The following is a 1,153,433-nucleotide window of genomic DNA, read 5'->3' on the forward strand; positions in this document are numbered from 1 at the left end:
TCCTTAGAGCCTCCTTATTAGCGTGGGCCCTAATTTAAATACAGAATCGTGCGCCCAGGAGATCGGGCGTTCATCTCGGAGCGCCGGCTCTCCCACGGACTTTATTGAATGGGCCTGATAGAAACACTCACACTTAGGCTCCCATCTCACATACACATACACACAACCCAGACTCATATTCTTACATAGGATCCTGAGTGTGGGTATTCCTATTCTCATATGTTCACACATGGTCCCATTCTCTCTCTCACACACACTGACACTGTTGTGTTTCTGGCCAGTGCCTGTGCTCCCCTCCACCAGAGGATACCAGTGACCCTGGCTGCAAATTACCTGCACATCTTTGGTCCTTGGCCTCTGCCCCTCAGGGAACCAAGGCAAGCTTTCTTCCCTGGCTGGCCAAGCCCCTCTCTTCTGCCTATACCACACGCAGACTCCTGCCCTACTTAATCCTGCCTCTTCCATGCCTCAGTGCTTTGGCATCACGTTCCCTAGCTCATTCTCTGTATTTCCTCATGGCCTTTGGACCTTCTGACTCTTGTTTCCTGGTTCCCATGCCTGTCCTGTGGCCCCCTGGCTTTGTCTTGTCAGGCCTACCTGAAACTCCTAAGTCTCTCCCTATTTATAGGCCTCTTTCTACCTTCCCCCGTGGAGTTTTCCTTGCCTATGCTGCCTTCAGGCATTCTATGTTCCATCTTCTCTGTAGTCCTTGTCGTGGTTTCTCCTGTCTTGTCCTGGCCTGCCTCCTGTGTTCCAGTTCCATGCTTATCTGCATCCAGCTCCACATTTACCTTCACCATGTTCCTGTGTTTTAGTCAGCTCTTACCTGCACCCAAGCTCCAGTCCGTTCCAATTGTTACAGTCCACTCCTACCCGCATCCAGTTCCCCATTTACCCACATTCTGTTCTTGTATTCCAGTTCTACCCTTACCTGCATGCAATTCCAGTATTTGAGCTCCGATCCAGCCTCCCCTTTGCTCCAGAGCTCCAGCCATACCTTCACCTTCCTCAAGAGCTCCATCCCAGCCTGTACTTTGCTCCAGCGCACTCTGTTCCTGAGCTCCAGCACTGTCTGCACTTGTTCCTCACTTTCCAGCCTCACATAGCCATTCACACTTAGCTCCAGCCTTGCCCTCCTGGAGGTGGTGTTCACCACACCCACCCAAACCCAGGCTCCCTTTCTCACATACACATATGCTCCCGTTCTCTCTCTCTCTCACACACACACACACACACACACACACACACACACCTATATTATCACACACTGACACATATACTTCTTAGGCTCCTATCTCACCCACACATACACCCAAGCCTGGCTCCCATTCTTACACACAAATACCTATACTCAGGCTTCCATTCTTACATGTACCCACACAAGCCAGGCTCCCATTCTTACATGCACACAGATGTTAGACTCCCATTCTCACACATACGCAATCTTGGGTCCTGTTCTCAAATACACACATGAGGCCTCACTGTCAAACCCCCCCTCTTCTGCCTCCATAGCAATGGGCTTCTATGCTGTCCTTTCTTTTTGCTGGCAGCAGTGCCTGTGGCAGTCTTACAGTAGTAGGCCTCCTTTGGCCCCCCCCAATGATGGGCTGCTGTGGTGGGCCTTCTCATTTTCCATCACAGGACTGGGTTCCCTTGTTGCCCTTGCTTTGGTTGCCTTCTCCTTTAGCCAGTGTGATGATGGACTCTATACTAGCCATTCTTAATGTAACCGTCTCTTTTTAGTCAGTAAGGAGGCCCAGACAACTGATCCGTAAAGATAGACTTTTATTGCCAGCAAGATGCAGCTAAGACAAAGGCTCAGTACAACTGCATGCCACGCCCCCTTCGGAGCAAACTTTTATGCACTTTACAACTCTTATCTTTCACACATGCGTTCTGGTTTTTGCTGAACAAACATTTCACAAATTGCTGAACAAGCATTAGCTAGCGTGGTCCTCTAGTAGGTGTAGCTTATGATCAGACTATTGTTTCGTCATTTAATTGATGTGTTAGACATTTTACATCAGCATTCGTATTAATACAATACAAAGTATTATTCCAAAATGGAGTTACGTTACGTTACGCTAAAAGTTAGTGCGCCACTGCGTCACTACGCATTACGTATCATTTGCGTTGCAAATATTAGTACGTTCAAGATGGCTGTGCGTTTCACTGCTGGCATGATTAGTCGGAGGATGTTCAGTTGTTCGTTCGTACTTCAGGGGGGTCACGAAATTGAACCCCTTCATTCCCCCCTTTGATACTTCAACTTTGAAGAGAAGGCAGAAGTATCACTTTATATCTGGAAAGTAACTGAAACGACAAATAAGAATTAGTACCAGTGACATTGAATGTGAGCCCTAATATGTTGTTAGGTCGTTGGTTGCTTCACGGGTTTGAGACGGGTGGACCCTATTGGTGTCACCCCCCTTTGTAGCCCGACTTACCCCAACAACACGGTGGCTCCATTATGGTAATGCTTAGAGGTTAGAGTTTATTAGAATTATAAGTTAGTAGTTAGGTACTCTTTATCAGAATCAGTATCCGAATCATTGTTAGTGTCGTAGTCAGAAGAATCAGATGAAGGGAATGTGGAGACAGACACATACTTATTAATCATCATGACGTGAGCAGCTGCTCGCCAATCAGCAATATTTTCAATCATGGATCGGAGATGTCTAAAAATAAGAGGGAGACAAATAGGAAATAGAATGCATGTCAAAACAAGAAGTATCAGAGGAAAGAGGAGTTCTTTAAGGCCTGGAATGGAAGTGAGCCAGTTGGGCAAGGAACCTGTCCAGTCAAGGATTCCAGTGCACGTCTGCACTGGTACATGTGCCAGGCGAATCATTCGATCAGTAATCTCCTCAATGACTTTACTCTTGTCATCTACCTGTAAACAACAGTTAGAAAGATTAAATTTGCCACATACACCACCTTCCTGGGCTAGGAGGTAGTCCAAAGCCAATCGATTTTGGTAGACAGCTGTTATAATTTTAGTGTTTTGCTTGGCTAAGATGTTGAGAGCCAAGGCAGAATCATTTGTCAGGAGTTCCAGTACTGCTTGGAGTCTTATAATTCGATTGAGCATATAGATAGGTGTTCTATATCCATAAGAACCATCCTCAGCCCAGGTGGCCGGACCATAGTATTGTACAATTCGTTCAGGAGGCCACTCTTGATCTTTCCAATCTCCTATGGATACTTTAGGAGTGCTTCGGCGTTTGTTGGGTCTCATGGGACTGTATACTGGAACACCTAAGGTTTCCCCAGCAGTGATGGGAAGTAGGAAGAAACTTGGCCGAATTGTAGCCAAGAAGCAAGTTCCATACCAGCTTGTTGGTAATTGTTCATAGGCTCTTCGTCCACATACATAATAATAACCATCTGGAGCATTGAAAATGGTAGTAGCAACGCCCGCAGCTGTCCATGTCTTGTTCAAAGTCGATTCAGTCCAGATGGGAGTAGGCATGGTAGAATTTTCAGTCTGCCACCATGTCTGGGTGGTAAGGTTGGCAGTAAGAACTCCTGTGCATGGAGAATTTCCAACAGGCACGGTATAGATGCGTGAATGTTGTCGAGAGATACATAGTCTGCCAATAACATCAGTCTGTAGCGCCCACTCATATGGATGAGATTTACGGTTGTAGGTTACAGTGGTATTCAAGGTGTTAAGATCAGATTGGAATGTTTCCTTGGCTTCCCATGGCCATTGCTCTCCTGTATCTGTTCCTCCACATACAAAACAGTTCTTGACTTCGAGAGAGAGAGCTATGTTTTCTGCCAAATTGACAAACAGGTTTTTTACTTGCTGAGAAATTGTATGTTTCTTTAGTTCCTCAGTGGCATGAGATATTTCATCGAAGAAGGATTGATAACCCACCACAGTAGTCTGGTGAATAATTGGACGAGGTTTGTCTCTCCGCTGAGTGATGGTAATGTAGGTCATAGGGTCTTTTCCAGTTCCGTCGATACCAAATCCCCAAGTATCTTGCCAAGGGAATCCTTCACTTCTTAGAGGCCATTGTATAGATACTGTATTACCATTTACTGCAGTTAACCGTCCTATTCCGTGGCAGCCATGGTAATCTCCTCCGGTGTAATCACAAACTAGAGCCCATCCTGACAGTGTCAGGTCCCCTCCGCATGGTAGCCAACTGGATGGATTAGCTGCACGGTTGTATGGGCAGAGGTATTTGTGATTGTAGACATAGGAATTTTTCCAGGCTTGAGACCCACAGTGGAGTGCATTTGGGTGTTTATCAATGGCTTCACAGGCATCGAACGTTATTGTGACAATCGTTTCACTTCCCATAAGAACCTTAGTGGAGTTGATGTAGTACAAGATGCCCTTTCCTTCTGGGACAATACTTGATGTGTAGCTCTTTGGTAGACCTGCAGTGAGGGTGATGTTGTAGTACTTAGGAGTTGTTGGGGTATGACAGATGACTTTGCCAGTTTCTAAACATCGATGGAAGGATTGATAGCCTTGAGTAGTATTCAGGGCACAAGCAGGTAGTGTGGCACAGGAAGTTGGTGGTTGAGATTGGTGGATGATTGTTGAGACAACTTGAAATCCAGTTTGAGTGGTAGTACGAATTAGCTTGATACATTCTGTGCAATTCTTGCTCAAGGACAGGAAAACAGAAGTAGTCTGTGTACAGAAGAGTAGTAAGTGAATGTAGAAGATGGATGCAACGTAGATCTTGGAAGTCGGAATCTGTGACATTGCTTTATGACGTAGATGGTTGCATTCATAAGTAATGGATTCTGAAAGGAAGGAGAGAAATGGACACATTAATATTTAGCTGCAGTTACTGATATCTTTTTACTCAGGACTAGCATTGGGCCTGCCTTGGGTGAATCTTAATTTGTGGTCTCCAATCCTGGAGACCTGCCAGTTGGGTGAAGCTGGTTTGAGACGTGTCCAATGAATCCATGAAGAACATCCAAAAACTTTGACAGCTGTTGGAGTAGTTTAGTAATACAGTGTACGGCCCTTTCCATCGGGGCTGGAGGAAATCAGACTCATCCCAGTCTTTTATCCACACCGAATTCCCGATCTGGTATGGATGAATCGGGGTTAGCAGGACTAATGGTTCAGTGTCGCAGGTGTAATTTTGAATCGCAATAACTGTGTTATATAGTCCTTTGAGTTGGTTACTGAGAGACATTTCCCCTTGTATTTGCAGCGATTCAGGAAAAGATGGAAGAGGTGGAGGCCTTGCGTACATCATTTCATAAGGTGTTAAACCCGACTTCCGTGGAGTGCATCGGACATGTAGTAGAGCTAATGGCAGGATGTCTGGCCATTTAGTCTTTGTTTCCTGACACAATTTAGCGAGCTGATTTTTTAGTGTCCTGTTAGCTCGTTCAACTGCTCCGCTACTTTGAGGTCTCCAGGCGCAGTGCAGATGCCATCGGATGCCCAGAATTTGACTCAGGCGTCGCGTGACTTCACTGGTGAAAGCTGGTCCATTATCTGAATTTATCTGCCGGGGTAATCCGTATCGTGGAAAAATTTTATGGAGAAGCAATGTTACTACTTCCTTGGCAGTCTCAGTTCGCGTGGGTATGGCTTCGATCCATCCGGTATAAGTACAGATAGCTACCAGCATTGCTTTGTATCTTTTTGAAGCAGTCATGTGGGTGAAGTCGATTTGACAAACTTGAAACGGAGTTGTTCCTCGTAGTATATGTCCAGGAGCTGGACCAGGTCCATTTCTGGGATTGTTTCTTGCACAGGTAACACATTGATTGACAGCATATTTAGTTAGCTGAAAGAGTCTATTAATGTAGTAAGTTTTTGCCAACAGTGTTGCTAATGCATCTCGACCGAGATGGGTTTTATTATGGGCTTCTCTGACAACAGTCCATGCCAGTGCGTCGGGTATCCACACCCTATCTTCTTGTACAATCCACCACCCATCCTGCTGATGAAATTGTTCAGTTTGTGCCCAATCATTTTCTTCCGCTGAATAAATGGGGGTTTCATTCGTGAACTGTAGAAGTGGGCAAGTGGGAGTTGAAGTATGTGGTGATTGCACACGTGCTGCTTCTTTCGCAGTCTTATCTGCCCATTGGTTTCCTTTGGCAATGGGATCAGTTCTCCCTGTATGGGCTTTACAATGCATGACAGCTACCTTCTTTGGTGCCCATACAGAGTCTAGCAATTGATGTATCTCCGATGCATTAGCTATTTGTTTCCCTTCTGCAGTTAGGAATCCTCGTTCCTTGTATAAAGCTCCATGCACTTGGATCGTAAGGAAAGCGTACTTTGAATCAGTATAAATATTTACAGTTTTTCCTTCTGCCAACTGCAGAGCCCTTGTGAGCGCAATTAGTTCAGCTTTTTGCGCTGATGTCCCTGAGGGTAGGGGTTCGGCTTCAACAATGTCGTCCGCAGAGACTACAGCATACCCAGCGACCCTGATTCCATTTATAACCTGGCTGCTTCCATCAGTGAATAAAGTCCAAGCTCCTTGCCAGGGTTGGTCGCGTAAGTCGGGTCGGCTGGAATGTACTGTTGCCATAATTTCCCCACATTTATGAGTAACTGAAGTGGAGGTTGGGAGTAAAGTTGCAGGATTCAGATTTTTACTGTCCTGTATTTGAATTTCTGGAGTTTCACATAATAAAGCTTGGTACTTTACAAGACGTGAATTTGTCATCCATTTTGGCCCATGAGTTTCTAGCAGTCCTTGGATAGTATGAGGAGTTGTTACTTGTAAAGTTTGTCCAAATGTTAGCTTAACAGCTTCGGGTATCAGTAGACATGCAGCAGCAATGCTTCGGAGGCATCCCGGCCATCCTTTTGACACATTGTCCATTCCTTTTGACAGATATGCAACAGGTCGTTCCCATGAGCCTAAGGTTTGAGTCAATACCCCTATGGCCATGCCTTTTTTCTCGTCGACGAATAGATGGAATGGTTTCATCACATCTGGCAATTCTAAGGCAGGTGGTTCAATTAAGGCTTCTTTTAGTTGACGTAAGCTTGCCAGTTCGTTTCCTTCCCATTGGAAGGGTTGAGATTCTGCCTCTTTACCCCGAAGCTTGTCGTACAGGGGTTGGGCAATAACTGCATAGTTAGCAATCCACAGCCTACAGTATCCTGCAGCTCCAAGGAACGCTCGGAGCTCTTTCTTGCAAGTGGGTACAGGTTGATCTCTTATAGAACTGGTGCGAGAAACTCCCAGACAACGGGTTCCTCCACGTATTTGGAAGCCTAAATACTCTACTTCCAATTCACAGATTTGCGCTTTCTTTTTACTTGCACGATACCCTTTTGAGTACAACGTCTTTAGCAGCTGAAGAGTGGATACCGCACATTCGAGGTACGTCTCTCGAAACAACAGAAGGTCATCCACGTATTGTATGACTGGCCCATACTTTACTTGATACATCTTTAAGTCTTTTGCCAGTTGCTCACCGAACAGCGTAGGTGAGTGCCTAAACCCTTGAGGCAACCGAGTCCATGTGTACTGCTGCTTTACTCCAGTATGTGCATCTTCCCATGTGAAAGCAAAAGTCTTTTGACATTCCTCCGCCACCGGGACGGAGAAGAAGGCATCTTTGAGATCAATGACACTGTACCACTTTGATGCAGGAGAGACTTGAGCCAGGATTGAGTACGGATTTGGGACGAGGGCTACTAGATCTGCTACTTGACTATTCACTTTTCTTAAGTCTTGTACTGGTCGATAGTCATTAGATCCAGGCTTCTTTACTGGCAACAAAGGGGTGTTCCAAGCAGATCGGATTCGCCGGAGAATGCCCAAATCATACAGTCTTTGCAGGTGTATCTGGATTCCTTGTCTGGCCATATACGGAATGGGGTATTGAGATTGATTTATCACCTGTGCATTCTGTTTCATCTCGATCCAAATAGGGGTAGCGTTGATGGCTATTCCTCCTGGGTTTTGTTCAGCCCATACTTTAGGTATACTGTCCATTAGCTGTCTGCGCTTTTCGTTGAGGACGGTGTTTTCTCCATATCGGTGCGTAGTGATATGTTCGACTATGGGGAGATGTAATCTCCATTCTTCTTGGAGTGGACAAATGAGAGAGACTGGGTTGTCAGCGAAGAATGCTCTGATTTCTCCAGTCGATTCGAATTGTAAGTTGGCTCTTAATTTACAAAGAAGGTCTCTCCCTATGAGGGGAACTGGGCATCCCGGGACGTAGAGAAACTGATGGGATACTAATTGTCCTCCCACTCGAACCTGTCGTTTCTGGAGAAAGGGAGCGATAAGTGGCTTTCCAGAGGCCCCTACAATAGAAATGTTTTTCGACGTGGGCGTGGTAATAGCGGTAGTCATGACTGATCTTTGTGCCCCGGTATCTAACAATCCCTTAAATGTCTCAGTCCCTACTTTGATTTCTACTAAGGGATCGAATGGAAGAATTCCCTTCTCTAGTCATGCTTCACTACTGTCTTCGCCAGAGGTTTCTCCTACAGCCATCTGCCATTCAGCTTCCTTTGGTTTGGACGGAGTATATCCTTCCTACTTCATTTGCAGGGACTCTGGGCACTCAGACTTCCAGTGTCCTTCTTGTCTGCAGTATGCACATTGATTGGCTCCCAACGGCATCCTCCCTCCCCTAAACGATCCTCCTCTACTTACTCGTCCTCTGGGCGGTCCCCTGGAGGGCGACCTGCCCCTTCCTCTCGGCCCAGGATATCCCTGATAGTGCCTGGACGAGCTTCCGAAATTAGTTTCTTCCAGCGCTGCGGCTAACAGACTAACACTTTCTCTTAACTTTCTACTTTCTTTCTTTCCTTCTTGTCTCCGTCCGGCTCTCGGTTTACATAAACTCTGTCAGCCATGGCTTTTAACTGGCTAATAGTCATTCCCTCAAATCCTTCTGATTTCTGTAACTTCCGGCGGATATCGGGACAGGATTGTCCGACAAAGCTCATCACTATGACGGACTGACTCTTGGGGTCCTCTGGGTCGAATGGACTGTATTGCCGATATGCATCCATCAATCTCTCCAAAAAGATTCCGGGAGTCTCGTCTCTCCCTTGCACCACGTCGTGGATCTTCCCCATATTCATGACTTTCTGCTTTCCTTTCTTTAAAGCTCCGAGAAAGGCGACTTGATATGCAGCAATGCGGGCTCGCCCTGCAGCCGTCTGGAAATCCCAGTTGGGATCGGCGACAGGGGCATGCTCTCTTACTACTTCATCTGGATTACCGTCTGACCCGGCTCCCAGCCGAGCTGCTTCTTCCATGTTTAATTGTATTTGTCGGCGTTCTTCAGTGGTAAAAAGGATGGAGGCGAGATGCCGAATGTCAGCCCAGTTAGGGTTATGGGCTGCAAAAATTCCTCGTAAAAAATCTAGCATCTGATCTGGATTATCAGCGTAAGAGGGGCCAAGCTGTTTCCAGTTAAAAAGATCACTGGAAGTGAAAGGTATGTAAGTAAACAACTTTATAGTTTGCGTAGTATTATACTCGTTTTCTTCAGTAGGGACCACGGGAACTATGGTGGTTGTTTCTCTAATTGGTAGTTGCAAACTTGCGGCTTGGGTTTTACTGCGAGTGCCGCCTGACACGGACGACTCGCCGCCGTCTTCAACTTTTGCCGCCGCCGCTTCCGCTTCAAGCCGTACTTCGGGAACCGGCATTATTTCATGATCAACTTGGGCATCGGCGGGAGCTGGGGGATCTGGTGGCGCATTATATGATTGAGGGTAGCTAGGGGCATAGGGTGGCGGCAGAAGATCTTCTGCGTCAGGCAGTACTGCAGGCGGCAGGGGTTTAACTTTTTTTTCTTGAGTCCGTGAATTCCCTTGCACTACAAACATGGCCGCCGCAGATGACGCATGGTCTTTTATTCCCAAGATGGCCGCCCTTCCCTTTCTTTTCCGGTTTGGGGACTTCCGGTCTCCCATTTTGTTCACTTGCGCCACCATTACGAGGGCGGCTCCCTCCACTAACTTCTTTGCCCACTTCGGAGGATTCTCAATAACTGCAATCCAAGCAGTTATGTATGGCTTATCCTCAGGGCAACCCGGATTCTCTTCTTTCTCAACTATTTTCAGGACCCTTGTGGCCGTTTGGAAATTGAAAGTTCCTTCCGGAGGCCAATTTACACACAAACCGGGCCACCTATGGGTGCATCGCTGAATCATTCCGGGCTTCGTACATTTACGTTTATCGAACACTTCACTATAGTGTTCCGTCATAACTTTTAGTGGAGTTGAATAGTGCCCTCCCATTAGGATAGAATCACAGACAAAGGAGGGAAGGGAAGACGGATAGGTAAGGGGTCCGTACCCGTCAGACACAAAGGGTCACACTTGCCCCGACTAGAACGCGGTCGCCCGGTCTAGAACTGCGAGGCCATTCACTCTCTTTCACACAACGAGAAACCTATTCCCGCTATTCTATGCGTTACTTATATTTTTTTCCTTTCCTTTTATGCGCGTGGCTTTCGGAATGCAATTCCTACCAAACCACCGCTTGGGGTGTGATCAAAGCCCCCTCGGTCTGCCTGGGATGGACCAGTTATTTGCTACTCTTTTATCTATTCTTCACTTATTTCACTGTTCCCCATAATACTCGCCTGCAGGGTTCTTCCGATCGTCACGAAAGCCTTCTTCCCGGATCACCAGCCCAGAGGTCTCAGAAGAATTTCTGTGGAACAGTCCCCTCAGAAACCTGATCGCTGAACTCAGCGGTGGCCACTCAACAGGTACGTCTGGGGGATCGCTCCGCCACCAAACTACCGGACCAACTGGGGGGCTAAAATAGCGTCCCCAGTACCTCCTGGCTGGCTCGCCAAATGTAACCGTCTCTTTTTAGTCAGTAAGGAGGCCCAGACAACTGATCCGTAAAGATAGACTTTTATTGCCAGCAAGATGCAGCTAAGACAAAGGCTCAGTACAACTGCATGCCACGCCCCCTTCGGAGCAAACTTTTATGCACTTTACAACTCTTATCTTTCACACATGCGTTCTGGTTTTTGCTGAACAAACATTTCACAAATTGCTGAACAAGCATTAGCTAGCGTCGTCCTCTAGTAGGTGTAGCTTATGATCAGACTATTGTTTCGTCATTTAATTGACGTGTTAGACATTTTACATCGGCATTCGTATTAATACAATACAAAGTATTATTCCAAAATGGAGTTACGTTACGCTAAAAGTTAGTGCGCCACTGCGTCACTACGCATTACGTATCATTTGCGTTGCAAATATTAGTACGTTCAAGATGGCTGTGCGTTTCACTGCTGGCATGATTAGTCGGAGTATGTTCAGTTGTTCGTTCGTACTTCAGGGGGGTCACGAAATTGAACCCCTTCATTAATACTTCTGCTGGGGGTCCGGCAGCCCTGGTGCAGTAGGTAACTGCACTGTCATCTGAGCTCTTATTTTGCATTCTCTAATAAATTAAAAACCACTCTCCTGCTGCGAGGGAGGGGGAGCACAGAGATGAGCATACTGCAGTGGTGAGAGGAAGCAGGGGCTGCTGCTGGGTGAGAGGAGGAAAAGAGAGGGAAGTTAGGCAGGGAGAAATTGTGAGTTAGTGGGGAGCGATAGCGTGAGATGGAAGGATGAGGCGGGCTGCTGTATGGGGGCGGGGGAGGAGAGAGAAGGAGATGCACCAGCTCTTCTAATGTTCATGAGTTGAAAACTTTCTCTTGGCAGAAACTTCACGTGCAGGCTAGTCAAGCACATGACCTAGGCACAGTTAGCAGGAAAAGGAGCAGCTTTCTTAAAATCATCGCCCACAGTCCGTGTCTGACAAAGTGAACAGTTTTTAAAACTAAACGGCAAAACTTTCTAAAAGGTTAGAGGGCGCCCCCCGCCAGCGTCCGTCCCCCTTCTGCTCTCATCTCCGCCTCCCGCAGGCCCGAGTGCCACATCCTCCGCTGACGTCAGCGACCGCCGCCATATTGGCGAAGCCTCGGCTCCCACTGAGTACGGAGGAGCTGTCGCCGCTGGCGAGTTTAGCGGCAGGGGGCAGAGGAGCGCAAACGCCGGGGCAAAGTAGACCGCAGCTCCCCGCCCCCCTCCCCCCCGAGCGGCTTCATGACTCGCTTGGACCCGGCCGGTCGCAGATAGCCCGCCTCCGTGCGTTCTTCCCCCTTGCGGTCGTTGCTCGGTTGCCGGTCTCTTTCTTTCCCTTCCTTCCCCCACCCCCTCCCCCCCGCGCGGGGCTCGGGAAGAGCGAGCAGAGCCCGGGAGGGAGGTAGTGGCGGGATGACGTCCCTGACTCAGCGAAGCTCGGGCCTGGTGCAGCGCCGTACGGAGGCCTCGCGCAGCGCGGCGGCCGATAAGGAGAAGGTGGCCGACGGCGACGAGGAGGAAAGTCGCCGGGAGGAGCAGGACGACGACGAGAAGGGAGACTCGAAGGAGACGCGCCTCACGCTCATGGAGGAGGTGCTGCTGCTCGGGCTTAAGGATAGAGAGGTGCGGATCGTCCCCGGGGACGCGGTGGTGGCTTTTTACCCCCCTCTAAGCGGAAAGATGGGGGGTCAGGGGCTTTTACGGGATCTAGAGAGGGGGCTGGCCTGGATCCAGGGGCTGCCGGTGGAACCGTTAGAGCAGAATCTGGGAGTTCCCGGGACCAGGCAGGTTTTTATTCCCTAGGGTATAAAGGCAGGGTTCGAATTCCCAGCTCAGGGTGGATCTGCAGCTCCCAGCGACTTGCTTGCACAGCAAACATGGTGGTTTTTGCCTAGAAAAAGGCTGTAGGTGTGCATTATTTATTTTTCAAGAATAGCTTTAAATTGCATTTATCACACTTTGCTTGACTTAAAGGAAAATGCTTTTGAGATGACCAACTGTGTATGTGTGCGTGCAGGCCTAACTTGCTTTTGCTGTCCTCTAGCCACACCAGATTTTCAGTACACGGGATTAAGGGGAAGGGGTCCAAGAAACAGAACATGACAATGAGTAAAGATCATACGGCCCATCTAATATTATTCCTGTCCACCTTTTTCAAGTTTGTTTATGCTTTCTGCTCTCACAGATCTACAGTCCTTGTCTTATGCTTTCTTGAATTCTGATACTGTTCTTGTCTCCTTCACTGGGATGTTCCATTCATCTACCACCCCCTTGGGTTGTTTTTTTTCCGCACATATTTCCTTAGGTCAGAAGTTCCCAATCCTGTCCTGGAGAGCCCCCAGTCAGTCAGGTTTTTAGGATACCTGAAATGAATATGCATGAGGGAGATTTGCATACATAGCCTCCACTACATGCAAATTTATCTCATACATATTCATTGTAGATATGCTGAAAACCTGACTGGCTGGGGGTCCTCTAGGATGAGTTTGGGAACCTCAGCCTTACATAACTTCTAGTTTTGTTTTTTCAATGCACAAACTTTATTACTTAACTAAATTTCCTAATAATTTAAGTGTTACAAAATAATTTTATCCTATCCATAAAATAGATGTCCTGTGGCTTGTAGGCCCTGAGATTATCTACAGTTGTTTTACCCCTTCATGCTCATCCCATGAACACCTTGTTCTAGAGTCCCCTTTCATTGAACTAGGCCCACCTCCTATGCATTTATTCCTTGAATATATTCAAAAGTGGCTATGATATCCTTTTCCCTCTTTTTCTCTAGGATATACATATTTTGATCTTTGTTTCTCCATATGCTTTATGGTGTAAACCACTGACCATTGTAGTAGCTTCTTTTAGGCTGACTCCTTTTCTTGTTTATATCCTTGTGAAGATGCAGTCTTTGGGACTGTACTCAATATTTTAAAGGAGCTTTCCCAGGGATTTTATTACTTTTTTTTTTATTATTCCTTTCCATATGCATCTTTTTGTTTTTTCCGATGCCGAATCAACTTGGTTGGCTACCTTAAGATTATAGGGTATGATCATACCCACATCCCCCTTTTATGTGTACCAGAACACTTATTAAAATGCTCCCTTAAGTTTTTTCAGCCCAGATGCATAACCTTGCACTTCTTAGCATTAAATCTTAGCTGACAAATTCTAGACCATTCCTTAAGCTTCATTAGGTTACTCCAAGTTTTTCACACCTTCTAGGGTGACTACACTGTTGCAGAACTTGGTATCCTCTGCAAAAGAGAAACCTTTCTCAGTAGCCCTTCCGCAGTACCACTTTTGAAAATGTTGAATGGAACTAGACTGAGGACTAATCCCTACAGCACCCCACTGATAACCTGATTCCTCAGAATGAGCCCTCTACACTGATTCTTGATTCCACCCTCTCAACTAGTTTATAATGCAGTTGATATACTCCTGGGGGAATTGTTTATCAAAAAATTGAAAATTCTGCACATGCAGTTTTATGCACAAAAATTGAAAATTCTGCAACATTCTGTATACTTTATATTGGTCAAAATAACACAATTTATATGACAATCTTCAAGTAATTTAAAATGTAATACAGAAAAAAATTACTTAAAGATGCAGAGTCTTAAATATTTTGAGCAGAATTTCCCTAGAAGTACATTGTAAGAATGTCCCTTCTACCCTCTCGTCCTGCTCCCCTGACTAGTCTCCTTTCACTTTGCCTTTTCAGGCCCCCCAACTCCTCCACTATCTCTAACCCTTCTCTGTAGGCTCAACCCTTTCCAATCTATCTCCAGTTCCAGAGTTTGACTCCTCTCTCAGTACTGTCTCTCACAAAGGCTCTCTGTCCCTTTCTCTCACAGGCTCCCACTCTCTCGTGCATGTACACACCTCCTCATAAAGGCTCCATCTCTCTCTCGCACACAACACCCCCTTACACAGGCAACCTATCTTTCTTATACCCCTGCACATTGGCTCCCTCTCTCACACACACACACACCTACACACAGGCATCTTCTCTCACAGTCAAGCACTCTCACTTCCTCACATACACACACGCCCCTTTTCATACACACCAGCTCCCAATCTCTCACACATACTCATTCCTTTGCAATCTCTTCATTTAGATACCGTCTCTCTGGCACCACACAGCCTCTATTTATTTCAAAAACTTATATTCCACTCATCCACCGGTCTCAGTGGATTACAACAAACATACATATTCAACAGTAGCAATCCACTACACACACTCACTCTCACTGGGGCCTGCTTCATCTTCACCATGAGCGAGATGGTTACCGCTGGCGACATGCTGGGACCTGTACACTTTTCACTGTGATGTGGTATGCCAGGGCCTGCGCTTTCTTTGCCCCGAGCCGGAATGGAATCTGCTCACGGTACGCTGGGTCTTGCTCCATCTTCACCACAGTGAGATGGGGTCCGCTTGCGGCACGCCGGGGTCTGCTCCAAATCAAAGTCTGTGCTCCATAGTAGTGTAGAATTCTCCTAGGAGTAATTATAGGACCCATAACTAGGGTACTCTGTTTATAAGCCACCTATGTGGAACTGTGTCAAAGGCCTTGCTGAAATCCAGGTACAGTACATCTATCACACTTTCTTGATCAATCTCTGGTCATCCAGTCAAAAAAATTGATTAATCTGATAGGACCTACTTCCAGTAAAACCATGCTGTCTTGTATTCTGTAATCCATTGGATTCCAGAAACTGCACGGTCCTGCTTGTATCCTGCCCTTATTCTCTGGAGAACAGGTCATGCCCAGTAACACTATTCTTGGAGATAGTCTCCCATTCAGATCCTGCAAGGGTAACCAGATAGAACACTGAATCACACCACAGGTCCTGAATGTATCTCTTCCCTGCCTCCTCCCATAGATCCTGCAGCTGCTTAACCCAGAGCATAAAAATTGCCTTGCTGGGTCAGACCAAGGTCCATAGATCCCGGCATCCTGACAGTGGTCTTTTCCTCTAGAAACTTGTCCAAACCTCTTATAAACCTCCATTAAGTTAGTTGCCTTGAACACATCCTCTGGCAACAGATTCCACAGCATGATAGTGTGCTGAGATCTGCTGGATTTTAGTTTCATGGAGTGTACTCTTGTTTTAGTATTATTTGAAATGGTAAATAATTGTCCTTTACCCGTTCCACCCTACTCATACTTTTGTAAACTTCTATGGTATCCCATCTGAGCATCTGTTTTCTAAGCTGAAGTGTCCTAGCCTGCGTAGCCTCTCATCATAGGAGAGCTGCTCCATTCCCTTTATCATTTTTATCACCCTCCTCTGCATCTTTTCTAGTTCCACTGTCATTTTAGAGTTGGGGGCGACCAAAACTGCACACAATACTCAAGATGCAGTTGCACCATGGCAATATATTTTCTGTTTTAGTTTCCATGCCTTCTTGGATCATTCCTAACATTCTATTTGCTTTTTTTTTTCTCTGCTGCTACACACTGAGCTGAGGGTTTCAATGTGTTGTCCACAAGAACTCAAAAGTTCCTTTTCCTGAGTAGTGACTCAATACAAAGCTCAGCATTGTGTACCTGTGTTTGGAATTATTCTTTCCTCTGTCCATCACCTTGCTCCTTTCCACTTTAAATTTCATCTGCCATTCAGTGGCCCAGTCTCCTAGTCTTACATGGTCCTTTTGCGGTTCCTTACAATATCCTGCCATTTTAACAACTTTGAATAATTTTATTTATTCACTTACGTAAGCAATTTACAAAATAACGCACATAAGTTGTCATCTGCAAATTTAATCACCCCCTTCATCGTTCCTTTTTCCAGATCATTTTAGAATTTGTTATACAAATAACAAGGGGGACTCTGATGCTGATGTAAAATAGACTCCATAGTTCTGCATGGAACTTCTTGCTTTAGCTTGAATCCTGCCTCTACTTGAATCCCAAGGACTTAGCTAAGTATTTGATAATTCCTTGAAATATTGACTTTTAGCCCAAAAGTCTTTTTATAACTGTATTGTTGATGTGTGTGGCATGTCAGACTACATCACTGTAGTGTGGAATATTAATAATAAGTTTTATAGCAGTGCAAAAGTGGTATACTTTGATTTTTGTTTAAGGAAAAAAACTCAACTAACAGGAGTCAGTTTGTCTGGGGAAGGGGCTGCTCCAATTCAATAGCAGATACTTAAGGCTTAAGCATAGCCAGGAAGGCTGCTAACTGTTTAATTACCACCCACCCCAGGGTTTGTTCTTCTGATATTGTCTGCCTGGATACATAATTGAAAACCAGATAATTTGGTAACTAGATAATTCCTTAATTGTTCTCCATCAAATCAATTTATTTATTTAACAGTTTTATATACCGACCTTCATAGTAAATAACCATATCGGATCGGTTTACAATTAACAAGAATAAAAAACTGGGGTAACTATTCAAGTAAACGAAAGATAAACAGTAAGTAGGAATGAGTCAAAAGTTACAATCAACAGGGAAGAGAACTTGGAAGCTTGCAACAAGCTGGAAAGAAGATAAGGCAGGAAATAAATATGAAGTGATGCCATAGGGCGTACGGGTTAAAGCTTAATGGTGCTTTAACCTGGGAGAGTCAGAGTCCATTCGTGAGTATAATCATCATAACGGGTAAGCGAGAAGGACAACTAGTGATTGTCTGGTGGGTCGGTGAAGGCTTGGTGAAAGAGCCAGGTTTTAAGTCTTTTTCTAAAAGTTAACAGGCAAGGCTCCACTCTGAGACTTGAAGGGATGCTATTCCAGATAGATGGGCCAGCTATCGAAAAAGCTCTGTCTTTGGTCATCGAGAGGCGTGAAGCTTTAGTAGGGGGAAATTGAGCAACATGAGGACTATGCAATGTAACAATTGTGGAGCTTTCATCTTGAGGCAAATCATCTGGAAGCTTAGGGCTTGCCCCATTTGTTCAGAGCTCTCTTCCATAAAAAAAAAAGAGTTGGCTCACCTTAAAGTTGAATTAGCTGCAATAAAGAAAGTATCAACAATCACTAAGGTATACTCACCCAACTCCTACAGCACAAGAACATAAGAAATTGCCATGCTGGGTCAGACCAAGGGTCCATCAAGCCCAGCATCCTGTTTCCAACAGAGGCCAAACCAGACCACAAGAATCATTTCCCCATTACCACAGAAAACTCAAAAAACCCAGAAAAAAGTGGTATACAGTGGGCTCAGGTAGGATAAGACCTGTAACCCAAAAACACCTCTTCTTCTCAAATATGCAGCCCACATGTTCTCCCCCACCTACACAGAGCGCACAGGAACCCAAGAACAAATGGATTACAGTGGGATCTGGTAGACTAAAATCTGTGATGTAGAGACATGCTCCCTCAAGTGACAAGTACAACATACTTTCTCTAAATAATGAAGAAGCTCTAGCAATGGAGACTGAGGTAGTATCTGAAAAGAAAGAAGAAACCCAGTGCACGCAGACATTCCATAATAAAATTAATAACCATAAGAAAAATCTCATTGTGCTGGGTGATTCAATAATCAGAGGCACTAACATGGGAACTCTCTTCGAGGGAAACACTATAGTTAAAAGCTTTCTGGGATCATTTGCCAATAGAAATGCTGTTCATATAGTCAAGATGATCAAAGAAGAAAGGAAAGACTCTAAAGTTAATATTATCATCCATCTGGGAACCAAGGACCTTGCTAGAAACAGCATCCAAGTGGTACAGAGAGATTTCTAGCCCTTGGCAAAGCAGATTAGACACATGGCAAAGACTATTGCATTTTCAGAAGTGTTATCTGTTCATGGAAAAGGATAGAGAGGCTAAGCCACATATAAAACTTCAATGCATTTATTTATCTATTTATGAAGTTCTTATATACCGTAGTTCAGAACACATGGTTCTATCTTTGCGGTTTACAAAATATTTCTAATAGATAAAAGAAGAAACAGAATAAATTCAATAAAATATCAATGAAATAATAAGATAATTAAAATTAATCATACTTTCAAATAAAAACTCTGTATACTAAAAAGATTAATATAGTTAAGAAAATAAGTTTATCAAGGGGATTACGACGTTATCTATCATCCTGCGCTTCGGATCCAAAGGCTTGTTGAAAACACCATGTTTTTAGTTCTTTCTTGAATTTTTTCGGATCATCCTGCGTTCTCAGTTCTAATGGTAAACTATTCCAAAGTTTTGGTCCCGCCACCGAAATTTCCCTTTCTCTCACCTCACTCAGATGTGCAGAGTTGACATTAGGTACCGATAACAATCCTTTATTAGAGGACCTGAGTTCTCGTTGGGGCACATGTATTTTGATGGTTGTATTCAGCCAGTCAGTTTTATCTCCATTTATGTTTAATTCTGAATTCTAGCAGTAACCAATGTAACGATTTCAGTACAGTAGTAATATGTTCTCTTATCTTTGTATTTGTCAGAAACCTTGCCGCTACATTCTGAATCACCTGCAGAGGTCTCAAGGTTGATTTAGGAAGTCCCAACATTGCGGAATTACAGTAGTCAAGTCCTGTAAATAATAAAGTCTGTAGAACATACCTGAAGTTATTTATAGAAAGCACTGGTTTTAGTTGTTTTAGTAACCTCAATTTACTAAAACCTTCTTTGACTTTTTTGGATACATGTGCTTTAAAATTTAATTCATAATCGATAATCAGACCTAAATTCCTAGTTGTATCAGTTAGTTTAAAACAGGTTTGGTCATCTAGTATAATTATTTTTTTTCTTGATTAAAACCATAAAACAGATTTGTCCAAATTTAAAACAAATTTCATTTGAACTAGGAGTTGACTTATTATCGTTAAATACATATTGACCATTTTAAAAGTGGATTCAATATTACTTTCAATAGGAAATAACTGGATATCGTCCGCATATATATGTCAAACCCAATCCTGTTAACAAGTGGCAAAGAGGTAAAAGATACACATTGAATAAAGTGGTTTACAAAGCCGAGCCCTGCGGAACTCCGGTGGTCAATTTTATTTTGTTTGACAGCGTGTTTTTAATCTTGACAGTGAATGTTCTGTTTTCTAAAAACGATTTAAACCAATTTAATGTGGTACCTTCTAAGCCTATATCGTGAAGTCTATTCAGTAGAATATTGTGATCAACTGTATCAAACACTGCCGACAAATCTAGCAAAACCTGTCAAAACCTCTAAGTACAAAATCTGATAGAAACAGTAATGTCTCGGTGCTAAATAGCTTACGAAAACCATGTTGTGCTGTATACAGAATATCATTATTTTCTAAATGTTCACTCAATTGCTTATTTACCACTTTTTCAATTAATTTCGCTAAAAAACACAAATTTGAGACCGGTCTATAATTATTTAATAATGTAGGATCTACATCTGATTTTTTTCAGGACTGGTTTTATAACTGCATTTTTTAACAATGTTGGTATCCTTCCTTCTAAAAGAGATTGATTAATTAAATCTTGCAGAGTGGTACTAATTGAATCAATACATTGTTTTAAGGTTATTGTGTTAATTATATCTAGGGGGTGATTAGCTGGATTAATTTTCTGAATCAGGTTTTCAGTTTCAAGTTTTGTTATTTCTTCAAATTCTGACCAATGAGAGACGTATTTCTTTTTGGCATTTTTATAATCTGGGGTAGGAAACTGACTTAAGGACCCAGTTAGTTTATCAATCTTAGTTTTTTAAAAAGTTGCGATATCATTACAACGTGATTCAGGTAAATTTTCATGGCCTAAAGGATCATTCGTAAGTTTAGTTACAAAATCAGAGTGTTTTCGAGTTGTTAGCAAATCTTTGAATTTTTATAGTATTGTTTTTTTGCATTGTTGATCATTTTTTTGTAATAGGCCAAATGAACTCGATAGTTACTTAAATCCATTATAGATTGAGTTTTTTTCCATTTTCTTTCTTTTTTTCTTAATATAACTTTAATTTGTCTAAGGTCGTTATTATACCATGGGTTTTGTTTTTAGATTCTTTTACTACTTCTGTTTTCAAAGGATTTATTTTATTTGCTAATTCTTGTGTAGTGTTATACCAGGTAATTACTGCATTTTCACAAGTCTTCAAATTTAATTTTCCAAAAGCATCAATTAACTCGTTAGATCTATATCATAAGGTTTCCTATATTGGAAAGTGATTTTTTTTGTTCATCTCTTTTTTTATCATAATCCGGGAACGAAATAATCGCTTTTACTAAAAAGTGGTCTGACCCAAGGTACTGGGGATATAGTTAACTTTTGATTTTCTAAAGTATTAGTATTGGTAAAGATCAAATCTAATGTGTGTCCACTTTTGTGGGTAATATTAAAGGAAGATAATTTAAGACCTAATGCTTGTAGAGCTTCAATTAGTGTTACAGGCTAAAGATCTAGGTATGCAGTTCATATGCAGGTTAAAATCCCCAAGCAGTATTATGGGTTTTTCTGGATTTAAAAAAGATGTTAAGCATTCTATTATGGGTGAAATATCAGATTCAAGTAAGCCTGGTGGACAATAGACTAAACAAATTTGTAAATGTTCAGACTCAAATAAGGCAATTTCATGTTTTTCTGGGGCATCAAGTACCTGGTTTTTTTTAACTTTAAACTTTTTTTTACTAATCAATAGTAATCCTTCACCTCTACGTATCAACCTAGGAACAGAAAATACATTGTATTTTTCATTAGCGATCTCATTTAAAGTTACCATATCTGTTTTTTTGAGCCATGACTCTGTAATGGCTATAAACTCTAGAGAAGAGTCTCTTAACATGTCATCTATTATTGGTGTTTTTTTTTGCGATCGATTGAATGTTAGAATGAATGATAGTATAAGACAGTTGCTTATCATATTTATCTTACTAGTTTTTATTTTGATTAAATTTGGATTCTGCTCCATTTTTTTTCTTCATCCGTTCTCTTGTTTGTTTTATACAATTATTTGGTCTTGGCTTTCATTGATCAAAACTGGAATCTTTTTTGTTAGGTGAAGCTGGTCTATTGCAGGACTGGTATCCATATTGTGTTTTATGATCTTAGGGGCTTCACAAAGGGGCTCACTAAAGGGCAAGCCCCTATGTCGCGCCCCTTTGGTGTGCGACGCCTGCGGCTCCCTGCGCCACTCAAATAACCCCCTCGACGCCCTAATGATGACGTTTGTGGGCGGAGTCCGTCTCGTGGGGGGAAACAGAGTGGCGCGGTGTACCTAGGAACCGGAGGGAAGGCTGAGATGGCAGGTAATCCACAAAACTTGGTGTAATGAACAAAGTTTTGGATATATTGGAGGCTGGAGCCATTTATGGAACAGTAAAAGGCTCTATGTCAAAGATGGCTTACATCTGTCTGTGACAAACCAAGAAAAATCAATATGCTACTGCTACAGCGATGATAAATATAATACAAGAAATCAGGAGCGCTTGCTCAATCGCCGGAATGTTGAGAATTATCTTTTTAATAAGAATCAATTTAAATTTTTTTAAAAAAATTATTTGTGAAGAAAATTTTGATGACACCTGCTCTGTGTTGGTAATATATAAATTTACTGTTTGGTTTGAATGTAGTGTATTTATAATATGAAGGAATTGGAGGAAAGTTTCATATAAATTCGTAGGTGTCTCCGCACCACGGTTATGTGGTGTTATAATCATTAACTATCCCCCTCCTCCTGTGTGGATTTTTTATAAAACATTTTTTTACTGCTAAAGATTACTTCACCTCTGTGAGCCTCTTCCGTATAGTGAGCAACAAGTGAATTAATTTATATACCTTGACTGTATTTTGTGCCAAGAGTTCTATACTCTATATAATTAATTATGAACTGTAAAAGAGTAAAGTTCAGACTTCCCTTTAAGTTGTTGGTTGGTTGTATTGTCCAGATTTAAACGATGGTCCCGACACAGCCGATCCGTGTTTCAGACTGGTTATCTTTCCTCAGGGGTGTGAAACGTTATGATGCAACCAACTTTTGCGGAATCTGGATAAACTCCGTTGAAAAAGGTACTCTAGCGGTCTTGGCTCTGGACGGAGTTGCTCTGGCTCCGTCGCCGGAACCGGCGACGGAGCCAGAGAAACTTTCCTCCAATTCCTTCATATTATAAATACACTACATTCAAACCAAAAAGTAAATTTATATATTACCAACACAGAGCAGGTGTCATCAAAATTTTCTTCACAAATAATTTTTTTAAAAAAATTTAAATTGATTCTTATTAAAAAGATAATTCTCAACATTCCGGCGATTGAGCAAGCGCTCTTGATTTCTTGTATTACATCTGTCTGTGGCAGGAAAAAGGATCATAAGAGAAAAATTCAAATCCTATGCCGTAAGTCATTTATACTAGATGATGAGGGTGGCAGAAGGACATTGGAACATCACCCCCCAAATACAAAGGAAATGGGTACAGGGGATGACAAACGTCAGCTAAATAAGGTACAAAACAAGTCCAAAAGAACATAAGAAATTGCCATGTTGGGTCAGACCAAGGGTCCATCAAGCCCAGCATCCTGTTTCCAACAGAGGCCAAACCAGACCACAAGAACCTGGCAATTACCCAAACACTAAAAAGATCCCATGCTACTGATGCAATTAATAGCAGTAGCTATTCCCTAAGTAAACTTGATTAATAGCCATTAATGGACTTCTCCTCCAAGAACTTATCCAAACCTTTTTTGAACCCAGCTACACTAACTGCACTAACCACATCCTCTGGCAACAAATTCTAGAGCTTTATTGTGCGTTGAGTGAAAAAGAATTTTCTCCGATTAGTCTTAAATGTGCTACTTGCTAATTTCATGGAATGCCCCCTAGTCCTTCTATTATTCGAAAGTGTAAATAACCGATTCACATCTACTCATTCAAGACCTCTCATGATCTTAAAGCCCACCCGCTGGAATGTACTACCCACTGATCTCCACATTGAGCCCTGCCTGTATAAATTTAGGAAAAAGCTAAAGACCTGGCTCTTTAAGCAGGCATTGCCAGCATAGGGCTCCCAGGTCTTCCGTCCAAACAATCTACATGTTATTATCATTGTTATTTATTTATTGTATGATATACCACTTTATATAATGTATATAATGTTATTTCTTGCATCTGTTTTATTTTTTGCACCTTTTGCGCTTTGCCTTGTTAAGCTCCTGTTATTGATGCTCCCCCCCCCCCCCCCCCTGTTCTCTGTATTTCCCTTAGTTCATTGTAAACAGATATGATGTACCCACGAATGTCGGTATATAAAAGTTGTCAAAAAATAAATATCATATCCCCCCTCAGCCGTCTCTTCTCCAAGAGAAGCAGAAATCAGAATGACAAAAGCTGGAAAGCTATGAGCACAAATGCTCGTAGTCTGGGCAATACAATCCCAGACCTGCAAGACCTAATGGTGGAGGTGGACTTGGACATTGTTGCTATTACGGAGACATGGTTCACAGATTCTCATGATTGGGATACAGCCATACCAGCTATAACATGTTAAGGAAGGACAAGACAGAAAGGGGGGAGGAGTAGCTCTTTATGTCAAAAACAATATCCAAGCAACTGAGCTGCAAGGAAGATGGGGTACAGAAGAAACATCATGGGCTGTCCTAAATAAAAGATGATGGTGTATCCATTTTTACTGGAGTGGTTTACAGGCCTCTGACTCAAATGGAAGAACTAGACAGAGATCTGGTTGAAGATATCCAAAAGGTGGGAAAGATGGGAGAAGTGTTGATTGTTGGAGATTTTAATCTGTCAGATGTAGACTAGAGTATCCCTTCTGTAAAATCTAACAGAATTAGAGGGATAGTGGATGCCCTGCAAGGGGCTCTGTTCAAACAAATGGTAATGGAACTCATGAGAGAGGGAGTTATACTTGATCTAATGCTCACTAACGGGGATAATGTCTCTAATGTCCGAGTAGGTGCCCACCTCAGCACCAGTGATCATCAAATGGTATGGTTTGATATTGCAAATAGGATCTGGAGAAGTCACACGAAGACCTGAGTTCTGAACTTCAAAAATTTAGACTTTGTGGAAATGGGGAAGTATCTAGAGGCAGAACTTAGACTGAAAGAAATTGAGAGAGGTGGAACAGTGGTCCAAACTAAAAGGAGCAATTAAGGCAACTAATCTATATGTTAGAAATAAGAAACCAATCTGGTTCTCAAATGAGGTAGCTGATAAAATTAAAAGGAAAAAGAACAGCATTCAAGAAATATAAAGCATCCCAAAAAGAGGAACACAAGGAAAAATGTCTGGTGAAACTGAGTGAGACGGAAGAAAGCAATCAAGAAAGCAAAAAATGAGGCAGAAGAAAAGATTGCCAAAGAGGTAAAGAGAGGGGACAAAACATTTTTCAGATACATCAGAGCAAGGAGAAAGCTCCAAAGTGGTGTAGTGAAATTGAAAGGTGACAAGGATCAATGTGTGGAGAGAGACAAAAGGCGGAAATATTAAACAATTACTTCTGTCCTGTGTTCACTAAAGAAGACCCTGGAGAGGGACTGTTGCTGATTAACAAGACATTGGGGGGGAGGGGGTGAAGTAGTTGGAAACTCTGTTTACAGAAGAGAATTATGGGAGGAACTAGGAAAACTGAAAGTGGGCAAAGCCATGGGGCCTGATGAGATTCATCCCAGTATACTGAAGGAGCTCTGAGATGTGCTGGCTGGTCCACTGGAAGACTTGTTCAATATATCCCTGGAAAAGGGAGTGGTGCCGCAAGATAGGAAAAGAGCGGTGGTGGTCCCTCTTCACAAGAGTGGGAGCAGAGAGGAGGTTAGCCTCACCTCAGTGGTGGGGAAAATTAATGGAGTCTCTGCTGAAGGAAAGGATAGTGAAATATCTACAATCCAGTGAGTTGCTTGACCTGCGGCAGCATGGTTTCACTAGGGGAAGGTCCTTTCAGACAAATCTGATTTGATTTTTTTTTTTTTTGGACTGGGTGACTGAAGAATTGGATCAAGGAAGAGCACTCGATGTGATCTACTTGGATTTCAGCAAAGCTTTGGAAATTCTCGCACAGGAGGCTTATGAATAAAATGAGAAGCTTGGGAGTGAGCGCAAAGGTGTTGGAGTGGATTACAAACTGGTTGATGGATAGAAGGCAGTATGTTATGGTAAATCGAACCTACTCTGAGGAGAGAATGGTGTTAAGCGGAGTGCCACAGGGATCGGTGCTGGGACTGGTTCTGTACAATATCTTTGTGAGCGACATTGCGGAAGGGATAGAAGGTAAAGTTTGTCTATTTGCGGATGATACTAAGATTTACTACAGAGTGGACATGCCAGAAGGAGCAGAGAGAATGAGATGTGATTTAAGGAAGCTAGAACAGTGGTCAAAGTTATGGCAGCTGGGATTTAATGCCAAGAAGTGCAGAGTCATGCATCTGGTGTGTGGTAATCCAAAAGAGATGTATGCGATTGGGGCGTGAAGGGCTACTGTGCACGGAGCAAGAAAGGGACTTTGGGGTGATAGTGTCTAGTGATCTGAAGATGGCGAAGCTAAAGCCAGAAGAATGCTGGCTGCATAGATAGAGGAATAACCAGTAAGAAAAGGTAATAATGCCCTTGTACAAGTCCTTGGTGAGGCCTCACCTGGAGTGTTGTGTTCAGTTCTGGAGACTGTATCTTAGAAGGGACAGGATGGAGGCTGTCCAGAGAAGGGTGACAGAAATGGTGGCGGGTCTCCATTGAATGACTTATGAGGAGAAGTTAAGAACATAAGAGCATGCCATACTGGGTGAGACCAAGGGTCCATCAAGCCCAGCATCCTGTTTCCATCAGTGACCAATCCAGGCCATAAGAACCTGGCAAGTTCCCAAAAACTGTCTATTCCATGTTACTGTTGCTAGTAATAGCAGTGGCTATTCTCTAAGTCAACTTAATTAATAGCAGGTAATGGACTTCTCCTCCAAGAACTTATCCAATCCTTTTTTAAACCCAGCTACACTAATTGCACTAACCACATCCCCTGTCAACAAATTCCAGAGTTTAATTGTGCGTTGAGTAAAAAAGAACTTTCTCTGACTTAAATATGTATACACTGGAGGAGAGGAGGATCAGAGGAGATATGATACAGAATTTCCAGTACCTGATGGGTTTTACTGATGCACAATCAACAAACCTCTGTTGGAAAGAAATTAGTAGAACTAGGAATCATGAAATGAAACTTCAGGGAGGAAGAATCAGAGCCAACGTCAGGAAACATTTCTTTATGGAGAGGGTGGTGGATGCCTGGAATGCCTTTCCGGAAGAGGTGGTGAAGACAAAAACAGTGAAAGATTTCAAAGGGGCATGGGATAAATACTGGATTCCTAGGGACTAAAGGATGGAAATGAAGAAGGGCGTGCATGGGGATAACTTGCTGTATGGCAGTTATTACCCTTAACCAATAACCTTTTTACTGTTGCTACAACTCCAGTATTACTCTTTGCTTTAATGGGGGGGGGAGGGAATCAGACTGAGACAGCAACCATCAAGGACACTAAATTTTAAGGTCTGGAAAAACAATGGGGGTAACTTGCAGATGCAACTGTTACTACCATTAACCCTGATACTTTCGATGCTACCATAATCTTACTGGGTGGACTGGATGGACCGTTTGGTCCTTTTCTGCCATCATTTCTATGTTACTTTCTGTAGAAATATTGTGGCATGGAAATTGGGAACAACTGTACCCTTAAAACTTAGCTCATAAAAGTCGTGCAAGTCAGAGAAAAGTACTTGCATAGTGTTTTGAATGTACCAGTGCCAAGTTGTAAACATTCTTGTTTTAAAGATTTTTTGGACGGTTTAATAATTTCTCGCATTGCATGCTAGTAGTTCACAGTAACTCTGTTTTCAAGACCACTAACAAATTTATACAGTTAACTTAGCCAACTTCTCTTGATATACCTTGTTTCTCTAAGGCACTCAGGATTTAACAGAATTGGAGTAGAGCAGTTTAGTGCATTTCAAAACTTATGGAAGCAAATTGTTTATTGGCTGTGTTGCTCAAAGCATAGTAAGTATGTTTTTTTTTTTTCAGAGATGAAATATCCCAGGCACATTGAGTGACTAAATTTTGATATCTGGCTCCTGCGCTATGTGCTACTGCGGCTCTATTCGGTGCAGGGCTCTGAAGGCTGTAAAACATGAGGCCGGAAGCAGCAAAGGCAGGGCTGCTGGGCTGAAGCGAGTGCCACAGGGAACGGCAAAGAGAGAGATGGGAGGGAAGCTTAGATGAAGGGAATGGAGGTAGAGGCTGGAGAGGGAAGGGAGAAATGAGAGCATGAGACTAGACAAGGGAAAAAATGATCTCCCCCCTTACCTCTCAAATGACCCCCCCCCCCCCCCCAAAAAAAAAGTTAAAGTAAAGCAAACCAAATGTAAAGCCCTTGCAAAATTTTGTAAATTGTAAAGAGAACATTTCCTTCATTCCTATTAGTTTTGGCTAAATATTTTCAGCCCTAGGTTCTTCTTACAGAAAGCCGGTTGGTGAAATGTTACCATTTAATTTATCTGGTTAACTGCTTTTTCTCATAACCCATTGCCATGTTTTCTTGGCCCTAGACAGAAATAGAACCAGCAGGATGTAACTGTAATTCTGCAGTTGGCTAAAGTGATTTGTTTAGTGCTCGGAAATTGTACCACTTCCCCATACTGTTTTAAATTTGTCTGAAATCGGAAAAAAGGCTCTCAAAGCAGTGTGTTGAACCTGGTGGTTTTCTCTAGTCTTTAGCACCTACATTGTCAGATGTGAGTATCATGGTACCTTCTAGTACATTTTGTCTCTTCCGCCCAGACCTGGCACCAAGTGCCAGGCACTGAATTTTAAGCCCCTGGTGAGTTGTGCTGAAAAAATTCCTATCTTTTAATGTGTGCTTTTTTTTTTTTCCACTTGGCAGTTTCCTCCTGCTCCTTTGAGCTTCCAGCAAAATCAGCACCCTCAGCCCTGGCCAACTCCGGAATAGGGCCAGTGCTTCCAACAGTACACTAGGCAGTCGCCTAGAGCAACCCTAATTTTTGGGGGTAGCAAAATTCTGCAAGTGCAAGGTTCAGAGGGGGTGCTGTGCCAGAGCCAATACCACCAAAGAAGGCAGCAATATGCTGGAGCCACTGCTGCCACAAGGCAGAAGCTTTGTGCTAGAGCTGCCTCCAGTAGATAAGTTGTCGGGGGGGGGGGGAAGGAGAATGACTGAAGGTTCGCCTAGGGTGCCAAATACTCTTGTACCAATCCTGCCTGGGAATCGAACCTAGGTTTCTCCACAAGGCAAGGCATAGCACTGACAGTGCTATTAGTCTGGGCCCAAAGGCGTTTTGTTTTTATAGTGCTATAAAGAGCTACTATATGCTCTTTCACTACTACTTTAAAGTGGTATTTTATAGCACACTGCTATTGAGCCACCAGGCTGGTTCTTTTTTTTTTATGTTTTATTTATAAAAAAAAAAATTAAAAATTTTTTAGCTTTCAGACTTGTAGGAAATGGTCAGAATGGAGTGCTTTTCTATATTTTTAAAACTTCTAATGTCTATTTAAAAGCAGTCTTCCCCTCAGATGCTGCATGAACATGATAGTTTAGCTCACAAACATGCATACTTGGTGCCCAGTTTTTGAGTAGGAGGTGCCTGCCTGTTTGTAAACAGAAGTGCTTGGTATCCCCAGTTCCACTTCTTTCCAATCTGGGCCCTGTTGGTGGTAGTTGCTGCAACTTTCTCTCTTCAAATCAGGCCCTGCTTGCATCTATTTCATCAGGCTCCAGGCCCTTAAATTTTAGTTCTTTAGCATCCAGTCAGATGAATCCAGAACAAGTGGGTTATGCACCTCTACCAGCAGATAGAGACGGAGCAAACTGACGTCACAGTGTGTGTGTATGTATGTGTATATACACCCCCTTGCAGTGACATCAGCCTGCCAGTATTCTCAGTTTCCAGCAGATGGTGGGCGTGCATCTCCCTGCTGAGGATTGCTTCATTTTAAAGAAAAGCAGAATTAAGGAAATAAATTTGCCCCGCTCTCCTGCGGTGATACCAAATGGTCCCTCTCACAGTTGAGAATGAGGTGATTTCCGTGTCCTCTCAGATGAGTGCCTCGGTCTGTTAGTTGATTTTTCAGCTGGTGTGGACTTGGCTGCTTGAACAGCTGAAAATGAGTGGGTGCAGGAAGCCGAGCATGGTGGTGATGGCACATGCCCTCTCCCCCTGCAGCCGGAGACTTTCTCTGTACTCAGCCAGGTAAGGCTGAGCTCCGGTAAGTTTAAAAAAATATATATATATACAGAGACTTAGGGGATTTTTTTTTCTGCAGGGCTTCCTCCTCCCCCCCCAATCTCTGTACTCTGCGCGATGGTCTGACATTCGTCTTGCTCCGTGGGAGGTCGAAGGATGTGGGCAGCCTGGCAGGTTGAGCAGCCTCCTTTGCCCATCTCCGAGCTTTTCACTGCTTGCTGCAGGGTAGGTCGCGACAGCATTTTGCATGCTTTCTAAGGCTGCCCTCTACAGGATTGTTGGTCCAGCATCTATCTGTGCGTCCAGGTTGTGTGCCCAGTTAAGCGATGCCGAGTGGCCACTTGCTTACCTCTGCACATAAGTGGTACTTTGCACTTAAATTTTTGTGTGCTTATTTTTTGGGCACTTAAGTGTGTGCACCTAAGTGTTGGACGCATAATTTTTGGGTACCTAGGATGAGCGCACATAATTTACAAAAACACACAAAAAAACAGATGCACGTCTCCGGCCACCACTCAGTGCTCTGTCAGCCATAATGGTGCCTGTACCTAAGAAACCTAAGTGTCTTTCTTTTTGCACTGCTTGTCATATTTGGGCGTCTCAACCAGAAATGCCTGCTAATTTGTGCCAACGCTGTTTGGAGCCTCAGGGAGAATTGTCTTTCTCTGATTTCACTAAGCCTGGTTCTTTCCAGCCGGATGTAGGTCTGGGTGAAGACTTCTAAGATGGGGTGCCTGATTCTGGAGCTCCCCTAACTGGTTCCTCAACAGGGGAAGGCAGCTCGGCGAGTACACCTCAGGTACCTCCTGGTCTGGATACTTCTACTTTTTCATGGGTAGAATTTTTCTATGGGTTGCAATCCTTTCTTCAGGCACAGTCCTCAGCCCTGTCCAATGCTCCTAGACAGAGACACAGGTAGGAATCCTGCCTGGACTTCTGTTAAGTGCTGAAGTACTCCTAGAGCAGCAGAAGGACCTCTGGATAGAGACCCGGATGGCACAGATGATGACACCAATCCTGCCTCTTGAGGATGGTGAAATATCCCCCCCCCCCCCCCCCCCGTATTAAAACCGTATAGAACTATGTAACGGGTCTTTCATGGAGATGAGCTACCAGCTCTGATTTCCCAGACCTTGAAAATGCTTGGAGTTCCTGGGGCAGATTCATTGGCTGAGAGAGAGAAATTCCCATTTTGGTTTCCTTGCATAAAGCCTCTTGGGTTTTTTTTCTCCGTGATGAAGGCCATTCAAGAATTAATTATTCTTGAGTGGGGCACCCCAGAGGATAATTTCAAAGGGGGTCGGGTTTTGGAAGGCCTGTACCCTCTGGATCAAGTTGGTAAGAAGGCAGTTATGTTTTCCAAAGGTAGGTGCACTTGTGTGTGCAGTCTCCAAGCGGACCACTATTCCTGTGGAAGGAGGATCGGCCTTGAAGGATTCTCATGATAAAAAGATTGAGACTATACTTAAGCAAGCATTTGAAGCAGTGGTGATGACCTTGCAGATTGCTTCTTGTTGTTCCTTGTTGGCTTGCTCTTGTTTGCTTCTCTCCCAGGAGGTTAATGACTCTGTGGTAAACTGCAGGGCTGTTATGAAACCAGCTGCTGCCTTCTTGGCAGATGCAGGCTGTGATTTGGTCCGCACTTCAGCCAGAGGGGTGGTTTCGATAGTAGCGGCCAGGCATCAGTTATAAGAACATAAGAAAATGCCATACTGGGTCAGACCAAGGGTCCATCAAGCCCAGCATCCTGTTTCCAACAGTGGCCAATCCAGGCCATAAGAACCTGGCAAGTACCCAAAAACTAAGTCTATTCCATGTAACCATTGCTAATGGCAGTGGCTATTCTCTAAGTGAACTTAATAGCAGGTAATGGACTTCTCCTCCAAGAACTTATCCAATCCTTTTTTAAACACAGCTATACTAACTGCACGAACCACATTCTCTGGCAACAAATTCCAGAGTTTAATTGTGCATTGAGTAAAAAAGAACTTTCTCCGATTAGTTTTAAATGTGCCCCATGCTAACTTCATGGAGTGTCCCCTAGTCTTTCTACTATCCGAAAGAGTAAATAACCGATTCACATCTACCCGTACTAGACCTCTCATGATTTTAAACACCTCTATCATATCCCCCCTCAGTCATCTCTTCTCCAAGCTGAAAAGTCCTAACCTCTTTAGTCTTTCCTCATAGGGGAGTTGTTCCATTCCCCTTATCATTTTGGTAGCCCTTCTCTGTACCTTCTCCATCGCAATTATATCTTTTTTGAGATGCGGCGACCAGAATTGTACACAGTATTCAAGGTGCGGTCTCACCATGGAGCGATACAGAGGCATTATGACATTTTCCGTTTTATTCATCATTCCTTTTCTAATAATTCCCAACATTCTGTTTGCTTTTTTGACTGCCGCAGCACACTGAACCGACGATTTCAATGTGTTATCCACTATGACACCTAGATCTCTTTCTTGGGTTGTAGCACCTAATATGGAACCCAACATCATGTAATTATAGCATGGGTTATTTTTCCCTATATGCATCACCTTGCACTTATCCACATTAAATTTCATCTGCCATTTGGATGCCCAATTTTCCAGTCTCACAAGGTCTTCCTGCAATTTATCACAATCTGCTTGTGATTTAACTACTCTGAACAATTTTGTGTCATCTGCAAATTTGATTATCTCACTCGTCGTATTTCTTTCCAGATCATTTATAAATATATTGAACAGTAAGGGTCCCAATACAGATCCCTGAGGCACTCCACTGTCCACTCCCTTCCACTGAGAAAATTGCCCATTTAATCCTACTCTCTGTTTCCTGTCTTTTAGCCAGTTTGCAATCCACGAAAGGACATCGCCACCTATCCCATGACTTTTTACTTTTCCTAGAAGCCTCTCATGAGGAACTTTGTCAAACGCCTTCTGAAAATCCAAGTATACTATATCTACCGGTTCACCTTTATCCACATGTTTATTAACTCCTTCAAAAAAGTGAAGCAGATTTGTGAGGCAAGACTTGCCCTGGGTAAAGCCATGCTGACTTTGTTCCATTAAACCATGTCTTTCTATATGTTCTGTGATTTTGATGTTTAGAACACTTTCTACTATTTTTCCTGGCACTGAAGTCAGGCTAACCGGTCTGTAGTTTCCCGGATCGCCCCTGGAGCCCTTTTTAAATATTGGGGTTACATTTGCTATCCTCCAGTCTTCAGGTACAATGGATGATTTTAATGATAAGTTACAAATTTTTACTAATAGGTCTGAAATTTCATTTTTTAGTTCCTTCAGAACTCTGGGGTGTATACCATCCGGTCCAGGTGATTTACTACTCTTCAGTTTGTCAATCAGGCCTACCACATCTTCTAGGTTCACCGTGATTTGATTCAGTCCATCTGAATTATTACCCATGAAAACCTTCTCCATTAAGAAAACCTTCTCCATGGTTAAGAAATTGGTCAGCCAATGCGACCTCCAAGGCTAACCTCACCAAATTGCCCTTTATCAGCTCGCTTTTGTTTGGCAGCGAGTTAGAGAAAATGGCAAGTAAGTGGGGCGAATCTCCGGTTCCTCATTTGCTGGAGGATAAGCATGCGCAGCGCTCCTTTAACATGAGAGATTGTGCTAGAGGATCCAAGCATTTTCAACCCTATAGAAGAGCAATTTTTCAGAGGACTTGATCCTTCGGTAGGTCTCAGACCTACTGAACAACCCAAAAGAGGCGCAGGCTCTTGTGGAACTCCTGAGCTTCCCAATAAAGGTCTGCCGACCCACCCCTGGGAACAGGAGATAGGGAGATGCCTCTCTCTTTTATCAGAGGTGGATTGAAATCACACAAATCAATGGGTCTTGGAGGTGATACAAGAAAGATATGTGATAGTTTTGCAGTGTTCCTTGGGACGTGTTCGTGGAATCTCCCTGCCCTTCCCCACAGAATAAGCAGGCAGTGGAGGTTACATTGGCAAGGCTCCTCAATCTGAGGGCTGTGGTTCCATTGCCCACATCTCAAGAAAATACGGGGCGATATTCCATTGACAAAGTTCCTCATGAGAGGCTTCTAGGAAAAGTAAAAAGTCATGGGATAGGTGGCAGTGTCCTTTCGTGGATTACAAACTGGCTAAAAGACAGGAAACAGAGTAGGATTAAATGGAAATTTTTTATTTTTTTTTTTAATTATCAGTTTTTCAAATTACAAAAACTTAATTTTGCAAAAACAGAAAACAAATGGAGATCTAAAATATTGTTTTCCTCTTCAACATTTTCCAAAAACAAAAGAAAATACCCTCCATTACAAATCCATAAATCAATATAGTATTAATTACAGAGGATCCGAAAAAAGATATATATATATATATACATATATACACATATTTTGAATAGGAATAAAGGCTAGCACGTCTACCAGTTTCCACATTTATGTTACGTATTTATGGGAGAAGTGGTAGGGGTTTTTGATTGAAGAAAGGATTCAATTGTTCCAAAGTAAAAAAAAATATATATATATATATATATATTTCAGCCCCCGTCTTTAACACCATTTCCTAGCATGTAGCAGATGGACTCAAGACCAATGGGTATAGTGTGCTCCTGATAGCAGTTGGAGATGGATCAGATTTCAATCTGATGTCAGCCCTAGTACATATACCCCTGCGAGATGCCATGCTCTCCAGTATTGTCTGTCTCCATAGCAGTTCGGGACTCTATACACGCTTGCACAGCGTTAAGAGTATTCTAACCAAAAGAAATCCAAAACGAAGAAGAAAACCTACCTCTACAGACGAGCCCCGCTCTCCTGCGGTGATACCTATGGGTCCCTCCCCCAGTCGAGATTCCTGAGGTGATTTCCGCGATCCCTCAGAGGTAGGCCTCGGTCCGGCAGCCGGTTCCCAGTGTGGACTTAGCCCCCGACATGGGGTGCGGCTGAGAGGCAGCGGGTGCAAATTCGAGTGCGGCAGTGAAGGTATTTTTCCCTCTTCCCCCCGCAGCCGGATTCCGCCCGGAACGTGACCGGGAAACGCAGAGACAAAGTAAGGTAGAAAACTTCTTAAAAGTCTCCGAAGCTGGAATAGCCGCACAGGTAGCCAGCTGGCGAAAGTGCTACCGGGTTGATCAGCTCTTTCAGGGGTAGACCCCGGTTCGATACGAGGGCCCTCCCACGTGGAGACCCTCCGAGGTGGTCGCCATATTGCCTGCGAGGTCGCCATCGCCATTTCCATTTGATCGCCACCCTGTCCGCCTATTCATTCTGTGCGCACAGAGGTGAGCCGTGTGCACAAAATTACTTGTGCGCATACCGGCGCGCATGGCTTCAGTGACACTCACAAGTACGCTGGGCGCACAGCCATGCGCTCAACTCTGCCGGGTGCATAAGTAAAACCCCATGAGCACGGCGGCGCGTGCATCCGACCTACACGCACAACTTCACAAACAGTTTCTTTCGGCGCACAAAACATGGCACCACCAGACAAGCTTAAGGCCCAGGGCCTCTGCCCAGCATGCCACATTAGAGCGGCGCAGCACAAAGAGGCCACGGACATGTGTGTACAGTGCGAGGAGGCCCTGGGTGATCCAGCCCAAGGTCCTCCCCAGCAAATACGGGGATCTGGTTCCACCGACAGTACACCGGACCTCGCTACTCCCAGTGGGAGCCTCCTTCAAACGGGTCTTCCCAGGGACGCAGTGCCTCTCAATTTAGACCCAGCATCTTTCTCCTGGGTAGAATTCTTCAAAGGCCTACATACCTTTGCACAGTCTCCCTCAGAGGACCCTAACATCCCGGGACCCTCTAAACCCAGAGAAGTGCCTTGCCCAAAAGCCCCAGTTTTGGGGACACGGACACCTCGGATGAGGGTCAAGACTCCCTGGAGGAAAGAGAAATCCCTCCAGGAATGGAACCCTACCGAACCGGGAGGCGGTTCTTCACCAAAGACAAGCTTTTAGACTTCATGGCGGACAGCTTGAAAGAGCTTGCTATCTCAGGCACAAGTGCTACAGGGGACCTGAAGACGAACCCCCTCCTCGAGGGGCTCTTGTCAGGCCTCCCGCCATTTCCCTTTGCTGCAAGCTGTCCAACAGCTGATTGACCTGGAATGGGACTCTCCTGTGGCCACGTTCAAAGGGGGCGGATGCTGGCAGCCACGTATCCCCTGGACCCCGCAGCAAAAGATCTCCTGGCATTCCCAAAAGTGGATGCCAAGGTCTGCACGGTCACTAAGCGCACTACCATCCCAGTCGAGGGAGGAGCGGCCCTCAAGGATGCCCAGGACAGACATCTGGAATCCATCCTCAAACAGTCATTCGACGTATCAGCTATGTCGCTACAGATCGCGGCCTGCTGTGGTGTGGTGACACGCGCCTGTTTATCAAAGATCAGGAATGCCACAACACCCGTCGAAGCACTAGAACCGGGAGTATCATTCCTCACAGATGCGACCTCCGATCTGGTGCGCACTGCAGCCAGAGGCGTTTCGTCCATGGTGGCAGCCAGAAGGCATCTCCGGCTCCGAAGCTAGTCAGCCGACACGACTTCCAAGGCAAGACTCACGAGAATTCCCTTTAAAGGAACCCTCCTGTTCATAAGCGAACTGGAAAAGTTAGCTGACAAATGGGGCGAATCCCCAGTACCACGGTTACCAGAGGACAAGAACAAGAGAAGCCAGCGCCCCTCCCCCCATACATCTAAGGGCAGGGGATCACAGCGCTTCAAACCATACAAAAATACACATCAAGCACCTCGCCCCGCAGGCAGGGGCTAGTCCTTTCGGAACAAACACAGCAGAAGGGGAGCCGGCTCTGGCCCAGGTCCTAGCCGCACCCCACAATGAAAATCAGCCGGCCCATCCACAGGAAGAAGCCATAGGGGGCAGGCTTGCCCTATTCTACCAAAGATGGGTCGCAATAACTTCTGACAAGTGGGTCCTAACTATCATTTGAGAGGGATATTATCTGGACTTCCACAACATTCCTCCGGACAAATTTATGAAATCTCCCTGCCACAGCCTCTCCTAAAGGAGGGCAGTGGACCAAATTGCTCACCTTAAAGGCCATAACACCGGTGCCCATGCAACAACAAAATACTGGGCACTATTCCATCTATTTTATCGTTCAGAAGAAAGAGGGTACGTTCCAACCCATCCTGGATCTCAAGTCTGTCAACAGTCACCTGAAGGTCCCTTGCTTCCGCATGGAAACCCAACACTCTGTCTGTCATAAGAGCGATACAGCCGGGAGAATTTCTCACATCCCCGGATCTGTCAGAAGCCTACCTGCGCATCCCGGTCCACCACGAGCATCAGCTTTTTCTACACTTCGCAATCCTGGACCACCACTACCAGTTCCGGGCACTACCCTTCGGGCTAGCCACAGCTCCCCCGAACCTTCATCAAAATCATGGTTGTAGTGGTGGCGGCGGCACTGAGAAAAGAAGGAATCCTCGTATACCCATATCTGGACGATTGGCTGATCAGAGCAAAATCCCCAGGGGAAAGCCACCAGGCAACCAACAGTGTCAAAATTCTACTGGAGAACCTCGAGTGGGTGGTCAACACAAACACGAGCTGTCTGCAGCCCTCCCTATCTCTGGAATACCTGGGAGTCAGGTTCGACACCAGACAAGACAAGGTTATTCTGACTCCTACAAGGAGAACAAAGCTGATGAACCAGTTGTGAAACCTGTTAATCAGTCTTCACCCCAAGGTGTGGGACTACCTCCCAAGTCCTCGGCCTCATGTCATTCACATTGGAAGTGGTCCTATGGGCAAGAGCGCACATGCGGCCCCTACAGCGTTCCCTGCTGTCACGATGGAATCCGATGTCCCAGAACTACTCCGTTCGACTACAGCTCCCAGAAGACATTTGAACCCAGCTACAGTGGTGGCTACAAGAAGACCACCTGAGCAAGGCAGTAAGGCTATCCCCGCCGACCTGGATCCTGCTCACCCCGGATGCAAGTCTACGAGGGTGGGGAGCCCACTGCCAAGAACTGACTGCCCAGGGGCAATGGGACAAGGAAGAGCCGGGATGGAACATCAAACGACTGGAAGCACGGGCAGTCAGGCTAGCTTGCCTGCAGTTCAGTCACAGACTCCGGTGTGAATCTGTCAGTCATGTCGGACTATGCCACAACAGTGGCCTACATCAACTGACAGGGAGGAACCAGAAGCCAACAAGTGTCCCTGGAAATAGAATCCCTAATGGAGTGGACGGAATAAAACCTACAAGAGATTTCAGCCACCCACATCGTGGGAAAAGACAACATCACTGCGGACTACCTCAGCAGAGAAAGTCTAGACCTAGAGGAATGGAGGCTGTCGGCCACAGTCTTTCAGTTGATAGTAAACTGCTGGGGAACACCAGTCATGGACCTCCTGGCAAACCGGTCCAACGCCTAAGTTCCCAACTTCTTCAGTTGCAGATGGGACCCACAATCCCAAGTGATCAATGCCCTCATCCAGGTCTGGCCACAGAAAGACCTGCTATATGCCTTCCCTCTGTGGCCGCTACTGGGCGGGATCATCCGGATCCCACAGAGGACCAGTACTTCTAGTGGCCCCGGACTGGCCAAGAAGGCCATGGTACGCAGACATGCGAAGACTACTGACGGAGCCCTCTCCCTCTACCTCCACACAGGGATCTGCTCCAACAAGGCCCGATCCTCCACGAAGACCCAACTCTATTCTCTTACAGTCTGGCCATTGAGAGGACATGCCTGAAGAAGAGCGGATACTTGGGGGTGGTGATTAACACTCTGCTCCGAGCACGCACGTTTTCCATATCTCTAACCTACATAAGCATATGGAGAATATTCGAAGCCTGGTGTGAAGACCACGACATCCTCCCACAGTCAGAATCCCCACGATTCTGGAATTCCTGCAGAACGGCCCACAGAAGGGGTTGTCCCTCAACTCCATCAAAGTACAGGTGGCCGCGTTGGCCAGTTACAGAGCCAAGGTGGAGGGCAGCAGCCTAGCCTCTCACACAGACGTCTCCCACTTCCTGCATTTCTAGTGGCAGTCTGTTCAGTCTGTCACATCTCCAAGCTCTAAGCACTGTCCTGTCGAGAACCGTTCCTCAGGTTCACTCCGGGATTCATACAGCTACGTACAGTCCCCTCCTTCCTACCAAAAGTGGTTTCTCACTTCCATCTAAACCAAACCATCTCGCTACCTTCACCAGACGAGCATAAGGACTCAGAGGAATCTCACCGCCTTCGCCATCTTAACGTCGGCAGATTCCTAATCCGATACCTGGAAAAGTCAGAATCCGTACGAAAGACTGATCACTTCTTAGTCCTTCACAGCAGGAAGAAACAAGGGGAAGCAACCTCATGGGCAACCCTAGCCCGGTGGATCAAAGAAGTTATCAAGGCGGCCTACGAAGAGGCAGGCAAGCCTCCACCTCTACAAGTCAAGACCCATTCCGCTAGAGCCCAGGCAGTGTCTTGGGCGGAAACCAAGATGCTGTCATCCGCTGAGATCTGTCGGGTGGCGACATGGTCCTCCATTCATACCTTCTCTAGGTTCTGTCACCTGGATGTTCAGGCTCGGGAGGACACAGCATTCACAAGGGCAGTACTAAGTGGGCCACGGGCAGCCTCCCACCCGGTTCGGGGGTAGCTTTTGTACATCCCATTGGTCCTGAGTCTATCTGCTACACGCTAGGAAATGGAGAAATTACTTACCTGATAATTTCGTTTTCCTTAGTGTAGACAGATGGACTCAGCATTTCGCCCATGGCTGCCGACAATCACGAAAACCTCGGGGGACAATCCCCGAGAACAAGACAAACACGGGTAAGCCAAGCTTTCCTCTAATTAGGACACCCATACCTACCGGGTGTCTACGTTTTCCGGTTGAGTGCACTGGCGGTCTCCAGCTATAACCACATCAACCAGTTCAAGTTAATCAATTTATTCAGTCACACATATATCCACAATTGGTTTTCGAAGAGAAAACTGGAGAGCATGGTGTCTCGCAATGGTATATGTACTAGGGCTGACGTCAGATTGAAATCTGATCCGTCTCCAACTGCTATCAAGAGAACACTATACCCATTGGTCCTGAGTCCATCTGTCTACACTAAGGAAAACGAAATTATCAGGTAAGTAATTTCTCCATTTGCATGGAAATTTTAACACAAAGGTATAACCCAAAGAAATTATTTTTTGGCATAGAGCTAAAAAGCCTCTACGCCTCTCATGTGTTATTGAGGAGAGGTCCGGAAAAATTTTCACATTTTCGTTCATAAAGGAGATTGGAAACTTCCTGAAATAACTTTTTCATGATAGTTTGAACATCTGCTAATTATATTAATGATACCAAAAGTGTAGCTCTGTCCACCTCTAATGCTGAACTTTCTAATATTTCAGTCAGGTTATCTTCGATTGCCGGTAAATTGTCTTCTTCAAAACCAAGAACCTCTTGGAGAAATCTTTTCAAGGAAACGTAAGGGATTTCTCCCAATATTCTAGGAAAATTCAAGATCCTAATGTTTAAATATCTAGAGGCATTTTCAAGAGATTCTACTCTTCTGGCAAAAAATTCCTGGTCTTTCACCACTGCTACTTTGAATTTTAATTTCTCTCGCTCCTTCCCCTCCAGTCAAAACTTTCATGGAAATTTGTTTGACTTTCTTTTGTAGATCATATGAGGTTTGAGTATTTTGGCGAGCCAAACACTCAACTTTCATATTGAGATTGTTCATTGTAGTTAAATGGACAATTTTCTAAGTGGAAGGGAGTGGGCAGTGGAGTGCCTCAGGGATCTGTATTGGGACCCTGTACTTTTCAATATATTTATAAATGATCTGGAAAGAAATACAAGTAAGGTAATCAAATTTGCAGATGATACAAAATTGTTCAGAGTTAAATGACAAGCAGGTTGTGATAAATTGCAGGAAGACCTTGTGAGACTGGAAAATTGGGCATCCAAATGGCAGATGAAATTTAATGTGGATAAGTGCAAGGTAATGCATATAGGTAAAAATAACCCATGCTAGGTTCCATATTAGGAGCTACCATCCAAGAAAGAAATCTAGGCATCATAGTGGATAACACATTAAAATCATCAATTCAGTGTTCTGGGGCAGTCAAAAAAGCAAACAATGTTGGGAATTATTAGAAAGGGAATGGTGACTAAATCGGAAAATGTCATAATGCCTCTGTATCGCTCCATGGTGAGACCGCACCTTGAATTCTGTGTACAGTTCTGGACGCCGCATCTCAAAAAAGATATAGTTGCGATGGAGAAGATACAGAGAAGTTCAACCAAAATGATAAAGGGAATAGATCAGCTCCCCTATGAGGAAAGACTAAAGAGGCTAGGACTTTTCAGCTTGGAAAAGAGACGGCTGAGAGGGATATGATAGAGGTGTTTAAAATCATTAGAGGTCTAGAACGGGTTAATGTGAATCAGTTATTTACTCTTTTGGATAATAGACATGGGGGCACTCCATGAAGTTAGCATCTGGCACATTTAAAACTAATCGGAGAAAGTTTTTTTTCACTCAACACACAATTAAACTCTGGAATTTGTTGTCAGAGGATGTGGCTAGTGTAGCTGTGTTTTAAAAAGGATTGGATAAGTTCTTGGAGGAGAAGTCCATTACGTGTTATTAATTTATTTGACTTAGAAAATAGCCACTGCTATTACTAGCAACAGTAGCATGGAATAGACTTAGTTTTTGGGTACTTGCCAGGTTCTTATGCCTGGATTGGCCACTGATGGAAACTGATGGTCTGACCCAGTATGGCATGTTCTTATTTTGTTGTGTCAAAGAAGGAAGGCTCTTTTCATCCCATTCTGGACCTCAAGGCCATCAACAGTAAACTGTGAGTGAAGCATTTTTGCATGGAAACATTGAGCTTGGTGATAATGGCCGTGCAGTCAGGGGAATTTCTGACCTCTCTGGATTTGTCCGTGGCATATCTCTACATCCCCATCCGACTAGAACATCACTTAATGCGGTTCGCAGTTCTGGGATGCCACCCTCCATTTCGGGTGCTGCCCTTTGGTCTGGCCACCACTCCCAGAACCTTTTCCAAGGTGTAATGGTGGTGGTTGCGTAAGAGTTGAGAGAGGGTGGAATCCTAGTAAATCCATATTTGGACAACTGGCAGATTCATGCCAAGTTGCTGGAAGAGAGCTGTCTGGTGACTCGCAAAGTGATTTCCCTGTTGGTGGAGCTCGGCTGGGTGGTGAACCTTGCCAAGAGCAGTCTTCAGCCTACTCTGTCGCAGGCAAACTTGGGAATTTGGTTCAGCAGGAAGCAGCGCAAGGTGTTCCTACCGGAAACTCTAATTCATAAATTACTAGCTCAACTCAGTCTGTTGTTTGAGCAATTTGTGCCAGACCCTATGGTCTTACCTGCAGGTCCTTGGCTTAACGGCAGCGACTCTGGAAGTGGTACCATGGGCGAGGGTGCATATGCATCCTCTTCAGCGCTCCTTGCTTTCTCGGTGGATTCCTCAATCTCAGGACTATTCAATTTTGGCTCCACCTACCAATGGAGATTTCTTCCCAACTGCAGTGGTGGCTGCAGATGGATCATCTACGGAAGGGAGTTTCCCAATCCCCACCGGACTGGCTAGTACTGACGACAAATGCGAGTCTCCTTGGTTGGGGAGTTTGCTGTCAGGAGCTTCACAGTAAAGGGCACTGGAGTGCAGAAGAATCTCTGGAACATCAATCTGCTGGAAGCAAGGGTGATATAAATGGCATGTTCACAGTTTGGCAACAGGCTGCAGGGTCAATTGGTCCAAATAATATCGGACAGTGCACCGACTGTGGCTTACATCAATTGGCAGGGAGGACCCAGAGCCAACAGGTGTCACAGGAAATAGATAAACTTATGGAATGGGCAGAGATGCATCTCCAGATTTCAGCTTTGCAATTTGCAGGCAAAGACAACTTAAGAGCAGACTTTCTCAGCAAGGAGAGTCTGCACCATGGGAATGTGGGCATTGTGAGACAAGGCATTTCGGCTGATTCAGGATTGCTGGTGTCTCCTGTTCCTAACCTATTGGCAACTTTGCGCAGTGTGAAACATCTGCCATTCTTCAGCCACAGAAGAGATCCAAAGTCATTGGGAATTGATGCTGGAAGAGAAGATGCTGTTTGCCTTTGCAGATTTAATTCGAAGGATCAAATGCCATAGAGGGTGGTGCTCTTGGTCATGCTAGATTGGCCCAGGAGACCTTGGTATGCAGATCTGCGAAGGCTCCTGCTGGATTTGCCTCTTCGACTTCCATCGCTCAGGAACCTGTTGCAACAGGGATCTGCACCTGTTCTTCATGAAGATCTGACTCTATATTCTCTCACTTTATGGCCCTTGAGGAGGCTCGCTTGCTGAAACGTGGATACGCTGTGGCAGTGATTTCCACCTTGCTAAGAGCTAGAAAGTTCTCCACTTCCTTGGCCTGTGTGTGGGTTTGGGGAGTGTTTGAGGTCTGGTATGAAGATTGAGGTACTCATCCTTCCTAGGTCAAGATTCCGCTCATTTTGGAATTTTTGCAGGATGGTTTGAATAAAGGCGTGGCTATTCGTTAAAGGTACAAGTAGCGGCTCTTGCCTGTTTCGGGGTCAGGTAAATGGTGGATCCTTGTCGGCTCATCCTGATGTGGCCCATTTTCTGAAAGCAGTGAAACATCTTCATCCTTTCCGGTGGCCCTATGGAGTCTTAATTTGGTGTTGGAGTTTTTGGCCAGCCCTACATTTAGACCATTACATACTCTGTCCTTGTGGTTGCTGACTTTGAAAATGGTTTTCCTTGTGGCAACTTATTCTATGCGTAGGGTTTCCAAACTTTAGGCCTTGTCTTACCGGGAGCCATTTCTCCAGGTGACTCCAGGGGTGGTACAGCTGCGTGCTGTTTCTTCCTTTTTACCGAAGGTGATCACTGAGTTTCACTTGAATCAGCCCATCTCCCTGCCGTCTCTAGACAGAGTTGTAGAGGAGTATTGTCTGTTGTGACCCTTGGATGTCAAGAGACATATTGTCAGGTATCTAGAGGTTACTGAGCTTTTGCGGAAGTCAGATCTCCTGTTTGTCCTTCACAGCGATACTAGACAGGGAGAGACAAACTCGCAGGCTACAATAGATTGCTGGATTAAGGAGGTAGTCACAGCTACATACGTGGATGCTGGGAAGCTGTTACCTAGTCAGGTTAGGACTCATTCCAAGAGGGCTCAGGCAGTATCATGGGCAGAATTAGATTGTTGACTCCTGTCGACATTTACCGAGCTGCGACATAGTCCTCCTTACATACCTTTTCCAGGTATTATCGTGAGAATGCTCAGGCCCAGGAAGACGCAGACTTTGCATGTGTGATTTTGACTGGACTATGGGCAGCCTCCCGCCCTATTCGGGAGTAGCTTGGGTACATCCCACTTGTTTTAGATTCATCTGACTGGATGCTAAGAAATGAGAAATTACTGCTTACCTGATTATTTCCTTTTCCAGCTTTCCTCCTTTGGCTGCCGAATGATTGCATATTGATCCTTCTATGTGCCTATGTGTTACAGGGATTACTGGTAAATTTTGCTCCAGACCCTAGATTAGTGTTATTACATTCTTGTCTGAGCGCAGTGTTGCCGGTTTGCTGAGTATTGAAATGGTTGTTTTTAATAAAGTTTTTTGCTAGTCTCTCCACAGTTGCTTTTGAAGAAAATATTGGCAGGGTGATGTCACTGCAGGGGGTTATACTAAGATGTCAGTTTACTCAGTCTCCATCTGCTGGTAGGCTGGTGCATAACCCACTTGTTCTGGATTCATCTAATTGTCCTATAGAAAAGGACATTATCAAGTAAATAGTAATTTATCAGTGTCAGCAATCTTCAACCCAGGAGTTTTCCAGCCCTGTATTGAAGGTGTTTGTGATAAAAATGATTTCATAAACAGTCCAAAAAATTGAACAATGGCTCTTACTAAGGAGTACACTTCATGGTCTTTCCCTTGACTCAGTTAGTTGAAACACTTATCGGGGTCTGGTTGGTCATACGTTATCCACTTTTGAAAGTTTGATGTGAATGATCTTGCATAATGAAGTCTTGTTTGGAATGGAAAAGCTGTTGCTTTGTGGACACTCAAGAAAGTACAATGAATATTCACTACAATTTGGTTATTACTATTTGAAACATTTTTTTAAAGAGACTCTGGGACCTGAAATTAAAACTGGATTTTTTTTTTTAAATATACTTTGTGTGGTTTGTATAGATGTCTCTTTGTCTTGACTGTAATTGATCATTAGTACGGTAGCTACCGCTATGTGTGTTGCATTTTCCCTGTAGTTAGGCTTCTGTTACTGGACCTATTCTGTGGAACGCTGTGCCGAAGGGATCGAAGGTAAAGTTTTGTCTATTTGCGGATGATACTAAGATCTGCAACAAAGTGGTCACACCAGAAGGAGTAAAGAGAATGAGGCGCGATTTAAGACCGCTTGAACTGTGGTCAAAGATATATAGCAGCTGGGATTCAGTGCCAAGAAGGCAGAGTCATGCATCTGGGGTGTGGTAATCCAAAACAGATGTATGTGATGGGGGGTGAAGGGCTGTTATGCACGGAGCAAGAGAGGCACCTTGGGGTGATAGTGTCTAGCGATCAGAAGATGGCAAAGCAATGTGACAAGGCGATAGCTAAAGCCAGAAGAATGCTGGGCTGCATAGAGAGAGGAATAACTAGTAAGAAAAAGGACATAATCCCCTTGTACGGGTCATTGGTGAGACCTCACTTGGAGTAGTGTTCAGTTCTGGAGACCGTATCTCAAAAAGGACACAGACAGGATGGATGCGGTCCAGAGAAAGGTGACAAGAATGGTAGGGGGTCTCCAACTGACTTATGAGGAGAGATTGAAGAACTTAAATATGTATACCCTGGAGGAGAGGTGGTGCAGGGGGGGATATGATACAGACCTTCCTGAAAGGCTTTAATGATGCGCAATCAACAAACAGAAGGAGCTCGGCGTCACTTTATATAACTCTCGAAGCTGGGTCATCACACAACTCGCCCAGTAAGCAACGAAATGTCTCCTGGCGTAAAATATATGGTCCCCAGTGTCAGGCCAACATGGCCTCCGCCCTCCAAAGCTAACAGCATGGTCGAAGTCCTCATTAAACAGTAGAGGGCCCGATTTGTAAGGTGTTATCCAGGAGTAGTGGTAGAGGACTCCATCGCCGCTAATAAGTTGATAACAAAACCAACAGGAAAGCCCACACAAAAAAAAAAAAGTCTAAAAACATGGTGCCCATTTTATTTGAAGGTTAAAAATGCAGGAACAATAGCAGAAGTGTTGCCTTGACTGCCTCTGTTGTGCTGAAGTAGCCAGTCACGTGTCAGACACCCCCAAATACAAATCAGTACCAACTGTACTTGTTTAATAAACTCCGTAAAGTTATGTGGGGAACTGAGTTTGAGAAACTGCATTCCAATAAAAAATGAATACAAGGTGCTATGTCGTTGACCAAGTGGCTCCGCATTAAAAAAAAAAAAAAGCCTGTCACATTGAGATGTAGGGTTTCCACGGAGGAATGACTGGCGAATTACCTAAAATATTACGGACATCCTTCACGAGGAGTTCATATCCATCCATATTACTCGACTAATCTCCCTACTTGATATACAATGTTGTTTGCACCTATACTGTACCAGCAAAGGCCTGGTTAGCTCGGCTGGGTCCTGGATTTCTGTTAAGGAAGTCCATGGGCCCAAAAAAAAATTCCAAGCAGCCCCCCCACCCCAGGATTCAGGAGAGAAAAAAATAGTTTACGGGGTGCAAATCTCGGTGGCTGGCGGCTGAGTGATAGAGGAAGCACCACTTAAAAGCATTGTGCAATGTTTCCTATACTCCTCGAATCTTAAGCTCAGCTTGTAAATTAAGATGCATGAAAAATAAGATAAGAGCATGTTACACGGCGAAACTGCAAGTCAGGCATCACAAAGTTAATAGATGCTGCTTCACCGACCCAGCTCTCAGTCCGGTTTCACCGTTTCCAGGCTGGTTTGCTCTTGTACAAAGGCACGGGCTTCATCCACGCTGTCCAGCCACTGAGTACCCCCGCAGTTTTACAACTCTTAATCGGGCTGGATAGATCATAGTCGCACGGAGGCCCATGGTAATCAGCTGGGAACAGTGAGGAGCTATGGCTCATCTCTGCGCCGAAACTCCCACCAAAAAGTCTTGGAAGACTAAAATGCTTTGATTCTCGTAGGTAAGATTACGACCCGCCCGGATCGCTTTTAGTATGTCCATTTTGTGGGCATAATTGAGTAATTTTGCAATAATCGCCCAGGGTCACGTGGCATTTACCTTTTTCGGGCCCAGTCTATGTGCCCTCTCCACCCGCAAGGGCCCGTTCGTGTTCACTAGCCCTAGTTCTTACCTGATCCAGGTCTCGAGGAAAATTGGTAGCTCTGTGTCTTTGGGAACCCGATGAATCGCAAATTTGATCTGCGAGAATGATTCTCCAGGTCCTCAATCTGCGCTGCTTGTTTTTCTAGCGAGGCCTGAAGCGCTGATTATATCCTTTTGGGCAGTGAGGAGGCCATCTTGAACCTCAGATACCTGGCCTTCCAATTCTGAGAACCACAGCTCGTAGCCACTTAAAGTATTGGAAAGCTTCAAACAATTTATCCGCGATGAGCTTCAGCTTCGGCCCCAGCGCTTCCATTACCGCCTCCTTTAATGTTGGCGAGGCCAATCGAGGATTGTGCTGCCGCAGACATGTCCGCCGTGGGTGGTGATGGCGGATCCAGGCCCCGATTTTTATCTCGTTCTTTTTCCTTCTCTTTCCTGATCACGTGAGTCACCATTTCTGCGAAAAATGGGTACCCTTGTTGTTATAAATGAGTGGTAAGTTTTTTGAGGTCTTCCCGGCAGTTTTAAAAGCAGAGGATGGAACTGGATGTTGAGGCTAGGTGCTGAGAGGGAAGCCTACATCCACCTTCCTTACCGCGTCACGTGATCGGAGTATGGTTTTTTCAGCCACTCTTTTCAACATTTTACAAGGGTTCTCTCTGTAAAATCGTGGCAGGCCTAGGTGTTTCTTATAAAATATATGCAGATGATATACAGGTTTTTTTTATACCAATGCATTTCTCTTGGCAACATACCATTTAGGTTTGCCACAATTTACCAGAGCACTGTCAAACAATGGTTATCTAATATAAATTATCATTAAACAAAAGAAAATCGAATTGATTATCCAAAGTTTATCCACTGTGCTTACTGTTGCTACCATACTGCTCTTCAACAGTTGCAAACTTTTAGTAGCTCATATGTTCGTAACTTTGTAGTTTTGCTTGAAGGAGACCTTTCAATGAAAGCCCATATCCAGAATGTGATGTGCACTGCTATGTTTAAAATTCATATGCTTAAACATCTAAAGCTCCTACTTGAAGCTGACTTTTACTTGGTTTTCCAGTCCTTAGTTCTTTCTGGGCTGGACTACTGTAAAGCCTTATATCTTGGATTGTCCAACACTGCTACAGAGTCTCTGTGGATTGTGCAGAATTCAGCAACATGTGTTCTGACTAGTATTCGCTTCCCATTAAATTCAGCAATACACATCTCTAGGCATAAATTCTCTCCATTGGCTTCCCTTTAAATGGAGGATTAGATTTAAAATCATAACACTAAGTCATAAGATGTTGAATACACAAAGTAATTTTAAATTTGGTGCCATATCTACCATCTAGGTAGATCTCTCATATTATCTAACAAAGGTTTACTTAGCGGTACCTTCCTTGTGCAATGCTCATTTAGCTGAAACCAGGGAAAAAGCATTTTCTGTTGCTATCCCAATTCTATGGATTGCTCTCCCTGGACAAATTAGATCAGTCTTTTGTTCGAAATAGTTTCAAAAACATCTAAAAACTCATTTCTTTGACATGGCATTCACTAAGGCTCAAAAAGGCCTTGTACCATCTTTATTTTGCTTTCCTGATGGAACTTTGACTGTTTTTGCTCCAAGCCATAATTATGTTTGTAAAATTGTTTTTAATGGAGCTCTATGAATTTATTTTTTTTAGATGCCACTGTCTGTTCTTATAATGTGCATATGTAGAGCTTAAGTTATGAATGCCTTTATAATTAGCAGCTGTGAATGCAGGATATCAGCAAAATACAATTAAAAAAAAAAAAAGACTCTTGTGATGGGGTCATAGAAAATGTTTCCTTCTGACATTTCTCCCATGTTATGTACACAACACTGTACTTAGACCAGTGTCAGCTTAACTTTTCAGTAGGTCATTAGCAGTGTTCTGTGGGTTCTGTTTTGCAGATCTGACCAGTTCTACTGAAGATTGTTCTTGGGCTTCTAAAATTTGCCTTAACTTCAGCGATTCCATGGAACCTCATTTCTTAACATTTGACAGTTGAAATTGCTAGCTGGAAGATTTTGAGATATATTTTTAATAGCCTTCCCTTGCTTTGTAAGAGTGAATTATCTTCAATTTCAAATGCTCAGACAACTGCTTTGAAGAGTCCATGGTTATTGAAAGTAGTCCAAAACAACTAGTGTGATAGGGATAGAAGGGTCAGAGTATTTGTTCAACAGTAGAACTCTCTTCATCTGACTAACTGAAAGCCTAATGAGTCAGTCAGTCTTTTGGGCCTTAAATTTTTAAAAAACCAGAATAATGAATCAACCATTCAAAACTGTTGAACTGATGTTCAAAATTCTGCATATGCTGTATTCACAAGCTTATTAATTTGTCTGTTTAAATCAAATTATGTATGAGACGAGCTGAACAATTCTGATGCACCCATAAGTCGGCATCTGCTGCCATTGATTACAAGGCTGCTCATGCATCCTATCGAGCCACATTTGATTCCTGTAAGAGGACCTTCTATATATCCAGGGCTGGTGCAAGGGGATTAGGCGCGCCCTAGGCACCTTCTGCCTCGCACCATCATCCTCATTAGGAGGCGCGAGCCATATGGGGCTGCGAGCGGCGGCAAAGAGGAGTGGAAACTGCCGAATCTTCACTCCTCTTTGGCGCCATCGCTCTTGGCTTCACATGGCTCGCGCCCCCTAATGGTCAGTGCCCAGGCCTAGTGGTTCCGTGGGCCCTGTATACATTCCATTTGCAGTCCTCACTCAACTGCCTTCGGGAACTCTTTTGCAATAGTAAGTAGCCTATCCAGTCTTCCAGCAGATCTGGGGTTAAATCTGGCATAGATAGTGACTCCTTTGCTATTGTTTGGAAAAAACTTCCTCACTGTCATCTGCCATCCTATTGCTATGAGTACTTCCTCACTGCCATCCTATTGCTATGAGTACTTCCTCACTGCCATCCTATTGCTATGAGTACGTTTTCTGAATCAGATACTGAGATCCACTACTGGACCAACTTTGAGTATATTGGCTGCACAGAGGTAAAGATGTCTCTTAAATCGCTACTGTCTTCTCATTGTTCATGTGAACACTGTCCCATCACCATCTTCCTTGAACTGCAAACATTCTGAGCATACTAACATTTTGAATCTCCCTTACTCTGGGGGTGTTCCTGATTATTGCAAACCAAGCTGAAGTGACCCCCAATTTTAAAGAAATCTAACTTGTCTATTGAGTCAGTTAGTGTTAGACCCATGTCCGATCTCCCTACACTTGCCAAACTTCTGGAAAAGTTGGTCTTGATATCACTCAGAGTTTTTAGAGGACAATCATCAAAATCAATATGGCTTTCATGCTAATCATAGCCATGAAATCTTGCTGTTGTCCTATCAGATTATATCTTGCTACAGTTTGACCAAGGCAATCCTTTGATTTCTTTAGACATCTTAGCCACATTTGATTGCGTGTATAATTCCATTCTCTTGGGTCTTCTGTGCCTAGTTATTCTGGAGAGTTTCTATAACAGAAGATATTTATAAATAAGACTTAAGATTTAAAAAAGGCAAAATACACAAGTGGCAACAATAATTGTGACAATAACCACTTGTTACCTATCAAGTAACTATATCTAGCCAAGAACAGACTTGCTGTTAGTAACATTAAATTTAACTGAAACTCATGACAGAAATTCTGATGAGCACAGTTAGCTGTTACCTTGGTATGAATACACCAGTACAATCCTAATAAAATGCCTCAGCACTCAATTTTAAATTATACTGAATAATACATGAAAGAAATGATCAGTAATCATCTTACCAGCATTATACACACATACTTTATGAACCTTCATCAGTACTACCAAAGGACTCCAATGGCTGTAAAACTCTTGGGTGCCAGGTTGCCCAGGCTCTTAAAATTTGGCATCTGTCATCTAAAAATCTTTGAGACATAGAAACAGAATATGACAGCAGACTATCTAGTCTACCCAGTATCATTCTTGGTGCAGTGCCATTAATCCCATTTACGTTCTGCTCATGATGCACAATTATTCAAAGCTGTTAAATCACAATAAGATTGTGAGAAATTGCAAGAAGACTTTGGAAGACTTGGGTGACTGGACATCCAAATGGCAGAAGACATTTAATGTGAACATGTGCAGAATGATGCACGTAGGGAAGAGCAACCCAAATTATAGCAACAATGCAAGGTTCCACATTGGGAGTCACTACCCAGCAAAAGGATCTAGGCTTCATCGTAGATATGTTGAAATCTGCTCAGTGTGCAATGGTGGCCAAGAAAGCAAATATAATGCTAGAAATTAATAGGAAAGGAATGGAGAATAAAACAGAGAATATCATAATGCGCCCGCACCTTGAACATTGTGTGCAGTTCTCTTCATCGCATCTCAAAAAAGATATAGTGGAATTAGAAAAGGTTCAGAGAAGGGCGACCAAAATGATAAAGGGGGGATGAAAGGATTCCCCTATGAGGAAAGGCTAAAGAGGTTAGGACTCTTCAGTTTTGAGAAGAGACAGCTGAGGAAAGATGTGGTAGAGGTGAGTGGAACGGGTAAATACAGTTTACTATTTCAAAAAGCACAAAGACTAGGGGGCATTCAATGAAGTTATTAGGTGATATATGTAAGACAATTAAAAAATCTTGTTTTACTCTGCATAATTAAACTCTGGAATTGTTGCCGGAGGATGTGGTGAAAACTGTTTAGTTTTAGACAAGTTCCTGGAAGGAAAGTCCATAAACAATCATTAAGATGAATTTAGGGGAAGCCACTGCTTATCCCTGGGATAAGTTAAGCACCAAGGAATCTGTCAAACTTTTGGGATCTTACCAATTCCTTTGATCTGGGTTGGCCAGTGTTAGAAACAGGATTCTGGTCTTGATGGACCTTTGAACTGTTCCCGAAATAACAAATCTTATGTTCTTTTCTGGTCTTCCCAACTAGGGTTCCTTAGCGAAATGGTAGTTTAAAAAAAAAAAAAAAAAAAAAAGATTTTTGGTGTAGAACACTGAACGGTCTTGTTTTTAAACTTTTTACAAAGCTACACAAGCAAAGGAAACTTTTTATTTAACAAATGTTTTCAGTCTGACTCCTCAGAGACTTAACAGATGCACTATATCAGTTTTTATTGCAATTTGTTAAATTGAAACTAGTAGGTTTATGCTGAACTCCTAAAAATTTTTCCAAGTAATTCAAGTATTTCTGTATGCTTTCAAACTATATTGCTCAATTTCAGTTTGACAGTTATTTGGCTTTATTATACTTTGTTTATTTTCCTTTTACTCCTTTTGTAAACTTTTTTTTTTTTTTAGTTTAGTATCATTTTTTAGAGATTTGATCCAACAGTTTCCTTCTCTATCTGGCTTTCAGCTCAAAAAGGTTGAGATCTTTGTGCCAAAGCTTTCATTCGCAGAGACACATGGATGGGAATCATTTCTCAGCCAAATAACATTTTATTGCTTAGTGTGGAAACAAAACTAGTTATTTTCTATTAAATGTGATTCTTTTTCAGGGCTACACATCCTTTTGGAATGACTGCATCTCATCTGGTTTACGTGGCTGTATGTTGATTGAACTGGCATTGAGAGGTCGTCTGCACTTAGAGACTTGTGGTATGAGGCGCAAAGGTCTATTAACAAGAAAGGTAAGGAAGGTATTTGAAAAAATAGATAGGAACTTAGAAAACCTGAGGGCCAGATGTACTAAAGTTTTTCTTCCATTTTCTGTCTGTGAGGCAAACATTTAATTAGTACATGTGGTCCTAAGTCTACTTTTGTATCCATATATGTGTGTGTATGTTCCCTGTATGTACCAGGATCAGTCCAGACGGTGGGTTATGTCCCCCATCCAGCAGATGGAGTCAGACAAGGCTTCGGAGGGTGCTGGCATAAGTACATGTGCACCCTCTACAAGAGCTCAGTATACTTCTGACTCCAGCAGATGCGAGTAGGGGAACCTGGAGCTTCCCCCCTAGGAAGGCTATCCTTCTTTTATTTTGTATGGTTTCTAGGCTGGATCAAGCTGACGCTTAAAGTTTAAAAAAAAAAAAAAAGTTATAGTTTGAGGGAGGAGTGACTTGGGGCTTGCAGGCAGGGCTGCTTACAGTCTCCTTTCTTCCTCCTTCCTCTTCCCTTCCTGCACTCTGATATCCTGCTGGGTAAGTTTTAATTTGTTGGTTTCTCCGGTTCTGTTTTTTCCTTTGCAGCAAGGTTCTCTGGCGTGCCGGGGAAAGCTGGTGGTGCCAGCCTCTTCCCCCCCTTACCGCTCAGCCCCCGCGGCCCCGCGACGCTCCCATTCCCCGGGGCCGCCGCAGCAGGGAGGTTTCTTCCCTGCTGCCCTATTTAGGACTTCTGGGGCAGTGCCTGCACGCTCGCTGAGCGTGTTTCCAATCTACTTTCTATTTTCTACTATCTTCTTACTAAATTTCTACTGCAACATCGAGCCCCGCACTCCTGCGGTGATACCCTTGGGGTCCCTCCCCCAGTAGAGTTTCCTGGGGTGATTTCCGTGATCCCCCGGAGGTTTAAGACCTCTGTCCGGTGGCCGAATCGCGGCAGGGACATAGCCCCCGGGCGAGGCTCGGGCTTGGCGAGCGAGGCGCCTCGGTCCCGGCGTGGACGAGGCAGCGGGTGCATATCCTCAAACGCAGCGGTGAAGGTACTTGCCCTCTCCCCCCACAGTCGAGACCGCCCGGGTTCCAGCCGGGAAGCGCCGAGGATCAGGTAAGGCGTACATCTCTTATTTTTGGTCTCCGAGGAACCGAGGATCGGCGGCGTGGCACGCCGTGGAGGGCGCCATTTTGTGGGCCTTATTCAGGTATTGAGCGCCCGTGATAGGCGCATGTCTATGACTAAGCACATATTGTATCCATCATTGTGCGTATACTTATTGCTGAGAGCATATTGAATACCATTGAGCGTGTATTGCTAACCGCTTATTGCTGAGAGCATATTGAATACCATTGAGCGTGTATTGCTGACCGCTTATTGCTGAGTGCATATTGAACACCATTGAGCGTGTATTGCTAACCACATATTGCTGAGAGCCTATTGCATACTGTTGAGCGTATATTGCTAACCACATATTGCTGAGAGCAGATTGAATACCATTGAGCGTGTATTGCTAACCGCTTATTGCTGAGAGCATATTGAATACCATTGAGTGTATATTGCTGACCGCTTATTGCTGAGAGCATATTGGATACTATTGAGCGTATATTGCTAACCGCATATTGCTGAGAGCATATTGAATATCATTGAGCGTATATTACTGCCGCATATTATTGTGCGCCTGTTCTATTAAGCGTATATTGCTGCCGAATATTATTGTGCGCTTGCTATATTAAGCATATATTGCTGCCGCATATTTTGTGCGCCTGTTCTATTAAGCGTATATTGCTGCCGCATATTTTGTGCGCCTGTTATATTAAGCGTATATTGCTGCCGCATATTATTGTGCGCCTGTTCTATTAAGCGTATCTTGCTGCCGCATTTCATTAAGCGCTTACTTTTCAATGGAACAGAACGCCTCAGCGTCTTCAGCGGGGGCGCCTCCTGCCTCCGGCATTAAAGCCCTTGGCCTCTGCTCCGCATGCCAGCTTAGAGCCACGCACAGTGAAGAGCCAGACTCCCTATGTGCCCAATGTGAGGAGGCCGTGGGACCCGCAGGCCAGGACCAGTCTCAGCCATGATTTGCTGACAGTTCCCCAGGGGCTACCCCGGATTTAGCGGGCAGTCTCGACCAATCTTGGAATCCCGGGGGATCTTGTACCCTGGCGATTAGAGACCGCTTCAATTTCCTGGGTGGATCTCTTTAAGGGGATTCATGCCTTTGTACAGATGCAGACGGCTTCTCGTCCAGGCCCTGCGGTTCCTGCTGTGGCTGCGACTGCGGCGGCTGCTACGACTGCTGCTGCGGTTGCGGCTCCAGCGGATCCTGTTCCTGGACCCTCACGCCCTTATCGTGAGCGGGACCTCCCGCCGCTAGACAGTCCGGATCAGTCGGACCAGGAGGTTTCACCGGACGAGTCCGAACTCCCGGACGAAGGGGAACTTCCCTCAGGGATTGAGCCATATAGAACCATGAGGCGGTTCTTCCCTAAGGAGAATCTCTCCGACCTGGTGTCTCAGTACCTGGCGGAGTTGGATATTACAGGTCCCAGCGCTATGGTACCCTCTGCGCAGAACCCCCTGCTGGAAGGTCTTCGTCCTACAGCCCGCCATTTTCCATTCTTGCAAGCGGCACAACAACTGATAGATTTAGAATGGGCTGCACCAGCGGCCTCATTTAAAGGGGGTCGGGCCCTGATGGGCATGTACCCCCTAGCACCGGCTATCCAGGAGCTGCTGGCGTGCCCTCAGGTGGACGCCTTGATTAGCGCTGTGGTCAAGCGCACTACCATTCCAGTTGAAGGGGGGGCGGCCCTCAAGGAGCCTCATGACCGGCGACTGGACGCCATTCTGAAACAGACTTTTGAGGTGGCAGCTTTATCTTTGCGGATCGCAACCTGCTGCACAGTGGTGACGCGTTCCTGTTTGTCACAGGTCAGGAACAACGCTCCAGCAGCAGACATGGAGTCAGCTCTCTCGTTCCTCACGGATGCGGCATCATAGAAACATAGAAATGACGGCAGAAGAAGACCAAATGGCCCATCCAGTCTGCCCAGCAAGCTTCCCTCATTTTTTCTCTCATACTTATCTGTTTCTCTTAGCTCTTGGTTCTAATTCCCTTCCACCCCCACCATTAATGTAGAGAGCAGTGATGGAGCTGCATCCAAGTGAAATATCTAGCTTGATTAGTTAGGGGTAGTAGGGGTAGTAACCGCCGCAATAAGCAAGCTACACCCATGCTTATTTGTTTTTACCCAGATTATGTTATACAGCCCTTATTGGTTGTTTATCTTCTCCCCTGCCGTTGAAGCAGGGAGCTATGCTGGATATGCATCGAAAGTGAAGTATCAGGCACATTTGGTTTGGGGTAGTAACCGCCGTATCAAGCCAGCTACTCCCCGCTTTGTGAGTGTGAATCCTTTTTTCTTCTCCCCTGCCGTTGAAGTTATGCTGGATATGCGTGAAGTATCAGTTTTTCTTTTCCCCTGCCGTTGAAGCAGAGAGCTCTGCTGGATGTGTGAAGTAACAGTTTTTCTTCTCCCCTGCTGTTGAAGCAGAGAACTATGCTGGATATGCATTGAAAGTGAAGTATAAGAATGGAGTGATCAAGCTAGTTGAAAGGCATCAGGAATAGAGGAAGGTGGAGGTAGTAATTTGGTTATTTGGTTTGGGGTAGTAACCGCCGTAACAAGCCAGACCTAGTCCGGACAACAGCCAAGGGGATCTCATCCTCCGTAGCCGCCAGGAGGCAGCTCTGGATCCGGAAATGGTCAGCCGATGCTCCTTCGAAGACACGCCTCACCAGATTGCCCTTTAAGGGCTCTTTCCTGTTTGGCAGCGGCCTTAATAAACTGGCCAGCACATGGGGCGCCTCTCCAGTACCTCGACTGCCGGAAGATCGGTTTAGAAGGAACCAGCGTGCCTTTCCAAGGCCCTCCAGGGGTAGAAGCTCCCAGCGCTTCATTCCCTACAGGAGTCTCTATCAGGCACCTCGTCCTCAGGCCCGGAATCAGTCCTTTCGGACCAAGCAGCGCAAGAGGGGAGCAGGCCCGGGCTCAGGTCCCGGCCGAGCCTCACAATGAGAATCCGCCGATTCATCTGGGGGACGGGCCATAGGGGGCAGGTTAACCCTCTTCTACCCCAGATGGGTCGAGATTACGTCGGACTAGTGGGTCCTCGCCATCATCCGAGAGGGGTATTATCTGGACTTTCATCACCTCCCTCCGGACAGGTTTGTGGAATCTTCATGTCCCATACACAAGAAGGCAGCACTGGAAGCTACCCTGGCGAGGTTCCTGTCCTTGAAAGCCATCATCCCAGTTACCTGCATGGGAAGTGAATTCTGGACACTATTCCATTTATTTCATGGTACCCAAGAAAGGGGGCACCTTTCGGCCCGTACTGGACCTCAAGTCAGTCAGTCGATACTTAAGGGTCCCGAGGTTTCGCATGGAAACTCTGCGCTCCGTCAAGACCGCAGTACAGCCAGGAGAATTCCTCACGGCCTTAGACTTGTCGGAAGCCTACCTGCATATCCCGATCCATCCGGATCATCAGCGCTACCTATGCTTCAAGGTTCTAGGACGCCACTTCCAATTCCGGGCTCTGCCCTTCGGGTTGGCCACGTCACCGCGGACCTTCACCAAGGTGGTCGTAGTGGTAGCAACGGCACTCAGACGGGAAGGAATCCTGGTCCATCCCTACCTAGGTGATTGGCTGATCAGGGCGAAATCACGAGAGGAGAGCCATCTGACAACCGACAGAGTGATCGCCCTTCTGGAAAGCTTGGGCTGGGTAATCAACCTCGGCAAGAGTTGCCTACAGCCTTCCCAGTCGCTGGAATACCTGGGAGTACAGTTCGACACCCAGGCAGACACAGTCAGTCTCACTACCAAGAGAAGGTTAAAACTTCAGACGCGTATCCGGTACTTGATGGGAGCCAGTCGGCCCATAGCTTGGGATTATCTGCAGGTTCTCGGCCTCATGGCATCCACCCTGGAAGTGGTACCTTGGGCAAGGAACCATATGAGACCTCTGCAACGCTCCCTGCTCTCTCGCTGGAGCCCCAGTTTCTGGAACTATTCCACGCACCTACCTCTGCCTGCCACAGTACGGACCCAGTTACGGTGGTGGTTACAGTCCAACCACACGAGCAGGGGTTCGAAGATGTCCTCCGCCATGTGGACTCTGGTCACCACAGATGCCAGCCTGAGCGGCTGGGGAGCACACTGCGAAGGACTCACCGCACAAGGGCGGTGGAACAGAGAAGAGTCAGTTTGGAACATCAACCGTCTAGAGGCTCGGGCAGTCCGATTGGCATGCCTTCGATTTGCTCACAGACTGAAGAACAGAGCAATCGGTGATGTCCGACAACGCCACCACGGTGGCATACATCAACCGTCAGGGCAGAACCAGAAGTCGACAAGTATCTCTGGAGATCGCCCCACTGATGGCTTGGGCAGAGGCGAATCTTCAGGACATGTCCGCCGTCCACATTGCCGGGAAGGACAACACCACGGCAGACTTCCTCAGCAGAGAAAGCCTAAATCCAGGAGAGTGGCAGCTGTCACCCACAGCCTTCCAGATGATTGAGGATCACTGGGGGATTCCGGACATAGACTTACTGGCGGACAAGTCCAATGCTCAAGTACCCAGATACTTCAGCCGCAAGCGCAACCCGTTCTCACACGGAATCGATGCCCTGGTTCAGCCATGGCCTCCAGGGACTCTGCTATATGCCTTTCCTCCGTGGCCTCTGCTGGGCGCCATCATCCACAAGATTCAGAAACACCGGGGCCTAGTTCTTCTTGTGGCACCAGACTGGCCAAGAAGACCCTGGTACGCGGACATGAGAAGACTACTGTTTTGAAGCTGCTGCAGTCTCACACAGGTTCTGTTGACTTTATGACCTAATGGAACAGGAATCGATGGCAAGGAAAATTTTTTTAATTTGTTTGTGAAGCAGATCTGGTCTGGAAGTCATAAAGCAGACTTAGGTAGCCAAACAACATCCTTTTGTTGTGCAGAATTTGAGAGACTGCTGAAAATATGTGGCTGTCGTACAGGAAACGCCCGCATTGTAAATGGGACTACTTCCTGCTGGAACATGCACTGGGATTCTTTCTTATGTTTAGCATTTTTGAGTCTCGCTGATTTTATGCAGCTCTGTTTTGCTGGTGACTAATGTTTTGAATAATTATTTGTATTTCCATTTCTGATGTTCATGGTATAGTAAATGCAGCAACTCATCTAAAAGTTGTCTTTTGAATGCATTCTGTTTATTTTTTAACAGGTGATTTGCAAGTCTGATGCACCAACAGGGGATGTTCTTCTTGATGAAGCTCTTAAGCATGTTAAAGAAACACAGCCTCCAGAAACTGTACAAAACTGGATTGAACTTCTTAGTGGTGAGAGATGAATATAACATTTGAATTATTTTTTCTAAAAATGTTGCTATATTGCCAAATTAAATTTTTTTGCATGTACTGTCTGCTACACATTTCTTTGTAAAGAGGCCCCTCATTTTCAGTTTTATTTTATATTCTCTGGGAATTTGTGTGTGTGTGTGATTTAAAAAAAAAAAGAAAAGTGAGACTTTTTTCCACTGATCTTTCCCCTGTTTATTTTGTTATAATAAACACTGAAATTCCCACAGAAAATAAAATAGAAACTGAAAATGAAGGTTCCTAATTATAAAGCATGTCACCTCACTATAGATCCTCTTTCCTTGTTTAAAAAATTAGAACTGACCGAACAATCGTTTAAATCAGCAGTGTATTTTTCTATGTCAATCTCATCCCCAGCATATTTTGTTTAGATTCTGTTAGCAGGAACTTATAGCCAAGGAGAGCATGCTTTTATAAGACTACTGAAAACCAGGTTGCTCTTAAGGATTAGGGGCATGGCAGATTTGCTACTTAAATAATACAAACAAAATAACTAAATTCTAAAACATATATTGTGGAAGGAATGTATTAGTATTCACTTTTGTGGTCAGAAAGCCGCATCCTCCTACTTGGTCTTCAGTCTGTCAAACCAGCTGTATTTTGATGTAGTAAATGGTGTTTCAAGTAAGCAGCTATTTATATGAAAACTCGGTGCTTGTGCTTTCTGTTCCCTTTCACAGCCTTATAAGCAATTTCTTTTATCTCTGTTAATTTGTCACACTGATCAGATATTTTGAATGTTTCTAATCAGTTTATCAGTTATTTCTTTATGTAACAAATTTTTCCCAAAATATTGTGACTTAGTATAATTAAATAATCCAAAATGTAAGTTTAAATTGGAGAGCACCCAGAAGCTTAGTAACATAGTTAATGACAACAGAGTTATTTATTTTATTTTTAGATTTTTTTTATATTCTGCTTTTCAGCACTTCAAAGTGTTAATCAAAGCAGATTACATTCAGGTACTATAGGTATAACACCATAAGGCTTACAATCTAATTTTGTACCTGAGACAATGGAGGTTAAAGTGACTTGCCCAAAGTCACAAGGAGCAACAGTGGGATTTGAACCCTGGGTCGAAACCCACTGCTCTAACCATTAGGTTGCTCTAACCATTAAGCTACTCCATCCAGATGACAATGGTCTATTCAGTCTGCCCAAATGAGATTGATCCATTTTGGGTAGATCTACATAGAAATTATTATATGCAATCCAAAGGAAAGCATAGTTACTATAAAAAGTGTTCTCAGTAGACATCAGGATGAATTAGCCGTAACATGGATGCGGCATTAAAACCTTTTCTCCTAGCTCCTAGAGCTTTTGCTCTACTGAGTTGCTGGTGTTCCCATGCAAACACTGCCTTGTGAGCCCCTCAGTTGATTGTAGAGCTGAGCTATAGCTGAGTAGTTGACTCTCCAGGGAGGCAGGCTGGTAATTAAGCATGGCTAATTCATCCTGCTGTCTCCAAAGAACACTATTTACAGTAAGCAAACTTGCTTTCTCAGTCAACAAACAAGATTGAATTAGTCATGATACATGAGGAGTCCCAAATTGAGGGTTGCAGTGTAACACTTGCTGAAAAAGCAACTTGGACCCCACCATGTAGAGTGGACTAATGCGTGAACAGGCAGCACAAAACTGCTTGTCCAAATTTACTGTCGTTTCTTGATAGATTGTCCATGGGGCATGAAAGTGTGAACTTTATGTAACCCCGATTATATAAAAAGGGCTCCAGATGTGATCTGGGAAACTATACTCTTTAGCCTGACTTCAGTGCTGGGAAAATTATGGAAACTATTATAAAGAATAAAATCACAGAACATATAGATAGACATGATTTAATGGAATATAGCCAACATGGATTTACACGAGGGAAGTCTTGCCTCACAAATCTGATATATATTTTTGAAGTGGTGAATAAACATGGATAAAGGCGAATCGATAGATGGTGGTGTATTTGGATTTTCAGAAGGCATTTGACAAAGACCCTCATGAGAAGCTTAGGAGGCGATGTCCTTTTGTAGATTGCAAACTGGGTAAAAGACAGGAAACAGAGTAGGATTAAATGGTCTGTTTTCCCAGTGGAAAAAGGTAAACAGTGGAGAACCTCGGGATCTATACTTGGACCGGTGCTTTTTTAATATTTATAAATGACCTGGAAAGGAGTATGTGAGGTGATCAAATTTGCAGATGACACAAAATTATTCAGAGCAGTTTATTTAACAGTTTTTCTATACCGACATTAAAATACACATATCGGTTTACAATTTAACAAGAGGTGGAAAGTACAATAAAACAGGGGAGGCACAAAGCAGATTGTGATAAATTGCAGGAGGATCTTGTGAGACTGGAAGATTGGGCGTCATAGCAGATGAAATATAATGTAAATAAGTGCAATGTGATACATATAGGGAAAAATAACCCATGCTCTGGTTACATAATGTTAGGTTCCATATTAGGAGTTACCACCTAGGAAAAAGATCTGGGCATTAAGTTGATATTTAACTTGCCAGTGCTTATGCTTTTCCCTATTTTCTTTAGATGGACCCTTCCAATTTTTGAAGGAAGATCTTTTGGCTAAAATAGCCCCTTTCACCTCCATTTTTAACCATACCAGCAATCATTTGGCCTTCCTTCCACCTTTCTTAATGCATAGAATATATCTGGACTGCACTTCTAAGATAGTATTTTTTAACAATGTCCATGCTTGTTGTACACGTGTATCCTTTGCAGCTGCACCTTTCAATTTTTTCAAACTATTTTTCTCATTTTATCAAAGTTTCCCTTTTCAAAGTTTAGTACTTGAGCCATGGATTTACTTATTGTCCCCCTTCCAGTCACTAACTAAAATCTAATCACGTTATGCTCACTGTTGCCAAATCCTGTGCTCCATATAGAATTGGATCTAAAATAGCTCCCTCTCTTGTCTGTTCCTGAAGAAATTACTCCATAAAGCTGTCATTTATTCCATCCAGAAACTTTCTGTCTAGCATGTCCTGATGTTAGATTTACCCAGTCAATATTGGGGTAATTGAAATCTCCCATTATTACTGCACTATTAATTTGGTTAGCTTCCCTAATGTCTGTTAGCATTTCATCATCCATCTCATCTTTTTGGCCAGGTGGATGGTAAAATAGTCGTATTGCTATACTCTTCCCATAAAGATTCTAGTGTGCATTTAGTGTTTTGCAGGATCCTTATCCTGTTGGACTCTATGCCATCCCAGACAATAAAGCTCCACCATCTCACCAAGCTGCTCCTCCCTATCATTGCGATATAATTTGTATCCTGGTATGGCACTATCCCATTGGTTATCCTCCTTCCACCATGTCTCTGAGATGCCAGTTCAAGTCTATCTCATCATTCACTGCTATACACTCTAACCCTCCCATATTTCTTAGACTTCTGGCATTGGCTTACAGACGTTTCAAAGTGTGTATTCTCTGTAGCATGCCGTGTAGCCAGATGGACTCAGGACCAATGGGTTATGTGCTCCCTGCTAGCAGATGGAGACTGAGCCAGGTTTCAAAGCTTATGTCACCCTTGGTATACCCCCCCTTAGTGACCTCAGCCATTCGGTGTCTCTCCGTCTCCTAGCAAATGTGGATTGTGCCTTCCCTATCGGGAACACAGTACTTTTTAGAAGAGGAAATTTAACCTTTAAATTTTAGCTTTAAATTGGAGAAAGATTGAGCCCTGCTCTCCTGCAGTGATACCTAATGGTCCCTCCCCCAGCTGAGAAATCCTGAGGTGATTTCCGAGATCCCTCAGAGGTGTGTTTTGGTCTGGTAGCCGGTTCCTGGCGTGGACTTTGCTGCTTAAGCAGCTGAAAGGCAGCGGGTGCAAGAAGCCAAGCGCCGTGGTGACAGCTTATGCCCTGTCCTCCTGCAGTTTCTGTACTCAGCCAGTAAGCACTGAGCCTAGGTAAGTAAAAGAACTCTTCCTCCGATTCAGAGATGTGGAAGGGCTCCTGTAAGCCTTTCCTTCGGTCTCTTGCTCGGCGCGCCATACCGACAATGTTCCCGATCCCGTTTGGGTAAAAGAAGGGGGTTTCCAAGCGGGTTGAGCGGCCCTCCGATGGGCTAGGCTCGGTGAGGCACTCCACGTGGCAGGTCGTGGCAGTGTGGTTTTGTGCGGTGCTATTTTCCCCCATAGATAATTGGTATGAGCTGTGCAGGCCAGCCCTATTACGCACATAAGTGCTCGCATACATATGTGCTCACCTGTGTGCATACCTACGCGGGAAAGTACATGCATACATTTGCATACAACTGGATGCTTATACTTGCGTGTGTCAGGGCAGATTTGTGCGCACTCAAGTTCAAGCGCTAGCTGGCTGAACACACAGGCTCCAACAGCAAAGAAGCACAAGCGACACTCTTTTGTGCTGCCTGCCATATTAGGACTGCACAGTCTGACCTTGAATCCTTCCTGTGTCAGCACTGTGAGGAGGCCCAGGGAGGGCTGGACTCTCAGAACTTCTCCAAGCCCAGTCCCCTCCCAGTCAGAGGACGGGTCAGCCATGATCTTATCCAGTAGTACCCTGGATTTGAACAATCCTTGGACTGCGTCCTCCTCGGGAGAGGGCAGTTCAGTGGTACCTACCCCAGTTCCTCCTGGCCTAGGCATGGACCTGACAATCTTCTCTTGGGTGGAATTCTTTCAGGGCCTTCAGTCCATTGTTCTCACCCTCTGTAGTATTGCACAAGTCCAGGGGTCTGCCTCGACACCAAAGGGTTAATCCAGCAAAATACCTTTTAGTGGATGACAGATAAAACCCAAAAGGTCTCAGACATCTCCGTAAGATATGACGGCAGAAAAAGGGTAAAAATTCACTAATTGGTCAAAAGTCCTTCAATGGGAATAATTGGCAAATAGTTGCATTCACGTTAATGAGCAACTGTGCTGAGTAAGAACTTAGTCTTAGCTGACAGTCACAGTTGTAGTGACCTGCACAGTAGCTTCTGACAGTATCGCTCTTGTTCAGACTTCATAAAAACAGCATGGGCTTCAATCCCCATGATTTCTTGGGAATAGAATCCCTGCCCATATTGGTCAGAAGGGACGGGTTCTATTGCCTGCTGTGTAAGAAGCGACTCCACCTCCTGGAAGGAGGTAAGACACACATGATGGATCCAGATTGAAAGTTGAAAAATTAGGTAGTGCCTGAAGCCAGCAAAAGAGCAAGCGGTAACCGGGTTCCACAGTCATGAGCATACCAAGAACTCTCTAGTGAACTTGTGCCACTCCTTCAGGTAGAGTGAATCCTTCCCCCCTAATGTAGGGACTGAGTTTTGGATGTCAAGGCTGGTCAAAACCTAGGCCCAGGTTTGGTCTGGGCCCATTGCATCATTTTCGGCTGATGTCTGCCATGCTGTCAACCTCTAGGTGGAAGTTGTAGAAGCACAGGTGGTGCATGATACTGCTGGAATTGGCAGAAAGGGCATCTTTGGAAGTAGGGATGTCTTAATGAAGACTGCTAGCTCAGAGCCTGTGAAGAAATACTGGACCACCACTTGTTGATCCTTGATTTGGGCAACCGTTTCCCCGAGTTTATTTCCAAAGAGATTCTGTTGCAGGGAAAATCCACCAATTTGTTCACATCATTGCACAGACTGCTAGCCCTTAGCCAAGTTATTCAGCAAGCTCTAGTGGCCACTAATAATGACCAGACTAGTGTCGAACAGGTCATATATTGACAGAGTGAAGTGATTATATACATTCTTCCATGTCCTGAAATGCCTATGGTTATCCAGTGTGGCCCATGTCCCCTGGGCCTAGCAGCAGTTTGTTTCAGAATGCAACTATTTAAATACTGTACCATATAAAACTGGTGAGTGGCAATGTAGCGCAGTGAATATCTTAGTGGCTAGACCAGGGAAACCAGGATTCAAATTCTGTTGTCACTCCATGTGACCTTGGGCAAGTCATTTCACCCACCATTGCTTCTGGGGATAGGAACATTCTTACACTACCTGAATGTAATCTGCTTTGAAATGCCTGAAAAGTCTGTGGGCAGGAAGCACCAAGCTTAGGGCAATCTTTTTCCCAAAGTTGTCTAGCAACCTGGGGTCTTTGCCCAGCAGAGTACTGGAAAAGATCCTTGGGGTTTTTATTGCCTGATTTAGTGCTGATTCCACAACAACTAATTGATGGGGCAGTTGTTTTACCCCAAGCCCCAGCGTTTTCTGAACTCTATATTTGAGGTCCAGCTTTATGGCTACTGAAACGCAGGAGATTGGATTTTACATAAGAACATAAGATTTGTCATACTATGTCAGACCAAAGGTCCATCAAGCCACGTTTACAGCCATGGCCAAACCAGGTCACAATTACCTGGCAGGATCCCAAAAGGTCAATTAGATTCCATGCTCCTTATCCCAAGTCAACTTGATAAGTTAATGGACTTTTCTTCTAGGAATTTGACTAAACCTTTTTTAAACGTAGCTACACTAACAAATTTCACCACATCCTCTGGCAGCAAATTCCAGAGTTTAATTATGAGTTGAGTAAAAAAATATTTTCAACTATTTGTCTTAAAATGTATCACCTAGTAACTTCATTGAATGTTCCATTATCTTTCTACTTTTTGAAACAGTAAAGAACTGTCACGTTTACCCATCCACTCCACTCATTTTATAGATATCTATCCTATCTCCCCTCAGCTGTCTCTTCTCCTCCAAACTGAAGAGTCCTAACCTGTTTAGCCTTTCCTCATAGGGGAATCGTTCCATCTCCTTTATCATTTTGGTCATCCTTCTCTGTACCTTTTGTAATTCTATGCACAATACTAAGCGTTTGGTCGTAGCATGGAGCGATACAGAGGCATTATGATATTCTCTATTTTATTCTCCATTCCTTTCCTAATAATTCATAGCATTCTATTTGCTTTTTTGCCCGCTGCTGCACACTGAGCAGAGGATTTCAACATAATATCCATGATAATGCTTAGATCCTTTTTCTGGGTGGTGACTCCCAATGTGGAACCTTGTATTGTGTAGCTATAATTTGGGTAGCTGTGCTCTATATGCATTATTTTACACTTGTTCACATTAAATGTCATCTGCCTTATTGAATGTCCAGTCTCCCAGTCTTGCAAGGTCCCCTTGCAGTTTCTCACGATCTTCTTGTGATTTAACAACTTTGAATAATTTTGCACCATCAGCAAATTTGATCTCCTCACTTGTTCCCATATCTAGGTCATTTATGAATATGTTAAAAAGCAACAGTCCTAATACAGATCCCTGAGGCACTCCAGTGTTCAAAATTAAGATGAAGAATAAACCACAGCAGAAAACAAACAGGAGTCGTACAGAATCCAAAAACTTTCATAACTTAAACAGTAATTAAATAGATCATAAAATAAAAAATGAGAATATATATGAAGCACAATCTAATTAAAATGTTTAATATAAATACAAAAGATAAGAACATATATTGCCATAAAATCAGATATACCTAGAAACTCTATATGGCTTTGTTTCAACATATGTCTGCATCAGGGGTAGAAAATTTTATTCAATATCCTCTCTTGTACCTAAAAACATCAAACACAAGTCAAAAGAACAGATATATAATATAAAATAAAATAGATAACATACAACATTAAAATAAACATTAAAACTAGACAGTTTTTAACTGTCAAATATTGCACAATATAACAGATTGCCTAAGTAAATAACATTAAAAAAAATTTAAAAAGCCAAATGTGCATAGAATATTTACCTATAAGTCAAGGGGAGAAGTGGGGAAAACTGACACTCAAGTATGTCAGGACAGCATAAAATCTAGTTGCTTATGCTAAAAAGAAAAAAATGACAAAAACGCCAATATCAAAACTACAAATGTAAAATCAACTAAAAGCCAACTTGATACAGACTATCTGAAGATGTGCTACCACCAAACTCAGTGAAAAAGCAATGATGGTGTTTAATCGCCATGATGGTGACACATGAATTACAAAATTAAAGAAATGATTCAGAAATGTCTTTAAGCCATCAAAAACTAAAATTACCCCCCAAAAATAAAAATATCAAAATAAAATAAGTATTAAAGAATATAAAAATAGATTAAAAATAAAAAAATATGGATAACTGAGAAAAAAGGAAGGGGAGGCAGAGGAAAAGGCAGTAAAAAAGACAAAGGGAAGAAAATGAAAAGGAAAGGGGACAAAAGGGGAGTATATGAGAGGGGAGGAGAGAGGATAAAAGAAACTGGGGGGAAGTGGGAAGGAAAGGAGAAGTGGGTATAAGAGAAATGAAAATGGAGGAAGAGAGAGGAAAGGGGAAGGAAGGAAGGGACAAAGGGAAAGAGGAATGAGGAGGGAAAAAGGAGGAAGGGGAGAGGGGATGGGGAAAAAGGACAGAACCCCTTTTCAGATGCTCCTACTCAATAACTCATACTTCTCACCCGTCAGTTCCAAGACTTCAGTACAAGAAGTACACATCCACTATGTGGACATGCCAACATATTAAACCTAAAAAAGTAGGGGACAGCAAAACATCCACACACAAAATGTAACTTCTACTAGTAGATTGTAAGAATCTAACATGGAAACCATCTGTTTAACTTGATTCTTTCTTCCAGAAAACGGGCTTCCAATAAATCATTTACTAAATTATATCCTTAAACAACCATCAAAAACTAGTAAGAAGCAAAAGGGCGGGAGGGGAAGAGCACATTATTAAAAAAAAAACCAAAAAAGAGGCTTATGGCCAGTAGAGATGTGCATCGTTTTTTGTGTTCGTGTCGGGTGTCGTTCTTCGTTTTTCGGCCACCATGGAAAATGTCGTTTTTTTTCGGTTCGGGTCTTTTTTTTCGCGAAAAATCTATTTTTAGTTAGTGCGCGCTAACTCCCCGTTAGCGCGCACTAACAGGAGTTAGTGCACACTAACAAAAACCGTTAGATTTTGTTACTTTTTGTTAGTTTTTGTTAGTGCGCACTAACGGGGAGTTAGCGCGCACTGACTCCCGTTAGTGCGCACTAATCAGAAAAACGAATTTTTGCGAAAAATGGGAAAATCCTGATTTTTTTCGGGCTCCCTGAAACATGCCGAATTGGACATGGTTGGGGACCACTGCTCTAGAGAGAACATTTTTAAGTGATGTTCTCTCTTCCTCTGCCTCTTTTATTGACTTAGATAATTTTTAAACAGGTTTGCGGGCGCATGTTATAGCCTGGATGTACGTACATGTGCGCATAATTTTAAATGGATGCGCGCATGTGTGTGCAACTTCCGCTTCCACCATGTAAGTGGGATTTTAAATGGAATGCGTATCCGCTTCATTGCCAGTTTCACCAATTCGTGCTCAGTCCCCTAGTTTAATAGCCTCCTTTTCCCCCTGTTAACCCCGACCCTTAAAGCCCTGCTGGCATGCCTATATTTTTTTGTTTTGTAACTTGCACGCCATCCATAGAAGTAAAGTTATGCAGTGGGGGACCCCGGCGCCCAGTTATGTGCATAAGTATTTATGCACTGGTTTCCTTGAGAAATCCAGGAATGGCCAGTCCACACCCCCTCCCATTTTGTAGAAAAATATTTGTGGGCACAGCGGCAGATACACACGTACCTGGGCAGGTTTTAAAATCCACTCGCTCCGCACAGGCCTGACATTCATCTATCTCCCAGTTTTGGCACATGCAGGCTTCTAAATTTCACCTATTAGTCTTGCTTCTTATTAGGGTTTGTTTTTTTTTCAGTGGGATGATTGTAGGATATAATTTAGTAAATGATTTGTTAGAAGCATTTTTTCTGGAAGAAAGTGAAATGAGACTGTTTCTAGGTTTGATTCTTACAAATTACGAGTAAAACTTACAATTATATCCCCCTTTTTAGGTTTAATATTATGTTGGCATGTCCACATAATAGCTATGTACTACTTCTATTGAATTCTTGCAACCGATTGATGAGAAATATGAGTTATTGATTAGGAACATCTGAAAAGTTTTTTTTATTTTGTCCTTTTTTCCCCGTCCCCTGTCCCCCTCCTTTTTTTCCTTTTCCCTCCTCTTTTCTTACCTCCTCTTTATCTTTGCTTTCCTTCACCCTTCATTTGTTATACCCATTCCTCTTTCTTGTCTTCCTCCCCTTTCTTTTTCCTTCCCACCTTTCCTCCAGTATCCTTCTTCCTCTTTTATCCCTGTTTTCTTCTCTCCACCCATCCTTTGTCCCTTTCCCTCCCCCCTTTTGTCCTTTTTACTGCCTTTTCACCTCTTCCTTCTCCTTCTTTTTCCTGGTTATCCATATTTTTATTTTTATATTTTTAATACTTGTTTTGTTTTGATATTTTTGTTTTTGATGGTTTAAAGACATTTTTGAATAATTTCTTTAATTTTGTAGTTCATGTGTCACCATCAAGGAGATAAACACCATCATTACTCTTCTGTTGAGTTTGGTGGTAGCACATCTTCAAATGGTATGTATCAAGTTGGCTTTTAATTGTTTTTACATTTTGTTGTTTTGATATTGTCTATTGCTTTTTTGTCATTTTTATTTTTTCTATATAGCATAAGCAATTAGATTTTATGCTCCCCTGATATTCTTGGTGCCAGTTTTCCACATCTCCCCTTCAGTTATAGGTACATATCCTATGTCTGTTTGGCTTTATTCATTTTTTTTATTATTGATTTATAACTTTATTAATATAGTATTTTCTACTGCTGTCTGGTTTTTAATGTTTGTTTTTATTTGTGCGTTATCCATTTTATTTTATGTTCTTTTTTGACTTTTGTTTAATGTTTTTAGGTACAAGAGAGGATATTGAATAACAAATTTCTACTCCTGATATCGACTTATATGTCGAAACATAGCCATGTGAGGTTTCTAGGTATTTGATTTTATGGCAATATATGTTCTTGTCTTTTGTATTTGTATTAAAGATTTTTTATTATTATATTTATTGTTACATATATAGTATTTTCTCATTTTTTATTTATCTGTTTTATTTAATTACTGTTTTTTAATTTGATAGTTTTTGGATTCTGTACTACTCCTGTTTGTCTGCACGCCAGTATTCACCTTTCTCCATTGAGAAAATTGACCATTTAGCCCTACTTGGTTTTCTATCTTTTAACCAGATCTCAATCCACGATAAAACATTGCCTCCTTTCCCATGACTTTAATTTCCTCAAGAGTCTCTCATGAGGTATTTTATCAAATGCTTTCTGAAAATCCAGGTATACTATGTCAATTGGTTCACCTTTATCTGCAGGTTTATTCACATCTTCAAATAAAGGAAGCAAATTGTGAGGCAAAATTTCCCGTTTGCTAAATCCATGTTAACTTTGTCCCATTTAATGATTTCGGTCTATATATTCAGTAATTTTGTAGCATAGTTGAACCATTTTTTCTGGCAGTGATGTCAGGCTCACTGGTCTGTAGTTTCCCTAGAACCCTTTTTAAAAAAACAGTGTTATATTGGCCACCCTTTTTCATTTTTTTTCATTTACTAAAACTTAATATTCCAATTATAAAGCATGTTACCAAACAGCAAGCACCCTCCAATCTTCAGGTACCATAGCCGATTTTAATGATAGTTTACAGATTACTGGCAGTAGGTCTGCAATTTCTTTTTTCAGTTCTTTCAGCACTCTAATATGCATACAATCTGGCCCAGGTGATTTGCTACTCTTTAGTTTGCCAATTTGTTCTAGTACATCTTCCAGGTTCACTGAGATTTGTTTCAGTTCCTCTGAATCACCACCTTTAACTATTACTATCTGCCTTACATCTTCCTCAGTAAAGACTGAAGCAAAGAATTCAATTAATCTCTCCACTATGGCCTTATCCTCCCTTAGTGCCCCTTTTACCCCTCAATCATCTAATGGTCCAGCTGACTTCCTCACAGGCTTTGTGCTTCAAATGTACCTGAAAATGTTTGAGTGTTTTTTTTTGTTTCCACAGCAAGCTTCTTTTCAGAATTCTCTTTGCCTTCCTTATTAATGCTTTGCATCTAATTTGCTGTTTCCTATTTATTCATTCGGATCCCTTTTTCCTATTTTAGAAAGATGTTCTTTTGGCTAGAATAGCCGCTCTCACCTCACCTTCTAATTATGTTGATAGTAGTTTGGCTTTCCTTCCACCTTTTTAAATGCGTGGAATACATCTGGCCTGGGCTTCCATGATGGTATTTTTAAAAATGGCCATGCCTGATGTAAATTTTTGACTTTTCTAGCTTCTTTGATTTTTTTTTTCCTAACCATTTTTCTTATTTTATCATCTCCCTTTTGAAAGTTAATTGCTATTACAGTAGATTTCCAGTTATCTGGCAGATTTGATCGTTAGTGCTACTTAGCAGTAGTGATAACACCACTATTACAAACATAGAACTGATATCAGAAGAAGACCAAATGGTCCATCCAGTCTGCCCAGCAAGCTTTCACTCCCCCCCCACCCCCCCATACTTACCTGTTACTCTTGTCCCTTGTAAGTTACTTTTTGTTCTATTTCCCTTCCACCCCCGCCATCAATGTAGTTAGCAGTGCTGGAGCTGCATCTAAGTGAAGTATCTAGCTAATTGTTTAGGGGTAGTAACCACCATCATAGCAAGCTACTCTCACGCATGTTTATCCAGCTTATGCAACTCAGTCCTTGTTGGTGGTTGTCCGAATATAAATCATCTTTTCAACATTCCCCCTGCCGTTGAAGCAGAGAACTATGTTGGATATCATTGAAAGTGAAGTATCAGGCTTATTTGGTTTGGGGTAGTATCTGCCTTATCAAGCAAGCTACTCCCCTGCTTTTTTGTGGATGCAAATCCTTTTTTTCACATTTCCTCTTGCTGTTGAAGCATAGAGCAATGTTGGAGTTACATTAACCGTGTGTTTGTTTTATTGAATTAGGATATTAATCTCCAGGTAGTAGCTGTCATTCCCGCAAGCCACCCCCATGCCTCTTTACTTCATTCCCATCCTCTAGACTTTATGGATCCACAGTGTTTATCCCATACCTTCTTTCACGAAATCATGTCTTCCACTAAGGATTAGGTCTAAAATAGCTCAACCCCCTTGACTGTTCTTGTACCAGCTGTTCCATGAAGCAGTCATTTATTTCATCTAGAAACTTTATTTCCTTAGCATGTCCTACTGTGACATTTTCCCAGTCGACATAGGAGCAATTGAAATCACCCATTATTATTATGGTGGTGTTTTTGTTAGTTTCCGATTTCTATTAGCATTTCATCATCTGTCTGTTCATTCTGGTCAGGTGGATGGTAGTGTTCACCCTCTCTGTTCCTCTGTTCTCCTCACATATATATAGATAGATAGATATGTGCCTGTTGCTAAGAAGCCTTAGCATTTTGCCTTGTACTCAGCCTGGTGTGCCCTTTGACTTGTGCCAGCTCTGTTTAGAGGTTCAGGGTGAACTATCTTCCTCTGATTTTACTAAGCCTGATGAGGTTTATGGGTAAAGATGTGTCAGGAGAAACACCTGATATTGGAACTTCCTTAACTGGTTTCTCAGCAGGAGCCAGCAGCTCAGTGGGCACAGCACAGGTGCCTCCTCATTTTGGCATGGATTCTTCTGCCTTTTTGTGGATGGAATTTTTTCAGGGACTGCAATCCTTTCTTCAGGCGCAGTCCTCAGCACTGTTCAATCCTGTAAGGTCAGTTCCTCGGGCAGTGGCCTCTCCCTCTTCTGTTTAAGTGCCAAAGTACTTCTCAAGCTGCAGGTGTTCCTGACAGGACGGCACTGATGATGAGGCAAATCCTGAATTTCTGGTGGATGGGGAAATTCCTCCGGGACTAGAACCGTATAGGACTATGTTGTGGTTCTTTTATAGAGATGAATTGCTGGCCCTGATTTCCCAGACGTTGAAAATGATGGGAGTTCCTGGAGCAGAGTCCATGTCTGAGCCAAAGAAAAATCCCATTTTAGTTTCTTTGCATAAAGCCTCTTGGGTTTTTTTTTCCCAGTTATGGGGGCCATTCAAGAATTGATTGATCTTAATGGGACACCCTTGGAAGGCCTGTACCCCTGGATCCAGTTGCGAGAAAGCGTCTTCATTTTCCAAAAGTGGATGTGCTTGTCTGTGCCGTCTGTAAACGGATGACTATCCCTGGGAGGAAGGAGTGGCCTTGAAGGATGTGCATGATAGGAGAATTGAGGCCATCCTTAAGCAAGCATTTGAAGCAGTGGCAATGACGTTGCAGATAGCTTCCTGTTGTTCCCTGGTGGCTTGCTTTGGTTTGCTTCTCTCTCAGGAGGTTGATGAATCTGGAGTTTCTTCCAGGGCAGTTATGGAACCCGCTGTCTTAGCAAATGTGTGCTGCCATTTGGTCCACACCTCGGCCAGAGGAGTGTCTTCAGTAATAGCGGCCAGATGGCAGTTATGGCCGAGGAATTGGTCAGCCGGTGCGACCTCCAAAGCTAATCTTATGAAATTGCCTTTCAAAAGCTTGCTCTTGTTTGGGAGCGAGTTGAAGAAGCTGGCTAGTAAGTGGGTCGAATCTCTAGTTCCTCAGTTATCGGAGGATAAGAAGCAGTTGCCGTGACCCTTTGGTATGAGGAGTCATCCTAGAGGTTCTAAGCGTTTTCGTCCCTACACTCGGCCTTTTGGCAGGTCTCAGTCCTTTCATCTCAGACAGCCCAAGCTCAGTCCTTTCGTCTCAGACACCCCAAGCGAGGTGGAGGCTCAGGTAACGCAACCTTCCAGCCCTCCCAATGAAGGTTTGCCGACCCACCCCTGGGAACAGGAGATAGGGGGACGTCGCTCTCTTTTTATCAGAGGTGGGTCGAGATCGCATCAGATCAGTGGGCCCTGGAAATGATACGAGAAGGATATGCGCTAGAATTTTCCAGTGTTCCTCTGGATGTGTTCATGGTATCTCCCTGCAGAAGAAGGCGGTGGAATGTACACTGTCAAGGCTCCTCAGTCTGAGGGCTGTGGTTCCAGTACCCACATCTCAAAAAAATGAGTCAATATTCCGTTTATTTCATTATGCCCAAGAAGGAGGTTTCCTTTTGTCCCATCCTGGATCTCAAAGGAATCAACCATCATTGGTGGGTGACTCATTTTTGTATGGAAACATTGTGCTTAGTGATAATGGCTGTGCAGTCGGGGAAATTCCTGACTTCCTTGGATCTGTCTGAGGCGTACTTCCATATTCCCATCCGATTGGAGCACCATTTTCTAAGTTTCATAGTGTTGGGGCGCCATTAACAGTTTTGGGCACTGCCATTTGATTTAGTCACAGCTCCCAAAACTTTTTCCAAGGTTATGGCGGTGGTGGCGACAGCAGAATTGAGAGAGGATGGGATACTAGTACACCTGTATGTAGGTGACTGACTGATTCAGGCCAAGTCTCAGGAAGAGAGCCGTCCGGTGACTCACAAGGTGATCTCCCTGTTACAGGAGCTCGGTTAGGTGGTGAACCTAGGCAAGAGCAGTCTTCAGCCATCTCAGTCGTTGGAGTATCTGGGTGTGTGATTCAACATGATGCAAGACAAAGGTTTTTTGCCAGAAGCTTGTATTTGAAAGTTGATGTCTCTTGGTGAGCCTGACAGTGTGGTCCTATCTACAGGTTCTCTGGTTGATGGCGGCAACCCTGGAAGTGATGCCGTGGGCAAGGGTGCATATGTGTCCACTTCTGCGCTCTCTATCTTGTTGGAACCTGCAGTCTCAGGACCCTGCGATGCAAATCCACTTGCTGATGGAAATTTGCTCTCACCTCCAATGGTGGTTGCAAGCGGATTATCTGAGAAAGGGAGTTTCCCTGACATCGCAAGATTGGTTGGTACTCACAAAGTTGTGGGCCTCCAAGGTTGGGGAGTTCACTGTTGTGAACTAATGGCGCAAGGGCAATGGAATATAGGAGTCTCTGGCACATCTATTGGTTGGAAGCCTGGGCAGTCAAGTTGGCATGCTTGCAGTTCAGCTACAGGGTCAAGCAGGCCGAATAATGTCGGATAATGCAATGGCGGTGGCTTTCATCCATCAGCAGGGAGGAACCAAGAGCCAGCAGGTGAGCCAGCAGGTATCCCAGGAGGTAGACCAAATTACGGAATGGATGGAAATGCCTCTTCAGGTGATTTCAGCATCGCACATTGCAGGAAAATACACCATAAGAGCAGATTTTCTCAGCAGGGAGAGTCTGAACCTAGGAGAGTGGGTATTTTCGGACGAGGCATTCCAGCTGATAGTGGATCGCTGGGGCCTTCCATTTCTAGACCTGCTGGTGACTTCTCACAATGTGAAAGTTCCTCGATTCTTCAGTCGCAGGAGAGATCCGATGTCCTTGGGTATCAATATTCTAGTGCAGGACTGGCTGTTTGCCTTTCCCCCATGGCCCATGTTGGGCAGAATAGTTCAAAGGATTGAAGGCCACAGGGGAATGTTGCTCCTGGTGGCACCGGATTGGCTCAGAAGACCATGGTATGCAGATCTGTAGAGACCAAAATAAGTGGCATGGAATGGCTGCCCTATGAGGTAAGGCTAAGGAAGTTAGGGCTGTTCAGTTTGGAGAAGAGGTGACTGAGGGGGGATATATTAGAGGTCTACATAATCATGAAAGGGCTTGAAAAAGTTAATGTAATTCAGTTCTTTACTCTCTCAGATAATTGGACTAGGGGACACTCCATGAAGATAGAAAGTAGCTCATTTAAAACAAAGCAAAGAAAATTCTTTTTCACTCAGTGCATAGTTAAGCTCTAGAATTCATTGTCAGAGGATGTGGTTACAGCAGTTTAGTGTAACTGGATCGAAAAAAGGTTGGTATAGGTTCCTAGAGGAAATATCCATAAACTGCTTTTAATAAGCTATAGTAGCTTGAGATTTATTTAGTGTTTGGGTACTTGCCAGGTACTTGTGACTTGGATTGTCCACTGTTGAAAACAGGATACTAGGCTTGATGGACCCTTGGCCTGACCCAGCATGGAAATTCTTATGTTCTTATGTCTTCTACCGCACAAGAATCTATTGCAGCAGGGGTCTATCCTTCGCGAAGATCCGACTCCGTTTTGTCTTATGTTATGGCCCTTGAGAGAGCTCGCTTGTTGAAGCGTGGATATTCTTCTGCGGTGATTGCCACCTTGCTACAAACTTGAAAGTTCACCACTTCCTTAGCCTATGTGCTGGTTTGGCGAGTGTTTTGAGGCTTGGTGTTAGGATCGAAGTGTTCTTCCTTGTTCAATTAAGATCACGCTCATTTTGGAATTTTTGCAGGATAGGTTAAAATAAGGGTTGGCCCTTAATTCCTTGAAGGTACAGGTAAGTGGCTCTTACCTATTTTAGGGGCCAGGTGAATGGTGAATCCTTATTTCATCCTGATGTGGCCCGTTTCTTGAAGGGTGAAACAACTTTGTCCTTTCTTGGGGTTACCAGTTCCTTTGTGGAGTCTAAACCTGGTGTTGGATTTCTTGGCGAACCCTAAGTTTCGACCACTGTGTAACCTTCCTTGCTGTTATTGATCTTGAAAACAGTGTTTCTGGTGGTGGTTTGTTTCTTGTGTTGCGTTTCCGAGCTGCAGGCCTTATCTTGCCAGGAGTCATTCCTTTGGGTGACTCCAGGAGCAATACAGCTGCTAACTGTTCCTTTGTTCTTGCCTAAAGTGGCTTTGGATTTTCACATGAATCAATCAGTTTCCTTGCCGTCCTTGGAATAGGAAAAAGATGCAGAAGAATATTGCCTGTCGGAGGTGGAGGTGAGAACTGGTTTAAAATTATCTGCGGAGGTGAATCAGGGGTGAGAATCCTTCCCGGCCCAGCCGAGGCCTCCGAGACTGCTGTTCCGGGACTCTGACGTCATCGGGGAGGGACCGACGTCGGAGCCATAGGTCCAGCCCTCCCGCTCCCAGTTGCTCGAGGTGGAGGTGAGAACTGGTTTAAAATTACCTGCGGAGGTGAATCAGGGGTGAGGAGCCTTCCTGGCCCATCTGAAGCCTCCGAGACTGTTGTTCCAGGACGCTGATGTCATCAGGAAGGGACCGGCATGGGAGCCATATGTCTAGCCCTCCCGCGGCGTGGTGCTGCCGCCAGCGCGTTATCTAAGGGGTGCATGGCTTTGATCAGTATTTATAACAATTTGGAACATATTGGGACATATTCTTGATATCCCCACCTCTAATATGCTAAATTTTAAAGTATCATAAATACATTTGTCTTATCTCAAGCCTCCCTTATTAAGGATCAATGAAAATGCCTTAAACTGCTGTGTGGTGTGGAATCCAACTTTTCTTGAAAGATTTTGAACGTAAAGATGCCTCATAGTGTCAGAAAAAGAAGGGCAAAAGAGAAAGCTTGCCCTGGAGCCTCTCTAAACCCTGGAATATCTGGACTGTTGGATGCCCACTTAGTTCGGGGAGGAACGGACTCGGGAGTGCAGTTGCTGAGGCAGGGAGCTTCAGATACATCTCAAGCTCCAATGCTTGATTCTGATATCTCACTTTCCCCGATATTGAGAGTGGCGCCGGTAACTCTTCTACACTTAGGGTCCCAGACACGGAGCAGGCTTTACTGCATGCCGAAGCTGCTTGCAGTTTTGAAGGTCTTCAGGGTCTCCTAATCTGGGAGAACAAAGTGCTTTCCCAGCGAGTCTGCCAGCAGTCCAGCGAAGGGGGAGCAAGGATTAGTTGCTGGACATGTTTCTTCTATACCTTCTATTATTAATACTACTTATTCATTACAAAAACCAGCAGAAGTGACTTTAGAATCTTTATGGATTGCAATAGAGGGCTTGGGGAATCTAATTTATATAAATAAAAATGTAAATGTTCGTTTGTTCAAAATCTTAAATCTCCGAAGGTTCTTCACCGATTGCTTTGAAATTTTGACACAACGTTGCATTTGAATATGCATGTGTTTTTATATACCTACCGTATTTTTCGCTCCATAAGACGCACCTGACCATAAGACACACCTAGGATTCAGAGGGGGAAAATTTAAAAAAAAAAAAAAAATTGTGCTAAACCGGCTCTGCGTCTGGGCGTCTTATAGAGCAAATTAGGGGAGTGCATAGCTTTTTTTTTTTTCTCCCCATTTTGTTTTCGGGTCTGGGGAGGGCCATTTCGGTCCACTCCCCAGATCAGAAAACTTTTTTCTCTGGGAACCCCTCCCCCCCCAAAAAAAAACCCCATCCCACACTTTAACAACCCCCACCCTCCTGACTCCCCCAAGACCTGCCGACTTAATTTACCACAACCCCCCAAGACCTGCCGACTTAATTTACCGCAATCCCCCACCCTCCTGACCCCCCCAAGACCTGCCGACTTAATTTACCGCAACCCCCCACCCTCCTGACCCCCCCAAGACCTGCCAAACGTCCCTGGTGGTCCAGCGGGGGTCCAGGAGCAGTCCGGGAACGATCTCCTGAGCGTGGGCCGTCGGCTGCCAGTAATCAAAATGGCGCCGACGGCCCTTTGCCCTCACTATGTCACTGGGACCGACCGCTGCTATTGGTCGGTCTCAGTGACGGCAAAGGGCCGTCGGCGCCATTTTGATTACTGGCAGCCGACGGCCCACGCTCAGGAGATCGTTCCCGGACCACTCCTGGACCCCCGCTGGACCACCAGGGACGTTTGGCAGGTCTTGGGGGGGTCAGGAGGGTGGGGGGTTGCGGTAAATTAAGTCGGCAGGTCTTGGGGGAGTCAGGAGGGGGGGGGGGTTGTTAGATTTTTGTTTGTTTTTTTTATATTCGCTCCATAAGACGCACATACATTTTCCCCCCACTTTTGGGGGAAAAAAGTGCGTCTTATGGAGCGAAAAATACGGTATATTATATAGATGTCACACCTGTGACAGGTAAAAACATGCTTTTTTGGAAAAACAGCGCCATCTGTTGGACGTAAAAGCACCACACGCTATCTACAATATAAATGGGCTCTGACTGACGGACCGCAAATGCGCAGTAGAGAGCAGCTCTACCGCGCATGTGCGGACCATAGAGCTCTGCGCTACGTGCTGGGTGTCACAGAGGGGAGGAGAAAAGGGCAGACGAGTCGCCGCTCCAAGAAACAGCTCAGCCCGTTCCTCTGCCGCTGGGGAAGGGGGGGAGGGAGTAGGGACTGCTGGACACTTACACACAGGAGGAGGAAAGGGTAAAAGAGTCACCGAGCCAGTCCGTCCACCGCCGGGGAATTGGGGGGGGGGGGGGGGGGTGGAGTTGGGATGGCCAGAGCAAAGCAAATGCCTCTTTTTTTTTCTTTTCCATTTAACCAGACTGAGCCACAGCAACGCGTGGCCGGGTATAGCTAGTGGTAAATAAAATTATTCCTATAAATGGTATTGTTCAAGATCATGTTAGATTATCAATTATGGAGAATACATTAAAGAGTGTTACTGTGCAGAATACAGAAATTAAAGATCTCTTGGGTTCAAATAAAGAATCTCAAGAATCTATGATGAAAGATAATGTAAAGTTGTTAAATAAATTGGAGAGTATGGAAAACATACTAAAAGTTAGGAATTTGAGATTTAACTTCCCTAAGTTATCTCATATCTCCGAAGGAGATGTACAGAAAATATTTAATGGAGATACTAAAGGTACCAGAAGAAAATATACCAGCGCTGGTGATCGCTTTTTATTTGCCATCAGAGAAAAAAGCTCTAGTAGGGAACACAGATGGGGGGAATAGAGGAGAAGGACAAGAAGTTATTAAAGGGATTTCACCATTGAATGTGACAGAATTGCTTGAAATTTCAGATTCTAGTCTAGCTGAACCAAGCACTATGATAGTAACGTTTGCATTGGAAATAGATAGAGAGTGGATATTTAAATTTTTTTTAAAATATCGATTACATAATTTTTTGAATATGCAGGTGAGGATATATCCTGATGTGTTAAAATTGACGCAAAGAAAAAGGAAGCAATTTTTGCTCCTAAGATCACAGGTTCAACAAATAGGAGCAAGCTTTCTATTAAAATTCCCCTGCAGATGTCAAATTATATATAATGGGATAACCTATCTTTTCTTCCTCCCATCGCAGCTAGATCAGTTCCTTGCTGATAAAGATAGAATACAAGAAAGGGTAAAAGATTAAAATCCAGTTACATCCAAGACCCCGAATAGGCTGTGAGACTCTCTATTTAGCAAAATACACCCCCCCCCCCCCTCTTTTTGCAGTTTGAATGGTATTGTTTCCTTTTAATTTATGGAATGGTATTATTAGAATGATAGACCCTTATTAAGTATAGAGAATCTCATGTACTGAAGTATAGAGGTGTAGTGGATCTTAATAACTTTATTGTCTTAATTGCAAATTGTATAATGATACTTCAGTGTTTTATGTCAAGATTAATTTCTTGGTATATAAGTAAATTTATAAAATAAAAAAAAAAGAATATTGCCTGTTGCGTCCCTTGGATGTCAAGAAACAAGTGAGGTATCTGGAGGTTTCTAAACCTTTCCGAAAGACAGATCGCCTGTTTATCCTTCACAGTGGAGGAAATCAGGGTGAACCAGCTTCGCAGGCTACAATTACTCGCTGGATTAAGGAGTTGGTCACGGCCACATATGTGGATGCTAAAAAGCCGTTGCCTACTCAGTTTAGGGCTCATTCCACTAAGGCTCAGGCAGTGTCATGGGCAGAATTGAGATTGTTGTCTCCCATCGATGTTAGCCAAGCTGCGATGTGGTCCTCCTTACACACCTTTTCCAGGTATTATCGTCTGGATGTGCAGGCCCGGGAGGACACAGCCTTTACACAGGCGATGTTGACTGGACTGCAGGCAGCCTTCCACCATATTCGGGAGTAGCTTAGATACCTCTCACTAGTCTTGAATCCATCTACCTACATGCTAGGAAATGAGAAATTACTACTTACCTGATAATTTCCTTTTCCTTAAGATGGATAGATGGATTCAGCTTCCCACCTTGGGCTGCCAAATGTGTGATGGTCCTCCTGTGTAGTTAAATGTTCCAGGGAATTACTGGTAAGGGTTCATCCAGTCCCTAGATTAGTATGTATACGTCCTTGCCTGAGTTCAGTATTTCTTATTGCTTAAGTACAGAAATGGTTGTCTGTTTTGATAATTTTTTGCTAGTCTGTCCACAGTTGCTTTTGAAGAGAATACTGGCAGGCTGATGTCACTGCAGGGCTGTAGATACTGTGACGTCAGTTTGCTCCGTCTCCATCTGCTGGTAGAGGTGCATAACCCACTGGTCCTGAATCTATCCACCTTAAGGAAAAGTTAATTATCAGCTAAGTAGTAATTTCTCATTTGTTTATATTATCAACCTGCTTATCAGCTTCCAGATTACCCCCATCAGTTGATGGGGATAATCTGGAAGCTTTCTGCTCTGTCTGCTCTTTACTTAAAAACCCTGGGCTATTTTAGCATTTACTGCAACCTCTTTTGGGATGCTCTAATATCCCTGTTTTGTTAGTATCCTTTGTCGTTGAATTGGCTTCTACCAGGACCAGATGGCCTCACTTCCATCTGTGATGTTCACAGTGCTCCACTGGACTCCAATGAGACAGCCTTGATTGGCTGTAGAAAAGCAGTCTCTTGCTTGTCCACAAGGATCTATGGCTCTGGTTTGTAATTTTTTTTTTTTTTTTTTTTGCAGTGACTGGCATGCCCCCAATAATCAAGTCCCTGTAACGTCAAGGCTAAAGTGCTGATCAACAGCACTTGGTATGGGCCTGTCCACTTAGGCTCTAAGCAGTTTTTTGTTTTTTTGGTTTTTTTTTCTGGAGCACTTTATAATAGATAGTCACCAGTTAGCAGGCCTCTGCAGTGCAGATACGGACACTATCCCACACACTAGCTCAGTGTTAGGAAAATTACAGCAAGAAGATAAAATTAAAGAAGATCGAGCCCCGCTCTCCTGCGGTGATACCTAAGGGTCCCTCCCCCAATTGAGAATTCCTAAAGTGATTTCCAATATCTCTGAGGTGTGCCTTGGTCCGGTAGCCGGTTCTCGGCGTGGACTTAGCCCCCAGAGTGGCCGAAAGGCAGCGGGTGCATAACCGAGCGCGGCGGTGAAGGTAAAACCCTCTCTTCGCCCGCCCCCCCCCCCCCCCCCCCCCCGCAGCTGGAGACTGTCCGGCACACGATGGGTAAGTGCTGAGACCAGGTAAGCAGAAAACTTTAAATTCAGGTCTCCGGTCTCTAGAGCTCAGATTGCCGTACCGATTCCTCCTTTCTTCCGGCGAGGTAAAAAAAAGGGAGCACCGATCGGGTTGGGCTAGGCCCCGATCTGGTGCACAGGTCCACACACTTGGAGACCCTTGAAGGGTGCCATCTTGTGCTCAGGGGGTGTCGGCGCCATCTTCCCTTCTCAATCGGTGGTATGCGTGGGGCAGGCTGGACGGCCAATGCGCCTAACTTGTGTGCGTCCAATATAGATGCGCGCACAATTACACACGCAGCCGTGCTTACAGCTACACGTGCAAATTGAAGCTCATTACCTGTGCGCCTAGACAATGGCATCAACGACCAAGAAGGCACTCTTTGCACAGCCTGCCACATAAGAGCCGCGCAGCCTGAACTGGAGTCCTGCTTATGTCAGTATTGCGAAGAAGCTCAGGGGGACCAAAGCCTGGGCCCTCACTGTCTGAGGATAGGTCCGGAACGGATCTGTGCAACTCTGAGATGGCTTCTCCACAAGAGGGCACCTCAGGGACCCCTACTCCGACTCCCCCTGGGATTATCATAGACCCAGGGACCTTCTCCTGGTTAGAATTTTTCCAAGGGCATGCAAGCCTTCGTTCAGGCGTAGTCAGCCCCGGCTGTGTACCGGGCTCAACCCCTGCCGGAAGCACAAGATCCTCCTGGCCCTACTCGGATGCCTCGAGACATGTCTCACCTAACCAAGAATTTCCCTGAGAGGGACACAGACACCTCAGATGATGATGGGGGCTCCCTGGAAGAAGGAGAAATCCCTCCAGGCCTGGAACCATACCGAACCATGCTTCGCTTCTTCTACAGGGATGAATTACCAGCCCTTGTTTCCCAGACTCTGAAGATTCTGGGTATTCCAGGCACAGACCCTATGGCGGAACCAAAGAAGAACCCCATCTTGGTGTCCCTTCGTAAAGCCTCATGCTACTTCCCAATGATGGAAGCCATCCATGAAGTGATTGACCTGGAGTGGGATGCCCCAGAGGCCAGCTTTAAAGGAGGTCGGGCCTTAGAAGCCTTATACCCTCTGGAACCAGCGACCAAGGAACTCCTGCATTTTCCAAAAGTGGACGCAATGGTCTGTGCAGTCTCAAAGCGAAATACTATTCCCGTTGAGGGAGGGGCTGCATTGAAGGATACTCAGGATAGATGATTGGAATCCATTCTTAAGCAGGCGTTTGATGCAACAGCAATGACATTGCAAATTGCTTCCTGCTGTGCACTGGTGGCAAGTTCCTGCTTGCTCCTCTTGAGAGAGGCAAATAACTCTGGAACGTATACCGGTGAGATGATGAAACCTGCAGTAGCCTTCCTGACGGACACAAGCTCAGATCTGGTGCGTACCTCAGCCAGAGGAGTAGCCTCATTAGTGGCAGCCAGAAGACAACTATGGCTGTGGAATTGGTCTGCTGACGTGACCTCTAAAGCGAATCTCACAAGAATGCCTTTAAAGGATCTCTTATTCGAAGTGGGGCGAATCTCCAGTGCCTCGGCTACCGGAAGACTGGCAAAAGATCCCAGCGCCCCTCCTCCAGAAGAATCAGGGGCAGAGGCTCTCAACGCTTTAGACCCTACAGGAACTTGCAGTTCCAGGCACCTCGTCTCTTCGGAAGGTCCCAGCCCTTTCGGAACCAAGAAAGGAACAGGCCCAGGGGCAGGCTCCAGCCGTGCTCCCCAATGAGAATGGGCCGACCCATCCACAGGAAGAGGAAATAGGGGGTCGACTTTCCCTCTTCTACCAAAGATGGGTCGAGATCATGTCTGACAAATGAGTACTAAACATCATTCGAGAAGGTACTCTCTGGAGTTCTGCAGCATCCCTCGGGACAAATTTATGATGTCACCCTGCCACTCACACACCAAGAGACTGGCAGTGGAAGCCACTCTGACAAGACTACTCAGTCTGAAGGCAATAACTCCGGTTCCTATGCCCCAACAAAATATGGGGCGCTATTCCATCTATTTTATCGTTCGCAAGAAGGAAGGATCATTCCAACCCATCTTGGATCTCAAGAATGCCAACTGTCATCTGCGGATACTACACTTCCGCATGGAGACTCTTCGCTCCGTAATAATAGCAGTACAACCAGGAGAGTTCCTATCCTCCTTGGAATACTCCGAAACCTACTTTCACATTCCAGTCCATCAAGATCACCAGCGTTTTCTACGCTTCGTGATACTGGGTCACCATTACCAGTTCTGAGCGCTACCCTTCGGCCTAGCAACCGCCCCCAGAACATTCTCCAAAATCATGGTGGTTGTGGCAGCAACACTGAGGAAGGAAGGGATCTTGGTACACCCTTACCTGGACGACTGGCTGATCAGGGCAAACTCTTTGAAAGAGAGCCGGCAGGTGACCAGCAGAGTCAAGAATCTACTGCAGGAGCTCGGTTGGGTCGTGAACTCGGGCAAGAGCAGTCTGCAACTCTGTCTCTAGAGTATCTGGGGGCCCGTTTCGACAACAAAAAACCAAAGTCTTCCTCCCTTCCCCAAGGAGAAGGAAGCTGATGGAACAATTACGACGATTGATGACCAATGCACGCCCCAAGGTATGGGAATATCTTCAAGTCCTCAGCCTCATAGCATCAACCCTGGAGGTCATCCCGTGGGCAAGGGCTCACATGCGACCGCTCCAGCGCTCTTTACTGTCACACTAGAATCCACTGTCCCAGGACTACTCAATTCGCCTCCATCTACCAACAGAGATACGTTCTCAGCTGCAGTGGCGGCTACAGGAAGACCACCTAAGAGATCTCGGCCTTCCACATCGCAGGAAAAGACAACGTCTCACCAGACTTCCTCAGCAGAGAGAGCCTGGACCTGGGGGAATGGAGCCTGTTGACCACAGCCTTCCAACTGATAGTAAATCGTTGGGGCCTCCCAACCATGGACCTACTGGCCACCTATCTCAGTGACAAAGTCCCCAGGTTCTTCAGCTGCAGACGAAAGCCACACTCCCAAGTGATCAACGCTCTCGTCCAGACCTGACCAGAGGAAGACTTTACTGTATGATAATTTAGAATGGTTTCATACAGTATGCCAACTGTTTTATGGAAGGACATAACATAAGACTTGCCATACTGAGTCCATCGGAGACAGTGTCCTGTTTTCAACAGTGGCCAATCCAGGTCACAAGGACTTGGCAGGGTCCCGAAGAGTAGATAGATTCCATGCTGCTTATCCCAGGGGTAAGCAGTGGATTTGTGCAACTTCATGGAGCAGCTGGCCGGGAAATGACAAAAGGGAGCCATTTTAGACATAATTCTTAGAAGAACACAGGATATAGTACGAGAGTTGTGGAGCAACAGTGTTGATAACAGTGAATGGAGTAGTAACTTAGTTGTTAGAGCAGTAGGCCCTGAACCGGAGAAGCCAGGATTCATTTCCGACTCATGCAAATTATCTCTTCCTGTAGAACAAATAAATGCAGGAATAAGCTTTTACCCTTAACAAAAATGGGGTAATCTGCCGGAGCAGCAATTACTTCTACTATAAGAACTTTGCTGGACAGTCTTGATGGATCATTTGCTCTTTTTCTGCCATTGTTACTATGTATAATACAATCACTTTTTACTTAATGACTGGAGGAAGGACATTAAGTAAATCTACTGCTCTAACATTTAACTTTTAAAAGGGAGACTTTGATAAAATGAGGAAAATAGAAATTAAAAGTACAGTTACAAAGGTTAAAAATTTATATCAGGCACGGGCATTGTTTAAAAATGCCATCTTGAAAGCTCAGACCAGGTATATTCCACACATTTAAAAAAGGTGGAAAGAATGCCAAATGACTGCCAGCATGGTGAAAGAGGTTATTTTAACCAAAAATTGGAAAAAGGGTCCATCTGAAGAAAATTGGTATAAGGATTGGCAAGTTAGATGTAAAACATTGATAAGAGAAGCAAAAAGAGAATTTGAAAAGATGCTAACCATAGAAGCACAAACTCACAATAAACATTTTTTATATATACCTAAAGGAGGAAGCCTGTGAGGGAGTTGCTTGTACCGTTAGATGATCGAGGGGTTAAAGAGGCACTTAGACGAGACAAAACAATAGTGGCGAGACAAAATGAATTCTTTGCTTCGGTGTTTACTGAAGAGGATGTTGGGGAAATACCTGTGCCGGAACCAGTATATAATGGTGATGATTCAGAAGATCTGAAACAAATCGCAGTGAATCTAGAAGATGTAATGGAGCAGATTGACGATCACCTAGACCAGATGGTTTTCACCCCATAGTTCTGAAAACTAAAAAATTTGCAGATTTAATACTAATAATTTGTAAGCTATGATTAAATAGTCTTTTGTTCCTGTAGGTTGAAGGATAGCCAGTATAACACAGATGTTTAAAAAGGGCTCTGGGGATGATCCCAGAAACTCTAGACCAGTGAATCTGACTTCGGTGCCAAGAAAAATCATATAAACTTTCCTAAAGAACAAAATCGCAGAACATATAGAAAGATATGGTTTAATGGGACACAACCAGCATGGATTTACTCAAGGGGAAGTCTTGCCTCACCAATCTGCTACATTTATTTTTTAAGGGGGTTAATAAATGAGGATAATGGTGAGCCAGCAGATATAGAGTATTTATTTTCATAAAGCTTTTGACAAAAATCCCTCATGACAAACTCCTGAGAAAATTAAAAGCCACAGGATAGGAGGCAGTGTCCTGTTATGGATTGCAAACTGGTTAAAAGATCGGAAACAGAGTAGGACTAAATAGTTTTCTCAGGGAAGAAAGGTGAATAGTGGTGTACCTGAGGGATCTGTACTGGGACCTGTGCTTTTTAATATATTTTATAAATGATCTTGGAAAAAAGAATGAGTCAAGAGATCAAATTTGTTAAATCACAAGTGTATTGTGAAAAATTGCAGGAGGACCTTGTGAGATTGGTCATCGAAATGGCAGATAATTTAATGTGGGCAAGCAAAGTGATGCACATAGGGAAAAGTAAGCCACGGTAGTTACACAATGTTAGGTTCCATATTAGATGTTACCACCCAGGAAAAGGATCTGAGCATTGTCATGGACAATACTTTGAAATTCTCTGCTCAGTGTGCAGCACCAATCAAAAAGCTAATAGAAGTTAGGAATTGGTAGGAAGGAAATGGAGAATAAATTGGAGAATTGCTCCATGGTGAGATCATACCCTGAGTATTGGGCAGTGTTGCCAGATGAATGGTTTTTTTCGCCCAATTGGGCTACATTTCAAAGAGCATGTGCGTGAAATGTTAAAAAAAAAAAAAAAAAATCTTTTTGGCTGTGGGATTTTGGGCTATTTTATTATTTATTTTTTTTTACTTGGGCGTCTTCTGCATGGTCTCCAGAAGAGCTTTTGCCCCCATCACCAAACGCTGTAGAAGCTAGTACTGAACCAGCTCCCCTTTACACCCCTTCCATGTGCTCTCCCTACCCCCCGCTAAGCAATCGGACTACACCTATGCATTTAAACTTCCTCAATAAAGTTACTGAATCTTTCAGATCTTGTGTACTATCACTGAAGCTGGTTTTACTTGCTGGAATTCAATAATTTAGTTTGTGTAGAATTACAAAAGGTCCATAGGTCGCAAGGTTTAGAGCTGTGCCCATGCATTTGAAAGACAGAAGAATAATGATACTGGAGATTTGAAGCAAAAAGAAAAAAAAAAAGATTTTTACTGCTGTTATAGCTTGATTATTGGAAGTATGGAGCAACTGCTGTATATATAAAATGACGTATTCACACAGATGAATTTAGCCCATTAAAAAGGTATTGCTTATGACTTGTTTGCTTATTTTTTCTACTTAACAGAAAATATACCTCATGTACACTATAATTAGGGACTGTCGTTTTCAGCTGTATGCTGATTTCTGCATTGCCTCCCTCCCCTTGATTTTTAAGAGCAAAAGAGAAAACTCCAGCAGAAAGAAAGGAACTAGGGTGCGGGCGTCCGCTCTCTTCTCTCCAACAACCTAGATTACTAGGCTTTTCTAGCCTACTTTTTTATATCCATAGGTATTTTTGTCAATTTGTCTGCAAGCAGTGCAGGACTTTGTATAGAATCTTGCATAATTAAACTTTTTTTTTGCAATTTTTTCATTTAGGGCTACTTTTGAGATAGATTTTGTGATTGATTTGGCTATAAAATGTTTTGGCATCTGGCAACACTGGTACTGGGTGCAATTCTGGTTGCTGCATCTCAAACAAGATATAGTTGAACTGGAAAAGGTATAGATAAAGGTGACTAAAATAATGTGGATGGAATGGTTCCCCTCTGAGGAAAGACTAAAGAAGATAGGACTGTTCAGCTTGGAGAAGAGATGATATGATAAAGGTCTATAAAATGAGTGGAATAGAATGGCTATATGTGAATGTTTACTCTTTCAAGAAAGCCAAAGACTAGGGGGGGTGTCACTTTATGAAGTGAGTAAGTAGCACATTTAAAAGAAATCCAAGAAAATTCTTTTTCACTTAACTCGCAGTTAAGCTCTGGAATTCATTACCAGATGATGTGTTAAAGGCAGTTAGCATATCTGGATTTAAAAAAAGGTTTAGGCAAGTTCTTGGAGGAGAAGTTCATAAATTGTTAACTAGGTAGACCTGGGAGAAAACCACTAGTTATCCCTGGGTGTTAGCAGCATGGCATCTATTTACTGTTTGGGATCAAGAAGGTACTTGTGGCCACTGTTGGAAACAGAATATTGGGCTCAGTGGCCCCTCGTGCTGTCCCAGTATGGCAATTCTTAAGTTCTTGTGTTCATGTTTTAATTTTTCTAGGGTAGAAGGTCCTAATATGGATTTGCACCCTAACAAATACCAGACACCCAGACTATTATAAACTTTGATACAATTAAGTCTAAAAGGTAAGAGGGGGTATCACTTTACGTTTAGACCAGAAATAAAAGCAATTCTTCTTGGTCAAAAACCTCACCCCCATGCTCTGTGCTAGTGTATAGGGATTTTGTGTAGCATGATTTGTGATTACTGCCTTTCTTGTGGGCTGCCCTCCTCGCGATTTTCGCGGGAGGGACTTTGCTCTGCCTGCCTGCCGGGCGGGGAAGGCAAATTTAGCCCAGGGATTGAATCCCCAAAGCGTGGCCAGGCCGTTCCCGGGTCGGCAAAGCCCAGGAACGGTGGCCATCTTGGATTTCTCGGCAGCTCCCGTTTCGGAGCTGCCTGGGGCTGGGGAGCTGAATTTTTTGGAGCTTCCCCCCCCCCTCGATTTAAGCCCCGAGGCCCCCCAGGATGTGGTCCCTGATTTTCCCCCCCCCGGGAGTTCCAGGACCCGTTTTTTTCTGGAATTTGTGTTGATTATGCATAAGTCTCTTACCTGGCTAGCCTGCAGGAGGAGGGGGAAGCCCCCCTGACCCCACCCTCTGTGGATTCCTACATCTCTACGGTCACCAAACACACTACCAATCCCGGTGGAGGGATCTACAGCCCTGAAGGATGGGCAGGACTGCAAGCTTGAAGCGCACATGAAATGCATTTTCGAGATCCTGGCCCTGTGGGTCCTCGCGACAGCCTGCAGCAGTCTCATGTTGCGGGCAGGTCTTAGATGGACCCAACAGTTACTCGGGGCCCAGGATCTTCCCCCAGCAGAGGCGGAGCAAGCCGAGCGTTTAGAAGCCGTCATTGCCTATGGGGCTGATGCGCTCTACAACCTCCTCCGCGTCCAGGCAAAAGTGATGGCCTCTGCGGTGTCAGCTACGCGACTCCTGTGGCTACGCAATTGGTCGGCTGACCCATCCTCCAAGGCACGGTTGGGCTCGCTGCCCTTCAAAGGTAAGTTGCTGTTTGCCGAGGACCTGGAGAAGCTTATGGATTCCTTGGGGGACAATAAGGTCCATAAGCTTCCGAGGATCAGCCAAGACCAGCACACTCCTTCGCACCCTCCCGTTTCTGGGGACAGAGACGGTATACCCCACGCGGACGGGGTGGTGCCACGAGGGGTTATTCTTCCCGGTCTCAGTCTTGGTCGCAGCCCTTTCGTGGACGTTGGCCCTTTCGCGAGGGCCAGCCCGCGCGCTCCACCCCTAAGCCTGTCACACAATGAAGGTCAGCCGGCTCATTCCTCAATCCCGTTTCTGGGCGGTCGTCTCTCCCTTTTTTTTCGAGGAATGGGTCAAGATCACGTCAGACCACTGGGTCCTTGACATTGTACGAGACAGGTACGCCTTCGAGCTTGCCCGCGACCCACCGGATCGCTTCCTATTCTCCCTTTGTGGGCGCTCCAAATGAGAAGCGGTGGAGCAAACCATCACCAGACTACTGAACCTGGGTGCAGTTGTCCCGGTCCTGGAAAGGGAGCTCGGTGTAGGCCAGGATTCCATTAACTTTGTCGTTCCCAAGAAGGACGGGGCTTTTCAGCCAATCCTGGACCTCAAACGGGTCAACAAAGCCCTCAAAATCCTGCGCTTTCGCATGGAAACCCTGCGAACGGTCATCGCGGCGGTTCGCCCCGGAGAGTTCCTCGCCTCGCTCGATCTGATGGAGGCGTACTTCCATATCCCGATCCTCCGCGATTATCAAAAGTATCTTCGCTTCCACATTCTGAATCGGGACTTCCAGTTTCGGGCCCTACCATTCGGCCTTGCGACCACGCCTCGCACCGTCACCAAGAATCATGGTGGTGGTGGCGGCAGCCCTTCGGCAGGAAGGCATTCTGGTTCATCCCTATCTGGACGACCCGCTTGTGTGGGCCAAGTCGGAGGTCCTCTGCAAACAGGCGGTAGATCGGGTATTGGCCCTCCTCGCATCTCTGGGGTGGATAGTGAATTATTCCAAAAGCAACCTCCAGCCCTCCCAGGAATTGAAGTTCCTGGGAGCCCGCTTCGACACCCGACTTGGAAAAGTCTTCTTGCCTCGTGCGCGGGCCCTCAAGTTGATAGATCAGATCCGGGACTTGATCTCGCTGCCTCTTCCAAATGCCTGGGACTACTTGCAGGTTTTGGGGACCATGGCTTCCACCATCTATCTAGTCCCCTGGGCCTTTGCTCATATGCGACCGTTACAGAAATCTTTGCTATCACATTGGCTGCTGGTGTCGGAACAGTATCACGTGGTCCTCCCTCTTTCGGCCTCTACCGTCGCCGACTTGCAGTGGTGGCTCTCGCTCCCACATCTTTTTATGTTCTTATGAATGCCCCTCCAGTCTCCACAGTGGACGATAGTGACCACGGACGCCAGTCTTTCGGGCTGGGGTGTGGTCTGCCTGTCCGTCCACTCAGGGGATATGGCCACCCATTCAGTCTCGCTGGCACATCAATCGCCTGAAGGCCAGGGCGGTGCGTCTGGCCCTGCAGGAGTTCTTGCCCCTCATATGCGGCAAAGCGGTAAGAGTGCTGTCCGACAACTCCACCACCGTGTCGTACATCAGTCGCCTGGTAGTCCTGGAAGCCAGCCATCTCTTTGCCTGGGTGGAACGACACCTGGAATGCCTGGCGGCCTCTCACATTGTGGGCAAGGAAAATGTTCAAGCGGATTTTCTCAGTCACCAATCACTCGATCCGGGAGAGTGGGAACTCTCGGAAGCAGCCATGGACCTGATCAACAGAAGGTGGGATCAATCCCACCTGGACTTAATGGCGACCATGCCCAATGCCAAGGCTGATTGGTTCTTCAGCTGCTGGAGGGACCACGGCTCTGAGGGATTGGATGCTCTGGCTCTTCCCTGGCCCGCAGACGTCCTTCTGTACGTGTTTCCTCCGTGGCCCCTAGTGGGAAAGATTCTCGGGAGAATAGAATTCCACAGGGGACCAGTGGTTCTGGTAGCACCCGAGTGGCCTCGCAGACCATGGTTTGCAGATCTTGTCACACTGGAGACGGACGGTCCTCTGCAGCTGGGTCATCTTCCTCGTCTACTGCGGCAGTACCCGTATATTTCAACCAGGCCGATCGCTTCTGTCTAGCGGCCTGGCTTTTGAACGGCGGCGTCTGAGACGTAAGGGCTACAAGGAAGAGGTTATCTCCACATTGCTTCGAGCCTGAAAGCAGTAGACTTCTCTAGCCTACGTGCGCGTGTGGAAGGTCTTCGAGACTGTTTGAAGAGAAGTCGGGTGTCTCAGCTCGCTCCGCACCAGTCTCAGTAGTTCTTTTTTTTCTGCAGGAGGGTCTCTCCAAGGGCCGCCTCTTCACTTCTCTCCGCGTGCAAGTTTCCGCCCTTGGCTCTCTTCTCGGATGGGTCGATGGTTACCCTTTAGCGGCTCACCCGGACGTAGTTCGGTTTTTGAGGGGAGTCAAACACCTGCGTCCTCCCGCTCGCAATACTTGTCCTTCGTGGAGTCTCAATCTGGTCCTCCGGGCCCTCCGTTCTGCTCCGTTCGAACCTCTCCGTCGGGGTACTGTAAAGGACCTTACGCTCAAGACTATTTTCCTTGTTTCGATCGCCTCCGCTCGGCGGGTCTCTGAGATTCAAGCAGCTTGAGATTCAAGACTTTTCAGCTTGGAGAAGAGACGGCTGAGGGGGGATATGATAGAGATGTTTAAAATCATGAGAGGTCTAGAATGGGTAGATGTGAATCTGTTATTTACTCTTTCGGATAGTAGAAAGACTAGGGGGCACTCCATGAAGTTAGCATGGGGCACATTTAAAACTAATCGGAGAAAGTTCTTTTTTACTCAACGCACAATTAAACTCTGGAATTTGTTGCCAGAGGATGTGGTTAGTGCAGTTAGTATAGCTGTGTTTAAAAAAGGATTGGATAAGTTCTTGGAGGAGAAGTCCATTACCTGCTATTAAGTTCACTTAGAGAATAGCCACTGCCATTAGCAATGGTTACATGGAATAGAGTTAATTTTTGGGTTCTTGCCAGGTTCTTATGGCCTGGATTGGCCACTGTTGGAAACAGGATGCTGGGCTTGATGGACCCTTGATCTGACCCAGTATGGCATTTTCTTATGTTCTTATGTTCTTTTTGTCCTCTGGAGTGGTCCCAATCGGGGCAAGCCGGCTTTTAAGACCACTATTGCACGAAGGTTGAAGGAAGCCATTTCCTCAGCTTATCTCTGCCAAGGTCGGTCGATTCCAGAGGGCTTAAAGGCTCACTCGCTACGTTCTCAAGCTACTTCCTGGGCGGAGAGCCAATCGGTCTCTCCACAAGAGATTTGAAGGGCCGCCACCTGGACGTCCCTGCATACTTTTGCTCGACACTAAAGTCTGGATGTGCAAGTGCTTCGAGCGGGACTGTCTCGGTCCCACCCGGGATAGGGAAGCTTTGGTACATCCCAAGGTCTGGACTGATCCGGGCACGTACAGGGAAAGGAAAATTAGTTCTTACCTGTTAAGTTTCGTTCCTGTAGTACCATGGATCAGTCCAGACGCCCTTCCCTGTCTCCATTCTCTTTTCCTGTCCTCTCGAAGCTTGTTTTACAGAGTCACAGATTTTGATGCCTTATTCTATACCATAATCCTGAGCAACTACACCGGAAGCCTTGGTTGTTCAAGTACCAAGTATGTGCAAGAGCGGATAGTTCTACCATTTTTTTCTTGCTCTGTTTTTTACAGTCGCTCAATTGAGCTTTATGGTTACTTGCTTGATCCTATTCTGGGTTTGTTGTTTTTCTGCTTTGACAATAGTTATACTGAAGGGTTACAGGATGGGCTCTGTCCTCATATAGGGCACCTCTGCAGTTTTAGTCTGTCTCCACCTGCTGGACAGGAGGTTCAACCCAAGGTCTGGACTGATCCATGGTACTACAGGAACGAAAATTTACAGGTAAAAACTAATTTTCCTTTACCGAAGCAAAAAATCTGAGTACAATTAGATTCACAGATGACTTTAAAACCACATGTTAAGTCAGTGGTGAGGGCTGCTTTTACAAAACTCCAAATGCTTTGCCTTCTGAAGTCTTCATTGTCCTCTGTAGACTTCGTTCAGTAGTGCAGGCACTGGTGCTTTCAAAGATAGACTATTGCAGTGCTTTCTTTATGGAATTACCAAAGAACTGCTTCGGGTACTACAATTCATTGCAGATGCTAAATACAATGATTATACTTCACCCCTAGTAGGTTAGTTGCACTGGCTTCCAGTTGCAGAAAGGATGAAATTAAAATGTTTGATCTTAAGTCACACTATCAGGATGATTTTCCAGTGCAGATTGTATGGTTTGGTGTGTTCCAAGTAGGTCACTGCATTCTGAAGGTTTAAATTTACTTAAGGTACCCGCTCCTACAAGTTGTAACCTTCAACAGACTAGGTGGCGAGTCTTCTCTCAAATTGGGCCTGTTCTTTGGAATGAATTGCCTTTGATATTCTTTAGAAAACAACTGAAAGATATATTTTTTAAACATGTTTATGATGATTCAATTTTGAATTAATAAGTAATGATTACTTATGAGAATATGTTTAGTATTTATGGATGTTTGCACTATTACCTACATTGATCAGGATTTTGTGAGATACAAGTATATTAAAATAGTTGCTTTTGCTTTTTCCTAATTTATGTTGAGCTTAGTTTGCAATGCATGCAATCCCGGATGTTGACTAGTGGTTTATATTTGGAATCCAGTATGGTTATTTATAGTCCCATTTCTAATCTTAGTGATTTTGTCTGCATGCTGAATTACATGAAAAGTTTGTCGTGAAGCTGAAAAAATGCCCAGTGGCCTTTAATCTGTCTTCCTTCATCTTTGCCTGCCATATCCCTAAGTTTGAGAAGGGAAAGAAGGGGCAGGCAGAGAGGACCATTGCCTATGAATACCAGCTTACAAAAACACTATTCATACATGCAGCACTTTAAGCAGTGTATGTTTTCCCACACTAGGCCAGAGTGCCTCATCTTTGTGTTTTGTTTTTGGGTTTTTGGGGGAGGAGGGGGTCCTTGAAGGCATTATCAGATTTACAGTGCCCATTTTGTCTTGCTAAGGTTAACAATATATGATTGCCTTTATGTAATGCAGACACCTGTTCAGTTGGAAATGGACTATATCAACTATCTCACCTCATATAAGCCACCAAATAGATCTTCCATGCTAATTATTTGTAACTGGGTAGAGGCTTCCCTAACAATTGCTACTTCAGTTCCCATGTTTTGTTTTGTTTTAACTTGTGTTTATTTCTACAGCCAGTAAATCTTTAAAAGACATACCTGATGGGCATTTAATGGGATAACTAATAGGAACTTTTACTAGATTTTCATCTCCCTGATGCTGCTCTCCCAGTCAGTCATGTTGCTGCAAGTCAGCTAAACAGCCAAGGTAGCTAGTCATCCTGCCTCAAAGCTGCAAATGTGCACAGTGTTTCCTGTTCTGCTGCCTGTTCACTAAAGCAGTGATTCTCTGCCACTGTGACAAGTGATAGACGATGCTCAAGTGTATGACACATGGCACACTACATGCTACAGTCAAACTAAAAAATAATATATTTTACTGTTAAAAAAGGCACAAAAAGATGTCTTCACTTTTTATTTTTTTACAAGCTTTTATTGAAATTAGTTATTAAATTTTATTTTTTCACAAGTTTTAATCTTCACTTCATCAGGGAGAAATGTTGGATATGTGCTGCACACAGTTTCTCAATATGGCATTGAAGAGCGCACAAACTCTTGTGCATCTCATTGTCAGCATGAACGTATTTTGACCTATTCTGGAGTTTATACCCACAGAATTAGGATATTTCCCCTTTCACCTCTCCATACAAAGAATATATATTCAAATTCTGACGTCACCTCTGCAGCAGAAACTTGAAATTCCTCCACTGCCAGACACATTGAGAAGTAACAGAAAAACCATATACAAAGATAAGAAATGCACATTCCCAAAGCTAACATATTCCAATCACCAAAAACTGAAATGAAATCTTTTTCTACCTTAGCTTTGGAGCATTTTGGTTTTCTAATCTGGGTGATCTGGATTTCTCATTTCCACTTTCCTTTTATTGGGCTTCTAAGTCTTTTCGTGGAGGAGCATTGTAGTGATTAGAGCTGTAAGCTGTAAATCAGAGTTCAAATCCCACTTCTCTCTTATGCTCCTTGTGACTGGGTAGGTCACTTAACCCTCCATTGCTTCCGGTACAAACTTATGGGTCTATTTACTAAAGATTTTCTCCCATTTTGGGTCTAGGGGGAAAATGCTTAGTAAATGGGGCCCTTAAATCGTAAGCCATCTGGTTTTAAATTGCCTTGCGCTTGCATTTGGAAAGGCAAATTATATCTAAATCCATGTTCTCTCTATTCTTTCCCTGCATCTGTCCCCAACATTGATCTTTCAACTTTTTCTCAATTTCTCTCTCCTGCTGGATTTCACCTCTCCTCCTCCCACCTCTCTCATCCTCCAGTCTTTAAATTCTCTTTTTTCTCAATTGTCTACCAGCTTGCCATGTCCCACTCACTCCTCACTACTTCTCCAGCCTTCAATTCCCTCTTTCACCTACTCCCAGTCCCCCCCATCTGCCCTCTATACTCGCCTCCTTATCTTTTTCTCTGATTTTCATTTTCTTCTCAGCCCCATTTCCTTTACTGTTGCATTCAGCCCCTTTCTTCTCTCTCTTACCCCCATCCCCAACTTCCCATTCTCCCACCTTCTCCCCAGCACATTTCCACACTCTTACTCCCCCCTTGCCCTCATCTATATTCCTCTGCCTCTCATCTTCTCACCAGCCCCAGCTTCTTCTGTCAGTAATCCTCTCCTTGGACTCCAGCCCTTTTTTCTGTCTTTTAACCCTTTTCTATCCTCCCCTGCTTCCCCATTTTCACTTGTCTGAAGACTAATTTTTTCCCAATGAAGTTTTCCTGTTTTTGTTCATAACAAACTGAAACTTTCCAGAAAAAAATAAAATAACTGAAATCGAAGGCCCCTACTTCATGTCATTGTACTTAGTGAATAATGGGGGAAACTCTCATTTGCATATAACTTAGTCTGGTAGAATAATATATTTGGCAACAAAAATAATGTGTGGCAAATGATATACTGGGCAATAACAATTAACAAAGATTTTTATTTTACATACGCACACATCAGTTGTGTGTAATATTAAACTCAAATCAATTATATGTATGTATGTAATCAAAGGACCCCGACACGGCCATGTTTCGCGTCAGGGCTGCGTCAGGGGGACCGTAGTATCCACAAATTTGTTTGTTGGAGGTTATGATGCACAATTAATTCTGAAGAGTAGTGAGCAGCACAGGACTAAATTTAACAGCTGTGAGGCTATTCTGCATGGGGCCACGGAGGAAACTCAACCATGGCACCGAGTAGGTAGGTAACATTAACAGAATTGATATAGATAATAGAGATCCTAACATGGATCTTCACCCCTTATCGTCGTTTGCTGGGTGGAACAATATAAAAGCTGGGAGCAACGCTAACTGAAAAAACTGTTCAAGATTATTCAATTAAAGAGAGTCAGGAAGGCACTTCAATCCCGATGTCACAGGCATTTCTGGAGAGTAGTTTCAACTAGAACATACTGGTGTGTGCTCTTAATATTGGATATGTATCTGTGGTATTTGACAGATTCATCCATTTTTGGTGATCTAATGAATTCAGCCATTTCTCCCTAATATTACCATGCAGTTAATATGGATCTTCCTTTAAATAGTCTGTTTTGCTGGCATAAGCATGGTTCTGATTCATTAATAGTGAAAAACCAAAATACAGTAACCCATGCTGTATTTCACTGCTTATCCCTGAGATAAGCAGCATGGTATCATAAATACCAGGTACTTGTGACCTGGATTGGCCACTGTTGGCAACACGACACTGGGCTTGATGAACATTTGGTCTGACCCAGTATGGCAAGTCTTCATGTTTTGGCAGGTATGCATTGAAAACTGTCCTTCGACCATGCAGAAAATTCTATTTTCTTGAAGGAAAACAAAATGTAAGAATCTGTCCCTCAAAAAATTTGGTGCTGTATTTCGATGAAATACCCATCATTAATGTTGCGTTCCTTTTGGTGCATTTGATATTATTTTGCTTGAAGTAAGGAAGGAGGAGAATGATCTGTTCTAGTAAAGTGAAAAAATGCTTGAATCCAGCAGGTATGCATATTTAATTTTTCAAGAGATTGCTGTTTCCTTCTTTCTGGGCCCCCCCTCCCCCCCCCACACACACACACACTGTATTAAGGAAAAAATGGCCCTTTAATGGTGTAAATCATCCTGCTGTAAAGACCTCTCACATACCAAAGTTGAAATGAAATGATCTTGTAACTGTTTTGTTGTTCCTTTTGGATTCTGCTTTTTTTAGGTGAGACATGGAATCCGCTGAAACTGCACTACCAGTTAAGAAATGTGCGTGAACGATTAGCTAAAAATCTAGTGGAAAAAGGTGTGTTGACAACAGAGAAACAGAACTTTCTTCTTTTTGACATGACTACGCATCCTCTCACCAACAACAACATTAAGCAGCGCCTTATCAAGAAAGTGCAAGAAGCTGTTCTTGATAAATGGGTCAATGATCCACACCGCATGGACAAGCGTCTGCTGGCCCTGATTTACCTAGCCCATGCTTCTGATGTCCTTGAGAACGCTTTTGCCCCCCTTTTGGATGAGCAGTATGATTTAGCCATGAAGAGAGTAAGACAGCTTCTGGATTTAGACCCTGAAGTTGAATGTACGAAGGCAAACACAAGTGAAGTCCTCTGGGCTGTGGTTGCAGCCTTTACAAAATAACTGAAATAGGATGGAAGTGTTATTTTCCCATTCTGTTCTTTAATGTAAACTAGTCATTCTCTTTTATTGACTCTTCACACGTTTTCTGTCATTTGTACTTTCTCATATTACAAATCGGCTCTTGTCTCATAGGAAAAAGGAAGTATGTAGATTTCCTTGTGTCAGCATGCAGGTTTCTGCTGATACAAGAGTTTCCTTTTGGGATGTTTTGGGTTATTTTTTTTGGGGGGGGGGAGGGGAGGGAGAGAAAACTTGAAGATCGATGGAATTTAAAGTTTAATGTCATATTGGCATTTTATTTCTTGTAATAAAAAATAATTTGCTAGGCTAGTTAGTGGAATGGTTTTAATTAGCACATGGAACAATAAATATGCATTCTAGCTGGATTTATCTAACTTCTGGTTGCTCAGGGTGTGCTTGTGCATCTTGTTAGCTGCAAGTTAGAAAAGAAAAACATCACAGAAGAGCCTTCTACTTGCCAAAGTTTGTTGATGTTCCCTGCTCCAAATGTCCTGCATAGAGCATAGTCTCAAATGAGTACTTAATTCATTTTAAGATCCAGCTACCAGTTCAGCTGCTCAGTGAATAGCAGATAGAAAATGCCCCCATGAAGTTGAGCATCTCCTGTAAATCACTTGTACACTTATGCTTATTTCAGTTAAGCCCTGAGGTTAGTTTAGATAGGTCCTGCTGTTTCAAAAGCCGTTTTGGGATGGGATACATTCCAGCGTATTGTGTATATAGTTTCAATTGTATATTAACAACATGCCCATCTTAACGTTTTGCAAGGTTTAACGGTTGTACACCTGGTTGCCCCATTGTTCAGGGTTTTTTTTTGTTTGTCTCATCCATTGGTATTTGACATAAGTGTGTCTCTTATTGAAAGCATATTATATAATGCATGGATGGGATTTTTAATTGTCCATGGTTATATATGTGACAATGTGAACATCTATGGATTTGGAAATGAGTGTAACGTTTTTGGCCTTTTTTAATCATGTTTTTGTTGCACACAAGACTACTTTGTCATTCTGTTCATATTGTTTGTCTGGAAGAGACATGTAGCCACAACACATCTTGAGTGCTGGTTTTAAGTTTTTTGGTTTGCATATAGGTTCGTACATTCATCTCCACTTGCCATTTGTCTGCTTGTGTTTTTCAAAGAAAGATGAATGAAGAAATGTCAGTCTTAGCAGGTCTTGCATGTGAATTGTTAGCAAGTAATGATTACAGTTCCAATGACTAAAATTTCTGTAACAGAAAAGCTCTCAGACATTTTAATTTTTATATCTATAAAATTATGCTGGTTAGCACACTATTGTATAAAATATAAATTTTGGCATTTTAAACTTTATTGCATCTTTATCACATGCTTTTTACACTTTCATTGGCTTTACAATGTAAATGTGCATTGAATAAATTACACTTTTTCTCATAACGCATACTAATATTGGGGCTTACAGGTGTTTAGAGACCTTTTTGGGTTAATGTATTCAAAGCAAAAATACTAGATGGTGTATAATTGTAGAGTTGAAGTTTATGAGATTCCTCTAAATCTGTATACTAGCTTTTTACCATACAATAAACAATGATCTTGAAAGTGCCTGAAACAGAGCTAGCATGTCATTTGTACCTTGTGTTACTTTAATATTTCTGTTTGCATTAGAGGAAATGTAAGAACTTTTGGTTGGCCACAGAGCAAAATATATAATTTCAAGATTTCTAAAAGTAGCAATTGTGCAGTTTTTCAATCTTGGAAGGGATTTCCAGGGTTCTATGCTGCCCAGGGAAGAAATGTGGAAGTAATAGAACTAAAGAAGAAAGTATATAAAGTTCAGTTTATCAGTTTCCCAACTTTTTCAAGTGCAAGAGAAAAGGAGAAGTTGGTATGGGGCAGGCCCCAGCTCAGTTACTTACCCTGGCTACCGCATGCATCTGCCAGAGCTCCTCCATTGCTGCTGCTCCCAACACTCTAAGTCTCATCCAGTGCTCAATGCATGCTCTCTCTTTCTTACTCAGCTGAGGGATAAGACACAGGCTGGAAGGACTCAAAGCAGGAAACTCAGAAGGGGAAGATGAGGTGCTGGGTACACTGTGTATGCTCAAAATGGTGCTCGGCTATCCATATTCTGCATGCTGCTTATTAATCCCTCACTCCAAGGCTCATGCTATAGCTAGGAAGGAGAGGCATATGCGACTACACATGTTCTAAGGAAAGAGCTTCTACATGTTTGTCATCACTGGTATGTTGCTGTGAGGTAATGGGCAGAACTCAGGTGCTGGTCTGGATCTGAAAATCAGGAAGTGGCGATTTTTCCATAGCACACCTGTAAAGTCTGAAGGCACACTGGTTGGGAAACACTGGTTTATATTCTGTCTTCCCTGTTCGTTTAATTTTGTTGATTATGAGTAAGATGGTCTAATATAGCTTGCATGTTATGTCTGATAACCCTCTTTATCGTCCTGCATGAACAACAAGAATGTCTTACATCTAATAGACACAATTATGTATTTTATCATATTAATGCCTTTTTGCTTAACAAGGTAAATTAACGCCTGAAGCTGATTCAAGTAGTTTTATTTGACAAGGTCAGTATTGCCTTTCTGATGTCATCTACTGTGGAAGCAGCAGATTCTCCAAGGACAAGCAGGATGGCATTCCTCACAGGTGGGTGACATAATCCAGTGGAGCCTGGCTTAAAATGTTTGTCAAAGTTTCTAGAACTTGTGTCCTGAGCGTGTGCAGGCTAGCATGGTACCATACATGGGCGCCTCATCTTCCTCCACAGAGCCCATGAATCTCATGGTTCTTCACACCTGCTATTTCCTGAGGTTTTTCTCATCTGTAATGGGTAAGAATTGTTCATTGCAGAGTCTTGTGGTCCCTTTCTCCCCTTTAGTGTTCTTAGGTAGGTTTTTTGGTCATTGTAAGTTTTCATTCCATTTTTGTATCCTGTTGGTGCACAAACCCTAATGCAGTCATCGAGATCAATTTTGCCTGTTTAGTTTTTTGTCCAGCCAGTATTTTTTAGAATCACTTTTATTAGTTTATTAACTGATGGTTGATGTTTTTATATCTCATTTAATGTTTTTACTATTTTTATTTATTCTATCTTTTATTCTGATTTTTATTACTTTTATTGTAAATCACATTAATTTCTTTGATAGGAATGTAGTAAATCAAGCAAATAGTCTACCCTGGGCTTCAAGAGAATACCCTCTGTGTGATAGACATGACTATCTTAGATCTCTATGATGTGTCCTGTGCCTGGGGCCATTGCATAACACCCTGGGGTGGTGTTGAAGTATGACCATGACCCCTAGGGGGGTCCTAGTCCCACTTAGAGCTCATGGAGAAGCACTTCAGACACTGTGTCTGGCCCGTTGGCACTGAAGGCATAGACTCTGAAGGATCCAGGAGCTGCACCAGATACGATGATGATAGACATCAGGAGCACATAGAACTCCCTCAATATTGAGCATTGGAAAAGAACACAGATTGCTCTCTGACTTTTTCCATTTGATAGGTGCTCAGGTAGTATTCTCCTCAATCCTCCCAGTTAAGAATAAAGGCCCAGGCAGGGAAGCTCACATTCTGGAGATAAATGAATGGCTGCGTAGCTTGTGTCAATGTGAGTGTGTTTGGCTTCCTGGATCCTGGGATAATATTTCAAGGATTGCGTTGCAGAGGTGGGATCCACTTGTCAAAGAAAAGGTGCAGCATCTTTCAACACAATGGCAAACCTGCTGAGGAGGGTTTTAAACTAGAATCATCTGGGATAGGTGAACAAAACCCTAAGGTGTAAGTAAAACAAATAGTCATATAGCAATGGGAAATATGGGCAAAAAAGGCAATATTTGGAAAGCTATGTGCACTAATGCTCATAGTATCGGAAATAAAGCCTCAGATCTAGGGTCAGTCATGGAAGAGGCTGATTTAGATATAGTAGTTGTGGAGACCTAATATACGGAAACCATGACTGGGCTACAATCTATGCAGGAAGGAAAGGAGGAGGCATGGCATTATATATATAAAGAATGAAGATACTCTTTTTGATATTTTTGACGATAATACTAAATATTCAAAAAAATTCTTTTTCACTCAACGCACACTGAAGCTCTGGAATTTGTTGCCAGAGGATGTGGTTAGTGTAGCTGGGTTCAAAAAAGGTTTGGCTGGGTTCTTGGAGGAGAAGTCCATTAACGGCTATTAATCAAGTTTACTTAGGGAATAGCCACTGCTATTAATTGCATCAGTAGCATGGGATCTTCTTAGTGTTTGGGTAATTGACAGGTTCTTGTGGCCTGGTTTTACATTTAACTATGTGCTCTGTACAAAAATCCCAACACCAAAAACATTTTGTATTTCATAAACGACTTTCATAAAGCCTTTCAGTATTCTTGGGCTTTGCTGCTCCTTCATTATACTGCTAAGGGGCCATTTTTAATCATTGGTCGTACATAAAATTTTTTTGTCTTTTTCAAAATTATGATAAATTTCAATGTTGTATTGCACAGGATTAAAGCATTGATTATTCGCTGATATTGGGTACCTCTCTTAAGCGACAGAGCCCCGTTTAGCTCTTATGTAACTTGAATTCCTCTTGAAGAGATAGCGGAGCTTGATCCAACGTGATCACATTTCGCATCCCAGCTGCCTTAGGGACCTCTCTGGTATCAGGTTTGTATTACTGGTGCTCTGGGTTCCAAGGGATTGTTTTGAGATTTCATTTCAAATTACTTCTACAACAACAAAAAATATCAAAACCACATTTATGGAGTTTTATACTTTAAACTTGCTTTCTAAAGATGAACTTACTCAACCGCGGGCGTTGTCATTACGTCCCCGCGATGTTATATAGTGTAGTAGGAGGTATCTCCATCTAGTTTTGCTTTTATATGCATACCCGTGATTTGGCTTGAGAGCGGGCTGATCGTGATTATATACAGATGATTTCAACTGAAATCAAGAGTGGATTCACATGAACTGTGTCCATTCTATTTCGTGATTGAGTCCATGCGGAGAGACTGTATGCAATTGATAAATCCAGCGCTGTTCATGTTGGTGAAGCTGCTTCACTCTATCCCCTCCGTACCAATGTTTTAAGAACATAAGAAATTGCCATGCTGGGTCAGACCAAGGGTCCATCAAGCCCAGCATCCTGCTTCCAACAGAGGCCAAAACCAGGCCACAAGAACCTGGCAATTACCCAAACACCAAGTAGATCCCCCCCCCCCTTAAAAGTAGCAAACAGCAACCAAGGAACAAATGGATTATTGTGGGCTCTGGTAGAGTAAGATCTGCGATGAGGAGACACACGCCCTCTCAAGTGCCACAAATACAAAATACCTTCTCTCTAATACATAATGAAGAAGGTAAAGCAATGGAGATTGAAGAGGCATCTGACAAGAAGGAAGAAACCTAGTGCACGCAGAGATTCCAGAATACAAACAGTAACCATCAGTCCAAACTCATTGTGCTGGGAGACTATCATCAGAGGCACTAATTTGGGAACTCTTTTCGAGGGGAATACTGTAGTTAAAAGCTTTCTGGGATCTTCAGCTGGTTAGAAACACTATTCAAATAGTCAATGCGATCAAAGAAGAAAGCAAGGACTATGAAGTTGATATCCATCTGGGAACCAATGACCTTGCTAGAAACAGCATCCAAGTGGTACAGAGATTCCAGTCACTGGCAAAGTAGATTAATCACATGGCAAAGACTATTGCCTTTTCAGAAGTCTTACCTATTCATGGAAAGAGGAAAGAGAGACTAAGCAATTATACATAAATTCAATACATGGCTCAAAACTTGGTGCAAGGAACAAAAGTTTTGGATTTATTGGGAGGCTGGGGCAATTTATGGAATAGAAAAAGACTGTCAAAGATGGCTTACATCTGTCTGTTTAGAAAGGAAAGTCACAAGATGGAACACAGTTCATTGGTTTACCCTCATAGGTGGGCTAATATACTTCTCCGCTAATTTAGCGGTGTCGGGCAAGATAGAGCGAGCCTAGGACGCTCTTTAAATTTGGGCTAATCAGAAAGTAGCAGGGCGCAAAATAACCCGCCTTGAGGACTACATTAATGAGATAAGTACAACTATCTAAGTTGATCAAACTACTGGAGAATTTTGTTTCTTTAAAAAAAAAGAAAAAAATGTTTCAAAAAAATTCTTTAAAAACACTCTTGTTAAAAATTCGCTTTAAGTAAGCCATTTATAAGCGGCAGTGTTTAACCACGGTTCTATAAACGGTTACCCTGTGATTGGATTTTGAATGGGCAGCCAGAGTTTTTCTCGGCGTCAAAATTACCAACGCTAAATTAGCGGAGAAGTATATTAGCCCACCTATGAGGGTAAACCAATGAACTGTGTTCCATCTTGTGACTTTCCTTTCTAAATAGTTATTGTTTTAAGTCACATATTCCAGTTTTTTTACATCTGTCTGTGGCAGGAAAATGCATATTAAGGGATAAATTAAAATCCTATGCCATAAGACATTTAAACTAAACAATGGAGGTGGCAGGAGGATAGTGGAGCGTCACTCCCCAACAACAAAAACAAAACCAAATAACAAAAACAAAGGAAAAGGGTGAAGGGTATAGCAAAAGTCATCTGAATAAGGCAAAAAACAAGTCCAAGAAAAGCAGTAAACAGAACGAGAGAAACTGGAGAACTATGAGCACAAATGCTCCTAGTCTAGACAGTAAAATCCCAGACCTGCAAGTCTTTAATGGTGGAGGCGGACTTGGATGATGTTGCTGTTATGGTGACATGGTTCATGGAATCTCATGATTGGGATACGACCATACTGGGCTATAACTTGTTAAGAGAGGACAGAAAAGGGGGAGGAGTAGCTCTTTTTATGTAAAAAATAATATCCAAGCAACTGAACTGCAAGGAACAGGGGGTAGAGAAGAAGCATTATGGACCATCCTAAAAAAAGAGGATGATACATCCATTTTTACCAGAGTGGTTTGTAGGCCTCCGACTCAGACAGAAGAACTAGACAGAGCTGATTGAAGACATCCAAAAGGTGGGAAGGAAGGGAGATGTTGATTGTTGGAGTTTTTAATCTTCCAGATGTAGACTTGGAGGATCCCTTCTACAGCATCTAACAGAACTAGAGAGATAGTGGATGCCCTGTAAGGAGCTCTTTTCAAACAAATGGTAATGGAACCCATGAGGGAGGGAGGGGGCTATTCTCGACTTAGTGCTCACAAACAGGTAGAGCATCTCAAATGTCTGGGTGGGGGGCCACCTTAGCACCAGTGATCATCACATGGTATGGTTTGATATTGCAAATAGGATACAGAGACGTCACACGAAGACCCAAGTTTTGAGCTTCAAAAATACAGACTTTGCTGAAATGGGAAAATTCCTAGAGATGGAACTTGAAGACTGGGAGAAAATAGGAGAGGTGGAACAACTGTGGGCCAAACTAAAAGGAACCATCACAAAGGCAACTAACTTTACGTTTAGAAAAGTAAACAAAAGCAAGAAAATATAAAATCTATCTGGTTCTCAAAGGAGGTGGCTGATAAAATAAAAAGAACCACATTCAAGAAATATAAATGATCCCTAAAAGAGGAACACATGGAAGAATATCTAGTTAAACTGAGAGAGATGAAGAAAGTAATCAGGAAAGCAAAATGTCTGGTGGAAGAAAGCATTGTAAAGAGAGGTGACAAAACTTTTTTCAGATACATCAGAGAGAGAAGGGTCCGAAGTGGCATAGTGAAACTGAAAGGTGTGTGAAGGCTCACCGCCCGTGCTGCCCTGGGTGCCGCTCTTCTGCCTCTGGTTCAGGCCCCTCGCGAGTCCTGGATATCCCTGGAGTCCGTCAGTCACACAGGACTCCCTAGGTTCAGGTCTCCGCAGGCCCTGGTTTTGCTGGGCTTCTGGGTTCTCTTTGTATGGAGTGGGGTTGAAGCAGTCCCCCAACCCCCAAAGATAACACAGAGAGAGAGAGGTTCCTCAAAGTATTTTTATAAAGCAAAGTAGCTGAGTCTAGTACATTTGCTCTGTCACCTCAGGAGCTGCACAAATGACCCTGCCCCCGCTCTCCAGCATTCTAACCCCTTAACACATGTGCTGGAGCAAAGGCACTGTTTGAGCCCCCCCTCGGCTCTCCAGTTCACCAGCAAACACCCCTTAACACATGTGCTGGATCAAAGGTACTGTTGAGCCCCCCCCCGGCTCTCCAGTTCACCAGCAAACACCCCTGCCCTAACTTCCCTTAGGGTACAGGTTATCAGTTTCCCTTTTCTAGCTAGGCTGTACCCATGAGGCAGCTGGAGGATTCCTCTCCCCAGGAACCTACCTCCATTTCCTTCCCTCCTGTTGCTTCCTGGCACTGGCTTTTTCTGGCCACTGCCGCTACCTAGGCACGCCCCCTTCTTCTAACTCCCTAGGCTCACCTGTGTGACTCATTAGTCCAAGTCTGCCACCTGCTCTCCTCCAGGCTCTCCCCACAGGTCAGGTAGTGGTTCTAGGAACCTGGGATTTGTAGTTTCTCACCTTCACCGGCTCCCCCTGCTGGCTGGCTCTAGTATTACCAGCCGCCTTATGGTATCTTATCCATTCCTGCCCCCGGCAGCGCTGCACTACATCACAGGTGAAAAGGATCAATGTGTGGAAAGAGACCAAGAAAAGGTGGAAATATTAAACAAATACTTCAGTTCGATGTTCACTAAGGAAAACCCTGGGGAAGGACCATCGCTGGTTAATGAGGCTGTGGATGGGGGTGGATTTGATGAAACTCCATTTACGGAAGAGAATGCATGGGAAGAGCTAGGAAAACTGAAAGTGGACAAAGCGCTGGGACCTGATATTCATCCGAGGATACTTGGGGAGCTCAGAGATGTGCTGTGTGACCTATTCAATAGATCCCTGGAAACGGGAGGGGTGCTGAGTGCCTGGAGAAGAGCGGTGGTGGTCCAGCTTCACAAGAGTGGGAGCCGAGAGAAGGCTGGAAATTACAGGCTGGTTAGCCTCATCACGGTGGTGGGAAAATTAATGGAGAGACTGCTGAAATAAAGGATAGTGAAATACCTACAATATGGTGGCTTGCTCGATCCGCGTCAGCACAGATTCAACAGGGGAAGATCCTGTCAGACAAATATGATTGATTTATTTTGGTGACTAGAGAATTGGATCAGGGAAGAGTGCTTAATGTGATTTACTTGGATTTTAGTAAAGCCTTTGATACGACACTGTCCCGCATAGAAGACTCGTGAACAAAATGAGAAGCTTGGGAGTGAGCGCCAAGGTGGTGGCATGGATTACAAACTGGTTGACGGATAGAAGACAAAGCGTGATGGTAAATGGAATCTACTCTGAAGAGAGAATGATGTTAAGTGGAGTGCTGCAGGGATCGGTGTTGGGACCGGTTCTGTTCACTATCTTTGTGAGCTACGTTGTGGAAGGAATAGAAAGTAAAGTTTGTCTATTTGCAGATTATACTGAGATCTGCAACATAGTCGACATGCCGGAAGGAGTGGAGAGAATGAGACTTGATTTAAGGAAGCTTGAAAAGTGGTTGAAGATATGGCAACTGAGATTTAATGCCAAGAGGTGCAGTCATGCATCTGGGACGTAGTAATTCGAAAGAATTGTATTCGATAGGGGGTGAAGTGCTGCTGTGCACGGAACAGGAGAAAGACCTTGGGGTGATAGTGTCGCTAAGGCTAGAAGAATGCTGGGCACATAGAGAGAGGAATGGTCTAGTAAGAAAAAGAAGTGATAATCCCCTAGTACAGGACCTTGTTGAGGCTTCACCTGGAGTATTCTGTTCAGTTCTGGAGACCATATCTCAAAAGGGACAGAGACAGGTTTGAGGCGGTCCAGAGAAGGGCAACCAAAATGATGGGAGGTTTCCATCAAATGACTTATGAGGAGAGGTTGAAGGACCTAAATATGTATACCCTGGAAGAGAGGAGGAGCAGAGGAGATATGATATATACCTTCAGCTATTTGAAAGGTTTAATGATGCACGATCAACAGACCTTTTCCGCTGGAATGAATCCAATAGAACTAGGGGTCACAAAATGAAACTCTGGGGAGGACGACTCAGAAGCAATGTCAGGAAATATTTCTTCACGGAGAGCATAGTGAACGCCTGGAATGTCCTGCCGGATGAGGTGGTGAAGACAAAAATGATGCAAGATTTCAAAAGGGCATGGGATAAACACTGGATCCCTAAAGGCATGGGGGAGGGGAATGAAGTAAGGCATGGGGGAATCTTGCTGGTGAGGCAGATACTACCCTTAACAAATAGCCTTCAAAATATGATACAACTCCATTGCTCACTGCTTCAATGGCAGGGGAAAAAGAATTGTATTCAGACAACAACCAACAAAGACATTGAACTGTATGTACAGTGTGGGAAAGCACATAAGCATGGGGGTAACTTGCTTGATGCGGCGGTTACTAGTCTTAACCAAAAAGCCTGATCTGATACTACAATTCTGATGCAACTCCAATATTGCTCTCTGCTTCAACTGCAGGGAGGGGTAAGGAAATTGAATCCAAACATTAGCCAACAAGAAGATGGGGGTAACTTGCTTGATGTGGCAGTTACTACCCTTAACTAAAAGCCTGATAATACACTTCTGATGCAACTCAAACATTGCACATTGCTCTCTGATTCAACAGCGGGGGGGGGGGGAGGAAATTGGACTCAAACAGTAACCAACAAGAGCCTTGACCTTGGCAGTCTGGGGAGACTGGATGCGCCGAGGGTCCTTTTCTGCTGTCACTTTCTATGTTTCTAAACAGAAGAACCTTCTAAGTAAAAAAGAAACTACAGTTTCAACCATCGAAGAAAACTACCACCAAAATTTAAGAGCATTAGCCAATAACAATTCTTCTATATAGGAGTGGGACACAATTCCAATATAAAACCTGCATTTCAAGTTCTACAATACCCTGCATTCATAGAAACTCCCCTAACAAAGGGTGCAGAGCAGAACAAGGGCACTTTCCCCCATTACATAAATATCATTTGTATTGTATATTTGCGATCTACGACTATGGAAACGGTTTGAATACGGAATACGTTATGTCCCTCATTTTGTACATTGTACTTTTTTGAAGTTATTTTTTAGTTACCTTATTTAACTTATAGTTTTTAAATCATTATTATTGCTTTCTCTACCCATGACCCTTCCCCTACCTTTGACCCTTCCCCTGGTTTTTGTTTTCTCTGGTTATATGTAAGGGCTCCACCCTATAGTTAACTGTATATTTTCTGTTTTATGTAAGGGCTCTGCCTAAAAGTTCTTGTTTATTGTGAACCGATGCGATGTGCGAACGGACATCGGTATAGAAGAGACTTTAAATAAATAAATAAAATAAATAAATAATCATTCACCATAAAACAAATAATTAAATTTTGGTGTCACCTCATTAACAGCTACACAAGCTCCCTCCACTACCAGGAGCATTGTATAAAACAAAATCCAAAAATAAACAGGAGAATAACTGGTATAGTCTCAGACCACAATGTATATGCACCAGCTTTATATAGTATCTACTTGAGGTGATCTTATAAATAGTTGTGGAATAGAGAGAGCTGAGTTCATATAGCACAGTGTTTTAATTGTATTTAAAACACTTCAATGCTACCTTTGTCTTCATTAGTCTGCATCTCTCAAATATTTTTATGAAAATTTTTTTTTTAAGTTTCTGTAATGTCTATGTGCTCTAGTGTATATATTCATTTCTTCTTAAACCAAATAAGAGTAAACTTATCTTGAAATGGAGCTATTGTCTGTAGACCCGACGTGAACCATGCTTCGCTTTATGGCTGCGTCAGGGCAAGCTCTGCTAAAATGAAACTTTCATTAGTTTATCTGATTTCTTTAAAATAAATTATATTTAACATATCAAATCAATATCTTACCATAACTTTTTATATCACAAATCACAAAATGTTTTGGTGACTTACAGTCTGCTGTTCCTTAGATTTGCTAAATGGCATTCTGAAGCATTGTTGCACATCCTTTCATACTTCTGTCTCATGATTGATTAATCACCATTCATATCTGCCTACCACAATCCATGTTCTAATGTCCATATATATGAAAAACATTATGTAGATGCTTTGAGTCTAGGTATCATGTATATATCACGCTAAATTTATTAATCTCTTAAGAAATGAAATAAAAGGTAGACTTTCACCAAAAATAATGCCACTCAATTTCTGAATTTAGCCCATTTGATTCTAAAGATTGCATTTAAAAACTCCATCTCTGTTCTTTTTTTACATAATTCAATGTTCATCACCTCCTCTCTTATGTGGATATATTATATCTATAACCAAAATGGTCAATTCTTCAAAAGAATATCCCTGTGTCAAACAATGTCCAATAAAAGGATCCTCTGTTCTTCTAGTCTTCTATGTTTGGCAATTCTTGTTCATAAGTGGCATGTTAACTTACTGATGTATAGCTTCTTTCATGAACATTGCATTAAGTAAACAATTTGGAGACAAATGGTTGAAAAATTGAATTGGTAAATTTTGTGTTTGATCTCATGTACAAGTTCTTTAGCTGATTTCAATACCTTACAAGCCAAACAATGTCCACACACTTATGTCCCCAAAATTTTGTTTTTTAATTCTGTTGTCTTGAAAAAATATCTAAGATAACACTGAAACACCGCTATCGTGCGCGAAGCCTATGAGGTGCTGCCACTTTATTAAGAGAAGGAAGTGCCTTATGTGAGTACACTGAAGTCTGTGATATGTCGCTGGTTTGCTAAAGTTCCCTTCTGCAGTGTTCCTTATTGTGGGTGATACCTGCGAAGTGTTGCCACTTTGTTTAAGAGAAGGAAGTGCCTGTTTTGAGTATGCCGAAGACTGTGGGATGTCATCAGTTTGCTAAGTAAAGGAAGTGTCCTTTGTGGAGTACGCTTGTTTGGCAGTCTCTCCATTCTTAGCAAGTCCTTGAAGGGTCAGTTTCATCATAACAATTTTTATAATATGTGACCATGAACTATGAACTGATTGGTTCCTGCCGCCATTTGTGACCATTCTTATGGATCTGATTGGAACTCTTTGCAGTGAATAACTTGTTGTGCTCCCTGGCTGTGGCAGACCCGCTGCCAGGCTCACTCACCCCTGACACCGGGTGCCCAGAGCTGGCCCAACCTTCTTGGTGGTGGTGGGCAGTCACCTACATACCCATGCTCTCGGGATCCTCCTGTGCCGCCAGGGCTGACCAGGCCTCCCTACATGCGCCGCAGGGAGATGCTGCCACTTCCTCTTCCCTGGCCTGTCGGCCTTAGGCCAGCGCCTCTCTGGGCTTTACAGGGACCATGGCAGGAAAGCCTCCCGCGGCCCCAGGTGATGACGTCAACCAGCTCTACTATAAGGCAAGCTCAGACGTTCCGAGCCTGCCTTGGCAACAGGTCTCCACGCTTCCCTGTCATGCGCTTTTTTGCTATTCCTGTTCCAGTACCTGTTCCTGTTCGAGTTCCAGTTTCTGCTCCAGCTCCTGTTCCTGCTTACTGTCTGACGGACCTCCTTGGCTTTGACCCTTTGCTCGAACTTAACCTCGCCTTTTGCCGCCTGCCTTCAGCCCTTTGTTCGGACTTGACCTCGCCTCTGGACATCTTCACTGGGGTCAACCTCACGGAGGCCCGCCTAAGGCCAGCTGTCCCCGGTACCCAAGGGCTCAACCTGCAGGGAACGAGGGCTGGTATTGGCAAAGCTCCAATCGGCCCCCAATTCCCGCTTGGCCTCGCATCTTTCTCCCACGGGTGGCGCCAACATCACCTTGGGCCAGGGGCCACCTCCGCAATATAACTATTCAAATGGATTACAAGAAGTTCTCTGAGTTTTCCTATGAAAGATCATGCGGTTTTTTACCAATCTGACAGATTTTATTGGAACTTTGTCATTATTTGCTCTTGGGATGGACTATAAGATGGGTTTTTTTAGTTTTCCTATGCAACATCATGCAGCTTTAATTTAATTGACTATATGTTTTTTTAAATAGTTTTTTTGTTTTGTTGTGTGTTTTATTTGTGGTCTGTGTTGTCTTCACAGAGGAGGTGTTTGTTAGTCCTGATTTTTGTGATGTATGTGTTGAGCAAATAGAGGAAAAGCGAAACATAGAAATGACGGCAGAAGAAGACCAAACGGCCCATCCAGTCTGCCCAGCAAGCTACGCACTTTATCCATTTTTTTCCCCTTTTTTTCTCTCCCACCTGTTACTATTGGCTTCCAGTACCCTCCAGCCCTAATTCCCCTCCACCCCACCACCAATTTAGAGAGCAGCGCCGTATCTGCATCCAAGTGAACGTCCAGCTCAATTAGGGGTAGCAACTGCTGTAACAAGCAGGCCACACCCTTACCCCATACTCTTACCCACCCCTGTTTTTATTTTTTTGTTTGTTTTTTTTGTTTTTTGTTTTTTTTGGAGATAGCAGCCCTCCGCTCCATGAAGGTGGAACACCAACTACTGGCCACTGGCATCCCGCTCCGTGAATGCCTCTGTGGCTACTGCTGCTCTGTGCAGTGTTTGAATGCCTCTGTGAAGTTTTGGGATTTTACACCTGACATTTTTATACTATAGTTAAATGGTAAATTTTGAATACTTTAAAATATTAATAAAGGTCTAACTAGTTGATTAGAATTGATTTATGTTTTGTGAGTTATTTTTTGTGCTGTTCTAGGTTGGTGTCTTGAGAAAATGATAGACAAATTTCTTCTTTTACATTTTTAGATAGAGAACAAGCTATGTGGAGATTTTTTCTAATATAGTCTGCCTGAATACATAATTGGCAACAAGATAATTTGGTAATTCCTGAGGTGTTATCCATCAAATAAATTTACCAAAATGAGGACTATCCAATGTAACTATTGTGGAGCCTTGATTTTGAGGGAAATCATCTGGAAACTTATGGCTTGCCCCATTTGTTCAGAACTCTCTTCCTTGAAAAAGGAGCTGGCTGATGTTAAAGCTGAATTAGCTGCAATAAAGAAAATTTCACCCACTTTACAGTATTCAGGAATGAATTCCCCATTACCACAGAAAAACCAAAAGTCAAGGAAAAAGGGGTTTACAGTGGGCTCAGGTACGATAAGACCTGTGACCCACAGACACCCATTCTTCACAATTGTCCAGCCCACATATCTAAACCCCCCCCCCCCCCCCCCACACACACACACACTCATAGTGGGCATTAAGGAGCCCAAAAAACAATGGGATTACAGTGGGCTCTGGTAGAGTAAGACCTGTGATGCGGAGACACACGCTCTTTCAAGTGACACAAGTACAAGATGCCTTCTCTGTATTAGATAATGAAGAAGCTCTTGGAAAGAGATTGAAGTGGTATCTGAAAAGAAAGAAGAAACCCAGTGCATACAGAAATTCCATAATACAATCAATAACCAAAGGAAAAAGGTCATTGTGCTGGGTGATTCTGTTATCAGAGGCACTAATTTGAGAACTCTTTTCGAGGGAAACACTACAGTTAAAAGCCTTCCAGGGTCATCGATTGACAGAAATGCAATTGAGATAGTCAAAGCGATCAAAGAAGAAAACAAAGACTCTAACGTTGATATTATCATCCGTCTGGGAACAACGACCTTGCTAGAAACAGCATCCAAGTGGTACAGAGAGATTTCCAGTCTCTAGCGAAGCAGATTAGTCACATGGCGACAACCATTGCCTTTTCAGAAGTGTTACCTGTTCATGGAAAGGGGAAGGAGAGGCTAAGCCATATTGATAACTTCAATGTATGGCTCAAATCCTGGTGAAAGGAGGAGGCAGAGAGGAGAGAACTGGCTTTTTCTTACCTGGGTATTCTATTCCTGATGACCAGCGGAATTCGGGGGTGTTTGGCTGCTCCCGACATTGATTACAACCTGTGACGCTGAGCTTGCCTACCCGGGGCGTCCATTGGAGGCGGGACCCGGAAGTTACTATAAAAGTTTCATACCCTGCGGCGCGCAGCTGATGCCGGCGCGCTGCTAGCAGGGCTTTGCCGGGACTTTGCCGTGTACTTGATTCTTCCAGGTAGGATTCTTAAGCTTTCTCTCTCTGCTGTCTTCAATAGCAAAATCCTTATTTATTTAACACACTACACTACTAGATACGTGTTCAGAGTCCGGACATTTGCTTGTTTTGTTTTTCTTTTTGAAATATGCCACACACAAAAAGGAAGGCCAAACTAAAGCCTTCCAGTGATGTGGCTTTATCAGAAACTGGACAAAAGACCAAAGTGGTTGGACCCGCAAAATAACCCAAGTGGGCTGGCCCGCTGTAGGTGAACCATTGGAACGGAATGATTCTCCTCTGGCCATAGAAACATCATTGAGCCCTGGGGCTCCGGCACCACCACCACCACCTGGAAAAGGAAGGGGTTTTTCCCCGGGGAGTACAGGTGGTATATGTGAGGAGATTGAGACCTCCCTGGACTATCAAGTAAATTCTGATCAAGTTGGTAAGAATATGGAAAATATTCAACAAAACAAGAAGGAAGAAGTCTTGCAACTGAGTATAGTGGAAAATCTTAGACCCGGTAATAGGAGATCAGGAAAATATTAGTGTAATAAGCAAAACTGATAATCTACCTAAGAAACCTGTAAATATTACTATGGAAAGCTTGTGGAATTATATGGCAAAAATAGATGTTTCAATTAATAATCTGACTGAAGTAGTGATTAAGACCTCCAATTCACTAGTACAAAATACTACTGAATTGGAGAAACATAAAGAGGTTATTAATGTAATGGAAAAACGTGTACTTCAGATTGAAAAAATTCAAACCCATCAGATTAAAACTGAAGATGAAGTGAGTAAAAGATTAGAAAACCTTGAAAATGCAGTTAGATCATTGAATCTGAGAGTAAATAACTTCCCTTTAATTAAGAAAATAGACCCACTGGAATTATTCAGGAATTATTTGATGCAAATTTTGAAAATACCTGAAAAAGTTGATAGTTGATAGACCGGTGATTGTTAAAGTGTTTTATTTGGGGAGTAAAAAGAGTGAGCCAGAATCTGCAGATAGAATAGGAAATGTCAAAGGTAAATTAATTGGTGATGATTCCATTGATTTGTCCGATCTCTTACAGAAATCTCAAGATGAAATAGAAATAACTTCTAGGGGGACTCTCTTGGTTCAATTTGCTTTCTCTACAGACAGGGACAACATAATGAGGTCATTTTTCCGAAATAGATCATCTGTTTTATGGCCAGAAAATATGGATTTTCCCTGATTTAATAAGATCCACTCAAATACGTAGGAAAAACTTTTTACAAAATAGGAAGACAGTAGTGGATAAGGGAGGATATTTTAGTTTAAAATACCCTTGTAAATGTATTGTAAAATTGGAAGGTAAAACGTACTCCTTTTTAGATCCAGATGGTCTTAAATATCTCCTCGAAGAAAAGGCTGGATCTTGAATAAATTGGGTCCTAATTGTGTATTATTACCTATTTTTTTATTATTACCTTATTCCGTTCAGAATTTGAGGATTTTGCTAATATTTCCTTGTAATTCATTTATGACAGAGGTTTAAGTAAGAAAATGTATTTCCTTGATGTTAATTCTTGGTTATTTTACAAATAAGGTCTGTCAAAGATGATGTTTCAGAATATGTTTTGTTTATTGTAAAAGCAATAAATAAAGAATTAAAAAAATAAAAATAAAAATCCTGGTGAAAGGAACAAAGTTTTGGATATAAAGGGGAAGGAGAGGCTAAGCCATATTGATAACTTCAATGTATGGCTCAAATCCTGGTGAAAGGAACAAAGTTTTGGATATATTGGGGGCTGGGGCCGTGTATGGAACAATAAAAAGCTCTTTGTCAAAGATGGCTTACATCTGTCTGTGGCAGGAAAAAGGATCCTAAGAGTTAAATTCAAATCCTATGTCATGAGGCATTTAAACTACATGCTGGGGGTGGCAGAAGGAAATTAGAATATCAACCCCCCCCCCCCAAAATACAAATGCAATTGAAAAGGGTGGAGGAGATGATAAAAATCAGCTAAACAAGTCACAAAAGGAGTTCAAGAAAAGCAGTATCCTGAATGAGAAAAGCTGGAAAGCTATAAGCACAAATGCTCATAGTTTGGGCAATACATAGAAATGACAGCAGAAGAAGACAAAACGGCCCATCCAGTCTGCCCAGCAAGCTTTCACACATTTTTTTTCTCATACTTGTGTGTTACTCTTGGCCCTTAGTAACCTTTTGGTTCTATTTCCCTTCCACCCCCACCATTAATGTAGAGAGCAGTGCTGGAGATGCATCTAAGTGAAGTATCTAGCTTAATTGGTTAGGGGTAGTAAATGCTGCAATAGCAAGCTACTCCCACGCTTATTTGTTTACCCAGCCTGTGCAATTCAGTCCTTGTTGGTTGTCTGAGTATAATCACAGTAAACCACAGATTGTGATAAATTGCAGGAAGACATTGTGAGGCTGGAAAATTGGGCATCAAAATGGCAGATGAAATTTAATGTGGATAAGTGCAAGGTGATGCATATAGGGAAAAATAACCCTTGCTATAATTACACAATGTTAGATTCCATATTAGGTGCTACTACCCAAGAAAGAGATCTAGGCGTCAAGGTGGATAACACATTGAAATCATTGGTTCAGTGTGCTGCGGCAGTCAAAAAAGCAAACAGAATGTTGGGAATTATTAGAAAGGGAATGGTGAATAAAACGGAAAATGTCATAATGCCTCTGTATCGCTCCATGGTGAGACCGCACCTTGAATACTGTGTACAATTCTGGTCGCCGCATCTCAAAAAAGATATAATTGCGATGGAGAAGGTACAGAGAAGGGCTACCAAAATGATAAGGGGAATGGAACAGCTCCCCTATGAGGAAAGACTAAAGAGATTAGGACTTTTCAGCTTGGAGAAAAGATGGCTGAGGGGGATATGATAGAGGTGTTTAAAATCATGAGGGGTCTAGAACAGGTAGATATGAATCGGTTTTTTACTCTTTCGGATTATAGAAAGATTAGGGGGCATTCCATGAAGTTAGCATGTGGCACATTTAAAACCTATCGGAGAAAGTTCTGTTTTACTCCACGCATAATTAAACTCTGGAATTTGTTGCCAGAAGATGTGGTTAGTGCAGTTAGTATAGCTGTGTTTAAAAAAGGACTGGATAAGTTCTTGGAGGAGAAGTCCATTACCTGCTATTAATTAAGTTGACTTAGATAATAACCATCGCTATTACTAGCAACTGTAACATGGAATAGACTTAGTTTTTGGGGTACTTGCCAGGTTCTTATGGCCTGGATTGGCCACTGTTGGAAACAGGATGCTGGACTTGATGAACTCTTGGTCTGACCCAAGGTTGGTCTCACACAAGGTTTAGAAATAAAATGTATTCATTTTGAACTGCAACTCCACAGTGTATATGACAGCAGTTAAAGATGCAAAGCGGGTCCCCCGACATGGACCCGTGTTTTGCCGAGAGGCTGCATCGGAGCCTTGTGTGAGACCAACCTTGGGTCTCTGACCCAAGGTTGGTCTCACACAAGGTTTAGAAATAAAATGTATTCATTTTGAACTGCAACTCCACAGTGTATATGACAGCAGTTAAAGATGCAAAGCGGGTCCCCTGACATGGACCCGTGTTTTGCCGAGAGGCTGCATCGGAAGGGACAAGCACAGTTAAGTTGTTCTTCGTACACTTCAAAAAATGGCGTCACTGGAAGTCGTTCAAATGAAAAATGGCGTCACTGGAAGTCGTTCAAATGAAAACATTTTATTTCTAAACCTTGTGTGGACATTTAATTTGTTCCTGCACATTTTTGTGGTTTACTGTGTTTGTTAGCGTGCAGTAGTGCTCCTGTTTGCTGTTTGGATTGTCTGAGTATAATTCCACTTTACTTCATTCCCCCTTGCCGTTGAAGCAGTGAGCTGCACTGGATATGTATTCCAAGTGAAGTATCATGCTTAATTGATTCGGGGTAGTAACCACTGTAACAAGCAAGCTACACACATGCTTATTTGCTTATCCAGACTATGTAATTCAGTCCTTGTTGGTTGTTGTCTGAATGTAAATCATCTTTTCTTCATTCCCCCCTGCCGTTGAAGCAGTGAGCTATGCTGGATATGTAGTGAAAATGAAGTCTCAGGCATTATTTGGTTTGGGGTAGTAACCGCCGTAACAAACAAGCTACTCTTCTCTTTTTTGTGAATGCAAATCCTATTTTCCCATTTCTTCTTGCCTTTGAAGCATAGAACAATGTTGGAGTCGCATTAACTGAAAATCCCAGATCTGCAAGCCCTAATGGTGGAGGCGGACTTGGACATTGTTGCTGTCATGGAGACATGGTTCACGGAATCTCATGATTGGGATACGGCCATACCGCACTATAACTTGTTAAGGAAGGACAGAGAAGACAGAAAAGGGGGAAGAGTGGCTTTTTATGTCAAAAACAATATCCATGAATCCCACACACACTCAATATCTAGGAGGGAATTACCACCAAGTAATGCTCAAACCTATTCACCTCCGTTTTTATTTTTTTTAATTTGCTTAAAAAATATATTCAATATTGTACCACCCTAGTGTCCAGCTAATGTGTTCAATATCAGCATAAGTTTGAACATATTAGCTGGACAATCTTGGATCATGTGAAAGAATCACAGCATGGGGGAAGTCGTATATGCACATTAAACCATAAGGAGGCATTTTGGATCTTTACATTAAAAACCCAAGCACCAACCGGGCTAAACGAAGAGTGACGGAGAATCTGATTGGAGGGTTTGAAATCTGGTGGGGAAGATAAATAAACAAACAATACAATCGAATTCGGACAGCGTTGTGTGTGAGCATTTAGAAAGGCGCCAGATCGGTATTAGAGACATGGAGGAAAAAGGAAGCGCCAGAAGAAATTTTTGAAATCGCCTACATTTAAAACCAAATGAACATCCCCTGAGGAAACATCTTCAGATTTGAAAGGAGGCCTCGTAGGGAACAATAGTCCAGTGGGAATAACAGCCCAGTACAGATAAGTCTGTTATGTTGATACAAGCCGTTAAGCTCGTTAAATGGGCGACATTCCATCGGTCAGACCAGCACGTCGGTCAGAGCCGCTCTGTTCTCCACAACTTTTTACCCTTCCCACTTAGTCATATCCTCTTCCCTTTTCCTTCCTTCCCTTCATCTTCTTTCTCCTTCCCCTCTTACCTCATCCACAACCCCTTCCCTCTCCCTCAGCCGTCCTCCACTCCCTCTTTTTCTCTTCTCCACAACATCTTACCCTTCCCACTTACTCATATCCTCTTCCCTTTTCCTTCCATCCCCTCATCTTCCCTTTCCTTCCCCTCTCACCTCATCCACAACCCCTTCCCTCTCCCTCAGCCCTCCTCCACTCCCTCTTTTTCTCTTCTCCACAACTTCTTACCCTTCCCACTTATGCACTCATCTTCTTCCCTTTTCTGTCCATCCCCTCTCATTGTCCCTTTCCTTCCCCTCTCACATCATCCTAAACCCCTTCCCTCTCCCTCTTGTTCTCTTCTATAGGGCTGGCTGTACCCTGCTGAACCTGTGAGATGCAGAGGGCGAGGGGAACCACTACGGGGACCTGCCTCTCGCCGTACCTCCCTCCCTGTGTACTGTGGCTTCTCACTGCTGTCCCTTTGCGTACTGGTCCGTCCATCCATACCCCTTTCCCCGGCGGTGGAGGGACGGGCTCAGGCTGTTGTCGGTTCGACCTCCTCACCACCCCCCCCCCCCCCCCCGCACCGCGAAGGGCCGGAGGCGGTGGTGGTGGCGGCAGGAGTTGTAGAGGCGGCCGAGGGGGATGTCGCGAGTCTTTTCACTGCTGTCCCTGTGCTTGATGGCCGGCCATCCCAGCTCCCTCCCCCCTTCCCCGGCGTCTGAGGGCGGGCTCAAGCTGTTGTCGGCCCAACTTTTCACTGCTGTTCCTGTGCGTGATGGCTGGCCATCCCAGCTCCCTCCCCCCTTCCCCGGTATTGGAGGGACGGGCTCAAGCTGTTGTCAGCCCGACGTGCTCTCACCCGCAGTAGAGAACAGCTCTGAATGACGTGCTCTCTCGCCCGCGCATGTGTGGCACGTCGGGCAGAGCTATCTGTTCCGCGCATGCGGAGTAGAGCTGCTCTCTACTGCGCATATGCAGGCCGTCGGTCAGAGCCCATTTATATTGTAGATCAAACAGTGAAAAGAGCAACGGTGCAGTTAATATGGAGTTATAAGATAATTGGCGCTGGATATAGTTAATTTAAGAGAACATTTTGTGAAGTTGATTTATCACTTGAACATTTTTAAAGAGTGTGGCATGCTGAAAATAGAAAAATACATATAAAAAGGGTGGAGGAGGTTGGTTAATGATTATACTCTGATAGCACATTACATGGGAGTAATGGCATAACAATCTTGTATGAAACCTTCCACTCCATCCTTTTAAAAAAATTTTTGTTGTTCAATATTTAAAGATTGCAAGTGGTTATTGGATTAAACTGAAAAAGAGCTATACACTAGGGTGGTACAATATTGAATTTATTTTTTAAGCAAATTAAAAAAAATAAAAACGGAGGTGAATTGTTTTGAGCATTACATGGTAGTAATTCCCTCCTAGATATTGAGTGTGTGTGAGATTCATAGATATCTTATGTAATTTGACACATTAAAGTTAGTTAAAGGTAGAGGAAGGGAGGGGAAGGTGAGGGGAGGGCGAAAGGGAGTTCCCTCAGAGGCCGCTCCGATTTCGGAGCGGCCTCGGAGGGCACGGAGGCAGGCTGCGTGGCTTGGCGCGCGCCGGCTGCCCAAAATTGGCAGCCTTGCGCGCGCCGATCCTGGATTTTAGCAGCGTACTTTTGTTTGCGACTGGTGCGCCAACAAAAGTACGCGAACGCGCATTTTTTTAAAATCTACTCCTCTGCATATAAAGTTATTCACCTTTCTCTGTTTGCCATGTAACCAAATTGTTTTATGTATTTTCTCTATCATTATTATACGTTCTATGTAAACCGATACGATGTGAATACGGTTATCGGTATATAAAAACGCTTAAATAAATGCCAGTTCAAATAGCAATACTTGACCATGGTTTATCATTCATTCCAACCACAGTACACTCCTCTTTTGAAGCCAGGATTACCATACAGCGGTTTGTGCGGAAATTAAAATTAAAATTGTTCTTCTCTAATATGGTTGCAGGGACGAATAAGGATGATTCAATTATACACTTGAAATCGAGTTGGAATCCACCAGGTCCAACTGATCCATTCATCAAAACATTTGAACAAAACGTATTACAAGATTTGGAATGGTTTGAAAGTAGCAGGTACAAATGGCAGTATAACTTGTCAGATACATTATGGATGGCATTGAACACGCTGGAAAATTCTCATCAGTTATTGATTAAACCCACCGATAAAGGTGGAGCCGTGGTAATACAGGATAAAACTCAGTATGACATGGCGTTGTATCAATTTTTGAATGATAAATTTTACCAGAAGCTAGCTCAGGATCCTACCAGCACATTGTTAAACCTGATAAAATCAGTGGTGGAAACAGCACAGGGTCTAACGGAGAAAGAGAAAAGATTTCTGGTGGTAGAATATCTGCGCGTACCAGTAATTTACTTGTTACCAAAAATACATAAAAACATGGAAAATCCTCCAATTAGACCCACTGTATCTTTAAACAGTTCAGTGTTGGAAGCACCGGCAAAATTTATAGACCGGAATTTACAGCCATATGTACAACAAACTGAGTCATATATTAAAGATACGGTACATTTTTTACAATTATTACAACAGCTGACGTTGGACCCGAGTAGAAGATATTGGTTGGTAACAATGGACGTTTCAGCGTTATATACAAACATACCTCAGGATCAGGCTTTGGAAGTAGTACAACAAGTGCTAGCAAACAGAGATAAGCAGCAACAAATTTCGTCGAGGTTGATTACTCAAATTACAGAGATAATACTGCAAAATAATTATTTTATATTTGAATCAACTTTTCATTTGCAAACTCATGGAATTCCCATGGGTTCGCCCCTAGCTCCAACCACAGCGAATTTGTACATGACTTATTTTGAACAAAATGTGATTTATAAATCGGATTGGTGGAAGTACATCATTATTTGGCGTCGGTTTATAGACATTTTTTTCATATGGGAGATGTCAGAAGATTTATTAAAACAATTCTGTGAGTGGATTAATACGGTGAATTTGAACCTGCAATTTACAGCACAAAGTTCAGAGCAACAGATAACATTTCTGGATGATAATGATAAAGGGGATGGAACAGCTCCCCTATGAGGAAAGGCTGAAGAGGTTAGGGCTGTTCAGTTTGGAGAAGACACAGCTGAGGGGGGATATGATAGAGGTCTTTAAGATCATGAGAGGTCTTGAACTAGTAGATGTGACTCGGTTATTTACACTTTTGAATAATAGAAGGACTAGGGGGCATTTCATGAAGTTAGCAAGTAGCACATTTAAGACTAATCGGAGAAAATTCTTTTTCACTCAACGCACAATAAAGCTCTGGAATTTGTTGCCAGAGGATGTGGTTAATGCAGTTAGTGTAGCTGGGTTCAAAAAAGGTTTGGATAAGTTCTTGGAGAAGAAGTCCATTAATGGCTATTAATCAATTTTGCTTAGGGAATAGCCACTGCTATTAATTGCATCAGTAGCATGGGATCTTCTTAGTGTTTGGGTAATTGCCAGGTTCTTGTGGCCTGGTTTTGGCCTCTGTTGGAAACAGGATGCTGGGCTTGATGGACCCTTGGTCTGACCCAGCATGGCAATTTTTTATGTTCTTATGTTGAGTAGAGTGAAGAAAGCTGAAACTGATTGATGAAAGCCTTTTATCAGTATAATAAAAAATAATTATTGCTTCTGTAAAATGCTGTGATATACAAATATATATCCACAGGAGTAAATCTGCATAGGACAAAGCTGAATAATGCCCCATATCAGCCAGTATAGCACAAGAAAAAATGCCATAGGACCAATAGCTGCAGATACCTGGCCATATCTGTGGCTCTGAATTTTTGTATAGTGGAAGCCTGTTTAAGGAAGCCTGGATCCTTTCTCTTTTGCTATTGGGCTTGAAGGGTTCTGTATATACACAGGACAGCAAAATAATTGTTCATTATATGCTGATAATGCCCAGGTCCCTAGTTAAATAGGATTCATGCTTTAGTAAGTGGGCAGAAGGCCTGCATCAAGCAGAAATACTCCCTGCTTCTAACCTCCATCTCATTAAGTGCCGGCCTGCAAGAAAATGTGGGGTTATGCAAATAGCAGTCTTAAAATTAAAGGCTTTTTACTCCAGTACCATTTCCATAATAACATTCAATACGTTGTTTTCATTACTTTCACAAAACCTTTTCGTATGTCTTCTACATGAATTATATAAAAGCTTATTTAAAGACAAGAAATAAACTTTGTCTTCCTTGTGCTAGAAAGCTAATAAATAAAAGTGTATGGTTAAAGCTGCAAGTACTACCGATGACCCTAGAATTTTGACTGATCTGTTTCTGGACTCTATCCTTTCCTTACTGCATTTTTTTTCAAGAAAAAGTTATCAATCTTGTGCAATCACTGAATTAAAGAAAAGAGTAACAATCGCAGCCTCACCCAATGTTTAGCTAAGCTTTATAAATCATGCTTATTCTTGCATTTCCACCCATTAGCATTTCAGAGTCTGTTCATTTCCATTAGGTTACCTGGAGTTACACAGCAAATTAAGCGTCACAATCTAGCCAGCCTGCCTCCAAAACAGAATACTTCATTAGAAATTAAGAGCAGAATGCAACAACAAAATGAGCGTGAAGCAGTATTGATTCTCAGACAGAGTGCTGTTTAATTATCGTGTCTGGTGATTATGGTACAATTAACAAATCATTTTGCATTTCTATGGGAGACATCCCTAATCATAGAAAACAAACGAGCAGTATATGCCTGTTCCCTCTAAGTCTTGAAGTAATATACCTATTCCAGTATTCTAATACAGAGAAAATTATGACCCAATAAGCTAAAAACGTAGCATAGAGGCATAGTAGATGATGATAGTAAAAGACCACTTGGGCCATGTAGTTTGTCCACTTATTCTGGCCCACACTGCTAAAGATAGATTCCACCTGCTAGTCATAGAAGCTTGAGCACTTGTAAGATATCACTCCTTATCCAAGTCAGTTTTTGTTACCTTCTTTTGATCCTCTACCATCCTTAGTGGGTAAGCATACAAATTCCCATACTTAATCCAACACCTATCCCACCCCTTCTCCACATCTTACTACCAAGCTTTGTAACAAACTAAACAGCTACCACAACTAGTGAGGCTGCTGCCCAAACTTCTCTGTTGAGAAACAGGATTAAATGGCATATAACTAATGGGTAAATTCGTCCAATGATGCTAACAGAGACCCAGCTGTTATAGCCCAAAAATGTGTCTAATCAGGCATGGGAGTTCTCAAGTGCAGTGCTGCCTCATAAGCCTTTCAGTCTTTCTTTGTCTGAGCCTTAACTTGGATGGATTCCCAATCTCTTTTAATGCATGTTGGCGATTTTTTTTTTTTGCTATTTTCAAATTTTGCAAGTTTTTTTTCATGCTGCTGTCTTGACTGATCCCGCAAAATGAACTTTTAAGTTCTACCACTAAAAATAAAATACCTTAAAAAACAAATCAAATTGAAGAAGTCTAAGATGAAGAAATCTGCAGTTGATGGGTTCAAGGCCTGAGGCTTACAGAAGTTGGCATCAAGAAAGACGCCCAAAGTTGTGGCACGATGACAGGCAGTGTAGCCACTCTACTTCCTGGAGTCTTGATACCATAAGAAGCACCAGGGATCATATCGGGAGTCTACTTCCCCCTCTTGTTGCAAGTCTAGTGGGAAGGCGCTCTCCCACATTGATGCCAATTTCCGGAACTGCCACAGACAAGGGTTTGAGCTTAACATGGAAGCCCAAGGTGCAGGAGGAAGCACTGAGAAGAACACTAAGGAAAGCGAGAGATCCCATCCGGGACTGTCTCCCCTGGTGCCGAAGAACACAGCACCATCAGCACAAGGCTCTGTTGGCGCGTGCCCCAGCTCGATACTCATAAGGATGTCTTTGATCTCCTTAATGAGGACCTCTTCAATGGAGATGCCATTGTCCTCCATAATGCAGAGAACCTCCTTGGTTCATTGTGGATGCAGATCTATCTCAGGCATATTCATTGTGGATATCCTGAAAACCTGACTGGCTAGGTGTGCCCCGAGGACTGGGTTGAGAAGCATTGATTTAGGGGGTGGAAGGGTTGTGGTTATGATGTTAGCTCCCATGTATACAAAATTCTTCCATAAATATAGCATCAGTGCCTGCCAGAAATTCTTAATTAAAAGGAAATGCACAGTATATTCCTAATATCGCAGCCACCAATCTGATGTATTGCTAAATCAGCCTGCTGCCCATGAAGGAAATTTGCTGCCACCTTCTCCCAATTAAAATCCAAAAATATACTAGTGCTCTGCTGCTGCTGCTGTTGCTGTATATTGGTTGATTTTACTTCCTCTTCTTGGGAGCTTGGTGAATCCATCCTGCTACTCAATGCAAATTGTTTTTGTTTTCTTCCCTTTTTGTTCTTATTTTGTTCCAGATGGATATTTTGATACTAGGCACTCTCCTTTCTTGTATCCTACCTCTCCCCTTCTATGCTTTTACCACGGTCTTCTCTATCAGTCCCTGGCATGCTTACATGGTTTTACTTTTTACTGCCACTACTAGTAGTAAATGTTGCGCCGGAGATGGGACCCATGGGCCAAGGTGGGGTTGATGCAACCTGTAGGAAGGGTCCTACGGGTCCCCACCGTTGGCAGGCGAAGTGGGCTGATGGACGGAGGCCGGCTGGCACTTCGCCAATACCAGCCCTCGTTCCCCGCGGGTTGAGCCTTTGAGTGCTGGGGCCGGCTGGACTTAGGTAGGCCTCCGTATATCGTCATCAATGGAGGGATCGAGGTCAGCCCAGAGACAGCAGCAGAGGTATGGTACAGTCTTGTACTGGACGAGGTAGAGTCCTGGAGATCCGGGGGCCAAAGGAACAAAGTCAGACAGGGGGTGCCCAAGCAAGAACAGGCCGAAGCTTGAATAGACCAAGTCCAGGACGTAGGCTGAAGAGGCATCATAGAGCCAGCTTGAGACAGGGCTGGTGGCAATCTGGAAGTGGTGGCAAGCAAGCCTGAGGTCTGGGTGCGGAGATAGTCAAACGTAGTCAGGCAAAGCAGAGGTTTGGGTCTGGAGAGAGGCAACAGAGTAGTCAGGCAATGCATAGGTCTGAGTCTGGAGAGAGGCAACGGAGTAGTCAGGCGATGCAGAGGTCCGGGCTTGGAGAGAGTCAACGACGTGGTCAGGCAAAACAGAGGTCCGGGCTTGGAGCAAGTCAACGGCGTGGTCAGGCAAAGCAGAGGTCTGGGCTTGGAGCGAGTCAACAGCGTGGTCAGGCAAAGCAGAGGTCCGGGCTTGGAGAGAGTCAACGGCGTGGTCAGGCAAAGCAGAGGTCCGGGCTTGGAGAGAGTCAACGGCATGGTCAGGCAAAGCAGAGGTCGCGATCCAAGAAGGCAATCCGAGGGTAGGTTGGAGAACAGATACATAGGAACAGGGAAACCAGGAACAGGAGTCAGCAAGGATCAGGAACACAGGAACAAGAAGAATCTCTCAGGAGGCAAAGAGTACTCGACCACTGAGGAGACCTGTTGCAAAAGCAAAGCTAAGGAGTGGAGCCTGGGCTTATATACCAGTGCTCCGCTGACGTCATCATCCGGGGCCGCGGCTCGGTACCCGCTGCTGGCCCTACTTAAGTTTCAGTGATGCGCGAGGGAGGGGCATGGCGCTGAGTAGCAGCATCTCTCCACGGGCCATGCAGAGAGGCCCGATCCTGAGCAGCAGGAGCGGTAGCTGAACTGGAGATACCAGGGTCTGTAGCTGAGCCGGAGGCACTAGGGGTGGCCCGAGGACGGAGCCGGTGACCTACTACCGCCAGAGACGAGGGACCAGGCACTGGAGTCACTGGAGAGAGGTGAGGGGGCTGCGCCTCGGGTCTGCCGTGGACAGCATGCATAACAGTAAATTCCAGAGAGCTATCATCCTCTCAGTAAATAGGCTCAGAGGAAATAGAGGAAATACATTCTACCCTCAACTTCATATCATGAATTCTTGCTCTTGAATTTTTTTTTGTTTTTTTAAATTCCTTCTCTTGTGCTTCTGGGCCCCCAGATGGAAAATGAACAGGAACAATCCCTCACATGCAGAGCAAAAGGAAGTCTTGGGTTAGCCAGTGCTATTTGGGATGATGGTGTAGAAGGAGGAGGAGCAACTGGGGCTCACTCCTAGAGGTATCTGAGGGGAGGGGATTATAATGGTGGCAGTGGTGAATCATATCTGCATAGGGATATATGTCATGTAAAAAAAAAATATTTTCAGTGTTCTCCGCTATAAAGGGCTCAGTTTTGGTAAGGGTTCAAGCAGGCAGCATCACACCATGCAAAAAAACTCCCAAAAACTCAAGTGATGTTCCAAGAAATAAATAGGTTTGCAAAATATTTCCCAACAAAAAGGTTCGTGTTCAATCACTGTCTGGATAGCAAAGTTAACCGGATAAACTTATCTGACTAACTTTAGAGGTATATTTAATAGTGCAATCATATTATTGAATATAGATGGCTAACTTTTAGGACAGCTCTTTGGGCCCAAGCAGACTTAGCCGGATAAGTTATTCACTGAGTTAGCTGGAAAACGTATTCGGCTAACTCAACTCCTACCAGTTATGCCCCCAGAACACTCCTAACTTATCTGGCTAAATTCTGGCCAGCTAACTTATTAATCATCTAGAATTTAGATGGCTAAATGCTTTTGAATATGGACCTCAAAATGTTTTCCTTATGTTCTTATATCCGGCCTTGAGACGGAACTGCCTGATTCATGAGAAAATCCTTCTGTTGTTAAAAAAAAAAAAAAAAAAAGTTGCAAATGTTAGTCCATATAAATATCATCATGAATGTATAAATATTTCACATTCATAGAGTTGCAATCATATTCTTTGTACTTTGCTAAAGTTATTTGGCATGTAGTTTACACTTTCAGCTCTGCTTCTGACATAAGCAGCACTGGATTGCCGGAAGTAGGTGAGTTTAGACCTCATTCCCTTCAGGGGCATTTTTTGGTATCATGGAGTGGGATGGGGGTTCTGGGGAGCAGTAAAGGGGTGCAGTCTGGACAGTTGGTACAGTGGGTGAGTGAGAGGAGTTTGAATATGGATCTCACTAGTTTTATAATGAAGTCCTCAACTCTGGTGTCAAAAAAAGGAGAGTGCAATATTCACTATAACCAGTAGATGGCAGTAAACTCTTCTTTTCTTACATGTGCTCTTGTCCATGCAAGCTGGATAGCAAAATTGCAAAGAATGAATGGTGGAACCCCTTGTATGATGAATACCTCTGTCATATTCTCAAATATACAATAATTACTTCAGTTTATTGGATAGTTATCAGATCTTACACATACACACACGCACACATATGTTTTGGAAGAAAACCCTCCTTGTCAAGACTTGACAAGAATATCATCGAGGGCAATTTTCAAAGAGATCTAGCTGCTGTTGTAGAAGGTGTTCTCGGGGTGGTTTTTGGCTTGGGGGAGAGGAGAACACAAGTAGAATTGCATTTTCAATTCTACAGGCATAATTTTTCCCACTGAAACCCTAGCCACACAAATAACAAATGCAAAGTATTTAGGTATTTTTGAACCTGCAGGCAATTTTCAAACAGACAATGTGCTTAAAGTCATGTGGGTACAAAATACTTTTGTTCTTTGCTGCTATTTGGCTTATTCAAATTTGCCTTCATTTTGGGCAGGACAATTTTACAGTAATTTCACTTTCTTGAGGAATTTGGATAGCAACAGATGCATTGAAGGGTAACACTACCAATTTTATGCAACTAAGATAATATTGGGAGCCTTAGTCTGTAAAGAGGGGGCCTCCAGTGTGCCACAAGGGTTCTTTCTAGCTTTCTTTGCCAGTCAGGAAGAACTTGACTTTTTAAACTTGTCCTGGTATTTGGGTAGGGTGAGCTGGGTACCTATAGAATCACCTATCCCACAGTGACCAGACAGAAGCCTGGCAGGGCCGTGCTGGACCCCATTCTGCTGCGACTGAAGAGAGACCTGGTAGGGCTGTGGTAAACTCCATCCCGCCATGGCCAAAGAGAGTCCACGTGGGGCCACAGCAGACTCCTTCCTGCTATAGCTGATGAGAGGCCTGGTGGGGTCGTCCAGACTCCATCCTGCAGTGGCTGAAAAAAAATCCAGGTGGGGCTATTTCAAATCCCATCCAGCTGCAGCTGAGGAAGAGAGGGGGAGAGGCTCTGAGAGAGAGAGAAAGGGGATGTGTGAGAGCCTGTGTGCAGGTGTCTGTGTTTATATGTGTATTATAGATTTTTGCCTGCAAGTATGGATCCTCATTAGTCATCAACTGGCATGAGCTGCTGCAGCATCAGCACAAACATCATCATCTGCACCAGTACCTAAAGGCGGGAGACCTTAAATAGTCCTAGTAGTAACAACACAAGTGAATGTTCCAATCAAATCTCAACTCAGGCAGTTGTAAATGGTGAGGATGATCGATGGCAGGGCAACAAACTTTGAAATGTTTGTATGCTAATGCCAGAAGTCTAAGAAGTAAGATGAGAAAATTAGAATATACAGCAGTGAATGATGACATAGACTTAAATGGCATCTCAGAGACATGGAGGCAGAGGCACTTTATGTCCGGGATGGCATAGAGTCCAACAGGATAAACATCCTGCATGAGACTAAATGCACAATTGAATCTAGGGATGTGCAAAGGGACGCCATACGTTGTATTCGGGATTTGTATTCATCAGGCTGCAGATACGTTGCATTCGGCAAGGGGGCCCCCCGGATCCGTTTATACGTTAATTTCTATTTGTTTCCCCGCTAAAATTAAATTAACTACACCCCCCACCCTCCTGACCCCCCCAAGACTTACCAAAACTCCCTGGTGGTCCAGCGGGGGGTCTGGGAACCATCCCCTGCACTCACACCCTCAGCTGCCGGTTTCAAAATGGCGCCGATAGCCTTTGACCTACTATGTCACAGGGGCTACCGGTGCCATTGGTCAGCCCCTGTCACATGGCCATCGGTGCCATCTTGTGCTCCTACCATGTGACAGGGGCTGACCAATGGCACCGGTAGCCCTTGTGACATAGTAAGGGCAAAGGCTATCAGTGCCATTTTGAATACTGGCAAAGGCTATGGCGTGCAGGAGGTCGCTCCCGGACCCCCGCTGGACTTTTGGCAAGTCTTGTGGGGGTCAGGAGGGTCCCCCAAGACTTGCCAAAAGTCCCTGGTGGTCCAGCGGGGGTCCGGGAGTGATCTCCTGCACTCGGGCCGTCAGCTGCCAGTAATCAAAATGGCACCGATAGCCTTTGCCCTTACTATGTCACAGGGGCTACCGGTGCCATTGGTCAGCCCCTGTCACATGGTAGGAGCACAAGATGACGCTGATGGCCATGTGACAGGGGCTGACTAATGGCCCCGGTAGCCCCTGTGACATAGTAAGGGCTACCGGTGCCCAGGACATAGTAAGGAGGGTGGGGAGTTTGTTTAAATTGGGTCCTTTAGGCGGCCGAATTATTCGTCGAGATTCGTTGTATTTGTGGGGAATTGCGATACGTTTCGTTTCCCCAGGAATACAAAGAATAAGGCCCTATACGTTGCAGATTCCCAATTCGTAGGGAACGAATGCACACCCCTAATTTTGAATCTTTATGGGTAGAAATCCCTTGTGTGTTGGGGAAGACTATAGTGATTAGAGTATACTACCGTCCACCTGGTCAAGATGGTGAGACGGACAGTGAAATGCTAAGAGAAATTAGGGAAGCTAACCAAATTGGTAGTGCGGTAATAATGGGAGATTTCAATTACCCCAATATTGACTGGGTAAATGTAACATCGGGACATGCTAGAGATATAAAGTTCCTGGATGGAATAAATGATAGCTTTATGGAGCAATTGGTTCAGGAACTGCCGAGAGAGGGAGACATTTTAGATCTAATTCTCAATGGAGCACAGGATTTGGTGAGAGAGGTAACGGTGGTGGGGCCGCTTGGCAATAGTGATCATAATCGGGTAGATTTTAAAAGGGTTACGCGCATAAGGTACACACATAACCCTTTTAAAACGCCCCTGCGTGCGCCGAGCCTATTTTGCATAGGCTCGGTGGCACGCGCAAGCCCTGGGATGCGCGTAAGTCCCGGGGCTTCACTAGGGGGGGCATGCCGGGGGCATGTCGGGTGGGCGGGGAGATGTTCGGGGCGTTCCGGGGGGCGTGTCGGGGGACATGGTGCCGTTCCGGGGGCACGGCCGAGGCTTTCGAAACAGCCCCTGGATCAGGAGATGGTGCGCCAGCAGCCCACTGGCGTAACTTTTTCAACAAGGGTAAGGGGGGTTTAGATAGGGCCGGGGGGTTAGGTAGGGGAAGGGAGGGGAAGGGGCGGGAACGGGCAGCGAGCGCAGGGCTCGGCGCATGCAAGTTGCACAAATGTGCACCCCCTTGCGTGCACCAACCCCGGATTTTATAAGATACGCGCGTATCTTATAAAATCCAGCATACTTTTGTTTGCGCACACGCTGTTTTTTAAAATGTACCTTTTAATGATCAAATTTGAATTAATGACTGGAAGGGGGACAGTAAGCAAATCCACGGCTCTCATGCTAAACTTTCAAAAGGGAAACTTTGATAAAATGAGAAAAATAGTTAGAAAAAAACTGAAAGGAGCAGCTACAAGGGTAAAAAGTGTGCAAGAGGAGTGGTCATTGTTAAAAAATATCATCTTAGAAGCACAGTCCACATGTATTCCACACATTAAGAAAGGTGGAAAGAAGGCAAAATGATCACTGGCATGGTTAAAAGGAGAGGTGAAAGAAGCTATTTTAGCCAAAAGATCTTCATTCAAAAACTGGAAGAAGGATCCAACAGAAGAAAATAGGATAATGCATAAGCGTTGGCAAGTTAAATGTAAGACATTGATAAGACAGGCCAGGAGAGAGTTTGAAAAGAAGTTGGCCGTAGAGGCCAGGACTTTGGATGCTACAGAAGCAGATTTCACAGTCTGTGGGGACAAGGAAGGTATCAGCCTTTGGCGACGCCCTTGGGTGAGATTAAGGGCCCATAATTACATGCTCTAGAGGAAGCCATGGTGCATGGTTCCTGGCTAAGGACTGTCACTACAATGGCTAGGCTAAAGTAAGTGGGAGATGATGAAAATAATGGCAAAAACCACAGGATGCAACAGGTTGCACATCAAGGTTCATGATGTGGTAGCCCAAATCAAAAGCCTGCTCCAATTTAGCTGGAGGTCTAATGGAGGAAGAGGAAGATGCTGAACCAAAATTGTTTAATAAAAGATCTTTTAGCTAATAGAGAAAAGAAAAATAAAGCACATTTTAGTTTTTAACAATATACTTGCATCAGGTTGCATAGCTAGCAAGTGTAAAGTACTGGATGCTATGCTATTTGGTCTATACTAGTGTATCTTCACCTGGAAGAATCTATAAACAGAGGGTGTCATTTGTATTTTTGTAACTGGTAACTTCTTTTTGTTTAATTCTTTTTAGATTACAGAGTTCCTTTTCCAGCTGCTGGGGTAATAAAGTGCTATATTGCTACTGATTAGTGCTAGCTCTTCCATCCAGTGTCAGCATGGAGACAGATTAAGTTTTGCAATAAACCTTTTGCTTGTTTTGCCCTGTTTTTTGGGGGGTTTTTTATGAGAGTGTGTGGCCACTCGTATTTCATTAAGGCTTTTGCCTAGCCCTCATACTCAGTCAACATCACCATTGTTCTATTGCGTCTTTATGTAGCGGGTCCCCCGTTTTTGGTGCATTATCTGTAACTAGGGGTGCTATGGGTCCAGGTCCAAGTCCAGACGGGGAGGAAGATTTCTCTTCTGGGGCCCCTGGCACTGTCCATCACTATCTCTGTGACCACATCACATTCTAGGTCAAATATTTCCAGGAGGTGCCAGATAGTGAAAAATAAGAGTGGGGTGTTATGATGGGCGGCTCATGGGATGGCTCTGTGAGCTGTCACACTCACCCTGGACTTGGCAACTTGCTCCGATGCCAGGGCCTCCTCTTCACGGCAGGAATGCCGCCATTGCGCCGCCTCCTGTTTGTGCCACGCCGCTCCCTAAGCACTCTCAGGTTCCAAAACCTTATGGGCCCCTTCTGATATCAGACCTTGGCTCCATTTAAGCCTCACTCCCACAGACTTCCAGCGCCTCAGTAACGGATCTCCTGCTTTGAGCAGCACGTGTTGCTCCCCCATTCCATTGTCCTGCATTCAGGTTGTTCCTGTTCCAGCCTCCTGTTTCCCAGCTTGATTCTATACTCCTGTTCTTGCCTTGCCCGGCCTGCCTCGTCCAGCCTTGCCCTGCCCAACCTGTCTCATCCAGCCTTCCCAGTCTGTCTTGTCCAGTCTTGCCTTGCCCAGCCCATCTCGTTCAGTGTGACTTCTTGTCCCAGTCTCGTCCAGGGTCCCCTGTGTGTCTTTATCCTTCTCTGGCTTGATCTTCTGGTGCCGACCTCTTGCTTTGGACCTGACCAAGCTTGCCTGCCGCCTGGACCTGACCTCTTGCCTTGGACCTGACCATGTTTTACTGTTGCCTTCTTGACCTGTCTCCGGTTTCTCCAGTCTGCTGCCTGTCCTGACCCTGACATGTCCTCAGACTCTTCTTCTATTGACCACCCTAGGGACCCACTTAAGCCCTGCTGGCCGCCAGAACCCAAGAGCTCAACCTGTGGGGGAGGCGACAGGTATAGGTGAAGTTCCAGCCTGTCCCGCTTCAGGGCCATTTGCAAGTTGTCAGCTTGGGCCTCGTAGATTCACTTACAAGGCAGCAGCAACTATGCCACAGCACCAAGGGCTCACCTAATGCCACATCACACAGGAGAGCCAAAATTAAAACACCCAGGAGTCACAATAGGGATCATCCATCCCATAGTAAGTCCACGCTGGGATAAAAGAAAAACACTGGAGTCCATTGATACTGTTCAAATAAAAGATAGTCTTTACTGTAACTTAAAAAAAGAGGATCAGCATACATCCAATAATCACCAAAATGCAGATAGTTTCTCTGTCCATTCTTCTTCTGTTTACTTCCCTTTCTGCTCTTGCACCTTCATCCTGAGAAAAGATATCCTCACCTGTGAGGGTGGAATAGCTAGAGCGTAATTCCAACATCCACTAAAATATAGTGGAATAAACAGTCCCCAGGTCTGAAAAACTAGCAAAATGGGGTTCGAAACTCCCCAACTTTTCTGTAATCCAAACCTTCAACAATGGACTTTCTTTTCTTCAATAATCTCTGGAACTTTCCTCCTCTTTGCTATTGCAGATGTGCAGGCAAAAAGAGATCTTGATCCCAATCCTTAGAGGGGGCAAGCCTTCCCTTCAGACAAGGTCTAAAATAAATCAAACCCTTCTCCGGTAGACACTCCGCATGAATCTCGAAACAGCTCTGCTAAGTTGCGACTCAGGTAGAGTCTCCACTCTCCTCTCCTTCTCCTTCCTTCAGCTCCAACCAGCTTGAAATCCAGGGGTGATCTCTAGCTGCTCTTCTCACCTTCTGAAACACTGAGCATTATCCAGAGGACTTTATACTCCACCGAGACCTTACTCCCATAAAGGTGGGGTTATAGCAACGAAAGGAGGCCCAAAACCAAAACTTCCTCCTACTGCCCCTAACTAGAAAAGTATTAGTGACGGGCCTAGCCCAATCACATTTCTATTTTTATATTCTGCTGTTTGGAACGTCAGAGTGTACATCAAAGCAGATTCAGGTACTATAGTTATTTCCCTATTTTGTAGCTGAAGCACCAGAATGTAAAGTGACTTGCCTAAGGTCACAAGGAGTGACAGCAGATTTGAACGCTGGTTTCCCTGGGTCATACCTGCTGCTCTAACCACTAGGCTACTCCTCCAATCCTTCTTAGTAAGCATGATTATGTCTTCCAATTTCAGGTTAAAACCAAAAAACCCTGATAAAACACCCCAATGGAGAAATTGTTGTTGTTTTTTTTTCGTTTTAACCAGAAATAACCATAAAATGGTCCTACTGTGGAGGCACTCTGACGATGTTCTCTGGCCGCTGCACTCAAGAAAAGGCATCCTGCAGTGGCCAGATGACTTCATTGGAGTAGGCTCAAAGAAAGGGCTGATGAGGCCACTGCAGACCCTATCCTGCTGCAGTCTGAAGAAAGTCCCAGCAGAGCCATGGCAGATGCCATCCTGGCACGGCCTGCAGAAAAGTCCAGCAGAGCTACAGTGGACCCTATTCTGTTGTGGCCTGAAGAAAATCCTGGTGGGGCTGTGAAAGACACCATCACACCACAGCCCAAAAGGAACACAGCAAACCCCATCCCACCATAGCCCAAAAACAGGAGGATGCCCTGAGCGTCTGTATGTGTGTGTGTGTGTGAGAGAGAGAGAGAGAATGAGAGCCTGTGTGCATAAATGTGTAAGCCTGTGCACATGTTTGAGTGTGTGTGAATATGTGTGAGAACCTGTGTGCATGTGCCTGTGTTGTGAGAGCCTGTGTGCACTTGTGTGAGCCAATGTGTATGTGTGTGTTATCCAATGTGTACACATGTGAATGAGAGAGCCTATGTATGTATGTGTGTGTGTGTGAGAGAGAGAGAGCCTGTGGGAGCATGTGTGTGATGGAAAGAGATGTGGGCATATTTACATATCCTTGCTGAAAATAAAAAGGGGTTTATGTTTGGTCTCCTTACATTGTTTCCTTCAATGGCATACATATATCCCTTTTTTTCCCCCAGATACAAAATATTTACAATACATAAGAAGTTGTCTCTGCTATAACAACCCTGCTATGCAGTTTGATGGGCAATATGACACGACCTGCAGTATTTTTGTAGTAATAACTCAAAACCTCTTCTGTTTGTGTTGCCTGTCTGTCTTGACTAGATTGTAAGCTCCAAAAAGCAAGAACAGTTTGTTATGTGTCTTTGTATAGCTGCCTATGTCTGGTATCACTATACCAATGATAATAATTACTGCAGACATCCAAGGGTAAAGTGGTTTTCAAAAGGATCACTACTGGAACTTGCATATTAACTTTCAAGTATTCTACCAGCAAGGCCGCTCAGGCTGATTCCATCTTCATTCCAAGGCTCCAGAGATAAGAGAGAGGCAGAGATGGCAGCAGTCAGAATAAGAGGCCTCTACACGAGCTCCAATTACACACAAAGCATTTATAAACTCCCTTTTCTAGACGTGAGCAGAGTGATTTTTCCTTCATTACCCCACCACTGTTTGTGTTTATAATCCTTCTGAGATGGAGCAGGTTGAATGAATATGCAGCCATATTATTATCTTCCATGAAAAGTTTTCTGTCCTTTGGATAACACAAGAAGCTTAATCTGGCAGTTTTCCAGAGAGCATCCAGTCAAAGTGGAGCATCTGGAAATTGTACAGTGAGAAGAGTGACTTTGGATTTGATTACTTTATATCTTTGATTTATTTATACCCTGTGGGTTTGCCTTCATTTTTTATTTAGTGAATTTATTATACAATTCGTAAAGATCCTAGTAACTCATTTGCTAAAAAGCATGGTGGTATCAGTGACAAACATAAGTTTGTCAAACATAAGCGCTACTCAGTGTACAAACATAAGTTGCATTGACTGCACAGATTATAATCACTTAAACAGTAGCAAATGTCACTTTAGAAAAATGAGGGCTTTGTCTAACTTCTAGCTCGGGTATGTTCACGCAATTGGGTAAGATTACTTTAAAAAAATAAAACATCTATGGTTACTGCACAGTAAAACTGGATGGAAAGGCTCCAAACATATTCTTTCTGGCATTGACATCAATAGGTAATGAGCATCCAACTGATTTTCTTTTTTTTTCTTTGGCCCAGCTGTTTGTATCTGCTGCTGTAGGCCTTCAGCTTAACTGGAACTGCCCTCCACTTTGCCACACTGCCGTAAGCCCTCATTCACAACTTTCTGGTGGTGGTGGTGGTGGTATCCCCCCACTTCACAGCCCCCTCCTCTATTACAATGATGGTCTTTGGCCCGGGGCTGCAAACTTCAGTTCCCTCTGGAGCCCGGTATGAGTGCAACCCAAGTCCGGCTAGTAGATGTCACCCTTGTGCAATGCAGTGGCTGAGACTTCACAACTTCTTCAGTATCCCCAGCTCCGTCAGGCCCATGGAGCAGAAATTGGACCTGAGATGGCAGCACTCGGCACTGCCGCTGAGCCACTGGGCCAGCCTGTGCATCCTAGTGATTGATAACATCAGTAGGCCATGATTGTCCTGTGGTTTTGAACTTAGCTCCAGAACGAACAGAGTTTCAGATTTATGTTCATTTTCACTGTACAATAACTAAGAATGTGAAAAAAATATATTTTAACTTGCTAACTGAACTGGAAATAACAAAGTAGCCACACTCAGACAAGTAGAAGATCTCATTCTTAAAAGGTTATTTATCACTGGGGTGACTCTTTCAATTCTCAGGATAAACATAAGACTCTAGGGCCAAAAAGGATTCTCTCATCCTGTGTTTGACACTGGTCACAAATAATCCATCTTCAATTTCTATTTAACCCACATAACTTCTATGTAAACCTTACTTTTTAAAAATATTTTATTTTTCTTGAGCATTAAATATTTTGCATCAAGAAATGATAGATGTAAAAACAACTGGGGGACTCCTGCAGGAAACTCTCTAATTGAATTGGGTCAAAGAACATATAATAATTACCCTGTAGTCTAATTAAACACTTTAAAGGAAACTCCAATACAAATGTAGCACCTAAGGCTAAGACCATAGGATTTTTAATCAAAAACAATCTCCTTTCTGCTTGTGTCTCCTTGACTACATCTGGAAATATATTAATCCTATGGCCCAAAAAAGCATTCTCTTTAAATTGGAAAAACAAATTCAAAGTCTACTATTTATCATGCTCTTTAGCAATTGTACTCTTTCCTGAATTGTTGAATCAGATTCTTCTAGAAAATTAATTAAATCCATAAGTTTATCCTTAGATTTACCCTCCAAATGATCCACCTTTTGGGAATCACATAGGCCTGGATTATAATAAGCCCAGGGCCAGTGCTAGCTTTTTTGCTGCCGTGTGCGAACAATTAATTTGCTTCCCCCCCCCCCCCCCCCCCCAGCCCCAATTCATTCATCTCCCTCCAGTAATCTAAATTTTAAAATCTGGCATTCCTCCCTACCCAGTCCACCCCCCTCTCCTCTGGAACCCTGGCCACTGTAAGGGTATTAGATGTCATAGGCGAACTTTAAAAACCCACCCCCACACACGCAGAATTAAAAATTATGCATTTATAATAACAGAAATGTAAATAAAAAGAACATTCTGAGTATAGTCTTCTGAGGTAAAACTATCACCTCCCTTGCCCAGATGAGAACTTTACACTGAAGTATACTTTATCAAGGTCTGCATCTTTGTATGCTCCTGTATAAATAAAAACCAAGGCAGAGAGACAATGTAGCAGCTAAGCACCTAAGCAGGAGTCATGGACTGGCCAAGGGAGTCCAGAGGTCAGAAGAATTTCACTCTTGGAAGAAAGGGGGGCAGTCTGAGATGGAGTGAAACACTGAATCTGGCATAACAGCTTGGCATACAGACATGGCCAGTAACCCCCCCCCCCCCCTGAAGAAATGGCAATGTGGCAGGACCCCCCCCAAAGAACGTGGCAGGACCCCCCCAAGCAACGTGGCAGGACCCCCCCAAAGAAATGCAGGGGGCAAAAAGACCTGTAATGTGGCAAAGACCCTCCACCCACCATGTGATTATGCATGAGTTTATGCATATTTATCAGCTGGAAAGTATGACAGGGCAAATAAGGAAAAGGAAGCGAAACCTGAGAGCGACCCTGAAACCAGAAAAGCGAAAGGGGAGTCCGAAGCAGACCAGCACCCCCTGCTATTGAGGAGGGAGAAGACTAGGTGTGGCCAGGAGACTAGGGCAGGAGACCAGAGAGAGGAGACGCCCTGCTCAGGTTCAGAGAGTGACATGGAGTCTGAGACGGTGAGGGGTGAGAGCAAGCCCCAGACAGCTCGGCAAGTACCAGAACCAGAAGCAAGTCTCCTTCCCGGACCGCCACTAGCTCTGCCAGTACCAAACCCAGGAAGCAAGTCTCTGTCCCTGCACACATTCTCCAGACCTTCAGCCAATGTCTGCTTCAGAGGTAAACAGAGGGATATTGCCTGAAGTTGGGGGACCAGGGGTAAGTAAGTTAGAAATAAGTATTAACATATTAAGCAGGCTAAGGTTTATGGCATGTTTGAAACCACCCATGGTACAGAACTTTCTTAGGATAAATTGGTGCTTAGTGACCAGGATGTTAGAGACAGGCATTATTGTTATTTTCTAAATTCTAAGACCTGCTAAATCTGATAAATAAAAGTCTATTTCTGAGGAGAACACGTTGTCTTTTTCCTGAGCATAGGATCATGAAGTGAACTGGAAGTGTCCTGTACAGTCAGGTCCCTGCACCCCAAACTTGCTTACACTTCCTCCCTCAGATGCACACATTTCCTCTCTTCCCACGTGCATGCACAAGCACACACACACATATGCTCCCTCACACAGACGTTCACACACATACAGACAGATGCTCTTTCTTGCTCACACACTCCCCCACATTTTTACTACCTCTCTCACATTTTCCTTCTGTCTCACACACACACACACACACATGCACTTCCTTCCTCTTACACTCACTCACATGTGCTCCCTCTCAAACATAAACACACACACACATGCTTTCACACATGCTCTCTCACACTCAGGAGCTTCACTTTTTCTTCCACTTGCTTCCCCGGCAGCCTTCGGCCCACCTCTTCACTTTGGCTTTCATCAAGTCTGGTTAAAAAGGTGGCCTCCACTCTATTTTGAATGCTGGTGAGATGGTGTCTGCTAGCAGCCCGCAGCCTCTTCTCTACTTAGGCTATGAGTGGACAGGATGGGGTATACCGAATGATCCACAACCTCACTACCTCAGCTCTTTCCCTCACTGCTTATCTCCTTCCCGCATTACCTCAGCCCTTCCTCCACTTTCCCCTCACTATCTGGCTCTCCCACTTTTCACCCCTTCCCTCCCTCGCTCTAGCTATTCCCCCCTTAGTGAGTCACTATCTCAGGTTTTTCCCCTTCATCCCCTCTCCTTTCCTCTATAGGATCTGTCAAGCCCTCTCACCCCCTTCCTATGCTTTCCCCACTTTCTTCCTGCCCGCGCCCTATGCCCTTCCCCCACCTTCTCATCCAGTCACTTCCAGGCTCTTAGCCCTCCCAAAGTTCTTCCTCTTCCCACTCCTTGGTGCAATTTATTACAATCAGGATTCCTTTCCCATTCCTTTCTGTGTGAGCAGGCAGCAGGAGCAGCAAAGCATCTGAAGTAAAGGCTGACAGATTACCTGCGGCATAGGAGCTGCTAAAAGAGGCTTGCAAGCTCAGATTTAGTTATACGATTGGGCAGAAGTAACCCAAACTCCTGCCCAATCCGATGCATCAACAGGTAGATCTCCTGACAACAGGAGCAGCAGCATTTGAATGACATCATCTCATGCTGCCATGGAGCGAGTCTCGCGAGAGGATGAGACTGGCTCTACGGCAGCGGGAGATGACGTCATTCAAATGCTGCTGCTGCTGCTGCTGCTGCTGCTCCTGCTGCTGGCTCATGCGGGAGATCTACCTGTTGATGCATCGGATTGGGCAGGGGTTTGGGTTACCTCTGCCCAATCTGATAACAAAATCTGAGCTGGCAAGCCTCTTTTAGCGGCTCCTATGCCGCAGGTGGTCTTCCGGCCTTTTCTTTACTTCTACCACCAGCAGGGTGGAGTGCATCAGACGGCCCTGCAGTCTCCATTCCATTTTGACTGCGATAGCCCAGTCCGCCACCCTCTTGGAGCTGCTGCCCTCTGCAAGTGCCTGGTATGCACAGTTGGTTGCACCAGTCCTGACAGGGCTGGTGCTAGCTTTTTTGGTGCCCTGTGTGAACAATTACTGTACTTGCCCACCCTCCCCAATTCATTCAGTCTCTGTCCCGGGCCATTAAAAAAAAAAAGCCAAGTTCCCTCCAGCAATCTATATTTTTATTCTTAGAAAAGTAAATATGAGGGTAAGGAAGCAAGATGGCGGCATAGTGAGGCTGTTGAGCATTGCTTGCCCTGCTTATTGCCTCTTTTGTGATTCCTGCACTTACTCTGCCTTCTAAACGCAAGGGAAGGTGAGAATTTTTCCTCCTGAATCCCTACCTTCCCCAGGGCAACTTGACATCATATGCTTTATGAGCCAGCCAGCAACAGGAGGAGCCGAGGAATTTGGTGTGAGTCACAGTGGGGAGAGCTGTGTTCTTTGGCAGATGAGGCATCCCTCAGCCCGGACCTCTGACCGCCCCTGGCGCAGCATGACCTCAGCGAGATCGTCTCTCAGGTGCCTACTGATTACGTGGTGAGGGCGCCTGAGGTGGAAGGGGCACTTTCTCATCCTTCGCTGGTTGCAGAGGTACCTTCCTACCCCGGAGTGGAGATTGGTCCTCATGCTGGAACCTCCATAGTGGCTCAACCCGGAGTTTCCCCTTCAAAGGGGCCAATGGAGAATGTTCCACCTGGCCATCAAGTGGAGATTTCTGCCAACGAATTTGGTGAGTCCCCTGCTTTTCCATCTCGTCCAGAGGCGGTCACTTTAGAAACACTATGGGACTTGGTAGCTGGCTTTGGGATTTTTTTAAAGTGTCTAGAAAATAAAATGGACGCTCTCTCCTCCAATTCTCATCTAAAAATCCTGGAAATTCAAGAACAAGCTAGTGCCACTTCTAATAGAATTCTGGAAGCTGAAAACAAGATTCAGTCAATTCAAGATCTCAATGTTGCCAACATAAAAGAGCAGTTGGCTCTTTCCAGAAGTTTGGAAGCTCTTGAAAATAATGTCAGACACTTAAATTTGCGGATTTTGAATTTTCCTAAAATAGCTGGTGAAATTCCTTTTTTAACTTTGAAGCGGTTTTTGGTTTCTCTGATGAAAATATGCCTTCTGTCAATTTTTGTTGTTTTCTTTCTAAAAGAACAAGACCCGCAGCCGATGCTCAACTGCCTGAAAATGTATCCAGCTTTTTAGAGAGCTCCTTTTTAGAAGTCGTGGATGGAAATACTCTGTTAGTTTCATTTATTTCAGTTTCAGATTTAAATAATGTTATGCGGAATTTTTAAAGGAAATTTCTGATATCTTATTATGGGCAAGGGGTCAGGATTTACCCTGACTTGGCTCAGGTCACACAAGTGAGGAGAAGAGAGTTTCTTTCCCTTAGGCAAGCTACTATTTTCTTAGGTTATCCTTTTACTCTTCGTTACCCCTGTAAATGCATTATTAAGAGGGGTGACGAGTGTTATATTTTCTTTCAACCTTAGCAATTACATGTCTTTATAGAATCTTGTACGCTAACTACCTCTTCCCCTGTGGTCTAAGTGAGTAGGCAATAAAAATTATGTGCTGGATTAAAATACTATGTTAATGCCCTTTCCTTAATATTTTCCTCTCTTTTTTCTCCCCTGGATTTTTCATCTTCCTTTCCTTCTTTATTTCTTTAAATATTTTTGGATTGGATAATGATAATGCATTATTTTTCCTGTAATGTATGTTTCTTTGGATTTAACTTTGTAAAACATCCAATCGATTTTTCTTTGTTACAAGCAATTTTTTTTGTTTGTTAATTGGAAATTTATAAATAATGAGTAAAAAAAAAAAAAAAGAAAAGTAAATACAAGTAAATACAAGTAAGAAGAAAAAGAAACTGATTTGGTTCTCAAAGGAGGTAGCTGAAAAAATAAAGGCAAAAAGAACAGCGTCCAAGAAGTACAAAGGATCCTAAAAAATACGAACACAAGGAAGAATACCTGGTGAAACTGAGGGAGACAAAGAAAGAAATCAGGAAAGCAAAAGGCAGTCGGAAGAAAGGATTGCCAAAAAGTTAAAGTGAGGTGACAAAACATTTTTCAGATTTATCAGAGAAAGAAGGAAGACCCAAAGTGGTATAATGAAATTGAATGATGACAAGGAGCAAGGTGTAGAGAGAGATGAAGAAATGACAGAAATATTAAACAAATACTTTAGTTTGGTGTTCACTACAGAAGACGCTGGAGAAGGACATTTGCTGGTTGACAAGACTGTAGATTGGGGAGGCGTACACAAAACTCAGTTTTCAGAAGAAAATGTATGGGAAGAGCTAGAAAAAATGAAAGTGGATAGTGCTATGGGGTCAGATGAGTTATATCCCAGGACCATACTGGAACTCAAATTATTTTGTGTATGTTTTTACTGTGAATCGCCTAGACCTTTTTTGTGACAGGAGATCAACAAATTTTAATAAAATGAAATGAAATAAATGAAATGAAGGAGTAGAGAGAATGAAAAGTGAAAACTTGAAGAATGGTAGAAGATTTGGGAGCTGGGATTCAATGCAAAGAAGTGTAGAATCATGAATCTGGGGTGCGGTAATCCAAAAGAGCTATAAGTTCACGGACTGGGAAAGGGACCTTGAGGTGATATTGTCTGGTGATCTGAAGGCAGCGAAGCAATATGACAAGGCGATAGCTAAAGCCAGAAGAATACTGGGCTGCATAGATAGAAGAATAACCAGTAAGAAAATGGAGATGATAATGCCATTGTACAGGTCCTTGGTGAGGCCTCTCCTGGAGTACTGTGTTCATCTCTGGAGCCCATATCTCAAAAAGGATAGAGACAGAATGGAGGCAGTCCAGAGAAGAGCAACCAAAATGGTGTGAGTTCCATATCAGAAGACTTATAAGGAGAGGCTGAAGGATCTGAATATGTACTGTATACTCTGGAAGAGAGGATGTGAAGGGGAGATATGCTACAGACCTTCAGATACCTGAAAGGTTTTAATGATGCATGAATTTCAAACCTTTTCTATTGGAAAGGAAACAGTAGAACCAGGAGCATGAAATTAAACTCCAGGGGGGATATCTCAGAACCAATGTCAGAAAATATTTCTTCACCAAGAGAGTGATGGATGCTTGGAATGCCCTTCCAGAAGAGGTAGTGAGGATGAAAACAGTAAACAAATTCAAAAGGGCATGATATAAACACTATGGATCCTTAAGGTTAGAGGTAGGAAATGAAAAAAGAGTGAATGGGAGTAACCTGCAAGAAGTGGCAGTTATAACCTTTAACTGAAAGCATGGGAATTACTATTGGTGGGAAGAGGGAAACTTTTATTTTGTTTTTCATTTCATTTGTGGGGGGCTTTTTCCCCACAAATTTTGTCTCATGTAATGTTTATTTACTTCTTTTGTTTAAAAAAAAAGGAAATAGACATTGAACCCACCTAAAAACAACAACAAATAAAGAAACAGGGCCTCCCATATCCCTCCACCCATCCCTCCCACCTGGAAAAATGATGGGACCAGGATTTTCCTTGGGCCACTACTTATACGGACCAGGGGGATCCACAGAAAAGACTTAGGCCCTGGCAGAAGCCTTAGCTTTGTGTAGGTACAACAAACCCAGCGATTGGCATCAGTTGGAGAAGAAAAGTCGAAGAAAGGAGATGCTGAAGAGGAGCTCCAAGGCTTCGGCCTTAGCCTGACCTGAACCAAAGCCCAGGCATTGGGACTCGGACTCAGGTCTGGGTCTGGGCTCAGGTCCAGGCATCAGGACCTGGTCTCTGGGCTGGGTTGAAGTTTTGGGCCTGGGCCCAGGCACTGGCCTAGGCCGAGGCCCAGGTGTTGAGGCACGGCTTCTAGGCTGGGCTGTGGTACTGGCCTAGGTTGAGGTCCAGATGTCGGGCCTGGGTCTGGGCCGAGGCCCCAGTATTAGGACCTAGCCTTTGTGCAGGGCTGCAGCATTGGGCCTGGGTCCAGGCCCAGGCCCAGGTATTAGGACCTGGCCTCCAGCCCGGGCCATGGCATTGGGACCTGGCCTCCGGGTCGAGCCGTGGCATTGGACCTGAGTCTGGGCCCTGGCCTAGGCCGAGGCCCAGGTGTCAGGACCAGACCTTGGGTCTGGATCCTGGCTGAGACCCCAGCATTGGAACCGGGCCTCCAAATCGAGCCAAGTTGTCAGGACTGCATCTGGGCCCTGGCCTAGGCTGAGGATCAGGTGTAGGGTCCTGGCTCTAGTCTGGGCCCTGGTGTTAGGTTTGGGTCTGAGCAAGGTCTAGGCATTGGGACCTGGCCTATGGGCTGGACCCTGGTGTTGGGGGTTGGGTCTGAGATGGGACCAGACCAGGTCGTGGTGTCAGATTTGGTAAGTATGGGGGGGGGGGGTTTGTCAGGAAATTTTTTAAGCCTGAGCCTTTGCTCAGGTCTTGGCCTAGGCCGAGACCTTGGCATCGCGCTTGGGCGTAGACTGTGGCCAATTCATTGGGCTGTGGCCTATGCCTAGGCGAGGCCTAGACCGAGGTGCCAGAGTTGTGCTCGGGCATAAGTCGGGACCCCTAGATCAGACCCCATCTTTGATCATAGGCCCAACTGATGACTTTTTTAAAATAGATTTTCAAAACAAAATGAGATTTCAATGAAATTTCAACAGAATTTAACTTGTTCCATTTTGAAAATAATCCAAAACAAAATAGAAAATTTTGTCTCATTTCTTATTTTGTTTCTCCTGAATGCTCATCCCTAGGGAATACTACCATTAACAGATTAGCCTTGATGCTTTTGATGCAACTGAAACATTGCTATCAACGGCTGGGGGAAATAGGGAGTTGGATTCAGACGACAGTCAACGCCAGGCTCCAACTTTTACAGTCCAGGTTACTGATACACAGACTTCAGGGGAAAAGTGCAGCATCGTCTGATTGTAAATATTATTACCCTTAACATAAAGCTTGGGGATAACCTGCACAGAGCAGTGGTTACTACCCTTAGCAGAAAGATTGCGGTCACTTGCAAAAACATCACCAGAAACCTGGACATTGACACAGAGATGCCTGAAGAGACATGAGGATTGGAAAAGTCTCTGACAAGGGGTAATTTTTTTCCAGCAACTGAGCACGAGGTGATACTTTTTCTATTAGCCTTGGCCTGGAGATGAGATCAAAAAGACCCAGGAGGAGGGGGTGAATGGGTGTTATAGTTGGGGTATGTGTTGCGTTGGAGGTGGAATCTTGGGCTGAGGCAGAGTTGGAGCAACCCGTAGGCAAGGGCTCACGGGTCCCAACCGTCAGCAGGTGGAGTGGGATGAAGCTAGAGGCCACTGGAGTTTCACCTATACCAGCCCACATTCCCCTCGGGTTGCGCCTTTGGGTGCCGGGGCTGGCAGGACTTAGGTGGGCCTCGAGATAGAACAATACTAGCAGGATGTTGGGGAGGTACCCGTAATGGAGAAGGTTTTCATGGGTAATGATTCAGATGGACTGAATCAAATCACGGTGAACCTAGAAGATGTGGTAGGCCTGATTGACAAACTGAAGAGTAGTAAATCACCTGGACCGGATGGTATACACCCCAGAGTTCTGAAGGAACTAAAAAATGAAATTTCAGACCTATTAGTAAAAATTTGTAACTTATCATTAAAATCATCCATTGTACCTGAAGACTGGAGGATAGCAAATGTAACCCCAATATTTAAAAAGGGCTCCAGGGGCGATCCGGGAAACTACAGACCGGTTAGCCTGACTTCAGTGCCAGGAAAAATAGTGGAAAGTGTTCTAAACATCAAAATCACAGAACATATAGAAATACATGGTTTAATGGAACAAAGTCAGCATGGCTTTACCCAGGGCAAGTCTTGCCTCACAAATCTGCTTCACTTTTTTGAAGGAGTTAATAAACATGTGGATAAAGGTGAACCGGTAGATATAGTATACTTGGATTTTCAGAAGGCGTTTGACAAAGTTCCTCATGAGAGGCTTCTAGGAAAAGTAAAAAGTCATGGGATAGGTGACGATGTCCTTTCGTGGATTGCAAACTGGCTAAAAGACAGGAAACAGAGAGTAGGATTAAATGGGCAATTTTCTCAGTGGAAGGGAGTGGACAGTGGAGTGCCTCAGGGATCTGTATTGGGACCCTTACTTTTCAATATATTTATAAATGATCTGGAAAGAAATACGACGAGTGAGATAATCAAATTTGCAGATGACACAAAATTGTTCAGAGTAGTTAAATCACAAGCAGATTGTGATAAATTGCAGGAAGACCTTGTGAGACTGGAAAATTGGGCATCCAAATGGCAGATGAAATTTAATGTGGATAAGTGCAAGGTGATGCATATAGGGAAAAATAACCCATGCTATAATTACACAATGTTGGGTTCCATATTAGGTGCTACAACCCAAGAAAGAGATCTAGGTGTCATAGTGGATAACACATTGAAATCGTCGGTATAGTGTGCTGCGGCAGTCAAAAAAGCAAACAGAATGTTGGGAATTATTAGAAAGGGAATGATGAATAAAATGGAAAATGTCATAATGCCTCTGTTTCGCTCCATGGTGAGACCGCACCTTGAATACTGTGTACAATTCTGGTCGCCGCATCTCAAAAAAGATATAATTGCGATGGAGAAGGTACAGAGAAGGGCTACCAAAATGATAAGGGGAATGGAACAACTCCCCTATGAGGAAAGACTAAAGAGGTTAGGACTTTTCAGCTTGGAGAAGAGACGACTGAGGGGGGATATGATAGAGGTGTTTAAAATCATGAGAGGTCTAGAACGGGTAGATGTGAATCGGTTATGTACTCTTTCGGATAGTAGAAAGACTAGGGGGCACTCCATGAAGTTAGCATGGGGCACATTTAAAACTAATCGGAGAAAGTTCTTTTTTACTCAACGCACAATTAGACTCTGGAATTTGTTGCCGGAGGATGTGGTTAGTGCAGTTAATATAGCTATGTTTAAAAAAGGATTGGATAAGTTCTTGGAGGAGAAGTCCATTACCTGCTATTAAGTTCACTTAGAGAATAGCCACTGCCATTAGCAATGGTTACATGGAATAGACTTAGTTTTTGGGTACTTGCCAGGTTCTTATTGCCTGGATTGGCCACTGTTGGAAACAGGATGCTGGGCTTGATGGACCCTTGGTCTGACCCAGTATGGCATTTTCTTATGTTCTTATGTTCTAGGTAGTTCAGCCCAGAGACAGCAGCCAGCAGATGGCGTAGTTCTATCCAGGACGGATTGCGGAATGGAAACCCAAGCACCAAGGAACTGGAACAGACTGAGGGTGCTTGAGCACAGAGGGGGCCGAAGCCCTAAGAATCCACGTCCCAAGGATAGAGTCCAGAGAGTCACTGAAGAACTTAAGCTGAGGCTGGCAGTCAAAGGAAGCTGTAGTAGGCAACGTGGAACTTGGAAAGTATAAGAGTCTATAGCAAAGTCGTACGTAGCATTGGTCTGGGCGCGAAGAAGGCAAGCGTAGTCAGGTGTAGCGAAGGTCAAGGCACAGACAAGGCAGGCGTGGTCAGGCATAGCGAAGGTCAAGGCACAGAGAAGGCAGGTGTGGTCAGGTGTAGCAATGGTCAAGGCTTGGAGAAGGCAGCTAGTTCGTCAAGCAGAAGTCAGGCTTGGAGAAGGCAATGTGGTCAGGCAGGCAGAGGTCAGGTTTAGAGAAGGCAACATAGTCAGGCAGGCAGAGGTCAGGCTTGCAGAAGGCAGCATAGTCAGAGCAAAACAGAAGTCGGCATCAGAAGTCAGTCAATACGAAGAGACACACGAACACAGGAACTAGGGACCGGAGACACTGGAACAGGAAGAAGACACAACGAGGCAACAAGTACTTGGAACCAAGGACAGGAAAACCAAGGAGACCTGTTGCAAAGGTAAATTCTTCAGGGAAAACCAGGGATTTTATACTGAGCAGGACATGCCATCAACATCCGGGGTCTGTGGCCTGGTTTCTGCCTCAGGCCCTTTAAAGTCTCAGTGAGTCACGTGCGAGCACCTAGAGGGAGGCGCCGCGCTGCTGGAGGCTTGGCCAATGGAGGTGTCCCAACTGGAGGGCCAGGGACGCGATGCAAGGCCCAAGGTGCTGGCGAGTGCGTCCCGGCCGGAGGACCCGGGACGAGGTGCAGAGTCAGAGGTGCTGACGGCAGTCTGTGGTCGGAGCCAGCGGCCTACCGTCGCCAAGGAGGCAGAACTGGGTCCCGCAGGCTGCGCAGCAAGGTACGAGGGCCGCACCACGGGGTTGCCATGGGTGGTGAGCGTAACAGTATGTTAGAGACAGGAAGGTGCAAGATCTACACCCTGCAGTTAGGAACACTGGTGTACATCCTTTGCTGAAGTGGGGTTGCAGTTCATATGTTCCAATCAAGTGCTTGTTCCTTTTCTTGCTTGTTTAGATCTATGAGCTCTCTTTCTACACCTCTGGATATCTGTGGGGACAGGAAAAGATAGAGGCCACATCTACAGACTCCCTAAGTCAGTGCATCATGCTTCATATCTGGTCATATTCAAACCAGTCTAAAAATTGACCTTTTTGAGACTGCTTTTAACTTTTAATCACTTCTCTACAATAAATACCCTTCCCATTGACTCTTTTGTCATGTATCTTTTTCCTGAATAGATTGTAAGCTCCATGGAGGAAGGACTGTCTCTTATGTATCTGTACAGTGCTGCATATAGCTGAATGCTTTATAAATAATAAGTTAGCAGTAGCAATAGTGAGCTAGAAGTGGAGGAGATTGTAGCAGCAGGGCAGCAGCAGCAGCAGCAGAGTCACTATTAGTGTGAAAAGACTGGGTCCAACTTACTAAGGCTTTTCTCCCATTCTGTGTATATGGGACCTGTTCTATGAATAAGGTGAATTGAAGCTGATTTGATCTATCTATCTATCTATCTATCTATCTATCTGCTAGATAATCTATCTATCAGATAGATAGATTTGCATATAATGGAGGCAGTGCGTGCAAATCTATTTCATGCATAGTCATTGTGGATATCCTGAAAACATGGCCTGTCTGTGGCTCTCGAGGACTGCAGTTGGCCACCCCTGTTTATAATGGTCTGTCAAATAACTCCTCCACGCTACCCTTAACATGCATCAGGGGGGGTGGGGTGTCAACCTTAGGCTGCTTGAGGGTCCTGACAAGCACTCCATGGGTCTTGCCTGTATCTGCGCACGAGCCCCTGTCCTGGTAATCTCTCATCGTGTGGGGAAAAGGAAGTTCTGCTGTGCAATATTTTGTTGCATGTTTGTGCCGTGATAAAAAAGTTTGTATCCAAACAGCCGCGTTAATTTGTTGGGGAGGGGTCAAATATCGTAGTGATGCCCCTCCCACAATATTTTGCCCCTCCCATGATAAACTATTGTGATTTAATACATCTCCCTGTTAAATTGTAAGCCCTCTGGGGAAGAGAAATACCTACTGTACTTGTAATACAATTCACCTTGAATTTGTGTTTGGAAAGATAAGTAAGCAGATTTACTGGTGCTGCTGTATTTTGTGTACTACAAATATTTTTTATTCTTGCCATGCTGAAAAGTATTTGCCTATTAAAAATCATGCTACATAGTGGACAAATATCTCCTTCTTTTATGACAACAGATATCAACAAACATCCCATATTTGGCTACTTTTCCTCAACTGTATACCCAAAGGTGAATCAGCACCACAGATATTAACATAACGAATAGAAAATATTACAAATTGTGTTTATACAGAGAGAGGTAGGATCAAATGTCTTACATTGGATACAAACTTATTGCAAATGGTCTGAGAACAAACCTTTCTCTATTTTCATGCCAGATGGCAAGGAAAGCTCCTATGATTCATTCTAATTTAGACTAAGTGATTCTTGATTATCCACTTTCAATCTCTAAGAAATCTGCTGCATCTAGGGTAGTTTACATCATAGTGAGCACTGGTCTGAATCCATTAAGTACCAGGAAGAAACACATGAACTGATAAATGCCTTTCACTCTGTCCTGGGAGATAAGAAATAAAGAAAATTAGCTTAAGCCCCTATATATAAAAAACATGCCACTCAGTATTAAACAAGAGTAGAATCCAAAAAATCTTTAATCACCTAGTTGAAAAATCCCATGAGAACAAATACCAATACAGAATGCATAATGGGTAGCATAGAAATAAGCATAATATATAGTTAAAATAATAATAAGATAATAACCACAACTATTTTGGCCCAGAAAAATAGAATATAATGCTAAACAGGGGCAGTGTAATCCCTTTTTAGGTGGTGAGGGGAGGCCCAAGCCAACCAAACTCTCCTCCTCCCTTTGTCCCCCTACCCCTTACCCCTTACCCCCACCCCTTACCCCCACCAGTCTCTCTCGTGCTTTCTCTCTCACTCCCCCTGGTCCCCCATCCCACTCCTCTCCCCACCTCTCTCTCTCTCCCCCCTACCCCCTACATCCCTCGCCTTCTCTCTTTCCTTCACCACTTACTACAATCCTCCTTCCTCCCCTCCCATGCTGATCAGATCTCACACACCTTTTATCCTTTCCTTCTGGCCGGTCTATGCAAATTGACTTTTTCCTGCAGTGCACCTCCTCTTAACAAAATGTAAAATTAAAGCCATATGCATAGCAGAGGTCAGTGAGTGACTGCTTCACCTAATTACAAATCCAGTCCTGTCTCTAACTGTAGCGGTTAAGGGAACCGGCCACGGTAGGCTGCAACTGGCTCCCTCCACCTACCGGCGTGGCTGCCCGCCGTTCATGTGCCCAAGCAAGTATAATGCAAATAATATCTGGATTTTGAAACTGTTATTTAAATAGTTGTTTTAATGAAAATAATTCCATATTGTTATTTCAGCATATCATTTGTTTTAAATAAATGTCTACTGTCAGGGATTTGCGTTGCATTGATAGTGTGAATGGGTAGTGCATGCTGAACTTCCAGCAGAGAGCCTTCCAGTAGTGGGCAGTGAATTGGATGTCCCAGTCGGACAAGATGTGAGATGGTAGTCCATGTAATCTAAAAACATTTTGGACGAAGAGACGGGCCAGTTTGGGAGCCGAAGGTAGTTCAACGAGGGGTAAAAAATGGAGCCATTTTAGAGAATCTATCCACTATAACCCATATCACAGTAGAGCCATGGGCTGGCAATGGCTGTAACAACCCACAGGATCAGGCACAAACAGGTTTGTTCTGCGCACAAGTTGGACAGGAATCCACATAGTTTTTCACAACTCTCTTTACTTTGGGCAACCAATAGTAACATTGAAGGAGGATAAGAGTTCGGGATACTCTGGGATGCCCTGTCATGCGAGATTCATGCGCCCACTTCAACGCTATTTCCCGGAGCCTCTTGGGGTTGACCGTATTCCCAGCGGGAACTGAAGTGGCAGAAGCAAGGATGATTTTTGCAGGATCAACAATGTATTGGGGAGGCTCCATTACATCTTCTATTAAAACGTAACAGGAGAGCACATCTGCCCATAGATTCTTTGCAGCTGGACGATAGCGAAGTTCAAAATCAAATTTACAAAAGAAGAGGGACAAGCGAACCTGTCTGGGATTGAGTTGAGGGGCTTGTTGAAGGTACTATAGGTTCTTGTGGTCCGTGTAGATGGTGATCTGATGCTTGGCACCCTCTAGGAGATATCGCCATTCCTCCAAAGCCAGTTTTACTTCCAGGAGCTCGTGGTCTCAAATCATGTAATTTTTCTCTGCTGGAGAAAACCTCCTGGAGAAAAAGAAGCAAGGTACCTTCGTTATTGTGATTACCAAGGACAGCCCCTACACTGAGGTAGAGACATTTACCTCCACAATAAAGGGACATTCAGGGTCTGGGTGCTGCAGGCAGGGAACTTGAGAGAAGGCTTGTTTCAGTTCCTGAAAGGCTTCAATGGCTTCTTGGGACCAGTTCTGGGTGTCTGCTCCTTTCTGGTCAGTGCTGTAAGCAGGGGCACTAGGGTGGAATATCCTAGAATGAACTGGCAGTAGTAGTTGGGATATCCCAGGAAGCATTGTAATGCCCAAAGGCCAACCACCTGGGGCCAATCCAGGGAGGCTTTCAGTTGCACTGGGTCCATTAAGAAGACTGTGAGAGAAATGATGTAGCCCAAAAAGGGAAGTTGTTCTAGTTCAAAATGGCACTTCTCCAGTTTAGTGTAAAGATGATCATTGATGTTCCCATAGTTGCTGAAGCACATGTCACAAATGTCATTGGTGAGAGGCCAAGGACTGGGAATAGATGAGGATGTGATCTAAGTGGACCGTGACAGAAGAATAAAGAAGGCCTTGAAAGATTTTGTTGACCATATTTTGAAACACCTCTGGAGCGTAACGAGATACTCACAGTGTCCATCGCAGGTGTTGAATGCTGTTTTCCACTCATCTGCTTGTTTGATGTGAATGAGGTTATAGGCACTTCTTAGATCTTGCTTGGTGAATATTTTAGCGCCCTGCAGGTGATCCAAAAGTTCAGAGATGAGAGGTAGAGAATAGCAATTTTTCTTGGTAATGGTATTAAGGCCTCTATAGTCAATGCAAAGTCTGAGTGTTCCATATTTTTTGGCTACAAAGAAAAAGTCCATTCCTGTGGGAGATGAGGAGGGCTGGAAGATGCCCCTGGCTAAATTTTCTTTAATATATTCTCTCATAGCCTCAGTCTCTGGTGGAGATGATGGGTAAACTCTTCCTCATAGAGGAAACTTATCAAAGCAAAGTTTTATGCCACAATTGTATGGACAATGTAGTGGCAGCATCTCTTCCTGCTGCTTGGAGAACACATCGAGATAGTCAAGATACTGTGGAGGAAGTCCAGGCACTGTAGACATTCTGGCTAATTAACCACACCACAATGTTCCTCAGTATAAGTTTAGTGTAATTGAATCAGCTATATGTGAAGGACCTTCATGGGTGCAACTTTTCAGGTAACTGCCAAGTTGTCTAACCTTCTGGTCCACTTTTATTTTAATTTTAGTAATATTTTTCTTTTCTTTTTCCTTTCTTTATACACAGTCCCGTGAAGATCCCTCAATCGGGTCACCGCAATGCACACACATATTTCTTAAAAACTATAATGAGAGCTGATTTTACTTATCTCTTAAGCCAGAGTCCACTTTTTCTCACAACCCTGACATGGCCATGTTTCGGCAGAACCATGCACAGCATTTGTATTCCAACCCTCATGCAAAAAGCACCTTGCTTCATCCATCTGATAATAAATTTTGTGCGGGATGCCTTCTGATAATGTAGGAAGAAGAGTTAGGATTTCCAGTCCCACTTCCCTTATACATACCTCCTTATTCCAGCAGTGGTCTTTCCTGCTCATCTGCTTAGAGAACTTACCAAACTGATTGTCTGAATAATGCTTTATTTCTAAGTTACCCAGGGCAAAACTTAATACTTCATCAGGAAACACACAAGCCACTAGGGAAACAGAAAATAAGATGAACAATAGTGATGAAAGCATGCTTGACATACTGTGCTTATTAGATTGCAATTAATTAATGCTAGCATCACTCCCCCTCTAGCAGAGACTTGCATGTAAAGTGCTAAAAGTCTTAACTTCCTAACCTACTGAAGAAGGAATGGAGCTCACAGTTTCTCACCATCCGGGACTTGCAGAAACATACGCTCCCTGGGTCTGATTCAATCTCTTCTCAGGTCCTTGATGTAGCGGTAGAAAGGACAGCATCTGTCACCGAAGCAGCAGGCTTCAGCTCTCCAGTCTCTGGAGAGCTGAAGCCTGCTGGAGAGCTGAAGCAGGCTCTGGAGAGCTGAAGCAGGCTTCAGCTCTCCAGTCTCTGATACCTTGCTCTGCTGTGCCCTTTGTTTCCATAAGTTGCTTTTGCCCAGGATGCCCAGAGGCAAGGTGGAAGGTGGGGAAAGGCAGCAGCACTTGGATGCATCCTCTTCATTTTTTGGATGGGCAATGATCAATCAACAACAACCCTGAGTGCTTGCACCCTGCTGCTTTTAAGGGCTTACTATGCATAATTCAGCAACTTCATGCATAGTCAGGTAAATGCAAAATTAAGGCTTTAATTAGCTGATTTTCAGGCTCCTTTGTTTCCTCGCCAGGTCCAATAACTGGAGGAGCCAGTACTAGCGGGAGCTAAAAGAGGCCAATAGAACTGGTTCAATAACTGGAGGAGCCAGTACTAGTGGGAGCTAAAAGAGGCCAATAGAACTGCCAGTTGTTTATCTCTGACAGGGCAATGATAAGTCCCGCTCTCAGATTGGCCCTATAGTCATAAAAGGAGGCCCCTAGTGCTCTGACTGTGCAGATTCATACTGTTCTAATTATCCTTGTGTCTCTTGGCCTCTTTTAGCTCGAGCTAGGCTGGAAGGGTCTAGAAATCTGTCCGGTTTGGTCACATACACAGCAACTGCAAAGCCTCTTTTCATCTAAGCATCTGGCTGCAGATAGCCAAACAGGCAATGTAATTTTTACTGACGTCAGAGAGTCCATCTTAGCTGCTTGTCCTGTTAGCAAGAATTTGGATATTCCCTACAATAAGATGGTAAAGTAGCCCTCCACCTCCTCTTGCCCCTCCAGCAGGATGACCCATACCTGCCCTCTGAAGGAGGTGACGATGCCTCAGGTACTTTGTCATTCTGTCCAAAGGACGTCATCATCATAGCAGACTTGACTTAATGCAGGCTTGCAAGGTGGGCCCTAAGCACCGTGTGCAGGTTCTAGGATGGCACATTTGATAGTGTAACTCCCTTTGGAAGGAATGAGAAAAGGGAGAGCTTCAACACTGTCATGGGGCCCAAAGCAGAAATAAAACCCTCTCTCCCTCACTTTTCCTCCAATGTCAATCACAAATACCTGGTAGTTTTTTGAGTAAGAACTGAAACCTGCAAGAAACAAAAAAATGAAAACATTTTGAGGAAAGATTCATTTACCTGGTTGAAGAAATTTGGGTTGATCATTTGATCTGAAACATATCTGTTGTGGAGTTTTTTTGTTATTGTTGGTGAATCTTTGTACCTGCAAGATAAAAGAGAAAGAAACGAAAGTTAATATTTTTAGTTCTTTGAAAAGAAAGTAGTTAAAAGTGAAATGCATGCGGTTAAAGGAAATGTATGTACCTGTTGAATATTTACTTGAAAGCTGTTAAAGTGTGTTACTTGAAAGTATTTAAAGAAATTTTACTGGTTTACCAAAATATGTTTTCTTCAATTTGGATTCCTTTAGAAACAAATTTTATTGAATTTGAGAATTTGGGTCAAGGAAATTACTGCTGTGAATTAATAATTGTGGGTTTTATTTATTGATTATTTTTTCCAAACAAGTATTATGGCACCTACTTTTTCTCCCTTATCTCTGGGGAAATCATTTGTATTGTTATAATCACAATACAGAGAAGAACATAAAGTAACTTCTATTCTCAAGAAGTGAGAACACTACATTTCTGTCAGTTTTTCCTTGTACCTCACTCTCCTCCACTTTCTATGTGTCCCTGAGAATTTCTGGGTGTATTTTTATCATCTGTGTTTCCCAGTGTTTCTGGTCGGAGATGTACTGTCTTTGTAACAGGTGTGCAAGAAATGGCCCACAGTTCTATAATATTGGCTGATGCTGCTGGAGTGCACTGGCATGCTTTCTTTTTCTTGAAATCTATGATCATGTGATCCTCTGGTCTACGTCCAGCCACGCCACCTACTAAGCCTAGCTTTACCAAATTAAAGGGAGAGACTTTCTACTATTTGTGCAGGTTATCTTCCGGCAGAATCTAGGTACTGTATCTGTATGCTTCATTCACTGTAACGACTGAACTGGATTGTGAACTGGCTAAATAAAAACAAAACAAACCAGAAAACATGTGTGTCCTTATCTAAGTGCTGACTTTTACTACAAATCACCATTCTTCTCTGATTATGTGTCTGTCAGCCTTACTGGCATACAGCTCCAGCAGAGAACAATTTTAGGCCTAAATGCATAAAAAAATGTGATAAATTTTCCATGAATAATGTCTGCCATAAGGAAAAGGGGTGTGACTATGATAATTTTAGAGTTACTACACTGTTCTATTTCAAAGTGCCTGAAATTTATCATATCCTGTGATGTTTTTCTCTTCATTAGGGGGGGAGAGAGAGAGAGAGAGAGAGAACAAGCCTTTTTATAAGGCTTACATAGTAGTCAATTATTTATATCACTATAGGAGGGCCAGCTAGTAACTCTAGGTGAGGCTTTGGTGGTGGTCTAGGGTTTTGGGACCAGTTTTACATGCAGAGTGAGACGTATGAACAGCACAGTATACATCAGTGAAGATTTGATGTGATTTTGAAAGAGGAAAGTCACACAAAGATGAGAGTTCTGCAATGTTCTCTCGCCCTAGCTTGATGCACTCTCTACCAGGGTACCATCAAGCTAGGGCGAGAGAACATTGCAGAACTCTCATCTTTGTGTGACTTTCCTCACTCAAATTCACATAAAATCTTCACTGATGTATACTGTGCTGTTCGTACATCTCACTGTGCATGTAAAACTGGCCGCAAAACCTAGGCCAGCACCAAAATGTCACCTCGTGTTACTAAATGACCCTCCTATAGTGGTATATATAGATGACAATCAGGTGTGCCAACCCAGAGGTTATTTCTGGTGTTAAAAATGAGTGGTATACTGTGTTAATACCCTTTATTTTCATAGATCTAGCCTCAACTCCTCCCATGATAACGGCCTAATGCATTTTGATGAATGACCCTATTAGTTAGCAGAAAAATATTTATTAGATTTTCTCCCCAGTTATTAAGTAGGAGATTTAATCCGATCACACACTGTGCAGATCTCACAGAAAAACTGCTTTTTTTTACAACAGCAGTTGAGTCTGCCAGAGTACTTGTGCTTTAGTCAGAAGTTACAGCATCTGGGTTTAATACCAGACTGTAACTGAACAAATCCTTGGATTTAATGTCCAAATTCACAAGTAAACCAGTTTCATTTGAGCTTTTCTTCACACAAACTTTTTTTTAGTTTTAATTCAAATTTTATTAAGTTTTTTTCATTTACAAAAATGAAATGAATACTGGAGCATATAAGGAAAATCAAAACTAAAAAATGGTAATAAAATATATTATAAAGGTAATATATTATAAAGTATTAACATATATTATAAGCTACATTATAGTCCACATTAAATTGAGGGTTGCTCTTAACCTACCGTACTAAGAATTATAACAACAATAATAAGGAGGAGATTTATATACATTAAAAAATGTTACCCGATCACATTATCTTACAGGCTTCTCATTAATGAAAGTTTAAAGGATCAGTAAAATAAAATTGCTGTTCTGATAAGAAACAAGACATTTCCATGGATATCTGAGAAAAAAAAACGTAGCACCCAAAGCAATAACTCTATGTTTCAATTGAAAAATTGTTTACTTTGAAACTGTGATACATCTGAGAATATATAAATCTGTTGACCACAAAACCAGGGCCAGTACAAGGGGATTAGGCGTCCTAGGCAAAACTTACAGCATGGCTCCCTCCCCCCCCCCCCCCCCCCCCCCCCCACCTCCTAATACACAATTTAAAATTACGCACTCACACATGCTCACACGTATACATGCAGTTTTCTTCTTGGACTTCCATGGCATCAGGAGACTTCCACTCTCTTCCTTGTTGAGCAGACATGGCTCCTGTCCTTGAACACACAGGTTGTCTGCTGCTGCTTCTCCTTTCTGCTGCTCAGCCCAGCCAATGCTGCCTCTCTTCAGCCGTGTGGCCCAACCGATGACGCAATGTCTGACCCTCTCAGTCTTTTCTTCTGGGCTCACTCCTTCCAGCTGCAACCACCGGACATCCTTCTTCCTGCCTGTGCTGGTCCACAACACATTTCCTCTTCCAGTCCCCGAGGGCTGGAAGAAGGAGGTCCAGTCGCCTAGGTCCTGCAGCTGCCACCAGAGTTGGGAGCCGGGACAATGGGGCAGATTTTCAAAGGCTACGCGCATAACATACGCGCGTAACCTGAGGAAATCTGCCCCTGCGCGTGCTGAGCCTATTTTGCATAGGCTCGGCGGCACGTGCAAGCCCCGGGACGCGCGTATGTCCCGGGGCTTGCAAAAAGCGGCGGTTCGGGGGCATGGCCAGGGGGCGTGGTGTCAGCTCGGGGGCGTGTTCAGGAGTGTGGCGGCGGTCTGGGGCGGTCCGGGGGTGTGGCCGAGTGCCCCGACACAGCGGCCTGTGTCGGGGCCTGCCGCGCCAGCAGACAGCCGATGCGCGTAAGTTATGACTGCCCGGAGGCAGGCGTAATTTCCTGGATAAAGGTTAGGAGGGGGATTTAGGTAGGGCTGGGGGATGGGTTAGATAGGGGAAGGTAGGGGAAGGTAGGGGGAGGCGGAGGGAACGGGCAGTGCGCGCCGACCCCGGATTTTGTTTGCGCCTGGTGCGCGAACAAAAGTACGCGCGGGCGTACTTTTCTAAAATCTACCCCAATATGGGGGCCAATGTAGATGGTAATCGCACCCTCACTGTAACTTTGTTAACTTCTGGATGGCCAGGGGACAGAACTTCCTCAGTGGATGCATTGCTCAGAGTCACACCTGATTCAAACACAGAATCATTGAGTAAGGGGACTGACTGTCACTTAGTAACTCAGGAGCATTCATTTCTCCTGAAATCCTGGTAACAGAAAATGCAGCAATATCTGAAATTAGCTGTGGAGGGGGGTAAACTCACACCTGGACTTAAGGAGGTTCCTGAAATCAACTGTTCCCTCTCTCTGTCCATATTGGTATTATCAATTAGCTGGTGTACGTGTTGGTCCATTGGCCTCAGATCAATGCCGGAGAGAAAATGGGGACCTTGCCCTCTTTTTATACCCATTAGAATTTCACAAGCCACAGAGACATAGGATCTAAGGAACACATTGCTTTGTCAGCATGCCGACAGATGAGTGCCATAGCCACGCAAATCTTACAGACCCCGGAGTTGCAAGCAGATGACAGACTCTTACACTCCTCAATGAAGTGGGGGGAAGGGCACCCACCACTGCCAAGACCTCACCTCAGTGATCCCCTTCACTCAAACTTTTAACTACAGCTGATTACTATTTCTGTGCATCTCTGCTGGTAATTTTTAAACTAAATTTCCTTTTGCACAAATTTCCACTTGTGCTTACCCTCTCTTCAAAGGTTCTCTGTATCTAGTAGAGCTGTAGCACTGGATTAATAAGCAACCATCTGCCACAGTTGAGGACTTTCCTTAGCCAAACAATTTCTTTTGCTGTCTGACTAAAAAATACTACTTGTCTCTCTCTCTCTCTACCTGCAGATACACAGTTATGCTTCTGATCCCTTTTTAATCTCTCTGCAGTTTGGCTCCAAAATGTTCCTTTTCCACCTGCAGAAGCAGTAAGCACCACCACTGTTCAGCTCAAGTGCTTGTTTACTTTTCTTTCCTGTCCAAGTGCTCTTTCTGTTTACCTTTCCTTCCTGCAGGAGCTCTTCAGGTCAGCAGCAATTAATACAAAAAGCACAGGATCTAAGGCAGCTCTGCTTTTCTCTCCCCCAGGACCTTTTTTTTCAGGTGCTCTGAAAAATAAATGATTATATTTTTTTAATTCTGTTACAATAGTACTGCCCTTGTGCCTGGCCCTTCCAGGGACTCCAAACTGGTGGAAGATGGCCCACAACATGAGGCCCTCCTGCAGGGCCTGGTGCACGGGGAAACATTACAGCCTTGCCGTACATTCTTCCAGCGGCCGCCACCACATTAGGCTTTATGATCACGAGAGCAAAGGCTGAGGCGTGCAAGTGTACGGTATCAAATGCCAGGAAAGGACAGCGGACTCCGTGTCTCTGTGAGATTCTACTGCTTTCTCTCCCAGCCATACGTCTTCCTAACTGAGCAGGATTCACTGAAGGGGGCAGGATCCCAGTCTCCATAACAGCTGCTAAGGACCATGAGGCTGGAGGCGTTAACACCACCACCAGGCTTTCTTGCTTCCCTCCTCACCTCTGTGTCTTTATCTTTTCCAGCTTCTCCTCCAGAGGGAGGGGGATACAGGTTTTTTTTCCCTTTTTTCTTTCAGGCGGTTCCACTGGGAGCCCTGCCCTGTTCTGGCCTCTGAGGGTCCGGCCTTCTCCTGTTACCAGTATTAGGAGGGGGCATCTTCTCCATTCTGAGTTCTTTGAATGTGCTGGTAAGGGATGTAGCTCTCACTCTCCCGGTTCCTCCTGGCAAGGTGCAGCTGGGAGGGTCCTTCCCACTTGCCCATCCCTTTGAAGAACAATGCTCATTGGGGGGGGAGGGGGAGGCATATCTGACCCACTTCCTGGCCTATCATGGTGCAGCCAAGGTCCCTATTGCACTTCCCTGGGGCCTGACACTTATGGGGGAGGGGAGGGGGGGAGAACATTACCCATCTCCCAGCCTCTCTAGGACAGGGTGCGGCTGGGGTCCCTCCCACTCCCCCACCCCCTTGAAGAATGGCACTTGTGAGTACCATACCACCCCCCTCCCCCCAGGCCTCTCCGGGACAGGGTGCATGCAGATTCCCTCCCACCTGCTCAGGTCCCGGGGGACGGATGTTTGTTTATGAGGGGGAACACCCCAAGGGCAGGCTCACTCTACCCCACTTCAAGGGCCCATTCTGGCAGCTGGCTAGCCTGCAAGGAGAGGATGAGTGGATGAGAAGTCTTAGGGGGAGTTTCTGGCTCAGCTTTCGGGGGCCCTCTCTGAAGCTATGATAAATGTTATAGGCTGTGGGGCAGAGGGCCGTTTGGAGGCAGGCTCGGTAGACATTTTGCCTGCCTTCCTTTTCCTTGGCGTTTTCTTTTCGTGCCTAGAAGGGAATCAGCTATAAATTTGCCTGTGGAAGTGAACTGCTGAGTTGCACTTGGGGTGTTGGGAAGTGGGGAAAACCTGAAATGAGGCAAAGTTTACGGACTTATTTTCAGTCCTGCTTTGTAGGGGGAAAAAACACAAGGCGAGAGCCCTAATTATTGCAGGCTAGACATACTATATCTTGTTCAAAAAAACCAGAGGGAAAATGAAACAAACTTATTAATCAGGTTGGGGGAGGGCCTAACATCAGCCCTAGAAGTGGGTAGAGGAGAAACTGGACAAAAGAAAGTACCATAACTTATTTTCTGTCAGGTTTTGGGGAGGGGGGTTGTAGAGCAAAGGGAAAGAAATAGCTTTGATTCTCATTCTTAGGGTAGGCAGGGAAGTAGGTTAATTCAGTCTTCTGCTTGTTCTTAGTTGCTTGTTCTTAGTTGCTCTTTCAGATAGTAGAAAGACTAGGGGACACTCCATGAAGTTAGCATGGGGCACATTTAAAACTAATCGGAGAAAGTTCTTTTTTACTCAACGCACAATTAAACTCTGGAATTTGTTGCCAGAGGATGTGGTTCGTGCAGTTAGTATAGCTGTGTTTAAAAAAGGATTGGATAAGTTCTTGGAGGAGAAGTCCATTACCTGCTATTAAGTTCACTTAGGGGCGGATTTTAAGAGCCCTGCTCGCCTAAATCCGCCCAAATCCGGGCGGATTTAGGCGAGCAGGGCCCTGCGCGCCGGTGAGCCTATTTTACATAGGCCTACCGGCGCGCGCAGAGCCCCGGGACTCGCGTAAGTCCCGGGGTTTTCTGAGGGGGGCGTGTCGGGGGGCGGGCCCGAACCGCGCGGCGTTTTCGGGGCGTGTCGGGAGCGTTCCGGGGGCGGGCCCGGGGGCATGGCTACGGCCCGGGGCGGTCCGGGGGCGTGGCTGCGCCCTCCGGACCCGCCCCCAGGTTGCGTCCCGGCGTGCTAGCGGCCCGCTGGTGCGCGGGGATTTACGTCTCCCTCCGGGAGGCGTAAATCCCCCGACAAAGGTAAGGGGGGGGTTTAGACAGGGCCGGGCGGGTGGGTTAGGTAGGGGAAGGGAGGGGAAGGTGAGGGGAGGGCAAAAGAAAGTTCCCTCCGAGGCTGCTCCGATTTCGGAGCGGCCTCGGAGGGAACGGGGGTAGGCTGTGCGGCTCGGCGTGCGCCGGCTATACGGAATTGATAGCCTTGCGCACGCTGATCCAGGATTTTAGCGGATACGCGCGGCGTACTTGCGCCAGCAAAAGTACGCCAAATCGCGCGGTTTGAAAATCTACCCCTTAGAAAATAGCCACTGCCATTAGCAATGGTTACATGGAATAGACTTAGTGTTTGGGTACTTGCCAGGTTCTTATGGCCTGGATTGGCCACTGTTGGAAACAGGATGCTGGGCTTGATGGACCCTTGGTCTGACCCAGTATGGCATGTTCTTATGTAATTGCAGTCGGTCTTCTAGAAGCTGCTGGCTAGACCCTAAGCTCCCCTTGCCAGGGTTAAGGCACCCCCTCCTCCCCTTGGCTCCCCTCCTCCCCTTGGCTCCCCTCTGCTCAGAGAACTCAGGAAAGAACACTGCTTTTTTTTTTTTTTTGGGGGGGGGGGGGGTTTCAGGCCATATGATCATCACTTAAACCTCGACTTGTCTTTTTCGTGGGCACTCAGTCCCAAAGGTGTCCATTACAAAGTTCTATTTTCTTCCCTTCCCCTTTAAATATCCTGAAGTGGGTCCACCTTAGATAGGTAGTTAGAGGCTGAGACAGATACAGTTTTAGTCATCTGGGAGGGGCTGCTGCAGGCAGTGTGGTGTGTGGTCCCCTCGTGGGGCTTTGGTTCTGGCTGCTCTGGTGCTTCTTTGCACTAAACAAGGTGCCTTTGGATTCTTGCCATAGGTCTGTGTTGAGCCTCCCAGATCAGGCAAGTTTAACAGTAGAGTACGGTTCTGAGAAAGTTTTCCCCTGCTGCGGTTAGTTGTGCTGGCCAGAGAAGTGTGCTCTTCTTTTACCTGGAGCAATTCTCCCTTCTCCTGCTGTGTGGGGATTTAGGTGCAGTGTCCCTTTTTAATGCCGGTCTTTCCCACAGCCATCTTAGAGCCTGTAGACAGTAGGGTATTGGGGGAAAGTCCCCAGTTACTTGTGGGGTATTATGGGACTGTCTGGGGGACCCTGAGCAGGCCAGAGCAGTGCTCCGAGAAGGGAGCTGTGCCTTGCCTCCCTCTTGTTCTCAGGCCTTGGTAACAGAGGGGCAGATTCCAGTGTGGTGACAAATCTCCCTCACCCTTTTTATATGGGTTCTTAATTATTGGATGCTATTCTCTTTGTCATCATTTTGGCAATATTCTTTTTAGAAGTATGGCTTATTATGATTGATTTATATTTCTTGATTTATGAGGATTGGTGATGTGTTTATGCTTTTCCATTGCTTCATAATATACAGAGTCTCGCTTGTTGGGAGTTTCCAGTTCAGTTTCTAACTACACATTTATATTTTATGGTCTCTGTATTCTCTATTTGGTCAGGCTCTGTCAGTGTCATGCATATGTAAGCGAGGTGAGGTATTTTGCTAGTATATATTATATAGTTTCTATGTAGGAATTAGAGCAGACTGGTTTGTTCTGCTTTCTTAACAGGAGGTGTTAGGGCCTGGTGTAATATTTGCCTTTTCATAAATAGGGTTGTTCCTGTTTGAGCGCTTGCAGCTAGTACTGTTTTGGTATGGGATTTTGAAATGTAAACTGACTAGTGTAAAACAAATCAATTTTGTTACTGTAAGTTGATAATCTTACTTAATTTTTTTTTTCTTTTTGTAATTTTTATATCAGCGAGGAAAAGACCTCAGCGCTGGTCCGGACTATGTTGTTTATCAAGTAAATGCCAGGATCTAAAAAAAACCTCTCTCTTTTCTTTATTATTTTATATTTATCAAATCTGTGAAAGTCCTTTAAACCTTTCTTCATCTTCACTCTCCTTACATGAGCAACGTAGCAAAATCTTATTACCCAGTGTTATCCATATTACAGCAACAAATCACCCAGTGGAAAAGATTTAAACCAAAAATTGTTTTACTTATCTCATAATGGAGCTTAGTCGCAAGTCTTCACAAAGAAGAATTTCACGTCAATATTCTCAAAAAACACCTAAATCGGCTGCTGGAAAAATGCCATATTTGAAACTCAAGCTAATTCTCAAAAAGCACCAGATAGTGACTGCTAAAGATGCCGACGTTGGCAACGTTTTGCTAATGCTGCGATTTGTTGCTGTAATATGAATAACATTGGGCAATAAGATTTTGCTACGTTGCCGATGTAAGGAAAGAAAAGAAAGAGAGAGGTTGGTTTTTTTAGATCCATGATTGCACTTACTGGCATTGACTTGATACACAACATAGTCTGGACCAGCGCTGAGGTCTTTGCCTCTCTGATATAAAAATTACAAAATTTATATAAAAAAGAAACACATTTTTTTTTAAAGTAAGATTATCAACTTACAGTAACAAAATTGATTTGTTTTACATTAGCCAGTTTACATTTCATTGATATTTGATAGTAGTGTTTCCCTAATTGGTAAGGGATTTTTACTATATTGTTGGCTGTCCAAGGGCCAAACCCACAACTCTGACACATTGCAATGGGCTTAGTACTATATGGGTTCCAAATGACTTTTTTTTTGCAGGGTTCTCTGGTTGGTGCCACAGCAGTGCATGTTTTTCTGTACAACAAACTGGTGCCAGCTGCAGGGCCCAGCCAGCATCAATTTTATGTACCGGTAGGAAGGGGAAGGAGCAGCTGGGGATCATTCCTTCACAATTTAGAAATTTTGGATATGTAGATGGGGTAAAATAGGTTCGGGGGAGTGTAATAATTTTCATAGTTTTGACTGCCATAGGGAGCAGGGCTTTTTTTGGCAGTAGAAGGGGGACTGGGACAGAGCATAAAACTGACAGTTTGTATTCTGGCTGAAATGACAGGTGTCAGATGGCACCTTATAGATTAACCAGTTTATTCAACCACGAGATTTCGAGGTTAGTTCACTTCATCAGGTGCATTGTGTGTTGGTTATTGGGGGGGAAACAACAAAAATTTTGTGTTTAAAAAAAAGGAACGGGTGGGGGGGGGGGGGAGTAGAGTGAGGGATGGAGGGCAGCACAGCAATTTTTCGCACAGGGCAGCAAAAATGCTGGACACTATTACAGTACTTACAGTACTTCTAGGAAAATTCTGCTAAAAACATTTAAACCTTTGCATCTTTAAATAATAACCTTTTTTTCTGTATTACATTTTAAATTAATTACTGAAAGATTGTCATGTATATTGTTGTTTTGACCAATATAAAGTATGTAGAAAAATATAAAGTTTTTATGTGTAGAATTCTCCCAGGATTTAGCACTGGGTAAACCCAGCTCTCCGAGTTGAGTTTCCCATGGCGCCCTGACCATCACATTCTAGCACAACCGATGGGAATGGGGCAGCAGCAGCAGCACCACATAGTTCTTCAAAGGCTGAGGCTTTTCTCCTATTTCCAGATAAACAACCATCATGAATGATTATCAATCTTTGTGCTACTGTAAGGCGGAAACACCAGAAGTAAATGTGTGTGCGGGCTATCGATGTTCCGTCAGCCCCTGCTCTGCCGGGGCTCTCTGCCTGCCCCTCTCTCCGGCAGCTCCTTGGCTCCCGCCTCCTCCTTTATGTTTGAAAGCTCCTAAATAGCCCCTGCCGGGCTGGCGGCTCGGGTTGCGCTGTATTTTTGGACGGGGAGGGGCGGCTGCTGTTTTCTGTTGGTTCAATGGGACGCTGGCAGGAGAGCAGCTGCAAGTGTGTGAGTGAGTGAGTGATACACAGCGGGGGAGGGGCAAGGGGGGAGACCCGCCAGGACCTCGGCAGCCCGGCCCGGCCCGGCTCGGCTCGGCTCGCTGGCTGCTGCTGCTGGAGCGAGGCGCACGCAGTGGCGGGAAGTTCTGGAGCGGAGCCCGCCGTGCTGCGGTGCCAGAGCGGTGAGTAACTTCAGGATTTGTCTTTCCTTTTTTTTTTTTTTGTAAACTAATATGTTAAGCAAGAAGGGTGCGAGATCAGCGTGTGTCGCTAATTCATCCATGGGAAGAAAAGTCGGGGAGAGCTCGCCCGCCCGCTTGCTTCTTGGGGACTGGAGGGCGGGCTCCGGGTTTAAGGTTGTTCCAAGGCGGAGGGAACTTTGTTTGACTGGTCGGAAGAGGGGAGCCTGCAGATCATCACACCCCGGGGTTTTTGGCACCGTGCACGCAGTTCCCGCTTTACCGGAGCCAGCTCCTGCCCTGAGATGAGCACTTTTGCCGCACATTTTAAATGAGCTGCGCCACTGCCGTGCACACGGGGCTGTGCGATCTGTGGCTTCTTCTAAGCTGGGGGCACTCGGCCGTGCAGTAAAATATTTGGTGATGACAGCAGAGACCTAACGGCTTGAAATATCTGACAGATTTTATCAGGAACTGCATCTTGATCGGGCTCCACGGTCATTTGTGGTGTGAAGCTGCAGATCAAATCCTCTTTCCTATGGACACTGCAGAAGCAATCCTGGGAGTCTGCCTTTTAGCCCGGTGCCCAGCGTGTAGTTTCTAAAATGATTTTCTGCTGTGATGATTATGTCATGCAGTATCAGTTTATCCTGTGACTGTTCTCTACATCCTGCTCCCCCTCCTTTGCAAGTTAATTAGATGTCATGCCTAAGGCGATGAACGGTTAAAGGTAAGGAAGGTATTGAAGGCATTAAACATTACAGATCGCATTTATTTATCTACATTACAATGCAATCCCAAAGCATTAGAAATACCTAAAGGGTTTTTTCATATGTTTAGATTAATTTCTAAAGCCATTTACCCAGGTAAATAAAGTAAGAGAGGTAATAACACACGGGCCGATACAGTACAATGCACTCCAACGGAGCGCACTGTTAACCCGCCATTGGACACGCGTTTTCCCTTACCCATTATTCAGTAAGGGGCCGAAAATGCGCGTCCAACCCGCCGAACCTAATAGTGCCCTCAACATACAAACAGTAAAAACTGCTTTTCTGTGCACCCTCCGACTTAATATCATGACGATATTAAGTCGGAGGTCCCGAAGGGTAAAAAAAGTAAAAAAAAAAAGAAAAAAATTTGAAGTCGGACCGCGGCTGTCAGGTCGAAAACCGGTCGCTCAGTTTTGCTGGCGTCCGGTTTCCGAGCCCATGGCTGTCAGCGGGCTCGAGAACTGACGCCGGCAAAATTGAGCGTCAGCTGACAAACCCGCTGACAGCCGCTGCTCCGGGCCAAAAGGAGGCGCTTTTGCCTGTTTCTACCGCCGGGCCTCATTTAAATACAGAATCGTGCACCGGGAGAGCGGGCAACACCCGCTCTCCCGCGGACTTTACTGAATCAGCCCAACAGTAAGTTAATTGTAGTAGAAGCAAAAAAGTTTTTTCAAATAATCAGGCCGATGCAATATCTGGCACTTGGTCAGTGCGCCGCTGAATGCGTGGTTGGATGCGTTAGACTTTCGCCCGATGCAATACTGGGATTAGTGCATCCAAAATGTGCGTCCAAAACCAGCGCGTAGCTAATAGTGCTCATCATGTGTAAATGAATGTTGATGAGGTTATTAGCTAGTACGCCCGATGTAAAATGTTACCTGACACGCTTGTTTTTATGCTCAAAAATTAACGCCAACCCCGGAACTGGCATTTTGAGGTGCCCCAACCCATGCACAGAAAAGCAGAAAACACTGCTTTTCTGTGGTTCCTCCGACTTAATATCATTGTGACACTAAGCAGGAGGAACCACAGGAGCAGCAAAAAAATTAAAAATAAAGCTCTTTAAAGCGGTCAGGTTAGAAAAACATTCTCTCAATTTACGAGCGTCCATTTGCCTAACCCGTGCACAGCCACGTCTCCTGGGTGCTCGATGACGTGGATGTGCTAATGACGCACAATTTATCCCTAGCGCCTCTTTTTTAGTGTGGCAGCTCATTTGCCTATTGCATCGTGCGCCCAGGAGAGGTGATTGTGCGCGCACTAAAAAAAAAGTGCGTCCAGTTTGGTCGCACATTTTTAGCGCCTCAGTATTGCATTGCCTATTGTGCCTGAATGTGTAAAGTCTGAAAAATATTATGCAAGAGTGCAAAATTTTATTTAATTCTTTAGATAAACTGGAGTTCAGGAATGGCTATAGGTTCTTTTTTCATATAAATTTTATCCATATAAAAAATAGGCGCAGATACTTAGTACCCATGTAAGCTATCAAAAGGAAAGTACATGCTACATTCCCTCTGAAAATTAAGTTTACGATGTGTATGTATACAAAGTACCCCCAAGTTTTCCACCTAGGCAGACACTTTGAATACTACCTCCTTTCTGTCCATAGGGAAACTGCTTGGGTCATCCGGCCCTTACGTACAGGCCGATTCAGTAAAACATGTGGGAGAGCCAAAGCTCCGAGTTGAGCGCCCGCTCTCCCGACGCGCGCCCAGGCACTTCTCCTGGGTGCTCAATTCTCTATTTAAATTAGGTGTCGTGCTAATAAGGAGGCACTAGGGACAATAGCACATCTCTAGTGCCTCATTAGTGGAAGCGGCAGCTGTCAGTGGGTCCTACAACCGATGCTTAATTTTACTGGTGTCGGTTTTCGAACCCACTGACAGCTACGGGTTGGAAAAACGGACGCTGGCAAAATTGAGTTCCCATTATCGAACTCGCCAACTGGCGGGCAGATTTTTTTTTTTTTTTGGATTTTTAAATTTTTGGTGCCTCCGACTTAATATCGCTTGGGCAGGCGTCAATTTCTGAGAGTAAAATGTGCGGCTCGGCCACACATTTTACTTTCAGTATTCCAGGCTAATAACTAATAGGCCCATCAACATGCATTTGCATGTGATGAGCTCTATTAGTTTCGGGGGGGGGGTGTTTGGCAGCGCGTTATCCACGCGCTATTACTCCTTACGGTATAAGGGGTAATAATAGCGCTTCTAAAACGTGCAGGCAAACAGGGGCGCACCATTCTGTATCGGCCTGATAGCAAGGAGAACTATAATAAAAGCAGAGTCGGGAAATTCTCCTGAGCAGCAGTTGCATTAGGCTGAAACACTTTATAATTTATTGACTGCATCTCTGACTTTTGCTTTGCAAGATCTGTTCTAGTAATCTCATGGTTTTACCTCCTTTAAACTGCTTTCGAATGTCGGAGAATGTTTATTGGTAAAATGTAGTAGGACCCACAATGCAGTCTCTGAGTGTTCTGGTGTGTCTTAACAGTCACTTGTAAAATTGTAATGAGACATATTGTTGGCCAATGTATCACGATCATTTTTTTTTTCCTGTTTCACCCTTCCTACCATCCCTCCTTACCACCTTCTCCTCCTGCCTTGCTGTCAGCATTCTGTTTAGTTTATTTAGGATTTGATAAATCACATTTCTTTGAACATAATCAAAGTGATTTACAAAAAAAAGTGACAATGAGTCAATAATACATAAATATAAAATAAATCATATAAAATTACATAAAAATAATTACAGTTAAAAATAGATGATCCGTGGATGTATGGGCTCCCATTTTTGTTTTGTTGCCTTGTTGCAGCCAGTACAACAGGGTCACCCAGACACGGGGAACTACGACTGAAACTTAGAAAATAGTGATTGGTGTGCAACAGTCGGGAGTGGGACAATGATCTTGCACTATTCAAATAGTTCTAGATATGCATTGTTTTGTGACTGAGTATAATGTTATGAAATGCACACATTTTTATATTTTTATTTAAAATAAAGATTACAACACATTTTTATTTACAATAAAGATTACAGTAAAGTGATACGAGATATGCTGAGCACAAGAAGAAACAGAATACATTCAGTAATAAGTAGGGAGTGAACAATCATGTAAGTCAAGCAAATTGAAGGAAGAACTCTACAATTAGAACAGTTGGGAACAGCCAGGGTACTAACTGAGGAGAGAAATAAATCCCTGTTATAATGACTGAGAGAAGACCTGGCTGAGATCCCGAGCTTTGATTTTCTTGCGGAAGGTAAGGTAAGGAATTTCCATGTGTAGTTCGTGTGGAATTTTGTTCCATAATTTTGCTGCTAGGCAGCTGATTGCTTATAGCCAGGTGCTTGTTGTGCTGATGACAGCGCTGGGGAGGCCAACATAAGAACATGCCATACTGGGTCAGACCAAGGGTCCATCAAACCCAGCATTCTGTCTCCAACAGTGGCCAATCCAGGCCATAAGAACCTGGCAAGTACCCAAAAACTAAGTCTATTCCATGTTACTGTTGCTAGTAAAAGCAGTGGCTGTTAACTTAATTAATAGCAGGTAATGGACTTCTCCTCCAAGAACCTATCCAATCCTTTTTTAAACACCGCTATACTAACTGCACTAACCACATCCTCTGGCAACAAATTCCAGAGTTTAATTGTGCGTTGAGTGAAAAAGAACTTTCTCCGATTAGTTTTAAATGTGCCCCATGCTAACTTCATGGAGTGCCCCCTAGTCTTTCTATTATCTGAAAGAGTAAATAACTGATTCACATCTACTGGTTCAAGACCTCTCATGATTTTAAACACCTCTATCATATCCCCCTCAGCCGTCTCTTCTCCAAGCTGAAAAGTCCTCACCTCTTTAGTCTTTCCTCATAGGGGAGCTGTTCCCGCTGTCTTGTACCAAGTCTTTCCAAATGACCTATTCTCAAAGTTCCCTGATCGTTACCTCTCTCACTTTGCTGGTTTAGGAGATGGGAATTCTGTCTTTTTTTTTCTTCACTGACTTTTTTGTGCAGTCTATTTAAACATTGACTGTACTGTGTTATATAGTATAAAGAGAACAGATGTACATATCCTTTGCAAAACATTGCACTAGTAAGATTGTCTTAGCCTATACAAATATTTATTTATTTATTTATTTATTTATTTATTTATTTAAATTCTTTTAATATACCGATGCTCAAGACCAGGTCTTATCGTACCGGTTTACAATAAACTAGGGGGAGAAAACCATTTAACACTGAAAGCGAAAGTTACATTACAACAGGGAATGTGGAACAAGGCTGTTAGAGAAAAAAAAAAAGGATAGATTAACAATTTCTAACTGGAGAGCGGTGCATGTAAGCAGAGAGTAATTGCTTACATGGTAAGAATTATATACAATTTAAGCGCAGTTAGCAGAAAAGCAGTTCCTTTGTGCGGCGGAAAGAGGACATAACGTGAGGGTAACCATACGGCTTCTGCTTGGGCGAACAGCCATGTTTTTAATTTTTTTCTGAATGTGGTATGACAATGTTCCTGGCGGAGATCTGGCGGGAGAGAATTCCAGTGATGCGGACCAGCAGTTGATAGCGCTCGTTTTCCAATGGCGTTGTGTATAGCGGATTTGTTCGGGGGAACCTGGAGGGAGTCTCTGTATGCAGATCTGGTAGGTCTTGCTGAGGAGTGTGGTTTGAGGGGTATGGTGAGTTGGAGAGAGGATTGCTGAAATATGGTTTTGTGAATGATGGTCAGTGTCTTGAAGAGAATTCTGTAGCAGATGGGTAGCCAGTGGAGTATTTTTAGAATCGGTGTGATGTGGTCCATATGGCGAGAGTTTGTGAGGATCCTGGCTGCAACGTTTTGCAGCATTTGAAGAGGTTTGGTAGCAGAGGCCGGGAGACCAAGCAGCAGCATATTACAATAATCAATCTTTGAGAATAGTATGGCTTGAAGGATCGAGCGGTAGTCATGGAAGTGTAGGAGAGGTCTTAACTGTTTTAGGACCTGTAGTTTGTAAAACCCTTCTTTAGTGGTGTTAATGAATTTTTTAAGGTTCGTTCTGGAGTCTAGGATGGCTCCAAGGTCTCTCACTTGATTTACTAATGGAATATTAGTAGTGTTGGCTAGTGGGTTATTATCATTGGGGGAAATGACCATCAGTTCAGTCTTGGACGTATTGAGAACAAGGCCTTCTTTGTTTTGACTGATGAACTGATCTCTTTTTATCAAGGTTTTTCACTTGCATTGGAGTATTGTGCTTTTTTTTATGGGGCAAATGAACTTGAGCTGGATTTGAACCAGTGGATTGTGGGGCTGGAGCTTTCCCTGTGAATCACTCAGATGATAGTGAAGCAGACCAATGCAGTCAGGTGTGGTGAGGAGAACGCACAATTTTACTCACACTTGAACACACATTTAGTGCATGCAAACGTTACTGCCAATGCAGGAGGGAGGTTTATGCACACAAAATGTGCACTTACAATAGTGCGTCCTGCTTGGCGTCCTTGCATGGAAATCCTATGCAAATGAGGGCATTAAGTAGTTCTCCCTGATGCAGACCTGTGACCATTCCTTTGAGGTTCCCTGTTAGTCCTCAGGCAGGGCCGGTGCTAGCTTTTTTGCTGCCCTGTGCGAACAATTGTTGTGCTGCTCCCCCCTGGTTCATTCAGGCTCTGACCCAGACCCACTAAAAAAAAAAAAGGACTAGCTCCCTCCCGCAATACACACTCTAAAAACTGTCACCTCCCCAACCCTCAGATATTCAACCCCCTGCCCTGCAATCTAAGGGGAATGCAAGGGTATTAGATGCCCTAGGCAGTTCCGGTCCTCGAGGGCCACAAACCAGTCTGGTTTTCAGGATATCCCTAATGAATATGCATGAGAGAGATTTGCATGCACCCTGCCTCAGTTGTATGCAAATCTATGTCATGCATATTCATTAGGATATCCTAAAACCTCGACAGGTTTGTGGCCCTCGAGGACTGGAATTGCCCACCCCTGCCCTAGACGAACCTTATAGCCTTGCACAATGTACCCCCAGCCTGCTCCATGCACACACAGTTAAGAATTATGCATTTATAATAACATTTTACATGAAAAAGATCAAAGTAATCTGAGGTAAAAATATCACTTACATTATATTTACATTCATTGCTGTGATGCCAACCAAAAATTCCTGCAAGCCCCCCCCCAATTGGAACCATTATTTATTTATTTAGCATTTTTATATACCGAAATTCTGGTATTAGACCTCTTGTAATGTGTATTGTGTGTGGGTTTGACCCTCCAAAAGCCCTAAAACACTAATACACTTCCTATTGGGAGATTACCTCACCTCAGTCACACATGCAGAACATAAGCAGACTTTCATCAAATATAGAATAGAGCAGCGATTCTCAACCAGGGTGTCGCCAAGCACCGGCGGGAATGTCGCGTGCTACCCGGTCTCTCATTGCTCTTCTCTCCCCTTCCTCCACTGAGCGAGAGGTGGACATTCTTCCACTACTGCTGTTGCCTCCCGGGCTATCAGAACATTCAGACCTGGCTGGATGGGAATGGGAGCAGTGTTCGTTGAAGCCGGCAACTGCACCATGGCCTTTTCTTCTTCTCGCCCCCGCAGCCCAGAAGAGGAAGTGATGTGTAGCGGGGTGCGCGGGAAGAAAAGCCATGCTGCATTGAAAAGCAGCGGCAGTAGCGTCCCCAAGCAGCAGCACAGATCTGGAGCATAAACTGAAGCAGCCAGCGATCAGTAAGGGAGTCAGCAGCGTTAGCCCCCACGGTCAATGGCATTCTTCTTTCCTGGGCCGTGGGGGTTGGAGGAGGCTCTACAATTTGTGCTCCTGGGGAGGGAAGGAGCCAGCAAGAAACAGCCAGCCAGCCATGCAGCCAGGAAGTGTATAAGTGAGAGAGAGAGAGAGAGCCTGTGTGTGACTGAGAGCCTGTAAGTGTGAGAAAGCATGTGTGGGTGATTGACAGCTTGTGTAAGTGAGATAGAGAGAGCATATGTTTGATTGAGATCCTGTGTGTGAGATAGAGAGAACATGTGTGCGATTGAAAACCTGTATGTAAGTAAGAGAGAGAGAGCATTGTGTGATTGAGAGAGACTGGTCAGACAGGTGATGTGTGTATGTGTGAGAGAGACTGATCAGGGAGATGACTTTTGTGTGTGTGAGTCATGTGTGACTGAGAGAGAGACAGAGACTGATTGTGGTCCCTAAGGGAGAGGACCATGAAGACAGCTTTAGCAGCCACTGCTGCTTTTGTTGTGAGCTACTGGCCTGCAAGGGAAAGGAGTAGGAGAGCTGCTGGAGATAGTAAGTAAAGGTGACTTTTTAAGTTCATTTTTCTTGATTGACTGCCATTTTAATTACTGGGTATTATGTGATATGTCTGCTGTTTTGAAATATTTTATTGGTGCTTGGAGAATTTTTAATAATGTTTAATTGTTAGATGTTATTCTGTTCATTGGCTATTTTGAAACATTTAGTAATTTACAATTATTTCTGTATGGAGATCTATAGTAGCTTGACTTGTTCTGTTTTCCTAATGGGAGATGTATTGGTGTTTAGGGCCTGTTTTAATATTTGTAGGGTTGCCTTTTCATAGGTACTGTTGTTCCATTTGAGTGCATGCCATAATGCAGGTATAACTTTGTGCAGATTAGTTTGTGTGCATTATTGCAGATCCTGGTACTATATTAGATGCTATATTTCTGCATGCAGAGTGGCTTTTTTGGATTTTCATTCCAGTTTCTGTCTCCATATTTATAATTTGTGGTCTTTCTGTACTTTGTGAAGGTCAGTTCTGTGTGTGTGACCGAGGTGAGGTATTTAACTAGCATGGCTAGTTAAATACCTCACCTTCAGGCCAATACAGAACGGTGCACTCGGCCGAGCGCACCGTTAGCCCCTGTCTGGACGCGCGTTTTCAATGCGCTGTTATTACCCCTTATATAGTAAGGGGTAATAGCGTGAGGAAAACGCGTGTCCAACCCCCCAAAAAGTAATAGCACCCGCAACATGCAAATGCATGTTGATGAGCCTATTAGTTAGTCCCGCGCGATACAGAAAGTAAAATGTGCTGCGAAACCGCACATTTTACTCTCAGAAATTAACGCCTGCCCAAAGGCGATATTAAGTCGGAGGCCCCAAAAATTAAAAAAAAAAAAAAAAATCAGCCCGCGGCTCGCGGGTTGGAAGATGGACACTCAGTTTTGCCAGTGTCTGTTTTCCGAACCCGTGGCTGTCAGCGGGTTTGACAACCGACGCCGGTAAAATTAAGCGTCGGCTGTCAAAACCCGCTGACAGCCGCCACTTCTGCCAATAAGGAGGTGCTAGGGACGCGCTAGTGTCCCTAGCGCCTCCTTATTACCGCGGGCCCTCATTTTAATACAAAATCGAGTGGCCTGGGTGCGTGTTGGGAGAGCAGGTGCTTGCCTCGGAGCGCCGGCTCTCCTGCGCATTTTACTGTATCGGCTCGCTTATTTGTAGTGTTTTCTCAATAGAGCATGCATTGGTTGTGAACTGCTGTCTTTTTATAAGCAGGGCTATTGCACCTGATAGTAGAGGGGTTTGTTTTGCTGTTATTGCAATAACACCAGAATATTTTATTTGTACAGTGAGTTGTATGGGGAATGATCTAGTTCTGATGAGGGTCGGGGCTGGAGGGGGGGGGGGGTCCTGTGGATGCATTTAGTCTTGTGACTGTCATGTTTCAGTGTGTCTCACATGTGAAAAGTATCTATCAGGTGTGTCCTGATGGAATAGAGCAAACCATAAAGTAGAAATACAAACGTGCCAAAACGTTTGCAGTGCAACAATAAAAAACAGAACCATTACCATTCCTAAAACATCAAATAAAATCAAGAAATGTAATAAATGCATAATCATAATAGTAAAAACATACCAATAATATTTCAAAAACAGATGTTAAATAAAAGATCAAATAATTAAAAACTCATATACAATTTTTTTAATGTTCCAAACACCAATAAAATATTTCAAAACAGCAGACACGTCAAATAACACCCAAAAATTAAAACTAAAAAGGATTTTAAAATGAACGCTCTCCATACCTGGGAACCTTTGATTTTTAGTTACACTGGAGATTGTTGTGGATTAGTGGAAGTAGGGTGCACAATCTTTCTCTTCTCTTTCTCTTTCTTATATATACACATACACAAGCTCACACATACCCAGGTGTCTCCAGCTCTTCTTTGGTTGGGATCTGCTAGCAGCCTTGGGCCCTCCTCTTCATTTTGCCTGTTGGCAGGTTGAGATTCACCTGCAGCCCCATTCTCTCTCAGACACACACACCACACACACCCATCCCAGGCAGTCTCCTGTTCACATCTTCCTAAATCCCAGGCAGGCTTCCATTCACATTCACCCACCCAACCTAGGCAGGCTCCCATTCTCACACACACCCAACCCAACCTAGTAAGGTTCTCATGCATGCATGTGTGCACACACACACCCATCCATCCCAGGCAGGCTTTCAATCACACCCACCTATCTGCCCCAGGCAGGCTTTTATTCACACCCACCTAACCGTCCCAGGCAGGCTTTTATTCACACCCACCTACCCGTCCCAGGCAGGCTTTTATTCACACCCCACCTACCCGTCCAGGAAGGCTTTTATTCACACCCACCTACCCGTCCCAGGCAGGCTCTTATTCACACCCACCTAACCGTCCCAGGCAGGCTTTTATTCACACCCACCTTACCCATCCCAGGCAGGCTTTTATTCACACCCACCTTACTCATCCCAGGCAGGCTTTTATTCACACCCACCTACTCGTCCCAGGCAGGCTTTTATTCACACCCACCTTACCCGTCCCAGGCAGGCTTTTATTCACACCCACCTACCCATCCCAGGCAGGCAGGCTTTTATTCACACCCACCTTACCCTTCCCAGGCAGGCTTTTATTCACACCCACCTACTCGTCCCAGGCAGGCTTTTATTCACACCCACCTTACCCGTCCCAGGCAGGCTTTTATTCACACCCACCTACTCGTCCCAGGCAGGCTTTTATTCACACCCACCTTACTCGTCCCAGGCAGGCTTTTATTCACACCCACCTACCTGTCCCAGGCAGGCTTTTATTCACACCCACCTTACTCGTCCCAGGCAGGCTTTTATTCACACCCACCTACTCGTCCCAGGCAGGCTTTTATTCACACCCACCTTACCCATCCCAGGCAGGCTTTTATTCACACCCACCTACCCGTCCCAGGCAGGCTTTTATTCACACCCACCTACTCGTCCCAGGCAGGCTTTTATTCACACCCACCTTACTCGTCCCAGGCAGGCTTTCATTCACACCCACCTACCCATCCCAGGCAGGCTTTTATTCACACCCACCTTACCTGTCCCAGGCAGGCTTTTATTCACACCCACCTACCCGTCCCAGGCAGGCTTTTATTCACACCCACCTTACCTGTCCCAGGCAGGCTTTCATTCACACCCACCTTACCCGTCCCAGGCAGGCTTTTATTCACACCCACCTTACCCGTCCCAGGCAGGCTTTTATTCACACCCCACCTACCCGTCCCAGGCAGGCTTTTATTCACACCCACCTTACCCGTCCCAGGCAGGCTTTTATTCACACTCACCCACTCACCCGTCCCAGGCAGGCTTTTATTCACACCCACCTACCTGTCCCAGGCAGGCTTTTATTCACACCCACCTTACCCGTCCCAGGCAGGCTTTTATTCACACCCACCTACCCGTCCCAGGCAGGCTTTTATTCACACCCACCTACCCGTCCCAGGCAGGCTTTTATTCACACCCACCTTACCCGTCCCAGGCAGGCTTTCATTCACACACACACATATATGCATCCCTTTGACTTTTACTTGCAACCTTTCCTGCAACTAATTCTCCATCATAAAATAAAAAGTGTTTTTCTACTTCCCTTCTTTAGTTTTGATTTTTTGCCATTTTCCTTGTTTCTGAATCATTCAGAATGTCCGTCTCACAAAAAACTCATCTTGCGCCTTTTTCCCAGGCAGGCAGGACCCCTTTCTCTGTTGCTGCTGCTGCTTGGAGATGCTTCTCCTTTGATGGGGAGAGCAGCTGTTCCGTGGCCCTTCCGGAAGGTTAGTCCCACAATTTTGAACACTCGTGCTGTGGGCCTCCTGCTTCTTCTGCCGCTGGTGGGGTGGGGCGGCCACATGGGCCTCTCTCTGCTCTCGATGCCGCCCCCTCCGCCTGTGCCACCCTGTGCATTTGCATGCTTTGCACACCCGGTGGCGCTGGGCCCGACCTCAGGGATTTTAAAGGGGGGTTGCTGGGAACAATACACTGTTCTCTGAAACTTGAGGGCTGCGAATCCTGCTGAGCCTGTAGAAGTGTTTATAGTACCTTCAGAGGTTTTAAAAGTAGCCTGGCTGCCTTGTTAGTCCTTCTGCACACAGCAAAATAAACATTAGCAAAAAAAAAAAAATCATTGGGCTGACTTAATGCATTTTTGGCTAGCTTTTGGGGGGTTAATACTCTCTTCCTCACGTCAGAAGTGTTTGTAGTCTATGTGAAAAGTAAGTGGACTATTCTGACCTGGTCTGGAGTGATTGTGAATGCTGTGATTTGCCTGGTGCTGTTGGATTGGAGTGCTGAGAAGTGTCTGTGCTCTTTGCTTGAAGAGAACCTGTTTTATCCTTTATATTAATGCTGCTGTTTGTGAATAAACCCTACACTGAACTTACAAAAATTGTTTAAGTATCCTTTGGCTAACAGCTTGACGGATACTGTATTTTGTTGCCCTTGAGAGTACTATTCTTGATAACCTCTGGTCTCCATGGGTCTTCTCCCTTCACACTTCCCTTGATGGCTTCTAAATCTTGGGGTTTAACTCTGTACACGTTGGGCTCTCCTGTTCTGACAGTTTTTCAGAAAGCCATTATTATGATCCTCTACTGTTGACTCTCTCAGGCATTCCTCTTGGTGAAGTCTCTATGTCTTACTCAAGATCTTTCTGCTCACCCTCAAGGCCATGGCTCCATGATCTTTGCTCTCATGACTTGAGATTTGCTTTTGCACCCCCTCCCTATTCCTGGGTTCTACATTGCCATCCATCGCTTGTCTATGTCCTCCTCACTTGGCTCCTGTGCTCCCTCCTGTGCTGCTTAATAGCCCATCAGCACCCTGATCTCCAGACCAGAGCACTGGTCTCTCACTCCAGCATGCTTTTCCTCTCTTTTTAGTGCCAAGCACTGGTTGTTGTGATTTGGCAGGCATGTGTTTTCTCCCATGAGTCAGCCAGACACCTCCCCTGGCCCCTACTGGTGTTTCCCCGTTGGATTCACTGCAGTACATTCCAGTGAACTACCATGTCATAAACTGTGCAACACACAGGGTGTTTCTGTTTCAGCACCGATTTTGTATTAAAGTAAGATTTATTCATTATGCTAAATATGATATTATAGATGTATGGAGATAAATATATTTAGGGGGGAAAGGTAACTTTTTTTTTAAAGAAGCAGTGTTGCTTCTGAGCTTCTAAAGTATCGTTCTGCTGATTTCTCGGCTTCCTTCTTCCTTGGATGCTTTTATTGCTTGTTGATTTTACATTTTCACATGCTTGCAGAGTAAAAACACTGGACTCCTTTAACGATGGTCACATCATCTGCTTATAAGTTTCCTTTGCTAGGGTGATTCATCAGCTGTTTATTTTGTAGATGTATTAAACGGAGCAACTGGGAAAGAAGCCGAGCAGGAGCTTTCAAGACCACAGAGGGACCTGTGTGGCCTGAAAAGCTAATGTATCACAAATTTTTTATTTTTTTTTAACAAATTATCACAGACCACAAAGATTCCAGTTTTCTCCAGGAGCAACCCAGCTGCTAGAACTCTCCACTCAAGCTGTATTAAGAGATGCTAGCGCAAATTTTATATTTCTATTGTTGTTGTTAACCTCAGATGACAGTATAGGTACAACAGTGACACATGGCTATACATACAATGTTTATTTAAAGACCTCCAAAAAAGCCAGATGAATACATCTCATAAAACATTATGATTTACAGAGGTCTCTTAAAAACCATCAGAACTTTTGACAGCAAGAGGGTGACTAATAACTGTAAGCCAATGGTTTTAGAATATCAGGTGGTGAAACAACACATGGCTAAGGATGGATCTCATACAGGTGAACCTAGAGGTCAGTACATGTTTATCCGCAAAGGCTAATAGGAGAGGCCATGTAAAATAAAATAAAAATAAAAAGCTAATTTTGTACATAATTTGATGGATAAGGCTCTTCATTTTCCATATTCGCCAAAGTTTAGAAGATCACTTCAAGACATTTCCATTTTGCAGAAACTGCAGACCTGGCAGCTAGGAGGAGATTGTGTATTTCCCTTCTGCACAACTGCACAGGATTTTGGACCAGGTGGAAAACCCAGCAAGGCAAGGAATTGCACCAGTTCAGCAGTCAGTTTGAGCCTGTGATCTCATTAATCACCTTGGACACATCTATTCAGACTTTCTGGATAAGACACTCCTGCTATTTGTGCCGAAACAGGTGAGTACCTAGTTTTGTCAGCTGATGCAGTCTAAGCCTTACCCCTCTGCTATTCAGTAGGGAAATCAGAACTGCAAGCCCCCTGTATTCAGTTGGCTAAACCAGGATTGAAAAAATGGAGTCGGCTGACAGTCCTCACAGCATTCCGGTCAGTGGCCGAAGAAAAGGGCCTTTTCATAACTTCAAAAGCCTGATATGCCTTAGTGTAGAGCTACAAAAGTCAGACAGGAAAAGAGAGACTTAATAATTATATTTGTTCTAATTGTTGACTGTATTTTAAAACACAGTTTTGGTGCGGTAGCATTTCTGCTTTTAAGGGCCTGCTTTCCGAAGCTTTTTTTTCTCATAAGACATGGAATGGGAGAAAAGTCTTGGCAAATCGAGCCCTAGTAAGGATGATATTAGGAATTCTTACCCATCTTAAGTTTAATTGACCTGATTGGTTTGTGAAGCTGTGAGAAGAGAATGTGACCATTCTCTTCTGGACACACCCAGCCAAGTCAAGTTTTCCAGATATTCCTAATGAATATGCATGAGTGATTTGCTTGCATTACCTCCATTGCATGCAGATCTTGCTCATGCATATTTATTGCGGATATTCTGAAAATCTGACTGGCTGGTTGGGAACTCCAGGTCTGACCAGCAGAACACTGTCTAAGGAAGTGATGTGAGAGTTACAGAATGGTCACTGGAGTGCTTTCTGATCTGTAGCTGTACTTTTAATGCAAGATGTTTCCATACAACATGAGAAACTGTTTTTAATAAGTGTTGACTGCTCTAGGCTTGCAGAACTCCCAAGTGATTCAGTTTATCTTGGGGGACTTTAGCTATTTCTTTGGGTTTGAATCTCTGTCCCGGTGCATTGTGGTATTTGCAGTCTTACTTTTTTTTTTCCATTTTTTAGTTTGCACTGCAGGTACCAGTATGCATCAGGAGTATCTTAAATCTAGGACTGGCCTAAAATTTACCTCCAAAAATTGGGTCAGTTGGAAGTTTTGGAGTTGGATCCTTTTTCTTGCTTGTCTGTTCTAAGGTGTGGACCTCTAGTAACTATAATGGCCCTGGGTAACACAAAGTGCAGATGTTGCTGCACAGGACTTTCTAGCAGCTGTGGGTCCCTGGAGAGCACTGGAGTCCTACTAGGCTGAGTATGTCTGAAGAAGAGACTTATATGGTCTCATAAGCAATTTTATGTTGATCTACAGCATGCTCTTTGGCCCATACCTTAGTCCACCAGGATTCCAGTTGTACTCTGGGAGCAAACCTTTACTTTCCAGGCCTTTTGCTCATTGTCTTGATTTAGATCAATCCCAATAGCACTTTTGCCCTCACTGGATTGCTCTCCCGTTATCACCCATTAGGCTATTGTAATTTGAATTATTTGCAGGCTCAAATTAGCCCAGGCCTGGTCATAGCTCTGTGGTTCCAACCACATGTGGAGCTTGAATTAGCTAACGGGATTGTTCCAAAGCCTCTCAGTCAGCTCGATACAGTAACATTCATTTGAAGATTTCTCGTCTGTAACGAGCTCGCTGCGCACAATTCGGACGCGTAAGGCAAACCAGCGATACAGTCTCCAGTTTCGCGCGTCCGTAGCGCTTCTTAAAACAGACGCGTAACCCTTCCCCACCCGGCATGTAAATGAACGAATTAGCTGTATAATGAAGGAATTAGCTATTCCCCTCTGATACCGTAACGCGCGCTCAGGTTATCTCATTAGTAACGCACTGTTTTGCCGCGGCCGTAACGTCTTAGTTTACCGCCTCCCCCTAGTAGGAGTTAGGACTGTGAGTCTAGTAACAAATCCATCGACACCGCTTAAGACACTCAAAAACAATAAAACACAATAAAAAAAAAAGCGATACAGAGATGATCGAGAAAATGTAATGATGTGGGACACATAAAACCTGTCAGAAAAAAAAATAAAAATTTTTAAATACCTGTCGGAGGGCTGCGTGGGTCCAGGCCGAGAGGCAGTCACGGCATGTGACTGCCTTGAGCGCCGAATCGCAGGGGTCGCACAGGCGCGCATTCATTCACTGCCGGTGGGGGCTGCCGAGAGGCAGCCCCCACCGGCAGTGAATGAATGCGCGCCTGTGCGGACCCGGCCTAGATTTAACACGCGACCACCTGCCGCCCACCGACCGTCTCGAACTAACGCGTGTCCCCCCGCCGCTGCTGCCGCCTGGAACAGGCGCTCACCCGCCCGCGGCCTAGATTTAACACGCGACCACCCGGCTCCCGCCGCCGCCTGGACCCACGCGGCCCTCCAACAGGTATTTAAAAATTTTTTTTTTTGAACACTCAGGTTTTTACATATTTTGGTATTTTTTTTTTTCACTTCATGGTGCCTGTCATTTCAAATGTCATTTGAAATGACATTTGAAATGACAGGTACCAGCGCACCCTGGTTACTGTATAGGCGCTGTATTAAGCGCCTATACAGTAAAATGGGTTACGCGGGCATAACCCTTCCCTACTGCTTTAAAGCCGCGGCATGCATTTGCATGCGATTAGAGGAGAGTATCGGGGAGTTAGTGAAGAGAACTGTGCGTGCGGGGAGGAAGGGTGCGCCTGACACTGCCGCACTGTTATTACCGCGGCCTTACAGGATCGACCCGAGTGTCTTCTCTCTTTCCAGACACTCATTGACTGTTTATATGACATAGTAACTGGACTAGTCTGCTCGTAAAGCTTACCCTGCCATCTCCTACAATGCATAAATCTGGCATTCTAAGTTACAACATTATAACCATATTTACAGTAGAACATCTTCTTGCATCTATTCATCTGGTGACATTATTCTAAAAACTGGTGGTTAGTGACATTCTAAGAATTGATAGATGTGAAAATGTGACAACACTAAGTATATCTGCGGTAATACAATTAATGGAGCTCTAATATGAAGAAAACGTACTCTGAAACAACAGGTGCACTATAAGACGCACCTGACCATAAGACGCACCTAGGATTTAGAGGAGGAAAATAAGAGAAAAAAAAATTCTGTCCCCATGAGGGGCTCTGTATGGAGCTCCCCCCTGGTGGCCGTCCGTGGGATATTTTTTTTTGTTTTGTTTTTTATAGTAAGGCAGAGAACATCCACACAGGTACTTACACTCACTGGTTTTCTCTCCCTCACATACATACATAGGCTCTTTCACACTCACTAGCACTCTCCCTCACATATACACATACCCACAGACAATCACACACTCTCCCTCATACACACAGCTCTCTCACACCAGTTATTTTAAACTTTCATGACTGCTCCAAAGTTCAATAATAAATAGTCAAGGCTATATTACATTGATTAGGAGAGCAATTTGCTCCTAATATTTCAACAGGTAGCCAACACTAAGTATATCTGCGGTAATACAATTAATGGAGCTCTAATATGAAGAAAACGTACTCTGAAACAGCAGGTGCACTATAAGACGCACCTGACCATAAGACGCACCTAGGATTTAGAGGAGGTAAATCCTCTAAATCAGCACAGGCAGTAATTCTATTTGCTTTTCATTAATTTCAGCTGTCAAATTGCTAATCAGTTCTGAAAAGCCACATTGCTTCATATGCAAGAAACATTTTATCAGAAATCACTGAAACACACAAAGAACCAAAAAAGCAAAGGTCTGTGTCATGTATTCTCTGTCCCAGGCAGTATACCACCCCGATGACCCTCCAGTACATCCAAGCAAATGATAAGGAAATGGCCTGCACCAACCACAAACCCCGATGCCATGTATCGTCCTCCGCCGGCAGAGCCCGAACTCCCCGCTGGTCCGCCGTTCCCGGGGTGCATCTCACTGCGAAGATCGGCATGGTGCAGTTTAGACATCAGCTGTTTGAGCTGCGTGCGCTACGGAGGCCCCTCTAGTTCAAACAACTCCCTGCCGGTCTGCTGTTCCCCGGAGTGCATCTTGCTGCGAAGGCCGGCACAGCGCAGGTCAAATGCCAGCCGTCTGAACTGGAGGGGCCTCCGTAGCCCACGTGGTTCGGGTGGCTGATGTCTGGCCTGTGCCGCGCTGGCCCTTGCAGCGGGGTGCACCCCGGGAGCAGCAGACCATCACGGAGCTCGAGCCCCGCCGGCGGAGGATGACACACAGCATCGGGGCTCATGGTCGTCGCGGGCCATCTCCCTCGCATCTGTCCAGACGCATCAGAGGGTCGTGGGGGCGGTGTGCATTTGACCTGCGCCGCCATGCTGCTTGAGCTGAGTTGGGGGGAGGAGGAAGGGGACGGCGCGCGAGAGGGAGAGACGCTACATTCGCTCCATAAGACGCACAGACATTTGCTCCCCACTTTTGGGGGAAAAAAAAGTGCGTCTTATGGAGCGAAAAATACGGTATGTCTGCTACATGGATTGGCTTCCTAGATAATTATAGTTGCTTGGTTTTAGATTAAGGCATTCATCCATCTTGTTCTGCTGCCTTGAACTCCCAGTTTGGTCCTTACGTTACTGTGATATTATTAGTAGCTACAAATATATCCAGGGTATATTTAAAATCCTTCACAGAAGCCTCAAATCCATGTCAGGGTTTCAGCACTAGAACTGTAACAGATCTTTCAGTTTTCAAGCAAATGGATGTTGATTGGTTTCAGCCTTCGCCCTGTGCCCTCTGATTTATGGCTTTCATGAATAGGAAAGATGCAGGACAGGAGCCCTTGAAATGCTGTTAGACCAGCGAGTCACTTAGCAGAAATGTAGGAGCAAGGCTGGGGTTGGACATGCCGGGGCCCTGGGTAGAAAGTAAGGAGTGTCCCTCTTGATCCTGAGTCTCCTCCCCACATTTCTTGTGATCCCAGGAACTCTCTCCTCCCCTCCGCTTACCTACCCCACCATCCCCTCTCCTTCCCTACTATAGCCCCTTTCTAGGTCCTCGCCATCCAAGCCGGGTCCTTTCCCTTCTCCTAACCTCCCTGATCATGGGCTGGGGGAAGGGAGAGATATGGCCAGGCCCAGATTATTATTTTTGCCTTTCCAGCACCCTACTCTGATCTTCTAGTTTTAACTCCTCCCCCCTCATATTATCTGGTCAGGCAGACATGTTCAGGGGAGCAGCGAGTGATTGCAGACAGACATACTGTAAAAATACACATGGCAAACTTTTAGAATTGAGGGTACTGGATATCCCTTGGCTTGCATCCACTGATTTGGCTATCCCTGAAAATGTAAAATAATAAATGTTTTCTGTTGTCCGTATCTACTGTTAGTTTATATGTGTAGCTATATTGCTCTTTTTTGTGTGTTGTCATTTCTGTGCAGTACTTTCTGCCTGTACTTTAATGGAGTGATTTTGATCTGCCTAATGCCAGATATTGCTGACCAGGACTACTACCCATATTGTTCTGCACCATTCGTTATTGCTCATTTAACATTTCAACCTTGTTAAGTTGCGTTGCCCTGTGCATGAAAAACAAACAGAGCACTCTTGGACCGCGACAGTATTTTGCAAAGCACAAAGGCTATGATTTGTGTTGGTGTAGTCTATAATTTGTGATCCTAGGTTCCTATAGTTTGGCTGAACTCCATCAATAATCATCTCTTCAGAATATGCTCTTCACTCTTTCCTGCATGTTTGTTTGCATTTGATCCACTGCATTACATATTGGAAATTCTGAAAATTAGCAGAGTTTAAATAATTTATGACATATTTTTCCTAGTTCAATATTCAGTGCAGATTTTAGCATGCAGTCATGACATCATGCAGTCATCTGCATTCTGTTTTATAAATATTTTAGCCTAGCCAGAAGTAAAGTAAAATGAAGAAGCCTATCCTTACAAATCTGGTTTTTGTTTCTTGTCATCTTCAAGGCTCTTCTCCTTATCCATTTGATTCTCTTTGAGAAGACAACATGCATGGCCTTCTCCAGTTTCCTTTTTTCTCCCATACGACCTTCCGATGGGGGTGTGCATTCGTTTGCAACGTATTGGCAATCCGCAATGTATATGCCATATTTGTTGAATTCGTGGGGGTCACGAAACGTATGGCGAACCCCCACGAATACAATGTATCACTAACGAATAAACCCCCACCCTCCTGACCCCCCCTCCCAAGACTTGCCAAAAGTCCCTGGTGGTCCAGCGGGGGTCCTCGAGCGATTTCCTGCACTCGGGCCGTCGGCTGCCGGTATTCAAAATGGCGCCGATAGCCCCTGAGACATAGTAAGGGCAAAGGTTATCGGCGCTATTTTGAATACCGGCAGCCGATGGCCCAAGTGCAGGAGATCGCTCCAGGACACCCCCTGGACCACCAAGGACTTTTGGCAAGTCTTGGGGAGGTCAGGGGTCGTCGTCCCCCCCAAGGAAAAAGAGAACTAGATGCAGAAATCCTGGATCTCACTAGATTACATAAAGAGGCAAAGCAAGCCTTAATCTTAGGGAAAGTGGGCGATTATTGGGGAATCTGATCAAAAATAAAGGAAGGACAGTGCACATTTCGAACCTAAAACACCTTTCAGGTAAATTGGTGATTATGCCAGTACAAATTTGTGAAATTTTTAAAAACCTTTACCAGCAATTGTATACTGCAGAGAAAGATGATGTTGAGAAAGGGAGGCAGTTTCTAAAGCAGACGTTAATGCTGAAGATGAACCCCCAACAGCTAGAATATCTCAGTCACCCGATACAAGTTTCTGAAATTACTGAGGTCATTACAGGTCTTAGAGATTTTAAATCTCCAGGACCAGACGGATTGATGGCTTATTTTCATAAGGCACTCAAGCCACTTGTAACAGACTCTCTTAAGAGCCTTTTTCATGCTATGATCATGAATGGCAAGATGCCTAACTCTATGAAAACGGCGAACGTAGTGGTGCTGCCCAAGCCTGTTTGGTATGCATAACTGCCAGGCTTGTACCATCTGCTATCATTATTAAACCAAGATTTATTTATTTATTTATTTATTTCGGATTTTTATATACCGACATTCTCAATACAAGTATCGAATCAGGTCGGTTTACATCGAACAATAACTGTCGCAATAAAGGCGTTACATTAAACAGCTTTTCTTAACATAAGAGTAACATATAACATATAAATATAATATAAATATAAATAATACAAATTAAATTACATAGACCATAATAGTGATAATAATGATGATAATAACTCGTCGACAGGAAGAGGAACAATGTAAGGGATGTTTAAAGCGTGAATAAATATCTTGAATAATTAGGGGGGTAGTCTAAGTTGTGCTGTGTGGGTACATAGACCTTGTTGAAGTGTATAAATCCGGGTTATGCATGAATTAAAGAAGACTGATGAATCAGAGAAGGAGTCTTAAACAGGTGAGTTGTTCAGATCTAGCGTGGTTGGTTCTTGAGGGGAATATGGGTAGATATTAAAATTTATGCTAATGGCCGAATTTTAAAACAGCCACGCGTAAAAATGTGCACTTACGTGCGTGGCCAGATTGTGTGCGCGCCGTGTGCATTTTCAAAAGGGCCTGGCCACGCTCGTAAGTGCCGAGACATGCACATGTGCCAGACCCTGAAAAAGGGGCAGGCCAGGAGGAAGGGCAGGACAGAGGCCGGCCGGGTCAGCGGGGAAGCACGCGCCGGCCAGCTGCCGGCGCGTTCAGATTACCTCTGCTCCAGAGGACCAGTAAGTAAGAAAACAAAACAAAAGTGAGTTTAAATGAATGGTTTAGGGGGTGGGGAGGAGAGGGGAAGAGGGGAAGAGGGGAAAAGGGAGGGAGCTTAGGTTGGGGAGTAGGGAAGTTCCCTTCCAGTCTGCTCCTTATTTGGATTGCCGATTGCGTTGCCGCGTGATATTTACTAAATCTCACCCTCCCTGTGTGCGCCGCCTGCACATGCACGCTGGGATTTTAAAATTCGGCGTGCATGTGCGCATGGCCCATGCGTGTTATAAAATCTGTGTGTCCATGTGCGTGCACATGGACGCACGTGCGCACCTTTTAAAATCTACCCCAGTGCTTTTAGCTAACACATTTAAAGTTATTTTGCCAAATCTTATATCTCATGGGCAAGCAGGCTTTGTTCAAGGTAGAAAGCCAAGTGTGAATGTCCGTAGAAACTGACATGGTTGGAACTTAATAGGCAGTGGGGGTTACAAGGATTCCTTATTAATAGGGTTTAAGAACATAAGAACATAAGAAATTGCCATGCTGGGTCAAACCAAGGGTCTATCAAGCCCAGCATCCTGTTTCCAACAGAGGCCAAACCAGGCCACAAGAACCTGGCAATTACCCAAACACCAAGAAGATCCCATGCTACTGATGCAATTAATAGCAGTGGCTATTCCCTAAGTAAACTTGATTAATAGCCGTTAATGGTTTGATACTGAAAAAGCTTTTGATCAGGTTTCCTGGATCCTTTTGGCAGATGTGCATTCAGCTTTTGGTTATGTTGATAATATTTTTGATGCCATTAAAGTTTTATATTCTTATCTAGAAGCCCCTATCAAAGGTAACAGTTCTCTTTCCGCTCCATTTACACTTACCAGGGGTACTCGACAGGGATGTCCTATGTCCCTGTTACTGTTTTATTATAACTTTAGAACCTCTCATAATTAATTTGGAATTACAGCTTCATGATGCTTGGATAGTGGGGAAAGCTCGGCCTTCTAAAGCTATACTTTTTGCAGATGATATTTTGTTATTTCTGTGTTATTTCTATGCTAAACACAGATTAAATGAGGTACTCAATTTGTTCCATCTTTATGGTAGTTTTTTCCAGTTTAAAACTTAATGTAGAGAAAGCTGAGACCTTAGACCTTACTGGAGAGTTAAAAGTGAATTGGCCTAATTTTTCCTTACAATGGGCAGGGGAGATGATAAAATGTTTGGGGTGCAAATTTATAGATCGCTGGCCATGTGGTACCAGTCTAATGTCCCTAATATTATTCAGCTTTTTCAACAAAAAATGGAAAGTTGGATGAACTTCCCTTTATCCTTGACAGGGCGTTTAGAACTTGTAAAGATGGTTATTTTTCCTAAATTATTATAACATATGCAAATGATGCCGGTGTGGTTGAAAAAGAAAGATATTGGGAAGTTAAACAGAATTTGTTCTGTTTATCTGGAAAGAGACAAAGCCCAGATTAGCCATTTCAAAGTTGTCTGTTCTGAAATTGGAGGATGGATGGGGCTTTCCGAATTTTAAGCTCTGTAATGTCACCTGTCTTATGAGGTCACTGGGAGATTGGCTGTGGAATAGTGATCACTATTCAGATGTTAGTATGGAACATATTATGCTGCCCTCTTTAGATCCTATATGTATATATATTACACTCTCTAACAAACAACTTACGTTTAGAACTATGGAATTCCTTGTTGGTTACCACTATGCGACGAGCATGTGAATGGGTGCAAGGTAAGCTGTCACTTGCTTGGGATACATCCTATTGGCTACCTCTGATTGGAAATTCAGAGTTTGAAGTGGGTAGTACCAGTAAAGGTTTTCAGGACTTGGCATTGTGGGGGGGTTGAAACATTTCAGAGTTTTGTGGATATGGGAACGTTGCGGCCATACTCCTCCTTACAATGTCAACAAGTTCTGGGAATGAAGTATTCTGAATTTCTAGTCTACATGCAAATAGTCAATTTTATTAAAACCAGATTTGGAATCCCTTCTGAGAAGTTAACATTGGGGGCTTTCCAAAGGTTAATGCATCTCTGCAAAACAGGGAAGCAGTCCCTGTCCATTTTATACAAATATTTGCACTCCGTATCGGATTATACTTACCGGTATATGAAAATGTTGGCAGAAATCTGGAATAAAGATCTGAATACTGAAGTTACTGAAGATCATGTATTGGTCTGTATAAATTTGTTAGATAAAACAGAGTCTGCAAAATTAAGAGAACAAGATATGAAAATGATGTATAGGTTGGTATTTTCGGCATATCGGGCTTTTAAAGCAAAAGTCTGCAGTTCAGAGGCATGTTTGAAATGCAAAATGCTTCTCCAATCTATGGACTTTGGGAGTGTCCAATAATGCAAACTTTTTGGAGTCAAGTGCAAGACTTTCTCACAAACATTTTGATGTTTTCTGTTCCAGTTTATCTCATGTCTTGTGCATTGAGGGGTCGATTTTAAAACCTGTGGACACGCCAATTTTATAACGAGTATGCCAGTGCTCACATGTTATAAAATTTGATGGCCGCGCACACAAATTATGCGCGGCGATGCGATTGGCCTTTTTCTCAGATCCCTCCCAGTCCACTCCAGTTAAGGAGTGGACTGGGAGGGAACTTCCCTAACCCCCTACCTAACCTTCCTCCCCTTTCCCCTCTCCATCCTGTCCCCTAACCCCTACCTACCTACCCTATTTTTTTTTTGTTTTGTAACTTATCTGCTCTGATGAGCAGAAGTAAGCTACATGCGATGGCCTGCTGCCGGCGCACGCTTCCCCGGGACAGCGTTGAATGGCGCTGCCCAGACCTCACTCCATGGCTTGCCCCTTTGGAGAGGCCCGGCACTTCGGCCCGCAATGGGCACTTCCAAAAATGCGCACGACGCACACAAGGCCCAGCCATGCGCGTAACCCCCTGTTATTTACACGCGTGGCCCTTTTAAAATCGGGCCGTGAGTTATACAATTTATATTTCCCAATGTGATAAATATAAAATGTTTATGTTGAAAAGTATGCTGATTGCTAGGTGCTGCGTTCTAAAAACTTGGCTGGAGTTTGAAGGTCCGGCATTTTGGTGTTTGAAACTCGCATTCATGGATCTATTATGTTTGGCCACACAATGTCCATGTTCTGTGATCCAAAGGTCTAGTGATACATTTCAAAATATTTGGGCACCCTTTATATAGTTACTTTACTTCCAATTGATGTGCAACAGAAATGCTTACCGGGTTGAGACAGAAGGACTGCACAACATGTGGGAGACTCTTCCTATGAAACTATGGGCTTGGTCTGTTTGGGTGAAGGGGTAGGGTGAGTTCAAGGGGCTTTAATGTTGTGACACATTTGTGACTTATTTTGCATTAATGTTGACCTGAAAACTGAATAAAAGTAGTATTTAAAAATATATATTCAAATTCTGGCATCACCTTTGTAACAACAACTCAAAATCCCTCCTCTGCCAGACACTGTGAAGCAACACAAAAACCTGCAAATAAGACACTCGTGCCCATATACAGAGATATTAGAAATGCACATTCCCAAAGTTGACATATTCCAATCACTAAAACTGAAAATAAAATCTTCCTACATTTGTTATAAGAGCATTTTATTTTTCTAATCGGGGTGGTCAGAATCTCGTTTCCACTTTCTTTTTGTTGGTCTTCTCCTAGATCTTTTCATAGAGCCGAGGAACAGTGTAGTGATTAGAGCAATGGGTTATAAACCAGGGTTCAAATCCTACTTCTTTTCCTCATGCTGTTTGTGACCATGGGCAGGTCACTTATCCCTCCATTGCCTCAGGTACAAACTTACTGGTTGATTTTAAAAGCTGGGAGATACGTGTGACTCTGTGTGGTGCATGCTGTGTGGATTTTAAAACCCGTGCGGGTACGAGCATATCTACCGGTACATGCACAAAATTTTTTTTTGCCAAAAGGGGCATGGCCGTGGCACGGGTGGGCCGGTACTGAGGCACGATTTCTGCGTCTACATATTTACGCGCACAAGTGCGCGCTGGAGTCTCCTATCGCATAACTTTACTTCTGCTATGGACTGCGTGTAAGTCATAAAATAAAAAAAAAATAGGCCAGACCCACCAAACCTCACTAAGTAACCTAAAAGGTTAAAAGGAAGACAAAGTAATGGAGGGGGGGGGGGGTTTAGGAAAGCTGATTGGTTAACTGGGCGAACTGGGAACGAACTGGGAAAATTGGTTCTAGCGTCGGCGGGCGTGAATTGTAAAATTCCCCCCACTTACATGAGCAAGGAGGCATCTGCGCGTACCTGCATGCATCAATATGAAATCATGCGCACGTGTACGCGCGAATAACTGATTTTAAAACATGTGCGTGTATATGCGCATATATGCGCGTATGTTTTAAAATCACCGCGTCCATGTGCGCATGCCAGCAAATGCGCGAGGCTCTAAAAATGTACCCCTTAGATTGTAAGCCCTCTGGAGAGAGGGAAATACCTCCCGTAGATGGTTATAACTTGCCTCAAGCTTGGATTTGGAAAGGCAAATAATTATATCTAAATCCATCTCTTCTCCATTCCTTCCCTGCGTCTAATCCTGACATTCCTCTTTTAACTTTTTTTTCTCAATTTCTTTCTTCTCTGCTTCTTTATCTACTTGCAGCTAGATTTCACCTCTCCTCAACCCCAAACTCCCTCATTTTTAGCTCTCGGCTACCTTCCAGCTTTCCATCTGCACTTACATCCCAGTCAACCCATTCCCCCCTCTGTATCTCACAGCTTCCCCAGCATTCTGTTCATCCTCTGTCTTTCACCCACTCCCTAATCCCCCATTCCCCCTCCCCCTTATCTATCTTCCTCTGACTTTCATTTCCTCACCAGCCCCATCTCCTTTACTGTCTCTCCTCCCCTCCTGGTTGTTTTTCTTTTCCCCTGCCGTTGAAGCAGGGAGCTATGCTGGATATGCGTGAAGTATCAGTTTTCTTGTTTTCTCCCCTTTCTTCTCTTTCTTAACCTTTTCCCCTTCTCCCCCATTTTTACCTCATCTCACCCCCCTTCCCAATCCCTCCAGGTCCTTCGCAGTTTCACAGCATCTCTTCACCCCATCCCACCTTCAAACACCCTGTCACACACACACACATCCTGGCCTATCTCACACTCTTCAATGTACTGCCCAGCCAATCACTTTGTATCCACTGTCCTTAATCTCCTAAATCTCTCCGGTCCCATTCTCCCATCCCCATCCAATCACTGAGTTCTCCCCATCCCCAGGTCCCTAATCTCAATACCGTAAACCATATTTTTGGGGTGGTCGAGGTACTTGCCACCTCCTCCAATAGCTCCAGCAATGGCTCCACCTCCCCCAATAGCAATATCACTGTATTAGACTCATCCTCTTGCTTTCCTAACTCCCCGCTCACCCCCTTTCTTGATCCCCTTTCAGTACCTTTACTACCACCAATTCTCTTTTTTAAATCTTTCCCTCTTCATGTGACAAGCGGAGCCATCAAGAGGAGGAAAATGAGGGAGTGGTGGTAGAGAGCAGGACCCCACATTTCTGAGCCAGGCTGGTGGCAGTGGTGATCTATAAGGGCCAGAACAGGATGCAGCATTTCCAGACCGGGCTGGTAGCGGCAGTGAACTTAGTGGCAGCACAGGACGTGCTGAGGGTGATTGCTGTGGGGTGGGGCGATGTGGGACGGGGAAACAGCCTGACCTGGCAGTGGCAGTGATTGCTGAGGTGGGATTAAAACAGCAACAGGGAGCAGCGATTGGCATTTCAAATACCTAGCTCCCTTCTCTGCACTCTCCTCAGCCAGCAGGCACATGTGGCTGTTATAGAAAGTTCAGGCTTGCTATCTGTTTCAGATTTTGGTGACACACCTCACAGCTCTTAGTGACACACCAGAGTGTCCTGGCACACGGGTTGAGAACCGCTGGTGTAGAGCGGTGATTCTCAGCCTACTCCTTGGGACTCGCCTTTCCAATCTGATTTTCAGGATGTCCTCGATGAATATGCATGAGAGAGACTTGCATGTATTGCCTCCGTTGTATGCATAATCTATATGATGCATATTCATGGTGGATATCCTGAAACCAGACTGGCCGGGTGTGTCCCGAGAACTGGATTGCAAACTACGGGTTTAGAATGCCAGCCGTGGCCCTAAATCTCCAGGTTGGTGCAGTTTCACAGGTTAAAGTATAATTTAATTAGTTGTGGGGTTCTTAAGTTGAGAGAACAGAAGAAAATACTCTTACTAGCTGAACAATTTCAGCAGATGAAATTGAATTGCCTTACACTTGCAAAGTAATGCATATGTCAGCATGATTAAAGTTACCAAATCAGAAATCACAAGAATGACATGAACTTGGATGCAGAGTCCTTGTTTTCAAGATCACTTAATTAGCTTTCTGTAATATGCATTCTTAGGGGAAGAATGAATATATTTCCCAGGGGAGCAACTGAGATTTTATTCTTAATGATCTGCCGACATTAGGACCTGATTCACTAAGCTGTTTTGCCCCCCCCCATACATAAAAGGGGAGAAAAGCATTGGCTGTAAACATTGGGGGTCAATATTCAAAACTGACCGTGTGATTAACTTAACTGGTTAAAGTTTATCCAGCTAAGTTAAGATGTAGATTCAGCAGCTCGGCGCACTTAGCCGGATAAGTCTACCTGGCTATATTTAGACCTGCTCTATGGCGCGTCTAAACGTACAAGTATACTTAGGTGGCTAACTCCGAATATCAGTAGGCACACATTCAACGGCTGCTACTTATTCGCATTGGGGCGGATTTTCAGAGCCCTGCTCGCCTAAATCCGCCCAAAACCGGGCGGATTTAGGCGAGCAGGGCCTGGGGTTCTCCGAGGGGGGCGTGTCGGGGGCATGTCAGGGGGCGGGCCCGGTCGTCGCGGCGTTTCGGGGGCATGTCGGCAGCGTTTTGGGGGCGGGTACGGGGGCGTGGCTACGGCCCGGGGCGGTCCGGGGGCGTGGCCGCGCCCTCCGTACCCGCCCCCAGGTTGCGGCCCGGCGCGGTCCGGGGGCGTGGCCGCGCCCTCCGTACCCGCCCCCAGGTCGCGGCCCGGCGCGCGGGGATTTACGCCTCCCTCTGGGGGGTTTAGACAGGGCCGGGCGGGTGGGTTAGGTAGGGGAAGGGAGGGGAAGGTGAGGGGAGGGCAAAAGAAAGTTCCCTCCGAGGCCGCTCCAACCTAGCTCAAGAAAAAGCAGAGGAGTTGGCCCTCTTCTTTAGCAAAAAAATCTCCAACCTAATAACACAGCTGAGAACCAACACTTCAACGCCATCCAACACATACTTCCACCACAACAAAGACATTTCTCTACAATCATTCGAACCCATCACTACTTCTGAGATTCTCTCTATACTGAAGAAAATGAAACCTTCATCTCACCCTTTAGACCACATTCCATCCAAACTTCTCCTGCTAATACCAGAAACAATCTCCAATGCTCTGACAGACATTATTAACTGTTCCCTAGCACAAGGAATCTACCCGGACGACCTGAAAATTGCATCCATCAAACCGCTCTTAAAAAAACCCAACTTAAATCCTAATAATCCTAACAATTTCCGTCCTATATCCAATCTCCCGTTCATAGCTAAGGTAATGGAAAAATTAGTTAACTCCAGACTCTCAGACTACCTCGAAGAACACAACATTCTGTTCCCATCTCAATATGGCTTCAGAAAAGCTCTAAGTACTGAATCACTACTAATTTCCCTGACCGACTACCTCATCATGGGCCTGGATAAAGGTCACACTTATTTACTGATCCTACTGGACCTATCAGCTGCCTTTGATACGGTTAACCACTCCACCCTACTAATTCAATTAGCAAACATCGGAATAACAGGAACAGCACTATCATGGTTCAAATCGTTCTTAGGGAACAGAAAATACAAAGTCAAAATCCACAACAAAGAATCTCAACACTACTCTTCATCTACGGGAGTTCCACAGGGCTCCTCCCTTTCACCAGCACTCTTTAATATATACCTGCTCCCTCTTTGCCAACTGCTAACTAACTTAAACCTTAAACACTTTCTGTATGCAGATGACGTCCAGATAGTCATACCCGTTAAAGAATCATATACCAAAACTCTAGAATTCTGGGAAACTTGTCTTCAAAAAATTGATGCTCTCCTCTCAAACCTTAATCTAATACTAAACTCTTCAAAAAGTGAACTCCTCCTAATTTCTTCTGAAAACAGTAACTTCGACACAAATCCTCCACCCAATTTACAAACTCCACAAGTAAGAAACTTGGGAGCTATAGTGGATAACAGGTTAAACCTAAAAGCATTCATAAATCAAACTACTAAGGACTGCTTCTATAAACTCCAAGTCTTAAAAAGAATAAGACCACTCTTCCATTTTCATGACTACAGAACTATTCTACAATCAATAATATTTGCTAAACTAGATTACTGCAACTCTTTGCTTTTAGGTCTTCCATCATCTCACACTAAACCCCTTCAGATGGTCCAAAACACGGCTGCGAGAATATTAACTAACACACGGAGAAGAGACCACATATCACCAATCCTCAAAGACCTGCACTGGCTGCCAATTCACTACAGAATCATATATAAGTCCATAACCACTATTTTCAAAGCTATACATCAACAATCTCAGCTCAACCTTCAAATTCCTCTCAAAAAAAAATTCACGTCCATAAGACCAATCAGAGAGTCCTATAGAGAAACCCTACAAGTACCACACTCCAAATCCATGAAGCACATAACCGCCAGAGACAGGGCTTTCTCCACTGCAGGACCAACACTGTGGAACTCCATCCCACCAGATTTGCGACAGGAACCATGCCTTCCTACTTTTAGGAAAAGACTTAAAACGTGGCTATTCATGAAAGCATTTCCTGAACTAAACTGAACCTATTCCATTATCAACCAGTCGCCCAGACTTTGCCTTAATCATGGTAATTAACATTCCTACCTCTTAAGGGCAATTCATCAATGCTATAAGCACATTGACTGGCATATATGTTCTTTCTATTTAAACCCCTGCTTCTTTTCTCCGATCCAAGTTACTTTATTCCCTTATTTTATTGTAACTGCATTCCTTAGCCTTCGCTTGTTTTATGTTTTTTACTACTATTATTATTATTATTTATTACTAAATGTTATTTTTTGACTTTGTTCCCTATCCACTTGTTAATTGTAAACCGACATGATGCGATATTTATCGCGAATGCCGGTATAGAAAAACTTAAAATAAATAAATAAATAAATAAATAAAAACAATATCTGAATTAAAAAAAGCATGGGATAAATACAAGAGATCTTAAGGAAGTGATGCTAAATTAATTGGGTGGATGGAACGTATATTTTCTTTTCTGCTGTCATGTTTCTATGTTTCTAAGGCCTGGTGATCACAAAACAGAGTAAGGCCTGAGTAGGTCACAGAGCAAGGTACAAGGAAACACAAGGCCCAGAGGCCACAAGGCAAGGTATAAAGTAGGAGAAGGCCTGGAGGCCACAAGGCATGGAGCAAGGAAAGAGTGGCCAGGTCAGAGAGCCAAGAGTGACTCCATGAAGAGGCACTGAGATTCTGGCAAGACAGGGTTAAATGGGGCTGGAGCTTGGGTGTAGTATAAGCAGCGAGGAGGATCTTGTTAAGGCTGGAGGTGAAGCTTGCTGAGGACCCCTGGTGGAGGGAAGGCTGCACAACAGGCTGAACCAGGATACAGAGAGCCTGTGAAACAGGCAAAACAGTGATGGGCAAAATGAAGTAAGAAGCAGGAAGAGTTGAATAAAACTTCCATGCCTCAGAACAGAGGAGGTAGTGCAAAAAAAGTTAATTCAAAAATATAACTCCTCTGCATCACTGTCAGGTCTATCCTGTGAAGGAGAGATAGCACACTGCAGGTCTTCCTTGCCACAGATCCAGCCTTGAACGTAAGGATGCCCCAATCCACTGTAACAAGGGGGACTGGCTCTCACAGAGAATTCTCAGAAAGTAGCTCAAGAGTCTAGGTCAATGGGAGAAGGTCCCCTAAATGGGAAAAACTTCCTTACTCCTTTCCCATAATTTAGGGAGAAATGTAAGACAGGAGGCAGAGAGCTCCTGCTTCAACTGAAGCTGAACTAAAACTCCACAGCAGGAGACAGAGGGCCCCTGTCTACTTGAAACTGCAACTGAAAATCCACGAGGATAGATGGTGCTTTGGGATGATAAACAGCTAGGACACACCATCTGCTGTTCCCACATGGGGAAGCAATCCCAAATCTCTCTCACTAATTTCTACGCAGAACCTTCCCATTGGAACACTCCTTTCAGTTAGGGAAACCAAAGGTCCCCTAGATACTTCACTTACTATTTCACAGATTCTGAATTAGCCTTATCGTTTCTACTTTGTGGATTATTGTGTCTCAGGAAACACGGACTTGTTTAATTTATACCCTTCTTATTGCATAAGAAAAGGCTGATTAAATTAAACAAGGGTATCATAGTAAGAGCTTGTATTCTCATTATTATACTTGGGGTTCCCAAACTTTCTCAGAATTATACATAGATCATGCTGCTGTAAATGAGGTGGGAAGTAAGAATAAATTATATAGGCTATACAAATCTGTGCAAGCCATGGTATGAATTTGCCAATGAAAAAAGATCAGAGTTTATTATGAGAAGGTCTTTACTGGGAAAATCTTAGGAAAGATGCTTATAATTTTCCCTGGCCAGTTCAAATCTGGAATATCTTGATGTGAAGGAATACCTCAGATGAGATAAGAACTCATAGCCTTCTGGTTTTGTAGTGCCATGCATGGTATAAAATGCTTCTCCTTTTGTATCATGCAGAATAAACATATTTTGGGTCAGATTCTTCAAGTTTTTCCCAGAGACACAATAGAAGAAAAGCTAGAGTGAATCAGGCCGCTTGTGCTGTGACTGTGGTTTTATTTAGCACCAAAACCTAAATAGCAACAGCATGGCAGTTGCTTGCATAGCTCCTTCATTATGACACATCTGAAAATGTGATATGTAATCAGTGTATGCAGGGCAAAATTTGAGAGGGGTGTATGGTACAAATAGAGGCATAATACCATGAATCAATCTGATTCAGACCCCTGCCGACTCTGCAAACAGTATTGACAATTTAGCACTAATGAAAAGTAGATCTATCTCACTATGCAGGTTTTAAAATCCAAATTTGCTGGATGCTTGAGTGCTTCCATTAGGCATCATGTTCATGCTGAGATGTAGTTGAAGAAGACAGCTACTAATGTTTGTAGGATGGGATTAGCTGAATAAAGAATTAAAATGCATATGGACTTTATTTAAAAAAAAATATAAAGCACAAAAATATTTCATGTTTGTAAGGTTCAATTTTTAACATTTCACCTAAAAATCCATTTCTTTGCAAAGGTCATCTGAAATAATCGGAGACCAATAACTTAGTCCTATCTCTGTCTGCCAGAAATGAGGATGAATCCATGGTGAGTGCTAGAAACGAATCCACCATGGGCCTGGGGCAAGTAGAGCAGGCCTCAGTTTTCAGGCTTTCAAAGGAGTAGAGCACACCAGACTGTGAGGCCAAATGATTGTAACCATTTACTCTGAACTGCCCAGGCAATAAGAACTGATACGTTGCCCGATATGTTTTTAGGGATATGTAGGCAAACTGGGGTAGATTTTAAAAGAAGCACGCGGGCGTACATGTGCGCACGCTACCCGACGCTCGCACATGGACGCCCGATTTTATAACATGCGCGTGCAGGCGCGCGCATGTTATAGAATTGGGGGTCGGCGCGCGCAAGGGGGTGCATAACCTGTGTGCGCCGACGCCCGCGGCCTTCCCCCGTTCCCTTCCCCCTACTCTATCCTTCCCACCCCTTCCCCTGACCTTCCCACCCCTTAACCCTATTCTAACTCCCCCGACCTTTATTGTACCTTTTGCGCACGCTGGCAGCCTGCTGGCACGCGATCCTCCGGCGCAGCGGCAATTGGCCGCTGCGCCGGAGGCCTCTGGCCCCGCCCCTCCCCGTCCCTTTTTCGAAGCCCAGGGACTTAGACGCGTTCCGGGACTTTTCGCGCATCACCGGACCTTTATAAAAGAGGCCCTGTGCGCGTAACACCCCCCCTCCCCATGCGCGTAAGTCTTTGAAAATTCGGCCCATTATTTTTTATATTCATTTTTTGGGGGTTTTAACTTTTTTTTTTTTGTTTTCAGAGTTTTAAATGTTTTTATTTTTTCATGCTTGTTTGTTTTTGGCAACTAAGTGTGCGCTGTTCGCGAATGTGCATAAAAAGCAAAATGCACACATCTTATGCGCGCCGGGGTTTTAAAATCCGGCCGTTTATTTTTTCAGCCACCTCCTTTGTGAGCCAAATCGGTTTCTTTTTCCTTGTACATTTGTTGATATTTGTAGTAGCTCCTTTTAATTTGGCCCACTGTTCCACCTCGCCCATTTTCTCCCAGTCTTCTGGTTCTTCTTCCAGGTACATCTCCATTTTGTCAAAGTTCAGAACTCGATGAGGCCTAAGAAGGCTCTCACCTTGCTCTTTGTCTGGGGACGCCTTCTGTTTTCCGTGCTTGGGGATGAGCTTTCCCTTTCCCAAGGGAGTATCGCACTCCCTAGCTTGCATTTCTTTGGTTTGGCCGTCAATGCAGCCTCACTTTTGCCCTTAAAATTAAGGAGCCTCCTGGGTTTGATTTTTATGGTGGACTTAGCAATGTTTCTTTCATTGTTAATTTTGGCTTATCTGGTTTTTCTCTTTTACTCATTATATGCTGTGCAGTTTAGTTTTTCTACCTTCCCTTTCATTGTATTAAACCCTTTCTTTTTAAAGTTAATTTTTATCCTTTATTGTCAGACCTTTGATACATCAGTGTCCATTTTAACCCTAGAAGTTTATTTATCTTCTAGATCTTGTTTTCTGCTGCTCGTTGCATTTTTGTGACTCTCTCATGCTTGTCTCCGGTGTCTTTGCCGGTTTTTGGATGTCATACAACTGGATCAGTGGATTGAGATTGCTGTGTAATAAGTTAACACCCTGACACATCTGAAATAGTTTTCATTGAATATTAATACAGTAAGTGGAAGGTGTAGCTGAGGTGAAGGGTTTTGTCCACAGTTGGGATGTAGAAAGATGCTGAATATATATCTTCGTCTTATTTTAATATATCTAGAATAAAATGTAAGATCTAAAATAATTCCTTTTTAAAACAAAATCTTTTATATCTGGTTTTTCTTGATGCTGTCAGAGTACCTCCACATGTACCTTTCTGGTTTTCCCATTCTGAAAGTAGGTCCCGTCGCCCTGCTGGGCCTTTACTCTCTCCATTTCTCTGGCTCCATGCTCCTTCAGACATCCTGAACACTTCCTCCCTCCCTTCTTTCAGTTCTATACTGAAAACCTACACTTTTTGTCTTGCATCCCTCTAAATCAGTGTCATACATATGTCTTCATGCTACTTTTTAATACAGCACTCTAGCTTTGCTATTAGTCCATTTGAATGTGATTCATTTGTATGTAGGTAACAATATTATTTGCTTTGATCTGCTCATTTTGTTTTTTTGTCCCAATAAAGGGTGCATTGCTCCCAAAAGCTAGTCAAGAAATGTATTAAATTAGTCCAATAAAAAGATATCATTTTTTGGTTCACCTTTATTCTCATCTTATATAATTGTACTTTTCCTTGTAAGGTACTTTAAGTATGCCATATAAATGCTGAAAACATATTTAAATAAAGTACCAATAATAATTATTATACTTACGGCCAAATTTTCAAAGCCCCATGCGTAAAATCCGGGGGGTTAAGTGCGTGACCGGGCCTTGCGCATGCTGCGCGCATTTTAGAAGGGGCCCGGCCGCGTGCGTATACCCCGTTACGCACACAGGGCTGGATTTTAAAAGGTTTACGCGCATAAGGTACGTGCGTAACCCTTTTAAATCCCCCCCTGCGCGTGCCGAGCCTATTTTGCATAGGCTTGGTGGCATGCGCAAGCCCCGGGACGCGCGTAAGTCCCGGGGCTTGCAAAAAGGGGCGGTCGGGGGCGTGGCCAGGGGGGGGGGCGTGTTTTAGGATCGGGGCGTGTTCTGGGGGTGTGTGGGCGGTCCGGGGGCGTGGCCGAGTGCTCCGACGCGCGTAAGTTACTACTGCCTGGAGGCAGTAGTAACTTTTAAGATAAAGGTAGGGAGGGGGTTTAGATAGGGCTGGGGGGGTGGGTTAGGTAGGGGAAGGGAGGGGAAGGTGTGGGGGGGGTGAATGGAAAGTTCCCTCCGAGGCCGCTCCGAAATCGGAGCGGCCTCGGAGGGACCGGGCAGCACGTGCCCACCCCGGATTTTATAAGATACGCACGGCTACGCGCGTATCTTATAAAATCCCGCATACTTTTGTTTGCGCAGATTTGTAAAATCTACCCCACAAGAGCCAGGCCTCTTCCAAGGGACGGGACGGGATGGGGCGCAGGGAGGGACGGGGCGGTACAGCGTCATTGATCGCTGTCCCGGAGCCTCGTGCGCCGGCCAGCTGCCAGCGCGCGCAACTTTCTTCAGGTTGGGCCCTGAAGTAAGTTTGAAGAAAAAAGGGAAAAAGGTAGGAATTAGGAGTTGGAGAAGAGAGGGGAAGAGGAAGGGAGGTTAGAGTAGCGGACTGGAGGGAACTGGGGAAGGCTGCGATGCGTTTTGCTAAACTGTCCCCCCCCTTGCATGCGTGAATTGCAACATCTGGCACAAGTATGCGTGGCCCGCCGATTTTATAACACGTGTGCGCCGGTGCGCGCATGTTATAAAATCGCCGCGTCCATGTATGTGTGCCGGGTAGCGCGCGCACATGGACATGTACGTGCACCTATTAAAATTTACCCCTTATTTTGTAAACATTTGATGTTCCACCTTTTCACAAATTAGTCTCAAGTTGGATTATAATTAAGTGTGATTTTTGCAATGTATAAAAAGATATCTTATAATTTTTTTGTTGACCTTTATTCTCATCTTATATAATTGTAACTTTCCTTGTTAGATACCTTAAGTATGCCATATAAATGCTGAAAAAAATATTTAAATTCAGTTCCAATAATAATTATTATACTTATTTAGTAAACATTTGATATTCCACCTTTTCACAAATTAGTCTCAAGGTGGATTATAATTAAGTTTGACTTTTTGCAATGTATAATCAAAAAAAGACTATTAAGCATGAAGGTGGAGTATATATTTTGCAGATATATTAGTACATAATAAAAGGTCTGAATATAGAGATGGATGCAAGAGTGCAAACATGTATATAAAACAGCACTTAATGTAGAGGTAGTAAAAATCCATCAAGTGTCACTGGCTTAGCAATGGCCAAGGTTGTGGACTCATGCTGAAGCTTCTAGTACAGAGGTAGCAATAACCATTAATTAAGATTCTCCCATGGTAGCAGAAATTATGGGGAAGTTCTAGCAATCTGGAAATAGAAGGGAAAGTCTCTGTGGTGGAATCTAGGGGAAGGCTGGCTGAATATCCAAGCTTTGATTTTCTTCTGGAAGGTGAAGTAACAAGTCTCAAGGGATAGGGGTAATGGTATCTTGTTCCATATTTTTGGGATACAGCAGCTGAATGTTTGAAGTCTTATGCAAGTTAATCTGGTAAAAGCCAGAAGAAGAGAGGAAAAGAGGGCCATATGGGAGAAACGATGTTCCCTTATGGGAATAAAGGAGAACAGAAGGTGGGAGAGATACTCAGGGTCCCATTGGTTTATGCAACCTTCTTCTACCTTCAGCAATGACGATGTATCTGTCCACTCCCTGAGGTCTCTGCCTTTGCAACAGTGATCTCCCACCTGGGCTGTCCAGCAAATTAATCAGACCTCTACAACTCATCCAGAACTCTACAGCTGGATTGAAAGATTAGGGGAGTACTCCATGAATTAGCAAGTAGCACTTTTAAAACAAATCAGAGACATTTTTTTTCACTCAACACACAGTTATGCTCTGGAATTTGTTGACAGAGGACATGGTTAAAGCAGCTAGGGTAGCTGTGTTTAAAAAAGGATAAGTTCCTGGAGGAGAAGTCCATAAACTGCTGTTAATCAATAGGGAACAGCCACTGCTTGTTGCCAGCATTACTAGCATGGGACCTATTTAATGTTTGGGTACTTGCCAGGTACTGCTGACTTGGATTGGCCACTGTTGGAAACAAGATACTGGGCTTGATGGACCCTTGGTCTGACTCAGTATGGCATATCTTATGTTCTTATGATGATGAACATCAGAAATTTTTCAAAAATCACAGATACCTGAAAACTCCCCTCTGGCTTCCAGTTCTTTACTGTGTCAAATTCAATATTTTGTTTTCGGCCTACAAAGATATCAATGAAAGTACACTGCTATTCTTCAACACACCAAATTGCCACCCCATACTCACTAATCTTCCCACTGAGCTCATTATCACAAACCTAGTTAACAACCTTCTGATTCAGCCCCCACTTTATGGAACTCCTACTGAAAATCAGACAAGCTGCAGGCCTGCTAACTTCCAGACTCTTATTAAAAACAAGGCTCTTCCAAGCAGCATTCAATCCACAGCCACAAACAGAACTATTATCCCAATTCTGGCCAACTCCTGCAGCCATTTACGCTCTTCTCCATCTCCATGCACCCATTAGAACTGAAAATGTATATAGTTATTGCTGTGCTAATATTACTTTATGCCTGTGTTTTACAAATGTGTGCCTGCAGAATTATAATTTACTGAAGCTCTTGGCCTCTATTTGCACATGTAAGACTTTGAATATATCACAATTTCTGAACTCAGTGGTTGGAAAAGTGTGAAATAAAATAAATGATGATGATAAGACTTGTTTGTGGCAATCCAGGACCAAAGTTGCCTATCTGCTCACTAGATAAAAAGCCAAGGAGTGATGAAATATGATAGTAACTTCTTCACTGTGGCCCATGGGCCAGATTGTGTGATGTATTTGGTAGCCAGGTGGACAGAACTGCACTAGGGCAATAGTGTCACCTTCTCCTATCCAGGTCTCTGTGAGACATAAGATGTGGAATGTTAATTCTTTAGTTACATCCAGGATAAGATGAGCTTTTTTTGTTTGTGGATCATACATTGAGAAGGCCTAGCTGGAGAGGGGGACGGATAGAGTTCATGGGCTGCAAAGCAATAGGGACAAGATATCTTGAGTGGGTTGGTTTTGGCAAATGAGGTTTCCTCCTGCCCCAGACTCCCTCCACAGGTAAGGTGAGTTTGTTGAATCAGATTGTGGTTGGGTATTCTTGTAAGCCTATTCTTCCCTCTTTTGTGGAGGGTTATATCATCATTAGGACACTTGAAAGGTTTCTCTTTGTTTGAGTGTTTCTCGTTCAGAGAATTGGATGATTTTTCTTTTGGAGCTGTATTATAGTTAGGACATATAAATGTGTTTTTTTTTTAATTGGAAGTTGGATCACCTTCGGAACATTTAAATGATTTTCCTGGTTGGGAGTTGTATCACAGTTAGAACATTAAAATGGTTACTTTTTGGTTAACAAGAGGGAGTTTAGGAGAACAGGGCTTCTTACTGGGCTTTTTTCTACTGTTCTTTTGTACTGTTGTGCACGAAGGTGTGCATTCTTTGGTGCTGACTCACAGTGATGATGGTGAGGGTAGGGCCTGGAGGAGAAGAGCCAGTGAGCTCCCATTCAGGGATTAAGATAGTTGCTTCTGGTTATAGGGTGAGGGGGAGTTCCTGGAGATTGTTGGTGGAGCTGGTGAGCTCCCCATTCCAGGATGGAGATTATCGCTTGTGTGGCTGCTGGGGGGGGGGGGGGGGGGGGGCGAGGAGGAGGGAGCTGCTGGAGGGAAGCGGCGGGGGTCTTTCTTTGAGCTGGCATCATCTCCTCTCCTTTTAGATGCATCTGTTTTTCAATTTGTTTCTTTTTTTACCCCCTTTACATGATCAAAACCTGCTCTGTTTTTCACAGTTATACAGTACCATGGATTGGACAGGTGCTGACAGGCTGAGCTAATGAATTGTGAATTTGCAGACTTTGCACTGTTGTTGATCTGAGTGAATGTATTTTAGATTATGCATTCTGTGCCCATCCATTGCTCTCCTGGAGAAATTGGCCTTTTGATCATTAGGTGGGAAATCTCTTTACCAGTGTAGAAAAGAGTTAGACATATGATGCCCTACTATGGTTCTCAGTTCTTGCCCTGAGCATGTCTAGGGTATAAACAAAAGCCAGTAAGCTATTAGTTTAGTTTTCGGAGCTACTGTTAATGAAGAAATGGTGAGGGATTTTTTTGTGTGGATACTCAAGTAAACCTTCTACTGCAGATTGCTTAAAGTCTTCTGGTCAATCACTGTCTCATGCGCTGTTGCAGAACAGATTAATGGGATCAAAGGTTTAACCTTTGTACACGTTTAAAAAAAATAAAAAAAAAGGATCTTTTTATCAGCGAAGTGCAGTTCCATGCATTAGGAGGCTAACAGGCATTTCTAATTCAACCACATCAATAATTAAAATGAAATGTTGGAATGCAAAAAGCAACTTAATGTTTTAGAATCCACAGTTTTATGGCGTGAGGAGTGACTGGCACATGTACAGGAGGGGTCTTAGCGATGTGGGAAATGAAGATCTGGGTAGTAACTCCAGCAACTCACTTTCTCAGGTGCCTTACAGATGTACAGAGCACTACTTTCCTGACAAAATAGGTTGATATTCCAAGGTTTTGCCTGGCTAACGTTTGGAATTGAGAGGTCCGGGCTACCACCTTTTGAGGTGGTCTTACACTGGTTCCTGGCTTACTGACACCCTTATACGAATGATTTTTCACATATAAAGAACTGTTCGCCACTGTTATACTTATTGATTTACTGTTCCTTTTCGTGGTTGCTTACTTTTGGAATTAGCCAGACAAAGCATGACGTTTAAATATTTCCTGCCTCTCACCATTTAAATTTTGTCGGGGTAAGTCTTTACTCAGTAAATTTAGCCAGATTAAAAGAGGCAATGTAGGGGGACATTCAAGGGATGTGGCTATAATTGTTCTGGCCAGTGCTCATGTTCAGTGCTAGCCAGATGTTATCTGCCTAACTTTGGTCGGAAAAACTGCTGTCCTAAAGTTAGCCAGAAAAGTAAAGGGAAAAAAATCCTCTTACTGGCTGAGTAACTTTTATCATTTCTCTTAATGCAAAATGAAATGTAGGTATGGAGCAGCACTGCTCCCCCTCCCTCCTCTAACCTATGTTCAAAAATGTTTGGGTAAAAAGCCGCATTCCTGAACCTCCAAAAATGTCCCCAAAAACAGTGCAGGAAGAGGAGAGGCTCCTACCTTTTCCCGTTACACTGAAAGGTACTTGGCACTTAATATTTTATTCACTTCATGCTGGAATGTAAAGACCAATCCCGCTGACTGGGAAGAAGGAGCTAATCCCCATTTGCTCTTGAGTTCTGAATGGGGATTGGTTTTTACACTCCGGAGTGACGTGAATAAATTAATGCTGAGTGCTGGGACCTGTCCGCTCTGTTGACACAAAAAGGTGAATTTTACAAGCTGGGTGCATGCCAAAATCGAGAGATGGGCATGCATCCGGCACACCGTGCGTGTCCACCCAATTTTAGAAGTTGCTCGGATGCGTGCGCGAGTACCATGTGCGCCCATTTCGTATTGGCCAGAAAAGGGGCAGGGTGTGGATGTGCTCTAGGTGGGACGTGGACATTCCAGGGTGGGACGAGATGTGCCTGTACCCAGGGCCAGTGCTGCATAACTTTACTTCTTCCTTGGAGGAGGTGTCTTAATAAAACTATTTCCAGGCATTGGTGAGGGGGGTTTAAGGGGGGTATGGGGTAACTGTGGGGAGTGCAGGCTAAATGACCATGGGGGTTGGGAGGACCTACCTCTAGACTGGGTAAAATTGGTGGACAGACTGGTGAAACTGATCATAGCGTGGACACGCGCCTGTTATGCAGCTCAAATCCGACTTATGCTGCTGCAACCCGGCGCGCACAAATCTAAGCCCGATTTTATAAGATGCGCGCTTAGCCACGCGCATCTTATAAAATCCAGGGTCAGCGCGCGCAAGGGGGTGCACACTTGTGCACCTTGCGCGCGCCAATCCCTAGGGAAGCCCCGATGGCTTTCCCTGTTCCTTCTGCTCCCCCCACCTTCCCCCACCTTCCCCTACCTAACCCGCCCCCCAGCCCTATCTAAATCCCCCCCTGACCTTTGTTGGCGAAGTTGCGCCTGCCTCCGGGCAGGCGCAAGTTGTGCGCACCGGCACAACTGCTGTGCTGGAGGCCTCGGTCCCGCCCCCGCCCCGCCCACTATTTCAAGCCCCATGACTTGTGCGCGTCCCGGGGCTTGCACGCGTCGCCGGGCCTATGCAAAATAGGCTCGGCGCGCGCAGGAGCAGGTTTTTGGGGTTACGAGTGTAATATACGCGTGTAACCCTTTGAAAATCCGCTCCTTAGGCTATTTTATACCATGCATGTATATGTGCACGCATGTTATAAAATTGCTGCGTCTCTGGGTGTGTGCCGATGTACATGTGTATATGTGTGTATATGTTATAAAATTGCTGCGTCTCTGGGTGCGTGCCGATGTACATGTGTATATGTGTGTATATGTTATAAAATTGCTGCGTCTCTGGGTGCGTGCCGATGTACATGTGTATATGTGTGTATATGTTATAAAATTGCTGCGTCTCTGGGTGCGTGCCGATGTACATGTGTATATGTGTGTATATGTTATAAAATTGCTGCGTCTCTGGGTGCGTGCCGATGTACATGTGTATATGTGTGTATATGTTATAAAATTGCTGCGTCTCTGGGTGCGTGCCGATGTACATGTGTATATGTGTGTATATGTTATAAAATTGCTGCGTCTCTGGGTGCGTGCCGATGTACATGTGTATATGTGTGTATATGTTATAAAATTGCTGCGTCTCTGGGTGCGTGCCGATGTACATGTGTATATGTGTGTATATGTTATAAAACTGCTGCGTCTCTGGGTGCGTGCCGATGTACATGTGTATATGTGTGTATATGTTATAAAACTGCTGCGTCTCTGGGTGCGTGCCGATGTACATGTGTATATGTGTGTATATGTTATAAAACTGCTGCGTCTCTGGGTGCGTGCCGATGTACATGTGTATATGTGTGTATATGTTATAAAATTGCTGCGTCTCTGGGTGCGTGCCGATGTACATGTGTATATGTGTGTATATGTTATAAAATTGCTGCGTCTCTGGGTGCGTGCCGATGTACATGTGTATATGTGTGTATATGTTATAAAATTGCTGCGTCTCTGGGTGCGTGCCGATGTACATGTGTATATGTGTGTATATGTTATAAAATTGCTGCGCCTCTGGGTGTGTGCTGATGTACATATGTATATGTGTGTATATGTTATAAGATTGCTGCGTCTCTGGGTGTGTGCTGATGTACATGTGTATATGTTATAAAATTGCTGCGCCTCTGGGTGTGTGCTGATGTACATGTGTATATGTGTGTATATGTTATAAAATTGCTGCGTCTCTGGGTGTGTGCTGATGTACATGTGTATATGTGTGCCCGCACGCCCATTTGAAAGTTGCAGTCCCTGCATTCAGCCGAGTGGAGGGAGGTAAGAGCCAGTCCTTTTCTGCTTTGGGGACACTTTTGGGGGTTCAGGGTTGCAGATTTTTACATACAATTTTTTGAAGATGGGGGGGGGAGGTTAAGCCCCTAAATATTTTTTACATATTGTTGGGGAGGAGGGATTGGCTGTTGCTTTACTGCTAGTTTTTTTCAATATTCAGTAAGCCAGTGAGTGGCAAAATTACCCAGATAATTTTATCCAAGTAACTTTAGCTGAGTATATTCAGAGGTACAACTATCTGGATAAATTCTGCTGAATATGCTACTAAAATTATCCGGAAAACGTCTCTGCTCGCCAGCTTGCTGAATAGTGACCTCTTTATATTTTATACATAAGTGTGGTTCTCTGAACTAAAAAACGATTGTAACAGAGCAAAACACTTCTTTTTCTTTTCCGGTTTTCATAGAGTGAAAAATCAAAAATGTCTTAAAAAATATGGTATGTGTATGTGGTATTTTGCCCTTTTCAGGGGGTGGGTGGATGGGTAGATGGACAGGGAGACTGAGGTTTTGGTGGGACAGTTTTAGTACTATTTTTAAAGCTTAAATATGAGTTTACATCCCAACCAGGGTGTGGAAAGGCAGAAATGAATTTTGAAAAAAAAAAAAGCACAAGTGTTCTCCTTTTAATGTGCTGTGCCGCGTGTGACGTTTTTATGGTTAAATAAACCACACTGAAACATTGTAAGATGCCTACTTAAAAGAAGGGGCTCGGTGATGTTGGGTGAACTGCAAGTTGCTATGAAATGATTCCTTTGCTAAAATTCCTTCCTTTCTTGACAGGTGATATTTTTTTCATTATTTGTCTGTCATAGGCAATGACGGTAACTTTTTTAGACTGGCCCGCGGGAGCACGTGCGCGCGCATTCGTTGGCTCGCACCCAGGGACGAGGTCATTTATAACATACGCGTGTATAAAAATAGCCTGACCGCACGCCTATGCGCACAAATGCTGCTTCTACCGAGTAAGTGGGGAGATTACCAGTTTTCCCAGTTCGTTCCCAGTTTGCCCAGGAAAGGAATAGGATTTCCAAATCCCCCTTGTTTACTAGCCTCCCTTCTCCTCTGTTAGCCTCGGCCTTTAATACCCCACTGATCTACCTAGAAATTTTTGTTTTACAACTTACACATCATTCGTAGCAGAAGTAAAGTTACCAGGCAGGGGACCCCAGCGTGCACCGAAACGTGTAAGTATTTACGTGTTAATTTCAAGTTTAAATCCAGGAATTCCCCACCCCTTTTTAAAACCTTTTTTGCACACAGTAGCAATTATGTGCATATCCAGGCAGATTTTAAAATCCTCTCAGTGCACGTTGGCCTGACTTGTGTGCATATCTCCTGCTTTTGACATGTGCCGGGCTTTTAAAATTCACCTTTAAGATGTTATCTGTAAAATTCGGATAATATGTATTTGAGTAGTATGAATGCACGTTGATAAGTATGCTTTTTTCTTAGTGTACAAGTCTGTTTAAACTTAGTTAATTAAAAAGTGCATAATTTCTAACAGGTCAGAATTCAGCCAGGAAGTGAGTGAATAAGTTAGCTGGATAAACTTATTCAGCTAATTTATATGGGATGCTCAGCGGCTGTTACGTCGGCCGGACACGGAGCTCGCGACTGGCCTTCCTTACCTTTCCAGCCGTGCTGTCAGGGACGGTTCTCGTCATCGCAGCAGGGCAGGAGGAGTGCTCCCGGCGCGGTCCCTCCTCATGAGGCCCTGTCTGCCGCCGGGAGGCCTCTGCTCTCGGCGGAGACTCCGCTGTCACCAGCTTTCCACACTCAGCCCCCTAGGCGCGCGCGCGCACCGCTCTGCCCTTCTTAAAGGGCCCGCGGCTCGCTATGGCTCCCGGTCCGCCTCCGTGACGTCACCTCTGCAGGGCTATATTAGGCGAGCCCTGACTGTCAGGACTCGCCTTGGCAACTGTTCCCCTCACTTTGAGTGATAGTTGCTTCCGCGGTTCTCTATTCTCCTGTCTCGCCCTCCTGCCTCTGACCATTGTTATGTCCGAGCACGCCACAGATTGTCTCTTGCCTCTGACCGTTGCTTCGTCTGACCACGCTGTGGGCTTCTGGCTGACCCTCTTGTCAATCCTCCGAAGACTTCAGACAGAGGCCCGCCTAAGTCCAGCCGGCCCCGGTACCCAAGGGCTCAACCCGCGGGGAACGAGGGCGGGTAGTGGCGAAGCTTCAGCCGGCCTCTGTCAATCAGCCAGCTCCGCATACAGACTGTGGGGACTTGCGGGCTCAACCCCTCAGGTAGCGTTAACCCCACCTTGGCCCAAGTGTCCATGCCCGAGCATGGGCTGGACAGGAGCGAGGCTGGACTGAAGACTGGAGATACTGACCCTCCTCCGGACCTGCACGCTTCGGAAGACCAACAACGCAATGATGGTCTTATGAACAGTCCTCCGACCGTTCCAAGCCTTTTCGGACCTGCTGCAGGGTACGGCAAGAAGCGGCAGGCCGGATGGAGGCCAGGGCAGCGAAGACCGGAACATGGAGGTTCAGACGAGACTCAGGGACGAGGTACTTGGATGCACAGACATAGACTTCAGGAACGAGGTACTTGGATGCAGAGACGTAGACTCAGGCATAGACGAAGACTCAGGAACGAGGTTCTGGGGTGCACAGACATAGACTAGGCACAGACGAATACTCAGGAACAATGTACTTGGCTTTCGGAAGACTCAGGAACAAGGTACAAGGCTTGCATCATGAAGCGCCCTACTCAGCCTGCCCGTGGGGCTGGTTGCGGACCACGACATGGCTTGCCGCGAGGTACCAAGCGTGCAGAAGACTCAGGAACGAGGAACCAGGGGTTCAGGAGAGCAAGAAAGGATCACGGACTTCAGGATCAGGAGAAGCAACATCAGAGCTGGGCCATGGACACCAGGAACAAACATCTGGACTGGAACACAGATACTGGATCAGGAGACAGACCTTAGGGCTGGAACACGGACATCTGGAACAGCAGGTGAACATCAGGACTGGAACGTATCAAAAAGACAAGACGAGGAGCTCCAACGAAGAACAGGAAACACAGGACCTTGAAGAACTGCTGGATCAAGGACGACTCCTGGAGCGAAGGACAGCAGGATCCCAGGAGTGACCAACTCCTTGCGAAGGCAAAGCTGGAATGGATGCTGAGCCCTTTTGTAGGGCTGAAGAGGACAACGCCCAGGGAGGGGTCAGCAGAGGGCCACACCTGGCTGGCCCTTGAAAAGGAGGAGAGAGGCGCGTGCCCGCGCCTAAGGAGAGCTGGATGAAGAGAGCTGGAAGCTGGTGGCGTCCTCAGCCATGTGGAAGGCCCGAGGAAGCCAGGCAGGCAGTGGAGCAGCCCTGCTCCGAAGCTGGAGAGGTAGCAGGCTGCAGGAGCGGCTCCCAGCCGTGAAGACAGAAGCAGGAAGCAGAAGAAGGACTGCAGGCACCGGCAGGGACGGCCTCCCTGCCGGCCGAAGACCCCGGCATCGGCTGCAGCACATCAGAGGAAGGCAGGAGCGGCAGCGGAGGAACCGGTCGCATGGAGAGCTCCTGGCGGGCCCGACCCTGCCGCGCAGAACCGGAGGCAGCCGGGGGGGGCCGGTGACGGCAGCAGACCTGCCGCGAAGAGAAAGACGCCAGTGGCCCGACCGGCCGCGTGGAGATAAGGAGCCTCCCCGCGCTCCTCTTAGGCAGGACCGCAACAGAATTGCTACATGTGGTTTTAATAGATTGCAGAAATACATGCACTAGCCTACATACACATGCATGTTCCCGTGCAACTGCACACATATTTTATAGTTTGTGCAGCATCATATATGTGTTTTATAAAATACTATTAAGTGTGTGGAGATGCAGGATGGAGAGGAGGCAGGAAGGACATTAACCTCAAACATAGTGTTACCATTGTGGCTGCTGTGCAGCCTCCTCGCCACCAGTGGTCCTCCAGGAGCTCTCTCCCCTGGCTGGCCCAGCCTCCCTGGCCTGCCGTCACCACGCCCAGACTCCAGCACTTAACCCTGCCTAGCACAGGCCTTGGTGCTTCAGCATCGAGTTCCTTTGGGATCCCTGCTCTAGCCACCCGTTTCTTGCCTTACTCTGAGGCCTTCGGGCCTTCTGGTTCCCTGCTTTTCTTGTTCTGTGGCCTATGGGCCTTCTGGTTCCCTTCTTGCCCTGCTCTGTGGCCTATGGGCCTTCTGGTTCCCTGCTTTTCTTGTTCTGTGGCCTATGGGCCTTCTGGTTCCCTTCTTGCCCTGCTCTGTGGCCTACAGGCCTTCTGGTTCCCTTCTTGCCTTGCTCTGTGGCCTGCGGGCCGTCTGGTTCCCTTCTTGCCTAGCGGCCTATCCTAGGTCTTCTTGACCCCTTGCCCAGCCTGAGACTCCCAGGTCTCTCTTATGAGGCTAGGCCTCTTGATCTGTTTTCTAGCCCTTCCCGTGCCCCTTTGTGCTTATCTTGCCTTGCTGCCTTCGGGCATTCTGTGTTCCGTGTTCTGTGTAGTCCTTGTCCTGGTTTGTCCTGTTTTGTCATAGCCTGTCACTCCCTTGTCCCTGTTCCTTCTCCAGTTCCACGCTTACCTGCACCCAGTACCTTGCTTACCTGCATTCTGTTCCAGTTACACCCATACCTGCACCCACTTCCAGTGTTCTAGCTCTACGCTTACCTGCATCCACTTCCATGCTTACCCACACTCTCTTCCAGTGTTCCTGAAGTCCATGCACATCAGTCTGCTCCAGAGACTCAGCCAGTTTGTACCTCGCTCCAGAGACTCAGCCCAGCCTTCACCTCATCTTTGAGTTCCAGCACGTTTTCTTTTGTTCCTGTTCCTGCCTCACCGGACCACCTGCACTTGCTCCAGTCCGTCCGTCCTCCGCCACTTCTGGAGGTGGTCCTCCCCTCACCTTGCTACTGCTCAAACTCATATCATATGGTTTTGAGCCTGTCCCGATCTGGTCCTAGGCACAGGGGCTCATGGGGAAGCTTATGTCCTGGAGCAGGCCCATGATCTCCTCCTGGGGTTCCTGTACAGGGGGAAAAGACTGAACTCTGCAGGTCCTTTAGGGTCTTTCTTCACTGGGGTTCTTCTGCTTATCAGCCCAGTCAAAGTCCAAAAAAACACCACATGGTTACCGCAGCTGTTTAAAATAAAAAAGAAAGGAAAAAAGTTATTTCCTGGTACTGATAGCAGAAAAAACTATTTCCAAAACAGTGAGGCACCAGTTGTTAAAACAAAGTTCAAAAGCACCAAAAAATCTCTCTCTCAGTAGCAAGCTCTCTGGGGCAGGCACCCTTCTCTCTTAACCCTGCCCAGGTACCTGTGTCAGGATTCAGCTCTCCTTATCTCTGGAACATCTCTCTCCTTTTTACACTCAGATGATCCTCTAGCTGACTCCTGTTCAGTCAGCAACTTTGTAGGATCGTCCCCTGGCAGGCAGTTTCTCTTTGAACTCCCCAGAGGACAGTCCTCTCACATCACTCTGTTTCTGAAGCAGACCCTTTCCTTGGACCCTTAGCACTTCTGTGAAACAATCTCTCAGGGATCCCTCCAAGACCCTCCTTCTTGGGTCCCAGCCACCTTCCAAGGACAAGGACAGTTCTTCCTTCCTTCATTGTCTCTCTTGAAAGCCTGAGCACCCTGGCTCTGGGCACCAACCACGTTCCCAAAACAGGAATAGTTCAGCTTCTCAGCACTCCTTGTACTTTTGCTGTGGAGGGACCGAGCCCCAGTGGTACCCCTCTGTGAAGAGGTGGGCACTGTCAGATTGCAGACGGACTTCTCCTGAATATGAGTCACATGGGCACAGCAGTTCTATCAAATCTATGGCATCTCCCACTGGAGAATGCCAAACCTCCTATCACACTCCCCCCTGCAGTGACCTCGCTAGCAGGACAGGGTCTGTTGAGACCACTGACTAAACTGCCGGGCTCCTACACTACTGGCACACCAGCTCTGTGGCCATTACAATTAAGGGCAGTTCTACAAGCAAGGGACAAGTTTGTTGATGACTTTACAATAGTAAGGTGCTTCTCAGTTGTTCATTCTGAGTCCCCGTGAATGCCATATTGTCTCATCCCCATATTCCAATGCAAAAAAGATACTAAGCTACTGTGATGTGTGACTTCCCAAAAAAGTCTTTTATATCTAATTTCCAAAATATACTTATCTTCATTTTACAACATCTATAGAAATGTAGATAATGATTCCTCATGTTTTTGACTCATGCCAGCTTTTGTTAGTCCGACATTGCCTTTAGAGGAAAGACTATTTGCGGTTGGAGATGCTTAGTCTGTGCACCAGGGAGCTGAGTTTGAATGTAGGACTGAAAATACACCACCACATGTGGCAAACTTGGCCCTGCTGGCAGAAGTAAAAGGGCAGGAAAGCTATTCAGTGATGATGGTGGACAGTTTCACACACATTTCTGTGAACAGCAAGAAACCAATCTCATGGGAAGTGTTGCTGCTTTACCCATGCTAATGCTATAGTGTAATGAAAGTATATGACTTATCGTTCATGCCCCTTATGAAGAGTGTGGAGGGGAAGCAGTGATCTCTTATTTTATTTATTTCTGTTTGATATACTGCCTTTTACCTAAGCCTTCACTGGCAAACAATAAAAGCAGGGGGCAGGCACACTCCTACTTTGGCAGTGGGAATATCTACCGAATTGTTTCTAACATGGCTGTGGCCTTATGGTTGTGTTACATGTGTGAAAGATTGGAGAAATTAGCAAAAAAACTTTTGCTGAATTGACTTTTTAAAATTGATTTATTGTTTTGCCTTTTACATACTTTGTTGACCTATATTATGTATGTTAATATTGTTATCTGACAAGATTTGTAGATTGGCGGAATACAAATTTGTATAAATAAATAAAAATAAATAAATCCTCATAACAGAGAAACAATACAAAATTAATACATATAATTAAAAGATTATAATATGACAATCATAGTCTCCATGGAACAATAACATCAAACACACATATATATCATAATTAAGTAAAAATATATACAGATTCCATCCTACATCTCCCTTTCCAATACAACAATTCTACATTGGACTCAACAAAAATAATCATATGCCCTAAAAGCAATACTGATGATAGATCAGCTGGAAAATACCCAAGTCAAAAGACAGACAGAAAACAAATCACCACGGCCCTAGAAGCCTACTCAAAGTGCTTGGCTTCCTTTTTTTTGTGAAAAATGATATAATTTTTCCCTGAGTGAAGATCTTGGCAAAGCAAGTACTATGTAATTAGGCCATAACATGTGATGGCCAAACTGTACAGTGAGCATGCTGATTTGCATCAGCTTTATGCCAGTTTGCATCAAATGTAATTGAATCAGACAGCTGAGATTGATTTAAAATGAAATCATTAACACAGATAAAAGTCATATTTTAAGATGGGGGGTGGGAATGAGATTAAAGGGACATTTCTGAATGAATCTAGGTTTCCTAGCTAAGTGATTAGAAAGGAGAAATTATGGCTGTCATTCACTCTTCTGAAAATGGAAACGTTCAAGGGAAACCTGCAGTATTGAATGCTTGACAATGAAGACAAATTTAAAGAAATATATGAGAGAGATATCCCATGTGGGGCATTAAGGGTATGTGATATAATTCATTACTGTAGCACTAGCATAAGTAAAGTAGAAGTACCTCCTATGAGATTTCTTTTTCACTATATACAGCAACTTTCCTCTTATCTCTTAAGCTGTGAAATTTTTATTGCCAAAGGATTTATTTATTTTTTATGATTTAGATTTGATTAGTCGCTTCCTTTTCTTCCTGCTAGACTAGGCTGGACTAGTGGGGAATATCTCATTCCACAGCTGCCAGAGACAGAGGCCACACCTCCCCCCCACCCCTTGTGTCCTCATGGCCATCTCTAAAGTGCATGTGGGCTTAGGCAGATGCGGCAACAGAGGTCTTGCAAAAAGCCCCAACTCCTTGGATCTCCCTGAGCAAAGATTCAGCCTCAGCCTGGTTGATTAACTCTTGTTCTCAGAACAACTATGTGGGTCTGATTTTCCCAGTGGAGCTTGCCTCCCAGGTAGGCTCCTCAGGGTATATCCCAGGTTTCCCCTCTGGGACTGTAGATTTCCCTCAGTGGATAGGTTCCAAGGTTGTGTACTTGGGGAAACCTGAAAGACAGCCTAACCTGGTGCAAGGGAGCTCAGGACCTCTTTTTTTTTTCTCCCTTCTCCTTCCCTGATGGATTAAAGTTAAAAAAAAAAAAGCCTAACTATAGAACTAGTACTGTGCTAGTGCAGGGTCAAGTGTGGGGGGAAAGGCAGGAGACTCCAGTGACTCCGGAGTTGTGCACTATTGGGTGGTGGTGGTGATGCCGCGGCAGTGTTAGTTACTGGGACAGGACTAAAATCTGTCATTCAAAATTTGAAAATGAAAAGAAAGGAGAAGTAATGATGTGGAGCTGTAGGTGTACTATCTGCAGCACCAAAAGCTTCCCCAGCGTTGCCGGCTCCTTCTGCCTGGCTTGTGACCGGGACCTAGAGGCAGCTTCACCATACAGAGCAGAAGGCTCCCTCCTCCCACATAATGTGGAGCCAGTGGGAGGCCCTTTTGGGCAGACCCCAGAGGGGGCTGAAGCAGGGACAGTAAAGCCTGAGCCCTACACTCTCCCTGCTTGGGCCTCCACCCACGGGTCAGCAGGGGACAAAGCCCCTCCCCATAGGAATAAAGGCACAGGAATGGAGCATAGATCTGCCAGGGACACAGGAATTTATGCTGGTCATGTATCAAGCCTTCTGGGCCATGAAGTACCAGGGGGCAGAGATCCCTTTTGGGTATTGGGACCTAGGGACCTTGGGGCATAAAGGGAACCAGCTTTTAAGTGGCCATGGACTATCTCCGAAGGCTCCAGAATTTCAGACTCTCTAAACCACTCCAGAGAAGTTTCCGAGGCAGGGGAAGGCTCTGGGCCCTTATCAATGAGCAATTTGGAAGAGGAGTGTGCATACTCCTCTAAGGAAGAGGAGTCTACAATTATAAGCATTTTCACAGAGAAGAACTGTCAGCCCTTATTGTAGATGGTTTAGTGTTCCTCATGATTTCGAATACAAAAAAAGGATGACTCTTTAGGGGGACCCTATCCTACTGGGCATTTGTAAGCCACAGAAGGCTTTCACTACATGAAGCCCTTAGGAACATTGTTTTGTCTGAGTGGTACTCCCCTCAGAGTGGATTCAAAGGCGGTTGTGCACTGAGCAAATTACAGTATATCCCCTACTACTGGAAGATAAGAATAATTTACTAAGAATTCCCAGAATGGACGCTTTAGTGTCAGCATTCACCCAAAAGACAGAGAGAAGCCATCCTCAAACATGTCTTTACCACAAAAACCATGGTGATACAAGCATCTATATGCAGAGGATCTGTGACCTGAGCACTTAGTATGCTGGATTCAGCAGCTCCCAGAGAACCCTGAAACAGCTTGCCTAAAATCAGGGGTGGCATTCCTAGCAGTCACCTTATATGATTTGATCAGGATATCCTCTCAAGTGGTTGCCTCAGGAGTAACAGCCAGGAGGCTTCTATAGCTGTGTAACTGAGCAGCAAATTCAGTATCTAAGATCTGGTTTTGTAAACTCCCATTTAGGAGGGGTTTGCTCTTTGGAAAGGTTTTGGATACATTTGTTAAGATTTAGGGGCCCAAGTCCCAGAGACGCCCACAGGACAAAGTGTGCCCCAGGGTGTGAAGTTGGAGGTGGCAGAGAGTGCGAGACTTTCGTAGACCATCTAGATCCAAGGCCCATCCCTTTCGGGGTGGAGGGAAGAAAGCAGTGCCAACTGGTGCTCATCAATTCCAGTGATGGCCAAGAGGCCCCACCAACTGGTCTGTGGCCCACCTGTTTTACCAGGAATGGACACAAATCACCACAGATCGATGGGTGCTAGATATTGTGCAGAGAGGATGTAAACTGGAGCTGGCTATGTCAAGTTTGGATGCCTCCCTATTCAAAAGGGAGGACTTAGATGGCACCCTAATGTAGACCCCATCTCATTAGTGCTGAGGTAAGACTGTGCCTTATCCCTGTTAAGCTCCATTGAATAGAAGGCTGAAAGAGGTGGACAATGATTTTATGCAGCACATACTGGATAAACCCCTAGATATGCTGATGCATGTTGGGAATCCATTTTGAATTCTCAAAGTTTGAGGATTTTTGTTATCAAGCCTTAAAAATTACATAACACAGCCTACAAGGATTCTCAGCCAATCAGGAGTGAGTTGCATAGGAGGATGACTGTGTTTAAGCCTCAGAGGGAGGGGACAGAGAAAGCTACAGAGAGCCTCAGAGAGGATTGGCATGTTGCAGCTGCTGCCCAAGCAGTTGAGTGAGTGAGAGAACTCAAGAGGCTGCAACCTGAGACTGCAGTGAGTTTACTGAAATCACAGCATCTGTGGATTCCCAATGTCCAAGAGACAGGAGCTGTGTGAAGTAGATGCCAGAGAGTGCAATAGTGGCATGGAAGCCATGTTCCCCTGAAAAAAAAAACCAGGGTTGAGCAAACCAGAACCAGAACAGATTTTTGGGACCCAGTTTCCAGAGTTCATCCTAACCAATAGGAGAACTGTGAGTTCTATGTTTTCCCCCAGAAAGCTTTTGTGACAGTGTTTAAAGGAGTAAATATATCAACAAAGACCTCAAGCCACAATACCCTAGAATTAGAAGAGTACAGAGGAAGAAAAAACCTAAAGTGCACCAACTAGAGATCTTTTTTTTTTTTTTTTTTAAATTCCGAACTGCATACATTCCATTTTTTCTGGGGAGTTTGAAACATTTTAGCTACCTTAAGTTAAGAACTCTTTCTTTTAAGCCTTAAACAGAATTTGTAGGTTCAGTGGTTTAATTTCATTGCTGAATATATGTAAAAGTATATATTTGTGCTATTACAGTGTTCATTATATTGGTTTACTAAAGTTGGGTTCACTTATAATCTTGTAGTTGTTCACTATCTTCATTGGTGTGTATACAATCATTCAGTGTCCCTAATTAATGGTAATAGAATGTGTGGTGAATAAAGAAAGCCTCTAATATTGGAACAGCTTGCCTTGAAACTGTACTTGGTTTCTCCAATCCCAAGAAAGCCTGCATAGTATACAGTAGTATAAGTGTTTGTTTTTGCCTATAGTGATTCCCTCTTCCTCAACTGGCCTGATAACCTGGAGTAGAAGTTACATTAACAAGGCTACAGAACCTACAAACCATAATTCCAGTACCATTGCTGGAGCAAGGGCAAGGAGCGTATTCCATACACTTTATGGTACCAAATAAAGATGGGTCCTTTTGGCCCATCCAGAACCTAAAAGGAGTCAACAAATGCCTTTATATATATCACTTCCAAATGGAAACTCTGCTCCATCATAGCAGCAGTAAGGATAAGGAATTTCTTATCTCTTTAGGTCTAGCAGAGGCCTATTTCCTTATGCCCATCTGGAGGGCTCATCAGAGATATTTTCGTTTTTGTGTTTTGGGCAAGCAGTTTCAGTTTCAGGCACTGCCTTTTGGTCTAGCAACTGCCCCAAGAACATTGATGGCAGTGGTAGTGGCAGCCCTACACAAGCAAGGGAAGCAGGCAAAAAGAAGTGGATCTGCTCTTCGTGATTTGGTAGTACTTCCCAGAGATCCAGATTAGCCATGGATGGAGACATGATGCTGGGCTTGATGATGACTAGGGATAAGAATATAAGAAGTACCATGCTGGGTCACACCAACTGCTGCCACCAACTGAGGGGCCAATGCAATATTGTGCACTCAGGCTAGCGCACAGCTTAACCAGCGATTGGACGCGTGTTTTGGAGGCACTAAGCTAACACCCGATGCAATAAGGGGATTAGCGCATCCAAAATGCGTGTCCAAACTCACACATAGCTAATAGCACTCATCACATGTAAATGCCATGTAGATGAGACTATTAGCTATTATCCCCGATGCAAAAAATTGCTGTGCGCCCGATGCACACTTTTTAATAGGGCAAATTTAACGCCAGCCCCGGAGCTGGCTTTATGTCTTGCCACGCGTCAAGGGCTCACTAAAAAACAAAAAATCCTGCTTTCTGTGGTTCCTCCTACTTTTAATATTGTCTCAATACTAAGTAGGAAGAACCACAGAAAACAGCGACATGAAAAAAAAAGTCTTGACGACAGCCGTCCTAGGGAAACAGATTCTCAATTTATCAGCATCCGTTTTCCTAACCCGTGGCTGTGCGCACCGCCACTTCTCCTGGGTGCCCGATACCAAGGACATGCTAGGGATGCACAATTGATCTCTAGCATGTCTTTTTTTTTTTTTTAGCGCGGCACCTCATTACCGTACTGCATCAGGCGCTCAGGAGATGTGGCTGGGTGCTCATTAAAAAAATGGGCACCCAGTTTATTGCATCGGCCCCTGAATGTTTTCTGCAAATAGATAACAGTAGGGATGTGCAGAGGGTCCGCATATGTTGCATTCGATATTCGTATTTGTCGGGGGGCAGATATGTTGCATTCGGCAAGGGGGGCCCCCCGATATGTTCATTCTTATTCGTTTCCCAGCTAAAATTTAATTAACTACAACCCCCCACTCTCCTGACCCCCCCCCCAAGACTTATCAAAACTCCCTGGTGGTCCAGCGGGAGGTCCGGGTGCCATCTCCTGCACTCAAGCCGTCGGCTGCCGGTATTCAAAATGGCGCCGATAACTGACCTTACTATGTCACAGGGGCTACCGGTGCCATTGGTCGGCCCCTGTGACATAGTGAGGGCAAAGGCTATCGGCGCCATTTTGAATACTGGCAGCCGACGGCCCGAGTGCAGGAGGTCGCTCCCGGACCCCCGCTGAACCACCAGGGACTTTTGGCAAGTCTTGGGGGACCCTCCTGACCCCCACAAGATGGCGCCGGCCGTCCATTGCTCCTGCCATGTGACAGGGGCCGACCAATGGCACCAGTAGCCCCTGTGACATAGTAAGGTCAGCTGTCGGCGCCATTTTGAATATCGGCAGCTGACGGCGTGAGTGCAGGAGATGGCTCCCTGGACCACCAGGGAGTTTTGGTAAGTCTTGGGGCAGTCAGGAGGGTGGGGGGTTTGTTTAAATTCGCTCCTTTAGATGGCCGAATAATTCAGTGAAGATTCATTGTATTCGTGGGGAATCGCGATACGTTTCGCTTCCCCACGAAAACAACGAATATGTTGTTAAACAGAAGGGGTGACAACACTGATTCTTGTGGAACTCCAAATTTGAGAGGACATGAAGCTGACTGTGAACCACTTTGCAGGACCCTATAAACCCTCCCTGTCAGAATCAAAGACAGTGAATATGATACTAAGCCAGTCACTCCAATCTCATGCAACTGATCCATTAAGATACCTGGGTTGATGATATCAAATGACAACAAAACTGATTCTGCCTGGAACCCTGACTGAGAGGAAGAAAGTTGTCTTGCACTTGCCACATATTTTAGCAACTGTTGGTATACAATTTTCTCTGTAACTTTACTAAGGAAGGGAAGATAGGGCGATTAATTTGTTGGAACCTTCAGGTCAATGATCTTCCTCTTATAAAAATCAGCAAATACATGACAAGGTAAGATCCCATTCTCAAATGAACCCTCTGTAACTGAACTGAATGCTAGATTTCTCACAACTTGGAATAGTTTAGGTGGACGATTACCTGTTATAACCAGCTGGGTAGAAACGTATCAGAGTTTTTGTCTCCCTAAGAGCCATTGTGTAAATTCTCACCAGGGCTTTACATAATGACAAGTTCTGAGATATTTTATGACACTTCCATCTGCGCTGCAATTAAGAACATAAGAACATAAGAAATTGCCATGCTGGGTCAGACCAAGGGTCCATCAAGCCCAGCATCCTGTTTCCAACAGAGGCCAAACCAGGCCACAAGAACCTGGCAATTACCCAAACACTAAGAAGATCCCATGCTACTGATGCAATTAATAGCAGTGGCTATTCCCTAAGTAAAATTGATTAATAGCCATTAATGGACTTCTCCTCCAAGAACTTATCCAAACCTTTTTTGAACCCAGCTACACTAACTGCACTAACCACATCCTCTGGCAACAAATTCCAGAGCTTTATTGTGCGTTGAGTGAAAAATAATTTTCTCCGATTAGTCTTAAATGTGCTACTTGCTAACTTCATGGAATGCCCCCTAGTCCTTCTATTATTCGAAAGTGAAAATACCCGAGTCACATCTACTCGTTCAAGACCTCTCATGATCTTAAAGACCTCAATCATATCCCCCCTCAGCCGTCTCTTCTCCAAGCTGAACAGCCCTAATCTCTTCAGCCTTTCCTCATAGGGAAGCTGTTCCATCCCCGTTATCATTTTGGTTGCCCTTCTCTGTACCTTCTCCATCGCAACTATATCTTTTTTGAGATGCGGCGACCAAAATTGTACACAGTAAGTCCTAAAGCATTTGCTGCTTTAGGACTTACAGATTGTTGCGATATCACGGAGACTGCTTATCAGGATTGACCTAGTAGTTCTTCTCAGGTGCCCAACAGTCAAAAACTGCTCTTAGGGCCAGATTTTAGTAACTACGCACGGGCATAGATTTGTGCACGCAACCTGGCGCGCACAAATCTACACCCGATTTTATAACATGCGCGCGCAAGGGGGTGCACACTTGTGTACCTTGGGCGTGCCGAGCCCTAGGGGAGCCCCGATGGCTTTCCCTGTTGCCTCCGAGGCCGCTCCGAAATCAGAGCGGCCTCGGAGGGAACTTTCCTTCCGCCCCACCCCCAGCCCTATCTAACCCCCCCCCAGAACTTTGTTGAATAAGTTGCGCCGGCATGACCGCCCCTGCACCTGGACCACCCTCCCCCGCTCACTCCCCACCCCTTTTTTTCAAGCCCCGGGTCATACGCACGTCCCGGGGCTTATGTGCGTCGCTGGGCCTATGCAAAATAGGCTCGGCGCGCGCAGGAGCGGGTTTTCGCGGTTACGCGCGTAACCCTTTTAAAATCCATCCCTTAATGTATAATCCAGTATTCTACCTGCTCTTCCAATGAGAGGTCTGCCATACTCCTAAGGTCAATATTATTAAACATGTCCCCTAGGGTCTCTGTATTAAGTCTGGACAGGCTCCTAGAGGTTACTTGAATTTTCCTTAGATGCCTGAAAGGATCCTTCATTTACAACTGGGAGCTGCTCTGTTGGAGAGCTTGCGCTCAGCATGCGAGCCACAGGATGGGTCTGGTGATCTGCAGCCTCAGCCAGACCAGCAACCCTACCTCGGAGGACTCTGGGCCTTGGGAGTTCATAAGGAACCACTGGGGATATCTTAGTGTTTCTGGCAGTTTGAGGGATGTGAGCTGTGGATCTCGGATGAGGGAAGATCTGTAACTGAGTATTTGTGAAGTAACCCTGCTGAGCCTTTTCATAATATTGGTAATATGAGTGAAAGCTAACTGGGATATGCTGAGCAGGACTGAGCTAACTGTACGAACCTGCTGCTGTATGGTTATGTTGAAGTTGATAAAGGTGAGGAGAATCTGTTGCCTACTGTGTTATGAACAATCCCCGCACTGAATGAGAAGATATTTCATATTTTGTGGCTAGCAGCCTAACAGTTTCTCTGGCACCTCGCTTCGCTCCAAGCACAAATTAAACCATTATCTGTGTTGGCCATAGGAGCACCTTGCCTTGTGAAAAGAAAAGTTTCCTTTTTTTCTTTCATATGAAAAGGAATTTAGCCTTTGCCTTGTAGCTAATTAAGAAAAAAAAATCAGTTAATAGCTAGTGCTCAGTGAGAGCAAGCATTAATTTCATGTTAGTTTTTTTTTTTTTGCTTCAAGTCTTGATTTCAGATGTAACTGATTGCATCTGCTGTGATTTCCTTCTCTGAAATCTGGTAACCTTACCTTGATGCTAATGTCTCAATGCTTTGAACTTGGGCCTGGATTTATCAAATGCAGTAAGTACCACATTTAATGGTCCCAGACACATATATGAGAGAGAGAGAGACAATAATATTGTGGCCCATAGGCAGGTATTTGTATCCCTATGGTAGGCCCACCTAGTAACTCGAGGTGGGGATTAGGTAAGAGTGTAGGGGGTTAGAGGCCACTTTGACAAGCTACGTGACACCTACGAACAGAACAGTGGTCTCTTGTGAAGATTTGCTGGCCTTCGGAGTGAGGAAATTCACTCCAAGATGAGATTTGGGCAAGGTTCTCTCAACCTAGCTTGATGTTACCCAGGTAGAAAGTCCATCAAGCTAGGTTGAGAGAACCTTGCCCAAATCTCATCTTGGAGTGAGTTTCCTCACTCCGAAGGCCAGCAAATCTTCACAAGAGACCACTGTTCTGTTCATAAGTGTCACGTAGAATGTCAAAGTGGCCCCTAACCCCCTACACTTTTACCTAATCCCCACCTCGAGTTACTAGGTGGGCCTACCATAGGGATACAAATACCTGCCTATGGGCCACAATATTATGGTCTCTCTCACTCTCTCTCTCTCTCTCTCTCTGTGCAATGAAACAGCCTAATGCAATCCAAAGAGGTGTTGTTAAAATCAGCATTATGGCTGTGTGATAGCTCTTTGCAGGCAGGCTTCTCCACTCCTTTTTTTGGAATTTGCATCACATCATACGATATGGTGCGATCGCATGCGTTAACGGGGCTTTTTGCATGCAAAAACGCCTTATCGCATTTTGATAAATGACCCCCTTGGTTTGAGCTCAGAGAGAGAATTTCACTTGCTCTAAAATTTAGACCCAGTTCTTGCTGGAAGCCCCAGATGCAACTTCAGCCAGGAAACTAACTCTCTGCCTAAGCAGTGTACTCTGCCATGTGAGGGCTCTTAATGTGCTGCATTGAATTTGGGTTTCTCAAGATATTTTCTGAACCCTACCATACTTTGGAATTTAAAGCATTATTTCCTCACCTGGTCTGGTTTCTGCCTGTAGTACTTGTGTTTTGAACTGGAAGTGCTCCAGTTCATCAAAGCTCTAAAGGAAATCATGGCAGTTCCTATCCACAATATTTTTAAAGACCTCCTCCTCCGCATGTGGGAGCACTCCATTTCTATCTCCCCTGTTAACAGGAAGGCTAACATCACCTACTTGGTGCAGCAAGTTGTGGGGTTTGATAGGCGGCAACTCTCTCACCAGACTGTGGTCATGGAATCTGCTTTACAAAAGGCCCGGCGCGCCCGTACCCATGCTGTTATGGTTTTGAGATGTTGGAGTGGAGTGGAGCAGCTTAGACCGGAGGCAATTCAATCTTTGCTAACTCAGCAAACGAAGGGCAGTCTAAATACCCGGATGGCGTGACATCACTCGAGGGGGAAGCCCCCGAGGTTCCCACCATGACGTGGATAAAGACGTGGGTGGCGTGCGCGCATGCACCCTAGGAGGCCCTCGGGGGACGCCGGAGAGAGTGGCATGAAGATGCAGCAGTAGCCATCTTCCCAAGGCTTGAGGAGGGAGAAGGGAAAAAGGTGAGGCACAGAGATCGAAGCCGTCTGAGACCGACAGACGCAACATATGCTTCTGCTCCTCCGGGGTGTGAGCACAGGGAGCTGGATGCCCTGGGGAGAAAAATTTTCCAAGACGCCATGCTAGTGGCCCGCATTGCCAGCTATCAACTTTACATGACCCAGTACAACTGCAATCTCTGGAAACGAGTCCAGGATTTTGCGGAGGGCCTTCCCCAGCAACATCAGGAGGCCCTTTCCGCCATTGCCCTGTTGGGTCTTGAGACGGAAAAACACAAGGTGCATTCCACCTACGATGTTTGAGACAGTGTTCTGCTTAGCCACTGTGGGCATTGGCACCAGAAGGATGGTATGACTCCGGGCCTCTGATCTCAGGCTGGAGGTCCAGGACAGGCTAGCCGACCTCCCCTGCACAGGTGAAAACCTCTTCAGGGATAAGGTTTGGGATGATGTGGCACAGTTGAAGGACCATCATGATACCCTTCAACTGCTGTCTGCTAGTGCCTCAGAAGACTCATCCTCAGCCAGAAACATTTCCAGGCAGGGTTTCCGGAAACCCTTTTATTGGCAGAGGAAATCCTCCGGCTGCCTGGACTTGTCCACCTCGAACCAGCTCCAGGGGCTGCCCTTGCCAACAGCAAGCGCCTAGACCCCAACTGGCCCCCCAGCAAGCCCCGACCACGGGCTTTTGACTGGCGGCGAGGGAGCACAAGTCAGCTGGCCATAACCCTGACGTCAGATACCCCAATCGGGGGTAGGCTCATGAGCTTCGCCTGTCACTGGGAAGAGATAACATTGGATTGCTGGGTCATCTCTATCATTTGCCAGGGGTACCGTCTCCATTTCAGCAGGCTTCCAGAGACCTCTCCCCCATGTCCATCGTGGGGTTTATCCACCCATCTGGTCATTCTTCGAATGGAACTCTCCGCCCTCCTCGTAGCGGGTGCAGTGGAACCGGTCCCTCACCATCAACAGGGCTGAGGGTTTTATTTGAGGTATTTCTTCATTCCAAAGAGGAATGGCGGCTTGCGCCCCATTCTCGACCTCAGGTCGTTGAATAAGTTTCTCATAAGAGAAATGTTCAAGATGGTCTCTCTAGGCACACTGATCCCGCTCCTCAGAAGAGGAGACTGGCTTTGCTCCCTCGATCTCAAGGAGGCGTATGCATATATATTGCGATTGTCTCCAGCCACCAGAAGTTCCTCAGCTTTGTGGTGGGGAAAGCAAATTATCAGTACAAAGTGCTTCCCTTTGGGCTGGCTTTGGCCCCCCCGCGTTTTCACCAAATGATTAGCGATGGTGAAACTGGCTGGCGGATTGCATTGCCTTCTGCTACACTCAGGCAAGCCTTCACCTAGCTGGCAGAGTAAAGGCTCACTCTGTATGGGCTATGGTGACATTGGTGGCTCATTTGCATACAGTCCCCATCGTCAAAATTTGCTGGGCCGCAACCTGGAGATCTCTTCACATGTTTGCAGCTCATTACTGCCTAGACAGGAATGGACAATAGGATAGTGCCTTTGGTCAGTCCGTCCTGTGCAATCTGTTCCAGACCTGAACCTAACTCTTCCTGCTTTGTGCTTCTTGTAGGATCCAGACCGCCCCTGTTTGTCTACAGCACCGCAGTTGTGTTGTGCCCATTGGCACCTTGTTCAGCCGCTGTTGGTTTCTCCAGTTGAATGGGGCAGTCTGGAGCTTGGCATTCACCCACATGTGAGGACTACCATCCTGCTTGTGCTAGGAGAAAGCGCAGTTGCTTACTTTAACAGGTGTTCTCCAAGGACAGCAGGATGATAGTCTTCAGGAATCTCGCCCACCTCCCCACAGAGTTGGTTTCTCCTTCCGATTTGTTGTTTTATTTTTTTTGCTTGTATTTTTTATCTATATTACAAGACTGAAGGGGGACCTCGCATGGATGCGCGGATAGTAGCAGGCTAGGCATGCTCAGACTGCTGGTCAAAGCTTCTAGAAACTTTGACAAACGTTTTCTGTGCTGGGCTCCATCGGATGATGTCACCCACATGTGAGGACTAACATCCTGCTATCCTAGGAGAACACCTGTTAGAGGTATGCAACTGCGCTGTATTCAAGATGCGGTCTCACCATGGAGTGTTATAGAGGCATTATGACATCCATCCTTTTATTTACCATTTCCTTTCCTAATAATTCCTAACATTCTGTTTGCTTTTTTTGCTTGCCACTGCACACTGAGCCAACAATTTCAATGTATTATCCACTATGTTGCCTAGATCTCTTTCCTGGGTGGTAACTCTAAGATAGAACCTAACATTGTATAACTACTGCAAGGGTTATTTTTCCCTAAATGCATCAGTTTGCACTTGTCCATGTTAAATTTCATGTGCCATTTGGAAGCCCAAATCTTCCAGTCTCTCAAGGTCCTTTTGCAATTCATCATAATCTGCTTGATATTTAACTACTCTCAAAATTTTGGGTTATCCGCAAATTTGATCACCTCACTCGTCGTACCCCTTTCCAGATCCTTTATAAATATAAAAAGCACTGGTCCAAGTACAGATCTCTGAGGCACTCCACTATTTACCCTTTTCCACTGTGAAAACTGAACATTTAATCCTACTCTCTGATTCCTGTCTTTTAACCAGCTTGCAATCCACAAAAAGACATCACCTCCTATCCCATGATTTTTTAGTTTTCTTAGAAGCCTCTCATGTGGCACTTTGTTGAACACCTTCTGAAAATCCAAATATATCACATCTACTGGTTCACCTTTGTCCACATGTTTATTCACCCCTTCAAAAAAAATGTAGGAGATTTATGAGGCAAGACTTCCCTTGGGTAAATCCATGCTGGCTATGTCCCATCAAACCATGTCTGTCTAAATGTTTTGTGATTTTATTCTTTATAACAGTTTCCATGATTTTTCCCGGCACTGAAATCAGGCTCACCGGTCTATAGTTTTCTGGATCACCCATGGACCCCATTTTAAATATTGGGGTTACATCAGCCATCTTCCAATCTTAGGTCGGGTATGGGTATGTGGGGGATATGGGTATGTCTGTGGTGAGTGTGGATGTTAAGAGCATGACTTGTGAGTTTGTGTGTGGGGGTGAGGGTGTGTTGGGATAGGTGTTTGTGGGTTTTGTGTGTGTGGTAGAGGGGAATGGGGGATAGATGGGTAAACGTATATATGGGGTTGTGGTTATATATGTGGCTATGAAGTCACTGGGGTGCATGTGTTTGTATGAGGGGTTGTGACCATGGGAGCTATGGACATGTATGGAGGTGTAGAAGTTTGTGGAGAGGTTGTGTGTGTGTGTGTGGGTTTAGGGGTGTAGGAATGTGTGGCTTTGGAAGAGTGTGTGTGTGTGTGTGTGTGGGGGGGGGGCTGGGGGGTGAATAAGCCATTTTGTGCTGTTTCCAGTTGTTTCAGCTATTTTCCCTGTCTCTGTCTGTGTTGCATTGTGGCAAATTACTGGAAGGGTGGGGGGCTTTTGGAAAGGAGTGGTGGTAAACATTTTACAGCTTCTGTTTCCCAAAACAAGGCAATTATGATTTTTTTTTTTGGGAGGCTCAGTTCTCTGAAAATATTGACATTTTCTTGCTGCTTTCAAATTTGGTGAATTTCTGTCTCTGTTTTTGGGGAGAATTATTGTACCAATGGATGGACGGACAGATGAACATCAATCACTTTTTTATATAATTCTTTCCAACATTCTATTTGTTGTAAAGCATAAAAATGGAGTCAGTTGGCAATCCTATCCCCAAGTTTAATACTACATATAAAAGTAAGCCTGCTTTGATTTTCAGTTAATAGAACTAGAGGTTGAGATGTGCTTTAAAGCAGCAGCATTAATTCATCAAAAATATTTTCAAATAATTCAGCTGGCATTAACGCAAATAAAGGCATTATGATCTCACATTCTGAATCTGATTGATGCTTTGTTAATGAGAATATATTAGTAATTAAAGTTTTGAAAACTTCTTCCACTTAGCCATTTCCACCATTATGATTTCAAATACATTGGGGGAGAGGGGAACAGGGAAGAGCTGCTATATTCATCAGAAACCTATATAGACACCATACATATATCTGTAAAGTATGGATGCAGCACAAATAGTTTAAGAGCATATTTAAGGAAATTAGGGCAGGAGATGCCTATAAGAAAGGTGTACACATTTAGTTAAGAATATATATAGGACCAAAAGATCACCTACAAATAAGATCAGATGAGGGAACAGGAGAACGAAGAAAGAGACAAATTGATAGTTGGAACATTTTAGCTAGTACTACTGATCTAGGTTTCATAAATGCCAACATTATTTGGCTAATCTACCTTTTTCTCTTGATTTTTCTAATGTGGTTTTATCTAGTGATTCTTGCAAATCTTCTTTGACTTGTTAGAGGTTGCCTTCAGCTCTTGGCAGTATCTTGAACATAGACTGCCCACCTTACTTTGTGCTGCTCTTGCTACATCATTATTTACCTTTACCTTTAATCCAACACTGTATAGATGTCTAGGTCCATTTTAGACTTAGGCCTTAGGGAGTGACCCACCTGTGGTCTTTCCTACCAACTCCCTTCATCCATTGCTGGTCTTGACCTACATGTTGAGAACCACTAGATCAGTGGTTCTCAACCTTTCTAATGCCGTGACCCCGAAATACAGTTCCTCATGTTGCGGTGACCCCTCGCCCCGCCGTCGCGGGGCGAGGGCGGGGTGAGGGTGGGACTTTGGTCATATGGGGGCGGGGTTATGGATGGGGTTGGATTTTAGTGCATACTTATTTATTATGACATTTATAAACAGAACCACCATTCCTCATAAAACAATAAAATTAAGAAACATAAAGCATCAGTTATAATAGTAAAACCATACTAATAAAAGAATATTTTAAAATTACTGATAAATAGAATTTCTATTAATTAAAATCATATACATTTTTATAATTTCCCAAACACCAATAATATTTCAAAACAGCACATATATCAAATAACACACAATAATTAAAACTAATAAGGATTTAAAAAAGCCCCTGCTGTCCATACGTGGGAGCTCTTGATTTCCAGTCACCTTGATATTGTCGAGGATTAGGAGGTTATCCTCTCTCTCTCACACATACACTCACATGTCCATTCTCTCTCACACATACACTGTCACATACATACACATTCATGCTCTTATACCCACCATAACCTCTCACTCTCACAGACACTGACACACTCTCAGGGTGTAAGACACTCTCTCCCCCCCCCCCCCCACTCACACACACACACTCTTACTCCCCTGGATTTTCTCATACACACTCATGCTCTCACTCTTACTGGCTCCCTCACAACCTCAGAGCCTCTCAGATAAAACTCTATGCAGCAGAAATAATGCTGAATGTTGAGAATTGTGTTATGCAGACTAATCTGGAAAATGCACTAATTTCTACATGAGTCATAATGAATCAGTCCTCAGCTGCAGGCATCAACTGATTATCCTGGCTCCCTTTATGTTTGCCAAATACAGTTCATGTGTAACAGCAATCCTAATTCTCCACCAGATCAAGCTGATTTCACATCCCACTTCATACTTTGTCACCTCCAGCTGAGTCAAACAATTAATCTAATTACTGCCACTGCTGCCACGTGGCTATTGGGGAGGCACTGATTGCTGCTATTGGCACTGAAGCCCATTCTGCTGCCTCCTCTGTGCAGGCCCCGTGGGTTTCCACTTCCTCCATGTTGATCTCGTACATTGTGAGATCCGCCATAGAGAAAGTGCTACTCTTGCACATTCCCAAAGATTACATGTGCCAATCAGTAAAAAGTAATTTATTTTTTTTTACATCTGCTTCCCTTTCTAATTTTTTGCCATTTCCTTTTATATTGCCTTTTTTTCTATTTCTTTTCTCTCCACCTGTCTTCTTCCCTCAAACACACAGTCAGGTTCTCATTCTCACATGCATTTCTCTCTCACACACACATACACAGGCTCTCACTGGCACAGGCTGTCTGAGTCTCACACACAGGCTCTCTCACACCCCCACATGCTGCCTTGCTCAAGCACAGGCTCTCACTCTTACATGCTGTCTCTTTCACACACACAGAGGCTCTCACATGCTGTCTCTGCAAACACACACAGTCTCTCAACTCATCTCATACTCGCACACACCTCTCTCTCACCTCTGGGCCTCTTCTTTACGGGTTGCCACAGGATGGGCTCTGCAGTGGCCCTAGTCTTCCCGGCCCCGCTGCTCCTCTTCTGCACGCGGCTGAAGCGCCTCTTCTACCCACGCGGCTGACGCGCCTCCTCCTTCCTCCCCGTGCGGCTCCGGCAACATTTGTCTTCCGGGGCAGGGCGGGCAGGAAGGAAGTAGGAGGAGCACCTGCAGTGGCTGATACACCTCCTTCCTGCCTGCGCGGCTCCAGCAACATACGTCACTGCGACGCGCTAGCTTTTTGGGCCATGTCTCTTCCCTTTTGGGGTTGGAGGAGGCAGGTCGCCAGCTTCGCCCCGCCTCCCCGCAGCAGCCGCGGCGCCGCGGACCGGCAAAAAACCCCAACGGCCCGGTACTGGTCCGCGGACCGGTGGTTGGGGACCTGCTTTAGGCGACCCCTGCGTTTTGGTCGTTCGACCCCCACCGGGGTCGCGACCCACAGGTTGAGAACCGCTGCACTAGATTATTGTACTTGGATTAGGTTTATGTTGTGCTTGCACATCGTTATGTATACTGATACTGTGCATCCGTTCCACAGATGCCTGGCATGTCATTTTCCTTTCTCATCCTTCTACATTGTTTTGTTTGTATGTCAACATCAGGAAGCTATGGATAGTAGCAATACTGGGACTTGTGCATATTCTTATCCACGTTAGAACTTATTGAAAACTATTAGGTTTTTCCCAAACTGTTCTTTGCAGGAAATCTACAGATAAATATCCACAGATCCACAAGTATAAATCATTCCACACATTTGTACTTTACAGCAAAAAAGAATTCCAAAGAAAGAAATGGATCAAAGGTTTTTGGTTTTTTTTTTAAATTGAATTGAATCCAAATAAGTAGTCTTGTGTGATGCTCATAAAACTTGTGTCAAACAAAGTTAAAATTACAGGTTAGCAAAAATAAGCCCTTTTGTGGCTATTCCTCATCTAGTGACAACTGCTATGAAAAAGCTATTAAGGGAAGCTACCCATTAGTTGCTAATTAAAAATGCCTTCAGAAAACAGTCTTTTAACCTCTAATGATATCTTTCCAATGACTCACTTATCCCTGGAATTCTTGGAGAAGAGCTACACTGAAGCTGCAGTGCTCTTTCTCAGGATGTTCATCCAGCTGTGATCACTTACACAAAATTATAACTTTTAAGAGACCATCTTTGGGTAGTAATTCCAATGTTAGATTCAGATCTGTCTCATAACTTCACTGGATACTTAGGTAACTTTGAAACTAACTGTAAGGACTGGTCACAAAAGTTGGAATTTTTTGTTCATTTTTTTAAAACTGTTTATTTAGTACACATTTCAGGCATCCAACAAAAGGAAAAAATGTCACATATAAGGCAGCAATAACACAGAATATCATATAATCAGATATAATAATCAAACACATACATTTGCCTATGCCAATAATCCAATGGGGGATTAATTTTCCAAAAAGGGGCTATAATGAATCTTGCTGCCAATAACAGCTAACCCACCAAAGCACAAAATTTAACCAGAACCAAGGAGCCCATCCAACTGCTCAACAACCCCAATTTTGGACCAATGAAGACTGGAAATCCCAGGATATCTGCAATTACCTGCGTGACCCGGAACCAAAAGTATTGAGTAGCTGGATGCATGTGGATGCATGTCCTTGTTTCACCACAGCCCAGCCAGCGGACATCACTCACCAGCAGGTAAATTTTAGCAACGTGTACAGGGGTTCTACAGGTTCCATGTAGTAAGTGGATCTTCAAAGCAACCAATAGCACAAATTGAAATATGATGGGCCATAGCCCATATAGATTTCCACTGCTGATTAGAGACAGTCCCAAATCAGCATTCCAAGTATCTATCATTAGCTAAGGGGGGTATTAGTCCCAAATTTACTCTCCAGAATGCCATGATAGATCAATCAATTCCCTGTACACATGCTGCAGTGTCACTAAGAAGTTTCTTCATACCAGTTAAAGACCATAAAGGACTTTCAACATCCAAGCAATTTTTCAAGGCTGTTGCAGTTGCAGGTATTGAGCATGTGAATCTGGACTGATTTCAAAGTCTTCCACCAATGTCTGAAAGGTGCTCAATCCAGTCCTCATCCCACAATTAGGTCAGAGTAATTAACCCACGACTACTCCAATCTTTAAAAGCCACTACCTGAAACAGAAAGGACCAGTCGAGCCTGTCAAAGGCTTTCCCTGTATCAAGGGAAAGTATTAATATTGATTGGCTCCCCTTTTTTGCCATGTGCAGGATATCAAAAAGTCATCTTGCATTTGCTATGGAAACCCACCCCTTCACAAACCCAGTTTGGTTCCTATGTACCAAACTAGGGAACACCATCTCCAATCTCAACTGCAGTACTCTTGCAAGTATTTTAATATCCAGGTTCAGCAGAGAGATAAATTGGTAGGAACCACAATCCTGTGCATCCATCCCCTTTTTGTGAATAAGGGTAATTGTGGCATCAGCCATGTCCTTTAATGCTGTATCTACATCCCCCACCTGATTAAACAGGGGAAGCAAGAAAGGGAATGTCTCTAAAGAAAACTTAGAATTCCATGTGCAGTCCATCCAGGCCCAGACATTTCCCACCTGGAAGAGCCTTAACAGCTATCTGCATCTCCGCAGAGGTAAAGGGGATCTCTGATTTATTTCTGTTGTTCATCCTGTAATCGGGGCAACATAAGACCCTGGAGAAAGCCATGAATATCTCCTGACCTGGATGACCCAGAATTGGCATATAAATCGGAGAAATATTGGACAAACTGCTGTTCCAGATCCAGGCTGTAAGCTCACCAGAGGTTTTACGTATGGAAGCATACCCTTTTTTTATGGACCTAGCAAGTAACAGTCCTGCCCTATTACCATGTTCATAAAAGTGAAGCTTAGAGAATTTCAGGGAATGCACTATTTTCCCAAGTTCTAGGGATTTAAGCTCTTTACAGGCACTCTCCTGTTTCTTACAAGTTTCCTAGAGCTGTCCTGCTTGTGTTTTCCCTCCAGCATCCAAATTGTATCTAACATTTCTACTATGTTTTTCCTACGGGTCTTCTGTAGGTAGCTCGCATAGAGCAGGGTAAGCATAACATAAGCATACATATAATAAAATTGCCAATTAGTCATTGAGGTCAGTTTAGCAAAACATCTCACCTATGATGACTAGATCTTCCATATTCCCTGAATTTAAGGCATGTTGCAATACGAACCAGTAAAAAGTATGCCATTTTTCAACCCCCAACAAAATGACACCCCTCTAACCCAACCCCCAACCTGGGAATCCAACAAAAACCAAATTTCCAATTAACCCATAACCACTGGTCAGTTACTCCCAAAACCATTTGCAGTACACACCAAGTCCGCAAGCATACAGATGGGATCACCATCAGGACCTAAGGGGAGGTCCTACCACTCTCCAGAAAACTCAACCCCAACTTGACAGCCTTGTAATCATGCAAACCAGTGAAATTTCCCACTTAATTATAGATCTATATCTAAGAAATGTGTCAATCCCACTTCCGCTTTCATTCCCTTCCCCCTTTCACTTAGCTGAATCCTAGAGAACACCCTCAGAGACTTCCATCAACCAGCATTCAGCTTGCAGAGAGCAAAACATATACACATAGTTACTAAAAACAATCATAAGGAAAAAAAGGATAGATAACAAAATGAGGACTAACCCCAAACAAAGTCTGCCTGGCTGCAAAGCACAAATATATATATATAACCATGTATCATGCAACATCCAGCCATTCGTAGCTCTCCTGATAAGGCAGTGAGAATAAACAAAATAAAAAAGCACATGCCCCATGTAGTACAAATAGTGAAGGCAGGAGTTAGCAAGCATGATAGGAAAATAAAAAAGGAAGAGCAAGCCAAAGGAGAATTGCAAAATAAAAAGCCATAGTCTAGTGTGCAGTATAGAGTACCCCAAATGACCGAAAGGAAATGTCTCTATCAAAAATACCCTCCTCCCCCCCCCCATTGTATAGGGATTGCCATGTCTTATCAAAGAAATAAAAGAAAATTTTGATTGCTGACTCTGGACACACAGTAGAGAAAGCCTCTTGGTGATAGATGAAATCAGGAAAACCCCATGTCGGGCTGGGAATCAGCAATAATTGAAGAAAAATAAAATAACATAGGTACAACCACTTCGAATAGGTGGGAAAAGGAAACCCCATGCAGACAAGCCATGCCGTTGCTCAACGATGCCTATTATCAACTGTCTGTTCTTTGGCTGCGAGACCTGCAGCAGTTAATTAGACCCCATAAAAAAAAAAAAAAGGTGTGATCAGCCATTTCTGCAGCCAAGCTTCCACATCCTCAACTTTTTCAAAAAAAATATACAGCTTTACCCTGCCTACACCATGACACACAGTCGAGCCGGATAAAGTATGATGTAATGAAGGTCATATTTTTGCAGTTCTTTCTTTATGTTCACAAATGCCTGCCTCTTTTTCTCAGATCTGCAGAAACGTTGGGGAATATCATAATCCGATGGCCTTGATAGTTAAGCTCCTTCATTGCACGAGCTTCATTCAGGATATGTTGTTTATCTTGAAAGTGATGTAGCTTAATTAATATAGCACTCGGGTGACCATCTTGTGCCAGCATAGGTGCGAGTGCTCTGTGTACGCTTTCTACTTTAATTCGTCCCTTTTCACAGGATAAATTCAAAATATCAGGAAGCTACTTAGAAAAAAATGTCTGCACCTTGGGACCCTCTGTTTTTTCCAGATATTACACTGCCGAGATCTGTTTTCAAAATCATCAAGCTTGTCTTGCACTCCAGCCACAGTTTTTTCAAACATGTTAATTTTAGCACTAATTGATGTGGAGTCAACCTTGAGATCCAAAATCTTAGCCTCCGCTTCTTCAATACGTGCTGAGTTTTCTTGCACTGATTGCACTAAATAGGCAACCTTTCCAACCATTATTCCCATGTTGGCTGTATCCCATTAAATCATGTCTAACTATATGTTCTTTGATTTTGTTCTTTAGAATAGTTTCTTTGATTTTTCCCAACAGTGAAGTCAGGCTTACTGGTTTACAGTTTCCTGGATCACCACTGGAGTCCTTTTTAAAGATTAGTGTTACATTGGCAGGCAACCAATCTTCAGGTACAATAGACACTTTTAATGAATGTTGCTAACAGTTTCATTTCTGAGCTCTTTCAGAACTATCTAGTCACGGTGATTTGCAACTCTTTAGTTTGTCAGTTTGCCGTATTACATCTTCCAGGTTTACCGTGATTTGTTTCTGTTCCTCTGAATCATCACCATTAAATACTGTTTCTGGCACAAGTACCTCCCTAAGATCCTCCTCTGGAAACACCGAAGCAAATAAGTCATTTAATTTTTACACTATAGCATTGTCTTCCCTAATGTCCCCTTTACCCCTTGATCATCTGACCGACTCTTTACATAGAAACATAGAAACATAGAAATGACGGCAGAAGAAGACCAAATGGCCCATCCAGTCTGCCCAGCAAGCTTCACACATTTTTTTCTCTCATACTTATCTGTTTCTCTTAGCTCTTGGTTCTATTTCCCTTGCACCCCCACCATTAATGCAGAGAGCGGTGATGGAGCTGCATCCAAGTGAAATATCTAGCTTGATTAGTTAGAGGTAGTAGGGACAGTAACCGCCACAATAAGCAAGCTACACCCATGCCCATTTGTTTTTACCCAGATTATGTTATACAGCCCTTATTGGTTGTTTATCTTCTCCCCTGCCGTTGAAGCAGGGAGCTATGCTGGATATGCATCAAAAGTGAAGTATCAGGCACATTTGGTTTGGGGTAGTAACCGCCGTAACAAGCCAGCTATTCCCCGCTTTGTGAGTGTGAATCCTTTTTCCTTCTCCCCTGCCGTTGAAGTTATGCTGGATATGCGTGAAGTATCAGTTTTTCTTTTCCCCTGCTGTTGAAGCAGAGAGCTATGCTGGAAATTCGTGATGTATCAGTCTTTCTCCCATGCCGTTGAAGCAGAGAGCCATGCTGGATATGCGTCGAGAGTGAAGTATCAGGTACATTTGGTTTGGGGTAGTAACCGCCGTAACAAGCCAGCTACTCCCCGCTTTGTGAGTGCGAACCCTTTTTTCTTCTCCCCTGCCATTGAAGCAGAGAGCTCTGCTGGATGTGTGAAGTAACAGTTTTTCTTCTCCCCTGCCGTTGAAGCAGAGAACTATGCTGGATATGCATTGAAAGTGAAGTATAAGAATGGAGTGATCAAGCTAGTTGAAATGCATCAGGAATAGAGGAAGGTGGAGGTAGTAATTTGGTTATTTGGTTTGGGGTAGTAACCGCCGTAACAAGCCAGCTACTCCCGTCTTTGTGAGTGCAAATCCTTTTTTCCACATTTCCTCTTGCTGTTGAAGCTTAGAGTGATGTTGGAGTCACAGTAACCATGTGTATGTTTATTGAATAAGGGTATTGTCTCCAGGCAGTAGCCATCATTCTGGCGAGTCACCTACTCTTCATTGGCGGCCTCTTTCACAGGCTTCCTGCTTGAAATATATGTGAAAAAGTTTTTATTATGAATTTTTGCCTCTATGGCAAGCTTTTTTTTTTTCAAATTCTCTTTATGCCTGCCTTATCAGTGTTTCGTATCTAACTTGCCTGTGCATGTGCTTTTTAAAATTTTCTTCATATGGATCTTTCAGTTTTTTGAAGCATTTCTTTGGCTAAAATAGCCTCTTTCATCGCACTTTTTAACCAGTCATATGGCCTTCATTTATTCTCTATTTTTATGCATGGTGTATATCTAGTCTCTTCTTCCAAGATTTTTATCAGAAGGCCATGGATTCCTTCAGAAAGAAGATCTTTCTCGGAGACAAGATGGCTGCCGCGGCGTAGACCCATTTGAAATGCTGGAGGAAAGGGCTATTAAATTTCCTCGAATATTTTTTTCAATTTTACTAAAACTATGCGGCATACTAAGCGAAAGGGGCGGCTAAGAGGTGAGAATATCAGCTCTCCCGTAGCAAATCCCCGACAGCCTACTATCCCCGGTTTCTTCGCGGGAACTGCACCTTCAATTTCGGAGAGCTTGGTCACTGGAGGAAAGGCTCAGGAGCAAGAGCCACCCCCTTGACCCTGGATACAACCCTGAGCCCCGGATCACCGTGAAAACCCGCTCATTCCTGAAATATCGCAATCCCTTGCCCAGCTTAGGTGGCAGCTGGAGCGGCCATGATGATGGCCAGAAACGGAGGCATCTGTAACCGGCGAGTTGAGACCCCAGGAGAGGGGATTGAGGAACATCTCGGTGGATTGGAGGATCCCCTGAGGGCTTCTACACTTCTGGAACAAGAAGCAGCCGGATTGTTATCAGCTCAAGATACCGGGTTGAGCGGGGGAGCTGTTGGTGATGAGGGAATAAGACAGCTTCGAGCGATTTCAGAAAATCCTTTAACTGTAAGACCTGATGTTATATCTTTGGAAGGGATTTAGACTATGCTGAGTGTAACTGAAAATTCCATAAAACTTTTATCTAAAGCAACAGTGGAAATTCAGAATCAAACAGTTAAAAATAATAATTTAATTGCAAATTTCACAAATAAAACAGAAGAATTGGAAAGAAGAGTTTGTGCAGTGGAAATTAAGCAAGATAAATTACGGTAATTGTTTCTGACTGTATAACATCTAAAAGATTAGAAGCTGTTGAAAATGCTTTAAGAGCTCACAATCTGCGTATACTTAATTTTCCTGTAATTAAGTCTATTTCACTGCTGGAACTATTTAAAGTTTATTTGAAGAAAAATTTGAAAATTCCTGAGTCAGCCTTACCTGTGATAGTTAAAGCATTTTATCTTCAACAACCTACTCAAATGGAAGAACCAGTTCCATCTTTGAATTTAACTGGCATATTGGAAATGTCTTCAGAGCAGGAGGTCAAGCAGAGGAAACCTTTGCTGGTGTCATTCGCATTTCTTTCTGAGCGAAATCATGTTATGCGATTATTCTTCAGAAATCGTCAAATTCCTTTTTATGGGTGTCCTATCTGGATATTTCCAGATGTGATAAAAACTACACAAACATGCAGGAAGGAATTCCTTTCGATGCGGCCTGATGTTCTGAAATTGGGTGCTAGGTTCACTTTGAAATATCCCTGCAAAGCTTGCATCAGGTATCTAAATATGAATTATATTTTCTTGGAACCAGAACAACTGAAAACGTGCCTAGCCGGAAGATCCTTCATTGATGTCCCAACAGGCCCGGTGTGAAAAAGAGAAAAAAAGATGCAGTAGCCAAGGCGTGCTTATCATAAGTTGGTGATAAATATTGATTCTTTGACGAAATTTGCTCCTTCTGCCTCCTAATTGTAAACTGTAATTTTATAATTAAAATGTCAGTAATATATATATGATGAAATATGTATGCAGTACTTGACGTGAGTGTGCAGAAGGTCAAACCTCTGGTAGACTCCGAGGATCCTCATCAGGCTGAATTCCAGTGGGCCTTGGCAGATGCTGAAGAATGTGATAAACAGTTGCTCCCTTCTACTTATGAGGCCTTTGGCACTGTGGCTAGAAGTTTGGTAGTTTCTGTAGGTGCCAGTAGGCTTGCCTGACTTTGATCAAACGAGTTCCAGAAAAATATTCATGATCACCTGGCAGATGTCCTGTGCATAGGGGAGACAAAGTGCAAGAGACAACACTTCTAGGATCATCAGTCCACTTTGCAATCTACGGTGATTAGAGATCAGCTCATCAAGTCCAGGTTTATATATTTCTCATACAAACAATCTTTTTCTCAGAGAATTCCATTCTGCTCATTCCAGAGGCAGGTGGGCCATCTTCATCCTCAAGATTTCCCTTTAGATGTCAGCAGAGGGAATGGTGACAACTGAAGGCCCAACAACTGCTGAAGCCCAAGCCTGAGATGAGTTTATGTTGCCCCTAACATTCATCTCCCTATCTTCTCCATTGAAGGAAAGGGTCCAGTCCTTCTTGCTGGAATGAGGCCGCATCACGAAGGACAAATGGGTCCTGAGAACTGTGAAGTATAGCTATCGCTTGTGTTTCTTGTGCCCTCCTCTTGAACCAACAGATCGAACCATTCCCAGTTGACTCAGCTACAGCTGGAAATAATATCCCTTCTACAGCAGAAGACTATGGGTTCTACTTCTGGTACTTTTTAAAATTCCCATAAAATTGGGTGTACTAAGGCCCATCCTGGCTTTGCATGATGTTTCACTTTTGTCAGTCCCTGGGATTTATCATTATTATTCTAATGTGCAACTTGATACCATCCCAGAAGATCCAATTTACAGGAGCCTGAATTAGCTTGCTTCAGGAGAAAGCCTTCCTGCCAGTTGAGAACTGGGACTTGAACCTCATGAGATCCATTCTGCAATAGAAGTGCACTTCAGCAAAGTATGTCCTTGTCCTTCTGGAACACATAGTGGTGGCAGTTCACCTAGTTCCTCTTGCCCAATTTCACATGCCAGGTGCCAAAATCCAATACACAATGGAGAGATTGCGAAATTTTTCAAGTCTACTAACTACTATCCAATGCTGTTCATCCATGTTGACACAAATTATACTGCTAGGTACCAGACAAATTGTGTCTAAAGTCACTTCAAAGCTCTGGAAGACAGGCTAAAACACAGCTGATATTCTCCTCCATCCTCCCAATTAAATATAAAGGCCCAGACAGGGAGGCTTGCATTCTGGAGATGATGTTGTTGACGAGAGCATTTTGACCTCCTAAACCATGGGATGATATTTCAAGGACCGATGGCCAAAGATGGGGGTCCATCTGTCAAAGAAGGAGCTCAGTGTTTTCCAGCACAAAATGGCAAACCTACTGAGGAGGGCTTTAAACTAAGATTGTTAGGGATGAGTGAAAAAAGCCCTAAGGTAAGTGAAAGTCATCAGGTAAGACATTAAACACTTATATAGAAATGGGAAAAAAAGGGCAACATCGGGAAAGCTATGTACACTAATGCTCATAATATGGGAAATAAAGTCCCAGATGTAGAGGCAGTAATGGAAGAAGCTGACTTGGATGTAATGGCCTTCATGGAAAACCATGACTGGTTATAGTTCTACTGGACTACAATCTATTTAGGAAGGGAAGAGGTGTGGCACTATATATAAAAACAATATTATTAAAGCAACAGAATTTTAGGGCTTACAAGGTAAGTTGGAGGCACTGTGGGTTAATCTGGAAACTTGGCATGGAATATTTGTTTATACTGGTATAATATACAGACCTCCATCACAGACAGAAGAAATGGACAGATATTTAATGGAAGATATTCACAAAATTGCTATGAAAGGGAAGGTTCTATTGCTAGGGTATTTCAATCTGCTGAATGTTGATTGGGGCACCCCGGCTGCCATGTCTTCTAGAAGCAGGGAGATGCTGAATTATCTGCAGGGAGAATTGTTCTGTCAACTGATAACGGAACCTACACGGGAGGGGTGATACTGGACCTGGTGCTTACCAGATGTACAATTATGTGGCTAATTTAGCTGGATATACCCAATATTCAACTAGGTTAGCTGGAAAACGGGACCTCTCCCCGGAACGCTCCGAGAATGCCCCTTGTATATCCGGCTGAATTATAGCTGGATAACAATATATCCAGCTATAATTTAGGAGGATAAAAGGCTAAATATGCTGTATAAGCCATTTAGATGGATAATTTGTTGTTAGGATTTGTGGACCCTTGACCCGAGATGGGGTTGAAACTACCTGAGGGGTTGGGCCACATAGGTCCCCACCGTCGGGAGGTGAGGCTGGCCGGGAACAGAGGTAAACAGTAACTTCGCCAGTCCTGGCCCTCGTTCCCGCAGATTGAGCCCTTGGGTGCAAGGACGGCTGGTGTTAGGTGCACCTCTGTGTGGCTGATCCCGGAGAGAGTAGGTGGCTGGGAGCAGAGAGTGTCAGAGAGGTTAGGTTCAGTCCAAGACCGAGGTACTCTTGGAGGGAGAGGGAGAGAAAGCCTGAAGGGGTGAAAGGCCACCGCAGTTCTGAAAACAGTAGAGCAGGACCATGTGGGGCCCTGAGGAGAGGAAATGCAGGAGCAGAGGCTTTTATAGTGGTATGCTGAAGCAGGGCTAGAGCGGGGGATCCATTGTAGAAGGTTCGAGTAAAGGGAACCTTTACTCGAACACAGAGGGACTGCCTGAGGAACGGCAGTGCAGTAATAGGGCCTTGTGATGTAGAAGTGCTGAGAGGTGTTGAGAGGTATTGTGATGTAGAAGTGCAGAAAGGCGTTGTGGAAGATCCACAGTGCCTTCCACCTATCCTTGCTAAAACCCTTGGTATTATCTGGATTCTCCAAGAAGTCGCCTGAGCCACAACCACTGTCATCCAAAGCAGATATGGTGTACCAAGTACGGAAGCCGGAGCTTGTAGGTAACTGAGCCCAAAACGGCGGAGCACCGGGAAGGGGCCAATGTCTGGGAGCGAAGTGTGAAGATGGGAGCTTGAGATGAATAAATCGGGTGCTGAGTCACACCTTGACGTCCGGTTTGAATTGAGGACTTAACGATGATGAGCGTCAAAGAACTTGTTGGCTCTTTGGTCTGCTTTATGTAGTATCTGCTTCGTTCTGTTCCAGAGCTGATGTAACTCCTGGGCGGTTGACTGAGCCGCTGGTGAAGGAATAGACAAGGGTAGAGGAAGTGATGGAAGTGGAGGAAGTCAACTGACGAATAAATAACTTGATCTAGGGACATAGATACCAGTATATGGTAGTACTTTTCTCCTGTTTCTGTGAAAAATTTTTGTCTGAAGTGTATATTCATTATTGTTTTTACTATGTATGTATTTTTGTTCATCGCCTAGGCCTATTTTGTGTTAGGCGATCAATACATTTTATGAAATGAAAATGAAAGTGGTTGACGGCCGTAGACTACCTGGGCGGCAGCAACTGGCCACGGCCACTAGAGTTCCGGGAGGAGAGGGCCAAGCATGACATGATGTGAGTTGAGCCGGCCGTGGGTGGCCGCGGCCGGCGGGCATAACACTTGTGAGTTATTTATCTAACTGGCTTTTGAATATCTACCCCATTAGATTTAATCTACTTGAATATCAAGATTTTCAGATTGGCGATTGGACCATTCTTTATCCCTAATTAAAACATTGTGACATTGTTTTATATCTGTATAGTGATTAATCAAATAATTAACTTTCTCATCCAAAACCTTGAAATTGTGATCACACAAATCAATTTGCCTCTGCAAGCCCTCATATTTCAATAGTACAGAGTCAATTTTACCAGAAAGGGAGCCCTTAATTCCATTATAGCAGTCATAGAAATGACATAGAAATGACGGCAGAAGAAGACCAAACGGCCCATCCAGTCTGCCCAGCAAGTTCCGCACTTTTTTTTTTTCTCATCTGTTACTCTTGGCTCTTAGGAACCTTTTGGTTCTATTTCCCATGGTTATCACTGCAGGCTTTAGTAAATTAAAGTCAGAGAGTGCAGGTTATACTAAAGATATTAGAGTAAATGTACCCACAATACAAATATCTCTGCATTCTACCTGACGAGTACCCAGGATACTCTCATCATCGGAGTTGGAGCCAGATACCTCTTCAGATAATTGGCTACCTCCCCCTTCCTGGGGCTTACCTGAAAGCCCTGGAGGTATCCGAGAATCAGGGATCAAGGAAAGGGAATCCTCTCCAACAGTGGCACTAATAGAACCAAGATGACTTTCCCCCACATGACAATTTTCCTTGGGCATGATAAAAGTTGAGGTGGCAGGCTGAGATTTAGAAAGGGAAACAGAAAAACCAGATGGGAGAGGTCTTAAAGTTCCCTTCCTTTTCTTTCCCATATGCCTTGCCACCAAGGAAATAAGTGGGAGAGCGAGGAGTTGCTCAGTTCAGAGATAACCAACTCTCCGACCAGATTTTCTTCCCAAAGGGGCTCGCCCCTTTCGTGCATGGCTTCAATACCAGAGTCAACTATGCCGGCTCATAACTGCCTCTGTAATTGAGACCAGCTGGTATGATGTCAGTGAGAGGCGCCAGTAACAAGTATAAAATCTTCCTGCCTGCAACACACTCTTGGAGGCCAGTGAGTGAGGAGTCAACTGTTCTGGCTCAGTGCTGCCATCGTGATTGAGCCAGCTTGGGTGACATGAATGAGAGGCGTCAGTAACAACTATAAAGTCTCCCTGCTTGTGGCGCAATCTTTGGGGCCAGTGAGAGAGGAGAGTCAACTGCGCCAGCTCAGAGCTGTTTCTGTGATTTTATTAGGAAAGTAAATAAAGGTAAAAGAAGCCGCTATGGTTTTTCTAAAGAAGCAGCTGAAAAGGTAAGGGAGAAAAGATCAGCATTCATAAGATAGAAAAGATCTCAGAAAGAGGAAGATGGGCAACGATATCTGGAACAGCTAAAAGAAGCTGAGAAAGTAGTCAGGAATGCAAAAATTCAAATGAAATTAAAAATAAATACAGTAAAATAGGGGGACAATTTTTTTTTAGGTATGTTAGTCACAGAAGGTAGTGCAAAAGTGACATTGTGAGATTCAGGAGTGAAGGATAGGAATATGTAGAAGCTGATGAGGAAAAAGCATAATTACTTAAATATTTCTATTTGGTGTTCATTGGGGAAAGGCCAGGAGCAGGACCAAATAAAACAAACACAAATTGAGGTAAAACTCAATTGATTTTCAGAAAAATGTGTATCTGAGGAGATAACTAAATTTATATAAAGTGATATGGCCGGTTGGGATACATCTGAGGGTACTAAGGGAACATGCAGGAGTTCTGGCAGCTCAACTGGCTGAACCTTTTCAATGCTTTTTTACAGTCAGAAGTAGTTCCGGAGGACTGGAGATGGGTAGATGTGGTTCCTATTTATAAAAGTGGCAGTAAGGAGGAGGCTGGGAATTACAGATCAGTTCAATTGATCTCTGTGGTGAGCAAATTAATGGAAATGTTGCTAAAACAGAGAATAGCGCAATTTCTGGACTGCAATGGATTTCAAGATCTGAGGCAGCATGGTTTTTCACCAGAGGTAGATCATGTCAGACAGACAAATCTGATCAATTTCTTTGATTGAGTGACTAGAGAACTGGAATAAAGGAAAGTGCTAAATGGCTAAAAGTAAGGTCTTTGACATGGTTCTGCATAGGTAGTTTATAAATAAATTGAGTGCCCTTGGAAAAGTTCCTAGAGTGACTGATTGGGTTAGAAACTGGTTGAGTGGGAAGCGGTAAAGAGTTGTAGTAAATAGAGTGTAATCCTAGTAGGTAGGCGTTACTAGCTATGTGCCTCAGGGATTGGCCCTTGGTCTGGATCTTTTCAGCATTTATGTGAATGACATTGCAGAAGGATTGTCGAGAAAGAATTGTCTTTTTGTCAGTGATATCAAAATCTGCAATAGGTTTGGTGTGGAAAGTATGAGGAGGGATATAGCGAAGCTTGAGGAATGGCCTAGGGTCTGACAGCTAAGATTTAATGTTAAAAATCCAGAGTTATGCATTTAAGATGCATAAACTCAAGAAGTACAGTCTTGAGGGTGAAATTCTTCTAAGCAAAATAACCAATAAGCCTTGATACTGTTGATGCAACTCCGTTATTGCTCTCTGCTTCAGTGCGAGGGGGAAAAGGGGAATTGGATTCGTACAGTGGTTTCAGTGAGGCACATATATATATCTTAGAAGGCTGTATAAATTAATTCTATCTATAGGAAGTGCCATTAAAGTCCGGTGACATAGTTTCGTAATAAAGACTATTTGCAAAAGTTAAAAAACTTGTCCTTTTCTACACTTCTCAGTTTTAATTGCATATATATAACTCTATCATAATGTATGATTTGTTTTAATAAAATACGCTTATTGAGCATAAAGATGCTGCGTTCTGATGTTCTGCTGCCAGAATTCATATTCCACTATCCACTGCTCTCTTTGTAAAATGATTCTGCTTCAATGGCAGGGGGTAAAGGGGAATTGGATTCATACAGCGACCAATGACTTTTACGGTCTGGGGAAATAAGTGTGGGAGCAACTTACTGATGCGGCGGTTACTATCCTTATCCATTAAGACTGATACTTTGATGCAACTCAAACATTGCTCTTTGCTTCAATGGCAAGGCATAACGGGGAATTGGATTCAAACAGTAACCAACGAGGGCCCTGATTTTTACGGTGTGAGAAACTGATAAGCATGGAATAACCTACATGGCGCAGCAGATACTACCATAAGCTTTCTGGGCAGACTGTATGGACCATTTGCTCCTTTTCTGCTGTTGTTTCTATGTTTAAGAAAAGGATCTGGGCTGATTGTATCTGATGGTCTTAAGGTGGCCAAACAGATAAAACAATGGTAAAAGCCAGAAAGATGCTTGGGTGAACAGGGAAATTAATGGTCGGCAGAAAAATGAAGGTAATATTGCCCTGTATAAATTCTTGTGAGACCTTATTTGGATTAATATGTACAATTCTGGAGACTGCATTTTTAAAAGGATAGAAATCGGTTGGAATCTATCCAGAGGGTGGCTTCTAAAATGGTCAGTGGTCTTTATTCTAAAGCATATGGGGGGGATAGGTTTAAAGATCTAAACATGTATACCCTGGAGGAAAGTTGGGATAGAGACATTTAAATACCTCCAAGGTTTCCATGGAGCGGAAGCAGTCTTCTTTTAAAGGAAAGTAGGCTGTATGACAAGGAGTCATGGAATGAGGTGAAAGGGATAGACTCAAGAGTAATCTAAGAAATTATTTCTTTACAGAAAGGGTAGTGGATGCATGGAACAGCTTCCACATAGAAATGGTGGGGACAAGGACAGTATCTGAATTCAAGAAAGCAAAGGACGAACACGGAGGATTTTTGAGGGCGTGATAGGGACCATAAAGTAGTTGGTCGATGGGCAGACTGGATAGACCATAATGGTCTTTTTATGCCATCATATTTCTATATGGCCTCCAATGGGCCCTCAAGGATGAGTGGGATCAATTGCTCCAACTGCTGTCTTATCAGCTATCTGTATCTTCTAAGATGTGAGCATTTTTGAAGTGGTGGATGGACCTGAAAGTTTTTGCGCTAGGACATCCATTGAGAATTCTAGCAAATCAAATGATGCTGTGTACCAGAGGTTCCAGCAGATGTTTGGGGGCGGCATATGTGCATACCAGCACTTTGTGGATCTAGGGAGTGTTGTCAGAAGTGTAAAGTTATTAACAGTTAACCTTCTGGAGCTGCTGGCCATCTAGTATGCAGTAAGAGCTTATGCCCACCTGCTCTAAAGACAAGAGAATCTTGATGCAGACAGACAATCAGATGGCCATGTTTTATATAAACAAGCAAGGAGGCACGGGTTCACATCCTCTACAGAGAGGCCTTAAAAGATCTGATCATGGACCTTTTGTCACAGATCTTAACTCCAGGCAACTAATCTCCTGGGCATTCAGAATATGCTTTCAGATACACAGGAGGTCCCTAGATCAGAGAGTCAGGGACAGCTTGTTCCATAGGTGGGGAACCCCAGTGATAGACCTGATTGCGTTGGAGAACAACCGGAAAGTCAGTCGGTTCTGTTCCATGAGACTAAATAATTGCTGGTCAGTTCCCATAGCTTTCACACTAGACTGAAGTTTCAGTCTAGTCTATGCATAGCCTCCAGTTGCACTCATCGCCCAACTGTCCATACACCTTTCTCCCATGTTTGTTACTGTGGCTGCGTTGTCCAATGTTCAGATGACACTTGAGCCACAAGGCCTTCAATTCACTGCCCTGTCAAAAGTTGGTTGGGCCATGGCTCCGGTGGCCCACCCATTTCCATTTCCTTTTCCTATTTATAGCCTTATATATACATCTGACAATCTTCTTGATGATGTAACATTATTGCCTTGGTATGAAATGCTTTTCTGTTTAAATGAGTAATTTTATTAAAAAATCTTTCAACATAACATATTAAATGGAAAAAAATATCTTTGGAATATACTGGCTATATATTACTTTTGACTTTCATAGCTCATTAAGGCCTGGATTTTCTAAAATCACAGACCTTAGTGAATCATGCGGTACCGGGGGTAAAAGTGGGGGGCAGGCCTGCGAAAGCCGACAGCGATAGCACCACCGAGGTGCGATCGTTGCCGGCTTTTGCAAACCAATATCGCCACCATGAAAGGTGGTGTTATACTTCCCGACGGCAGCAAGCCGCCGCCGGGGCTGTCCACTCACCGGGGCGGTGGTCTGCGCCGCTCCCGGTAACCACCGTCATTGCCGTGGTCCCGCGGCGTTCCTGTCTCCTGCCCAACATGGCCGCGGCGTCTGCAGTCCTCCCAACGCGCGCCCGACTCCGCCCCCTGCTGGTTCCTCTAGGGCCGCGCGCGCGCGGCTGAAGATTTATTTAAAGGAGCCACTACAGGAAATTGAGTGGCTCCTTCCTGTCAGCTCCTGTCGGTTTAGGGTATTTAAGGCAAGGTCTGCATCTCAGACCTTGCCTTGGCTTCTTGGCTCCCAGTGGTTCCTGTACTTGTTTCCTGCTCTGCTGTGGTTGACTCCTGGACCGGCATTGGCGTATTCTGGCTCTTGACTCCTGGACTGGCATTGGCGTATTCTGGCTCTTGACTCCTGGACTGGCATTGGCGTATTCTGGCTCTTGACTCCTGGACCGGCATTGGCATATTCTGGCTCTCGATCCCTGGACCGGCTGAGGGGTGTTCTGGCTCTCGATCCCTGGACCGGCTGAGGGGTGTTCTGGCTCTCGATCCCTGGACCGGCTGAAGTGTTCTCTGGCTCCGACTTCTGGACCGGCTGCAGTGCTCCTGCATTTTCTCTTGTTTTGGACTGTGTCTATCTTGCTCCTACTCACGACCTGCTGGAGGCGCCAGCCATCTACACTACACGACCTGCTGGAGGCGCCAGCTATCTGAACTACACGACCTGCTGGAGGCGCCAGCCATCTACACTACACGACCTGCTGGAGGCGCCAGCTATTTGAACTACACGACCTGCTGGAGGCGCCAGCCATCTACACTACACGACCTGCTGGAGGCGCCAGCTATCTGGACTACCGGACCTCCAGGAGGCGCCAGCATCCAGATCCTCTTCTGTTTCCACATAAGATCTTTACGAGGCCTCGCCTTCCAGTGTCTGAACATCCGTTCTTCACTGGACCAAGGGTTCACACTCCGAAGCACAACAGTAAGCCAAGGCCATGGACCCGGCAGAGGCTTCAGCAATACGAGCGATTCCTGGTCTAGCACAGAGACTTGTGGAACAGCAGAACATGCTAGAATCCATGGCCGCATCCATTGAACGGCTTAGCGCTCGGTTAGATGCGGTGGTGGCAACGCACTCTAACCCACCTGCAGGCAGTTCTGTGGCCACACCTGCTCCGCCAAGTCCACAAAATCCTTCCCGACCAGTCGTCCCATTACCTGTTCCACCGCGGTATGCAGGAGATCCGCGTCTATGTCTAGGATTTCTGGACCAATGCAACATGCATTTTTGCCTACAGTCTGCGCTTTTTCCGGATGATATGACCAGAACCACTTATATACTGTCCTTATTGGATGGCAAAGCACTCGCCTGGGGGTCGGCTTTATGGCAACACTCTGATCCAGTATTACAGGACTTGCCCCGTTTTCTGGAGTTGTTTAGATCAGCGTTTGAAGAACCTGGGAAAAAAGCAGCCGCGGGATCTACTCTTCTGCACCTCAGGCAGGGAGGTCGATCCCTCATGGATTACAATATTGAATTTCGGACTCTGGCTATGGAACTTCGGTGGGAGGAACCTACCCTCCGCACAATTTACCTGGAGGGACTGTCTAGCAAAATTAAGGATGAATTAGCCGCGCGGGAGCTTCCTACCTCCTTAAACTCCATGATCGAATTAGCCAGCAGGATTGACCGACGACTTCAAGAAAGAGCTCGGGAGAATCCAGGAGGTAGACGACGCCTGACTAATTTTCCGGCCTCATCATCCTCTTCTGTGAACAACCGCGAAGGGTCCACCACTGAGACAACCACCGAGGAACCTATGCAACTTGGCAGAGGTCCTTTGTCACCTGCTGAACGGCAGAGACGGCGCAGAGAGGGACTTTGTTTGTATTGTGCTGGTTCTGGCCATCGTATCGCTAGCTGTCCTATCCGTCCGGGAAACTTCAGAACCTAGGGTCCATGGGGGGAGTAACCCTAGGTTTGACATCTCCAGCTCCTCCACTCACGATACCGGTTACGCTCTTGATCAATGAACAGGAATTCACCACCTTGGCCCTTGTGGACTCCGGTGCCGGAGGAGAATTTATTCTGCAAGAAATAGTTGAACAATTACAGATTCCTACTCGACCCTGTCCCACACCATTAGTCGTTTCCTCCATCCATGGGGATCCATTACCTGGGACCATTACTCATCAGACTGAGCTTCTGGACTGTCATATTGCACCCAACCACTCTGAACGGATTACCTTCTATGTACTTCAAAAAGCCATTCACCCGGTGGTTCTTGGCATTCCGTGGCTTCAACGTCACAATCCTCAAATTGACTGGACACTATTAAGACTCACGAAGTGGGGACCCAATTGTTCGGGAGTATGTTTTAATCAAACTCCTCAATCTCGAAACTTGCTTTGCACCTCTGGCCTAGGGGGATTACCCCCCCAATATAAACAATTTGCAGATGTATTTTCCAAAGAGGCCGCGGACATCTTACCTCCACACCGGGAGTTCGATTGCACCATTAACCTGATTCCAGGTTCTACACCTCCGCGAGGGAGAACATATCCTTTATCCGCTTCAGAGACTGTGGCCATGTCCGAATACATACAAGACAATTTACAGAAAGGCTTCATTCGAAGATCTACCTCCCCGGCGGGAGCTGGATTTTTTTTTGTCAAAAAAAAGGATGGTACCCTACGACCTTGTATTGATTTTAGGGGACTCAACGATATAACTATCAAGGATCGATACCCGTTACCCCTTATTGCAGAATTATTTGATCGTTTACAAGGAGCCCGAATTTTTTCTAAACTTGACCTACGTGGAGCGTATAATCTAGTGCGGATTCATGAGGGGGACGAGTGGAAGACGGCTTTTAACACTAGAGACGGACACTACGAATATTTAGTCATGCCGTTCGGATTAACCAATGCTCCAGCCGTCTTCCAACATTTTATTAACGAAATCTTCAGGGATCTGCTTTATATTTGTGTGGTGGTTTACTTAGACGATATATTAATTTTTTCTAAGGATCTTCAAACACATCGCCAACATGTTCTGCAGATTTTGCAACGTCTACGAGACAATCATCTATGTGCTAAATTGGAGAAGTGTGTTTTTGAGACTGAATCATTACCTTTTCTGGGGTACATTATCTCCAAACAGGGGTTTCAGATGGACCCTGTTAAGTTAAAATCCATCCAGAACTGGCCTCAACCCACGGGTCTACGTGCACTTCAGAGATTTCTCGGATTCGCTAATTACTACCGCAGTTTTATCAAGGACTTTTCCAAGCTTGCCGCTCCCCTGACGGCACTTACTCGCAAAGGAGCCAATACTAAGTCATGGCCAGGAGAGGCCGTAGAAGCATTTCAAACTCTTAAGGAATCTTTTCTGCGACAACCTTGTCTGCATCACCCAGATCCTAGACGACCCTTTATAGTTGAAGTCGATGCTTCCACTATTGGAGTTGGCGCTGTATTAAGTCAAAGGAATGCTTCTGGTACGTCCCATCCTTGCTCTTTTTTTTCCAAGAAATTCTCTTCTGCAGAACGCAATTACTCGATTGGTGATCGGGAGCTGCTGGCCATTAAGCTCGCCTTGGAGGAATGGCGTCAGTGGTTGGAGGGGGCCCAACATACGATTACCATTTTTACCGATCATAAAAACTTAATCTACTTACAACAAGCCCAACGTTTGAACCCACGCCAGGCCCGCTGGGCACTTTTTTTTACCCGCTTTGATTTTGAGATTCGCTATCGACCTGCTAATAAAAACATTAAAGCCGACGCATTGTCCCGATCTTTCGTCAGCGAAGATATCATAGAGCCTATACAGACTATCATCGATCCTGCCCGCATTATCCTTTCTGCTACTTTTACGGTGCCCGTCGGCAAGACGGTAGTGCCTCGAAGACTCCGCAACAAAGTATTACAATGGGGACACGACTCTAAGGTAGCTGGGCATTCTGGACAAAAACGTACATTTACTCTTTTACAACGGCACTATTGGTGGCCAGGAATGCGCAAAGACGTACGCGCTTACATAGAGTCGTGCCCTGTATGCGCTCAACATAAAGGTTCTACAGGGAGGACTTGGGGGTTGTTACAGCCACTTCCGGTGCCCACTTCACCTTGGTCTCACATTTCAACGGATTTTATTGTTGAACTACCGCCTTCGGAAGGACATACTGTCATATGGGTGGTAGTGGACCGCTTCTCTAAGATGGCACATTTTATACCATTGCCCTCCCTCCCCTCCGCTCCCCGTTTGGCTCAACTCTTTATGTCACACATTTTTCGTCTCCATGGGATTCCGCAACACATTGCCTCTGACCGCGGTCCCCAGTTCACTGCTAAGTACTGGCGGAGTCTTTGCGCTCAGTTTCATATTGCTCTCGATTTCACCACGGCTTTTCACCCCCAAGCTAATGGGCAGGCGGAGAGGACCAACAGGTCCCTTAAGCAGTTTTTGCGTACTTACGTGAACTCCAGACAAGATGATTGGGCAGCCTTATTGCCCTGGGCGGAGTTTTCCCACAACTTTCATTCCTGCACCTCTACGGGAGCGTCACCATTCCTGATCGTCTATGGTCGGCAACCCGCCCCGCCTATCCCACTACCGGTTCCGGTTGCCTCTCCGGCGGCTCAGCTTACGGCTCTCCAACTTAAGCAGCTTTGGACACAGACCCAACGGATGCTTCAAAAGGCGGCGGGTACGGCTAAGAGATTCACGGATCGCCATCGCAGACCTGCTCCACAATTTTTGCCGGGTGACAGGGTGTGGTTGAGCACCAAATACATTCGTTTAAAGGTTCCCTCTATGAGATTGGCTCCGCGATACATTGGTCCGTTCCCTGTGATGTGCCGCTTGGGTCCTGTGACGTATCGATTACGTTTACCTTCTACTCTTCGGATTCACAACTCCTTTCATGTATCTCTCTTGAAACCGGTTCTCCTCACCTGGTCGTCCCGTAAGATGCCTGTTTCTCCTGTGGTTGCGACTGAAGAGGATTCTATTTATCAAGTCCGCGACGTATTGGATGTCCGCCACCGAGGTCGTAAATGGGAGTATCTTCTTGCCTGGGAAGGTTTTGGACCTGAGGAGAATTCTTGGGAGCCAGCCGCGAACATCTTCGACAAGACTCTTCTCAAGGACTTTCATAATAGCCATCCGGATAAGCCCAGGCCTTCTAGGGGGCGGCCTAAGGGAGGGGGTACTGTTATACTTCCCGACGGCAGCAAGCCGCCGCCGGGGCTGTCCACTCACCGGGGCGGTGGTCTGCGCCGCTCCCGGTAACCACCGTCATTGCCGTGGTCCCGCGGCGTTCCTGTCTCCTGCCCAACATGGCCGCGGCGTCTGCAGTCCTCCCAACGCGCGCCCGACTCCGCCCCCTGCTGGTTCCTCTAGGGCCGCGCGCGCGCGGCTGAAGATTTATTTAAAGGAGCCACTACAGGAAATTGAGTGGCTCCTTCCTGTCAGCTCCTGTCGGTTTAGGGTATTTAAGGCAAGGTCTGCATCTCAGACCTTGCCTTGGCTTCTTGGCTCCCAGTGGTTCCTGTACTTGTTTCCTGCTCTGCTGTGGTTGACTCCTGGACCGGCATTGGCGTATTCTGGCTCTTGACTCCTGGACTGGCATTGGCGTATTCTGGCTCTTGACTCCTGGACTGGCATTGGCGTATTCTGGCTCTTGACTCCTGGACCGGCATTGGCATATTCTGGCTCTCGATCCCTGGACCGGCTGAGGGGTGTTCTGGCTCTCGATCCCTGGACCGGCTGAGGGGTGTTCTGGCTCTCGATCCCTGGACCGGCTGAAGTGTTCTCTGGCTCCGACTTCTGGACCGGCTGCAGTGCTCCTGCATTTTCTCTTGTTTTGGACTGTGTCCATCTTGCTCCTACTCACGACCTGCTGGAGGCGCCAGCCATCTACACTACACGACCTGCTGGAGGCGCCAGCTATCTGAACTACACGACCTGCTGGAGGCGCCAGCCATCTACACTACACGACCTGCTGGAGGCGCCAGCTATTTGAACTACACGACCTGCTGGAGGCGCCAGCCATCTACACTACACGACCTGCTGGAGGCGCCAGCTATCTGGACTACCGGACCTCCAGGAGGCGCCAGCATCCAGATCCTCTTCTGTTTCCACATAAGATCTTTACGAGGCCTCGCCTTCCAGTGTCTGAACATCCGTTCTTCACTGGACCAAGGGTTCACACTCCGAAGCACAACAGGTGGTGCTATTTGGTGTGTTGCTGGCGGCGATAAGGGCCCTTACCTTTTCGCTGTCAGCGATGTCTTCGCCGTATCCACCCCGGTGCCGCTCCAACTCCTCCCCTTCCAGTGCCGACTCCGCCCCGACTCGCCCCAAAAGCTATAGAAAATGACCCCCTAAGTGATTAAGGTTTTTCTGTCACTTATTGCCTTGTTTACTCCATAGAAATGGATATTTTCACTTAAGTAAAGCACAGAGATGCTACAGGATATTCCACCACCTTTCATATTAACGAATGCAACACATAAAGGTCAATTTTCAAAGGCATTTGACTCCTAACTTTTGGAGTTAGGCTCTTAAATTGACCCTTTTGAAAATTTACTAGGGCTGAGTGCTAAATTTAGGAGCCTAGTTTCACGTGCAATGATTTTCAGAACTAGACACCTAATTTGGATCCTAAATCTAGGCAAATGAATAGCAGAACAAAATTTAGGTTCCTAAATTTAGGCTACTTAATGTGAATTTTCAACTGAAAAAATTAGACTCCTAAATTTGACTGAAAATAGGTCCCTAACATAAGATCCTAAGTTTAGGAGCTCAGCTTTTTTTTTTTTTTTAATATAGGCCTCAGAGTGACATGCACAAAAATGTTGCTGCAGACGGTCACTAAATTCCAAATTCAGTGATCCACAGCTTTGAGTTGCTGGATGTAGATGGTGTAAGACATAATTTAAACATGAAAAACAAAACAAACAAAAAAACCACACTGGCAGAAGTATTCTTTGGACCTTGTTGTTCCTACACATGTACTTGGTTAACTATGCTTTTCTGCAATAGCAGCTGCTTTTTGCATGCTCTCAAAACAGTGAAGCATTTTGACCCCATTCTAAAGTAAAATTCCACCTCTGACATCCATTCAAATTAAAATAATATGTCCTGTTTATTGTGGTATTAGATTGCAATGAAATTGCTAGACTGAGCTTGTTCAGCAGAAACTGCTGTTTAGTGTATAAAAAGTATTGTTCCGGCCACATAGAGGGATGTTTGTGATGTTTAATGTGGTAGAGCCTGCCTTGAAATTATATGCCACTACATTTAAGTACAAGTTAGCAGAAGGCTGCAGCCAGATTATAGTTGCCTGAGGCTTTCTTTTTGTAGATTTCCCAGGAAACACCCTCAGTTTACCATTATTAACGATGGATTAAAGGTACAGTATTTTGCATGATCTGCAAAACTAGCACTTGCTTTTTGGAAGATGTAGATTGTGAGGTTTAAATGTAAGCTAGAATGTTGGCCATTTCCAACCAGACAAACTACTAGAGGAAAATCTAGCACAGAGATGATTCCTCATGTGAGTGTTGATACTTGGGATTATCTCACACACTTGCATGTTGAGCATTTCGTCTGCTCAAACATAGAAGGGAAATGGATTTTATAAGTTCAAACCTGGTGATGTTTGTGCCACGATGTCGAAATCAGGAGGAGCAGTTTTGGGAACATTGCAAATTTTGTCGTTTGAGCATTACAAATAATCCTAATCATTCAATTTTGCCATTAATGAATCACCTTGAAAATCCAGGCTTCTAGGGAAGTATTTCACTATATACAGATTGGCAAGCTTTTATATTGAACACCCGGGCATTTTATTTTAGTTTGAAACTTAAAATTCTGTTGGATGGATAAACTCTAGAAACGTAACTGCTCAAACGGCCATGTGGTTAAATATTCTCAGTTAGGTCTTTGGTAAATATGTTCATTACTAATATATATACATACAAATTTGGATATGCCATGAATTATTTATGCAAAATATCTTTTTCATAAACCCATACTCATAACCTGAATTAGCCTTTTGTACCTGCTTTGTGTAATAACCTTCTCATTTTCTTCAAGTATTATTTCTTCTCGTACACTACTATTGACTCCAAATACTCACTGTAACTATATTTGCAATATGCTTTGCAACCCAACTTGCTGTAACTTTTGTAAATTAAGCTAGAATCACCCTCAATGCTTTTCTGGAATCCAAATTTGTTGTGACATTGTAAACCTAACTTGTTGTAAACACTTTGATCTCTCTGGTTGGAAAAGTATGATATAAAAAAATGTTGATGATGATAAAATGTAATATTCTGTTGGATGGATAAAAATACACTTGTCAACATGGAAGCAAAATATATATTTGTGAATGCTACTTAGGGCACGATTCATCAACTTCTTTTCCTATAGATACAGAATGGAAGAAAAGCCTTAGTGAAATAGATCCTTTATAAAGATATTTTTAATTTTTCCACAGTGTAGAAGCTATTGCTTAGACAATAACCGTGCCAGCATTCCATAGTAAAAAGGGATCAAGCTTTGGAATCAATTAACCATTTTGGATTTATGGCACAGTACTTTACCAGATTTGCAGTGTGGAGTCAAATCTGAACAAGAGGAAAAGTGTGCATATTCTTTCAAAGAGCAGGAGCAGAGACATATAGAAGTATACAAGAGGTCTAGTATGAACTTCAAGAATGTTCTGCAGGCTTTGCCTTCAGAGTATCAATAGTTTATTGTCATGGATACGTTGGAATAGAGGAGTGCTATATTTGTCCTTCAGCTCTCTATCATATAACTACATGATCAGGTTTCCAGTTGTACACTCTGTTGTAAATGATGTCATGAGATGCATACATTGGCCTGAGAATGCAGCTAGCCTGTTCACCTCTGTAATTGGCATATTAACATGGATTCCATGTTACGGAGCGTGGATCTTAAGGCCAAGGGGAAGTTGGACCACCTATGTGGAGGTGCCCCACAGGTCTCCACTGTTGGCAGGCGAGGCTAATGGGAAGCCTGAGACCCTATTGTCGCTTCATCTCTACCAGCCCATGTTCCCCTCAGGTTGAGCCCTTGGGTACCAGGGCCAGCTGGACTTAAGTGGGGCCTCAGGAGACAAAGTCCGGGTACAGGTGTAGCACCACAGGCAGAGATGAGTAGAAGGCAGGGACTGGCAAGACAAGACAGATGATGGTCGGGTATAAGCTGAGGTCTTGGCAGGCAGTGTGTCTCGAAGGTCAGGAACAAGGAGGGGTCTTGGCAAGCAGCGTATCTCGGAGGTCAGGTACAAGCAGAGGTCTTGGCAGGCAGCAAATCTCGGAGGTCAGGAACAAGCAGAGGTCTTGGCAGGCGGCATGTCTCGGAGGTCAGGAACAAGCAGAGGTCTTGGCAGGCGGCATGTCTCGGAGGTCAGGTACAAGCAGAGGTCAAGCCGGTCAGAAGCAAGAATACAGGAACGGGACTATCAGGAACGCAAACAGGAGCCAAGTAGCCAAGGCGAGGGCTTGCAGGAAGGCCTTGCCTTAAATAGTCCCGGGTCAAGAGGGAGGAGCCCTAGCATCTCCCATAGCGATTCCCTTAAAAAATGTCAGAGGCCACGCGCACCTAGAAGCACAGAGCACCCTTGCGGGAACGGACCGGGCACCACCGCGTCTAGGCCCAGAAGGAGCAGCAGCAACATCGAGGCCCTGGCATAGGCCCCACATGGAGGGAGCACACAATCGGGAAGGAGCAATAGCGTCGGAGGCCCTGTGTGGAAGGAGCGGATGGCTGGGAAGGAGCTGCTGCGCCAGGGGTGCATGGCGCATGGTGAACGCAGTGCCCTGTGGCCGCGAGACTGCGGCCTACAGCGGCCGGTTCCCATAACATTTCATGTGCCTAACTTCAGCTTGAGTACATTTACTTGTGAGTATACTTGTCTAAGCAGTTTTCTCCAGCAAGCTAGTCATGGATTTATTTATTTTAAAAATTTATAAGCCTTACTATCTACTATTCTAGATGTCATACAGATAAATATACACAAATACATAAAAACTAAGCAATATAAGTTACTACCTCTTTTTTAATGACTGCCTTAGATTCATCATTATTATTTGTTTATGTCACAGCACTTTTATATATAAACTGTAACAAGCAGTAAAAAGTTCTTGAAATGCTGAACAATAAAATTGATGTATTTAACCATCTTGTCAAATGGTATCAAGTAGAGATCTAACAAAAACTGGAAGCAGGAAATTCATAAATGTATTACATTGTCCGAATGAGTATCATAAGTTTATGAAGAAACTGTGATATAAGGAGTGCTGCTTATTCACTTGTTTAATCTTTCTTTTTTTTTTTTTGTTTTACTTAAAACCACTTTAAAATAGTGGACTTTGGGTAAATAAACCAAATAAGTAGCACTCCTTTTTAGTACATCATTTTGGTCGCCTTCCTCTGGACAGTTCCATCCTGTGTCTATCCTTTTTGAGATACGGTCTCCAGAACTGAACACAGTACTCCAGGCCTTAAGAAGGATCTGTACGAGGGCATTATCACTTCCCTTTTCCTTCTACTTATACCTTTCTCTGTGCAGCCCAGCATCTTTCTGGCTTTAGCTACTGCCTTGTCACATTGCTTTGCCGCCTTCAGATTGCCAGACACCATCACCCCAGGGTCCCTCTCCTGGTCCATGCACAACGGTCTTTCATCCCCAATCACACGTAGCACTTTTGGATTTCGGCACCCCAGGTGCACGACTCTGCACTTCTTGGCATTGAATCGCAGCTGCCAAATCTTCAACCACTCTTCAATTTTTCTTAAATCACTTTGCAATCTCTCTACTCCTTCAAGTGTGTCCACTCTGTTGCAGATCTTAGTATCATCCACAGAAAGGCAAACGTTTCCTTCTAACCCCTCTGCAATGTTGCTCACAAAGATATTTAACAGAACTGGTCCCAAGATTGATCCTTAAGGCACTCCACTTAACACCATTCTCTCATCAGAGTTGGTTCCATTTACCATTACACATTGTTTCCTGTCAGTCAACCAGTTAGTAATCTATTCCTCCACTTTGGCGCACACACCCAAGCTTCTCATTTTATTCATGAGCCTCCTGTGTTAGGACCATATCAAAAGCTTTGCTGAAATCCAAGTAGATCATATCGAGTGGTCTTCCTTAATCCAGTTCTCTTGTCATCCAATCAAAAAAGTCTTGCAGAACCTTCCTCTGGTGAATCCATGCTGCCTCGGGACCATCAACCCACCAGATTATAAATCGCTCACTTTCCTTTCCTTCAGCAGAGTCTCAATTAGTTTTCCCACCACCAGTGAGGCTAATTGGCCTGTAATTTCCAGTCTCCTCTCTGGGACTACCACCGCTCTTTTTCAATCATGCGGCACCATTCCTGTTTCCAGGGATCTATTGAACAGGTCTTTCAGCGGACCTGCCTGCACATCTCTGAGATCCCTCAGTATCCTGGGATGTACCTCATCCAGCTCCATGGCATTGTCCACTTTCAGGTTTCCTAGCTCTTTCCATACATTCTCTTCTATATATGGGGGTTGCATCTACTCTACTCCCATCTATGGTCTTGTCAAATAGCAATGGTCCTTCTCCAGGGTCTACATTAGTGAACACCAAACTGAAGTTTTTGTTTAATAATTCTTCCATTACTTCGTCATTCTCCACACATGGCTCATCATCACCTTTCAATTTCACTATATCATTTCGGGCCTTCCTTCTTTCTCTGATATATCTGAAAAACGTTTTGTCACCTAGTTTAACTCTGGCAATCCTTTTCGCACGCCTGATTTCTTTCTTAGTCTCCCTCATTTTTGCCAGGTATTCTTCCCTGTGTTGCTCCTTTTGGGATCCTTTATATTCCCTTAACACCGTTCTTTTTGCCTTTATTTTTTCAACCATCCTCATTTCGACAAAGTCCGTGTTTCTGAAATTCAAAACTTGGGTCTTCGTGTGACTTTCTTGTATCTTATTTGTGATATCAAACCATACAATCTGATGATCACCTGTGCTCAGGTGGACACCTACTCGGACATTAGAAACATTATCCACGGGTCGAATCTCACATTCTCCCTTGTGGGCTCCATTACCATTTGTTTGAGCAGAGCTTCTTGAAGGACATCCACTATCTCTCTTCTTTTTGAAGATCCTGCAGAAGGGATACTCCTGTTATGTTCGCTGGCCGCGGAGCCCCACGGCTGGCCCCACTCACCTCCCAACACCCTCCAGCGTTGGCAGCGGACCCCTGCTCTCTGGCGGCTGTGGGAAGCCGCTCCCGATGCTGGCCGCCTCTCTCCCACACCGCTGGAGCTTCTCCTGCACCTTCAGCAGCTGGGACGCTTCCGATTGCCCCCCAGCACGGGCCTCCCTTATGTGCGCGTGTGCAGCTCCAGCCGACCTTTAAAGGGCCGGTGGCTGGAAAATGCTGCCGGCCCCTCCGGATGACATCATCAACCCCAGCCTATTTAAGGCTGCATCAGGCTCCCTGCAGGTGGCTTGGCAACAGGTCTCCTCGCTGTCGCCTTCGGTGTGCTTTCCAGCGTTCCTGATCCTGTGTTCCCGATCCTGCCTTCCAAATCCTTTTCCGGATTCCTCTTCCCTCAGAGTGATCTTGGCTCTTGACCCGGCTTGCCTCTTGACCTCGTCTTCTGCCGCCTCCCTCTGAACTCTAGACCAGACCTCTCCTCGCATTCTGCCACCTGCCTCCGAATCCCAGACCGGACCTGCCTCTGAACCCCTTCACCGGGCCCTCGTGACCCTCCGCCTCGCCCGGCCGTACCATCGGAATCATCCACGCAGGGCCCACCTAAGACCAGCCGGCCCCGGTACCCAAGGGCTCAACCTGCGGGGAACATGGGCTGGTAGTGGCGAAGCTCCAGCTGGCCTCTGGTCTCCCCCACAGGTAGCGCCAACACCACCTCGGGCCAAGGGTCCACGTTTGGTACCAGATTCACAACAACTCCAATCTACATCCGGCAGATTAAAATCTCCAGTGAGCAACACTTCTCCCTTCTTTCCCTTCTTTCCCACCTTTTGTATGTTTTTGACCAATCAGAGGCCTGTAGACTACACCGATGTAAATGGAAGTAGAATGTAATTTTATAGTACCATATGCATTGGTTTTACTGCTGTGAAGAAAGGTAGAACTTGTATATACTTAAATATTTATTATTTACAATCATTATAATCCACCTATAAGAGACCCTCATGCTAAGAGGAGAACAGTCATGGCATATAACACAAAAATGTATAGTAAAATGATAGTAACACAACAAAAATAAAATCACTTGAAATAAAAAGCTTTCACTGCTCATGAAAAGCCTTATACATCCATAAAACGCTATAGAGATTTGTGGCCTAAGCTTTATATAGCCACTATATACATCCAGTAACCTTTCTATCAGCAATCTGAGAATAGAGAGTTACACAAACAAGGCTGTGGGCCAGATTTTAATACCTACGCGCGGGCGTAGATTTGTGCGTGCAACCCGGCACACACAAATCTACGCCCGAATTTATAACATGCGCGCGCAGACGCGCGCATGTTATAAAATCCAGGGTCGGCGCGCACAAGGGGGTGCACACTTGTGCACCTTGCGCACGCCGAGCCCTAGGGGAGCCCCGATGGCTTTCCTTGTTCCCTCCGAGGCCGCTCCGATTTGCCGTCCCTTCCCCTACCTAACCCGCCCCCCAGCCCTACCTAAAACCCCCCCATACCTTTGTTTTGCAAGTTGTGCCTGATGAGTGGTGCTATGGAGGCCTCTGGCCACACCCCCTCCCTGCCCCTTTTTTCAAGCCCCGGGACATACGCGCATCCTGGGGCTTGTGCACGTTGCCGGGCCTATGCAAAATAGGCTCGGCGCGCGTAAATCCAACTGGATTTACGCGCGTAGGGCTTTTAAAATCTGCCCCTGGGTTTCTTAAATAATGATTTGTTTATTATAGAGATTTTAGGTTTATTACCAGGAGTTATAACAGCCACTTAACAAATGTCAGAGAGAGGATTTATTACTAGAAAATGGTACAAAGTAATACATTTAGCATATACTAGAAAATTAGCAAGACAGTAACCAGCCAACACCAGAATGACTCTATGAAAGAATATATATACTGGAATGACTAAATGCCATGTTAACAAATGTTTGAGTGTATAATTGCAGAAATCGATCCTTTGTAAATCGTTGTGATGGCGAAACCGAATGACGGCATATAAAACTCGATAAATAAATAATAAATAAATAAATATCACATTATTTATTCTGAACTTGCATCCAAAAATAGCTAAAAAGCTTTACTGACTGCCTATGAATGGGAGCTAGGAGAAAACCCCAAATCTCACCACTGCTGCAGAAGATCTCTGGTCTGTGCAGAGATTAGTTTTGTGTTGCCGGGACCCACATGCTGCTTGTCTTGCGGCACTTCACTTAACCAGGTGGGACTCAGATGTCCTATGAGAGGGACAAAGCCAGTTCAGCCATAGGCTAAAGTGTAGCAGGGAAGGGAAACTTCGGTTCTGAGTTGTGCCCTCTGGTTATGCAGGAACATAACAAGGCAGCCCTGTTACAGGAAGGGGTTAAGAGCATTGTGCTTTGCTCAGGGACCTCTTGATGGTGTTGAAGATTTCTGATGGTAATGAGTTTTGATGGTGAAGAAGCCCTACTTTCTCTTCTCCCTGCTGTTTTAAGGGCTTAGATTTGCATTATTCACTGATATAATGCATATAAAAGTAGGTCAATGATTAGAGGTGCAACTGATCCATTTTTCCCACTTTGGACAGCTTCTTTGTCCTCTCTGGTTGGTGAGCTCCAGGCCAGTGTAATATTGATTAGGTGTCCATGGCTGACACCTAGCTGATAAATCCTTTGTTGTGTATTGGCTGGCTCGTTACTGGGCTGCAAAGGTTTTCAGTTTCTGGGGGCCCTGGGGTGGCTGTTTTTCCACATGCACAAACCTTTCATTGTCTTTGTTTTCTCTCGGGCCGATACAGCAAAGTCTGCGGGAGAGCGGGCGAATGTCCACTCTCCCGGCGCGCGCACAGGTCACTCTCCTGTGTGCGCGATTCACTATGCAAATTAGGCCCGGCGGTAAAAACAGGCACTAGGGACACTAGCACGTCCCTAGTGCCTCCTTTTGGACTGGAGCGGCGGCTGTCAGCGGGTTTGACAGCCGACGCTCAATTTTGCCGGCGTCGGTTCTCGAGCCCGCTGACAGCCACGGGTTTGGAAACCGGACGCCGGCAAAATTGAGCATCCGGTTTTCGACCCGTGAGCCGACTTCACTTTTTTTTTTTTTTTTTACTTTTGGTAACTTTTGAGACCTCCGACTTAATATCGCCATGATATTAAGTCGGAGGGTGCACAGAAAAGCAGTTTTTACTGCTTTTCTGTGCACTTTCCCGGTGCCCGAAGAAATTGGTAGGCGCTAATTTCTGAAAGCAAAATGTGTGGCTTGGCTGCACATTTTATTTTCTGAATTGCGCGGGAATATCTAATAGGGCCATCAACATGCATTTGCATGTTGCGGGCGCTATTAGGTTCGGGGGGGGTTGGACGCGCGTTTTCAGCTTACTGAATAAGGGGTAACGCTAGCACGTCGACAACGCACGTCCAATAGAGGGTTAACAGTGCGCTCCATCGGAGCGCACTGTTAACCCATCGGAGCGCACTGTACTGTATCGGCCCATCTGTGAGTAAAGAGAATAGTCTTCTTTATTTGCAGGTGGCCCTGCAAATAGTCTGTCTTTGCAGAACAGATAAGCCAGGCAGAGAGGTCCCTCATCTCTGTATACTGGGTGGAGAATCCATTTTAGGGATGCATATACAGTTAGTAAAAATTCAAGGCTCACCACTACAATGCAACTCATTAGGCAACATTCTAAAGCCCTTGGGCCAATAATTGAAAATGGTTTCCTCTTAGTACTCTGCAAATTAGTCTTTGAATGGTACACTTAACAAGTGACTATTTGAAGAATGCAAGCTATGGGCTGGCACATAAGGAGTTAAAAGCACTGAAATAAAGGTTGGTACAGAACCATATACAACCTTATGGTTTACTGTAACTTTAAATTTAGTTCATTGCTCTATAGGTAACCATTGCAATTGCTGTAGCATGGTGTAATGTGATCTCATAAAGCACAAAACGTTATTAACCGAGTAGCTGAATTTTGTAGCACCTGTATTGCTTTTAAAAAAAACATTTAGGAAAACCAATGTAAAGAGAATTACGTTACTTATTGTAGTTAAAACAAAGGCCTGTACCATAGATCAAAAATCACCTTTAGGTAACACACATTTTAACAAATGGAACATTCGTAATTTATAAAAGCCATAAAAGCCGGACTGAATAACTGTGGCCAGTTGAGGCCTCAACGTCAAGTGCTAATGAAAAATAAAGCCCAGATGCCTAATAGAATCAGCAAAAGAAAGGGGAGTACTGTGTACCACAAGTTGAGTCAATTCATCAGGTATATTGCTGTTGCCTACCCACAGCCCCACAGATTTAGTCAAATTTAAAAATAAATTAATTATTCTGCCGAATCCACCCTTTACTACCAATAAATAGTAATAAGTAAAATGGTTGGAAGTGAGGGACCCAGCAGCTGGGAACACCAATTGTATGTTGTCTGTGTATATTATAAAATTGATGTTAGAAGAGGCAAGTAAAGTCCCCAGCGGAATGAAATAAATGTTAAATAATAATGAGGAAATTGCTGATCCCTTTGGCAGTCCTTGAGAAATGCACTTCTAAGAGGAGCATGGCTGACCAATTCTAATCTGATGTTGTCTCCTGAGCAGCTAAGATGGAACCAGTTAAGTACATCACTAATTCCTAAAGTTAATAAAATGGCATGATTTACCATGTTAAAAGCAGATGTTATATTTAATGAGATCACTACTGAAGTACCTTGATCAAGGTGATGTAACGTAGTCTTGTAGTGCAAGAAGCAAAGTCTCAGTGTTATGATTTCTGCAAATGTCACACTGCTGAGAACATAAAAGTTGATTATCATCCAAAAAAATCATTAAGCAGAGAGAGCATTACTTTAGCATGTGCAGGTAAATTAGAGTGTAGCGGGGATTAGAACCTGTACAGATATTTTCCCAGTGGGCATCTTGGGATTTTTGTAGGTATGCTTTTTGCATATCCTGCACTTCCCATGCTTTTGGGCCATCCTCTTTTTGGGATGGGTCTTGGGTATAAATTGCCACTGAGATATGCAGTACTTAAAGGGAAGGCGAGGCCTGCAGAGTTGGAGGGAAGGAGATATTGAGAGAGAAGAAGACATTGAGAAAATAAGGAGATTATCTCTGGATCTCACAAGGGTTTTGAAGAGGAATTTGCAGAGAAGAGTTTTTTTTTTGAGTAGGACCTCAGGGCCTAGTCAAGTGAAAAGGTTTTTAGAGACATAGTTTGGAGAAGATTGAGGGGATTTTTGATATTTTGGATCAGGCCCTAACTGAGAAAGACCGCCTGGAAAGAAGGGCTGAATCCATGTTTTTGCATCTTGCGCCCAGTTAACAGCAAAGTGGAAGACAGATTGATGTTTCTGAGCATTTTGAGAAGTCTTTTGGAGATTGTCTATTTTTGAAGCTGAGGAAAGATTTTTCCAACCCACTAGTGAATGTTAGAACTGGAGGAGAACTTACCTACCCTTATTAGGGAAAGGCATTTTAGACCAGAACACAGTTAGGAGAGGGAGGATCATCCAAAGAGGCAGTATGGATAGAGAAACATGCTTCTTTTAAATATGTATTTTTCTTATCCTGTTTTTGATTTTTGGAATGATTGCATGGATTTTATTTGTCAAACTCAAGTAAATCTTTTATTATTTGAATACCAACGCTGGACTCTTGTCGTTGTAAATGGTGATTTGATTATTAGGAAGGAGGATGGCTGGGTGGCTGGTGGACATGAGGATTGCTTGATAACTTGCCTGCCTGCTGCAAAGGTGGCAGACCTCACGTGTCACATAGGTAGGATTTTCGATAGTGCTGGGGGTGGATCTGGCTGTCATGGTACACATGGTTACCAATGACATAGGAGGATAAGCAGGATGGAGGTTCTGGAAGCCAAACTTTGGAATTTTATGTGGAAAATTGAAATTCAAAACCTCTAGCTTTCTTAGAAATGCTCCCCGTTCCATATGCAGGACCCCAGAGGCAGGCAGAACTCCAGAGTCTCAAAGTGTAGATGAGGTGATGGTGCAAGGAAGAGGGTTTTAAGTTTGTTAGGAAGTGGACATGATTTTGGGGAAGGAAGGGCCTTTTCTGAAAGGATGGGCTCCACCTTAACCAGAGTGGAACCAGACTGCTGGCACTAACCTTTAGAAAGGAGATTGTGCAGCTTTTAAACTAGATGATGGGTGAAAGCTGTCAGTTGCTTAGAAGCACATGGTTCGGAATGATATATCTTTGGATGATACTAAGATGTAGATCTTAAAAAAATACGTGCGCGCGTACTTTTGTTCGCGCCACTGGCGCGAACAAAAGTACACCAGATTTTATAAGATATGTGCGTAGCTGCGCGTATCTTATAAAATCTGGGGTCGGCGCGCGCAAGGCTGCGCAAAATCGGCAGCCTGCACGCGCCGAGCCACGCAGCCTGCCTCTGTTCCCTTCGAGGCCGCTCCGAAATTGGAGTGGCCTCGGAGGGAACTTTCCTTCCACGTCTCCCCACCTTCCCCTCACTTGGAGTCTGCAGGCCAGGAGCTTTAAGTGAACACTGATGTGGGTAGATGTAGTTGCAGCCATAGTGAAAGGAGAAGCACAAACTCCAGTTGCAAACTATGGTGGGAGATAGTAGTAGGCCCTAGATCCCTTAGAAACAGGCCCTTAGAGCGCAAGCCAAGCCTAAGCTGTGAAGGGAGAAACTGTGTGCAGGAGAATTAAGGGAAGAGTTGTTTTATTACTCTTTGAATTTGGGACTGATGTTGTTTGATAAAGTAAAGCAATAGAGGCTTTAAATTACCGGGACAGCCTGGGACTATGTTTGTTTAAGGCCAGCTCACCAACTGCAGTGAGACAACCTGGATCCACAGCTGTGGCATGCTGGAAGGAACAGGGTAAAAGTGGACAACAGGCTTAACCAGTAGTTCCATTTTCCTGTTTAACAAGAGAATCCCAGCCAGATTGGGACTGGGAGAGTGACTGGTGGCAGGAACCCGCAACAATAGGCATTGTTTAATGGGACAAAGCCTACATGATTTAGCCAAGGGAAGTCTTGCCTCGCCAATCTGCTACATTTTTTTTGAGGGCATAAATAAACACGTGGTTAAGGTGAGGCAGTTGATATAGTGTATTTGTATTGACAAAGTCCCTCATGAGAGACTTCTTAGGAGATTGAAAAGTCATGGCATAGAGGGCAGTGTCCTATTGCGGATTGGGAACTGGGTAAAAGATAGAAAACAGAGAATAGGGCTAAATAGTAAATTTTCTCAGTGAAGAAAGGTGAATAGTAGAGTGCTCCTGGGACCTGTTCTGGGCCAACTGCTTTTTAATTTATTTATAAATGACCTAGAAATTGGAACAATAAGTGAGATGATCAAATTTGCTGATGACACAAAATTATTCAAAGTTGTTAAATCACAAGAGGATTGCAGGAAATTGTAAGATGACTTAGCAAAACTGGGAGACTGGGCATACAAATGGAAAATAAAATTTAATGTGGACAAGTACAACGTGATGCACTTAGGTAAGAGTAACCCAATTTATAGGTACACAATGCAAATTTCCACATTAGGAGTCACCATTCAGGAAAAGGATCTAGACATCATTTTTAATAATATGTTGAACTCTTCTGCTCAGTGGGGAGGATCCAAGATGGCTGACAGTGTGAGACACACTTGAGGTGTTCATTCTGGTCCCGGACCGTATTGATTATGCCTCACTCCGGCAGGCAGCAAGTTGTGTTACCTTCAGCATCTTTGCCTAGAGTCTTGGGCCTGATGGACACCCATGTGCGCTGGGGATCTCTCAATCCGGGAGACGATTCACTAGAGGTGAGTAAGGAGGATGCGGAACCCGAATCCCTCCCTGAACTTTTGACATCATTTTCCCTGGAGCAACGGTTGGCCCCGGTAAACCCCGTGGAGGCCAGAATAACACAAACGCTCGGCGGAGCAGCACCCTTGGCTTCAAAGAGGGAAGCAACTCATGTCTAGGAGCAGTGATTGCACTGGGAATTTACCCAGTATCCTTTGAAGCCCCCAGGGACACCGAGGACAGTGCTAGCTCTTCTGATCTTTGGCAGCCAGATGAAGAAATTAGTGTACCTGGAATGTTGCCTGAATTGGTAAGACCTGTTTCTATTACCCTAGAATTTATTTGGGAGGTGATACAGACTTTGGATCATAATATTGCCAAGCAATTTAATCTGGTGATTTCCTCTTTGGACAAGCTAGATAATTGCCTGAAAACTGTGGAAAGCGGAGATTCTTTGAATAAAAGTTTGTGTGAATTTCAAGATGGAAATTGGAAGTGTATCTGCAGTTCAACAATCCATGATTAGAGAAAATCAGTTCTAATCAACAGATTGGAGCAGCTAGAAAATCAGGTGTGCGGGAAGTATTTGCGTATTATTATTTTCCCCAAGGTCCCTACAGTCCTTCCTAAGGACATGTGGAGACAATATCTACTAGAGGTTCTATAAATTTCAGAACAGACTCTTCCCTTGGTCTTAAGAGTTTATTATATTCCACCTTTTAAAAAGGCTTTGCCAGATCAAAAGTTTTATCACCAATTGAAACTCCCCAGATGGATCTATTGAATATGTTGGAAACTACCCAAAAGGACTTGTTTTGACCAGCTAGTCTAATTGTCACCTTTTTACTGGAATCAGACTGAGAATGGAAATTGAAATTGTTTTTCTGCCACCGATTGGATACATTCATGATAAAGTTTGCATTTATTCAGATCTAGCGAGGCAAACCCAAAAGAAAAGAAAGCAATTTCTATTATTAAGGCCTAGGGTACTAGAGATAGGCGCCTTTTTCCTTCTGAAATTCATGTGTAAGTATATCATTAAGTATCGGAATGTGTCCTATATTTTTTTCCTACCGGCACAACTCTCAACTTTTTTGTCTGATAAAGTCTTATCTGTTACTAATCTTGCTTTTTCTCCCATTGCCTTAGATGGAGTATAAAAGTCTAGCATTGTTACCCGTTGTAAAATAAGTATGATCCCTGAATGCCTGCTTTTCTAATTATTTTGATTTTTCCAAAGGTAGAGATATGGATCCTCATGTAGAGGACTTGGATAAGAGATAATGATAGTAATAATTATCATTATTCTATTCTTTTCTGTATATTCCTGGAATGATATTCATTTTGTCTCTTATTTACAGTTCAAGTGCATTTCTTGAAAATTATGTGAAAACATTTCAAAAATAAAAATTATAAAAAAAAATCTGCTCACTGTGTAGAAGCAGCCAAGAAAGGAAATAGAATGCTAGGTTTATTAGGAAAGGAATGGAGAATAAAACAGAGAATATCGTAATGACTCTGTATAGCTCCATGGTGTGACCTTATCTTGTGTGCAGTTCAGATCACCATATCTCAAAAAAGATACAGCAGTCTTAGAAAAGGTGCAGAGAAGGGCAACCAAAATGATAAAGAGGATGGAATGATTCGCCTATGAGGAAAGACTAAAGAGGTTTCTTCAGCTTGGAGAAGAGACGGTTGAGGGGAGATATGATAGAGGTCTATAAAATATTAGGTGGAGTGGGAGGAGTAAAAGTTAATCAGTTGTTTACTCTTTCAAAAAGTATAAAGAATAGGGGATAGATAATGAAGTTACTAGGCGATACATTTAAAGCTAATAAGAGAAAATAGTTTTTTACTCAATACATAATTAAGCTCTGGAATTCATTGCCAGAGGATGTGGTTAAAGCCAGCTAACTTAGGCCTAGATTCATCAAAATGCTATTAATATAGGAGAAATAGCACCTGTGATAAAAATGGGCGTGGTTAGGCTAATTTCCTACCTTCTGCATCATATAGGCAATTTCCACAAAGTGCAATACGATATCACATCGCATGTCATTTTACACAGCACGCGTTGATTTATGCGTGGTGTGCTATTTGGTTTATTTATATACCAGCTACCTCTTTGGGAGAGAGAGAGAGAGAATTGTAATAGGGAGAATAGGTTTGGGGGGGGGGGGGCAGTGTTACATAAACAATCAGAGGAATGAACTGCAAATTTGAAATCAGTGAAGAATTTCTATCATTTGAATCAATGAAAGGTACAAAAAGAGTTGATTTGTATGATGCAGTCTCTAGCTGTCTTGAATGTTTGAAGACCACTGGTAAAAACATTAGACTTCTCAAAAGAATAGAAGACAAAGTAAAAGAAGAGGACCCAATACAATTAATATTTCTATATTGAATTGTACATCAGGAGGCACTATGCAACAATGTCTTGGACCTAATATAGTGAACTACATTAGGTCAAAGGGACTCACTTATCAGTTCAACTCCCTTCTTGATGACACAGATGCTGAACACCAGGATTTGCTTTACCATAGCAATGTCTGCTGGATAAGCCTAGCTGCTTCACTGCTGGTCCCTGGGGCTTGACGGCTAGGACCGGCAGAGTCCTGGGCGAGAGCTGTGGAAACAAAGAAGAAGACATAAGTACCCATGCCAAGAAGTGCACATGTATTGTTTGATTGAGATGCAAAGTACGCATTGATGCCAGTGTGAGTATTTTATGCCAAAAGATTTGGACAACTGAAGCAGTCTTGCCAATTACATTTGCGGTGAACTTACCAGCTCCGGCTCATGTGGTGACATTTATCTTTTTTCTTCAGGGGAGCTTTAAACATTGCAGATAGCTAGAGACTGCATTGTACAAATCAACTCCTCTTGTTGTACCTTTCATCGATTCAAATGATAGAAATTCTTCAGTGATTTCAAATTTGTAGTACAATATATATACCATACCCCAAACCCACCCTGAGCTGAATGTGCTCATCTACAGTGCTAGATATATAGAGAGTTCTATTCTCCCTATTACAGTTCTCACTCTCTCGCTCTGCGATAATGGCTGTGGTTGCGTGATAAAAAGTTTTCCCCTCTACTGCAAAAAAAAGGTATAGTTATTTCTGACATTAAATCAGGTGTTACTGTGCATTAATCTACCACATTCCGCAGTAAAAGACCCCAGTTTGCATTAACTCCGCCCACTTGCATTGTCTTGTGATATTTTATTGTGTGTGTTAGACCCATTTAATGTGCATTTGGGCCCTAACACATTTTGATGACTGAACCAGTTATGCCTCTGGAACACCCCTAACTTACGAGGTCATTCATCAAGCCGTATTAGGGCATCTTCATGTGCTAAACAGGGTCTAGCATGTGATAAAGCTATACTAATGCAGCCTGTCCCTGATTGGAGGGTCTATCGTCCTGGGTTCGGTGAACTGGCTTATGCTCCCTACAGCACAGTCAAAACCCCATCCCTGGAGTTCACTGAGGAACTGACTGGGGTTTGGGGGCTCTCTGCTGCCTGAAACGGCTGAGGGAGCTCTGATGGTGTTGATGGGATCGAAGTGGCAGAGGATAGTACTTCCTCTGGCGAAAGAAAGACTTGCTTGGTCCTGGTCTTGACAGCCTCCTGGATGAGGAGGACTGATCTGGAGTACTAATGGAGAGTTGTTGGAAGGTTTCATGGTGGTTCCGAAGTTGTGCCACTGCATCCCTCACCCTATCTCCGAAGAGATTCTCACCAGTACACGGCATGTTAGCGAGTCTTTCCTGTACCTCCGGTCAGAGATCCAAGGCTTACAGCCATGCCATTCTGCGGTCACTGATTCCTGCTGCAGAGACTCTCGATGCTGTCTCGAAAACATCGTAAGTTGTACGGATGTTGTGTTTTCCGCACTGTAGACTCTTGTGTCCCAACGACATGAGAGTGTCCTGCTGTTGTTGAGGCAGCTGCTCAGCCATCCTTTACACCTGTTTCCAGATGTCCTGGGAGTACTGGCTCATGTAGAACTGGTAGGCAGTAATGCGGGCAATAACCATGGTGCCCTAGAAACCTTTTTCCCAAGAGCGTGCGTTGCTCTGTGGTTCTTCTCAGGGGGTGCTGAGGATTGGGGCCTAGAACGATTTGCCCTCTTGATAGCAAATTCGACCACCACCGATTGGTGAGGCAGCTTACGTTTATCAAATCCGGCAGCCTTCTGGACGAGGTAGACCCCCATCTGCCTTCTTGTTAACGGGAGGTACTGTGAGAGGGTGTTCTCATATTCTCAGGAGCAACTTCTTAAGGATCTCATGTACCGGAACCGCCACTATCTCCTTAAGAGGCTCCACAAACTGGAGGATCTCAAACATGTTGTGCCTGGCATCCTCCTCTGTCAAAAGTTGAAAAGGGATGGCCTCCACCATTTTCCTTACAAACCCTGTGAAGGATAAGTCCTCAGGTAGAGACTTCCTTCGTTCATCTGGAGAAGGGTGTGATGGGAGACCATTAGAGTCCTCGGAGGAGGACTCCGTTGGATCATTCCCCCAGGGGTCATAGAAACCCTCATCATCACGGTATGCTACAGGGGATGGGGCCCTAGTTGCTCAGCCTACGTCCAGAGGTGCAGGCACAGGTAGAACTGGATAGGGGGGGGGGGTGCGATACAGACCTTGGTATCTCTGCCGGCCTTGGTGGAGCTTCCTCCTCAGAGGAACCGGCAGTATTCACCGTATCAGTAGGGAGAGGCCTCGGTGCCCCACTGGGCACCGATGCTGTCCCAAGAACCAATGCCAGCGGGGTCAGTAATGCACCAATGAGCACATTGAGCTTCTCTAGAAGAGGTACAAGGATGGGCAGCACCGGCTCCAGTACTATTCATGCCACATGACTGAAGCACTGCAGTGCTCGTTCCACCGTCAGTTGGACTCTGTGCTCCAGTTCCTCCTCAAACATTGCTGATGCCAACACTGACTGGGAGGAAGGCGGGGTGGCCAGATCTTGTTTGGACCCGTGAGGGGGATCGGTGACTGGCACCAGGATTGGTGGAGACCATTGTGGACCCCGGGCATCGATAGAGGATGGGCTTGCCTCACTGCGGAATCGTTTCCGGGGTATTGCAGCAAAAATCGGTCATGCCCATGCCGAACACCGTGCATCGACGGGAACCGGTACCGATACTTCTTAGGCTTCTCTCGATTCTCGGCCTTTCCCCGGTGCCAAGGTTGAAAGAGGAGATCGACAGGGCTCTATCTCTGGCGTCCCTATTTACTGGTGGCATTGACAGAAGCAATGGTCCCGGCGAAGTCAATGGTGTGGTGTCCATCGATGTGGCTCCAAGGTCCTTCGATACCAATGCTACTGATGCCGATGGCTCAGACTTCCTTGATCCGAAGAGCTGATCCATCTTGTTGAGTCAAAGCCGACGTCCCTTTTGGGTCATCTGGGCACACAAGCGGCAAACCCAGACGTCATGTGATGCCCCCAGGCAGAGGATACACACGTAATGAGGATTAGTGATAGACATAGTCCTCGGACACTGGAGACGTCGGCAAAAACTGGACATGACGAGGTGAAACAAAAGAGCCGCAAAGTCGAAAGTGATGGCGGTGGGAACTGAGACACCACCACCATGGGGGGAATCGATCATGAAAGGAAACGTACCCGAAACGCCGAAAACCCTGACTAAGGACACTACTGGAAGGCACCGAGAGGGACCTGGCGATGGATCAAAGGAAAAAAAATTGTGAAAAAACGCAAAGAGGAAAACGTTTTCCATAAGGCAAAAAACAGCCATAGTGAGCTTAATCACACCCTGAGGCTTTCAGCTTTGTGGAAAAGTACAGACTGATGAGGGACCCCACATGGACATGTGGTATAGGGCTTGCTGGGCATGCTCAGTGTGCCTAGTCAAAGTTCTAGAAACTTTGACATGTTTTCCACATCAGGGCACATCTGATGATGACACCCATGTATGAGTACTGCCATCCTGCTTATCCTCGGAGAATCAGTTAGCAGGTTAACTTAGCTGGTTAAGTCTGATCGGATCAAAGAACTGTCCTAAAATTAGCCGGCTATAGTTAGCCAGCTAACTAATTAAGATAGCTGGATATGTTCAATTGTGCAGTTGCACTACAGAATATGCCTCCAAAGTTAGCCAGATAAGTTTATCCGGCTAACTACTATCAGGACTGTGTCTAAATATAGACCTCCACTTTCTTAGATGCCCTTGACTTAAAATAGAAACATCAAATATGATGGCAGATAAGGACCTCCTAATTTGCCCAGTTTACTTCCTGGTTCAGTTATCTCTGGCTTTCTCCTCACTTTGCTTTATTTGAGGATTCAAGGACCCTTTGTTCTTGTCCCATACCTTCCTGAATTCTGTTACTGATTTACTTCTGCTGGGAGGCCTTTCCATGCATCCACTGCACTTTCTGTGAGAAAATATTCCCTAAGGTTATTCCTTACTGTCTCATTCTTTAGACCTCTTGTTCTAGAACTTCTTTTGCATTGAAAAATGTTTTCTTTATTACATATTCCAATTACCACAAATCAGTACTTTTATACCAGATGACTATATAGCATTGTTTTAGTGATAAGAGATCATGCAACTCCAGTACTAAGTAATTCTACCTTTTTATTTTAGTACCAACTGAGCATAGGGAATATCTTTAGTACTACATGATGTTCATACATTATTTTGCACTAAGTGACTACTGGATATTGCTTTAATGATGAGTGGCCATATAACATGTCTTTAATGCTAGATGATCATTGCTTTGATACTAATTTAAAATATATTTTCTCATCAGATGGGTTGCAGTAGACTATATTAATACTATATGCTATTAGGAAAGCACTTTAACATAATCAGCTGTACAGTCAACCATGTTTATAGCATGCTTTGATGAGCAGACGAGCAGTGAGCTATTTGTTATTGCAGCTTGATGCCAGGTTAGTATATGGTACTGCAGTGGCTGTGCTTCATATGAATTTAATTTTATAAGAATTTAATAATCACACAGAAATGTGAAGGCTGTAGGAGCCAGGCATCCAGCAAGAGGAAGTAAGTATAATGAACCAGTTTTTTGAAAGGGTCATCTGAAGAGGTAGTATTTAAAAATACAGAGCAGAAAGGAATAAAATTAAAAATTTGTACATTGAATTTTGAGATTCAAAATTACATACCTACCTTTAGGGGCTGATTCATTTAAGTATGCTGTCGCAGTTTAGCTGCAAACACTAATAATTGCTTAATATGCTATTGGTGTAAACCATGCTGAATCATGGCTGTATTTAGCCATATGTTCATCCACATATGTAAATTAGGCAGCTAGAGGAATAATTATCTTATTATGTGAAATATACACCCATATTTTCCTTGACCTTCTTATCCCTCAAAATGTTGCTGTAGGTGACAGGGTAGCATTAAGGGATTAGAGTGCTGACCCAGCAGAAAAGGTGGTACTGGCCCTTTAAAAATGGTCTTTAATGGGGAAATTTATTCTATTCTATTTTAGATTTCTATATCACCCTTCCCCAAAACATTTTAGGGAATAGGTCCTAAACTTTCTTTTGTGACATCTATCTATCTATCTGTCTTATCTATCTCAAATTCTTTTGTTGGTTGGTCACACCGTTGCGTCTGTCTGTGGCCACCAAGTTGTGCCGTGAACAGTGCAAATACACAGAGGCTCCCAAACACACAGGCACGCACACAAATACACAGAGGCTCCCAAACACACAGAGGCAAATACACAGAGGCTCCCAAACACACACAGACACAAACACACAGAGGCTCCTACACACATAGGCAGGTGCAGGCAGATGCACATGCAGGCACAGGTAGACATACAGGCTCCCCTAGTACGCAGGCACCTACACAAACACCCACACATGCCCTCCCCAAACATGTACACAGAGGCAGATACACACACATGCACAGTCGCCTACACCCACAGGTACATACATACAGGCACAAACTCACATAAGTTATTATAGACCAGATAACTCGAGCAACGCCAGGCATTTTTTGCTAGTTACCGGACAGAATAAAAAAGAGGAGTTTGTTCTTATTTTTTTTTTGCAAAAGTAAAAAAGTTCTAAAAGTTTCAAAATCACACTCATAGTAAGTAATGGAACTGGGCAGCAGTGGAAATGCTGAGTCCCAGACCTATGCCAGCTACAATGAGGAGAGAATCTAGTCAGGTCTGGGCTGCCTGTGGTGAATAAAAGACTTGTGTGCATTAGAATAAATCAGTCTATGTGGATATGTCTGTGGACAGAGAGGAAGGTGTTGATGAGCATCTTCCACCTGTCTGCTCCAAATATCTTTTTTTTTTTTTCTGGCTGTGAAGAATATTTTCCTTTTGAGTCAAGTATTTCCTAAATGGCTTCTTTTACCACCATTGCTGTTTGTTCTTTTTGCTGCTATTTGTGTTCCAGAGGCCAAAAAAAAAAATTAGGTGACTTGATCCTTAGCACTAAATCCATATTGTTGATTATTTAGCAGAACAATAATTTATATGACCTTATAGCACTAAAGCAATGCTCTGTGACCAGATGGCAAGGAGGCAAGAATGTCGGGTGCATTGTTACCTGCTCTCATCCAATTACTGATGGTTTTACAAGATTCTAGAAGCTTGCTTGGTAAGGCTGTTGAGCATCCAAGTCCTAAGTGGGACCTACTTTATCAGATTTGCATGCACAGGTTGAAGAAACAGAATGACTTAAAGATGCTCAGAAGGGAAGGCTAATTTCCATCCTGCCATGCGAAATGTGGGGGGTACATAATCTGCCTTTTTCAGGTGAAAGATGGAGGGCAAAAGTTTGCAGCTGTAAAGAAAATTATGCACAGTATGGAATGATAAAAAAGAAATGTTTATTGCAACGTAATTTGTGGTGATCCTTTGAAGCACAGATTTAACTTTGTGTCTTTCTTTTTCAGGGCAGGTACTAAAGAACATGATGTGTTCTGTTTGAGTCCAGCATCGGTTGCGTCCATCCAGCTGTAAAATCAACTAAACAAGAATTCATCAACACTTCCTTCCTCCTCTTGTTGAAGGCACCCCAGCAATTGTTTCTATTTGTTTACACAAGTCCTACAGCTCTTTGCCAAGCTGAAACACGTAACAGTTTCTGTCCTGTGTTTTGTTATCTTTTGGTTTTGCTTGTATAGACTTAGATCTGGATGAGGTATATGCCTGCCTTGTATTTGAAACAAAAAAACAATTTTTAACATGGAGCCCGAGAGACACGTTTTCACATGATGTGGGCACTCTTGGGTCACTACAATGCCCATCACTCAAGAAAATGCCATATTTTATCTCCCCCTCCTTTATCAGTGGTTGCAAGCCAATATGAGGGAGGAGGGGCCAGAGCAGAGCTGTTATTTGTCTGCCGTTCAGAAGCTAAGAGAATATATACAATTCAATTTTAATGTGGATGAGAGCAAACTTCAACAGAGTCAAAAGCTGTTGGACATGGAAATCTGTACCGCCTACCTAACCAAGGGGATAGAAGACACCGAGATTCTTGGCTTACGTTTTGGGAACATCCCTGTTTTTGGAGACTATGGAGAAAAGCGAAGGAGTGGGAAAAAAAGAAACATGCATAATGGACCAGTACTTGATGTCGGATGCATCTGGGTAACGGATCTAAAGAAACACAGCCCAGCTGCAAAGTGTGGGAAATTGAGACTTCGTGATGAGGTCCTTTCACTGAATGGTCAGTTAATGGTTGGCGTGGATGTCTGTGGTGCAAGGTAAGTTTACTGATATGACATGTATTTAAAATTGTTAAACACAGCTGAACATGTTAAGAAGTTTGCCCTTTATCTTTTGAGGAGAGAGGGGGGTCAAGAAGCTTGCTGTGTGTGAGAGAATAATGTTTGTTTACTGACAAGGTTAAGGAGTATATATATGGTAATTAGCATTGACTTTATTTTGAACTGCTTAAAAAGAGTACATATTTCTTGTTTAGCTTAAACTTAAAGGGAAGTTATGCACACATTGATAAATTTGACCTAATATGTGGTAGTCTTAAGGAGAGGGAGTGGATTGTGATTAGGGAAATAAGTTTGGTTTAGCTAAAAATCATGGAATAGTCTACTGATGAATTAGAGTACCAGGAGCTGTTTTTACTGTACTCTGGAAACTTGTGATTAATGGAAGTTTCAAAGACTTCCATAGATCTGGGAGACCAATGTCCCTCTCCTTTTTTTGACTGCTTGTTGTTGGAGCAGGGATGGTCAAGCATAGAAACGAGTGACTTAGGCTCTAATGTAAAACCTTTGAATCCTAAGTCACATATCTTCATAAAACATTTATGACTCAATTTATCTAAATTTGGGACTTCGGTATAATTTGTCAAATTTGTCTCAAGTTTCTGTATTCAGCTGGCTTGGGTCTGGGAGAACTGCTCATCTGATATCATTGAAAGTGTTGGGAGGACTAAGAATCAATCATCGTACATAATGGTGTATCAAACAGCAGCATAAAACTGTACGAAAAGAGGCCATATTGTTCTCTGAGCCACAGGCAGGTTGCTGTAGTCGATACGGGAGGATTGCAAAACTTGATTGATTTCTGATGAGAGATGGACAAAAAGAAGCAATGAGGCAGATCTGCAAGAGAAAGTATGCCGAAAAAGTGATGCCTTTATAGGGTTTCATATGCACAACTTTGGTTTGTAGCCCTTTAATTGTATTTGGATTTTAGATTTAATTACTCGCTTTCTTCTCTTCCTCCTTTCTCTATTTCTGTGGATCACACTGTCATGCTCCCAGTCCCCTAAGTATGTAATCTTGGGGTCATCTTTGACTCCCTTCCTCTTTCTTTCTCTTCTGCATACATCCAAAACACTGCTACAATGTCCTTTCCTTCTGAATAAACTACCAGAATACTTACCTACTCTTTCATCACCTCCCGCTTAGACTACTGCAACCTGCTCATTGCAGGTTTCACAATGAATCATTTCTCTCCATTAAAATCTATTCAAAATTCAGCTATGCGATTTATCTTTTGCCAAAATCTCTACACTCATATAACCCCCTTTCTTACGTCATTGCATTGGTTCCCTGTCTGTTTCTATGTACATTTTAAGTTTCTCTTACTCGTCTACTTCATTCTGAGCTCCTCACTACCTCTCCTCTCTTATCTTAATCTATGCCCTTCTCCACCACCATCATCTCTTGATTCCCTGCTTTCCACCTGGCTACATGAAATGCTTGGAATAAACTTCCTGAGTTGTTGCATTGTGCTTCTTCTCTGGCCTTATTCAAATCCAGTCTAAAAACCTACCTTTTTGAGGCTGCTTTTAAATCTAATATCTGATAATTCCGCTCACAGCCTTATTGATTTTAACCATTTTCTTAATAAGTGAAATTTCCAATTTTGCCTTATATGTTGGTCTTGATTAGATTGTAAGCTCTACTGAGAAGGTACTGTGCTATGTACATAGATGAGCACTATGGAAGTTATAAGTATTGTTTATTGGCAAGCGGGGCTAAATTAGCCATGATACATGGATGCTGTCATCCAGTGGTGCCGAACAGATCCATTTCTCAGAGTTTAGTAAAAGTTTGCTGAACACGTTTAGTGGTACCTGCGTACCTGCTACCTTGTGAGCTCCAGAACCTGATTTTGTCCGAGTTCTTGAAAATGTTTTTTCTAATTCCCACTGCCTCAGTTGCCCCTCAATGGCACTATTAAGTGCTACCATACTCAAGAAAAAGCTAGTCAACAGCAGCTTCAAGTCCTGTATCTGCAGGCACCGGAGGGAATGTTTGGGCCCAAACCATTACATGAGTTGGGGTCAGATGTCTCCTATGGTGCTGCAATCACAGGGCTGTAAGATGCAGTATTTCCAAAGGACCTCATGAAATGCGCCCATGAGTCTGGTCATAGGAGTTATTCCTCCTCTTGGAGCAGAGCATCCTTGAGCTCTCACCGTGCAGAGTTGAGCAAGGGTGCCTTCCATCACCATCATGTGGTAAAAGCTTCCCTACCTGTAGCCCCGGGCTCCAGATCTGCTGCAGATATACAGATATGGGGGTCAAGGAAAGTGCAGAAGTGCTTAGTGTTGGAAAAGTTGCAGTCATTAGCCCCTAAATGGAGTTAATCTCCGAGCTGGAGCTCTTTGGAGCCTAAGGGGAAAAAGCTGCATAGTGCACCACAATTCTCTTTGGGTTTTTTTATGGCTTTCAAGGTCCCCATGGTGCCGGATCACATTTTTTTCCCAGATCCCAGTGCATCCAGGGCCTTATCAGTAGCTTTGGAGTGGAGTGTGCATTCCACTGTGTTGGCAGCATGGAGGCTTGAAACACCAGCAGTGTTGGTGATGAAGATGCTGATAAGATTCTGCAGGAACAGACGCTTGAATCTCAGTAGCATAGCCCATCTAAGTGGGCGTGGAATGTCTCTGAGCCTTTCCTTTCATTGGAGCAAAGTACTTCAGTTGTATTCCAACAGATGGAGGAGGATCCTGTTTGGGTCTCGGAAAAGGATGTTTCTTCTCCAGTTCTGGCACAGAGAGCACAACAGCCAGTGGAGTAGCTTCTATCCTTCCTTCCTTCCTGACATTAATGTCTGGAAGAAGGAAGGAAGGAAGCAGATCCAAGAATGGAGGTTTTCAACAATCTGCAGCTCCTAGAGCCCTCAGCGGAATCAGTGGCGATCCCTTTTCAGAGATTACTCTGGGTTCTGCAGTCCAGGATGTGGCAGAACTCCACCACGTGCCTGCCAGTAGCCAGGAATCTGAATCTAGGGTACAACCATCTCCTGGGTTTGGTGTGCTATAGCTCCCATACCATTTAATAGTAATGGAGTTAGTTTTCAAGAGAGCCAAGAAAACTCAGGAGATCTCTAATGCTCTGCTGGGTAAAGACCCAAAGGTACTAAGCACCTTTGGAAAGAGTTATTTTTCAAAGTTTCATGCTGAGTTCTTGTATGGTGCCCACAAGTTGTATATGGCACAGTACTTACATGAATGTATTAAGAAGATGAAGCCTCTCACAAGGTTTTTGAGCAGGTCACATTGCATAAGGCGGTGAGAAGAGTGTGAACAGGATCTGGTCTGCTCGGTCGTGAAGCTTTTGACACTACAGCAAGGACTTTGGCAGCTGTCATTAGGGCCTGTAGGCTGGTTTGGTTACATGCCAGTGGTCTAAAGGAAAAAAAATCCATGATCGAATTGCAGATGACCCTTATTTAGGGGTCAGCTTGCTGAAGGATAGAGTCAAGGAGATTGTAGCAAAGATAAAAGAGCTGCTATTCAATATCTATTGATGGGAGGAGGCAACCAAATTCCTGCTGCCAGGTGCCAATATTTCTTTTATAGGTGAGCGTTCTTACAGAGATGCTCCTTTCAGTCCCACTAACATCCTCGATCCGCCTCTGCCTTTCAGCAGCAACAGCTTCCCACCAGAGGGCAGCAAAAGGAAAGGCATCAATCTAAACCCCGTAACAACTACAGGTGAAATCTGGACCCAGTTTATAATGTGTCTCGACCACAACTCCCCACCACCTCCAGTGGAGGGGGAGGGTCTAATCCTTTCTCTCAGAATGGAAACCAAAGATTGCCGGATCCTGAAATTTGTGGAATGTGGTTACCACTTGTATTTCTCTCACATACCCTTGACCAAGTGGTTTTTATTCAATTCAGAGTCGTCACAGTCGTTTTTTCTTTATCTGGAGGTGGAATCGCTCCTTAACAGAGATAGAAAGAGCTGATTCCTCTTCAGGAAAAAGGCCAGAGATTTTACTCTCATTACTTCCTCATTCCAAAGAAAACCAGAGGACTGAGATCTATTCTGGATTTATGAAGACTAAACAAATTTCTGATGCAGGGGAAGATCAAGATGAACTCCCTTCATACAATCCTTCCATCATTCAGCTGGGTGACTGGATGTTCCCCCTGAATCTCAAGGATGCATATGCTTATATTCCAATTCATCATTTGCACTGGAGATTCCTCAGGTTCCTATCTGCTGTCCCTAGGGTATTCATCAAGTGTCTGATGGTGGTAGCGATGCATCTATGCCAGATGTGGGTCTGTGTCTTCCCCTACTTGGATGATTGGTTGGTGACTGGTTCTTCCCAGTCAGGGTTCTGGATTCCCTTGAGAAAACAATCCCACTGTTTCAGTCCCTAGGTTTTCTGATCAACTTTGCCTACTGGAGTATCATTTCTGTCCAGAGGATTCAGTTCATAGCTACATGGACAGATTCAGTTTGGGGCTGGGTATTCCTCCCAAGTGAAAGGACCTTAATGCTAAGGGGGCTAATGAAGACTTCTGCAGTAGAATCAAACTCCATCAAGATCAGTCCTAGTCATCCTGGGACACATGGCAGTGGCATCTCATGGCATCCCATTGACTAGGTTGCATATGAGAAACATATAGTGGGTTCTTCAGTTTCAGTGGGACCAGCTACGACAACCATTGGCACCACCGCATCAGGGATGAAGACAGCAATTTTGTGTTGGTTGAACTCATTCATTCTGGATATGGGGCTCCCACTGTGGATGCTACCTCATCAAGTAATTTTGTAGTTCCTCCAACTTAATATCATGGCGATATTAAGTTGGAGGAACCAAAAAAGGAGAGCCATAAAAATAAATAAATAAAAAGTGTGCCGGCGTTTAGGTTAGAAAAGGGATGCTCAATTAACGAGTGTCCATTTTCCTATCCCATGGTTGTGCACAGGTTAGGAAAATGGACACTTGTAAAATTGTGGAGTGAAGGCTCTAGCTAAACTTCGGTACATAAAAACCTATAAATAAAAATAAACAAATAAAATAAATAAATAAAATTGAGCTCCCATTTTCCTAACCTGCTGACAGCCACCTCTCCTGGGTGCCAGATGACGAGGAGGCGCTAGGGACGCAAAGTTTTCTCTAGCTTCTACTTTTTATTGCAGCAGCTGATTTAAATATTAAATCAGGCACTCGGGAGAGAGAGATTGGTGCGCGTTAAGAGAGTGTAACACACACTGATATTGCATCAGCCTGTAAAAGCAGCTAAACAGCTGCCTTGTGAAACTGTTTGGTTACATTTAGTTGTGCAATGATGGTGCAGTTTTCAAAAAAAGGGTCTAGTCTGCTAAATCCTTAGTGAACTAGCTAGATCAATGTTTCTCGCCCTTTTCACACTCAAGGCACACATGCATTAATAAAAATGTTTTGTGGCACACCAGCCTTCACAGAGCAAGCCATGTGGACATGGAGAGTACTCATGGCCAAAAGAGAAGCTAGGAAAGCACTTAAAACCCCACCAGCCTCTCGTCCAAATTTTTAAAACAATGGACAGAGGGGATGAAGACAAACATGAACCCACCATGATGGACCACCTCCCCATATAGGGCAACCAATGGATTAAATGCCAAGGAATGTCCGTTTAGAATCTTTATTTTGGAGACTCGTTCATCCAATAAAAAGCCCGACTTTGGATGAACGAGTCTCCAAAATAAAGATTCTAAATGGACATTCCTTGGCATCTGATCCATTGTGTTGCCCTCACGGCTTTTTAGATCACCTACCCTCTTGTTTTATCAACCCACCTCCCCCTATATACATGCAGCTGCCAGAGCTTTTTCATTGCTGCTGCACCCAGCCCTCAAAATGAGTCACATCCAGTGCTTGGCGCATGTTCTCCCTATCTCACTCAGCTTGTGTATAATGCAGAGACTGGAAGGATTCCAAGATGGGGAATTGAGAAGGTACTGTTTGCTCTGACTGTGCCACACAAAGCGAGTCCCAGCTATCTATGCCCTGTATGCTGCCCATTAATTACCGTACTCCAAGGCTCATGCTGTAGCTAGAAAGGAGAGGCATGCATGATTACACTTGTTCTCAAAAAGTACATTTAAGAGCCACCACTGGTGTGTCTTATTGCCGCAAGGGGCTGAGAGCAAAGCTTAATGTTGGCCTGGATCTGAGTATTAGGCAGTCGTGGCTTTTCTGGGGCATACCTGGTCAGGTCTGAAGGCATAGCTGTATGCCAGAGCACACTGGTTGGGAAACACTGGGCTTGATCTCTTTGAAAATTGTCCTTCCCATGCTTTATCAGTTATTTCTTGATTCTGTAATGTAACTTTTAGTTTCTTCTTATCTGAAATATCTGCTGAGCCCAGTTTTGCATTGTTTGTTAGCGTATGCAATGCTGAACGTATTGGCCAGTATGAGGTAATTTTGAAGGGCATTTCCACAGGTAAAACAGTGTTTTACCCGCTGAAATGGCTTGTAATAAAATTGCCTGCCCGAAATGCAGGTAAACTTATGTGGGTACGTCCTGTATGTGCATAAGTTTACCAGACTGAGCAGAGGCATTCCTAGGGGACAGATTTGGGGAGGGGTTTGGACTTATTTTATTTATTTATTTAACGCTTTTTATATACCGGCATTCGTAGGACACATCATGTCGGTTTACAGGTAACTGAGAAAGGAAATTACAATGAACGATAAGAGAATGCTAACTAGATAGTATACGACAGTGCAAAGATAGAGAGTCAACGAGCAGAAATACAACTTGGTAGAACGAAATGGATTTTGATTATCCATATTAAAATTAGATATGCAAATGAACTTATAAACAATGTTAGGGGGGCGTGTGCACTTATGAACTTAGCATATGAACTTATGAACGATATAAAGAAAGTATGTGCACTACTGTACAATTGAATGCAGGGGCGGGGAGGGAGGGAGCAAGGAGGGAAAAGGGCGGAAGGGGTGGGGGAATAGAGAGGGGGAAGAAGGTGGGGCAAGGGGAAAAAAGGTACTTTAAAGCAGGGGTACTTTCGAGGAGAAGTTGCTAGGGGGTGAAAGGGCGGGGTGGGGGGAGGCTACGGGGCGCTGGAAAGGGTGAGGGGAAAAAGGCAGGGAGAGTCTTAACTTTGCAGGGGATGAGGGTGAGGGATGGGGCAGAGGAGGGGATGGGGCAGGAAGGGTGCTAGGGTGGTACGGAGGAGGTCAATGAGAAGGATTGTGGGCCGGGCGGAGCTGTGGTATGTGCATACTTTTGGATTTTGAAAAGCACCATATTAAATTTTCCTGTAAAATTTCTGAATCCAAATTAGCAGATGTAATTGTGTGCAAGTAGTTTTGATGGGATGAGTGCATTAATTGGCTTTGAAAATTGGTGTAACTTATGAATGTATTTACTGACTTTCCTATGCAGGTTGTTACAAAATGACTCCCGTGAAGATCCTTTATTTAATTTTTAAAAATTTAACAGAGATAGTTTATAAGGTCAGAATAGAGCAGTTGTATACAAATATACAGAAATTATCCAAGACAAACATCTTACAAAAAAAAAAAAAGAGTAAGCCTCTTTCTGTAATGGTCTGTTAATTACAATGAATGCCTGATGAATACACAAAATGAAAGTGAAAAATGGTGCAGAAAAAGTGGTTTGAGAGTTTATAAGAACATAAGAAATTGCCATGCTGGGTCAGACCAAGGGTCCATCAAGGCCAGCATCCTGTTTCCAACAGAGGCCAAACCAGGCCACAAGAACCTGGCAATTACCTAAACACTAAGAAGATCCCATGCTACTGATGCAATTAATAGCAGTGGCTATTCCCTAAGTAAACTTGATTATTAGCCGTTAATGGACTTCTCCTCCAAGAACTTATCCAAACCTTTTTTGAACCCAGCTACACTAACTGCACTAACCACATCCTCTGGCAACAAATTCCAGAGCTTTATTGTGCGTTGAGTGAAAAAGAATTTTCTCCGATTAGTCTTAAATGTGCTACTTGCTAACTACATGGAATGCCCCCTAGTCCTTCTATTATTCGAATGTGTAAATAACCGAGTCACCTCTACTCGTTCAAGATCTCTCATGATCTTAAAGACCTCTATCGTATCCCCCCTCAGCCGTCTCTTCTCCAAGCTGAACAGCCCTAACCTCTTCAGCCTTTCCTCATAGGGGAGCTGTTCCATCCCCTTTATCATTTTGGTTGCCCTTCTCTGTACCTTCTCCATCGCAACTATATCTTTTTTGAGATGCGGCGACCAGAATTGTACACGATATTCAAGGTGTGGTCTCACCATGGAGCAATATAGAGGCATTATGACATGAATAAAAAACAGATTCCACTAGATTTCCCATATTCAGTCTGTAGAGACTATGGAGTCTACACTAGATGGCCCTAGTCCCCAGCCCTTGGGTAGACAGCTGCAAAGGGGCATACCATTCAATACAGTACCTCCCCTCAGGGCTAGCCTAGGAAAGGTTAGGGCAGATGTAGTTTGGTTTCAGAAGGGAAGGATGTGAGTCACGTGTGCTCTCTGAGTTAGGCCCACACTCTGACACAGGTAAAGATAGGCACAGCCTTGCCAGTTCCAGAAGAGCTATGGTAACACACACACATGGGATATCATTACTGCACTGCCAAGGTTAACCTCCCCCTACCACGGAAAGGAATCCACCCCTTGGGGATATAAGAGAGGGGAATATGAAGTGTGAAGACAGCTCCAGTTCTAAATTATTCTGTGTGCCCTTGGAAACAGTGACAATCCAGAACAAAGGCTTACAAGTTCTTTAGGAAAAATGGTGTTCCAATTATAGATGAAATTTACTTGAGGCAGGTACTGAAAACTTCAGATCATTCAGGGAATGGGTCTGATGTATCCAAAGAATGCAGCTCAAGTGTGATCTATGAAATTGGAAGGTGTGCAGTTGTCATGGCCGCTGGCTCTGGCCAATTTGAAGGTACCCGCCTAGGCAGGAGTATGCAGGGTCAAAAGCAGGCAAGTCAAGCAGGAGGTCTTCTGCAGGGGTCAAGAAGAGGCAGGACAGGCATAGGTTTGTTGCCTGATCTTCCCTTCAGGTTGGGTCCTCCGGTGCTGGTAGCTAGCAGGTCTTATGGAGGGTAGTGCGCAGAGTCAGGGACAGGGACAGGGCACCCTTTTGAACTGGCAGGCAGCGAGAAGCAAGGGATGGGAAGGTGCCCTGGCCACACAGAACATAAACAGGGGTGAGCACCAACAAGACAGGGACGGGAAAATAAGCACAAGACAGAGTAGGTCCAGAGACCAAACAAGGAACCAAACAAAGCACAGAACAACAGATAGCACAAGGGAACCACAAGGACAAGGGGGCCACTGGAAGCCTGTCACAGGACAGGAGCAAAGCTAGGAACATGCAGGCAAGAAAGGCCACTGGGAGGCCTAACACAGAACTGAGCAACACTAGGAACACACATAGAAGAAAGTCCACAAGGAGCCCTAACATAGGACAGAGCAAAGCTAGGAATACACAGGCAAGAAAGGCCACTGGGAGGCCTAACACAGGACAGAGCAAAGCTAGGAATACACAGGAAAGAATGGCCACTGGGAGGCCTAAACAAAGCAAAGAACGAGGCAAGGAACAGGGATACTAGACAAGGAATAGAACAAGAGGCCATATGTAGAGAAGAGACTCCAGCTGAGGTGGGGAGTAACCTGTGAGGGAGGGCGGGCTTTATAGGGCTGCTCTTGCTGTATCATGCAGCCTTCAAGGTGGAGGCTAGAGCAGGTTTGAGCGTGGCCAGTGAGGACCACTGTTGGCAGGGGGACTGCCTAGCAGCCAATATCAGTACAGCAATAATTAAGAAAGTGTGTAACTCTCTATGCAACAAAGCCAGTATCTCCTGAGATGGTTCAAATATTTTTTTGAAGTATATCAGAGCCAGAAACCACATCCTAGAGGAACCAGATGGATCTCAGCGACTAGAAAAAGGTTTGCTAGGAGGGCTGCTGAGCTGCTGTGGATTCTGTGACCTATAATATTTCACCTTTTGGAGGCACTTGGATATATATAGATATAGAAATAGCTATATATCTGGAACACCCGACCTGACAGTCTAAGACTACAAAGCAACACAAAAATGTTCAAAAAGCTACTCAAAACCTGGCTTTTTAAACAAGCCTACAAGGATGGGATAGGATAAACCAATCAAGATGACAATACCCCCGTAAAGACAATAAGCCCCACCAGTCAACCAGCCACCTAATAACTCTCACTACACCTCAACCATACCATTTTAACATTCCATCCTCTTTGCAACCAGTAACCAATCACATGTATATAACCCTCAACGTATTTCTAAACCTATCCGGGAAAACCTATTTGATAACTATCGCTTATAATTAAACTACCCATAACATACTGCCAGACTTATCACTCAACCCTCAATGTTACTCAATGTTAATGATTATTATTTATTATTATTTATATCATTATTATTTTTACTTATATATTATTTATCAATCAACCCCAAGGTTACTCAGTGTTACTCATTGTTACCCAATGTTCAACAATCTTATCTAGCAATTTCCATTGTTACCTAATGTTAATTAGTTCTATGATGTTTTTAATGTAAATCGCTGTTATAATTGTAAACCGGAGTGAAGGCAGACACCAAACTTCGGTATAAAACAAACATTCAAATAAACAAAAATTCAAATATATATATGAATACCTGAGATTTGACCAGTGCTTGTGTACCTAGACGTGAGAAAGAAATTATCCTCAGCATATTTGAGTTGAAGTGTCTGGCATGACCATTGGACTTCTGTATACTGTAACCACAGTTTGAGTGAACTTGCAATTTATTTCTGGGCAAATTATATATGATTGAGGAATCTTGTACTTGTTTTTGAACTTGCTATATGCAAGAAGCATGTTTCTGTTGCCTGTTAAGTTGTTGTTAAAATAAACCTTGTTTGGAACCTGATAAATATCTCCTAGGACTACATTGTTTATGCAGTTTAGGAAATTACATAATTGAGGCTGATCTCTTTGTTTCTCAGTCTCAGTCCATGGGTATCCTCCAGGGATCTATTATTAATCCTATTTCTTTTCTTACTAATCTTAGGCTCAGAATTTCTCAAAGTGTAGAGAAAGCAAATGTAAAGGTTCCTGAATGGCTATATATATATATATATATATATATATATATATAAAATCCCCTTATGCAAGGCCCTAGGTGGCTCACAATGAAAACACACACAAAGTCATCGTAAAACAAATCCACAGGATAAAATATAAAATACAACTGTCAAAAATATATAAACCAATAACTAAAACAGAGGTAAGTAAAACACAAGTAAGAACGTCATGCAATCAATGGATCTTACTGTCCATTCAATCAATTAAGTAGTTCCACCGCATAATCTTTAAAAATTTCTTTAAACTCTTATCATAGTTCATTGAGAGGCTCATTTTCAAAAGGAGTTATACGTGTAAATGTAACTACTATTGTAGCAATTTTCAAAAGCCATTTACTTGAGTAAAGTGCACTTACGTGGGTAAATCCTATGGACAATTCAATGCCATATATTGTTGAAATTTTCAAAAACCCACTTACTTGAGTAAATGGTTTTTAAAATCAAGCCTTGAATGCATTTCAGGCGGCAAATTGTTACATACTTTGGGGGCTGCTATTGAAAATGCATGCCTACGAGTCTCAGGCAAGTGAACTTCACAGACAGATGGAATGTATAGTAGGGCCATTTGTGAAGAGTGTAAATCTCTTTTTGGATTATATGGTTTAAGCAACATCTTAATCCAAGAGAACAATGGCTGGGTGAGTTATTTGTATACAGCAGAGTAGATTTAAATCTGATTCTTCCCTGGATCGGTAGCTAGCTTGATATGTCCTCGGATTGACAAGCCTGAAATCAGGTGAGCAGCAGCATTTTGCAAAAGCTGCAGTGACTTAAGGGCAGTCTTGGGCAATTCTAAATAAAGCACATTGCAGTAGTCCAAAATAGAAATTAACATCGCTTGAAGAACCCGACGAAAATCATAGGGTTTTATAACAAGCTCTTCAAAGGACGTAATAGACACAACTTATAAAAACCTGTCCTGATCACGGACTTTATATTAGAAACATATGAGAGCTTGGAGTCGATAATCACTCCAAGACGTTTTGCTTGGGAAACAACTTTTATGTTAATCCCATTGATAGGCAAAATGTCTGATATCAAAATAGTCTCTTGGTTCTTGCTATACAAAATTTCAGTTTTTGATAAGTTTAGAGCAAGTCAATTTTCAGAAAACCAGGGGGTAAGCACACACTTGCAGGATGACAACTTCTCATAGGTCTCAGATCATGGGTTCTGAACCAGAAAATAAAACTGAATATTGTCAGCATACACCCAGAAGCCATTCTTAGGTTGTTTATGCTTACTTAACACTTACAAACTTAGCTATCATGGAGCTGAAAGCAATATTTGTGAAAAAGTTTTCATCAAAGTCAGATTTCTTTATGTGGTTCCTTGAATGTCCAGTTCTCAGATACAATGACCAGCTAGTGATGCCTTGCTTCTGGGTCTTTTCAGTTAATTAGTCCGTCAGATGTTTCACTTTCCCTCTCTAGGCTCCTTTGTTCTACATTTTATACTCCATTTTTTTGTCACGCATTTAACATCCCTGTGTCCAATAACCTTGCGGGGTATTCCTGGGTCCAGAGCAGGCCTGGCAGGAGCTCCCCTCAGGCAGATTGTGTCGGATCTTGAATACTTGGCGAATGATGCCTCCACGTGGGGGGAAAAATGATTTTAGTGGATGGGATTTCCCTCTTTTCTCCCCAGGAAAACCTGTAAACAAATGGGACAGTAAACAGGGCTGGCAGTATTTACATGTTTATAAACTGCAACTATTAAGGCAATTAAGCTATTTCTTACCTAAGAATGACTTCAGGATTTTAATTCTGGCCTTTCTTTTAACTACAATTGATTATGGAAGCTCTCTACTTGTTGACTTACTAAAATTATGCATATGAGCAATTAGGTTATTACAAAATGCTATGGCTCAGTTGGTTACACATACTTGCTAGAGAGAGAGAGAGAGAGAGAGAGACATATACGAAGGAGCACTGTGCTGTTCGTACATCTCACTTTGAATATCAAAGTGGCCCCTAACCCCTACACTAATACCTAAACCTCACCTCGAGTTACTAGGTGGGCTTTTCATAGAGATATAAATACCTATCTAGTGTGAGGGCATTATGGTTAGGCTCTCTCTCGGCCCTCGGATGTTCTTGTGGCTGCTCCGTCCACACCTAAGACTCTGACTGAATCTGCTCCATTCCAGCATGGTCCACAGCCATGGGCAGCTGTGTAGGGCGCATCTTGGTGCAGGCTTCTACTGAATCTTTGCCATGTTCCAACTTCATCTTTCATGTATTCATCTGGAGTCTGCTTCGCACTCAAGCATGGTCCACGCCCAGTCCCATGGGTCCACCCTGTGGTGGGCTGTGTAGGGCAAGCTGCGTCGCAGCCTCAACCCAGTACTAGACTTTGTTCTTGAACCTTGATCCTGAGTCTTTGTGCTCAGAATTCTCGTCTGTGTCTTCACATCTCCAAGTTCCTCGTCTTGAGCTTCATGTTCCAGTGCCTTCGTCTGCCCTTGCCTCCTGTCCGGCCTGCTGCCTTTGCCGTTCCCAGCGGCAGGTCCGAAAGGAGAGTTGGAGGACCACTCAGAGACCAACCTTGCGTGGTTGGTCTCACTCAGGCTGTGCAGGTCGGCAGGGGCCTGGCTTCCTTGTCTCAGCCCAGGCTTGGGCATGTCTCGCCTGCCTCGGAGCCCTCTGGGGTTGTGCTGTGGTCCAAGGGCACACAATCTCCTCGGAAATGGGACCACTCTCCTGGTGCTCCCTAACACACACAGTACTGCCACTGAGCCATCTGGCCAGTCCTATCAATTATTATCAAACAATTCCAATAAACTTATTTTTTATAATTGTACATATTTATTTCCTTAAAACATTTTAATGTTCTGCTTGGTGGAAGCAAGGGCAAGGGTGGGGGTCGTCATGCGAAACTATAGGAGAAGGAGGCTGTGAGAATTGTGGACACTTCAAACAGATCTTCAGAGGAGGTTAGAAGAGCAAAAATGGTGGCAAAATTCAAGAATGCATGAGATAGCCACACAGGGAGTTCAGAGGAAGGGCAAGGGAAGAAAGAGAACAGAGATCAAGAAGGTTTGCACAATACAGCGGGCAGATACGAAGGGGTAGAGTGGGTAATTCTTATCTGCTGACATCATCATTATTCTATGAATCTGTCAAACGGAGGAGTCTGGAAAAATTGAGGAGAAGAACCTTTTTCACCTAACTTTGCGGCTGATGCAATAAGCTGTGCTTGGCAGTTGTGAGCACATTTTTTAAGCACAAACTTTACTGCTGATTCAGTTTTGCGCACATAAAAATGTGCGCTTAGAACTGTGCATATTTCTTAGTGCCCTTGCTTGGAAATCTCATGCTATTGAAGGCATTAGCTATTATTCCCCAGTGCAGAGAGGTGCATTGCTTACCTCGTGTATTCTTAGTGCTGGAAGCTTAACTCCTATCTCAAGGTGAAGTAAAGTTTCCAGGGCTAATGTTAGAAGCTGGAGTTTCGGTGCCATAACCCATATTAGGTATTTTATGTGCAGAAAACTTATTTTGTGCACAAAAAGTATGTTTTCTGCACATAAAATATGAATTATGGGCAAAAAAATGCTTTCTGCACTGAAAACATTTTTTAAGTACAAAGTATTGCTCAATGGTGACACTTCATCTTGAATACTGTGTGCAATTCTGGTTGCTGCATGTCAAAAAAGATATAGTTGCACTGGAGAAAGTACAGAGCAGGGCAACCAAAATAATAAAGGGCATGGAACGGCTCCCCTATCAGGAAAAGCTAAAGAGGTTAGGGCTGTTCAGCTTGGAGAAGAGATGGCTGAGGGGAAGATATGATAGAGATCTACAAAATCATGAAAGGTCTTGAATGGGTAAATGTGAATCAGTTATTTACTCTTTTGGATAATATAAAGGACTAGGGGACACACCATAAAGTTAGCAAGTGGCACATTTAAAACAAATCAGAGAAATTCTTTTCCATGTAACATCGATAAGCTCTGGAATTCATTGCCAGAGGATGTGGTTACGGCAGTTAGTGCAGCTGGGTTTAAAAAAGGTTTGGATAAATTCCTGGAGGAGGAGTCCATAAACTGCAGTTAATCAATAGGGTATAGCCACTGCTTACTGCGGGCATTAGAAGCATGGGATCTATTTAATGTTTGGAATCTTGCCAGGTACTTGTGTATTGGATTGGCCACTGTTGGAAATGGGATACTTGATGGATCCTTGGTCTGCCCACTATGGCATATCTTATGTTCTAACTCAAGTTACTAAGGATTTACAGGCAGAACACATGTTTTATGTGCATAAATTGTGTTTTTCTTTATGCTAAATCTTTTCTTTGCATACCTTTTTCAGTTTTTGCAGATTTTTTAACAAGCTTGCTGTATTAGGCATTAAGAAACACCTTAGCTCGCACGATAAGAAACTGTATCCTGAATTTCAGTGCATTCCCTTGATTACATCAGCCCCTTTATTTGGGATGAAAATAAGTTGCTGCCTAAACCCGCTTTCACCCCTAGGTGTCACTTTAGCAACAGAAAATTACAGTGCTTTGTGCTGAACTCCTTACTCAACAATTTGGATAGAGTAAAACCTGAGGAAAATGACAGGTTTAACTTGGATATGCGAACAGTCATTTTAACAATTTCTGTTGGATAAAAAGTGATGCCATGGTTAAGAAACAAAATGCTATGTTCTAGCCTAGCTTGAAAAGACAGCAGTATATGAAAATGGCAGAGATGTCTTGTATGTTTAGCTAAGAAAATATATTTTGGTGGTGGTGGTGGTGTTTTTATTTACTTTTTAAATTTGTCATTGAATGGTTTATACTATTTATTTGCTAGAAGTCACAAACAATAATTTAAACTGGATGGGTGTTTTAAAAGGAATCAAACGTACCAGATGAATAATCATGCGATAATTCTAAATGGAAATATCTGACTAGTTTTCTGTTGCTAGAATAATTATCAGTTGTTGGCAAAATGTTAGCAGAGGTGGTCAGTGCGCGCATGCCTTGCAGCACAGGTACAGAGTACGCTAAAGTATTCCTCTAGAGGGCAGTAAAATATTTCAAGTTTGTGGAATTGAATGAGCACTGGATTCTCCTCCAGTAACTGGTTTGGAAAAACAAGTGACTTCCCCAAGAATGTAAAATTCTGAAAGCTCCGCTCACTGACGGTTTCTGGTCATGCTGAATCTCATTTATTTTATTTATTCCAAATTCTTACATTCCGCTCGTGTGACCCAGTCAATTCCAAGCGGACCACAGCAGAGGCTTAAAATGCAGCGGTGATTCTTTCAGACTGCATCACATAAACAACAGAAGGGCAGAGCTCCATCGCCTCTCGGGGCCCTCGATTCACTTAGTTCTTGGATAGAAGCTGTACTGAGGAGCTTAGAAGCACTTAATCTATCTGTGAAGCTGTATATATATATATATATATATATATATATATATATATATTAATGCCTGGCGGTATGAGGCGGTCTGAATTAGAGCTGTGCAAACCTGAGCACTCTCTCTCCACTACTGGCCCGTTTGAAGTTATCAAAATGTTGCCCTCTGTGCAGATGTGCATTCTTGTCTCCTTTTGGATTGAGCTGTTCCCTGCAATTTTCAATTATTCGTCAAGTGGATACGAGTCAGCATTGTTTAGCTGTAAGCCAGAATTCATTTATTGCTGTAGCTGGGTCTTGCAGTTTATTATGGGACCTCACGGTTGACAAGGGAGGGATAACAAATGTGAACTGGTAAGGTGGGTCTAATGTCAGCGCTTCAAGAGGGTGCAGTAAAAATGGAGGAGGATGACAAAACCCTTCTTGGATAAGGAATGATATCCTCCAGGCCATTGTACGCTACAGCTGGCAGCTGGCATGAAACAGGCTCTTTTTACCATAACGATGATGTGTTATTGCAGTGTAAACAGGAAACAGATGGGTCAGTTGGTCTACTTCTGCTGTCTTGCAGTATTTTACTGGGTAATAGATCTTTAAAGCAGTTGTACTGGCGAAATTAATGTAAATCGGTACTGTAAACATGTACCATGGAGCAGGCTGAGATGTTTAGTTTTTGAAAACTAGTACTTGCAATTGACGCCAAATTGTGAGACTGTGGCTTCTGATCGTGCTGCAGGAATGTAAATCCCGCTGCGACATCCCTGTAGTCCTCCCCGTGGAGCTGCATTCTTGCCAGCGCTATTGGAATCAAAGCTCAGGGAGTACATGTAGTGCTGGAATCAGATGCAGGGGACACAGTTGCCAGGCTTTGGAGCGAGTCACAGCCTGTGGCCCTGGGCTGAAGACTAGTTCTGCAACTTTTACCGGTATTTATTTTTTTTTTTTTAGCCTACTTTCGCGAATGATGCGCGAGGCGGCGGCATATGGTATTTTTAGAATTCAGTTACAGTAAGTCCCTGCCCATGACAGCATAAAGTTTAAGGGTCTGATTTTACGAAGGCTTTTTTTCACATTTTATGTCTATGGGGAAAAATGCTTAGTAAATGAGGCCCTAAGTGTGTACCTGACATAAAATGATTTAACCCAAGGTGGCAAGGGAGGGTCAGTGGGGAAAGTGGGATTTGAACCCTGGGTTTTTCCTGGCTTTCAGCCCATTGCTCTAACCACATCTGTGTGTAAAAATGGGGAAATTCCCCAGATAGTTGAGAATGAAGGCTCATGGTGCCCTATGATGCCCTGTTAATAGGCATGGCCAAGACAGATGTTTTGGAAGAACTGGAGGCTAACATGGGGGGGGGGGGGGGGGGAGAAGAACTCTCTTATATATACTCTCTCCCCTTTCACCTCTTTTTAGCCTGAACTCAGTATTATCTCCCTTCCCAGCACTCTCGCCCCCTCCCCGACGCTCCTCCCCTCACCACCAGTCCCTCTCTCTTAACCCCTGCCTTGTTCTCAGCAGGCTCTGGCTTAGTCTCAGCCCTCTACCCTGTTTTCAGATGTCTCTCTCTTTCATCCTCGCACTTGGTGTGTCTGTAGGAGTCTCTCATTTTCCTTCCCTTTTGCCTTTAGTTTAGCTTCTCTCTCTTAGTCCTGTACTAAAACTGAAGACTCATCGCCTCATAGGCCACCTCTGCTCTTCGGCCTGCAGGACTGCTGACACCATGGCCTGTCTCCTGTTTATCTCTTTTTTTTGTTTGTTTTTTTTCCCAGCACATTTAGATTTTAAAAGCTAAAACGGCAAATTTTACGTGAATTTTAAATAGCTGGGAAGGGCGCGCGTACATTAATGTACGCACGCCCAGAAAAAGTAGACAGAAAAGGGGCAGGGCATGGGAGTTCCAGAGGCGGGGCCAGCACTGAGGCACGCAACCCCTAATTTGCCTCAGCCAGCTTGCGTGTGTTACGTACGTAACTTTGCTACAGCTCCTCAGTAGGTGTAAGAGTCCGGTGAGCATGGGGGTGGGGGAAGAGAGAGGGCTCAGCTAAGCTTGACACTCAGTATATGGACCATTGTAAGGGGTACTTTGATTTGGAGTGAGTTTTCGGGAGGTGTATTGGGGTTGGGGGGGGGGTGTTGTTACAGACACATTCAAAGGTATTCATTGTAAAATTGACATCATTAAGGAATTTTAGTTATTATAAGCAATGAAAAGGAGTTGATTTGTAAAATGCAGCCAGCAGAGACTGCAGTGGACGAATCAACTCTTCTTGTTAGAATTTTCATTGCTTATAAGGTCGGGCGCATGGTTATCTTTTTCATTGGGGGTACTAGCCAATAGTATCATCAATGTGGCATTTATATCTGATGAGCGCTATTAGCTACACGCGCGTTTTGGATTTGCTGGCCCCCTTCTTGCATCGGGGTTATGGACGTGCGTCCAACCACGGGTTACACTGTGCGCTAGCCTGAGCGCACAATATTGCAGTGGTCTGTTTGAGTTTGGATTTGGAGGAGAAGGAGCTTCTTTCTTTCTTTTTTCTTTCCCAGTGCAAGGCCTCACTAACCTGGGACACCAAGAGTAGGAAGGAGGCAAATATCCTTCCCTATCTGGTAGGGTTGTGTCAAGTTTCAGTTAAGGGATTTTTGGATTTTAATTTTGGAGTCTTCTTGTGAATGCCTAGGCCTGGCCCAGGGAAGGATATTCCCTGCCTTTGGAAGGGTAGGAAATCTGGATGGACCGTGGTGGCTACCCCCAGGGGAGCCCCTATTTTTTTTCATTTTTGTGAAGATTTTACCTTTGGTGTGGAAGGAAGTTTTGCACCATCCCTTCCTGCCCAGTAGTGAGGAAGAAAGGAGATTTTCCCACTGAATGGAAAACCTGTTTACCCTCTGAAAAAGAGTTCTGTGAGTACAGATGTTTGGAGACTTTCACCAGAATCTTCACCCTAGGGCTGTGTATTGTGGGAGATCCCTGTCCACCTGGGATTCTTGCAATTTATACCCTGGAGGATGAGCGATCTCTGGGATCCCAAATACTGAGGGACCACCTGCACGGATAAAGAGAAACTGAAGAAGGGAGAAGATTGGTTGTTTCAAGAACGACCTCTAGCAGTAACATTTCATTTTGGACCACCTAATCATCGTATCCAGCCTATTTATTTGTCACTCACGTTCGTTATATGAGACGAGAGAGGCCTCCACTACACCTTGGGGCCCTGGGTGCTGTATTCTTCCCTTCCACTGCTGGGGACTCCTATCCCCGAGGCTGTTGGAAGGACTCGGCCCCAAGACAGAATGTGACCCCAGCCTTTCCAAATAAAGATTAGAAGAAGGGCTCACCACACAAACGTTGTGTGCACAAAACCTGAGTCCAGGAACAGTGAGTTAACTGTACTCCACCTCTGAGTGGCGCTAAATCTCTAGTATTAAAAACAATTTACGCTAAGCCTATACACTTCTGTGTATTGGTAAGTAACAGCTAATGTCTTCATTAACATGGGATTTGCATGGAGGAGTGGTAATTTGTGTGCACATTTTAGCTATCATTTCTGCACACCTTTTTTTTTGTCTGCAAAAAATCCTTATGACATGCACAAAATTGTGTGCAGAAACGAAAGCTAAAATGCCTAATGCAATATAATATATCAGCCTTTCAGCCACACTCCCACTCTGAGGAGAGGCAGCCCCCGGGACTTCCTGTCTCTGACTGGTCAGAAAACAGTTCAGTGCGGTGGAGCTATACGTTGTATTACTCTGCTCTGGCCAGCAGATGTCACCCTTGAACTAGCAGCTTTTACTCCTACTAGAAACTGTCTATATAATGCTCTCACTGAAGGAAACGTATATATTTAGGGCTGGATTCAGATGTGCAGCTTTCTTTCTTTCTTTCAATAAATGTATTTTCGGCCCTACCTGGACAAGTGGTTCATGGTAGATTAGGCTTTTAAAACATACAACAATCGTATTATATACATATCAGCCACAAACACGTGTATGTGTAGTGTCCTAAACATAGCACCTCACAGTAACTCGACAGTCCGTGAGGTTCCATTCCAATTTAGTAGAGTTGCTAAAAGGATTGCAAAGGTTAATTATTCAATCATGCTGGGGAGGGGGAAGGTGTGTGGACCATATCATCGGTTAGAATGATTTTTTTATTTGGCAAATGCAAAGCTATGAAGTCAAACAGTAGCCTCCTTGTTTTGTTAGAAATTGGGCAAAATTTGGGGGGAGGGGGGGACCCTATTCTTAAAGGATGAGCGCCACCTTAACCAGGGTGGAGCCAGGCTGCTGGCACCAACCTTTTAAAAAAAGAAGACAGAGCAGCTTTTCAGCTAGAACACTGGGGAACGCCGAGAGTCACTCAGCAGCGCATGGCTTGGAGGGAAGGGTACTACAATAACAGGGGATATTATTCTTAACGCTATCACCCATCCCGCGCACACACATCATTCCAGCCACCAAAACTAGTGTCACTCTCACGCACATTTCCTTACCCACTAATAGGGCAGCCCCCTCCCTCCCCGATCCAGAAGGAATACATCCACATACAGAACACCACGCTTTAACCAAAATGATAAAAAAACAAATTAAAATAGTAGAGGAGTTAGGGCATTTTGCTAGACAGTTTCCAATAAAAGCATACCGAGCCCTTTTGCCTGTAAGTAATGAACAGACCGAGAGATTCCAAATTATCCCTGGGAACCGCTGAGAAGGTTGTCTATGTGAGCCCATCCCTGGGTGCAGACCGCACTCTGATGGGGCCAGAAAAGAACTTGTTCATCTTCGGGACCACTCCTGGCTGGCTCTGTCCCAGTCCCTCTTTCTCCCCAGGGTCCAGGATCCGTTGCTGGTGGGAGGAAAGGCGTAATTTTCAGGACCCAGATTGACAGGGGGGTGACTTTTGATAGCCTTTCTTTTCCCTGGGAAAGGTGACATGAATTTTCCTCCACTGTGTGTGCCGCCAGTGCCAAATAAGATGGCACAAATACATCAGCCCTCGGCACCACAGGAGCTCTTTTAGTTATAGACTGTTTCCTCTCCATATATGTGCATGGGTCTCTGGAGCAGTACAGGGGAATCTCTCACCCTCCAGGTCTTGGCTCAGCGAGGTTCCTTACTTGGGCAGGAAAACCCCTTCCAAAACTGACAAAAAAGTTAAACAGTCCAATGCCCGGAGAGTCCAAGATTCTATTTCTCCTCAGGGGCGAAGACTCCATTTAGTGTCCTTGGAGGTCTTAAATAGTTAGGTGGTGTTCTCTTGTTTCTTTCTCTCTCAATCGAATCTCTGGTGGGAGGGATCCTCTCAGGAACCTACAAATCTCAGGGTTCCTCTTCAGGCCAGAAGGGCAACAGAAATCTTCCTCCTGATTCTTCTAACCAAAAAGTTCCTTTTCCCTAAAAATGAAGTTAACACTGGAATTGCTTCTTGCTTCGGGTCAGCATCATTCCTCCTCCCTTGTTGAGGGCGCAGTGGGGCAGGTCTTCCCTAACCTGGACAGCCCCAGATGTAGGGTTCCCCGTACCCTGAATTGAGCTGGTACCCAGGGTCTGACAAGGCTCCTACCATGAAAATTTTAAAATCCTGTAAAAACCCAGAGGAAAGCCCCAGTTAGCCAGTTAGTGGGCTGGTAGGAACCCACTCCCAACCTTGCTTAGGATCCCCAAACAAGGTTTGCTTGGATCCTCCAAGTAGGTCTGAAAACCAACGCAAAACAACACTCCTTACTGACACCTAACTTTCCAAAAACCTAAATCACTGCCCACAGATTCTCAGGAGAGAGCTGCTTAAAAAACCTTTCAGGGGGATGGCCATTCCAGCACCCTCAAAGTGAGGGGTTGCATTTGAATGGTAACCTCCCCCATTCACTAACCCAGCAGATCTCAACCATTGTGTTGCGACATACCAGCGTGTTGCCAAGTGCACGCAGGAGTGACGCCACACTTCCCGGTCCCCCGCTAGCCCAACTGCTCCCTCTGCCCCAGGGATATGTAAACTCTTCCTCTGCCTGGGCTTGAGATGCCGATAGCCCAGGTGGAACATGGCACGACAATGGGAAGTAGTAAAAAAAATACTTATATTCCGCTGCCTCCAGAGATCAGTTCAGCACGGATTTCAATGAATATTTATTTATTTAAAAATACTAGCAGCCTGGTCTCTTCTTCCTGCCCCCCCACGGCCCGGAAGAGGAAGTGGTGTGCAGCGGCCGAGCACACAGGAAAAAGAGACTATGCTAAGTTATAGGGGGCTTGCAACATTGGGCCTGAAGGAGAAGAGCAGCACGGCCTGGAATGAAAACAGGAGCCATGACAGCTCCCACGGCTGAAGGGACTCCTTTCTCGAGACTGCAACGACTGTTACTGCTGCCAGTTGTTTTTCAGTGGGGGGGGGGGGGAAGAGAGAGAGTGAGCGAGCATGTGTGTTTGAGAGAGAGAGAGAGAGAGAGAGAGAAACAGCATGTAAGTAAGTTTGTGACTGAAAACCTGTTTATGTGAAAAAGAGCATGTATGTGTATGATTGAGATCCTTTGTGTGTGAGCGAAATACACAGCACGTATGTAAGTATGTGATTGAGAACCTGTATGTGAAATTGAGAGAGAGCATATGTTTATAATGATTAAGAACCTGTTTGTGTAAGTGAGAAGGAGAGAGAACTTGTATGTCTATGTGAGATTGAGAGCCTGTATGGGTGAGAGAGAGCATGTTTGTCACCCAGATAGGATTATAGACAGTGCTGGGGAGGAGCCGGCTGTCATGGTACATGTGGACACCAACGACATAGGAAAATGTGGGAGAGTGGTTCTGGAAGCCAAATTTAGGGTTTTAGTTAGAAAGTTGAAATCCAGAACTTCCAGGGTGACATTCTCTGCACATGGGACAGCCTCTGGGGACCTGTTCCATGTGCAGGTCCCCAGAGGCTGGCAGAGCTCCAGTTTCAATGCATGGATGAGACGATGGTGCGGGGAAGAGGGATTCAGTTTTGTAAGGAACTGGGGAAACTTTTGGGGAAGGGGGAGACTTTTCCAAAAGGATGGGCTCCACCTTAACCAGAGTGGAGCCAAGCTGCTGGCACTAACTTTCAAAAAGGAGATAGAGCAGCTTTTAAACTAGAACAAGGGGGAAAGCTGACGGTCACTCAGCAGTGCATGGTTCGGAGGAATGTATCCTTGAAGGATACTAATGAAACAGGAGAGTTAGGGCATCCCAACAGAGAGGTTCCAATAAAATCAAACGTAGTCCATGGACCTATATTTAAAAAATCACCAAAGCTAATGATTTTGAAATTATCCCTAACAACTGAAAAGCAGGTTGTTAATACAAACAAAAAACACATTTTGAAATGTCTGTATGCCAATGCCAGAAGTTTAAGAAGTAAGATGGGAGAGTTAGAGTGTATAGCAGTAAATGATGAGATTGACATAATTGGCATTACAGAGACTTGGTGGAAGGAGGATAATCAATGGGACAATGCTATATCAGGGTACAAATTATATTGCAATGATAGGGAGGATCAACTTGGTGGGGGTGTGGCACTTTATGTCCGGGAGGGTATAGAGTCCAACAGGATAAAGATCATACAAGAGACTAAATGCTCAGTAAAATCTATATGGGTAGAAACCCCATGTGTGTTGGGTAAGAGTATAGTGATAGGAGTATACTACCATCCACCTGGACAAAATTGTCAAATAGATGATGAAATGCTAAGAGAAATCAGGGAAACTAACCAATTTGGCAGTGCAATAACAATGGGAGATTTCAATTACCACAGTACACTGGTGCAGGATAATAAGACTTTAATCACCACAAATTCTATGGTAGTTGTAGGCAGTTCCAATGAGGAAATATCTCAATGCTAATAATGGCGACTCCAAAACGTTCAAAATGACAGCGTTTAAATTGATCCCCCGACACGGTCCCGTGTTTCGCCAGGCTGCGTCGGGGGGGACCAAGGGTATATTTAAATCTTTGAAAGAATACCTGGAACTGCCTACAACTACCATAGAATTTGTGGTGATTAAAGTCTTATTATCCTGCACCAGTGTACTGTGATACTTGCTTACGTGCAAGGTTTCTGCTCCTTCTTCTTTTGGACTAAGATTTCAATTACCCCAATATTGACTGGGTAAATGTAACATCAGGACTTGCTAGAGACAAAGTTCCTGGATGTAATATATGACTGTTTCATGGAGCAATTGGATCAGGAACCAACAAGAGAGGTAGCTATTTTAGGTTTAATTCTTAGTGGAACACAGGATTTGGTGAGAGAGGTAACGGTGGTGGGGGCCACTTGGCAATAGCGATGATAACATGATCAAATTTAAACTAATAACTAGAAGGTGGACAATAAGTAAATCTATAGCTCTTAAACTTTCAAAAGGGAAACTTTGATAAAATGAGGAAAATAGAAAAAAACTGAAAGGTGCAGCTGCAAAGGTTAAAAGTGTTCAACAGGCATGGACATTGTTTAAAAATACAATCCTAGAGGCGCAGTCCATATGTATTCCACGCATTAAGAAAGATGGAAGGAAGGCAAAACGATTACAGTCATGGTTAAAAGGTGAGGTGAAAGAGGCTATTTTAGCCAAAACAAATCCTTCAAAAATTGGAAGAAGGATCTATCTGAAGAAAATAGGAAAAAACATAAGCATTGTCAAGTTAAGTGTAAAACATTGATAAGATAGGCGAAGAGAGAATTTTAAATGAAGTTGGCCATAGAGGCAAAAACTCATAATAAATCGCTTGTTTACGCTTTCAAAAAGAACAAAGAAGGAAGAGACATGCAATGAACTTACTAAATAGTAATCACTTTTCCCACTCCACTTATTATTTTACAGACCTCTATCATATCTTCCTTTAGCCTTTCCTCATAGGGGACTCGTTCCATCCCTTTCCTCGAACCTTGCATTGTGTAGCTATAATTTGAGTTGCTCTTCCTTATATGCATTACTTTGCATTTGTCCACTTTTACATTTATCTGTCATTGTATGCCCAGTCTTTAAGATCAATTTACCATTTCTTACAATCCTCTTGTGATTTAGCAACTGAATAATTTTGGTGTCATCTGCAAATTTGATCATTTCACTCATTATTTATTTTATTTTAAAATTCTTATATACCGCCTTTAGTTTCCTTGAACTATCAAGACAGTTTATAGAACACAAATTAGCATTGCAAAAAATACATAAAATAAATAAAATCATTATTTCCATTTCCAAGTATTTATAAATATGGTAAAAAGCAGTGGTCCCAGTACAGATCCATAGGACATTGCTCTATTCACCTTTCTCAACTGAGAACATCAACTGAGAACATCAACATTGGAACATCTGCAGTAAAATTTAAGGGCCAGATATTCAAATCTATGTTCAATTTTATAACATGTCCGCGCAGCCGCGTGGATGTTATAAAATCCGGGGTCGGCGCGCGCAAGGGGGTGCACACTTGTGCACCTTGCACGCACCGAGCCCTAGGGGAGCCCCGATGGCTTTCCCCATTACCTCCGAGGCCGCTCCGAAATCGGAGCGGCCTTGGAGTGAACTTTCCTTCCACTCCCCCCCACCTTCCCCACCCTTCCCCTATCTAACCCACCCCCCCAGCCCTACCTAAACCCCCCCCACCTTTGTTTTCGAATTTACGCCTGCCTCCGGCATGGCCACTGTGCTGGAGGCCTTGGTCCCGCCCCCGGACTGCCCCCGGACCAGCACCCCGCCCACACCAACGCCCCCTTCCCGCCGCCCCGCCCACGCCCCCTTCCCACCCCTTTTTCAAAGCCCCGGGACATACGCGCATCCCGGGGCTTGCGCGTAGGGGGGGGGGGGTTTAAAGGGTTACGTGCTTATATTATGCGCGTAACCCTTTGAAAATCTACCCCTACGTTTGGAGCACCCAGAGCTGCTAGCTCTTTTATTCTGATTCCACTGCATACACCTAGAACCCACAACAGGAGTAACCCCCCATACCTTGGGTCCTGAAGGTCTATCTCCCCCCCTCCCCAGGGCTGTTGGTCTTTGTGAGGACTTAGCCCTGGGGCTGTGTGGCCCCTTCATTCCTGGATGATATCCGAAGAGAGGCTTCAGCAAGAAGTCCAACGAGATTGTGCTTGACTGCTGAGCTGAAAGATTCGAAAAGCAGGCTGAGTTGCAGTAAAGCCAGATCGTGTTCACCACTAGGGCTGTCAGTTGCAGAGAAGTCGGGATTTCATCAGCGAGCTCTATCTAAGGTTCTCTTGATATACAGTCTGCTAGTAGGCTCATTTGTTTCCCCAGGAAATCCTGGGTACTGAAAGGGCACATGACATGAATGCTGAGCCATTGCAGCTCATCGGTGATAATAATAATAAATCTGCTTGAAGCATATTAATACAGATGTCATCACTAACTAAAGGTCAATTCAAACCAATGAAAGAGGCTGAGCATTTGTTACAGGATTAGAAAACATCCATCGTATGAATAGATTGTTGGCTTTTAAATATGCTTGCTGACTTTTTATGTTCTAGTGAAAACTCCTCTTCTGTGTTCACATACAGCTCAGTCAAAAATCTCCAAATAAACCAGAGGAATAAGGAAAGGGGAATAATACAATTCTCATGCTTTTATTTCCACATTTATTCTAGCTTCTCTGTGACTAGGAGGAGCATCACAAACACTCAGAGAATACTCCTGCTGCAGGCTGCTTTCATAGGGACTGCAAATTCCAGTCAGAACACAGCCGAGGTCAGCAACAGAAAAATCCATGGATTTCCCATAAAATATGAAAAATATGAACATTTTAGTGTTTCCACCTTTGCTGTATAAGGTTGGATTTCAGACTTGATAGTGAGTTTAAAGCTCAAATGGTTTTAGATTTGTGTCAAGTCTTAAGAAAATTTCTGTGGATCTTCTGGAAATCCACAACCCTGGGAAAAATCTGGCAAACTCAAGCCAGATTGAAATCCATTTCTCACACCTTTGTTATCGGTTATACACAGTTTTTCTTTAATCAAAATTGAATAGTTGAGTTTTAAAAATATAAGGGTAAACTTTAAAAAGGGAGCGCGGATCCTGGCGTGCACACATGGACACACTGATTTTAGAACATGATTGCACTGCCGTGCGCATGTTACAAAATCAGATACCTGTGTGCACGTGCGCGCCCGATTTTATATAGGCGTGCACATGTGCGGGTGGGTGCCGATTCGCGTGCGCAAGGTGTGTGGGGGGGGGGGATTTTTTAACAAATGCTCGTTGATGTGACTAGGCCTTTCCCCACCCCCTAACTAACCTTCTTCCCTTTTCCCCTGACTGCCCCGGCCTTTAAAACCCCTTTAACTACCGGTAACCTAATTTTTTTATTTTGGAATTTACCTGCTCTCCCGGTGCGCGCTTCACTGGGACAGTGCTTAAATTCTGCTGTCCCGGCCGCCCCTGCCCCTCTCTTGGCCCTCCCCTTTTTTTTTTAAACCCAGCTCTTCCACGCATACTGGGAGATATGTGCATGGCTGGGTTGCTATGCGCGTATTTCCCGGTAATGGCACGTGCCGTGGAATTAAAATTAGGACGATAATCGGTGGCAACACTGTATTTTGAAAATCTGTTAAAACGTTTGTAGCTGACATGGACTGATACGTTAAGGGTTCATGGGTCATGTGTTCAGATAGAGCCCATGGTTCTTTAAAACTATAGTAACCAAGAGAGCCATATTCAAAGCCTTTTCTATAGGTAAAAATACATTTTACCAATGAAAGTGGGAGGCTTTGAATGTTCCCTAAACTGTTTGTGCATACTGTTATCTGCTTTCAACAGTGTGCATGATTTTACCCAAAGATTCTGGAGGTGTTCCTGGGGATGGATAGGGAGCAGAGAGAGGAAACTACAGGCCTAAGTTTAATTTTTCAAAACTGGTTCCATTTCAGCTGCTGTCCGACCAACAAAGTTAGCTGGTTAAACTTATCCAGCTAATTTTAACTGAATATTCAGTGGTGCAACCGCACAATTGAATATATTCGACTATCCTTAAAGCTAGCCAGATACGTTTATCCAGCTAATTTTAGGATTGTTATATGATTTCACCAGAGAAACTTGGATAAGTTATTCGGCTAATTCTGAATATTGTAGGTAGCCAGATAACTTGTCTGACTAACTTAACTCCACTCTGGAATGCCCCTACATTATCTGGCTAAATTGTAGCTGGATAATGAGTTATCTACCAAGTAAGTGCTAAAAATATTCAGATGTCAGTATTTACCAGATAACTCACAAGTTATAGACCCTGTCATCTCCAGCAGAAAAATTCTGTGCAGAGAAAGTAGGTACAAAATTTGCAGATAATATTTCCTGGGACAATAATCAAAGCAATAGCTTTTGTAGACTTTTTCTTTGACAACTGGTGCAAACCCATGGGTATAAGCAGCTGTGGAATTTGCACCAGTGTGGATCATTTTGATTATTGCTCCCCAAATACTTCAAAAGACTATCGGTTTTTTTTTTTGGTTTTTTTTTTAGAAAGGCAGAACAATTTCTAGTTTGATGGCCTGAATCTTTAGTCAACCAAAAAATGCTGTCCAACTAATACAGCAGAATGAATCCAAGCCTGAGCATGGGAAATTGCTAATAATTGTGGTGTGGGATCTCATTTCCAGATGTGATTGCAATACAAGTTCTTTGTGGTACTCATGTTTGTGCTTATAACCAAACAAAGCAAAGCTTTAGTGAAAAAGTGGAATGATATGGTTGGCTCGTTATTTTCTAACAAAAGACAATTATATTTGAGGATTAATGCTTAAAGGCATGTGTTGTGATTTGTAACGCTTTAACAAACTATACCGGGGAAGGTATCAGATAGAAGTGCTCACAGTCTCACAGGCTCTTGCCCTATACAGGGCTACAACCCTTCTCATGTATCGGCACTGTTAAATCACGTCATCTACCATTGCCCCATGGTAAGCCTGTTTTATTTGTGTTCTTTATAATAAATCACCAAAAACTTTTCTTAAAAAATTTTTTCTTTTTTTACCCGTGAAAACTAATCACCATTATATTGTTATGTGATCTCTCTATTCAATAAAATTATTTAGTACTGTAACTTAATAAAATTACTTATCTTCACTTATTGTGTGCTCATTTGTTTGTTATCGGCTGGCTTCCTGCCCGACATTGTCAATGTTTCGGCGCAACGAGTGCGCCTGCTTCAGGGGCTTACTGCTCAATATTTATTCACGTTAGCACTTTTTCACCCGCTTTCTCACAGCATTCAAATATGGCGCCTAAACACCTTCTCTATAGGCGCCATATTTGAATGCTGTGAGAAAGCGGGTGAAAAAGTGCTAACGTGAATAAATATTGAGCAGTAAGCCCCTGAAGCAGGCGCACTCGTTGCGCCGAAACATTGACAATGTCGGGCAGGAAGCCAGCCGATAACAAACAAATGAGCACACAATAAGTGAAGATAAGTAATTTTATTAAGTTACAGTACTAAATAATTTTATTGAATAGAGAGATCACATAACAATATAATGGTGATTAGTTTTCACGGGTAAAAAAAGAAAAAATTTTTTAAGAAAAGTTTTTGGTGATTTATTATAAAGAACACAAATAAAACAGGCTTACCATGGGGCAATGGTAGATGACGTGATTTAACAGTGCCGATACATGAGAAGGGTTGTAGCCCTGTATAGGGCAAGAGCCTGTGAGACTGTGAGCACTTCTATCTGATACCTTCCCCGGTATAGTTTGTTAAAGCGTTACAAATCACAACACATGCCTTTAAGCATTAATCCTCAAATATAATTGTCTTTTGTTAGTTGATAAATTTTGAGGCAGTGAGCCGTTTTGTGTAAGATTTATATTGGCTCGTTATTTTACCATATTTAATGTTACAACCAATGCCACAGGATAAAAGTCCTAGGGACAGGCAACATTGCCAATTTAAAAAATAAGAAACCAAACCTTTAATTCGATGCCTCACCTACTTAGGCTCTCAGTAAAAGTGACACATAGTTTTTCAGTTGTTATGTTTACATATATTTTTTTTTCATTTTGAACTCTCTCACAACCTTTCCAGATGTTTTCTTAACCATACACAACTACTGTCTGACTGTCCCAGCAGACTATCGTCCTCTTCCTCATTCCTTTTCACAACAGGATTTTGTGTGCAAGGGGACATAGAGATTGTATGGCCTAGATTGTCCATCCAACAATATCTCCTGGGTGAAGCTTGGAGTCTTATCCAGTGGTGTTAGCCTTTTAAAAGCCATTATGTTGGCCAAGATGTGAATTGTCTGGCAGGGCTGGCCATTGGAACCTTGTGGCTGTACAGGGTGGTATTTCTCTTCAAATGGATACCACTGTCATACTCCAGGATGCCCTCCCCAACTCTTTGGATTGCTAGGAGGACCCCAGCCCACGCACGACACCACCAGGACTTAGCCTAGTCCTGTTCTCTAGGCTTGAACCCTGACTTCAAATTCTAAGCAGGTCGCAAACTTAAAACCAAGGCTAAGCGCTGCAGCCTACCACTGTCCACAGTGCAGATGATTCATATAACTGTATAATCCCCTTCTCTCTCTCTATGACCACTAGTTTATGGTCTGATGGTTTGCTTCGGGGGTTAAAACACGCATCTCGTTTTACTCTTTTTGCAAAACCTCCTTCCATAGAAGAGAGGACTTTTTATTTTGCCTGGCATTTTCCTCCTGCTTCTTTGAACTTACAGCTCAATCAGAATCAACCTTCACTCAGATAAGGTGCCATAAGCCTTCATTTGCAACTATCCGGGAGTTCTCTAACCTGTCTGTCTAGTCCAGTCATTGCAGTGACAATCCGTAGACTGTGGTTGCTTCCAGAGCTTGAAAATACGTGCAATCTATGCCTGATCATCGGGTATCACCATTCATACAATGCCCAAGATTCCCCACAGCAACAATGAGCACTGCCTCTACAATATTCTCAACCCCAACATTCCCAAGAAGCCAAAGACAAGCTTGGAAATCAATTCCCAGTCTCCCACATAGCACTCCAGAACTGCCACTGAGTCATTGGCCCGATTCTTAAATTATGTTAGAAAATGTTAGAGCATCATGGTTAACTGCATTGTTAAATTGTATTTAACATATAGTAACAAAACCTGCAGTGTGTTCTCTTATTGTGGTCCATGAGAAAGTTGGCCAATGTGGAACAAAAGCATGGTAGAGCTGTTAGCAGTTCTGCTTCACTTTTAATTTAATCCACGTTCAAGGTGGATAACGAGAATAATAAAGACATAAGCATTCATTATCGCAGGTAAATAAAATTACCACTTTACAATTGTTGCGCTCGTCTGTCACATGCGGCTGCGACCTTTGCTGCTCACCTTCTTTCTCTCCACTTCTCCATGTCTAGGGAGGAAGGCCGCTTCTGCTTCTCCACGCAGATCCTCATGGTGTTCCCGGGATGGCGTGGGTGCTCCTGGCAGCCATCTTACATCTGGGGTGACTTAGGGCACACGTGCTCGTGCCTGGCCCCTTCTTGAGTGTATCATGGTAGGAACCTCGGGGGCGTCCCCACCGCATGACGTCATCCGCTTTCACTATTTAAGCTCAGCTGACTTTCAGTACAACAAGTTAGCAAGGATTCCTGTCCCTGCTTAATTCCTCCATTCTGGGACTTCAGAACATAAGAACATAAGAACATAAGAAATTGCCATGCTGGGTCAGACCAAGGGTCCATCAAGCCCAGCATCCTGTTTCCAACAGAGGCCAAAACCAGGCCCACAAGAACCTGGCAATTACCCAAACACTAAGAAGATCCCATGCTACTGATGCAATTAATAGCAATGGCTATTCCCTAAGTAAAATTGATTAATAGCCATTAATGGACTTCTCCTCCAAGAACTTATCCAAACCTTTTTTGAACCCAGCTACACTAACTGCACTAACCACATCCTCTGGCAACAAATTCCAGAGCTTTATTGTGCGTTGAGTGAAAAAGAATTTTCTCCGATTAGTCTTAAATGTGCTACTTGCTAACTTCATGGAATGCCCCCTAGTCCTTCTATTATTTGAACGTGAAAATAACCGAGTCACATCTACTCGTTCAAGACCTCTCATGATCTTAAAGACCTCTATCATATCCCCCCTCAGCCGTCTCTTCTCCAAGCTGAACAGCCCTAATCTCTTCAGCCTATCCTCATAGGGAAGCTGTTCCATCCCCTTTATCATTTTGGTTGCCCTTCTCTGTACCTTCTCGATCGCAACTCAGTTTGCTGTTCCTGTCTGGGTGATCTCGGTATCCACTCCACCGGGGCCTTGTTCGCATTCAGGGCTATCTGCTCCTCGAAGGGCCATTTCTCACTGCCTTCTCTTTTTCAGTGAGTCTGTGCATCGTTCCTTGGATGACCCGTCTCTGCTCCGTTCCAGGTCTTCCCGGTGCCTACGCTTCAACCTGCTACCTCAGTGTGGTGTGAGTACAAAGCCTGCTTTCCATCTTCCTCTACCTTCACTGTGTGGATTCTCGGGTTATCCCACTCTGTGGACCACTACCAGATCCATACCATCCTGTGCAACCTTTCCACCGGTGTCCGACCTACCCCTTGCTGCGGACCACTACCAGAGATCACCTGCACAAGCTCCAACAAGAGAAGGTACTTCCTGGGGCACCCCGCGCTGCGGGCTACTACCGGATCTCTACTACCTTGTGTACTTCCAACTTCAATTTCCGGCCTACTCCGCTCTGCGGACCAGTACCGAAGATAGCCTACACAAGTTCCATCGTGAGGAGGTATTTCCTGGACTATCCCATGCTGCGGGCTATCATCGGAAAAGACCAGCTTGCAGGCCTCACATCTTGGACTGAGTTTATTAACCCGCTCCTTGAGTTACCATTGCAGTATAATAAAGTTATTTCCCTGCTGTCCATCATCACTGAGACTCTGCCTGTCATGGTGAGTCCCCACAGGACTCCTCCCTGTGGGTGGAGTCAACTCTTACCATGACCCAGGGGCCCTCTATCTAGTTCTAGACACACAGAACGTAACAACGTTTAATAAATCCCAGAAATCAAAATAAACAATGCACTAACAGATGCATTTTCATAAGGATTTATATGTGTAAATGTAACTACTATCACAGCAATTTTCAAAAGCCATTTATGCATGTAAAGTGCACTTATGCGAGCAAATCCTATGGACAATTCAATGGCGTATATTGTAGCAATTTTCAAAAGCTAATTTAGTCGAATAAATTGCATTTACTCGTGTAAAACCCTGTCTGATTATTAACAGATAATTATTCCAGCATTCATCCAACAAAAAACACTGAGGTCAGACAAGGAGAATAATAATACTAGTCTAGGGACTCGATTAACACTTACCAGTACTCCCTGGAACACACAGCCATGCAGGAGAACCATAGCACAACCATTCGACAGCCAAGGGCAGGAAGGTGGATTCATCTGGCTGTACTAAAGAAAAGGAAATTATCAGGTAAGTATAAATTTCTTCTTTGTTAGCGTTCAGACAGGTGAATCCAAGACCAGTGAGATGTACCAGAGCAACTTCTGAACAGGGCAGGAGGCTGCTCGCTGTCCAGTCAAAACTGCACGTACAAAAACTGTGTCGTCCCGGGCCTGCAAGTACAGGCGATAATGCCTGGAAAAGATGTGTAAGAAGGACCACATCACAGCTCAGAAAATGTCGATGGGAGACAACAATATAACCTCTGCCCATGACACTGCTTGAGCCCTAGTGGAATGAGCCCTAACCTGACTAGGCAACAGCTGCTCAGCATTCACATACGCAGCGGTGACTGTCTCCTTAATTCAGTGAGCTAGTGTAGATCGCGATGCCGACTCACCTGTTTACTCTCATCATGGAGTATAAACAATCAGTCTGTCTTCCTGAGAGATTCAGAAACTTCAAAATACCTCAAGATATGCCTCTTGACATCCAAGAGCCATAACAGTGATATTCCTCCGCATCTCTTACCCTGCCTAGAGACGGCAAGGAATAGACTGATTCAAGTGAAAATCCGAGACCCCTTTTGGCAAAAGGAATGAACAGTGTGCAGCTGTATAGCTCCTGAAGTCACGTGTAGAAACGGCTCCCAGCAAGATGAGGCCTGTAGTTCGGATACTCGACGCGCAGAACAAATTGCCACAAGAAACACTATTTTAAAGGTCAATAACCTCAAGGAAAGGTTACACATCAGTTGAAAAATAGCGCCCGCTAAAAAATCCAAAACTAGATTAAGACTCCACAAGGGCACCGATAACTGCAAGGAAGGCTGAAGATGCTTCTCTCCTCTCAAGAAACGGGCAACATCCGGGTGAGCCGACAAGGTCTGTATATAGCAGGGCATCAACATGTCCCACCATTCACCTGATCTCGGAAAAAGGCAAGAGCCGCCACCTGTATCTTTAACGAATTAAGAGCCATCCCTTTACTCAATCCATCCTGCAAAAATTCCAAAATGAGCGGGATCTTAACCGAATAAGGAAGAACCCCTTTGATCTTCACCCAAGCCTCAAACACTCGCCAAACTCGGACATAGGCTAAGGACATGGAAAATTTTCTTTCTCGTAGCAAGGTGGCAATCACTGCAATATATTATCCACGCTTCAGCAACCAAGCCCTTTCAAGGGCTGTACCGTAAAATTGATTCGGAACTTCGTGAAGAACAGGACCCTGCCGTAGCAGATCCCTGTGTGCTGGAAACTGGAAGGGATTCCACCAGGAATATTTGCAAATGTACATACCACGGTCTTCTGGACCAGTCTGGTGCCACTAGAAGCATCATCCCCCTGTGACTCTCAGTCTTCTGAATCATTCTGCCCAACATGGGCCACAGAGGAAAGGCATACAGCAACTTGTTCTCTGGCCACTCTAGCACGAGGGCATTGATGCCCAAAGATTTTATTTATTTATTTATTTATTTATTTATTTATTTTATTTAAATTCTTTTAATATACCGATGCTCAAGACCAAGTCTTATCGTACCGGTTTACAGTAGAACTAGGGGAAACCAATTAACACCGATAGAGAAGACAAAGTTACAAAAAACAGGGAGCATAAACATGGGCGTTAGAAGAGAAGTCACAGTCTCCTGTGACTGAAGAAGTGAGGAACTTTTGCATTGCGCCAGTAGGTTCATAAATGGAAGGCCCTAGCAATCCACTATTATCTTAAACACCTCGATTGACAATTCCCATTCTCCTGGATCCATGCAATGATTATTTCCTGCGCCACTTGCTGGCGCAGGAAATAATCATTGCATTGCATTGTCCAACATTATTTGGACCACTCGACCCTGCAGTCTGTTGCCAAACCACAAGCATGCCAACCGGTCTGCACGGGCTTCCAGCTGATTGATGTTTCAGAGAGATTCTTCTGCTCTCCAGCATCCTTTGCTGTCAGCTCGACAGTGAGCTCCTCAACCCTGTTGTGAGCATTAGCCAGTCTGGTGATCTTAGGGATACCCCCTTTCTTATATGATCCACTTTTAACCACCACTGCAGCTGAGTGCAGACCTCCATCGGCAGGTAGAGCCAAATCGAATAATCTTGATACTGTGGGCTCCAATGAGACAGCAGAGTGCGCTGAAGAGGACGCATATGCGCTCTCATCCACGACACCACCTTCAAGGTTGCTGTCATCAGAGCACCTGTAGATAGGACCACACTGTTGGGCATATTGTGTTCGTCAGTGGACTCAATTCCACCATCAGCTTTTGAATATGCCCCCCGGGCAGGAACACCCTGCTCTGTTTCATGTCGAACTGTACACCGAGATACTCTAGGTACTGTGATGGCTGAAGATTGCTCAGGGCCAGGTTCACCACCCAACCTAGCTCCTGCAACAAGGAGATTACCATGCACAAAACCCGGAGATTTTCTTCCAGACTCTTGGCCCGAATCAGCCAGTCGTCCAAGTATGGGTGCACCAGGATCCCATCTTTTCTCAACTTCACTGCCACCACCACCACCATAACCTTGGAAAAAGTTCTGGATGTGGTGGTCAAACCAAATGTTATCGCTTAAAATTGATAATGATGCCACAAAACTGTGAAATGCAGAAATCATTGATGTTTTAGTCAAATGGGAATATGCAGGTGCACCTTAGACAGATCCAGAAATGTCAGGAACACCTTCGACTGTACTGCTATTATCACTGAGCACAAGGTTTCCTTGTGAAAATGAGTCACATGCAAATGATGGTTGACTCTTTTGAGATCCAAGATAGAATAAAAAGAGCTCTCCTTGGGCACAACAAAATAAATGGAATATCGTTCCATATTTTCTTGAGATGTGGGCACTGGAACCACTGCCTGCAGGCTGAGGAGTCTTGAAAACGTACACTCCACTGCCTGTCTCTTCTGCACAAAGTTGCAGGGAGACATGAACACACCCTGAGGAACACTGCAAAACTCCAGCGCATAGCCATCCCTTATCACCTCCAGAACCCACTGATCTGTCATGACCTCGACCCACCTTTGATAAAAAAGAGAGAGGCGACATCCTATCTCTTGTTCCTGGAGGTGGGTCGGCACACCTTCATTGGGAGGCTAAGGGTGCTCCACTACCTGAGTCTGTGTCCCATCTGGGCTGCTGGTAGAAGTGCATAATCCACTGGTCTTGGATTCACGTGTCTGAACACTAAGAAACCTCAATTTCTATACTGAGAAGCTAATGCCAAATGAAAATGTGGGCTTGAATGTAGCATATATATCGTTAGTGGGCTAATAACTCAAGCCTGAACCCTTCAGTAGTAATAATAAGAATAATTAAAATAGACATGCAATTTCAGAAGTACCAAGTTAAGTGCTACGTGCAAAGGCATATCCCTGCCCCATAAAAGTTTGAGGTAGAATTTTGCACCAGCTCAAAAAGCCCCAAGTAGCCACCATTGCAATAATCAAAGACCCTGCATTACCATCCTCAACTGCGTTACCATCCTCAACTCTGACACAAGAATGGGCACAACTGTCTGGCTAATCGCAAATTAACAAATGCTTTCCTGGCTACCAAAGTTACCTGATCTTTCATAGAAAAGGAAGAGTCAATGATAAGCCCGAGACTATGAAAGCTGCCCCATCATATGGTAAAATTAATGCAAAATGTAATATAGTAACATAGTAATGACGGCAGAAAAAGACCAAAATGGTCCATCTAGTCTGCCCAGCAATCTTCCCAAGGTAGTTACTGCTGCTCCGTGCAGGTTACCCCCATGTTTCTGTTAAGGGTAGTAGTAACTGTCGCTCCGTGCTGGTTAAGCTTTTTTATTTATTCCCATCCTCTAGCCTTTTAGGGATCCACAGTGTTTATCCCATGCCCCTTTGAAATCCTTCACAGTTTTAGTCTTCATCACTTCCTCTGGAAGAGCATGCCAGGCATCCTCCACCCTCTCAGTGAAGAAATATTCACTCCAGGTTTTCCTGAAGAAGTGTTGAGGATCAAACTCCTTGCCAATCTGAGGTTCCTGTTAAGAGTTGTTGGAAAGTCTGCAGAGCTAGAATGTATTTTTCCATGGTCTGGGAAGGCCTTGTGATCAAGTCCCAGTCTTTATCCTCAAGTTCTCTTGCTAGTGTATACTTGAATTAATATTCCCTATCTTGTTTGTTTTTAAAGCACTATGCTGACACAGCTCCAGTTTTGTTTCCAGATTGTTTTTGGGAGGGCTTTTCTGAATAAAAAAGGGTTCAAAGCCAACTAGACAGGTAGTGCCGGTTTCCTGTACAGAACACTCCCTGGTTAAAAAACAAACAAACAGTGCTTTAAAGCTTTGATTTCTAAAACTTTAGACATAATACCCACACATACTTATCCTACAGAAGTGAAACCATTTAAAATCTAAGTGATTAGATCTGTGAGTCGAATGTGCAGTTATGTGAAAGAAATCACTGTGTTGTCAGAGGGCTTTATTCATAGAGGCAAAATCGTATCTTTCAACACAAACCCATCTTGGCATGTGGCTGCCAGCAGGTTTAGACAGGACCCTGTGAAAGACAGGAAACTGATGCAAATGAGTTGAAAGAGATCTGCTACAGACATGTAGTACTGAACTAATTGTCCCTTTATTCCTACACCATATTTTGATGCTGCACGCTTGGCGTAAACCTGTGGTCATTTCCTTTTTTTTTTCTGATTCATACTTCATTTTGAAGCCTCTGAACTGATGCTAGTAGCAATATACTATAAAATCCTCCATCAGTGAAGCAAAGAAGATGGAAAATGGTGATTATACGCTCATTTGGTTTGGGATTAAAGTGTTCTTGCCATTACAGGGACTGCTAAAAAAAAAAAAAAAAAAAGAGGGGGTGCAACATTTGGCCCAATTTAACTTATTTTTTCCTTTTTTGAGCTCTTGCCTCTACTTCTTCAGTAGTAAGGACATGTTTGCGACAGCAGTGTTTGTGCCTCCTTGAGAAATTAAGATCATACATAAGTGTTTAAACTAAAGGATGGCCTTTGATAAGGCCTTTGATTCAATCTGTCAGCCATGAGGAATAGCAGAAAAACACATAAGTGAGGCGCTCGCTAGTCTGCTCCTGAGTAACGGTAGAAAAGGGGAGCAGGTTGAGGCTACACAGGATATAGAGTAGCTGAGGAAAAATAGCTTGGAGGGCTATGAGCATGAATACTTGTAGTCTAAGCAATAAAATTCCAGATCTGCAGGCCCTCTTGTTTGGGGCAGGCCTGGATATTGCAATCACAGAGACGTGATGAAATGAGTCCCATGAATGGGATAGAGCAATACCAAGATATAATCTGTTTAGGAAGGATAGGGTTGGCTGAAATGGGTGAAAAATAATATCAAAGCAACATAAATCCAGAGGACATGGTAAAAGGAGGACGGCCATGTTGGAAATGGTCTGCATTGGCCTCTGATTCAGGTGAAGAAACCTGACAGAGATCTGATCAAAGACATTTAAAAGGTGGGAGTGAAGGGGAAGATGGTTTTTGTGGGGGATTTTAACCTGCTGGATGTGTATTGACATATCCTGTCTGTGGATTCAGTTAGAAGTGAGAGAGATCCTAGATTCCCTTCAAGGAGGGAGATACTAAATCTGGTATTTAAAAATGGAGAAAGCATGTTTAATATCTGGGTAGGCACCCAGCAGAGCATCAGTGATCATCAGATCTGATCAAAGACATTTAAAAGGTGGGAGTGAAGGGGAAGATGGTTTTTGTGGGGGATTTTAACCTGCTGGATGTGTATTGACATATCCTGTCTGTGGATTCAGTTAGAAGTGAGAGAGATCCTAGATTCCCTTCAAGGAGGGAGATACTAAATCTGGTATTTAAAAATGGAGAAAGCATGTTTAATATCTGGGTAGGCACCCAGCAGAGCATCAGTGATCATCAAACAGTATGGTTTGAATTAATGGTCAAAGTGGAGAGGGGCCACACAAAGCTCAAAGTCCTGTATTTGAAAAATACCAGTGTTGGTAAAATAGGGAAATAACTTAAGTGTTGTGATGCAGCCCGTGGCTGGAGCCACGAGCCACCTCTTACTTCACCAGGCCGCTGTAATTGCTGCCCTCCCGCGGCCTGGTGAGGCCGCAGCCTGCCTTCTCCTGACCGTGGCAAGAGCCGCCGACGCCGGGGCCTTTGCAGCCCGGTTGCCATCTTTATGGCACGGCAGGAGCCGTGCCGGGCCTTCCCTAGCACAGCAGGAAGCAGCTGGTGCGCTTCGTGGCCCGGAGGCCACCGAAGCCGGGACCTCTCCTGTGGCTGGAGCCGCACTTGGTGACTCTTCAGCGGCTTGGACGCTGCCGCTAACCTCGGGGCCTGTCCACAGCCCTCCTCTGGCTCCTTCTGCATGGCTACAGCAGGGATGTCGCACAGTTAAACTCTGGAATTTGTTGCCAGAGGATGTGGTTAGTGCAGTTAGTATAGCTGTGTTTAAAAAAGGATTGGATAGGTTCTTGGAGGAGAAGTCCATTACCTGCTATTAAGTTCACTTAGAGAATAGCCACTGCCATTAGCAATGGTAACATGGAATAGACTTAGTTTTTGGGTACTTGCCAGGTTCTTATGGCCTGGATTGGCCACTGTTGGAAACAGGATGCTGGGCTTGATGGACCCTTGGTCTGACCCAGTATGGCATTTTCTTATGTTCTTATGCCCCCTGCTACAGCTCCTCCTAAGGGGCAGGCCCACAGCTCTCTTCCCTATTTAAAGGGACAGTGAGGGTGCGGTCCCTGGGACTCGTCTCGCAGGCCCCTCTCAGGGAGTTACCTCCTAGCCCAACAAAAGGGCTGAGTTGCCATCCAGTCTTCGCCTTGAAATTGGGTTGTTCTACTGCTCCTGGTTCAGTGTTTGCTCCGGATCCCATGTCCTGGTTGACTGCTTCCTGGGACTTCCGTTCCATCCGGCATCCGCTTCCGTGGTGGCTGGGACCCAGGTCTGGAAGAACACTCGCTCTGGTTGATCCCTCACCAGGTTGCCACTCTGGTGGCTAATGATCCAAGTGCCATCTCTTCCAGCGTCCTTCTGTTCCAGCGTCCTTGTGTCTCCACGTCTTCCAAGTTCCAAGTTCCATGCCTCCTTTGTCTCCGGTTCCCTCATCTCGCCTTCCAAGGTAGTACCCCCAGACTGTCTTCTCGGTACTGACCTTTTGCCTGTTCCTTGACCATCCTTGCCTGCTGCCTGCCCGGACCTATGCCTGTGACCTGACTATGCTGATTCCTTCTGGAACCCGACCTTGCTTGGCTGACCACTCTGGACTGAACTCTTGTTACCAACCCTTGCTTTCCATATGGACTCTTCTTGCTGGCCTCACATGACCTCCGACCTTCTTCTGTGGACAACGACCACGCACTCTTGTGGTGGTGGGCCTAACCTGAACTGTCTCATCTAAGATCCTACAAGGCCCACCTGAGACTATCTTCTCCTGTACTCCGCCTCCTGCTGGCAAGCGCCCTCCGGGTCCGACTGGAGGGCCGGATCAACCCTGCCTCAGGCCAAGGGTCCACTTCATGCGCAACATTAAGGAGGGTGGGAGATGTAGATGAAGAGGAAGAAAAGTGGGCTAAATTAAACAAAGCTATAGTAAAGGCAACAAATATTCAGGTTGCAAAAGAAAATAAAAGCAAGAGGAAAAAGAAAGTGGTCTGGATTTCCGAAGAAGTGGCTTAGAAATAACATTATGGAAAGGGTAGTGGATGCATAGATTGCACTGGAGGTGATGTAGACAAAAATGGTAACAGAATTCAAAAAAGCAGAGGACCTCTAGTGGCATAGAAATGGAGAACCAAATATTGACTCGAGGTTATGGTTTTGTGCCAAGAGTGGAATTGGTTAAATTACATGGGCCTTATCTGCTGATATATTCTTTGACTGTGGGAGGGATACGGTGGGGAGGTCGCACTCCCTGAAGAGTAGAGGCCCTAGGAGAGATAATAAGAGCAAAACAAGAGGGCAGAGAATGGAAGTACAGTTCAGCCATACTGCAGGTCATGGTAGCTCCAGAAATGAACTGATTTGGTGTTAGCAGGTTGACGGTGGCCATGTATATCTCCTAAGTACACAAAGACTTAGGAGACGGTGGCCATGTATATCTCCTAAGTCCACAAAGACTTAGGAGACCAGATGTTTCGGCAATAATCCTGCTAGTTTTGATAGCTAATTAGATTACAAAACTTGGTAAAAAGACATGGGTGGGGGGAGCGGATTAAGTCAGGGGTTTTATATGCTCATCTAGCCAGGATGTTACAAAAATACTGGCGTAATCTGCAGTTACATCCCTAAACAGCTGTGTTTTGACTGCATCAAGCTTCCAAGAGGGTACCGAGGTAACTTGTACAGCAAGGCAGTTCCACACTCTAACAGCCCTCTAACCTGCACAGAGTAATCATGGATAAAACTAAAACATGAATGAGAATGGGGTGGCTGAATGTTTTTGGACAATAATTTTACTATTTTGGTGGTTGCGCAGAGTATTAAAAAACTTGGTAGGAATACATGGACAGGGTTCTGGTTACAGGATCACGTATTGGTCTTGTCAGAATCAAGAAGGAAGATCACAAGCCCTGAAAGGCCTATCAGTGGAAGTGGTAGAGACCAACAATTGGCAGATTTTGGACATGCTTGGGACAAATGTGAAAAGCAGTGGTGGGGGAGGGGTGTTGAAAGGTTAGGTGGAAGACATGGGGATGAGGGGAGCTGGTTGTTGGGTTATATATATATAGGATGGACTAATTGGTCTTTATTTGCAATGATTTACTATGTTACTATGAGCTGATCTTGCTTCTTAAAACTTGAATCCTTTGCTTATCATATCACATTCAGTTCAGCAGCACTTTGTGATGACAGAAATAGTGGATTGTGATATTAGGATGAGAGTCAAGGAGCAGACACCTTGTGAATTTCACCTTGTGACTTTCAAAAGATAAAAATCCTTTTTTGGTCTTAAGAAATTCACAACGAAGACTTTTCTGATATTTATGGAATGTGACATTAATATTGGAAAGGCATTCAGTATTTTTATTTTTGGTAAAAAAGAAGCAAAAGTGGAGCAAATTTTTGATAAATCTGTCCCCAGATCTCAAGGGTGTGCAAGAAAATATGAAATATTTGTGGGATAGTGCCAAGTATCCTCAAGCTGGCCAGAATCTTTCATTTTATAGTATGGAAAAATGGTGCTAGCCAAATCGCTCTCTTATTTGGCCAGTGTAGAAATTTTTCACAATTGGAGCACAGTGAGTGAATAGCAGAGATATCTCCAGGTTCCACTCCTCTGCATTCTGACTACTCTGCTAAATGGACAGATTTCAGACAAAATTGGACATGATTTCATCAACAGCTTTTTTTCCCTTAAAGATAAAAACTAATTTTCTAAGGACTTTGAAAACAGTGGATTCATTGACTAGAATTCCTGTGTTGTGTTCCAGCTGAGTAACAGCCTGCCCATGTAATAGAATCCCAGGGTCATAACCATTTTATAGAGAGTTTGGATGATGAGTCACAGAAACGGTTTACACATTGATTGACAAGCGTTTCTCACTTGGTCTCTTGCTGCTTAGTTTTTATTCACATTTGTGCCCGCACTAAAGATGCATTAGGCCTAATTTTAAATGGCCGTCGCACGTTAAAACCGGGAGATATGCTCGTGGCTGGTTCACGGGCTTTTTCAAAGACAAAAGGGGTGGACCGGGGGCGGGAACTGGGCAGGCCGGGACAGTGCGCTGGCAGCCGGCCGGACCGCGCAACCTGCTACTGCTCCAGAGAGCAGGTAAGTATATAAACAAAAAAAAAAAAAGATAGCTAGAGGGGTTTTAGGGTCGGGAAGGATAGGGGAAAAGGGAGGCAGGTTAATTAGGGAGGTTTATTGGAGCGGACTGGGAGGGAACTGGGGTAAGGCAAGCTTCTTAGAAAATTAACCACCTTTAAGTGCTCGAGTCAGCACTCGCACGCACGTGTGTGTGTCAATATAAAATTGGGCGCCCATGTGCATGTGGGTAGCAGATTTTATAAAATGCGTGCGCGCCGGAACTGTGCGGACCTGGATGCCTGCATGCATGTTTTATTTATTTTTATTAATTTATTTATAAATTTCACAATTTAAACACAAGAGTACTTGTATCAGAAAAAATGAGGAATTTGCCCATAGGTATACATTACTCAATGTCATATTGACATAAGGAAAATAAAAATAATATTTCAGCACATTTCTCAAAATGATTATAGAAAAAAGGGGGAAACCCAAAAGGAAAAAGAGTGATTAACAGAAAAGCATACCAGAGCCCTGAGGCACACTAATTGATAGTGGCATAATGATAGAGGAGGATCTGCCAGAGGACACATTAAAATGTGATAGAAGAGATAAGGATATAGCCCCCAAATCCAAATGAATACAGAGTATCAAGGAGTAGGTGGTGATCAACAGTGTCAAAAGCAGCAGAAAGGTCAAAGAGGATAAGGATTGAGTAAAGGCCTTTGGTTTTAGCCATAAACAAGTCATTGGAGACTTTGGAAAGGGCTGTTTTGTGGAATGTAGAAAGTGAAAATCAAATTGGAGTGGAATGAAAATGGCTTGAGATGATGGAAAGTCAAGACAGTTGAGGTGAACAACATGTCAGAGTAGTATGGATGTGAAAGGGAGGAGGGAGATGGGACGATAGTTGGCAGGGCATGAAGGGTCCAATGAGGGTTTTTTGAGGAGTGGTGTGATCACAGCATGTTTGAAGGCAAGGGGACAGTTGCAGTGGAAAATGATAGAAGGGATAACTGTTGGGAAAATAAAGTTGAGTAGTTGGGTGGGAATGGGATCAGAGGAACAAGTAATGAATTTGGAGGAGAGAAGATGGGCAGTTTCCTCCAATTTTATTTTAGAAAAGGAGGAGAAGGTGGCAGGGTCCAGAGGAAGAGGAGAAAAAATGAAGTGGGCGAGGTGAGGTAAAGGTGACATGTTTGAGAACTTGATACTAATTTTGTGAAACTTTTCATGGAAGTAGTTAGCCATAGTCTGGGCAGAGAGTGAAGGCTGGGGAATGAGGGAGGAGGTGAAGGCAGTTTGAGGAGAGAATCGAGTGAGGCAAAAAGATGATGAGGGTTGGAGGCAAGAGGATTTTGTTAGATGGACATAGTAGTCTTGCTTGGCAAGTGCAATAGCAGATGGGATGGAGGTTAGCATGAATGTGAAATATAAGAAGTTAGAATGAACACAGGATTTTAGCCAGAGATGCTCTGCAGAGTGGGCACAGGAAAATAGAAAGTAAATTCTAGGGTTGAGCCAAGGTTGGGGTTTGGTGTGCCTTGCAGGATGGGTAAGGAGAGGACATGATTGTCTAAAGCAGAGGAGAGTATAGTGTTGTAAGAAGAAACTTCCTCATCAACTGACTCAAACAGTTTAGGAGAGGAGATGAGACAGCATTAGAGAGGATACAAGGGCTGATAACTTGGAGATTCTTGATGGTGTTGGTGGTGACTGGATGAAGCTGTGAGAAAGTAGTGGGAAAGTTATCAGATGATGGGCTAAGAGGGGAAGAACTGAGGTAGAGAACTCTGAGACACAGCAGTTGGAAGAAAGGACTAGGTCAAAGCAAGGGTCATTTGGGTGAGTAGGTGCGATAGAGCAGAGTTGTCAAAAGAAAAAGTTAAGGTAAGCAGATTTGAGGCATAAGAATCAGTGGGGGTCATTGGCATGGAATTTAAAGAAAGGAAGAAGGGAAGGACAAGATGTTTGGAAGGAGACAGGGAAGATGGTTCAAGGAAGAAGGAAAGCCAGGAATCAAAGTCAGTAAGAAAGAAAGGGGAGATTTGTCAGGGGTTGATAAATGACAGCTATCTGGAGAGGTAGTGGGGTGAGCAGGTGGATGGAGTGGGCCTCAAAGGAAGGAAAGGAGTGGGATTGAGGTAGCAGAAATGATTGAAACCTATAGCGGGGAATGCAGCAGACCAACACTACCACTGTGGCCTACTGGATGAGGTATATGTGAGAAGAGATAACCTAAGAAGTGGGTTTCTTCAGTGAGAGTGGGCTGGAAACTTGCTGCTAAGCTAGGGATTGATATTATTGTTTTTTAAATTTTTTTTTATCATCATTGTTTATATCATGCTTTTCCAATCAGAGAGTTGAAAGCATGGCACTGTCATAGAGATATAATGGTATACAATAGGTTAGGCTTATTATGGAATATAGTGGGTAACTATACACATTAGAGCAGTTAACATAGTGTTGTATGCTGAAAAAATAAGAGAGTAAAAATTAACTATGTGAAATATGAGCATATAGAACTGCTACATGAAAATCAGGAAAAATGGAATAAAAAATATTCAAAATAGAGTTAAGTAGAGTAACAAGAAAATGAAATATGAATTTACCCACAGAAATCGCTTTGACTATTGCGCTTCCCCATCTTCTGAATGTATTTGTTTGTATTTTGTATTTGATGATATGTATTTGAGTACATGTTCTATGCTGTTGTAAACCTCATTGGGTGGTCTTTTGGTGGACCAGAAAGATGGAATAAAAAAACCAATCTCAGATTAGATTATTGCATATTCATTCTGCTAGTAAGGGGGTAGATAAGAGGAGATAGATTTTGTACCTTTAGAGAATGAAGGATCCTTCTAGTTAAACAGATGAAAGGAGTTAATCCAAATTTGTACTAGTTCTGCCAACCTAAAACAGACTAGCCACCTTGCAAGCATTTAAGTGTTATTTGGAGCCATGCGAGCAGATTCTGGCCTACGCTTAGAGAGAGACAGAAAGCATCTAGTACTGAAATCAGATTGTATTCTATAATCATCCTAGGAGAACAGGGTGGCAACTGAAGAAAGCCTGTTAATACTTTAAGTACAGAACCATAAGATCTGTAAGTAGGTTCAGGGGCGGATTGGCCAATCGGGGGATCGGGTATCCCCCGGTGGGCCGGTCGCGCTAGTCACGTGGTCTGCCGAGCGCAGCCGTGACCGAGCCATGCTCGACAGACCACATGGTATCTCCTGGGCCGGCCTGGGCGGTGAATCCCCGGGTCGGTCTTCATCGGGAATCCGCCGCTAAGTAGGTCTCATTTGAAAAATAAAATTCCGAAATAGCCAGTGGCCAAGCTTATTTGAGGAAAACATGATAATCCATGAATGCTGAGATGGTATTCAGGCAATAATAGGCTCCTGGCACTAACGGATTGGATTAAACACCACTGGGAAATGTTGTGCCCTAAGCATAACATTCTCCAGTTGGCTTGGAGCCAGATGTTAATAATTTAAATTAACTTATTTAAAGAATTATGGTATTGGACGTAAATGAATTGGTATTCAGACCTCTCAGTATCTCTTGTACCTCTCAATAAAGCAAGTGCTGGGAACAGCAGATATGATTTGGAACATTTTATACTCTGAGTGAAAAAGAAGAATTTCCTCCTACAGAGTTCAAATTTAAAATATTTGTGTAAATTAAGAACTGACAAGGAATAAAGATCAATCATAAAAGAAGTCCGGGTATAAGTAGACAGTTTTGTTTCTACAAAATAATTTTATTGGAAAAAATCATGCTTTAGGTCTAGACAGCAAGACCAATCCCAGTCTAAATCTTGTATATGTAATGGTCCAGTTTGCTGGTTTGGGGGTCATGGCACACAAAGCATTGTACTTTCCATGGAACAGTTTAACCAGTGGTTTATTATTTTGAACTTTAATAACATTAGAATTATTAACACTGATTTCATAGTCATATTGAGGGTTCTTTTTCCCCTTCTTCCTTGGAAGGCTGTCATGTAGCGCACATGTATAGCTCAGAAAGGGTTACACAGTTAGTCCTTCCTACTAAAATAAAAATATTGAAGAGCCATCCAAAAAAAGGACTTCATGGGGAAATTCTGCATCCTCCAAAAGAAAAAAAAATTTGCTGTCATACTGATCTATGTCAATTCATTAATAAGACATAAACAAGGGCGGATTAAAAAAAAATCTATATATATATATAGTATTGAGAAATATCGGCTTTTAGCAATTACCAGATTACACATAATACTCAATAAGTATTATGTGTTGTGATGCTGCCTGCAGGCTAGGCCCACAAGCAGCCTCTTACCTTGCAGTGGGGTCCAGAGGCCGCCGCTGCCACCGAAGTTCCCTCGCGGCTTAGAGGCCGCCGCTTTCACCGCTGCTTCTTGCGGCAGGATGCTGCCGACCAGCCCTTCTTCGCGGCTCAGAAGCTGCCGCCAAAGAAGCTCCTCTTCGCGGCTCAGAAGCCGCCACTGAAGCCGCCGTCTCTTCGTGGCTAGGCCGCCGCCAAAGCCACCACCATCCACATCCTCTTCTGCGGCCAGGAGGCCACCTGGAGCTCCTCTTCACGTGGCAGGAAGCCTCCATCTCTCTTCCTTCTTCAGCGGCAGGAGCCGCCTCCGCTTCGGGCCTGCTTCGCAGCATGGCCCCTCTCCAAGGCCCTGCCCTTCTCCTTAGGTGCGGGGCCGCGCCTCTCGGCCCTTCTTAAAGGGCCAGCAGTGGGCTGTCTCCCTAGGCTTCTCCTGCTGATGTCATTAAGGCTTTCCTCTTCAGCCCTACAAGAGGGCCTTCATTCACTCCAGCTTTGCCTTTGCAAGGAGTCAGTTCAAGAGTTGGACTGCTCCTCGATCCTATTCCAGCTCTCCAGTCCAGGAGTCTCCGTTGATGTCCTCCTCCTCCTCTTCTTCTTTACTGCATTCCGTTCCTCGTTGTCTTTGTCTTTGTTTTCTTGTTCCATGTTCTGGTCTCTCGACGGATCCTGTTCCTTCGTTTCCTGATGTCCCTTCGTCTTCTGATGTCCTGGCGTCCCTCCTTCTTCTGATGTTCCAGATGTCCATGTCTCCAAACTCCTGATGTACTGACGTCCCTTTGTCTCCTGATGTCCCTCCGTCTTCTGATGTTCTACTTGTTAGCAGCCCGCACCTCTGGAGGTTCTTTGTTTTTAAAGTTCCGAGTTCCAAGTTCCGAGTATCCTGTTCCGACCTCGGAGGGTCTTGGGGCTGCTTCCTCCTTGACTCATGTTTGATGTCCAGAGCTCGCCCCGCTCCCCTCGTGGTCCACGACCAGCCGTGTAGGGCATGTAGGGGACAGTGTGGTCCGCGACCAGCCCTTGGGCCATGTAGGGCACCTGAGGGACCTTGCTCGCCTCGTCTGAGTCTCCCCGTTCCAAGTCCCCTGGTGTTCCTCGTCTAGAAGCCTGATGTCCGTTGTCCGGTCTGATCCTGAGCAGTTCACTCGCCCTGGATCTCGCCTCCAGCTGACCGTTCCTAGGAGTAATTCCGTCCTATCCAGTATCCGCTTTCCTGGTGGCTGGAGTCTTCGACCCGCAGGTTAGTCATTGAGCACTGCCCGGACTTCTTCTAGTTCCCAAGTTCCAAGTCCTCATCTGAGTCCTTCCAAGTTCCAAGTCCTCGTCTGAGTCCTTCCAAGTTCCAAGTTCCAAGCTCTAGTACCATCGCCTGTCCTCAACCTCTGTCCGTCCTGCCGCATCTGCCACTTCCCAGTGGCAGGTCCAAAAGGGCTATCGAGTGGCCGGAGGGCTACCCCAGAGACCAGCATTGCGTTGCTGGGTCTCTACCGGTGCGTGTAGGTTCGGCGGAGGTTAGGGCACGTGGCCAGTCCGTTCCTCCCAAGCTAGGACACGCCTTGCCTGCCACGGCGCTTCTACGGAGCTCCTTTCTATGGTTGTGTCGCAGTCCAAGGGCACACCTCCCTGGAATCGGGAGCGCTCTTTAGCACTCCCACAACATTATGTAAATATATGGATGAGTGACACCATCAATATTATAATCAGAAAGAATATAGACAATTTAACTTTCTTTAATATTCAGAAAAGTTACATTATTTTTATTACACAATTCCCAAACAACATTGGTTATCAATTATATGTAAAATATAAAACATCACAACAATATTGAACAAACATACTTCATACAAAACCATTCACTGCTTGCTTACCATTTCAAAAACATTCGCAAGAATCAACTAGAACATAATGATATTCATCTTAAATGACATTATACTTGTTTCAAAAAAGTACACTTGTTTCAAAAGGTATGCCCCTGTAGTCTCTTTGTAAGTACAATGCCTTGTATTCTTTGTGCTGCTTATTTATTAGATGCATTTGCAGCTTAGACTCTTAACATGCTCTCGGTTCAATCCTCACTTAGTCTTTTAACATGCTTTCGGCTCAGTTCCATTTATTTGTTAGATGCACATTTGCAGTTTAGACTCTTAACATGCTTTCAGCTGAAATCCCTGCTGGCTGGCAGGGCATCGATGACTGGAGTTATCTGTCTAAATGGCTTTTGAATATGGACTTCTTGGTGTATTGCCTCTTGTCAGCTAACTCCTAATCCTTTTCTTTTAGTGAAATACAATTGTTAAATCTTTTTACTGTAGGAATTATTTATTTCAGAGGTTCTCCATACTAACATCCTCCCTCAGGCCATTTTTCCCTAAATTTATCCCTACTTTCTCTCCCTACCCCCATGAGACTTTGCTGGGTGGGTTCCGCACCTCTTTTCTTCGTAAGAGACCCAATTGGGAAGAGGGCATCAGACAGTACCCCCGGTGAGGTTCCAACTAGAGACCTTGTAATATGGAAACTCCTAACACTCCAGCAACCTCAGCCACGAAAGTGGGAAAGGTCTCTGCCACAGGGAGCCACTGTTTAGCCAAGCAGAAGAGGGCCCTGAAGAAGGAACTGAACTGGCTGTTTTATTGTTTTGCCATATAGCAGAGTGCTGGGAACGTTATCTTTCTAATGCTGTGTCCATGGTCATGCATCTTAGCTTGTTCTGAAACAGGAACACATCATCCTGCCACACACATTTCTTTCCTGTGTGGATGAAAGACACCTTGAAAGTAAAATATTATAAAGTTCCCACCCCCAAAGAGCAGAAATATGAAAGTAACCCCTCCACCAGTTTCTGCTAGAACACTGTCATTTTTGTTTCAGTAGTGTCTTCATCTTGAAATTTTGACAGAAATGCCAGCCATGGAGGGTGACTTTTCTGAGTTAAAATGCTAGATATTTATAAAAGAATATATTACTATTCATGCACTAATGGTGGAATGATGTAGGAATGCAGAGAGCTATGCCCCACTATAACTGTACTAGTGACAGGCATGCCTGCAGAAACTCACCTAACCAGCTGCATGTCTCCTGGACCAGAGTTTTGCTTTATGGAATAATAATTATTATAATTATTATTTTATGGCATAATCTTGAATAAATTAGTGTGATTGTTGTATTAGTCCATTTGGATACATAGAAATAAACAGACATGTTGATCTTTGCGTAATGATGCCTTTGCACCCCTTATTATTAACATTTTTTAAGTGGTGCCAAATTAATTCAGCTGAAGATCTCCAAACAGCCGAAGGGCCTTGAAAGACTTTACCTTCCTTCCCGCACTCGGGAGAAAAAATGGGAATATGGGTCTCAGCTTGCCCCCAGCATTCCCAAGAGAGTCTCTAATCCCTACTAGCCAGTAGAATAGGAGTAACAATTCTTTTTCATAAAAATAAGTATAATGGCCCTTTGGGCTCATAACCATTATAGCCCTGGTGAACTCCCTGTTAGCTAGTGCAGTGTAGGTTAGGAAAGTGGGGAGGCTCTGTTCTGTACAGCCCCTCCCACTGAAGGAGCTGCGATGGCCATCCCCTTTGAGAGGTTTTATAAGCAGCTCTCTCCTTAAGAGACTGGGGCAATGCAGCCGGAATTTTGGAGTTTAGTGGAGAAGAGGAGATTTTTCTTGTTTGAATTTTTGGGGTCTACTTGGAAGAACCTGCCTGGGGCCCCTTTGTAAGGTCTGGGATCTACTCTTCCAGGCCACTCACTGGCTAATAGGGTTGCACCGCAGGTTGTTTTGGACCTTTTCATGGCAGGAAGCCTTTCCCTGGGGCCCCAGGATAAGGAAGACCTGCTCCCTCTCTGCAACCTTGTCCAGGGACTAGAGGTATGGTAGTGAACTGATGTGAGGACATTCTGATGTTTTGGATTAAGTTTTGGGAAACAGAATATCATGAGAAGAACCTGGAGGAAGAGCTTTGCTGCCCCTTTCCTACCTGTGGAGGAACGTCACGAGCTGCATGTTCCTGGGGGGATCCCTTCCAACTTGGGATCTGAGAAAGGAGAAGTGTGAGAAATTGAGAGAGACAACTAACTGTGAGTAAAGTCAACAGGAGAGCCTAGTTGAGGACCCCCAAATCAGATTTCTTGGAGAAGGTTTTTCCTGTCCAGCAAATGATACCCTATCCACTGGGGACCTTGCCTGGCCAAACCCTGGAGGGTGAGTGCGTCCCTGGTCTGGGTGATAAGAGACATTTGCACAGATAGAGGGAAGAGCTGTAAAAATGGCAGACCCATATGTGGTGCTAGGAACTGCATTTATTATGCTATTTATCCACTTGATTGCCCATCAGTAAAGAATTTATTTGGACACTCAACCAAAGTCTCTGGTGTGGTTTTTGGCACGGACAGCACCCACAGTAGCATTATCTCTCCTCTGGAGAAAAAGAATAAAAAAGGCACCCCTGTCACTGCGGGCCCTGAAAGAAAATTCCTTTCCCTCTCACTAACAAAGGACTCAGGCCTTGGGGAAAGAGAAGGTAACAGAGCTAGTCTGGAGATCCAGCCCCAAGAGATGAGAGACTCTTTTATGGCCCCTTGCTTCATCTAGTGTAGTAAGAGTTGGTGATTGGGGGGAGGCACCATTTATATTCAGCCCGTCTCTTTGAGGGTGCTGGGATGGCCATCCCCCTGGGAAGGAATAAAAGCAGCACTTGCCTGAGAGCTCTGGGAGCTGTGCCATTTGGTTTCAGGTTCAGAGGAGGTATGGAGTTCTGCCTCAGTTGGATTTTTGGCCTACCCTTGGATTCAGGAACCATTTGCCTACAGTTTCTGGGAAAGATTGAGGAAGATGTAGTGTACTTGGATTTTCAGAAGGCGTTTGACAAAGTTCCTCATGAGAGGCTTCTAGGAAAAGTAAAAAGTCATGGGATAGGTGGCGATGTCCTTTCGTGGATTACAAACTGGCTAAAAGACAGGAAACAGAGAGTAGGATTAAATGGACAATTTACTCAGTGGAAAAGGGTAAAAGTTGGAGTGCCTCAGGGATCTGTATTGGGGCCCTTACCTTTCAATATATTTATAAATGATGCAGAAGGAAATACTACGAGTGAGGTAATCATATTTGCAGATGATACAAAATTGTTCAGAGTAGTTAAATCACAAGCAGATTGTGATAAATTGCAGGAAGACCTTGTGAGACTGGAAAATTGGGCATCGAAATGACAGATGAAATTTAATGTGGATAAGTGCAAGGTGATGCATATAGGGAAAAATAACCCATGCTATAGTTACACAATGTTAGGTTCCATATTAGGTGCTACAACCCAAGAAAGAGATCCAGGCATCATAGTGATAACACATTGAAATCGTCGGTTCAGTGTGCTGCGGCAGTCAAAAAAGCAAACAGAATGTTGGAAATTATTAGGAAGGGAAAGAGAATGGTGAATAAAACGTAAAATGTCAAATTGCCTCTGTATCGCTCCATGGTGAGTCCCCACCTTGAATACTGTGTACTATTCTGGTCGCCGCATCTCAAAAAAGATATAATTGCGATGGAGAAGGTACAGAGAAGAGCGATCAAAATGATAAGGGGAATGGAACAGCTCCCCTATGAGGAAAGACTAAAGAGGTTAGGCCTGTTCAGCTTGGAGAAGAGACAGCTGAGGGGGGATATGATAGAGGTGTTTAAAATCATGAGAGGTCTAAAACAGGTAGATGTGAATCAGTTATTTAGTCTTTCAGATAATAGAAGGACTAGGGGGCACTCCATGAAGTAAGCATGTGGCACATTTAAAACTAATCAGAGAAAGTTCTTTTTCACTCAACACACAATTAAACTCTGGAATTTGTTGCCAGAGGATGTGGTTAGTGCAGTTAGTATAGCGGTGTTTAAAAAAGGTTTGGAAAAGCTCTTGGAGGAGAAGTCCATTACCTGCTATTAATTAAGTTGACTTAGAAAATAGCCACTGCTATCACTAGCAACGGTAACATGGAATAGACTTAGTTTTTGGGTTCTTGCCAGGTACTTGTAACCTGGATTGGCCACTGTTGGAAACAGGATGCTGGGCTTGATGGACCCTTGGTCTGACCCAGTATGGCATTTCTTATGCTATCATTCAGTCCACTCCTTGGTTATTGAATGGTTTTCCTGGTTTGTTTTGGGGACTTTTGAGATTTTTCGTGGTAAGAAGCCTGTGCGACCCCTGAGGTCTCCCCTGGGTAGAGGGTACGGTGAACCCTTTCCCTGGGGACCTCAGGATAGGGAAGATATGCCCCAGCGGGATGGCCATACCAGCACCCTGTCTACCTCCTTGAGGACAGGGGAAGGATGATGATCCGTTGCAGAGACCTTCTGGTGATTTTTTGGACTCAGTTTGGGAAAACACTTTTGGTTACAGATCTGGCAGGACAGGAAGCATTTTGCTGTCCCTTTTATTGCCCTGGAAAAAGGAACATCAGGAGCTGTGAGTTCCAGTGGGGATCCCTTCCATCTTGGGATTTGTGTGTGTGAGAGACATATACACATTGGAGAGGAGAACTGTGAGTAAGGAGAACTGTGAGTAAGGAGAACTGTGAGGACACCCAATTGGAGTCTTCAATCCCTGGGGAGAAACTTTTTTTTTTACCAGAATTTGAGGGCATTTCCTGCCCTATCAAAGAATACCCTGGCCACTTGGGGACCTCACTGCGTCAAGCTGTGGAGGGGTGGGGGTTTCCCATGTCCTGATAGGGGAGGACCCATGCACAGATAGAGAAGAGAGACGATCATCTGTGGCGCAGGGAACTGTATTCATTGGGCCATTTACCCACCTGATTGCCCATCAGTAAAGATTTTCATTTTGGACACTAAACCATAGTCTCCAGTGTTTTATTGGCATTTACGGCACTCACGGAGGATATAAAAAAAAAGATCAGTGTACCTCCCCAGGAAAGAAAAAGAGTCCCCTAGCACCCCTGTCACTCTGGGCCCTGAAAGCAACTTCCTTCCCTGCCATCAACAAAGAACTTGAGGAAAGAGACTTGTGTGCCAGCTAACCCGAGCGATCCTGCCCCAAGGGAGACTACAAATTCTTTTATGGCCCCATCCGCATGCAGCCAGCACCCGGGGATGGGGGTTACATAAAAGGAAAACCTGGGTAGACACAACACATTTAAAACACTGGCTGCTTGATTGCATTATATGTGTTTTTGGACAGTATTTTCTTAATGCAGTCATTGACAGTAATTATGTTCACAGCTGTAATCTCTGCACTTATGCCATCTATTAGTCTTTCCCAGCAGAGCAATCCTGCAAATATAGGTCTGGATGATCTAGAAAATAGCATTTCTACAGTAGGCGGACAGAGTATTTTATGCATATTTTTTTAAAAAGATGTCTATTTTTAATGGGGGGGGGATTAAACATCTCACTCTGGTGACAGAAATAGAAAATTCATGGTCCAACAGGGGAAATGCTGAACTTTGAGGTTTTATATGCTCAAGGCCGGATTTGAGATTTTCACGTCCAGAGGCAAGACCAGAAAGCAGGGGGCAGTGTGTCACCCCCTTCCTGACCCAGAGAGTAGAGATAATTTTGGAGGGGGGGGGGGGGGTTAGAGTACCACTGTGGTGCCCTTTTAAAGTGCTACCCAGCCCTAGAGCAAGGTGAAACAAGATCCTCTTCAGCCTGGGTGTTTGGTGCCAAAACATTTTATCACTCTGAGCCTAAATCTGGGCCTGCGTATGCTGCTGTACCTTTGGGTCCCACTGCAGAAACGTGCCCGGTTTCAGCGGTGGTGCATTTCAGTGGTAGTGAGTGAAGACAAGGTTAATGTTTCTAGCTCTTTTTGCTTGATGCCAATGATTTGACTGCTAGTTCTAGCCCGTTCTACTAATGGTATTGTGGATTGAGATAAAAATGTGGCCTGTGGCAGGAGTGGGTTGCTGCCAAAGGAGCTGGGTTCCTCCTTTTTAGGCCCTTTCAACCGCGACTAGGTTAATGGTTGGTTTGCGAGTGGTAGTGATTGGGTAATGATGAAATATTATGGATTTGTTTGTTTTATTGTATTACTGTATTTTAATATGCTATACTGATTTATATGATGATATGAAATGTTTGTATTGTATGTTGAAGTAGATGTTTGTAACCCATGCTGAGTACAGGTTTTCTGTAGAATGACCCACACCAAAACAGAATAAAACCTATGTATTATTTACTAATTTTATTTATGGTTTTCATGTGGCATGCAGCCAGGACTTATTTTAAAATCAGGATACTAGAAGGCTTGATTTATCAAGGTTTCATTTTCTAAATAGTATCTCTAGGAAAGCATTCTCGAAAAATTGGATTTTATGTTCTGGCTGGGGGAAGATTTGAATGAAATTTTTCTGCTACCAACACAAGAGCTGAAATATTCGGTCATACCAAGGGCCTAGCTATCCCTGACCGTGATAAGCAGCAGATCCTTAAATAAAGTGTATAAGAAACAGGGCATATATATACACTGTCCTCCAGTTTCTAGCAGTCATTGTTTAGGGATTGATGTCCTGGACTGTTTTGTTAAGATAGTCTGGGACTGAGCTATCTTTCATAAATTTATATAATTCTTTTTAGAACCCGGTTAAAAACTGATTGTCCTGTAACAGAGAATTCCAGAGATTTATGGGTTGTGTGGAAAAAGTACTTTCTGTTTTATTTTATTTTAAACCTGGCTTGTGTTAGTTCTTGTATTATCAAGATATAGTGAATACTATTTCTCTATTTACTTTCGTCTCAGCTTTCAATTATTTTAAATCCCTCTATCATATTTCAGTTGTCTTTTTTTTCCAAGCTGAAAGTCCTAGTTTTTCTGAGTCTCTTGGCATATGGAAATTCTCTAAATCATCTTTGTTACCCTTTTCTGTGTTTTCCAGCCCAGCCCTGGATCCTCACCTAAGAGGTCTGATTTTCAGGAAATGCACAGTGAATCTACATGGGGAGGTCCTTATTCAGACATAGTCCAGCTAGCAAAGTTAAGCCAGATAAACCTATCCAGATAACTTTGGCGGTATATTCAATAGTGAAACCACCGATTAACTACAGCCACCTAAGTTTAGGAAAGCTCTTTGGCCCGACCATATTTAGCTAGTTAAGTCATAACTAACTGGCTAATTCTGAATATTGGAGTTAGCCAGTTAACTTAGCCGGCTAACTCAACTCCTCCCAGTTACGCCCCCGGAATGCCCCTAATATGTCCAAATATTCATTTAGCCGGCTAACTTCTCAGTTAGCCGGCTAAATGCTTTTGAATATGGACCTGGAGATATATAGGCATGCACTGGGGTTCAGTGACACCCATAGAATGGAAACCAGGTTTCAAATCCCGCTGACACTCATATTCTTGAGCAAGTGACTTCACTCTCCATTTCCTCAGGTACAACCTAACGGCACTGTTCACTATGCATATTTCCCATGGACACATGATGGGAAATAAGCTCTAAATAAGCCACTTAGACCAAGTGCTGTGCAGAGAGGGACATACTTAGAGTACCTGAATGTAACTCACTCTGAGCTACCAGTGAAAAGGCGGGAACAGGGCTAGCCTTTTTGATGCCCTGTGCAAACAATTAGGGGTACATTTTAAAAAAATACGCACACTACCCACAGCGGCGGATTCCCGAGGACGATCGGCCCGGGTATTCGCCGCCCAGGCCGGCCCAGGGCACATCACGTGGTCTGCCGAGCGCGGCTCTGTCACGGGCACACTCGGCAGACCACGTGACTGGAGCGGGCAGCCCACCGGGGGCTGCCCGATCCCCCGATAGGCCAGTCCGCCCCTGGCTACCCAGCAAGCACACATGGATGTGTGATTTTATAACATGTGCATGCCGGTGCGCACATGTTACAAAATCAAGGGCGCTGTGCGCAAGGGGAGGGGCTACATTTTTGCGCGTGACGCATCGGAGCCTTCCCCAGCTCCATCCCAGTCCGCTCCAATTTAGGAGTGGACTGGGATGGAACTTTCCTACCCCTACCCTAACCTCCCTTCTCCTTCTCTTCTCCTCCTCACCCTCTAAAAACCAATTTTTAAATGCTTTTACCTTATATTTTACACAAGTTACTTCAGGATCCGACCTGAAGTAACTTGTACGCGCCGGCAGCCGGGAAGCGAACAATGGCGCTGTCCTGGCCCGCCCCGCCCCTCTCTACCCAAAACATGCCCTCCGGCCCGCCCCTTCCAAGAGGCCCAGCACTTGAGCACGTCCCGGCCTTTACACGTGTGGCCGGGCCTCTTGGAAGATTCGCCCGGTGTGCGTAAGGCTCGACCACGCGCGCCGGGCATTTAAAATCTGTTACCCCCTTCTCGTTCTGGTTTTTTTTTTTTAATCTTTACTTTTATTAAGTTTCAAATTATAATAGAAGAATATCTTGTAATAGAAAATGGGACATCCAGAAAGGAAAAATACCAAAGAGAAAAGAATACCAATCCAGGAAAAGTAAGACAAGAAACCTATGTCGTTAAAGTTCACTAAATTGGGAGGAACCTGAAAGTTTAGAGCTTAAACTAACAATAAAAGAAAAGGTTAAAAAGAAATCTAATATGAAAAGGAAAGAAAGAAAGCAGCGTAAAATAAATTAGAACTCAGTGGTCATAACATTGCCCATTAGGTTCTCTGAGCAGGCATTTTGGAATCTAATAAAAAACGCTACTGAGAAGGCTAAAAAAAAAAAACCCCCATACTTAACATTGTTCCAATTCAGACTTCATTTACAAGGAAAACGAATTATAAAAGAGGCCCCAAGAGCTAAGGCCTCCAAACACATAGCTAGAAATTTTTACCTTCGAGCCTGCTTAGCCCTAGAGAGTTCAGGAAAGATTCGCACCTTTTGACCATAAAATAAAGCAGCTGTAGTCCAAAAATGATTATAACAGAATCTCAAATGTAATAAGGAGTTTTCCTCGATTTAATTTTTCCGCATCTGTAGGCCTTTCCAAGATATCCGTGAGATTCACATTAACAGCTTGGCCTTCACCTTGAGAAGTGACCGAGCCTTGTCCTTCTCCCACAGATGATGATATGGAAAAAGCTTTACAACTAGGGGGGGGGGAAAGAGGTTCTTGAAGGTAATTTTAAAATCATCAGAAGATATTCCTTAAAGATCCCAAGAGTAACTACGGAAAATTCAAAGCCCTTATATGTTCAAATATTTAGAGGAATTTTCCAGGTTCTCAATCCACCATAGAATTAGCTTGCAACGTCTCAGTTTGTATATTAGTGACAAGATCCAAAAACCTCTCCAAGGTTCCAACTCTCTCCAATTATGAATTTAAGGAAACTTCATTAGAATGTTTTTTTTTTTTGGGGGGGGATTTCATCAGTCATAGAGGAAATTGCATTTTCTAAAGATGTCATCATGCCCCAAAGTGAATCCAAGGTAATAGTGAATGACAGCTCGTCATGAATTAATGGGGCAGCACAATTTTTCTACATGCACACACACACTCTCTCTCTGCTGCCCTGTGCAATTGCACACTCGGTTGTGGAGGTGAGCTAAATAAATAATGTACTACATTTTTTATTTTGGCTGGTTGCAATGAAAGGAATTGCAGCCTATGAAGAGTTGAGTTTTCTTTAGTAACACTACACTACTAGATCGGTGCACTTGAAAAATCCTTAATGTTGGTTATTGCTAGGGATTTGCTGTCGTTTTAAAAAGGTCAATTTGTTGTTTCCCATCCAAAATGACAAAATCCCACAAAAACCATAGGCCCTCAGACAATAATTCATTTTAATAATTCATGATTGAAATGAAATAAAAATGAAAAAAAAAAATCCAAAGCAAAACGAAAAACAATGAACTATTTTTTTCATGATTACCCCTAGTTATTGCTGGATTATATACTTGGTACTTACTTTAAATCTAGGACAAATGAATGGCTGGAGCTATGCTGGGACACTACTCCCTCTGAATTATACAGATGTTGTAGTCAGATGCTCATAAATATACAGATGTTTTTCCACTGTAGACTTTCTCTTGAATCAATTGCTTTTGAAACTTTAGTTAGAAAATACGCAGCTCCTTCCCTGTCCCCTTCCCAAAGACAGTTCTTTCCTGCCACGTTTGTGCTCCCTTAAATCTAAGAGAGGAAGAAGCCCTCTCTGGGCGTGATATAAACAGTTGAGCAGGCTGAGTCGCTTCGCAGCTGGCTGCATGGTAGTGCTCTCTCCTGGGAAGAGCTTGTTGATTGAAGTGAGCTGAAGAAGGGGAGGGGCCAGTATTATGCAAGGTAGAAAGGAAATGCTTGGGCTATGCAGTCAGCCCGCTGTAACACAGTAAAAGTGGGTAGATGAGTCCAGGAGTAAAAGCCGATTTATTTGCAGCCCAGAAAATCTACGCTATCTCTGCGGAAAAGTAGTCCACGAGCATTCAGGAAGGTCTGTGGGTAAGGGGTAATTAGAATCATAGACCGAATTTCTATCCTATAAACACGGCATATTTTCCATCTCTGTTTTTTGACAGTTAAGAATTTAGCCGTGGATTATGCTGTAGTTAATATATCGCAAGCTCTAACTTAAAAAAAAAAACAAAACCCCCAAACAAACAAACCCCAAACGTTTTACTGCTGGGCTATCCTTTAGTGAAGTCAATGTACTGTCAACAAGGCTTACTTAGGAATCTAAAATCGCTTGTGTCTGCCACATGCTTCTCAAATTCAGAACAACCCAGTAGAAAGGAGGAGCAGCCGAGCCTGGAGAGAGGAATCCGCGCAAGTGGTGGCAGCATTGCAAAGCTGCAGGGTTGTCTGACAGCCTTTCCCCAGCCTCCCGTCAGCGCAGGCTGGAGGGAGGGTGCACTCTCTCTCAGATATTTAGTTTAGCGTGCTGGAAACTTGTGAAGCAGAGCAGCCCCGGGAGCCAGGGCGCGCAGGCTGCCCCTAAGTAAACAGAGGCTCCTGGCAGATGTGTGCCGCTGTCAGCAGCTGGACTCACCTTTCTCGCTGACCCATGGACCGGGCTGCCAGCAGGTGATTAAATTAATTAGAAGAGTCATGGGATTGCTAAATCGTCCTACCATGGATTAACCTACAGACAGACACCAGCTGCTCTGGAATAGAAATCCCAAGGAAACTGTACTGCAGCAGAAATAAAAAAAAAACAAAACAGAAAAGGAAAAACCAATGAAGGTGATTTAAAAACAAGAGGTATGAGAGAATCTTTCAGTAAACTCTGAACAAATGCATATGTGTTTGTGAAATCTGTGCCTGCCTGTGGTTAGCCGAGTGATTTATCTCAAACACAGTCTGAAGGGTAAAATTATGTAATCATATGGGGAATCTGAACATCAGCAGCCAGGCCAGGGTTTTTGTTATGGAAGAACCAAAATATCCACAGTACTTAAGCTGCAATTAGACACTTGAGAAAAAGAGACAGGAGCTTCAGTTGTAACCGTATCAATGGCATTTTTTTTCTTTAGTTGGGAGTTAAAAGCCCAGGCAGGGAAGAGTTACAAGTCTGCAGCTTGCGGGGTGTCCCCTCTACTTAGCTGTGTAATCACATTTCATTGGTATTTGGCTGGAATTTGCAGTTGAAGTTGCATCGGAGTGAGCTGCTGAAGAGTGGAAAGCTGGAGTTGGGGGCCACTCTCCTTTTATTGCTGTAATGCTTCTTGGATTTTTTTACAATCTCATTTCGTTTGTTAATTTTTTTTTTGCCCTTGCTTTTGTTTTGTCATTTTTAAGTGGTGTGAAGCTGGAGAAAGAGCAGGGCAGATACTTTTGTTTATCACCTTCCATGAGGTTGTGATTTGCAGCCGTGTCAGATCTCACTCCAAAACCACTAAACTGGTTCATCTGGGCAAAACCCTTAAAAACTGCTATCGCAAAATACTTTCCTGTAGGGTTCAGGAAAAGCAGATCTTTCTAGCTTGTTGTCTTTTGATGGTCTTCAGTATTTTCTTACCATATGTAATGAATAGAGGTTTGTTTTTTTTTTAACTGTGCTAAAGGAAAATGTGCTAACAAAGTATAAACTTTTTATATTCCAACATTCTAAATCCTTTTTTTTTTTTTTTGTGAGGTGGAAGTTCTGTTACATTCCAATCAACCAATTTCCATTGTGTTAATAAATGTATTGAAATTCTGATGCTGTAGAATGCAGAATGGAAAATAGTCAACTGGCATCTGGGCGGCTCATGTCTGCTCATATTAGTGCACCTTGGTAATTGAGCAGCTTATATTTCTAGCCACTTGAGGCTCGATTCATCCAAATTTAAGACTTAGAAAAACTTCCTGTAAAAAGTAATCTGTTGATGCTGGCACATGAGAACATTCGTATCCTAAGTTAAGAAAAAAAACAAACAAAACTGTGCTTTAGAGGTCTTGTACACACCTTGTAAAGAAACAAACATTAATGTGAGTTTTTTAGATCTGGCCCCATTCTCTTGCATTATGTGTTGTCGGCTTCATTACAATGGTCCTCGTTCACTTCCAGAGGTTTGAACCTCCTAGACATGAGGTTATCAATTATCATGCTTTCGCCATCATCGACTCTCAGAAAAGGTGGGAATTTGGCTACTGTATGGTGCATGAGGGCGCAAAACTTATTCAGAAGGCCCCAAGAAAAGATAATAGGAGCATGCCCTCTTGATTATTTGGCTCTATTCCACCTGAAACAGGTTAGTGACCCTGCGAGATACTGTAAAGTGCGCTCAGCCGAGTCCACTGTTTAACCCAGGTTGGACGTGCATTTTGGACACACGTCCACAGCCCCTTATACAATAACGTGCGTCCAAACCCCCCCCCCAAAAAAAAACAAAACTAATAGCGTATCATATGCAAATGCATGTTGATGAGGCTATTAGTCATTCGCTCCAGATACTGTAAAAAAAAAAAAAAAAAATGAGCTTGATCCACAAATTTTACGTTCAGAAAAGTGTACAGAAAAGCAGAAATACTGCTTTTCTGTACATCCTTTGACTTAATATTGTGGCGATATTAAGTCAGAGGAGCCAAAGATTTTTTTTTTTTAAGTGTGCTATCGGGTCAGGTTAGGGAATTGGGCACTCGTAAAACTGAGTGTCTGTTTTCTTAACGCGCTGACAGCGTGTTTTTGTCCCTAGTACCTCCTTTTAGCATGACCCCTCATTTGCATGCTGTTACATGTGCCCAAGAGAGGGGGCTGTGCGCGCGCTGAAAACGGGCTCACTTTTTTAGCGCGTCCATACTGTATCGCCCTGTAGATTTGTGGTTTTTATTTGTTTACTTAAAGCTTCTACATCAAGTATGCTTATTTCTGTTCAGAGCAGAGGTAAGTCCCATCAACCTCTCGTTTACCTGCATAGCTCCTGATATTTCCTATGAGAAGGAAAATTTTATATATTTTGTTTTCCTTTCCTCTCATGAAGAATCATAGTAACCAGCCCAAGTCACCATCTTTCTTATTATTCTTGTCTGATTCCAGTGGAATAAAATCAGAAAACGTGTTAGGCAAGGGTTGAGTATAGGCCTCATGTCTTGTTGCTTTTAAAGAGACAGTACCATCATGGTCACATTAGAAAAGTGGCTTTGAAATCCCACCACATTTACTACCCATACATGCCTCTCCCAGCATCAACCTTACATTACTTTTCGTATAACTATACTGCCAGGATCAACACTTCACACATGCAGTCACACTCTAACACTCACAACCATCAGCTGTGGTTACACATCACTAAACTTATTCAGTAAAGACACAGGAGACAATTAAAATAAAACAAATGTTATTTTTAAAAAAGCCCCTCCCAAACTAATTTTTTCCCCTCTTCCCAAAGGAGTGCAATTGGAGAGGCAGTATCTAGGCCTGCCTGCTCCCCTAGACAGAGCAACATGTCAGGGTGAAGTTGAAAAATAGAAAAAAGAGCAGTCAACAGACAACACTAAAAGCACCAGATGGCAAAGCAGGAAAGAAGGTAGCACATGCAACTACACCTTCAATAGAGGCCATCTCTTCAAAAAGCGAACTCCTCCTAATTTCTTCTGAAAACAGTAACACCGACTCAAATCCTCCACCCAATTTACAAACTCCTCAAGTAAGAAACCTGGGAGCTATCATTGATAACAGGTTAAACCTAAAAGCATTCATAAATCAAACTACTAAGGACTGCTTCTATAAACTCCAAGTCTTAAAAAGAATAAGACCTCTCTTCCATTTTCATGACTACAGAACTATTCTGCAATCAATAGTATTTTCTAAACTAGATTACTGCAACTCTTTGCTATTAGGTCTCCCTTCATCTCACACGAAACCCCTTCAGATGGTTCAAAACACGGCTGCGAGAATATTAACTAACACACGGAGAAGAGACCACATATCACCAATCCTCAAAGACCTGCACTGGCTGCCAATTCACTACAGAATCATTTATAAGTCCATAACCACTATTTTCAAAGCTATACATCAACACTCTCAACTCAACCTTCAAATTCCTCTCAAAAAATTTACATCCAACAGACCAATCAGAGAGTCCTATAGAGAAACACTACAAGTACCACACTCCAAATCCATGAGGCACATAACCACCAGAGACAGGGCTTTCTCCACTGCAGGACCAACACTGTGGAACTCAATCCCACCAGATTTGTGACTGGAACCCTGCCTGCCCACATTCAGGAAAAGACTCAAAACGTGGCTATTCATGAAAGCCTTTCCTGAACTAAACTGAATCTATCCCATTATTAACTAGGCGCCCAGACATTGCCTCATTCATGGTAATTAATATCCCTACCGCATAATTAATATCCCTACCTCACAAGGACAATTCATTAATGCTTTAAGCACATTGACTGGCATTTACGTTCTCTCTATTTAATCCCCAGCTTCTTTTCTATGCTCCAAGTTGTATCACTCCCTTGTTTTATTGTAACTGCATACCTTAACCTTCTCTTGTTTAATGTTTTATTATTATTATTATTATTACTACAACGATTATTATTATTATTAAGATAAATGTTTCTTACCTTTTTTTGTTACCTATCTACTTGTTAATTGTAAACCGACATGATGCGATATCTATTGCGAATGCCGGTATAGAAAAACTTAAAATAAATAAATAAATAAATCTCTTCACCTCAAGATCCAGTTCCAGGGAATGCATGCAAGGCTCCAGCCTTTTAGAGAGTATGTTGTATGTAGCCAGGGATAAAAAAACAAATAGAAACATACCAAGGGGTAGCACTTACATTTATGAACATGAGCAACTAATGGAAATGAAGAGTCAAGATGCATAGAAAAGATTAGATTGTAAGCTCTGCTGAGAAGGGACTGTCTTGTATGTTTTTGTATAGCACTGCATATGTCGAGTAGTGCTATAAAAGTGTTAAGTAGCAGTAGAAAAGAGAAACATACAATTAGGAAGAAAAGACCAAGTCAAGCCACATGACACACATTACTCAGGGAATATAGAAACAGCACGTGCTTTTCTATTGTATGCAAGAGAGGACTGTACCTGGAGCACAGAAAAGAAATAATACCATATAGTGCACAACAGAGAAGACAGATGGAGAGAACATGCACTATAGAAAAGTTAGACCAAATGACAGAGAGAGCCGATTTATAGAAAAACACAATAGGTACTATACTAACATGGCACAAGGAGTTAGCTAACTTGAAATGACACTTGCAGGCACACAGACATAAGAACATAAGACTTGCCATACTGGGTCAGACCAAGGATCCATCAAGCCCAGTATCCTGTGTCCAACAGTGGCCAGTCCAAGTCACAAGTACCTGGCAAGTACCCAAACAGTAAATGATTAGATCCCAAGCTTCTGTTCTTGTTTGTAAGGTTTTGGGTGGACCCTTGGACCACGCCCATAGGGCGGGGGGAAGTCCTGTGAGGGGCCACAGGTCAGGCTCAGCTTTGGGACACACAACACAATTATATCTTTTATTAGACAGAGTTGAGAAGCCACCAGAGGTGGCAGTAGTGAGTAGAGATGAAGCCTGACTGGGCTTTGGGTTCCTCAGGATACTCGAACAGCGATTCCCTCTATGGCTGTGCTGTAGTGGAGAAAACTGAGATAGTGAGTACAGTGGAGCATACACAGAGTTCTGGTATACAGCCTCGTTGGTAAAGTTACTCACACAGCGATTTCTCCCGGAAGGTAACACAGAAGCTGGGATAGAGGCAGGCCCTCGAGGAGCGAGTACCTTGTTCCAGGAAACAGCTCTGAGGAAATAAAGTTGGTAACTCACTGATGATGTAGGCAGCGGTTTCTTCCAAGCAGAAGAGAAAAGTTCAGGCAGCGAGTCAGGGACCATGGGCCCTCGAGGAGCGAGTACCGGTTCCTGATAGCGACCTGAAGAAATGAGAGAGGCCCCCGAGGAGCAGGTACCCCGTTAGGATAAAGTCCAAAAGTTGGAGAGGCAGAGTAGCTAGGTACGGAGAGCGAATCCCATCTGTAAGGAGATCCCTTGCTAATTCGATTAGCTAGCAAAAAGTGTAGGCTTTTGTATCCGGGATGCGTGACACCATCACAGGGGACGCCCCTGAGGTTCGCGCCAAAGAGAGAATAAGAAGCAGGGCCACGCAGCACGTGCGCCTTATGCTACCTGGACAACATGGCGGCATGCAGCGCCCAAGCCGGACCAGGGACGTCGGAGAGGACGGCAGGCAGACGCCGCAGCAGCCAGACATCCATTAGCTGCAGAAGGAGTCGCAAAAAAGGTAAGGTGAGCAGAGTGGAGACGTCGGGCAGCCACAATCGTAACAGCTACTAATCCTTTTTGATTAATAGCAGCTTAAGGACTTCTGCTCTAGGAACTTAACCAAACCTTTTTAAAACCCAGTTACACTAACTGCCATAACCACATCCTTTGGCAATGAATTCTAGAGCTTAATTATGCATTGAGTGAAAAAGAATTTTCCCCAATTTGTTTTAGATGAGCTACTTGCTAACTTCATGGAGTGCCCCTAGTCCTTGTATTATCTGAAAGAGTAAATAACCGATTCACATCTAGCCATTCAAGTCCTTTCATGATTTTGTAGACCTCTAAGATTTCCTCTCTCAGCCATCTCTTCTCCATGCTGAATAGCCCTAACCTCTTTAGGCTTTCCTCATAGGGGAGCCGTTCCATCATTTTGGTCGCCCTTCTCTGTACTTTCTCCAGTGCAACTATATCTTTTTTGAGATGCGGTAAACAGGAATGCACACAGTATTCACCATGGATCGGTACAGAGGCATTATGACATCCACCATTTTATTTGCCATTCTCTTCCTAATCATTTCTAACACTCTGTTTACTTTTTTGACCATGTCAGCACACTGAGTTGATGATTTCAATGTATTGTCCGCTATGATGCCTAGATCTGTTTCCTGGGTGGTAACTCCTAATGTGGAACCCAACATCGTGTAACCATAGCAAGGGTTATTTTTCCCTGTATGCATCACCTTGCACTTGTCCACATTAAGTACCTCACTCTTCGTGCCCCTTTCCAGATCTTTTAGAAATACATTACAAAGCACTGGTCCTTGTACAGATCCCTGAGGTACTCCACTGTTTACCTTTTTCCACTGTGAAACAGACCATTTAATCCTACTCTCTGTTTCCTGTCTTTTAACCAGTTTGCAATCCACAAAATGATATTGCCTCCTATCCCATGACTTTTTATTTTCTTAGAAGCCTCTCATGCGGGATTTTGTCGAACGCCGTCTGAAAATCTAAATATACCACATCTACCAGTTCACCTTTGTCCACATGTTTATTCCCCTCTTCATAAAAATGTAAGAGATTTGTGAGGCAAAACTTCCCTTGGATAGATCCATGCTGGTTGTGTCCTATTAAACCATGTCTGTTTAAATGTTCTGTGATTTTATTCTTTATAACAGTTTCCACGATTTTTCCCGACACTCAAGTCAGGTTCATCAATCTATAGTTTCCCGGATCTCCCCTAGAGCCCTTTTTAAATATCGGGGTTCCCTCCAGTCTTCAGGTACAATGGACGATTTTAATGATAAGTTACAGATTTTTACTAATAGGTCTGAAGTTTCATTTTTTAGTTCTTTCAAAACCCTGGGGTGTATACCATCCGGTCCAGGCGATTTACTACTCTTCAATCTGGCCTGCTACAACTTCCAGGTTCACTATAATTTGGTTCACCTCATCTGAATCATCATCCTTAAACTGTTTCTGGAATGGGTATCTCTCCAACATCCTCTTCAGTAAATACTGAAGCAAAGAATTTAGTCTTTCCACAATGGCCTTATCATTCCTAAGTCATCTAACGGTCCAACCGACTCCCTTTCAGGTCTTCTGCTTCAGATATATTTTAAAATGTTCTAAATATTAGTTTTTGCCTCTACAGCCAACTTCTTTTCAAATTCTCTCTTAGCCTGTCTTATCAATGTCCTACATTTAACTTGCCAATGCTTATGCTTTATCCTATTTTCCTCTGATGGATCCTTCTTCCAATTTTTGAATGAAGAACTTTTGGCTTAAATAGCCTGAGGCCCTGCCACATGCATAACCCCCATTTTTAACACGTGCAAAGAATTTAGGTGCTGCTTGTCATGCAATATAATTGGCTTAATTTGTCTGACACTTTATTCAACAGGATTAATCTATTTCACCTAACTTCCTTCTCTAATTTAATTAGTTTATCTAGATCCCTCCTATATTTTGTTTGAAATGCAATAATCTCTCTTCTCATTGCTACCCTTCCAGTTTCCCAAAAAAGTATAGGGAAGTTCTTATGTTCTTAATTGTATTCTTGTAATTCTTTCCAGTTTTGCCTAAATACTCTTGAAAATTGAAATTTTCATACAAGAAAGCAGGAAATCTCCAATATCTAACTCATCCCAATTATCACTCCATTGAATATCAAGCCAAATCATTGTATAGTCTGAAATTTCAACAGGACCTATCTGAGCAATAGTCACCTTGGAGAGCAACTGTTGTGAGACCAATAAATAGCTCTGGGCTGTGTGTCATGCACTCTTAATCCATGTGTATAATCTCTCGCTAGGGAGATAGAAAATTCTCAAGGTATCTTAACCTTTAACCTGTCACAAAGGAGAAGAATCCCCATTACATTGCATAGGTTTTTCATATGGAGATCTAAGGGACCAATCTAGAAATTGTTCATAAACAGTGTTAAGATCACCCTCTAATAAGATAAGATCAGAATCACATATTTCCAACTTCTTCAATAACTCAAGAACAAAAGAAAAAAAATGCAGGATCATAATTGTTAGGTGCATAGACATTACAGAGCACAACATTTTTCCCAGATAGTTTGCCTCAAACAATTATGAAGCAACCTCCTAGGCCAGCAACTACATATTCTGATTCAAATGTTATCTTCTTACTAAACAGTAATGCAACCCCTGCTTTTTCGATCCAGAAGAAACTAATGTAACTTTATCCACCAACATTTCAACTTGGTCATTTAAATGTGTCTCTTGGGGCACAGCTATCAGTATAATGCCCATTAAAATTTTGTGTATCTTAATTGGGAGAATTCAGCCTATCCATTTTCTAAGAGACACACCTCAGTCCATTTGTTAACCATTTAACTTCAATGACCCTAGTTTAGAGATGAAATAATCCCATGTATCAAGGAACTCCTCCCCCTCGAACCATACCAGCAACTTTAAACACCATTACCACACACTTGGGAAAAATAAAAAAAAAACACATGAAAGACATCTGAATTTCCATATCAAGATTTCTTCTCTTCCCTCTACCCCCAATACTTCTCTACATAATACCAAACTCCAGGATATGCACATATTGATATTAAGGAGCCACCCCATAATCAAACCTGGATAATTCTCCTTACGCTAAATCCTTCCCACCCTAATAACCATCCAATATACTGTCCACCCAGTCAGCTCATCACATAAGTAAACTAACATTCTTAGATAGTAACTTTAAAACGAGCACGTGGGCGCCCATACACTTGTGTACGGGTGCGTGAACAGAATATGCTGGAATTTTAAATAATGCTCACATTTACGCGCATCCGTGCCGTGCATAAGTGTGCTCCTAACTTTAAGCCACTACTTGAGCAAATGTACTTTGTGTATCTTCCGTAAGACTTTGTCAGCTTTACTGTGCACAGGTAAGTGGATTTTAAAACCATAGGGATAGATTTTAAAAGCCCTGCGCGCCAGCGCGCCTATTTTGTATAGGCCGCCAGTACAAACAAAGCCCCGGGACGCGTGTTGGGGGGCATGTCGGGGGCGGCGCGGCTTCCGGGGGCGTGGCTGCGGTCCGGGGCGGGGCCGAGTGTCTGGCACAGCGGCCTGTGCCGGGGCAGGGAGCCGGCGACGCGCGCAAGTTACGCGGGGAGGGGGATTTAGTCAGGGCTGGGGGGTGGGTTAGATAGGGAAGGGAGGGAAAGGTGGTGGGGGGGGGACAAAAAAAAGTTCCCTCCGAGGCCGCTTCGATTTCGGAGCGGCCTTGGAGGGAACGGAGGCAGGCTGCGCAGCTCGGTGTGCGCAGGCTGCCGATTTTTGCGCAGCCTTGCACGCGCCGACTCTGGATTTTAAAAGATGCTTGCGTATCTTTTAAAATCCGGCGTATTTTTTAAAAATCTGCCCCATACTCATTAAGAAAGGACATTCCCGGTTTTACCAAGTATTCCTTCAGTTTGCCCAGTCTATCTCAAAGTCATCCAGATCCTTCTGTTTCTTCAGCTTGCACTCACCCCAGTTGACCTGGACCCCTCACCCTGTCATGTTGGGCCTAAACAGCAATTTCTGCAGACTTACACCTCATCAGGATCAGCAGTAAATAAAACGCTGCCAAGAAGTTGCTGCATGCTGAGGCCTCCAGTTTTAAAATACGGATTCATGTGCGTAACTATTTCCCTCACCCTGCAATGCTCATGCCCCGCCCTCTTTCCACCCCCTTTTCTTTAGCTTGTGCATATACGTGCTTAATTAGCATCTTTTAAAATCAGCAGCGCTCATGCGCGGCCCACATATTCACATATATGGCCCTTTTAGCGTGAGCAACACTTTAAAAATCGGGCCTTAAATGTGGGCATCATGAAAGATATGCAAAACTCTCAGTCAAAAGACAACTAAAATGGCTTCGGAAATCACAAGAACATTTAAAATAAAATATCCCTATCTGGAATGTCGATGAGTTTTAGCAAACATGAGTTGAAATCTAGGAGACTCACAGAAATATCAAATTTTCCTAGGCCCCCGGCTTTTATTTAAACTTCGCTGTCCATATTATTTCTAAAATATGGTCATACCATCAAGATCTGTGCATTTTAATGAAAATCAAACCATTTTTTAAATAAAAGGTTGTACATTGAGTGAGTTATACAGGCCAGATGCATTCTAATACCACAAGGGTTTCAAATGAGTCTTATCTCCAAAATTCTGACACGGTTTCCAAAATCACCGTGGAAATTTCCATCCTAGCAGCTTTTTAACTGAAACTATTTAGGTCCCAAACCTTATTTGCATCAAAGCTTAAACTGTATAAATGCGCCCTTGAGTGGCAGCACTTTACAGACAGTCAGAATGAGATCTGCATGCATACATTTTAACTGCTGTGCGCCACAGCAAATGTTTTGTTATGAAGAAGTTCCTTAAAAATGAAACCGCGACCAGACACCGCGACCAGCTGCCAAAAGTGCAAATAAAACTGCTCCCAGAAAGCAGTTTTAAGAGAAAATAAATACCAGAGTTAGCACCTGCATGCTAACTCATTAACAAGTCTGTACATGGTGAGGTGCAAAATGGCTTGCAGTCATTATTACCGCCATATGTTACCCTCAGGGTTTTGCATTGTACAGGGAAAAACTTGTTTTGCTATGCCAAATCTTAGATATCTTAGGTTACAGAAAACTAGAGAGAGACTATTTTCATTTGGTGGAATTCTTTGTCTGATGGTTTGTGCAGTGAAAAGGCTAATCTAAAATTTAGAAAACAGTTAAAATTGTCGTTTTGTCATGCCTTTGTTCCAGTCCTTTTTATTTCTTCATTATTCAACTTGTTAAGAAATGAACAGGCTTCTAGAAGTGAATTAAATACCATTGTTTCCCCGTCATGAAATACCCTAAGTTCTGCTGGGTATTGAAGAGTGAAACGGACTTTGAGATTAAACAATTTGGAGCATTATATCAATGACAATTCTCTGCGTTTTTGAGCTAACTTAGCTGAGTAATCTTGAAATATTAAAATTCTTTTATCTTAATTGCTGAAATTACACCCCTGAGAACAGCCTATAGGATTGCCATATTTTGTGTAAAATTTCAGTAAACTGCTATTACCACTCTAGGCCTTAATTCACTGCTTTTGGCCCTATTTTGTGAGCATGCACAATTATTAAAGAGCAAAACAAAATCAAAATTCCCAGGATCACTTCACAAGGTGAATAACACAAGACCGTTAATCATACAGTCTAATTGCAGTGGTCTATAGACCGCAAATAGAAACTAAGTCCATATTGCTATATAATTGTGTTTGTTTGTACTTTTAATTCTGAACTGTCTTACTGTGTTGGTCTCTGCTCAGATCTCGTTGAATTGGTGGAATATAAATGTCCAATCAATGAAATAAATAGGAGACCAGTGAATCATTAGTGGTCTCTTGGGTGGTGTAGTATGGCAACCCAGAAGGGATATGGATCACAACAGCCTTGTGGAAATCTTGTGGGTAGTGGATGAGCTGTACTGATGGGACTGTGACTGTGAAGAGTTCTGGGGACAGATGTGAGTATGAATGCCATCTGAACTGACGAAGCATGGGGGTATATTTTATGCTATGTTAGTCCAGTGAAGATTAGAGGAAGACTGTTTTGATACTGTTGCTGCCAGTCACTGCTGTGAACCTTGATTAATTCAGTGAATTTTTCATATATCTGCTGAAAACTTTGGACCTTTTGAAAATAAAGGTTTCTTGTTTGAATATACTTTCAGAGGTAGATTCTCCTTTATTCCAAGCTATGGGTACGTGAGAGGCATCTTTCGGTGATAGAAGAGTGGGGCTGAAGATTTTGATTTTAATGGGGCGCCAAGCGCACTGTTTAACCCCTGGTTGGACAGGGGTTTCGGATGCGCGTCCGACACTCCCTTGTGAAACTAATAGCACTCGTCACATGCAAATGCATGTTTATGAAGCTATTAGTTATTCTCCCCAGATCGAAAAAAAAAATGTGCGCCCGACTTGTACATTTTTACGCTCAGAAATTTAACACTTACCCAGAGTAGTCGTTAATTTCTGAGCAACCCCAAAATGTGTACTGCTTTTCTGTACATCCTTCGATTTTAATATCATGACGATATTAAGATGGAGGAACCAAAAGGTTTAAAAAAAAAAAGGGTGCTGGCGGTCAGGTTAGGAAAAGGGATGCTCAATTGATAAGCGTCCATTTTCCTAACCCGTGGCTGTGCTCGTAAAATTGAGCGTCCGTTTTTCTAACCCGCTGACAGCCACTTCTCCTGGGCGCCCGCTGCCAGGGAGGCGCTAGGGGTGCACATTTGTCCCTAGCACCTCCTTGGCAGCCGTGACCCCTCGTTTAAATATTCGATTGCACCACCCAGGCTGGGCGGAGTTAGGAAAGCGGGCGCTCAACACTGAGTGCCCATTTTTTGCACAGATTTACTGCATTGACCCCTTTGGGTTTTAGTTTCCTGTCCAGCTTGTGTCTCTGGTGGGTTCACTGCACCATCTTCTGGACCACGGCTTTGTCTATGAACCCCCAGAGACTGATTTTGAACTGTCAAACGGGCATCAGACGCTCTCTCATTTTATGTGCCCCAGCAGGGGGGGGAGTTACACCAGCTTTCCTTTAACTCTTGGTCACACTGTGGGATGTCGTTGTTTATTTACGTTTTTCATATTTAAACCTGACCTGGTTTGTGCTATCTTGCCAGTAGTGTTCTCTTGATTTATGTTTACTTTGCTACTCCTTTTCTGTCTGGTTTTTTCTCCTACAAATGTAGTTTTTAAACCTGCTTTTTGTAGTTGGTGAGGTAGCATTTAAAGAACGATTTGAATGCTTGCAGTCTCACACTGTGTCTCTTCTTTAACAGTCACACTACAAGATGCTGCTGCTCCTGCAGCCAGTGCCACGGCTTTTTGTCTCTTCTTTTTTTCCTTTTTGTATAAATAAGTATAAAAAGAACAGGGTAACATTTCCCTGCGGTAGTGTGTGTGACCGCATTGCATGGCCTTATTCAATAAAGACTTTTTGTCCCCCCTAGGCCTGTTTAATAAGGCGCAAAGAGGGTTCATAAAAAAATTTGCAGGCGACAAGATTTGTCTGCGGAAGACGCAATGGGAGTTGTGTTGCTGCGGTAGCACTTCAGCCCTGATGTCTGTCGGCATCAGGCAGGCGCCAATCTCTTTGGGTCTGAGGGCATCAGGAAGTGAATACAGGGTAGAGTTTCTGTCTGCTGGGAGCAGATGTTCAGGGCGTTGATGGAGTGTCTATGCTGACTTCTCCTCATGGCCCATGCCAAATATCTTTTTTTTTTTTTTTCAAGCCATGACAAATATTTTATTTTTTATTTTTGCCAACTGACCCCCCCCCCCCAAAGTATCAGCTTTTAGAAGAGTTTATGGTTTTTTTAAAAATGTTATTTGCTTTCCAGAGGACACAGATGATATGGGGAATTGACCCCCATAATGGATAATATGGGCGTTTTGTTTTGCCTTAAAAATGTGCCCACACAAAAAGCAGGTGCAATTCTGCATGGTACAGTTGAGAGGGGCAATGATCAAAGCAAAACTGGTAGCCATCTGTGTAGTTTTGCTTCAATTACAGCAGCGAACCTCACAAGTAAAAAATAAATGTGAGTAGTTTGATTATTTTACCCCATTATGCAATGTGCTGTTCAAAACAATGGAATCAATGTAATGAAACTCACACTACAATCGGAGTTAGATTTTAGTGCGGGTTTTACTTAGCGCTTGCGTTTAAACCTTGCTGTCCCTGTGGGATGTGGGAAGCTGGCATGCAAATAGAGCAAGAGTAGAAAAAGAAAAGCAAGCTAAACTGATGAAAATAAGCTTTTTTTTTTTTTTTTTTAAAGCTCCTGATCTATTTGCATGTCAATCTGTTCAAATCCCCCCCCCCCCCCCAAATAAAACATGTTTGCTGCCTCCTGATTGATCTATGGCCTCTAACTGTAGTAGTTGGTAGCGTGGCCGGGCTGGGCTGAGCCAAGCTGGCAAGTCCTCCCTCTCTCAAGCATGCAGAAACCCCTCCCTCTCACCTAAAAAAAAAAAAAGAAGTGGTATTTAGTCAGTCCTCCTTCCCCCTCGCCTTAGGGGAACCAACTCCCACCCAAATAGACTATAAAATCCCACCTCACCTGGGAACCTGGGGGGATTGTTCCTTTCACTGACAGTGGAGGGACCTATTGGCAGACAGTGTAGGAATGAATACATTGATATTAAGTCAACCCTTAAAATGAATTTATTCACTGTCCTTTCAGTGTTCTGAAAGGGGATTGGTCCTTTCACTGACATGTGACACTGGACGGAGCACTCATTTGCCTGAAAGGGAACAGCCCAGCCGGTTCGGGGGGGGGGGGGGGTGTTCTGTGCTCTATTTGGATGGGAGATAGTTCCCCTAAGGTGAGGGAGAGGGAAAGGAAAGGGGAGGGCAGATCGATCTGTGACAACTTTTTTTTAAAGGTGAGATGGAGGGCTTTCTGCATTCTTAGAAGGGGGGAGAGAGAGGGAGGACTTGCTGTTCCAGCCATTCTGTCGTCCGCTGGGGTTTCCTAGGTGCTCTTCTCTTTACCATGGGTTTTAGCATGAGATGTGCTAATCTTGCCATGGGTTTTATAGCATGGGTGTTGCAGGCACTAAAACTCCTTTTATGTACCAGGGTTAAGTTAGCACCGAAAAGCTTTTGCTAAAATAGGAGTTAAAACCCGTGATAATGTAATAAACTGTGCTGACCTTTGTTTCAATGTGTTCTGTTCAGATACTTGAGAATAATCTTTTATATAGCAACATTTCTGAATAGAACAGTTTAATGCACATTCTTAGATACAAAAATATTAATTGTAATTGGATATTAGATATGTTTGCTAAGTGATTCTTTGCTTTATATTTTAAGTGATAATAGACAATTTATAGTTTTGAATATCACCCCCTGGCCTTGCCCCGCCCTAAGGGAGACTTACAAAATATACAGGCAAAAAAGTATGCACGTTGTTGATGTATGTGCCTACTTTTACCCACGTAGTGGATGGGCAATAATTAAACAGATACAAAAAAGGGGGACAGGCACTAAATAAGGATTTGTGCAAAAGGCACACATACATAATTCTTTTGGGTGTCAGAAAGCCAGCCTGTGTGATGAATCATTAACTACTGCCAGTTTTATCTATCATCCATCTCTTCAAAACAAAGGAGTGTCCAACAAAAACCTTATCAGTGAAAAGGTAGTGCTTTAGTCCTAAAGTGAGCTATAGTTAGCTGGCTACATTCAATAGTGCGACTGCAGCATTGACTATGCCTCTAACGTTAGCTGGATAAGTTTACCTGGCTAACTTTGCTATACGGACTGAGTCTCAATATGGACCTCTGTGTTTTCACAGATAAGTTATACCCCTGAAGCAGTCGTTGGGCCAACCATCGACTGATGTTGAGGTTTTTTGCCTTTGTTTCTGTTTTGAGAATATGAAACACAATTGTTTCACACTTACCTGAAATGGAAGGAACACTTTAGAACTGTGTATTTTTTTTGTTGGACACTCCTTTGTTTAGAAGAGGTGGATGATAGATAAGACCGGTGGTGGTTAATGATTCCACACACAGACTGGCTTGCTGACACCTTTTGCACAAATCTTTTCCTTAGTGTTTGTCAACCTTTTTTGTACTTGTATTGTTTTTGGGACATTCTTTCACTCTCTTTTGTTCTACCACAATAATTAAACATGCCAGTTCCTTGCCCTGGCCATCACGTGTGGATATTTCCTACCATCCCTTTGTTGACATTTTGCATGTGCTGTTAGTTTTCAGTGCCATATAAAATTAAATTTAATATTGCATCATACATCATAAACAGACAGGTGGTCAGCCTCTTAAAGCGCATGGCAAGAAAAATCCTGGAGAATCCAAATTGGAAGCCACTTTACTAAGGACTGCCTGGGCCAGATGCAGTAGGCATTTTTCTTTTATATAAAATATGATAAACTGCATGGAATCTCTGGCCCTTCATGAGATTGCGGGCGACTCACTTTTGGCAGTCTGCACCACATCCAGCTATAACTGGGGCAATGTTAATGACATTGTTCTTTACCTCTCCCTTCACCTAGGAAATTGCTATTCGGTCTGGGTGTGAGAAACATTCTCTCAGGTCACCCAGGCAAACGGTAGCTGCAGGTAGGTTTCCGAAAGCACAAGGATCCTGTTTGGACGACAAATGTGAAATTAACGTAAATTGTGATTATTTTTTAATGTCCTATGAGCTAGTTAAAGGGGGCAATATTCAAATGCCTGTGGACATGTGGACTTTGCACCAGTTTGCAAAGGGAAACCCTGAGAGTTCTTTCCGTTTGAAAATTACCAAAGGAAAAAGCACCCTCAGGCGTTTTCTGGAGGCACCTTTTTTTCCCCTTTCAAAAGAATGGTGTAGTTTTGAAAATACAAAACTGAGAGTCGTTGCAGCCCGTGCCCTGTGCCCGCCCCGGAAATGCTTTCCCTGAATGTAGGTAAAAAATGCGTGCATTGTGGAACAATCCGTGTACTCTTACCTGCAGGAGGGCAGGTGGGCAATTTGTTCAAAATCTCATTTTACCTGGGTAAATACTGTTTTCCTGCAAAAATGGCTTTTGAAAATTGCCTAATCATGAACAACAACCTTCCAGAAAAGAAATGTTATACCATCTATGTGGCCATCGTGATAGGCACTTCTGGTACAGTTTACCTTACTTTGCCTTATATATAATCATCAGCCATGAATAAACAGACTTTTAAACTTTTGCATATAAAACCTAACTCAGTCCAAAGTGCAATATAGACTCCCCGACATGGGTCCGTGTTTTGTAGTACTGCATCAGGGGGATCTCCTTATATCATGACCACTCCTACCATCCATTCAGCAGTCAAATCAATTGTCAGGTTGAGTAAAGGGAACGAGGTTGGTTGTTGATAGGTTGTAACGCCCAACAGAAATACATAATTAATGTCTCGGCATAGAAATAAGAGTGCCCAACACATGAAGGAAGCACAGAAAAAACAGCAGCCAAATGTTTTAAATAGAAGAGGTTTTTTGACAGCGTAATCCTTCTCCGCCATAGCATCTCTCTCGGCACCGAAATCGTAAGACTGGAAGCTGCAACAGGAATTCTGGGAAAAGTCTTTTTATACAGTCCACTATGTCACTGAACACCATTCCACCTCAGCATTTAATCCTTGAGGGGTAACAGCATCCAGGAAATAGATCCAGAATTGCTCTCTAAGGTTAAGACGAATTACCCGGTTGCTTTTCTTGAAATCGTCTGAAATATGTTCTAAAATACCCCACTTCAGATCTTGAAAACAATGATTATGTGTTAAACAGAGAGGTAGGATAGGAACCTGGATTTTTCGTGTATTGAGACCGCTTGTATGCTCAGTCAGTCGTATCTTTATGTGTCGCTTAGTACGGCTGATTATAGTCCTTATTGCAAGGGCACTGCAAAAAATAAACAGCTTGGGTAGATGAACAATCAGTGTTATTGTGTAAATGAATAACTCTTCCTGAAACTGGCTCAGTCCATTGCGCGCCAGTGATTGATTGATCACAAAAGTTACATTTGCCACACGGTTTGTGTCCACTAATAGGTATTGATGCCGAAGATATTTCTAAGGGTAAGAGAGAATGCACAACTAGACCTTTAATTTTTTTACCTCGCTTATATACAAACAATGGAGGCTTCTCAAAAATTGGGTACAGTGCTAATACTTGCCAGCTAAATGGGAATATACTGAATTACACACATTAGAGGCGACTCAGTAGGAGTATTTTTATCAAGTTGGAGCCAAGTCTGTTCTGCATGTGTGGCCCTTTTGTAAGCTTTCTTAATAATGTTAAAGTGATAACCCCGTTCCAATAATTGCTTACTCAGTTCCTGTGATTGTATAACAAAATCAGCCTTCCTAGATAGAACAGCTCCCCTATGAGGAAAGGCTAAAGAGGTTAGTGTTGTTCATCTTAGAGAAGAGACGGTTGAGGGGGGATATGATAGAGGTCTTTAAAATCATGAGAGATCTGGAACGGGTTGAGATGTGAATCAGTTGTTTACTCTTTCAGTAATAGAAGGTCTAGGGGGCACTCCATGAAGTTAGCAAGAAGCACATTTAAAACTAATCGGAGAAAATTATTTTTCACGCAACGCACAATTAAGCTCTGGAATTTGTTGCCGGAGGATGTGGTTAATGCAGTTAGTGTAGCTGGATTTAAATAAGGTTTGGATAAGTTCTTGGAGAAAAGTCCATTAATTGCTATTAATCAAGTTGACTTAGGGAATAACCACTACTATTACTGGCATCAGTAGCATGAGGTCTACTTGGTGTTTTGGTACTTGCCAGGTACTTGTAGCCTGGATTGGCCACTGTTGGAAACAGGATGCTGGGCTTGATGGACCCTTGGTCTGAACCAGTATGGCAATTAATTTTGTTCTTAGAGCATATCCGTCGTATCCTTAAAAATTGACCTACTGGTAAGTTATTTCTTAGTACAATAGGATGGAAACTAGTGTAGTGTAACAAGTTATTTTTTTCAGACTATTTCGATACGGGGGTGTTTCTATCTATTACCTTGTTTCAAAACCCAGATGTCTAAAAACTGTCTATTATAGTACTACATGTAATAGTAAACTGAAGTTTCAAATCTTGAGAATTCAGCCACATAATGAACTGCTGAGGATGGTCCATAGATGATATCCATATAAAAAAGATATCATCTATAGATCTGTGCCAGATTTTAATGTATCTTAAAAAATTGGATGGATACAAAAACTGCTCCTCAAAACGTGCTACATACAAATTGGCAATGCTCAGGGCCATCATTGCGCCCATTGAAGTGCCATGTTGTTGAATATACAAAGAGTCTACAGCAAAAAGAATAGTTCTGACACAGGGCATTCTGCCATTCGTACTATAAAACAGTGGGTATCCGGTGGGGTCTGGGAAGCATATCAACTGTGCTCCTAACAATGTCTAAGGCCACAGCCTGTGGGATCTTAGTATATAGGGATTTAATATCCAAAAATGGAAGGGTATTTTAGAACATATATTCCAGACTATTTCAGGAAAAGCAACAGGGTAGTTCATTTTAACCTTTAGAGAGCAATTCTGGATCTATTTCCTGGATAACGTTACCCCTGGAGGATTAAATGCCGAGGTGGAATGGTGTTCAGTGACATAGTGAACTATATAAAAAGACTTTTCCCAGAACTCCTGTTGCAGCTTCCGGTCTTATGATTTTGGCGCCGAGAGAGACGCTATGGTGGAGAAGGATCACGCTGTCAAAAACCTCTTCTATTGTAGACCTCTCCTTTTAAGAATCCTGTTTTGTGTGAATTCTTAAGATGTCTTTAAAACATTTGGCTGCTGTTTTTTCTGTTTCCTTCATGTGTTGGGCACTCTTATTTCTATGCCGCAGCATTAATTAATGGTTTGTTTTTGTTGTAGTTACAACCTGACAATTGATTTGACTGCTGAATGGATGGTAGGAGTGGTCATGATATAAGGAGATCCCCCTGATGCAGTACTACAAAACACGGACCCATGTCGGGGAGTCTATATTGCACTTTGGACTGAGTTAGGTTTTATATGCAAAAGTTTAAAAGTCTGTTTATTCATGGCTAATGATTATATATAAGGCAAAAGAAGGTAAACTGTACCAGAAGTGCCTATTATGATGGCCACATAGATGGTATAACATTTCTTTTCTAGAAGCTTATTGATAGTGATTAGGCATATGTCCTTCCTGTAGGGTACCCTTGTTATGTCAGTTTTGAAAATTGCCTTCATATTATTCCTGTGACTATAGGACAGCATTTCCCTCCTTTTATGCACCATCCCCTCAGAACATTCACTATTAAATTAAGATAGCCTAGGACTTGTATTTGGGACCCTTGTCTGCTGTGCGAGTCATAGTCATCAGCAAGAATTTCAGTGATCCCCCCCCCACAACATTTCTGCAGGTGGGTGACATTTGGCTGTCCACATGTGAGTGTACACTTCAGTCAGGACGTCGCCTGTCAACAGGGCACCCTTCCAGTTGGGTGTTTTAAGGTATTAGAAATGATAGCATGACAGCCATCAGCCCTGGACAGTTTGCTGAAGCCGGTTACCCTGAGAAACCAAACATTTTGTCTGGCTGTAAAATCTGATGGAGACTGTGTTTCTTGGTGAACGAGCTTTGGTTTCTACAGATCGTACAGATTAGGTATTTTTAGGTTATGTCTCTGTTTAATGCTGTTCTCTGAGCGCATTTTGGATTGATGGACTTCAGGTGAGTGTTAAATAAATAATAATAGTGTCTGCCCTGAAATTCTCTTTATATCTGATATGAGAAAAGTAAGAATCGGTCCCCAGGAACACAGAAGATATTGCAAACCAGGAGTTCCTGGAACCCCTATGGGAGCAGGTAGTCATTTATTGCCTGCATCTTCTCAAAGATGGGCTGCAAGAACCGAGACATAAATAGTGATTTTGACTAACCGAGCCACAATAGCAGGATATAATAGAGATATTTGTGCTTTTCTGTAGCTGGGACATCATTCAGAATCCTCTATATCAGTGATGGCCAACCTTTTGAGCTCAGTGTGTCAAAATTCATAAAAAAACCCCCGAGCATAACGCGGGTGGTGTGTCACTTCTAGAAAAATCCATAATTTTGTGATATTTGTAGCTCTAATTAATAACAAAGTTATACTTTTAATATATGTACTGTATTTATTAATAAAGCAAAAACAAATAATTCTTTACCTTACCTGCTTAGTGACTTTTTTGTTGCTGAATTTCATTGGCTAAATCTTCAATTAAAACACTCTCCCCCCCTCCCCACACACACACAAACTCTTACTCCCCTGGATTTTCTCATACACACTCATGCTCTCACACTCACTGGCTCCCTCACATACACACACACACACACTGACCCCCAGGCAGGCTCCCATTCATTTTCACACCACTCCCTCCCGATCTCCCAGGCATGCACCCATTCATTCTCACACACATACACCCCCAGGCAGAGTCCCATTCGTACACATGCACACACTAAAGGCAGACCCCCCTCTCTTTTGCCAGCAACCTCGGAACCTCTCTCATTCCTCTGCTGCCACTGTCACTGCTGCCGCATGGCTATTGGGGAGGTGCCGATTGCTGCTATTGGCACTGAAGCCCATTCTGCTGCCTCCTCTGTGCAGGCCCCGTGGGCTTCCACTTTCTCCATGCTGATCTTGTACATTGTGAGATCCGCATAGAGAAAGTGCTACTCTTGCACATTCCCAAAGATTACATGTGCCAATCACTAAAAAGTAATTAATTTTTTTACCTTTGCTATCTGTTCTTAGTTTTCTAATTGGTTGGTCACAGGCTTTTTTTTTCCACCTTCCCTTTCTTATTTGTTTTGCCAATTCCTTTCATATTGTCTTTTTTCTGTTTTTTTCTCTCCATCTTCTTCCCTCAAACACACAGTCAGGTTCTCATTCTCACATGCATTTCTCTCTCTCTCACACACACACACAGGCTCTCACTGTCACATGCTGTCTCTCTCACACACACAGGGGCTCTCACAAGCAGCCTCTGCAAACATTCAGATCCTCACTCTCACACACAATCTCTCAACTCATCTCATGCACGCACACGTGCACACGCACATACACACACCCTCTACAGACCCTCAGCCTCTCTCTCACCTCTGGGCCTCCTCTTCACGGGTCGCCGCAGGATGGTCTCTTCAGCGGCCCTAATCTTCTCGGGCCGCTGCGACTTGGGATTTGCGGCGGCCCATAAGCGCACGCGCTGCTTCTCTTCTGTACACGCTGATGCTTCTCCTCCTTCCTGCCCACGCAACTCCAGCAACGTTTAATTCTGGGGCCGCACAGGCAGGAAGGAGGAGGAGCATCAGCACGTTTAAATGCGATCTTTTTCTTCAGGCCATGGTGACGTGAGCCTCACCACGGCCCTGCCTATCTGCCTGTTGCTGCGCCGCATGAGCCTCCCTGCGCCCGGGGGCATGGGGGAGGGGGTGGAGGGGTCCGGAGGGTGGGGGGATACTAAAAAAACTAATTTTAAAGGGTCTGCGCAGCCGATTTAAAAAAAAAAAAAAAAAGGCTCGGCACAGCCGATTAAAAAAAAAAAAAAATTTCCCGATAGTCCACAAAACGCTGCGCATGTCAGCAAAAACGTCTCGGCGTGTCACCTCTGACACGCGTGTCATAGGTTAGCCATCACTGCTCTATATTGTACTGAGAGTACTGGTTTTGTAAAGCGTGGATTAGTGTCAGGCATGATAGTTATGTAAATCAGACTTGGCAGGGCCTAGTGTACATTTTGAAATTATCCTTTTGGAAGTATTTCCAGGTTTACAATCATGTAACATTGGTTTTTTTTTTTTTGTTATTGTTGGTTCCAAAAGTAAGGGCCAATGTGAACCTTCTGATGAGCTGAAAGATTTGAATTGTTTGACAAGTCTGTATCCACTTTCCTGTCCATGAAAATGTTGGGAAGTCTATTGCGGCTGCACTGCATGTGATGTGTTATGATGAAAGACATTTCTGAATGTTTGGCGACTCAGTTGCACTGGCTGAATGAATAATTGTTGGTACTACTAATTTCCATTGCTGTTAAATGTCTTTGCAAGTTATTTCTTCCTGGTTTCTTTTACATTTATTTAATTTATATTCTGCCATTCAGATGCTTCGGAGTGGATTACATTCAGGTCCTGTAGGTATTTACATGGGTTAGTGACTGGGCAACTTGTGCAATTTTCAAAGTTGAACTATCCAGTAAATTTCAGATCCTGTTGACAGATCCACCCTGTTTCCCAAGTGAGAAGTTCGGTGTAAATGACTTCCACTAGCAGATGTTATCGTACTCAGGAAACTTTGCCTCTTGGGCAGGCAACTGTTATTTATGACAAGAGTCCAAAAAATGTCCTGAACTCTTGAAACGAATGTACTTTCTTCCTCTATAACCTCAGTCTGAACTCTGTAGATGTGAAGGTAAACTTTGTAGAACTGAACTAAAGCAGAGAAGACATAATTTACTTGGGAAGCTGTCGGAAGAGTAAAACATTCATGCTCTCCTTCGGAAACATTAACCTTTTTATTTGCATTTCTCATATACCGCCGATTTTCCAAAGTGCAGTCCATGCTGTCTGTCTCAAAGGCATAGGAAGAAATTCCATGGAGAACTTAATTACTATTTTCCTCTAAACGTATATTTGGCTGAGGTATTCACCGGTCGTTTGAATGTTTGTAGTCAAGCATTCTGGTAGCTTTCTTGGTCATGGAGAATGCTGGATGCTGTTTATTGCCCTTACATAAGAAGTATTCAAACATGGTGCTATGCTGGAACTGTTAAGACTATTTATTTAAGACCTTCTTTTTTTTTAGAATCTATGAAATTTTGTCTGTGGCTTTGGAGTGTCATTTTATCTATGTATTTCTATTTAGAATTAGGATAATAAAAATAACAGCATTCTTCGATTCCTCATTCATTTATAAGATTGTAGATGCTAGAAATGTGATGTCAGTACATCTACTTAAGGAAGTACATGAATATTTTTTAATTATTGAACATGGGGTTTTCAACCCTGTCCGCATGACCACCCCCTACTCGGTCCGGTTTTCAAGCTGGCCACAATGAGTATACAGAAGATATGTTTTCATACATTGATTTTAAGAACCAGGTTGATATTTGCAAGTATTTGCATTACAGATAGCTTGAAAACTAGACTGGCTGTGGGGTGGGGGAAGAGCACAAGAGTTACTGTACAAAAGTGTTGAACAGAACCAGATGAAGGATTGACCCTTGTAGCACATCATTGGTTACAGGGGGGCGGGGGGGGGGGGTGTTTGCAAGTGGTGTGCTAAGGGATTGCTTTTTTGCCTGTGCTGTTCAGCTTATTTGTAAGTAATATTGTGTAAGGGCTATCGAGGGAGAACATCAGAACATAAGAAATTGCCATGCTGGGTCAGAGCAAGGGTCCATCAAGCCCAGCATCCTGTTACTAACAGAGGCCAAAACCAGGCCACAAGAACCTGGCAATTACCCAAACACCAAGAAGATCCCATGCTACTGATGCAATAATAGCAGTGGCTATTCCCTAAGTAAACTTGATTAATAGCAGTTAATGGACTTCTCCAAGAACTTATCCAAACCTTTTTTGAACCCAGCTACACTAACTGCACTAACCACATACCAAAATCTGCAAAGGGATGGAAGGTGTAGAAAACAAGAGGGATCTAGTAAAACTTGAAGAATTGTCTAGAGTTTGACAGCTATACAAAAAAATGTAGGGTTATGCATTTGGGATGCAAAACCCCCAAGGGAGTAGTGCAGTGTAGGAAGTGAAATTCTGTGCACAAAATAAAGAGTGGGATTCGAGGATGATCATACCTGATGATCTTAAGGTGGCCAAACAGATAGAGAAGGTGATGGCAAAAACCAGAAGGACCCTTGGGTGCATAGGGAAAGGAACAACCAGCAGGAAAAAGATGAGATTCATGGAGTGATGTGTAAAATTCTGGAAATCACACTTTCAAAAGGATGTAAACCAGATGGATATGATGGACATGTAAATTCCTCCAAGAATGAATGCAGAGGAGGCAAGCCTCTTTCGACTGAAATGACACTTTGGGATGAAAGTGAAAGGAGGTAGACTCAGGAGTAATCTATGGAAATATATTTTACAGAGCAGGGATGGATGCATGGAACAGCCTTCCAGGGGAGGTGCCGGAGACAAAGACAGTATCTGAATTCAAGAAATCAGGGGACAAGCACAGAGGAGAGCAAGGCACTATAAAGCTGAGCAGGAGGTGTGGACTGGCAGACTGGATAGCTTATAGGTTCATCTACTGGCACTTTTTTTCCCTGTTGCTAAACTATAAAGTACATTAGAAAAAGTGTTACATAAACCCAGTGGTGGAGTTGGTATTGTTAACAAACAGTTATCCTGCAATCCAAATAACAAGGGGTTAAAATTCCCCGGCTGTGTCACCTGCTCCTGCATGAGAGCTGGTGGGACTGAAAGGGTTATCTAGATAAGATGTAATCTGTATTAGTGACTCAGAGTCTCTCTCTTTATCCCTGCCTACTCTTGTCTAGCTATACCAGCACAATCCCTATGTTTAAAACCATGCATCTGTGTATATAATGTGTTTTGTTTTTTTTCTATCCCAGTTTCCCAAGAAAAAATCCTTGCATGTTGCCAAACGAGTTCTGAGCTATTTCTTTTGGAGGTATGGGAGGTCCTTACTGCACATACCCGGTTCTGACCATGATCAACTAGACCGGAACAGATCGGTACCAGAAAATCGCACAGTAAGGGTAATTTAGCAGGATGCATTAATAGAGAGAGGTCCTTGTTCATATAGCTGGTTCGACAAAGTTCAGGATTTACCAGCCAACACCGCAGGTTCTCTGACACCTCCAAGTTATCTGGCTAAGTAGTTAGCTGGATAAAACTTATCTAGATAAACTCTTCGCAGAATGCTCTAAATTAATTTAGCTCTGATATTCAGCTGGATAACTTGTCTGGTTCTGCCAGAGACCAGTCCTAAAGCTGGCTGGATAAATTTATATGGCTAACTAGGACTTTATCCGGTTATATTCCGTGCAGCGCCTAATCAGCTAACTGTAACTGGATAATTTGTCCATTCCCTGTTCTCTTGAGCTCAGAACTTACATATCCTCCATTTTGACATGATTGGGTCAGCTGTCACGGAATCAAAGGAGACTGCCCCCCCATGGTTCTGGACCCCAATCCCTTCCGTGCTGATTTGCACTCTTGCTTCTTCTTCCTTTTCCAACTTCTGGTTTTGCTCTCTGCCTTTGTTACTGCAGTTATCTCACGTCTGACTCTGTTTCTCCCATCCCCATGGTGCCATTCTCCTTTCCCCACTGTGCTTTCCATGGCCATACTCTGCTCCTAATGCTGCTGTTTTACGTATCAGTTCTTGGAAATGTGACCCTACAGAATTGGGGATGGGGCAGAGGTTGTTAGTTGTAGAAAGAGATAGGAATTGGGAGGAGAGGATAGACATGGACGGAGGTGAGGCGGGAAAGAGAAGAGATATATAGGTAAAGGGGAGGAGGAAATGTATGGAGAGAGGGAAAAGAGAAAGAAAGGAAGGCAATATAGTAGTGTGATCATTAGAATTTATTGGTTTACAAACTGCTCCCATACTGTAGGATACAATGCTGTTCCGAATTTAGTGGCAGAAGGAAAATGTTGTAAGGAGTGAATTATTGAATCGTCACTGATGTGTCTGACACATTCTAATTGCTTGTTAATTCCCCCAAGAAACCATAATGTAGATTAATAGAATTGGGTATTAAAGTACTGCAGTACTTTGTATTGTTTGTCTTGTAAAACCAATAAAAAATGTTTAAACATAAAGTACAAAATCAATCCAGCTATATAGGGAACTCTATGAGACACTTACTTTGCAACCGTCATACGTAGCCGCAGTAGAATGATGGCTTATAATATCAAGCCCTTGCAACTCTGGGCTTGAATAATCATAGGTTGCTGTGAGTGTTTAGAATGCAAACATTGTGTAACCACTACTAATGTCTGCACACCGCTTTCCACCAGTTGGGTAAATGATATCTTACGTCCTGAAGTGCTCGCTCCAACACAGCAGTGTTTCGGAGTGTAGACTCCTTCCTCAGGGAACTTCAGGGAGGTAGTTGACTGGTGCAATTCTGTGTGGAAATGCAATTATGAAGAGTTCTGAAAAAATGCCAAAAGGCTATTAATATGACAAATGGCTGAGATTTGGAAGAAAAAACATAAACTTACTGTGAAATGATAATTGTGGTCAGTCAAATAGCGGTGAATAACACTGGCTGAGATCGCTGAAACAACATGAAAGGGCAGCACAATTGGGGTGCAGGGAAATTTCCTTTACAGATGAATTTATACATGTAGAATAAAAAATCTTTAATGAATTAGAAAGTCATTATTGCGATGCCCAAGTAAAAACTTACGTGCCCCAAGACTGATTCTGATTTTCAGCTATTCTGAGTTTCTTTAATTACTAAACATAAAGTACTGCAGTACTTAATATGCTCCTGTACGATTCTTATTTAACTTTCCCTCAGATTCATTTGAAATGCATTGGAAACTCGAATGGAATTAATTTGCACTTAGAATTCATTTGGGAATGCATTTCAAACTCATTTGAAGTAAAGTTTAATGAGAACTGTAATCTTTGGGATCCTGACAGGTATTAGCCACTGTTGGAAACGGGATACTGGGCATTGTGGACCTTTGATTTTACCCAGGTGGGCCTGGGTGGGCAGTGGCCCACTCACTTTGGACCCACCCAACCGAAAGAGGCCTGTTGGAGCAATGCCATCATGGGATCCCATCCCTGTGATGGTGAAGAGAAGGGCCTCAGAAAAAGCAAGGACGTCATGGGATGCCATCCCTATGACTGCGAAGAGAAGGGCCTCAGAAAAAGCAAGGTTGTCATGGGATGCCATCCCCATGATGGTGAAGAAGAGGGCCTCAGAAAAAGGAAGACCGTCATGGGATCCCATCCCTATGACGGCGAAGAGGAGGGCCTCAGAAAAAGCAAGGCCATCACGGGATCCCATCCCCTTGACGGTGAAGAGGAGGGCCAGAGCTGCAGTGCAGTCGTGGGATCCCATCCCCGCTGCGGCAGAAGTAGGAGTTTGACTGTGCCTAATGAAAAGACCCTCCATGTGTGTAGATGAGAATGGGGGGCTTGAATGTGTATGTGGGTGAGAATGGGAGCCTGGGTGTGTATTTGTGTGTGCATAAGAATGGGAGCCTGGGGGTGGGGTAAGAGAGTGAGAGCTTGTGTGTGTGTGTGGAGAATGTGAGCCTGGTTGTGTGGGGGTGGGGGGAGAGTATATGAGCATGAGAGCTTGTGTGTGTGTGTGTGAGGGAGTCTGTGAGAGAAAGCTTGTGTGTATGTGTATGTGTGAGTGAAAGAGGAAGGGAAGAAGACAGTAGGGGAAGAGAGACACTGAAAAGGAATTAGGAAATAAGCAACAAGGGTAAAATGGGAAAAAGAGACCAGAGCCATCTGATTAGAAAAATACAAAGATCAGACAACAAAGGTAAAACGAAATTATTTTGAGATTTTATCAATTTGAATAGGCCATCTTTGGGAATGTGCATGTCTTATATTTTTGCATTTTGCACTTTCTTCAGTATTCCACTGTTCAGAGTCTAGTTTCTCAGGCTTTCTATTTTGGCTTTGTCTGCATGTTTCTGTTTCTAATTTGTGGTCTCTTATTTATTTATTAGGTGAGGATCAGTCTCTGTTTTGCCTGTGTGTTTAACTGAAATGCAGTATTTAAGCGCACATGTAGTTTCTCTGTAGCAGTCTAGCTTGTTCTGTTATTCCAGTAGGTGATATATTAATGTTCTAGGGCCTGGTGTAGTATTTCCATTGCTGTTTTTTCATAAGGTTGCTGTTATTTGAATCCTGAGAGTCAGTGCTGTGACTGTATGGTATAGCAAGGTTCTAGATGTCTCTTTCTTTGTAAGAGTTTGTGCTACTTCACAAAATAGCAGTAGAGGGATATTTTTTGCTGAGGTGATACCAGAATTTGAATATTTTTTTTTTCATGTTAGTTGTAATTAGCAACATTGTTGCTAGAACTTCGGTATATAAAAAATGTTAAATAAATAAATAAATAATGTGAATTGTCCTAGCTCTTCCCTGCACCTATTCTGATGATTATTGATATTTTATTGTAGTTATGATGATTTCAGGCTTTCTGCAAAGAGGATTCATGAAAGAATACATTAATTTTTGTTTTATTACATGATTGGATCTGTTTGTTTTCTTTACTTTTTTACATGTTATACTTTTTGCATTTATAAACTATAATAAATATACAATAATACAGATTAATAAGGAATTTTTAATGCTGGTAAGTGCTTGAAATAATAGAGGTAAAATGTTTTAAGGTTTCACACATGATGCATAATGGCTGTTGAAAACTACTTTAGAAAGCCATTGTAGGGTGCAGCATATGGCATTATTTATCAATAAGAATACAATTCATAGGTCACAGACCTGCATGCCTGTAGCCCACCCATGTTAAACTTTGGTCCACCCAAAAAATCAGACCCATTATGGCAATTCTTATGTTCTTAAGTACTTATGTAATGTATTTTGTAGCAGGCCCCATAAACTGAAAATAATAAAGCAACTACCGGTACATGATATTTTGTTACAGTAAGTGGTGAATCATTAACTGAAATGAGTATAACTGCATAATTTTGAGTAGAAGATTAAGTATTTTTTGCAGCATTCACAGGATTTATGTGGCGATTATACTCAGTGTAATGGATTTATTGCAAAACAATGTGATTTCGTTTTCACAATATAGAGCATAGTCTGGAAATATTTGTGTATTTGCTATGTACGTATGTGGATTATCCAGTATAAATATACATTTAATTTTAAGGTTCACCAGCTAACTCCATAGTAATACCTTTGGCATTGCTCCCGAGCAAAACTATGGTAGTAGAGAGATGCCCAGCTAGGCGCTACGGGATGTGCATTTGTCTGTGAAGGATGCTTTTAGCACAGCTCTGCACTGTAAGGGTCAGAAGTACAAAGGGATTGCTCATATTTTTGTGTCTGTGGGGGGAAAAATGCTTAAAACTTGTGATCTTAGAACTTAAAAGATTATCTTTGAATAAAGAAATGGAGGCCTCAAAATCTTCCTGATTCCTTCTCACTTCATAGCCTTTTCAAGGTTAGAAACAAGAGCTTTGAGTCAACAGAGTGCAGGATTTTTACAGGAACTGCTGCCTTGGGAAAGCAGAACATTACCTAGAATTTTCTCCAATGGTATTAATGGTTGTTCCTTGCTGATATATTTTTACATCTGGGACCCTAATGTAAGTGCTTTTCATATGCACTTGAATCAGATATACAGACAAGAAAGATGACTGCGGAGGAGAGGTAGTGCTTTTTCACTAATCTGTCTTAAATTGTGAACTTTGTGACATGATTAAAATGTTCCATATTAAAAATGCATTTCAATAGAGCAGATGAAACATTATGTAGAACTTGTTAGTCAAAAAGAGTGGGCCTGGGCGCCCATGTATTTAAATCTGCGCGTGCGAGCACGCATACGTAGGAACTTTAAATCCTCTGCACAAGTGCGTGGGTACTGTTTAAAATACACTTGGCGCTCCTAATTTTAAGTGGTTACACGAGCACATGTTACTCGCGTATCTTCCTTAGGTATTTGTCGGCTTTAACGTGCGCAGCTAAGCAGATTTTAAAACGTGCACGTGAAGGAAATAGCCAGTTTGACCAATTAGTCCATCAGTTTGCCCAGTCTATTTCTGGGTCAGCCATACCCTTCTGGTTCTTCAGCTTGCACTCCCTCCAGTTTACCTAGACCCCTCACCCAGTCGTTTTAGGCCTGAAACGAGTTTTCCTGAGACTTGCACATCATCAAGAGCAGAAGTAAATAAGCACAGGTAGCAGCCCAACATGCGCTGCAGGTGTGGGATTTAAAATGTGTATTTATGACCCCGCACTGGAACACCTCTGAGATGCCCTAACTCTACTGTGCGGGATGTGCTGCTTTAAAATACGAGCTGGGGGTTTTCCTTGTTATTACTAAAACTTCCTATATGATGGCTCTGAAATATGAAGGGAAGCCCAGGCAGTTCCCCTCCGGCCAGCAGACGCTGGATTCCGTCGTTTGCCGATCATTGGAAATCGGGGACGTGCTAAGGGAGTGCAGGCACTGCTGGATGTCCGTCTCAATCCCCCGGAGCGATTTCCTTCTCCTCAGCTGAGCTTTGCCGAAGTGAAATCTACGAAGCCATCACAGAAACGAGATGTGGCAGGTGCTCCAATGGTGGTGGTGGTAGGGGCTGCAGCTTCAGAAACTCAGCCCGGCATGGATCTTTCCAGGAGAAATTGGCGAGATGCCGTCTAAGATTTTCTACCTTTGATGCTGTGGATGGTGAAAGCCTGTGTCTGCTTCTCTTCTGAATCATTCCTCCCAGCCTTTAGTAAGACCAACTCCTGTTTCCTTAGACTCACTGTGGTCAGTTCTGGTCTGTGTGGATTCGGCCATTAGTGGCTGTGCTTCAGATATTGGCCTATTGGTGAAATCTGTCTCAGAGCTCCGGGAAGTTCATTCACAAAGGGCTGGATTTTAAAAGCTCTACACGTGTAAATCGCCTTACCGCGCTGGGCCTATTTTATAAAGGCCCGGCGACACACGTAAAGCCCTGGGACGCATCTAAGTCCCGGGATTTTACTAAAAGGGCGGGGCCGGGGCCAGAGGCCTCCGACACAGGCAGGTGCAAAAGGTATGATAAGAATTGGGGGGGGGGGGGGTTTTAGAGTAGGGCTAGGGGAGGAAAGGTTAGGGGAAGGGGTGGGAAGCTTAGGTTAGGGGGAATGGAAGTTCCCTCACAGGCCACTTCGATTTCAGAGCAGCCTGAGAGGGAACGGGGGAAGGCAGCATGGCTCGGCGCACGCAAGGTGCACAATTGTGCACCCCCCTTGTGCGCGCTGACCCCTGATTTTATAACATGCGCGTGCCTGCGCAAGCATGTTATAAAATTGGGCGTACATGTGTGCGCGCCGGGTTGCCCGCGTACTTGTACGCCCTTGCGCAGATCTTAAAATCTACCCCAAAGATTTTAAGGGATTGAGTCCAGGGTAGTGGATATTGAAAGAAAAAAAAAAAGTTTAAGAAATCCAAAAGGTGAATACGGCCTTAATTCAAGATAAAAATACTACCCATAGGAAATTAGAACAACTGGAAATCCTTTCAAGATGCTTGAATTTGAGATTCTTTTCCTAAAATTCCTGCGGTCTCTATTAAAGGAAACCATTAAAAAAATATTTCATTGAAATTCGGGGTTTATTTATTTATTTATTTATTTAAAGGCTTTTATATACCGGAGTTCATGCACTAGTGCATACCACTTCGGTTTACACGGAACAAGGAACAGAAAATTACATCAAACAGATTGAACAATTAAACAGGACAATGAACAGGAGGTTTGAACAATGAACAATGAACAGGAGGTTTGCCTGTCCACCGATCAATAAGGCTTTTTTATTCTTCCTCCATGTGATGGAAGGGTAAATGGAGGCCATATCTCGCCTGCGGCACTCTTGGATTTTTCCACGTTGAAGAGGTTGTGGACAGAGAGACCTTATTGGTCTTTCTGGTCTTTGAGCAAGATCTATATATGATTCTGAGATTATATTTTTATAAAGCTCAAACTGTTCTATGGAAACCGGATTTGGATTTACCCGGACATGATGGGTTTTTTTTTGTAATGCGTCAGGAAGTGCTTTCCTTAGGTGCAACTTTTTTCTTCTTAGATATCCATGTAAGTGTGTGGTGACATACGCAGGCAATAGATATCACTTTCTTCTTCCTGACCAGTTACGCTTTTTAGTGGATCAAAAGAAAGATTCTCTTCCAGCATCAATTGCTCCTATTAGTTAATGTTACCATGAGTTATATCAAGTTAAAACTTGTTTCTTTGTAATTCTTACTTTGTAGCTCTCCCTTGCCCTTAATGTCCACCCCGTCTTATTGTGGTCCAGGGCTGACACTGGCGATGTTTTTGTTTCAGTTTCTTGATTAATTTTGGTTTCCTATGTTATTAGTTCACATATCTCCTGCCTTTTCCTTCCGTTATATGGCTATGTAAACTATAAATGAATAAAATACGAGCTGCTTGCGCTTGGCCCAGATATTAGCGTATATGGGCCTTTTAACATGAACAGCGCTTTTAAAATTCACCCCTAATTGTCTTATTTTAAATTTTCCTATCTTGGCTGGCATCGCCCACCCTGCTAGATGTTTTTGGAGAGTATCTCATAAAATTCCAGCAGGGCCAAAAAGGGGGTCAGAAACCATGGACAGAATGAGATTCCACTTTCAGCAGGTAGGAAAACTATGGAGATAATTATTTAAAGTAGCTTTTCTCTCCAAAGGATTTATGTTACTGCAGAATGTAAAAAAGATATTTGCAATTCTGAAGACTGCAGGGCACACAAGAAAGTATTTCATTACTAGAAATGCAGAGCAGAATATAGCGAATACCTCCTTAAGAAAATAAACACTTTGAAATTATCTTGATGAGACGTGGTCATTTTTTGCTTCAGTTTGTGCTGGCCCGGTGACATGGAATTTTGCTTAACAATTGGCTGTCGAATATCCCTACCGGCTACCCACTAAAATCAAAACACGTAGAGGTCGATTTTCAAAGGCATTTATTCTGATAGCTTTTGATAAATGTCAATATTCAAACATCACTGCACTAATCTGGCTAGGTTTTAGCTGGGTAAGTCGTCATGAGGCTAAAGTATTTTAGCTGGAAATTGTAGGGGCATTTAGGGGTGTTCTGGGGCAGAGGCGAGTTATCTGGGAAATGTTATCCAGATAACTCCAATATTTGGAGTAAGCCAAATATGTTGTGGTTTTTTTTTTTTTTTTTTTGGTTAGCTCTCACTGGCCACAGGAGCTGGTTTAAAGGTATCTGGAATCGTGTTCCCAGATAACTTTTATGCTTATGTAGCTATATTCAAAGGGGCGGATTTTAAAAGGCCTGCGCGCGTAAATCCTTCCGGATCTACGCGCGCAGGGCCCTTGCACGCCGGCGCGCCTAAAGCCCCGGGACGCGCGTAAGTCCCGGGGCTTTCGAAAAGGGGCGGGAGAGGGTGTGTCCGGGGGCGTTCCCGAAACGACGCAGCATTTCGGGGGCGTGCTGCGGCGTTTCGTGGGTGGGCCCGGGGGCTTGGTCGAGGCCTCCGGACCAGCCCCCGTGACCGGAGGACGGAGCGGGGCTGCCGGCCGGCACACACAAAGTTAGGGGGGGTTTAGATAGGGTTGGGGGGGGTGGGTTAGGTAGGGGAAGGGAGGGGAAGGTGGGGGAAGGGCGAAGGAAAGTTCCCTCCGAGGCCGCTCCGAAATCGGAGCGGCCTCGGAGGGAACAGGCAGCGCGCGCTGGGCTCGGCGCGCGCAGGTTGCACAAATGTGCACCTCCTTGTGCGTATCTTATAAAATCCAGCGTACTTTTGTTCGCGCCTGGTGCGCGAACAAAAGTACGCGATCGCGTATTTTTTAAAGATCTACCCCAAAGTTTATAGCCTTATAAGCGCCGATGTTATTGGGGGGGGGAGGGGAGGGGGAAAATACTTTGGACTAGTTGCCTATGCTCTTCTTCCCTTAACCTGAGAGGTGTCAGTGTTGGAGCCGGCAGCCAGTGCCCTCCACCCCTCTCAAGCCTCCTGAAACCTTGAAAAAAAAATGGGGTGGGCAGAAAGGGCCCAATGGGCAAAACCTCAGTGATTCAGATTTTGCAGAAATGAACACCTGCCCCACCTCCCCCTCCCTACCCTAAACATCCTGCTGCTGCTGGCATCCCCTAAATGGCTTTGGCTGCTGGGACTGCCACCCCCAGTGGAGTTATGCATTGCCTTGAGGTAAGGATGCCTGCTCCTTCCTCCATGGAGAAGGGGGACTGATGGGGCCCATGGGGACAGGGAACTCTAGTTCCAGTGGGAAATGGAAGGGCAGTTGCTCCCTTGACTGGGATTTGGGGGATTGGGAGGGGGAGGTTACTATGGGGGTTGTTGCTTGATAGATCATGATTCTGGGCTAGGATGGAAGACAGGTCAGGATGGTACAAATCTGTTAGGAATGTGAATTCATTTAAAACAAACGCACAAAATATGATGAAAGTGGCCATTTTTTTGTTCATTCTTAATGAAATAAACCGAAAAGAGCTTCTGATAAAAATAACATTTTTTAGGTATTTAAAAAAAATCCAGGCCCTCTGGCAGTACCAGGCCTAGGCCTGACACCTGGGCCTGGCCCAAGGCAAAATCCCATTGCTGGGGCCCAGGCCTGAAACCTGACGCCTGGTCCCGTTGCTGAGGCTGGATACTGCCACTGAAACCTGGCTCCAGCCTGAAATCAGGTCCAGTTGCAGAGGCCTGGGCCCAGCCCAAAACTGAAGCCTTGGGCTGAGTCTCAACATTGGGCCTAGGTGACATAGCTTCATTTGGGTTCTGGCATCAGGCCTGGGCCTAGGCCCAGGCTTCCACAACAGGATCCAGCATTGGACCTGGGACTAGGTCCATTTTTCTTTCACATTTATGTCAATGCATCCTATGGACTGCTTTCCCCCATTGACTTCAATGTAAAACAAAAAAACTAATGACTTGAACAAACACATTTTTTTTTCACTTGATATGAATCTGATGAATGTCCTATGGAATGAGTGAACTAAAACATTTTTTGACTGCATACTCCTAAAATCTATTCAGGTAGAATAAGTGCATATATTTTGAAAATCAAAGGTATACATATAGTTCATATAGCCATATTGTTGAAAGTATGTGGCTATATGTAGCCACTTGTTATGGGGTCAGTTTTCAAACCAGGGATCTAGACAGCAAGATTCTTTTGAAAATTGCCCTCTCCATGGTTTGATATGTGTGTTTTTCAAACACTGCACATTACACAGAGACTCCAGCTTTAGTTGAAAGTAAATTTTCATTTAAACAGACCCAAAAATCTGGAAGATTAAAATGATCCTACATGGGTATGTAACACTGTATACTTTTTCAAAGAGAAAATAATGTTATTCTAGCCATATATTTGGAAACCATCCCCTTTCCACAGCTCTCTTGTTTCCAGCTGGGCCATAACATAGCGTTGTGCTTTAGGAGCGGCAAAGCACTTGGCACTTAGAATGAGGCGCACACAGTACAGTGGAGATGCGTCCAAAGAGAGGATTACATAAAAATTATCTGTGCTTCTGTGTTATATCAGCAGATAGCAATGTGTATAATTTCAGTTTAGCTGCATTGAATCAAGGTTTATAAAATTCTTCATTGCCCCTTGCACCCTCACCCCCCACCTCCCTGCAATTTTGTGACCATGTGGAACAATGCTTAGTATATCTGCCCCTTTAGCATTTCAGGTGTTTTATCAATATTTAGCTCTTCTAAATACTCTGCTGCTCTTCGCTATGTTATCTATAAACAAATAAGGAACCTTCGCCTTTTGTGCTGGCTCAGTCTTCTTGCACTTCTGGTGAAATAGAGAAATAGTTCAAGTATCTTTTAGATGAAGAAAAGCTGAAGTTTTGTTAGAAAAATCACCATTTCTGGAACAACAGATACTGAAAAACCAAAACAAAACCCCCATGTCTCTCAGGACAGACTGGTGTCTTGGCGGGCTCTGCCACGCAGGGGACTGACTCTGCCCCCTAAGATGACTGGGAGGATGCTACAGCGGTAGTGCTCACAGGCCCTGGAAGGAGGGAACCCCAGCCGTCATTCAATGGTGATATCATGTGACCAGTCGGGGGGGGGGGGGGGGGTTGTCGTCCATGTTGCTGAAGATTGTCATTGTGATGGCTGGGCTAACTCATATCTGAGGAGGCATTAAAAAAACAAAACTGGGGAAAATTCCTTGAAAAGTTGCAATTGAAAATCTCCTGGCACCGCAGCCCTAGAGAGACCAATTCCAATACAACTGAAAGCCCACAGGAACTGGAGGAAACTGCTGGACTAATGGGCAAAAAAAAATAAAAATCCTGGAGACAGCTGCCATAGCAGCTGTTGAGTCACTACCAAGGTAAAGGACCTTGGAGTTCTTGTGGACAATATGTTGAAATCCTCAGCTCAATGTGTGGTGGAGGTGGTCAAAAAAGCCAATAGAATGTTAAGAATGATCCGAAATGCAATGGGGTATAAAACAGAAGCTATCATATTGCCTTTGTACTGAGCCATGGCATGACCGCACCTTGAGTATTGTGTGCAGTTCTGGTTGCCCCCATCTCAAGAAAGGCATAGCAGAACTAGAAAAGGTGCAGAGGAGGGTGACAAAAATGATAAAGGGGATGGAGCAGCTCTCCTATGAGGAGAGGCTATGCAGGCTAGGACTGTTCAGCATGGAAAAGAAGCGAGCAGGAGTACAAGATCGGTGAAAAATAAGGATTCTTTATTATCACAAAAAGCTGGAAACAGTAAAGCCGAACTCAGGCCGAGTTTCGCTCTTGTACCAAGCTGTTTCAGAGGCTATTATAAATATAAAACATATACGTTATACATATAAAAACATTCCACAAAAATGTAAATAATAAATATAAATCATAAATAAAAACATAAATATCAATTATAAATAGATTGAATAAATAAACAACCAAGACAAAAAAGTAGAAATCAAGAGATGCACACATATAAAGGTGGTACAAAATATGTAGTGACTACAACATTGGGTTCTGAATAAGTGAATAGGTGACAGCTGAACATTGCAAAAAATGTATATCTGTGATGATCAAACAAACTTTGTAAAGAATATCTCTTTGATTGCACCTTGTACTCTTTTTTTCATAAAGCAATACAATATTCCAATTTTTATCCTTAAATAATTGCCATGGGTAAAAATGGAAAGATGCTGTCAACAGTGCTGATTATATTAATCAATATCAAAAGCTTCCTCAAACGTATTAACATACTTATAGTGTCCATGCCTGATGCTTCACAAAATAAACAGTACCTAGTGGTTTATAAGATGCCCAAATAACATAATATATGAAAGATCTTAATGCTAAAAAAACATCCTGCAGTTTTGAAAAAATGATATTACTGTGCTCATATTCTTCGATAAAGTAATTCCTATGAATTAATCTAAAAACAACTATTGTTATTAAAAAAAAATGGAGAATCAAAATACAGGGGATTATATTGCTTGGATCATGCTCACATATTAAGTATATTGCGCAGGAACAAATTTGTCAAGTAAATATTTTAAAAACATTTTTATCATTGTATTATGAGATGGTGCCCTACTGTAGAAATAAAGGAAATACTAGGGAAAAATTGAGAATAATTATTGTTATTTCTTTCTGAAAAAACTGGATAGCTTAAGTGATACTTATGTCATACTATGTTTATTTTTAGATAACGCTGACAGAATGTTTCACCGCGTGGCATGGAGGTTTTAGGTACATTTCCGGTCGTGTAGCGCGGAGACGCTGACCTCCATGAAGAAATTTTTTCAGAAAGAAATAACACCGTATGAATTCCAGAGCTTAATTGTGTGTTGAGTGAAAAAGAATTTTCTCTGATTTGTTTTAAATGTGCCACATGATAACTTCATGGAGTGCCCCCCTAGTCCTTGAATTATCCAAAAGAGTAAATAATCATTTCACATTTGCCTGTTCCTTTCATGATTTTGTAGACCTCTATCATATCCGCCCTCCGCCATCTCTTCTCTAAGCTGAACAAGCGCTAACCTCTTTAGCCTTTCCTCATAAGGGAGCCGTTCCATGCCATTTATCGTTAGTTATTAATTTGTATTACCACATTTCAATTACTCAGGAACTCTGGAGAATATCTGCTGTATTATAAGTGGTAATAGTTGAGCTTTGGCTTCTTCTCATTTGTTTTTCATAGGGAAATTATCTGCTTGGTTTTCACAACATAAAAAGTTGAATGCAATTTTATCCAATAGATTTTTTTTTCTTTTGTAAAAGGGCAGTTTCCGCTTGCTCCTTTGTGCATCCTGCTCAGTAAGAACTGGGTTTTGTTGGACTGTGTTGCCATGGGCCTTCTTTCATTGTTACCTGGGGGTGATTCTCCTGTTTTATATCCCCGCCCATCTTACTTTACTGCAGTAATTGCAATGGCAGTTCTCAGTCAGGGTTTATGCCTCAGGACTCCCTTCCACCATTATGCAATGATTGCGACTGCCTTCTCTGCCCCCCTCCCCCCCACCAAGGGGCTATGAATGCAAGTTTCTTCCCTGGATGACATGGGAGGTGGGAGATCTGAGCCGGGAAGCAAACCCATATCACTCTGCATGGCACGGTCACTGAACAGCCAGGCTGATCCTTAGTTTACCCTATAGAGGTTAATATTATCTTATTCATACCTGGCACAAAAGAACATGCCATACTGGGTCAGACCAAGGTCCATCAAGCCCAGCATCCTGTTTCCAACAGTGGCCAATCCAGGCCATAAGAACCTGGCAAGTACCCAAAAACTAAGTCTATTCCATGTTACCGTTGCTAGTAATAGCGGTGGTTATTTTCTAAGTCAACTTAATTAATAGCAGGTAATGGACTTCTCCTCCAAGAACTTATCCAATCCTTTTTTAAACCCAGCTATACTAATTGCACGAACCACATCCTCTGGCAACAAATTCCAGAGTTCAATTGTGCGTTGAGTGAAAAAGATCTTTCTCCGATTAGTTTTAAATGTGCCACATGCTAACTTCATGGAGTGCCCCCTAGTCTTTCTTTTATCCAAAAGAGTAAATAACCAATTCACATCTACCCGCTCTAGACCTCTCATTTTTTTAAACACCTATGTCATATCCCCCCTCAGCCATCTCTTCTCCAAGCTGAAAAGTCCTAACCTCTTTAGTCTTTCCTCATAGGGGAGCTGTTCCATTCCCTTTATCATTTTGGTCGCCCTTCTCTGTACCTTCTCCATCGCAATTATATCTTTTTTGAGATGCAGTGACCAGAATTGTACACAGTATTCAAGGTGCAGTCTCACCATGGAGCGATACAGAGGCATTATGACATTTTCCATTTTATTCACCATTCCCTTTCTAATAATTCCCAACATCACCCAGGAGTCCATAGGCCACAGACTCAAGATATTTGAACTTCCTATACAGTCCTTAAATCCCCTCTCTGAGTTCCAAGATTACCTGTTGGGGGTGGGAGAGACATCTCTCTAAGGCCCTGAGCATTGTTAAGATAGTCTTAAACATGCACAGTTATAACCATGCTGGAAACTGATTGTGGTTTCTAACTTAACTTTACTGACAATTGAGAGTGGAATAGTGAAAATGACTATTTACAACTCCTCACGCAGTCCAATCCATTTACATAGTTGATTATTCAATAAATCTGTGACTTTGTAACTCTTAATGTATCTTTTAGTTCATTCCTACTTTGTACTGCTGTCCTGATCCTTGCTAACTGTCGGCGGGGGCCACTGGAAGCCGCTTTTGCCGCCGGCTGCCCCCGGGAGGCAGGGGAGCTGCGGTGCGCGCCTCCGAAGGAGGGCAGAGAGGGCTGAAAGAAAGAAAAAGTAAGTTAACTTTGGTTACACTTATTCACAATACTTTACATGTCGAGTCGCTTTTCGCTCTGTGCCTTGCTTCGGGAGGAGGGGATTTTAGGTTTTCTTTTGGTTAAAGTTGCTTCAGGAGGAGGGGAGAGAGGACTGGGGCTGCCCCGGAGACCGGCACCCATGGGCGCGGCCAGGGCAGGTGAGCTGGGGCTGGGGGAAAGTTTGCCATTAGAGGCAGGGGTAAGGGTAGGCGGTTATTTAGCGGGTTAAAGACGCGGCTAAACTGCAGGTTAAAAAAGGCGATAGTCGGGGCGCACGTTACTGAATGGGAGGGAATAGCTAATCCGATCGTTTACATCTCATATACATGCCGCGGGCGGAAAGGGTTACCCGTTGATTTAAAGAAGCGGTAAGGATGGGTTAAAAGGGATAGTGAATCGCAGGTTGGACTAACGCGGCCAAATTGTGAGTAGAAAGCGGGTTAGAAGCAGGGTAACCGCAGCCGCACTTTACTGTATTGGCCTGTGTAAAAGTAATTTAGAAGTTCCCTACTAAATGTAAGAATTCAGGTTTCTCTAATCCAATTCAGATGATACACTTTAAAAATCCCATAAGACATTTCTTTCTCCAGTGATTAGAATACATTCTAGTCCAATCTTTTCTCTTCGGTATCTAGGTGAATGCATAGTAATTATCACCGGATGGGTACCACTGGTCTTCTCTGAAGTCCAACTCCTCCTCCTCCTCCCAGGAATGAATGAGGATTCACTCCTTCAGTGACCTGCATAAGTCAATGGCTCTCTTAGGGTGAATGGCTTCTATTCTCCTTTTAGATGGTATCACTGAATCCCTGAACCATTGGAAACTCAGGTAGAGGGCAAAAATAAGCCAGTTAACAAAAAGGAACCCAAAATGAGGAAAGAAGGGTGGACAGAACTTTTTCATCCAACAAAAATGTCAAAATCTGGAATCAATAATATGGGAGGCAACTTTTTGTCTAGCCCAGTGTTTCCCAAACCTGTCCTGGAGGACCCCCAGTCAGTTAGGTTTTCAGGATATCCACAATGAATATGCATGAGAGTAATTTGCATCCATTGCCTCCATTGCCTCCATAGTATGACATTTTTTTCTCATGCATATTCATTGTAGATATCCTGAAAACCTGATTGGCCGGGGGTTCCCCAAGACAGTTTTGGGAATCTCTGGCCTAGTCCATATTCCCATGTTTGTTTTCAAGAAACCCAAAGGTCCTTTCCAAAAATAAACAAAAAGCAAGCTGCCTTTGGAAAGGAGCATCTCAAAATCCACATTTACAAAATGGTGCCTTGGGGTTTTATAGATAAGGATGCCACCATTAAATTCTCCCACATGAGGGAGCTAGAACCCAACTAAACCTACTTCGGTTCTCTACCCACTTAGTTAATTGCTATGCTCCTTTAGTAGAGCTCTCTACACATGGAAGGATTTGCTTTCCAAACTTTTCCCATTCTATATTTATGGCAAAACATCCTTGAAAATAGAGTCCCAGTTGCCCATAAAGTTTTAGATTGTTATGTACCATTTGCAAAAAAAAAAAAAAAAAAAAAAAAAGCACAAAGCATCCAGTTTAACATTTACCACATGACATCATATTCCAAGTTACTATTATGTCCTGGAAACCATAGTGTGCCTCTTAAATATGACAACTTGGGTTTACCTGTGCCATGCTATCTGGGATTCCATATTGCTAAGCTACAATTAATATTTGTAGTGATGCTGACCTCCAAGTCTCCTTTTAGGTGTTGTGAATCTCCTTGGAGATGAGGAAAAGACATGTGGGAGGAAATTATCACTAGATTTGCTTCTGTGGTTTATCCTGTTCTCATAAACTCCTAAGTGAATGCCTGCAAAAAAAAAGGATACCCTAAGTTCTCCTAGATTATAAAAAGTGTAAGTGGAATATAGTTTATACAGTAATTTTGCCATCAGTTGGATATTACATTTCTAATGCATTTCCTCATCTTAAAATGATTGTCAGATATCATTATGATTTGTTGTAAGGGGGTTAAGTTGGTTGTGCCATCATTGGGCCATTGTTTTTTTCTTACTGGGATTGAAATGTGTTTTATCTAATTTAGTGGTTCTCAACCTGTGGTCCACAAGAGGTCCACAAGCTGTGAAAGCAGAAAGAAAAAGCCCCCGCAAAAAAGAGATCCACCAGGCCATTGCTGGACTCCATCCTATGGCGGCAGCAAAAGAGGAGGCCCGAGAGGCTGCTGGCGCACCGCATCTTGTCGGTGGCTGAAGACAGAAGAAAGCTGCGGGCCGCCAGCACATCTCAATTTGGCGGTGGCTGAAGAGTGAGAAAGGCATCCCAACTTGTTGGCGGGTGAAGACTGAAGGAAGCTGCTAGGCCGCTGGCACACCCCATTGCACCTTTGGCTGAAGAATGAAGAAGCGTGCGGGGCTGCTGGCAGCCTGAGTGAGGAGCAGGCCACGGGATCATCTCTCCCCTGCAGACTCCAGGAAAATAATGAGAGGCCTGGGTGAGAGAGAGGATATGTGAGCATGTGTGTAAAGAGAGAGAGAGAGCATGTGTGAGAGAGGAGGAGTGTATGAGCTTGGGTGTGTGTGAAAGAGGGAGCATGTGAATGAGAGTATGTGTGTATAAGAGAAGGAGCATTTGTATGTGTGGGAGCATGTTTTTGTGAGAGAGAGTATGTGTGGGTGTGAGAGAGAGTATGTGTGGGTGTGAGAGAGAGTATGTGTGGGTGTAAGAGGCAGCATGTGAACGAGCGCGCGCGTGTGTGAGAGCATGTGTGGATAAGAGAGAGGAAACGTGTGTGAGAGTGTGTGTGTATGAGAGAAAGGAAGCATGTTTGTGTGAGCATATGTGAGAGAGAAGAGAAAGTTTGTGAACCCTCCTCCCCATCCCTACTGATCCACAGCAATCTCAGAGTGACTGAAAATCAAAAGTTCCCAGATATAGAGAATGTGGAAATTTTCAATTCTTATTAGTTTTAATTATTGGCTGTTATTTGATATGTCTGATGTTTTAAAATATTTTATTGTTTGGGAAATTTAAAAATAATTTATATGAGTTTTATATTATTGGATGTTTTATATGTCAGTTGTTTTGAAATATTCTTTTTATTAGTATGGTTTTACTATTATTGATATTTTATATTTCTTGATTGTATTATTTGAATGTTTTATAAGGAACAGCAATCTTTCTGTTTTTTCCATTATTGCATACATGCAGAGTCTGGCTCTTGCAGTTTCTCGTTCAGTTTTTGTCTGTACATTTGTATTTATACTTTTGGTCTCTGTATTCTGTATTTGGCAAGGGTCTCTCCATGTTCTCCATCTGACTTAGGTGAGGTATTCTGCTAGCATGTAGTTTCTATATAGGGATCTGTTTTCCTTATAGGAGGTGTATTGGTAGTTTAGGGCCATTTGTAATATTTGCAGTGTTGCCTTTTTGATAGGTAAGGTGGTTACTGTTTGGGTCTGGTAGCTAGGGTGTGGTAGAATTCCTATAGATTCTGAGTACATTTTTTGCAGGATTTTGCATTATACAATGTTCTTGGTAATGGAATGAGTTTGTGTTGCTGTTTACTGAGATGACAACAGAATTTGAATATTATTTTTTTTTGTTGTGAATGGTAAGGGGAAATGTCCTTGTTCTGCTGTGTACCCTTTGTTGGGGGAGTTTCTGTGAATGCAGGGTATTGTAGAATGTGAGATGTAGGTTTTTTATGGAATTTGTTCCACTCCTTTATAGAAGAATATTTGATGCTCTTGAATAATTTTATTAGTAGTTTTACTTCATAGTTGAAACTGGCCACGGAATTTTTTGTTACTTAGAAGGTTCTTCTGCTAGAGATGCCACTGACCTGCATGCCCAGCATCTTGCAATAATGGTGCAAAATGCTTGTAGCAGTGCGTCTTACTTTATCGGCTAGGGTATCCTGTCTCTGCATATGTGGAATTTGGTAAAAGGCAGGTGTGGAGAGAGCCATTGTCAAGAAGCGTGGTTTTCCTGTCACAGGTAATTTTCTTAAAAAAAAAAATAGTCATCATAATTTTCAAAAAAACACCATGTTGGGGTGGGGGCTGAGAGAGAAATGTGTGTACCACATCTCTCTCCACATCTCCCTTTTAGTGATGCGGGACTGTCTCAAACATCCCTCCTTTGCCCTTCCCAGTCAGTCTCTCGTTCTCGGTCTTTGATCCACAGTCCATCCCAACCAGTCCCCTCTCTCCCTCCAGCAGTCCATCCCCGCCAGTTCTGTCAGTCTCTTTCCACCAGTCCAACCCTGCAAGTCTTTCTCTCTCCCTCTACCAGTCCATCTCTACCACTTTCTTTCCCTCTGAGTTCCCCACAACTCTTTCTCTCTCCCTCCACCACTCCATCTCTTCCACTTTCTTTCCCTCTGAGTTCCCCACCAGCCTCTTTCTCACTCCCTCTACCAATCCATCTCTACCACTTTCTTTCCCTGAGTCCCCCACCAGTCTCTTTCTCTCTCCCTACACTAGTCCATCTCTACCACTTTCTTTCCCTCTGAGTTCCCCACCAGTCTCTCTCTCTCCCTCTCTCCACTAGTTAATCTCTGCCAGTCTGTCTCGCTCTCTCCTCCCCTATCCTCCTCCACCAGTCCATTTCCCCAGTCGCTCCAGATCCAGCTCTGTGGGTACCTGTAGTTACTATATGAGTATATTCTTACATATTTACTGCTTTGTTTTGCGATTATATCCTGTTTTTTATCAGTAAGCATTATTTAATAAGTCTGGTGTGCATATCATTATTTCTTTATTAGTACATGAATTACTTTTCTATATACAGCACATAGCTGCAGATAAAAATGAAAGAGAAGCATGTGGGGGTCTGCAAACATTTTGGAACTTGAAAAGGGGTCCATGATCCCAAAAATGTTGGGAACCCCTGATCTAATTGTTTCTAACTTTGTTCTGAGCTGTGTGATGTATTTTATTGATTTACTTCTACTCTATGCCTCTTTGGACATGCAAGTGAGGAGACGAGTAATAAAGTATTTTAGATAAATAAGCCTTTATAAGTTTAACAAGGGGAAAACTGGGTTTTGACAAAGTGGTCACAAGTGGCCAGAGTGGCGTGCAGGCCACCTTGCAATCTCTACCTAATGGAGACTGAAGTGACGAGGTGGAGCCAGTGAAAGAAGAGAGAATGAAGCCCATGTGTATGAGTGATTGCGTGTGTGATTGTGTATAAACTTGTGTATGGGTGTGGTTTGATATGGCTTATGTATTGAAATAGTTTACTGTTTTTTTGGAATATTTAAAAAAACAAATTTATATTAGTTTTTAATTATTGAATGTTTTATTCTGCTGTTTTGAAATATTTATTTTCATTGTCTAGTTTTACTATTATCATTAATGTTTTATATTTCTTGATTTTATTTGATGTTTTATGAAGAATGGTGGTATTTTATTTTGATATGCTGATGAAACTTCTTTTATATACAAATAACCCTGATATACAAATAAAGATAATTGCGATCATAATAGACACTCCCGGTCTTAGACCATAAGAACATGCCATACTGGGTCAGAACCAAGGGTCCATCAAGCCCAGCATCCTGTTTCCAATAGTGGCCAATCCAGGCCATAAGAACCTGGCAAAGACCCAAAAACTAAGTCTATTCCATGTTACTGTTGCTAGTAATAACAGTGGCTATTTTCTAAGTCAACTTAATTAATAGCAGGTAATGGACTTCTCCAAGAACTTATCCAATCCTTTTTTAAACACAGCTACACTAACTGCACTAACCACATCCTCTGGCAACAAATTCCAGAGTTTAATTGTGTGTTGAGTGAAAAAGAACTTTCTCCGATTAGTTTTAAATATGCCACATGCTAACTTCATGGAGTGCCCCCTAGTCTTTCTTTTATCTAAAAGAGTAAATAACTGATTCACATTAACCCATTCTAGACCTCTCATGATTTTAAACACCTCTATCATATCCCTCCCTCAGCCGTCTCTTCTCCAAGCTGAAAAGTCCTAACCTGTTTAGTCTTTCCTCATAGGGGAGCTGTTCTATTCCCTTTTATTATTTTGGTCACCCTTCTCTGTACCTTCTCCATCGCAACTATATCTTTTTTGAGATGCGGCGACCAGAATTGTACACAGTATTCAAGGTGCAGTCTCACCATGGAGCGATACAGAGGCATTATTACATTTTCTGCTTTATTCACCATTCCCTTTCTAATAATTCCCAACATTCTGTTTGCTTTTTTGACTGCCGCAGCACCCTGAACCGATGATTTCAATGTGTTATCCACTATGACGCCTAGATCTCTTTCTTGGATGGTAGCTCCTAATATGGAACCTAACATTGTGTAACTATAGCTTGGGTTATTTTTCCCTATATGCATCACCTTGCACTTATCCACATTAAATTTCATCTGCCATTTGGATGCCCAATTTTCCAGTCTCACAAGGTCTTCCTGCAATTTATCACAGTCTGCTTGTGATTTAACTACTCTGAACAATTTTGTATCATCTGCAAATTTGATTACCTCACTTGTTGTATTTCTTTCCAGATCATTTATAAATATATTGAAAATTAAGGGTCCCAATACAGATCCCTGAGGCACTCCACTGCCCACTCCCTTCCACTGAGAAAATTGTCCATTTAATCCTGCTCTCTATTTCCTGTCTTTTAGCCAGTTTGTAATCCACGAAAGGACATCGCCACCTATCCCATGACTTTTTACTTTTCCTAGAAGCCTCTCATGAGAAACTTTATCAAACGCCTTCTGAAAATCCAAATATACTACATCTACCGGTTCACCTTTTATCTACATGTTTATTAACCCCTTCAAAAAAGTGAAGCAGATTTGTGAGGCAAGACTTGCCTTGGGTAAAGCCATGCTGACTTTGTTCCATTAAACCATGTATTTAGAACACTTTCCACTAGTTTTCCTGGCACTGAAGTCAGGCTAACTGGTCTGTAGTTTCCCGGATCGCCCCTGGAGCCCTTTTTAAATATTGGGGTACATTAGCCACCCTCCAGTCTTCAGGTTCAATGGATGATTTTAATGATAGGTTGCAAATTTTTACTAATAGGTCTGAAATTTCATTTTTTAGTATACCATCCGGTCCAGGTGATTTACTACTCTTCAGTTTGTCATTTCACCTTCATTGCCTTATCAATAATTATTTGGCATACTTATTTGTCCAAATATTTTTATGACTTTTTTTTATGCAATTAAAACTTATCCCATTGTTTAAGTGAAGTCCCATGCTCTGATACGGTCCACATTTCAAAACTGTGTTTCTGCATTAGGGGGTCATCAGTCTTCTCATGATGGTTATATACCACATTTATCCATAAAGAGTAAAAATTGTTATTAATTACATCACTAAAGATAGATCAGTAGTAATCTTCTCCCACCCACTCTTGTCCACATAACACACACATTGGCAACATTCTCTGATACGTTTGGCACCAGATCTTGAACTGGAAGTGGCAACTAACCAATGTCTAATTTATATCTGCCAGAAAACTACCACTTAAATATCAATTCAAGATTGTTGGATTTTCGTATCAAATAACCTTTTAGAAATTACATGTATTCAGATAAAGGTATACCATTTGATCTCTAAATATAATCCCAGGGAACTACTGTGTTAAGATAGTATATCCAAAACTGTTTATGTAGGTTTAATCTAGCCTCCTGATCTCCCCCTCTCAGTGATTCTCTGATTTGTTCCATAATACCCCAGCGCAAATCTTCAAATGATTTATTATTTTCCAAAGAATGCAAAACCAGAGGAGCTTGTTCTTTTTTGGTTGCCAAGCAGCTGTGGTGTTCAGTAAGTTGAGACTGGATCATCCTCATCGTCCTGCCAATGTAAACCTTTGAACAAGGACATACAACAAAAAGTACAAAAGATGATTTACAATCAGTAGATGCTGTCAGTGTAAAACTTTGGCCAGATTGTGAGTCGCACCAACTGATTCCTGTGATACATGTTAAACAAAATGAACAATTGCCACAGAGATGATGACCCTTAAATGGCTCCTTTTGCAAATCTTCCATTGTGGGGAGATAATTATCGTATATCCTCTTTTGAAGGTTTTTATGGCAGAAAAGGCTCCTCCTGTATCCAGTTCACATGAATTGATCCTAAGTGTGCTACTGGCACCAAAATTCTGGCACCTCAGGTATGCCAGTACTCAGATGGCTCTGTTTACAGTTTTCAGTTGAGGGTCTGCCTGAAAAGATGGGGTGACAGGGTTTCAGGCGATATTTATACTCTCCTAATTCCTTACTACCGGTAGCACTCTCAAACCTCCAGAAGAAGTCTCTGGAAACTCTGCAGGATCCAAGTACACTCCATGTTGGACTGAAACATAGTTTACCCTTGGGAATGGTAGGATCATATAATTTCTGTGGGTTAGGATAAGGGATTTAAATTAAATAAGTTCAAATATTGTAGTTATCCTGAAAATTCAGTTGGGCGTGGGATGAGAAAAACAGGTTTGGGAAACACCAGTCGAGTGAGTATGCTCTCGGCGTTCTGCTGTCTGGCAATTTTTTAAGGACAGCTGTTGACTAGTAAGTGCTTGCGAGGCTGACCACTCAAATGATACCAGACTGTTCTCCAGGCATTGTTGCTCATTGTGACTGCTAGGGAAGTAACTATTATTTATTATTTATTTATTTTGATTTATTACTCACCTTTCCAAGTAGCTTTGGTTGAAGGGCCTTGCACTGATTGACACTACCAAAGAGGTGCTGGTGCAGGAACGTGGCCTCCTTAGCCACTGGAAACCATGCAAGCACTATCCGCAGTTGCAGACGTTTTGCACAAATTGAACTTAAAACACATGCGTGGCCACAAGAGCTGGCTACTCATCAGTCATTACATGAGAAAACCCATCGTAGTAGAGAGATCCAAAATTATTTAAAAGAAGTTTGCAGACAATTTGACAAGGTAAGAATTTCCAAGGCTTGTTGAAACCTTTTAATAAATTATTTTTCAGAAAAATTAACACCCCCCATCCAACAAAATCACTGCTTGCTTTCTCTCTCCTCTTACGCCTCCCACCCACACTGATGTGAATCTGCTAGGGAGTTAGCAGTCACTGTATAGTTGTGGGTGGATCCTTGGGCCGGTGTCAGATGACCACGCCCCCTGGGGAAGATCCCGAGAGGGACCACCGGTCAGGCTCAGAGTATGGAGACAGACACACACTAGTTCTTTTATTAGACAGTATACTGAACCACCAGAGGTGGCAGTAGTGAGCTGGAAAGCCCGGCTGGGCTGTTGTCCCTCAGATACTGAAACAGTGATCCCTGGAGGCTGTGCTATAGAGAAACTGAGATATAGTGAGTAGGCAGGATATGCAGATGTAACACTCACACGGTGTCCCAATGAAACCCAGGAGCTGGAAAGTATAGGCCCTTGAGGAGCGAGTACCTGGTTCCAGGGAAAGCTCAGAGAGAACAATGGTAACTCACTGATATAGCTAATATAGTTGGTAGTGAAGACTTCCAGGCAGAGGAGTATACGAAGCAAGTCTGGGATCAGGGCCCTCGAGGAGCGAGTATCGGTTCCAGACTGTCACCTGAAAAACAAGGAGAGAACGAGGGCCCCCGAGGAGTGGGTACCTCTGGTAAGTCCGAGGAGGCAGAGTTGCTTAGAAAGACAAAGCAAGTCAGTTGTCAATCCTTGCTAACTCGATGTATTAGCAAATACTGAGACCTTAAATATCCGTCGCGGGTGACGTCATCTTTGGGGGACAACCCTGAGGTTCGCGCCATAGCCGGTATTTCAGTTGGGGCCGCGCCGCTAGGCCTCCAGGAATATGGCGGATAGCAGCGTCGAGCCGGTCCGGGAATGCCCGAAGACTTATGGCAGAAGAACGCCGCGGCAGCCAATCTTCCCGCGGTCGGAGAGGGAGGCGCCAGAGAGGTAAGGAGGGCGGAGAGAGGGTGTCGGGCACTGCCGGACACAACACACATACACACACCTTCTTAATCCTATGCAAACTATTTTTCCCCATGTGCCTCTGCTGGCAACGTTCTCCCTGCTATGTTACTGGTCTCTTCCCCCCCCCCCCCCCCCAGTCCTGAGGCAATCCTACCTCCACTTGTTCCCCAGTGCCTTCCCACTGGTGCCTACACTGGCAACTCCCCTCTCTGTTCATGTTACCACTCTGCCCCCTCTTTCCCCAGTCTGTGTCCTTTCTCCTTCCCCTTGTGCTTTTCCTCTCTTCCCTTTCCCTGTTTTGGCTTCTTTCCCTCCTTCCCCTGCCATTTGATGCCAATGTGCGCTCTCTCCACCCTTTTCTCTTGTGGGGCAGGTTGGGGGAGGGGAGAGAAGATTGGCTTGCTATGGCTGGGGTTGGGGAAGGAAAGAGAATGAGTTGGGGGAAAGAGGGAGGAAGTGGCGGCAGATATGGTGAAGAGATTGGGGACACTAGGCTTTGGGGGGGTGAAGAGACACATGCATCAGCTTTTCCCTGTATCCGTAGGAAAAAAAAAATTCAGTGGATTTTCTTAGAGGATCTTGGGGAAATCTAAATTACCCGTTGAGCTCAAACCAAGCATCTCCTAATTAATAGGGAATTTATCATAAATTAACTGAGCTCAGAAGTTTTATATTAAAACAATATGGGCCGGATTTTAAAAGGGTTACGCGCGTAACCCTTTTAAACCCCCTCTGCGCGCGCCGAGCAAGCCCCGGGACGCGCGTAAGTCCCGGGGCTTGCAAAAAGGGGCAGTCAGGGGCGTGGCCAGGGGGCGTGGCGTCGGTTCGGGGGCGTGTGGGCGGTCCGGGGGCGTGGCCGAGTGCCCCGAAACAGCGGCCTGTGTCGGGGCCTGCTGCGCTGGCGCGCGTAAGTTACTACTGCCCGGAGGCAGTAGTTACTTTTGGAATAAAGGTGTGGGGGAGGGGAGTTTAGATAGGGCCGGGAGGATGGGTTAGGTAGGGGAAGGAAGGTGTGGGGGGGTGGAAGGAAAGTTCCCTCCGAGGCCGCTCCGATTTCAGAGCGGCCTCGGAGGGAACGGGCAGCGCGCGCAGGGCTCGGCGTGCGCAAGTTGCACAAATGTGCATCCTCTTGCGCGCGCCGACCCCGGATTTTATAAGATACGCGCGGCTATGCGCGTATCTTATAAAATCCGGCGTACTTTTGTTCGCGCCTGGTGCGCAAACAAAAGTACGCTCGCGCGCTCTTTTTTAAAATGTACCTCTAAATTTGGAAAGAATAGGCTAGCATGAATCCAGAGTGACACATTCTGTAAATAAATAGGGATCTTCACTTTCTGTTTTTATTTTTTTTAATTTTTCCTGGGAATTGCTCATGCTTTATTATGTCAAGAACAAAAACAGGAGAAAATCGGTGGAAAAATGTAATATTTTTCTAGGTAAATTTTGGAGTTTGTTGAGGGGCAGAAGCTAAGACATTAAATCAATATTAAGCAGATTCTCCCATCCCTATTTCTGCCTTGCATACCCCTTTCTCTCTCCGCACTCCCATGAATCTCTCTCTCTTCCCTTCCATTACCACAGCATTCATCCTTACTAGGGATGGCTCCAGGCTTCTCCTCCCTCCTTTGAGAGCAATGCTTGCTGAGACTCCCGCGCTCTGCAGCACTGCACTTCTGCTTTTGTTCAGGGTCAGGGAGCCTGCCGGGAGATGCTTCTGGAGGGCCAGGCCCATTTCAAATTCTTCATTAGTGGCACTAAGCAGCAGCACTTTGGCTGTCTGGGCGAGAGGGAGGTGGGACTTGAAATGCCACATCAGTGGCACTGGAGGGTGAGTGCTTTCGCTGGTGGGGGGTGGGACCTGAAAAGTGCTTTGGCCTGCACTGGATTTCAGCAGTTGCTGGAGGCCTTGAGACACTGCAGCTGCCCTTTAATCAGCCTAAAATTAGGGTGAAAATCATTTAAAAGTCTGGCGAAAATCGGTTTAAACTGAAAACGAAGGACTCTACATATAAAATATTGCTAGTTGTAGTTATTCAAAATAATACAGTTTTTCACACTAATCTTAACTTATAGCAAATAGAATAACCAAAGTGTGAATTATTCAGAACAGAAAAACAAAAAGTACTTTCACTAAAGAAAATAATGAATTATTATCACCTTGGCTAGCATAAACATGTACCTCACACCTCTTCTGTGCTGTGGCTATGACATCTGCAATGGTTTAAGAGAATATCCATGTGTTTTTTTGGTTTTTTTTTATTTATGCTTCTGCAGGAATGAGTCACTCCTGTGTGTCAGATCCTTAATATTCTTACTTAAATTACTGCACTGAGGTTGTCGGTGAACCCACACCAGGAAGGCAGTGTCTCATAAGGCTTTGTGGTTAACTGTTGCACAATATTTGATTTTTATCTAAGAATACCTTACATATTTTGCAAACAAGACTGTTCCACATGAGTTTAATATGCATAGACTGTAATTTGCTTTGGAATTTAGTAACAGCAAATTTGAATTGTAATCGTTCAGTTTAGGAAGGGGGCTCTGGAGAAAACTTCCTTCCTAGTAATCCTGTTTCTTGGGCTGCTGAAATCCTCCCTCCTCTGCAGTCGGCTGACCAAATGCCACTGCGCTGAGTTTATTTTCTATGTGAAATACTTGGCGGTGATGTAAATCATTTTGAAATGCAAAGAGAAATATGGCAAGTCCTATTTAAAATAGTTAATGGACAAAATAAATTGTTTGCAAAGCAGAAGTGAGTTATGAAACAAAATTGTGGAATTTACCCAGAGAGTACTACAGTACAGTGTCTGCTGCTGGAGATTTGGATGACACTGTCCTGATATAAATAAGTGCCATGGTATGCTCGAAAGAGCCCATTCTTATCTTGGTATTTCCTCTGCAATTTATGGGCTCACTGGTTTTTAATCTTATTTTTATACTAGTTTCAACTTTGTGTAGGTATGCGTGTGTCCGTCTGTCTGGTGAATTTCTTTTTATTATTTTCATTGTTGTGTTGGCTACAAACTGTACAATGCAATATTTCTTAGCTAGTGTTCATCTGATGGAAATGTTTTATAATTAACTACTTCCATTCCAGATGGGTATGCATTTAGCCACGTAAAAGTGCCCTAGAACTGACATAATTTTATTTCAAATGCAAGGATTTACTTGATACCGTTAGTTGCAGTTAATGAACTTATTAAATACATGCTTTTTCCATGGACAAGCAGGACAAAAACAACACCACCACAAGTGGGATGGTGTCCTCCGATGGCACCAGTCCAAATGCACTCTCTCTCCCAGAGCTCAGAAAACAAGCTTTCTCAGCATGCTTGAGTGTTCCTGTGTTATAGCCCATGTGAGTCTCCTCTGTCTTCTTTCTTCTGGTGCAACAGCAGGACATCATTTTTGTCTCTTTCGCAGCCTGCAATATTTTTCTGATTTGCTTTTTTCATTTATTTTGTCAAGTTACTGCAGCATTTATTTTATTTTGCAGAATCTCCTAAAAAAAACAAAACAAAACAGTTTAAAAGGAGAAAATTTCATGTTGGGTAAACTGCGTTTGTTATTTAGGAAATGAAACATAGGATGGCATCTGCAGACCACCATAGAGATCTAGGCCCTTCGCACAACGTATGTAATTGCGAGGCTTGTGACAGGATATTTCCAAGAGTAATTAGATATAGACAGCTAAAGCTCCTCTTGGAGGCATTTTCTCTTGAAGGTAAGGCAAGCTATTTATTTGGTGCATCACTACCTCATAAAAGAAAGAGGTCCAAGTCACCAAAATGACAAATTAAGAGCTCCTCTACTTACTATTACTACTATCACTACTACTTCTTAACATTGCTATAGCATTACATTAACTGCGCCAAAGTTGTCTGAGCTGTTGTTGGTAGACTGAATGGCTGGCCATTTCATTGGTGTCAAAGTCGGTGCAGTCTCTTTATCTGTGCCGAAGAAGATGAAAGACCTGTCAACGCTGACAAAAGAAATCCATCCACATCGGCATAGGAAAGCTCATGCTGAGCGTTAGAGGCTAAGCTTAAATCTTCACTATCATTCTTGGGCTGGAATAGGAGTTATCTTCGCATACCTTTCTGCCAGATGTGAACAGGAAGGCCTTTGTCCAGAAAATGTGGCACAACTTTCTTGGGCATTATATGAAAGAGATGTGATGGCCAAAGGAGCATCCAACACCAATTTTTAGAAAACATATCTAAAAATTTGGAGTTTCAATCTCTAATACTACCTTATCAAAATCTGAAAGAGGAAACAGATATGCCTTCTTCCTAAATCTAACTTTCCAATTTACATTTTAGATTCAGATACAGATTCCTATGAATTCTTTTTGTGTCATTCCATGCCCAAATCACCACGATTTCCACCTGAACCTTATCCAGAAACAGAAAGGGATAGTATGCTAAGAGAACACATTTCCTACCCAGCATTTATATAGGAGATAGCAGAGTCAATTTCATTCCCTGTGCAGAAGGAGCTGGAAATATCATAAGAATTCTTGGGGCTTCTGAAATATATCAAGGCTCCAAAATAATCCTCTGCATTTCCATTGTATAAGACCTTGAAAGATCTACAGTCAAAACTGTGGATTGCACCTCTTTTTGTGACACCCGTAGCAAGAAGAATTGATTTCAAGTTTAGGGTAAGGTACTGCTCAGATCATGAGAATGTGCACCTGCCTCATGGCTCTGTAGTAGTCAAGTCAGCCCTGCGCAAAACAAAAGCCCAAAATTCACTTAAACTGTCTTCCCGGAAAGGAGTGCAGGCTCCTGGATAATATGGGGCAAAAGATTTTTCAAGCAATCATGAGAATTTCTGCTCACCAATTTCAGTTGACTCAATATCTATAAAACATTTTTCAGAAAATAAAGGAGGGTTCTGCTTTTCTTCCTTTTGAGCTTCATGGGAAGTTTTAGTCACATTTTCAAGATACAGATGAATGTTTAAAAATTCTCATCAAATCTGTTTATGGCAATTTTGACACATTCTCAAGAGCCTCAGTAGCTGCTGTGATGGCTAAAAGGTTTAGCAAGGCTCAAAGCCTCTGGCTTAAGACAGGATGTTCACGAAAAGCTAGCAGATACTCCTTGCATGGGTGACAAACGTTTTGGAGATAAGGTAAGGTATACAATGAACATAAGAGTTTGGTGTACCACACTATAGACTCTCATTTCATTCACTGTTGATCCTTCAGCCTCTTTAAAAAAAATTGAAATAATACAAGAGACAATATTATTATCCATGGAGAAGTTACTCTCTGTACTCTTACAGAGACAACATTACCTTTAAACAATTGTGGAGCCTTTTATCTTAAGGCACACCATCTGGAAATTTGGGGCTTGCCCCATTTGTTCAGAACTCTTCCATGAAAAAGGAGTTGGCTCAACTTAAATAAAAAAAAAAAAAAAAAAAGTATTAGCAACCACCAAGGAATCCTCACCCACTTTATAGTATTCAGGAATTGTTTCTTCATTACCAAAGACAATTCAGAAACCCAGAAAAAAAGTGGTTTACAGTGGGCTCAGTTAAGATAAGACCTGTGACCCAAAGACATCCATTCTTCACAATTATGCAGCCCACATGTCCTCCCCCACTTACACAGAGCATATAGAAATCCAATAATAATAAATGGATTACAGTGGGCTCTGATAGACTAAGACCTGTGATGCAGAGACACCCACTCTCTCTCAAGTGACACAAGTACAAATGCCTTCTCTGCATTGGATAATGAAGAAGCTCTAGCAATGAAGATTGATGTGGTATCTGAAAGGAAAGAAGAAATCCAATGCATGCAGAAATTCTATAATACAACTAAAACCTTAAGAAAAAGCTCATTGTGCTGGGCAACTCAGTCATCAGAGGAACTCTTTTCGAGGGGAACACTATAGTTAAGTCTTCCAGGATTATCGGCTGGTAGAAATGCTATTCAGATTATCAATGCAATCAAAGAAGAAAGTAAGGACTCTGAAGTTGATGTTATCGTCCATCTAGGAACCAATGACCTCACTAGAAACAACATCCAAGCAGTACAGAGAGATTTCCAGACTCTGGCGAAGCAGATTAGTCACATGGCAAAGACTAAGGCTTTTTCAGCAAAAGGAGAAGAGGCTAAGCCATATAGATAACTTCAATGCATGGCTCAAAACTTGGTGTAAGGAATAAAGTTTTAGATATATTGGGGGCTGGGACCATGTATGGTACAATAAAATGCTCTATGTCAAAGTTGGCTTACATCTGTCTATGGCAGGCAAAAAGATCATAAGTGATAAAGTCACATCCTAAACCATAAGGCATTTATACTAGAGGATGGGGGTGGCAGAAGGAAATTGGAATGTCACCCCCCCTCATATCCAAGAAATGAGTGAAGAAGATGATAAAAAGCTGAATAAGGCACAAAAGAAGTCTAAGAAGAGTAATAACCTGAAGGAGGGAAGCTGGAAAGTGATGAGCACAAATGCTCATAGTCTGGGCAATAAACTCCCAGACCTGCAGACTGTAATGGTATTACAGAGGCATGGTTCACAGAGTCACATAACTGGAATATAGCCATCACTGGCTACAACTTATTAAAGAAGGACAGAGGGGACAGGAAAGGGAGAGGAGTAGCACTTTATGTGAGACACATTATGCAAGCAATTGAAATGCAAGTTCACTTAGAGAATAGCCACTGCCATTAGCAATGGTTACATGGAATAGACTTAGTTTTTGGGTACTTGCCAGGTTCTTATGGCCTGGATTGGCCACTGTTGGAAACAGGATGCTGGGCTTGATGGACCCTTGGTCTGACCCAGTATGGCATTTTCTTATGTTCTTATGAGGTAGGGAAGAAGCATTATGGACTGTCCTAAAAAAAGAAGATGGTACTTCCATTTACATCGGTGTGGTCTATAGGCCTCCTATTCAGACAGAAGAGCTAGACAGAGATCTGATCGAAGACACTGACAAGATAGGAAAGAAGGGAGAAGTATTGCTCTTGGGGATTTAAATCTGCTGGATGTAGACTGGAGTATCCCTTCAGTGGAATCTACGAAAAGTAAAGAGATAGTGGGTGCCCTCCAAGGGGCTCTGCTTAAACAAATGATAATGGATCCCACGAGGGAGAGTGTGATACTTCACCTCACAAATGAGGATAATGTCTCTAATGTCTGTACAGGTGACCACCTGAGTACAAGTGATCATCAGACCGTATGGTTTCATATTGTGAATAAGATACAAATAAATCACATGAAGATCCAAGTTTTGAATTTCAAATATACGGATTTTGAGAAAATGAGGATGTACCTGGAGGAAGAACTAGAATACTGGGAGAAAATGGGCGAGGTGGAACAACGGTGGGCTAAATTAAAAGGAGCAATTACAAAGGTAACAAATCTATATGTTAGAAAAGTAAACAAAAACTCAAGGAAAAAGAAACCTATTTGGTTCTCAAAGGAGGTGGCTGCAAAAATAAAGGCAAAAAGATCAGCATTGAGGAAGTATAAAGGATCCCAAAAAGAGGAACATAGGTAACAATACCTGGTGAAAATGAGGGAGACTAAGAAAGAAATCAGAAAAGCAAAAGGTCAAGCAGAAGAAAGGATTGCCGAAAAGATAAAGAGGGGTGACAAAACATTTTTCAGATATATAAGGGAAAGAAGGAAAGCCCAACGTAGTATAATGAAATTGAAAGGTGGCGAGGAGCAATGTTTCAAGACAAAAAAGGAAATGGCTGAAATATTACAAAAAATGCTTTAGTTCTGTGTTCACTAAAGAAAACCTTGGAGAAGGACCGATGCTGGCTGACAAGACCATAGAAGGAAATGGGCTAGACACAACTCCTTTTACAGAAGAGTATGTATGGGAAGAGTTAGAAAAATTGAATGTGGACAAGTCCATGGGGCCAGATGAGGTACATGACAGGATATTATGAGAACTTGGAGATGTTCTGGCGCGTCCACTAAAATGACCTGTTAAATAGATCCCTGGAGACAGGAGAGGTGCCATGAGATTGGAGAAAAGCAGTTGTGGTCCCGCTTCATAAGAGAGGAGGCTGGGAACTACAGACCGGTTTGCCTCTCCTCTGTGGTGGGAAAATTAATGGAGATGTTGCTGAAAGAAAAATTACTGAACTATCTATAATCCAGTAAGTTGCTGGACCCGAGGCAGCATTGATTCTCTAGAGGAAGGTCTTGTCAGATAAACATGATGGATTTTTTTTTATTGAGTGACTAGAGAATTGCATTGAGGAAGAGCTCTCGACGTCATCTACTTGGATTTCAGCAAAACATTTGATTCCATCCCACATAAGAAGCTTGTGAACAAAATGAGAATCTTTGGAGTGAGCACCAAGGTGGTGGCATAGATTACAAACTGGTTGACTGATAGGAGATAGCGGTTAATGGTAAATGGAACTTACTCTGAAGGGAGAGCCATGTTAAGTGGAGTGCCACAGGGATCGGTATCGGGACTGTTCAATATCTTTTGTGAGCAACATTGCAGAAAGGATAGAAGGAAAAGTTTGTCTATTTGTGGATGATAACATCTGTAACAGAGTGAACACACCTGAAGGAGTAGAGAGAATAAAAAGTGATTTATGAAAACTTGAAGAATGGTCAAAGATTTGGCAGCTGGGATTTAATGCCAAGAAGTGCAATGTTATGCATCTGGATGCGGTAATCCAAAAGAGCTGTATGTGATGGGGGGGGTGGGGGAAGGCCAATGTGCACAGACCAAGAGCGGGATCTTGGGGTGATAGTCTCTGGAAATCTGAAGATGGCAAAGCAATGTGACAAGGCGATAGCTAAAACTAGAAGAATAGTGGGCTGCATAGAGAGAGGAATAACCAATAAGAAAACGAATGTGGTGAGGCCTCACCTGGAGTATTATGTTCAGTTCTGGAGCCCTTATCTCAAAAGGGATAGAGCAGGATGGAGGCGGTCCAGAGAAACGCTACCAAAATGGTATGGGGTCATTATCAGAAAACCTATGGGGAGATTCCTGAAGGATATGAATATGTATATCCTGGAAGAGAGGAGGCACAGGGGTGATATGATACAGTTTGAGATACCTGAAAGGTTTTAATGATATACAAACATTAAACCTTTTCCGTTGGAAAGAAATCAGTAGAACTAGGGGTCATGAAATGAAACTCCAGAGAGGACATCTCAGAACCAACGTCTGGAAAATATTTCTTCACAGAGAGAGTAGTGGATGCCTGGAATGCCCTTCCGGAAAAGGTGGTGATAACCAAAACAGTGAAAGAATTCAAAAGGGCATGGGATAAATATTGTGGATCCCTAAGATCTACTCCCCCCCCCCCCTTCTAACCACTCTCCAAATACTAACACACCCTCTATTTCCCCCACCCATAGACACCTACACACAATCCAAATCTACACATTCTCTGCTCAGCTTCCCTTACAAAATTCGAAACCACAACGACTCTAGAAATCGAAGCGATCCTCAAAAAAACCAAACCAGCAATGCATCCTTTTGACATCATGCCCACAAAGACACTCCTCGCCTTTCCTTCAAAAATTGCTATACCCATAACCAAGATTCTTAACAAATCTATCACCACTGGAATTGTACCTGCACAACTCAAGCATGCCATAATAAAGCCAACGCTAAAGAAACAAGATTTGGACCCGACGGAACCAGCTAACTATCGCCCAGTCTTGAACCTTCCTTTCCTATCCAAAATTATAGAGAAAGTCATCAACAAGCAACTCACTGAATTCCTAGATGAAAATCAATTACTCTTCCCATCCCAATATGGATTCCGTAAGTACCATAGTACCGAAACCCTTCTCTTAGCACTCTCCGATTCAATTCTAAAAACATTAGACACTGGTCACTCTTATATACTTGCCCTGCTGGACATTTCTTTGGCATATGACACTGTCAACCACAATACCCTCATTACTCGCCTCACACAATTGGCATTACTGGCACTGCACTATGTTGGCTCAAATCTTTTCTGAATGACAGGAAATACAGTGTAAGAATTGGCCAACATGAATCCAAACCCAGAAATCTGCTACAAGGAGTACCCCAAGGATCCTCTCTCTCTTCAACATTTTTCAATATATACCTCACTCCTCTCTGTCGACTGTTGATGAAACTGGGTCTTCCGCACTTCAAATGTGCAGATCCTGATCCCTATCAATGACTCCCTACCCAACGCTCTCAAAACCTGGGATACCGCACTTGCGGAAATAAACGGGCGGATTTTAAAAGCCTTGCTCGCGTAAATCCGGGCGGATTTACGCGAGCAGGGCCTTGCGCACCTATTTTCCATAGGCCGCCGGCGCGCGCAGAGCCCCGGGACGCGCGTAGGTCCCGGGGTTTTCGGAAGGGGGCGTGTTGGGGGCGGGGCCGAATGACACGGCGTTTCGGGGGCGGGCCCGGGGGCGTGGTTTCGGCCCAGGGCGTTCTGGGGGCGTGCCTGAGCCCTCCAGAACCGCCCCCGGATAGGGTCTTGGCGCGCCAGCAGCCCACTGGCGCACGTGGATTTACATCTCCCTCCGGGAGTTCCCTCCGAGGCCGCTCCGAAATCGGAGCGGCCTCGGAGGGAACTTTCTTTCGCCTCGGAGGGAACGGAGGCAGGCTGCGCGGCTCAGTGCGTGCCGGCTGCCCAAAATCGGCAGCCTTGTGCGCGCTGATCCAGGATTTTATAAGATACGCGCGGCTACGCGCGTATCTTATAAAATCCAGCGTACTTTTGTTGGCGCCTGGTGCGCCAACAAAAGTACGCGAACGCGCTTTTAAAAAAAAATCTACCCCAAAGAATCTACTCACTGAAAACTCCTTGGCAATAAATACCAACAAAACAGAGCTCCTCATTATTATGCCACAAAACAACATCCATTCCAGCCCTAATCTTCAATCACTATCTGACCCTCACAATTTACAACAAGTCTGCAGCCTTGGCGTTATAATTGACAAACATTTCACATTAAAAAAATGTATCACTTCCACCATCAAAAATGGTTTCTTTAAACTTCATACATTGAAAAGAATTAAACCCCTCCTACACCCACATGACTTCCGGACTGTACTACAAGCTACTATATTGTCTAAATTGGACTACTGCAATTCCATCTTACTAGGACTCCCAAAAAATACACTACAACCACTACAGATGCTACAAAATGCAGCTGCACGCTTGCTTACCAACACACACCGCCACGAACAGATTACTCCAGCGCTACAATTCATCCACTGGCTTCCTATCGCATCTAGGATATTATTTAAAGTTCTTTCCCTTATACACAAGTCAATATATAACCAACATATGCATTGGTTCTCCGATGATTTCACATTCCATACATCAGACAGACCAATAAGAAAAATGCACCAGGCTAAACTCTCTATTCCAACTCTCAAACATATAAAATATGTTTCAACGAGAGAATGATCATTCACGATAGCTGGAATCAACATATGGAACAAAATGCCCACAGATCTGCGCCAGGAGCCCTGCAATAAGAAATTTAAACAGAACCTGAAAACCTGGCTGCTTAAACAAGCCTACACTTAGGGGTAGATTTTCAAACTATGCGAATAGGCCTACTTTTGCTGGCGCATCAGGCGCAAGCAAAAGTACGCTGGATTTTAGTAGATACGCGTGGAGCCGCGCGTATCCACTAAAATCCTGGATCGGCGCGCGCAAGGCTATCAATTCTGTATAGCCGGCACGCGCCGAGCCGCGCAGCCTACCCCCATTCCCTCCAAGGCCGCTCCGAAATCGGAGCGGCCTCGGAGGGAACTTCCTTTTGCCCTCCCCTCACCTTCCCCTCCCTTCCCCTACCTAACCCACCCACCCGGCCCTGTCTAAGCCCCCCCCTTACCTTTGTCAGGGGATTTACGCCTCCCGGAGGGAGACGTAAATCCCCGCGCGTCAGCGGGCCTCCTGCGCGCCGGGACGCGACCTGGGGGCGGGTCCGGAGGGCACGGCCACGCCCCCGGGCCGCCCCGGGCCGTAACCACGCCTCCGGGTCCGCCCCCTAAATGCTCCCGGCACGCCCCCTAAACGCCACGCGGTTCGGGCCCGCCCCCCCGACACGCCCCCGACACCCCCCCCTCGGAGAACCCCAGGACTTACGCGAGTCCCGGGGTCTGCGCGCGCCGGTGAGCCTATGTAAAATAGGCTCACCGGCGCACAGGGCCCTGCTCGCCTAAATCCGCCCGGATTTGGGCGGATTTAGGCGAGCAGGGCTCTTAAAATCCGCCCCTTTATGAACATTTCCCCTTCAGATATTACTCAATATATGCTACATATACAATAATCTTTCTCCCTTCCAAGCAGTCACTATACAATAACGCTAAACACATTCTTTGATCTATATGTTTGCACTACTCTTACTTTTGTAAAGACTATTTTGATCCTTGGATCTATCATATAATTTCAGACTCCCAAGTAATTTACATCTCCTGTTATATATTCCCCAAATTATATATATTTGTATCGTTATATATCCTTCACCTGCTAAGTGCGCCCCCAATGTATTATTTGATGTTAATTATTTACTGGTTTTAATTTATATCCGTTATGTTCCATTCTAAATTGTTTGGATTGTAAAGCTTGTTGCTGAATTATTGTTCATTGTAAACCGAGGTGATGTTTTCTAACGTGCCGCGGTATATAAAAATCCTTAAATAAATAAGTGCTAAAGGATGGAAATGAGGAAAAGAGTGCATGGAGTAACTCGCTGATGTGGCAGTTACTACCCTTTAACCAATAAGCCTTAATACTGTTGATGCAACTCTTTCATTGCTTTCTGCTTCAACAGGAAGGGGAAAAGTGGAATTGAATTCATACTTCGACCAACGAGGGCCCCGACTTTTACCCATCACAACACGGCTTCCATAAACATAACAGCACTGAAACACTCCTACTCACACTAACAGATAATATACTAAGAGGATTCGACGGCGGAAAACATTATATACTGGTTTTACTGGTTTTATCAGCAGCATTTGACACAGTTAATAACAAAATACTAATAAAAAGGCTTGAAGAAATAGGACTACATGGTAAAACTATCACATGGTTCAGGTCATATCTAAATAACAGAACATTTCAAGTACAAATTAAAAACACTCTATCTGAAAAAATTACCCTAAAAACTGGAGTTCCACAAGGGTCAGCACTCTCAGCTACTCTTTTTAACATATAATCTCCTTCCACTATGCCATCTCCTCGCAGGACTAGGAATCATACACTATGTTTACGCCGATGACATTCAATTAATCCTACCAATAGAAGACACTATTGAAAAAACAACGAGTTTAGCCATTATGTATCTAGACATAATAAAACAACTACTAAACCAAATGGAGCTAATAATTAACATCGATAAAACTGAATTCATACACTTAGGGGTAGATTTTAAGAGGCGCGCGAACAGCCTACTTTTGCTTGCGCATCAGACTCAAGCAAAAGTACGCTGGATTTTAGTAGATACGCGCGGAGTCGCGCGTATCCACTAAAATCCTGGATCGGCGCGCGCAAGGCTATCGATTTTGTATAGCCTGCGCGCGCCGAGCCGCGCTGCCTCCCCCCGTTCCCTCCAAGGCCGCTCCGAAATCGGAGCGGCCTCGGAGGGAACTTTCCTTTGCCCTCCCCTCACCTTACCCTCCCTTCCCCTACCTAACCCACCCACCCGGCCCTGTCTACACCCCCCCTTACCGTTGTCGGGGGATTTACGCCTCCCGGAGGGAGACGTAAATCCCCGCGCGCCAGCGGGCCTGCTGCGCGCCGGGCCGCGACCTGGGGGCGGGTACGGAGGGCGCGGCCACGCCCCCGGGCCATAGCCACGCCCCGTACCCGCCCCCAAAACGCGGCCCACACGCCCCCGAAACGCCGCGTCGACCGGGCCCGCTCCCCGACACGCCCCCGACACGCCCCCCTCCGAAAACCCCGGGACGTACGCGAGTCCCGGGGTCTGCGCGCGCCGGTAGGCCTATGTAAAATAGGCTTACCGGCGCGCAGGGCCCTGCTCGCCTAAATCCGCCCGGTTTTGGGCGGATTTAGGCGAGCAGGGCGCTGAAAATCCGCCCCTTAGAAAGAAAGAGCATGAACATTACACAAACTCCAATAATTCCCAAAAGTAACCAAAAAATTGAATTAGCTGAAAAAGTACGCAACCTAGGAGTTATAATTGACAGAGAGCTAAACCTTAAACAGCACATAACACTAAAGGTTAAAGAAGGGTATGCTAAACTCATGATACTCGGAAAACTTAAACCATTACTATCGCTGCCAAACTTTCGCACAGTGCTTCAATCACTGATATTTGCAAGCATTGACTACTGTAATGCTTTACTACTCGGTTTACCCTACACTACAATAAGACCACTGCAAATACTACAAAATTCTGCAGCTAGAATTCTCACTGGAAAAAGTAAAAAAAGATCACATCACAGATACACTTGCCGCACTACATTGGCTATCCATAGAACAAAGAGTGCAGTTCAAAGCTCTTTGCACAATACACAAACTAATCCATGACGAAAAAGCAGAATGACTGAACACAGCACTTCGAGTACACGTCCCACATAGAAATTTAAGATCAGCAAACAAAGCCCTGTTAACCATTCCATCTGTGAAAACAGCAAGACTAACCCAGGTTAGGGAATGTGCACTGTCCCTGGCCGGTCCCATATTATGGAACTCCATGCCCCTTGATCTAAGACTTCAGAGAAATCATAAACATTTCAAAACACACCTCAAAACCTGGCTTTTCAAACAAACCTTCAAGAAAGAGAACGACGCAGGCAAATAAATAAGGATAAGCGGTCATAGAGCACCCAGCGCACAATTTCCAGATACCACCTGGAAATTATTTTATTCCTCTGATAATTGTTGTCAAACCGACAGGTTGAATAGCAATAAAACATACAATCCCCCATGAGAATTTCATGAATGTAAATTTCACGTCATAAACCATATTATACTTAATGTCGTTTTGTTACCGAATGATTATGGCACCCTCTATGTAAAGTATGAGCTATATTTCTTTGATATGTGCCCTATTGTAAACCGTTATGATGGTAAATAACTTAATGACGGTATATAAAACCTTTTAAATAAATAAATAAATGGTCTGGGGAAACAAGTATGGGGGTAACTTGCTGATGCAGCAATTACTACTCTTAATCAATAAGTTTTGATACTGTTGATGCTACTCAAACATTGCTTTCTGCTTCAACGGCAAGGTATAACGGGGAATTGGATTCAAACAGCATCCAACAAGGGCCCTGACTTTTACAGTGTGGGAAACTGTTAAGCATGGGATAACCTACAAGGTGTAGCAGATATTACAATAAGCTTACTGGACAGACTGGATGGACTATTTGGTCCTTTTCTGCCATCATTTCTATGTTTTTATGTTAACAACAGCAGTAGCTACAACAACCTCAGGCTATATCATGTGCAAGAGACAGGAATCAACCCAAGTCAACCCATTAACCAGTCCAAAAGCAGGCTGAGTTTTTGACTGTCAGCGCCTTCTATTGGGGGGGAAGGCTTCAATTCTTTTATCACCTTTGGTCTGTAATAAAAACAGATTAGTGGGTTCTCAGCATTATTAAGAAGGGTTGCAGATTAAACTTAAAAACCTTACCAACAATAGCACTAATTTGATCATATCATTTTCGAAAAGATTAATTATCACTAAGAAAAATATATCATCCTTCTTGCCTTCCCATGTAATAGAACCAGTCCCTTTGAAGGAGAAGTGCAAGCAATTTTACTCTGTCCCAAAAGGTCCGAAGGCTTTCATCCCATCCTAGATCTGAGAGCACTGAACAAACTCCTCAAATGGGAAAATTCAAAATGAAATTATCAACAACCATCCTTCTTTTGCTAAACTGGAACGACTGGCTGACAACATTAAATCTCAAGGATGCTTCTACTCCTATTCCATTTTATCTGGACCACTGTTCATACATCAGTTATAATAGAAAATCATTATTAATATAAAGTCCTCCCTTTTGGTCTATCAGCAGCCCCCAAGAATTTTCACAAAATGTCTATTGGTGGTCACAGCTTATCTCAGAAATAGCAGTGCCTTAGTTTTCCCATACTTGGAAGACTGGCTAATATTGAACATATCCTTCAAAGAAGCCAAGATTTCTATAATTCTAATAGTTTACACTCTTCTTGTTCTAGGGTTTGTCCTCAACTAAGACAAAATCCGTCCTGAACCCTTCACACTTGAAGTTCATAGGAGCACGGTTGGACATACAAAGGGGAAAGGCATTCTTGCTGGTCCAGAGAATGTCCAATCTACTTTTATTGATATGATCAATTCTCAAACAAAATATAACATCTGCAGAAAATTAATGGAACAAATCCTTGTGATCACTGTTCTCCCATCTACTTATGAGAAAACCACAATGGCACCTGAAGCACAGAGTACTGTTAACTCTTCTTCTCTCTGAATGTTAAGTTGGTAGAACCATCCACACAATCTTCTTCTGGGACACACTTTTCACCCACTACAAGTTCAATTAACCATAGCCATGGATGTGTCCAATCAGGCCTAGGGAGCGCACTTGGACCAGTCTTGTTCTCATGGAACATGGACTGAAAAGGAGTAAGGGCTTCACATAAATATTCTAGAAATCAGTCATATTCAAAGCCTTTATAACATTTTAATAAGAGGAAAGATCCTTCAGCTTCAAAAGTACAATATTGTAGCAATGTACTACATAAACAAAGGGGGAATGGACTTTCATTCTCTGTCAGGAAGCCCTCAAGATATGAATATGGGCAATAAAGAAGAAGATTCATCTCAATGTCAAGCTTGTTCCAGGGAAAATCAATGTACTGGCAGATGCTCTAAGTAATTGATTACAGTTTCATGATTATTCACTACAACAATATTTTACAAAACATATTTCAAAATTGGAGAGTTCTCCTTATAGACCTCTTTGTGGCTTCTTTCATCCAGGAGCTCCCAATTTACTGTTCCAAGAGATCAGATCCCATTTCTGGTCTTCAAGAACCACAAATAGGCCTGGTTTTCAGGATATTTACAATGAATATGCATAAGATAGATTTGCATACAGTGGAGACAGAGAATGCAAATCTATTTCATGCATACTCATTGGGGCGGATTTTAAAACCCCTGCGCACGCCGGCGCGCCTATTTTGCATAGGCCGCCGGCGCGCGTAAAGCCCCAGGACGTGCGTAAATCCCGGGGCTTTCAGCAGGCGTAACTTTGCCGACAAAGGTAAGGGGGGGTTTAGATGGGGGTGGGTTAGGGAGGGGAAGGTGAGGGGAGGGCGAAGAAAAGTTCCCTCCGAGGCCGCTCCGAAATTGGAGCGGCCTCGGAGGGAACAGGCAGGCCGCGCTGGGCTCGGCGCGCGCAGGTTGCACAAATGTGCACCCCCTTGCGCGCGCCGACCCCGGATTTTATAAGATACGCGCGGCTACGCGCGTATCTTATACAATCTGGTGTACTTTTGTTTGCGCCGGTCGCGCGAACAAAAGTACCTGCGCGCGTATTGTTTTAAAATCCGCCCCATTGTGGATAACCTGATTGTGGCTCTTGAGGACTGGAGCTGGCCACCCCTGTTCAAAGGCATTGGCCTTAGATGCTTAACAATCTCTTTTCTCCAAATATTCTAATCATGAAGACAGTTCTGAAATTAAGACAAGATAAAGATAATTCTAATAGCCCTGTTCTGGCCATACTAACCATGGTTGAAAAGACTGTCAGTTGCTCAGCCAAATTTGACTTTCAATTTTTCAGTAGCTTCTTATGATTCTCTTCTTCATCCCAACCTATATTCACTAGCATTAACAGCCTGGATATTGAGAACCAGATCCTAACCGCTATACCTTTTTCATCAGAAATTAAAATAGTATTTCTAACAGCTAGAAAACCATGTACTAGATGTTTCTATTCATTGAAATGGAAAAGGTTTTCCATTTGGTGTGGCAAACTAAACCAAGATCCATTTAATTATAAGACTACCACATTATTACAGTACCTCCTCCATTTTTCATAATCAGGATTAAAATCAAACTCCATCAAGGGTGCATTTGAGTACAGTTGCAGCATATCATAACTACTCAAATGGTATGCCTATATCCCAACTTCCATTAATAATAAGATTTATTAAAGGATTTTTCCATTTTTGACCACCCATAAAAGATATGCCTAGACAGTGGTATATTAACATAGTATTATCAGAATTGATGAACACATATCAAGAAGTGACTTTAAATATCTTTCTTGGAAAGTTCTATTTCTCATAGCTGTTATCTTAGCAAAATGAATAAATGAGCTTCACCCATTAGTAGTTGACCCTTCCTGCACACAAATATTAAAAAATACAGTAATATTCAGAACTCTCCCAAAATTTATGCTGGATTGTTTCTCAATTCCATTTAAATCCGTGCATAGACTACCTGCTTTCTGTCACGGTTTCACCTGCAATGCCGCCTTACTATGCCCTGCGTCTACCTGCAATGATGCCTCCTCACTAGAAGGGCCTCCAGCAAACTCTGCTCCTAGCCATCTGAGCCACCTCCTCACTGACCATCTGACTCAGCCAACCCCTGCACTACTTATGTCAGCCTGTCCAGTCCATCAATGCCTCTTCATGGAGTCACCCTTGGCTCTTTGACCTGGCCACGCTTACCTTGTTCCTATCCTTGTGGGCCTCTGGGCCTACTCTTGCCTTGTAATTTGTCTTGTGGCCTACTGAGGCCTTTCCTTGCTTTGAGGCCTCCAGGCCTGCGCTTACCTTGCTTTGTAGCCTACTCAGGCCTTTCTTTGTCTTTTCTACTCCAGGCCTCCTCTCACCTTTTGCCTTGCAGCCTATCCAGGCCTCTTCTTGCCTGGTGGCCTAAGGGCCTTCCGCTTGCTGCCTTCAGGCCTTTGTGTTCATTGTTCTATGTTGTCTTTGCCTAGTCCTTGTCTAGTCCTGTCTTGTCTGCCTTGTCTGGTCTTGTCGTGCTCTGCCTAGCCCAGTCCCTAGTATCCATTTCCTGGCTTGCCATTGCCTTGTCTTGCTCCAGTCTGTGTCCAGTCCCAGTCTCTGCTCAGTATCCTGCCCAGTCTGTATCTGCATCCTGCCCAACCTTTGCTCAGTATCCCACTACTCTCCTGCTCCAGTATCCAGTCCTTAGGTCCAGTCTTGCCCAGCCTCATCCAACCTGTCCCCCCTGCCCAGCCTATGCAGTCTCATCCAGCTTATCCAGCTCCTGCGAAGGCCCAATACTAGCCCAGCTTTCTGCCATGTCGAGCGATGTTCTGCCACTGAAGCTTAGCCCACTCGGCCCCCAGAATGCAAGGGCTCAACCTTGCAATGACAGTCTTTTGGCAGTAGTCGCAGGCTGCCACTGTCTTTGGAACCTGGTATGCTTACACCCTAATTCCTGACCAGTAGGTATTGTTGTGAAACAATGAGCTGGGACTGTGATTTCTCCTGCTTCAGGGCTTCCAGCCTGAGGAGCCAGGACTCAGGTACAGGAGTCCACCCTGGGTCTCCTGCATGATATTGCACAGTGTTGCAACTGGGCCTGTCCAAGTGTTATGTTTTAATAAAATATTGTTGCAACTTAAAAATCAGTGCAAATGAAAGTAGAAATTGCTTTTAGCTCCCTCCATTATCTGTACAGTGCAGACTGTGCAAAACTAATAGCCGAGAATGCAAGAAATAATGTATCAGAATTTATGGTTACATTTCAATATATAAAATAAGCTCATACTGGTAGCTCTCTAATTGATTTCCTTTATAAATAACAAAAGTTATTCTTTTGTTATATGTACATGAGCACACTCAGCTTCAGTCCCACATAAGCACACACACAGCTTCAATCATATCCAAATGCCACTTACACGACTGCAGTCATATACAGTCATTGGTACCATAGACCCCTCTCCCTTTCTCAGTTTTTCTCTCCTGAACCTGCACCACTGTTATTTTTCTTGTACCCTATTTTATATATTTATTATTTTTATATACCGACATTTGATCTGAGATCACATCGGTATACATTCAGGTACTGTAGGTATTTCTCTATCCCCAGAGGGCTTACAATCTAAGTTTTGTACCTTTCTGTAACCTCCTACCATCTTTTTGCCTCCATTCCCAGAACCTCACCTTCTTCCTTCCAACATGCCTACAGAACCTGAATGTAATCCTCTTTGACATGTCTGATAAGCAGAATTAAAAAATTTTTTTTTTAATATCCTCTGCCACATTCACTTCACTTTCTTCAACACAGTTCCTAGTGGCCATATCCTTTCTCTAGCTTTTTCTCTGCCTCTTTTACTTGATGCTGCTTTCCCCATTTTCCAGCTACCCTAAAGCTCTTCTTCCTATTTATGTTTCTCTTTCAGCCAGGTGGTCATGGGGAATCCCTCCAGCACTTGTCTGTTCATAGTATAACCCTTGGGCTGGTAATACCCGGATAGTGCTACTAGAAGCCATATCTCAAATCACAGTTTCAGGTGGCAGACTTCTCGTAATTTTAAAATAGCTCAAATTGCAGGGTTTCCTGAGTGGAGGGAAAGATTATTTATGAGTCCCAGTTCAACATCTTGTATACAGCAGTGATGATAACAGTACTGACGAGCATTAAAGACACTGTGCAGTAAAAACACACTGAAAGCTGACATGGTTTCCAAAATTACTTTTACTGATATAGTGTGAAATGATGAAAATATTCTTTACAGCAGTGGTTCTCAACCGGTGTGTTGCGACACCCTAGTGTGTCGCCAAGCACCGGCTACTGTGTCGCGTGTTCCCGGTCTCTCCCGCTGCTCTTTCTTCCCTGCTGCCGTTGCCGCTGGGCTATCGGCACGTTCAAGCCCAGTGGGAACGGCAGCGGCGCTAAAAGAAGCTGTGGCACTTGTGGCTGGGCCTTTTCTTCTTCCCGCGCCCCCCCCCCCCCCCCCGTGACCCGGAACAGGAAGTGATACGCGGTGCGCGGGAAGGAGAAAGAGCCGGCCCGTGCCGTGTGATAAAGTAGCAGCGGCAGCAGCAGCATCATCGCCCCCGGGCAATCGAAGCAGCCGGTAATCGAGAAAGGAGAGAGCAGCAGGAGCCTCCCACGGTCGATGGAATTCTACTTTCTTGGCTCGCGGGGGCTGGAGGAGGAGGCTGCTGCAGCTAACATTTGTGCTCGGGGAGGGGCGGGGAAGAGGAAGTGAGTGAGAAAGAAGCAGCCAGCCTGCGTGTGATTGAGAGCATGTGTGTGAGTGAGAGAAACTGGTCAGAGAGCTGAAGTGTGTGTATATGTGAGAGACAATGAAAGTGACTGCTCAAGGAGATGACTGATGTGTATGTGAGAGTGTGAGACATTAGTCAGGGAGGTGACTGATGTGTGTGTGTGAGAGACAGAAAAAGCATGGAAGTGAGAAGTCTGGGTACGTGGGAAAGCATGGGCGTAAGAAGCCTGCTGTTGGGGGAGGGAGGGGGGGTGTGTGTGTGTGTGAAAAAAAGCATGGGAGTGAGAAGCCTGTGTGTGTGTGTGCATGCATGAGAGCGAGAGACTGGTTGGTAAGGTGACGGGGTGTGTGAGAGAAAGAGACTGGTGTGTGTGAATATGAGAGAAAGAATGTGATTCAGGGAATGAGAAGCCTGTGCAGTGGAGAGCGAGCATGGAAATGAGAGAGAGACTGGTGTGTATGTGTGTGTGTATGTATGTGTGTGTAACAGAGAGAAATTGATTATGGGAATGAGAAGCATGTGCATGTGAAGAGAGTGAGCATGGGAGTGAGAAACCAGGGTGTGTGTGAGACACAGCATGTGAGGGAGAAGCCTGTATATGTAAGACAGAACATGGAAGTGGGAAGCCTGTGTGTGTATGCATGAGAGAGATCAGGTGACTGGTGTGTGTGTGTGTGTGTGAGAAAGAAAGTGATTATGGGAATGAGAAACCTGTGCATGTGAAGAGTGAGCATGGGAGTGAGAAACCTGGGTGTGTGTGAGAGACAGCATGGGAGTGAGAAGCCTGTATATCTGAAAGAGAACATGGGAGTGGGAAGCTTGTGTGTGTGTATGCATGAGAGAGATCAGGTGACTGGTGTGTGTGTGTGTGTGTGTGTGTGTGTGTGTGTGTGTGTGTGTGTGTGTGAGAGAAAGAAAGTGATTATGGGAATGAGAAGCCTGTGCATGTGGAGAGAACAAGTATGGGAGTGAGAGACTGGTGAGTGTGTGTGAGACAGAGAAAATGATTATGAGAGTGAGAAGCCCGTATATGTAAGTAGAACACGGGAGTGGGAAGCCTGTGTGTGTGTATGGCATGAGAGAAACTGTTCAGGAAGGTGACTGGTGTGTATGTGTCAAAGACTGGGAGATGATTAGTGTGTGAGAGACAGAAACTGGTCATGGGGGCATGACTGGTATGGTGTGTGTGTGTGAGAGACATGGGCATTAAGGAAGAGGACCATGAGTATAGAGCTTAGCCTCTACTGCTGCTTCTGCCTTGTGTTACGGCCTGCATGGAAGAGGAGTAGGAGAGCTGCTGGAGGGGGTAAGTAAAGGTGGCTTTTTAAGTTTATTTTTCTTGATTGACTGCCATTTTAATTATTTAATATTATGTGATGTGTCTGCTTTTTTTGAAATATTTTATTGGTGTTTGGAGAATTTTTAAATAGTTTTTATGAGTTTTTAATTGTTGGATGTTATTCTGTTCATAGCTGTTTAGAAACATTTATTCTGCTTATTAGTATAGTTTTACAATTATTTCTGTGTGGGGATCTATAGCTGCTTGCTAGTTCTGTTTTCCTAATAAGAGGTGTATTGGTTTTTAGGGCCTGATTTAATATTTATAGTGTTGCCTTTTCATAGATGGGGTTGCTCCTATTTGAGTGTATTCCATAATACAGGTGTAAATGTGTGCGGATTAGTTTATGTGCATTACTACAGATCCTGGGAGTATGTTAGGTCAGTTCTGTGTCTGTTACCGAGATGAAATATTTTACTAGCATGTAAGAGTTTTATCAGTCTTATTTGTTGTGTTTTCTCAAGAGGACATGTATTGGTGGTAAACTGCTGTCTTTTCATAAGTAGGGCTATTGAGCCTGGAAGTAGAAGGAGTTTGAGTTGCTGTTACTGAGATGACACCAGAACCAGAATATCTTTTTTGTAGGGTGAGTTGTATGGGGAATGTCATAATTCTGCTTTACATCCATTATTGTGGGTCATGGGGGTTCTCGTGGATGCAAACTGTACTTTTACATCTAGCCCCGTGACGATCATGGGTCAGTGTATCACACATGTGAGAGCCATCTGTCAGGTGTGTCCCGACAGAAAAAAGGTTGAGAACCACTGCTTTACAGTAGTTTTGGTTCAATAGCGATATTACAAGTGCTTTAAATACATTTGAGACTTCTCACAGTCTTACTTAAGTTTAGGATGTTAAAACCAATTGATTCAGTCTTTAATGTGATGTTTCTCCCACCCATTGGCATAGGGCAAATCAGTGCTTCCCTCTCAATGTTGGTGAAGTATTAAAGATGAAATCCATTTTACACAATCAATTATCTCCTACGTCATCCATGGTGTCCACCTGTGAACTCCTTAACTTCCTCACAGAACCTGAATGGCACCAAGTATATGCCTCTTCTCCCTTCCAGTATGAGAATGATACTCCTATTACTCTTCTTTCCAGTAGATATTCATGGGCCTCTCCCACGTCTCTCCTTCCTCTCCTCTGGATGGCTGTAAGTCAACCCTCTTATGGATACTGAAGATCCATAGATTCCTTTTCAGGGAAGCAGCCTTTCCCTTTGATGATAAAGTAGCAATGAAAATAAGTTAACTGAGTCCCTAGCTATTGGGTACTCAGCATTCAAATAAATAATAAAATATAAAAGGGATAGGGAGAGTGGACAGAAACTCCTGTTGGTGTTAAGAGTCAAACAATAGAAAATAGCAGAGGACAGCCAAGACATGCTACCTCTGGAAAAAGAAACTAAAATCTCCACTCTTAAGATGGTGGTCTGGCTTTATATACTAGAGGAATTCACCCCATCTTTCACCGACAGGGGGAGCTGTATACCCACACTATAGTTATGTTTCCTCCTAAAACAAAAGTGGTTTGCTCCTACATCTATTCCTACTAGGGTTCCAAGGGATTTCTACAATAGTACCATATAGTAACTTGGTAAAACCCCAAAAGGTCCATGTATTCTGCCCAGCAGCAATTGTATGTCCATGAACCCAAAGTAGATAAAATGTCCACATGGGGTTTGGGTTCCAGTCCCATTATGTTCCCTTTAGGGTTACAGTTGCCTCTGCATGCAGGTTTCCTCTTGCTTTTCAGGAAGCACAATGCAGCCATATTACTGCTGCCTTAGTCTGCAACTGTCACCCAGTGAAGGTCGCCCAACGCCTTCATTACCATTCTGTTGCCATTGGGGATCCTCTTTGTTTATCCCATGCTGTTTTGAAGTCTATCGCTGTCTTTGTCTTCACCACCTCGCGCACCTCCTTAGAGCTTCGTATTGTGATCCCTAGTTGTACGGTTTCCATTCCATTGAAAAAGTTTAGCTTTCTGTCCAAGAATACCTTTCAGGTATTTATTTCTGGATTCTTATTAACTGTTAAATCAGGTACCAGACCTGGTGTTTAAGTGTCTGCATCATATCCCCAATTTTGTCTCTCTTCTGAAGTGTACATATTAACTTCCTTTCGTTTCACAGGGCTTCCAGCTTAGGACCAGCACTTCTGACTGGCAGGACATTGGGAAACCCTGGACTTTCCTTCTCAATCATCTTCCACTCTTGGTAGGGGAGAGGAGGAGGGTCATGGCAATGTAATTAAGAGGACTACATTTTTATTAATTCAAATAGCTTTATTTATGGGGAGGACAATTTTCGAAAGCCATTTCCCTGAGTACCGATTTACCGGAGGAAAGGGCCTGTCTGAAAATTGCCACCTTTTTGCCCTTCTAACAGTGTTCATGGATTTCACTCTGCACATTAGGAGGAGGCGTTTCCAGAAGCAAGTTTAGGTCAGGGAGGAAAATAATGTGCATAGCTTGCATTTTCAAAATTACGCATGTTATTTTCCATGCAAATCGTACCTGCAGAAAATGCAGGTGCAAATATCGGTGGGTACTGTGTACCCATGGCAAGTTTCAAAGTGAAAACATGTGCATACTTTTTCTTTGAAAATTGGTGCAAAGGCAGTGGGTAAGAATTACACATGACTTTGCAGCAGTGCGGGGAGTAAGAAAATTGCCCCCTATATGTAGCTTTGTGCTTATGAAATTGCGTGTTGCAAGGATAGGCAGGCATTATCCTTAGTTACTCTCCAGCTAGCCATTGATTAATTCTGAGTCCAGTTATAAGGGCCAGTCTCGAGCTACTTGGAAAAGGATAGCTTGAATAAGGAATGTAATGCATAGAACAGAGTGATTTAATGGACAGTGGCTGTTGCCAATAAGTGTGAGTTATTTCTGTCCTGTCTGCCAATCACTGTTATTCCCATTTTAAGTAAATGGACTCAGGGCTGGATTTAACATTTTGGTGCCCATCGGCAGAGTGCTACTTTGAGCCCCTAAAGAAAGCAGAAGCAGGCTCCTCTTTGGTCTAGATATTGGGTGCCCTCAAAATATGGGGCCTTAGGCAGTTGCCTGTGCCTAAATCCGGGCTTGACTGAAAATCCATGACTAATGTTTTCAATAAATTGATGAGAGAGGCTGGAATAATGCAGCAAAAAAAAAAAAAAGTTGACCAGTGTGAAAATGTAACCCCATCCCCCTCAAAGAAACATTAAATATGGTTGACCAGTTTAGCTATGAAGATTGTGTTTGCTTTCGGTGTCCTTATTACAGCAATAGATAAGATTACAACAGATATGGAAAGAGTTTGGAGTAGCTACTCAATAGCAAAAAAAACCCCAAAACTCTAGAAATTATAAACACTGGTTTCTGGTCATAGATTTTCTTGGTCTCTTATATTGACCTATGGACTTTGAGGGAAAGGGAAATATAGAGCTTGTAGCAGGCCCATAATCTGCAGATTTAACTCTGTTTGCTCAGCCCTGTACTACAGAGAGGATGCCGGTACCTTCCAGGTTGCCAGTAATCATCTCTTCCTGATTTAAAACTGAGCTTGGAAGGTCCCTAATTTCTATCCATTGGCTCAAAGCAGGAAAATCTTTTTCAGAATAAGCCGCTTTATCTAGGGAAATTCCAGTAGCCCAAGGGTAAGAAGAGTGGGTGTTGGTATGTATCCTTGCTGCATGCTCTGTTTAGCAGGAAATTGTTCTCTGCAGTCTCGCTGAATCTGCGCATTCCTTCCTTCCTTTCCTTCTTGTGTAAGTTTATGAATACAGCCATCGTCCCTTGCAAAGTGGTAGGCTTTTTCTCACAGCGATAGGAAAGCACAGGTGTTTCATGAAGTAAATTGTAGGAGACAAAGCTTGCTGGGTGCAATTTACTTTTCAATAACGTGTTTATGAGAGAGAAATTGAACCCAGAATAGCCAAAATCTGGTTTGAATCCGCTTTGAACTTGTTAAAAGTAACTATCTCACCTTGTTCACAGAACAGAGTCCTTTGTGAATTTCCTTTGTAACTTAAGATTCCCCAGTGATACATTATGATGTTTATTTATGAAGTGCACTGGAGTGTGAACGTGTACTGTATGTTGCAGTATTTGTAATAATTCCTGCAGCCATTATTCTTAGACGCACAGATGCACTGCGTTTTGATAAATGGAGACACACAGCCGCACCTTCTTTTGTCTTTTGATAAATGGTCAAACTGTCTTCATTTTATGGAATTTTATCTGTGTATAATTTTCCACTGGTTATCTTTCCACATGTCTTTCTTTGGCTCTAGTCCAGTTACAAAAGTTGGGCCTAAAAAAAAAAAAAAAAGTATGAGAACGACAGTCGATATATTTTGAAAATAAATGTCCAAGGATTTTTAAAGAGTGCAGGGAGGAAAAGGAACTAAACTGGAGAAGAATTATGGAGCAGAAATGTATTTGTGTAATGAATTTCAAGCACGAGTCCTCACTGGGAAGGCTGTAGGCACACTGCCAGAGAGGACAGAGAATTAAAACCTTGGATGTGAAGAGAGAACCTGGGTAGAAAGTTGTGATTTCAGCTGATAGAACAGAGGGTTATGAAGAACTTCCCCCCCCTAGGGGCATTGTCAGGCCAGTGATTGAGTGCTGGAAATTACTGTTCAGTTTCTGTATCATGATTTCAAGCACTATTTATGTTGGGATGTGGAGTTCCAAGGCAGTACAAAAAAGCTGGGCAATAGTTTTCAACAGTTTCTCTCATTCTAAGGACCAGATTTAAGGATCAGGCAAAAAAAAAATAAAAAAATTTGAAACACCTGCAAGTCAGTTTGCTCACACAGATTTGAAATAACTCATTTACTGCCTAAGGCTTTAAATTCCTGTGGCTTCTAGATAGGAAAAACTTGCACAGAAAATATTGCGCAAGTGAAAAGCATTGTGGGACTTTTGCCTGATCCTGTAATGTATCCTGTATGGGTAAAAATTCCATAATGCTTTTTCCACAAGTTTTTGCTTATACTGTTCTGTGGATTTTCTATGTTGGAAGTATCAGGAAGCAAGAAGTTCCATGTAGGATTAATGGATTTTTCCTGGCGCTGAAGTCAGGCTCACCGGCTTATAGTTTCTCGGATCACCCCTGGATCCCTTTTTAAATATCGGGGTTACATTGGCCATCTTCCAATCTTCAGGTACATTGGATGACTTTTAACGATAGGTTACAAATTTTTAATAATAGGTCTGAAATTTCATTTAGAACCCTGGGGTGATTTACTACTCGTCAGTTAGGCCTCCCACATCTTCAAGGTTCACCCTGATTTGGTTCAGTGGATCTGACTCATCACCCATGAAAACCTTCTCCAGAATGGGTATCTCTCCAATATCCCGTTCATGAAACACTGAAGCAAAGAAATTGTTTAATCTTTCTGAGATGGCCTTATATTCTCTAAGTGGCCCTATAACCCTTTGATCATTCAGAGCTCTTGCAGGCTTTCTGCTTCGGACATGTTTTAAAAAGTTTTTATTGTTAGTTTTTGCCATTATGGCCAACTTCTTTTGAAATTTTCTCTTAGTCTGTCTTTATTTATTTATTTATTTATTTTTAGTTTTTATAAACCGACGCTCCTGTATAATATACACATCGCACCGGTGTACAATGAAACAAAACTGTCGCCTCAATGTCTTACATTTAACTTGCCAATGCTTATGCTTTATCCTATTTTCTTCTGATGGATCCTTCTTCCAATTTTTGAATGAAGATCTTTTGACTAAAATAACCTCTTTCACCTCACCTTTTAACCATGCTGCTAATCATTTTGCCTTCCTTCCACCTTTCTTAATGCATGGAATACATCTGGTCTGAGTATCTAGGATGGTATTTTTTTTAACAATGCCTGTTGCACAATTTTTTCCTTTTGTAGCTGCACCTTTCAGTTTTGTTTTGTTTCTTTTTAACCATTTTTCTCATTTTGTCAAAGTTTCCCTTTTGAAAGTTTAGCACTAGAACCGTGGATTTGCATACTGTCCCCCTTCCAGTCATTAATTCAAATTTGATCAAATTATGATCACTATTGCAAAGTGGCCCCACCACTGTTACCTCTGTCACCAAATCCTGCGCTTCACTGAGAATTAGATCTAAAATTGCTCCCTCTTTTTGTCAGCACCTGAACCAATTGCTCCATAAAACTGTCTTTTATTCCATTCAGGAACGTTATCTCTCTAGCATGCCCTGATGTTTCACTTACCTAGTCAATATTGGGGTAATTGAAATCTCCCATTATTACTGCTCTACCAGTTTGGTTAGCTTCCCTAATTTCTCTTAGCATTTCACTGTCTGTCTCACCATTTTGGCAAAGTGGATGGTAATATACTCCTATCGTTTATTTCTTCCCCAACACAAAAGGGATTTCTACCCATAAAGATTCGATTGCACATTTAGTCTCATGCAGGATCTTTATCCTGTTGGACTCTATGCCATCCCGGACATAAAGCACCACCCCGCCACCAAGATACTCCTCTCTGCCATTGCGATATAATTTGTACCCCGGTATAGCTCTATCCAATTGGTCTCTGAGATGCCAATTAAGTCTATGTCATTATTCACTGCTATACAATCTAATTCTTTCATCTTACTTCTTAGACTTCTGGCATTAGCATACAAACATTTCAAAGTGAGTTTTTTGTTTGTATTTATATTCTACTTTCAGTTGACAGGGATAAATTGGAATCTTTTAATTATAGGCACTTGGACTACTTTTCTTATTATTGGAACCTCTTTGTTGGGATGCCCTAACTCTAATGCTTCATTAGTATCCTTTGAAGATACCTCCCTCCGAACCATGTGCTGCTGGGCGACTGTTGGCTTTCCGCTTTGTTCTAGTTTAAAAGCTGCTCTATCTCCTTTTTAAAGGTTAGCGCCAGCAGCCTGATTCCACTCTGGTTAAGGTGGAGCCCATCTTTTCGGAAAAGACTCCCCCTTCCTCAAAAGGTTCCCCAGTTCCTTACAACATAAGAACATAAGAAATTGCCATGCTGGGTCAGACCAAGGGTCCATCAAGCCCAACATCCTGTTTCCAACAGAGGCCAGAAACCAGGCCACAAGAACCTGGCAATTACCCAAACACTAAGAAGAACCCATGCTACTGATGCAATTAATAGCAGTAGCTGTTCCCTAAGTATAATTGATTAATAGCAGTTAATGGACTTCTCCTCCAAGAACTTATCCAAACCTTTTTTGAACCCAGCTATACTAACTGCACTAACCACCTCCTCTGGCAACAAATTCCAGAGCTTTATTGTGCGTTGAGTGAAAAAGAATTTTCTCCGATTAGTCTTAAATGTGCTACTTGCTAACTTCATGGAATGCCCCCTAGTCCTTCTATTATTCGAAAGTGTAAATAACTGAGTCACATCAACTCGTTCAAGACCCCTCATGATCTTAAAGACCTCTATCATATCCCCCCTCAGCCGTCTCTTCTCCAAGCTGAACAGCCCTAACCTCTTCAGCCTTTCCTCATAGGGGAGCCATTCCATCCCCTTTATCATTTTGGTTGCCCTTCTCTGTACCTTCTCCATCGCAACTATATCTTTTTTGAGATGCGGCGACCAGAATTGTACACAGTATTCAAGGTGCGGTCTCACCATGGAGCGATACAGAGGCATTATGACATTTTCCGTTCTATTAACCATTCCCTTCCTAATAATTCCTAACATTCTATTTGCTTTTTTGACTGCTGCAGCACACTGAGCCGACAATTTTAAAGTATTATCCACTATGATGCCTAGATCTTTCTCCTGGGTGGTAGCTCCCAATATGGAACCTAACATCGTGTAACTACAGCAAGGGTTATTTTTCCCTATATGCAACACCTTGCACTTGTCCACATTAAATTTCATCTGCCATTTGGATGCCCAATCCTCCAGTCTTGCAAGGTCCTCCTGTAATGAATCACAGTCTGCCTGTGATTTAACTACTCTGAATAATTTTGTATCATCCGCAGATTTGATAACCTCACTCGTCGTATTCCTTTCCAGATCATTTATATATATATTGAAAAGCACCGGTCCAAGTACAGATCCCTGAGGCCCTCCACTGTTTACCCTTTTCCACTGAGAAAATTGACCATTTAATCCTACTCTCTGTTTCCTGTCTTTTAACCAGTTTGTAATCCACAAAAGGATATCGCCTCCTATCCCATGACTTTTTAGTTTTTGTAGAAGCCTCTCATGAGGGACTTTGTCAAACGCCTTCTGAAAATCCAAATACAAAACTGAATCCCTCTTTCCTGCACCATCATCTCATCCATTAATTGATACTCTGGAGCTCTGCCTATCTCTGGGGACCTGCTTGTGAAATAGGGAGCATTTCAGAGAATGCTACCTTGGAGATTCTGGATTTGAGCTTTCTATGTAAGAGTCTAAATTTGGCTTCCAGATCCTCCCTCCCACATTTTCCTATGTTGGTGCCCATGTGTATCACAACAGCCAGTTTTACCCTAGCACTGTCTAAAATCCTATCTAGGTGACACGTGAGGTCTGCCACCTTCACACCAGGTTACCAGGCGGTCCTCATACCCAGCTGTCTACATTCCTAATAATCGAATCACCAACTATGACGGCCAACGTAACCCTTCCCTCCTTGGTAGAAGCCCTAGTAGACACATCCTTGGTGTGAGAGGACGATGCACGACCTGGAGAGCAGGTCCTTGCTACAGGATAATTTTCTGCTGCACCAGGTTGATGTTCTCCGATCATGAGATCTTCCTCCTCCAAAGCAGCACCAGGGATGCCAGACTGAAGTTGGGACTTGGCTATTATGTTCATGAAAGTCTCATGTATATACCTCTCTGTCTGCCTCAGCTCCTCCATGTCTCCACTCTAGCCTCAAGAGATCGGACTTATTCTCTGAGAGACAGGAGCTCTTTGCATCGGATGCACACATACAACTTCTCACCGGCGGGTAAAAAATTATACATGTGACACTCTATACAAAAGACTGGAAGGCCCCCCTCTTGCTGCTGGAGTGCTGCCTTCAGGATTGGAGCAGTGGGTAGGAGAGAAGGATTGAAGAGGGTGTAGGAGCTGGAGTTTCAAAGGAACTGTAGGAGGAATAGGAGATCACCCCAGGATATTTTTGAGAAGTCTTTTGATCCCCTCAGGATCTGAGGAAAGGAGAGTGGAGTCCGAGATTGTTCACAGGGTCTCAAGGAGAGTTGATTAGTGTTTTTGGATGGGCCATTGCTCAGCACTTTTTGCAGTTTACTATTGATGGACTTCTGACTGAGATTTTTGGATTTTTAAACTTGACCAATCTAGGGGGAGGGTTGTATCACTGCCCCCTCGCTAGCATCCCTGAGGATTGGGGCCAGGATCTTGTTGCCTGCGCAATCTGAAGAAGCAAGAGAGAGAAGAAATTAAAATATTTGGGGATAAGGACTCAAAGGCTAACCCTTATTGAGAATTTCCCTGTGGATACAAGAGCTAAAGAGCTGACCAAGGTGTGTATTTTGGGACTATTGCCCTATAATTTTCTTGTCTGAGGATATTTTTCTGTTGATTACTATTATGTTGGAACCCCATTCCAGTTACCCTGCATTACAAGGGGAGAATTTCTTCTCCATGGAACTTGGTGCAAGGGAAGGGAGAAGAGAGCCAACACCTAAGATGGATAAACTGATCATTTTATTCATTGCTATTATATTTCTGATGCTATTTTTGATTTTGGCATTGTAGCCTGGATTATTCTTTTTAAAATACAGTAAAGTCTATTTTATTTGAACATCACCCTTGGATTCCAGTGAGTATTTTCCCAGACTTTCCTACCCTAATCATTGGCTGAATTATATGGTTTGGCATTGGTGTGAATCCATTTATATACCTTTGTTGCTATTATTGGCTTCCTTACTTCTTCTCTGGACTGTTTGGCACCTATTGGAGGTCCTCTACCTCCAGTGTGAGTATTAAGAGTGAAGAGTGGATAGAAACACCAGGAGTCCCAGAAGATTATTCTTCCTCCCCGTCCATAGCACCACAAGTTGAGGCTAATGCACCGAGAACGGGGATCAGTTACAAAAGAAGAAATAAAGAGAAAAACAATTCATACTTACTTGAGAAGTACAGGGAAAACAATTCTTGCATATTTGGAAAGCATAAAAGTGTACACAAAGACTCAATTCTTAAAAGAATTATACAAGTTTGGTGATAACAGAGAAAGAATTTTAATTGTCAGTAGAAAAACAAAAAGAAAAAAAATACTTATCTGATAAGAGTTTTTGTTAGCAGCAGAACTGGTTCTGGGGAACGATTACCTGTACATGCATAAAAGAAAACAGGGATTACCTGTTTAATATATATGTTTGGACTGCAAGTTTTATTAATAATTGATTTCAATTACCTGAATGTTAAAGAAATAATGCTTGGATCTATGTGATGCTATCTGATGTATTCCTTTCAAAACCTCTTGCCTTCCCCCTCAGTAGGACTGCTCGGGTGGGTTCTAAACCCCTTTTGACCTGGTGAGGTGCCCCGGCAGGAAGGAGGGTAATTCTTCTTAGCTGACCCCTTTGTGTGCACCATCTAGTGCAGGGGTGGGCAAGTCCGGTCCTCGAGGGCTGCAAACCAGTCGGGTTTTCAGGATATCCTTAATGAATATGCATGAGAGAGACCTGCATACACACTGCCTCAGTTGTATGCAAATCTATTTCATGCATATTCATTAGGGGTATCCTGAAAACCCAACTGGTTTGCAGCCCTCGAGGACCGGACTTGCCCACCCCTGATCTAGCGGTACCTAAACTGTGACATCTAGAAACATTAAAATGCAACACTCAGCCACCGAGAAGTGGGAGAGCTGCCCACACAAAGGAGGTAGGTTAGACTTGTGACGTCTTTTTGTTTTCTTTCCATCCTCTTTCTGCCCAGTTGTGGGTATTGAGGGTTGGGTGATTTCAGTTCAGTTTTAGAGACCATACCTCAAAAGGATTGGATCGGTCCAGAAAAAGGTGTGAGGTGTGCATGGAAAGACTTGTAAGACTGAAGGACTTAAATATACATACACCCTGGATGAGAGGCGAGACAGGGGAAATATGATAAAAAAAAAAAAATACCTGAAAGGAATTATTGATGCACAAAAGTCAAATCTTTTCTGATGGAAAGGGAGTTATAAAATTAGGGGGTCACAATATGAAACTCCAAGGGGGTGACATGAGAACAATGTCAGGAAATATTTATTCATGAAAAGGGTGGTGGATGCCTGGAATACTCTCCAAGAAGAGGTGGTGAAGACAAGAATGGTAATGAAATTCAAAAGGGCGTGGAACAAAACACAAAAGATCCCTTCTGGCTAGAGAATGGAAATGAAGGAATGGTATAACTTCTGTTACACCTACAATTAAAATTTCTGCTTGGGGTTATCTGCATAGAACAGCAGTTACTACCCTTAGCAGAAAGCTTGGGGGTAACCTGCATGGAGCAACAGTTTCTACCCTTAACAGAAAGCTTTGGGGTAATCTGCATGAAACTGCATTTACTACCCTAAAAAAAACTTGCTGGGCAGACTAGATGGACCATTTTGGTCTTTATCTGCCATCCTTTACAATGTTATTATGGTGTCTGCAATATTTTCTTGGCAGAACACTGCAGAGATTAGCTAACATCTTCTGCAGCTCACAATTATCTATTCCTCTTTGCTAATCCCCTATCCAGGTACTAACCAGCTCAAACCCTGCTTAATTTCTGAGATATAACAAGTTCAGGTTCTCCTAGACCAGTCTTGCTGGGAGGGAGGGTCTGTGCTTGGTATGCTCTGGTAATTGGATTGCAACATGCCATGTCATTTTAAGGTATACAGTGCTACTGTATAGTGGCTGCAGGAGGGGCGAGACATTTTGCATCTAATCCCTTTGCAGCTATTAATAAACTTCCATGGATGCCCTGCCTGATACCTTCCCAGAATTGGGCTTTGCTCCTCCTACTTCACATTGTCATCTGCTGCAGACTTTAAACAAAGGTCTGCTGCTGGGGACAAGTCATCCCGGAAGGAGCAACACAAAGGGGCTCTCTCCTTTGGGGACAATCTGGGAGAGTATTATTACTTGGGTTGTGATAGGGAATGTATTCGTTGTTTTTGGAGCAAGGAGATTAGGTTTGCTGGGGTTTTGTTAGTTTAGTATATTGTACTTGGGTATTTCGGTGAGCAGGTGTGAGATGGCGTTTTATGGGTTTATTTGGAATAAATTGATCCTTATCATCCATGCCAGACCAGTCTAGATAAGTGTGTTATACCCTCCTGCCAGTAGATGGAGAAAGAGAAAAAAAAAAAGCTCAAAGCTGACTTCACTCCCTTATAAAGGTCTGGTGTTGCCTTCTGATCTTCAGTCACTGGAGTATAGTGAAGCTCTCATGTCTCCAAAGAAGGAAGGGGACCTTATGGCTTTGGATGTCATGGCCTCAAGGGCTCACTCGGTGCCCAATTCTCCCTTTTCATGTCCACCTCGATCAGAGTCTGTTCTGCTGGTCCTAGGCTCTAGGACCAGTGGACTTGAATGCAGTACCTTAGGTACAAACCCATGTGCATCTCATGTAATCTGCTCTCCTCTCAGCGTGATATTCCGTAGCCCAATATGCTCCATTTTTGGATGGTAGTGTTTCACTGCGGTCTGAATCGGGCTTTTCTGAATTATAAAGGTGAGAACGTCAGATGATGTAGGCTGGGATAAGGATAGCCATTTCAAGTCTGTTGTAAGTCACCTTTGAGATGTTTGTAGGTGACCAGTTTCTTCAGATAGGCCTTTGGTTTATTAATGTTTCCTTTTGAAGCACAGTGGTTTCTAAGGCATCAATTTGAGGAGTAATCAAGGAGAGGAGCTTCTTGGCCACTCCAGCAAGAGTTTGTAGGACTCGGTGACCCTGCTCAATGATGGTGTAGGAGTCCTCGTACGCAGAGTCAGAATCTGTCTTTCCAGAAAATAATGGCAGAGCTTTGCCTTTGCTCCCATTGCATCCCTGCTCTAAGCACTTCAGTATGGGCAGGCAGGAGGGGAGAGACTATACCTTGGATACAGGAGGCCTGAGAGCTATTTTGGCTTCCTCCTGCCAGACTGGCAGGAGCTTAGGTATGTCCCACTTGTCTGGATTGGTCTAGCATGGACAATAAGGAAGGTGAAATTTAAAGTTAACTGTTAGTTTCCTTTCCTTTAGGTCTGCCAAACCAGACCAGAACCCTACCAGGGAAGCTGCGGTGATCAAGGGTTCTCAGTCTAAGGTCAGAAATCTAACAGCCAAGTACATTGTTCCCCACCCTGAAAGCAGCTGGCCTAACTGTGAGCTGGGTGGGATTCTTATTCCTCTGTTGTTAACCATGGAGTGAACTTTTTTGGCTGTACCAGGCTTTGGTTGTGATGATGATCTGGAAACCAACACAAACAATTGTCTTCAGTTGTCTTAGCTTTGACCTAGGATACTGAAGAGCAGAAGGCTGCACCAGACCTTTATAGGGGGAGTGAAATCAGCTTTGTGCTTTTTTTTTTCTCTGTCTCCTTCTGCTGGCAAGAGAACATAACTCATTTGTCTGGACTGGTCTGGCAGAACTAAAGGAAAGGAAATTAGCAGGTCAGTTTAAATTTCATATCTTTAGTTTTGTATTACATGGTTAGCCTATCCCCTCAGTGAGAAGGGAGATAGGGCAATTCTGTAAATTAGGGGTTATTTTATATTGCTTATTGTGATGAAAACTGCTTTAGGTTCATATTGGTGAAATTAAATGGTACAGAAGTGTAAAATGTAAATGTAATACATTTTTTGGTTATTGAACTTTAAGAGGTGAATTTTCAAAGAGTTAAGTGCGTAAAAATTAGCATAATACTCATGCACATGCTATTTCAAAAACATCAAACATATAGTGTATGTATGATTTCACTTTTGTGTGCACACCTACACACTTAAAAAGGGGCGATCTAGGGGCATTCCAAGAAGTTACGTGTGTAAGTTGCTATTATATAAGAGACTTGTGCAAGTACTTGTGGCAACTAATTTGCGCAATTTTACATCTGCTAATTATCTTGAGCAATTTTTGGTTGGGTAGGAGATCTGGGTGAACTGGGGGAAATTGAGGCTGAAGAGCTAGGAGTTCTTGATGACCTGGAGAAGGACTGGGTGAACTGGTGGAGGACTGTGAAAACTGGTCATTTTAAATTATGTGTGCAAGTTTTAAAATATACCAACCTACATGTGTAAATTGGGGTTTTATGTGAACAAGTCATATTTGGTTTTTGCGTGTAAAATGTACATACCTATGTTTCTAAACAGGCAGGAAAAGTACACCCATTCAATATATTGAAACTAGCCGTTAAGCCCGTAACAACGGGCTACATTTAAAAAAATTTTTCGGTCCATTTCCTTCCACTTCCTCCCCCCTCTAGTCTCCCTCCCCCCACCCCTCACTCTCTCCTCCCTCCCCCCACCTCCCTCTCTCCTCCCTCCCCCCACCTCCCTCTCTCCTCCATCCCCCTTCCCCCCCACTCTCTCCTCCCTCTCTCCTCCCTCCCTCCCCCCACTCTCTCCTCCCTTCCTCCCCCCACCTCACTCTCACCTCCCTCCTCCACCTCACTCTCACCTCCCTCCCCCACCTCTCCTCGCCCACCTCACTCTCTCCTCCCTCCCTCTCCTCCCTCCCCTCACCTCACTCTCACCTCCCTCCCTCTCCTCCCACCTCACTCTCTCCTCACACCCCCACTCTCTCCTCACTCCCCCACTCTCTCCTCCCTCCTCTCAGCTCACTCTCTCCTTCCTCCCCTCACTCACTCCCCCTCTCTCAATCCCCTCCCCTTTCAGCTCATCCACACCCGGCAGACAGGGGGGTGTCCCTCCCTCGCGCGCGCGCACGCCGCCGCCGCTACTGCTCCTCCCTCCCTCCCTCGCGCGCGTCGCCACCGCCGCTCCTCCCGCTCCTGCTTGTTGTCGTCGCCGCCGCGGCTACTGCTCCTCCCGCTCCTGCTCGTCGCCGCCGCTCCTGCTCGTTGCTGCTGCCGCCACTGCTCCTGCTCCTAAGGAGCAGGCACCATTTTTTTTTTTCGGGCACACTCCGCTCTGGCCGACGTGCTGCCCGCGCATGCGTGGTAGAGTTGCTCTCTACTGCGCATTTGCGGCACGTCGGTCAGGGCTCCCTTATCTAGTAGATATGTTTTGTCAATGCATTGCAGGTATTCGCATGTAAGCATAAATATAATGCATAAGTGGGGGGTGGACATACATGTATTTTATTAGCTGTGTGTACCTGAAATGCAGAGGTTATAAAATACTGTAGCCATACAGGTGGTCGTGCGGAGTTGTTTGAAAGTTAACCTCTAACAAAAACTATTGTCTAACAATGAACATTTCTTGGTTCCCATTGAGTGTAGCCTGAAGAATGAAGGCGCATATAATAGTGTGAATTATTTCCAGAGTTATGACTGGAAAGGCAGCACATGGAGAACTGGCATTTATTAGTAGGAGACTCACAACAGCAATTAAACAATAGTAACACATGCTAATTAGCAATGTAACGGAGTCCACTAATGTTCTAGAAGTAACTCATAAATCAGCTAAATATTTTGGGCTATAAATAGAGCATGTTTATGAGCTTTCTGAACATTGAATCAAACTTATTCAGCTTCAAGAAAGTAGAAACAGCTGAAGGGTATGATAGAGACATGCTCCACTGCCGTCCCAACATTTTGGAACTCCCTCCTGATGAAAATTTGTAGCACTAAAGACCTGAAAGCATTTAAGAAAAAACTGAAAACCCACCTATTTAAGTTGGCATTTGATGCACAGTCTTAGATACCTTGTATGTTATATTGTTGCATTATTTTTATTGGTCAAAATATGTGATGATTTTTTTTTTTTTTTTTACAAACATTTTATTCAGCAGAGACATACAGTAAAGATCAACAAAAATACAACTGATGTAACAACACTTCAGGTCATATAATTACAGCAGATTTGTTTCTTCTTCTATGAAGAACAAAGAAAAAAATGTTTCTGGATTAACTAGTTCAACTAAGAAAATAAAAAAATTCCACTTCACTTATTTTTGAAATACCATAACCAACAAACAAACAAAACAAAACAAAGCCCCCCCTTTCACCATTCACTCGGTACCATTCATACCTAGTACAGCAAGTTATCATCCTTACTTTACATCTTCAGGCATTCATGCACGTCATCTTTCATCTACTAGCATAAATTTTGAGGCAGAGCATATTGCATAACCCATAGAAGACATATTACCTAGAATCTCAAATATTACTCGCAGCTTATAACTTGATGGGGTATGCAGCAACTATTTCCCCTAATTCACTGAGTATCCTGTGCTGCTTAGCTTTTGAGTTGCATTGGCTGGTAGTAGCTCATAAAATGTCTTCTAGGTCTCTACATATTTTACTGAGACTTTCTTATTGTTTATTACAGCATCCAATCTTTCTAGCTGCATTAGACTAGTCATTTTATCCATTGCTAAGAACACAGTGGGGCAGATTTTAAAACAATACGCGCGCTGGTACTTTTGTTCGCGCCACTGGCGAGAACAAAAGTACACCAGATTTTATAAGATACGCGCGTAGCCGGCGCGCGCAGGTTGCACAAATGTGCACCCCCTTGCGCGCGACGAGCCCAGCGCGGCCTGCCTGTTCCCTCCGAAGCCGCTCCGATTTCGGAGCGGCCTCGGAGGGAACTTTTCTTCGCCCTCCCCCCACCTTCCCCTACCTAACGCACCCCCCTGGCCCCATCGAAACCCCCCCTTACCTTTGTCGGCAAAGTTACGCCTGCTTTCAGCAGGCGTAACTTTGCGCTCGTCTCCAGCAGCCCCGCTCCGTCCTCCGGTCCCGGGGGCGTGGTCCAGAGGCCTCGACCATGCCCCTGGGCCGGAGCCACGCCCCCGGGCCCGCCCCCGGGCCCGCCCCCGGGCCCGCCTCGGCACGCCCCCGAAACGCCGCGTTGTTTCGGGAATGCCCCCGGACATGCCCCCTCCCTCCCCGTTTCGAAAGCCCCGGGACTTACTTGCACCCTTAGATAGTCCTGCCGGATTTACGCGCGCAGGGGTTTTAAAATCCACCCCAGAGTGTGATTAAGAATCTATCCACAGTAAGAACACAGTGGGAGATTAAGAATCTATCCACAGTGTAATATATATTTACATGCCTTTTGAAAACCCCCATATAAAAAGCAGTCCATATCCTCTCAGAAAATGCCACAGCAGTGGCCTAAGTGAACAAGCAGGGAGCACAAAGAGCACAGCTTTATCATAGACATTGCAGAGAGACATTTCTTGGATCTCTCTGCAGTGCACATAGCAGAAGTGGACAATTTGCATGCAGATTTCCCCAGTGGATGGAAGTTAGACCCAGATATTTATAGTGATCCACCACATAGTAACATGATTATAGAGCAGAAACTTATTACATATATATAACAGTACATAATGGCGAACATCCTGGGGCAACTCCGGTTTTCAGTAAATGCAAATGGTGACACTGATACAAGAGATACTAATAGCTGACTAAAAATGAGAAAGGTGCCATATTTCTGAACAAATGTATATTTTTAATCTTAACTATAACTTTGACCTGCCAGTCAGCACGTCCTGAAAGTAGAATGTGGATGTTTTAAAGTCCTTCGAAAAAGCATCGCTCAAGAATAATTTAACGCATTTCGAAATGAAGTAAACGTTCAAGGAAAGGGGATTATCAAGGCTTGTTTCAAAAAATATGCCTAAACAAAAGAAAAAATGGTACTTGCTAATTAATAAACAAATCATACCTGTATCAATATAATGTCTAGTACTGCATATCAGAAAGTATGAGTCATAAACAGGATGTCGGTAAGGCAAGCAGTAATATAAACAAAAAATCCACGCCAAATGTAGAATGATGTCATTTCCCGCAGCACAGCAGTTTGATTGTTATGTATAGTGGATCGTTCTATTCAACAAAAATAAATCGTGAAGGCTAAAATCAAAACAAAGAATATAAAATAAATATAAAAAAATAAATGAATCAATTAAATATAAAATGAAATGTGCAAAAATGAAATACATATATACAATAAAAAATAAAAATAATTATAAATAAAAATAATAGTAAATTACAAAACAAAAATATTACTTAAAAACCTAAAAATAATGTGTAATTTAAAACATGAGGGAAAATATCCAGAATATAAAAATTCAGAAAATAAAAAAGGATAAAAATAAAATAAAATGCAAAATATCAAAATATATACATTTAAAATATGATATGAATACATATTTAAAAAAATGCTACAAACTTGATAAAAGACCTTTATAAGCAGATATTATAAAAATACAAATAAAATGAATATGGATGGGATGGAAATAGAAAAAAATATAGATAGATGAAAAAGCAGGAATAATTAATTCCTTCTTTTATCTTTATTATTTAATTTTCTCTGCTTTTTGTTCTTTTCTTCTTTTTATATGCTAATATACTCGTTTTTGCCATGTCTCTTTACATCATTTTAACATTGCTTGATACAACTCCTTTTATGTGATAAACTTTATTTATAATTGTGATAATTCAATTTTGTTCCTCTAACAGCTACTGTTGTCTGTATATTGTGCATATTGGAAGTTTAAATATGTCATGTAATACAGACTACATTTTTTTAAATATTAATATTATGATTATTAAACCTATTTTGCAGCCCCTGATGCAGCCCCACTTTTGGGCAAAACTCTGCCTGAGTTGGCATATTTTGTTTGATTTGAACTGTATCTCTAATAAAGGAATCGAACAGTCTTATTGCACTTTGTTCACCTCCCAGCTTAGGTACATTCCACAGGTTACTGGTCTGGCAGGAGGAAGAGGGAAAATTCAGTTAAGTCTTACCTGCTAATTGGCTTTTGACAGACCAGCCTAGATCCCACCCATAAGAAAGGAATAAACAGGCAGGTGAATAAAGGAACAGAGTTTGATAGTAAGTTAAAACATAATGATCAAGGGAGCACAACTGAATGCGAAGCAGGCTGTTTTCTACTTACCATTTTCTTTTGTTTTGTGATATGTCCTGGATTCCTTACTGCAGAAAGCAAGGAACCAGCATCCTATAATACCAGGGAAAATGCCACCCTTGGGGGGACAAGACAGACCAGGCCGGGTAATGAGCTGATAAGTCTTCTTAAAAAAAGAAAAAAAGAAGAGATATAAGAATACAGTAACAGGCCCCTCTGCTGGGCCAGCCTTTATGGTAGTGACCTCAGGGAGAAAGCTTACACACTCTGCCTCCATTTGCTGGTGGGAGGGAGAATCTTACAGGTTACTGGTCTGTCAGGACTGGAGAAAAGCAAATTAGCAGGTAAGACCTAATTGAACCTTCTCTTGATGATTCTCTTGTGGTCTTCTCAGTAAGTGAAAAGCAATGAAGCCTCATTCTCACTTTTTCCTATTTATAAGCCTTGTAGTATTCTGCTGAAGACCATGTCAAAATTCAAATCAACTATATTTACCTTTTCTCATATCACCGGATCTGCTCTGATTGCTAAATAAATGGATGAGATGAAGTTAGTTTGACAGGAACTATTCTTCTTCAGCTCATGTTGATTGCTGCCAGTTCTTGTTTTATTTCATCTGGGCCTGTTGAATGCATATTTAGTGTTTTGAATTACTAAAACATTCAACAGAAAATCATTCATGAACTTTATAATATGTAAAAAAAATCATTCAGTAACTATCAGATATATCTGAATCCAAATCTGATGCATGCCTCGCACATGCTTTTTAAGTGTACTGGTACTACTTTCATTTACAAATGCAGATTTTGGGGATGTGCCTATGTTATGACTGTTATTACTTGTGTGGTAAAAAAAAAAAGAAGTTTGTGTTTGTATGGATGAGGCTCAAATAAAAAAAAACTTCCCATTAAGAAACCATGAAATGGAATTTTATGTGAAAATCTAATTGTGGATGGAGCTGCTCGGAAATGTTCTTTTTATAAAGTGAGCAGGGTTGATGAATAAAACTGGCATCAGCACATTCGGAGCAGGATTATGCTGGGAGACTCTTTACATGCTAGTTTCACATTTTTGTTTTTGTCGTTTGCACATTTTTTAGATTTCTTTCTTACTGTCGCTGATTAATCCCACGAATAAAGCTGCATTCATGCTCTGAGTTGAAAAGTCCATTTGTTTGTATGTCAGTGCTTTTCATTGTTTTGCTGTGGTTACCACTGGTGTAGAGGTTTGCAGGGCTTATGCTACTGTGCTGAATAATTTTGCTAGGAATAAAACCACAATATACTTGAGTTCAGATATACTGTTTAAAAATTGCAAGTACACGGAGAAGCATCCACAAACTTAAAATACCATGACGGTTTAATGTATTTAAAAACCAACTGACTTCGCCATACCCTTCGGACTGTGCTGCCTTTGAACTTGGCTTATTTTTGCTCAGTGGTGTAATGCCTCCCCTCCCCCCCCCCGCAGGCTTATTACCATTATGACACTGGGTAACTTCTAGTGGTTAGTGCTGTGTAAATTATAATTATTGAGTAGGGGGAGGCACCATTCTGTATAGCCTCTTTCTTTAAGGGTGTTGGAATGACCATCCCCTTTTAGAGGAATTAAAAGTATCTTTCTCCTGAGAGCTCTGGGGGCAGTGAAGTTGATTTTTAGAGTTACTGGAGGTGTGTAGAGCTTTTCCTGAGTTGGATTCTGGGGGCCTTCTCTTAGAGCTCAGGCAAATCCTACCTGGAGTCCGTGAGACAGGTCTGGGATCTGCTCTGTCCATCCACTCCCTGGTGGATGGAGACTATATCCTGGGTTGTTTTGGGATTTTTCAGAGACTTTGATTTGTAAGAAGCCTGGAATTGGGGGGGGGGGGGTTGTTTGGGAAGAGGGCATGGGGAGCTCTCTCTCTGGGAGTCCCAGGCTAAGGAAGATCTGCCCTTCTGCACCCTCGGTTGAGGACAGAGGACTGGTGGTGACCCAAAGTCAGGATCTTCTGGTATTTTGCCTCTGTTTTTGGGAAGAAGAATCTTGTTGAAAAGATCAGGGAGGAAGTTGTGGCTGCCCCTCTTCCTACTCTACCAAGAAACAAGTGGAGCTGCATGTTGTAGAGGGGATCCCTCCCATCAGGGATTCATCAGACAGAGAAAGAGAATAAGGAAGATCAACTGACCCTGAGTAAGAACCACTTTCAGACCACAGAGGACACCCAGCTGGAGTCTTCACCCCTGGGAAGAGAGAGGATCTTGACACTCTCTGCAGAGACCGTATTTCTGCCTTGGAAGGAGGTTATCCTGCCCAACCAAGGGCACCTTGCCCAGCTAGGAACGTCACTTAACCAAGCCCTGGAAGATGTTTCCCTGGTTCTAGTAATTAATACCCATGCACAGATAAAGGGAAAGCACTATAATGAGAGAGAAATTCTGTGGTGTGGAGGACAGTGTTTTTTTGCCATATTTCACCTGATTAACCATCAATAAAGACATTATTTTTGGATCCTAAATCAGTGGCTCCAGTGTGTTTCTTTGGCACACACAGTGAGGACAAGTACCCGTCCCCCAGGGAATGGAAAACATAAAAAAAAGTCACCCACAGTCTTCTTTCTTCATCATCTTTCTTCAAACGATGCTATCCGCTGGGGACGCGCTAGAGTATATTAACTCTGGTGCATCCTCCGCAGCGGAGGGTGCCATTGTTGTACGGCAGCTAATTGAACTGCCGTACAACAAAATGGTGCCCTCCATTGAGGAGGATGCGCCAGAGTTAATATACTCTTGTATGTCCCTAGTGGACGGCATCATATCAAGAAAGAATGTTAAGGCTTGGGCCCAGCCCCTGGCTTAGGCTGAGGCCCAGATGTTGAGACTGGGCATCCAGGTCTAGCCCCGGCATCGGGCCTGGGCTTGGTCAGTGGCCCAGGCATCAGGACCAGGCCTCCAGAGCGGGCCCTGGCATTGGGACTAGACTTCAGCTGAGGCCAAGGCATCGGGACCAGGCCTGGACATGGCATCTGATTTCCAATGGATAAAGTAAGTGGGGGCCAGGAAATTTCCTGGGCCTGAGGCTTTGCATGGATCTCGGCCAAGACCCAGCATTGGGTCAGGGCCTAGTATGAGAGCATGGCGTCGTGGTCTGTCTATGCCTAGGCAAGGCCCCAGGTTCAAGCCTAGTTCTAGTCCGAGGTGCAGGCATCATGCTCAGGCATAGACTGGGGTCCTTGCTTTGGAGTCTTGTCCTAATCTCTACCTGAGGCCCGGCTTTGGGTCAATTCCTAGGTCCCTAATGGTCGAAATTCTTTTTTCTTGATTTTCAAAACTGAACAAAATTTGGACAAAATTTAATCAGAATTTAAATCAATCCCTTTTTGAAAACGGCCAAAAAAGAAATAGCAAATTTCATCCCATTTCCGATTTTCATTTCTCCCAAATGCACATCCTTACAGCATAACCCATCTGAAACCACCACAGTGCAATCCGCTTCTGGCAGCAATGGTAAGGGCAAAGTAATCAGCAGGGAGAGCACTTCACCAGCTACCACATACATTATCGGTAGGACTAAACTGCAAAGATTTTAAAACTTCAGCAAATGGAATCTCTTCTGTGTGGGACTTACAGCCGCAGACTGGAGCAACAAAGGTTAGAAAGAGTTCAGATGTTACTGCTTGGATTCTTTCCAGACTGAAAACAGGGAAGAGTCAAGAGGAAGCAGAGTTCTTCAAAAGCACAAATTAAGGGGTCAAAAAAAAAAAAAAAAGGAAAAAGTACCCTTGGAGTATCAGAGCTTTTTTTTTTTTCTTAATTCAGCAAACACATATCAAAATACCTTTCAGGCAGCATGATAGTCTAATAATAGTACTCCTGGGAGAATAGTTAGTTTATTTGATATTTTTAATCCCATTTCTTTAGGTATGAAACTACTGAAATTTGGCCTCTTGTCACTTTGCCATGGGAAAGTCTTAGCAGGCTGTTCACTTGCATTGTTCTTGTTGGGGGGAAAAGGTGAAACACACTCTAGATTGTTTTGGTGTTTTACACAATGAATCTGTCGTGCTATTTCCTATGCACTAATGCTGCTGTTCAGGTTTATTCTTGGTCACTGGGCAGCCAGTGTTAGTACATTTATGTAACTCTAAGGAATGTTAGAGTTACTGCTTTCTCCATCCTTTGAATTATTTACATTATATCACGCTGCACTATTTGGCTTTTCTATGGTGCCTTGCTCTCGAGTGCCTGCCTTACAATAAATGCAATTAAAAATGTATTCCAGTGGGGACTGGCTCAGGGGCAGCGTTGTGCACCACCATGTGAAGGGACCTAGCTCGGGTCTTCTTCTCCCCAGGCTGGCTGGAGCTGGAGATGGGGATGTACCCAAAGAAGCGTTCATGGCCTCTGGAGGGAGGGAACATAAGAAAATATATCCCATTCTACTGATGCTAGTAATAGCAGTGGCTATTTTCTAAGTCAACTTGATTAATAGCAGGTAATGGACTTCTCCTCCAAGAACTTATCCAATCCTTTTTTAAACCCAGCTACACTAACAGAACTAACCACATCCCCGGCAACAAATTCCAGAATTTAATTGTTTGTTGAGTGAAAAAGAATTTTCTCTGATTTGATTTAAATTTGCTACATGCTAACTTCATGGAGTGCCCCCCTAGTCCTTCTATTATCAGAAAGAGTAAATAACCGAGAGGAATCCCAGTCTGCCAACAACAGCAACAGCCAGTGATGAGATGTAGGGCCCATGATTACAGGGTTTGGAAGGAGTTTCGGGTCATGACCGCTGATCAAGGACTATCTCTGCAATGATTAGGCGGAATGGGTCGGGGGGGGGGGAATTCCAGTGTAATTGTGAATGAAGGTTGATGGTGAATCCCAGCCCAAGCCCATTATATAATTCATGTAAACGATGAGCACGACAAAACTATTTAAGGAGGGGAGCCAGTGATTTGAAAAGTAAGTTAATGCAAATTTTGGGTTTTATACAGAACCAGGGAAGAGGGGAGATTTTGAATGTCTTGTAGGAATTTATTCATTGGATGGAGGCTAAGAGAGAGCAAGGGGGAACTAGAGGACACCTGATAGGAGGGGAAATAAGTTTGTTTCATTTTGGAACAGAGGAGACAGGAAGGAGAATAAACAGATAAGAGAGGAAAGGTAACGTATAGCCGGGCTTTGTACATCAGAGGAAGGAGTTTGGTCTTGTAGTGACATAAAAGTGAATCATTCAGTCTTTTATTTCTTCCTTTGAATCCAAGTCTGTCAGCACGAGCGCTTGACCAAATCTGAAACTTTGGGTTGCTTAATAAATTTTGCCTTCATGGACATACCTTTGTGTGCCTTGTGTGGTTTGGGCTGAGGGACAGGACTGTGTTAGACTTTATTTCCTGCTTTGCTGCTGTCCCTCTGTGTGACCTTGGACAAAGACTTTACTACCCCATGCCTCGGTCTGCCTGTCACGGGGTGATATCTTGGCGACTGTGGTGTTTTGTTATGAGATTTGAAGGCCTGTTTGGATAAACAGTGCTATATTGGTTCCAAACTATTCTATTTACCCAAATTCAGCAGTTGGAAAAGTTTATATATGGCACAAAAATTCCTTAACAGAGACACACCAGAAGGGATAGAAAAGAAAAGAAAGCTTGAAAAAAACCCCAGAAGTGTCACGAGTTTGGAAGCTATGTTTCAATACAAAAAGAGTGTAAAATCATGCATTTAGGATAGAAAGACCTCCACTAAATCACGTAGAAGCTGATATTCAAAAAACATCTGAGGCACCTAAGTGAAGTCTTTTCAGCCCAAACTCATGACTCTACGTTTTCACCTAAATTTAGGAGCCCCAAATTCATTTACCTAGATTTAGGTACCTACTGCTAAAAATCAGTGCTAGCTCCTAACTTTTTCCCACCACCCGATTTAAATCCATACTCTTTAGAATTCTAAATTTAGGCTCCAGTTGAAACTAGGCACCCAAGTATAGGAATTCAGCCTGTGTCAGTTTTCAAAAGGGCCAATTGAGGATGCTAACTTCCAAAGTTAGGCTCCTAAAACCTTTAAAAATTGATCTCTTAGCAATTAGGAAGACAAGAACGGACAACTACCAAACGTGAAAGGGACATAGATACAATTGTGTCTGATGATCTTTAGTGTTGTAATTAGTATAATAAATAAAGTAACGGGAAAAGCAAATAGTATTCTTGCATACATGAGACAATATAATGTTGTAATAATAATACTATACCCTTATAAAGCTCCACTTCAAGTGTTGCACTCGGTTCTAGAGACCATAACTTCGTAAAGAAATGAACAGGTCTACCAAAATTGTACATGGCTTGCACAGAGAAGCTTAAGGAACTCAAAATTCATACACTCTGGTTTTCATGTGACTTCTTTGTATCCTATTTGTGTTATCAAACCATACCGTTTGATGATTACTGGTGCTGAGGTGGGCACCCATCTGGATATTAGAGACATTATCCCCGTTATTGAGCACTAGGTCAAGAATAATTTCCTCCCTCGTGGGTTCCATTACCATTTGTTTGAACAGAGCTCCTTGCAGAGAATCCACTATCTCTCTACTTCTGGTAGATTCCACAGAAGGGATTCTCCAGGCTACATCTGGCAGATTAAAATCTCCAACAATAAATACTTCTCCCTTCTTTCCCACTTTTTGAATGTCTTTGACCAGATCTCTGTCTAGTTCTTCTGTTTAAGTCGGAGGCCTGTAAATCACACCAACAAAAATGGATGCACCATCATCTTTTTTTAGGACGGCCCATAATACTTCTTCTCCACCCCAAATTCTTTGCAGTTCAGTTGTTTGGATATTTTGTTTTTTACATAAAGAGCTACTCCTCCCGCTTTCCTGACCCCTCTGTTCTTCCTTAAGTTATAGCCCGATATAGCTGTATCCCAATCATGAGACTCTGTGAATCATGTCTCTGTGACCGCAACAATGTCCAAGTAGGCCCCAACCATTAGGGCCTGCAGGTCTGGGATTTTATTGCCCAAACTACGAGCATTTGTAGTCCTAGCTCTCCAGTTTTTCTCCCTAGATTGATTGCACTTCCTAGACACCTTTTCTGCTTTTTTGAGCTGATTGATTTTGTTATTTTCTCCTCCCACTTCCTGTATTGCATGAGGGTGAAATGTCAGTTTCATGTAGGAATTTTGATATCAGTGCTATCATCCATCTGGTGATCAAATTCTCAATAGAAATGGTATCCATGAAGTACAAAATGATTTCCCAAATCTAGGATAGATGATAAGACACACTGCAAGAATTATTGCCTTTTCGGAAGTATTACCTGTTCATAGAAAGGGAAATGAGAAACTATGCCACATAGATAATTTCAATTCCTGGCTCAAAAGATACATTGGATACATTGGAGGCTGAGGTCATGTATGGAGCAATAAAAGGCTATTATGGCAAGGATGGGTGACATTTGTCTGTAGCAAAGAGGAGGATGCTAAGTGAGAAATGCAGATTATATATTATCATACATTTAAACTAATGAATGAAGGTGGCAGAAGATGGCCATTTCTTCTTCAATGACTTGGACTAAATGGTTTACATTTCTACTAGCTGAGGATCCTGGAAGGTATTTAACTGTGTCACCATCAAAATGTGCTCCCAGATTGGTTCTTTTGATGATTGAGTATCCCAGCAGAAGCAGCTTTCTTTTATGACATTCGATTCTGTTGAAGGGCTTCTGGGTGCATTGGGTGACTTCACTTTTAGGAATCACTTCAAAATCTATTGCTGATGTTTCTTCATTCTCCATTGCAGAAAAAACATTATGTAGGGTTAACAGTGGGAAGAGTGGGTATCTCTTCAACACAGGCTTTATTCTGCCAGAGCCTACTGTTATCCAATTGTTCCTGGGTTTTTGAATCTTTGATTTCTGACATCTCTGTGGGAGTGGGGGTTGATGCACAGGATGCTGTAAAGTTGGGGAAGGTGGGTGTCTGTCACATGTCTTGTTCTGCCAGAGCCTACTGTAAACCAATTTTTCCTGGGTTTCTGAAACTTCTGTGGGAGATGGGCGAGAGATACTGGATGGTTCCAGGTTAATTGAAACCTGGAGAATTCCTCCCTTAGATGATACAGCTCCATTTTAACTGCAGTCAGCAGATGGCAAAAGAGACAGCATTTGATTCTCCAAATGATAGGCCTTGGGACATAAGCATCACAATTGTTGCATTGAATGAAAAACATTTTGTTAAATTATCATTAATTCCTTAAAGTCAAATAAATAAGGTAAGGTAAAATTTAGGCTCTAGCAAAGATTTTTCATAGGGATTTGAAATAAAATAAAAAGTATTTATGTTGGGGAGTAAAGATTAATAAGGCAGAATATGAAAAACAATTTTTACAAGCAATATGACAGTTTAAGTTATTATTATCTGAGCAGTAAGGAACTACTATGTAATGGGAGATGAAGTAATTGGAGCTAATTATCTAGGAGTCCAGGGAAGACTATATAAGAAAAGTTAACTCAGGGGTGGGTGGGTGGGCGGGTAGAGGAGTAAGGAGGGAGGGAAGTAAACTGTTGAGATTACTTGCAGGAATTTTTTTTTTTTTTTTTTTGTGCTTTCAGCTCCAACACAGACCACACACTTTAGGACTTAAAGCCACAAGTACAATGAACCCCCATCCCTCAAGGATACAAAATATTACAAAAACCAGATAAGGAATATACTTAGCTCAGATATAAACAAGCAAGTATTTTAAGTTAGCTTGTAGCTGCCTCAGCCAGGAATGTAGGACTGCAAGCAATGGCTAATGACTGCTCCCAAATGCTGGTAGCGCCCCTCCTCCTAGCCACACTAGTAAAACTTACGGAACCTTTTTATTTTAATTTTTGTGCTTTCAGCTCCAACACACAGCTCACACTTCAGGACTTAAGGTCACAAGTACAATAACCGCGCCCCCCCCCACCCAAGGCACAAAATATTACAAAAAACCAGATAAGGAATATACTTAGCCCAGATATAAATAAGCAAGTATTTTAAGTTAGCTTGAAGCTGCCTCAGCCAGGAATGCCTTATGTCTTCCTTTGTTCTCTAGCTTGTCTCCCTGTGCCTCATTTTACTGCTCCTGTTTCTTCTTGGCTCCTCTCAGCTTATATGTTTCGTCCTCTCTCTCTCCTGCTCTCTTCCCTTGTCTCCCATGTTCTTGCAATGTTTCTCCTTGCAGTACCTGTCCAGCTCTTTGGTCCATAAGTACAGCCTGGTCCTGCCCTGTCTCCCCTGTGTTCCCTTAGTCTTGCTCTTCGTCTCCTCTCAGTATGCCAACACTGCTTATGCTAAAAAGCAGGTAATAATGTGAAGATGCATTTGAACTTCTCCTACCTCCAGTGCGCTATCTTCAGAGCCCGGTGACTCACTGGTTATAATACGGGGTTTTGTTTTTAAGACCTGGTGGGAGTAATAGGCACATCAGTATCCTAGCACTGCATGACAAGAATCAACACCACGACTGTTTGCTGCAGTAAACACTCATGTCTGAGTGTTCTGTGACTCAGGCCCAAAAATTGTAGCTTATTAATTGTCCTATGGCTCTCTCTTTCTATATGATGGGAAAGTTATAAAACTGTTGTTTTGCCTTTCTAGAATACTTGCTGAATTTGAAATGGCTCTTCGGCTCTTCCATGTCAGATTGAGCAGAAAGTTGTTTTTTATTTATTCTCCTCTGCCATATAAATTCAACTTCCTTAGTCCTGTGTCAAGTGGTGCTTAAAAATCAAAGATATGGAAGTATCTGACATGCAGGCGATAGGAATCTGGAGCCTGTTTTTATGGACGCGTGCATAGGCTCCTTGAAATCCGCAGCATCACCTCTTGCGGAGTGCGTCTTCACAGCGCTGGGCTGAGCGCTGACTGATAGCCAGGGCAGCAATAACATCTGTGGCCAGCGATTTTTTTTTTTTTTCCCATTATGCTGCAACAGCCATCACTCCAGTTCGCTGAAAACCAGCTCCTGACTGTAAAGTGGCTATCTTTGCTGCCCTGAAATGCTTTTTAGACTTATTCTGAGCTGGTTTTTGATGCTGTTGGAAGAGGAAGTTTAGACACTAGTTTCATTTTCTTGTACGTCCCTTGCCCCCAGGCAATATGCTTACAATGTTTGTTTATTTATTTATTTATTTATTTATTTATTTATTTATAAAGTTTTCTATACCGTCACTAGTATATATCATCGTAACGGTTTACATAAAGCGTGGCAAGCAGAATAGATTGTAACTTTAATTTAGGGGTTTATGCGCGCTCATCAGCACATGTAGCGGCAACATATTTTTGATTATTCTTACATTTTTATGATAGAGGGTAACGCAATCCGCAAAGAATTCAACAGAATCCCAATGTAATTGCATAAGTCAGATGTGAAAAAAAAAATCATTGAAAAAGGCAGTAACTTTGTACTTTATAATGAGACTACTTTATGACTTATATTCATATCTGCTAAAATAAAAGTAATAGTTTGCTTTCTTGCACTTTCAGCTATTGCACTGTAGCTGATGTCATTGGACAGTGCCTTCCTAGTGCCAGGCAATGTTCACCCCTCCAAGAATTGTCCTGAGTTTTGTATTATTCTTCAGTTATTGTTTCTACCAGATGCTTACTTTAGAGTCTGTTTCTCTCCATTACAGTTCCACACTCCCCTCCTCTTCCCTATCTCACTCCATCTCAGTTCCATAAAAGGAAAAGAAAGGGGGAGAGGCCTGGGAGCTCCTTACAAGGGCAAAGTGTTGTTTAGGGATTTATTTTTTTTAAGGATGTTCTTTGTTCTTGCTGTTGACAGATCTGTTTGTATCCTGCCAATAGCAAGTTATAGATCAGAAGTACACAACTGTGGTCCTGCAGTGCCACAAACAGGTCTGGTTTTTTCAAGACAACCACAACCTCTACTATATGTAGATATATCTCATGCATATTCATGATGGATGTCCTGAAAACCAGACTTGTTTGTGGTACTCTAGGATTGCAGTTGCCTTCTCCTGTTATAGTTGCTACTCCATCATCAGATGGAGCCCAGCACGGAAAACGTATGTCAAAGTTTCTGGAATTTTGACTGAGCATGCCCAGCATGCCCTATTCCATGCGTCCATGCGGGGTCTCTCTCCAGTCTCTTTTTTTTACGCAGAGCTTTCGCTTTGTGGCAGAGTGAGCTTGTGGCTTTTCCTTAGAATTGACTTTGAAAACTTTTTTCGCCATCCTTTTTGGGTTTCCCGTGAATTCATTGAACATGGGTCCCTCTTGGCTCCCCCTAGGTTCGCCAGTCAGGTTTTTCAATGGTTCAATAAGTCTTATTTCGCTTCTGTCCTCCCCCAGTGGTGGTGGTGGTGCCTTGGTGCCCACTGGCGTTGACTGCCCGCCGTCACTGTCTCTCGATTTTTCCCTTTTCTTTCATTTGTCATGACCTCGTCTGGTTTCTGTCGATGCTCCCTAATGTCCGAGGACCATGTCCCTCACGGACCCCCAGAAGGTGTGTGTCCTCTGCCTGGGATCATTGCATGACATCCGAGGTTGCCGCATGTGCACCCAGATGACCCCTAAGGGATGTCGCGAGTTGGCTCGACAAGATAGAGAAACTCTTTGGGTCAAGGAAGTCCGAGTCATCAGCATCGGTGGCATTTGCACCGATGTACTAGGGAGCCGCACCGATGAACATCAAGCCATCGGCATTGACGGGACTGTAAGTTCCATTTGACGCTGTCTGCGGATAGGGGCGCTGGGGACTGGTCCCTGTCGATCTCTTCCAAGTTGAGGACGTCTGATTTGTCATTATCGATCTCGGCACCAGGGGAAGCCAAGCTAGCATCGGCACCGGTTACCCTCGATGCACAGTGCCGGGCTTGGGAAGGTGCCGGCTCATGCCGTGATGCCCCTGAAACGACACTGCGATGAGGAGTACCCATCCTCCATTGATGCCAGGGTATCATGACAGTCTCCAGTGGTCCTGGATCCACCTCTGGGATCCAAGGAAGATTTGGCCACCCCCTCCTGCCTCCTAGTCTGTTTTGGCATTGGCATCTTTTGAGGAGGAGCTGGATTGCAGGGTCCAGGTGGCGGTGCAGTGGGCATTGCAGGGCATCGAACCAGCAGCACAGACAGTGCCAGTACTGGCACTCGCCCTGCTGGAACGGCTCAATGTGCTTATAAGTGTGTAACTGACTTAGTTGGCACCGGTTCCCAGGAGGCTATTGATGCCCGGCGGGTCACTGATTCTTCCCCCGACCAATACAATACTTGTTGCTGGTTCCTCCGAGGAGGAAACTCCATCGAGGCCGGCAGGGACACCGAGGCCTAGAGCCCCTGTCCAGCTTTGCCTGGGCTGGCACCGATAACACTGATACCCATGCCTCTGGACAAATGCTGAGCACCCAGTGTCATTCCCCAGGGGTCATACAAGGCATCATTTTCACTGCAGTCCACTGTGGACTGCAGTGAAAATGATGCCTTGTATGACCCCTGGGGAATGACACTGCATATCCTCCTCAGAGTACTAGGAGGGTCTCCCTTCAGAAGAGACTCATCCATATGAGCGAAGGCGGTCTCCTCAAGAGGACCTGGCCTTCGCAGGCTTTGTATGGGCGATGGTGGAAGCCATTCCTTTTCAATTAATGATGGAGGAGGATGCCAGGCATAAGATGCTGGAAATACTCTAGTTCATGGAGGCCCCTAAAAAGATCATGGCGGTCCCAGTACATGAGATCTTTAGGGAGTTGCTTCTGAGGATCTGAGATCACCCCCTCACGGTACCTCCCATCAACAGGAAGGCAGATGGGATTTACCTCATCCAACAGGTTACTGGAGTCGAGAAGCATCAGCTGTCACACTACTCAGTAGTGATTGAATCTGCTCTCAAGAAGGCCAAGCACTCTCAGACCCACAGCTTGGCACCCCATGCAAAGATCATAGACAATGGATGCTCTTGGGAGGAAAGTGTTCCAAGGGGTTATGCTCATTACCTGCATTGCCTCTTACCAGCTCTACATGAGCCAATACTCTTGCAACCTCTGGAAGCAGCAATCAACTCCCTCAACAGCAGCACGACCCCTTCTTATCGCTTGTATGTCAGGGCCTGGAGTGTGGGAAACACTAGGTTTGTTCAACCTACGATGTTTGAGACGGCAGTGAGAATCTCTGCAGCAGGAATCGGCACCTGCAGAATGGCATGGCTGCAGGCTTCTGATCCCTGACTGGAGGTACAGGAAAGACTTGCTGACCTCCCATGCACAGGAGAGAATCTCTTTGGAGATAAGGTGAGGGACATGGTGGTCAGAGCAGTCGAGCCTGTTTCACCAGGGCAAAGAAGGCGGGAATTCTGCTCCCAGTACTTCCTGATTCTAAAGAGAACAGGGGAACTCCGTCCCATCCTAGACCAAAGGGCCTTAAACAAATATCTCAAAAAAGAAAAGTTCAAGATGGTATCCCTGGGCACCCTGATTCCCCTCCTGCAAAAAGGAGACTAGCTATTCTCCCTCGATTTAAAGGATGAATACACTCACATCGAGATCTTCCCAGGTTACAGGAAGTATCTCAGATTTGTGGTGGGAAAACAGCACTTCCAGTATAGAGTGTTGCTGTATAGAGTGTCTTCACAAAATGTCTGGCTGTGGTGGGGGCACACCTCTACGGATTGGGAGTGCATGTTTTCCCGTATTTGGATGATTGAATGGTCGAGCACCTCTTAGGGGCTGATCGGTCCTTGCTCTTGACCCATCCGGGTGTTGGAGTCACTAGGGTTCGTCATCAGCTACCCAAAGTCCCATTTCAGCCCATCACCTCGATTGGACTTAATAGGAGCCCTGATAGACTCGGCTCAGGCAAAAGCCTTCCTGCTGCAGTCCAGGGCTGTTACCTTGGCATCCATAGTGGCGGTGATTCAACAGAGCCAGCAGGTTTCAGCTCAGCACATGTTGGGCTTTCAGAGATCGGCTGTCCAGCAAAATTGCTGTGATACAAACCAACAACCAAGTTGCTATGTGGTATGTCAACAAGCAGGGAGGCACAGAGTCAGACCTCCTGGGCCGGGAAGTAGTCCAGATCTGGTCCTGGGCCCTGTCCCATGGGATGGGACTCAAGGCCATGTATCTGGCCAGAATGGCAAATGTGATAATGGACAGACTGAATCGTGTCTTCAGATCCCACTAGTGGTCTCTGGACCAGGGGGTAGCGAACCAGATTTTCCTCCTTTGTGGGGAGCCTGGATATGGACTTGTTCGCAACTCCCTGCTCCCTGTACAGGTCAGACGGCAAACCAGCCTCAGACACCTTTGCCCAACATTGGTGCAGGGGTCTTCTGTATGTGTATCCTCTAATTCCTCTTGACACAAGGATTCTCTTGAAGCTTCGCAAGGACTGAGGAACTACGATCCTCATAGCCCCTCATTGACCGAGACAGATTTGGTTTCCACTCCTTCGGGAGTTGTCCATCCAGAAACTGATCAGTCTAGGGACTTCCCCAGATCTCATCACATAAGGTGAGGGCAGGCTGCGGCATCCCAACCTCCAGGGATGGGATGTTGAGCCTGGGATGTCCAGCCTGGATGTTGAGAGGATGTTAGTCCTCACGAAACCCGCCTGCCACCCCACAAAGTTGGGTTTCTCTTATTTATTGTTTAATTTTTATTTTAATTCTATGTTACAAGACTGAAGAGGGGCCCTGTGTGGAATGGGGCATGCTGAGTATGCTCAGTCAAAGTTCCAGAAACTTTGATATGAGTTTTCTGTGCTGGGCTCTATTCAATGATGTCACCCATGTGTGAGGAATAACATCCTGCTGTTTTAGGAGAACACCTCTTACAGGTAAGCAACTCTGCTTTTCAGAAGGGATTTTTGTGGGCGTTGTAATGCTTTACCCACAGAAATGGCTTTTTAGAAAATTGTGTGACTGATATGCACATAAAATTGCATGCAAACACACTGCATACATGTACATTGATCCACAGAGAGTGGAGGCTTTCTAGGGGAGGAGTCTGGGCAGTGTCAGAGCTTATTCAAATACTTGTGGGTAAATTTTCTCCACAAACCTCACACACTAAATAGTAGGTCTAATTGTGTGCTTGTAGGTTTGCCGGGATAACTTCTAAAGCAAATTTACATGTGTAAGTTCATGCTGAAAATTGGTGTAGCTTGGGCATATAGGACAGCCCTCAAATTTATGCAGCCTATCATAAAATTACCCCCTTATTCTATTAAATCCACATATTTCTGACTAGATTTCAAGAACTATGCCTAAAGTAATTGATAAAAAGATATTACCTGCAACTCACTTCTTGAACCTTTATTTCTGTGTATCCAAGTGGACTGATGGCAACCATACTACTTTATTCACCCTACCAATGAGTGCATTTCTTATTGATTGTTCATTGTCTTGAGCATTTGGATGGAAAGGCAGTTTTATAACTCTTACAAAATAAATAATGCTGAAGCAGAATCTGCCTCAGTGCATTATGGAGCAATTTTCCACCAGGATTCACACTGGAAAATTGCTCCTTAATGCAGTGAGATGGACTCTTTGGTTGAGCAATTCAACACATCAAGCTATTGCTTTAATGGCTAAAATTGTATTAGCCTGAAAGAGAGAACATCCTATTACAGCATGAAGATGTCGAGTCTGTGGCATGAAAATACGTGCGCGTGATGGGTAGAGGGTGTTTGCAGTTAGTGCAGCTTTTGTCTTGCTGAAGTCTGGATGAATCATGCTTATTGCAAACCATAGTCACAGGATCTGAGCGTTAGTTAACACCTGACCTGCAAGCAGATTTAACTTCCCTGCATTTTTAACATGCCTGCCTTCTTGTTTGCTGGAGCCTGGAGGTGTCAGTCCTCTGTTTTCACTTGTGATGTTCTTAAGGAATGTAACTGAAACTGGCAAACTTACGCACAGCAGAAATAGCAGTTTCCAGAACAGGATAAACGGAATGCATGTAGTATTTTTTTCTTTTTCCATGTGAATAAATTAGTGTTAGTCCACTTGACCTCATAACAAAAAGGGTCTACAAATTAGTTGTAGGTAATAGTCCAATAACAAGGTATCACCTACCACTTACTAGCTGACCCATATATCTGTTTTTCCATAAAGTATACAGCTTTTCCTCAGAGAGGGCAGCCATTTTCTTGGATCCTGTTGCTGAAGGGGTAATCATAGTAGAAAGTTAATCAAAAGTGCCTTTGAAGAAGCAAATTAGAGAAGTGACTCACAAGAGCTTTACTTTGAGAGGTAGTACAAAGAAAAACAGAATCCACTTCAGTTTCTTTCAGAACAGATGCTTTGAACAAGGAAGAGTTTACATGTTGATGTACTTATACCTACAGGCTTTTAAGTGATCTTTAGCACGAAAATAAAAAAACAAACAAACCCTGTGAAAGGTTTCTCAGGTTATGCGTGTTTAAATTCAATCCCAATGGATAATAGGCCTCATGGTTGTCAGGGAAACTATCCCCAAGTGAAACTGCAGCTGAATCTGGGTCTGTCCCTGACATGTGTATGGTTGCTGAAGTGGATTGTTGGTGCTGTACTCCGTGACAGTCTGTTCATTAAACCTCTTTAGTATATGTGGAGCTCGCATCCCTAGCAGAGGATAGAGATGCTGGATTTTCAGAAATGCACATGAGTGACAGTGTAAGCATAAATATAAAATGTGACTTTCTATTTACATGTATTTTTTTTTTTTTAGGTAAAATGTATCTTTGTTTTAAGATATTCAGTTATATTCTTTGAATATCTAGAATCTTTTTTTCATTTGGAAAATAGGGCTCAGAGCTGTAGCCTGGCAATTTGGCACCTATGGCCAAGTAAAAAAGTGCTCCCTCATCCTATGCACAACCGGAGCTTGGAGGTTGTCAATTTTTTTTAACTTAAAATATAACACTATAATCTATAAATAAACATAAAGGTGACCATGACCCCAAAAGTGTGACCCTTAGGTCTGTATGGCTGTGACCCTTAATAATCTGTACCCAACTGATTATTTATTTGTTCTTTCATTCAGTTTGATATACTAATAAAAATTCTCTAAGCAGTTGGCAATAATTATAAAATCTACAACCTACCCCTAACATATTCTAATATAAAAATGTTAAGCAGTAGGATATGAAAAAGGAGTATTTTTCTTTAAACCATAATGACATGTCTTTTTCTCTTCTATTGAATTGTAAGATTTTTGGTTATTTTGGTTATTTTAAACTAATTAGGGTCTAGATTTCATTGACAACAAAACTCTCTCCACTACCAGGCACTTTGTGATGCACCATAAAACCCTGACAAAAACACACTCAGAACCTTTTTAGCAAACTGCCATAATATAACAGCGCTAGCGCTCAACAAGAACTTTACAAATATTACTATAGGCCCTAGAACACTACTGCTTCTGCTGGGAAAACAGAACAAGCTATGGATACTTACACAGACACGATACTCTAGCAGAATCCCTCACCGCAGTCTCACAAGCAGAATACAGGCTACTAATACAAAATAAGGGAATACAGATTAGAAGCAAAAATGTGATGACAAAAAGTAAAATGGAAACCCTAAAAAGCCAAACACTACAAGCAGTGCAACACGGAGAAAGAGAAACAGAAATTGAAATGAATTTCCCCTTATTCTGAGCAACATACAAAGATATAAGAAATGCATATTCCCAAAGCTGACATAGTCCTCTCTATTAAAAACTGAAAATAAAATGTTTTATTTTCTACCTTTGTTGTGTAGTCAGTTTGTTTGAAACTGGTGTCTCTTTAGGTCTTCTCCTAAGTTCTTTTCCAGGATCACCTTTCCATTTGTGAAAAAACAAAACAAGACCGTAGCCTTGGAAAGGATTATATTCAATTGGATATGATCAGCCCGACTCAGGCCAAAGTTTCGCCTTTTATGGCTGCGTCAGGGGCTCTTGATTATGGGTAAATCGTGGATACATAGTATCAGGAGTGTTACTACTGAATGGAACATTTCATTCTGTGTTTGAAGAGATCTTTAAAGGAATAGCCACTGGCTCATCCTACAAGAGACTAAACAAGTAGATACAACCCTTAACCATAGAGTTGCTTGGATATGTATCCACGATTTACTCATAATCAAGAGCCCCTAATGCAGCCATAAAAGGCGAAACTTTGGCCAGAGTCGGGCTGATCATATCCAATTGAATAAAATCCTTTCCAAGGCTACGGTCTTGTTTTGTTTTTTCACATTCGTGGCTTTTCTAGACCGCTTACCGTCCTGCTTTGTGGGTCCTCACTTTTCCATTTCTTCTCTTTCCTCCTGTCTTCTTCCTTTCCTATGTCTATCTGTGACTCTTATAGTTTCCTTTCATCTTTTTCTCCATTTATCTCTTCTCTGCCTCTCTATCCACTCGTAGCTAAATTTCATCCCTCTTCTTCTCTCTAATCCTCACAGTCCTCCGTCTCCTTCTTTCCAGCTCTCATCTACCTACCAGCTTCCTATCCCCAACTCACCCATTCCCCTCTCTTTTCATGCTTCCCCAGTTTCCTTTTCCTCCTCTGTTTTTCACCCGCTCCTTAGTCTCCCATTTCCACCCTCTGTACTTAGATCTCCTCAATCTTCTACCTTCCTCTGCCTCTCATCCCTTCACCAGCCCCTGCTCCTTCCTTGTCACTCATTTCATCCCTGACCTCTTTCACTGCTTCTCTCACAACATCCAACTCTTCCCACTGTCTCTCACACTTGCTCCATTCACATCCTCACACATACCTTTCCCAGTCCACCTAACACTCCCCAGCTCATGCCCACCTAATTGCCAAGTTCTTACTGTCTGCCCCAAATCCCTGCTATCTGCATCTATAAATCCCTGCTCTATCTCAGATTCCCTGCCCCTCTGAATCCACACATCCCCAATCCACAAGTTCCTTCAGTTCCTCCTAGTCACCAAAATCCTATTCTTCCCCTGCTCTCCCACCCTTCCCTAGTCCCTGCTCTCCCATCCCATTCTTCCCCTGCTTCCACCCCAGTTCCTATTCGTCCCTTGCTTTCCCATCCCCCAGTCCCCTTTCTTCCCTTGTCTTCCTCAAGTTTCTATTTTTCCCTAGCTCTCACCCCTTATTTTCCATTCTTTCCCTCTTCTCCCACCCCAGCTCCCATTTTCCCTCTGCTCTCCTATCCCCAGTCCCCATTTTTCCCTTGCTCTCTTGTTCTCTCCCAATCCCCAAGTGACAGTCCCCATTTATCCCAGTCTCTCTCTTTTTTTTTTATTTGTTCTTTCCCCCACAAGTCCCCATGTCCTTATTGTCTTGTGGGCGTCTCCTGCTGTAGGCATGGCACCTCTTTCCTCTTCCAACCCGCACTTCTGTTTGAACTGCAGGGGATCTGCTCTATGGAGCCCCATGTGGTTCAAACAACAGCTGTTTGAACTGCACAGTCAAACTGCTGAAGTTTGAATCCTGCAGGGATCTAAAGATACAGAGTCCCACAGTTCAAATTGCGGGGCTGAAGTTACAACTGTGGGCTTGGAAGGGATGCCAGCTTGTGGACAAGGATAGGCTGGGAAAGGGATAAGCTTGCACACGCTCATCTGGTACTGCCAGCCCCCCGCGGTGGGCCAGTGGCACCCTTGAGCCATGGCGCCTATGGCTTTGGCCATATTGGCCATTAGGCTAGTTATGGCTCTGGCAGATCTGTACACACTGAAGCTCACACAAAGATAGTTTTGGCTTCAGTTTTAGAATGAAAGGGGAATCTACATATTCACGGAACATGATTATTAAAAAAAACAAACCCCCAAACATTTTACTTATAAAAGATCTCACAAAAAAAGTCCCAGGGCCACCTTTAATTTTGGGGCTTCTGATGAGTCAAGGTTTCTTACAGGCCTTAAGCCTCTCTGGGTCCAGAATTCCCTGACAGAAGAACATATCTCCAAGGCCCTGAGCATTGTTCAATTCATTTTTAAGCATTGAAGTCTGTTGAATAGAGCAGTAATAATCATGCCAGAAGCAGATAGTAGTTTCCAACTTTACTGATTAAAGATGGAAATCTGATGAAAGTGGTCTTTTACAATTGTTTGTTTAATATAATTCATTTACACTGTTGGTCACAAATAAATTTGTGACTTTATAATATTTTGTTATTTCTTCAGTTGTTTGAGTTAATGTGCTCTTTTATTCATGATCCTTTCCAATTATGGGGTAGTGTTAGAGCTCCCTCCCAGAATTTGGTGGCTAGATGTCTCAAATCCAATTTAGAAGATATAATTGAAAGTCTTATTTTGTCATACCTTTGTCCCAGAATTACTTCTTAATGGTTGTCCTTGCTGGTACCTGGAGGGTACCTCCTCACTCTTTTCTTCACCATCCTGGTGATAGTATAGTGGTTAACACTGGATGGGTGCCATTAGAGATCCTTCAAATCCCACTTCTCCTCCTCCCAGGAAAGAATGGAGATTTCATGCCCCTTCCAAGCGTCCACTGCACCTCTCTCAGTGAGAGATTCCAAACTCCTTCAGATATTACTGTTCTGGGTTTGTGGCTCCATAGGAGCTCTGGCAGATGAGAAAAAGAAAAATAGTTTCAAATTACAACTCCAAAAAAGGGAAGCAAGGACGGAAAAACTTCCTTCACCCTAACTCGAAAGGGCTAAAATGACTTCTCTCAAATGGTAAAAAAAAAGCATCCTTTCCTCTAGTTCATACCCAGGCTTCATCCCAAGGATCCTTTCCCCAGGAAAACAACAGAAAACAACAGAAAGAATCCACACTGCAAAATGGTAGCTAGGGTTTTTGTTTTTTTTTTTTGGTCTGGGGACTTCACCATTACAGTCTCCCACATGGGAGAGCTAAAACCCAGCAACCTACTAACTCTGTTCCCCCTGGTAACATGGGGCAATCCTCATGGTAGAGACCCAGTAGGGTTCTTTACATTTTGCTTTCTATGCGATATGAATTATCTTCAGCGGCATTCTCAATTCCCCTAGACCTTACCGGCTTCACGACATATGTGGCTGGAAATAGTTAAAGTTTCTCAGCGTGTGGGGCAGATGTGAGTAACAGGCTGCGGGCCTCTGTGCGAGTTTCCAGTTTTAAGAACATAAGAAAATGCCATACTGGGTCAGACCATCAAGCCCAGCATCCTGTTTCCAACAGTGGCCAATCCAGGCCATAAGAACCTGGCAAGTACCCAAAAACTAAGTGTATTCCATGTTACCATTGCTAATGGCAGTGGCTATTCTCTAAGTGAACTTAATAGCAGGTAATGGACTTCTCCTCCAAGAACTTATCCAATCCTTTTTTAAACAATTCTATACTAACTGCACTAACCACATCCTCTGGCAACAAATTCCAGAGTTTGTGCATTAAGTGAAAAAGAACTTTCTCCGATTAGTTTTAAATGTGCCCCATGCTAACTTCATGGAGTGCCCCCTAGTCTTTCTACTATCCGAAATAGTAAATAACCGATTCACATCTACCCGTTCTAGACTTCTCATGATTTTAAACATCTCTATCATATCCCACCTCAGCTGTCTCTTCTCCAAGCTGAAAAGTCCTAACCTCTTTAGTCTTTCCTCATAGGGGAGCTGTTCCATTCCCCTTAACATTTTGGTAGCCCTTCTTTGTACCTTCTCCATCGCAATTATATCTTTTTTTCAATGCGGCGACCAGAATTGTACACAGTATTCAAGGTAGGTCTCACCATGGAGCGATACAGAGGCATTATGACATTTTCCGTTTTATTCACCATTCCCTTTCTAATAATTCCCAACATTCTGTTTGCTTTTTTGACTGCTGCAGCACACTGAACCAACGATTTCAATGTGTTATCCACTATGACGCCTAGATCTCTTTCTTGGGTTGTAGCACCTAATATGGAACCCAACATTGTGTAATTATAGCATGGGTTATTTTTCCCTATATGCATCACATTGCACTTATCCACATTAAATTTCATCTGCCATTTGGATGCCCAGTTTTCCAGTCTCACAAGGTCTTCCTGCAATTTATCACAATCTGCTTGTGATTTATCTACTCTGAACAATTTTGTGTCATCTGCAAATTTGATTATCTCATTCGTCGTATTTCTTTCCAGATCATTTATAAATATATTGAAAAGTAAGGGTCCCAATACAGATCCCTGAGGCACTCCACTGTCCACTCCCTTCCACTGAGAAAATTGTCCATTTAATCCTACTCTCTGTTTCCTGTCTTTTAGCCAGTTTGCAATCCACGAAAGGACATCGCCACCTATCCCATGACTTTTTACTTTTCCTAGAAGCCTCTCATGAGGAACTTTGTCAAACGCCTTCTCAAAATCCAAGTATACTACATCTACCGGTTCACCTTTATCCACATGTTAACTCCTTCAAAAAAGTGAAGCAGATTTGTGAGGCAAGACTTGCCCTGGGTAAAGCCATGCTGACTTTGTTCCATTAAACCATGTCTTTCTATATGTTCTGTGATTTTGATGTTTAGAACACTTTCCACTATTTTTCCTGGCACTGAAGTCAGGCTAACCAGTCTGTAGTTTCCCGGATCGCCCCTGGAGCCCTTTTTAAATATTGGGGTTACATTTGCTATCCTCCAGTCTTCAGGTACAATGGATGATTTGCTCTGCACTTTAATGCCTGCCGCCTCTAGAAGGCAAGAAAAGATGACAGAGGTGAAGGTCTACCTGCAGATCGGTTATAATTAAAACACCTGTTTCAACAACTGCCAAAAACTGTTTCACAGGCAGCACAGATGGAAACCCCCTTGTCTGGTGGTTCCCGAGCTAATCTTCAGGATGTTTTGGCTCTTGCGTGACTGTTCCCTGTAGCTGCTGTTTCTGCTGCAAGCTAGTTAACGCCCTGCATTCCCACTCTGAAAATATCTTATAACCCCCAAAGTATCCTTTAACACAGCCTCAGCTTATTCTGAAATTGTTTCCTTCAAAATTGGAGAGAAAAATGTGGTTTGGTGCTTCAGAGTTGTGGAGGCACACGAGTTAATTACAATTTCAAATGCTAAGATTACTTTGGCATGGATCAGGTTAAGGCTCACCTTTTTAAAAAAAATGTTTTAAAAAAGGATGTTTCTTTTGAAAGCTCATTTTAAATTAAAAGAATTCTTTGCAGCTGCACTAAGAGGATACAAGCAGGGCTTGTTCACTGCACATTTTTTTTGCCAGAAGCATTCTTGAATGAAAAGTGATCTCAGTATGGAGGGTAGGGCCAGTTAGGAGGAGGAGGAGGAGGAGAAAGGGAAGGGGGGTGGTGGTGGTGGAAGAAGGCAGTTGTTGTGTACACTGTAGTAAAAGTTAGAGCATTGACGGATGGGTAGAGCAGGACACTGGCAGGCTCGGCATTTGACGTTGCCGTAAGTAAAGCAGTAATATTTTACTATATATATAATTTTTCATGGATGAGAAGCCTAAGTTAATGAATTGAGAAGGAATAACAGACTGATTTCTGGCACTGTGGAGAAGGCGGCACTACAGTCCTGTTTAAATACGATTAGAAGCCAGTCTTTTATGCAGTATTTGTGATTTATATTCCTCAATGGGAGAAGAGCTGGCCTGATGAAAGAAAACCAATCAGAAGTACAAGATGTAAGGAAATGTTAGTACAGTTGAGGGTGTTTGAGGATTTGATTGTTTGTTTTTATTTTTAGGAGAAGGTAGAAGAAATGTCTCTTTCCTGCTCAGCACCTGCTTTGATGCTGAAAGATGGCTTTATCCACTGCATAGTCATTTTAGCTAGAGAATGTCTTCACATCTCAGGCACTGTTCAGGTCCCTTGTAACTGACTGAGACAGATCTGAAGCAGGTCTGTTTTAAACTGGCACATATAGCAGCCGGCATACAAGGACACAAATGATTTTTTTCTGGAAGCAAAGGTTCAGTAAAAATTTTTAGCATGCCAGCTGTAAGATCTCATAAGGTGAAAAGTGTGGATGCACCGAGGCTACTTTTGAGAGCGAGTCCAGTCTCTGTGTTCTGATGGCACCAGTAGCTCTAGATTAAAGATTTCTCTTTGACATTGCATTGGTTTCTTCCAAAGAGGAGGCAGATAAAATAGTTGTATTAACCACTGTTGCCTGTGTTGAATAGAGGGAGGACCTAATTATTTGTGATCCTTTCACATTCGGCTCTTCGCGTCACATCCATTCACAGTGACTGCATGCTATGATCACATATTGTGAGTTTTAAGGGATATTTGCCAGGCTTGGAAAGCTTCAGGGTATGGCATAGTGTCAGAAATGTATTGGCCCATTCTCAGAATCCATACCTGCTTCAGTGCACACATATGGATTTAGCCTGGGGAATTGTTTCAGTTTGATACTATAAGCCCAATGTGCCAAGTTTATTTTCTCATAAACCCAGAGAAATCTTTGGGCTAAGTTTTCAAAAGATTTACTTGCATAAAAGCTTGGTTCCATGTGCATAAATGGGCTTTTGGAAATTGCTGGGGAGGGGTTGAGCTTGTAAAAGCACACACAGAAGCGATTGTGCACATACTTTTACTCTCACTAGAAAGATGTGTTGCAGGAGGGTGGAATTGGGGCAGGGATAACCTTTACGTGCATGCTTTTGGTTTTCAAAATCTGGCCATGCACATTTACACTTGCTAAAGATCGAGCGGTGCCGCTTGAGGTTCCGTGTAGAGCTGCTCATTTTCAAAGCGGATTTATGTGCATTAATCCACTTCTAAAATTCAGGCTAAAGTCTGTGTGTACTTTCCTACAGGCAGACTTTAGCCCGACACGGGCTGCTGTAAAATTAACCTCCCTGTGACGGACGGGGACCATGCATTCTCAGAAAGTCACTGATCCAAGAAAAAACATATGGCCATTCCATTGAATCCATGTTTGAACGAATGTTTTTTCTAGTAATTTGAATTGGCTAACTATTACAAATGTTCCCATTGGCAACGTGTCGCTTGCTGTCACTTAATCCCACGTAACACCTTTCAGATGGCAGAGGGCTGGGGACTTCCGTCCCTGGATGGCATTCTGCTCTTCTTGTACTATGGTTGTGAGGTTTGTGGGCAGACACGGTTTTTTCCCCCACTTGCATGGGTTGTTTGTGAATCACTGTAAAATGGTGTACAGGCAGAGTATGGCCTATAAAGGCACATTATTACTGTTCTTTTACAAAAGCTGAATTGAGCCTGGATCCACTGATCCAGATTTTAAACCTTCAGCTGTGTAGTCTCTGTGAGGGGAAACTAACTTCTTGCTATTGAAGCAAAGATGTAAGTACATGAAGAGGTGCCAGAACAATGACGTCTGATGTCATTCATGATCATACAGGCCCCCTCCTCCCCCCAAAATGCCATTCTTCTAATGTTATTAAGTATAAGGCAAAACCATTTTAATTGCTATTATTGAGCTACAGCATTAGCACTAGCACAGCTTTAACTGCTACAAATGTTAAGCGATATCGGGTAAGATCATGTTGATGCAGTCTAATGTGACTCTCCCACTAATATTGATCAGAAAGCCAAATATGCTATCTGTAAAAGCCCTCCTAAGATCTTTGCAAGTTCAAATGTAGCTAGTGCCCAGTGGTTTACAAAAGGAAATGCATAGCCTGTGAACAAATTGGAAGCATTTTCCTCTTGCCGCTTCCTGTTTGTGACAGAATGGGAGGTGCTGTCTGTCTGGAAGAAAAATCTCTCGCATAGCTTTTGAGAATATTTTGCCTGGAAGTAAGTGCCAGCACTTGGAAACAGTGTCGGATGTTTTTTGCAGATTGTGCAGTTGGCCATTGGCCCCAGCATATGTTGTACAGGAGCTTTGAAGACCATCCCTGCTAGGAAGGTCCAAATTACATTGGATTCAGAAGCAGATCAGCCTTCTCTCCTGATTCACTTCCAAGCCTGTCTATAGATTCCCCCCCACCAGCCCATGAAATCGACCAGCATTTTTAAATTAAAAACTGGTGTTGTGGCAGCAAAACATGCTACAGATTGTGGAAATTCATCTTGGAATGGCTGTATTTTTCCACTTCTGGACACATTTTCTACCCCTGCAATGTGAATTTCTGTCTTATTTAATGGAAAATAAAAGATTTCATAGATATATCAGGACCAGTTTTTTTTTGTTTTTTTTTTTTAGGATTTACACATTGTGTTCTTCAGATGCTAAAGATAAAAACATTTAAATGGCCTCATGTTTAGTATACATGCTTTAACAGATATGTGTGCAGAACATCAGCTAGCTGCATTGTTATATCAACAGTTGGATGGCTCTCGTGTCTTCTTATTTTCTGCTAAAGCTGTTGTCACTAAAATGGAATATCGCATTAATCTTTTCTTTTGTATTTTTGGCCTAGAAGTTTCCTGTTGCTTCTTTGGGCTCTCAGCTCAGTCAGAATCAGTGTCTATTGGCCATGAGAGTTAATTTGCAACTGCTGAGATGATACCCTGTTTTTTTTTTTAATGATCCCTCTCTCTCTCTAGTCCAAGCCGTTTCAGTGTGAATTCTTGGCCAGGAGCCACAGGTACATGACCCTCTAGTCTGACCAGTAGATGTCACTGTTGAGCGATGACTTCCTTCCCTCCCCAGCCAGGAGCTGTGAACACCTCCTCTGCAGCATTCCTAGCCCTGGCCAACCCCCAAAGTGGAAGACTTGACCAGGGAATGAGGGTCCTTCGCATGGCAGCATGAAGTACTCTCCCTCTGCTGTTGGGACAGTTCACATTGATTTATTAAACCTAAGTTGTTGCTGCTGCAGCAGCAGTGAACTGTACAGCCTACCAGGTTCTGCAATTGGAATAAAACTTGTATCTTGTCTGTGTAAGTGTATTGTGCAGAACAGTGTTCTGTTCTTTTTAGTGTAAGACAATGTTCCCCTTATAGTGGCAAAGCTAAATACGGTACCTGTATATAGTACTGCTGGATGAGACTGGGATGCATGCACAGAAACTACCCAAGGAGAATGCAGGAGATTCCTGCTTGCCTCTAGTTTCCTGGGTGTGGCAGTGCATAGGAAAGGAGGTAATAACGTGTGGAAAACGCGGCCAACCCCCCCCCCCCCCCCCCCCGAAACTAATAGTGCTCATCAACATGCAAATGTATGTTGATGAGCCTATTAGTTATCCCCGCGGGATACTGAAAGTAAAATGTGCAGCCAAAAAATGTGCTGCCAAAGGCAGGCGTTTAATCACGGACAACACCGGGAAAGTGTACAGAAAAGCAGAAAAAACTGCTTTTCTGTACACCCTTCGAATTAATATCATAGCGATATTAAGTCAGAGGTCCCAAAAAACAAAACAAAAACTTAAAAAAAAGAAAAGCTGTCCGCCAGCCCGCGGGTTGGAAAACGGATGCTCAATTTTGCTGGCGTTTGTTTTCTGAACCTGTGGCTGTCAGTGGGTTTGACAACCGACACCGGTAAAATTAAGCATCAGTTGTCAGACCTGCTGACAGCTGCTGCTTCCGCTAATGAGGTGCGGGTCCTAATTTAAATAGAGAATCGTGCGCCCAGAAGAGGTGCCTGGGTGCGTGTCGGGAGAGCCGGCGCTCGTCTCGGAGCGCCGGCTCTCCCGTGGAGTTTTTTGAATCGGTCTGTATAATAATAAGAAGAAGAACTGGAAACAGTCATTCATGGGTTTCTGTTGAAGGAATAGATGACTTAACATGAGCTTCTCAATATCACTCTTGTCTCTCCCTTCAGTCCTCTAATAAATGACATTTAAAGTAATGTTTCAGTTGTAGACTGGATTTAGGTTTTGATTTAGTTACTCACCATTCCAAGTCCACATTCAAGGGTAGTTACAATTCAAACAACCTAGATAGGTCCTTGCCCCGAGGGCTTACAATCTAAGGGCCTGATTTTCAAAAGCATTTACACATATAAAACTGGGTAAATGCACCTCTAAGTGGCTTTTGAAAATGACTACAATATATGCCATTGAAATGTCAATAAGATTAACTTGCATTAAGTGCACTTATGGATAAATGGGAGTAGCTTGCTTGTTGCGGCGGTTACTACCCCAAACCAATTAAGCCTGATACTTCACTTTGAATACATATACAACACAGCTCACTGCTTCAACGGCAGGGTGAAAAGACTAAAGAGGTTAGGACTTTTCAGCTTGGAAAAGAGACGGCTGAGGGGGGGATATGATAGAGATGTTTAAAATCATGAGAGGTCTAGAAACGTGTAGATGTGAATCAGTTATTTACTCTTTCGGATAGTAGAAAGACTAGGGGGCACTCCATGAAGTTAGCATGGGGCACATTTAAAACTAATTGGAGAAAGTACTTTTTTACTCAACGCACAATTAAACTCTGGAATTTGTTGCCAGAGGATGTGGTTAGTATTTATTATTTTTATATACCGACATTCATTTCAATTGAGATATCACACCGGTTTACATTCAGGTACTGTAGGTATTTCTCTATCCCCAGAGGACTTACAATCTAAGTTTTTGTACCTGAGGCAATGTAGGGTAAAGTGACTTGCCCAAAGTCACAAGGAGTGACAGCGGGACTTAAATCTTGGTCTCCTGGTTCATAGTCCACTGCTCTAACCACTAGGCTATTCCTCCTCCCTATAGATGTGTTTAAAAAAGGATTGGATAAGTTCTTGGAGGAGAAGTCCATTACCTGCTATTAAGTTCACTTAGGGGGTAATTTTCAAAGGAGTTACGTGCATAAATGTAACTACTATTGTAGCAATTTTCAAAAGCCATTTACTCATGTAAAGTGCACTTATGCGAGTAAATCCTATGGACCATTCAATGGCCTATATTGTAGCAATTTTCAAAAGCCCACTTACTCCAGTAAAGTGCATTTACATTTGTAAAACCCAGTTTTATGCATGTAAATGCTTTTTAAAATCAGACCCACAGAGAATAGCCACTGCCATTAGCAATGGTAACATGGAATAGACTTAGTTTTTGGGTATTTGCCAGGTTCTTATGGCCTGGATTGGCCACTGTTGGAAACAGGATGCTGGGCTTGATGGACCCCTGGTCTGACCCAGTATGGCATTTTCTTATGTTCTTAAGAAAAGAGGATTTATATTCAGACAACAACCAACAAGGACTAAATTGCACAGGCTGGGTAAACAAATAAGCGTGGGAGTAGTTTGCTTATTGTGGCAGTTATTACCTCTAACCAATTAGTCTTGATACTTCACTTTGATGCAGCTCTAGCACTGCTCTCTACATCAATGGCAGGGGTGGAAGGAAATTAAAACCAAAAAGTTACCAATAAGGGCCCTGACTTCAGCGGTCAGAGTAACAGATAAGTATGAGAAAAATAAGTGTGAAAGCTTCCTGGGCAGACTGGATGGGCCGTTTGGTCTTGCTCTACCGTCATTTCTATGTTTCTATGGCTTTTGAAAATTGCTATGATAGTATATTACATTTACATGCCTTTGAAAATTCACCTGTATGTTAGAACGTGAGCAATGGATGGACGCCTAAGATCAAAAAGGAGGGTCAGTAGAAGAAATGGGATCTGATCCCTGGCTTTGCTGGTCCTCAGCCTGCTGCTCTAACCACTAAGACACTCCTCCACCGCTTCGTTTTTATAGCACACTAACTGTTATCAAGCGACACTTCCCCCATCGTCCCCAACTGCGCTGGACCTCCCGCCAGCCCATGGGGCTTTCTCTCCTGCCTGTAAGACCCCAGCACTCACTGCCCTCGCCCTCCTGCACATGTTGTCCCATTACCCTCATCCTACTGCCTGTGTGGCCACTGTGTTCCTTCTCTGCCCCCCCGTGTGGACTAAGCCAGCCACCATAGCCATTTGCTGCGTCTACCACTCCATGCCTCCAATTTTCTTCCATGCCTCTTTCCAGCCCACGCGCTTGGATCCCTGCAAGTGGCATCTGTCTGTCGAAACAATGCAGTTGTGCATGTCAGTGAGTGTACACATTGCACGCTGCTGGCCTGAAAAATAGATGCCACCTGTGGGGACTGAAGTACATTATGTATATTGATATTTTAACACAGCAATCCAGGTAGAAGGTTATAAACTTGTCAGAGGCTGGGAAAGATAGCCACTGAATATACCCAGATAAACGTATCCGGCTAACTTTAGACCTGCTCAATATCCATCTAATTTAGTCAGATAAGTAGCACCTCCCAGTTATTCCCCCGTGTTGCCAAGCTCTTTGCCGCCTAAGGTAGTTATTCAGCTATGGTGGCCACTGAACATGTCCAGATATTGAAATGCTGCCACTTAGCAGATAAGTCGGAGCTTTCTTTGGTGCTTAATATCATCAGTGTCCACTTTCCTCCTCCTCTTCCCACTCCAAGGAGGCCTGCATTTTAGTGTAACGTAGCTTGTAAAAATGTCAAACCTTGTCATCATTGCTGTGGGTGGCGTGAGGGTGACTTGAGACATGTAGCCTCACTCCTGTGTACTCTTTTGTTTGCACCGGTTATATAAGCAGGGCCTGGATTTCCACACAGGCCTACTCGGACTGTGCCTAGGGTGGCAAAATTCTGGAGTTGGCTAATTTCTGAGGGTCGCAAACTCTTGCATCCGTTCTGGGCAGCAGCATCCCATTCCCTTCCCCGTTAAATGATGTCATTACAAATCCCATTGAGTTTTTGAAGTCCACATTGGCATGGGGAGGTTTCTGGTGAAAGCCTACTCTCCACCACTGCTGCTCTCGCCGAGCGCATGAGGCTGCGATACAAGGGTTGGGCTGCAGAGATGCTACCCTGGGATCCCAACCAAGACCATGTCTGACCTTTCTTGAAAGTGTCAGGAAAGGTGGAATATAAATAAATTATTATTATTAAATCCATGAGTATGCAGAGCCCTGCTGTACCTGCCCTGTTTTAGAGGCAGGTCAACAAAGCCCATTCCTCAGATGTGGATACAAAAGAGGGTGAATTTGCAAAGAAAAGCAGCCACTCACAGTGGCCTTTGTTTTGCCAAATTACTGGGCTTCCTAAAAAGCCAAACATCTGGGGGAGATTTAAGATAATGCTCCGCTCTGAGCCATGGCGGTCTGACTCCTGTGTGTAATTTTGTGCATATCTCTGAGTCTGGTAGAACAGAGGTGAATGATACCCGTGCAGGCTGGGATACTAAAGATCTCTAATCTCTTCCCAGCACGCAGAATGACTTTGTTTATGTTTGGATCTGTCGGGCTTGTAGGTGCAGCCTTTTACCCAGCACAATGAGTGCCGCATTAAGATTTTAAATGTAACACATTTTGAATGCAGTTTTGTTTTGATAGCTGTTTTAAATTATTCTGAAGTTTCTCTAACTTTGTTGCGTGCATCTCGGTAATTTGGTTGGTTTTTTTTTTTTGTCTGTTTATTTTTAGTGCTTGTTTCTCCATTTCAGCTATTTTTTTCTTGCTTTTTCTCTATGTTCCTCTCTCCATTTTCCTCTTCCTCTAACCTTTTGCGAGGTCCTTAACATTTTAAGCATCTTTGGCATTCTCTGTTCTGTGTCGTCTTTTCTCATGTTCTCTTTCCTTTGCTATCCGTCTTCTGTTTCCTCCTTGTTTGGCCCCATTTCATGCCTTCCCTCCTTCCTGTCCTCCTGTCTTTCTCTGATTCTCTCTTCTTTTTCTCCTCTTCCTCTGTCTCTGGTCTACTCTGCTACATTGACCGGTGACCCCCTCCATTGCTTGCTTCTGCCTCCTCCTCTTCTCTCTGTGACTTGGTCCCTCCATTACTGCATCCTGCCTCTTCTTTTCCCTCCCTGCCCCCTCCATAGTACCCCCTACAACTCTCCTTTTCTCCCTCTCTTTCTCTCTGCCTCTCTCTGCCTCTCTCTCCTGTGCTTATTCTTCCATCCCCTCCATCTGTGTTTGCTTAGGAAAGAGATGAGTGGCGTTTCAATGTCCCTGTGCTGCTGCTACCTGCGCTGCCTATTATTAATCATTTGTATAGCGCTGACAGGAATACACAGCACTGTACAGAAAGACATGATGGACCATACCTACTAATCAAATTAAAGGCATTAAGCCTGAGAATAACCTTGAAATGCCACAATAGGAGATGACATCAAAGGTGAGGGAGGAGGAGAATCCGTTGTCACAAGGGTGATTAGTATGAGGTGTTCTTGGGGTAGTGATGGCAGATTGGAAGTGCAAGAGCTGTAAGCAGGGGGTGGGAATGGTATCAATCAATATATGTGTAACCCAATTCCCGGCTGTGGGCTGTTACCTGATATATTGGTGTTACTCTTCGGGGCTGGGACCTTTCCAGGCTAGCTTGAACGCTGACTCTTCCTTTCAGGGCCTGGATCCTTTGTCGAGTGTTGGGGGGAGATTACTCCCAAGGGCTAAAGGGGACACTCTGTGTTCTTGTTCTTGTCCTGGGAGGGGGTGCTTGTAAGTCCCACTGTATTAGTGTCCAAATTAAAGTCTTTACTGTTGAAAGTTATGAATATGGCACACAAGTTAATCCAGAGCACCACGGGATATGCTCCTTTACGTTCTCCTCATCAATTTGTGCAGGAATGTTTAATGCCAGAGCCAGGGGAACTTCTACCCTCCAGAGCTTAGAAAAAGAGAGTTCCCAGGTGGGCAGGATGTGCTTTGGATGGGCAGAACACCCCTTTCCAACTGGCCAAAAATACCAAGTTAAAGTCTCCGCACAGAGAGAGAAATTCTCTCTCTCCCCAGGGGTGTGGACGCACCGGATGGGTGGCTTCAAGGATGTCAGGCTTTGCTTTTACTCACAGTTAGTTGATTTCCCAAGCCTCTTTGTTCCTGATACAGTTCTTTTATCTTCTGTTTTGATTCCCTGATGGGAGGGATCCCCTGAAGCAGGATTCTCCCTGCTTCAGTCAGGAAGAGCAGCCAGAGTTTCCTCTCAGATCTTGATGCCGAATCTTTCCAAAAACTGAGAATAACGCCGGGGCGTGTCCTTGATGCAGGACACCACCACTGTCAGGGGCAGGTCTTCCCTAACCCGCACAGCCCCAGATTCAGGGGTTCCCCCTTTCCTCGGCCCAGGTTGTGCGAGGGCTCCCACAAGGCTTTTACCACTAAAAAATAGTAAATTCCAAAACATGTACCCAGAGGGAAAATCCAAACAGGGAGTGGAAAGGAAAACCCCCTCCCAACCCTGGTCAGGACCTGCCTCTTCTGACTGGGCCTGAAAGATAACCGACTCTAAGCTCCTAACTACATCCTACACTTGTACCTCCCAAGCTCTAGCCAGAGCACTGCTGTATATCCCACCCCAGGAGGATGGTCATTCCGGACCCCGCAGACGGAGGGGCTGTATTTGAATGGAAACCTCCCCCCTTCTACCATCCTGCACTAACCTAGCCGACACCTAGCAGGGCTTACTGGTAGCGCGACCGTAGTGTCCGCTTTATAGGGCTGGTTTCCTGTGAGCTAAAGGTTGGGGTGGATTTATTACAGGAAGAGAAAGGAGGAGTGAAGTCTTGCAAGGTGGTGGGGGGTGTCTATTCCAATCATCAAAACGCCTTCTTAAGTAGGCGTTTTGATGATTGGATGTTGGGTGGGAGAGGGGGAGCTTTTGGAAGGATCAAAATGGAACAGATTTGGTTAATGGAAGGCCCTTTATTTTAAGCTCTTTTGCCTTGTATGTTTGTCTTGATTAGATTGTAAAGGCATGGTCTCTTTATGTGTTTTTGTACACCACTGAATAAGTCAACTAGCGCTATAAAAATAAGAGGTAGTACTAATTACTCCTGATTTACAGGTCCCTTGTCTGAATTGCACAGGTTAGACAAACTATCAGGCAGCACAGTTAGATAGCAGAATTCCAAAAAGCACAGGCAGATATAAGATTACAATAGCTCAGAATATTTTTTCTTTTGAATGCTGGAAAATCCAATTTTGATTATGGGGATAATATAAAAAGCCTTCCAGGTCCTTAGTATAGACCTTGCCCTGGTCAGCTCTTGGGCACAAGGTCACAGACAATGCAATGCCCCATGACTTGCTGAGGTTCCCACTCAGGGGGAGAATACAGTCTTTTCAAGGCCCTTAGGAATTTCTTCACACTTTAGGGCTTTTCTTCTCATCAGTTCAGACATTCAAGAAAACACACACTACTCCTCTTTTCGAAAATAAGTCTTTACTGGAAAGTGGTGGTAGAAAAACCAAAATCCAAAAATCTGGAGACGCCAACAGCAATGCTCCTTATAAGGAAAACCGTGTCCACAAGACATAACAAAGGCAGCAGAAGTCTCTTGTCACACACTCCACAAATCTTTCCTGACAGGTAAGCTCTTATGGGAAGGGCACCCTTCCTTCCTGGGCCCTGTGCTTAATGGTGTCCTTCAGCGGGCCAGTATGTGTCACTACTAGAATGACTTCTAGCTCTACCTTCTCCTCTCTGATTCCTCAAGGGTTACGAGTGCTCCCAGCCGTGGCCTGCCTAAGGTGTAGACTTCCCGCGTAAGACCTGAGCGTAGTACTGCTCTAAAGGCATCAGGCTATACAACAGGTCTTAAGGATTCAGTGTGGGGTCCTAGGAAGAGTAATTTTGTAACATTGTAAGTAACTTATGCGGCAAGTACATACATGAGTAACACCAATTTGCAGTTAGGTTCGCCTTGAAAATGATCCCACAAAAAGTACCTGCATGTGTTGCGCCTGGCTCTCCAGAGCACATAAATTTCCCCCAGTGTAAACTCAGGCTCATACTTGTTAAAATTGAAAAGTGTGCGAGTAACGGAAAACTCCACCCCCGACCCTGAGAACACCTCCGCACTTTCGTGTGAACAAGAGAAACGCGTGCAAGTTTAATCGGGTGGGCAATTTTATAAAACTCTCCACCTGCATGTAAAGCAGTGTTTTATGTGCAGAAATGCATTTGAAAATGACCTGCTAAGTCTTCACCACTCTAAATGGACCTGTTTGAAATTCAGCAGCCAAGATAGTGAACAGTGGTTAGGTCTGGCAACAAATGGCCCTTGTTTTGTTTTTTTTTAATTTTAATAATTATACAGTATGACATATGGTTGAATTTTTATATCTTTATTTCATACTGTATAGCTGTCAATGGGGCTTGTTTGCAAATCATGTTTTCCACCTTTCATAGTAACTCTTGTCAAAATACTGCAACAACGTGGGATCATTTACATTGTCAAAAAGTCTTGTTACTTTGCTCACGGCTTCCTGAAAAGTCTGTGTCATCTGATCTAGTTATTTTAGCATTGATATGTTCAGGGAAGGTGAATACCTGCAATTCTAAACCAGACTGAGAGCTGGCAGAGGAAAGTTTATGTTCTGGTTTGTGGATTAGCAAGTATTCCACTGATTATTTGCTACAGGTGCCAGTGGCTAAAAATATTGCCTCAAGTATATTGAATGCTTTCCTTTTCAGAACTTGTATTTCCAACTGTTGCTCCATTTTGTACTGCTCATAACTTCTAAAGAGCAAACATACCTCCTGCTTCCAGCTTGCATGTGTTGCAGAGCCTAGAAACGTGAGCCGCCAACCTTCAAAGCGCCACCTCTCAGGAATCACCGTCAATGGGTTGTGTTTGTGCAGAGTTGTGCACTGAAACTGATTCTTGCTGCATGTGTATGGACACTGCCATTAGGATCATTGATCGCAACCTTCTTCTGGTTAGCTAGCAGCTGTTTTGTTCTTAAGCAGTTATCCCCTCTGGGTAGGGTATTTTCTTATCTGAAATATGTGAAAGGGAAGGGCATCAATCACTTGCAAATCCTCTTTCCAGAAGGATTATCTGCTAAAAACTTTTTAAATTTTTTTCATGATCTTCTTCCGCAGACAGTGATGCAGGCTGTCCTGTACTTCAGTCATCTTACTGGGGATCAACCACCACCTCCATTTCATAACATTTTCCTTATTGAACAGTTGTGAGTCTGTGACAGGTTAAAACAACAAGAAGACCCACCTTCTCAGCTACTGTACAAAGCTGGAAGAAAGAAGAAGCAGAGACTTGTTTGTTTTTTACTCCAAGAACAAAAAAAACATATGCCTACAGGCAGCTTGCGAAGTGTAGACCAGCTTGATAGCCAATAATGCTCCTGGTCATTTGTAGCACCCTTATCTTCAGCTGCTCATTAGCTCTACCAAGGCACAGATGGCAGAGCTAATGAACAGGTGAAGATAAGATGCTACAAATGACCTTGAGCCACTGTCAAGACACACGCTTTGCTGGGATTCATATTAAGAGGTGTCTCTCAGGAGAAGGACCCTGCATGCATTGAAAATCTCAGCTCAGTGCGCGGTAGCAGTAAATAAAAGAAAAAAAATGAGGAATTATTCAGACAGGAAGAGGGAATAAAACAGAGAATATCAATGGTACAATGGTGCAACCACACCTTGAGCATTGTGTGCATTTCTGGTCACCAAATCTCAGAAAAGATAGAGAACTAGAAAAATGTTCTGAGAAAAGAAACAAAAATAATAAAGATTCTGGAGTGGGTTCCTTAACATGTTAGGGCTCTTTTTTTTTTTTTTTTTGGAGAAGACACCTGAGAAGGATATGATAGAGGTTTATCAAATCATGAGTGGGGTGGAACAAGGTGATAGGAAATTAACAAGTTAATAGGAAATTTGCAAAGTTAAAGCAAATTTAAGGATGTATTTTTTAGTTAATGCACAATTAAGGTGCGGCATTTATTGCTGGAGGAGTGGTCAAGACTAATAGTAGAGTTGGATTTAAAAAAAAGATGAGGGTAGGTCTATTAATAGTTAATTATTAGCCAGGTATTCTTGGGATCATCAGCTTCTAAATCCGAGAGTAAGCAAAAGAGATTGCATCTCCCATCCAGGATCCGTTGGGTACTTCTACACGTCCCGGATTGACCCTTGTCAGAAACTGGATGCCGGGCTCAATGGGCCGTGATTTTGACTCATCATGGCACTTATGCTGCGCCACAAAAATAAAAGTGAGAATATCCAAAAAAATGGAACAGAGAACTATATACTCCAGTAACAACTCCAAGAATGGAAAGGTTTACACACAGTCTGTGTGAAAACAGTATAAATGAATTTATGAGTTAGAAGTCTTCGGTTACGGAGGCACACACGTTCGGTAGTAGATGGTAAGAGAAGCCTCATGAGTTGATTAGAATACTGTATAGCTGAAGGTGCAGAATACAGTATAAGGCAATGTACAAGGGGTCTGTAATTGTGCTAAGTGATTAGTTTCTGCTCTGGCAGACTTGTGCTGGAAAACAAAAGAAAACAAAAAAACCCCAATTGAATCTTTGCAAAATCTGCTCCAGTTAATGTCATCTGAAGGACTTCTCATTTTGTAAACCTGGCTTCAGTTTTGAAAAAAAAAAAAAAAGACAATTAGTAAACATCAGCCAAACTGTTATCAAGTTGATTACCTTTTTCTAACAAAGGGAATCATTTTTCATGGCTGAGGGGAAATCTGAAAATAGTAGTAACCACAGGATATAGAAATTAGGTGTCTGGGAGGAAGTTTCATATCGTTTTTGACTTTCTGCATGGAAACAGGAGATGGTGAAACTGTATAAAGTTATGTTTGGACATTGGATTTAACAGTGATTCTATTACTGTATTATTTCAATTAAAAGCATGCAGACTTCAATGCCTTTGAGTTGTGCATCGATACAAAACTAGCACATATAGGTTGCATTTCTTGACCCTTCGTAACTTAGTGGAAGTCAGTATTCAGCTGGATAAACACCTCCGTGCTGCCTTTATGTCTGGATTTGTCATTACTTGGCTAAAACGTGCCCAGATAAAGAGGCAGCATTGAGACATTCCAGGGAAGCGGCTTAAACTTAGTCAGATGGCACCAATATTCAGCAGTACCTGCTCAATGCAGCCAGATGAGTCTGGTCATGGTAGAGAGGTTAATTTTCCAAGTGTATTGAAGTGGACTTTCTTTCTGCTAATTATTTCAGTTAAATTACCCAGGTAGCTTGCTGCTTAGCATGCCACTGAATATGGATGTCAGAGAAACATAGTAAACAATGACAGATAAAAAGACCAATTAGCCCTTCCAATCTACCTTCTCATATTCTGCTGCTACCTTGGGTCCATGAGCATACAAATTCCTGTATGCAAAATAATCCTAATTCTCCCACCCCATATCCTCCACTTGACCCCCTAACCCTGCTCCCCCCCTCCCCACTACCAATGCTACTTTCACTTCTGTAGCACTACTCGACGTTCGCAGTGCTTTCTCCATGTCTCCCAAGCATGCAGAGACAGTCTGAGACATGTTGGCGCCCGCCCTGGAGAGGTTTCAGCACCCTATTGGTTAGTGCCTGGGGCGATTGCCCTATTGGCAAGCATGTCCAAAATCTGCCACAGTATTACCCTCCACCACCCCAACTTTATTTTCCTCTTTGAGTCTTACAATCCCAACATTTAGGCCAAAACCCAGGTCTCTGTCTGTCTTCTTAGTAGTGTAATAATCCATTCGGCCCCCAGAGTTGGTGAGGCTGGTGTTCAAAACATCTGGTCTCCCCTCTGCGCGTTTATGTTCTCACCTCGCGGGTTACTCTAGGAAGCTGGTTGCAGCAGTACCACTGCTGTTTAAGGCTAATATTGGGGGGGGGGGGGGGGGAAGAGTTTTCAGGTAAACTTGACTGTGCAGATTGTTTCCTACTATTGTGTTTGATTGTGGGACCAGTTGAAATCTGTATTTAACAGCAGACCATGGGAAGTGATAATTATTTTTGGCAGCAAAACTAAGACTGAAAAGTGCTTACCATCAAAAGGAAGGGGCAGGCATATAACAGTCCCCGGAGTTTTCTTTTTTTTTAGCTGGATGAGTATTTTTAGAACATTACATTTTTGTTTTCATAACTTAAGGGTTTAATGTAATGTTTTTTTTTTCTTTTTTTTACTGTAGCCAAATGATAATTGTTTTGTGTGCCTTAACACGTAGAATGTCGAACAGGAAAGAACTTGTTTTGAGGGTGTGTAAAATGAGCCATAAACTTATGAATGGCTTCTATTCTGTCAGTAGCCTTGTGATTTATCAGTATTAGCTGTGACTGTGGAGGTGCAGCACAGGATGGTTTGGGTTAAGGGATTCTAATAACAACAAGGTGTAGCCCTAGTTCCGGTGCTTGAGTCTAGAAGGGAGGGGTAAATGGTTCCCAGGACTCTTTATTTTCCCCCCACAATCCGTTGGCCCAGGATGTTGGGGTTTTACTGACAGGGGGAGGAGGGCAGGAAGAAATATTCCTCCAGGCTCCAAGGTCTCTGGAGTGACTCTATTCTACTTTTTTCCTGGGGAGGTCTCTCTTCACTTTCAATGGGTGGGATGTGAGTGCCAAAAACCTACACTGGACACTTGAGTTGTGTCCACATAAATCTTTTCTGTAGCAATTATTTCAAAAGCAAATAGTGGCACTTTATATGTAATTTCTTGGCACAAACAGCTTGTTGTCACAGTTTTCCAAGTTGTTTTTTTTTTATCTGTGCAAGTGTCTCTCTCAGTAATTGGGCCAAGGAAAGCTTTCACCTTCCAAGGCATGGAAAACAAGGTTCCCGGGTGGATAGGAAGATCCTAAGTTGGGTGGAAAATTCCCCTTCCAAAAATACTGATAGTCATAAAATCCGGGCTTCAGTCTCTGCACAACTCCCACTTGTACAGCTCCTCCCCAGAGTGAAGATTCTTCCCAGATGACACACGGGATCTTTGGGTTGAAAGGTCAGGTAGCAGGGAACAAACAACTCCTCTGATTTTCCTCACTTCAGGGCAGGAAGGTTGGCAGCAAAAATCTTCCTTCGAGATCCTCTAAACAAATTCTTCACTCAAAAGTTCAAATTCTGTACTTCTCTTGCAGCAGGTCCCCTTCAGCTGGAGGGGGGCTGGACCGGGCAGAGTTTTCCCTATCCTGGTCACCCCAGAAAGTTTCTTCCCTTCCCAAGCCAAGAACCAGGGGTCTCCCAAAAATCTCCGAAAGAGAGCAAAAAATCTCAGGACCCAATACACTGGAGGCAACTCAACCAGACAGTGATTATACTGGAAAAGATTAGTCTCCCACCTCCCCTTGATTCCTGGTTTTAAGGCCTGGGTTCCTGGAGTAGGCCCAAAGTTCAAACAAGACAAACCTCCTGCTTCCTCTGAACCTCCAACCAAAATTGCATTGCCACATCTTGCAGTGTTGCAAGCTGCTTTTAATAAATGCCAGCAGGGGGCTATCCATTCCAGCAACCTCTGAGGAGATGCTGTTATGACTTGGTGCACCCTTCCCTGCGCTATCTCTCTTTTACTCTTAGCTCAAGAAGGGTTTAGCAACTAGGGCCATTTAGTAGTGATCCCAGTTTACCACAAAGAGTTTCGGAACATAACAATAAAAGAAGAAATCTGATCCTACACTGGGCCTTGCTGATGAGACTAGGTGTAAAGATTGATTTGCTTCACCCATGTCAGACCACTTTTTCCTAAGCAGATTACTGATAACTAGATACAACCCATTGAAAAGTCAACCAAGGATACATGGCCCTTCACCTCCCAAATGCAATGCCAGCACCCTGTCCCCCCTTTTCCCTAGTTCAGACTCTGACTTTTTTCTCCACATCCCCAGCTGGACAGCAGCACTTCCTCCTCTTTCTGCTGTCTTATCTTTCTCCAGCTATGATCATCCTCTTCCTTCTTGCTTGCCAGGATCTGATCGGGGCATAGTTACAACAGGCACAGTTCACAAACAGCTTTAATTAAAGAAACATGCAGCCAGTATAACATGGGCTCCTGTCGTACAATTTGCAGAATAAACAAAAGTATTCAAGACTTCTTCCTTACCAGGCATGCGAGGAGTGAGATCCAAAAACAGCTCAACCAGATTCAGAGGAGCCCTTAAAGAACCAGCCCAGTGAATTAGGGATTCATTATGTCAGCATGGCTAGGGTGGGTCTCCTTTTGGGTCAATGAGAATTCACTGGGTGTGAATACCCCCCCTAATACCTGGAGGACAGAAATAATTCTGCTTCTCCAGCTCTCCACAGCCAGCATGGAGGACTCCAGCCTGCTGGTACCTGCTGGGCCCGACACTGCCTCCCTCCAGTTCACACTTTCTTTTTTTAGAATACATGTTCTACAGCCAAAAGCTCGCCCTCTTGGTCAGAACTGCAGCAGTACCAACAGAGGGATACCACGAGTTTGAAGCATTAAGTGTATTTGTGTGTGTGTGTATAGATAGATTTTTTTGCTGTGTTGAATTGTTAACCAGGGGCCTAAAACCGCTGAGGTAGATTTTATAAATGTACGCGCGGGCGTACTTTTGTTCGTGCACCAGGCGCGAACAAAAGTACGCTGGATTTTATAAGATACGCGCGTAACTTATAAAATACGGTGTCGGAGCGCGCAAGGGAGTGCACATTTGTGCAACCTGCGCGCGCCGAGCCCAGCGCGTGCTGCCTGTTTCCTCTGAGGCTGCTCCGAAATCGGAGCGGCCTCGGAGGGAACTTTCCTTCCGCCTCCCCTCACCTTCCCCTCCCTTCCCCTACCTAACCCACCCCCCCAGCCCTATCTAAACCCCCCCTACCTTTGTTGGCAGATTTACGCCTGCAGAAAGCAGGTGTAAATCTGCACGCGCCAGCGGGCTGCTGGCGCGCCATCACCCGACCCGGGGGCTGGTCTGGAGGCCTCGACCACGCCCCCGGGCCGGTGCCACGCCCCCGGGCCCGCCGCGTCACTCGCGACACGCCCCCGACACGCTCCTCCATGCAAGCCCCAGGACTTAAGCGCGCCGCCGAGCCTATGCAAAATAAGCTCGGCACGCGCAGTGGGGTGTTTGGGGTAGGTTTTCGGGGGTACGTGCGTATCGTACGCGCATACCCCTTTGAAAATCTACCCCTCTATGCATAAATTGGGCTTTTTTTGGAATAATCTTTGCAAATAAAATTATTTCTGCTTTTTTGTATTGTGCATTATGTTGCCTGCTCAGCAGGCTCTGGAATTGTGTTTATCTGAATATGTAATATATAATGAATAGAGCAGTTGGGACTACAGCCTTTATTTTGGGACTTTACTTTGCAAATAGCAAAAGAGATTTCAGGTTTTTCCAAATAGCGAATATCTAAAGTATTTATTTGGGGTGGACAAATTTAGCATGGCATGGAATTCTAGTTGTCATATATTGGTCCTGAACAAAACAGAAAAACCTTTCAGTGCTGTTATACTGTTTAAAGGACCAACAAAATTATGTTGGTTTTTTTTTGGGGGGGGGGGGACTGGGGGCGCAGTAGAAGTGAAGCAAGCCTACAGTAGGCACGCCATTCATACCCTCTGCTTCACCCCTAAACCAGTCACCTTCTACTTAAGTAACTTTTATTTAACTCACAAAGTCCTCCACCCTCAACTCAGAGCAGGAGTAACTTTTTGGGTCTCTATTTGTACTTATCTTCTCTAGGACGTAGGTTAAATGGAACAGGAGCTGGGTCATGATGTTTTCTTTCCTTGAATATTGCTCTTAAATGGAATAGGGAAAAAGTGTTGAGTCAGAAATCATGGTTTCCATTTCAGGAGTCTCTCACCACGCTTAAAGAGATAGTATTGCTTTCTCTGATAGAGATGAAGGCACTTGCCTTTCTAAGTGTGCTTTGCCAGATCCTACAAGTTACAGAGACCTCCTAACACTCTCTTACTACTGCACATGCCCCTCCCTGACATTTATGAGGGCAGTTTTAAGACTATCCACATAAGTGTAAAGTCTGTGGGCTCTTTTTATTCCATGGACTTTGCACGAATTTTCAATGTGAAATAATGCATATACATTCGCTTTGAAAATTACCCCAAGAAAAGTACCTGCATGCATTTGCATCCGCAAGTTTCACATCAAAAACTACGTGCACGCCTTTCAAAATTCAGAACTATGCATATAGTGCAACCCCGCCCTTTTCTATAGGGGACCGATGTCATTAGAGCGGCTTTGTATGCTTGAAAAGGCATGATGAGGCTCATGTATATTTTTTTTCGTTAAGAATTGTATTGAACAGTTATCCACATACAGTTATCCAAATCTGGAAAACATGAAAGCAATAGCATATAATGAAACTGATCTCTACCCTATCCCCACCCCAACCATGACCCTTTACGCCAAAACCTAGAGAGCCATTATGATACAAAACTCCAAAAGCAATAAGAAGTCCCAATAGGATCCCCATTCCTGCAGACACTCATTAAGTAACTGTTCAATCTTTTGTTTCCAGTAATTCACTTACATGCGTAAATCGTTAACATGTCACCCGCTCACTCAGAACGCCCCCTCTCTGTGAAGGTAAATTTTGTGTTTGTGATTAAATGAACATTATCTGTTAGTTTCACTGAAGTCAATTCACCCACTTTAAGGCCAGAAAGAAGGTCATGGCAAATAGCAATTTAGGGAGGGATGGATGAATATTTTAAACCCTTGTGCACTTGAAAAACCCATCTTAGGGTGTCTGAAGCGCAGTAAATAAACATTTGTGCATGCGTCTTATGTTTAAAATTGTGTTGGTTTTGTGCATGCTTGAAATTACATGGCTAATTCTGCAGTTCGGCACACTATTGAAAACTTACCCAATAAAGTAAAAAGTCTGAAACAAAATAGCTTTATTTGTTCTGGGTACAATTTTACGGAGACAGCTGTTGGCAGCACATCACTGAGGAATTCTAACTTCTTAGTAAGGCTTTTCCCAGCTCTCCTTCACTCATTGAGATATGCTCAGTTTCCATAAAATAATTTACTAAGAGGTTCCAGGGAATCCCCTTGAGCCGCCTCCGGCAGATCACCACTTTCCCTTAGCCTTTGCTTATTCTATAGAGGTTTCCCAAGGTCCTTCCTTAAACTAGGGGAAAGGAAGCACCTGCCCTATCTATCAGCTCCAGCCTCAGTGACTGGAAAACTTAAACTAGAACATGTACAGTGATGATGCCTGGAGAACCAAGTTGTCTCATCATAAGCAAATTGACATCTGTGATGATTCTGTTAAAACTTTCATTTTATTTGTCCTGGCTACTGAAATCCTGATTAAGTGCAGTGTCCTGCTGCCCACTGTAGCCACACTGTGGTTGGCATTCCCTTACCTCTCTGCCACCGGCAGTGTCTTCCGGGTCCGGTCGCCCTCCTAGGGTGCTCTCGCTTTATTTAAAGGGACCGCAGTGGGAAATCCTGGCAGCACCCTCTGCCGATGATATCACCCACCGCAGTATTTAGAGCCGGTCCCACCATCCTCTGACGCCTCAGCAACAGGTCCTCCAGCGGTAAGTCATCGGTATCTCATTGCCTTGCCTCATTCCTGCCTTCATCCAGCCTTGTCTTGCCTTACTCCTGACCTTTCCTGCCATATTTGTGCCTTGTCCAGCCTGCCTTGCCCTCCCTTCCAGCCAGCCTTCTTTGGATTGATCTTCTGGTGCTGACTTGGACCGGCCCTGATTTTGCCTGATCTCTGCCTGAGCTCCGCTTCCACTTTCCTTTACCACCTGACCCCTTCCAAATTTTCTCAGCCGCCAGAACCCAAAGGCTTAACCTGAGGGGAAGGTGGCTGGTACAGGCGAAGTCACCTGTCTTCATACCAAACCTGTCAGCATATCTGCCGCTACCTGCTGGGGCCTGGTTCGTGTCTTCACAAGCTAGGCAGTGTCAACTCAGCAGTAGCCCAAGGGCTCACTGTCCCTAGAATGTGACACTAATTGTCAGAAGCTCTAACAGCCTACTTGGTACAACTGGGGAAACAAAGACAATATTGATCTATATGTCATGTCCTGCTCATATTTCTAATTATTCAACTACTAGATTTTTAGATCTCTTGATACATAATTGTGGAAGTGTATGACTCTTTTTAATTTATTTATAAATTGATGCCATCACAGAACAAGAATAAGTAACAATACAATAAAATTATTATATAAATGTGAGATATACATAATTTTTTTAAACATCAAATCAGCAAAACTACCGTAGTAGTCAGACCAAGACAAGACATTCAGTCGTACCACACCTATCACCCACAAACTAAGCCATTATTCACTTTGTTGATATTGTATTGGTGTCACTTTTACAAAACCCTTCCAAGCATTTTGAAAGTCTTTAGACAAATGTTTCTTCTCCTATTTAGCATCCAGATGTATTATACATTTCCAGTCCAACATTTGAAGGAACCAAAGGAGGAGGAGGTTCATCCTCTATCCAATATTTCAAAATACCCAATCTAGCTATTAAAAGTGCTGTCTGCATAAACTTAAGAGGCCCTCCATCAATCTGAATATCCCATTAACAATCATTCTACAGTAAAAGGGGGTCTAATAGCCACAACTTGTTCAATAATAGTAAGCACTTGTTTTCAATAGGTATATAATTGAACATTTATTTATTTTATTTATTTAAGGGTTTCTAAATACCGCGGCACATTAATAAACATCACCTCGGTTTACAATGAACATTAACTTAGCAAAAGCTTTACAATCCAAAACAGGTAGATAAGAGTACATAGTTCATAACATTATAACTATAAAATAAAATAGGAAAGGTTAAAAAAGATAAAAGGGTACATAGGTGATCACATAAAACTCGAAAATAATGATATTAAATAAATTACAATTAAGAGAGCTGCATGTATATTTATTTATTTATTTATTTTTAGGTTTTTTATACCGATTTTCCTGCATAAAATGCATATCAAACCGGTTTACAATGAAACAGAATGAGCAGGAAGTAAAATTCCTTAGTCTAATACATTTAAACGTCAATAATGAAATAATTTTAAACAAAGCAAAAAGCTAAATAACATTAATAAAAGTTAAATTATTAACATAAACATAAATATAATTATATTAGAAGGAGCACAAAAGTTAGCATGAAGGGGAGCACAAAGGGGAAAACCCCTTTGTCACGCCCGGCACGCGACGCCTGGTGTAATCACGCCGTTAATCGGGTCGCTGCTGGCTGGTCGTCATGACGTCATGTGTCAAAAGGGAGTGCTAAGAGTGAATGAAAGAAGCTGTAGAGTTAGTAACTCCATAATTAGTCTATTAAATATTATTGATTGACAGGAAGTATTCATAAATTGTAGGCTTGTTTAAACAGCCAGGTTTTCAGGTTCTGTTTAAATTTCTTGTGGCAGGGTTCTTGGCGCAGATCTGTGGGCATTTTGTTCCATAAATTGATTCCAGCTATCGTGAATGATCTCTTTCTCGTTGAAGTATATTTTGTGTTTTTGAGTGTAGGAAAGGAGAGTTTAGCTTGGTGCATTTTTCTTATTAAAAGAAAACATATAAAAAACATATAAAATCATATAAAAGAAAACTATGAACAAATGTTCCTTTACTAGTCTGACATTTTATACATTGATCAGATTCATGCAGCCCCATCTTAAACAATCTGGTAACATTTGTAATAGCTTTTGTGTAAAATTTTAAACTGCATTTCCTGCAATTGTGAAGTCAGAGATATAAAATGTAAAATTTTAAATACATTTCTCAAATTCTTTATCTTAACCGTGGTTCCCAATTTTGTAGACCATTTTGTTGTTAAAACAGATAAGGTCACATCAGTAGATTTATCCAATCTCATTTTATACCAGCATGCCAATTTATTTGAACGAGCACCGGTCCCAAGTATTAAGTTCACCAGAGAGTAGGAGTTAAAAAAAACCAGGAGTACACGATTTAACAGCTAAGAAATGTCTAACCTATGAATAAGCATGAAAATGTCAGTTAGAAAGTTGAAAGTCAAGTTTCAATTGTTCAAATGAAAAAATTGTATCCATGGCTAAACAATATAAGTGATCAACATTGATTAATCCTTGAGCATACTGTGTATGAAAAATACTACTTTGCATTCCAGGAGGAAAACAAGTTCCTATAAACAGTAATAATGCAGAATATTGCCAAGGTGATCCCCACGAGATAAATATTGCCATGCCTATTTCATCGCCACAAAAAGAAGATAATTACATCTTTCGTAAGAACATAAGAACATGCCATATTGGGTCAGACCAAGGGTCCATCAAGCCCAGCATCCTGTTTCCAACAGTGGCCAATCCAGGCCATAAGAACCTGGCAAGTACCCAAAAACTAAGTCTATTCCATGTTACCGTTGCTAGTAATAGCAGTGGCTATTTTCTAAGTCAGCTTAATTAATAGCAGGTAATGGACTTCTCCTCCAAGAACCTATCCAATCCTTTTTTAAACACAGCTACACTAACTGTACTAACCACATCCTCTGGCAACAAATTCCGGAGTTTAATTGTGCGTTGAGTGAAGAAGAACTTAACTCCGATTAGTTTTAAATGTGCCACATGCTAACTTCATGGATTGCCCCCCTAGTCTTTCTTCTGGGAGTAATCGAGTTAGGGAATATATAGAACTCCTAGACAATAAAGGATAAAAAGTTCAAGCAACCAGTTTGAGAGTACAACATTTTATATTCATTAGAGAGCCATTCCTATCTGAATCTAAGCTGGTAAGCAGCATTATAAAATCGGAAATTTGGTAAAGAAATACCTCCCTTGTCCCTATCTGCTAACAAAGTAGCATAGCTAATACATACTATTTTGTTTTTCCACATAAATTTAGACAATAACGATTTTAGTTTCTGCACATCCACGAGTGACAACCAGCTTGGCAACATTTGAAACCAATAGAGTAAATTGAGAAATAATACAATTTTAAAAAAGACCATTCCTTCCAAATAAAGAAATAGGAAGTTCCATCTAGGACTGTAACTGTTGAAAAGATTCCAAAAGAGAGGTAATGTTTAAACTACAGATATCTGATACCTGTGACGAGAAGTAAAGTTCCAGATATTTAAAAGACCTTTTGACCCATTAAAACAGAAAATCACCTCTCTATCCCCTTTGCTTGCTAGCTTCTGATTTTGTAAAATTTATAGTCAACCCAGCAAAACTTCCAAAACATTAAAATAAACTAATAATAACAGGTAGTGCCATAACAGGGTAAGACACATAGGGGCGGATTTTCAAAGGCCCGCGTGCGTAAATCCTTCTGGATTTACGCGCGCAGGGCCCTCGCGCGCCGGCGTGCCTATTTTGCATAGGCCGCCGGCGCGCGTAAAGCCCCGGGACGCGCGTAAGTCCCGGGGCTTCCTGTCGGAGGCGTATCAGGGGCGCGTCGGGATGATGCGGCGTTTAGGGGGCGGGGCACAGCATTTTGGGGGTGGCGACGTGGGCGTGGTTTCGGCCCGCGAGCATTTCGGGGGCGTGGCCGCGGCCTCCGGAACAGCCCCCGGGACCGGACCACGGAGCGGGGCAGCCGGCCGATGCGCGCAAAGGTAAGGGGGGGGTTTAGATAGGGCCGGGGGGTGGGTTAGGTAGGGGAAGGGAGGGGAAGGTGGGGGGAGGGCGAAAGAAAGTTCTCTCCGGAGGGAAAAGGCAGCGCGCGCGGGGCTCGGCACGCGCAGTTTGCACAAATGTGCACCCCCTTGCGCGCAGGTTGCACAGATGTGCACCCCCTTGCACGCGCCGACCCCAGATTTTATAAGATACGCGCGGCTACGCGCGTATCTTATAAAATCCGGCGTACTTTTGTTCGCGCTCGCGCAAGTTTTTAAAATCTGCCCCATAAAGCAGAATGTCATTTGCAAGCAAACAAATTTGTTGTTCCAAACATTGCTACTTAAATCTGCAAATACCTGGATGAGATCTCTACTTGGAAGCTAATGGTTCAACCATTAGAACATATGATAAAGAGGATAGTTCCATTGCGAAATCAAAGGATGCCAATACCCACCCATTAATGCTAAGCCTTGTCTGTGGATTAGCATATAAAAGATGTAAGCACTGTAAATGTAAAGGAGATATTCCAAATGGTTCTAACACACAAAACATATATGGCCATTGTACCTTATCAAATGCTTTTTCAGCATCCAAACTTATTATTATGTCAGACCTGTTCAATGGGTTGGGATCCCAAAGCACATGAATGAGATCATGAATACTTTTCACTCCATATCTTCCCTTTACAAATACAACTTGATCAGAAGATACAAGACTAGGCAGCACTATACTTAGCCATGAAGCAAGAATAGAAGCCAAAAGCTTAACATCTACGTTAATTAAAGAAATCGGATGGTAGTTGCCAGGAAGGGATGAATCTTTATCTTTTTTGGGAAATATTATCAATACCTGCTTAAATTCTGAATGAACACATTCTTGCATTACTGACATATCATATATTTGCTTCAATAAAGAGGTAATATTGGTTCGAAGAATTCTGTATAACTCAAAACTAACACCATCTATAGCAGGCGCTTCACTAAGCTTCAAATAGCCAAATTCACTTCCAACAATGTTAGCGGAACAATGAATCCAGAGTTTAATTGTGCATTGAGTGAAAGAACTTTCTCTGATTTGTTTTAAATATGCTACTTGCTAACTTACAAGTACATTTTCAAATGCCCACACGCGCAAATACTGAAGATTACGTGCGTGGCTGGGTCTTGAGCGCGCTGTGCGTATTTAATAACGGGTCCAGCCACGCGCATAAACCCCAGTACGTGCACGAGTGCTGGGCCTCTGCAAAGGGGCTGGCCGGGGGGTGGGTTCCTGGTGGGGATGGGCTGGGTGGGGGTGGGCCAGGACAGCGCCATTCGACGCTGTCCTGGGGAAGCATGTGCTGGCAGCCGGCCGGTGTGCACAGATTACTTCTGCTTTAGAGGAACAGTAAGTATTGAAATAAAGAATTTGGGGTTAGTTAGGTTAGGTTTAGGGGGCAGGGAGGAGAGGGGAAGAGAGTGGAAGGTTAGGTAGGGGGGTAGGGAAGTTCCCTCCCAGTCCGCTCCTTAAAAGCCCACTGCTTTTAAAATAGACCCCTTAATGGAGTCTCCATAGTCCTTGTATTATCCGAAAGAATAAATAACTTATTCACATTTACCTGTTCAAGTCCTTTCAGGATTTTGCAGACCTCTATAATATACCCCCTCAGCCATCTCTTTTCCAAGCTGAACAGCCCTAACCTCTCTTTAGCCTTTCCTCATAGGAGAGCAGTTCCATGCCCGTTATTATTTTGGTCACCCTTCTCTGTTCTTTCTTCAATGCAACTATATCTTTTTTGAGATGTGACAACCAGAATTCCACACAGTATTCAAGGTGCAGTCTATCATCTACTTTAGTTATCAGCTGACCTTGCAAATTTTTCAGATTAGTGATATAGGGGTAGATTTTCAAAGGGTTACGCGCGTAACTCCGAAAACCTGCTCGCGCCAAGCCTATTTTGCATAGGCTTGGCGGTGCGCGTATGTCCCCGGGCTTTGAAAAAGGGGTGGGAAGGGGGCGTGGGCATGGTGCCAGTCCGGGGAGGGGACCGAGGCCTCCGGCACAGGGGCTGTGCTGGGGGATGGCGCGCCGGCAGCCGGCCGGTGCACGCAAGATGGCAGGCATAAAAAGTGAAGCAAGGTGGGGGGATTTAGATAGGGGAAGGGGGGGGGGAGCGGAAGAAAAATTCCCACTAATCGGAGCAGCCTTGGAGGGAACGGGGAAAGTCATCGGGGCTCCCCTAGGGCTCGGTGCGCGCAAGGTGCACAAGTGTGCACAAGAAAGTTGAGCATGATCTGATATGGAAACCCCCCCCCTGTGGTGGCTTGGGAAACCTTAGGAAACAAAGATGTTGCAGGAATAAAAAAATCTTTGCGAGAATAAGAATTATGAGGGGACAAATAAAACATAAGGTCACGTTCTCCAGGATGTAAAATTCTCCATATATCCAACAACTTTCAGAATAAATTGTAAACCTTTACCACTTGGCGCAGCATCCAATTTCCTTGGTAATTTAGTATCAATAGAAGGATCATATACCAAATTAATGTCCCCACCCAATTTCACTTTATATTCTGGATATTGGCTACGAATGGAAACAAGTTGTGAACAAAATGTACAGGTATATATATTAGGAGCGTATATATTACCAAGCAAAAGTTTCTCATAATATAGAGTACTAGCTGCAAACACAAATCTACTTTCTGAATCTGTTACGGACTTTTCAATTGTAAAAGGAATATCTTTATGAAATAATATAACTTCTCTTTGATGTGTAAAATAGGAGAAAAACACAACTGACCAACTCAATCCCTTTTAAACTTTTTATGTTCAACAGAAGATAAATGAGTCTGCTGTAGAAAGATAATGAGATTTTTATTTTTTAAACATCTAAAACTATTTCTTTCTCTTTAAAGGAGAGTGAACACCATCCACATTTAAAGAACTAATTTTAATCACAATAAAGGGTAACATATTTCATAGAAAAAGATTCCTCTTCCAAGGAGATATGTTGTGTTATAAGAGAAGCATCTCCCAGCCTAGGCACTCCCCCAAAAGCACCAGATGCATCAGGAAGGACTATAAAGAACACTTCTACCCATAAAAACCATATTATAGTTAAATGGCTTATCCAGACTCTCCCCCCACATTCATGTCACTCATACCACAAACCACGCGGACCCAAAAACCAACTATACATGTAGCAATCATTCCAAGGCAGATACTACCCTTAACAGAAACATGGGGGGTAACCTTTAGGGCCATAAGAAACTTGCTGGGCAGTCTGGTGGACCATTTGGTCTTTTTCTGCCGTCGTTACTATATTACACCACCTCAGACATACATTTAGCATGTAATTCTCCAAGGGGTGTATCTTATCCATCTTGTCGTCCTTTTCTTCTTTAGAAGATAGACACTTCAGGGCACAAAAATCTTCTTGTCAAAAAGTAAATGAACCAAAAACCTCATGAAGCATGCTCGAAAGTCTTAGAATATTCCCAGGAACTGTGGAATCAAGCTCAAAGCTAAAACACAATATATAAACCTAGACAGCTGACATCTTTTAATCCCAAATTAGAGAAAAAAAATGTAAACAGGTAAAGATTTTGGCATGCCCTTTGGATGGATAATACAGCCAAGCACCATTTTGAAGTGGAGTCTTAAACATTGACGGGCGGATTTTCAAAGCCCTGCTTGCGTAAATCCGCCCGGATTTACGCGAGCAGGGCCTTGCGTGCCGGCGCGCCTATTTTCCATAGGCCACCGGTGCGCGCAGAACCCCGGGACGCGCGTAGCTCCCGGGGTTTTCGGAAGGGGGCATGTCGGGGGCGGGGCCGAACGACGCGGCGTTTCGGGGGCGGGCCCGGGGGCATGGTTTCGGGCCAGAGTGTTCCGGGGGCGTGGCCGCGCCCTCCGGAACCGTCCCCGGGTCCGGTCTCGGCGCGCCAGCAGCCCGCTGGCGCGCGTGGATTTACATCTCCCTCCGGGATGTGAACCTACATATATCCCTCCGGGAGGTGTAAATTCATGGATAAAGGTAGGGGGGGTTTAGATAGGGCCGGGGGGGTGGGTTAGGTAGAGGAAGGGAGGGGAAGGTGAGGGGAGGGCAAAAGAGCGTTCCCTCCGAGGCCGCTCCGAAATCGGAGCGGCCTCGGAGGGAATGGAGGCAGGCTGCGCGGCTCGGCGCGCGCCGGCTGCCCAAAATCGGCAGCCTTGCGCGCGCCGATCCAGGATTTTAGAAGATACGCGCGGCTACGTGCGTATCTTCTAAAATCCTGCGTACTTTTGTTTGCACCTGCTGCGCAAACAAAAGTACGCGATCGCGCAGTTTTTCAAAATCTACCCCTGAGGGTTTACGAGGATAAATCAATACATTTGGATCTCAACAACTGAGCAATACTAAGATTTAGCATACAAAAGCTACTTATACATAGCAGGTAACCCCTTAAGAAGAAAGCAAGATTGAAATATATTACTTCCATGTTAAGTGAGCAAAACTAACTGTGCTTTACAAAAATCACAAAACAAGAAGGGAGGCAATCTATGAAAGCCGTAATGGTATCAACAAACAAGCTAGATGCTAAATGTCCTTTGTGAACATTTATTGAAGTGGAGACGAAAAAGTACTCGACTCAGGCTGAGTTTTGCCACTACCCAAGTGGCTGCCTCAGGGGCTGACTTGTTCAAGGATCTGAACCTACATATATCGTTCATTTTGCAGGTTTGAACAGCATCAATCAGTTCCTATCCGTTCAATAATGCTCAGCAGTGTAGACTCCACTCATATCGTACGATATATGTAGGTTCAGATCCTTGAACAAGTCAGCCCCTGAGGCAGCCACTTTTTCGTCTCCACTTCAATAAATGTTCACAAAGGACATTTGGCATCTATCTTGTTTGTTGATACTTTTACAAAAATCATACAGTGGCATCAGAAAAAAAAATCTGTTTCTATTCCTCTTTTAGCACAGTAACATCTGCGCACATTGTCAAGAAACTCAGCGCCATCTTGAGAACACAATCAGTACCCACATATGGCGCAGATACAATTTAAAAGCATAAAAATACCATCTTATCAGAACAACATAATAGGCGGGACATAAAAATATGAATGAGACATGACAAGAAAGATATAAAGAATGTCCCATCAGCTCTCTAAACCATGGCGTCCAATAATAATAAAGTAGCAGGAAACATTAATAAAACCTGTATTTTCTAATAAAGATCAGTTGTCCATGAAGCTCACAAGACTGTTCTAAAAACAAAAATACAGCTTCTGAATTGCTATATTTTAAATGAAGTTAATAATCAACAGAATAGCTGTACCTAACTGTGATTTGTAGCTTGATTTGCTTCGTATTTGATTCGTATATAGGAATATTCCAATACATAATTCATTGGGGAGCAGGAAACAAAACAATCATAGCGAGGCAATATAGTTCTGATCTTGCTCTTTTGTTTTTAGCAGAATAGTTGTATTTGCAAAAATTGTAATCACTGCTGGGAAATGGAATGAAAACTTTACCCCCATGACTATGCAGCTCAGAACAGAAAGGAGTCATCTTCCAGCGAGTCTCCGAGACTTTTTGTAAAAAGTCATTAAGTAGGAGAAGTCTATGGCCACCGTATTCTATTGTAGATCGCTTTTTATATGCTTGCAACATTTTTACTTTATTGGCAAGTATGGCTTTTTAAATTCAAAATGAATATGCAATCAAATGCTCTTTTTCTAGGTGGCATAGTAAAAAAAATAAGTTACAAAGTAGTTGACAATCTGAAAGGCATATTTGGTTATTTGGAATTGGAATTAGTAAATCTAATGAATCTTTTATTTTTCAATTAGACAATCTACTTACTTTTATAATTCTTTATTTATTGCTTTCAAATTATTACAATAAACATTTATACAAGAAACACATCATATTGACAACTGTTACTTATAAGTTTATCAAATCAAAACAAAATCTATATCAAGGAATACCCTTATCTCATCTAACAGCTGTCTCAAATGATTATTTAAGGTAATATAAGTGAAATCCTTAAATTTATATGAACGGTATTAAAAGTAAATAACATCTAGGCATTTTCACATTCAGGACCCATTCTTTTCCTATTCCGGTCTATTTTCCTTCAAGGAGGTCTTTAAGACCCGCTGGATCTATAAAAGAATATGTTTTACCCTCTAACCTCACAATACATTTACATGGGTATTTTAAACTAAAATATCCCCCTTTATCCACAACTGTTTTCCTATATTGTAGAAAATTCCTTCTACGAACCTGTGTGGAACGGGTGAGATCAGGAAAAATCCACACTTTTTGGCCGTAGAAATTACCTGCTCTATTCCGAAAAAAAGATCTCATAATATTTTCTCTATCTGTGGAAAAAGCAAGTTGAACCAAGAGTGTTCTCCTTGATCTTATTTCCAATTCATCCTGCGATTTCTGGAGCAAATCAAATATATCAATTGACTCTTCCCCACTATTTTTCACTTTAGGATTTTCTAATTTATTTCCCATTCCAGACTCTATCTTTTTGTCTCCCAAATAGAAAGCTTTTACAATTACTGGTAAAGCTTTTTCAGGTATTTTTAAAATTTGCATTAAATAATTCCTGAATAACTCTAATGGGTCCATTTTCTTAATTAATGGGAAATTATTAACCCTCAGGTTCAATGATCTTACAGTATTCTCTAGATTCTCTATTCTTTTGTTCACCTCATCTTCTATCTTTATCTGATGGACTTGAATTTTTTCAACATGAAGAACACGATTTCCTATTTCATTAATAATCTCTCTTTGCTTTCCTATTTCATTAGTATTCAATGCAAGTGAATTGGAAGTTTTTAAGACAACCTCTGTTAAATTATTTATTGAAATGTCCAATTTAGCCAAATAATTCCACAGAGATTCTAGAGTGATGTTTGCAGGTTTCTTTGGCAAATTATCTCTCTTAATGATTACACTAATATTTTCCTGGTCTCCCATTTCCGAATCAATACTCCTTGGTGTACTGGAGTCTTTTGGTAAGATATTAAGAGTTCCCATTAATCCTAGATGTTCTCCTTCTTCTGTTCAGAGGGTTCCATATTTCCGTTAAGATTTTCAAATTTCCCTCCCAGATCCAGAGGGGTTAGGACCTCCTCATATAGGCCACCTGGATTTACCGGGGTGCCCCCCCTTTCCTTCCCAGGTGGTGATGGTAGAGCACCCGGGCTCAAAGATGTTTCAATGGCTTGAGGGGAAACACTCAGTTCCAGTGTTTCACCTACAGCAGCCTGCTCACACGGGTTGTTCTGAGGGCCCAGCCACTCTAGTACTGTTTTTTGTCCTGTTTCTTGAACTGCCACCTCTCCGGGAGGCCTTAGCTGGCCTTCCGTTTCGTATGTGGCATATCAAAGGAAATAACCAAATATCTAAGGACTTAAAACGTATCCGGTGGTGTGATGTCGTTATTTAATAAGGATTTCACTAATGGAGGCTTCAAGATAAAAAAGGACTTATATTTCCTACCTGAAGCGATACTCAATGTCAGCGACCAGGTTACTAATCAGTTTAACTTTATAGGCAAAATCCCGGTGAATTCCTGTCGGAGCCCGTCAAAGCCCTGCTTTGCCACGCGCCCCTTGAGCGCACGCGGCTTAAGCAGCGCGCCGGCGTCGACTGCGCGCCGCAGACGCCGCGGCTTTTATAGTCACTTCCTGGTTCCACCTCTCGTCAGTATCCAATAGGAAAGCAGCGTCTTGAGATGTTACACCGTTGGGGCCAATCAGGTCACCCCCGGATTCTGCTGGTCACTTAAGTCAGGAAATTGAGAATAAGAAAGAGAAGAGAACTCTCAGGTAGGAAAAAGCCAGTTCTCTCCTGCCTGCCTCGATTATTTAGGCAGACGCCGCGGCTTTTATAGTCACTTCCTGGTTCCACCTCTCGTCAGTATCCAATAGGAAAGCAGCGTCTTGAGATGTTATACCGTTGGGGCCAATCAGGTCACCCCCGGATTCTGCTGGTCACTTAAGTCAGGAAATTGAGAATAAGAAAGAGAAGAGAACTCTCAGGTAGGAAAAAGCCAGTTCTCTCCTGCCTGCCTCCATCTACTTACTTTTAACTGGTATTCCTGTTTTGAAAGCACTGCAGGAAAAATTGATACACGGAAAGTGTTTGTGCTAGTTGGATTGGTGAATTTTGGTATTACCTAACCCGTCACATTCATTCTATGTTGTCCACAGTAATTCCACAACCTTTCTTCAAAGCGTAGAAAGAACAATTTGGAAAAATGTGTAGTCAGAAGTGTAACTTGTCTCCCCCCCCCCCCCCCTTTCCAAGCAAATTGCCTTCAGAAATTGCTGAGCTGTTTGTCACTTGGTTCAGCATATGGAAAATGCATGGATTCATACTGTAGGGGGTCAAGTTGCAAGACTGCAAATGATTCAGTCTACAAAAAATGTTGCATTCCAAAGAAAAAAAAATGTAGTGGGACCCCCTAGCTGGCTTACTGGCTGAAACCAGGGAGTTACAATGCTGGGGATCATGGGGGGAGAGGGGTGCAGGGAGAGGATAACCTCCTGGGCCCTTGGTGCTTTCATGGGGGAATCCTTCTGCTTCTCTCTCTCTCTCTCTCTCTCAGCTTCATTCTCATTGGTCAGTGGTGACACTGGGGAGATCATCACAAAAGATGAGTAGCCATAAGCATGTCTGCAGAGGATGGTGTTCAAAGTAAAGTTTACTTAAAGTTTGAAAATAAGAACCCAGGCCAGTATGGAAAAAATTAGGAAGAACATCAGAAAGATCAAAATTAAAAAAGCCATAGTCTTTTTTTTTTTTTTCCATGGTAAGTCCCCAAGATGTTCTTCTAGCAACTGAACCAGTGTCCATTCAAATAGTCCTTTCCTCTGAAGGGTAGGGTAACTTTCTCCAATCTCCAGCTTGAAACAGATGAGAAGAACCTTTGTCCAAAAATAGATCTTCCAAACAGACTACTACAAAGGTCCCTTCCAAGAGTCTCAAAAATCTGAAAGTTCAAAAACCGGGGTTTACTTGTGTGGCTGGGCTTGTTTTAAAATGCGTGCAGCATGCGCAAGGCCCAGCCACGTGCGTAAACCATAGTTTTTAGGCGCGCAGGCTGTTTAAAATCCGGCCTTTAGTGTAGATGGGTCTAAAAAACGTTTGGATAAGTTCTTGGAGAAGTCCATTAACAGCTATTAATCAAGTTTACTTAGGGAATGGCCTCTGCTATTACTGGCATCAGTAGCATGGGATCTTCTTGGTGTTTGGGTACTTGCCAGGTACTTGTAGCCTGGATTGGTCTCTGTTGGAAACAGGATGCTGGGCTTGATGGACCCTTGGTCTGACCCAGTATGGCAATTTCTTACGATCTTCTGTTCTTAACAGATCACATTGAGTGCTTGCTGGAATGGAAATTTTAAATACTCTGAACAGCCTGGTCTCTCTGCTAGACACTCCATTTGAGTGTTTGCCCTTAACATTTGAGAGTCCATCACCAAATGGCTTTGTAGTAAGGCCTTAGTCAAGGATAAATACATTCATTACATGCTATAGAGAATGGTCTAGTTTTGCATCTAACCCTTTGGGAGTTCAATAATATGTTTTTGCCAAAGGGACACATTTTAGCAGTAATTGTGAAGCCTGGAAGAGGAAGATCTGGAGTCTATTTCTTTTCTTTCTCAGAAAAGAGAGAGTATAGAAACTCATGCGAGGAAAAGTAGAAGTTTCTCTGCAGCACTACAATGTGGAGATCAGACCGAGTCTAATTTTTCACCTTATTTAGAAGAGAAACAAAACCTTAAATACATCCCTAGCATGGAAGGAGTTGCTCTTCCAGTGGTGAAAGTTGAGGAAATGGAGAAAGAAGCTGGAGCTTGTCCTAACACAGGAAATTCAGTCCTTGATTTTCCAGTGAGAGAAGGAGGTCCATACCCAGTTCTGGAATTAATCCAGCTTGTTTAACTCTTCACCCAAAGCCTGAAGGAGAGAGTTGGGTTGGTGCAGTTTTACAGGACCAGTAATGTCTGCAGAAGTTCCTTTTTGTGAAGACCAACTTTGCAGTAAACTGCATCTCGTATCAGACTTATTCAACTCAGGATCAGTAAATCTCTTACACATGAGACAGAATAAATTGCCTGAATAACCTGTTTTAATTTTTTTCTTGGAAAGGGCTGTCAGACCCCTGGGTGTACTGGTGATGGTTGGAAGATAGTACTCTACCAGAAGTTTCTGAGTGGCTTGCTAACGAGTGGAAATCTTGTTGGTGAAAAGAAATTACTTTCTTTCTGAAGTTTTTTTCCTCCGTGTTGAAATCTGTCCTTCAAGGAACAGAAGAAATGTAGAGAGACCTTATTTTGGCAACTACAACATTGTGGGGGTCATTTTCAAAGGAGTTACGCATGTAAATGTGACATACTATCGTAGCAATTTTCAAAAGCTATTTACTCGAGTAAAGTGCACTTACTTGAGTAAATCCTATGGACAATTCAATGGCATATATTGTAGCAATTTTGAAAAGCCCACTTACTTGAGTAAAGTGTATTTACTCGAGCAAAAACCAGTTTTGCTCGAGTAAATGCTTTTTAAAATCTACCCCTGTGTGTAGCATGTTATTTTTGGTTTATCAGCTAGAGTCAAGGATTTGTGTGATCCCATCCTACTTTGTCTTGGAGAGTATTCTCCCCAGTTGACAAACAGCAAATCAGGGCTGTATAAAAATGGTACATGATAGAGAAATTAGAGACATTTTCCTGATTCTTTTTTTTTGTGTGTGTGTGTGTTTTTGCTGCTTTTAGGCTGTTTGCTGAAAGCAGTGAAGATGGCCTGCCATTCCCACACTTGGTGCTTGAATGGGAGAGAGCACACTTAATTTGTGATAAGGATGCAGTGCCCATTTTGTTGTTCATAAGGTGGCAAATCAGAGACCGAGTTTGTCGTTAAAATACACCTTTAAGCTCCTGCCCAAAGCAGAGAAGTACACATGTCCCGGAGGAGAAGGAAGACTGCAAAGCATGCTAGAGAAAGGTGGTTTAGCACTGGAAAATATGAGAGAGAGAGAGAAATCGTTGTTACTACCTCTGCAGCTGATGTTGGAAAGAATTGGAGAGAGCCTGCTTAGTAATATGGAGAAGTGCAACGATGACAGAAGTAACCAAAATGGTTTGCTATATTCCAGAATACCATGGGCTCATTCTGGACAGGAGAGAGAGAGGTGTCCTAATTATGGTGGGACCTGATTATACTTGATTATACCTGATTATACTTCGTGTGAGCTTTAAGTGAGATATGGTGTTCATGGAAATAAGCAGCCTGTGACATAGGTAAGATACCAGAGTTCACAGTAGAGGGGTTGCCCTTGGCGGGCCGTCAGCTCAGTTAATTAGTGCTGGGTAAGCAACTGGTGTCAGAGAACTAGTGTTCAGAGGAAGGGAAAGGGGCTCTTTACTGTTTGTCTAAATTATGATGGCAATGGAAAAAGGGTGCTGAGAAGTCCCAACCAGCCTAATTAGACTCTGGCAGAGCCACAGACCCCCAGGGGAGAAATGGGAAACTGAAATCTTTACCCTGCAAATTCAGGGGTTTGAAAAATACAAATTATTAAAGAGAATGCAGCCTAATGCTTTTACATCTGCTGGATTGGTTGAGCACTGTGGTAAGCTTCACTTTACTGGTGGTGGTGTCTGCACCAGTGCTTTGGCTTATTGTCAGACCTGGAGAGAAATTGTAGCCAGCATGTACTATAACACTGGTCTACATCAATTTTGCTGACTACAAGATAACATGTGATCTTTTTGTATTTTAGTGTGCTGAAACCAAAAATCACATCCATTTCCTTCAGTCACGTCCGGTTTTTCCGCAAACACTGTCTACTCATAAACTCTTATAGCAATAACGTAACATTATTATTTAGATATGCTGAATACGCAAAAAGATAATTAATGCGCAGAAAGACATGCTGACTATGCAGTCGGTGTAACCAATAGGAAGACTGCTTATTAAAGAGTTTAAAACTGCTGACATTGGCATTTTATGGCTATATGAGCAGCGTGAAAACTGACGGCAGCATTCAGTCGTTCAAGAGGCTTAGAAGTCGCAGCAAAATCTTGGAGCTATGAATGAAGAACAAGGAGAACGCTTCCACCAAGACATCAAGACCATGGAACATAGATATCAAGGCAGATGGAACACAAGCATGATGGCAGACTACTGCTGGTGTTTACAGAGTGACAATCCTGATCATAACTATTCCAGAGCATCTTGCTATCGCTTCTTCACAACTTCTTATTACCCTTGATATTCGACTTTATAATCTTTAATCAAACATTTCTCATTTGTGAAAAAATTTGACGTATTGCATATTTTTGACTTTATATTTGGATTCAGCACCAATCATTTGGGTAAAATCAGCAAAAATAATTAGGTCAGCAGAAAACTTTTTTTCAAATGTAGACCAGTGTAATCTATAGATAAAAATATTAAACCATTTTTGTTCCTGTTTCAAAATTTGACAAACAAAGGAGGACTACTTTGTTTTGCTCTGTGTTTTTGTGTTTGTTTTCTTATTTGCAGAGTTATCTTTCTTTTTTTTTTTGCCAGGAGGGAGTAATGCAAAAGAAGTGTCCAGATAAAAGCAACCTGGCAATGCAGGTGCCTAGGAGACTACAGTTGAAGATAGCTGCTTGCATTTGAGGAATGGCCTGATTTAAACATAAGTCCTCATGGCAACAATTACACAAGTTAGGATGCCAGTCAACCCAAGGGCTATGCTGATGGGACTAACATTTAAGAGACCTTTGATTATAGGAATCCTTTTCCCAACCTGCTATTTACGGCTAGGAGTATGATTACATGATATGTGATGGCTTCTCCTCTGACTGCTGTGCTTCATGTTAGTTTGAATTAGGAACCTGGACCCGCAGGGCAGCCAGTATCTTGAGCAGGCATCCTCTGCAAAGCTCAGAACTTTCCCCGACCCACAAAGCTGGGTCATGAGATCCTGAATGTACAGATGAATCTTGGAGAACTCCCAGCAGTGTTGATTCATAATCATTCCAACTATACCCAGACCGTGTTAGCCAAACAAAAACGGCAACTGAATTAAATACAATACAATCCACTCACAATTTTGTAATATTTAAAAATAATATATTTTTTTACAACATCAAAACAGTAAATTTTGGATACGATGTAACAATTTATCTCTTCTTGAAGTAATAACAATAAAGCACATCACTTCTTGCGTGGCTTGCCTGTTTCAGCTCTAGCAGATGTGGTGACCTCCTTGGAGGAACCGTGAAAGAATTTCTAAGGTGGATTTCGCAATGTGTTTATTGTTGGCCTGACAACTTTTAAGGTTTACTTGGCCAGGATGTCAGATCGTAATCACGCTGTTAGCATATGTGCCATTAGCCATGGAAACAAATGATAGTTTTCTACTCACAAAAATGAACCGCTCAACAGTGTAACAGAGGACAGTAACAATAACTCCCCATCCCACCCGCAACACACACAGACACACACACTCTCTCTCTGTGGGGAAGCAGTTTCTTTTTTTTTTTTGCAATTGGAATTTTATTGAAATTGAAAACATGAACATTGAGCACACACATTAACAAGAATACAGCTGAAAGAAGAATACAACTCAGAGTACAAAGAACAATGAAATATCTACTTCCAAAACCAGCAGAAACATTGCACTCTAAATGAGCTAAGTAATTTTGTTGTTCAGCCCAAACCCCCCCCCCCCCCTTTCCAGGTACATACACAGGATCAACATGTTAAACAAAAAGATGACTGTATTGGCTGCAATAAAGAGGTATAAAACCAAAATAAACAGTGTCAGGTGTTTTATGCCCACCTTCAGAGGTGGGTCGGTATTGCATCCTACCCTTGGGGGCTTGGCTAAGGTGTCCCAGCGCGATTAGGCCATCCCCGAAGTGGGACCCTTCTGAGTAAGTAGCCATTGCGTCAAAGGGCGCCATATAGCTTGAAAGGGTTTCAAATTTCATGTTTTACCGCAGTGAGATACGACAGATGATATTGGCTATGCAACCTGTGCAGTACCTCTGCCCTGGATGGGATGTCAGAAGATTTCCATACCTTAGCTAATGCAGTGCGAGCTGCAATATATACCTGGGTAAGGAATTTATGAGTATGCTTATGGTATTCCTCAGAGGGCTCATGTAGTAAAACACCCCGTATACTAGGAGTCCGGAATCCCGGCACCACAGACTCAAGCCAATCAAAAAGCTGTTGCCAAAATGAGCGTACTTTGGGACAATGCCACCAAATATGAGTATAATTAGCAACAAGGCCGCAGCCTCGCCAGCATAGATTAGAGATGGCAGGCATCATTCTATGAAGTTTCTCTGGGGTCCAGTGCCAGCGATATAACACTTTGTAGCAGTGTTCTTGTATAGAAGCAGCAATAGACTGCAGGAAGATAAGATCCCAATCATCCTTTGATATATCTTCCCCTAGGTCCCTGCTCCAGGCTAAAAGATGGTTGGCCGAGTAAGGGGAATGATTATTGAGTAGCTTATAAATTTTAGAAAGGACCCCCCTCATTTTGTCTGCATGTGCACAATAGGACTCAAAGAGGGTTTTATGGGGTGAATCTTTTTGGCGGATAATAAGGGTTGAAGAAAGTGACGGACCTGAGCATAAGCCAACACTTGTCCTAGGCCAAGCGTCCCTGGGTTAGATAAAGCCTCCAGGCTCCGCACAGACATATCCTTCAAACAGTGGCCAAACGTAGAGAGCCCTTGATGGTCCCAGGATACCAGCTGAGGATTTTCCAGGCCCCCCCTAAAGAGGTTATTGGAAAAAAGGCAAGAGGATTGAAAATATTCAGAAGGGCCCACAAGTTTAAGCTTCCAAGTTTTCCACACTCTAAGTGTGGTAGTAAGAGCTAGCGGTAACCTCGCCATGGGCATCCAGGTGGATTTAGGCTGCCATGCTAACGCCTGAAGGGGCATAGACCCTATTTGCCTTTGCTCCAATTGGACCCATTGTTTGGGATCCTCCTTACGATAAAAATCTACTAAAAAGCGAAGCTGTGCTGCTGCGTAGTACCAGATAAGGTTCGGTGCTCCCAAGCCCCCTGCTCTCTTGGGTAAATATAAAACAGTTCGAGCTACCCGGGGTGGCCGTTTCCTCCAGATAAAGCTATAAATTTTAGTCTGCCACCTTTTCAGCAATGCAGGGGGAAGAAAGATAGGTATGGTAGAGAAAAAATAGAGGAGGCGTGGAAGAATAACCATTTTAACGATGGCCAGTCTACCCAGCCAGGAGAATGAATCCCAATACCACGTGAGCATATCTCTGTCAATCTTCTTCCAAAGAGAATTATAATTAAGGGATTGCAATTGGGAAGTGTGGGATCCAAGGTGCACCCCCAGGTATTTAATAGAGGATTGTGCCCATCGAAAGGGAAAGCGTTGTTTAAGGTCCAGGATCTCTTGGGGAGACAGAGTGAGATTCAAGAGCTCCGACTTCTCTAAGTTCACTGTAAAGCCAGAAACTTTATGAAACCGCTCCAACTCTTCTGCGACCCCCTGAAGGGATGTGGCGGGATTAGTTAATGTAAAAAGGATATCGTCCGCAAATAGGGACAATTTAAAACGTAAGTTAGGAAAACGGACGCCCGTGATAGTAGCCGCCCGTCGGATAGTCCAAGCCAAGGGCTCTAAAAAAAGGGCAAAGAGCATGGGTGACAACGGGCATCCCTGGCGCGTCCCTCTCTGTATATTGAGTAACGGCCCATACCCTCCATTCACTTTGACTCTGGCCTGTGGCCGCATATACAATTTCTTGATCCAATTTTGAAAAAATTCACCAAAGTGCATGTGGTCCAGCACGCTAAAGAGAAAGGGCCAATGAACTAAATTGAAGGCCTTCTCCGCGTCAATGGCCAATAGCGCAGCAGGGATCTTATGATGCTGTACCCAATCAATCAGATCAACCACTTTCCTAATGTTGTCACTAGCCATATGGGAGGGAATAAATCCCACCTGATCATTATGCACTAAAGAAGGGAGGATGCCCTTTAAACGTTCCGCTAATATGCGGGCTAAAATTTTCAAATCCAAATTTATAAGTGAAATTGGGCGATAGGACCCACAGTGAATAGGGTCCCGGCCTGGCTTGGCAAGTACTGTAATACCCGCAACATTGGCATTATGCGCCAGCCGTCCAGTAGTCCGCAGAGAGTTAAACATTTCAGTGAGGGGTTCAGCCACCACATGAGAAAGCTTTTTATAGTAACATCCAGTCAGGCCATCAAGTCCCGGGGACTTCCCGGGTTTTAGGGCCTTTATGGCCTGTTGAACCTCCTCAAGGAGTATGGGGGAATCAAGATACGTCTGTTGCTCTACAGTGATAGACGGCAGAGGTAGATCCTCCAAATACCCTGCTATATCAGTGTTGACTATGGAAGTATCCTCGCTATACAGATGCCCATAGAAATCAGTAAAACATTTCCGGATCCCTTCCGAGGACGTAACCAAGCGTCCCCCACTATCCTTAATTTTGGCTATGTTATTTTGAGTAAGAACCTCCTTTAAGCGGCAGGCTAGTAAACGGCCCGCCTTATTACTCCCTTCAAAGTATTGCTGTTTTACAATGTCCAATTGAAAAGCAATTTTTTCAGCATCAAGTGCCCTAATGGTATCACGGATGCCCTCCATGCGCCTAAGGGATCGAGGACACTGCGTGTGCATATGCCTCTGAGATAGCTGGGCCAGCTCGGAAGTTAAGGATTGCCTTTGCATCTCCTTAGCCCGTTTGCAAAAAGAGGCCCGGGATATGAGTATGCCCCGCACAACTGCCTTGGAGCAGTCCCATATCGTCGGTCTAGGGGTACAATCAGCAGTATGTCGTTGGAAAAACTCAGTAAGTTGGGCTCCCAAGTGTGTCACAAAGGAGGGATCCCTGAGGAGGCTCTCATTCAAGCGCCAACATTTTTGGCCCGGGTCTTGGTGAGAGAATTGCACTTTAATCCAGACTGGGGCATGGTCCGACCAGACTATGGGTTCTATACCAGCATCTATCACCCAATTTTGTGACTGCTTATCGACCAGGAAGTAGTCTATCCTGGAGTAAAGTTGGCGAGTGTGTGAAAAATAACTATAACATCGAGAATGTGGATTCCGCGACCGCCAGACATCCCCCAACTGCCAGTGGGATACTAAGGAGGAGAGGCGCTTCCGGATTTTGTGAGGCACTGTAGATGTCTGAGTGGAGTTATCTAAAGAAGGGCTATGTGTCACATTAAAATCCCCCCCCCACAATGAGTGCACCTTCAGCGTGTTTATTCAGTACCTCGTCTAACGCATGAAAGAAGAGGTCCTGACCTGTATTGGGTGCGTACAGGCTAACCAAAGTAGTAATCTGTTTACCCACTCTAAATTTAAGCAAAATATATCGCCCCAAAGGATCTCGGACAACCTCTAAGACCTCATGGACGAGATCACGGGCAATCAGTATGCCCACCCCTGCATATTTGGAATCTTTTGTACTAGCAGCAAGATATTTATGGGGGTAGTGAGGGGACGACAATACCCTTTCATGACGCTTCTTTAAATGCGTCTCCTGGAGTAACGCAATAGAAACATGATGATTCTGCAGCTCTTGATAAAGGAGAAATCTTTTACGGTAATGGTTGATACCCTTGACATTAATGGACATAATACACTCGCCAGTACCCACACGTGTGGAGGATGTAGGTTGCTTAGCCATGAGAAGATAGAGTCCCCCTAATAGCGAAAAACAAGCCAAACAGCACAGTGGTAACCTGTATAATCCCCGGAAAGGCTAACCCCCATATCATCCCCAATACCAACTTCACCCGCTGCAACTCGTGGGTGAGTATACTCCCCTCCTGGAAGTCACTCCCCGCCAACAAGACCCAAACTCCCCCCACCCCCCTCCCGTTAGTAGTGGAACAATAAACCCCGTAAGATATTGTGAAGTAGAACAAGAAACAGTCTCACTATGTGGAAAAGCCCATCAGTTCCTCTCCGGATACCACACGCACGCAGATTGATCAAAAGCGTGTGAAAACAACTTGATGAATCCTGGAGCAGTAGTGATGCATGAGAGTATCTTCGACCGTGGTCGTAGCTCAGATTCCCTCCAGACTTGGAATCAGCCTTGATCGGACAAAGCAGTGCGGGAATCTTCAGAATGACGACGAAGGCGTCGGCCTCCCTTCCCGGCCCTGCGCCATTTCGGATGATCGTCCATCTTTAAGTTTCGTGTGGGTTTCTTCGGTGCCACTATATTAGGTTGATGTCCGGCCTTGTTCAGTGCACCTATAGCCTCCGTGAGCGTTTTGACACGATAGGTCACGCCGTTGATCGTGAATTGAAGGCCAAAAGGGAAGGTCCAGTGATAGCGTATAGTCTCAGCCCTAAGGTAGGCAGTAATTTCTTTCAGCTCAAAGCGTTTGCGGAGAGTGGAAGGGGCCAAGTCTTGAAATAGGGATATGGTGTGACCTTCCCAAGACCAAGCCTGTTTTGTGCTAGCGGCTTCCATTATGTGGGCTTTTTGTAGAAAGCTGTGGCAGCACAGAATAATATCACGCGGTCTGGAGTCCGTTCTGGGCCCCAATGCCCTATGTGCCCTTTCTAGGCGGATGGGGTCACTCTGAGCCCCCGGCTCCCGATCTCCTGCTTCTGGAGGGTGGTATAAAATAAATTGACAGATAGTAGTGGCAGTGTGCATAACATCCGTGTAGTCTGGGGATTCAGGGACTCCCCTGATTCTAATATTGCAGCGTCTAGAGCGATTTTCCAAATCTTCCAGTTTTTCCTGTAGCGTGCCCAGTTCTCCTTCCATATGAGAGTGTTGCAGCGCTACTGTGTTTAAAGATACACCATGCGCATCTACTCTGGATTCAAGCTCATCCACCCGAAGGCCTAAGCCGGCTATATCCTCCCGGATGTCTGCCATGGAGGCCATCAGCTCTTGTTTATGGGCTTTTAAATCAGCCCTAAAATCCATGAACCAGCCGCGAATATCATTTTTAAGTTGGGCCGTTGTCGCCGCCCATTCCACGCTGTCCCCAGCCGAAGGGTCAGGTACCTGCGCCGGCGTGACGTTCGCAGCGGTCGCGGCCTGCTCCGGCCCTGCCTCGTGGTCGCTGCCGAGATTGGGAGGAAGCCTGCTGAAGTGAAACTGCTTCAGATCAACTGCTTTTTTTTTCGCCGCCATTCCAGCTTGTGCACCAGCGCAAGAAAGAACCAGTGCACCGTGATCGCCGCAGAGGAGCCGAAGAAAAACGGGTTTTTTTAACTTTAAAAGCTGCGTCGGGAGCGGAGCGAGTCCTCTATGCGGCCATCTTGTTTGCTGGCGGAAGAGTGCCCCCCCCGGGGAAGCAGTTTCTAAATTCCTTTCTGCAGGTTTAATGAAAAGACCTTGTTGAGTCTCACTAGGCAAAGCACTGCTTCCTAATTATCATGAGACTGATGATTCCTAGCACTGTCCTCACGTATACTGCACATTAAAGAGCCAAAGCAAAATGTATGGCTTTCTCTCTTCCCTGAACCTTTCAGCAAGTAAAAGCATGTATCCCTTTTTTTTTTTTGTCCTTTCTGAAAAGAGAAACTGATTTGTTTCTGCCACTTCACGGTGGAGGCAGATATCTCCTGATACTCAGTAGTAGTCCCTGTGTTATCATGCAATTTGGTTATGGTTGACGGGAATGAACCTTAGGCATGGTTGAAAAATAGGTTCATAAATCATGCTACAATACAATAAACTAGACTATCAAGCTTTGATTTTTGTTTTGGTTTTTTTTTTTACTGTAGTAGACCACCTCATTGTTTTCTTAGGAGAATGCAATATATGTACTTTATTATATCAAAAGACCCCCCCAGAGTCCTTTGCAGATTGGAATAGTTTGTAAAAACTGTAACATTTTGGTTTGAGAAAGGCAACAGCTAACAAACAGACTTAGTAGACTTAAGACACGCATGATAAAAAGAAGAGATATCACAGCTTAAATGCCTCAGCAGCAAGGGAGCTAAATAGAAGAGGAGCCTGGTCTAGAGAGCATCATTAAGGAGTGTGTGGCGGTCAGAACTCATAAGGCCTCAAGCTGTGGCTCTGCCACCTCTTGTTTGTATAATTTGAAGGCAGGCCTTTACCTTTCTGTGTGTCGTAGTGTGCCCCAACCATAAGTGAGTAAAAAACAAATATTTGCTCTGCTTTCCTCTGGAAGCGTCCTAAGAATATACAGAAAAACACACCCACATATATTGGATATGTGACGTGACTTCACACATCACCAAGCATTTCCCTGTTTTTACATCTGCTGGTAGACTTTTACATCTTTGGATCCTCCTCAGACTCTAGACCTCCCTTTGCTTTTGGGATTGAACATGCTCAAAGTGTGGTCAGATGTAGCTTTTGCTTGGAGGTGGAAGGAGTTTTTGATGATAGATCCCTGTAGGCCCTACAGCCTGCACCAGTGAAATGTTCAAGCCTAAGAAGCCCTGCTAGAGCCTTCATATAGATCTAGAGGGTTCTGACTTGTGGAAGAAGAAGAGAAGAACAGAGAGGATTTTGGGGCTTTAAGGCAGTTGGCTATTCTTCCTGACCAGCTCCCAGTTCAAAAGGGCAGACCCTTCCTGTCTGAAGGGACTGGATTTTGGTTCCGGTGCTCTGTGCCCAGTTAAAGCAGAATTCATTGCGATCAGGGTTTTGCATTGCCCTCTGTCCAGTGAAAGTAGGGTGTGGGGATTCCCAGGGGAAGAGCTGATTTTTGGAAGAGTTGAGTGTTGAAGAGGGTTTGGGTTTTTTCCCCCTTTTGCTTGGAGGGACATAGTTTTCCACCGTCATCTCTCTGCCATTCATGGAAAAGAGAGTTATTTTCTTTTATATCACCAGGGAAAGCGTTTGGAATGACTTTGGGCACTGATTGATTGTGCTGATAAGTAAGTAAGTTATGCTATCAAAGCTTTTTTGTGGCCACCAGGTAATGCCTGGAACAATGGAAGGTGCAGTGCAAAGAAAATCCGCTCCACCTGCAAAACCCTGTCTGTCAGCCTTCCAAACACACACACACACACACACACAGATACACACACACACGCATGTGCGTGCGCAGGCTGAGATGCAGATGCACACATACACAGGCAGAGACCCACATACACAGATACATGCCCAGGCAGACACACACTCCCACCGGCACAGCTGTGCACACAGAATACAATTACATTTATTTAATTTAATATACCGCTGATAAAAAATCTATCAGGGGGGGGCGCTGTTGCGCAGGCGATGTGGATGGACGTGTGAGCTCTGAGCTCCTGCAGTTGGGCCCTCTATACCCCTATTTTTCTTGCTTTTTACCTTAACTGGACTTACTTTTTTGGGACCTACTATCTTCACTTTTCGGTGCCATGGCCGCCAAGAAAAAAACGGCCGATCTTAAACATTATGGGTTCCACCGGCAGCCGCCGGAGTTTTCGCAGCCGGCCGAGACGAGTGATGATGCGGCGTTACTAGAGGCAAGCGGCGGGGACGCACACGCTGACTCAGGCCCTGCTCCTCCCGCCATTACAGCTGATGTTGTGGGCCGCGCGGAGCTCCGGGGCTGGTTCATGGAGATTCGAGCGGACTTACGACAGCACCGCAGTGAGCTCTTGGCCTCTATGGCGGACATCCGGGAGGATATGTCTGCGTTAAACAATCGCGTAGACGACCTGGAACAGACCGTCGAAGCCCAAGCCCTCAATATGGCGGCTCACAGTACGCAGCAAAATGTTTTACAATCAGAGCAACAGGCAATTCTGGATAAACTCGAGGATATCGAGAACCGATCACGAAGAAATAATCTTAGGATCCGGGGCATACCTGAAACGGACGCTTTTGCTGACTCTACGGAGGTGGCACGAAAGGTCTGTGTCTTCTTCCTTGCAATGCTCTCCCCTGCAGGGATTTCGGAGGAGGCGGTAAGCACCCCCGCTGTACCCATTGAACGGGCGCATAGGTCGCTGGGCTCCCGTCTTCCTAATCAGGCTAGAGACATTATTTTTTGTCTTCGTGATTTTCCTCAAAAGGCACAGATTTACGCGGTTACCAGAAAGCAGCCCACATGGTCCTGGGAAGGCCTCTCCATTGCTATATTTCAGGACCTTGCTCCCACCACGTTGAAAAAACGCTTTGATCTTAGGGAAGCCACGAAAACCTTGCGGGAGGCGCAGGTTCGCTACAGGTGGACCTTCCCATTTGGGCTTTCCTTTATGATGCAGGGCACCACGTATAGGGTAAAATCTCTGGCTGAAGCGGGGGAAGCATTTCGTGCGGCGAATTTACCATTCTCCTTCACCGTTCCAAAACCGGATTCGGGGCTTTCAAAAAAGTCCACAGTTGCTCGATGGCAAAGGGTGCCTAATGGGAGAAGACGCCTTCGCCGACAGTCTGAGGACACCGGATCTTCTCTTCACGAGCAGGGATGACTGTGTCTCTTTGTGCTGGGCACACCTGATGTATTCTTGAGCTGTTTTTTCCTATATTACGTTTGCTTTACTGCTCAGACTTTATCTTGTTGACAGTTCTCTCTGCCCTATACCGGGCAACAATGGTTCCTTATTGTTCTCCTGTATGCTCTCTTACAGCTTATATTTACTTATGTTAAGGTAAATTTATATGCTATCTGACGGGGGGGGGGGGGGGGGGAGGAGTCCCTCAGGGGCTGTGAAGTTGGCATGTTCTCTCACACGTTTGCTATTGCCCCCAATAGATGGGCGTTCTGCCAGTTAGGTTGGGCAGAAATTGGGTTTGGATGGGATTATTGCACCTTGTTTTCTGAAGCACTCTTTGTTTGTATTTCTCTGGTACCCTGCATATACCTGACCTCTATTTTAGTGTGGACATGTTTGGGACATGCGCTTATTGTATTATTTCTGCAATATCATGATTAAACTGTTTTCTATTAATGTGAAGGGACTACACACCCACAGAAAACGACAACTGCTATATCAGGATCTGCGAGCTCTCCGTGTCGACATTGCGCTCCTTCAGGAGACCCACCTGAAAAAGTGCCACGAGAAGCTGTTATATCACTCATCTTATCCTTTTCAGTACTTCGCATCCAGCACTGTGCGCTCCAAATATACTGGCATTGCTATCCTTGTCTCGTCAAGTGTGGTCCATGAAGTGCTGCATCAATTTAGTGATTCAGAGGGACGCATACTAGTACTAGTGCTGCGAATTGGGTCTGAAATATTTACCATAATCAACGTGTATGCCCCCAATACTGCACAAGTAGCCTTTATCCACAATCTTGAGGGATGTCTGACCAGAGATGCGCGTAATCACTTGGTACTTGGTGGTGACCTAAACTTGACGCTCCGTCCTCCCTTGGATGCCTCTAGAGTGGGTGCTAGCTCTTCTGGAGTGGCCCGCAAACGTATGCTTACCTTGATGGACACTTGGAATCTTGTCGATATTTGGCGACAACGCAATCCCCGCTCCAGACAATATACTTTTTATTCGCATCCCCACTCCTCTTATACGCGTATCGATTACCTGCTTGTGGATAAAAGTTTACAGAACTCTATCACAAGGGTGGAAATGGAACCCATCACATGGTCCGACCATGCCCCGGTGTGGTTGGATTTTACGGTGCCGGAGGTGATGCCGGGCACCCGCTACTGGAGACTTAACGAGAGCCTTTTGGACGATGAGAAGTATGTTCAAGTAGCTGACAGTCGCCTGTCGGAATACTTCCGGAACCAAACATCTTCTGATACTACTGTTCCCCTGATCTGGGAATGCTCCAAGGCGTATATTCGAGGGGAATCCATTGCTCGCGCATCTTACTGCAAGAAAGTGGAAGGCGAAAAATGAGATACTATCCTTCAGACCGTTAGAACTCTCTCCCAACAACACATGCTTAATGCCTCTAATGCGACATTTAAACAACTTACTCGGGCCCGCCAAGCCCTTCAAGATTTGGATGCAGCTAGAATAGCGCACGCTTTAAATATAACGCGGCAACTCTACTTTGAAGGAGGAAACAAGGCTGGTCGCATGCTTGCACGTCGACTTAAGCAGACACTGTTTCGAAATTGTATTGCTAAAATTAAGAATAGCCAAGGCATCCTCCAGACCAGCTCAGCTGACATCGGTGCCTGTTTTACTCAATTTTATGCTAACCTTTATAGCGCACGGGAGGACATTGTACAACCCGCTATCGATCAATATCTCCAGTCTGTTGATCTGCCGGTATTATCTCCTGAACAGCAGCGGCTACTGGATAATCCTATATCTCTGATGGAAGTGCAACAAGCGATCAAAATTCTCAAACCCGGAAAGGCTCCCGGTCTGGATGGGCTAACCAGCAAATATTATAAAACCTTTTCCAACACGTTAGCACCACAGCTGGTGGAATTGTTCAATGCTTTACGGGAGGGCTTAGACCTGGGTCCCCATTCCAACACGGCCGGAATTTCGGTGATTGCCAAACCAGGGAAGGATCCTACCCTATGTGGATCGTTTCGACCGATCTCTTTAATAAACCTGGACCTTAAGATTCTGGCTCGCATTCTGGCTGAACGTCTCAACAAGTTCCTACCAGATTTGGTTCATCCAGACCAGGCGGGATTTATTCCTGATCGAGCAGCATCGGATAATATACGCCGCACTATTGACCTCATTTGGTGGACTCGCCGAGAACGCATTCCAAGTGCTCTCCTCGCTGTCGACGCTGAAAAAGCGTTCGACATGGTACATTGGCCATTTCTCTTTAGCACACTTACCAAAATGGGGTTTGGAGCACATTTTTTTCAGTGGCTGACCCAGCTGTACCATACGCCAACTGCTCAGGTGAAGGTCAATGGAAATTACGGAGCTAAATTTCCCATAGCGCGGGGCACTCGTCAGGGTTGTCCGCTTTCTCCTCTCCTATTCGCTCTCTTCCTTGAGCCTTTCACCGCTGCTATTCGATCTGACGATAGCATTCAGGGAGTACAACTGGGTGATCGGCAATATAAAATGACCCTCTTTGCGGATGATGTCCTGTTTACGTTGACTCAACCTCAGAGATCACTCCCTGCGGTCCTGGCCGCCATACAAAGGTTCAGCTCTGTGTCCGGATACAAAGTAAACCTAGACAAGTCGGAGGTTCTCCCAATTGACATCATGCCATCCGATGCCCAGGTTCTCCAAAGGGACCTACCTTTCCGATGGACTATTAAACCCATGAAATATCTAGGGGTATACCTCTCCGCGGATGTGGATCATCTCTTTCAGCTTAATTATGTCCCTCTATTAAAGACTGTTGATCGTGACCTACTTCGTTGGTACCAGGATTCTCATTCCTGGCTGGGTAGAATCGCTATCGTCAAAATGAACGTCCTACCTCGATTGCTTTACTTGTTTCTTTCTCTACCGATACATCTATCCACTAATCTCCTCAAACTCACGCAACGGAAGATTTTTGCCTTCATTTGGAGAAAACGACCCCCTCGGATTGCCTGCTCCATCCTTTATCGACCCAAGCTTAATGGGGGGTTGGGTGTTCCCAACTTAGTCTGGTATTATGCTGCAGCTCAATTGAGAGCGATTCTACAAATTCACAATTGTGCCAAACATCCCTTACCTTGGCAGCATATTGAACAGTTTATGTTGGGGAGTATGCCGCTCACTGCGGCTTTTTGGCAGCCGAGAGAGACCTGGCGGAGCGTTCGGGTTGTTCCTCCCCCACTCCATACCTCGCTGCGTGTGTGGTCGCGCTGGAAAGTCAAGTTGGTGGGGGATCCTCCCTACTGTCACTCCTCTGCATTTTTTCACAATTTGCGTTTTTCCCCGGGGTTACCCGGATCAGCTTTTACTATCTGGAAGAAGCTTGGTATAACTTCTATGGGACTTTTTTTGCATCAGAACTCGGTTATACCTCTTTCGGTTCTTCAAGACCGATACCCAGGCACTACATTCCCCTTTTTGGAATACGCTCAACTAGCTCACTTTCTCCGACGGGAAATGGCTCTCTCGCACTTCTGTATCTCCAAATCGATGTTTGAATCCTACTGTCTGCATCCCAGAGTGGTGAAGGGGGCGATCTCCCGGCTCTATAAATTGCTGCAAGGCGCCTATGCATCTAAACCCCCATGCGCTATTAAATGGGAACAGGCGCTTCATGTTGAGTGGGATGTGGAAAAGTGGGAGACCATCTTTCTCACTGCTCGCAAGTGCTCGATGTCGGCACGCTTGCAAGAACATTGTATGAAGGTCCTGTATCAATGGCACTACGTTCCGGCTCGGTTACACAGGATGTACCCCTCTAACCCCCTGGCCTGTTGGAGGCGCTGTGGTCACCCAGGGACATACATACATATTTGGTGGGATTGCCCTATTGTCCAAAAGTACTGGTCCATGTTACTGGAATGGTTGTCTCGAGTTATTGGACAACAGGTGCCTTCTAACCCTGCGGTAACACTTTTGGGGGATACAATGGGGCATCTTTCCACATACCAAAATAGGTTTTGCCTCCAAGTCTTCATTGCTGCTCGCATGGCCTTAGCGCTACATTGGAGACAATCGACAACACCTACATTACCGATCATCGTACGTCGATTATCTGCCCTCAGTCAACTAGAGTATCTCACTGCACTTCGACAAAAACGTTTATCTACTTATCATGCTGTTTGGTCTTCCTTTATTGAGTGGAATAAAGTGTCGGACACTTAGTCATCCTGAGAAAGGTCCCCATTCTACTCAGCAGCTTTCTATGGATTTGGACTTTGCCTTTGGCCCATTTTCTATGTCTTGGCATATTGTAGCCCGTAACATTGTCCTTTAGACCTTTAGTCCTTAGATGGGGGGTGGTAGTTCCTCTTAGAGCGCATATATGTTTGTATGTTGATCATTTGCTCCCTTACAAAGTCCACGCAGGTCTCTTATCTACCAGATTGAGGCAGATTAATGTCTTGTTTCTTATTCCTGTTATTGTTTTACATATGGTATCATATGCTTTCTATGTTTTTATGTTTCGCTGTTTCATATTACTTTTGCCGATTGCTTGCAGGTGCAGGAGGGAGGGTGAGGGAGGGGGGGTTTATCAAGGGAAAATTTGAAAGATAATGCTTTATGCTTTCTTGTGATGTTTTTGTATGCATCATTATCAATAAAAGTTTCAAATTGAAAAAAAAAAAAAAATCTATCAGGGCGGTTCACAATAGAAATAGCCAACAAATATAATCAGTTTGAATGTCAGCCTAATAAAACATAATAAAGTAACAAAATGGGAGATGTGTCATATATTGTTAATGTAGTTTAGAGAGAGGTTCTCTAAGTTTCTTTATACTTTCTGTTAATTGTGAAATAAAATACAATATATATCGTTATATATTTTAACATTGAAAAAAAAAGTAACATCTGCTATGGACCAGACAACCCAAGCAAAACTGGGCATTTTTTGTGTATATTATATATATAAATACAATAGAGAAATCTGAAAAATAATTTTGTCGTCAACATTTCTGCAAACCTTATGACCACAGGATCCATGTGTGAGGTCAGAATCAATGACGTAGATTAGTGGTCCCCAACCCCGTCCTGGGGGCCCACCAGCTAGTCAGGTTTTCAGGATATCCACAAGGAATATGCATGAGAGAAAATGTGCATGTTATGGAGGCAGTGCATGCAAATTCTCTCTCATGCATATTCATTGTGGATATCCTGAAAACCCGACTGGCTGGTGGGCCCCCAGGACAGGGTTGGGGACCACTGACGTAGATGATATGGAATTCAAACTTGCATTTGAAAAGAGAATTTTGTACAGGAAGATAATTCATGTGTTCGGCACATTCATTTGTGGTAAGATGAGACATAATTGATCAAGGCAACTCATCTTTGGTTGAGCAAGTCTTTAACTTTGTTATTTGAGTATGACAGCTAGCAGATTATAATTTACTTAAAATAACCAAAGTTATTGAAGACTGATTGCATACATTAAACATTATTTACTTATTAGTTAAATTGGTTTCACCATAAAGAACAAACAAAATCTGCTTTTTAGTCTATTTTCCAAAAGAAAAAAGGCATAAAGGATGATCATGCCTGTATATATGTGTGTGTCCCCTTTTAACTTATGTGCTTATTGTCCTATTCACACCTAATTTTCCGTTCATATCAGGGGTCCAAGGGGATCCTGACAGGGATAGTTTTTTGGATCCACATCTCTATGCGGATGTGTGTGTTCACATAAATAGCTCTGCATGGGACTTCTTGTTTATTATTGAACTCAAATGAAAGCAGAACTCCCAGTGCACAAATATATTTGCTTTTAAAACTAAAAGAGTCTTGAGGCCTGATTTACTAAGGATTTCTTTCCATTCTGTGTCTACGGGGGAAAATAACTTTTCAGGGGAAAAAGCGGCTTATGAGACTGTTGTATTCTTGCGTAGGCGTCCCCGATGATGTTTTGGTTTGGTGTCCTATGCTCACCCAATTTTAGGACATATCGGGAATAGGGGCTGGAAATGAGGTCTCCGATAGGGGTTTTTTTTTTTTTTTTCCTATATCCATTAATATGTTGCAGACAGTACAGGCCGTGGATGTGCCAATGCAGCCATCCCAGAAAGGAGGAGGTTCTTCAGTTTTGGGGCGAGCTTCTACTCAAGAGAGGAACACAGTTGAAGTTGTAGTAAAATAATAAGAGCATTGCCACTTTATGGTAAGCCCTGTAGCCTAAGCTCAGCATTGAGTGCTCAGAAGGACGTACAGGCAAGGGCACTATTTTACTGTATTTGTGTAAATAACATAGCAGCCAAGAAAAAAAACAGAATGGCATAGCACAAGAGAAATTAATGTAGTTGATGCAATTCTTCCTCCAGCTGCCACAAAAGAAAACAAAGGTCCTGCTCTTCTTCCTTTGGAAGTAAATAGTGCCATTGAATGGTTATCAAAACCCACTTTTACAGCTGATACCTCTTCCACCCTTCCCTTGGAAGCTGAGCAGTGGAAGAAGTTGTGCTGTGTGCTCCCAGATTAGAATTAAATGCAAGGTCTGTTGAGTAGCCAAAGGTTTGTCATGTGGTATGGAGAGGATGCATTTCAGATGCAAATACTGTGCTGGTTGCTATATAAATGGAGCCTTGATTTATATTTTGTTTTTAATGGATACTGCCTGGACACCTGCCTCTCACATGCAGCCTTGGAAACTGAAAATCAAGCAGCGTAGTCCTAGCTGTGCTCTGGGTTACTGATGCAGCAGGTTTACAGTGAGTCGGTTTTGCCAGGTAGCAGCATCCTACCAATTTTGTTGTGTATCACCGGTGTACCAGTTTTACTTTGTATCTCATTGTCCTGTCATTCGTAAGTAGTTTAGTGGTTTCATTATGCCTTGTTTTGCTGTTTAACGGTGGCATGCCAGTTTTTGCTAATCTTTTTTTGTGTGTGTTTTTGTTGTGTGGATTTTGTTGCAGTTTGTCAGGGATTTGTCCCTTTTGCAGTTATATAAGTTGTGTATCAGTTTTGCTGTGTGTTGATGTCAAAGGGATTTTCTGTGCAATTCAGGTGTCAGTTTGGCTGTTCATCAGAAGTATTCCAGAAGTATTCCAGAAGTATTCCACTTAAAATCTTATCCTGTTTTGGTTTGTTTTCATTGTATCCTTTTTGGGTCAGCAGTAATAATAGAAAAGACAAACTGCTTTTAATAATTTTCTTGGAGGTATTTAATCTTTATGCAACAATGCATAAACAGCAACAGAGTGACACAGTCGATACGCCAAAAAGCTTATATGTAATTATTGTTTAATACTGTTAGAGAAAAGACCAAGAAAATATTTTAAAAAATCAGGGAGAAATAATTATGTACAGCAAGTTCTCATGTCCTGTATAGGCAGAAAAAGTGGGATACATGCTCTAAATTCTAAAAACTTAGAATTAGGGACGGTAACTTTCAAACAATCATGGGCTTATGCGCATGACTTTTATATCGTCCGCACAAGTGCGCATGCATTATAGAAAATACGCCCATTTTTGTGTATGTCTGCTCCCGGTTTTAAGCAATTACACGAGGAAAAGTTATTTGCGTATTTTCTTTAGGACTTGTTGGCTTTCACATGCGCAAGTGAGCACATTTTATAATATGAGCGCGTGAAGGAAATTTCCAGTTTTACCAATTAGACTGGGCAATCTGGTGGATTATCTCTAGGTCATGAAGACCCCTCACTCTGTCAGTATCTGACTTCCACCTGATAAATAGCAGAAGTAAATATGCGCAGGTAACAGCCGTACACGTGCTGTGTTCGTAGGTTATAAAACTGAAACTTGGGCGTGTAAATGTCAGCCTCGTCACGGAGCGTCCCCGACTGACTCCTTTTTTTTTTTACACAAGCTAACAGGTCGATACAGTAAAGTGTGCTCCGTCGGAGCGCACTGTCAGCCTGCTCTGGACGCGTGTTTTCCCTTACCCCTTATTCAGTAAGGGGAGGAAAACACACAGCCCACCCGCGGCACCTAATAGCGCCCTCAACATGCAAATGCATGTTGATGGCCCTATTAGGTATGCGCGCGGGATCCAGTAAGTAAAATGTGCAGCCAAGCCGCACATTTTACTCTAAGAAATTAGCGCCGACCCAAAGGTCGGCGCTAATTTCTTCCGGCGCCAGGAAAGTGCACAGAAAAACAGTAAAAACTGCTTTTCTGTGCACCCTCCGACTTAATATCATGGCGATATTAAGTCGGAGGTCCCCAAAAGTAAAAAAAAAGTAAAAAAAAAAAATAAATAAATAAAATTTGAATTCGGCCCGCGGCTGTCGGGCCGAAAACCGGACGCTCAATTTTGCCGGCGTCCGGTTTCCAAGCCCGTGGCTGTCAGCGGGCTCGAGAACCGACGCCGGCAAAATTGAGCGTCGGCTGTCAAACCTGCTGACAGCCGCCGCTCCTGACAAAAAGGAGGCGCTAGGGACACGCTAGTGTCCCTAGCGCCTCCTTTTCCCCGTTTTCCCCGCGTCACCTCATTTAAATACTGAATCGCCCGCACCGGCGAAGGGCCGGTGCGCACGCCGGGAGAGCGGGCGTTCGTCCGCTCTCCCGCGGTCTTACAGTATCGACCTGAAAGTTATTTGCACCCCGGTACGAAGACATTTGAAGGGCTCTGAAGGGGGGTGTTCATAGAAGGTGCTTCACCTTGTTATTTAGAATGATACAAGTAGATGCTAAAAAATCCCTGGAGACCAAGAAAAAAAAAGCAATAAACAAAATAGTCCTACAAAGCCAACGGGCTCTCACTTTCCCAACACGTGCCTCAGTCCCTCAGGCCTGGATTTGCCAATAGGCACACTAGCTCTGTGCCTAGGGTGGAACAAATCTAGGGGGCAGCAGGCCAGTTGAAGATACTCAGGCTCCCAGCTCTGCTGAAGCTCACTCAGCAGAGAATGGGAGGGGAGTGGTGAGGCTGGAAGGGACAGAGCAAAGAAATCTGCTCTACTCTCTATTCCAGCCTCCAATGCCTTGCGCGTCCCTCCCCTACCCCATCCACAGAGTTAAAAAAAAAAAGCCCCTCTGTTCCCTAATCCAGCCCCTCCCTCCCTGTCATTCAGAGTCATGAGGGGAGCAGGGAGGGCAGAGCAAAGAAGAGACTGTGCCTTAGACCTTTCAGTTCTGTTCCTTGTCCGAGGAAAGGGCGGCAAAAATCCTAAATCCGTCACTGCATCTGAAGGCAAATCTGGGCCAGAGTTGAATCTGCCGTTGAACCCTCACATTTTTCAAGATAAAAACGCAAAGCAAAAACCAATCGTTCCTGTTTTGAAAGGAATGGTGACAAGTTTGCAGAAATAAAAAAAATGCAGAATGAGCTTGAAATTCAAAAGATCTGGGTGCCTTACTTTAAAAATTAGGTGCCTAGATTTTCGAAAGTAAAGTTTTTTTTTATGGGTTTATCACCTAAATTTAGGAGCCTTAAAAGGAGGAATGATCAAGGGTGAGGGGGGCACAAATGTGGGGGGAGCTCAGCACTGAATTGTAGTACTGGGGGAGTCAGTACCTCTTCTAATAGGAACCTCAGGCCTAGGACCCTTTAAAGCTCATTTATTTATTTATTTATGAACTTTTTATACCGACGTTCGTGAGAACATCACGCCGGTTTACATAATAACTGACAGAAAGGAAAATACAAAAATGTAGGTGCCTACTTTCAGTTGTTTAAGGGCTCTTAACCAGGGCCTTATTTAGGAACCTATATTCAGCTGTTTTAAGGCTCCTTTTTAGGTAACTTAAAAACAGCTGAATATAAGTCCCTTAAGTCAGGTGCTGAGCCCTCTTTGGATATCGGGAGCAAACTCTGCAGAGGTCATCATGTGCAAACCCCCTCCCATCCTTGCTGTTAATTGACCAATCCATTGCAGTGACAGATCAACAATCACTTGGGCCCTGGTGAAAGTTTTAATTTTGGCCCCTCCCCCATCTCAAACACAGAATCTCCACTCCTCTTCCACCCCCCCCAACCCATATTCTCACCACATACTCCCCTCCGCCTCCAATGGCCCATTGCTGTCACCCCACCTGCCCAGTGTTTTCAGCCCAGGACTCTTACCCTACATTACCCTCCTGCTTAGGGAAGAATCTGCTAGAAATTTGGGAAAATGGGAGAAGGTTTACACCTTCTTCAGTCTGAACAATTGGAAAGGGGAAGGAGCTAAATTATTAAGGAATTTGCCCCCGCCCAGTGATCTCACCCCACTACTCGGTGCGCTTGCGCTATGTTATTTCCCGTCCAGTGCTCTCACCTCCGTCTTCCCCTGCCCCAGTGCTCTCACCCTACATTCAACCCCCACCTAAGGCTATCTCACTACTTGCCCTCTTATGGTACTCTCCTCTCTCTCTCCCCCTGCCCAGTTGCTGTCATTTCTCCCATCAATCCCCAGATCTTTCTTCCTGTGCGCTCTTATCATTCTTAGCCCTGTGCTTTTACCCATCTCCCCTTCTGCACTCCCTCCTCTCTGTGCGCCACCCCCCCTTTTCCCCAACATAGTGCATTCCCCTTCCCTTACCTCTTGCAAACCAATGCCAGGAGAAAGAAGAAGCCCTGTCTAACATGAAGTTCCTTTCCCTGTCTCTTGTAGCTGATTGGTTATTGGGAACAGAATGAACCGATCAGCTCCGGGAGGTGGGCCAGCAGCTCAGCAGGCCTCCTCTCCACCTCCCACTGCCCACCAAGTCAGAGAAAACAAGAGAGGGAATCTGATCCTGCTGCTCTTCCTGCCTGTCTACTGGCTCTGTAGGTGGCTATGTAGGTCAAGGCCCCTTCACTGCATGTCCCCGGTACATCTGCTGTCCTGCACCTAGGGTTGCCAAATGGCTCCAGATTTTCAGGACAGGTTGATCCAGTCCTGGTTTTATTTCCCCCTGCATGCAGGTACTCATAGTCTTGCTTTTCTTAGGGAAATCAGAATAAATTCCAGCATGCAATGGGGTAAAACTAGGACCGGATCAACTTGGCCTGAAAATCTGGAGCCAGTTGGCAACCTTATCTGCACCTACCCCCCCACCTCCAGTGCCTCTGCCCCTTGTTCACAGATAATGTGATGTTCATACCAGTTCACACAAATATAAACTGGCTAAAAGAATTGAAACATTTAACAGCTTTGTTTAACAGGATAGTTTTATACACATGCCATTCTCTGCAGACTTTGTATATATTTTTTTCCCACAGACTGGTTATCATTTCCTACATACCAAAAATAATTGTTTGTTTTATCTTGAAGAATTTGAGGATTCAATGACAGATTCAACAGCTTTCAGGTCTGTCCCAAACCTCCCTTGAGATAGGACTGATGCAGATGTTGAGTGTGAGAGTCCTGTCTTTGTATGACATTCACTATTTGCTTTTCTTGGTCCTCAGAGGCTTACATTTAGTGCTCCCTGGCACCATTCTGATTAGCAAGGTGGAACATCTTCCATGACTAACCCTTCGGGGACCTTTTACGTGACTTTCTTTATATTAAAATTCAGCTGGTGTGGAATTTAAAGAATTTATCACAAATGTTATTTTTTCTTGTTTCTTATTATTCAGTTCCAGATGTGTGGTCTGAGCAACAAGAAAACAAAAGAACTTTCAAAGTATCTGGTGGGAAAGGATGGCAGGAGGGACTAGAATTTAGGAATGTCTGACTGAATGCTGGGTTCTAGACTCACTCTAGGTTCTAGAACTTATACGTTTAACATTCAAAAGTCAGGAGCAGGGCTATGTTCTGTATCCTATATCTGATCCTGGAAGATCCATAACTAAGCCAAACAAATTCCAGACAAACACTACAATGGGGCATGTGCAAGAGGGACTTGTTACTTTTTATGAAAACTATTTTTCAGGGAAAAGAGGGATCCAGTCATGTAGGCCGTGTGTGATGCTAGCTTTTTAAGCCGGGTATATTCTTAATGCTGCTTTTCCTTTTTCTGTGTAGTTACCTGGCCGATCAATGCTGGAATGGCGGATTCATCTACCTGATCATGTTGCGTCGCATTAAACGCAAAGCGCCTCTCCCTCCATTACATGGCGGCAGCAGCAGCAGCGGCTGTGAACCCAAAGTGCATCCTACCTCAGAACCAAGTGCCAGAACAGCCCAGAATGGGAAGAGGACTCGGAAATTTGGTGTCATCTCCAGATTTGCGGCTAATAATGACAGCAAGGAGAGTAAAGACGGTCAGGATTCTGTGCTTGAGAATGGATATTGCGCCCCTATGGAGGTGGCCAATTTACAGCCTGAGGCACTGGAGGCTGGCGACCATGCAAAGCATCAGATTGAAAGCGCAGAGCCTTCTCCCGCAGGTGGACATTGCTGGTCCCGCCCCTCCGAGGCGAAGGAAAGTGATCGTTCTGCAAAGGTAGGTTTAGTATTTTTTCTCTTTAAGAAAAACTAAAATCTAGGATAAAATACACCCCCCCCATTTAATTATCTTAAGTTTAAAAGACAGGGAGGTTTCCCCTCTCATTTGTTTCCTTTCCACCTCTTAAAAGTCCTGCTGTTTGTACAGCTATAACAGGTAACGACCCCCAACCAAAAAAAACAAGAGTTGTGTTCTGTTAGTAATGCTCCAACCTCATTCAGGCAGTAGGGTGAACTCAGCAAGGGAAAGCTGCTGAGAAAGAAGGGAGTGGGGAGTACTTGGGAGATGGGAAATGTGATTTTTTTTTTCAATAGCTCCTGCCCTTTCATGCAAAGGGGATGGAAAGAAAGCTTACGTCCCGCCTCCCAGCTAAGCATCCTTCTCATCATTTTCTCAACACCCTCACAGACGGAAGAAACTCGACCCGAAGGTCCTTCCCCACATCAGTTCAGGGGGCCAGTTTTTTGTTTTTTGTTTTTTAAGTTTTTAAAGAAATAATCTCTGTATTTCTTGGCCACAGTCTGTTTAAGACAGACAAACAGCAGCTGTGAGAAGGCTTTCCACCACGCGTGCTACATGAGTGCTTTGTGCCATTACAACCTTCTTGAATAACAGCTCTGGTGCTTTGGGGGATTCATTGGGGAGAGTGTAATATTCTCATTTCACTGCAAGATATGTAATTTAAGTTTCACCAGTTCCTGATAAACCACTTGAGTTTTGCTACCACAGACATCATTTATCACTTCTAGCTGGTACCCAAAGTATTGCCGCTGCGGGCTAGGAAATTCTGCCAGTGTTTCCCCAGAGATGCTGATGGAATAAATATCATCAGGCGCTGTGCTTTGTTCTAGGAGTACAGCAGAGATAATCCTGTCACGTTAACTATAATTCATTCAGAAGTGACTGGGTATAGATTTGACCGTCACAGTATTGGGAAGTAAGTGGAATTGAGTATTTCAGGGAACAGCTATTTATGTGAGTCCAAGCCTAAATGAAAAAGTAAACCACTCTGTGATGAAATTCGGACAACTATTAATAATATACAACTTCAAACAATTATTGCATGCAAGGCAATGGAGATGAAAAGGCAGGGAGATCTTCATCCATGCTGACTGAAATCACTATGCAGTTGTAATCAGTGCCCTGTTATAATCATAGAAGTCACTGCCATAGTTCAGTGAAACTGTTTTTTGAATTTTTATAAACGAATTAAAATATTTATCAATGGAAAAGTTTTCTTTTCTTGACTCTCAGTAACAATATCAATCCATTGCCAGCCCGACGCGGCACCCACATTTCGAAAAGCTCTGTTTCTGTTTCAGGGGTGCATTGCCAGATTCTCATGACCTGCACAAAACAACATAGTGCAGATATTTTGACCCATAGGCTGTTATATTGAAAAGAACCTATCAGAATCTCCAAAAATCAAGAGCTGCACTCTGATTGGTGAACTACATATCACACTCAGATAACAAAGTGCCATTCAAGTTCTTCATTAAGGCCTTTGGGTCGAACAGTATTTTACCTAAAAATCCAATATTGTTCCCTATAATCAAGCTTTGTTCACGATGCCCTCCACAAGGCGATATTATAACTTGTTCGATAATAGTCCACCTAAACTGATTGAACAAGTGGGGCCTGTATTCGTTTGGTAAGCAGGCAACTAAGGTGTTTGATCAGATGGACTCAGTCAGCTCGTTTTGTACATCTGATGTACACCTTAGTGCAGGGACAGTCAATTGTATAAAGCACAAATGTAGACGTGCAATCCGTTTAAAACCAGGAAGAGTGCTGAATTCAATAAGAAAACTAGCAACGTGTGAGCACAGCAGCTCACAGACTGTGAAGTGAGTCTGGATGCTTATGGAAGAACCAGTGATGCCAATTTCTCTCTTCCTCCCCACCCTGCAATTCTTTCCCTCAAGTTCTATTCCTTCTCATCTCTGAAACATCCCTCTAGCTTCTCTGGTAACATAGCAAAGGACAGCAGATGGTTTATCCAGTTTGCCCAGCAAGTTGCTTGGGTGGTAACTGCTGCTGTATGCAGGCGTCACCCCAGTTCAGAAATGTTACATCTAAATTTAGCAATAGGTTACCCTTTTTCTTCATTTCCATCCCTGAATTCCATTACTGTTCTGGTCTTCACCACCTTTTCTGGGAGGGTGTTCCATATCTACACCACCTTTTCCATGAAAGACGTATTTTCCTGACATTGTTCTGGAGTCTGCCTCCTTGGAGTTTCATATCATGACCCCTAGTTCTATAGCTTGTTTTCCATTGTAAGAAATTGGATTCATGTGCATCATTTAAGGCAGGGGTCGGGAACCTTTTTTGGCTGAGAGAGCCATGAACGCCACATATTTTAAAATGTAATTCCGTGAGAGCCATACAAGACCTACCAAATTAATTTACTACAACCCCCTACTCTCCTGACGCCCCCCAAGACCTGCCAAATTAATTTACTACAACCCCCCACCCTCCTGACCCCCCCAAGACCTGCCAAAAGTCCCTGGTGGTCCAGCGGGGGTCCAGGAGCGATCTCCTGGATTTGGGCTGTCGGCTGCCAATAGTCAAAATGGCGCCGACGGCCCTTTGCCTTCACTATGTCACTGGGGTCGACCAATGGAGGCGGTAGCCCCTGTGACATAGTAAGGGCAAAGGGCCGTCGACTGGCAGCCGACGGCCCTTTGCCCTTACTATGTCACAGGGGCTACCGCCTCCATTGGTCGACCCCAGTGACATAGTGAGGGCAAAGGGCCGTTGGCGCCATTTTGACTACTGGCAGCCGACAGCCCAAGTCCAGGAGATCGCTCCCGAACCGCTCCTGGACCCCCGCTGGACCACCAGGGACTTTTGGCAGGTCTTTGGGGGGGGGGGGGGGGGCGGCAGGAGGGTGTGGGTTTTTATTAGATTTTTACTTTTTTATTAAAGATTTGTCTGCGAGCCAGATGCAGCCATCAAAAGAGCCACATCTGGCTCGCGAGCCATTGGTTCCCGACCCCTGATTTAAGGTATCTCAAAGTCTATATCATATCTCCCCTGTCTCTCCTCTCCTCCAGGGTATATATATTTAGGTCTTGCAGTCTCATAAGTCTTTCAGTGCAGAGCCTACACCATTTTGGTCTCCTTTCTCTGGACTGCTTCCATCCTGTCTTTATCCTTCTTGATGCACAGTCTCCTGAGCTGAGCACAGTATTCTAGATGAGGTCTCACCAAAGACCTGTACAGGGGCATTATCACATCTTTTTTTTTTTTCCTGCTGGTTATTCCTCTCTCAGTGCAGCCCAGCATCCTTGAAGCCTTAACCACTGCCATATGACGTTGCTTTGCTGCGCTACCTGCAGATCGTCAGGCACTAGGTCTCTGTCCTGGTCCGTGCTCATCGGTCTCTTACCTTCACTCTTCCACCCTGCTAAATTCACAAGGACTTTATTGGAATTTGGGTTCACATTAAAAAAAATTACAATAAGAATCAGAACAAAGGCTAATTTTTGTGTTTACTGTTTCAGATTTGCTTAGGCATGGTCTTGTGTGGGGCAGAGAATTCTTCGGTGTACTAAGGGGCAGTTTTTCCTCTGCAGCATGCTGGAGCATTCTCTGTTTCTTATGGTATTGTCCTGACAGCAAGCGCTAAAGGAACCTGTACCAGGTCTAAAGGAAGTTTTTTATTTCAAGAAAGGGGTTCCTCTTCCCTTTACTTTCAGAGTTATGGGGGATCTTGTTGCTAAGACTATGCTTTAAGTCTTATTGTGCTGTGAAGGGGTACTATATACTTAATAGAAGGACTATATTAGTGTAGTGGGACACCCCCCCCCCAGATAAAATGCTGCTAAGGGAGGGGGGAAGCTGTTAGAGAAGAAAACCCCACCCATCCCAGTCATTTCGGTGGGGGGGGGGGGGACTGGATGGGGGTTGTGGGTTGCCAGATAGAACCAGGGATGGATGAACCTTTTCCAATAAACACTTTTACCAAATCACCCTTCCTATGGAAGGGAGGACATCGGACAGCCTCCTCACGGTGCAAGCTTTTATAACTTTTCTAATAAGACAATTACATAGGCAGGAGAACACTAAATGGGAATGGATTAAAGCACTTTTGTAAATACATTTGTAACCAGACTAAATATATGTGCCTATATGTAAACCATTGTGATGGTGCATTGCACACATTTCTTTTGAATATTGGATTATTAGAATCATGCATTGACTGCAGTTCCTAACTCTCTGCAACTTTACCTTAATTTGTAAACACTGGGTACTTTGGCTGGAAGATCAAGGTCACAAGTGTATTAAATTTCAATCTGTAAAACCGGAGATAACTTCAAGAGCTGTAGAACTACAATTTTTGCATTTTACAACTTATCAGTAAAATTAAGTTGGAAACCAAACAGTTTCTGGCGTGATTACTGCTACTATAGACTCTTTAAGATTATCAGTGCTGTTTAGAGAGGGACTGGAGGGGCAATGTGTAATAGTTGTACAATGTAAAAGGGCCTTGACGTTAAACTCCCCCCCCCTCCCCAGGAGCCCCGGACGCTCAGAGTAGAATTGCCACAGTGGAGAACTCTGTAAGTAGGGTCAGAACTGAGATGTGAGCCTTTGGGATCATTATATGAATTTTCTCACCCAGGGCTTACATATGTTACTAAATTCTTGATTATGTTGTTGAAAATAGAGTAGAGGCAGCCAAATATGGTTCTCAAGAGCCATAGACAGATCAGGTTTTCAGGATATCCACAATGAATATGCACGAGATAGATGTGCATGCATTGCCTCCATTGGATGTAAATCTATCTCATTCATTTTCATTATGGCTATCCTGAAAACCAGTCCTGTTTGTGGCTCTTGAGAAACAGAGTTGGCCACCCCTGAAATAGAGTATTGGGCTCTGATGTTTGAACCAACTCCCCGTTTATAAAATTGTTCTTATGGGACAATTGCGTTCCACTTAACACTATTTAAACTTAAGACAGGGTTTTCAGGGAATCAGTTGGGTCTTAAGACCTGAGGACTTCCTGGATAAACTTTGGTTAGATTTCTTTTTCTGTGCATCATGTTCTTAAGCAAGACATTTTTTATTTATTTATTTTATTTAAATTCTTTTACTATACCGATACTCAAGACGAGGTCTTATCGTACCGGTTTACAATAGAACAGGATCAGACCATTAAAAGAAAACCCAGGACTGTCTCGTATAAACAGGGACCTTCATTTTCCGTTTTATTTTTATTGTAGAGGCACCCGCCCCCAGATTTGCCTTTTAATAGTTATGACCACATTTGTCCCAGCAGACTTGGTGTGCTAGTAGTATGGGATCAGTGGTCTCAACAGATTGTGCCCTGCTAGTGAGGTCGGTGTAGGTGGAAGTGTGTTAGGAAGTGAGAGGTGCCCTAGATTTGATAAAAGTGCTGTGCCTATGTGACAGATTCAGAGGGAAAAGGAGATAAAGGGAGATTTCTGAGAGGGATTCAGGAGAAGACAGTCTGCTATCTGCAGTTTGAGGGTGCCCATCTCTTCATAGTATGCACCACTAGAGCCCTCCACAGAGAAGGTCCAAGGGAGTGTTTTCTCCCAGTGGAGGACTGCTGAGAAGCTGAAGCACTCATGTTTTGAGAAAATGGCTGGGGTTTGGGGCCAGGGAAGTCAGGCCTTCAGAAGAGGCAAGGAAGAAAGAAGAGATCCTGGGGCTGGTACCCCAGCTCAGCATACCCGGGTCTTATTGGAAGAGAGGATTCTTGGGATTTAAAGGCGAGAATGCCTGGGAGTTTGGTGTATGAAGTCAAGAAGAAGTCCGGGGAAGGAGCTTTGTGTCAAATGTCACCTCATTTTGTTCCGAGATCAGCTCGGAGAAGTATGCGTCAGAGAGGATTGATTCTTGGTGGAAGTTTGCACGAGGAAGATCTTCCCTGCCTGAAAGAGCAGTCAAGCCAGAAGGTCACCGGTATTGGAGCAGTGTCTGAGGAAAAGAAAGGAGAGCTGCGGTATAACAGAGGCAGACCCAATTGAGGGAGAATTCCTACCTCTAAGATCTAACTTGCTTGGGAATGCAGCATGCTGTTGTGAAATAGTTATTTCTGAGTAGTTTTCGACTTTACTTTGCTGTGTGGTGAGCTAGCCTGTGGTGATTCAAAATTTTTTGCTTTGTTTTACTGCCGACAGTGCCAGTAAAGAACTGGAACAGCTGTGGTGTCAGTGTAATACTTTAATTTTTTTCGTTTAGTTTAATTAGGCTGAGGAGTAGAAGAGCCCCCAGCGAGCAAAAAATCTAAGGGGCTGTGTGGGAACCCTGGGAGGTCATGGGGCCAGGACTGGATTGACACAAATCTACATTAGTTTTCCTGGGAAGACATCATGGAGCAGTTGGTCCAGGAACCGATCAGAGGGGAAGCTAATTTAAGACGTAATTCTTAGTGGAATGCAGGATTGGGTGCAAGAGGTAATGGGGCAGATTTAAAAAAACTACGCTCGCGCGTACTTTTGTTCGCCGAGCCGCGCAGCCTGCCTCCGTTCCTTCCACCCCCCCCGCACCTTCCCCTACCTAACCCACCCCCCCTACCTTTGTTCGAAAAGTTACGCCTGCCCAAGGCATGGGCAGGCGTGCCGGGCCGGCTGCCGGTGCGCCATGTTCTGGTCCGGGGGCTGGTCCGGAGGCCGCGGCCATGCCCCCGGGCCAGAACCACACCTGCGGCCCCGCCCCCGGAATGCCCCCGATGACATGCCGGCCACGACACGCCCCCGACATGCCCCCGACACACACCCCCAGGAAAGCCCTGGGACTTACGCGCGTCCCGGGACGTTGCGCATGCCGGCAGCCTATGCAACATAGGCTCGGCGCGCGCAGGGGGAGCTTGGGGCAGGTTTTCAGGGGGTACGCGCGTATCCCTTTGAAAATCTGTCCCAATGGTTGTGGAGCCACTTGGCAGCAGTGATCATAACACAATCAAATTTGACTTAATAAATGGAGAGAGGACATTAAGGAAAACGGCTACTCTAGCATTTAATTTCCAAAAGGAAGAATTTGATAAAATGAGAAAAAATAGAAAAAAACCCCTAAAAGGTGCAGCTGCAGAGGTTAAGAGTTTATATCAGGTGTGGCGATAGTAGTATTTCTAAACAATCTTGGAAGCGCAGACCAGATGTATTCCATGCATTAAAAAGGCAGAAGGAAGGCGAAACAACTACTGGTATGGATAATAGGTGAGGCTAAAAAGGCTATTACTGCCAAAAGAACTTCTTTCAAAAAATGGAAAAAGGGTCCAAATGAAGAGAATAGAAAAACAAAGCATACGTTACTGGCAAGTTAGATGCAAAACATTGATAAGGCAGGCAAAAGAATGATCTATACTGTCATATGAAGAAGGGAGGCTCAGAAATATTAGTGTAGTTGGACCTAACTGCAGCTTTTGATTTGGTTAATCATGATTGCCTGTTATGGCAATCGCGCCAGTTTGGCCTGGGAGGGGTAGTGATGTGTTGGTTTGAGTCCTTCTTGAAAGGATGAAAACAGAGAATCCAGTTAGGTGACACTTAGCATTGGTGATCATTGTGATTGGGGATTCCTCAGGATTGTGCCCTCTCGTTGATGCTGATTAACCTGTACATTGCACCCATTAGGGTCCTATGAAAACAACTAGGAGTGCATTATTACATCTATGCTGATGACATTCAGCTATTTTCCCTGGTGAAAAGGATAGTTTTCCACTCCGTTTCTATATCAGTTTCTGAGCAGGATTCATGCTTGGCTAGGAGAAAGAGGCCTCTTGCTAAATGTGAGTAAGACCAAATTTTTGTGGGTAGGAAGAAACCCCCCATTTAATGGCCTAAATATTTCTTATGATGGCATACAATTACCCATATTAACAGAGATTTGCATATTGGTAGATTCTAAATTAACTATGGTGAATCATGTAAAGAAAATTGCAAAAATGGCATTCTATGAGCTTTGAATGTAAAGCCATTAAAGACTTTGTTGCACAAGATTCATTTAGCTCGGTTGTACAAGCCCTAGTGTTTCCATGTCAGTTTCTGCAATGGGATCTTTGTGGGTTTACCGGAGAAGATTCTTTGGGTTTTGCAGATGGTGCAAAATGCTGCCACTAGGGTAATAAGCAGCTCAAGTAAATATGAACACGTGACACCACCACCCCCGCCCCCACTCTGCTTAGAGCTTCATTGGCCTCCCATAAATCAACGGTCACAATTTAAAATGATGGTACTTGTGCATAAATTGCTCTAGTCAGAAAATAAGTGCCGAACTGCTAGCAAATTGCAACAGTAAGAGCCAAGAAGGTCTTTAAGATCATTACCTGGGAGTGAGGATTATCGTTTGCAAGTTACCAGGAAAAGAGCCTTCTTTTTTGTCACCCATTTATGTGCAACGCACTCCCAGTGTTTAGGAAAGAACAAGACTTGAAGGTTTTCAGAAAGTTGTTGAAAATATTACTATGCCAGAGTGTTTTTAATGATTGATTTGTGCTGTATTATTTTATATGTATGTTATATTGTAACCCACCCTGGACTATTGTATAGGAAGTGGCGAGATATAAAATGTTTTAAGCAAGTAAAATAAATAAATAAATAAGAGACATTGGAAAAGAAGCTTGCCATGGAGGCAAAGTCTGGAAGGGAGTCAGTTAGGTCTTAGATGATCGAGGGGTAAAAGGGGCACATAGAGAAGACAAGGTCATAGAAAAAAGACTAAATGAATTTGTTGCTTCAGTATTTACTGAGGAGGAAGTTGGGGAGATAACCGCTCTGGAAACAAAATGTAATGGTGATGATTCGGAGGAACTAAAACAAATCATGGTGCACCTAAAAGATGTAATGGGGCAAATAGACAACCTGTCCTAAAGAGTAGCAAATCACCTGGACCACATGATATATACCCCAGACTTCTGAAAGAACTCGATTGAAATTGTGGACCTATAACTAGTAATTTGTGAGCTATCGCTGAAATTGTCTGTTGTACCTGAAGATTGGATGGTGGTCAATGTAACACTAATCTTTAAAAAGAGCTCCAGAGGTATCAGGGAAACTGTAGACCAGTGAGCTTGATGTTAGTGCCGGGAAAAATCATTGAGCTATTGTAAAGAACAAAATTACAGAACACATAAATAGACACGGTTTAATGGGACATAGCCAGCATGTATTTTCCTAAGGAATGTCTTGCCTCACCAATCTGTTACATTTTATGTGGATAACGGTGAGCTGGTTCCCATAGAGATCCACAGTCAGTAGACTGGCTAGAGGACAAGTTATCCGGCTAAAGTTAGCATATTCAGTGGCATAAACATCACACTGAATATATGGGAATATACTGTAGCCGGATAACTAAACCTAAAAGTCTATGTTTGAATATAACTTCATGGTAACAAACAAGGGGTGAACAATATTACACCATTTACCAAAATATTATTCACTAAATACAAAACAAATGGTGTTTACAAATCTAAATATTTTATTACAATGTTGTGACACAAAACGTCACATAAAATATCAACCCCTACTAGGACCTAGTTTCGACGACCCCACTCGTCTTCTTCAGGGGACACCCAATTAAAACCACATCCCCACTTACACTTCTCATACGTGTTCGTACGTTGCCATTGTAAAAAGTTTGGGTAGCCAGACACTGGACAGATGGTAGCCTGTATATCGCGTTGAAATCAAGACGCACACGTCGGCGTGTGATTAATGAATCGCGATTCGTTTGGATTAGTGCAAAGAAAAATGGAGTAGTTTGGAATCGGCGGTGATCAAACTTTGAGTAATTAATCCAAGATAGTGACCTTTCAGCTTTGCGATGTAAAAAAAAATATATGTGTTGTCCATTATTTAGAATGGTTTATGAGCGTGGAGAATAGCATCAGATACTGTGTAAACTGCAAGTTACATATATATGAGAAGTGAAAGTGTGGATGTGGTTTTAATTGGGTGACCCTGAAGAAGTCGAGTGGGGTCGTCGAAACTAGGGCCTAGTAGGGGTTGAAATTTATGTGACATTTTGTGTTACAACATTGTAATAAAATATTTAGATTTGTAAACACCATTTTTTTGTGTTTGGTGAATAATATGTTTGAATATAGCCATTTAGATTTAAGTCAGGGCTTCCACAGCCAGTCAGGTTTTCAGGATATCCCGAATGAATATGCATGAAATAAATTAAAATATACCGATTCTCCATGATATTCAAATATATCTCATGCATATTCATTTTGGATATCCTGAAAACCCAATTGGCTGTGGCATCCCCAGGACAAATTTGGGAAGCCCTGGTTTAAGTTATTCGGCCTTGTGTGGCCGGATAATTTGCTACTTATCTGGATATCTTCAAAATATATTTGGGTAAGTAGCGCTTTAAAAAAAAAATGTAACATATGAACTAAAGGGGCTTTGGTAACTTGGGCAATAGTCAGAGGGAGTTTTCTATAGACTCCCTCATAGGAACCTATAGCCTGATTTCCTCACTTCCCCCACCAATTAGTACAGATGCCCTGTGGGGCCTTGCATCCCCCCACCCCTCTCCTAATTACCAAAACTGTCCCGAATTGCTGCTGACCATACCCTCTCTCCCACAAACCTCTTCCTCAGATCAAGCCCTCCCAGCCCCTCCTTCAGGTCCCTGCTGCCCCACCACTCTCCCCGGACCCTCCCCGAAGCCTAGAAATCTCTGTCAGTAGCAGGGTCTGGACTTATCCACTTCCAGCAAGGTCCAGCACAGTTTCTGTCAAAGCTGCGCAGGAGTACTGTATGCAGTTCTGATCACTGCATCTCAAAAAAGATACAGTTGCACTGGAGAAGGTGCAGAGAAGGGCGACCAAAATGATAAAGAGCATGGAATAGCTCCCTCTATGAGGAAAGGCTAAAGAAGTGAGACTGTTCAGCTTGGAGAAGAGACAGTTGAGGAGGGATATGATAGAGGTCTATAAAATCATGAGAGGACTAGAATGAAAATGAGTGAAAAAATGAGTGAAGCTTGCTGGGCAGACTGGATGGGCCATTTGGTCTTCTTCTGCCGTCATTTCTATGTTTCTATGAATGGCTAAATGTGAATCGGTTATTTACTTTTTCAGATAATACAAGGACTAGGGGGCACTCCATGAAGGTGGCAAGTAGCACAATTAAAACAAATCAGAAAATTATTTTTCACTCAACACACAATTAAGCTCTGGAATTAATTGCCGAAGGATGTGGTTAAGGCAGTTAGCGTAGTTAGGTTTGGACAGGTTCCTGGAGGAGAAGTCCATTAACTGCTATTAACTGAACTGACTTAGGAAACAGCCACTACTTATTACCGGCATTAATAGCATGAGATTTATTTACTATTTGGGTACTTGCCAGGTACTACGTATTGGTATATATTGTGGTGGGCAGAAGGCAGGACAGTAAAAAGAAATATTAAGGATATTAAAGGTTTTGATAAACTAAACAGAATTTACTGTGGTTTGCTGTAGAATTGAAATAAACCAATGGCTTCCCACCTTTTTTTGGGGGGGGGGTGTAGCTCACCATCACCTTTCTCTTTTCTCTCACCCCCTTGGCATAATGCCCTTCCATTCCATTCATTTTTCTCCACTTTTTGGCAAAATGCCTTTCACTTTCCTCTTTCCCTTACCCCCTCTCCTCCCCGGGCAGAGTCATCATCTGTCCCCCATATCTTTTGGTGCACTCATCTTCCTTGTCCTCCACACACATCCTATCACAATAATCTCTCTGCCATGCCCCTGGCACAGTCATTTCTCTTCCACCTCACCTGGCACAGTCATCTTCCCCTTTGGCTGATGGCTCAATATTCTGTTCTCCTCTCCCTTCTGATCACCTTCCCCTGCATTCAGTTCAAAAACATGCTTAATATGCACGGAAAATTCACATCTCCTCCCCCTCCCCTTTTTGCTATGCAAGTTTGCATCAGTACGCAATCCAGTCTAGCAAATTTCTGCACATCACTCTCAGAGAGAGAGAGAGAGAGTTTGTTTCCTTTTTGGCCATAATGGTATGTTTCTTTTTATTAATACTTGATTAACTGCAGTTAATTACAAATGTAAAACAAAGCAATGTACAGTTCACAAAATAATATGCAATATCATTGTTACAGAACAAATATGAAAGGAGAGAGAAACAAATGGCCGGGTAAACTGGCAGAAACTAATCAGCATCCCCCCCCTCCCTGTATCCTGCCCTCCAGTCAGCAGCTGGCAGGAGCACTTCTTATCTGCAGCTGCGGCTGCTACTTGCGCAGGCTTCCTTCTACAGTTAAAACTGTGTGGATTGTTGGATCTCGTGATGCCTTGGAGCAACTGTGAAGGGGGGGCTCGTAGAGATGGAGGCAGCAGCAATAGGTAAGAAGGTTTGCTCGCTGACTCCTCTTGCAAGCTGGATGGACTGAAGCAGAGGGTGGGAAATGAGGGAACGGCCCCCCACTCCCTCTTTATGATGGCTGCAGTGCCAGCCGGCTTCCAGCTTCTCTCTGCCAGCAGCCCAAACACTTGCATGTCAGACTTTACTGCTCTTACACATCCTGGTTAAAAAATGATTTTCATCTTTGCAAAAAATGCAGGCATGTATGGGTGAAAATCAGTTTAAAGTAATAATGAAAGACCCTAGGTATAAAGTAGGAGGTCTAGCCAGCCTAGAGGCTTCCCTTGCATTATCTCCAACAACTGAGCTGCTTGGATACTATAGCATCAGCCCAGGCCTGCTAGAAACACCTGCTGAGAGATGCTCAGGATCCTCACAATGACTGGCTTGTTAGAACTGCCTCCAAACACCAGGCTCTGTGTGTGCTCTGCACTAGTACCAGGGAGTCAAAATGAATGCTAAAAGAAGCTTGTACTTCCTTCCTTTCTTCCTCCCTTCACCCTGAAAAGAGGAAATCTGGCTGTTTCCTTATCCAGGAAAATTATACGGTATCAGACATCACATAGACTGAGAGTTACTCTCTGACACTGGTTCCACCCTTGGAGCCAATTCTGGACAGCTGAGAAATCAAACAGTGGATGCATTTGAGAGCAGAGGCTGAATGCACGCTTAAAACAAAAAGCCTGGCTGAGTGATAAACAGATGGGTAAAGCCAATGAACGTGCAAAATAGCAAGCCTGCAGGATATTTCATTTTTCTTAGGATCCTGCAGTAGATGGGTTTTTGATTGATCTCTGAAGAAAATCGCATTTGCCAAAGAGTTGTGATCTCATACTCACAAACTTAAGTGTGGTAGGATAGCAAACCAATATTCTGCATCGCTGAGCAGTGCTTTCAGAGCTGAGAAGGGGGGAATGACAGCTTTATTGCTAACTGCTGACTTGGCAGTGCAGGCACCTGCCTGCATGATGGCCCAGCTGTTCACGCTTTGTTTCACTGTATCTTGGAGGAGTGATAAGTGAAAATTGAACTGTCTTATCTTAATGAACGTTTCTTGTAGAAGCCCCCAGTTTCTTCCAGGACAAGCAGGATGGTAGTCCTCACACAAGTGACATCATCAGATGGAGCCCAGCACAGAAAAATTATGTCAAAGTTTCTAGAACTTTGACTGTCACACTGAGCATGCCCAGCATGCCACGATCCATGCAGCCATGGGGGGCCCCTCTTCAGTTAGTTCTTTTCCGCAGAGCTATTGCCTCATAGTTGTGGAGCTCATGCTCATTTTCGGTTTGGAAAGCTTTTTCACTGAGTGATTTGTCGTCTTTCCTGCTCCAGGTCCCTCTCCATTCCCCCAGTTTAGCTAGTTGGGCGGCACGGTAAGTTTTTTTCCTGTGCGGTCGATTGCTGGTAGCATTCCCTTTGGTACCCACTGGTCATTGACCGTCGCTGGACTTTTTGGTTATGGCATCGTCGGGATTTTGTCAGTGCTCCTATTGCCCTTGGACTATGTCCCTCATGGATCCACACGATGTGTGTATCCTCAGCCTGGGGGCATTGCATGAAATTCAGCGGTGTTGATTTTGCAATCAGATGACCCCCAAGGGCTGGCGCACTCATCTGGATAAAATGGAGAAGCTCTTTTGTTTGAAGAAGTTGGAACTCTCGACGCCAGCGTCAGGGGCATCGATGCCAAGAGGCTGAGGGGAACTGATGGACACCGAGCCTTTGCTGTCCACCCTTCCATTGGGGCCCTTGATGCAGAGAGGTGCTGGAGATCAGCCATCGTTGGTGTCTTCATGTTCCAGGATGTTGAGATAGTCACCTTCCTCCTCAGTGCTGGGGAAAGACTGGGCCGAGTACCATGGGAAGTTCAGGAAACATTGCGACCGGTCTCCATCTACGCTTGGTATCTGGCTCGGCTCAGCACCTGTGCCTGCCTTGATGCCCCCAAAGCGACCCCATGGAGAGGAGGCACCACCTTCCATCGAACCCGGGAGGACCAGGCATTCCCCACTGATACTGGTGCTGGGGATACTCGGGGCTCCAAGGGAGATCTGGTGATGCCTCCCCCCTCTGTCTGTCCTGTCTTCAGTGGATTTCCAGGAGGAGTTGGAACATAGGGTGCAACTGGCGTTGCTCTGAGCCTTGCAGGGCATCGAGTCGCTGGCTCCACAGTTTCTTCCAATGATGCTTGAGCTTGCATCCTCTATGTTGGTACTGCTGCTGGAGCTCCTCAATGTCCTTCTTGGCATCCTCCCTAGCAAGCCTGCTGATGCCCAGGGGGTCCTTCGATACCCCGGCGGCCACCGCTGCCTCCTCCATCCTGTACAATCCCTATTGTGGGGTTCTCTGAGGAAGAAGGCCCATCGCAGCTCACAGCACCATCGAGGCCCTTGGTGCCACGGCCGGCATTATCCAGTCCAGTCCAAAGTCCCTCGAGGACCTCGATGCCCTCGGTGCTCAAGCCAAGGGGCCTGGGCAGGAGCTCTCCTCTGGTGTCTCCGGGTGATTTTAGTGAGGGAGATGCCCCATATGACCCGTGGGGGGATGATACCTCAGAGTCTTCGTCTGTTGACTCGGGGATCTCTCCTTGGACCTGTCTCCTCTGGAGGAGTGGCATTGGTCTCTGCCCAAGGACCTTTGCAGGATTTGTCCAGGCCATGGCAGAAACCATTCTGTTTCAGCTTCTGACGGAACAGGATGCCAGGCATAAGATGCTGGAGGTTCTCCAGTTTCTTGATGCCCCGAAAGAGGTGGTGGCAGTTCCTATCCATGAGATCTTCAAGGAGTTACTAGTTAGGATTTGGGAACATCCCATCTCCGTGCTTCCGGTGAATCAGAAGGCTGATGCTGTTTTAGTTCAGCATGTCTTGGTGTTTGAGAGTCGTCAACTCCTTCCTCAATCAATTGTAGTGGAATCTGCCCTCAAAAAGGCCAAGCATTCTCGCACCCATGTCTCCGGCCCTCTAGGTCAGGAGCACAGGGCGCTGGATGTGCTGGGTAGGAAGGTGACAGGGCACCATGTTGATCGCCCATATTAATTCCTACCAACTGTACATGATGCAATACTCGAGGAACCTCTGGAAACAGGTTCAGGAATTCTCCGAGCGCCTGCCCCAACAGCAGCAGGACACTTTGTTGGCAGAACCTGAAATGTGGCAAACATGAGGTGCGTTCCACCTACGACATGTTTGAAATGGCAGCTAGGGTGGCAGCAGCAGACATTGGTTCCCGCAGGATGGCCTGGCTCCGAGCCTCTGATCTCCGGCTGGAGGTCCAGGAGAAGCTCGCGGACCTGCCGTGTACTGGCAAGAACCTCTTTGGTGATAAGTTAAGAGATTCTGTGGCTCACCATGTTAAAGGATCACCATGAGACCCTTCAGCATCTCTCTGCTAGTACATCAGAGTCACCGTGCTCTGCCAGGAAATCCTCACAGCAGGGCCCGAGGAGGTCCTTTTATCGCCAGAGGAAATATTATCCTCCTGCCTCTCGCGCCTGTTCTCAGTGAGTGGGCTCTAGGGGCCACCTGAACCAGCAGCATACCCCAAGCCTCAGCCGACACTTCAGTTGAGCCCCACTATGAAGTTTTGGATGGCTGTGGGGGAGCATAAGCCAACCAGCCATACCCTTGACACCGTCCCTCCGGTCGGAGGCCAGCTATGGTTCTTCATGGACCGCTGGTCCAGTGTAAACTTGGACCGGTAGGTCTTCTCCAATGATCATCGAGAGTATTGGTCGAACTTTCTGGGTGCCCCCTCGGACTCTCCCCTATGCCTCTCTTGGGGGTCTGTCCTCGCATCAGGAAATACTCTTGATGGAAATTTCCACCCTAGTAACAGCCAGAGCAGTCAAACCTGTTCTGCTGCAGCAGCAAGAGCAAGGGTTCTACTCGCTATTTTCTGATTCCAAAGAGAACAGGGAGACTCCATCCTATTTTGGACCTGAGAGCCTTGAACAAGTTTCTAATAAGAGAAAAGTTCAAAATGGTATCTCTGGGCACCCTGATTCCCCTCCTGCAAAGAGGAGATTGGCTTTGGTCCCTTGATCTGAAAGACTCATACGCCGACATTGAGATCACAGGAAGTATCTTCAGTTTGTCATGGGGTGAGAGGCATTTCCAGTAAAGGGTGTTGCCGTTCGGCCTTGCCTCAGCCCCACATGTCTTCACCAAGTGTCTGGCAGTAATGGGTGCACATATCTGCCATCTGGGGATGCAGGTATTCCCCTACTTGGACGATTGGCTGGTCAAGAGTGCCACCCAGGAGGGAGTGCGAGGTCTCTGCAAGTGACCATTCAGGTGTTGGAGTCCCTAAGGTTTGTCATCAACTACCTGAAGTCCCATCTTACTCCATCACCTCACTTGAGCTTTATCAGTGCCTGGCTGGACATGGCTCAGGCTAGAGCCTATCTTCCTCACGATTGGGTGCTAACACTGGCATCCTTTGCGGGAGTGGTTCACCAGATCTGGCCGGACTTGGCCCACCATATGCTCCAACTCCTAAGTCACATGGCTGCGTCCGTCCATGTTACTCATTGGTTTGCTTACATATGTGCAGAGCTCAATGGACATTGTGGTCCCAATGGCAGCAGGCCACCCAGGATCTCCATGTATGCATCCGTGTTACTCCGGCTCTCTGGACCTCCTTGTCTTGTTGGGAAAGCCTGCCCAATTTGGAACAGGGGGTTCCATTTCAGTCTCCTTCTACCCAAGTTGTGATTACCATGGATGCGTCCACCCTGGGTTGGGGCACCCATGTGAAAGGGGCTCTGCACGCAGGGTCTGTGGTCTGCTCAGGAAGCTCAGTGCCAGATCAACTTCTTGGAGCTTTAAGTGAACCGTTATGCACTTTGGGCATTCAGAGATCACCTATTCAACAAAGCAGTCCTGAAAACTAAGTGGCGATGTGGTACATCAACAAGCAGGGAGGTATTTATTTTATTTTTATTTATTTAAGACTTTTTTTATACCAAAGATCATGTACAAGTACATATCGCTTCGGTTTACAGAGAACCAACAATAGGAAATTACAGCAAACAGAATGAACAAAAAATTGAATTGAACATGGAATTACATGAGAGGATTAAGGGGACAAGGTACAAGGTTGTTCCTCCTGTGCCAGGAGGCAGTTCAGATTTGATCATGGGCTCAGTTCCAGGGCATACTGCTATGAGCCATGTATCTTGCTGGGATGGAGAATGTGGTGGTGGACCAGTTGAGTTGAGCCTTCTGGCCCCACTAGTGGTCCCTGAATCAGGAATTAGCAGATCAGATCTTACACCTCTGGGAAATCCGGCTGTGGATCTCTTTGCCTCCCCCTGCAACAGCAAGGTGAAACAGTTCTTCTCCCTGAACAGGGAGGACAGCAAACCAACCTTGGACGCCTTTGCCTGCCACTGGAGCAAGGGCCTTTGTACGTGTATTCTCTGCTTCCTCTGGTGATGAAGACTCTCCTGAAGCTCCGGCAGGACAGGGGGAACATGATCCTCATAGCCCCTCATTGACCAAGACAGATCTGGTTCCTGCTTCTGCAGGATCTCTCTGTCCAAGAACCGATCGGTCTGGGGACTTCCCCAAACTCGTCTTACATGATTAAGGCAGGCTGCATCATCCCAACCTCAGGGTATTGTCTCTAATCGCATGGATGTTGAGATGTTAATTCTGCAGCCTCTTGACCTGTCGGACGATGTGTCTCAGGTCCTGGTGGCTTCCAGAAAGCCTTCCACCGGGAAGTCTTATGGCCTGAAGTGGAGGAGGTTTTCTGTGGGGTGCGAGTGTCATGGCTTAGATCCATTCTCCTGCCACACACCGAAACTGCTTGACTACCTACTATATCTGTCAGATGCTGGCTTGAAGACCAACTCTGTCTGAGTACACCTGAGTGTCATTGGTGCCTACCACCAGGGTGTGGATGATTCGCCCATCTCTGTGCAACCCATAGTGGGGCATTTTATGCAAGGTCTGCTTCAGTTGATGCCTCCCCTGGGGCCTCTGGCTGTGTTCTGGGACCTCAATGTAGTGTTGGCCCGGCTCATGACGATCCTTTCGAGCCACTGCATGCCTGTGACTTAAAGTACTTGACCTGGAAGGTCATGTTTTTGGTCGCAGACACTTCAGCATGCAGGGTCAATGAGCTTCAGGCATTGGTGACATACCAACTGTACACAAAGTTATTTCATGATAGGATGGTTCTGCGCACGCAGCCTAAATTCCTGCCCAAGTTGTTGAAGGATTTTCATCTTAACCAGGGCCTTCGTCCTACCCACCTATTTTCCCAAGCCTCATTTGCACCAGGGCGAAAGGGCTCTGCACAGCTTGGATTGCAAGAGCGCCTTGGCCTTCTACCTGGAGTGAACAGCAGGCTACAAGCAGTCTACGCAACTCTTCATCTCTTTTGACGAGAATAGATTAGGAGTTGCGGACACTAAGCAGACCCTTCCTAACTGGTGGATTGCATTTCCTTCTGCTATGTGCAAGCAGGACTGGAGCTTCGGGGCCATGTCTCTGCAAGGCTCCGATGTGGAGTTCTCTCTTTCGCCACCCACTACTGTTTGGACAGGGATGGCTGACATGATAGCAGCTTTGGCCAGTCTTTCCTCCGGAATCTCTTTCAGCTGTAGAACCCAGCTCTTCCTACCTCAGCCTATTGTTCGGGTTCAGGCTGTCTCCCTCTGTTACCAATAACACCAGTACTGTTGTACCCATTGGCACTTAGTTTGGTGCGTGTTGGTCTTTCTTGTTGTTATGGAACAACCTGTAGCTAGAGATTCCCCCACTCATGAGGACTACCATCCTGCTTGTCCTAGGAGAAAGCAGAGTTGCTTACCTGGACAGCAGCATGTTAGTCCTCATGAAACCCGCCCGCCACCCCACAGAGTTGGGTTTCTCCTAATTTTATTTTATTTTTTTCATAATTCTATATTACGAGACTGAAGAGGGACCACACGTGGATAGTAGCATGCTGGGCATGCTTTATGTGTCGGTCAAAGTTCTAGAAACTTTGACTTAAGTTTTCTGTGCCAAGCTCCATCTGATGATATCATCCATGTGTGAGGACTAACATCCTGCTGTCCTAGGAGAACTCCTGTTACAGGTAAGCAACTCTGCTTTCTTGCTTGCTTTTTCCCTGCATTTTTCCATTGAGCTTACAGATGGCTATTTTACTTTTCATAAATCACTAGCTCAAATTTCTAAGCTGTAGTATGCTAACTGTAGCTTCCAAGTGCATTGTAGAGTTTTGTCTCCTCAAGAACTGGTACTCATATCATATGCTCTCATGGTGTATTTTTTGTCAGGTAATGTAAATGTGTGTTTTTGAAATTATGGCCCTGTTAGATTATCACTTATGTTCTCTCTCTCTCTTTTTTTTAATTGCAATTTTCAAATAAATAGCAAATGCTTGAATAAGAAATAACAGCATTAGAGAAAAAAGAAAACATATTGCAAAGGAAATATTAAATATTATGTTAGCGTCAACGTGGATCCTTGGACCGACCGGTGAAGAGGACTGGTCGGAAGGCAGACACACACCGTAGAATCCGGATCTTCACCTGGAAACCCGAGACCCCACCAGAGGAGCTGTTGAGGCCCAGGTCGCTAGGGCTTAGGTGGCTTCGTCCTGGAAGCCCGAGGTTCCCCCAGGAGGAGCCCGTAGGAACCCGGACCGCTGGGACTTAGGAGAGTCGCAGATGTGATGGAAAACCCGGAATGGAGCAAGGATCAGGGCAGGCAGCAGGAATCAGGAACGTGAAGGCAAACCGTAGTCAAGGCAGGCAGCAGGGATCAGAAGCGAGAAGACAAACCGTGGTCAAGGCAGGCAGCAAGAATCAGAAGCGTGAAGACAAACCGTGGTCAAGGCAGGCAGCAAGAATCAGAAGCGTGAAGACAAACCGTGGTCAAGGCAGGCAGCAAGAATCAGAAGCGTGAAGACAAACCGTGGTCAAGGCAGGCAGCAAGAATCAGAAGCGTGAAGACAGGAACACTGGAACTGGTAACGAATCAGGAACTGCAACTAATCCTCCTAGGAGCGACCTCGTTGCAAGGCAAGGCAAGGAAGCAAGCTGCGCGTTTAAATCCCCCGCCGGGGCTGACGTCAGGGAGAGGGCGGATCGGCACTTCCGGGTGCGGGGACCTTAAAAGGACTGCCCGCGCGCGCGTTCCCCTGCAGGGGGCGGAGTTACGGTCGGGCCTTGCCGGCGTCCCCACGAGGAGGACGCCGCTGCCATGCGGCCAGGCCAGCCCGGAACCGTGCGGCTCGCGGCGCTGAGGGGAGACCCGCGGGGAAGGTAAGGACCCGGTCGCCGTGCAGGCGACCGGGGCTGTAACATATTAATCAGACCTCAATATGGGGAGAATGTAGAGAGGACATAAAGCAGCTATTGTTTAAACAATATTTGCCAAGCCTGCTAGAGACTAGGGGATTGGGCAGGAGGAGGCTCTTTAATGAACAGAAAAGTATCCAATTAGATAGAATAAAAAAATACATATTTATTACCTTCATATATAACTATACATTTACAAGGAAATCCTAATGTAAAAGTAGCACTAAGGGCTACTACTATCACCCTTAATTAATCACCAATGCCACTTAACTACTATCACCCTTAATTAATCACCAATGCCACTTAACTACTATCACCCTTAATTAATCACCAATGCCACTTAACCTTCAGAAAAAAACTTAAAACCTGGCTGTTCACACAAGCCTACCGTTGAAGGAATCCATTCAACCAACTCTGTCTCTCACCCTTCAACCCACCCTTTTTCCCTCCCCTCACTCCCAACCTTCTCCCTTTCCCCCTCAACCCCAACCCACACTTTTTCCCTCACCCCCCCTCATCCCCCGCCACTCCTCCCATCAGACATACCATGTATATATCCGCTGATTATAATCCATGTTTCTGCATTACTAATTTATTGTTTTTTGTTAATGTATAGTTTAATTTTGTTAACTTATTGTTTGATTACTCGATCTCCAATTTCTGTTATAGTTTAATTCTGTCCTATCTTCCGACATCCATGTTTTTACTCTCCCTGTTTTAATGTAACTTCTCATTTCTACTTATACGTTAATTGGTTTCCCCATGTTCTAATGTAAACCGGTACGATAAGACCTGGTCTTGAGTGTCGGTATAGTAAAAGAAGTTAAATAAAATAAATAAATAATTTCAGAAAATATCTTCTCAATTATGTGGATCTTGCTACACTGGGAAATATCATAAGCTTCTGACCATAAAAAGAGTATTTTTACAATGAAAATATTGTTTAATGGTCAATTCTTTGTTCAAGGCAAACCCCCCCCCCCAAAAAAAAAAAAAAAAGTAAAATAGCACAAGAGGAAATAAAACTATTTGAATCCTATAAAAATCCAGTTACATCAAAACTCCCTTCCACCATTCCTCCTACAGTAACATCATTAGAGTTCACCCTCCCAGGAGTGGGAAGATAGAATAATTTAGTCATGGAAGGAAAAGATTCAGCCAGAATCTGCAGAATTTCAACAAAAATGTTTAAGCATCTCTTGGGGTGAAATTAAAGATGACTTGGGGAAATTTCATAACCTTAAATTGAGCTTTCTAGATAGATTCTCAAAATTTTCTAACTTACGATGTGGAGTACCTCTATCTCTAATTAGAGATTCTTTACAGTTTTCAGATTTCTTAGATTGCTCCTACAGCTTTTCAATTTTCTCCATGTGTTGTAACAAACAAGAAGGTGAGTCAACCCTCATAGAGATTTCTTCCATTTTAATTAAGGCATTATCAATTTGAGTGGATAATGAGGTTTCCAGATCCTTAATTGCAATCTACAAAGTCTCTGGTGTAATAGATGGAGGCTTAGGAGTGGAACAGATAACTTTTAGCTCACCAGAAGAGGGATTTACCTCTCTCAGGCCTAGATTTATCATTTTGCTATAATGTTTGTGAAAATTGCGACCGTGATTAAAAAGAAAAAAAGGGGGGGGGGGGTATGGTTAGGGTAATTTTCCAGGCTTTTATCACATTTTGGGCTGAGAGAGAAGTAAACTATTTATACTACTGGAATAGGGGCAACAAGTAACTCGGGGTGAGGTTTTGGTGGTGTGCTAGGTTTCGGGGAGCAGTTTTACATGCACAATCAGAGGTACGAACAGCATAGTATACATCAATGAAGTTTTTATGTGATTTGGAGTGAGGAAAGGGACACAAAGAAGAGAGTTGTACATTGTACTCTCAACCTAGCTTGATAACAGCTAGGTAGAGAGTTCATCAAGCTAGGTCAAGAGTACAATGTACAAATCTTATCTTTTTATACCTTTCATCACTCCAAATCACATAAAACCTTTACTGATGGTAACTGTGCTGTTCGTACCTCTGACTGTGCATGTAAAACTGCCCCCCAAAACCTAGCACACCATCAAACCCTCACCCAGAGTTCAGAATGCCCCTCTTACAATGGTATAAAAAGTTGTCTAATATATGTGCCTTCCTAGAGGTTCTCTCTCTCTCTTTCCATCCCCTCCCCTCCCCTCTCCCTCTCCCTCCCTGAAACAGGATTTGCAATATTTATCACAACTCCCATTTGAGCCATAACGCACAGCTATCGTAGACATAATGCCAAGCAAAAAGGTGTAGTTATTTCCGGTGTTAAATCCCTCGATAGCATGCATTACATTATTGCACACAATGTTAAGCACCCTTCATTTTCATTTACTCCTCCCAAACGCTTCCCACTTGACTAAATTTTTCAAATTTGCATACGCATCTCGCAATGCGTTATTTATTGCATGAGTTATGGTGCTGTTGTTGGTGTTAGGGCCCTAACGCAATTTGAAAAATGACCTCCTTAGGTTTTAAATGAACTTCAAATTCGCAGTCTCCTCCATTTGTCGAAGTAGCAATACAGATACTTTGGACTTGCTGACTTTGAGAGAGAGAGACTGCAGGTAACTTTACAACAAAACTGGGGGTAGTCAGGAAACAGGACTCTCTGACAATGCCTCTTCTTGAGTGGTGGAAGAATCACCAAGCTCCAGAGATCCTGTAGATGTAGGTGTTACTGGCTACATGAAACCTATAGATGATTGAGAAGGATGGCAATCCAAGCCAGATGCTGATGAAATGGTCTTAGCTGTGTCCTTCCTCTTCTTTCCAATGGAATGCCAAATAGAGGAAGGAAAGATAAAAAAGAAAAAGAAACAAATATACCATTTCCTTCCCTAGGGGCATGCCACTTTGACGCGTGGCTTTGGCTGCATGCTGGTGACTGTGCACCGCAAGGCACCTTCTTCTGAGCTTGTTCCACCATTGCGACTTGATGATGTCAGACGCCGGCCAATGATCCTTGGGGCTCTCAGACTGTAAAACGAGGCTTCCCCAGGAAATGAGCAGGCGACCAAGCCTCTCTCAGCACTCCCAGTTTGCAGCCGTAGGGCATCTTCTTTTAACTTCGTCTCACCATCACAGCTTGATGATATCAGACACTGACCAAGGACACCCGAAATTCTCCGAATGGGACACAAGACATCCTCAGGAAACAAACAGGTGACCAAGCCTCTCTCGGCACTCCTGAGATTATGGCTTATGTTCTGATGATGATGTATGAAATATGCTAACAATGAAAAAGATAACAAAATGATTCCAAAACAGACCTTCCCGTACTTGATAAGTTTGAGCTCTTAGAAAAAAGGATGGATATTTAAGAGGGAATTTGCGTGATCACAAAAACTCATGTACAACACCTCATTTTTGGATAATTCTTCTTTTTCAATTATTAACTGCTCATAAGCAACAGTATCTTTAAAATTTTCCTTATTATATTTCTATTATATAACTTATATTGCAAGATATAATCTACAGTTTGAATATATTAAGGACTACAGAGGTAAATAAAATGGGAATGAACATAAATTATGGCATGTTGAAGAGGCTTTGTAACAATTGTTCGGCTGTGGCAGGCACATTGTGGCCTACACTAAGTGACCACACTGCCACCTCCCGAAACACTGCTATGCTGCCTAGACATCTCCATTGCCGCTTTCTCGTTTAGGCACGCATGCACATATCTCAAATATATAGGCCCTACAGCGGGAGCTTCCTGGTGGTGCTCTCTGATGACATCAGTCATGCCTGGCCATTTAAACAGCAGCAGAGTAGCAGGACACCACTTCAGCAACAGGACCTCTTGCATCCAGTTAGTGTTTGTTGCTGCCCTCAGTCCAACCTTGTCTTTGTTCCTTACTCTATCTTGTTCCAGTTCCTTGCCTTATCCTCTGTGTTGTTCCAGTTTCTTTCGTGTTCCTCTGCCTTGTCTTGCTTCCTGTCTCTAACCAGCTCGTCCGGTCCTGTCTATCGTCCTTCCTTGTTCTACTCTGACTGATCTACTTGCCGACTTAGATCGCTTGCTTGGATACTGACTCTGCTTGACTTCCGCCTGCCTTGACTCTTTGCCTGGATACCAACACTACCTGACCGTCGCCTGCCTTGACCCTCTGCCTGGATACCGACCCATGCTTGACTGCCACCTTCCCTGACCCTTGGACCACTGATCTAACTATGGGACATTCTTCTAAGTCCTGCTGGCTTCAGATCCCAAAGGCTCAATTTGCAGGAAAATAGGCTGGTAAAGGTGAAGCCTCTTTTGCTGACCCAGCCAGTAGTATGTCTGCCTGTAGCCGGTGTGCGATCAGTCCATGCCTTTTGAGCTGGGTAGCATCAACTCTGCTGTAGCCCAAGGACTCACACTCTATGAAAGATTGCTGAAGCCTCGAGTTTGGCAGATATACATTTGTCTCAGTTCTACAAGGTTTGGCCCATAGAGTGCAGCAGCAGCAAAAACAGCTAATGCAGATAGCCAGGTTGCTCCAAGGCCTGGCTACATGCATAGATATTCTGAAGATCTGGGTTCCACCGCTTGCACCAACGATAGCAACTCTTCTAGGGCCAGTATGTACACCAGCCTCCATTCCCTATTTAACCCCTCTGCCCAGGTATGATGGGGTCTTGAAGGCCTGACAAGGCTTCCTCAACCAGTGTTTAATGCGCTTTGAGCTGCAAGCAGCCAGTTTCCCAAGTAACTACACAAAGATGACTTTCATTCTCTCTCTACTGTCTGGTTCAGCCTTAGCCTAGCCTTCTCCCTTCTGGGAGAGGAATGAACTACTCATGGGCAACCTCGAGAAGTTTCTGATGTTGCGATTCCGGGCCGACCCCGGAATCTCCTCCTACCTCGTCGGGAGGCCAGACGAGCTCCGCGCTCCCCAGGCCTCCAGGGACCTCTGCCGCCGCAGGCCCGGCGTCTCCCCACCTCGCCCGGGCCTGCAGCTCCTTCGGCTTCTGCTTCCCTGCCACGCTGAAGCAGCCGGTGTCTCGCGGCGGTAGGCTCCGCCCCCTAGACGCGCGCGCGCGTCTCACTTCGATATTTAAAGGGACCAGCGCGGGAAACTTACAGGGACGCCCCCCGATGACGTCAGATGCTGCAGGGTACTTAAGCCCTACAGCTGGAACCAGACCTTGCCTTGCAACGAGGTTCCCAGGTATTTCCTGCTTCCAGTTGCTGCGTTCTCTTGTCCTCTTGTTCTTTGTGCTTCCTGATCCCGGATTGGCTTACGACGTTCCCTGGCTCTCGACTCTGGACTGGCTTACGACGACTCTCTGGCTTCTGACCCCGGACCGGCTTACGTTGACTCTCTGGCTTCTGACCCCGGACCGGCTTACGTTGACTCTTCGGCTCTTGACCTCGGACTGGCTTTCGGTGATCCATTGGTTCCTGACTCTGGACTGGCGAGTGACAACTCTTCGGCACTTGGACTTCATCAGACTCGGCCCTCGCGGGTCCTCCTAAGTCCCAGCGGCCGGGTCCCTACGGGCTCCTCCTGGGGGGACTCCGGCTTCCAGGGTGAATCTCCTAAGTCCCAGTGGCCGAACTCCTACGAGCTCCTCTCGGGGGAGGATCGGCTTCCAGGGCGAAGGTCCTCTCAACACAGTGCCAGCACCACCATCACCTCCTTCCTCGCCAGAGCTCTTGGTCGCATAGGGCTCCCAGAGTTCCACCCTCGGCCAGCCACCAGTCTGTCTTTGCCGCCTCCCGGTTGGGGTCGCTGCTGCAACCACCTACAGGAGCTCTTCCTCTGGCTCCGATCGGCCCAAGGGTCCACGACTCCAACATCTGAATCAATTTTGAAGGGTATTCGATGAACCTGGATGCTTATCCTCTGCGACTGTGAATCTGCTTTGTCTTTAGCAGGGAGGCAAGATGGTGGGAGAATACACCATCCTTTTCAGGACACTGGCATCAGAGCTATGCTGGAACTAAGAAAGTCTGGTGACCATTTTATGACAGGGTTTTACTGATCGCATTAAAGATGAGTTGGCTGGAAGAGACATAACCACAAGGTTGGATGATCTCATCACCCTCTGTATCAGGGTAGGTGTGAGGTTTCAGGCATGAGCCCAGGAGAGAGACTCTGCTTGTTGACACCTGAGGCTGGCACCCCATTTCCAAACACCGCTTATGCCATTTCTAAAGGATCCAGTACCATACTCAGTAATGGAGGAACCCATTCAACTTGGGAGAGCCAAGATCCCTGAAGAGGAGAAGCGCAGATGCATCCACCTAAGCCTGTATCTATACTGCACCTGGTCAGGCCACTATGCCAACCATTGTCCAGAGAAGTCAGGAAACTCCCAAATCTAGGGCTGGTTGGGGAGGTAGCCCTAGGTCATTCATATTTATCTCCCTCCATGCAGATGCTGGTACCAGTGCTATTGAAAATTGGCATAATGGAAATCTACACCTTACTTTCTTGAGGAAGAGACTGTCCTCTCTCAGTCCCAGAGACACAAGCAATGTCTAGTTGTATAAAGGAGAACCTTGAATGAGAGTTCATCAGACCCGCCACAAACCCAGCAGGGGCTATTTTTCTTCATAAGCAAAAAATATGGATCCCTACAATCCTGCATTAAATATTGTGGCCTAAACACTATCACTAAGAGAAATAGGTAACTATTTCTTCTCATCTCTGAACTATTCAACAGGCTTGGGGGTGTGGGGTGTGCGCAGGGGCACCCACCATCTTCACAAAGTTGGATCTCAGAAGGGCAAACAACCTTATAAGAATCCATGAAGGAGATGAATGGAAAACCACATTCAACACCTGAGATGCCACTACAAATACTGAGTCATCCCAGCCTATAAACACTGATTGTAGAAGAGGATGTGGTGTAAGGAAAAGAAGGGAGCTGCAGCAGGAGACAGCCTAACATGTAATCCAAAGACAAGGAAATGCTCTGTGGGAAGAGGAGGAGCTGCTTGACAGGCAGGCTCGATTTCACCGGATGAGAAAGTACGTGGAGACAGCAAGAAGACCTGTAGTGATTGGCAGAGCCCTTCTGGCCACCTGCAGAAGAGAGAAAGTGAGCAGCAGGAAAAGGCAGACTGAATGGATCTGGAGAGGACTTGTTGTAGGAAAGAAAGGCACTGCTTTTGCTGCAAGATGGACAGCAAGGGAGAAATATGGCTACTAACTCACTCTGTTTTCCTCTCGACAGGCTAATCCATGCCTGGATTTGCCCCAAGGTATGCATGGCTTTATAACCCTGCTTTTTTTTCTTTTTTTAATATAATTGTATACAACATTATCATAAACATGAATATAACATGAACAAACAAATATATGAATACCCCGATACAGACAGGATAAAAAAAAAAAAAAAGAACACTCTCCTCAGTATCTTCCCTTCACCCACCCAACCCCAAAGCAGGGGCACCCACAAAATGAAGACGACATAGATCAAGATATCAGCAAGATTTCCTGTACTGATGACAGGATCCCAGGATCCTGAAAAATAGCATCTAATGTAAAAGTAAATCTATCTCTTGGGTTCACGTCTTCCCCAGCTCACCACATCATGTGACTCTCCATAGTCCTCCTTTTTGTGTGGAAGTCAGAAATACAATGCCATACATACAGTGGAGCAAAACCAGTATGGAATTAAGCTGTTAGGGAAAACAAAATGAAGCCAACCAGCAACCCTAGGGAAGAAGGGGATGGGAGGAATGCAATGGATACAGGAAAAGGGATGAAAGGATTAGAGAGAGAAGCCAAGAAACTGCAGATAAACATGGCAAAACAACTCTTCTAAATTCCGGTATGTTTTCAAAAATATTTAAAGCATGTAAAAATGTAATGAAACAAGCAGTTTTATACTGTTAATATAATATAAGTTATACTCTGAGTTATGAACTTAGGGTTTCATTGTTCACTCTCACCTTATACTCTAGTTGAATGAACAACCAGAGCCCTTAAGTTAACACCCAAGTGCATGACGCACAATATTAGATAATCTCGTAGGAAAGAGAACTAATCCTATTTTGTTCAGTTTGTTCACATACGTTTGGGGCAGAGATGAATAAAGGTGCAGGGTGAAGTTCTGTGGTATTTTACTTATAGCTGTTAGCCGAGGAGGCAGCAGTGTAAAATAAAATGTAATCCATAGCATCAGCACAGAATTGCATCAACAGTTGTGAAATAATTTTTCTTCTACTGCAGTTGCTGAGTGATCGGTACAGTACGTATGGCCACTTTTAACTGCGAATGCATTCACATTGCGCTCTTCATTTCTGAAATCATATCTTTTTTTTTTTCTCTCGGTACAGGGCTAAATCAGATTTCTGTATTTTGCTAGTCCTGCATTGTATTTCTCTAGAATTATAGTACCATTGTCAGAGTCCCAGTACTTTCTCCCTGCCTCATAATGACTGCCTCTGATCTTATGCTCCCTCCCCAGTCACTGCAGAAAGGGTAGCAGTTGTGACTGCTGCAATCCCATCATTTAAGAGTACTTGTGATGTGGTAAATGGCTGAATCTGAGCTTACGTCTTATAGCTAAAATTAAATGTTTCCCAGCCATCACACAAATGAAATGTGTTTCTCATACTTATTGTCTCTCTGCTGATGAGTCATCGTATCATTTGTAAGCTTTCGGATGTTTTTCGCTTACACTCCAATCACTGTTAAATGAAAGTTTGCTTGATGCTTTCTCTTTCTTTATAGCTGAAATGAAATATACATTTTTTTTTTCAAATTGAGCAGCAGCCAGCTGAGCTCTGGACTGATTTTAAGCATGCGTTTCTTTGCAATGCCTTAGTTGAAATGGAAAGTCACAACCAGATATGTTAATTAATTAATGGTGCAAAGATGGTTTACTGCTTTGGTACGTACCAGGGTTGACAGTCAAGAAGGAGTGGAACACACGAGGAGGGATCTAGCAAAGCTCAAGGAATGGTCTAAGGTCTGGCAGCTAAGATTTAATGCTAGAAAATGCAGAGTAATGCAATTAGGATGCAAAAACTCAAGGGAAAGGTACAGTATTGGAGGTGAAATGCTTCTAAACACAAAGGAAGAGCGGGATCTGGGGGTAATTGTATCTGATGATCTTAAAGTGGCCAAACAGGTGGATAAAGCAACGGTAAAAGCCAGAAAGATGCTTGGCTGCATAGGGAAAGGAATGGTCAGCAGAAAAAGGGAGGTGATATTACCCCTATATAGGTTCCTGGTGAGATCTCACTTGGAATACTGTGTAACAATTCTGGAGATTGCACCTTCAAAAGGATATAAACAGATTGAGTCGGTCCAGAGAGTGGCTACTAAAATGATCAGTGGTGTTCATTCTAAAGCATATGAGGATAGACTTAAAGATCTAAATATGTATACTATAGAGCAGTGGTTCCCAACCCTGTCCTGGGAACCCCAGCCAGTCGGGTTTTCAGGTTATACACAATGAATATGCATGAGATAAAATTTACATGGTATTGCAATATTATTTGGTGGAATATACTGTCACTTTCACAGTTCCCTTCCTTTAAGCTCAGATTCTGGCTGGGAGGTCTGGGCTTTTGTTTGAGATTTCCTTTTTTTGCTTTTACCATAGAGGAAATGGGAATAAGATTGAGATTTTGGTCTTGGAATATCTCGGGGTCTTGGAATATCTCGGGGGTGGGCTCTGCGCTTAAGTGTTATAAGATTTTGCAATCTCTGCAGAAACATAATTAAACAGTCGGATTCCCCTGGTCCGCACCAGTTCTAAATCAGCTGCTAGGTGCTGGCCGAGGCAGAACGCTGGCCCGCCCCTGCCCCCTGGAGAGGGGAGGGGGGAGAGACACCCGCCGCAGCTGGGGCGATCCACAGGAAGAGCCCGGCTCGTGTCCAGAGTCACCGCTGCCTCGTCCAGCCACAGCGTGTGCCCAACCCCACTTCACGCCCCAGCTTGACCGACCCAGCCCCTTAGAGCCAATCCTTATCCCGAAGTTACGGATCTGACTTGCCGACTTCCCTTACCTACATTATTCTAACATGCCAGAGGCTGTTCACCTTGGAGACCTGCTGCGGATATGGTGCAAGTTGCATTATTATAGGAGACCTAAACTAGATTGAGTGGAAACATAAAAACTATGTCGTATGTGGGTGGGACAAGTGTTCTCTGTGCAGTCCTTATCCCGGACTGCGGGAGTAGCAATATTAATTGGTAAGTAGGTCTCATTTCAATCTGAACAGGTAGTGGCAGATGACCAGGGGAGGGTATCTCATTCTCATTGGGAGGTTAAATGGGCAACTGATCACGATTTGCAACATATATGCTCCAAATGTTTACCAACATGCTTTAATTGTGTGTTAGATCCAATCCGAGATAAGATATCGGGATGTCCTGGTAAAGGGATATAGAGACAAGAGGGGTGTCTTACGTTTGTAACACCTTGGGAATAATAGACATTTGGCGCACACTCCAGCTAATTGATGTTGAATACACCCATATTTCAAGAGCCCATGATACTGGATCACATTTAGATTATATGTCGATCAGAGATGTGGACTTTGCCTGGGTGCTGAGGGCAGAACTGGGGCCCTTAGAAGTCACGGATCATGCCCTAATGATTTTAGATGTACATAATTTTAACCAAGTGAATAGCACCCGATTGTGGAGGTTTCCAAATCCTTGTATGGGAATGAGGGATTCCGGGCCTTTTTATTGGCAAAACGGGAGGCTTATTCCAAGGATAATGGAAACATAAAGTCAACCACTTTTGTTTTGGGAAAGGGCTAAGGTGGTCTTGCGAGGGGAAATTTTGGCATTTTTGGTGGCTCGCAGCAAAACAATGCTTCAGCAAATTCGGCATTTGGAAGATAAATTGCTTGAAGCAAAACAGGGGTTTGAAAAACACCCAAACAATCGGAATAAGGAGATGGTAGTGAATATACAATATGAGTTGAACTCCTTATTACGTTAGAGAGCACAAAAAGTGTTGTGGTATTATAAGGCCAAATACTATCATTATGGGAATAGGTCTGGGAAAATTTTGGCGAACATGACGAACATGTGTGGGGGCGGGGGGGGGGGGGGGGGGGGGAAGAGGTACAGGGAGATTCACTTGAAAGAGGCCCCAAATATTCTGTTGTAACTTCCATTAGAATGAAGCAATCTGAACCAAAAAAATACGCTACATACCTTGACGTATGTGTAATCTTTTGCATTACATGCGATGCTGGAAGTGATAGGCCATTTCTCCGCCAGACACATTTTGAAGCGGTGCTCCATGTTCCTGAACGTGTCTGCGAGCATATCGGGGGGGAATAGCAGCAATTTCATGTTAGATGTTTTCCCTCCAAATCTTCCACCAGTGCGAGACTTGTTCCGATAGACTTTTCCTTTGAGCATACCCCAAAGGAAGAAGTCTGGTGGGTGTCAGATCTGGCGATCGTGGTGGGCCAAAGCCCCTTTGAATTACCCTGTTGCCGAAAAAGGACTTATTTCTGCTGTGCTCTTTGCCGATGTGTAACACGTTTCTCCATCTCGCAAACAGAGATTAAACGTTGTGTGACGACTGTCCGGCGCCTACCTCATTGCTCCGATGTGGGGGCATCCTGGCTTGTTCAAAGCTCCATATACTGAGGAGCACATTGCATGTTGTTTTGTTCAGATTGCTTTGTCCTAGTGAGAGTTATTACAGAATATTCGGGCCTCTTTTGAGTGAATCTTCCTGTATATCTCACTATGTGCTCTTCCATAGGTACTATGGTAATTCTACTAATGATATTAGTGCTGTATTTCATACTTACTATCAACTTATATGCGGTTGACCCAATTAATGTGGCCTGTATTGATGAATTTTGCAACAGTCTGGTTTACACCCCCCATTTAACAGATTCTAAATTAGAAATTCTAAATAACTCATCCTGGCCCAAGAGGTTTTAGAAGGTATTAAGAAGGCCCAGTTGCTCAAAGCACTGGGTCCCAGATGGCTATCCAGCCAAATTTTCAAGATCCTAGCCTTGCATTTGAAGATCTGATATATCATCGATTTCATCATTCTGTTCCCTAAAATGGCATATATTAGTCATCCCCAAGGTTCATAAAGATCCGACTATCCAGAATCGTACCGGACCCATCTCCCTTCTAAATTTTGATTTTAAATTACCAGCTAAAATAATGGTGGATAGGTAGCGGCCATTTTACCACATCTTATAAAGGATGATCAGGTGGGGGTTTGTGAAGGGAAGGAGCTCCTCCACGAATGTGCGGAAGATATTAGCCTCCCTGGAATGTTGTTATTGGCAAGAATTCCCATAGATACTGATTAGTTTTGATGCTGAGAAAGCATTTGGATCGGGTAGATTGGTCTTTCATGTTTGCAAGCTTAGACAAAAGGGGCTTTGGTGGATATTTCCATAGGGTGCTAGAGGTTCTCCTATCATCAACCTTTAGCTTGGGTATTGATTAATGGAACTCCTTCTTGCTACCCTTGAGCTCCACCGGAGACACGGCAAGGATGCCCCCAGTCCCCATTACTTTTTCTCATTACTTTGGAGCCAATATTTAGTGTCATTAGAAGAAATGTACACATTAAGGGAATATCGATAAGACCTGATGAGACACCCCCATTTAAATTGGTTGCTTTTGTGGACGAAATCCTGTTTCGTATAAGTGACACTGAGACATCCTGGGCAGCGCTGTTGAAGGAATTTAAGGCTTATGGTAAGAATGCTGGTTTAACATTGAATTTGTGGAAATCCAAAGTCATGTTCACTAAACCAGAAATGCAGAATTGGATAGATGATAATTTCCCAGTCCCTAGAGCTGGGGATTCCTTGTTCTATTTGGGGATTTTGATTCCTCAGATTCCTACTCGGTTACAATCCTTAAATTATGAGGCTACTTGGAGAAAAACAAGTAAGCAGCTAAAGAGTTGGATAAATATGCCAATTTCTCTGGCTGGGAAGGTGGTGATATATCAGATGATTCTTCCTCAGTGGCTGAATGTGATGCAACTGGTTCCTGTGTATTGGTCTCGAAGGGAATTGCTGGGTATCGATAAGCAGGTGTGACGATTTCTATGGAAAGGTTTTGAAACCTCGTATTGCTCTGGCTACATTTATTTATTTTTATTATTTTAAAAAGTTTTTATATACTGACATTCACTGTGAGTATCACATCGGTTTACATTAAACATGAACTTAGCTTATAAATGCTTTACAGAGAACTCTTGATATATGCGAGTAATATGAACTATTTATAAATGCAAACAAAACATGAACTTAATTTAAAGCGAGTAAAATGAACTATTTATAAATGCAAAGGAACATAACCTTTTGACTTAGCTTAAAGCTCTTTATATAGAACTTTTTATAAGTGTGAATAATTATAAGGAGGGGCGTTAGATAACTAAGAGCAAGGATGACAGAGTTTATGTGTTTTAAGTACAGCGATAGTTATTTGAGTAACCGAATAGTACGTTACAGAGTTATTTGAGTAACTGGATACTACATTACAGGGGTAATTATCTGAAAAATTTGATAGCATGGAGTGTAGGGAATTACAGAAGAGTAAAAACAGGGGCGATTGAGCAGAGATTTGGAAGCAGGGGGAGGGGGTTTTACAGAAGAGTAAAAACAGAATGTTTACTGCCCCCTCACCAACCCTTCCCATTCCCAGACCTCCCTTTAATGTCTAGGTATAAGACTAATGGGAAAGGAGGGGTGGGGAGGCCTAAAAAGAGGATGGGGGGGGGGGGGGGGGACGAGACAATGCGCGAAAGAGATGTAGAGGGGGAGAGGCCTGGGGGGACCTGGATTGAGTGGGCAAGATGTAAGAGTATAAGAGTCTGTCTGTTTAGGTGTAATTTAAGATGCCTTAAAGCGCAAGGAGGTTAGGATTAGCGGATGTGCGATTGTATAACATTGCTTGTAATTTACGCCATATAGGGGATTGGATTATGGATACTAATTATTACATACCGCTACAAATTGAGAGCGTTCAGCCACTCCAACTACATTTTATTTTGCATAGAACTAGACAGGTACTTACCATTCATCTTCAAACCAGTGTTCTCCTGTGTCCCATTTTGAATGCATGGTGCTGGTTTTGTTGCACGATGGGACTTACTCTCCAAATTACTCAGTTTCTACCACTGCTGGGAAATAAGGACTTTAGTCCGGGAATGCATAATAAGGTGTTTCAAGCGAGGCATGACAAGGGGATTCAAACCATATTCCACATCATCAATGAAATGAATCAGGTATGCCCTTTTCAGGCACTAAAGGAGGAATATAGGTGTAAAAATGTTTGGGATTGAGACTATCTCCCGGTACGACAATATATTCATTCTTTGACCTTGCTAGACCCACACATCATGCTTGGAAACTCCTCTCAGACTTTCTCGATTGGAAGATCCCAGTAGACACAAGATATCTTTCTGGTATAAGTAACTATGTATACACCAGCCCGCCTTGTGATAGGAATATTTTAACTGAGGGTTGGAACAAGGAGTTGGGGACTAAGCTGACCTCAGCATATTACAAGGGATGTTTTACACGGGCTCAATCTTTATCTGTCCATACTCCACTTATGGAACTCCAATTTAAGTTCCTCATAGATTTTATATTGCTTCGGCGAGGGCCAGTAAGATACGGGTTCCAGGAAGTGGACATTGCCCTAAATGTGGAGATGTTAACAGCACATTACATTACCAGTTTTGGACTTGTCCTGTACTGTGCCGGTTTTGGGCCCATGTTCGCTTGAGTGGAGTTTCATTTTCTTTAACGGTGAACATTTTTCTCTGGGATGATCTGCGAGGAGTTCCTTTTCCTAATCATATGTGAAATGGTGGTGTAGATTTGATGATGTTATTAGCCAAGAAATGTATACTGCAGAAGTAGACATCCACGAATTCACCGACTGTGACACAACTTAGGAATCTAGTCCATCAAACATGTGTCTAAGATAATGATGTTGAAAAAATTGAATGGTTCTGGAAAAAGAGGGATTTTATGAAGCGATGGGAGGTATATTTGAATTCTTTGTCTCCCTTTGTTCAGGGGTTGCCTCTCAATGATTTGCCCATAGGACACTCTTAGGTGACAATTACTCATTGTGTAAACGAAGGTGACACTATCAATTTAACAAATTTTATGGAAGGTTCAGGATCCAATAGGGTGGGGAGGGGAGAGCCGGGGGGTATATGGGGTTTTTGATTATGTATTTCTTCTGTTTTTTTATGCCTGTCGGCCTGCAGAGTTCCTTTCCAACAGGCAAATAATGTATATTGTATCGCTGTTTGAGGTGAATACCTGTTATTCAACAATTAACATGCAGTTGTTATATGAAAGCATGTTGTCCTGAGTTGGAGCGGGAATTTTGTGTATGCTTCAAGCTTTTGTTCTCTGTATTTCCTGTGTCAGTTTCAAAAAACAAATTTGAACATAAATGTAAGACATGTTCCTCTAAGGCTGGGATCAGTGCTAACATGCCTGATATTTATGGGCCTAAGCAATAACCTCATGTAAAACTCATGTTAAGTGTATGCACCCATTCCAATATATTACAGCAGTGGTCCTCAACCCAATCCTTGGTGGGGGGGCAGCCAGCTAGTCTGGTTTCAGGACATCCACAATGAACTGCATGAGATAGATTTACATGGAACTGCCTCTATAATATGCAAATCTATCTCATGCATATTCATTTTGGATATCATCAAAACCAGACTTGCTGGGTGTGTCCCAAGGATTGGTTGAGAACCATTGAACTTACATGACAAGGGGGCATATCTGGGAACTGTTTGGCCATCATGCAACCCATGAGGGCTCTCTAGGGTTCCTCTAGTGGGGCTCGGAAGGGTTAGAGTCTTTCTTCAAGGACCTTAGGTCTATGGATACACACTTGTGATCTTGAAATAAGGACAATTCCACACCAGATACTGTTATTCCAAAATGAAAAGAATTATATGATTATAACTTCTTGTATAGTGATCAATTGGACAAAGCATACATTTTCTTTTGATGATATCCAGAAAACAAATGTAAACAGTTACTTAATTCAAAGCCGTGCATGGGGCCCTCCCTTGACTGTAGGTGGCCCCTTTAAGATACTCCAGGATACTCTATTGGACCCTCCTTTGTACCTGATTTCTCCTTGACTCCTCTCTAGTGACTCATCCTCTTCTCCTTAGTTGCTGAGAATGAACAGGGTTAGGATATCCTGGACAAGGTAGCTTCCTCACATCTTTTAGTCTCTCGTCTCTCTCATGCTTGATTAAAAAGACCACTGGAAATGTTCCTGCTGCACTCTTCCCTTGGTAGCAGAACTTCCACAGCTTCAGACATATGGACACTCCCTTATTCCTTATGTCCTTTTTCGGAAATTTCACAAACCATTGGAAAAAAGACAACCAAGATGCCAGATTGAAGGATTTTTTGCATATGTTATGCAGAACAGAAATGCAAGAACTACTGCAAATTTCACACTTAAAAAAACCCCTATCCTTTAGTTGTGCAAATAATACAACAAAACATGTTAAAATGGAGCACTGCTGGACTGTCTTTCCCATTTTTTGCAAGATGGTTAATAAGGATCTTTAAGAGTTTGTGGCCCTGCATATGTACCATTCATATTTTGAAGGTGTTGGTCCTATTTCCTGTAGTTTCTAGGCTCAGAACATCAAAGGGAAGAGTCAGCACATCACAGGTATTAAGGCTCTGGTCCAGGGCAGAATGTAGGGGGACACCATCCTTGGAGTGGCGCAGGATGGCAGCACAAAGTAAGGACTGGTCTTCTGCCTAATCAGTTGTCCTGAACCTCTCCCCCCCCCCCCAGCAAGTTGGGCCCAAGGGTTCTGGGACTAGTAGGTCTCCGTGGTGGTGGACCATCACAGTGAGTCCTGGTGCAAGGCTTGGACAGGTTGGTAAGGCTAGAACAATGCTTGGAGTAGTGGTAAGGCTGGAGCAAGGCTTGGACAGGCTAGTAAGGCCTGAAAACAAGGCTTGAAGGGGGTTGGTAAGGCTGGAGCAAGGCTAGGCAGGAACAGAGCACAATGTAAGGCTGAGTCTTGGACAGGAACAGCGTGCAGGTAAGGCTGGAACCAAGGCTTGGACAGGAACAGCATGCAGGTAAGGCTGGAAATGAGGCTTGGACAGGAACAGACTAAGACAGAGCAGAATAGGGCTAGACAAGGTCAACACAGAACATGGAAAATAAATGCCCAAAGGCAGCGATACAGGAAGGCCCCGAGGCGCAAGACAAGGAGAGGCTTAGAAAGGCCATAGAGCAAGGCAGGGCCTAGATAGGCCAGAGGTCAGGGGAAGACTTAGATAGGCGCAAGGCAAATAGGCTTTAGGCGGCAAGGCAAGGAGCAGGAAGGTCCTTAGGCCACAAGACAAGGCTAGGAGCAAGAAGGTAAGATGGCCACAAGGCAAGACAAAGGAGCGAGAAGGCCTGGAGGCTACAAGGCAAATCAAAGATAGGCTTGAGGAGGCTGCAAGGCAAGAGTGGCAAGGGCAAGGAGCCAAGGGTGACTCGATGTGGAGCATCTTGGGTTTGGTAAGGCAGGGTTATGTAGGGCTGGAGTTTTGGTGTGGTGCAGGCAGGGAGGAGGAACTTGGCTAACCTGGAATTAATGCTCATTGAGGTCCCCTGATGGAGGGGAGGCTGCAAAACAGGCTGAGTCATGAGACCAGGAATGAGATGGTGAGTTCTGAGAGAGGCTCACCAGAGGCCTCTATTAGGGAGGCATCTTAGTCAGGGTTCAATGAAACTTCATAGCATCTGAAATCATAACAGTAAGCTGCTATCAGAAGCAGTAAAATGACTATTATGAGAAGGTTGGTTAAGGCAGTTAGCATAGCTGGGTTTAAAAAAGGTTTGGACAAGTTCCTGGAGGAGAAGTCCATAAACTACTATTAACCAAGCAGACTTAGTGAATAGCACTTGCTTATTACCGGCATTAGTAGCATGGGATCTGTTTTATGTTTGGGTACTTTCCAGGTTCTTGTAACCTGGATTGGTTACTGTTGGAATCAGGATGCTGGTGTTGATGGACCCTCAATCTGACCCAGTATGGCAACTTCTTATGTTCTTGTGATCTTAGTTCCTGAAGAAAAACTCCCTAAACCATTATTAGCCAGATAGATTTGGGACCACCACCACTTTCCAGCTATAGGGAATCTACTAATTGGGCTCTGCTGGGTACTTGTGAACTGGATTGGCCACTGTCAGAGACAGGATATTTATTTATTTATTTATTTATTTAGGGCTTTTTTATACCGACACTCATGATACCAATCATATCGTATCGGTTACAATAAACAGCGGTGCAATAACATTAACATCAACGTGAACAATAGGCAAAGAGAGAAAAAGTGAATGAAAGTTACAATAAAACAGGGGCACTTGAACTGGGAGGAGGAAAAAGCCAGAGTCATGGCTAACATAGAAATAAATAATATTTAGTCTCAGAAATAATCCTGGACTAGATGGACCTTTGGTCTGACTCAGCATGGTAATTTTTATGTTCTTAGTATCCATGAGCTATTTATAAGCAGGAAACTAGTGATGTGTCTGAGTGGAAAAACTGACGTGTCTGTACAGTTTGCAGGCAGAAATATAAAAACATATCCAACAGGTAATACCAGATATAGGGATAGAGGGGTATGGGTCCCATTTAGGAGTCCTTAAGCTGGTGAGATGGATCCATGATGGCAAGAAACAATGGGTGGATAATACAGACACACTCCCGAAAATGTGTTTGTTGTTCCCTAAGGCTTGCATTTATTACTTCTAAGGTGAACTTTGGGCAGGAAAAGAAAACAGTTCAGAATCTATTTACATTCAGTGTTGCTTCTAAGTAATGATTATGTATTTTATCCCCATATCTCTTTCCTCTCCCTTTCCCCTGTTGAAGGGACAGGCTTCTTACTGGTGGATGGACATAGAGATTACTAGACCACAGGCAATCTTCTCAGAGTTAAACTGGAAAGGCTCCAGAGGTGACCAGTCTAACTGATCAGGTCCCAAGTTAACACTTTGGGGCTGTCACTGTGGTCCTGTATCAGAACTCTTAAGGATGATTCTGGGGTTCAAATGTTATCTACTCACATGGCTCATTGATGCAGTTACCATAAAATGTGCTCTGCAAAGTATTTAGGTCTCTGGCTCCTGATCCAAAAGATGATCCTGCAGGTAAGGGTCATTCATTTTAGGAGGGCACTGCTTGGCAAGCAAGAACAGGGTGTTTCTCCAAATCTTCAGGTTCCTTCTAGATTCTTCTGGAATTTTCATAAGAGAGGAACTCTCTCCTTCTCCCCCCTTCTCTCTCTGATTTGCTTGTAGAAACTTCTCTCTCTACTAGAAGAGAACAAGTGTTGTTAAACAGAGGAGTGTTCTGAATGATTCCATTCCTGGATGAGGGAAATGTTTTTAAAGCAAAATGGATCTAAAAACAAATTAAAAAAATATAAAGATATATATATATTTTTTTTCTTCACTCTCACAAAAATTGAGAGATTTCTATCTGTGTTGCTTCAAATTATGTTTTGCTTACTTAATTTTCTAACCACATCCTCCACTGTTTGTATCCGTCTCTCTAGATTTCCTTCTGTTCCCTTATATTTTTGGCATTTACATTTTGTGGTCTGTGAGACTGAACAGATTTCGTTGTGCTAGCTGTGGGGGCATCTCGGAAGTGGCATCTTGTACTGTATGCAGGTAGCGCCCTGTTGGGAGGTTGCCAAAAAAGGATTGTGCTGTAAACAGTACAGAGGCTCCTAAAGTTTTCCAGAAGAAGTTGACTTGTTGTAGCGGTGAGGGGAGAAATCATTCTTTCCTCTCTGCAGTCAGAAGCAAGGATGCACGCAACAGAAGTAGGCATGTACGAGGGAGTGGCAGCAGATCCGAGGCAAGCGTCTGTAGGCTCTTTCCTTATTTTTGGAAAACAATTCTGAACCTATCCATTGCTATATTTTTCATCTTCAGTGTTCTGAGGTCACAGACTGAGGAAAGGCGAGTATTTCCCATGTGTGGACGATAGCTTGCACTTCATCAGATTTTTTTTTCTCAAGGGGAGAAGAGAGTCGTATTTCTGAGCTCAAGTGAGTTCTACTTTTGGGGTGGTTAGAAGGGATCTGGAAACCATGCAGCAATTGGCTCAGCTTTTTTAGCAATGGAGAAGGAGATTTTCATTCTGACTCTTCCAGTCAGGTGCTACCTCAGTGCGGAGGATGCTGTACCCACATGATACTCAAGCGTAAAGGCATAGAGAGGAGACTGTTCTGCAGCGCAGAGCCATTGGAATTCAGGTACAAGGGGTGTCCTAAGATGTATAGGAATGACCCAAAACCTGCCCCATTACCAAATTGTACAATAGAAAACAAGGGGATCCTATTTGTGTGACTTGCAACTTTTGTAAATGGAAGAAGCAGCTTCATCTCCAGGAAAATGTACTGTCTGTCAGACTGTCACAACTGCAGTTTGTTTTAGTAAGCTTACTATTGGAACACCATCCAGAATGAGGAGAGTGATTTGTTGAAATCTATTAGGTAGATTTTAAAATGTTGCTTGCACAAAAAAATGTCCACCTGTGTGTATGTGGGCCAATCGAGCAGCGCGGATTTTAAAAAGCTGTGAAGTATGCATGTATATACCGGTGCGCATATAAAAAATAAGGGCGGAAAAGGGGAGGGTCATGGGTGGAGCATGGGCGTTCCAGGGCGGGGCCAACAGTTACACGCGGAACTCCGTATTTTAAAACAGGAGACTGCGGCGCATGTTGGTTGTTATCTGCGTAACTTTACGGCTGCTTTAGATGAGGAGAAAGTCTGTAGATTTCAAGTTTTAGGGCTTACAGGACCGCCTGAGGGGTCTGGGTCAACTGGGAGGCGTACAGGATGAAGAATCAGAGGGGCGTGGAAGTCCTCAATATTAACTGGGCAAACTGGTGGAATGACTGGAAAAACTGGGTTGTCCCTTGCGTGAGCATGTTTAAAAATCTGCCTATGTTCATCTGCACGTATGTTCATTTTAAAATTAGCCTGCATGTGTACAAACCTCAAAGGCCTAGAAATGAATCTTGCTTCCTGCATGAGAATGACCCACATCCACAGCCTCCCTTCACAGTGAGAACATGGAAGGGGTGCTACATAAATATAGCTATATTAGGGTTTTTTTTAAATAAAAGTTAAAAAACCCTAAATATTAGAATCACCTCTGAAGACAAGCCATATGAGGTCTGGAAAGTTGATATATAAGAACATAAGAAGTGCCATTCTGGGGCAGACCAAGGGTCCATCAAGTCCAGCATCCTCTTCTACAGTGGCCAATCCAAAACAGAAGTACCTGGCAAGTACCCAAACATGAAGTAGATCCCAAGCTACAATTCCTTATTGATTATTAGTAGTTTCTGGATGTCTCTAGCAGCTTAACCAAACTCTTTTAACTGGTTACACTAACTGCCATAACTACATCCTCTGGCAATGAATTCTAAATCTTAATTATACATTGAGTGAAAAAGAATTTTCTCTGATTTGTTTTAAATGAGCTGCTTGCTAAGTTCATGGAGTACCTCCTAATCATTTTATTGTCTCACAGAGTAAATAACCGATTTACATTTACCTATTTCAAGTCCTTTTATGATTTTGTAGACCTCTATCTTATCCCCCCTCAGCCGTCTCTTCTCCAAGCTTGAATAGCCCCTAACCTCTTTTGACTTTCCTCATAGGGGAACCATTCCATGCCCTTTATCATTTTGGTTGCCTTATCTGTACTTTCTCCAGTGCAACTATAATCTTTTTTGCGGTGAGGTGCCAACTCACCATGGAGCGATACAGAGGCAATATGACATCCATTGTTTTATTTGCCATCCCTTTCCTAATAATCCTAACAATCTGTTTGCTTTTTGATGGCTACAGCACACTGAGCTGACGATTTTAAGTATTATCCACTATGATGCCTAGATCTTTTTCTTGGGTTGTATCTCCTAATATGGAACCTAGCATCGTGTAACTATAGCAAGGGCTATTTTTCCCTATATGCAACACCTTGCAATTGTCCACATTAAATTTCATCTGCCATTTGGATGCCCAATCTTGCAGCCTCACAAGGTCCTCCTGCAGTTTATCACAATCCACTTGAGATTTAAATACTCTACATAATTTTGTGTCATCCGCAAATTTCATAATCTCACTCATCGTTCCCCTTTCCAGTTCATTTATAAATATATTAAAAAGCACCGGTACAAGTACAAATCCCAGACCTACTCCACTACCTTTTTCACTGTGAAAACAGACCTTTTAATCCTACTCTCTGTTTCCTTGTCTTTTAACCAGTTTGCAAGCCACAAAATGACATTGCCCTCCTATCCCATGACTTTTTAGTTTTCTTAGAAGCCTCTCATGAGGGACTTTGTCGAATGCCTTCTGAAAATCAAATACACCACATCTACCAGTTCACATTTGTACTCATTTATTCACCCCTTCAAAAAATGTAGAAGATTTGTGAGGCTGTGTCCCATTAAATTATGTCTATCTAAATGTTCTGTGATTTTATTCTTTATAAGTTTCCCACAATTTTTGCTGGCACTGAAGTCGGGCTCACCAGTCTATAGTTTCCCAAACCTCCCCCGCATCTCTTTTTAAATATAGGGGTTAAACTGGCCATCTTCCAATCTTCAGGTACATTGGATGATTTTAATAATAGGTTACAAATTAATTGCAATAGGTCTGAAATTTTATTTTTGAGTTCTTTCAGATCCCTGGGGTGTATAGCAGGTGATTTACTACTTATCAGTTTTGTCAATCTGGTTCCTACATCTTCCAGGTTCACCATGATTTGGTTGAGTTCATCTGAATTGCCACCCTTGAAAACCGTCTCCGGTATGCGTATCTCCCCAACATCCTCTTTAGTGAACACCAAAACAAAGAATTTGTTTAGTCTTTTCGTGATGGCCTTATCTTCCCTAAGTACCCTTTTAACCCCTCTATCATCTAATGGTCCAATCGACTCCCTCGCAGGCTTCTGCTTCAGATATATTTTTAAAGTTTTTATTATGAGATTTTATTTCTACGGTCAACTTCTTTTCAAATTTTCTCTTAGCCGTCTTATCAGTGACTTATATTTAACTTGCCTATGCTTATGCTTTATCTTATTTCTTTTGATTGGATCCTTTTCTCCAATTTTTGAATGAAGATCTTTTGGCTAAAATAGCCTCTTTCACCTCTCTTTTTTAACCATGCTAGCAATCCTTTGGCCTTCCTTCCACCTTTCTTAATGTGTGGAATACATCTGGACTTCGCTTTTTTTTTTTTTTTTTTTTTTTTTTAACAATGTCCACACCTGTTGCACACTCTTAACCTTTATAGCTGCTCCTTTTTTTTTTTAACTATTTTTCTCATTTTAGCAAAGTTTTCCTTTTGAAAGTTTAGTGCTAGAGCCATGGATTTACTTCCTGTCATCCTTCCTGTCATTAATTCAAATTTGATCATGTTATGGTAACATTTATGGGTTATCTTAAGTTATCCCTGTAAAAGTTATTCACAACTTAAGATTCCAGTTTTTCTTCAGGACTAATATGGCTACTAGTAATGCTTCATGATCAGGGCAAGGGCTGCCAAGGCAATGGCCTCAAATACTAGCACAGTGCTATCAACTGGCTAAGACCTGTACCTTGTTGCAATCTGTAGATAAACTGGGAATAGGTCCTAAAAGATGAAAAAAGCCAGGCTGGCAAGTCATATATCAAGCAGTCGTTCAAGAAGGATCAGGCATGGAAGTTATGGACAGAAAGCAAGAATGAGGAGATGCAAATCCAGTGCAGGGAATATGAGATACAAGGGTCAAGACTAGGTGAACTACCAGGCTCTTTCAGGATGTAACACAGGCCTTCAAATCAGAGGCTGATTGCAGTGGACTAATCTGTGCACTGGAGAAAAGGAGCTGTTCAGATTACAACACAGTGACGCACTAAACTTCTTTAAAATTCTTAGAGCAATAGCTCCCAGAGCTTGGAGACAGGCTGATGATGTACAACTGAATGCTTCAAAACCAATCTGTGCTAAAATATCTCACAAAGAATTCCTGGTTTTGCTTAATTAGCAAAAAAAGTTTTTTAAATAAACTTATTTTTGCATTTTTTTTCTGCCTATTTCAGGACTAAATCTCATTAAAGTATTTGTTCCAGTACATTTGTGAGATTAAAAAGTATGTTTTAATTCACTGAATATAGACCTTCCTTAAAGCAGTTATCAATTTACAAAATCTGAACAACCCGTCCACTCATTTAGCCCAAGACAAGCAAAATACATTGTAATATGTTGCGCATGAAGTGGACCCTTGGCCTGGGGCAGGGTTGATCTGGCCTGGCACCTGCCACCAAGAGGCGGAGTACAGGATGAAATGGTCTCAGGTGGGCCTCATAGGATCTCAGATGAGACAGTTCAGGATAGGCCCACCACCACAAGGGTGCGCGGTCGTTATCCACGGAGGAAGGCCGGAGGTCACGGGAGGCCAGCAAGAAGAGTCCATAAATAAGCAAAGGTTGGTAATGAGATTAGTCCTGAGAAGTATGCCTGAACAGAAAACCAACATTGGAGAAGGAAATCCCAGAAGCCTCTGCGTGTCTTTGGCCTGCCTGGGCTGAATGGACTCTGAGTGACTTACAGAATGTCCCTGGATATCTGTGGAGGCAAGCTGGCACCAGACAGGTGATGTCTATTCATAGAGTCACCACAGGGGAGCTTCAGGCACACAGTTACAGACATGTTGATTGTCTTGACCAGTAAGAGTTTACCAGAACAAAGAAAGTCATGGGAAATGGGCTACACATCCTGGGAAGCCAATCAGGGATAGTTAGGGATGATTTAATCATGCATTTGACATCAAAACTTATGTAAATGATCCTTTGGGCAGTCATGCAAGTCTCTGGAACCCTCTATCCTTTTCCTGTATTTGAATGTTACCTATAAAAGAAGGATCACTTCCTGTATCCAGGGAGATGCTGGTCAGTTTGAAAGACTAAGGGCACCCAGTACCCAGCATCTCCCGAGAACACTTATATTGACTAATAAAAATACATTATACTTTTTACTGAGTCTAAGTGTTCTTGTGTCCCTGGCCATAAGCATAGAGTAAACTTTACAGGCCAGAGCAGTCAGCCAAGGCAAGGTCAGGTTCCAGAAGGTAATCAGCATAGTCAGGTCACAGGCATAGGTCCGGGCAAGTGACAGGCAAGAATAGTCAAGGAACAGGCAAAAGGTCAGTACCAGGAAGACAGTCTGGAGGTACTACCTTGGAAGGCGAGACATGGAAGTCACTGAAGACATAAGGATGCTGGAACTGAAGGCACTTGGAGAAGACACTGATGACACAAGGTCGCTGGAACTGAAGGTACTTGGAAAAGACACTGAAGACACAAGGATGCTGGAACAGATGGCACTTGGATCAGTAGCCACCAGAGTGGCAACCTGGCGAGGGATCAACCAGAGCGAGCGTTCTTCCGGACCTGGGTTCCAGCCACCATGGAAGCTGATGCCGGACGGAACAGAAGTCCCAGAAAGTGGTCAACCAGAACAAGGGATCCGAAGTAGACACTGAACCAGGAGCAGTGGAACGAACCAATTCCAAGGTGAAGACTGAATGTCCACAGAGTCCTTTTATAGAGCTAGAAGAGGAAACTCCTTGGGAGAAGCTTGGAAGGAGTTCAGGAGCCACACCTGCGCTGTCCCTTTAAAAAGAGAAAGGAGACGCGACCTCGCCCCCTAAGAGGAAGGGGGCAGGACCATGGACAGCAGCCATGCTGCTGCTGCAATGCAGGAGAGTGAGGGAAGCCAGAGAAGGGCCTCAGGGCAGGCCCCGACGTCGGCGGCAGGGTCAGCCACGTAGGAAAGGTCCAGGGGCGGCACGGCCGAGCAGGTCCCGGCTTCAGTGGCCTCCAGGCCGTGGTGGAGAGGCCCGGCATGGCTCCTGCTGTGCCAGCAAGATGGCGGCCAGGCCGTGGGGTTCCACGGTGTCAGAGGCTCCAGGCTAGCCGTGGGAGCGGTGAAGATAGCAGCCTCCGGGCTGTGAGGGAAGTCAGGCCGCGGCCTGGCCGGGCCGCGGGGCGGCGGATGGAGGAAAGAAGCGGCTCGTGGCTCCAGCCATGGGCCGCATCGCAACATAATATAGAGCTATATAGATTGTAGGAGTGTTCATAGGTTATGGTAACCTTTTAGGGGTTGGTTTTTAATGTGATTTATGCACATAAAAACTGGTTTTATGTGCATAAATGGTTCTTTGAAAATTGAATTGGGGGGGGGGGGGCTGGAACAGTTAAAATTATACTTGTAATCCGATTTTGCATGTCTTTTTTAATTCTCACTCACAGGAGGCATTCCATGGGACAGAGTCGGGGAGGAAAAAGGATTTCCGTATATATTTAAGGGTCACCTAAGCTATGGTATTTTGACATGGGATATACTATGCTGCAGCAGCTGTACTACAGCTTTGTAAATCTTAATAATTCTCCCCTTTGGGGAACATACCGCAGCTTAATAAATTGATCCCTTCTGTTGGGTTGAAGGATCCATGGTCTGTGGCCAGAAGATTGTTGCTGCAATAATTGGATGCTAGGGAGAGGAAATAGATGGAAGTAGCTGCAAATGAAGATCCAACATTTTGCAACCTTGTTTGGAGCAAGTTCCGAATGCGTCGAAAGCCCAAAGGAACAAGGGGAAGTTCAGTAAATTTGAAACAGAGTGAAAATTGTTTGGAAAATGATGTAGACCAGCACAATATGCCTTGTATTTGTTTGGTGAATGAGAACAATTCTAAGGGTGACTAGAATAACTTAATATAGCCAACCTCAGTTAACATCTCAGAGAGCTGTGAAAGGTATCCCAATCCCTTTAAAACTAGACTTTGTTGTACAATATGTACTGCATGTTGGACTGCAAACACTATTCCCCAGCGATTGCTGGATCTTCCTTCTACGTCTTCAGTGGTGGAAATATCATTAAACTTGAAAGGAGAAAAGAAGGAAAGGGAGATGGCAATCAAGAAGCAGAGACTCTATAACGATGGCTTGTTAATAATGGTGACTCTTGTTAGATGAATAAAAGAGAGCTACATTTCTGCCAAAAACTGATGTCAGTTACTGTTTTCTTAATTGCTCCCAGAAGATCGTTGCATTTAAGTACAGTAACAGAATCATCAGCTCTGCCAGCTGGAATATTTGTTCTGCTGATTTGGATTTCAAATTAAGCATGAATAACTACCAGTCTTTGCATAATAAAGCAGCAGTACAAACACCATTTGTTTTTTAATAATTTATGTGGCAGTTAAAACTAAATTATTGAGGTCTCCTTTTTTTTTGTTTAGATTTTCAGTTTTCGAGAGGTTATTAAGAATAAAGGTAAACAAGTTCAGGTAAAACCGTTTTGACTGGACTAACTTAATATCTTTTGTGACTAGATCTGAGAATGACACCTGTCTACTTTATCTCACATAAGAACTCAGTACCTCTGAAATTGTGATTCAAATGCATACCAAAATAAAAAAATGAATAATTGTCTATATCTAAATTCCACTAAAAGTACTGCAGGTTCTTCTGACAATAAGTCTACAAGGTGGGTGTCAGATCCACCTAGAAGAGATGATAAACAATGATCAGCACTGCTGGGAATCAAAGAATCAACCTGGTGCTGTATCTAGAACGAGATTTACACCAGATATTGGACATTTCTTCTCAGTGCAAACTGCTACAAACTAGAATGACATTGACCTGATAAAGAAGTATAACTCTTGAAAACTGTCCATATTAACATCTATAAAATGTCTCTGGGGTGAGAAAAAGATGTTATATAACAAGGTGAATTTTTTTTAATCATTTACCCTAAATTTTCTTTCCTTCCCCCCTCTCTGACATGACCGTTTAGGCAAAATGGACTGAAAGTAGAAAGACGGCTGCTCAGAGACAGAGCCCCTCAGTATTGAATATTGGCCTGCAGGGTTGCCTCTGCACCAATAGCTAGCTTTTCTCCTCTTCCCCAGGCTCATCATGTCCAAAACCTGCTAAACTCTGCCTACCCTAATGAATATTATTTATTTATTTATTTTTGGTTTTTTATACACCGATCTTCTTACATTGTATGCAAATCAAATCGGTTTACAGAGAACAATTAAACTTGCTTGGTAGCATTACATATAATGAAGAACTTTTAAGTAAGAAATAAATATATAGGAAAAACATATAACAACAATAAATACCATGGTATTAGAAAGTATTCCTATTATACAGGTGCCTTGCAAGAAGCTGATGAAAAAACCTTAAATAATTAACTTACATGTGGATGTATCGAACGAAATTGTGCTAGGGTGCAGGGAGGATAAGCAAAGGGAGGACACGGGGGTGGAGGGAGGAGAGGGATAAACAGGGGGTCTAGGAAGAAGTGGGTTTAAAAGGGAGGGAAAGGGGGTGGAGTTTAATGGGAAGGGAAGTTTAAAGCTTTTAGGGGGGTGGAGTTTAATGGGGAGGGGAGGGGGGTGGAATTATACAATTAGAGTGAAGCAGAACATAATTGTGAGTTGAGAGTGGCTTGTGAGTAATCAGGGAAATGCTTGGCTGAAAAGCCAAGTTTTCAGTTTTTTCTTGAATGACTGGTGGCAGGGGTCTTGTCTGAGGTCTGGTGGAAGTGAGTTCTAAAGAGAAGGACTTGCGGTGGAAAAAGCTCTGTTCCTTAGCGGAGTTTTGGCTTGGGGGATGAACAGGGTGCCTTGGTAGGCTTTTCTGATTGGTCTTGTTGATTTAATGGTACGTAGCTGATGGGTAAGATCGATTGGAGCTAAATTGTTTAAGGATTTGTGTATGAGGGTCAGGACTTTGTAGAGGATTCTGTATTTAATCGGAAGCCAGTGGAGATTGTAGAGGATGGGCGTGATGTGGTCTCTCTTATTAGAGTTGGTCAAGACCCTAGCTGCAGAGTTCTGTAACATCTGAAGAGGCTTATTGGTGGTAGCTGGTAGGCCGAGAAGCAACGCGTTACAGTAGTCAATTTTGGTTAGGATGATTGATTGCAGGACGAGGCGGAAATCGTGTGCGTGTAGTAAGGGTTTTAGCTTTTTCAGAACTTGTAATTTGAAAAAGCATTCTTTAGTTGTGTTATTTACAAATCTTTTGAGGTTCAGCTGATTGTTCAGAAGTACGCCTAAGTCTCTTACGTAGGATGTATTTTTGAGGTTGTCTAGAATGGATGTAAGTGGATTGGGAGTAGAGATGATGTCTTTTTGTGGTTGATCAATTATAATGGAGGAGATCTCTCTGGGGATGAAGTTGTCTTCCTGGGAGATGATGAGGTATTCTGTTTTGTCCTTGTTGATGACTAAATTGAGTTTGGTGAGGAGCGAGCTAATTTCTTGAAAGCAATATTCCCAGAAAATTAAAGGTTTTTGAAGTGACTTCCTAATAGGGATGAGGATTTGTACGTCATCCGCGTATACAAGATGTTTGATATTCAGCTTAGATAGGAGGAGGCAGAGAGGTAGAAGATAAATGTTGAAGAGGGTTGGGGAGAGAGAGGAACCTTGCGGGACTCCCAAGTTTGAGCTGATTGTCTGAGATTCTTTGTTGTTGATTTTGACCTTGAATGATCTGTTGTTGAGAAATGAACGGAACCAGTCTAGGGCAGTGCCTGAAATACCAATGTCAGCTAGTCGGTCGAGGAGGATTGAGTGGTTGACCGTATCGAAGGCTGCAGAAAGGTCGAGGAGAATGAGGAGGTGAGGTTGTCTTTGTTCTGAACTTAAGAAGACTGAGTCCATGAGAGAAATCAGAAGGGATTCCGTGTTTAGTGCTTTTCGGAATCCATATTGAGATGGAGCCAGAATTTTGTGTTCTTCAAGGTAATCTGTGAGCTGTTTATTGACTATTTTTTCCATGATCTTTGAGATGAAGGGTAAGTTGGCAATGGGACGAAAGTTCGCTGGTTCCGCTGTAGACAGATTAGGTTTTTTTAGGAGAGGTTTCAAGATGGCTTGCTTGAGAGAGTCGGGAACGTGACCTTGATTTAATGAGCAGTTGATGATTTCTGCGATGGGTTTCGCTATGGAGTTTGGTATTGAAATGAGAATGTTTGAAGGGATGGTATCTAGAGGGTGCGAAGAGGGTTTGAGTTTCTTAAGAATATTCATAACTTCGAGTGATGAGGTGTTCTCGAAGGAATTGAATGATGAGGTGGACTCGAAGGATTCTAACCTAGTGTTCTGCTGAGATATTGTGGTCTGTGAGAGGGGGGTGGTTGAGTTGGAAGTGTGAAACTGTTTGGTGAGCTTGATGATTTTTTCTTCGAAGAAAGATGCGAGTTCATTAGCTTTGGAAAGAGCCTGGTCGTCTGGAATAGATGGTGGAGGGGGTTTGGTGAGAGCAGATACATATGAAAATAGAGCTTTAGAGTCAAAGATGAAGTGGTGGATTTTTTTTTTGCGTAGAAGTCTTTCTTTGTTTTAAAGATGGAGTTCCTGTACTTATTGAGTGTGGATTTGTAGATTGATTGATTCGTGGTAGTGGGATTTCTGCGCCAGATATGTTCTTTGTTTCTGAGTTCTAATTTGATGGCCTTTAGTTCGGGTGTGAACCAAGGTTTTCTGTTGTCCTGAGCCTTGTGAATCACCTTGGTAGTTAGTGGGCAGGTTTGGTCAGCGACTTTGTTGGTGATTGCATGCCAAGATGTGATGGCTGAGTTCACGTTGGAGAGGTTGAGCTGTGGCAGTTCTTGGAGGCTTAGCGTCATTAGTTTAGCTATGCTGCTTTTCAAATGTATCAAAGTAGTTTACAAAAGCTACAAATAAAAATATTACAAATATGAACTTAGTAAACATTGAACAAAATCATAATATATATAAAATAATAAATAGCAATGATCAAGCCACAGGGCTGGCCAAATTGATGCCATTTAATGCAGCACATCTTAATATCATTATGGACCCAGCTGTGACATAATTGATGATATGGTAATAGAATTTTCTGAAGTGGGTTTCATGAATTCAGACAAACAGCACTTTCATACGTTAGCATTTTTGAGCATTTGGGTCTATTGATGCCATTAAGTATGCCTGAAGGCCTATTATGATAGCTCTAAATGTATAATCAGTTTCAATAAGATCCATACCACCTTCAGTTCTAGGGACTCGATCATCAGAGAAACCAATTTGGGAACTCATTTCAGTGGAAACATAAAAGTTAAATGCCTTCCAGGATCCTCAGCTAATAGAAATGCAAATCAGGTAGTCAAAGCAATGATAGAAGAAAGTAGGGACTCTGATATCAATGTTATAATCCATTTGGGGACCAATGACCTTGCTAGAAATGATATCCATAAAATACAGAAAAATTTCCAAAACTTAGGGAAGGAGATTCAATACTTGGCAAAGACTGTTGCCTTTTCGGAAGTATTTCCTGTTCATAGATAATTTCAATTCATGGCTTAAAAGATAGTGTAAAGAAAGTTGTTTTGGATACATTGGAGGCTGGGGCCATGTGTGGAGCAATAAAAGGTTAAATAGTAAGGTTGGCCTACATTTGTCTGTATTTAATATGGTCAGTATTTGATATACTGTTATATCACCACAGTATATAAAAAGGAAAATGATATAAACACTATTCCAAAAATATTTATTAACCAAATTCATACAAACCTCATATCACAAATATAACCTAGAACAACATCAACCACCCATTCTATCGGGTTCACCCTCAATCACATTCCAAACATATTCTGCACCTACCTTTCATACAACCATCCATGATGGTTGTATGAAAGGTAGGTGCAGAAAGTAGAGCTTCGGCACAAAGACAAGTAATATTGGTGCTGATGGTACAGCCAGTCTCCAGCTAATGGAGCAAATCAATGCAACCGGCACAGAGTGTGTCAGTGCCGTGTGCCCTGGACCCCAGTGCCTGCTCCACTGGGCTCTTCTTTGGAACTCTCTGCCACCGCTGTGCCCATTGAAAAAGAACCTACTTGGGTATCACAGGAGGATGTGTCCACAGCTACTCCAACACAGAGGGACCCTCTGCAGACAGTAACCCAGCTGTTAGAATTGGTAAGGAATTTCTTTACATCTTTATTTCTGAGGAACAGAGAGGGAGAATGGAACTTCTCCTGTCCAGGATGGCGGGAATGTTCCTGTACAGTGGGGGTCAAGGAAGGATGTCTAAGTGTCCTCTCAATGGGCTTTGCTAGTGGTAGTGGATCCATTCGAGTTTCCTGACTAGTTCCCCTCCCCCTGGCTTTCTCCCACTAGGGATTTAGCGGGAGAAGGTGTGGCATCAGTTTCTGCCAGTGCTATCTCCATCAGACCACCAAAGATCTGTTCCAAAATTGCTGTCTTCTTTGTCAGGATCATGGATGAGTGAAACTGCTGTGATATGACAATAAGCAGTTAATAGGGATGCCTTCCATCCCCTCTCCAGCCACACCGAAGCATACCTTGCATCTCAAGAACCATAGCCAATCTCATTTTCTGAAGAAAAGCAAACTCGCTGTCCATTAACTTTGGGAAGGAGGAAGACCTGAGAATAGATATTTCTGGGCTGTTGCCGTTTATCCAGGATCCTGCAGAACTGACTTCTGTTCCAGTGCACAGTCTAAAGGACCTGTAAATAAGAATGTGGCAGTCTCCCATGTCTTGCCTGCCAGTGGTATGCAAGACTGACTTAAAGTACAGTGTCCAGTCCTTTCCTGGCTTTAGAGTACGCCAACTCTGCCCAATTCTGTGTGGTGAAAAAAGCCTTAAAATGTGTGAAAAGCTTTAGGGAGCATTCTGACATAAGTTGGTACAAAATACTGAAGGAAAAATATAGAAAATAACCCAAATACTATTCCTTATAATGACATTAATAACAATCTGATGTGGCCCTCATACTAGTACTCCCGGTATCTGAACGTATACCTTCATTGCGTTTTGCTTAATCATAGGCTGATGTACAGTTTTTTTTAAAGTTTTTCTTTTTTGCAAATTAAAAGTCAGTCATCTTTTTCTTGTGGCAAGAAAACATTCCCCGACATGGGACCATTTGCATCAGGGGGAAAGTGTCTTTTTTCAGCGGTCTCCTCTGTACTTTAAATGCTGTGCTGTTCTTTGATTTTTTTTTTACTGCAACTTAATTCACAAGCGGTCATGTGAGAGATTCAGTGCTGAAAATGCCAAATCAATATTATGTTAAAAAATTATATTGATGATATTGCAATTTTAAAAAATTAAGAATCAAAAAGTACATGCATAGGTAATATCTATTCATTTTAAAGACCCTTTTTTTAACCATGGAAGTTACCCTCTTTCGCCATTGTGATTTTCACTCTTAAGACAAGGGCTCCACAAAGATTGAATTTGTAAGTAGAATGATACTCTGATACTTCCTATGGATACTATAAAAAGAATTAGCTGATGATTTTTTCTGGCTTCCGGTTGGCGCCATAAGCAAGCAATGGCAAAGGAGGGTAATTATATACTCAGCAAGACGTCAACAAATCATACCTATTGAAACTTGATTATGTGATTCTTTACAAAAAAATCCCAGTGCCGTGAAACACTCTTATTTTTCATATACGACCTTCATACCGCTCAACAGTATTCTTGAGCATTACTGCCTTTTTGTTATACTGCTTACAGAGCCATCTTTAATCATCGGTCATGTAATATATTTTATCCTTTTTTATCTTTCAGAATTATAGTAAAAATCAATTTTGTATCGCTTATGTCTCTTAGAATTATTAAATTATTCGCCGATGTGGGTACTTCCCTTAAACAATATATAGTATCTGAATCGTCAAAATTCAAAAAAGAAAAAGGAGTATCTATTTATTTAAAGGAGGGTAACTTCCATGAATAGGGGTGTCAACATGTTTTTTGCTTAAAAAACGGTCTTTAAAATGAATAGATATTACCTATGCATGTACGCTTTGATTCGTAATTTTGAATTTCAATATAATCAATATAAATTTTAAACATAATATTGATTGGGTATTTCCAGCATTGAATCTCTTACACAATCATCTGTGATTTATTTTGCAATAAAAAAATCAAAGAACAGCACAGCATTTAAGGTGGAGAGGAGACTGCTGAAAAAAGGCACATTCCCCCTGATGCAGACGGTCGCATGTTGGGAAGTGTTTTCTTGCTATCAGAAAAAGATGCAATTTTTAATTTGCAAAAAATAAAAAATAAAATTGCATATCGAGTGTGCCTAGTATGATATCCATAGCATATGGTGGTTAATATCATTAGAAGGAATAGTGTTTGAGTTACGTTCTAGGGAGCATTCTTATAAGTCACTTGATAAAGACCAGAAGGGTTTAGATACCTTTAGGAAGAAGGTCTTCTAGGCGGGGATCGATGCTTAATACCAGAATTGCATGGTGCAGTATCTGCACAAGTGTGTTTAAAATTTGAAGCCTCTGGTAGACTTGGGAGATCCCCAAATCAAGCTGAGTTGCAGCATGCTTTGGAGCATATGGAGAAATGTAGAAAGCAACTAATTCAATTCACTTGAGAGGCTTTTGACAGTGCAGTCAAAACATCACTAGTATCTATTGAAGCTAGGAGGATAATTTGGCTCCAAGTGAGCGGACTCTGGTAGAATGTTCATGATCGCTTAATATTGTCCAGTTCAGGGACAAGGTATAGGAGATGGTAGCCCTGATTAAGGAACATTTGTCCACTCTACAGTAGCTGTCTTCCAAGAGCAGGCGTTAATTTCTGAGCACCCCAAAAAGTTGTACAGAAAAGCAGAAAATACTGCTTTTCTGTACTTCCTCTGACTTAATATCATGGCAATATTAAGTCGAAGGAACAAAAAGGAGTTAGGTAAAAAAAAAAAAGTTTTAAAATGGTCTGACCACCTGCAAGGTCTGGCCCGATGGGCCAAGCGGTCTGGGTCAGATCCAAGGGGGTTCAATACCTGAATGGAGGTCTTTAGGAAAGTCCTTTAAAAACTTGAAATCTTCTCACCTGAAAAGTTTTATTGTTTGTGGCTGTCACTGTCATGAAGAGTAAGTTAATTGGAGGCTCTGATCTTTTATTCACCATATCTTCAGTTTTTTGGGTTTTTTTTTTACTACAGAGTTGTGCTATGCATTCACTCTCACTTCCTTCCAAAAGTGGTATCTGCATTCCACATCAACTAGTCAATTGGGCTACCTATGTTCTTTCCAAAACCACATGCACACAAAAGAGAATGGACTATTCACTCCTTGGTTTGTAAGAGAGCTCTAGCGAATTACTTACAGATGTCTTTACCTCATTGTAAAGTTACTCAACTGTTCATATCCTTTGATTCCAACAATTTGGGAAGGGAAGTTACCAAAATAATTCATTCAAATTGGCTCACGGTCTGTATAGTGCACTGCTATGAGCTGGCTGTCTTATAGATTACAGACTCTGTTAAAGCTCATCAAATGAAGACAATGGCAACTTTAGTGGCTCATCTGAGGACTGCTTCTATTAATGAAGTATGCAAAGCTGCTACTTGGTTGTCAATCCATACTTTCACATCCCACTACTGTTGGATACCATGTCCCACAGACAGTACGTTTGGATGAGCAGTTGTAAGCAGCCTGTTCACCCAGTAGTCCACTCTTCATTGGTGGGGTTTTGGTTGCTGTGAAGTAGCTGCTCCGTAAGGCAACCCTCAACTTGGGTAACCCACTGGGCTATGACTGATTTAATCCTGCTTGTCAAAAGAGAAAGCAAAGTTGCTGATCAATAACCAGGGTTCTCCGTAGACAGCAAGATAAATCACTCATACATTTATTACCCACTAGTCTCCCTGGAGAGTTGACTACTCAGTTAAAGATTAAAGCTCTGCAAGAGACTGATGTGCTTACGAAGCAGTGAACTTACAAGGCACATGGTAACTCTCACACATGTTCAGAAAAACGTGTGAGCTCTGAGAGCTGGGTCTGTCTGCGTCATCAGGTCAGAGTTAGCAAAATGAGCTTCTTAGCTAAATCATGAACACCCCTGGAACACAATTTCTTATTTAGCTATTTTTTAGCCGGATAATGACTTATCTGACTAAAGGTTGGCTGAATAAGTGCAGGGAATATTGAAAACTGGGCACTTAGGGCCTCATTTTCTAATCGGATTGCACACGATAAGGGACGTTTCACACGCGAAATGTCACTTATCGCGTGCGATACCAAAATGGGGGCGGAGTTGCCCCGGAAGAGGAGGAGTCGGGGCGTCACCGGGGCCGACTCCGTGAAGACGCCACGGACGACGAAAAGGTAAGGCCCTTTTCGCGTCCGAGTTCACGCCCAATAGCTACACCTTCTATGGTGGCGCTGTTGGGTGCGAAACCGGCAGCGATTGCACCGCGACGGTGTGATCGCTGCCGGCTAGCGCAGGCCCGTCCCCCGTTTTGGTCCCCCGCCCCTCAATCCCTAAAGAATCGCAAGCCTGCGATACTTTAGAAAATGAGGCCCTTAGATAATGTATGAGTTATCCTGCTAAATGCCTTTTTACATTGGCTTCAGGGAGTTTAAGTGACTTGTCTAGTCACATACAGTGAAAGTTTACAGAACAGAACCAGATATTCTAGGTTCCAAACTCTTGTCTCTCATCTCACATCACATATGCACACTCATCCCACCACATACAACATGCTAGAAACATGGAATCATTTTATAATGGTGATTGACCAGTCTTCAGATAAGTTCAGGAGAGGGCATTCTTAGTATTGCAGAATATTTCCTACTACTTTTCCTTACTTTGTCAAACACGCATTTCTTTAACTCACCTTTTTCTTTCTCTTAGAGAAGAACTGCGGAACTGCTTAGCATGCAGAAACTTCTTTTCAAAACAGCATGCAACCATTTCAGACAAAATATGAACTTAGAATTCATTCAGGAAACTTAAAAAGCAATTTAAGGTTCTGGTGAAAAGAAAAAATATATATTTGAATAGTTTATTGTATTTATTACATTTGATCATCTGCTTTTTCATAAGCGACTTCAAAGCAGAATACACCAAATCAACATATACAGTGTTCCAAAAACAATACCCCTTATAGCATAATATTCATTCAATCCTCCTTCCATACACAATATAAAAATACAATTATAATCCCAAGTATATAATCACTTATTCCCAACACTAAACTCAGCAATACATAAAAGCACATCCTCAGTTTCTATTCTTGGGTAAATCTTCACCATAATAACTCTTCTTTCAAACTAAAGCTAATCATATCATCAGATTCTCATCTCCAGTCTTATGTCTTTACTCAACCTATTCCATATGCCTGTTCAGTCAACCAAGTAATAACAAGTAATTGAGCTCAAGGCAAGCTTCCAAAGGGATCATATTCCATAACCTTGGACCAAAACACACAAAAGCATTCTATTTGGTAACAGTCTCACTACAGGATATGTTGGCAATGCCAGCAGTGCCTGCTGAGAACGTAAGGACTTCTGAGGAACATACTGATGCAATAGTCTAGCCAAGGCATTTGAAAACTACAGAAAGCACTTTAAATTGAACCCTGTGCTTAATAGGGAGCCAGTACTACCCATGAAGAATAGCTAATTTGCGATTCTGCTTGCAAGCACTCTCATCCTTTGGAAAGTGCAGTTATCAGCAGCCTGTTTTCACTTACAGCAGGAGCTGGGAGGTCATTTTAACATTTTCTCAAAATAAATTGAAATGTATTTTGTGGTTGTGGCCACTAGGAATTACTGGTAATTATTGCCACAGCAACAAGGTAGATAAATCCATGATTAACATGCAGATATATAAAAAAAAAGATAGCTTCCTTTCCCATATAGTTTCCATCCTATATGATTAGTTATATCCCAAGTCTTACTTTAAACATTTTTTGTAGTATATCTGTATCCTTTTATGGATGATCAGAAATAACATGTTTTGTTTTACAAGTATAACCCCTGTTTCACTGGTTAGTAGGGCTCAATGATGCTAGAAGACATCCTATGCTCCTTTGAGTTATTTCCTGATGGAGGGAAAGAGTCAGTCTTTCAAGGCCCTGTAGGTGTTGTGGTTCTTGTATCAATATCCCAGTACCCGAAATAAAATCACACCACACTGGAGACTGTTCAAAATAAACCTTCTTACTGGGTAACTTAAGTCAAACTACAATCCATGCAACTCTGCATACACTAGGGGTTTCATCTTCTACCGCCCCTCCCCCCACCCCCCACCACCACAGTATTCCATGGAGAGAAACCCACACTGGGATTTCTCAGATTTGGAACCTGAAAGGCTAAATTTCAGGCCCCTCCATAAAACCTCTTTTCTTAAAACAAGCCATAGACACTGATCGATAAATTCCTGTTGATACACTGCAGCAGCTACCAAGTGTGATAACCCTTACTCTGGCTTCACTCGACTTCCACGTCTTCCTGAAAAAAGAGGATGTCTCCCTCACTGAGTTGGAATGTAGGACTAACCCTTCTTCCATAAAATCTCCTTCTGTCACTTCTCTCTCAAGATTGCCATTGAATCCCAAGAAAATCTCCCAAGGTCCTGAAAATCCCAAACTTGGGCGTCATCCAACCTTTCCGGAGAGGAAAGAAAAGAATATGAACCAAAGTGGGCTCATGAGTTTTGTTAATCTCTATTGGGAAGTGTCTAGAAGAGTATCTACTACACTACACATACCTCTTTTCTACTGTAGCCCTACCTCCTCGGTACATGAAATGATGTGAGGTACTGTCACTGAATGAAGGAGAACAGACGCTCAGATTTTTTTAGTGGATTCCAAATTATTGGTGATGCAGCTGGTGGACATGGAGTCTTTGGCACTGGGGGGGAGCACCATTGGTTCCCTCAGTGCCGGTGGCCAGAAGGGATTCCAGAGATAGTCCATTGCCCAGCTCCTCCTCTTCATCCAAGGTACCAGGGAAGACCTATGTTGAGCATCGAGGGAAGCATCAGCATCGGTCCCGTGGTGAGGAGAGCTCATCCTATGGTTTCAACCATCACCACAGTTTCAACCATTCATGATGGCAGCCTCAAATCTTCCTTTCGTTTCCAAAGAGAATGTGGCCACTCCTGCCTCCATGTCAGTGTTGACATTGGTGATCTTTGAGGAGTAATTGGAGAGATGTGTACAGCTGGCCATGCAAAAGGAGCTGCAGGGCTTCAGTCTTGGGACATCATCAGCATCTAGTTTGGCATCGCTGTTCTTGAGCCACTGCTCGATTCCTTATACAAACTTTACTGACACCAGCATCAATGTCAGTGCCCATTGACTGCCAAAGCTCAGAAGAGCATCGGAGACACCAACAGCCAAACTGATGGCTATCCCAGTTTCCTTGGGAGAGAAAGGTCCCTGAAGGATCAGGGGTCCTCACAGTGCAGGGTCTACCAGCCAGCCACACCAGTTACCGATCCGCTGGCTGGGATCAGAGTGTCCAGGAATCCTTCCCCTGACGATCACAATTGGGTCATCATCCTCTTACTCCTGGAGGTACTGAGACTCAGACAATGGTTCAGATGATGGAGCATCGGTGGGTCTCCCCTTCACTCCCTTGCCTCCACCAGACAGATGGAAGCCCCTACCTGAGGACATCTCCTTCACAGAGTTTGTGCGGTTGTTGGTGGAAGCCATCCCATTTATTTTGCAGAAGGAGGAAGCCTTCAGACACAGGATACTGGATATCATATAGTATGTGGAAGCCCCCTTCTTAATGGCTTCTGTAACAAGAAAGCAGACAGTTTCTTTTCTAAAAGGCTCCTGGAATTTTCAAGTGCCTGTTAACACACCAGTGTGTAGTGGTTGAATCCGCTCTCAAAATGACCAAACATTCTAGGAGGGAAGGATCCTTGAACCGTAGATACTCTTGAGAGGAAGGTTTTTCAAGGTTCCATGCTTATTGCCCGCATAGCAGTCTAATATCTCTTTACGAGCCAGTATATGTGGGACATCTTGAAGCAGGTATAGGAGGTAACTGAGCAGTTTCCTCAGAAGTAACAAGATGCCCTCTAGTCACTGGTGACTAAGAGTCTAGAGTATGGAAAACAACGGGGTCTGATCGACCTATGATGTTTTTGAAGCAGCATCAAGAGTCTCTGCCTTTGGGATAGGGGCGCATAAACTCACCTGTGAGTCACCGCGGCGACCCAAATCACATCTTGCCATACCTGGCCCTCAACTCCAGGGGAACTCACGGCTCTGGGCAGCCATTGTCGCCGCACTGTTCCTGGTCCTGTTGGCTCCGCAGGGTGGCTGGGACGCTGCCGGCCCACACTCCAACTCCCTGCCTTCCTAGGTGCTCTGCGCACCATCTTTGCTCTATATAAAGGACCATTGGCGGGAATCTCTGGGCCGTCCTCTACTGATGACATCATCACCTTGGAATATATAAGCACCTCCCTTGGCCTATGCAAACTGACTTGGCAACAAGTTCCTTCGCCTCACTGGTGCTTGTTCCTGTCTTGGATCTCTACCTGCTGATCTGGACTCTGGTTCAGGTACCCGCTCCTTGGGGGTCTGCTTGCGCTTCCTTCGGGAGACCTGGTCTCCAGGCTTCCCCTCTCCTCGGGTTAGCTCCTACGCTCCTCACCAGAGATCCTGCCTACTCCCTCCTCTGGGTTGCCTCAGCACTGCCTCTAGAGATTCCACCTCTATGCTTCCCCGCTCCTCGGGGCAGCCTTCACCTTGCTACACCGGAAACATGGACTCTATGCTACCCCGCTCCTCGGGGCAGCCTTCACCTTGCTACACCGGTGCTCCTTGGGGCAGCCTCCATGTCATTTCATCTGATACTTTGACTCTACACTTCCCCGCACTTCGGGGCAGTCTCATTGTCATTACACCAGTGATCTTACTCTACGCTCCCAGCTCCTCGGAGCAGTCTACATCACTGCATCGGAGACTTAACTCTGCGCTTCCCTGCTCCTCGGGGCAACCCCTACATCATCACCAGAGTGTTATCTGCAGAGCTTCCGATGGCGCTGGCGTCCCTCCCCAATGTCGGCCTCCGACCCGGTGCGGCACTGCGCGAATCGGGGCTTGACCACGCCCCCTTTTGACGTCAGCTGCCGGCGGAAGTTCTGCTCAGCACGGGAAGGCTTGCCCTATTTAAAGGGAAGTTCTTCACTTCTGCGCTGCTTCGGCCACAAGTAGTGTTCAGGGTTTCTGCTTGTTGGTTCCTGTTGCTTGCTGCCTGCCTTGACCCGGACTGCCTGTGGACTTCCCTGCCTGCCGCCTGCCTCTGGATTGTCGCCTTGGTTCCTGTTGCTTGCTGCCTGCCTTGACCCGGACTGCCTGTGGACTTCCCTGCCTGCCGCCTGCCTCTGGATTGTCGCTTTGGTTCCTGTTGCTTGCTGCCTGCCTTGACCTGGACTGCCCTTGGACTTCCCTGCCTGCCGCCTGCCTCTGGATTATCGTTTTGGTTCTGTAACTTGTTGTCTGCCTTGACCTGGACTGCCCTGGAACCTTATTGTCTGCCACCTGTCCCAGGACTATCATCTTGATTTCACTACCACCATTCGCTTGAACCCGGTTCCTCGACCATTACAGCACTCCAGAGTCTCTACGAGATAAGGTAAGCGGTCTTTTGTCTTGGTTCCACTACTAAACGTGCTGTGCTGTCCCGCCCCTAGGGACAGTCTCCGCCTTTCTCTTGTAGAGCTCCTGTCTTCGCACTCCCTGCTCCTTGTGGCCTGCCCAGTGCACCCCTACCGTGGAGCTTTCTTCTCCGGCACATTGTGCCCTCAGCCTTGCCCACAGTACTGTGACTCCTTCGGATTGTGCCTCTATGTCCCACTCCTCAGGGCACCTCACAGTATCTCTCAGCGCAGGTACCTGCGATCATGTGGCAGTGATGCAGGACGTTCTTACTCTACTGAACCACTAGTTGTGTCCCTGCTGCAGCTGACCTTACCTCCTGACATTGAGGACCTGGGGGTCCAATCCCCTCAGGTAGCATTAACCTTCACCTCGGGCCAAGGGTCCACGAAACCCACAAATCCTAACAACCTGGCTGCATGCATCTGATCTCCATCCAGAAATGACTCACTGACATACCATACACTGGGGAGAATCATTTGGAGACCATGGGTGAAGAATGTGGTGTCCCCTTACAAATTCCACCAATTCAAATGGTCCATACCATGGATGTGTCCAACTTGGGGTAGGGGCTTCATGTAGATAGGATTTTTACCCAGGACTCTTGGTCTGCTTGGGAATGTCAGTTCCAGGTAAATTTCCTGGAGCTCTCAGCAATTTGGTACGCTCTATGAGCTTTCAGAGATTGGCTGTCCAACAAAGTTGTCCTGATCCAAACAGACAATCAAATAGCAATATTTTACATCAGCTAGAAGAGTAGTACAGGCTTGTACCTTCTGTGTCACAAGCCAGTCCATTTGTGGACTTGGGCCACCTCTTGGGGGATGGTACTCAGAGCCACCTATCTGGCTGGTATGGAGAAAGGATTGACAGACAGACTGAATCGGTCCTTAAGACTCCTCAAATGATCCCTGGACCAAGCAATAGTAAATTGGATCTTCCACCTCTGGGGCATCCTGGAAATGGATTTATTTGCAGCTCCTTGAAACAGAAAGGTCCCTTTCTTCTGTTCCATGCACAAGATGCACGGCAAGTTGCCTTGGATGTTTTCATCCTTCATTGAAATCAGGGACTTCTGTACGCGTATCCTCCAGTTCCACTAGTGAAGACTTTGTTGAAGCTCAGGGAAAATGGGGGACTATGATCCTCTTAGCTCCCCATTGACCGAGACAGATCTGGTTTCCATTCGGGATCAAACTGGAGTTTTCTCCAGATCTCAGACCTCATGCTCAGGGCAGGTTGTGATATCCCAATCTCCAGTCCCTCTTGTTCACATCTTGGATTTTGAAAGTTTGATTCTGCAACAGTTTGGCCTTTCAGAGGATGTGTCTTAGATCCTCTTGGTTTCCAGAAAGCCTTCCATTAGGAAGTCCTATGGGCTGAAGTGGAGGAGGTTTGCTGTTTTGTGTGAATGCAAAACCCTAAATCCCTTCTCCTGCTACTCACAAAAATTGCTCGACTACCTCAAAAGCCTATCAGAAACTGGTCTTAAGACAAACTTGGTTAGGGTTCACCTTAGTGCAGTTGGTGCTTATCATCACCATGTAGAAAGTAAATCTATCTCTGTACATCCTATAGTTGTACATTTCATGTGGGGTCTGCTTCATTTGAAGCCTCCCATCAGATCTCCTGCTAAGTCCTGGGATCTCAGTGCGGTTCTGTCTCAGCTGATAAAAGCTCCCTTTGAGCCACTGCACTCCTGAGACCTGAAGTACCTGACCTTGAAGGTCGTATATTTGGAGGCGGTCACTTCTGCATGCAAGGTAAGTGAGCTTGAGGCCTTAGTGATTTATCCACCTTACACTAAGTTTTTTCATGATAGGGTGGACTTCTTGCATAAAGTGATGTTGGAATTCCATCTTAACCAATCAGTTGTCCTTCCAACATTTTTCCACAAGCCTCATTCTTTTCAAGGTGAACAAGCCCTGCAAAGTTTGAACTGTAAGAGCCTTGGCCTTCTAGGCTCTTGGCCTTCTGTCTTTCTGGAGTGGACAGAAGCCCATACATAGTCTATTCAGCTTTTGTTTCTTTTGATCAGAAAAAGCTGAGGATTGCTGATGCCAAACACACTTTCCAATTGGCTAGCAGATTGTGACTCTTTCTGTTGTACCTGAGTAGACTTGAATCTTGTGGGCCATGTCAAGGTTTATTCTGTCCGAGCTATGGCAGTGTTGCTGACTCACTTGCAATCAGTCCCTATGAAGGAGATCTGAAAAGGTTGCGATATGGCGTTCTCTCCACTCATTCACATTGCACTACCGTTTGAACAGGGATGGTCAACGTGACATCAGGTTTGGCCAGTCTGTCTTTTGGAACTTGTTTGAAGTGTAGAACTGAACTCTCTTCCCACCTGGGCTGCCCCCTTTAGGGTATATTCATATAAAAAAGGCCTGTTGCCAACAAAAATATTGTTCGTGTCTATTGGCACTTTTTTTGTGTTGGGGGTCGCCTGTAGCTAGGGATTTACCCATGTATGACTACTGCTATCCTGCTTGTCCTCAGAGAAAGCAAAGCAGCTTACCTGTAACAGGTGTTCTCCAAGGACAGCAGGATGTCAGTCCTCATGAGATCTGCCCACCTCCCCATGGAGTTGGGTTTTCACTTCATGGATTTTTTAAACTAATTATTAGACTGAAAGGACCCCACGTGGATGTGTGGTATAATACTTGCTGTGGGCATGTTAAGTGAGGCTCCGTCAAAGATCTAGAAACTTTGACATAAGTTTTCTGTGCCAGGCTCCATCAGATAATGTCGCCCATGTGTGAGGACTGACATCCCAACTTTCCTTGGAGAACACCATGCATTCTCTTTGATTGTTCCATTTCTATGGAATTCCCTTCCCTTCCAGATTATCTTTATTTAATCTCTGATTGTAAATGTTTTCGTAAAATCTTGAGGAGTGTTATTTAAGGAAGCGTTTAATATGTAATAGTATTTTATTTGTTGATTTTAATTGTTTACTGTCTAGGTTGTTATCCGCCATGAACAGTTTTTGGTAATGTGGCGGACTATAAGTCTCTGATATAAATAAATAAATAAAAATAGGTAAGCAACTCTGCTTTATACATAGAAACATAGAAATGACGGCAGAAGAAGACCAAACGGCCCATCCAGTCTGCCCAGCAAGTTTCACACTTTTTTTTTTCTCATACTCTTGGCTCTTAGTAACCTTTTGGTTCTATTTCCCTTCCACCCCCACCATTAATGAGAGAGCAGTGTTGGAACTGCATCTAAGTGAAATATCTAGCTTAGTTAAGGGTAGTAACCGCCGCAATAAGCAAGCTACACCCATGCATATTTGTTTACCCAGACTAAACAACTCAGTCCTTATTGGTTGTTGTCTGCATATAGATCCACCTTTCTTCATTCCCCCTGCCATAGCAGAGAGCTATGCTGGATATACGTGAAGTATCAGTCTTTCTCCCCTGCCGTTGAAGCAGAGAGCTATGCTGGATATGCATTGAAAGTGACACTTTAATCTCTATCTTGAAAGTGAAGTATCAGACTTTCTCCCCTGCCGTTGAAGCAGAGAGCTATGCTGGATATGCTTGAAGTATCAGTCTTTCTCCCTTGCCGTTGAAGCACTTCCCTGGGACACCTCCCAACCTATCACGACCTCTTTTAACTTAAGGGGACACTGTGCCATCCAACACACCATCACTCAGATATCTCTCTCTCTACCACGTAACATAACCCAACATTATACCAGGTGTTCACTCTGCAGAAATACAACTTCAAACATCCAAACATTTTTCATAACATTTCAGGCAATAAAACTCCTTAGTCTCCCCCATCCAAAATATCTGGTATGACTAGACATGAAAAGGCCACAAATTTGAAGGTCTCCCCACACTTATCTAGCAGTGTATGTGGAGATACTGAAGTCACTAGTAAGGAACACTTTGGTGATACCCTTACACCAGGAATTCCATCTTTTAAACATAGTATAGGAGCCACGACATAAAACTACCTCTACTTAACAGGTCTATAGTGCTACTTGATGTATGCAGTGCTGTATAAAAAATATGAGACAGTCCCTGCTCAGTAGAGCTTACAATCTAATCAAGGCAAACATACAGGTAATTTCTTAAGACAATGGTTAAAAATTAATAAGTTTTAAGCAGGACAATCAGGGGTTAAGATTTAAAAGCAGCCTCAAAATGATGGGTTTTTAGATGGGATTTAAATGAGGTAACAGAAGACGCATGATGTACCAGTTCAGGAAGTCTATTCCAAGCATATGGTGCAGCCAGGTAGAAAACATGGGGTTGGGAATTGGCAGTAGAGAAGAAGAGCATAGTTAGGTAGTAACTTGGCTAATGAGTGGAGTGTATGACTAGAGGTGTAGAGAGAGCTAAGAGAAGAAAGGTACTGAGTAGTTGCAGAGTGATGGCACTTGTAGGTGATTAAGAGGAACTATATGCGGCAATAGATAGGAAGCAATGTAGTAACTTGAGAAGAGGGGTTATATGGGTTTAACGACTTTGACAAAAGATAAGTTGTGCAGCTGAATTGTGGATAAATTAAAGTGGAGAGAGGTGGCCGAGACATGTGAGGAGCAGGTTGCAATAGTCTAAGTGAGAGGTGATGATAGAGTAGATAATGGTTCTGGTAGTGTGTTTAGAAAGGAAGGGACAGATTTTGGTGATATTATAGAAAAAGAAATGCCACATTTTAGCAGTGTTATGGATATAGGATGTGTAGAGGAGAGAGAGGACTCAAAAATGACTCCTGAGAGATGACTGAGAGCTGAAAAAAGCTTTTGCTGGTGGCTGATGAGGATTGATGAGTATCAACTTACTGGGTAATTTTGGGATTTAAAGGTCAGTGAGATTGTGGGATAAACTAATATTTAGTTTGTGTGCTTCATTAAAAAGGAAAGATAGGTAATTCTAAGTGTGTTTGCCTCATTAGAAAGAAAATAAATGTAGCTAATTCTAAGTGTACTTCCCTTATGGAAAATAAGAAAAGTAAATAATTCAAAGTGTGTCGTTCTTTCCTTCCCACCCATTCCTAAGCTGATTTATAGATTCTTATATCATTTAAGAGAAGAGACATTTTCACATCAAAAAGAAATCAGGGATTTATCTAAAAAAAGAGGAGTGACCCAGCCCTTATTCATAGATTAATTAATGCAGGCCTTTGCCAAATTAACCATTAAATATACCTCATAAATTTATAGAAATTTAGTTTAAAAACTCCCATAGCAACCTAAGGGTCTGATTCATCAAGAAATTTTCTCATAGACACAGAATGGGAGAAAAGCCTTGGTGAATAAGGCAGTAAATTAACCAAGAACACAATAATGTTAAGATGCAGCTAGCAGTCCAGCAGCATGATGGGGGCCCTTCAGTCTTTTGCACTGAGTGACACATCTAGGGTTATCTACCAGTTGGTGAGAGGTTTTATGTGTGCACCCAGTTCAAAGAGCTCCTGGCTTTCAGAAGTTCGCTCTCTGGAGGCTTGAGTAGCAGATGTTGAGAAGCTGAAGCAGACAAAAGTATATAGAGGAGATCTTCAGGGACATAGTAACTAAGTCCCAACTCCTATCTGGCAGCTCCTGTGCTGCCTTGAAGAAGGAAGGTCACCTGGACAGAGAGCATCAACTTGATATAGCAGGAAGTGATCCTATAACCAGGACCTGCATCCTCGAACCGAGGATGGGTCTCCAAGGACTTGTGCCCAGGAGGTAAGAGTTAGATCAGCCATCATAGTTGGTGATTCAGTCTTTAGGAATGTAGATAAGCCGGGTGGCTGGTGGATGCGAGGATCACTTGGTAACTTTCCTGCCTGGTGTGAAGATAAGAGACCTAACATGTCATCTAGATAGGGTTTTAGATGATGCTGGGGAGGAGCTGGCTGACATTGTATATGTGGGCATCAGCGACATAGGAAGGTGTGGGAGGGTTGTTCTGGATATTAAATTTAGGGGTAGATTTTAAAAGCAGCGCGCGCGGCGTACATGTGCAAGCGCTACCCGGCGCGCACACATGTATGCTCAATTTCATAACATGTGTGCGCAAGCGAGCACATGTTATAAAATCGAGGGTTGGCGCGCGCAAGGAGGTGCACAATTCTGTACCTTGTGTGTGCCACGCCGAGCCGCGCTGCCTCCAGCAAGCATTCTCTGAAATGCTTCCTGTTCCACGCCCAGGACCCCAGAAGCAGGCAGAGCTCTGGAGTCTCAATGCATGGATGAAATGATGGCACAGGGATGTGGGCTTTACCTTTGTTAGGAATTGGATAACATTATGGGAAAGGGTGAGCTTATTCCGAAAGGATGGGCTCCATCTTAACCAGAGTGGAAACCAGGCTGCTGGCAATAACTTTTATAAAGGAAATAGAGCAGCTTTTAAACTAGAACATGGGGGAAAGCTGACTTGGTCAGCAGTGCATGGTTCAGAGGGGGAGGTATTGTCAAATGATTCTAAAATAACAAGGGAGTTAGGGCATCCCGAAAGAAAGATTCTAATAAAAGCAAACATTTATTTATTTATTTTATTTATTTAAATTCTTTTAATATACCGATGCTCAAGACCAGGTCTTATCGTACCGGTTTACAATGAACTAGGGGAAAAAAAACCAGTTAACAATGGAAGCAAGAAATTACATTATAACAGGGAATGTGGAACTTGGTTGTTAGAGAAAAGGATAGGTTAAACAATTTCTAACTGGAGAACAAAGCAAATAAGCAGAAACGTGAGTGTTTACATGGTAAGCATTATATACAAAATTACGTGGTGTGTAATATAAGGCAAGTTATATTAAAGTGCAGTTAGCCGAGAAATAGTTCCTTTTTTGAGTTGCTGAAGGAGGACGCAACCGCGGGGTATGTAACTGTGGGGGTGATCCTGCGGTTTCTTCAGGGGTATGCTTGGGCGAACAGCCAAGTTTTTAATTTTTTTTCTGAAAGTGATATGGCAATGTTCCTGGCGGAGATCTGGCGGAAGAGAGTTCCAGTGATGCGGACCGGCAGTTGATAGAGCACGTTTTTCAATGGTGTTGTGGAGAATGGACTTTTTTGGGGGAACCTGGAGGGAATCTCTGTATGCAGATCTGGTGGGTCTTGCAGAGGCGTGTGGTTTGAGGGGTATGGTAAGCTGGAGCGAGGATTCCTGAAATAAGGTTTTGTGGATAATAGTAAGTGTCTTGAAGAGAATTCTGTGGCGAATGGGTAGCCAGTGGAGTATTTTTAGAATCGGGGTGATGTGGTCCATGCGGCGAGAGTTTGTGAGGATCCTGGCTGCAGCGTTTTGCAGCATTTGAAGAGGTTTGGTAGAAGAGGCCGGGAGACCTAGCAACAAAGCATTACAATAGTCAATCTTTGAGAATAGTATGGCTTGAAGGACCGAACGGTAGTCGTGGAAGTGTAGAAGAGGTCTTAACTGTTTTAGTACCTGTAGTTTATAAAAACCTTCTTTGGTGGTGTTGTTGATGAATTTTTTGAGGTTCATTCTGGAGTCTAGGAATGCCCCCAGGTTTCTCACTTGACTTGTTAGTGGTGTGTTGGTATTGAAGGCTAGCGGGTTATTATCATTGGGGGAAATGATTAGCAGTTCGGTCTTGGACGTATTGAGTACGAGGCAGAGACTTGTGAGAAGGAGGTTGATGGTGTGGAGGCAGCTATTCCAGTAGTTTAGGGTGTCTGAAACTGGATCCTTGATGGGGATTAGGATCTGCACATCGTCTGCATAGATGAAGTATGTGAGGTTGAGATTATTGAGGAGTTGGCATAGGGGGAGAAGATATATGTTGAATAGGGTCGGCGAGAGAGAGGAACCCTGGGGAACTCCTTGTTTGGCAGCTACAGGGTGAGACTCTTTGTTGATTATTTTAACTTTATAGTATCTGTCGCTTAGAAAGGATTTTAACCAGAGGAGTGCAGCCCCTGAAATGCCTATTTCCATCAGACGGTTGATGAGGATTGTGTGGTTAACTGTGTCGAACGCTGCCGAGATGTCTAGCAGGGCTAGTAAGTATGATTGACCTTTGTCGAGACCCAACAGGATGTTGTCCGTTAATGAGAGAAGGAGAGATTCTGTATTTCTGCATTTCCTGAAACCGAATTGCGATGGATATAGTATGTTGTGGGATTCGAGGTAGTCAGTGAGTCTGGTATTGACCAGCTTCTCCATTAGCTTGGCTATGAAAGGTAGGTTAGCGATAGGGCGAAAATTTGTGGGGTTAGATGGGTCCAAGTTGGGTTTTTTTAGTAATGGTTTCAGCGAGGCTGTTTTTAAAGCATCCCGGACAGTACCGTTTGAGAGTGAACAGTTTATGATGTCGGCCAAAGGTTTGGCGATGATGTTAGGGATTGTGAGAAGGAGTTTGGTCGGGATTTGGTCTATAGGGTGCGAAGAGGGCTTCATTTTCTTGATGATAGATTCTATTTCCAGGGATGATGTAGTATCAAAAGATTCTAGAGACCGTTTGTGTGTCAGTGGGGCATGGTTTTGGTCAGGAGGAGGCTGAGTTGGGAATGGGGTTGGAAGATAGTAGCGGGATAAGTAAATTTTTTATTTTGTTGTCGAAGAAGACTGCCAGCTCGGAGGATTTGTTTTGTGCTTCTTCTTCCGGGATGGCTGGAGGAATAGGGGTGGTGAGTGTGGCAACATATGAGAAGAGAGTTTTTGGGTCATACAGGAAGCCGTGTATTTTTTTTTTTTTTGGCGTAGAAGTCCCTTTTGGTACGAAGAATAGTGGCCCTATAGTAGCTCATTGTCCTATAGTAGCCCTATAGTAGCTCATAGTCCATGTGTGCCTCTAAGTAAAGAACAGATTCAGTTAAAAGATTTCAAATTGTCCTTGTCAATTGCTGAGAAAGTTGTATATACAAATAAAAAAAAACTTAGCTTGAAATGCTCTATGCTAATGTCAGAAGTCTAAAAAATAATATGGGAGAGTTAGAATGTGTAGAGCTGAATGAAGAGGTAGATTTCATTGGCATGCCAGAAACTTGTTGGAAGGAAGATAAACAATTGGCCAGTGCTATAGAAATTATATCGCAATAAGAGGGTGGATCAGCTTGGTGGAGGGATGGAGGTTTATATTAGGGATAGCATAGAGTCCAACAAGATAAAGCTCCTGCAGGAGACTAAATGCACAATGGAATATTTATAGGTGAAATTTCATTTGTGATGAGGAAGAGTATAGCAGTGGGTGTATACAGCTGTCCGCCTGGCCAAAGTGAACAGGTGGATGATGAAATGCTAACAGAAAGTAGGGAAGCTAATAAATAGAGCAGCACAGTAATAATGGAAGATTTCAGTTACCTCAATATTGACTTGGTAAATGTTACATCAGGACATGCTAGGGAGGAAAGGTTTCTAGATGAAATAAATGATTGCTTCAAGGAACAGTTGATCAGGAACCAAAGAATGAGGGAGACATTTTAGACCTAATTCTTAGTGCAATGCAGGATTTGGTGCAAGAGGTAAAAGTAGTGGGTCTGCTTAGCAAGAGTGAACATGTTTGAGTAAATGAGTGGAGGAAGGACATTAAGTAAATCTACTGCACTAGCATTTAATCTTCAAAAGGAAGACTGATAAAATGAGGAAAAGAGCAAAAAACTAAAAGGTGCAGCTGCAAAGGTAAAGAGTTTACATCAGGCATGGATACTGTTTAAAAATGCCATATTAAAGCACAGACCAGATGTATTCCATGCATTAAAAAAGGAGAAAAGAAGGCCAAATGTCTTCTAGTATGGTTAAAAGAACTTCTTTCAAAAATTGGTATTGAGGTGGAAGGAAGAGTTAAAGCCTGCAAGAGGGGAGAGTAGAAGTCCAACACTGCTACTGTGGCCTACTGCCCAAGGTGTATGGGGGAAAAGATAATCTGCATGAAAGAGAGGAGCAAGAGTTCTCAGGGGAAAGCCAGATCACAGTCAAGGCAAGGAGATGGTGAACGAGAAATAAAGAGGTTATCAATACAGGAAAGCTTGCTGGATATAGAGTTGGGGAGGAAGAAGAAGAATAGCGATAATATTGGAGAGGTAATGGTCTGATATGCACCAATGAGGTGAAAAGTGTCCGGGAAGACCAGGGTTGGGATTGAGAGTTGAGAGGAGGAGGCGCAGGAGAAAATGCAGAAGAGAGGTAGAGGTGTGATGACAGTGACAAGGATGAGATGCTGTCAGGCAGAGAGGAGATGGCTGAATGAGAGGCTGAATGAGAACTTCAAAGACTTTGAAGTTCTAGAGCAGTGGACAGTGCAGGTGAAAGAATAGCAGGTAAAATAATGAATGTAGGAAATTGGAAAAGTGGATTTGGTGTTATTAGTAGTTTGCAACAGGGAATAAGACTTAGGTCCAAGAGGGAGACTAGTAGGATGAATTTTGGCTAATGAATGAACTACTCACCAACGCTGGAAGGAGAGCTGAGCCAATTGCTGCTGCTGTTCTGGCTACACTCCATTGTCAACATTTAAAGAGCTCTGATGAGTTGCACCCTGCTGTCTCAGCCATGGAAGGTTTGCTGCATTAATGCATGGATGGAAAAGCAGAAAAATAGCAAACTGCTTCAAGCTGCATCTAACGGCTTTCTGATTAGTGAAATAATAAGGAAAGGGATGTTGGTTGGGAGTATAAACTGCAGATGAAAGATCTACCAGTTGTCTGGCATACAGTATTTTCTTAAAGATAGGGTTCAATTTATGGCAAAGCTTTCAAATTGTTCATGCCTTTGTTTTATCAACCAAATCCAGTTGTATAGGAAAATCATAACCAACGTCAGCAAGCAGAACAAACTATACTTTTAAAAATTTGCTTAATGGAATAATATCACAAGTTCATAATTGAGAAAAGCAAATATTGCAATTAGCAAAGTGGTTCAGATGTGCGATTTTGCTGTTGCAATCAGTCCAGAGGCTTTACCAGTTTACTAAACAATTTTCCAATAACATTTTTTTTTTAACAGTTTGACAGATGACTTGGTTTTGGTTCTGATTCATTTACATTTTTACCTTGTCATCTCTTCCCTTTGTATGTATGTGTACATAATTAAAATATTTAATTATTTCTGTGATTCCCCCCCCCCCCCCTTGATCCAGACTATGAATTACCCCTATGCTTGGGGTGGGGAATACCAAATGTGAAATTATATTTACTAATATGATTTATCTTCGGATTCGTAGCCTGAGTGGGGGATGAGACAGGGTCCCAGTCACCCTAATACCTCAGTTCTGTGCCTTTCCCAAACACCTCTCACTTGTGGTATCTCAGACCAGATAACATCATCACTAGAATAAAATAGTAATTAACCCTTTTACTAGTATTGTGTAAGTAGACAGTATATCCAAACAGAATATTAAATGGGAAAAGTATAGTAATGAAGTATAATATAAACTTGCAATTTTCTTATTTTATATCAAGCAATGCAAAAATAACACTGGGTATGGGCTGTTAGCCAGGAGAACCAACATACTCATATTTATTTTATTTATTTAACAGTTTTATATACCGACCTTCATAGTAAATAACCATATCGGATCAGTTTACAATTAAGAAGAATAAAAACTGGGGTAACTATTCAGGTAAACGAAAGATAAACAGTAGGTAGGAATGAGTCAAAGTTACAATCAACAGGGAAGAGAACTTGGAAGCTTGCAACAAGCTGGAAAGAAGATAAGGCAGGAAATAAATATGAAGTGATGCCATAGGGCGTACGGGTTAAAGCTTAATGGTGCTTTAACCTGGGAGAGTCAGAGTCCATTCGTGAGTATAATTACCATAACGTGTAAGCGTGAAGGACAACTAGTGATTGTCTGGTGGGTCGGCGAAGGCTTGGTGAAAGAGCCAGGTTTTAAGTCTTTTTCTAAAAGTTAACAGGCAAGGTTCCACTCTGAGACTTGAAGGGATGCTATTCCAGATAGATGGGCCAGCTATCGAAAAAGCTCTGTCTTTGGTCATCGAGAGGCGTGAAGCTTTAGTAGGGGGAAATTTCAGGGTGCCTTTGAGAATATCTCTAGTTGGTCTGTTAGAGGAGTGGAGTTTGAATGGGATTTCCAGGTCGAGTTGAAGATGATGATGGATAGTTTTATGAATTACGGTGATTGATTTGTATAGAATTCTGAAATTAACTGGTAACCAGTGTAGGTTCCTGAGAATGGGAGAGATGTGTTCGCTGCGGCTGGTACTGGTCAGCAATCTCACAGCCGCATTTTGTAACATCTGCATTTTTTACTGCATATGGACAGTAAAAAAAAAAATGGGAACACTAATGGAGAAAGGTGAAAAACAGTGAAGTACACAACTTTCAGAAATTGTTTTTACCCCTGAGTAATTAAAAAGATAGAGGGGGGACAGATTCACCCCAATATCACCAGTTTGTAAAAGGTGCACCCTGTCTCAAGGACAATATTGTGTGGGGAAAAAAACAATCAGGAAAATGGAGTCCCTCTTGCTAGTGAAGCTGGCTAGATGACAAACCAAACAGATGAGCACTGCATTGTGTGGAAGGTCTCTCTCTCTCTCCTGGGGAGCTTCTCCAAATGGTTTACTTGGTACTGGTTTCAGTCTCTTACAGAAAAACCACAGTCAATCACCCTCTCTGTTCCAGCCCTATCTCATGTGTCTGTACCTGCCAGCAAAGGTTTATGCTTGATTTCAGCTGAAAGGCTGAAGCATTTAAGATGAGATACTGAATTTATGACAAAAGGCAAGAAAATAAATCTTTTCCCTCCTCTGCTAACGTACTGTCTGTGAAAATTTTAGATCGCTTAACTCAGTCTCTTACGGGCCGATACAGTAAAGTGTGCTCTGGCGGAATGCACTGTTAGCCTGCGTTTGGCCGCGCGTTTTCGACATGCTATTTTTACTCCTTATACAGTAAGGGGTAATAGCGCGTCGAAAACGCGCGGCCAACCTCCCCCGAAACTAATAGCGCCCACAACATGCAAATGCACGTTGATGGGCCTATTAGTCATTCCTGCGCGATACAGAAAGCAAAATGTGCAGCGAAGCCACACATTTTACTTTCAGAAATTAACGCCTGCCAAAGGCAGGTTTTAATTTCGGCCAGCACCGGGAAAGTGTACAGAAAAGCAGAAAAAACTGCTTTTATGTACACCCTCCGACTTAATATCATAGCGAATTAAGTCGGAGGCCCCAAAATAAAAAAAAATTTAAAAATTTAAAAAAATAAAATTAAAAATCTGCTCGCGGCACGCGGGTTGAAAGAAGGATGCTCAATTTTGCCAGCGTCCGTTTTCCGAGCCCGTGGCTATCAGCGGGTTCGAGAACCGACCCCGGTAAAATTGAGCTTCGGCTGTCAAACCCACTGACAGCCGCCGCTTCTGTCAAAAAGGAGGCGCTAGGGACGCGGGCCCTCATTTGCATCCGGGCCGATACTGAATCGCGCACCCAGGAGAGTGGCCTGGGCATGCGCCGGGAGAGCGGGCGCTCGCCGGCTCTCCTGTGCTTCTTTCTATATCGGCCCTTTAGGAGGGTGATCCAACCATGTGCTCCTGGGACTGGATATCACTGGAAAGGAAGCTTCTCAACTCCTGGTTCCTCTATCCCTTGGTGGGATTTTACATGTAGCTCGGCTATGAAGCAAGAACAGCTGTCTGACTCTCTATTTTTTCAGAGTGCAGATTTCTGTCTCTTCCTCTTGATAATTAGCTCTTCAGGAGAAGAATGAGTACCAGGCCTGCCAGATGCATTCCTCTCTTCCTGGTTCCTGGCTCCAACTCCTGCTGTCCCCGCACCACACACACAAACAGAGCCAGCCAAATTGCACCTTTTCTACCTTAAATAGTCTCCCAGCATTCTTTTGGCTTCGTCCTCTGGGCAGGCTAAGCAGTACAGCTCTTTTCCCAACTTGTTAACACTCTTGAGTGCGAGAAGCTGATTCTTGCAGAACATTTGTCATTCACAGGAGAGCACACAGGGGTTTTTGACATATTTTTATATTCCTTCACCTTAACTGCGGTGGCTTGCAGCCTCTGCAGAGTTGAAAACCCTTTTTTGACAGGTCCAGAACACATCACTCAGATCCAGATGCAGCTCAGTCCACATTGTACGGCTTCAGCACCCCATGATAAGCTTGTGGGGACAGGATCCTGGTTTATAGTGACTTGCTACTTTTATATTTACTGTACATTGTATAATGATCAAATGTGAGGACAGTGGAATCTAATTTTATTTCTTGTAATATTTCATCATTGTTTATTTCACACTTTTCCTAAACGAGAGCTCTAATTGAGTTAGAACAAAAAAATGCAAATACACAGACTGCAATAGTGGTATCAATAGGGTTAGCATCAAGTGAAGCACAGATAGTAGGATGGTATACACAGGCGCATGGGTATATTTAATGTGCAATTGGGGCAGGTAAGATTTGGGGTGAGGTTCTGGATGTTGGGAATGTTCGTAGTGCAGCTGGGGCAGGTAATCCTTGGAGTGGGTTACCAGAAGTTGGAAATATACAACTAGTGAGGTATAGGTCAGAGATATACAACTAGTGAAGTGTAGGTGTTAGCAGATTAAGACTTTAAGAAACATCGTTTTAGACCCTGAGTTTGGCATGGTTGAGGTTCACAGAGTCACATTTATCAGAAATGCATATCTAAAGTTGCATCTTTAGTTCAGAAGGCAGCTTTTTTAAAAAGCCATGTTTTCAGTAGTTTTCTGAGGGTGCTCATGTTCTTTCTAATCTGAGAGGGAAGGAGTTTCACAGTTTTGGAACTGCACCTGAGAATGTTCTCTCTCTGGTACGTATGAAGTGGTGACACCATTAGGCATGCTTGTGGTAGTGACCTCAGGCTGATAAGGCATGTAGAGGTACAGGCAGTGATTCGGGTAGAGCAGGGTGCAGCCATTCACTGCTTTAAAGGCCAGAAACAACATTTTAAACTTAGTGAATTATCGTAGCAAATATAGGGATTTTAAGATAGGTGTGATCCTCTTGGACTTTTCAGCAGTCAACTATTTGAGCCGCAGTGTTTTGTATGAATGGCAGGCAACAGGCAAGCTTTTTTTGGGATTCTGATGTAGTTGAGACTGGCAATTGCACAAGCTGGAATGACTGTAGCAATGCCAGGGCCACGTAAACGAGATGGAGATGGTATAGTTGGTGTGACTGAAAGAACGTGGTTTTAGCTGCAGCCTGGACCTGAGACTTGATGGTAACTTTAGAGTATGAATCCCAGATCTCAGGCTACGAACTTGGTTAAAGGGAACAGTTGTCCCGTCAAGAGTCACCTGAGGCCCTAAAAGGGTGGTTTTTTTTGTTTTTTGTTTTTTCCCCTACCCATGGTAATTGTGTTACTTGAGTTGAGCTTTAATTTATTGTGGTGTAGCCAGTCAGAAATTTTACCAGATATGCATTTGTTTGTAATTGCACAGGCATGATCCAAGCCAAAAGGGACTAGGAACTGAATATCATCGGCATATTTTTAGTATATGATCTGATATACTTTACTGAGCTTGCAGTTTTCTTGAAGTTCTTTCACCTAAAATTACATGCCTCCACCTCTCCCGTGAATGCTCCTTTTCTGTTGCAGCCCCTGAATTTTGGAACTCCCTTCCTATTGAATTGCAGCAGTCCGATTCTTTAAAAGATTTTAGAGTTCTTCTAAAAACCTCATGTTTAGGTTTGCATATTTTTTATTTCATTTCAGTTTGAAGTGTATTTTTATTGTATTTTATGTTCATTTTATATTACCATATTTTATTTTATTGTCTTTGTATGTGAATTTCTTTTATGCTTGTTACTGTTGTAAATCGCCTAGACCACTTGTGCGTTAGACAATTCATAAATCCTATAAAATGTAAATGTGCATGCATGTGCACACATAACAAAGGCCTCGCAGTGGGAACCTCTGAGTGGCGCCTCCCAATGATGTCAGCCCAACTGGGCTGTAGGCCCCGCAGCATACCTCACCTCAGCAATGGGTCTCCTACCTACTAGCAGTGTGTGTTACTCCTGCTTTCATGGTTATTCTGTGTTCCTATTTATTCCTGAGTTTCTGGTTTTTCCTGTGTTCTAGTCTTGCCTTGCCCAGCCTTTCTCATCCAGTGTCTTCTGTCTGTCCTTGTCCATCCTTGGTCTAATCTTTTGGACCTAATCTCTTGCATTGGATCTGACTATGCTTGCCTGCTGCCTGGTGAAGAATATGATTGATCAGATACACAATATTAAGAGGAAAAATACCCAGACGCCTCTGCTGTACTGTGGCCTGTCAGAGGTGAATGAACTCTGAGTGTCTTTCTGGGCATGACTTGCAGAATATCCCTGAGATCGACCTACTGGCAGGCTCTATAATTACAAGCCAGAAAGGCATCAATGACAATATCTGCACCACAATACAGGGAAACTTGTTTTGCAGGAACCAGGATGCAGGCTTTTGTCTTGCAGATGCCTATTTCAACGGACAGGAGCCAGGTAAATGAAGATGCCCCTGAGGGTACAGTTTTAATTAAGTCCTGGCTCCAGAAAACGGAATTCATGCTGAGTTTCCTATTGAAACCACAGACTTGCTATGTGTTTACACAACAAAGAATATCAAGAGAAGAACAAAAGGAACAAAGTGCATCAAAGCCTGGGTGATAAAGGAACTTTTATGGTGGGAGGATGAACAGGGTTAGAAGAATTCTTAGTTGAGGGAGGTCCTCACAAGCATTTCCTATACAGGATAGATTGTCATGACAACAGCATCATGTGTTTGTGGGCGGTTACATCTTTCTGGAAGTTTCGGCAATACTGTATGTTTTAATTATAAAAGAAGGTTCTCTTCCTGTATTGGATGAGATACTAGTTATTACAGATAGAGGGCATATCGCATCTCACAGAAACACTTGTCTTTTAAGAAGCCAAATAAATTGAATTTGAAAACCTCTTGCTGAGTAAAAAGTGTTCTTGTTGCCCTGGCTTTGAGTCCAGAAATTATACACTGGATCTGACCTCTTGCATCGTACCTTGTCTATGCTTGTCTGCCGCCTGCCCTGACAGTTGCCATGTTTCCAGTCTCCAGTATGCTACCTGTCTTGACCCTAGCATGCCTCTGGACTCTTGCTTTCTTCATCATTCTAGGGCCCCACCTAAGTCCTGCCAGCAGCCAGAATCCAAGGGCTCAACCTGCAGGAGAAGCGGCTGGTATAGGCAAAGCTCCAGTCTGTCCCACACCAAGGTACATTCGCACGGTGTCGACATAGGCCTCGCAAGTTCATCTACGAGACTGCATCAACTATACCACACCAACAAGAGCTTACTCTCATGCCACTCATCACACGCTTATGGCTGGGTTCAAGTCCTTGATTCAGGCATCAACTACATAGAATACCATGCCACCTGATCTATGACAAGAAGCATGTCCCAAAAAGTTCAAACAAAGACTCAAAACATGGCTGTTCATGCAAGCCTACAGAAACAACACGTAACCCCCCCCCCCCCCCCCCCCCCACTCTCCCCGGGCACATTCTTAAGTCGATTTTCCCTGCTATAGTTTAACTTCCAACCTATGTGAGCTCTTTACAGGCTCGAGCTCAATTGTTTCTCCCTACTATTATTGACTTTTGACTTATATTCACTATTTTCTCTCTCTCCTACCTCTCCTCAACCTCCCTTAATTCACTATCCTGAAAATATCTTGTAAATACTTTCCTGTAAATATCCTGTAATTACCCCCGCCCCATAAACAGTGATTCACTATTCTATAATTTCCCTCAGCCCATACTATCTATTACCACAATATTCCTTAATTCCCTCAGCCCCAGTTAATTAGTAATTTGTAATTCCTTTATGCAACATTAATGATCTTTGTCCTTATGCAACTTTAATGATCCCTGTATTTGTTATGGTTTTCCCTTAGCCCATATTAACTATTTTTGTTTTAATTGTTTAATACTGTTTTAAAATCGTTCATTGTAAAGCTCTGTTAACTGCATTACCAGTTCTGTGGAAACCGATGTGATGTTCCGAACGAATGTCGGTATATAAAAATGTTAAATAAATAGATATCTGTTTATCTGTTCATTTAACCATTACTATAACATGTATTACAGGATATTAATCCAGGTGTGAGTTTCCTTGATGATTAAAAATTGGTGGCATGTGAGTTTGCAGTATTAGCTTCTTCAGTCTGTTCAGCAGGGATTCATATTTGATTCGATTTGTCGGTCACACCAATTTAGTAGCAGTGGCCTCCCCATTTTTTTTTTTTTTTTAGGGAAGGGTAAATGTAGGTCAAAGGTTACTGTATGATGGTCTGATCAGGAGATCTGGGTAGTCTTCTCTGCTTCTTGATTCTGTTCTAGCTCTGTTAGCCAATTTGGTCCTCCTTTCAGATTTTTTGTGTTAATGCAGTGTGGATATTTTTGGAATTGGGAGAAAGGGCTATGTGGTTTTCTCCCATATTTGTCCATTATAATAAACACTAGTAAATTCTCAGGAGAAATAAAATAAAAACTGAAAATGAAAGTCCCTAAGAATACAGTGATAGTGTAGCATGTGAAAACAACATTCAGATGTTGTAAAATTCTGTCATGCAGTACTGATGATAATGTAGAAATTTGGTATTTTCAACCATGGTGTTCTAATATTTGTAAGAGTGCTGGAAACACTAGGATATTAGCAAAACACTAATCTATCTCTGTAGAAACTGAAGTGATGTGATGAAACCTGCTGAAATGATTTTTTTACGAATCTGCCATGCAGTGTCACCTCCTCCCTTCAACTATATTGAGGCATTTTTTCTTATTACAGGAAAAAGCTACAATGGAATGTTTAATGGAGCAGTTTTCAAAGTAAAGGCTGCTATTATCCCTATTGTTGGTGTTCCTGACATGATAGTAATGGAACCACTTGGTATACGTTGCTGAAAAATTGCTGTTAACTACTTGTGTGCACAGGAACTGCTTTGCTCTTTTTATTGTTTCTTTTTTGTTTTTTGTTGTAGTCAGTCCCCCATTTTGGCTGCAAACCTCATCCAGTGGTGCTGTAGGTTCCAGAGTTCAAGTCCAGTGGGTGGAGGGGAGGGGGGAGGGAGCTATCTTTCTGGGCCCCTGGCATGGCCACTAATGCTTACATACACCAACTCACACTCCAGTTGGATGATGCCAACCATGTGCTAGGGTCCAAAATAGGAGTACATAAGCAAGAACGAATAAAATGGTTATGCAGCAGTCAATCCAAAGATCCATATTCAAAAATCTAGGCACCGTGTATCCAGGTAAAATCGCCATATAGCCAGCTACAAATAACTTACCTGGCTAATGAGCATTTTCACTGGCTGCGGCTTAGCTGAACAGCGGCTTGTAGCCGGATAAAAAAAGGTGTATCTGGGGCATGTCAGGGCCGTGGTCGAAAAATATCCGGCGATGTCACATTTTCTGCTACTCACGGCCACATAGCCGATGACGTGTATTTGACTAACCTTAGGACACCTATTTAGACATTTGCAGCAGTGGCCCTTTTAAAATAACTGAATAACGTTATCCAGATAGTGATTTAAATGGCTGTGCCAGCTTCACCTCTGAGTGTAGCTGTTCATAGACATGGAATGCTACCCATTTTGTGGTGGTGGCGCCGATGGCAGCAAAGGCAGCAGGCAAGGCAGTAGAGACAACAGGCAAGAAGAAGATAAACCAGAAAGGGTTTATAAGAACCGGAATAAACTATTTTGACCTTTCATAAAGCAAATGTTCACAGGTATCACTTTAATAAGCAAACTGTGTTGGATATTTGTACTTGAAGCCAGGAGATCTCCAGAATACCGTGCAGAGAAGTCATGCTGTGCCATTACTCATCCAAGTCATCACAGCCTTGTTGGCATTTTTAGCCACTAGCAGTTTCCAGATTACTGTAGATGATACTACTGGCATAATCCAGTCAGCCATATCCCACTCTATTCAGGAATTTATAACAGCTCTGTGCAGAAGAATGAACGACACTGTATTATTTCCATCTGCAAGACAGGAGAGACAAGAAACAATGAGGGCCTTCTTTGACGTAGCAGGTTTTCCATCAGTGTTGGTGCAATTGATTGCATACATATAGCCTTAAGACCTCCAATGCATCACGAAAGAGCCTATCAGAACAGGAAAGGTTGTCACTCCATGAATATGCAAGTTGTTTGTAACGCCAGGGGCATTATCACAAGTGTACTAGCCGAGTATTCAGGATCCTGCCGTGATGCTTTTATTTTATCACAGTCAGGACTGGCAGAGGATTTTAAGAGAGGCTACATATCCAGGGCCTGGCTCCTAGTTAAGTATCATTTGCCTTTGTAGCAGAGACTATATTTTCTTCTAGTGGAGAGGTGACTCAAGGGCAGACAGTGCATACAGGATTTCAGTCACATTTATTGATGGCAGAGGGTCTGGCAGCTCAGCCATTACCTGACTAAGATGTATGATATTAATTGCTGCTCCATTAACATTGCACCCTATGAAATGACACACATGGCATTTGTCCCACACATGCATGCTTCTCATTTTTTAACCATGCTCTCATCTTAGAAGCATCTAATCTACCCTCTTTTAATTTCCCTCTCCCTTAAAAGTGATAGAGTATACCCAATGAAAAGCTGGCTCTTAACCCCAGTTATAAATCCATAGACACTTTCAGAAGAAACCTATAATAGGTCCCACCCCTGCACTAGGTCAGTGGTTGAGTGAACATTTGGCATTTTGAAGACACACTTTAGATATCTGGACAGAACAGGAGGTGTGTTACTATACAGCCCGGACAAGGTATGTCAAATATTTGTGGCCTGCTATATTCTTCACAACATAGCTACAGTAAGAGGAATCCCATCAGCTGATAAGATATTGCCAGACTGAATCTGACGCTGAGCCAGAAACATCCCACAATGATACATGCTTCAGTGGCATCCTATGCTATAAGAGCCTCATTGATTCAAGAACATTTTCTGGTGAGTATGATACATTTGTTATATAGTGCTACACATAGTGATACATGAATGGAATGCAGCTATTTTTTGCCCTTTCTCCCCAACCCTCCGACTAAATCCCTTTGCCCACAATATCTAGTGCTTCTTCTCAGAGGTAGAACGTCTGATGTAGTGCTCCCTTCGGGCATATCATCAGGCATGTTAGAGCTTTGGGATAGGCCAGGGCTCTGCTCTGTCATAGCTGCAGCCTGAGGTGGACATCGTAAAGGAGAGGCTGGTAGAAGGTGGAGTGGCTGATGCTGCTGGCCAGCAGTTGCTGCAATGAAGTCTGCCTGCTGCTGGGATAAGAGGTTGACCAGTTGGACCAGGGTCCCCATGTGGTTATTCAATTGGTCCAAGGCACAATGCACACCATGTATGTCCGATGATATAGTTCGGGTGAGCGCCAACATCTCCGTGCCATCCAATGCCAGCAGCATTGGATGGCATGGGGTGGGTATCCTCTTCAATCTCATCCAAAGATTAAGGTGAATCCAGGGGCTCTTCTTCTGTGTCTCCTTCTGCCATCATCTGTTTGTCTGGCCTGTCTCTCTCAGGTGCCGCTGCTTGTTCTCTGTCCTGCTGCACAGAAGGCCCTGCTATGGGCTCACCAGCCTCTCTGTGATCTCCTATAGCAAAGGAATAAAACACATACAGGTGTTCATGGTACCGCCCTCAGGTACTAATAATGATCTGGCTGCACGAACGTGTGCTCACATTTAAGGTGTATGGTATAGCTGCAGGAAGATTCAATTTGTTAACATAGAGTCATGCATTAGGCTGCTGGTCTGCTGTCTATACACACAAGAACAGCTTAGCACAATATTGTAAAACGTTCACTTACTTTGTGCTCTAGGAGTCCTGGCAGCGACCAATTGAATAACCACATGGGGACCCTGGTCCAACTGGTCAACCTCTTATCCCAGCAGCAGGCACACTTCATTGCAGCAACTGCTGGCCAGCAGCATCAGCCACATCACCAGCTTCCGAAGAACCCACCACTTCTTCTTTAGGTCCTCCACCTCCCTATTGTGGTGGGGTGCTGCACTGACCTGTCTGACAGTGACCCTCCAGGTCTGAGTTTCTCTGTTGCAGTATTATTACCATAAAGTGTTTTCTGGTTCTGTGTGATCAAGGAAACCAAAAGCCGCATTTCAGGGGGGCCTAAAATTGTCCTTTCTCGACCTCTACCTCGAGATGCCATCATTACGATGGCATCTCGAGGTAGAGGATAGCTGTATACTCGGCTAGGTTTAAATATGGTTGGCTACGTTGGTTATAATGAATAACTGGCCATTCTAAAGCTCATCAATTAGCTGGTTATATTATAGATAGTTAAATATTGAATATCACTTACTCCAATATGCCTAGTGTGCAGATAACTGGGCACTTTACTTAGGAGACTATTTTGCATACGTAACCACCTATAACAGAAAACTGGCCAGCTATGTGAATTTTGCTACATAGATATCTGTGTATCTGTTTGTTTAACCATTACTATAACATGTATTACAGGATATTAACCCTGGTGTGAGTTTCCTTGATGATTAAAATATTGCCATCTGTGCTCTACTATTCAATGGAGACAGAGTTGGTGAAGGTATGGTAAAGTGATGCCAGGTGTGTGCTTTGCTAGATATAGGATGCTTTAGGTTGCCAAACATTCATAGAGAGGCTTGGCCTCATTCATTGTTCAGGTGTTGCACAAGTCCTTCTGTGCCTTGGGACCACATTTCAGCTGAATCTTATTGACTATGGATCTGTGAGAGATCACTTGATTTCAATTAGGATTAATCTTCAGTTTGCTAATATATAAAACACCTGAGGGAGGGACTGATATAGCACCATGGATGTTCAACGAACCTGACCTTACACAGCATATAGGACCAGGCCAGTCTCCAGACTATAGCACAAGTGGTGGCCTGCCTTGAAAACCACTTTTTTGGATATACTGCCATCGAGCAGCTACATCAAATCTACTGTGAGCTGATGGAAAAGTAGCATGTTTTATCAATTTGGTAGGGGTAAGATTTAGAAGCATTTAATATAGGTTAGGATACCTGAATATTTTGTCAAGCATGCATCTAATCTTCAATGGTACATCAGTTTGATAGGTAAGAGCTGAGTTACTGAAAGATGATGTTATCACATACATTTATTTTACCTGTGCTTTCTTGTGATATTTTGTTAGGAGGTATATGACTAGTAATCTTGTAGAGATACAGAATTAGGTTATGTGCTCTACCTCTCTATTTGTGCATGCTTTGATGCCTTCATGTGTTGTGAGATCTTGTTACAGCTGGGTATTGCTGATTCTAGCCTCTTTATAGATGCCACCTGTAGGTATTGGCCTCTTGTGCCAAAGAAAGGAAATCATGTTAGTAATGGTATAATATTATTCCAGCTGGCTTTCCTCACATAGATCTGTTGTTTAGACATCAGCCTGGCACATAATAAACCCCACTGTGTAGAGCGATGTGTATTTCTAATGCATGCACATACTCAAGCCTTTGGTATCTTGACTTCCCCCTAACAAAGTACTGAAATATTGCCTATTTGTGGCTGCATATATTAATATTTCTTGTCTCTGGGATTCCCTTAGGGACATTTTGTATCTGCTGATGAGCACGGTCATTACACTGTAGAATCAAAGCATTATGTAAGCACATACTTTGGGGGAGTGTGTGCTCCTGATGCTGGCATATAGCATGAGACCATAACTGATAACACTTACCTAACATTGAAAGGTTTGGCTGCTGAAGTACAGGCCAGATATAAGTCATGCATTTTGTGTGGACAGTGAAATGGTTGTGTATATTAAGTTTAAAAAAAATGAAACATGTGAGGCACCACTATTGGTGCATATTCTCAAGGTAACCTAGTATGTATTTCAAACTTCCCTACGTACTGACATGCCTGCAAGCTTTGTAAGTAAAGATGAGTTGTCCAGTGTCAATTATTTGTGGAATGGTGGAAGTGGCAAAGGTTTTACAAGATTATGCGTGTAGACTGGAAAGCCTTAGTATACAATGACCTGATCCAGTTTTGCTACCATTTCTTACAATAACCCGTTTTTAGTGCTGTGTCAGGGCAGCCTCTGTAAAAAGGGAAGCTGCACCATGACATACAAGACAGTGACTTGGCAGTAAAAGAAAGTTATACTTCTCAGGACTTTGGCAGCCCAGTACTTAGCCATTTAGGGAGATAGTGGATAACAGTTCTGATTTATCTTGTAGCCTTAGCCCAAAGTTGTCATGATTTCCCAAAGAAGGATGATAGCCTGAAAATCCCCAGAGAGATTTGTTTTTTCTTTTGTTCTCAGGCAACTAATCGATGTCCATGGAGAGTCTACACTTCACTGGAGGTGCTTTAAACAGTGTCTTTAGCTTGAGGAGTGCCCCAGAAAGGGCTAGGCCCCTCTGTTCACAGCTCCATACTGGAATTCCATGCCTCGTTGGATGCCTATGGATTCTGTCGTGTGCGTGCGCTATTAAATAGAATGGAATGGAAGGCTGGTGGCTTGATAGAGCTCACATATGTGTGTTCTTTTCATGCTTCCTATCCTATAATATCAGAGGAGGCATGTTATGAGTGCATATTTTTTTGAAAACCAGTTAACGTTTGTAATCAGTTTTACAGCCTAATGATGTATTCTTTTCATGACTGGGCATATTATGTTTTCCCTAGGTATAATGATCCTCTGATATCAGAGTATTGTGTGGAGAGAAGATTCTATTGTGTGTAATAAACTAAAATCTGTTACAGATACAGAGGCAAGACTGTAGACTACATTAAACAAATATTTATTGTAGTGGCACAAATAAGGAGCGATAACATGTTGACCCCCCCCCCCCCAAAACTAATATAATATAGTATTGCTCCCACCCAGACAAACATAAAATAAAACACAACAACCCCCAAATATTACAAAGAAGTGGGGCTTCACAACACCCTTCTGGAGGCACATGTAGGTAGTAGTGATTTCGGGATATTCATCATGAATATGCATGAGATAGAGCTAAACACATAGAACAACAAGTTGTATGCCTAGCTATCTCATGCATGTTCATAGTGCAAATCTAGATGACCTGACTGGCTAGGTGTGCCTTCAGGAGAGGGTTACAAAACCTAGCTCTGATCACCCTCCTCCAATGTCCTTCACCTACACTCCAAACAACCCACATAGCACGATTCTCCCCCTCACCCCCCTTCACCCACATAAACTCCCTAAAGCTCAGCATGACATCCATGGCCACAGTGGATTTTCACATTGGGCCTGCACGGTCAATAGATCGCTTTAGAAGATTCATGTGCTGCTTCAGCTTGCTAGTTTCCCTGATGAGGGCAAATGTCACCTCTATATGCTTTTGCATCTCCCTCACCAGGGAACTGACAGCTCCATTTAAAGCTTGCAGTTCCCTGACAAGCTCCTGGTTGAGCCTAGTGTCCATAGATGAAGCTGGGCCCTGAGGTGAGGATCTTCTTGGGTTAGAGGGTGTACTGTCCTCATCCTCTTCCTCTGTGTCATCTTCATCCTCCTCCTCCTCCTCTTCTCCCTCTGCAGTAGCCTCCTCCTGTTCTCTCTCCCTTGAGGTTTTCTGACCCTGTGGATGCTGGTCACCAGGGGTGGGAACGACATCTGGTACTGATGACACTCCGTGAGATGCCACTGACAGGGACAAATATGTAAGCTAAGTATTCTTATCAGATATACCATGATCATTAAAAATCAACTACTTCTTGATTTTAGCTAATGGGCTAAGTTGGATGATATAGTATATTAGAAGCCTATACTTAGCTACCTAGGCCTTATATTGTATCATTACCTGAAATGAACATCTTATGAACCTGTACACCTATTTAAGTATTACTGTCTTGCTAACTTCCAGTACTGACATAATGAGAACCCTTATTACAGTATGTACAGCATTGTAGATATGTAGTTGCATCCAAGGACCTTGTTTTTTCTGAGTATCTCTAGGCAGGGAAAATAAACTAACAATACATTTTGACACAAATAGGTTGGCCATTAGCTGGCTATTAGGTTGGCCATTAGTTGGCTATTAGTTGAGTTGTTACAATAGACATTATCTTGTAAATAATGTTCCACACAAGATAGCATATCTGTGTTGTGTGTCAGTGCTTTATAGGATATACAGTATGCTATGCTCTGCCTTGTTAACCGCTTGCTTTATCTGCTACCCTTAGGGCTAAATTTATGTGCTCTTCTTAATCATGTTATACAGAGTTGAAGGAGACCATTTAGCGCATAGTGCAAGTGGAGATCAAATTGTACTGTATCCTGACCCATTAAACTTATGCCATTTGAAAATATATATATATATATGTATCTATACATATACAGGATGGTCTCCCATTATTACATTGTCCCACTTACCAATTAAAGGAGCGTTCAATAGCTGCCTAGGTACATGTCCTCTTCTTTATACTTCCCCTACGTTTTCCTGGGGGGAGGAGGGATAGAGGATTCTTTCATGGGCCAGGATAAGCTTGGCCAAAAATCTCTCTCCTTAGTTGAAAACTTTGCTTCCCTACAACAATGAGCCATTTTGCTATATGATTTCCCTGTTGCTAGGGGCACTGTCTGTCTAGGAGAACTAATCACGTGGTTTCTTCATGTAACCTGCTATATGTGTTATAACCAGCTATAGCCCATCAGTAGCCATTCATGTACTCTATCGGGCTGTGTGCTGATTTGGAATCATATCTGTGCACACATATTTGATTATCGGCTACAGTTTCATAATCACCTATCTTTCTAGACGCCTACTGCCCATATTAACACTTACAGGTCGATCCAGTAAAGTCCGTGGGAGAGCGGACGAACGCCCGCTCTCCCAGCGCACGCACCGGCCCTTCGCCGGTGCGAGCGATCCAGTATTTAAATGAGGTGACGCGGTGCAAACGAGGAAAAGGAGGCGCTAGGGACACTAGCGCGTCCCTAACGCCTCCTTTTTGTCAGGAGCGGCGGCTGTCAGCGGGTTTGACAGCCGACGCTCAATTTTGCCGGCGTCGGTTCTCGAGCCCGCTGACAGCCACGGGCTCGGAAACCAGACGCCGGCAAAATTGAGCGTCCGGTTTTCGGCCCGACAGCCGCGGGCCGAATTCAAAGCAGTTTTTACTGCTTTTCTGTGCACTTCCCTGGCGCCGGAAGAAATTAGCGCCGACCTTTGGGCGGCGCTAATTTCTTAGAGTAAAATGTGCGGCTTGGCTGCACATTTTACTTACTGGATCGCTCGGGCATACCTAATAGGGCCATCAACATGCATTTGCATGTTGAGGGCGCTATTAGGTGCCGCGGGTGGGCCGCGTGTTTTCCTCCCCTTACTGAATAAGGGGTAAGGGAAAACACGCGTCCAGAGCAGGGTGACAGTGCGCTCCGACGGAGCACACTTTACTGGATCGATTTGATCGACGGAAAGGTTTGCAGTGCTTTGAAGATCTTAGCTCTTTTTTGACCATTTATATCTAGCTGGCTAATACATTGGTAACCAGTTTATCGAATATAAACCTCCCACTGTCCACCCATGCAGCAAAGGGCAATAGAAAAAACAAACAAAGAGTCCTGGGGGTGTTCAAAATAACAGTTTACTTTAATTTAAAAATGAATATCCAAGCCAGAACTGAAAAAATGAAGAATAGCATCAACAGTACGTAGCCCTGCCTTGGGTCCAGACTATGAATTACCCCTATGCTGTCAAAGCAATATTCTGGCTGGGGGGGGTCACCTTTTCCAGCCCTGGAGAACTCTGTGTCTGTTCAACCAGGGTGGTGGAAACAGTTCTCTGAGTGCTGTAGAATGGAGACTAGGATCACCTGCAAGGCCAAACTGGGCAAAGATTACCTCAGAAAAATAAAGCAATTCCATACCAGTATTGTGCTCCAGACAGAGAAGTTTACTTAGAAAACTTAACCAGGTTTAGTTAGTATAAAGTCCACAGCAAAAACAGATCAAAAAGTACAGAAATTCCCCACTTCTCCAAATTCGTCTTCAGAACTCAGATACACTATAAATCACTCCCAAGGTCATTCCCTTGCTCCTACCTCCCCAGGTCCTCTGCAGTCCCAGTAAAAGTTACTCTCTTTTGATCTTGAACACCATACTCCTACTTCAGAAGATGAACCTACAAAACCCCTCCACTTTCTCCTAGTGATAGACTTCCCAGCACAAATTCTAGACAATCCAGAGAAGGGTTCTCTTCCTTCAAATGACTATTCCAGAGCCGGCAAGTTAGTCAAAGACAACTTCTCTTTTTTGGCCTCCCTTCCTTCCAGTTCTTCACTTTTCGATGCTTTACCATATCAAATCTTCAGACCAGTTCCTTCAGAACTCTTAAAAATCCTCAGCCAGGGAACTCTGATACACTCTCTAGCAAAACTTACACCCTATACTTTATGGAAAGCACCACTTTTGCTCCATTCTCTTTAGGAGAAGAGCTATTCTTTCACTATCATAACACACAAACACCTCCATGAACTCCATCTAAACCTACTGTGCTAGAAGGTTCCCAGTAGTGATAGACAGAAGCACACCATAACATCTCTGAACTCCTAGTGAACCTTCTACTGTTGGAAGATTCTTAATAGTTAATGTAAGCCCTCTTGATTTCAGGACACCTAATACAGAGATTACAACGATGTCTAGGGCCTTTATTACTGTCCTGGTCCTCTCCTTCTGTCATGCATCCAAACTTCAGCCCTGGGCATCGGGATTCCACTGGCTGGAGAGGAGGATCACAGCCTTTGGGGCCACGGTGCTAGTGGTATTACACTCAGCCTCACACTCTCAGTGTCCCATGCTGTACTCACTGAGGTAGCTCTCTTCAGTCAGCAGATCCAAAAAGGAATAAAAACAACTCAGGCCGTAGACTGAGTTAAAAATGGTTTACTGCAACTTAAAGAAAAGTATCCATGCAAAGACTGCAAAAATCATCATCATAAACAAAAAAATGATGACTTCTCAAATCACTGGCTCATTGTCCATTTCTCAGCCTGAATCAGTGGCCTCTTCCCAATGTTGAAAGGGAAACAGCTCCTCAAAATTAGGATAGAAGATAATGGCCAAAAATTCCTTCCCTGAAAAGTAGGAAAAATCCAACAATAACTTCTCTTCCACTCAAAACTCTCATTTTGAGCACCGGAAGCCCAGTGTTGCGGTCTCCACCGCTTCCCCTTCTTTTGCTCTGAACAGTGCTCACCTCCGCTGCTGGAAACGCCGCGTTCCGCATGCCCGGGACTCCTGCGGCTCTGCCGGTTCCACGTGGCGTCCGCCATTGCTTGCCCGTCTCCCCGCTGCCTCGCGCGCGCGTGAGGACGCACACTATGTGCGCACAGCTCCTGGAAGTCTGGCCCCGCCTGTGCTAATGACACCACGCCCTAAGCCTGATATAACCAGCGTCCGGACGCCTTCTCTTTGCCTTGCAACGAGGTTCACTACTGCCTAGTAGTTCTGAGTTGCGCTTCGTCTGTTCCTCGTTCCTGACTTGACCTTTGGATTGCCTTTGACTTCGCTTCAGCCTGCCTCCGCCCTTGGTCCGTTCCTGACTTCGCTTCAGCCTGCCGCCTGCCTCTGACCTTGGTCCGTTCCTGACTTCGCTTCAGCCTGCCGCCTGCCTCTGACCTTGGTCCGTTCCCGACTCCGCTACAGCCTGCTTCAGTTCACAGCCAGCTACAGACTCCATTCCAGTCTACAGCCTGCTCCAGTTCACAGCCTGCTACAGACTCAGTTCCAGTCTACAGCCTGCTCCAGTTCACAGCCAGCTACAGACTCCGTTCCAGTCTACAGCCTGCTCCAGTTCACAGCCTGCCATCGATTCTATCTCAGCCTCAGCCGGTTCCCGGTCCAGTAATCTACAAACCCTGCCTCACGGTCCGGCTTGCTACAGGTATCGCTGCCGCCCGCTGTCCTGTCATCAGCTGGCCCTCGACCTGCATTGCCGGCCTACAGACTATCTTTCTCTCTTTGGACTTTTCTTACTACACTCCCTGCCCAGGCTTTATCTGCTAATTGACTCTGAGCGTTCTCCCAAGTCCCAAGGTTCCAGGACCCTACGGGCTCCTCCTGGGGGGCTCCTGGTTCCCGGGTGAACACCGCCAGCCTGTGGCTCCGCCTCCCGGCCTACCCTGTCACCCTGGGTAGACCGGCCCAAGGGTCCACTATCCTGATTGCAGCACCCAACTGCAACAGTCAGTTAACTTTTAAACAGGTAGACAGTCCCAATCCCACTCCCACCAAGAAAGGGGGGACTTCCCTTCAAGGCCAGTCAGGCACAAAAAACAGGCCCACTCTCTGAAAGTCCAAAAATCTCTTCTCTCTACTCCTCTGCACACAGGGAAACCCCTTCTGGTCTGTGAGGGCATAAAAATAGGATTTCTCCCTGCTATCCCCCTTTGGCTGAGGGGTCCACTGGGATTTCTAGCAGAAAAACCCATCAACTTCAAAACTCCAAAAATGCAACCAAACAGCGCAGACCAAAGCTACAACAAACACAAGTTGAGCATGAGAAATGGCCAGCACCTGGGAAGGATCCAAAAAATGCCAAATTCTCCCAGCAGATGTAAACAAGAAATGCTTGGGAAGGGTTCAACGCCACCATTACATAAACAGACACACTCTAGTACACCTCTGATGGCCAAGCAGGGACTACATGAATTGCATTGGCAGTGGTTAAGAGTGGCACAGGTTAGATTGGCCTAAGGAGGACTTGATTGGCAAGCCTTTGGATGATCAGGTCATTCTGTGGAATATTGAGCTTATGGAGGGCATCGATCAGGTGGCTTCTGAATGGTCAGTAGTAGTGAAAGCCTCTAAAAGAGCAGCCTGGTATACTCCAGAGTTAAGGTTGCTGAAACACAGGACCTGTCATGTGGAACAGAACTGAAGGAAGGAGCAAAGTAGGAAGAGCTTCAGCAATGTAAAGCCCATACTAGAGTTCATAAATTAGGAATTAGAGATGCTATGCAGACTTGTATTACTAAGCAGCTAGACTTAATGGAAAATAGGTATAGAAAACAGGCCAAGCTAGATAGGGGTCTTTCAACCTTGCATTCTCTGCCACAGAATCTTAACACATTCAGTCTCTCAGCCAATATGCTGAGCCAATTTTTTGATCAAAAGATTTCCAACATTCGATCCTTGTTTGGGAATGCCCCATCAGAGCTATTGCTGGGCTCGCTACTCTCCAATGGAACTTTAGAAGGGGTGGATCGTTTCTGCTTTTCCCTTGAGTGGTAAATTAGACAGGTTGTGTTGAAAGAGATGAATGCAGGAAAAAGTTTGGTTGATCTGTTACGTTCTGTGTTTTTCATTGTAAAAAAGGACCTTTTTTTTTTTTTTTGCCTAATTTTGGCTTATACTGTAAGTTCTTCTTTAAGGGCTAGGGTTTTGTTCTGGAAGCATTAAAATATGCTGTGAGGCTTCTGTGATCTTTTGTTTTGTTGAATTATCTGAATCTACCATTTATGGGAAAGGTTATTGAAAAACTTGGATATAGACAGACTCTTGGTATTTTTAATAGATTGGAGAGATGTCTTGGTTTCCGCTACCAATGGGATTTGGATGGCTCTGGATAGAGGTGAGGATTCATTATTAGTTTTCCTCGACCTGTCTGTGACATGTGATATTTTGGATCACAGATTACTGTTGCATTTATGAGCAGGTTTTGGGAGTAGGTGAGACTCTTCTAAAGTGGGTTAAGTTCTTCCTGTCAGTTAGATCTCAGTCTGTTCTATGGGGAAATGACTTGTATAGCCTGGTGTTCTTAAACTATGCTATGCCGCAGGGTTCAGTCCTCTCTCTTCTTGTTTAATGTTTGACTCCTGGTTACAATTATTGACAAATATAGTATGAAATGTCATCTCCTTGCAGACAATGTATGTCTGCAGGTTTCAGTGCTTGAAAACCAAGCAGAGACTGTTGAGAACATTTCTGTTTGAGTACAGTGGCTAATTAGCTTGAGAAACACTTAACTTAAATTGAATCCAGAAAATATAGAATTGTTGTGGTTAAGTGGATGCTTGTGGCTTTTCCCTGTTTGCAAGGCACAAATCTGCAGCCTCAGGAGCTGGTGACAAGCTTAGTTGTTCTATCTGTGCTTCAGCAGAGTAATACAGTGGTGTGGAAACGTTCATGAGTTTGTGTGATACAACATTCATGTCCTTTCTTGAAGGAACAAAGATCTTGCTACTGTTATTCACAATTTAGTGACTAACAGGATTGACTATTGCAATATGTTAAACCAGGAACGTCCCAAAAAGAATATTAGGTAGCTACGAATATTGCAAAATACTTTTATAAACCCCTGTACCTCCTGGGTCTCCTTCCCAGCCTTGGGGAGCATCAGGGTGACTATCCCGAGGTAGGGAAATAAATCTCCGGGGCCATGAGCTTGGGGGTAGGATAACCTGCAGGGCCAGTGTCAGGCCGAGAACACTCCAAATAAATAAACCATTCTCCAGATTCAAGTTGTGCTCCAAATGATAAATAGTTCACTGCAGAATCTTCAGGATCAAATATAAGGACAGTAACTGTTAGCGCAGATACAGAAATCAAACAGAATTACAATTCCGGAAAAACTCATTCTTCTCCTTAAAGCTTCTCCCTTTAAATAACAGTTTCTTCTTACAGCAATAGAGTAATCCTGGTTACTTAGTTTCTCTTCTCCTTAGTCCTTGCACAAGCTAGCCTGGTACTCTCTTTAGTCGCTTTGGCCTGGATTCATCATTCCGCTATAAATCAATCAATAAATAAATATACGAACAAACAAAAAATAAATATATTGGGGAATGATGAGCCGTGACAAGAAAAGGGGCAGGGGGCAGTAATGGGCAGGCGGCCACACCGCGGCGGTGCGATTTCGCCAGCCGCACTGCACACTATTGCCCCCGTAGTGCCAGTGAAATAACTGTAGCTATTTTTGGCGCTAATGCGGGCTGCAATGTGCAATGCATTATCGCCCGCGGTGCTACAGAGCCCTGATTTCCCTAAACCCCGCCCAAACCCCTCCCCTTTCCCTAATTTAAATGTTCAAATCGTGATAACGCTCCTTCGCAATTTGATGAATGACCCTGTTAGTTAGCAAAATTGTTACTCACAAAATGTCCTGCTCAGCTTAAATCCCTCTGGTACAGCATCAGGATCCTCCGAGCCCCAAAACAAGTTCCCCCGGCACAGTTTGGCTTCCTGGCCCAGGTGAGTTCCTGATTGAGTTAAGGCAGCTTTTATCTTTTACTCTGTTAACTTCCAGGCAGTATTGCTCTCTTTGCTGCTTATCGTCTGCTCTCAAAGGCTCTGGGGATTTTTAGTGGAAGATCCCTGCTCTCCTGGTTGCTTCCTTCTGCGATCCTGGGTGAGGATCTCGGCTCCACACCACTCTCTTTCCTTGCAATTTGGACCAGCCCCAGACTCAGTCGAGTCAGGTCTTTTATCATCTCTGCTCACCGCCAAGCCCCAAAGGGATGCACTCCCTCTCGTCTGTCAAGAAGGCAGGTTACACCTCCTGACACAAAGCTGACCCTGGGCTCTGGAGTATTCCTATGCTGCTTACAGACTGGCCTCTTGCACTATGCACTTTCTGTGCACTTCCAGCAGATGTTTACCACTATTCAACACCATTCGAGCCTCCCATAAAGAGGAAACCTGCATTTTACCATCAAATCTGTACAGCACTTTAAACTCTATGCCCTTTCTGTGGCATAGGTGCCACACTGTGTCTTAGCTTCTTTTAGGTACAAAAATGAAAGATGTATTTATTTACATTTTTTACTTGCTGATACTTGCAAGGCCATAGCAATTTACAATTATAATAAAACATAAAACACCCTATGAACCAAATACCTCATATATATATACAAACATAACCACCTTTACCTTTAAACTCCCACCTGTTCCCTCTATTATTTATTATTCCCACAACTCCAACCTCCAACACTTTCCTCACACCTACTTCCTCCAGTATAACTAACCACTGTACTTCCACTAAACCCATCCATCATTGAGATCAATATCTGTAAAAAAAAAATTTGCTGAAGCAGCCGGGTCTTCTCAGCATCATATTATCCCATTGCTTGAAAAGTTACACAGGTTACCCATTGATAGTGTTTGAAGCATAGCCTATGTATTGAGCCTGATATTTTTAAATAAGTCTCTTTAATTAGGAGCATCATTGAGGCATCTATATTCCGTCATTTAAGACACCTTAGACAGCTGACTACAGGCACCTAAACTTGAGGCTCCTAACCTTAGTTGAGGTATTGACTTGCCTAAGTGTAGGCATCTTATTAAGGTGCCCAGCAATAGAAATAAGCCCCTACCCTGTGTGCACCCCCCTCTCCCGACCCTCTGCCCCTGACCATAACCCCTTTTAAGGTGTCTAAATTTAGGATTCTTGTGATTTAAGGCACGCACATTTAGACATGGAGTCCAGAAAAATGTTTAAATTGAAAACCCTAGCTTCCTAACTTTTAAAGGTAGACGCATGGGTCTTTTGATTATTGGGCTTTAAGGTATTTCAACAGAATGATCCTAAATATTTGGTGGATTTGTGATTGATTATCCTTCTGTTAGGTTGCTGCGTTCCTCTCAGCAAGCTTTGCTAGTATTTAAGTTTTGTGGAAGGTAAATTAACAACTTCAAGATAGGAGTGCCTTAACTATTTTGCACTTGCACTATGGAATGCTATTGCCAATCAAATTATGTTCTGAGTTGAGCTACTTGACTGTTTCCAAGAAATTAAAGATTTTTCTTCGTGTGCTTTCTCTTGAATGAATTTGCCTCAGTTTTACAGCGCTAAGAATGATGCATGTTAGATTTGGGGGGTTTCCTCATGGCTTAGCACCTCTGTGGTGCCCCTTTGGGACAGCCTCTAGATGGCGCCAGGCCCCTGCTTAGAACCCTTACATCTGAGTCTTCCATCCTTCTCTGCATCTCCAAACCTGGAGGACTTTGATTGCTTGCCAGCTCCTATATAGTGCAGCCATTTTAGTGTTTGGTTTCATCATTTTGAGTTTGATTCAGAGCACTGAAAATGTAGTTTTTATACTCTTCGTTGAGGCCTCCCTGCCTCAACAGGAGCTTTAGTTTGGAGAAGACTTCTCACTGTGCATTCCCTGCCAGAATATCTCCCTCCTTTTTTTTTTTTTTTACAGTGAGATAGATTTTTGCCAGGACTTCCGTGAAGGGGCTGAAGATCTGTGAGCCCATTCCACACCCTAGGTGAGGCAAACACCAGTGACAATACCCACAGTGAGAAATATTTGATGGATAAGATGTATCCTGACTTTTTTCCAGAAGGGATGGCTGCTTAAACCTTGCTCCCTTAGGAGAAGGCTGCCCCTGGGCACAATGGACAAGGGCTAAACATCTAGGAGCCCTAATCTACTCCCTAGATGGGGCAAGCACCAGTGATAATGAAGCAGCAGTCACTGAGCGATTTTTCAGACACGTGTTCACATATTGTTTGTTGGGAGGTTTTTGACTAAGCCCTCCCCACAGGGTTCCAGGGCTGTGATAGCCTGGTTCCCACATTCTAAATATTATTCCTGCAAGAGAAATCACCTGTACCAGCATCGGGAAAGGAGGACCGAGGTTCTGGAGTTTCCCACTCCGATCTCCACCCTATGAGATCAGGACAGGCTGGGCAATCGTGAATAATCGGGTAGGATTTTCCATGTTTGAGGGGCCCCTTTCAATAGGATTCCCATTTGGTCCACTGGGAGAGCTTTGTGCACTTTAAATTCACCATGGGCAGCATAACCCAGATATCTGAGATAAAGGACACCTACCCAGAAGAGCAAAAAACACTTTTGTACATCAGTCAGCTGTAAATTCACCTTTAATTTAATTGTTAAAGAATCAGTAAACATTTAATTTAACACCCAGTGCCTTGTCCTGCCTGGTTTGTCCCAGCATCTCACCCCTCTGGGGTGCAGCAGCTAACACCGCACAGAGGGGCTGATGCAATACAGTACTCTCAGCCGAGCGCACTGTTTAACCCACAGTTAGATGCGGGTTGTGTAGGCGCTACCTCATCCCCTTATGCAATAAGGGGATTAGCGCCTCCACAATCTGCGTCCAACATGCGGCGAAACTAATAGCGCTCATCACATGCAAATGTATGTGAATGAGGCTATTAGTTATTCACTCCCAAAAAAAAAAAGTGCATCCAATACACACCTGTTTGCACTCAGAAATTAATGCCTGCCTGGAGTGCTCCCAAAAGTTGTACATATAAGCAGAAAAAACTGCTTTTCTGTACATCCTCCTACTTAATATTGTTGCGATATTAAGTAGGAGGAACAAAATCTTTAAAAAAAAAACGTAAAAAAAAAAGTTTTAAAAAGTGCCGGTAGTTGGGTTCAGGAAACGGATGCTCAGTTAACAAGCATCCGTTTCCCGAACCCCTAGCTGTGCACTGGTTAGGAAAACAGATACTGATAAATTCAGCGTCTGGTTTCCTAACCGGCGGATGGCCAACCGCTGTCAAGGAGGTGCTAGGGGCGTGCAAGCGCGATCATTTTGCATCGGCCCCAGAGAAAGATAGAGAGACGCACACCCACCCCGATCTGAGCCAGAAGCGAGAGCTTCACCCCACAAAAAGAATTCCACCCTTGGAAGAGGGTGTTAGGGGTAGAGAGAGTAAAGTTATGGGAGAAGTGTTAGCCGGATGCATGCCCCAAAGAATTAAAATAAGTTTGTGTGCCCTTGGGACTTAAAAAACCCCCCAGCAAGAATTACACTGCTATAAACGTAGGACTGGTTGTCATTGCTGAGGAGAGAAGCCAGAGTATTTGGACCCCAAGGGAAGATATGAAAGAAGAAAACATTTTCCAGAGAAGAAAAGCCGGACCAAAAGCTTGCACCTCTGCTGTCTGAACAAGGGCAAGACATAGTAATATAGTAATGACGGCAGAAAAGGACCAGATGGCCTATCTAGTCTGCCCAGCAAGCTTCTTATCATAGTATCTGCCGCTCCAAGCAGGATACCTCCATGTTTCTGTCAAGGGTAGAAACTGCCACTCTGTGCAAAACCAAGCAACTGTCAAACGCATAAATTACTGCTAGCAACAATTTTAATAGGTGAGGAGCCTTCTTGATAATTCAGACAATGCTTCTTAATGTTCTTTGCTATGGAACTTGGCCGTAAAAGCCATCCTGTGCTTTTTCCTTTCTCTGTGTGTCAGTATCCCAGACTTGAAAAGTCAGGGTCCATGTTGATTGTTGTCCCTACCCCCCCCCCCGACCCATATCAAAGTGGGGAGCAATGTAGTTGCGTCAAAAGCATCAAGGCTGTTGATTGAGGGTAGTAATCCCCATGCCTTCTGTTAAGGGTAGTAACTGCCACTTCGTGCAGGTTACCCCCATGCACCCTCTTCATTTCCAGCCTCAAGCATTAGTAGAGGGACGAGATCTCAGGATGGATGAAGGAGAAGGGAGAGGGTGAGAAGACCAGAGATGGGGAGAGAAGGAAGGAGGGCAAAAAAAAATGGCAAGAGGAGAAAGTGTGTGGAATGGAGATGGGGAAGGAGCGTGAGAAAGAAAGAGAAGGGAGGAGGGAGTAGGATGGGTTGTCACCTACTACTCAACCAGTTTCTAATCCAGTCAGTCACTTTGGGGCTCATACCAAGGGTACTCAATTTATTTATAAGTCACCTATGCGGAACTGTGTCAAAGCCTTACTGAAATCAAAGTACATTATAACCAGCCCTCTCTTCTTGCTGTATGAATTTAATGTACTAGTTCAAAGGATCTGAAAACAATACACACTCACGTTAAAGCAATTTAGAGAACCTTTTTTCTTAGCTATATTGATTTTTTGCTTTAAAAAAAAGTCTTCCCAGCTCTCTTCGGTGCACATATTATTTATGTGCCTTAATAGAATATAATCTATAGAAATACTGTATATTTTGTGCCTTTTTAATGCAAGACATGCTTCATCAGTAGGTCTCGTTTGGCACGACTTTCCACATCTGGATAGGATCACAGGCCTCTGCAAAATCATGTGTAGGAGAAAATCTCCACAGGAAAGAATCAGATTTCCACCGACCCAGTTAAATATTTTATTTACAGGAAGAAAAATATATTTGCACAATTCAGGAATTTTGCATAAAGTAGGAAACTAAAACTTGTTTTGAATATGGGGTGGGGTGCTGATTCTCTTAAGAGTTTGGGTTTAGGTTACTGGTTGAAGATGTGTCCTGGGAAGGTATAAAACTGAAAGGTTTTGGCAGGAGTCACCCTTCCCTAGGCTGGAGTCTGAGTGAGCGGGATCTCCATGATGTAGTGGCCTGGAGTAGCCAGCCTGTGGGCTGGTGAGCCCAGAGACTACTCCAGCATGGAGTGGGCCCTGCAGGGCCTTTTACCAAGGGGCCAAAGGTGTAGAGAAGAGGCACTCCCCCCTTCCCCTTGAGAAAAAAGGAGACAGGGATGTTTCTGAAATTAGTGCCCTACAAAGATCCAAAGCATTTGGGATACTGGGGAGACCTGCGCGTTGCTGGGTGGGAGAAGTGGAAAAAACCCATTGGAAGGTTGAAGGGTCAGGAAGTCGTGAGTAGACCCTAAGACAATAAGTCCCCTATGGATGTAAATCTGGCATTTGATGGAAAGAGGAATTTGAGAGGATTATTGCACACTCCCAGGTATTTGGGGTGAGTTGGGTACAAAAGGATATGCACCTAAAAGTATGAGAATTTGAATACATACAACTAATCAATATCTTCCAGTAAAATGCTTGGTATGGGGAGGTGGAAGATATAATTTCTGTTAAAGTGAAGGCTGAGAGATTGGTAGCTGTCAGATTCAAAGAAGATTCCTTAGATTTATTGTCTGGAGAAGAATTATTTCTATTTGGAACATAATAAGTCTTTGAAAGAGGAGGCAAAGATTGTTGGGGCATTTTTAAAACTTGCATTAGATATTCTTTAAACATATCAGATGGCTGTACTAAATCTAACCTAGGAAAATTTAATACCCTAAGATTTAGGTATTTTTGTGAATTTTCAATAGCCTCCAATCTTTTATCATACAGTATTTCATTTTTTGTGAGTCTTTGATGACATGTTTCAAGTTTATTTATCCTCTCTTCCATTTGCTGTCTTTCTCCTTCAAATTTAACAATGGAAGTCTCAATTCCCATGAATCGCTGAGTTGAATCTAACGATATTTTAATCAGTTCTGAAATTGCGGCTTCCAGTGATTTAATTGCTGACCACAGAGACTCAAGTGTGATTGTACTAGGTTTCTCCAGTTGTTGTAATATAACCTTTGTAGATCCAGATTCACACTGTCCCTTTTCCACTCTATCACCTCCTCTCCCCCCTTGGATATCCTCTAGTTGTAAAAATTCAGAAGAAATTGCTTGCGGTGGAGGGGGGGGGGGGTATTCGGGGCACCGGGGCTTAAAGATACCCTTGCTGTTTCTATCCTTGTCGGGTCCACTTCACAATCTGCATGACCCATAATTTTGAACCCACCAAACAGATTTGGGAGACCAAACCTTACTGCAATAGGGAAATCCCTTCCACGATTTTATGTGCCTGGAGGGTGGGGTTACACACACGCACACACATACAGGTGTCTCACAACCCTCATTCTCTTGTTACAGATGTTTTGGGGATTTTGGCATTTTTGAATTCTCCCCTATCTTGAGAGATCCCCTTTTTGGGATGGTCTTGTCCGTTATAATCTGAGTGAGCATGCTTAGAAGGGAGAGATCATTTTGACTGAGGGGTTGAAGTATTTGGACATCAGGAAGGTTGTTGTTTTTTTTTTTAAAGGCTGGAGTTCCTGGTATGCCTTACTTTTCACCAACTGAAGAGTTTTGTAGATACAGTGAGATTTTTCTTTTTTTGTGATCTTGACCAGTTCTCAATAGGAGAGTCAGTTCACCCTTGCTGGGAGGGCTGGATTTCCAGTTGCCTCGCCCCTGTGACCACCTAACAGTGGGGGACAGAGATTACTGGTTTAGAAGAAGTTTTGTACTCAGTTTTGAAGTAAGGAAGGTTTGTTTCCATTTTTAACTCCTGTTGATGATTTTGAGATCTGAGAATTTTCCCACCCTTCAAGGGGAAGGCATATTGAATATTGATTCTGTTGCGCTGCCCGACCGCGTTCGTACGCGATCCGGCCCTTCTACCTTCTCCTACGTGCCTGCCCCGACTTCTCCGGTGCGCGGTCCGCGGCGCTCCGGCCGCGGCACCAAGATGGCGTCCTCCCAAGCAGCAACATCGGCAGGCACGGAGGTAGCTCCGCCCCTTATAGGGGTCGAGGCGCGGAGGAGAGGCCGTCCCCGGAAGATGACGTCAGCCAGGGCGGGAGATTTAAGGGCGATTCGGTAGCAGCTGATCGCCTTTCAATAGGTTCCCTGCCTTGCTCGGTTACCTGTGCTGTGTGTTTGGACCTGTTTCTGCTTTGCCTGCCGCCTGCCTAAGACCCGGATTGGACCTGTTTCTGCTTTGCCTGCTGCCTGCCAAGACCTGGTTTGGACTTTGTTTCTGCTTTGCCTGCCGCCTGCCTAAGACCCGGATTGGACCTGTTTCTGCTTTGCCTGCTGCCTGCCAAGACCTGGTTTGGACTTTGTTTCTGCTTTGCCTGCCGCCTGCCTAAGACCCGGATTGGACCTGTTTCTGCTGTGCCTGCTACCTGCCAAGACCTGGTTTGGACTTTGTTTCTGCTTTGCCTGCCGCCTGCCTAAGACCCGGATTGGACCTGTTTCTCTGCTTGCCTGCTGCCTGCCTAGACCCGGATCGGACCTCGACTCTGCTTTACCGCTGCCCGTCGGGCCTGTATCTCCTTGCTGGTTTCTGCTCCTGAGATACTGAGCGGTTTCTTCCTGAATCCACCCTCCGGAGACGAAAGGCACCAGGTTCTTCAGGTGGGTGACTTTTCGTTCCGGGCCAAGGGTCCACATTAACAGATTCAGTACAAAGGAGAAGAGTTAAGAGGAGGAGCACTATGGACCACGAAACAGCAGCCCTAGGAGGAGGAGATCTTTTTTTATGTGAATGATTTTTTCCGTTTTGGAATGGATTGTGTTCTTTAAGTTTTTATTGAATATCACCATTGGACTGCTGGCTGTTTTTCATTGAGATCTCTTTCCTTTGTGAGTACCTTCTGAACTGAGATTGGAAGGATGTTTGAGTGTGAATGACAATATTCTGAATCCCCACCAGGGCTGGAAGTCTGATGAACAAGAGAAATATGAGATCCAGGACAGTGAATTCAAGCCCTGGAACTTGTGTGCCCCTTATTCAGTCTATAAAACAAAGAGAGGGTTACATATATATAAAATGATGTAACCCATTTCATAAGGAGCCCCAACTAATTGCATGGATGGAAGTGGAGCTGTGGCTTGAAAAGTTTACGCATCCCTGGTATAGGGGGGTGAACATTTTCTATGCCCAAATCAGGAGCAGGATCTGGGAGTGATAGCACCTGATGATCCCAGTGTGGCCAAACCAGATGGATAAGGTGACTGAAAAAGTCAGAAAAATGCTTGGGTGAATAGGCAGAGGACTGGTCAGCTGAAAACACGAGGTGTTATGGCCCCTGTATAAATACCTGGTCAGACCTCATTTGAAATACTGTGTATAATTCTGGGGACTGCACCAGCAAAAAGATATAAACCAGATGAAGTCTGTCCAGAAGATGGTCAGTGGTCTTCATTATAAAGAATATGGGGACAGGGTTAAAGATCTAAATATGTATACCTTAGAAGAGCGTTGAGATGGGGAGAGACATTTAAATACCTCTAATGTATTGCATAAAAAGCAGACCATTTTCTATGAAAAGGAGGTTATAGAATGAGGGTTCATTGGATGAAGGTGAAGGGTGGTAGGCTTGGATATAATCTAAGGAAATATTTTTTTACAGAATGGGTAGTGGATGCATAGAACAACTTCCAGTGGATATGAGAAACAAAGTCCGTATCTGAATTGATGAAGGCATGGGATAAAGTTCAGGGGATCTCTGAGGGGGTAGAAAGGAGTGTAGAGTTGAGCAGTTGGTATGGATGGGCAGACTAGATTGGCCTTATGGTCTTTTTCTGCCTTCATGCTTCTAGGGCCCTAAATATGGTTTTGCAGCTTTATTCCCTAAATGGCAGTTTTCAAAAGCTCTTTACCTTGGTAAATTGGCTGTCTGAAATATGTCCACTCTTTTCCCTGGCGGGGATCAACAACATGCATACGTTTGCACAGGTTAAAAGCATTTTCAAAACTGTGCATGTTTTCCATGGAAAAAATACACAGACAGAAAGCAGGTACAAATCTGTGCTGGTACTTTTTCCCCTGAGGCACTTTTGAAAGGGAAAGTACGCTCATGTTTTCTCTTTGAAAATTGGTGCAATGTCTACGAACTTTCAACTGGGTGGGTAAGTTTGAAAGCTGCCCCATTAAAGTATATTTTGTTTATTCTATAATTAGTGCCTGGAAAAATTGGAATGCCTTCATCTATCAGGTAGTTCACTCCTTCCCCTTCCCATAAAAGATATATACACTGTCAACAAAAGCATTTGTGAGGCTGTAACAGTCCGTACTAGCATGCATTCCCCATATTATAGAGGATTCTTTTATTTGGTACTCTTCGTTAATTGTTTCCCATTTAAAAAAAGAAATCTAACACATCTATTATAATATTTCTTTCTGCTTAAGAATTTTCAAGTCACATTGGAATGCAGATAATACGGAGAGTACAGCAGGGCTACTTAATGCTTGTCATAACTCACATTCCAGAGATCTTGGGAAATCATTAAACAAAAACGTGGCATTGTAATTTTATAACACTTTTACAAAATAGCATACACAGGAGTAAGAAGCTGATTAGCCACCAAATCATTTGAACTGTGAAGACACTAACGTCATGGCTGCAATTCTAAGAGAAGTCATTCCTGTCCAATAAAAATAAAGCAAAATTTTTTAATAGCAACTTGGCCATCTATATGGTAGATATTGATGGGATAAAGTGAGAGGCATCATTTTATACCTCAGCCTTCTGCACTGCAAATACAGCTAAATATCTCAAATTATTGTCTTATGTCATGTGTTTTTAAGTATCATATTGGAAGTCATCATTTGCTTTCCATAAGCAATTGACGTTATCTGCAATTTTTTACCCTAAAATAAATTGTGACCAGCCATTTTTCACTCATTCCTCTGTCTGTTATTTTGTAGTTTAAAAAAGTCCTAAAACCTTCATATGACTAGAAAGAGTTCAGGATCAAGTAGAATGCCATTGGCAAAAGAGATTTCTCATTTTGCCTGGGTGTGAGAAATGTTTTCAGAATGAGAACAGTGAGTCTTTTGCAGTATTTGCTGAGAGAGAGTCTTGGCACCCATAGTGGGCAAAAGGGAAAAAACAAACGTTCCTTGCTGATGACTCTGAGATATTATTCCAAGTTTATTTCCATTGGATTGACTCTTACCATAATAACCCATAGGCTATGGAGAGAGAGCACAATTCCACTAGTTTCGCAAGTTAAACAAATTTAGTTCTGGTTTAAACATTTTACATAGCCACGTAATGGGACATTTCTTACCAGAAACACCCGTCTCTGTCAATCAGCCAGTTCCAAGTTTTCCAACATAAAATGCCCCGAGGTGCAGCAGATGTGGTGGGGAGTGGGGGGTGGGGGAAGGAGCAGCAAGGGGGGACCCTAAGTGAAATGTTTACCATTGGGTGCTATGACTCATCCCAGTGTTTGTTGGTGAGCCCAAAGTAGATTGCATGTTATACTCCCCGTATTTACTAGCACATGAGGTATTCCTTTAAAGAGAATAAGACTGTTTAGTCATTTTATCTTAGATGGTGAATCCAAAAATGATCAGCCTGTTTTGATTCCATTACAATTAAGGCTCCATTGACCTCTTAGTGGCAAATTCCAAGCTCTCTCAGTTTTTCCTCTTTCTTCATTGGTTAATGCTCCTTTTTTTTTTTTGTTTTGTTTTAGGATTCATGGTTCTGTGCTATTTATTTTAGGGATCAGGATATTGGGGTATATTTTCCCCAGCAGAGCCCAGTCAGAGATTCTGACATGCGTACCAAACTGAGCAGAGCGTGTTTCTAACTGACCACATGGTTTTGGGATTTGCAGTTAGAATTCAGAGCATAGATTAAGTAGTAGTAATTTAAGCCCTCAGCAGAACAATGTCATGTTGGTCTGACTGAGGCAAGCTGCTTAGCATTTTAGCATAGTGCCTCTGTTAAAGAAATTGTCTCTGTAGGTCAGCCTTCTGCAAGGTACTAAACAACTAATGGCCTGCTCCATGCTTGCTACACAATATCAGAAACGGGGTAGAGAACAGGGGCCTCCACCAAAGAGGAACTCTTGGGGATCAATTTTCTCATCTTGGAGGTCAGAAAGAAGGCTGAATAGCTTTGTGGGAGGGCTGGCAGATACTGTATCCTATTCTCTATCCTGAATTAGAAAAGCAGCTACTTGGGAGCCCAGATATCAGCCAATAGGCTAAAGAGGGATATCCTACAGTCTCTCTCTGCAATGCAGAATACATCATCTGCCTCACTAAAATATGCCCACGGCTTATATTATTCCTTTCTGGACATGTAAAGTCACTTTAACATCAGCAACATCTGGAATTGGCAGAAGAAGCACATGGAGCATATTCAAGGAGTAATGCCAGCATGAAGAATGCACTTGAAGAGAAAAGAACTTGCCCAATCAAAATCCTACCTTTTTAAAAATAACCTCTCCAACATTTACATGGCAAGACTCCATCTGATATAATGCTACCAAAATGCTCATCCACTCTCTTATCACCTCCCACTTAGATTACTGCTTTTTTGAGGGCCTCCCACTGAGCAATCTTTCTCCATTGCAGTATACTCAAAGCTCAGCCTCATGAATTATCTTCCTTCTAGGAATTCACTAAGAACATGCAACCCCCACTATTCTCAGGTCACTGCACAGGATAACCTCCTGCTTCTGCATACAGTTCAAGTTTTTACTCATCTAAAAATGCATTCACTTTGCACCTCCTCATTACCTACCTACCTTCTCTCTTCCTAAACCCTTCCTCGTGATCTTCATTTATTGGACAAGTCACTCTTATGTGTGCCCTTCTTCCTCACCGCCAACTCCCAACTCCATGCTTTCCAAGCTGTATTCTTGGAATAGACTTCCTGGGTGTGTGTCATCCTCGCTCTAGCCAAATTCAAATCTCATCTAATGTCTCATCGTTTTGAGGCTGCTTTGAAATCTTAACCACTTCTCTATAATAAATACATTTCCTGTAGACTCTTGGTTGTCACGTGTGTGTTTGTCTTGACTATATTGTGAGCTCCTAAGAACAGGGATTGTCTTTTGTGCGTATAGTGCTGCATTGTCTAGTAGCACTTTAGAAATTTATTTTATTTATTTATTTTTATATACAGACATTCATCTGAGGTATCACATCAGTTTACATTCAGGTACTGAAGGTATTTCCCTATCCCCTGAGGCAATGGAGGGTAAAGTGACTTGCCCAAGGTCACAAGGAGCGACAGCAGGACTGGAACGCTGATCTCCTGGTTTGTAGCCCACTGCTCTAACCACTAGGCTATTCCTACATAGCAGTAGTATGGGAAAACAGAAGCAAGACACATAGAAAATACCATTTTAACTTAAAAACATTTTTTCACTGTAGTTTATTAAAATATAGAGCATGAAGAAATATTGACATGAATATCAAACATCTTTTGCTATCTGTGCATTTTGTTTCTCGCTATCACTGAATGAAAATTACCCTGTCCATTTGGGTACAGCATTCAGTATTCAACCCCTGCACTGTTTTCTGAACTGAGAGCTCATAACTTCACTGAACGCTCCAAAACAGCATAGCAAGGATAGTGGTAGTAGAAAATGGAGCCTCGTCAACCACACAGGAGGACTCCATCTCTGCCACACCTACTCTGCAAGGCTCCACATAGGATGTTCCTAGCAATCGTGCCCTCACATAGGTGGCTGTGCCTTCATACGTGCCACTCCTGCCAGGACCCTTTGACCTTGCCCCCTCCCAGCAATATCATCCACAATAGGAAAGTGACAGGAAAGCCTGCTTATCTCTCAATGTTTCAGCACAGTATGATTGAATGTGAGAGGGGCCACAGAATTATCAAGCATTTCCATTAGTGGTCAGCCCCGTGACAGTGTGGCAGTGTTGAGGTCCTGGGTTTGATTACCCGTTTGGGTCTTCCACGCCCCAGGGTGGGCGGGGGATGCTGCTGAGACGACATTCTCAGCCCCTGGGGGAGTGGTAGTCATAGTCATTGCACAATGGCAACAACTAATGGCTCGATTTTACGGCCACTGGAAAGATTTCTGGCACATGATCCGCAGCTGAGGGCTGTCACGGTATTAATGTAAGTTGAGAGGGGAAGAAATCCTTGAATTGTTGCACATAAAAACTTAAGGTGCCAGATTTCCATCCTGGTTCTGACTGAGCTGGAGGCCTACAAGAGTAAGAGGAAACTGTCAGGCTAAAAAAACCCCAAAGAAATCTGTAAAATGTTATATTTTTGCTTTCATTTTGTCTGTGTTTTTGGATAGGTTTTGTTGTGTGGGGGCATGACGGATGCTTCAGAGTAGAATAGAGAATGGTAATGGAGCATCAGTGGTTTCTTTGCTTCCTGCTTACCCTGAATATCTTTATACAAGCCGGGGTGAATATTTCTTTTTTGTCAGCTCTGAATATCTCCTGAATAGACCCTTTTAGAGGAGCCCTTGTTCCTGGAAAGCCCAAATATTTGCTGCTATTCACCTGAGGGAGCTTAAAAAACTGTCAGGATGCTTCCACCCCTTACTTCCTTGTAGTGCTAAGAAGATGAAAAGGCACTCTGCTCCTATGGGGGAACATTTCAACAGAGGCAACCTTTAAGCTGCTGCTTTAAAGCTTGTGTAATGCTATAACACTTGTCAACTCTAAAATAAGGGTGATTTACACTTTCATTGCTGGGCGATGTGTTAATTGTCCTGTCATCTCTTTTGATATTTTGGGGCGTGATGTACTAAAGAGTATTTGCCTAATTTGTGTCTATGTGAAAAATGCTTAATGCATAACCCTTTTAGTGTATTCAGATTCCCAGCAAAGGTGGATTCTTTATGCTTTCTTCTGAGATTTTGGACATAAGTCTTTCTTCTAACCAGATTCTGAGTTTCTAAAGAACTAGCACATTTTTTGGATTGTTTTCCTTTTAGCCTTGTTGTGTATCATTGCTTCACTTAGCTAAAAAGAGGTTAGAGCAGCGGGCTATGAACCAGGAGACCAGGGTTCAAGTCCCACTGTTCCTTGTGACCTTGGGCAAGTCACTTTACCCTCCATTGCCTCAGGTACAAACTTTGATTCTAAGCCCTCTGAGGATAGGGAAATGCCTACAGTACCTGAATGTAATCCGCTTTGAAGTGCTGAAAAAGTGCAAAAAGCGGAATATAAAAATCTAAAAAATAAACTGGGCTGTAGTTAGTTTGATGTGTCTGGAAATGCAGTGACTCCCAATGAGGAATGAGTGAGTTGCCTGTTAGCCCCTTCAGAGACAGCTTGTGCTGGATTTCAGAAGGAGCTATGGCCCTTACACTTCAGAAGGAATGTTGTCTTGATAGCCAAGTCACATTTAGAGAGAGGAAGGCTGGAACTTAAGGGGCAAACATCCTGAATTAAGATCCAGTTGCCTCAGTTTTGGACTGTTACTGTCATGTGGTAATTTACAGAACTGTAGCAGGTTCTCTCTGCCCTGGATGTCCATAGGGAAGAAAGATATTTGCCATAAAGCCAGATGTAAGAAGGGATTTCTTCCATTTTGTATAAATGGGAAAAATGCTTAGTACATCTGATCTTTTCAGAGTAAAACAGCATGCTCCTACTTAAGGCGTTTCTTCCCAGGCTAGTGAAACTAGGGATGCGATCCGCGGGAGGCAGCTACTGGGGGGAGAGAGTAATGCCTCGGTCAATCATGTTGATCAGGATCTGCAGGCAGAGGCTGCTGGTTTTCTCCTGCAGCTGATTGGTTTTACTGAGCAGAGTAAAACCAATTAGATGGGGGAGGAGGCAGGAGATAGAAGCATGCACTCATCAAGTTACTGCTCCTGGCACTCAGGGGAGTGGGAGACTGAGAAAGCTGGAAAGGGGAGGAAATCAAGGAAAGAGAAGAGGGGGAAGGGCTTTGCATTTCATTTTGTGCAGAATTGGATTAAGAAACGAGTGGTATAATCCAGCTCTGGAGCAGAGCAGAACAGCAAAGGAACTGGTGGCTGAAGCCAAGTTTTACCCCTCACACGCCACGCCCTATCCACTTACCCCAAAAGTATTCTTCTGTGGATACTGCAGACTTTGAAAATGGCGAATATGTGCTGTGTTTTATACAACGCAATACATGTGTTGGTTATGTCTGAAAAATAGCAGCTCATGACTTGTATACCAAATCTCCTCCTCTTTTTAAAGTTTTCATGCCTTGATGTTTGAGATGGTTGGTTTGGCAGTACTGAATGTGCTCGGTTCAAGCTTCTCTTCCTCTGATGGCTCCAAGCCTAGAGAAGTGGTTCTGGGCACCTGCTCTTCTCAAGCCGCCATGCCCAAATGTCCGGGTCAGAGCAGCTTCTTTCTAGCCAGTGTTTTCTCCATATGGTTTAGGTACTCATGGAGCAAGCTCCCTCAATGACCCTGCCCCCCTTCATGCATGGGCTTCCTCACTGTGCTGCATGACGTCCACTGCCACTGGATGGAACAACACGCTAATCGTGGCAAAACAAGTAGCACCGGCCGTATTCCCACCATATTGGATCATAATAGTTTATGGTAATGCTGTACTGATCTCTCTCAGAAACCCATGCAGGCATCACACTGCTACCTGTAAAGTATGACTACAGGAAAAACAACTGGGGAGGGGGGGGGCTTGGGTAAGGAGATTTTTAAAAATCAGGGCATGTGGCTATTAAAATGTGCAAACCAAAAAGTGTAGGACCAGAAGAAATAAAATGTAGCAAAAAGGAAAGGAGACACCTGAAATGAAGATCAAGAGAGAAAAGAAATGTGTGCCCCCCAACCTGATCTAGACTATATGATAACCAGATCCTCTATGAAAGACAGGAACAAACAACTTGGGGTGTGGAGGTCCACATGAGAAATTATATTCACTAATATGATTTATCTTCGGGTTTGTAGCCTGTGTGGGGGATGAGAAAGGGGTCCGGTCACCTCGATACCACAGTTCTGTGCCCTTTCCAAACAACCTCTCACTTGTGACACCACAGACCAGATAACATCACACCAGAATAAAACAATAATTAACCTTTATACTAGTATGTAAGTAGATAGTAAATCCAACCAGAACATTAAATGAGAAAAGTACATTAGTAAAGTATAATATAAACTTGAAGTTTTCTTGTTTTAAATCAAGCAAAGCAAAAATAACACTGGGTGTGGTCTGTTAGCCAGGGCAACCAATGTACTCATATGGATAGTAAAAAAAATAATAATAATAAGGAGCATTAATAGAGAAAGATTGGGAGAAAAGCAGTGAGGTAAACAGCTTTCAAAAATTGTCTTTATCCCCAAGTATTCAAAAAGGGGGGGAGGAAACATCCTCCCCAATTTCACCAGTTTGTAAAGGGTGCACCCTATCCCAAACACAATATTGTGTGGAAAATAATAATCAAGCAAATGAAGAAGGCCCTCTTGACTTGAAGGTCTGGCTAGATGATAAGCCAAATAGATGAGCACTGCAGTGTGTGTAAGATCTCTCTCCCCTGGGGAGCTTCCCCAAATGGTTTTCTTAAACAGAAAGCTGGCCTGGTTTCAGTCTTACAGAAAGACCACAGTGCATCGTCTTTTCTGTCCCAACCCTATCTCATATGTCCGAACCTGCCAGCCAGGGTTTATGTTTGACTTCGGCTGAAAGGCTGAAGTAGTTAAGATGAGATACTGAATTTGTAACAAAAGGCAAAGAAATAAACCTTCTCCCTCCTCTGCTAAGATCACGTAACACAAGCAAAGATTAGATCACGTAACTCAGTCGCTTAGGAGAGTGATGCAGCCATTTCCTTCTGGTCCTGGATATCTCTGGAAAGGAAGTCTTAGCCTCTCAGCTCCTGGCTCCTCTGTCCCTTGTTGGGATTTAACATGTAGCACAGCCATGAAGCAAGAGCAGCTGTCTGTCTCTCTGTTTTCTCAGTGCAGACTTCTATCTCTCCCTCTTGATAATTAGTTCTTCAGGAGAGGAACTGATTACAGAGCTGCCAGATACACTCTTCTCTTCCTGGCTCCAACTCCTGGCATCCCTGCCTCTTACACACAGAGTCAGTCAAATTGTGTCTTTTTTCTTTCTTAAATGGTCTCCCAGCATTCCTTTGGCCTCTTCCTCCTCCTCCTCTGCTGGCTGTTTAGTGCTGTTGTCTCTGCGGGCTAAACTGTACAGCTCTTTTCCCAATTTGTTAATACTTATATAATCCAGTGGTTAAAATAAAGAAGAGGGGAGGGTAACTTTTTTGTTATATGTAAAAGCTGAGAAAATGTTTTGAAACTGAAATTTATGGTAAAATTGACTATCACAGTATAATGTTTCAGGATTCCCATCCTCAGCACTCAGTAAAGGTTATCAGCTGATTGGGGCTCTCAGAGCTCATGCTAGAACCTAGTAGCTGCTATATATATTTTTTTTTCTACTAAGTGACTCAGCCTTATATTATTTAAATACCTGGTCTGGAAAAACAGTGACCTGAAGTAAGTATGTGAATATAAAGAGAGAGAGAGAGTGTATAATTTCTGTAAAACACACGGAAGAAACTGCTGAAACAATTCCTCTGTGCATAGATAGTGAGAGGGAAATTGAATTATTTTTTTTATTTCTTTCACTAAGCTAGCCTAGTCCAACAAGACTCCTGGATAACAGTTCGAGGGAACTCAAATTAGTACACTTGCGGAAGAGACTGATAGGAGTACCCTATTTCTGTTATTTAAAGCTTAGGCACAAAGTCAAGCCAGGCGACTACGCTCCCCAATAGAATCCAGTGACAGGGTTCCTCCAGTGGCAAAAGCTGTGATCCCTATGCGAAGCACTATCTTAGTGCAAATTGCGATAACTTTTTTGCACTTTGCAATAAGTGCCAGAATTGATGTATTTCCTTCATACAATCACTGGGAGGACCATGTTTGAGAAAGAGAGAGACTGACTAGCCATAATGCCCTCACGCTAGATAGGTATTTATATCTCTATGGGAGATAACTCGAGGTGAGGTTTAGGTATTAGTGTAGGGATTAGGGGCCACTTTGACATTCAAAGTGAGACATATGAATAGAACAGTGCTCTCTTGTGAAGATTTCATGACCTTCAGAGTAAGGAAACTCACTCAAACATGAAATTTGTGCAATGTTCTCTCAACCTAGCTTGATGTTACCCAGGTAGAGAGTCCATCAAGCTAGGTTGAGAGAACATTACTGTCACATTTTTCCTCTCTCAATCAGTACTTTGATAACATCTGATAGTGATCCTCTTATTAACATCTGAATCCCTATTAACTGAAATCTTTCACTCAGCCACCAAAGCGGGAGAGTCACTACCACAAAGTATCTGGTTGGTGAGACTGTGAGTGCTGGATCCTGGTTCTTGTAGAACATTTGTCATTCACAGGAAAGCACCCAGGGGCTTTGACATATATTTTAATATGCCTTCACCTTGGCGGCAGAGGCTTGCAGTCTCTGCAGGCTTGAAAAATCCTTTTTGGCAGGTTCAAAACACATCACTCAGATCCAGTCGCAGTTCGGTCCACATTGTAAGGCTGCAATACATTTTAAGATTTTGGTGGCAGGAATCTGCTTGTTTGCAGCATAAATGCAAGTCGATATTCTGACGCATCTGGCTAGTAGTACTGCTTTAAAACTGTTCTAGAAACCCATCATTCCTTTGTGCAGCTGTTGTTTTTCAGACAAATATGCTCTTATTAGGTTCCCTTTTGTCTTTTCTTGTAAAGAAATTGGATGTCCTTGTGAGATAGCACAAGCAGTCTGTAACTTCCCAGAGGACAGACACATGTGGTCTCTGACTTATATAAACTTTATTTACAAAATTGGCTTACTTTCAGCTACATTCACACTCAGCATTTATATTCACTATTCACTTCCTAGCATTTACTTTCAGTATTCACCTTCTTACAGGAGCTGCCTCTCCTGGAGACCTGGGGCCTGTCTTTCCCAGCTGGTCCCAAACTCATTCCTGCTCTGTTGGATCTCTCAACTGAGCTCCCTGTGTCTCTAGCTTTTAAGGTGGTCCACCAATAGTTAAGGAGGGTTTCCAGGGACACACTACAGTTCTATTTAAATATAGAGATGCTTCCCTAACTGTTACTTCATTTGACTGCAGGTTTCATTCAGATTTTGATCTGTCAGTTGTTGAAGTGACACTCAGGAAGTGTTCACTGTTAAGGACAATTACCTCTCTGTGGCTATGAGTGCAATACTGGTTCAAGATTCCAAATAACAGACTGCCCTGCAGGGATTGGTTCCAAGTTAGTCTGCTTTTATTGTCCATAAACTGTTATACAGTTTGCTTCCATGGATAAAATGAGTTTAAAGTTCCCAGCTTCCAAACAGGAGCAATGAAACTAAAGCACACTATTTAATAAAAGAACCCCTCAGATACTTTGTCAGGACCACTCTCACTTCAGGGACATCCTTGGGAAACCAGAGGCTGGTTGATCCCCCCCATCTCATTGATAAGAGAACTCCTTTTCTTCTTTAGTGGGCAGGATCCCATTATGAGGCTGATTTTCAAACTCCTATGCTGCGCGGATTTTCACCGGCCCGCAGCCACACATGTATCTCCCGGTACGCACATTGCAAAGGGTTTATAAAAAAGGGCAGGCCAGAACAGTACTATTAAGGCAGAGTCCCATTGAAGGGCACGCCGGGAATGAGGGACCCATGTAACCTGCTGCTGCTACAGACCGCGGGTAAGTATAAATACAAAGAATTTAAGGGTAGTTAGCGGGGTTTTAGGAGCTGGAGCTGGTTGGGTAAAAGGGAGGCAGATTAAGTAGAGGGTTTAGGAAGTCCACACCTTTACTGGAGGGAACTGGGGAAAAGGCCTATCGCATTGCCGCATGCATCTACTAAAATCCCCCTCACGCATGCGAGACAGCACTCGCCTGCACATGCGCATGCCAATATAAAATCGAGCGTGCATGTGCGGGCGGGTAGGCGATTTTATAACATGCATGCATTTATGAGCGCATATTAAAAAATCAGTGCGTCCATGTTCACGTGCGCCGGCACCTGTGCACACATGGACGCCTGCACTCGGGCGCAACTTTTGAGGCATTACTTTACAATGATACTCCTGAAAGAGGAGTCCATCTGTCTGCCCTGCAGTCACCTCCCTAGGAGCAATGAGCCTGCTCAGCAAGGGAGTTAGCTCTCTGTCTCCCCCTGCTGGACACGATGCTAGACAAGCCTGCTGAACAACCCAAGCAAATCACTTTCAGTTTACACTCCCACACTTTGGAGCATTTCCTGGTCACTCCTGGCTAGAATACTAGCTAGCTATCCCTGCACTGGGTTGACTGGCATGTACTAAAGTAACCGGTAATCACTATCTTTTAAAAAATGTAAATTAACCAGAGCAGAGTAAGTGGTTTCAGAGCTTCTTTGCAGTGGCAAATCCTTTTGGATTGGATTTACCCTAATCTGGGACTCAAGCCATTATATGTATAAAAAAGTGACTGACAAAATATCATAATTACATTTTATGTTACACAGGACCTCTGAGAAACTTTTTTTTTAGGCTACCCCCTGTTCAAATTCATGTAAAATTTATCAGCTTTTGTTTAATATGTATGATCCTCATTATCCTTTTCTGGATATGCAGTTATAGTTTTTTTTGTCACTAAAACTTTGGATTTGGTAGCAGAAGCTTACTATGGATCCACCACGATGTCGGCTCAGACTTGCTCACATTTTAGTAATGCTGCCTTATTTACACATGCTCAAAGCCACTTATGCGGCCCTACTCAATAGGAAAAAAAAAAATCAAAGAAAAGTAAAAATATTTTCATTCCTGGTGGGAAAAATTTGTTTCGCAACTAATAGAAAGTTGAAGAAAATTGTTTACAGGAGTTAAGGACGCTTCCCACTCCCTGCTTTCAGTCTCCTCCCTCACATGCAGCCCCTCTGATACTCTGATTCAGGCCACATCCTTTTTCTCTGCCAATTGGGCTAGGATGCCATGCTTTGAACCACACAGCACTATGGTGTCCACCATAGTTCAAAGCATGATGCCCCCGCCCTTTGTAGCAGAGGAGGAGGATGCGGCCTGAGATGCCATGCTGCCACTGTCCCTCTTTTTGCCAAGCCAGGATCACTGAGGAAGGGGAATGATGTGCCAGCCACCATTACCACTGCTTTTGCTTCCATTTCCAAATGGCCCTTGATGTCCTGCAGCAATTATACAGAGACCAACCTGTTCTGTGGCAAGCGTCAGATTTTGCAGCCCTTGCCACACACCATGGAATCATGGGAGACTGGGAGTCTGCTTATTGGCATCACTACAGATCAAGGGAGAGCAAACCCTTTGCAAACAATGCATGCTTGCTTGCTTATCCCTCTGAAGCTTCAGTCTTGCTCCTCTTATCCTAAAATAGATTGTTTTGAAGACAAGTAAAGCTGTGAATTCAAGTAAAACTAGACTCAAAATGGGATAAGAGGTGGTAGACATGCTGTATAGACTGATGTAGATGCAAATTTAGAGCAGAATGGTTTTCAAAAAGGAAATAACACAATCCCCAGCATGAAAAGTGATATTGTCTTTAAAAAAAACAAAAAACCCTCTATTCCATAGACAGTTGTAGCCAATGCATCTATATTATGTATTACATGTTTATAATTATGAAAATTAATAAATAAGATTTAAACATAAAAAGAAGGGGAAGGTTGCTAAAAAAAAAAAATTGAGGTATGTAACTAATAATTTAAAAAGAGGGTTTGTTCAAACTAGCTGCCTATTTTTGCAAAAGTGCAGTGAAATTTTAAATGAGTCCAAAAGAGTTCCCATAGAAAGGAATGGGAGCTCTGCAAAAGTGGTAATATTCTGGCCGTTCCATCACATTTCGGTAGGGGTAAATATGGTTGCCAGAGGTGAATTAATATTGTATATGCAAATAAATGTTTATAAACAAATTTGTGGGCAGAGTGTTGGGTGGTAATAGAGGTGCTTCTGCATTTCTTTTTCAGCAGATAAGCTTTCTTTCCAAATACCTGGTCATGCAATGATTGCTGTTTGCTCCCCCCACCCTGATATTCTCCCTTCAGAAGTCAAAAAGATTTGCTGTAATTTCTTATAAACAATACCTGGACCCTTTCTCATTTCAAACCCACAATCAGGTCGATACAGTAAGGTCGAGGTAGAAACAGTGAGGTAGTGTCAGGCGCACCCTTCCTCCCCGCACGCACAGTTCTCTTCACTAACTCCCCGATACTCTCCTCTAATCGCATGCAAATGCATGCCGTGGCTTTAAAGCGGTAGGGAAGGGTTATGCCCGCGTAACCCATTTTACTGTATAGGCGCTTAATACAGCGCCTATACAGTAACCTGGGTGCGCTGGTACCTGTCATTTCAAATGACATTTGAAATGACAGGCACCGGGAAGTGTAAAAATCAAAATTTTTAAATACCTGTCGGAGGGCCGCGTGGGTCCAGGCGGCCGGCGGGATCCGGGGGGCCGGTGGTCGCGTGTTAAATCTAGGCCGCGGGCGGGTGGGCGCCTGTTCCAGGCGGGTGGACGCGCGTTAGTTTCAGATGGCCGCGTGGGTCCAGGCGGCCGGCGGCAGCGGGGGCCGGGTGGTCGCGTGTTAAATCTAGGCCGCGGGCGGGTGGGCGCCTGTTCCAGGCGGCAGCGGCAGCGGCGGCGGGGGGACACACGTTAGTTCGAGACGGCCGGCGGGCGGCGGGTGGTCGCGTGTTAAATCTAGGCCGGGTCCGCACAGGCGCGCATTCATTCACTGCCGGTGGGGGCTGCCTCCGGCAGCCCCCACCGGCATTGAATGAATGCGCGCCTGTGCGACCCCTGCGATTCGGCGCTCAAGGCGTGACGTCACGGCATGTGACTGCCTTGAGCGCCGAATCGCAGGGGTCGCACAGGCACGCATTCATTCATCCAGGCGGAGGAGCCGGTGGCGAAAGCTGCCGGCTCCTCCGCCTGGATGAATGAATTCATTCACTGCCGGTGGGGGCTGCCTCTCCGGCAGCCCCCACCGGCAGTGAATGAATGCGCGCCTGTGCGGGCCCGGCCTAGATTTAACACGCGACCACCCGCCGCCCGTCTCGAACTAACGCGTGTCCCCCCGCTGCCGTTGCCACTGCCGCCGCCGCCTGGAAAAGGCACCCACCCGCCCGCGGCCTAGATTTAACCCGGCTCCCGCCGGCCGCCGCCGCCTGTACCCACGCGGCCCTCCGACAAGTATTTAAAAATTTTTATTTTTTCTTCTGACAGGTTTTATGTGTCCCACATCATTACATTTTCTCGATCATCTCTGTATCGCTTTTTTTTAAAATTGTGTTTTATTGTTTTTGAGTGTCTTAAGCGGTGTCGATGGATTTGTTACTAGACTCACAGTCCTAACTCCTACTAGGGGGAGGCGGTAAACTAACACGTTACGGCCGCGGCAAAACAGTGCGTTACTAATGAGAGAACCTGAGTGCCCGTTACGGTATCGGAGGGGAATAGCTAATTCCTTCATTATACAGCTAATTCGTTCATTTACATGCCGGGTGCGGGAAGGGTTACGCGTCTGTTTTAAGAAGCGCTACGGACGTGCAAAACTGGAGACTGTATCGCTGGTTTGCCTTACGCGTCCGAATTGTGCGCAGCGAGCTCGTTACAGACGAGAAATCTTCAACTGAACTTTACTGTATCGAGCTGAATGCCTGAAACTTTTCTTTGTCAAATATATAAGGCTGATATTCAGTAGCACAAATTTAATCAGATAACTTGGCCAAGATATTCAGCAGTGAGGCTGCGCCACTGAATATAATTAGCCAGGTAAGTTTATTCAGCTAACTTTACAATGTCCAAATAGCAATCCTAGACTTATCCAGCTAACTAAGAACATAAGAAATTGCCATGCTGAGTCAGCCCAAGGGTCCATCAAGCCCAGCATCCTGTTTCCAACAGAGGCCAAACGAGGCCACAAGAACCTGGCAATTACCCAAACATTAAGAAGATCCCATGCTACTGATTCAATTAATAGCAGTGGCTATTCCCTAAGTAAACTTGATTAATAGCCGTTAATGGACTTCTCCTCCAAGAACTTATCCAAACCTTTTTTGAACCCAGCTACACTAACTGCACTAACCACATTCTCTGGCAACAAATTCCAGAGCTTTATTGTGCGTTAAGTGAAAAAGATTTTTTTCCGATTAGTCTTAAATGTGCTACTTGCTAACTTCATGGAATGCCCCTTAGTCCTTCTATTATTCAAAAGTATAAATAACCAAGTCACATCTACTCGTTCAAGACCTCTCATGATCTTAAAGACCTCTATCTAACTAAAGTGGATAGTACTGAATATCAGCAATTCTTGGCTAAGTTAGTCAGCCAACTGTCACTTCCCTGTTTTCCTCTCACTTGGTGTGTTTATGGAAAATTGTAAGTTACCTCTTCTCATAGGTATTATCGCTAAACCCTATTTTTCACATCATGCACTAAGGGAGAGAGAGAGAGTGAGTTAGAGAGTGTGTGTGATGAGATCCCATGGTTCGATGTTGGTCTCTCTCTTCTGGAAGTGCACCTAAAGGGTTCTGCACCCCTCTTTGTTGATCCCAGATAATAATTTATTTGGTGCAAGTCTCAAGTGTCCTCCCGACCAGGGTCTCGAAGCCCCTCTCCACTTGGTCTCCACAGTCAGCCCCTTATCTGTGGAGCCACTGAAAACCCAAGGCTTAACACAATCTTGCCACTCGGTTGTTTCACTGGATAGTGAATTTGTCTTTTAGTCTTGGTCCACAATGTCAGTGAATCAAAACAGAAAAGGGAAGAACAAAATCCCAAAAGAAAATAAATGTCAGCAAACCTTGCTCTTTCCTTTAGAGGGTTGAGATTCCTGATCTGGCCAATCTTTACTGCTCCAAGAGGTCTTTCCACAGAAAGATCTTGTTGCCTTCTGAGCCTCTCAAGGGAGACTGAAATATGTCTCGAGGGTCCCTTTTCATTGGCCCTAGGCCCCTCCCCTGAACTATCCTGATTGGCTCAGTTGTCCGGCCTGCTCCCTTCCCACAGCTGCAACTGCTTTCTGAACTCTCTTGGTGGAAGAAACCACTCTCCTTGAGAGAGGCTGGTTCTCTTCACCTTCCCTCTTGAGTTTCCCTGATTGATTCTTTGGTTCTCAGCCTGGGAACATAGTCTCTCTCTCTCTCATGGGGTGTATCTACAAGGCCCTCTATAACAGGGTACCATCAAGCTAGGGTGAGAGAACATACTACAAAATTTCATCTTTTGAAGACTTTCCTCACTCCAAATGATGTCAAATCTTCACCAAGATGTATTGTGCTGTTCGTACATCTCATTCTCCATGCGAAACTGGCCCCTAAACCACCACTAATACCTCACCTCAACCTATCAGGTGGACCTCCTATAGAGATATAAATAGGTGCATACAGTGAGGCCCTCCCTAGAGGCGCTCTATCTCTCTCTCCACTCCACTCCCTCTCTCCTTCCCTCCCTTCCCCCTCCCCAAGCCCAAAAATGGCCAAAATGCAATTCCAAAAATATATCGCGAATTGCGTTATGGCCATTTTGGACATATCGCACAGCTTAATCCCAGAGAAAAAGGTGTAGTTATTTCCAGCATTAAAACCATGCGATAGCATGTGCTATGCTATCGCACAGTGCGAATTGACCCCCTAATTTAACAAAAACCCACCCCTCCCCCGATCCCACCCCCTCAAAAATTTGCATTCACGCTACTTTACTTTTCGCACACATTAACACCATAATGCATTTTGATAAATGATCCTATTAGCCAGATAACTTTTTAGTGGCAGTTGCAGACTGTGCCTGAATATTCAAACAGTGCAACTAGCTAAGTGTGAACATAGATAGTTAAGTAGTGCTGAATATTGGATTGAATAACTTGGCTGAGTATCAGATTGAGTAATATGGGTGTTTTTGCCTTTTTTGTGGCAAAAACTTCTGCAACAGGGTAGACATCTTGTAATGTGTGGAAAACATGAAGATGCATTTACTGAAGCTTGAGGAAAGGGGGGGGCTGACTGAGGGTGGGAGGAATAGCCTAGTGGCTAGAGCAGTGGACTATGAACCAGGAAACTATGAACCAGGAGACCAGGGTTCAAGTCCTGCTGTCACTCCTTGTGACCTTGGGCAAGTCACTTTACCCTCCATTGCCTCAGGTACAAACTTAGATTGTAAGCCCTCTGGGGGTAGAGAAATACCTACAGTACCTGAATGTAAACCAGTGTGATATCTCAATTGAGATCGAATGTCAGTATAAAAAAAAAAATCTAGATTTTGGTAGTTGAAAATAAGCACGGGATGTGGGGGTGATCATATCTGATGATCTTAAGGTGGCCAAACTGGAAGATAAGATGATGGCAATATCCAGAAGGAATCTCAGCTGCACAGGGAGAGGAATAGCCAGCAGGAAAAAAGAAGTGATATTACCTTTGTACAAGTTTCTGATGAGATCTCATTCTGAGTATTATGTGCAATTCTGGAGACTGCACCTTCAGTAGAGTTGGCACAGAGGGCAACTACTAAAATGGTCAATGATCTTCATCATAAAGCATATGAGGACAGATTTAAAAATTAAAACATTAAAATGAAGGAACTAGGAGTATAATAGAGAAATTTAAATACCACCAAGGAATAAATGCACAGGAAGTGAGCCTCTTTCAACAGAAAGGAGGCACTAGAACTAGGAATCATGGGAGAGGATGAAATTGGATAGATTGAGGAGCAATCTAAAGCAGTGTTTCTCAACCAATGTGCCATTGCACATTGATCAGATGTGCCATAGAAATGTGTCTTCAGACCTGATCAGGTGTGCCATGGAAATGTCACTACTGCCTGATACTCAGATCCCAGCCAGCACCTGGACACTACTGTCATCAAGAAACACCAGCAGTGGCTCTTAAACTTGTAGGAACTACTTTCTGAGAACATGCATGCCTCTTCTTTCTAGCTGTGAGAACATGCATGCCTCTTCTTTCTAGCTGTAGCATAAGTCCTAGAGTCCTCTTGCAGGGCACGAATAGTTTGTGCTTGTTTTGTGTTGCACACATAGCAAACACCACCTCCTCATATTCCCCATCTTTGGGTCCTTCTAATCTGTCTTATCCCCAGAATGAGTGAGATGGGGAGAGTGTGTACTGAGCCCTGGATGTGACTCAGTTTGAGTGTCAAGAGCTCTGGCAACCACTTTCGGCAGCCAAGATAACTAACTGAGCTGGCTGCCTGCATCAGACTATCTTCTCCCTTCACCTATACTTGTATATAAAGTGAGTTAGTTCATTGTGATGGGTTCATGTGTATCTTCTCCCCCTCTCCCCCCTTTGTTTTAAAAATTGAAAGAGAGACTGGTGGGGCTTTCAATGTTCTCCTATCTCTTCTTTTGACCATATGAGTCCTCTCCAAGTCCATACGGCCTGCTTTGTGAAGGTTGATGTGGAACACAACATTTTTGTTAATGATGCCTTGAGCTTGAAAAGGTTGGGAAAAACTTATCTAAGGAAATATTTCTTTACAGAAAGGGTGGTGGATGCATGGAGCAGCCTCCCTTTGTAGGTGGTGGAGACCAGGAAATATCAGAATTCAAGCACAGAGAATCTTGAAGGAAAGGGAAGGGACAACAAAGGAGCCGGAGATATGGGTGGGCGGTATGCTCTTTATTCTGTCATCATGTTCTCTGTTTCTAAGTTTCCAATGTGTTATCTGTTTTCATCGATGCAGGGGATTCACAAGATTCTGAAGCAGGTTCTAAGTATAATGCAAATAAGTCTGTTTTGTTTCCTTACCTCTGGAAGAGCAAACACCATTATTCTGTCTTCCTGCTATTTAAATGTGTAAATAAAGTTAGAATACATTTGGCAAAAAGGTTAAAGACCTTTATTTTTTCCTGCAGCGTGAAGGTTGTTGTATATGGAAGATGCACATGGTGAAGGGGGGCCGATGGACTGGGAATCCAGATCACAGGAGGCCGAGGATCAAAGAGATCACCTCAAGGCATCACTGTAGCACACGTGGAGGAAGGAGGCTCTGCGCATAGGTACAGCGCTGCATATGGCTGTGGCCTAGCCATATGCACTTTATTTCATATGCTATTGAGTTCTGCAGAATGTCTTTAAGTGTTACTTTGAACAGTCTTCAGTATTTGCAGACTATGTAGGCTTGGGTTGTAAAATGGGATTAATGAGGAACTATGATAATTCCAAACCTATGCAAGCATAATTGTGATGTAGCACCTGCATGAGGCCTCTGTTGATAGTCAGTTCTTACCTGCAGCTCCAATGATAATACGTATTAGCAACGGGAAGGGCAATAATGAAAGCCATTTCTGTGAGAAAAATAGCATTTTGCCCTTAGAAATCGGGGCTTTAATTATTGCCCACTATCAGTGTTGGCTAATAATAATAACATTTGTTGCTTTATTTGAAATTAGAGTTCAAGCTCCTGTCCCCATGCTTGTCACTTTCAAATTGGAAAAAGTGCCGGTACCTCCTCTTCAGCCTTTTCCTTACCTGCTCAGAAGTACTTTCTCTGAACACCCTCTTGCATAATTTAAAAGTTAATCTTTTGGTCATCTATGAAAAACATTAACAACGGTAAAATGAATTATGTTAGCAATCATGTTACCATGACCTATCAGGTTTCCTGCTGACCATTAAGGCCCTCGGTTTCCTGCAATACCACTGCTATAGCAACGACAGAGGAATCAACCTGCTGCTGCAGAATTTGGGCTGCACCTCAAAAGCTGAGAAACAACCCAAATATCAGATTGCTTCCTGCTCTGCAGCTGCTGCTGCTGTTATCCTGCTGCTTCAACCTTGCGGCACTGGATCTGAGTTCTTACCGGAACAATAAACCTAGAGCTCCTGCCAGGGTGGAGCTCCTTATGCACGGGGAATGCAGAGCCTTGCGATATGGCCGCAGTCATGAGGTGGAGGCGCTGGAAGCAAGGAGAGAGGAGAATTCAAGGGAGGGAGTGAGGAGGATGTCTGGGAATGAATGGGAGACAGGAAGGATGAAGGAGGCGTAGGAGAGGAAGGGAGAATTGAGCAAAGAATGGAAGAGAGGAGGATGGATGGTGGTTAAATGAGAGGATGTGAAGCGGGTTACATTTTTAATCACTTGAATATATTCCACAGTCAGAAGCACATATACAAGAAATGATCTCTGGAACATATGAATTACATTGCTTTACTTGTTAAGCTGTTCAGATTTATCGTAATTCACTTTGAGTCCGATCTGGATAAAAGCAGAATATCAAATAGTTGGAAATAAAATAAATAAATAAATAAATAGAATAAAAATAAATAAACCGCCTTCTCCTTTTCCCACAGAAATTCTTTTCCGTGGACCAATCGTAAGAGTTAATTGGAACTATCGGATCCCTTTTTGCTCGTACCTCAATCCCAACCATTTTTTAAGGAATGGGATTCATTCGTCAGCCTGCCCAGATCAAAATTCACATCCAAAGTGGATATAATTCAACTCCTGTTTACATGATTTACTCTCATTCCTCTACTCTTTGACCTTCCATCTGAAGTCAACACCACCTTCCTCCCAGTGCAGGTTGCACTCAAGGAATGCTCTTCACTTCCCCGGCATCAAGGCCTCTTCTTCATTTCACCTCCTAGTCTGTTCTCACCTCCACCTCCTGGTTAGTTCCTCTCCTATTGGTTGCTGCTCCCATTAAGAGGGTCCCTGGGCCCACCAGCGCACAGCATGGCTAGACTTAGCAGGTCACACCTCTCGAGTTCACTATTACCCACCCCTCTCTGGAAAGGATAGGAACCAAAGGGCAAAAACCCACCAAATGTTCCCACTTTTATACCTCCTTCTAATAAGAAAAACCCACAGTTTAAGGGGATATATTTACCCTCACATCCATTAACACAATATCCTACTGCACTGCCGCTCATTAGGGATCTGCATTAGTTTCAAACAAATAAGCAAAAGTAAATGAACAGGGTCCAATTCATTTCCTTCAGAGGCCCCCTGAATTAAAGAAATCCTATTTGTTGCATTCATTTTGAACAGAATAATTTCTATAAACCACTAAAGTCAATGGACTCATAGAAATCAATAGGAGAGCAATAGGTGTGCATTTAGGAATTGATACAAAGTATAAAGCAGGCAGCCAACAGACATGGGTAGGACGGACATGTTGTCAGGAAGACAATAGGAATGACGTATCACAGTGAAGGATTTTTTTTCCAATCCAACTTATTGCTGCACACTGGATACGGTGTCACTGATATTGAAGACTGAGCATGTCAGGGAATTGCTGTGCATTCCATCTGAAGGCATTGTCTTTGAAGGAGAATGCTATTTGAGCTTTCTCTAAGTTCTAAGTTATTTTTTCCCCTGCTGCCCATTTTAGACTGTCACTGTGCCAGTCATACAATAGATGAAAGCAGACAGGCAGCACTGCGTCAGAAGCTCTGGGTCAGAGAGAACAGACTTGTGTTGCGTGCTGTTCTTCTTTTTCCTTTGTGATGACTGGAAGCAGACTGGAGAATTGCTTGCAGAGCTGCTACTGACTTTGTCTCTGCCTGGACAGTGGGCAAAAGGTGAGCACTGGGGGCAGGGCAGAGACTGAAGCATACCAGGCTGTGATGTGAAGCCTGTCACTATGCTCTTCAGTATCAGAGAACTAGTGCACACAGTATGACACTCAATGCAGCAGTGTCTCTGTATTACACACACACACACACACACCACAGTCAGCAGGCATTATGGTATCACTGCGAAATATTAAATCATTTTAATATCCAAATCTCCAGTGACAGAATCAATTATGTCAGAGATAGAGAAAGGCAGAGCAGTTAAAGGAAATGTTTCCAAACTTGGCCAGGTTGGCAGTGCCAACAACAACCAAAAAAGTAGTCCTTGCACGTAAGTTGAAGTGGGATTTCTTCAGGACTAAGAAGGCAGCATAAGCCAGCTCTATCTAGAAGAAACTGACATATGGAGAAGAGCATGTGTCACTGCAGAGTGCAGATGTCACTAGGCATGTTTCGCTCCATTCTGTTTTTGAAAAGAGGAAAACGGTGGCAGACTATTCGCAGGCAAAGAGTAGCAGCAAGGTGAAAGGGGTAGGAAAACAAGAATACTCCTCACTAGACATGATGCAGTGAAGGCAATATTTTCCTCCACTGGTTCAGATGAAGAGTCTTTTCTTGGCTTGTCTGAATCAGAAGATATTGAAGGTATACTGGAAGAGTATACAGTAGTGTCTTAGCATCATCTGGTTCATTGATGGGTAAAACAGAGCAAAATGAGGATGGCACTGAAGAGCAGGCAGCACAGGCAAAGAGTGTGACTGATGCCCCTGGCATTGTTCCTCAGAGTCCTCCCTCTACCCCTGCACCAGTGCTAGCATCCTCCACTAAGGATGTAGAGAAAAGATCGCAGAAGAAATCCATGATCTGAAACATAGAAATGACGGCAGAAGAAGACCAAACAGCCCATCCAGTCTGCCCAGCAAGCTTTCATACTTTTTTTTTTCTCATACTTATCTGAAACTCTTGGCCCTTATTAGTAACTCTTTGGTTCTAGTTACCTTCCACCCCCGCCATTGCTGTAGAGAGTAGTGCTGGAGATGCATCTAAGTGAAGTATCTAGCTTAATTGGTTAGGGGTAGTAACTGCAGCAATAAGCAAGCTACTCCCACGCTTATTTGTTTACCCAGCCTTTGCCATTCAGTCCTTGTTGGTTGTTGTCTGACTATAAATCCTCTTTTCTTTATTCCCCCCTGCCGTTGAAGCAGTGAGTTGCGCTAGATATGTATTCCAAGTGAAGTATCAGGCTTAATTGATTCAGGGTAGTAACTGCTGTAACATGCAAGCTACACCCATAATTATTTGTTTACCCAGACTATGTAATTCAGATCCACATTCTGATACAGCCCGGCTGGGCTTTAAATCCAGGCAGCAGGCGCCATTCCATCTTTCTCCTCGCCGCGACCGAAGACCTGCGCGACCGGCGCCGGAGCCCCACCGGGGGAAGGTCAGGTCAGTGCTCGGCCTCCCCACCCGGGGGACCCCGACGCCAGCCGCGTGCTAAGGCCCAATCGGAAGAACGAAGCGCAACTAAAAAGAAAAAAACAGGGAAACGCGCCAAGGCCCGCCCAGCTAAAAGCAGCCAGCCAATCCTGATACAGCCCGGCTGGGCTTTAAATCCAGGCAGCAGGCGCCATTCCATCTTTCTCCTCGCCGCGACCGAAGACCTGCGCGACCGGCGCCGGAGCCCCACCGGGGGAAGGTCAGGTCAGTGCTCGGCCTCCCCACCCGGGGGACCCCGACGCCAGCCGCGTGCTAAGGCCCAATCGGAAGAACGAAGCGCAACTAAAAAGAAAAAAACAGGGAAACGCGCCAAGGCCCACCCAGCTAAAAGCAGCCAGCCAATCCTGATACAGCCCGGCTGGGCTTTAAATCCAGGCAGCAGGCGCCATTCCATCTTTCTCCTCGCCGCAACCGAAGACCTGCGCGACCGGCGCCGGAGCCCCACCGGGGGAAGGTCAGGTCAGTGCTCGGCCTCCCCACCCGGGGGACCCCGACGCCAGCCGCGTGCTAAGGCCCAATCAGAAGAACGAAGCGCAACTAAAAAGAAAAAAACAGGGAAACGCGCCAAGGCCCGCCCAGCTAAAAGCAGCCAGCCAATCCTGATACAGCCCGGCTGGGCTTTAAATCCAGGCCCTGCTAGGCGCCGCGCGCCGAGCGTCGCGCGCCGAAGGAGCACGACAAAGGGGCCTGCCCCTTTGTGTGCCCCTTCGTGCAGCCCCGAGGAAGCCCCTCTCCCTGCTCGACCGACTTAGCAAACTCACGGACAAGATCCTCCCTTACCTTGTGTGCCCCCTCATGTGAACTTGAGCATTACCAGAAACCACTCACCCTAAACGCCTCGGCCACTCCACCCGCTACTAACGAAGCACCCAACGTCAGCTACACACAAGCTTTCGGCCAGTGACTCCACCTTCAAGGTCTCACACACACATCAGCCTCTACAACACTCCGCCAGCCCCACCAGCACTCATCCAGCCATCCAGCAAGCTTCCAGCACTCATCCAGCTTCACCTGCAAGCTTCCAGCACTCATCCAGCTTCACCTGCAAACTTCCAGCATTCATCCAGCTTCACCTGCAAGCTTCCAGCACTCATCCAGCCTTCCAGCAAGCTTCCAGCACTCATCCAGCCATCCAGCAAGCTTCCAGCACTCATCCAGCCATCCAGCAATCCATCCATCCATTCAGCAATCCAGCCATCCAGCAAGCTTCCAGCACTTATCCAGCCTCACCTGCAAGCTTCCAGCATTCACACAGCCTCTCCAACTTTTATTACAGTATCTCTAATCTCGCAACGTTGTTCCAACCAATGGCCCCATCCTTCCCAATTCCAATTCTCCAACATAATCTACCACCCAAAAGAGAATCATCCCGACATGCTCAACACCACAATCTCAAATCCCTCTCTTCTATCATGATCACTCCCGCCACTCAACTTCTAGGCCTCACCCTATTTTCTTTAAGCCTATTTAATGCTCAATCCCTAACAAAAAAGTCCGTAATTCTAAATGACTACCTCATTGATGTGAAGCCTGATATATGTGCAATCACTGAAACGTGGTTAAAACCATCAGACACCGCAATAATCAACCAGTTACCTACAGAGGCTTACGACTTCTTCTCGCTTCCTCGTCATAAAAAAAAGGGAGGAGGAATTCTTTTAGCAACCAAAAAGGACCTCAGATTCTCTCTGCACCAGACGAATTCTAATTCAAAACTTGAAATCGGCTTCTTCACTTCAGACAAACTCCAAATCCTACTCGTATATGCTCCCCCAGGTTTCCTGGAATCAGATGCCTCACCTCTGGTCGAATTAACCACTTCCCTTATCAACTTAGACTCTCCAGCTATCATTCTAGGTGATTTTAACCTGCACGTTGATAACCCTACACTATCACCCAACTGTGAAGCATTACTCACAGCTTTCTCCGCGCTGGGCTTCACTCAATTAGTTAACAAACCCACCCACAAAGCCGGCCACACGTTAGACCTTATCTTCGTTAACTCTGCAATCAAGCCCACGTCTCTCCCCAACTGCACAAAGGTCCCGTGGTCAGATCACTGCCTCATAACAACTTCTTTCTCAATAAAAGATACTAGCCCGGCTTGCATTCCTTCGCCCTCCTTCACATACAGGAAAACTTGCTCACCAGAAGATCTCAATAATCAATTATCACCACACCTCCACCACCTGGACCTCACTGACCCGAACTCAGCGCTTCGAACATGGAATACAATTACGGAAACTATAGCTAACAAGCTATGCCCTCCTATAACAAAAAACCCACACCCCAATTCCTCCAAAAAACAGCCCTGGTTCTCCTCAGAATTAAGAAAACTCAAACTCCAACTAAGACAACATGAGGCTAAATGGCGCAAAAACCCAGGAACCAATACCCTTTCAATCTACAAATCAATTCTTCATCAATACAAAGCAAGCACCTTAAGATCCAAGAGGGACTTCTATGCTTCTAAGATACACGACCTTGTATTCGATGCCAAAGCACTCTTCAGCTATGTAGCCAACCTCACGCAATTAAACCAGACAGAGATTGCACATGACCAAGCTCAATCGAAAGCTGAAGAATTAGCACTATTCTTCAGCAACAAAATCAGCAATCTTCTATCTCAGCTCCCCACTAACGCCACTGCACCACCAACCACTCCTCAATCCGCAATCAACAATACTCGATTAGAAGAACTTGATCCAACTTCATCCATTGAGATCCAAGGAATTCTAAGGAAAATGAAACCTTCCTCTCACCCTTCGGATCACATCCCAGCTAAACTTCTTTTATCAATTCCAGACTCTATCTCCAAAATCCTGGCAGACATCATAAATTGCTCCATCACACAAGGACTCTACCCAGAAAACCTCAAACTGGCCTCACTCAAACCCCTTCTCAAAAAACCAAATCTCGACCCCAACGATCCCAACAACTATCGACCGATCGCTAACCTCCCCTTCATAGCCAAGATTATGGAAAAATTGGTAAACTCACGACTCTCAAACTACATTGAAGACAACAACCTCCTATTCCCATCACAATACGGATTCCGCAAAACCTTAAGTACGGAAGCACTCCTCATCTCCATGACAGATCACATCATCCTAGGCCTTGACAAAGGACAAGCCTTCCTCCTGATCCTACTGGACCTTTCGTCAGCATTTGACACCGTCAATCACTCCCTTCTCATCAACCAACTAATAGCCATAGGTATCTCAGGCACTGCCCTCTCGTGGTTCAGAACCTTCCTCAGCAATAGAGGATACAAGGTTAAGATTCATAACAAAGAATCCTCACTCTACCCCGCGTCAGTAGGAGTCCCTCAGGGCTCATCCCTATCTCCTACCTTATTTAACATATACCTGTTACCCTTATGCCAACTTCTCACTGACCTCAAGCTCAAACATTTCCTCTACGCGGATGATATCCAGATCCTGATCCCCATCAAGGAGTCACTCGCGAAAACACTATCTCATTGGGAAACATGCCTCCAAAATATCAAACAGCTTCTCACAAGCCTCAACCTGGTACTAAATTCATCCAAAACGGAACTACTACTCATCACACCAGAGAACAGTCCCTGCACCCCCACTCATCCAGCCATACCAAAAACTACACAAGTGAGAGACCTAGGAGTTCTAATTGACAATCACCTGAACCTGAAAGCCACCATCAACAAAACCACCAAAGACTGCTTTTATAAACTCCAAGTACTGAAAAGAATAAGACCTCTGTTCCACACTCATGACTTTAGAACAATCCTACAATCAATCATCTTCGCAAAGCTGGACTATTGTAACACCATCTTGCTTGGTCTCCCCTCACTACACAACAAACCACTGCAAATGGTTCAAAATGCCTCTGCCCGTATACTCACTAACACCAGGAGAAGAGACCATATAACCCCTATCCTATTGGGCCTCCACTGGCTACCCATCCACTTCAGAATAATCTACAAGGCCATCCTCACCATATACAAAAACATCCATCAACTAGCCCCAATTGACCTTCATTTCCCCCTCCGATTACACACTTCAACAAGACCGACAAGAGATGCTTACAAAGGATCACTTCAAGTACCCCCAGCCAAAACTACCAGACACATTACGCTAAGAAATCGGGCCTTCTCCACAGCCGGTCCTACCTTATGGAACTCCATCCCCCCAGATCTTAGAATGGAACCCAGCCTCTCAACCTTCAAGAAAAGACTCAAGACCTGGCTGTTCATGCAGGCTTTTCCTAACTCCAATATTATTTAACTCCTAACAATCAACACACATCACCATCAATATCACTATTAGCTACCTCTTACAATGTAATTATATGTAATTAGCTGGTTTTCCTTTCCTTTTTCCTTCTCACTCCAAGTTCTATTTTTCCTTGTTACATGTAACTGCTTTTCCGCACTATTGTTCAAGTTTAAGTTTATTTTGCACTCCTGTTTCATGTGAACCAGCATGATGGGACTTTTGTCTTGAATGTTGGTATATAAAAAACTTAAATAAATAAAATAAATAAAATAAATTTTGTGATGTGTAATCACTGTGCAAAGGATATCAGTCAAGAGAATCAAATGGTACACCTGACAAACACTGGTATGCATTATCATGTGCAGAAGCAGCACCCACTAGTACTGGCATCTGGGAAGGGTGGAAATATTGGAGACCTCCTCCTTCCAGTCTGGGGGAAAGTGGTGGAAAAGAGGAAGAGTGTCCCCCAAGCTGCTCCCATGCCCTCGATCCCTTCCAGCAATCGGGTGGCAGGCTAGCAGCCCCCTACCAACCATCAGAAGTGACAGCCTACCATGGAGTAAATGGGGTGGTGTTTGATAGCAATGTCCCGGGGTAGGAATCAGGAAACTTCAAAAGTTATAACAAGGAGCATTGCTGAAATGATTGCCCTTGATAGCCAGCCCCTGCAGCTAGTAGAGAATGAGAGCTTTCTGCATTATATCAAGCTGGCATTCCCACATTACAGAGTCCCCTCCAAGACCACCGTTAGTAATTGTGGACATCCCAGCCTATACAAACAGTGCCGTAATCAGATCCAGATGCTGCTGGCCAAGGCAGAGGGGAGTAGCCTGCATTTTACCACCGACATCTGGACATCCATGAATGCTGCGCACGGATCTCTCCCTGACTTGCACGCTGGTTAGGTCTGCTGGAAGCAGGGGTGGGCAGCAGCTCTAGCAGGGACAGAGCAACAGAGTGCAGGTGGACTCTGCTGCACACTTAGTCAATGAATGAGTCCCACCTTTTCTGCTTTGTTCCCCTTTTCATGCTGCTTTTGGTTGCTGATGCCACTTTTGGTGCCAGTTTGCCACTTGAGATGCCATCAAGGGTTTACGTCACTGTTGCTGGTGCCCTGTTTTGGAACCTTGGGGTATACTCCCCACTTTTGCTGCTTTTTAGCTCCTCTCACAATGATTTGGAGAACTTCTGCTAATGCTGGTAGCCCCTTGCCCCTTTATGGAATTTTAGGATGTTGGTGCCGCTTTTGATGCCATTATCCAGTATCCACAGCCTTTCTATGTACCTTGGAGTTCTTTCCCCCTTCTGTTGTGTTCTTCCCATAAGTTTTAAGACAGTTGGTTTAAAAAAAACCCCAGTTTTGGAGCCCAATATAGGCTGTAATGTTTTCCCCACTTTAAAAAACGAATCAAGCTAAAAAAAAGTATTTGTTTTTGTTTTGAAACTAAAAGAACAATTTGGGGTCCCCAAGAAATGAATTTTGAAATGAAATGAGTTTTTACCTCCTGAACATCCCTGCCCCTCATACCTCTAAAATGCCATCCCGTGGTCATTTGCTGTCACTACGTGCACAAAACATTTTAACATTTTCCAAATGAGGCACCCATGATAAACCCTTGGTTCTCCCCCACCCAGAGCAGCTTCTACGGCTACCAGCTCAAAAAGAGTGCCCCATATTTCGTGGTTCCCCTAAACCATCATTTATAGTATTTGGTTATCTTAATTCAAAAACAAAATGTATAGATTTAACATTAAATTAAATACTTTTTTTTTTGTTTGTTTCTTCTGCAACTTTCAGGGATGGTCGATTGAGATCGGGCGACGAACTGCTGATGGTCAATGGCAAGTCCCTAGTGGGGCTCTCTCATCAGGAGGCTGTGGCTGTTCTGCGCACTGCAGCCGGCCTGGTGCAGCTCGTCGTTGCTAGCAGGGTTGGTAATCTCTATACTATTTGGTCGCATATAGTCAGTAGTCATCTTTGTACAGGTTTTTTTTATATTTTGAAAGCTTGATTATAACTCGCACAGAGGTCTGCTTTTATCAGGCGCAGTACAGAAAGCTGTAATAAAATTCACCAAGAGCCATGTAGAAAGTAAAATTAATAAACAGCTGCCCAAGTCTCTGATTTAAGTGCCTTGTTCTCCCTCCCATCTCCCCTTTGAAATCGGTGGTTTCTGAAGAAGTACCCATTACCCTGCCTATATGAGAAGCCTGATTTTTACTCTATAAAAAGAAGCATATCCCTTCAAATCGGTTTATCCGGATCTCTCTCTCTCTCTCCACGTTTGATTCTTTTCTTTTTGTATATAGTTTTATAAGGGAAAATGGATGCCATTTCAAATGTTATGTAATATGTTATGTAATATTTCAGCAAGAGGTGGAACCCAGGTTGTAGATTGAAAGCAGGAAAGGATCATCCCATCAATGTATCATCGCTTTGGAAGATTGGATTGTAAAAACTGGAAAGCGATTTATAAATGTTATAAACAAAATAAATGAATATATATATTTCAAATGTTATTTTAAAGAAAATCACATGCCTGTGGAAGTATTTCATCTGTGTAACATTATTCATTTAGGCATACCAAGCAGTTTGTTAAAGCAGAAAAACTGCAACTGTTACATTATTATGGCATTATTAATGATATTACTGACATTTATTTATTTATTTATTTATTTATTTATTTATTTAAGTTTTTTATATACCAACATTCAGGACGGTGGTCCCATCATGCTGGTTCACAAGAAACAGGGGTGAAATTATAATAAACTTTACCATTTAAACAACAGTGCAGAAAAGCAGTTACATATAACAAGGAAAACAATAACTTGGAATGAGAGAGGAAATGGAGATCAGATAGTTATATACAAGTATAAATAACATTGTGAAAGGTGGTTATTAACGCTAATGCTAGCGGAGCTTGTTGCATGAAGGGAGTTAGATGGAGTTGGAGTTGGGGAAGGCCTGTGTGAACAGCCACGTTTTGAGTCTTTTCTTGAATGTTGAAATGTTGGGTTCCATTCTAAGATCGGGGGGAATGGAGTTCCATAATGTTGGACCGGCTGTGGAGAATGCCCGATCTCTAAGCGTGATGTGTCTGGTAGTCTTGGCTGGAGGTACTTGAAGTGATCCTTTGTAAGCATCTCTTGTCGGTCTTGTGGAATGGTGTAATCGGAGAGGAATATGGAGATCGATTGGGGCTAATTGATGGATGTTTTTGAAAATGGTGAGAATGGCCTTGTAGATTATTCTGAAGTGGATGGGCAGCCAATGGAGGTCCATCAAGATGGGTGTTATGTGTTCTCTTCTCCTGGTGTTGGTGAGTATACGGGCGGAGGCATTTTGTACCATTTGCAATGGTTTGGTATGTGATGAAGGGAGACCAAGCATGATGGTGTTACAATAGTCCAGCTTTGCGAAAATGATTGATTGTAGGATCGTTCTGAAGTCATGTGTGTGGAAGAGAGGTCGTATTCTTTTCAGCACTTGGAGCTTATAAAAGCAGTCTCTGGTGGTTTTGTTGATGTTGGCTTTCAGGTTTAGGTGATTGTCAATTTGAACTCCAAGATCTCTCACTTGTGTAGTGCTTGGTACGATAGGATGAGTGTATGTGATGGAACTGTTTTCAGGAGTGATGAGTAGAAGTTCCGTTTTTGATGAATTTATTATCAGGTTGAGACTTGTAAGCAGTTGTTTGATATTTTGGAGGCAGGATTCCCAGTAGAACAGTGTTTTTGCGAGCGATTCTTCGATGGGGATCAGTACCTGAATATCGTCGGCGTATAGAAAATGTTTGAGATTGAGGTCAGTGAGAAGTTTACATAAGGGTAACAGATAAATGTTAAACAAGGTAGGAGACAGGGATGAACCCTGAGGGACTCCTACTGCTGCGGGGTGTAGAGAGGATTCTTTATTATGAATTTTGACCTTATAACCTCTATTGCTGAGGAAGGTTCTGAACCATGATAGGGCAGTGCCTGAGATACCTATGGCTGATAATTGGTTGATGAGAAGGGAGTGATTGACCGTATCAAATGCAGACGAGAGGTCAAGTAGTATCAGAAGGAAGGCTTGTCCTTTGTCTAAGCCTAGGATGATGTAGTCAGTCATAGAGATGAGGAGGGCTTCCGTGCTTAAGGTTTTACGGAATCCGTATTGTGATGGAAATAGAAGGTTGTTGTCTTCAATGTGGTTTGAGAGTCGTGAATTTACCAATTTTTCCATTATCTTGGCTATGAATGGGAGGTTAGCTATCGGTCTGAAATTTTTAGGATCGTTTGGGTCGAGATTTGGTTTTTTGAGAAGGGGTTTGAGTGAGGCAAGTTTGAGGTTGTCCGGGTAGAGTCCTTGTGTGAGGGAGCAATTTATGATGTCTGCCAGGGTTTTGGAGATAGATTCTGGAATTGCTAGTAGTAGTTTGGCTGGGATGTGATCCGAAGGATGAGAGGAAGGTTTCATTTTCCTTAGGATTCCTTGGATCTCAGCGGATGAAGTTGTGTCGAGTTCTTCTAAACGAGTGTAGTTGATTGAGGGTTGAGGAGTGGTTAGTGGAACAGTGGGGTTCGTGGGGAGCTGCGATAGGAGAGTATTGATTTTATTGTTGAAGAAAAGAGCTAGTTCTTCTGCTTTTGATTGAGCTTGGTCATGTGAGATCTCAGGTTGTTTAACTTGTGTGAGGTTGGCTACATAGCTGAAGAGGGCTTTGGCATCGAAAACAAGGTCGTGTATCTTTGAGGCGTAGTAGTCCCTCTTGGATCTTAGGGTGCTTGATTTGTATTGATGCAGGGATGCTTTGTAGATTGAAAGGGTGTTGGTTCCTGGGTTTTTGCGCCATTTAGACTCGTTTTGTCTTAGATGGAGTTTGAGCTTTCTTAATTCTGCTGAGAACCATCATTCATCATCCATCATTCAACATTTTATTTGATACTGTTAGACCCTTGAAATTTTTTTCTCTGGGAGGAACAATTTACTTTCTCATGATAAAAAAAAAAACCAAAACAAACAAGTTGCACTAGCAAAAACGTCTCAGGCAATTCAGTGGACTGGAAAAACAAAGTAATTAAGAAACCATATTTTTCCTCCAATTTGTATTTCAGTCTGGCACAGACATTAATATGAAATATTCTTGAACACTCCTGCTGCTCATGTGCATGGACTGTTTGGGCTCTGAGTAAACTGGGGAGCAGTTGTACTGACCCTTGTAGGCATCACAAGGATACATGGATGCCATCAATATAATGAAGAAAGGCGGAATGGACTCAGAGAAGGCACATAAAAAATATGGGGTGTAGGCCCATGATGAAATGTATACACCTTTCATTCAAAAGTGTGAAAATATGAGCAATAAAATATATTTGGACATAAAAGGAAATGTATTACTGAGAGCAAAGTGGTGCTCAAGAGAACCAAAAAATGAGAAGACGGATATTTAGAAGACCTAGTGCTGCAGCTGCTGCTTTAATAAACGCAGGTTCTGTTAATGGCCCAGATCCTGCCTCACTGCTTGTCTTTATCACCTGCATAGACAGGATTTATACACTGCAGTATGTTAAATCAGCCAATCTGATTACCATTATGAAAATCCAGATCTGGGTTTGGATTTGGGGGAGGTCTAAGAATTTTTGCTTTAAGGTCCAAATAGAAGCAATATTAAATGAACAGGGCCCTGTTCATCTCCATACATAAATTTCAATTCATCTAAGGTAAATTTAATGTGGGTAAAACTCAAATGAGGCACTCTTATGATTTTACCTATGTGTAATTAACAATACATGGCTTGAGTTAAAAAAAAAAACAACCCAAGAAGTTCCATGCAGAACTAATAGCATCTACTTCCCAGAAGGCACATGTGTGTATGAATCCAACCCTCCCCCCTTGTAAGGATATCCTTGGACTTACATACTGAACATTTGGTGTGACTCAATGCTAAAAAAACAAAACAAAACAAAAAAGGGCCTGATTTTCAAAAACATTTGCACCCATAAAACTGGATTATACTATGGTGTAAGTGGGCTTTTGAAAATTGCTACAATATATGCCATTGAATTGGCCATAGGATTTCTTTGCATAAGTGCACTTTAGATGAATAAATGGCGTTTGAAAATTGCTATGATTGTAGATACATTTACACATGTAATTTTGAAATTTCGTCTGAAAAGCTTTTAGGGACATGGATGCACAGACATACAAACACACAGCCATGACGATGTTATAAACCCACTTTGGTAAGCTGACTAAAACGGATGTCTGGATCGGGTAGTTGAGCTACAGTACAAACTCTAGGAGAAAAGTGGAGCAACAGCATTGCTTGTTACAGATTGGAGGGAGCTCTGGCTGTCACAAACAGCAGCCAAAGTATCTGACCGAGCCAGCTGCCCGCATCGTGTCAACTTCTTAATTAAAACATAAGAAATTGCCATGCTGGGTCAGACCAAGGGTCCATCAAGCTCAGCATCCTGTTTCCAGCAGAGGTCAAAACCAGGCCACAAGAACCTGGCAAGTACCCAAACACTAAGATCCCTTGCTACTGATGCAATTAATAGCAGTGGCTATTCCCTAAGTAAAATTGATTAATTAATTAATTAATTGATTAATTCTCCTGCACTTGTATATAGAGGGAACTGGCCCACTGAGACAAGTTCATGTGTGTCTCTGTCCTCTCTCTCCTTTAATTTAAAATTGGGAAGAGAGAATAATGGGGCTTTCACTGCCTCCTTAACTCTTCTTTTAACCATATGAAGTCCTCTACATGTCCACATTTCCTGCTCCATGGAGGTTGGTGTGCCACACAATATTGTTGTTATTGGAGGAATGCCTTGGGCTTGAAAAGTTTATTAGGTTTCTTTTAAGGGACATTTAGGCATGAGACCAAAATTTACATTCCTCCTCTTGGCTCAAGTACCCAAGGAGACGTCATCCTAAAGATGCACACACAATAGCTCAGTGCCTGTCCTGTACGTCCAGCACCCAGTGTTCATTAGAGCTCTGCAGTCCAAGTACTGGTTAAGTCCAAATGTGTTAGTTTCTAAGATCACAGAGGAAGGTGGTATGACTGCTGTTTAGTTGTTCATCGAGTTTATGCTTCACATATATCAGTGCAGTGCTTGCATGAGGTTCTGATAAGACTCAACATAGCATCTCTCTGATTTACTTAGATTCGTAATGGTTGGAATGGTTTGTAGATAGAACTTTTAAAAACCTAAATGTCTCCGGAATTAAATAAAAATCTGAATGAGACAGATATATTTCATTTGTATCTGATTTATGTACTTAAGAGCTTTAACTTTTTCCCTGTAAAAAAAAAAACCATGTGGTGGACAAATTGGAGAGAGAGAGAGAGAAAGAAAATGCAGCAGCTAAGTCACACCTACAATATTTTGTAAAAAAAAAAAAAAATGTGACTTATATACCAGAAAATACCTTATTTCCCTGTAATATAATAAATGGAATGGAAGCATCCAAAAAGTGGGTTTATGACACAGTTTCTCTATCCTTTAAATCACAAAGAGATATGCAGAAATCACCTGCTCCTTCTCCTTTTGTCTGTGTAGAGCCAAGGATTACCCCTCCACCAAATCATTGTCTGCTCACCACTTCTGCCCTCATCTCGGCAGTATATATGAGTATAATTAGAAACAACAATAGAGCCAGGAATAGCTGACGGCCTGTCCTGAGATTTTAAGACCCTCCATGCATGTAGTCTCAGTTGTTCGCAGAGACTCATTTGAGCTATAGAAGACTTGTCCATTGAAAGAGCCCCTATAATGTTAGTCTCTATCCAAAATTCTAGCCATGGCTTTGGTTTCAGAGCAAAGTTTATGTATCTTGAAAAAAAAAAAGTGATCATTCATTTTTGATGCTCATATATTGCCAAGAAAAACATTCTCTCCAAAAGGCAGGAGAGGCAGCAATATGGAATGCTCCCCTCCTCACCCATCCACTTAAGCTGCTAATGATTCTTTTTGAAACAAAGGAGGCAGAATGTGGACTGATATTGCTACATATCATTTCTGATGACTTGAGGGGTCTATTTACTAAGCTGCATTCTGCCAGTAATGTGCATTATTGATAAAATTCTGCATTATCACAAAAAAAAATCTGGCGCAATGAAAAAGCTTAGAAAGTAGCTGATTATTATGTAAAACTGGCCATGTGACCTAAGAGACCAGATACTTTAACACATTGATCTGACATGAGTTAGTTTTCTCCAGGGTAACAGAGACACGGTAGCCTTTATATTTAAAGATGTTATGTTTTGTTTTTATGGTTTTATTGTATTCTTTTATTATTATGAATGTACATTTGTAAGCTGCTTAGGTCACTGGATAATGCAGCCTATACGTTTTTAAACTAAATAAAATAAAAGGAATAACATGGCTTGTTGGTAAACCCAGCAAGCCGAGTCGTTCCCTAAAAAATTAACTGTGCCCCTAGAGGTGTAGTTAACTTTCCCCTGGGAACATTAGAATGCTAACATGCATGTTGATGCTCCCCGAGTTCTTCTTAAAAGCGGATGCAAATCTCCTTATCCCTATGTCTCAAAATCCCTGAAAGTCTAGTGGACAGACAGTAGCGATTCCCACTCACTCCTGTCCTGCTGTTACCATCTTTCGTAATTGTACTGGCGGGGCAGGAGCGAGTGAAACTTTGGTAAGTCTAGGGGGGTCCCAGAAGGTGAGGGGTTTTGAAGAGGGGGTACTTTTTCAATGGAGGAGGGGCTTTGGGGGCTGGGATTAAGAGGATCCTAATTTTTTATTTTTTTTTAACATTTGGGCACAGGAGGGCATGCAGGGAAAGGTGGGGGGCCCTAGACCCTCAAGGATTTAGAGATAAAGGGGTGGGGAGATTTTCATAAGACTTGGGAGCCCTTTAAAAAAAAAAAAGGTGGCTCTGAGATTGGGGGGGGGGGGGGGGGGGGGGGGGAGGGCGATTGCCATCACAGGATGTTGCAGCCAGGAATTCATGAAGTTCCCAGCTGCAGTAATGCAAGGTACATTTGCACAGGTTTTACTTGCGATAAATTTGGTTCTGGTAAAATGCCATTTTATTGCAGCTTAGTAAAATAAAAATGGGTTAGATCCATATTTACTGTAGCTTTAAATGGCATCCAAATGAGTTTCTTGCGGTAGCATGATTTGTGTAGTAAGGTGTTTTAAAAGTAAATGTATCTGCATGCCAGGGAGGAAGGAGTGATAATTAAACTATATTTTTATGTGGGGAAGCACACATTTACCAGCGTAAAAACTTTTGATTATTTCTGCCAGATTTGTGTTCTTTGTGGGCTCTGATACCTGTTAGCGAACCAATACAAGAATTATCCAAGAAGAATGAGGTACATAAGATCTCAAGATTGCACAGGTCCCTTTTTCAGAAGTGTTTTAACAAACATGCATGAACTGTAAAATCTTCGGATCATCCTTATGTTGGTCCAATAAAATGTATCACAACCTGCAAAGAATCAAGTTTGCTTTAGGACCACTACAGCGATTGTGGTTAGTCTGCTTAATTTTTTTAATGATTTCAACAGACTATAAATATTGTGCATTCTAAGTAAATCTGCACTTGTGGTCAAAATAAATTGGTACAGTACTTCTGGCACGTATTTTAGAAACATGCTATTCCTGTGCAGTCTGTGACTAGGCCTGTCTGCATGCGTTGCTCTCATCTTGACATTGAATACTATGACCAAGCAAACTCTCCCTTCCCTTTGAAACCTTGACGTGCTCATTATCTAATATAAGTGTTATTGTACCTGGCTAGGATGGCACAGAAGTGGATTTCTGCAAATACCCATCTTCCAGTTTACCGGACATATTTAGTACCTGCTCATCCCAAGACCTTTCCTCTTCTCCGGATAACAAGGAGAATGAAGAGCCCGCGGCTGCTGATATTAAAGGGTGCTGCATATCCTCCCAAGACCAGGGAGCTGTAAGTGTGTCTTTGCTAATCCTATTACCTTCCAGCTGAGCTGCTGCCTGACCTAAGTTACAGTGTTCAGTGTTCAATTGCAATTTATAGGGTTTCCTGAGTATATTCTCTGTAATTGAAACGTATCTTCCTGGTGGGAAAAGATAAGGAGCAGAAACCTAAAATGATGTAATCTTCCCCAGAAAGACCAATATCATTTTTCATTTCTATGGTGCAGTCAAACCTCACTCAAATAGATAAAGAAGCACTTTGCAAAGTTTTATCTCTTTTCAGGCAGCCTTGGGTGAGGGGAGGGGGAAGGGTAGCACGTGTACTGCACGTATTTGTCTGCACGGACAGAATATCAATCAAGATGAAGCTAAAACTGCTGTTGTATGCTGGATTTTAGATTTTGTTGTAATCTGTTTTATGGTTTGTTTGATTTCTTTTTTTTACTGTTGTTCAGAATATTTTTACCTAGAGTAAACTTTTAAACACAATAGATTTGTATTACACCCCTGGAAACATGAGACAACAACTTTTGTAAAGATGGATATGAGGGAGGTTTGTATTATTATACGAGAGATTTTCTTTATACCCGTTTGAGCAAGAAGATCACAAGATAAGCCAAGAAAACAGCCATATGAAAATAACACAAAAGGTATATACAATTGTTACACTTTGTTCTGGATTGTCACTGTTTTCCAAGGACACAAAAACAAATTTATAACTGGGGCTGTCTTCACACTTCACTCCCCTCTCTTTGATCCCCAAAGTGTGGGTCCTTTCTCTGGAGGTGAAAGCAGACCACCTTGGCCCAGGCAGTAATGATATTCCCTGTGTGTCTGTTACCATAGCTCTTCAGGATAGGTATACTGGGACTCACTAGATGGGGGTCCAAATTGAAATTTACTGTAATTCCTCATAAAATAATGAATAGATGCAAAACAAAGTATGCCATCACATCCAGGTTTAAAAAAGCAAGATTTGACTGTTCCCTAACTCTGTGGATATGTCCCTCCAGGCAGGGGCTTGGAATTGATTTATCCTCCATGGTAGAGAATGATAATTGTCCCAAGGTGACTGGGGTATCCTAACCATGACTGGATCCCTTCCCACAGTACCTGAGGTCCACGTCAAATCCCGAACTTCACCTGGCAGTGTCCTGTGTCCCAAGTTGGAAACTCCGTTGGGTATCTCCCGATGCTTTTTTTTTCTCCCTTGACGGTTCCTCTTCAACAGGTAGATTCTGGTCTTCCAGGAGGAAAGGTCTATTCTGGAAATAGTTACTAAAGTCTCCAGTTCAGGGAAAAGAAGGGGGCAGAAAAATTCTCCCTTTCCCAAAAAGTGGAAAAGTACAAAACTTGCAAAAACTTCAATCAGGCTATCTTCTCACAGCTGGGTGCTGCAACCTCTTATGCTAGTCAACAAGGTGTACAGTCCCTCCTTACCACCCTGAGCAGAGGATACAGCCTGCCAGGAATGGTACAAGTCAAAAAGGTAGCAACTAGAAAAACCGAAAACACTTCTAACTTTCTCTCTTCCTTCCATCCCTATTAAAGAAACTGGCAAAGCATGGGCCGCTCTTCTCCTACTGTATGTCAGACTGGGAGCCTAATTCAGAGGGGGACACATGATATCTATCCTTCCCTTCTGAAAGCAACCTACATCTGCCCTCACCTCACCTAGACTAGCCTCCCTTAGCCTAAGGGACTTCTGATTCCAGACAACCTCTGGGGGAGGTGCTGGATGATTGGTATGGTCCCCTGCAACTGTCTACCCAAGGGCTGGGAGCTAGGGACATCTAGTGGAGACTCCATAATAGCTACACAAGTAATAACCAAGGTCCTATAAATTTCCCATTTGTTGATGCACTGGCTGTCCATTGCTCCTACCATGTGACAGGGGCTGGCCAATGGCACTGGTAGCCCCTGTCACATGGTAAGGGCAAATGGCTGCCGGCGCCATTTTGTTTACTGGCATCCAATTGCCCGAGAGTGGGAGATCGCTCCTGGGTCCCCTGCTGGATCACCGGGGACATTGGGTGAGTTTTGGGGGAGTTGTATTTAATTAAATTTGAAGGTTTGGGGCGGGTTTTTTGTACACTAACTGAAAAAAAAGACACTAGGAAAACCACACGAAATTTCGTGGGCTTTTCTCTCATTTTTTTTTTCCTTCCCGAAATGCAATGAAATAGGAAATATTGTTTTTATTTCCTATTTTGTTGCAAATGACTGCATATCTCTAGTTTTTACTTTGATTCTTCACTGACATATAAACAACAGATAAAATCCATTCTTTCCTCTGGAAACAGTTGAGGCAACCTTTTATGTTAACTATTTTGGATTATGGAAATTCGATTTATTTAGGTGTTCCAAAATCAAGACTTCAAACATTACAGCTTCTTCAAAATTCAGCAGCAAGGATGGTATTAAAATCAGCACGCTGGGTTCATGTAACTCCTCTGCTCCATTGGCTACCGGTTGAGCAGAGAGTTAATTTCAAGATTTTAACTCTTGTGTTTAAAGCTTTACATGTAATTGCCCCTATATTTTCATCTGATTTGTTTAAATTGTATGTTCCTAATAGGGTTCTTCAGTCGAGTGATAAAACACTTTTAGGATTGCCATTATTAAGAACTGTGCACTTTCAAAATACTAGACAGAGTTCTTTATTAATTGGGGGCGCTATAATTTCGAATAATTTGCCTGATGATATTCATGGATTAACTCATCTTAAACTATTTTGAAAAGCTGTAAAAACATTTTTATTCACTGAGGCATTTAAAAACTGTTAATTTGAATTCAGATTATGATGTATGTTTTATATTTTATTTTATGTGGTGATGTGTTGTATTTTTTACTTCTGTAATCCGCTTAGCATGATGGTTATCAATATATCATGTCAAACAAATCTCATTGATTTCTTTGGGTAACTATAGATCAAGGATGCATGTGGTTTACTTGGATTTCAGCAAAGCTTCTGATACTGTCCCACATAGGAGGCTCATTAATAAACTGAATAGCAGGGAGTGGATCCCAAATTAGTACCATAGATTGGAAACTGGCTGAGTGATAGAAAACAGAGGGGTAATGGTAAATGGAATTCACTCTGAGGAGAGAAAGTTGATATGTATAGTGCTTTACAGATCGCGCCTAGGACTGAGTCTGCTCAGTATCTTTATTAGCAATATTGTGGAGACGTTGAAGGGAAATGTTTGCCATTTTGCGTATGACACTAAGATCTGCAACAGAATGAACACCCCTGAAGGAGAAGACAGAATAAAAATTGGTCTGAGAGAGCTTGAGGAGTGATCTAATAATTGGCAGTTAAGTTTCAGTCCCAAAAAGTGTGGAGTCATGCACTTGGGGTGCAGAAACAGTGGGCGTGGCACGCAGTAGGTGGTAAACAGCTGATGTGCACTGACCAGAAGAGGGATCTTTGTGTGATAGTGTTGGATGATCTCAAGATAGCAAAATATGACCCTGCATTTTTTAGTATTAAATATTACCAGCCAATCTATAGATAGTTCCTCAGGCTTCACTAGAGATCCCTCATGTTTTCCACACCTTCCAGGATGTCTGCCCTGTTGCAGATTTTGGTATCTGCAGAAAGGCAAACGTTTCTTCTGCAGTATCGTTAACAAAAATGTTGAACCTAGTGAGACCAAGCACTGGTCTCTGCGGCACACCACTAGTAACCCCCCATTCCTAGGAGTGAATGCCGTTTACCACTTCCCTTTGATTCCCATTCAACCAATTTCTAACCCAGTCAGTCAATTTAGGATTCCTACCTAGGACACTCGGTTTGTTTATAAGTCGCCTGTGCGGAACCGTATCAAAAGCCTTGCTAAAATCAAGTATACTACATCTTGACCTCCCACCTGATCTAAAACTCTAGTCATCCAGTTAATTCTTGGAACCACTCCTGATTCTAAAGAAGCATTGAAAACACTGCTGCCAGAGCTTCCCTAAGAAGCTGAAAAAGAGGCCGTATCAAACAACTGTTGGGAAAGATCATCAAATAAAAAGACTTATTCAAAAGTATTTTACTCTTCAGATTAGGCGCTTGAAGTGCAGTTCAAATCAATAGTCAAATGAACAGCAAAATAAAACATGATATAAGGGCACAATGCTAGGTGCACATAAAGAGAAGTCTGATGCTTGTTGTTTTTTGGGGTCCTGGCTCCAGCCCTGTGGGTTCAAGATGGTGGATTGGACTTGACTCAGAGGCTTAAGAGAATAAAAAAAAACTCTTTTTAGATTGGGAAATTTAATATCAAACATTTCCCCACTGTGTCCATCAGACCCCCCCCCCACACACACACACACAATAATCTTTTGTCTGCTCTTTTGATTATCCCTTGGTAATCTCTTAAATCTAGAACCCACCACCATGGGATTTAGTAATCAGAGTTTCACACAGTGGTCTGTAGTTTAAACTTCACAACAATCATTCATCAATGAAATATACATAAGTATGAGTCACAGGATTCCACAGCAAGGATAACAACAGCAACAAAAAACACAGTACTACTTTCCTTTAGCAATGCATAAGAACATGCCATACTGGGTCAGACCAAGGGCCATCAAGCCCAGCATCCTGTTTCCAACAGTGGCCAATCCAGGCCTATAAGTGCCTACCAAGTACCCAAAAACTAAGTCTATCCCATGCTACTGATGCTACTAATAGTAGTGGCTATTTTCTAAGTCAACTTGATTAATAGCAGGTAATGGACTTCTCCAATAACTTATCCAAACCTTTTTTAAACCCAGCTACACTATTTGCACTAACTACACTCCCTGACAACAAATTCCAGCGTTTAATTGTGCGTTGAGTGAAAAAGAACTTTCTCTGATTAGTTTTAAATGTGCTACATGCTAACTTCATGGAGTGCCCCCTAGTCCTTCTATTATCCGAAAGAGTAAATAACCGATTCACATTTACCCATTCTAGTCCTCTCATGATTTTAAACACCTCTATCATATCCCCCCTCAGCTGTCTCCAATTTTAAAACATACATATATGCTTCTTGGCCTTTTGGCTAAGATCAAGTGTAGTGTAGCAGCATGTAGGAATAGTAATTTTTAGAGATCACTGGGAGGTTACAAGCCAATTTTTAAAGGGAAACTCCCCTCAGAGTTTCCCTATAAAAATCTTCTGGCTGGCCAATACCCTGGAGATCTTACTCCCATATATTTATTTATTTATTTGCAGTCATTTCTTACCTGCCCAATTACCAGACATCTGGTTTTATAATGTGTATAAACATACACATTATAAAACCAAGGAAATAAAACATAAAGCAATTAAAACCCCCAACACTCACCCAAAAGCTTCATGGAACAAATGTGTCTTCATCTGCTTCCAAAAACTCCTGTAATCCTGTAATTGGTGAATTTTCTTAGGGAGCCTGTTCCATAAAGAAGGGGCAACCCAGAAAAAAAGCTCATCTCCTGCAATCTAGCTTTGGAACCTCCAGGAACTGATACCAGAAAAGCCTCCTCTAACCACAATGTCCAGATTGGCAAGTACCATGACACTTGAACCCTTAGGTAGTCCAGCCCCTTCCCATGAATTTCACGTTACACCAAGGATAAAATGTTTAATTTAATTCTCTGACTGACAGGGAACCAATGCAAGGACCTTAGCACATAAGAACATGCCATACTGGGTCAGACCAAGGGGTCCATCAAGCCCAGCATCCTGTTTCCAACAGTGGCCAATCCAGGCCATAAGAACCTGGCAAGTACCCAAAAACTAAGTCTATTCCATGTTACCGTTGCTAGTAATAGCAGTGGTTATTTTCTAAGTCAACTTAATAGCAGGTAATGGACTTCTCCAAGAACTTATCCAATCCTTTTTTAAACACAGCTATACTAACTGCGTTGAGTGAAAAAGAACTTTCTCCGATTAGTTTTAATTGTGCCACATGCTAACTTCATTTAGTGCCCCCTAGTCTTTCTATTATCCAAAAGAGTAAAAAACCGATTCACATCTACTCATTCTAGACCTCTCATGATTTTAAACACCTCTATCATATCCCCCCCCTCAGCCGTCTCTTCTCCAGGCTGAAAAGTCCTAACCTCTTTAGTCTTTCCTCATAGGGGAGCTGTTCCATCCCCTTTATCATTTTGGTCACCCTTCTCTGTACCTTCTCCATCGCAATTATATCTTGTACACAGTATTCAAGGTGCGGTCTCACCATGGAGCGATACAGAGGCATTATGACATTTTCCGTTTTATTCACCATTCCCTTTCTAATAATTCCCAACATTCTGTTTGCTTTTTTGACTGCCGCAGCACACTGAACTGACTATTTCAATGTGTTATCCACCTAGATCTCTTTCTTGGGTAGTAGCACCTAATGTGGAACCTAACATTGTGTAACTATAGCATGGGTTATTTTTCCCTATATGCATCACCTTGCACTTGTCCACATTATTTTATTTATTTATTTATTTATTTAATATATATTTCTATACCGGACATTAAATTTCATCTGCTATTTTGATGCCCAATTTTCCAGTCTCACAAGGTCTTCCTGCAATTTATCACAATCTGCTTGTGATTTAACTACTCTGAACAATTTTGTATTATCTGCAAATTTGATTACCTCATTTGTATTTCTTTCCAGATCATTTATAAATATATTGAAAAGTAAGGGTCCCAATACAGATCCCTAAGACACTCCACTGAGAAAATTGTCTATTTAATCCTACTCTTTGTTTCCTGTCTTTGTGCCAGTTTGTAATCCATGAAAGGACATCACCACCTAACTCATGACTTTTTATTTTTCCTAGAAGCCTCTCATGAGGAACTTTGTCAAATGCCTTCTGAAAATCCAAGTACACTACATCTACCGGTTCACCTTTATCCATATGTTTATTAACTCCTTCAAAAAAGTGAAGCAGATTTGTGAGGCAAGACTTGCCTTGGGTAAAGCCATGCTGACTTTGTTCCATTAAACCATGTCTTTCTATATGTTCTGTGATTTTGATGTTTAGAACACTTTCCGCTATTTTTCCTGGCACTGAAGTCAGGCTAACCGGTCAAAAGTAATGTGGCTAACCGGTCAAAAGTAATGTGGTCCCTCAAAAGAGTCCCTGTCAACAAATGAGCAGCCACATTCAGCACCAATTGCAATGCCCTTACCTAACATTTAGGTAAACCTATACATAGTCCAGAATAGAAAAACAAATGCCAGAATCACCACCCTGAAATCTTCCTTATCTAAAATATATTTCAAGCGCCGCAACTTATGAAGTTTAAAAAATCCAGCTCAAACAGCAGCACGCAGCTGTTCTCGAAAGGAAAAGGCTGAATCCACTGCTACCCCAAGATTCTTCACCGAAGACAGGATTGGAATCATCAAGTCATCAAAGTACAAATGCGCTGGAATGCTCTTTGTAGAACCCCTAAAAATATGAAGAATCTCCTGTCTCCGCCACATTCAGCAATAAATGGTTTGAGCACATCCACTCCTTCACTTTTTCTAAAACATTCTGGCCCTGCATCAAAGTAGCATCTATCCCCTCCCCAACTGGAAACATAAGTTGAAAATCATCAGCATAACTCATAAAACAAAACAAGATCTTTAAGCAAATAACAGAGGGGAAGCATATAAAGATTAGAACCTATGACAAAGATGACCTCTGAGGGACACGCATTATCACTGGGACTCAAACAGAATTAGAATCTGCAATATGCACCTGTTGCCATCGATCTTTCAAAAAGGAGCCAAATCAGTGAAGAACGTTTTCCCCTATACCCAACCTCTGTAATAAAATCTTACGGGAAAAGGAATCAAATACAGATGATATGTCTAAAAAAAACAACCATAACATTCTTTCTTTGATCCAGTTCCCTCAAGACAAAGTCCGTCACAGAAATCAGTAAATATTCTGTTCCCCGACCCTTTTAAACCCACACTGCTTTCATGCAAGATCAAGTTGTCTTCTAAAAAGTTTACCAATTGATTCAGAACTACCCTCACTATAATTTTTCCCAGAGAGGGTAGGAATGTAAAAGGGTGATAACTAGATGGATCCACAAGAAGTAGATGAGAACTCTTCTTCTAGGGAATGGTTGAATAGGGAAGTGAGTGTTAACAACATATCACCTCCCAAATTTCAAAGAAACCATAGAGGACATACATCTAATAGGCTGAAAGAGGCCCTTAATATAGAAAGGGCCTCTTCCATCTCTGTTGAAGCAACAGGTTTGAAATTAGTCCAACCCAAATTTCCTCTAGAACTTAAATCCATAGGTTCAGGAAGTGAAACAGATGCAATCTATGACTGAATCCTAGATATCCTATCCTTACAAAAATAAGAAAAGGCATTGCAATCAATCCCTACTGCACTGTCCTTGTCAGTTAAACGCGATATTACATTAAACAAAGTTTGAGGATGATTTAAGAATTCTTGCAGCTATCTAGTAAAATATTGTTTACAATTATTTTCTAATTCCTGTTTGTATTGGCTTCTTTGCTCAAAAAATTCCTGCTTCAACATTTGAGGTTTTCATTTACGCCATCTTCTTTCAGTGTGCCGCATGGCTTGCTTCTTATCCACCAAGGTCACTGAATACCATGGTATGCGATTCCTTAATAATAGTAATGACAAAATCTTAAATGGAGCTATTTTATTCAATACTATAGAGAGATTGTCTTCCAGTGATTGTACCCCAGCAATAATAGATATACAGTCCACATTACCCATCACACTGTCCCACTCAGACTTAAACAAATCTAAATCAACTGGCCCTCTTGATAAATGGTTCATTTTCTTACCTACAGCAGAAGGGGATCCAACATGATCATAAAATTTAAAGAACATCAAAAAGGTGATCCGACCATATCACTTCTCCTAAATAGTTCTTCACTAAATTACCTGGCTGAAAACCACTTGGAATAAATAGTAAATTTAGTGTATGGCCCACATGATGAGTAGCATCTTTTATCACTTGACAGAAATCTATTGCCTTTTGTGAGGCAATACCCCTAGTGTTCCCCTGTTTACCTGTGTGGGACAAGGCTAAATGACTGGTTCACATTAAATGCCTTAAGGAGAGTATGCTCTATGGGCGGGATCCTGCCGGACAGCTGGGGCTCAGAGGGTGTAACCAGAGACTTGGGAATAAGAGCTGGGATCCAGGTGGGGGTAACTAGACTAGGCCAGGTCTCCGGGAGGAAGGCAGCTTCTATATGCAATACTGTCCAAACACTGAGCTAAGACAAAGCAACACACTGTAAGTAAAGAGTGTACACTGTCTGAGGAAAAGACAGTCTATGGTTGTGCATGTGTGAAGTTATAATAAAGAGTTACTGTTTTAAGAAGGCTGGATTCAGTCTAGTTTGTCTCCAGGCCTGTGGGAATCACCACTCATTCCCACACCTCTATCGCATTCAAAAACTCTTGCACTGCACATACTGAAGTACAGTCCACTCCAATATTGAAATCCCACAATAGCAACAAACGTGGATAAATTAAATGTAACATAGAAACAAAATCCATTATTCCTTCCACTGAGGTCTATACACCAACGCAATAGCCCAGGCCCCTATTGTAACTACAACACTTTCACTACCAACTTATGTATACTCTCCTTAATAGAGACTTTCCTTAAAAATAAAAATCACCCTGTCCCTCCTTTTCCCAACTTGAGGATGATGATAACAACTATATCCGGAAGGGCAGAATAAATTCAACAATATAGTATCGGCTTCCGAATGCCACATTTCAATTAAAAGAAATAAATCAGGTTTAACATCAGTTAAAACTGCCAAAATCAAATCACTCTTTGATCTCACCAAACAAGCATTAATATAAAAGATGAATAGTGGAGTATCCTCCTCCTCCATCCTAATTAAATTGCAACTAGTTAAGTTCCCACTGTTTACCCCTCTCTGACCCCTTCCAAACCCTCCCAACCCACAAAACCCATATTCCCCTTTACTCTTTAAAACAGGAATTTATTTATTTATTATTTATTTGTTTTTAATTTTTATATACCAACATTCTTGTATAATATACAAATCATATCGGTTTACATTAAAACAGGAGATGCAGGAAAAAAGTTACCTTTGTCAAATACATTTAACATTAATAACAATGAAAATTGTTAACAAGGGATAACAACTATGAAAAAAGAGAAAGGTAAACAAAAGTGGAAGAAACATAGAACAAGGGATAACAACTATGAAAAAAGAGAAAGGTAAACAAAAGTGGAAGAAACATAGAAGTTAAAAAAAAAAAAAAAGAACGAAAAAAGGTAGCACCAAGGGTTGCACGAAGGGGTGCACAAAGGGGAGTGCCCCTTTGACGCGCCCCCTTCAGCGTGCAACGCCCGGCGGAATGGCGCCGTTTACTGGCTTGACGCTGGGCTGGATGACATCACAAGGGGGCGGGTCTCATGCTCACTGTTTTTCTTCATAGTGATCTCCATTCACATTTTAAAGCTGATTTTTTTCATTTTTTTTTTAGCTTTTCTCTTCAGTGAAGCATCTCAAAAGTGCCCGGTGCTGGTAGGCAGCCCCCTCCGCCTCGGTGCCAGGTGGAATGGCGCCGTTTACCGGCTTGACGCTGGGCTGGATGACATCACAAGGGGGCGGGTCTCATGCTCACTGTTTTTCTTCATAGCGATCTCCATTCACATTTTAAAGCTGATTTTTTTCATTTTTTTTGAGCTAATCATAGTTAGAAAAAAAATCCTAAAATACCCAGTAAACTTATAATAGCTTCTATCCCCCTCAATAAATACTGAGCGAAGTTCCAGCTTAAATTCCAGCAAAGGGGCCAATAAAAAGACATACATACCCCTTGCTTGCAACCCTCCTCCAGTGGCCCGCTACTGATGACCTCACTGATAAAGCAGCATTCCGCTAACCCATACTTCCCCGTCAATAAAATACAAAAAGGCAGGGCTACAAGCACAGAAGCACCAGCAACACAATAAAACTAAAAACCCATGATACAAGTAAAATAAAATGCTCAATACAGTACAAGTTCTTCATAAAATACTCACAAGCTCACAAATGCATGCAAAGTCACGCTTCTTTATGTGCTTGACTGAGGCGCACAGCGTCTCCAACGTCAAAACGGGCCTTTAATAAGAGGGCCCTGGTGACATCATCAAAGAGGAGGAGCCAACACCAATGGCAGAGACCCACGACTCAACCCCCCCAAAGCCAACCCGAACATGGCAGCAGAGACAAGTCACACGTGCAAGCAGCGATGATAGGTAAGGCAGCAGTAGGCAAACATTAATGGAATGTCCGGCAACGCAGAGGTCGTTTAATAAGAGATCCCTGGTGATGCCATCAAAGAGGAGAAGCCAGTGCTGGCAGCAGAGACTCACAATTCAAACCCCCAGAGCCAACCTCCAGCAGCTTCAATCAATACAGAAACAGGAACTGCCTTCTCCTGGGAACCCAGGGCTTTGCAGGTGCAAAGCATACAGACGAAAGAATGCGCTGGGATTTTAAAGTAAATCCTGGTCCATGCTTTAACCAGGCTTGTCTCAACCATACATCCATCTCCGACTCTGCTTTTCCCTATTTATTTATTTATTTATTTATTTATTTTGGATTTTCTATACCGGAAGTTCCTGTATAATATACATATCACTCCGGTTTACAAGGAAATAACTATCGCCTCATTGGCGGTTTACATTGAACAGATAAACAATTAACAATTAATTATTACTGAAACAGTTAAACAAAGAAAACATGAAGGCGCTAGGAGGAACTTCGTGAAACTACAGTGAACAGAAAATACATGATTATTTACATTTCAATAGTGAACTCTTCAGGAACTTGTATGCAGGGGGCTGGGGAGGTATTTTTTAAATTGGGCTTTTGTGTGGATAAACACCTTTTTATCTGCGGAAATCCTTTTTGTAATCAACCCTATAGAGGGCAATTTTCAAAAGCAATTTACCTGGGTAAGCAGGCTGAAAAATGCCCACCGGGAATGTGGATCAATGTATGCGCGTAGTTGCATAGCTGGCGATTCTTTTACCTGCATCCTTGTGCGATTAGGTTGGGGTAGCGGGAAAACAACGCTTGTAGTTTTGGTTAGGAACAAGTATCTACAGGAAAAGCAGCTGCAACTCTCTGCAGCTGCTTTTTCTGGGTAATTTTGAAAGTGAAAATGTATGCATACTTCCATGCTGAAAACTGGTGCAAAAAACATGTGTAAAAGGTACCAGCGAATCTTACAGCAGTGCAGGCTATTTGAAAATTGCCCTTTTAAGAGGACAATTATAAAAGCCATTTCCTCAGGCTGAACTATGCTTTACTCGCAGAATTGGGCTTTTAGAAATCTTTCCGCCCCATATGCAGGTAAAAGTAGACTTGCAAGATCTCTCTGTGCATGTTCTACCAACCACAGAGGGAGATGTTCCTGGGGTCAGGGTTTGGAGCGATATGCAAATGTTTGAGTTTTTAAAAGTATGCATATAGGAGCAGATTTTCAAAGGGGTACGCGCGTAACCCCCGAAAAGTTGTCCCTTCCACCCCCTGCGCGTGCCGAGCCTATGTTGCATAGGCTCAGCGGCGCACGCAAGCCCCAGGACGCGCATAAGTCCTGAGGCTTTCCTGGGGGGCGTGTCGGGGGCATGTCGCGGCCAGCGCGTCATCGGGGGCATTCTGGGGCGGCTCTCTGGATTCTTGACGTATTCCATGTATCCTTGTTAAAACCAGCAATCTTATCTTGGCCAGCCAGATTGTCCCTCAGACCCACAGAAATAGCAGCCAATGAATATACCCAATCTGAGGAAATCTTGGATCCCAGGAGTCAGGAACCAAATCCAGTACTTAATTGTATAGAAGAACTTCGGACCTGAAGAGAACTCCTGGGAGCCAGCCTTGAACATTCAGGCCCCACAGCTACTGCAAGAATTCCACAGGCACTCCAGGCGAGAAGGGGTGCCAGCATGGCCATTTGGCTAGGGCCTACAATGTTCAAGGCGCCTACTTTTGTTGGGCAAAATTTTAAGAAAAGCTAAATATATCTATTTCTAACATGTATAAATAAAAATTCCAATTGTAATTGAAGAATTTGCTAACAAAAAAGCTCATAAAACCTTCTTAAATAAAAGTTATTTGGGAAATTTAGAAAACGATTTCTCTTATTAAGTATCACATCAGAACCTTACATAGGGGCCTACTTTTCTTAGCCAGCATGGGCCTAATTCCTGCTCTCTCCGGCCCTACCACAGGAGGTTTCCCGGGAAACCCAAGCCCAGAAGATTGGGGGGGAGCACTGATACGATTCATGGTTTCTGGGAAGGCCCCACAAACTGCCTTACCTCGATGCCGCTGGAGGCTTCCCGAGGATGGGACACCACCTCAAATGACCACAGCCATTCTGTGCAGCTCAGGACTCCGCCATGCTGCCACCCTCCATAGCCTCCCATAGACACGTGCACACTCAGTGCTCATTCTCTTGAAAGGCCCAGGTTGGGAAAGCAGCCCCGGTGCCCTTCGATGACATCACCAATCCTTCTCCTTATAAGGCTCCTTTAGTAGAGCATCAGTTGCCTCAGAAACGGGTCACCTGCCTAGAAGCAATACGTGTTACTCCTGCATTCCTGATTGCCTATGTTCCTGACTCGTCCAGCCTTGCCTTGCCTAGCCTATCTCGTCCAGCCTTGCCTTTCCTTTCCTGCTTCATCCAGCTTTACTTTGCCCTGTCTTGCCCAGTGTCTCCTGTGCATCTTCCTTATCTTCGGCCTGACTTCCTGATTCTGGTCTCTTGCTTGGGACCTGACCATGAGTACCTGCTGCCTGGACCTGACCACGTTTGCTTGTCAGCTGCCCTGACCCTTGGCCAGTCCTGGTACCTCCAGCTTGCTGCTTGTCCTGACTCCATTGTGCCCTAGGACTCTTGTTCTCTCTACCACCCTAGGGAGCCACCTAAGCCCTGCTGGCCACCAGAACCCAAGGGCTCAACCTGCGGGGCAGGCATCTGGTATAGTTGAAGCTCCAGTCTGTCCCACTACAGGGCACGTTCGCCAGCTGTCAGCTACACCACAGCATTAAAGGGCTCTGTGATAACTCGAGTGGTAATAGCTTGGACAGCCAGAGGAAAAGGAAACAGACTCTGGCTGTTCCCGTAGGATACACTTTATTTTACAGTGTAAAAGTCAACAGAAAACAAAATAAAGCAGTTCAGCTTAGCTTCAGGTTATACACTGTCATGGAAAAAGTTAACTCAAACAAAATAAAAGGTCTCAGCATATAGTATTTCTCTGCCAGCTCCCCAGGGCTTCTCTAATCCTTATGGGTCCTGAGGTCTTATACTCTGATGAAGGGCTCCACTCTTCACCTAGGATTCCCTGCAGGTCTGAATGAGATAGCTGTGCCTAGTCCCTTAAGGTAGTCTGAGGGAGTTTTATGTACACTCCCTCACAGGCTCACTCCCATGCCACTCATCACAATTACTGATTTATAAGTTTCATATAGTTGATGATTATTTTATGCTTGCTGTATTATTATGTTGATTTGACATCTGATGTTTTATGCTGATTATTAATGTGATTTTGAGATTATTTTTATTGTACATCACCTTGAGCATCTATGGAAAGGTGGTTAATTAAATCTATATGCAGTGTGTTTATATATATATATATATATACACACGTCTATATATATGTGTATGTATGTGTGTGTGTATATATAGATATAAATGTGTATGTATGTGTGTGTGTATATATAGATATAGATATAGATATATATATCAAGATTTTTTTTCACAAAAGATGCCATGCAGTTTTATCTATGATATATGATTACTCTATGATCATTGACTGCCACTTTCACCATCATACCATAGTATTTATTAAAAAGATTTAGGAAAGTATAGGATTTTCATTGGGATGAACGTTCTGACTTTGCATACATGTACTTCTTTTGGTTTGTGTTTATAAGCGTTGCAGACTTTTATTGTGATCAGACGGTTGAGCTGTTTCTCTGAATTCCGGTTTGTGGCTGTAAACAGTAATTGCTCTGACCTGCAGTGATCTTGTATGCTTTGATACTGCAGAAACAGGATGTCCTTAACTCAAAAGTTCAAATGCAAGCTATTGTGTGTTGATCTGCCTGTACGTGCCAAAATCCATTTGCAATATTGGGTGCGACAAACAGAAAATGAGACAAAAGTGGTTTGGAAATGAATGCAGTTACTTTTATAGATAGTTTGTTTTTAATATTTTCTTTGTTTTCACTGTGTACTTCTTTCTTGTGAACACCAATCCCCTACAAATCTTATCCCTAATTTTACAGAGCACTTTGGTGCAGATTATGATAATGTCATAAGCAGGGGTGGCTCAAGGCAATCTGCTGCCTGAGGCAGAGGATGAAATGGTGCCCCTCCCCCCCCCATGGCCCAGTATAGGTGAAATCACCGAGGGCCAGGGCAGGGGGAAGGCAATGGAGGGTGAAGTGATTTGCTCAGATTCACAAGGAATGGCAATAAGATTTGAATCCTGGCTTCCTTGTTTGTAGCCCACTGCTCTAACCACTTAGTTTTTGGACCCGTTATTTTTTTCTCAATCTTCAGCATCCACACGAGGGGGTGTCGGAGAAATGTTTAATGGGGGCGGGGTAACCTTTGGCTGCCCCACCTCCTGGGTCTAGAAATAGGACTCCTCCATTCCCTATTGCCTGCCTCCCAGCCTTCTCCAGGATCTGCCCCCTGGGGGTGTGAGAGGTTGGTGAATGCTGGGACTCTGAGTGTGTGACACACTCTCTCTTAGGGCTGAGACAAGGTTCATGAACAGAACTAGATGAAAAAACTCACTTAAGGTCTCAAGGAAGCTCAGGAGCTGGAAAGCTTTAGGCCCTCGAGGAGCGAGTACCTGGTTCCAGGGAAAGCTCTGAGAGAGAGATGGTAACTCACAATTGTTTGTAGCAGCGATAGCTTCCAGCCAGTAGAGAATCTTCAGAGTCCAGGAACATGGGCCCTCGAGGAGCGAGTACTGGTTCCTATCTGTAATCTGAAAGTAAAGAAAAGAGCGAGGCCCCCGAGGAGCGGGTACCTCTGGTAAGTCCGAGGAGGCAGAGTAGCTTGGGAGTAAAGCCGAAGCAATCCCCTTCCTAACTCAGTTAGATAGTGAATTAGAGACCTTTAAATATTGGAAGCGGACGATGTCATCTCAGGGGGATGCCCCTGAGGTTCGCACCCTTGCTGGTACTTCAATCAGAGCGCACGCACTAGGTCATCAGGCAACATGGCGAATCTGCAACATTGAGCCGGTCCGGGGACGCTGGAGGGAGATGGCATGGAGATGCTGCGGCAGCCAGCCGTCCATCAGACCCGGAGGGAGTCACCACAGAGGTAAAGAAGGCGGAGTGAGGGCGTCGAGCAGCAACGGACGCAACAATAGACTTAATAAACTACCCTTCTCATAGTAATCAAGGTGGTTTACTGGATCCCATATGGTATTAGGCCTATGGTAAAGTGCACTGGGTGTGAACTTCACCCACAGAAAGCCAGGAATAAACTGAACTACAATTACAATATAGGAAGCCTTCCATATCATAATGGCCAGCACTCGACCTATGAAAAAGCCATACTGCAAATATTACATCAGGCCCTAAACACCATTACACTACCTATTAAGAAAACAGATTAAAGCCAGGTTGTTGTAAATCCCTACACGGAAACTACATGCTAGCAGAATACCTAAAGCCTCAGTCAAACAAGCAGAACACAGATAAACTCTCACCAAATACAGAATAAAAGTGATCATAAAATATAAATTGAAACGTGCAGACAAAAACTGAACTGGAAATCACAGGAAGCCAAACTCTTGGGCCGATACAGTATTGGAGCGCACTGTTAACCCTCTATTGGACGCGCATTTTTGACATGTCCAATATTCAGTAAGGGGCCGAAAATGCGCGCCCAACTCCCCGAACCTAATAGCGCCTGCAACATACAAATGCATGTTCATGGCCCTATTAGGTATTCCCGCACGATTCAGAAAACAAAATGTGCAGACAAACCGCACATTTTGCTTTCAGAAATTAGCGCCTACCCAAAGGTAGGCGCTAATTTCTTTGGGCACTGGGAAAGTGCACAGAAAAGCAGTAAAAACTGCTTTTCTGTGCACCCTCCAACTTAATATCATGGCGATATTAAGTCTGAGGTCCCGAAAGTTGCAAAAAGTAAAAAAAAAAAAAAATTTGAAGTCGGCCCGTGGTTCGAAAACCGGACGCCCAAGTTTGCTGGCGTCCGGTTTCTGAACCTGTGGCTGTCAGCGGGCTCGAGAACCGACGCTGGCAAAATTGAACGTCGGCTGTCAAACCCGCTGACAGCCGCCGCTCCAGTCCAAAAGGAGGCTCTAGGGACGCGCTAGTGTCCCTAGCGCCTCCTTTTGCCTGTTTTTACTGCCGGGCCTAATTTACATTCTGAATTGCGCGCACAGGAGAGTGGCCTGTGCGCGCGTCAGGAACTCTCCCGCGGACTTTACTGTATCGGCCCGTCTGTAAGCAATGCAAACACAATCAAGAAATATTAAACATACCAATAAAAAGAATGTCAAATCTGCTGATAAATTCAGTCAATTAAAAACACGTTATAAAAATGTTTCAAATATTATTGAACATTAATAAAATGTTTCAAACAGCAGATACATCACATCCAATAATTAAAACTAACAAATATTAAAATAAAATCTCACACTCTCCATACCTGGGAACTTTAGATTTCCAGTCCTTCTGAGATTGTCGTGGACTGGAGGAGGATGCACAAACTTTAACTTCTCTCACACACATATATACAGGTACTCTCTCACATATACACACACATGTGCGCAGGCACTGTCCCTCATAGAAACACATATACAGACACAAAAACCCTCTCATATATACACATACACACATACCCACTCTCTCATACACACACGCAAACACCTTTCTCATATATATACACATATACACCTAAACACACACCCTCTCATATACACACACACACACACACACACACACAACTTCCCCACTACCCTCTTATACACACACACACACACACACAATCTCTCACTGGCTTCCTCTCTGTCAAGCACACATATACACGTGTTTCCTTTCTCTCAGCGAACATGCTTACATGTACACACACACACTTCCTCTCTCTGACACACATGCTTATACACATAAATATACACATACTCTCTCTAAAGGGTGTACCGGACTGATCCCCTGCCAACACGGGGCCTCCTTTAGTTGGGCCGCTGGGTAGGACATGATCCCCTAGCAGCTGTGGTCTCCTCTATTAGCCTCTGGGAAGGATGCTATCCCCTGGTGGCCACAGGGCCTCCTCCATTTCGGCCACCGGGTAGGATGGGATCCCTCAGCGGCTGGGGCCTCTTTCAATTGAGCTGCCAGGCGGAATGGGATCCCCCGGCAGTTGTGGCCTCTTTCAATTGGGCTGCCGGGCGGGATAGGATCTCCTGGCGGCCATGAACCTTTTCTCCTCTTCCACAGCCCTGCTGGTCTTATTGCGCCCGGGAGTGCGGAGAAGAGGACAAGCTGTGTGCGGCAGCACACGACTGCAGATTAGGGTACATTGCCTGTGGCCATGTGCTTTCTTCAGTTCACAAAAATTGGCCCAAAAAACACCCCACGGTGTACTCCAGTGAACCTTAGAGTATTAATAAAAAATACAAATTGGTTTAACTGGTTTCACTTTTATATCATTTCAAATAGCCACACATTCAATCACTTCAACTTATATAGTTTGATTTGTAGGACCCATACGCAAGGAGTTTGTATATCAGTCAAACTCACAGTTGGTCATAGGTCACATTACTTTATAACTCCAATATTTTTAGGTATTTACTTCGGTTTTTGTAAAAATCACTTGCAATTAAAATACTGCCAAGCCTTAGGGAACTTCACTGTTAACAAATCATCTCTCATGGGAAAGTCCAGAATGATCAATAGTATCAATGTCACACAATCCCTTCCTCCATATATTTTCCAGGTGAAATGATGCTTATCTCATAGAAGACAATGTTCAACTTTAAAGTCCCAATGCGATTGCGTTTCGAACCCGAAGGTCCTACTTCAGGGGAATTGTCTACTCCAAGCTTTGTATCACCAAATCAAATCTTCCCTTCATGGCACAAACATGGCTTCTGTAAATATTATTTTTGCGGTTTGAACTCAGACTCACCAATTCAAAAACATGGCCGACTCTTGGGGCCTTTTATCCTTCCTCCGGAAATGATGTGAACTCTCAGCAGTCACAAATCAGGCCGTCTCTACTCCACTATAAAGATATACAGACATGAAAAATTTGTCTCGAGTAGTCTTCAACTAAGTCTTCTCTCCTCAATCAAAACTATTAGTCCTTCCTTCAGAAATAATGTATCCTCTCCAGCACAAATAGTCTCTATTGTACCACAACATTATGAGGATCACTCAGATAGTCATCAACTAGGTCGTCTTTGTTCAGTATAAAAAAATATATCACAAAACCCGTCACAAAACACCATAGCCAATCTTAAACAGAATTAATTCCTAATTCCCAAAAAATCTAACCACGCCGTCTATCCACGGCAATTTCTGTCCTTCCTGCAGGATAAAGATTGTACAACTAGTCTCCAACAGGGTCATCTCTTCGCTCTAGTTCGAAACAATGTAGCTTCTCAATCAATCTTCTTCCAGATCACATAACTATATAATGTTAGAGAACCAAAAACGAATTTAAATTGCATTTAAATAAATCACGTCGCAAACAGTTCAAGATGGTCTTCTATTTCTAAAGTCCAAAAGGAGATATTGTTTTCTTTATCCCAATCTCGACTCGTTTAAGACAGTGTTCAAATTAACGAATACCAATTAATTTTTTCGTTCAGACCTTCAGGGTATACTGAATACAGTGTGAAGATCCAGAAATGTTCCTGTTTATTTAAACATGCTTGGATATCTCCTCCTCTAGTCCCCTGTTGTAATTGTTCCAAAACAGACAATTTGAGGTCCATAAAACTATGGTTAGCTTGTAAACAATGTTGTACTAGAGGCGCTGTTAATTTGGAAGTTTTGATACAGCTTCTATGTTCAATCAATCTGGTGCGAATTTTTCTCTTCATCCTCCCTATATACACCAGATCACAAGGGCATTGTATCACATATATAACTCATTCGGCATCACATGTGGTAGATGCTATCAAATCCACTGTAATATCCAAATTTGGAGACTTCTACTGGTGTCCGGTCATGGTTAAGGCACACATGTCACACTTCCCACAACTGAGGTGTCCCCCACCTTTTGATTTTGGAGGTGTCGAATCAAATGCAGATCTAACAACCAAATCTCTGATATTTTGTGCTCGCGAATATGCAAATCTTGGAATAATTTGAAACACTTTATGTAATGCCAGTACTTGCCAATGAGATTTTACAATCTTAACAACTTCATTAGTGTATGCACAGTATTTCATCACACGTTAAATTCAGGCAAAATGGTTTCTGCTTGTATTGAAGTAACAAATTCCTATCTGCAAACAAAGCCCGTTTGAAGGCTTTTTTTAGTACCGATTTGGGGTATCCCTTTTGGGAAAATCTTACACTTAAATCGGATGCTTGTTGGCGGAACTCCACATCACTTGAACAGATCCTTTGAAGTCTCAGAAATTAGGAAATCGGTAAGCCTTCTTTGAGTTTTCTTGGATGATAGCTGGAATAATGTAAAAGTGATTCCGATCGGTCTCCTTCCTATACAAAGTCGTCCCAATTCTAGGACCTTCACGAACCAACAAAATATCTAAAAAAGAAATAGAGCGTTGGTTATTGCGCAGTAAACTGTAAATGTAGGTTCTGTTTATTCAACCATTGTAAAAACGTTTAAAATCATCTTCAGAAGAAGTCCAAATGCACAGTACATCTTCAGTTCAGCCACCGAGTGGGATGGGAAAATATCCCCCCCCCCCCCCCAGTATGCCACTGCCCAGAATTCTGGAGTCTCTTGGCCAAATCCGGAGAGTTCCTAGGTATGTGGGTGAGGCGGCTGTGACAGGAAGGTTTCAGGGGCAATTTTGCCACCTGAAGCGGCTCCCTCACCCTGCCTCATTATAGAACCACCCCTGGTCATAAGCAAAGAAAAAAAAATTAGCTGTTGAGGTGCAAAACAGGAACAGAGATATCAAAGAAAATATGCCTATCCTTTGTGAGTTATCACATGCATGTATGCCAGCAATAATCATGCTCTTTTGGCAGCAAACAATAGAGGTGCTCAATAGGATGGGTTTAAATGTGCAAATTATAACCCGATTTTCATTGGAAATTATGTGTCCAAAAATAAAATATCTTATCAACTATCCTGGCATGAGGTGTCCGACACTTTGTAGACAAATTTTGATGTCCTCTTTAGCTGGAGTAAAAATCCTTTACCCTTATATTCTGCTGATGTATCTTGATTTTTATGATTATCACCTTGCCAAAACTGGCAAGTCACATAGTACTTTACTGCTGTTTAGTGGTATATGTTGAAAAGAACGCTTACTGAGCTTAATTCATTAAAGCTTTCTCCCAAGGTTTGTCGGTATGAAAAGACCTGAAGACCCAGGACATTGGTAAAATAGTAAATGATGGGAGATAAAGACGAAAATGGCCCATTCAGTCTACCCAGTTGATATTCATCCTCTTTTGGTAGAGGTGCCCGTAAAATTCCTAAATGCAACCAAACTCACAATTCCTCTTGGGTCTTCCAGCAGATCTCTCAACTTTTCTCTCATATCTATCGAAAGCATTTGAATGTAGTGATTATCCCATACTGTTTTGTGCTCTATTGGCATGTTGTAGTATATGTGAGATGTAAAAAAAATGAAAATTTTCTACAGTATGCAAGTTTATCCCCAGATCAGTAGATAGTACTAGTATCTGTGTAGACTTGTTGCAAATTTGTTCTTTGAGGCTTATCCAGATATAATTCTGTAGAAAGTAAGTAGGCTTTTAAAAAAACATGAATAGCAACTGCCAGAAAAATAGATGCTTGGGAAATATTTGTCAGGGACTGAAAAATAATATTTCGAGCATGCAGGAAGAAGGCATGCTGTACAGATTCTATTAACGCTCTCCATTCTGCCCACGGGCATAGCCACAAACACATACACATATTTCAACCAACCCTGGCAGGCTTTAGACCCACTCAGACTGGCTTAGGTCTAGGCCAAAGCTTGACTGCAGCTGCACAACTTCCATTAATTCCGATGGGAGCTAATGCTATCCTTTTCAATCTGTTTGACACTTGTTGAAAATTAGGAAGGCCACCTCCAGCAAACCCTCTTCTTTTACTGTATCACAAAACACCACATTTTTAAGAAGCTGCTTCTGTTTGTAGATGCTGCCTAAATGTTTCCAAGTGAAGGTGCTTTTAAAGGGAAAATGTTCACGTTTCCTGCTGGGCCTAGTGGTGCTTGTTTTTAAAAACATTTCTGTTACAGCCCCAGTCGCTTGCACAGCGACCGGGTCCTTACCTCCCTCGCGGGTCTCTCCCCAGCGCTGCGAGCCGCATGATTCCGGGTGGGCCTGGCCGCATGGCAGCGGCGTCCTCCTGGTGGAGACGCCGGCTCGACCTGTTGGTAGCTCCTCCCCCTGCAGGGGAACGCGCGCGCGCGCGCAAGGCCAGCCCTCTTAAAGGTCCAGCACCCGGAAGTGCTGAACCGCCCTCTATTCTGACGTAAGCACCAGCGGGGGATTTAAACTCGCAGCTTCCTCTCTTGCTTTGCCTTGCAACGTGGTCACTCTTCGGAGAGTTAGTTGCTGTTCCTGAGTTCCTGATTCTGTGTACCGGTTCCAGCGCTCCTCTTGCTTCTGCCTGATTGCTGCCTGTCCTGATCCTGGTTTGTCTTACGGATTTGATTCTTGCTGCCTGCCCAGACTCCGGTTCGTCTTCCCGCTCCTGACCTCTGCTGCCAGTCCTGACCACAGTCCACTCCAGGTTTTCGTCCACGCCAGCGTTTCTCCTAAGTCCCAGCGGTCCGGGTCCCTACAGGCTCCTCCTGGGGGGACCTCGGACTTCCAGGGCGAAGCCACCTAAGTCCTAGCGACCCGGGCCTTAACAGCTCCTCTGGTGGGGTCACGGGTTTCCAGGTGAAGTTCCATCTTTCGCTGTGTGTGTCTGCCTTCCGACCGTCTCTTCTTGCCGGTCGGCCCAAGGATCCACATCCAGACGTCAACACATTTCTGCATACCCTAACTTTAACCTACACAACAATCACAGCATCTGCTATATCCAAACATAAGCATCATTTTCTTTCACTCACAACTTTGTTTCCTTTCTCTTATACACACTTTCAGTCACACCTCTAATACTTTGTAGACCACACACTTTTCACATGCATAGAAACAGTTATATATACTGTATATCCACCTCTCATCTTCACTAAAACACTATACATGTCTGTAGCGCTATGGATCACCAGTTCTGTAGGAATTTCAAAAGACATAGCACAAATATATTAGTGTAGTGGACCCCTACAGTCACCATACCAATAAGTCCGGGATTCTTCTGTACCAGCTAGATCAGTGAAGACTAGGCTGTAAGGGACAAGTACCATTCAAATGCAGCCCCTCCCTCAAAGGGTGCTGGAGTGGCCATCCCCCTGGCTGGAGCTCTTAGGGCAATGTGAGTTGATTTTTAACGTTATTTATTTATTTAAATTCTTTTAATATACCGATGCTCAAGACCAGGTCTTATCGTACCGGTTTACAATGAACTAGGGGGGAAAAAACAGTTAAAACCAGTTAACAATGAAAACAAGAAATTACATTATAACAGGGAATGTGGAGCTTGGCTGTTAGAGAAAAGAGGATAGGTTAAACAATTTCTAACTGGAGAACAGAGCAAATAATCAGAAACATAAGTGCTTACATGGTAAGCATTATATACAAATTTACATCGTGTGTAATATTAGGCAAGTTATATTAAAGTGCAGTTAGCCGAAAACAGTTCCTTTGAGTTGCTGAAAGAGGACGCAACCGCGGGGCATGTGACTGTGGGGGTGACCCTACGGTTTCTTCAGGGGTATGCTTGGGCGAACAGCCAAGTTTTTAATTTTTTTCTGAAAGTGATATGGCAATGTTCCTGGCGGAGATCTGGCGGGAGAGAGTTCCAGTGATGCGGACCGGCAGTTGATAGCACTCATTTTTCAATGGCATTGTGTATAGCGGATTTTTTTGGGGGAACCTGGAGGGAGTCTCTGTATGCAGATCTGGTAGGTCTTGCTGAGGAGTGTGGTTTAAGGGGTATGGTGAGTTGGAGAGAGGATTGCTGAAATATGGTTTTGTGAATAATGGTCAGTGTCTTGAAGAGAATTCTGTAGCGAATGGGTAGCCAGTGGAGTATTTTTAGAATCGGTGTGATGTGGTCCATGCGGCGAGAGTTTGTGAGGATCCTGGCTGCGGCGTTTTGCAGCATTTGAAGAGGTTTTGGTAGAAGAAGCAGGGAGACCAAGCAACAACGCATTACAATAGTCAATCTTTGAGAATAGTATGGCTTGAAGGACCGAACGGTAGTCGGTCCTTCAAGTTAGTGGAAGTGTAGAGGAACGTTTGCTTGGTTTAGATTTTTTTGGGTCTGCTCTGAAATATTGAGCAAACCCTTCTGATAGTCTTAGAGTTGGGTCAGGGATCTGCCTTTCCTATCCACTCCTTGGTGAGTAAGGTTTGCACCCAGGGAATATTTTGGTCTTGAAGAGACTTTAATTTGTAGGAGGCCTGGTGAGACCTTGTGCACCACCTGGACTCGGGGAACGGGGAAACCCTGTTTTTGGGGGCTGTACAAGCTAGGGTGGGAAGATTAAGCTGGGCTTAAAGGGGAGATAGTGGGTGAACGGCAAGGACTAGCAGCAGTAATTTAGAAAAACCTAGTGAGGAGGGGTGCTGAGTCACCAGGCTTACGCTTTGAAGGTTTTTTGGGGGGGAGGGGGGTTCAGAACACAGGCCCAAGCTTTGGAATCACTTTGGTGGGGGGAAGGGAGTTGAGTAATCAGACCGCAAGGCCCACTCAGCTTCTCTCTTTTTTTTCCTGTGGCTCTTAACTAATTATATTCTTTTTGAATAAAGCCAATTAAGTTTAACATTATACAGCAACTATTTTACATTTGTCAGTCTACTTTGCAGCCACACAAGGACTTGCAGCTGTTTTAAGTGTAAGAGGAATAGTGGTAGCCCCTGTTCCACTCCTCCTAGCCAGGTTAGAAAGAGAGGCGAAAGGCTCAGCCATGTTGCATGTTGTCCTGCCCTAGTCAGACCCCGCCATACATGACTGGGAGCGTGGAATAGCATCCAGCTCATGGTGCATCCACTGTTATTCTGATAACACTTACTTCACAAGAGGGATTAGGAGACTATTGTATTTGAAAGCGTTTGGTTAGAGGGCAGATGGGTAATTTGGGAAGCAAAAGATAGTAAAGGGGAGATGTAGAAATGAGTCATGGGATAAAATGTAGGGAAATGCAAGGTTTTAGTCAAGTGTTCTTTATAAAACACTAGATATGTATGGAATGTTTAAGCTGAAGAGGTTCATTTGCTCAGATCAGTTTGTGGTTAAGACCAACTACCCTTAGTGCAACATCAATAAACTTTAAACATAACAAAGGAGACTGCACTTCTAATGGGCAGAAATGGAGATTGTGGAGAAACAGGTATGTGTGTGCTTTAAATCCGAAGAAGAGATGAAGTGAGCAAAATGCTAGGCACCGGTTTACGAAAGGTTGTTGTAACTGAAAAGATTCTGGAACTCTTCTTAAAAAAACGAATGCCCACTTACAAAAACTGCTTACGCAGACAGACCATTTTGTTTTACTTCAAGTGACTGAGGCCATGGAAGGTTGCAGCTGTGAATTGGCTTTTTCCTTTGCCTGTAATCATAATAAGAAGTCCTGCACCGGAGTGCAGGATATTCAAACACTGTTTCCATTTGTTGGCACTTTTTCCCCTTATGGAGGTCAATCTTCAAAAGCCGTTTAGACAGATTACTGCGCTGGAGATCGCAAAGAAGTGGGTAAGTTCAGATCCCGCTTCCCGCAGAGATTTTTAGGGTTCTGAGGTATGGGGGAGGGTCCGGGGCATGGGGAGTACCACCCCGAAGATATTCAAACTGCGGGGAGGTGGAGGGGAAGGGTCCGGTGCAGCTGTATTTTTTTATTATTGAGAGAACCAAAGAAGAGGCATGGGAGAGAGAGCAGCGGACCCTTGTACATTTTAAAAAATTTAAAAGGTGATTGAGGATTGAGGGTAGGGGGAGCATGTTCCGACGGAGCTTATCTACAACTTTGTGGCCAAGACTGCAAATTGAGCCACAGGGCCTTTACTTTTTCTTCCAGCCTTTGTTTTTTTTGTTGACAGAGCTACTTATAAGTAGCTAGTTATCTAACAACACAAACCTGAATCCTGAAAAAACCTAAATGGCTATAACTTTAGTTAAGTATCTGGATAACTTTAGTCAAGTATATTCATCGGGACGTTTATCCCACTGAATATACAGGGAAAGGTAGCTGGCTAGCTTTAACTGGATAACTTGTCCACCACCCGTCCTCCTGAATATGATCCCCCATGATATATTTAACGAAATGTACAAATAATGCCATTAAAGGGCAAATGGACCAATTCTTGAATGTGGATCCAGGGCAGGGACGGATCAATAGGAGTCTAATAATGATTTCAGGATTGTATAATTGCAAGTGTCACTTGAATAGTCCTTTCTTCATTGCAAGTTTGCATTTTACACACTAGCAGATATAGTGGATGCTGGTTTTTCTTTGGGGCTTCATGGCCATCTGCCACGAGTTTTGGAAATGAGCTGTTTCATACCCTACAAATAAACTCTGTGTGCTATTAAAATGAAAAGAACAGTATCCTAGCTTTGCAGGCTAGTAGGAATTAACATGGAGCTAAGAAGCCAATTGTACTGTTCTGAGGTTTATTTTATTCCACATCTGCAGAATATTTATTTCCCTGGGTTAGAATGTGTAGGAAATTGGAACCAAATTAGGTGACATTGAAATTCTGTTTACACATGGGGAGCTCAAAAGAAAGTACATTCCACAGAAATACTTCAAATGGCCTCAGATGCTGGAATCATACAAACCGGATGAGCTAGCTGACAAGTGTTATATCCAGATGGATGCTCTTGAAATTCCATCTAAATCCACTTTAAAATTAATACCCTGATATGGTTTTTATTCATTGTGTGCAGTAGTAGCAGAGTTATATATTTCTTCTGGTTAAAAGTAACAAAAATAAATCTGCCTTTGGACAACCCAGAGCCCATACTGATGAAAAGTAGTTCCCAATTGTACTTTGTATAGTCTAGCCCAAGGTTATCTCAGCCTTTAAAGAAATTATTTTCAAAATAATGGGCCTGTCTGGTCCAGATTGCAGATATTGTTTAAGCTCATATTGAGTCCGGACATGGCATTTTTCAAGAGAGAACAAAAACAAAATCACATTCCTCTCGGTCCACGTGAATATTTTTTTCACTATCTTTTGGCCATGAGAGCAAGGAAAGAAACTCAACTTTGCTTTAGCAATCACTGTCATTAACTAATAAACAATGAATCACCACCCCCCCCCCCCATCCCAAATTCAACGAATCTTGTCTTTTTTGTGTTGTGCATGCATCACCCTCACCTTTTCAGTCTTCGCTGGGATTCCTGTTGTCTGTCTGCTTTGGAATCCTTGCTCTTATTTAAGCCAGTAATCACGGAGAGGAGGGATAAGAGAATAAGACAGAAATGTCATTACCTTTAGGATATAAATAACAGAGAAGAGGTAAGCAACGTTCCCAGTACGTACCAGGATCAGTCCAGACAGCTGGGTTATGCCTCCCCTCCAGCAGATGGAGTCAGAGAGAAAACTGAAAGCACCCCCTATATACACTGGTGTGCCACCTGCGACCCTTCAGTATAATCTCTGACTCCAGCAGATTGAGAGGCATAACCTGCGGTCCTGCTCCGGTCGGTTTTTATTTTCTCGGTCCTGGGAAAATTAAAAAAAAAAAATACAATATAAAGAGTAAGGTAGGACAGGGGACAAGATCATTGGATGCTTCCTTTCTCTCCTCTGTCTGCCTGTCGGTCTGTGTGAATGTCTGTGTGAGTGTCTTGCGCTGCGCAGCTAGGGATTAGTGTGAGGCAGGCTCGGAGGGTAGTACCCTCCTGATATTCCCGGGTTAGTGTGTCCGCAGGCTGGGGGAGAGCTTACCGGTGGGCCGGTCACCCTCCCCCCCCAATTCCAGGCTTTAGTCCTGAAGGGGGTTTAAAAAAAAAAAAAAAAAAGTTTAAAGTTTAAAGTTTTTACTTACAGAGCCATTTAAGTCCTTTTGGGGACAGGCAGTGTGCTCATTTCTCCTGACCCCGGCCTGCCTGTGCCTGCTCGGACCCCGGAGGGGGTGGCTAGCTCACCCGGCGCGCGTTTGCTGTGGGGCTCTCCTCTCTGAGAGTTTTTGGCGCCATTTTTTCGTGCTGCTCCGTTCGCGGTGCTGATGCCGCGATCTTCGGTCTGCCTGACCTGTGGAGAGGCGGGGGCGCGACTCTCCCGCAGGGGTCTCTGCCCCCGATGTGTTCCCGGGAGCGAGGGACCCTCGGGGGGGCCGAGCGCTGCCCGCAGCCGATCTTCTCTCCTCTCTCCGGAGCGGCACAGCAGCGTCTCAGGCAGTCGTCCTCCGGCCCCTCCTCCACCGGGGAGGAGTGCGGCGGCCATCTTGGCCACGCGGCAGGCTGCATGCTCAGCATCGGAGGAGGAAATCTCTCCTCCTCCCTCTCCTGAGGCACAGAGCCCGTGCTCCCAGCCCGATTCGGGGTCTCCTCGCGGCCCCCCTTCATCGGATGGTCCGAAGAAAAATCTAAAACGGTCAGTGCCATTTTCTTCCGATTTTGTGCTTTTAATGCACAAAGCCTTTTTGCAGGCAGAATCCGGCTGGGAGGCGGAGGCTCCCGCTCCCCCGAAGGTTCCCAAGACCGCCCCCGTCTCAAGGGGGAGTCCACCGGACGTGGGGTCCTCCGGGATCAAGGGTCCCCGCCCGAGGGGGGGTGGGGCTGAGGACCTGGGGGACACAGGAGCCGCTCCGGAATCCCCGGGGGCTCCGGACTTGCTGATGGCCGACGATCCGGGGGCTGTAGCTGGGGATGATCCCCAGGTGCTCTGTTTGGAAAAGAAGAATTAAGCTCCCTTATTCTCCACGTGTTGCAGGAGCTAGAGTTGACGACTCCGCCTCAGGAGGCGGACACGTCTACAGGGGATATCGCAATGGCAGGGATTAGAGCTCCCCCGCAGACCTTTCCCTTTCACCACAAGGTCTTACAGATCGTTTCAAAGGAATGGGAGCTCCCAGAGGCTTCCCTGCGGGTGAATCGAGCCATGGAAAGGCTATATCCCTTACCCAAGGATTCCTTGGAGCTTTTGAAGACACCCGCGGTAGATTCGGCTGTCACGGCTGTGGTGAAGCATACAACTATCCCAGTGACAGGGGGTATAGCGTTGAAGGACCTCCAAGACCGCAAGCTTGAGGTTTTATTAAAGCGCATTTTTGACGTGGCGGCACTGGGGGTCCGAGCGGCGGCTTGCAGCAGCCTTGTGCAGAGGGCCAACCTCCGCTGGGTTCAGCAGCTGCTGACCATGCAGGAGCTCCCTCTGGGCGCGGCTGAGCAGGCGAATTGTGTTGAAGCGGCGGTCGCTTATACAGCGGATGCCTTGTATGACTTGTTGCGCACGTCGGCTCGCATTATGTCCTCGGCGGTTTCAGCCAGGAGGTTGCTCTGGCTCCGTCGTTGGTCGGCGGATGCCAATTCTAAGGCGAGGTTAGGTTCCTTCCCCTTTAAGGGCAAGCTGCTGTTTGGCGAGGAGCTGGACCAGCTCATTAAGGACCTGGGTGACAACAAGGTTTACAAGTTGCCTGAGGATAAGCCTCGGCAACCTCGGTCGTTTGGTAACGCTAGGGCTCGCTTTCGGGGTCAACGGCGTTTCCGTGGGGGGAGAGGGGGTTCCCTTCCCCAGCGGCAGCAGGCGACAAGATCCCAGGCCTGGTCTTCTTCTTCCTTTCGCGGCAGGAGGCCTATACGCGGGGGCTCTTCCCAAGGCTTTCCTGCCATCAAGCCCGCACAATTAAGGTGCGCGGGCCCACTCCTCCGTGCCCGTTATCGGAGGTCGGTTGTCCCGGTTCTGGGAGGAGTGGGCCGCAATTACTTCGGATCAATGGGTCCTCGACGTGGTTCGGTATGGCTACGAGTTGGATTTTGTACGTCCCCTCCGGGATCTCTTCCTGATATCGCCGTGCGGCCCCGTAGAGAAACAGGTAGCTATAGCCCAAACGGTCGCCCATCTACAGGCTCTGGGGGCAGTGGTTCCGGTTCCCCGGGACCAGCTCAGGACGGGTCGGTATTCCATATACTTCCTGGTGCCCAAGAAGGAGGGCACTTTCTGACCCATTCTGGATCTCAAAGGAGTAAACAAGGCGTTGCGTGTGCCCCGCTTCCGGATGGAGACCCTCCGGTCTGTTATTGCGGCCGTCCACAAGGGAGAATTCTTGGCTTCTTTGGACCTGACAGAGGCCTATCTGCACATCGGAATAAGAGAACGGCATCAAAGGTACTTGAGGTTCATGGTGATGGGAGACCACTACCAGTTTTGCGCCCTCCCCTTCGGGTTGGCCACCGCGCCGAGGGTGTTCACCAAAGTTCTCGTGGTGGTAGCGGCTTCCCTCCGCCGGCAAGGCGTCCTTGTACATCCCTATCTCGACGATTGGCTCATTCGAGCAAAGTCGCACGCGGCATGCAACCGGGCGGTCTCCTTAGTGGTGCGCCAGCTGCAGAGGTTGGGTTGGGTAGTCAACTTCGCGAAGAGCAGACTTGAACCGACCCAACAGCTGGAGTTCCTGGGAGCTCGGTTCGACACCTTGGTGGGCAAGGTTTTTCTTCCGCAGCAACGCATGCTCAATCTCATGACTCAGGTACGGCGCCTGTTAGAGCTCGAGATTCCCACGGTCTGGGATTATTTACAAGTCATTGGTCATATGGTGTCTACTATGGAAATGGTACAATGGGCTTTTGCGCATATGCGTCCGTTACAAAGAGCACTTCTATCTCGCTGGGATCCCCGCTCGGAGGAGTACGGGATGGAATTGCCTTTGCTGGAGCCGGCTCGCTCCAGTCTCTCTTGGTGGTTGACTCCAGCCAATCTCCTACAGGGGGTGGACCTCGAACCCCCGTCTTGGTTGGTGGTGACGACGGATGCCAGCCTGTCGGGCTGGGGTGCGGTCTGCCAGTCCCGTGCGGTCCAGGGCAACTGGTCGGCACTCCAAGCGACTTGGTCCATCAACCGATTAGAGACCAGAGCGGTCCGCCTGGCCTTGCGTTGTCTCCTTCCACTGGTACGCGGACGAGCAGTAAGAGTTCTGTTGGACAATGCGACCACAGTGGCGTACATAAATCGACAAGGAGGCACAAAAAGCCAAGCAGTTGCGACCGAGGCGGCGCTGTTGATGTCCTGGGCGGAAAGGCACATAGAGCGTCTCGCGGCCACCCACATTGCCGGCGTGGACAACGTTCAGGCGGATTACCTCAGCCGGCAGCACCTAGATCCAGGAGAATGGGAGATCTCGTTGGAGGCGATGGCTCTCATCGCGCGGCGTTGGGGGACTCCGCGCTTGGACCTCATGGCGACCCGTCAAAATGCAAAGGCGGTACGCTTCTTCAGTCGGAGAAGAGAGCACGCGTCAGAAGGGGTGGACGCGCTAGCCCTTCCGTGGCCTCGTCACATTCTTCTTTATGTGTTCCCTCCGTGGCCTCTGGTAGGGAAAGTGCTAAGGCGCATAGAGTCCCATCACGGTCCGGTGATTCTCGTGGCTCCGGAATGGCCGCGGCGCCCATGGTTCGCGGATCTGGTCAACTTGGCAGTCGACGGCCCACTGCGTCTCGGTCATCTTCCCAATCTTCTTCGGCAGGGTCCAGTATTTTTTGATCTGGCGGATCATTTTTGTCTGGCGGCTTGGCTTTTGAGAGGAAGCGGTTGAAGAAGAGAGGTTATTCGGACGCGGTGGTGTCTACTCTCCTTCGGGCGCGTCGATCTTCCACTACGCTTGCCTACGCGAGGGTTTGGAAGGTTTTCCATGATTGGTGTGACACGGCAGGTACTTCGGCCAGACGTTCGTCAGTGGCGGATATCCTTATGTTCTTACAGGATGGTTTGAAGAAGGGGTTGGCGTATAATTCGCTTCGAGTTCAGGTGGCGGCTTTGGGCTGCTTGAGGGGTAAGGTCGAAGGCTCTTCCCTTGCGAGTCATCCAGATGTGGCTCGTTTTTTGCGAGGGGTTAGAAACTTGCGTCCCCCCGTCAGGCTTCCCTGTCCGTCTTGGAACTTGAACTTGGTACTCCGTGGATTGTGTGCGGCTCCGTTTGAACCTCTTAAGGCGGCTTCTTTGAAGGATCTCACCCTCAAGACTGTTTTCCTTGTCGCCATTACCTCGGCTCGTCGGGTGTCGGAGCTTCAGGCTCTCTCTTGCAGGGAACCGTTTTTGCGCATCTCGGCGTCAGGAGTTTCCTTACGAACTGTTCCTTCCTTCCTACCTAAGGTGGTCTCCACATTTCATGTCAACCAAACGGTGGAATTACCTTCCTTTTCGGACGAGGACCTACAGTCTGCTCAGGGTCGGGACTTGAGGCGTTTGGATGTCCGTCGGATTCTCTTACGCTATTTGGAGGTTACGAATGACTTTAGAAAGTCAGATCACCTTTTCGTGCTGTGGAATGGACCCAGGAAGGGTCTTCAAGCGTCCAAAGCTACGATTGCACGCTGGTTAAAAGGTGCTATTGCGTCCACGTATGTTGGCTGTGGTAAGCCTGTTCCCGCTGGGCTTAAGGCTCATTCTCTGCGTTCTCAAGCGACTTCATGGGCAGAGAATCACTTGGTTTCTTGCCAAGAGATATGCAGGGCGGCCACATGGAAATCCTGGCATACGTTTTCCAGGCATTATCACCTGGATGTCCGGGGACCTCCTGCAGAGTCCTTTGGGAGCAGTGTGATTCGAGCGGGACTCTCAGGGTCTCACCCCAGTTAAGGCGGCTCGGGTACATCCCAGCTGTCTGGACTGATCCTGGTACGTACTGGGAAAGGAAAATTAGGTTCTTACCTTTGCTAATTTTCATTCCAGTAGTACCATGGATCAGTCCAGACGCCCGCCCACAGGGTTCTGGGAGTCCGCTCGTATTCTCTGATTTTCAGTGGTTTTATGTCGGTTTCCGCACGTTTGTGGTTTCCTTGACGGTTATACCAGTGTATCGTGTGTTGTTGTACACTCTTGGTGTTCTATTTGTTGTGTCTGGTTTTATCTGTTTTCAAGGATGTTTCTCCGTGATCTGGTCACTTGTTTTAAAAAAAAAACAAAAAACAAAGGGGGATTCTTGAGAGCAGTGTTGAAAGTGCTTAATTCATTACTTCTGCTTTGATATCACATATACTGAAGGGTCGCAGGTGGCACACCAGTGTATATAGGGGGTGCTTTCAGTTTTCTCTCTGACTCCATCTGCTGGAGGGGAGGCATAACCCAGCTGTCTGGACTGATCCATGGTACTACTGGAATGAAAATTAGCAAAGGTAAGAACCTAATTTTCCTCTTTGAGGCTGAGGCTAGATTCAGAATAATGTAAGGAAGTGTTCTATAGGAAGGACGGTGAATACATAGGACAGTTTCCCAGTGGATAGTGCCTTCTTTTTGTTTGATTTTTCTCTCCTTGTCTGGTACCAGTTCTGGACTGATCTGCATGTTTAGGGTCAGAACTGGATGTGTGTGCAGGAGGAACCCTCATGCCTCCAGAAGAAACACTTACTGTGAAGCAGAAATGAGTCAGAGCTCTTTTGTGGCAGCTTGCAAGGATGCTTTACTTGGGAAACTGGAATAGAAAACAATATTATATCTACTGTTACATGGTTCTGTATAGTTGATTGTGCTAGAATATAATTATCACAGCAGGCAGGTAGAAAGATGGAAACTGGGTATGCTGGTACAGGTTACATCCTATTTAATAGCTGTTACAGATCCACTCCTTCCCCAACAGGATCAGATGACACTTATTGGGGGACATAAACCCCTTCCTATCTGGGCTGGAGGTTGACCTTCTGGTTGTTGGTCCTTCAACACTTTTCAGGATTACAAAATGCTTTGCTACTTGCAGTAGAACTATTTCCTAGATAGGCCCATTTCTTTGTAATCAATTGCCTTGAGAGGTTCACTCTCTTTAAGACTTTTTTTATGCAAGCATGTGAAATCATGACTTGCCTCAATTTTCCAATTAGTTCTTGTTTGGATTCCTGCATTTAATAATAAACTGGGGAGATACTGGCAGCTAAGATATGAAAGGTGCTGACTGTTATGGTATTGAGGGCATTGGATTATGTTTTTCATATTAGGGAGTATTGGTTCATTTATTATCCAATTAGCTAGGATGTTATATATTTTTATGTGATGGAGCATTGGGTGATTATTTCTGTATAATTTGAAAGCTGGTTGGTGGGCCAGAAATGCAGTCTCAGGATGCAACTCAACCACCATCTTTCAATGGGCACCCACATGTCAACCATAGTAAAAACCTCTTTTATGTATCAGTACTAGATTCATCATACATTGCGAGATGTGACCAAGCCAGCACCATACACTCATTTATCACCAATCAATTCTTTATTCCGTGCTTCTCACAGCATAGTCTCAAGCATCTTCAGCTTTTGCAGAGCACAGTAGCTAGACTTTTGATAGGAGCCAATTGCATTGACCATGTGATACCAATTTTGCAAGAGCTACACCGGCTTTGGGTTGAGATCAGGGTAAAATTTAAAGCTCTTTGTTTTGTCTTCCAGTGCTTGAATTGACTGGCCCCTAAATATCTTTCCCAATTGCAATTCACCTGCACTCCCACAAGGGATATTCGATCCTCCCAACAAGCCCTTTTGCCCTCCCCTCCATTGGCTTCAGCTAGACTAACATAAATGCCAAAACACTGAAGAAAATACTTCTAGTGCTATGTCTGGAAACTTCTTAGCTTGCCCTCTACAAAACAATCAAAGCTTCACAGTTTAACCAGGCCTTCCCCTGGACTCCACAGCAAAACCTCTTCCCTCTATCATCTGCCTGCCTGAAATCTTTGTAACCATAAGTTCCCCAAGATTTGTCCACTACTGGGCTGTTTCTATCTAACTGGTTCTTAATATATCTCAAGTCTTCTAGTGCTTAACTTACTATATACCTATAGATAGATAGATATGCATTATTTATGCCCAGTGTATTTCACTATCATCTACATGCATTCAATACCTATGTGCTCAATGCTTTTTTCTTTTTCTATGTAATCTGCTTTGTACCTAGGAAAAAGGAAGAATATCAAATGTTTGTGAATAAATAAATGAAGCTGGAGGCCAAGTGGGCTCTGTGTAATTGTAGCAGGAAGAGAAAACATGTCTGCTGTCATGGGCCCTGTCTTCAGCTGCTGTCATATTATGTTTCTATAATAATCCCTCTCAGGCAGCACAGCCATTGCAGGCCGGGGCTACCTCTGGTTCCCAATACTTGTACATCCTTAGTTTGGTTTGGTAGCCTTCTGTTATTCAGAAGGTGTTTGGGTTAGGCATGGCCACTCTAACTTTTATCGCTTATTTTTTTCACCCCTCACCCCAAGTGAAATGAAATAAAATAAAAAAAAAAGGTTCAATTTTAAAATGTTTGGTTCCAGTCTAAATTCTTTTAGTACCAACTGATTCCAAATATGAACAGCTTAAAGCTATTTTCTGTGATTTTTAACTGTAATTTATAGTACTGCGTGTAATGCCATAATGTGAGGTAATGTCTTAAAATGAGAGAAAAATAGTAGAATCATCAATATTTGGGTATCGTGAATGGAAACTTGGAAACATTCCTGGCATCCAAATTCAGCTTTAAAAATTCCAGAACACATTATACTCTTTTTACTACTACTGTGCTGCACTGATTGTGAAATCTAGAGGACCTGAGGTGTTTAAAGATATTAGGTATCTGTCACAAGGCTAATTTCTGTGTCACTCACCACGCTCTAATATTAAAGTCTCAAGCACAGTTTCTTTCCTTAAGGAAACTGAACATCCATAAAAGCAATAACTGTATAGAGTTGCCAGCAATCTTTCTCTAGTAAAGACTGTCTTATTTTCCAGAAAAAGAATTAGGACCAGATTTTGCATTACATCCTTCCAGAAATATTGTCAGCTTAAATGCATTTGTAATGGAACAGGTTGTTTTTTTTTTAGATAGTAGCATGTATCAAATTGGTATTCGAGTATCCCTGAATCCGATCATGACTTCAGTTGGGACCTGTTTTACAACACCGTAGCTAAAATAAACATAGAAAACTTCCTGGGTGAGAATAATAGTTTTACTAGTTATCCAACATTCGATGGTGCAGGCTTTAAGGATTATTCGGGTCCTTTCCATAAGCCGTGTGTTGCAAAGTTCCTTCAGCATTTCCCTCTCTATGTAAGCAACGTCACCTCTCAAAACATGAATTAGCTTAATAAAGGTTTCACCTAGGCCCAGCCACCTGGTTGTTTGTTTTGGTGTGTTAATTCAATACTCCCTTTCAACTCTTAAAATGATGGTCTTCCCGACTATCTTTGCTTGGAATATAAAAATGGTTTTCCTTTTTAAGCACTGGCTTTGGAATCACCCTAGAGCTTCTCCTTTTTTAGATTAAAATTGTAATGAAATGCAATGTAATGTAATGTTACCACCCAGGGAAGAGATCTATCCGTCACAGTGGACAATACATTGAAATCGACTTGGTTGGCCACTGTTGGACACAGGATACTGGGCTTGATGGACCCTTGATCTGACCCAGTATGGCATGTCTTATGTTATGTTCTTAACAATTTGGGATGCAGTTTTAAAAAGCCCATCTAGCTGCAGAGTTCATGGGTATTTTATATCCATGGACCTTGCAGTTAATTTTCAAAGGGGAATAGTCACAGAAATCACACTTCCAGAAACAAAAGCTGAGTTTTCCTCTCAATCCTTTTCAAAGAGTTCAGAACAAAGTCAAATCACGGTTCTGTGTACAAATTTTTCTTCAGCCTTAGACTAAGCCCAACTTCTTTGGCATTCACAACAGTTTAAATCCAATTTGTTACTAGCACCTTATAGGATATTTGCAAGGCAACTCACTCCCTCTTCTGTAGATGGGATGCAGTTCCCCAACTCTGCTCAGAGGCTCCAATCAGGCACAGGTTCCTTTCTGGCCTGAAGGCCGTCCTTACAGTTCCTTTATTCACTCTGGAACTCCAATATTACATTTTTCAGTTGTCTTTTCTCTTTACTGAAGCTTTCTAAGACACCTGTGGGGTGTATCTGCCCAACTCCTTCTCTTTTCCCATGAAACCCTGTAAAGGGGGTCATAGCTGCATTTTTCTCTTGGTTTGGTGACTCTGAGGGAGCTCATGCCACGAAAAGATCCTACCTGATTCCAAAGTTGTGTCCATTGCTAATAGCCTATGACCTGATTCCTTTGGGGGCGGAGATCCAGTTGGGAGGCTCCAGATCTTCATGTTTCAATCCTGTTCTCTCCTTCCTCTCTGTGTGACTTCTCTGGGAGAAAAGCCTGATGTTCCAGGCTTGACTAAAGCTCTCTATCTCCTTCCTCCAAGTTGTGAAGAGGAGTGGGAAAAAGCCTCCACACTAACAAAAAGGGTTAAAATCCAGATGTTTCTAAGTTCAATATATCTCATGCTGGGTAGTGCTGTCACTGGTCTCGCTTCCTCTAGGGAGCAGAGAGGGGTAGCTCACAGGTCTCTAGCCCCTGCTTTCTGGATTGGGGCTTGTCCCTCTCCAAATCACAGGGTGTTCCCCAGAACGAGAAAACTTATCAAAAACCTGTCCAAAATCTACAAAACCTTCTCTCTCTTAAAATATGAGGCAGACCTTATCAAACAGAGTGTGTACTGATAAGGAATCCCTTCTGAATGCAAGAAAAAACACCAAGTTGGATTTGTGGGCCCAACTCAGCAGGGTGAAAGAAAACCAGCTCCTTACTCTTCAAGAACCTACTCAAACTGACCATACACTCTCTAACTTTAGCTCCACCTTCTACCCTTAGGATAGCCAATCACCATCAGCTCTTTGGAGAGACTGAAAAGGGAATAGAAAATCCCACTATGCTGTTACTAGTCCTGATGGTAAGGGACCTAGGGCCATCTAGTGGCCTACCGAAGGGTTAGCCACAGTATTTATGCAGATTTGTGAATATTTGCATTCCAGTAAGGTTAAACAGGTTCAAATTAGGTAAATATGAAGACTTGTGCTGAGCCAGTCCCAAATCCCCTCCCTTTAACCAAACCAGATGACAAGATCTCAAACCAAAAAAAGAATACCCAGAAGCTTTCTAAGAGAGAGACCTTTGGCTATTGAAATTAAGAATGATCTAATGACAGAAGTATTTATACACAGATTTAGATGTATCTTAATAGCTATAAAGCAGCAGGAGCATCACTAAGCAGCAGTAACCTGGGCCCTTGCCTCTGACATCATTCTCTCGCTGCTGGCACCGCACCTCAACATAGCTGAAGCCTTCCGTTACTACAGGGGAATCTCTGAATTTGAGCCTGTATTCCTCCACTGGTTTCCTGAAATTGTGAGTTTGAGAGTCCAATGCAGGAGTTTAGGCATCATATGGCTCTAATTCACTGAGAACTGCATGGTGCAAGTACATATCAGCTGTTCTGGGGGTGGAGATAGTGAGTGGGTATTGGAGCAAGATTAGAGAGGGAGGTGGGGAGAGGGATAGACAAACTTACAGAGACTGGCTTGAGGTGAAGAGTGATTGGCGGACTGGCTAGCTAGGGGTGGGGGGGATAGCTGGCTGGGTGGGGGATTGAATGGACTGGCTAGCTGGGGGGTGTTGGGAGTGGTTGGTAAGGAATGTCTTGATTGATTTTATTTCATTATTAATTTCTGGGGAGGGCGGTACTGTGGGCAAAGGTGAGCAGCTGAAGGGGCGTCTGCTCTACCTGGGCAGCCCATTATCTGATGGGATGCTGCCACTCAGCCAGCTATGCAGCTGAGTGTTGTGTCAGAGAGAAAGCTGCCTGAATGGAGCTGGCACCATTTGATTGCAGCAGGACGAAAAAGTCGAGAGAGCCTACGTTTTAGGAGGGGACCTCTCTTCTGTTCCTTCTTTGGAAGAAACCCGCTGCAAGGTTCCAGTTCACTTGGCCTAGGGCCAGCCTTTATGTGTATCTGTATGGCGCCGTGTATGTCAAGTGAGCATTTTATACATGATGAATTGTATTAGTAGCAGTAGCCCTGCCTATGGGCCCAAGCTCCAAATCACTGAGGTACCTAGCAAGACCTCTGAAGTGGTTTCTGTCTACTTTTTGATTTGTGGATTGTTTTTTCTTGTATCTTGAGCTAACTGGTTCATAATCTGTTAGGGGTTTGGATTAAAATAATATAATTCCCTCTCCTAGGATTATGTGCTGTGTTCCGTATCTGCATCTAGAAAATAATGTGGATTCTTTGCATATTTTGACATATTTTATTGGGCCAACAAGAATTATCCAAAGATTTTGTCGTACAGTAGCTTTCAAGACCACATGATATCAAAAACATGCATAATAAATATTAAAAATTGTGCCTTAAAATCACCATAAAAGATCTTTAACCATGGTTGAATGTGGTCATAATGTTTTATGGGGGTTTTTTTAGTATTATCTAAGGATTTTCTTCTAGGGGCCAAAACTTTGAAATTCAGGGTTCCAGGAAACATCAAAACATGCCTAGAAAGCTTTTTGGTCCAAGCTCATAGGAACAAATTTATGTTAAATGGTTTCCACTAGGTATAAGAAAAATGAAGGCAAGGAATGTTATTCCCTATATTCTGTATTTATACATATAAAAAATATATTTCTAAAATTTTATGTAGAATGGATGGGCATGATATGTGATTTGAATGTGTGGAATGATTGTGTTATGAGATTTTATAATTGGTATATATATAGTTTGAGTTTTATGACTTTATATTTAAATATATTCTTGAATGCATTAGGCATGTGTAAATAAGTCTTGGATGTTTGATAAAAAAATTTTAAAATGTTATTGTTTCATTTAAACTATTTATAAATTAGAATAAAGTTTTGCAAAGAGTTTCATTGCTTTCCCTTGTTCATAAATTGCTTCCACACCACAAATTAAAGCTTTTTCTTATTAAGAGCTTTCCTTTATTCCTTCTGCATTTAGGTGACAGAAGAAGATAAATGTCAAGACCGAGGCTGTGCAGAAGGGACCAGAGGACCCTGCAGAAGTCCCACCCTGGGAAACAGTTTTATGAAGTACAGGAGCCGGTCCCAAGGTAAAGCAGCCTTGCGTAGACAGTTGCATGAAAAACCCATGATCCAGAGGAAATGTGGTCAGTATAAAACTTAACTAGGCAGAACATCCTCTGCTTTGCTCATGAGACCCTCTGTTTTATTTGGCTTGGATGTGGATTTGGAATTATGGCTACTTTGACCCTGGCATCCCCAGTTGACTCTTATGTTTAGTAGGGTAATGACACATAACATCTGTGCTAATGGTAAGATTAAATCTCCCCGAAAGTAATGCTTTAATATGTCTTTGCTTTTGTGTAAATGTTCCGAAATTTTAAAACTTGTGATTGATTTTATGTATCTCATGAGGGGAAGAGTTATTGCACTACTGTGCTCACTGTATCCTAACATTACAATCAATGACTCTAAAGCAGTTGGTTATTACATCACATGAAAATTCTGATGCCGATATGGTTTTGGCTAACTTATGGTCTTAGGGAAACCGCAAGATTTTAAATTTCCACCATGCTGACTGTGTCTGATTCACCCAGGTGAGTTTTTAGCTGGATAAAACTTACCTAGATAAATCAGGGGTATTTAGGTCAGGCCAAACTTATCCAGATGACTTACTGTGCAAGCTACCCAGAGTTATCTGGGAAAGTCTGATTGTGCTGTGTGGCAGTGCTAAAGTTATCCGGATACATTTATCTGGCTAACTTTAATTTAACTGGCTAGATTCTGCAATGCAGCCGCTGAATATCTGGCTTAAGTTATCCAGACAGCATGCGGCTGAATAGTGACCTAAGAATATATAGCCTTAGTCTTGTAGTGCTCTGCAGGCCCATGGACTGTTACTGTAATTTGTCATTTAATTACATAGCTTTGGATTCTGCAAAACCTTGCTGCCAATATAAGTAAGAAAAGTAGTAAATGTCCTTCCACGTCCGATATATGTTTATATATATATATATATATAAAGATAAAGAAAGCCATCATCAATATAACAATATTGATGATGGCTTGATTCTGTAGGAGCCAGACAAAAGGCACTGGCAGCAGAGACAGCACAGCCATCAAGAACACTGGAAAAGTCCTGAGAGCAGCTCTCAGAGAGAAAAGAGGAGAAAATAATGTAAAAACACAAAAGGAACTAAGGGCCCTGGAGATAGAGACCTGCTGTGAGAGATGCCCAGCCCATTCTCTAGAGGGCGAGGGAAACAGACAGGAGGCTGCTGGAAATAGGAAACCGACTTGACAGAACCAGATTTAAGGAAAAGAGACCTAAGACTCTGGACTCTCTCTCTTTTTTCCTCCAACATAAGGACAGGTAAAACCCTGCAAGGATTTTTCTTTTAGCAGTAAAAGACTGTTGTGCCACTAACGGGCCGATAACAGTAAAATGCGCGGGAGAGCATGTTGTGGGCGCTATTAGTTTTTGGGGCATTGGACATGCATTTTCCTCGCGCTATTACCCCTTACTGTATAAGGGGTAATAATAGTGTGTCGAAAAGTCGCGTCCAGACGGGGGCTAACTGTGCGCTCGGCCTGAGTGCACCATACTATATCGGCCCATAAGAGAAAGAGAGAGACCCCAGAGAGGGAAAAGCTAGTATGTCTACTTTGAAAGAGAGACCCACTCCCTAAATATATGTAGGGACCTTCATTTTTGTTTTCTACTGTTCTTTATTTTTTCTGGGAATTTATCAGGGTTTATTATGATAAGAACAAAAACAGGAGCAAATCATTTGAAAAAAGTCTCATTTTTCTGGGTAAATATCGGAGTTTATTTTGTTGGACAGAAGCCAGGATAATAAAACAACATTATCAGATTCTCCTACCCACCCTCTCAGTAGCATCCACATTTCTATCCCCATCCCCTACCTAACGTGCCGCCCTCTCTATCTCTCTTCCCACCCTATTGAGAATCTCTCCCTCCCCCATTTCTTCCCCACGCACACACTGCAATAGCATTTATCCTTACGGGTGGTGGCTCCAGGCTGCTTCTCTTTCCCTCAGCAGCATGCTAACTAAGGCTCCCTTACTCTGCAACACTGCACTTCTGCTTTTATGCAAGGCCAGTGAGCCTACTGGAAAGTACTCTGGTGGACAGGACCTGCTCGAAATGTATTCACGGCACCAGACAGAGGGCACTTTTGCTGCTTGGGGAGCAAGGAAGCAGGACTTGAAACACAGCGGCACTGGAGGGTGAGCACTTTCACTGGTGGGTGCTGGGGCCTGAAATGCAGCACGCACTTTGGCCCACACTGGCTTCCAGCAGCAGCTGGAGGCCTTGATATTTATCTATTTATTTGTTTTTATAAACCGGTGTTCGATTTACATATCACATCGGTTTACATATGGTGCAGGAAGTTAAGCATTTCTATTAGGTACAGGGAACGATTAGAAACAGTAACGTGAAAGAATAACAGTAACATGGATAATAACAGTAATAAGGCTTGATATAGGGTGTATCTGTAACAGAAGCATGTAACAGTAACAGTAATATGTTACGCAGATCATGACGGAGTGGAAATTATGTAGGTTCGTTCGTGTTTGTTGTTCCGAAGGCTTTACAGAATAGCTATGTTTTAAGATTTTTCTTGAGCGATTGAGTGGATGGATCCGTTCTTAGTTCTGTGGGGAGTTTGTTCCATAGGGAGGGACCGGCAATTGATAGTGTTCGTTCCCTTGTCGCATTGGGTAGCTTTTGGGGACGGTGTTTGTAGAATGCCAGAATTTGAGGAACGGAGATTCCGTGTAGGAGTGTGGAGTTGAAGGGGGGTGGTCAGCCAGTTGGTTTTGTTGTTGTGGAGAATTTTGTGAATGATGGTTAGAGTATTCTTTGAGGGATGGGTAGCCAGTGTAAGTCTTTGAGGATGGGTGTGATGTGGTCTGATCTTCTGCTGTTTGTGAGGGCTCTGGCCGTGGCGTTTTGGAGAAGTTGGATGGGTTTAAGGGTGGTGGCTGGGAGACCTAGTAGTAGGGCATTGCAGAAGTCTAGTTTCGAGAAGAGAAGAACCTGTAGAACTGTTCGAAAGTCTTGTGGGTATAGAAGTGGCTTGAGTTTTCTTAGGATTTGGAGTTTGTGGAATCCTCTTTTAGCAAGTTGGTGATGTGTTTCTTGAAGTTTAATTGGTTGTCTAGCACGACGCCAAGGTTCTTTACAGTGGAGAGTGTTTGGTTTGTAAGTAGGTGTGTGGAGGGGTTGGTGAAGGGGGTGGGGAGGGTTTGTTGGATATGTATAGGATTTCTGTTTTGGTGCGATTGAGAGTGAGGAATAGTTGTGAGAGTATTTATTTATTTATTTATTTGCTTTTATATACCGACATTCGTTGGAGTACATCACATCGGTTCACATTATAACAGTTGTAATAGTATGACAGGGGTGTCTTACTATTTATACATTGTAACATTAAACCTTAATGGGTAAACATAGAACAAAAATAACATTATAAATTAAGGATAGGATGTTGCAAAGTTCAGAATTAGAACTGGGCTAGGGTGTTTAATTGAAGTTAGGTGAGAATTCCATAGCTCTAATGTGCATTTAATGGAGTCTTTGATTCGGAGTAAGATTTGCACATTGTCGACATATACAAATTGCAGCAATCCTGTTTCGTTTAGGAGTTTGCACAATGGGGTCATGTAGATGTTGAACAATGTGGAGGATAGTGATGAGCCTTGTGGGACTCTGTGGGGGTGGGGGATTTGCTTGGATTCAGTGTTGTTGAAATTGACCTTATATGACCTGTTGGAAAGGAAGGATTTAAACCAGCTGAGTGTTGTGGCTTGTAGTCCGATTTCTTTTAGTCTGTGTATTAACATTTTGTGATTGACGGTATCAAATGCCGCCGATATGTCAAGGAGGATGAGTAGATAGGAGGTGTCACAGTCCAGTCCTCTGAGGATTGTGTCTGAGAGGGAGAGTAGTAGTGTTTCAGTGCTGAGAGAAGTTCTGAAGCCGTGTTGGGCAGGGAAGAGTATATTGTGGGTGTCCAGGTATTCAGAGAGTTGATATGCTGCATCTGCAGCTCTGGAGCAGCTTTTTAGTCAGTCTAAAATTAGAATGAATATTGGAATATCACCTTTGGAAAAATCTGGGAATTTGTGGGTAAGAATCGGTTTAAACTGAAAACGAAGGATTCTAAATATATGCCAGTATGGCCACATCCAGGAGCAGAAAAGGCTATTGGAAGGGATACCTAGAGGCTCAAGCCTTCATGTAGATACAATGATAAATGTAGAAATGCATCCGACAATCCAAGAAATTGGTTAACAAAGAGTATGTGGTAGATTTGTAGTGCCAGCAGTAAAGGACATTGCTGAATAACAAATGACATTTGGGGGGGATTTATTCTGCATCGTTGTAGTAGTTTGAGGATGAGTCTCACAGATGTAATTAACAAATCCTGTACTATGATGTGGTCTGAAGTCACCTGAGACTTTTAGGAATTTCTAAACCTAATATGCTAGTACAGTTTGTTTAGATGACATCAGCGGACTTCCGATTACTGAAATTGCAGCCTCCTGCTTTTTATTGTCTTCCTGTTACCAAGAACAGGATATGATCTGCAAAATCAAGTAGCACGAATCAACTAATAGACTAGTAAAGTGTCTACAACTGTGCATGCTCCAACACATTAACAAATTTTCTGTCAGGGGGAGAATAAAGCAGTAAAGTCATTTCCTTCATGTATTCTTTCATGAATACTTTAAAATCTATGCAATCTGAAATATTGGAGTTCAGAAAAGTATAACACATACAGGGGCCGATACTATACAGTGTGCTCAGCCTAGCGCACAGCTTCACGCACGGTTGGACGCATGTTTTGGACGCACTAGAATAACTCTCGATGCAATAATGGGATTAGTGCAGTCAAAACATGCATCCAAACCTGCACGTAGCTAATAGCGCTCATCATGTAAATGCCATGTTGATGAGTATTAGCTAGTACCCCCAATGTAAAAAAATCACAGTGTGCCCAATGCATATTTTTTTTTTCAATTCTTTCAAATTTTTGAAATTAAACCCAAGATATCACACTTGTACAGAAAATAAGTTGTCTTCACAGAATAATAAAAGAAAGAAAATTGTGTAACAGTTACATTCTAATTTCACTGTTTCCAAAAACAAAATTATAAGAAAATTGGAGAAGGGGGGGGGGGCAGAAAAAGAGCATCAAATATAGGTAATTTATCCTAAATTACAAAACAAAGTCCCTACCCAATAGTGCAATAGCCATTACTTTTTACATTGCCGAAGCAGTAACAGGGATTTCCCAGGAGGATGACTGTAAAAAAGCCCTGAGCTGGTCTGGTTCTAAATATACATGGCTATTCCAACAAGCCTACAGAGAAGGCATAGGATAAGAAAAAAAAAAATATGAACACAGCCATCACCCACCAACTTGCTAATCACGCTAAAACCCTCCTAGCACATAGCTCATCTACGAACTTCATTCAACTCACTACCAATTTCTGAACCCACCACCAACCCACCCTTCAGAATTCTCCGGTACCTCTTATTTATAACCTTCAAAATTCTCCTGTATCTCTTATTTATAACCTTCTACATTGATCACATACAACAATCAACTATATTTTTACACCTTACAATTTGTTAAACCTTATTTAGTTTTTCTTTTTGTTAAACATTCCAATGTATTATTACTAATCGTTCCGATGTATTACTGTTTCACCGGAATAACATTATATGTACCGCTGTTCCCACTGTACTGTTATATGTTTATATTTTTATTTATATGTTCCTACTGTACACCCACCCCCTCTAAGGAACTACAAACCTAAAAAATGTTACTTAGTACAACCGCACACATTTCCCTACCTCAATAATTGTCATTGCGTTTATACAATTCTGTATATAACCTGTGTACATATCAATTGTTCCTCGAATCCCTGTACATATCTTTTCCTTATGTATCCTTTCTCATCCTCCCCCCGCCCCCTCCTTTGTCTCGTCTACCCTACCCCTCCCTCCCCTATTTATCTAGTTATTTGCTTTGTTACTGCGTTTATGTTACACACTGTTCCTTGTAAAGGCTTTGCCTATATATCCTTTGGTTGTAAGTTATCTGTAAACCGGCACGATGTGCAAACGGTTGTCGGTATATAAAATAAAATAAATAAATAAATATTCATACGTAACATTATATGTACTGTTGTTCCTACTGTAAACTGTTGTGAAGGCCAGTGCCAAACAACGGTATATAAAAGCACATAAATAAATAAAATAAATATTGTACATTCCTATATCTTATACATTTTGCAGGATATTTTAATACAAAGCTAGCGCTTAGCTGAATGACCTCTAATCTCATTGAGAGAAACTCCTTATGTCTCAACTAGGTTACTTTTATAATGTCTGGGTAAATCCAAATAGGATGACCAAAAAAGGATACCTGCCTATTTCTAAGGAATAATTTCATTATATAATTTCTTTCAGAAAGAAAAGCGAATGAAATAAGCAGAGGCTTCCTTAATTTAATCTCTGAATCCAGTGAGGTTTCAAGAAAATTAGTTGTCCAAATTTCCCACTTGAGGCCCAGCTATAGCTTGCTCCGTTGTTAGATCTCTTTTCTGTAAATAGTAAGCTTTAACGATAACTGGTGTCGCTGCTTCTGGAATCTTAAGAACACCATTCATATAAATCTTGAACATATCCAGGGGGGAAGTTAGATGCTGTACCGGGAAATTGAGAACTCTCTGATTATGAGCTCTCAATGAGTTCTCTACTCCGTCCAATCTTTTGCTAGTTGTTTTTTCAGATATTATTAACTTCTGTTGCACTTTTTCTATTAAATCAACTCTTTTTTTCAAGCCTTCCATTTTTTAATTAAATGACATTATCAATTTGTTATTAGTTATCGTTTGCTCTCTGGTATTTAAAGTTATTTGAGAGAGGGATTTAATGGATTGTTCTATAGATTTCAGCGCAGTGCAAATACCTTCTAATGTATTCGTGGTCGAAGTTGAAATTCCAATCCCTGCAGTCATAGCTCTTAAACAGTTTTCTCCCTCCTCCATGTTGCCTTGCTCGTACCGCACGGCTCCTTGCAGATTAGGGGTTAACTCTCCCTGATGTTTCCCTTCCAACGGGCACGGTATAACCTCCTCCGAAGTTCTTCCCGGGTAGGCTACCTCCTCTCGCACTCCACTGGACTCTCCTTCTCATGTCGCCATGCTTGCTCCACCCAGGTACACCGCCTGGGGAGCTTCCATCACAACCGGTCTGCCTGGCTTAGCGTCGATATCACTTGGAAGTGTGGGCCACTTCGACTCACCGGGGCACAAAGAGATGTCTGAGGTCAGGGGTGAGGACACATGCTCCAGCGTCTCTCTTCCAGCGACCAATCTTACCGGCATGGAGGCTGTTGCACCCACAAAGAATCTGTTGATTTGGGGCTGAGAGGACTCCTGCGGGGGGTAAGCCGTCATTCGCCCCCCTCAGTCTCCCCTTCCTCTTAGTATGGGGCATAATTACTTAGGCAATAACTCAAAAAAGAAACCAGCCTTTCCCCGACATTCCTCGCAGACCTATTGGGTGGCGGCCATCTTGCCCCCCAACACGTATGTTTTAACCCTCAAACATTAATGCCAGCCCCAAAGCTGGTGTTAAGTCTTGAGGTGCCCCAAGCCATCAACAGAAAAGCAGAAAATGCTGCTTTTCTGTAGTTCCTCTGACTTAATATCATCTTGATACTAAATAGGAGGGACCACAGAAAACAACAACATGAAAAGAAAAGTCTTGACGGTGGCCAGGTTAGGAAAATTTACCAGCTTCTGTTTTCCTAACCCATGGCTCTGTGCCGGTTCGGAAAACAGACACTCGTTAATTGAGTGTCCATTTTCCTAACCCGTGGCTGTGCCACGACTCCTAGGCACCCGTTACCAAGGACACGCTAGAGATGTCCAGTTTTCCCTAGTGCGTCCTTTTTAGCGCAGCTGTTCATTTACATATCGCATCACGTGGCCAGGAGAGGTGGATGGGCTGCATTAGGGAAATGGGCACCCAGTTTGGACACCCGTTTTTAGTGCATCCATATTACATCGACTTGAGAGTATACTTTGTGGCCATTGTTGGAACATAATGCTTACACCGTGAATAAACCCTGAATAGGAAAAGCTTTCAGGGATTTTGGGATGTAAAAATATGGTAAAAAACAAAACAGCACAAGTTATGGGAGAATTCCATCACTTCCATGTTAAAGCTATTAGACTTCTTTCCTAGCACAATATGGTACTGTTTTTCCAAACACAATTTATTTCTTTAGGGATAATGCACTGCTCCATTGCCTGTTGCTGCACTTCCAGAAACTGGACATGTGATATCCAATCCCCTCTGATAAAATGCCTCCACTAGAGAAAATAGGATTAAACCACCCTTGTTTGAAATGTCATTTATTTTATTTTTTTTAAATCACAGTGTAATCTGATGAATAGCTATTAGCAGTGGTAATATAATGTACGGTATTTTGTCTTCGTACTGCACGTTACTTACTGTTGCTTTACTGTGAAAGGAGCTTTTATTAGTCCCAGCTCCTGTAAGGTGCTTCCTGATTAGCACCAACCCAATGTCAGCTAAGCTTCATCCTCGCTTATATGCGAAACAGGCACTTTGGCATCGAGTCACTCATTCACCAGAAGGAGACAGAGGCAAATGGCTTTTTGGGCAGGCCAGTGCCTAAAAATATTTACTATTTAAACTGAAGCAGTGATTGCACGGGAGACCAAACAGAATGAAAATAGGCTTTTAATAAAGAGGACTCCCGCAGGAGTCCTCTCAGTCCCAAATGAACAGCCATGGTGTGCATTGGTTGCCTTATTTTCATGTAGGTGAACCTCCTTAGTGGCGGAGTAGCCTAATGGTTGGAACAGTGGGCTGTGGGCCAGCGAAGGCAGGGCTCAAATCCCACTGCTGATCCTGGCCAAATCACTTTACCCTCCATTGTCTCAGGTACAGAGTGACACTTGTGAGCATAAAATAGCCATCTCCACAAGTGCATGCTATTTTAAAAACTGCATCATACACACGTAAAGCAGGGTCCGTAAGCAAATTTGCTCATGTAAAAAAAAAAGGGGGGGGGGCAGGCTGGGGTATTCTGGTGAGGGGCCAAAATTTACACAAGTAAGTTGCGATTTTACAACCTGCCACAGTGATGTGCATAAATCTTTTACTTGCATATATTTACAGTAAGTGATCATAAAATCTTTAAAAAATGACTATGTATGGGATTTGGGTGAAATGGGAGACTTCAGGCTAAAGAGACAGGAAGGTCCATAAGCTGCAGAAGGACTGAGAAAACTGGAAGACTAATTGGTAAAATGGGTTAATTCATTGCCACGTGTTAGAAAATCCGCTGACTTGTATATGTAAAAGCTGAATTATGCGGGGGGGGGGGGAGGGCTAAAAGCATCTAATTAATGTGAATAAAACCTGCACACGTATCATTTTAAAATCTGAAGTTAAAATATGTGTGCCAATTGCATACACTTATCCAACTAAATTCCAACTTAACCGGCTAAGTAGCGCCTTTGCCACTCCTTAAGACAAATTTGAACTTATGCGGATAAATAGCGGAACTTCTCCAGCTATATTCAGATTTATATGGCTAAGTAGCAACAAACACTGCTTATCCAGATAAATCTGAAAAGCGCTACTTGTCCGACTAATTAACGCTTTTCAGACCTGTCCAACTAAGTGCCACTACTTAGCCAGATAAATCTGTATTTATCCAGATAAGTCTGAACTTGTGCAGCGGGTGGTTTTTACATGTGCGAGCATTTGTGTGCACATATGTACTCACATTTTATAACCTGCACATATAGGGGCAGATTTTCAAAGGGGTACGCGCGTAACTCCAGGAAGATTTACGTGCGTAGGGTGAGGTTACGCATGCCGGGCCTATTTTCAAAAGGCCCGGCGGCGCACATAAAGCCCCCAGGACGCGTGTAAGTCCCGGGGCTTGCAAAAAGGGGCGGGGCCAGAGGCATCCCCCGGCACAGCAGATAAAGGTACCGGGGGGGGGGGGGGTTTCAGGCTGGGGGCGGGACAGGTAGGGGAAGGGAGGGGAAGGTGGGGGGGGAAGGAAAGTTCCCTCCGAGGCCGCTTCGAGGGATCAGGGAAAGCCAGTTGGCCTCCACTAGTGTGCACCCCTTGCGTGCGCCGTCCCCTGATTTTATAACATGCACACGGCTGTGCACGCATGTTATAAAATCGGGCAGTACATTTGTGCGCGCCGGGTGCGTACTTTTTAAAATCTGCCCCATAGTTTTCAAGCAAGTTATAAAAAACAGTAACAACTTTGCGTGCGCCAATATACACCCACAAATGGGTGCACGCGAGCAATTTTGAAAGTTAGCCTCTCTGATTGTAAACCCTCTGGGGACTGAGAAATATCTCCAGTACCTGAATGTAATCCACTTTGAAGTGCCTGAAGAGCTGAATATAAATAAATAAAATAAATAGAGCATTAATTGAGCATCTGTGGTGATTCCTCCTCCTGCATGACCCAAAATACTTTTCTGCAGGTCTTAGCAAATATTTTTTGCAATTAATAGCTTGTGAATCCCTCCTTTTATGATAGTTGCTTTTAGGAAAACCAATTACTCCCTGCTGTTTGGCCACAGATGTCAAAAAGGATTTGGGTTAATTGAGCCAAAGTAGCTTAATGGTTGACAAGATGTTTGCAATCCATTGGTATCATAAGATGTCTGCTTTGTCCAGGAAATTTAATGGTTAGAACTGTTAGATCAGAAATAACTAGTTATACCTCAGACTTGGAGGTAATCCTGATACTTTTCACAAGTCTTAACTTTTGGTGAACTGACTGTGTTCTCATGGAAGAACTTCATAAGATGACTCATTTTTTAAAGGAAAAATGTACTTAGATTAACAAGGAGATTCAATAGGATAAAAAGGAGAACTTAGAAATAATATTACTGTATAATTGTACATTTCACTGGCGCCATCTTGTTCTCCTACCATGTGACAGGGGCCGACCAATGGCACCGGTTGCCCCTGTGACATAGTAAGGGCATAGGCTTTCGATGCCATTTTGAATACTGGCAGCCGAAGGCCCGAGTGCAGGAGATCGCTCCCGGACCCCCGCTGGACCACCAGGGACTTTCGGCAGGTCTTGGGGGGGTCAGGAGGGTGGGGGGTTGTAGTTAATTAAATTTAAAGAGTTGGGATGGGGTTTTTTTTTTTGTTTATCCAACTTTAATGGAAAACAAATACCGAATTCAACTAATGGATGAATCGGGTTTCCCCCTATGAAAACAGATGCAATGGATTTGGGTCCCAGCGCAAGGAATACCGAATAGCAACGTATCTTTTCCTTCTGCATATCCCTACTGCGGAGCGCAGAATTTGTGCAGAATTTTCCCCCTGCACAATTGCCATTTTCTGTGCAGAAAATGGCAGAGGAGACCCCAGTATGCTGCAAACGTAGCGCACGAAGATGAAGGCCCCCATGTGCTGCAGGACACGCTCCGCTCGTGGTGAAGATGAAGGCCCCGGTGAGATTGAATGTGTGTGTGTGAGGAGAGGGAGAGGGATGTGAGAGAGGAGAGGGGAGAAGGGTGAGAGAGGAGAGAGGGGAGGAGGTGTGGGAGGGGAGGGGGTGCGAGAGAGGAGAGTGGAGGCGGTGTGGGAGAGGAGAGAGGGGAGGAGGTGTGGGAGGGGAAGGGGTGCGAGAGAGGAGAGTGGAGGAGGTGTGGGAGAGGAGAGAGGGGAGGTGAGAGAGCTGGGATACGGGTGTGAGAGGGGGAGGGTGAGAGAGGGCAGGGGGGTGAGTAAGGAGGATGTGAGAGAGAGCTTAGGAGGTGAGAGAATGGGGGGGGGGGAATGCTTGAGTGTGGGTGCCAGAGAGAGGGAGCCTATATGAGGAGATTGTGAAGGAGTGTGTATGTGTGTGAGAGACTGGGAGCTTGTGTGTAAGAAAAGGGATCATGTGTATGTGAGGGTGCTAGTCCGTGTGAAGGGATTGTGTATGTGTGAGACAGAGCCTGTGTGAAGGGGTGCATGAGAGAGAGACATAGGTAGCCTGTGTGAGGATATATGTGTGAGAGAGAAAGGGAGCTTGTGTGGGTGTGTATGCAAGAGAGAGGGACCCTGTATGAGGGTGTGTGTGTGTGTGTGTGCGTGAGAGAGTGAGAGAGCCTATATGAGGGGGTGTGTATGTGTATTAGAGAGAGGGAGCATGTGGTGTGGGAGAGGGAGGGACAGAGGGAGCCTGAGTGAGGGAGCAGTACTGAGAACAGGGTCAAATACTGGGACTGGCAAAAGAGTGGAAGGAGTTGAGCCCAGAGGTGGAGGGGGAAGATACTGGCAGGTGGAGGAGTTGGGGCCTGAGAGGGCAAAGTGGCCAGGGGAGTAGAGAGAGCGTGTGGAAGGGACAATTACAGTGAATTTCTAGGGAAATTCTTCTCAAAATATTTAAAATTCTGCATCTCTAAGTAATAACTTTTTTCTGTATTAATTTAAAATGTAATTATTTAAAGTCTGTCATGTAAATTGTGTTATTTTGACCAATCTAAAGTTTGCAGAATTTTGCAGAATTTGAAGTTTTTGTGCGCAGAATTTTAAATTTTTTTGCGCAGAATTCCCCCAGGAGTAAAGTGTCTGTGTGTATGTCTTGCAGTTGGGGTGGGGGTGGTTAAAGAGGCTGGAAGTATGTATTGTGGGAGATGTGTATGTGGGGGGTCCCACACATTTATTTATTTATTTATAAATGTGTGGAGGTCCCACACATTTATTTATTTATTTATTTATTTATGCTTTCTATATACCCATCATTCCAGAGGTAAATCACAATGGTTTACATATATATCATTGAATTACATTGTAAAACTAAGGTAATAAATTTAATTATTTATTTATTTATTTATTTATTTATTTATTTATTTATTTATTTATTTGTGAAATTGTAACCGAACTTTATTGGCACCTGTTAGAATGTACGATATCCTACATTTACTTACCTTAGTCTATGTGCCTATTTGTATTATAAACCGTTGCGATGGTATATAACTTAGCGACGGTATAGAAAAGTTGTTAAATAAATAAATAATAGTAGTTTATAACAACAATAGTATAAATGCGTAAGTAACAATTATAGAACAAATAGTAATTGCATCAACAATGGATTAGAAATGCCAGGAATTGATTCAAATAGCAATTGTAATAAATTTAGAATAAAATAAGAGGAGAAAAGGGTATGATCTGTTTCTTGAATATACAAATCTGAAGTTATTTTTATCAAAGATTAATTTCAAGTTAGGTCATAGGCTTTTTTAATGAGCCAGGATTAAAGATCTTGTTTGATTTTTTTTTTTTTCAGTTGAAAGTCTTAGTGGACTAAGTAGAGAGTTCCAAAGTTTAGGTCCAGCACTAGTAAACATACGTTCTCTAATTTGTGTTAGGTGTGTAATATTATTGGGAAGATTAAGAGAATGCCTTTGCTTTGAGTTCTTAGATCTCTTAGTGGATTATAAAGTTGAATTGAAATTCTAGGAGAAGATGGATCAATATTGTTGATGATATTGTTGATGATATTACACTGACTCTCAATAAAATACAGAATAGACTACAAAGTTTTAACAATCCTCCACAAAATAATCACAGGACAACAAATCTACTGGCTAACCAAACACATTGAATTACATGCTCCAAAAAGGAACCTTCACTCAATGAATAAAGGCCTCCTCAAAATCTCTCACGCAAAAACCACGCATCTATTAACAACATGTGAGAGAGCTATATCCATCACCAGCCCCTCTCTACCTTTCAATCTAAGAATTCAATCAGACACCAAAACCTTTAAAAAAGAGTTAAAAACCTGGCTGATTACCAGAGCCTACTCAGACACACTCAATCATCAACACCAACAGACTCCCACCCAATACAACACCAAGAAAACAAAGATACCATCTGGTCCACACATGAAATCTCAGCACAAACACGAAACCCACACTACGTTGCTCAAGAACTTTTCCATTATACAATAAATAACACCCTCCCTGTTAATTCTACCATTGTTACCTAACTCGTTCAACTATTATACTTTCTGTAGAAATTCTGATGTTACTCTATCCACCTATTATGATTAATGTAAACTGTTATGATGGCGAAACCGATTGACGGTATACAAAACATGTTAAATAAATAAAAATAAATAAATAAATATTGAAAATAGGTGATAATTCTTTGTATTAAGAGCATAAGAACATGCCATACAGGGTCAGACCAAGGGTCCATCAAGCCCAGCATCCTGTCTCCATCAGTGGCCATTCCAGGCCATAAGAACCTGGCAAGTACCCAAAAACTAAGGGACCAATTTTAAATTTTATGCGCGCGGGGGGGGAGGGGCACATTTGTGCACGCTACCTGGCGTGCACAAATGCACACCTAATTTTATAACATGCATGCGCTGCCGCGCGCATGTTATAAGATCTGGGCTCGGCACACGCAAGGGGATGCACACTTGTGCACCTTGTGTGTACTGAGTCCAAAGGGAGCCCTGATGGCTTTCCCCGTCCCCTCCCCAGACCGCCATTATGCCCCCCGGCCCTGCCCCCGGACCGCCCATTTTCGAAAGCCCCAGGACATACGTGCATCCCGGGGCTTACGCGCGCTGCCAAGCCTATGCAAAATAGGCTCGGCGTGCGCAGGGGTAGGTTTTCGGGGGTTACGCGCATATCCCTTTGAAAATCTACCCCTAAGTTTATCCCATGTTACTGTTGCTAGTAATAGTAGTGGATATTTTCTGTCAGCTTAATTAATAGCAGGTAATGGACTTCTCCGCCAAGAACTTATCCAATCCTTTTTTAAACAAAGCTATACTAACTGCACCAACCACATCCCCTGGCAACACATTTCAGAATTTAATTGTGCATTGAGTGAAAAAGAACTTTCTCCGATTACTTTTAAATGTGCCCCATGCTAACTTCATGGAGTGGGCCCTAGTTCTGTTATCCGAAAGAGTAAAAAAACGATTCACATCTACCCGTTCTAGACCTCTCATGATTTTAAACACCTCTATCATATCCCCCCTCAGCCGTCTCTTCTCCAAGCTGAAAAGTCCTAACCTCTTTAGTCTTTCCTCATAGGGGAGCTGTTCCATCCCCTTTATCATTTTGGTCACCCTTCTCTGTACCTTCTCCATCGCAACTATATCTTTTTTGAGATGCGGCGACCAGAATTGTACACAGTATTCAAGGTGCGGTCTCACCATGGAGCGAAACAGAGGCATTATTACATTTTCCATTTTATTCACCATTCCCTTTGTAATAATTCCCAATATCTGTTTGATTTTTTGACTGCCACAGCACACTGAGCCGACAATTTCAATGTATTATCCACTGTGACACCTAGATCTATTTCCTGGGTGGTAGCTCCTAATATGGAATCTAACATTGTGTAACTATAGCATGGGTTATTTTTCTCTATATGCATCACCTTGCACTTATCCACATTAAATTTCATCTGCCATTTGGATGCCCAATTTTCCAGTCTCAAATTGGATTCTGAAGAATACTGGAAGCCAGTGAAGACCTATCAGAGTGGGAGTTATATGATCAAATTTTTTTGTTCCGGTAAGAAGTCTGGCAGAAGCATTTTGGAGGAGTTACAGAAGCTTAATTATGTTTGCAAGGAGGCCTAGCAATAGGGATTTGCAGTAGTCTAGGTTGGAAGAAAATCAGTTTGTAGAACTGTTCTCATGCCCTTTGCACTCAACTCCGCCATGATTTCTCCCCCTATCCCACCCTACTATCTCCCTCCTCTGCAGACCAACCACCCATGTTCTGTTCCTTTCTCATTCCCTCATACCTGCTCTACTCCCCGTGCTCTCTCCACTCTCCTTACCTATCCCCTTCTCTGTTCTTTCTTCCCCTTGCCCCATGACCTTATGTATGTCTGGCTCCATGCTCTGCCACCAACACAGTTAGCAGGCAGAGGAGAGACATTGCTCTGCCATCAACACAGTTAGCAGGCAGAGGAGAGACATTGTGATAGGCAGTGGAAAAGCTGCCAGCTCCTCCATATCTTTGGTTGGCTTGGCTTGGCCTGGGGATATTTTAAAGCCACTTTTCTTTTTCCTTTTCCTTTATGATTCTTGCAGGTTTCTGATGATAGGGCCTGGAGATCCTTGTTGGCCATGCTGCATTCTGTTGGAAATGCATTTCATGTCTCTGTGCCAGACTGTATTGAGTTAGCTAGTGTAAAGATCTGTTGCCAATTTCACCTCTTGTCTATAGGTGGCACAGTGAGCTGCTTGGACCACCTATCCAGTTCTTTCAGCTCTGTATTCCTCACTTCCTACCCCACCCCATGGCCATCTTGTTTTCTTTTTAGGCATGAATGTATGTATATATTTATTTATTTATTGATTAGATTTTTATATTGCACTTTTCGGCTTTTCAAAGCAGATTGCATTCTGGAACTGTAGTTATGTCTCTGTCCCTAGAAGACTCACAATCTACATTTGTACCTGAGGCAATGGAGGGTAAAGTGACTTATACTCAGGCTTTTCATCAGTCAGTTGCCAGAGCTTTTATTCTGGCTCTGACCTTGTTATCTGAATCTGGAAGACTTCTTCCTCTCCATTTTCTGCCTTAAGTGTTTCTGCCCAATCTCCTTCCTATTCTGGGATTCCAGGTGTGCTCTAGCTCTTCACTCTGTTCAAAGCTTCAAACTCCTTGCTTGTATCGACTAAAGAAAAAAGTTACTCAAAATAGACATTGTTGCTTTGAAGTTGATCCTTTGCAGTATACAACTTTTTATTTATTTTTGTCTTATAGTAGATAAAATATAAAAGGTCAGGTTTAAGTATGGGGCAAACATAGAGCAGGAATATCCAGAAAAAGCCTGCAACTTTGCTTGCACATTTTTGAAGTAGCACACCTTTTGGCCAAGGATTCCATTTCCTATAGCCTAAGAAAGGGAAAATTCCTCCAAATAAAACCATGTAAGCAAAATCCTTTATAAAAGCTCCTGTAGAATTTTTGTTAGATTCTTAAATGTAGCACTTTTGTGTCAATGTCCCATAATACTTTTTCTGCAAAAGGTCTTCATGCAACAATTTTTTTCAATGGATTTTTTTCCCCTTCTTAAAATTGCATGAAATTAAATTCTTAAAGATGCACCCTTTTAAAATTGTTCAAGTAAACTGACCTGCAGGGTTTTGTTTTGTTTTTTCCATCATTTTCTGGAACTTTAAATCTGGCCCAAAATCTTTGATAACTTCAACTAGATAAATTGTCAAAAGGATTTGTATTATGTACACAGACTAAGAGGATATCTTTTGAAAACTGAACTATACAAACTAACTCTTAAAAAAGTGGACAAGTGAAAGGCACACAGGTTTAAAGAATGAAACTATTATAATATATTAGATTATAATTAAGATTAGATTAAGATAGTCCTACCAGTGCTATGAAGAAAAGTTTATTGTGACTTTTAAAAACATATACCAGAAGTTTACAGTATTTGCTTCTGATACCATCTGTGTAACTTTATACATGTTGCCTTTGAACGAGAAAGTATTAGTTGCAGGAAGCACACTTAATTCCTCCAGCATTGCTGGAATCTATTTTGTACTAGATTTCCCGAAATGAATAATGTCAGAATGGAGGTTACCAAGTAGCAAGAACTATAAATTGAAGCTGTGACAATCATGTCTTCATTGTGGGCTGGAGCTTTAACAATAATTGCAAATTCACTGGAGATTTTACATTTTATTGTGGTAATAATCCCAGAGATTTAGCAGGGAAATGGAAGTTTGACGTGGAATGGGACAGATTCAGCTTGAGAAAAAGGGAGCATGCAGATCATGTCATGCATGAAAACGAATGGGTAGGAAACTTGCACTGCCTATTAAGGGAGACAATTCTATATGAAAAATAATGTACACTAAATTGTCACCCTGCATTTATATTCAATGTTTTAATATCTACCAAAAGCTATGATGCTTTTTTTCGTCAAATATATTGCCAGTTAAAGAATTCTTTAGTGGTATAATAGTTTTTTTTAAATTAATAAAGCTGGTTTTTTTGTTGTGTATATTGCAAGAACATGCAAAGTATACAACGAAACTGCCCTTTAGACATAGCAAGTGAATTGTACAAAACAAAAAGTATAGAAGTGTTTTTGATTTGGTTAATGTTGGTATGGTTGCCATTTTTTATTAATTTTTATTTCCAGGTTCATTTGTTATGTTGTTTGATTCGTTTCTATTAAAGTCAATCAGGGAAGCAATGCATCATATTTTGAACTCTAGCACTGGGGTTTTATCCAAGTTAATGAAACTCGAAGGTAGGCATCAACATTAGAGGGAACAGCACTCCTAGATGCCAAGAGTAGGAAAAAATGGCATCAACAGTAGCATGAATAGCCAAAGGCACCATGACAGGGCAAAGCATCATAAAAAATAGCGAGAATACTTCAAGGCATTATGAGAGGACCAAGGAGTACCAGCAACAATGGCATTAACACCCAATGGCAATGAGAGAGGTGCAAAGCAGCACAAAAAGTGTCATGAAAACCTCAAGACACCAAAAATAGGTAAAGAGCACCAACAACAGTGGTGTGAAGACTCCAAGGCACCAAAAGAGCAAAGCAGCACCAACAATGTCATGAAGACCCCAAAGCAACAAAAGAGGGACAAAGGGTGCGCTAACAACAGTGTCATGAAGACCCCAAAGCAGCAAAAGAGGAACAAAGGGTGCACTAACAATGTCAGGAAGACCCCAAAGCAGGAAAAGAGGAACAAAGGGTGCGCTAACTGTTATGAAAATGTGGACCCTTGTTTCGCGGTAATGGCTACCGTCGAAGGGCAAGGCCTGGTACACCGAGGACTCTTGCTAGAAGACTTCACCCTGGAAGCATGCGACCCCCCCAGGAGAGGCCCATAGGGGTCCGGCCGCTGGGACTTAGGCGATTCCTCGGAGGACTGTAAAAGGTCTGGATGCAGGCGCCTCCTGCAGGTCGTGGATTCCAGACGGCTGGCGCCTCCAGCAGGTTGTGACAGTCTTGAGGTTGGAAGCAAAGAGAAGTCCAGGTCCGGTCCAAAGTTCAAAATACCAGCGAGATCCGAATCCAGTCCAGGTATAAAGCAGGAGAGAGATCCAAAGCCGAACCAGGGTCGAGACAGGAGAAGGGTCCAAAGCCGTACCAGGGTCAAGCCAAGAATCAGTCCACGGAGCAGGAGAGAAGACGGGATGAAGAACAGGAACCAGGAGCCAGGAACACACTCTAGGCAGGAACCTCAATACTAAGGCAAGGGCTGGCTGCTCAGCCCTTGCCTTAAGTACAGGAAACAGAGGGAGGAGCTTAAGAAGGGAGCCATGACACTTCCTGTCATGGCCCCTTTAAGAAATTCCTTCAGCCGCGCGCGCGGCCCTAAGGGGCTCAGGGGGAGGAGTCAGATGACCGCGGAGCCTCGCTCCCGGCTCGGAGACAGCGGCAGGCAAGGAAGGAGCAGGAAGAACCGCATGTCCCCGTAGAGCACCGCAACAACCCCCCGACGGACCGGGTGAGTCATGCAAGCTGCCCCTTAGGCTGCCTACGTCGCGGCTGACCACGGCCGGCGGCCATGACACCCGGCCCCGGTCCCAGTCTGCCGCGGCCACTAACACTAACAACAGTGTCATGAAGACCCCGAAGCAGCAAAAGAGGGACAAAGGGTGCGCTAACAGTGCCATGAAGACCCCAAAGCAGCAAAAGAGGAACAAAGGGTGCCCTAACAATGTCATGAAGACCCCAAAGCAGCAAAAGAGGAACAAAGGGTGCACTAACAACAGTGTCATGAAGACCCCGAAGCAACAAAAGAGGGACAAAGGGTGCGGTATCAACAGTGTCATGAAGACCCCAAAGCAGCAAAAGAGGAACAAAGGGTGCGCGAACAACAGTGTCATGAAGACCTTAAAGGGTGTGCTACAGGCCCCTAATTTTCCTAATCCCCCACCTAAACCCCGGCCAAACCCCTCCCTTGCCCTAATTTACATTTTAGACTCTCAATGCGGTAGTTATCACATGAGTTAGGGCGTTATCGCGTGATAACGGCCCATCGTGATTTGAAAAAAGAGCCTCTTAGTTTACCTTTTTCTGGCTCTGCATCATAATAACAGTGGAGATACAGTGTCTGTGAACACACTTTATTTTCTCTTGTAAATTATTTTTTCTAATCATTTCCTTCATTCTGTTTTCAAGCAAGCAGTTTCAAAATCTTTGCTTTCTCTGAGATCCAACAGAAGAATGACTGAGAACAAAACGATCACTGCTGAAAGGCCTCTTAGTTTCACTTTCACTTAAAAGAAATAAAGTGGTTATGATATGCAGCTGCCAGCTGGGATAAGTTGGTTGAAAAATTGCTGAAACATTTCTTCTGGTCCTTCCTTCTTTCTTTGTCCCATCCTCAACTGGCTCCACTATGTCCGAATTCAAGTACAAAAAAATGTGATCTTTATTTCCCCATAGACTTTAATGGGACTGGAGTCAATGAATCAAAAAGAATTAGGATTTTTCAGGGGGCCACAGCCATTCATTTCAATTGGCCTGAACTGAATCAAAAATGTGTTGCATTTTTCTATTCACATTGAAATGAATGCACATTCCTAATATAGAAACATAGAAACATAGAAATGACGGCAGAAGAAGACCAAATGGCCCATCCAGTCTGCCCAGCAAGCTTCCCTCATTTTTTCTCTCATACTTATCTGTTTCTCTTAGCTCTTGGTTCTAATTCCCTTCCACCCCCGCCATTAATGTAGAGAGCGGTGATGGAGCTGCATCCAAGTGAAATATCTAGCTTGATTAGTTAGAGGTAGTAGGGGTAGTAACCACCGCAATAAGCAAGCTACACCCATGCTTATTTGTTTTTACCTAGATTATGTTATACAGCCCTTATTGGTTGTTTATCTTCTCCCCTGCCGTTGAAGCAGGGAGCTATGCTGGATATGCGTGAGGTATCAGTTTTTTTCTTCTCCCCTGCCGTTGAAGCAGAGAGCTATGCTGGATATGCATCGAAAGTGAAGTATCAGGCACATTTGGTTTGGGGTAGTAACCACCGTAACAAGCCAGCTACTCCCCGCTTTGTGAGTGTGAATTCTTTTTTCTTCTCCCCTGCCGTTGAAGTTATGCTGGATATGCGTGAAGTATCAGTTTTTCTTTTCCCCTGCCGTTGAAGCAGAGAGCTATGCTGGATATGCATCGAAAGTGAAGTATCAGGCACATTTGGTTTGGGGTAGTAACCGCCGTAACAAGCCAGCTACTCCCCGCTTTGTGAGTGTGAATCCTTTTTTCTTCTCCCCTGCCGTTGAAGTTATGCTGGATATGCGTATAAAACCTGATGGGATAATTTTCAAATAGCACACATAAATTAGATGGCAAAAATGCATGTAAGTCACATCAGTTTTCAAAGCAGACTTATGTGCATAAATCCGCTTTGAAAATTAGCCCACCAAATTTACCAGCACACAATTACACCTGTTATGTGTATGGAAAAAAATTGGGGAAAATTTCCACGAATACTTTTGAAATCCAAAAATAATGATTTAAGTCCAAACCTCCTCAACTCCACCTCCACGAATGCCTGTACTTAGTCTTGGTAAAATTTTGTGTGAATATTATAGAGCAAAGGAAGCCACTATTCCACAATTATGTATAGTGTGCTAGATCTCATCGGAGATTAGATGTAAAACCTGAAGTCAACCAAGGAACAAACTGATAGTAGTGATCAATTATTATCATGTACCATAATCCAGTTTTTTATATTGCAGGTAAATATGTGCTGTCTACACAAACTTCAATCTTCAAAATTAAAAAAATATAATAAATATTCAAACACAATTACTTAGCTTCAAGGCTTAAGCCAAATACTTTATATCATGCTGTTCTTCAACAAAATCTCTAAAGGATGATGTTTGATGGAACTTTAGTAAGGACGCCAAGTAGTTGATCCACACAGTGCCAACACTGCCGGTGTTTCAGTAATTATCTGCCGCCTTCAGGGGTCTCAACAGTATCAAAATATAAAGTCAAATACCAAAGAATGTGTGTCACCATTTCTACTTTTTATAGAATACACTTATCTCAATGAAAAGCAACGTGGAGTACTTCAGTAAAATGAATGTATTGCCGCTTATCATTTGAAACGGTGGGAGAAACTCCTTCATTTTAAAGAGCCTTTAGACCAGTGGTATTCACTCCCTGCCCGCGAGGGCCATCAACAGATCAGTTGTTCAGGATATGCCTAATGAATATACATGAGAGTGATTTGCATACAAAGGACACAGGTGCATACAAAAATATGCATATTCATTAGGGATATCCTGAATACCTAACCTGTTGGAGGCCCTCTATGTCTGAGAGTGAATACCGCTGCTCTAGACTCACATACAAGCCAAAATAAAACAATACCATGTATTCACAAACTGGATTACACATCCAATCAATCAGTGCACCAGCCGAAGAATAGAAATCCACCCCTCTCATGGCGCCAACCAATTGTACTTGTGTCTGTATAACTGCTTGACTAAAGTATTTTAGTGGATGTTCCAAAACACATAGGACTTGTTAGTAGAAGATTAATACATTAAAAAAAAAAGCAGACCAGTCCGTTTCCTTATTGAGATAATGAGGACAGACTGTTTTTAATAGTAAATGTTGATTCAAATCTCTACCCTGGGCATTCAGAGATGGTTGATCCAATGCTGCAAAAACAAAATCCCTCAAAAGTGTGTCCATAAGCTATAAAGGTTTAAGAAGAGGAGCCTTCAATTTATGGCACTGAAGTATAACTGCTATGTTCCTATTATGCAAATTCTTAAAGCATGTTTTGTTAAAACAACCTGATATAAGTGTTTGGCTTGAACTTTGAAGCTAAGTAATCATGTTTGAATATTTATTATGTTTTTTGAATTCTGAAGATAGAAATTTGTGCAAACACAGCAATATAGAAAACTGAACAAAAAAAAAGATTGAATTATGTTACATGATTATATTTGTGCACTAATAGTCTGTTCCCTGGATGATTTCAGGGTTTTATATCCCATCCTCTGATGAAATCTAGCACACTGTATGATACCATCAACACATATACTTTTAATAGGACAGTTGGTTAATTGTGGAGTAAAGTCCTCCTTTGTTCTGTATTATTGATACCTTCAGTAGTGAAAACCATTTTGATCCCTAAGTATTTGTTATACATTTATGTGTGAACAGGACATACACATGTACGTTTATCTGCATATCAGGCCAGAAATTTTGTAAATGCCATTTATGTAGGTGAAATACTGTTTTTCCTCCAGAAATGCCTTTGAAAATTAGCCTTAATTAATACAAAATTAAGAAAGTAATAAAGTCGCACAGCAAATATTAAATATGGAAATCCAAATTATAAGGTTGTCAATCATTCTCAATCAAATTTAATTTTAAAAGTAATCAAGAAATTGTATCAACCAACCCTAATCTCCAACAAATGAACTCTCTGTTCTATGGATGATGATATCAGTATTTGAATATATGAATTGCTATTCAGGAAATAAGACTATGGGGCCAGTGTACTAAATACAAAAGTTCTTCACCACAGAATCAATAACGTCAGATATGTTTCTTGGCTCATATAATATTATGGAAAAGATAATTGAGACAATTTTTGCAATAAAATCCATACACAACTGCAGATTTTATCACAAAAAAATCTTTGTACTAATGATATTTTATTGCATCCCTGATGTTTTAAATGTTTTCTGAAGTCCTGATTTGTTTCATCATATTTAGTGCAGGAAGACCATTATAGAGCAAGTGATTTTTTTTTATCTTAATGTTCACTGTGTATGTCAACATTATATTTAATTTCAGAAAAAAAAAGACACAATTGCAAAATAAGAAAATGTCATATGTGATACAAATGTGTTTGTGAATGAACTTTGTGCAGGCAGCATGTTTTCTCTATGTTTAAGATACAGATTAGTGGGTAAATTGACCTCCTCTGAAGCACCCACTGCCCTTGAATATGATGCTTTTATGTGAATGACAGGAATTCTCTTTGAAATTTTGAAAGTTTCCATTGTCAAAATCCCTTAAAATAATAACTCCAAGAGAACAAGAAAGCGGCAAACACAGGGAAAGTAGTGGGGAGAGCAAGCTCTGTACGGAGATAGCAGAGAATGGAGAGCTATCAGTTACATGTTCAAAAGAAGTGATGTGAACAATAGAATGTAACACTTATGGGATTTTCTGTACCATTAGCAAATAAAATCCAACTGGCATATTTAATTAAATGCACTCTAATAGTAGCAGATCTTTGTTGGCGATATACAGAAAAAGAGACATATCAGAATAAAGGAAATTATTTCGGCCTTGCATCCTTTCTTCTTAAAATTTGCAATTTCTACTGTACAATTACCTTTAAAATTGATGAGATTTAGGCAAGGTTCTCTCAACCAGTCCATCAAGCTAGGTTGAGAGAACCTTGCCTAAATCTCATCTTGGAGTGAGTTTCCTCACTCCGAAGGCCAGCAAATCTTCACAAGAGACCACTGTTCTGTTCGTAGGTGTCACGTAGAATGTCAAAGTGGCCCCTAACCCCCTACACTCTTACCTAATCCCCACCTCGAGTTACTAGGTGGGCCTACCATAGGGATACAAATACCTACCTATGGCCATGCTATTATGGCCAGTCTCTCTCTCTCTCTCTCTCTCTCTCTCTCTCTCTCTCTCTCTCCCCCCCCCCCCCCCCCCAGGGCTCTGGAGCCCTTCAATTCAGCTGAAATAGGCCTTACGGGAGATGGCAATGAAACCTTACATCACAGCAGCTAACACAATTGAAAGAGGTGTAGTTAAAATCAGTGTTACGGCTGTGCAATAGCTCTTCGCAGACAGGCTAACCCATCCCACTCTCCGCCCCTAACTCCTCCTATTTTCTGAATTTGCATCGCACCATACGATATGGTGCAATTGCATGCGTTAACGGGGCTTTTCGCATGCGAAAACGCCTTATCGCATTTTGATAAATGACCCCCTTAGTTATCACATTCTGTGTTGGAGAATTGAAGGAGAAGAGTTACTGATCTGGTGCTCCCCCAGCAGAGACAGAAAGAGGTGCTAGTCTGGTACCAAGAGGAAAGAAGAGAGTAAGATCAAGTAGTAGATCCCAGGTATAGAAGAGGAATCCTTAGAGGATTAACAGGAATGTATTCACAGTACCTACGGATAGCCCTAAAGATCCAGAAAGAAACAGGGGACCTCAGAGAAGAATTGATGGAACCACAGACATAGATTTGAAGACATTTATTTCTTATAAAATTAATGTGACAAGAAGAAACTGCGCACCATGCCAAATAGTTATCATTTAAGAAGAGAGTAAGTAAAGTTTACATTGGTACACCATTCTGGAATCCTAACTAATACTTAGCAGAGTAAAGTATACATAATGATTGGGGTCTTGGAGGTTTATCCTGTCTCCAGTGAAGGATCTGCATTCAAGGCATATAGCAAAAAAGACAAGAACTTAACCCCGGGTACTGAGTGTGAACCCGTTCACATAAATGACTACCAAGGTCAAGGTTACATATAGTTACAGCTAAGCTTTAGTAACAGAAACCATAAAAGAATTTATATATGCTCAGATTCAGAGTCAACATGTGTTCATAAAATACTGCAACATAGTCTGGACAGAATGAACAAATGCCTTTTTTTCAGTCTCAGTACTATAAGGCTGTCAGACTATTTGCATGACCAATATGTAATTTCATCTTGATTTAATCCACTAGAAAAGGCCAAACCTATTAATTGACCCTATATTACTGAGTGCAGTATCCTACATTTTATCCGACTATTTTTCTCTTAGGTGGTGCATCCCGATTAGAATCTGTTGGAGAGGATGATGAGCTGACTGTGGAAAATGGTGATCCAATTTGTGACTTACCAGAGAAATTTTCCCGAGGCTGGAGAAAACATTCTCTTCCACAACAACTGGACTCAGCAGGAGCCAGGCAGGTTAGTACTTAAAGTTATACATTTCATTTCATTTATATACATTTATAGCTCATCAGTTCCAAGTCAAAGTGGTTCACGGTGGTTAAGAAGCATTGTAAAACACAAATAGCATCATTATAGCCATCTATCATACAAATATCAGCAAAATATAACAAACTGACAAGACACAAGACTAAAAATGGCTAAAAATCAAAGGTCCATCAGGTTCAAAAATACATCTTAAATAGTTAATTAAAACAAGAAAACTACAAATATTATTGGATCAAAGATTATTATCCAATTGGCCAATAAGATTATCCAAAGAAGATGTAATAGGGCAAATTGAAGATGGAAGATGAAAGACCAGATGGCATATATCTGACCTAGAGTGCTGAAATAACTGAAAAATGAAATTGTAGACTTATTATTAGCAATTGGCAGACTCTCATTAAATCAGCTACAGTACCTCAAGATTGGAGAGTGGCCAATGTAATGCCAATTTTTTAAAAGGGTTCCAGGGACGATCTGAGCTGGGCAAAATGGCTGAAACTATTAAAAACAACAAAATAACTGAACATATCAATAGTCATAGTTTAAGAGGACAAAGCTAACATAGATTTACCCACAGGAAGTCTTGCCTTACCAATCTGCTATATTTTTTTGAAGGCATGAAGAAAATATGTGAATGAAGGTGAACCAGTTGATATAGTGTATTTAGATTTTCAGAAAGCGTTTAACAAATCACCTCATGAGAGACTCTTGAGGAAATTAAAAGGTCATGGGATATGAAGCAATGTTCTAGTGTGATTAAAAGATAGAAAACAGAGAATAGGGTGATTTGGTCAATTTTATCAATGGAGAAAGATGAATAGTGGAGTGTCCCAGGGATCTGTACTGAGAATACTGCTGTTTTTAACATACTGTATTTATAAATGATCTAGAAATGGGAATAGCAAGTGAGGTGATCAAATTTGCCGATGCTACAAAATTATTTAAACTTATTAAATCACAAAAGAATTGTGAGAAATTGCAAGAGGACTTTGTAAGACTGGGTATCCAAATGGAAGATGATATTTAATGTGGACAAGTGCAAAATGATGCACACAAGGAAGATTAACCCACATTATAGCTACACAGTGCAAGGTTCCATAGTGTGAGTCACCAACCAGGAAAAGATTCTAGGCATCATCATGGATAATATGTTGAAATCCTCTGCTCAGTGTGAGGCGGCAGCCAAAAAAGCAAATATAATGTTAGGAATTATTAGGAAAGGAATGGAAAATAAAACAGAGAATATCATAATGCCTCTGCATTGCTCCATGGTCCGACCACACCTTGAGTATTGTATGCAGTTCTCCTCAATGCATCTCAAAAAAGATTTAGTAGAATTAGAAAAAGTACAGAGAATTGTGACCAAAATGATAAAGGGGATGGAATGATTCCTTTAAGAAAAGGCCAAAGGTTAGGGCTGTTTAGTTTGGAGATGAGACAGCTGAGGGATGATATGATAGATGTCCATAAAATAATGAATGGAGTAGCACAGGAAAACATGAATCAGTTATTTACTCTTTCAAAAAGTTCAAAGACTAGGTAAAATGCAGGCGCTTGTGATCCAATATGTCAGATCTTATGTTCTTATGTTCTCAAAAGGGAAGTGAAAGAGTCAGGTTGTAATGGCCTTTTGAAAAGACAGATATTGTTCCACCAGATGTAGGTTCCGATATAGTGAATTCCAGAGCCTGGAGCTAGTGAATATGAATGCTCTTTTTCTTGTTCTGTCCATTTTACAGTCCTTCAAAAAGGAAACCGAGGAGAGCTTCTTGGTTTGAGCATAGCACCCTGCATGCAGCGTAATGTTTCAGACACTGTCCAAGATAAGCTAGACCATCCTGATATAATGTTCTAACAATCAAACCCAAAACATATACTGAACTCCAACTATCACACTGTAAATCATTGAAGGTAGGATGGATGTGATGAAAGGGAACATGGCCAGCACTAATGCAAGTGGCACTATTCTGGGAGATCGGAAGATGCTGAGGAGCCTTCACTGGGTGCCCAAGTTAAAGGGCATTATAAATTCTAGCTTAGAAATAAAACCTGGGTTCCTATAACTAATGCACAATAAGACAAGAAAGGTTGCAACTGCTGGAGAAAGCAAAGTAAAAAAAAAAGTAATGTCAAAATCTGCTTATTAAATGTCAAATATGGATAAAAAATGATCCCAAAAATCTTGGCCTGTTCTACCAAGGGTGATGCTCTATCACCCAGTTTCATCTCTGAGCTACAACATGTGAAACCTCTTTATTTATTTATTTATTTATTTATTTATTTATAATTTTTATATACCGACATTCTTACATTAAAATGCAAATCATACCGGTTTACATAAAACAGAAAAAGCAGGAAAAAATATTTCCATAGTCAAATACAGAGAACATTTATAATAAAATTGTTAACAAAGGCATAAGGTAGGAACTTGAAAAAAGGTTACTTAACAGAAAACTTTAGTAGAAAGGTGCTATAAACCACTTATACCACTCATTTTGTCTATGTAAATATGCATGTGTATGCAAATACATATACGTGTGTACATAAATATAATATGTTTGTGTGTGTGTATATGTATATATATGTAAATATTTATTAACATGGGCAGTTGTGGCTTCTCTGTCATGGTTTTCCCATTGCTCCCTCCCTTAACAGTTCGACAGACTCAGTAAACATACCTACAGGGTCATTCATCAAAATGCATTATGGCATTAATGCACACCAAAATAGCAGTAGCGCATGGCACGAATGCAAATTTTGGGAAGGGGCGGATTAGGGAAGTGTTTGGACAGGGGTTATGAAAATGAGGGGCAATATCGCACCGTGCAATAGCATAACGCATGCTATGGCACGGTTTTAATGACACCTTTTTTTCCTGCCATTAAGCTGTGTGATATGACCGAAATGGCTGTAAATCAATTTGCAATACATTTTTTGAATTGCATTTCGGCCATTTCTGGGCTGGGGAGAGAGAAAGAGAGAGAGACTCTGGAGAGGCCTTCACAGTATGCATCTATTTATATACCTATAGGAGGGGCATCTAATAGCTCAAAGTGAGGTGTTGGTGGTGGTTTAGAGTTTAGGGGCCAGATTTTCATTCATAGTGAGCATACGAACAGAACAGTACACCTTGGTGAAGATTTGATGTCATTTGGAGTGAGGAAAGTCTCACAAAGTTGATATTTCTACTATGTTCTCTCACCGTAGTTTGATGGACTGCTTTTTTGTATACCCTCCGACTTAATATCCAAGCGATATTAGGTCGGAGGAACCAAAACTTAAAATCTGCCTGCCGGTCAGCGGTTAGCAAAACAGACGCTCAATTTTTCCAGCGTACGTTTTCCTACCCCATGGCTGTCAGCAGGTTCGAAAATCGACGCCGGTAAAATTGAGCGTCGGTTGTCAGATCCGCTGACAAACCACCTCTACTGCTAGTAAGGAGGTGCTAAGGATGTGCTATTGTCCCTAGTGCCTACTTATTAGTGCACCACCTAATTTAAATAGAGAGGTACCTGGCTGCACGTCGGGATCTCAATACAGAGCGCCCGCTCTCCCGCATTTCTTACTGTATCAGCTTGCATGCATGTAAACACCAAGCTGTTGACATATTACTTCGCAACAGTTAAAATTATGGAAATATATTTAGCTGCAAAGGGCAATCCGATTTTCAAAGTCAAGTTTTGCATGAATTTTATGTTTGAAAATCAGCTTTATTTTGTTTGTGCTTGAGATTATGCTTGCAACTTTCCAGCTGGGTGCAGAACTGAAAATTTAACCTCGTATGTTTAGCCCAGAGTTATGCCTCCTTTTATACAACATTAGAAAGAAACCTGAACCCTATCGGATTGAAGGATTTGTGCTTGCTGACACTGTAATGCCTTCTTTTTTTTTAGGAATACCATATTATAAGGAAAACCACCCGCTCATTGAGCACAGCCAATGTGGAATCACCCTGGAGGCTGGCCCAGCCATCTATTATCTCCAACATCGTGCTGATGAAAGGACAAGGCAAGGTGAGGCTATCGATGAGCTAAAAAGGGCATTTTCCCCATGGAATCATGAATAAATAATACCCTATAATAACTACATTTATGCATATTGTAGCATGCACGTATGTTAAAAGAAGGCAATAATGCCAATAACATATTTGGATAGTGCCTTTCACAGGATATGTCACTACTTGAACCTATAGAAACATGCACCTAGCAGCACATTCCTGATGCATGGACAAACGTTGTGGGATTATTATGAACCGTATCAGAGCACAAAGCTATTCCATGGATGACTGTGTAATGTTTGAAAAATTAGCCCTGATGGGGCTAGTTAATATTTGTGTAATTCCCTGTTGGGGCACATAAACTGAGAGTCTGATGCCTGTTTGAGAGCTAAGCAGCAATCTCTTGTGGGTTCACAAGAAATAAAAAATAGTTGAGCAGATGGTGTAGTGAACCTGGCCTAGAGGCCAGGGTAGTATTTCTCAAGCTGCAGAAGGAAAGCACCCTCTGTGACCCCTCTGACTGTACTACCCCTCCTTCTCAAGCCTACACCTTGGAGTGAAGGAGGGTCTCATATGAAAAGATATCCTCAACAAAGCAAAACTTTTATTTCTGGGGTTTCCAGCAGTCAGAGATGAACAATATTAAAATTCACTAATTAAAACAGGGATCACAAGCTCTTATAGCATTTAGGTAGCATCAGCAATAAAATATTCTTCCTCCAAAAACCACCTAGATCTCACCATTCATATTTCCACACTGAATTCGTCCTAGAGGTGGCCTCCGTTATGCAGTCCCATTTTTTCCATAAAATCTTTTCCAGCAAATGATGACAGCATAGTCTTCTCTGCACTATCACCAATTCTGTCCTCATTCCCAAGAACTTTCAGCCTCATGGACCCTTCTCTTTCAGGCAGAAGGCCCCCTCCAGGAGGAGAGGTATTCCTGGCCTCTACTGGCAGCCTGATAGCTGCAGCTGAATCTCCCCACCAGAACTTATAAAGTCCTAAGCGAACTCCCTCTAAAGGTTCCTATTTGTTCTAGTAACACAAACACTATTCACATACCCAGATGATGACTCTAACCATCCACTACTGAATATAAGGGTTAAGGTTGTGACCAGGGCCGGCAGAAACACTAGGAGAGTTAGGCCCGGGCCTAGGGCGCCAACCATTAGGGAGGCACCACCGCCGCTCACGAGCCAGTGAGGCAGGGTGAGGCAGCTGCTTCAGGTGGCAGAATTTTGAAGCAGCAAAAAGTGCCCTTTCAAAATTTTGCCCAGCCCCTACCTCACCCTGCCTTCCCACCGTCACACCATCCTCCTGACCCCCCTCCCCCAAGATTCATGAAAACTGTTGGTGGTCCAGCGGGGGGCCAGGGAGTGATTTGTTGCTCCTGGGCCATCAACTGTCATTTTAAAAATATGCCTTTTTAATTGGACTAACAATGCATTTCTTGATTAGATTTTAGAAGTGATTACCCCCTTCCTCAGGTCAAAATAGAATCTATAAAAATGTATCATCTTATATATATATATTTTTTGTTTTTACCTGTTAACTTTTATATCCTTATAGTAAATGATGGCAGGTAAAGGGCAGCTGCCCCATTCAGCCTTCCCAGAGGGTGGCATCAAGGATGGGGGGGCACTATTTGCACCACTGGTTACAGGCAGAAGAAAAAAGAGCCTTCTTCCCTTCTAGCCCCTTCCTTCTGGGAGTTCCTGTCTCTCTGCATGCTCCTCCATTAACATGTTCAGCTGACGTTTTCCCACCAATGGATCTTTGTCCCTAGAGAGGAAAGGGAGAAGAGGAGGGACGATCAGTGCCATGTTAACAGATTGCCTTTCCATAGCCCTCTTGGGAACATTCAACTTACTTTGACATTCTTTAGCCTTATAAAAGTATCCTTTCTAGCCATCTGCTTTGTTGGTTTTCTTGTAATTAACTCTGTAACATAATATTTTGCAATCTGTATTCTTACTCTTGCATTTTGCAGCACGCCAGATCTGCTTAGCTTAGTAGATTTGGTACCCAAAAAGCACTTCTTGGACTTCCTGCTAGACTGCATGTTAAGCATGACTATTTGCAATTCAAAACTATATAATTAACCACAGCATTCTTTCTATAAGCATAATGCACACAATATTTCTGAACACACATTAATCTGAAAGGAACAGAGGATTTCTGAAGTCATAAAGTATGCTAGAGCCAGGAGATGGATTTGCTAGAATAGAATTATTTTTATTAGGTACCATAATGAGAACACTTAAATGGTTAGTGTTATGAAAAATAAAATGTAACAGTGGGCATAAAGTAGAACTACAATAGCCCAAAATGTCATTTTTTCCAGTATTTCACAATTGCCATTAATCCTTCACGGATAACACATTAATATTGGATTATTATGGGCAAAGGCAAGAGAATGATGAAAGCAAGTAGAAAATGAAATCACTGCATCAATTTGTCTTCAGCTAATTTGATCTTCATCTTCCTGGAGATCGTATTTGCCGAGCAGCCTCTGCGTTAATGGGGTCTTTGGAAAGGTGAGTGCTCCTTTCAGTGTCATGGGATTTATGGGCCTCTTATTCCCATTAACAGGGCCTAGGATTCAGCATTGTTGGCGGACAGGATTCTGCTCGAGGACGAATGGGGATTTTTGTTAAGACTATTTTCTCCCACGGAGCAGCAGCTGCTGATGGGAGACTTAAAGAAGGTAAGAGGAAGAAAAGTTGATAAAATTTAGGATCAGAATAAAAAAAGGCATTCATCAGATAACTCAAAAACAGGTTCCTAGCCAACACGTGCTTGCTCATGTTTGTGTTATAGAAAACTTTAACCAAGGGGTCAACCCGAACCCCAAACTAGAAGTAACAATTATTTTTTTCCTGAACTGGAGCTGAACCTGAACCAATATTTGAATGTCTCTGTTGAACCCAAATTTGAAATGAACTGGAAAATAAAGTACTGATTACCAGTAAGAAAATCAGTTGGTGTGGTCCACTGCAGAAACTGGATTGTACCTTGTGAAGAAAGGAAACCAACCTAGTAGCGGTATTGGTCCTCCGTCAGCAGGGAGCGCCGCTGCTAATGCTGTGCAGCTGCAGAGGGAGCAGAATCCTTCTGGAGGTTTTTCTTTCTACCGCATCTGTCTCTACTTCCACCCTCCATCCTGGACCCTGGTGCTAGCAGACGAAGGTGCCAGAACATGGGGAGGAGAGATGGCAGCAAAGGATTTACTGTGGTGAATCTGAGGCGGCGGCAAACAGGGAACAGTGAAAATTTGAGAGGGAGGTTCTGGGCAGAAGCAACTTTGTGACTGGGAGTTCCTTCAGGGATGGAGGTAGCTAGGGGTTTATTTTGTGAAGCATTTGAATAGAGAGATCTGAAGATGTCATTTAGGAGAAAACACAGAATAAATTACATTGGATGAATTACCCTGAGTTATCATGAGCCAGGAAAGAAACTGAAAGCTCAGGTCAAATGATGGAACCATCTGAGCAGGGAGGCCTTCTTGAAGCTGTAAGGTGTATGTGATTTCATCACACCCACAGTGACCTATCACTGTATGAATGCTACATACAGATAGGATTGCTTTGGAACCTTTAGGAATACTGTCCTAGCGGCACTTTTGCTATTGCCCCAGAGCCAAAATATATCTGTTCACCATTGCCTGTTGTTCCTAGCCATTTATAGCACAGATTTGTTCAAATTTTATATATTTTATTTTAAAATACTTATTACTCCCGCCAAGGTCAGGGCAGGGTACAATAAACCATGCATATTATAAAACATTAAATGAAACAAGAGTAGTAAAACACAATCCATTGTAAATTTAGAAGAGACATTGCTAAACTAATTTTTATTTGATATAATAAGGCAGTAAAATGCTCAGTTTTTTCAGTATCTCTGTACATGTTGAACCGGAACCTAACTGGAGCAAACAATTCCAATTACAGTTCCCAAATTTGTTTTGACCTTAACTGGAACTGAAGTGGAACCATTTTGGAAATTCAAACTGAACTGAATTGAACCAAAATTTTCACAAGTTTAATGCCCTGCTATAAATCTTCACAGTACTGTCATTTGTTCAAAATAAACATTTATGTTGCATTTAATTATGGCTCATATATAAATTCTAAAGAGAAGTGGCATTAGAGCAGCCCTTTGGATAGGCAATTAAATTGCAATGGTGACACATGATTTAAAAATGTGCTGTTCTCATGTTGCATTACGGTAGCCAAAATTGATCATTCCCATGGTATTATCAAGCATTGGATGGCATTCAGCCAGTCAGATATTTTACACAGTGCTGCTTCATGAAATGGAACTATATAGCTGGAGAGGTATTTGAGTTGCTTGCCAGTTGAAATTCAATGGAAAAAGTGCAAAATTGTGCATTATGGGCCTGATTTTAAAAACATTTACACACTTAAAAATTGTGCTTTATATATGTAAATGCACTTTACCCGTGTAAGTGGGCTTTTGAAAATTGCTGCAATATATACCATTGAATTGTCCATAGAATATTCATGTGTAAGTGCACTTTATGCGTCTAAATGGCTTTTAAAATCGCTGTGATAGTACATTACATTTACATGTGTAACTCCTTTAAAAATTACCCTTTAAGGGTGCAGAAATCCTAAGGAGAAGCACACAGTGGGAAGTAAGAAACTGATGTGCACCAGCCAGGAGAGAGACTTCAGGGTGATAGTGTCTGATGCTCTCAAGATAATGAAACAGTGTGATAAGGAAGTGGCCAGGGCCAGAGGGAAACTGTTGTATACAGAGAGGCATGACCAGCAGAAAACAGCAAGTAGTAATGCCTCTGTCCAGGTCATTGTTGAGATCTCACATAGAATATTGCTCCAGTTCTGGAGGTGGTTCAGAGAGAGGCTACCAAAATGATGCAGGATCTGCACCAAAAAGACGCATGAGATGAGATATAAGGACTTTAAATATGCATACCATTTTATTTATTTATTTAACAGTTTTATATACCGAAGTTCTGGTAACAATGTTACTAATCACTTCGGTTTACATCACAACAATGGATTGACAGTATATAGCACGATGTCTTACAATGAACAAGGAAAATAGAACTTGGAAAAATAAATAATAATAACTTACAAAGGGCAAGGAGAGTGAATATATACAAAATAGTGGACAGTCATGAAGATCAAAGCTTAGATAATGGGCTTAGGATTAAGAGAATGCTTGGTTGAACAGCCAGGTCTTGAGTCTTTTTTATTTTTGGATTTCTCTTTCCCAGAGTTTACGATCTAATGGGCCAATATTTTCCTCTCGGGGGGGGGGGGGGGGGGGGTGAATACCACGTCATTCACTAAGCTGTGCTACTCGGTACTGCAACTTCATTTCATTTTTTCATTTCATAAAATTTATTGAGCGCCTAACACAAAATAGGTCTAGGCGATGAACAAAAATACATACATAGTAAAAACAATAATAGACATACACTTCAGACAAAAAATTTTTGTTTCACAGAAACAGGAGAAAAATACTACCAAATACTGGTATCTATGTCCCTAAAACAAGTTATTTATTATTCGTCAGTTGACATTAACGAGAACTCATAGCAATTACTCTTCTCACATTATTCTCATTTTTCTAATAACCATGTTCTCTCATTCTTTTCTCTGATAACTGAATTACACATACTTCAGGCTGTTACATATTATAGGCACGATGGAGTAAAAACTCTTTATATTCTAATTTAAATCTTTTAACATTATCCAAAGACCTCAATTCCACAGGAATGAGATTCCACTGAGTAGGAGCTGCTATGGAAAAAGAGGTCTCCCTTGTACTAAACAACTGAGCATGTCGAATTGAAGGGATCTCTAAGAAATTCAGTTGAGAAGATCTCAAACATCTTACAGGTTTATAAATCCGTAATAATGCATTAAGCCAGTATGAAGAATCTGAGGCAAGAAGCTTGTAAACTTAGTAAACTCTGTGGTATTTTCCACGGCAATAAGATACTGTCAGGGAAAAATACCACAGCTTAGCAGAACCCCTCGAAAATCACGTGATGATAGCCCTGGGCTGTGGAGCCACCATGTCTTAAATGCCCGAATAAACCCCCACAAGAGTGGCCAAACCCTTGGGGTCTCTCAAACTCTTCTGTCCCACTCCACCTCAAACTTAGCCAGGTAGACTTATCCGGCAAAGTGTACACATATGCTTTGCTAACCTGCTGAACATACATCATAACTTAACCAGATAAGTTCTATCCGGCTAAGTTACTTACATGCCAAATTTAGTGATCGACAACAACTTTTGGCATATAGACCCAAAAAGGAAACCAGCCGTTTAGTTTGTGTTTTACAACAATCTACTGCCACGGGAGCAATCATAGCAGCCATCAAAAAACATTGGCATGTCTTAGCTTTGCACAAAGAATTTACATAGGTTCCTATGTTTGCTAACTCTAGAGGGAGAAACAACCGCGACATGCTAGTACACGCACAACTGACAAGTGATAGTCCTATAGAGGCAATAGAGGGTCATCAAATATGTGGACATTGCATTTGGTGTTCCCAATCTATAACAGGAAAAGAGTGGATAGATCCAGTCACGCACTGCAAGGTAATAAGGAAGGGCAACACGAACTGTAACTCCAATAATGTAGTGTACGTGATTATCTGCCCGTGTCCTAAACTTTACATCAGTCGGACATCTTGCCCAGTTCGCGTTAGGTTAAGCGAACATAAATCACGATATACCACCGCAAAGATGACGGCCCCAATGGTACAGCACCTAACGACTGCAGCTCATGACATACGGGATCTAAGGTGGGCAGTACTTGAACAAGTGTTACCATCCCCGCGGGGTGGAGATTTGAGTATTCGATTGAATTATAGGGAAGCCTTTTGGATCTACACTTTAAAGTCTTCCAACCTTCCGGTATGAATGATGAATTAAACCTGTCTACAATTATTTAACATCCATCGGTGTGTAGATGTTTACAAGTACTTTTAATTTTTCATGCTTGCCTTTGTCTGAGGATTTCTATAAGGTCCGGCCTCTGGATTTGTCCGTCTTGCCATCTCTTCTAGAAGGTCTCCATCAAGTCCGGTAGCACGTACATAGCACGTATTAGTAGGCGTGGGCGAATCATTCAAACGGAAGGCCAGTGACTATAGTGATTTCCTATTGGATGGAGCCTAACTTTAGAGTTGATTGGCTTTTACTGAAGCGTAACGTATCTAATATAAATGAGCATCTGCAGAACCCAGGTTCAGTCGACATCCAGATTGGACAACAGCGAAGACATTGTTACCTGGCGTGACACATCTATAAATTCGAAGTTCCATTACAACAGGAAGATGGATCAATGGAGGAATGCCGTCGGCATCCTTTAAGGGAAGTAATTTTAACTTTCAGTTTAAAACCATCACCGCCATAAATAGCGGGGTAGATACCATCTGTGGGCACATCCCCTGAGGAAGGACGTGCACCGTCTGAAACATGTACATGTTGGGATTTTGACATGGGACTATGCTATTATGTGAAGAATTTATAGTATCAACGAAGAGTATCGCTCATGCAAAAAAAGCATTAGTTTACAAATTCAGACGTAGTTTACAATGAACAATGCACATGTGATGGTGTCATGTTATTATATCAAAAACTAAAGAACAAACAGAAGACTTTGGTGGGTCCATATATACTTTTTCTGGATGTCTTAAAAAAATTTTTTGAAAGTTTAAAGGTAATTTCACACAAAAATTTTTTTTAAATAGCACACACACAAAAAAACAGGTGGTGGTTGGTTGGTTCATGATTATAATATGCTTGAACAAGGCAGGGTTGCCTACATGGTTATATGAAACCTTACCAACACCACTTAAATTTTTTTTTTCTTTTTCAACATTTTTTCTAACAACACACAAAAAGGTGATTTCCACTTGGCGTGTAGGTTCAAAAAAATGTTCAGTACATAGAATAAATATGGTAGTATAAAAGTTCAGTAAATCATCTCTGGAGAACATTTATGAATATCTAGTTCTACAGTGAGTGAACCATTGGTTCCCTTGGATATCAGTTAAGTTACTTACATGGCCAGCTTTGAATATCTACTCCTAGATTTTTTTTAATGTATTAATAAACTTAGATAAGGGTGAGCTGGTTGATAAAATGTATCTGAAAGTTCAAAAGACATTTCACAAAGTCCCTCATGAGAAACTTCTCAGTAAACTCATGTTTACTGAGAAGTCATGGGATAGGAGGTGATGGTCTACTGTGGGTTGGTAACTGGTTAAAAGACAGGAAACAGAGAGTAGGGCTAAATGTTACAGTTTTCCCAATGAAGAGAGGTGAATAGTGAAATGCTCTAGGGGTCTGTACTGGGACAAGGTGCTGTTAAACATTAACATAAATGATCTGGACAAGGGAGCTATGAGTATGTTGGTCAAATATGCAGATACAGAATTGTTCAAAGTTGTTATAACAAGAGTAGACTGTGAAGAACTGCAGAAGGACTTTGCCAGACTGGAGAACTGAGCATCTAAGTTGCAGACGAAATTTCTTGTGGACATTTTATTCAATGTCTATTTTATATTGTTTTGTGATTTGTAATTGTTTTTATCTTGTTTTGTTAGTTCTGTTTGTTAAAAGAATGTTGCTTTTGTCAATTTGTAATCTGCCTAGAACAAGAGTCATTTGAATGAGGTAGAATATAATTTTTAAATAAGTGTAAAATAAAGCACATAGAGGAAAAATAATCCTAACTAGAGATACATAATGCCATGTTCTGCATTAGGCATCATATCTCAGGAAAAGGATCTTGTAGACCATATATTGAAATCTTTAGCTTTGAGTGTGGCAGCGGTAAAAAAAAAAGCAAATAAGAATTTTTCAGAATTATTAGGAATTGAAAAAGGAATAGTGAATAAAACTAAGAATACCATAATGCCTCTGTATTTTTATTTATTTAATAATTTTTGTATTGATCCATTATGCAACTGCACCTTGAGTGTTGTGCGCAATTTTGGTCGCCCCATCTCAAAAAATATTTAGTGGAACTGATAAAGGTATAGAAAAAGACAAAAAGATGATAAAAGGAAAAGAATGGCTCCTTTAAGAAGAAAATCTAAACAAATTAGGGCTTTTTAGCTTAGAGAAGAGACAGTTGAAAGAAGATATAATGAAAGTGTATAAAATCATGAGTGGAGTGGAATAGGTAAATACAGAATAATTATTTACCCTAAAACTAGGGGGCATTCCATGAAATTAACAAGTACAATATTAAAAACAAATTGGAGAAAGTATGAATAATCATAGAAACATTGAAACATAGAAATGACGGCAGAAGAAGACCAAATGGCCCATCAAGTCTGCCCAGCAAGCTACGCACTTTATCCATTTTTTTTCCCTTTTTCTCTCTCCCACCTGTTACTATTGGCTTCCAGTACCCTCCAGCCCTAATTCCCCTCCACCCAATTTAGAGAGCAGCTTTGAATCTGCATCCAAGTGACATCCAGCTCAATTGGGGGTAGCAACCGCTGTAACAAGCAGGCCACCCCTTTGCCCCATACTCTTACCCACCCCTGTTTTTATTTTTTGTTTTGGTTTTTTTTTTGGAAATAGCAGCCCTCCATCCTTCCGCTCCGTGAAGGTGGAACACCAACTACTGGCCACTGGCATCCCGCTCCGTGAACGCCTCTGTGGCTACTGCCGCTCCGTGCAGTGTTTGAATGCCGCTGTGGCTACTGCCGCTCCGTGCAGTGTTTGAATGTCTCCACTTTATTCACGCCCTCTAGACTTGATGGATCCACAGTGTTTATCCCACGCCCCTTTGAAGTCGTTCACAGTTTTAGACTTCACCACTTCCTCCGGAATGGCATTCCAGGCATCCACCACCCTTTCCGTGAAGAAATACTTCCTGATATTGGTTCTTAGTCTTCCTCCCTGGAGCCTCAGCTCGTGACCTCTGGTTCTGCTGATTTTTTTCTGATGGAAAAGGTTTGTTGATGTCTTTGGATCATTAAAGTTTTTCAAGTATCTGAAAGTCTGAATCATATCACCCCTGTTCCTCCTTTCCTCCAGGGAGTACATATTTAGATTCTTCAATCTCTCCTCGTATGTCATCCTGTGAAGACCCTCCACCTTCCTGGTCGCCCTTCTCTGAACCGCTTCCATCTTGTCCTTGTCTCTTTGTAGATACGGTCTCCAGAACTGAACACAGTACTCCAGGTGTGGCCTCACCAAGGATCTGTACAAGGGGATAATCACTTCCCTTTTCTTACTCGATATTCCTCTCTCTATGCATCCCAGCATTCTTCTGGCTTTTGCTATCGCCTTGTCGCATTGTTTCGCAGACTTCATATCATTAGACACTATCACCCCAAGGTCCCTCTCCTGCTCCGTGCACATCAGCCTTTCCCCCTCCATCGAATATAGTTCATTCGGATTTCCACTCCCCATATGCATGACTTTGCACTTCTTGGCATTGAATCTCAGCTGCCATATCTTCGACCACTCTTCCAGTTTCCTTAAATCCCGTCTCATTCTCTCCACTCCTTCCGGCGTGTCCACTCTGTTGCAGATCTTAGTGTCGTCCGCAAAAATACAAACCTTACCTTCTATCCCGTCCGCAATGTCGCTTACAAAGATATTGAACAGGACCGGTCCCAACACCGATCCTTGTGGTACACCACTTAAAACCTCTCTCTCTTCAGAGAAAGTTCTATTTACCATCACGCATTGTTTTCTGCCGTCAACCAGTTTTCAATCCAGGTCACCACCTCAGCACTCACTCCTAAGCTTCTCGTTTTATTCACCAGTCTCCTGTGCGGAACCGTATCAAAAGCTTTGCTGAAATCCAAGTAGATGACATTGAGCGCTCTTCCAATTCCTTGGTTACCCAGTCAAAAAAGTCAATCAGATTTGTCTGACAGGATCTTCCTCTGGTGAATCCATGCTGCCTCTGGTCCATCAATTCTCCCGACTGTAGATAGTTCACTATTCTCTCTTTCAACAGTGACTCCATTACTTTTCCCACCACAATGCACAATCAAGCTGTGGAATTTGTTGCTGGAGAATGTAGACAAGCAGAGCTAAGTTTAAAAGGAGGTTGGACAAACTCCTGGAGGAAAAAATTAATAAACAATTATTCTCCTAGGACAAGCAGGATGGTAGTCCTCATACATGGGTGACATAATCAGATGGAGCTCGGCTCGGAAAACTTTTGACAAAGTTTCTAAAAACTTTGACACTGAGCATGCTCAGCATGCCACTATCCACGTGTCCACACAAAATCTCCCTTCAGTCTCTCCTTTTCTTCACAGCTTACACCTCACAGTTGTGGAGCTCTGCTCTCTTCAGAGTTTTTTTTTTGGTAGTTTTTACGACTTGTCTGCACCAGACCCCCTTCTTCCCCCATCAGTGCGTCTATAGGGCAGCGTGGTAAGTTTTTTGTTCTTTGTGGTCGATTCCCGACAGTGTCACTTTTTGGTGGCCGCCAGTCATTGACCGCTTGCCGGATCTTTTTCATGGCATCGTTGGGGTTTCGCCAATGCCCCCAGTGCCCGTGGACCATGTCCATTACAGATCCACATGAGGTCTGTATCCTCTGCCTGGTGTGTTCAAGGGTGTCGTTTTTGCAATCAGATGACCCCCAAGGGTCATCGAGTTCATTTTAGTCAAGATGGAGAAGCTCTTTGGATTTAAAAAATCTGATCCTTTGACTCCAGCGTTGGGTACATCGATGCCCAAAGGCCAGGGGGAACCAATGGATGTGGATCCATCGTTGTCTACTCCTCCACTGGGGCCCTCTCAGGAAAGAGGGGCTTGGAGATAGGCCATCATCAACATCGTTGCACTCCAGGACATCAGGATAGTCTCCATTTTTGGCACCAAGGAAAGACCGGGCCGAGCATCGTGTGAAAACTTAGCAGCATCATCAGTCACCATCGTCGCATGGTACCAGACTCTGATCACACCAGTGACCACTGTGAAGCTCCTGAAGCCAACCCCGTGGAGAGGAGGCATCGACCTCTATCGAACCTGGGAGTCCAAGGTGTTCCCCACAGATACAGGTGCCGGGCACCGAGCTTACTCGGGACTCCAAAGAAGTTCTGGTTACGCTTCTTCCTCCTCCTCCTCCTCCGTCCATCCTGTCTTTGGTGGATTTTCAAGGGGAACTGGACCACAGGGTGCAACGGGCGGTGCTCTGAGCCCTTCAGAGCATCGAACTGCTGGCTCCATCAGTTTTGGAGCCCGCCCCTGTGAAATTGACACCGCTGCTAGAGCGCCTTGATGTCCTCCTACCATCTTGCCCACACAGCAGCTACCTTCACCCGGGGGTCCCTCAATACCCCATTGGCCACTGGGTCCTTCTCCCTCCGGAGTCATCCCCATTGTGGGTTCCGAGAAGGAGGATGATGCATTGCGGCTGGGAGCACCATTGGACCCTGGTACCATGCCTGGTTTTACCTGGTCCATCCCTGGTTCCTCAGGGACCTCGGTTCCTTTGGTGCCAAAACCAAGGGACTTGGTCAGGGGTCCTCCATTTGGGTCCCCAGGGGACTTCAGTGAGGAGGAAGCACATATGATTCCTGGGGGGATGATACCTCAAAGTCTTTTCCTGATGACTCAGGAGATCTTCCCTCTGAGCCATCCCCTCCAGATGAGAGGCGCCGGTTCTCATCAGAGGATCTAACCTTTGCGGGCCTTGTGTGGGCTATGGCAGAGGTACAATGGATGAGGATGCCCATCACATATTGCTGGAAGTTCTCCAGTTCATTGATGCCCCAAAGGAGGTAGTGGCTCTTCCAGTCCATGATATCTTTAAGGAATTACTCCTTCGGATTTGGGAACGCCCCATCTTGGTGCCTCCGGTAAACCGGAAGGCAGATGCGGTCTACTTGGTGCAACAGGCCTTGGGTTTTGAGAGGCATCAGCTCCTGCATCAGTCAGTGGTGTTCCTGCACCCATGCCTCTGCGCCTTTGGGTCTGGAGCACTGGGTATTGGATGCCTTATGTAGGAAGGTGTACCAGAGCACTATGCTGATCACCCGGATTGCTTCCTACCAGCTGTACATGACTCAGTACACTTGGAACCTCTGGAAGCAGGTTCAGGAGATGTTGGAGCACCTCCCCCAGCAACAGCAGGAAGCTTTCTTGGTAGTCGCCCAGCAAGTCTTGGAGTGGCAAACACAAGGTGTGTTCCACCTGTGATGTGTTTGAAACAGCTAGGGTGGTGGCAGCAGGCATTGGAGCCCATCGAATGGCATGGCTCCAAGCATCGGATCTGCGGCCGGAGGTCCGAGAAGCTCGCAGACAAATCTGTTTGGGGACAAGGTAAGGGATGCTGTGGCTCAGTTGAAGGATGATACCCTCCAGCATCTCTCAGCCAGTGCATCGGACCCACCATCCTCCACCAGAAAGTCCTAGTCATAGCGCCAGGAGGTCTTTCTACTGCTAAAAGAAATATTACCCTCCAGCTTTGCATGCCCATATGCCACGAGTGGATTCTAGAGGCTGCTCTAGGCAGCAGCAGACTCCCAGGCCTCAACCAGCACCCCAGCAGAGCTCCGCTACAGGGTTTTGATTGGCTGCAAAGGAGCATAAGCCCCATGAACATACCCTTGATGTTGGGGCCCCCGGTCGGAGATCGGCTACTGTCCCTTTTGGACCACTGGCCTCAGGTCGCCTCAGACCAGTGGGTCCTATCCATTATTTGTCGGGGGTATCGGTTGAACTTTCATGGTGTCCCCACAGACTCTTCCCCCGCCTGTCATAGGGCCAGTTCCCGCATCAGGAAATTCTCTGGATGGAGCTCTCTGCCATTATAATGTCCAGAGTAGTACAACCCACACCGCTATGTCAACAAGGGCAGGGGTTCTACTCCCACCATTTCCTAATTCCAAAGAGAACAGGGGGCCTTGGCCCCATCTTGGATCTGAGGGCCTTGAACAAATTTCTGCGAAGAGAAAAGTTCAAAATGATCTTGCTGGGCACTCTGATTCCCCTCTTGCAAAGAGGGGACTGGCTGTGTTCCCTCAATCTCAAAAACATATACATCCACATGGAGATCTTCTCTGGTCACAGGAAGTATCTACAATTCCTCATCAGCCACGTCCAATAGAGGGTATTGCCGTTCAGCCTGGCTTTGGCCCCACGGGTCTTCACCAAATGCCTGGCAGTAGTGGGTGTGTACCTCCACCAGCTGATGTACACGTATTCCCCTATTTGGACGATTGGCTAATCAAGAGCACCATCAAGAACGCTTTACTCCCTACACTTGACCATTCAGGAGCTGGAGTCCCTCTAGTTTGTCATCAACTGCCCGAAGTCCCATCTCACTCCATTGCCTCAGTTGGATTCTATTGGAGCCAGGCTGGATACGGCTCAGGGCTGGGCCTTTCTTCCTCTCGATCAGGCACTTACTCTGGCGTCTCTGGTGAGTATAGTCCACCGAAGGCGACAGGTGTTAGCCAGGCTTCTGCTTCGCTTGCTCGGTCATATAACTACGTCTATCCATGTTACTCCCATAGCTCGTTTACTTATGCAGAGGGCTCAGTGGACCCTGTGAACTCAGTGGCAGCAAGCCACTGAGGACCTCAGTGTACGCATTCACATCACACCACTTCTGCAGACCTCCCTGTCATGGTAGGAGAGTCTGCCCAATCTGGCCCAAGGGGTGCCCTTTCAGCTCCCCCCCCCCCTCCGCCCCCAACCCAGGTTATGCTTCAACCTTGGGTTGGGATACAATGTGGACGGCCTCCGCATGCAAGGTCTGTGGTCTGCTCAGGAAGCTCAATGCTAGATCATTTTTCTGGAGCTTCGGGTGATCAGGTATGCACTCTGGGCATTCCGGGATCTCTTGTCCAACCAGGCGGTTCTAGTACATCAACAAGCATAGGGATACAGGATCATTCCTCCTGTGTCAGGTGGCTGTCCAGATTTAGACCTGGGCTCAAACCCGGGCATGCTGCTCCAGGCCATATAACTGGTTGGGACAGAAAATGTGGTGGCGGACCAGCTGAGTTGAACGTTCTAACTCCACGAGTGGTCCCTGGATCAAACAGTGGCAAATCGCATCTTCCGCATCTGGGGGATTTTGGAAGTGGACCTCTCCACTTCCCCCTGCAACAATGTGAGCCATTTCTGCTCTCTGTCGGGGAAACAGGAAGCCACTTTTGGATGCCTTTGCCTGCCATTAGGACAAGGGCCTTCTGTATCCATATCCTCTACTTCCTCTGGTTATGAAGACCCTCCTGAATCTCCGGCAGGACAGGGGGAACATGATTCTCATTGCCCCTCGCTGGCCAAGACAAGTCAGGTTCCCACTCCTGCAGGATCTCTCTGTCAGAGAACAGATCGGTCTGGGGACCTCCCCCCCGGCCTGATCTCGCAGGATCAGGGCAGGCTGTACCATCCCAACCTCAGGGAGTTGTCTCTAACAGCCTGGATGTTGAAAGGCTAGTTTTGAAACACTTTGACCTCTCTGACAGAATGTCTCAGGTTCTTGTAACTTCCAGTACGTCTTCCACCAGGAAATCTTATTACCTGAAGTGGAAGAGGTTTTCCGTCTGGTGTGAGAGTCACGGTTTGGATCCATTTTCTTTTGCCACTCTGAGGTTGCTTGACTTTACTGCACCTTTTGTATGCTGGTCTGAAGACCAACTTGGTCAGAGTATACCTGAGTGCCATCGGGGCCTACCACCAAGGTGTCGATGGTTCGCCTGTCTCCGTGCAGTGGGCCAGTTCATGCAGGACTTGCTTCAGCTGAAGCCTCCTCTGTGGCCTCCTGTTGTGTCCTGGGACATCAGCATGGTGCTGGATCGACTCATGCGAGACCCTTTCGAGCCACTGCGCTCCTTTGTTCTGAAGTACCTGACCTGGAAGGTCATCTTCTTGGTTGCGGTCATTTCAATGCGCAAGCTAAACAAGCTGCAGGCGTTGGTGATTTTTTTCACCCTACACAAAGTTTTTTCATGATAAGGGTCCTCTGCACGCACCCTAAGTCATAAGCTAACATATTAAGGGCCGGATTTTAAAAGGGTTACGCCCGCCAGCAAGCACAAAAGGTAAAACAAAGGTGGGGGGGGGGTTAGAGTAGGGCTGGGGGGGAAGGTTAGGGGAAGGGGTGAGAAGGACAGGGTAGGGGGAACGGGGGAAGGCAGCGTGACTCGGCGCACCAAGTTGCATATTATAAAATTGGGCGTACTTGTGCGCGCACCAGGTAGCGCGCGCACATGTACGCCATGCACGCTCTTTTTAAAATCTACCCCTAAGAGTACACTAAATTGGGGCATGGTCCGACCATGTTATACTTTCTGTATCTGATGTAGAGCCTGAGCTAATAATGTCCCTATCTATTAATAGCAAATCAATTCGTGAGTATTTTTGATGGGAGTAAGAATAAAAAGTGTAATTCCTAGATCTCGGAAAGCGAGATCGTCAAGTGTCAACAAAGTTGTATTGAGTGATGACTCGCTTTAATTCTTGTCAGCTGCTCCAATAATCTCTAATGTTTCCAGAAGAGGAGTCTAGATCTGGATTTAAGATTGTGTTAAAGTCCCCACCAATAATTAAAGGCCCCTCCATTACCCCCTGGAGGAGAACATCAAGTTTCTGTCCCTGCTGATGTTGTAGCAACCCTCAGGATCTGTCCCTGCTGATGTTGTAGCAACCCTCAGGATCTTTGATACACTTTCTGAGATCAAAGGAAAAATCTTTGTGGAATATAATGCCCACCCCTCTATATTTAGCTTCTCTGGCGCATGGTGTCTAGTACTGTGAAGGGGGAGCTGGGTGACCCATTAACCACTCGTATTTAGCTTGTAAATGAGTTTCCTGTAACATCACTATTGTGGATTTGAGGTGCTGGAGATCTTTAAATAAGAGCTTCCTTTTTCTGCCTGAGTGAGTCCCTTGACATTATGGGACAATATCTTAACTGTAGCCATAATCGTACAGTTGATTTATAGCTTTATAAGATAGTAAACATAGCCGGGTACTATCAACTTGAGAATGTAAATGGCTTTTTAATATGGACCTTTAAGTGAACAGAAGCTGACGCGTGGCACAAATTTAAACTTCAATTATATATGCAAACACCCACACTGAGTGACCAAAAAAGAGTATATAGCATGGAAGGGGAACACTCAGATTAAGACTACCGGTATAATCATTTTAAACCTGTAAGTCTTAATATCTTCATAATGACCCCATATCATCATTGTCTCTTCCATGCTATACACTTTTTTGGTCACTCAGTGTGGATTAAATTCTGGGTGTTTGCATATATAAGTGATATAAGTGTTTCACCATTTATGTGGATTGACTAAAACATTAACTGTGTTACAAATTTAAACATGACATTTTTCTACAATTTTGAATACAAAGCTACTATTTATTTGCTGATTTTACAGATTGAATATGGCATGTGAAAAAGTTTGGACATCCTTTCAGTTATATTTTGTAACACCTTCTTTGGCAGAAAGGAGAAAAGAGCTGTGACTTTGAGCAAATCTCAGAGTATAATTTTCAAACTGCACACAGCGACATATACGAGTATTTGGGTCTGCACACATATTTGCTATATTATTTAATAATACGCACATATGATATGTGCTGTGTTTTATAAAATATGCATAATTCTACCATGCAACACAGACATATGTAGGCTTACGAGTGAATACATGCAATACATTGAAACAACATAGATCAATGAATTGAACACGTAAACTTTACCTACCGATTTTAATTTATAATGTATAATTTATATACCTGTATATATAACATGTGAAAGTAAACTAGGAACTTATTCGTGTAAGTCTTAATTTACACACATAACTCGGGCAGTTTTAAAATATGCGCAATGTCAAAGAATTTAACCAGTTTACCAATTAGTCCACCAGTTCACTCAGTCCTTCTCCAGGTCGTCGAGACCCTTCTGGTTCTTCAGCCCAGTCTACCCAGACCTCCCACCTGGGTGACACATTTAATATCACTTACACCAGATAATTAGCAGGTATAAATATATGTGAATAATTGAAAAATGTACGCATGTAAGTGTCTTTTAAAATAGCACATAACTATTAGCCCCATGCCAGAATACCCCTGGACCGCCCTTTTTATACATGTGTATATGTGCACACAGAATTGAACATTTGTGCATATTTTCAACTTTTATAATATATGGAATACATTAGCAGAAGCTACTTTTACATGTATATGCTATATTTTACAAGCATAATGCTTTGAAAATTCACCTTGTAATCTTTTGTTACTCTTCTGAAAATCCTGGATAACTTTTGGTTAAATTTATCTGGATAAGCTATTCATTCTACATTTTTTTTTGAATACTGTCCTCTAGGTTTTCTAGGCCTGGGGCATTGTTCTATCCATATATATATAATGAACTGATTTTTGTATGTGCTATTGTTACGGTACCCACCCTGAACTACAGAGGGCACAGGATACAAATGGTTTTAAATAATTGAAAGAGTTACTGTATTCAATATCTATGGCACTTTCAAATGCTGAAATGATTTTGCATTTGATTCCCAGGGGATGAACTCTTAGAAGTAAATGGAGAATCATTGCAGGGGCTAACTCATCAGGAAGCTATCCAGACCTTTAAGGTAACAGAATCACATGGCTGAAAAGGAACTATTAATCACTGTTGCCTTCCTAATCATATATTGCTAATTTATGCTCTGTATAATGGTTTTACTGTGCAGGGGTATATGGATTCATCAATCTCTTGTTATTTTTTCAGCAACTTAGAAGAGGTGTGGTGACTTTGACTGTACGCACCAGGTTGCGGAGTCCGAGCCTCACCCCATGTGCTACTCCCACGTTAATGAGTCGATCCAGTTCCCCAAATTCAAATGTCAGTGGAGGAACCCCTGTGCCTGGCTCAGAAGAAGGAGATTCCTCCTCCGTATGCCGCCGAGGTCCTGGACCTAAGGACAGAGTAGTCATGGACGTGACACTTAATAAAGGTTAAGAGCAGTTTTTACTATATGTTTAATGCAAAGTCTTTTTCACAGCCAACTTGCTGTCTGCTATAAGTAAAAATTGACATTAAGGGCCTCATTTTCCAATATCGCATTGGTATCGCATGCGATACCAAAAAGGGGTGTACTTATGCTAATAAGCATGTGTATCGCAAATTGCACTATCAGCTATGCCAAAGGCTGTTATCGCAAGTTGCGCTCGGCCTGTAGCGCACAACATAACGCAAATGAAAGAGGTGTAGTTATTGGCCACATTAGGAGCCGTGCTAACAGTGCGGCTGTTTCGCGGCACACGATAAATCCTCCCTACTTTACATTTGCTCCGCCCCCAACTCCGCCCCTGAATCCGAAATTAAAAATTTGCATTCACAAATCGCGTTAACTGCTGTTAGCGCGGTTTGCGGAATTATCACACATGGTAACTCCTTGGAAAATGAGGCCCTAAGTGGGCTTTTTTAAAAAGGTATGATATTCAGTGATTGCATGAATGAGACAGGCAGCTTTATTAAAATCTACTGTTGTCCTATGTGCTCAGTGCTGGATAGCAGTGGGTCTCAAATGCATTCTTTGAGAACCCTACAGATGTCTGGTCAAAGTGCTGTATGTATATAGAGGGAACGGTAGCAATGCAAGCCACATGGATCCTCTTGGCGACTCTCTTGCTCCGATGACAGGACATAGAGTAGAGGGAAGGTGATGATGCTGGGGGTGAAGGGGCAGGGAAAGTGATGATGATGCAGGCGGGAGAGAAAAGAAGGGATGATGGAGGCCAGGGAAGAGGTGAGTGTCAATGTATATAGATACATTGACACTCACTGGTTGGCTCTTTACTTCATTTCATTTCTGTTATGTGTATGATGGCTGCAGTGCTTCGTTTTTTCATTCTTGCTGAAGAGAACAAAAGTAAACAAAATACTGTTAGTTCAGTCGGCCTGTAGTGGAACAAGAGACATGTAATAATGTATGTCACCTGTGGCTTTGCTAGGAAACAAAATGGCTTTCTCTTGGTTTGCTCTTTTATGCACTGAAGTGGTAAAGAAAATCTTGAAAAAAAGAAAAAACATTTTTTTGGTGGCCCACAATTCATTTTCTTTTTGTTTTTAATATTTCTATTTATATTCACTTGAATTTTTCCCTATCTCTCTGCTTTCTCTTCTTTTCCTCAGAAACCCAATTAGTGCTAATCTACTAGCATCATGCATTATTAGCAATCTGTTATGTTGATGATGCGCTGTCTGCACTGCCAAGAATTTTAGCCAAGTTAAATTCAGTAATTCTTCCAGTAATGCATGTCTGACTTTTATATAGCCCTCTAGATCTGAAATCTGAGCTGATATTGTATCAATAGGAATGGTCTAAAAATATTCCTATAAATAGGGATTCTTTTTCCTCCTGGTTTCTCTCTATTTGGTGCATATATACAGTTTGTAAAATTAATGTACTATTAAACATTTTCAAAGATAAAGAAATACATGCTAATTTTAAAAGGCCTATGCGTGTTAAAACCGGGAGATACGCGCGTGGCCGGGCCGCGTGCATGCTCTGGGGATTTTCGAACGCCCCCGGCCACGCGCATATCTCGCAGTTACGTGCGGAAGAACCAGCTTAGAAAAAGGGGAGGGACAGGGTCTGGGGTGGGGTGTGGGCGGGCTGGGACAGCGCTATTAGGCACTGTCCTGGTGTTAGCGAGTGCCGGCAGCTGACCGGCCCGCGCAAGTTATTGCTGCTCTGGAGAGCAGGTAAATATTGAAACAAAAAAAAAAAATGGTAGTTAGTGGGGTTTTAGGGGTTGGGGGTGGATTAGGGGAAAAGGGAGGCAGATGAGCTAGGGAGTTTAGGAAGTTCCCTCCCAGTCCATGTGTGTGCATACAGGTAGCGGATTTTATAATATGCACGCGCTTGTTATAAAATCAGCATGTCCACGTGCACGCGCCAGGTACTGCGCGCACCTTATAGTGCCTCATTAAAAAATGACTGTTCCCCATGATACATGCAGTGCTGTACAATGGTGATACCTACTCAGGAATACCCCAGAAAGTTTGCAGTGTAAGAGTACCTGAGACATCTGAACTCTGGTTTTCCTGGTTCCCAGCCCATTGTGCTAACCACAAGGCTACACATTCTCCCTTACAGTATATCTCCCTTTGTTATTCACTGCAAACTGGAAAATATTCCAGGAAATGTATATGCAATTCCTGTGTGGTATTATGTTTGGCTGTTTATATTCCATATTCATAGAAATTGTTGGAAAGACTGTAAAAAAATATGGTTGCCTTTTTAAAATCAAATCTTTTTAATCTTCTGTTACTGAGTTTAAATCTGGCTCCTAATATGTCGGGGTTACTTTCTTACATGCTTAAAATATGTTGAAGCTGCCTGGTTCTTTTACTGGTCAATATTCAAATCCTGGCCAGCTAAGTAACTTAGGGCCTCATTTTCCAATATCGCATTGGTAATGCATTAGGGGGCGTTTCCCATGCAAATGAGGCTTTTTTCGTGCAGCAGGGAAACATCACGTGCGGTGATGTTTTCACGATATGCGGAAATGTATTCGCGAATCACGAAACCATCTTCGCGGTGCACGATAAACAACCAAAGAATCATCACACTGCACAAAACAGGTCCACAACAATTCCAGACAGCCTGTTTCAGTATCCAGCATGCTGGAGGGGGGGGGGGGGGGGGAAGAGAGAGAGAGAGAGAGAGAGAGAGAGAGAGAGAGAGAGAGAGAGAGAGAGAGAGAGAGAGAGAGAGAGAGAGAGAGAGAGAGAGAGAGAGAGAGAGCGCGCGCTTTGCTATAATGTCTACTCCCTAGACAGGTATTTGTATCCCTATGAGAGGCCCACCTAGTAACTCGAGGTGGGGATTAGGTAAGAGTGTAGGGGGTTGGGGCCGCTTTCACATTCAACGTGAGACGTACGAACAGAACAGTGGTCTCTTGTGAAGATTTGAAGGCCTTCGGAGTGAGGAAACTCACTCCAAGATGAGATTTGGACAATGTTCTCTCCACCTAGCTTGTTGTTGCCCAGGTAGAGTGTCCATCAAGCTAGGTGGAGAGAGCATTGCCCAAATCTCATCTTGGAGTGAGTTTCCTCACTCCGAAGGCCTTCAAATCTTCACAAGAGACCACTGTTCTGTTCGTACGTCTCATGTTGAATGTGAAAGCGGCCCCAACCCCCTACACTCTTACCTAATCCCCACCTCGAGTTACTAGGTGGGCCTCTCATAGGGATACAAATACCTGTCTAGGGAGTAGACATTATAGCAAAGCTCTCAGTCTCTCTCTCTCTCCCTCTCTCCCTCTCCCTCCCCCTCCCAGGATACTGACACAGGCTGTCCAGAATCGTCATGGACTGCGATCAACCTTTACTGGCGTCTAGCACACAATGTAACACAAATGAAAGGGTTGTAGCTATGAGCCGCGCTAACACTGCAGCTGTTTCGCAGCACACGATAACTGTTTCCCGCTTTACATATGCTCCGCCCAACTCCGCCCCCTGAATAACAAATTTGCATTCGCAAATCACGTTAACGGCTGTTAGCGCGATTTGCGAATTTATCTCCCGCGGTAACGCCTTGGAAAATGACCCCCTTAGCTGGATAACACTACCCCCGCTAAGTTACAAGAACATTCAGTGGCATGTTATGCTATGCCGCTGAATATCCATGTATATATTGCAACATAGATAAGTCATATACGTCTAGGTTTAGACCTGCTATTGAGCAAGTCTAATCTTAGATGGACAACTTATTTGGCTAAGTATCAATATTGCTACTTAGCCGGATACGTTATCTGGCTAAGTAGCACTGCCCACAAAGTTCTCCGGCTAGGAGATAGCTGAGTAAGTGATTTATCCAGCCGTTTAGCGGCCGCTGAATTTAAGTGGATATTCAGCGGCTGCTAGATAGCCAGATAAGCCCTGCTTATCCGTCTATCTGCCGGCTGAATATCAGGCCCAATATATCAGTTACACTTCTTAAAAATATTGTCACACTCTTTTCTTTCTTCTCTATTTGCTGTATGAATAGAATTCAAAACTAGGCAACAATAACTAGTTGGTTTGATTCTGCATACGTTATATGAAATGCATAAGTAGCCTATCATATTGTGTGTTATATTCATGCGGATAGCCTACATTTCTGTAGCCCATAGTTGGTACTCACACTATTTCTAAATAAATATGTGCTTCTGGGATATACCGTTATGCTAACAGATTTTGTGATTGTATGTGTTTGGTGTGCTCCTAACTTAAATCTACAAATACAGCCATGGAGATCCACTGACTGAAATTTGAATATAAGCAAAAAAAAAAAAGGTAAAATAATATGGTGTTTCTGTGGAAACAGTCCAAGAAAAACATTATGAATTATTAGGAAATGAATGGAGAATAAAACAGAGAATGTCGCCATATCTCTGTATTGCTTCATGGTGAGACCGCAGCTAGAGTATTGTTTGCAATTCTGGTTGCTGCATCTAAAAAAAAAATATATAGTTGAGCAGGAAAAGGTATAGAAAACGGTGACCACAACGATAAAGGGGATGGAACGGCTCCCCTGTGAGGAAACACTAAAGAGGTTAGGGCTATTCAGCTTGGAGAAGAGATGGCTAAATAGGGCTGTGATAGAGGTCTATAAAATCATGAGTGGAGTGGAATGGGAAATCAGTTTTTTACACTTTCCAAAAATACAGTGACTCGGGGACACTCTATGAAGTTGGTAAATAGCACATTTAAAATAGAGAAAATATTTTTTCATTCAGTCAAAATTAAACTCTGATACTCATTGCTACAGGATGTGGTAAAAGCAGAAAGCTTAATTGGGTTTAAAAAAGGTCTGGACAAGTTCTTGGAGAAAAAGCCCATAAACCGTTATTAACCAGGAAAGCCATTTCTTATCCCTGGGAGTTAGCAGCACAGAATCTTTCAACTATTTGGAATCTTGCCCGTAACTTGTGTCCTGGATTGGCAATTGTTAAAAATGGGTTACTGGGCTTGATGGACCTTCGAGCTCCCCCAGTATGGCTATTCTTATGTTCTTATGGTTTTTCTGTTCATGTTCATTTTTACAGAGCCAGGAGTTGGGTTAGGCATTGGTGTCTGTTGCCTTACACTAGAAAACAGCCCTCCAGGGATTTATATTCACAGTCTGGCACCAGGGTCCGTGGCCAAGATGGATGGTAGACTAAGGTCAGTTCTAAGCTGTGAGCAAAATATTCTGATGTATATAGAATGAAATTAAATCTCATAAGACTTTATTTTTACCAATGCACAATGCTTAAATGTGTCTAGAACTATTACCACAAATAATATCAAAGATCTCCAGAATAAAGTGAACATGCCTTTAAAAATATGATTTTCTTATTTAAGTTTCCTTCTTCATAACCATGTTATCCTCTACAAGCAAAATGCATGTACTGGTACATTAAATAGCCAATAACTTAAGGTCCCATTGAATACACTGGAATTGATTCCTACAAAAGCTTAGATCGGCTACAGGAGTTGTATAGGAGGGCAGGTAGACAGATAATTCAAATGATATCTGTTGTTTGGAAACTAGAAAATTAAAACTAGCTTGGAAAATGTCTCTCTGCTGAAGGATATTTTTATTTATTTTATTTATTTAGGAGTTTTATATATCATTGTTCCAAAAGATCACAATGGTTTACATTATTAGCGTTCATATTCATGGTCAACAATCATATGATTTGTGTTAACGTTCATCCTTCTCATTCAACACCACAGAGATTATATATTTTATATTTTTAATGCCTCCTTTGCTTACATGCGCAGGACAGTACTTATTTATGGCAAAGACCTGTAAAGCAGTGGAATTTGCGGTGGATGTTCCTAGATTGCTTAATAGGAATGTGCCAATATTTAACAGTTCAGTTTATTTGCTTCAGTATTGTACCTTTTAGAAGTAAGTACCTATCTTTATAGTACCTGTAAGAGACAGTTATGATTTGCAGTTATGCTGATAGAATATTTTATTTTCTGGTGTGGTTTTTTTTATTGCATTTTATGTTTTTATACTGTAATGCATCTTGAGCTATTATTGGGAAGAGAATTACATAATCAATGAGAATAAGTAGAAAGACACCCTGATATGACCCTCAGTTTCCATGATATTGTTTTTTGCTACCCATTGTTATCGTCAATCCCTAGTTTGCTGTTTCGTAGTTTTGAAGATCTTACCCCATGCTTTCACGTGTGTAGTATATTTACTCTCTCCGATACACGGTTTCTGTATCAATGTTATCTGCTTGATTATTTTACTGGAATCCCTACTTCTTTGTAATTGTTCTCTTCTGAAGCTCTGTTACTGTTCAATGTAATTGCTTTCATTTTCTGAAGCACTGTTACTGTTCAATGTAAACCGAACTGATTTGTAACCTTTTACAAGAATTTCGGTATATAAAACTGTTAAATAAATAAATAAATAAATAAATAAATAGTGAAAAGAAAAGATTCAGGGGATGGTTTTCAAAGCACAAGTATTTCACAGTGCTTAGAGAACAGATATGAATGTGAAAACCCTCCTTTGTTTTTTTTTTCTCTTAACACTCTCTCTGTGACTTTGAGCAAATCACTTAACCTTTATATACTCAGATTTAGCCTATAAGATTTCTGTGCCAAGGACACTTTAGCTAGATAATTACATTGTTTGGTTATATAAACTGACAGTTTATATCAGTATGACACTATGCCTTAGACGTGCAGGCTGCCTAAACAAAGAAACTTAGTGTAAGATCTAACATCCTGACCATAGATTTCACAAGGGTCATGTCCTGCTGGTCTCAAGCTGAGTTTTTATTCATTTTACAAAGAATGATTATTTCTTCTCCCTTGCCCTTTTTGAATTTTGAGGATATATATGTATGCACGTCCAGACTCCTCCTCCTCCATGCATACAGGATATATACACGTAAGTTCACCCACATATTGGGTGGGCAGTTTTAGAACAAGCTATTTATTTGGGTAAAGCACTATTTTACCACAAAAATGCATTCAGAAATGAACCTCCTTATGGAAATCTTTTACATAAATAAAAATGAATAAAGTTCTCCCTTTCTCTAATGTTGGTTTGGCCCATAGGATTTAGACTCATGCCTGGACTTTCTTTGGACTCAAGCGAGAGGTGAGAAAAATACCCACATCTTGTAGACTCAATTTAAATCTATCGGGGGTCATATTCAGTAGGCCAGTTAGTGGACAAGTTATCTGAGTAATTGTTGACCGGATAACCTGTCCCATGTATTCAGCAGGATAAACATTCTGCTGAATATATTTACCTAAAGTTATCAGCTACATATAGACGGATAACTTTTTCCCTAACCAATCAGCATTTCAATATGACTTGTTAGGCCTAAAGTTATCTGGCCTTGTGTGGCCGGCTATCTTCAAAAGATAACCAGTTAAGTGGCCATTATTAAAAAAAAATAAAAACCATCACCACCACTACAAATGTGGACTTTCCAGTCCCTTCAATAATGCTTCGGCGTCCTAAGGTTGTTTTTTGATAGACACCCCTTCAGCACTTAAAATACCTACCAGTCTCTCCCCTGCTTTGACTCACCCCTCTATAAACCAACAGGCCCAATAAGTTTGTGTAAAGATTTATTTATGTTGTCCGACTCTGTTTTTTATATCTTAACGTTTTTAATGTTACCTTAATTATGTATGCTTTTAACTTGTAAACCATTTTGATCAATAAGTCACTATAAAAGCGGAATATAAATATTTTTAAATAAATCCCCCCATCACAAAAGTCTGACACCCCCCTCCACTACTGTCCAGGACCCCCCCCAAACTCCTGAAATTTAAAAATAAATCAGCTATAGGCGCTGGCTGGGCCCCACCCTCCCTGCTAGATATACCAACAAATATTGCTTTCTTGCCCCCCCCCCCCACCACACTGCCACCCTCCTTCCATAGACCTCCCACCCACCCACCCAGTACCTGAATCCATTTCCCATTTATTATCCTGGGATCGCAGTACAGTGTGATCCAGGGCACTTCCAGCAATGCTCTAGTGATAGCGCTGGAAACAGCTTTTGATGACAGCTTACGTTTTCAGCATTATTAATAGAGCAATGCTGGAAGCGCCCAGAATCACATCGTATTGTGATCCCGAGATTAAAAAGGAAGACCCTCTTCAGGTACTAGCGGGTAGGAGGGCTACGAAGGGAGGGATGATGGCAGTGGGGGAGCCAAGGAGGAAATATTTGGCGGTACACTTAGCAGGTAGGAAGGAGGGAGGGTCCAGCCAGTGCCTATAACTGATTTATTTTTAAACTTCAGGGGCTTTGGGGTGTCCTGGACAGTGGCGGTGGGGAGATGGGAGGTAGGAGGTCCTTGATAGTTTTTTTAGACCTGAAGCAGGTCTACAGTTATCCAGCTTACTTAGCCAGATATATCTGAAATTGGACTGAGTTAGCCGGATAACTTAGCACATCCTGGAACGCCTCTTTTTCCGGCTAAATTATAGCCAGATAATGACTTATCCAGCAATATTTAGTCAGATAAGTGGCTGAAAATGGTAAAACTTGCCATTTAGTCGGATAACTTATGAGTTATCCATCTAAATGGCTTTTGAATATTGACCTCATCGTTACTTCAGATACAGCCATCCAGCTTGTTACGTTAGCCGGCTAACTCCTATACTTGGAGTTAGCCGACTAACCTAACTGGCTGACTCTGGTCGGCCTGTAGGGCTGCCCTAAAGTTAGCCAGTTAGACATGACCGTGTAACTTTAAGATAGCCAGGTGTATTCAGCGGCACCGTCTTATCCAGATATGTTTATCCAGCTAACTAGCCGAGCTGCTCAGCAGCTGAAAATGGAGCCCCCTTTGCTTTTCTACCTTGATCCCTCGTGGAACCCCCATGGGGGACCCAGAAGCAGTAACAGCCTGCTTAATCCTCTCTGAGGCTTTTCTGCGCAGGTCCAAAAAGCATTTGTATTGATCGATTTGGAGAGTAATACAGCCATAAGCATTTTCTGGATTCCTGGTCTTTTGTTTTTTTCCCCTTCTCTCTCATCCTGCCATCTTAGTGCTGACTCTGCTGCAGTCTTTGCCTTCAAAATTAGAAGCAGAGTTGTAGCATCACACGAGTTCAGAGAGTAGAAAACCAGCTTTGTTCACATTCTATGCAAATCTCCCATGTCTGCTCCAGAACTGGATGTGGGCTATTGAAATGCTATTACCTGTAATATTGCCCTTGGTCCGCATTCTGCGAGTACACTTTGATGTAAATTATGTTTCATATAGTCATCATTGCCAATGCAAAAACCACAAAATCGAAAGATTATAATGTATATGCAAGGCCCCGCTGCAGAAAATATGTTTTCAATATAGAGGGAATGTCCTTTAATGACATCCTTAGACGATGTTCCTTTTCTGAATGCTACCAGATGTCCGCCAACAAAAGAGACTGTGGAGACATCCCACGTGACCACTGAGCAGTGTTTTCAGAGAGAAACTGTGCTCTTCCACTGGCTTCTGTAGTGCCTAATGCGAAGCTTACAAATTGTTACCTCTTGCCCAGTTCAGGTCTGTGAAGGGTTACAGTCTTATAAATTATTGTTCAAAACCTGAGCTTCATATTCCCCAGGGAAAAGGACTGTTTTGTTTTCAGTTGTTTGATGGTGGTAGGAAAGCTTCCACCCCTCTTTCGCCTTCAGGTTGTTTTTTTGCTGGTGTGTTCTTTGGGAATTAATGTGGCAAAAGCTAAGATTGTTGTCTTTGCAGAAAAATTTGTGGAAAATGTCTTATTTCCATGAACTTTTTTGCCATAGAATTTGATGGGACTTTTTTTGATAAAATGGGTCAAAAATTGCATAATTGTCCCACTGCATTTGGGACTCCTCCCGCCATCTTGCCCCCTTTTTTTTAAACCTAATGATGTACTGTGGAGTTGGTGAACGTCACTGTCCGTGGTGGTGGCCCTGATTACCTGAAGTCCGCATTAAACTGGAAACATACACATCTTTATCTTCTTGCTATCCATTTCATCCACTGGACCCTTTATTGTCTACTAAATGTCCTGTTTGAATCTATATGACTGCTCACAATGAATCTACCTCTTGTCTTCAGCCGTTCCTGCATACATGCTCTGACTTTGTTTAGTATCTTTGAACTGATTGATTGCAATTTGGATGGTAATTTTAATTGTAATTTGATTGTAATCAATTTTGAGACTAACTTAGGAAAAGTTGGACTATCAAAGGTTTATAAAGAAATATGTAACCCACCTCTGAGGTAGTATAAAGTATCTGTTGTCAAGGGAGCAGTAGTTAGCATAGAAGAAATAACCTTATAAACGTATGCAGGTTTGCTTGCCTGGAAGGGGGGTATGACAGCCCCCTGCAATACCAAACCTGGTCTCCCCACACAGATTCTGTTTCCCTTCAGTTCAGCAAACCTAAATACATTGACAACAGGAGTAAGAGTTTTAATGTTTACTGAAAACAAATAAATTAATACAGTAAGAAGAAGCACTGGTATCATGAAATCCACAGGTAGCAATAACAGAAAACAGGGAATCCCCAACCTAATGAAGCACACTTTGCCCAACACTCAATTATGTATTAGTATCACTTACTTAGAGCAACTAGCTGATTACCTAGTTGATCAATTTTAACAGTAATTTTAGCATAAGTATTGTCTGGTGTCTCTAAATGTGCACATAACTTCCACTGTTGGGGCCCATGCTGGAATTCCACTTTAGAAAGGCAGTTAAGTCAGAAAATGCCGGCAAATTGTGGCAGAACTAGGGTGGGGGGGGGAGGGCAGAGGTTATTTTTCTCTCTCACAAATCTGTCCCTCCACTCACACAGGGGGGGAGAAGGCTCCAAGATTAACTGGCACCCCCTTCCAGAGAAACGCCATTCACGTAGCTGCTCTTCTCTCTTATGGGGCTAGGCGCAGCAGTCAGATGCTCTGTCCGTACAAGGTGGGGGTAGAGGCGGACACTTCCCTCGGATCTCTGGATTCCTGGAACGGCTGGTAAATGCAAGACAGGAACAGCTCTCTCTCCCACGTAGCGTGGTTCATCTTCCCTCTTCTCTCAGCTGCCTGGGAGATTAAAAAGCCAAGTCCTGGTTGCATTTTTCTTGTCCTCATTCATTCGTGCAGGACTTTTACAGCTCCCATTGGCTCTTGAGGTCAGCTGACTCCTTGTTTCTCCCTGCAGCTTCCCCCACTCCCTTCCAGCTTGTTTGTTTTTTCCCGTTAACCCTTTGGTGGTGGGTTCTGTTGACAGCAACTTACTGATATAAACAACCATTTTAGCTCCAGTTGTTTTTTTTATGTGACCCCGATAGCAGCAAGTTACTTAGGATTAGCAGGATAGAAATAGGCAGACGATAAGCCATATGGTCTTTTTCTGCCATCATGTTTCCATGTTCCATTTTCTGAGTTTTATGTGGAATTTTTCCCATTAAAACCTATGGTAAATATCTCCATGGCGCTTACCAATGTTGTAGAATATTTGTGCAAATATTCACAAGATTAACTTTTGACATATCCTAAGTGTCAAGATAAACAAGAAAATTGACCTTCTTTTGGTAAATTCTTTGCTGGATTTACCTGGTGGCAATGTTGTAAAAATGCTCTTTGCTTAGGACTGTGTTTATTCAAATTATCAACACAAGTCATGTTTCAATAATTAAATATGAACACCTTCAAGGAGTTTCAGATTTGAAGAAAAGAGAGGCATAAATGCCATTTGTAAAAGTTGATTTGCTTTTGTCCTTAGTCGGGGAGATCAGATCCTGGAAGCAGATTCGGTGAGCCTGAGGCACGCAGCTCTGAGCGAAGCGTATGCTATTCTGAGTGAGTGCGGTCCAGGACCTGTTAGCCTTATCATCAGCCGCCATCCCAACCCAAAGGTAAGCAGCAAGCGTAGACGTGTCCTTGCCTGCCTTTGAGCAACAATAACATCAACGGCTGAGTTTCTGTTAGGGATATGCATTTGTTTAAAATGGATGCAACTTCTTAACTGAAAAAGAACATGTTTGGTCCATTCCAAATGGATCAACTGTAAACAGCCTTGTCTGAAAATATCCCAAAATTTTCAGGGATTTTCCATTCACTTTAAAAAAAAAAAAGTGGCCTCCCCAGGTCCCTGCTGCTGTTGCTTCCTACTGTCTTCTGGGGCCCCCCTGGTCCTTCAAACCCCCATCATCACCCCCACCACCAACCCCAGTCGGTACCTCCCTGGGAACCCCCCTGGACTCCTTCTCCCATCTGCTGAAAATGAGCAGTAGCAATTCCCAATCGCTCCAAACCTGCTGCATCTCTTTAAAAAAAAAGGGCAGCTCTGATCCTCAGACCAGCACCAAAGTGACATCAAAATAATGATGTCTCTGGGCCTACTGGCACCATTTTCTTGTAGGACCATACATTCGTACAGCTGTGCAAGAAAATAGCGCTGGCCAGCCCTGAGACCATTGTCATTTTGATGTCACTTTGGTGCCGGTCTCAGGGCTGGACAGGGCCGTTTTCAGGGAAGACCTAGCAGGGCAGGAGCAGTTGAGGATTTCCCCTGCCTCTTTCTTCCTGCAAGACCCCCACCGAAGGGGTAAGTGGGGGGGGCTGGGGAGGTCCCCGGCTCCAGCTTATTTCCAGGAGGTGGAAAGCTGAGTAGAGGAGTCCTGGGAGGCCCCAGTTGGGTTTGACTCAGCCTGCTGGGTAGGTCTTGGCCCTGGCTTATTGGCAGGGGTCGGGTTGTTTAAGGAGCCAGGGTTACACCCCTACAAGCGGTGGCAGGAGTCCAGCGGGGCCCCAGGAGTCTTCGTTTCAGGAGGGATTTTTGTTTTGGGTTGTTTTTTTTTAATGTTCATTTCGATATGGCAAATGAACTGAACTGAAATACAGTAAATATTAAAATGAAGCATAAGAATATAAGAAATTGCCATGCTGGGTCAGACCAAGGGTCCATCAAGCCCAGCATCCTGTTTCCAACAGAGGCCAAAACCAGGCCACAAAAACTTGGCAATTACCCAGCAAAAAACAAATAAACCTGGATTATATAAAAAATCTCAAAGGGGGAGAAAGAAGCAGGTTATTATTACTGCATTGCAATTAGAGTTAAATGACGCACATGGAGTTAAAGTGATATGTTACTAAATTTATCTCACTATCGGGCGGATTTTAAAAGCCCTGCTCGTGTAAATCCGCCCGGATTTACGCAAGCAGGGCCTTGCACGCCGGTGCGCGCGTAGGTCCCGGGGTTTTTCGAAGGGGGCGTGTCGGGGGCGGGACCGGATGATGCGGTGTTTCGGGGGCGGGACGCGGCGTTTCGGGGGCGGGACCGGGGGCGTGGTCCAGGCCTCCGGACCAGCCCCCGGGTCGGAAGACGGCGCGCCAGCAGTCTGCTTCTCGCAGGCGTAAATCTAGAACAAAGGTAAGGGGGGGGTTTAGATAGGGCCGGGGGGGTGGGTTAGGTAGGGGAAGGGAGGGGAAGGTGAGGGGAGGGCGAAAGGAAGTTCCCTCCGAGGCCGCTCCGATTTCGGAGCGGCCTCGGAGGGAACGGAGGCAGGCTGCGCGGCTTGGCACGCGCAGGCTGCCCAAAATCGGCAGCCTTGCGCGCGCCGATCCAGGATTTTAGAGGATACGCGCGGCTATGCGCGTATCTTATAAAATCCAGCGTACTTTTGTTTGCACCTGCTGCGCAAACAAAAGTACGCGATCGCGCTTTTTTAAAAAATCTACCCCTATGTGTAGTGCTGGAAGAGCCTGGCGTTTTGTCGTTTAGTAATATTAGCAGTAATGCTTTGAACTTGCTGTTTGCCAAGAGTACCCAAAGCACTCTCCATTGAAAGTGGAGCACCTGTGTTTTGTTAATTTTCTAATAAACTTTTCTGAGTGCCCATTGATATTTTTGTAACATAATAGCTGTGAGAGCACATTACCGTAGGGGATGTACCATATTCCCATTCTATCTGTGTTCTTTCCGAGAACTGGCTGATCTTTTTGTGCTTGAAATCTCCTTGAATATTAAACTGAGGTTTTACAGACAAAGTTAGTGAAATTCTGCTGACCTCATGTTATGTTATAGCACACTGGGAGAAAGCATCAAGTAAGACATACAAAGTTTATTCTTATTCTCAGTAATGCCGTTAGGCTACATCTGAGATTTTTAAAAAAAATGGAAACAATAACAGATGCCTGCACAGTAAATTTAATAAGTTCCAGCGGCCCCTATGGTGTACCGTGATCTGGGCCTGCTGCTTCAGCCATCACTAAGCAGCTACAGCAAAAGCGTACCCTCCCATCAGAGATGCTTAGCTGTGGCAAAAGTGTACGTTTTTTCCGTAGCTGCTTAGTGACGGCAGAAGCGGCGGGTCCAGATCACGGCAGGACTCTACCACGATCCAGGCTGAAGACTGAACAGATTGGAAGGTACCGGAAGGGTATGGGTTGAGGTGAAGGGGCCCTGGAACTTACCAAATTTTGAAAATTTTCACCGGAGCCGGGAGCAGTGAGGGAGGGAGAGGGGGAGGGACCGGGCTCAGTGCTGAAATTTCTGACTTTCTTCAATGAAGGGGGATAGGAGGTGGGGGGTCGGTAGTTGGAGGGCTGCAGGCTCGGCTCTGCAGAGCTGAGCATTTAATCCTCAGATGAGACAGAGGAGAGGGAACGTGTTTAGCTCAGCAGGCCCACCATCAATTTGTTTTTAATTTTAGTTTTGTTTCATTACATAACTGGCCATATTCTTATATCTAAAGTTATCAGTGAAACCGGTGATATTCAAAAGAATATCCGGTTATGTTTAAAGTTATCCGGCTAAAGTTAGCTGGATAACTTTAATTGGGGATATTCGGTGGGACATTTATCCCACTGAATATTCAGGACAAGTTATCCAGTTAACTTTAGCTGGATAACGTGACCACTAAACAACCTACTGAATATGGACTTCTACATATTTATCTGGCTATATTCTGAAGATGGCCAGTTAAGGATCATATTATCCCCAGGTAATTGTGAATGCAGGCTTGTGCACCAGATCCTATCTCGGATTCTAATTGAGCTGGTTGCCCAAAGGAGCAGGAGGAAATGGCGGGATCAAAACAAACCTAATAAATAAATAACACTGAATTGCTTATAGAGGTGTGGGTAAAACAGTGCTTTACCCACAGAGATGGCTTTTGTAAAAACTGCCCAGCCGATATGCACATAAAATAATTTATTTATAAAAATGTATGAATCGCTTTCCAGCTTTTTCATAAGAGCTTTCAAAGCAATGTACAAATTTACAAACAAAATACAACAATGGATGCAGTATACCTGTATGAGTGCAATTTTAAGCGCACTGGGGAGAGGTGCTCTAGAGGCAGAATCTGGGCGAGGTTTGCATTTATGCACATACTTTTCGATTTTGAAACGTATGCACATAAATTTCCCCCAAATCTTACCCCGCACAAAGTAGCTGTTGTAATTTAGTGCACACGTTTCGTGTGATAATTTTCAAAGCAAAGTGATGTGCATAAATTCACTTTCAAAACTGGTGTAATTTATAAATAATCCCACATGGGATCTACGTACTTAAAACTGGGTTTTATACGTGTTAATGGGATTTTGAAAATTTCCATGATATATGCTAATTTTCAATAGGTTTTATCCACGTTAAGTGCACTTTAAGGGGATAATTTTCAAAAGGATTTATATGATAAAAGTAAGTAGCATATATTGTAGCAATTTTCAAAAGCCCAATTATACGCTAAAGCCCAGTATTAAGAGTATAAATCCTTTTGAAAATTGCCCCCTATATATTTAGGTTATTGGTTAAACATTTTATTAAATAAGTTATAACAGATGTTGATTATTTTTATAAAAGTATTGTTGGTTTAAAACTAATATACTGTTCTTTCTTAGCAGTACATCATTAATGACAGAGCAATAGGGTGATAATTCTGATTTCTGGGAATTCGATCACTTTGAATTTTTTGACCTTTGTTCATTTGTTTTAATGATAACCTTCCTAAAACCAAGAGTTTTTTGGTAACTGAATTTTCAATTTTCAATTCAGATTGAGTGAGATTTTTATATTTAGAAATAACCTCTACTCTTCACTAACAATCAGGTTTCTGAGCAAGAAATGGATGAAGCAATTTCTCGTACAACGCATCGAGAGAGCAAGGATGCCATTTCACCTCATGTCTTAGGTAGGTGCACAGGCTTTCTGCAGTCGAATTCCTATAAATGTAATTGTGTGGGATTGGATATTGTACATACTGAGTTCAATTTTCAAAGGGCTTTTAACAAGTAACTAAATAGTCACCCAGTAGGAAGGCTCTAGTTAAAAATTGTCCCCCTCATAGTGACTAAAAGTATGCACAGATTTTCACAATGTCTATATTGTAGACAGATTAAAAAGAAGCATTCCTTGGGGTGCGTTTAGGTCGGGGAAGTAAAACACACAGTCAGGTCACATAAAAAAGAGAAGCTTGGTGATGTTTTTTTGTGGTCCTGGTACCAGTTCTGTGGGTTCAGAAATTACACTTGGTTGGGGAGACGTTGGACTGGACCTTGCTCAAAGGCTTTGGGATAGTATTTCTTCTGCTGGACAGGGCAAAGTAGCAAAATCCTCCTTTTCCCTTCAATGGCCATCTAACTTCCCTGCTTCAATCTTCTGTCACCTTTCTCACCCTGCCTTAGCGGACCCAACTTCAGACTCACAACTTTGGGGTTCTAATTTAAAGTCTCACACAAGCGTATATAGTTCAAACAAAATTATAAAACTTTATTCTTCTGGGATACCAGCAGTCAATTTACAATAAAAATCAGTAAAAAGGATGAGATACAGTAGAGATACCATAAACATAGTTTACATGTCTTCTTCTTCTAGATCTTAATCTATTTCAAACAACTCTGATATTAGTCATTCTTCTTCCATAATCTCATCAGTACTTACAACCCATCACTGAATTCTTTTCGGACAGAACTTTCTAGGTAAGGCCACAGGATCTTCCATTTTGTGGTTATGGTCCTTGCTTTTCTCTAGGTACCTCTGGGCCTGGTCAAATAACTGAGTATTTTCAGCACTCATGGTGATGAAGGGTCCTGCTGGACCCATACTCACTTCAGCCTTTCCCTCTCAATCCCTCTTCAGATTCACAATTCTCACTAAGTGCTTACTCTTATATAGTCACAGGGCACGCATCCCCTAGAAGTCATCTGTACACACACTTAAAGAGATAACCAAAAACTCTTCTGTGGCAGCATAATCATAACATAATAAAAAGTAGAAGTTAAATTAACATGTTGGAACAATGTAAAAGGACATATAGCTAGTGGCATAGGACCAGAATTTAGAGCCTGGGCACATGTACATTTGATTTTTCAAAGCACGTGTGCTTTTCCCCCTATTCCTCTGTCTACAGAAATATGAGGTGCAAAGAACACAGGCATTTTGTACCTACATATCTTATAGGTAATTTTCAAAATGAAACTACCTGCATTGTTTCCCTTATGAAACTTGTCTACAAGGTCCTCGTAACTTTATCCGGATATTCAGCAGGACTTATCCAGATAAGTCTGCCACTAAATATATTTGGTTAAATTTATCCAGAACCTTTTTACCTGGCTAGACTTACCTCTAACTTTATCTGTACAACGCCACCAGCCGCACCTATTTTTTTGGGATTAAGATTGGGAGAGCAACAATTTGTCCATACATGTGCACTCAGCAGCTGGTGGTGGTGGTGGTGGTCTGGGGCAGAGGGTACAATATATAATATCCTTTGCAGTATGGACAGGAATAACTGGGCAGATAGGATGGATCAGCTTTTTTCTGCCATCATCTACTTTGAGGTCTATATTGAGTAAACCATGAATGGGAAAGTTATCTGGGTAAAATAACTAAGGTTGTGCATTTGGGAAAAACGAAATAGAAAATGACAAAATTTCCTATTTTGTTTTGGTTCCTTTTCAAACCGACATAATTTAAATTCTGACAAAATTTCATCAGAATTTAGCTTTGTTTTGAAAATTGAAAAAAAAAATAAAAAGTCAACCATCAGGCCTAAGCCTAGGCCTTGATCCAGACCCAAGGTGGGGGCCTTGCCTAAGGATTAGGCTGAGACCCAAAGCAGGGGCTGTGGCTTATGCCCAAGCATGATGCTGATGCCTTGGCCTGATGCCAGGGCTTTGCATAGGCCACAGCCCAACTCAATGACCACGTCCTACACCCTGGGGTCTTGTTAGACCCCCCTGCCCATCCCAGGGCTGTCTTTCAAGGTAACCTTTACAATAAAAGTTAAGAGATTTTTAATTGTGTGGTGATGCCATTCCCAAGGCAAGCAGAAGGCCTAGGCATACTTGATGACCACCTGGAGCACAGAAGGTGTCTGAGCAGTAGAATCAGCTACGCAGTGATTACGGTGGTGGGGAGAATCAACTCTGTGACACTTCAGTTGATGGGGAGAATCAGCTATGCGACACTTCAGGAGGTGAGGTGAATCAACTGTGTGCATAGTTGCGGTGGAGGGCAGATAACGAGCTATGTGGTCTGATAGAGATGCTTAGGGTTGGGGAGGTTGCAATCTCTGTCTGCCTATAGTACCTATGACCCTTCCACCAGCCTTGGACCCACCTCTCCCCAAACCCTTCTCCATTAAATCAAATATCCTCTCTGGCCCAAGACAATTCACCCCTTTCCATTTGACCCCCTTCCCCAACCACCAAAAATGACCCTATGGGCTAGTGCCCTCCTGACCCCCTGCCTTTAAAATCCTCATTGGTGGTGAATGTAAGCCTGGGGCGTTCCCTAGCCACAGGCCTAGTTGGTGCCATTTTCGAAAACTGTACTGACCAGCCTCTGCCCCTCCCACATGGTAGAGAAGGAGGGTCTTTTCTTGGGCCGGATACGCTATTTGATTTAATGTGGAGGGTTTGGGAAAGAGGGGTACAGCATTGATGTACGGTTAAAAATGTCTTTACTGTTTTTGCTGGGCTGCCTCAAAAGGCAGCCCCAGGATGGGCAGGGGGTCTAAAAAGACCCTGATGGTGTTTTGAAGATTTATTTGGGGGGGGTTTTCATTTTGGCCCACATAGTACTTTAATTCTAACATGGGAGCCTTGGGACCCATGTTAGAGTTCCACTGCTCCCGTGCTAAAATAAAAATTCAAAAAGGTGTAGATAAAATAAGGTGATTGAAATATTTCTAAGTTAGCCATGTTATTTTATTTACATAATATTGAATATGCATTAGCTGCTTTGCATGTATTATGCAGTTTTATGTATGCAAAGCAGCTAATTGTAATAGGGAGCAGAATTTTATTTGAAAAATTGAGCAACATTGCGAATATTGTGCGACAAACACTTTTTTAACATGCGTTACAGGCCTATCATGGCTTGATAAATCACCCTCTAAGTCGGGACAGTGCTGAATATCAGTGCTGCCTGGATGATGTGATACTGTGCCCCAGGAACACCCCCAGCACGAGTTGTCCAGATAAAATTTAGCCAGGGAATGGGGAAAATATTAAAATCTTGGGTTTGGTCTGTGTCGAAAAGGTCTCCGAGGAGTAGGGATGTCTGTCGGCAGTTACGAGGGCTCTCAGGGTCCAGTAGCATCTGTTTGTTTTAATCGAATGTCTTTAGTCAATGTCCATCTCATAGTTTTCCTCTGTGTAGGTATGTGATGGTGTCGTGTCTACCTCCATCTCTTTCATAGAGAGCTCGGCCTCCTGCTGGAGGGGTTTATAAGCCTGGGTTTCACGGTTGGGCCCTAATTCCCTGCCTGCTGCTGCAGGTGGGTTGCCAAGGTGATTAAATCCTCCACCCTCAGCTTGCTCCTGACCTAGATACAGCCTCAGTCCTTAGACTCCACTGGTCTCTTGGGTTGGAGCCCCGCCCTGAGTTCCCTTTTCTTGAGTCTGGCCCTATGTCTCTGTGTATCTTGCTGTATTATGGGTTGGGGCAGGACCCCGCCATGTCACGGTCTGGCTGACTCCAAAGGTTAGCTGGACAAATTCTTTGAAAATATTGACCTCATTGTTTCTATGCTTTCCAGTTCATTAATAAAGAAAACACTGGTACCAGTATAGATCCCTGGGGCACTCCACTATTCACCTTTATCCATTCACTATTTACTCTTTTGTTTCCTATCCTTATAACTATTAACCAATTCATAATAGGACATTGCCTCCTATTCTGTAACTTTTTTATTTCCTCAGAAGTCTCTAATGAGGAACTTTATCAAATGCTTTATTAAAATCCATATTGACCAACTTGCCCTTATCCACATGCATATTTACACATTCAGATAATTCTAATAGATTAGTAAGGCATGGCTTCCCTTTGCTAAAATTATGTTGACTCTTCCTCATTAAGCAATGTTTATCCACATACTCAATAATTTGGGCCACCATTTTGCCCAGAACATATAAAAACCTGTCAGCGGAAAAAGACCTTAAGGCCTATGTAGGAACTGCAGAACTGCTCAGTTCTGCAATTCCTACAACTCCTTCAGAGATGCCTAGTGCTTGTCCCATGATTTCCTGAAATCAGACTCTGTCCTTGTTTTCTATATCCACTGGGAGGCTGATCCGTGCATCCAGCACCCTTTCTATAAAGAAACATTTCCTTTGATTACTCCCAAGTCTGCCCCCTTTCACCCTTATATCATAACCCCTCATTCCAAAGCCTCCTTTTCTTTGAGAAGGGGTCTGCTTCCTGTGCATTGATACCTTGGAGGTATTTAAATGTCTTATCTCCCCATCCTACCTTTCCTCTAGGGTATACATATTTAAATCTTTAGGTCTGTCCCCATATTCTTTGCAGTGAAGACCACTGACCATTTTAGTAGCCACTCTCTGGACTGGATCCATTCAGATTATATCCTTTTAAAGGTACGATCTCCAGAATTATACACTGTATTCCAAATGAGGTCTCTCCAGGGAATCATACAGGGGCAATATCGCTTGCTTTTTTTCTGCTGACTGTTCCTCTTCCTATGCATCCAAGCATCTTTGTGGCTTTTACCGTCACCTTATCCAAGTTTTGGGCATCTTGAGATCTTCAGCTATGATCACCCCCAAATACCTCTTTTTCATTTGGTGCCTAGAAAAAGTTTCACTTCCTATACTTTACCACTCCCTTACAGGTGCATTTTCAAAGGAGTTATACATGTAAATGTAACATACTATCGAAGCAATTTTCAAAAGTCATTTACCCATGTTAAGTGAACATGGGGTCGATTTTAAGACCTGCATGGACTCGTCCAGGTGCACGCGGTTCCCGGCACGCGCACTTGGACGCACTGATTTTATAACATGCGTTGCAACATGCATGTTATAAAATATGTTATCCGCATGCACATGTGCACCCAATTTTATAATCGGCGTGCGCATGTGCGGGCCGGTGTTGTCTAATGTGCGCAAGGGGAAATTTTTAAAAAATACACGTGGCGATGCAAATAGGCCTTTCCCAGTTCCCTCCCTAACCTTTCTACCTTTTCCCCTCTCCACCCCGACTCCTAACCCCTACCTAACTACCCTATTTTTTTTATTTTTATTTTTTAACTTACTTCAGCTCTGAAGGAGCAGGTAAGTTACACGCACTGGCCGGCTGTTGGCTTCTTTTCCCCGGGACAGAGCCTAATGGCCACTGTCCCAACTGGCCCCCACCCGGCCCAGACCGTGCCCCTCCGGCCTGCCCCTTTTGGCTGGCCCTGCACTTCTGTGAGTATTGGGAGATACACGCATGGCTGAACCCTTTAAAAAATGCGATCGGCGTGCATAAGGCCCGGCCATACAAGTATCCCCCTGGTATTTTCCAGCGCACGCATTTTAAAATTTGCCTGTTAATGCATAGGGTTGCCAACTGACTACAATTTGTCAGGACAGGTTGATCCAGTCCTGGTTTTACTCCCCTGCATGAGGTACTTATAGTTTTGATTTTCTTAGGGAATGCAATATGTAAATCAGAATAAGTCCCAGCGTGCAATGGGGTGAATCCAGGGCTGGATCAACCTGTTATAAAAATCTGGAGCCAGTTGACAACCCTATAATCATTCAGGTAAAACCTATGGACAATTCAATAAGATATGATGTAGCAATTTTCAAAAGTTACTTAATATAGGTAAAGTGCATTTATACATGTAAAACCGAGTTTAAGTATGTAAATTTTTTTGAAAAACAGGCCCTCAGGTTTTGGCAGCCCAAATGCATGGACCCTGAATTTTTTAGCAGTTCATTTTTCCAGCTAGATTCTAGACCATTCCTCAATATTTGCTAGGTCCCTCCTCATGGTTTCCACAACTTCTTGGATGTCTACCCTGTTACATATTTTAGTATCGTCTGCAAAAAGTCAAACCTTTCCCAGCACTTTTTTCGCAGTATTGCTTACAGAAATGTTGAAAAGAATTGGTCCATGGAATGATCCCTGCAGCGAACCACTAGTAATGCCCCTCTCCTTGGAATGAATTCCATTTGCCACTACCTTTTATTTCCTCTCCCTCAATTAGTTTCTTACCATGCCTGGGAACTCTCTGGATTTAGCCCAGAGACTCCGGAAATTTTAGACAAAGTACCAGGTCTCTGGCAGGACCATAAAATCTCCGGGTGGCGCTCTATGGCCCATGTCACTGTGAAGCAGGGCATGAGCGATTACGATTTTCAGCAACAGCAGACACCCAAGATGAAGAGGCAGGCAGTTGCAGAGAAGAAAGAGAGCGAGAGCACTTTAAGAGAGAGAACATGACTCCCTATAAATCTACCACTGAAAGAAGGGCACGTTCAACTCAGGGTGGGTTGAGCAGGGAGCAATGTTACACTGGTCTGCCTATGGCACTTGCACCGGCCCTGTGCCTGAGGATTGCAGGTGCCCGTGGTAAAGAGTGCCTGCTGTTGTGTTGGGGGATGGAAGAGAGGAAGTGTGTTGTGTTGCTGTACCTGTTCTCCCCCGCTCCCCTTTCCCCCGCTAATCTTGAGAAATCTCAGGGTGAGCTGAACTCACATTTCTTAGATATGTTCATTACTTTCCAAGGATGCTCAGTTTATTAATAAGTCGCCTGTGCGGATCTGTGCCGTAGGCCTTAAAGAAATCCAAGTACATCTTTAACGCTGTCCCTGATCCAAATCTCTGGTCGCCCAAAGAAATAGATATTTGTTTGATAAGGCTTACCTCTGTTAAAGCCATGCTGCTGTGAATCTTGTCATCAGTTGGATTCCAGAAACTGCACTGTCCTCTGTTTTAGCAGCTGTTCCATTTACTCACCATGGAGTTCAGACTAACCAGTCCTTAGTTCCCGGCCTCCTCCTTACTTCCACTTTTGTGACGAGAAACCACATCCGTCTGTTTTCAGTCCTTCAGAACTGCTCCCAGTTCTAAAGAAGCATTGAAATGTATAGCCAGCAGAGTTCCTTTCATACCCTTGGATATATCCCTCTGGCCCCATCACTTTATCTATTTTTAGTATTTTTAGTTTAGCTAACACAGCCTTCTGAAAATCATTTGAAATTTACCTCCCTTCCAATCCTATTTGTGTCAGTTTTCTATGGTCCTACTCCTGGCACTCCTTCAGTGAGCATAAAAACAGAACCATTTGTTAAGCAATTCTGCTTTTTCCTCGTCAGCCTCTGCATATTCCTCCCCTTCTCCTCTGAGTTTCGTAATGCCACTTTTGAACTTCTGCCTATCACCAATATATATGAAAAAAAGGCTTGACCCCATTTTACTGTATTAGCTTTACTCTCCTGACTATATTTACAGCTTCTCTTAGTTTTTCCAATTATTGGTGCTTGTATTCCTTGTGTTCTATGATCTCCTGTAGTTTATCAACCTTAACCTTTTTTTTTTTTTACTTTTTCAGCAAATTCTTTAGAAAACCATAGTGGCCTCTTTTTCTTCTTACTTTTATTTATTTTTCTTTACATTAATCACCATAGAATCAAAATCAAAAAAGCTATAAAAAGGTAATAAAACATATTTTAAAAGCTTATGGAAATCACTGAAAGGATTGAACAAAACAGTCTGATCTGCAAGTATAATTAGTTGGCTGTTTTTCTATCTGTGAAATGTCAGACTTACTGATCTGTAGTGTCTTGAATCACCCCCTAGAACCCTTTAAAAACTAGTGTTACATTGGCTATTCTGTAGTCCTTAGGTACAGTTGCAGACTTTAATGATAGGTTACATATTACCAGTAGTAGGTTTGCAGTTTCATACTTGCATTGTGTCAAGTTGCACTAACAGCCAGCACCATTTTTGAAGCATTGATGGAGCCAGTAGGCTGGGGAGGGTCTAGATGTCCTGTGCATGTGTGTTAAGGAGAGGGGAACCTGGGGAACCTAAAAACTTGCCATACTGGGTCAGACCAAGGGTCCATCAAGCCCAGCATCCTTTTTCCAACAGTGGCCAATCCAGGCCATAAGAACCTGGCAAGTACCCGAAAACTAAGTCTATCCCATGCTACTGATGCAATTTATAGCAGTGGCTATTTTCTAAGTCAACTTAATTTTTTTGAGTGTTAACTGAGGGAAGGGGTGGAAAGGGAGGAGCTGACTGCATGATTCTTGGTGTGGCAGAGAAATCAAGGTTGCCAACTGTCAACAAAAATGACATATCCATAAAAATAATTTAATATCAATAAAAATAAAGCCAATTGCCACCTGAAATAGACTTCCGGTGGAGGTAGTAGGAGCCAAACCAGTGACAGAATTTGAGCATGTATGGTATAGACACAAAAAGGCCTTATTGTCTAAGCTAGGGAAGGACTACAGAATGAGTAGGATTTATGACAGCTCAGTAGGAAGCATTAATGGGCAGATGAGATGAACTAAATGAGCCTTATCTGCCCAGAACTTCTATGTTTCTGTGTTTCTAATTAAAATGAATTAGTACAGTGACTCGTTCCAAGGAATTCTGAAAAGACACTTTGAGAAAACATATCAAGTGTTTGTATGCCATCTCTTGTCATGCTGGAGTTTTCCTTACAGTTAAATTTAAGAAGGTTCCTAGATGGAGTACTGCAGTCCATTATAATTTGACGACTGCTGTTGACTGAAAGGAAGTGTTAGAAGAGTAACCAAGTATAAATATTGTCTCTTAACCTAGTAAACATATGCAAAGAAAATTGTCAGTTTCTAATACTGTAAACCACTTTTTATCTGGAATGGTTTAGACCAGTCTTATTCTGGGTAATGGGAGCTTTCTGATAAAATAATTTTGGATAATAGAAATTTTTCAAGATAGTGGAATATATGATGTCAACCACTTTTTTGGATAAAAGAAGGTTTTCCAGATAATGGAAAAGGAGCTAAAGCCCATGAATTTTTTAGGGGGAATAATGGGAATTTTCTGATCATAGACCTTTGGATATAAGATGTTGTAATGAGTTTAATGTGCCAGCAGCTGCAATGGAAAGCTAACTAATATATTCATGCATATTTCTAATCCTATTGCAGGTGAAAAATTGCAGATTGTACTGCACATGCAATGAAAAATATGAGCCTGACTTCATTAAACATAGTTTAATAAAGTAAAAGATGCTAAGAATGTTTGTCTATTTACCTCACACTGATGTTGGTTGATCCTAGTTGTTGTTCTTCTTCTTCGACAAAACCATTCACCCCGTGGTCCTTGGTCTACCTTGGCTCCAGCAGCACTCCCCCCAATTTGACTGGGCATCCCTGCAGTTGTCCCAGTGGGGTCCATCCTGCCATTCCTCCTGTCTGGAGACAGTCACCAACCAACACTGTCTTACAAATTCGCTTCTCCCTACTGGGCTTCCACCCCACTATGCATCCTATGCAGATGTCTTCTCGAAGAAGGAGACGGACACACTGCCACCACATCCCCAGTGGGTAAAAAATCATACATGTGACACTTGATGCAAAAGACTGGAAAGCTCTCTCTCTTCTTACTTGACTGCTGCCTTCATTAAGTCCTAAGTTTTCCCAAAGCTATACTTACCAATCCTCTTCAACCACCATTAAGTTGATCTTTAGTCAAAGGATTGAGAGGTTTTAGATGCTGGGAACAGTATGCAGATGATCCCATCCTCTTCTACTACAAAGGGTGTGGGGCCTCTAGAAGCTAGATGTAGAGTTTGACCCCTGGATCGCTCGCTGTGACCTCTGGAGTCCTCTCCTGGGGGATGCTGTGAACAGTATGCAGATGAGCCTTCTGGTCCTTTCCTGCTGCAAAAAGGGCAGAGCCTCTGGAAACTGGGGCTGTGGAATTCGAAGCCTGGATCGCTCGCTGTGACCTCTGGAGTCCTGGCGGATGCTGAGAACAGTATGCAGATGAGCCTTCCGGTCTTCTTCTATTGCAAAAGGTGCAGGGCCTCTGGAAGCTGGGGCTGTGGAGTTTGAAGCCTGGATCACTCGTTGTGACTTCTGGAGTCCTCTCCCAGGGAATGCTGGGAAGCAGTATGCAGATGAGCCTTCTGGTCCTCTTCTACGGTCCATGCACATCAGTATTTCACCCCCCGCCCCCCCCCCCCCCCCCCAAATCACATATAGCACTTTTGGATTTTATGTCATCAAGCTTTTGATCTGATTTAAAATAGACTGTGTTGCTGCCTGTGGTTTGTTTTTCTCAGGATTTATCTTGTTTTTAGTGAATGTTTTGTAGTTTTATGTATTGTGTTTGAATATATTATGAATTAGTATCCACACTGAAACATTGTATGGAGTTTTGCAGAATATAAATATAAATAAAATAAATGTCATTAATGTTTTAAAAAATTCTTAAGGTTTTGGCAATCTGAAACCTCTCCTCACACTGAAATCTACTAATAGTTAATAAATGTAATCTGAACAAATAATGTACAAAAGAGTTTGTGTGAAGGACTACAGGACCTCTTCTAAATGCAGATAAAATGATTATCATAAAAAAGTACAGGTTTACATAATAATTTATCATAATGATTATAATGGAGTCTTGGAAGAAAAAGTGTCCTATGAGTTCTTGACATATAATATATTACTTGAGAAGTGGAATTAAAGTGTTAAATAAATCCTTTTGATGATAGGTGCTGGCCATGAAATCAAGGTTCTTGATCCTTTACAAACATTCCAACTTTATTACAGTATTTCATAATTCAAGAAGCAACTTTCAAAAATATCACTGTGGAAAGACCATAAAACTCATTAACACAAGTCCAAACTTTACACAACATGGTCCCCATGTATATTGCTGTGAGGTTTTTGATATCCACGTGGGAGTTTTGCTATGTGAGATTATATATTACACAAAAAAAAGAGAGAGAGAGCTTGAAATAATTGAAATAGTCCTTACTAGGTATAGTAGTGCAAACAGACTTTATTGAAATAGTGTAACTCCATAACTTCTTGGATTAAAACAAGATCCATTTAAAACAAAATGAATTGTACTTCATGGTCACTCTTGATGCAGCCCTTTGGGCAAAACATGGTTACCATGTCGGGGGACATCATTTTGTTTTAAATGGATCTTGTTTTAATCCAAGAAGTTATGGAGTTACACTATTTCAATAAAGTCTAACTGTTTGCATTACTATACCTTGCATGGACTATTTCAATTGTTTCACGCGCTCTCTCTTTTTTTTTTTTTTTTTGCTGAATTTCATAATTGAGAATTGAATCTTTCTCCAATATTTTGTGCCTTGACAGATAATATATTACACCATCTTTTATATTGGTCCTTTTTAAAAGGTCATACAACCTATAGATACTACAGTTTTCTCCAGGACAAATACAGTTACTACCAATTATTATAACAGTGTGTTGTCATATCGTAGATTGTTAGCAGGAGACATGATTTAATTATTGATCTGCTGTATTTCTGTCTACAGGAATACCATTCAAAAGTCCATCCCCTACTGTGAAGCCAAGACAAAGAAATGGTTCAGCATCTCTCAGTTGGACTATGAAACGCTTCCTGGAACCAGCAAGCCGGGTAAGAAGGGAAACAGTAGTACTTAATGAAAAATGTGATTACAATAAATATGAGAATGGCCTACTTTCTGCTCTACTTTGCTTCTCCAAAAAACCTGTAGTGCTCTAGAAACTTCCGGCACAGTCAGAATAGTTGGATAGCAATCTATGCCAAAGACATAAGGTTACAATGGAGGGGAAGATCTTCTCAATGTACATTGGAGCTTCCCATTGGTGGAATTAGTTAAAGTTACTGAGAACCTCGACACCCTTCAAGGGGCTGTCCTCAGGCAAATGGTGACAGAACTCACAAGGGAGGGGAAGATACTGGACCTGGTACCTAGAAATGGAGAAAATGTTTCTGATAAAGTCACCTGAACTCCATTGATTTCAGATGGTATGGTTTAATGTAAGCGCCAAAGCAAAGAGAGGGGTCATACAAAGATCAAAGTCCTGGACTTGAGGACTGCAAACTTTGTTAAAATAAGGAAACACCCCAATTGCTGTCTTTTTTAAGCCAGCTAACAGGGTCATTTTTCAAATTGTGTTAGGGCATTATCACGCGTGATAGGTCCCTAACACCCGCGATAGCGCCATAACTCATGTGTTATTTTTTGCATCGTGTGATGCATATGCTAATTTTGAAAATGTAGTCAAAGAGGAGGAGTTTGTGCGGGGTTTATGAAAATTAGGGGTGTTTAACATTGCGTACAATAGCATAACGCGTGTTTTAATGCCCGAAATAACTACACCTTTTTTCCTGGCATTAAGCTGTACGATATGCCCGAAACGATTTATCGCAAATCCCATTTCAGGGAGAGAAGTGGGACGGGGGAGAAAGAGAGCGAGAGCCTCTAGGGTGGCACAAATATTAGTCAACTATTTATACCACTGTAGGAGAGTCAACTTGTAACTCGAGGTGAGTTTTGGTGGTGGCCTAGGGTTCCAAGGGCAGTTTTAAATGCACAGTCAGACAAACGAATAGTAGAGTACACATCAGTGAACATTTGATGTGATTTGGAATGAGGAAAGGTACACAAAGATGAGATTTCTACAATGTACTCTCGCCCTAGCTTGATGGACTCTCTATCTAGGTGCTATCAAGCTAGGGCACGGTAGGGGGTTCCCAGTGTGTAGTTTCAGTTTAACCAATATAGCTGATGTTCATCACTGACCAGCCAAAGTTAACTGAGTAACACTGGTCAGAATAACAGGCCTAATGTTAGATAACTTTGTCAGTGGCACTTTAGGCAGGTAAATGCTGCTGAATATCCAGGAAAAGGTAACTTGATAAAGTTGTTCTGTTATCTTAGTCACTTAGCAAGCTTTTTAATATAAATCTCTTAGCTGCATTAAAATCGAAACGTTAAGGTGGGCAAATTTCTGATTTTAATGTGGATGGTAAAACAGCTAGTACCATGGTATGCACTAAGCTAATTATATGCATACCTTAGTCATAGACATGGTAACTCGTGTCTCACAGGAAATTGACAACTTCTCATGGTAACTGGGAGAAGGGCCACTTAGTGCAGGGAATGAAAAAATGAAAAAAGCTGTTATACTGCCAGACACAACAAATTCCTGACGCTTCAACCTCACCCCCTGTGTACAATAACATGCAGTTCAAAATGTGAGGGATTGAGAAGTGCCATTTCAGACCAGAACAGTGAGCTAGCAAGAGAAGTAAGCAGTTCCTCCTCCTGCTGGTCTGCTACAGAGAAGGGTAACTGGAATGGTGAAAGGCCTTCATGGGGGGGAGGGAGCCAAGCCCATGAAACTGCTAAGGAGTTAGAGGCCTAGATCAGGGGTGTACGGGAGGGAAGTGATTGGGGCTTTTAAGAGGTGGAGGGTGATGGCTTAAATTGGGAGGGTTATCTCTACTAGGGAAGCTTACCTCAAGAGTGGGGTATCGGAAGACATGAGCAATCATGGAGGAAGAAGGGAATCCAAGTAAGAAGAGGATACTAGGGGAAGGCGGGTTAAACAGTGTTGGGCAAAAGTGTTCTAAACTCAGCTTCCCCCAGATTTAAACAATAGCACACTGACTCTGCATGACAGTCAATACACTGTCTAACTCCATCTCCAGACCTCATGCTAAATTTATCTGGTCAACAATAGATTTTATTTTTTTATTCTGTTTTATTGCATTTTTATATATAATTTATTTTTATTATTTTTAGATGATTTATATGTTTGTTTTTAGCTGCCTAGAACTGATGATAAGCAAGTTACTAATATTTTAAATAAATAAATAAATAAATATACATGCCCCAGGTAAACTTAGTGCAGGTTAGTAATAGTGGGGTAATGTCAAAACAACTCATCACCCCCATGTACATATTTTAAGTATATGGTATTGCTAAAGTTTAAAATATTGTGTGTGTTTAGCATGATTGCATTAGCAGGGAAGTTACCACACATGCTTGCCCATTTGTAGGTAGTGCTCGTTCTAGGACGTGTATTAAACACATTTAAGGGCTGCACTATAAATAGTGCAGTTTAGTACATAGGCCTCCAAGTTTTCAACTCAGTGGGGTTGGCCCGATGTTCCGGTGTCAGCGCTTTGTGCTATTATGCAGGATACATGGTCCCAGCTTCTACTAGGGAGCTGGCAGGAAATTGTCTTGGAATCTGAAATGACTAATAGCGAAGCTTTCGAGGCTTACAGGTGTACACTATTTTAAGTATAGTTTCTATAGCAGTTGAAACAAGCAAGCTTTTTAAGATCCTCCTCTTTTGTTCTGATTTTATTTCAGTTTTGAGGGAGCATTAGTGTTTAAGCTTCTTTTTTAGTCACTTCTACCGTCACAAACCAAATGCAGTAGACACTCATAAAGACAGAAACTGCAACACAGACACACCATCAGTATGATGCAATAAACCCCTCTATTTTTATAGAACCAAGGCTAACAACTGGAGAGCGAACTCAGGCATGGAGAGGTTAAAAATAAAGGGTATGACCATAATAAAATGAATACATTTTATATGCCCCCCCCTCCCCCCATAAACAAAAAATAAAAAATACATAAAACACATAGAAGATGGAGTTTAAAACTGCTTGGGACGGAGAGTATGGTGGTAAAGGGCTAGTGAGGGATAGCAGGAGGAAGAAATAAAAGAGAGGGAAATGCTTAGGGCAGTTGTGGAGAGTGGTGGAGGGAGCAAGGCTGACCACTCCAGATATGATGTATGTATGTGTGACTGTGGAGGAGGGATGGAATCTGGTACTGGTTCAGGTATTGGAAATGTATAAGGTTATGTAACCCACTTTTGGTTTTAGAGGGGTCCCAGCAAGTCCCAGGGCCACAATCACTGTCCCCAACTTCTTACTCTTCTCACAAATCAGACTTCTGACCCTGAGTGCCAGGGTTCTACCGGCGGGGAGGAGGATCAAGCCTCTAGGGCCCTACATGATATGATGGTCTTTTTCCACAGTGTCTCAAACTCCCCGCTCCTCGCTTTGACAGACCCTATTAGCACTCACTCAGGTTGAATTCTTCAAACAGTTTTCTGTAGGAGATAATAAAACCATGCAGTGGTTTTTGTTCAAACAAAAAATATTTTAATATCAATGCTAGAATAGCAAAAATCATCATCATTAACAAAAGAATAATAGCTCCCAGTATTACAATCTTATCTCATAAGAACATAAGAAATTGCCATGCTGAGTCAGACCAAGGGTCCATCAAGCTCAGCATCCTGTTTCCAACAGAGGCCAAACCAGGCCACAAGAACCTGGCAATTACCCAAACACTAAGAAAATCCCATGCTACTGATGCAATTACCGGTAATAGCAGTGGCTATTCCCTAAGTAAAGTTGATTAATAGCAGTTAATGGATTTCTCCTCCAAGAACTTATCCAAACCTTTTTTGAACCCAGCTACACCAACTGCACTAACCACATCCTCTGGCAACAAATTCCAGAGCTTTATAGTGCATTGAGTGAAAAAGAATTTTCTCCGATTAGTCTTAAATGTGCTACTTGCTAACTTCATGGAATGACCCCTAGTCTTTCTGTTATTCGAAAGTGTAAATAACCGACTCACATCTACTCGTTCAAGTCCTCTCTTGATCTTAAAGACCTCTATCATATCCCCCCTCAGCCGTCTCTTCTCCAAGCTGAACAGCCCTAACCTCTTCAGCCTTTCCTCATAGGGGAGCTTTTCCATCCCCTTTATCATTTTGGTTGCCCTTCTCTGTACCTTCTCCATCGCAACTATATCTTTTTTGAGATGCGACAACCAGAATTGTACACAAAATTCAAGGTGCGGTCTCACCTTGGAGCGATATAGAGGCATTATGACATTTTCCGTTTTATTAACCATTCCCTTCCTAATAATTCCTAACATTCTGTTTGCTTTTTTGACTGCTGCAGCACACTGAGCTGATGATTTTAAAGTATTATCTACTATGATGCCTAGATTTGTTTCCTGGATGGTAGTTCCTAATATGGAACCTAACATCGTGTAACTACAGCAAGGGTTATTTTTCCCTATATGCAACGCTTTGCACTTGTTCACATTAAATTTCATCTGTTATTTGGATGCCCAGTCTTCCAGTCTTGCAAGGTCCTCCTGTAATGTATCACAATCCGCTTGTGATTTAGCTACTCTGAATAATTTTGTATCATCCGCAAATTTGATAACCTCACTCGTCTTATTCCTTTCCAGATCATTTATATATATATATTAAAAAGCACAGGTCCAAGTACAGATCCCTGAGGCAGTCCACTGTTTACCCTTTTCCATTGAGAAAATTGACCATTTAATTCTACTCTCTGTTTCCTGTCTTTTAACCAGTTTGTAATCCACGAAAGGACATCTCCTCCTATCCCATGACTTTTTAGTTTTCTTAGAAGCCTCTCATGAGAGACTTTGTCAAACGCCTTCTGAAAATCCAAATACACTACATCTACCAGTTTACCTTTATCCACAGGTTTATTAACCCCTTAAAAAAAATGCAGCAGATTTATTAGGCAAGACTTCCCTTGGGTAAATCCATGTTGACTGTGTTCCATTAAACCATGTCTTTCTAAATGCTCTACAATTTTGATCTTGAGAATAGTTTCAACTATTTTTCCCGGCACTGAAGTCAGGCTCACTGGACTATAGTTACCCGGATCGCCCCTGGAGCCTTTTTTAAATATTGGGGTTACATTGACCACCCTACAGTCTTCAGGTACAATGGATGATTTTAATGAAAATTACAAATTTTAACTAATAGATCAGAAATTTCATATTTTTTAGTTCCTTCAGTACCCTAGGATGCATACCATTCGGTCCACGTGATTTGCTACTCTTTAGTTTGTCAATCTGGCCTACTACATCTTCCAGGTTCACAGTGATTTTCATTCAGTTCGTCTGAATCATCACCCCTGAAAACCATCTCCAAAACTAGTATCTCCCCAACATCCTCATTAGTAAACACAGAAACAAAGAATTCATTTAGTCTTTCTGCAATGGCCTTATCTTCCCTAAGAGCCCCTATAACCCCTCGGTCATTCTAATGGCCCAACCAACTCCCTCACAGGTTTCTTGCTTCAAATATATTTTTAATAGTTTTTATTATGAGTTTTTGCCTCTATGGCCAACTTCATTTCAAATTCTCTCATAAGAACATGAGAACATGCCATACTGGGTCAGACCAAGGGTCTGTTAAGGCCAGCATCCTGTTTCCAACAGTGGCCAATCCAGGCCATAAGAACCTGGCAATTACCCAAAAACTAAGTCTATTCCATGTTACCGTTGCTAGTAATAGCTGTGGCTATTTTCTAAGTCAACTCAATTAAATCAGGTAATGGACTTCTCCTCCAAGAACTTATCCAATCATTTTTTAAATACAGCTATACTAACTGCACTAACCACATCCTCTGGCAACAAATTCCAGAGTTTAATTGTGCGTTGAGTGAAAAAGAACTTTCTCCGATTGGTTTTAAATGTGCCACACGCTAACTTCATGGAGTGCTCCCTAGTCTTTCTATTATCCGAAAGAGTAAACAACTGATTCACATCTACCTGTTCTAGACCTCTCATGATGTTAAACACCTCTATCATATCCCCCTCAGCCGACTCTTCTCCAAGCTGAAAAATCCTAACCTCTTTAGTCTTTCCTCATACGGGAGCTGTTCCATTCCCCTTATCATTTTGGTAGCCCTTCTCTGTATCTTCTCCATGGCAATTATATCTTTTTGAGATTCGGCGACCAGAATTGTACACAGTATTCAAGGTGCAGTCTCACCATGAAGCGATACAGAGGCATCATGACATTTTCTGTTTTATTCACCATTCCCTTTCTAATAATTCCCAACATTCTTTTTGCTTTTTTGACTGCCGCAGCACACTGAACCGACGATTTCAATGTGTTATCCACTATGACGCCTAGATCTCTTTCTTGGGTTGTAGCACCTAATATGGAACCTAATATTGTGTAACTATAGCATGGGTTATTTTTCCCTATATACATCACCTTGCACTTATCCACATTAAATTTCATCTGCCATTTTGATGCCCAATTTTCCAGTCTCACAAGGTCTTCCTGCAATTTATCACAATCTGCTTGTGATTTAACTACTCTGAACAATTTTGTATCATCTGCAAATTTGATTATCTCATTCGTCGTATTTCTTTCCAGATCATTTATAAATATATTGAAAAGTAAGGGTCCCAATACAGATCCCTGAGGTACTCCACTGCCCACTCCCTTCCACTGAGAAAATTGTCCATTTATTCCTACTCTCTGTTTCCTGTCTTTTAACCAGTTTGTAATCCACGAAAGGACATCGCCACCTATCCCATGACTTTTTACTTTTCCTAGAAGCCTCTCATGAGGAACTTTGTCAAACGCCTTCTGAAAATCCAAGTACACTACATCTACCAGTTCACCTTTATCCACATGTTTATTAATTCCTTCAAAAAAGTGAAGCAGATTTGTGAGGCAAGACTTGCCTTGGGTAAAGCCATGCTGACTTTGTTCCATTAAACCATGTCTTTCTATATGTTCTGTGATTTTGATGTTTAGAACACTTTCCACTATTTTTCCTGGCATTGAAGTCAGGCTAACCAGTCTGTAGTTTCCCAGATCGCCCCTGGAGCCCTTTTTAAATATTGGGGTTACATTAGCTATCCTCCATTCCTCAGGTACAATGGATGATTTTAATGATAGGTTACAAATTTTTACTAATAGGTCTGAAATTTCATTTTTTAGTTCGTTCAGAACTCTGGGGTGTATACCATCCGGTCCAGGTGATTTACTACTCTTCAGTTTGTCAATCAGTTCTACCACATCTTCTATGTTCACTGTGATTTGGTTCAGTCCATCTGAATCATTACCCATGAAAATCTTCTCCAGTACAGGTACCTCCCCAACATCCTCTTCAGTAAACACCGAAGCAAAGAAATCATTTAATCTTTCCGCCTATCTTATCAATGTTTTACACTTAACGTGTCAATGCTTATGTTTTATCCTGTTTTCTTCAGATGGATCCTTCTTCCAATTTTTGAAGGATGATTTTTTTGGCTAAAATAGCCTCTTTCACCTCACCTTTTAACCATGACCGTAATCGTTTTGCCTTCCTTCCACCTTTCTTAATGTGTGGAATACATATGGACTGCACCTCTAGGATTGTATTTTTAAACAATGTCCATGCCTGTTGAACACTTTTAACCTTTGCAGCTGCACCTTTCAGTTTTTTTTCTAACTATTTTCCTCATTTTATCAAAGTTTCCCTTTTGAAAGTTTAGTGTTAGAGCTGCAGATTTACTTATTGACCCCCTTCCAATTATTAGTTTAAATTTGATCATGTTATGATCACTATTGCCAAGTGGCCCCACCATCATTACTTCTCTCACGAAATCCTGCATTCCATTAAGAATTAAATCTAAAATAGCTCCCTCTCTTGTTGGTTCCTGAACCAATTGCTCCATGAAGCAGTCATTTATTACATCCAGGAACTTTATGTCTCAAGCAAGTCCTGATGTTATATTTACCCAGTCAATATTGGGGAAATTGAAATCTACCAATATATCCAAAAACATATTCAAAATACGACTGCATAAGCACTGCTAAACAAACACGTTGTACAATAATGCTTCAATTTAATATTTGTGTGTTACTAAATATTATTTATTATTAACTCTATTAAGGACCATCATAACACCCGTGGTATGCACGCATCTTATGCATGTGTTCTCAACCACATCGGGTCATCTTTAATCATTGGTCCTGCAACAGGAAACAGAGAAGTAACTATTTGGATAACTGAGTGTAGCATGAGGGCTGATTTTGTGCCAGTATTGATTGTCCTGATGCACAACCCAGTGACTGAACACATTATAGAGATTGTTTTAGTTCATTTATCATCTTTTACAATTGTTGGAATGAGTGTTTTCAGTCTTTGCAATGTAAACAAGATGAGCTCAGATTGATGAAGCTCTGTGTTTCTTGAAAGGGCTAGTGAGGTACAAGAAACCATGGTGCTCACTTCTCTACAATATGTTTTCAATTAGCTGGGCACATCACCCTCCAGAGGGTAATGCAAAATTCACAGAGCTCAATTACAACCAAATTCATCATTTGTGAGAGTTTGCTTTGAATCCAGCCAGGAATGTCATAAATTCTTAATAAAGTATCTGTTGCTGTTTAGAAATGTGTGGGATGCTGATCTTTTGTGATCATTGCTGCCTTGGTCTCCTCCTTATGGTTTCATAAAATTGTCTCTTTCTGGTGTGCATGCTTTAGGAATCATATATATTGGAGGTTTTTTTCCCCTGGCATTTCCCAGGTTTTGCTGCTGTATTTTTATTTTGTTTTGCTTTGATTGCCTCCTAAATCATGTTGCCCTCTTTTTTTAAGTAACACTCTCCAGTGTTAATAGCAGTTGACTGCCTTTGCTGTAGCCTTTGCACACAAGAAATATTGTCTGAGTGCACAAGAAAGAAGTCATCCCTCTCACTAGTGACGTTACCGAGAGAATGCTGGAAGAAAAATCTTTTGCATCTTCATAGACTACCATGTTTCTCCGATAATAAACCCTACCCTGAAAATAAGTCCTAGCTTGATTTTCAGGATTTTTGGAGTAGGGCTTGAAATATAAGCCCTACTCCAAAAATAAGCCCTAGCTTTTAAGTGGACGCACGGTTCCACCCTAAGACTGGCCCGACCCCCCTCCCCCAAGAATTACTGAAAGTTCCTGGGGTGGGGCCCGAAACCCAGGAGGGGGGCAGATGGGGGGTTGTAAAAAACAAAAAAAAAATCCCAACCCCACCCCAACCCTTCAAATTTACTTCATTGCACCCCCCACCCTCCCGATCCCCCTCAAAACCTGCCGAGATTGCTGGACAATGGCACCGATAGTCTGTCACATGGAAAGGACAAAGGGCCATCGGCGCCATTTAGATTACTGGCAGGCAACGGCCCGAGAGTGGGAGATCGATCCCGGGACCCCCGCTGGACCACCAGGGAATTTTGGCAAGTTTTGGGAGGGTCAGGAGGGTGGGGGGGGAGGTGCAATGAAGTAAATTTGAAGGGTTGGAGTGGGTTTGGGGTTTTTTCTTTTTTTTTTTTTACAACCCCGTTGTAATTAATCAAATTTGAAGGGTTGGGGCGGGTTTCAGGTATCGTTTCGGGGGGGGGGGGGGGGACAGCCGAAATAAAATCAGCCCGGTCGGCCATATGATAGCATCATGTTTCCCCGAAAATAATTCATCCCTGAAAATAAGCCCTTACCATTTTTTCAGAGCTAAAAAAGAATATAAGACCTGTCTTATTATCGGAGAAACACAGTATCTTCATTCCACAGCTATAGTCATCCATTTCTGTGATTTCAACTTTCTGTCAGATACTTCACTGAAACAATTAGTATCATGATTGCCCGCCTTCCATATGCTGGTGCCTGTGCCTACATATTTATGTCTTCCAGTTCTATGCAGAGTAACATCTTCACATGTCTACCATAGAAGGTTGAGTTTCTTAGACGTTATGATATCTCCCCGACACTTCTCATTTATTTATTTGCTACAGATGCAATTTGAGAGACACCCTTGCCTCCTCAGACTTCCCCATTCCTTTGCTCCTCCAATCTTCCTCCCTTTTCATTTTCAGAACATAACCCCTGTGGCTCCTGTCAAGCATATTCCTTCTCACTTTCAATTACCTCATTCACCAGTCCTGCTACTGGACGATCATATTCTTTAAACCATAATTCAAACTGCAATTTGTATGGAGTTTATAGAATTTTTTTTGCCCCTGCCCATTACTGTATATTGGCAAAACAATATGAAAAATTAAAACTCGGATATTTGAGCACTTCATAACATTCACCATGCCTGCACCACTGCCCCTTTGTTTTCCCACTGATTAAACGCCAACCACTTCCTTTCCGATCTATAATTCTTTGTTTTGGAATTTTGTACCCCTCGCTCCCACGGAGGTAATTTTCCTTCTTTCCTCTTAGTTGTGAACAGCGCTGGATTTTTAACCTCCACATAGTTTCCCCAGCTGGTCTGAACCTAGAGATTGAATGTCTGTCATGTATGTAAATTTGCATAATCTTCTTCTCCCCTTCTCTCATATCTCTATTCCCTGATTGCCTGTCCATTTCTGGCTTCTGATTGGTCTGCTTGAACCTGTGACTGGTTGGTGCCTTTTTGGTCCCTTTATATTCCTGTACTTTATGCTGACTGCTTGCTGCCTGCCTAGCTGTTTAAATTTGTAAGCATTCATGCTAGATGTTTCCTGTAATTACCTTGCTTTATTTTCAAAGGTTCTAGTGCCTCTTTCACTGTCCACCCTACTTATTCTCTGTATTTTATTTACTTTGTTAGATAGTTGCCCCCTTGAGACAACTCTGCTGTGAAACACGGCTCATGTCGGGGTTGGGAGTCCTTCTCGCTTCTTTATTAATTGGCAACTTTGATTCACTTGAACTGTTTTTTCAAACGTGAAGAATTTGTACAATAAATCATTTATTTAATTATACTTCAACTCGGTGGACATTATCGGCCTGATTTTAAAAGGGCCACTCGCATAAAAATGTGGGGTTACGCGCATGGCCGGGCCTTGTTTGTGCCACGTGCATTTTAGAACGGGCTCAGCCACACGTGTAACCCCCCATGATGCACAGAAGTGCCGGACTCTGCAAAAGGGCTGGGCCAAGGGCGTGGGGGTGGGGCCAAGGGCATAGGGCGGGGGCGGGGGCGGGCCTGGACAGTGCCACTAGCCATTGTCCCAGGGAAGTGCATGTGGAACTTACTACTGCTCAAAAGGAACAGGTAAGTAAAAAAAATTTTTAAAATAGGTTAGTCAGAGGAAGTTTAGGGGTCAGGGAAGAGAGGGAAAGAGGTAGGAAGGGGAGGGTTAGGGATAGGAAAGTTTCCTCCCAGTCCACTTTTTAATGAGCGGACTGGGAGGGAACTGGGGGAGGCCTGATTGCGTCGCTGTGCGTATTTTACTAAAATCCTCCCCCCCCCCCCCGCGCGTGGTGCAGGCCATCCGCCCGCACGTGCGCGTTTGGACATGAAAATCCGGTGCGCAAGTGCATGCAAGACTGGTGTTTTATAACATGTGCGCGCCAACATGCGCATGTTATAAAATAGCTGCGTCCATGTGCGCATGCGTATTTTTAAAAATCTACCTTTAAGTGTTTTTGCTATGCCTCCTGATTTACTCTCATATAGTTTTGATGTGCTACATGCTTCTCTTCTGCTGATAACTTGAAAAACTAACTCATTCCTGAGAAGCCTTAAAATGGAAGGTGAGGGATGGAGGGTGTTATTTTCATGTTTTGTATCTTGGAATGGCTTTCCCTTTAAGAGGGACTTGAGTCACCAAATGAAATACAATGTATTTTTCAACAAACTGCTTTCTTTTTTGTTTTAAACAGACATTGGTTTTGGTGTATGAATAAACCCAGCTGACTTTTCTTTTATTATTATTTTTCAGCAAGGATCTCTGAGCTCCGAAACAGAGCTTTCACCATACTTTTCGCAAGATGTTCCAAGTCAGTCATTTTCCGGCCCAGTGGTAACAGGTTCCACTGATGAAGAGCAGCTATGCCAGAAAAGTAGCAACAACTCTTTTGATGACAGTATTGTTCCACACAGTACTCCAAGTAAGCTTCAACAATCAACGGGGCCAGAACACTGACAGTAGCTTTACATGGAGGATTTGTACCTGTCATTGCCTCCTATTAGATTTCAACAGAGTAGATCAATTATATTGTGATACTATAAATCAATAAGAACCAAAATGCCAGATGGTAGGCTACAAGCTGATACTTCTTTATAAAATTATAATAGAATACAAAGCTTATATGAATACTTTTGTGAAGGCTGCCTCTGCCTGAGTAGTGGAAAAAAAAGTATGATGATAATGATAGTGAGAGTAGCTTCAGAGATTAGTAAGATTAGTTATTTCTTTGGTTCACATTTTTTTCCCGAATGAGCAAACTAGGCTTTTTCATAGTTTGTGGAACTTCAAGTAATTATGTTGTTAAAGCAAGAAATACACTTGTGATCTAGTCTTCTTCCCATGCTACTCATAGTTTATAATCTTGTGAAAATTATAGCTAGTTGCAAAAATGATTCTAGATTCAGTCAGTAGTTCATGGAGGCAGTGTGTCTTCCGGCAGTCTGTGTGTCAAGACTCTGAATGTGGTACATGAGAAAATTAAAATGGTAAATTGGATTATAACTGTAATACATTCTTTTCTAGCTGCTGAAGAAGCTGGTGCAACAAAAGTAGGTAGCATTGCTTCACTTGGTCCTGTCAACAATGATGTAGAGTGTTCTCGCCAGGTTAGCCTCAATGGGAGTACCAAATCTATCCGCAGTCCTCTTCTGCGGCAGAGAAGGATTATTTGCTATGATGATGATGCTAGCGATGATGAGGATTTTGTCAAGCAGGAAGATAACCTCTGCTGTCAACTTGGTCCTAGGAACATGATAGAGAGAAATATTGACAAGGACTCTGGCATCATCATTACAACCTCTTCCATTGAGGTGGACGATGAAAGTCAGGACAGTGAACTGCCCAGGATAATCAGCAGTGAAATGGCTACACCTTCTTTTGGTAGCTCAGTGGAGTCTGAGGACAGCGCTCTGGAACAAATGATAGACTCACCCTTTTTTCCAATCAAACAATTTGATTGTTCAGGCACAAATGAGGTTCACCCTACTAGTCTGGACGTAAGAGAGCACCGAGAGGGCCAGCTAGAAGTAAAAAGATCTCCTAAATTAGAACACAAGGCTGTGACAAGAGTAAAGAGCATGATGAGCATTGAGGGTCCTAGTCTTCCAAAGCAGAAGAATGAGGATTGTTGCTCATCTAACAAGCCTATCACAAGGACACCTCTACACAGCAAAAAGTCAGAAGAAGTGGAAAGTGCAGGACTGAACACTCTTGAAACATTTAATCTGACTCGTACTGAAGATGAGTCATTTGGCCTAGACCTGGAAATTAAGACTTCTCCATTAAGAGTTCTGATAACAGGTTTGCAGCCGGGTGGAGCAGCTGAAAGGGTAATTTGAATATTTAAGTGGTTTTGTGATTATTAACTCTTTCTAATTTGATGAGTGATTGTGTCCATGCATCTTGAGTAGTTTTCTTTCTTGATTCTTATCGTTCCAAGATTCTGTTCAGCCAAATAGGTAAACACAGGGAACTACACATGCTTATTTAAGAGGACACATCACCAACACATTTCCTAAATGAAATTGGCATTGTTTTATATGTAATTCTTTTGATGTCCATATTCAGACACAGTCTGGATAGCAGTTGAATGTAGGCGGCTATCTTAATGGTAGCCGGCTAACTGTAGCCGGCTAACTTTAGGACAGCTCTTTGGCCTGAATAGACTTCGCTGGCTATGTCATCTGGCTATCTCTGAATATTGGAGTTATCCAGTTAACTTAGCTGCTTACTCAACTCCTCTCCTGTTTTGGCCCCTGGATATGTGCCCAAATATTCATTTAGCTGGCTAACTTCTGAGTTAGAAACCTATTAATATCAACACTACCTAGCAGCGATATATAATTTATATATCAATCAAAAGAGAAGAATACTGTTCAATCGCTGTACTGAAAAATACTCTTTGAATTCCAATTAATCAACTTGTTACTTATATTTGTAATATTTGGTTTTTAAAAAATGAAAAAAACTTTAAAGCCTACATGTCTGTGGTATATAATAAATTTTTGTGCTCACTTCTCATAAGGCAACACAATCTTTATTTATATGTATATGAATATGATTTTACCAGTGAAGTTTTTGTAGGAATTGGTTGAAAGTTTCATATACTCGTGTAGGAGTCCCTGCACCTCAAATGCATATATAATCATTAACTTCCAACCTCCTCCTTATGTGAGATTTTTTTTACAAAACTTTTTTTTCTTTTCTTTTAGTGTTTAAAATCCTAATGATATTATATGACATCCATTGAAGCTATTTCTGTGAAGTGTTGCCTTCTAATTTCTTTCCCGCGACGTATATAAATTAGTTGTTAGCTGTATATGAAACAGTGAGTACCTTAACCCTTCTATTAGAAGTGAACCTGTTGTTAAAGTCCCGACACATACATGTTTCAGACGGATCGTCTTTCCTCAGGGGAGTCTGCTCTGTAAAACAAAACTGCAACAGACGGGTTATTATCACACTGTCTTTTGTAGGAAAGCCGTGTCCCGATGTAAACATGTCCACTATTCTTCTTGTATTCCACGGGGTTCGCTATTCATAACATTTCCAAATCCAGATCTCTTCTGCTCTTCATGGGAAAGAAATTAGAAAGCAACACTTCACAGAAATAGCTTCAATGGATGTCATATAATATCATTAGGATTTTAAACATTAAAAGAAAAGAAAAAAAAATTTTTGTAAAAAAATCTCACATATGGAGAAGGTTGGAAGTTAATGATTATATATGCATTTGAGGTGCAGGGACTCCTACACGAGTATATGAAACTTTCAACCAATTCCTACAAAAACTTCACTAGTAAAATCATATTCATATACATATAAATAAAGATTGTGTCGCCTTATGAGAAGCGAGCACAAAAATGTATTAATTATCACAGACGAGTAGGCTTTAAAGTTCTTTCACTTTTTAAAAGCCAAATATTACATAATATAAGTAACAAGTTGATTAATTGGAATTCAAAGAGTATTTTTCAGTACAGCGATTGAACAGTATTCTTCTCTTTTGATTGATATATAACTTCTGAGTTAGCCAGCTAAATGCTTTTCAATATGAACGTCACTATTTATAGTTTGTAGAAATGAAAAATCCATTATATATCAAAATTTAAAAAAAAAGAAAATTTAAGCACTATAAAGTTTGGTTCCCCCATTTGAGCTATTTCCTAAAATATACAATTATTTTGGTAATCCAAAAGAAGGCAAACCTCCACCCCCACCCCTTCCCTTGACTGCACTCATAGCCAGTTCTGAAGTGCAGAAACATTTCCTGATCTCAAATGTAGGACCTGATTTACTAAAAGATTTTTCTCATGTTGTGGTAAAGGGAACATACATTGGCCTCATAGTGATTGCCAAATTTCCCTAGAGTCTACTGACATCTTTTTAGCCACCAGTATCTTTTTTCTCTAAAAGTTTGTCTTGATTTTTTTTGCAGTTTCATGTTATAGCTATGACAGTCTCCAATGGCAAAATGTTCCATAATTTCACTACTGTATGAATGAACATAACAAGGAGGTTGATGGTACCTAATAGACAGGGATGATTTTCTGTTTTTATTTTATTTTTCCTAGTAATTTATCAGTGTTTTAAGATGATTGAATCATGAATGCTTATGAAAGATCATGAATGGACAGTAGCCATGGTTGAAGCCTTGACAATTAACTCTATTTCTCAGTAGCATTATTGTGCTGATTCAACATCTTTTTGTGTCTGTTGTCTTGTGTCCAATGTACAATATTTGCATATATCTCTCTCTTAGCTATGCTAAAATTATCCTCCCTTTCTATACTTTGCTCAGCACTCCTTAATGTCTTCTGTACTTTGTATCCTTCCCCCTTCATCTACTCTTCATATCTATGAAACCAGCAACTATTCTATACTTCATACATCTGATGAAGGGACTCTCGTTCTTGGAAGTTCTTGCTTCAGTAAATCAGTTAGTCTATAAGCAGGGACTTTCACATTTAATTTTTCCTGGAAGTTATCAGTGTTTATTTTTATGAACATATATAGAAGAAAATCAGTGTTCTGTATTCTTTTCTGGGATGGTTCTGTAGTAGGTAGTTCCAAGGTGTTATTCTGGCTCTGATCTGTTTTCTTACTTCATTGAGTGGGTTTTATAATCTCAGAAATGTCAGTTGTAGTTCCATAAAAAGAGAATCCCAATGTCAGTGAAGACAAAACAAAAGTAATCATTCTTAGTCGGTTTCCGGCAAAGAATGTCCCATTTAGTTTTCAGTTTGAAAATTATAGCATATCAATTTCTTACCAAATGGGCTTCCAGCATGCATTCTTAGGGGTAGATTTTCAGAGCCCTGCTCGCCTAAATCCGCCCAAAACCGGGCGGATTTAGGCGAGCAGGGCCCTGCGCGCCGGGAAGCCTATTTTACATAGGCCTCCCGGCGCGCGCAGAGCCCCGGGACTCGCGTAAGTCCCGGGGTTCTCGGAGGGGGGCGTGTCGGGGGCGTGTCGGGGGGCGGGCCAGGTCGTCGCGCGTTCCGGGGGCGTGTCGGCAGCGTTTTGGGGGCGGGTACGGGGCGTGGCTACGGCCCGGGGGCGTGGCCGCACCCTCCGTACCCGCCCCCAGGTCGCGGCCCGGCGCGCAGCAGGCCCGCTGGCGCGCGGGGATTTACGTCTCCCCTCCGGGAGGCGTAAATCCCCCGACAAAGGTAAGGGGGGGGTGTAGACAGGGCCGGGCGGGATGGTTAGGTAGGGGAAGGGAGGGGAAGGTGAGGGGAGGGCAAAGGAAAGTTCCCTCCAAGGCCGCTCCGATTTCGGAGCGGCCTTGGAGGGAACGGGGGGAGGCAGCGCGGCTCGGCGCGTCGCAGGCTATACAAAATCGATAGCCTTGCGCGCGCCGATCCAGGATTTTAGTGGATACGCGCGGCTCCGCGCGTATCTACTAAAATCCAGCGTACTTTTGCTTGAGTCTGATGCGCAAGCAAAAGTAGGCTGATCGCGCTTCTTTTAAAATCTACCCCTAAGTGCATTGCAACTAGCACAAAATGTGACAGCACTCATCCTGACCGCTACAGGTATCAGAGAACACATAACGCCTGTTCTTCAGTTGCTCCATTGGCTTCCGAGCAGATTTATGTTCTGTCATCCAAACTCAAAATGTCCGCTGTGATTTTGGAGAAAGTTTTGGCCCATTGGCGAGGAGGAGAATAGAGTAACTCGTTTAATCCAGCAGGAGCAGAAATGGATCTTTCAGCTTCATACAGTTGTCCCTTTTGGACTTAACAAAGAAATAGAATGGATGGCATTTCGCTGAAGTATTATCTTTTAAAGGGATTTAGTTATAAGAGTAACATTGGTGCCACTTCTCTAAGTGCATGCATATTATTCATGTTAAGATCTAGAGCCCTTTAAATTTTTCAAAAAAAGCTATTACGTCTGTGAAAATACATCACTACGTGAAATTTAAAAGCCCGGACTGGTGCAACAGACTCTAAAGCCTTGAGCGTTTGGTAAGCTGAGACGCCATGAGAAAGAAAAGCTGTCCAGTTGTTTAAGTAAGTTCTTTTTCCCATTGTAAAGAATTCAGTTTGAATAGTGAGATGTATAAATATACGTTGCTGTTTTGCAGAAAATAAACGGGATTGAAAAGAAAATACATTGGCTGAATACATGCTGATTCCAGCCCCTGAAGCAGCAATTTGCGAAACATGGTATCTCTACATTTGTCAATGGCAGGAAAAAGGATGCTAAGTGAAAAATTCATATCAGGCATTTAAACTAGGGAGCAGGAGTGGCAGGAAGTGACCAGTGAATTTGGCATGTCACCCCCAAGTAAAACAGGAAGAGGAAAGAGGAAGTAAAATCAATCAGTTCAAAAAAGCAGACAAGGTGAATGTGAAGAGCAGCTGAAAAGCTCTGGCTACAAATGTTCGAAGTCTGGGCAATAAAATCCCAGACCTGCAAGCCCTAATGGTGGAGGCAGACTTGGACATTGTTGCTTTTATGGAGACCTGGTTCACTGATTCTCATGATTGGGATATGGTCATTCCGGGCTATAACTTGCTAAGAAAGGACAGAGAGGACAGAAAAGGGGGTAGGAGTAGCTCTTTATGTCAAAAACAATATCCAGGCACCTTAATGGCAAGGGACGTGGGATAGAGAAGAAGCATTGTGGACTGCCCTAAAAAAAAAAAAAAAAGATGGTGCTTCCATTTTTAGTGATGTATCTACAAACCACTGACTCAACGAAAAGAACTGGCAGTGAATTCAATGAAGATATCCAAAAGGTGGGAAAGAAGGGTGAAGTGTTGCTCATTGGCGATTTTAATTTGCCAGATGTGAATTGAACTATCCATTCTGTGGAATCTGTGAGAAGTAGAGAGATAGATGGTGCCCTTCAAGGGGCTCTGCTCAAACAAATTGTAATGGAACCTACAAGAGAGAGTTTACTACTCGATCTTGTGCACACTAATGGTGATAATATCTCTAATGTTCGGGTAGGGGCTCACCTGAGCACCAGTGATCATCAGACGGTGTGGTTCGATTGTGTGAATAGAACACAGAGAAGTCACACAAAGACCTGGGTTTTGAATTTAAAAAATACTGACTTTGTCAAAATGGGTACATACCTGGGGAAAGAACTGGAAGACTGGGAGAAAATGGGTGAGGTGAAACAATAGTGTGGCAAGTTAAAAAGAGCTATTGCAAAGGCAACAAATCTGTATGTTAGAAAAGTAAACAAGTAAGAGGAAAAAGAAACTTATTTGGTTCTCTAAGGAGGTGATTGAAAAAAATAGGCAAAAAGAAGTGTTTAAAAAGTATAAAGGATTAAAAAAAAAAAAAAGAACATGGGAAGAATATCTGCCATAACTGAGGGAGAAAAGAAAGAAATAAGGAAAGCAAAAGATCAAACGGAAGAAAGGATGGTCAAAGAGGTAATGCTAGGAGATATAACATATTTCAGATATATCAGTGAAAGAAGGGAGATCAGAAGTGATATAGTGAAATTGAAAGGTGATAAGGAGCAATGTGTAGAGAGTGACAAAGAAATGGCAGAAATATTAAACATACTTCAGTTTGGTATTCAGTAAAGAGACTCTAGAGAAGGACCGTTGCTGGTCAATAAGACTATAGATGGGCATGGAATAGACAAAACTCCATTTACAAAAGAGAATGTATGGGAGGAGCTAGATAAATTGAAACTGGATAAGGCCATGGGGCTGGATGAGATACAGTCCCAGGATACTGAGAGAGTTCAGAGACCTGCTGGAGGGTCCGCTGAAGGAGTGGTGCTGCAGAATTGAGAAGAGCAATGGTGGTCCCGCTTCAAAAGAATGGTAGTAGAGAGAAGGCTGGAAACTACAGACCGGTTAGCTTCACCTTGGTGGTGGGAAAAATTAATGGAGACTATGCTTAAGGAAAGAATAGTGAATTATCTACAATCTGGTGCAGCATGGATTCACCAGAGGAAGGTCCTGTCAGATAAAACTAATTGATTTTTTTGATTGGGTGACTAGAATATTGGATTGAAAAAGAACACTCAATGTGATTTACCTGGATTTCAGCAAATCTTTTGATAAGGTTCCACACAGGAGGCTTGTAAATAAAATGAAAAGCTTGGAAGTGAGTGCCAAGGTAGTGGTGTGGATTACAAACTGGTTGACTGATAGGAGACAGAGTATAATGGTAAATGTAATTTACTCTGAAGAGAAAACCGTGTTGAGTGCCACAGGGTTTGGTTTTGGGACCAGTTTTGTTCAATATCATTGTGAGCGATATTGCGGAAGGGAAGATCTGCAATAGAGTGGACATGCCTGAAGGAGTAGACCAAATGAAAAGGGATTTAAGAAAGCTGGAAAAGTGGTTGAAAATTTGGCAGCTGGGATTCAATGCCAAGAAGTACGGAGTCATGCAACTGGGGTGTGGTAATCCAAAAGAGCTGAATGTGATAGGAGTGAAAAATCAATGTGTACTTACCAAGAGAGGGATCTTGGGGATAATATTGTCTGGAGAACTGAAGATGGCGAAGCAATGTGACAAGGCAATAGCAAAAGCCAGATGAATGCTGGGCTGCATAGAAAGAGAAATAATCAGTAAGAAAAAGAAGTTGATAATACCCTTGTACAGGTCCTTGGTGAGGCCTCATTTGGAATACTGTGTTCAGTTCTGGAGTCCATATCTCAAGAGGGACAAAGAAACGATGAAAGCATTCTAGGGAAAGAGCGACCAAAATGGTATGGGTCTATATGAGAAGACCTATGAGGAGTGGCTGAAGGATCTGAATATGTATACCCTGGAAGAGAGAAGGTACAGGGGAGATATGATACAGACCTTCAGATACCTAAAAGATTTTAGTGATGCACATTTGCAAACCTTTTTCATTGGAAAGAAATCAGTAGAACTAGGGGTTTTGAAATGAAACTTCAGGGAGGATGTCTGAGAACAACATCAGGAAATATTTCTTCATGGAAAAGGGTGGTAGATGCCTGGAAGGCCCTTCCAGAGGAGGTGGTGAAGATGAAAACTGTGAAAGAATTCAGAGGGGCATGTGATAAACACTGTGGATCCCTAGAGAATGGAAACGAAAAGAATGCATGTGCATAATTTGTTGGTACAGCGGCTACTACCCATAATCAATAAGCCTGATACTTTGATGAAACTCCAACATTGCTGTCTCCTTCAATGGCAAGGCATAATGGAGAATGGGATTCAAACAGCAACCAGCAAGGGTCCTGATTCTTATGGTCTGGGAAAATGATAAGCATGGGGGTAACCTACACCGTGCAGCAGATACTACCATAAGCTTGCTGGGCAGACTGGATGGACAATTTGGTCCTTTTCTGCCATAGTTTGTAAGCTTTTATGTTTTCATGTTTTTAAGTCAACCATGAAAATGTTGGCATATTTTGGGTCCATGTATGTACCTATGGCCATGCCATTGACTTGAAGAAATAGATATTCTTTAGATTTCAGACAGTTGTATGTGAAGACATAGTGGTAGAATTTGATGGCCAGGTTAGATGTAGCATCATCTGGGATGAGATTCCTGATGGTTTGTAGACCATGTTTGTGGGAGATGGTGTACAGAGCCTCAACATCTATGGTTGCTAGAATGATGTTCTCTGGGAGATGGCCTATAGATTGAAGTTCCATCAGGAGATCAATGGTGTAATAGCTTGGAGTGCTGGTGGCATAGGGCTTGAGGATAGAGTCCATGTAGCCAGACATTCCTACTTTAAAGATGTCAATGCTAGAAAGAGTAGGGTATCCATGGTTTTCCCAATTTGTGTATTTTGGGTAGTAGATGGAAGGTATCTAGTCGAGGTTCCAGAATTGTGTTCAGACATATTTGTTCATTTACATCAGTTCAGGAGCTTATGTAATTCCTTCTGATATTCTCCAGTGGAGTCTGAGGCCAGAGACTTATAGAATGTGGTGTTCGAGAGTTGACACACTGCTTCCTGTGAGTAGACCAATCCATTCACTTCAGCTCGTCCTTTGTCAGCTTCTTTGATAATGATGTCAGAATTCTTCTGAAGTTGTGAATGGCTTCCTGTTTCGTGCAGCTTAGGATATGGGTAAGTGATTTTTGTTAATTAGCTTATGAGTAGCAGCAGAAGCATTCTGAGGGTAATTTTACATAAAATAAAATAAAAAAGAGAGGTTTTTTAGATCCATGATTGCAACTACTGGATTGGAAACAATGTGTAATGTTTTCAACTAGTGCTGAGGTCTTTTCCTCTCTAATTAAACAATTATTAAACATTAAAAATTAAAACTGTAATTTAAAAAGAAAAATATGTAAGAATGAAATAGTAAAATAAGTTTCAAAATTGAATATAAAGCAGAAGTCTATACACACTAGCCAGTTGTTTTGAGGTAATTTTATAACAGCCTTCTTAAGTTAGGCAGTTAAAAACACACACAAGTGGCACCAATTTTCAAAGCAGACTTACATGCATAAGTCCACTTGGAAAATTATTCCACCAAATTTACACACTCACAATTATACCTGCTATTATGCGCTGAAATTTTTCTGGAAAATTTACATGCATATTTTTTTGAAAATGCAAAAATATGCTTGTGAGTCGAAACCCCCCACAACTCTGCCTCAGGAAATGCCTCCACTCTGGGTAAATTTACCTGTGAACAGGCATGCCATCTCATCCTGCTACACCAATCTAGCCATGACAAGTGGGTTATCTCCCCCTACCAGCAGATGGAAGCAGACTATACATTTGAGACTGTGATATCACAGCCATTACTTAGAGGTGATGCTAGCAGCAGAGATCCAGTATTTTCTGCCTCCAGCAGAGTGCAAGGCTAGAAGGTGCAGCGAGTTGACATTGGATCAGAGATCAGACCCCTGGGCCAGGCCACTGGCTTCAGCCATCAGTGCGAGCCCTTTGCTGTGCTCCCAGCCCCTGAGGAGATGGTTGGTTGAGTGGGTGGCAGGAGCAGCACCGCTTAAACGATTAAAAAAAGAAAAAAAGAGAGAGAGATCTGCTCAATTAAGTTGCCTTTACTCACTGAGGATTTCTGTGTCTTTTCCTCCTGTTTGTCGCTCTTCGTGTCCAGGTCTGGCCCCGACCCCTCCCCGTCCCTTCCACGCCTCCTTCTTTCTTCTTGGTTTGCAAAACAAAAGAGAGAATTAAGAAGGGTAGGAGGGAAGGCTGAGTCTGTAGGAGCTCTGGCTATTGAAGACAGCAGAGGCAGGCAAGGGCTGTATTGCTAAGGGACGGTCTTATTCCTTGCGTTGTCAAGGGAAGCGGTAGTTCCTGGCATTAGAGCAGGATAGAAAAGGCCGGCCCGGGGTTGTGATGCTGTGAGGCCTACAGCATGCTCTGTGCCTTTGCAGAGCAGGGCCCGGTCTTTCTTACTGCATTTCTCCTTAACCTTAGAGAGTGTACTCTTCTTTAGTTCATTTCTCTTGGGTTAAAAAAAGATCACCTGCTAGATCCCTAGAATGTCCACTAATATACAGTTTTTCTATAATATTAAATCTCTCCAAATCAACTTTCTATAATAAAATAGCCCCAGTTCTGACAATATTTCTGCATATATTTTAAAAGGGACGTGTGCGCACCCATATCTTGCCGTGCGCAAGGAAACGTGCTACTTTGTAAATTCACACGTATGGCTGCAGCTTTACACACATATGGAGAGAGAGAGAGACTGAGACTCTTTATAAGGCTCAGTCATACTATAAACAATTGTAAGGGGGCATTTTGATTCAGAGTGCGTTTTCGGGAGGTGGGTTGGGGGGATGTTGTTATAGACACATTCAGAGTTATTCATTGTGGAAATTGACTTTATAAAAGAATTTTAGACCTTGTAAGTGACGCATTGTACAGATCATCTTCTTTTCATCTAGCAGAGACTGCAATGTACAAATCAACTCCTCTTGTTAGAATAAGAAATTAGGGGTTACGTGCGTCAGTGCTGGCCCTGCCTCTGGCCTGCCCCTTTTCCACCTACTTAATGTACGCGCACCCTTCCTGGATATTTAAAATTCGCATAACTCCCGCATGGCTCATTTTTGTGTGTGGAAAGATTTTAAAATCAACCTCAAAATTATTTATTGTTTGTTAGTATAATGTTCTTTTCTGTATCTTTTTCTTTTTGTGGATTAGAAGCCAAAAATTAACCCAGTACTCCAAACATGACCTATTACTACTACTACTTAACATTTCTATAGTGCTACACGACATTCGCAGTGCTGTACAAGTCTGATGATTGGTTTACATATTGGAAGGCTGATACCTTTATTACGTGCCTGTTTGAATGAAAAATTTAGTGTATTCCTACATGTGCCATTTATGGTTGTTGCAGCTGCTGCTTGTTTTTTACACATTCATTGCCAGTTTAGTTTCAGCTAATATACCAAGATTATTTTTCTGGCTCTTTTTAACTTATTCTGCTCCATGCAAAGTATACTGAATTTACCTAGTCTTGTACCTCAAATGCATTGGTTTACCCTTATCAATATTAAAGGACTTAGGCATTAGAACTTGCACTACAATTCTTTTAGCATGCATGCTATCATGGCTCTTAATGGGTGATGCACTAAGTTTTTTCTCACACCCATTAATATGTAGCATCTAGTGCATGTGCAGTTAGCATCAAAAAACATGTACTGTCAACACATTACTCACATCTACTCAAAGTAGCATGCAGAGAGGTCAAAAACAAATTTCTGTGTAGTTCATATTGAGTATTGCACTCCTTTTGTGTATTATCTTTCATTTTTATATGAAAGGTAATATACATGCCAGGTTGTGCTAACTTTAGCATGACCTTGCTAACTTCTTGAGGGGCCATTTTAACATGCATATTAAGGCCTTACTGCCTAGCATGCTATTTTTAGTATGCACTAAATTTCCATAGCATGTTATGTTAACTTTATTGCCTATGGGGTAGATTTTAAAAGGGTGCGTGCGGGCGTACATGTGCGCGTGCTACCCGGCGCCTGCATATGTATGCCCGATTGTATAACTTGCGCGCGAAGATGCACGCAATTTATAAAATCAGGGGTCGGCGCGGGTAAGGGGGTGCACAGTTGTGCACCTTGCGCACACCGAGCCATGCTGCCTTCCCCCATTCCCTCCCAGGCCGCTTCGAAATCCCCTTCCCCCCTAGCCTGACCTTCCCACCCCTTCCCCTAACCTTTCCTCCCCCTAGCCCTACTCTACCCTCCCCCCTGACTTTTATCTTACCTTTTGCATCTTCCTCTGGGCAGGCACAAGTTGCGCACACCGGCAGCCTGCCGGCACGCGATCATCCATCACAGCGGCAATGGCCGCTGTGTCGGAGGCCTCTGGCCCCGCCCCATTAGTAAAGCCCCGGGACTTACATGCGTCCCGGGGCTTTATGCGCGTCGCCGGGCCTTTTTAAAATAGGCCCGGCATTCGTAACCCTTTTAAAATCCGGCCCTAAGCCCCTATAATCTGTTGATTGATCGTGCCTCCTTTAAGGAGTTTGATGCAGCCATGTCATCACTCTATGCAAGTTGGCTTTGTCTTCTCTCATTTTTGGTCCTCTTTTGTTTTAAGTGGTTGAGCATATAGGTTTCCATAACTAGTCTAAAATTCAGGGCCTTCCCCCAGGTCTTTTATCTATCAGTCCCCCCTTCCTGCTGATACCACTACCTTCCATATATGCTATTCCAGGCATTCATCGTTCTCTTAGTAAATACATATTTTCTCACATTTCCTCCAACTTCCCATCATAACCTTGAATATCTTTATTGAAACAAATGGCCTCCTCAAGGTACTTTATTTAAACTTTCTGCTTCTTTTTGCATTTATGCTCATGCACTTGCACTTTACTCAAAAAAAGACCTAAATGGCTATATATTTGAATGTTTTTAGCATATCCCCTTTCCCTTCTCTCTTCCAGTGAGTACATTGCACATTCCTTAAGCCAATCCACATAGGATTTGTGTACTAGGCCTTGTATCATTTTGATAGCTCTTTTCTATCACTATCTTTACAAAAGTATGGTCTCCAGAACTGAACACACTCAATATGGTGTCTTAGTAGTGATCTTTAGAATGGTAATATTGCCTCTTTTATCTGCTGGTGATACCTCTCTTTATGTACCCAATAATGGATTCACCTGCTACACTGACTGCCAACCCGCAGATCATCTGCAGGTTGGCAGTTACCAATTCTTTTCTTCCTAATTGTTAAATAGCTGATGGATTTTTTGCACTCCAGATGCATCTTTTATCATTTGCAGCTTCCAAACCTTCGACTTTTCTTTCAGTTTTTCAAATCCGTTTCATTTCTTCCATCCCTCCTCGTGTGTCTACTTCCTTTCTGCAATATTGTTTTTTTTAATTCCTTTTTCTAGATTGCCAGAAGTAAGAAACAAAGCAGTCTAAGTACTGGACCCCTGTGGAATGTTGATATTAATTGGAAGATGTAACCATTAATTATGACCTACTTACTCCCTTCTGCTAGTTTCAACAATTAAGAATTTCATGGCGTAGCATATCAAAAGCTTTAGTAAAATCCAGATATGTTTTATAAGTCATTTTTCTCATACCAAATTTGCAAGTGACATTTTCAGGAAGCAATAAAATAGATCAGTTACTGGATTTTTGCTAATTATTCCCCTCTCTTCAATATGCACCCTTTCGCACAAAAGTATGAGATTCACTTCTCTTTTTAAGGCCCTCTGTCATAATTTTTGGCAAAGGTTTTCTGACAGGTTTAGTGTTTCAGTAAAACCAGATACGTGCAAAACTTTGACATTTTTTTTATTAATTTCTATAATATTTTCCAAACAATAGCAAATGTAAGGAGTACTTTTTGTATTGTATGTGTTTCTTGTGTTTTCAGTAGTGTATGTGCTTTGCTCCTGTGAGGAAGTACTTGGGAATGCAATTAAACTGATTTATAATATTGTTAGGAATCTATGGGAAAGTTGGCCGTGGGAGATGAGATCGTATCTATTAATGGTACTCCAGTCAGTGGAATGACACACCAGGAGACCTGCACCTTTATCGAGAACTTACCCACAGCTATAACGCTTGAAATGTGTAAAGCAGTGTCAGGTAAGATCTCTTTTCTTTCATTTCTCATAAGTGTAAAGCAGCAGATCAGGAAGTGAACAAAATAAAGCAACTGCTGACCTACTGTTTTTATGTACAGATCAAAAAAAGAGGCAGTAAAAGACTTTACTGTCTTTCAAAGCTTAGATTTCAAAATTTAGACCTTAATTGGAAAAATAGATAATGTTATTGCATATCCTTTCAAAACAATTATGGAGGTAAAATCAAAATTCTTTGACTCTGTAAAGTATTTTTTCATGGGAAAGGATAAATTGAGCAAGACTCAATTTATCAAGTTCTTCTATATGCCTGACAAGCAGTCACATATTATTTATGTGAAAGTTTTGACTAATCCCCTACTGAATTTTATAGTATTCAGGACATAACATGATCCACTTTAGGTATTCTTTATCAAGCTGTTTTGTTGCAGAACTTAGATTTTTTTATTAAGTTTCAGTTCAAATGGTAGATCATTCTCTACAGCAGTAATTATCTTATTTGTTCTTGTGGCCAAATAAGGGAACTTCTTCAAGAAGCATTTTTAAAGTTATAATAGCCCCTAGTATCACTTTTTTAAAAATAAAATTTAATTCCTGTTCATCCTTCAGTAATTTAAGGGCATATGTAATTTCATCTATATTATTTTTTTGTGTGTTTTTGTTTTTTGGGGTTTTTTTGCATGGTCCACTTAAAATACTGATGTTTTAAGAACATAAGATGGGTAAGACCAGTGGACTTTGAACCTAGCATCTGGTCTTTGACAGTGGCCTGTCCGGTTTACTTCAAGTGTCCATCAGATCCCAAATAGAAAACCCTTCCATGTTGCTCACTCCCAGATGTGGGAGGTGGAGACACTTAAGGTTGTCTGGCTAAATAATGTTTAATGGACTTGTCCTCTAGAAACGTATCCAAGCCTTTTTTAAACTGAGCTAAATTACTAGCCTTGATCACTTTCTCGGGCATCAAATTCTCTAATGAGGGGGTTGTTACTAGTAGTGTGCCTCAGGGATCGGTCCTTAGACCGGTTCTTTTCAACATTTTTGTGAGTGACATAATGAAAGGGTTGTTGGGAAAGGTTTGTCCTTTTGACGTTTACACCAGAATGTGTAACAGGGTGGGCAACCCTGTGGGAAAACATGAGGAAGGATCTGGTGAAGCTCAAGGAATGGTCTAAGCAGCTTTTAAACTAGAATAAGGGGGAAAGCCGACAGTCACTCAGCAGTGCATGGTTCAGAGAAATGTATCCATGAAGGATACTAATGAAACAGGAGAGTTAGGGCATCCCAACAGAGAGGTTCCATTAAAAGCAAACATAGTTCATGTGCCTATATGTAAAAAATCACCAAGCTAATGATTTCCGAATTATCCCTAACAACTGAAAAGCAGGTTGTTAATACAAACAAAAAACACATTTCAAAATGTCTGTATGCCAATGCCAGAAGTCTAAGAAGTTAAAATGGAAGAGTTAGAGTGTATAGCAGCAAATTATGAGATTGACATAATTGGCATCACAGAGACTTGGTGGATAACCAATGGGACAGTGCTATATCAGGGTACAAATTATATCGCAATGATAGGGAGGATCAACTTGGTGGGGGTGTGGCACTTTATGTCCGGGAGTGTATAGAGTCCAACAGGATAAAGATCATACAAGAGACTAAATGCTCAGTAGAATCTATATGGGTAGAAATCCCATGTATGTTGGGTAAGAGTAGTGATAAAAGTATACTACCGTCTACCTGGACAAAATGGTCAGACAGATGATGAAATGCTAAGAGAAATCAGGGAAGCTAACCAATTTGGCAGTGCAATAATAATAATGGGAGATTTCAATTACCAAAACACAACAGTATGGAACCCATTACATCTAAAGAGTCTATCTTTTAATACTCTTTGAGGATGGAGGACTATTTTTAAAGAAAATACTAACATTTAAAAAAATATTTTTTGAAGCATTAAAGAATGATGAAGGTGAATAATTAGAAGACCGGTTGGTGTCTTGTTTTGAAGTCACACAATGTCAGGCTTGCTGACACCCTCTTAGGCTAATATTTCAATATTGTTTTGGTTTCCACACTGTTGTGTTTTGATTTGGTTACTGTGGTTAACCGTTGACTCTTTTGTTTTGAGTTAGATTTCAATTACCCCAATATTGACTGGGTAAATGTATCATCAGGATTTGCTAGAGACATAAAGTTCCTGGATGTAATAAATGACTGCTTCATGGAGCAATTGGTTCAGGAACCAACATGAGAGGGAGCTATTTTAGATTTAATTCTTAGTGGAACGCAGGATTTGGTGAGAGAAGTAACGGTGGTGGGGCCACTTGGCAACAGTGATCATAACATGATCAAATTTAAACTAATAACTGGAAGGGGGACAATAAGTAAATCTGCAGCTCTAACACTAAACTTTCAAAAGGGAAACTTTGATAAAATGAGGAAAATAGAAAAAAACTGAAAGGTGCAGCTGCAAAGGTTAAAAGTGTTCAACAGACATGGACATTGTTTAAAAATACAATCCTAGAGGTGCAGTCCATATGTATTCCACACACTAAGAAAGGTGGAAGGAAGGCAAAACGATTACCGTCATGGTTAAAAGGTGAGGTGAAGGAGGCTATTTTAGCCAAAAAAAACATCCTTCAAAAATTGGAAGAAGGATCCATCTGAAGAAAATAGGATAAAACATAAGCATTGCCAAGTTAAGTGTAAAACATTGATAAGACAGGCGAAGAGAGAATTTGAAATGAAGTTGGCCATAGAGACAAAAACTCATAATAAAAACTTTTTAAAATATATCCGAAGCAAGAAAACTGTGAGGGAGTCGGTTGGACCATTAGATGACCGAGGGGTTAAAGGGGCTCATAGGGAAGATAAGGCCATTGCAGAAAGACTAAATGAATTCTTTGCTTCTGGGTTACTAAAGAGGATATTGGGGAGATAACCAGTTCCTGAGATGGTTTTCATGGGTGATGAGTCAGACGAACTGAACGAAATCACTGTGAACCTGGAAGATGTAGTAGGCCAGATTGACAAATTAAAGAGTGGCAAATCACCTGGACCGGATGGTATGCATCCTAGGGTACTGTTGGAACTCAAAAATGAAATTTCTGATCTATTAATTAAAATTTGTAAACTATCATTAAAATCATCCATTGTACCTGAAGACTGGAGGGTGGCCAATGTAACCCCAATATTTAAAAAAGGCACCAGGGGCGATCCGGGTAACTGTAGACCAGTGAGCCTGACTTCAGTGCCGGGAAAAATAGTAGAAACTATTCTCAAGATCAAAATCGTAGAGCATATAGAAAGACATGGTTTAATGGAACACAGTCAACATGGATTTACCCAAGGGAAGTCTTGCCTAACAAATCTGCTTCATTTTTTGAAGGGGTTAATAAACATGTGGATAAAGGTAAACTGGTAGATGTAGTGTATTTGGATTTTCAGAAGGCATTTGACAAAGTCCCTCATGAGAGGCTTCTAAGAAAACTAAAAAGTCATGGGATAGGAGGCGATGTCCTTTTGTGGATTACAAACTGGTTGAAAGACAGGAAACAGAGAGTAGAATTAAATGGTCAGTTTTCTCAGTGGAAAAGGGTAAACAGTGAAGTGCCTCCGGGATCTGTACTTGGACCAGTGCTTTTCAATATATATATATATATATATATATATATATATATATATATATATATATAAATGATCTGGAAAGAAATACGACGAGTGAGGTTATCAAATTTGCGGATGATACAAAATTATTCAGAGTAGTTAAATCACAAGCGGATTGTGATACATTACAGGAGGACCTTGCAAGACTGGAAGATTGGGCATCCAAATGGCAGATGAAATTTAATGTGGACAAATGCAAGGTGTTGCATATAGGGAAAAATAACCCTTGCTGTCGTTACATGATGTTAGGTTCCATATTAGGAACTACCACCCAGGAAACAAATCTAGGCATCATAGTGGATAATACTTTAAAATCATCGGCTCAGTGTGCCACAGAAGTCAAATAAGCAAACAGAATGTTAGGAATTATTAGGAAGGGAATGTTTAATAAAACGGAAAATGTCATAATGCCTCTATATCGCTCCATGGTGAGACCGCACCTTGAATACTGTGTACAATTCTGGTCGCCGCATCTCAAAAAAGATATAGTTGCGATGGAGAAGGTACAGAGAAGGGCAACCAAAATGATAAAGGAGATGGAACAGCTCCCCTATGAGGAAAGGCTGCAGAGGTTAGGGCTGTTCAGCTTGGAGAAGAGACGGCTGAGGGGGGATATGATAGAGGTCTTTAAGATCATGAGAGTTCTTGAACGAGTAGATGTGAATCGGTTATTTACATTTTCGAATAATAGAAGGACTAGGGGGCATTCCATGAAGTTAGCAAGTAACACGTTTAGGACTAATTGGAGAAAATTCTTTTTCACTCAACACACAATAAAGCTCTGGAATTTGTTGCCAGAGGATGTGATTAGTGCAGTTAGTGAGGCTGGGTTCAAAAAAGGTTTGGATAAGTTCTTGGAGGAGAAGTCCATTAACTGCTATTAATCAAGGTTACTTAGGGAATAGCCATTGCATGGGATCTTCTAGTGTTTGGGGTAATTGCCAGGTTCTTGTGGCCTGGTTTGGCCTCTGTTAGAAGCAGGATGCTGGGCTTGATGGACTCTTGGTCTGACCCAGCATGGCAATTTCTTAGGTTCTTAATGTTCTTAAGGTCTGGCAGCTAAGATTTAATGCTAAAAAATGCAGAATAATGCACTTAAGATGCAAAAACCCAAGAGAAAAGTACAGTATTGGAGGTGAAATAGTTCTAAGTGAAAAGAAGAGCAGGATCTGGGGGTAATTGTATCTGATGATCTTAAGGTGGCCAAACAGGTGGGTAAAGCAATGGTAAAAGTGAGAAAGGTGATTGGCCTCATAAGGAGAGGACTGGTCAGCAGAAAAAGGGAGGTGATATTACCCCTATATAGGTTCCTGGTGAGACCTCACTTGGAATACTATGTTCAAATCTGGAAACTACCTACAAAAGCATATAAACAGGAGTTGGTCCAGAGGGCAACTACTAAAATAGTCAGTGGTCTTGTTTCTAAAGCATATGGGGATAGATGTAAAGATCTAAATATACATACTCTAGAAGAAAGGTGAGATATGATAGTTCAAATGTCTCAAAGGTTTCCATGCAGAGGTGGTGAGCCCTTTTCAATGGAAAGGACGTTCTACAATGAGGGATAATGAGATGAGGATGAAAGAAAGTAGATTCAGGAGTAATCTTAGGAAATATTTCTTTACAGAGAGGTTGGTGGATGTGTGGAATAGCTTCCTAGTGGAAATGGTGAAGACAAAAACTTTTCGAAGTCCGGCACGCATAAAATCCGGGGAATACTCGTGTGGCCAGGCTACGCGCATGCCAATTGCATTGCCCGGCCATAGGCATATTTCCCGATACACAGACGTGCCGAGCTTGGTGAAAGGGGCAGGTCTGGGTAAGGCAGGGCCAACTGGGCCAGTAGCCATTAGGCCCTGTCCCGGGAAAGCGCGTGCCGGCAGCCGGCCAGTGTGGCAACTTACGTCTGCTCCTTAGAGCACATAAGTATTAAAACAAAAAAAATTTAGAGGAGTTAGAGTAGGTTTAGGGGTCAGGAAGGAGAGGGGAAAAGGGAGGAAGATTAGATAGGGGGATAGGAAAGCTCCTTCCCAGTCTGCTCCTTAATTGGAACAGACTGGGAGGGAACCTACTCACGTCGCCGTGTGTTGTTTTTTTAAATCCCCCCCTCCCCCAAGCGTGCAAGTTGTGACCCGCCCACACATGCACACGGGAAACATATTTTATAACATGCACACGATGACGCACATGTTATAAAATCACCACGTCCATATGTGCGTCGGGAACCGTGCTAAATTAATTGGGTGGATGGGCTTTACAGTCTTTTTCTGCTGTCATGTTTCTATAGTTTAATTATATGTTGACTGAAAAAATACTTTCTAGAATTTGTTTTAAATCTGAAACTAGTTACTTTCATGGACTGTCCCCCTGGTCTTAGTACTATTGGAAAGAATAAATAATCATTTCCCTATCCACCTGTTCCACACCACTCATAATTTTGTAAACCTTTATCATGTCTCGTCTCCAAGCGAGAGTCCTGACCTGTCAAGCCTTTCTTCATAAGGGAGTCATTCCATCCTCTTAATAATTTTTGTTGTGGCAACTAGAACTGCACTTATCTGCTCTGATCTGTATGGGGGTCGATTTTAAAAGGAGTGTGCGTCCGTCCATGTGTGCGCGGTTCCTGGCGCTTGCACATGGACGCACCGATTTTATAACATGCGCGCACCGGCATGTGCATGTTATAAAATCTGATGGCCGTGTGCACATGCACACCGGATTTTAAAATCCGCATGTGCAGGCGGCGTGCTCGGGGGGGGGGGGGTTTTATCATTAAATACTCGCAGTGATACAATCGGGCCTTCCCCAGTTTCCTACCCCCCCCAACCTAAACTTCTCTTCCTCTCTCCTCCCCACCCCCTAAACCTAACCTACCTTTCCCAAAATGTTTTATTGTATTACTTTTATGACCAGGGGGACAGTCCATGAAAGTAACTACTTTCAGATTTAAAAAAAATTCTAGAAAGTATTTTTTCAGTTCCAGTTTTATTGCATTCTGCACACCTTGTTCAAATGTAAACCGGCATGATGTGATCTTATCATGAATGCCGGTATATAAAAAACCTAAATAAATAAAATAAATAAATAAACTTACTATGCCTCTGGAGCAGAAGTAATCTCCATGCACCGGCTAGCTGCCAGCGCATGCTTCCCCAGAACAGCAGCTAATGGTCACTGTCCCACCGGCCTCCATCCTGCCCCTCCCCACCCACACCATGCCCCCCCGGCCTGCCCCCTTTTCAGGGCCCAGCACTTGTGCGTGTCTCGGTGGTGACGTGTGTGGCCGGGTCCTTTAGAAAATGTGTATGTGGTGCACACAGGGCTTGACCACACACATAACTGCCAGTGTTTGCACGAATGGCCCTTTGAAAATTAGGCCTTATGTCTTCATGTGATGCTGGGGCAGTGACTGATGGGGGGTTGGTCCCTCACTGAACTAGGTTTCATAGGGTAGATAGCAAAAAAATAAGTTTTAGTAACATTTTATTTATTTATTAAAAAGCAAACAGTCCTTCGGTGTATTAGGCAATATGGGCTACATTTTCAAGTATTTAGTAGAGATCCATACGTAAAAAAAGTAAGATGATGTTCTGTATATGATTATGTTGATTTTCAGTCACATAAAATATGCACATCAGTTCATAACATACAAATTTTGCAGCATAAAAAGGCATTCTGGAAGGGAGGGGCATTTTGAGGGTTTGTTATGGATTTCTTCATGTAATTTGAACTTTCAAAAGTGGTATGCAAAAATGTCATCCCAGTTTATGTGCATAACTTTTTAATGGATAGCTCTGTGTGTACAGTATATTTAGCCACATACCAACCTGATATTCATGCTTAGCTTGTGCATGTATCTTGTTTGAAAATCAAGTTGCTTTGTATGTGTTTGAAATTTCTGAAAATTTAGCCTTTATACGTAACCAAACTAATCCTGGGAAAGTATACTTTTTATATTCTATTATCATTTTATAATTTAGATTTTTGTTTAGATAATGAAACATCCATGCATAAATTTTCTTAACTTCTTTTCACAGCCGTGGATAGGTTATCAAGTATCATTATGTCTTCAGAGGCTGATGGCAGTAGAGCAGTAGCTGCTGAAGAAATGAATACTGAAAAAAGTGAAGATATTTTGGAAAATGGAAAAACTAACTCAGCAGCAGATGTAACAATATTGCCTGACTTAGTACCTTCACCTGTTGATGAAACCAGAGAGGACTTGTTAACAGATGCCGTCAAACTCAGCCATGCTTTACATCAAGAAGATCATAATGTCATTCCAGTTACTGATATTGATGATTTCGTCAATGAATTAAATTACTCTGAGGATAATAATTATCAGGTTTCACGAACAGTGACAGAACCAGACAAAGGTGAAAATATGGAAGAGTGCATGGATGTAAAAGAGGAAGGGCATTCAAAGAGCTCTATGCCAGATGCAATAAATAATGCGGTCTACGAAAACAACACGAAATGTACTCTTTCATCAGTTCATGCAGAAGGGATTTGGGGATTTTCAGTTTTGGATTCCCTTAATGCCGGCAAAATTTTTACTGTGAATAAAAAATGCTTAAATAACTATTGTAGGAATTTTAGCAGCTTGACTGAAGAAAGCTTACCTCTGGCAAACCATCAGGAAGAGAACAGAATGGAGCCAGATCCCAGATCTATGTATGGCACTGCAGAGGACTCCTTTTCAGATACTGAATCTCTATTAGATGTTCCTTCAGATTTGACTAGTGACAGTTTACAGTTGCCATGCCTTCAGAGTAGTTCACTTTTATCTGAGAAGAATGGTACTGATTCAGATGAGGAACAAATTGAAATTTGTTGCATTGGTAATAATCTGACACATACTGATGGGCAGCCCCTCCAATTTGCTATGCACCCTGATCATACATCCCCACCATACTCAGAGTCCAAAGGTTTACAGACAGAGAGTTTTGCTGGGTTTTACTCTTCAGCAGTAAATGAGGAAAAGCATCACTTTGCACTAGAAGAATATTCCAGTTCATTACAAAACTCAACATATCATGAAAAGGAAGAAAGTACTGCTAATTCACCTACCCTACATCCCACTTCATCAGTTTCTATGTTATGTAAGGATAACAAAGAAAACTCAGTGAATATTGACAGATGTTTTTCTGAATTACATAGTTGTCAGGACAGTAGTGCAATAAATACAGAACATAAGACTGGATTAGAAATGCATGAAAAAGCAATGAACCCTAATGAGTCTTCTAATGAAAATGTGCCTTTTCATAATAACAAAATATCTTTCTGCACTACAGATCTCCTTGGGAAACAAAAGAATGAAAAAGAAGCAAATTCTAAACTTGAGATGGTTGATTCTTGCAATCTAGTATTGAGTTCTCATGCCGACCTTGACTTAGATCCAAGCAACAATGAAAAATGCAATTTGATCAACTTTTATAACACAGACAGACATGAAGTAGCTATTCCATTACAAAATACAGTCCTAACACCAAAGACTCCACAGCTGACTAAATCCAGTGAAGTAAATAAGACTAACATCCCCAATTTACATGACAAAAACGAAAGCATGACATCCCAGGCAGTCTCAAGAAATTCTAATTACAAAACCCCAAGTTCCACTTTAAGTGATGATACAGTTACAATATCAAATTGTCTGTCTTCACAGCAGATGTTGTGTAATGATACAAGAAGGATATCTCCAAGAGCTAGCATTGACACATTTCCTGAAAATACTCATAAATCCAAATCAGAACCAAAACAAAAGGGCTTAAATATCAAAAGCAAGACCAAAGCAAATACAGAAATCTCAAAAGCCAATATTGCAAAAGCTGATAAATTTGAACACAGAAGTTCTTCCATTTCCCCACAGCCATCTCCCAAACTTCTTGCAAAGAAAATATCAGTAACAAAGAACTTACAGAAAACCACAGAGTCAGATAAAACCAATCCAACTCTGACTAAAATGCTCGCCCTTGATAAAAAAAAGAAGTCATCCACGGATGTTGCTGAAGAAATGTCTTCACTGACACTGGGCACCAACCTTGTAGCACGTGAAAAAAATGAAAAACAAAGAGATTTAGGTGGCAGTAGAGGACCAGCAACACGCACATGGCAATGTGACAACAGAAAGGAAATAGAAATTGGAAACTTATCTGTAAAAGTAACTAGTATGGATAAGGATGACTGCAAAATGAAGGAGCATCAACCTGAAAGAACCACTTCTTTCAGTGAAGTACAGAAACTTGATTGCACACACAAAACAATTGGAAACCACAATGGAGGTGATTCAAGTTTATTTTTTTCTCAAGAAACAGATGCTTCACAATCCCCCTTACTATCATCCGCTTTTCCCATGACTACTGAGGAGCAACCAGAGGGTCAGGACCTTCAGCGGACTTTTATAGAGGTGAAATTATCATCATCTCAACTACCTTCAGAGGAAAAGATAGAAGGAACAAATAAAAAGACCAGCAAGATAACTGCACACTTAGAAACTACTGTCACTACAAGTGAAACTTCAAATCGTACTCCAAGACCAATAACAAGAACACACTCAATGCCAGTACAATTATTACGGAACTACAGAGTGGAAGGGAGTACAATGAGATATTTGGAAAACCCTGTTCAAACTATTAACATGACTACATGCTCATCTGGATGTAACTCTCAAGCAGAAAAGTTAAAAATGGGTCATGTCAGTTTGATTAGCATTCAGAATATACAAGATGGAAAGCAACAAATGGGATTTTCCAAACATTTTCAGAAATCAGATCGTGAAGAATATTCTTCTAGATATGAAAAGAACTGCCTTAGCACAGATAAATCAAAAAGTACGAAAAGAAACTATTATTATGAATTAAATTGGCCTTATGAACCTAACTCCTCTTTCTCTGTAAAGCAGAGAATCAAATCTTTTGAGAACTTGGCAAGTTTTGAGAAGCCTATTATTAAAGCTATTGATTTACATTCCTTTTGTATTACTGCTAAACCTCCAATTGGTAGACGATCATCTGGTTCTGTGTCTTCAGGAACAACTAGCATTCATGATACAACACGATCACTACGACGAAGTTTAAGCTCATGCAGTGATAGCCAAACTGAAACTGCATTATCATCTCCAGAGCTGCAGAAATCACCATCAAGCATCACCTTAACATATTCTGAGCAGAATGTAACAGACCAGAGCAAAGATGTTCCTATAACTGACAAAGAAAAAAACAGTTCAGAGAAGATTCAGGATAAAGTATTATGTACACCTCCCACCAGAAGAAGCAGACCATCAGGAGGTCAAGGCAGGCAATCAGCTTTATCACGCTCCAAACTTAGGGAGCTAAGAGCACTAAGCATGCCAGACCTTGACAAGTTGTGCGATGAGGACTTCTCAGTTGAGCCTAAGGAAACCAATCATTTCAAAACTGAGATAGAAATTAAACCTAGAAGGTCAGCAGGTTTTTCAACTGAAAACTTTCCAAATTTCAGTAAATCAAACCTTTCCAAAGAGAACAAACAGGGATCAAGGGAGAATGGTCCCTGGACATGTGGCTCTGGCATAGCAGGATCAACATCAGATGATGAGATGGTTCATGACCACTCAGTGAATGGAAAGCTCATTGGAAAAAATTGGTCAATCTGGTAAGCTGATTAATTTTGTCAAATATTAAAGAGTAATAAATGAAATTCGGCACTTCTTATGTTTTTTTCTTGCATTTTGAGATAGATTTTAAAAGCATTGCTCGTGCTCCATATATGTGTATGTGGGCCATGTGCGAGCAATGTGAATTTTAAGAAGCTGGGAAGTACACACGTACATACTTGTGCGCACGTCAAGAATAAGGCGTCAGAAAAGATACGGGGCATGAGTGTTCTGAGATGGGGCCAAGACTTATGTGCGTAACCCCTAAATTTTGCGAGGCTGAACATGCCAACATGTGCCATGTTACTTGAGTAACTTTACTACTAGTCCTGATGAGGCGCAAATATGGAGATTTTGGGCCAGAATGATCCTGAACACCGGGAAAGTGGGGAAGAGAGAGACTCTGTTAGACCCTTGTAACACCGCCCCCCCCCAAACCCACCCTGAGTTGAAAGTGCTCCTTTTACAGTGGGAGATATAGCGTGTCATATTGTCTCTCTAACAGAGTCTCACTCTTTCTTTCTCTCTCTCTCCCCCCCCCCCCACCCATGGTCACTTGTGTGAGTACGTGCATAAAGGCTCCACACATATGCGTGATAGGGATATTTTAAATGGTACTGGCTGAGACAGGAGCAGACTAAGACAGGACAGGACAAGACAAGGATAACATAGAACATGAAATATAAAGGCCTGAAGGCAGCATTACAGGAAAGCCTCAAGGGGCAGTGTAAGGCCTAGATAAGCCATAGGGCAGAGACAGGAGCAGGAAGGCCCTTAAGCCATAAGGCAAGACAAGAGTAAGAAAGCCCAGAGGCCTCAAAGCAAGTCAAGGAAAGGCCTGAGGAGGCCGCAAGGCAAGAATGGCTAGGACAAGGAGCCAATGGAAAATTGATGCAGAAGCATTGAAGCAAAGAACAGACAGAGTTATGTAGGGCAGCCGGAACGTAACATACTCAGGAAATGGCTTTTGAAATTGTCCTGCCCAGCATCCCTTTGAGATATCATTTTGGAAGTGAATAGTCATTTACTCTCATATTTTAGGGCTTGTTCCTGCTTGCTGCACTGTTAGCTGTCCTCCAGGTTCCTGCAGTGCTTTATTAGGGACTAGTACTATTTATGCCACTGGTCACTGATACGACCCAGCAGGGAAAGGAACTCACACCTGCTGGCATACATTAACTCTATAATAGAGGATAAAAAAATTGTTTTCCTCATCTTCTCATTATAAGAGAGCACTATACATCTTTTGGGAGATCATTTCCAAGTTAATCATCTTGAAATGCTGCTTTAAGACATCCTTTGAGAAGCTAGAGGAAGATTTGATAAATGTTTTCTTAAAGTAACTGTAAACTGACTGTATGTAACATTTGGCCAACTGCAAGGATGCTGCCATCTTGCCTCCTCCATAAGTGCCCTAGGCATACACGCACTGAAGAAAAAAGACCCTGCAGTGGGGAAACCAGGTGCAGCACTGGCAGGTGATGTCAGCATGTGCTGGGCCTCAGCAGTAGGTCCTCCTGCCTTGCCTGCAGTGCGTGTTGCTAGTTCTCTGCACCTTGCCTCATTGTCCTGTTGTCTTGCCTTGCCCTGTTCCTGCCCCTGCCCTGCCTCTATTGCCTTTCCCTGTCTGTCTGTCTGTCTTGTCCTGGTACTTAGAGTCTTGTTTTGCCTTGCCTTGTCTGTCTTGTCCTGTCTTGATCCTCATTGTCTTTTCTGTCTTGGCCTAATACTCCATTTCTTTCCTATGCCTTGGATTCTGACTTCGCTCCTGGATTGCTGCCTGCCCTGACACTTGGCCTGGACCTGGATATTGTCTTTTCACTGCCTGCCCTAACCCTTGGCCTGGACCTGGAAATCATGTGTTTGCTGCCTGCCCTGACCACAGCCTGCACCTGGACTCTCTCTGACCACTTCTTAAGCCTACTAGGCAGTGTTGACACACCACAGCTCAAGGGCTCACAACCGTGACAGCTTACTGAGGCTATTAGCTCGGTGGATTCGTCCCCAGCTCAAGCTATTTCCAAATTGGCCCTCCAGGGCCAGCAATAGCAAGACCAGCTCAACAACATGACTAGCATCCTTCAAGGCCTGGCAGCTCGAATAGAGTCCATGTGGGTTCGCGCCTCGGCACTTGCATTAGCGCCTTCCCCAGCCACTCCAACATGGCCATTGGGCCCATGCCACATCTCCTGCTGCCACCCATGTATGAAAGCAACCCCAAGAGCTGCTAAGGTTACATGAACCAGTGCAGAATACACTTTGAACTGCAAGTGGCAAGTTTTCCTTCAGATTATACCAAGGTGAACTTTATGCTATCTCTATTAGACAGTCCTGCGCTAGCCTTGGCATCGCTGCTATAGGAGTGGGACAGTCCTTTGATGAAAAACATGGACGATTTCCTCCGGCAGTTCCAGCAGGTTTTCGACGAGTCTGGTTGGGCCTTATGCACAGCTACAGAGTTGCTTTGCATCAGGCAGGGTAGTCGCACCGTGACTATGCCATTCAAGTTCACCCTTGCTTCAGAATTCCATTGGGGCAAAGATAGCCTGACCGCCATCTTTTGGCAATGCCTAGTGAAGCTTATAAAAGACAAGCTGGAGGGTCCACATTAGAGGAACTCATTGCCCTGGTCATACGGGTGGATCTCTGGTTCCAGGAGCAGGCTCATGAGAGGGAGGTGTCACGTCGGCATTTCAAACTAGCACCCAAGTTCCAGAAGCCTCTGACAGATGTGCCAGCCACTTCTGCCTCAGAAGAGCCCATGCAACTTGGGAGATCCACCTCTCCGAATAAAAGAAACAGAGGTGTAGGCAGCTCAACCTCTGCCTCTATTGCTCAGCCCAGGAGCACTTTGCCAGCTGTTGCCCAGAAAAGGTGGGAAAATTCAGAGCCTAGGGTTGGTCGGAGAGGAAACCTAGGCTATTAGCTATTCACTCCGAATGCAAAAAAAAAAAAAAAAAATGTGCATTTAAGACATGCATTTTTGCACTCAGAAAATAACGCCTGCTGAGCAGGCGTTAATTGCTGAGCGCTCCTAAAAGTTGTACAGAAAAGCAGAAAAAGCTGCTTTTCTGTATATCCTCCTACTTAATATCATTGGGATATTAAGTAGCAGGAACAAACCTTTAAAAAAAAATTTAAAAAAAAAAAGCGCCAGCTGTTGGGTGCAGGAAACAGACTCTCAGTTAACAAGCATCCATTTCTTGAAATCCTAGCTGTGCGCCATTTAGGGAAACGGATGCTGATAAATTTGGCGTCCGTTTTCCTAACTGGCAGACGGCTGACGCTCACGTGCTCCCGTTCTCAAGGAGGTGCTGGGGCGTTCAAGCAACCCTTGCGCCTCCTTGATAACGCAACCCCTAATTTAACTGTTGCATGGCGCCCCCAGGAGGGGAGCCTGGGGGCGCTTTAGGAAAGCGGGCACTGGGTGTTCAGCGCCCACTTTCAGCGCATATTTATTGCATCAGGCTCGTATAATTTTCAGAATATTCCCTCTAGAGGATCCTCTTCTCCATATCTCTTAAAAGCGACACACTGTAGAACTGCTCAGAGGTAACCGTCTGCATCAGTCCTTTCCCATGAAGACAAACATTCCAATCAGACCTCCAGAAACTTCATCAAACAGGCTGGAGAAAGGAGGAAAAACTAGGGAGCAAAGAATGTACTTAAAGAAGTGCAGAAAAAGAGACTGGTCAAAAAGTTGAAAAGATACTGCACAGAGAGAGAGAGAAAAACATTAACTAAAAGTGAGAGGTGAATAGTAAGAAGGAAAAACGAATGAAGAAATGGGCAATTAAAGTAAGAAGTTGCAGGCTTCAGATAAGAGAAGCAAGATGGGAGTAACAAAGAATAATGTGGAACCAGATACAGACAGGTTAGAAAAATGGTTTTATTTCCTAAAAGGTTACGGTGTGTGTGGTTTAGCGGTATGTAATCTTGAGAAAAGGTTTCTCTAGATGGCAGGAAACATGATATTCTGAGACTGCAGGATGTTTCTGATGAAATTCCTGACTCCATGATAATGAAGCAACAAAGGAAAACGAAACAGTGTCCATGGACACGTCTTCCTGAGTCACTGTTGTGACGCTTATTCTGGAGGGCTGTGTTATTATAAAACAAATACCTCTCAAAATTAACTTTGATGTTTTACGAAATGCAGTCATTTTCAATACAACAGTGCAGGCAGTGGTCCATGGCAGTCACTGGTTAGTGAACAGATTTCTGTCTCCTGACATATATAAGTCCTGTTGACAAAGCAGAAGAAGCACAAGCTTCAGAAAGTCAATATCCTATTAATCAATGAACCTGAAATGTAAAAAAATGAAGCGTCTTGTGAGGTGCTAAATATATTCTGAAAATTGTTCTTATCTATTTTTGTCCTAGTTTGGATCAACTGATAGTCTCAACTTTAGACCAGCAGAAATTACAGTCCATTCTGTCAACAGTGATGTCAAAATCAGATATCATTGCTTTGATTCAAGAGGCCAAATTACAAGCCGAGGTGAGCATTGCACAATTTACAGTGAAATGTGACTCTCTTAGGTCAGTGTTCCCAACGTATCCAACTTATCTTTTCTCTGGTTATGTTAAATCTTCAGAGCTTTTTTATGCTGTTTATTAATACTCCGTAGCCTCTGGGGAAACCTAGATCCTCATGTGCTTGACACACGATAGTTCGTGTGGAAAAATGACTGAAGCCTTCACGATTGGCGCGGTTACTCACCAGTTTCAGTATGCAGCCACTTTTCTGTGTGGAGTGACTACAGGCTCAAAACTAAAAAAAAAAGAACATTACATAGCAGATGATGGCAGATTTAAAACTGGTTTTGCCTAGTTTGCCTGGGTAAAGTTCATTTAAAAGTGCATACATCTGTTTTCCACGTCTCTCTGCCCGCACCCCTTACCCCAAGTGGTATCCCTGGCCATCCATTCTTACAAGGGCCAGCCATTGACCACAGATGGTGTGCACACAGAGAACAGCCGCAACTGCATGGTAAATACAAGGAGGCTGATATTCAGCACCATTTAGCCGAATAAGTAGGGACTTATCCGGCTAAGTGGTGGCAGCTGAATATCCATTCCCATTCAGCAGCCAAATAACTGCATATCTGGCTAAGTAGTTAGCCAGATAACTAGTGGGTGGGATATGCACATTTAGGGGAGGAGCTACTTATCCAGCTAGCATAGCCAGATAAGTAGTGATACTCAGACTTATCCAGCTATGTTAACTGGATAAATTAAACCTGCTCAATAGCAGGTCTAAAGTTAACTGATTAGTAACATTCAGCGGCATACTCGTGCCACTGAATATCCCTTGTAAATTAGCCAGATAAGTCTTATCCGGCTAATTTACTTAAATGTCAATATTCAAAACAATTTATCCAGCTAAATTCAGGACTTAGTCGAACAAATCTATGGTTTAAATAACTGTTCCACCCCCTGCTCCCACTGTCCAGATAATTTTCAGCTAGATACGTCATTATCTGGCTAAAACTTATTCAGGTAAAAAGAAGTGTTCCAGGGATGGAACATCAATGCTAACTGGCTAAGTTTAGCTGAGAAAGTCCAATCATGGTGAAAGTAGGTCTAAAGTTGTCCGGGTACATGTAAAAGGGACCCACTGCATGATGTGGGAGGAAGAAGAAAAGATTCGTACAAGAAATGCTTTGCATTTTTCTAGTCACGTGCATGTATTTAGCAGGTAGTATCAAAGTTAATTGTTCTAGCTACACCAGTCATTACTGTTATTACTGTTTATGCAGATGTCAGATCTGCAAAAGGACCTTTATGTCTCAAAAGCTTGAGTGCAGAGTCATCTTTGGCTAATTCTCTTGCTGGCCCAATAAAAGTTATCACATCCTGTAAAGAATCCAGGTTTCTGCAGGACTTATACAGCTACTAGGACTCTGTCCTGCCTGTGTATGCAGACTTTCAATACACTGAGGTTATTTTTCTTGCTCAGGCAAGTTCAAGAAACCCGTCACCCATGAAGCCCTCTGATCCTTGTGGTTATCTTGTATACCAGCTGCATCAAAATTTCTGCAGTGTAGTCTGTTGTTTTCTTGCTTGACATTCACCTTTCACATCTGAGGTTTAGTTTAATAATTGATCTTCTTTGCTTGTCTGTCTTTTTGAAAAAAGAAGTATTTCAGCCCCACAAAGGCCACTTAAGAAATTTGGATAGCCTAGCATGTGTCCAATTGTAAGTAGATTGGTCTGAAAGCCTTGGAAATTGGCAGTGAACCATAGACCTAAACAGTCTGCTTCAATCCCAGATTAAAATTAAGCAATAGAAAACACCCAATACAACTGGAAAATCTACTGTTCACTATTACGTTTTAGATAATCTTCACTTAAATGTGAGCAAGTGACAAATCTGGCGGTGTCTTATTAATTAATTTTATATGGTGCTGATAATGTGACACTACTACATAAAGTGCTATTTTACAAGGCGCTACTATACAGATGTAGATATATCAATTGGTCTATTTACTAAGCACTGTTAATGGGTGTTGCGTGCCAAGTTTGGTGCACTTCATAAAAAAATGTGTTAATGCACATAATTGGAAATACTCACTTAAGCTTTACCAATAATGTGGAAAATGTATTCCAAACATGTGATAAATAGTAATGAAACTACAATATGCCAATGAACCTCTGAGGTGGAAAAATACATCTAAAGAAACAACAAAAGATCCCACACAGTAAGATTGCTGTGAAATATAGCACAATTGTTCTATACAAACAACTGTTATTGTATAGGCGATATATAAAAACATCTAAATAAATAAATAAATATAATGATACTCTGTAGAATTACACAGCAGTTTGTTTGCAAGAGGCTTTTATTTGATGGTCATTCTACAGAAAGTGCTATACGTATATCACAGCGATCTTAATGTGTGGGATCTTTTGTTGTTTCTTTAAATAGCAATGAGCTACATCAAATGCAAATGCATTCATATTATCTCATTAATATTAAAATGAAATAATGCAGATCACATTAAGCCCTGCCTCCCACTGGCTCAGGATTGTAAAAGAGGCACATAGCCCTGAGTGTACTACCCTCCCTCCCCCTCTCAAATCCCGCAGCTCTGTAGGTCAGGTCACCCCCTCCCCAAGTTTGAATAGCGATGGTCTCCAAGGGCAGGATAATGCTCAGTCACTCCCACCCCTCCGGTGCTGAGAAGTCACTTTACCCTCCGTTGCCTCAGGTACAAACTTACAGATGTTACCGGGAAAGGTTTTTATCGCACATACACAGTCGGAGGTACACATCACTGAAGATTTTCTGTCATTTCAATTGATTGCTGCACTCTCTAACTAGATTGTTTGATGCTAGGTAGAGAGTCCAGTGTACAAATCAACTTCTCTTGTACCTCTCATCAATTGAAATGACAGAAAATCTTCAGTGATGTGTACTTTGCTGATCCTACCTCCTATTGTTATGTAAAACCACCCCCCTAAACCTACACCACCATCCCCAAAGCCCACTCAGAGTTAAAAGTGCCCCCGCTTACTATGGTATAAATAGTAGAATGAATACACACTCTCTCACTCTCTCTCTCTCTCTCTCTCTCTCTCTCTCTCTCTCTCTCTCTCTCGTGCTATTTCTCCTCTATTTATAGCATGTTGATAAATCTACGGGTTAGATTGTAAGCCCTCTGGGGATAGGGAAATACGTACAGTACCTGATTGTGTAATCTGCTTTGAAGTACCAAAAAGCAGAATAAAATAAATACATTCAAAATGTCACTGGATGACGATGTTTTCTTTTGCCTCTTGTTATGCAGAATTTCAATGCTAGTGGGGAGTGGAGCACCGGGGGTGGGGGCGGGGTGGAAGTTTCACAGGAGCCCACAGATCTATCCCCATAGAACCATTGTCTGGAGATTGCATGCAGACATTTATTTACGTACAGGTCTTTATATATATACTGTGCTTCCAAGAAACAGCAAAACGGTTTACATTTTAATAACATACCCAGCATGTACATAGAGTCAATGTTACAATTTCACATCAGGAACAAGAGACCATGTTCAGTCTTCTCGAAAACCCTTTCTCTCAGACTGTGTGCGTGTGGCAGTGCTGCTGGCAGGAGATCCATGAAATGTTACAGTAAATCCACTAAACTACATTTGTTTCACCCAGGGGAAGAGGAGAAAGGGGGCTTGTGTGTGGCAAAAGGTAGCATCCAAACATAACAACATGAAGGCAGAGAGAGCAGTATCCCAAAGCTGTTTAATCCTGGTGGTTCTTTCCAGCAGTAACCTTAAATATCAAGTTCCAGCAGCTTTGTGAGAGAGGTGGGTTTGGCAGCTTTGTCTGGAAATACCAAAGCTGGATTTTACTCATGGCCAAAAGTAATTAAATACATTTTGAAGTATTTTTCCATGGAGAGATTACCAGTCCTATCCATGCCAGTCTGTAAAATATGAGAACTCAAATACTTCACTGAAGTAATCGCATATGCGGGGAAGGTTTTTGTGGCTTGCGAAATGTTGTGTTAACGGAACACCTCCCACCTAATGAGAAGCGAGATTAACATTTCTATAACATGAGAATGCTGTTAAGTTTTTCAGATTTTTTAAATATGAAAATCAGTAGTCTGTTGTTGCAGGCAGCGTGTATGTAAGGTGATATATGTGAGATATGTCCAACTAAGATTTGGTTTGACCACGACCTTTAATTTCATTGGTAAGTTGCCCTGCAGTGGTAATGTTACTAAATGTAGTAAGAGAAACGAACCTTAAAAATACTATTAGTGAGTAGAAGTGAACGTTTCCATTTTAAAGCCCATTGCATTTATTCAAAAGGTGTAAACCCCGCCCCCTCTCCTTCCTCCCTGAAGTGTTTCATACTGTAGGTCGGAGCTAGTGCTGAACAAGACTAATGCCCAAGGAATGCAAATGGGGCAGATATTTTTCTTATCCAGAGTGAATGTTCACCAGAGACATTTTGTATGCAGTGGGTGCTGTAAATGGTTTATTAGCATATCTCAGTTAGCCAGAATACTAGTTATATGCATTATTTAAAGATTAGACTTTTCTCATCCCTGCTGCAATTATACCCAGTACAGTGATAATTAAATATCCAGCCATATCATATCATATATATGCAAACAATGTAGGAACCCTCTTGGTGAATAATAGTAACAAACAAAATATAAATTCACCTAACAGCAGTGACTGAGACAAAAGAACACCTCATAACAATGTGTAGTATGAACTCACATTACTCAGGATGCCGACTGCACTCATGAGACTTCAGTCACTCTAAATCAGTGGTCACCAACCCTGTCCTGGGGGGCCCACCAGCCAGTCGGGTTTTCAGGATATCCGCAATGAATATGCATGAGAGAGAATTTGCATGCACTGCCTCCATAACATGAAAATTTTCTCTCATGCATATTCATTGCGGATATCCTGAAAACCCGACTGGCTGGTGCGCCCCCAGGACAGGGTTGGGGATCACTGCTCTAATTCATAAGTGCAGTCGGCATCCCGAATAATATGAGATCATATTGTTATGAAGTGTTCTTGTTCTCTCAATCATTGCTGTTAGGTGAATTTATATTTTGTTTGTATATCATATCATTCAGCAAATCTCTAATTCCGGACTGTAAAGTGTTGGATAGTAGAGCTTTTGCTGTATATCCCCTGTTTATTCATTATGACTAGCTTTAAATCAGAATGGCTAGTGTGCTCACAAGGACTGGGCCTAGAATCTCTGGTATGATACACTGGGTAAAAGTGACAGAAGCTGGGGACACTTAGGAGGAGGGTAGCTTTGTGTCCTCTTGGTTAGGATTTCACTAGTTTTCAGGTGGGTGTGGAAGGAAGAAGCATTGGGAGGGTTAGAGGGGGATGCAGCAATGTTTGCCGCTTTGTGGAGGGGGTAATACTGCCATGCATGATATCAGCTACTGTCGAGTGGGAGAGTAGCTGATAGGTGGGACACCCTTCATTTTTTAAAGGCATGGTGTGCAAGTGGGGATTGGCGGCTCCCTCGGCATAACAGTTATACCCTGTGGGGACGAGGCAATGAAAGGGTTTGGAGTGGGACACCTACATTTGTAAGAAGGAAAGAGGGGATTGGGATGCTAAGGTCTCAGCATTTTTTCCCTTAACTGGGGCTTAGGGAGACAAGGGGAGGGAAATCAGGTCTCTCCTGGCCTGAGAGGTAGCTCTATGCTTAATATTAATATACGGTAGCCGAGTAGGTTTAACTTAGCCTGGTAAATATTCCCAGATAATGGTAGAGCTGCTGTTCACCACAACCAGGCTTGCTCTGCCAAATTTATCCAGGAAACGCTGATGGTCAGCTAAATCTAAGGCCTGCCCACAGAATGTCCCAGGATGCCTCATTTTTATCCAAACAAGTTTCAACCGGGTAATGACTTTGCTGGCTAAAACAGATCTAATCAGCAAGGGGATTAATATTTATAACCCAAAGTTGGCTTGTTTTGCTAAATCCTGGAAATAGCTGTACCACCCTCTTGGTCTACAAATTGCTCCCTGCCTTTTTCTCATTTTTACTACCGCAAACTAACCCTGATGCCCCTGTGGCAGTACATCAGATGCTGCGTCATGCAAAGTAACCTTCTTTGAAGAAAGGAAATGTGTGAAAGCTCCTGAACTTTTGTTGCATGAAATCTCCTGAAAACCCAAGGAACCTGGGATTAAGGCATTTCACGCCTGGCCAGAGGCAGTGGGTTAAGTGGATGCTAGTGGAACTCCTCTCCGAAGATGTGAACCGTCTGATATCACATGGAGGAGAAGAGAGCAGGGGACTAGCAATGCCCATTGTAATTACTTCTGCCATCTTGCTGGAGAGTGATTTTGAATGTGTCTGCACATCTTTCATTCCTCTGCTTGCAGTTGCCATTACAGTGCAAAGGGCTTCTCACTCAGAGCGGGATATATTTATTTATTCTGTGAGGCACCATTTCCTCGCCTTATGCCAGCTGCATGACATTATTTGACTCTTTTAATATTTTTCTTTCAAAAGCAAAATAATCCTGTGATCCCCTGGATGGTTTCTGTTTATAGCCTGCCTCCTTTCAGTACTTTTTCCTTAGGTTTCTCCTTTTCAGTTCTTTTTTTGCTTTCTTGTTTCGTTGATTTTTCCTCTTATAGTCCTTTCTTTCAACTTTTTCTATTGCTCCCCCATGCAAACATTACTCCAGATTTTTCAATGCAAAACCCTGCTGTATTTTCAGTGGGCAAAGTACCAATGAAAAGCCGAAGCAATTTTTGCAGTCGAGCCAGAAGCACGGCAAAACCTTGGTAACACTTTGAACACACTTCCTACGTTTCTCAGCGCTCCCTTACCTGACTTTCTCTCTCTTTCTTCACCTCCCTCAATATCTCCCATAACTTTCCATCCTCTGTCTTTGTGCTACTAGTGCTACTAATCCTTTCTGTAGCACTACTAGACGCACATACAGGGGCGGATTCCCGATGACGACCGGCCCGGGGATTCGCCGCCTAGGCCGGCCCAGGAGATACCACGTGGTCTGCCGAGCGCGGTTCTGTCACAGCCGTGCTCGGCAGACCATGTGACCAGAGCGACCAGCCCACCGGGGGATGCCCGATCCCCTGATTGGCCAATCCGCCCCTGCGCACACAGATATGGAAGTTTATAACCAACTTGGGGTTATTGGAAGGGATGGACAAGATGGCGCCCATCCAGGTCTAAGTAAGATCCCATATAAACCATCTTGTGCAGTCACGTCATTGGAGGGGGGGCCATTCCCTCCTCTCTTCCCACCAACATACCCTAAATTGCCCAGGGTGCAGTTCAGCCATCCTGCAGTTCTGCCCACATCAGTTCACTGCTTACCCAGTACTGCTCATGATTGTTGCTTAGAGTTCTAGCTGTTTCCATGCTCAGGCCGGTTTACAGAGGACTCGGGCCAGGTAATACTGCAAGAAGGGATTAAAAAGCAGTTTATGCTGTACTCTATATTGTGCACAACAATCAGGTCGATCCAGTAAACAGGTCGATCCAGTAAAGTGCAGCCGCGTTTACCCTGCTCCTAACTCGCGTTCTACTCACTTTCCGGCCGCGTTAGCCCTTCCTGCGATCCCCAATCCCCTTTAACCTATTCCTACCGCGTCCTAAAATCCCCAGGCAACCCCTTCCGCACGCGGCATGTATATTGCATGTAAACGATCGAATTGGCTATTCCCTACCATTCAGTAACGCGCGCCCCAACTATCGCTATTTTACCCTGCCGTTTTGCCGCGCGTTTAACCTGCTAACTTACCGCCTATCCTTACCCCTGCGTTAGAGGCAGGGGTAAGGGAAGGCGGCAAACTTTCCCCCAGCCCCCGCTCTCCTGCCCTGGCCGCGTCCATGGGTGCTGGTCTCCGGGGCAGCCCCAGTCCTCTCCCCTCCTCCCGAAGCAAAAAAAGCGAAAAAAAAAAGTAGCAAGAGAGCGAGGGGAGAGAGGACGGGCAATCCTACGCTCGGGATTGCCAGGCCCCCCTCCCCTCCTCCCGAAGCAGGGCGCAAAAAGCAGCCTTGCTCCGGGAGGAGGGGAGGGGGGACTGGCAGTGTAAAGCGACGAAGCGACTTACTTTTTGCAGCCCCCCTCCGGACATCGGCGAGGACGACCTCGGCTCCCCTCTCCTGCCTCCAGCTGCCCGCGAAGATAGACTCCTGCACGGGCGAAAGCGGCCCCTGTTCGTGCAATTGGGCCGCTGAAGGCGTGACATCACATTTCGCGCCTTGCTTCGGGAGGAGGGGAGGGGGGACTGGCAATCCCGAGCGTAGGATTGCCCGTCCTCTCTCCCCTCGCTCTCTTGCTACTTTTTTTTTTTTTTTTTCGTTTTTAACGCTTTGGTTGCTTGCTTCGGGAGGAGGGGAGATGGCTGACAATCCCGAGCGTCGGAGAACTGTCCACTTCCTGGTACCTGCCAGATACCAGCGTGGCCGTGAAGCGTTAGGCCCGCGCACCCAGGATACAGTATAGCGCTCTATACAGTAAAATGGGCTGCACGGGCCTAACGCTTCACAGACGCAGCTTGCATTTGCAAGCTATTTACATACAGGATCGAGCGGTAGGTGAGCTGCACTGTACATGTGGCAACCGCGGGTGCACCCGGCACTAACACAGCTCTTCTTACCGTTCGGTACTGATTTGACCTGTAAGTCCCTTCCCCAAAGAGGGGCCGATGCAATAACGTGTACTCAGCATAGCACACAGGTTAACCCGCAGTTGGACGTGTGTTTTGGACACACTAGAATAACAGCCGATACAATAAGGGGATTAGTGCGTCCAAAATGCGCATCCAAACAAATGCAAGGCTAATAGCGCTCATCACATGTAAATGTCATGTAGATATAGAAACATAGAAACATAGAAATGACGGCAGAAGAAGACCAAATGGCCCATCCAGTCTGCCCAGCAAGCTTCCCTCATTTTTTCTCTCATACTTATCTGTTTCTCTTAGCTCTTGGCTCTAATTCCCTTCCACCCCCGCCATTAATGTAGAGAGCGGTGATGGAGCTGCATCCAAGTGAAATATCTAGCTTGATTAGTTAGAGGTAGTAGGGGTAGTAACCGCCGCAATAAGCAAGCTACACCCATGCTTATTTGTTTTTACCCAGATTATGTTATACAGCCCTTATTGGTTGTTTATCTTCTCCCCTGCCGTTGAAGCAGGGAGCTGTGCTGGATATGCGTGAGGTATCAGTTTTTTTCTTCTCCCCTGCCGTTGAAGCAGAGAGCTATGCTGGATATGAATCGAAAGTGAAGTATCAGGCACATTTGGTTTGGGGTAGTAACCGCCGTAACAAGCCAGCTACTCCCCGCTTGTGAGTGTGAATCCTTTGTTCTTAGCTATTACTCTTGGTGCAAAAAATTGCCGTGCGCCCAACGCGCACTTTTTAACACAGCAAATTTAATGCCAGCCCCAGAACTAGTGTTAAGTCTTGCCATGCATCAAGGGCCAAACTAAAAAAAAAAAAAACAACAAAAAATTCTGCTTTTCTGTAGTTCCTGCTATAGAGGCGCTCTCGGGGGGCTGGCAGGAGCAGATTGGCAACTATGGGAGAGGAGAGGAGAGGAGTAGCCTGAGAAAACAGCTCCTGCTGCCTCTGAAAAAAACACACATAACCTGAATACACAGAAACATGCATTCATTAAGTAATGCAAACGAAATGAACGCATGCATACAACAAAGAAATTCACCAAAGAGCAAAAGACCAGATCGCTCTCGCTCTCTCTCTCTCTCTCTCGTCTTGCTGCGGGGCGAGAAAATAGACGCACGCATGGAGCCTGGATGTGCCCAGTTGGGACGCACATTTGTACTTGCATGATATTGCATCGGCCTTACAGTTTATAATCTGTGTTTGAGGAGATGGAATTTAAGAGATGAGCCGAAGGTTGCACAGTGAGTGATGGGAATGAAATTTGAAGCTGGTCTCCAGCTTGCGGAGAACTTTAAGCAGCCAATGATACCGCCAGCCCTGATCAGCCTGAAACAGACAAAGAAAATTAACTTTGCTAGCTTTTTTAGCTCAAAATGTGCAGGTATGTGTGGAATGATTCAATCAGCAGTAGCCTGATTAAATGTGCACGAGGAAAGATATTGTTGCACTTTGAAGACCCTTCCCTTCTCCCTCTTTTCCTCCAGCTGATCTCTGACTTGCAGAAGTGTCATGTCATTAGTGCTTTTAAAGGGAAGATGGGTTGCAAGAGCCTGTTAGCAGCACAAGCTTGCAGGGCTGTGATGTGACTTAGTTTTTAGAGAGATACTTGTAACCAGTCCTGGTTTTGGAACTTCCATCTGAAAGCATGATGTGATTTGTCATCCTGTGTCTTCCACTTTTGTAGTCTGGTCTCCATTTCCACAAAACACAGGAAAGACATTAAAAGGCCAGGACTAGCTACATGCCTCCTTCCAAAACTGGGTCACAAAATATCTCTGAGCATCTAGAAACACAGGCCAAACGATTTGAAATGTCACTAGGGCCAGGCTTACCTTTCAGGGAAAAATGTAGGGTAAAAAGCTTGAAAATCTCTTTGCTTCACAGTTTTGAAAAAAACACTTCCTTTGCTCCCAGGATTTAATTTCCTGCAAATCCTAGAAGGGAAGAAGTTCCACAGGAAAAAAAAAACAACAAACATGCAAGTCAATACTTGTACAAAAAGTGCTGTGGAAACTTAGGGGGTCATTTTCTATTCGATATCACACACGATAGCTAGATAGGGGCGGAGTCGGGACCAGAAGAGGAGGAGCTGGGGTGGAGTCGGGGCGAACCCGGCGGAAGCTTCGCTGGCGGTGATAAGGTAAGACCCCTTATTGCCACCAGTAGCGCACCCAATAGCACCACCTTTCACGGTGGCGCTATTGGGTGCGAAAGCCGGCAGCGATAACACCGCGGTGGTGCGATCGCTGCCGGCTTTCGCAGGCCCGTCCCCAGCTTCACCGCCCCCCCGTTACCGCGGGATTCAATAAGAGGTGCGATATTAGAAAATCCAGGCCTTAGTTTCTTAAGTTTAGCACTTTAAAGAAATGGCTCCATAGAACTTTTCATGAAGGTTTTTGCTAGATATTTTTTCCTCTGGGCACAAAAAATAAATTGTAATAATTCATGACTTAAAAACTGTGCAAACAAACTCACCTGCAGGCTTTTTGTACCATTTTGTTCTCTTTTTCTCAGAACTTAACTCTGGTCCTGACAGTCTTCGCTGTGAGTTATCTGATTATGGTGATTTTTGTTTAATAATCTTCTTTGCGATTTGATGTCTGCTTGACGCCAAGCCTTACAGCAGGGGGACAGAGTTAGTTGTTCTTTTATAAATCTGAAATAGAGAACACAGAACATGTATCAGTCCTGGAGAGAACTGAATTGTTTTTAAATTGGGAACTGTTTATGGAACAGGGTGGGGTAATGCATGAGCTTCCAAGTCTGCATGGATTCCTCCTTCTTGGTAAATACAAAGCACAGTTTCAATGTCAGTTGGGCCTGGCAAATATTTGACAATTTGCGACTTTTTATAAATTTTGCAAACTGATAAAAAAAAAAAAAAGTTTTCATTTTATTTGAATTGGCAAGTGTGACGGCTGATAGCTTGAAATAATTTAACAAAGTTTAAGAATGGAGTGTATCTATGATAAAATTGAAAAGTAGACATTGGCTGCAGATTTAAACCCCATTTTCTCTTAGACATGTGGTTGCCTTCCTGCCAAGATGGTGCATCACCATAGCTGATGTAAAACATGGCTCACACAGCAGGGCAGCTGCCCATCGCTTCTTCCCCGTTCTGCCTTTTGGTAAATCCACCCCTGGTTGGAATGGATGATAAAGCTGCAAAGGATGGTTACATAGTATTATCATTATCATCATTTATGCATTTATGTTGGGTTCTAAAACATTTCTAGATACTATCAGGCCGATACAGTACAGTGTGCTCCGGTGGAAAGCACTGTTAGCCCAGGTTTTCGACGCGCTAGCTTTACCCCTTATACAATAAGGGGTAATAGCGCATCGAAAACGCGCATCCAACCCCCCCCCCCCCCCCCCCCCCGAAACGAATAGCGCCCGTAACATGCAAATGCATGTTGATGGCCCTATTAGAAAAGATACAGAGAAGGTTGACCAAAATGATAAAGGGGGTGGAACGATTCCCTTAGAGGAAAGGCTAAAGAGGTTAGGACTCTTTAGTTTGGAGAAGAGACGGCTGAGGGGAAGTATGATAGAGGTCTATAAAATAATGAGTGGAGTGGAATGGATAAATGCAATTCGGTTGTTTACTCTTTCAAAAACTACAAAGACTAGGTGACATTCAATGAAGTTACTAGGTGATACCTTTAAGACAAATAGAAAATATTTTGTACTTAATGCATCATTAAACTCGGGAATTCATTGCTGGATGATCTGGTGAAAGTGAAGATGGGTTTTGAAAAGATTTAGACAAATTCCTGGAAGAAAAGTTCATAAACCATTATTAAGGTGGACCTGTTATCTCTGGGATAAGCAAAATCGACATTTTGGGATCCTACCAGGAAATTGTAACCTGGATCATCACTGTTGGAAACAGCATACTGGGCTTGATGGACTTTTGGTCTGACCCAGTATGGCAAATCTCATGTTCTTATCCCATATATATATATGGGATAAGCAAAACTGGCATATACATATATATGTGTATACATATATATATGTGTGTGTGTGTATATATGTATAAATATGTGTATATATATATATGTATATATACGTGTGTGTGTGTATATATATATATATGTATATATTGTACATAAGAACATAAGACTTGCCATTCAGGGTCAGACCAAGCATCCATCAAGCCCAGTATCCTGTTTCCAACAGTGGCCAAATCAGGTTACAAGTACCTGGAAGGATCCAAAGGGGTAGATAGTTTCCAGGCTACTTATCCCAAGAATAAGCAGTGGATATCTGCAACTCTACATTAATAATGGTTTATGGACTTTTCCTCCAAGAAAGCAAGTTTGCTTACCGTAAACGGTGTTTCCGTAGATAGCAGGATGAATTAGCCATGCTGTCATGGGATCTGTCCATCAGGCCCAGAGGGCGGAGCTTGACAAAGCAGAGGTTAGACTTTTAGTCCCTCTGCGGCTGCGCGTGGGTTCCCGCGCAGGAAGTACAGATTCTCCTCAGTCTGTGATTAAGCTAAGGTAGTTGAAGACATATGGACTGCCAGGGAGGAGGGTGGGTCAGCATGGCTAATTCATCCTGCTATCTACGGAAACACCGTTTACGGTAAGCAAACTTGCTTTTCCCGTCGATAGCAGGGCTGAATTAGCCATGCTGTCATGGGAGTCCAAAGCTCCCGATCACGGTTGATATAAGTGGTAACTGTTCGTGATCAGATCATAGTGGCAGTCCTTGAGGAACAGATGATAAGGAATGGAGTACAGCCTGCCCCAGCTTTGCGTCCTGAGTGGTTTGCTGATGGAGGCAGTAATGAGCAGTGAATGTGTGGAGAGTAGTCCACGTTGCTGCTTTGCAGATATCCGTTGGGTGGACATTGTTAAGATGAGCCCACGAGGTTGACCAAGCTCTGACTTGATGAGCATTAGGAGTGGAGGACAGTGGTATGTTGCTAGATCTATAGCAAAACTGAATGCACTGTACAATCCAACTAGAAATGGTCCGCTTAGAGACCGGTAGACCCGGTGCTTTAGGGTCAAAGGAAAGGAACAACTGTGACGGTCTCGATACTGCTTGTGTTCTGGAAAGATAACACTGTAGTACTCGTTTGCAGTCCAGGGTATGAAGCAGCTTTTCCCTATCATTGGTATGAGGTGGTGGAAAAAAGGTTGGAAGCTCAATGGTTTGGTTGAGGTGAAAAGCCGAGACCACTTTTGGTAAAAAGGAGGGGTGTGTCCTGAGTACTACCTTGTGTGGGTGAGACTGAAAGTAAGGAAAATAGTGTACCAATGCTTGTAACTCACTCACCCTTCTTGCCGATGTTACGGCTACCAGAAAGACTACCTTCCAGGTTAAGTATTTGGGATGTGCCAATTCCATTGGTTCAAATGGGGGAAGCATTAGACGTTCCAAAACCGTGTTAATGTCCCATGGTATGAGTGGTTTGGATGCAGGTGGACGTATGCGATAAAGTCCCCTGATGAAACGTGAAAGGAGTGGATGAGTGGAGATACTTGCGTTGTTGCACAACGTATGGTAAGCTGCTATGGCACTGAGATGTACCCGAATTGAAGAGGCAGCAAGCCCAGTGTCAAAAAGTGTACATAAGTAGTCCAACAGTTTGTCCGGAGGGCAATCTTTTGGATGTAACCCGTTGTTTGTACACCAAACAGCGTAACGTTTCCATTTATAATTATAATTACGTCTGGTCGAGAGCCTTCTAGATTCTAAAAGAATGAGTTGTGCCCGGTCAGAGACGTTGTAATCGGTGAAATAGCTCCGTTCAATAGCCATGCTGTCAAATGCAGAGAGGCATGCATGGGGTGTAGCAGTGTTCCCTGATCTTGAGCTAGAAGATCGGAACGTTGTGGGAGATGAATGGGAGGCTGCTGCGACAAGCGGAGTAGAAAACTGTACCACGGTTGGCGAGGCCACGCAGGAGCTATTAGTATCAGAAAGGCCTTGTCCTCTATACATTTCTGGATGGTCTTGGAAATGAGAGGAATGGGTGGAAATGCGTATAGGAGATCGTGCGACCATGAGAGCAGGAACGCATCCTGCGCTTCCCTGTATTGGCTTGGCCGAAGGGAGCAAAAACGTGGAACCCGTGTATTGGCTTCCGTAGCGAAGAGGTCTATTGTGGGGGTTCCCCACTGTGTGAATACATGTTGGGCGACTTCCATATGTAGAGTCCACTCGTGAGGGTGGAATACTCGGCTCAATCTGTCGGCCCTCGTGTTGTCCACTCCTGGTAAATATGTTGCTTGTAGATGAATGCAATGGAGATGAGCATGCTGAAATATCAACAACGTTTCTCTGCAAAGGGTCCAGGATCCCGTCCCTCCCTGTTTGTTGATATAAAACATGGCCACCTGATTGTCCGTGTAAATCATTACTCTGTGGCCTTGTAAGTAGCTCTGAAATGCTAAAAGTGCTTTCCTGATGGCTCTGAGTTCCAACAAATTGATTTGAAGGTCGCGTTCGGACGGAGTCCAGAGACCTTGTGTCTCGTATATGTCCAGGTGCGCTCCCCAACCTTTTCTTGAGGCGTCTGTAGTTAGAACTAAGTCGTGAGTGGGAGTGCGAAATAACGCTCCTTTGTTTAGAACAGTGGGTTTCATCCACCATAAAATGTCTTGTCGCATGGCTGCAGTAATTGTGATCATGTGTGTAAGTGGTTGGGCGTGCTGTTTCCATTGACGCTTCAACCCCCACTGAAGATTGCGCATGTGAAGCCTGGTGTTGGGCACCATGAAGTTGGCCGCCGCCATATGACCCAAGACTACTAACAATTGTCTCGCTGTCGATGAACGAATCTCGGAGAGATGGAGGAGGAGAGGTTTGAAGAGAAGTTGCCTTTCCTGTGGAAGATAAGCTCTGCAACGAGTGGTGTCGAGTTGAGCTCCTATGAAAGTTAATTTCTGTGTCGGTTGGAGTTGGGACTTTGAAAAATTCACTACCAGTCCGAGCTCCTGTAGAAAGGGTATTATCACTTGAAGTTGATTGAGTAATGCGTCCTTGGAAGAGGCTAGTACGAGCCAGTCGTCTAGATATGGAAAAATCGTTATTCCACGCTTTCGAAGATGAGCCACCACTACCACCATGCACTTGGTGAATACTCTGGGGGCCGCTGAAAGGCCGAAGGGGAGTACTTTGTATTGATAATGTATGCTCCGATGTTTGAAACATAGGTATTTCCATGACTCTGGATGGATTGGAATGTGAGTGTAAGCATCTTTGAGGTCGATGGAACACATCCAATCGTTGGGTTGCAGTAAGGGGAGAATGGTCTTTAAGGATACCATCTTGAATTTCTCTTTCACAAGAAATTTGTTGAGCTCTCGCAGGTCTAGAATGGGGCGATGTCCTCCCGTCTTCTTTGGCACAAGGAAATATGGGGAATAAAATCCCTGGTTGATCTGTGCTTGTGAGAGTTTGTTGATGGCTCGCATTTGAAGGAGAGAGGAGATTTCTAACTGCAGTTGAGTTTCCGAACTCGTGGCCCGGGGTAGGGGAAGAACCGGGAGGTTCGGTCTGTGTTGAAATTGTAACTGATAACCGGTTTGTACTATCTGCAGTACCCATTGGTCGGACGTAATGGATTGCCATTTGGGAAAACAAGTTTGAATTCTGCCCGGAGGAGCATGGAGGGAAAGTGGTGGCTGCGAAATCAAAAAGCCTGTGCAGGTTTTGTTGTTGTAGTGGAAGATTGTGGTTGAGAACGTTGGTTACGAGGGCGTCCTCGTCGTGGCTGTTGAGTTTGCTGAGACTGTTGCTGTGGCCTCTGGTAGGTGGGATAGGTAGGAGGTCTATAGGGTTGGTAAGACCTATAAGGTCTGCGGTTATAGTTTGAACGGCGACTAGATGTAAAATTGCGCCTGGGGTATTGAGTTGAAGCAGAAGATTGTAGAGACTGCACCGCGAGTGCCTCATCTTTTAGCTTCCCCACCGTTTCCTGGAGTTTGGTGCCAAATAGATTATCTCCGACACATGGAAGATTCGCCAATTTGTGATGGACATCTTCTCTTATGGAACTGGAACGAAGCCATGCGGTACGTCTAGCCGCTATGGAAATTGCGGACGCCCTGGAGGAAGTCTCCATGCCTTCGTATATGGAGCGTAATAAATGCCTGGTGCACTCCTCCATATCATGGAGGGTCTGAGGGGTAGTAGTGGCTGAAGTGGTCAAGAGACCCTTAGTCGCCTGGATACACTCATAAAGATATTGAACCATGTAAAACTGGTGGTTCAATATCCTAGTACTCAACATGGAATTTTGAAAAAGCTTTCTTCCAACTTCATCTAGATAGCGGTTATCTTTATTTGGCGGGTAGGAAGCGTGAGTTCTCATTTTCCGAAACCGCTGCATAGCTGACTCTACCACAATGGAGTCATGTGGAAGCTGTGGAAGTGCATAAGGTGGTTCTTTCTTTATACGAAATTTGAGGTCCGATTTTCTCGAAACAGATGTAATGGATTGAGGAGTTTCCCAGGATTTCAATAGAACTTGGTGAAGCAATTCGTGTGGCGGTATAGCCAGAGGTTCACCGGGAGTTTCAAAAATACGAAGGAGGCCAAGGGTTTCAGCCCGAGGGTCCACTTCCTTCTGTAATGGTAAATTTAGAATCTTTCCTATCTTCTCCAAAAACCTTGGATATGTAAGATCCTCTGGTGGAGAGTACGGTTCAGCAGGTACATCTAATGGGTCGGAAGGGAACCCCGTTGAGGAGGACGTGACAGAGATGGGGACATCGAAGGAGAACCACGATGTGTATGGTGTCTAGACGAAGGTGATAGACTGTGACTTGAAACTGGAGACTGCAATCGTTGCTGATGAGAAGCAGTTTTCAGTGGAGATGCTGATATAGCTGGTGGTGGTTCATTCTGAGTAGGCATCAGAAAAGCGGATTCTATGGTTTCATAGAAGCCAGTCAAAGATTGTGATAGCTGGAAAAACGCTTCTTTAGCGTGAGATGGCATTGTTGGCCTTTGATTTGCACGGATTTCCGGTTGGTTCGGAGGCAATTTAGAAACCGGGGTAAGAGATCTGCTTCTAGAGAGAGAACGTTGAGAAACAGAAACAGAAGTTGTTGACTTGGTAATAGACTTAGAGCGAGATGACGAAGTCGAGGAAGAAAGCTTTCTTTTACTGGCTCCAGAGACTCTCATATCTGAAGGGGAATGATGAGTATGAGTTTCCGCATGGTGTTGATGAGTCCGAAGAACTGGACTACGACTTCTTTTCCGTGTATGAGACGAGCTTTTGGAAGGATGATGAGAGCCAGAAGAGTTAGCGGAATGAGATGAATGACGCTTCCGTTTGCGATGAACTTTGAGAGATTTTACTCCATGTGTAGTGTCATCAGATATGGACTTCCTGGAGAGAGAGTACCAATCCTTCCTATGAGACTTCTCTATTACGCTTAGTTTGCGTGTGGAATCTTTTGCAGGAATATTTATCCCCCGTATTATTTTGTCAGATTCAGGTAAATTAGAATGGTGCTGCTGCTGCGCCGTTAATTCACCAGGAGGTAACGCTGATGGCGCAGTAGATGGACAAGGCGCCGTCTGCGCCGAATCGAAATGCAGCGCCGAAGTGTAATGGGAAGAGGACCGCGCCGGAGAAGGAGTCTGCGGCGCCGTCTGCGCAGATGGTAACGTAGTCTGCGCAGGAGGTTGCTGCGCAGTGTGCGCCGACTGTGCTGAATGCTGCGCTGTCTTCGTTAGGTCCACAAACGGTACCGTCTGCGCAGTGAGGGATCTTGGCGCTGACCGCGCCGTAGAATGCCTATGCGCCTTTAATTTTTTCTTGTCCTGCGCCGTGGTCGATGGCGCCGTTGTGTCCTGCGCCTTAGTATGGCGCACATTGCCATGTGCCGACTTACTTGGTCGGGTGGCGCGGTCCGCGCCATGTTTGGCATGTCTGGCAGTGGACGGCTGCGGATTTCGGGCAGGTGAGCGGCCTCTTTGTTGTTTTGGGCTCCGACCATTACCCGATACGTTATCGCATGAAGTGGGTCTTTTCTTCTTTTGTTGGTTGGTCTTCACCGGTCCCGGTGAGGACTGAACCTCTGAAGGATCAGAGGTAGTAATTAATTCCTGAATGCGGTAAGCTCTTTGTCGTAGCGCCCGAGGCGACATTTTTGAACAAAATTCGCATTCTTTTGGTTTATGATGAATGCCGAGGCAGCGATAGCAGCGGTCATGACCGTCCGTTTTTGCCATCACTCTGCCGCATCGGCAACGTTTAAAACCCGATTTTGATGACATTTTTGTAGACATTACAAGCTCCGCGTGCGTTCTGGCGCGCGGAAAGAACAGACTGAGGAGAATCTGTACTTCCTGCGCGGGAACCCACGCGCAGCCGCAGATGGACTAAAAGTCTAACCTCTGCTTTGTCAAGCTCCGCCCTCTGGGCCTGATGGACAGATCCCATGACAGCATGGCTAATTCAGCCCTGCTATCGACGGGAAACTTGTCCAAACTATTTTTAAACTCAGCTACAGTAATAGCTTTCAGCACATCTTCTGGCAATGAATTCGAGCTTAATTATGTGTTGAGTAAAATAATATTTTCTCTTATTAGTTTTAAATGTATTACCTAGTAACTTCATTGTGTGTCCCCTAGTCTTTGTACTTTTTTAAAGAGTAAACAATTGATTAATGTTTATTTGTTGCATTCCACTCGTTATTTTATAAACCTCTATCATATCTCCCTTCAGCCATCTCTTCTCCAAGCTGAAGAGCCCTAAGCTCTTTAGCATTTCCCCATAGTGGAATTGTTGCATCCCATTTATATTTTGGTCACCCTTCTCTGTACCTTTTCTAATTCTGCTATTTATTTTATGAGATGTGATGACCAGAACTGCACACAATGCTCAAGATGTGATCATAAGAAGATAAGAAATTGCCATACTGGGTCATATACTATGGCACAATACAAAGGCATTATGATATTCTCTGTTTTATTCTCCATTCCTTTCCTAATAATCCCTAGAATTCTGTTTGCTTTCTTGGCTGCTGCTGCACAGTGAGCAGAAGATTTCAGCATATTATCAACAATGATACCTAGTTCCTTTTCCTGAATGGTAACTCCTAACATGGAACCTTGCATTGTGTAGCTATAATTTGGGTTACACTTCCATAAGTGCATCACTATGCACTTGTCTACATTAAATGTCATCTGCCATTTGATGCCCAGCCTCCCAATTTTGCAAGGTCCTCTTGCAATTTCTTATAATCATCTTGTGATTTAACAGCTTTGAATAATTTTGTGTCTTCATCAAATTTGATCACCTCACTTGTTCCCATTTCCAGGTTGTTCATAAATATATTAAAAAGCAGTGGTCCCAGAACATATCTTTTGTGATACTGCTTGCGGGCCGAGCCGCAAGCAGCCTCTCATCTTCTCCAGCTGGCAGCCGTGTTCCAGATGCGGCCAGGAGGCTGCCAACATCAGAGTCGCGTTCCGCAGCAGTCAGGGCCTGCTGCTGACGTTGTTCCCCGTGGCCCAGAGGCCTCAGCCGGCTCCTGTTCTGCGCAGGCAGCCTGTGCCGTTTGACGCATCCTCTTCGCGGCTGGAGCCACTGTCGGGGTCCTCGAGCGGCAGAGATGGCCTCTCTGCCACTGCCTGCAGTTCTTCATCTTTGTGGCAGGAATGCTGCCATCAGCTGTTTCTGCTTCTTGCCTGCCTTTAGGAGCTGGCGCACGCCTCTTCAACTCATTTAAAGGGCCCGCGGCCGATTATGCCCCGGGGCCCCACCTGGTGACGTCATCCTGGGCGTCTTCTGGTTAGCCCTATAAAAGGGCTTCTCTTCCAGTCTTGCCTTGCCTTGCATCGGAGTTCTTCGCTCCTGGAAGTCTCATCTTCCAGCACTCCGTCAGGTCTTCGTGTCTTCGTTGGAGCTCCATGTCCTGTTTTGATTCCTGAGGCTTCATTGCTTGTCCTGATGTCCGTGATCCAGTCTTCATGTTCCTGTTGTTCCGTGATCCAGTCCTGATGTTCCGTGATAATCCTGTCTTGATATCTTGAGCCCTTGGCTCCTCATCACCACCTTTCCTGGCGTGCCATGTCGTGGAACGGGCCTGCCTTCTCATCCGCAGCACACATCTCTGGAGGGTCATCCTGCCCGAAGCCAAGTCTCATCTTGGTCTTGTCTCTTGAATCTTCCTTTTTGAAGCCAAGTCTCGTCTTGGTCCTCCTTCCTGAATCTCACACCAGACCTCAGATTCCCATGTGGTTGCTCTGTCCATGCCTAAGACTTTGAATCTGCTCCACTCCAGCATGGTCCTTGACCAGCCATGGGCGGCTGTGTAGGGGGCATTTCGGTGCAGGCTTCTTCTGAATCTTCGCCATGTTCCAGCTTCAACTTCCACGTATTCATCTGGAGTCTGCCTCGCATCAAGCGTGGTCTAACTTGCCAGTGCTTATGCTGTTTCCTGTTTTCTTCATTCGGATCCCTTTTCCATTTCTTGAAAGATGTTCCTTTAGCTATTATAGCCTTTGTCACCTTACCTTTTAACCATGCCAGTCATCATTTAGACTTCCTTCCACCTCTTCTAATGCGTGGAATGCACCTGAATGTAATCTGCTTTGAAGTGCTAAAAAGTGGATCCGCCCTGTGGTGGGCTGTGTAGGGCGTGCTGCGTCGTAGCCTCAACCTAGTCCTCAATCCTGAACTTCCTCGTTTCGAGTCCTCGTCTGAGTCTCCACGTTTCAAGTTCCTCGTCTGAGCCTTCCATGTTCCAAGACCTTCTTCTGTCCATGGCCTCTGTCCGGCCTGCTGCTTATTGCCGTTACCCAGTGGCAGGTCCAAAAGAGCTTGGAAAGGTCGGAGGACCATTCAAAGACCACCATTGCATTGTTGGTCTTCCTGAAAGCGTGCAGGTCCAGTGGAGTGCTCGAACCTTCAGTTTCTATCCATGCTTGGACACGTCTCGCCTGCCTCAGTACCACCTTGGAGCCCTCTGGGGTTGGGCCGTGGCTCAAGGACACACATTTCCCTCAAATGGGACCGCTCTCCTAGTGCTCCCTAACAAGATCCCTGGGGCACTCCACTATTCATCTTTGTGCATTGGGAAAATTTACTGTTTAGCCCCACTCTCTCTTTTCTTTTAACCAGATACAATTCACGATAGGACTCTGCCCCCATCTCATGACATTTTAATTTCCTAAGACTTCTTTCATGATAAACTTTTTCAAATGCTTTCTGGAAATCCAGATGTACTATATAAATTGGCTTGGCTAAATCCATGTTGGCTTTGTCACATTAAACTATGCTTATCTATATGTTTTGCAATTTTGTTCTTTATGATAGTTTCTACCATTTTGCCTGGCATGGATATCAGACTTACTGGTCTGTAATTTCCTGGATCACCCCTGGATTCCTTTTTAGAAATTGGTGTTACATTGGTAACCCTCCAGTCTTCAGATACCATAGACAATGTTAATGATAGTTTAAATAGCAAGTCTGCAATTGCATTTCAGAGTTCACTCAGCACTCTGGGATGTATACCGTCTGGTCCAAGTTATTTGCTACTCTCTAGTTTGTCAGTTTGCCCTAGTACATCTTCGAGGGTCACTGAGATTTGTTTCATTTCCTCTTAATCATCACCTTTGAATACCATTTCTGGCAAGGGTATCTCTCTTACATCTTCCTCAGTGAATACCAAGGCAAAGACTTCATTTAGTGTGTGTTGTGGTTTGTCATCTCTTAGTGCCCTTTTTACCATTTGATCATTTAATGATCCAACTGAATCCCTCGCAGGCTTTTTACCTTGAATGTACCTGAAAAAGTTTATTATGAGACTTGGCTTCCATGGCAAGCTTCTTTTCAAATTCTCTCTTTGCTTTCCTTATCAATTCTTTGCATCTAACTTGCCAGTGCTTATGCTGTTTCCTGTTTTCTTCATTCGGATCCCTTTTCCATTTCTTGAAAGATGTTCCTTTAGCTATTATAGCCTTTGTCACCTTACCTTTTAACCATGCCAGTCATCATTTAGACTTCCTTCCACCTCTTCTAATGCGTGGAATGCACCTGAATGTAATCTGCTTTGAAGTGCTAAAAAGTGGAATATAAATCCAAAAACAAATCTGGTCTGGGCTTCCAAGATGGTATTTTTAAACAAAAGTCCATGCCTGATCTAAACTCCCTTTGCATTTGCTCCTTTCAGGTTTTTCCTTACTATTTTCCTCGTTTTATCAAAATCACCCTTTAGAAAGTTAAATGCTGCCACAGTAGATTTCTTTAGCTCGCTCCCTCCAGTTAAGTCAAATTTGATCATGTTGTGATCACTGTTGCCAAGTGGCTCCAACACTGTTACCTCTCACACCAAATTATATGTTTCAGTAAGGACTTGGTCTAAAATAGTTTCCCCTCTTGTTGGTTGTTGTTCCAGCTGCTCCATGAAGCAGTCATTTATTCCATCCAGGAACTTTACTTCTCTAACATATCCTGATGTAACATTCACCCAGTCAATACTGGGGTAATTGAAATCACTCATTGTTACTGTGCTGCTGATTTTGTTAGTTTCCCTAATTTCTTTTAACATTTCATGGTCTGTTTGTTCATTCTGGAGAGTAATATTATTTTATTCCCCTTTTTACCTGGAATTTCTATCCATAAAGATTCAACATTACATTTTGTTTCCTGCAGAATTTTTATCCTGTTTGACTCAGTGCCCTCTTTCACATATAGTGCCACTCCTTCACCAATTTGATCCATCCTCTCATTTTGATATAATTTGTACCCTGGTATGTGTTCTTAATTCTCTGGTTCACTTTCAAAAAGTTTTGTTTTCATGCAAAAATACATGATAGTTCAAATTAGAATTGAAAAGAGACTCGTTTCAAACTAAGGCTAGCCTAGTAATCAGCTGAGTCTCTGTCTCCAAAAGATTTTCCTTTGGTAAAATGAGTGAAGAAGAACAAGAATTTATGGGAGTAATAAGTGACATCAATTGTCTGAAAGTTGTGCCAGGAGTGAGTGGCCTAACAACTAGCATGGCAAATCCAGACCAATGAGAGTGCAAAATAAATGTGGGGATCACTTGCTCTCCCACTAGATGGCCTTAGATCTCTGCCCTGGTATTATAGTTAGAGGGACCGACCAGTCTCTGTAGCACTTCCCTCTGAAGCTGTCTGTAATGGTGGAGGGTTAAAGTATGTGGCCATTTGGTTTGGCTTTCGAGGAATGAAGAGCTATATGTTGGATTCTCCCTGCTGAGTTAGGCCCATCACTTAACTCCTTTTTGGAGGGGATTCCTTACAGAATCTGCCTCATGTTTGAAAGAGACTTTGTTGAGATTTTTGACTGGTGTGAAACCCTGGACCTTTTTTCTGGTGATGGTCGTTCCCCGGATCCAAAGGCCAGGAAACTGAAGACCTGCTAGCCCCTTTCCAAGGAAAGAAAGAGCTACAGTGACAGACAGTCTCACTCCACAGGAAGTTTGAGCCTTTTCAGTGTTTTCCTATTTTTGTTGTGAGAAGGTTTTTGTTGCACCCCCGCCTCTCTGGAAAGCTGGACTGGGATAGCCAGTTTCCTGTCCACATCAGATCTATCCTCCAGAGAGGTCACATCCATTTGAAGTTCGGGAAGGAGGAGTAAGATCTGGGGACCCACAACTGGATCTCATGGAACACAGGCTGGGTGACAGAGATTAAACTTTCTGGACTCCGAATTTTTCCAGGACTTAGAGGATCACCTCGCCCATAAGATTACCAGTTTATACACTCAGTACAGGAGCATTAAGCCCAACTCCAGGGAACCTGAGAATTAAGGACACACACACAGAAAGAGGTGGTAATCGTGTTAAGTGGAAGAGACCAGTGGAAGAAGCCAAGCTGCAACTTCACACAGTTAATTTATAATTGGACACTGACTTTACTTCTGAAGAAATCAGCAAATTTTATTTACAAACCCAAACTGTGTCCCTGCAGCACAGCATCACAGAAATAGAGTGACAGTAAGAGCCACACCACTGCCTGGGCCACGAAGGTTTGCTTTCACTCTCTCAGAAAGGACCCATACCTTGGGGACAAGCAGGAGGGGGAAGGGAGTTAGTAGAGACAGACCCAGAAAACAAATACTTTTATGTGCTCTTTAGAACAGTCAAATCCAAGAAAAAAGTGTTTCACAGAGAGTCTTCTGCCTATGCCAGTCACCTTCCCCTTGGGTTGAGCCCTCAGGTGCTGGTGGCCAGTGAGGCTAGAAGAATGGGGGTAGCCCCTGAAACAAGTAAAATGCTAGTGGTACAGAGAAGGGCAACCAAAATGATAAAGGGGATGGAACAGCTCCCCTATAAGGAAAGGCTGAAGAGGTTAGGGCTGTTCAGCTTGGAGAAGAGACGGCTGAGGGGGGATATGATAGAGGTCTTTAAGATCATGAGAGGTCTTGAACGAGTAGATGTGACTCGGTTTACACTTTCGAATAATAGAAGGACTAGGGGGCATTCCATGAAGTTAGCAAGTAGCACATTTAAGACTAATCTGAGAAAATTATTTTTCACTCAACGTACAATAAAGCTCTTGAATTTGTTACCAGAGGATGTGGTTAGTGCAGTTAGTGTAGCTGGGTTCAAAAAAGGTTTGGATAAGTTCTTGGAGGAGAAGTCCATTAACTGCTATTAATCAAGTTTACTTAGGGAATAGCCACTGCAATTAATTGCATCAGTAGCATGGGATCTACTTGGTGTTTGGTAATTGCCAGGTTCTTGTGGCCTGGTTTGGTCTCTGTTGGAAACAGGATGCTGGGCTTGATGGACCCTTGGTCTGACCCAGCATGGCAATTTCTTATGTTCTTATGTTCTTAAGCCTAGCACACTGAAGGCAAAAACCGGAGACAAAGAACTCTTCTGGATTCAGGTAGCAAGGACAGCCCGAATACAAGGACCAGGACCAAGCTCTGGCATTGAGTGTGGCCAAATATTCAGACAGCACCACTTAGCCAGCTGAGTTGGAACTTGACCTGCTAAATGGCTCTGAATATTAATCTTATAGGGTTCGATAATTAGTCCAACACCCCTGTTTCACTCCTCTCTCCACCTCATCTACATCATTTCTTTTACCTGTTACTTTCTTGTTCATAGCATCGTGCACAATATCTACCCCAAGCATACTTAAATTGTGTCATTTTGTTTGCTATTATCTCTACTGGTAGGTGATTCCAAGCATCCAGCACTCTCTCAGTAAAAGAAAGTATTTCCTCTGAGCCTTCCTCCCTCTACTTTCATATCATGACCCCCCTCCCATCCTTGAATTTCTGGGGGCTTTTTTGTGTGTGAAAAATGTTGGCTTTAATTGATTGACTGTTGCTACTAAACATGTGACTGTTTCTGTCATATCTCCCGTCCCTTCCATCCCGCTTCTGTTTTCCAGTGAGTATGTTTTGAGTTTGCCTCTCTGCATAGGGTTTCTGTGGCAGAGCCTGTATCAATTTGGTAATCCTTCTCTGAAGTGCATCCATCCTATCAATGTCGTTATATAGGTATTCAGGAGACCTGAATACAATGGTAAGGTGAGGTGGAGTCTCACTAGTGACCTATACAAGGCAATATTTCCCTTTTTTTCCTGCTGGTGATACCTCTTTTTATACTCAAGAAGACGATACACCAGAGTTTACTGATAGTTTTTCCTGCCCCACAACTTTCAGACCATCCAATATGATAATTCCTAAATCCCTTTCCTGTTTAGTAGTTTTGAGTTGCCCTCTGAATCGATAAGTGACCAATGGATTGTGCCCTAGATGTATAATTGTATATTTTGCGATGACCTATGTCCATTCTTCCAAATATTTTTATGTCTCTTTTCATTGTTTCCATGCATCCTGGCCTGTCTACCCCGGTACAGATTTTTGTGTTATCTGCAAACAGACATATCTTTCACTCAAGTCCTTCTGCTTTTTTGTTGATCTTGGTGGTGTTCCTTATCTCAGCAGAGTAAAGAAGATGTTTACTTTGTGGTCCTGAATAAAGAAGAAGGCTCAGGGCTGGGATTCAGCATTGCAGGAGGAACAGACCTGGAACAGAAAGCAGTTACTGTAAGTGAACGCTGTAAGTTTGCGCCTGGGATGTAGCTAGAAACATGGGGTGGAAGTTAGATTAAGGGGCTCATTTATCAGAGGTCATGGCAGTAAATTCTATTCATAATAATCTCTGATGGGCCCCTTTTTTGCCAACTTTCCCTAAATTAAATATGGGAAGCTGTGTCTATACTGAAACAAAACCAATTTGATGTTATGTTACTGATGAAGACTGGCATTCATTTTTCAGATTAGAAAGGTAAAGCAAATATAGGGCTGAATTTTACACACAAAGGAGTGAATTTTCAAAGATATTACGCGTGTAAAAGTAGCATATATCGTAGCAATTTTCAGAAGCCCATTTACATGTGCAAAACCTTTTGAAAATTCAGCCCTTTGTAGTGAGGGGTCCATTTTCGTTCGCTGTGCAGTTGGGCTGGTTAGCCGGATATATTCAGTGGCACAGTCATTGAATTTAATTTTGATTGGCTCTTTTGAGACCCTATGTTACAAAATTAAAAAAAGAAAATCGAAAGGTTTGGTTATGACTAGATCACATCAACTAAAAGACATTCTAATGTGAATAAACTCTAAATAACTCCATAGACGTTTATCCATCCAAAATAGTGATGCAAGCAAGGTGGTTAGAGAGACTGTCTATCCTATTTGATGCAATTTGTAATTAAGAAAAACAATTTCATGGAAGTCAAACATGGTCTTTTGTTCTATTGCATTCTCACTCCAGTCTATATACCTTGGACTGAGCACCACTCAACCCGTGGTCTAGACTGGTTTGAAAGTTAACAGAATGGGGATTGATGGTAAGTGAGCAATCCTACCTCCTGCTATTCTGAAAATACCAAAGAAAAAGGAACTGAAGTAAAATGCTCTTGTAACAAAACTAATAGACTAGACCATTTTCAAACTGCACCCAATTTTCAAAGGGAAAATACACCCATACATTTTCTTTTAAAATTTACTCAAATATGCATTATTTTCCATAGGAATTTTACCCACACAAAACGTTGGTGAAAAAGTCTGCAGGTACTTCCTAGCCTGATAATGTTTCACCAACAAAACGTTGGGGAAAAAGTCTGCAGGTACTTCCTAGCCTGATAATGTTCAAAGGGTATATGCCTACAAAAATAGCATATACGTGCATAAGTGGTAAATAATAAATAGCCAAAGTACATGCATATTTTTTATTTTGCGCACACACATATTCCATAGCAAAAAAGGGAAGGTCTGGGATGATCCAGGATGGGGTCAAAAATATGTGCAGAAGTTACTCTTTTATAAGAGATTTACATGTATAAATGATCAAACCTTCATACAGTTTTACACCTCATTGACTAGCGCAAGTGAAATCAGACTCGTCTGTTGTCTGCAGTTTATGGGTAAGAGGGATGGATAAAGTGGTGGGTGTTTAGGGTGAAGTGTGAGAGGGTCTAGATCTGGAGTGGCCACCTCTGGTCCTCGAGAGTCACCAACAGGCCTGATTTTCAGGATGTCCACAGTGAATGTGCATGAGATAGATTTGCATACAACAGAGGCAGATCTGCATGCAGATCTATCTCATCCATATTCGTTGTAGATATCCTGAAAATCTGGCTTGTTGGTAGCTCTCAAAGGCCTGGATTCATCATTCTTCGCAGAATGATGAATCCTGCGAAAACGGGGGGCAGGGAGCAAAGGGGTGCAGGCCTACGAAAGCCCGCAGCCTTCGCACCATGGCAGTCTGGCGGCTTTCGCACCAAAAAGCGCCACCGTGAAAGGAGATACTATTCGGCGCGCTACTGCCGACAATAATGTTAGGTTTGAAAGTTAGGCTCCCAGTTTAGAAAGCACAATCTGTATGCATTTTTCAGTCCTGCCTAACACACTCCCTCAGAAATGCCTGCCCTCAATCAGACTCTGATACCCTTTGCTTACTCGTAATTGGCTTGAGCGAGGGCAATTTTCAGCCAGAATAGCCCAGTAAATCACTACATTTACATTTATTAAATTTATGGATTGCCTATCACAAAGAGGTCTAGGTGATATGATAGATATGATAGAGGTCTTTAAGATCATCAGAGGTCTTGAACGAGTAGATGTGACTCGGTTATTTACACTTTCGAATAATGAAGGACTAGGGGGCATTCCATGAAGTTAGCAAGTAGCACATTTAAGACTAATCAGAGAAAATTCTTTTTCACTCAACGCACAATAAAGCTCTGGAATTTGTTGCCAGAGGATGTGGTTAGTGCAGTTAGTGTAGCTGGGTTCAAAAAAGGTTTAGATAAGTTCTTGGAGGAGAGAAGTCCATTAGCAGCTACTAATCAAGTTTACTTAGGGAATAGCCACTCTTATTAATTGCATCAGTAGCATGGGATCTTCTTAGTGTTTGGATAATTGCCAGGTTCTTGTGGCCTGGTTTGGCCTCTGTTGGAAACAGGATGCTGGGCTTGATGGACCCTTGGTCTGACCCAGCATGGCAATTTCTTATGTTCTTAACATATAGTATTAAAAACACCTCAACTAAAACAAAATAAATACAGAATAAAGCAATACATAATAAAAACTATAATATAATACAATCATAAAAAAGAGAGGAAAAAATAAAAATTTTGAATTAATCATAATAAAACCTTAATAAAATGGTCTTAAGAAGCCCCTTGAAGATCTTGACTGAATCACACTGGCGAATCTCTATCAGAAGGGATTTCCAAAATTCTGGGCCGGCCACCGAAAAGAATCATTCTTGGGTGATGTGTAAGCGTGCAGCTCAAGGAGATGGAACATCTAAGAGGCCTCGCTGAGAGGAGAGCAGAGTTCTTGAAGATTGGTAGAATTTCAAAATTGAATTTGCCTATGGGCAGGATTGGTAATTAATTTAAATATAGTCATTCCCTTTTAAATTTAATTCTTTCGTGAATCGAAAGCCAGTGTAATGCAATCAAGGCTGGAGTTACATGATCAAAGTGCTTCAAGCCAGTGATTAGATGAGCCACTGAATTTAACAATAACTGTAAAGGGTGTAATGTTGAAGAAGGAAAGCCAGTATAAAGACTGTTACAATAATCCAGAATAGGAAAAATAGATGCTTGCTATATGGTATGAAATTCTGGAGCATGCAACAGAGTTTTCAGGCCTGCAAGAATGTGCAATCTGAAAAAACCCTGCTTGATAATAGATTTGACTTAAGCTTTGAAAGATAGTGTATTATCTAGAATCACTCCAAGACTTTTCACTTGGTTTTTGATTTGAAAACTTGAATTGTTAAGGTGAATGGTGGCTTCATTGAAAGGGGAATATGGACTAAACAGAGCTAAAAGCTCTGTTTTAGACATGTTTAATGAAAGTTTATTATGTTTAAGCCAAGAGTTAACAGAGCAGAATTAAATATTGAGATATTCTAGAGTTTCGTTCCGGGTGGGACAGACACGATATATGCAGCGTATAAGAACATAAGAATATAAGAAATTGCCATGCTGGGTCAGACCAAGGTTCCATCAAACCCAGCATCCTGTTTCCAACAGAGGCCAAACCAGGCCACAAGAACCTAGCAATTATCCAAACACTAAGAAGATCCCATGCTACTGATGCAATTAATAGGAGTGGCTATTCCCTAAGTAAACTTGATTAATAGCTGTTAATGGACTTCTCCTCCAAGAACTTATCCAAACCTTTTTTGAACCCAGCTACACTAACTGCACTAACCACATCCTCTGGCAACAAATTCCAGAGCTTTATTGTGCGTTGAGTGAAAAAGAATTTTCTCCGATTAGTCTTAGTGTATATTTTGTATGATTCTTTCAAATTGGCCAGGATTTTACAGATTGGGGCTAGATAGATGTTGAAAAGAACCAAGGAAAGAGAAGAGCCCTGAGGAACGCCGGTTTTAATGAGAGACAAAGAAGAAGTTTCATTTTTAAATTTAATATGTTATGATCAATCGGAGAAGTAGGAACGGAACCATTCCAGTACTTTTCCTGATACTCCACATTCTTGAAGTCAGAAAAGTATGTTGTGATCTATAGTGTCGAAGGTGGAAAAAATGTCCAGGACATGCTGTGATGCGGCTGTGATTGGTGACATGAGCTGCTTCTTACCTCCACGGCCCGGAGGCCGCAACAGCCCGGGACCTCTTCAGCTGGCCAGTTCAATGTGGTCTGGCTGCCATCTTGCCGGCCTATAAAAGGGCTTCTCTGCCAGTCAGTCCTTGCTTCAGCAAGGGGCTAGTCTTCCCTAGGACTCCTCATCTCCAGCTCTTGCCTGGCATCCTTGATCTTCAACCATGGTTCCACTCCTGATGTTCCATTCCAGTCTTGATGTCTGATGTCTCATTCCGGTCCTGATGCTCCAGGTCCTGATCAACCTGTCCCTCTGGAGATTCCTTGTTTTTAATCCAAGTTCCATGTTTTATCTGCTCCTGAATCTAGTCCCGACTCTGGAGGATCCAAGGGGTTGCTTCAGTCCTGTGCTATGAGACCTTCCGAGCCTGTCCCGCTCCTCACGTGGTCTGCGACCAGCCATCGGGTGGCAAGGAATTTTTTTATATGCATAAAGAAAAATGAGCACAAAACTTTCACTTCGCTGAGCACATAAATATGCGAGACTTACTGTGTGATGAAAATGTTTCTCATAGCACTCAGGCCATTGAGGTGTAATTGTTTGAGGTTTCCATGTTTCATTCACATCTTACGTACTGGGCCGTTTTTTGGTTGCTATAAAACTGTATTCAGACTAAGGTTTTCATGTACATGAATACGTGCTACTTATGTGCCTATATGCTATTTTTCTGCCCAGAACTCCTTTGAAAATATACTCAGAAGCCAACAAGTTCCTAACCCCATCCTTAAATCCCTTCAGAAAGCTATTGTTACTCTTAACAGCTGCAGAGAAGAAGTTAAAGCTGACAGACCGTGGGAGGCTGCACAGAGCAACTAACAAGAGAAAACAGTGCAATTCATAACCAAGTCAAAGTAACCCCCACCATCCTAGTCTGTAACAAAGCTTGCAATTAATTAACGATTGCTTGCAATAGCATAACATCAACAAGCTGATTGAAGCCTTCACTTCCCACAACAGAACTAGTGTGGTTGCCTTGTTTGTCCACTTGAATGCACAAAAATTAAAGTTAACGAAAAAAAAGAAAAGTATCAGGTGATACCCTTTTGTTGGACTAACTTTAAACATTTCTTGACTAGCTTTTAAGAGCTAATACTGTTTTTATTTGTTAATCTTTGTATCCATGCAGAACAGAAGCACATGGAAAGCATCATTATTTATATACGTCGGGGCCGATATTCAGAAAAAGCTGAGCTCCTAAATTTAGGCCTAAGTTTTCAGCTGAAAATTCACATAAAGTTAGGTAGCTAAATGTATGTCTGCTATTTATGTACCTAGATTTAGGGCCTCATTTTCCAATATCGCACAGTATCGCATGCGATACCAAAAAGGGGTGTTACCATATGCTAATAAGCATGTATATCGCAAATTGCGATAACAGCTATGCAACACGCTCTTAGCGCAAGTTGCACTATTAATCCAATTTGGGCTACATTGTGAGTACATATCACAGTTCATGATGTTTCTGGACAGCCTGTTTTGAGAGAGAGAGAGAGAGAGAGAGAGACTGAGACTTGCTATAGTGTCTCCTCCCTAGTGTCTCCTCCCGAGGTGGGGATTAGGTATGAGCGTAGGGGGTTGGGGGCCACTTTGACATTCAACATGAGACATACGAACAGAACAGTGGTCTCTTGTGAAGATTTGATGACCTTTGGAGTGAGGAAACTCACTCCAAGATGAGATTTGGGCTTTGGGCAATGTTCTCTCAACCTGTCTTGATGGACACTCTACCTGGGCAACAACAAGCTAGGTGGAGAGAACATTGTCCAAATCTCATCTTGGAGTGAGTTTTCTCACTCCGAAGGCCAGCAAATCTTCACAAGAGACCACTGTTCTGTTCGTACGTCTCATGTTGAATGTCAAAGTGGTCCCCAACCCCCTACACTCATACCTAATCCCCACCTCGAGTTACTAGGTGGGCTTCCCATAGGGATACAAATACCTGGCTAGGGAGGAGACACTATAGCAAGTCTCTCTCTCTCTCTCTCTCTCTCTCTCTCTCTCTCTCTCTCTCTCTCTCTCTCTCTCTCTCTCTCCTTTACTGGCCTCTAGCACACAACATACCGCAAATGAAAGAGGTGTAGCTGTTGGCTGCGTTAGGAGCCGTGCTAACACTGCAGCTGTTTCACGGCACACGATAACTCTTTCCTACTTAACATATGCTCCACCCCAACTCCGCCCCCTGAATACAAAATTAAAAATTTGCGGAATTATCTCCTGTGGTAACTCCTTGGAAAATGACCCCCTTAGAGGTCCTAAATTAAGTATCTAATTCTGAAAATCAGTGCCAAGCTGCTAAATTTGTTACACCACCCACTTTTTAGACTTCTAAATTTAAGAATTTCTGAAACTAAGAGCCTAAATTTAGAAGCTCAGCCATAGTAAATTTTCAAAAGGGTTACTTTAGGAGCCTAACTCCATAGGTTAGGAGCCTAAAGCCCATAGTAACACAGTAAATGTCAGGAGATCAGGCCCATTTTGCCTGTGGACAGTATGGGCTTTTTCCATGTACAACATGCATATTTTCATCTGCATACTGTGGAGGCATTCCCAGGGACAAGTGGAGGGTGAATAATGGAAGAGCATACAAAGCTTTGATTGTACAAAACTGTGCGCCTCATTTTGGTCTGAAAAATTAGCCACAGAGAAGCAAACATAAATCTCTTCAGGTGATTTTCCTTAAGCAGTAATCAAAGAAAAGCTACAGGAGTAGTTCTGCTTGGATTATTGGTGCAATCCCTGCAGGTAAAAGTACCTGCAGAGTTTGTACTAATGCAGCCAGTTTTTATTTTTGCCCCATTTCTCGCTTTCTCTCTCTCTCTGCTTCTGGAATCCATTGGAAAGTAAAGAGATTTCCTTAATCTGGCTCTCCTGGTCAACAACCTTAAAATAAAAAAAAAAGATGTGCTTTGAATGCTGACGACACATGAGGGGCTGTCTTAGAGCATAAATCTCACTCTCCAGCTGTTCACCATTCATGGGAAGCCAGCAAGTCATTCAGTTTCTTATGGTGACTTCCGTAAAGTAAAACTTCCTGTTTTCTTTTTTTGCACTGTAGGTCCATAGGGTGTTTTCAAAGGGTGTAGCCTCTCAAGAAGGAACTATTGAGAGAGGAGATCGCATCTTGTCTATCAATGGGGTGGCCCTGACTGGATCCGTCCATGGTGATGCTTTGAATGTTCTGCACCAGGCCAAGCTGCACAGACATGCAGTCATCGTAATCAAGAAAGGAAAGGATGGAGAAAGATGTTCTTCCAGACTAGACTCTTTTACTATGGGAGGCAAATGCTTAACATTTGGAAAAGATGCCACAATGGAAACAAGAGCAGGTATTATGGTAGCCTGTGGAGAGCTGGAAAGAATTTATGATACATTTGTATTGGCTTAATCATAGCCTCATGAAATGCAGTTTTAACTTCCATTCTTGCTGCCTGGAAGCCCATTTACAACTGCTACAAGCTATGTGAGCTCTTAAATAAACGTTTAGGTAGTAAATGTTTCTAGTAAAAATCACAATTGCATTATTTCTTGGAAAGTTTCGGGAGACAAGCACTTTTTGATTTATGCTGTCTGCTGAATGCAGGATGAAGCAGAGAAATGCATGGTCAGAATCCATAGACCAGCTATTACCAAAGCAAATACAGTATATTCTTCACTTGCTTTTAGAGTTAGAACCAGAGCTCTAGTTCTTTCTTCATCAAGAGAATAAAGGAAGTTTGCTTAGCTGTAAACAGAGTTCTCCATAGACAGCAGGATGAATTAGCCATTATGTGTGGGTGTTGTCATTTGATGGTGCTAATGTGGACCCAGCTCTCAGAGTTCAGGGATGTGCATTCCTGGGGCCATTCATTTCATTTGTTTCGGCTGTGTATGCTTGTCTCCCTAGCGGAAGGTACACACCCAAAACTGATTGTGCACGCAGGATCGGGTAGGCCTCCAGTGTGCGCATACCAGCAGTTTTGTGCACATACATGCCAAGATATGCGCACAACTGCCGAAACAAATGGCTTTAAAAAAATTACGAATGCATATTCCTACTCAGTAAAGACTTCATTGAGCATGCATGGGAGTTTCCTCATGCACGTGCTGCCTCCTCATAAGCCACTCAGTCTTTTGTCGTCCAAGGTGCCACACAGATGTGCTCAAGTCTCATGCTATAAAATCTTTCTATTTTTTGGGACCTAGTGCCTTGAACTGCCTTGTTGCTTGAATATTTTTTCTGCCACTACCTCAGCAGATCATCAAACAGAACTTTTAAGTTCTTTATAAAAAATTTGTAAAAAGTTAAGAAAATATCGAAGCACATTGAAATCTAAGGTCAAGAAGCCTGCAGTCTGTGAGCTCAAGGTCTGCATCTACAGCTGTGTGGGCTCTGACCATGACTCTTCAAACTGCTGCAGCTGTGGTCACATGTCACCTAGGGTGCAGCAGTACTGTGCCTGGAAAATGTAGACCCTGAGAAAGGCACTGGTGAGAATAAGCCCCAAGCAGTAGAACTGCAACTCACTGAGGAGCGAAGCATCTTTGGGCTCCAGTTCTGTTTGACACTATCCATAAACATAGTAATTAGGACTTAGTATATACAGCTTTCTAGTTAAAATGGGGATATTTAGCTAGGCTTTTTACTGAGGTCCATATTCAGTCACTAGACAGCAAAGTTATAGGGTCATTCATCAAAATGCGTTATGCCTTTAATGCCCATGATAACACCCATAATGCATGCTGTAGTAATGGTAGCGCATAGCACAAATGCAAATTTTTCAAAGGGTTGGGATTGGGGAGGGGTTTGGGTGGGTTAATGAAAATGAAGGGCATTTTCACTCTGTGCGATAGTGTAACACACACTATCAATACTGGAAATAACTAACCTTTTTCCCTGGCATTAAGCTGTGTGAATGCACAAAATGGCCCTAACGCAACTGGAGAGAGAGAGGGAGAGCCTCTGGGGAGGCCTTCACAGTATTCAACTATTTATGTCACTATAGGAGGGCCAGCTAATAACTTGAGGTAAGGTTTTGGTGGGGGATTAGGGGCCAGTTTTACATGCAGAGTGAGACGTGCAACTCAGTAAAGATTTGATGTCATTTGGAGAGAGGAATGGCTCATAAAGATGAAATTTCTACAGTGTTCTCTCGCCCTACCTTGATAGGACCCTGGTATAGAGACCATCAAGCTAGAGCGAGAGAACATTGTAGATGTACTGTGCTGTTCATATGTCTCACTCTGCATGTAAAACTGGCCCCAAACAACCCCCCCCCCCCCCTCTCTCAAGTAAGTGCCTGTCTGGGCACTTCATGAATAGCGAACTAGAAGTATCGCAGGGTGTGAAAACTTTAACACACCCCATGATATTACCTATGCGAAGCACTAACATAGTGCATGGTGCGGTAATTCAAAAATTATCATAGACATCTTTAGGACAGCTCTTTGACCTAATCAGACTTAGGCTAGTACAACACCTCCTAGTTATGCCCCGAAACGCCCCTAATTTACAGGGTCATTCATCAAATCGCATTAGGGTCGTAATGCCCTCTAACACCAAACACGTGCGTTATTTATTACATTGCGAGATGCATATGCAAATTTTTAAAATTTAGACAAAAGGGAGGAATTTATGAAAATGAGGGGTGTTTAACATTGTGTGCAATAGTGTAACACACGTTATAACTACACCTTTTTTCCTGGCAATATGCCTGAACTGGAATTTGTGATATTTATCACAAATCCCATTTTGGGCAGGGAGGTTGGAGGTGGGGGAGATAAAGAGCCTCTAGGGTGGCATCCATATTAGTCAACTATTTATACCACTGTAGGAGGGTCAACTAGTAACTGGAGGTGAGGTTTTGGTGGTGGTCTAGGGTTTGGGGGCAGTTTTACATGCACAGTCAAGAGGTACAAATAGCACAGTACACATCAGTGAAGATTTCATGTGATTTGGAATTAGGAAAGGGACACAAAGATGAGATGTGTACATTGTACTCTTGCCCTAGCTTGATAGCAGCTAGGTAGAGAGTGCATCAGACTTGGTTGAGAGTACATTGTAGAAATCTCACCCTTGTGTACCTTTCCTCATTCCAAATCACATCAAATCTTCATTGATGTGTACTGTGCTGTTCACACCTATGACTGTGCATGTGAAACTGCCCCCCAAAAATCTTCATTTAGCTGGAAAGCTTCTGAGTTATCTGGACCTCATAATATCTTCAAGAAATCAGGAAAATAGTGTTTGCTTGTTTTGGAGGGTAGGAAGGGGTTACTTTTAATAAATGTTACTTACAAACTGGTTTATTCATATTTCCTAAAACATTTTGTTTTGGAAAACATGAAAACTAGAGCATCGCTGTCATTAAAATTGAAAAATCTATAGAGTGGTGTCATCAAGATTTTTTATGTTCTCAGTTGCGAAATCAACAATAAATGTGTATCGGCGTTACCGGAGAATTGTTCGGGACTGTTTGAAAAACAAAATACTTGAGAATAAACCCAATTGTGGGTAGTGGAATTTTAAAAAAATGTTTGAATGTTGAATGTTGCACTAAATCACTTCACGCAAAAAATAGAAAAAATATTCACGGGTCGGAGGAGGTGGTTTATGATTAAAATACCATACATTGCGGGATGCAATGACATGAAATTTGTATGAAACTTTCCTCTCCTTCCCTTAAAAATTGTTTTTTTCACCATTGCGGTGGATAAAGATTTTGTTGTTTAACAGCATTCTTAAATATTGAGAGTGGTTCTCCTGATTAGAAAAAATTATATTCGAAATTGATTGAAGGGGATATTCTATTTCGAGTAATAATTAAAAAAAGGAGAGCATTAGCATTGCATGAATAGCTAAATAAAAAAAATGCTTTTGTGCTTCATCATTTGTCAGGTGTTACTGTGGACCTAAATGATGCCATATGTGTGGAACTTCTGAAGAGCTCTGCTGGCTTGGGCTTCAGCCTCGATGGAGGGAAGGCTTCTATTCACGGCGACAGGCCTCTGTTTATTAAGAGGATATTTAAAGGTACGGTGGAAGTATGTGGAATAATGTGCTTGACTTGGCAGTTTTCTCCTGCTTGTTTGGGCTTCCAGCTTGCTTATGAATCGCTTTGTTTTTAGTTATTTTAATTTTCACTATATATATTTATTGTTGTAAGCCTAACCTTGTCCGTTGATTAAACGGAAAGGTGTTTTTTAAATGCAAATTGATGATGATGATGATGACACTTGGAACCAGCTATGGCTGCAGCAGCACAAACCTTCAATTGCAGCTACCCAGGGATTTTCTTCATTTTATGTCATCCTCCTCACCCTCTTAACCCCCCTTCAAGCCTAGGCTTTGCAGCAACAGTCCTTGGGCAGAGATTTAAAAAAAAAAATTGCAGGCCATTCAAGAACCTGGTATGAGTGCATCACCAAGTCTTGGCTAGTCCTCGTTGCCATTGTGTGATTGCTGAGACTCCTTCCTGTTGGGGGGCTGTGAACATTTCTTCATCAGCATCTCCAGCCCAAGGAGCCGTAATCAAACTTAGGGAATCACATGCAGGGCTGACACTTGGTCAGCTGGTACATACAGTTCCTAAATCTGGTGACTTTGTTCATTGGATTATGTTTAATGAGATACTAAGGAATTTCTTCTTCATCAGCTATTGTTAAATATCTGGAATTGCTGTGCTGTCTGTGAAAGTGAGATCTGATCTTATAAGGAGGGTGAGCAGAATTTAGCAATGTTAATTTATCTAACCCTAGATATTTGGGAAAATTACATGCGTTGTGCATTATGTTTTCCCCAGAGTTACTTTGTCCTCAAGAACACAATAAAATTGTGAAGCGAAATTCTGTGGTGCCTTCTCACATGAAACAGTGTGCTCTTCTACCATACTTCATATCATTCTTATAAGTCCAGCTATGTAAGATAGCCAGATAAGTCTTGGTCTTATCCGGCTATCTTATTTAGCCGCATAATTAATGCTTTTAAGATTAAGTAGCAGCAAAACCGCCACTTATCTAGGTAACTTGAATATCTATTTACACGTATCTTTTACATGCACACAAATGTTGCAGGGTAGATTTAACTTATCTTATCATCTGCGCGTATATAATACAAGTATATAATAACTTGCCGTTTCCTTTCTGATAAATCAAATATAAACCAGGCAAGTATATAATAACTTTAAAAGACTAGCGTGCCTGAAGTGCCCGCTAGTCTTTTAAAGTTATCCTATACTTGCCTGGTTTATATTTGATTTATCAGAAAGGAAACGGCAAGTGAGAGAAAGAGAAAGGTGTTCAGGCTGGAAGTCACTGGCAGGCCAGTGTAATATCATGCGTGTAAAAAAGCCCCATGCCTCCTAACTGGGTGCACATTTTTTAACGTGCTCACATCCACCTCCACTGGTCGCTCGAATCAATAGGCAAATGAGCTGCCGCACTAAAAGGAACACGCAATGGATAATTTGTGCGCCCCTACCACTCTGTATCAGGCTCCCAGGAGGCGTGGCTGTGTGCGCCCACAACAGCCTGGCCAGAGCTCCCTCCCCACTCCCAGCAGGGCGGTTCCCAATTGGTCCTTTTCACTGACATTTGTCAATGAAAAGACCAGTCCCCTTTCAGGACAGCTTTCTGAAAGGGGATTGGCCCTTTCACTGACATGTGACAGTGAATGGACAAATCGGCACTGTGATGGAGTGAATAAATGAATTTTTAAGTGTCTGCATCTTTTCTCAGCAGTGGAGCCGCCTGGGCAAGCACCGCTGGAGCCCGCTACCAGGGCTGGCTGGAGGGGTAGGATTTACCTCTCTGGTTGAGCAGCAGGTGTGCTGTCCACCCTGCCATACACTTTGCCCAGAAATTCTTTGTTTTTCAAGACTTGCATGACTCTGCTTTCTGTGGTTCCTCCTACATAGTATCACGACAATACTAATAGGAAGAACCACAGAAAGCAGGATTTTTGGGTTTTTATGGTTGAGCCCTTGACCGCGACATGCCTGAATGCCAGCTCCCAGGCTGGTGTTAAATTTGCCATGTTACAATTGGTGCATTGGCCATGTGGGAATTTTTTGAATCGTGGGGTAATAGCTAATAGCCTTATCTACATGGAATTTACATGTGGTGAGCACTATTAGCTACGTGCTGATTTAGACACGTGTTTTGGACTTGCTAATTCCTGTATTGCATTGGGAGTTATTTTAGCGCATGTTAAGCAGTACACTAGCCTGAGCACACAGTACACTAGCCTGAGCACACAGTATTGCATCGGCCTGTTGTTCGGGACCACCAAAAGGTTCCACATTATCATAGGTACTATTTAACATCTATTTACAACCTCTGGGGAATACTTTAACAGCCTTAGGTGTTGTGTATTGTATATATGGTGATGATATCCAATGTTATATCTGATGCAATACTGATGGTAGTGTGCCCATGGAACATTTTAGGCACTGTTTTGCTAGTTTGAAGGGAAGGCTGACAAAAATAGGCTAATTATAAATATAAAGAAAGCAATTTTGCTGAAAATTGGTAGACATGATCCGGTAGTTAGTGGATAGTGGCTGAAGCTCGAAATCTTGGTGTAATCCTTGATATCAAACTGTGCTTAAAACCTCACATCAAGGCAGTTGCAAAGTCTGCTTTTTGAAGTTAAGTATAGTGTGGCAGCTGAAAATGAGATTTTGGATGCAGAATTAAGAACAATTACTCAGGCTCGTTATGTGTAGGTTTGCTTATTGTAATGCACTTTATTTAAGCCTACCCAAAATTATGTGAGTACTGCAATTATTCTAAAACATAGTGGCCAGAGTTATAGCTGGAACTAAATATCATGAACGCATTACACGGCTTAAAGAAACTTCACTGGTTGCTCCTACAGGAATGAGCACAGTTTAAGGTATTTACTTTTATACATAAGACTATGTATGACGAATCTTCGTGTTTAGCTGAGCTGACTAAACCATATGCAACATTCCGTAACTTGTGCTCTACAAATCAAAAGCTGCTGGAACTACCTCCTTTAAGGACTATAAATTATAGTAGATAAGGAAATCAGCTTTTTCAATAATAGGGCCAGCTTTATGGAATGCATTATAGAATGATACTCCTGTTTTTAAAAGTATGTGCATATAATTTATATATATAATTGTAACACGTGCACATAATAACCCTCAGTTTATGTATATAGTTGAATATTTTATAAAGTTGGATAATTCTGTGCTTTTTGCTTCCATATGAAAATGTGTACTTGTATGTATACTTGCATGTACTAGTTCACCAAACCTCCAACAGTTAACCCAGACCCTTCAGCAGTTCATCCAATCCTCTACCAATTGCCCGAGAACCCCCCTCCTAAAAAAGTGCACATAAAACAAGATGTCAGATTTAACTTCCATGAGTGCAATAGCAGGTGTAAAAGCATCTGCACGTTTAACATATGTGTGTACTCCGTTTACAAAATATGTGAATGCTCGTGCATTTCTGACCTCACTCTGGAATGCCCTCAAAATGGCCTCTCTTTCCGCTCATATTTCTCTGCATGGCAGCAGCTGTACACATGTGCTCCTGGCCTCATGAAAATGTGCTAGGCCCACACAAAAGTAACTTAAGCATGTAAAAGCAATAAAAGTATGGAATCTAGGGGTAATAACTGACCCTGAGCTAAACATGAAACAACACATCTCACAGAAATTAAAAGAAGGCTACGCCAAACTAATGACCCTGAGAACACTGAAACCCCTGCTAACGCTAAACAATTTTCGCACAGTTCTACAGGCAATGATATTTGCAAGCACAGACTATTGTAACTCCCTGCTATTAGGCCTACCTCAATCTGCGATTAGACCACTGCAAATATTGCAAAATTCCACTACTAGAATTTTGACTGGCAAAAAAAAAAAGTGACTACATTACAGGAACACTTGCTGAACTACACTGGCTTCCAATTGAACAAAGAATACAGTATAAGGCACTGTGTATAATTCATAAACTAATCCACGATGAAAAAGCCGACTGGCTTAACACAGCACTGCGCATACATGTTCCGCACAAAAACCTGAGATCTGCTAATAAGGCTCTACTAACTGTCCCCTCTCCTAAATCAGCACACCTCACGCAAGTAAGGGAAAGAGCACTGTCACTGACTGGTCCTGTGCTATGGAACACTATGCCACTCGCAATAAGGCTGCAGAGAAATTTGAAAATATTCAGAACTAACCTGAAAACTTGGCTCTTTAAACAAGCGTTTTATAAAGACAAAGAGAAGGAGAAAAACAGTTGATAGATAAGGACGCACCAAGCAAGCAGTTGTTGTTTTTAACCTACAAATGCATATTAATGTTAGATTTGAACCGCTTAACAGTTTCCTAACCAACATATAGGCTAACTTAAACACATAGTTTATCATATTAAAATATGTTACCGTACTATGATGGCACATGTTTAATTTGTAATCTATACCACTTATAATTTTCTTTATCATGCCTTTCTGTAAATCGTTGTGATGGTTATCTAACTTAACGACGGTATAGAAGAGTTTTTAAATAAAATAAATTAAATATCCCAATTTTACATGCACAAATGCCACATAAATCTTTGAAAATTAGCCTCTGTCTGCTTGAGATGATATTTAATTGCTGGGTAAACGTGTTCTGAAGGGTTGTCATCTTTTCACATCACCAAAGTTGGTTCCAATTTCTCAAATCCATTTTCAGAATACTCTGGATGCAGCTCTGCATGCCTCAGTGTCATAGTAATGTAGCTAGGATTAGAACCTGCACAAATATTTTCCCAGTTGTCATCTTAGGAATTTTGTAGGTGGGGTTTTTTTGTATATTCTGCATCTCCCCAGCTTTTGGGCTGTTCTCTTTTTGGGATGGGTCTCGAGTATAATTTGCCACTGAACCCATGCAGAAGCCAGAAGTTTGGGGCACAAGGTTAGAAGTGAGTTAGTGATGCAGTGAAGATATCAATCCTAGATCTCACAGTGAAGAGAAAGGGGCTTTGAGGAGGTGATTTTCAGTAGTTCCTCAAGGTCTAGTCAAGTGAAGAAGTTTTGTAGACTGGGTCAATAACTTTTAAACCAGCGCTCAGGCACACGTGTGCACTTTCGTCAGCCCACACCCAGGGACACAGTCATTTTATAACATACGTGAGTATATGCACTCACATTATAAAATAGCTTAAACGTGCGCACATGAGCATGCAATTTTAAGTGGACGTGAGCCTGCGCACGCAAATGCCGCTTCTACTGCAGAAGTGGGTGGATTTTAAAAGCCACATTCACTGACGCCAGTTAAGAGTTTTTGAGGATTTTGACACTGATTTTGGGATATTTTGGAGTAGCTCCTGGCTGAGAATGAGGACCCCCCAAGGACGGAAGGACTCGAAGCCTATTTTTTCATCTTGCGCCCAATTAACAGCAAGGTGGATGACAAATTGAAGTTTTATGAGTGTTTTTGATAAGTGTTTTTCGAGATTCAATATATTTTGAAGCTAGAAAGGTTTTCCCATCACCCTTGGCATATATTGGAACTGGAGGAGAACTTTCTACCTTTTTTGGGGAAGGCATTTTAGACCAGGACACAGTTGAGAGAAGGAGAGTCATCAAAAGAGGCCCTATGGACAGAGAACCCTGTTTTTTTCATGACTTCTATTTTACTCATTTTATTTACGATTTTGGAACCATTTCCTGAATTTTTCAAAGTTAAGTAAACCTTTTTGTTATTTGAACACCAATCTGGGACTCTTAGTCCCTTTTGGATCAACTGATCCCCTCACTGTGAGTCTTGATAAGAGAGAGTGACTGTGCAGCCTGGTCACCCCCCCCCCCCCCCCCCCCCCCACAGCACCCAGGGCCCCAGAAGCTCAGGTCTTCTCCCCACTGGAAAACCCCAGCCCAAAAGGCTGAAGTTTGGTACAAGAGCATTTTAGAAATCAGGGAGAGTAACGACTGCCCTGAGACTGCATCAAGGACCCTCCAGAGAGAGGGGTTACAATAACATAATAGATGATGTGGAAAAAGATCAACTGGCCATCCAATCTACTGACCTAAAGGTCCATTGAGGGTGACTAAAATGAGAAAGGGGATGGAACAAGTCCCACATGAAGAAAGACTAAAGAGATGAGGCTGCCAGGTTCTTATGGCCTGGATTGGCCACTGTTGGAAACAGGATGCTGGGCTTGATGGACCCTTGGTCTGACCCAGTATGGCATTTTCTTATGTTCTTATTAGGCCTCTTCAGCTTGGAGATGAGATGACTGAGGGGAGATATGATAGTGGTCTATAAAGTGAGTGGAATGGAGCAAGAAAACGTTAATCGGTTGTTTACTCTTTCAAAAAGTACAAAGAATGGGGATGCACAGTGAAGTTACTAGGTAATACATTTAACACTTATAAGAGAAAATATTTTTTTACTCAATGCATAATTTAGCTCTGGAATTCGTTGCCAGAGAATGTGGTGAAAGCTGTTAGTGTAGCTGCATTTAAAAAAGGTTTGGACAAGTTCCTGGAGAAAAAGTCCATTAACAATAATTAAGGTAGAGTTGTAGAAGTCCACTGCTTATTCTTGGGATAAGCAGTGGACTTGAAAGGGAGTAGATAGCTTGAAATCTATCTACTCCCTTGGGATCCTGCCAGGGTCATGTGCCCTGGATTGGCCCCTGTTGGAAACAGGATACTGGGCTTGATGGACCCTTGGTCTGACCCAGTATGGCATTTTCTTATGATCCATTAGTCTTCTGTGCAGAATTCAAAGTGAGTTCTCTTAACTTTACCATTACAGATGGCTTCTTTACCTGTTGGAAATTGCCTTATCTAGGGGAAGTGCTTGAAACACATCATTGTTCCATTTATGTAGTGAGCTGGTTAGTATATCATCTTCAGTAGAACTGCAAAGGAAAATATATAAAAGGGTTAAAGACATTCTTCACTTACACAAGTTCCTTAGAGCAATGTCAACAGCCGAATCCACTGACACATCAGCATTTTTTTCACACACAATAAATAGACATTTTTCTGTGAGACTTCATACTTTTCTTTAATTTACTGGGAAGACAACCTGCTTTGACCATCATGTGAGAGGAGCTCTCTAATCATAAAAATTCCTTTTGAATATCATTTGTCAAAGATATTAGCAAGCCCTGCTTCAGTTTTCAAATTACCTCATAAAGGCAGAAATGCAGAGCTGTGTGGCTCTAACTTCAAGAAAAACCTCACAGCTTTCCGGGTCTGTCTCCCTGTTTTTATCAAAATATTTCTGCTTTCTTTACCTAGTAACACAGATATGGCATACAAAATATTTTTCAGGCTTGTTGTGAGGCCACTACTTGTAGGGGACAATATGTTTGACATTCTGCCAACCAGTCTCTTGCATGCCTAATCAAACAGGCTAGATTGTATTTTTTAAAATCTAGAAATGCAAGGCCCACATTTTCATGTGAGGCTGTTAATATCTTTAAGGCAATCTTAAGATGCTTTCCTTTCCTCATAGATTTGACATATCATGCTGTTAAAATGCAGCATCTGAAGGGAATATAAAAATTTTGGCAAAATAATTATCTTAATCTAATAGACTCTTCCTGTTGTAGATATGCCGAGACTGTTCCACTGGTTCAACCTTTTTCAAGCTTCTTAAGCAATCTAGTCATATTCAAAGAATTTAACTGTTCTACAAGCCTAGAAACAAGCAGTTGTAGATATTTACTTGTCCCTCTAATCCAGGAATCCCTAAACTTGGTCTTCAAAGGCCACAACGCAGTTGGATGTCCACAATTAATATGCATAAGGTATCTTTACTTAGAGTGGAGGCAGTGCATGCAAATAGATCTCATGCATATTCGTTGTGAAAATCCTGAAAACTCTACTGGATTGTGGCCTTCAAGAACTGAGTTTGGGGACCTCTGCTGTAGTTCATTCCAAATAAGACTGTTAGGGTCCCCAGCCGCAGGAGACCACAGCTGGGCCCCCTCATCTGGACGGGCAGGAAGCCCATGCCAGTAATCCCCCGTTACCTTCTCCTCTCGCCAGACACCGCAGCCACAGCCTGCTCTTGCAGCGGTCCCACATTGCCGATGCTCTCCTCTTTGCCTGGCCCCTAGGCATATGCGCGTGCTGCTTCACCGAATTTAAAGGACCAGCGGCAGGAAAACCCTCTCATTACGTGGAGATGACGTCAGACACCCTGGGTATTTATACCCAGTCCTGCCACCACCACTTCACCTCAGGGAACGGGTCCTGCTCTGTATTTGAGTGCAAGTTCTGCATACCGGTTCCTTGTTCCTGATCCAGTATTCCTGCCCTTGCTCTTTGTTCCTGATCCAGCATTCCTGCCTTTGGATTGATCTCCTGGTTCTGGCCCTGCCTGCCTGACTCCACTTGACCTCCGTCTGCCTGCCCTCTGCTTGGTATCTGACTCTGCTTGACCTCTGCCTGCCCTGACCTCCAGCCTGTTTCTCCGGCTATGCCTGTTCGCTGCCCGTCCTGACCTCTGGCCTGCCCTTGGTTCCGCTCGTCTGCTGCCTGCCTTGACTTCTGCCTGCTCAATGCTGCCTCAGCCTTCTCCTCTGACTCCATGCCTCGAGAGACCCCACCTAAGTCCTGCCGGCCCCAGTACCCAAGGGCTCAACCTGCGGGGAACGAGGGCCGGTATAGTTGAAGCTCCAGTGGGTCTTCTCTGCCCATTCCGCCTACCGAAGGCGAGGACGATCAGGAGTCTCCTCCTGGTGGTAGCGCCAACCTCATCTCGGCTCAAGGGTCCACACCCTTAACAGAAACGTTCCACTTAAGGTGTTTTTTTTCCCATATATTTTCTAAGGGTTAGAGCCTCAGAATTATACAAATTTATTTTAAAGCTGGAAAATTGTCCAAATTCTTTATTACATCATGGGGTGAATTTTCAAAACATTGGGGTAGATTTTAAAAGAAGCACGTGCAGCCTACATGTGCGCTTGCTACCCAGCGCGCACACATGTACGCCCGATTTTATAACATGCGCTCGATTGTTATAAAATCCGGGGTCGGTGCACGCAAGGGGGTGCACAATTGTGCACCTTGCGTGCGCTGAACTGCGCTGCCTTCCTCCGTTCTCTCCCAGGCCGCTTCGAAATCGGAGCAGCCTGGAAGGGGGGAACTTCCCTTCCCCCTAACCTAACCTTCCCACCCCTTCCCCTAACCTTCCCCCCCCCCCAGCTCTACTCTAAACCCCCCGACTCTTGTCTTACCTTTGCGCCTGCCGACAGCCTGCCAGCACACGATCCTCCGACACAGCAGCAATGGCCGCTGTGTTGGAGGCCTCTGGCCCAGCCCCCGGACCGCCCCGCCCCCGGACCACCCCTTTTATAATGCCCTGGGACTTACATGCATCCCGGGGCTTTATGCACATCATCGGGCCTTTTAAAAATAGGCCCGGCATGTGTAACCCTTTTAAAATCCGGCCCATTACGTGCATAAAAATTCGCATATATGCTCATAAAGTAGCATCTGCTTGCATATTCTGTATTTTATAAAACTTGAAAATATGCGCATATTTTTACTTTTGCACACACATATACAGTCTAAGGTTGTTCCTGCGCAAGGCCAACACTTTTGCAGTTAAGTTGCTATTTTAAAAAACACCTGCCAATTATCTACCATAAGTAATATTGAATATCCTTACACATGTTATCCCCTATGCTTAATAACAGTTTGTACTTTGCATCCCTTGTTTAACCCCCCTTATCCCTGTAACCTTATTTTGTAAACAGTTATGATGGCATTATTTTGATGTTTCCGAATGACGGTATATAAAACTCATTAAATACATAATAAACATATTTATTTATTTAATACAGACTGGGTGGGAGATCTGGGTGAACTGGAGGAAGATCAGGCTGAAGAACCAGGAAGGTCTTGATGACCTGGAGAAAGACTGGGTGAACTGGTGGACTAACTGGTAAACTGGTTAATTTCATTTACAGGCATATGCTTTAAAATGGACCGACTTGTGCACATCAGGATTTACGCAAGTAAATCCTACTTTACTTTTGTAAGTAAAATATAGGTGCATATATTTAGGAAAGGAGTGTGCGTTCAATGCATTGAATGTATTCACGCATATGCTGTGGGGTAGGGATATGTGTATTTTATAAAATGTATTTATTTATTTAAAATTATTTATAGCCCGTGCCTCCAAGGTTCAGGGCAAGTAACAATATTACATACATAAAAACAATAGTAAGGTAAAAACAGACAATAAAATCTTGACTCTAGACAGTTTCCACTTATTAAATTTAGTTCCTGCAGGAAACAGTAAGTCTGAGATGGTAAGAGCTTTATTAAGGAGAAGCGGTCTGACACGGAGTGTAAACAGTGAGAAAGGAACCGTGCTTGCTAACAGGATGAGTGAGTGCTTGTTGTTGACGAGGAGAGCGTAATTGTGAATGAGTTTTGGAGATTTTTTAAACTCCTTTATGTCAGACAAACCATGAAGCTGTTGCGGGAGAGAGTTCCAAAGGTACGGGCCGGCAACAAAGAAGGCTCTTTCATGCATACTTGACAACCTAACTCATGCAGGGAGAGGATTTCTAATAAGGATTGGGAAGCTGAATGGAGAGAGCTTGTAGGGATGTAGAATTTAAGGATGCGGATCCAAGGAGACTTAATGTGGTGTAATATGCTTATATCAATCGTGCGCATTATAAAATACTTGCGTAGATCTGCTCACGGCCATATACTCATTTATTTGAAAGCTATCCTCCCTGGAATTTCTCTAGCTCAGAAGGAAATAATAGTATGTGGCCAGCAAACATTGCTAATTAGTTGCATATAACAATCCTGTTGAAGTCTCTTGATGCCCTCAAAATAATAACAAGCAGCTAGGAGTAGCCTGGTGTTTAGAGAAGCAGGCTGCAAACCAGAAAAGTCAGTGTTCAAATCCCACTGCCACTCCTTGTGATCCTGGGCAAGTCTTTTCACCCTCCATGTGACCTAGGTCCAGCTCCCAGACCTTGTCCCAGTCATGTGAATGGGGCAAGGTAGGTTGGTGCCTTTCTGAAAAGTGGCACCCCGGGCCCCATCACCTTTCTAAGGTTTAGGGGTGCAGGAGGAGAGGAGGGTGGTGGGTACCACTGGACATAAATGATTTCATTGTACATTTGGGGAGTGGGGGAGGTATTGGGGGTTCACTATACCCCCAAAGATTTGGTTTGAACATTAGCGTGGGAAGAGAGGGGTGATCTTGCAACCCATATTTCTATGGAAAAGGAGGGGTGGGGACATTATATTTAATAAAGATAGGGTTGGAGGGTTGGGGAGGGACCGTCATCATGCGAGGATTTAGATTTTTTTTTAAGAAACATGATGGCAAAAAACCCCGTTTGGCCCATCCAGTCTGTCCATCTGTCCAATTAATTTAGGATTATAATTCTCATCACTTCCTGAGAGATCCCCTGTACTTATCTCATGCTTTCTTGAATTCAGATACTGTTTTTTGTCTCCATCACTTCCACTAGGAGGCTGTTCCACACATCCAACACCCTCTCTGCAAAGAAATATTTCCTAAGATTACTCCTGAATCTACCCCCTTTCACCCTCATCCCATGACCCCTCATTTTAGAGCCTTCTTTCCATTGAAAAAGGCTCACTTCCTATGCATGGAAACCTTTGGGATATTTTAATGTCTCTATCATGTGTCCCCAGTGATGTCAAACTCCAGTCCTCAAGTGCCACAAACAGGCCAGGTTTTCATGATATCTACAATGAATATGCATGAGAAAGATTTTCATGCACGGTCTCCATTGTATGCAAATTTATCTCATGCATGTTCAAAGTGGATATCCTGAAAACCTGGCCTGTTTGTGGCACTTGAGGACTGGAGCTCACCATCACTGCTCTAGGATATACATGTTTAAATCTTTAAGTTTATCCCCATGTGCTTTAGAATGAAGGCCACTAACCATTTTAGTAGCCACCCTCTGGACCGACTCCATGCTGTTTATATCTTTTTGCAGGTGTGGTCTCCAAAATTGTACACAGTATTCCAAGGGAGTTCCCACCAGGGACCAATACAAGGGCAATATTACCTCCCATTTTTTGCTGATCATTCCTCTCCCTATGCAACCAAGCATTTTTCTCCCTTTTACCATCACTTTATCCACCTGTTGGGCAACCTTAAGATCATCAGATACAATTATCCAAAGATCCTTTGTGCTTAGAAGAATTTCTCCTTCAATATTGTACCTATCCCTTGCATCTTTGCATCCTAAATGTATTACTTTGCATTTTTTTGCATTAAATCCTTAGCTACCAGACCTTAGACCATTCTTCGAGCTTCACTAGATTCAGTCTCATGTTTTCCACTCCTTTCTGGCTGTCTACCCTGTTACAGATTTTGGTATCATGGGCTAAAAGACAAACCTTTCCTGACAATCCTTCCGTTATGTCACTTACAAAAAATGTTGAAAAGAACCGGTCCAAGGACCGATCTCCGAGTCACACTGCTAGTAACAATCTCCTCCTGAGAGAAAACTCCATTTACTACTACCCTTTGTCACCTCCCACCCCAGTCACTCTAGCACCCATACCAAGGACACACAATTTATGTATAAGTCTTCTGTGCAGAACCATGCCAGAGGCCTTGCTGAAATCCAGGTACACTACATGTAGCACTCTTTCTTGAGCTAACTCTCTTGTCACCCAAAGAAATTGATCAGATTAGTTTGACAGGATTCACCTCTGGTAAGACCATGCTGCCTCAAATCTTGCAATCCATTGAATTTCAAAAATTGCATTATCCTCTGTTTTAGCAGTGATTTCACTACTTTGCTCACTGACGTTTAGGTCCCAGCCTCCTCACTTCCACTTTTATGAATAGGAACCACATCCGCCCTTTTCCTGTCCTCCGGAACTATTCCAGACTCTAAAGAAGCATTGAAAAAGTCAGCCAGAGGAGCTGACAGGTCATCTCTAAGTTCCCATAGTACCTTCAGATTTATTTTATTTATTTTTATTTATTTAGTGATTTTTTTATATACCGCGGCACGTTAATAACATCACCTGATGTATCCCATCTGGCCCCAGAACCTTATCTACTTTAAGTTTAATTAGCTCCTCACGAACACATTTTTGGGTGTCGTGGCCGCCTCTAATAGTGGCCCCAGGGAGAGAAGGGGGATCAGCCTTGACTTCCGCTCAACCTTTTCTTATTGGTGCTGGATTTTTTGGTAACAGCTTGGCCCTTTTTTGGTAACAGCATGGCCCTTTAAGGTGATGGTGGTCCCATGAGGTTGAGGCTGCCACATTGTAATGAATCATGGTGAAACCCTCCCACGCAAAAAAAATTGTGGCTTAGTGCATCTAGGTTTTAGAATATAAGCCCTCTTGAGATAGAGAAATACCTACAGTACCTGAATGTAATCCACTTTGAAAGTGCCTGGAAAAAAACCCCAGAATTTAAATAAATAAATAAAATAATATAAAAAGGAGCTAAGAGCATGGGCAATGTTGGCACTTTGATCTAGCAAAGGGAAAATCCTCTGATATCACTAACTGATCCCTCCAAGTGCTTGAGGCCTTTATATAAGAGGGTAATTCTATCCATAATTTATCTTATGAATCCACTTTTAGTCAGTGTATCTAATACCCAGACAAAAGCCTTTTTGATATCTAGATCAACCAGCATAGGCCATGTCCCAAATACCTGAGTATATTCAAAAGGTTCTGATATTAACTGTGGATTGATGCTCTTTAAAAATGGATGTTTTTCTTTTTAATGGGTGACCATATACCTGGAACATTGAAAGAAATCATTTTGAAGGTGTACATCCAGGCACAAGGTATTTAGTAATCTGTAGTGTTTTTTAAGCCAGAATCATATTCTCTGATGCCTCCCATCCTAGACATTATACAACAAATTTTAGATTTCCTGCAAGAAGGAAAACTCTACACTAGGACCTTGCAGATCACCTAGTCCTGGAATTTCCTGTCCATGCTGCCCCTAAACCAAGTATGTCCCTCTGCAATTGTATATTTATATCAGAAACACCCCAGAATTGCAAACATTTGTAAAAAGAAAGAAGCCACTAAGTCTTAAGAAGCGGTATATCCTTTTGGATGGCTATGCTTCCACATTTTTATGCATAAACCACGTGCCATCAGTTTAGAGCAAGAGTCACAGAGCTCTGTAAGTAGCTCGCTTCTTGTGTGTATGTATATATATATATATTTATTTAAACATTTTTATATTCTGCCTGTCACAATTACTGCTGTCCTAAGTGGATTACAGTACAACAGATACATGATTCAGTCACATACGATGATAAATATAAAATAATGGCAGTAAATCATCGAAAAATGGAAATACAGTTCAAAATTCAGCAAATGCTTGTTGGAGAATCTAAGATGGTAACTTTAAAACAAGTGTGCACATGGCCCATATACTTGCATATGTGAGCACAAGCACAAATGCATGAGTTTTAATTTGTCCCTACAGTTGTGCGCATATTTTATAAAATACGCCTGTTTGCATTTATGTGTTTTTCTCATTTTAAGCATTTGCATGAGGAAATGTTGTTCACGTCAGCTTTTACACTTGCAAATCAGCACATTTTATATTATGTACGGGTGAAGGAAATGACCAGTTTTATCAATTAGTCCTCCAGTTTGCCCAGGCTATCGCTAGGTCATCAAAACCCTCTGGGTATTCAGCTTGCACTTCCCCCAGTTTGCCCTGACCCTTCACCCAGTCAGTATTTGGCTATAAAGAGTTTTATTCTAACTTGCACCTGATAAATAGCAGAAATAAGTATATGCAGGTAACAGGCGTAAATGTGCTGCATTTGCAGGTTAAAAAATTGCAACTTATGTGTGTAAATTTTGCCCCCAACCCAGAACACCCCTGACCTTCCCCTACCTGCCCCATTTTTACACAAGCAAATGTATTCACACAACTTATGTGCCAAGTTTATAAAATAGTACTTATGCGAATATGCAATATTTGCATACCCATTTGCTATTTTGTGCGCATGCATCTCTTTTAAAATTCACCTTTAAGTTTCCAGATGCTTACAGAATCCTTTGTATAATCAATTTGCCTAAGTTCTATGTCAAGGGACAGTGAGCTGGAATCAATGATTGCAGGGCTGGACTGGAGCTGGACTTCTGCCTAACTAGCCCCCTTCCCTGTAGGTTGAGCCCTTGGGTTCAGGGGACCACTAGGATTTGCCTTCTTTAAAACATCATGGTGCTTGGGCAGAGTGGGAGCTGTCTACAGGTGGAAGCTGAGGGCAGACACTGGCTGAAAGCTGGATCCAGGCACTGACTGGGGGCTGGAGGACGAGGACAAGGGCAAGGCCTGAGGCAAAAGGATAATGCAAAGTCTGGGAAACAGACAAGGGACTGGATTGGACAATGCAAGGACTGAACAAGACAGGTAACAATAAACAGGAATGCCCAACAGGGCACAAGGCTGGTTAGGAGAACCTAGCAGGCCTGGATGCCAAGGTACGTAAGGCATGCTCAAGAGGGCACTGTGCATGACACATAGGCCTGGGAGGCTACAGAGCAAGGCCAGAAGGCCTGGAAGGACCAAAAGCAAAGCAAGAATCCAAGAAAAACCATGATGCAAGCGAGACTAACCAGACAAGGCAGAAGCCATGGCTAAGTCACTAGACAAGGCAGAATAACAAGGTAAAGCTGGCCAGGTCAGAGAGCCGAGGTGACTCAATGTAAAGGCGCTGAGGGACTGGACAGACTGGGTTAAGAAGAGCTGGGGCCGAGGCATCAGCTAATCAGGAAAGTGGTGACTTGTGCAGGTGAGAACAGGGCTCGCTGAAGACCCCTGGTGGAGGAGAGAGTGCGCCACAGGTGAAACCGTAACATTCTAAGTTCCATAAAACAGGCACCCTTATAGAGAATGCCCACACGTGCATCTCTTGCAGGTGAGTATCTCGATTAGAAGGAATCACTAAAAGGTGCTTATTTGAAGATCTTTATACTCTGCTAGGGCAGTCACTCTGTAACACGTTTAGTAAATATAGAGGGCCCATGTCCTTCAAAAAAAGTCAATGTTATCACCTTAAACATGATTCTTTGGGCTATGAGTAAGCAATGCAGTTGCTTAAAAATCAGAGTAATGTGATCCTCGAGCTACATGGTATAATTATCCTAGCTGCAAACCCCTCAGCTAACAGATCGGAAATTCAGTATATAATGAATTGCAATAATCAACTGTAGTTAAATTGAGAATCTGGACAATGTTCCAAAAATCATTCCTTGATTAAAAAAAAAAAATTTTAAATGTCTAACCAGGCACAATTTTAAAAAGGACGATTTGTAGAACTGCTTTTAGTTGAGGGCAGAAAGTTAAAGAAATGTCCTAAAGTTCTCACAATTTCAGAAAAAACAATGGAATCCCATTTATCTGCCATTTGGGCAATCCGAAATCCAGAAGAGATCGCCTGATCCAGAGAGCCTCCGTCAGTTTTAAATAGGTTTATCATTTTTGCTTAGGCCAGCAGTCCACTGCTTTCAGGCAATCTAACAAGATAAGATGTCTACCTTCACAGTCCAATCCACAATGCTCACCTGGACTCTTGGGGGATTGCATTAAGTTCTTTAAAGTTGTTTTTAAAAAGTCCAAACTGTCAGCTCAGCGATACTTGACATCGCATTGTAGAATTTGACTACTTTGCTGCTTCAAAAGCTTTCTTAGAATTGCAATGTGTCACTCTATACTCATTTGACTGTTGACTAGGCAGCTTCTTGCACGAGCCACATTCAGCCTGCTCTATGATTCTTTTTAACTTAGGAAGTTCTTGAGAAAACCAAGATACCCATGAAATAGTTCTAGCTGGAGGCCTGGATTTTAACCGCAATACCTTATCTATGGACCAAGACATAATTAGTTGTATCTATTAATGAAGATGCCATTTCAAAATTAAGAGAATTAGTATCAGACCAACAGACCTCTAAATCTGTAGGTCCTCTAATTAATCTGTGTGGCCTGGAACTTCTTGCTTGCTCTCCTACAAATCCTATGTATATCAGAAGAACTTAACAAAAATGTCAACAGAAGACACAAAATGGGGAAAACCGTTTAGTATATCTGGTCTACAGTCCTTAAACATGTGTAAAGCAAAATACTTTGTTTCTTCTGAACCTGGGGTTTTTCCCATCGATACAAGTACCCATACCGTGCATGTTAAAAAGTTTTCTATGCGCCACACTGAATCAAAACTTTTAGCTTTCCTTTAGAGAAAATATTAAGCTAAACAATCAAATAGCAAAGCAGATTAATGCATTTGCTTTGTGTTGAGTATCAATGTCTTGCTGAAATTTGAATCTTCTCCCTAGTCCCAGGTCTGTGGCAGACTGGAACAGGTTTTCCTCCAGGATCTGCCTGTACTTTGCATCATCCATCCCTCATAAGGAGATGGGGTTAGCAGGGTGATGTGCTGTTTTTGTTTTACACACATATCACTTAACATTGAGATCAAGAAGGCTCCACTTTGGACTCTTGCATGCAGTGACCCTAAGCATTTCTTGGCAAACGCTCTGCAGCATATCAGCTGGCTTTTCTTCTTCAGCTATAGACCTAGGACTGAGGAGAAGATTCAGCTTGTAGCAGCACAATGACCCTAAGCAGAAAGGAAAAACAGTGCAGTGGCTCAGCAAGAAGGAAGTGAATATTTTTGAGTGGCCCAGTCAAAATCCAGGCATTAATCCAAAAGAAAATCTTTGACAAGACGCAGTCCACAGATAATCCCCAGCCAACTTGAAAGAGTTTTGACTCTTCTGCCAAGAAAAATGGGCAGTCCACAGTAATTCCAAAATCCCTCTCTGTACCTTCTTGAGCTCTGCCACATCCTTTTTGAGATGAAATAGCCAGAACTGTACACAGTATTCCTGGTCACACCACCTCTCTATACAGAGGCATGATAATATCTTCAGATTAGTCATCGATGCCTTTCCAAATTATTCCTAACATATTGCTGTCTTTTTTGGCTGCTGCTGCACATTTTGCTAATGGTTTCAACGTGTGGTCTGCAGTAATTCTAAGATCCCTCTCTTGATATCAGTTTTCCAGATGGACCCTAGAAGTGTGTACTGGTAGTTTGTACTTTTTTTTCCCCACTGTGCATCACTTTACAATTGTCTATATGAAATGACGTTTGCCATTTGGATGCTCAAGGTTTAATTTTTCTAGACTCTCCTGCAGTTTTGCACAAAGGGGGAATAACTTTCAAAGCTGCATGCGCCTGCGCACTCATATACATATGTAAAAGGGCATGAGCAATGTTGCTTCAGGATTTTATAACCTGCACAGATACGATATGCGCAGGTTATAAAATACGAGTGCATATGCACACAAACATGCTCGTAAGAACCATGCACCGCACAAGTTCAGAGTTATCCAGCTAAGTAGGAGCACTTTTCTGGATAAGTTCCAATTTATCTGGCTAAGTAGCAGCAAAGCCTCTACTTAGCCAGATAAGTCTGAAAAGTGCTAATTTTCTGTCCAAGTAGCACTTTTCAAACTTACCCAGCTAAGTAAGATAGCTGGATAGGTCTGCAACCACTAATTAGACTATCAGGCCGATACAGTAAAGTTCGCGGGAGAGCGGGCAATCGCCCGCTCTCCCGGCGCGCGCACAGGCCACTCTCCTCTGCGCGCGATTCAGAAAAAAAAATTATTCAAATTAGGACCCACGGTAAAAAGAGGCACTAGGGACACTAGTGCGTCCCTAGCGCCTCTTTTTGGACAGGAGCAGCGGCTGTCAGCGGGTTTGACAACCGATGCTCAATTTTTCCGGCGTCCGTTCTCAAACTCACTGACAGCCACGGGTTTGGAAACCAGACGCCGGCAAAACTGAGAGTCTGGTTTTCAAGCCGCAGGCCGATTTAAAATTTTTTATTTATTTTTTATTATTTTTAACTTTTGGGATCTTCGACTTAATATCATGGCGATGATATTAAGTCGGAGGGTGTACAGAAAAGCAGTTTTTACTGCTTTTCTGTGCACTTTCCCGGTGCCCGGAGAAATTAACGCCTACCTTTGAGTAGGCGCTAATTTCTGAAAGTAAAATGTGCGGCTTGGCTGCACATTTTACTTTCTGTATCGCGCAGGAATAACTAATAGGGCCATCAACATGAATGTGCATGTTGCGGGCGCTATTAGTTTTTTGGGGGGGGGAGGGGTTTGGACGCACGTTTTCAACGCGCTATTACCCCTTACTGAATCAAAAATTTTACCTTTCCTTTAAGAGAAATACTGAATAAGGGGTAAAGCTAGCACGTCAAAAACGGGTTAACAGTGCGCTCCACCAGAGCGCACTGTACTGTATATGCCTGTCTGTGCCTTAGCCAGTTAAGTTGCGATTTAAGACTAATCCATCAAACAGTGCTTTATCTTAGACTTATCCAGCTATCTGACTTAGCTGGATAAGTAGTGTTTTAAGAGTTATTCATCTAAGTAGCACTTTTTCACAGATTTGTCTGGGTATCTTAAAGCGCTGCTTAGATGGACAAGTAGGGCTTTTCAGACTTATCCAGCTAAGTAGCACATTGCTGCTATTTAGCCAGATAAGTAAGAACTTGTCCAGATAAATGCCGCTACTTAACCAAATAAGTTCAGACTTGTCCGTCTAAGTAGCAGAAAGGCACTACTTAGCCAAATAAGTCAAATTTAGTAGGGTAAGTGAGCACAAATGATATACATGCATAATTTTACTTCCCATTTTAAGGGGATACGCGAGTAGATTTTACACACATAATTTAGATGCATTTACTCTCTGTAAGTCAACTTTTACGCACACAGATCAGAGATTTTCTAACGTGCGCGTGGAAATGAAATAACTAGTTTAATCAATTAGTCTACCAGTTTTCCCAGTCCATCTGCACCTTGTGAAGACCTCCTGGCTCTTCAGCCTGAAGTCCCCTCATTTCACCCAGACCCCTCCACCCAGTCAAGTGCCATTTTTATGTATGCAACTTTTGAAAATTCACTTTTAAGCTTCTGTTTTAACTACCCATGTAGTTTGATATCATCTGCAAATTTCACAACCATACTTGTTATTCCATCTTCTAGATCATTTAGAAGGAATTTGATTTAGCTGACTCACTACTGACCCCTGGTGCACACCGCTAAGTACCCCACTCCTGTCTGAGAACTGGCTGTTCAGTCCCTCTCGCTGCCTCCTTTCCTTTACCAGTGACTGATCCATGAATGTACATTGTCCCTAGTCCATAGCCTATCAGTTTCGAGAGTAATCTCTTATGCGGTGCTTTGTCAAATGCTTTCTTAAAGTACAGATACACAGTGTCGACTAGTTCACCAGCATCCATGTGCCTAATTACGGTTTCAATGAATTCTAACAGATTGATGAAACATGACTTGCGCAATCAAAACTTTTCGGTTTTTTATTCTTAATTACTTTAGAAATATTTCTATTATTTTTTCACGAAGAAAGTGTAGAATATGTTGTGTAGAACAGTGAAACAAACACTTGCTTTAATGCATTGTGATTTGTATTAAATATTTATTTATTTGATTTATATATTTTTTAGACAGCTCAATGTGAAAACATACAAGGGTGTGAAGGCTTTTACAAGGCACTGACTATCAGTGTTTCCCAACCTTTTCAAACCCAAGGACATCTGCATTAACAAAAATGTTATGTGGCACACTAGCCTCCATGGGGCAGGCAGTACAAGCATGGCGAGGACTCATATGGTCAAAAGAAGAGCCAGGGAAGCACCCAAGGCCCCACCAAGTTCTCTTCCAAATCGTAAAACATGGGGGGCGGGGGAGACACACATGAACTCGTTAGCATGGGCCAATTCCCTCCATTTACAAGTGGAGGAGAAGGCAGAAGGAAAAAGTCGGTGTGATGCGGGCAGCTGGCTCAGTTACCTTGGCTGCCACAATGTGTCTGCCAGAACTTCTCCACTGCTGCCGCTCGTCACATCCAGTGCTCAGTGCATGCTCTCCCTTTCTTTCTCAGCCTGGGGTTTGACAGAGGCTGGAAAAACTCAAAGAAGGAAGCTCAGGAGAGGCAGTAATGGAGGAGAAGAGGAGGAGGAGGAGCTGGGTGCATTATATGTGCCACACAAAGCGAGGGTCAGCTATCTATGCCCTGCATTAGGTACAACACTCAAGGGCTCATGCTATAGCTGGGAAGAATGATCACACATGTTCTGAGAAAGGACCTCCTATATGTTTAAGAGCCACCACCGCTGACCCTTGTTGCTGTGAAGTGCTGAAAAGAGAGGCCATATGCTGGTCTGCCTCTGAGCGTCAGGCAGTGGTGGCTTTTCCGTGGCACACCTGATCAGGTCTGAAGGCACACTGCCGTATATGAACATTGTTTGAGAAAAGGTGCTCTGCTCTATGTACCTTACTATGGGGCTGATATAAGAAGGAATGCGTACATTAGCACAGGTTTTCACTCTTGTTTTAGTGTGCATTTTTCTGCAATAAGTTAACGGTATGTAACAGGGGTTTTAACTCCCCCAAAATTCACCCTAACTCAGGAGTAAAAAAAACAGCACTAAAATTAGCACGATTGCATGCAAATCCCACATAAAAGAAGGCATTAGGTATTCCCCAGCAATGCAGGGAGGTGCATTAAAGGGCAGACAGCTTAGAGCTGGTAATTTAACTCCTGAGTCAGAGCAGGAGTAAAACTTAACTCGCATTTCTGGTGGCCCTGTTATACTATTGCTCTGCCCAGCGAGTAGTGTCTAGCACTTGTCACAGCAATAGAATAACTTAAGTCACCAGAAATATGAGTTTACTCCACCTTGGAGCCAGGAGTTTAATTTCCAGGGCAGGCAGCTGGTGCTGTGCCTCTCAACTTTGGCATATGTTTAACTGAGGTTGCTTACCCCAGAGAGCTTACACTTCGTTCAGCCAGCTGTGAGTACCCACTCCAGAGAGAAAATGCTTGCATCCAAGGCCACTTTGGCAAAGAATGGCTAGTAAGATCAAAGGATCTTACTAGCCATTACTAGTAAAAAAGGATCTTACTAGCCATTACTAGTAAAAACAAAGCATAAGCTCTCTGGGGCGGGCACCTACAGCTGAACAGGATGGCAAAGTTGCATGCCCAGTACCAAAGTGCTTACTGTTCAGCTGAAGGTGCCCACCCCAGAGAGCTTATGCTTTGTTTTTACTTGCCGTTCCTTGCCAAAATGGCATTGGATGTGAGACTGTGCTGAGCAACCCAACTTGTGGGCACCTTCTCTCATTCAAGGCCATTTTGACAAGACATGGCAAGTGTATAAAAAAATAAGCTCTCTGGGGAAGTCGCCTCCAGCTAAATGATCAAAGCATAGGCTGCCTGGGTGAGCACCAATAGCTGAGCAATAAACACTTTAGCACTATATCGGCCTGATTTTTAATCCCCCAAGCGCGTAAAATCTGGGGGTTACGCGTGCAGCTGAGCTTTGTGTGCGCCACATGTATTTTAGAAGGGGCCCGGCCATGCGCATATCCCCTGTTACACGCACAAGAGCCAGGCCTCGGCAAAGGGGCGCGGCTGCAGGTGGCCGGTACAGCGGCCGTTTACTGCTGCGCTGGGGAATCGCTCGCCTTGCTGCAGCTCCGAAAGAGGAGCAAATGGTAAATTAGGGATAGGATAGGGATTGGGGAGGATAGGGGAAGAGGGAGGGAGGTTAGGTAGGGGGGTAGGGAAGTTCCCTCCCTAAGGAACGGACTGGGAGGGAACTGAGAATAAGGCCAATCGCGTCGCCGCACATACATGGAATATTTACCCTCCCCCCATGCGTGTGCAAGTCGAGGGGCTCGCGCACGCGGATGTTAAAATCTGACGTGCAGGTGCGTGCGCCCCTTGTATTTTATAACACGCGCACACTTTCGCCCACGTGTTATAAAATAGCCGTGTCCATATGCGCACGCTGTGTAGCGCGCGCACGTTAGAAAATCTACCCCTATGTATCTGTGCTGTCCAGCTGTTCAGGAAAACAAAGAAAACCTGTGACTGGTGCCTGCCTCGGAGAACTTACATTGGAGATTTGTCTCCTGGGTCTAAGGAGAAGTAAATTCCCATTGCTGGTGGCAAATATTGTCTATTATTGTGTCCAGTGAGGAACTCTATCTCAGACCCAAGAGGATTTACATTCCCAATGTAAGCTGTCCAGGGTGTGCACCTGCAGCTGAACAATTTGTACTCTCTCTGGTGTTGGCACCTACTATGCTGAGGTCAGGATGCACAACACCAAAGTGCTTACTATTCAGCTGAAGGTGCCTTCCTCAGAGAGCTTATGTTTTGTTCAGCTGTTAGTGCAAGCCCCAGAGAGCTTATGCTGGAAATATAATTCCTTCAGTGTTCTGACATGGAGTAAATTCAGATTTCTGGTGGCCAGTTATTCTATTGCTATGCCCAATGGGTTGGTTTTTCCTGTTTACTTCTGCTTGATTTGCATTCCATTAGCTTACTGCATCCCACGGGACCCCTGTTTTTAATGCGTGTATTAAGTATAAAACCCGGGCTAATATTTAACTGCGATTTTAACATGAGGTTTATTATATCTTCCCCAATGTCCATTAACTTAATTTGGGTACCATCTCTGTTCAACTACTTTGCTAGTTTGCTTCAAACAGGTTTTCTTGCTGATCGCTGAGCTCCCTTGGCAGAAATGTTAAACTTGAAGCAGCGACAGTGGAATGTTTTGCAGAAGCAGCTCATCGGCCTAGCCAATTTCCTAAGTGTGCCACATGACCACGGCCCTGCACTTTTCTGCCAGAGAGAATATCTGTTAAATGGATGGAATTGTCCTGACAGCCCCTCCCCCTCCCCCCAGCACTCCCATTTCCTGTTTTCCCGACTGCACTGTGATGACCCTGGAAGGATCCAGCAGTGGAAGCCTCTAGGCTGAGCTTCTGTCCTCCTGGAATCTGGGGGAGACAGACCGCAGTTCAGAGAAAGGCCGACCAGGAAACAGCTGAGAATCTGTAGTCTTCAGCTTTTAATACAATTCTCTATTTCTGTGGGATGTGCAATAACCCTTTTTTCACCTTAAAAAAAAAAGAGAGAGAGATATATATAAAAAGTCTTTCAGGTTAATAGTTAAACTGAGTCACTGCTTTGAGGGAGAGAATGTCTGCAATAACACACTGATTTTACACACCTGCATTTTTGGAAATTTTGCCAAGAAAAAAAAATACTTGGAAAAGAAATGTAAATATAATACGCAGCATTTCAGGCATGTCATCTGCACCTTCTGACTGTGTCTGGACTTTCTTATAAGTGGATCTCCATACTAAAACAAAGAGGCATTAGCCCAGATTGAGCTTTCAGCTGCAGAAATGAGAGGTTTGTTCCTTTGCTCAGAGGTTTTATAGAGTCACATGGGCCCCTTCAGTGATACAGCACTGTCATCTGGTGGTTAGGCTTGCCTTGTGGGAATCATACCCTGTGATCTCAAGGTAGCAAAAACAGTGCGACAAGGTGGTTAACCAGATCCAGGGAGGCATAACCAGTAAGCCAAAGGAAGGGAGAGTGCCTCTGTATTGAGGCCATATTTCCGAAAGGATATAGACAAAGGAAAGGCGGAAAATAGCTACCAAGCTGCTGCAGGGTTTGCACAGATAGCCATGTCAAATGAAACTTGTAAGAGTTGATCAATTGGAAAGTTATCTTGGTAAAATTACCCAGGTACTGTTCACTGAATATTCCTGGATATAGTTATCCAGATAACTTTGGGACAGCTCTTTTTCTGACCAGACTTATCCAGCGAACTTTATTTGGCGAGCACTAAATATCAGCTCTAACCAGATAAAGTGAAACTGCTCTTTGGGAATGCCCCTAGCGTTGTGTCTATTTATCTGACTATCGGGGTTATTTTCCAACCCCCGAAAGGCCATTATCGCGGCAGTAGCATTCAAATTAGGTGGAGGGGAGGAATTAGGGAGAGGATTAGGGAAATAGGCTGGGGGCATTGCCGCTGGCAATATTGTTTAGAACATTATCGCCGGCAGTAGCATGGGAAATAGCACCACCTTTTACGGTGGTGCTATGCCTGCGATAGTGTGCATCTTGGCTGTACTGCGGCAGGCGAAACCACACCGCCGTGGTGCGGCCGGCTGCAGGCTATCGCCCGACCGCCCCCCTTTACCTCCGCGTTCATCATTCCGTGAGGAATGATGAATCTTGGCCTATGTTTGATGCAGGTAGTGATTATGTCTTTGTACTCCACTTAGCACTGCAATGTTATAGGCGGACAGTAAATATTTCGATAAATAAATAAATGATGAAGAATGAGTTACTTGGTGAAAATGTAACCGAGGAACAGAGGAAATATTCAGATCTTGGGTTTTATCCGGCTTTCTTCAAAACCTAGCTGATCAAACCCTTTGAATATCGACCTCTAAAGACCTAATTTTCTGTGCCCTAGAGCAGAGAAATGGAGGATATCACAGAATCATTCGAGTACCTTAAAGGTATAAATAGTGCCCAAGAAGCATCTTTCAGTGGACAGGAGGTTGCAGAACAATATCAACCTCAAAGGGGGTAGATTCAGGAGTAACATTAGAAAATATTTCTCCACAGAAAGGGTGGTAGATGCCTGGAACTGCCTCCCACTGAAGGTGGTGGAGGCAAAAACGGTAACAGAATTCAAGAAAAGTATGGGATAAACGCAGGAGATCCTTGGATGCAAAGACTTGAAGGGAAGGACAGAGATCAACTGAAGCCCGTGGCATTACTAAAAGAATCAAATTGGAAAGACTAATGGGCTTGATGGTTCTGACCTGCCATCAGGTTGTATGTTCCTTATGTTTTATACGCTGTCCTCTAGGAGAGAGCGGCAGCAGCCTGCCGCAAGTGAGGGCACAGCTTGCACGTACAGGCCGGGCAGCAGCCCTGCCCCTCCGCTCACACAGGAAGCATGCACGGGAGAAGGAGGCGAGGCCCCGGAGGGACTCTGTTTGCCACATGTCATTGCTGATACCCCATGACCGTTCCCTTCCTGCTGCCGTCACTAGGGAGAGCTGACTTGAGAGAGGAGAGGTGAAGCAGGTCGGAGGGCATTGTGGGGAGAGTGCCTGCTGCCTAAAAGAATAGAAGCAATCAGCAGGTTGCCAGCAACCCTACAGCTTGTCCCCGAAATTTGTAAATGACCTCAAGCCCGGGGTTGGAAAGGTAAAAAAATAAAAAATCTAAAACCCAAATTTAAAAAAAAAAAAAAAAATCTAATTCTAAACATCGAAATGATATAGCAGTTTTAAGGCCCTGCTGACCCTGGCCTTTCTTCAGTAAAACCGTCAAAATGGCAACCCTATAGAGAGATTGGGGAGGAGCAGGGCACTGTGAGTGTTTGCAGAGAGCAATAACAATGTTGTTGGTGAAGGCGATGGATGTTACAGACAATACTGCATGTGTTGGACAGAGTCAAGGTTTTAAAATGAAGCTGTCTGTGCTGATACCCTATTCCGGCCTGTTTCCACTCCAGTCCAGCTTGGTGAGAGAAAGGAAAGCGTCTGCAGCTGATAGAGTACCTTCCTCTCGCCCCATCATCCTCTGCCAGGCTGCTGCAGGCACAGGATCTGCAGCGGGAGTCATGTGGCCAGGCTAAGCCTGGGCTCTATAACTGAGCCAGGCTGTGAGATGTAAAATTGTTACTAAACGCTCAGGAAATATGTTTACTCAAAGCTGATCGTGTTAAAACTGAAATTGCAGAAACACAAAATGGCTCCCTTCACTCTTGCTTACCAATTAATCCCAAAACTCTAGATAGAGTATGCTTACTCTGTAATCAGGAAGCATAGAAGGGGGAGGAGGAGCAGCCAGAGAAACTGGGGGGCCAATGCAATACAGTGTGCTCGGCCCAGTGCACTGTATTACCCGCAGTGGGACACGAGTTATACAGGCGCTAACTAATCCCCTTATGCAATAAGGGGATTAGCGCCTCCACAACGCTCGTGCAAGGCAGAGTGAAAGTAGTAGCGCTCATCACATGCAAATACATGTGAATGAGGCTATTGGCTATTCACTCCGCACATTTTTGTGCTCAGAAAATTAGCATAGAAAAGCAGAAAAAACTGCTTTTCTGTACAGCCTCCTACTTAATATCGTTGGCAATATTAAGTAGATGGAAACAAATCTTAAAAGAAAATAGTTAAAAAAATAAGGTAAAAAAAAAAAAAGCGCTGGCAGTCAGGTGCAGGAAACACTCAGTTGACAAGTTTCTGTTTCCTGAACCCCCTGGCTGAGCCGCGTTTAGGTAAACCGCTGCCGATAAATTTGGCGTCTGTTTCCCTTACTGGCGGATGGCCGATGCTCGCAGGTTCCCATTATCAAGGAGGCACTAGGGGCACGCAAGCGACCCTAGCACCTCCTTGATAACGCGACCCCTAATTTAAATATTGCATGGCGCCCCCAGGAGGAAAGCGGGAGCTGAGTGCTCATCTCTCGCGTTCACCACATATTTATTGCATCGGCCCCCAGGTGTGCATGCTTATTGTGTCTCCGTGCTGCTGGTCTGCCATCACTGCTGCTGATCCGACTGCCAGGAAGGAGAAGAGGCAGAGGAAGGTCAGCTTTTTAAACGTGGTAATGTTTGACTCATCCTTTAGCAATGGGTTGGCTTGCAGTCCACAGATGATCCCCAGCTAACTTGAAAGAGATTGAGCTCTTTTTTGCAAGATGAATGAGCAAAAACTGCACCATTCTGCTGTGGAAAGTGGGTAAAAACGTATCTTAAATGTCTCAGGTCTGTCATTGCTGCAAAAGGGGTTTCCATCAGGTATTGCCTAAAGGGGTGTGAAGACGATTGCAATCAAGACTTGTTCTTAAGTTATTTTTGGACCATTTCTATAATTATTCTTTCACGATGAAAGTGGATCTGTGAAACAAACTCCTACTTCATTTTGATTTGTATTTGTTAGACAGCTGAATGTGAAAAATGGGTGAGAATACTTTTACAAGGCACTGAATTTTACAGATTGTTTATTGAATAGAGATCACTAGGTTACACCAATTTATTACAATAGACAAAGGGAGTAGGTGACTCCAAGTCCTCGAGTGCTGCAAGCCACTCAGGTTTTCAAAATATCCACACTGAATACGCAGGTGAATCGTATTCATTGTGAATATCCTGAAAACCCAAACGACTTGTGGCACTCAGGACCGGAGTTGCCTATCCCTGGCCTACAGTAACATTAAATGTATATTAGGATGCATAAAATAAATAAGGATATACTGAGCCAATATATGTACAAATATATTGCATGCATATTGATTGTGGATATCCTGAAAATCCGACTTGACTGTGTGGTCCACAGGAAGCCCAGCATTAGAGTAATATATGTCCGTTGCCTTGTTAAATACTTGGCGTTCACTGCTCTGGTTAAATACTTGGTGTTCACTCTTCTACCTCTAGGTGGCGTTGCAGAACACGCTGGAACAATAGAGGCTGGGGATGAAATTCTCGCCATCGGAGGGAAGCTTTTGCTGGGCCTCATGCACTACGATGCCTGGAATATTATCAAATCTGTCCCCGAGGGACCAGTGCAGCTGTTAATCCGAAAACACCGAACTGCGGTTTGATTGACGTGATGTGTGTAGCCTTTCCTGTCATCAGCCATTAAGCTGCAGTTTACAGCAGCAGTTTTTTTTGAGCCGGACTTTTTTTTTCTTTCTATTGCCACAGGCTGAAACTGAATTTACCTTCAGGTTTTGTACTGTAAACTTGATTTTCACGCCTGGCACAGATACTTCCACTGCATGGGAACTGTGGGTACACTGATTTCAGTAATCTTGCAGATATCAAGCGTTGGTTGTTTACCCAGTCTTACCCAACAATTTATTTCACACTGATGTTAAACAAATTTAATTTGAAGTATTTTGGGCTTGAATAATTTGATGCATGCTTGTTTCTTAAAGATGGGCAAAGTGAATCCCAAATCTTGATTTGATGCTCAGGAGAGCTTCATGTTAGAAGTGCCAACTGCAATATCCAATTGAAATTATGATCTGGGATTACAATTTCAAAATCTTTTTTTTATATATATTTTAATATAACACAGACCAAACTTTCCTCCCTGTAAGAGAACGTTTTAATGTACTGTGACAAAAAATATGGAGTTGAAAAATTCAATCCTTATTCATAATCATGGACCTAGATGGGCAACACAGCAGTGGGGCTCGTCACAATTCAGTTCCTTCATCCAATGGATCAGGTTTATTCAGAGTTACCTCTAGGAAAATCTTTGCAAAATCATTCATTTTCCTCCTTCAAAAGTAGTCACAAACCAAGAAGGATGTAAGAAATTGAACACATGCCAGTCAGTATCAGCAAATCTGAAAGCAAAATTATTAGTAGATGGACTAAGAGAAAGGATCTTTACTGTATATGAACCAAGCCACTGAGTCCTGCAGTACAAACAAGATAATAGTGTTTGACTGGATAGCATGCCAAAGCATGGCTAGGACCATGGCCTTCACATACGTGAAAAGGCATAGGAGAAGAAGAAGGACCAAGAGAAGAGAAGGCAGCTAGACGAATGATTCAAAACAAGAGGATGCCATTTCCTCACCAGCAGCACAGGAGTTCAGATGGACATGCTAGGAAAGCATTATCATCATCATCATGGGCAGTAGCACTATCCCCTGTTTTCATCGTTGTTATGATCATCACTGTGCTGCTTTCCTGTTTGTCATCACAGCCATCATCTTACTTGAGCAATGGAAGAATGTGGGAATGAAAACTGGCCCAGGGTCAGAATATCATCCACTGAAGATGGTGTAGCAGTCAGTTTCTTACAGCTGGCAAATGGGATATAGCCTTAGCAGCTGTGGACTGGAATAAAGGCAGACTGGTTAGGCCAATTGGTCTTTTTATGTTATCATCTGCTATGTTATTATGTGTGTTCATCTCTTTATCTCTCTCTCTCTCTCTCTCTCTCACACACACACACTTAAAATACAATACGTCAGAGACAGGAAGCGTCAAGATTGCGGACACACTGGCACTGCCTACCCTCTAAACACTATGAGGATAACTTTCAAACAAATGTGCGCCTATATGGTCATACATTTCCTACCTATTTTAGAAATACGAACTCATATTTTATGCAAGAAAATAAAGTAGGACTTACATATATCGGGATTTACGCATGCAAGTTGGTGTATTTTAAAGCATGCGTGTTGCAAGGAAATTACCAGTTTTACAAATTAGTCCAGCACTTTGCCCAGTCCTTCCCCAGGTCATCGAGACCCTCCTGGCTCTTCAGCCTGAACTCCTTCCCAGCTCACCCAGATCTCCCACGAGGCCAATTAGTACACAGTAAAGACATTTAAAATCACTCCAGATAATTAGCAGATGTGAAATTATGCAAGTAAGCTGGCAAATCTACATGCACAAATGTCTTTTAAAATAGCAACTTGCATGTGTAAATGTTGGCCTCTACCTGGTAGGGATGTGAATCGTTTTTTGACGATTTAAAAAAATCATCAGATATTTTTTAAATCGTTAGAGTCGCGATACAATAGAAATTCCCCCGATTTATCATGAAAAATCGTAAATCGGGGGAGGGCAGGAAAACCGGCACACCAAAACAACCCCTAAACCCACCCCGACCCTTTAAAACAAATCCCCCACCCTCCCGAACCCCCCCAAAATGTTTTAAATTACCTGGTGGTCCAGTGGGGGGGGGTCCCTGCGCGATCTCCCACTCTCGGGCCATCGCGCCATTTTGGCTGCCACTAAAAAAATGGCGCCGATGGCCCGATAAAATAAAAACCCCACCCGACCCTTTAAATTGACCCCCTTAGCCTCCCCCACCCTCCCGACCCCCCCCCCCCCAAAAAAACCTTTTAAAATTACCTGGTGGTCCAGTGGGGGCGCGGGGAGCGATCTCCCACTCTCGGGCCATCGGCTGCCACTAATAAAAATGGCGCCGATGGCCCTTTGCCCTTACCATGTGACAGGGTATCCGTGCCATTGGCCGGCCCCTGTCACATGGTAGGATCACTGGATAGTGAATCACAGTCTTAGAATAGAATTAATCTAATAAAATAAACTGTAACTAACTCCCTGATTGCATCAGACAATTTGTGTCCATTCTTTACTTCCCTGCATATCTATGGCTCCTTCTCTGCCATACTCCTTTTCTTGTCTGGACACAGAAAGAGCCTCAGCTCAGTCCTTTACATGAATCACTGCTGTAACGCATGGTATGAGGGAGCTGAACAGGCTTGGATCCTCAGAGAGGCTGACAATTGTGAGAATAACTGGAAAAGTTCATTTGTAGTGCATGACCCGGAAATGATCTGATTTAGGCTTCTGATTTGTGGATTACATTTCTAGCGATCATCCACTTCCAGATCATTTTTGGATTGTGATCTTCCAAATTTGGATCAAAGGAGTTCAGATTTCAATTTAAAAAAAAACATTGTGCCCAGCTCTAAAAATGATTAAAAATGTGCTTGACTGTGAAAATAATCCAATAGGAGTTTTGGTTGCACTTGGTCAAATGACTAAATCATATTACAGGAAATGCTTATGTACCTGTACAGTACTGTATGTGTCATACCAGTCCCTAAAACTGTGACAAATACCTCTATAGGACACATGTTACGTGTTATAATTTTGTGATCCATAAACCTATGTTAAATTCACAAATGGTATTTCATTACCTGACCCTACACAAAGCAATTTTGTGTAGCCAGGAAGCCTTCCTTTCATTAGTACCTGTTATAGCAAGCACCATGAAGCACTTCAAGGTATTTAATTGTTCACTTAAGGTGACACGGAGTCTGAGCTAATAATTGATTATGGTTATTCATTCTGAGATATTTCTGTGAATATACTATTACTTATAAAGGTGGCAAAACGAATATTAGAATCATAAAATCACATATAGAGTAACATTATCCCCTTCCTCCCAAATGGATATTGTTATATTTGTTGTCTAAATACTAAAATTATAGATAAAAATATTTTTTGCATTTTTTTTTTTTTTAAAGGTGATGAAATATTTTTTGGAAAGTATATGATAAAGTAGAAGGTGCTTTGGTAATACTGAGACTTGCACTTCCTGCTTTTTTTTTTTTTTCAAATGAATACTTAAAAAAATATATATAACCTCAACTGCAAGTTGTATAATTACAGCAATCTCTTCCCTCTCCCCAGTACACACGTGCTAAAATATTCTGCCACTTGCTTTGAAAGAGATGCCATAGGGAGACTGTGCGGCATCGTGCTTCAGCCTTCTGCCCCTAGGTCAGAGCTTTGAAGCCTGGGTTCCTACCCCAGCCCTCTCATGTAACCTCCAGTGAGTTTATTAATTCTTGCTTCCCCTCCAGCCTGGCATAATATGATGGCACATACTAATTGCTCCTTCGTTTTCACCCTGCGACTTTTTTTTTTCGCATGTTGGAAATGACCTAGGAATCCATGAGGATAATTTTCAAATAGCTCGCATAGTTGCAAGCTATGCGGGCCCTTCCAACAGGCGTGCCTTTGAAAATCAAAGACATGCACGCTGTCTGCCTCTGCTGATCAAGCCCACAGGCTCCTGTCGTTTTACTGCAGCTAAAAGAAAGCACGCCTGCTCTGGAAGCCCACATGCACTTTTAGACACTTGGAGGAGGGTAATTTTCAGCCAAGCTTTATTGCCCGGGTAAGTCGCGGTGACTCGCATAAATTATCCTCTATATGGGATGAATACGGTATAAGCTAAATTCAAATTTCCTTTTATCAAATTGCAGTTTGTATGGCGCAGTGTAATTCTTCATGAACGTGTACATTGCATAAGGTTGCCAAAGATACCCAATGCGGTGAGTCTGTTCAGAACTAGGATCCTTCACCCATCCAGTGAGGAGAAGGATAATCGGTGAAAATGATTGTCTTCCTTCCTCACCTCGCGGAGTTAATACACAAACACGGTGCCGGCTCTTGCCCACTGACAAATTAAAATCTGCAGTCGGAATGAAGCCAAGCAGAACCCAGGTAGCTTATGTCTAGCAGTTTCTTTTTCTTGTCTCGCGTGATCTCAAGGATCCCCCGAGAAGAGCGCAAAACATTTCAGCGTCTCTACCTCTGCCGTTCAGAGTTCGCTTGCTCCAAATGGACGTTACATTAAAAAAAAATAAAAAATCCCGGTTGGCAGTGGGGATCATGGGCCACAGGAAGAGAAGAGATTATAAGGAGAGAGTTTTCAAGCAAAACCATTTAATTTGCATCAAATCCAGATTGTTTTACCGTGTGGTACGATATCAGAAAAGCCAGTCAGTCTTATGTATTTGTAGGGGGAGGGGAGTTATCTGTGCACTTGCTGCAGATCTTAATTTTGCAGTGAGCATAAGGCAGGTCTGCTGGCCCGGAATAAAATAGCAGACACATTGTATTGCTAGCACTGTACTATTATTACATGACACCATTTTCTGAATAGAAATGTATCTATGTGAACCCTGGGCAGTATTGGCCTACATGATGGGCATTTCCTCTCTGAGGAACCAAGCAATATCTCTGCCTTTATCATTCCTAGAAATTAGCACCAATAATAATGGTCTATAATTGTTTATTCCAAGGGGGCAGTAAGAGCTTTTACATTAACGTCTTGGAGTGTTTATCCACTACTTTGTTTAAGGCTGTGTTCAAGCATGCAGAAAATTATTCCTTTTTTTTTTTGCTAGTAAAATAACAATGTTTGAAGCATACTGAGTGAACAGGTGGTATGCATGTTGGTTTGATACACCTATTGTATTATATTGTATAATTACATATTATTTATATAACTTCTTTTATTGTCAGCTGTTCTACATGCCTTGTATAATACAAGAGTGAGTGCAATAACATGGAAGAGACTGTACAGTTTTAATGTTTCTTTTTCTCTCAGTTATGTAAATCTGGATCTCTGTAAACAAGTTTTTTTAATGATTTTACAAAAGAAATAAACATTATACATACTACATATATCATTTTATTCCTGCATAATTAACTGACTAGTTTATTCTTTTTAAATCTAGTGGCTAGTAGATTTTATTGCTTGCAAAAGCCATTGGCAACGCTAGAATGGTCCAGATGGAAAGCAGCAGGTTAAGTTTACTCCCGTGCTTCTACCTGGATCAGACCTACTGCAGAGGCATCTGGGGTTAGGGAATAGTGTGGTTTCTAGTGCTATAAAAGCCAATATCCCCTTGAAGAGGCAGTAAGATCTTTCAGCCCTATGATCTCTCCTGTTTTCACCCAGTCACCCTGTTTTGAATTTGCATTGTAGCTGTATAGGCCTATAGCGCCTGTTCACAAGGCATCGGCTGGAGAAGCCACATACTGTGGGAAGCTATTGAATGGATTGATAACAGATTATTTGAGGAGTATCCTAATTTAGAGAAGCACAACTGTGGACTACCATCTGTCACTTAAAAAAGAAAGAAAAGAAAAAGAATCACATGTTAACAGCCCAGGGGGAGCTCTCCTACAAAACTCCTGCGTTTGATTCCTGACTTTGGGTGCTTGGCTGGAGTTGGGCATGAGTTGATCTAGAAGCAGTGCTGACATCCACTACAGGCAGATGTGCAAAGCTTCATTACTATCATACTAATATAAGGTTGTTCTCGGGAAACACTTTCATTTTAGGGGGGGGGGGGGGTTGTTTGTTTTATTTACAATTTTTTTTTTTCGTGCTTGCATTTTGCCATGTGCTAAAAACCCAGAAAATAATTTTTCTTGGGTTTTTTTTTTCAGTCTCATTTTGGACCAGACTTTAATTTCATTTGCCACCCATTCTCAATAAAACAATATTCAGTGATTTAACTCCAACTCTTACTCTGTAGTTTTACTTCTGTGACATTTCAGAAGTTTTTAAGCTCTTTCTACAGAGCTTTGAGATAGTTCTGTTCATCTGCCATAGCTGCTTTATAATAATAAACTTTGATTAAAAAATATGAGTTCTGTTTTCTTTCAATTGCCTCCTAAACATCTTTCCTAATTCCACTATTTTTTTTTTACCAAGCAGAATGTTGCCAATTTTTAACCTATTGAGTATCAATATTTTTACCCATTAACAACAGTACAAACTTTGTTTATATAAAAAAAGCAATCTTTTATACCTGAAAATAGGTCCAGTTAACTGAAATTACTACTTCTAATACCATTTCTAAACTGCTACCAGCCATACCCAGCACAGTACAGATACACGAGAAGCAGTCCCTGCCTAATGAAGCTCACCATCTAATTATGAGAAACATGCTTGGCAAATGAGAGTTTATGGGAAATGTATTTATTTTAGAGAAGTGGTTAAGATTTAAAAGCAGACTAGAATTTGATATGGCCAGAAAGGTGCATGGTGCACCAACCTAGTAAGTCTATTCCTGGTATATGAGGAGGAGGACACAGGTAAGAGTGACCTGCCCAATGATTGGCGTTCCTGAGATAGGGAAAGAGAAAAGAATATCTGAAATGAGGAGCCACAGAGTCAATACATTTGTAGGTAAGGGAAGCTTGAACTGTATGCGATGTCAAACGGTTTTTATTGAGTTTAACAAGCGGACAGGGAGCTGGTGTAGAGACTTGAGAAGAAGACTTTGAGTGTGTAGTGCTCCTAAAGGGACGCATTAAACACTGAGAAGGTCTGATCCTGTTTAGCACTAAGAGTCACTTTCTCTAAATTTTATCAGGGGGACAACAAAATGAGTCATGCAGATGGTGAAGTGGACCCTGGCTAGAGGTAGTGAGGTAGGCTGCTCTTCTTGAGCTGGACAGGTAGATCTCCCCTCTGTGAACCCTGTCCTCGGGATTTGCTATTGCTGGCAGTCACTGAGACCTCACACAATCACACTAGCCACAAGTATAATCAAACACTTAGCTTTTATTTCTTTCTGGAATTTTCAGCCAGCAGGGCATAAACATTGTGGATCCCTAAAGACTAGAGCTGGAAATGAAGAGTACATGGGGGTAATCTGCATGACTTTTACAGTACTGACATTAGGGGAAAAGCACAGGGCTGCTTCTAAGGCCAAGTCCAAAAGCAAAGCATGATCAAGTAGCATTGTCTGAATTATAAAGAAGGCTGTTCACCCTGTAAAAATGTTGCTAGCAGTAATTTTGTTATGGGTTTGACAGTTGCTTGGTTTTTATTGTTAATATTACTACCCTTAACATAAGGGGCTAACCTGCCTAGAGTGGCAATTACTACCATTAACAGAAACACGAGGGTATCCTGCACGGAGTAGCAGTTACTGCCATAAGAAACTTGCTGGGCAGACTGCATGAACCATTTGGTCTTTTTCTGCCGTCATTACTATGATGTTGGGAAAAACACAATTTAAGTGTTAAAAAAGTAGAATGGGGTGAGAGGAGGGTAGCACATTAATTGTTTGCACAGGGCCGCGAAAATGCTAGCACCAGCCCTGTTGCCTCTCTTCTCTGGTTTGCTTATACTTTCTGCAACAAACAGCTCCTCTGTACTGGAAGAAAGTGCACAAATGCACACAGCACACCCAGGAAGACATAAGCAACCCACAGGGCTGATTGTTGCCTATGAGTTGTGGTATCACACAGAACATCATATACGTTGCAGATACCATCCAGATCCCTTCCCACCTGAGATAATTTAGGGCAGGGGTCGGGAACCTTTTTGGCTGAGAGAGCCATGAACGCCACATATTTTAAAATGTGATTCCATGAGAGCCATACAAGACCTACCAAATTAATTTACTACAACCCCCTACTCTCCTGACGCCCCCCAAGACCTGCCAAATTAATTTACTACAATCCCCCACCCTCCTGACCCTCCCCCCAAGACCTGCCAAAAGTCCCTGGTGGTCTAGCGGGGGTCCAGGGCTCGCAGACAAATCTTTAATAAAAAAGTAAAAATCTAACAAAACCCCCCACTCTCCTGATGCCCCCCAATACCTCCAAAATTAATTTACTACAATCCCCCACCCTCCTGACCCCCCCAAGACCTGCCAAAAGTCCCTGGTGGTCCAGCGGGGGTCCAGGGCTCGCAGACAAATCTTTAATAAAAAAGTAACAATCTTACAAAAACCCCCACCCTCCTGACACCCCCCAAGACCTCCAAAATTAATTTACTACAACCCCCCACCTTCCTGACCCCCCCCAAGACCTGCCAAAAGTCCCTGGTGGTCCGGGAGCGATCTCCTGGACTTGGGCTGTCGGCTGCCAGTAGTCAAAATGGCGCCGACGGCCCTTTGCCCTCACAATGTCACTGGGGTCGACCAATGGCGGCGGTAGCCCCTGTGACATAGTAAGGGCAAAGGGCCGTCAACGCCATTTTGATTACTGGCAGCCGACAGCCCTTTGCCCTTACTATGTCACAGGGGCTACCGCCACCATTGGTCGACCCCAGTGACATAGTGAGGGCAAAGGGCCGTCGGCGCCATTTTGACTACTGGCAGCCGACAGCCCAAGTCCAGGAGATCGCTCTCAGACCGCTCCTGGACCCCTGCTGGACCACCAGGGACTTTTGGCAGGTCTTGGGGGGGTCAGGAGGGTGGGGGGTTGTAGTAAATTAATTTTGGAGGTCTTGGGGGGCGTCAGGAGGGTGGGGGGTTTTATTAGATTTTTACTTTTTTATTAAAGATTTGTCTGCGAGCCAGATGCAGCCATCAAAAGAGCCACATCTGGCTCGCGAGCCATTGATTCCCGACCCCTGATTTAGGGCATTGTTTCTAGCATGGCTATTCCCAGGGGAACTGGGGAGAAAATCTTAAATGATTTTGCAGTGATATTTATAATTAAACTGTGTGTGCCAATACTTCCTATGCTTCATATGTGAAACATTGTTGAGTTCACAGAGGGCTTTCTTTTAAATTGACCATAAGAAATTGCCATGCTGGGTCAGACCAAGGGCCCATCAAGCCCAGCATCCTGTTTCCAACAGAGGCCAAAACCAGGCCACAAGAACCTGGCAATCATCCAAACACTAAGAAGATCCCATGCTACTGATGCAATTTATAGCCATCATTACTATGTTACTATGTCTGCCCTATTCTGATCATGTTTGCGCAAATTTTTGAACACAAATATTCATTATTTTGGGAGACTGGGTTATTACTTGTTTTTAAGGGAATTGTGCTGAATCTATGTTTCTAATTTCTAATTGCTGTTCAGTCATTATTGTTCAGTAGCCAGGGTTGAAGCCTTGATGGTTGGCACTGTTGCTCACAAGTTTCAAACTTATGCTAATTCAACCCCTTTTTGTTGTTATTATTGCTGCCACTTTATAATATATTTTATTTTACTTTTTTCATTTTACATAGTGATTGGATTTTATAATTTTGTTTGATGTTATGTTTTTTATTTAATGCACACCACTTTCTACAGGTTCTTACTTATAAAAGCAGCTTATAAATGGTTACATTAACTATAAAGTTTGTCTAGGTGAAAATCTGTATTTTCTTCTCTTTACTAAAAGAAAACTTTACTCTCTGCATGTTGTACAGTATTTGAAAAATATACATGACAAGCAGTAATACTCATTCTGTGAATGAATACTGTGAAATCCTAGGAGGTAATGTTGTAACATTGTACAGACATTAGCTGGCAAATGTGCACATAGATTATACTAATTTTCAAAGCAGACTTATGCGCCTAGGTTCACTATGAAGATTATCCCACCAAATCTATCTGCACGCTCTTACACCTACTGCAATGCGTGCAGTATTTTTCAAGAAATCAGAAAGTATGAGCATAAAGCCCAGATCCCTCCCAATCCCAGGAAGGCCTCCGCTCAGTCTAGGTAAACTTACTCTTGTCAGTGGAGTCACATATCAGGCAGGTGCTTTTGTAACCGGCTATTTTGGCTGGTAAAGCACTATTTTACCTACAGACATCTCTTTGACAATTTTCTCATCACTCTGATGTTCTTTAAGCCACTCCTCAGCTACTCCCTGAATCTTTTGCAGCAGCCATGTTAGCGAGTTTCTTTCCAAAGGTCTGGCTGATGCCTATTGGCTGTGATGTCCCAAATAACATCACAGGCGCATTTTCAGGTACCAAGCAGATCCCTTCTCACCTGAGATCATTTGTGGCATTGTGCGAGGGCGGGGGAGGGGGGACCTGCTTACAGAATACTAACAGTAATTACTTTGCAGCAATATTTTAAACAAATGCTTTGGGAATATTAGTACTGAACCATTACTACATATGCAGGGAGGACCTCTTTCCTTTAAATTAATCATGTGAAAAATATGCCTGTGACGATTGTCTTTTGCAGGCTTTCAAAAGTTGCCTTTGGAATTTCTGTTTTTGATGCTGAGTAACAGACTGAAACTTGGGAACTTCCTAGCTCGATGCAGGCTGCCAAGCTGTTAATGTACACGCAATATAAAATGACAACTGTGCAAATGACACAGTCCAGGATCACTTTCACTTTCAGTTTCTCAGTCTGCAGGAAATAGAAAAACCCGATCTTCAAGTTAGTTTGCTATAATGGACAAAGGAATTGTGCAGCAACCTCAGATCTAATGACTTGAAAAGGATTTAACCCTCTTGATGATCTATAGCAGTTTTAAGAGTCACAAGATAAAAACTGTTTTAAATGGCCTTATAAAGTGACACAGCGTCATGGGATGAATGTTTCCTTTATTTCATTATGAGTTGTTTTTAGCCTCCTTTCAGGAGGGAGGGAGTTTTATGCAATTACCCTCTGTGTGTCTGTCTGTCTGAATAATCCCCTACTAATAACTTTCCCATTCGGTGTCCTATTAACACCAAACTTTCAACGAATGTCAGTGGGAGCCAAGAGGAGAAGGGCAAGGGTATATTTTCTGTATCCACATATTCCACAAAAACACATGTACAATTGTCTCCTAATTCTGTTCTTGTTTGCATTTGCTCTGCATCCAAACCAACCCAGGTTTTTATGACATGTCAGGGATCACAAGGATCATCACAGCTGTATTTTATGGGGGTCCATTTTTCCATGAATACATGAAGACCTTGTGAGGCTGGAAAATTGGGCATCGAAATGGCAGATGAAATTTAATGTGGATAAGTGCAAGGTGATGCTTATAGGGAAAAATAACCCAGGCTATAATTACCGTATTTTTCGGACTATAAGGCGCACCGGATTATAAGGCGCATTATCAATGAGCGCCTGCTAAGGCGTCCAGGTTCATATATAAGGTGCACCGGATTATAAGGCACAGCGCAGTGGCGTAGCGAGGGGTGGGCGGCCGCCCCGGGTGCCGGGTCTAAGGCTCTGCCTGCACGGCTCAGAGCCTTTTTTTTAATCGATTGCGCCCTTTAAAACTACGGTACTTTTTTATTATTCCCCCAATGCCCCCGGGCGCAGCGACAGGCAGATCGGCAAGGCCAAGAAAAAGATCGCGTTTAAACACGCTGATGCTCCTCCTCCTTCCTGCCTGTGCGTCCCCGGAAGTAAACGTTGCCGGAGCCGCGTGGGCAGGAAGGAGGGGAAGCATCAGCGCGTGCAGAAGTGGAGCAGCACTTGTGTTTACGGACCGCCGCGAATCTCAAGTCGCAGCGGCCCGAAAAGAAGAAGAGGCCCGGTAGCAGGGCCACTGCAGAGCCCATCCTGCGGCGACCCGCAAAGAGGAGGCCTAGAGGTGAGTGAGAGCCTGTGCTTGAGCAACACAGCATGTGGGAGTGAGAGACTGAGTGTATGAATGATTGTATGAGACACAGCATGTGACAGTGAGAGCCAGTGTGTGTGTGTGTTTGAGAGAGAGAAATGCATGTGAGAATGAGAACCTGTGTGTTTGAGGGAAGAAGATGGAGAGAAAAGAAACAGAAAAAAAGACAATATAAAAGGAGTGGCAGCAGAAGAATTCATATATAAGGCACACCGGATTATAAGGCGCACTTCCGATTTCTGAGAAAATCGTAGGTTTTTATGTGCGCCTTATAGTCCGAAAAATACGGTACACAATGTTGGGTTCCATAGTAGGAGCTACCACCCAAGAAAGAGATCTAGGTGTCATAGTGGATAACACATTGAAATCGGTTCAGTGTGCTGCGGCAGTCAAAAAAGCAAACAGAATGTTGGGAATTATTAGAAAGGGAATGGTGAATAAAACGGAAAATGTCATAATGCCTCTGTATCGCTCCATAGTGAGACCGCACCTTGAATACTTTGTACAATTCTGGTCGACACACCTCAAAAAAGATATAATTGTGATGGAGAAGGTACAGAGAAGGGCTACCAAAATGATAAGGGGAATGGATCAGCTCCCCTATGAGGAAAGACTAAAGAGGTTAGGACTTTTCAGCTTGGAGAAGAGACGGCTGAGGGGGGATATGATAGAGATGTTTAAAATTATGAGAGGTCTGGAACGGGTAGATGTGAATCGGTTATTTAGTCTTTCAGATAATAGAAAGACTAGGGGGCACTCCATGAAGTTAGCATGTGGCACATTTAAAACTAATCGGAGAAAGTTCTTTTTCATTCAACGCACAATTAAACTCTGGAATTTGTTGCCAGGGGATGTGGTTAGTGCAGTTAGTGTAGCTGTGTTTAAAAAAGGATTGGATAGGTTCTTGGAGAAGTCCATTACCTGCTATTAATTAAGTTGACTTAGAAAATAGCCACTGCTATTACTAGCAACAGTAACATGGGATAGACTTAGTTTTTGGGGTACTTGCCAGGTTCTTATGGCCTGGATTGGCCTCTGTTGAAAACAGGATGCTGGGCTTGATGGATCCTTGGTCTGACCCAGTATGGCATATTCTTATGTTCTTATGTTCTTATGTATGTTATATTTGGAGGCATACAACTGTGCCACCAAATAACTTGTGAACAGTTACACCACATCATAATGTTTTCAGGAGATTTCAAGGAGGCAAAGAGAAGTCAGAGATGAGTACTTTTGCAGGTCCACATAGACATACATGTGCAGTCTGGACAGTAGGCTTCATTAGTTCTAAGTATAACTTTTAGCTTTATGGTTCTTTCCTCATTGCTTTTGTTTTCAGTTTCCTTCTTTATTTTCTTTCCAGCCATGGAACTTGCAAAAAACACAAATTCAAAATTCATAGCATGCGTTTGACATGAAGCTTTCTGTTTTACTTGCACATTATTACTCAGTAGAGAAAATTGTTTCCATATGCACAGAATAGGGAAAAGTACTTTTTAAATAAGTCCCAAAATGCAAAAGGGTAGCACTTTATTGTCTTGGAAATAATATATTGAGTAGTCGGTAAACTCTTTGGTTTTTCTCCCATTTCTCAAAAGATCATCACATATCCCTTTTGTATGCACACAATTTTCCAGTGCTGCAAAGTATATCAGAAAGCTCTCACATCTTAACCCAGCAGGCCAATATTGCCTTCAAAAAAGCAAAGACTGTGAAACTCAGTCAGAGACATTAGAAAACATGGTGCAGGTTTGTTTGTTTTTTTAATGTTTTATCAACAATATCAACAACAGACCAAAAATGTTATTCAAGCCGTACTTTTCATTTCCAATTCCTGTCTCCTGTAGTCATTCAACAAGGTTCAACTGGTTGTGTTGAGGCATGGTTTGCATGTACGCACATAGGGCCGGATTTTAAGAGGTACGCGCGGGTGTAGATTTGTGTGCGCAACCCGGCGTGCACAAATCTACGCCCCATTTTATAACCTTTCACGCGCCGAGCCCTAGGGGAGCTCCGATGGCTTTTCCCTGTTCTCTCTGAGGCCACTCCGAAATCGGAACGGCCTTGGAGGGAACTTTCCTTCCGCCCCCCCCCCACCTTCCCCTCCCTTCTCCTACCTAACCCGCTCCCCAGCCCTATCTAAAACCTCCCCCCCTGACCTTTGTTAAATAAGTTGTGCCTGCCTCTGGGTAGTTGTAGGTTGCGCGCGCCGGTCAAGTGCCAGCGCGTGATCCCCCAGCACAGCCACTGTGCCGGAGGTCTCGGTCCTGCCCCCTCCCCACCCCTGGTCCGCTCCGCCCACTCCCCGCCCCTTTTTTCAAGCCCTGGGACATATGCGCGTCCCCGGCCCTATGCAAAATAGGCTCGGTGCGCGCAGGAGCGGGTATTCGCGGTTACGCGTGTAATATACGCGCGTAACCCTTTTAAAATCCACCCCATAATGATTTCTTTTAAAAGCATACCTGAGTACTTTTACTTGTGCTCATTTATGCACAGAAGTTCAAACTTTCATGCTGTTTTGCGACTTAGTGTTTGACAGGCTGGCTTATCCATGTGAGTGGGGAGGGCAGCAGGCTAGGGGGTGGCAGTAAGTATCCCTAGCACAGACTGGGCTATACTGGAGTGTAACTGGGACATACTGGGTTATACTGGGGGCATGGCAGTGAATGTATCTGGAACATACAGGGCCATACTGGAGTTAACTGGACATGCAAGGCAATATTGGAAGTGAGTGTATCAGGACCAAATTAGGCTAAACTATGGATAACTGGGACAGATTGGTGGATAACTGGGTACATCAGGGGCATACTGGGGGATGTGAGTGAGTATATCTAGGACTGACAGGGCCATACTAGGGGTGTGAGTCAGTGGTGGAGATTCAATTTTCAAAATGACTCTAATTGAATTATGGATATTCATGTCCCAATGGCTGAAGAGTGAGAGAGAACAAAGGAGAAGGTACCCCTTACAGAGAGTATACAGGGCTAGGGCACAGTTTTTGGATCTGTCAGAGGACAAGTCATGCACAGGTTCAAATTTTTTTTTATTTTATTTGTATTAATGTAACATAATTACAAAGCATAATATCTTTGCACAGAAAAAACTGAGAAAAATATAAGATTAATATACTAGAGGAAACAGATTGTTAATACTAAACCACAAATCCTTGAGATGGGGGCGAGTCCATAAGAGGAGTGCAAAATAAGAAACATTATTAAGGAACTAACCTTAACATGTGTATATATATATGTGCTACCCTATTAATCTCTTAAGTTATAGGACTGTCTGTCATTAGGGGAAGAAGATGGAAGCAACCTTTTACGAGATTCAAGAAACGTTTTAAGTTGTTCAGGAAGAAAAAATATATAACAGTCGTTGTTATATTTTACAATACATTTACATGGATATCTTAATTGAAAGGCTGCACCAAAAGATTGGGTCTCCTGAAGTAAAGTCAAGAAGCCTTTTCTCCTCTCTTGAGTGGCTTTAGTCAGGTCAGGAAAAATTTGAACAAACTGACCCATAAAATTAACCCCCATATACTGAAAATAATTACACATGACCAAGCCTAGATCTTCTTCACAAATAAATGAGACTAGCAACGTTGCTCTTTCAATGATATCAGTAGCAGAAGATTCTAAGAATTCAATTAAATTCCCTAAATCCAAAAGGTGCCCTGCCTCATTCTCTCTTGCACATGAAAAAGGTAGGAAATATACTTTATTGAGTAGAGGAATATTTTCTGAAGAAATATGTAATATGTCAGTCATATACTTTCTAAGGGTAACATGTGGCTTTTCACCAACTAATCTTGGAAAGTTCAGAAGCCTTAAATTTAAACATCTTAGACGATTTTCCACAAACTCAACTTTCCTGTTCATAATCAAACGTGGACAAGGACACCTTACTCCATAAAATAAAACAATATTCATGCAAATAATTTAAAAGAGTAAAATCTCAAAAAAATAAAAATAACCTCAAATCTAATAAAACTGCATAAATAAAATACAGCTCAGGAGAACTAATAAAAAATTAAGAAACCAAGAGATCCATATTCAGACACAGACCGGCTAGCAAAGTTAGCCCGATAAACTTATCTAACTTTGGAGGTATATTCAATAGTGAAACCACACTATTGGATATAGCCAGCTATCTTAAAGTTAGCTCTTTGTCCCGACCAGATTTAGCTGGTTAAGTCATCTGGCTAACTCTGAATATCGGAGTTAGCCAGCTAACTTAACCGGCTAACTCAACTTCTCTCAGTTATGCTCCTGGACACCCTTAACTTACCCAGCTAAATTCTAGGCAGTTATCTTATTAGACAGATAGAATTTATCAAGATAAGTGCCCAGATCTTCATTTAGCCAGCTAACGTCTGAGTTAGCCGGCTAAATGCTTTTGAATATGGACCTCTAATACCATAAAAGCCTGTTTAAATTTTAAAAAATGTTAATAAAACTTTAAAAGTCTTAGGGTGGCGGGACCAGACCTGTATTCCCCGGTCTGGGGCCGGAACATCGACCTACCCGGAAGCCCTGACGAGGTGGGAGGAGCCCAAGCGCGCCAGAAAAGCGGCGCGAGAGCGGTGAGGAGCTGCGGGACCGGACCTGTATTCCCCGGTTTGGGGCCGGAACATCGACCTACCCGGAAGCCCTGACGAGGTGGGAAGAGCCTAAGCGCACCAGAAAAGCGGCGCGAGAGCGGTGAGGAGCTGCGGGACCGGACCTGTATTCCCCGGTCTGGGGCCGGAACATCGACCTACCCGGAAGCCCTGACGAGGTGGGAGGAGCCCAAGCGCGCCAGAAAAGCGGCGCGAGAGCGGTGAGGAGCTGCGGGACTGGACCTGTATTCCCCGGTCTGGGGCCAGAACATCGACCTACCCGGAAGCCCTGACGAGGTGGGAGGAGCCCAAGCACGCCAGAAAAGCGGCGCAAGAGCGGTGCGCCACTGCCGCCGGCGCGCCACCAAAGCCGCGCATGCCTAAGGGGCGCGCGCGGCTTGGTCCGGCTTAGTCCGGACTAGAACGGACTAACGGGGGAACTCTTGGTCCTTGTCCCAATTCTGAGGTTTACGCAAGGTAGCACTGACTTGAAGCTTTGATTTTCTGGTCTTAATAATTTATCCTTCTAAGTTTGATGCCTGCGAAAAGGAAAGGGAAGTAAGGGTCTTCCCTTCAGAGCCCCTGCCTCCCTTATTGCAACTTGAAATAGACCGCTTCATGACACAGCTGACAAGTGAGGGATCCAGTGAATCCGCTAAGACCCTCCCGGTGGGAGAACGGGTGGATCTTTTGGATGAGGCTTCCCTTAGTCCAGACCAACATCCGCCTCCGGTACAGCGAGGAGCAGATGGAAACGCAGCTGAGACATCCACCAAAGAAGTGGTTTGTTCTACAGCGAGTGAAGGAGCAGTTTCCGTGTCCAAATTGGAGGGGAGAAGCCTCGAGGAGGTAGCCTCAGAGGAGGCCCTCCTTTTGGAGGAGATAGCTGCAGATTCTGCAAGTATACAACGAGAATCCCCTCAACTGGGACAATTTGGGGAACTTCAGCTCCCGCAATCTAGTCCTGAGACGATAACTTTGCAAGCCATATGGGACCTGGTTAGTGGCCTGAATGTAACTGTGAATAGACTTGAAGGTAAAATTGATGTTGTCTCAAAAAATGTTCAACAACAGTTTCATGTAGTGCAACAGGTGGATGCTGTAACTAATAGGGTTCAGAGAGTTGAGAAAAATGTAAAAACTATACAATCCTTAAATGTAGCGGTTATAAAAGATCAGTTAATGACTTCAAGACGATTGGAGATGTTAGAAAATAATGTAAGACATTTAAATGTTAGATTTCTTAATTTTCCAAAAATAGCTGGAGAAATACCATATGTTACAGTGAAGAGATTTTTATCAGATGAGCTTGGTTTTTCTGAAAATAATATGTTGTCTATTAACACCTGTTTCTTTATTAAGAAAAGAACCACTCAAGCACCAATCTCAATTCCAGCAAACCTTACTAGTTTTCTAGAAAGTTCCACTCTGGAGGTAATGGAAAGAGATACCTTAATAGTATCTTTCATAACAACTACAGATATTAGTAAATTAATGAAAAATTACTTTCAGAGATATCCAATATCCTATTTAGGTCAAAATGTTAAGATCTTTCCAGATCTTGCACCTATTACTCGTACTAAAAGACGACAGTTTCTAGCTTTGAAGCAGAGAGTTATTTCTATGGGGTTTTCTTTTCTTTTAAAAATACCCCTGTCAATGCATTATGAAGAGAGAAAATGAGTTTTTTAGTTTTACCCAAATAGATCAGTTGCGTCAATTCATAGAGGCACGAGAGCCAACAACCTCTTCTCCAGTATCGCAAATTTAATAAGACAAGAATAAAAGTAATCAGCAGTGGTTAAGTGCTTTTTACTTATATGGTAAATAATTTCCAATTTATTCTCCTTATTTCAGTGAAACCTCAGTTATGTCTTATTGATCCTTTGGTTAGTTTTCCATTTACAAACTAATATAAAGATATATCAGCTATAGTTATATTTTATTTCCCAGTATAGTTTTTCATTGTCCTTATTGGACTGTGTTAATGCAAGAATAGCTGAAGTTTATTATTAATGTTAAAATTTCAGTGCAAGTAATTGAATCAATGTATTTGCTTATTTGTAAATATGAAAAATGATAAATTTAAAAATTAAAAAAAAAAAAAAGTCTTAGGGCATTCTGTTAACCACATGCCTTCAATCAGGGAGTTCTTTCCTTTGGAGCTCCCAGGCCCCCTTCTTGAGGTCCTCAATCTACACAGTGAAATAGAAATACAAAGCAATTAGTTCACTATTGCCTCCCATTGACCCCTATCATCCACAATCCAACCCTATTGCCCCCTATAACCTCTCCAACCTCAACCCTACCCCAATCCCTAATTGCCCGATCCAAAAGCTCCCCCTCCCCCATCCCTTCCAGGCCCTTCGCATCCTGGCATTAAGTCTCTAGAACCCCTCCCAGGGAATGCCACCAGGGTCTCTAGCAGATAAACATCCCAGGTGGTAAAATTCAGCTGGTGCACAAGGGGAGCCTTTTCGGAATGAGCCTGTCCTGGAAGAACCACAAGTTCACCTGCATGCAGAATATACACACATATGTTAGCTTTTTCTTTGCGCAAATGTGTGTGCATATGAGTTTACATATTTGCAAACGTGGGCAAGTATTTCTTCTATAAAACATACGCATGTACATGTGTACATGTAGACTATAAAATACAAACATACTTTTGTACGGCATCAAATACGCACATATATGGTGCCGCGCACACTTGTTTGAACTAATTAATAAATCAAAGGATAAGCTAATTTTTCCTGTCTAATTTAAGCAAAAATTAGAAAAGATTTTTTTCACTTTCACGCTTCTTTCTTTCTTTCTATTCTCCCAATATTTTTCTTTTTAATATTTATTTCACATTATTCCCATCAGCCAAATGGGGTTAGACCTATTCAGGGACTGTTTCCGGAATAGATACTCAGTAACTTACACTCTACGCTTGTGCATAAAAAATTTTCTCTCTGTATAGTGCAGACAGATTGTTCAGAACTTAGAGTTAATCACGCCAATCTTCTCTGGGATTGCCAGTTTTCCCAGGTTTTCTCAAAAAAGGACTATTTTTTTATTAGAGAGTTAATGTGACTGACACCAAAAAGAAAAGTCTCATCTCAGCTCACTGGTGTTCTGTTGGGATGTAACGTTTTTAACAATTATTGTCAGGGGAAGGTTTTCCAAGTTGCTTCAATTTAAATATTATGGGATTGCTTCAACCCTTTTTTGAAACATCAGGTTGTACTTCTCTCAGATCTAGTATTTTCCCAAACCAGTCTCTGTCCCGGCCCATCAAATAAAACCAAGTTCCCTCCTGCAATCTAAGGGGGTCATTTTCCAAGGAGTTACCGCGGGTGATAATTCTGCAAATCATGCTAACAGCCGTTAATGCGATTTGCAAATTTTTAATTTTGTATTCAGGGGGCAGAGTTAATGTAAAGTAGGGAGGATTTATCATGTGCCATGAAACAGCTGCAGTATTAGTGCAGCCAATAACTACACCTCTTTCATTTGCGTTACGTTGTGCGCTAGAGGCTGGTAAAGGTTTATCACGGTTCATGATGTTTCTGGACAGCCTGTTTCAGAGAGAGAGAGAGAGAGAGAGAGAGAGAGAGAGAGAGAGAGAGAGAGAGACTTGCTATAGTGCCTCCTCCCTAGACAGGTATTTGTATCCCTATGGGAGGCCCACCTAGTAACTCGAGGTGGGGATTAGGTATGAGTGTAGGGGGTTGGGGGCCACTTTCACATTCAACATGAGACGTACGAACAGAACAGTGGTCTCTTGTGACGATTTGCTGGCCTTCGGAGTGAGGAAACTCACTTCAAGATGAGATTTGGGCAATGTTCTCTCCACCTAGCTTGATGGACACTCTACCTGGGCAACAACAAGCTAGGTGGAGAGAACATTGCCCAAATCTCATCTTGGAGTGAGTTTCCTCATTCCGAAGGCCAGCAAATCTTCACAAGAGACCACTGTTCTGTTCGTACGTCTCATGTTGAATGTGAAAGTGGCCCCCAACCCCCTACACTCATACCTAATCCCCACTTCGAGTTACTAGGTGGGCCTCCCATAGGGATACAAATACCTGTCTAGGGAGGAGGCACTATAGCAAGTCTCTCTCTCTCTCTCTCTCTCTCTCTCTCTCTCTCTCTCTCATATCTTTTGATTTCCAATCACTCTTGAGATTATCATGGATTGGGGGAGGTAGGTCTATACAAATTTTATCTTCCCTCTCACATACATGCACAATAACACATTCATTCTCTCACCATCTCTCTCTCATACACAGGCTCCTTCTCCCTTATAGATACATTATGTATGTGTGTGACACATATAGACTCTCACAGGCACACAAACATACACGAACACACACACAAGCAGACAGGCTCTCACAGACACACACACACATGTGCTCACATAGACAAACACACACACAGGCTCTAACACAGACATAAACACATAGGCTCTTATACAGACACACACACACATGCTCTCACAGACACACACAGGCTCACACACATACACACAAGGCCCCTTGTTGTCATTGGGCTGTGGTGGGATGAGCTCCACCATGGCTCACCAGCCTTCTTGCTTGGGGGGAGGGAGCGGAAACTGTGCGCAGGCGCATGCAAATAAAAACATGGGCTTCTCCTTCAGCCGCTGGCAGGTTGAGCTCCGCCAGCGGCCTGTAGCCTCTTTCCTTCTTCAGCTGCCGGTGGGTTAAGCTCCACTGGTAGCCCCGCAGCATCTCTTGCTGCTGCTGGCCCGCCACCTCCCTGGGTCTGCTGCCTTGTGCAAATGCACGATATGCACTTCCAGTTGTGCCAGGCCTGCTGATTTACTAAGGCTTTTCACCTATTCTGTGTCTATGGAAAATATGCTTATTAAATGAGGCCCAAAGTTTGCAGAATTGTAAAATACTGTGCCTGTTTTCTGCTGCAACTCATCCCCACCCTTTTGCATTCTACCCCTCCATGTCTCATTCCTTTCCCTCTGGTTTCTCATCCCTTCCTCACCATGCAGTTTCTCATGCCTCCTGCCCTCTGATTCTCTGATGGTCTCCCACTCCTCTTATCTTATAAGTTTGACTTGGTGCCTCCCCTTCATAACTACATTTCTATCCTCCTCCCAGGTTCAAGCTTATTGATGTTGCCTCTTTCCCTAACTTCTTTCTCATTGGAAGTAGGGTTGCCAGTTCTTCCTGACAGAGCTGATTCAGTTCTGGGTTTACCCCATTGCCTCCATGGACTTGTAGTCTTGCTTTTCTTAGGGAATGCAAGATGGACATCAGAACTACAAGTCCCTACTTGCAATAGGGTCAATTTAGGGCTGGATCAATCCTGCTGAGTGAATCTGCAACCCTAATTAGAAGCAGTCAACACCAATATTGCTATTGTCCTCCTGACTGCCATGTGACTCAGCTTATAATCACAAAAAAAGAACTTAATTCCTTTCTTTCAAACTTACCAAATAGAATCAACTCAGGAGAGGGCAGGGTTGCCTGCATACTGACCTAATGGTGTTATTCATTGACAAAGAATGACCCAGAAAACCCGGTATTACATAAAACATTCATGCAGATGTAGCAGGCATGCCGAGATTTTCATTAGAAAACAGCTTATACAATTTCCTGGGATGTATATCTATGCCTATATGTAGGATGGGTTCCCCATGAATGTTAAGGTCCCTATTTCAGGGACTGTAATGGTATTTTCTTTCCCTTTTGATAAACCTGGAATGGAATTGGTATTAGAAGGAATAGAGACACCAGGTAAGAATCAGAGAAGTAGCAGTAGGAGAGAGCATTGAGGAAGGCAATGAGAGCAGGACCTCTCCTACCTAAATATAGAAATCCTTAGTTCCAAAGAAGGAACAGCCAGGATGTTTAGAGTTCCCGCCACTACTGCTGTTGCTTCTCCCTACTGTACAATGACTGACCCCCTTAGACCTGCAACGTTTTACACTAACTGTAGGGAAACTGGCACTGAAAAATGGGGGCTGACTGGTTCCTTGCATATGATCTGCAACCTGGGGGAGGAGGAGTGAGTTTGGAGAGGGAAGCACTGGGACAGAGAGACAGAGAAGGGGAAATGGGAAGGGCATGATATGGGGAAGACAGAAGGCTGTGGTTCGCGGAGAGGCTGAGACAGAAGGCAAAAGACTTAAGATCCAGTTGAAGGTGGAAGAGGTGCGAAAGGCAATAAAGAGATTGAGAAGGGGTCGGAGACAGAGGGAGGTTAGTGAGTGAGAGGGAAGACAGAAGTGTATAAAGCAAAAGATGGGTAATATGGAGAGAGGAGGAGAGAAGAGAAGAAGCTCTGGCCCAGAGATGGAAAAGAGCAAATGAGAAGTATGATGTGTTGCCAAGAGAGGTAGGAGGAAAGGGAGAGGTGGAAATAGGCTGAAATTATAAGGAAAGGTAAAATGAAAAGCAAAACAGGCATATGAGTCAAAAGAGACCAGTGGAAAGCTTGCAAAACCATATGATGGGGAAAAAACTCCTGGAGAACAAAAGTAGAAAACTCATTTTTATTTTTGTTAATTGTTGACATGTAAAGGGCCAGCCTTGGGGCCAAGCGGTTGATGCAGCTGCACAAGATGTGTGCGTGTGGTGGGAGGCCCCAAAAGGAAACTTGTATCAGCGTCCAAGTGATCACTGCTCTGCTACTGGTGACATTATTTCAGTTGAAGTTTATTTGCAGTAAATTTTCTTTGAAACATTTTTGTGTGGTGTGGTATTGGATATTGGTGATCTGAGTTTCTGACAGAAATACTAGTTGGGGCCTGAGGCTTAGCTTCCCCTCAACAGGAAAGAATCTCCCAACTCCCCCTTCCTAGGAAGGGAAATTATATGCATATGTGTATATATATCTATATGCATAAATGGTGGTGTGTGTGTGTGTGAAAGGAGAATATATCAATATATATGGAAGGGGCTATATATACACACATAGTATATGCTACACAATCAAAAATATATCAATAATGCATAATAAAAACACAAGTAAATATATTATTGTTTGCTAAATCTACATGTAGAACAAATGCAAAACAATAATTATCAAAAATCAATGAAATGCAAGGAGCATATAGTTGTCACAATCAATATTATGTACTATTAAGACATAGCATATATATATCAATAACTTTGCACCATAACACAGCTAAAGTGCATATAAAACATGAGAGAATATAAATATGAGGTTAATCACCAATATACAAAAATAAAAAAATTAACGTCCCATCAGTCAACTTTAAATAAACTCTAATAGTACCCCTGGTTTGACAAGATGAAAATTCCAGCACCTTTCAATCATCTATTTAAATAGTGGAATATCTGAGTCACTGAATGACTCTACCAGGTCGGCACGCAGACAGCCCTGCCCTCCCTTCCCCCTGTGATGCTGGATTCTACCTGACTAAATATACCTCACCCCTTTCTTTGCTAGCACATAGCATGTGACATTAACAAGGCTGCTTTATATTTAGATTCATTTGCATTAAGATTCAACATAGAATTTGGACAAATACCACATTGGCTATTGATAGTGAGCAAATCTTTGTACTGCCACATAAGAAGCTCATACTGCAACTTTAGTAAGAAGCAAAGTGCAAAGTAGTGATTCCCAAACCTGATAACCCAGGCACTCTGGTTTTCAGGATAATCATAAAGAATATTTCTGAGATATCTGTGAATGCATTTGAAGAAAGAGCCAAAGTTTATGGGACTATCAGCCCGATCCAGTAAAGTCCGTGGGAGAGTGGACGAACGCCCGCTCTCCCGGCGCGCGCACCGGCCCCTCGCCGGTGCGAGCGATCCAGTATTTAAATGAGGCGACGCGGTGCAAACGAGGAAAAGGAGGCGCTAGGGACACTAGCGCGTCCCTAGCGCCTCCTTTTGGCCTGGAGCGGCGGCTGTCAGCGGGTTTGACAGCCGACGCTCAATTTTGCCGGCGTCGGTTCTCGAGCCCGCTGACAGCCACGGGCTCGGAAACCGGACGCCGGCAAAATTGAGCGTCCGGTTTTCGGCCCGACAGCCGCGGGCCGAATTCAAAAATTTTTTTTTTTTTTTTTTTTTACTTTTTTTACTTTTGGGGACCTCCGACTTAATATCGCTATGATATTAAGTCGGAGGGTGCACAGAAAAGCAGTTTTTACTGCTTTTCTGTGCACTTCCCTGGCGCCGGAAGAAATTAGCGCCGACCTTTGGGCGGCGCTAATTTCTTAGAGTAAAATGTGCGGCTTGGCTGCACATTTTACTTACTGGATCGCTCGGGCATACCTAATAGGGCCATCAACATGCATTTGCATGTTGAGGGCGCTATTAGGTGCCGCGGGTGGGCCGCGTGTTTTCCTCCCCTTACTGAATAAGGGGTAAGGGAAAACACGCGTCCAGAGCAGGGTGACAGTGCGCTCCGACGGAGCACACTTTACTGGATCGACCTGTATGTTAGGTGCCCAGAAAAGTCCTCTGTACTTTAAAAGTTATTTAATTAGGTAATCTATGTATCCATGTTTAACCTTGCAGCATATATATATTTTCATGCATTCCACTTGTATATAAACTAGCTCTATGGCATTGCAAGGCTCAGATTTTGTAATGTTTAACTAATGCACTATCAGTTCAAACCCAACAACAGTAATGAAACTTCAAAACTTATTAGCATATGAAATCATTAAGGTGAATTTTAAAAGCCCTATCCATGCCAAAAGCCAGGAGTCATGTGCAGAAGTCGGGCCTGCCCGCACTGCGCTTATTTTAAAAAGCGCTCAAGTACGCTTGCATTTTGTGGTACACACACAATTTTTTTTTTTTTTAAATGAGCGGGGTGTGGGTGGGTTCTGGGCAGGTTCTGGGCATTCCTAAATTTCTCAATGGAATCTGTTGCATAAATATTTATGCATACAAGCGCGTGCCGGAGTCCCCTACTGCGTAACTTTACTTCTGCTATTTATGGTGTGTATCTCCTGAAACAAAAAAAAATAAAGAGGTTTGAGGGTTTTAATGGTTGGGGCTAACAGGGTAAAAGGTAGATTAGTTAACTAGTGGGGAGGGGGTGGGTTAGGAAGTCCTATCCTTTACCTAGGCGAACTGGGAAGGGATTAGGGAAATGGTAATTGTGTCGGCACGCTTGTCTACAAAAATTCATGCACTTATGTGGTATAGGTGGCATTTGTGCACACATGCTTATGTCTATATAAAATTGTGCTCATGTAATGGCATACAGCCTATTTTATACTGTGTACGTACGTTATAAAATGGCCGTGTCCACTGGTGCGAGCCAGCATGCGCACATACATGTGCGCCCGCGCGGCTGTTTAAAAGTTACCGTCATTTAGTTTAACTAAGAGAATTAGTAAACTTGGTTAACTTGCTCCTAAACACATACAGAAATGATTTGCAGATTTGTGCAATTGGATTTGCTACCGTGCACAGCTACTGTAAACCTTTTACAAGTCCTTGCACTGCAATCAACAATGTCTCAGCTCAAGTGTGCATCAATAAAACTGTGGTTTAGGTTTAGTTTTGTTTCATTTCTCCCCTTTTTTGTTTAGTAAGGTTTTGGCTTTGCACTTAGGGGGTCAATTTTAAAAGGAGCATGCATGTGTCCAAGTGCGCGCAGTTCCCAGCATGCACACATGGATGCACCGATTTTATAACATAATGAAAAAAAGTCTTTATTTTGATCATCAGAATAAATATTCAGTTTTTTAATACAGCGCTGTGATTGGCCGTCAATGCTTAGACGTTCACCTCTACTTCAATTTTTTGGAATGGTAGGTGGAACTTGCATTCTGATTGTTCTAGCATTCAAAATTTATTAAACCCGGTAGTGTCCAGCGGTTAGTAGAGTAAGGACGCTGTACACACTCATATTAACAGTTTTTGTTGCCGAGTCATTGTCGCCATTGAGTGCTTCAGCGTTGGAGAAGAAGAGAACTAGTAATCAGCCTTGAAGAAGATTTTTTCGAAATGGGGCCATGTCAGGATATTGATTATATCCTCTCTAACGTGAAAAGATAAGGGAAAGACATTGTCTTTTTTTGGCGTTTTTACAGCATTACAGAAATATTAATGAACTATCAAGATGAATAGAAGTGCTTTTCATCAAATTCATATAAATTTTTCACAAAATCTTTGTTGTTGGAGATAATTTTTTATGTGCAAAAGAAAAAATAGGGTGGGAAGGTGACTGATGATTATAAAATATGGCACTGCAACCATGGTTGGTACTGAAGGCCACATATGGTGTAGCCATCTACACCTAAAACAATTTTTTTGCTTGCACATTGTTTTCGGGTCATTGTGACGGCATGTTTTGCTGCATAGCAGGGAATGTTTTTTGATATCAAGATTAACCATAGCATTCTACTGGAAGACAACTCCCAAGCAGAATCATTGGAAGAATGGGGTGGCCGAACTAGCAACCATGGAGAAGACAACCTACTCACTTCACGACAAATCTGAGAGATCATACTGGACATGGCGTGGAACAGGACTTACTTAATGGTTCTACTTGGTTGGGTTTTGGGGTGACCCTTGTGACGTTTGTTGGCTACGTTATCATATCCTTATTTTTACACTCTGAAAATTGTTATTCATGTGTTCCTCTCTTACTTTGACAGTCTGTGCTTTATGCTGTGTGCCTTCAAAAGTAAACAGTTATCATTAAAAACCCACTGGCGCTGCACTTTTTCTTTCTGCATAACTGAAAACATATTGTAGGACATGAGCTGTCCCGACCTCCTCTTCAGATATCTGCTGTATGAGGCTGGAATGCTCCTGTACTATCAAGCAAAAAAAATTCACTCAACTGTTTGCAACATCAACTTAAAGTGTGAGCCTACCCAGATATTTGCAAAAATGGAGGACAAGACCTCAGAGCCTCATGTTTGTTCTCTCCAGAACACATAACATATACGAGGTGATTGTAATTATCGGTCTAAAAAGCCTCCAACCTCCACACTTTTTATTACAAAAATTACCCCCCAAATTTTTATTATTATCTTATTTCCTTTTATTTTCTTTGATTTTTCTTCAGTTTTCTTTAAAAATCGATGCAATATGCATTCCAGTACCGTGGTGTACATCATTACTAAATGCGTTGCTCAAATTTGTGAAGCAATGTTTATGAAAACACAGTTGTATCCAACTTTATTTATTTTAAATTCTTATATACCGACATTCCTGTAAGGTATACAGATCACACCGGTTTACAGTACAACCGAACCATCGCGTGGGAGCGATACAAGGAACATTTGAAAAATTGAAAAACAAGGAACATATGCAACCCAAAGAGAACAAAAACCACAAACACTTCAATACAGAGTAAATAGCAAATAAATAAAATAATATAACATGATAGTGCTTGGGAGGGACTGGGTTAAGCATGCGGTGAGCCCCATGTCCGTGAGCCCTAGTCCTATTCCGTGGAGCGGGATCAGTGTGTGCTTAAGTCTCCTGGAAAAGCTTGACTAAAAAGCCAAGTTTTAACTTAGCTGTGTTGATCCGTTGTATTTGCCGACATCAGCCAATGTTTCACCCAAAAGGCTGTCTCAAGGCAGTCACTTTAGTCCAGCACATCCAACATCTGATCAGTTTCTTCATGCGGTTTCCCACCGCTAATGGCGGACTGAAGTGACTGCCTTGAGGCACTCAGTATAAGTGTTCGTTTTCAGCGTGTGTCTTATTGCATCGGCCCCTCTGTTCTTCTCTGCTTCTTCCGTGTGCTGGGGAGGAGGATGTCCATAAATGAGCCAGGCAACTACCGACTCTGTTCTGTTCTGCACGCCTCCGCTTTCCCAGGTCCCAGAACAGAGGTAGCAGAATGCTGTTCTGGGTTGCTCTGGCACAAATTAAGCCTTCAGTAATGAACACAAAAAGGGATTGAATTAGCCCAGCTTGAGCAGTGGTGCCGTTCATCAAAGCCAGGTTTGACGCCTTGACAGTTGGCATGCCAGCTCTCACGTTTCAAGCTGGTGCTAATGTAAACCCACCTTTTAGTAAGAAGACAATGACACTGTCAAAAATGATCACTTGTGACACTGAAGGACTGCCCGTGGGTGCTGTCTCTTTAAGGGCTGCAAACACACCGCAGAGCTGGAGTGCTCGGGCATGTGCAGGCAGATCACCATTTCCTCAGCAAGAAAGAGGAAGTTCCTGCTCTGCCCTGAATCTAAAGAAATTGCCTGTTTAGAATTAAGGCTCCATGTTGGGAAGGACTTTGCTTTGCCGGAGACCCCGAGGGCTCCCTTGGCTGGAGGCTGCTGTAAGGAGGGTTCAGCCCTTAGCAGCAAAAAAAAAAAAAAGCTGAGGTCATCTGCCCTTCAGCATTCAAAGGGCTCCACAGTAGGACACAAGCTGGGACTTTGATATCAGTGCAAAGACTGTGTAAAGATTGGAGTTAGCTGCTGATTTAACACCGGTTTGAAACCTTTGAGCAGGATTTCATGTCTAAGTATTCAGGGGTTTGTAGAGAGAGCAGATTGATTGTTTGCTAATCATTCAGTAAAGCTTAATGCTGTCAGGTGCTAATGAGGTGTGTGGCTTCATTATTGCTGCTGGGCAATCAGTTGAACTGCAAGTCTCTACAGCCTTAACCTTGCATAGTCTGAAGCTGGTTAAACCTGCAGCAAGAATCCTGTCTCACATAAATATGGCAAGGTTACACGAGTTCAGCACCTGTTTGTGTCTGTTCTTTGCTCTGCAATGCCTGCTTCCGTACCACCCTTCCCCTTCTGTTACCTGCAGTACAGGAGGAGAAGTGGAACAAGAGAGGAAGGCCTGGACTAGGGAGCAGACTAGCTGTTTGGGCCGATACGGTAAAGTGCACTCGGCCGAGCACCCCGTTTAACATGCGGTTGGACGCGGGTTTTTGACGCACGTTTACTACCCCTTATGCATGTGTGTCCAATCCCCCCCCCCCCCCGAAACTCATAGCGCTCATCACATGCAAATGCATGTTGATGAGGCTATTAGTTATGCACCTGAGATACCAAAAAAAAAAATGTGTGGCCAAGCTGCAATTTTTACGCTCAGAAAAGTGTACAGAAAAGCAGAAAATACTGGTTTTCTGTACACCCTCTGACTTAATATCCTAGCGATATTAAGTCAAAGGAACCAAAAATGTAAAAAAAAAAAAAAGTAAAAAAACAATAATAAAAGAAAATGTGCCGGCTGGTCAGGTTAGGAAAACGGACGCTCAATTTTACCGTTTTCCTAACCTATGGCTGTCAGCGGGTTCGGAAAACCGACGCTCGTAAAATTGAGCATCAGTTTCCCGAACCCGCTGACAGCCACCTGTCCTGAGTTTCCGCTAATGAGGTGCTAGGGATGCTAGCACCTCCTTTTTACCTCCGCTCCTCATTTAAATACAGGATGGCTTGCCCAGGAGAGGTGGCTGGGCGTGGGTTGGGAGCGCAGGCACTTCTAACTGTATGGGCCTGTGTGTGCTCCAGGTTTTCCTCCCCCCCCAACCTTTCTTTTGCCTGCACGTTTCCTGGAGGGGAGGGGAGGGGCTGGAGCAGAACACCCCTGCAGGTTACCTGGAGGGGAGGGGAGGGGCTGGAGCAGAACACCCCTGCAGCTAAGCCTGAAAAGAATGCAGGGACTGTGCTCCTGCCCCATCCCCCCACAAACGAAGCCCTGCTCAGATATGCTGGGAGCAGCGTCTGCTCAGCTGCCTGCTGCTGTGACCTTAACCCCAGAGCTTGGGCTTCCCTTTAGTAGCTGGAAAGCACCTTCTTCTGAGGGAGACTCTTTCAGAAAACAAGCTTAGGGAAGGCCCACCTTTGAGTGAGGTAATGCAGTGGGGGGAGGGAGGCGCAGCTCAGCGCACCAGGTTACTGAGGCACCGCCTTTGTGTAAACATTATGTGTCCAGTCTCCTGCAAGCATGATTTAGCAAGGCTCCTTGAAGCACTGACTTAAATCTCCAGGGTAAATCAGCAGCTGTCCATGATATTTCTGCTCAAAATATTCTTTTCCCGCAGAGAGTTGGCACAATTGGAATTCATTATGTGGTTTATTGCAGGGACGGATCCAGAAGTGAATTTTTTGAGGGGCCCAGAGTTAACATGAGTGGGGGTGGGGCACAGTGCTGGCGCCCCCCCATCCCCCCAATCCCTTTCTCCATCCTGTGTGGGTCTCCACAGCAGTGGCTACAAAACTCTTTAATTTCTCTCAACCCTCGGGCCGATGCAATAAATTGCACCCAGCCTAGTGCAGGAGGTTACACACGGTTGGGCACACATTTTGGGTGTGCTACACTAGGACCTAGGGTTGCCAACTAGCCAGTTTTGGACCGGACAGCCAGGTTTTCAACTGTGCTGTACGGTCTCTGGTCAGAAATACTGGCCGGATACTAGAAATCCGGTTTTTGCAAGAGGCTCCTTCTCTTTCCTACAGCTTCCTGGTTATAGGGAAAGACAAGGCAGAGAGCTGTGCTGTGTCCCCGCTCTCTTGCCTCCTTTCCTGTGTTGTGATTGGATGGGATGGGGACAGGAGGCGGGGCACAGCACAGCCCTCAGTTCCCAGTGACTCCAGAGATCTCTGCAGCAATGCCCTCTGGGTCCCTCCCCCTCCCTTACTGAGTGCTGGGCTAAGATAGGAGAGAGGGGCTGCAGCGAGCCAACCAAGGGATACAGTCACAGTGGAGGGGAAGAGGCAGTCAGATTCACAGGGTGAGGAAAGGGGAGAGACAGAGGAGGACACAGAAAAAAGGGGAGGGGAAAATAAGATAGACACATGGGGAGCAAGGGAGGAAAGAGACAGATGGGGTGTGGAAGGAAGGAAGGTTACAGGGAAGGGGAGAGGCACAATGGGAGTATGAGGGAAGGCGGGAGACAGAAGGGAAGGAAGAGACAGAAGATGCACAAAGGAGACAGGGGACACAAGAGAAAAGGAGTCAGAGAAAGAGGAAAGCACTGGGGAGGAGAGGGAGTCTAGAGGGGAAAAAGGAGGGAGAGAAAGACGACCATGGGGAGAGAGGGGACTAGAGATAGGATGGCAGCACAAGAGAGGAGTGCACAGAGGAGGGGAAGGGCATATTGAGAGACAGATGACACAAGGGAGACAGATGAAAGGCTGGAAAGGTTTTAAGGAAAGGGAGAGCAAACCACCTGTGTCAGAGAGGAGGCTGTGTGTTTGGGAGTGTGCATGTGTGAATGAGAGAGAAGGCTGTGTGTTTGGGAGTGTGTGTGTATGAGATAGGAGGATGTGTGTTTGGGAGTGTGTGTGTATGAGAGAGAAGGCTATGTGTTTGGGAGTGTGTGTGTGTGTATGAGAGAGAAGGCTGTGTGTTTGGGAGTGTGTGTGTGTGTAAGAGGAAGTTATGTGTTTGGGAGTGTGTAAGCGAGGAAGTTGTACTTTTGGGAGTGTGTGTGTAAGAGAGAGGAAGTTGTGCATTTGGGTGTGTGTGTGTCTATGTATGAAAGAGGAGGCTGTATGTTTATGGGGAAGTATGGAGGCGGATGGGTATTAGAAAGGCTTTAGTTGTGCTAGAAAGCAAAACTGCATGAGAGAGGCTGTGGGTGATGTCTTTATGAGGATAGCTGAAATAACATTTTATAAAACAAAGGGGCAGGTTTTCAAAGATATGTGCGTAACCCCCGAAAAGCTGCCCCTTCCACCCCCTGCGCGCGCCAAGCCTATCTTGCATAGGTTCGGAGGCGCGCACAGGCCCTGGGATGCGCGTAAGTCCCGGGGCTTTCCTGGGGGGGCGTGTCGCAGCCGGTGCATCATCGGGGGCGTTCCGGGGGCCGGGCTGCGGGCGTGGTTCCGGCCCGGGGGCATGGCCGCGGCCTCCGGACCAGCCCCCGGACTGGAACATGGCGCGCCAGCAGCTGGCCGTGTGTGCAAGTTAGGCCTGCCTCAGGCAGGCGTAACTTGTAAAATAAAGGTAGGGGGGGGGAATTACTTAGGGCTGGGGGGTGGGTTAGATAGGGGAAGGGAGGGGAAGGTGGGGGGGGGGGCCAGAAGGAAAGTTCCCTCCGAGGCTGCTCCAATTTCGGAGCGGCCTCGGAGAGAACGGAGGATGGCTGCGTTCCCTCCTCTGGGTCCTGATCTTTCCCCTTGAAGCTTTCTCTTTACAGCCAGGAGCAGGAGCTCCCCTCCCTCCAGCCATCTATACCACAAATTGTCCACATACTACAGAAGTGGGGGAGAGAATGAACAGAACCAGTCCCTGGAAGGAAAAAAACCACCCAAACAAAAAAATAAGTGATCCTACTACACCAGGGGAGAATTAGTGCAGTTCCAGGGCTGGCAGCAGAGGGTAACTCCCACCTGATAGCTGCAGCCTCACCAACCTTCAGGCCGATCCAATACAGTGTGCTCAGCCGAGCGCACTGTTTAACCCGCGGTTGGACACTGGTTTTGGATGAGCGTCCACAACCACATATTCCTTAAGGGGATTAGCGCGTCCATTCCTCCCCGTGAAACTAATAGCGCTCATAACATGCACATGCGACATGTTGATGTGGCTATTACCGGTAGCTATTCTCCCTCAATCAAAAACAAAAAAAAAGTCCGCTTGATCCGCACGTTTTTTACCCTCAGAGCAGGCGTTAATTTCTGAGCAGCACAAAAAAAGTGTACAGAAGATACTGTTTTTCTGAACTTCCTCCATCTTAATATCATGGCCATATTAAGTCAGAGGAACAAAAAGGACAGAAAGTAAAAAAACAATTGTAAAACGTGTGCCTGCGGTCAGGTTAGGAAAAGGGACGCTCGGACGTTTTCCGAACCTGCTGATAGCTGACCGCTCCAGGGCGCCCAGTTCTCCCTAGCGCCTCCTTAGCAGCGCAACCCCTTATTTAGATATTCGATTACGTGTGCAGGAGAGGTGGCTGGGCGCACATTAGGAAAGAGGGCACGCTGTGAGCATCCATTTTCTGCTTTATTAGCTCAGCCTGCCTTTTGGGGCGAGATCCCCTTTTCAGGGCTAGCAGGACAGCCCTGATCCCAGTGAAGAGAGGATCCCGCCCATAAGCAGTAAACAAAAGCTTGGCGAGGCTGTAGGAAGGCGAGGCTGCTGCCTCTGTCCGGTGGGGAAAGAGAAGTTGCTAATATGGCAAGCAAGCTGTGTTGAAGTGCTGCAGGAGAATTTGTCCCATGGGGGAGGGGAGGGGGTCGTCGGGTACAGGATATTCCCCACATCCATTCCACAGGTTCCCAATCTCAAGTCAAAAGAAAACCATCCGTACCTTGGGACTCAGATCTGACATTTGACCTTATCCAAAAATGAGGCAGCGAAGGTAATTTAGGAGGATGAGCCCTGTACTAAGGGCCTCCGAATTTCAGCGACTCCAGGGCTGGGTTCCTGCAGCATCCAGGAATAGGCAGCTGAATGTGAGCACAGCTCTCTCCCTCAGCTCCGGAGAAGCAGTAGGATTAGGATAGCGACGGTTTCTTGGGCTGCATCCTTTTACTCTGCTTCCCAGAGCCGGAGTCCATGTGCTGTACGGCTCCGACTACGAGTCTGGTCCCAGGAGACAAAACGAGACCACAGAGAGCACCACCACTCTATTCAATTTGCTGTTGGTTTGGCCTGAGAGAGAGCAGCGCGGGGAGGGGAATAGAATGCAATCCCCCTTCTCCTCATTCCTGAATCTCTCTCCTGGTCCCACATCTCTTTTCTTGCCCTCCCCACCCCGCTATTCCAGAGATCGCATCCCCATGTTGATCCCCCCCTCCTTACTAAGATCCTTATGCTCCCACCCAAAAAATCTCAAAGAGCAAAATAAATGATCTAGAGCCACGACAAACATTGGAAATGACTTTATTTTTATAAAGTAAAATCAAGTTTACATTTAATATAAAAATGTATTCAGATATGCCACCAAATGTTAGAGCCTTAACTGTAGAAAACATTTGGTGCAGACTATCACAGGAACCTGGGGGTGGTAACCGTACACCCAAGCCTGGGCACAGAATTTTGGACGGCAATGTAAAAATGTTGCTTTCTCCTTAGGCAATTAGATAACTTTTTGTTTCAAAGAAAACAATTTGTAAAGAAACAGCATACTCCATTCCATGTATATATAACAACTTTTTTTTTTATGACAAAGTTACAGATACAAAACAGAAGTGAAAACTGCAGAGGACATTTTTTCAGTATTACCAAACCGGCTCAGTTACAGGGCATAAAATATCACCCACGATTCTTATAATAATCAAAAAGTCACATGATTAGCTTGGAAATGTTACACAGAAATCCAATTAACCAATGCTACTTCCTCTATCAGCTTCCTGCAAGCAGGCAGTTCTAATTAACTTGTTCTCAAATTCTGCTTGCACGGTGCTAATTATCCCCCCTCCCTCCTTCAGAGTAAACACAATGTATAAATCACACAGAATCAAAACATAAGTCACAAAACGAAGGTGCCATATAAATAGACAGATAAATAAATAAATAATCCTTACATATGTTCAAAAAAGCACTCATGACTTGAACGTTTTAGCAATTGTTCTCTAAAGGAAAAAAAAAATCAGAAGTAAAATGGAAGCAGGGTTTAAAACCATGCTCGGCCTCTGACTTAATCCCACAGGGCAGTATAATAGCAAGACAACCCAAGGCTGATCTACCTGGGTTACCTACTGACCCACTTTCTGGAGAGAGATGTCTGTTCTGGGTTTTGAAATGTGCATCCCAGTGCATTGTGGGTGGCTGCAGTTCTGCTTCCTCCACCTGGAACCAGCACCACAGGTACCACTATGTGCTGGGAAAGGGGTTGTCAAAAAAGCTTCCTCTCCAGAGACCCAGAGTCTCACCCAAGCGTTAATGCCCGATCCTGCGGCTACATTCTGCTATAAACGCACATTGGACCTGCCTAATGTAACCTCCCCCTATCCTAGCTAGGAGCAATAATGGGAGATCTGTAGCTTACATAAGTTTTTATCAACTATGTTGAAGATTGTTATATTGTATTTCATTAACCACATTTACTAAGTTTTCTTAATATGTAAACAAGTGTCTAAAAGCTATTTCTTCACTCCTGAAACCAATGACAGCATAATTTTTTTGTCAAACGTAATGACTATCTTTATAAAAATAATTTCAATTCAATAAAGAATTTTTTAAATCAATCTGAGTAAGAGAAAGCAGAGTGTATTTTTTCTACTTTACTGTGAGCACATTTCAAGCTGAAAAGTACCGTGCAGCCAGAACCTGCAATTTGGTTTCTAAGAAGTGTTTTGGTTATAATGAACCAACATGAGTAACGCCTTGAACAGAACGTCAAGATCTCAAAATGATTGCAGCAAGGCCTGCATCGTATGTGCAGTGTCGTACACTTCTGATTGTTAACTGGCACAGTGAAGGACTAGCAATTTCAGGAATAAAAGATGTGGCTTCTTAAAAACTAAAACACGAAAAATGGAGAGGGAAGATTGCACTCCAAATGGTCATCCACACATCAAAGGAGATGCAAAGAATAAATGCAGTCCATACGTTGACAGATTTCTGATGAAATACATTTGAAATTTTAATTTTTAAGTTCACTCAATACGGCAACTCCATTGCTTATCCTGCATGAACATAGATAGTTTAAAATGTGGCTTTGTGTTCAAGTTGTTGGAAATACACATTAAAACTGTCCCTCCCGACGCAGCCTTCTGGCGAAACATGGGGTCCGTGTCGGGGACCCGGTTCAAAAATATCTATGTTCATGAAGGATGAACAATGGAGTTGCCGTATTGAGTGAACTTAAAAATTAAAATGTATTTCATCAGAAATCTGTCAACGTATGGACAGCATTTATTCTTTGCATCTCCTTTGATGGGTGGCTGCTTAAAAACCACACATAGTAGGTTGTTTCTTCATGCTTGAGGAATGATTTTGGTTCTAAATAAAATCAAATCTGCTTCTATCCTACCATCATGCAAACACGTGGTTTTTTCCACCCTGTTATAAAAGAGGACGGACCAAAAACAAAAAACTTCTAGATAGCTTATTGTGCTGCCTGACTGGGAAATGATGTTTTTGACCCAATAAGTTATGAGCTATTAGAGCCTAAAGAGTGCTGTTGGGAGTAGCCACCATGCATTGCAGCAGATGGATAGCGTTTTCAGGTTCTTTTTTTTTTTTTCCATTTTGCTTGGAAATCTTAAGAAATCAGTGGGAAAATGACTGATATAAAAAGCAGGAGAAAAATCAATGGAAAAGTCATTTTCCCACTGATTTATAACCTTGAAATTCACAGGAAAAAAAAAATCCAAAAACGAGGGTCCCTGCAGCAGGAGCAGTATGGGAACCGAGAGCCCCACTGGCATCACCAACTAACTAACTGCTATAGTTATCACAGGCACACAAATGGAGGAGGCTGGGAACCAGTAAAAGCCATCTTTAAAAAGGTCAAATAGCTCAAGATCCCATGGGGTTTATCATTTCCTGTTTAGACAAGTGGGTAATTACACTAACCCTTTGACATCTAGGCTGACCTTTCACATCAAGCAAACAAAGGCTCCTGCACTTTCTCTTCCTATAAGGAAACTATAGAAGGTTGTAACTGAAAGAATATCTAGAATCATACATCTCTTTGCTACCTTCACAGTTATGGACTTTTTTTGCTACTTTCAGTTGCCTATAGGCAGATAAAAAAAAGTACTATGAAACTTTCAGAGAATCCCAGTTTTTCTGTACTACTGAAAAATTCTCATCATAAAGAAAACATGCACACACACACATGTAAACAAAAGCACTATCCCATCTACTCCTTCCCACGGGGGAAAAAAATTACTTTTCATATAGAGAACTGATTTTAAAAGTCTTAAAAGCATTGCATCACAACAAGTCCATAACTTTTGCTCATATGGGTCATCGATTGGACGAGTCACCTCTCCCGCTCGGCACAGCAGACAGCAAGAAACGGTGCCATCAGGGTAAGGCGTGCAGAGGAGTCCAGTCAGTTGATTAGCTGAAGCAAGGATATCAAAGAACTAGAAATGGATGCCAGTCTTCAGCTGGGCTGAAGCTAAAAACATCAGAATCGCCTATCATCTTAGGCACAAGGTTTTCTCTTAAAAAAAAAACAAACCACACCAAATATTTCAGTCCACATTTAAGATCTGCGTAAACCCGTATGCTATGATGCCTCTTGTAGGCTGATTCGATCACTGTATATCCATTTACACAGCAGCCTTTACTCTGCTCTCAGCAGGAATCGCATCTTCACAGCTCCTTCATCGCTTCTGTAACACCTATAGCCAGGTTCCTGCTTCATTTGCAACACCGTGCAAGCACATTTTATAGATCATTTATTTTATTTATTTTTTGCCCATTTTCATTTTTCTCCCCTATTGGCACCAGCGTCAGGTCCCTGGGCAGAGCAGTTTTGAGACGACATTAAGAATCTTCTGTTTCAGGTCACATCTGTCGCCAATCTTGCGCAGCTGGGAAGCGCTCTCAATGATGGCTTCTTGCTGGTCTGGAAAATACAGAGAAAAAAAAATACCCATGGTCAGAGTCAACTTAGGATCATACGCATTAATTTGCAGGGGACAGAGTGTAAGCGATCCCATAAACTTTCTTCACTTCTGTGTTTGCGCAATTATCCAGCACCTGCAGTACGCCTATAAAACAGGCCAGCTTTCTGTAAAAACACTTTGGGCAAAAGGGCACAGATACAGCAAATAGTAAAATGGCAGCCTTTTGCAATAAAAACTCTTGAAATACCTTTTTTTTTAAGGTTATCTTAGAATAAAGTATATTCCTCGTCTGCCGTCATTTACTATGTTAATCAGCCTTATTTTACAGTTCTGCAGCACACTCTTACACCTAATTACACACAAAGGCTACCTCCATCATTTATAAGGAAAATGGGGGAAAAAATAAAATAAAATGGATGCAAAATTTCAGGACTCGCCATGAGCCCTTCACCTAGAACCTCCCATTCTGAAAGCATGCGTCTTTAAATAATTTCTGTTTTATAAAATGTTCTCACTAACAGGGCATTTATCAAATTGCTATAAGGCGTTTTTGCATGCGTTAAGCCCCTTTAACGCCTGCAAAAAAGCCTTTAACAGCACCATAACGCATAGTGCGATGCAAATCAGAAAAAACAGCTTTAATACATGTATTTTAACTATACCTTTTTCATTTGCATAGTCATGTGATGAGAGAGAGAGAGAGAACCAGTCATAATGCCCTCACACTAGATAGGTATTTATATCTCTATGGGAGGCCCACCTAGTAACTCGAGGTGAGGTTTAGGTATTAGTGTAGGGGTTAGGGGCCACTTTGACATTCAAAGTGAGACTTACGAACAGAACAGTGCTCTCTTGTAAAGATTTGATGATCCTCGGAGTGAGGAAATTCACCCAAAGATGAGATTTGTGCAATGTTCTCTCAACCTAGCTTGATGTTAGTCCATGAGCTGAATGGGGCAAAGTAACAGAGTAGGTGACGGCAGTAAAAGGACATTCGATCCAGATATTCCTACCTGCTCAGCCTCAGAGTGTCACTTAGAGACATCTCTCCTTATCCAGGGCAGGGTGCTTTTTTTTTCTTAATGGTCCTCTTCCTTTGTTCTCTACCTTCTTGGAGTCTTATTTACTAAGCTCCCCCACCCCCTCCTGACAATAGCTATAGAATAAGGAAACTGTTTTAGGGGATGAGAGCCTTGTGTAGCAGATCATACAAGGCTCCCCTCCCCCCTCACACACACACACTTAGTTCTCCAACACCTACCCCTCATGTATTTATAAATCAACAAAGATTAAAACTTTGTTTTCAGCTGCTTTGGAAAATATTCTACTGCACCTAAGACCTATATTACACTGCATCTCTACCAAGGAATTCTAAATGAACAAGAGAAATATCCTCTTCCTCTTTAAGGCATTACTTTAAGGAAAGCAATGCAGTTGTCTTCTAAATGTCTGGTTTTCCATAAATTGGAAAACGCCTTGCTTGTCAAAAGTGACTCATGAACTACTTTCAGGCCTCAGAGTACTGTGTGTACATACCTACAAGGCAGTGACACCAAAGGATAAACTGTATTACTATCCACCTGATGACTGCACTTGACCTAGTTTCCGAAGCTTTCTGGGTCACATGAAGATTTATTTTTTTCATTCACTGCATTTCCAGTGCAAGATTGCAGGCTAATTCCATACTAGCACAGACAGTCCTAGAATTTTTTCAAATTCAAATCTGCAAATAGCCTGCGATCGCAATCGTATATTTTCTACCGAGGACGTAAGGCATCCGTTGTAGTTGTACCCACACCGGCAGCAGGCGGTTTGTGAAAAGGCCACAGCATCCACACATCTGGCTGTCTGACTCCTTACATGCCCATCCGCTTGCACTCACAACCCCCGAGGTCGTGTCGTATCCATTTCGTGGCATTCACACTAATCGCCTAATTCCAAAACTACATTTACCCCCATCAGCTACAAAAAGAGGAACATAGCAGGCACCTTTGAGCCAGCCCTCTCCGGCCGGCTTGGCTTGGTTTTGGCACGGAAGTCGATGCCCCGCAAGCACCTCGCCACCTTAAAAGAGAAAGAAGGCCGATGAGATAAGTCAAGCCCCCTAAGGGTCAGCGCAGGTACAAGAGACGGGAGAGAGAGCGAAGACACCCCCCCCCCCCCGAGCCCCGAGATTAAGGCGGAGGCTTTGCAAAGTATACATTTAGTAATTGTTAAATCTTGAGATTATGAATACTACTTTATATAAAATAGAAAAAAAAAGTACCTGTGGGCGCGGGCATAGGCTGGCGCCTGCTCCGTTTTCTCCGTTTCCTTCCGGAGATCATGATCGTCTTTTCGGCTTCTTCCGAATTCAGTGTTAAAAGGAAAGAACCGAGAATCCGCGTTAACAGCTCTTGGTAGCGCCTGAACACCATAGGCTTTTCCCCCTTCTCGCCGCTCTGGAATAACGCGCTCCGTCGCCGGGCGAAGGATTATAAGGGGAGGAGGCGGGAGCGGGCTGCGGGGATTTCCGCGCTCCGCCCCCACCCTCGGCCGGCTTGAAATACCGCGCTATAAAAGCCGCGCGTGGAGCCGAGCGGTGGTGGAGCCGGCCGGGAGGGACATGTCCGGGCAGAGCGCAGGCTGCAGACACGTCCTGGGGCGGGGCGAAGCCGGCACCTGCCTGCCTGCCTGCCTCCCTGCCTCCTCTGTCCCGGACAACAAGCGCAAGGGTCAAGGCGAAAAATAATGACAGCCCTGGTGCTAAACGGCGAGCTCACTTCCTGCTTCTGGCAGGCTGCTCTCTGTCCGGTGCCCACTTAAAGGAAACCGGGTCCTCCGTGGAGCTGCATCGTACTGAGTTACAATGCGGCTCCTGGCACCTTCCCTTCTGCAAACACGAGCCAGGTGTTAATAGTGCTGGCTGGCTTGTGCAGTATCATGCCTTATCCAAGTGAGTATTGTTAAATTTCTCAGTAGTCCTCTACCGTCTTCTGGACCTATTTAGGCTGGGGAGGCATTAGCTATCACCCTCCAATGCAGAGAGGTGCGCTGGTTTAACTTGTGTTTTATTAGTGCTGGAAATTAAGCTCCCGATTAGAGATGGAGTAAAGTTTTCAGCGCTAGTATTACTCAGAAGCAGGAGTTCTGGTGTCAGGACCTGTAGTCAAGATTTATGCCCAGACAATATGCATGATGCACACAAAGCATGTTTTTTGCACATAAACCTGCGCTTATTCTATTTCCTTCTTCTTGATTCCTCCATCCTCTCCTCTGTCCTCCTCCATCCCTTATCCCTCAGCCTCTCCTGTTTGAGATTTCTTCCTGATTCCTCCCCAGCACCAATCACTAAGATCCAATTCCTGTAATAGAGAATAAAATAAATTAACTGGACAAAGAAATATCATAAAATGACTTCATTTTAAAAATCTGCCACAGAATTTGCTCCCTGTTGTCTCAGAATCTTGGAAAATCTGCCACAGGAAACTGGGGGCACTGCTTACAGAAAGTCACTAAACCCATTGTGAAAAGTCTCCAGATTTGGTGAAATATATGAGCAGCGAGCGTGGGTTCATTTCCTTAAAAATCTTTTGCGGGTCATCCTGGTCCAGAGAGTGCTCCTTCTCTTCACAGATTCACTAGCTGCTTCCATTCCCAGATGGGTATGATGGCAAGCTGTCAGTTGTACTGATTGCATAAGGGCCGATACAGTAAAAACCGCGGGAGAGCCGGCGCTGCAAGGCGAGCGCCCGTTCTCCCGACGCGTGCCTAGGCCACTCTCCTGGGTGCGCGATCGAGTATTTAAATGAGGGACCGCGGTAATAAAGAGGCGCTAGGGACACTAGCGCGTCCCTAGTGCCTCCTTATTGACAGAAGCAGCGGCAGTCAGCGGGTTTGACAGCTGACTTTCGATTTTACTGGCGTCTGTTCTCGAACCCGCTGACAGCCACGAGTTCGGAAAATGGACGCCGGCTAAATTGAGTATCCGTCTTCCAACCCGCGTAGGGTGTACAGAAAAGCAGTTTTTTCTGCTTTTCTGTACACTTTCCTGGTGCCGGCCGAAATTAACTGCTGCCTTTGGGCAGGGGTTAATTTCTGAAAGTAAAATGTGCAGCTTCACTGCACATTTTACTTTCTGTATCGCGTGGGAATAACTAATAGGCCCATTAACATGCATTAACATGCATTTGCATGTTGCAGGTGCTATTAGTTTTGGGGGGTGGGTTTGGCCGCGCGTTTTCCACACGCTATTACCCCTTACTGTATAAGGGGAAAAATAGCGCGTCGAAAACGCGCTGCCAAACGGGGGCTAACGGTGCACTCCGCCGAGTGCACCGTACTGAATCGGCCCGATTGTGTGGCTGAATGTAGCTGTAGCATTTCTTGCCAGCAGCCTGGTGACTATATTGAATATGCAAAAGTGTGGTTCATATGGGGCTGGATTTAAGATTTTGGTGCCCATGGGCACTAAATTTACACCCCCACCAGACTTCAGAAGTTACAGCACACCATCCCCTCTCTCTTCCCACCCCCCTGGATAATGAGTAGGGACAGGCTCACTGCCAGTCCCTACTCATTATCCCCCTCTCCCCCTCCTTCTGTTCCTCCACCCCATGCCCTGCATTCTCTCCCTCACTACGCCAAGCAACATCCATCCCCCCCTGCTCTCCTCCATCCTCTGCCCAGCATCCCCTTCTTTCTCTCCCTACTACTGACAGTGACTTTGTCCGAGCTCCAGCACAGGCTGCACCTACACATACCACAAGGTCTGTCTGATTTACATGCTCCAGCCGATAGTGTCATATTGGCATCTCTCTGCCTGCACTGGGGCTGAACATCCTACAAGAGCATGATGCATCAGATTGGGTGAGGGCGTGACGCCCTTGTAGATGTTACACCCAAGGCAGATGCTCCATTCTTCCCTTCTTCGACTGCAGCCATCTACATTTTGAGGCTATATAGTTCATTGCCTATCTTGCCTGTGCCGAAATCTGAGCCTGAGTTCACAGTCCATAGTGAGAGGCAATATCTTAATCTATTTTTATTGACATTAATCTGATTAAAGAGGCATTGCAAATCTTCACTGCAGTGAGGCACAGTCATACCAGGAAGTGCCAGATTACAGAGCTGGGAGAATGGTTTTTCACTTGCAGCATCTGTATGGGATTCCACTTCACACCAGAATTTTTCAGTGCCATTCATATCTCTCCCATTGGATGTCATGTGTGCTGCGCCACTGTCTTGCAGGTCTGTTTATGTTTCTCCAGGGAAGTCACAAACCTCTCTGCCAAATGGGTACTTGATTTCTTCGTATGTCAAAGAGCCTCATCAACGCATAAGGCAGCCATCTTGTTTAGGATTTTTATGTTGTCGGGCAGACGATCTTGGATCGCATCTAACAAGAGCTCTATGAAGTTAGCCCAGTGCTCTCGTATTGCCTCCTCTGACTTTCCTGGCACAGTATCTTTCCTGATTGCCTCTACCTCATACGCAAGCCTAGGCCAGGGATCTATGTGCTGGTGGATTTTACCTGTCAGGAATATGAAATATAACACTGTGCTCAAGAAGCATGACGAGACTGACAAGTCCATCAGTTCACTGTGCTGGACTAACGTTATTTCCCTGGAAAGTTTTGTTAACAGTCTGTGCCTTTGATAGTTTACAGTATGTTTGACAAATATTAAAAAGGGGCCTACAGGGCTGATCCTGGCCTGGGGCGAATTGCTTGGAGTGAAACCTTTCACTTTGATATTGAAGAGTGGTGGAGGGAAGTACTGTAGGCATGGAGAGGATGCCCCCTCAATCTCTGGGGTGTGAGGGGACTTCCTTCCCCTACTCCCGGGGATTGAGGAAGAGGGAGCTTTCCATTCCTATAGTATCTCCTGGCCCCAGTGATTGTAGGGCTGGCTAAGATCCTACTACCCCTGAATCTCCATTACCTGCTATTAAGTTTACTTAGAGAATAGCCACTGCTATTAGCAATGGTTACATGGAATAGACTTAGTTTTTGGGTACTTGCCAGGTTCTTATGGCCTGGATTGGCCACTGTTGGAAACAGGATGCTGGGCTTGATGGACCCTTGGTCTGACCCAGTATGGCATTTTCTTATGTTCTTATGTTCTCAAGTACATACCCCATGCCATAGTCCTGAGTCCCAAATATCCCCGTTCCTCCACAGCACACACCTAATCCCTGTGTCCTCTGCTTGAAGGTTACTCTTCCTCTTCCCAGGAACCTCGCCATCACAACCCTCCCCCTCCATAGCCCAGACAAGAGTCCAATATTTCTAACCCATTCCTGCTGCCGTTGGCTCCTTTCTTTCCCTTGCTGGTCAGATTAGTTGATTGCGTGATGGAAAAGGAGAGAACAAGTAGCAACAGGAGTGTTTTTGAAGTGCTCGGCTGGGCTGCATCTCACCTCCTGGGCCCTAGTAGGGTGCATTGATCAATCTTTGCCCAGCTCTCCCTCCTCCCACTGCACGCAAATACAGCTTCAGGTTCATCCTCCCTCCCCTGGACTTGTTCTGCTGGTCTCTGGACCCTTCCCAGAGGACTGGGAGAAATAAAATCTTATGTTACTAACAGGCCGATACAGAAAAACGCGCGGGAGAGCCAGCAAGCGCCCGCTCTCCCGACGTGCGCACAGGCCACTCTTCTGGGCGCGCGATTCAGAAAGTCCAGGTATGTAAATGAGGGCCCGCGGTAAAAGGAGGAGCTGGGGACACTAGCGCGTCCCTAGCGCCTCCTTTTTGACAGAAGCGGCGGCTGACAGCGGGTTTGACAGCCGACGCTCAATTTTAGCGGCGTCAGTTCTTGAACCCACTGACAGCCACGGGTTTGGAAAACGGACACCGTCTAAATTGAGCGTCCGTCTTCCAACCTGCAGGCCGCGGGCAGATTTTTAATTTTTTTTTTTTTAATTTTTGATTTTTTTTTTTTATTTTGGGGCCTCAGACTTAATATCGCTATGATATTAAGTCGGAGGGTGTACAGAAAAGAAGTTTTTTCTGCTTTTCTGTACACTTTCCCAGTGCCCGCCGAAATTAACGCCAGCCTTTGGCAGGCATTAATTTCTGAAAGTAAAATGTACGGCTTGGCTGCACATTTTACTTTCTGTATCAAGGGGGAATAACAAAATGCAATAGCAAAATGCAAATGCATGCTCATCAACATGCATTTGCATGTTACGGGCGCTATTAGTTTCGGGGGGGAGGGAGGGGGTTTGGCCGTGCATTTTCGACGCACTATTACCCCTAAGGGGTAAAAATAGCACGTCGAAAACGCGCGGTCAAACGCGGGCTAACAGTGCGCTGTATCGGCCTGTATATGAATTGGGAAACCATTGGAGGGGGCACTGCTCACACTTAGGCACGCTGCAGGCATGCTCAATAGATAACCCAACTGGGGTTTCTATAAATGTGACAAAATTGCTAGATTTATTGCTAATTATTTTCAAAAATCATTAAATTAGCTTTCTGTCACATTCTTATTTATAAAATCTCCATTGTGTTAAAATAATTGCAAAATCTAGTGAAAGAATCGCTTTATTAGTAAGATTACTTCTAAAGTGCTGCTGCTGTGCTGGGTGCCTCAGGGTCAGAGGTTCCTATTAAGGGCCCAAGGTCACTGAGTGCCAGCCTTCGTGCCACAGTAGGGTTACCAAAAAATACCGCACAAATCCTATTGAGGGGTCCACACTTTATTTATTTTATTTATTTATTTGAATTTCTTATATACCGGCATTCGCGATGGGAGTCGCATCATGCCGGTTTACAAATAACAGGGTGTGATAAAAGGATAAATACTTTAAAAAACTTAGAACATTAACATGTGATAGAAGAATAAAGTAGCAGTTACAATAAAACAGGGATAAAATGTAAACTTGGAATGTACAGAAGGCGAGAGAAAGATTAACAATGAGATAAAAGATAATAACCAAGGTAAATAAAAACCTGCCAATTTAAATGAGAAGAACATTACGGAGTTGTCAAAGGTTGTTGATTACCCTGACGGGAGATCTTAATTGCTTGAGTTGGGAGTAGGTTTAGTTGGTATCTGGAAAGGCTTTCATGAAAAGCCAGGTTTTAAGTCTTTTTCTGAATGTAGGGAGGCAAGGTTCCTGTCTCAGTTCTGGTGGGATGGAGTTCCACAAGGTAGGTCCTGCTGTAGAGAAAGCCCTGTCTCTGAGTGTCATATGGTGAAAGGTTTTTGCAGGAGGAACCTGTAATGAGTTTCTGTAGGACTCTCTGATAGGTCTGACTGAGGAATGCTTTTTGAAAGGGATTTGGAGGTTAAGCGGAGAGAGTTGATGGAATGCTTTGTAGATGGTAGTAATGGACTTTTATAAGATTCTGTAGTGCACTGGCAGCCAATGTAAGTCTTTGAGAATTGGAGATATGTGGTCTCTTCTTCTTGTGTTTGTCAAAATTCTGGCCGCCGTGTTCTGAACCATCTGAAGAGGTTTAGTATGAGAAGACGGGAGACCTAATAGAATAGAATTGCAATAATCTAACTTAGAGAAGATTATCGATTGCAAAACTGTTCTGTAATCGTGGAAATGGAAAAGTGGTTTGATTCTTTTTAAGACATGTAATTTATAAAAGCAGTCCTTTGTGGTTTGATTAATAAAAGATTTTAGATTTAGCCGATTGTCAATAATGGCTCCTAGGTCTCTTACATGTGAAGTTTGAAAGCCGGTTGGTGGATTTGAGGTGAGGTTGCTGTTTTCGGGGGAGATTATGAGGAGTTCGGTTTTTTGTGGAATTTAAGATAAGATTTAGACTGGAGAGGAGGTTGTCAATATTTTGAAAGCAGTTTTCCCAGATTTTGATAGTTTTAGTAAGGGATTCTTTGATGGGGATGACAATCTGGACGTCATCTGCGTATAGAAAGTATTTGAGGTTCAGATTGGTTAATAGACATAGGGGTAGGAGGTAGATGTTAAAGAGCTTCAATACACAATAATATCATCTCATTAATTGAAAAAAAAGCTTTTTTTTATATATAATAAACTCACTGATAATAAAAACAGTTCTCATACCATCTTTATGCTATTTGTAAAAAGACAAACTTTTTTTTGGGATGGAGTGGAACGTTTCATACTTTCTTATGTTTCCAATATCAATCTTTAGGTAATGAAATTCAACTTTTAATCAACGATCCACCACCAACCTCTTTGTATCTATATTTTATGCGTCTTCTTTACCAGCTCTATTCAGCGCATCTGTTTCGTGTGTCAGCGACACTATTCCACCTTGAATTGCCAAACGCTTAACAACCATTCTCCCATCTCTGATGTCTTTATAGTCATGACGATGATTCAAAACAATCCAATTACTGATCACGTCCTGACGTCACAACTTCAGACTAGAGCCGCCCAAACCATTTCCTCATTTAAACCCCCAGGGGACTGCACTTTCAATGTAAAGATCCAAAATGCCTCTCGATAGTTTAATATTTGTACTCTTATCACCCCCCCTCACAGATGTTTGCACCTGTTCAATGATAGTCCACTTCAACTGCATGAAACCATGTTGTTGTTGTACATAATGTTGTAGAATCGGCACAATATGCTGAATGTTCTTTAATCGTGATTTATGCTCATTCAATCTCATCCATATTTTATGGGTAGTCCGGCCCACATAGATTTTAGGACATGGGCAAATTAATACAAATGATGAACTCCAATCAGTCCATGACTTTCGCGACACTCTATAATTAGTGACCGGCTCAACCCATTGCTCTCCTTCAATACACTTGGCACAGTGAGAGCACTGTCCACATTTAAAATGTCCCCTCACTATCAGGCCCATACAATAAACTGTGCGAGAGAGCCGGTGCTCCGAGGCAAGTGCCCGCTTTCCCAACGTGTGCACAGGCACCTCTGCTGGGCACGCGGTTCAGTATTTAAATTAGGGCCCATGTTAATAAGGAGGCGCTAGGGACACTAGCGCGTCCCTAGCGCCTTCTTATTGGCGGAAGCGGAGCTGTCAGTGGGTCTGACAGCCGATGCTTAATTTTACTGGCGTCGGTTGTCGAACCCGCTGACAGCCACGGGATCGGAACACGGACGCCGGCAAAATTGAGCGTCTGTTTTCCAACCCACGGGCCGTGCGCAGATTTTTTTTTTTTAATTTTTGGGCCTCCGACTTAATATCACTATGATATTAAGTCGGAGGGTGTACAGAAAAGCAGTTTTTTCTGCTTTTCTGTACACTTGCCCGGTGCCGTCTGAAATTAACTCCTGCCAAAGGCCAAAGGCAGGAGTTAATTTCTGAGAGTAAAATGTGTGGCTTTGCCTCACATTTTACTCTCAGAAATTAACTCTCAGTGACTGCCCTCCACACCCGGGAGGCTCCAGTGCCGACCGCGCGTCCAAACTCGGCCGCCATTAGGGAAAAACCTACAAAAGAAAAGAAAAAGAAGAAGCGCGCCTAAGGCCCGCCCACCAAACAGCAGCCACCCTATCAGAGCCAGCCCGGCTGGGCTTTAAACTTGAGCTCTGCTAGGCGCCGCGCGCCAAAGGGGCTGGCCCCTTTGTGCGCCCCTTCGTGCAGCACCTTCAGTCAGCCCCGCAAGGACCCACCGAGCCTTCTTCACGGTTCCACTGCATCACCCTCCAAGACACAGGCAACAGTCCCCGGAACCCCTGCGCTACCTAAGAAAACTCGTGTTCCCCACCAGCCACTCAGCCAGCCAATCCAGCGGGCATCCAGCCACTCCAACACTCAGCCAGCCACTCCAGTGTACATCCAGCCACTCCAACACTCAGCCAGCCACTCCAGCGGGCATCCAGCCACTCCAACACTCAGCCAGCCACTCCAGTGTACATCCAGCCACTCAGCCAGCCACTCCAGTGTGCATCCAGCCACTCAGCCAGTCACTCCAGCGGGCATCCAGCCACTCCAACACTCAGCCAGCCACTCCAGTGTACATCCAGCCACTCCAACACTCAGCCAGCCACTCCAGCGGGCATCCAGCCACTCCAACACTCAGCCAGCCACTCCAGTGTACATCCAGCCACTCAGCCAGCCACTCCAGTGTGCATCCAGCCACTCAGCCAGTCACTCCAGCGGGCATCCAGCCACTCCAACACTCAGCCAGCCACTCCAGTGTGCATCCAGCCACTCAGCCAGCCACTCCAGCGGGCATCCAGCCACTCCAACACTCAGCCAGCCACTCCAGTGTGCATCCAGCCACTCAGCCAGCCACTCCACCGGGCATCCAGCCACTCCAACACTCAGCCAGCCACTCCAGTGTACATCCAGCCACTCAGCCAGCCACTCCAGTGTGCATCCAGTCACTCAGCCAGCCACTCCAGCGGGCATCCAGCCACTCCAACACTCAGCCAGCCACTCCAGTGTACATCCAGCCACTCAGCCAGCCACTCCAGTGTGCATCCAGCCACTCAGCCAGCCACTCCACCGGGCATCCAGCCACTCCAACACTCAGCCAGCCACTCCAATGTGCATCCAGCCACTCAGCCAGCCACTCCAGTGTGCATCCAGCCACTCAGCCAGCCACTCCAGCGGGCATCCAGCCACTCCAACACTCAGCCAGCCACTCCAGTGTACATCCAGCCACTCAGCCAGCCACTCCAGTGTGCATTCAGCCACTCAGCCAGCCACTCCAGCGGGCATCCAGCCACTCCAACACTCAGCCAGCCACTCCAGTGTGCATCCAGCCACTCAGCCAGCCACTCCAGCGGGCATCCAGCCACTCCAACACTCAGCCAGCCACTCCAGTGTGCATCCAGCCACTCAGCCAGCCACTCCAGCGGGCATCCAGCCACTCCAACACTCAGCCAGCCACTCCAGTGTGCATCCAGCCACTCAGCCAGCCACTCCAGCGGGCATCCAGCCACTCCAACACTCAGCCAGCCACTCCAGTGTGCATCCAGCCACTCAGCCAGCCACTCCAGCGGGCATCCAACCACTCCAGTGCACATCCAGCCACCTCAGCACTCTTTCAACCTCCTCCAACCACTCATAATACCACCAAAGAGCACCACTTCCCACAAAGTTGGATTCAAGAAACCCACACTCCATTCAAGGACTCTACCCTCCTCACAAACACCTCCCTTACAACACACCAACAGAAAACCTGCACAGAAGACTACTCCAGATCCCCATCCTGCAAGCTCCTCAGATAACCACCCTATCAATCCTAACCCTTATATTACTAAATGCACAATCCATTACAAAGAAAATTCCCATCCTTAACGACCTCCTGTTTGACCAAAAACCGGACCTACTATGTATCACAGAATCATGGCTCAAAGACACGGACTCTCTTCTCATCAATCAACTGCCAACAAGCAATTACAACATCTTCTCCATACCAAGACGCAAAAAAAAAGGAGGTGGCCTACTGTTCCTAGCAGCCAAAAAACTTAAATTCAGCACACTGCCTATCAACACCCCACCATCCATCGAAATCAGCCTCTTCAGATCCAAAACCCTCCAAATTCTGCTGATCTATGCCCCCCCAGGCATTCTCAACAAAGATCCCTGCCCTCTCATTGAAACCATCGCCGCTAACATCAACACTAACCACCCCACCATCATCAGCAATATAGATATCCTCATTGTTAGAATCGTTTACTTAGTAACCTGGCTTGCGGTTCAAAATTATCTGAATCCGAGCAAATCCTTCTGATCCGAAAAAACTGGCTGACAGGTAATCCACATTTGAAAGCATATGGATGATGACTATGAAATTTTAACAAATTGTTACGGTCAGTAGGTTTATGAAATACAGTAGTGATGAATGACCCATGAACCAATTGTGTCTGAACATCTAAAAATGTAACACAATCTTTAGATCTATGTGCCGTGAAATTTAAATTTATGTCAACGGTATTGATCCATTCACAAAATTATATCAACATGGTTTCTGATGAATTCCAGTAAGGTTACCAACAGTCCAGTATTTTAAAGGGCATTTACGGTATATTCAGTATGGAAATGAACCCTTATTTTTCAATCACACTGTTGTAAAGGGGATAGTGTCTTACATATCCAGAAAGACTGATCAGGCATTAGAAAAAATCATAAAGATGAGATTCAATTTCACAAGACATATCACAAGACCCTTGCGGAGATCTCACAGGCATAAGGGGACTTTCTATAAGATTAAGAGATAAGGAAAGGATTTTTTACTGAGAGTGGTAAGACTTTGAAACACTTTCCCAGCATGAGTCACTATGGCGATAACACTAACAGGTCAATATTCAGCTGAGGGGGGAGCGGATAAGTTAGCTGAATAAACTTATCCAGCTAGCTTATAGCTTATAAGCAGTCCTAACGTTATCCAGCTAATTTATCCAGATAACTCAACTCTGGTCCCAGAATGCCCCCAGAATGCACCTGGATTATCTGGCTAATTACTCAGCCAATAACCCGGAGGCGTTCAGCAAGCAGAAATTTTGAAATCCCACTGCTTGTCCGGCTAAGTTCTGAATGCAGCAGGACAACAGAGCTCAATACTTACTTGTAAATATATTCAAAAGTAAAATGGACATATTTTTTAAGGAGAAAGATTGGTGGATATGATGATATAGCTACATACTAGGGAACAGTTTCAGCCACCAGTTCTGAATTGATGTCTGAATTTGGCATTGGGGTGCTGCAGAACTGGCTGCCGATACAGTGTTTTGAGTTTTTGGCTTTCCCTGGATTAGCAGGTAGAGAGAGCTGTTAGGCAATCAGAAGGCTAGACTGATTGGACCTCTACTTTCCTTCAACCCAACCAAATATGCAATCTACCTCACGGCAATGCCCATTGGCCAGATTGAGTGCACATGTACCAAGTTCTATAAGGAATTCTAGTCCATATCTCTCAGATGACTGTCACTACGAGTAGGTTATTCCCAAGGGTAAGAAAAAATAATAATAATAAAAAATCCAGGTGTAGAACCCTACTAGAAATGAACAAAGGCTTGTGATGCCATAGCCACAGTTGGGCAAGGTTTTGACCGAGTTGGCAGCCTATGATGTAGGCTACAGGGCAAGAGAAAAAAAGGTTGGATGAATCTGTCTAATTTCACTTGTCCAAAATAATACACTGTAAGCTTATTTGTAAAGATTTCGTGAACGACTTTGCTTTAAGGGGACACTCTTGGTGTTATTAAAATAGACGTGAATATCACTAACTGGTACATCTTCTTTCCTTATTTGTTTCCACCCTTTTAGTTGTGTATGTCTTAAACACCTTTCTGATGAAAACTGGAAAGCTGTGGGGGGACAGAGCGTGCAGCCTGGAACATCAGACATGTGTACGACAGTGACAGCCACCAAGATATGAAACGGGGACTCTGCAGCAGCTCAGCTAGGAACTAGCTCAGCACGAGAGCCATTTCCCCTGCTATCTTTTGCATATTTCTGCATTATTGTAAACAAGGGTTAATAATGTTCAGCCCCCCACTAACTAATCCTATGTGAGATCCCATAACCATTTAGGACATTACGGGTGCTTTGAGGCCAGGAGAAGCCACCATCAGAAACCGGTGCAGGCAGTAACTGGTGCAGGCAATGACTGATTAAGGTGGGAGGGATGTGGTGCAAAAGCAGGAGTTGCCAAGGGCAGAAGTCTAGAGGGGGCAGGGGATTCATTCAAGATCAAAGTCACCGCTAATTCCATTCCTGTACTGTGAATGGGACTAAGGGAAAGGCCCGAGGCACCCATAATCCATCCCTGGACACAACGCTACAGCTGCTTCGTCATCTCAAATGTGAAGGTTCTGCTTTTCTTTTTCCCGTTTGACACCTCAGCTTGAACCCAGGAAGCGGCATAGCTGAGCAGCTGCTTGTTACAGACTAACCTTTCTCCTAGTTTCAAAGTTGGAATCAAATCAGAAAGTGATTGGAAGCCAGAGAGGCAACACAGTCTTGGTGGATATGATTTTATTTAATTTTGCATTTCATTTTTTAGTTAAAAGCAGTAGCACCAAGGATGAGTGAATTAAAAAAGCCGGACGATTTCTCAAATGTTAAAACTTCATTATAGAGAAGAAAAGAAATGACTCATATTTAAATAATCACCTACTGCAAATGTATATGTATTCTGGGCACTACTCCTGGTTAAGTGAAATTTTATTGCGGGAATATGTGACAGTGCGTGACAAAGTTGTTTATTCTAACTCTGCTTTTTATATCAGACAATTCCGCGTTTTGTTTTTTTTTCCAAATGATACAGACTTGCACATCGCCAAGATCTTATCTGCATGGTTCTTATGGAAAGTGAGTTGCTCAATCTTTCCATATGAAGTCTGAACTTTCACTGGTAGGTGTAACATTGGGCTTTCCTGTTTGCTGCATTGTCACGGTCAGTGTTGCTGGTTTGAGGGCTGCCTTTCCAAGAAAGGAGTTTTCATAAGCAGAGCAATTAACCTCCATTATGAAAATTACAAATGTGCACCTCACCTTGACATTATTATTATTATTATATATCTATTTATTAAATGGCTCTGCAACAGATTACTGCGGCTACCACAAATATATTACCAGCAAGTTAAAGCGGCTAACACCGTAACCTAAGTAGACAGCACGAACAGCTGAAGAAGGGAACTCAAGAAAGGAGAAAATTTAATTTTAAATGCAGGGTGTGCCCATAGTAAAAGGCTCATACTGTTTTAAGTGCAAAACCATAAGAAATAAAAAAAAATACGAAAGTATAAAGAAAGGAGACTTAGGAATAAGATTAAAATGGCCTGAGGTGCTAAGCTTTTTTCTCCACAGACACAAAATGTGAAAAATTCATTCCAGATTTTGAGAAATCTGCAAATTTAAAAGTAGTACATACCACATTGCTAAATTATATTTGAATTTCAAATAAACAATACAATTGCTTCTCTAAATTCCAGCCCCTTAAACCAGGAACAAACATCTATATGTCTGATGACAACATGGTATGCTTTTGAAAGCTTGAAAACTCATGCAAAACAATGATCTAAGAGAGAAATTGTTCTTGTAGGAGTGTGTTTCCTTATTTGGCTCTAGAGTTTGTTGGTAGTGTAGTAACACAGCAAATATGGACTTATAAGGACCTGCTGACTCACCCAGTCTGCCTGGTTGCCTCTCCCTACATTTTTCTAGCTATGGGTATCTCACATAGCTCTTTACCTTTTCTTTTTGACTCCTTAGAGAGCAGTACTGATCTCTTTTTTTTATCTACCCTTTGCCATCCTGTTTTCTTAATACTCCCTTTATTGCTGCTGATCGTTCCACTGTACCCTTCAGACCTTGAATTGCTGGTAGGGCTTTCTTAAAGTAATCATTCATTGCCTTGAAGTCAGCCCTTTTGAAGTTCAGGACACTTGTCCTAGTTATGGGTTGGGTCAGGTCAGGTCTGAGTCTGATATTGAACCACATCACATCAATGCTCACTAGACCCTGCCTTTTCCCTATCCATGAGGTCAGTATCAGATCCAGGACAGTCAGCTCTCAAGTGGGCTCCTCACTTACAGGCTGATACAGTATGGTGCGCTCGGCGAGTGCACCGTTTAGCACCCGTTTGTCCGTGCATTTTCGACATGCGTCTATTACCCCTTATACTGTAATGCATGTTGAAGAGCCTATTAGTCACCTGGGATACTGAAAGTAAAATGTGCGGCAGGCATTAAAATCTAGGCAACCCAGAAAAGTGTACAGAAAAGCAGAAAATACTGCTTTTCTGTACACCCTCCAACTTAATATCCTAGCGATATTAAGTCGGAGGAACCAAAAATTAAAAAAAAATCTACCTGCAGGTCAATGGGTTAGAAAAATGAATGCTCAATTTTACCGGCGTCCATTTTCCTAACCCATGGCTGTCAGCGGGTTCAAAAACAGATGCTAGTAAAACTGAGCTTCGGTTGTCGGACCTGCTGACAGCCTCTGTATCTGCTAATAAGGAGGCGCTAGGGACGCGCTATTGTGCCTAATGCCTCCTTATTAGCTTGACACCTCATTTAAATACTGAATCACGCGCCCAGGAGAGGTGCCTGGGCACGCGTCAGGAGAGCGGGCGCTCAACACGCACTTTTTACAATATAGGCCTGTTATTTGTCTGAGAGACTGTGTTAGCTTGATTCAAGTCTTCATTGAGCTGTTGAACCCATTTGGGGTTAGAAAAGTCGAGTGCTGCCTCTTTGGAGTAAAAAAGAGAAGGGCTTTGTCACCTTTATGGATGGGAGAGCAGTTCATTAATTAGGGAGAAGATTACAATTTCTGTACAAAGTCTGGTCCGCATTCTCTAAACCGGCCGGTGGACAAGTTTCCCGCTGAATGCACCCAGTTATCTAGGCTCGTGTACCCAGATAACTTAGCCGGCTATATTTGAAATGTAGCTGGATAAATACAAAAGCAAAAAACCCTTATAAGCCAGAAGAGCCAAGCCTCCCCCTCATCTTGCAAAATAAGTAAAAATGATGTTGGGGCATAGCGTCAGTGCCCCCAAAATATTAAAATAAGTTGATGATCATAACCAGGAATATTGAACGTGCCGTAAGGACTGAGGGCCCTCTCCGGAGCCCCTAAGGCTGTCTGGGGCACAGCCCATTCATTCTGCTGGGTGCTCCGTCAGAGCAATACTGGATGCCACTGGGAGTGGTACATATGCACAGTGCTCATGTTAGACTTGGGGGGTCGGAGTGGGGTGGGAGGGCTGGATTAGAGGTTGCAGGTTGGTAGGGAGGATGGGGTGGTTAGGTTGGAGCCCAGAGCCCTCATGGCATTTTTAATAGTGGGGGTGGGGAGGCTTCTTCAGACCACTATGACCTACAACTTATTTTCATTTTTTTTTCAGGAGGGGGGGTGGGGAGGAAACGTAACCCTGTTGCCAGAGTGCCAAATTATATTGTTCAGGGTGTGCAGCAGGGACCCCCCACATTCTACAGGCGAAACACTGTGAAACAGAAATAACCACAGGACTCTTCGGTGGTAGAATGCAAGGCTACTTTACTTGAGAAAAATAATAACCATTATATACGGGGCTACACGGTTTTCTTCATGAGGGGTTGTGCTGGTAGGACCAGACAAAGTAGCAGGGACAAGGGTCAACAGACTCAGGCTAATTCAGAAATACTAATACAGATTACAGCCTTACTAGATAACTCTTGGAGTCCCACCCGATTCCATGAAGGATCAGGTGATTCAGTGGGGGAATGTTAACCCTAGGCTGTCTTCCAAGAGGGCCGTCAGGCACTATGCCCCAACATAATTTTTACTTATGACCCAGCTCGGCTGGGGAACACCCCCAGGAACAGGGATGCAGGGCTGGAGACAGAAGTCAGGCAGGACTGAAGAGGCAGGCTGCAGGCCTGTAGGCTGATGTCCGGTGGGTCTGGAGCTCAGGCAGGAACCAAGGTCAGGGGTGGAACACTGGAACAAAACAGAGGTTACTAATACTGGGAAGCTTGAGACAGGAGGCCTGGGATCCAGGGAGCAAAGCTTGAGACAGGAGGCCTGGGATCCAGGGAGCAAAGCTTGAGACAGGAGGCCTGGGATCCAGGGAGCAAAGCTTGAGACAGAAGGCCTGGGAGCAAGGTTTGAGACAGGAGGCTTGGGAGCCATGGAGCAAGGCTTGAGACAGGAGGCCTGGGATCCAGGGAGCAAAGCTTGAGACAGAAGGCTTGGGAGCAAGGTTTGAGACAGGAGGCTTGGGAGCCATGGAGCAAGGCTTGAGACAGGAGGCCTGGGATCCAGGGAGCAAAGCTTGAGACAGGAGGCCTGGGATCCAGGGAGCAAAGCTTGAGACAGAAGGCCTGGGAGCAAGGTTTGAGACAGGAGGCTTGGGAGCCATGGAGCAAGGCTTGAGACAGGAGCCTGGATCCAGGGAGCAGGCTTGAGACAGGAGGCCTGGGATCCAGGGAGCAAAGCTTGAGACAGGAGGCCTGGGATCCAGGGAGCAAAGCTTGAGACAGGAGGCCTGGGATCCAGGGAGCAAAGCTTGAGACAGAAGGCCTGGGAGCAAGGTTTGAGACAGGAGGCTTGGGAGCCATGGAGCAAGGCTTGAGACAGGAGGCCTGGGATCCAGGGAGCAAGGCTTGAGACAGGAGGCCTGGGATCCAGGGAGCAAGGCTTGAGACAGGAGGCCTGGGATCCAGGGAGCAAAGCTTGAGACAGGAGGCCTGGGAGCAAGGTTTGAGACAGGAGGCCTGGGATCCAGGGAGCAAGGCTTGAGACAGGAGGCCTGGGATCCAGGGAGCAAGGCTTGAGACAGGAGGCCTGGGATCCAGGGAGCAAAGCTTGAGACAGAAGGCATGGGAGCAAGGTTTGAGACAGGAGGCCTGGGATCCAGGGAGCAAAGCTTGAGACAGAAGGCCTGGGAGCAAGGTTTGAGACAGGAGGCCTGGGATCCAGGGAGCAAAGCTTGAGACAGAAGGCCTGGGAGCAAGGTTTGAGACAGGAGGCCTGGGATCCAGGGAGCAAGGCTTGAGACAGGAGGCCTGGGAGCCAGGGAGCAAGGTTTGAGACAGGAGGCCTGGGATCCAGGGAGCAAAGCTTGAGACAGAAGGCCTGGGAGCAAGGTTTGAGACAGGAGGCTTGGGAGCCAGGGAGCAATGCTTGAGACAGGAGGCCTGGGAGCCAGGGAGCAACGCTTGAGACAGGAGGCCTGGGAGCCAGGGAGCAACGCTTGAGACAGAAGGCCTGGGAGCCAGGGAGCAACGCTTGAGACAGAAGGCCTGGGAGCAAGGTTTGAGACAGGAGGCTTGGGAGCCACAAGGTAAGCTTGGAAACAGGAAGGCTTAGGTAAACCACAAGGCTATGGAGAGCCACAAGGAATACAGAGACGAGAAAGCTTTGGAAAGCCACAAAGCAGAAAGCTGCGGAGAGCCACAAGGTATACAGAGGCAGGGGGCCAAGCTAGGAGCCGAACAGACTCAATGACAAGGCCCAAGGTAGAGACTGAGGCAGGGCTAAATAGGCAGGGAATTGCCAAGTCATGAGGTCACTGAGAATAAAGCTGAAGAGAGGGTAGGCACAGCTCCCGGAGGACCTCAGCATGTGATTGCATTTATTCATTCAAGGTTTTTGATGGAATAAATGAGAAGAGATGGCACCCACAGCAGACAGCCAGCACTTGCAGCGGATGAGAAGAGATGGCACCTCACAGCAGGCAGCCAGCACTTGCAGCGGATGAGATGGCACCTCACAGCAGGCAGCCGGCACTTGCAGCGGATGAGAAGAGATGGCACCTCACAGCAGGCAGCCGGCACTTGCAGCGGATGAGAAGAGATGGCACCTCACAGCAGGCAGCCGGCACTTGCAGCGGATGAGAAGAGATGGCACCTCACAGCAGGCAGCCGGCACTTGCAGCGGATGAGAAGAGATGGCACCCACAGCAGGCAGCTGTCCTCACACAAAAAAACAAACAAGTGACAAACGGGCTTTCACTCCAACAGATATTACAAAAGACAAAGGTTAAGGTAAACAGATGAGAACAGGAAACAAGACTGCGCAATCAGTAATCACTAGAAATCTAAACCATCTCCAACACCTCCAACACCTCCCTCCTCTAACCAAACTCCTTCCACACACTCAAAGGAGGAGGGCCAGGAAGTTGGCTTTTATACCTTGATACATTATCGCCTGACGCGATAAAGTTTTACATTTTTTTCACAAAATGCGATGACGTTTCGCAGATCGCAATATGGTTTCGCAAACTGCGATAATATCACAGTCTGCTGAACTTTTCGCAGCGAAGCACTAAGTCCTTCATGTACATGGAAACGCCCCTTTTTTCTAACGCTTGTGTTAGATGTGTGTTATCCATGCGATAATGAAGAAGCTAGGCCTAAGTTGGCAAGGTAGTAACACAAGGTATCAGTGGCCAAGTTAAACCTTCTTTGACAATTGTTGCTATGATATTGTTACAATCTATTGCAAGTCTAGTACTGTAGTTGAAACAACAGATTAGATTTCTTTCAAACAAATTGTTCACACTGTATCAAATATTTTCTTTCTTCAGATATGTAAGAATATTGAAAAACAATTTTCTCTCAAGGAACAGATTATTATTAGATAAGTATTCCTATATTTTAGAGATTTTCTGATCTTAAAAATATTAAGTGTTTCTATCTCTGTTGTATTTCTAAGAATTATTTCTTGTTAAACATTTTGGCCCGGATTATAAAAGGCCTACGCACGTCCGAAGGCAGGCATAGAAGGTAAAACAAAGGTTGGGGGGGGGGGGGTTAGGATAGGGCTGGGGGGGATAGGTTAGGGGAAGGGGTAGGAAAGTTAGATTAGGGTTTGGGAAGTTCCCTCCCAGGGAACTGGAAGGGAACGGGGGAAGGCCGCAGGCATCGACGCACACAAGTTGCATAATTATGCACCCCCTTGCGCGCACTGACCCCCGATTTTATAACATGCGTGCACATGGATGCCCGCGCGTACCTTTTAAAATCTACCCCTTTGTTTTTCACTTTCATCTAAGGAAATCAGGACTACGGTAACATTAAGGTATGTAAATTACTTCTCCAAACATGTTAGTGTCTTATTCTTTTTTTTTTTTTTTAAGAATATAAATTGCCATATTTCTGTTCTTAGTTTTGTTAAAAATGGAAACGATATCCATGTTCCTAATGTCTTATTCTCTTTTATATCTCTTTTCTTATCTGTGTCTCTTGTTTTTCTACCCTATTCATGTATGTGTCTAAATATTTGTATTTACAGTTCAATATAAATGAGTCTGTTCACACTTATAGGCTCATTTTCCAAGGTGCGATAGCCCATTATCATGTGCATTAGGGCATTATCTCACGCGATATCACCCTAACGCATGAGATAATAGGCTTATCATGGCAGTAAAATTAAAATTAGGGGAAGGGGTGGAGTTAGGGAGGAGTTTGGGGGGGGGTTAGAGAAATGGGGTGGTAACTGCTGCTGGTGATAATGTTTTGGACATTATCACCTGCAGTAGTGTGGGAAATAGCACCACCTTTTAGCATGGCACTATGGGGGCAATATTGTGCGGCACGGCCGGCTGCACACTAGCTCCCCCCGCCCCTTTTTTTGCCCCCTGCCCCCTTTACCGCGGCAGCTCATCTTTCTGCAGGGAATGATGAATCTAGACCTTAGCTTGCTTTTATTCTCTTAATTGAATATAGGGGGCAGAGCTTGATTACGTAGCTAGCTATCATGGATATATACACTACTCCGATGATGAGAGGCTTTGGTGGCTAGCAGATAGAGACTTTGTAGCACTGCTGGTGTTCGCAGGCAGAAACAGGATCTTAAGGCCTAACTCTTGATCACGTTTCTTAATGATAGTACTTATTAACCTGACTCAAATCAAATTAATAAGAGCTGCTAGCTCCCTATCACCGATAGTTCTTCCGCCAACTACAATGTTGCTGAAGTGTGTCTTGAAGTCTTATTGTAATTTTAAAAACCAACTTATAAAACCAAAAGATCATTGGAATGCCCTATCAGAATTCAGAAGGGAGAAGATGTGACTACAAGTAACTTAGGGCCTGATTCATCAAGGCATTTTCCCATAGATACAGAATGGAAGAAATGCCTTAGTGACAACAAAATATCAAGATAGTGTTTGCAGTTATAATAATGTTCTATGTGTTCAATTAATTATCCTGCTCATACCTTCACTTTCACACATCCTTTCCTCTATTTCATCACGTATTTAAGAAATTTTCAAAGGTTTAATTAATTTAAAACAATTTATATTCAGATTTTTTTTATAATGACTAAAAATAGAGGAGAGTGAGAAACTGATTTATCTACACTCGTATTATTTCTCTTTAATGAGTAGCTGATTTATTTTCACCAGCCTTATATCTCTTTTCTTCATATAATGAATTCTATGTTAAATGAAACGTAAGTGTGGAAAATCAAATCTCTTTTATTAATTTTCCATACAGCCTTCTTTTATTCATTAAGCTATGAAAGCTGTCAAAAGCTGTGATTCAGATTCTTTTAATTTTCAAAGTACCATTCTCGGCTTTTTACCTTTTTTATGTGGCTAGGTAATTAAAAACACTCTCTCCCACATATCTAAAATGTTCCCTTTCTATTTCTTAGGGTTTTTTAGTGTTTACTAGGCCTCTGTCTTGATAGAGGCAGAACTGCTGCTCACCCTCTCTATTTTAGTGCTGCTGTCTCTCTAGGATTCTAAATTGCCACACATATCTTCATATAGAAGATTCCTACTTTTGCTGATGTCATGTGATAAAATAGTACTTGTTCCATCTCCTTTGGCCATATTCATATATTTCAATTTAAATCATTCAGATTATAAGCACAGAGAATATTAATATATTTTTTATAATATTTGTTTTCTACAATTTAATAAAATAACTTAAAGTCAATTGTGCTTTGACTACATGGAAATATAATCACACCGATTGTATCCTAGCTTCTGGTAAAGATTCCATTCTCATGGCATTTTCTGGGCTATGGCTTCTTTGACTATCATTTCCATGATGTTTTAGCTGATGGACCTTATTTTCTTTGATTGACTGGATTCAAAATAAAATTGAATGAATTTACCCACATAAAATATCAATTTCCCTCAATAACATATTCCCCAGGGCACCCAATTGTCACAGAAATCCTTTGGAACCTGCCCTCCTTCCTGTTCCTATATTTAAAATTAGAACATTTTGTATCAAATTAATGGCCAAATTAAAGGTTCCTATCAACTTTCACCCTCAAACATATTTTTTCCAGTAGTTGTAACCATTTTTATTGTCCTCAGAGATCTCTTCCTGAAATGAGTGAGATACACCAGCAAATGCATAAAATGTATTAGTTTTTATGCTGCTTTACCCTATCATGGCATTGGGTACATTAAAACGCAATGAGTTTCAAAATTTGGGTGGCAGCTTCCCCAAATCGCCATGTTTTAAAATTTTAAAATTGGTTAGTTCAGCTTTTTTTACACATAAAATTGCCTTTGGGCATTGTTTTGGCTACCCGCTGATGTCATCAATGATGTCAGTGGGCCTGCACCTCACCATTGCACCAGGAGCTTGCCTAAGGCACCCATACTTGTCCCTTCATTTGCAGCAGCAGCTTCCCCAAAGCTGCCACTGCCAATTGTGGCCATTCAAGATGGTGCAGTATTTATTTATTTATTTATTTGTGGGCGGACCCAGTGGCAGCATGGGAGACCTGGAGTGGTGACGGCATTCACCACCAGCTGCTTGCTCCAGTCCCTGTGCATGTGGCACCTCACTATTTTGTGCTGCCAGGAGCTCCCCAAAATCCAGTGGCATCTCCGGCCCTCATTGGCAGCTCTGGGCACATCGGGGAAGTCTCAGAGCACTTGCGACATTCACCAGCCACCTGCTCTGGCTCCCCGAGGCACGGCCTGCCTTCCTCCAAATGCAGCACTTCATTTTTCTAATCGTAGCATGAAGCCGCTGAGGCAGCATCAGTTCTCCTGCTCCTGGGCCAAACAAAATAATGCGGCCATGCTCCCCAGGCCCCCATAGACATCTGGCCTCTTCAAAAAAATTGGGCCAGCACTTCCATGAGCCTACACAGGCCCCATCCAAACATCAGGATAATTATAGTCCAATGGAGGATGCAGCAGACACACCAGGCCCACAACTTGGGGCACAGGTAGATACTTTTTTTTCCTCTACCTGTCTATAATGAAGTGGAATGGATAAATATGAATAGTTGTTTACTCTTTCAAAAAGTACAAAGACTAGGGGACATGCAATGAACTTAGTAAGTAATGCATTTAAGACAAACAGGAGAAAATATTTTTTTACTCAATGCATAATTAAACTCTGGAATTTGTTGCCAGAGTTGCTGGTGAAAGCTATTGGTGTAGCTGGGTTTAAAAAAGATTTGGACAAGTTCCTGGAAGAAAAGCCCATAAACCATTATTAAGGTGGACTTGATGAAATTCACTACTTATCTCTGAGATAAGCAGCATAGAATATATCAGTCTTTTGGGACCCTGCCAGGTTCTTGTTACATAGACTGGTCACTGCTGGAAACAGGATACTGGGCTTGAGGGACCTTTGGTTTGAACTAATGTGGCATATCTTATGTACTTCCTTTAAGCTGTAAAAAGTTACAGTCAGGTGTACAGTTCATATACTACATATCCATTATCAGAAACCCAACCCTGTCTGGACAAACTATAATCTTGCTGCAGATGCATGCAAAATACTATCTGAGAAATGAATGACGAAGGTTTGTTTCCAGTAACCTGGAGGAAATCCAATGGTATACTTGTGATTTCAGATGCTGTGGCTACTCATCAAGCAGTTATTAGTTGTCTATTTTGCCATTGTGTCTTTTTCTATGGCTAAAAATAGATGAAAAAGCAAAAAAAAAATAAAAATAATAATAATGTTCTGGGTCTGTTAGCTTTCTTGTGGTTATACTTAGTGCTAGCCTAGGATTCATCTGGATGAAGGATTTCCACTTATGAATGAAAAATAAGGGCTGGATTTGCAAAAGGTTACGCGTGCCGGGCCTATTTTCAAAAGGTCCAGCGACTCGCGTAAAGCCCCAGGATGCGTGTAAGTCCCGGGGCTTACCTAAAGGGGCAGTCCGGGGATGGGGGCATGGGCGGGGCAGGGGGCGGGGTCAGAGGCCTCCTACATAGCGGCCATTTTGTACATAATTTCTGTACTCAGGGCCAGGCACGCAAGAACACTTAGACTCAGTAAAAGGTATAAAATACATTTTATTTGGCTTTTTTAAAAGTGTTCCTGGGAGATGCTATATAATGGGTGCCCTTCGTCTTTCAAATAACAAGCATCTCCCCGAATATAGGACATGCCCTTACTTTTATAATCAAACATACAGCACCGCCGAAGTTTCCAGAATGGCGTGACTGCCCAAAGACTCATTTACAAAGATACATTATGCTGTTGTCATGACAATCTATCATGTATAGAAAATGCTTGTGAGGATCACTCCCCCACCCTGAGAATTCTTCACCAGCTAAACCTGTCCATCCTCCCACCATAAAAGTTCCTTTATCAACATGGCTTTGATGCCCTTTGTTTCTTCTGATCTTCTCTTGATCCGCTGTGTTGTGTAAACAGATATCAAGTCTGTGTTCTGAATAGGAAATAGGCCTGAATTCCGTTTGCTGGCGCCAGGACTTTAATTAAAACTGTAACCTTAAAAGAATCTTCTTTTCACCTGGCTCCTGTCGTTGAGATAGGCATCTGTAAGACAAAAGCTTGCATCTTGGCTTCATGCGAACCGAGCTTCCCTGTATTGTAGTGCAAATATTGTCATTGATGCCTTCCTGGCCTTTAATTATAGGCTTTGCAGAGCCACAAGTTTCCCAACTCTTCTACATCCTTTGAATCTGTGATAGTCAGAAAGTCACTATATTTCAGCAGTTGTCAGTGTGAATCAGCCCTCTGAGGATTCTGGGAATGGCTGAATGAGCCAAAATTATGAACCAGAGTTATGAATTATATCAATTTGCAGCTGTGCTGGGGATGACTGCAGGCACATGCAACTTCAGCTCCAGGGCTGAAGTAAGTTTTGAAACAAAAGAAACAATCAGAAAAAGATAGGGGGGAAGGGCGGGGGAGGTAGGAGAAGGGAAGGTGGGGTGGGGGGGTTGGGAAGTTCCCTCCGAGGCTGCTCCGTAGGGACAGAACAGTGCACTCTTGTAATGATTTGATATCCTTCGGAGTGAGGAAACTCACCCATAAATGAGATTTGTACAATGTTCTCTCCACCTAGCTTGATGTTACCCAGATAGAGAGTCCATCAAGCTAGGTGGAGAGAACATTGCCCAAATCTCATCTTGGAGTGAGTTTCCTCACACCGAAGGTCATCAAATCTTCACAAGAGACCACTGTTCTGTTCCTACGTCTCACTTTGAATGTCAAAGTGTCCCCTAACCCCCTACACTAATACCTAAACCTCACCTCGAGTTACTAGGTGGGCCTACCATAGGGATACAAATGGCCAGTCTCTCTCTCTCTCTCTCTCTTTCTCTCTCTCTCTCCCCCACCTATGCATCACACACATTAACAGGGCTTTTTGCATGCAAAATGCCTTAGCACATTTTGAGAAATGAACCCCCTACTGAGGAGCACAATGCTCAGAGTATAGGAAATAAAGTCACAGATATGGAAGAGGCAGAATTGGATAGAGTGATGATCATGGAGTTGTGGTAAACAGAAACCCCTAATAGTATGTGCTTACACTTCCATACAAGGGGACAGAGGCACCATATTTTAAAAATAATATTAAAGCAATGAACTACAGCACTTATGAGGTAAGGAGGAAGCACTTTGTTAATTTGGAAAGATGATCTGGAATAACCATTCATACTGGTGGGATTATACAGACTTCCTTCACAGCCAGAAAAAATGGATATACATTTTTTTGCAGACATTCACAAAATTGCTATGAAAGGGGAGATGCTATTGCTTGGTGATTTCATAAGAATATAAGAAATGCCACACTGGGTCAGATCAATAGTCCATAGAGGCCAGCATCCTGTTTTCGAGAGAGGGTGGTCAGTCTGAGTTTCCTAGAACTGCTTGATAAAATCCCAATATGAAAGTCTGTTTCATGTTACTGTCCCCAAGAATTCAGAGGTAGAGAATCCAAAGTCTATCTGGTTAATAATTAATTATTCATGGAAGTGTACTTCAGAAACTTGTCCTAACCTTTTTTAAACTCAATTACACTACTAGCCATTGTCACATTTCCTGGCAATATATTCCATAGCTTAATTGTGCCTTGTATTTTAAACCTGCTACCTGTTAATTTCAGGGAATGTCCCCTAGGCCTAGTACGATCGGATAGTATAATTAAGAGTTTTCTATTAACCTGTAGCATAAACCTCTGTAATATCCCCTCCACGGTGTTTCTTCTCCAAGCTGAAGAGCCTCAACCTCTTTAACTTTTCATCATAAGAGTCTGATTTGTCCCTGTAATCATTTTGTTGCCCTTTTCTGCACTTTTTCTAGTTCGTGTTTTATCTTTTTTGAGCTGTGGCAGCTAGAATTGCATCCTGTATTCAAGGTGTGGCTGCACAATGGCTTAATACAGAGGCATTATTATATTTTCAGTTTTGTTTTGCCTCCTATCCCATGACTTTTTTTTTGTAATTTTCTGGGGAATCTCTCATGTGGGTCTTAAATGCCTTCTGAAAATTCACCTACATTATACCAACCATATCCACAGCACTGATTTTATTAACTCCAGTGCGCTATGGATATAATTACTGCATCAGAAGCAAAGCAAAATTATAGTCCCCAACTGACATAATTACAACGGGATGTGAATCGTTTTTTGACGATTTAAAATATCGTCCGATATATTTTAAATCGTCAAAAATCGTTAGAAGCGCGATACAATAGGAATTCCCCTGATTTATTGTCAAAAATCGTAAATCGGGGGAAGGGGGAGGGGAAGGGGAGGGCGGAAAAACCGGCACACTAAAACAACCCTAAAACCCACCCCGACCCTTTAAAATAAATCCCCCACCCTCCCGAACCCCCCCAAAATGCCTTAAATTACCTGGGGTCCAGAGCGGGGGTCCCGGTGTGATCTTTTACTCTCGGGCTTTCCTTTGTTGCGTCCATCGGTCTCAGACGGCTTCGACCTCTGTGCCTCACCTTTCTTCCTTCTCTCTACTCAAGCCTTGGGAAGATGGCTGCTGCCGCGTCTTCATGCCGCTCTCTCCGGCGTCCCCAGAACGGCAACGGTGTTCGCCATGTTTCTCCTGAGGGCCTCCTAGGGTGCGCGCGCGCATGCCACCCACGTCGACTGCAGGAGGTGGTTCCGGACCCCCGCTGGACTTTTGGCAAGTCTTGTGGGGGTCAGGAGGCCCCCCCAAGCTGGCCAAAAGTCCCTGGGGGTCCAGCGGGGGTCCGGAAGCGATCTCCTACGCTCCTGACGTCGGGGGACAAAAAAACAAAATGGCGCCGGCCTGTCATATGACAGGTCAAAGGTAGCGCCGGCGCCATTTTGTTTCTACAGACCACGGAGGTCTGAGGTCCGAGAGTAAAAGATCACACCGGGACCCTTCCTCTGGACCCCAGGTAATTTAAGGCATTTTGGGGGGGTTCGGGAGGGTGGGGGATTTATTTTAAAGGGTTGGGGTGGGTTTTAGGGATGTTTTAGTGTGCCGGTTTTCGATTTACACGATTTACACGATATTTAAAAAACCCAAACTGCGACGATCCGATTCCCTCCCCCTCCCAGCCGAAATCGATCGTTAAGATGATCGATCACACGATTCATATCTCTAGTAATTGTGTAGTTAAATTTCAAGGGGTTAAATATGTTGTTTTTTTTTATCCTTCCCAGTTAAATGGTTTTCTTAATGACAGGATTAGACAGGATTCAGCTATGTCTACATCTAATCCATAGTTTTGATTAGTGTTTTTGTGATTTAGATTCTTGCCTTTAGCTTTGACTACCTTTTTTCTTGTGTAATTTCTTCTCAGTTTCTATTGATACCTCCCCCATTAGTGGTCTGACAGTGTACTATTGAGCTCATATAATTTCTTCATTATTTTATTTTGAACTCCTGTGTACCTTTCCTTGTCAAGTTGCATTAACTTGTAATCTGATTTAAAATGATAAAGTAAAGAGGGAGGTTTGTGGGATTAAGGGGATGCATTGCCTCTGTTTATACATGCTGTTCATATTTTAGTGGTTGCTTATTTGTTGGGTTATGTGGCAGTTTTTGTTTTTTTGTGAAAATCAATAAAGTATTTAAAAAAAAAAAGATGGACATGGAGAAATATAGACCTCTCAGCTGACTACTAACAAAGGTTTTATGGACTTACTCTCTTTATACCAGTCAAAATGGAAGAATCTTGAGCCATAAATACACTCTTTCCTGGTTGGAATTCCATGTGCAGTGCTTTCAGATGTGGATAAAATGTATTTGGATGATCCTAGAGGAAGCAAAAGCTATCACTGATTCTCTGCCTTTTGGGAAAGTCATTAGGACAAGATGGACTTCTTCCTCAGTTTTATAAACAGAACAAGGATTGCTTAGCCAAAAAGCTTTTGAATAAATTATAGCTTGTGATGGGGAAAACTTCTGGACAGTAGGCAAGAAGCTCTCATTGCTTTTGTAAATGGGGTAAATAAAATTAAAATAAATACCTGCCCGATTGTTGCTGGGGCCAGAGAGAGCCCAGAAATGCCATAATGAGTTTTTTTAGAAAAATAGATAAATACCACTGACCACGGCTGGTGCCACATGGCAGCAGCAGTGATGGGAATACTGCTGCTGCCAGCTTAAGCCAGCAGACAGTGTGCGCGCTGTAATTAAAGCCCCGGCATGATTACCATGCAGGCCAAGGGGTCCTCACAGGCATGGGGCAGTGACATCAGCGAGAGACTGCCCGCACCGTGCCTGCAGGAAAATTAAAGTTTAAAAGTTAATAAAACTTAACTAATGATCTTAAAAGTATAAAAAGATGATGTTTCAAAAGGAGAGGATGTAGAGAGGCTCCCACCTTAGTGTCAGCCCCTGGGTAGCTCCCTGGTGAACCCATCACCAATAAATGTAATAAAATTTTGCCTATTAATAAAAATTAACATTTTGCAAGTGTTGATATGAATTATTGGTGCTTGTGACCTGACCACATCTGGAGTTTGGGGTCACAAGTGATTATTAATTCAGTTACCCCACCCGGTTTCCGAGGGGGTCCCTGTGATTGAAAGGTGATTAAAGCCTGTCAGGAACTGGGATTTGGTGGTGGTCGCCCGATGAGATCATATAAATATGGATTTAACCCTTGGTATGGGGAAAAATGTTTATTATGTAAGTAAAATATTTAGGGGTAGATTTTAAAAGGGTGCGCATGGGCGTATATGTGCGCACGCTACCTGTACACCCAATTTTATAACTTGTGCGCGCAAATTATAAAATCCAGGATCGGCGTGCACAAGGGGTGCACAATTGTGCACCTTGTGGGTGCCAAGCTGTGCAGCCTTCCATCGTTCTCTACCCTCACTCTACCTTCCCTTCCCCTACCTCCCCTGCCCTTTCTCCCCTACATTTTATTTTTTCTGTCTTTTATTTCACAATTTACTTCATCCCTGGGGCTGAAGTAAGTTGCGCGTGCCGGCCAACTGCCCACGCGTGATCCCAAGCACAGCAGCAAATATGGCCGCTGTGCTAGGAGCCTGACCCCGCCCCTGGACCGCCCCACTCCACCTATGCTCCGGCCCCTCCTTGCCCCTTTAGTAAAGCCCCGGGACTTACACGCATCCCGGGGCTTTATGTGCATTGCCGGGCCTTTTGAAAATAGGCCCGGTGCATGTAACCTTTTGAAAACCCAGCCCATAATTAGCTGTAAAAATGGTAAAGTAGCTAATATGGTTCTGAAAGACACAGGACTACAGTTACATTAATTTAGAAGCTAACCTGAAAGTTTGGTGTGATTTTGAATTGTGCAAGTGGAGTTTTTTTTATTGTTTTTTTTTTTACCATTCCTTTTAATGGACAATCTAAGAAGTAGTGAAAACAAGTTCTGTGCAGCTCTCAGAGAAAAAAAACCCCTTTGCCATCCCATAGACAATGCCATGGTAACGCCATAGTAATGCTAGCTCATCTCAGTGTCTATGCAAAGCAAGTGGGCGATCAGGTCTGTGTAGGAACACCAAATTGAGGGAAAGCACAGAAAGATTTCATAAGTAATTTGCCTTAAAAGAATATTTTGAACATACTAAACATTCTTTTGAAAGCTATATTCCTTAGTCAAGGAGTTTTTAAATGGTTTCTTGGTGGATAAGGTTTTTTGTTTTTTTTTTAAAGTAGATGAGAAGTATTTCTTGAATAGACTTCAGAGGAGTAAGGGTCTCTTCTGAGGATTTTTCAAAAAGCATGTGGATACTGTAGGGAGAGCTGTGATGGAATCTGAAGCAGGCCTGTTCTGGAGCCTGCAGAGAGAGCTGGTCTGGAGACTGCAGGCAGAACTGTGCTGGAGTCTGAGGCAGGGTTTTTTCTGGAGACTCCATGGAGAGCTGTGCTAGAGACTGCAGGGGAGAGATCTGAGGTTCCTGTCACAGAGGCTTAGACTAAGTGAAAAAGCACCCAAGCATTTTAGGAAACACTAGCTGTGTGTGTGACAGTGTGTGAATGAAGGTAAGGAATTAGTTAAAATTAAGGCTAACTTTCTATAGCTGGTCCGTGGTATTTTTGCCAGCTTTGATAGATAAGTGGATGTGAGAAAAGTGGATAATTGATGGTCTGATTCTGAGCTGATTCAATTGAAGTACATACTACTGAGAAAGAAAACATTTTCATTAAGTCCCACAAACTTCAGATTGTGTCCACTCCACATGCAGATAAAGGTGCTACAGTGTTTAATCGCAGGACCTGTAGATAAAGGTATCTCTGTGTTATTTCCTTGGGAAAAAAAATCTTTGAAATGACTTGAAATATAGAAGTCCTACAACTTGTTCCTGTCTTTATTGGCAAATAAGTGTGGAATATGAGAGAGAGAGAGTGATTAAATATTTTCTTTACTTTGTGAGTTCTCTCAAAGCCAGCATCCTTAGATAGGGTTGAAATAATTATCTTTTGATTTCTATTAACAAAAACTCCAGTATCATTTAAATGCATATGCTAGCAACATTGTAGACTGCAGAAGATTGGTGGTGTGAAGCAGTCAGTCTTTATTATTCATTTGGTTTGAGATAGTGTAGTAGGTGAACTACTGTATCCTGAGACTTCGTGGTCAAGAGTGATAGATCAGGTGCAGTCTGCGCCATCAAGCAGCGTGAGCTATTCCTCGATCACAAGCCACCAAAGCTTCCTGGGTCAGTGCTCTCTACCCAGCATTCACAAGCAGTGCTCTCAAAAATTATTATCCAGCAATCAAAGATAACTTTGCACCAATGAACTGTGACACAATTTTGGTAAATTGCACTAGTGCAACACATATGGACATACAAGAGGTCAAAGTCATCGAGTTAAAACAGGTTAAAGGTAAAAGTTGTTAATTCTTACCTGGAGAATTCCAGAATTGCCTGAAGAGCCTGTAATAACAAGCTAATAGAAAGAATCAGATTTCTTGAATTAAAGTTGAAATTCAACATTTGCTCTCATTAAGAAGTAATTAACTGAGAAAATATCTGATGGTAAGGAGAAATCATTGTAAAGGAACCAGTTTCTATTCCAAACTGTGTTAAGAATTAGAGTGAGAATCACATATGGAAAATTGATTTTTGTGCACCAGAAGTAAATTATTTCTCATTGAAATTATTGACATTATTGAAAGGTTTGTTTGTTCAATAATGACACTTGTTTCTAGAAGTGAAGAACCTAGAAAATTATCCATTTGCCAGCAAAATAAAATCCTTTAATTTAATTATAAAAGTGCCTCTGAAATCATTTTTCTATTTTGATGTATTTTCTGGTGAAGATAATCTGGGTGTGCAAACTATAAAAGCAGAAACCCCAACAGCCTTTCTATCTGGCTACACATGTGACAGTGCTGAAGATAGTTTGGTACCCAAGGGTGTTTACACTTTGATTCCAAAAAGGACTCGGAGAGCCTGGAATCTGGGTCTCACTGTCCCTTCTCACTCATCAATGTAGATACTAAAATTCTAGTCAAAGTTTTAGCAGAGAGGTTGACCAAGGTGATCCCTTCCACCACCCATCTAGACCAGAATGCCTTCATTATGGAGCACCGTTTCAATTCTAAGAAGCTGTGGAATGTGGTTGGTGCAACATAGCTCTAACCACACACCATTGGGATAGTGGCACTTTACAAAATCCTTTGATTTTGTGGAATGGGATTTTCTTTATGCAGTCTTTCAAATGGAATCCCCTTCTTTGAGTGTTAAAGCCTGAAATGGGTCAGTGGACACACTCAGTCCCGGGGCTAAATCCTCACCAGTGCTGGTGCAAGAGTGTCCAACCGCCCTAGATGGTGATGATGTCACATGTTCTCTCTCTCTCTACACCTGCAGCAACCCGAACCCCGGAGATCACACACCATGAACCTCCAAAGGTCTGTTCATACACTGTGACCTTTCTCAGCTCCATGTCTCTCCACACTCATTTGCTTCTTTCAAAAATGCTGCCCTCCGGTCCTACTATGGTACTCTGCCCACTTATGGCACCCGCCTAATGCTCCCGCTGGCCCTGATCCTCACACAGTTTCACAGTGGCCCCAGGGCATGGATTCTCTGAATGGGGGGAGAGAGAGGCAGAACCTCCAAGGCCCAAAGCTTACAGGGGAAGTTTTCTCTCTTTTTTCTCCCATGTGAGCCTGCATGAGCCCATGTTACATCAAGTTTATATATTTCGCTGTAATAGATAAGAAATATGTGATAATCTTATGCTGTAGAATTTTTTGGATGCTGAAATAAAGATTTTATGGAAATAAAGGTTTTATTGCTAAAAACACAAAACACTTGCTCTCTATCATTATCAAATAAAAAAAATAAGATATGTGTTTTAATACTGAAAAAATTGCTAACATTTGACTATGTGATAGGCAAATTTGTATTATATTGAGCTGTATTATATTGGGTCTACAGTGAACCAATGACTCACAGAGCACTCAAGTGGGGTGTTCCAAAAAATAAATTTTACTGTAACAAATATGTTGCGTTCATGGACCCTTGGGCTGAGGCAGGATTGGCACATCCAGAGGGAGGAGCCCTGCAGGTTCCCACCATTGGCAGGGGAACCCAGATAAAGCAGAGGCCCAGCTGGAGCTTTGCCTAAACCAGTCCTCGTTCCCCTCAGGTTGAGGCTTTGGGTGCTGGGGCCAGCAGGTGGGAGCCTCTGCTGATGGCATGTGAGGTCATTGTAGAGTAACTGGGTAGGCAGAGGTCCAACATATCCAGAGGCAGAAAATGGTCAGTGGCAGGCAGCGGTCTAGCAAATCTGGTAGCAGGCCATGGTCAGTGGCAGGTATATCCCACAGCAGGCAGCATCTGATGGCAGTCAGTGGTGGATGGCGGCCAAGTGTATCTAATGGCAGGCTGTGGTCAGTGGCAGGCAGCAGTCAAGCATATCTGGTGGCAGGCAGTGGTCAGTGGCAGGCAGCAGTCAAGCATATCCAAGATCAGGCCGAGGTCAAACCAGGTATCTGTCTGATGGGAAAGGAGGGACAGATTGGCAGGGCAGGAAGGCGTTGAAAAGAACAGGCAGGTAGTGAAGGAGAAACTGAAGACAAGGACACTGGAGCAACACTACTACAGGAAGTGGATATCAGGAGGGGCTTTTAAAGGCTTGGCTGTGTAAGGTTATTGGGACGTGCCGCGGGGCCTTTCCCTCCTTGGGCCCTTTTGTTCTGCAGCATTGAGTGCACGCGTGTCTAAGGAGAAGCTCGGTGGTTGGGACTGGGAGTCGGTGGCATCCGGCTGTGAAGAACGCTGGTGGCATATTGCCGCAAAAAGGTGTGGCGCCCTGCCGCAAAGATGTCTCACTGTGTCTCGGGCCTGGTGGGAGAGGTGAGGATGGCAGTTTGCAGGGTTAGCCCCAGAACTGCAAAACACAACAAAATCTTCAAAGTCATTCAGTGGGAATCCTCTCATTTAATCTTCGAAATCAAATCCAGATGGAAGGAGTTTCATGGTGACAGGCACTAAGAAACCCCTTCCTTTCAGGGCTCCTACTGGGGAATCTGGGGGGTCTCCTGGTCTCCTCTGATGTTTCCAGGGACCTCTCTGGTAGAATGTTCCACATGCAGCAACTGAAGACCTCCTAACTCCTCCTCCCAGTCAGGAATGGTGGACAAAAAATTCCTCCGAACAAAATTCCTCTCTAACTCACAGAAAAAATTTTCTGATGGCAAAACACTGCTGTCCCTCCTTGTGTTGCAGGCTGAGAGCCACAGCTTTTTTCTTTAACTTCCCCCAGGCAGGAGCAAAATATCCTCCTAGAGGCAGGAACAGAGTATCTCCACCAAAAACACAAAATACTCTCACAAAATTCACTCAGCTCTCAGACAGCCCCTTCTAGACCAGTTGGGTACTGAATAGGGATGTGCCTCTTCCCCCTCTCCCAGGAATTAGGCTGAGAGACTGCTACCCCACTGTTTTATACAGGTTGGACTGACCAATCCAGCAATCTCACTGGACGACCTGGCCAGGGAATGGGACACCCACTCCTCCTTCCTAAATCCTAACTCAGGGCTTGAGCTATGCACATACAGTGGAGACTTAGTGGAGTCTCTACATAATGATGTAGTTTGGATTCTAATTTGAGGGAATGGATTGCCATGCTATATTATAATCTGATCAGGAATTTCCTTACCTGTGGAAATGGCTTGTTATAAGATTGCCTGGCTGATACGCAGATATTTTATGTGGTTATATCATGTACACATGTAAGTTTACCCATAATAAGTGAAGGTGTTCCTGGGAGTGAAGCTGGGAAGGGGTTTGGATTTAGGTGCATGCATTTGCATTTTCAAAAGTATGTGCATAGATTTTCACACTATAATCAATAAACAAATATACACTCCACTTTTTTTTCTAGAAGAATGTAAGAATCTGTTTTAAAGAAGGAGTTTTCTTTCATGCCATGTAATCCAAATTTAGGTTTTCAATTTCGGATTGATTTTGAAAGATATTTTCGTAGTTTACAATGCAAACTTTATTTCTCAGCGCATCCCTATGAAGAACATTATACACCAAGAGTAGTGAATCATTCCTCGGGGGTTCCACCAGGTCCACAGACCCCATTTTGTCTACTTTTAAAGAATTAGTTTTAAGATGTATTAACTTTGAAATCAACTATTCGATGTTTTCATGACAACCTAACTAAAGATGAGCGAATTGCTTTGAAAGTCTTATTCCTCCCTTATTTTTAAACCAGCTGATAAAGGGGGGCGGGATTGTAATACAGGAACGTGAGGATTATCAACTTGAATATCTGCGACAATTTAATGATGGAGCATTATATCATAAATTATCGCTAGATCCTAGATCCTACCGTGGAGTTACAATAACAGATTAAACTCTTAACAGAGGAAACCTTGGAACAATATTTGAATAAAGTACATCCGTGGATACCGATGTTCTCTATGTTTCCAAAAAACCACAAACAGATGCCTAATCCACAAGGCCGACCGATCATCTTCTCAAATGACTCATTATTGGAACCCTTGTCTCAATACATAGACACTTTTAAAAATCAATTAGTGTCTTGTATATCCTCGTACATAAAAGATTCTTCACATTTTTTGCTAACTCTTGATTCTGTTCAAGGAGATTTTCAGAATGATTTATTAGTAACATTAGATGTTACTTCATTGTATACATCCATCCCTCAAACAGAAGCATTGGATGTCATTCAAGCTTCATTGGAATCCCGCCCTAGACCTATGCTTGTCCCTACAGAATTCATTCTAGTGTTAGCGCATTTAGCATTGACAAATTTTTTTTTTCTTTTTGATGGCCAAATATATGAACAAATTTCTGGAACGGCCATGGGTGCCATATTTACGCCGTCATTGGCCAATTTATTTATGGCAGATTTTGAACAAAAATGGATATATAGTTTCTCGTTTTTTTCTATGATAAAAATTTGTAAACATTTTATTTATGATGTATTTTTGTTTTGGAGCGATACAGAGGAGAATATTCATCTGTTCCTTAATTGGTTAAATAGCAGACACCCCAATATTCAATTTAAAGCACAATATGATTTCAAATAGCTGGCTTTTCTTGATATTTGGATTCAAAAGAATGAAGTTATTTTTTGTACTTCCTTGTATCAGAAGCCTACAGATAGAAACATGGCTCTTCATTTTACAAGTTTTCATCCATACCATTTAAGGAAGAATTTGCCATTTTCCTAATTTCTTCACTGCCGGTGCCTGTGCTCATAAACATGTGAATTTAAGAAACAAGCTCAGATTATGGCTGACCGGTTTATAGCTCATGGTTATCCAGTTAAAATAGTCAGACAAGCTTATAAAAGAGCTTTATATTTGGATCAGGAGATATTACTAAGCCATAATAGGAACGACAATAGGAATCGGATGATGACAAGCCCTTTATTAAAATGCCCGACTCTGGCCGAGTTTCGCTCCCTTGCACAGAGCTGCCTCAGGGGCAATTCATTTTACCAGGACTTGATTTGGTCAATGTAGAAAATGTCGCATTGATTATGCCTTCAGTGCAGATGAATTCCCACTCAAACACATAGACTTTCTCTTATCAGCATAGTATTGCTACGTAATAGCTGTTTTGAAGTCAAAAATGTTCTGTACATAACAAATTCAAATAGACGAGTCGTCTTTCAGCTAGTCCTAAGCCATAATAGGAGACAGGAGTCCCCTAGTAATAATGTCATTTGTTGAGATTTTCAAATCTGTTTAAATCCATGTGCTCTATAATTATTATTATTATTATTATTATTATTTATTAACTTTTATTTACCGACATTCATGAAGCACATCATGCCGGTTTACAATGAACTCAAGGAGGAAAATTACAATAAAACAATAGAACAATAAAACAATAGAGCAATAAAACAAGGGAGGAAGGTGGGGAAGGAGGAAACGGGGGGGTGGGAGAGGGAGGGGATAGGGGGATGGGAAAGGCAGAACTGATAGAAGAAGAAAGAAACAAAATAGAGGAAAACTATATACAGTTGACAATATGTACAGATACGATCAGCTTATGTAGAGCTAAGGAGGTATTGAGAGACTGGCTGTATTATCTGAACGATGGTATTCACTTAGGGGCGGATTTTAAAAGGAGCGCGAATAGCCTACTTTTGTTTGCGCTCCAGGCGCAAACAAAAGTACGCTGGATTTTAGTAGATACGTGCGGAGCCGCGCATATCTGCTAAAAACCTGGATCGGCGCGCACAAGGCTATGGATTTTGTATAGCCGGCGCGCGCCAAGCCGCGCAGCCTACCCCCGTTCCCTCCAAGGCTGCTCCGAAATCGGAGCGGCCTCGGAGGGAATCCTCTAACGCCCTCCCCTCACCTTCCCCTCCCTTCCTCTACCTAACCCACCCGCCCGGCCCTGTCTACACCCCCCCCCTTACCTTTGTTGGGGGATTTACGCCTCCCGGAGGGAGGCGTAAATCCCAGCGCGCCAGCGGGCCTCCTGCGCGCCGGGACGCGACCTGGGGGCAGGTACGGAGGGCGCGGCCACACCCCCGGACCGCCCCGGGCCATAGCCACGCCCTCGTACCTGCCCCCAAAACGCTGCCGACACGCCCCGAAAACGCCGCGACGACCGGGACCGCCCCCGACACGCCCCCGACACGCCCCCCTCGGAGAACCCCGGGACTTACGCGAGTCCCGGGGCTCTGCGCGCGCCGGTAGGCCTATGTAAAATAGGCTTCCCGGCGCGCAGGGCCCTGCTCGCCTAAATCCGCCCGGTTTTGGGTGGATTTAGGCGAGCAGGGCTCTTAAAATCCGCCCCTTAAATATAATGTAATTTGGGGGTGATTAAAAGGATTTAGAAGCGGTAAGGAGGAAACAGGGGTAACTGGGATAGCATGAAGGGTAGTAGGGGGGCAGATGGTGAGTTGGGCGGGGAGGGGGTACCGGGGGTAGCAGGTCGTGCCGGGGGGAGCTGAAAAGGGAGGAAATTTAAGCTTGGTTTGTATCAGGGTAGGCCTGTCGGAAAAGCCATGTCTTGATTCCTTTCTTGAATTTGTGAAGTGAAGTCTCTAGGCGTAGGAAGGTGGGGAGGGAGTTCCAGAGGGTGGGACCAGCGACGGAGAAGGCTCTCCCTCTGGTGAGAGATGAGTGTGCTGATTTGAGGGATGGGGTGTGGAGGGTGCCTGTAAGGGCAGTTCTTGTGGGGCGGGCAGAGGAACGGTAATTAAGCATTTCATCGAGCCAGGTGTGATTGTGTTTATGTAGGGAGCTGTGAAGGATGGTGAGAGTCTTGTATTGTGAGCGGAAGGAGATGGGCAGCCAATGTAGCTCCTTTAGGATGGGGGTGAATGATTAAAAAAACATTGGGACATGCTGTCTCTATATGATTGTTTTAGAACCACAGTATGTTTACATTCACTTGAGGTAGAAACCTTCGAGACTTCCTTGTATCTGCAGTACTAAAGGATTATCATACATAGAAGCATTGCTACAGTGGGCATACAAATTGTAGTAATTGCAGATATTGTATCAACATGATGACAGTGAATTCATTCATCAACCCACTGGACAATTTTGAATATGTATTAAATTATTCATCTGATTGCTATAGCTCTGTGACGGGGTCACTATGCCAGTCTGAGTAGGTAGAATAAAGCCAGGAACAAAAACTCCCTGGAACCAAAGTTCTAGAAGGAGGGGGAAGAAAACCCAGGCGACACAGTCAAGAACATAAGAACATAAGAAAATGCCATACTGGGTCAGACCAAGGGTCCATCAAGCCCAGCATCCTGTTTCCAACAGTGGCCAATCCAGGCCATAAGAACCTGGCAAGTACCCAAAAACTAAGTCTATTCCATGTAACCATTGCTAATGGCAGTGGCTATTCTCTAAGTGAACTTAATAGCAGGTAATGGACTTCTCCTCCAAGAACTTATCCAATCTTTTTTTAAACACAGCTATACTAACTGCACTAACCACATTCTCTGGCAACAAATTCCAGAGTTTAATTGTGCGTTGAGTAAAAAAGAACTTTCTCCGATTAGTTTTAAATGTGCCCCATGCTAACTTTCTACTATCTGAAAGAGTAAATAACCGATTCACATCTACCCGTTCTAGACCTCTCATGATTTTAAACACCTCTATCATATCCCCCCTCAGCCGTCTCTTCTCCAAGCTGAAAAGTCCTAACCTCTTTAGTCTTTCCTCATAGGGGAGTTGTTCCATCCCCCTTATCATTTTGGTAGCCCTCCTCTGTACCTTCTCCATCGCAATTATATACACTGGTGGCTTCCCCTGTAACCATAGAGACAAACACACAGGTGTGGGAGGTTAAGGGTGGGACTTCCCCAGAGCCAATCAGCTGGCAGAGGAGGAGGAGTTACAGAGTATATAAAAGAGACTCCCTAACCCAGCAGAGTCAGTCTCCTGCTGGGGACTGAAGGAGAAGGATCATGTTACCCACTGTGCTGCAAGATTGGATCTTTGGTGCCCCTGCTTAGATGGATGACTGGTGTGACTTCCAGGAAGGTGAGCCGGGAGATACAGGCTGTTTGACTGTCTGGATGTACAGACTTAAAAAGGATCTTGTTTCAGAGACTGCCAGTGGGTGATTGTACCTTTGGGGAAGAGTTGATATCCCAGAGGTACGGAGGGAGGTGGCAGTTAGGCCCATGGGGCCAGACTTTGGACTTTGAGATGAACTTCTGAAGCCAGCTTTTGGAAATTGAGTCGCTGGCTCAGTGGGGAGGGCTTCTGCCTTCCATCCAGGTGGGAAGGGTTCAAACCCTGCCTGAGGATTTGTAAAAATAAATAACCTTGAACTTCTATCTGAGTTTCTGAATGGTCAGGAAAGCTCGTTCAGGGATTGGACCCTGGAACTGATGTAATTGATGGTGTATGGACTGGTAAAAACGTCACAAGCTCATACATTGTGTATGTGCTTTAATGTCCATGTGATTTAATATATGTGGGAAAAAAACTAGAAAATTTAAAACCCAACTGGTGGAACATAAAAGTTGTTTGACCAAGCAAAGGGTGGAAGCCCCACTGATTCAGCATTCTTTAGAAAAAGGCTATGGTGTAGATTTTCAAAGGGTTTCGTGCGCAGAAAACAGCACTTATGTGCGTAAGTGGCCGGAGCGCGAATAACCTGAATTTTGCGTACGGGTATTTGTGCACGTAAATGACCCTGCGTGCACAAATTTATGTGAATAAGAAAGGGGCGTGTCGGGGGCTGTCAGGAGAAGATACCCGACTTGCGCACGTAAGATGTATTTTATAAGTGATGCGCCAAATCCACCGGCGCGCGCAACCAATGTCTCGCGCGTATATTTACTACTGCCTGCCTGTGTGCGCAAGCAACTAGTGAAGTGTACGCGGCTGCTGGCTCTCATTGCTCAGGGACCCTACATTCTGAAGAAAGGCAGAAGGTGGAAGGAAGAGGTTGTGGGGGGCTAAATGGTGGTAACTGGGAAATTCCAAACAATTTCTCTAGGCACTGTTGATGTGTGTATAACAGTAGCAGACTGCCTCAGGAGCTTATAAGCTCAACAGCTATTCTTTGGTCATTCCTGTTTCTACACGTTTATAATAGCGAAATGGGTCCTGCGATATATAAGGCTCAGAAGAGAAAGAGGGAGTAGGAGGAGGAGAAGAATGCTGAGACTGAGGTGGTACCCTTTACATAGAATTTACAGGACTCACACACAATTTCTGGATCTGTCTGAGGAGGAAGTAATGCACCGTTTCAGATTTAATGAGACCATACTGTATTTCTGCCAAATGTTAAAGGCTGACCTGCAACCTATCACCCAAAGGGGCCATGCCTTGCCCGTACACATCAAGATGACAACTGCCCTGGCTTTTTTGGCTACCGGCACCTTCCAAACACTGCTTGGTGTGACTTCTGGAATCACTCAGGCTGCCACATCAAGGTGGCTGGAGCAGGTCCTGGCATCCTTGCTCTGAAAAACACAACACTTTATCTCCTTCCCCTTCAGAAGAGAGGAACAGCAAGAAATAATGAGAGAGTTTTACCAAATTGTACACTTCCCTCAGTCTTGGGAGCTATTGATTGCACTCACGTGGCCCTAAGGGCACCAGGAGGAGATGAGGCCACCTCAAAGTAATTACTAACAGTAATTACTTTGCAGCAATATTTTAAACAAATGCTTTGGGAATATTAGTACTGAACCATTACTATATATGCAGGGAGGACCTCTTTCCTTTAAATTAATCATGTGAAAAATATGCCTGTGACGATTGTCTTTTGCAGGCTTTCAAAAGTTGCCTTTGGAATTTCTGTTTTTGATGCTGAGTAACAGACTGAAACTTGGGAACTTCCTAGCTCGATGCAGGCTGCCAAGCTGTTAATGTACACGCAATATAAAATGACAACTGTCAGTCCAGGATCACTTTCACTTTCAGTTTCTCAGTCTGCAGGAAATAGAAAAACCCGATCTTCAAGTTAGTTTGCTGTAATGGACAAAGGAGTTGTGCAGCAACCTCAGATCTCATGACTTGAAAAGGATTTAACCCTCTTGATGATCTATAGCAGTTTTAAGAGTCACAAGATAAAAACTGTTTTAAATGGCCATATAAAGTGACACAGCGTCATGGGATGAATGTTTCCTTTAATTCATTATGAGTTGTTTTTAGCCTCCTTTCAGGAGGGAGGGAGTCTTATGCAATTACCCTCTGTGTGTCTGTCTGTCTGAATAATCCCCTACTAATAACTTTCCCATTCGGTGTCCTATTAACACTAAACTTTCAACGAATGTCAGTGAGAGCCAAGAGGAGATGGGCAAGGGTATATTTTCTGTATCCACATATTCCACAAAAACACATGTACAATTGTCTCCTAATTCTGTTCTTGTTTGCATTTGCTCTGCATCCAAACCAACCCAGGTTTTTATGACATGTCAGGGATCCACAAGGATCATCACAGCTGTATTTTATGGGGGTCCATTTTTCCATGAATACATGAAGACCTTGTGAGGCTGGAAAATTGGGCATTAAAATGGCAGATGAAATTTAATGTGGATAAGTGCAAGGTGATGCATATAGGGAAAAATAACCCATGCTATAGTTACACAATGTTAGGCTCCATATTAGGTGCTACCACCCAAGAAAGAGATCTAGGTGTCATAGTGGATAACACATTGAAATTGTCGGTTCAGTGTGCTGCGGCAGTCAAAAAAGCAAACAGAATGTTGGGAATTATTAGAAAGGGAATGGTGAATAAAACGGAAAATGTCATAATGCCTCTGTATCGCTCCATGGTGAGACCGCACTTTGAATACTGTGTACAATTCTGGTCATCGTATCTCCAAAAAGATATAGTTGCGATGGAGAAGGTACAGAGAAGGGCTACCAAAATGATAAGGGGAATGGAACAGCTCCCCTATGAGGAAAGACTAAAGAAGTTGGGACTTTTCAGCTTGGAGAAGAGACGGCTGAGGGGGGATATGATAGAGGTGTTTAAAATCATGAGGTCTGGAACGGGTTAATGTGAATCAGTTATTTACTCTTTCAGATAATAGAAAGACTAGGGGGCACTCCATGAAGTTAGCATGTGGCACATTTAAAACTAATCGGAGAAAGTTCTTTTTCACTCGACGCACAATTAAACTCTGGAATTTGCTGCCAGAGGATGTGGTTAGTGCAGTTAGTGTAGCTGTGTTTTAAAAAGGATTGGATAAGTTCTTGGAGAAGTCCATTACCTGCTATTAATTAAGTTGACTTAGAAAATAGCCACTGCTATTACTAGCAACAGTAAGATGGGATAGACTTAGTTTTTGGTTACTTGCCAGGTTCTTATGCCCTGGATTGGCCACTGTTGGAAACAGGATGCTGGGCTTGATGGACCCTTGGTCTGACCCAGTATGGCATGTTCTTACCACAACCGCAAGGGTTTCCACTCTCTAAACATGCAAGTGGTGTGCAACTCCAAGGGGCAACATCACCAATGTGGTGCCCCACTTTCCAGGATCCAGTCACGACGCCTACATTCTATCACCATCCAGAATTCATGACCACTTCCAACAAGGACACATCACTGGGGGATGGCTCCTAGGTAGTAAGCTTACCAACTTCTAACATAATATGTAGGCTTCTATTTAGGGTGCCTCAATGAAGCACAGAAGAAATGTAACCTTGATTTGCTGTCTTCTCCTACAGGTGACAGAGGCTATCCATTTAAAACTTGGCTTATGATCCCCCTTGCCTCCCCCACAACTGCCGCTGAGACTCACTACAACAGGGCACACCATAAGACCAGGGCTGTCAGAGGGAACATTTGGCATCCTGAAATCCTGCTTCCGCTGTCTTGAAAGATCTGGAGGATTCCTTCTGTACAGCCCCCCTAAAGTGTGTGAGATCTTTCTAGCCTGCTGTATGCTACATAACCTTGCACTTAACAGACACATCCCTTTGCCAGAGGAGGCCCCTGAAGGGAATGAGGAGAGGCAGAGCATCTGACTCAGGAGGAATTTGCAGAAATCCATCATTTGAGTCAAAGGCAGGCTATACAACAAAGGAACACTCTCATAGAAAGCCATTTCATTAGGTGATAGTGCATTTATTTACAAGTGTGTATTTAAAGTGGATATATGCACAAAAGTGCACAGAAATAAAAAAGTAAAAACCAATAAAATAGCTAAATACAGTAAAAGATCACTTCCTTGGCCGTCCTCTCTTTCAGCCCTCAGGAAGCTTTGGCTGCCCCAACCTGGAGCTTCTGCGCAGTGGATTCCTCCCACTGCTGACGCTACCCTCAGAGGGCAGAGGAGGTTGGGGCAGTTCATGGCTGCAGGAAGGTATAGCCAGTGGCAGCAGCGGCTTTGGTGGTGGAAGCATGACAGGTGGCGCAGGTGGGGGTGGGGGTGCCATCCATGGATAGCCTAGGGCAGGCTGAGGCGCAGGTGGCTGTCCCACAGCGGGCTCTTCTGCACGGGCAGGTGCCATCCATGGGAAGGGCGGCCAATAAGGTGGAGGGTAATGCATCCAGGGCCCCATGAAAGGCCATGGTGCCATTGGTGGCTGCGGCTGCACAGGAGGCAACCGCTGCAGCATCTCTGTCCACACCTCAGTTTGTTTCTCAGTAGCTCGGCAAAGGTCCCGGATCACCTGCTGAAGCCCTTGTGATTCCTCCCTGATGGTATCACGGAGGGACTCTGCTTCCTGCCGCCCCACATCAGGCAGGCTGGCACTCTGCTGTAATAGCAGTCTCACAGCATGACTGGCAACCAGTTCAGGTTCGGGCTGGTCCGAAGCACTGCTGTCCTGCGGGCGATCATGAAGCAGATCAGCCAGTGTGTCCTCCAGCACCTCTCCCTGCCGCTGCTGCTCCTCTTCCTCCGCAGGCTGTTCCAGGTGTTCATGGGCTCCCCCTTCCTCCTCTTCCGATGAGTCAGAGATCAACCGCAGACGACGGTACAGCCTTTGGGGTCGTCTAGGTGGAGGTCCAGGTCGCTCATCATCTGGCTCCCCTAAAAAAGATCAGAAACAAATGAGCACACACTGCCAATTGGTATGTTGTGTCCTTAGGTTCATATGGCATGCATGGTACAGTACATACACCTCACTACTAATCCAGTGGTATAGAGCTATCAATGACCCAGGCATCTAAATAGTCCAGAACCCAGCTTTATACTCTCGGTGGTATTCCTTGTGGCAGAGGGAGGGCTTAAGGCACACAACAGAGCACTTGGGGAATATGACTTTCACAGGACAGATCCCTGTCACTGTGCTGCACAGAATTGGGCCGTAGTCTACCAGTTCCACAAACAAGGCCCTGTCCTTGGAAGAATCCAGAAATTGTTTAGCTGAGACCACCACTGATCTGTGTACTGCAGGGACACCTGACAGTTCTTATCTGCTAGGGACCTTGTAAGGTGTGAAGTGGCTGAGAAGCTACACCTAGGGTGGCCTTACAGCTCCTTGTCAAGGGTGACAAGCGAAGCCAGTGCTTTCCTCATGAAAGTGTTCTGCTTTCTCTAGTGATCTCCATATGAAAATGTGAACACATTGCCTAAAGCCAGGAGCATATTCCAGGTATTTTACATTCAGCAGCAGCTACTGGGTCAGCCTACATAGGTCCTAACAGTGAAGCTCCCCTATGCATTTTAATCCACAGGCTAGGCAAGTACACCTTAAACACACAGCTTTAATAGGGCAAAAATCTAACAGATTGCATTTCTTCATGCACACATGAAAGAACACTGCATGCTTGGACCTAGCTTATATGACCAAAGCTGCAGTACTTACAAGCTCTGTGCTGGCTTGGCATGAAGATCATGCATTCCTACTATCCTAGGATAATGAATGCTCAAAATACAATGGCCCCTATGTCCCTTACAAAGCCTAAGATAAACTGCTGTACTCTATAGTGTGTACATACAGATAATTACAGATGTGAGCAATGTGGCTTTCCATACAGTACCAGAAAACATTTACTAGTTGAGTAGCTAGAAAAAGGCATGGTTAATTAGCAGTGCTAGATGGTTCTTAATGCAGATTACTGAAACTTAAATTTTTTTTGGCTTACCTTCCTGCCCTACACGAGGCATGGTATCAAGCTGGCCAATTCCTCCCACAGCTGCCTCAGACAAGGTGCTGAGGATCAGCTGCTCAGAGGGAGTGCCAAGGGAGCTGCTCAGAGGGAGTACTCAGAGGGAGTGCTCCCTCTGCATTCCTCCTGGCCTGCTTCTGCTTCACAATTCTCCTTAGGTCCCTCCACTTGTGCATCAGTTCCCCAATGATGTAATAGGCTACAAAGAGCAAGCACAAACAGAAAACTCCAGGCACTTGGTCCGAGAAAGGAAAAGTTTTTATTCTTTTTGCCAGCAAAAAATAGATGCAGCTGAAATGGTTTTCAGAAAAACTGCACCCCCCTCCGTGGCGGGGAGTAGCTTCTTATACATTCCACATTTCTTATCTTTCACACATGCGTTCTACACCCTGCTGAGCAAGCATATTCTGACTGAGGGGCTGCTGCCCCCCTCCTCCTCTTCAGTCTGGAACTTTTGTGAAGCTTCTCCGAGAGGCTGCCGGGACTTGCAGTTCTGGAAAGGAATTTGCGAGTTCATAGCAACACTGTCCTGCTCATATAATACATTCATTGTTCTAATCTAGGTTACAGACTTGGCAGCAAACTGTGCAGTCTTATCAGACAATAAGAACAGCGAAGCCAAAAATGAAAACGTGCTGACAGAGAGTTTCTCACTGTCCTAACTACAGCTGTATTAGACTGTGAAGCAGGGAATTCTGGTACATGAAGTCCTGTTTGACAGGAGTTTCAGGTTGTCCTCTGTCAGTGTGAAATCTCCAGTCTCCGCCCACTACAATGCTACAGTTGTAGTGGAACACCGAGTTGACAGCATACCTGATCCGCTTCCAGATCTGCTCCTTCCTGTATGCACCCACCGTACAAGACTGTGGACCATACAACAAATTCTTTGTTATGGTTTCGAGGTGTTTGAGTGGATTCTTGGGGACTGTGGAAGATGACCATGCCCATGGGGAGGGGCCCCGTGGGAAGCCACAGTACTGGGCTAGACTCAGGACACACAAACACAGAGTTTTGTCTTTTATTGTACAGCTGATGTATACCACCAGAGGTGGCAGTAGTGAGGTGATCCAGAGGTAGCAGTCCAGGGACCCTCGGCAGAGGGAACCCGTCTCACCAAGATGGTATAGGGAGATCCAGGTGAAGGTTTCCCAGCACGGCAGAGCTGTAGATGAGACAGACTGAGAATTCCACCAGGCAGAAGTAGATGGTTACTGGCACCGCGGCAGGGAGAGCAGGCCCTCGAGGAGCGAGTACCTGATCCCAGTAAGGCACCTGAAATAAAGCAAAGGCACCCGAGGAGCAGGTACCAAGTTAGCAGAATAAACCCTGAAAGGCAGAGGGAGAGCTTCTAGAAGAAGAAGCGGCAGAGCTGCAAAAACGAAGTCCTTGCTAACTCACCTGAGGTTGGTGAGTTATGCGTATAAATACCTCCCAGAGGGTGAAGACTTCCTGGGGTTTGATCGGAGTTTCCCGAGCTGGCCTCTTTAAAATAGGACCTGGTCTTGCCGTGCGTGCCTAGAGGATGTCGGGGGTTGGGGCTTCTGAGGCGGCAGTGTCCCAGCTGCGGAAAGAGGCCCCCCGACATGGACACAGACCTTGGTGCCTGAGGGCGCACCCCCGAGCCCGGCGTCAGAAGCTCGGAGAGCAGCGGCCCGCTTCCGGAAGCGGTAAGCTCGGTCAGCCATGGTCTATGTGGCCGGCCGACGTAGCATTCTGGTGCCGAATGACATGTTCAACAAGCATGTCAACCTTAGCTGGCAAGAAGTTCGGCTTACAAATCAGAACTGCACATGCTTGAGGCATGGTGAAGGTGCCCATTGAGTGGACCAGTGATCCTTTTGAAGGGAGCCCAATTTGCATGTTTCCCTACCCACAGCTGTGTAAGTTACGTGCACAGGTGGGACCTATCAGCGCGAATTGCAATTATGCGTGCTGGCAAATAAAATTGATGCAGAACTTGTGCGCACTGGCTGATTTGTGCGCGCTGCCCATTGATTTTAATGAAGATGTGTGCGCTGCCTATTAACATCAATGGAGCTGTGCGTGCTGTCCTTTAAAAAAACGTGTGCGTGTAGCTATTAACAATTATATGCAACATATGCGTGCTGTTTCCTTTCCCCACCAGTAATTACGAGTAATCACCTACCAGTTTGTCTCACTGCCCTGCTGGGTGTGGGAGGTGCTGATTAGCAGCTGGCCATGATTGAGTTGACCTTCTCTGTGACCCTGCAGTGTTCACAAGTCTGTGCACATACTACGGTAGTTGTTTGATTGCTGCGGCTGTAGGAACCAGTGGCGTAGCTACGGGTGGGCCTGGGTGGGCAGTGGCCCATCCACTTTCCATTCAGGCCCACCCAAATTTCTTTGCAAGACTCTGCAGCCAATAAAAAGCAGGCAGCATCAGCAGACACCCAAGGGAGAAAAAACAATTAATAAAACCAGCTGATGTGTTGCGGCTCCCGGTGTCCCACAGCCCCAGTAATACTTCCCTTTACCTTCTTCCTGCCCCCGCGGGCCAATGGTAAACCTCCTCCCTTCTTCCTGCCCCCGTGGGCCAATGGGAAACCTCCTCCCTTCTTTCTGCCCCGTGGGCCAATCGGAAGCCTTCTCCCTGCCAGTGGGAGGAGGAAACCTCTGATTGGCCGGTGGGGCAGGAAGAAGGGGGGCATCGGGCTGGGAAGAGTGGCAGTGTTCAAGCCACGGGCTGGAAGTGCAGGGCAGGGAGGTGACTGGGGTGTGTGAGAGATAGAGTCTGGGCAGGGAAGTGACTGGGGTGTGTGTGAGACAGAGACAGTCTGGGCAGGGCAGTGACTGGAGTGTGTGTGAGAGACAGAATCTGGGCAGGGAAGTGACTGGGGTGTGTGTGAGAGACAGTCTGGGCAGGGAAGTGACTGGGGTGTGTGTGAGAGACAGTCTGGGCAGGGAGGTGACTGGGGTGTGTGTGAGAGACAGACAGAGTCTGGGCAGGGAAGTGACGGGTGTGTGTGAGAGAGAGACTCTGGGCAGGGAAGTGACTGGGGTGTGTGTGAGAGACAGTCTGGGCAGGGAAGTGACTGGGGTGTGTGTGAGAGACAGACAGAGTCTGGGCAGGGAAGTGACGGGTGTGTGTGAGAGAGAGACTCTGGGCAGGGAAGTGACTGGGGTGTGTGTGAGAGACAGTCTGGGCAGGGAGGTGACTGGGGTGTGTGTGAGAGAGAGACTCTGGGCAGGGAAGTGACTGGGCTGTGTGTGAGAGACAGTCTGGGCAGGGAGGTGACTGGGGTGTGTGTGAGAGAGAGACTCTGGGCAGGGAAGTGACTGGGCTGTGTGTGAGAGAGAGTCTGGGCAGGGAGGTGACTGGGGTGTGTGTGAGAGACAGAGTCTGGGCAGGGAAGTGACTGGGGTGTGTGGAAGACAGAGACTGATCGTAGGGTTTAATTGGTGTGTGTGTGTGTGTGTGTGTGTGTGTGTGTGTGCGCAGGGCCGGTGCTTCCATTAGGCAAACTAGGCAGTGGCCTAGGGCACCACAATTTTTTTTGGGGGGGTTGCAAACTCCCACCAGCACAAGACGTCCTGCGACAAATCCAATACCAAAGGAGGGAGTGCTGTGCTGGAGCTGCTGCCAATACGTAAGCCAGGGGAGGGGTTGCATTACTGAAGGTTCGCCTAGGGTGCCGGCCCTGTGTGTGTGACTTGTGGGCCCTAAAGAAGAGGACCGTGAGGACAGAGCTTCAGCAGCCGCTGCTGCTCCTGGTCTGTGCTTTCAAGGGAAAGGAGTAGGAGAGTTGCTGGAGAGGGTAAGTAAAAGTGGCATTTTAAGTTTATTTTTCTTGATTGACTGCCATTTTAATTATTGAGTATTATGTGATGTGTCTGCTGTTTTGAAATATTTTATTGATATTTGGACAATGTTTAATAATTTTTATGAGTTTTGTTGGATGTTATTCTGTTCATCAGCTGTTTTGAAACATTTATTAATATAGTTTTAGTTATTTCTGTGTGGGGCTCTATAGCAGCTTGGCTTGTTCTGTTTTCCTAATAGGAGGTGTATTAGTGTTTAGGACCTGATTTAATATTTGTAGTGTTGCCTTTTCATAGATAGGGCTGTTATATGTTCCATAATGCAGGTGTAACTTTCTGCAGATTAGTTTCTGTGTATTATTGCAGATCCTGGGACTGTGTGAGGTGCTATATTTCTCTTTCCATTTCTCCAGTTTTGTACTGCATGCAGAGTGGCTTTTTTTTTTGGTTTTCCATTCCAGTTTCTATCTCCATATTTATAATGTGTGGTATTTCTGTACTTTTGTGAAGGTCGGTTCTGGGTGTGTGCCCGAGGTGAGGTATTTTACAATGATGTAGGCATTTGTATCAATCTTATTTGTGGATGCAGAGTGCATGTTTACATGATGATAGCTTAGTAAATGACAGGGCTGGAGAGCCTTTTTCTCCCGTCTACCCAGTTATCCTCTCCACACTGCTAAGGATACATCCCAGCTGTCAGCCAAAGGGTGTGACCACCTTCAAGACATCTCTTTATCCAGAACAGTCTTTTTTCTGTTCTTCCTTTTGTAAAGAAATGGGGATGAATGTCAGGAGCCCCTGGACTCGATTCAGCAAATGTCACCGTCAGAGGAAGACTAAAACTAAATAGTTGAGCCATAGGAAAGGAAAAGAAGTCTTCAAAGATATTTATCTGTTTTATTGATACAGATTAATAAGGCATTTGCTCAATTATGGTAAATATTTTGGTACCAATCACACAAATAACCCACACACACCAACTTGTGTATTCCAGTACACCCCACTGTAAACAAACTTCTCTTATTAATATAGCACACTATCACCGAATATACTTATGTAAGACCCTCTATTCACGAGCAGGCAATTATATTATCAACTCGTTTGTCATAGGGGTCTATATTACTTTAATTATCAATCCTCCGTCTATTTTGTTTTCTTAATTTTTTAGTTTTTTTTAAAAAGTTACCACAAAAATTATAGGGAAAATCCCAACTGAAAAAGTCACATGGGTAATATTAGAACGGATAACTTATCCACGCTGAAAAGGTCCCAGATAACCCGACATGGCCATGTTTCGGACAGCAGTCCTGCTTCAGGGGAAAAGCGGAAACCGATTCAACAATCCATCTTCTTGCGGCGATTTTGTCCGTGCAGATCCTTTTCTCAAAAGCGGGCTGAAATCCAGCCCGCTTTTCCCCTGAAGCAGGACTGCTGTCCGAAACATGGCCATGTCCGGTTATCTGGGACCTTTTCAGCGTGGATAAGTTATCCTTTCTAATATTACCCATGTGACTTGTTCAGTTGGGATTTTCCCTATAATTTTTGTGGTAACTTTTAAAAAAAAACTAAAAAATTAAGAAAACAAAATAGACGGAGGATTGATAATTAAAGTAATATAGACCCCTATGACAAACAAGTTGATAATATAATTGCCTGCTCGTGAATAGAGGGTCTTACATAAGTATATTCGGTGATAGTGTGCTATAAATATTTTGGTACAACATTCCAGAGGGTTTTAAAACAGAATACTGTGATGCATGATGAGATATCTGTCTTTATAGTAGACTAGTATATGGTTCTTTGTAAGTTATGGGATACTGCCACTTGAGATCTCTAAGTATAATTGAAATGCTTCCATAACTATATATTAGGTTTAGCATTGGTAGCTGCTTGAAGTAATTGAGTTTAAAATATTAAAAGTATAACAGCTGTAGCAGATTATTTAGAAATCTGTTGTCAGGTGTGTGTGTGTGAAAGTATTTATCAATAAGAATATGAATTCCATGGCTCAGACTTTGTTTAGTGCCCACCCATGTTAACCTTGGGCCCAGCCAAAAATTCATTTCTGGCTACGCCACTGGTAGGAACCAGAGTGAAATGTGTAGGTAAGAAGGCTTTAATGAATCCTGAGAAGGGGAAATCTGTTTTTATTCTGGGATACTTGTGTATAATGTTTGCACCTCTGATTAGTAGTTTTCTGTGTTTGCTCTGAAAGGGGAACCATAGCATACTTTCTCTTTCTAACATGTGTAGTCAGCTTCACACCAGCCTATGTGAGTTACATTATCAACGTTTTGTAGCAGCTCACCTTTGTATGTCACTTGAATCTCTTCCCACTATACCAGCTCAACAAATTGCCTGGTATGCCGATTGTATTCTATTGTTTGCTATGTTGTACTTTATGAGAGTTAAAGGCAGCATGTGCGCACTGGCCATTGACTTTAATGAAGATGTGCGCGCAGCCTATTATCAATGGAGCTGTGCACGCAGCCTATTAACATCAATGGAGCTCTGTTGAAACCTTATGAGAGTTAGAGGGAACATGTATTACATACCTAGGTAACTTATTTTTGTGTCCAGGCTGTGAGCAACCTGAAGCTGTATAACATGTGTGAGGTTACCCAAAAACATTTTTTGGTGTCCTAAATAAATATGACCATGTGTTTGAGTATGTCTGTGCCGTGATATGTAAAGAGGGTGTTGTTTACAGAAATATTTGGCCCTATGGCTGCCCCCTATGTGTATAGCAATGCAGAGTAAAACTAGGTATAGGGCTGGTAACTACAAACGTGTTTGGCCCCTCTGCTGTTCCTCCTTCACCATATTAGGATCCATATCTGCAGTACACCTCATATTAACTTTCTAAGCAAATAGACCTAAATGTCACCAATTACCTTTATGCCTACACTGCCCTAATTGTCTCCCTGTGCCCCTCAGCTTTCAAGTAATGTAAAGATTGTTAGAAATATCTTTGTCATCTCTTTTCCTATGGGGTAGATTTTCATACAGCGCGCCCTCGCGTACTTTTGTAGGCGCATCAGGCGCAAACAAAAGTACGCTGGATTTTAGTAGATACGCCCGGAGCCGCGCGTATCTGCTAAAATCCTGGATCGGCGTGCGCAAGGCTACCGATTTCGTGTAGCCAGTGCGCGCCGAGCCGCGCAGCCTACCTCCATTCCCTCCGAGGCCGCTCCGAAATCGGAGCGGCCTCGGAGGGAATTCGCTAACGCCCTCCCCTCACCTTCCCCTCCCTTCCTCTACCTAACCCCCCCTACCTTTGTTGGGGGATTTACGCCTCCCAGAGGGAGAAGTAAATCCCCGCGTGCCAGCGGGCCGCTGGCGCTCCTAGACGCAACCCGGGGGCGGTTCCGGAGGGCACGACCACGCCCCCGGACCGCCCCGGGCCGAAACCACGCCCCGGGCCCGCCCCGACACGCCCCGAAAACGCCGCGCCGATCGGCCCCGCCCCCGACATGCCCCCTCGGAAAACCCCGGGACTTACGCGAGTCCCGGGGCTCTGCGCGCACCGGCAGGCCTATGTAAAATAGGCGCACCGGCGCACAAGCCTTGCTCGCATAAATCTGGGCGGATTTACGCGAGCAGGGCTCTTAAAATCCGCCCCTATGTGTCTTGCATGTCCAGATCAGTGAACATCCCAGCTGTATGTCTTGCGGGAGATGGTGCTGGCGATCTTCAGTGATGACACGGACTCAGATACCACTCCTTGCCTTCCAAGATGGTTCTTCCTTCTTGACCACTGGATGATTAGTTGCAGTCTTACTGTACCTCTACTCTCCTTCTCTCCCCCTTCCCTCCCGCTTTCCTTCCTTCCCTCCCCTTCCCTCCCCTTCCTTCCTTCCATGATTCACCCAGACAATACATGAGCTCCTTTCCCCTTCCCCCTTCCACCCATCACCCAGCAGCATGCCCTTACCTGAAATGAACACACCAGTTTAGAAAAACAATTTTTTATCTATATAAAAATATGTACACTATTTACAATATGAAAAAAAAGGATGGGAAGAGAGAACTAGGGAGGAAAACTATTTACATTTAAAAAAAAACCCCCGTGAAGTTAGGGAGGCAGGGACAAGAGAGGATGGTTCATGGGCTTATAGGTATTACCAATTATTAGGCTTTTCAATATTTGATGATAGTTAATGTGACTTTCAAGGCATTCTTCACTTTCGGTGCATGTCCGGCATGACTCCTTGCTTCAATGACAGGGGAAAAGAAAAACTGATACTTCACACATTTCCAGCATTGCCCTCTGCTTCATGGCAGAGAGCTATGCTGCCGCTTACCCAACTAATCAAACTTAATATTTCACTTGGAAGCAGCTCCAGCACTGCTCTCTACATTAATGGTGGGGGTGAAAAGGGAATTAGAACATAAGGTTACTAAGAGCCAAGAGAAACAGTTAAGTATGAGAACAAATGTGTGAAGCTTGCTGGGCAGACTGGATGGACCGGTTGGTCTTCTTCTGCCGTCATTTCTATGTTTCTATGTTTCTATGATCACGGACGACGGACCAGATTCCCTAGGACCCTTACAGCTGCGCCAAGCAGCAGTACAGCCCTGAGGATCTGATCCAGATCATCCTCTCCTAGAAGGCATTCACGGCCCTCAGTCCCTCTCGGACCCCCCCCCCCCTCATGAAAGCCCTGATTTTCCTTTGAGTCAGAGGCTCATCATCGGGAGAACGTGCTCCCGATGATGAGCCTCTGTGCTGTTGCCGTGAGGGGGGGGGGGGGGGAGAGGGCGTAGAGGCACGAGAGGGCCGGGAATGCCTTCCTGGACCAGCAAAGGCTGGCCCCTGGGTGCCTCCACGTCCCTAACTCCCCGGGCAAAATGGGGAGGATGCCCTATGGGGGGGGGGGCTAGGGGGAGGCCTGGGGTGCGCCTCCGCGTGGGGGAGGTAGCCGCCGCCGGTGACGTCTCCTCGTGAGGGGGGGGGGGAGAATCTGGCTCCCCCCCCGGAGTGGCTGCAGCTCCTTCATGTGGCTGTAGGAACCAGTGGCGTAGCTACGGGTGGGCCTGGGTGGGCAGTGGCCCATCCACTTTCCATTCAGGCCCACCCAAATTTCTTTGCAAGACTCTGCAGCCAATAAAAAGCAGGCAGCATCAGCAGACACCCAAGGGAGAAAAAACAATTAATAAAACCAGCTGATGTGTTGCGGCTCCCGGTGTCCCACAGCCCCAGTAATACTTCCCTTTACCTTCTTCCTGCCCCCGCGGGCCAATGGTAAACCTCCTCCCTTCTTCCTGCCCCCGTGGGCCAATGGGAAACCTCCTCCCTTCTTTCTGCCCCGTGGGCCAATCGGAAGCCTTCTCCCTGCCAGTGGGAGGAGGAAACCTCTGATTGGCCGGTGGGGCAGGAAGAAGGGGGGCATCGGGCTGGGAAGAGTGGCAGTGTTCAAGCCACGGGCTGGAAGTGCAGGGCAGGGAGGTGACTGGGGTGTGTGAGAGATAGAGTCTGGGCAGGGAAGTGACTGGGGTGTGTGTGAGACAGAGACAGTCTGGGCAGGGCAGTGACTGGAGTGTGTGTGAGAGACAGAATCTGGGCAGGGAAGTGACTGGGGTGTGTGTGAGAGACAGTCTGGGCAGGGAAGTGACTGGGGTGTGTGTGAGAGACAGTCTGGGCAGGGAGGTGACTGGGGTGTGTGTGAGAGACAGACAGAGTCTGGGCAGGGAAGTGACGGGTGTGTGTGAGAGAGAGACTCTGGGCAGGGAAGTGACTGGGGTGTGTGTGAGAGACAGTCTGGGCAGGGAAGTGACTGGGGTGTGTGTGAGAGACAGACAGAGTCTGGGCAGGGAAGTGACGGGTGTGTGTGAGAGAGAGACTCTGGGCAGGGAAGTGACTGGGGTGTGTGTGAGAGACAGTCTGGGCAGGGAGGTGACTGGGGTGTGTGTGAGAGAGAGACTCTGGGCAGGGAAGTGACTGGGCTGTGTGTGAGAGACAGTCTGGGCAGGGAGGTGACTGGGGTGTGTGTGAGAGAGAGACTCTGGGCAGGGAAGTGACTGGGCTGTGTGTGAGAGAGAGTCTGGGCAGGGAGGTGACTGGGGTGTGTGTGAGAGACAGAGTCTGGGCAGGGAAGTGACTGGGGTGTGTGGAAGACAGAGACTGATCGTAGGGTTTAATTGGTGTGTGTGTGTGTGTGTGTGTGTGTGTGTGTGTGCGCAGGGCCGGTGCTTCCATTAGGCAAACTAGGCAGTGGCCTAGGGCACCACAATTTTTTTTGGGGGGGTTGCAAACTCCCACCAGCACAAGACGTCCTGCGACAAATCCAATACCAAAGGAGGGAGTGCTGTGCTGGAGCTGCTGCCAATACGTAAGCCAGGGGAGGGGTTGCATTACTGAAGGTTCGCCTAGGGTGCCGGCCCTGTGTGTGTGACTTGTGGGCCCTAAAGAAGAGGACCGTGAGGACAGAGCTTCAGCAGCCGCTGCTGCTCCTGGTCTGTGCTTTCAAGGGAAAGGAGTAGGAGAGTTGCTGGAGAGGGTAAGTAAAAGTGGCATTTTAAGTTTATTTTTCTTGATTGACTGCCATTTTAATTATTGAGTATTATGTGATGTGTCTGCTGTTTTGAAATATTTTATTGATATTTGGACAATGTTTAATAATTTTTATGAGTTTTGTTGGATGTTATTCTGTTCATCAGCTGTTTTGAAACATTTATTAATATAGTTTTAGTTATTTCTGTGTGGGGCTCTATAGCAGCTTGGCTTGTTCTGTTTTCCTAATAGGAGGTGTATTAGTGTTTAGGACCTGATTTAATATTTGTAGTGTTGCCTTTTCATAGATAGGGCTGTTATATGTTCCATAATGCAGGTGTAACTTTCTGCAGATTAGTTTCTGTGTATTATTGCAGATCCTGGGACTGTGTGAGGTGCTATATTTCTCTTTCCATTTCTCCAGTTTTGTACTGCATGCAGAGTGGCTTTTTTTTTTGGTTTTCCATTCCAGTTTCTATCTCCATATTTATAATGTGTGGTATTTCTGTACTTTTGTGAAGGTCGGTTCTGGGTGTGTGCCCGAGGTGAGGTATTTTACAATGATGTAGGCATTTGTATCAATCTTATTTGTGGATGCAGAGTGCATGTTTACATGATGATAGCTTAGTAAATGACAGGGCTGGAGAGCCTTTTTCTCCCGTCTACCCAGTTATCCTCTCCACACTGCTAAGGATACATCCCAGCTGTCAGCCAAAGGGTGTGACCACCTTCAAGACATCTCTTTATCCAGAACAGTCTTTTTTCTGTTCTTCCTTTTGTAAAGAAATGGGGATGAATGTCAGGAGCCCCTGGACTCGATTCAGCAAATGTCACCGTCAGAGGAAGACTAAAACTAAATAGTTGAGCCATAGGAAAGGAAAAGAAGTCTTCAAAGATATTTATCTGTTTTATTGATACAGATTAATAAGGCATTTGCTCAATTATGGTAAATATTTTGGTACCAATCACACAAATAACCCACACACACCAACTTGTGTATTCCAGTACACCCCACTGTAAACAAACTTCTCTTATTAATATAGCACACTATCACCGAATATACTTATGTAAGACCCTCTATTCACGAGCAGGCAATTATATTATCAACTCGTTTGTCATAGGGGTCTATATTACTTTAATTATCAATCCTCCGTCTATTTTGTTTTCTTAATTTTTTAGTTTTTTTTAAAAAGTTACCACAAAAATTATAGGGAAAATCCCAACTGAAAAGTCACATGGGTAATATTAGAACGGATAACTTATCCACGCTGAAAAGGTCCCAGATAACCCGACATGGCCATGTTTCGGACAGCAGTCCTGCTTCAGGGGAAAAGCGGAAACCGATTCAACAATCCATCTTCTTGCGGCGATTTTGTCCGTGCAGATCCTTTTCTCAAAAGCGGGCTGAAATCCAGCCCGCTTTTCCCCTGAAGCAGGACTGCTGTCCGAAACATGGCCATGTCCGGTTATCTGGGACCTTTTCAGCGTGGATAAGTTATCCTTTCTAATATTACCCATGTGACTTGTTCAGTTGGGATTTTCCCTATAATTTTTGTGGTAACTTTTAAAAAAAAACTAAAAAATTAAGAAAACAAAATAGACGGAGGATTGATAATTAAAGTAATATAGACCCCTATGACAAACAAGTTGATAATATAATTGCCTGCTCGTGAATAGAGGGTCTTACATAAGTATATTCGGTGATAGTGTGCTATAAATATTTTGGTACAACATTCCAGAGGGTTTTAAAACAGAATACTGTGATGCATGATGAGATATCTGTCTTTATAGTAGACTAGTATATGGTTCTTTGTAAGTTATGGGATACTGCCACTTGAGATCTCTAAGTATAATTGAAATGCTTCCATAACTATATATTAGGTTTAGCATTGGTAGCTGCTTGAAGTAATTGAGTTTAAAATATTAAAAGTATAACAGCTGTAGCAGATTATTTAGAAATCTGTTGTCAGGTGTGTGTGTGTGAAAGTATTTATCAATAAGAATATGAATTCCATGGCTCAGACTTTGTTTAGTGCCCACCCATGTTAACCTTGGGCCCAGCCAAAAATTCATTTCTGGCTACGCCACTGGTAGGAACCAGAGTGAAATGTGTAGGTAAGAAGGCTTTAATGAATCCTGAGAAGGGGAAATCTGTTTTTATTCTGGGATACTTGTGTATAATGTTTGCACCTCTGATTAGTAGTTTTCTGTGTTTGCTCTGAAAGGGGAACCATAGCATACTTTCTCTTTCTAACATGTGTAGTCAGCTTCACACCAGCCTATGTGAGTTACATTATCAACGTTTTGTAGCAGCTCACCTTTGTATGTCACTTGAATCTCTTCCCACTATACCAGCTCAACAAATTGCCTGGTATGCCGATTGTATTCTATTGTTTGCTATGTTGTACTTTATGAGAGTTAAAGGCAGCATGTGCGCACTGGCCATTGACTTTAATGAAGATGTGCGCGCAGCCTATTATCAATGGAGCTGTGCACGCAGCCTATTAACATCAATGGAGCTCTGTTGAAACCTTATGAGAGTTAGAGGGAACATGTATTACATACCTAGGTAACTTATTTTTGTGTCCAGGCTGTGAGCAACCTGAAGCTGTATAACATGTGTGAGGTTACCCAAAAACATTTTTTGGTGTCCTAAATAAATATGACCATGTGTTTGAGTATGTCTGTGCCGTGATATGTAAAGAGGGTGTTGTTTACAGAAATATTTGGCCCTATGGCTGCCCCCTATGTGTATAGCAATGCAGAGTAAAACTAGGTATAGGGCTGGTAACTACAAACGTGTTTGGCCCCTCTGCTGTTCCTCCTTCACCATATTAGGATCCATATCTGCAGTACACCTCATATTAACTTTCTAAGCAAATAGACCTAAATGTCACCAATTACCTTTATGCCTACACTGCCCTAATTGTCTCCCTGTGCCCCTCAGCTTTCAAGTAATGTAAAGATTGTTAGAAATATCTTTGTCATCTCTTTTCCTATGGGGTAGATTTTCATACAGCGCGCCCTCGCGTACTTTTGTAGGCGCATCAGGCGCAAACAAAAGTACGCTGGATTTTAGTAGATACGCCCGGAGCCGCGCGTATCTGCTAAAATCCTGGATCGGCGTGCGCAAGGCTACCGATTTCGTGTAGCCAGTGCGCGCCGAGCCGCGCAGCCTACCTCCATTCCCTCCGAGGCCGCTCCGAAATCGGAGCGGCCTCGGAGGGAATTCGCTAACGCCCTCCCCTCACCTTCCCCTCCCTTCCTCTACCTAACCCCCCCTACCTTTGTTGGGGGATTTACGCCTCCCAGAGGGAGAAGTAAATCCCCGCGTGCCAGCGGGCCGCTGGCGCTCCTAGACGCAACCCGGGGGCGGTTCCGGAGGGCACGACCACGCCCCCGGACCGCCCCGGGCCGAAACCACGCCCCGGGCCCGCCCCGACACGCCCCGAAAACGCCGCGCCGATCGGCCCCGCCCCCGACATGCCCCCTCGGAAAACCCCGGGACTTACGCGAGTCCCGGGGCTCTGCGCGCACCGGCAGGCCTATGTAAAATAGGCGCACCGGCGCACAAGCCTTGCTCGCATAAATCTGGGCGGATTTACGCGAGCAGGGCTCTTAAAATCCGCCCCTATGTGTCTTGCATGTCCAGATCAGTGAACATCCCAGCTGTATGTCTTGCGGGAGATGGTGCTGGCGATCTTCAGTGATGACACGGACTCAGATACCACTCCTTGCCTTCCAAGATGGTTCTTCCTTCTTGACCACTGGATGATTAGTTGCAGTCTTACTGTACCTCTACTCTCCTTCTCTCCCCCTTCCCTCCCGCTTTCCTTCCTTCCCTCCCCTTCCCTCCCCTTCCTTCCTTCCATGATTCACCCAGACAATACATGAGCTCCTTTCCCCTTCCCCCTTCCACCCATCACCCAGCAGCATGCCCTTACCTGAAATGAACACACCAGTTTAGAAAAACAATTTTTTATCTATATAAAAATATGTACACTATTTACAATATGAAAAAAAAGGATGGGAAGAGAGAACTAGGGAGGAAAACTATTTACATTTAAAAAAAAACCCCCGTGAAGTTAGGGAGGCAGGGACAAGAGAGGATGGTTCATGGGCTTATAGGTATTACCAATTATTAGGCTTTTCAATATTTGATGATAGTTAATGTGACTTTCAAGGCATTCTTCACTTTCGGTGCATGTCCGGCATGACTCCTTGCTTCAATGACAGGGGAAAAGAAAAACTGATACTTCACACATTTCCAGCATTGCCCTCTGCTTCATGGCAGAGAGCTATGCTGCCGCTTACCCAACTAATCAAACTTAATATTTCACTTGGAAGCAGCTCCAGCACTGCTCTCTACATTAATGGTGGGGGGTGAAAAGGGAATTAGAACATAAGGTTACTAAGAGCCAAGAGAAACAGTTAAGTATGAGAACAAATGTGTGAAGCTTGCTGGGCAGACTGGATGGACCGGTTGGTCTTCTTCTGCCGTCATTTCTATGTTTCTATGTTTCTATGATCACGGACGACGGACCAGATTCCCTAGGACCCTTACAGCTGCGCCAAGCAGCAGTACAGCCCTGAGGATCTGATCCAGATCATCCTCTCCTAGAAGGCATTCACGGCCCTCAGTCCCTCTCGGACCCCCCCCCCCCCTCATGAAAGCCCTGATTTTCCTTTGAGTCAGAGGCTCATCATCGGGAGAACGTGCTCCCGATGATGAGCCTCTGTGCTGTTGCCGTGAGGGGGGGGGGGGGGAGAGGGCGTAGAGGCACGAGAGGGCCGGGAATGCCTTCCTGGACCAGCAAAGGCTGGCCCCTGGGTGCCTCCACGTCCCTAACTCCCCGGGCAAAATGGGGAGGATGCCCTATGGGGGGGGGGCTAGGGGGAGGCCTGGGGTGCGCCTCCGCGTGGGGGAGGTAGCCGCCGCCGGTGACGTCTCCTCGTGAGGGGGGGGGGGAGAATCTGGCTCCCCCCCCGGAGTGGCTGCAGCTCCTTCATGTGGAGCTGGGCCTGACTTGGCCTCTTCAGCATCTGTAGCACTGTAAAACAAAAGGAGAGGTCAGAATAAACAGTACATTCAGGTTCAGAAAGAAGATAGAAAATTCCAGTAGCATGGAAGGATCACTTACCACCAGGCCCAGCCCGCTCTGCCCATAGCCGCTCCAGTTACCTCCTCCTCTTTAGGCGCAGCCACTGGGTCTTCTTCTTCAGGTCCTCTATCTATTAGAAGAAAAGGAAGAGAGAACCATGAGTGTACTCTGATAGTAATAATAGGAACTGCATACTTGAATATGACACTGAGTGGTATAACAACATTTATGAACCTTGAAGAACCATGATAATAAGCTTAAATATTCATGTAGGTAATAAGCTTTGTCAATATTCTTTTAACATTCAGTAAACTATAACACTCCAATACCCTAAACTATTATACTCTGTCTGGTTCCTCCTCTGAGGCCTAACCTGACATTCACACTCCCACATTATTACCATCTGCTGTAGTACAGTAAAGTATCGAACTTTCACCTGCCTCCCTGCCCGCCGAAGGCGGGGGAAGTCCGTCCTATGGCCACAAACTGGAAACAAGGAGCTTTCCCTCTCCACCACCAGGGATGCCAGCAGTTCGACGTCCCTGGTGGTGAAATTTGGCTGCCTGCCTCGACCTGCCATTTTGGGGTGTTGGCGAAACGGGAAGTCCCGCCTTCGCATTCGCAGGCGGGCGGGCACGCACGCACGATTGCGGGAGGCGCACAAGTATGCTTGTGCACATAACCCAAGCGCGTAACTTGTGCGCGCGGCACCATGAGCAACGCGCACAAATTGTGGTCAATACGTACGTGGATTTTGTATAGTGCGCGCACAAGGGTGCAAACTATGCAAAATTTATGTGGCCTGCTGCCGTGCACGCTTCTTTTAAAATCTACCGCCATATGTTTGAAGAGATTAAGGGGTGTGTGTTGGAAATTATTCAGTCTCTTCCACGAGGAGGAGATTGGAATCTCTGTCTCCTATAACAGGAGCAGTATTAGATTTTCCGACTAGGTTCAGTTTCCCACTATGGATTAAACACATTGATTAAGTGGCATCATTTTAAATAGTCGCTAATATATAGTGTTTAAAGAGTTGCTAATATGTAGCGCTTGATAAGAAGCCGATATCAGACATTAATAATGCTTCAATTATATCAAACTATAAAAGAACTGCATATGGGTCTATGGGCATTGAGTATTATTCAATGAATTGCATTGGCTCTGGTGATCCAGAGCCTTTTTATTGGCTGAAAGATGAGTCAGCAAGGTCTTTAAATAGACTGGTTTTTTCAGAGTTCTTTGACTGGCCAGAAGTGAAGTAAGCGGATCGCCCTGAAGCAGCAATTAAGACTGTGAAACATGGCCATGTCGGTGTTTTTGGTTTCATAGAAGTTTACACAAACTGGCGTTTTTGGTTCATCAGAAGCCTACACAAGCCCAGAAAAGATAAGTGCCGAAAGCATTTTAAATTTTGTCAAGATGGTTGAGAACTGTGCACTATAGAGTTTTGTATTGTAATCAGAAATAAGTTAGCAATTGTTAAATGGATTCACATATAGAAGGTTTTTTTTTTCCAGTGATGGCAGCTCCAAATGGTTATATGCACCGCTAAGAATTGTCAGGTTGATATCATGTGGGTGCGCTGTCTGAGGTTTTTTCCTCTATTTTTCAATTGCTTTTGATAATTATATATGGGGTTAGATGTGGGTTCTGAAGTGATAAAGTATAATAGTAGAAGATAAAAATTAAACTTTAAAAAAATGTTTCTATAAAAAAGTGGGTTGTTTATTTGTTTATTGATTATAGTGTGTCTGGGGTACACAATTGAGTTAGTTTGATTATATGATACATAGATTTTCACAAACATTTTCTGCCACATACTAGGAGGTGCAATTGTTTGTGGGTAAATTAGGTGGAATAATTTTCAAAGCAGACTTATTTGCTTAAATCTGCTTTAAAAAATGTGGCATCTTGAGACTTCAGCATTGAGAGATGAAGGTGAATGCTGTGAGACCTGCTGGGAGTGAGGGTGGTGTTGTTGGTCCTTCCCTCCCTCCTATCAAGAGCCCGTAATGTCATCCGAAAGATTGGGTTGAGAGCTGAAAAGCTCCCCTATGAGGAAAGGCTGAACAGTTTAGGGCTGTTCAGCTTGGAGAAGAGACGGCTGAGGGGGGATATGATAGAGGTCTTTAAGATCATGAGAGGTCTTGAATGAGTAGATGTGAATTGGTTATTTACACTTTCAAATAATAGACTAGGGGGCATTCCATGAAGTTAGCAAGTAGCACATTTAAGACTAATCGGAGAAAATTCTTTTTCACTCAATGCACAATAAAGCTCTGGAATTTGTTGCCAGAGGATGTGGTTAGTCCAGTTAGTGTAGCTGGGTTCAAAAAAGGTTTGGATGGGTTCTTGGAGAAGAAGTCCATTACTGGCTATTAATCAAGTTTACTTAGGGAATAGCCACTGCTATTAATTTGATCAGTAGCATGGGATCTTCTTAATGTTTGGGTAATTGTTAGGTTCTTATAGCCTGGTTTGGCCTCTGTTGGAAACAGGATGCTGGGCTTGATGGACCCTTGCTCTGACCCAGCATGGCAATTTCTTATGTTGCCACTGCCGGTGCACCGAAACCATGTGCCTAAGGAGCATGCCACTAGTGAATATTTTCCTGGAGTTTTGCTGTCTGTCTTCTATGGGAAGGAAATGGAAGGGCAAAACTCCAGCCTATATTTTGTCGTCATGTGGTTTAACCATCAGTTTCAGCTTCTTTGGGCACTGAAGGAGAGAGCTCCTTTTCTTCGGAAGGATCCCTAAGACCTGTTTTCAATTTACCAATTATACAGCCTCAAGTACTAAAGGCTGACTTGACCTACCCTGAAAGTGAGGGAGGGGTACTGGTCACTTTTTCTACACAAAGGAAATAATCTACGGAGATTTATTTGGAGTCTGTGGAGAGCCTAGAAAGGAGATCCCAGGTGTAGTGGTGTAACCAGAACTGATTTTTTGGGTGGGCCCAAGATTAACAAGGGTGGGCTATAGGCATACAGGTCTGAAACCTACTAGTTGTACTCTTATTGATAAATAATGCCTTAGCATGTACCTTACAATGGGTTCCTAAGTAGTGTAAACATCCTTTATGCATCATGAGTGAAACTTTTTAGAATATTTTACTCTATTATTTCAAGCACTTACCAACATTAAAAATTCCATATTAATCTGTAGTAATTTATTTTATATTTATTGCAATTTATAAATACACAAGAATATCAGGAAAAAAAACAAAGAGTACATAAACATCAGATCCAGTCAATCATGTCATAAAACAAATATCAATGTATTCTTTCATGAATTCTCTTTCCAGAAAGATAGAGATCATCATAATCACAATAAAATAGCAATCATCATAAGAACGGGTTCAGAGCAAAACTATGACAGTTCACATTACAACCCAACATGAAAAAAAAAAGCTATATTCAAATTCTGGACTCACCTCAGCAAAAAAAAATAATAAAAAAAGACTCCCTTCCACTGCTAATCATTTTGTGACGTAACACAAACCCCTGCAAAAAAATAAAAAAGGCACCTAGAACTTTGCTATACCATACCTTAACAACACTGACTCTCAAATAACAGCAACCTTATGAAAAAAGAAGCAATGCAAATACTACACCAGACCCTAAATACTACACCAGACCCTAAAACAATAATCGTGGTACACTCCCGAGCTAAAAAGATTGAAAAAGGACCTCCGACTGATAGAGAGAACATGGCACAAAAATCCTTTAAAGAATAACTCCCTTGACCCTAAGGATCCCTCCAACTACCGCCTCATCTCTAACTTGCCCTTTATCGCTAAAATCATGGAAAAGGTGGTTAATACCCAACTCACTGATTACCTCGACACCCATAACATTCTTCACCTGTCCCAATTTGGTTTTCGTAAGCACTTCAATGCAGAAACTCTATTACTCGCCCTTTCTGACACCCTCCTCAAAGGTATGGACCATGGTCAAAGTTATATCCTTGCCCTCCTTGACATCTCCTCTGCCTTCGACACCATCAGCCACAACCTCCTCCTTTCTCGCCTTTCTGACACAGGCATCTCAGGATCAGCCCACCTCTGGTTCACATCATACCTATCCAATAGACAATACACTGTAAAAATAGGAAATTCTGAATCCTCCCACATTCCACTCACCCAAGGTGTCCCACAAGGATTTTTACGCTCCTCCACTCTTTTGAATATATATCTATTACCCCTCTGCCATCTCCTGTTCGACCTAGGCCTCAAATTTTTCATAAATGCGGATGATGTCCAAGTACTTATTCCCATACAAGAATCCATCACCAAGGCATTAATATTTTGGGAGAAATGCCTCTCCTCCATAACTACCCTCCTCACAAACCTCCACTTATCTCTCAACACCACAAAAACTGAGCTGCTTATCATCTCAAACCCACAGAATCCTAGGCTAGCCCTTTCAAGCATCCCCTTGTCTAACTCGACTTCCTCTCAGCCTTTTGTACGTGACCTTGGTGTCATGATTGACCATCAGCTGAATTTCAAAAAGTACATCAGCACTGTTCTAAAAGAAGGTTTCTACAAACTCCACGTTATGAAGAAACTTAAACCCCTACTCTATGCACATGACCTCCGCACTGTCATGCAAGCAACCGTCTGCCCAAAAATGGACTACTGCAATTCCCTACTCCTGGGCCTCCCATATGCCACTATCAAACCTCTTCAAATGCTACAGAATGCAGTAGCTAGAACCCTTACTAATACCAGCAAATACGACCATATAACACCTGTCCTCAAAGGTTACCCCCATGCACCCTTTTCTTCATTTATAGCCTCTAGGGATTCAGTGTTTATCCAGGCATCCATCAACTTCTCCATGAACAAATATTTGTGATGTTGGTTCCAATTCATTCCCTCTGAAGCTTCATTTCATGGAAATGGTGGGAGTCTGTGTGTGTGTGTGACACACTCTCTCTTAGGACTGATACAATTTGGGGTTGTGTGTTAAGTAGGGATATGCATTCGTTTCATTCATTTAATTCGTTTCATACATTTCCCATTACATGCCAATTAGATGTGCATTCGTTTCATACATTTCATATGTTTCATATTACATGCTTGTATAGGAAACGTATGAAATGGATGAAACGAATGCCATCCCTAGTTAAGTTCGATTTGTAAGGACTCAGGTTAGTTTATGTTAATAAACTGCGATCTATTTAAATCCCAGTTAACATGTTGCGTATTTTATTACGGGGGATGGAGGACAAGTTGAGTAGGTATTCTATCCACATATTATAAACTATTATTATTGAAAGTGTGTTTTTTGCAGTGTATGCTTATATACTATATATGTTGCGGTAAGTGATATTTTTACTTCAGAAGATTGTTCTTTGAATGTCTATTTTCCATATGCAAGTTGCCTTTTTAGGTTGGGGAAGTTAATAAATTTTAAAATGGAAAAGAATGCTTAAGTTTTAATTATGTAGGGAGGGGAGGAAGGGGGAATGAAAGGCTGTAAGGTTTGTCTAGGCATCTAATACCCTTGTATCAGTCCTAAGAGAGAGTGTGTCACACACACACAGACTCCCACCATTCACCAACCTCTCACACCATAAGAACATAAGAAATTGCCATGCTGGGTCAGACCAAGGGTCCATCAAGCCCAGCATCCTGTTTCCAACAGAGGCCAAAAACCAGGCCACAAGAACCTGGCAATCACCCAAACATAAGAAGAACCCATGCTACTGATGCAATTAATAGCAGAGGCTATTCCCTAAGTAAACTTGATTAATAGCCATTAATGGACTTCTTCTCCAAGAACTTCTCCTCCAGGGGACAGATCCTGGAGAAGGCTGGGAGGCAGGCAATAGGGAATAGAGGAGTCCTATTTCTAGACCCAGGAGGTGGGGTGGCCAAAGGCCTCTCCGCCCCATTACACATTTCTCCGGTGCCCCCTAGTGCGGATGCCAAAGATTGAGAACAAAAAAATAACAGGTCCAAAAACTGAGTGGTTAGAGCAGCGGGCTGCAAACAAGGGAAGCTGGGGTTCAAATTTTATTGCCATTCCTTGTGACCTTGGGCAAGCCACTTCACCCTCCCTTGCCTTCCCCCTGCCCTGACCCTCTATGATTTCACCTGCACTGAGCCATGAGGGTGGGGGGTGCCATTTCATCCTTCACCTCAGGCAGCAGATTGCCTTGAGCTGCCCCTGCCTCTGGCTTTACCTATTGCCTTGTCACTTTGCTTTACTGCTTCAGATCATCAGACATTATCACTCCAAGGTCCCTCTCTTGGTCCGTGCTCATCAATCTTTCATCTCCCAACACATAGAGCTCTTTTGGATTACTGCACTCCAGATGAATGACCTTGCACTTCTTGGAATTGAATCCCAGCTGCCAAATCCTTGACCAATTATCTACTGAAACCTCTCTTAAATCATTTACAGAATTAAGAGATCATGTTTTTGGTATCTATAACTGTAGAAGCTGTAATGGGTAAATCGAGTGTTATCCCAGAACTATCTTGTATGGTGGAGGTATGAATGAAATAGAGATGGTCATCAATTTCTGCTTTTTCTTTGTTTATTGGGGTCTGTGGGACTCTGAGGAAATACTTTGCTGGAGTTGAAGGAGAAGTGTGAATCAAATGGGATGTATTTTCCAGATGATGCCTAATCTGATTTTGTGTACTCCTGAAAATATTTCTATATTTATTTTATTTAACATGGTTTGTATTCCGTCATTCGGTTTTGCCATCACAACGGTTTACAGTAATCATAATAGATAGACAAAGTTACATCAGGGTTTCTACAGTGAGTATAATAGATGAACAAGTTAGGAAAAATAGAAGAATCTGGACGTGTGTTGGTTATTACATTTATTCATTTATTCATTTAGAGGCTAACTTTCAAAAACATGTGTATAAAATGTGCTTTTACAGAATTGCCCCAGAGGTTGAGCACGTAAAAGTACATGCAGAAGTGATTTCACAAATACCTTTTATGGGTGGTAGCAAAAAAAACCCCACAATTTTGTCTCGTTTACCCTATTGTTTCGGCAGTGGGCCATTTCGGGTCCCTCCTGGATCACAGGGTTTATTTTGTTTCATTTCATTGAAGAAAAACCCGCTTACAGAATCTGCTCCCAACCCTTTCCCTTTATTAAAATATTCAACCCTGACCAGCTGGCCCACTCGAACCCACCCTCCTAAGCCCCCCCCCCCCAGGACTCATGAAAATGTCCCTGGTAGTCTAGTGGGGGTCTGGGAATGACCTCCGACTCCTTGGCCCAGAGGCTGCCATAATGGCATGGGCTGCCCTTTGCCCTCATCATGTGATAGGGGATACCAGTGCCATTGGGTAGCCCCTGTCACATGGTGGGGCAAAGGGCTGGCCAACACCATATTGAGTAATTGAAAAATACATATGATAAAATGAAAACTCATAAAACAACGTAGAGCCATGATAAGCCATCGTTATTTAACAAAATCAACAGAATAATTATTAATTATAGTTAAAAGATGTCCTCCAGGTTCTATATTGAAAAGCCTTGTTTTATAAAAACGAGCTTTGACCTGGTGTCGGAAAATAATACCATTAGTCTGTAAACAAATTTCTTTTAGCAGCCCATTCCAACGTATAGGATTGGTACAAATGGATGAATGTTTTCTCTGTGGTTTGATTAAATCCTATTAAGATGATATCATTAGCACTATAAATACAGTCCTGGGGATAGGTCTTTCTGTGGATCCTGCATGCGTTTACTTGGAAATGTATTGAGGTTAAAGCAAGGAGCCTTCTATTTGCCTTCAGGTTTTCCGTACTATGGTTAAGAGAATAGCCCTTGAATGGAAGTTGGTGGTCTCTCCTTCTTCCAAAGAGGACTGATTATGAGACATGTTTTTCCCTTTGAAAAAGCTATTTAGTTTTGCAGCACTGGTCAATTTTTAAACATATAGTTTTTTATTGGTTATCATTTTTTTAAGTGAGAGCTGTAAACATGTTTCTTGAACTGTGTTGTATTAATAACATACAGGACTGAATTGTATAGATCAGGAAATTGGTTTTACAGATAAGACATTTATTTTATTTGTTTCTGCTTTATTGTTTTTGTTTCCTTGTTATTAAAAAGTTAAATAAAAAAATTATATATGATAAAACTAACTTTGTCATTGTAGAGCAACTAGATTTTATTAATAATGATGTAAAATGTTTCTCAGAAATTTACTTAGATATTCAGCCAACATAATCTTTATCTCATTTGGCCTTGATCTGATGAAGGGAGCATAGATCTTGAAAGGTCATTACTAATGTATTAAGCTAGTCCAATAAAAAGTATCACCTACAATTTGTTTGCTTATCTTTACTGCTAGGTATCCATGTGGACTAACATCACAACCTCACTACTCTGTCTCTATTTACTACCAATACACTCATTCAGCTAATGTAAAGATGGGTCAATGGTGGCACCTAGTGGCCATGCCTGCAGATTCTGATTTTGTAAATTGCAGTCCTTCAGATTCTCTACTGCCGCAACCCTTTGAAAATCAATGTATCTACCTTGGAACAACAGTTCTCAGCCCTTAAAACAATCTCCATCTTATCCAGTAGCTCATTCATTGCCTTGCGTCTTTTGTTTATGAGTTGAATGTAGGGGAAAACGCTCATGAAAAGTGATCAAATGAACCCTATGAGCTGAATGAAGCCCTTGGCAATAATAGTACTGCAGTTCACAAGATTCAAACTTGTGTAAAGCCAACATCTCTTTGTAGTGCTGTGTTCAATATACATTGGGTACTTAAGAGAGTTTTTAGAGTTTTATTTACTTTTCTTTCCTAACACAGGATTCTTATTTTCAAACAATGTTTATCTGTTCAGTCTGACAATATTTTTCTGAAACTAATATCCAGAAAATGTTATTTGTTGGAGTATGTTAAGTCACTTCTTGATGACCAGAAATGCAGTATCAGGTATTTTCACCATAAACGCACAGAGGGAAAGGGCCTTTAGCGTATCTGCCTATTTGAACTTTCCCATTCTAAAATCGCATCCATGGGCAAGCACTCTCCAAATTCACTGGCATTTTCCTGATGGTGGGTAATCAGGGCAGGTGCGAGCCCTTCAGCCTTGCGGCCCCCGCCATTAACTTTCAGGTCCATAGGCCATCCCCATGAAGATTTTAATAATTAAACTCATGATGACTCCACTACTACCCTCCCTTAACAAGACCGCAGAAACAAATGTTTTGACATAGGAAGGGCAATTTTCAAAAGGCATCAATGGGGGTAAATACTGTTTGGGCCCTTTTGAAAAATGCCCACCTTAAAAGCACCTAAAACTATACATGGTTCAGAGGGAAACTATGCTCATAGTTCCCCTTTGAGAACCGGTTCAAAGCCCTCTGGTAAAAGCGCCTGCAGACTTTGCACCAAAATGGACTGTTTTAAAAATTGCCACCATACTTTTGCATATTAAACTTTGTTTTATATATATCCATGTTTTAAAAAATATAACATACATAATGCAAATACATTTCCGAAACCATGTTGCATTGTCTGATGATTGTGTCATCTGTTATTTTTGTGGTAGACTGCAAAAAATTATCAAGACATACATAAAGCTCAAGAAGTTGTACCACATTGGCCAAAGATAGTCTCCGAAATGAATGGCTGGCTTTGCTGGCTGGGCTGAACTAGAAGGTTTCGTCTTAATAATCACCAGACACATGTATTTCAAACAGAAACTGTGACAGAAACCTCCCTCCATTCCCAGGCACATTGTGAAGTAACACAAGAGCCTGCACAAAAGTCACCCAGAACCTGTGTAGCAAATCTACCACATCAAAGCTTACCCCCAGAACCAGGCCCAGATTTAGGCAAAGGCAACATAATCAACTGCTTCTGGCACCAGATTGTTCTAGGCGCTGAAGCCTTGCAACTGCTGCCTAAGGGGGTCATTTTCTAAAGCTAGCGCATGTGAAAAGGGACGTTTCGCACGAAAAAAGTCTTTTTTTGCGTGCGATAGCTAAAAAGGGAGGAGTCGGGGCGGATGCCGCCCCGGAAGAGGAGGAGTCGGGGCGGACGCCGTGCAGATAGCATGAATGGCGAAAAGGTAAGGAGCCTTTTCGCTTCCTATTTTGCGCCCAATAGCACCACCTTTTACGATGGCGCTATTGGGTGCAAAAGCCAGCAGCGATCGCAGGCCCCCCCCCCACTTTGCCCCCCTGCACCGCACGATTCAAGCCGCCACGGTGTTTTAGAAAATATAGGCCTAAGTCTAAATCGAGCTCTGAGCCACACTTCTCTTCCGCCACTGACTCTGTTGGCAGCACTAACAAAATATGAGAAGCAGCCAGCATGAGGCCCTCCGCAGCCCTTTTGCCCTGACAGGACCCTGCAGGGCGCCAGATATTTTGTCTGCATATTGTCTACAGGCGCACAATGGCTTAATCCGGCCGTGCCCAGAACTCAAACAGAAACAAGCTTACCTATGAAAAGGCAACTTTGCAAATATTACACCAGGCCCTAGAGATGCTTTACTAATCTTCCCAGCAGGGGAAAAAGGAGTGGCCTAGTAGTTACCGCAATGGGCTAAGAACCACTTTCCCCACCACATTCCTTCTGATCTTGAACAAGTTGCTTTATATCCTGTTGCCTTGAGTACCCACTTATTGTAGCTCTTTTGGGCAAGGACTCACTGTACCTGGATTCTAAAAATGCTGCAAGCTGCCCTGAGCATTATTTAGAAAGTCGAACTAAAAATCCAAATGTATTAATAGCAATTCACCTCCTATTCGAAAAACAGAACACCTTACACTGGTCTCTCTCTCTGTTTTGCACCCCCCCCCCCCCCAAATACATAGCAAGTGACCATAAATTATAAATAGCAATATACAGATAAAAACTGAACGCTTGTCCTTTCCTTCAGTCGCCCCCCTCCTGTTACCTCTAGGACAGGAGGGAAGCAGGAAACAAGAGGAGGGAAGGGATTGGATTAGGGAGCAAAGTGGCACTTCTTTGCTTTGCTTTGTGCATTGTCTGCTCCATTCCTTCTCGCCTATTTTCCCCCCATACAACCTGGGAGGGAGAAGCAGGAGCAGAAAGCCAAAAGATTCCTGGATGGCACCAAAAGCTGAATCTGTTTTATTTGTTTTAATACCTGTTTTTGTGTATTTTTACTATTGCGTTATTTTATTGTTAATGTATCATTGTAATCTGCCATGAAGATGTATGTAATCACAGAATATAAATTTTAAATAGATGAAATAAAATGAAATATTCTCTGCTGCCTGAGATTTAGGGCACTGTCCAATGCTCATGCATAGCAAAGCTCCTAGTGCCAACTCCAAAATTTCTGCATTCTAGGAAGGGGTGGTCAAGCTTTTCACATGTCAAGAGCCATAATACCAGAATTCACAGAGGCAAAGAGCAGCCTTGACTTTCATGGGCCGGTGAGAGATGACATCCCCTACTCTGCCTTCCTTCCATACACACACAAGAAAAGGCCAACGCTTGGAACATAAGAACATAAGAAGTTACCATACTGGGACATGCCAAAGGTCATCAAGCCCAGTATCCTTTTTCCAACAGTAGCCAATAATTACCTTTCAAGTACCCACCCTTAAATAGATCCCATGCTACTAATGCCAGGGAATAGCAGTGGCTATTCTCTAAGTCAACTTGATTAATAACAAGTTTATGTACTTCTCCAGGAACTTCTCCAAACCTTTTTTTAAATCCAGCTATAATAATTGTCTTAACCACATCCTCTGGCAACGAATTCCAGAGCTTAAATGTGGATTGAGTGAAAAAGAATTTTGTTCTATTTGTTTTAAATGAGCTACTTGCTAACTTCATGGAGTGCCCTCTAGTCCTTCTATTATCTGAGAGAGTAAATAACCAATTTACATTAACTTTTTCAAGTCCTTTCATGATTTTGTAGAAATTTATCATATCTCCTCTCAGTCATCTCTTTTCCAAACTAAACAGCCCTACTGTATAGGGCTGCCTTACTGTATAGGGCAGTTGTTCCATGCCACTTATCATTTTGGTTGCCCTTCTCTCCATTTTCTCCAGTGCAACTATATCTTTTTTGAGATGCAGCGACCAGAATTGCTCACAAATGCAAGATGTGGTCTCACCATGGAGGGATACAGAGGCATTATGACATCCATCGTTTTATTTGCCATTCCCATCTTAATAATTCCTAACATTCTGTTTGCTTTCTTGATCGCCACAGTACACTGAGCTGACAATTTCAATGTATTATCCACTATGGCGCCTAGATCTCTTTCTTGGGTGGTAACTCCTAAGATAGAACCTAACATTGTGTAACTACAGCAAGAGTTATTTTTCCCTATATGCATCACTTTGCTCTTGTCCACGTTAAATTTAATCTACCATTTGGAAGCCTAATCTTCCAGTCTCGCATGGTCCTCCTGCAATTTACCACAATCCACTTGAGATTTAACTACTCTGCATAATTTTGTGTCATCCGCAAATTTGATCATTTCACTCGTTGTACCCCTTTCCAGATCATTTATACATATTTTAAAAAGCACTGGTCCAAGTACAGATCCCTGAGGCACTCCACTTTGAGCTACATTACCAATTAAGCTTTTCCACATTGAATGTTTTAGAACTCCAATAATGTTGCAATAATTCCTGTTTTCTGAGTATCTGTATTTGATTGGAATAGATTAAATTACAGATATTTTAAATGGGATGCTCTTGGGACAAATGCAACACATTGACCGAGGTTGCAGACCATGAATCAGGAAACATTTATCTTACAATATGCATTATTTGCTGAAAAATTACTGACAGAGCCATCCATCCATTAGGCAGACTTTGGTGATCATACTGTATCACATCGAGATCTCTTAAATTATCCCACTATTCGATATTAGGTTTCTTTCACCTCAAGAGATTAGACTCTCTGGAACGAGCTAGAGTGCTTTCTGTTACTTTGTTCTGGCTATTTGGAATACAATTTCTTATGAGGCCTATTTGGGAGAGAGTTATGTCATTTAGGAAGTCAATTAAAACCTGGCCCTTGGAACAAGCTTTTAAAAAATCTGCAGATCAGATCAGTCATTTTTGGGGTTGTGATATTGATATGGTATTGAATCACTGCTTCATTCGATGCATTTTTATCAGGCTGATGATGCCTTTTATTAAACTGTGACTGAGAAAATTCTACTTTAATTTATATTTTTATCTATTTAGGTTGTTATAAATTTTTATTTTCATTTTTCTGGGAAATTATTTTATTGTTGAATGTTATTTATGATGTGCTTTATCCATGCTGTATGTGTGCTGTTGTTAGGTTGCTGCTTGTATTACTTATTTTAAGTATTTTTAATGTTGTAATCTACTTTGTGCTATCACATTTAAAACAAACAAAAGAAATAATATTTAGCAGCCTTTGGAATGAAAATGATGTTTTGCCTGCCTTCTTCTGTGCCTAACTCACAGTCAGTATTTATTCTTGACTATTGGGTGTGCTGACATCACCACACTGAGGTTTACAAAAACAGCTGTTTCACAGCATGCTAGCACCCCATCCAACACCATACGTGTTTAGTGAAGAAAGCAAGCAGAGTTCAACCAAAAAAGGAAACTCAGCACAGTCCTCATTTAACAAGAACAGAAAGAACCTTGGGCAAGGAAGATGTTTGAACCAGAGCCTTAGGCATCTGTAGTTAGAGCACAAATTTAGTGATATAATTGGGTTAATGGTTTGAGGAAACTTTTATCAAGCCATGACGGTTAAGGCTCCAGCTATAGTGCTATAATACTTAATAGTTCTGCATATAATCCACGCTTCAGCAGAATTAAATATAGCCAAAGTAAAATTCTTGCTATAAGCACACCTATCTTGGTACGGCAAGGATTCCTGGTTCATCATTCCCCACCTAGAGTTAGCTGCAAACCTGATCTCATTGCTTCCTATTAAACGAAAATCATAGCTTCTGTTACTGTTCCCGCCAATTTGTTTCAGGGTGTGTACTGGTGGGCTTTACTGTTTGCCCCATACCTTTTGCAAGTGAATGATGGGTGAAGGGTTTCTTTTCCCTTGGTCTGCAGTGTATTCTTGCTCCCCCCCCCATTCTTGCATTAAAAAAAACAACTTTTGACAAGCAGCTTTTACACAAATATCCATGCACAGGAAATGGAACCTTTGTATGGATGAAGTGTGGGGTACTTACCCCACAAAAACCCCCCCCCGAAAATTTAAATATGTGCAATATCTTGCATCCGAAGTTGAATATTATTTATTTATTTGTTTGTTTGTTCAGTTTTATATACCGTCATTATAAACTCTCTCATCATTTAATGGAAATCTTTGTAGATTGTGATGCCTTTTAAAGGACCCACATATAGGATGTACCACAGCCTACGATGACTCCAGTTTTATCCAAGTCCAACTTGGCTCCTAGAGATTACACCACTTATCTAATGAAGAATTCACAGTTGACCACATATCATGTGTGAGTATTATAATAAAAATAGAAAATATGAATCAAACATACCAAACAGAGGCACGTGGGTGCCCTGGACAGGCTAATAATTTGGCACCACTTCAAACCGATATCTTGACACCCCAGGCTCAGCTGTCTCATCCCTTACTCTGCCTCTGAGCACAGGCTGGAGACCAAGAACTAAGCAAAATACTTTTTATCTTCCTAAAGCCATGAGTGGTGGCTTTAGGAAGTGGCAAACCAGTGTAACCCCACCCCGGTGTGCAATCCTAGCATGGGTGAGGCCATAAACTTATTTGTGTGCTCTTTGGGGCAGGAACCCAGGCTAGCTGTAGGTTTGGTAGACTTGGGGATGAAAGGAGTCCTCTTGGTTCCCAGTGCGGGGTGGCTAATTCTCTCTCCCGGACGTCCTTTGGTGATGCAATAATTAAGGTAACGATGTGCGCTGGGATGCCAAATAAAGATTGGAGTCACTGTGTTATTGTCAAAAATTAATTCTTTATTGTTGACAATTAGGAAAATGGCACAACTCTAGATCCACAGCAGCACAGTATAATGTCGGTTACAATTTCTTCCTCAATCATAAGAACATAAGAACATAAGAAATTGCCATGCTGGGTCAGACCAAGGGTCCATCAAGCCCAACATCCTGTTTCCAACAGAGGCCAAACCAGGCCACAAGAACCTGGCAATTACCCAAACACTAAGAAGATCCCATGCTACTGATGCAATTAATAGCAGTGGCTATTCCCTAAGTATAATTGATTAATAACCATTAATGGACTTCTCCTCCAAGAACTTATCCAAACCTTTTTTGAACCCAGCTACACTAACTGCACTAACTACCTTCTCTGGCAACAAATTCCAGAGCTTTATTGTGCGTTGAGTGAAAAAGAATTTTCTCCAATTTGTCTTAAATGTGCTACTTGCTAACTTCATGGAATGCCCCCTAGTCCTTCTATTATTCAAAAGTGTAAATAACCGAGTCACATCTACTCGTTCAAGACCTCTCATGATCTTAAAGACCTCTATCATATCCCCCCTCAGCCGTCTCTTCTCCAAGCTGAACAGCCCTAACCTCTTCAGCCTTTCCTCATAGGGGAGCTGTTCTATCCCCTTTATCATTTTGCTTGCTCTTCTCTGTACCTTCTCCATCGCAACTATATCTTTTTTGAGATGCGGCGACCAGAATTGTACACAGTATTCAAGGTGTGGTCTCACCATGGAGCGATACAGAGGCATTATGACATTTTCCGTTCTATTAACCATTCCCTTCCTAATAATTCCTAACATTCTGTTTGCTTTTTTGACTGCTGCAGCACACTGAGCCGACGATTTTAAAGTATTATCCACTATGATGCCTAGATCTTTTTCCTGGGTGGTAGCTCCTAATATGGAACCTAACATCGTGTAACTACAGCAAGGGTTATTTTTCCCTATATGCATCACCTTGCACTTGTCCCTTGCACTTTTCCCTTCTCAAACTGGCAAGAATGCTCTATTTCTGTCTGCAGAGAGAGATAAAGCTTTCTCTCTCTCTCCCAAGGGTTTCGAAGAATCGCTGGTTTGGTGTCCTTTTGCATGTTAGGCTTTGCCTTTACTCACTGTTGGATGATTCAAACCTTCTTTGTTCTTATGCAGTCCTTGTGCTTTTAGTCAAATCCCTGATGGGAGGGATCCCCTGGAGCAGGACTTTCTGTGCTCTAGTCAGGCAGGAAGGGCAGTCAAAACTTCCCCCTGGATGGTGAACTTAATCTTCTTAAAAACTGAAGATAAGACCAGAGTGTACCCTTACAGCAGGTCACTGGCATCCCCTTCCTCACTGAGGTTATGGAGGGCAGGTCTTCCCTAACCTGCCCAGGCCCAGACCCAGGGTTCCCCATTTCCTGGACCCAGGAGCTGAACAGGCTCCAGTAAGGCTCCTACCACTTAAAAGGTTAAAATCAAAAAAATGCACTCAGAAGAAAACTCCCACCAGAAAGATTGTGTTCTGGCTGGGCAGAAGCCCTCTCAACCCTGACCAGGACCACCAAACAGGGCTTGCTTGGTTCTAGTGGCTGGGCCTATAAAATAAAAACTAACCTCTCATTCTACCTCTGTACTTAGTACTAACCAAAAAGGACTGCCTCCCGAGCTGTAGCAAGGGCACGGTTATATACTATTACAAGTGGGATGGCCATTCCAGACCCCACAGGAGGAGGGTTTAATTTGAATGGAACCTTCAATTAACCATCCTGTTCTAACTAGAGGACTGATACTAAACACCCACGACTTACTGGCCTCCCATCCTAGGGACCCTAAAATGTTTCAGCTGGGTGAAGTTTTTGCAAGGAGGCGACTCTGTCTGCATGCAAACACTTGACTGTTAGCTCATTCCCCCAAAGAACATTATGAAGTTCCACAGTGTAACTTTCATTGCATTTTCATGGCTAGAGTAAAGTGAAATGAAAAATGGATGACTTGCCTATGTCATCAAAATTAAGCCTGTAAGGGGCCCCAAAATTACTCTCTCACACAGGGTCTAAATAACCCTAAGGCCACCTCTGCCTGTATTCCTTACTCTTTTATTCTCCTTTCGGTCCATATTCAGCTGCTGTGCTATTTAGCCAGTTATACCTATCTGGCTATTTATTTATTTATTTATTTATTTATTTAATGAGTTTTATGTAGGGTAGAGTCAGTGGTGCAGTTGCACTGCTGAGTATACCTGAGTATACCTGGCTATCGTAAAGTTGGCCAGTTATGTATAACTTGTTAATTTTAGAACAGCCTCTACAGCCCAACCAGAGCTAGCCACAGAAGATAACCAGCTAACTCGAATTTAGCTGGTTAACTTACGCAGATAACGCCACTCCTCCCTGGAACGAATCCTGCCTGCCCCCGGAATACCCCATCTTATCCTGCTAAATTTAGCCGGGTGAGACATTTAGATTGACTGACTAAATAGCTTTTGGAAATGGACGTCCTTGTGTTTATCCTTTGTCTTTTTCTTGCTTCTTTCATGATTTCTTTATTCTTACCCATTTGGTTCTTTGACCTCATTGTAAATGTTTCCATTCTGCTGCCTCTTTCTTCTCTACTTGATCTCATTTTCACATCTCATTTCTTTTCTGTCATTTCTTTTATTTTTAGTATTTTGTTTCTCTTTATCCTATCTCATGCATTTACCACTCTTTCCTCATCTCTCCTCCCAGTCTTCTCTCGTACATACATACCTCGTTCTAAAACACACCTCACTTCCCTCTTGCTAACCCACACATACGCACCTCTTCACACACATCCCATCCAGGGCTGGATTTAGGATTCGGGAGCCTGTAGGCAGGACTGGAGTGGGCAATCCTACAGATCAGATAGTAGATGAAATTGTCTACCTCCACTCCCCTCCAGAGTATAAGAGTGCCACAGGGGGTGCCCCTTTGGATTACTGGAGCAGGCTCTTCCTTGGCACAGTTGCAATCCTCTTTGGCCTGGATATTGACATCTTTATAATTTAGCATCCTAGGTAATTACTTGTGTTGCCTATTTCTAAATCTGGGCCACATCTCACCCCAATTCTCACATACACATGTACCTCACCCTGTTCCTCCTCACAAGCATCCCTTCCCAACTCTCACACGTAAGCACCTCACTCCCCTCTTGCTAACTCACATACACACACACACACACACACACACACACACACACACACACATGCACACACAACAGGCTCTCAGTCACTCACACATACGTACAAGCTCACACACATACACACACACATTGCCTCCTGTTGTTTTCACAATTATGCATCTCACTAACTCACACATCCCTCCTCAACTTTTTCACAATTACACGTCTTGTACCCTTCCACTCTCACACAATCACTTATTTTCTTCTCCATATCTCTCTCGTCTTCTTCTTGTAAGAAACCCTTGGTTTGCTTTCTAGAGGAATCTACTAACTAGCTAGTGGGGTTCAGACTCATTTAGTAAACAGTGGGTTAGATTTTGTGGGAGGCTGAGATGGTGTATCCATAGCCTTTTTGACCACCAGGCACTATATTAAAGTGTGGGAGTTTTAGCTAGATTTCCTGAAGGCAGGAACTTTCTGTCTTTTGTCTGTTCATTTTGCTAACTTTTTAGAGAGGAATTTGCTACTTTGCCCATTGAGGTCATCCTTCTAGACTGATCTAATTCTGCCTGTGTCTTTAGTCTTTTTAACCTACTTTTGGAGACTTCCATTGTGTAAACCTTGGGTGAAGTGTTCACAGAGGACTGGGGCATCCCTGTGTGTGGTTAAATCAAGGGTAGGGAACATTTTGCAGCTTCAATTACTCTTCCAGGGGATAGGCCTGTCAATGATCTGATGCAAAGGAAGTTAAATCTTAATATATCTCTCCTTTTGACCAACTCCTTATTTGGGAGACAATAACATTTTCCACGCTTCCTGTCCCTGGGTTTTGGTTACCCCTTTTTGTTAAAGATTATTTTTGTTCTTTGGAACTGAGGGCTCTTGGTACCAGGGAATCTGTTACCAATCCATTGGGAGAGAGGTGTCTTTCACTCTGGAAGAACATGAAGTTTAGAGGAGTCATCTGGGAGGAATGGATCCCTGCCCATGGCAAGAAAAGAAAGAGCTGAAGGTATTGTTTAAGGACTGTGCTTATTGCTGACTCAATTGTGCTGCATTTGAGAGGGGAGTTCCTACTTGGTACTTTCAGAAGAATTCAGGAAAAGTATGAGAATCGGGACTTATGTTCTAATAATTCTCTCCATTCTACAATGGAGAGAAGACTGTGATAAATATGGGAGTGGAAGGAGTATTGAACTAGCTTCAATTTGAGTAACTGGCAAGAGAAGGAGATCAAGGGTTAACGAATTGGCTTCCAAGGAGAATCAGAGATTTTACAAGAAAAGTGGTATCACAAATGTATTCATCTTTCTTCTGCCATGCAGGTAGATTTTTAAAGTGTTGTTTGCGCAAAAATGGCCCCTTACATGCATATGTGGTCTGCACATGAATATTAAGAAGCCACAAAGTAGGCACATCAATAACAAGGGGCAGGGCATTCAAAAGTACAGTTTTCTGAGGCAGTAATAACATTACAACATGCATATTATATTTACATGCACTCCTGTGGTGCAAACCAGAAAAGTCTGCAAAAAAAGACACTTGGAACTCCTATGGAATTAGACTTTTGGTGATATGTATTGGGTATGCGCTTGGCCCTCAGAAAGCCATGAACAAACAGAATTACCATTACATTATATTAAACCTTCCTTACGAAAACATTATCTATGAAAAGACAACACTGCACATATTACACCAGGCCCTAGAATACCAATAAAACTCTTTAGATCCCTACACAGAAATTACATGCCAGCAAAATACCTCACCTCGGTCACAAATGCAGAACACAGACAGACCCTCACCAAATACAGAATATAAAGAGATCAGAAAGTATAAATAGAAATGTGCTGAGAAGAACTGAACTGAAATCCGCAATCAGCCTCTATATGCAGAGCAACAATGGAAAAACAGAAAAATTGCTATTCTTCATAAAACATTAAATAATAAAATCAAGGAATATAAACACCAATCTTAATAATAAAATCATATTCATAAAAATAATACATATTTCAAACCAGTTAATGAACTGAATATTCAAAATTTCCCAAACACCAATACCAATAAAATATTTCTAAACATCTGATGAATAAAAAATCCAATAATTAAAAAATGTAGTTCCCCCCCCAAAATTAAATATTTTGAAAGAGCAGAATCATCAAATTATACCCAATAATTACAACTAATAAGGATTAAAAACTCTTCTGCTGTCCATACCTGTGATCTTCTGATTTCCAGTCACCCTGAGACTGTCATGGATTGGGGGAGGTAGCACCACACAAATTTTATCTTCTTTCTCTCACACACACACACACACACACACACACGATTACACATTCATTCTCTCACACACTCCCTCTCTCTCACAGATACAGTATATGTATGTGTGTTTGTGTGTGTGTGTAAGCCTGTGAGAGCCTATATGTGACACATGGGCTCTCATAGGCACACAAACACACAAGTACATAGGTTCTCATACAGACACAGTCACAGGCATACAGGCTCTCACACGGACAGACACACACACACACACACACACACACAGGCTGTCAGTCACTCACACATACATACAAGCTCACACACATACATACATTGCCTCCTGTTGTCTTCAGGCTGTGGTGGGATGAGCTCCACCAGGGCCTACTGACCTTCCTGCTTGAGAGGGGGGGGGTGGTGGTGCAGAAGGTGTGCGCGGGTTAGGCACCGCTGGCGGCCCCACAGCCTCCCTTGCTGCTGCCAGCCTGCCGTCTCCCCAGGTGTGCCACCCCTTGCAAATGCACATGTGGTTGCTCTGGGCTTGACTAGATCTTTTTCAGTGATAGGGCTCCGATTGTGGAATCCTTTGCCCGTATCTCTCCTTGCAATTCATGATATCAGCATTTTCAGGAAACAACTCAAAGCATATTTGTTTATACAGGCTTTTGAATGATAGTGCTGCTTTTGGCAGTGAGGATATTCTTTTATTATTACTGTATTTTATTTTTGATTATGTTTTTTTTTTAATTGTAATCCACTTAGCATGAGTTATCCTTATAAGTGGAATAAAAACACTTTGGAATAAATAAATAAATAAATACATAGATAAATACATTGGAAACCACATTGCTTGTCAGTGTGACTGATATACCCAAGACTGTGAAGATTATCAGTTCTATATACAGAGGAGGGAAAAGGGCTTGTACAGTGTTTTATGCAAAAGGGCCTTGAAGCTACATTTCCCCCTGGGCCTCAGAAGTGAAACGTTATCTGAGGAGAACTGGTTGCAGATAGGGCCCATCTCTCTTTCTATGTGCCCCTGGGTCCAGTCTATGAGAGCCATCCCACCCAGGGGTGCGTCGGGCCACACCGCAGCACTTCCTGGTTCATCTTCAGGCCGTCCTCCTCTTAGGCGTGCGTCCACGCCCCCAGCATACATTTAAAAGGCCCTCATCACCTAATCAGCTCCAGCTGCACCAAATGATGTCAGGCTTAGGGAAGTACTTAAGGAGGCTTCCTCTTCCTGTTCTCCGACTTGGTAACGAGTCTGCTTATTTTTGTAAGTTTGTCTGTGCCTCTGGTACTCTTGTTCCTGCTCTTGGACGACTCTCTGGCTTCTGACCTCGGACTGCTGATTGGCGACTCTCTGGCTTCTGACCTCGGACTGGCGATTGGCGACTCTCTGGCTTCTGGCCCTGGACCGGACTTTGACAAATCATATCTTCTCAAGGGCCCACCTAAGTCCAAGCGGCCAGTTCCCTACGGGCTCCACCCGGGGGGCCGTGGGCTTCCACTGGTGAAGATTCAGTTGGCCCTTGCTTCAGTTCAGCCTCGCCTCCCAACGGGGGAACCTGGAGGAGTCGTCTCCTCAGGTGGTACCAACTCCTCCTTGGGCTAAGGGTCCACATCTTCTCGGCCTTCACTACAGTAATTGGTTAAATTTCAAGGCAGGATTTGAAGACTTCTCTCTAGCCACATGCTTAAATAAGTTATCAGCTGAAGTGCGGGCAGCTACATTGAGGAGGATGATAGATACTGGATACCACCATGTTTATAAGACAATTTGAACATCTTAGAGGAACAGAAAAAGAATAAAAAAGCCTATTTCAGGTCAGGATTAAAAACCTCTAGTCTAGCAGCCCTGGTGCTGACTTAGAGAAGGAAGATCACCTGGTCGGAGAGCATCACATTAGTGTAACAAGAATTGATCTTGTAGCAAGGACCTACTCTCCAGGTGATGCATTATCCTCTCACAGTGAGAATGTGTCTCTCAGGGCTACTGCCCAGGAGGAAAGGGTTAGGTCAGCCATCTTAGTTGGTGATTTGATTATTAGGAATGTCGATAGCTGGGTGGCTGGTGGATGTGAGGATTGCTTGGTTACTTGCCTGCCTGGTGCGAAGGTGGCAGATATCTGCATCACCTAGATAGGATTTTAGACAGTGTTGGGAAGGAGCCGGCTGTCATGGTACATGTGGGCACCAATGGCATAGGATGGTGTGGAAGGCAGGTTCTAGAAGCCAAATTTAGGCTTTTAGGTAGCAAGTTAAAATCCAGACCTCCAGGGTAGCATTCTCTGACATGCTCCCTGTTCCACGTGCAGTATCACAGTGGCAGGCAGAGTTCTGGAGTTTCAATACGTGGATGAAACAATGGTGCAGGGAAGTGGGATTTCATTTTGTAAGTAACTGAGCAACCTTTTCGGAAAGGGGGAGTCTTTTCCAAAAGGATGAGCTTCATCTTAACCAGCGTGGAACCAGGCTGCTGGCACTAACCTTTAAAAAGGAGATATAGCTGCTTTTAAATAGAACAAGGGGGAAAGCCGACAATCACTCATCAGTTCATGGTTTGATGGGAGGCATTTTTTAATTATACTAATGAAAGAGGGAAGTTAGAGCATCCCAGTTAGAAGGGAGTTAGAGAGGTTCCAATAAAAGCAAAAATAGTCCATGAACCTATAAGTAAAGAACCACCTGAGTTAAAAGATTCTAAATTATCCCTGTCAACTAATAAGCAAGTTGTTAATACAAACAAAAAATATACTTTGAAATGTCTGTATGCCAATGCCAAAAGTCTAAGAAGTAAGTTGGTAGAATTAGAATGTAGAGCACTGAAGGAAGTGGTAGACATAACTGGCATCTCAGAGACCTGGTAGAAAGAGGAAAGTGTTGTGCAAGGGTACAAATTATATTAAAATGATAGGGTGGATCAATTTGGTGTGTTTATGTGTGTGTGTGGTGCTTTATGCCAGGGATGGCATAGAGTCCAACAGGATAAAGATCCTGCAGGAGATTAAATGTACAGTAGAATCTTTATGGATAGAAATCTCACGTGTGAGGGGGTTTAGCAATAGGGGTATACTACTGTCAACCTGGCCAAAATGATCAGGCAGATGATAAGAACATAAGAACAAAAAATTGGCATGCTGGGTCAGACCACGGGTCCATCAAGCCCAGCATCCTGTTTCCAACACAGGCCAAACCAGACCACAAGAACCTGGCAAGTACCCAAACACTAAGAAGATCCCATGCTACTGATGCCAGTAATAGCAGAGGCTATTCCCTAAGTCAACTTGATTATTAGCAGTTAATGGACTTCTCCACCCAGAACCTACCCAAACCTATTTTAAACCCAGCTACACTAACTGCACTAACCACATCCGCTGGCAACAAATTCCAGAGCTTAATTGTGCATTGAGTGAGAAAGAATTTTCTCCAATTGGTCTTAAATGTGCTACTTGCTAACTTCATGGAGTGCTCCCTAGTCCTTCTATTATCTGAAAGTGTAAATAACTGATTCACAACTACTTGTTCAAGACCTCTCATTATTTTAAAGACCTCTATCTTATCCCCTCAGCTATCTCTTCTCCAAGCTGAAAGGCCCTAACTTCTTCAGCCTTTCCTCATAGAGGAGCTGTTCCATCCCCTTAATCATTTTGGTTGCTCTTCTCTGTACCTTCTCCATTGCAAACATATCTTTTTTGAGATGCGGCGACCAGAATTGTACACAGTATTCAAGGTGCGGTTTCACCATGGAGCAATACAGAGGCATTATGACATTTTCCGTTTTGTTAACCATTCCCTTCTTAATAATTCCTAACATTCTGTTTGCTTTTTTGACTGCTGCAGCACACTGAGCCAATGATTTCAAAGTATTATCCACTATGATGCCTAGATCTTTATCCTGGGTGGTAGCTCCTAATATGGAACCTACAGCAAGGGTTATTTTTCCCTATATGCAACACCTTGCACTTGTCCACATTAAATTTCATCTGCCCAATCTTCCAGTCTTGCAAGGTCCTCCTGCAATGTATCACAATTCGCTTGTGATTTAACTACTCTGAATAATGTTGTATCATCTGCAAATTTGATAACCTCACTCGTTGTATTCCTTTCCAGATCATTTATAAATATATTGAAAAGCACCGGTCCAAGTACAGATCCCTGAGACACCCCACTGTTAACCCTTTTCCACTGAGAAAACTGACCATTTAATCCTACTCTCTGTTTCCTGTCTTTTAACCAGTTTGTAATCCACGAAAGGAGATCGCCTTCTATCCCATGACTTTTTAATTCTCTTAGAAGCCTCTCCTGAGGGACTTTGTCAAACGCCTTCTGAAAATCCAAATACACTATATCTACCAGTTCACCTTTATCCACATGTTTATTAACCCCTTAAAAAAATGAAGCAGATTTGTGAGGCAAGACTTCCCTGTTGACTGTGTTTCATTAAACCATGTCTTTCTATATGCTCTGTGATTTTGATCTTTAGAATAGTTTCCACTATTTTTCCCGGCACTGAAGACAGGCTTACTGGTCTATAGTTTCCCAGATCACCCATGGAGCCCTTTTTAAATATTGGTGTTACATTGGCCACCCTCCAGTCTTCAGGTACAATGGATGATTTTAATGATAGGTTACAAATTTTATGTAATAGATCTGAAATTTCATTTTTGAGTTCCTTCAGAACCCTAGGATGCATACCAACTAGTCCAGGTGATTTGCTACTCTTCAGTTTGTCAATCTGGCTACTAAATCATCTCCGGAACTGGAGTAAACACAGAAGCAAAGAATTTATTTAGTCTTTCTGCAATGACCTTATCTTCCCTAAGAGCCCCTTTAATCCCTTGGTCATCTAACGGTCCAACTGACTACCTCACTGGTTTCTTGCATCGGATGTATTTTAAAAAGTTTTTATTATGAGTTTTTGCCTCTACAGCCAACTTCATTTCAAATTCTCTCTTCGCCTGTCTTATCAATGTTTTACACTTAACTTGACAATGTTTATGCTTTTTCCTATTTTCTTCAGATGGAACCTTCTTCCAATTGGTTTTTTTTTTTTTAGCGGCTGCTCAACTGAGGGAAGGAGCAGCAAGTTTTCACCTCTCTTCACAATTCACTTTTGGTACACAGCGACATGCTGAACTGGAGGGAGGGAGAAAGTGGTCTCTCTCCTCAGGAGCTGGGCCCTTCCTCGACTCCTATTCATCCTATCAGGCAACAGGTCACAGCTGGGTGCGTCTAGGATTGTATTTTTAAACAATGTCCTTGCCTGTTGAACCTTTGCAGCTGCACCTTTCAGTTTTTTCTGTTTTCCTCATTTTATCAAAGGTTCCCTTTTGAAAATTTAGTGTTAGAAATGTAGATTTACTTAGTTTTAAAATACCATCTTAAAAGCCTAGGTCAGATGTATTCCAAGCATTAAAAAGGTGGAAAGAAGGCCAAATGACTGCCATCATGTTTAAAAGACAAGGTGAAAGAAGCTATTTTAGCCAACAAAAAAAACTTTTCAAAAATTGGAAGAAGGATCAATCTGAAGAAAATAAGAAAAAGCATAATTTTTGGCAAGTTAAATGTAAAATATTGATAAGATAAGCTAAAATAATGTGAAACGAAGCTGGCCCTAGAGGCAAATACTCATAATAAAGACTTTTAAAAATGTATTTGAAGCAGGATGCCTGTGAAGGAGTTGGTTGGACCATTAGATGATAGAGGGGTTAAAAGGGCACTTAAGGAAGTGCAATCCCTGAGGTTAAAATTTAAGATAGGGGAAGGAATCATTTTTTAAATTTAATTAAATAAAGAGGAGAGAAACTTCGAAAAAAAAATATAAAAAAGTCTTATTTTATCTGGGGAAGAGGGTGATGTGGAGCTATTATAGCCCATTTTGGAGACAGTCCAAAGGTTTTGGAGTGGCCCAGGCCTGTGCTATAACGCTGGGAAGCTGGGATGAGGCTGTCATGGCATTGGGAGAGAGGTATGATGTTTGGCCTGAAGTCGTGGATTATCCCAATCCCCACTGCTCAGGAGGCAGCAAACAGCTGTTTTTTGACACCCAAGATCAGCACGGCTGTAAATGAAGCAGAACTCAGATATATTTAAGCAGCCATGAGAGTTCTCTGCCCCGCGGCTACAATGAGAGGGAGAGCTGGCAGTATTTGAGGTCCCAGGTGAGGTGTGAGAGAGGCAAGGGAGATGGACTTACCACCTGCAATGGTGATGGGTGAGTCAAGGCAGGACTGGGGCACATCTCACATGGCAGCGGCAGTACTGGGGATGCTGCCACTGCCACCAAGAACCATAGATTGAAGTTGGGGGCCCTGGGAAAAGGCGCCAGTGCTAGTGTAGGCCGCAACCAGAAGTGACTGGCACAGCCGCTTCTGGTTCGCGGCTGAAACCGGGCAATTTTCAAATGTTAATTAAAAATAAACTAAGCGACGAAAATGAAAAATAATCCCCGATCTGGGGTGGGGAGACCTTGCTTAAGAAGACCCCCATTAATTTGAAACTTCTGGGTGAACATCACTCGACTGGAGATTTAAGTGCCCCAAATCTCCCTAAAAATATAAAAAGGTGGCAAAACCTAGGTTCGGGGGACAGGTTGCATAGTAACATAGTAACTTAATATTGTTGGTAGAAAAAGACCAAATGATCCATCCAGTCTGCCAAGCAAGCCTCCTGTGGCAGCAACTGCCACTCTGTGCAGGCTGCCCCCATGTGTCCTCCAAGGGCAGTAACTGCCACTCTGTGCAGGCTACCCCCATGTGTCCTCCAAGGGCAGTAACTGCCACTTCGTGCAGGTTACCCAAGTGTGTCTGTTAAGGGCAGTAACTGCCACTCCGTGCAATTTACCCCTATGCCTTATGTTAAGGAAAGCAATATATACAAACAAAATCCAAGCATCTGTCAAACCCATAAAAAATTACTGTAACATTTTTGTATGGAGAGCAGCCTTCCTGATAATTCAGACAATGTTGCTTAAATGTTCTTTGCTTTTGGACTTGACCATAGAAACTTTATCCCCAATGTCAGTGTATCAGTACCCCAGACTGTAAAAGTCGGGGCCCAATGTTGGCTGTTTTCAGAAACCAATACCCTTTTTTTTACCACCCTGCCGTCAGATATAGCAGTTGTGTCAAAAAATCATCAAGGCTAATTGGTGAAGGGTAGTAATCCCCCATGCTTTCTGGTTAAGGTACTAACTGCCACTCCATACAGGTTACCCCCATGTACCCTCTTCTTCATTATCATCCTCAAGCCTTTAGGGATCCACAGTGTTTATCCCATGCCCTTTTGAATTTATTTACTGTTTTCGTCCTCACCACCTCTTCTGGAAGAGCATTCCAGGCCTCTCTATGAAAAAATATTTCTTTGTGTTGGGATCTGAGCCTTCCCTCTTGGATTTTCATTTCGTGACCACTAGTTCTACTGTTTCCCTTCCAACAGAAAAGGTTCAAAGTTTGTGCATCATTAAATCCTTTCAGGTATCTCAAGGTCTGTATCATATCCCCCCTTTACCTCCTCTCTTCCAGGTTAGAAGGATCTCTTTAGATGGGCACAAAGGCTTTTAGAGCCCTGCCTAGTCCCTGAGGACCCTGCTTTTAATGAGTGCCAAATGTCCTAAAATAACTCTAATTGGACCCAAATGATTATAGTGATCAGGTAAGGGAAGGCTCTTTACCCCCATGCTGCCTTTTGAAAGATTTTGGAGGGTTTTAAAGTATCAGAATATCAGCACCTAAAAAAGCCTCAAAAATGGCTCCAAAATCAATTCAAAATCAGGAGAATCATGTGTCAAAGCCTCAGTGATCATCATGGGAAGATTAGGAGACCCTCTAAATATTTTTTGTTTGAAACATAATTATCGGGAAAAGTTTAATTTTATTGTAGAGTCATTTAATTCAAGTTTGTCCTGACATTAGGGAATTCTGTGAACCAATTTAAATTGACCAAAAGGGACCAGTTGGGAAAAAATAATTTGGTTCAAGAGTCCAAAGGTTTGAGAAAATTTGATTCCAGTCTCTTAAAAACTCTGATACACTTAAGGGTTTTGAAACTGCGGACTCCATTTCATAACGGAGCTGCAGTAGGATTCAGTCATTGTGTATGCAAATTAGCTAGCCTCCACCATTTTGTGAGAGGATTGTGAGGGGGAGCAGTGAAGTGGTCCATGAAAGGATACATCTGAGTCCCTAGCTAATTAATTAATCTGGCCTTCTACAAATTCTTCCATATGCTTAAAATTTTCTAAAAAGGTATACCAGAACATCAATATAAAGAAAGGGGATATCCCTAACGGAAAAAATGTATTAAAGCTCTCCAAAGTATAGTTATGGACTATGTGCTCTGATGTCATTAGCAGTGCATGAATCCTTCACGGGAGTGCTGTGAAAATCCAGTCAGTGAGCATGTGATAGCTGGCACAGAGGGAATATCCTTAGGTACATTAAGGAGTGAATGGTATTTAATGAATGGTAACGTCAGGATTTATATTTAATGAAGTTGTCCTTTCTCCAAGGGTAAGGTTCAGAACAGAGACAGATACCTGTAAGATCGCTGCATCGTGGTCTTTTTCTCAGCTAGATAGCTGTTGTGTGAAATAATACCAGTCTGTGAATGTGAAAGAATCTCACATATTTAGGGAACATTTCATTAATGCTAAATTCTGACTATAAGTGTCTCAGTGCAGTTGTTCATAACTGGTCTGGTTGTACACACTAATGCCATTTCCGTAATTTTTTTTTGTTTCTTATATTTTAATTTTATAATGAATATGTTTTAAATATGTGAATCTTGTATTTGGGTTTTGTTTTTGGACTCTGTTCATTGCTTTAGGTGATTGTTTCGATCTGTAAAGTTATTCACAAATGCTGTTAAGTAAATATATAAATATATTAATTTACAGTAATCTGAGTTAACGGCAAGAACACAGTCACCAGCCTGAGTCCACCTGCCTGAGTTCTGTTGTTGTTGTTTAGGAATTGCCTTGCCATTTCTCTTGTATGCTTGAGAGAGATAATTTTCCTTCTTTAATACTCAGCTAGAGAAAGAGGGAGAGGATAAGGGCTCTTTTATGGTCTGTGAAAGGATTCAAGGCAAATGTGAAAAAGGGACTGCTTCTGAATTAAAATACTGATACAGCATCTGAACAGAGGAGTTCTTAAATTCAATGTAATCTGCTGTGAAAAAAAGTGAAACAAGAGCATCCTTGTCAGTGGTGATATTTTCATTTGAAACAAACAAAAATATCACAGCTCTTTAATGAAGAGATGAAAGGAACCAATTATTTTCCTCAACCCACATGGCAGTTTATATGTAGAGAAGGGAGTGAGTATATAAGACTGTGAGTGTGGTGATACATACTTCAAGAGAGAAGACCTGTTTTCCTCTGTGACACAAAAGATAAGGAATTACCAATTATTTTGTTTTCCCCTGAGAGTAACACAGTTTAACTACTCAGCTCGGGCAACATGTAGCAAGGCTGTAATACACTTGCGGAAGATTATCGGGAACAGTGTGGTCAGCACCACATGATGTTATTTTATTTAAAGTCAGGACACATTTTGGTATCCAGAAGGCAGTAACCCGTAAGACGATTGCTCCATCCAGGACCAGAAGCTTAATGGTGTACCCTCCGGCTACTCAAGCTGCTCTCGCCAGCCACGAGAACTCTAAGGGGTAAATTTTCAAAGGGTTGTGCGGGTAAGATACGCGCTCAACCCCCGAAAACCTACCCCTGCTGCCCCCTGCGCGCACTGAGCCTATCTTGCATAGGCTCGGCGGTGCCTGCAAGCCCCGGGACGCGCATAAGTCTCGGGGCTTCGTAAAAGGGGCGTGTCCAGGGCATGTCCGGGGTCAGGGGGCGATCCGGGGGCATGGTGACGGTTCGGGGGCGGGCCGGGGGCGGTCCCGAGTCCTCCGGCACAGCGGCCGGAGGGATTTAGGTAGGGCTGGGGGGTGGGTTACATAGGGGAAGGGAGGGGAAGGTGGGGGGAGGTGAAAGGAAAGTTCCCTCCAAGGCCGCTCCGATTTCAGAGCGGCCTCAGAGGGAACGGAGGCAGGCTGCTCGGCGCGCGCAGATTGCACAATTGTGCACCCCCATGCACGCGCCGACCCTGGATTTTATAACATGCGCGTGGCAGCGTGCGCATGTTATAAAATCGGGCGTAGATATGTTCGCGCCGGGTTGCGCGAACAAATCTGCGCCCGCGCATACATTTAAAAATCTACCCCATTGTGCTTATATTTAGGAGAAGTCTTTAATAGCTAGAACACACTGCATATCAGGAAAACAGAAGTATAAAGGGCAGAGATAGAAGGAGAGTGAGGAAAAAGAGAGACTTTATAGGATAAAGACACATAAACAAATATGAATGATTAAGGGCATCAAACTACACCATTACAAGTAAATACCAATTACAATACACAAGTGGTGAATAACCCCAAAAAATCTTTTCTATTTTTTTTTTTGCAAACAAAATGCTTTATATCATTAATGGAGTGGCATTACTCATATCATAACACTGCAGGTCTGTAGAAAGGAATTACCATCATTATTCTGGTGTCCTTTAGCCAATTATTGTGCTACCACCCATTAATCTCCGATCTTAATTTTTACCCACATTTTTATTTTATTATATCCAATTTAATTAAAAACTCCTTTCTTTCCAAAAACTTTATCCAATGTTCACTACCCCATTGAAATTTCATAGTCATTCAATTCCCAACAAGGGGCTCTTTGTTTTACCCTAGGGGCTTCCTCACGGTTTATTCAATATTCTATTCCTTCAATTTCAAAGGGCATAAATGTGAATTAAGTACTTATCTTAACTATCGGTGTTCATTCCAATGACATTCCAGTAAGGTTAATGGATTCTTTGAGCTTTGATCCATCCCATCTTTTGTAAGCTATGCACAGCCATCCACACATGCAACTTTCAGGGAACAGTGCTTACTATTACATACTTTTCTATACAGGATTGTTGTTTCTATGACAATCTAAAAAAAAAAATAGTGAAACAGTGCAACAAGGCATTGGTCAGAACCAAACGACTTCTAGGTGCATAGGGAATGAGACATAACCAATAGAAACAATGCATCTGTATAGGTTATTTGTTAGACTTCACCTGTGGTATTGTGCCTAGTTCTGGAGGCTGTGTCTCCAAAAAGATGTAAACAAAATGGAGGCGATCCAGAGATGAGTTACCAAAATAGTGCAGGATCTGCACCATGAAACTTATGAGATGAGACTTGGGTCTGGATTTTCTAAGGTTGCAGACTTTAGAAAATACAGCAGTAATGGGGAGCAGGCCTGCGAAAGCTGGCAGCCATCACACTATTGTGGTGTGCTGGCTGCCGGCTTTCGCACCTTTTATGGTGTAGTTATTCGGTGCGAAACTGGCGGCGATAAGGGTCCTTACATTTCGCCGCCAGTGATGTGTCCGCAGCGTCGGCCCTGGTGCTGCCCAACTCCTACTCTTCCGGGGCCGACTCCGCCCCAACTCCTCCCCCATTTAGTGATCGCACGTTAAAAGGGACTTTTCGTGTGCAATAGCTTTTGAAAATGACCCCCTTAAGGATTTAAATATGTACTCCTTACAGGAGAGAAGAGACATGGGCATATGATAGAGGTAGTTAAATCACACCAACCAAACACAAAATTCCCAGCCACTAAAACCACAAAAAAAAAATTATATAAAATTGCAATAGTTCTAACGATTTTTATTTTTTATGCTTTTTATCTTTTGTCTGTTTTCAAACAAGCACAATCAACTGAGCTGCACAAACAAGCTATAATCCAAAAAGCAAAAAAAAAAATAAAAAATTGATAGGATTAATGGGCCTCAGACAACTCACACTAAATGAGTGGGCTTCAGTTTGCAGGTCTAAACAACACTTCCCTGTGGCAGAGACCTTTCCCCACTGTTGTAGCTGAGGTTATTGGGGTGTTAGATGTTTCTGTATTACGAGATCTTTTCTTGGAACCTCACAGAGTGCATTGTTTGATGCCTTTTCCCCAACTGGGTCTTCTGTGCAGAAAAGGGGCCCAGAATCCACCCAGCAAAGTTTCCCAAGGAGGTAGGGAAGGGAAGCAGCGATAAATTTAGGATAAATGTCCAGAGTGAAGATGTTTCTGGAGATCTTATGAAATAAATAACTCTTGAAGTAAAATGTTTAATAATTTTATTTTACTAAAATGAAAATATTAGGAATTAGCTAACAAACAATATAACAAGTAGTCACGGTCTTTCAACATATATCTTTGAAACAATGCTTCAAAACAACATTGTCTTTTTTATAAATACGTATTCTTAGATAACAATTTGAAAATTTTCCAGATTCAAACTCCTTTTTTCTTTAGCATAGAAATACTTTGGAAACAATATTAATTATTTTTTTCACATTTGCAAAAACTTAAACTCAAACCAACTATAGGTCAGATAAGTATTACTTTTTTAATGTTTTCTTTATTTTACTCTGACTGTGTCCAGATTTCAAATGTATACCTTAACAAATTCAGGGGTCCATATTCAGCAGCTAACATTAGACCTGCCTAGTGCCTACGACGTGTCCAGAATTAGCTGGTCAACCTAACCGGCTAATTCCACTCCTCCCTCGAACGCCTACTGCCTGCCCCAGGAATGCCCTGACATAAATTCTAGCCTGATAAAAAGCTATCCGGCTAGAATTTAGCCAGATAAGTCACCAACTATCAAGGCTAAGCCATTTAGATGGATAACTTTTCAGTTATCCATCTAAATGACTTTTGAATATTTACCCCTATGTTTTTGTGTCGTGTTGTCTCTTTAGGCTTTGCTGAAATAGAGTTCCTTTGAGATAAATATGCTTGTCTTTTCTTCTCTGTATGTGTTTTTTTTAAGTCTTGTCTTTTTGTATTGCTTTCCTATTGAGCTCAGACAGACCTAGTGTGTGGTTTCGCAGATGTGAGTGTGCACATTTATCTGGGATCTCTGGGTCTTGGACCAAGTTTTGGTGCGACAGTCTCTGTTGCAGTAGACATCTCCTGGGCAATGGTTCCTGGAGCAGTGGGCATCTTTGGGGAGATGAGTCCAGATGGCCACAGGCATTGGTCCTCTATTCTTTGCTGTCCTTACTTCCAGTGCTACCTACTGCCTGATTATAACAAACGCAATAACAAAGTTATTGTTATGCAATTAAGCACGTTATATTGTATTACTATCTTGTGGTAAAACAGTTATATGTACGCAACCAGTTACTCAATTAAGCAGTTATATTGTATCAAGTCATAAAAGGCTCGCCTTAGACATCATGTTAAATGTAAACCGATGTGATATGTCAAATCGAATGTCGGTATAGAAAAATAAATAAATAAATAAAGTCTATCTTCCTGGCACTAGGAATCTTCTGCCAGCTAAATGTCTTTCTAGTGAGGTATCTGACGGCTTAGTGAACAGGTTATCTAGCTATATAAAATAAATGATAAGCAAGAATACCCTGTCTTAAATTTGTTAGGGGACCAGCATTCACTCTTTCTCCTAACTTCCCACTTCCATCTAATAAGAACAGGTGAAATAGCACCTTGTTTCTGTTCACTTCTTTATAATTAACTATTCTGTCCCCTTACCTTGGCTCACGGACAGGAGTCACTTTGAATTTAAACTCACATTTTTTCCTTCTTCAAATCTCTTAGGTACACGGTAACATAGGTGTTACCAGTCCCTGTGGCTGATCCTCTTTGGTGCAGACTGGCCCCAACAAATTTTCTCCAAAGTCTGGCAGAGCTGGTGAACAGCGCTTCTGCCTTCTCACTATCTCAGTATGTCTGCCCAAGTCTCCACATGAGAAAACTTTTTCTTTTAGAGCAGATCCTTGCTCTCGTGACATCACCATAAAGTAGTACCACTTTTACGGTGTCACATACTTCAACTTTGCACTTAACAACTTTCTTAGTATCTCAGCACAGGGTCAGCTACCTCTACCCAATCGTAATATATTTCTCAAAATAGCTGCCCTGTACCCCTTGCTGAAAAATACAAAGTTATAAAAAAAATAAAAATAGCTGCACTGTTCATAAAAGGTCACTAGGGGCTGTTCACCTTACTTATTTAGTGTCCCTTTGCTGGCATTTCACTTGCAAAAGCCATGAAGCTAGTCCTCAGGCTTTTGGGTTTGCTACAGTAGATATACAATGAGCCACAGGAAAAACCAGACTGGAATGCTGCAAGATCTGGAGTCCTGGCATGTGTTTTCCTAGGCAGCATTAACATAACATACTCAACCACCCTGGCATAGGTGAGGGGGGCTAGTACTGGCCACCATATCACTCATCTTGACACAATTATTTAATTTTAAATGTTTTCTCCAAGAGCTGCCAAGCCTTGCCTCCCAGGTTTTACTTTTCTTCCAGGCACACATTGTGGCAGCAGCAGGGGCTCTCCCAGGTCCCTTGCTGTTATCCATGCTCTCTCCTATGCTCTGATGCATGCTGTTACTCCCAAGGGGGTGGGTGAGGGATCCCTATCACCATGGGGAAGGGCTTGCTGGGTGCTCTCTACTGCTTTTGCCCTCATGCTTTTATTTTTATTTATTTTTGTTCGCCTGCATCTACTGCGCTGACATGACACGGCCCCTTTAAGAGTGTTGCCTGGTGATGACATCATCGATGGGCCTATGGGCCCAACCAAAGCCTGTTTAATGTGGTGGAAACTTTCCCAAGGCTCACCGCTGCTTTTTTACTGCCTCCCCCTACCTGTTTGTGCCAGCCCTGTGCTGCTGCAAAAGGGGCTGGGTCTTCCTCCATCTGCTGTGGTTGTCGGGAAGAGCCATGGCAGCAATGCTCATTCCAGCTTCCCTGTCGTGTGACAGCTTTGCCCAGGGAGGGGGGCCTCTCTACAGCCGGCTCCTTCCAAAGGCCGTGGGAGGCAAAAAATGTGGCTCCCACAGCTGCAGCAGATTGTGGTTCCTGACTGACAGTGCTGCAGAAAGCAAGGGCATACTTCTTGGGCTGCCGACGGATCCCTCCTCTCCAGCCATGGGCCATGCCAGCCCCTCCTACAGCTGCTGGGGAAAATCTCAGGCATTAATGGGCCTCAGACAGATTATGTTTTTAAAATGTTTTTTCAAAAGAGATGGATTAAGTAAGATGGCCAAGTGTTGAGTGGAGTGATGCAGCAGGTTGCACTGTTCGCTCTGAAGCAGCATTGGCGAAACATGGGTCACGTTGGCATTTGCAATAAGTACTGCAATGTTATATCGGCATTTTTCAAGCAGCATGCTTGAGGCCTTTTTGTGCACAGAACTAACCAAGTTACATTAAGCAATTGCTGTATATGAAAGGATTTTTTCCCCATGATGGCAGTATTGAAGCTTTAAACTGTCACTGGTATTTTGAGCTGTCTGAGATTTTCTTTTCCGAATTTTTTTTTTTTGCTTTTTTGGATTATATCTGGTTTGTGCAGTACTGTTGGCTGTGCTTGTTTGAAAACAGATAAAAGATAAAAATCATAATAGTAAAAATCATAAATTGCTAGAACCAATGCATTTTTTATATAATTTTCTTAGAGGTATTTATATTCCTCAAAAGTATAATTACTGCAGAAGGAGCATATATGTTTCAGTGGAAAGGAAATTCTAGATCAAGAGGTAATGATATCACGTTCAAAGAGGGCAGACTCAGAAGTAACATTAGAAAATGGTAGATGCATGAGAAAGCATTCCAGTGAAAATGGTGAATAGAGCATTAATAGATTCAAGAAGGCATGGGATAAGCATAAAGGATCCTTAGTTGTGAAAGACTGGGAAGACAGATCAACTAGGACCTAGGGCAATACTACAGGAATTGAATCGAGCAGACTAGCTGGGCCTTGTGGCCCTTATCTGCAATCATAATCTATGTTGCTATGTATGCCTCTACATCACCTTTTTTTACTTCTATTTGATTTTATTTGCAAACTAGGGTTCAAAGAGAATATATTGTAAACCTCTATGATGCTTACAGAAATGGTGGTCAATCAAGTACATAAATAAACATAAAACGCTCTGTTTATGGATACCGAATGGGCCAGATGTATTAAGCATTTTCCCATAGATACAAAATAGGAAAAATCCTTAAATACATCTGGTCCTCATGACAAATGTTGACTTCACTATGCTCTTTAACCTGGAATGTGTTCAAAGGAAATCAACTGTGATACCAAACTGATTCACATATCGTCAAGGCAATTCACTTTTCAAAGTAAATTACAGACAATGGACTAGTTGAGTGAATGAAGTCATCCCAGGCATTGCTAAGTACTTAAAAGAGCTGGGTCTCGGGCCCATGAGCCCTATCCTAAGTTGACCTGAAAGGCCAATTGCATCAGGCAAAAAGGCTGAAAAGCAAATGGTAGGAATGAAGGCAGTTCCAGTCTTGTTTTTGGAGTGAGGGGTTCCATACAGTACAAAACATTCTGTAGTAAACCTGTTTCTGTGACCTGGGTTCTTCCTCTGGCCCCAGATCTGAGAAGACTGTGTGGCTTTTGAAACCAAGATGTGCTGCTGATGAATGGAATCAGGGCTGTGCAGCAAGTCAGTCTGTGATCTGTGAACACCTGAGCCCCAAGCAGCCCTGGCCCTGGGCGCCATTTTGTTCACCCTCTACTCTGAATGGAATCTCCTCCCTCCCAAAAGAAACAACTTTTTCTCGGTTGGAAATGTACTTATTTCTAACCAAAGGGGCTTGTGTTCAGAAAGGATTCTTGCATTTCATACCAATTGCCAAACTTTTGGAATTTGGGTGAACTGAGCCACATGCAAACCCAATACACTCGAACAGGGGTGGTCCTCAAGACCCTCAAACAGGCCTGATTTTTCAGGATCTCCACAATGAATATGCATGAGATATATTTGTGTTCAGAGGAGGCAGTGCATCCAAATCTACCTCATTGATATTCCTTGTGGATATCCTGAAAACCAGACCTGTTTGTGCCTCTCGAGGACTGGAGTTGGCCACCCTTGCACCAGAATGAGAAAAAATGTCCTGAAAATAATTCAACAATTAAGAAAGAAGCAAAGTTTTCAACAAAAGAAAAACATTTGATCCAGGAGTCAAAGTTGTGATGGTATATTTTAGTGGCAAGAGCTTAGAAGGTAAACAAAGACTTCACTTAGAGCAGCTTTGGTCATTAATAAATGTAAGTGATGATAATAATACATCAGCGTGGAGGGATGGCATAAAATCCACAATTGCTGGTGATGAGGATAATGCATTATCTATGGCCTCTATTTAGCATCTTATCGCATGATTAACAGCATGCCCCTTCTGTAAAACACATTAATTGGAACCCTTTTAATTAAGCAAAGAGTGAAAGGATCTGCAGGCTGTACAGTTTTAAGTCCATATGGTTTTGAGTGATTAATTCTGCAGTACTCTGACAGAGAACATGTCGTTTCAGTGCTGACTAATTCCAGATTAAAGTGTCATAACATACCTTTGGGAAAATGTAGAAGAGGATTATTTTAATATAAAACACATGAAAGATTAGGATTCTTTAATCATGAGTTTCTCTTTTATTATACATGGAATTAAGACCTAACAATGCCCTTTCCAATGTCAGACCACTCTTATGCTGGTAAAGATCTCACTTCATTTGGGAAGGTACTAAGAATACCAAGAAAGGTTTGAGCTGTTATGTACCATATAATTTAAACAAAACCAGTCATTCTGATAAAGAAACTTCTTACAAAGTGCAAAAGAAGGTGAAATGTGTTTTGCTGTGGCTTCCATTCAATCAAGAACAAGCTATAAAATGCTCCAACTCTGAGGTCTTGTCTCCTGAACTCCCCACCTCTACCCCAGGTGGCCGAGAGACCCAAACTGGCCTTAGGGCTGGGGGTGCTGATTGTTGTTCCTCCTTACTGCTGGGTGGCCAGCAGAAGGCTTCACTGAAATAGCTGCTGCCCTCCCACCCTGGGCCTGCGCTGGCCACGACAGATGGACGATCTGAAACTGGATCTCCTGTGCCGCAGCACACAGCCCTCAGTACTGAACCACAGGGTCAGCACCAACCAGTGTTTTACTAACATAGAGGCCTATATTCAGAGGCATTTGCTAGTTAACTCAGACGTTATCTGGCTAAATAAATATTTGGGTGCTTATCCAGCTAAAGGTTGGTCAGATATCTAACTATTCAGCTACAATTTAGCTGGAAAACTTAGGGGCGATCTGGGAGCGTTCTGGGGAGGATTTACATTATTTATTTATTTATTTATTTATTTATTTATTTATTTATTTTTAGATTTTTATATACCGGTGTTCCTATATGAAATAAAGATCACATCGGTTTACATTGAAACAGAACATGAAAATTGCCAAAAGGCATTACATAGAACAAGGTTATGAAACTTGGAACAGTGTACATAAGTTCAAAATTTAACAATAACGTTGTAACATTGATGACCAAAAGATAAAGGAGAAAAAAAAAAAAAAAAAAAAAAGACTTAAACAATTAAGTTGACAGGTCTTATTGAGCATAAAAATTATAACGTATAAGTGAGAAAGTCTCAAATGTCCTGTAGCAAGAGATTAGATACCGAAGTAGGTAATGGTATGGAAAATGGGGGTTTGTGAAGAAGATATGTTCTTGCTGGTTGGAGGGGAAAAAATGATGATCATGGTCCTGGAAAAGCTTGGCTAAAGAGCCAGGTTTTAAGTTTTTTTTGAATGAAGAGTGGCAGAACTCAAGCCGAATGTCTGGTGGGAGCGCATTCCATTGAATGGGGCCTGCTGTAGATATGGCACGTTTATGATGCGAGGATTTTGTTGAAGGTACATAGAGTGTGCCTTTATATGCTCCTCTGATGGGTCTAGAGGAGGAGTGAGGGCGTAGTTGGTTACATAATTGAAGAGGAGAGATATTGTGAATGGATTTATGAATTACGGTGAGTACTTTATATAGGATCCTTTGCTTTATAGGCAGCCAGTGGAGGAGCTTGAGAATGGGGGTGATGTGATCTCTTTTATTCGTATTGGTAAGGATTCTAGCTGCAGAGTTCTGTAGCATTTGGAGGGGTTTGATGGATGAATATGGAAGGCCAAAGAGAAGCGAATTGCAATAGTCGACTTTTGATAGAATAATGGCTTGTAGGACCATCCGAAAATCATTGAAATAAAGAAGAGGCTTCAATTTTTTTAAGACTTGTAACTTATAAAAACAGTCTTTGGTGGTTGTGCTTATGAATTTTTTAAAATTGAGCTGATTGTCTAGCATGATACCTAGATCTCGAACATGTGGTGAGTGATTTAATATGGGAGTGGATGAGTTGAGTAGGTCAGCTGGGTTTAGAAGTTTGATGTTGATGTCTTGATTGATGATTAGGATCTCAGTTTTGTTGTTGTTAAGAATGAGGCAAAGGCTGGAGAGAAGATGATTGATCTGTTGCAAACAATTGTTCCAGTGAGCCAAGGTTTTTTGTAAGGATTCTGAGATTGGGATGAGTATCTGGATGTCATCCGCGTAGAGATAGTGAGTTAGGTTTAGTTTAGTAAGTAGATGACATAGAGGTAAGAGGTAAATGTTGAAGAGGGTAGGGGAAAGGGAGGAACCCTGAGGGACCCCCCGGTTGTTATCAGATTGTTAACAGATAAATTATCTGTTAGCCAGATAATTTATCTTACTAACAGGGTCATTCATCAAAGTGCGTTATGGTTTTAATGCCCGCAATAATGCCATAACGTATGCGATATTTATCACAGCGTATGGCGAGAATACAAATTTGGCAAATTTATTCAAAGGGGTGGGATTGGGGAGGGGTTTGGGATTAATGAAAATGAGGGGCATTATCGCACTGTGAGATAGCATAATGCACACTGGAAATAACTAAACCTTTTTTGCAGGCATTAAGCTGTGCGATATGCCTGAAATGGAATAACGGGCATGGTGGGGGGGAGAGACAGAGAAAAAGAGAGAGCCTCTGGGGTGGCACACATAGTAGTCAACTATTTATACTGCTATAGGAGGGCCAGCTAGTAACTCGAGGTGAGGTTTTGGTGGTGGTGTAGGGTTTAGAGGCCAATTTTACATGCAGAGTGAGACGTACAAACAGCACAGAACACCTCAGTGAAGATTTGATGATATTTGGAGTGAGGAAAGTCTCACAAAGATGAGATTTCTACAGTGTTCTCTCGCCCAGGGTAGAGAGTCCATCAAGCTTCAAATTTAGCTGTACAAGTTCTTCCTGCTATCTTCGCTATCCGGTGACCGAATATGGACCCCATAAGGTTTGAATATTTGTATTCACTACAATGGCTAAATACAATTTGATTTCAAATTAAAGAAAATAAATCCATGAATATGGTAAAAGGCCAAACTGACCTGTTGCAACAGTTAGCATTTGGCATGCTGTGATACTATTCAAAGCATCTTCTGTCCAAAAATTTGAGACATTGCTTGTCAGACCCAAACACTTGACAGAAGAGAACGAGTTCCTGATTCAGAAGCACCATTTCATGCTAATCAATGAGAAAATCAAGTCAGAGAAAAAATCATCAAGAATGAGGGCAATACTCAACTTGTCTGCAAAAGTGCAAAGTATGCCTCTTATCCACAGATAACTTTCAAAAGTGCCTAAGAAAACGTACATTTACAACTTGGCACCTTTTTGTGTGGATACTATTTTCTAGTACATAAGAACATAAGAAAATGCCATACTGGGTCAGACCAAGGGTCCATCAAGCCCAGCATCCTGTTTCCAACAGTGGCCAATCCAGGCCATAAGAACCTGGCAAGTACCCCAAAAACTAAGTCTATTCCATGTTACAGTTGTACAATAAGGCACATTTATTTATTATTATCATCTGGCCTCCCTGGGACTGTGTTTTGCCTCTCTGACAACCTGAGGGTGTTAGGAAATCTCCACCCAGTTACCTGCTCTCCAACGCTCCCCGGACCAGCTGCCGTGCCCCCGCGAGGGCTAACCCCTCCCCCTGCTGATGTCATCTTCCAGCACGGGTTAAATGCATGAGCGGGTCGCCAGAGGTGCCGCATGCCGAGTGGCGTGTGCCGAAGGGGCGCACCAAAGGGACTTGCCACAACATATATATATGAAATCTTTTCTATCCCTAGAGCTAAAAAGAAGGGAGGTGGTTTATTGCTAATAGCTAGTTAATAAGAAATTTAAAATAGTAAATCAGACCTTAGATATTGTTTCTCTATTTGAAATTGGATTTTTAAAAAAGTAGTTCCTTCAGATATGCCTAGTATATGCCCCCCCTCCCCCGCCTACTAGAGCACAACAGCTCCCCATTAATTGAAGTGTTAGCAGATAATATATATCTATGGATGTTCCTGCAATAGTCTTGGGTGATTTTAATCTACATGTTGATGCTAAACCACTTTCCAGCACTTGTGAGACGTTTTTGGATACTATGACTGCTCTTGGTCTAAAACAAATTGTTGACCAACCCACTCACAAAGCTGGGCATACACTCGATCTTATTTTTGTCAATCAGCATTTGAATAGCCTTACATCACCATCATGTTTGCCAGTTCCATGGTCAGATCATTGCGTGATTCATACCACCTTATCATTTATTCAGGCTCTTAATGATTCCAGATATCAGGCTGCTGTGTTTGAATATCATAGACCTTTACCACTGTAGACCTAGTGGAGCAATTACCTGATGCCCTACATAAATTAGGTTATGATAATATTGACACAGCAGTAAGGTCCTGGTACTCTATTGCAACTACCATTGCCAATACTTTTCCCATTATCAGGAAGGAGATTAAGGGTAATTCTAGAGTTAATGCCCCTTGGTATACCTTGGATCTAAAGGATTTAAAAAAGGTGGTAAGGAGAAAGGAAAGGGTGTGGTGAAAAGAATCCCTCGCCTCATTCATTAGCAGTTTATCGAGCTTTATTATCTAAATATAGAATTAAAATTTCAAATGCTAAAAGAGATTTTTTTGGGAGGAAAATACACGAATATAGCTTTAATCCAAGGATTCTATTCTCCTATGTGCAAGATCTTATCAAACCAGCTCACTCAAATATTTTTACAATATTTCTGAAAAAAAATGCAATGATTTTGCTATTTTTTTCAAAGAAAAATTTTTGAAATTAATTGATAATATTCCGACAGCTCAACAAAAGATTAGCCTTCTTAAGGGATCAGGCCATGATTGGTCAACCTTTGAAACCGCTTCTTCCGCTGAAATTGAAATGTTAATCAGAAAAATGAACCCAGCAATCCATCTGAATGATGAAATTCCTATTAAGTATCTCAAAACAGTGTCAAACATTATAGCTAGACCTATTGCAGAAATTGTAATAAAGTACTTTATCCATCTCAATTTGGTTACTGTAAGTTTTTCAGTATGGAGACGCTGTTTCTCTCATTAACAGATACTGTTCTTAGAGGTCTGGACTCTGGTCAATCTTATCTGCTCGTGATGTTGGACATTTCAGCAGCATTCAATACTATTTTTTTTTTAATTATATTTTTATAATTTTCAAACTTCACAGCAAGCCAATACTTACTTACAGAAAAAAAGAAAAAGGAAATACAATATGTTAACATCAAATTTAAATCAAACTAAGAAATAAGAAACAAGAAATAGTTTTTCCCATCTTAAACATTACATATTGCATTTCACCTTAAAGAAACCTGGGTGTAGGGGCTGAATTTTAAAGGAAGAATATAAGGAAACATTCTTGCATGTATTAAAGCTTAACGTAGATAAAGGTATTTATCCATTTATGATCCTTGAATTATACATTGGATGAGACTATCACTCTCCTTGCGTTTAAGAAAGATTTCAACTGCTCAGGATAATGAAAAGCAAACATATCTTTTGCAGATTTTACAATGCATTTGCACGGATATTTTAAAACATAAGAAAAACCCAATGCAAGTACTTGAGCTCTCATTGTAAGAAACTCACGTCTCCTATTTTGAGTAACAGGAGCATAATCTGGGAATACTCGTATTTGTGCCCCCTGAAACTGAACTTCTATATTTCTAAAATAACGTTTCATAATCTCTGGGCCTCATTTTCTAAAGTATCGCAGGCCTGCGATACTTTAGAAGATGAAGGGCGGGGGGCCGAAACGGGGGGCGGGCCTGTGCTAGCTGGCAGCGATCGCACCGTCACGGTGCAATCACTGATGGTTTCGCACCCAATAGCGCCACCATAGGAGGTGTAGCTATTGGGAGCAAAATAGGCAGTGAAAAGGCACTTACCTTTTCACTGTGCGTGCCGTCGTCACGGAGTCGGCCTCGGTGACGCCCCGACTTCTCCTCTTCCGGGGCCAACTCCGCCCCCATTTTGGTATCGCACGTGAAAAGGGACATTTCGCGTGCGAAACGTCCCTTACCGCGTGCAATACGTTTGGAAAATAAGGCCCTCTGTCAGATCTTTTTCAGATATTAAGGATACCATTAATGTGGCAGTCTCATAATATTCCATAGCGGAATCTTCTAAGAAGTTGGTCAAGTTCCCTTTATTTATATCTATTTGCGGTAAATTTCTATTCCTGTTAAACACAGGAAGGTAATACAATTTATTAACAAGGGGGATTTCTCCCTCTTGAAACTTCAAAATTTCAACAAAATACTTCTTAAGTGTAATAAACGGGAGCTCACCAACCATTTTAGGAAAATTTAGGAATCTTAGATTTAAATGTCTGGAAAAATTTTCCAAGTTTTTCAGTATGGAGACGCTGTTTCTCTCATTAACAGATACTGTTCTTAGAGGTCTGGACTCTGGTCAATCTTATCTGCTAGTGATGTTGGACATTTCAGCAGCATTCAATACTATTGATTATTCAATATTGAGCCAGAGACTTTTTGAAATCGGTTTAGCTGGAAAAACACTTGGTTGGTTCGAATCCTATCTTAGAGATCTTTCATCTAAAGTCAGGATAGGGATCTCTAAATCCGCCTCAATTTCATTATCTTTAGGAGTACCACAGAGTTCGTCATTATCTGCTATGCTGTTTAACATATATATATGTTACCACTTTGTAAATTGTTGACTGGTTTAGAACTTTATATTACATATACGCCAATGATGTTCAGATGTTGGTTCCAGTAACAGAATCTATAGAAAATACTCTAAAATTATTGGAGATATATCTCCCCTCCATCCAAAAACTGTTAGCACATTTGAAACTTGCCCTCAATCATCAAACAACTGAAATACACTTTATATGTTATAAACTTGACCATAATATGATAACAAAATATAAAATTAAGCAATATAATTTCACTGTGGTAAATGAGGCAAGGGATTTAGGGGTCATTTTAGACTGTGAACTTAATCTGAAGGGAACAGTTAATAATATGATCAGAGATGGTTTTAATAATTTTTTTATTTTAAAGAAATTAAAACCGCTTTTATATTTTAATGATTTTAGGACAGTTTTACAGACTTTAATTTTTTTTAAAATTGATTGTAATGCTCTATTGTTGGAACTTCTGTGTAACACCATTAGATCACTACAACTTCTTCAGAATGCAGCGACGAGAGTTTTGACTGGAACTGAGAAGTATGATCATATTACTCCTTGTTGCAAATGCAGGGGATGTGGTTGCTTGCTCAAGGAGAGTGAGCCCTTGAACCATGGCATGACCCCAGAGCGAGACTCCAAGGAAGGCACCATGGGAGGCATGTGGTTTGGGCAGGGGCTGGACTCAGAGCTTGGAACATGGCTTGGGTCCTGGAATGGAGCTGAGTCTTGAGACACAACTTGGATCTTGGAACAAATCTCACTCGGACCTCTGCTGACCTTGAACGCACAGAGGGAGACCCAATAACGCAATGTTGATCTCAGGGGTAGCCCTCTGGCTACTCGATAGCCCTTTCAGACCTGCCACTTGGGAACAGCTTGTACGTCAGGACAGATGAAGGCCAAGGACAGGACAAGGCATGACCTGGAATGCAGATGAAGATTCAGAGGACTTGGAACTGGAGACGAAGACTCGGAGGACTTGAAACTGAAGACGAAGAATCAGGAACCAGGAGGAGTCCAGTCTCCCAGGGCACCACACTTCAGCGATCCCTGCACATCCCCCCATGGCCACAGACCACGCGGGAAGAGGGGCAGGCTCAGAACTGAGACTTGGAGGAGGACAGGAGTCAGGACATTACTTGGAACTTGGAACAAGACTTGGAACAAGGAAAGGCGATCTGCTGGCTGGACAAGCTCCATGAGCCTGGAACTAGGAACACGAACAGAAACTCAGGATTTGACTTGGAACTTGGAAATTCAAACTCTAGAAACAGGGATGGACTCCAAGGACCTGACCCAAGAAACAATGAGGAAGGCAATCTATGAAAGCCGTGAGGATAAAACAAGAAGAAATAGATGCCAGATGTCCTTTAAAATGCTTTATTGTAGTGGAGACGTATTAAAATTGCCCGACTCTGGCTAAGTTTCGCACCTAATGAGTGGCTGCCTCAAGGGCTGTATACGTTAGGATTTGAGATATCAAGTTGAGGTCATGTTAATTTAAAACACCTTCTGACATGATACTGGACCACAAGTGTTCATTCAGACAATATATATTTACTGATTGCATCATCCACAATAAGGGCATATCATCCAGCTACAATAAAGCATTTTAAAGGACATCTGGCATCTATTTCTTCTTGTTTTATACTCCGAGGACTTGATCCAGTGAAGACGGACTTGGAAACAGGCCCTGTCCCAGGAAGCACCCTACACAGCCTCCTGTGGCTGGTCACGGGTCATAACACTGGCATGCCTGGAGGAAAGACGATAGAAAATCCAGAAGACCGGAACATCAGGAACTTGACTGAGGAGTCAGATGAGACGAAGATTCAGAATACTGGCCGAGGGACCAACAGGAGACCAGGAACACAGAACAGGCAACATGATGGAACTCCAAAGGGACAAGGAAGCCAGGAATCAGGACTGGAACTGGAACAGGAGGATCAGGGACATCCAGCGAAGAACACAGAATCATTTAAACAGGAGCAGACCATGGAGGACCTTGCAGGACAAAGAACCATGGACAACATGAGGATCCAATGCGAAGGCTCTGAGGATCTGATGAAGAGCCCTTATATAGGGCTGCAGGCAGGATAAAGTGATGACATCATCAGTTGGGGCCGCGGGACTTTCCCCACCTCTGGCCCTTTAAATCTTAACAAGAGGCGCACACACGCACCTATGCAGGAGCCAGGGGACAGGCAGAGGAGAAAGCATCAGCGGTATCTCCACCGCAGAGGAGATGGAGTTGGCAGTAGCACTCCTGCCGAAGAGAGCAGCAACAATGGTGGCTCCATGCCATGAAGAGGATCCCAACAGTGGCTCCCAGCCACTCAGGGGGGCCGGGGCAGTGACTTTGTCAGCAGCTCCTCGACGCAGAGAATAGCGTTGGTAGTGGCTCCCCAGCTGTGAAGATGGACAGCCTCAGCCGCAGCGGTACCTTCATGCCGCGGAGGAGGAAAGAGGCCTGCGGTGGCATTGGGCCAGGTGAGAGACTGCGTGTGGGATGGCACAGTGAGTGGTATCGTAACACTCCTGTATTGATGAATTTGCATTGGTTGCCTTTATCATTTAGAATTCAGTATAAAGTTTTATGCCTAAGTCATAAGACAATATACAACGAGAAAACTGAATGGTTAAATGCATCGCTTCATATTCATACCCACGGCAGAATTTGCGGTCAGGTAATAAAGAACTACTTAATATTCTATCTCCCAGATTGGCCCATTTGAATAAATTAAGAGAGAGAATGTTGTCATTGGCTGGACCAAAATTGTGGAATACACTCCTGATTGAACTAAGGCGTGAAGGGAATTTCCAGACTTTTAAGAAGAACTTGAAAACTTGGTTATTTAAACAGGCGTGTGGAGATTAAACATGGCATTTTTATTGTTTTGATTTAGGAGGAGCAACCCTATAATTTTATATTGGAGATAAAGGAGAGGGCCTATGCTATTATTTTTTAGTATCATGATAATTCTAGATAATTTTCTTTTATGGTGTTGTTTTTATTTTTCTTATATGTATTTTCTTTTCTTATTGATGTTATTTATATATTTTTAATAATGCTCGTTTTGCTGTTGTGAACCAGTATGATTGTATCAGAATATCTATATATAAAATGAAATAAATAAATAAATAACACAATTATATTAAAAGTCTAGGCAGTTTACAGATTCACATTCACAATTAAATAAGACATAAATATTAAACAAATACAAAAAAATAAAAACAATACAGGGATGATAAAGAAAACATAAAACCATACGTTATAAAATTCAAAATATGTGTTTTATTTCCTACCTCAGCTCCTCCCTCTGGGAATGCCCCCCCCCCCCCCCCCAAATGCAGGTAAAATTATTCATGCACTTGTACCCACACACAGGACAGGGTTAAACACTGTTTTATCTGTGGAAATGTTTTTTAAAATTACCCCAATGTACAAATACATTAAAAAAAATCCAACATATACTAAATACTCCTAATGCACCTTGTATTCCATGCCAAAGATGATCCATAAAAGAAACTGAGCTACTATTCCTGCAGTAAATAAAAATCACAGCTACCAAATGCTAATCATGGTCTGTAAATCAGGGGTGCAGAATTCTGGTCTTCAAGAGCTGCAAACCAAATTTTCTTGTCCATAATAAAAGTCTTGATGAGGTATTTTGTAATAACTATAGAGGTTTTAATAGTCCTGAGGGTAGGCCTAGTAACAGGGAGCTTGAGAATATTAGTGTTTGTAATACAGCATGGAAGACCTGTATTGTTAGCAATGGTTTCAGCCGGTGTAATATTCTCAGCTTGGAGAATCCTGATTTAATTAATTTGTTTATGTGCTTTTTCATTGTGATGTTTAAAATCATGAGAGGTCTAGAATGGGTAGATGTGAATCGGTTATTTACTCTTTCAGATAACAGAAAGACTAGGGGGCACTCCATGAAGTTAGTATGTGGCACATTTAAAACTAATCAGAGAAAGTTCTTTTTCACTCAACGCACAATTAAACTCTGGAATTTGTTGCCAGAGAATGTGGTTAGTGCAGTTAGTGTAGCTGGGTTTAAAAAAGGATTGGATAAGTTCTTGGAGAAGTCCATTACCTGCTATTAATTAAGTTGACTTAGAAAATAGCCACTGCTATTACTAGCAACAGTAACATGGAATAGACTTAGTTTTTGGGTACTTGCCAGGTTCTTATGGCCTGGATTGGCCACTGTTGGAAACAGGATGCTGGGCTTGATGGACCCTTGGTCTGTCCCAGTATTTTATTTATTTTATTTATTTAACATTTTTTTATACCGAACTTCATGACAAGATTCATATCAGACCGGTTTACATAGAACTTAGGGACTAACTAAACATAACCAAATAACAGGAAGGCCGAAGCGCAGTTACATATAACAGGGAGATGGAACTTGGGGGCAAGAGTAGCCTGGAAATAAAAGGACAGCAAAAAACTAGAGGTTGAGAACATATGTCTATACTGTGACTGTAACGAGTGTCTAGCCAATTGGGACGATTCTGGTAGAGTTATGTTAAAATGTTAGAACTTAAGGGAAGGCTTGGAGGAAAAGCAAGGTCTTGAATTTTTTTCGGAAGGTTAGCAGGCAGGGTTCCAATCTTAGGTCAGTCGGCAGGTTGTTCCAGATGATTGGGCCTGCTGTGGAGAATGCCCGTTCTTTCATGGAGGATAGACGTGTGGTTTTAGTTGGGGGGACTTGAAGGGTTCCTTTATATGCTTCTCTAATTGGTCTTGCGGATGAGTATAGTTTGAATGGGAACTGAAGGTCTAGAGGTAGTTGGTTATGAATGGATTTGTGGATTATGGTGAGTGCTTTGTGTAGGATTCTGTATTTTATTGGTAGCCAGTGCAAGTTTTTAAGTATAGGGGTGATATGAGCTCCCCGGTTGGTGTTGGTTAAGATTCTGGTTGCTGAGTTCTGGAGCAACTGTAGTGGTTTGGTGGCGGAGATCGGGAGTCCTAAAAGGAGAGTGTTACAATAGCCAGTTTTTGAGAACAGTGTTGACTGGAGGACAGTTCTGAAATCCTGGAAATGAAGAAGGGGTTTGAGTCTTTTAAGAACTTGAAGCTTGTAAAAACAGTCCTTAGTGATATTGTTGATTGATTTCTTTAGTATGGCATGTTCTTATGTTCTTATATGAAAACTAACCCAGTTCTTAGATGAAATGCATGCAAGTCTATCTTATGAATACTCATTGTGCACAGCCCGAAGAACCAGACCCATTTGTGGTCCTCAAGGACCAGAGCTTGGCGCCTCTGCTCTAAATGTTTGGCTATAGGGAGGAAATGTAAATCCATTTCAACCAAAGCAAACATGCTCAGGCGAGTTGCATTGGCCACAGATTTAAATGATGAGAAGATTTTGTAGAAAAAATGTTAACCACCCAAAGCATGAAGAAACAGCAATCATAGGCAATCTACAATTTTCTGATAGGGAGCAAGAATATATAACTGAAAATAAGAAAAGCAGGAGCATGAGGATCAGAAGGAAAATAGCAACAATTCCATACTGGGTTTCCTCATCTGACAGTTACCAGTCATTGCTATGACATCAAATTCCAAATACAAAAAGAAAACGCTTCAAGATCCTTTCCACAGTCATCAATTTATAGCTACTCAGCAGAATGTTCCTATTTCTTATCAGTATGAAATAGCTCAAAAGCTGGAATGTTATGAGGAGTACCGATCAGGAATTAATGAGGAGCTCATGCGACTTGGACACTTAGAATCTCATACCACACCCATCAACCCTGCCGGCGTGCGATCCCCTGACACAGCGACAAATTGTCGCTGTGCCAGGTACCTCTAGCCCTGCCCTGCCTTGCCCCCAGACTGCTATGTCCCATCCCCAGGACTGCCCCCCTCCGCCCCCCAATCCACCCCTTTTGCTTACCTCGGGACTTGCAAGCGTCCTGGGGGTTTGCGTGTGTGGTCAGGCCTTTTGAAAATTGGTCCGGCACATGTAAGGCCCGGCCATGCACATAGACCCCTGGGATTTACATGCATAACCTTTTAAAATCTGGCCCTCAGTGCATAGGCTCTGGAATTCATTGCCAGAGGATAGGTTATGGCAGATAGTGTAAATGGGTTTGGATATGTTCCTGGAGGAAAAATCCATAAACTGCTATTAATTATTAAGCAATAGTAGCTTGAGATTTATTTAATGTTTGGGTACTTGCCAGATACTTGTGAGTTGGATTGGCCACTGTTGGAAACAGGATACTGGGCTTGATAGACCCTTGGTCTGAGCCAGTATGGCATATCTATCACTATGTTATCACTTTGTTATCACTTTGTATGTATTTATTTCCTGCCTTCTCTTCCTTCCAGCTTCATGCAAGCTTCCAAGTTCACTTACCCTGTTGATTGTAATTTTTTTTGACTCATTCCTACCTATTGTTTACCTTTCGTTTACTTGAATTGCTACCCCAGTTATTCTTGTTTATTGTAAACCGATCTGATATGGTTATTTACTATGAAGGTCGGTATATAAAACTGTTAAATAAATAAATATCTGATATTCTTAACATCTCCTAGTTGGGATTAAAAATGTCAGCTTTCTTTTTCTGAAATGTACTGCTGCTCTTTCTACACTTAGTTGTAATTTCCTGTGGTACTAGTGTTGTTTTCATAGTTTCTAGCATTTAATGGCTTTATAACGTCTAGAGAGGGTAATTTTCAAACACCCTGCACAGGCATTTATGCACATAAATTTGCTTTGAAAATCCTCAGATAATTAGTGGAATATGTGCATGAATTACCTCGCAGAAAGTTACACTCGCTCCAGGCATTACTTGTGTGGTAACTTTCTACATGGTCCCATATACACGTGTATAAGGGGTCCTTACAGATTTAGTATTTTGGAATCTGTGCTGATGGCCCCAGAATTCCATGTGTATTTTTTATTTTTGCCTACTTTGAAATCTTCATGATACCTGGAAACTTGTATGCATGTATGTATTTACACAGTTTCAGTATTTTCTATGCCTTGTTACCCCTGTACCATCTAGCCGTTATTTATTAGTTACGCCACATTTTGTCTTAATCCTCTTCCCCTGTGTATTTTAGTACCATTCCTCCCGTGTTACCTTCCTCCAGCCTCCTCGTTCAGATTAGTTACTCTGTTTATCCTACTTTCCCCCCACCCCCCTTGTTCTATGGTTTCACGTTCGCTCCCTTGTTTCCCCCGCCCCTGTTCTCTGTAATACGATAAGTTATCTGTAAACCGATATGACGCACCCATGATGTTCTTAAATAGATAAATTTACATGCATGCATGTGTATCTCCTGTTTTGCAGGGGCGGGTTCATTCCAAGATGGCCCCCTTAGCCAGGCACCCAAATTTTACCACCAGGAAAGTGTCTAGGCTGATGTCCCTAATGGCGAAAAACGAGGGCCTCCTGTGCCCCATCTTTGTTGGGGGGGGGGGGGGGTCAGGAGAAACAATACAAGAAATTGGCAGGCCTAGAGGATCCTGCAAGCCTCATTCAATCATGGAGCTTCCTACCCTGTGGCATAAGTACATTGTGGGAACCAGGAAAGTGGGTCGGGATAGGGTAGGAGAGCTTGGGTGTATGTTTGGGGGATCTTTTGGGGGTAGGGTAAGATAAAGGTTTTTTTTGGGGGGGTCTTTTGGGTGGGTGTGAGGGAACATAGGAGGTCTATTTGGGGTGGGAAGAGTCATGGTTGGGAATGGGGGTGGGGGGGGAGACTTGTGATAGGGTAAGAGCCAAATGGAAAAAATAGATTAAAAAACATTTACCGTATTTTTCGCTCCATAAGACGCACCTGACCATAAGACGCACCTAGGATTCAGAGGGGGAAAAAAAAAAAAAAAAAAAATTGTGCTAAACCGGCACTGCGTCTGGGCGTCTTATGGAGCAAATTAGGGGAGTGCATAGCTTTTTTTTTTCCTCCCCATTTTGTTTTCGGGTCTGGGGAGGGCCATTTCGGTCCACTCCCCAGATCAGAAAACTTTTTTCTCTGGGACCCCTCCCCCCCCAAAAAAAAACCCCATCCCAACCCTTTAAATTAACAACCCCCACCCTCCTGACTCCCCCAAGACCTGCCGACTTAATTTACCGCAACCCCCCACCCTCCTGACCCCCCCAAGACCTGCCGACTTAGTTTACCGCAACCCCCCACCCTCCTGACCCCCCCCAAGACCTGCCGACTTAGTTTACCGCAACCCCCCACCCTCCTGACCCCTCAAGACCTGCCGACTTAGTTTACCGCAACCCCCCACCCTCCTGACCCCCCCAAGACCTGCCGACTTAGTTTACCACAACCCCCCACCCTCCTGACCCCCCCCAAGACCTGCCGACTTAATTTACCGCAACCCCCCACTCTCCTGACCCCCCCAAGACCTGCCAAACGTCCCTGGTGGTCCAGCGGGGGTCCAGGAGCGGTCCGGAAACGATCTCCTGGGCGTGGGCCGTCGGCTGCCAGTAATCAAAATGGCGCCGATGGCCCTTTGCCCTCACTATGTCACTGAGACCGACCAATAGCAGCGGTCGGTCCCAGTGACATAGTAAGGGCAAAGGGCCGTCGGCGCCATTTTGATTACTGGCAGCCGACGGCCCACGCCCTGGAGATCATTCCCGGACCACTCCTGGACCCCCGCTGGACCACCAGGGATGTTTGGCAGGTCTTGGGGGGGTCAGGAGGGTGGGGGGTTGCGGTAAACTAAGTTGGCAGGTCTTGCAGGGGGTCAGGAGGGTGGGGGGTTGCGGTAAACTAAGTCGGCAGGTCTTGGGGGGGTCAGGAGGGTGGGGGGTTGCGGTAAATTAAGTCGGCAGGTCTTGGGGGGGTCAGGAGGGTGGGAGGGTTGCGGTAAACTAAGTCGGCAGGTCTTGGGGGAGTCGGGGGGGGGGGGGGGTTTGTTAGATTTTTGTTTGTTTTTTTTTATATTCGCTCCATAAGATGCACATACATTTTCCCCCCACTTTTGGGGGAAAAAAAGTGCATCTTATGGAGCGAAAAATACGGTATATAGTTTTATTACTGTTGCTAAAGTATTGTACTGAAAGAGTAATACAAAAGGGTAAGAAAAGGGTACTAATTTAGGAAAAGGTCACAAGTAAATTTAAGGTCCAGGTCAGGGAAAGAACATCCTCAGGGACACGTTTCTGGTTTTGGTGCTGGCCCTTACTGCAGAGCTGACAAGTATCCCAGTTCCAGAAGGGAGAAAATTGGGCCAATCCTGGCTGTAAACTTATACCCCAAAGCTGTGTGTTTTCTGTAGTCCCTGATTCTTCTCTTTGAAATCAGTGCTGCTGGGCCATAATGCATTAGAATGGGGTTGTCCGAAAGTCTGGATTGGCCTGCAATCTCCCTCTTGAAGCTGGGTCCCTTGGCTGCTCGGTTATTATCCCTGTTGTAGTGTATTTTCTGTCCAGGGGCAGGACACCACATATTGCTGCACAACGGTAAAAGAAAGAGCCATGAAACAGTCAAAACTTCAGTTCAAAAAAATGGAACTATACCATCGATGAGATCACAGAACTAGCAACATTGAACTAAGAGCTTTATATTCCTATTTCTCGGTATAGATTGAGAACCTAAAGAAGATGGCTACGGCAGGGGTGGCTCAAGGCAATCTGCTGCTTGAGGCAAGGGATGAGATGGTGCCCCCCCCCCCGCCCCCTCTCCCTTTTCCACACACACCCGTACATGCATACACACATATACACTCATTCACTTCTCTCCCTCTTCTACAAATACATGCACTCTCATTGTCTCTTCTCACCTCGATTCTCATTAGCCAAAGGAGCCTCCGCTTTCCCTAGGCCTGTGGGACATGCACTTCACTTCTTCCTCCTCTTTCTCCTCCTCCAGTAGTGTCAGCCCGCTCTGCCTTTGTTTTATTTTTGGCGTGCAGCCCAACATTGTTGCTCCTCCTTCTGCGTCTTCAGTTTCCTGAGGAGGAGGGCAATGCTTCTGCTCGTCTTACTTGCCGTGCAGCATCGGGCTTCATGTTTTCTTCCAGGGGTACAGGTGCTGATGCTCCTACTTCTTTGAGATCACACTGCTCCAGGTCCTTTCTCTTCTGGCCTTCTGCAGCAGGCCACCTGCAGTTTTCGGGTGTTGGGCTGGAGACCCAGCAATTCGTTTAGAATTCCAGAGTCTCCAGGTCAAAACTGGAGAGTTCCCAGATACCAGTGTGAGCAGGGGCAGATTGCAGGAAAATATCAGCCTGTGGAATATTTTCAAAACCGGCCCACAGGATATCTGTGACTCACTCGTGCACTTTTTGTGCAGCACATGCTTCAACAGCTCCCAAATCTACACCGTCTTATCTTAAGAAGTACATCATGTGACGTGGAGCCTGGCAGAATTGAGAAAAAAAATCTCCAACAAATTTCATAGTTTTCCTAAACAACTAACTATAGCACACCTTAGACCAGGGGTGAGCAAGCTGAACTGCAGTTCCCCTTTCATCCATGCAATCTGTTGGCCCCCCAATAAGTTTGGTTTCATCTATCATATATATCCTGGTGTGGTGTTAAAGTTACTTGCCAACAATCAAATGTTGAACCAGTTGCCAAATAATGAGACAATCACACTGCCAACCAGTGGCTCAGACACACACACACACACACACACACTTGCTGTTGTGCTGCTGCTCATGTGCTCACTCAGCAAGAGCCATCCTGCCCCAACACTGCTACATCATTATGTAAAAATTCTTGCTTATTGCCAGCCTTTCCTCAGCCCCCTCTCTTTCCCATTCTCACCTCTTCTCAGTACCCTCTCTCTCCCAGAGACTTACTGATTCCATAGCCAGCTGCTCCTCTCAAAGCTCAGCCACCTCTGACAGAGGATATACCAACACAGTCACTTCTTTCTGGCTCATCCCTCCCTTTCTATGGGGCCGATGCAATACAGTGCGCTCAGCCGAGTGCACTGTATAACCCGCAGTCGGACGTGTGATAAATAGGCGCTAATCCACCTCCTAATGCAATAGGGGGATTAGCACCTATTTAACGTGCGTCCGACCTGGAGTGAATGAGATAGCACTCATCACATGCAAATGCATGTGAATGAGTCTATTACTCATTCACTCTGAATGCAAAAAGATAAAAACCTGATTATCCTTAATAATAGCAACATTGTTCTCAAACCAGTATATTTATCTTCAGATATAGCCATCTGATCAGCTTGTTCCTTTTTCTTCTGAATGTGCTCATTAACATGAAAAGACAAATTTCCCAAAGAGCTTCACATAGAGTCTATCTGTGACAGAGCATGTTCCCAAGAGAATACATTAAAGAGTAGCTGCAGTTATATGGCCTGATCTACCTTAACAGCATAATGCCACAAGCAATTATGTTCCCAGGGAGGAGCTCTTACTAGGGATTGAGAGTGAAGGCCCAGGAGGAGGAAGGGAAGCCCTGGAGAAGGCAATCTGATCATGAGTAACAAGGAAGAGTCAGCCCCTTAGAATAGATGGCCTGTAGTCTGTGTGTATTATAAGGGAATGCAGCCCCTTCAATATAGCTGGCCTATTTTAAGTTTATAATAAGGAGGCGGAATTACTAAATGTGAATGCTGACATTTTTGTACTATAAATAAAAGCACTTAAGAAAAAAAAAAAGCCTTGATTAATAATCTCTGGGCCCCATATGATGATATAAGTAGGATTTTCTGAGCCAAGCAGTGCACAGCCAGAAATCCATGACTCAAGAAGAAAAGAAGCATTTGGAACCATGTGAAAGATTGTGCTAAACAGAAAATTCTGAAAGTTATTGCTGCACAGAGCCGTGCTCAAATCAGAGAAAAAAAAGAAGAGAGAGGATTTTATTTTCTGTGCAAGAGAGTCTGAACCTAAATAAGGCACAGGCCAAACAGGCAGTGAAGCAGCACAGAGCAGTGCTCAAACCAGATAAAAAAAAAAGAAGAGAGAGAAGAATTTTTTTTGTGCGAGAGAGGCTGGACCTAAGCAAGGCACAGACCAGACAGGCAGTGAGGAAAAAAATATATACACAAAGGAAAGAATTTCTTAGGGGCCTGGATGCAGTAGTAAATTGAAGGGTTTACATTTACAATTGGCTAATGGAAGTAGCCCTGCCCGGGTAGTCAGGAGACCAGTGAGTGAGACTGAGCTGAACAGGCAGGAGTTTATTTTGTGGTGTGAGAAAGAAGAAAAAAAAGGGAGGGGGAATTATTTTTCTGCACACCTGCTTTTTCTTTTTGCCTAGAAAGATAACACAGGGCAAGGCTCTATGTAAACAAGCCAGCATGGTCTGCATGTGCTGAAAAATGCAGGACTGGATTCAAGAGGAACAGAAATTGCTACAAGAATTCAGAAAGAACCAGAGTTTTGGGGGCTTTAGCCAATAACATCCTAGCTTCCAGCTCTCTAGAGGCAAAGCCAGAGATGGCTTTAGAACACCTGTAAGCTGAAGAAATGCAGCAGCCCTGGGGGTCACTGCAGTGGGGAGGTACCCTCTAGGAGCACAAGGACTCGGAGAGGCAAAAAGAAAAGAAAGTCAGCCTGACTATGGTCAAACAGGATCATCCCGGAGACTGACCTGAGGATGGCACTACTGGGAGGCCTGGTGAAGAACCAGTTGCAACAGTGCCTGCATTGGCAGTGAAAACGCACCCAGTAGTGCCTTCATTGGCAGATGGTGAAAATGCACCCAGAAGTACAAAATCAGGCTCAGTGGAGGGTAAACAAAGAGTATGGAAGTCCAGTGAATGAACTCACAGTAACTGGGACTCATGTGCAATAGAGTTTGTGGTGGGGCCTGGCTGTATGGATTTCCATGGAAGGACAGGAATCCCATGAGCTACTGCAAACTGGAGAGCAGCAATCATGCTGTATTCAGCAGAAGCAGGGCCTTAGTATGGCTAAATACCTGTCTGAGCCCTGTGCGGCAAAGGAACCTGGGGGGCTGAAGCCAGAGCAAGAAGGCGATGAAAGCACTGAGGCAGAGATGGCATCCTTGAGCTCAAGTATCCACCAGGCAAAGGAGATGCCAGACCAGGGTCGGGAGAAGCACACCACTTCCCACTGTCTCCCTTACCCCCCTCCTCTTTCTGGCCTGCTCCCATCCCCTGCTCCCTGTTCATTGTAATTCCTCCTTTATTTGAGTTAATTGTAAACTGGCGTGATGTGCCATACGAACGTCGGTATATTAAAAGTTGTTAAATAAATAAATAATTAAGACTCAAGCACTCACTTGCTCCCACGGCAGGATGCCACCAGACTCAGCCACCATGCCGCCATGCTTGGCTTTCGGTTTAGGCATTCGTGTGCACCTATGCGAATAACTTATGTGCACAGGGGTGGGAAACCTTGGATCTGCACGCTTGGATGACATTATTCACTGGGCTACTTAAGTGCTGACTCTGCCCTGGTTCCTCTCCTTAGCAACAGATCCCCTGGAGTCCTTGTGTCCTAGTGCTTGTCGCTAGCTGTCTTGTTCCTTCTTCGTGCCTTTTGTATTTCTGTCTTGATTCCTTGTCTCCTTGGTTGCCTTCTCATTGTCTTGTTCCCTGCCCTCCCTTCTGGATTCCCTATCCTTGTTCCTGTCCTGCCTTGTTTGTCTTGTTAGTCCTATCTGTCCCGTTTGCCCTGTTTGTCTCGGATTGCTTCCCTGGATCCTGACCTCGGATTGCTTCCCTGGATCCTGACCTCGGATTGCTTCCCTGGATCCTGACCTTGGCTTGCCTCCTGTAATTGGTGAAGAGATTACTTTAATTTACCGGGCTGTGTGGGACCAAAAAGGGAAAGGAGAGGCACAGCGGAGGGTTCAGATGGGAAGGTCCTGACACTGCCTTTTAGCTTCTTCCCCATAAAAACTTGAAAAGTTTACCAGAACCGTGGAGAGGGCAGGCTACAGCTTGCCAACATTTTATCCCTCACTTCCTCTGCTGGTGTCAGGGGGGGGGGGGGGCATTCCCAGGTATGGAATCCAGAAGTAGTAGCAGGGCTGCTGGCAAGAGCATGCAAAGGGCGTGCTCCCAAAGCCGCCCCAGTACGCTGACATTTTATTTCACACTTTCTCTGCTGATGTCGGAGGGGGGTGGGGGGTGGGGAAGGAGGGAGGAACGGCATTCACAGACACAGAACTCAGAAGGTAGTAACAGGGCTGCTTACAAGGGCCTTCGAAGGATGTTCTCCTGCTTTCTCTACTTTTCTGATGCTACTTTAACCAGGATTAAGTGTTATCTGAGCTGTCTTGCCACGCTAATATTTGGAAAGTGCAATGGTGCTCTTGAAATTCACAGGAAGGCATGTTTACCCATCTGAGGGTGGCATGCTATCCATTTATGACTAGGACAGCTTTTCATCATAATATAGTGATAGTAGAGATAAGTCTCGCTTCTGTTTGCCTGGAATAGATGTTCCGAGTCCGTTAATCATGCTCCCTTTCTGGCCATATTCAAATCCAGTTTAAAAACTCACCTTTTTAAAAGTTGCTTTTAAATCCTAAGTACTTCTGTACAATACACTTCCCATGTACTCTCATTTGTTATGTATGCTTGTTTTGACTAGACTGTAAGCTCAATAGAGCAGGGACTGTCTCTTACATGTGACTATATAGTGCTGATATGTCTAATAGCACTTAGTAATGATAAATAGTAGTAGTAGTAGCAGTAGTACATGATGCTTGCTACCTTCCTATGTTACTGATTGCAATATTTACCCCTTACATGTATAACATGTATCAGTTTTCCTTCTTTTCTTGTGACAAGCTTCAAATAAAGACACCTTATCTCCTACAATTTAACATAATTTAACAGTTCATCATTTAACTTAATATCTCTTAACTCATTATCATTTAAATATAGGACCTCAATGTGACCAGATAAAAAGGCAGCTCTTGGCCTTCCTGTGAATCTGTATTTAAGATTGAAGTCTAAGATGATCCCTCAACCCTCCACCCCAACCAAGTCTGAAAGGGCTCTGATTCTGAGACAGTTCTCGCTGATGGAAATGTCTAACAACCACAGATTATTGCAATAATAAGATTCTATTTTTATTAGCCTGTTATTATAGAAAAAAAAAGAAAGTTTATTTTGTTTATGCTTGTTTTGGCTGATGAGATTATTGATATGTCCCTTGAAACTATCTATTGACTTTTCCCATTGACTTATCACTGGTAGGGCAATGGAGGAACTGGTCAACTGCTGGTTCATCTGCTGCTTAGCTCAGCGTACAGCAACAGATGTTTCTACTCTTGAATGTCTGTGGGAAACCTTCCTGGCATTTTTTTCTTCTTTGCAGGAAAAAATGCCAGGATATTTGTGATCCAGACATTTTGACCTCAGCCTTATGTTATTATTGGAAATCTTTTTTTGTGTGTGCATCTGGTTCTCCTATTTCATATCATAAACTAAAAACTCTGAAGACTGAATTGACATTTTTTTACATGAAAGACTGCCTGTTGACATATATGATGGGATATGCAACTTGTGCCTTTTGCTTGTTTCATCTCTATCATTGAATGATTGATTACCTGGTGTCAGCAGCAGGTAACCTACTGTATGAAGGCTCTACCACTGAACACAGGATATCAGATCTGCAATATCCCCAACTCTCAGAGCACAGAAGAACAAAGCTTGCACATGCCACCATGTTGGAGAGACAACTTCCAGACCATATTCTTTTGCCTTAAGCTTTAATACTTGAGAAGGAGATGATTAGATTAACCAAGTGCAGCTTCAGAACAGCATCAGAATCCCTTGATTCATCCTTTGTTTTTGGCAATCGGTATTCACAAGTGTAAAAACAATTGCTGTGAGTATATGAACTATTTTTTTTGCAGAGTGGGCTATTATGCTGAACACTGCTTGGACCTTTCGTTAAAGCAGTTTAAAATACTCTTGGTTTTGAAACAACTTAACATTAATTATCTTTGCTGCCCACTGCCTGCCCACTACTGAGGGAGCAAGGGCACAGCGGCCACGCTGCAGAGAGAGACACCAGTACTTGAAGAATGAATTAAGAATAAGCTAATGCCTCCTCAGCTTAAGAATTCTGGGATAAAATCATCAATGAGATAGCAGATACCCTAAGCCCAGTCCAGACAAAAATGTTCCAAAAAGAACGGAATACCTCTAAACAAAAGAAACCATGATACAATGAAGAGCTAAGATGCACTAAACAGACACAGAGAAACAATGGCGGAAATGCCAGTCTGCAGAATCTCTAGGAAAATACAGATCCCTCCTAACAAAATACCATACACAAATCAATAAATAAAAAAAAGATTACTATGCTAAACAGATTCACAGTGTAATATTTAATTCCAAATTACTCTTTGAAACCCTCAAAATCATAATCAAGGACCTATCGTCTTCCATCTCGAGAAACTAGTACTTTTCAAAAAATGCCTGCAATGAATATGTCACTTCTTTGATAGGTAAAATCAATAGGTTAAAAACACAATGCTCCACTTGCTCGCCAACAAAAGAACCTGAATTAAAACTTGGGCAGACCAAATGAAACACAGTCAACAGAGTAACTAAACTTGAAATTAACCAAATCATTATCAAAATTAAGCCTGCTATCCACCCACTAGACCCAATCTCCGCAAGTTCCCTGAAAATAGTACACAGTGTAATCACTCCGACAATCGCAGCCATAATCAACCACTCGCTATCAGAAGGCTTGGACCCTGCTGGGGCAAAAGAAGCAGTGATCAAACTAATCCTAAAAAATAAAACTGGCAGAATTGATGATTGGGACATTTATTGACCAATATCCAACTTGCCTTTTATCACAAAAGTCCTAGACAAAGCAGTGTTATCTCAATTAGAAAACCACCTAGAAGACAATAATATTCTATATCCAAACCAATGACTCATTTCTTTAATAGACCCTGTACTACAGGGGTTTGACAATGATGAATCTTATATCCTGGTGCTAATTGATTTAAAAGCAGCCTTCAACACTGTGGACCATCCCCTGATATGCCATCAGTTGAGAAAAATTGGAATAGACGGAAATGTTCTCAAATAGTTCTCTTCCTTCCTTGCAGATAGGACATTCCAAGTCAAACTGGGCAACCACATATCTGACACTTTTTCCAATTGATACAGGTGTTTCCCAGGGTTTAGCACTCTCGGCAACACTATTCAACATTTCTATGCTTCCTTCTTGTACATTATGGGGCGGATTTTAAGAGCCCTGCTCGCGTAAATCCGGGCGGATTTACGCGAGCAGGGCCCTGCGCGCCGGTGCGCCTATTTTACATAGGCCTACCGGCGCGCGCAGAGCTCCGGGACTCGCGTAAGTCCCGGGGTTCTCCGAGGGGGGCGTGTCGGGGGCGGTCCCAGTCGTCGCAGCATTTTCGGGGCGTGTCGGCAGCGTTTTGGGGGTGGGTACGGGGGCGTGGCTACGGCCCGGGGCGGTCCGGGGGCGTGGCCGTACCCTCCGTACCCGCCCCCAGGTCGCGGCCCGGCACGCAAGAGGCCTGCTGGCGCGCGGGGATTTATGCCTCCCTCCGGGAGGCGTAAATCCCCTGACAAAGGTAAGGTGGGGGCTTAGACAGGGCCGGGTGGGTGGGTTAGGTAGGGGAAGGGAGGGGAAGGTGAGGGGAGGGCAAAAGGAAGTTCCCTCCGAGGCCACTCCGATTTCGGAGCGGCCTTGGAGGGAACAGGGGTAGGCTGCGCGGCTCGGCGCGCGCTGGCTATACAAAATCGATAGCCTTGCGCGCGCCGATCCAGGTTTTTAGCAGATACGCGTGGCTCCGCAAAGTATACAAATATATGAAATATATGAAATATATGAAATACAAAGATCAAGATTATAGAAGATTGAGAAGTAAGTATGGGAGCAGGAAACTTTAGAGACAAGTATCAGAAAGTCAGATAATGGAATACAATAATAACAATAATAATGTACAAGAAGGAAGCAGAGAAATGTTGAATAGTGTTGCCGAGAGTGCTAAACCCTGGGAAACACCTGTATCAATTGGAAAAAGTGTCAGATTTTATGGCGAAACCAAACAACGGTATATAAAACTCGATAAATAAAATAAATAAATTACTAGTGGAACTAGGAATCAACTTCTTCCTATACGCAGATGACATACAGTTCTACATTCCATTCACCAAATCATTTGAAAAAACTGCATTGACACTCTCAACATACATGAAGGCAATACAACAAGAACTATCTCAGCTGAAACTAACACTAAGCACAAAAAAACCCTGAAATCATGTGGTTAAGGACAAACTCATCTGGGGGGGCAGTCCTGCGATAGCCGACAGCGATCATACCTCCATAAAAGGTGTAGTTATTTGGCGCGAAACTGACAGCGATAAAGGTGCTTACCTTTCGCTGTCGGCGAAGTCTTTGCGGCGTCAGCCCCGGTGCCGCCCCGACTCCGCCCCGGGTAATTTTCACATTATACCCTCAGATCAAGTACGGGACCTAGGAATACTGATTGATAAGAACTTTACAATGATAAAGCACATAAGCAAATTAATTAAAACAGGATACTCCAAGCTGAGAATTCTACATCGGCTGAAACCATTACTAACTTTACAGGACATCTGCACTGTATTACAAACACTAATATTTTCAAACATTGATTACTGCAACTCCCTATTACTAGGCCTACTTTCAGGACTATTAAAACCACAGTTATATCAAAATGCCTCAGCAAGATTTTTATTAGGGACAAGGAAATTTGACCACATCACCCCCTTGCTGATAGCACTGCACAGGCTGCCAATAAAATTCAGAATTCATTCTAAAGTATTAACCCTAATTTTTAATATCATCAAAGATGTAAACCCCTGCCTAACAGGAGTAACACTTCAACCATACACACCACAGCGAACACTAAGATCACAAAACAAAGGACAATTAACTGTGCCTACAACGCGGAGTACACTTCTAACACAAATAAGAGACCAAATGTTTTCCATAATGGACCCCAAGTTGTGGAATTCTCTACCAGAGATGTTACATCTGATAAGAGAAAGAAAGAGTTTCAAACGTGAACTGAAAACCTGGCTTTTCAAAAGTTCATATGATCTAACTTAAAATATTAATATGCAGATAACTTCACTACCAAAAACATAGGGGGTCATTTTCCAAGCAGACTGCACGCGATAAGGGATGTTTCGCACGTGAAAAGTCCTTTATCGCGGACGATACCAAGATGGGGGCGGAGTCGGGGCGGCACCGGGGCTGACGCTGCAATGACTTCACCAACAGCGAAAGGTAAGCACCTTGATCGCTGTCAGTTTCGCGCCGAATAACTACACCTTTTTTGGTGTAGTTATTTGGCGCGACGAGGTCAGCAATCACACCACGGAGGTGCGATCGCTGCCGGCTATCGCAGGACCGCCCCCCATTTCACCCCCCGTTACCATGGGATTCACTATGCCTTGCGGTATTAATGAATCCAGCCCGTAGATAATGTTAGAAGAATTTACTATAAGTAATGAGAGCTGTAAAGTGTACTGACAACTTACTGACTAATACGTGAAGGTTATTGAAATGGATCTTGTGTATCACAAACTACTATCCTAGCCCCTTAGTTATAACATGTTTTTGATGCTGTGCTGACCTAGAATATGAATGTTGCTTTTGTAAACCATTGTGATCTTCTTTTGAAATGACAGTAAATAAAATGCCTAAATAAATAAATAAAGGTGATTTTTTTTTTTATGAGCATACATAAGAAACAAAATTCCATTTAAGCTGATGCATATATGTTTCACTTGATATCAGCTAGAACAGGGGAAATAACTGTTTAAAGGTTTGTCTTATAAAATATATAGCTGAAAGAATGAAATATCTCTAGCATATAGATCAGATCTAGTCAATACTAACTAGCTTGAAACATACAATATGTACTTCAGAGGTCAATGTAATCAATGGATAGAACCCCATCCACACATACTATTTCAATTTATGTAGGATACAGGAAAACATTTTCCAGGAAACATCAATATGAAATGACAACTGCTGGTTTTTGATTCCATAATACCTAGTAGGCAATGTCAGTTTTACATATGCTTCCTTGCAAAGATCTGTGGTACATCAAGAGCACAGTAGGTTTTCTCCTTGAATAGAAATTCAAAGACCGCAGCATGGACGTACTGAGGAATAGGCTTGGTCAGCGGCTTTACTGTACGCATTCTGTGTTGCCGAATGGAGGTCTGGCATGCAGGAAATTTTTCAGGAATATTGTACATGCCTCACTCTAATTGTCGAAAAGTTACATGGGTTCAACGAAAGATTTTGGGTGACTGGAAGACAGCCTTGTATAAAGCTGCTTTACAAAAAAATAGTTTCATTTGCTAGTTTCTGCAATAGCTATAAAATAGGTTTTTAAAAGTAAATGAATAGTTACACTTACTAGTGATTTGAAAACAGGGTATCATCTCAGTAGCATTAGGTTACAGATAATGAGTTTCCAAAAGTTTTAACAGTGCAAAGTTCTCATAGCCATATTGGTCCTGGAGATAACTGGAATCTTTGTGGATTATGATACTTTGCCTTGGACCAACCAAAAGTCGTAGCACATGAGCTTTTGAGACCACATATAGCCTTTCTTCAGCTGTCACCTGACAAAAATAAAAGTTCAGTAACAATACAAGACTCTAGGATTTGTGCTATATCCCAAGGGTTCTGGAATGGCTCAGGGAAATTAATCAATTCACACCTATGCTCAGACATGTTATAATCTTCTAAAAAGGAGATTATATTTATTCCTTCCAGCTGCTTTTTGTAAATAAGAATTGGAAAAGCTTTAATATTGTTTTTCAGGAAAGATACTGTCTACTGCCAAGGCTGTTTGCGCTTAGTGGAGAACAAAGCTCCAGATATTGTTTTTGGGATTTACATACTGCCCTATCCCAGGCGCTCTATGACAAATTACATACAGATACCCTGAGCCCCTTCCCCAGAAAGCTTACAATTAAAGATCTCAAAAGAATGTTCAGAACAGAGGCAGGATTTGAACCTTGCTCTCCTGGTTCCAAACCCCTTATTCTAACTCTTAACACCATTTACACTCATCTCAAAGAAATGTTTGACACTTTATGACCCTGATTATAAAACAAAAGATGCATGGCTATAGGTGTGTTTTCCCCATATATAAACCCATACCTCAAACACAGTCTCCTAAAAGTTAAGCCTTCACATGTTGTTAATTTATCTGAATTTCCATAATTCCCTGAACCATCTAGGTCCTGTGCTTTGCTTTAAGGTAAATCCCAATTTAAAGTCAATTGTAAACAGCACTGACAATCACAGCAGCAGTAATCATGCTGGAAGCACTGGATGGTTTTGAATATCACATTTCTTGACAAATGGTGAAATTGATGAAAATTCTTTACAGCTTTAGCTGTTCTAAAAAATATGATATTATACACGTGTATCTAATAGTGATGTGAATCATTTTTATAACAAATAGAAATATTGTACGATATTTCTTAATTCGTTATATATCAGGTAAAACGAGAAATGAACACTTTTCCCCTGTTTATTTTTATTTTTTGTTACTTTCCCTGAGATGGGAGCCTTGGGGATTTGTATTAGGTGGGTGTCCTGATTGGGAAGGGGTCACAGTGGGGTTGAGGAGGGGTGTGTGTGTGTGTGTTTATGTAGCACTAATTGGTTCTTTAACTAAGCCAAAAAACGATTTCTTTACTAAAAAAAAAAATGCCAATCCGCGGGAAAACAAGATTTTCCCGCAGCCACACAAACCCGAAAGCGCAAACGATCGGGCACCTGATGCACATCCCTAGTATCTAAATAGATTTGTGACCTTCTCTGTCTTCAGTCCAATTGTTAATGTTAAATCACTTCAATGCAAGTAGATAAATGTAAAGTCTCTTCATTTAAAAATCAGTTAGGGCAGTTTGAAAGCTCCCTCCCAGTTAGCAAGGAACAGTTCTTATTATTCAATTCTGTCAAAATCCATTCAAAAAAATCTGTCACTCCTACCTTTCCTGTGGTCCTTCTTCCTTCTTCTACTCACAACTCATGGTATTTGATGAGCACTTTTTTTTTTACTCCTCCTTGAATATCCTTGAGATGATAATGAACCTAACAATAGGGCGATGTGTGCATAACAAATCACAAATGACTGGAATTTCTTTTTAATAGTTTGCACATTCAACAATTGTAATGATAACGTAGAAATAGAGAGCAATGTTTTGGCAGACTGAGTACTTTCAGGAACTAAATATGTAGGTCTTTCTCATAAGAAAACTTACTCCAATGCCCAGCATGTTCACTTTATTGGCCATGTCCCATGATGGTCGGAATAGAACTTTCAAGCCGTGTTAGTTATTTTGAAAAAAAACAATCAACTTGAATAGTGCGTGGAAATCTGGGGCCCAATGCAGCCGTCATGGCCCTTGGCACGCAAGCAGGGGTAAGCTCCTTTGAGCATGCTCCTTCGTGAGCGACACGGCAGAATGTCGATTTAATTTCGCACCTTTCCATACCTGTGCTCACAGTGAAATATAATTCTGATACAGAGAAGGCTCATCATCTAAATTTGTACCTGGGTCAATGGAGGTAAAAGCGACTTGCCCAAGGTCACAAGGAGCATCAGTCAGAGGTAAAACTGGGATCTGAACACTGGCTTCCCTGCTCCTCTGTCTGCTGCTTTAACTACTTGGGTTGCTCTCCTCCTGCCATCTTGCTGGTCCTGAGATGGGAGCCTTGGGGATTTGTATTAGGTGGGTGTCCTGATTGAGAAGGGGTCACAGCGGGGTTGATGAGGGGTGTATGTGTGTTTATGTAGCACTAATTGGTTCTTTAACTTTCATCTGGTTAACACAGAGACCCAGTGCCTGCTACTGATATGCAGAAAGCTGCCCTGTTACAATGGCATTGCCCATGCTAATGCAGCCCTTGTAACAGGACAGTATTCAGCTATGTGCATATTGCTGGTTTTACAGATGTCTATGGTGAGAAAGGTGAGAGCAATTTCTAAATCTCTGGCTGGTTCTTTTTATAAAAAAGCTTTTTGGAATTTTTAAAAAATATTCAATTAAATTAGATAACTTTTGATCTGGATTTTCTTTTCTTACCCTTCCCTCTGTTATTTCCTTTCCTTGTATTCATTTTCTCATGCTTTTATTCCCCATCCTGAGTCTGCAGAAATTCTGCGCTGCCCTTTTCCTCCGCAATATTCCTCCTCTTGATTCTTTCTCATGAGTTTAGAGGTCTTTTTTAAAATAAAAAATGTGTGACTTAACATTTTCATTTCTATGAATTTGGTGTTTAGAAAATGCAGTGTTAAGCTAAAATTTGTGACCACCCTTTCTCCCCAAGGGATGCGCTGCAGTGAGGCTCCTTTTGTTCCTTGTTCCTGAGTTGTTGGCATTAAACTGTAAAGCAGATTTATAGTGATTTTCTACAATTTATTATGGGGCAACTAAAAATGTTGAAATATTATGCACTTTTTGGGTATTCATACTGAGTATAAATCACTTCCTTTACTCCTGGGTGTCCCAAACCTGTCCCATGACTATGCATCTAGTCAGGTTATCAGGATATTCAGAAAAATGGGCATGAACAAAATTTGCATATCCAGGGTCTCCAATGTGTACCAATTTATCTCACATCTATTTTGATTATCTTGGAAGCCTGCCTGGTTGTGGAGTAAAGCCCTGCTTTACCACGAGTCTGTGTTGTCCCATTAATTAGTAATCTAGTATAGACTGACATCTAGTGGTCGTTAAGCTGTGAAGTAAAATTAAAGCTCTGTTTCCTGCCTAGAAAATGTTTGCCAGGCTGCAAGGCTAGCTTTTGGGGGGAGTGTGGCCGGTGAGGCTGCACAGGACACTGTGCCCAAGGGAGGCACCGCTGCGCCAGTTCCCGCCCCTTCCCCTTTGGCACTAGTCTTCAGTCACACAGGTACAGAACGTGGCGCCTGCTGCGGAATGCGGGACGAAGGAAGTGGAGTTGTTCTGCACCAAGCTGCTGCCATTGCCATCGCTGTTGAGGCCAAACAGAAGCAGGTCGTCAATAAGGATAACACCCGGAGGCCAAATTTAGAGTCCATGATACAGGGTTGCAGAAGGTGCACGGCCCCTGGTGCATGGTTCCTGGTCAGGGCTGTGCTATAATGAGCAGAATAAGGATGGGGTGGGGGTGTATTAAAATAGGGGGGAAAATCCCTGGTTAGTTGTGACTGAAGGTTCATGGCACCAGAATCCCAGCCCTGGTTCTGAATGAGCTGGAAGAAAAAAAAATAGAAAGACAAAAAGGAAGAACTACTAGGCCAAAAAAAAAAAAAGAATTAAGGAGGAGTGCCTGAATAATAATGCATTTATTACTTAATCTTAGTCACTCAGTGAGTCACATCAGCAGCCAGGCATCTTTCAAAAGGCCACATTCTAATGCTTTCTTTCTAACCTAGCCTGTAAATCCTGCACTGCTTGGCTAACTGCTTCATTTTTGATTTGAGTTAGTCTGTCTGTTCTCTGCAGCTCTCTCACAAAGAGCAGCAAAGTTGACTGCATTGCACTGCTGGTTTCTCTTTATTTTCCTGCCTAGTGCGACGTGGCATGCTGGTCCATTTTCAGACTGGTGTCCTTCCCGGGTCTTCCATTTCTGATGGATTAAAATTCCTGGTGTTGGATCCTCTTGGGTATTTGTGAGTAACTTGAGATCTTTCCCAGATCTTAAGGTGCATTAGTTCCTCCCTCCCGGATACATGCGTGGCAGACCCTTCTGGTCAGGCCACTAGATGTTATTGTCCCTGCATTAGAACAGACTTTGTAAGAGACCATCCATCCCTCTTCTGGAGGTTCTGGATTGGATGACTCAATTCTGTTTCACCCAGCCATGCTAATATTCGGGAAGGGGGGAGGGCTCATTTTGAGGAAGCAGTCAAGGAATAAAGATGCATTTTTTCCACACTCTGGTGGGGCCTCCCAGCTTCACCCAAAGGAGTTTCTTTTAGAAGTGACGCCTCCCAGTGCACTCCCTGCCCGAGGGGCCTTCTTATAACGTACAGAGATATAGATTGGTAAGACTGATACCCTTTAGGGGCAAAAGGGCTCTCACCAGGGGATCAAAGTCCTGTGAGCTTATTCTAAACCCTAGGTAGGCAAGCACCAGTGATGGATCCTGCTGAGAGAGACAGTGAAGGCAGAAGAGGTATCCAGTTTAACCTTTAGAAGTATTTTTTGGACTTTGGAACAGTGATGAGGTTTTTGGATTCCCCCTTCCCCACTGGGATTTCAGCATAGGGTAATAGCCTGATCCCATTGATTTTTCCTTAGGAGAAGTTCCCCAGAAACATCAGAAATTAAAGAATGAAGGAACAACTAAACTAAAGGAAGGAAGAACAAGGCCAGGAAATCCCATCCAGATATCCTCCCAAGGGACCAGGACAGGCTGGGTGTCCAAGGTAGGATTTTTGCAATAAATCTGAGGATTCCTCCACTAGGATTCCCATACAGTTGCTGGAAGAGTGTGCACAGTTAAAATCACCATGGGCTCTACCCAGAGGACTGAATAACGGACACCTACCTACCTACATAGGAAAAATCCCAGTCTATCATCAGTCAGATGTAAAACTCACACTTCTGGATAATGGACTTTAATTTATTATTACCAATCAGTAAACTTTTATTTAACACCCAGACCTAGTCCTGACTAGAGATGAGCTTCATTTTTCTGGCTCGGGTCGGGCTTCAGTTCAGGCGCTTCGTGGGAAAACTTGTTTTCCCACAGATCGTTTTTCACCAAAAACGAAGCTGGAACCCGAATCCGGAAAAACGAATTAAAAAAACCCCGAATCGAAAAAAAACCCTATCCCAACCCTTCACATTTACTTTCTTACAATCCCCCCACCATCCCAATCCCTCTCCAAGACACTAAAAGCCCTGGTGGTCCAGCGGGGTCCCGCTAGCGATCTCTCCCTCCGTGCCATCAGGCTGTCAGGCCTGCTACGAATCAAAATGGCGCCGATGGCCCTTTGCCCTTACGATGTCACAGGGGCTACCGGTACCATTGGTCAGCCCCTGTCACATGGTAGGAGCAATGGACGGCCGGCGCCATCTTGTGCTCCTACCATGTGACAGGGGCCGACCAATGGCACCAGTAGCTCCTGTGACATCGTAAGGGCAAAGGGCCATTGGCACCATTTTGATTCGTAGCAGGCCTGACAGCCCGATGGCATGGAGGGAGAGATCACTCACGGCACCCCACTGGACCAGCAGGGCTTTTAGTAAGTCTTGGGGAGGGATTGGGATGGTGGGGGGTTTGTAAGAAAGTAAAATTGAAGGGTTGGGGTGTTTGTTTTTTTTTAAATAAATGTGCCCCTCCCCCCCACACTAACCAGAAAAACAAATTTTCCCCGAAGTTCGGACAAAATCCGTTTCGTGGTTCAGGTCCCCCGAACCACTATGAATTAGGCAATTTCGTTGAAATTGCTTAATTCGTGATAAACGAATGCACATCTCTAGTCCTGTAAGCTTATTACAGCCTCTTACCTTAAGGGAAACACCACTACAGTGCACACACACTGGCAACCTTTTTTCATTGTCTGGGCCTCAAGCAAGAGCTTCCCCCCGTAAAAATAATTCCCCCCCTCCAGGATTGAGAGTCAGCGTGGGATGTAACATCCTAGTCGAAGCAGCCCCAGAAAATATAAATTAGTTGTGTGCCCTGAAGTGAGTGGTGTAACCCGGGCACCTTTCTGGGATATCAGTAAGCCCTGGGATCATAGAGAGTGTTAGTGCAGTTAGAAAGATAATTAGGGGCACCCCTCCCTTTGCTGGGCTGTATTGGATATCCCCTGCAGGAGATTTTATAGCAGAGCTCTACAAAGGGCTCTGGCGGCAGTCTTAGTTGAAGGTTTGAGAGGAAAGTTGGAGATTTCCCTGAGTTACCTTTTGGGCCTACCTGGAGCCTTGGAAGCCATCTGAGACCCTCTAGAGTGGATCTGGGCATTCTTGCTGTGCTCTCCTTCAGAGATACAAAGATGTCCAGGGAATAATTTGGACTTTGAACAATTTATTTGGTAGGAGTCCTGTTGAACCCTTGGGCCTTTCTGAGACATAGGGACTGGGGAACCCTGTGTTGAAGATGCTCAGGGTTAAGTAAGACCTGCCCTGCTGAGGTGGTGACCCGCTGCAAGGGAGATCCGATGTTGTTTACTTTTTGGGGCAGAAGAAAGTTTATTTCCAAGATCGGGGAGGAGTTGTTTTCTTCCCCACTTTCTACCGAAAAGTGGACAGGTGAAACCTGCAGTTCCATCAAGGATCCCTTCCACCAGGGATCCCATCAAGATTCAGAACATCTAACTGTGAGTAAGGGATCATAAGAGAGGACACCCAATCGGAGTCTTCACAAAAACCTTGGGGGAGAGAGATAAATTCACTCTCTGTGCTGCCATCTGGGAAGTGATTCCCACCCACTCAAGGGGCCCTAAGCAAAGGGGACCACTGCTCCGCCTAATCCAGGAGGGTGGCTGGATTCCCGGCCTTGCTAAGAGACTCTTCCACAGATAGAGGACGCAGAATTGTAAACAAAGAAAGAATGAAAGAGAAAGAACTGTTGAGCTGGAAATTCATATTTATTGTGCCATCAATCCAAAGTTGTTTACAGTAAAGTATTATTTTTGGAAACTAACCCAGTAGTCCTGTATCTTATTTGGGCACTCAGCACCTAGCACACAATGTTAAGGAATTCACCTCACCCAGGGAATTCAGGAGGGGAAGTCATTCACCCTGCTCTGGTGTTGCGTGCTCCGTCTGCGGTAGGCCCGCGTCCAGGCCTACACACTCTCGCAGCTCTGCCTCCGGACCTAGACCATCCTCGCTCGCGGCTGTGGGCAGCCGCCTACATCCCCGAGTGCCTGCTGCCTCCTCGGCTGTTCCTGATTACTCCGCGGACCTTCTCAGCTCCCGGGGTGTCTCCCCGCGTGGCTCGCGGGGAGACGCCATTGATCGGCCTCCTGTGGGCCTTGGCTTAGGTGCGTGTGTGCGTGCCTCCCATACCTTTAAAGGGACCGCGACGGGAAACTAGCCCACGGCCCCGGATGTTGACATCATCGAGCTCTGGTATATAAGGGAGGGCCTGCCACTAGTTCCTTGCCTTGCCAACAGGTCTCCACGATTGTTTGTGTGCTTGTTGCCCATCATTCCTGGTTCCTGATCCTGACTTTGATCCTGGTTGCTGATCCTGGCTCCATTCCTGGTTCCTGTTCCTGACCCGTACCTTGGTTCCTTCCTTGTCTCGCTGGACTTGGCCTCTTAGACTTTGGCCTTCTTCTACCTGGGCGCCCCCTGTCTCTGCCCTGTTCCTGTTGGCCTCTGGGTCTCTGGATCCCTGCCTTATCTGGACCTACACCGGTCCCCTGATACCTCTGCTGGTCCTCAGCAATCCTTGTGTCTCATCTACTGGGAGTCGTCACACGGAGGCCCACCTAAGACCAGCCGGCCCCAGCACCCAAGGGCTTAACCTGCGGGGAACGAGGGCTGGTATTGGCAAAGCTCCAGTTGGCCTCCATCTCCTAGTCAGCTTCGCCTCCTGACGGTGGGGACCCGTAGGGCTTGCCGTACGGGTTGCGTCAACCTCACCTCAGGCCAAGGGTCCCTCACCAGCACAACATCTGGGACCTGAGAGGACTCCTTTTTTCCCCTCAGTCAAAAGAATCCACACCTTGGGAAGTAAAGGAGACAGAACAGTTAGCCAGGGTCCCTGCCCCAAAGAACTTACAAATACTTTTATGACCCCACCCATGCAGGACAGGCACACCGGGGTGCGATTACACATACATGGCATCTTGGCTGGCTGGCCGCCCATCCCACTGCCATTCTCCTCCTTCAACTGCCTCTTCTCTCTGTGCTAGCCTTGCCTATGTCCTGGGTCAGCCTAGTGCCATCTCCCAGCATGTTCTGCACCCAAAAGATTTCTCTATTGTGGAAAACCAGGTGAGTTTTGTCTCCTCCCCTCTGCAGCAGTGTCAATCACTGCTTCCCACAGTTAGCGGAGCATGAGATATTGGCCTTCCCAAGCACAAGTTTGCATGTTTTAGTGAACTGTACGCTAATTGGAGTGAAGTGCAGAATTGTTCATTACCACAAATAATTTCTCATTAACATATGCAGGTGCACTACATTTTTACATGGGAGCATCAAATTCCATTTAGCTGCAACGGCCTTAGTGAATAGCGAGGCATAAATAATAACATAGTCAATGTACTGGGCATTGACTTTGGCTCTGGGCCTCTGCACCAGGCTTGGGCCATTTCTTTGGCTCAGGATAATCCAGCCAGGGATACCGGAGGCCCTCTTATTCTTTCTTTCTTTCTTTACTTTTTTATTTTTAGTGATTTGGGATTTTTTTGGGTTTGTTTTTTTTCCCCTAGTTTACATAATTTTTGAGTTGGTAAACGAACTGAACCCCCCCAAAAAAAAAAAAGTCATACAAGCTGAATCTAGCTCCCCCACCTCCAAAATGAAAAACACCACATCAAAACTGGAAATTTTTGGGCCTGCCAGACAAACACAGCCACATGGTTGCCTTTGTTTCCATTTGGATATTTAACCTTTCATATTAATGGCTGCTCTATATTCTGGCAGCCACCACTCATTTCTTACTCAGTTGAGTATAGTGCTATATACATGCTTAACATGTAACACTAGGTTGTGGTTTTCTCCTGTCTCTTCACTTTTAGCAATCAGGGATTCTCTGTGCTTATCCCATGTCCTCTTAAACACCATTACTGTTTTATACTTCATCACCCACACTGGGAAAGTGTTTAGTACATCCACCAGGCCTGGATTTGTCAATAGCCACAGCAGGCTTGTGCCTAGGGTGGCAGATGTCTGGGGGAGTAGCAGGCAGAGCAAAAAATGTCCTGCCTCCTAGTAGGAAAAAAAAAGAGCCTTCACTGCCCCTCTGATGTTCTCCACCATGGCTGAGGAAAAACCATCAACCACCCAATGGATGTGGGGGCCAAAGGAGATTTGCAGTCATCCACCACTTGCCTGTTGGGGACCGTATCAAGCTAAGGAGAGCCCCACCATGCCTGCCCCGGTCGAGTCTTATAATGGGGCCAAACAGAGCTGCTAGAGCTACCATCACTACCACAACCCACCCCCTTCCCTCTAGCTGCCTGAAGTGGCCCACAATGGGGCCCAACAGTGGGGCAAGACAAAACCACCACCTTTACCACCATCCACTCTGTCCTTCCATCACTGCAGCACCCCCATCCTTTGGAGGGAAGAACCGGGGCAATGGGCCTGTGCCATCGCGGTAGCCCTGCCTCCCATTTCTGACTTGGCCCAAGTCAAAGTGAAAATTAAGCGCCGTTGCCTCCTTTCCCTCTAAGCCAGCCAAAGTAGGGCCAAAGTAGTGATACTGCCACTGTTCCCTGCTGCCTGTTGGAGCCTCCAAGGTGAGAGGCAGAATGATAGGAAGGAGCAGGGCCAGCAGTCTGGCTCCTGCTGCCATGGGCTCTTCTTCATTCTGCACCAGTCAAACAGCTGATCTAACTGGCACGGGAGGAAGAGGAAGCAGCGACAGCAGGAATGCTTAGAGGTACCTGACTTCCACCTCACTTTCCTGCAGGCTGAGCTATGGTGGGAGGGGAAATAGGAACTCGGGGATGAAGTGGGAGTGAGAGAGAAAGTGTGAACTGGAGACATAAGAGAGTGGAGTCTGAACGATGAGGTTGGGAGATAGGGCCATCCTTTAAGTAGCTGGGGTGGGGAGAGGCACGCTATCAATCGTGCCTAGGGGTTACAAAAACCTTAATTTGTTCCTGGTATCCACCATTTTTTCTATGAAAAACTATTTCCTGACATTGCTCCTCAGTCTTCCACTTCAGAGCTTCATAACATGTCCCTTGTTTTATAACTTTGCTTTCTGTTAAACAGGTTTGCTTCTTGTTCATTATTGCTGTAAATATATTTATTAGTTTGTCATAAAAATAGCATACCTTTACAAAGGTTATGTATATACGTAACTGAACGTTATTGCAACATTTGCCAACAGATACTTCCCTACCCCCTCCCCAACCTCTTACCTCCCCTTGATAGCATGTTAAATCTATTTGTGTCCGAATTATCTCTATCAAGTCCAGAGGTGCAACAATAATCTTCTCCCAGGATCTCACATCCCATCGCCGGGACGTCTGCCACATACTTCAACATCTCCAAGATCATAAGCTTTATGCCAAGCTTGAGAAATGCTTGTTTGAAAGGGAAAGCCTCCCTTTTCTGGGTTACATTGTCCCCAGCAGAGGTTTTAACATGGACCCCCCGACAAACAAGAATATCCAAGACTGGCCTCAGCCAAATGGGCTACAGGCCCTGCAGAGATTCCAAGATTTCAGTTCCTCTCACAGCCCTTACATAAAACTCTGGCCACCAGAAGCTGTAATAACCTTCTGAGACCTAAAGGCTGCCTCCAAGAAAATGTTTTAAAATGGTCCCACGATTCCCGCATTGTAGGTCACCCTGGACAAGCCCAGACTCTTGCATTGTTCCAACAGTTCTACTGGTGGCCCCAAATATAGAAGGATGCCCAAGCATATGTGGACTCCTGTCCCACTTGCATGCAACAAAATGTATTGGCAGGATGACCCTGGGGGCTGTTACAGCCATTGCCGGCCCCCCAGAGAACTTCGGACCCATTTGTCCACCGACTTTATCTTGGATCTCCCCCTCTCTAACTTCACAAAGGCTTATCACTCTCAAGTGAATGGACAGCCTGAATGGACCAATCGCACTTTGAAGAACTTTCTACGAGCATATATCAATGCCCGCCTGGATGATTGGACATCTCTTCTTCCTTGGGCGGAGTTCTCCCACAATTTGCAGCCATATGCAGCCACAGGTTTGTCGCCCTTCCAAAGTGTGTATGGTAGACAGCCGTTTCCTCCTCTACCTCTTCTCGTAATGGACCCTTCACCCGCAGATCAATTCTCTGCACAGGGTCTCCAAGAACTGTGGCTATATACCCAACAAATGCTGTAAAAGGCAGGAAAAAGGGCCCAAAAATTCACAGACCTTCATTGAAGGCGGGCTCCACAATTTAAGGCTGAGAAGAAGGTATGGCTGAGTACATGCCATATCAGGCTTCTAGTCCCTTCCATGTGGCTTGCTCCCCAGTACATCGGGTCTTTTACAGTGGTTCAGCAACTTAGAGCAGTAACCTATCAACTTTGGCTGCCTGCATTGCTGGGAATCCACAACTCCTTCCACATTTCCCTCCTAAAACCTTTAATACTCTCATGCCCTTCCAGGAAAACCCTGGAACCACAAGAAGTTTCCTCACAGGAGGACATTACTTATCAAGTAAAAGAGTTACTGAACATCAGGTGGAGGGGTAAGAAATGGGAGTATCTAATCTCCTGGGAAGGATATGGCCCAGAAAAGAACATGTGGGAGCCTCTCTCAAACATCTTGGATAAGAATCTTCTAAGAGTGTTTCATGCCAGGTACCCTCAGAGACGTACACCTTCAGGGACGGGGTTTAGAGGAGGAGATACTATTGTGTTTGGTGGATGGCGGGCCCATCCCTCAGCCCGCTGGCCTTACCTTCAGGCTGGTCCTGTCTGCACCTCCACCTGATGCTGCAGCCTTCCTGTCAGGTGCAGACATCCTTCACACCTGTCACCTCCTTTCTCTCAGCCCCCTGGTGTGGGATCCCCTCCCAAGAGTGGCAAATGGCCACACCACAGCCGCTCCTCCTCTGTGTGGCAGGATGCTGCTGGAACTCAGGAACAGCCCCTCCAGATTATTTAAAGCCCGGCCATGCAACTAGGAACCACCTCAGTATCAGGTTGCCTTGTCTGGTTACAGCCTGCCTTCATCCAAACCAGTCTTCAGCTTTCCATCATCCAAGTCTGTCTTCAGCCTCAGCCCTCAGTCTGCCTTCATCTTCAACTTCAGCCTCAGCCACAGTTTTCAGCTCGTCATTGTCTTCAGCCTCAGCCATAGTCTTCAGCCTGTCTTCGTCCTTAGCCTCAGCCTTGCCTGGTCCTTCAACCTTGTCTGGTCTCAAGCCTTTGCTTGCTTTTCAGATCTGACCATTGTTATAGATTCCTGGACCTTGTCATAGTCTGGCCCATGTAAAGACTCATTTGCCCGCAGACAGTGCATATCTTGGTACTCCACCTTCAGGATTGAGTCAATTGCACCTCAGCAAGAAGGGGTCACGTTCACTTCACTTACAACAGGAGTGTTCTAGTCGCCCTGATGGGGCTGCTTTGCACTTCTCTTAGTGCTTTGCTTTGTTGATGCCACTCTTTGTGCTGTTTTGTCCCTTTATCAATATCTTGGAATTATTCCTGCCACATTTTATGTTTTATTCCCCTTTCATGACGCTTTAGGATGTTGATGCCACTCTTGGTGCCCCTTTGCCTCTCATCCTGACTTTGAGGGTTTATGCTACTGTGTTGGTACCAACCTTTGAAGCCTTAGGGTGTTCTTCTGCCTTTTGCTGCTTCTTTGCTCCTCTGCTGATGTCTTAGAGAATTCTTACCACTGCTAGAACCCCTTTGCCCCTTTACGGTGCCTTAGCCTATTTATGCCACTTTAGTGTCTCTTTGCCACAGTCTAGGTGCCCTGGAGTTCTTTCCCCCCTTCTGATGATGTTTTCCTACAGTTTCAGTAGAAATGATGAGAAAACCTACATTCTAGAGCCCAAAATAGGTTGCAGTGATTCCCCTATTGACTTTAATGGTGAATGAATGAATTAATAAAACAAATAAACATTATTTTTGTTGCCCACAAAACATATGAACAAATCAAAATTAATTTTTTCCACTGCACATTCCTAATGCTCAATGGTTTGATTTGTTAGTGTTGTGAACCTGCCCATGAGGAGCGCTGGCAGGTCCCCTGGCTCATGCGGCCAGTCGGGCCGCCGACGCTTTCTCTTTGCGGCAAGCTTGCCGCTGCCTCCAGTCTCCTCTGCGGACGTCCTCTGCCCTGCTTGGCAGGACTGAGCAGCTGGGAGCCTCCCCACGCGGCCGATGCCACTCCGGCTCCCCAACGCTTCTCCTGGGGTCCTCAGACAGCAGGGAGCTACCCTCACCACTGTCGGGGTCTTCGACCGGCAGGGAGGCTGCTCCTGCCGGTGCCTGCAGCCAGCCTGCCTTTCCCTGCATCTGTGTCAGTGAGCAGGGGGATGCCGCTGTCCAAGGTGCTTCATGTTCCTGCCTGCTTCTAGGCGCGCACCTCTTCATTGTATTTAAAGGGCCTGTGGCCAGATATGCTAGGGCCCCACCTGATGACAACTTCCTGCTTCTGCCCTAAAAAGGGGTTTCCTCTTCAGTCACTACTGGCCTTCGGATCGGGTTCCACAGTTCTCTGTGTCTTCTGACCAGTCTAGGTCCTCCGTGGTCTTCTCCTGCTTTGATGGCTTCATCTTCATGTTCCTGATGTCCTTCGTCCGTGCCTCCAGTTGTCTTCATGTTCCTGATGCCCTTCGTCCGTGCCTCCAGATGTCTTCAGGTTCCTGATGTCCTTCGTCCGTGTCTTCTGATGTCTTCATGTTCCTGATGCCCTTCATCCGTGCGTCCAGATGTCTTGGTTCCTGATGTCCTTTGTCCGTGTCTTCAGATGTCTTCATGTTCTTGATGTTGTTTATTCGTACCTCTTGATGTCTGATGTCCTTCCTAATGCCTTTGTCTTCGCCTCTGCCTCCATGCCTTGGTTCCTTGATGTCCACTTTCCTGGTGTGCCATTCTTGTGGTCCATGACCAGCCCACGGGTGGGCTGTGTAGGGTGACTCACAGTACAAAGGCCATCTTCATCTCCACAGTGCAAGCCTCTGGAAGACTTCTGCTTCAGTCCTGAGTCTTGAATCCTGAGTTGTCTTTGAATCCTTAAGAATCTTGAATCCTGTGCTTGAAACTTGTCCCGATCTTCGGAGCTCCTTGCATTTGTGTCTGCCCATGTCAAGACTCTGTTCAAACCTGCTCCGCATTAGCGTGGTCCACGACCAGTCCCGCGGGTGGACTGTGTAGGGTGCGCCCCAGTGCAGGCCTCTTCAGTATCTTCGTCATGTTCCAGCATCAGCTTCCACTATCTCTCCTAGAGTCTGCTTCGAGCCCAGCGTGGTCCGCAACAGTCCAGCAGGTGGACTGTGTAGGACTCGCTGTGTCGCAGTCTCGACCCAGCACTTTGATCCTTGATCCTACGTCTACAATGCCTTGATCCTCTCCTGAATCTTCGTCTAAAGTGTCCTTGCCTGATTCTTCGTCCAATGTCTTCTGTATGCTAAGGACTCTGTCTGCCCTCGTCCTCTGTCCGGCCTGCCGCCTTTTGCTGTTGCCCAGCGGCAGGCCCGAAAGGGCTTGGAACGGTCGGAGGACTGTTCATTGCGTTGTTGGTCATCCTGGGGCGTGCAGGTCCGGTAGAGGGTCAGACCTCCGTCTCCTTGTCTTCACTTCAGCCTTGCCCTGCTCCTCGTTATCCATGCTCGCACCAGCTCACCTCCTGCGGTGTGTCTTGGGGCTCCTCCCTGAGTCATGTCATGGCCCAAGGGCTCACAACACCCGTTTCAGAAACGACTGTGCCTCCGCGCTCGTAACAGTAGCTGAAGGCCTCCAAGCCCTCGGTTCATAACAGGCTCCGGCAGGCCGTGCTTGTAACAGTCAGCTTAATCAAAAAACAAAAAAGGCTAGTGAAGCATATTTGAAAGAAAATGTAGAAAAAATTGTTTTACAAAAGTTTTTATATAGGAAAAAAATATCTCATACATTTCTAAACAACTGTCTCTTGTCTAATTATTTATTGCAGTAGTCTTTTAATAATGCAATGTGCATAATTGTATAATTTCAGAATTTTCAGGAGGAAAAGACCATTTGACAAATTTTTCTATTAACCACATTCTTATGATAATGAGGAATTATTTTTCATAGAAAGTTTGACAGCCAGAGTCTAAAATAGATTAAGACCATCACTGACTGTAGATTTGGTTTGACATCTGACAAGTCAAATGAAGAAAAAATGGTTTCACAAAAGTTTTTATACAGGAGAAAAACATCTAATAAAGTTCTAAACAACTATATTTCTTGTCTAATTATTTATTGAAAAATTCTTTGATAATGTTATATGCAATTATTTGATTTAACAATTTCATAACTTCAGGAGGAAATGACCTCAGAAGATAATAGAGGCAAAGTTACCTTCTATTGATATTTCAATCATGAATTGTTTGGAAAGGCAGGCCAAAAATTGAAACATAATATTAGTGATACACTTCCTAGTGTGAAACTGAATCGCTGGAGTACACAGAAGCTGCATGCTAACAGACTACCTAATGTTGATCACACACAAAACAGGACAAAATAAACAGTAACCAAATACATAATAATAGAAACATGTAGACTCTTGTCAACTCCAGCTGCACCCTCCTCCCTTTCTATTTCTTCCAGATCAGGAAGAAAGGAGGAAGCAACAGGAGGGGATGGGCTGGATTTTGGAGCAGATTGACTCTTCTTTGCTCTATTCTGCACTCAGTCTGCTCCTGGTTATTCCTTTCCCTTCTGATCTCTGCTTTCTGAAATTTGAGGCACTGGTCAATAGAATTATCGAGGCTGTTCCCTGTGTATTAATGCATAACAAAGCCCCTGGCACCACCCCTAAAAATCTACTCTTGCTGATGCTTGCAGTGCTGCAATCATAGAAGGAGAAACAATTCCCATAAGTGGGAATTTTCAAGTAGTGCTGGTAGTTCCATCTTTAACTCTAGTGCTGGCACCATCTCACGCCTTCCTCTGATCTTCCTGCATGGATAACACCCTATCACCCCTGTTTTAGATCCACTACTGCATACATACATTTCCAAATATTTGTGTCTAATTAAAAGTTTCAAGATCATTGAACAGTACAATTTTCCCACAACCTTTGACCTCATCATTAAAGTCAAATTAGCAAAACATTAACAAGATGCAAAAAATGCTTTGTTTCTATCATAGCATTGCTGCAATTAATGAGTATAACAGGCTATTTCATACAATGATATCCTAAAACTTTTAATGCTAAATTTCAATTACTGGTTAGATCTCTTATTTTTCTTAATACATGTATTAAAACAAGATGTAATAGCATAGGTCAACAACAACATGAAAAAAATAATCGCTTTCTCTCTTAGTTCCCCAGCTGCTCCATTACTTAAAAAGATTAAACTACCCGACTTTGTTGACCTTGGTGGCTGCTGTTGAAAAATGAGCAAAAGAAATAGTGTGTGTGATATACCCCAGTGTTAATAGCTGTTATTTTATAGATGTTGAACTGCATCAATATTTATGTTGGGTTGAAGCATAACAAAGCAATCTTCCTGATGAATTATACCTTATGAAGTTAGTGTTATGTACCACGATAATTGTAAAGAGAGGTTATTTTTAGATCCAACTTGCTGTATTCTAGGCCCCTCTCACCGCTCTTACCAAAAAGGGGCTAATTCCAGGGAATGACTGCCCGAGGCAATCCAGACCTCTGATCAGCTAAAGTCTGCCTTTCTGTCTGCCTTGGTACTACATTGGCCCGGCACCTCCTGGCCCATCCTTCTGGAAGTAGATGCCTTCTCCTTAGTGCCAGTGCAGTGCTCCCTCGCGCTGTGCCCAATGGTGAGCTCTTACCCTATGCCTTCATCTCCAGCAAGTTCTCACCCACCAAAAGGAATAATGGCATCGGAGATAAGAAATTGCTTGCCATGAAGTTAGCCCTAGAAGAATGGTGCCATCTCTAAGAAGGAGCCTCCCACCCATTCATCATTTACTCTGATCACAAGAGTCTTCTGCAATTACAGATGGCTAGATGACTCAACCCCTGCCAGACTAGATGGTCCTCATTTTTTGCTAGATTTGACTTTCATCTCACCTATCAACCAGCAGAGAAGAACATTAGAGCCAATGCTCTCTCTAGGTCCTTTGACCCAACTGGGGAACCTAAATATAGGGTCCCAAAACACCTTTGTGGGAGAGTTCTTAAGTGGGCTTATGACTGAAAATTAGACAGCCACCAAGGCATGAACAAAACCATGGAGCTCATCATATAGGTGGCCTAACTTGATCAGAGAGGTCTGTCAGTACATAGCTTCCTGTGGCAGCTGTGCCTGAAACAAGACTTCCTGCCAATGTCCCTGGGGTCTTCTCCAGTCATTAGGGTTGCCAGCTGGCTCCAGATTTTCAGGACAAGTTGATCCAATCCTGGTTTTACTTTCCTGCAGGTAGGTATTTATAGTCTTGCTCCCTATTGCATTCTCTAAGAAAATCAGAATAAGTCCCAGCATGCAATGGGGCAAAACCAGACTGGATCAACCTGTCCTGAAAATCTGGAGCCAGTTGGCAACCCTACCAGCTACTGCCAATACCAGAAAAACCCTGGATGCTTATTGCCATGGATTGTATCACTGATCTACCTTCCTCCACATGATATACCGTTGTCTGAGTGACTGTGGACCGATTCTCTAAAATGGCTCACTTTGTGCCTCTTAAGGCACTGTCTACTGCCTTATTCCTTACCCATCAGTTCTTTCACAACATATTCAGGCTGCATGAACTCCCTGAACTTATAATGAGTGACTGTGGGATATAGTTTACCTCAGGCAGGCTCTCTGCAAGATACTTAATATAACCTTGGATCTCTCCTCTGCATACCATCCCCAGACCAATGGCCAGACAGAGCGAGTCAATTAAATCCTTGAAAGATTTCTCAGGGCCTATGTCTTGACCCAACAGAATGACTGGGTCCTGCAACTCCTTTGGGAAGAGTTTTGCTACAACAATCATCTGAGTGAGTCATCCAGATCCTCCTTATTCCACATTGAATTTAGCAGGCATCCCAAGGTACCATTGCCCCTTCAGCTATCTACGAGTACCCTAGCAGCGGACAGCTATCACTGAATCTTCAAGAGATTTGGAAAAAGACTCAGATACTCCTTAAAAAAGCTACTGATCCCAACAAAAAGAATGCTGACAAGAGAGGCTGACCAATCCCACAATTCTCCCTCAGCGACAAGGTCTGCCTGTGTACCAAGCACATTGGACTCAAGATGCTATTCATCAAATTTGTACCCAATTTCATTGGACCTTATCAAGTCCTGGAGCAACTTGCTCTGGTGATGTACAAGCTCAGGTTCCCTCCATCTTTCTTCATCCACAACTTGTTCCATATATCCCTTCTCAAACCAATAATCCTTGGCAAAGCTGCAAGAGGGATCCCGACACCTACCACTCTTGCTTTTGACCCAGACCCTGAATTTGAAATTAAGAACATTGTGGACTTTAAGATGGTGAGAGGCAGAATATATATTATCTAACTGATTGGAAGGGTTACGGGTCTGAGGAGAGATCATGGGAACCAGCACTAATTTTAACACTCCATCAGCTTCTCCCACAACTGTGGATAGGCAATCTTGGGGAAAGAACTTAAGAGGAGGAGTATGGACTAAAGAGGAGGAGTACTATAATGCTCCATTCTTCCCCAGTGGTGCCCTATGGCCTCAGGCTCCTTTGATATAGCTGCCTGCAACATTTGGCATCCAGTGGCTCTGACTTTCTGTGGCACTGGCTGATGACATCATCACTGCCTTGATATATAAGGAAGCTCAGTGCACCTAGCCAGTGCCTCACCAACAGGTTCTTCTGGATCCCTCTGCTAAGGTGTTGTCCCGTCCCCTGTTCCTGCTCATCTACCAGCCTGTTTATCTGTCTCTGCACTAGTCCTTGCCCTTTCCCTACCTTGCACTGTTCCTGTCTCCTCACATGTCCTGGTTCCTGCTTGCCCTGCTTTTGCTTCACCTTTGGACTAACTTCTTGTTTCTGACCCTGCCTGGTCCTTTGACGTTGCTTCACTTGCTGACTGTCCTGACCTTAGTTTTCCTCCTTGTCTCTGCCTGAAATCTGCCAGCTCTGACTTTAGCCTGCTTTTCATCTCTACCTGGACCTTGCCCTTCCTGTTCGCACCCTGCAACACGTCAGCCGCTGCCTGTCGGAGGCTTAGTGCATGCTCACACAAACTGGCCTGCATTAACCTGACAGCGGTCTAAGGGCTCACCTTCTAGAAGTGTGACAAGTATATTGGTGTCTACGGTTGGGTGCAACACTTGCAATGCTGTCATGTCATAGGCTGGGTCGTCAGTTGTAGAGGGCAGGCCCCTGCATGTTTGCCCCTTCCTATCCCATGCTCAAGGAGGGCCCTGCATATGAGTACTGGCACCTTTTTTCCAGAATAAAAGCACTGCTTGTTTGTAGAGTATGATTACAGTCTCTCAAATTTACTGCTAAAGCTCATCTTAATGCTTGCATTGTACCAAAGAGAGCTTCCTTCTAGAGTTCATAGTATGTAACATGCACGGGCAACAGATCAAGGTATGTTTGGAAGCTCTGAATCAGGCTGCTGGTGCCCAAAACAATTTGGACTATTTCTACCACATTTCTTGTTCTGTGGTTGCATTGATAGTTGAGGTTCTTCTCTTTCTTCATACTTAGTACAGAATATTCACCTGATACTGACACTTCCATTAGCGTTGCCATTTTTGTGTATTTCTCCTTTACCACAGCGTCTGGTTTTCCTGCATCTACCTTTTTATCGGTTGGAATGGCGATGTCCCAGGTGATTCTTTGTTCTCTGCAATTTTGTCAGGGTTGTGATTCACAGTTTCCAGTGGATGAGCCGTGCCACTTTCTGCATACTGGTCTTCTGAGCATCTCATCCAGCAGTGAGACGTGTGACCATTTCCAGTTCTGCTCTACAGAATCTGCATTTCTTTTCTATGCCAGCTGTGAACCATTGTGTCCGTAGTCCACTGTCCTCTACTGCAATTATCAATTTCTCATCTTTAGGTTTAAATTCACCTCTTCTCAGCCATTCCTGTGTCAGGTTTGATGTACATGGGACTGCTGATGTAACTCTTTGTATTTCTCCCTTTATTTATGCTTTTGCCAATTTTTTTTCTTGTTTACTGATCCAATTCTTTAAAGATATTTTTTTTTCTTGTTGTGCAAATTCTGTCACTTCTTTCCCCATTTGTGCTGGTGATTCTCTCATTTCTTCTGCTCATCAAAGTGCCTGTCAATGTTTAGGGATAGAGACCAGTTTTGGCCGTTCACTTTCATACTTCAGCACTTTCTGAGTATTTGGCTGTACTAATGCTATTAGGTGTGCTGGAGGCCTATGATAGTGTCTCTGTATGTGCAATCTATTTCTGTAAAATCCATACTGCCCTTAGCTCTTGGTATGAACAAACTTGGTTTTTATAGATTACCTTGTGGGCATGAAGGAGTTTTCTTGCTCTTGCATCACATTTTTCAAGATCTTTCAGGGACCAATTTATTGTGCATTGAGAAAATGCAATAAAAATAAACAAATAAATAAATAAAGGAATGCTGCCTTAGCACATTTGTCCAGGTCAAGTGTCATCCTGATGCCACCTGGGAAATGCTTCACTACAGAGTTGTTCCACCTACTGATATCACAGGAGCTGTAACTTCAAATCATCTATATATAGGGATAGATTTTAAAAGGGTTACGCGCATAAGTTATGCGTGTAACCCTTTCAAAACCCCCTTGCATGCGCCAAGCCTATTTTGCATAGGCTCGGCGGCGCGCACAAGCCCCGGGATGCACGTAAGTCCCGGGACTTTGCTAGGGGGGTGTGTTGGGGGGCAGCGCGACGTTCGGGGCATTCCGGGGGCATGTTGGGGCATGGTGCCAGCCCGGGGGCATTTCGGGGGCATGGCCGAGGCCTCCAAAATCGCTCCCGGGCCAGGGAATCATGCAGCAGTGGCCGATCGGCGCGCACGAGTTATGCCTGCCTGGAGCAGGCGTAACTTTCACGATAAAGGTAGGGGGAGGGTGTAGATAGGGCTGGGGGGGGGGGGGGGGGGGTTATGTAGGGGAAGGGAGGGGAAGGTGGGGGGAGGCCGAAGGAAAGTTCCCTACAAGGCCACTCCGATTTTGGAGCGGCCTTGGAGGGAACGGGCAGTGCGTATCTTATAAAATCCAGCGTACTTTTGTTCGCGCGGGCGTACATTTATAAACTCTACCCCATAGTATGTGTAATGATAGGTGTGGATCCTTAGTGCCTTTAGGATTAAAGCTAAACCCATAGACAAGTAGTTAATGAGATTACTCAGTGGATTCAATGCCAAACAAAGCAAAAATGGTGACAAGGAATCTCCATGAAATATTCCTTATTAGATCTCAATGCTAGGAATGCCATATTATCTTTGTTATAATTCAGATAAAGTATAATCAAGATTTAAAATCAGCCTCAAAGATGGGGTTTTAGACTGCATTTCAATAGGGCCGGAGAGGGAGCATGACACACCAACTCAGGAAGTCCATTCTAAGCATAGATTGTAGCAAGGTGGAAAGTACAGTGTCAGGAGTTGACAGTGGAAGAGAAGAGCATAGGTAAGAGTAATTTGCCCAATGAGCAGAGTTTACAAGGAGGGATGTAGGGAGAAATAAGAGAGGAGCTGCAGAGAGAAGGCAGCTCCTTCATGTCACCATCCATGCCGGCAGTCATTTGGTCTTCCTCCAACCTTTTTTAACGTATGCAATACATTTTATTTGGGCTTCCAAGATGGTATTTTTGAACAACCTCCATGCTTCATGCAAACTGTTATCTTTCACAACCACTCTTTTAGTATTTTTTTCTAACTGATTTCTTCATTTTATCATAGTCGCTCTTTCTAAAGTTTAATGCTACTACAATAGTTTTACTAAGATGTTTCTTCCAGTAATTGCAGTATGTCAGATTTGATTGTAGTAGGATCACTATTGCCAAATGGCCCCACTGCCTTTATTCCTTGCACCAGGTCCTACATTCCATTGAAAACTAGAGCTAAAGTATCCCCACCCCCATCAGTTCCAGGACCAGCTGGTCCATGAAGAAGTCATTTATGATATCTAGAAGTTTTACCACCATAGCATGTCCTGATGACATATTTTCCCAATCAATATTGAGATGATCAAAATTTCCCATAATTGAGTTGCCAGTATTATTTGCCATTCAAATCTCCATTAACATTTCACAGTCTTGTTTCTTCATTCTGGTCAGGTGGACAGTAGCCTATTCTCACTACTATGCTCTGCCCCATCACACATGGAATTTCTTTTGGTAAGATTCTAGAGTACAGGTTTTATCTCGGCAGGACTTTTATATTGCTTGACCAGCAGAGGTGACGGAGGCCAGCACTTTAACAGTATTTTAACAAGCTTTGGACAGATAGAGGGCAGCAGTAGGAACAAGGTTGACAGATTTGGTAAAAGATATGGGAGGAGGGAGCTAATGCAAGTTTAAATTTGAGAATTTATATGCTTATCTACCAAAAGTGGTAGAGAACCAGAGGAACCAGAGAGGAAGGCAATTGGCCTTACTGAATGAGCTTTTTCTGATATCATCTACTGTTATGACTCACATGCTGTCTACTTTAGACTCTGAAAACTTAGTGGAAGATGTACGAAAGTGAGCTAACATCAACTGTTAATCCAAGTAAACATGCTGTTTACTGTGCATAATAAATGCTGATTTTATTGACATGCAACTCAGGCAGACATGCAATGGAAGAGGTGTGGGGGCAGAGCAAACTAGGAATGGACCCGGGACAAGTAGTAGTAGATGACAGCAGATAAGGCCCATTCAGTTTGCCCCGTTGCCTTCATCTCTGGTTCCTTTGATTCTACACCGCTTTCGCTAAATAATCATATAAATTCTTCTTGCTACTTTAAGATTCCATCTCATTCAGGAATGTTCCATACATGAGCCTTTATTTATAGCGATCTGTGATTTTTTTAGATTCAGATAACTTTATTGGCATGACAATTTCACATGTTGCCAAAGTAATATACTTGCAGGCCGATCCAATAAATGTGCGCAAAAAATGGGCATTCAGTGTTGACTGCCTGCTTTCCTAACACACACCCAGCCACTTCTCCTGGGTACGGGATCAAATATTGAAATGAGGGGTCACACTAAAAAGGAGGCGCTATGACAAATGTGCATCCCTAGCACCTCCTCGGCATCGGGCGCACAGGGGAAATGACTGTCAAGCGGGTTGGGAAAACATATGCTCAATCTACAAGCGTCCATTTTCTCCCACTACTGGCATATACACGCATAAGATACATGGCCTGGACCATGTATCTTGTGTATATGTATTGGATGCCCAGAATTTTTTTTAAAGATTTTTTAAAACAATAAATACTGCTTTATTTGATTCCTTCTCAGTATCGCTACAATATTATTAAGAAGAATCATAGAAAGCAGGATTTTATTTTTATTTCAATATGCCCTTGAACATGGCATACCTTTTCGCCAGCCCTGGGCTGGCGAAAAGGTATGCCATGAATTTCCATGTGATGAGCGCTATTAGCTACTCGGTGATTTGGACAAGCTAATCCCCATATTGGATCGGGGGTTATGGATGTGTGTCCAACACGCCGTCCAAGCCATGCGCAGCAGCTAGTGCACGTTATTGGATCAGTCTGTTGATGATTAAAATACAAAGGGAAGAAAGGAAAGGAAAAATTACAAAATAATAATAATAGTCAAGTTAAGATACAGATTACGGAAAGTACAATAACAGAAACATGTCTCATGTATTGGTCCTAGTCCATATTGTCCCTGGCTAGATTTCATTTCTGGCCTAGGGGCAAGATACCAAATATTAGGTTGCTATAGCTGCTGCTTCTTCTCTTTTTCCTGGGATTATATAGAGATTTTCCTACTTATTCTTTTGTGGGAAGCCTTTAATTTTCTCTGACAGCTTTGGGAAATATGCATCTCTGATATCGTTGTATTTTGTACAATACAGGAGAAAATACATTTCTGTTTCTATTTCTCCAGTATTGCGTTGCATACAGAATCTGTCTTCTTGGGGTTACTCACTTAGGTTTTGTTTGCATCTTTCTATTTCTAGTCTGTGGTCACTTATTCTGCATTTGGTTAGGGTCAGGCCCGGATTTAGACATAGGCAACATAGACATGTGCCTTGGACACCAAATTTTGAAGGCGCCCACAAACTGGGATTCCTCCTGCAGCTCATTGATTTGATTTCCAGGGGCAAAAAGCCCATGCTCAATCCTTTGCCTATGGGCACCATACTCTTAAATCCGGCCCTGGTTAGGGTCTATCTGGGGTTTTTTTGCCTTTGTTTTTGAGGTAAAGAATTCTGCTAATGTGTATTTTCTATGTAGGTATCATTCTATAGCAGTCCAGTTTGTTCTGTTTTTAAATTTGCACTTTCCAGTTGGAGGTATATTGGTGTTCCAGGGCACATTGCAGTATTTGCATGGTCGCCTTTCCATAGAATGGGTTGTAGTTATGAATTTTCCCTTATTAATCTAGTTTCCTATACAGAAATTGGCCTCATAAGATCTTTGTGTCCATGTGTATTCCCTATTTGTTTCTCTTTCCTCCCTAATAACTTTTGATCTGTTCATCCAATTTCTTTCAAATTTGTTCCACAGACAAAAGAGTGTCAAGTGATCTTGGCTCATACTTTTCATGCACCCTCAGCATTTATAGCCCCAATGCTTTTTTTGTTGTTGTTGTTATAGGGGAACAGGCCATTTCCATTTAGTTGAAATCTCAGGGAGGTCAGAACACATTGGGATGTCATCAAGAATGTTTAAAGTTGCTTAGCCATTGGTTAGTATCTGAACATTGTACAGGGCAAATATGTCCAGATCCCCAGCCATCCATGCAGGTCAGGAAGACTGCAGATTTGATATCTATACTGCGTTATCAAAACCTCTTGATTTACAAAAAATAGTTCAATTCTTTTTAGGACAGCATATACATAAGGAAAATTTTGTAACTGCACAAAATGTGTTAATCAGGGCTAGGAACTGATACACATAATCAGGTGGAATGTGAAGTTTAAATAACAATGAGATGCAATATCAAATAGTACAGCTTGTTGAGCACTGAAATTAGATTTGGAGAGTCAAGGTAATTATATGAAAATTCTAAGAAAGAAGTGAGTTTCCATCTTGGTTACCCACAGGTGCAAGATACACCAGCAGAAACATGAGAGCAACTGCAAGGAAATTAATTGAATTTCAAAGGCAACATAATCGGGAATTACAAACATGCTTTCTTTGGCAACTCTGCATCCCCAGTCTTTTATTGCAGTCTCACCCCCTTAAAACTTGTGTGGCCATCTAGAACTCTGGTTGGTGTTTACTCAGGCATTAAGAGCAAGTCCTGTTACCACTTGGCCTCCTATTTTCGCATTTCAATTTCACTTTGGCGTCATTCTCTTAACAATGTTTATACAAGGCTTCAGCTTCTCATGTGTAGTGTGCACGAGGGCCCACATGAAAATAAACGAAAACTACATCTTTGCTGACTTTTAAATGGTGTGAACATGACCACTAAACATTTGCATATGTAAACCTTATTAAAGATGATTATAGCGGGGTTGAAAAGTTAGCACTTCTGGATTTGATGTCGCAAGTGAACACACAAACAGCTATGCTCTTGTCTTTGAATAATGCCAGTGATGTAATGAGCAGCCACTGTACCTGCAGTAAATGCCACTTAAATTACTTAACAAAGGAACATTGTTAAAATAGAGTTACTGAGCTACAAAGCAAAGTATATAGAGCAATACTTTAAAAGCCATTTAAAAATAAGAACTGGTGAAAGAAGAGATCTAATGAAACTGGCAGTGTATCCAGAGAAATAGACTAGTACCAAACTTGACCTGTTGAAAGAACAAGTTGATAAGGGAACTTCTTTTTCTGATTTGAGAATACTACTTCATCTGCAAGAAACCACTTTAAATGGTATAACAAGAGCTTTGTCCATTCCCAAACAATGAGCCCTCATTCTTGATCTTTGCATCTTTGACTATGATTCACATATCTCGTGATAACTTTCATGAGCCCAGGCACTCCACTATAAATAAGATGATATGCCATGTAAACCTGGTGCAGCTATTCTGACATCTCCATTCGCACCAGCAGGGGGGAAGTATCAACAGATTATGACCAGATTGACCCTACTGATGGACAAAGAAATGGGATCACATAGCAGTGCCAGTGTTCTTAAGCATTCCAACATTTCTTTTTAAATGGGGAAATAAGCAAATGATTCAAAGCATGGAGAAAGGATGGGGTGTTTCTTTTTCTGAAAATGCATGCTTGTTCTCACTTCTCTGATAAATATCAACACTGGCACGTTGTAAGTGACCACAGAAAAAGACCAAAATGATCCATCCAGTCCACCCAGTTTAGATTTATCTACTTTGGGCAAATGCACATATAAAATCGGTTATGCAACTCAACACCAAGTCTTCCTTCCCCTTGACTTTTTTAATCTGACCCCTCAATCCTTTTTTTTTTACCACTGCCCTCCATGCCCACAATCCATTAGATTAATGGCTGCCACACTTCAGATCTTGCTTTCCTCAACCTTAACTCCCACAAGACCAGTACTTTAGTTAACTTCTAGACCCCCTCTCCTAGAGGTTGGCTAAAGTCCTGGTGTGTCCATCCTATAATAATCCACTTTCAAGTCCTATAATAATCCATCCAGCCTTCCCATGCTCAGTGAAGTTTGAGTTTTTACCATGGTCCTTTCGTGCAGGCCATCTCAGCCTTCCTGGAAGCTGTTGTACCACTGCTGTTTAGAGTTGCAACCACTGATCTGTGGAACCCGACACTGTTGTACCACCGTCCTCTACTGGAGTGCTTAAAATCATCAAACCTCCTGCATGGCCTGATTTTCCACTGAATGCAGACCCTCTTAAGATACTGTCTAATTTTCTCTCCTTTTAATTCCTAAAATTCTAGCCATAATTACTGTTTTTCTCTTTATGCTGTGTTCACAATCTGGTAGACATGAGGGAGAAGCTCAGATGAAATTCAACTCATTCAGAAAGAGGAGGCATTTCTTTTGGTTTGGGTTACCTGAGAAATATAGAATATAACGTTGGATAAGGAATGTAAGACCAATCGAGCTTGCCCAATTTGCTTCCTCACGAATGCAGTTAAGCTCTGATTTTCTCTTCACTTCTTCACAGTTTTATGATCCTCTGTGCTTATCTCATGCTTTCTTGAACTGTGTTACCTTCACTGGGAGGCCATTCCATGTAGTTACCTCCCTTTCCTTTTAATCTTACTCCTGAGTACTGCTACTACCTCTATTTCTATTTATTATTTTGAAAGCACTACAAAACATATGCAGTGCTTTACAGCTACCCATAAGACGTAGTCTTTGCTTCATGGAGCTGGCAAACTAGTCAGCACAAACATACATAACAAACAAGTCTATAGGAAATGTGTTTATTGTAGAATAGTGGTTATGATTTAAAAGCAGCCTCAAAAAGGAGAGCTTTTAGACTGGATTTGAATATGACCAGATAGGGAGCATGACCATACCTGGGAACCTTTGATTTCCAGTTACCCTGAGATTACTGTGGATTAGTGCCAGATGTGGAGTTCAGACCAGATGCATACACACACACTCTATCATATTCTCACAAACACACTCACTTTCACTCCTTTCATTCTCCCACATACACACTCTCTCATTCACATGCTCATTCACTCTTACATCTATGCTTACTTACATTCTCACTTCTGTCCCTCCCAGCTACACACTATCACCCACGCTGACACCCATGTTTACTCACACTCTCATTTCGTTTTCTCCTACACACACACACACACACACACACACACACACATATACACACATTCATTCTGACAGATGTGATCACTCATTCTCTCTTCCCACTCCCTCTGGAATCCACCAGCAACAGCAGGCTTTACATTGGACCACCAGAGCAGCAGCAGCCTCCTCCTCCTTCACACTGATGTGGCCAACTGCTTTTCTTCTCCTGCTGCCCATTTTTTCTTATTTATTTATTTAGGACTTTTTTATACCGACATTAGTATACAACATCATACCGGTTTACATTGTAACTCAAAAGTAGGAAATACAAAAAACAAATAGAGGGAGGGGGATAACGGGAGGAGCAGAACGGGCCAGAAGAAAAAATGGAACAACCAACATAATAACAGGTGAAGGCAAATAACTTGGGTTAAGAATAGTGGGGATAAGTTAATTACAAATGGATAACTTAATTACATAAGGAGCAGTGTTGTTGAATGGGCTCAGAGGGGTGTTAACAGGGACGCAGAGGTCTCTTGGAGAGGCCCAAAGCACCTCCTTCTTTGGTTGCATGGGCTCAACACTGCCCCTATTGCTTCTTTAGCTACGTGGACCCTTTAGAATTCCAGAGTTGACAGATCAAATCCAGAGAATTCCCAGGTATGATCATGACATCATTCAGGCATACTATGTTACTTAAAGCTGCCTAAATGTTCATTGTTCCATGTAATGCCATCAGGCAAGTTTCTTTTTGTTCTATGTAAACCGGTTTGATTTGCATCTAATGTAGGAAGATTGGTATAAAAAAACAATAAATAAATAAATAAATATGGTGCAGCAAATTGGAAAGCATGGAGTCAAGAGTTGGCAGAGGAGGAGAATGGCACAGATATCAGCAAATTACCTGATGAATGATATTCATGAGGAGGGTATAGAGCGCAAGAAGAGATAATAACAATATGTTCCATGTTACACATGAGGAGCTGCAGAGTGACTGCATTTGTGAATGAATAAGAGGGGTTTGAACTATATGTGGAAGAGGATGGGGACTTGAAAAGAAGCATCATGTTGTCATAGTGACAATGAAGGAAGATAAATTGTGCAAACACATTTTAAATAAATTACAGTGGGGGAAAATGGTTCAGTGGGAGGCCTGAGAAGGGCAAGTTGCAGTAGTCTAAGTGGGAGGTGATAGGATGGTGGATGAACATTTTTGTAGCATGCTCAGAAAGGATGGGATGAAGTTTAGCAAAGTTATAGATTAAGAAAAGGTACACTTTAGCAACATTTTGGATGTGTGCAGAGAAGAGAGAGGCATCAAAGATGACCACTATCAAAGATGGCGCTCTCATCCACAGAGACAGAAAGAAGGAAGAAGGGTTTGAGGGAAAAGACATGGAGTTCGGTCTTAGCCATTTTAAGTTTATGGTGGTGGCAAGACATCTAGGTGGTGGTTTCAGACAAGCAGGCTGAGATTTGGGACTGGATTTATGGTGAAATTTCTGATGTAGATAGGTAGATCTTGGAGTCCTCAGCATAAAAGTGGTACTGAAAGCCATGCATTAGATGAGAGTATAAAAAAAAGAAGATCAGAGAGAAAAGAGGCTCTCAGACAAAGCCTTGAAGCACACCAACCATTAGAAGAGTAGTAGTGGAGGAAGAACCACCAGAAAATGCAATAAAAGTATGATGGGAGAGGTATGAAGAAAACCAGGATAGATCATAAATCCAGTGGAGTGCAATATGTCAAGTTGTAGATGGTGATCAACAGTGTCAAAAGCAACAGTTAGGTCAATGTAGATGGTGATCAACAGTGTCAAAAGCAACAGTTAGGTCAATGTAAATGAGGATTGAATAAAGGCACTGGCCATGAAGAGGTGACTGGAGACTTCCCTGCCTACTTTGTCCTCTTCCCAGCTGTTTATAGGTAGTTTGTGAGATGCACACCTTTGTGTGCTGCAGCTCACTGAAATCCAGTGACTTGGACTGACTTAGCACCTGTGTGACTCAATTTGCCAAGATCCAAACAAAGAATGACCCACATGGACAAGCCATTTTCGACCAGGACAAGGTTAGCTGTGAGTCATGCAATGACTTGAGGTCTAAGTGCAGTTGCAGTTTTATTTAATAAAAAAAAGAGAAATGCACTTTTATTAGCACCACAAAAATATTTGTGGGCTCGATTACATGAATTAGTCTGCCTTTGGCAATATCAAGTTTATCCCCACACAAAAGATACATGCCTGTGGTCCTGCTTTTGAATAAATCAAATGTTTTTCAAGTTTCTTAATTTTAAAACAATTTAAACTGGGGTTACAGTTCATGTGTAACATGGAACATATTGTTATTATCCTTTGCTCATAGTTAGTTGGCACTGCAAAAATTATTCCCAACTACTGTTATTGCTACCTGGTGGCCCAGGCAGATTTGAGCTAGCTCATATGGAAAGTGTGCCATCTTGCATTAATTGCAAGACAGTTTGTCTGAATTTCAATCTGAACTGGGTGTTCTGGCTGACTTGAAATCTGGAGGAGCTCATTGAAGTTGGAACCAGAAATTGCCCCAGCTAGTTTGCCCATTGATATTTTGAATGTATTTGGTTGTTACATAGATTTTAAACAGTGCAGTGGATTCCAAGTTTGCTGAGTTATTGAGTAGGAGGTGCCTTGAAATCCTTTAAAGGTTTATAGTGCATTATTCAGCTACAGAAAAGAAACAGAAATCATAGGATATTCAAGACTTTTTGATTTTGGATAGTGGTCAGTAAACTCCTTTCTGTAGGCAGATATCTGAATTTAGACAGAGTATAGGATCATGACCCAGAATCATGATGTTTTTGCAAATCTCTTTATAAGCAGAGCTCTCGGTTTCCTGCTGCAGCACAGGATTAGATTCTGTGGTAAGAAAGAGAAAACTCTGCAGGAAAGTTTCTGAAAGTCTATGACAAATTTGCATCTTTTGTGCATATCAAATAAAGGTAATTTTATTTTATATTATACAAATAACTTTATTTGTATTTTTGTATTATTTTATAGGCTTTTAGGTGTTGAAAAAGATTACAGATTTTAGTTAATAACATAAGAACCATCATACTGAGTCAGACCTAGGGTCCATCAAGCCTAGTATCCTGTTTCCAGCAGTGGCCAATCCAAGTCACAAGATCTTGGCAGGTTTCCTTCAACAAAATCTAAATGGGGACAGCCAGAAATATGCTGCCCCTGCAAGGGAAACTACAATTTTCCACACAGTAAAATGGTGGTCAGAGTTTATATTTCAGAGAAACACACCACTTCACGTATCCCACACATTACAAGATTGTTTCCTCCCACAAACAACTTAATTTAACCCTGCACAGGTAGAAAGCTAAGGTATCTCTACATGTGGTTCATTCTTCCTTGCTTGAAGGATTTTTGCCACCGAGATGAACGCAAACATTAATTAGGTCTGCTTTAAATTAGCAGGATTTTGATCATATGGATCCAGCTTTCGTCCAATCTCCTCTACCTGTTTTATTGTCAAAATGCTTGAGACAGTGGAGCAGCTTCAGGAATATTTGGAATAAAATGATATTCTTGACAACCATCAAGACAGTTTTTGCATTAAATATAGTATTGAGGTTTTGCTCCTCTCTAATTTTGACATCATTAGGAGGGGTTTTGATAATGGTACACAATACCTTTTGATTATGATTGATATTTCTTCAGCTTATGATACTAGCAATCATAAGATTTTCATTCACCTGTTGGCTCAAGTAGGTACTAAAGGGATGATCCTTAGCTGGTTCCAGTCTTATCTGTCCAATTGTACTTAGCGTGTTCATTGTGATATCAATGTGTCTTCATGGAGTCCTCTAGTGACAAGAGTGTCACTAGGATTTATCCTTTTCGCTACTTTATTTAATATTTATTTAAGTTTGATTTGTAAACTTTTGGCTAGATTGAGTCTATACTACAGGATATATGCTGATGATATCGTGTTTTTTTTCCTATTAAATCTGGTATATCTCATGCATTAGTGCATTCTACTTTATACTTAAATAACATTAAATATTGGCTAACAAACAACAAATTTTCATTGAATACTGCCAAAATAGAGATTATGTTGCTGAGTGGATCACCTGTTTCGATTCATCACAATGACTAATATTTGAGAACCAAAGCATTCCAATTCTAAATCGGATGAGAAACCTTGGAGTGATCGTTGATGCCTCATTATCATGTCATCCTCAAATCAAATCCATCATCAGAGCCACTTACTTGATCTTGTAGAGACTTAAACTTTATACTAATTTTACCAATTCTAGAAAAGTAATGTAGACTTTTATCTTGCCTAAGTTAGATTACTGTATCTCAGTTGACTCAGGATTGTCGGCATCAATGTTAAGAACCTACAAATGATGCAAAATTCAGCTCCCCAGAGTGAACACATTTCTCTTGTACTGCAGTCGCTGCATTGGTTATCAGCTTTTTGGAGGATAAATTTTATGATCTTTTCACTGATTCAAGGACCTTTAGCAGTGATGCATCATTTTGTATGAGTTCTCCCTAGAGGAAAGATGAGAGAGGAGAGATATGATAGAGACATTTAAATACCTCAGAGATATCAATGCACAGGATGTAGGTCTCTTTCAATGGAAAGGAGACTCTAGAACAAGTATTCATGGCATAAGAGTGAAAGGAATTAGAATGAGGAGTAACCTAAGGGAGTATTTCTTTACAGAAAGGAATATAAGAACAAAAGAACATAAGATATGCCATACTGAGTCAGAACAAGGGTGGATCAAGCCCAGTATCCTGTTTTCAACAGTGGCCAATCCAAGTTACAAATAGCTGGCAAGTACCTAAACATTAGATAAATCACAAGCTACTATTACTTATTAATTATCGTAATAGCAGTTTATAGATTTTTCCTCTAGGAACGTATCCAAACCTTTTTTAAACCCAAATACACTAACTGCTGTAACCACATCCTCTGGCAATTAATTCCAGAGCTTAACTATTAGAGATGTGAATCGTGTCCTCGATCGTCTTAACGATCGATTTCGGCTGGGAGGGGGAGGGAATCGTATTGTTGCCGTTTGGGTGTGTAAACTATCGTGAAAAATCGTTAAAATCGTGAGCCGGCACACTAAACCCCCCTAAAACCCACCCGACCCTTTAAATTAAATCCCCCACCCTCCCGAACCCCCCCCAAATGCTTTAAATTACCTGGGGATCCGGCGATGGTCCAGAACGGCGGCGGTCCGGAACGGCCCCCTCAATAGAATCGTGTTGTCTTCAGCCGGCGCCATTTTTCAAAATGGCCGCCGCAAAATGGCGGCGGCCATAGACAAAAACGATTCGACGGAGGAGGTTGTTCCGGACCCCCGCTGGACTTTTGGCAAGTCTTGTGGGGGTCAGGAGGCCCCCCCAAGCTGTCCAAAAGTTTCCTGGGAGTGCAGCGGGGTTCCGGGAGCGATTTCTTGCCGCGAATCGTTTTCGTACGGAAAATGGTGCCGGCAGGAGATCGAGTGCAGGAGGTCGTTCAGCGGGGGTCCGGAACCCCCGCTGAACGACCTCCTGCAGTCGATCTCCTGCCGTCGCCATTTTCCGTACGAAAACGATTTGCGGCAAGAAATCGCTCCCGGAACCCCGCTGGACTCCCAGGAAACTTTTGGCCAGCTTGGGGGGGCCTCCTGACCCCCACAAGACTTGCCAAAAGTCCAGCGGGGGTCCGGAACGACCTCCTCCGTCGAATCGTTTTTGTCTATGGCCGCCGCCATTTTGCGGCGGCCATTTTGAAAAATGGCGCCGGCTGAAGACAACACGATTCTATTGAGGGGGCCGTTCCGGACCGCCGCCGTTCTGGACCACCGCCGGATCCCCAGGTAATTTAAAGCATTTGGGGGGGGGGTTCGGGAGGGTGGGGGATTTAATTTAAAGGGTCGGGGGTGGGTTTTAGGGGGTTTTAGTGTGCCGGTTTTCCTGCCCTCCCCCCTTCCCCCGATTTACGATTTTTTAACGATAAATCGGGGGAATTGGTATTGTATCGTGGCCCTAACGATTTTTTGACGATTTAAAATATATCGGACGATATTTTAAATCGTCAAAAAACGATTCACATCCCTATTAACTATGCACTGAGTGAAATAGAATTTTCTTCAAGTTGTTTTAAATGATCTACTTGCTAACTTCATGGAGTGCCCCCTGATCATTCTATTATCTGAGAGAGAAAATAACTGATTTAAATTAACTTGTTCATGTCCTTTCATGATTTTGTAGACTTCTATCATATCCCCCCTCAGTCATCTCTTCTCCAAACTGAACAGCCCTAACTTCTTTAGCCTTTCCTCATAGGGCAGCCATTCCATGCCCCTTATCATTTCAGTCACCCTTCTCTGAACTTTCTCCAGTGCAGCTATGTCCTTTTTGAGATGCGGTGACCAGAATTGCACAAAGAATTTAAGGTGTGGTCTCACCATGGAGTGATATGGAGGCATTATGCATCCTCTGTTTTATTTGCCATTCCCTTCCTCATAATTCCTAACATTCTGTTTGCTTTTTTGATTGCCACAGCACACTGGGCTGATTATTTCAATGTATTATCAACTATAAAGCCTAGATCCCTTTCTTGGGTGGTAATTCCTAAGGTAGAACCTAACATTGTGTAACTACAGCAAGGGTTATTTTTCCCTATATGCATCACTTGAACTTGTTCACATTAAATTTCATCTGCCATTTGGAAGCCCAATCTTCCAGTCTTTCAAGGTCCTCCTGCAATTAATCACAATCCACTTGAGATTTAACTGCTCTGCATAATTTAGTGCCATCTGAAAATCTGATCACCTCACTCATTGTATCCTTTTCCAGATCATTTATAATTCAGTCTCACCAGTCTATAGCTTCCCAAATCACCCCTGGATCCCTTTTTAAATATAGGGATTACATTGGCCATCTTCCAATCTTCAGGTACATTGGATGATTTTAATGATAGGTTACAAATTAATTGAAATAGGTCTGAAATTTCATTTTTTAGTTCTTTCAGAACCCTGGGTATATACCATCAGGACCAGGTGATTTACTACTCTTCAGTTTGTCACCGTGATTTGGTTCAGTTGATCTTAATCATCAACCATGAAAACCTTCTCCGGAACAGGTATCTCTCCAATATCTGCAGTAACCAATGCTTTGACTGTCATACAGTTATGTAAATATAATATGTAATATAGTTTCTATCTCATCAAAGTTGTTTTTTTTTTTGCTGTATCCTTCCTGCTATCTCACTCACTTGGTCTCTTAGACCGTTCCACTCTCTCTCCCCGTTCCTTATGATTCCCTGTTAATTGTAACTTTATCCTTCCTTTCTCCCTAATAGTTTTTGGCCCCCAGTTTTATGTGAACCGATGTGATATTCAATTGAATGTCGGTATATAAAAATTATAAATAAATAAATAAATAAATTAAATATCCTCTTCAGTAAACACCGAAGCAAAGATCATTTAATCTTTCCGCAATGGCCTAAATGCCCCTTTAACCCCTTGATTATACAATGGTCCAACTGACTCCCTCACAGGCTTTCTGCTTTGGATATAATTAAAAACATTTTATTCTGAGTTTTTGTCGCTGTAGACAACTTCTTTTCAAATTCTCTCTTAGGCTGTCTTATCAATGTCTTACATTTAACTTGCCAATGCTTTTGCTTTATCCTATTTTTTTCTGAAGGATCCTTCTTCCAATTTTTGAAAGAAGATCTTTTAGCTAAAATAGCCCCTTTCGCCTCACTTTTTAGCCATGCTAGCAATCGTTTGACATTCCTTCCAACTTTCTTAATTCGTGGAATACATATGGACTGTCCTCCTAGGATGGTATTTTTTTTAACAATGTCCTCGCCTGTTGCACACTTATGCCTTATTCTATTTTCTTCTGATGGATACAATTTTTGAATGAAGATCTTTTGGCTAAAATAGCTTCTATCACCTCCCCTTTTAACCATGCCGGTAATCATTTTGCCTTCCTTCCACCTTTCTTAATGCATTGAATACATCTGGTCTGTGCTTCTAGGATGATTTTTTTTTTTTTTTTTAGCAATGTCCATGCCTGTAGCACACTTTTTACCTTTGTAGCTGCACCTTTCAGGTTTTTTCTATTTTTCTCATTTTATCAGTTTCCCTTTTGAAAGTTTAGTGCTAGAGCCATGGATTTACTTACTGTCCCCCTTCCAGTCATTAATTCAAATTAGATTATGTTATGATCACTATTGCCAAGCGGCCCCACCATCATTACCTCTCTCACCAAATCCTGTGTTCCACTAAGAATTAGATCTAAAATTGTTCCCTCTCTCATTGGTTCCTGTATCAGTTGCTCTATAAAACTGTCTTTTATTCCATACAGAAACTTTATCTCTCTAGCATGCCCTGATGTTTTACTTACCCAGTCAATATTGGGGTAATTGAAATCTCCAACAACAATGGTGCAGGAACAAATCTTCAATTCCACAGAGTTCTTAATGACTTTTATCTTTATTGTATTCAAAAGAATATATGTGGCAACTCCACAGGTAAATCAATGTTCATTTATATAAGGTCCCCCGACACGGTCCCGTGTTTCGTGGCAGCTACATCGGGAGGGACCACAAGTGTTCAGACAATCTGTGAATGAAAACATAAGTATATGGTGGAATCTAACAATAGGCTACTATTTTTAAAAACATTGAGATTAGTAGTACATACCATTTTGAGCTGTCATGGAGCGCGAGCGCCCTCAGTCTGACAAACCTTTAAAGCAGAAAATTGGCGCGAAACGGTGATCCCTCGCGAGATCCTCTAACCAATCACCATAGAATGGAAATCAATCAAAAAGATACCACTCGATTTCCTTGTTAAGGCCTCCCGGGCTGACAGTGTCCAACGTGTATATCCATCTTTGCTCTCTCCTTCCTAGTATCTTGGCGAAGTCGTCCCCCCCCCCCCCCCCCCCGGGGTGGGCGGGAGACCACCTCGAGCACAAAGAAAAAAAGGTCAGAGATGGAATGGTTAAATTGAGCCCAGTGGGTTACAAGGGGTTCATCCATTCTTAGGTGTCGGATGTTAGAACAATGTTCAGACATCCTAGTTGTAATCATTCTGATAGTTTTGCCAACGTATAGTAAGGGGCACGGGCACTGCACTATGTATATCACACCTTTAGTTGTACAATCGGATCTAGAACGCAAACGAAAAGTCCGTTCAGTGCTTGGATGTTTAAATACAGTAACTGCATTGGTGTGCTCGCACATAGTGCAGTGACCGCAGGGACTGTGGATCCCGTCCGGAGTAAGCTCTCTTTCATGTCTAAGAAAATTGGCATGCACCAGCTGGTCACGGAGGTTCCTCCCTCTCCGGAAGGTAAACTGAAGCGATCCGTGTAAAAGATTGGACAATGAAAGTGAATCCCAATGTCTCAGATCATATCCGATATTAATTTTCCTTCAGTTGAAAAGGGCAGTATGCAATTGTAATAAACTCCTTCATCCTGGTCCCCAGAGGGTAAAAACAGCCAGTCCCTGTTTGAATAGAGAGCTCATTTAAACGCTCTTCTAACTATCCGTAACAGATAGCCCCTCTGGAGGAATCTGTCAGTCATATATTTAGATTGTGCCACAAATTCAGAACGAGATGAACAAAGTCTGCGCAAACGTAAAAATTGACCCGTTGGGATATTATTGCGGAGTGCTCTAGGATGACAGCTGGAGTATGCTAATAATGTATTTCAGTCAGTGTCCTTCCAATACAGGGTAGTAATGAAATGATCATCTACCACTGAAATAAGGATATCCAAAAATGAGATTTCTGATGGGTGGATACAGAAATTAAATTGTAAATGGGGGTTTAAAGAAACTGACCCAGTCTACAATCATATAAAACTGTATGTCAGTACCCACCCATATCAGAAACACGTCATCTATAAACCGGAGCCACAAGTATAAAAAAGGTGCCCACTCCGAAGGATAAATCAAGGAAGACTCAAAATGGTCCATATACAGACATGCAAGACTGGGGGCCATAGTGGCCCCCCATTGCAGTGCCTTTAATCTGCTGGTGATAAGTGTTGTCAAAACAAAAGAAATTTTTTTGTAAGAGCCAATTCCGAAATTTCTAACAAAAAAGATGTAGGAACTCGGTTTCGTAATTGAAATCTCCCATTATTTTTGCACTACCAGTTTGGTTAGCTTCCCTAATTTCTCTTAGCATTTCATTATCCATCTCACCATCTTGGCCAGGTGGATGATAGTATACTTCTATCACTATACTCTTCCCCAACACACAAGGGATTTCTACCCATAAAGATTTGATTGTGCATTTAGTCTCATGCAGGATCTTTAACCTGTTGGACTCTATGCCATCCCAGATATAAGGCACCACCCCACTGCCAAGATGCTCCTGTCTGTCGTTGCAATTTAATTTGTACCCCGGTGGGTGGTGGATGCATTGAACAGACTCCCAGTGAAGGTGGTGGAGATAAGGACAATATATGAATCCAAGAAAGCATGGGACAAACACAGAGGATCTCTGAGGGAGTAGTAGGGATTGTAGAGCAGAGCAGTTGTATGGATGGGCAGACTATATAGACCATATTGTGTTTTTCTACCATCTTATTTCTATGTTTCTATAGCTTTCCATATGTTCTTTTTCCCATTTCTATACAAATGTTAAATGTTTTACATACCTGAGGGCTTATACTTCATGAGGGTAAGATTGTCTTCAACAGTTCAAATACACAGTAGAATCATGATCCAAGAGAATATTGTGAAAATCTTTTGTTGGAAGGAAGGTGAATGGATAATGTCCTCTGGCAGGTCAACATTAACTAAGATGCCAAGTTCTTCAAATCTTAATGGCAATTGTTTCCATTCCAGTCAAATAATGATATGCTGACACTTTTATAGTTACCGCTCAGAATGAGCTATTATATTTGTCTGTTAAATTTAGAGCTTTCTTGCCGATATCCTGGTTAAATGATTATATTGTGATGAATTTTTCATGTGAAATTCTGCTGTCTAATTAACATACTTGATATTTCAATGGTCAATTTAGGTTATCAGCTCTGTTTCTCATATATTTATTTAAATAAAAGTTTATTGAGAAGACATTTTCAGAAAAGAAAGAAAAGATGGCTTCCAAGATGGCTGAGGTAACTAATCTACAAGAAAGGACTATGGTTAAAGCTCAAACTTCAGTGAGCATGGGAGATTTGATTTTTTTCAACAATAGCCTATTGAATTTTGGTGGCTGTGGAGGAATTGTTGAGAAGGTTGGTCTTATATGAATGAAAGATGAAAAGGACAAGACATAAAATGGCTTTATCAGCAGAGGTTGTGGAGATAGGCACTTTTAAAACACTTTTGGGCATACTTGGGAAAGATATGGTGGGTACTGTTGGGTAAAAAGTTGAGACATCAGGTAAAAGACAAGATGGAGGGGATGGGACAAGAGGTGCTGGTGTTCAGTTGCATATGGGAATTTATATGCTTATGTATCCTAAATAGAAGAAACTCTGGCAGAATGGATGGGCCAATTAGGCTAACTTTAAAATTGGGATTGAAAATCACTTCAAACTATGCTTACATTATACAAAGTTAGCTGCCTAGAGGGACTGAATTTTCTAACTCTTTGACCCACTGTCCCCTTGAAAAGAAAATTCCATCTTATAAATGCATATATAATTGACCATGCTAGTTACAATCAAATCTTTATATTACAGAAATATTTGACCAAAGAAAAATATTCTTTTAGCAAATATGATACATTTCAAGGTTCACTCTTTCCACTTCAGGCCTCTGTGTATTGCATCTATTACTCCAAACTGCATATTTGTGCTAAAAATAAGCATAAATCAAAGGAACACACATTTTCTCTCTTTTTACAAATCCCCAAAATACTGTTTTATGCATTTTAGAGAGCCTAAGCCAAAAAGACTAAGCTCAGCAGTTCCATGCCAAAAGGAAAATAAGTCCTACCAAAAAACAGTTATTTTTTATTTCATGCCTCTAAGGAGACCAAGCAAGTAAAAAGAAAGCCTCAGTTCTGCAAAATGTAATTCATATCCAAAATGTAACAGCTGATAAAAGTAGTTTTGGGGGAGGGAATTCTTGAATAAAAATTTTCACATGCTTAGTTTAAAAGATTGTGTGAGGGAAGGAATCATAGTGGAGTTGGCATTGGTGTTTTATAGTGATTTTTGGGGATGTAAATGGAATCTAAATGATAGTTTGGGGAATTCTGATTAGTTTTGATGTATTATATTTTTTGTAATAATACTTATGCCATGCTGATATAATTTATTATATTTTGTAATTAATGCTTTATATGTATTTTTGCTGATTGCTGATTTTGCTGTTATATATTTATGATCTATGTGTATTTATTGTTGTGTTATTGTATTATGTTTTCCCAATGTTTTATAATACGCAGTGAGTTCTGGGTCACCAGCAGTATGGCATAATCCATAAACTAAGATGTCAAGAGGAAGGTGCAATAGAGTGTATGTTATTGACTGTCCAACAAAATATATCCATCAAGGGCAATAAAGTAAAGTGCTTCATGCAACATATTTCACCTTCATCTTAAGAAAATAGCTGATAATTGATACCTGCCAAGAGAGCAAATCCCCCATCCCTAACACGAGCCATGTTTTGCAAGTGTGCTGTTTGAAGGGGAGGCAATAATGTAATGAAGTAAAAAAAAATAACAGTAAGTAACAGTAAAAGGACAGGATAATAAAGGAGACAGCAGAGTTAAAAGAACTTACAGAGCATCAGTCAGAGTGTATATGCAGGCTTCAAGCAAACCCCTATAAATAAAGAATGACATTTAAAGAAGAAAAGGTGCCAAAAAAGTAACGACCCATAATCCATAAACTAACATCACATTACTTACCTCAGCATTTTCATCTAATTGTATGCAGCTTTTAAATCTTGCCCTTCTCTACAGTTGTAGAATACATAATATCCCTCGTTTAAGTGTTTCCTCCCATTACTTTCGTTTTAGGGGGCACCATCCCTGCAAGACATGGTGCTCATCTGAATCTGAGAAAAGGATGGGGCAGGGGAAGCAGGTGGGGAGGAGGGAACATTTCTGAACATGCGGGCATGAAGTAAAAAAATGTTTGCATATACTTAAAAAAAAACCCAGAAGGACTTTTCTAATTTTCTGGCTGAAGCTCAGATACACAAGTGAAGGAGAAGTGCAGACTACAGGTATTTGAGTTTCTCTTACAAATTTCCAACTGCCTTTTTGCAGAGAAAATGATCCATGAGTTCCCATACTCTACAGTTGTTCAAAAGCATTCCACATAGTACGAGGTTTTGGCATCATGATGGAAACAGCAAAGGAAAATGTTTCATCTATTTCTGTAGTCAGAGCCCTGTGGTGCACTGAGTCAACCAAGCTTCCTTTAGACATCCACTTGCAACCATCCCATCAGTATGCTGATCTCCATTTCATGCCAGATTTCACATCTATGATTGTAAGACTTAGCTCTCCATTTATTATGCTTTGCCATCATTATCCTCAGCATATGAATCCTTTGCAGGGACACACTTAGAGAAGAGAGCACCTTCCACTCTCTCCTAATGCAGTACAGATATAGACTCCTGGTATTCTGTAACTATGAAGAAAGAGCACACTCCTAGGAAAGACAGTCAGCCTTCTGGATCCATTTATTTATTTCATTTATATTCTGCTTTTAAGGCACTTCAAAACTGATTATTTTCAGGTAGTGTAAGTATTTCACTATCCCCAGAGGGTTTACATTCTAAACGGGTCATTCATCAAATTGCATTAGAGCCCGAACACACGTTAAATGGAGTCTAACCTACATTGATCATGCAATAAATAGCGCAAAGCTAGCTAGCATGCACATTTTAATTTTAGCATGCAAGTGGGAGGGGTTAATGCAAATGAAGGAGTCCTACTGCATTCTGCGATAGAATAACCCCACTAACATGGGATTTAACATCAGAAACAACTACACTTTTCTTTATTTGCGGTAGTAGGGGAGAAAATCTTTTTATCGCACGGCCATGGCCATTATCTCGGATCGCAGCTATTTTGCAGTGATTATCAGGGGTGATAAAAAGAAGTCTTTTATCAGACACATATACCAGGCCCTCCTGGACCAATAAAAAGACCTGTTCTTACCTGGCCTGTCCTCCTAAACCCATAATGTTTGTGGCAAGTTTACTGGTGGGGGATACTGGATGCTTCAGGAGGCTTAACACAGATAACAGCAAGAACAGCCGCAATCACAAGAACAGACCAGGGAAGTTCCCAACCCTTCTAGGGAAGTCTCTGCACTGGAGCCCGTGCTACTGGTCCCGCAGGGAGAGGGTCGTGGGTCATGGCACACTTGACACGCAGGCGGGCATGGGAGAGGAGATACAGGGAGCACATCTTTCCTCCATGAGCCTCATTGCTGGGCATGCCAGAGGATTATGTGATTAGCAGGTATTGTATCAGCTCTGGGGCTATCCTGGATTTATATGAAGAAATCAGAGGGGATCTAGATCCAGACACAGAAAGTTTGTACGCTGTGCCAGGCCTCATCAAGCTATTGGCCACCCTGCATTTCATGGCAAGTGGCTCCGTCTGCATGAACATAGAATCAGGGGGGGGGGAATGTCCCAAAGCACTTTTTCCTGCTGTCTGAACCAAGTTATAACAGCTGTATCTGACCACATGAATCTTTACATAGCATTTCTTCAGGACAGGCAGGACTTGATGGAATTGAAGAGAGTCTTTTATGCCATCACTAACTTTCCCAATGATCTGGAAGCTATAGACTGCGCTCACGGAGCCATCATCCCACCCCTTGACAGGGAGAAGATCTTCCACAACAGAAAGCGCTTCCAATCCATCAACTTGCAAATGCGCATCCTCGACGTGGTGGCCAGGTACCTGGGAGCCATGTACAATTCCTTTATACTTAGGCAATTGGGCATCTTTGAAAAGTTTGAATTCGGCCTCTACAGGGATGGTTATCTCATAGGTAATACAGATGCTTCTTTCTCTATTCTAGCTATGTGTTTACAACAAATGGCACGGACATGGGGGGAGGGGGTGCTGTGGGGGATGTAACAGCATCGTTGACATGAAAAGTGGCTTGTACAGTTAGGTGTGCAGGCCCTTGTGCCAGGGCCTGGCTTTCTCTTCCCATACTCGAGAGGCCTGCTAATCTTGTGAGACCAAACAATGCACTTGACGTAAAGCCTGGTGTGTGAGCAGTCACTACATACTTTCTATGGGTTCACTGTAAAAAGTGCCCTTTTCCAATTCTCCCATTTGGACCAGTAGAACTCTCCCAAGTGAATCACAAACTAAGTGTCCACACTGCTGGTACTTGTGGATCAGGTGTGGTCTGTTAGCGCTGGGTCAGCCAGGATGTCAAGCACAGTTTGTCTTATCAGTCACACAGGTAAAACAAAAGCAGCATCTGGTCCATTTTTGGGCCTAGCATATTCCCTATGTCAGGGCAGATACATTTTGTATCTGTGGAGGATATACTTCACAGCAGCCAGGGATGTGCACATGCAGACCACAAGGTAGAGGTTTTCCTGCTAGGACAAGTATGGCACCTCTGATGTACTGCTTTAAGGGTTGATGACTGTTATGAATAAGTAGCCTTAGTTTAGTAGTGAGGGGCTGGCATACCTTTGGTGGAATCCCCAGATGCAGTTTATTAGTCTGGAAGATGTGACCTAGATTCAGCTTATGCTATACTGGTCATATGGTGTTCCAGAAAAAGGTGGCATGCACCAAGCGTATGAAATAGGCTTTTAAGGCTGAGGCTAAGCTACAGGCTAGTTTCTACTGTCTTATAGAATGCTGTACTTTGGCAGAAAGATGTCAAAGTGACTGTGGTGTGATTGATGCCCCTATTCTGTCTTTGCCACAGGAGATTCGGGATATGGTTTCAGGACCTGGCTACTTTCCCCCATAGCTATTCCCAACCCACGAGCAGAGAGGAGGTACAACAAGGACTTATGTTCTACCCGATGTGTTATAGAATGCACCTTTGGCATTCTCAAAGGTAGATTTTACTGTTTGGATAAAACAGAAGAGAGAGCGGTGTTAAGCGGAGTGCTGCAAGGATCGGTGTTGGGACCGGTCCTGTTCAATATCTATGTGAGCGACATAGCGGACGAGATAGAAGGTAAGGTTTGTCTGTTTGCGGATGACACTAAGATCTGCAACAGAGTGGACATGCCAGAAGGAGCGGAGAGAATGAAACGGGATTTAAGGAAGCTGGAAGAGTGGTCGAAGATATGGCAGCTGAGATTCAATGCCAAGAAGTGCAAAGTCATGCATATGGGGTGTGGAAATCTAAAAGAACTGTATTCGATGGGGGGGTGAAGGGCTGATGTCCACGGAGCAGGAGAGAGACCTAGGGGTGATAGTGTTTAAGGATCTGAAGTCGGCGAAACAATGTGACAAGGCGTTAGCTAAAGCCAGAAGAATGCTGGGCTGCATAGAGAGAGGAATATCAAGTAAGAAAGGGGAAGTGATTATCCCCTTGTACAGGTCCTTGGTGAGGCCTCACCTGGAGTACTGTGCTCAGTTCTTGAGACCGTATCTACGAAGGGACAGAGACAGGATGGAGGCGGTCCAGAGAAGGGTGACCAAAAAGGTGGTGGGTCTTCATCGAATGTCTTATGAGGAAAGATTGAAGAATCTTTCCTGGAGGAAAGGAGGAGCAGAGGTGATATGATACAGACTTTCAGATACTTGAAAGGTTTTAATGATCCAAAGATAACAACAAACCTTTTCCGTCGGAAAAAAATCAGCAGAACCAGGGGTCACAATTTAAAACTCCATGGAGGAAGATTCAGAACCAATGTCAGGAAGTATTTCTTCACAGAGAGGGTGGTGGATGCCTGGAATGCCCTTCCGGAGGAAGTGGTGAAGACCAGAACTGTGAAGGACTTCAAAGGGGCGTGGGATAAACACTGTGGATCCATAAAGTCTAGAGGACGTGAATGAAGAGTGGGTGGCTCGCGGGAATGACGGCTTCTACTGGAGATAATACCCTTATTCATTAAACATACACAGTTAATGCGACTGGCAGGACTTGTGGCCAAGTGAAAGAGTTGCTGTCCTATAGGCTGTGCCTCATGTGTTGTTTGTCAGTTAGTGGTGAGCAGGGCAGGTGTGCTGATAGACTCTCAATCATCAGCTCTGTGTATAACATAAAGGCTAGAGAAGCAGTTGTCAGCTGATGACCTCAGGGGCCCATAACCTTCCTCATTGGAAAATTGTCACTATGCTGAATGTGTGGGGCAACTGCTCCCAGAAGTTTCATGTGGTAGACATGATAACTTATGTACTTTCTGTGTTGGTCTCTTTCAAGACAAGCATTTCCTGCCCTCTGAGGGCTTGAGCGGCCCATGTCAGTACCTGTGACAAAGTGCTTATATTATATGCTTCTCACAGATTTCTGTCATGCTGGCAAATATATCTAATTTTCCGTGAGTACTTTGCACCCTGACTCCCTCATTATCATGTAGGGACCAGGCAGCCATAGACATCACTGAGGTTAGATTATGAGCATGCCAGGAACATACTCATTGACCATGTGTAAGAGCACAAACTGCTGGAACTGGTCTGTCCCCAAAAAAGGGCCAACACATATGTGTGACTGTGTGCATTTGGGTAAGTGATGTGCTGTGTTAACCTTGGTCTACATCTGTGTCTGCGGGTGATGTTTGCCTCATTCTTTCCTCCATTACCACACCTATGCATACCCCAGAGCAGGCTGTGTGTGCATCCATTTTGCACAGACTGTCTTTTGACTGAAATGATCCTGTGCTTCCACTTTTTACAATGGGGGCTTCAAAGATACGATTGTATCATAGAGTGAGAAAATGGGCTCACTCTTACTCAAAAATCATTCCAGCTACGGCTCACACTGTTTATTTCTTGTGTTGAGAGGGGGTGGGGATGTGAAACTTGACAGTTTCAAATCTCAGATATGGTGTGTCACATTTCTGGATGAGAAGATATCTGCCTGTAGTGTACCTCTTCCACCCACCCCGAACCCTGATGTTCTTCCACCTAGTACTTGGAGTGGTCCTAATATTCCTGTTATCTGGGGGTGTGCATGGTTCCAAGAGCTTCAGCTGCCAGAGAGGGTTTGCTGTTTTTTTTTTTGGGGGGGGGGGGGGGGTGTTTGAGGCCTGCTAGCACTATTAGAGGTTCCCTTATTCCAGACCATGGCCTAATTACTCTCCTCTCCGTAGAACAGATCCTGGACATTCCACATAGAAGCTGCCACGCCAGGCCACATCTTTTGTGCCTTACTCTGCCAGATGTATACACTGGCAGCTTATGCCTACAAAGATGCTGTTATATATAGACAGAGCACTGTCACTGGCTGGTCCTGTACTCTGGAATACCATGCCACTCGAAATAAGACTACAGACAAATCTGAAATTATTCAAAACTAATCTGAAAACCTGGCTTTTTAAACAAGCATTTTATAAAGATAAAGAAAAGAAGAAAAATAGTTGAGCGATAAGGATGCACCAAGCTAGAAGTTTTTAGTAACCTACATAAGCATATTAATGTTAAAATCAAACTGCCTAATTTGTTCCTAACAATCAGGTTTAATTTACACACCTAGTTTATTATTTTACATTGTTACCATACTATGATGGCACACGAGTAATTTGTAATCTATACCACCCATATTTCTCATTATTGTGCCCTTCTGTAAACCGTTGTGATGGTATTTAACTTAACGACGGTATAGAAAATTTTTTAAATAAATAAATAAATACATAGAAGTACTGGCACTTTTCTGCAGTTGATTTTAGGGGACAGGGTTAGTAGCTGATTTTCCCAGCAAAACTTGTCCTGTACACAACCTGTACATTATGCACCTTTGTCTACTTGCTGGCTGTTAAAACATCGTATCAATAGCTGTGTGACAACAGAGGATGAGTGATGTAGTTGGAGTTGTGCAGGTAAGACCAGTAGTTTTCAACCTTTTTTCTGTCAGGTCACACCTGACAGTTCTCACATGCGTGACACACTGAACACATGACCATCATGGGGCTAAATGTATACATATACTCTGTATCCACAGGAACCCCCCCAAAAACTGAAATATAGCACCTGATGTACTCCCAGGATCTTCAATAATGCACACAAACTAATTCGCACGACGTGTATTATGGAACACACTCAACAGTAATAAACCTACCTATGAAAAGGCAACACTACAAATATTACAGCAGGCCCTAAACACCAATACACCTCCTATTAGGAAAACAGAAAAAGCCAAGCTGTTATAGACCCCTACACAGAAACTATAAGCTTGCAGAATACCCTTACCTTGGTCACACATGCAGAATACAGACAGACCCTCATGAAAAACAGAATAAAGTGACCATAAGGTTAATGTTTTTGTTTTTCACTTGTTGCACTGAATACAGAGCATGGCTTCTTACTGTTTCCAGTTCAGTTATTGTCTGCACATTTCTAATTATGCATTCCTCAAAACATATAAAATAATTTAAAAACTAAATTAATAAACAGAATAAATGTTTCAAAACAACTGATGAATAATAACATCCAATAATTTAAAACTCATAAAAATTATTAAAAATTCTCCAAACACCAATAAAATATTTCAAAATAGCAGACACATCACATAAAACCCAATAATTAAAATGGCAGTTAATCAAGAAAAATAAATTTAAAAAGCATTCTTTACTTACACACTCCAGCAACTCTCCTACTCTTTTCCACTGCAGGCCAATAGCACATACCAGAAGCACCTTCCTCAACAATCTCTCTCTCTCTCTCTCTCTCTCTCACACACACACACACACACACACACACACACACACACACACACACACACACAATCACCTTCCTAACCAATCTCTCTCTCTCTCTCTCTCTCTCACACACACACACACACACACACACACAACAGTCACCTTCCTGACCAATCTCTTGCACACACACACACCAGTCACCTTCCTGACTAATTTCTCTCTCTCACATACAAAACAGTCACCGTAACTAATTTCTCTCTCTCACACATACAACAGTCACCTCCCTGACCAATCTCTCTCACATACACACACAGCAGTCACCTTCCTGACCTTCTCTCTCACATACACAGCAGTCATATTCCTGACCAATCTCTCTTACACACACACAACAATCACCTCCCTGACCAGTCTCTTACACACACACAAACAATCACCTCCCTGACCAGTCTCTCTTTCTCACACACCAGTCACCTCCCTGACCAGTCTCTCTCACACACACACACTAGGTACTTTCCTGAAAAGTCTCTCACTCTCTGTCACCTCCCTGACCAGTCTCTCACTCTTTGTCATACCAGTCACATACCTAACCAGTGCTCTCTCTTACACACATTCAATCAATCACACACATGTTCTCTCTCTCTCACTTACACACACTCTGGCTCTCTCTCTCACTTAATAAAACATTCTGGCTTGTTCTCTCATTACCCCACCAGGAGCACAAATGGCAGCTGCTGCAGCCTCCTCCAGCCCTCGTGGCCCAAGAAAGAAGAGTAATATCAGTTGTGGGGGCTAATGCAGCTCTGCCTTCTCTTGTTGATTGCTGGCTGATAATTTTGCACCGAGCCCCCGCTGCTCCTGCTGTGATTGCCAGTTGCTGCTCCAGGCCGATTCTGCTGCTACTTTTAAATACAGCATGGCCCTTTCTTCTTCCCACACTTCCTCTTCTGGGCAGGGGCAGGAAGAAGAAAAGACCATGCTGCAGCTTCTACTAATGCTGCTGCCATTCCTGAATGTGCTAATAGCCCAGATGGCAACAGCAGTAGTGGAAGAAAGCCTTTCACTGAAGTGGAGGAGAAGGAGGAAAGAGTAGTTAGGTCAGTGGGACCAGGAAGTGTGCAACACACCTGTCGGCAAATAGCATCACATTGGTGTGTCGCGGCACACCAGTTGAGAATCGCTAGGTTAACAACTCTACAGCCCAAGAGCAGACATATAGGAGGCCTGCTGTTGCTTGGGAGCAAGTAAACCTCCACAGACTGGCTGCCTCCCCTGTACTGGCCCGGCATGTGGATCCTTATAATACCTGTTTGCTAAAGCTAACACCTACTAACACAATGTTAGAGCAGCAAGCAAGTAGAAGACATTTTGTTTAGTGTGGAACCTAAAAATGGTTTTGTCCAGATTGCCTTGTAGGTGGAGTGAGGCCCCAAGTAAGGGTCCCAATATAAAGTCTTGTGGGGTGATTAGTGTAACTTGCCCTTAACACCACACAGGCTTTACATTTACACTATTTACTGTCTGTCTTGCACACCTGCAGCTACACATTTCTGCTCCCTAGAGATAAAACACACTTAGGGATTTATGTCATTTTCAAGTAGCCCTCTGACTGAAGACTTATGTCATGATAGAATTTGGTGCCAGAGCCAGAAAGAAGGGCCATTGCTTGGTCAGAGGTAATATACCTTCATAATGTTACAGGCCAATGGTTTGTAATAGGTGCACTATTACCTTTGTATGCTAGACAATGCATTAGTCCCAAACAGAGTGAATACATAACTACTGCATCTCTATCCAAACCTTTCTACACCTACTCCACTAGACTGTATATGGAGGTGAGCACTAGCTAGCTAGTGGCCAGCTCACATACATGCTCTCTGGAGAAGGCAAATGGAGCCAATAATGAGCTCCACAGTAAGCTTCAGTATTGTTTCGCTCTTGCTGTCTTCCTTGGGAGCATACAATCAGCTTTAGATTGCATTCCAAAGGCCATATGATCTTGCCTGCCTGAAAAGTGCCTATTTAAAATGGCCCCTGGCACTCTAGCATGCAAGGTCATGTGGATCCCAAACCTTTCACCTAGTGAACCCTTAAGAGAAAAATCTTACAATCAAAACAGACAAGCAGAAAGTTTTATTTCAAACCTGTGACCACTTTATTATACAACAAATGTCAGTAGATTGAAAGTGAGTCAACATCTTTGGTAATCACATTCTACAAGGACAAGATATGTAATTGCACATGACATTTTAACTGAAATAAACAACACATTGAGTGTAGACCTCTGCATACATTGTTACAAATGGCAACATTACATATACAGTATTAGCATCTTATCTTTTACACAATCATGATTACAGTAAAGAAAATAGGAAGCAGAAGTGGCATCCCTATAGCTACAATACAGCTCTAAAGTTAGAGCTGATAGCAGCACAACTATGTGATGTAAACCAAAAAGCACTCAGACAGTCCATGTTAGAAGAGCACACTCAAAGGGAGGACAGCCTAAGGGCCAAGGCAGTAAAGGTTATATATCAGGCAGCAGGACCAGGACTGGAGAGCACAGCATGGAGGCTGAGGACCAGGAGTGGAGAGCTCAGCATGGAGGCCAAGGACCAGGCAAAGACACCATAGCATGGAGGCAGGAGCACCAGGAGAAGACACAGCAGCATGGAGATAGCAGAAGCATGAGATGAGATGAGTCACAGCAGCATGGAAGTAGCAGCAGAATGAGATGATATGATATAAGATGAGATGAGACAGACACTAGCATCAGGAGCAGGAGATGAGATATGATGCGAAGAGGCAGCAGCTGGACCATGACTGGAGACCACATCAAAGAGGCTGGAGTATGGGCAGAGCATCAAGAAGGGCTTTAGAACTAGGCAGCAGGACAACAGGATGGGCCTAGCAGTCTTCTTCCATCTAGTCAGCACAGGAACTCTGTAGTGAAGATGGGCCCAGCAGTCTTTTTCCATCCAGCCGGCACAGGAGTTATTTTTTTTTTTTAAATTCAGTAGGTACTTAATCAGCCAAAAGCTCTCTTTTCAGTGGTGAAAAGCCTCTTGGTTTATTATCTAGTAGTGATTTTAAGAGCTACATTTTTTATTTCTACCTTTAATGATAGACTTGTTCAACAGAAAACGTTTCATGTTATACATAAAACAGAAGTAATACCAATTTTAGATTCAAAGAACACCATTACTTCTCAATTCAACCTACCATTCCTGACTGATAAAAGCCTCTAAAGATTATTGTTGATAATTTTAACCCACCATTCTTAATATATCTCTTATTAATGGTTATTTTCCAACTTCTTTGAAAAGAGAAATTATCTGTTCTTTAGAGTGTGTGTGTGTGTGTGTGTGTGGGGGGGGGGGATGGCATTTTAACCGAGGCATGGTGTGTTTGGAGCTCCTCATTTTTCCTGTTTTTCTCTTATTCTCCACTATGCCTCACACTAAAAGGAAGGCAAAAATTTGGGAGTTGTCCCCAGCTACTCTCCAACTTGATCCTTCCCAGCAAACATTGTCGGGTTCTTAACCCCTGCATTGATACCTTCGCCGGTTAATGATTCCTTGCTCAGGGGAGGTGAGGAGCATGCTTCTCCTTTCTGGACGCTGATTCTTCCTTGGGTCCCGGCATACCGATCACTCCACCTCCTCCACAGCGGGAATCATCAGTGGGATTTTCCTTGTCACCATGTGGGCCATTTCAAAGCCTTGGATCTGTGGCCTCTGGGAAAGTTTTTCCCACTAGCAATGCAAGACCTCTGGGTAATGACGCATTGATTGGATCTGTAGCAGCCACAGGAGTGTTTGAAGCCTCTGGGTTTGTGGCGAAGACGGCAGCAATTTCCTGATTGCAGGCCTCAACATCGTTGCAGAGAACAGAGGAATATAGAGGCCTTCTATCGCCTTCTAACATACAAGGTTTGGGAAATCCTCCTGTTTATCCCATTTTGGATAGACCATGAGTGGTGATTTTAGACTCAGTTTGGTCTGCATTGATGATATTGGAAAAATCTGTTTCCTCTTTGGTAGATGTTACTTCTGATATTCATAATTCCATTCAAAGCACTGAAGCATTATTTGCTTAACAAGGGTAGAAAATAGTAGAATTGGGAAATCAAATTGTTGCTTGTCACAATATATAAGTGAATTCAATTCAGTCTGAGATGATTCACTGTAAGAAATTAGAGAATACTGAGAACTCTCTTCATTATCTTAATCTGATGGTTTTAAATTTCCCAGTGTGTGATTTGCTTTCTCCTATTGATACTTTTAAGAAATATATTTCTGAAGTACTTGAGATTCCCTCTAAAGCTATGCCTGCAATTGCTAAGCTTTATTTTTTGAAGACTGCTTCTAATGTGGATCCTATTGCCTCGAGTCAGCAACCAAGCTTGAATTTAACGTATTCTTAGAATCTTCTACTGACTTTCTGACTTATTAATATCCAATTGAGAAACGTTGCTTGTTTCTTTTGTTTTATGGTCAGTGTGTTTGGATTTATCCAGATATTATGTATGCTATACAGGAAAGAAGGAAAAAAATTCTTATGATCCCTCAAGAGGTTATTATGCTTGGAGCTCATTTTATTTTTTGATACCCTTGAAACTTAGAACTCATTTGAGTTCTAAGTTTGTGTATTTTGATCCTGAGTAGTTGAGATCATATCTGGATGCCCACCCTGTCTCTATTGACTTCCTCACCTTTATGATTGTTGCGTCCGTTGGTCTTCGACGGCTTCGCCCCACCTACCTCTCTCTACTTGCGGCTCCTCCCGTTCACCTTGGACCGATGGCCATGGCGGCGTTTGTTTGCCAACCTCTCCAGTGTCCCTGGACCGGCTTTTGTGCTGCCTCCCGCCACGCTCCTTCAAGGTACTTCTAGGGCGCATGCGCACACGCCGCCCTCATCTTTATTTCCATGTTGGAGACCCCTGTTCTGATGTCAAGACTCCAGGGTATATCTGCCTACTGCATTTGCTGGCTCGTTGAGTTAGCAACTTCAGGATTCGTACGGATGGGATTCGCTCTCTGTTCCTAAGCTACTCTGCCACTCCAGCTTTAACTGGAACTCTTACTACTCTACGGGGTCACTAATGGGGTACCCGCTCCTTGGGGGCCTCTCTGCTTCTTTCAGGTGCTATCAGGAAACTGGTACTTGCTCCTCGAGGGTCCATGTTCCTTGTATCGCTGCCTGCAACTTCTACCTTCTACTTGGAAGAACTAACTTACAGTCACCATCAGTGAGTATAGAAAACATCTCTCTCTACAGTACTGCTTCACCGGAATCAGGTACTCGCTCCTCGAGGGCCTGCCCTCTGCTCTGGTGCCAGACCTCTCGTCTAATGGAATGTCTGCTACTGCTAGTGAGTACAAACCTACCGAGTCTCTCTGCTCTAAGGGATCAGATATTCACCTCTCGAGGGCCTGCTCTCCCTGTCTCGGAGCTCTCCTATTCTATTTGGGACTCTGAATGCTAATTCTACTGTGTGCTCATAACTCTCAGTCTCTTTCCACTACAGCACTGCTCTACAGAGGATCCGCTGTTCCAGCGTTCAGTGAGAGACACACCCAGCCGGGCTCAACAACCACTACTCACTACTGCCACCTCTGGTGGTTCCATATACTATTTAATAAAAGATTCAAATCTGTGTTTGTCTGTTTGGAGTTTAGCCTGACACTGTGGTCCCTCACGGGACTGCCCCCCATGGGCATGGTCAGCTGCCACAGTGTCCAAGGATCCACCCAAACACCAATAACCCTAACAATGATCAGCTTTAAATTTTTATTTTCAATGCTTAATGTCTCTGCTTGGTTCTTTTTTGAATTTAATTCTTTGTATAACCACTCCTTTTGATCTTGTACCCACCTTTTTTTCCTTTTAAATTTATTGAGACTTTGGTTTTGATAAAATTGGTTTATTGCTATTTATACCTACTTAGTATTACTTATATTTATTTATAGGGTTTTTTTTCTATTTTACCTAGTCTCATGCTTTTCTGTTATAAGTATATTCTTGTGTTATCATTGGAAATTTAATAAATAAAGAATTAAAAAAAAAAAAAGAAAAAAGAAAATTTAGGCTCTTCTGAGTTTTGAATCTTCCCTTTTTAAGGAAAAAAACAAAGTACTGTTGATACATTATAAATTGTCCTCGCTAATGGCTCCTTCATCTTCTTGGTTCTCCTTCATATATCTTTTGATTATGATACAATTTCTCCTGCTATGTTACTCAGTTCTCTTCTTAGTTTTGGCACTAATTGGTTTGAATTCTATTTACTGGACCATACTTTTCAAATAAACACCAAGCAGTCTTTTTCTAGCTGGAAGATGATAGTTTCTGTTGTTTCGTAAGTTCCCCCTTTTCTTCTGGTGTACTATAGATTTTCCCCTTTCTTCAGCAGTTTATATTTATTTATGCCTTTTATGTAAAGTCTTGACTGCTCTGGAAGTTCAGTACTGCATGTACGCAGATTATTTTCAATGATTGTTTCCTTTCTCTGACTCATTATGTGCAATTTTATTATCCAATATTAAAGCAATATAAACATGGATGGCCTCTAATGACTTTATCTTCAGCCTCGAGAAAATGAAGGTGTTGTGAATAAGCTGAATCCAGTCATTACTTGTGCTGACAGAAGTCAGAGTTGGAAATGTCATCCTTTCTATTGTCACAAAAGTTAAGAATTTGGGTATTATTCTTCATAAATAGCTAACTGTTGTCAAGATTGTGTTTTTTAAATTCAAGCCCATCTGCAAGTTACAATCTTTACTTTCCATTGAGAATTTTAGATCAGAGTTACAAGCCTTAGAGTGATCTCACATTAACTACCGCAGTTCGCTTTATCTTTGCATTCTATCATATCTGCTGTGTGTTTTACAATTACTTTAAATGTAGCAACTCATCTCGTTTGCAGTTTTCGTGACCATGTTACACCTTTCTTAATGAAATTCCATTGGTTACCAATATCCTGGCAGATCAAATATAAAGTGGAGAAAACTTTGAAACTATTAAATGGTGACACCTTTAAAGTCAGTTTTGACTTATTATAGTATTGAAAGGATGTTGCATTCTTTGGGTCAATAAAACCTGATTTCTCTGACTTTTAAACTTGGGCTTAGATGAATCTCATGTGCGAGTATTTGCCATTGCTGGTCTGTGTTGCGCCTGTTGGTCACAGACGGCTGCGCCCTCTAGTGCTCACCTTTTTCCTGCCTGATTCAGTTCCTTTTGGGAAGATGGCTGCCTCCGCTTCTCCACGCCGACCACTCTGGCGTCCCTGGTCCGGCAAGGGTGATTGCATTCGCCATCTTTCTCCCGGGATCACCTAGGCCACATGCATGCAGCCCTGCCCTTTACATGCGTCATGGTGGGAACCTCAGAGGCATCCCCACTGCATGACGTCACAAGCTCTGATATTTAAACTCCATTCAGATTCCTAATATGAGTTAACAAGGAATCCTCCATGCTGATCTCTCTATGTTACCAGATGCTTCTGCTCTGTGTACTCTCGCTCCAGGACGACTTAGGTACCCGTTCCTCGGGGGTCTTGCCTCGCTCCTCTACACCCTCCGGGGTTATCTGCTACCAACAAGGGCGCCTAAGGTACCTGCTCCTCAGGGGCCTTGCCTCGCTCCTGTCTACCCCCTGGGGTTGCCTACCACCTACAAGGACGCCTAAGGTACCTGCTCCTCGGGGGGGCCTTATTTCGTCCCGGACCTCCGCTCCTCGGGGGTTCTCTCCTACCACAACTGCCAGCATCAGAGTGAGTACTACTGCTCCAGTTCTGTCTCTGCATTGTCTCATCTCTCTCTTCATAGATCCTCGGCCTACCCCGCACTGCGGACCACTACAGGATCTACTCTCACTGGCCTTTCCATCTAGGCCTGGGTTCTTGGCCTATCCCACTTCGCGGATCACTACCGGACCCATCTCGCTCTCGGGACCTGATGAGACTGTGTAACTGCCTTTCCACTCTGCAGCCTTCAGACGGAGCATTGCCATCAGACATCTCCTCTTCTGTCTGGGATTATTGCCCATTTCTTGGGTTACCATCTACATTGCAGTATAATAAAGACTAACTTTCTCTGTGTCCATCTCTGCTTGGAGCTAGCCTATCACTGCAAGTCCCCGCAGGGCTCCACCCTGTGCTATCTCTTGCAGCAACCAAGGACCCACGCCTCAATGTCCAAAACACAACAGTCTGCTTCTTTGGAACTCCCTTCCATTGTCTCTGTGTTTAGAAGAGAGTTATATTGGGTTTTTTTTATTTTTTTGGAAAAGATTGAGGCCTTTATTTTTTTCACCAAGTTTTTGGTACTGAATAAGTTGTAAGACTTTAGAAGATTCTGCTTGTTTATTAATTATATCTATTTTTTCTATTTTAAATGTGTTAGTATTGTAATGTTATTTTTTATTGTATTTTTTGATGTTTTGGTTTTAATTATGTTTCATTTTATTTTATGTTTTTATACTCAGCTGAGGGTACCTTTGTAGATCAGAGGAATAAGCAGAGTTGCTTACCTGTAACAGGTGTTCTTCGAGGACAGCAGAATGTTAGTCCACATACATGGGTGATATCATTGGATGGAGCCCCAGTCCATAACTTTGATCTCAAAGATTTTAGAACTTTCAAACATGCCCTACTGAGCATGTGCAGCTATAGTTATCACCCTGACCCTAAGGCAGAGTCCCTCAGTCCATGATATAGCTCAATCAAAGAGAAACCAACTCCCAGGGGAGGCAGGTGAGTTTTGTGAGGACCAACATCCTGCTGTCCTCAGACAACACCTGTTACAGGTAAGCAACTCTGCTTTTTCTGAAATCAAACAAGATGGTAGTCCTCATACATGGGTGATTCCCAAGCTCTAGGCTGTCCGAACAGGACAAAGCGGGAAACTGCACAGTGCTGAAAAAAACATCTCTCTCCCTTTTGCCTGTGAGGCAAATAACCCACAGAGGGGACTAGGCGGGAAAAGAGTTTGGTTCTACAAAGAGAAAACAATAGAAAAGACTGAGACACAAAACCCCCATGCCTAGTAGAGGCACCTAATGAAAGTGCCAGCAAGAAGCATACTCCGCATCACAGAAAACATTGCAAGCAGGGTTTTGGATCAGTAAACCCTGACAACAACAGTAGGTCTAGCACCTCCTGGATGCAGGAAAAAGTCTAGAGATGTAAACAAGAGAAGGACTCGTGGACGAAGACCGCATAGTTTCCTTTGATGTTACAAGAGAACCAAAAACCCAACTGGGACCTGAGAGCTCCCCAGAAAGAAATTGCAGTCCACTGGCATGCATCTGCAGAAGTGTGCCTATGTTTGGCTGATAGGCACAATGGGCAGAAAAACCCAAGCAACGCTTGGAAGAATAATCAGCAACAACGGCAAGGTCTGTGACAGACCCTACTGCCAAAGTACCAGACATAGCTGACCATGTAGGACAGCATCTAGAGTTTCAGGGGATAGAAGGCAATCTCTGAAAGGGATCGCTAACCCAAACCCCCGAGCAGGGAGATAAGTTAGGCCTGAAGCTCACCCACACTGTACCCTGTCAAGGGCAGGACTATCCATCCTATCTACAGGATAGTTCAGGGAAGCAGGAAGGCACTTTGGACAACACAGTGAAGTGAGAAAAGCTAAAGGCAATACTGGCCAGAACTTGGCAAATATATAGGGAAAAGGTAGTGTATCTTTCCCTGCAGGAATACACCAAGTACTCCTGGGAAAATTCTGTTCAAAAAAATTTAAAATTCTGCATTAAAAAACTTTAAATTCTGTAAAATTCTGCATATTTATATTGATCAAAATAACACAATATATATGATAGTCTTTAAGTAATTAAATTAAAATGTAATACAGAAAAAAAGTTATTACTTAAAGAGGCATAGTTTTAAATTATTTTGAGCAGAATTTCCCTAGTTCACTGTAACCACCCTCTCTGTCTTCTCCCCTGGCCAGTCTCCTTTCACTTTGCCCTCTCAGGCCCCAACTCCTCTATCACTTTCTCGCCCCTCACCTTCTAGGCTCAATCCCTTCCACTCTATCTCCTCTCCCAGAATTTGACCCCTCTTTTAGTACTGCACCTTACACAGGCTCCCTCTGTCCCTCTCTCTTTCTTACACACACGTACACACTCTCTCACACACACACACACACACACACACACACACACACACACACACAGGCTCCCTCTCTCAAGTGTACATACACATGTCCTCATTCAGGCTGCCTCTCTCTCATGCACGCACACACACACACATACACACACACCCACCCTCATACAGATTCCCCCCCCTCTCTCATATACACAAACTCTCTCATACAGGCTTTATCGCTCTCTCTTGCACACACATACAAAATCTCTCTCTCTGTTGCACACACACCCACACAGGCTTTCTTTCTCTTTCATGCACATACCCTCACACCTCACACTTCACACACAGGCTACCTATGTTTCACCCTGCATACTGGCTACCTCTCTCGCTCAGCCCCCTACACATAGGCTCCCTCTCTCTCTCACACACACATACACATCCCTTCACAAAGGCTCTCTTTCTTACACATACTCACACCCTCACTCATGCTCCCTCTCTCACAGACAAACAAGCACACTCACATACACATAATCCCTTTTTCACACACACCAGCACCCGTATCTCTCACACATATACACACACTCCTTCACAATCTACTCACATAAGCTCCCTCTCTCTGGCACCCATACCCACGCACCCTCACACATGCTCTCTCACCCCCCAGGCTCACAGTCTTACACACACAAAGACTCACTGTCACAGGGGCCTGCTCCATCTTTGCCATGAGCGGGACGACCTCCTCTTGTGGCATGCCGGTGCCTGTTCCTTCTTTGCTGCAAGCAGGATGTCCTCCGCTTGCAGCAAGCTAGGACCTGCTTCATTTTCACCGTGAGCAGGATGGCATTCACTTGCAGCAATGCTGGGCCTGCTTCATCTTTGCCACAAGCGGAATGACCTCCATTTGTGGCGAAGATGAAACAGTCCCTGGCATGCAACAAGCAGAGGCCGTCCCATTCATGGCAAAGTTGAAGCAGACTTCGGTGTGCCATAAGCAGGTCTGTTCCATTTTCACTACAAGCGGGATGGCCTCCACTCACAGCACACTGGGTCCAGCCAAATTCTGCACAGAATCTGAGCAGCTGCACACAAGATGAATTCTGTGGGAATTCTACTGTTGGTCGGTGGACCACTGAGCCGAGAGGAGGTTGGCACCACCTACAGGAGGGAACCTCCTGCAGGTCCTCATCGTCGGGAGGTGGATACGGTTGGTGTGGAGACCCAACAGGACCTTCACCAATACCAGACCATGTTCCCCAGAAGTTGAGCCCTTGGGTACGGGGCCCGGTTGAACTTAGGCACAGGTCTTCGGTCAATGATGAATCCCATGAAGACAGCAGACAAAACAGAGTTGGGCATACCAGAGGTCAGGGCCAGTGGTGAGCAACAGAGTCCAGAAGGAGGCCAGAGGTCAAGGCAGGCGGCAAGCAGAGAGGAACCGATGAACAGGCAGGAGGTCGAGGCAGGAGCGAAATCCAGAGAATATACCAAGGTCAGAACCAGAGAAGCAGTTCATGGGTTCGAAGAACAGGATTGGGAATATGGAGTCGGAGCAGGAACACGGAGATGAGAACCAGGACCATGGAGTCAGGAGCAATCAGCTACTCTAGCAGAGAGGGACCTGTTGCTGAGGCAAGGGGGAAGTGGCAAGGCTGGGTTTATATAGTTCCCCAGCCTGACAACATCAGCTGGGGATGCGGGGAACTTTCCCGCCACTGGCCCTTTAAGTTGGGGAGAGGAAATAATTAAGATATACCACAAATGCTCTAGCTTTTCTTCTCCTCCCTTTGACATTTCAACTGGAAGGCAGAAGGAGCAAAGAACACAAGAAGACAGACCTCTGGACTGCAGGGGTAAGAACAAGCCACTAGATTTATATCTCAGCCCCAAGCGAATAACTCACTGCCAATTCCAGTAGTTGAAACTGAGGACGAATCCCCTAGGGAAGAAATCCAGAAATACCCCACTAAGAGACAGGAAGCCGGGGTGCCGCAAGAGCAAACCCCTGTTGAATAGTCTTTCTTCACCAGCCTGGAAACCCTAAGGGTACCAGAGGAGAGTCAGTGAGATCTCAGAACAGACTGCCCATGAACCTGGCTTAGGTATTAATACCTCAGCCATGATTTCATATACTTCCTCCAAGGAAGCATGCCGTCCAGTAAATGGAACAACCGTTGCATGAACCAAGACTCCCTTGTCAACAGACAGGGTTATCCCTAAAATGGCGATGTATAGCTTGCAAGCCACTGCAACCAAAGAGTAACACCTCTGTTGCGGGGTCCCTTGTCCCCCAACTCCCTCAGCCATGGATATGGCGATAGGTTGAAAGGCATACTTGCCAATTAGATGGACTAGAACCCTTCTCAATGAGGTAGGGTCCCACAGGAGAGAATGACTTGCAATAGTGGTCTACCACGAAAACACCTAAAGCTCAGCAGGTATCAAAGGTGACTCCTGGATGGGAGAAACCCCTAATCTTCACTGGGAGCTGCCCCAAAGAGGAGACTCCTAGCATGATGGGGAGACCATATCTGGAATTACTCCATCGCGAACTAAGGAGAGTGATACCACCAGACAGGTTCTTGGATCTCATGAGTAACAGAGAGCAACTGCCAATCAGAAGTAGTGTCATCCCTTCTCTAGAAAACGAAGAATGAGGGACATCTTTTGTTGAGGTGGACAACTGGGCATCCAGAGGGGGATCCATAAGGGTTGCTTTTCCTGTCCCTTTCCTGTCCCTTTCCTGTCCCTTTCCTGAAGGGACAGGAAAACAACGGGAATTGGGGCCTCACAATCCCGAAAAAAAACTTTTAACTCTCCAGGTGAGAGTTGAGTTACAGCCACTGATCACTGAAGTTCCAAGCAACCAATCTGCCACTTGCAGCCAGCCCTCAGATGGGATAGGCTACCATGGTAATCAACAGAGGGACACCAGCAAAAACAGTCCAATGACTGCTGCAGCTGTCCCTTGGTCCTGGCCAACAAGGAGATGCACTGATTCAAAAGAATCGAGGCTCCAATTCGGTGATAAAACTGCAAGGGATGGAGCCCCAGGGGCTTCTCCATAAAGGGGATTTCTAACATGGGAGGAGTCAAAAGACATAGTCCTCTTCTGAGGAAGGAGAAGAATCCCAACACTACCCTCCTGGTATTTACTCCCAAAGGAGTTTGACTAGGAATGCAGTCTTAGGTCAGCCCAGTGGCTGCGGCACACAATCTATTGTGCTCACCATGAGGGAAACACACACACATGGCATACAGTAGAGGGAAAATGGAAGAATAGTGCCCTCTACTGTAAAAGCATGCTGACTAGTACTCAAACAGTGGTATCCCATCCTATGGATGGTGGCATACCTACAAACCCACTCGCTGTGCTTGTGGGTAGAGTCCCATGGCACAGCAAGGACTGAATACCACCTGTTAGTTGGCAGCACACTGCCAAAAAGCAATCACAGAGTGCGTGATGGTGCCTTCCTCGCCACTTGCAGAACAGATGAGGAGGCTGATACCTTGACGCAATGATGGCAGGACCCTGGCATGGCTGTATACTGTAACTAATATGTGAAAGGTACCAATAAGCAGCCTAGGCATATGGATAGATAACCACTTTAACCTCAAAAAATTCATATCTACCACGATAAAGAGCGGATTCTTCAAACTCCACACATTGAAGAGAATCAAACCACTATTACACACTTCTGACTTCCGAACTGTACTGCAGGCCATGATCCTATCCAAATTGGACTACTGCAACGCTATCCTCATAGGCCTTCCAAAAAACACCCTTCAACCGTTGCAGCTCCTACAGAACGCCGCCGCCCGCATTCTCACAAACACTCACCGTCATGGCCATATCACCCCAGCCCTTCAATCCCTACACTGGCTCCCAATAACATCCAGAATAATCTACAAATCCCTTACACTCATACACAAAGGGGTAGATTTTCAGACGAGCGCGAACAGCCTACTTTTGTTTGCGCTCCAGGCGCAAACAAAAGTACGCTGGATTTTAGTAGATACGCGCGTAGTCGCGCGTATCGGCTAAAATCCTGGATCGGCGCGCGCAAGGCTATCGATTTCGTATAGCCTGCGCGCGCCGAGCCGCGCAGCCTACCCCCGTTCCCTCCTAGGCCGCTCCGAAATCGGAGCGGCCTAGAAGGGAACTTTCCTTTGCCCTCCCCTCACCTTCCCCTCCCTTCCCCTACCTAACCCACCCGCCCGGCCCTGTCTAAACCCCCATCCTACCTTTGTCGGGGGATTTACGCCTCCCGGAGGGAGGCGTAAATCCCCGCGCGCCAGCGGGCCTCCTGCGCGCCGGTCCGCGACCTGGGGGCGGGTACGGAGGGCGCGGCCACGCCCCCGGGCCGTAGCCACGCCCCCGTACCCGCCCCCAAAACGCTGCCGACACGCCCCCGAAACGCCGCGACGACTGGGCCCGCCCCCCGACACGCCCCCCTCGGAGAACCCCGGGACTTACGCGAGTCCCGGGGCTCTGCGCGCGCCGGGAGGCCTATGTAAAATAGGCTTCCCGGCGCGCAGGGCCCTGCTCGCGTAAATCCGCCCGGTTTTGGGCGGATTTACGCGAGCAGGGCTCTGAAAATCCGCCCCAAAGCCATTCACAACCAAAACATGCACTGGTTCCCTGAAAATCTCCATCTCCACAACCCAACTAGACCAACCAGAAAACAGCATCAAGCCAAACTCCTGACACCCTCCCCCCAAATCATCAAACACACCACAATCAGAGAAAGATCATTCATCATAGAAGGCACCTCCCACTGGAACAAAATGCCACCCCACCTACGCCAGGAACCTTGCCATAAAAGATTCAAACAGAATCTTAAAACCTGGCTCTTCAAACTAGCATACCCTGACTAACCGAGTATTCCAAAGATACGCCCTTTTAGACTGACACGCCTCTATCTTAACAATTCCCCGACCCCCCCCCCACTCATCCCTGCCTCCTCATACATCCCTGTTCCCACTCCTCCCACCCTCCCCTCTTCCCTCTACCTCTTACTCACCGTTTACACCCTGCCACCCTGTTAATAGTTAAAATTTCCCTTTTCCTATGCTCTCCTTTAGAGTTATTTATTTAACCATCTCTCCTCTCGAGTTATTTATTTAACCATTTTTCTCAAGTTGATTTAGTTATCTGACTTGTTACTATACTTTAAATTATTGTAAAGCTTGTTGCTATGTTACGTTACATTGTGAACCGAGGTGATGTTTCTAACGTGCCCGGGTATATAAAAAATCTTTAAATAAATAAAAAAAAATAAAAAAATAAGTCCAGTGTTCTTCTATTTTATAAACAACAAACCTATGTTAGCTATAAATGACCTTCATAATAGGCTTCATCATATAGCATGCAGAATTGTCAAGTAGTTCTCTATTAGGTCGGCGCATCATGCTATGAATGCATTCAGTCTTGTTTTCAATACCAAGCAGTTCTCAATTATGTTGGCTGTTTGATTGACAGCACAGCCCTTTCCGCTCATACTGGAAATGGAACGCCATCACGCCATATTTGAACAGTGGCTATTGCAATAGTAAGTGCTAGGAGATTTTGTTGAATGTCGAATTTCTAGTATAACGCATTTATCTTGAAATTAATGAAATGTTGGTTAAAAGTTTCATACAGTGAACTCATGCCATGTCATGCTCTACTCTCCACTTCTGGTGAACTCGCTGCTGTGGCTAGCCACTACCGCCGCATTCCTCCTGGCTCTTGAGACTCCACTTGGCGGCTGGGACACCGCCGACCTACATTCTGAGTCTGGGTCTCCCTAGGCACGCGCGCGCCACCGGGCCTCCCTTTAGAGGCCCAATGGCGGGAACTCCAGGGGCGTCCCCGGCTGATGACATCACAAGCCTGAGATATTTAAGCACCTCCTTTGGCCTATGCTAACCGACTTGGCACCTGAGCTCCTCTGGTGCTTGTTCCTGTTCTTTAGACCTGCAGTTCCTGCTTGGATCCCTGCTCTCCAGCCTTGGACTCTGGCTCTGGGTACCCGCTCCTCGGGGGCCTGCTCTGTGCTACCATTCCGGGACTCTGCCTTGCGCTGTCCTGCTCCTCAGGGTAGCCTCAGCGCTGCTGCACCAGAGATCCTGTCTCCACGCTTCCCCGCTCCTCGGGGTAGCTTCAACGTTGCTGCACCAGTCTCCACGCTTCTCCACTCCTCGGAGTAGCCTCAGCGTTGCTGCTCCAGAGATCCTGTCTCCACACTTCCCCACTTCTCGGGGTAGCCTCAGCATTACCACACCGGAGTTCCCGTCTCTATGCTTCTCCGCTCCTCGGGGTAGCCTCAGCGTTACCACACCAGAGTTCCTGTCTCTACGCTACCCCACTCCTTGGGGCAGCCTAAGCGTTGCTACACCAGACATCCTGTCTCCACGCTTCCCCACTCCTCGGGGTAGCCTCAGTGTTATCACACCGGACATTCTGTCTCTATGCTACCCCACTCCTCGGGGTGGCCTCAGCGTTGCGACACTGGAGATCCTGTCTCCATGCTTCCCGCTCCTCGGGTCTGCTCTGTGCGTCTCTACCTTGGAGATCCTTCCTCTGGTTTATCCTATCTCCTGATCTGCCCTGCACTGCAATACCTTGGAACTGTTTCTCTCAGACCCCGCTCCTCGGGGCACCCTGCAGTATTGCCACAGTGCAGGTGTCTGCGATCACGTGGCTGTGATGCAAACAACTCGGCTATGCCTCCTTTCTCCTGGGCCACAGCCATGGTCCAGTTACCTATGTTTCCATTCCACCTCGCCTCCCGATGGTGGGGCCCTGTGGGGCTGAACCCCTCAGGGACAGTCAACTACCAGCTCGGGCCAAGGTTCCACAACACCTACAAAACCTAACACTCTGCTGTACCCGATTGCGCATGCTGTTCTCCACTGTCATGCTAACTCCCAATGACGTGAATAGGAACAGTGTAACAACAGCATCCCCAGTACCACTGGGACACTGATTATGGCATAGTGGTGGGTGGTGTTCTATGGAGTCTCCCCCATGGTACCCCCAGTACCTGATAAGCTCCAAGAGGCTGGACACAACTCTTGAAATTGTGTTGGGAGAGGCTCACCGCTGTTCCCCTTATGGAAAGGCAGCAGCAAAGTCCATGGCAAAAGACAGTGCCCATAAGGCTCTGAGGTCGTTTCCTGTGGCATCTGACCATGTCCAATGGTTCCCCCTGTGGTGACAGTGCCCCTAGGGCACATAGTGCTCTCACACTCACCAAAGATGGATCGAATCAATAGCACCAAACAATGCTGCACCTAGGACTTCGACAGCACTTGACTGTGTCTTGATCGGTTTGACGGTACATAGCACCATCCCTGGTGTCACAGGCACCCGTGGACATTGACAGACTGGTGGTACCGATAGAGACCCTGGTGCCTGAAGGTATTGATGGACCAGAGGTACCGAGGATGCCATTGCAGCTGCAGGCAGAGGATCTGAAGCCCTGACAAGCCTCATTGGTATCAAAACGAACCGATGACTGCCAGTGCCATTGACAGTTCTCCTCGGCTCACTTATATGTCCAAGGATGTCTATGCTGAGAGCTCGATGGCATCCCTTGCCAGTAGCTATAGCTGACGAGAGCCTCACTAGTGCTCATTAGCACCGATGGTGCACAAAGCCATACAGAGCCTCCGCTTCCCCCCAATCCCAGCAGCTCAGGGCCTCTGAGATCATCAGTGTCCATGATGTCTGACAGCCGTAGGTCAGTAATGTGACAGCCCAATGCCATTCAGTGCCCTGTCTGGACACTGCAAAGAAGCCTCTAGGGTACCGGACCACTGTGCCGGGATGCCTCAGTGCTCCAGGGTACCTTGAGTAGATGATGACCCCGGCACTCGACAGCGCCAAGTCTGTCCAAGGCCAAAATCCCTGTCACTCGAGGGCTTCAGTAGCACTCGAAGGCTCTCAGGAGCCCCAGCATTGGATGGCCTTGAGGGCAACCAGGATGCTGAGTGTCGATCCCAGTGCTTTGTTGATGGTGCTCAATATTGTTGAGAGTGGCAAGGAATGACATCCCTGGTGAACACACCCGATGGCTTCCATTGCAGCCCCGCACATCAATGACATGGAGGTATTGATGGTATCAAGGCAGCTTTGCACCACATAAGAACATAAGAACATAGGAAAATGCCATACTGGGTCAGACTAAGGGTCCATCAAGCCCAGCATCCTGTTTCCAACAGTGGCCAATCCAGGCCATAAGAACCTGGCAAGTACCCAAAAACTAAGTCTACTCCATGTTACCATTGCTAATGGCAGTGGCTATTCTCTAAGTGAACTTAATAGCAGGTAATGGACTTCTCCTCCAAGAACTTATCCAATCCTTTTTTAAACACAGCTATACTAACTGCACTAACCACATCCTCTGGCAACAAATTCCGGAGTTTAATTGTGCATTGAGTAAAAATGAACTTTCTCTGATTAGTTTTAAATGTGCCCCATGCTAACTTCATGGAGTGCCCCCTAGTCTTTCTACTATTCGAAAGAGTAAATAACCGATTCACATCTACCCGTTCTAGACCTCTCATGATTTTAAACATCTCTATCATATCCCCCCTCAGCCGTCTCTTCTCCAAGCTGAAAAGTCCTAACCTCTTTAGTCTTTCCTCATAGGGGAGCTGTTCCATTCCCCTTATCATTTTGGTAGCCCTTCTCTGTACCTTCTCCATCGCAATTATATCTTTTTTGAGATGCGGCGACCAGAATTGTACACAGTATTCAAGGTGCGGTCTCACCAGGGAGCGATACAGAAGCATTATGACATTTTCTGTTTTATTCACCATTCCCTTTCTAATAATTCCCAACATTCTGTTTGCTTTTTTGACTGCCATAGCACACTGTACCGATGATTTCAATGTGTCATCCACTATGACACCTAGATCTCTTTCTTGGGTTGTAGCACCTAATATGGAACCGAACATTGTGTAATTATAGCAAGGGTTATTTTTCCCTATATGCATCACCTTGCACTTATCTGCATTAAATTTCATCTGCCATAGACGGGGGGGGAGGGGGGGGAGGAGTCAAGATGGCGCCGTGAGAGGGTGCACGCTCTTACCTGTGCCGGCGTTTTCATATGTAAAGTTTTTCCTTTTTTGCTAAAATGCCTCCAAAAAGAAAGGGGAGACCCCGGAATTACCCCTCAGTATCCACGGTCACCTCCGAACAGAGAATGATCGAGCAGTGCACTCCAAGACCAGCTAATGTGGAGCTAGGAGGTCCAGCTGTCAGGTCACAGGAAGGAGACCGTGACCCGACCTTGGAAGAGGTTACCCTAAGCCCCTTAGATGAACGTCTTCCACCGGCAGTGAGAGGAACCTCAACGCCACGGCTGGAAGGAACGACCGAAGGGGTCGGATTTCTCCAGCCAGAGGGGACGACAGAGAGGGGGATCCTCTCACTAAATACCCTGAACAACGGAGAGACTGGCGAAGGAGAATTAGATCAAGAAGGAGGAGGTGACCAGAGGAGTGGGGGTGAGAGGATCGCACAATGCCCTCTTTTACGTCATTCTTAATATTTCTAAGCCGGAGGTTGTAACGCTAGATTCGATCTGGCAATTAACATCTGCTCTAGCAAAGGCTTTAGTTGACTGTTCCGGTAAAATGACATCAATGTCTCAACAAGTAGATAAATTAAGCAGTTGCTTTTCAGAATATAAGCAAGAAACAACAGGGATAGTACAAAATTTGGATATGGAAATAAAACAGGTTAAACAAGTGCAAGCAACATTAAATCAAGACTGTGGTAATATAAATAGAAGACTTGAAACCGTTGAGAACAATATGAGGCATTTAAACTTGTGGGTTTTAAATTTCCCCAGGGTGATGGGAGAATTACCAAGAATGACTTTTAAATGCTATCTTTCAGAAGCATTAGAAATTTCCACTGACCAGATCCCACCTCTGGATAAAGTATATTTCCTTCCAGTTCGTACTACCCAGCAAGTGCAAGTGGCCTCAAATGTTCTAGAGAATCTGACAACATTCTTGGAAACTTCTACATACGAGATAGTCGAAAGGACAACTTTATTAATATCCTTTTTCAACGAGGTGGATATGGGGAAGATAATGTGTGCTTATTTTTAAAAAATGCAAGTTATCTTTATGGGAGGAAATGTAAGGATCTATCCCGATCTGACTAAAGTGACTCAGACAAAGAGAAAAAATTTCCTGGCATTGAAAACCGAAGCGCTAGCAGTGGGGGCATCTTTCTTTTTGCGATTCCCCTGCAAGTGCGTGATTAAATATGGAGTAAATAATTATATTTTCTATCAACCTGAACAGCTAAAGAATTTTATAGATGCAAAGAAAATACCATCTGTAATAGGCAATGTATAGTCTATATAATGTGTAATCTGGCTTAACACGATGCTTTTTCTTTATGGGAATTTCATTCCCTTTTCTTATTTTCCTTTTGTCTCCTTTAATTTGCAGTTACTCCTCCCTCCGGAGAATTGGAGTCTAAAGGGTTTGATACAATTGATAATGTGAGATTGTGATTATGGAAGACTGTTTTACTTTTTGTGATTTTTTCTCAATTGTCAAACCATATTACTTATTCAAAGTGGATACTTTGTAAGTTTGTTTAAAATTCAATAAAGAAATAATGAAAAAAAAAATTTCATCTGCCATTTGGATGCCCAATTTTCCAGTCTCACAAGGTCTTCCTGCAATCACAATCTGCTTGTGATTTAACTACTTTGAACAATTTTGAGTCATCTGCAAATTTGATTATCTCACTCGTCGTATTTCTTTCCAGATCATTTATAAATATATTGAAAAGTAAGGGTCCCAATACAGATCCCTGAGGCACTCCACTGTCCACTCCCTTCCACTGAGAAAATTGTCCATTTAATCCTACACTCTGTTTCCTGTCTTTTAGCCAGTTTGCAATCCACGGAAAGGACATCGCCACCTATCCCATGACTTTTTACTTTTCCTAGAAGCCTCTCTTGAGGAACTTTGCAAACACCTTCTGAAAATCCAAGTATACTACATCTACCGGTTCACCTTTATCCACATGTTTATTAACTCCTTCAAAAAAGTGAAGCAGATTTATGAGGCAAGACTTGCCCTGGGTAAAGCCATGCTGACTTTGTTCCATTAAACCATGTCTTTCTATATGTTCTGTGATTTTGATGTTTAGAACACTTTCCACTATTTGTCCTGGCACTGACGTCAGGCTAAACGGTCTGTAGTTTGCCGGATCCCCCCGGACCCCTTTTTAAATATTGGGGTTACATTAGCTATCCTCCAATCTTCAGGTACAATGGATGATTTTAATGATAGGTTACAAATTTTTACTAATAGGTCTGAAATTTCATTGTTGAGTTCCTTCAGAACTCTGGGGTGTATACCATCTGGTCCAGGTGATTTACTACTCTTCAGTTTGTCAATCAGGTCTACCACATCTTCTAGGTTCACCATGATTTGGTTCAGTCCATCTGAATCATTACCCATGAAAACCTTCTCCAGTACGGGTACCTCCCCAACATCCTCTTCAGTAAACACCAAAGCAAAGAAATCATTTAATCTTTCTACGATGGCCTTATCTTCTCTAAGTGCTCCTTTAACCCCTCGATCATCTAACGGTCCAATTGACTCCCTCACAGGCTTTCTGCTTCAGATATATTTTAAAATGTTTTTACTGTGAGTTTTTGCCTCTATGACCAACTTCTTTTCAAATTCTCTCTTAGCCTGTCTTATCAATGTCTTGCATTTAACTTGCCAATGCTTATGCATTATCCTATTTTCTTCTGTTGGATCCTTCTTCCAGTTTTTGAATGAAGATCTTTTGGCTAAAATAGCTTCTTTCACCTCCCCTTTTAACCATGCTGGTAATCGTTTTACCTTCTTTCCACTTTTTTTAATGTGTGGAATACATCTAGACTGTGCTTCTAGGATGGTATTTTTTAACAATGACCACACCTCTTGCACACATACATTCTGATTCTCTCATCTTACTTCTTAGACTTCTGGCATTAGCATACAAACATTTCAAAGTTTGTTTTTAGTTTGTATTTTCATTCTGTTTTTTAATTGATAGGGATAAGTTAGAATTTTTTTACCTCAGGTGAGTTTTTAGTTACAGGCACTTGGACTTCTTTTCTTATTATTGGAGCCTCACTGTCAGGATGCCCTAATTCTAATGCATCATTAGTATCCTTTGAAGATACCTCTCTTGGAACCATGTGCTGCTGAGCGTCTGTCGGCTTTCCTCTTTGTTCTAGTTTAAAAGCTGCTCTATCTCCTTTTTAAAGGTTAGCGCCAGCAGTCTGGTTCCACCCTTCGGAAGGGACTCCCCCTTCTCCAAAAGTTTCCCCAGTTCCTAACAAAACTGAATCTCTCTTCCTTGCACCATTGTCTCATCCACACATTTAGACTCCAGAGCTCTGCCTGCCTCTGGGCCCTGCACATGGAACAGGGAGCATTTCAGAGAATGCTACCCTGGAGGTTCTGGATTTAAGCTTTCTACTTAAGAGTCTAAATTTGGCTTCCAGATCCTCCCTCCCATATTTTCCCATGTCGTTGGTGTCCACATGTACCTCCCCAGCATTGTCTAAAGTCCTATCTAGGTGACACGTGAGGTCCGCCACCTTCGCACCAGGTAGGCATGTTACCAGGCGATCCTCACAACCACCAACCACCCTGCTGTCTATAATCCTAATAATCGAATCACTAGCTATGATGGCTGACCTAACCCTTCCCTCCTGGGCAGTAGGACTTGGGGAGATATCCTCGGTGCAAAAGGACAATGCATCACCTGGAGATCATATCCTTGCTACAATATCCTTTCCTACTACACCAGCTTGATGCTTTCCAATCATGAGACCTTCTTCCTCCAAGGCAGCACCAGGGCTGCCAGTCTGAAGTTGGCTACTATGTCCCTGAAGGTCTCATCTATATACCTCTCTGTCTGCCTTGATGTAGATGCTGAAATATACAGTATGTAATGTGCCTGTACTGTGTGACTCATGTATACAAAGATTTGGTGGGAAGATGGAGGTGGAACGAAGTTTGAGTAGAGAAGAAGGACAAGGTAGGGTGTTCAGAAGTCTGCTGGCAGAGAACAATGAAATCCCCCCCTCACACCCATGAAAGTGCAGGAAAGACACAACTTGGTTGGTGCCTTGGCACCTGCCCAGTGTCCCCAGCAGCTGGGCAATCATGGGCAACAACATCACATCACCAATCCTCACCTTTGGCTAGCCCCGGTGAAGGGCTGCTGGTATGGATACTCGTGATTTCCTATGCAGCAAGTTTTTAAGATATTTTTGTTAGTCTTTGCTGCATTATTTATGTGCTGATGTTTATGTACCTTTGTTATCTGCCTAGCACAGGCATACTACTATAAGCGGAATACAAATATTTAAAAAAAAAATAAAACAAGGGCAAGTCAGGGAATGAGGGAAGGCTGGTATTTGTTAGCATTTAAGTTGCAAAAAAACCCTATTTTTGCTTCTGTTAAATTAGGGTCAATTATTTTTCTGCTTTTTAGGGGCAGGGCTTGTTTTATTTTTCTGTTGGCTTTGGCCCCTGTTCTATGAAATTCTGAGGTGGGCAAAAAATTGTGTACAAAAGTCAAACACTGCAGGACAACTGAATATTCTCTGAACTGGTCTGGCTATCTTTCTTTTGCAGAACACGAAAAAAGTATTCTACTGAATATCTCTAGACAGTTGGCTATATGTTTAGGTTTATTCATTTCTTTAATTAATCACATCTTATTACAAGTACTAAACCAGTGAGATGTACAATAAAAGTCATGATACTAACTTTTAATATAAAATCAGACTAAACAGTGTAAAAAGCATATTAAAAATCAAATAAAAGTGATAATGCTAAAAAACAAAAAAGCAATACACAGTTAAATACACATTACACATGCAACTCGGCAGTTTTTTTAGAATAGAGGCTATTGGGAAAATAGCACATTGTAATTAATTCAAGTCTCTTTCCACTGAAACACAGTGTGCAGAGAATTATTTTATTGCCAGGACTGTAGATTTTCAAAAACAACACTGTTTCAAGTGCTTCTGCAAAGCTTAAAGGCGCAAGATTTGTTGCTTTTGGTAGTTTAGCTCACTTGACTTCTGACCTTTCTAAATATCTGGTTGAACACCGACACTATTTTTGCAAGGAGTGAAGAGTAAATAAGCAAGGACTGATTGAGTTGTCTCAAGCTACATAGCAGCCTTTGAAGAGCTGAAGCGGAGGGGGGAAGAGGGGCTATTAAGCGAGGCAGGAGTTAACCTCATTCTGGAATGTTTTTACTTTATAAAAAAAGTTATTTCACCAAACTGAAGATGGGGGAGACATCACTTTTACAAACTGTTACTTTCCGTATCAAGTAGAAATTATTTTATTATTATTATTATTATTAATAATAATTTGACATAGAAAAAAGCAAGCATACTTCCAAATTTGGAACATGACATTTTTGAACTTCCAAAAGATAAGTGAATCTCTAAATAAAGGCTACATTTTTGCTCTGGCTGGCTTTGGAGGCCAAGTCACTGACGGAGGTAGAGCAACTCCGTCAAGAGCCATTCATATAAGATCACCAGAGGACTTTTTTCAACGGAGTTCACTCAGATTCCGCAAAAATCGGTTGCATCACAACGTTTTACATCCCTGAGGAAACACAATCAGTCTGAAACACGGATCGGCTGTGTCGGGACCATCGTGTGAAACCGGACAACACAACCAACTTTCTCAAAGGGAAGTCTGAACTTTACTCCTTTATAGCTCACAGTTTATATAGAGAGCTCAGAGCTCCTAGTAAAAAATACCGTCATGGTATATAAATTATTTGATGCTCACCACACGGAAGAGGTTACAGAGGTGAAGTAACTTTTAACCAAAAAATCTCACAAAAAAACTCACACAGGAGGAGGGGGATAGTTAATGATTATAACACCACACAATCGTGGTGCGGAGACACCAATCAATTTATATGAAACTTTCCTCCAATTCCTTTACATTATTAATATATAATATATAAACAATTAATTCACACATACACGGTATATAGTAGGTGTCATAAAATATTTTTTATTTCAAATAACTTTTCAAAAGAAATAAATAACTTTATTGAGAAAATATATATTATTCCAGCGATTGAGCATAGCTCATGATTTATTGATTATAGTTATAATCGCTGTAGTAGTGGCAATTTTGATTTCTCTAAGTAGAGGTGTAGTCATCAAGGGGGCATTTCTCAAAAAAACAAAACAAAACACAGAGTGGGTAAAAGACATGCAAATTTATGTATTTCAGGCATAGAAGTCCAAGGGAGCAGTACACCATAAGAGAGTGAGAAGCCAATTTTCATGAAGCAGGAAAGAGATCACTGCGTGACTCTATCTGATGATTTCAAGATAGGGAAACAATGTGGTGACCAGAGCTGGAGGCCTGCTAGAATGCATAAGGAATGGTACAACCAGTAGAAAAGAGGAAGTGATTATTATGCCATTGTATAGGCCACCTGGAATATAAAGTCCAATTCTGGAGACCTGGAAGGTTATAGTCAGAGTAGTAGTAGTCCGGAGAAAAGCTACTAAAATGATGAGGGTTTGCATCAGAAGCCCTGTGAGATGAAGATTAGAAATCTAAACATGTATGCCCCCTGGAGCAGAGGCGGGAGAAGGAAGAATTGATAGAGACATTCAAATACCTGAAAGGTATTCACGCAAAAGAAACAAATCTGTTTTAAGGGAATGGACTTCTAGTGGGTAAACTGAAAAATTATGTCAGGAAATATTTTGTCATGGATTGAGAGTGGGTCTTGGTAATGGAGTTTAAGAGAAAATGAGATATGCACATAGGATTATTAGTTGCTAAAAATGGAGAGAGCAGATAGCATAACCAAACCTGGCATCATAAATTTAAGTGTTCATAATGCCATACTTGCCAGATTAAAAAATGAGTGTTGGGCGCTGTCAGAATGAATGGTAAAGTGGTTAATTTGAAAGGTTAGATGTCTTTGCAGAAACAGAGGCAAATACATGGCCATTTGTCTATCAGGGTGTGATGGCAGAATTGACTAGTATTTGGGTCTGTCTGGCAGTTGCAAGTTCTGTGAAAACTAGAAGTCCTAGCAGAAATTCAGACACTCATACATCTGGGTCTGTGTGACAGGCTATGCAGGCTGCTCACTAGTAATTATGGCTATTTAGATTAGACTGTGATGATAGAATTAATATAGCAGCTGGCTTTGTCTGGCAAATTGCAAGTTCTGTAATAACTAGAAGTCCTAGAGGAAATGCATGTGCTCATGTAGCCAAGTTTGTCTGACAGGCTGTGTAAGAGACTTAGGATGCTGGATTTTCAGACAGTGGCCGCAGTAGTATTGCTGGCTGTTGGATTGTTGGGGAGCTTTGGGGGGTATGCATGGGTGGAGAGGGGGTTGGGGCAAATACTGGGGGGGGGGGGGGGGGGGGGGGGTTGTGTCCTTCTGTGCTCTTCTATCTGGGATGGTGGAGTTCAAACACGAGGAAGACAAAAAAAGGCATAAAGAGAAGCCTGTAGGTGGTCATTCTGTGTGACTGTCAGTGGGGATGTATCCTTAGTGCTGACATAATAATTGGCCTAAAAAACAAGGAAGTCGGTCTAGCAAAGCCGTGAGGAATATAAAACAGAGAAGCCGAAGTCCTCAAGATTATTTATTGAAAAGGCAATATTCCAGTGAGTGCCTGACTCAAGGCCTGAGTGTCGCCCGATCACGGGCTGCTTCAGGGGCTAAAATAAAAAATTGCATAGTTTAATCAAAATACATAAACAACACATGTCATGAACAGGTAATAAGTGCCATGGTCTTTTTCTTTATATGGCTTTCTGTCCTTAGTCTTTTGTATGTTGACCTCTTTCTTTTTTAATTTATAAAAAGAACTTTGTGTGTTGTTTATGTATTTTGATTAAACTATGCAATTTTTTATCTTAGCCCCTGAAGCAGCCCGTGATCGGGCGAAACTCAGGCCTTGAGTCGGGCACTCACTGGAATATTGCCTTTTCAATAATCTTGAGGTCTTCGGCTTCTCTGTTTGACATAATAATTGGACAGACTGAATGGGCAGCCTACTCTAAACCACTCACTCACTTGTAACTTCATGAGAGGTCTAGAATGGGTAAATGTGAATTGGTTATTTACTCTTTCGGATAATAGAAGGACTAGGGGGCACTCCATGAAGTTAGCATGTAGCACATTTAAAACTAATCGGAGAAAATTCTTTTTCACTTGATGCAAAATTAAACTCTGGAATTTGTTGCCAGGGGATGTGATTAGTGCTGGAGGATGGCCAATGTAACCCCAATATTTAAAAAAGGCTCCAGGAGAGATCCGGGTAACTATAGACCAGTGAGCCTGACTTCAGTACAGGGAAAAATAGTGGAAACTATTCTCAAGATCAAAATCGTAGAGAATTTAGAAAAACATGGTTTAATGGAACACAGTCAACATGGATTTACCCAAGGGAAGTCTTGCCTAACAAATCTGCTTCATTTTTTTGAAGGGGTTAATAAACATGAGGATAAAGGTGAACTGGTAGATGTAGTGTATTTGGATTTTCAGAAGGCGTTTGACAAAGTCCCTCATGAGAGGCTTCTAAGAAAACTAAAAAGTCTTGGGATAGGAGGTGATGTCCTTTCGTGGATTACAAACTGGTTAAAAGACAAGAAACAGAGTAGGATTAAATGGTCAATTTTCTCAGTGGAAAAGGGTAAACAGTGGAGTGCCTCAGGGATCTGTACTTGGACCAGTACTTTTCAATATATTCATAAATGATCTGGAAAGGAATACGACGAGTGAGGTTATCAGATTTGTGGATGATTCAAAATTATTCAGAGTAGTTAAATCACCAGCGGATTGTGATATATTACAGGAGGACCTTGCAAGACTGGAAGATTGGGCATCCAAATGGCAGATGAAATTTAATGTGGACAAGTGCAAGGTGTTGCATATAGGGAAAAATAACCCTTGCTGTAGTTACACGATGTTAGGTTCCATATTAGAAGCTACCACCCAGGAACAAGATCTAGGCATCATAGTGGATGATACTTTAAAATCGTCGGCTCAGTGTGCTGCAGCAGTCAAAAAAGCAAACAGAATGTTAGGAATTATTAGGAAGGGAATGGTTAATAAAATGGAAAATGTCATAATGCCTCTATATCGCTCCATGGTGAGACTGCACCTTGAGTTCTGTGTACAATTCTGGTCGCCGCATCTCAAAAAAGATATTGTTGCGATGGAGAAGGTACAGAGAAGGGCAACCAAAATGATAAAGGGGATGGAACAGCTCCCCTATGAGGAAAGGTTGAAGAGGTAAGGGCTGTTCAGCTTGGAGAAGAGAAGGCTGAGGGGGGATATGATAGAGGTCTTTAAGATCATGAGAGGTCTTGAACGAGTAGATGTGAATCGGTTATTTACACTTTCGGATAATAGAAGGTCTAGGGGGCATTCCATGAAGTCATCAAGTAGCACATTTAAGACTAATCGGAGAAAATTCTTTTTCACTCAACGCACAATAAAGCTCTGGAATTTGTTGCCAGAGAATGTGGTTAGTGCAGTTAGTGTAGCTGGGTTCAAAAAAGGTTTGGATAAGTTCTTGGAGGAGAAGTCCATTAACTGCTATTAATCAAGTTTACTTAGGGAATAGCCACTGCTATTAATTGCATCAGTTCACCAACCTGAACGTTTTCCAGGGAAACATGTCTGGTGGTTTTTGTACGGAGGTTTCTGATTAGGGTAACCGATTTACAGTTATCCTTAGCTTCACCTCCGTCTATTATTCTTTTATTATTTTTCAGAAATTTATAAAGATATTCACTTTTTTTTGTTTTTCTTTTACTTATTTATTCTTAAAATCCCTTCTCCCCGGCTGCTTTACCGACCCATTTCAATTTCTATTTTATACTTATCAAGGTCGCTGCCTTTGTAGATGTTCATGGGTACGGAGCTGCTCGTCCGACACTGGCCATGTTTCGGCACTGTGTGCCTGCTTCAGGGACTGCGGGAGAATTTACTGTGTCCTGTATCGGGTTCACAGTATCCTTATCACTTACTCTTTAAGATGCCGTGTGTCAAGTGTGCGACGCCTTCTGTGCTTGTCAAGCACAGAAAACGTTCAGGTTGGTGAATTAATTATAAAGGGAAAGAGGTTGGTTAGTGATCAATTAATTGCATCATGGGATCTTCTTAATGTTTGGGTACTTGCCAGGTTCTTGTGGCCTAGTTTGGCCTCTGTTGGAAACAGGATGCTGGGCTTGATCTGACCCAGCATGGCAATTTCTTATGTTCTTAGTTAATGTAGCTGGGTTTAAAAAAGGTTTGGAGAAGTTCTTGGAGAAGTCCATTACCTGCTATTAATCAAGTTGACTTAGAAAATAGACACTCTATTACTAGCATCAGTATTGTGTGATATACTTAGTTTTTGGGTACTTGCCAGGTACTTGTAGCCTGGATTGGCCACTGTTGGAAACAGGATGCTGGGCTTGATGGACCCTTGGTCTGACCCAGTATGGCAATTTCTTATGTTCTAAATTGGTTTGAATCCTACTTATTTCTCCAGACTTTTCAATTAAATACAAATCAGTCTTTTTCTAGGTAGATGACAATAGCTTCTGGTGTTTTGCAAGATTCCCCTCCCACCCCTTTCTTCAACACTTACTATTTATTTACTCTCTCTATGTAAATTCTTGACTAGGCTTTATTTCTCTCACCCACTCTCTTCAATATCTACCTTATCCCCTTGGGAAGTTCATCAGTGACTGCCATGCCAATCATTATTCATATGCTGATGACATTCAACTACTAATCCCAATAGGCAAAAATCAAGACCAAGCTATAGCACACCTTAATAAAACACTGAAAATAATTGCAAGCTGGTTGCACCAGCACAAACTTAAATTAAACTCCCCAAACACAGAGATCTATGGATTGGAAAAAAAGACCTTGATCACCTTCTCCCAACAGTGACCCTTGGGGAACAACTCTTGACTTAGCTCACAAGTATGAAGCCAAGCTTCATTCTAGACTCCGACCATGAAGGCCCAGGTCCAAGCAGTATCCAAGTCAGCTTTTTTTCCACCTCTGCCAGCTCCACCACCTCCAGCCATTACTAGATGACACAGCCTTTGCAACTGCCATCTGCACCTCTGTAATCTTGTCTAGAAAACTGTAATGCTCTATATGTAGGAATCACTGATACCTTAAACCAATGATACTCCCTTATTTAAATTTATCCTAGGTTCATTCACCCAGGAGCTCAGACCTGTCTCCAAGCTGAACCTAGACCTGAAACTCTCCTGAAATTGGTCAAGGATTTTGAAAATTGCAGGTGAACCATGCATTCTATTAATGTACTTAAAAAAATAAATTGAGGACGGGGCCAAGATGGTGGCGTGAGCGGCTGCAGTGAAATGCTCTCTCCCGAGTTACTTTAATTTTTACCTCAATAATGCCCTCGAAGAGGAAAGGTTGGGTTCGTGTCTTCCCTCCAGCTGGATCCCTACCATCAGGCCAGCATTTAATATCTTCATTTGCAGCCGGCATGGTAGTGCAGGGGGTTCCTCTCCCCGCTGTGACTAGCAGTGAGGGAGCACCGCAATCGCCATGGGAAACCATGGTGAGTCCGCCAGATCAGCATTTCCTCCTGGCTCCGGTTTCCAGCTTCCCTCTCCTGGAGTTTTCAGTCCAAGATGATGTCATCATCTGAGCGACTGCGATGGGAGATGAGAGTGGAGGAGTACTTCATTCTTCCCCCTGCTTACTGGAGACTTTGCTACCATTTCAAGTTTTTCCTCCACCTGTTTCCTCTTCTTCAGTAGAAGAGTCGGAGGAGTTGGATGAAGAGCTGAAGCAGCGACGCCGGGACTATTGAGGGAGGCACAAGCCAGAGTAGGGGGTGAGTGTTTCCAGCTCCCACTAAATCGGCTATAATAACTCTTGAAGTGATTTGGGATCTGATAGTGAGCTTTGGAAGCTCAATGAAGGCTTGCCAGGGAGAAATTGAGAAATTAAACAGTAAAATAAATGCTCAAAATGTTGCTTTTGACACTCAACTTCATGAAATGAAGAATCAAATGGTAACTACACTACAGACACTGGCACAAACCCAAGCATGCAACTTTAAGCTTGTTAAAGAATTTGGGATCTGTTTGCGGAGACTGGAGTACTTAGAAAACCATTCTAGACCCTTGAATTTGCGTTTTGTTAACTCCCCAGAGTTCTGGGAGAAGGAATATACACCACCTTGAAAAATTATTTCCACCAACTTCTTGAATTTGACTTAGATGAGACACCAGCCATAAATAAAGCCTACTTTCTGCCCAACCCTAGCAAAGAACCTCCTCAAGGAAGTCAATTGGATGGTCTCTCTAATCTAACACAGTTTCTTGAAGATTTGCCTGACGTGGTAATAGAGAGGGCCACCCTGCTTGTTTCCTTTATAATGGAACAAGACTTGAATGAAACAATGAGGAGATATTTTAAAAATATCTCAAATTTCCATGGGCAAACTATTCGTGTATTTCCTGACTTTGCAAGGGTGACACAGGTTAGAAGGCGTGATTTTCTGTCTCTGAGGGCCCATGGCTTTTTAAGGAGGCATACTCCATTCAGCCCTAAAGTCTGTTTTATGCTCTATTTTACTGTTTTAGGTATAGATTTTAGAGTTGATAGTTCATTTATGTTTTACTGTTTTATGTTTTAACGCGTTGATTTCACTGTTTTAGGTTATAAGGATTTTAGAATAACCTATTCTAGGAGAAAGGAGTAAGACTGAACAGGCGTTTTGATGTATTTTAAGATTATTTATGAAATGTCGCTTTTAGTTTTAATTTTTATATTGTTTTATGTTTTACTTGGCTATTTTACTATTTATAATGTATTTATTGTTGTAAACCGTTGCGATGGAACTCGACAGTATACAAGATCCAATAAATAAATAAATAAAATAAAGTGATTACATTGGGATACTCTTTTACACTTAGATATCCCTGTAAGTGTCAAGGTCAAAATGACCTGAGCAATTGAAATCCTTCTTAAATTCAGGAGTGCAATAACAACAACTCCTCTGGGGCACGAGTGATCCCTGGTATGATCTATTAAAGAAATTCTCTACCGTCCATGTTAAGCTAATTTCAGGTATATTATACTTCCTTTGAAACTCTCTAGGATTACAGGCCCCTCTATCCATTTTTGTTTTCCTTTTAGAGAATGATGTATTAATTAGTTGATATTACAATTGTGTATTTATTTTATGTAATTATCATATTATATTTAATATGAGATGTTTCGTAATCATCATTCTGTTTACAGATGTAAGATTTTTTGTCTTGCTTACTTGAGTTGAAATCAATAAATAACATTTTTTTTAAAAATTGAATACTGGATGAAAAGTTTCCAACTTATTGACATGCAAATAGGTGTGTGTGGTTTTTTTTTTTAAAGAGGGTGATTTACCACCATCTTCAAGGTTGTTGGCATAGCCACTTACTGAATGGCTCATAAAATCTTTTGTCACTATTCTTGATAAATTGAACAGGCAAAGGATCTAACACAAGGTTCATCGTCACCACCGCTTGCTTTACATCACTGTGTTCAATCTGATTAAAAGTTGACCACAAAAAGGCATCACTATTAAGAACAGAAATAAGAGTGTCCTTATTAAAAGTTTAAACATTAGAATCTGAAACAGAATTATTCAGATCACGAGCAGGAACACCACTATTAAAAACAGAAGCTGACAAAGCTGTCTAAACCAACAGAGTCTGGACATCCATATAATTGTAATATCTTATTAATAAAAATTTTTGAAAATCTGTCATAATCTAAGGAAGATACGCTGTCTAACTCTTGTGAAGTAGGGTCAGACAACCTTTCCATTATGGGGCGGATTTTAAAAGGCCCGCGCGCGTAAATCCTTCCGGATTTACATGCGCAGGGCCCTCGCGCGCCCTGCGCATGTAAATCAGCAGGCGTAACTTTGCCGACAAAGGTAGGGGGGGTTTAGATAGGGCCGGGGGGGTGGGTTAGGTAGGGGAAAGGAGGGGAAGGTGGGGGGAGGGCGAAGAAAAGTTCCCTCCGAGGCCGCTCCGAAATGTGCACCCCCTTGCGCGCGCCGACCCCGGATTTTATAAGATACGCACGGCTACGCGTGTATCTTATAAAATCCAGCGTACTTTTGTTCGCGCCTGGTGCGCGAACAAAAGTACGCGATCGCACATGTATTTAAAATCTGCCCCTATATGACATAACTCCCTAGACTGATTCTCTGTAGATAAAATTACTACAGAGAAATACAATATTTTGCAGACCCTTACCTCTATCTTATACCTTTTCACCTTGTCAATATATTGAGACTTTTCTGAAATAATACAGGACTTCCCACAATGTCACTTAAAATTACAAGTATATTGGTTAAAAGACGACAGTTTTTCTGTGAACCATGGGGCACACTGATCTAATCTCATTTTACTGAACCTTAATGGTGCTGCAGCATTGAGAGTTAGTCATAATTCTTTATTCCACTGATCTACCAATGAAACAAATGAAATAATCCTAAGGTAGAACAAAATAGTCCCTAGTTTATGAGGAAATTAATAACATCCATTTTTTTCTAGTGGAAATCCTACTAATCGATTTCTGGCAATCAAATAGATTAGGAATGCCAGTTAATGTAACATTCATGAGGTAGTGATTTGACCATGTCCCTGGTTTTATCATCTCAGACTCTTGGACTCCTCCTCCCATCTATTGCCCTCTTTTCACTTGGCCACCAAACCACACACTTACCACACACACTCCAGAATGCCTATACACCTGCCCTGTCACTTATACCTGGCTTGCCCTGTCCTCTCCACTATCACACCTCCCCTTTCTTGCAAAACCCTAATACAGAGAATGACAAAACTTGAGATAGAGACCAACAGATACTCACCTTCACAATCACAGCAGAAAAGAAACACAAAATGATAGGAAGGAATGCAGTATAGGAAACAAGAATCACAAGACAGTTCATGCAAAATCATTTCTCTCCTAGAACCAGTACTCCATGTTGGGTTCAATGGCTCTGCTCTTTCTCTCAACATAGCATTGACAGCAAGACCTTTTGCACAGGGCCGGTGCAAGGGTATTAGGCATCCCAGGTGAACCTTCTGCCTTGTGCCTAGCCCCCCGTTCTTGGCCCCGACTCCTGCCTCGTTTGCGCCTGCCGAGTGTATGCTTCTCTGGGCTGCAAGCAGGTTGGGCACTGCTTGTGGCCCACCAAATCTCTACTCCTCTTTGCTGCGAGGCGGCCCCACATGGCTGTTCTTTGGCGCCCCCTAATGGTTGGCACCCTAAGCGACTGCCTAGTTCGCTAAAATGGGACGTGCCAGCCCAGCTTGTGCATATCTCCCCTTTATATCGTTTTGATGGTGAGAGGCACAGATAAATAAAAGGAACACTGAGTATGCACTAAAAAACATAGTATAAATGTGTGTGCTAATTTTTCTAAAATATTTTAGCTGTCACACACTATCTGATTAATTGAGTGAGTAGGATATTAAAGGTAAATATTTAATGTATCCTTTAGTGACTCTACCCCATAGCTTCTTATGACATATATTTAAATACTTTCTTCAGCACAATGGATTCACCTTTTTTCCCAAGTACCATTTCAATTTTCCATTCTGGGAGGTTTTTGCATTTTTTGGGCCTCCCACTGGTTTGGTCCTACCCTTAATGGAGATGGGTTTAGCCTTCCTATTAAGGGGGTTGGCAATACTGTTGTTAGGAGTTTGTTGGGAGATCTTTTGGGTTAGAGTCAGACTTTGACAGACAAGGTCTGAGTTTGCGGCATCTTAGTAGGCCTCAGGGTCTGTTTCATAGGAGGCTAGTTTTGGAATTTGAGAGAGATTTTGGAGTCTGAGTGGTCTCCACCTGAAGGCTACATCAGTTTTTGCAGGAGGGACTGAATTCCAGGCTATTTGATCCTCTACATCCAGTAAATAGTAGAGACATATATTTTGGGCAAGAGTTTTTGTTTCTCTAATCTGTTTTTGGTGGTTTATAATTGAAGAAGAGCTAGGGTTTTCCATCCTTCACTGGAAGGTCTCAAGGACGCTGATTCAGCTAACAGGAGGGTAAGAAGAAAGGTGGATATGGATGAAGATACTGGTACCTTTTTAGGTATTTTCCTGTTTCTTTATATTATTTTTGCAATATTGGCATGGATTTTATTTTTCAATCTGCAAAAAAACCACGGATTTATGTTGAACACCATCACAGAGCCCTGGCAATATTTTTCCAGCTTCTTTGTTATTGTCTATGATCCTACCACAGTGAGTACTTATACGAATTAAATTGAAAGGACTGCTGAGAGGAAAATTGCAGGTGGACTACTCTCCTCCTGCATCGATTGCCTCGGAGGTCATACCTCCTCCCCGCCTGTGGAATCCCAGCGGCCCAGTGGCTTATTGGTTCATGAAGGAAGAGAAAAGATTTGGGAAATTTATGTTATAGCCCTGGGGAAAAGATAGTACTTTATTCAGTCTTACAAATGGGGGTTACAGAATTCTACATCAAAATGCTGTTTTCATTAGAGTTTTAATGTTTTGTTTTGTTTGAGCCACATCATTAGTGATCTACATCAAGTGAAACAGGGTCTCTCATGCTGATTAGAATAGCATTAGCATAAGTTACTGAAAACAATCAGTCAAAGTTTAGAAAAACAGAAGGCAAAGCTCCAGTGAGGGGATTTCTTTTAAATAAGGTATCATTATAGAAAAAAAAAAACAGCAGATGAAAGAATGGAAGTCTTGTTGCTTTTTTGAAGAAGTCAGGAATTAGGTGTTGCTACTTTTACCACTGAAAATATATATTGAAAAAAATGGACCTATTATTAAGAGACAGAGTGGAACATGCAAATTACTAGGTCAAATAGGAGGGAATCTCTCATTTATGAGGCGATCAAACTGGCAGCTGAATGTCACACTACTGTGTGTCAGGAAACATGTTGTAGGTCTAAATGACCAATTAAGATGCCAATTACAAACCAGCAGGTGCTAGATTCACAAGACTTGGTTCCTCTACCCCAGGGGATCTTAACCTTTTTAGGTACAGGGACCCCATTCCATATCTGAAAGTCTTAGAAACCCCCATTCTGTCCCTACTAGTCCCTCCCCATCAGCCTCTCTCCACGAGCCTCTTTCCTATTACAAGTCTTTCTCCAGTATCTCCTCACACACTCCTGCCCAGCTCCACCCCTGTTGCGTTCGTGCCTGTTCTCGCCCTCGCTCCACCCTCTCTACCTTTGTGGCGACTCCCTTCGGCTCTGACGGACAGATGCTGCTGCGGCTTCTCTTCGCCGCTTCTCCCCGGAATCCCTGGGCTGGCCTGACGCTGCAAATCCGCCATGTTCCTGATGACGTAAGGACGTATGCGCGCACTCCAGAGTTTGTACCAGCAAGGGCGCGAACCTCAGGGGCGTTTCCCCGTAGTGACGTCATCTGCTTCCAACTTAAAAGGTCTTCATTTGCTACTTCGAATCGAGTTAGCAAGGAGGAATCTTCTCTGCTGCTCTGCCTCCACAAACTTACCAAGGGGTACCCGCTCTTCGGGGGCCCTGCTCTCTCTTCTTGATTTCAGATTCTAAGATGGGATCCGGTACTCGCTCCTCGAGGGCCTATGTCCCTGAATGCTCAGAAGACTCCTTACTGCCTGGAAGCGATTGCAGATGTGAACACTGTGAGTTCTATTACAGATAGGAATCGGTACTCACTCCACGAGGGCCTATGTTCCTAATCTCTGAAGGCTCCCTTCTGTCTAAGACATTATTGCAGGTATGGAGATCGTGAGTTACTATTGCAGATTGCAGATAGGAACCGGTACTCGCTCCATGAGGGCCCATGTTCCTAAAATCCTTCATAGACTCTCTTCTATCTCAGAAGCTATCGCATACCTATTTCTGGTACATTACTGTTTCATATTGCAGATAGGAACCGGTACTCACTTCATGAGGGCCCATGTTCCTAATCTCTGAAGGCTCCCTTCTGTCTAAGACATTATTGCAGGTATGGAGATTGTGAGTTACTATTGCAGATTGCAGATAGGAACCGGTACTCGCTCCATGAGGGCCCATGTTCCTAAAATCCTTCATAGACTCTCTTCTATCTCAGAAGCTATCGCATACCTATTTCTGGTACATTACTGTTTCATATTGCAGATAGGAACCGGTACTCACTTCATGAGGGCCCATGTTCCTAAAACCCTTCACAGACTCTCTTCTATCTCAGAAGCTATCGCATACCTACATTACTATTACAGATTGCAGATAGGAACTGGTACTCGCTCCACGAGGGCCTATGTTCCTAAAATTCTCCAAAGACTTTCTTCTATTCCAGAAGCCATCTCATACACAGATATTGTGAGTTCTTATTCCAGACTGCATATAGGAACCAGTACTCGCCTACGGCTCCTGTTCCTGAATATACTAAAGACTCTCTGTTGCATAGAAGCCATTACAGATATCTACAATTGTGAGTGTATCATCTACTACTGGTTATGTATTCTGCATACCCTGTCTACTCACTACCTATAGTCTCTCTCTACAGCTCAGCAACCCAGAGATCGCAGTTCCAGTATCTGAGGGACTTCAGCCCTGCCGGGCACATCAACTCACTACTGCCACCTCTGGTGGTTCTACTTCCTGTCTAATAAAGAACTATCTGTGTTTGCCTCCATACTCCAGCCTAGCCGGTGGTCCCTCTCAGGATATCCTCCTGGGGGCGCTGTCATCTGCCATTGGCCCAAGGATTCACCAGTTTCCACTAAGTGTTTATTCCTTACACTACTAGAGCAGTATCATACAGACTGCCACACTGTGGGAGCCAACCCACAACAGATCATTGACCCCGCCTACGGAGTATTACAGATTGCTAGCTCCTCCCCTTGAGGGAGCAGCATTGATCAGATTACTCACTCCTCCCCTCTGGAGGAGGTGATCCATAACAGATTGCTAACTCCTTAGCAGATTCACAACAGATTGCTAACTCCGCCCCCCCCTGGTGGTGTGATCATCAACAGATTGCTAACACTGCTCCCCTGGCAGCGTGATCCATAACAGATTGTTGACTCCGCCCCCCTCGCGGCATGATCAATAACAACCCCACCAGTCTCTCAGTTTCTAGACTCTTCCTACTAGTCTCTCTCATCCCACTAGTCTCTCTCATCTCTCATCCCACTAGTCTCTCTCTCTCTCATCCCACTAGTCTCTCTCATTCTCACTAGTCTTCCTCCAGCTCCCATCCTGCCAGTCTCTCTCTCTCCAGCCATTTCCCAATCAGTGACTCTTCCCGTCAGTTCATCCCCACCATTTCTCCCCTCTTCTGCCAGCCCCACTATAGTCTTTCTCATCAAGTCTTCCTCACCAGTCTCTTTCCTCGCTAGCTGCCAATACAGCAGTCTCACTCTCTTCCCTAGCACTGCTCCACCAGTGTCTTGTAGAGCGCTGCAGTCATAGAAATGACAGCAGAAGAAGACCAAACGGCCCATCCAGTCTGCCCAGCAAGCTTTCGCACTTTTTTTTTCTCTCACATACTTATCTGTTTCTCTTGGCTCTTAGTAACCTTTTTTTATTCTATTTCTCTTCCACCCCCACCATTAATGTAGAGAGCAGTGTTGGAACTGCATCTAAGTGAAATAGCTTAATTTAGTTAGGGGCATTAACCACCACAATAAGCAAGCTACACCCATGCTTATCTGTTTATTCAGACTGTGTAATTCAGTCCTTGTTGATTGTTGCCTGAATATAGATCCACCATTCTCCCCTGTCGTTGAAAAAGAGAGCCATGCTGGCTATGTATTGAAAGTGAAATATCAGACTTGCTCCCCTGTCGTTGAAGCAGAGGACTATGCTGGATATGCGTGAAGTGTCAAACTTCCTCCCCTGTCTTTAAAGCAGAGAGCTATGCTGGCTTTGCATTGAAGTGAAATATCAGACTTGCTCCCCTGCCGTTGAAGCAGAGGGCTATGCTGGATATGCGTGAATTGTCAAATTTCCTCCCCTGCCGTTGAAGCAGAGAGCTATGCTGGATATGTGTGAAGTGTTAAACTTCCTCCCCTGCCGTTGAAGCAGAGAGTTATGGTGGATTTGCATTGAAAGTGAATTATCAGATATTTTTTGGTTTGGGGTAGTAACCGCTGTAACAAGCAAGCTTCTCCCCTGTTTTTATGTGGTTGCAAATTCTTTTTTCCACATTTCCTCTTGCCGTTGAAGCATAGAGCAATGTTGGAGTCGCATTATTGAATAAGGATATTCATCTTCAGGTAGTAGCCATCATTCCCTCAAGCCACCCCCATGCCTCTTCTCTTCATATAGAAACACTAAAAAGACTGTGCCATCAGTGTAAGTAGAGAAGAAGTATAACAAATGGTTTCCAGCTCCCCCATGTGGGCTGCCATGTTGGTTGCTTCCTGTTTCTATATATGGGGGGCCAACATCTGAGAGGGTGTGGCTTTTTAGTTAAGCTTTTCAGGAGGTGGGATGGTGCTGTTCCTGTTTTCTTTCCTTTTATTTTTTGGGAAAGAAAACCCTTAGGCCTTAAGGCTAAGGCTTGGGTTTAGAAATAGCAGTAAAGATGCTCTTTTTCCCTTTTTTATTAAGGGCTTGTTTTCTTAGTTTTGTAAAGTTCTTCTCAAGGAACATTTTTCCACCCTTCCTTCTTTTAGTTTTGAAGACTGGTCCTATTTTTGTTGTCACCTAAATTCCCCTTCTTAGAGGAGTTTAGACTCCATCAACTGCAGGAGTCTGGGGCATCCAACCATGTCCCTGAAGATGAAGGGAGGATTAAAGGAGAACATTGGCACCCACCCGGTGTTAACCATACGAAATACCCAGGTGTTTTGGCAAGGAGTTAAGATGTGTCATCCATTTACCATCAAGGGAATTAAGGAGGTTGGAGAAAACAGTAAGAAATCTACTCAAGTAATCTGAATTAATGTATCCACCATTTTAGGAGGAAGCTGCAAATCTGCCCCTGAAATTGGGATGGGATAATGAAAGAAATATTAAGTAATTGCCTCCTTGTAATACCACCTATGTGTATCAGCACATGTTATAGCAACTAACCCACTACTTATCATGAAGCTGCAAACCGATGTAATAAAAAAATGTAATAAAAATACGCTGTTATATTATGTAACTAACACACTAACCAAACAATGTAAACCGTTCTGATGGCGAAACCGAATGACGGTATACAAAACACGACAAATAAATAAAATAAATAAATAAATACATAAATAATACCACTATTATAGGGTCACAGATTTATTGGAAAAAGAATATGTAATGGACTGTATTTAATAAGGACTTGTACATTGTCATTCACTTCATTTTTAAATCAATTTCAGTAAAGTTATGTTGGACTGCATCCAGAATCCAATGTGCTTATTACTCTGGATATTAAAGACTGTTATAACAATGTTTAGGAGAGAAATCTTCCCGCTGACAGAGGATTCTGGAAAGAGAATGGGCTTATGGAAGGTATGGGAGTTGAGGACATCTTAAGCCCTTGAAATTGAGGAGTGCCCTTGGAGTCTAAGAATCTCGGCCCAGGATTTACAGTCTCTTTATCCCAGTTCCTCTTGCTTCACTCAGCTGCTAATCCATTATTATCTCTCTCCAGTATCTCCCCACAGTTCTCTCTCTCAGCCCTTTCCCACAGCAGTCAACTTTGTATATTGTACTCACAGGCCTGAAAGTGAATTTTCAAAGGGACAATTCTTGTTGTGTCCCTTTGAAAATTCCAGGGTCAGTGATATTGCAAGTACTTTAGGGCCCACAGTCTTCATATGCAGAAGTTTCAAAATGATTTCTGGTAGTTGTCTGTCCCTCCCACTTTCCTGGTAATCCCTGGCAGTCATCTCTCCCTCTTGTCCTCCTCAACTGATCCCTTCTCAAGTGCCTTCTCTCTTGCCCTCCCCTCATGGCCTCTTCCTGAATGTCTTCCCTTCTGCCCTGCTTCCCCCTACCCTTGGCCCCTTTCTAAGTGCATTTTCTCTTGCTATCTCCACTCTGGAATGCCTTCCCTCGTCTTCTTCCTTTTAGCCTGTCCATATGGACCATTCTGCCCTCTTCCCACTGTGTCCCCTTCTCCAGTCCTCTCCCCATGTCACCTTCCTTGAGTGCCTTCCATCCTGCCCTGCTTTCTCCCCACCCCTGACCCCTTCCCAAAAGCCTTTCCTCCTGTCCCCCTTCTAGGTGCTTTTCTCCCTCCTACCCTTCTCCTCAAAACCCCTTTCCAAGTACTTTTCTTCTTGCGCTCCCTCCTGCCTTCCCAACAGAGCGATGTCCTTCCTAGCCTCTGCCCCTGTGGCCTCTCCTTGAGTGCTCGTTTTACTTCTTCACTTGCCCCTCCACGGCCATATTATTTATTCTGTGCAGATTTTCTTCTACAATGCTGGGCCAGCAAGGCAGCCAGAGCACAGGCAGCAGTGCCTGGACACACTCCTCAGGGTTAACACCCTGCTTGCCATCTCTTCCATTCGTGTGGAGCAGTAATTAATGAAGATACTGGTGGTAGCACATTCCTCCTCTTCCTCTTGGCATGGTCTCAGGCTTCTTGGGGTGATGATCAATTGCACGTTTCCCTGTTTTTTTCATCCTGAAGATTCTGGCTCCTCATGGCAGCCCATCTTTCTCACTCTTCCCCGTTTCCTCTAGATGCTGGTTCTTGCTTCTCATGGCAGCCATTAGACCTGCTCTTCCTCTCCTCTTCTCCACATGAGTTTTGGCTTCTTGAAATCATTATCTTCCTCTCTTCTCAGCATGGACAATGTGGGATAAAGCAGTGGGATCAGCCAATAGCAGCTTTAGAGCAGAGTTCCTCAGAGGTGAGGTCAGCTTACTCTTTTTCTCAGTAGCTGCACTTTGATTGCCTTCCTTCCAGGGGACACCATGTGATGGTCTTGCGGACCTCAGATTGGTTATCACTGCTTTAGCCTCTTCTTCTCCACTTTTTCCTGAAATGGTTTTATCTAGATCAGGTGCCTGTGTGAAAGGACACAGAAGTGACAAAGGTGTTAAAAAAGAAGAAGAAGACTCTCTGCACTATACAATCCTATGCTATGGGGGAGCAAGTCAGAATTACCATCAGAATTTTAACTGGACCTCTCATATTTGCATTGGTTTTAATTCTGGTATCCCAGAAGTAGTGTTTTAGCAAACGAAAAGTGCACCATTGTCAAAAAGTAAGCTATTGAAAATCCATTGGTATTAGGAAGACCAGTTCTAAGCAGCTTTAATAACTCCAACCCTGCTGTTGTTGATCTCAGATGATACATTAGCATGCCGTCATCGTGCAAGTTGTGATACTTGTAATTGACTCTTTTATGGAGTTTGTATTGGAGCCATAACACAAAGTATAAATTTATGCAACCTGTTTAAAAAGATTCATTAGATACATTCGCAGTCCTAAATAATGACTTGGCTTATCTATCATGTTTCAAAACTTGTAAACATTTAAGATAATTATAAGGACATGAAGTTATGACAAGAACCTTTCTTCTTCTTATCCTGTTATATAATTCAGCTGTTGATATTAGTATCAAAAACAATGCAGAAACAAAAGCTGGCTTATGGAAGGAAATTATTTTGATTTCATGCCATTTACTCTGGACAATTTTGCATCTTAAACTGAATTATTAGTGTTATATTTAGCTAGCATCCCAGTTCCAAGAAAAATAATAAACTACTGTGCATTCCTTGAAATTTAGTTTTGACATGTTACCAAAATATAATTCACTATAAGTATATCTCTTCCTTCAAAATATTTAAATGATGAAGATGGAAATATAATAAAGATGGAGAGTGCCTACAATAATTACAACATAAAACTCACTGCTTGGCCTGTATCAGTAATGCTGACATTTAACACATAAACTTTAAATCTTCCCTCTATCCTCAAAACAATGTTACTTATGAAGAAAGAGAAAGAGAGTCAAATTTAAGTTCTTAGATAGAAAGTTGAAATCCAGAATCTCCAAGGTAGCATTCTCAGAAATGCTACCTGTTTGACGAGCAGGACCCTAGAGGCAAGCAGAGCTCCAGAGTCTCAATGTGTGGATGAGATGATGGTGCAGGACTCAAAACTATCTGTTTAATTTTGCTTATGGCTAATTTGGGTTTTCCTCATAAAAACTAGAGCTGGTGGAATGAACAGTTTTATTGTATGTTTTATTCATGTTTTATTATGGATGTTTTATTGGACATTGCCTAGTCTTGTATGCCTGGCGATTAAGAAACTTTAATAAGCTGTATAAACCATATAAACATTGAAATATCTGTATACAAATGCTAGAAGTCTAAAAAATAAAATGGGAGAGTTAAAATGTATGCACTGGATGAAGAGGTAGATATAATTGACATCTCAGACACCTGGTGGAAGGAAGATAAACAGTGGGACACTGTGATACCAGGGTTATATTGAAATAATAGACTATATCAAATGGGTGAAAGGGTGGCACTATTTATTAAAGAGGGCATTGAGTCAAACAGGATAAACATTCTGCAGGAATCAAAATGCAATGCTGAAACTTTATGAATAGAAATTTCAGGTGAAAAGGTGAATAAAATAGAAGTGGGGGTGTATTCTCATATTCTTGGCCAGAATAAAGAGACAGACAATGAAATGCGAAAAGAAATTAGGGAAACTAACAAAATCAGCAGCACAGTAATAATGGGTGATTTCAGTTACCCCAGTACTAACTGGGTGAATGTCACATCAGGACACGCTAGTGCGGCATGTTCGTAGATAAAACAAGTGACTGTTTCATGGAGTAGTTAGTAGAAGAACCAACAAGGGGGAAACTATTTTAGACCTAGCCTTTAGTGGAACATAGAATTTGATGTGAGAAGTAACAGTGGTGTAGCCACTTGGCAATAGTGATCACAACATGATCAAATTTTTTATTTTAATATGCTAGTTCAAGTTTTTAAAGAAAGTAAATGGCGTAAAGCACCATCACCGACCTCCCTCTCGGCTTACAAACTCGCACTTCACCTATACAAGAGTGCTACATTAAAAACAAAAAGGGACTTCTACGCTCACAAGATCCATCACCTCATCTTCGATTCAAAAGCCCTTTTTACTTACGTTTCGAATTTAACTCAAGTCAACCCACCGGACATCCCACTCAACCAAGCGCACGAAAAAGCAGAGGAGTTGGCCATCAGTAACAAAATATCCAACCTGCAATCACAGCTGAAACCGAATACCTTAGCGCCTTCCAGCGCATACCTCCATCCCTGCAAAGGCATTTCTATACAAGCCTTTGAACCTATCGCAACGTCAGAGACCCAATCAGTATTGAAGAGAATGAAACCCTCCTCTCACCCATTTGACCATATTCCTTCCAAACTACTGCTGCTAATACCAGATACCATCTCTAAAGCCCTGACGGACATTATCAATTGTTCCTTAGCCCAAGGAATCTATCCAGACGACCTGAAAATTGCCTCCATCAAAAAAACCTATCCCAAAGACCCTTCCAATTTTCGCCCAATCTCCAACCTCCCTTTCATAGCTAAGGTAATGGAAAACTTAGTTAACGCCAGATTATCAGACTGCCTCAAAGACCACAATTTATTATTTCCCCACTCAATATGGCTTCCGAAAATCTTTAAGTACCGAATCACTTCTCATATCCCTAACAGATTACCTCATTGTGGGCCTCGATAAAGGTCATGCCTACCTACTGATACTCCTCGACATATCGGCCACCTTTGATACTGTTAATCACTCCCTCCTCCTAAATCAACTAGCGAACATTGGAATAACAGGCTCTGCACTTGCCTGGTTCAAATCATTCCTAGGAAACAGAGGTTACAAGGTCAAAATACACAACAAAGAATCTCAGTTTTATCCTTCCACGCTAGGAGTTCCACAGGGCTCCTCCCTTTCTCCCACGCTCTTTAACATTTACCTCCTCCCCCTATGTCAACTATTAAACAAACTGAACCTCAAATACTTTCTATACGCGGATGACGTCCAGATCGTCATCCCCATCAAAGAATCCCTCACAAAAACTATTAAATTCTGGGAAAATTGCCTTCTAAAAATTGACAAACTCCTCTCCAGCCTAAATCTAAACCTAAATTCTTCAAAAACCGAACTTCTTCTAATTTCCCCCGAAAACAGTAACCTCACCTCAAATCCACCAACCGGCTTTCAAACATAACCGGGCGGATTTAAAAGCCCTGCTCGCGTAAATCCGGGTGGATTTACGCGAGCAGGGCCTTGCGCGCCGGCGCGCCTATTTTCCATAGGCCGCCGGCGCGCGCAGAGCCCTGGGACGCGTGTAGGTCCTGGGGTTTTTCAAAGGGGGCGGGACTGGATGACGCAGCGTTTCGGGGGCGGGGACGGGGCCGGGGGTGGGGCCGGGGGCGTGGTGCCGGCCGGGGGCGTGGTTCCGACCCGGGGGCTGGTTCAGGCCTCTGGACCAGCCCCCGGGTCGGAAGACGGCGCGCCAGCAGTCTGCTGGCGCGCATAGATTTACGTCTGCTTCTCGCAGGCGTAAATCTAGGGACAAAGATAAGGGGGGGGGTTTAGATAGGGCCGGGGGGGTGGGTTAGGTAGAGGAAGGGAGGGGAAGGTGAGGGGAGGGCGAAAGAGAGTTCCCTCCGAGGCCGCTCCGATTTCGGAGCGGCCTCGGAGGGAACGGAGGCAGGCTGTGCGGCTCGGCGCGCGCAGGCTGCCCAAAATCGGCAGCCTTGCGCGCGCCGATCCAGGATTTTAGAGGATACGTGCGGCTATGTGCGTATCTTATAAAATCCAGCGTACTTTTGTTTGCGCCTGCTGCGCAAACAAAAGTACGCGATCGTGCTTTTTTAAAAAATCTACCCCCACAAGTAAGAGACCTAGGAGCTATCATTGATAATTGGCTAAATCTAAAATCTTTTATTAATCAAAGTACCAAGGACTGCTTTCACAAACTTCACGTCTTAAAAAGAATTAAACCACTTTTCCACTCCCACGACTACAGAACAGTCTTGCAATCAATAATCTTCTCTAAGTTAGATTATTGCAACTCCATTCTATTAGGTCTCCCGTCTTCTCACACTAAACCCCTCCAGATGGTTCAGAACACGGCGGCCAGAATATTGACAAACACAAGAAAAAGAGACCACATATCTCCTATTCTCAAAGACTTGCACTGGCTGCCAGTTCACTATAGAATCTTATATAAGTCCATTACCACCATCTACAAAGCTATCCATCAACTCGCTCTGCTTAACCTTCAAATCCCATTTAAAAAACATACCTCCGCCAGACCAATCAGAGAGTCCTACAGAGATTCACTACAGGTTCCTCCTTCCAAAACCTTTCAGCACATAACTCTCAGAGACAGGGCACTCTCCACAGCAGGACCTACTCTGTGGAACTCCATCCCACCAGAACTGAGACAGGAACCCTGTCTTCCAACTTTCAGGAAAAGACTTAAAACCTGGTTATTTATGAAAGCCTTTCCAGACACCAACTGAACCTTAATTCACCTTAATCAACTCTGACCACCCAACAGGGTAATTAAAAATCTTTGCCAGGTTTGGCAGGTTTCTTTTTCTCTGTGAAATTACTATCGCCTCTTCACCGTTCCAAGTTGTATTACATCCCTGTTTTATTGTAACTGCTACTTTTTCTTTTAGCACCTGTTAATGTTGTTATTATTTTCCTTTTGTCACACCTTGTTAATTGTAAACCGGCATGATGCGATTCCATCGCAAATGCCGGTATAGAAAAAACTCAAATAAATAAATAAATACATGTTGAAACTATACATTATTTATGTATTTTATCTATTTTGTTTGTAAAAGCGGTATACAAACATTTGAAAATAAATAAATAAATAACATAAATAACATTAATTTGACTTAATAACTGGAAGGAGGACACTAAAGAAATCTACTGTAACAACATTATCTTTCATAAAGGTGAATATGATAAAATGAAGAAAGCAGTAAGGAAAAAACTGAAAGGTTCAGCTGCAAAGGTTATGAGTTTATATCAGGCATGGATGTTATTTATAAATACCATCTTGGAAGCCCAGACCAGACGTATTCCATGCATTAGAAAAGGTGGAACAAAAAATAATGTTACATTCGCTGGCCACGTCAATGCGCGGCCGACCTCGCTTACCTAGCCGGATCCCGGAGCCAAGCTGTCCTCTCTTGCAGGGGCCAGGAGATGCTGCCAGAATCCTCCCGGCCGGCTGGCTCGCCTCCAAATCCACCCAGGCTGGCTGCAACCTAGGCGCATGTGCGCGCCCCACGTCAGCTCTTAAAGGAACTGAGGTGGGAAAAGTTCCCACGGTTCTTCCCTGATGTCATCCAGCAGACACTATTTAAACCTAATCCCTGCTCTTCAGCTTTGCCTCTGCAACAGGTCTCCTGAAGGTGCTGGCTGCGTGATCGCTCCTCATCCTGGTTCCTGCTCCTCTCCATTCCTGCCCTGCTCCCTTCCTTCTGGAATGTCTCCTGGCCTCGGACCTTGGACTGCCACTGGATTCTGTTGTCTGCCACCTGCCTCTGACCTTGGATTGTTACCAGACTCTGCTGCTTGCTGCCTGCCTCGAACCTTGGATTGTTACTGGACTGTGCTGTTTGCTGCCTGCCTCGACCCTTGGATTGTTACTGGACTTACTGTTCGCTGCCTGCCTTGACCCTTGGATTGTTACCAGACTTTGCTGTTGCTGCCTGCCTTGACCCTTGGATTGTTACTGGACTCTGCTGCTTGTCTCGACCCTTGGATTGTGTACTAGATTCCGCTGCTGACCGCTGCCCGAACAGATACTGAGATCTGCCTCCCCAAAGATGAGAGCCTGGGAAATCTCCTTTCAGGTAGGCCTTGCTCGTCTCGGCTCAGGGGTCCACTCTTGCAATACTAAACGACTGCCAGCATAGTTAAAAGATGAGGTGAGAGAAGCTATAATATCTAAAAGAACATCTTTCAAGAAATGGAAAAGGGGTCTGAATGAAGAAAACAAAAAACAGCATAAGCATTGGCGAGTTAGATGCAAAGCATTGATAAGGAAGTGAAAGAGAGAATTTGAAAAGAAATTTATCATGGAAGCAAAAACTGATAATAAAAACTTTTTTCAGGTTCCCGTATTTACAAATTCAACATTATATTGGATCGTTGCCCTGACTTCACGTCAGGCTTCGACGTTTCTCTCTCTGGATAAGGTCTTTCTGTTTAAGAAAACCAAAGCACCTTCGCTTTCGTTTTATTACAAAAATCTAAAAACTTTAACTGCCATTGATACCTGCTCAATCCTTGTAGAATGATGGAACAGTGATGGTGTCTTTACGCTTACTGAGTCTATGCTCTGAGTATGCTTTAAATGAGTATCCCAAATCTCCGTGAACATGTACTACAGAGAAATGCAATATAAATTTCTTTGACGTAGTTACATTTCGGCTCAAGGCGAATTCCATTTAAAGATATCGCCCATGGCTAAGTGTGGGAAGTGTCATCATGCATGTGGCTCTTTGTCTCATGCTTTTTGGGAATGCCTGCCCATCAAGCAATATTGGACTCGAGTTCTGGGATATATGGCTCATCTTTTCGGTGTCCATATCCCGCTCTCGCTGTACTGGCTGCTTTTTGGTTGCATTTCTCCATTAAAAGTGAGAGATATGGGATCTCGATTACTCATTTGTAAAGCTTGTTTAGTGGCTAAAAAGGTCATTTTAATGAATTGGAGAGAAGAATCTCCCCCTTCTTATTGAGCGTGGTGCAACTGTCTCCACAGCATGATGCAAATGGATGTGGCGTCGATGCGTCAGTCGCTGCGGCTCAAGAAGAAGTTTCTCAATATCTGGGATCCCTATTTGCAGTCGATCACGCATCGATCTCGCAGCTTAATACTAAATGGATGGCCTTGATTGGATCTGGAGTTCAGTGGACTGATTTCTCACTCAGCGTGATGGTTGACATTGCAATTATATGGAACACATAGTTTGAACTGTTTACTGTTTATTAGATAGGGGGTGGGGGAGGGCCAGGGGTGGGGTAGCGGGGGCACGGGGGTCTCTCTGTATGATTGGGAGAGGTTAGGGTGCATGCATTGTATACAGGCATTGGACAGTGCAAACCAATGTTTTGATCTAATATTTACCTTACTATGTGGAGCTTTGTACCCATTGAAAACTTTTCAATAAATATATTTACACATAAAAACAGGAAACGTGAGTTCAGAAATTGGAGAAAAAATTCTGCTTAAAAACAAGAAACCAAAGTTTGTAACTTGGAAAAAAATTTTCTGCTTAAATATAGTAAACAAGAGTTCAGAAAAATTTGTTAGAAAAACAAGCAACATAAGTCCAGCAAACTTGAGAAACATTTCTGAAAAAGATGGTAACCCGAGGTTCAGGTGATGATTCCCTGAGGGGATTCCCCTGAAGGAGGAGTCAGTGGCGTGGCTTCAGCCGCACAGAAGACAAACAGCAGCAAGCCGTGCAGGGCCTCCAGCTGCAAAGAGGAGCAGCAGCACTGGGCCCAGCAAAGGAGAGGTGAGAGACTGTCTGCGGGATGGGTCCGCGGACAGGATTGTAACACAAATGACCTTGATGTGTATATTATATAATGGTCATCCCTCAACAATTTAAATTATTTTGTGTCTTCAGCTTCTAATATATAAAGGGTTAACTTTCATAGATTCACTGCTTACCCCTATGTGAGACTCTTCATTGCTCTAGTCAGATAAATTTGAGCCATTCAGATATTTTTTTTACCTGGTTCTGATGTGTATTTTCACAAGTTTGCACATATAGTTGAAAGGATTGAAGATCTGCATTGTCATTAAAAACTTTAAATGTTATTCAGTATCTAAGAGTTCACATAAAACCAAAAACAATCCCATAAAATCTGAATTGCAAAAATAAAGTCAGATTTCAACCAGGTCAAAGCTGACTGTGACTAGCTGAGTAAATCTGAGTTCAATATTTGCAGATCCAAACCTGAATTAAAACCAGGTTGGAAAAGGTACTCCCATCCCTTGTTCTTACCTTTGAGGGGATTTGTTTTGATTTATCTTTTGTTCTGAATTATTTTATTTATGATCCTTTTCATTGCTGCCTGCCAAAGAGATAGCTTTGAGTGTTGTCCCAAAATAACATAATTTATTGGTCTATATATCTCTCATGTAATTCCAGTTTACATTACTGTGAAATAATTCATTGGACATCTGAAAGAGTCCTACTTGGATTCCCAAAACAAGAGAAACTGAAATACATTTAATCTGGAAGTAATTTGATGTTCAAAATTTGGGATCTGGAAGTGTTTTAACTTACAAAAATTGTCATGACTTCCACATTTGGACCTATTACACGTTTTCCATTCCAAAAACCGTACCTGGCTCTGCTTTCGCTGCGTACAGTGTCGTCGTCGTACTATGCAGTCATGTTGTATCCAGTTCTTAAAAGCTTAGTGCATTCACTTCCTTCTTGCTGTACATGTTAGCAGCACGGCCAGAAAGAGGAGTATAGCAGAGTTAAAACTTTTAATTCTGTTCAGGTTGGAATTAAGTTAAAGCAGGAGCCCCTGGAGATTCAAGATGGAGTCAGCCTGCTGGACACATTTGTTTTGTGCTCTGCTTTCTTGGTTGGATTTCTATGCCTTTTTCTTCTCCTGTTTTACAGTCACTGTTATGGGAAATAATAAAAGGGAAAACAAAAGTTCTTCTTTCTGCAAATATATATCCACCCAGTGAGATGTAGCAATATCTTACCAAAGATTCTTGGCTGAGAACGTTGTCTTCCAAGATGCAGCAGGCTGTTAGGATGCCAGTGGCTTCTGACAATCGGGCAGATCAGATGCTCAGCCCTGAGCTTCTTCAGTCAGAAAAACTGGCTAAGTCTTCAAACTCAGGTTCTCCTCCGATAAGGTTCTTGTGACTGCTCCATTCGACCCACTCACTAAGGTGGAGAGAGTGATGGCAGCCACCGAGGTTGAACTGCACGTGACTGGATTTTTCCCGACAGTATGTGGATCCCGCAGGAGCAGCATTAAGGTCTTGGGAACTGTGTGGTATCTCTTCTAGGTTGCCCTAAACAGATGAAGGTGTGTGCAAGGTTGGAGAAGAATCACTTGTAGCTTAGTAAGCTTCAGAACCTTAGAACAGTTACCTGCTATAATATTGGATCCTTTGATGAAATTGATGACTAATTTGGAGTCTTCTACAATGGACCTGGGATATTCCAAAGGAGAAGTTTACGATGTCTCAGCAGTATTAACTTTAGAACTGGTCTTTAAAGAAATTATTGAAGTCAGCTTGGAAATGTTAAGGAGGGCAATGGCTAGAACTGAATTTGCTGTGATTTGGAATTGGAAAACTAATATTTAGTTCAACTTTAAAAGTTTGGAAAGAAGGTTCCAACAACAGTTGCCTGTTTAAATGAGAATGGAGTCTAAAATAGAAGATTTGGAGTATAAGTCTTTGGGAGCATATGCAGCATTTAACTCACTAAAGGTAATAATTTCCTTAAATGAAAGACTGAAAATACAGAAATTGTGTTGAAAATTAAGAGCTTGATGGTGATTCATTTTGCAAAAACTGAGTTGTTACATATAAAATTGTCCCATAGATATATGGCAAACATTTTGAGGAGAACAAACTATTTCTACCTATTGTCAAATCTTTCTAGATTCTTACTATAGAAGTAATTAAAAAAGAAATGAGGAAATGCATACATCTACAATGTCAACTCCTTCTATGATTTCAAATTTTGTTTCTATTGTTGCTTTGGAGATCCTTCTCCAGCTTACATATTAAAAAACTAGATTACTTATACAATTTTCTCTACAGATGTACTAATCTGAGTTTTAAAGACATGTTTTCAGTATAAAAATCAAGTTTCTAAGTCACCAGGTTAAGATATTTCCAGATTTTTCTAAGTGAGAAAGAGAGTACTTACTGATTTGTAACAAGAAATAGTAGATAGATATTGGAAGACAATTTTCTTTAAGATATCCTACGAAATAGAAAATGATTTATCAGGGTCATGCCTATATATTTTTTTTTTTACTCTATTCTTTGTTCGGTAACTATCAGGACTATAATGATGTTTCTTCTTCTGTTTCTTTGTTGGATTAGATTCAAACTTAAATCTATATATGAAATACACTTTGCCAGACGTGGTGTCTGTTGGCAACTGGCAGTTTGCACCATGCACACCAGCATGCTTTGCATGCACCATCTGCTGCTGAGGAATGCATGCGAGTAGCTTGGAGCTTGAGCACATACATGCCAGCCTACATGGGTAGCTCAGAGGGTGCACTGCAAGAGTCTATGGACCCGATGGCTATTGGCAGGGTCCTAGGGAAAGAAAAAAGCTGTGGGAACAGCGGGATGAGCAGCCTGGAAAAGAGAACTGCAGGAGTGAAGGGAAGCAGACGCGTGGTTAGGAAGGGGCAAAGAGCAAGATTGCTTGAATTGGGTCAGGTCAGGAGGAAGGGGGGAGGGGAGAAGAGAGGGCAGAGATTGTCTGGTTTGGACTGGCAAAGATATTTTCTCAGAGGTTGTGAGTCTACTTCGGAAGGCCCTGTTATCAAGCGTCTCCCCTATTTGGAGTGAACCCAGGCCTGTGTGTTGAGTTGTGTCCAGTCTCATCAGCCCCACAATATAGCACCCACCCCCAGCTCTATGAGGATACGGAGGGAGGGGAGGGGGGTTTACATATACTACAAGAAAACCATAGCAAAGCCAGTCTGATTGACCTAAATGCCACAGTTTCCCCCAACCCCCACCATGAATCTCAGCTATAGCAGAACAAAACTGTGTGTTTTGTGAATGTCAGAGTACTTTGCTGAGCTTGAAGACTCTAACTGGAAACCAATTATAAATAGTGGTCCCTGTGGTGACTGTTTATCTCTGTTGACTTAAAAATAATAGCCAAATCTCTGTCAAGCAGGCCATGACTGACAATAAACACATACACACCTCAGAGGCCAGGGCTGACTGAGTAAACAACTAGTTGATTTAGGTTATCAAGAGATTTAAAATTCTTCAGTTTTAACATTTTATAACAATATGAGATCCAAAACTAACTCTCTGTGCACATTTTAGAGATATATATTTATGTGGTGATATATATATATCTTAAATGTACATAAAGAAAAGCTAACTCACTCCTGGGAGTTAGTTTTGGACCTTATATTCTTGCAAAATGTTACAGCTGAGGAATTTAAAATCTCTTGGTAACCTAAATCACCTCCCTTCTTTCTCTCTTTCAGCTCTTCTCACTGACTACTCCAAGCTGTTTTCCCTTCTTATTTGGACTCTTGTAATGGACAGCTTGCTGGTCTGCTCAGCTCTAACCTTCATCCCCGTCAATTTTTGCAATAAAGCCACTTTCTTTTCTGTCAGGTGTGTTACTTCCCAGTCTCTTTCCCCTCTTGACATACATTCCTTGATTACTTGTTACATTCTGTCATCAAATCAAAATCCTTCACTGGTCCATAAATGTGTCCATCACTTACTCCCTCCTACTTTTCTGCTGCTTTCTCTTGCTGTGTCTCAACGTGTTCCAACAATTGCATTCTCCTTAAAACTTTGTGCCCTGATCAGGCATCTTCTCGCTTTTGTGCCTTTTCTTTTCTCATCCCTTCCCTCTGGAACAAATTGCCTCCAGATTTTGGAATGTCCCTTCACTCCTCTTTCAGGCAAAAGCTCCTCTCAGCTTAACATTCCCATGACCATGCTTCTCATCTCTAGCTTTATAAAGCTGCCATTCATTTATGTATGTACTTACTGTCCAACCTACTTTGCTCACTGGTAGTCCTACTATGCGCTTCTGCTTCTGTTATGATTACTATGCTGCTTTAATGATGCTCCTTTGGCTACAACAACACTGATCCTTCTGTTTACTGAGAGCTGGTATGTGCATGTGCCCAAGGGTAGGTGTGATACAATGGATTCCACAGAGAGAGGAACACTATAGAGGAGGTAGCCCATGTGAAGCATAGGACACTGTGAAGAAAGCTCCATAGGAAAAAGTGAAAGACAGAAAGGAACTTTGGTTATTACAGGGAAGGGCATGCTGGGAGCCATAGTCCCAGATGTTTCTGGCCTCATGTCTGTCAGCAAAAGGCAACAACTGGCAGATGGAAGGAGCAATGATTGCTGGGACCAGGTGAGACTAATGAGGGTCTTACATGGAAAGCACAGAGGCTCTCATAGAGGCATGCAGTCTGAAGCTGTCAGGCAGGCAGACATCTATTATGGCAAACAAGCTCTAGCTAGCCTCAAATCAGTGGATTGCTGGCACAAGAGGCGGGAGCTCAGCCTTTGAGCCACAGGGTGACTCTGGTGCTAAAGCAGAGCAACTCATAAGGTCTGAGGCCAGGACCTGCGGTCCCACCCCTGAGGAACCGGATTGTTGCTTAGGACTTCTAAAGGGGTGCTGAGATGCCAGAAAGGTTTTCCCACTAATTAAATGTGTATCCCTTTTTCCAAAGGGTCACCTTTTCAGCCTTGGGAAACCATAGTGTTAGCTTCTCCAAGGTGAACCGGACACGCTTTCCACCCTCGCCAATATACTGAATGTCCACTCCAGAATTTTTGCTCTAAAATGAAAAATAGTATACTGTAGAAATTGTCAGTCTAATACAAAGACTCAGGTTGGGTTATGTTGCAAATAAACTTGTGAATCACATAGTCCAGCAACAAAAAATCATCAAGTATCACAGTCCATTTTTCTTATAAATACTCCTCCTTGATCCTCTTCTTCTCTCAGCCTAGACCCGGGTTAGATCCAGGCCCAAAAACACTCAGACTCCTCTCAGAATTACTAATCCCAAAGTTCACTACTCACAAATGTTCTAGGATAGCTGTAAAACATGTTCTCCCATCTTCTCTAGATAAGTACAATTCCCAGCCCTGTTCAAAGACTCCACACAGGCACAAGTTCCTTTTACTCTGTAAAACTCCAGAACTGGATCTTCAGTTCTCTTACTTCTCTCAAGCTTTCTGAGACACTTTGAGAGTATCTACACCTGACTCCTGCTTCTCCTACTCTGTAACCCCTGGAGAGGGTGACATCCATACCTGGTAACTTTCCAGAATTGTCCCAGAGACTCCAGAATTCTAATGGAATTGCTTGGACTCTGGGCCAACACCTATAATCTCTGGGTGACCTGCTGCTGCTGATGTGTTAAATAAGCAGCCAGATTAGAAGGTGTTTGATTGGCCTACATGGGCCAATCGAATATCTCCTTCCTTTTTCCTGCCCTGTGACCAATCGGAGACCTCTTTTTTCTTCCTGTGCCTGCAGAATGGTATGCC

General features: G+C 43.4%; 4 protein-coding genes and 1 pseudogene across 4 annotated transcripts; 3 read left to right on the forward strand and 2 right to left on the reverse strand.

Moving 5' to 3' along the window:
• The first annotated feature begins 11,862 nt into the window (after positions 1–11,862).
• On the forward strand, positions 11,863–100,600 carry GOLPH3 (golgi phosphoprotein 3). Its single transcript, XM_029579348.1, has 4 exons — positions 11,863–12,424; positions 52,781–52,912; positions 59,170–59,284; positions 98,562–100,600. The coding sequence occupies exons 1-4, from the start codon at positions 12,215–12,217 to the stop codon at positions 98,984–98,986; spliced, it is 882 nt and encodes a 293-aa protein (XP_029435208.1). The 5' UTR covers positions 11,863–12,214; the 3' UTR covers positions 98,987–100,600.
• A 66,943-nt stretch (positions 100,601–167,543) lies between these two features.
• PDZD2 (PDZ domain containing 2) lies at positions 167,544–886,251 on the forward strand. The gene is given in 26 exon segments (XM_029579361.1): positions 167,544–167,732; positions 280,886–281,701; positions 516,885–517,305; positions 640,530–640,661; positions 640,663–640,673; positions 650,749–650,881; positions 658,711–658,878; positions 699,107–699,218; positions 725,046–725,194; positions 729,118–729,237; positions 731,817–731,931; positions 747,762–747,835; positions 747,973–748,198; positions 753,282–753,399; positions 759,971–760,103; positions 764,300–764,381; positions 776,001–776,104; positions 788,020–788,188; positions 788,791–789,596; positions 802,645–802,789; positions 810,492–814,086; positions 818,471–818,588; positions 845,166–845,267; positions 852,421–852,691; positions 856,240–856,374; positions 884,716–886,251. Coding segments are annotated over 25 exon segments (8,076 nt in total). The 5' UTR covers positions 167,544–167,732; positions 280,886–281,231; the 3' UTR covers positions 884,883–886,251.
• Positions 663,882–664,020, forward strand: LOC115082753 (annotated as a pseudogene).
• Positions 886,252–919,249: 32,998 nt separating the features above from the next.
• PMAIP1 (phorbol-12-myristate-13-acetate-induced protein 1) lies at positions 919,250–925,462 on the reverse strand. The gene is made up of 3 exons (XM_029579373.1): positions 925,179–925,462; positions 924,902–924,976; positions 919,250–922,911 (listed from the first exon to the last, which is right to left on the reverse strand). Exons 1-3 carry the CDS (start codon positions 925,327–925,329, stop codon positions 922,796–922,798), a joined length of 342 nt encoding a protein of 113 aa, XP_029435233.1. The 5' UTR covers positions 925,330–925,462; the 3' UTR covers positions 919,250–922,795.
• A 42,531-nt stretch (positions 925,463–967,993) lies between these two features.
• LOC115082241 (protein enabled homolog) lies at positions 967,994–970,317 on the reverse strand. The gene is made up of 2 exons (XM_029586493.1): positions 969,945–970,317; positions 967,994–968,886 (listed from the first exon to the last, which is right to left on the reverse strand). Exons 1-2 carry the CDS (start codon positions 969,964–969,966, stop codon positions 968,096–968,098), a joined length of 813 nt encoding a protein of 270 aa, XP_029442353.1. The 5' UTR covers positions 969,967–970,317; the 3' UTR covers positions 967,994–968,095.
• Positions 970,318–1,153,433: the final 183,116 nt, after the last annotated feature.

Source organism: Rhinatrema bivittatum, chromosome 1, assembly GCF_901001135.1.
Source record: "Rhinatrema bivittatum chromosome 1, aRhiBiv1.1, whole genome shotgun sequence".
Classification (NCBI taxonomy): domain Eukaryota; kingdom Metazoa; phylum Chordata; class Amphibia; order Gymnophiona; family Rhinatrematidae; genus Rhinatrema; species Rhinatrema bivittatum.

Excerpts from the sequence above, each read along its gene's own strand:
- LOC115082241 (XM_029586493.1), bottom strand. The coding sequence starts at position 969,966 with ATGCCTCGTGTAGGGCAGGAAG. Across the intron at positions 968,887-969,944 it reads GCCTCGTGTAGGGCAGGAAG|GGGAGCCAGATGATGAGCGA; the intron begins GTAAGCCAAAAA and ends GATCTTTTTTAG.
- PMAIP1 (XM_029579373.1), bottom strand. The coding sequence starts at position 925,329 with ATGGTGTTCAGGCGCTACCAAGAGCTGTTAACGCGGATTCTCGGTTCT. Across the intron at positions 924,977-925,178 it reads GCCTATGCCCGCGCCCACAG|GTGGCGAGGTGCTTGCGGGG; the intron begins GTACTTTTTTTT and ends TTCTCTTTTAAG. Across the intron at positions 922,912-924,901 it reads CGGAGAGGGCTGGCTCAAAG|ACCAGCAAGAAGCCATCATT; the intron begins GTGCCTGCTATG and ends TGTATTTTCCAG.
- GOLPH3 (XM_029579348.1), top strand. The coding sequence starts at position 12,215 with ATGACGTCCCTGACTCAGCGAAGCTCGGGCCTGGTGCAGCGCCGTACG. Across the intron at positions 12,425-52,780 it reads TCGGGCTTAAGGATAGAGAG|GGCTACACATCCTTTTGGAA; the intron begins GTGCGGATCGTC and ends ATTCTTTTTCAG. Across the intron at positions 59,285-98,561 it reads CTGGATTGAACTTCTTAGTG|GTGAGACATGGAATCCGCTG; the intron begins GTGAGAGATGAA and ends TGCTTTTTTTAG.